The sequence below is a fragment of the Schistocerca nitens genome, chromosome 5 (assembly GCF_023898315.1).
Source record: "Schistocerca nitens isolate TAMUIC-IGC-003100 chromosome 5, iqSchNite1.1, whole genome shotgun sequence".
Classification (NCBI taxonomy): Eukaryota; Metazoa; Arthropoda; class Insecta; order Orthoptera; family Acrididae; genus Schistocerca; species Schistocerca nitens.
Window position 1 is genome coordinate 316,882,191 of NC_064618.1, and position 1,153,433 is coordinate 318,035,623.

At 43.0% G+C, this 1,153,433-nt stretch overlaps 2 protein-coding genes across 2 annotated transcripts; one reads left to right on the forward strand and one right to left on the reverse strand.

Annotated features, from left to right (window-relative positions):
• The first annotated feature begins 52,907 nt into the window (after nt 1-52,907).
• On the forward strand, nt 52,908-716,384 carry LOC126260234 (uncharacterized). Its single transcript, XM_049957542.1, has 3 exons — nt 52,908-53,846; nt 398,385-398,492; nt 714,091-716,384. Exons 1-3 carry the CDS (start codon nt 53,808-53,810, stop codon nt 714,274-714,276), a joined length of 333 nt encoding a protein of 110 aa, XP_049813499.1. The 5' UTR covers nt 52,908-53,807; the 3' UTR covers nt 714,277-716,384.
• A 179,294-nt stretch (nt 716,385-895,678) lies between these two features.
• On the reverse strand, nt 895,679-1,047,707 carry LOC126259756 (5-formyltetrahydrofolate cyclo-ligase-like). The gene is made up of 5 exons (XM_049956748.1): nt 1,047,658-1,047,707; nt 1,014,694-1,014,807; nt 957,790-957,917; nt 938,166-938,305; nt 895,679-896,124 (listed from the first exon to the last, which is right to left on the reverse strand). Exons 2-5 carry the CDS (start codon nt 1,014,805-1,014,807, stop codon nt 895,877-895,879), a joined length of 630 nt encoding a protein of 209 aa, XP_049812705.1. The 5' UTR covers nt 1,047,658-1,047,707; the 3' UTR covers nt 895,679-895,876.
• Nucleotides 1,047,708-1,153,433: the final 105,726 nt, after the last annotated feature.

The following is a 1,153,433-nucleotide window of genomic DNA, read 5'->3' on the forward strand; positions in this document are numbered from 1 at the left end:
TATTAGGTAACAGAATATTTGTTGTAAAGTTCAGTGGATAATAGTTACTTTTGTTCTTCATTTATTTATCAGAAAGCATATTGGTGCAAGGCTGCTGGCCATGACATTCAAAGCTAAGAAGGGAAATGTATTGGTTTTATGTAAAAGTATTTAACGTTTGTTATGTAATTAATATTATTGTTACTTTATTTAGAACTTGAAGGTGGTCAAGCTTTGATAATTTGAATATGTTAAAATGTAAAATATTGTAGAATAAGCTGTAGCCAATCAGATGGACGGCTTCAGGAAAGGGAACTGCACTAGTCAATTGAGCGAGGATGTTCGGTACGCGGGAAACGCGGCCGGGGACCGGCAGAGGGACAGTTCTGGTGGAGACGTGAAAGCGCACGGTCGGTCTTTAGGTAGCTAGAAAGTGAAACGACTTAGAAAATGTTGCGTTGTGTGGTATGCGGGACTTAATCTCTGTGCGGTGAGCAGCCGCGCGCCTCCTTTCTCGTAGTTTACGAGATTGTGAATCATCGAACAGTGTCAAATGGATATGCGTTCGAGTGTAATAGTAATTCTAATTACTACCACTTTCGCTATTAGTTTGCTTTCTGAATAAACATTATTCTAACCAAATTGCAACTGTTTGGCCTACATCATTTATGGGTCGTTAATTTAGCTCCTGATATTATTATTAATGTTGCTATATGTTATATTAACGTTGTATGTTTCGTACAATTTCGCAAACTTACCATCCGCCATTCAACTTAACCAAAGGGTCACAAGTGTCTAATTTGGAGCGTGTAATGCGACACGTGCGGTTCATCTCCTAGACGAGTTTGAATCAAGACATTTCGACGGAGAAGAACCGCATGTGAGCCCGAACATCTTTAGGACGTTAATTCGCACGCTCTTCTCGGGAAACAATAGGCTTACTCGCTTTCTCTATAAAACAATCTCTAACGCGATGTTTTTATGCAGTAGGAAAGCGAAAATAATGTGCCGTGATTAAACATTCGCACATACTTAAATACTACCTCGCTATGGTCTTCTACATCCCAAAGAGTTTGAAGAAGAAAGGAATAGCAGAACAAGAATGTGGCCACCACTAATATTGAAGCATGCTATCCCCAAATTTGTCAGTTTACACAGGATATTAATCAAACCGTGAAAATATCACTGCTTTTGTCACAGTCCATAACAGGGCAGCGCGGGGTAGCCGAGCAGTCTAGGCGCCTTGTCACGGTCCGCGCGGCTCTCGCCGTCGGAGATTCGAGTCCTCCCTCGGACATGGATGTGTGTGTTGCCCTTAAGTTAGATTAAGTAGTGCGTAAGCTTAGGGACCGATGACCTCAGTAGTTTGGTCCCATAAGACCTTACGATAATTTTTTTTCCCTAACAGGACAATTTCTTTCACATTCGCATACCCTTTTCTAATCCAAACAAAACTGAATAAGCAGTTCAGCAACACACTTAGCCCCCATAATAAAAATTCATGAGGAAGTTAATCAAGCCACACGCTGAGTTATATAAGTTAGGACTGTAGTCCCCAACCTCGATTGTTTTAGGATGAAGCACGCTCTCTCCATAATTATTCTCTACGGACCCAGCGGCAGTAGGATCCACCACAAACAATAAGAATTCAATGTACTCACCCTGTATACGTGCTTGGTCTACAAATGATTTCATACATCAGTAAACACAGTTTCATTCTACATTCCACACGCAAATAATCTCAACTTATAATCTACACACGCAAGCCTTATCTGAATTCGGATCTAGCAAGCTCTGTCGACATTGTTGCGCAACTAGCGACCACGAGGTCCACTGGAGGCAGTGCATTTCCAAAGTACTCGCCATTTATTCGTGCTTACCCATTCAAAATAAATCACACGCGAATAATCCCAACTTACTTTTGCACTTCATTCGCATGTAAACTCAAGACTAGCACACGCATAGCAAGCCTGGCTGCGAAGCATGCTTTTTGTATAAGACAAGAGCGCCTGCTTGATTAACTGGTTCCTACTCAATTTTCCTACGCAAGTAAATAACGGAAACCACCCACTCATTCATTCATAGTATTTCCTAAAGATGAATGGATTAGTGTGTAATTCAACCTAAATATTCCTCATACGTTATCCTCGTTGTCAGCTAAACTAGCAGAGCACGTAACTGAAGTCAACTGCCCGTCTTCAGCGCCAACGCCCGAATGCCCAACACGGTAGTACCAGCGACCAGTCCCACCTCCGCTAAGTTGTGGGTGGGATGGACTTTCTTCCAACCATAGCCTACCACACCTGCAGAACCGTGCACATTTTTGACCCCTCATTCCTATTTTGCTATGCTTGGAAGAAAACACAAGTTGGCAACCGAATGGGACTGCACAGGCAGCATCTATGAAAGCCTCCTCTAACATCTGAGCAGATGAAACATTCCATGCCATTCAACAGTCAACCCAATAAAAGAAAAATGAAGCACATAAATATAATCACGGAGACAATAAGGACATTTGAGGATTAGTGGGGGGTGTTCATTGAAAAATAAAGTACCACAGCTTGTCCATCTCTTCTTCATAACAAAACTGTTCCGAAATTCAATGAAACTATGCACCTAAGTCACGACTTGCTGGTTTAGCTAAAGTGGACGAAACTGAAAGGGGAAAAGGGGTACGCTTTCAAATTATCTCCTTTAAAACAACTTTTTAAATGGGTCCTAATAGTTTCATATTAGTCTTCCCCAACGTACATTCTCTACACCCATACAGAATACTGCTCCAAACGGAGCTAACCGAGACTTATTATACAGAACTTTACGAAAGCATTCAATTAGAAATTTACAACAGAGTTGTAATAAACGCGGTTCGCTCCATGGCATCTGTACAACGAATCTTCTACCTAAAAGAGAAGAGTGCGAAGGTACATTTATTTAAAAAGGATGTCGTTACTATTGTGGACCAGAATGAGTTTGTTTTATGATACAATCGCCAACGAAATGCATCGTTAGCATGCTGAGTATTATAATCACCGGAACAGCAAAGCAGTAGTTGGAACAATGATAAAGATTAGAAATTCCAAAACTGCTTCCCTATTAAGATTTAAATTTACGGTCGTCTACATCACGGTGGTGCTGACAGATTTTAGTGACACGTGAGCTCTTCACTTGAAAACTAGTAACCAGACAATGATAAAACAGCACCCTGGCATACTCTCCTCCAGTTCACTGCTTTTACACCCAATAATTTGGCCGATCGTTAAAAAAGTAATACAGTTAATACAAACTACGAACAGGAACATCTCAACAAGGTACATTTCAACACACAAACCTGATGATTTATTTTTTAGCCAATACGGAGAAATTTTAAGGAAGGTACAGTTACACTAATTCACTCTTAGAGACAATTGGAAATTGTTTATACCTCACCAGACATCACATGACAACATTTCCGTCATATGGCACGTCATTTCCTCCATGTCATAAAAAAAGGAAAGAAAAAGAAAGAAAGAAGAGGCGGCAAGAAGGTATTGATTATGACAGAAATTGATAACTATGATCTACATGTACAGAAATTGGATGATTTATTCAAGAGAAAGAGCTTCACAAATTGAGCAAGTCAATAACGCGTTGATCCACCTCTGGTCCTTAAGTAAACAGTTGTTCGGTTTGGCATTGATTAATAAGAGTTGTTGGATGTCAACCTGAGAAATGTGCGGAATTCTGTCAAATTGATGAGGTAAATCGTCAAACACCCGAACTGATTGGAGGTTCCTGCCCATAATGCTCCTAGCGTTTTCAATTGGGGCCATTTCTGACAAACATAGGGTTTGGCACGCACGAAGACAAGCAGTAGAAACCGTATGTGAACCGGCATTATCTTTCTGGATTGTAAGCCTAAGATGGCTGCCCATGGAGGGCAAGAAAATGGAACATAGAATGTCGTCGACGTATCACTGTGCTGAAAGGGTGCCGCGGAGAACCACCAAAGGGGTCCCGCTGTGAATTGAAATGGCTTCCCAGACCATCACTCATGACTGAAGGGTTGAACGCGGATAACAACTTTGCTTTTTATCGTAAAAATAATATCTCTACTCTGCACTGATAGCTTTTACCATATGATTAAGCAAATTAGCTACCTTAACTCTATGCGACATTCAGAATACAAGTGGTGTAAGCTCAGAGAAATTGTTTCTGAGATATCGGAGGGTAAAAATATAGGGGAATAAAAAAATCAGCATAAACTTTACAAACATAAATTTACTTTACTTTGAGACAGCCAGTGTTACGTCATTCGTACCCTGCAAAATGGGATACATAGGAAAAACAATGGAGACTGCAACAACTTTTGAAACGGAAAACATGGAGATACTTCAGTAGTCTTCTGAAAATAATTGCAGACAAAGGAGTACACAATACAACAGTTCCATGTTCAATATTTCCAATGCCATTCATGTAAGGACTACGTTTACCTACGTATTCACACATAGAACAATACATCATTGACTTCGCACTAGGCGTCATTTTCAGCAAGCAGTTTTTGGCGTGCGCTTGCAATGCAAGAAACATGTTTAAAGAAAAGGTGCTGAATCGGAGGAATAAAAGGCAGCAAATTCTTCTTTGCATCCTTAACGCCACGTCGCTGCTTATAAAGACTGTCTTGCCCTGGCGGCTGCAGTGCTGGTCTTCCTTTATCTTTCTTTGCCAAATTAATTTCGTGGTACTGTACGTCAGGATACAGGCTGTTTTTGATATTCAAGTGAATATGCACATGCCTTTTCCGTACATCAACTAATGAGTGTCTAGCCAGTTCACATTGTGACCATCAACTGTTTTATTCCGATCTACAATGGTTGCTTCTGGTTTCTTTGTGGGTAAAAAGGTCAGTATGCATCATATGAGCTATTTTAAATGGATTTTGTTTCTTTGATTCTTTCGCAGTGGTTATCCAGTCATCTGATTTGCTACACTTTGCTTCTATGAAGCCATAATCAGCATAATTTGGTAGGTACGAATGTCCTGACACAAGTCTACAGTTTCTGTATACGCAGCAAATTCTTGTATAGTTCCTACAAAACAAGTGCCATTTTTGTGTTCTGATTTTGTCCTAAACAGCTGTCGAAATATAAAACCACATGCTTGCAATGTTTTGCATATTCGTTGAGATGCTTCACTAGACAATTTGAAACGTCTTCTGATCCACTCCCCCCTTTCGTTTCATCCCACATGTACATTAAAATGTTATTTTCATTAAATGAATATATTACAAAGTAGTACACATACAGAATCCTCCTGTAGTCTATTTTGGAAGCTGGAGTGCGTTCTATAGATCAAAAGTCAGTACTTAAAAGTTATCTGAAATATTTGCTGCATCTAATTTCAAATTCTCGGTAATATGAGCAGCTTTTCTTAAGTGTACGTCCGTTTACTGCATCATTGACAGCAATATAACTTCATTCTGTTTCACTGAAATCTTGATGTTAATTTCATCATAGAAACTGCACGATTCTTTTGATAGTAGTTTGAAATGGAGATTAAATTTTGTTAAAGAAACATAATAGAATTTCTCTTTTACTGGTGTTTTATGTTCATCACATTTCTGGACGTACATACAGCACATTTTGGCAAAGTATTTCTTTCAGAATTTTTGTTTCCTGTGTTATGACTGTGATAGGCAGGAAATAATTTGATATGTTGCACACATCCGTGTCGTCAGTTTTATTGCCTGGGGTCTTCTTGCTATGACAGTCAAGTGCAACACAAAAGTCCGGCTGTGATATACAACGGTACAGTCGTCCATCGGATATCTGAAATGTGTTCAGAGTGAATGCTTTACAAAGCAGGATGCTTTGGTTTTGGTCCTCTAGGAAATACGTAAATGATGTTGATTTTAGATTTACAGAACCATTTCGCGGCCGTCTCCTTTGCACACTGAATGCTGGTACTGTTCACCAAAGATAAATATTTTGTTGAGAATAGTCACCTAGGTTCCAGAAAGATTCAAACAATTTCCTAGATTGCTCTTCGTTATTCTTGCAGAGTATTTTGATCGACATGAACCATGGACCTTGCCGTTGGTGGGGAGACTTGCGTGCCTCAGCGATACAGATAGCCGTACCGTAGGTGCAACCACAACGGAGGGGTATCTGTTGAGAGGCCAGACAAACGTGTGGTTCCTGAAGAGGGGCAGCAGCCTTTTCAATAGTTGCAAGGGCAACAGTCTGGATGATTGACTGATGTGGCCTTGTAACAATAACCAAAACGGCCTTGCTGTGCTGGTACTGCGAACGGCTGAAAGCAAGGGGAAACTACAGCCGTAATTTTTCCCGAGGGCATGCAGCTTTACTGTATGATTAAATGATGATGGCGTCCTCTTGGGTAAAATATTCCGGAGGTAAAATAGTCCCCCATTCGGATCTCCGGGCGGGGACTACTCAAGAGGATGTCGTTATCAGGAGAAAGAAAACTCGCGTTCTACGGATCGGAGCTTGGAATGTCAGATCCCTTAATCGGGCAGGTAGGTTAGAAAATTTAAAAAGGGAAATGGATAGGTTGAAGTTAGATATAGTGGGAATTAGTGAAGTTCGGTGGCAGGAGGAACAAGACTTCTGGTCAGGTGGCTACAGGGTTATAAACACAAAATCAAATAGGGGTAACTCAGGAGTAGGTTTAATAATGAATAGGAAAATAGGAATGCGGGTAAGCTACTACAAACAGCATAGTGAACGCATTATTGTGGCCATGATAGATACGAAGCCCACACCTACTACAGTATTAAAAATTTATATGCCAACTAGCTCTGCACATGACGAAGAAATTGAAGAAATGTATGATGAAATAAAAGAAATTATTCAGATTGTGAAGGGAGACGAAAATTTAATAGTCATGGGTGACTGGAATTCGAGTGTAGGAAAAGGGAGAGAAGGAAACATAGTAGGTGAATATGGATTGGGGCTAAGAAATGAAAGAGGAAGCCGCCTGGTAGAATTTTGCACAGAGCACAACATAATCATAGCTAACACTTGGTTTAAGAATCATGAAAGAAGGTTGTATACATGGAAGAACCCTGGAGATACTAAAAGGTATCAGATAGATTATATAATGGTAAGACAGAGATTTAGGAACCAGGTTTTAAATTGTAAGACATTTCCAGGGGCAGATGTGGACTCTGACCACAATCTATTGGTTATGACCTGTAGATTAAACAGAAGAAACTGCAAAAAGGTGGGAATTTAAGGAGATGGGACCTGGATAAACTGAAAGAACCAGAGGTTGTACAGAATTTCAGGGAGAGCACAAAGGAACAATTGACAGGAGTGGGGGAAAGAACTACAGTAGAAAAAGAATGGGTAGCTTTGAGGGATGAAGTAGCGAAGGCAGCAGAGAGGATCAAGTAGGTAAAAAGACGAGGGCTAGTAGAAATCCTTGGGTAACAGAAGAAATATTGAATTTAATTGATGAAAGGAGAAAATATAAAAATGCAGTAAATGAAGCAGGCAAAAATAAATACAAACGTCTTAAAAATGAGATCGGCAGGAAGTGCAAAATGGCTAAGCAGGGATGGCTAGAGGACAAATGTAAGGATGTAGAGGCCTATCTCACTAGGGGTAAGATAGATACTGCCTACAGGAAAATTAAAGAGACCTTTGGAGATAAGAGAACGACTTGTATGAATATCAAGAGCTCAGATGGAAACCCAGTTCTAAGCAAAGAAGGGAAAGCAGAAAGGTGGAAGGAGTATATAGAGGGTCTATACAAGGGCGATGTACTTGAGGACAATATTATGGAAATGGAAGAGGATGTAGATGAAGATGAAATGGGAGATATGATACTTTATGAAGAGTTTGACAGAGCACTGAAAGACCTGAGTCGAAACAAGGCCCCCGGAGTAGACAACATTCCATTGGAACTACTGACGGCCTTGGGAGAGCCAGTCCTGACAAAACTCTACCATCTGGTGAGCAAGATGTATGAAACAGGCGAAATACCCTCAGACTTCAAGAAGAATATAATAATTCCAATCCCCAAGAAAGCAGGTGTTGACAGATGTGAGAATTACCGAACAATCAGTTTAATAAGCCACAGCTGCAAAATACTAACACGAATTCTTTACAGACGAATGGAAAAAGTAGTAGAAGCCGACCTCGGGGAAGATCAGTTTGGATTCCGTAGAAATACTGGAACACGTGAGGCAATACTGACCTTACGACTTATCTTAGAAGAAAGATTAAGGAAAGGCAAACCTACATTTCTAGCATTTGTGGACTTAGAGAAAGTTTTTGATAATGTTGACTGGAATACTCTCTTTCAAATTATAAAGGTGGCAGGGGTAAAATACAGGGAGCGAAAGGCTATTTACAATTTGTACAGAAACCAGATGGCAGTTATGAGTCGAGGGGCATGAAAGGGAAGCAGTGGTTGGGAAGGGAGTAAGACAGGGTTGTAGCCTCTCCCCGATGTTGTTCAATCTGTATATTGAGCAAGCAGTAGAGGAAACAAAAGAAAAATTCGGAGTAGGTATTCAAATCCATGGAGAAGAAATAAAAACTTTGAGGTTCGCCGATAACAGTGTAATTCTGTCAGAGGTAGCAAAGAACTTGGAAGAACAGTTGAACGGAATGGACGGTGTCTTGAAAGGGGGATATAAGATGAACATCAACAAAATGTAGTCTAATTAAGTCGGGTGATATTGAGGGAATTAGATTAGGAAATGAGACACTTAAAGTAGTAAAGGAGGTTTGCTATTTGGGGAGCAAAATAAGTGATGATGGTCGAAGTAGAGAGGATATAAAATGTAGACTGGCAATGGCAAGGAAAGCGTTTCTGAAGAAGAGAAATTTAACATCGAGTATAGATTTAAGTGTCAGGAAGTCATTTCTGAAAGTATTTGTATGGAGTGTAGCCATGTATGGAAGTGAAACATGGACGATAAATAGTTTGGACAAGAAGAGAATAGAAGCTTTCGAAATGTGGTGCTACAGAAGAATGCTGAAGATTAGATGGGTAGATCACATAACTAATGAGGAAGTATTGAATACGATTGGGGAGAAGAGAAGTTTGTGGCAGAACTTGACCAGAAGGAGGGATCGGTTAGTAGTGCATGTTCTGAGGCATCAGGGGATCACCAATTGAGTATTGGAGGGCAGCGTGGAGGGTAAAAATTGTAGAGGGAGACCAAGAGATTGATACACTAAGCAGATTCGGAAGGATGTAGGTTGCAGTAGGTACTGGGAGATGAAAAAGCTTGCACAGGTTAGAGTAGCATGGAGAGCTGCATCAAACCAGTGTCAGGACTGAAGACCACAACAACAACAACAACATGTGCAAATTCGGTTGGTAGAGACCTGTCCTTTAATGAATTGTCCTTTTCTGGTTGTATACTCTTGTCCAATATTTCGGAGAGTTTTCCTTTTATTGGCCCTCCATATCTCCACATTCTGTGTGCGTTTTCTTTCTGTTTGCTTTAATAGTGACTGTTTTTTACGATTCCCTCTCTGATCCCTATAACAAATAATGCATTAAAAATAGCTGTTACAAACACCAAAAGTAAAATTCTAGACAAATAAGAGCACTATACTGAATTTCAAAGCGGTTTATTTTGTCAACCACATACAGAAATGGTATAAGTGATAAAAACGTGACCTATGTTTCGCAGTACATTCTGAATTCCATTAGTTTAGCTTCATTTTCCTCTGAACAGTCGTCTCTGTCCATATTAATGATTATTTAGTGTGATGGAACAACAATACTTTGAACCATGGCATGAAATGTGGACTGGCTTCACTTGTCTGAAATGGTAAACAGCTGTTTCAGGTACCAAATAAAGTTCTGCCATCTGGAGCCACACTGCTCAACTAGGGACTTCATTCACTAGTCTGAGGACAATATCCCGTAATACAGAGCGTACTACGCCTCTGTTCTCAAAACACAATTTTTGTGGGCTTCTACTCTAATCGCCTGATAAGTTACATTTCTGTTTTCTGTTGTGTAGTACATTTAGCTACCACCTCATGTAAGTGACGCATTATGGGCCACGTTATCTGAACTGTTTTATGTCACTGAAAGAAAAGGAGTACAAGCCGTCTCTCAATGTTCATGTAGCCCAATGTGATTCTTCAGCCTGTTGAATAATCTCTTATACTGTAAACGTTATCACTTTTCGTGTCTTCAGTGACCTTGCCTGTCAATATCTCTGTAACGTAGGCTGTCTGATTTCAGTGCAACAAGCAGATCAATAAATATTATGTATTATAGGCACTACCCATAGCTCTTGTCTTTTGTTAAGGCTTTAACATTTCTCTGGTCACATGTATGTATGAAAACTGAAATCGCATGAGTTTAATGGTGTTAATGTACTATCTGTTTTAAAAGTAACTACAGTTTAGCATTGCTTTTGCAGAATTATGACAGAAGATTTGCTCACTGTATTCAGTGGCCTAAAGGTGGTATAACGTAACACTGAAACCGATTGAAAATAAAAATAAGACCCATAAATACATCTGAAAGAGTCGTCACAGCTACATAAAGATATAGTAACATCTGTAGTCCCATTAAAAATAAAATTAAAAAAAAAACGCTTCTTGGAGCTGTGGTTTCCTCATACTTATTTACGCCTCCGATTCTGTGGTCGTATCCACATGTCATGAGTTGACGTCAGTGGAGAGAGGATGTTAAGATCGTCCCTTTCTACAGCGGTACATATACCTTCCTATTCTTCTGTTTTCGCTGGCCGCTCCGCAGCACGGCACACTGACTGTGTGACATGGTGAACACTGTTGCGGCCATGTCGTTTCCCTTGGTTTCGTCGCCTCAAGCTATGCAGCAAAACAAGTCCTTTTAATGCCCTGTGCGGGTGACAGGTGACGACTTGTCCACTCTGGACATCCCCATCCTCAGCTACCGCACGAACTCTGCTGAGCATAAAGCATCTACTGCCTAACCAAAGCGACATTCCGGAATCTCTCTCCGGCCCTGCGCTCCCAATTAACAACACAATGAACTCTAACACGCAAGTAACGTTCCAAGACAGTCTTAATATACATGAACCAATTGATTAATTAGAGCAAGGAAAGCAAAATCAAGGTTGCTTGGAAGTGGTATTAAGGTGTGGTTACCCAGAATAAAATCTTTAAGATTTACAAAACATATTGCAAGATAATTTGGCGCTTTAACATTAGTAATTAGTAATTTTTAAAGACACAAGCGATATACACAGGGTGAATCAAAAAGAATCATCCGATTAAAAAAAATTATGTTGTTTGAAATACGTGCGTGAACAACGTACTGCTGGAAAGAGCAATCTCTCTAGCTTTACTTGGTTCCCGCTAGGTAGCAGTAAAGTGCGCCCACTTCAGTGCTAATAAAAATGGTGTCGGGATAACAGGAAGCGTTTTGTGTTCTACGTTTTGCGCAGTGTGGGTCAGTAATAAGGGTGTCGATCCTCCTACAGCATAGAGCATTAGACGATGGCATGACAAGTTCCGAAAGACAGGTTGTTTGTGTAAAGGGAAATCTCTGGGCCGTCCCAGAGTGTCTGACACAAACGTTGAACGCAACCGCTATAGCTTCACAATGAGTTTGGAAATTTGTGGTACGTTCCTGTGGGACCAAACTGCTGAGGTTATCGGTCTGTAGACTTAGTCACTACTTAATCTAACTTAAACTAACTTCCGCTAAGGACGACACACATACGCATGCCCTAGGGAGGACTCGAACCTCCGACGGGGGAAGCCGCGCGAACCGTTGTAAGGCGCCTAAGACCACGCGGATACACGGCGCGGCACAAGGAATCCGCAGAGATCCTTTTGCCGTGCAGCTCGACAGCTCAATATGCCTCCGATGTCCGTCTGGAGCGTGTTGCATCGACGTTTACACATGAAACCATACATAATTCAGTTACTGTAATACATCGCTGTGTCACGTTAATGCGAGTACGACCTGGAATTAACTAGCAATCACCGACGCACACCGTTAAGAGCTTTAAACAGGAATCCTCACCAGAAGTAATGACTGAGGTGCAGTTCCACCGGTGCTATTCCAAGCCCTTACACAAGCTAAAGAGTAGAGTCCTAGGCCCTCAGGAACGTCTTGATCAGAAAATTTTCTTTGCAGAACCCCGCAGTGAAAGTACTGTCCCACACTAGGTGATCATTGGCCTTCCACAAGGTGCCGTGTCGATCCACTCCCGTTCTGAGTCCCAAAGCACAATCCTCTTGCGCAGTCGCGGCAGGTGTTATAGTTTCTCCCCACCACCTTTCTGCCTTCCCGTGTAAAGCGAGGAGCAGCGCATCAACTAAGGAGAGACCTTCGGGGTCAGAAGATGGATTCCAGCCGACCATGGCTCAGTACAGTTGGCTGCATTAACACATACCGTGGAAAGTGTTAAGCTATTCCATGAGTGAACGGGCAATGAAGTTGTGGTTTGTATCTTTCCAACAACAGACTGTCCCAAAGTGACACAGGCGGACACCGTAACACAAGCTGTACAAAACACAGGTATTCTAAAGTCGGACATTCCAACATCAAGCACTCCAACTCGACTATTTTCAATTGAATTAACCTATGCGTCTTTGCGAAAAGTTGGAATTAGGTGTGAAGCATGAAAAAAGTGACCAAACAACCGAATGGATGAACTTCATGATCCAGTCTTAATCAGCATTTTTTATTATTCGAATATCCTTTCTGTACTGGCAGCATTTGAAAACATTGTTTCTATCAGCAAAATGCACTTATGTATGGTGAGAACTGTATAGCTGCCCCATAGAAGAGACGATAACGACTACCATTACCGAAAGGAAAAAAGCTTAACGAAGACGTCAACAGAATTAACGCCGACATTCCCCTCTGAAAATAATCTGCATCTCGCTGCTAAACTGGACATCTCTTTTGGTAGTGCTAACACACTGCTTCACCAGTTGGGGGTACTCAAACTTGTGTTCCCGCTGGGCTCCTCACAGTCCAACAGAAGACTCTATGAAGAGCAACAAAGGGCAGTGAAGAATGCTCTCCAAGGGAAAGAGTACGTGGATCATGGGCAGGTTATTGATCCAGCAAGACGTTGGCCCTGACGTCGACCGGTGGAGTGCTACCATGCAAACACACAGGCCCTCACAGTGAAGTGGCGTCAAGCCGTAGCATTGAATGGAGTTTACGTTAAGACAGGGTTTTGTAGCCAAAAGAGTAAGGAATAATCTGATCTATTGGAATCCTGACTGAAACCAACCTCCTTGCAGAAAAAAAAAATGCATTGCTTTATTTACTGAGCTCCCCTCGTACACGATTATAGTTACAATTCTCTGTGGTGTTACCAGTCCTGGTACGATATATAACGGGAAATAAGGCGCGTGAAAAGCGTCAAATGTTGAGTGATCGCTGTGATGGAAATGGAGATGCTACGTACTCATGTGAGGCAGCGTTATCAACACCTAACAGGCTTTGAAAAGGGCCTAATAATGGGTCTCCATTTTGGACCGCATTCGAACATGGGAGCAGGCATAATCGTCATCAAGGTTCCGGTCGACCACAAGGGGGGACAGACGTATTGTGCATCAAGCATTTCGTATTACTTGATATCACTGCTGTTAGTGACTGAGGGAACCCTGATCGCTCAGCGGTACTTCATGGACATCTAGGACCCTCATGTTACCTCTCATGCAGTAGTGCCATGGTGTCATTTTTCAGTAGGACATTGCTCGTCCACACATGGCGCGTATCTCTTTGAACTGTCTGCATGATGTTGAAGTACTCCCATGACCAGTAAGATATCCAGTCTGTTGCCGACGCAACACGTATGGGAGTAATTCGGACGTCAACTCCGTCCCATTGCCTGTATCCAGGATACCATGGATCAGTTGCAACAGTTGTGGACCAGCTTCACTTCATGATACTCTGAAACCGAATTAGTGAATGCATCCATGCCAATGGAGGTGCACCGTCATACTGATAAGTGGGCTCATGCTCCCAAGTTCTTTGAAATTTGACTCAATCGTCTAATCACTATAGTAACGTCACATTTGCTCCCAGCCTGTGAAGTTTCTTTTTGGTTCCTCCTCTCCTTATGCGTGCTTCATTTCTTTTGTCATGCAGTGTATTTATTACCTCGATGAAATTACAGATCGATGTACAAATCCTTACTTGATTACAGGAACTAAGTCAGAGCCCTTAGTTTTCGCTTTCCTCCTCAATCTAAGACAATCTGTGCTCTACACAGACTAACACTCGCTCCCGACGCTCGAGAATGTTCTCGCCTGTCTTTCCAGAAATGTCGTTCAAGTTGGTCAAGACGGAGGACTCGTTTCTCCCAAAAAAATTTGCGTATGGCATTGGTGGCCGGGAGACCCCTCGCGGGGCGGTTCGGCCGCCGCTACACAAGTTCTTTAACGACACTACGGCGACTTGCGAGTGAATGAGGATGTAATGATGATGAAAGACACACAACACCCAGTCATCTCGAGGGAAAGAAAGTCCCTGACCCCGCCGGGAATCGAACCCGGGACCCCGTGCGCGGGAAGCGAGAACGCTACCGCAAGACCACGAGCCGCGGACGTTTTTCTCAAGAAAAGTACCTTTACATCTTTACCTCCTAAATTATTTTGATTTTCACTGTTAAATTAAGGTTCTAGTACTTGTAGCCTTAGAGTCCAAGAAGTGAAAACCCTACGGTATCTTTCATCCCTCTTTTACCTACTTTCACAGTATTAGGTTTAGTCGTAGTTTCGTTCTCATATGAGGTGTGGCTTCCTCTCTGAAAAACCCAAAATTCCTTCTCAACAGTATAAAATCGCCAATTCCTTAAAAAAATCAGATAATTAAAAACATCATATGAGGTACATTGACTGGCTAGGACAGTGTTCTGTTCTTTCATGACCACCTGTGCGCTAAGAGTATTAGGTTTTTAGAGAAACATATCATACAACGTTACAGATATTACGACATTCGTGATTAAAATTCTGCGAACAGCTATTTTTCCCAGTAGACCTTCAGTCCATAACTAATATATCTGCATCTATATCTATACTCTGCAAGCCACTTTGCTGTGTGTGAGATGCAGGGTACTTGGTGTACCATTGTCGCTAGCTCTCTTTCCGTTCGCGGAAAGAACGACTGTTGGTAAGCTTTCATGTGAACTCAAATGTAATTTCACGTTCATGGTGTTTCCGCGAGATATACGTACGAGGAAGCAAATATATCGGTTGACCCTTCTAGGAACGTACGCTTTCGAAATTTTAACGGTAAAGCTCGGCACGAGGCAGAGCGCCTGTCTTGCAGAGTCTGTCATTGGATTTTCTGAGTATTCCTGTGATGCTTTCGCGTTTGCTGGATGAACCTGAAATGGAACGCGCTGCCCTAATTTGGATCATCTCTGTTTTCACTATTAATACTCTCTGGTACGGATCCTTTCTGGGTGTACAACACTTCCCGACGATTCTTCCAATAAATATCAGTCTGGAACCTGCCTTACCTGCGATAAGTTTCATGCGGTCGTTGCCTTTTAAATCGCTCCGCACCCATACTGCCGATATCTAATGGATGTGATGGCCCGATATTCCATACTTGAATATCACGGCCGGTGTTGTCTTCAGTTGAAACTTCCGGGCTGAGAGGCCGTGGTCGATGTATAAAATTTCTACCTGACGTTTCGTCTCCATCTGCGGGAGACATCTTCTGAGGTGGTCCGGCTACTGCCACTGAGGCACCAGGTACTCTAGCAATTATAGACCGCATAGAGGGCACCACCATTCGAATGGTGCCTTTACCTCTCCTAAAGTCAAACTGGTAGTCATCTAACACATCCACATTTTCTTCCAGTCTTCTGTATATTATTCTTGTGAGCAACTTGGATGCATGACCTGTTAAGCTGATTGTGCGATAATTCTCTCACTTGTCAGCTCTTGCAGTCTTCGGAACTGCGTGGATGATATTTTTCCGAAAGTTAGGTGGTATTACGCCAGATTCACACATTATACAACCACCGTGAATAGTCGTTTTGTTGCAACTTCTCCAAATGATTTTAGAAATTATGATGGGATGTTATCTGTCCCTTCTGCCTTATTTGATCTTAAGTCCTCCAAAGCTGTCTTAAATTCTGATTCTAATACTGCATCGCCTACCTCTTCTAATCGACCCCTGTTTTCTACCACTATCATACCGAAAAACTCTTCCCCCTCACAGATGCCTTCAATGTACTCTTTCCACCTATCCGCTCTCTCCTCTGCAGTTAACGTGGAATTAATATTACCGCCCTTGGTTTTCATTTCAACGAAGATTGTTTTGACTTTCCTGTATGCCGAGTCAGTCCTTCCAAAAGTCATTTCTTTTTCGATTTCTTCACATTTTTCATACAGCCATTTCATCTTAGCTTCCCTCCACTCCCTATTTATTTCGTTCCTCAGCGACTTGTGTTTCTGTATTCCTGAATTTTGCTGAACATTTTTGTACTTCCTTCTTTCATCGATCAACTGAGGTCTTACCCACGGTTTCTTCGCAGTTACCTTCTATGTAGGGAGTGTTTCGCTCTCCAGTTTCTGTGATTGCCCTTTTTTAGAGATGTCCTGCCTATTGAGCTATTCATTATTGCTGTCTCTATAGCCTTACAGAACTTCAAGCGTGTCTCGTCTTTCGTAGATCTATATCCCATTTCTTTGCGTAGCGATTTTTCCTGACTAATCTCTTAAATTCCAGGGTACTCGTCATCACTTCTAAATTGTGCTCAGAGTCTTATATCTGCCCCTGGCTACGCCTTACAATCCAGGATCTGATTTTGGAATCTCTGCGTGATTACGATGTAATCTAACTGAAATCTTCCAAGTACAGCTCCTCCTATTGTTATTCCTGAACAGAGTATTCGCTATTACTAGCTGAAGTTTATTACAGATCTGTATCTTTTCTTCTGTAACCTTTGCTTCTATTCCTTCCCCTTCAACTGCATCCCAGTCCTGCATGACTACTAGATTTTCATCTTACTTTATCTATTGTACAGCCCTTTCGGTATCCTCATATAAGTTTCTTTATCACTTCATCTTCAAATTGCGGCGTTGGCACGTATGCCTGAACTATCGTTCTCAGTGGTGCTTTGCAGTAGATTCAGATAAGAACAACCCTATCCCTGAGCTGTTCATAGTAACACACTCTCTCCCTTACTTTTATATCCTACTCCATTATACCATTTTTTACTGCTGTTGATGTCCTATACTCATCTGACGAGAAATCCTTGTCTTCTTTCCATTTCACTTCGCTCACCCTGCTGTATCTAGTTTGTTTCATTGCATTTCCCTGTTCAGATTTTCTAGCTTCCCTACCACATTCAAGCTTCTGGCATTCCACACCCCGACTTGTAGAACGTTATCCTTTCGTTGGTTGTTCAATCTTTTTCTCGTTGTCACCTCTCTCTTGGCAGTCCCCTCCCAGAGATCCGAATGGGGTATTCCCGACTCTTTTGCGAGTGGAAAGATCATCATGCCTCTTTTTAAATTACAGGCCATATATCCTCTGGATGCAAGTTATTTGCAGTGGTTTCCATTGCCTTCTGCATCCTCATGCCGTTAATAATTGTTGATTCTTCCGCCTTTGGGGGTAGTTTCCCACCCCAAGGACAAGAGGGTGCTCTGAACCTCTGTCCGCTCCTCCGCCCTCTTAACAAGGCCGTTGGTGGAGCGAGTGTGACCTCTTATGTAGGAAGTCTTCTGCCGCCAGTGCTGATTAATATTACCTTTAGGTGAAGACTATTAATACAGTACAAGACAGTGGGGAATCGATTAACCGGACTAATTATTGCCATAAGTCATTCGGAAGATCGAAAATCCGGATAAGTGAATGAGGCAAAGCTTTTTCTTATTATTAACTCTAGAAAGATCTAAATGGCTGTCTTATGTTAACTGTTAGGCACTTTGTCGCATGATTACCTTTCCAGAGTTAATACATAAAGCTAGAGGTTTTTTTAGAAATAATAAAAACAAATTAAACTTATTAAAGTCAACAAAAATCAACCTTTATGAAGAGATTATAGACACGTTGTATGCACTTACATATTTTCTTAAAATTAAAGAAAGGTTGAAATGGCTCTGAGCACTATGGGACTTAATTCTGAGGTCATCAGTCCCCTAGAACTTAGAACTACTTAAACGTAACTAACCTAAGGACATGACACACATCCATGCCCGAGGTAGGATTCGAACCCGCGACCGTAGCAGTCGCGCGGTTCCAGACTGTAGCACCTAGAACCGCTCGGCCACTCCGGCCGGCTCTTAAAATTACTAAAATACTGCAACCTTAACCATGAAATACCTAACAAAAGTCATACAATACAGTCACCGTAGTTTAATTTTGTTTAAAATATTTGGCAATTGTCATTTGACGCAAACAATTTTATGTCCTCTTAGTTTTATTTGCAATATACTCACATTGATTTTTGAATCATTTAAAAGGCGTTTCCAGAGCTTGAAACGCTTTCGCATGAGATGATCCTGCAACGTTTTCTGCATCTACGTTCTGTTTCATCTTCTTGCATTTTCTGCCGTTCGTTTGCCTGCGATGTGTTTACAGTTTCGTCATTCGCCATGATCTGAAAATCTTGATCATTAATGTCACAACTGGGCTATTCTTTCATATTTTATCTTTTACATGTAACACCACTCTCTTCCGCTTTTACATTTTTAAGCACAGACACAGCATGCGAAGCTGTAGGCAAATAACAATGAGACTTTAGGGACAGTGATCGTGCTTGGCGCGGACGGATAGTGCCAGAGTGACATATACGTGCACGCACGGAATGGACTACAAATGTATTTGTTCATGGCTGACAACTGGGATAACCGCGAATCCGTGTAACAGTTTCGGATAATCAAGTTTCCATTGTATGTGAGACGTGGTACTTACTGGAATTAAGAAAAATATGGAAGGGAGGACCCACCGATATAACTTTTTCACATAACCTGTTTATTTAACAATATATAACCATATTTTTTTTACAAATGAACAAATTTGCAAAGTTATTTTTGCCTTAAACCTTGAGATGAATAAGCTTTACAAAAGAAATCAAAACAGCAAACAATGTGACAATGATTACAAGGCGGCTGGACCTGCAGCCCGCCCGTTATCGGGTGAAACAGTGGTGTTTACTGCCGCGCTGGACACAGTCTGTCTTATTAAATGCACTTCTGCAACACATGAGAACTATATAAGCACCATTGAGTTCAAGGGTCATTCAATTACTCAAAACAAATGACGTAGCTTTTAATTTGAAAGCTGCCTGTCGAAAGGTGCGGGGTTAAGATGCGCAGCTGCGCTTAAAGGTTAAACAGATTAGGAAACAATATGACAATGATAAGGCTTACTTCAAACCAACCAACCTCTTAATTTCCATCGGCAAACGAAGTGCGAGTGGATCCCAACCCGTCCCTTTTATCTTATTTTGACTAAAGCCCTGGTGACAGTTGGCTGTTAATATTTTCAAAGCTAAACTGATTGTCAGTTATTACGACCGCTTTGAAGGAATGTCTTAAAACATTACTTGTGAACACTTATTACAAGAGAACTCACTCGGCGGAATCACAAGATCCAGCTAAAATACACCAATAATGAACCGGTCTTTCAAACGTAGCGACGCACAGTTTAGTACAACAGATTGTTCAGATTATAACTAATGACTGAGAAATGCAATTACAATCAAAGACTTGAACCAGTTAACAGCTGAATCTAACCACAATCAGAAATGTCACTAGTGAGAAACTTACCATAATAGGTCATCACGAGTTACGTAAAATTAAGGATTTCGGCTACTGGGGCAGTAAAATAACTCATAATGGACGGAGCACGGAGGACTTAAGAAATCTATTAGTATCAAACATATGTCTTATCTTGAGGAAGCAATTTCTGAGATGTACGTTTGGAACACAGCATTGTGAGTTAGTGAGACATGAACTGTGGGAAAACCGGAACAGAATAGAATAGAAGCATTTGACATGTGAATGTTAAAAATTAGGTTGATATGATAAAGTGAGAAATGAGGAGGTTCTCCGCAGAGACGGTGAGGAAAGGGATATAAACAAAACAGTGACAAGAAGGGTCATGGTGATTAGTTTTGATGTGGTTTCCCTGTTCACGTGTGTGACCATCACAGAGTCTGTAGACTTGCTGTACCATCATGGATTTATTTATACATACCCAGACGACATCGTGTTTTCCAAATGGTGGAGAATGTTTTAACCTGAAGGACGGCGTCGAGATTGGTAGCCTATTAGCTCCGGTTGTGGCCGAACTCTTTATAGAGCATTCTGAGGACATCAACTTGTACACGGCTCGTGCGAAGCCTAGTTGTTTTTACCGCTAGATCGACGAGGCCTCATTGACATGAAAAATACAAATAGTTCCTGGAACGTATCTACCACATCCACGACCACACAATGTTCACGACGGAAGCAGAGAAGGACGCCGTTCCTGGTCGACACTGTCCGCCGTAAATCCAGTGGGTGCCTCGGCCACAGCGTTTACGACAAGCCCACCCATACTGATCGGTATCCGCACGCCACAAGGCACCAGAGCACAGAAACGGTCTGTTCTGAAGACCTTCGTACATCGATCTGAAAATGTCTCACAGCCGAAAACCTCCCGAGGGAACTTAGTCACCCCCGTAAAGACAAATTTCGCAAGTAGTTTCTGCAAGGCAGGGAAATCAGAAGACCTCCGATGAAGACACGAAGAAGATTGCATTTTCACGGTCTTGTGGCTGAATAACAGGGAAGATTATCCGGTTCCTGAAGAAACGTAACATCGGTACAGTCTTCAGGCCCCCAGCAGAGATTCGGCAACTAATGAAACCTGTGAACGTCGATGTAGGCCTCAGAACACCGGGAATATACAAAATACCGTATGGGTGTGGGCAGTTTTTTGTCGGTTACACTGTCCGTACCATCGAACAGCGTCGCGTAGAATATGAAAAGTGTTTTCGTCTACAATATCCGAAAAACTAGTCGTAGCGGAGCATGCACACTGGAAAACGGACAGCGAATTGCATTCGACAATAGTTCTGTTATTAAACGGACCAAATGTTCAAATTTGTGTGAGTTCTTAAGGGACCAAACTGCAGAGGTCATCGGTCCCTAGACTTACACACTACTTAAACTAACCTTTGATAAGAACAACACACAGGACCCATACCCGAGGGAGGACTCGAACCTCCGGCGGGAATGGCCGCGCAGTCAGTGACATGGCGCCTCTAACCGCGCGGCCAATCCGCGTGGCTTAAACGGACCAACCGCTTCCGGGATAGCATAATACACTGCTGGCCACCGTAAATGCAACACCAAGAAAGACAAGAGGTAGCACAACAAAATTTATTTTGTAGATAACATGTTGACCAAGTATCAAATGATTACGTTTACAGACGTCTGTGACATGTGGTTCCTGCCAGAATCAGTAGCCAGAGTAGCCGCCATTGTTGGAGATCACCGCTGCCACACGTCTCGGCATTGAGTCAAAGAGACGTTGGATGTGTTCCTGGGGTACAGCAGCCCAAGCAGCTTCCACACGTTGCCAAAGATCATCTGGTGTGGCAGCTGGGGATGTAATCTGGGTCACTCGTTGAGTAACCATGGACCACATGTTTTCTATCGACGAAAGATCCGGAGAGCGAGCCGGCCAGGGAAGCGATTCAATCTGTTTATTGACGAAGAACCTTTGGACAATGCGTGCCACGTGTGGTCGCGCATTATCCTGTTGAAATATGGCTGTGGCCGAGACCTGAAGGTAAGGAAGGACAACTGGCTCCAGCACCTCGGATATGTAGCGCCGGCTATTTAAAGTACCGGCAATGCGTACTAGAGGCGTGCGAGAGTAATATCCAATACCGCCCCATACCATAATACCCGGTGCAAGACCAGTGTGGCGGTGCATAATGCAGCTGTCCAGCATCCTCTCTCCACGGTGTCTCCACACTCGAATCCGACCATCGTGGTGTTGCAGACAGAAGCGTGCCTCGTCAGTAAAGACAACGTCATTCCATTCTGCCGTCCACATCTGTCTGTCATCACACCATTGGCGACGGAGACGTCTGTGGTTCTGCGTCAATGGTAGACGAAGCAATGGACGTCTTGCGGACAGACCACTCTGCTGTAAACGGCGTCGAATGGTACGCGCAGACACTGGATGATGCGCTACAGACGCAATGTGCTGTGCTATGGTTCGGGATGTCACTGAGCGATCCGTCACTGCCATGCGCACAATTTGCCTATCAGCACGTGCAGTGGTGCACCGAGGTGAATGCGATCGACCACGTCGGTCCGTCGTACCCTCCTGCATCCAACGGTCACATATCCGCATTACAGTTGCTTGGTTTCGTCCAACACGACTAGCGATTTCTGTGTATGATAATCTACATTCTCGTAAGCCACTATCCTTCCTCTGTCGAACTCGGATACTTGATCAAAAGATGTTCGCTGTTGCCTACGAGGCATAACTGATAGTCTTGTGAAACAACCACAAGGTAAACACACGTGCCGAACGTACACTCGTCGAAATCGCCAAGCCTTAAATGGCGCTATGAGGTGACGCCACAGGCGCGCGTGATGTGCGTCTGCGCTGAAATTCTAATCAGTTGCATATCTCATCGCTGCAAACTCACGGTGTAAATTTCACTCGATTCGGATGCTTCCTTCAGGGTGTTGCATTTACGGTGGCCAGCAGTGTACATGAAGGAGATCAAAATATCGGACGACACCCTCAATAAAGGCAATGGATTGCAGCTGAGTACGGTCTGGCATCCCGTGATCGGGGAGTTGAAGCGGGTGCGGCGGTCGCGTCACTAAAACGTTGCCATACGAGGGTTGGAACTTAAATAGTGGCAACTATTTATTCACAATCTATACAAAAGAGTTAAATGTTTGCACCTGCTACTGTCCTTCAAAGTAGCCATAGCGTTTTGTACAACCCGTTGCCAACGATGTGGAAGCCGTAGTATACCGATAGCAGAGCCTGTTCTGTTGATGGTGCGAATGGAGTGGTCTACTGCCTGTCGAATCTGTGGGACAGTTCTGAAGCGAATGTGACGAAGCCAAAACTGAAACACCAATCCAACGAATGGCGTCATTATGGGTCGCCGCGAAAGTCAAAAGTGCATCGGATACCCAGTATGGTGAAAGGTTTGGTGATTCTCGTGTACGACTGTAATGGTGTTATCCTAACGGATTACTTTCCTCCATGACAGACCGTCATTGCACAGTACTGCTGTTCGTTTTTGGAGCATCACCTGCAACCAGCTTTGCGAAAGAAGTGCCGACGGTTTCTGCGCAGCCCACCCGTCATTTTGCACGACAGTGCAAGCTGTGGCTGCTCTGTTCGGTCGATGGGACTGGGAAATACTGTACCATCCACCATACTCTCCGGAGTTAAGTCCTTGTGACTTTGAGTTTATTCCGAAGATGAAGGAACCACTTCGAGGCATTCGCTTCAGAACTGTTCTAGAGATTCGACAGGCAGTACACAGCTCCATTCGCACCATCAACAGAACAGGCTCTGCTCACGGTATACTACGCCTTCCACATCGCTGGCAACGGGTTCTACAGAAAGCTGGTGACTACTTTGAAGGACACTAACAGGAGCAAACATGTAACCCTTTTGTATCGGTCGTGAATAAATAGTTGCTACTATTTAAATTCCAGCCCTCGTATTTGCCACGGGACTAGGCACCAGTGACGTCACTGACGCCGGCGTGGTTATATCAGCACTGCAGCGGCATTCAGATGACAGTAAACCACTTGACGACAGAGGAGATATCTACCGAAAGCTTGCGGGCGGTCAACCACTTGTCGCAGCTTGAAATGCGAGAATATTTTATTAAACAAATAGATGACTTTTACTATGAATTCATGCTCACTTTCGTACAAACGACATAAACTGTTTCATTGAGTTGTATTTATTCTGAATCACAACTCTGTAGGAGTCGAAACTTTTCAAATATCTCACGTAAAAGTCCAAATCGCAATAAATCATGAAATACCACGAGACCTGAACCTTTATGCGTAATCTATTACTGGTATATGCACTAGCAGTGCATACATCTTCGTATACATTCAAGAGTGATTATATGTATTTTTAAAAGTTAGTGGGTTTCAATAACGTTTGGTTATTCACTGTCGCATAGTCAATAAATAGGGTTTAACGCAGGCCTCTGTCTTTAACATTTATTGGATTTAGTTTGTCGTTAGCGATAAATGTTGTTGGTTTGCCACCTACGTCGTACCCACTTCCACAGTGGCACTGTCAATATTCGGTCTCACGCTTTCCGCTATACGATGCCCCACTGTCAACTTGGGCTTGTCACGTGTCACGTAACTGAGCCAATACTCTCATTATAAAAAATAAAGATTTATGTACTGCGTTTAAGTAGTCTGCTTACAAAAAAAGTTAAAGTGGACCTCATAAACGGGACCGCTACGGTCGCAGGTTCGAATCCTGCCTCGGGCATGGATGTGTGTGATGTCCTTAGGTTAGTTAGGTTCAAGTAGTTCTAAGTTCTAGGGGACTGATGACCACAGATGTTAAGTCCCATAGTGCTCAGTGCCATTTGAACCTCATAAAATAATGAAAAGGCGATACTTCTGTAAAGCATATGACACAACATGGCCAAATTTCCGCCCGCAGTCCCGTTCAATGTGAGCGCATACTCTGTCTCCACTGCTCCAATTTCTATTTTCATCAAGGCTAAAATCTTCATTTCTTCTTAGGGGCAGTAATAGTAATTGTGTGATGTGAAACTTTTCAGGATTGTAGATTGTCCCATGGTATCTCTGGCGAACTCCCGAATGTTTGTACCTTGCTGCCACGACATTTCGCTGCAAAGTCTTCTTTCCACCTTCCGGTATATAAACATGCATGCACTGTTCCACACGCGTACGAACATCAGCGTGGTGTTACGTACAGGGAATGTGCTTTGTTTCTCTGTTATTGTCTTTTATCAGTTTTGGCACTACCTTTGGTTTTAATTGCAGCTTTGTAACGACCTTCGCGTATGATGGCCCAACAATTTGCGCTGCGACCTTAATACCTTCGGAGTAAAGCGAAAAACTGAACACAATACTTGTCATTTGTTTTTGAGAGGAGCCAGATATGAACAATTAATTTAATGTGATGCTCAATCATGCGTAAAATTGCGTCCGCGCGCGCTAGTCAACAAACAGCAATTTCACGCCGGGTATTTTAACAGAGTTGACACAGTTACGAAAGCGAAGCTAAAATTGCTTCGGAGAGCACACAGTTACCTAGAGTGTGGAAGGCAATTGCTTGTAAATACAGCTGGTTATTGACTGCACAAAGAAAGCAGTCAGAACTACTGTTCTGAAGTGTGGACGGGTCAACACGTCACTTTGTTTTCTCTAGTTTAAACATTAACTTTTGAATTAATAAAATGCAGTTACCCCGGGTTTCAATGCCCTGAAACTTTATCCCCTTTACATGAAATAAGTTTCGTAAGTGAACAAATATATTTCGACTATATTTTAGATTTAGTAGTGAACTCTCTTCTTAGCGCAAAGGAATAAGTAAAGAGGGCGTATAACATAAGCTAAATCAAGACAAAACTGAAACTGTAAATCTTACAACAGATCAAATGAAGTTGCTCACTATATGTGGAACTACACCTTACAGGTGCAGTTCGTATAATGCAAACGTGTCTGCACTCTGTATCTTGCAACATCCAATAAATTGAAAAGATTTCAGGTAGGGTGATAACAAAATGTTAAAGTCTACATCACTGCAGCCTAGTGCCCCGTAACTGTAGCACGAACCGGTTGAAATTTTCATTTAAAAGTGAGAAGTCACCATTACTGCTGGAGGCAGTTTCTTCTCACTTTGCTTGAAATTTAGTAAAATCGAAATGTAGTTCGTCCAAGAACGTAATTCTTAACTGAACACATGTGAAAATTGGTGTAAAGATAATCAAGCCTAAGAAAAGGCTATAAGCTTGCTCTGTCTGCCTTTAGTTTTAATTATACACTTATAAACTAAGAGGAAATTTTTAACACCAAATGAAAGGAAATGAAAGCGCTATATTTTAACTGATTGTGAATATACGTTGTACCTTACAAGACAGTAGATTTTACGGATTATATGTTAACAGTGAGAGGTAGTTCCACGAACTATTGCTCTTATAAAAAAAATAGGGTTGGCAGATGTATTCTAGATTCTCTCTTGGTGGGAATCTACGTTTTATATCCAGTTCAGTTGCTCTGCTGGAGTATTGGTTATTCTTCACAAGCAAATTTTATTTCAGAGGCAGGCGGACGCAATTTGGGGTGTATATACTGTAGAAAGCTGTGCTGGTTGTGTATACAACACATAATATGTTACTCCATCACGTACCAGTTAGCAATAAATATCCTACTCCGTCACGTAACAATTAGCAATACAGGAAAAAGGTTATAAATTATGTTCTGTCTATCTACAGTTTTAATTACATATCATTAAACCAGGAACAGATTATGAAGATGACACAAGTGCTGTATAGAAGTTGTGCTATCTATTTTTCATATTACCTAGCAACATTTATAATATGCCCCCTCCCATATGCTACTAGTATCTTGTAAATTGAAAAGTGTCCTGTTGTACGCTGAAGTGCTACAAACTGTAGATCTACGAGTAGGAATATAGGGAGAAAAGTTGCTGACTTGCGTTAATTCCTCTTCCTTCGAGTCGTTTTATCACTGACGTTGGATTAGTGGAGTATGATTTGACTGATACTCTTTACCTGCAACCTGTATTTGGAATTGTAAAATATTTGGGAGCACCCATTCAAAGCAATCTATAGTATAATGATTCCACAAAACGAAAGCGATGAACATGGATCCTATATTGACTACTACTGATAAAATCACAAGACGTTAGCTGATTTGGTGGTGTAGTGGGTTGAGGGGGGAGGGGAGGGGGGGGGGCAGGTTATGAAAGTGCTCTGTACACAACACGAATAGGATGTTCTCGGTGATTCAACACAAGCATATTAATAGGACATTAGAGGTGGGTCTCTTCGCCTATCTGTATGCAGTACAATACATTTACCCATGTCAAGATCCCTGTGAATCACACTTCCACGCCGCGCGGGGTAGCCGCTCTGTCTAGGGCGCTTTCCTACGATTCGCGCTTCTCTCCCCGTCGGAGGTTCGAGTCCTTCCTCGGGCATATGTGTGTGTGTGTGTGTGTGTGTGTGTGTGTGTGTGTGTGTGTGTGTGTTGTCCTTAGCATAAGTTAGTTTAAGTTACATCAGGTAGTGTGTATGCATAGGGACCGATGATCTCAGCATTTCGGTCCCGGGGAATCTGCCAGAAATTTCCAATTTTCATCCTTCCAGTGCAGTTCACTATTAACCTCTGGACAACTTATTACAACGTTGTTGTTGTTGTCTTCCGCCCTGAGACTGGTTTGATGCAGCTCTCCATGCTACTCTATCCTGTGCAAGCTTCTTCATCTCCCAGTACCTACTGCAGCCTACATCCTTCTGAATCTGCTTAGTGTATTCATCTCTTGGTCTCCCTCTACGATTTTTACCCTCCACGCTGCCCTCCAATACTAAATTGGTGATCCCTTGATGCCTTAGAACATGTCCTACCAACCGATCCCTTCTTCTAGTCAAGTTGTGCCACAAACTCCTCCCCAATTCTATTCAATACCTCCTCATTAGTTATGTGATATACCCATCTAATCTTCAGCATTCGTCTGTAGCACCACATTTCTAATGCTTCTATTCTCTTCTTGTCCAAATTAATTGTCATCCATGTTTCACTTCCGTACATGGCTACACTCCATACAAATACTTTCAGAAACGACTTCCTGACGCTTAAATCTATACTCGATATTAACAAATTTCTCTTCTTCAGAAACGCTTTCCTTGCCATTGCCAGTATATATTTTATATCCTCTCTACTTCGACCATCATCACTTATTTTGCTCCCCAAATAGCAAACCTCCTTTACTACTTTAAGTGTCTCATTTCCTAATCTAATTCCCTCAGCATCACCCAACTTAATTCGACTACATTCCATTATCCTCGTTTTGCTTTTGCTAATGTTCATGTTATATCCCCCTTTCAAGACACTGTCCATTCCGTTCAACTGTTCTTCCAAGTTCTTTGCTACCTCTGACAGAATTACACTGTTATCGGCGAACCTCAAAGTTTTTATTTCTTCTCCATGGATTTTAATTCCTACTCCGAATTTTTTTTTCGTTCCCTTTACTGCTTGCTGAATATACAGATCGAATAACATCAGGGAGAAGCTACAACCCTGTCTCACTCCCTTCCCAACCACTGCTTCCCTTTCATGCCCTTCGACTCTTATAACTGCCATGTGGTTTCTGTACAAATTGTAAATAGCCTTTCTCTCCCTGTATTTTATCCCTGCCACCTTCAGAATTTGAAAGAGAGTATTCCAGTCAACATTGTCAAAAGCTTTCTCTAAGTCTACAAATGCTAGAGACATAGGATTGCCTTTCCTTAATCTTTCTTCTAAGATAAGTCGTAGGGTCAGTATTGTCTCAAATGTTCCAGTATTTCTACGGAATCCAAACTGATCTTCCCCGAGGTCGACTTCTACCAGTTTTTCCATTCGTCTGTAAAGAATTCGCGTTAGTATTTTGCAGCTGTGACTTATTAAACTGATAGCTCGGTGATTTTCACATCTGTCAACACCTGCTTTCTTTGGGATTGGAATTATTATATTCTTCTTGAAGTCTGAGGGTATTTCGCCTGTCTCATACATCTTGCTCAGTAGATGGTAGAGTTTTGTAAGGACTGGCTCTCACAAGGCTGTCAGTAGTTCTAATGGAATGTTGTCTACTCCCGGGGCCTTGTTTCAAAAATGGTTCAAATGGCTCTGAGCACTATGGGACTTAACATCTGTGGTCATCAGTCCCCTAGAACTTAGAACTACTTAAACCTAACCAACCTAAGGACGTCACACACATCCATGCCCGAGGCAGGATTCGAACCTGCGACCGTAGCGGTCGCGCGGTTTCGAACTGAGCGCCTAGAACCGCTAGACCACCGCGGCCGGCGGCCTTGTTTCGACTCAGGTCTTTCAGTGCTCTGTCAAACTCTTCACGCAGTATCATATCTCCCATTTCATATTCATCTACATGCTGTTCCATTTCCATAATATTGTCCTCCAGTACATCGCCCTTGTATAGACCCTCTGTATACTCCCTCCACCTCTCCACAAAGTAAAATTAAAAAATCATGTTGCATTCACTCTTGGCGTTAGAGTCCATCAAATGGAGATGCGCCTGAACTACAGCAGTTCCTAGTTGAGATAGGTTACCCGACTTCTACACTGTATCGCATTTAACGCCTAAAGAATCAAATAATGTAAACGACACTCAGGTTTAACACTCTTAAATGTATGCACTGATAACCATACCCTCGAACCACATACAAATAATCTCCTACTTTATTGGTCGGACGGAACTGCTATCCTCCTTCATACTGCAACCAGTTGTTTATTGTATTTTATGTGAGGAGTCGCTTAAGAATGTGATCGCTGTCCGAACAATGGATCACCTTAAGCGTATAATTTGCTCCTGTGATCATGACGTTACAACCGGTTAATACACCAAATTTCAGAACATATATTGACACTGCTGATAAAATCTTGTTATATGATTGACTGGTTAGAGCTGTTTTCGATGTGTGATAGGAGCTGTTGACTTCACTGATCCCTTGGAGTATTTACTGCTCTAACGATACAGACAACAAGAGTACACACACCGAAGCTACAAAAGTCATAGACCAGTTATATGCACGTATAGATATGGCGATAATATGGAGTACACAATGTATAAAAGGGCAGTGCGTTAGTGAAACTGTCATACGTACTCAGAGGACTCTTGAGAAAAGGCTTCTGACGTGAATATTGCCGCACGATGGTAATTAACAGACTTTGAACGTGAAACTGTAGCTGGAGCGAGACGCATGAAATATTCCATTTCGGAAATCGTTAGGGTATTCAATATCCCGAGGACCACAATGACAAGAGTGTGCGGAGAATACCACATTTCTTCTCACGAAGGACAACGCAGTGGTCTACGGTCTTCACTTAACGAACTAGAGCAGCAGCGTTTGCGTAGAATTGTTAGTGTTAACAGCCAAGCAGCACTGGATGAAATAACGGCAGAAATGAGTGTGGGACGTACAACGGACGTATCCATTAGGGCAGTACGGCGAAATTTGTCATTAATGGGCTGTAGCAGCTGACAATCGAAGCGAGTGCCTTTGCTAAAGCACGACATCGCCTGCAGCGCCTCTCCTGGGCTCGAGACCATATCTGTAGAACCCTTGACGACTGGAAAACCGCAGCCTGGTCAGACGACTATCGATTTCAGTTGGTAAGAGATGGCGGTAGGGTTCGAATGTTAAGCAGACTCCACGAAGCTGTGGGCCCCAGGCTCTTGAAAGCTGGGGTTGGCTCCATAATGGTGTGGGCCGTATTTGCATGGAATACAGTGGGTCTTCTGGTCCGTCTGAACAGATCATTGAATGGAAATGCTAGTGTTAGGCTATTTGGACACGCTTTTCAGCCAGTCATGGACTTCATACTCCCAAACAAAAATGGAATTTTTGTAGATGACAAAGCCCAGAATTGTTCGCGATTGGTTTGAAGAACATTCTGGACAATTAGAGTGTATAATATGGCCACCGCGATCGCTCGGTATGAATCCCATCGAACATTATGGGATGTAATTTAGAGGTCAATTCGTTCACAAAATATTGCACCGGCAACACATGCGCAATTATGGACAGCTATAGAGTCAACTTGGCTCAGTATTTCTGCAGTAGGCTTTCAGCGACTTCTTGAGTCCACGCCTGGTCGAATTAATTCACTATGCCGGTGAGAAGGAGTTCCAATACTATATTATGAGGTTTTCTATGAGTTTTATCACCTCAGTGTATGTGGAAATGGGTTGTAGTCCCACTTCCGATTTTCAAGTGCTGCTTTTCGTGGTGTTTTCTCGGCCTGTTATGTACTTCATACACCGTATATCGGAGACCTTACTGATATAGCGGTGGACAAATAACAGTGTACGTGGAATGTGCTGCAGTGCCGCTACGCTGTTGGTAATAAGCTGGCAGGGCCTGTAGCAGTCGTGAAGTATCTGTCGTGTCAGATCTAAAACTAGAATTATTTATCACATGCGTGACGCTTTCCGGGAAATGATTCCGATTTTCAAGTGCGGCTATCGTCTGTTATTCGTGGTGTATGGCGCAAAAATGCAGCTGGCTACGAGAAAATAAGTACACTGAAAGTGATTGATAAATAATACATTGCCAGTGGAGCTGTAAGCTTGTCACAACTTACAGAGATACATATCGATCAGGTCTTTCTCTTTTCGCTCCCAGCTTGCTGAAGACTGTCTATGATGAAACAGTTCCACAACTGTCCGCCCGCTCCACATGTGTGGGAAATGAGAGATGGGAAAAGCGGCACAGTATTATCACTGAAGGACTATACAAATTTTATTATTCATTTCAGTTTTCGTTTGTTTTTCTCTTCATGGGTAACAAAATTTGGCAATACCTTGTAGGAACAAACGTTAGGTAATGTCTTGCACTATCCCATGTGAAACAGAAATCATAGCTTACCATTCTGTATGTAAACAAAACTCGTTTAATGCTAAATAAAAGAAAACATGGTCTGCATTAGGCTGTAATGTAGAAGATCTGTTTTGTATCGTGTGATTAGCTAATTTCGACGACTTGTCATTTTTCAAGCAGATGTGTACTATTATGTATTACGTTTTGTAACTGTCAAGTTATTTTTCACTACACGTAAAACGTAAATTGACTGTTACGGCATGTAATACAGTAATGAAGTCAATATAACGGCAATCACGACGGAATTAAATAGTTTCTTTCATCAGACGAGTAACAAAATAATGTTTTTGCATTTTCTGGACGGAAATGGATATAAAGGCACTCTGTCCTGTTGTGTTATTGCTTTATTTGTACTTTTTCCAGTCTGCGTTCTTCCCATTTGCCTTAGTAATTCAAATGGTTCAAATGGCTCTGAGCCCTATGGGACTCAACATCTGTGGTCATCAGTCCCCTAGAACTTAGAACTACTTAAACCTAACTAACCTAAGGACATCACACACATCCATGTCCGAGGCAGGATTCGAACCTGCGACCGTAGTAGTCGCGCGGTTCAGGACTGCGCGCCTAGAACCGCTAGACCACCGCGGCCGGCCCTTAGTAATTACCTTCGGCGTTAATTTCGTCCGGGTTTGTAATAGTTCTGGTGAAAGTGTCGTCCAATCTTTTTTCAGCTCACATACGGCATCGAAATGCCTTGAGTCGGGATATACACGCCTTGCAAGTACACAAAAAAAGGGTTCAAATGGCTCTGAGCACTATGGGACTTAACATCTGAGGTCATCAGTCCCCTAGAACTTAGAACTACTTAAACCTAACTAACCTAAGGGCGTCACACACATCCATGCCCGAGGCAGGATTCGAACCTGCGACCGTAGCGGTCGCGCGGTTCCAGACGGAAGCGCCTAGAGCCGCTCGGTCACTCTGGCCGGCTGCAAGTACTGCTCAAAGGTTTTCTACGGGACTCAAATCTGAATTTTGTACAGGCCAGGGCAAGACTTCGATATCCTTATTATCAAGCTACTTGTTGGCTGTAGCGGAAATAAGCGCAGATACATTACCCTTTCGTTCCCCAGGTTCTCATACAATGCAGTCAGTTCTGTCTAGCATCTCAGTGTACATGTTAGAGTTCATTCCAGTACATGATTTACCTTTAGCACAAAAGGCTGCCAATATCGTAACATCTCCATCACCACAATTTCTGCACATTCTTAACGGCTATTCGGTTCTCAGATCATGCCAATAGTACCAAAATCAATCGGGCCCGTCTAAACTGAACTTCTTCCCATCACTATCACTTTATCCCATTCTTAAGTACATCACGTATGTTTTTCGAAAAACTCCAATGTTGCGTTTTTATATTTGGGTGTTAGAGCAGGTTTCTGCAGTTGTTTCTTGTATGCGAGATCTTGTAACTTGATAAAATCTGTCGTGCACCTCTGGCATTTACTGGCAATTGTAAATCAGCAACAAGTTGAGAAAAACAAAGGTTTTTGGTCCTTACTTTGCGCAGAAGTAACCGCTTCGATGCCTCAGATAATTTTCTACATTGCCTATTTTTTCCGTTCTGTCCATATCGTGCATCCATTCTAAAGAAATTGTCAATAGTTGCACTTAAAAGGTCCAACTTCATTGCGATTTGACCATTAGAGTACCCCATTTGTTTGGGCGCACCGATTTTTGTTGTTTCATCACATAACTGTTTTCCACGTGGATTGTCACAATCGTGGTTTATGTACGGACTGTCACTAATGGCGTCTGTATCCTATCTGCAGTAATAGCCCGCATGCACATACTAATACAGCACAGAGGTGACTGCCTTTATACTGCCCCACTATCCACCAACTGAATCATGGATATCTTGTGAAATGTTGCATTGCTGACATCAAAAGCGATAACGTTTGATTGTACTTGTCTGTATATTGGCTCTCATACTACAGCACATCCACTGTGCACAACAATTCCAACGGACAATTTGAATTTTCCTACAAATATTCATGATTTTATACTGATTTCCACTTCTGTGTTAGGAACCGTTTCGCGATCGATAGCTCGCGCCACTCCTGCTGTAACACAATCTTTGGCGGGAAGGGGCGTGGCATGTTTGCCGCGAGTGCCGTGATTCCGGTTGAAGCACTGTGCGAAGGAGCACGGACAGCGCAGGTCTGCGGGGCGACGGGCCGGCTATTTGTTCTACCGCCCTGGTGACTTCCAAGTTGTTCCGGCTGAGCATCTTCCGGACACGAGGGACCTGCACGGGAAATGGGAGTGGACGCATCGTTCCTTTGGCTGACCAGGTCTGGAGGTGAGCGGTGGGTCGTCGTTATCCACACATCCTCTGGCGGCTCCAAGTTTTTCACCGTTTGTCGCTGCAGCGGCTCCCGATGCTCGGTGGGCTACTTTCAGTTCGTTGCTTCGGTGACGAGACCACGCGGTGTTCGTGAAGACTGATCTCGCTGTTCGCTGTGAGGATGATAATTGTGACTGGTTGGCTTCCTGCACCTGTTTGTGCCCTGCTGCTTATATATCGGATTCGGTTCAGCCTTCTGTTGGCGTTGTTCTCCGTTCTTGTGTCTGGACAAACGATTTGAGGAGCGGTTCGCTCGTATCAAAACATAATAGCTTCCATTTGGTGTGTGTGTGTTGTGTGTGTGTGTGTGTGTGTGTGTGTGTGTGTGTGTGTGTGTGTGTGTGTGTGTGAAATCCTAAAGGACCAAACTGCTGAGGTCATCGGTCCCTATGCTTACACACTACTTAAACCAACTTCTGCTAGGAACAACACAAACACCCATGCCCGAGGGACGACTCGAACCTCCGGCGGGAGGTTCAAATGGCTCTAAGTGCTATGGGACTTAACATCTGAGGTCATCAGTCCCTTAGACTTAGAACTAATTAAATCTAACTAACCTAAGGACATCACACACATCCGTGCCCGAGGCATGATTCGAACCTGAGACCGGAGCAGCAGCGCGGTTCCGGACTGAAGCGCCTAGAACCGCTCTTTTCCACAGCGGCCGGCTCGAGGGCAGGGGCCGCGCGCAATCCGTGACGTGGCGCCTCAAACCGCGCGGCCACAAGGAGCGTCTTTCCATTTGATATTTGTCGTAGACTTGTGATTTGATTGTGTGTTTTAAGTTAATGGAGTTTAGTAAATTGCTTTAATTTTTAATGCGTCACCATTTAGGACGTTCAAAACATTTTTTGTCTGGTACGTGGTGCATTAAATCGCCAAGTTGCTTCCTTCAATTATTTGAAGGCCGCAAGCTTATGCGCCTTCCCGAGGCAAATCTGCCATCCCGCACGACGATTGAGTATTCACCGTTTCCGTCTTGTAGGTTTGAAGATGAATGTCGGTTGGCTGCTAAACTTCTTTACTATCTGGTGTAAGTGGGGGTTGTTTCCTTGGCTCTTTTAGTTATTTCTCATATGTGTTTTGTGTGCGCTATCAGCATGTAATCTGAAGACTAAAGTTTTTGCTTGTTTTACTTAATAAATAGTTCTCTGTTCATCAGGCTGTCATTGTATGTTTGTGCCTCGGGACGTGTTCCCACTAGTTAGGAAAGAAATGTGGTCAGCAATGTGTTGGGCCTGCCCTAAATAATTTCGGGTCCGTTCGTTCGGACCACATGGTGGGACGTGTTGTGGTTTCATATCACGGAGCTTTAATATTTTTTGTTTCCTTTCAATGAAGTCCTTTTTCGTTAAAACTGAACCATGTGTGTATTTTAGTCGAACAGATTCTATAGATATTTGTGACATGCCTGTTTTAAAGACTATTTTTCTTAGAACCTTTGAAACGGTTGTCATGTAACTTCAATTGCTGAAATATTATCTTGCTTCTGTTATTGAACGTAGCTGCAAATGTTTCAACAGAAGTAACTAGTGGCACACAAAATTTTTATATCTTTAAAAGCGAATTACAGTTGTAAATTTAAATTTTCATACTTCACGTTCTCATGAATGACTTTTGGAGAGTTGAGAGCAAGTATGTGAATTAACACTATGACATTTGTTATTTGATCACACTGAAAAAAATTGATAACTTTGTTAATAGGTTATCAGTAATTGTTCTTAAATTGTTTTAAAGTTGCTTTTCCCTTGGGGCATTAGTAAAAATCTTGATACGAGTGATGTTCAGTCCTTATTGGTCCGGTCCTTCCACTCCCAGGCAACCTTATGTCAGTAGTAGGTACTATATTACAAACTAGAAATGTGCTTGAAAATAACAAGAGGTCGAAACTAGCTCATCGCATAGTTTAAACAAAGATTGTTTACATTGCAGTCTACAGTTTCTACTAGGCGTTTGGACGCTGTGGATCCACACACAAACAGATATTTCAAACTTAATGATTCCATTAGACTTACCAGTCGTTATCAGGCTGCCAACATGAAACAACTCATTTTATGACTCTCATTTACAGTCTCCAAGAACGTTTTTAGTACAGACGAAGAAAAGTGCTTTACTGTACAGGAGGGCATTGCACATATGTGAAAAGTTAATAACGTCATTGCTAGCAGTATCCGAAGCTGCTAATAGCGGAGTTGTAAAAAAATTCCTGGAATCGCTCTCTTTGAAGTACTTAGTACTTAGATAAATAGCACAGTCAATCGATGATCAATATGCCTACCCACACACGTCGTCTTCTTCCCCTGACATGTGGCCGCAACTGGAGTTCCGACGGTGCCGGCCGTAGTGGCCGTGGAGTTCTAGGCGCTACAGTTTGGAACTGCGTGACCGCTACGGTCGTAGGTTCGAATCCTGCCTCGGGCATGGATGTGTGTGATGTGCTTAGGTTAGTTAGGTTTAAGTAGTTCTAAGTTCTAGGGGACTGATGACCACAGCAGTTAAGTCCCATAGTGCTCAGAGCCATTTGAATCTTTTTGAGTTCCGACGGTGACACTGGAGCACGGTGTGACCCAGCTGAAAGAGCGAGCTGAGATCAGGAAGAGACACGCGCGATTTCCGCGGTCTGCAAAACGCAGACAGCAAGTCTTAACGCATGTGCACCGAGCGAGGTGGCGCAGTGGTTAGCACACTGGACTCGCATTCGGGAGGACGACGGTTCAATCCCGTCTCCGGCCATCCTGATTTAGGTTTTCCGTGATTTCCCTAAATCGTTTCAGGCAAATGCCGGGATGGTTCCTTTGAAAGGGCACGGCCGATTTCCTTCCCAATCCTTCCCTAACCCGAGCTTGCGCTCCGTCTCTAATGACCTCGTTGTCGACGGGACGTTAAACACTAACCACCACCACCATCTTAACGCATGCGTACAAGCACACCCATCTACCGACACACGCACCCGTAAAATACATTGTACCGGCTTAAAAATGTTAATACTATAGAAGGCTAGTATTATGTATGCGTCTAAAAGAAGTACATGTTTTAAATAACAGATATTTCTCCTTACTGGTAACACGTTCCATTCGTGGATATGAATCAGAAACATTTGTTCCTCTCATGCATTGTGAGGCTATCGTCAGTGTACTTTTCTTCAGCTCCTCCACCCAATGGATACATAGGAGGCTGAAGAATATTCGCACATTCTGCCCTGATGGCGGTTATTGATATTTTTAAGCAGTTTTCCGCTAGACACAAACGTCTTTCTTCGATTGCATGTAATTTAACACTTTTTTTCGAAAATCTGTTCCATCCAGCCACCTAATAAACCTGTGATCTTTCTCGCCACAATTCTCAATGTATACTTAATGTTCCCAGTTACCCCGGCCTTCCAAGGCTTCAGAAATATTTCATTATGGGTCACAAAGTATACTGTAGGCAAATTTTCTACAGACAAACTGCAGATTATTAGCTTATCATTTACGTTAGCTGTAACGTAGGCACACCGGACAAACTAGTAATCATCCAAAGAAGATAACTTTGAAACACTGTCTCTAAAAGAGATTCCACGAGTTTCTTCTGGTATGCCACACCCATCTGAATCTACTCATTGATTATTAGACGCCGCAGAACTTGAAAACCTGCTACTCCATTTGAAAATAAAGTACTGCGTTCCTGCACTACTATAAAACGCGTTTCCGCCCAAAGATTTATATGTTTATTAATTTAAAGTTCTTGAAATGACAAAGCTTTCACAAAGCGCAACCAGAAAATAAAGGGGGTGGTGGTTACTCGGAAATAACGCAGCCGACATTTACATTAGAACAGTGTCTGCAAACACAATACGACAATGCGTCAAAATGTAATAAATTTACTTTATAGGTTCAGTTTGTACGAGATAAGTGAATTTGTCGTTGGTGGCTTATATTTTTTAATACTCTGTAAAACAAGGAGCTCGTGCATTTGAAGGAATAAGTTTCGATAACGCCGTCTCTGGCGCCGTGTGTCACAAAGCACTACATTTACACCGCCTTACCTTACTGCTGTGAAGTTGTTACGAAAGGTAACTAAAGCTCCTGTTTAATTATGTAACAGAGCCTCATAAATGAATGGAGCACGTTTTGTGAAGCAAATCTTAAGTATTCAGTTGTGGAGATACGTGACAAGTAGTGGAATTCGTGAAACCAAGCAAGAGGTGGAAAAGATAGTAAATTCGCGATACCAGACGTTTGATACATGCGCTATATGTATAAAAAGGCAATATATCTAAAACTACTTATACATACATACTCCGGAAGTCATCGTACGGTGCCTGGCGAAGGTACCCTGTAACACAACTAGTCGTTTCCCTTCTTATTCCACTAGCAGATAGAGTGCGGAAGAAACGACTCTCTATATGCCTCCGTATGACCCCTAATTCCTTGTATTAAATCTTCATGATACGCGATATGTATTTTGGTGGCAGCAGGATCGTTCTACAGACAGCTTTAGATGCTGGTTCTCCAAATTTTCTCACTAGTGTTCCTCGAAAAGAAGGTTTCCTTCCCTCCAGAAAGTCCCATTTGAGTAACCGAAGCATCTCCATAACACTTGGGTGTTGTTAGAACCTACCGGTAACAAATCTAGGAGCCTGCCTCTGAACTGCTTCGATGTCTTTCTTTAATTCGACCTGGCGTGGAATCCAATCGCTCAAGCAGCACTCAATAACAGGTTGAACAAGCGTCCTATATGCGGTATCTAAAGGAGACGAACTAAACTTCCCTAAGACTTTCCCATAAAGTGAAGTCGACCATTCGTCTTTCCTACCACAGTCCCCATATGCTCGTTTCATTTCATATCGCATCGCAACTTTACGCCCACATATTTGAATGATGAGACTGGATGCAGCAGGACAGTACTAATACTGCGTCCGAACATTATGGGTTCGGTGTTTTCCTACTCATCAGCAGTAACTTACATTTTTCTACCTTTAAAGCTAGCTGCTGTTCATCGCACTTACTAGAAACTTGGTCTAAGTCATCTCGTGACATCCTACAGACACACATCTTCGACATTTTCCCGTACACCACAACATCATCAGCAAACAACCGCAGACTGCTGCCTACCTTGTCCATCAGCTCGTTTATGTATATAGAAAATAATAGCGGTCTTGTCACATTTCCCTGGGACACTCCTGATGATACCCCTGTCTCTGACGAACACTCAGCGTCGAGGACAACACAGTGGGTTCTATTAAGAACTCTTTGAGTTACTCGATTATCTGGGAACCTATTCCGTACACTCGTTCCTTCACTAACAGCTTGCATTGTGGCACTGTGTGAAATGCTTTTCGGAGTTAGCAGTATATCATTGAGCAAAGACAAGATGAGTTTCACACGACCGATTCTTTCTTAGACTGTGCTGACTTGTGGACATAAGCTTTTAGATCTCTAGGACATTTATAAAACTAAAACTACGAATATGTTCTAAATTTCTGCCTCAAACTTACATTAACGATATTGGTCTGCAATTTTGCGGGTCCGTTCTGTTACCCTCCTTATATACAAGAGTCAACTGCGCTTTTTTCCCGTCGCTGGGCAATAGATTCGCGATACATACAAGCTAATTAAGGAGCCATTGCCTTAGAGTACTCTTTGTAAAACTGAACTGGTATTCCATCCGTACCTGGCGACATATTTGTTTTCAACTCTTTCAGTTTGATCCTCAACGCTAGGGATGCTTACTACTAAGTCGTCCATATGTGACTGTTCGATCGTCAAATGACGATATGCTTGTACGATTCTCCTGCGTGAACGATTTCTTAAACGTGGAATTTAAAACTTTGCCTTTCGTTATGCTGTCTTTAACTGCCACACCAAACAGGTCAGCGAGTGACTGGATGGAAGCCTTAGGCCCGATTAGGGATTTTACACGGGAACAGAATTTCCTACGGTTCTCGGCAAGATCTCATGCTCTACTTCGCACATAGATATTTTCACAGACGCACGAATTTCTACTAACCATGCTGTAGTTATTTGCTCGTTCTCTTTTGAACCGAGAGTGCAACAGCCTTTGCTTCCTCAGCATTTTCCGAATTTTGTTCCGTCCTTAATCCACTTACTAGGCACGTATTTGTCCTAAGGTTTGGTCTGTTTGTAGCTACAAGGTATAAGCTATTTCCATTATGTGTCGGCTTCTGAACTAGCTGCTTAAGGCAGTTTTGAGAAAGCTTGTTCAAAACTACTTTGCAAGACTGTCCGTCTGTACCCTCAGCTATGAATCCACAGAGGTCCCCGTCTATATCCGGTTGGGTAAAGTCCCCTCAAACTACTATTGCATCATCTGGCTATTTATACGCTACTGACCGTAAGGTAAAAACGTCCAACAGTTAACTTGGTTTCACCTAGACATGTTACACGCGACCAGGTAATTATACTGTCACTCACTGTCAGCTTCAATAGAGACAACACTTTTGTCAAATGCAGTGGACATTCCCCGTCCTATGGCATCCAATCTGGCATTCCGATAAACGTTCCATGACCCGCTAAATATCTCAGAACTTTAACGTCGGGTTTCAGACAACTCTCGATCCCAAGAACAATTTGAAAGTGAGAACTTTCCGGAGAGCTATGAATTCGGGACCTTTGTTTCGAATAGTTGGACAATTTAGCAATAAAATTTTGGCAGGCGAAGTGTCTTTACCCTGAACGAGGTTTGATTTCCGTAACTGCGTATCGACTATCGAGTGTTCGTTAGACTTACTCAAACTACCGCCTAACCTAAGAAATCTCCCATGTGCATTCCTCAAGTACTCTGCTACCCGTGTAGCTGCTTCCTCTTTGTAGTGCATCCCTGATCTATCAAGGGGAGTCTTACAATAACCCGATAACGCAGGTAAAGAAATCTGCAGCCAAGACCGTCACAGAGTCGATCAAGCATCTGTCTGATACTCTACACCCGCCTCCAAACCAAAGGACCCCGATCAGCTCTAGGAACAATGCTGCAAACTGCAAACTCTGCTTGCACCCCACACGCTGGGCCAGCACTTCCTCCACCACCTGCCTGTATGAACTCTCAGAACCAATGGGACAGGTGTCGTTAGTGCCAACGAGAGCCACAACTTGCACACGACTAGACCCTGCACCGTCGATAGCCGCATCAAAAATGGTTCAAATGGCTCTGAGCACTATGGGACTTAACTTCTGAGGTCATCAGTCTCTAGAACTTAGAACTACTTAAACCTAACCTAAGGACATCACGCACATCCATGCCCGAGGCAGGATTCGAACCTGCGACCGTAGCGGTCGCGCGGTTCCAGACTGTAACGCCTAGAACCGCTCGGCCACTACGCATCCATGGCCGCCTCCACGTATCAGATGAGACCGTCCAGCAGATATACCAAGTTTACATTGACTTTCTTTCCAGCCCTGAATGCTATCTTCTTAAGGGACTCCATAACGCGCCGAACACTGGAGCTCCCGATAACTAGTAAACCCCTCCCCTCCGTGTGGCTGCTCGGACCCTGCTGGAGGAACGGCCACTTGCTCCATCACAGGGCAAGTAGGCGATGCCAGACGCCCAGCCTCCACATTGCCCACCAGGTCGAGCGACAAGAAAGCGTTACCACCCGCCACTCACCCTGCAGTGATAGCGGATCCACCACGTCAGATACACAAGGAGGGGCGTCGTCAGCAGACCCCGTGGGCGAAACGAGCGACGACAGATCCCACGCCACCGCTACACTCGATGCAGCAGCCTCAAGGCTACTGATCATAGCCAAAACCACTTAAACTCTTCGCGAACTGCGACCAGCTCCTCATGCGTCCGCGCGCAACAGGCACACATCCTACCCGTCCTAGCAAAGATTAAACGAAGAAATGAATTACAAAGGAATTCGAAGCCATTTTGACTATTTTTCGAGTGTGATGGTCTCAAGAAATACACTACTGGCCGTTATAATTGCTGCACCAAGAAGAAATGGAGGTGATAAACGGGTATTCATTGGACAAATATATTATATTAGAACTGACATGTGATTACATTTTCACGCAATTTGGGTGCGTAGATCCTGAGAAATCAGTACCCAGAACAACCACATCTGGCCGTAATAACGGCCTTGATACGCCTGGGTATTCAGTCAAACAGAGATAGGATGGCGTGTACAGGTACAGCTGCCCATGCAGCTTCAACACGATACCGCAGTTCATCAAGATTAGTGACTGGCGTATTGTGACGAGCCAGTTGCTCGGCCACCATTGACCAGACGTTTTCAATTGGTGAGAGATCTGGAGAATGTGCTGCCCAGGGCAGAAGTCGAACATTTTCTGTATCCAGAAAGGCCCGTACAGGACCTGCAACATGCGGTCGTGCATTATCCTTCTGAAATGTAGGGTTTCGAAGGGATCGAATGAAGGGTAGAGCCACGGGTCGTAATACATCTTAAATATAACGTCCACTGTTCAAAGTGTCGTCAATGTGAACAAGAGGTGACCGAGACGTGTAACCAACGGCACGCCATACCATCACGCTGCGTGATACACCAGATGGCGATGACGAATACACGCTTCCAATGTGCGTTCAGCGCGATGTCGCCAAACACGGATGCGACCATGCTGTAAACAGAACCTGGATTCATCCGAAAAAAATGATGTTTTGCCATTCGTGCACCCAGTTTCGTCGTTGAGTACACCATCGAAGGCGCTCCTGTTTGTGATGCAGCGTCAAGGATAACCGCAGCCATGGTCTCCGAGCTGATAGTCCATGCTGCTGCAAACATTGTCGAACTGTTAGTGCAGATAGTTGTCTTGCAAACGTCCCCATCTGTTAACTCAGGGATCGAGACGTGGCTGCACGATTCGTTACAGCCATGCGGATAAGATGTCTGCCATCTCGACTACTAGTGATACTAGGCTGTTGGGATCCAGCACGGCGTTTCGTATTACCCTCCTGAACCCACCGATTCCATATTCTGCTAAAAGTCATTAGATCTCGACCAATGCGAGCAGCAATGTCGCGATACGATAAACCGCAATCACGATAGGCTACAATCCGACCTATATCAATGTCGGAAACGTGATGGTACTCATTTCTCCTCCTTACACGAGGCATCACAACAACGTTTCACCAGGCAACGCCGGTCAACTGTTGTTTGTGTATGAGAAATCGATTGGAAACTTTCCTCATGCCGGCACGTTGTAGGCGTCGCCAACGGCGCCAACCTTGTGTGAATGCTCTGATAAGCTAATCATTTGCATATCACAGCATCTTCTTCCTGTCGATTAAATTTCGATTCTGTAGCACGTCATCTTCATGGTGTAGCAATTTTAATGGCCAGTAGTGTATGTAAAGGTTTTTTTTAATTACCGCTACCATTCAGAAACTTTGTCAACTATTGTATTACTTATTTATTTAGCAGCATGTTTCTAGGTAACACATCTACAGGCTAAATGGCATTACAAAGACAACTTTACAATAAGGCCATACTAATTTTACATAGTCTTTTCGTAAATGCTGTGGTCATCCTGTGGAAGAAGAGAAAACTTAGTAAGAGGCAATGTCACTTTGGAAGCTGGACTGATGTTTGCACGAAAATGTTTTGTAACGGTCACTCACTTTCATCTTTTTTCTTTCTTTTTTTTTTTCTTCTGGCGTGGAAAAGTCATTGCAGATTAAAACTGTATGCCGGACCATGACTCGAATCTCGAACATTTGCCGGTCTGGTTCACACTTCTTACTTTCAAGGCCTTTCAAATCAGCACACACTCTGCTGCAGAGTAAAAATGCATTCTGGTTTCCGTCTGATCTTGGTGAGTCAGAGTGAGAAGGCTCACGTTACAGTACAAAAACACTCCAAAATATCACACAACGACCTCCAAACTGAAATACACCCTCCACACAACGGAAGTTAAACGCCTCATTGGATAGCCAGTGTATTCTACGGCTTTCGTCACTTGAAGGAGAAAATCGCGACTTGTAGGACTACACTACACATCCCCAGTCAGCTACTGTCCAATTCCTGTGTTGTTTGGCCCATTCAGGACATGAAGCTTTATGAGTCACTTTGCCTTTTGCGACTCTCTCGTCCTTGTTCTTACACTGTCTTGCAGGGCTGCTACTTGCGCTTGGTACATCATTCTTTCTAGACACATTGGACGGTTTGCGGTTATACTTTAGCACATCAGGCAAGTGGTTATACACTGTAATGAAAATAATTTAAAAGAGTAAAGTCCGTTACATTTCGAGTACGTGATTAGTGGTGACTCGCGTGAACAAGTCGGAGGCGATTTAAGGTGAAAAAATTATACAAATCAAGCAGTGGGGAAAGTAATTGTCAGACTGTGGTTTATTGGAACAGTGCTACAGTGAATAACGTTTACAAAATCATTCTTCGGTTGATACGTGGTTCATGTTCGTCGGTCCTGAATCAAGTACGCATTCAGAGAGGGGTTGTGGGAGGAAATTTCACCGTCCCCTGTTCGCAAACCAAAACTGTATGCTGCCCGACAGACGTCCGAGGGGCCTTCGCTAAGTAATGCAACATTTTCTTCTGCAAGCAAGTCAGTTTTATTCAGGATTCCAAAAGACCATATTATTCCCCACTGTTTTGGCTGCGTAACCATATTTTTAACACAATTTTCGTTCTGTATGACAACTTTACGCCAACTTATTGGGAGAGCCTGTATGCCTGCATAGTAAGGAACTGTGCACGTAGCCAAGCGATTGTTTACACGGCACGAGAGCGTTACCGAAACAGGAGTATTTACAAGGAAGACAATTGGCACCGGAAAGACTATCAGAAATTTGAGAGCCTACGTACCAACATGCGTGATTCCTCCAACTAAATATGAGATTTAACGCGCACTCATGTAAAAACAGAGAGCTTCGGACGTACTCAGGACGTTACCGAAATACTTCATCCTCGGGCGCTGAACGTAAATGGAACAGGAAGACGGCATAATTATTCTGGAACACCATGCAGTGTCCGCTAAAAAAAGTACGGGGGCCGGAGGTGTGTACACGTAAATGTGTACGGGATATTGTCCTGCTATGCGTTTCAGTACTTTTGTCTGTGACATTCCTCTCCTCACACTGGTGATGATGTATTATATTAAACATTATATGCAGAAGAGACAAATGTGACGTTTCACAAATAAATAAAGCTTATATGATATTTAACAATGACTGTGCGTCTCATGAAATGTTCATTTTAAGTTGGTTATTCAACAAAGTTGTGTACAAAGAGTGATGAACCAGATGCTAGAAAATGTAGATACACTTTCACACGATAGAGAATGCGACTAATGTCAACTCATAGCGTTTAGTCTGTGTGTTTATCGACGATTTTGCAACATATATTTCGCTATTCTCATAACTTTCAAGACCTGTTTTTCACTTTCTTTACTTTTATTCGATTTGCCTACAGAGGAAGATGAATCGGTAGGGAGCTGCTCGGGGAGTGATAAAGTGCTGGATAAATTAAATAGCGCTGGATAAATTAAGTAGTATTTCCATAAATAACAATTTACTATCTCTTAAATCTTTTGCTAAAGCTCTTTGTGAATTTATGATAGCTACATCGAGAGGTGGCTGAAGGAGTGAACTGTAGTGGAAGATGGTCTTCTGGGTGGTCAGGCAGCATCATATTTGTTTTATATGCTCGTCGTTTCGATGCCTCTGTTGGGATGATGTCCAGGATCTTGTAGTGTCCACGGTCGACTGAACACTGAATATATACCAACAGCCACCCCTCGATGTCGCTATCCAAGATTTTCACAAAGAGCCTTAGCAAAAGGATTTGCCCTCAACAGCCGTGAAAAATTACGCTTAGTACCAGTCCTTTAGATTATTAATAAAGTTACGAGATTAGCTGTGACAACTACAAGAAATTGTAGCAGAAGATAACCTACCAACAGGACAGTGGAATTAAAAGAGACGCCTTGGGACAACTAGATTTAAACGTTCAATTAGGGAACTAACAGGTAATGGCTATCTACAGTCAGCAGTACAGTAAACTACTTACAGTAAAGTGCTTACGTAAAATTAGTTGTCCAACGGTTTTACAAAGACATAAGGTACCTCCGTCCAATGTCTGATGAACCTCCTGCTCCTTTTCCTCCTCTTTTATTGAGTAAGCTCTGAACCTAGTTCCACTCGGAGCCACCAGACAGGACAATACATCAAGGCCTGCTTCCGAACTCTCTCTTGAATTCAGCACAGTAATCATCATGAAATGACCGTTAGCTCCCCTGCAATAGACAAACTGCATTAATTCAAGTACCACTAAAACATGAAAAGATATGTACCAATGAGTGGGCAAAGTTTGGTGAGGGTAATAGATATAAGCGCTAAGAATGTTTTACAGCAGTTCCTGGAGCATGCAGCTGCCTAGACAATATAAAAAAAAGCCGAGCTTGTACAGGCGCTGACAAGACACGCCACTCAGCAGTATGACAATAGAATGCCAAAATTACCAATGGTACATGTAATGACTAGCCAACGTTCGCCACAAGTAGCGAAACGTGCTCAAAACGACTGGAGATAGTCCAGTACAGAAACAAACGAACGCATAATGAGCCAGGGCAGCCACAGGAAAATCACTCACAAACTGGGAAGATAAGCAGGATGTCTAGGGCCACAACACTTGTTTATTATATTCACAATTACTGTCCGTTGCTGGAAATGGGCATTCACCATAAAAAAGACAGTCCTGAGGTGAGACCATTGCAAAGCCAAGGTTGCGTCTCCAAATGGCTGAATGTCTAAGAGTTCGAATTCCATTCGGCACCTCAGCACTACCAAAACACATCGCAAGCCAGGCTGCCGACATCTCGCGACGTTCAGCCAACAGGGATGTCAACGCACCCACAACAACAGCATAACCTGAACCGCGCACAGGTCCGCCGCAAGACAAGATCCCCTAGTATGCTGCGCACGTCCATATACTGCCGAGCGGCGTCGCCTATGTGCCTTTGGCGGGAATGCACCTTCGGTTACCCAGCAACCGGTCAGAGACATTTCCTGTAATCGGCTTCTATCGATATGGAAGGAATGAGCTGGGCTCAGTAGACTAACGTATATCACCACAGTTTGTCAGAGCTAAGAGTCCGTCTAGGAGTGAGGACAACGCTGTGCCTCATTGCGTTTTAGTGACAAAACAATATACCTTGTTGGACATTCAGAGCAAATGAAAATTGAAGCAATCAGTATACGACGCGTTTGTAGAGATAAGTTCAATGAAAGAAACTAGGGAAATGTCAAGGTAATAATGAGAATCATTCGTTGATAAAAATGACTGTACTCTTTTATTTCGTGAACGGGGTAAAGTATTACAACGATGTTTTCGGCAAATTACAGGGCACTTATGGGCAAGTGGAACTGTTTTTTTGTTAATGCTTTTAATTCTTATGTAAAATGAGATCTTGAAACAGGTATTGCACTTTTTTTGTATACAGGGTGGTCCATTGATAGTGACCGGGCCAAATATCTCACGAAATAAGCATCAAACGAAAAAAACTAAAAGGAACGAAACTCGTCTAGCTTGAAGGGGGAAACCAGACGACACTATGGTTGGCCCGCTAGATGCCGCTGCCATAGGTCAAACGGATATCAACTGCGTTTTTTAAATAGGAACCCCGATTTTTATTACATATTCGTCTAGTACATAAAGAAGTATGAATGTTTTAGTTGGAGCACTTTTTTCGCTTTGTGATAGATGGGGCTGTAATAGTCACAAACGTATAAATAAGTGGTATCACGTAAGATCCCGCCAGTGCGGACGGTATTTGCTTCGTGATACACTACCCGTGTTAAAATGGACCGTTTACCAACTGTGGAAAAAGTTGATACCGTGTTGATGTATGGCTATTGTGATCAAAATGCCCGACGGGCGTTTGCTATGTATGCTGCCCGGTATCCTGGACGACATTATCCAAGTGTCCGGAACGTTCGCCGGATAGTTACGTTATTTAACGAAACAGGAAGTGTTCATCCACATGTGAAACGTCAACCACGACCTGCAACAAATGATGATGCCGAAGTAGGTGTTTCAGCTGCTGTCGCGCCTAATCCGCACATCAGTAGTAGACAAATTGCGCGAGAATCGGAAATCTGAAAACCGTCGGTGTTGAGAATGCTACATCAACATCGTTTGAACCCGTATCATATTTCTATGCACCAGGAATTGCATGGCGACGACTTTGAACGTCGTCTACAGTTCTGCCACTGGACACAAGAGAAATTACGGGACGATGACAGATTTTTTGCACGCGTTCTATTTAGCGACGAAGCGTCATTCACCAACAGCGGTAACGTAAACCGGCATAATATGCACTATTGGGCAACGGAAAATCCACGATGGTTGCAACAGGTGAAACATCAGCAACCTTGGCGGGTTAATGTATGGTGTGGCATTATGGGAGGAAGGGTAATTGGCCCCCATTTTATCGATGGCAATCTAAATGGTGCAATGTATGCTGATTTCCTACGTAATGTTCTACCGATGTTACTACAAGATGTTTCAGTGCATGACAGAATGGCGATGTACTTCCAACATGATGGATGATCGGCACATAGGACGCGTGCGGTATTGAATAGCATATTTCATGACAGGTGGATTGGTCGTCGAATCACCATACCATGGCCCGTATTTTCACCGGATCTGACGTCCTCGGATTTCTTTCTGTGGGGAGAGTTGAAGGATATTTGCTATCGTGATCCACCGACAACGCCTGACAACATGCGTCAGCGCACTGTCAATGCAAGTGCGAACATTACGGAAGGCGAACTACTCGTTGTCGAGAGGAATGTCGTTACACGTATTGCCAAATGCATTGAGGTTGACGGACATAATTTTGAGCATTTATTGCATTAATGTATTTACAGGTAATCACGTTGTAACAGAATGCGTTCTCAGAAATGATAATTTCACAAAGGTACATGTATGACATTGGAACAACGGAAATAAAATGTTCAAACGTACATACGTTCTGTATTTTAATTTAAAAAAACCTACCTGTTACCAACTGTTCTTCTAAAATGTGAGCCATATGTTTGTGACTATTACAGCGCCATCTATCACAAAGCGATAAGTGGTGCAACTAAAACATTCATATTTGTTTGCGTACTACACGAATATGTAATAAAAATGGGAGTTTCCATTTAAACAAAAGCCGTTGATATCCGTTTGACCTATGGCAGCACCATCTAGCGGGACAACCATAGCTCCATCTGGTTCCCCCTTCAAGCTAGACGAGTTTCGTTCTCTGTAGTTTTTTCGTTTGATGCTTATTTCGTGAGATACTTGGCCCTGGTCACGATCAATGCAGCACCCTGTATAATCATACCGTAATTTCTTTCTAGTTGCACAACATACCGATAACTTTTTGATAAATTTGAAGCTAGACCCCTCAGAAGTTTCAGTATGAATAAACAGCAGCTTTACGAAAATACCGACTTTCCCACAAAATGACGTAAACAAGGCTGCAGCTCCGAATTTATACTCTTACGGCGCAGGTGCGGACCAAAGGCCAATTCAGACTGGTTGCCACGGCACCATCACGTCAAGGTGTACTCAACTCGGATGGCTGTCCTCAGCTGCTTTTCGCGGGAATTGCGATCTTCCCAAATTTATTTTCATCTGTTTTTAAGTGCGAAATGCACACACGCAATGCGGTAGGTGAAGTGGATGCTGCAGTCCATATTTCTATGGAACTGACATTGTTCTGGACTCAGAGGTGGGAGAGTAGGAAGATTGAAGTGCAAAACAGTGGGTGGTTCCGAAAAAAGGCATTACATGTTACAGAATTTGAATGTCACACACTGCGCAAGGAACTAGAATAAGAGGGTTCTGGATTTTATAAATCTTTCAGAAGGCCGAAACACCAGGTTTGCATTTCTTACGTCAAATTGCACCCAGAATTACTAAAAGGAATGCATTGTTACGAGCTGTCGACACGTAAAGCTAAAAACTGTTTTATTTAAGGTTTAGTTTAGTTGTCAGTATATGCAAATTTTTGTGCAATACTCATATCTCCCTCAATATCTTTCTCTTCACGAGTTATAGGTTTTCTTTACATCTTGTATTTGGTTTTTAATAGTTCAAAGTGCCGTATTTGTACTGGGGTTACCTAGTGAAACCACACAAATATTGACGACTGATGCTTGCTAAACTGTTTCACACAAAATCAAGGAATAACTTAACAATAAATAAGCCTGCCACAAACACATATTTGAACAAACAACTTTAATCGGCCTAAATTACTTGACATATACTTCACAAAAAAGCTTTTTCCATTGTTGCAGTGTCTGAATGTTTCAGTCCATTTCCTTATGAGAAATTACAAATTCCTGACGAAATAAAATAAATCCACTTACTAATGAATCTGATTCTACCCACAGCTCTTTTTCACTTCAAGTTGGAAAGATATGCAATCCATTACAATGCAAAATGTTAAATAGGTACCGGTATGCATAAAAATCCACTTCATAAATGTTGTATGCCGGCCGGGTGGCCGAGCCGTTCTAGGCGCTACAGTCTGGAACCGCGCAACCGCTACGGTCGCAGGTTCCACTCCTGCCTCGGGCATGGATGTGTGTGATGTCCTTAGGTTAGTTAGGTTTAAGTAGTTCTAAGTTCTAGGGGACAGATGACCTCAGAAGTTAAGTCCCATAGTGCTCAGAGGCATTTGAACCATTTTGATTGTTGTAGAGGAAAATTAATTTTGCTCTCCCAGCGCAGTGGCCACGCGGTTTGAGGCGTCCTTTCACGGACTGCGCTACCCCTCCCGCCGAAGGTTCGAGTCCTTCCTCGGGCATGGTTGTGTGTGTGCTAATCTTAACATAAGTTAATTTAAGTAGTGTGTAAGTCTAGGGACCGGTGACCTAATCTGTTTGGTCCCTTAGAAATTCACACGCATTTGAACATTTTTGCTCGCTCATTTCGTTATTTCTACTGCTGCCTCACTGCTTCAGTTAATATTCCGTTATTTATCATAAAATTATATATTTTAACAAAATAAATAACGAAACAAAACAGTTTATAACAAATAACAAAAATAACGAACAACAAACTACTAATATCAGTCACAAAAACCACGACGCAATGAAACATGCCGATCCGCGCAAGGCAATGTATCGGGAGGAAATGAGTTTGGGGGACAAATGATCAACAGACGGATGACGTCAGGCGTCAAATATTTCTTCCCGAGAAACTTTAACGGTGACCTGACGTGACTTCAAGGGACAGCCAATGTGGATTCAGATATCTGGAATGTATTACAGAATGTTTTGACGGATTCCGGTAACAGCGATCGTGTGAGACACAACTCGCTTTATTTGTTCATGAGACCCAGAAAATATTAGATACAGGCTCCCAGGTAGATACCATTTTCCTTGACTTCCGGAAGGCGTTCGATACAGTTCCGCACTGTCGCCTGATAAAGTAAGAGCCTACGGAATACGAGACCAGCCGTGTGGCTGGATTGAAGAGTTTTTAGCAAACAGAAAACAGCATGTTGTTCTCAATGGAGAGACGCCTACAGACGTTAAGGTAACCTCTGGCGTGCCACAGGGGAGTGTTTTGGGACCGTTGCTTTTCACAAAATATATATATATATATATATATATATATATATATATATATATATATATATATATATATATATGACCTAGTAGATAGTGTTGGAAGTTCCATGCGGCTTTTCACTGATGATGGTGTAGTATACAGAGAGGTTGCAGCTTTAAAAGTTGCAGCGAAATGCAGGAAGATCTGCAGCGGATAGGCACTTGGTGCAGGAAGTGGCAACTGACAACATAGGCAAATGTAATGTATTGCGAATACATAGAGAGAAGGATCCTTTACTGTATGATTAGATGATAGTGGAACAAACACTGGTAGCAGTTACTTCTGTAAAATATCTGGGAGTATGCGTGCGGAACGATTTGAAGTGGAATGATCATATAAAATTAATTGTTGGTAAGGCGGGTACCAGGTTGAGATTCATTGGGAGAGTGCTTAGAAAATGTAGTCCATCAACAAAGGAGGTGACTTACAAAACACTCGTTCGACCTATACTTGAGTATTGCTCAGCAGTGTGGGATCCGTACCAGATCGGGTTGACGGAGGAGATAGAGAAGATCCAAAGAAGAGCGGCGCGTTTCGTCACAGGGTTATTTGGTAACCGTGATAGCGTTACGGAGATGTTTAGCAAACCCAAGTGGCAGACTCTGCAAGAGAGGCGCTCTACATCGCGGTGTAGCTTGCTGTCCAGGTTTCGAGAGCGTGCGTTTCTGGATGAGGTATCGAATATATTGCTTCCCCCTACTTATACCTCCCGAGGAGATCACGAATGTAAAATTAGAGAGATTAGAGCGCGCACGGAGGCTTTCCGGCAGTCGTTCTTCCCGAGAACCATACGCTACTGGAACAGGAAAGGGAGGTAATGACAGTGGCACGTAAAGTGCCCTCCGCCACACACCGTTGGGTGGCTTCCGGAGTATAAATGTAGATGTGGATGTAGAACGTGAGGTGACGTGGCAGCCAGTGTGAATTGGCCATAACGTGTTAGGTGTGTCGTGTAATGGGGCTAACGAAAAGTTGGCAGCTTCAGACTTGTACGCTGGGGGATAACTGTATACTATAGAACTGTATACTATAGACGTGTCGTGTGTTAGAGGCTTTACTGACTCCCTTGCGACGTGGTTGGGACTGGTTTATGTTCAGGCACATGACGGACAGGCGCCACGAGTAGTCTATTTTTACGAGAAAGTAGTACGCGTGAAGCGAGGTCGAGGTACGTGCCGCCGCCGCCGCCGCCGCGTCGTGCATAGCCACGCGGAGGCCGGCCACGCTAGCGCACGCCGTGCGCGCCGCGTGCACTCATCGAGAAGGCGGCGCAACAAATGCCGGTCGGGGCAACAGCTGCCTGTCGCACGCGGCCGCCAGTGCGCTGCCGGCAGCCGCGCGGAGAGGTCGACAGTGCTGTGTTGTCCGGCCGTCCCACGCTGGCGCTGCGCTCCGCGTCTTCGTCGTGGGGCACGTGCGTCCGCTCACGTGCCGCCGTCGCTTCGCGTACGAACCTGGGACGTCACCTGCCGGTCCCTCTACGGAATAAAACGCCACCTGCCCCCACAAACAACCTCACTTCCTTCTGCAGCCGTTCCCTCTCTTGCTACGTGACACCAGTTATTTCCGTCGATGACTCCCCTTTCCTTTCTAACACCGCCGTAGTTTCTCTCGAAACTCGCTGCCGTCACATTTGCAATGTAAGTGTTTTTCGCTTGCAAGTTCCGCGCGACTTGACAGCCGCGCGGCGGTACATTGCGTAATCTCGATATCGGCGGAAGTCGGCGACAACTGCGCAGTGGAGTGCTAGGAGGCACGCGCTATAGCCGCAGTAGGGAACGTAAAACGCCTGTGGGACGCTTCCGGCGTAGGTGGCGCAGCCTCGAGTGGCGGGCGCGCCGAACAGAAACTTGGCAGCAAGGACGACCCCGCGTAGTGACCGAGCGAGGAACCTATTCCCACCAGGTTGCCGACTCGTTGGCACGCGCCGTAGCCTGCGTGGCTAGCGGTACCGCTTCGTCACGTTGCCGCCAGCAGAGACTATCCCAACCGCAGCTGTGTGTTCTTATCTTGCCGCCTGGTGACTCGGAAAACGGCGCCGCGTGCACCGCTAGTCTTCCGGGCCTGCTGCTAGTTATGGAGTGCGAGTGCGGTGTTAGTGTTGTGGTGATTGTTAATCGTGCGACGAGTAGCGAGTGTGGATTGCGAGAAGAGCCCCGCTGCATTGCAGCTCCGGGAGCGCCGAGACAAAGGAAGTGTGCTCTGCCCGGCCTTCACCTGGAATAACAGCTCCCCACCGTTCCAATCAGCTGACCGGACGGCCGCCACCAGCCATGGTGAAGTCCAAGAATACGGGAACCAAGGCCAAGGCGGTACGTACCAAAACCGATATGCCACAACTCTGTTGTTGCAACAAGTACTTAGCAGGCACAGCACATGAAATTGCTCGAGCGTCTCTCTCTTTCAAGTACGCCTAGAATAAACACTCTACAATCGCTTCTATATCAGCGTAACAACAGATATTTTAAAAATTTGTTTACGTTCTCCACAATCTCAACGTTTTTTTGCGAATGAAGACAAGGTTCGAGTAGGCCATATTCTTTATATTATCTCTGGAATTGGCTAATTTCGACGGTGGGTCGTGTTCAAGCAGTATCTTAAGCTGCCAGCTTAGGCTTAAGATATGCTGAAAGCTCCGATTATGTGCTTGAAAGACTCTCGGTTGAAATTGGCAAATTGTGCGGATAATAAAAAGAATACAGCGCACTTGGACCATGTTTTCATTCTCATAACTACAGATAGTTGTGACAAATTCTTATGTATTGTTACTTCGTTTACACGAACTAGTTGTCGAGCGGAACATGATTTGTACACTGGAGATCCATCACTGTGAAAAGAAGATTGAAAACAAATACATTGCCTTATGCAATAGTTGTAGGCCAAATTGCGTTTACTTTCTCAATGTGGCAAAGTGGACACCATTGGTGTTAAAATCATACAGGTAGCTTTGAAACCATTTCCTGACCGCCACAGAGTTAAACACTGTTCACTGTTTGCTTCATTATTTTGAAGTCGTTTTCGTGTTCTATGTATGAATATTTCATCTACAGACAAGCTTGAGGTCACTTCAAAACTACCTCATGAAAGGAAACACGTATGACAGTGACTGTTTGCAGTTGTCAGTTATTATTTCGTTCCATATACAATCAGAGTTTTCTACAAAATTCATAATGTATAAGCTTCATTTGTTAAAATAATCCCATATTTTCCAGGCGCATTTCTTGTCCAGTTACGACTGGCTTACGATTTGCATTGTGAATTACGATACAGCTCGTATGTGTCTTATATCGTATGTTTAGATCCGGCGGAATCGGGTCTATGGAACATAGAAAGAAGTCGATGATGCACTTTCTATTTATGTGAAATGCAATAGAATGACTAGATTATTTTGAAAGCGTATAATTTCATTTTGCTAATATTAAGTGTATTAAAACCTAATATAGTAATTCTGAGAGTTTCTGTGGAGATATTATCCACTTGCGTAGAAGCTATGCATCTGGAGTTTCTTTAATTTAGTATCTCTCTATTACCAATACAACATTTTGTTTGTATTGTAATCTTGTTTTGAAAACCAATTTATTTGCCAAAATCGCTATGTTAACATACTGGATTACTAGTTTCGGCAATATGTATTGCCATCATCAGATCCATAATTACATCATTCAGTGCTCACTCCACTCTGTCACAAGAGTCGAGGCATTACAGTGAAATGCCGGATGTGCTATCAGAATGTATGTATGTATAACTTAGAGTACGAATGACGGCTCCATATGCATATTGTATAGCCCTCATGTGACAGAATGGTGTAAGCGTTTGTATCGTATAACTACGACTGCCCGGTTTTATGGATTTGGGAATGGCAACACGAATTTCCGAAACTAGTGGCACAGTAATTGTCTTAACATAGCGATCTCTGAAAATAAATAAGTTTTCAAAAAAAGACTACAGTTCAGAATTATAGACCCTCCTGCACTGAATGATCATGTCAGGCAATCATAGCTTTTGGTGTGCTCCAAAAAATGTGCTCCGACGAGTTATTAAGATATGTATGTATGTGTATCTGGCTCCATCTGAAGTCTTCGCATTGTTCGTGAGGAAGGGTAAAGGTTGCCACCAGCAAAGAAGTCCATGGACATATGCATTGTAAAAATATTATCAAAGTATAAGGTTTTTTGAAAAGATTTGCTGTAAATAATCGATACGTAATGTTAGTCTATTGTATTAAGAATTTATAAAATAACATTAACACCGTTCGCTTGAAAATTAATGAATTTATTTTCGGTTCTCAAAGAGATATTCATGAAATAATAATTACAACTTGTTGTTCGCACTTACACTTATAGTCATACTTGAGACAAATTAGACCGTGACAAACGTGAGTCAAATTTTCATCACGAAGCTTGCCGCATTGCGTTACATATAATTAAAATGACTGAAGCTCCCAAAATAAAGGTGATGCCGACAGAAACATCGTTTCCAACAGGTGTAAATTAAAAGATTGTTAGGCGCAGGTGTGACGTAGTTACTCGAAACTGGTCTGGAAGAAATAAAAAAAGTGACAAATAGCTTCTTTATTCTTAAAAACAAAACTACAAAAAAATGTGCGTTATAGATCAGCACTTGAGGTTTCCTTCAGGTTTACTTCAGGAAAGGAAAACAAATAGAAGTTCTTTGACTGATGCAATTTTTTTTTCTCTCTAAAAAATACTTTTGTCGGCAACGGCGAGCTACTGGCATTTTGAGGTCACCGGCGTGATATACGGAAGACAAGCATACGAGGTCACGCAGTGCTCTAAAATTCAGCTATCACTGCAGTGTAAATAAATAATATTTGATAAATTCTTCTTGTGATTGCAAATCTCATTTAAATATGTACCCAGAAGTCTTCGAAGGGCCCAAGTGATAGCTATACGCCTAGTGATTGAAAGGTTTTTGCAGAAATCGAAGTAACCAATCGTGAACCTGAAGTAATTCTTCTTTCCCATTGGTCAAAGAGCACTTATGTCAGACAGAATTGTTTGGTGCTCTAAACATGTTTCATCGTAGTTGTCTGATATTTAGTTCGCGTGTGTTAGGTTCCGAGCCGCTCCGTAGAAATTGTCACGGATTTTCTCAGACAGCAGCGTCTATGAGCAAAATTCATTTGACAAAGCACAGTTTTGCTGCAAGATCAACTCTGTTAATTGTAACCTTGAGACACTTTAATGACATACAGCAGCAAAAACCACTGCGCTTTTCTGTTTTATGTGTTATTCCTGGCCTAGTTTTCGTCGACTGGGCATCTTCTAGCAAACAAACATGCAGAAACAGTAACCGTTCATTTACAGTCTTTTCATTTTTAGGAGATTTGTTTAAATTATCTACGCCACAGAAAATTTTATGTGTAAATAGTTGCCGATACTATAAGGACGACACCGCTAGCATTTATTTCAACCAGCAAGCACGGAAATGTGACTAAGAGATAACTTACTTTCTTGCAGCTACTTTCGCCCAATACCATATCTTCCAGTACTAAGCCCTATGTCAAGTTACACCAGCTATTGCTGGAAACGATGTTTGAAAGTAGTTGCTTCTCTATCAACTGATTACAGTCACTTATGCAATCCTTCATTTTTAGTATGATACCTGTTTTGTGTACTTTCATAAATTTCTGTACATGTTTTCATTAAATTCGTTCGTTCACACAGGTCTGTCGCACTGAGTACAGAATGTTGTTACTCAGTGTGTTTCAGTATTGAACCTTTCTCATTCAGTCGATAGCTCAATTAGTTGTGCCTACCTCAGCCTAGATTGCTACATACATGGTCACCTGCACTGTATTTAGTGGGCGAAAATTTACGTACACTCTGCCACTCTGCATATAACCCTGAGTGTTCAGAGTCTAACTTTTTTGACTGGACAAGCAACTGTAACTAGGTTTTCTTGATTTTAGAAATACAGAGCACTATCGATACGTTAAAAATAATACTAATAATAATGTAAACTACGCTAAAAATAGGCATAAAGGAATTTAGTCACTGGGTGGTGCCAAAATAGATTCTCAGATACAATCAAATGATGTTTCTAACGTCGTTCACTGTGAACTAACTCGTGGTTGCTTTATACATTACAGGTAGTAATGTGTAAGAATGTATCGACGGGTGACAGACAAGTCGTAAAGAATGTAATGCGGGGTATAACGTTTCTCTAACACCAACGAAATATTTAATGTTGCTAAATGTGGAAATTACCCTTGTAATCATATAGTATTTTAATAATTATCCCACAGTCTTCTGATACGAATACTGGAGCTCCCCAAACGAAACTCGTAAGCTTCGGGGAAGCATACCTAGGCCAAAAGAACGTGTTGTAAATTCGTACGCAAATGTTTGTTCCGCAGTGTATTATAATTTATTGAATCTACATAAATTCTAACTCTAAATATGACGTGAAAATGTTTTTCTTTCATATTTTCAATCAAGAAAGATACTTAATTTCGCTCCCTGTTCCCAGCAACCTGATTTGGAAAAAGACTCTGCAATGCCGAATAGGTAGTGAATCTCATCGTAAATGGTAAAGGCTCCTAATATGTGGCAATGTATTTCGCACCAGCACTTTCCCGCGAGGCATGGCGTTTCCCATAAATCATGTCTGCTACGGTAGCATGATCTAGTTTCGAAATGCTGTGGCAAATTTGGTTCTGCGTAATATTCTACCTGCAGGACTGTATGCGGCGTTCATGAAGGACACGACACAATAGGGTCAGACACGAGATTTCTAATACTCTTTCGTTGCTTATATATTCTTCTATGTGAATGCAATTGAAGTTTGGATCCTACACTTCCCTTACACTACTTTTTACGATCTGATAAACATTTGTCTTACACACACCAACAAAGTGACGAAGCTCGCATCTTGCAAAAGTATTTCTGCGAAAGCAGAATGTCTATTGTTGGGGTGTTAGATCCTTTGCTGTAATTGTGTTAGCAATACTTTAACTGTAATAGATGTCAATCGGGGGCGCAGCTATACAAATTTTCCTGGAATGCGACTTTAGTCATACAACTGCCTTCGGATAAACCTGTCAACGGAAATTTATGATGTACTTAAAAAAAATCCTTTATGATATACATACAACGATAATAAGTGCACCTGTTTCTCAGTACCAAAACTTGGCACTTGGGGTTTTCCGCCAAACGCTGCAGCAGCTTTTTCACTTCTTGTCGGCCAAGTATTGCGGCACAGTGGTGTAATAGTTTCGCAATATCCTCAGCTCCGCGAGCTGGGAGCAGACCTACCTTACGACTGAGGTTTGTAACTTAAAAGTGGCCTAGACAGGTGTTCAGACGGCGCCAAAGATCGCAGCCTCCTGATCGTTTAGCGACCGACTGCTAATGATGCACGCCGTTGCGAAATGTGGTGGCGCTAGACAGTGGCACGGATTTCGCGCTACTTAGCGCAGCGGTTTGCTTCCATGCCTCATGCTCATTCCAATCTGTGAATAACAAGAACCTCTTAGTGTTGCGACTGAACAACGTGCTTGATTGTTTGCTATCTTGTTATCGTTCCAGATGGACAAAACCAGATTAAATAAAGCAACAACAGATAAAAACCCTGAAATCTTGTCAGTCGTCTGCACAAATTAACTTGTACTATGAAATATATGTGTAGGTTAACATGTTATTAATTTTGATGTTTTGTGTACGCTTTGCAAACAAGTTCACAGCTAACCAAAAGAATTCTTTCATACACACTCACAGTCTCTTTTTAGCTGGCATCAGGACCTTGACGGTACTTCCGCCGTTCTGTAGAATCCTTCGTGTTGTATCCTTGGCCCATCTGAAACAGGTGAGTCAGCACTTGGGCACAGTGAATCAGATGTTGCGCACAAGACAATGTAACGAGGTTAGAATTATCCATCACAGATGTCGGACATAGGATTTTAGAGTCATTTTCATTAAACTATGACAGGGTACTGTAGATGACAGCTGATTATTTTTAAATGACAGCTTGGGCTTCTGCCACCTTGGCACCTACTTCAGTGTAAATTCTAATGAATGTGAAAACGATGCAGCTTATGTCCCGAAAGCACTTTATTATGGTGTCCACGAAGATACGTTAACTGTCGGCAACTCCGTTTCTAAACGATGTTATGTTCCACTTGTGGTTGTCTATATTTTTTTGTGTACTATTGCACTTTCGGAATTCATGTCGTTTTCACTATCAGTTCGGGGTATTAGACAGTAAAAAATCAGAGTATAATGATGGAAACTATGGTCGTATATTTTCCATCCTTTATATCTTGAATTGGTATCGTGCAATGGCGAAATGGTTTCTTCTTGAAAATTTCATTAATGCTGAAACTGCAATAACACGTGACGTAATGTAGACAGCCACAAGGGAACATGACCGTATAAAAATGCCTTGGATCCGTTCCTCAAAATGTGGAGAAGTGTTTCAGGAGTAAAAAGCTGAAGTAGTTAAGAAACAGACACAGAAATATTGCGAGTTCATGTAACTGTAATAAATTATTGGGACCACAGTATGTATATAAACACGTATGTACAATAGTAGGTGACATTAATTACATCATCGTCGTCGTTACAGATTCAAATCCACTTTTCTCTTCTGTAGCTGGTTATCAAGGAATTTATCTTTTGTAAATTTCTGCAGAAAGGTCAATTGCTGTATAATTTATTAGAAAGAAATCGCTCTACATGTTGTGGTAAACATTCGATATAATGCTCCAGAGACAGGGTTGGTTTCTATATGCTCGACCAAACTCGCACAAGTACGCAGAAAATCGGTATACGTGCTCAAGCATGTGTTCGTTGGGACTTTCGAGTAATCTGATCCATCTTGAAACAGTTCCGACGATTCTGCAAAATTGCCTTACAGGTGTGCAGGCATGCTAGCACCCAGTGCTTGATCGTGCGTGCATACGTGCATGCATGCATGCATGCATGTATGCATGCATTCCAAGCTTGCAGGTACGTGTGTAGCCGCCAAATCCGGCTCCAGCGATTTTCCCGACCGGTACGAAACTTTCAACCCCACCCCCCTCCCCCATCCGGCCTGAACCCTCCTTAAATTTTCGGATACTAACATTTTTTTCACAACGTCATTCATCCATTACGTCTTATTTTTTTACGTATCACATTTCCTCATACGTCTTTTTGACTTGAGTACACCTTTAAGACCTGAGGCAGGTATGGGGCACCAGCCAGTGAAACAGAAGAAACGTTTACAGAGTTTTACAGTTATTAAATTTTGAATTATAACTTCAAAATTAATTATACAACCAAAACTTTTATGTCACTTCCATGATATATAACTATGTTCACTTCTTCTCGTTCCCTGAACAGAAGGGAGCATGCAGTGCGAGACGTGCAGCAACCACCACAGCTTAGCATCGCATTGTCGACATCATCGTCGTCGCTTCTGCTGTACAAAAGTGGAAGGTTGTAAGACAGCGAATGACTTACACATAAATTCTTTATTTGTTGGAATAAAAAGGTATAAACCTACAGTGGCTATTTAGTGTGTCCGTAGTACATGAACGAAAGACAGTTGTCGGGCGCTAATGACCGTAGCAGTTTTGCGCCCTAAAACTATAACAAAAAAAAAAAAAGGCAGTTGTGATCGAATATCGAGAAGGAATGCTCTCCGACATGCCACGACGATGATTTATGGCTCAAAACAAGAAACTTTGACAGCACTTTATTAATTGTAGCGAGAAGTTATCATTATATGCTAAACAAAGTGTGAAATGTGGCAACAGTTCGTGCAATGAATTTTATTTTCTACATCCCCAAAAACAAGCGTTGACTGGTTTTTTCGTAATATCTTAAACTGATTAGGATTTCAGCACCGCGATAAAAAAGAGAATGGAGGAAAATTAAAAGAAGCTACAGACAAAACTGGAAAAAAATAATCTACAGGTCCGTGACAAGAAGAGCAATATAAATGGTGTAACAGACAGATATGAAGAAAGAGTAGTGGTAGTGGAATGATGTCATAGAGATTTACACGTTTAAATGTCCCTTAATCACAACGTCAGGGTTGAAGAGATGATGGCACATGAGGGGGAAGTGCATATATTATTTATTACAATGTATTTTTCTCAGAGATTCTCCTGTAGGTATTTTAGGAATTGTCAGGCCTTCATAAGGTGACGTTTAATTTCATCTCTTTATTAAAACATTTGTTTGCTTCTGTAAGAGCTTTCAAGCTAAGGTAGGTACACTTCATTTCAAGCGTTCTACAGCCTGCATGGTAGGAATGTAGTTGTCAACACTGCCAGTAGCAATCTTTGCTATTTTGAAAGATGAAACCAATGTGACAACTCCAACGCTTTCTTTGTCATCTGTTTCACAACAACGTAGACAATTTCCAGTAATACGCTAGATTTTATGAATGATTTATATTTGCAACTTATTCTCACACTTCTTCATTTATACAAAATTTTAGTTGTCATTTTTAATTCGCTCTTTTCGAAAATATTAAAATTTAAGATTTTGCATCCCCCAAAAACCTGCGTGGCTGGGCGGTGACATGACTCGTCCTGACCCCCACCCCCAGCACACACAGAGGCGACCCAGCTACATTATCTTATGGATACAGTAGTTTCTCTTATTGGTCAACATGTCAGTTAGCTCTGTTACTGAACTGATAAAAATATAAGGAAATGGCCAAGTTAACCATTAACGTCAAGCATTGCTATTCACAATATACATAAATGACCTTGTGGATAACATGGGAAGTTCGCTGAGGCTTTTTGCGGATGATGCTGTGGTATATCGAGAGGTTGTAACAATGGAATCTGCAGCGAATTGACGCATGGTGCAGGGAATGGCAATTTAATCTCAATGTAGACAAGTGTAATGTGCTGCGAATACACAGAAAGAAAGATCCCTTATCATTTAGCTACAATATAGCAGGTCAGCAACTGGAAGCAGTTAATTCCATAAATTACCTGGGAGTACGCATTAGGAGTGATTTAAAATGGAATGATCATATAAAGTTGGTCGTCGGTAAAGCAGATGCCAGACTGAGATTCATTGGAAGAATCCTAAGTAAATGCAATCCGAAAGCAAAGGAAGTAGGTTACAGTACGCTTGTTCGCCCACTGCTTGAATACTGCTCAGGAATGTGGGATCCGTACCAGATAGGGTTGATAGAAGAGATAGAGAAGATCCAACAGAGAGAAGCACGCTTCGTTACAGGATCAGTTAGTAATCGCGAAAACGTTATGGAGATGATAGATAAACTCCAGTGGAAGACTCTTCAAGAGAGACGCTCAGTAGATCGGTACGGGCTTTTGTTGAAGTTTCGAGAACATATTTTCACCGAGGAATCAAGCAGTATATTGCTCCCTCTTACGTATATCTCGCGAAGATACCATGAGGATAAAATCAGAGACATTAAGCCCACACAGAGGCATACCGACAATCCTTCTTTCCACAGACAATACGAGACTGGAATAGAAGGGACAACCGATAGAGGTACTCAAGGTACCCTCCGCCACACACCGTCAGGTGGCTTGCGGAGTATGGATGTAGATGTAGAATTTCTGGTCTGTCACTACGGAAACTCTGGAACACGTTTTGTGACATCTTACCTCTGTTGAAGTTTCCCGTTTATCAGTGCGTGTTACTTTATTTCCGTCTTGGTAACGTATATTAAGTGACTTAATGTATTCAATGCTACAAAAAGACAGCGAGAACGTGAAACTTACGACCAGCAAGGAACATTCGTCTCTAAAGTAGAACCAGATGTTCGGAATGTAGCGCATCCAGGTCTGATCAGCATTAGCATCGCCCTATGCCGTGACTACCAGGGACATCGCCGACGGGCCTGATACTTGTTCTAGAACATTCGCGCGCAAATAAGAGTGCCAGCAAAGTCCCCCGCCTGGCGGTGAGACGAACCATTTAACACAAACAATACACGGCGCGAGGAGGTACAGCTGCGGCTGGGAATACGCAGACGGTAAACAGACGCTAGAATAACACTTGTGAAGGCGTGAAGTGCGTACAATAGGAGTCCGTGACTGTACGCCATTACCAAGTACGGTTCCATAGCTTAAGTGGAACCATAAACTTTGAGGAACGTGAGCGCCAAAAAATTGTTCTTGACGTAACATTAGGTGACTAACGCCAAATGCTGCACTAAGGGAACACACACACAGAACTCTCTCTCTCTCTCTCTCTCTCTCTGCCGACATTAACTAGTGTTATATATCTGTGATCATGCTTGCAAGTGCTTTCGAATTCTGTTAAAAAAGAAAAAAGTACACGCTGAGGTACCTCCTGAATTCCTGTCGTACCTCCTTTTTCCCCGCAGCAACGACAAGTCGTTGGAACTCCCTTGCACGCAGAAATATTGTACCACGCCGCCTCTATAGCTACCCATAACTGTGGAAGTGTTATCGGTGCAGAATTTCGTGCAAGGACTGACCTCTCGATTAGGCCCCATAAATGTTCGATGGGACTCATGTCGGGCAGTCTGGGTGGTCAAATCATTCACTCGAATTGTCCAGAATGTTCTTCAAACCAATCGCGAACAATTGTGGCCTGGTGACGTGGTACATTGTCGTGCATATGATCCCCATTGTTTTTTTGGGAATATGACGTCAGTGAGTGGCTGAAAATGGTTTCCAAGAAGCCGAACATCCAGAGCTCCCAGTCCTTTCCATATAAACACAACTCATACCATAATAGAGCGACCACCAGCTTGCACAATGTCTTGTGGACAACCCGAGTCGATGGCTTCTGGGGACCGCACCACACGTGAACCACAGCGCTTACTAATTGAAATAGGGAGTCATCTGACCAGGTCACGGTTTCCCAGTGTAGCGGTTCAAATGGTTCAAATGGCTCTGAGCACTATGGGACTTAACATCTATGGTCATCAGCCCCTAGAACTTAGAACTACTTAAACCTAATTAACCTAAGGACAGCACACAACACCCAGTCATCACGAGGCAGAGAAAATCCCTGACCCCGCCGGGAATCGAACCCGGGAACCCGGGCGTGGGAAGCGAGAACGCTACCGCACGACCACGAGCTGCGGACCCCAGTGTAGCGTCCAGCCGATATGGTCACGAGCCCACGAGAGACGCTGCAGGCGACGTAGTGCTTTATCAAATGCACTAGCTTCGGTCGCCTGCTGCCATGGCCCATTAACGACACATTTCGCCGCACTGTCCTAATGGATACGTTCGTCGTACGTTCTACATTGATTCCTGAGGTTATTTCATGCAGTGCTGCTGCTTGTCAGTTAACACTGATAATTCTACGTAAACGCCGCTGCTGTCGGTCGTTAAGTGAAGGCCGTCGGCCACTGCGTCTTCCATGGTGAGAGGTAACGTCTGAAATCTGCTACGCGCGGCACCCTGTTGACACTGCGGATCTTGAATATTGAATTCCCTAACGATTTCCGAAATAGAATGTGTCATGCGTCTAGCTCCAACTACCATTCCGCTTTCTAAGTCTGTTAATTCCGTCTTGCGGCCATAATCGCGTCGGAAACCTTTCCACATGAATCACAGGAGTTCAAATGACATCTCCGCCAATGCACTACCCTTACATAGGAGGCGTGTTTTTTTTAAGTAAGTACCGTTTTGGAATTAAAAAAGACCTGCTAAGATATCTCAATAATTTTATTTTTACATGAAAGCCTGTACCTTAATCTACACACTGACGCCATTACAGTCTGATTCTTCCTTGTTTACGTTATGTACTGAGTGTTCAAGATGCCTCCGATAATCATGAGTCCCGCCGACTGTGAAGTATGGGCTGTTGTAAGATTTCTTAGTGCTAAAGGCCTAAAAGCGATCGATATTCATCGTGATATCTGTGCAGATAACGGAGAAAACATTACGAGTGATGGAATGGTAAGAAAGTGGGTGAGAGCATTTAAAGATGGCCGCACAAATGTGCATGATGAACAACGGAGTGGGCGTCCTTCTGTTTTAATGAATGTTTGGTGCAGGAAGTGGACAATAAGGAGAGAGAAAACAGACGCTTTACGATGTCCTCCTTGCGGGATGACTTTCCTAATGTTTTTCGTAGTGTTTTGTATGGCATTGTGACCGAGCACTTGAATTACCGAAAATTGTGCGCACGTTGGGTACCGAAAATGTTGACGGATGTGCACAAAACGGAACGTTTAGACAGTGCATTGACTTTCCTTGAGCGGTACCACAACGACGATGATGATTTCTTAAGCCAAACTGTTACGGGCGATGAAACATGGGTGGCCTACGTCACGCCAGAATCAAAGCAACAGTTCATGGAAGTTGAGTAAAGGCATCGTTTTGCTGCAAGACAATGCCCGTCCGCATGTGGCGAATCAGACCAAAGATCTCATCACATCTTTTCGATGGGAATCTCTAGATCATCCTCCGTACAGCCCCGATCTTGGGCCCAGTGCCTTCCATCTGTTCCTGAACTTGAAGAAACACCTGGGCGGTCAGCGTCTTCAAGACGATGACGAAGTCAAAACAGTGGTGATGCAGTGGTTAACAAGTCAGGCGACAGACTTCTACGAGGAGGGTATTCAAAAACTGGTACAACATTGTGACAAGTGCCCCAGTATTGACGGAAATTGTGTAGAAAAGTAGATTAAGGTACAGGCTTTCATGTAAAAATAAAATTATTGAGATATCTTAGCACGTCTTTTTTTTAAATTTCAAATCGGTACTTACTTAAAAAACACGCCTCGTACCTCGTATACACGATACTACCATCATCTGTATATGAGCAATTCGCTATTGCAGGACTCCAGTCACCTCAGTGAAAAGGCGTTTCATTTGGTCGGCTAGACAGTTCGAAAATAGAGATGGTAGATAAAGGCAATGACAACCAAGTTAGCGAACGAACGGCGGAAGATACATAAAATGATGTTTTTAAATGTATTTCTGATGCAGCCTGGTTACTGACGCTGGCCTTAAAAGCCTTAGCACGTACAGTTTCTCTTAGATTAACACTGCAACACCTTGCACGATCCGCACGCGAAGAATAACCGGCTCTCTGAGACGAGTGCTTGCTTGCGGCGGGCTGGGAACCGCCTGGTAGCAGGTAGCGCGCTGAGTAACGAGGTGTCGAATAGTTGTGTCCCATTAGAGGAGGCGCTCCACGTTTCCATTGCCCGAGTGCTGATGATGGCTACCGCCCGTCCTTTGTTATTTTTCCCATACATGCCTTACGAATGTTTTGGAGTAAAAAAAAAAGTTCTGTTATCTTCGTATCGATTACATGAATCTATTAAATTTGTAATGCAGCAGAAATTTTCCAGCGTTGACGCTGGGAGATATCATTTTGGACAATTGTTGTAAATGTGAAACGGGCAGTTAAATGAAATTCACTGCTACTGTTGAGTAGAGTCAGGATTTTAGGTCTCTCCGACGAAGTCACTTGCACCGTTATTAGTCCATCAACAGGAGAAATTATCTGAGGACATTCGATAGTATTCAGAGTTCCGAAGTTGAGGCCCTTAGTCTGAGTGCTGCGCGAGGTTAAGGCGTCACGTAAGCAGATTTCCACTTGCACCTTTCGATTCGGTCGATTCCGTACTAGGGTCCACTGCCTCAATTTGATACTTTCACGCTACACAATCATCCCTGAAACTAACACCATCAAGGAATCAATCTGGATACCGCAAATAGCAACTTTCTTAGAACATAGATGTATTCGCGGTTGTGAATGTGGGCAATCATCAGCTGGAGAATAGAATGACAACAATGGAAATTTGTGGCGGATCAGTACTCGAAGCCGGATTTCCTGATTATCGAGGGGTCGCCTCACTATCTGGCTATCCGTGCACGACTCACTGCCAGACCCAAACTTCGATATGTCGTCAGCTCTGCGTCTACAACCTGTACTCGCACGTCCATTATGTGCATTCCCCTAAAAGTGCGGCATTGTACTTGAAAGTCGCTTGCCCGGTGCCCGCGGATGAATACAATATTGCATTGCCTGTGTTATTCTGAATTACGATACAAAGTGCCGTTGGACATCCACGCGTGTCCAAAGGAACTTTACATCGCAATTCAGAATAACACAGCCCTTGCAATATCGTTCTTAGAACTCTCCATTGGGGATTTTGAGGCCTTCTCAAAGTTACATTTACATCTGGCAATAACGTCCCATTCAACATGACGTGAGAGTTTTTTTATCTTTGAATTCCCGGCGTCCAATCACAAAGCAGGACCGACAGTCCGTACGCTCTTTATTTGTTCCCGAGAGGACAGTACGAAACTCTTCCGATATCTTCTTGAAGCTGCACAACACAGCGTCAGTCGGATTCGGCTGAGGTGAGATGATCACAGGAGTGCAGAGACATCTCACCTGTTCGGTAATCACAGATTTTCAATCAGTCTTTTCATGCTATGTGCTCCCGTTGTCATGTTACTTTGTACACCAGTGGTGTCGCAATCGCATACACGTAAAAGTGTTGTTGAAGCTTACAACGGCTGTGCAAGCCTGCGCTCACTCGAGTTCTGAGGTGTCACAGTGACTTGTGGAGTTCTTAAGTGGACGTTTGAGAAGAAACATGAAGTTAGTTTTTCAGAATGCTATTACGAAGTCTAAGGGACAAACGCTTGAGGAATCTTTAACATGCGTTTACTGCATCCGTCTTATTGTGATATACAAAGCCGGCCGCTGTGCTCGCGCGGTTCTAGGCGCTTCAGTCCGGAACCGCGCTGCTGCTGCGGTCGCAGGTTCGAATCCAGCCTCGGACATGGATGTGTGTGATGTCCTTAGGTTAGTTGGGTTTAAGTAGTTCCAACTCTAGGGAACTGATGACCTCAGATGTTAAGTCCCATACCGCTTAGAGCCATTTGAACCAATTTTTTGTGATATACAGCGAGTTCACTATAAAGCTCGCCCGGAAAATATTCATTATACTGATGAGGAACTGCCTCTTGCTAATGAACAGGAGAACTGCCCATCACAGAAAATGGTGGAAACCGTTAGTTAGACGCACCGATCGATTGCTATCAGATGTGTCCCCACACACATCTCCCGCATGCTCTGCCTCGAGTATTTTGTTGTGTCATTACGTTAGAGTGAGTTCAGGAGCAGACGTGTTTGTTTAGTAACCAGGTGAATGCAACACAAAATGACGCTTATAGTCGAGTGTTCTGCGGTGCACAATTCGGGGAGAACGTGTACGGGATTGTTTACGTAATAGTTTTAAACTGGGAGTGTTTCGGCAAAACCTCGAGCAAAGTCCGTAATGCTAAACTTGCGGCGAAATGGCATGAAACGAGTTCCGTAACAAATAAAAACTGGAACTCCGTGAACACCAGAAAACATTGCTTGAGTGGAGAAAGGCCGGAACAGGGTCCGATGAAATCTCAACACCGTTTATCTGTGCAGGTTGGAATTAAGATAGGGTCTTATCCAAACATTATTAAAAAAAGACCTGTATCCTTATCCTTAAAAGTGTACCATTGCGCTCGAGTTAAAGCGTCCAGACCAACTCTCACGTGTTGAATTTTGCCAATGGTTTCTGATGGCTCTGAGCACTATGCGACTTAACTTCTGAGGTCATCAGTCTCCTAGAACTTAGAACTAATTAAACCTAACTAACCTAAGGGCATCACGCACATCCATGCCCGAGGCAGGATTCGAACCCGCGACCGTAGCATGGTTTCTGAGTGAAATGGAATCTGGACTTTTTAATACTCAATTTTTAATTTCTTAAGATAAGGCCTGGTTCAGACCGTCAGGTATGTGAACTCATACGAAACGCTCCACTTTGCATCAGAAAATCCCCATCAGTACTTGGAACAGCCTTTGCATAACTTCAAGTGGTGTTTGGTGCCCAACGTCTGGTGTCCGCATCTTAACACGATTCCGTCACCAAACCGTAATGGAACACAGGAAATCTTTGTACATGCCTGCGACTATAATGCACTTACACAAAAGTTGGCTATCTTCATCGCACTGTATTTCTTCACGTGGATAGCCCGTTGCGGCAGACTTCCTTCATCGGACCAAAAACATCTCATTCAGTCAGGTAGCACCGAGTATAAGCGCTTACTGAAATTAGTATGACCGTGTATTCGGTACGATCACTATTATTGGCCGTGCGGGGTAGCCGCGCGGTCCGGGGCGCATTGCTACAGTTTGCGCGGCTCCCCTCGTCGGAGGTTCCGAGTCCTTCCTTGGGCATCTGTGTGTGTGTTGTTTTTAGCGTAAGTTAGTTTAAAGTAACATTAAGTAGGGACCGATGACCTTCCCAGTTTGGTCACATAGGAACTGACCACCACCACGTACTATTGGAGTAATAAGATACTGAAATGGTGACAATTACGACCTCTTAATTCAGCCAGGTAGGAAAACAAGGAAGGTGTTGAGCAGAAGGATCTTACACGCTACACTCACTGGTAGAATACAAATTTATTTTAGGCAGTTTAAATCACATAGCAACAAATTAAGCATATTTTTTAATTAACTAAAGGCCAAGCGATGAGACTCACTAAAACTTCAGTGCCAATTTAATTAATTTACAGTAAATTTAAAGTTAATTTTAACCCAAGATGATTTAATATTCTTTAAGGCCTATGTAAGACACAGAATGAAATAAGGGCAAAGTTGTAAAAAAAAAGGCAGACGTAAATCTAAACAGTACTGGAACAAATCAGAAGGGGTTAATTACGAAGTGGTGAGAATAAAATATGATTTAAACTTGACTGATTAAAAAAAAACTTAAAACCATACTTACTAACAATGAGAAATAATTTAGCACCAATAACTAGGCACTATAATTTTAAGCCCAGAAACATACATCAGTTGAACATTTAACAGATTTTCCAATAACAAAAGAGTAATTAAGTTACAACAGATTAAGGTATGTGTTGGGATCCCAACGCACATCAAAATTTGGTTCACGGGAAGGTTACAAATTAACGGATACAAATTCAGAATTGTTCAAAGTCAAAACTAAACTTGAACAGGCACATTAAGTGGCGCGGCTCGGTTGGAGGAAACAGCACGAAAGACAGACAGCGGCGAGAGCTGCGGAGTGTAAGCGTTCCAAATGGCGTAAACAGCCGGTTAAGTAAGCCGACGGGGCGTGACTGAGTGGTACCCGATTCTGAGTAACACGTACCAGAATTGGAGTACAAGAGATTATTAACGACAGTTTTCTGCAGCACAAATAATTTTAATTAGACAGAATTCCAACACACAGCTATGCATCAAATAGATAAATTTTTGGCTAAAATTAATTAATCTGTGCTCTTACCAAAATCATGGTAACTCAACTGGTTTTTAATAAGTAAAACAAAGATTAAAGAAACGAGCTAAGAATATTAAAATTTTCGGCAATAAAGTGGTAATATTAGAAGATTTTTTCCTATTTAGCATTCCATTACTGCAGCCGTAAGTACACTCGTATGGAATTCGGAGCTTGGTCCATAGCGGTTTGGAGAGAACAAATGCGTCCTGGAACAGACTAAAATTTATCTGAGCCACTTAAATCGAACATCGGCACTATGTAATGTCTTAGACACCATAGATCTTTAGTATCAAATTCAAGGAAACCAGATAGCAAAAGAGTATTATAAATATATCAGTAAAATAGCAAAACCGACCACTTTCTGACATGAACAATTAAACATCCGTGGTAAATGGTAATATTAAACATTTCACTGCGACTCCAGTTGGCACTTACATGACCAAGCATTTACTTTAAAAATCAGAATAATTAATGGGAGGCAGACAAGAACAGGTAACGCGTACACCAAAGCACACCGCCAACCTTCCAAATAAGCTTTCTTCTGGAACACGGTGCTTTATACTGGATTAAGATTCTCAAGCACCACCGATGCGTAAGGTTACCACCTTAAAGACATTGTAATAAGATATCAGCCAATGAGTCAGCCTAAAATGCCTACCAGAATCACATTGCCCTTCGAATACCATGGAGACACGGACGTCTATACCCAACAAACAGAAGGTAGACGAAAATGACAGTGAATGCTGCCGTGACAGCTCGGCGCTCTTCTGATAAGTGACAGCACAAGTCTTGTCGGTACTCAATAACTTACATAGGATAACAATTTTGGCCGCCCGCCAACAGCTACCATCTTGGCGAAGAGGCCCCACGGAAAGCTCGTTACAGCTTCGTTCCTCAGCTCGTACTCCCCACCATGCCGGACACCACGCCCGGAGCCGCCACACTAGAGGGCGCTTCGCTCCAATGGCAACAAGTTAGTGAAAGATCACAAGAATAGTGATATCGAAACATTGCGAGAAAGCTGATACGACTCATATACATTGACTCTATCCGAAACGCGTAATCCGTTAGAAGAAATGCACTGCAACCAAAGCAAGCAATTTTTACACAAACCGTTAGTGCTGGCCAATATTTCCAGACACTGTTTAATCCATACGTTGATCAACTCACAGCAGGATGGATATTTTCAGCAAGACTGAGCAACAGCACACACTGCCTTCACAACCTTGTAACGAGTGTTCTTTGAGAAGAGGATAACAGGCTGTGACAGTGACGTCTGTTGGCCACCTGGTCTCCCTCCCTATGATTCTTTTTTTTTTACTGTAGAACAAATTAAAAGTTCAGGATGCTGAAGTAATCGTCCCACATTGGAAGAGCTACAGCAGAACACTGGAAACTATGTTTCCCCTGTCCCTCAGTCAGAGTTAATATACGTGCCTTGCAGTCTGACGAATCAAGCACAGCGCTACTTCAACACCACCGGTGTGTCATTTTGCAGCATCTTGTCTTCATGAGGGTCAGTCCGGCATCAGTATAGTTTTAAATATTATCCAGGACACTTTACTTTTCCCATCCTGTAATTTTATTGAGCTCGCCTCTCTTTTCATAAATCCTTTGTAAAATACAACCTAAAAATCTTACATAATAAAGGTTGTTTGTGATGTCTCTTAACAGGCGCCGGCCGTTGTGCCCGAGCGGTTCTAGGCGCTTCAGTCTAGAACCGCTAGACCGCTACGGTCGGAGGTTCGAATCCTGCCTCGGGCATGGATGTGTGTGATGTCCTTAGCTTAGTTAGGTTTAAGTAGTTCTAAGTTCTAGGGGACTGATGACCTCAGATGTTAAGTCCCATAGAGGTCAGAGCCATTTGAACCCTAACAGGCACTTTCAGCCACAACATGAATTCCTTGAAATTATCCGTCGCTTTTAGTATCGATCTTTAGATTTGTATTTACTGGGTGGTTATAATTAAACTTCCGCTACTAAATCCAGTGTAGGCCGAAAACTATTTACAGTATGGGTAGCCAACTTAATAGGATCAGTTCGATGTTCCGACTGAGCGCTGTAGGACTTGCGTTGTTAGTAGTGTTAGAATTTCGAACATATTGCACTATTTTACACTGAGGAAAATAGCGGTAAGCTATAGGAAGAGACGGGTAATACACAATATGTGCAAGAGCGAAGAGGGAATTATAAGAGTGGACGACCAAGAACGAATTGCTCGGATTACAAATGGTGTAAGACAATGTTGTAGTCTTCCGTCCCAACTGTTCAATACGTACATCGAAGAAGCAACGCTGGAAATAAAAGTAGATTCAGGAGTGGAATTAAAATTCAAGTTTTAAAGATCTCAATGATACAATTCGCTGATGACATTGCTGTCCTGAATGAAAGTGAAGAAGAATTACGTGATATGCTGAATGGAATGAACAATATGACAGAATAAGGATTGAGAGTAAATCGAATAAAGCCGAGATTAATGAGAAGTAGCAGAAATGGGAATGCCGAGAAACTTAACATCAGGATTGATGGTCACGAAGTAGATGAACTTAAGGAATTCAGCTACCTAGGCAGTAAAATAACTAATGACGGACGGAAAAAGGAGGACATTAAAATTAGACTAGCAATGATAAAAAGAGCAGTCCTGGCCAAGAGAAGTCTACTAATATCATATATCGGCCTTAATTTTAGGAAGAAATTTTTGAGAATGTACGTCTGGAGTACAGCGTTGCATGGTAGTGAAACAAGGACTGTGGAAAAACCGGAACGGAAGAGAATCGATGGATTTGAGATGTGGTGCTACAGACGAATGTTGAAAATTAGGTGGACTGGTAAGGTAAGGAATGAGGAAGTTCTACGCAGAATCGGAGAGGAAGGGGATATGGGAAAACACTGATAAGGAGAAGGGACAGAATGATAGGACATCTGTTAAGACATGAAGGAATGACTTCCATGGTACTAGAGGGAGCTGTTGAGGGAAAAAACTATAGAGGAAGACAGAGATGGAATACATCCAGCAAATAATTGATGACGTAGGTTGCAGGTGCTACTCTGAGATGAAGAGCTTAGCACAGGAGAGGAATTCGTGGCGGGCAGCGTCAAACCAGTCAGAAGACTGATGACAAAAGATAAAGTAGTAGTAGTGTTAGCCTCATTGCTTTCCGTTAGACCCCGGTACTGGTACGGCGACGTAGGGTTGAAACACCATCAACAGTGTCCATTACAGTAGCAGTCAGCCAATATGGGTGTGGACAAGAGGAGCAGGGCTTTACTCGTGAAGCTATTTTACCTAAACAACAACAATGGTTCTGCTGCTCTTCCCTAGTATCGACGTGTTAAAGGAATATGGAGAGGTCCTCTTTTCGCACCGGAGTTAACGAACACGATTCGGAAGTTCGAATTAACTGACGATCAAGGAGTTTCTCCTGGGACAGGTCGACGGCTAATTGCGCCGCAAATTGTTGAAGAAGCTACTGTTGCCATGGTTGAGACTGCTGGTCGCAAGGTGCCGTCTCCAACCAGTGAACGAATTGTCATGACAGCTGAGAATTCCGTGTTCCAACTTTATTTCGTCCAGCAGTAGAGCGATCTCTAGTGGTTCCAGGTTGCCGGTACAGGTGATCGTCACATTGAACAAACGTTTGTAGCCTCGAACGTAAACATCGTACGCAATTAACAGAAGGTATCCTCTCATGTGGAAAATTGAAAAGTTCGTCTTTCAATGGTTTATTCGTTGCTTCACTTCCGCATGCCCCTAAAAATGTTTCCACAAAGTGTCATTGTCCTACGATCACTCTTTTTTTTTTTATGAGAGCCCTCTCAGGTAGCGAAAGTTTAATTTTAGCCACCCTGCACTTTATCAGCTTTCTTCATGGAATTCGAGTTTACACGTTTTTTTATTTCCTTGCATTATTCCATTTACTTACCACTTCTTATTCGCAGTGACAAAATGAGTTTTGCGGGAGATACTTCCGTCAACTATATTTGCGAATGAGAAAGCCGCTCATGTTAATTTTTACACTTATTTGAAAAAGAGTTTTGAAGGAATTGAGGTATTTTAATAGAAGGAGGAGGACAAAATTCTACGTTCCGAAAGCTACTTTTAGTTGAAAGACAATATTTTAATTACAGTTTGTTATCACCAGCTGCGACGTGGCCGCGAGTCGAACAATGACCCGAGTATAGAATAAATGTCCTTTACTTCGCGTCTATGGTCACAATTGTTTTGTCATCAGACTACCGGTTTCGGTCTAAAAATAAAATGGCTCTGAGCACTATGGGAGTTAACTTCTGAGGTCATCAGTCCCCTAAAACTTAGAACTACTTTAACCTAGCTAACCTAATGACATCACACACAGCCATGCTCGAGGCAGGATTCGAACCTGCGACCGTAGCGATCGCGCGGTTCCAGACTGGAGCGCCTAGAACCACTCGGCCACCCCGGACGGCGTTTCGGTCTGTAATGACCACATTCAGAACTGTTTTATAAAATCAATAATTAAAACAGCCCTAAAGTTTCAAGATATAGCGTTCACTCTCTTAATAAAGTGCGTAGATGAAACCCCAGTTTCAGTATCGTAATCCTCTGGCCAGACGAAATAGTTCGAAATACATCACAATACTACTGTTTAATTTTTGGTTTGGCATTTTTTAAAATTTTTGTTTTTGTATGTCTTAGCCTTTCCAGCATCTTTTCAAACCGGTTCTGTCAATATACCATAAACACGATATGCACGGGGATAGAAATAGCAATCTGTGAGGGACTCCGAATAACATTTAGATGCATTTAATTATCTACATAATCGGCCATCGACATAACTGAGATATGTATGGAACTTAATTTGATTCATAAGACACGTCGTAATTCTGACGTAGGGCATGTGTTGACACCGTGGCAAAGACAAGCCACCAGGATAAAAGAAGAGGCCTGAACTGATAGCAGGCAGTTGTGGACAGTTCTTGGCGTGATACGCACGAGAAGAGCAAGCAGACGCTTTGACAGCTGCAGATGCACATATTCCAAGATGGCGCTCTACTGTTATGCCTTGTGTGTAGGTGGCGACACTGATGCAGCGAGATGGCTCAGTGCATGTCACTTGTTGTTTCTAAATCAACAAACATTCCGCACAGTTCTTGTTTGTTATACCGAACCTCAAATGTAATTTCATACTTAAAATTTTTGCATTGACCCGGACAACCAACTATCCCAAGATAAGTTTATCCATAGGAGCTTTGGGTTTGGAATTCTATATTATTAGTTTGGGGCCTCGTACTAATGCAACTTCAAATAAACGTTGATATATCTCGTGAAAGACATACAAGAACAAGATGAGATTACAGAGCTTACGGAGGTGTACGGTATAATTTTACCAGTGCTTCTTCCTCGAGCGGGGTAGCAAAGGAAGCTATAGTATATGTCACGAAGTACATTAGGTCTTGTAACATTAGGAAGCTTACGAGATACTTAAAAGATAAACATAAAGATCAGTCACGGTAAAGGCCTTAGGCTTGTTCCGACTGCTCGACTGCAGCGCGGGCAGCGATATGTGATCGTGGGACGTGTGATCATCATGTCGCCAGTCCTTCCAGCCATTTCTGCCAACAGATATAAGTCCTGATGCTGCTGCAGCTTCTCTATTGAAGCAGCTCCTCATCTGGCCTCACGAGGATGTGTGCGTGCCTCTCCAGACCTTCCCACCAAAGAAAAAAAAAAAAAATTGAAGAGGTAAGGTGAATCGAGTTTGGGTCCTTCTCCACCGGAGGCAGCGACCTTGACCATTTCTTTTTCATTAAATGCAATCGTTACCTTCTTCAAGAAAATAAATTCGTTTCTGTTAGTAGTATGAGACAGAGAGTATACAACAAACATAAATACGTGGTTCATAATAAAACTGTAACTGCTTGTGCAATAAATACAAAATTTATTTAACAGTAAAATTGATGGAATAATTAAAATAAAATCTTCTTTTTAAATGGCGGGATCTTCATGAAAACGTACTGCTTTCCTCTTCTGTTACTTCAAAAGAGAAGTAATGTAAGTAGTGAAATGTGTCTGCTGCACATCAGTGACTATTCGGCTAAGAAGGCGGCAGTGTTCAGCAGCTTTCTCCCCTCTCCGCAGGCCTTCAAACGAAATCCCGGACGCGGATCCTGCCACAGTTTTTATCGGCAATACTCCTTTTTAGATAAACGCGTCATCTTCGAACCTGTCGCAATCGGTCACTGTCAGCTGATCGCCTGTCAGATCTTTAAATTATTGCTGTAGATAATTCTGGACGCTGTATGCATAATGAGATGCCCGCTTCTTGTGGGCTGCATGGCAGTGGCTTAACTGTGTTGTCTTTTCATTGCCCTCACCAATATTGACCACTCTTGTAATGTAGACAGTGCGACTCTGTGTGTGTGTGTGTGTGTGTGTGTGTGTGTGTGTGTGTGTGTGTGTGTGTTTAGGTGATGGTCATATGGTCGCGTACTGGAGGGCTGGAATGGGAAAGGACCTCTGATGTTCCACAACATTTTTTCAATCAGGAGAACGGTGCTCAGCGAAGCGCATAAAAGCCGCATCGGGGATTTCGTGTGAAGGCATGTGGAAGAGAAGAGAAAGCTACCAGAGTGCCGGAGCGGGATGAGCCATAAGGCTGCAACCGCTCTGGGGCTTTTCAGTGGCCGCACTGAAGACATGCCTCAGTGTGAGATAGGCGGTTTAACGTGATGTTTCAGCGCCTCTCGCTGCTGGCTACCTCTTTAGTAGACGAAGCCTTACTCAGAAATTTTTAATCATTAATAAACTTTACCTTACATTCAGGTAGTGTGGCAAACTTACTGACAGTTACAGAGCATAAAAATAAAATTTACATGGTGCAATGATTGCTACAAATACGCAACAGGAAAATATAGAACTCAATATTAAACCAATAGCAAAAGCCCACGATAGAGCAGGAAGAAAAAAAAATCACACAATATTTACAGGAAAACAAACTTTCTGCTTTTCTATGGCGCAATGAGTAAGGAATATATCAGCGTGGCATAGTCCCTGATTGCATAGATAAATTGTGGAACAAAATTAAAGCATCAGTTTTTTGAAATGCCCTAATTGTCTCCCATTGTGATACATACGTTTCAAACTTGACTCAACGGTGCCTACAAGCTTCTTCTATGTTGACAGACAGCCTGCGACGTCACCCTCCTGCTCAGCGGCGCTTCGAACAGCAAGGTGTCGACAAATGCGAGGAAAAGGTCAGAGATCACTTCATGCAAGGTGTTTGGTGGGTTAATGATGTCACATTGGCAACAAATTGCACCACAGTTATACCCAATGTCACCGCGGACGTGTGACGCGATGCGACGGTCCTCACACCCCCGCTTACCCTCATTTCCTTTTTTTGACGCCTCTGAAATGGAGGTCAGAACCGCGGCACCCCGCTCTGAAATCACGCGGTTTTCTTATGGGTGCCCCAAGAAAGCATTTCAGACACTCCGCCACTCAAGATTCGACTCTAAATGGCCTTAGGGGGTGGCATAAAAGGCGTCAATAAATCTACTAAAGAGGTAGCCAGCAGCGAGAGGTGCTGAAACATCGCGTTAAACCGCCTATCTCACACTGAGGCATGTCTTCAGTGCGGCCACTGAAAAGCCCCAGAGCGTCAAAAAATCCTGCATTGAGTGCAGTGCGAGAGCAATTTGTAGTATGGCGTACAGTGTGGTACCACTAGCGACTGTTAAAAACCATTCGACGAAATTTGAATGCGATCTGAGGCAGCAAAGGGTGCTCATGCTTTTTCTCCTCTAATTCCGCTCCCTCTATGGCATGATCAGAGATGGGTGCCCCATTGACACAGCGTGAATAAAATAGCAAGAGTTCTTCTAAGACCCTCGGTCCGGCAACTCATTTGGTGACACCCATCTGCCTTTCTTGCACCCTTCAAAAATATATCTGAACAGAGGCAGCCTATAACAAAGTCCTAGGCGCTTGCAGACAGGCAACCCATTCGACACCATTCCGGTTCCAGATGACGTAATACCAGGCACAAGGGCAGCAGCGTAGCGTGCCTGCAGGCACCTAGGACTCTCGCCATGGATTCTGACTGAGCGAGGTGGCGCAGCGGTTACCCCATTGGACTCGCATTCGGGAGGATGACGGTTCAAACCCGCGTCCGGCCATCCTGATTTAGGTTTTCTTTGATTTCCCTAAATCGCTTCACGCAATTGCTGGGATGGTTACTTTGATAGGGCACGACACACTTCCTTCCCTCTCCGTCCCTAATCCAATGGGACCGATGACCCCGCTGTTGGGCCTCTTCCCCCTAAATAAAAAAATCGATCGACCAACCAGGGATTCTTCCTGTACAGTTAAAAGGTGAGTGATTTCATCGAGGATGTTGCCGAACTGGGTGGTCTTAGAGGGCCCCTTTGGCGCTTTATTCACGCGTGTGCCAAATTGTATCCGTCTGTGATCAAGCCATAGAAGGGCGCGAAGCAGGAGAGATGAAAAAGAATAAGCGCCCTTTACTGCTTAAGATCACGTCCAAATTTCGTCGAATGGTTTTGAATGCCCAGACTGTGTCGACACCTTGCTGTTTTAAGCCGGCCGAGGTGGCCGAGCAGTTCTAGGCGTTACAGTCTGGAACCGCGCGACCGCTACGGTCGCAGGTTCGAATCCTGCTTCGGGCATGGATGTGTGTGATGTCCTTAGTTAGGTTTAAGTAGTTCTGAGTTATAGGGGACTGATGACCTCAGAAGTTAAGTCCCGTAGTGCTAAGAGCCATTTTTATTCGCGTGCTGCTGTCGTATCTTTGGAAAACAACTGAAGGACGGTGAATCAACGAGTAGGCGACAAGGTGTTGAACGTCCACGCCTCATAGCAGAACGTGGATATCTGAGGTTTGACCACCCCGTAAAGCAGGATAGGCAAATCTGACGACAGGGTACAATGCTTGCACATGGACAAGTGTTCTGGAGCGCACCGTTTGGCGCACGCTGTTGAATAAGAGGCTACACAGCAGACGACTCGTTAAGTGCTGACGTGTTGACCCAACACGATGTAGTTAATTGCGACTGCAGCGGGCACTGGATATCCTAGACTGGACTGTGGGTCAATGGAAACGTGTTGCCTGGTCGGATTACCAAGTTTCTTGTTACGCCAGGTCGATGGTCGTGTCCGGTTACGCTGTCACACAGGCTAACGGCTGCTCGAAACGTTCACCGCGCCACGGACGCAGGGCGGTAGGATGCAGTATTATGCTATGGGGGAAATCTGCCTGGTCTTCTATGGGACCTATGGTAGTAATAGGAGGCACCATGACAGCTGCGGAGTACTTTACTGCGGACCACCTGCATCCCTTCATGCTTGTTACAGTATCTTCCCCGACGACGACAACATATTGTAGCAGGATAGCTGTCCGTACCACAAAGCCAGAACCGTACCACAGTGTTCTGAGGCTGGTAATGAACTGACGTTTATGTCTTGGCCACCAAATTCGTGTTATCTGAACCTGATGGAATAAATCTGAGACGGTAAGGGGCGGCCTCTGCAAATTACGTGATGTGCGACACACACATCCGACCAAATGACTTCTCCCCAACTATTAGGCAGAAGAGTGTGAAACCCGTCCAGAGTGCCATATACTTACGGATGTTCCTTGAATCCACACTGTCATGGAAACATCGCGCAAACGAGATAATAAACAAGTCCAGTCGAAGGATGAAGCTGGTAAAATTAATCAGTTCTAAACTCGGGGGCGCTGGCCCAGAAGTGCTACATTCTTAAAGAACTTTCCTAAGACCAATCCTTGAGTATGGGGCCTGTTTATGTACATCTTCCGAAGCACAATACTATAGAATTACTGCATTCGACCGCCGAACCTTAAGACTAGCAGGGAAGCTACGCTACAGCGCGGCAAACGAACTAATCTATGAGGCCACCAATACCCGACTTATTCTGGGAAAGATAACACCAGAGTGTGCCAAATACAGACTGAACAGGGTAGGTAGGAAGGTGATTCTGAAAGACCTCATCTGTGGGCCAGCATATGACTTTAGAATAATCCAACACAAATACCCTTACCCTCCAGGCTTCATCATCCACTCAAAGAATAAGGTAAAAAGAAAGAGGATAATTCAATGAAGTAAAGTGCTACACACAACTCTCCCCCATCCCCACAAATCAGTGAAGTGCAGTGATCCATCATAGCTGCCCTGACCAATCTCGCCACATACCAGACCTTAGGAATAGAATTAATCAAGAAACAAAATCGTAATCCGAAAACATGCTCAGCCAGTATAGCAAAGCCCAATCGTAGGAACACTCTAGAACTCAGAATGAAATAGAATAAGCAGCAGAATACAATCCAGATACCATCAGAACAACCAACAGAATAGAACTCCAACATGAGAAGTACGCAATAGATCTATCCATCTAAAACACAGAAACAACTAAAAGACACAAAGAGGAATTTGCCATGAATAGAAAATCCAGCGCCATCCCTACCGGGGTTTTGGTGGCTTCCCATAGCTATAAGGTGAATACTGGGATGAGGAATTCCGCTACATAGCCAATTAGGGAAAGACTGATAAAAAATGGCTTGAGCCGTGGTAACACTACCAACCCAAGTAGGCAGGATTCCGCCATAAAAATAAATAAATGGTGGCCCAACTGTATTAACTAACCCCATGTTGATAAGGACTTGAGTCCTCAACAGGTGCCACAGCCCGCGAGGTTGTGGCACCATAAAAAAAAATAAATAAATAAATAGTCCAATCCAAAAATCTACCAAGGAATTGTCATATCCATGACACGTCCAGTCGCTATTGCATTCCATTCCTAACTTGGACGAATACGCTATTAGACAGACAGCCGTAATGTTTTGGTTCATCACGGTACGTCTAACATTTGAGTCAATTAATCCAGAGTACGCCAGTGCAAGACTAAGATGCTATAGAAAACTGTATGGAAAAAAGTATAATTTTTACGTTGTTAATTAGCTCCTTAAAGATACTTCGTCGGGCACGTACTGTCAGCTTTCTCCGGTTGATACGTAGAGTGCTGACCAAGTCGATCGGAGTATGTCCTTGCCATTTCCCAGCGCCGCACGCTTGAATCAGAGTAAAATGCGACAGCTCCAAATACGCGCCAGTGTAAGGCCAGCATTGACTGAGAGCGATGGTTGCTCATACGAGATTGTTGTCGTCCGCCTCTGTAGCTGAGCGGTCAGCGTGGCGGATTCCTAATCGAAGGGGTCTGGGCTCCATTCCGTGCAGGGTCCGAGATTTCCTCTGCTTGGAGACTGGGTGTTGTGCTGTCCACACGTTCGTACCGTCATAATTGACTTTCCACTGTTAAGATGGATGTAGTGGCGCGTCCCGGAAGCCAACAACAACAACAAAATTATTGATTGGCGACTCCATGGAGTGTTCTGTGCACCACGACCAAATAGTGGATGTAATTGGAAGGAGAATCAGCATTGGTCGTATTTTTTTGTTTTGTTTTTTTGTTATTATTATCAGCAAAATCGATTTTCGGTCACTTAGTGACCATTCTCAGTGCTGTAATATACAATTAAAATTGGTAGGCACTGGTATCAACAAGCTTAGAGCGATCACATAAAATCGATTTTGCGGATAATATAACGAAAAAAAATACGACGAATGCTGATTCTCCTTCCAATTATAACAAAATTATTGATAGACAATTATTTGAATACGTGTAGCTGTTGGTTGCACGTAAATTCCAGTTATGGATGTAAGTACACACAATGTAGTGGATCTTTCCCGTGTAAATAAAAGACACAGTGTTAACAGAGGATAAACTGTTGATAATCTGAAAATGAATGTAGCCTTAACCAGAAATATTTAAGTACTTAGCAAATAATGACTGCAGCAGCTATTTTTACGACTCGAAAGATAGTTGACGTTAAAGTCCAAGCCCATAGAAGGTATTGTGGTGTGTGTGTGTGTGTGTGTGTGTGTGTGTGTGTGTGTGTGTGTGTGTGTGTTTGTGAATAAGTGTATGGTTGTGATGAGTTAATCACCGTTTTACGTCTTTGTCTCTGATAGTCCACTTGAAAATGTTCCTTATATTGCAAAAAAGCACATTTGCTAGAACTCAGAATGTTTTTTATGCGTCACCAGCTCACTCTTAATTTATTCTTCTTTTAGCAGGTTTCTTCCTTGGTCTAGTTTGATCTAGTTTGACTCTCCAAACCCTTCTTTCACCATCCTCTTCCTCTGTCAATGAATATCAGAGCGCTGATCATGTATTTTGCAGGCCACGTGGCACTTGACAACATTCCTTTGTTGTATTTGGCAACAATATAACATACTTCAAAACATGGAGTATAACATACTCCGTTTACAGATCTAAAATGTTTACAAGGTATATCCATAGCAGCCAGACACTGTGTGCAAATACAATACATAGCACCGAACGGAATAGATACAAAAAGCTGTTACGAAATTTGTAGAGCTTGTTTTCGGAGCTCTGTTCGACACAAAGTAGTTGAAGTAATATCTTCATGGTCGTACACAGAATGGCAATTGGAGTGTGAAGATTGTGACAGGGACTAGAATTGTGGCACTCTGATGAATGTTGTTTATTTGCACCGCATGTCACTGCACACAAGTCATTTCTTAAAAGCGTATCCACTTTATCACAAGGAACTGTTATTCTAGTTATGTAATTTCCTGCAGATTTCTCCTTTTCAAAATCTCGATTACTGAATCACTTCATATTCGCAGTAAACTAAAAATATAAAAATACGGTTCACGAAGCAGTTACGAATTATTCTTGATACATGCCATCTGAAACGAAAGCAATTGCCTGTAGTACTACGTTAGCCTATTATGAGAACATGTTAAACATATTTACTCTATCTGGAATTTGTATGGCACAGTTTTTCAAAGAATACTTTGCGATTAATATTTGTTAGAAAGTAAATTAAAAGTATTTAGAATAAAGCTGAGTACAATTTACGTTCATTTCTTACAGAGGAAAGTAAACTTTTTTCTTACATAAAAACCCTAAAACATAATTTTCATCAGCTTCTTAATTTACAGAACGAACCATGCACAGAGTTGATAGATTCAGTTATTATGTAAAGGACCTTAATGATAACCTGTGGACGTAGAATCAAACTATCGACCCATGCGATACGAATTTATGGGCGATGGCCGTTTTCTGCTATGGTCTCTCCCGATTAGTCTTGCTCCGTAGTCGGATGTAAGGGTTAATTTTCTACCGGAGTAAGTTCTAAACCAATAAACAGGATGTAAGCGTGTTGCTGCATGTGCTACGTTTTGGATAATACTTTACGTCAGCAGTAATGTTACGTATCCGGCCATCTACCCGTAACAAAGGACACGGATGTTCATCTGGCAGACGGCAGGCCGCCTGATAACGTGTAACACCGCCACACATGTCTGGTATTCATCAGCGCGCCGCTAAACGCTTACTCACACACGCGAAAACTGGATGAGACAACTGTAACCGAAGGACGAATGGCGCTTACATCTCTAGCTTCCTTGGATCGCTGTTCTCTCTTCTTCAGTCAACTACCTCCTTTGCGTTTCCGCTAACGTATAGAAAATTATTAAATGTTAGACCTCGAGTTCGCCCAACGACGACGACGAAACTATGTGGCGTGGACATCTTGAGACACTAAACGCTTTTAGGGTACGTCTTGATACAAGACAGCTCAATTGCAGCGCGAAGCGCGCTGAAATTGGTCTGGGTCCAAGACGGCTTCATCTCGCTGGGTGACGTCATGAATTTGCTCAGTAGGGTTGTCATCACGTGACCTGGCAGTGTGCACGAGCAGCCTTACGCCGTTGGAATGTTCCTTAAACCAACTTGACACAATCTGGAAGCGACACAAAAAGTTCCACAAGAAAATCCTCGACCAGATGCCGAATGGTAACAAGGTGGCAAGTGTGGTATTTGACCTCACAAGCCTTTAGACTCACTCCTATTACACTGCTGTCTGTCTGTACCAACGTGTACCACGACTCACCAGTTCAGACATTTTACCACGGTTCGATTGGCCATCGGTTGTGGTTATCCCTGTGTAAGCCGACCATTATATGAACAGTAGAAAAATCTGATTTATAAAACCATTTTAAACTGTGCCAACCGTTCGACGAAACAAATAATAGTTATTTAATTTTTCTTGTCTGTAACGGCTACCGTATACCCAAAAAGTAGCATAATTTACTCTGTGAAACTAAATGCATAGTTGATTCTGTTTCATGCTTAATAGAATTTCGAAAAATATTGTTAATCAAATTCAGTTTTATCTGAAACTTGTTCCTTATAGCTAACCGCGTCCTTAACCTCATTCCAGAGCTTAAATTTTGTGATTTAAATAATGAAAACTGCAGCAATTACTTACTTTTTGAGGCTCGGCCCAATGCGTTTCGAGAAATTATTCTCATATCCAAGTGCATTTGCTTACATAAATATTTTTTGTGATATCTGAATGTGTGATTTTCTGCCTCCCTTGCATTATAGTTACCTTGTTGGGGTTATACTGCAATCGTAAAATCGGGCAAATGAATCGTAGAATGATTTTTATATGATGATGATAGAGATACCACTTTTACTTAAAAGTACAATTCCTCTTCAATTACACAGAATATCAGACACATGCAAATCACCACTTACACTGTTCGTTTTGTAATTAAAGCATGCTACAGAGATATGACGGCAGAATGATTTAACGAAGAGTTTGTACACAGAGGTCTCACACTTTTTGAGTATTACGTTATATTCAAAAAGGTGTCAGTTGTAAAATTAATTTTACCATTATTGACTATTGAATTATCGATTACGTTGCTTTTATGCTGTAGGCGTTGAGTTCAGCCTACTGAGTACTAAACATACTTATGGAAATTATAACAGTTATCACAACCAGGAGAAGCATTTGAAAAAGTTGACTGATTCGCCATCTAATCAGTCACTGAGAACTACAAACTAGATAGTGAATTAAAGACGGAATAGATTTCGAGATACAATATGGTAAGCCTGAAGCTGTTTTCCGCAGGGAGAATTTCACACTTTTCAAAAAGCGAACATAGCTCTAACCCTAATTAAGCGTAGATTTTTGACATGCTTTGAGACACACAGAGATCTATAATGTACATGTATTTCGGATCTTTTATGTGATATTTTTGTAGCAGATTTCCAGTCGCCATGAAGAGTTGCGTGGATTGCTTGCAGACGGTACTTTGGACCTTAAACGTCAGATGGCAAATAATATAATGACGTTTTATACCACAGAAGTATCGATGTATGTCTTTTACCTACTGTACCTCTGAAAGTCCCTTTGCACCGGAATGTTACATCTGGTGTGAATAAACCAAGCCTTCTATGACACTTGTCGCTAAGCTATTATCTGAAACACGCAGCAAGAAACTTGAGTCTTTTGAATCACATAAGCGAGAAACCGTCGGTACATTATTCTTACTTTGGATGCTACCTTTTGAGGAATAGTTCAATTTCACGTATATAATACGATGCTATCGTTGCCACTTTGATTCATCACATGGATGACAATAGCTGCTACTATTGCATCAAAGGCAGTGTGAGGAGATCGAAAATTCAATAGCCACTGGAATAAAAACCGAAAGTATTCGGAGAGAATGTGATCCATTTACTCCATACCCCGTGGAGGATGAGTGACAGCAATTAAAAGAGGTGGGCTTTTATTTCTTGGCAAAAATACAGCACAGTAGAGGGAAAGTTAACTGAATGTTGACAGTGATCCCTATGTTGAGCGTGTCAGAGAAACAGAGATCACTCAGGACTGTTACTACATGTAAACAACTTAGGAAACTTGTTTAAATAGTGCCAAGAACACATGTGCGCAGTCTATTGGCGCTAGAACAGCATGGCAGTCCTCCAGATATCCCGTAACTGAGATTGGCGTTTATTATCGCTGTCATCTATGTCCATTGCTGCGTCGCTATCGCTTCTCTTTCGAGGGATGTATTTAAGAATTCATCGAGATTAGGTGTAGACTTGGGATGAAGCTTCTGGAATATTTGTATTTTGATAAGAGTACCTTTTAGAGAAAGTAGAACAGCTTACCAGAAATAGAAATTTAAAATTTCGAAAACCTCTTTGCACCGCCAGTATCCAATTCCAAATGAAGTTTTTTTACTGAATTTTTAAAATTTATATAATATAGTTGTGGGTGACGATATCCGTTCCACTACAGCCGCGTTTCAACTACCTGACAGTTTTGTGCATGGAGATTTGTATTACTAAACTGCTAATCTGGGGTAAGGTCCCAGTTGCAAATTTTCTTATGTAACGGCTTCCAGGGGCAACAAAAATGTGATTTTCAGTATTTCATACAGTTATTCATCTAATTTAGAATGCTGTCATAACGTAATCATTAACACTGTAATCTTACTATATTAGACGTTTAACATACAACGTCAAGTATTACAGTTAGACACTGAAACAGTGTAATTCATGGCACGCAAATTACTGTGACTATATTCATCCCGTATTTGAGAATGAGCACTTAGTGACTGTCAATCAACTTCACACAACCTTCAAATCTATACTAAACTTTTTCTCGCGGACATTCGCACCAAATGGTGAAACCAAAAAAGTTTATCGCTTGCTAAATTTTCGCTGTTCATGCAGTAAAACTGCGGCATCAGGCATGACGTTTTAATTTATTACTTCTTTACTACTAACTCTGCAGGCAGTATCCACATCGTATATACCAGTGAACGTACCTGTAAAATTATATCATTATTCAAGTAGTTCCGGAGATACGACGTTTTACACAAAGGAGTTCCGTTCTTTAAATAACCGGGGATAGGGCTTCATTGGTTGTTTCAGAAAAGAGTGACCATGAAAATTATCTGTATGTGCAGTTTAACCTAAACAGAATCATAAGTAAGATTGTTTTTACTTTGCCAATTAAATTCACTTACGGCTCTCCAGAGTTTTTGTACGTATACTTATGGCCTGCAGCAGTAGATTTTCATGTTTGCTGAAAATGGTTTTATTTCATTTTATTGTCGTTTCGTGTACATTCCAACCAACACCATATTACATAAGCAGGACATCTCCCAATGAAAACATATTTATGATATTTGTGTAAGTTGATACAGAGCCAAGAGTAGCTGATAACAAATGGATAATGATATATCATTGTAACTGGCTACAGATACAGCTATTATTGGGAGAAAGGGGGGAGAAGTAAAGAATAGTATTAATACTTTAATTTGTTCTGGAATAAACTGTGATTTTATTCTGGTAGTACGATAGCTTCCAAAATGCAAAACTTTAGCAATACATAGCTCGAATTTCTCTGTGTCGGTTGACAATTATATATGCAACTTTGTTTAAAAAGTTAATTATTATTTTGTAATTTTTTGCATTTTTTTTTCCTAGGAAAGTGATAATATTGGCAGGAAGGTAGTGTTCCATTCGGTTTAATCTCTTGAAAAATGTTATTTGCTGATGATATTACCACTCACAAGGAAACAGCACATGATTAAAATAGCCTTCCGATGTTCAGTCGCACGAACAAATTGGGGGATCTGCAATGTCTATCATGTGGAGGTGGCTGGGGTTTTCAGTAATGGAATCACATCTTGATTATTGACTTCAAGCATCGTCCGCTTGATTTCCGATCCGGAAACCGCGATCTTCTTTCCACGCGTTATATCTTCTTGCTATAAATTCATGCGTGTGGTCGAATGGAGTCCAAACGAGGATTAGTGCAATTTGTGCGTTGCGTCCTTTTTGAAGACGCCATGTAGGCCGCATTGATATGACGGAATCGAGATTAGTTAGTTAGTTCCATCGATAGTTTGAACGACTTTTGTTTTTTCGAAATGGCGTGGAACGAGCCAGTTTACAGGATATGCAAAAAGGACTAGTTCCAGAGCATAGCTACAAGCTGCCCATTTACAAGTTCCTAAATGGCCCTGGGGCATAAATTTAACTTAAACTGAGCATATTACATTTTCATTCTGCTGATGCAACTCCACTTAAAATTTTTTATTTATTTTTTATATAAGATTGTAGGTTTAAAGAGGGCATATTTTAACGTGTCTGTTGTAGTGGTACATTACGTTTATCAATAAGGACATTACTTATTAACTTAGAAAAAAAGTCTTCAGACCAATGTTTGAAATTCTATCAACACCATATCACATTTGGTTTTTTAGAACTTTTCTAATTCTATTAGTTCAGTATTGATGATTCTCTCAGTTGCTTAAAGTTTTGTAGATAGACTCCTGCTTCCAGAATGAGATTTTCACTCTGCAGCGGAGTGTGCGCTGATATGAAACTTCCTGGCAGATTAAAACTGTGTGCCGGGCCGAGACTCGAACTTGGGACCTTTTCCTTTTGCGGGCAAGTGCTCTACCACCTGAGCTACCCCAAGCGCGACTCACGCCCCGTCCTAGATCACTTGCCCGCGAAAGTCAAAGGTCCCGAGTTCGAGTCTCCGTCCGGCACACAGTTTTAATCTGCCAAGAAGCTTGACTCCTGCTTCTTCAACTGAAACAGCTAATCCTTCTTTTGCTGATATTTTTAGAAACCGATTGTTGAAAATACTCGCAACTTGTGAATGATCAGTCACAGCATTGTCATTTGGTTGTACTGTATCTCATTTCACAACATTACATCTGGTTTCAATCTTATTATCTGCGTTATTGAAGTGCATATTTCTGAACATTTTAATAAGTTTCGTTAAAACATTACAGTATTCCTTTTTTTAGAATGGAAATAACACCGGATCTTGACTTGTTCTGATCTTTATACAAATTTCCCTTTCCTCTTTTATCACATTTTAATTTCTTTAGCTATCAGTGGCTTAATTTCTGTAAATGGACTTTCTGGGTAACGTTTTAGGTCATCTACACTTAAATAGTGACACAGATTGACTATGAAACATATTTAAGTTGACATTACCATCTCATTCCATGTATACGTGATCCCTTTCCACATCGTTTAACTTATTTTTAATACTTGCTATCCTGGTGTCATTAGTAAGCCTCGCTGCTTTGTACGAATAAGCCTCGAATTATGAGTTACTACATTGTTTATTTTCATTAATTATGCATTACAACCAGATAATCCATTAATTGTGGGGCACATATAATTATTTCATCCTGAGCACTGTCTACAAAAATGTTATTAATCAGGATCCCTTTATCTTATTACACACGAGATGGAAAATACACTAATGAAATCAATATGAAACAAAACTAATGATTCCAGTTGATTTTTCCCTCCAGAATCTTTTAAGAGATCTGCACTGAAATTCATATAAACTATTAAGTGCTTCTTCTTGTTAGAAGGGCAGCTAAATAATGATTCTAGGTTTCTCATAATTAGCTAAATGTAGCCTAGTGTGGATAGTTACACTGTTACAATTACAAAGAGAAGTATTCTACGTAACAACTCATAAGCATATGCTTCTACGCTCTGGCCTGCACAAACACTGATTGTGTCAGTATCTTTGATTTTGTGTCCAAGTTTTACGTTTGTTGCAACTTCTCCTTTTTCCGTACATGAAAATGATGTGAGGCTATAATCTAAGACATTTAACTTCTCTGTTGGTGTGGTTACATGTTGTTCAGTTACAGAATATGTACTTCAAATCCTAGGTATAGTAAGGCTACAATAAGCTTATGTACTTTGTCAGCCTCCTAATGTTCTGCTGCAACAAACAAATTTTACTTTTCTAGCGATAGTTACATACATTATTGTTCTGTTTTAATTTCTTTCGAAATTGTCTGTCTTTAATCTGACTCCAGTTAAAAAAAAATTGCCCTCTGAATCCAGTAATCGCGGAAATTTTGGTTACCTATTTTTGGTCGACCAGAGAAATTTCATCAAAGCTCCATACCTCTGCAGCTCAGTGGCTTTGAGATATGTGCATGGGACAGACGTTCTACTGTCCATCCATACTGCTGGGATTTTGATAGCTGACAGTGCACGTAACAAGACATATATGATAAATATCTTGTGCATGGGGGCTTAATTATTATGCAATAATTTTAGTAGCTGTGTGTCCGTTTACGAAGTCTCGTAACCGGTTGGCCCTGAGTAGTATTAGTACGCAATCTGACTTCATAAAATAACAATAAAGAATGAAGGGAAATTTCCGTTAACACAATTGATTAATTAAGTCCCCTGCAACTATAAAAGCTACGAAACAAAGCACAAGTGTAACTGTTCTGTGTGTGGTAGTGTGATTCAACGTACATGTGTATGGCACGGTTCTTCCCCAATACGACAAGAAATTTTAAACACCATTTACAATGAACAAATTGAAAAACCAGAAATACTATAATTGTACATAGAAACCAGAATTACAAGTCTAATACATGAACACGAGACAGATGCTTTGTTGACTGAACCTGTGACCAAGAGGCATTGTCATTAAGAAAATGTGACTTTTGACTTTTTTTTTTTTTTTTTTTTTTACCTCCATGTATATTGACGAAAAATACACTGCGATTGCAGCATCTTCCATCTATACATTACACCTACCGAACAGCATCTACTCTCACGCCCAACAGAACAACTGCACACGACATCCTCTGAACTAGTACCGCTCTCGACGTCCTCTCAACAAGCACTGCCCACGGCAAACTCTGAACTACTACTGCACCAGTGGAGGCGGGGGAATAATAATCTATGGCGCAATCTCTGGCGCTGTGACTCAGTGTAGCCATCTTTCACCTGTTCAGTCCAAGCGATGTGATGAACTGGAGAGCTCCTGCGAAATTACTAAATAGTAACGTTTACAGATGGAAGGAATATGACCTTTCTGCTGGGAGATCGGGACAAAAGAAGCCGTTAGCTACAGACCAATGATCAGTTACTTTTGCTCCATGGGTGGATTGATCGTCTGTGATGAGCAGCGAGGGAAAAGATGCATATTGTGTCTCGTTGTCAAAGGCCTCTGTGAATATGTCGTTAAAAAGTTTAGCGTATGAATTTCCACAGCATTTAGCTACGTAGCCGTTGATGTGTATTTAAATAGGCGAAAATACAATGTATGGAATGAGTACAGTGGGATTCCGTAATAAATTAATGACGAAATGTCACATGTCGCCATGTTTGTAAGCATTGTTAATACACTTCATGCTGTTTTCATAGTATTAGTGATAATTAAATCGGGCATGGGTGTGTCTGATGTCCTTAGGTTAGTTAGGTTAAAGTAGTTCTACGTTCTAGGTGACTGATGACCTCAGAAGTTAAGTCCCATAGTGCTCAGAGTCATTTGAACCATTTGATAATCAAACCAAAACATGTTGCACCATATTGGTGCAAATGTATACATTCGAGTTGACTATGTAATAACTGCCTATCCGATACAAAAAATGTAAACAACTTTATATTCATTTATGTTACCTGTAAAGTCTTCGCAATAAAGAAGAGACAAAAGCTAGGGCGTGTGTGTTTATGGCGGTTGAGGTGTTGGGGGGGGGGGGGGGGGGGCAATATTTTGTGTTTGTGAGGTTTCATACTCGTTGGTCTCTCTGCACTTTTCTTTTATTTCCCTACAACTCGGTTAATGAATTTTCTATGCGAAACAAGATAAGTTAAAACATTATCAAAATTTCACGTCAAATTAAACTTCCTCCCCGTGTAGTTGCTTCTCCGAGTGGGTGTACGTGTCTGAGAGACACAGTAGCGTACCGCTTTGAACGTTATTAAAAGCTCCAGTATTGCACTGCACAATTAAAACAAACCTTTATACTGATGACAGTGTTATTGTAATATGTGTCGACAGTGAATAATTCTAGTAAAAAGGTAACTTGCTATAAGTAAATTGTTCCTGGCTACTTCGTTTACTCGTTGAGACAAAAGAAACACTGTATTCTGTAGTTCATAATCATAATAGCACAAGATCAAATAATTTATTTCCAAAATGCCTTCAGAGCATTAAGCTTTCGTCAGGAAAATGGGGGAAAGGGGAGAGAAAGGAGACGTCGTTTAATATTTGGAGAGATTGATTTTCGATCGTCCTCTGTATGGGATTTATTACAAAGCCGTTCCGATGCTTTTATACACGGCGGGCTAAACTAATATGCGTACGTATTACGCCCATGGGCGCCGCTAGCACTTCCATTTTACAGTAAATGAGAAAATAAATGCCCCTAAGCAACATCTAGTTGCAACATTTTATAGGTGTAACACAGGCTTCGATTTAGAAACGGCAGTCATTATTTTCATTAATACCCTCAAACGCCCTGGTGACCACTCTGTAATTACTGCGAGTATTCCAACTGCGATTTGCGCCTTCAGGCAAACATTCACAAAAACATCAGTTACACACAGAAATAGGAAACTCGTACTTCGCTTGTCTGTTTACTGATTTTTTCATTTTAACTTTTGTATAGATTTAATTTTGAGTAGCAATTACCCGATTCCAATTTCTTTTAGTGCGCACAAATTTGCGTTTTTAAGTAATTCTATTTATCTGCTGCATATTAGGTTTTCATGTATTATTCCACACTTGTTTCTTAACACGAATGAGCAGTTTATTTTTTAAAGCGATGACGATGCTTTTCTCGCTATCTCTGGAATTTCAGACGCACAGGTTTAAAATGCCAGCTGACAGTCGTAAAATTTGTATTAAATTTTCCTGCGCGTATTAACTGATTTCCGCACACTTGAAAGTGGCAGTGCTAATTATCGAAGGATGTTTTTACTCGTTTCTGTAATAATATTTTTTCTCGATTTCTGCCCGCGTAATGTAGTTAAAAGAACGTGACAAGCTAGAAATTAGTCGTCTCATCAGAGGCTTAGCACTTCTACGAGCGGTACTAAATGGAATTAAATATCAACACTTTTCAGCCACATAATTTTGATAACGTTGGTCTCGTAGCTATGTCGATAATTTTTTTGGGTTGGGCTACCATAATGCCGCTCTGGAAATAATACGCAGTGTCATCTCCCCGAATTTTACAGTAAATTCCTTGCCATTTAACATCTTTGTGTACCTCACAAATTACGTGTAAGATGTTGGTGGCTGGATAGAAGGATTCGTGCGCACATATGTCACGCTTGTTGACTCCTGTAATGTTCAGTGGATGGCCACGCTACAGAAGAACAGATATAAAAAAACACACGGGAGTATCACTTCACAAATTGTGACGTAGGTGCGGCTGTGAGCACCCATTGCCTCACAGATAATAATACCTGACTACTCTCATATATTTAGTGGTACCAACACTAACACAGAAGGTAAAACAAGAGAAGTCTAAAGCCGGTTTCTGTGCGTGTTATGAACTAGAGCTAATAGCGATACTACTTCATTGTACCATCTCCCGTTTTCGAACAGGAGAACCGTATCGTTCAACAAAATCTGGCAGAACTTTATAACCCTGCAGCTCTCTTCAACGAGACGAGGCAATTAAGTGAATGAATACAGAGATACAGAGACATAGGCTCTGCGTTGTTCCCTAGCCAATTATAGGCCAATGTTTTCTCTCACCAACCTAATCAGAATCATTACACAGACACTCAGAGCTGTTTTGAATTTTCCCATTGATCTTTGGATTTAATGAATGTCATGCTAATTGAAACTTCGTGACAGACATTAGATGCGAACCTGGATTCCTTGCTCTTCGCGAGAGCCTTTCTATTTGATTAGGTCCACAGGTCTTACTTTAACTCTGATTGTCACTGATGTCGATACAATAAGGAAAAATTCCTGGCAGACCGGGAACTAAAGCCGGTTCCTTCGCATGGCGGTCAGTCATGCTGGCACCCATGCGAAAACCGCAAGTGGTATATATGAAGTGAATGACATAAACTGAAATAAAGAGAACGGCTTGGTGAGGATAGGGCCAGTGAACATGAAGCGACATGAAATGATATCGAGGCAAACCGTTTAGATCTGTTGAATCTGAACGTCGTGACAAGTTCGTGAGTAATAGGAGTAAATCTCAGAGACAGCGAAAGATTATGTCAAGCTTGCAGGCGTTCTCAAGTAACGCAATGGTTACTATGACTACTTATCGCTACGTAGCAGGAAATGTTGGTTCCAGTAGAAATCTGTCACAAATTCTCAACTATCACATTTTCATTAAGCTGCAGGTTCAACGTATCTGACCAGTTTGCACCGATATCACTTCAAGTCATTTGCAATCTCACTGTTTCATCTCCATCGATTCTAGACCTCTTAGATTGTTTGTAGCTCATGCTGCTGCTTACCGTCTTTTAAAGTGATCAGAAGATCAAAATGAATTCCAAAATGATTTAGACAAAATAGCTGCATGGTGCAAAAAATATGACAACAACAGTATGAGTTCCTCCGCTTGGGTGGAGGAGAATCCCTTAAGTTGCGGTTACAAGATGAATCACATAAATTTAAAGGTTGTCGTTTCAACTCAATACGTACGGATCACAGTTACGAACAATTTAAGTTGAAACCATCACGTAGAAAATGTTCTGGGGAAGGTGAACAAATTTAGCACACTGGACTCTCTTTCGGGAGGACAGCGGTTCAAACCCACGTCCGGCCATCCTGATTTAGGTATTCCGTGATTTCCCTAAATCGCTTCAGGCAAATGCCGGGATGGTTCCTGTGAACGGGCACGGCCGACTTCCTTCCCTAACCCGACTGGGACGGATGACCTCGCTGTTTGGTCTCCCCGCCCCCCCCCCCCCTTCCCTCAAATCAATCAATCAATTAACCAACCAACTAAGGTATACCGAAGATTGTGGTTTAATAGCGGAACACTTGGATCATCCAACAAATCTACTAAAGAGACTGCCCACACTACGCTTTACCGTCGTCGTCTGGAATAGGACTGCGGCAGCTAGTTTCGTATTACCACGAAACAGGGGGTAGAGTGTCATTTATATGAGGTATATGATACTAGAGCTGGGTGATAATAATAATAGTCGGTGTTTTCTGTTGCAGCGAGATATTTCACGAAATTTCAGTCACAAATTTTCTCCTCCAAAATGCAAGAATACTTTGTTGGTTCTTATTTCAATATGCAGAAATGACTGTCGCAATCAAATAAGACAAAGAGCTCGCGCGGATAGATAGGTATTTATTTTTACCACGTTCTATTCAGGAGTGGAAAATTCTACCCGTGGTCTAGGGGTAGCGTCTTTGATTCATAATCAAAACGTCTTCGGTCCCGGGTTCGATCCCCGCCACTGCCTAAATTTTGATAAATAATTAGCATTGGCGGCCGAAGACTTCCGGCATAAGAAGTCAGCCTCATTCTGCCAACGGCCTTGTCAAAGAGGGCGGAGGAGCGGATAGAGGTTCAGGGCACTCTCTTGTCCTAGGGGTGGGAAATTGCCCTTAAAGGCGGAAGAATCAGCGATGATCAACGACATGAGGATGCAGAAGGCAATGGAAACCACTGCATTAAAGACACGTAACGTGTATCCACAGGACATGTGGCCTGTAATTCAAGAAGTGCCATGATGATCTCTCCATTGGCAAAAGATTCCGGAATATTACGGTATATTAATAATTTTTACTTATGGACCGTCTGACAGCAACTGAATAAAACACAATTTTAGTGCCATACGCGTTTCGCCTTTATTTTCTGCAAGGCATCATCAGTGGCCTGGAATATGTACATATGTTAGCTATTTTATTTACATTTTTGTCATTGTGCCTATAGGTTATAAACAGTTCTGGTGGTTGGTATTTCCTATTAAGTAGTAATGTTTTGAACAGTACTTACAGGTTGCGTGGACAATTTCCTACATATTACGCTCCTGTTGCATTTTTGGTGTTGTTCTTCTTCTTATGAACGCCAATTTGCGGTTTTTTTTCCCCATTCCACAACACTATGCACTGAACGCTTGTTTTAAAGCAATGTTTTGGTTTCTGTTACCGACTGTCAAATGTTTTTGCCAAAGATCGAATGTTATTGCCAAACTTATGAGTGTAACTATTGAAGTATCTGTGGTCTGTTCGTGTATGCATTTGTGTGTGCGTTTGTGTATGTATGTATGTGTGTGAGTGTTTTTTGGTGTGATATATATATATATATATATATATATATATATATATATATATATATATATATATATATTGTGTGTGTGTGTGTGTGTGTGTGTGTGTCTCCAGATGATGTGGGGAAGAGTTTTTTATTTGTGTGTTATCATTTCCTTTTCTAGGTGTAGTAGGGAGCCTGTGCTGATGTGTTTGTTCATTTATCACATGTTTGTTTTCTGCTATGGCTTTCTGGATGTGGAAGTTTTCTTGCATTTGTATAAGATGTTTGTCATGGTTGCTTATTCTCATTATTTTCATTTCTTGTTCCATGTTTGTAGGATGATTGTTATAGTGTTTTAAATGCTCTGCAAATGTGGAATGGTTTGTTTCATACTTCCAACATCTGATACGTTCTTTGTATCTTGTTTGAAAATTCCTGCATGTCATGCCTATGTATACTGCATCACAACTTTGACATTCAAGTTTATATATTCCTGATTGTTGGAATTTGTCTTTCTTGGCAGCTGGCTGGCTTAGGTGTGATTGAAGGGTTTGCCCAGGCTTATATGCTATTTTGAAGCCCTGTCTCTTTAGGATGTTTGCAACTCTGTGTGTTAGTTTATGTGTGTAGGTCATGGTGTACCATCTGGTTCTTTTCTGTGTGGTGTTGTCATTGTGTGTGTTTGTTGAGTGTGTTTGTAAGTTTTTAGCTTGTGAGTTCTTTTGTATTGTGGAACTGTTGTTTGTTTTTTATTTGTGTTTTTATTTTTTGATTGAGCTTGTGTACCACATGTGTGTCATACCCGTTGTTCCTAGCTATTTGTATGATTGTACTCATTTCTTGTTCATAGATTCCCTTGCTGAGTGAGATTCTGTTTAATCTATGTAACATGTGTCTTAGTGCCGCAAGTTTCTGGCTGTGGGGGTGGTTGGATGTGGAATGTATTATTGTGTCTGTGGCTGTTGGTTTTCTAAAGATGTTAAATGTATGTTTACCATTTACTTTTTTAATTGTAATGTCAAGAAAATTTATTTGATTTTCTTTTTCTAGTGTGAATTTCATGTTCTGATGAGCTTTGTTTATTTCTCAATGGAGTTCGTCTATTTTTTCACTTGGCTCATCTACCAGACAAATAATGTCATCCACGTATCTGTACCAATATATGATTTTGAAACTTTCATTTGTGGTTATCTTATCAAATATCTGATTTTCTAGGTGACTGACGAAAATGTTTGCTAGTGTTCCTGATATTGGGGATCCCATGGGCAGTCCATCAGTTTGTAGATAATATTCTTTCTGAAACTGCAAGTAGTTTTGTTCAGTTGTCAGTCTGAGCATATTTGTTATTTCTTTTATTGCGTCTGTGGTGAGGTTGCTGTGGGATGAGAGATTTTGTTCTATGATTTCTATTGTTTCTGTGATAGGGATGGAGGTAAACATATTTTCTATATCGAATGAATCAGTGATTCTGTATGTGGTACCTGTATGTTCTGTATGTTTTCTATTAGGCTTCCTGTGTTTATCACTGTTCTGTTGTTTTCTACTTTATAGTGTTTTATAACTAACTTTTGGAGGTGTTTGGCTATGCGGTATGTTGGGGCTTTCTTGAAGTTGATAACAGCTCTCATTGGCATTCCGTCTTCATGTACTTTCGGTTGACTTCGGAGTGTTGGTGCTTGTGGGTTTTTCTGTGTTAAGTAGTATTTCTGTTTGTCTGTGAGTGTGTGTTCAATTTTTTTCAGTGTTCGTTTCACATTTGCCTGGAACCGTGTAGTTGGATCTGACTTCAGTTTTTGTATGGTGTTGGTGTTTATGTATTCCTTGGTTTTTGTGATGTATTGCTCTTTATCCATGAGTACTGTTACATTTCCCTTGTCTGCTCTTGTTATTAATACGTTATTGTCTGTTAACTTTTGTTTTAACCTTTTCATAGTAGCTGCTTCTGTTTGGTTGTCCTTATTGTGTGTCTGCTGTGTTTGTTTTATTATGCCTTTTATTTCTTCTTTTACTAGTTCTCTTGTCAGTCCTATGTTTATTTCACAATTATTTTGTTGTTCTTCACGTGTAAGGATGTGTTCGGTTTCTATTATGAGATTTTCTTTGTATAGATTGTTCACTTTGCTATTGGTGCAGTGTTTCAAACCTTTTTCCAAGAGCATTTTTTCGTTTTCGTGTAGTTCTGTCTCTGTTAGGTTAACTAAGCGTGGATGGAATGTGTGTTGGTGTTCATGTGGTTTCACATTTAAAATGTAAATGTGTTTTTGCGTCTTTCTTACTGTTAGTTTCATTATCTTCTGTTTATGTTTGGTTTGTAAATGTTTCGTTGCTGTATATGTGTTGTGTTCAGTTTTTTCTACTAGTGCCATGAAAACTGCGGCGTTTCCTACGTTTCTTGCCAATTCTAGATGAGTCTCATAGAGCATCATGTTTAGGTGCTGTTTTTTCGAATAGAGCATCTTAATTTCATGTAGTAACCAATATCGTTCTGCAAATGATTTCGACTTCTGTGCCACTGTAGAACTGTTTTTAACCTTTACATTAATGTAACTTGGAATTAAATCGTTCTTTTTGCATGTTTAGTTGAATTTTATATGCTGTATCGTCTCATGGAGTCTCAGATGTATTTTCTTGAACCTGTTGTACACGTTGACAGGGAATGCTTGACATAGCTGTATTGACATCTTCAACTTTTGTAGTCCTGTCTTCCTCAGTTGCGTGTAATATTACGGTATATTAATAATTTTTACTTATGGACCGTCTGACAGCAACTGAATAAAACACAATTTTAGTGCCATACGCGTTTCGCCTTTATTTTCTGCAAGGCATCATCAGTGGCCTGGAATATGTACATATGTTAGCTATTTTATTTACATTTTTGTCATTGTGCCTATAGATTAAGTTCTGGTGGTTGGTATTTCCTATTAAGTAGTAATGTTTTGAACTGTACTTACAGGTTGCGTGGACAATTTCCTACATATTACGTTCCTGTTGCATTTTTGGTGTTGTTCTTCTTCTTATGAACGCCAATTTGCGGTTTTTTCCCCATTCCACAACACTATGCACTGAACGCTTGTTTTAAAGCAATGTTTTGGTTTCTGTTACCGACTGTCAAATGTTTCTGCCAAAGATCGAATGTTATTGCCAAACTTATGAGTGTAACTATTGAAGTATCTGTGGTCTGTTCGTGTATGCATTTGTGTGTGCGTTTGTTTATGTGTGTATGTGTGTGAGTGTTTTTTGGTGTGATATATATATATATATATATATATATATATATATATATATATATATACTCCTGGAAATTGAAATAAGAACACCGTTAATTCATTGTCCCAGGAAGGAGAAACTTTATTGACACATTCCTGGGGTCAGATACATCACATGATCACACTGACAGAACCACAGGCACATAGACACAGACAACAGAGCATGCACAATGTCGGCACTAGTACAGTGTATATCCACCTTTCGCAGCAATGCAGGCTGCTATTCTCCCATGGAGACGATCGTACAGATGCTGGATGTAGTCCTGTGGAACGGCTTGCCATGCCATTTCCACCTGGTGCCTCAGTTGGACCAGCGTTCGTGCTGGACGTGCAGACCGCGTGAGACGACGCTTCATCCAGTCCCAAACATGCTCAATGGGGGACAGATCCGGAGATCTTGCTGGCCAGGGTAGTTGACTTACACCTTCTAGAGCACGTTGAGTGGCACGGGATACATGCGGACGTGCATTGTCCTGTAGGAACAGCAAGTTCCCTTGCCGGTCTAGGAATGGTAGAACGATGGGTTCGATGACGGTTTGGATGTACCGTCCACTATTCAGTGTCCCCTCGACGATCACCAGTGGTGTACGGCCAGTGTAGGAGATCGCTCCCCACACCATGATGCCGGGTGTTGGCCCTGTGTGCCTCGGTCGTATGCAGTCCTGATTGTGGCGCTCACCTGCACGGCGCCAAACACGCATACGACCATCATTGGCACCAAGGCAGAAGCGACTCTCATCGCTGAAGACGACACGTCTCCATTCGTCCCTCCATTCACGCCTGTCGCGACACCACTGGAGGCGGGCTGCACGATGTTGGGGCGTGAGCGGAAGACGGCCTAACGGTGTGCGGGACCGTAGCCCAGCTTCATGGAGACGGTTGCGAATGGTCCTCTCCGATACCCCAGGAGCAACAGTGTCCCTAATTTGCTGGGAAGTGGCGGTGCGGTCCCCTACGGCACTGCGTAGGATCCTACGGTCTTGGCGTGCATCCGTGCGTCGCTGCGGTCCGGTCCCAGGTCGACGGGCACGTGCACCTTCCGCCGACCACTGGCGACAACATCGATGTACTGTGGAGACCTCACGCCCCACGTTTTGAGCAATTCGGCGGTACGTCCACCCGGCCTCCCGCATGCCCACTATACCCCCTCGCTTAAAGTCCGTCAACTGCACATACGGTTCACGTCCACGCTGTCGCGGCATGCTACCAGTTTTAAAGACTGCGATGGAGCTCCGTATGCCACGGCAAAATGGCTGACACTGACGGCGGCGGTGCACAAATGCTGCGCAGCTAGCGCCATTCGACGGCCAACACCGCTGTTCCTGGTGTGTCCGCTGTGCCGTGCGTGTGATCATTGCTTGTACAGCCCTCTCGCAGTGTCCGGAGCAAGTATGGTGGGTCTGACACACCGGTGTCAATGTGTTCTTTTTTCCATTTCCAGGAATATATATATATATATATATATATATATATATATATATATTTTTTTTTTTTTTGCTGTGTGTGTGTGTGTGTGTGTGTGTGTGTGTCCAGATGATGTGGGGAAGAGTTTTGTTTTTTTTGTTTTATGTTATCATTTCCTTTACTAAGTGTAGTAGGGAGCCTGTGCTGATGTGTGTTTGTTCATTTATCACATGTTTGTTTTCTGCTATGGCTTTCTGGATGTGGAAGTTTTCTTGCATTTGTATAAGATGTTTGTCATGGTTGCTTATTCTCATTATTTTCATTTCTTGTTCCATGTTTGTAGGATGATGGTTGTAGTGTTTTAAATGCTCTGCAAATGTGGAATGGTTTGTTTCATACTTCCAACATCTGATATGTTCTTTGTATCTTGTTTGAAAATTGCTGCATGTCATGCCTATGTATACACACACACTCACACAGCAAAATATATATATATCACACCAAAAAACACTCACACACATACACACATACACAAACGCAGACACAAATGCATACACGAACAGACCACAGATACTTCAATAGTTACACTCATAAGTTTGGCAATAACATTTGATCTTTGGCAAAAACATTTGACAGTCGGTAACAGAAACCAAAACATTGCTTTAAAACAAGCGTTCAGTGCATAGTGTTGTGGAATGGGAAAAAAACCGCAAATTGGCGTTCATAAGAAGAAGAACAACACCAAAAATGCAACAGGAACGTAATATGTAGGAAATTGTCCACGCAACCTGTAAGTACAGTTCAAAACATTACTACTTAATAGGAAATACCAACCACCAGAACTGTTTATAATCTATAGGCACAATGACAAAAATGTAAATAAAATAGCTAACATATGTACATATTCCAGGCCACTGATGATGCCTTGCAGAAAATAAAGGCGTAACGCGTATGGCACTAAAATTGTGTTTTATTCAGTTGCTGTCAGACGGTCCATAAGTAAAAATTATTAATATACCGTAATATTACACGCAACTGAGGAAGACAGGACTATAAAAGTTGAAGATTCCAGAATAGTCCCCCATTCGCATATCCGGGAGGGGACTGCCAAGGGGGAGGTTACCATGAGAAAAAGATTGAATAATCAACGAAAGGATAACGTTCTACGTGTCGGGGCGTGGAATGTCAGAAGCTTGAACGCGGTAGGAAAACTAGAAAATCTGAAAAGGGAAATGCAAAGGCTCAATCTAGATATAGTAGGGGTCAGTGAAGTGAAGTGGAAGGAAGACAATGATTTCTGGTCAGATATGTATCGGGTAATATCAACAGCAGCAGAAAATGGTATAACAGGTGTAGTATTCTTTATGAATAGGAAGGTAGGGCAGAGGGTGTGTTACTGTGAACAGTTCAGTGACCGGGTTGTTCTAATCAGAATCGACAGCAGACCAACACCGACAACGATAGTTCAGGTATACATGACGACGTCGCAAGCTGAAGATGAACAGATAGAGAAAGTGTATGAGGATATTGAAAGGGTAATGCAGTATGTAAAGGGGGACGAAAATCTAATAGTCATGGGCGACTGAAATGCAGTTGTAGGGGAAGGAGTAGAAGAAAAGGTTACAGGAGAATATGGGCTTGGGACGAGGAATGAAAGGGGAGAAAGACTAATTGAGTTCTGTAACAAGTTTCAGCTAGTAATAGCGAATACCCTGTTCAAGAATCACAAGAGGAGGAGGTATACTTGGAAAAGGCCGCGAGATACGGGAAGATTTCAATTGGATTACATCATGGTGAGACAGAGATTCCGAAATCAGATACTGGACTGTAAGGCGTACCCAGGTGCAAATACAGACTCAGATCACAATATAGTAGTGATGAAGAGTAGGCTGAAGTTCAAGACATTAGTCAGGAAGAATCAATACGCAAAGAAGTGGTATAGGGAAGTACTAAGGAATGACGAGATACGTTTGAAGTTCTCTAACGCTATAGATAAGGCAATAAGGAATAGCGCAGTAGGCAGTACAGTTGAAGAGGAATGGACATCACTATAAAGGGCCATCACAGAAGTTGGGAAGGAAAACATAGGTACAAAGAAGGTAGCTGCGAAGAAACCAATGGGTAACAGAAGAAATACTTTAGCTGATTGATGAAAGGAGGAAGTACAAACATGTTCCGGGAAAATCAGGAATACAGAAGTAAAAGTCGCTGAGGAATGAAATAAATAGGAAGTGCAGGGAAGCTAAGAAGAAATAGCTGCAGGAAAAATGTGAAGACATCGAAAAAGATATGATTGTCGGAAGGACAGACTCAGCATACAGGAAAGTCAAAACAACCTTTGGTGACATTAAAAGCAACGGTGGTAACATTAAGAGTGCAACGGGAATTCCACTGTTAAATGCAGAGGAAAGAGCAGATAGGTGGAAAGAATACATTGAAAGCCTCTATGAGGGTGAAGATTTGTCTGATGTGATAGAAGAAGAAAAAGGAGTCGTATTTTGACTAAAGTTCGGTCTTGATCACACCATATATGTTTTAATGATATAGGTAACCGGTTTCGGTTCTTTCTAGCACAACAAATCCACAATATAGACATTCCAACTAGCGCAAGTTTCGCCTCGTTAGATATTAAAAATTTATATACAAATATACCCATTAATGAGACGATTAATATAATTAGGGATAACTTAATACAATACAAAAATATGACTAAAGACGAAATAATCGAATTTATAGAACTGCTTGAATGCACTTTAGATTACAATTATTTCTCTTCTAATACTAAAATCTATTGTCAGAAAGATGGCTTAGCAATGGGAAATTCTTTGGCTGGGACAGTTGCAGACATTTTCGTGAACCACATTGAGACGCAATTCCTGAAAAACAACCCTGATATCGCAAATAAAATCATATATTACAAGCGATATGTAGACGATACATTATTGCTTTATAATGGTTCAAAAGATGAAATTGAGAAACTTGCTATAAAATTAAACTATATGCATACGAAGTTACAATTTACAGTTGAGCATGAAAATCGAAAATCTATTAACTAACTAGATCTCACTATAACTAATAACAATGGGAAACATTTATTCACCATATACAGGAAACCTACAACCACTGATGTTATTATTAATGCCACATCATGTCATCCTGACAAGTATAAAAAGCATTTTTTAAGTCTGTGATACACCGAATACTAAAATTACCGCTAGAAGCTAATGAGATCAAAAAGGAAATGACCATCTTAAAACAAATTGCAAAAACCAACTCTTTCGACACACGACAGGTAGATATCATTTTTAATAAAGTACAACAATCACAAAGTACTCCACTAATAGGTAATCCAAAATATATGAAGATGACATATATGGGAAACATATAAGATAGAATTACTAATTTATTCAAAAATTCTGGAATAACAATAGCATTTACAACTGACAATACTTTACAACAAAAGTGAAGACATACCGTAAGTAAAGATAATGGAAAATTTACCAGATCAGGAGTGTACAAGATCCAATGTAGAGACTGTGAGAAAATATACATCGGCCAAACAGGTCGAAATTTTGCAGTAAGGTACAAAGAACATACGTCAGGTACCTCACGAACAAAGTCTGTATTCGGCCACCATATAGCATTCAATAATCATGCTGAGGGGACAGCAGAACAGAATTTACAAGTTCTTCATTATGCAAATAAAGGCTTAGTTATGAATATCCTAGAAGAAATCGATATATATGCTCATTTGAAAACCAAATCATCAATGCTGCCCAATGAACAATTAGATTTTCGCGAAAAATATTATTACGACCTTTTTGACGAAATTTTATAATAAAAGCATCTACTCTTTTGTTTTTTAAAAATATAAGACTAGTTATACCCATGGCAAAAGCAATGTATTAAAATATGCTGCACAACATAAAATTAAAAAAAATTATTAAATTGACATTGATGATTATAAAAACTATTAGATCGATGATTTAAAAAAAAATTTAATCAGCAGTCTCATCAGTTATTCAGATATACATAATGTGGAACGTACTCTTGGCTGCTACCCTACTGCTATAAAGAATATTGCTATAAAAACTACAGTTAAAATAAGACGATTCTGCAGCATCCAACAAAGATGCAATTGTGATGAGGGCGACTCGGTATAATCGATATATACCACAACGCCAAGGACTTTCACATCTTTGATGTAACTGGCACTGTAATAGTATTAAGGTTGCCCATATAGGGCACAACTATTACACATCGTAGTTCATTGTTTTTACCCAAAATATAAATAAGCTGTAGACATACTATCTGTTAATCAGATATTTAAATGAATCAATTTTATGTTATTAGTGTATTTCCTACTTTTATACTTTGACGATGGCGTCATATTATGAACGCTGATTGGCAGTTGTGAAGTAGTGTGACAGGAAGTAGGCGGAGCCTCTGCATATTTAAGCTCGTGCTCAGCACTCATAACCATCAGTTGACTGCGTAGCAGCGAGGAGAGCTCCGCCTACCATCCTAAGGGAGCCATGGGTATAATTAATTTTATTTTATCTTGTAAAATTTGACATCATTAGACACTTTCATTTTATTTAAAGATTGGTATCTAGTATTCCTTAAAATTTATCCACAGGTCCGATGATGGTTTTGTAGAAAGAACCGAAACCGGTTACCTATATCATTAAAACATATATATGATGTGATCAAGACTGAACTTTAGTCAAAATATAACAACTAATTGATCACTGCTTTCCAAAAATGTTTACCAAAAAACAGGAGTCGATTTAGAAGAGATAGGGGATCCAGTATTAGAATCGGAATTTAAAAGAGCTTTGGAGGACTTACGGTCAAGTAAGGCAGAAGGGATAGATAACATTCCATCAGAATTTCTAAAATCATTGGAGGAAGTGGCAACAAAACGACTATTCACGTTCGTGTGTAGAATATATGAGTCTGGCGACATACCATCTAACTTTCGGAAAAGCATCATCCACACAATTCCGAAGACGGCAAGAGCTGACAAGTGCGAGAATTATCGCACAATCAGCTTAACAGCTCATGCATCGAAGCTGCTTACAAGAATGATATACAGAAGAATGGAAAAGAAAATTGAGAATGCGCTAGGTGACGATCAGTTTGGCTTTCGGAAAAGTAAAGGGACGAGAGATTCACTCTGACGTTACGGCTAATAATGGAAGCAAGGCTAAAGAAAAATCAAGACAGTTTCATAGGATTTGTCGACCTGGAAAAAGCGTTCGACAATATAAAATGGTGCAAGCTGTTCGAGATTCTGAAAAAAGTAGGGGTAAGCTATAGGGAGAGACGGGTCATATACAATATGTACAACAACCAAGCCGGCCGCGGTGGCCGTGCGGTTCTGGCGCTGCAGTCCGGAACCGCGGGACTGCTACGGTCGCAGGTTCGAATCCTGCCTCGGGCATGGGTGTGTCTTATGTCCTTAGGTTAGTTAGTTTTAAGTAGTTCTAAGTTCTAGGGGACTGATGACCACAGATGTTAAGTCCCATAGTGCTCAGAGCCATTTTACAACAACCAAGAGGGAATAATAAGAGTGGACGATCAAGAACGAAGTGCTCGTATTAAGAAGGGTGTATGACAAGGCTTTAGCCTTTCGCCCCTACTCTTCAATCTGTACATCGAGGAAGCAATGATGGAAATATAAGAAAGGTACAGGAGTGGAATTAAAATACAAGGTGAAAGGATATCAATGATACGATTCGCTGATGACATTGCTATCCTGAGTGAAAGTGAAAAAGAATTAAATGATCTGCTGAACGGAATGAACAGTCTAATGAGTACACAATATGGTTTGAGTGTATATCGGAGAAAGACGAATGTAATGAGAAGTAGTAGAAATGAGATGAGCGAGAAACTTAACATCAGGATTAATGGCCACGAAGTCAATGATGTTAAGGAATCTGATACCTAGGCAGTAAAATAACCAATGACGGACGGAGCAAGGAGGACATCAAAAGCACACTTGCTATGGCAAAAAAGGCATTTCTGGCCAAGAGAAGTTTACTAATATCAAATACCGGCCTTAATTTGAGGAAGAAATTTCTGAGGATGTACGTCTGGAGTACAGCATTGTATGGTAGTGAAACATGGACTGTGGGAAAACCGGAACAGAAGAGAATCGAAGCATTTGAGATGTGGTGCTATAGACGAATGTTGAAAATTAGGTGGACTGATAAGGTAAGGAATGAGTAGGTTCTATGCAGAATCGGAGAGGAAAGGAATATGTGGAAAACACTGATAAGGAGAAGGGACAGGATGATAGGACATCTGCTGAGACATGAGGGAATGACTTCGATGGTACTAGAGGGAGCTGTAGAGGGCAAAAACTGTAGAGGAAGACAGAGTTTGGAATACGTCAAGCAAATAATTGAGGTCGTAGGTTGCAAGTGCTACTCTGAGATGAAGGGGTTAGCACAGGAAAGGAATTCGTGGTGGGCCGCATCAAATCAGTCAGTAGACTGATGACAAAAAAAAAAATCAGGAGTGGAATGGACGACAAATAGTCTAAAAGTGTGGACTGCAGAGTAATTATGTAAAGAAAAATTAGCAGCTCCTGTTGAATTCTCTCTTCTGATTCTTAGCCGACTTGGCACTAAGATTTGGCGGGTTCTGGGAGAATGTGTCTTCTTTGTGGTTTCGAAACATGCTCCACTCTACGTCCGAAAGTATCTGTCACCCGTGCTGAGTTCTCCCATACTACACAAAGGAACTCGTATGCACCACTGCGTGCGTCCAGCAGCTAGCGGATGATGCATTGTTCTCAGCGGCGCACACTCCCATCTCCTACAAATGTAGTAATGTTCATACCCAACTCTTTCAAATTACATTACACAACTAAATCTATCACCTTTTACCTTGTCATCTTACACCCAAATTACTAAACCCTCGTAAAATTTACGACTGCATTAGGGTGTAAAACAGGATTTTAATTTTCTATGTTACGTATAACTGGATATTTAATAAACGTATTTAACTACTGCATAAACCATAAATTATGACTTCATTTGAATAAAACGTAGAATGGTAAACTTTACGATGGTTTAGTAACAACGTAACATCACCCTTCCCTCCCATCCCCTTTAGTGTTCTAGTGTTAAACACTTTTTAGACACATGTTAGCTTCCTTTTTATCCAGTACGGCCAACATTTTGCTCACTATAACCGCGTGGACGAGTAATATTTACTTACTTAGAAGTCACGGTCGAAAAGTTACGTGCTGTTTTGAATGGTGCAGACAAACGGTTGTTCACTCGTATTTATCTATGTCAAGATCTTATTCTCTTAAAGAGCTGCCGGCCGGAGTGGCCGAGCGGTTCTAGGCGCTACAGTTTGGAACTGCGCGACCGCTACGGTCGCAGGTTCGAATGCTGCCTCGGGCATGGATGTGTGTGATGTCCTTAGGTTAGTTAGGTTTAAGTAGTTCTAAGTTCTAGGGGACTGATGACCTCAGCAGTTAAGTCCCATAGTGCTCAGAGCCATTTGAACCATCTTAAAGAGCTGCCTTCGAATGGTTGTATATTCAGCCTTGACGAAAGAAACTACCGTTTTGTTGAAAAGGGTTTTGACTTTGTTATATGTTTGCTGGGGCCCAGTGAAGTTAATGCCGGAAAAAGAGTTGGTACATCGGGAAAGACGAAGTGATTTTGATCCGCGACGCCATGTGCCATCTGGTGAATAGTAAATGTACTGATCATGGATTCAGATTCGTCGCCCAACAGATAACGTAGTGGCATAGCTACCAGAGCGCCGTACATGTCTACCATTTAACAGGGAATGTTCACAACCAGAAGGCTCAGTGGGGTAAAAACGTGTGAAGGAAGCGGAGACACTCGTGCTTCCTACAGCCAAATAAGCGAGTGGCGGAATGGTTCTTTCAGAGAATTGCCACACACGCTAGACGTGCTGCGTCAGTTGTGCAACGATGGTGGTATCAGTGATTACGTGAACATTCCCACGCCCGCCAAGTTGTCATATTGCAAGGGCAGCAGTGGTAGATCGTACAGCTACCACAGCACAGATAAACAGAGCTTGTGAGCCCTGGTGTGTCAACACTAACTTTTGCGAACCGATTATTAGCAGTGGGGCTACAGGCACGTACACGTATAGCCTATTTGCCACTCACGTCTCAGCATAAACGTGCACGGTTCGACTGGTGACGTCAGAGGGTCGCTTGGATTGGCGCGCCGTGGTGTTCAGCGATGAAATCAGATTCTGCCTGCACACACGAGATGGTAGTTTCCGCGCACGACGTAGACCTGGAGCTTCTTTCAAGTCACACTGGCCGCACTCCAGGCCTTATGGTCTGGGGTCCATTAAGTTACAACTCCCGTTCACCTTTGGTGTTTCTGGATAGGATGTACACCAGCGCTCGGTACGTGCAGGATGTTGTTGACCCGTTCTTGCATCATCAAGGTGATGTCGTTCCAGCAGGATAATACTCGCCCACACATTGCCCGTGGAATTCAGAGCGCTCTGCAATACGTGCAGAAACTTCCCACGCCAGCATGACCTCCGGACTTGTCTCCAATTGAGTAAGTGTGGGGCATGATGGGACGGGAAGTTACTTATGCAACCTGTCAACAAACTCCTCACACAGAACTACGTGAACCGTTTGAGCAGGTGAGGCATAACGTATGCTAGGATAGTATTCGCTGTCTGTACGATCGACTGGATGCCAGAGTCAGCTCCTGCATTGCCGTCCTTGGAGGCTTCATCACGCACTAATATGGATGTTTCAGCGTGTCTTTGATACCTGATACCTCAGGACCGCTTGTGCTATTGAACTGTAACGGTTATCACGTAATGCACAACATATTCACTGTTGCAAGAATACATCGTGAATGCATTGTAAGCTTCTAAAAGGGTGTACTAATTTTATTATGGCGATGTATATGAGCATACATAGCCAAACAGGTTCAAATTATTGGGGTGAGCCATTTTAATGAATTAACTTGCCTGAGCCGTGCCTCACACTTCTTAAGCCTTCCTACAGGAAGAGGCAGCTGGTGATGTGGACCTGGAAGGAAATCCAACTGCGCGAGAGACAGATCCTTCGTCACATGAGACGCGCTGGGTAACGTGATTTGTTACGGCAGCACTCTCCAATTGCAGCTGTCGGCTTTATTTGGCTCGCAAACCACACAGAGCGTTTACGTATACGGATACGCGTAAAGTTCCTAAGGTAGCTCTATTAAAAAGGACATTTCCTCCCTTGTGCATATGCTGGCCATGTTGTTCTGTCTGTAGCATGCATACATACATATATAAGAACTTCAGTATGCATGAACTTCTTATAAGAGAAAAGTGGAAGATTCATGTCCAGTCACTTCAGTCATCAGCTTCTTCTTCTTCTTCTTCTTCTTTTTTTTTTTTTAAAAAAACAAAGTCGAACAAAGTCACACTTGAGAGATAGCGCATTTCTATTTATACAACGACGAGTATTACAAAAAACGTTTCTGCAAAATTAATAGAAAGTCCTATAGCCTTTTAAAAAGTGCGAAGGTGAATGAATCAAAACTGGATACTGCAAGATGTGAACCTACTGCATACTGATTCATAAATTTGCACCTCTTAACTACTACGCTACACTAAAATTGAGTAACATATATTTCAAAGTACAATCGCCAGAAGAATTTGATTCTCAGTGTTATTAACTGACACTTAATCATAACAAATCCTACTTTTTGTGTCCTCGTCGACACTGTGAAGTCTTGTACCACAGGAATCAAGGGAGAGGATGTTGTTTAGTGGCAGATATCCACTTTCTGCAATACAACTGCACACATGTATTAATAGGGTTCTTTGTTTACATAAACAGGAAGCTATTTATCTTAAAGAGAGTCCGTTTGTTGTGGTGCAAGTTCTTCTGTAATAGTCTATATTAGCTTCACTGCTGGTGAAGTGCAAGTCTCGCTACAAACACTAAACTGATCGCAATGTACTGCGCAATGGAGTGCGCCAGTGACTGAGCGGCTGAGCTAGCGCCTGAAACTGACTGAACCTCTGGTCCACAGCGGCGTTCTAAATACTTGTGATCGAGAGGGCGTTGGCAGCATATTGTTTGCAAGTCTGTCTTTGGCCTCTCTCCTGATAGGCACGCTTGATCCAGCACCTACCATCGATCTTCTTGCTACATCTTTGCCGACTGTTGTGCTGACGACAGCTTGCGCCAATACACTACCAACAACAACGCATCTTCGATGAATCTTCAGTGTGCTGTTGCCTTGCACTGAAATGACGGAAGTCATTGGATATACGCTCATGTACAGCAGCGATAGTATCGCATACACAAGGTATAATAACAATTCATTAGCAGAGCAGTCACTTGCTCTCAGGTGACTCATGTGAAAAGGTGTCCTACAAGATACTGGCTGCACGACGGGAATTAAGACTTTGAAGGCCGAATAGTAGTTGGAACCTAACGCTTGGGATAATCCATTTCGGAGATCGTTAGGGAATTCAATATTCCACTATCCACAGTGTGAAAAGTTGCCTAGAATACCAAACTTCAGGTATTAATTATAACCATGGACGTTGCTGTGTGTGACGGCCTTCTGTTAACGACCAAAAACTGCGGAGTTTGCTTAGAATTGTCAGTGCTAACAGACATGCAACACCGTGTGGAATAAAGCAGAAATCAATGTGGGATATTTTTTTCCAGTCATCTTTCTAACTGGTCTGATGCGGCCCACCCCGAATTCTACTGCTGAGCCAACCTCTTCGTCTCAGAGTAGCAATTGCAACCTATGTACCCAATTATTTGCTGAATGTATTCCAGTATCTGTCTCCCTCTACAGTTTTTACCCTCGACAGCTCCCTCTAGAGTCATGGAAGTTATGCCCTCGTGTCTTAAAGTATCTCCTGCCATCCTGTCCTTCTTATTCCTTGTCAATTCTCCCATTCTCAGGAGAACCTCTTCACTCCTTAACAGTCTACCTAATTTTCAATATTCTTCTGTAGCTCCAGAGCTCAAAGGCTTAGATTCTCTTCTGTTTCGATTTTCCTACAGTCCATGTCTCACTACCATACAGTAGTTTGCTCCAAACATACATTCTCAGAAATTTCTTCCTCGAATTAAGACCTATATTTGATACTAGCAGACTTCACTTGGCCATAAATGCCCTTTTTGTCAGTGTTAGTCTGCATTTTACGCTATTTAAATGTTTCTTCTAAATGCATCATTCTTACATTTGTTTACAGTAATGTTTCTTACTGCTACAAATTTCTTGATATTTATAAGAAGCCGCATTTGAGAACATTGTTAATTAGTTCCTTGCTTCGATGCATATTGTAACTTACCAGGTCGTCCAAGCAGTGATATCTCCTGTGAATGGCAAGAATTTCATCCTCACACATTTGAAATAAAGAAGTCGGACACGAGAACGTGGTATTGACTACCTTCTGTAAAAACTGCTACAGTGCTACAGACAGTTTTGTGAAATTGATTTTGCAGGCCGTTGTGGCCGAGCGGTTCTAGGCGATTCAGGTCAGAACCGCGGTGCTGCTACGTTTACAGGTTCGAATCCTGCCTCAGGCATGGATGTGTGTGATGTGCTTAGGTTGGTTAGGTTGGGTTAGGTAGTAGTTCTAAGTCTACTGGACTGATGACCTCAGATGTTAAGTCCCATAGTGCTTAGAGCCATTTGACCAATTTTTAATTTGATTTTATCCATTAGAAATGAATGGTGGAAGTCTGTGCGTGTGAAAACAGTGGGTTTGTTTGTAAATGACTTTTCCGCTAGCAGTTACAATTTTCTTTTATTTACATTTTACACGACGCGTTTCGGGAAATAATTCATATTTTCAAGTGCGTTTTTCTCTGTGTACTGTGTCATTATTTCGTAATTTTTTTAGTGTATGAGTTTCTGCATTGTTCTGTTACCTTTACTGCAATGTATTGCTGTTTATGTATAGACTTAACATCGTAAATTACAGGTTATTGACTACATTACTACGAACGATTTAAATCTTTCAAGTTGATCTCCGCTTCTTTTACCTCAGACTCCTTCATTTCAGCGCCTTACTCCCGCGCGTGTTCCTTCATCCATCCAGCTGTAGTAAGCACATTTCATTTACGTTGAAATCAGTAGATTGCCTTTTGTAGTTTTGTTTCAGTATTAACAATGTATCGAACATTTCCGCTAGAGCTTGTCAAGTGAACATAGACTGGAAATTAGAACCTGCAGGTGAGAGACGGCAAACGGATAATATGTTGCATAATAAAGTTTTGAGTTACTACGTTTTGTTATATTTATTTGCTCATGCTTGCATGATTATGGGTCATAAGCTGCTCTTTCACTTGTAATTTAGCATTCTTCATTTTTTGTCGTTATGTTCATTGCGATATACGAGCTACAAGAAATGTATCATTTAATTTGAAATCGAACACATAAGAACCAGCATTCTAGTAATAGTAAAAACCAGCCGCTTTAGCTAAAGCAGAAGAAAAAATACCGTCCTTATTTATTTTTGATGGGTCGAAGAAGTAGATAATTTACATGCTGGTATGTATAAACTGTGAATCATAGCATCAGTGGACATAACGGAAGATATATGATAGGAAGAGAACGAGGAACATGGTAAGTAGTAGAACACAGATAATAAAGTGAGAAAAATAAATAATATGACGTTACTTACTAAAAAACTGAAAGAGAAAAATTGTAACTGGGAGAAAAAACGAGGATTTGCTTCCCCATTTAACGGACCTAAGTTAATATGTTGTGTTCATCTGCGAGAAGAATCTGTCAAGCCTTATGTAAAGAGTCCGATATGGCTCCTGACTGCCATCTGCAGGCGCAAAAATGAACCTGTTGGCCATTCTGTCTGGTCAACAGCGTCGTCTGTCAAGGTGTCCCTAACACGCAAATGTTCCTAACATTTTGTTGTCCACTTGATCGTGTTCCACAACAAAGTTTAACTCGTAACTTAGTTTTATTGCGCCCCATTTTTATGTCCCTATCATGTATCTTATCTTTCACGTACAGTTCTCTAGTTAAGAATTACGTAGCCAAGCAACACGTCCCTGTATCACCGCAAGAGACGTGTAAAATGGTAACCCTTCGTACGTATTACATTCTCTTATGCCCCTATGTTCGTCTCCTCCTAAATTCATGAAAGCAGTTCCAAAAATTAACAGCATTTACCGATTTTATACATCATTCGTCTTCTTGAAGCACGCAATGAGGGTCAGACAACCACACTCCGTTCATGTAATTTTTGACATATATTAACAGATTCCTACTCTACATGAAAATTGTCTAGGAAATAAATGCTATTATTAATTTTTTACTGCTAAATTGGAATGTCAGTAACAATTTTTGATTAACACCAGTATGGTCTTTCCATTGTTACTTCGCTTCTTGACATTTCTTAACCTATTTTTGTGACATTTCGATTGCAAACGGTCTCCTTTCTATTAACTGATCCTTCAAAGTCTTCTGCATTTCCCCTCTCACAGTGTCTTGGGTCACCGACATGAAAATCCAACTAAAGCGATGCACTTTCTAAGGTACCTTATTCTACACATCTAACAATATTCTAACCTTAACTACATCAAGGATACTTTTATCTCGCCGTTTCTCTGCGATATATCTGTGAATTGCACATATTACGAAGATACGCCCCGGTGGCCCAAGTTGTCTAGAGTGACATGCACGACAATTCACTTCTTAATTCTTTCCAGATATAATGCACATGGTCCGTGGCCAGTCTTAAGGCATACCATCCACTACGACGGATTGCAATATTTTCTCAAAGCTAGGAAATACACAACTAACGCTCTCCCGGCTAGACGCGCCGTGTAGCCTTCTGGCCGAGCGGTTCTAGGCGCTTCAGTCCGGAACCCCGCTGCTGCTACAGTCGCAGGTTCGAATCCTGCCTCGGGCATGGATGTGTGTGATGTCCTTAGGTTAGTTAGGTTTAAGTAGTTCTAAGTCTAGGGGACTGATGACCTCAGAGCCATTTGAGCCATTTATAACGCGCTGCTTCCCGATTAGGAAGGTGTGCTGGTCCCCGGCACGAATCCGCCCGACGTATTGGTGTCCAGGTCCGTTGTGCCGGCCAGCCTGTGGATGGTTTTTAAGGCGGTCTGCCTCGGCGAATGCGGGCTGGTTCCTCTTATTCCGCCTTAGTCACACACGTCGGCGATTGCTGGGCAAACACTGTCTCCACGTACGCGTACACCATAATTAATCTACCATGCAAACATTTGGGATTACACTCGTCTGCTGGTATGAGATGTTCCCCGGGGGGGGGGGGGGGGGCGGCTTCTGGGGGCCGAACCGCACAATAACCTTGGGCTCGGTGTGGGGCGGGGGTGGGGCGGGGGTGGGGCGGATGCTGTGGCCTGTTGTAGGGTTGTGAACCACTGAGGGCTACGGCGGGACGAAGCCTCTCCGTCGTTTCTAGGTCCCCGGTTCAATACACAACTTGCCGAAAGAAAAGTTAAGCATCTAGAAGGAAAGCAGGATATGAAATCCAGCATTACTGGTCGAGAGGGTATTATTTCAGGGCTTAAAACCTCGAGTTAAATTTACAAAGAACTTGGCAGTATGAACCCACTTACCACTGTTACATTGCGCCCGCTGTAGGCTGTGGAGACACGCACAGATTCGGTTGGGAAGGCAGTAATATAGTTGTTGTATCCTCTCCGGAGGCAATGGGGGTTAATAATTGCAACTAGGCATGATGTCCCTAACACTGACACAGACCTGGTCCCATACACGTTCTATCGGAGACAGGTGAGGATCTTTCTCGCGACAGGAGAACCTCAACATCAGGCAGATACTTTATAGAGACATATTCTACATGTGGACGAGATTTATCCTGCTGAAAAAATGTACCACTTTATTCGTACTATCGCATGAGAAGTAATTCATGAGGACGCAGGATGTCAGTGAGGTAGCCTTCTGCCGTCAGAGTTGCATCGATCACTATCAGCCGTCGGCTGAAGTCATACTCGATTCCACCGTGACGCCCAAAGTAACCCCACATGGGACGTCACCACCACACTCACCAACGATGGTCATCCGTGGTAGTAGAGCACAGAGACATCGCTGAAAACGGTGCAACGACATTCACCAGTAGTAGATGCTTCCCGGCCATGGGACCACTCCAAAGCCGGCCGGTGTGGCCGTGCGGTTCTAGGCACTTCAGTCTGGAACCACGTGATCGCTACGGTCGCAGGTTCGAATCCTTCCTCGGGCATGGATGTGTGTGATGTCCTTAGGTTAGTTAATTTTAAGTAGTTGTAGGTTCTAGGGGACTGATGACCTCAGATGTTAAGTCCCATAGTGCTCGTAGCCATTTGAACCATTTTGAACCGTGAAACTGTACAAAACACATCAAATTTCTAGAGTCCCTTTCACGTTGTTCAACTTCATGTGTTATTTCCTACCTCATATTCTCACTTTATGATGGATCATCTTTCCATTTAAATGGAATGTTGCCTGGTCACTAAACACAAAGCGTGGAAGAAAACTGTCATCCTCCATCCTGCGAAGAACGAAATTACAGAAATTCAGAGTTTGCAACAGCTGAATTTACATGGTTTCATGTGTAAACGTCGACGCAACACACAGCAGACGGATATCGGTGGCATGTTAAGCTGTCGACCTGCATGGCGAACATTTTCGCGGACTCCTTGTAAAACTATGGCGGATGCCTTCTACGTCTGTGTTAGACACTTGGGAACGGCCATGCGATTTGCCTTTACACAAACAACCTGTTTCTCGGACTTCTTCACGCCGTCGTCTAATGCTCTGCGCTGTAGGAGGATCTACACCATACTAAGTACGAAAGTCACCCTGAACAGTTATTACTGACACACACTGCGCGAAACGTACAGCACAAAACGCTTTCTATTGTCCCGCCACAATTTTTACTAGAAGTGCATTGGGATGACACTGCTCCTACCTAGCAGGAACCCGAGAGTTTGCTTTTTCCAACAGTACGTTGTTCACGCACATACCAAAATAGAAAAATAGTTACGATTTTTTAAAAATCGAATTCTTTTTGATACACCATATATTTGTAACTATGTGTCAGCGTCGTTGTTATCCCATAGTTAATTTTTAATGTGCAAGAAATTTCAGGAACATCGCAAAGTCCTCTGCAGAGTGAAAGAATATTTCTGGAAACAACCCATAAGCTTTGGGGACATTTATTATTTCCAAAACAGTCTTAAGTGTTTCGATATTACGTTATCTTCAAAGGTAATGTTATATCGATCATAGAAAGGTGTTCAATAGATACATTGTATCTCGTCAACTTTCTTAAACGCGAAACGAGTACATTTGTCTCGATATTAAGGATGTTGACGAGATAGAATTAATCTATTGAACAATTTTCTTTGGCTGCCATATCACTGCCTTTGAAAGTGGCGGATTGTGGAAAAGAATAAGGTGATTTTGGAAATGACATATGGAATTTATTAAAGTGGTCGCTTCGTCTCATAGCATTTTCATGCAAATTACAATACCCTTGGCTGTTGCGAACCATCTCTCCACAGTAACACCTCTTGGATGGCGGCTAGTCCTACTACCTATATAGAAGAGTCTGTGAAGTTGGGAAAGTAGAAGGGGGATACTAGTATAAGCGAAGCTTCGGGGGCGGGCGGTGAATCGTGCCTAAACCGATCAGTAAGTAAAGGACTTGCCCGCATAAGGTGAAGTTCCGTGTTCGACTTCCAGTCCAGCATACACTACAAAACTAGCAGAAAGTTTCAGAAAGAGTGTACAACCATCTGCAGACTGAAATATTCATTTTGGAATCTTACTTCTTATTTCAAATTTGCTGTCAGCATATGCTCCCCACAGTAAGCGACTTTCTCTCTGTCGTGTCTGCGAAGCCAGTACACGGTTCCTCTAGGCCTGTAATCACCATGAGGGCCCGTTCTGGTGTTGTGCGGCAAGCCCTTATAATCCGCAGCAAGACCCCTTCCTGTCCCGTGCAGCACCTCCAACTAAGTTAGCCAACATCAGTCCGCTAACCAGTGCACTGGCTATCTACAGGATTGAGCCCGAGGAATGAATTCATCATATACACTGTAGAGCTTCAAATGGATTCTGTCTTTGACTGCATTCACAGTTCTTGACATTACGACTACGTCTTTTGTGCCGACATTTGTAACAGGAGATTATAAGGTCTCTTTTTCATCTAATATCCACACGTCCCTTCTAACGGTCTCTCGTGCAGTCCTGATTGGATTTCTTATCACCGGTAATCAGCCTGTTAATTGGACGCGGACTGTTCTACGATCAAAGGTTCCCAGTGTATTTTTCGAACACCAGTTCTGTAGCCTTTCCACTATACACTTTGCCTTGTCAGTAGTCTGTGCCCCGAATCTTCTATTCAGAATTATAAGAGGTAGTCCACAGTTTGGTACTCCTGGCACTGCTGTCAAATATTGTAACAAGATACTTAACGCCTAGATAAAATATTACGGGTCTCGGAAATAGGGCCCTGGAGGTATCATTTTGTTACTGCTCTTAGTTTAATTTTACTTGGGCCAGTAACTCTGATTTGCATTTTACTGGACAGTTTATACGTCTTTTATGCCGTCACGCAGTTCCGTTCCTTCAACGTAAGTAACTCCGTCCTGAGGCGCTAGCGGGTCCGTCAGTACCGACTGGCCACCGTGTTATCCACCGCCAGTGACATCATTGGAAGCGGTAAGGAGAGGCGTGAGGTGTACACATCGCTCTCTTGGCTTTTGTCAATTTTTTTGACTATTCTGTCAAATAGTTTCTTAGTAGGTTCAAATGGTTCAGAGCACTATGGGACTTATTTATTTTATTTATTTATTTATTGTTCCGTGGGACTACATTAAGGGGAAGTCTCCATGGTCATGGAACGAGTCAATACATGAAATTGTAACACTATTGTAGAAACAGATAAAATGAAATATAAGAAACATATTCAGTTGTAGATTGTAGAAACAGATAAAATGAAATATAAGAAACATATTCAGGCGACAAGTCGTTAGTTTAAATAAAGAAAATCAAGAATGTAACACTGGAATTTGCTTAATGTTTTAGCTCTTCCAGGAGCTCCTCGACAGAATAGGAGTGAGTCATGAGGAAGCTCTTCAGTTTAGACTTAAAAGTGTTTGAGCTACTGCTAAGATTTTTGAGTTCTTGTGGTAGCTTATTGAAAATGGATGCAGCAGAATACTGCACTCCTTTCTGCACAAGAGTCAAGGAAGTGCATTCCACATGCATATTTGATTTCTGCCTAGTATTAACTGAGTGAAAGCTGCTAACTCTTGGGAATAAACTAATACTGCTAACAACAAACGACATTAAAGAAAATATATACTGCGAGGGCAATGTCAGAATTCCCAGATTTTTGAATAGGGGTCGACAAGAGGTTCTCGAACTTACACCACATATAGCTCGAACAGCCGGTTTTTGAGCCAAAAATGCCCTTTATGAATCAGAAGAATTACCCCAAAAAATAAAACCATATGACATCAGCGTATGAAAATATGCGAAGTAGACTACTTTTCGTGTTGAAATGTCACTTATTTCAGATACTGTTCTAATCGTAAATAAAGCGGCATTTAGTTTCTGAACAAGATCCTGAACATGGGCTTCCGACAACAGCTTACTATCTATCCGAACGCCTAGGAACTTGAACTGTTCCGTCTCGCTTATAATATGCCCATTCTGTCTGATTAAAATATCAGTTCTTGTTGAATTGTGAGTTAGAAACTGTAAAAACTGAGTCTTACTGTGATTTAGCATCAAATTATTTTCCACAAGCCACGAACTTATTTCATGAACTACATTATTTGATAATGTTTCAATATTACACACAAGATCCTTCACTACCAAGCTGGTGTCATCAGCAAACAGAAATATTTTTGAATCACCTGTAATACTAGAAGCCATATCATTTATATAAATAAGAAACAGCAGTGGCCCCAGCACCGACCCTTGGGGAACGCCCCATTTAACAGTGCCCACTTGGGACTGAACATCGCTATCACTCTCAATATTGCGGAGAATTACCTTCTGCTTTCTGTTCTTAAAGTAAGAGGCGAACCAATTGTAAGCTACTCCCCTTACTCCATAATGGTCCAACTTCTGCAGTAATATTTTGTGGTCAACACAGTCAAAAGCCTTCGTTAAATCAAAGAAAACACCTAACGTTCGCAACCTTTTATTTAATCCGTCCAAAACCTCGCAGAGAAAAGAGACTATAGCATTTTCAGTTGTTAAGCCATTTCTAAAACCACACTGTACATTTGACAGCAAATTATGTGAATTTAAATGCTCCAGTAACCTTGTATATACAACCCTCTCGATAACTTTAGCAAACACCGGTGGCATAGAAATAGGTCTATAATTGTCAACATTATCCCTGTCTCCATTTTTATAAAGTGGCTTCACTACCGAGTCCTTTAATCGGTCAGGAAACCGACCACTTTTAAAGGAAAAGTTACAGATATGGCTAAGTACTGGGCTAACATACATGGAACAATACTTCAGTATTCTGCTAGATACCCCGTCATATCCATGAGGGTTCTTGGTCTTTAGTGATTTAATTATTAACTCAATCTCCCTCTTGTCAGTATCATGGAGGAGCATTTCAGGTAACAGTCTCGGAACGCTTTTTTCTACGAGCGCTATATGATTTTCTGTTGGGACTAGGTTTCTATTTAGTTCACCTGCTATATTCAGAAAGTGATTATTAAATACTGTACATATATGCGACTTATCAGTAACACGGACATTCCCACTACGCACTGATTCTATATCCTCGACCTGTCTCTGCAGACCAGCCACTTCCTTTACGACTGACCATATGGTTTTAATTTTATCCTGAGACTTAGCTATTCTATCTGCATACCACATACTTTTTGCCTTCCTAATAACTTTTTTAAGCACCTTACAATACTGTTTGTAATCGGCTGCTGCATTTAGATTGTGACTGTTTCTAACTTTTTGATATAATTGCCACTTTGGTCTATAAGATATTCTTATCCCTTTAGTCAGCCACCCAGGCTGCCTGTTTGTGCTAGTACCCTGTTTTGAACGTTCTAACGGAAAGCAACTTTCAAAGAGCACGAGAAAAGACTTGAGGAAAGCATTATATTTATCGTCTACTGTATCAGCACTATAAACATCTTGCCACTCTTGTTCCTTGATAAGGTTTACAAAAGTCTCTACAGCAACTGGATCAGCTTTCCTAAAAAGGTGGTAACTATATTTAACATGTGTTGCAGCACAAAAATCTTTTAGACTTAAAATTTGTGCATCATGATCTGAAAGGCCATTCACCTTTTTGCTGACAGAATGCCCTTCTAGCAATGAGGAATGAACAAAAATATTGTCTATGGTTGTTCTACTGTTCCCTTGCACTCTCGTTGGAAAGAATACGGTTTGCATAAGATTATATGAATTAAGGAGGTCTACCAGCATCCTTTTCCTTGCACAATCACTTATACAATTAATATTGAAGTCACCACATATAACTAACTTTTTGTATTTCCTATAAAGTGAACCAAGAACCTCCTCTAGCTTTAGCAAAAATGTTGTGAAATGGGAGTCTGGGGATCTATAAACAACAACAGTGAGAAGTTTAGCTCAACTAAATTTAACCACACCTGCACAACATTCAAACACCTTTTCAGTGCAGTACTTTGAAACATCAGTTGAGTCAAATGGGATACCGTTTTTCACATACATGGCTACTCCCCCACACCGCAAAGAGCTCCTAGAAAAGCTGCCAGCCAACCTGTATCCTGGTAAAGGAAGCCTCTGAATTATCTCCTTATTTAAGAAGTGTTCAGATATACATCTATAAGCAGTCCACTAACTTTATCTCTAATACCTTGTATATTTTGATGAAATATACTAATTCCCTCATTAATCGGATACCTAAGCTTTGTCGAAAGTGGTTTCTTTGTTAGAGAGACTTCCCTTAAGCAGGAATACCTATCAGCTGACTTCAATCTAAAAAAGGTACATCTGAGGTCATCAGTCCCCTAGAACTTAGAACTACTTAAACCTAACTAACCTAAGGACATCACACACATCCATGCCCGAGGCAGGATTCGAACCTGCGACCGTAGCGGTCGCGCGGTTCCAGACTGAAGCGCCTAGAACCGCTCGGTCACTAAGGCCGGTGACAAAATTAAAGTCTGCTAAGTTTTACGGTATCTGTATCACCATTTCAGCCCTTCTATTACCAATTTGTAGAAGACAATGGGGAAAATATAAGGCATGTTATACAAATTTTTACACGAATTTATCTTGCTTTCAGCTGTTAGAATTTTATTTTGCGATTGCAATTCCGACATTAAACAATTTTCAAGCATCCAAAAAATATGATACACAGTAATGAGTACAGTGGGGTTAACAGTTGGCACAACTAGTTTTGTAGTTGTAAGATAAATACAATCTACTCAAAATCACAGCACTCAAAATGGAATATTGACTAATATCGTTGACTAATTGTTCTCTGATGTGCAGTTGTCCATATTACGTTGTTCTCTCTGCCTACATGTCAAAATCTTCTGAGGGCCATACATGAACATCAGAAAACTACAAAATTGGTTGTACCTCCTGCTAACCAACTATTATAAATTATTCTCATTACGTTGTATTATGGTCTGTAGACACTTGAAAATGACTTCATGCCGAAACTGCAATCGCAAAATAATATTATAACAGCTCAAAGCAAGATGAAACCCTTTAAAAAATTATAGAACCTGTGGACCCATTCCACAAGAAAATAATTGACACTCTACAAAGACTGATTGCCACTTTCGTGTATCTACCTAAAGTCGTAGGCTATTGTTACGCTAGGTTCACTGAAAAGTTGTATTCTGAAAGTTTCTTGATCTTAAACAGCTTTCGAGTAAAATCTAATGTCATTATAGTCTTATACTGAAGTAGCTACTATTCGCAGCGTACCCCTAGATTCAATTAATATTCAACACACTAGTGAGTACAGAGGACATACACTTTGTAAATAATTTATTACAGAGTATTTAATGCAGGAAAATTTACGAGTAATATCACGTTAATTACGCAATAGAAAACTTTGTTTCTTTCGTATCTGAGCTAGCTTAGAAGTTACCAGCTTCTACCTTCTGCAAACATGTCCTACGCAGCAAAATTTAAGAGGTCCCAGGGCTGGAAGCAGGGAAGGAAGACATGATGTAGGCGGCCCTCTGAGGTGCTATAGTAGGCCTTATACAGGGTATTTCAAGGAGATTCTTCCGATTTGAAAAGATTGTCATCTGTATGAATTAAGACAGAAACTTCAAAAACATTTTAACTTAGGCAAAGGACTACAAAGTTTTTAGTTTCAAAAGAACCATTTGTTACAGTGGTATACCTTTCATAAGCGTGCACACACAACGTTAGTGTACTTCTTAGAATTCGTGTCTACACAGTCTTCACAAACAACCTCTAGGAAAGATTAACTAGCATTCCAGTTAAACAAAGTTATTCAAAAACTTTTATTCCCGATGGAAACATGTACAGAAAGGCAAGAGAAACGAAGTTTGCCCTTTGTAAAGAATGTCTGGTCACTCAATATGGAACTAGGATAGGGCGCGTATTCAGTAAGAGACAGAGCGTTCATAATGCCCACGAGAACGCAATCAGATTGATTGTCCCTGTAGTTATATCGCGCAGTAAGACGAGATGGAGCTGTTATAGGGGGAGAGAGAGAGAGAGAGAGAGTGAGGGAGAGGGAAAGAGACAGACAGAGGCAGAGATTCACAGAAGGAGTTGTGAGAAGATTCGTCTTTCTGCAAGAAATAGCATGCAAAATTCTCTTTGTCGTGCTGTTTACTAAGAAGCACATACAAAGACTGGAGGATTTAATATCACTTGCCAAAACGAGTTTGAAAGAAACCTCTGCTCTTGCTTTGGAGCAGTTTACGAAGACATGATGATGGGAAGGCCAAGAAATGAAAAACTTTCAGGGATATTTTGTTTCTTTCTTGACAAAGTCGGATCTTACATGGTAGTCGATGCTCACAGTTTAACAACTGATGGGTTTTGAAATAAGGAAATGATTCTTTGCAACTAAATATTCAGCAATTCTATATAGTGAGACATGGTGCGACGTGAAATTTACAATCCTCAAACCAGTCACAAAGGGCAATCACAAGAAAGGGAAAATACAGGTTTGCAGTTCACAAAGATTTATTACACATATCAAAAAACAGTATTACAAAGTCTTTTACAAAACCGGCCTTCCAATAGCCACCAATAACAAATATAATTTAAAGGCTTTTACAGTCTTACAAGAGTATATGGAATGAAACAAGTTAAGTAAAGATCCTTCCTTTTAACTAGATAACAAATAGCTCCAGATAAATATAGATGACGAGCATAATTGCATACAAATTTAACAGGAATTTACCGGGACTAAATCCCCATTGGTAAAATAAGCAACAGTACTGAATATTAAATAACAAATTTTAAGTGAAAGAGCAAATGCCCCAACGGGAACCTCAGACCAATAAGCAGATGGTAGAACAACGGAATTCCGCCAATTATATAGTGACTTATTCCACTGAACTCACCCGTGAAATCCCTTTCAAGTATAACAACAATTCATAGGCAGAAGAGATAGTTATCTTAATAGTTCAAGTTCCACGCAACAGCGGGCACACTCCAACGGATGACCCATCCTAATACAAGAGTGACCGAACTACTAGGAACAGGGGACGCACCTTTCCGCAGCCTCAACACATTAACGAGAGGAACCCCCAAGTAATTACAAGAGAGACTACTCGTCAACTACTGGGGCGAACAGCGACTCTGACAGGATACAGCCAAGTAGCGCCGAGCGTCACCAAAACGTAGCTGGCCGAGATAGCGGCGTCCGTCCGAACATGTTTCAATCAAGGCGCCGCCCCCTGCGTTGGTTAATCCGGGACTGATTGTGCCCGTCGCTCGTAGTACACCGTAACATTTAACAAGAAACAAAGGACAGACAACCAGCCAAAGCACGCAACACAAACCCTCTTATTTGAGTTATGCATCCCACCCCCCCCCCCCCCCTTTAAATTTAATACCCTTAACACATGCAAGACCTCAATCAAATAGCATGGAAAAATAGTCGTCGTTGTTGTTGTTGTTGTTGTTGTGGTCTTCAGTCCAGAGACTAGTTTGTTGGAGCTCTCCTGCTACTCTATCCTGAGCAAGCTTCTTCATCTCCCAGTATCTACTGCGATCTACATCCTTCTGAATCTGCTTAGTGTATTCATCTCTTGGTCTTCCTCTGCGATTTTTACCCTCCACGCTGCCCTCCGGTACTAAACTGATTATCCCTTGATGCATCGGAACATGCCTCCTGCTAGTCATGTTGTGCCACAAATTTCTCTTCTCCCCAGTTCTATCCAGTACCTCCTCATTAGGTATGTAATCTACCCATCTAATCTTCAGCATTCTTCTGTAGCACCACATTTCGAAAGCATCTATTCTCTTCTTGTCTAAACTATTTGTCGTCCATGTTTCACTTCCATACATGGCTCCACTCCAAACAAATACTTTCAGAAACGACTTCCTGACATTTAAATCTATACTCGATATTAACAAATATCTCTTCTTCAGAAACGCTTTCCTTGCCATTGACAGTCTACATTTTATATATTCTCTACTTCGACCATCATCAGTTATTTTGCGTCTCATTTCCTAATCACCCGATTTAATTCGACTACATTCCATTATCCTCGTTTTGATTTTGTTGATGTTCGTCTTACATCCTCCTTTCAAGACACTGTCCATTCCGTTCAACTGCTCTTCCAGGTCTATTGCTGTCTCTAACAGAATTACAATGTCGTCGGAAAACCTCGAAGTTTTTATTTCTTCTCCATGGATTTTAATTCCTACTCCTAATTTTTCTTTTGTTTCCTCCACTTCTTACAGCTCATAACTCTTTACTCTTACAGGCACACTCCAATAACAAGCATAAATTCTTGGAGAAATTGACGCCCTACCGAACGAAGAGCATAAAAACCCATAATGCAAGACACCAAAGTTGCGGAACCTTCAAAAGGAGACTACAGAATAAATCATGAGATAGTCAAGTAACATTAAAAGCACACAGCCTTAACACCAAACATTGCCTGTGCACTATCCTAGAATGACTCGTACATCCTTCACACTACTCACGCTTAGTGCTCCCGTCACTGAGCAGTGTTTTACACTGTTAACACCACTACTCAACCTATACCGGAACCCTTATTCCTCCGATGTCGGGGATAATCACACACAAATCACTGTTTCCAGCTGTGAACACACATTACGATCACATGGATCGTAAAACACAAGAAATAGCAGATGTTCACCGTTAGTAGCAGCAAACGACGAGAATCCAAAGAGCATACATAGACATCCATCATCAGGTAGTACAATATACACACTTGTTACTGCACTGGAGGCCCTCACCAGCAGCCCGTCGCCGACACACTCGTCAAATCATAAGACAGCGCCGCGAGCAACCGACGCTCCTCCGTATCGATCACTCAAAGACTCTCCAACACAACATATGCCCAAGCAAAGGGCAGGCACGACCACTAGGGCCCTGGAGCGGGAAACCAAGAGCGCCATAGCGGAAGTGCCGTGCTTAAATAGCGGCCAGAAGAGGAAAACCAAAGAGAAAAGGCGCATAGCAGAACGAATGGGATTACTGTCCCTACTAGATAAGAGAATCACTGGCACCAGCGACTCCCCCACGGATCACATGGACTGTGGGAAGACCGGAACAGAAGAAAATCGAAGCATTTGAGATGTGGTGCTACAGGCTAATGCTGAAAATTTGGTGGATTGATAAGGCAAGGAATGAGGAGGTTCTGCACAGAATCGGAGTGGAAAGAAGGACTATGTGGAAAACACTGGCAAGGAGAAGGGACATGATGATAGGACATCTGTTAAGGCGCGAGGGAATGTTTTCCATGGTACTAGAGGGAGCTGTAGAGGGCAAAAGCTGTATAGGAAGACAGAGATTGCAATACACCCAGATAATAACTGAGGACGTAGGTTGCAACTGCTACTCTGAGATGAACAGGTTGGCATGGGTGAGGAATTCGTGGCGGGCCGCATCAAACCAGTCAGAACACTAGTGACCCCAAAAAAAACCAGCAATTTACAAAAGTTTCTGCTTTTCTTAACTTTTAGTATCATATCTTAATATTATTTTAGTACTATTTTCAAAACGTTTCTGAGAAACATTAAGTTCTTGTGCAATTACTTTTTCAAATCAAGTTGATCCCATGTCCGAAACATCTACTTCCGATCAGATTTATTATAGTGTTTCAAATTACCAAGCTATATTGAAGAGATAGGTGAACACTATGTAATTAAATTGCACTGAAGTGCCTGAGTGTTCTGGCGTAGCCACAAGCACCAAAACGAAGAAGAAGAACGCAAGACCTGGGAAGGAGGTGAAACGAAGTCGGCCAGTGGTACGCTGATTGGGACCGCACCACGACAGGAGCGCCCTCAAGCCGAAGTGAATACAAGCGGCGCTCCTGCCAGCCTCGGCCGCAGACGTCGGCTCAGTTTATGAACATTAGCGGACATTAGTGGAAAGTATCCGCGCGGTTTACCGTAGAATGTTACGAGAACTGTTAGTAGTGATTCACAAACTGTGTGACAGACTTGCCTGAACATTGCGTATATCACAGGACTCCCATTTATATTGCCTGTCGGCAATCGCTTGCGACACCTTTGTACATTAAAATTAAGTATTGTCAGTCTGCTTTGTAGAATTATAAAATTGTTGTATAGCATCCCGAGAGCGCAGCATCCCTTGGGGGCCCCTAAAAGAGACGAGTGGGAAAGACCCAACACAAAGAAACGGGTATACCAGACTAATATCGTGTAGGGCCTCCGCGACCACGCAGAAGTGCCGAACACGTTGTGGCAGGGACTAGATTAATGTCTGAAGTAGTGCTGGAGGGAACTAACACTATGAATGCAACAAGGCTGTCCATAAATCCGTAAAAGTACGAGGGAGTGGATATCTCCTCTGAACAGCACGTTGTAGGGCATTCAGATATGCTCAATAGTGTTCATGTCTGGGGAGCTTGTTGGCCAGTGGAAGTGTTTAAACTCAGAAGAGCCACTCTGAAGCAGTTCTGGACGTGTGGGGTGTCGCGTTGTCCTGCTGGAATAGCCCAAGTCCGTCGGAATGCACAATGGACATGAAAGGATGCAGTGATCAGACGGGATACTTACGTACGTGTCAGCTGTCAGAGTCTATCTAGACGTATCAGGGGTCCCTTGTCACTCCAACTGCACACGCACCACACCATTACAGAGCCTTCAGCAGTTTTGACAGTCCCCTACTGACATGCAGGATCTATGGATGGATGAGGTTGTCTCCATACCCTTACACGTCCATCGGTTCGATACAATTTGAAATCTGCAGCGTATATGAAGGTAGTATCTGTTCCCGAAAGAACAGATTCCATTGATGACCGTGCAGCTTCTATAGAATGAAATGATAGTTAAATCGACACCTTATATGCAAACAGGCGTTGATATACATCATTGGGGACATGTTGAAAACGGCGGCCTCGGCCGGGGCTTGAACCCGGGATCTCCTGCTTACATGGTAGACGCTCTATCCATCTGAGCCATCGAGGGCACAGAGGATAGAGCGCCTGCAGGGACTTAGCCCTTGCACGCTCCCTGTGAGACCCACATTCCCAACTTGTCCGCACCACTACATTCGTAGTGCGCCTAATAGATGTTTACCCATCACGCTCATTACTCGTGGCAGATTAATCCCGTACGAGTTGGGGCATAGCGTGTGCGTTCACACAAGAAGGTCAATGGCCGGGTAGCCATAAATGAAGGTAGTATCTGCTCCCGAAAGAACAGATACCATTGACGGTCGTGCAGCTTCTCTAGAATGAAATGATAATTAAATCGACACCCTAGCTGCAAAAAGGCGTTGATATGCCATGTAAACAGGAGAACGCGGGTTCAAGTCGCGTTCGGGGCACACATTTTGAAAATGTCCCCAATGATGTATATCAAAGCCTTTTTGCAGCTAGGGTGTCGATTTAATTATCATTTCATTTAAATCTGCAGCAATTTGCGGAAGGTTTGCACTTCTGTCAGGTTCAACGATGCTCTGAAGTCGTCGTTGGTTCCGATCTTATAGGATCTTTTTTCGGCTGTAGCGATGTCTGAGATTTGATGTTTTACAGGATTCCCGATATTCACGGTACACTCGTGAAATGGTCGTACGGGAAAATCTCATCTTCGTCGCTATCTCGGAGCCGCTGTGTTCCATTGCTCATGCGCCGACTATAGCACCACGTTCAGACTCACTTAAAGCTTGATAACCTGCCACTGCAGCAGCAGTAACGTATCTAACAACTGCGGCTGACAGTTATTGTCTAATATAGGCCGACCGCAGCACCGTATTCTGCCTGTTTACATATTATGTATTCGAATACGGATGCCTATACCAGTTTCTTGGCCCTTCAGTGTAGAAGTTAATAGCAATAATAAAAAAACTGCATTTTAAATTTTAATTTACGTGAATGAAGTATTAACTGGCTCTATTACTTTGATATACTAATTGCATCTTTTATTTTGTTTGTAGCTGTTTATGGCGAAGGCTGTTGCACATTGTGTTTGTATACTGAAAATTAATCAAATAGACATTGTACGTACTTCACTTTTAGGAGGAGTTCCTTCTTGATTAAAACAAGTGTAGGACGATGTAAACCTTGTAATTATTCTCCTGTAACATCGACCCTATTCAAGAAGAACTTTAACAGATCTCGAAATTGGACGCTGGCCTAATCTGTCAGTTAATGCAACCAAATACTTGGGTGGTGTCTTTTTCTTCACTACGTTTCCTCAGCTGAGTTATAACACCGATTCGGTGCAGATGTTTGGTAAAGCAGTCGTCCCTGAACGTCAGATGTACGAGTACATCGGTGACTCTAGAGCTCTTCGAACATTGGCAGATATCATGCAGTGTGCGGTTAGCTGTTCGTACGAAATGGTTGGCTGCTACTTCAACGCGAGTGTATACCGTTAAGAGCCCTGAAACTGCCCTCCCCCCCTTCTCCACCCCTCTCCTTACCACCACCACCACCACCACCACCACCACCTCCACCAGCAACAATAACAACAACAACACTATCGAATCGACTCCTCAGCCAAAATGTCTATCACATCTTTTTCCTTGACGCTGCTGCTTGTCTTTATCCATCACAGGCTGATTCCAGGTGGAGTAGTGGAATAACTAAATATCATTTGGCTGTTACCAGCATTGTGCAAGCTTTTCCACAACACAGTATTGTGGCTTGCATTCAAATAGCTTCTCATTTGACCTTACAAGACTGGGCCCCGTTTCAGGCCATTCGACCAGATGAACATCGGGGTCGATATCGAGACTGGAACCAAGGGTCTCTGCGCCACGACACAATAACACCAACCATCAGACCAGACGCGACTTGTTTGTACAACAGTTTTAGCAGTTAGTCTGAAATCCGTCGAAAATAAAAGCAGTCGTTGAGGTCATTGGTGCCTTACTTAGCCTTTATCGCGAACCTATCATCCACCGCAGACGCAAACGACTGTAATGATAGCTAGGTGACTCAATTATACAAAAATAGTAAAAGAAGGAACCCTTAATGTTACAGACAGATATCCTTAACGTCTATTTGTTACAGATATCCTGAGGATATGGTGAGCTCGAATATAATTAATTTCATAAAAAAAGAGAATCGTCTGTCGGCAAACAAGCACGAATTTAAAAAACATCGCTCGTGCGAAAATTCATCTTGTCACTTTTTCGCTCGATACCCTGCAAACCAAGTACGAGGGCAGTTCAATAAGTAATGCAACACATTTTTTTTCTCGGCCAATTTTGGTTGAAAAAACCGGAAATTTCTTGTGGAATATTTTCAAACATTCCCGCTTCGTCTCGTATAGTTTCATTGACTTCCGACAGGTGGCAGCGCTGTACGGAGCTGTTAAATGGCGTCTGTAACGGATGTGCGTTGCAAACAACGGGCAGTGATCGAGTTTCTTTTGGCGGAAAACCAGGGCATCTCAGATATTCATAGGCGCTTGCAGAATGTCTACGGTGATCTGGCAGTGGACAAAAGCACGGTGAGTCGTTGGGCAAAGCGTGTGTCATCATCGCCGCAAGGTCAAGCAAGACTGTCTGATCTCCCGCGTGCGGGCCGGCCGTGCACAGCTGTGACTCCTGCAATGGCGGAGCGTGCGAACACACTCGTTCGAGATGATCGACGGATCACCATCAAACAACTCAGTGCTCAACTTGACATCTCTGTTGGTAGTGCTGTCACAATTGTTCACCAGTTGGGATATTCAAAGGTTTGTTCCCGCTGGGTACCTCGTTGTCTAACCGAACACCATAAAGAGCAAAGGAGAACCATCTGTGCGGAATTGCTTGCTCGTCATGTGGCTGAGGGTGACAATTTCTTGTCAAAGATTGTTACAGGCGATGAAACATGGGTTCATCACTTCGAACCTGAAACAAAACGGCAATCAATGGAGTGGCGCCACACCCACTCCCCTACCAAGAAAAAGTTTAAAGCCATACCCTCAGCCGGTAAAGTCATGGTTACAGTCTTCTGGGACGCTGAAGGGGTTATTCTGTTCGATGTCCTTCCCCATGGTCAAACGATCAACTCTGAAGTGTATTGTGCTACTCTTCAGAAATTGAAGAAACGATTTCAGCGTGTTCGTAGGCACAAAAATCTGAACGAACTTCTCCTTCTTCATGACAACGCAAGACCACACACAAGTCTTCGCACCCGAGAGGAGCTCACAAAACTTGAGTGGACTGTTCTTCCTCATGCACCCTACAGCCCCGATCTCGCACCGTCGGATTTCCATATGTTTGGCCCAATGAAGGACGCAATCCATGGGAGGCACTACGCAGATGATGAAGAAGTTATTGATACAGTACGACGTTGGCTCCGACATCGACCAGTGGAATGGTACCGTGCAGGCATACAGGCCCTCATTTCAAGGTGGCGTAAGGCCGTAGCATTGAATGGAGATTACGATGAAAAATAGTGTTGTGTAGCTAAAAGATTGGGGAATGACCTGGTGTATTTCAATGCTGAATAAAACAACCCATGTTTCAGAAAAAAAATGTGTTGCATTACTTATTGAACTGCCCTCGTATTAAGAGCAACAAGTGGAGTGCATATTCCTGGATTTTTGGAAAACTTTCGACACGGTGCCCTGCCGCATACTGTTAACGAAGGACCGAGTATACAGAATAAGTTGTCAGATACGCATGTGAGTGGCTCGAAGACTTCAAATACAAGCATGTTGCCCTGGACGGCGAATGTCTATCTGAGACAAGGGTATCGTCAGGAGAGCCGCAGTGAAGTGTGATAGGTCCGCTCTTGTTCTCTCTGATGGAAGTGCTGAGCAGCAGTCTGCAACTGTTCGCTGTAGTGACCGGAAAATGACCTCTTTGAGTGAATGTAGAAAAAAATGTGTATGGCACAGACAGAACTTCTGTTTAGTGAGATTAAGAACAGCTTCCTGTAAATGTGGAAAAATGTAATCTAATGCAGATGAGTGGGGTAAACAATCCTGTAATGTTCTAATACAGTACATACGAGTATAAGGGGTGTGCTGCATGAGAGAGTCACGTCGAATAAGAATATGTAGACGCAACGATGCAAAGCGACAAGAAATGGGACGAGCAAATAAAGCTGGTAATACGGAAGGAGAATGGTCATAATTAAGGATAATGCTGATACATGGTAAAACAAAGCTCTGGTGGGCAGTTTTCGGGTTTAAATCACCTAGGGGCATAACCAAGAGGTGCATTTGACATGCGGTCGTCGCAGGGTGGCGCTGGCAGCAGTCCACATATGCAGAGGTGTGTTGGTGCATGTCAGAGTACGGTGCAGCAAGTAAGTGTGCAGACGCTTTCAGAAGTGCTAATGGTGACTGTGCGTTGAAAATGGCTCAAATAACACATATTGATGACGTTATGAGGGGTAGAGTACTAGGGCGACTAGAGGCTGGTCAAACACAGCAGGTCGTAGCACGGGCCCTCCGTGTGCCACAAAGTGTGATCTCAAGATTATGGCCGGCCGCGGTGGTCTCGCGGTTCTAGGCGCGCAGTCCGGAACCGTGCGACTGCTACGGTCGCAGGTTCGAATCCTGCCTCGGGCATGGATGTGTGTGATGTCCTTAGGTTAGTTAGGTTTAAGTAGTTCTAAGTTCTAGGGGACTAATGACCACAGCAGTTGAGTCCCATAGTGCTCAGAGCCATTTTTTTCAAGATTATGGCACCGATTCCAGCAGACAGGAAACGTGTCCAGGCGCTACAGCACGGGACGTCCACAGTGTACAACACCACAAGAAGACCGATATCTCACCATCAGTGCCCGCAGACGGCCACGGAGTACTTCAGGTAGCTTTGCTAGGGACCTTACCGCAGCCACTGGAACAGTTGTCTCCAGACACACAGTCTACAACCGACTGAACAGACATGGGTTATTCGCCCGGAGACCTACAAGGTGCATTTCACTGACCCCTGGTAACAGGAGAGCCCGTAAAGCCTGGTTTCAAGAACATAGTACATGGTCTTTGGAACAGTGGTCACAGGTCAGGTACACGGACGAGTCCAGGTATAGTCTGAACACAGATCCTCGTCGGGTTTTCATCTAGCGTGAACCAACAACCACATATCAACCCCTTAATGTCCTTGAAAGGGACCTGTATGGATGTCGTGGTTTGGTGGTGTCGGGTGGGGTTATGGTTGGTGCCCGTACACCCCTGCTTGTCTTTCACAGAGGAACTGTAACAGGTCAGGTGTATCGGGACGTCATTTTGTACCAGTATGTCTGCCTTTTCAGGGGTGCAGTGGGTCCCACCTTCCCTGATGGATGATAACGCACGGCCCCACCGAGCTGCCATCGTGGAGGAATACCTTGAAACAGAAGATATCAGGCGAATGGAGTGGTCTGCCTGTTCTCCAGACCTAAACGCCATCGAGCATGTCTGGGATGCTCTCGGTCGACGTAAGGCTGCACGTCTTCAAACCCCTAGGACACTTCAGGAGCTCCGACAGGCACTGGTGCCAGAATGGGAGGCTATACCCCAGCAGCCGCTCGACCACCTGATCCAGATGATCCAGAGGTTGCCAACCCGTTGTGCGACCTGTGTACGTGTACGTGTACGTGTGCGTGGTGATCATATCCCATATTTATGTCGGGGTACATGCTCAGGAAACTGTGGCGTTTTTTAGCACATGTGTTTCGGAACGGTTTTCTCAACCTATCACCAATACCGTGGACTTACTGATCTGGGTCGTGTGTGTTCCCTATGTGCCTATGCTGTTAGCGCCAGTTGTGCGTAGTGCCACGTTGTGTGGCACCACATTCTGCAATTATCCTTACTTTATGAGCATAAGTGTAGTTCTGTTACTAGCGAGTGCTGCGGTAATGTTCCTTGAACTGAAAAGGGAATCTTTTCGCGAAACACAAGTAAGAAAATTTAGAGAACTAGCATTTGCGGCGGACTCGAGAACGACTCTACTGCCACCAGCTTACTCGTACATCTGCGTTTGGACGGCGAAGAGAAATCAGGACTCGTAGGGAAAGCATATAGACAGTAGGGAAGCATATAGACAGTTGTTTTATCCTCGCTAGGAAAAGGAACAGGAAAGTGATTGACTAATCTTATGGTAGCTTGCTAGTATTTATACATGATGAGTCAGCTGCCCCTACTGCTGTTGGAAATTTTTGTGCAGTGGTAGGTGGGAGTGCCATTAACAACACACTATAAGTGCTGATTAGTGGGGTCCGTTTCGAGGTAATCTTTGTATGTTTCTCTTAAACAACTGGAAAACGACGGCCTCTAGCGGAAACATATCCCTGTACAAAATTAAATTAAATTTTCTACCAAAAAATGTCTCTTTCATTTTTTCTGTAGGACTACTAGCTTCGCGTAGCGAGCGAGATAATATGACAGTCTCGTGGCTTTTTTTATGCCAGATATGACATTGCGTTTTTGCATAAAACGACAGCGGTATGGGCAACTGAATCATCCTGTCTAGAAGCAAACTGTGAACTGTTGACCTGTTTAATTAAGCAACTACGATGTTGCATGTATGTCCGAAGAACATGGCATCGTTCTTCTTAACAAAACCGGCACTACAATATCGTATTTATTCGCCGGTACCAGACACTGACTTCGAATTGAAATCTCCTCCTCCTGTACGGGAATTCGAAATTACATAATGTACGAACGATGACACATGGAAGTTTGGGTCTGGCTGTGGGTCCTGCACGGATAGCCAAAGTGATTAAGGCGACTGCTTGTGTAAAGCGGGAAATCTGGGTTCCAGTCCTGATCTGGTTCAAAATTTCATTGCCATCATTCCCATATGCAGCTGATAGCTATTCGTATTCGCGACTGCGAATACATTCCGTGTGTAACAAATTACTGCCGCGCAGTACAAAAAATAGAGCTGATTCAGCTGATAATGTCGTTTTACTTAGCTCTCTTAGTAGTGGCTCATGGAGTACTTTTGTTGCTTTAGTGTCTGGACTGGTATTTTCCTGGAAACGTGAGAGCAAATTACACGGTGCTCCGGTCGCGTGGATGCACCGCTGCACACCGCCGCGATGCGTTTCCGCCTCCTGGCTGCACACGGAAAGGCTGGGCGGGTGGTGGGCCTTGCGCGCCATACCCCAGCCAGTGTCCAGCTAGCTACCTGTTGCCTCAGGGTTCACTCTGTTACCGAGGACAGGAAAAACCTCTCAGATACAGAGGGAGCACGGCATTCCATTCTCGACGCTGTCATATGCTGCTCGTTTCACATTCTTTGCATAATGTCGAATGAACTGGGGATGTAGCATCACATTTTTTCCTCTGAAACAGCTAACTTCCCTGGCCAGATGTGACTCACGCGACTCGTCAACCAAAAACTCTGCAGAACTCCATGAGTAGGTCGAGCAGGCCTGGCATAACGTATCCCAGGACAGTATTCTACAGCTGTGTTATTGACGAGATGTCAGAGTCAGCGCCTTCATTGCCGCCAGTGGAGGCTACACGACGTACTAATATGAGTGTTTCAGAATTGGTCTTTACCTTGTACCTCACAACCGCTTGTGCTATTGATCTATAACTAATAATTTCATGTACCCCAAAGGTACTGTTGCGCCCCTGGTAGCTGAGTGGTCAGCGTGACGAAATGTCATACCTAACGGCCAGGGTTCGATTCCTAGATGGGTCGATCATGGAGAAGTAAGCGTATCAATCTGAAGTCTGGGACCCTGGGCTAGAAACGACCTAGCCGAGAGTTGTAAGTGAAAATTATTCTGACACCTCTGGCACGTACAAGTACTGTTCTTGCTAAGATTGTAGGGTAGGTAACTTCCAGAGATGGTAGCATGAACCACAACACAAGAGAAAATGCCCAGTAAATACGGGCACATTTCGCTGTAGAGTGAAAATCTCATTCTGGAAACATCCCCCAGGCTGTGGCTAAGCAATGTCTGCGCAATATCCTTTCTTCCAGGAGTGCTAGTTCTGCAAGGTTCGCAGGAGATGGCTCAAATGGTTCAAATGGCTCTGAGCACTATGGGACTTAACATCTGTGGTCATCAGTCCCCTAGAACTTAGAACTACTTAAACCTAACTAACCTAAGGACATCACACACATCCATGCCCTAGGCAGGATTCGAACCTGCGACCGTAGCAGTCGCGCGGTTCCGGACTGAGCGCCTAGAACCGCTAGACCACCGCGGCCGGCGGTTCGCAGGAGAGCTTCTGTGAAGTTTGGAAGTAGGAGACGAGATACTGGCGGAAGTAAAGCTGTGAGGACGGGGCGTGAGTCGTGCTTGGGTAGCTCAGATGGTAGAGCACTTGCCCGCGAAAGGCAAAGGTCCCGAATTCGAGTCTCGGCCCGGCACACAGTTTTAATCTGCCAGGAAGTTTCATATCAGCGCACACTCCGCTGCATAGTGAAAATCTCATTCAGGAATTTAAACACTGTCCAACTTCACACAGACCTTCCCTTTTGTTGGACCGTTTGAGTAGCTACAACTTCAATTATACCACAATGACTATAAACAATAATCACGCTTTTGGCCACAACAAAGATACGAATGTTACTCTCAATGTATGCATCGATAAATCTGACAAAATCCCTCCTGTGCGCAAGCAACAACTACGTGCAGAAAAAAGGCAAATTACCAAAGATCCTCGATTAATACCAAAGCCTCCTCCGGCGCTACCAGCACGATCACGGCAGGCTGCGACCTCTAATGACGCGCGGCTTCTCTCCACCGTAACCTGCGTCCGACGCCTTCCGACTCCTCTCACGACTGTTCGCACGCTACTACTCGCAATAATAATATCTATGTATGCACACCGCAGCAGAATCAGTGGGCAATTTTCCAGACATATATTAACATCAAACTTTCGACATAATTACAATAAACACCGACATGTTGCAAGCTACAATAACGTTTGTTTTATTTAAAAAAGCTGTGGCAGTTTCCTTGAAATAAATTAGAAGGTACCCCCTCGTACACTAAGCGTATCTTCATACATGTCCCTAGATTGTCGCACAGATGACAAAATGGTAGATATCGAAATAGATGACAGAGGGATAGAAAAGCAATTAAAATCCTCAAAGGGGAAAGGCAGCTGGACCTGATGAGATACCAGTTCGATTTTACACAGAGTACGCGAAGGAACTTGCCCCCCTTCTTGCAGCGGTGTACCGTAGGTCTCTGGAAGAGCGTAGCGTTCCAAAAGATTGGAAAAGGGCTCAGGTCATCCTCGTTTTCAAGAAGGGACGTCGAACAGATGTGCATAACTATAGACCTATATCTCTAACGTCGATCAGTTGTAGAATTTTGGAACACGTATTATGTTAAAGTATGACTTTTCTGGAGACTAGAAATCTACTCTGTAGACGATCATTTGAAACCCAGCTCGCTCTATTCGTTCACGAGACTCAGAGGGCCATAGACACGGGTTCCCAGGTAGATGCCGTGTTTCTTGACTTCCGCAAGACGTTCGATACAGTTCCCCACAGTCGTTTAATGAAAAAAGTAAGAGCATATGGACTATCAGACCGATTGTGTATTTGGATAGAAGAGTTCCTAGATAACAGAATGCAGCATGTCGTTCTGAATGGAGAGAAGTCTTCCGAAGTAAGAGTGATTCAGGTGTGCCGCAGGGGAGTGTCGTAGGACCATTGCTATTCACAATATACATAAATGACCTTGTGGACGACATCTAAAGTTCACTGAGGCTTTTTGCGGATGATGCTGTGGTATATCGAGAGGTTGTAACAATGGAAAATTGTACTGAAATGCAGGAAGATCTGCAGCGAATTGACGCGTGGTGCAGGGAATGGCAATTGAATCTCAATGTAGACAAGTGTAATGTGCTGCGAATACACAGAAAGAAAGATTATTTATCATTTAGCTACAGTGTAGCAGGTCAGCAACTGTAAGCAGTTAATTCCATAAATTATCTGGGAGTAGGCATTAACAGTGATTTAAAATGGAATGACCATATAAAATTAATCGTCGGTAAAGCAGATGCCAGACTGAGATTCATTGGAAGAATCCCAAGGAAATGCAGTCCGAAAACAAAGGACGTAGATTACAGTACACTTGTTCGCCCACGGCTTGAATACTGCTCACCAGTGTGGGATCCGTACCAGAGGGGGTTAATAGAAGAGCTAGAGAAGTTCCAATGGAGAGCAGCGCGCTTCGTTACAGGATTGTTCCCTCCTACGTATATCTCGCGAAGAGACCATGAGGATAAAATCAGAGAGATTATAGCCCACACAGAGGCATACCGACAATTTTTCTTTCCACGAACAATACGAGACTGGAATAGAGGGAGAACCGATAGAGGTACCAAGGTACCCTCCGCCACACACCGTCAGGGGGCGTCCGGAGTATGGATGTAGATGTAGATATCGTTTTTAAAATTGTAAACGCAGGTCTTGAGTCTTCCATGGATAGTTCATTCGGTAAGGGCATTGTTTACGAAACGAAAGCCTCGGGGTTTTTCCGGTACACAGCTTTAACCTTTCATGAAGTTTGAACACACTCGACAGTAGAGTCAACTTTGCATTCTGTAACATTATTTTTGTCAGCAAGGGAAGTACGAAGTCACATTAAATGATGTAAAACTCGGAGCATGTTACCGAGCATAATTTAAATATAGCTGTTTTGTAAAAGGACGGGTAATCTATATTTCAGACGAAATTCTGCTAGCTGGAACGGCACGTCGGCAGGCAGTAAACAGCTAATATCGGCGCAACATGACCACAGTTTGCTCACAACTTCTGTGAACAGAACAAATCCATTTATTTGTCACGGGATTTGTTTCATCGCTGCTCGATTCTAGAGCGTGTGGGTAGAAAAGCTACCGCAGAACGTTCATGCACATCTGTGGTGCAATATTCCATTACGGTTGACTTCATCAGCATTAAAACCTCATATTAATTAGTTTACTGTTTGTTTATGTGACCATGCAGTATTTACTGTCACTAAGCAATTCCAGAAACGTAAATGCTAAATTATTTTGATGTACCAATATTTAATAAGGATAATTTAGTTCTGTTTTCTCGAAGTGTTACACTGGTCTGACAATGAATTAGTTTATTTATTCTTTGTGGTAATTAGTTCTTCTGTACTCTCATATTACGCGGAATATCTTGACTAATCTGCATTACGTATTTTATTTCTTGTTGCTCTCTATAGTTTTGCACTGAAGAGCCAAAGAAACAGGTACACCTGCCTAATATTGTGTAGGGCCCCCGCGAGCACGCAAAAGTGCTGAAACATGACGTGGCATGGAATCTACTAATGTCTGAAGCACTGCTGGAGGGGACTAACACCATAAATTCTGCAGGGCTATCCATAAATCCGTACGAGTTCGAGGAGATGGAGGTCTCTTCTGAACAGCACGTTGCAAGGCATCACAGATACGCTCAATAATGTTCAAGTCTGGGGTGTTTCGTGGCTAATGGAAGTGTTTGCACTCAGAAGAGTGTTCCTGGAGCCACTCTGTAGCAATTCTGGACGTGTGGGGTGTCGCATTGTCCTGCTGGAAGTTTCCAAGACAGTCGGAATGCGAAATGGACATGAATGGATGCAGGTGATCAGACAGGATTCTTACGTATGTGTCACCTGTCAGAGTCGTATCTAGTCGTATCTAGTCGTATCAGGGGTCCCTTATCAGTCCAACTGCACACGCTCGAGCCGGCCGCGGTGGTCTCGCGGTTCTAGGCGCGCAGTCAGGAACCGTGCGACTGCTACGATCGCATGTTCGAATCCTGCCTCGGGCATGGATGTGTGTGATGTCCTTAGGTTAGTTAGGTTTAAGTAGTTCTAAGTCTAGGGGACTGATGATCTCAGATGTTAAGTCCCATAGTGCTTAGAGCCACTTCACATTTACTCATTTCTGGTTACCTATTGTCAAAGCTTCACTGCTGTGTACGACCGTACGTAAACAGTTCAGCAAACTGATAAATGAATTTAAAGAATTTTTCGGGAGGAACGATTCTTTCCAAATATGCACTTTCTGCCCTTCACGCATTTCTGTGTCATGCCGCCTGCGTCCTAGGTATCAGAAATGTACCTCTTTGTCGTCAACAACATACTGCACCGAACTTTCACAGAGGCACTCTTCCTCAGCTAAGCAGAAGTCGGAATATTTATTGATTTTGCTGTGTGAGATGGTGAAATCTGGAGAGACTAATTACAGTTTGCTCGTTACGACCGTATTTACGGCGCATGTCAGTCACACACACTTATTCGTGTTACAGATGAATTTCACCGAGAAAAGTACTTCATGTGGGATGTCTCTAAATCAGTCCCATTATATACCCATGCATATTTCTTATCAAACAGCACTAGATTGTTGACGTGCTGGCACTGTCAATATCACAAGCAGGAAAAAAGGAATTCATCGTCGTGGACATCGATTTGATTGTGTCCCCTATCGAAGTGTATTGTGGCGGTTACTCGCTTATCCGCATGTATGCATGGTTCATCATGGAGGATATGAAGAAGATGGATTGTCACTTGGTACACAAACTGCTGAGATGTTATCAACCAGAAAGTTTCCCGTCAGGATTATTAACGTTGAATCTGTATAAAAAGTGTGTATTCGTATCGTAATAATGACATTTTATCAAGATGACTTTTTCGAAGTGGATTTAACTATGAACGTCACTATGTGTTTAATAACGCTGCAGCACGCATAAAAAGATATTCAGACGAAAACTATCACTTCACCGGGATTGAAAAGCTTTTTAATCGAAATTAAAAATTACTAACACATTAAGACTGGCTAGTTTCAGTGAATTACATGTTCTCCTTTGTGTTTCATGGTGCAGTATGCATCCACAAGAGTTGAAACAAGTGTTTTTTCCAGTTTCGTGTGATTATAGTAACTGATTTATTTATCAGTTTCTTGGTATATCAACATTTTCGTCGGTGTACAATTTTGACAAATTTAATGATAGCGCAAATACTTTCGAAACGCATGCTCTTAAGTATACCCCTATCACGTAAAAGTGCCGTGGAAAGCAAAATTTGATCGGTTGTAATGTGTCAGCAAATATTAATTTTTGACTGAAATTTGCAGGCCCAGCGCAATCATGGTTTTATCAATTAATAAATTCATAGTGGCTGCGTACGCTAACTCAAAGCCATCAATGAGCCGATAATATCGGTAAAGAGCTAAAACATAAGCAGTTGTAATACCTTGTCAAACTTGATGTTACTTCAAGCACAGAAAAGCGATAATTTTCCTGTGTAATCTTGTACCGCAGATAACATTTCAGATAACTTGTAATCCCGAAACTACGAGCAGTAGCGCTACAAGAGACTCGCATTTGGAAAGTCGCTGTTCAAATTCCCGTGCTATCATCCAAATGTAGGTTTCCGCTTCTTCCCTGATACGTTTAAGGCAAATTTTGGGATGATCCCTTTGAGGAGGACACGGCCGATATCCTTCACCATACTTCCTTCATGCTAGTTTGTACTCCATCTCTAACGAACTCTTCATCGGCGGAACGATAAACGAAACCCTACCTGCCTCCCTCCTGTTTTTATTCTAGACACTGTTGTTCACTGCACTGATTGGCTGACAGGGAAAAGCCCTCTCTGTGATTATTGAAAATCAGTTATTTGAACACATTTTTCCATTTATATTCAGATTTATAATATAGTTCATTCACGGAAATTGCTTCATATACCACTTCCTACTGTAAATAATTTGACTTATTTTATGAAATTATGTTCTTTACCTTAAACATAGATGTTTGTAAGTCGTGTTTTCAATTTAGCGCCAGGAAACCTACCGTAAGAATGTCAACAACGTTACACAAACATCGAACGCAGTGTAATCTTTCTTACTCAAGTAGCGTCAAATAAAGCAGAAAGGGTAGGTAAAATTCTTTCCAAATTTCTAAAATCTTTTGGGGAGAGGCAACCCAACGACTACTCAAGTTAGTGTGTAGAATTTATGAGACTGGAGATATACCTTCACACTGCTCGAAAAATGCTGTCAACAGACTACCGATGACAGAACTGGCAGATAAGTGGGACAACTACACCAGAACCAGATTAACAGCTCATGCTTCCACCTTTGCTGATAAGAATGACATGCAGAAGAGTAGAAAAGAAATTGAGAATTTTTAAATAGCGATCAGTTTGGTTTTCGTAAGGGTAAAGGCGCCAGAGAGGCAGTGCTGCTGGGTTTGATAACGGAAGTAACTTAAAAATCAAGCCCGACCTACAAAAACGGTACGTCAGCGTAAAATGTTAAAAGAGGTCTGAAATCCTGACAAGAGCAGCAGTAAGATACAGGGAAAGACGGGCAATTTGTAGTACGTACAAAAAACCACGAGGGAAGAATGTGAGACAAAGAACGAAGAGCTTTGATTAAAAAGGGTGTAAGCAACGAATACAGTCTTTCCCCCCTGCTGTTCGGTCTGTACTTCGCAGAACCAATGACGAAAGTAAAAGAAAGGTTCAGGGGAGGGATAAAAATTCAGGGTGAAAGGATATCACTTATAAGACTGGCTGACGACATTCCTATCCTCAGTGAAAATGAAGAAGAACTACAGAACATGTTTAATAAAAGAAGAACTACAGAACATGTTTAATAAAATGAGCAGTCTGATGAGGAATAGCAGAAATGAGAACAACGAGAAACTTATCAGAATTTGTTTAAGAACTAATGAAGTTAAGGAATTCTGATATCTACGCAGTAAAACAACCCAAGACGAAAGGAGCAAGTAGACTAGACTGAAAAGTAGAATAGCACTGGCAAAGAGGGCATTCTTAGTACATAGACGTATAATAGTATCAACCATAGGCCTTAATTTGAGGAAGAAATGTCTGAGAATTTGCGTTAGGGGCACGCCATTCCATGGTTGTGAAACATGGACTGTAGGAAAACCAGAACAGAAGAAAATTGAAGATGAGATGTGGTGCTATAGAAGAATGTCGATAATTAGATGGATTCACAAGATAAGAAAAAGAACGTATGGAGGTGACAAGAAGAAGCGATGGGATGATAGCACATATGTTAAGACGTCAGGAAATAGTCGGCATAAAGAGCACCGTAACCTCAGCCCCATGTCTCTGAACCACCGATGGATGGTCCTTCCATTGCACGTCGGATCGATGCATCGATGCTGATGATGAATCCCGGACTCTGAGTGATTCTTTGACGATTGTTCAGTTCTTATGTTCTGACATCTCTTTAAGTCGACCGCTTCCTTCTTGATGGTGGGTTCCACTATGGTCCACCCATTACCACCAGCATTGTCGAAATAGCGGCATCGCTACTATTCAAATGTCGAGCTATTCGCCGATTACTCCAACAGGCTTCTTTGAGCCCGACTTCACGTCCTCTCTCCTATGCCGACATTTGCTTATATCGCTCATACGCCTGTTTTTGATGCTTAGTTACTGTCCGAAGAACGCAGAATGAAATTTGCGTAGACTTTATGCCCTGGTGTGGGCATGTTTCTCTGTTTTCCATCCTTGGCAGCTGCATCGTGAAATTGCGATGTAGTATCATCCGTTCACCCATCGGCAGCCAGAGTTTACAATTCTGCAGTTTCCGCATCTGATAATTGTATGAATACTAATTTGCGAACAATTTGCGTAACTTCTTCGTGGTGAGGTGTTGTATATATACTCATTTACACACATCAAAAAGTTTTGCATCACCTCCGTTCCGAGAGTTCTGGAACCGGTACATAAAATTGGAATAGAGATAAACATAAACATTTCCACCCATTTTGTTGCTCATGAAAACCACACATTGAATGTTGTAAATTTTTGTAATTTTGACTGGAAAGAACCGATACTCTAACAAAGGATATTACTATATCCCGCTACTGCAGAATAATACTTCAACAATAAAACATAAACGACAGAAACAAAGGAAAATATCTTAAATTGCAAACGAGGTGCGCCATATACAACATCGATACACAGTGCTCATGCAAGCTTCTGCCAATTGAAAATGTGTCAAAGGCTTTAGGAAGACTATGCAGTGCTTCATAACAACAAATTGCCTCCAATGAGCGTGAAGTCGCAACTATTTACATTCGATGTGATTTAATAGTTACGCGCGGGCACATGCGCATGCGCAGTTGAGTCACGTTTGAGTAGTAGATTCTCCCGCTTCTGGCTAGATGAATGTGGCTGTTGGCTGTGCAATCAGTCGCAGCAAGCAGCTAGATGCTACCGGGAAAAGGGGGGGCAAAATTCATATTCTTGAGGAAAAAAACTTTTTCACAAAGCGCCTAGCATCCAGCGAACGTTTGTCTAGCGATTATTCATATGATTTTGAAACGCTTCCCTGTTGGTTTTTGAACATTTTTGAACACATTTTGATTTCTGAATGAATGATAAGTTGACTTGTGAATGCATGCATAGTGTACGTGATGTCCCCGTCAGGGGAATCCTCGTCGCATCTAGAAATAAACGTTCCGCAGACAGAAGGGGACGGGGCTATACGAGCTGAGGGAATAAAGCCGAACGGATGAATGCCAATTGCTGTCTGATTATGTGGTTGATTGGGTTTGCGAATGATCAACGTTGTTATAATTACTGTTGTTGTTGTGGTCTTCAGTCGTGAGACTGGTTTGATGCAGATCTCGCGAAATCCATAGATCCAGGCTACCAGAATGGAAATAAACGACTGACAGGAATAACAGGTGAGAAAGATTACGTATTATCTTCTCGGTGTATCCAAGAAAATCAAATTTTGACAAAAAAATTTTGGCCAGATCGCTACTCTAGTAAGGACCAGTAGTACAGTCCACGGCTAGCAGCCGCGTAAGTTCTATTCTGGAAGTAACGCGGAAAACGTGTTGTTCAAAATGGTTCAAATGGCTCTGAGCACTATGGGACTCAACATCTGTGGTCATAAGTCTCCTAGAACTTAGAGCTACTTAAACCTAACTAACCTAAGGACATCACACACATCCATGCCCGAGGCAGGATTCGAACCTGCGACCGTAGCGGTCGCTCGGTTCCTGACTGCAGCGCCTAGAACCGCACGGCCACTCCGGCCGACAACGTGTTGTTCGAACACGTAATAACACCTAACCGGAAAATAATCGCGGGATAACTAAATCTGTGACTCTGGCAGGGCTAGTGAAGTTAATCGGCGAACAAATTTTGAAAGTGGCAGCAATAGCTACAGAATTTGTGATGACAAGATTGTTTGTTAGAACGAGGAAGGAGAAGAAACCGGGACATCACACAAATTATGGAAGAATAAGACGATTCCAAATTTATATAAAAATTTCGTAATACTACTTTTCGGTCCCATGCTTGAGAAACTGGTGCGTATGAATGAAATGTGAAACTGTTTCCTAACATAAAGCTTTTTGCTTGTCGTAGGCCTAATATCCATTTGATATTGGTAGTTCGTGGATTATATTCTGTCGTGTTATAAAAATGGCCATTTGTGCCAAAACAGTCTCGTTTATTTGGTGTGGGTTACAAAACCGTTGCAATATTAAGAAAGGCCTACTTTGTTTTATCTAGCAGACAGTGACAAAATAGACGTAATCAGATCGAGAAACTACACCATTCTTGGGTATTATTTATATTAAAAGCTCTTTCAGTATTAGATAACGACATTTCGGTTTTTCATGCAGCAAAACGTTTGACGAACTTTGATGAGGTAATAGATTCTTTCGCAGAAAGGAAAGCACGCTATGTAAAGCTGTAGCAAGATTAGAGAGAAAAATGCTAGGAGCTAAGGTTCGAAGAAATGTGTGATTTCTTGCTTATCTCTTCTCAGTATTGGTTTTATATATCCTATATTTAATTTTATGTCACAAAAAACAGCAAGTTATTATTTAATAGGCAATAAAGAGTTCAGATTTTCTGAAGAGTTCTTGTTCTAAGGGCTGGCTGTCAAACCGGCCGACTGGGAGCAGGAGAGGCACCACAGGACATTTCAGTTTCCACTCTCTTGAATATAATTTGGACGTGCGGTAGAAAAATGCTTTATTAAGAGACGTGACACTGCACTTTGGCATACTTAAGATCAAATAATATGTCTTACATTTCCTCGAATACATATGTTTTATGTTTCAGACCTTTCAGAAATATATGCGCTAAAAGATGAACATATTTTTAAAATTCGATTTCATTAGTATTGACGTGGTTCACAAATGTCGTAGATCCGGGGCCGATGCGCAGAGCAGTCTGAGTTATAGTGGGCAGTGTCCACGTGACCCGTGTTTACATTTAGTGATTTTGCTGATTCCCCTTCGTTTACTTTCACGTTAAATGAAAACAAAACGGATAGCTGTAGCCGGGAGCTATCAGGTGAATTAAAACACATTCACATAATTACGGAAGGCTGAAATGTTATTAGTTTCAGATTTTATTTTATTTCCACCTTTCTGACAGTCAAGCGTTAATCGCCTTGCGGAACAATGAAGTTATATTTTTCGGAACAATGAAGTTATTATAGTCTGTTTGCTAAAGAAATTTGACTTTTGTGAACCTTTTCCGCAGAGGCAGTCAATGTATTAGAAACGAAATGTTTAATTCCACAGTACTGGCTAGCTTCAACTGTTCGCTGCGTTTCAAGTGCACGTTTTCATTTTCTAGTACGTATGGCATTATGCCTTAATAAAGAACCAAACATGATATAATACAGTACTGGTCCTCCAAGAAAATTTACATCCCGAAAACCACACTGAAAAGCTTAATATCAGGTCGAGGTCTACTTCATTGGGAATATGCACATACGAATGTGCCCTTTAAGTATGCACTTTAAATGTGGACATTTTAATATGGTTCACGAAATTCCGATACTCTTGCAGTATGCTCTGATGTCTTGTTTCTTTTATGACATAATGTATGATCTTTCAATGTTTTACACGTACGTACATACGAGCTTCCTACGTCATGATAGCTACCCAAGCGCGGTGTCGCCCGTTATCTGCGCTCTCTGGCAACTGCTGAAACGAACCTATTTCTAACAGGTCGCGGGAAAATATTGCGAATAGTGGTTTTAAAAGCGTTACTTTCAAAGTAAATATCCTTTTACGTAAGTTGAACTATGTACAAGAATATACCATGAATTTATTAAATCACAGAGCGTTTGACTCTCATTTAAAAATCAACTCATTGATGACCAGCCATTTAGAAGAATTTCGAACCCTGAAGGTCAGACATTTATGTCATAATTAAAAAGTTTACTGGCACATCTGCGTGATATATCTTAAAGTGTAACACGCGCAAAAAACGTCAACAGTTATGTGAAAGCTTAGCCTCTTTTGCAGCTTGAGACCAATACTATATGTGAAAGCTTTGCTTTTCTCGTAGCCACACTATGTATATCAGTTTAAACTATTAACTTTCCCTGTTTGTGTGTTCGTCCTACTTAACAGTGATGTTGCTGTTGGCTAACTACATCACGTGTCCTATGCTCTGAATATCCACTGTCATCGGCTGGCGAGATCACGTGACATGAGCTATGAACGGCTTACACAAAAGCGCATCGAAATCTCGATTTCAATGATTCGGAAAGTAACATGCGGTGTTTGGTGGAATTCCAATGTATACTTTTGTAATACGAAAATACTCAGCGTACATGTTGCTGCACATCAAAGATATTTCCAAAACGTGTATTTTTCCCTGAGTTTCGTTTTCTAAAGTACCGGGAAGTTGTACGCCTTGAAATTGTACGCCCGTGTATAAAACCATAACCATTCAAAGGATTGATAAGGGAAAATATACTGTCACCCCGCAGAAAGTGTATTTTTAACCGGAAAATCCAGGAATTTTGTTTTACTTGTCCACGTATACACCCTGTGAGTCTAAGGCGATCAGCATGATCTGGTTGCCTCCGAACACTCTGCGACGATTGTCTGGTTGAAGGCATATCCGACACTCATCGGTGAAGAGAACGTGATGCCAATCCTGAGCGGTCCATTCGGCATGTTGTTGGTCCCACCGGTACCGCTCTGCATGGACCTCGCGATGGACGTCGGGAGTGAAGTTGCGCATCATGCAGCATATTGCGTACAGTATGAGACATAACACGACGTCCTGTGGCTGCACGAACATAGTGGCGTTGCTGCCAGGGTTCATCCGAGCCACAATCCGTAGGTAGCGGTCATCCACTGCAGCAGTAGCCCTTGGGCGGCCCCAGCGAGGAATGTCATCGACAGTTCCTGTCTCTCTGTACCTCCTCCAAGTCTGAACAACATCGCATTGGTTCACTCCAAGACGCCTGGACACTTCCATTTTTGCGAGCCCTTCCTCGCACAAAGTAACAATGCGGACGTGATCGAACCGCGGTATTGACCGTCTAGGCAAGGTTGACAACACGAGCCGTGTACCTCCTTCCTGGTGGACTGACTGGAACCTATCGGTTGTCGCCACGCTCCCCCCTCCCCCCCCCCCCCTACCCGCCCCGCCTGTCTAATAGGCGCTGCTCATGCATGGTTGTTTACAACTTTGGGGTGGTTTAGTGGCATCTCTGAACAGTCAAAGGGACTGTGTGGTACAATATCCACAGTCAACGTTTATCTTTATGAGTTCTAGGAACTGGAGTGATGCAAAACATTATATATCTGGTTTGATACAGTTCTCCATGCTACTGTACCCTGTGCAAAGTAAGTAGGTAGGTAGGTATGTAGATAGGTAGGCAGGTAGTTGGATGGATATATGGCTAGATAGATGAAAGACAGAGAGAGAGGGGGGAGGCTAATATTGCCTGTCTAAGCTGATTGTTGTGCCAAGGCTGCTGTGTGTTATTTCTTGCTGCTTCCACACTGCAGTGGGGGTAGGACCTGGCCTGGGCGGGTCTCGGCCCTTTGGCGGCTGCGGCTGCCGCGTGCTCAAGGACAATGAAAGGCCACCCAGCAGCCCCAGCAGCCCGCTGCCTGCCGCCCGCCGCCCTGGAGCCGCTTTGAGCGTCGAGGGTGCTCCTGTGTGCTCGGTGCGGGGCGGGGTCGCTGCTGGAATTTGATCCGGCCAGGCACATCTCCTCCTCCAGCCGTCACAAGCGCCAACCTGCTTGCTGCTGGGGCCCGCTGTTCACTAGGGCCGACGGGTCGCACTCTCCCTGGAAGACGACAAATTTAAACCTTGACGTGCTCTATGCATTCCGTGCTGAAGCGTCTTTTGTCATGGCTGTACAGGTCGCCAAATAATGGTGCCTGTGCTGAGGGACGGCGTTCCGACATATGAAATATATTAAACACGTGTCATCCGATTTTTCGAAAACTGCTTCTAAAGAAATTGATTTTTGTGCATGTTGCAGTCTACGTTTACTCGATAAAGCATTGAATCTCTTTTCGTTATCCGTCATACTCACAGCGCAGCATCAAATTAAGTACAAAATTGCGCGAAATTGTAAAGAGTTTTAAGAGGTAAAAACGCATTGAGTAAACTTCGCGTATCGTTGATTTGCGCGCATACAATGCAGTGAATGAAATGTAGATACGACAGAGAAATTTTATTTAAAATTAAGAGACGCATCCATTTTCGTCCATGCGCATCGCGGATTATGTGGTCATGAACGATTCGAAATATTGGAGCGAACTTTTGTGTAAACGATAGCAGGCATGAGGCACATGGATTATAAATACTCGAAACTGTTGTGTTCACCTTTATATCAAAGTAACCATGGGTAACAGAAGAAATACTTCAGTTGATCTATGAAAGAAAGAAGTACAAAAATGTTCAGGGACATTCAGGGATACGGAAATAAAAGTCGGTGAGGAATGAAACAAGTAGGAAGTGCAGGGAAGCTAAGACGAAATGGCTACACGAGAAATATGAAGAAATCGAAGAATAAATGATTACCAGAAGGATAACTCAGCGTGTAGGAAAGTGAAGACAACCTTCGGTAAAATTAAAAGCAAGGGTGGTAACACTAAGAGTGCAATTGGAATTCCACTGTCAAATGCTGAGGAGAGCGCGGATAGTTGGAAATAGTACATTGAAGGCATCTATGAGGGGGAAGATTCGTCTGATGTGATACAAGAAGAAACAGGAGTCAATTTAGAAGAGACACAAGGGATCCAGTTTTAGAATCAAAATTTAAGAAAGGTTTGGAGAACTTAAGATAAAATAAGGCAGAAGGGATAGGTAACATTCCAGCACAATTTCTAAAATCATTGGGGGAAGCGGCAACAAAACGACTATTCACGTTGGTGTGTAGAATGTATGAGTACGGGGACATACCATCTGACTTTCGGAAAAATGTCATCCACACAATTCCGAAGACTGCAAAACTGAAAATTCCGAGAATTATCGCACAATGAGCTTAACAGCTCATGCATCCAAGTTGCTGACAGGAATAATATACAGAAGAATGGAAAAGGAAACTGAGGATCTGTTAGATGACGATCGGTTTGACATTACATAAGGTAAAAGCACCAGAGAGGTCATTCAGACGTTGCGGTTGATAACGGAAGAAAAGCACTCCGTCATCAGGCCACATGTTGCTCACCGGGACCATCCAACCGCCGTGTCATCCTCAGCTGAGGATGCGGATAGCAGGGGCCTGTGGTCAGCATACCGCTCTCCCGGTGATAATGGAAGAAAGACTAAAGAAAAATCAAGGCACCTTCATAGGCTTTTTCGACCTGGAAAAATATTTCGACAATGTAAAATGGTGCAAGATGTTCGAATTGATGAGAAAAATAAGGGTTAGCTATAGGGAGGGATGGGTAATATACAATAGGTACAAGAAGACTGAATAATAAGAATGGACTACGAAGAACGAAGTGTTCTTATTAAAAAGGGCGGAAGAAAGGGATGTAGTCATTCACCCCTACTGCTCAGTCTGTACATTGAAGAAACAATGATAGAAATAAAATAAGGTTCAGGAGTGGGAAAGGTGAAAGGATATCAATGATGACATTGCTGTCCTGAGTGAAAATGAATGGACTGAACGGCCTAATGAGTACAGGATATGAATTGAGTGTAAATCGAAGAAATACGAAAGTGGTAGATCGTACAACTTTCACAGCTAGTGGGCCCATACGTGTCAACACGAACTGTTGCGAACCGGATATTAGCAGTGGGCTTATGGGCAGCCGCGCCTACAGCTCATCGTCCACGGCTCGACTGGTGTCGTCAGAGGGTCACCTGCAAGGTGGAAGGCCGCGCCGAACGACTTTCGTAAGGGCTGTATCGCCGCAGTACCTGTTCCTTTACACATGCTTGCGTGTCCAAAGGAATTTTTCATCGTAAATCGGAATAACAAAAGCACTGCGATAACGTATTTATCCTCCGACACCGGCCAGGCGACTTTCAAGTAAAGTGTCTCGCCTATACGGGAGTATACATAATGGATGTACGAGTACCGGTTGTAGACCCATGGTTGGCGACATATGGAAGTTTGGGTCTGGCCGTGAGTCGTGCACGGATAGCCAAATGCTCAGGCGACCGAACGCCATAAGCGTTCGAGTCCCGGTTTGGAACAAGTTTTCATTGTCGTCATTCCATTCTACAGCTGATGGTTGTCCACATTTGCGATTGCGAATAAATTTAATGCATTTATCAGCAGTCCGTTCAAATGGTTCTGAGCACTATGCGACTTAACTTCTGAGGTCATCAGTCCCCTAGAACTTAGAACTACTTAAACCTAACTAACCTAAGGACATCACACACATCCATGCCCGAGGGAGGATTCGAACCTGCGACCGCAGCGGTCGCATGCCCGAGGGAGGATTCGAACCTGCGACCGCAGCGGTTGCTCGGTGCCAGACTACAGCACTCCGTGCCCCTCTGTCATGGCACCCCTCCATATGCAGCCGTTCGTGTCGTGGTGTTAACGGCAGCCTACGCTTGTACTATTTTCCTACTGCTACTGCTAGTTTCCGACCAATGGTGCGGGATGACCCAGGATCCCAGTACTACTTTTCGGATGGCAGGTGCAGGTACGAAGTGAGTATGATCTGCTCGGTACACAATACAACAAACCTGCTTCGTTGTGGTCAGATGTGGTCGATAAGAACCTTGACGTCCCGTGCAGTCCATCATCAGGCCACAGTCAAATCCGAATGCCCCACGAGTCTTGATATTGCACCATTCGACCAGCCAGCCAAATGGGAACGCACGAACAAACAGGCCCCTTTAGAACTCTTTCAGGTTTTGATAACGTTGTCTCGCAGGAATACGTGGCATCTCCGTATCCATATCTGACGCTTTGCTCGTCTCATATACAGGGTGAACATTAATAACACCGACAAACTGCACTGCATTTCCAACTGGAAATGTAGGGAAAAAGTTCTACGAACATGTGTACAGAAATACATCGTTGCCACGGTAGATAGCGCTGACGAATGACAGTTGCTCTAACCACATGCTGCGTGTTCCTTTTCTGTCGCAGGCTATATGATTGACGCGGCGTACTGTAAGCAGCAGAATCGTTCGGTATTAATGGTCTGGTGTTCATGTCGTGAACATGCCGAGATGTTGTTTGTGTACGGCCAAGCAGGTGGAATGGAAACGGTCGAAAGGCAGCACAGCTATAGCGAAACAAGTACCCTCACAAACACTCGCCACATCACACAAAATTTCATGCCCCTTTTGGTCTTTCGTGTTATCATGGGTTCTTTCAATCAGACAAACATGCAGGGAGGCGGCGGACTGGGCGTACACCAGATTAGGGGACGAGGTTGTACGGGGTATTGAGACAAACCAAAGCGCAAGCTACACGCAAGTGGCCCGCCAGCATCGTGTGCATCCATTACGTGTATCCTGCATGACAACCGCTACTATCCGTATCACCTGAGATCCCATGGAGGTCACCTGGAACATCTGTTCTTACGTGGATACGATGCAGCTGTGTTCTGCGTTCCAGGAAGATTTGTTGCCGTTACAAGCACATCGTCTGTTTCCGGAAATGTGTTCATTGGACTTCTCTTCCCCCCTTTTCCAATAGAAATCTGTCCCTGCAGTTTGTTGGTTTTATTAATGTTCATTCTATATACCCTACCAGGCCTGTTAACAACAATAGTGTATGAATAACACTAATGAACTCTGTGACCATTTCATCTGTCAGAGAGAAATGCAGCTCTATAATCATTTACGTACCTGACGATGGTATGTACGTGTATGAAGTTACAGTGACAACTTACCATGTCTTCCGGGTGCTTAACCCTTTTTTATAACAATCAGGTAGTGTGTATTTCACAATTACTGCGAAAACAGACACGCTGAGAGTACAAGATACTACATATAAAACTTTCCAGGACTTGTGAGATAATTCGGAACGTGTTGCTGAAGTTTCACCCATGATATCTCTTAATAATGCTGTTTTAGCAAGTTAAAAGTTTAAATTCGCTATACGTTCACATTTTGATGCTATACTGCACTAGTCTCTGCAGTGAGTTGTAGATTCTTTCAGACTTCAGTTATGTCGTGAATCTTGACCTGGCTGTGCAATTCGCTGCTTCAGTTCTTCTACAGTATCAACGGGAGTGTTGTAAATTTCACATTCGAGATGATCCGAGAGAGAAACAGCTCAGGTGATCTTAATGGCTGTACATGTTTGTTCATATTGGCACGTTAGCTGTCTTACATCACCAACAAAGTGTGCTAGTACGCCATCTTGCATCTACCACTTTCCCCAGTGAGCGTTCCTAGGGTGAAATTTGGGCCAATTACGTAGATGAGGGCCTTAACCGAAAATTTTGCATACAAAATACATTTGCGCTGGCTAGGCCAATACTTCATATTAAAGTCAGTGGCAGCCACACATTCACAGGTTCTCAAATATCTCGCCAACAGTTCGTTCGCAGACCCCTGTTTACCGGAATTTTTTGCTTCTATTAATGCATAATTTCACCAGTGTAAATTTTCACGTTTAGTTGTCATGCACCTTGCATATGTTGTAGGTTCAGTTGCTCAATTTGATGAGCGTCACTACAACCCTTAGAAGACAATGTCGTGACGAAACGTCTGTCAGTTTCCACTACAGCCTCGATCACGACTATATGTGTGGATCCCAGACTGATGAACAGTAATGAAAAATTGGTAGAACGGATGTTTTGCAAGCTGCCTCGGTCTTGTGCGAGTTACGTGTCCTTGATATATAACAGTCTAGCGCCTTTCCTGCAACAAGCTAGACATGGTAGTTTTACTTTGTCATTACCGACAGGTACTGCTAGAAATTTTACGGTTGATACTGTTTCCACATATGAATTATATGCGCAAATTGCGAATCCTGTACCACCACATCTATACTATTACTGAAAACAAATGAAAATTTATACCAGACTGAGACCCGAACCCATATTTCCCACTTTTCGCGAGCGTTCGTCTTATTCGGTTCTCCCAGGTTTCACGGACAGATCGAGAATTCCATACAGGGTGTTCGGAATTCCCCGTTACACTCTTCGCCGGCCGGGGTGGTCTAGCGGTTATAGGCGCTACAGTCTGGAACCGCGCGACCGCTGCGGTCGCAGGTTCGAATCCTGCCTCGGGCATGGATGTGTGTGATGTCCTTAGGTTAGTTAGGTTTAAGTAGTTATAAGTTCTAGGGGACTGATGACCTCAGAATTTAAGTCCCATAGTGCTTAGAGCTATTTGAGTTACACGCTTCAAGATCCTTTAGAGGGGAGTGAGTGCATAATACTTTGAATCGGAACCCACGTCCTGAAACGTTCCGTTTCCGTTCTAAGACTGTTTCAATTCAGATATGTAACGCGTCCATGTCTGCTGAGGGAAAGAGAAAAGTCGGGAGTTGCTTATCCTGGAATGCAGAAGGGCAGTCTGGATGACGTGTACTACGTCAGACGGTGACCTGCTGCCACTTAATGTCTGCATTGCTGTGAGACTCATGTAGAGAAAGAGGAATAACTGCTGGCACTAGTTCTGGCCGCTTTACTAGAAACTGACGAAACGTCAGGTAGAATGGAGAATGGGTACCAGAATACGCTTCGCAGGTACAATGGCCGTAACAATGTTGCTGGTTGTCACATCGAGCCGCTGTTGTAATGCATCAAAACTGTTCTGTACTTAGAGCAAGCTGGATTTTATTTTATTTTGGAATAATGCAAACAAGTAATGTTTAAGTCCTAATACAAACAAACGTGCTTAAGAGATAAATGTGTGTTTCGGTATGTTTCCTTTCGAATTGTTACCTAATAATTGTACTGCGTCACACCTAATTCAATTCCGCAAACAGAAGTTGATGAGTTAAACGTCTGAAATGAATGCGTCGCAGAACAGATACGGTGCGTGGGTTCGTATTCAAGATACTACGTACTCACTGACCTCGACAAGCCTTAGAAGTCTGTAACGGGAATTTTCGAACACCTTCTATATCCCAGCGTTCCAATGTCTGCTTCCCACAATCCTCGTGGAATTATGTGATTCCCTAACAGATTTCCTTTCCTTTGACTTGAAATACAATATGTAGTGCCTGTATTTGACAACGTCTGTAGAGTTGTAACCTCCCAGCAGAAAATAATTAAATGAAAAATAATAAATGAAAATGGAGCCAAGTGTAACCTCCTCACACAAAAATTGATGAATGAAAATTGACCATAAACCCACACAATAATATTACTTAAATAATGAACCATGAACGAAATGTAACCTCCTAACAGAAATAATAATATCTGGTAAATTTTATAAGGACAGCAGCGCTGACCTTCGGCCCTGTATTCTGAATAAAACAAGCAAAAATTCTTACCTCAATAAAACTGCAATTATATATCTGCTCTTATGTATACATTCTTCGACACAGCTTCGTGCAATGCTGGCCTATATATATATATATATATATATATATATATATATATATATATATATATATATATATTGATTCTTGGAAGCAATGATAATGCATTGGAAAAATTCTTTAAATTGAAATGAATACTTTTCTTTAAAAGAGTTACTTTATAAAAAATTATTATTGGGGCATTTTTTTGAACAAATTGAATTACAATTAACGTACATTATTACTTATTCGCAAGGCTGCTTCTTTACCTTCTACAACAATACTCATCCTCCAGAGTCCTGATCAGAGTCGCGACAAGAGCACACAGCCGACGCATGCCGACTCCCGCAGACTACTCCTGTCCACTCGCTACCAAAGCCGACCGACTACTACTGTATCCGACTGACTACTACTGCAGACTCGCGCAGACTGACTTCTACTGTCGACTCGCGCAGACTAGCGCAGACTCGCGATAAGCAACAACTAACAATAAACTACTGTCTGGTCAGAGATTCTGTCATGCCTCGCCCATCGCCGGCGAAGTATACATCTTACAGAGTTAGACGTAATGCTCCTTGAGATAAAACGAAGGAAAATTGCATCGAACTTCACAGACACTTGTATACAATTTAAAATCAAGGGTGGTAAAATATTCTATATTAAAACTGAGTGGAAGTCCAAATACGCAATACCTGTTTATTGTCTTTTCACTATATGGCGACCGTTTTATTCTTCATTCACTTTTAATACAGACTATTTTATAGTCTCTGATTTTATATTGTTTCATTATCCTTCATATCATGTACAAGTTTTCTGGCTACGGTTGCCCAACCTATAAGGCTTTTGTTTCCAGACAACGTCAAATACAGACACTGTTCCAGTGTGTTTCTACTGATTAAGCATTGTTATGTGAACGAACAATAAATGAATTTACCTCATATATATATGCGGTAATTACATTTATTTGTGTTGGGGCTCGCAAGTTACCTCACAAAGTAACATCAGACGTGGTTTCATCAGGCAAAATGACAATCTGTTACTAACCATCAAAAGCTCATTAAAATAGATGATATCCGACCAGTCAGTGATTTTATTTCTGTGAATTGGACCACCGTTAAATCGAAGCTTGTAGCTCAAGCCTTTCTCCAGGGAAAATATGATTGCTGATTCTTGTCGATGTGACACGTTTGATACGTTATCTGGGTTTGTCTGACAGTGCACCGAAGTGACAACGCCCGAAATCAAACAATTTGTCTCCCGAACGTATCTTTCTACCAGCCAGCAATTCTGCCTATGGAGTGGTCAGTTCAATATCCTGTAGACCATTTTTGTGACGTTCTCCGTAGGTTTTTTCCTGCTCGTTGTGTTTTTCTCCGTCTTGCTACCTTCAGAAGAGCAAAGTGAGAATGGCATTTGTGTCATTTGTTGTTCGTAGACTTGCATCACTACCGGCGCCATCTACGGCACCTTGTACTGTGTTGATTCACACGTTTATTTTAAATTGAAAACAATTAAAAACACCAAACTCTAATACTTTGTGTACAGCTGTGAATTCAGTACTGCTTGTGACGTGCTCTTTGATCCACATTTAGGCTGAGTTTCATCATTTTCGGTTACAACATTGACTTATCGTTATTCTATTGCTGTTTTTCTGTGGTTTTTAAAAAATTATACTGCTGCGTTCATGTTTCTGTACATACAGGGAGTGGACAAAAATATAAAACAGTAAAAACGCCTTACCATGCCTAATACGCTGTAGAAAACCCAATGACATTTAAAACAGCTTCCAGTCGTCTCGGAATAGATAAGTACTGGTCCTGTATGGTTTCCAAGGGACTCTTATACCATTCTTCCTGCAAAAAACGTTAAGTTCAGACAACAATGATGGAAGTAGCTATCAAGCACACTTCTCTGCAAAGTACACCACAATGAATAACACTGAGTCCGGCGGCCGTGGTGACCAGGGAGGTGTTGCTATTCATACTCGTACTCACAAAAACCAGTCCTGTATGATGCAGATTGTGTAGACGAGGGCCTGCCGTCTTGGAACACTGCATCACTATTGAGGAACAAACATTGTACCATGGTATTAACCTGACCAGCCAAAATTGTCACATTATGCTTAGCAGCAATGCGAGATTCCAGAGTTACCATAGGGCCCATGGATTACAACGATATGGATGCCCAAATATTCAGCAACTCCCATCACTTTTCACTTTTGGGACGTAAAATCGGCCAGAAGTCGGAAACAATGTGACACAACTCATCCGACTAAATGCCTTTCTTCATTTGCTCCATAGTCAATGTTTTATGTCTCCAGCACAACGTTTTCTGGTTACGAGCATTTGCATCACCAAAGACTGGTTCTGGAATTCAAGCTCGCTCTGCAATTTTCTGCTTATTGAACTCCATTCATGTTGTTTTGGTGCTGACAGAGTTCGCTAGTGCGACATTCACTACAGTGACTTTCTCAGTTGTCGTCCTCTTACCTTTGTCACAATCATCTTCAACGACCGTCTGTCACGATCACTCAACATACACTTTCGTCAACGTTGTAACTTAGTGGATGATGCACCCAAACAAAAATTTGTGGAATTTTCACACCGTCTTCCTGGAACACCAAATCTCGATCTGCCTGCAGCCTGCCAGTTCTCGTCTTCTCCAGTGAATGATCGTTTAATCAATTACACTTAGCAGGACTAAGCATTTAGATAAAGAGAAATTTAACATAAAGAAATAGAAATGTTACAAAAAAAATATAAACGACGCGAAATTTTAGAAGAATTGGAGATATACAGGGTGACAATTATTGAACTATATGATACAAAATCGTCATAACATCTGAACGGTTTGCGTTACGACTTTCAAACTGCACGGTTAGCCGCGCGGCATGATGGAAATTAGTATCCTCATGTATGTTTTGGTTTAGAGAGGAAGCCCACTTTCATTTGGATGAGTTCGTAAATTAGCAATTTTGGCGCGTTTGGGGGACTAAGAATCTTGATTTCGCTATCTCGAAGTCTCTTCATCCTCAACGGGTGTCTGTGTGGTGCGCAATGTCCAATCGCGGAATAACCGGAGAGAGATTCCTTGACGGAATGGTGACTGCCGAACGGCACGTGAAGGTTTTGGAAGATGATTTCATCCCCATTGTCCACAGTGATCCTGATTTTGACAAGATGTGGTTCATGCAAGACGTAGCTCGACCCCTTAGAAGCAGGAGAGTGTTTGATGTCCTCGAGGAGCACTTTGGGCGCTGTGGCTGTGCGGTATACAGAGGTCATTGGCGTGGGCCTCGATTGGCCGCCATGTTCTCCGGATCTGAACACATGCGACTCCTTTCTATGGGGTTGTATTGAAGATAAGGCGTACAGCAATAATCTCAAAACCATTTCTGAGCTGAAAACAGCCATTCAGGAGGTCATCTACAGCATTGATGTTCCGACACTTCGGTGGGTCATGCAGAATTTCGGTATTCATCTGCGCCACATCATCGCCAATGATGGCAGGCATATCGGACATGTCATAACCTAAATACGAAAATCTGTAGTGATGTTTACATGTTGAATAAAGTGTGTGCACGCCGTAGTTTGTAACTAATTTACGTTTCTTTTCACATAGTTCAATAATTGTCACTCTGTAGGAGGGGCGTTCTCTTTTCGGTCTGTTTGGTTAAAATGATACGGAATTTCTTGTGAGACATCGCGGAATATTCCCGCTTCAGCCTCTATAGTTTCAGGAGGTTCTGGTAGACGGTGGCGCTATACGCAGTCTTCAAATTGACTTCTGTAACGGAGGTGCGTCCCAAGCAGAGGTGTCATTGAGACTGTTTTGGCGGAAAACCAGAGCATCGCAGATGTACATAAGCGCCTGCACAATGTCTGCAGAGACCTAGCAGTGGACAAAAGCACGGTGAGTCGGTGAGTGAGGCGTCTGTCGACATCGCAACAAGAGCGCGCAAACCTGTCCGCGATGCCCCTTGTGCCGCGACGGATCACAATAAAACACCTCGCTGCACAACTGGACGTCTCTGTTGGTAGTGCTGACATGCACGTCTACCATTTCGGGTACTCATTGGTGAGTGCCCGCTGGCTTCATCGCTGCTTACAGAATACCATAAAGGGCAACGAAGGACCATCTGTGCCGAACTGCTTGCGCGTTACGAGGCTGATCGTGACACTGGCGATGAAACATGTGTTCATCAGTTTGAACCGGAAACAAAACGGCAGTCCATAGAGTGGTGCTACACCACCTCTCTTCAGAAAAGAAAGCTTACCTCAGCCGATAAAGCCGTGGTGGTACTAGGACTGTGAAGGAGATATTGTATTTGATTTCCTCCCTCATGGTGCAACTATCAACTCTGAAGTGTACTGTGCCACTGTCAGCAGGTTAGAGAAGCGACTTCATCGCGCTCGACGCCACAAAAATGGAAATGAACTACTTCTCCACGACAAGGTAAGGCGTCTCACAAGTCTACACACCTAAGCGGAGCTCACAAAACTTCATTGTACTGTTCTTCTTCATCCACCCTTCAGCCCGGATTCCACACCTTCCGCCTTCCATCTGTTAGGTCCAATGAACGATGTACTCCGCGTTACGTGTATGATGGGAAGGTCCACTCGACAAGACATTGGCTCCGCATATCATGCGGGCATACAGGCTCTTCCAATAAGGTGGCGTAGGGCTGTCGCGTGGAACGGAGATTGTGTTGAGAAATATTGTTTAGTTGGGGAATAATTGGTGTATTGGAATCCTGAATAAAACCAACCTGCTTCCGAAAAAAAAAAAAATTGTTGCCTTACTTACAGAATGCCCATCGTACACTCCTGGAAATGGAAAAAAGAACACATTGACACCGGTGTGTCAGACCCACCATACTTGCTCCGGACACTGCGAGAGGGCTGTACAAGCAATGATCACACGCACGGCACAGCGGACACACCAGGACCCGCGGTGTTGGCCGTCGAATGGCGCTAGCTGCGCAGCATTTGTGCACCGCCGCCGTCAGTGTCAGCCAGTTTGCCGTGGCATACGGAGCTCCATCGCAGTCTTTAACACTGGTAGCATGCCGCGACAGCGTGGACGTGAACCGTATGTGCAGTTGACGGACTTTGAGCGAGGGCGTATAGTGGGCTTGCGGGAGGCCGGGTGGACGTACCGCCGAATTGCTCAACACGTGGGGCGTGAGGTCTCCACAGTACATCGATGTTGTCGCCAGTGGTCGGCGGAAAGTGCACGTGCCCGTCGACCTGGGACCGGACCGCAGCGACGCACGGATGCACGCCAAGACCGTAGGATCCTACGCAGTGCCGTAGGGGACCGCACCGCCACTTCCCAGCAAATTAGGGACACTGTTGCTCCTGGGGTATCGGCGAGGACCATTCGCAACCGTCTCCATGAAGCTGGGCTACGGTCCCGCACACCGTTAGGCCGTCTTCCGCTCGCGCCCCAACATCGTGCAGCCCGCCTCCAGTGGTGTCGCGACAGGCGTGAATGGAGGGACGAATGGAGACGTGTCGTCTTCAGCGATGAGAGTCGCTTCTGCCTTGGTGCCAATGATGGTCGTATGCGTATTTGGCGCCGTGCAGGTGAGCGCCACAATCAGGACTGCATACGACCGAGGCACACAGGGCCAACACCCGGCATCATGGTGTGGGGAGCGATCTCCTACACTGGCCGTACACCACTGGTGATCGTCGAGGGGACACTGAATAGTGCACGGTACATCCAAACCGTCATCGAACCCATCGTTCTACCATTCCTAGACCGGCAAGGGAACTTGCTGTTCCAACAGGACAATGCACGTCCGCATGTATCCCGTGCCACCCAACGTGCTCTAGAAGGTGTAAGTCAACTACCCTGGCCAGCAAGATCTCCGGATCTGTCCCCCATTGAGCATGTTTGGGACTGGATGAAGCGTCGTCTCACGCGGTCTGCACGTCCAGCACGAACGCTGGTCCAACTGAGGCGCCAGGTGGAAATGGCATGGCAAGTCGTTCCACAGGACTACATCCAGCATCTGTACGATCGTCTCCATGGGAGAATAGCAGCCTGCATTGCTGCGAAACGTGGATATACACTGTACTAGTGCCGACATTGTGTATGCTCTGTTGCCTGTGTCTATGTGCCTGTGGTTCTGTCAGTGTGATCATGTGATGTATCTGACCCCAGGAATGTGTCAATAAAGTTTCCCCTTCCTGGGACAATGAATTCACGGTGTTCTTATTTCAATTTCCAGGAGTGTATATTGCAGAAAGATAGGAGCCACATAGACTGGTTAGTGGGCCAAATTAATTGGCTGCTTTAACACTGACGATGATCTGCTCGGATGAGTCAGATGCTGGAGTTTGTTTCTGCTGGACTTGGCTGGTGCTCGCAGTGAGGTGCTGTCTGAGCCGCATCGATGTCACCGTGGACATGACCAGCAATTGGATCATACTGCCGCTGGAAGAATGCACCACCAGTGTCGACATAACGCTTTGTGGTCGAGTGCCCACGTTACACTAGTGCTAGCTGTTTTAATGTTTAAATCCTGCTTTTCTTTATTTTGTGATATAGACTCTGCCCTAATATTAACAAACATGTTACGCACTCTTACCTTGAAATAATTATTGTTTTTTGTTAAGGAAGCTGTAGCGCTTTCTGTTCTTTTAAAGTGCATATTCCTTGATGCAGTTTTATAATGCCCATGAATAGTTCTCTTGAAAACCCTGACAATGATATGCAGAATTATAAATACAACGAAAATTCTTTTCAGGTTTTGTAGTCACATATAGAGGATTGGTCTTTTAGTTAGTATGATAACACATCTTACATACGTTACGCGTACCATATGCTTGTCCGTGGGTACGAGGCACGTTTCATTTATGTCTGTTATAAAGTATGCCTCTCAAGTAGAAGCGACACGATTTTTAAATCCTGTGTCAATAATTTGGTTTTTATGTTTTCCAAACTATTTCCTGAAAATCTGATCGATAAAAAACAGTTTGTGTGATACAGAAAATAAAAAAAAAAAAAAAACTATGAACATTTCCGATTATAGAAATTTAAGCGTTACAGTTCTTGATCGAGTATCACCAGCCCTCTTCATCAGCACGCCATCCTTTGCTCTTCTACCTCATAGGTAAGTGACGTATTTCGGTCAGGGGGATAAATGGACATTTCTCCGACTTTTTCTGGGCGCAAATTTCACCTGGACTCTCGTAAATTAAACACGGCATAGGACCTCACACGATGCAGTCCATAGGAATCAACTCTGGCGATCGCGGCGGCCACATGGTCGGACTACAGGACATAAAGGCCAGTGAAGGATAGCTTGGACAATCCATGCCTTGTAAACTGCGCGCAGTGAAAATTTCGCCCAGAAGGTCCACAAATACCTCTGTCAGTATGCCGCATCTTGCCCGGCAGGTAGAGGAACAGAGGGCTCTTACGTGCTGTTTTACTTCACAATAATTTGTGATGAAGAAAACTGGAGATTCTTGTACAAGAACTGTGAAGCCAATTATTTTACAGTCGTAAGTCATCAAAATCTATATTTGACCTTTTTTTTCTGTCAGACACAAGCCCAAAATTTTTACTTATGATCAGATGTTTAGAAACTACACTAGAAAACATAAAACCCAAATTACAAACACAGAATGGGTTTGATTATAAATAACTTTTCTGCTACCAGTCACGATTTTCTTATAGTCTACGAAAATTCCTTTCATAAACTTCTAGGACTTATTGAGGGAAGTGAGTAAATAATATTTTGAGTATGAACCCATTTCCGTTTGTGACAGTTTCAATTCACGTGCGTAACTCAACCACTACTGCCTGAGGAACTGAATTAGGTGTGACACAGTACATTTATTAGGTAACAACTCCAAAGAAACGTACCGAAATACCCATTTATCACTTAATCACATATGTTTGTATTAAGAATTATACATTACGTGTTTGCATTGTTCCAAAATAAAAAAAGAACCCAGTATACCGTACGTACAGAACAGTATTGATACTTCACAGCAGCAGCAGCAGCTCGATGCGGCGACCTCCAACGTTGTTACAGACATTGTATCTGTGAAGTATGTTCCGGTACACACACACACCATCCCAACTAGTGTCTCTTCACATTCTAGTGCAGCGGCTGGAACTCGTGGCAGCAGATCTTCCTGTGTCTCTAAAGGACTCTCGTAAATTAAACACGGCATAGGACCTCACACGATGTAGTCGTTGAAACAGGGGTGTGTCGATGCAGTGGTACAGGTACAAGGTGCAGTTTGCAACGCGTTTTGGAAAATCGGCTGGACCCATAGTGGGTACCCTTATGAGTGGTACGGATGTAACTCTTGCTCACGCGTAACTTCCCAGATGATACTGTGGCTAACATCCATTACACGCCCAGTTGATAGGGTACTCGTTGACTGGACCTCTTCAACGGGATGCAGTACATATTCCAATTCGGCCTGCTACGTTCCCGTGGAGCACCACACTGCTGCCTCGTGAAGATGAAGGTACCTGTTTCTCGGTGCCGTTGGGTAACTTGGGCAATATCTTTGTGCGATGGCGTACTACATCCAGAAAACGTTCGTGATACAACTGACTTACCTTACCTCGAGCTTCGCCATACACAGGGAGCATCTGTGCGCATGCCGAAAGCGTGTACCGAACCACGTTTACTGTATCGGAGACGTAAAGGCATTGAGTATGTCTCGCAACAATGTACACGTTAAGTAACACCAGGTGACCGGCTGACATTGTACACGTCATCCCGTCTACCTTATTGGATACTAGGACAGCGGCTCGGAGACTTTCCTCTTTCTCTCAGCAAACGTGGACGAATTACACATCCGATCCGAAATCGTCGTAGAACGGAAACGGTACGTTTCCGGACGTGGGTTCCTATCCAGGTATTATATATCCACTCCCCTCTTAGTCCGAGAAGTGTAAAGGGAATTTCCGAGCACCTTCTATTTATATTTTACACCACGCGTTTATGGAAATGATTCCCTTTTTCCAGTGCGTTTTTATCTTTTTTTAACTTGAAAATGTAAACTATTTCCCGGAACGTGTCGTGCAAAATATTCATAAAAGAAAATCGTGACTGATAGCAGAAAGGTTATTTAAAAGCAAACCAATTATTTTCGCAGTCGAACGCTTTAATAAATCATTTGTAATGTATCAAATCCGATGCAAACACGGAATTTAAAAATCTTATCTCTTCTTACGGTATATTGATAATTTTTATTTATGGACCGTCTGACAGCAACTGAATAAAACACAATTTTAGTGCCATACGCGTTTCGCCTTTATTTTCTGCAAGGCATCATCAGTGGCCTGGAATATGTACATATGTTAGCTATTTTATTTACATTTTTGTAACTGTGCCTATAGGTTATAAACAGTTCTGGTGGTTGGTATTTCCTATTAAGTAGTAATGTTTTGAACTGTACTTACAGGTTGCGTAGACAGTTTCTTACATATTATGCTCCTGTTGCATTTTTGGTGTTGTTCTTCTTCCTATGAACGCCAATTTGCTGTTTTTTCCACATTCCACAGCACTATGCACTGAACGCTTGTTTTAATGCAATGTTTTGGTTTCTGTTGCCGACTGTCAAATGATTTTGCCAAAGATCGAATATTACTGCCAAACTTATGAGTGTAACTTTTGAAGTATCTGTGGTCTGTTCGTGTATGCATTTGTGTGTGCGTTTGTGTGTGTGTGTTTTCTAAAGATGTTAAATGTATGTCTTCCATTTTCTTTTTTAATTGTAATGTCAAGAAAATTTATTTTCTTTTCTTTTTCTTTTTCAAGTGTGAATTTTATGTTCTGATGAGCTTTGTTTATTTCTGAATTAAATTAATACCACACCAAAAAACACTCATACTCATACTCATACTCACACGCACACGCACACGCACACGCACACGCACACGCACACGCACACGCACACGCACACGCACACGCACACGCACACGCACACGCACACGCACACGCACACGCACACGCACACGCACACGCACACGCACACGCACACGCACACGCACACGCACACGCACACGCACACGCACACGCACACGCACACACACACGCACACACACACGCACACACAAATGCATACACTAATAAACCACAGATACTTCAAAAGTTACACTCATAAGTTTGGCAGTAATATTCGATCTTTGGCAAAAACATTTGACAGTCGGCAACAGAAACCAAAACATTGCATTAAAACAAGCGTTCAGTGCATAGTGCTGTGGAATGTGGAAAAAACAGCAAATTGGCGTTCATAGGAAGAAGAACAACACCAAAAATGCAACAGGAGCATTATATGTAAGAAACTGTCTACGCAACCTGTAAGTACAGTTCAAAACATTACTACTTAATAGGAAATACCAACCACCAGAACTGTTTATAACCTATAGGCACAGTTACAAAAATGTAAATAAAATAGCTAACATATGTACATATTCCAGGCCACTGATGATGCCTTGCAGAAAATAAAGGCGAAACGCGTATGGCACTAAAATTGTGTTTTATTCAGTTGCTGTCAGACGGTCCATAAATAAAAATTATCAATATACCGTAATATTACACGCAACTGAGGAAGACAGGACTACAAAAGTTGCTTATCTCTTCTACTTGAAAATGTGTACTTTAGAACAAAAATAAAGTAAAATGTGGTCCATAACGCTGTAAAAGGACATGGTTCATGTAACGTACGTAAGATGCTTTGTCATACTAACTAAAACACAAATTTCTGACGTACCACTACTAATATACCTGGTGTATTTCGAATCACATCATAGGCAGCTAAAATTGTGGCAACTAATTCCATCTCCATATCCACTGGGGTCTCATACACAAGTGACATCACATATCCCCACAGGAAATAATCAAGGAGATTCAGATCGGATGACCTCGCAGGCCACGGAATAGGACCTCTCCTTAGAATCCAGTACTGCTCCATCGTATTTCACTGTGCGTCTTTGAATATCACAGAATACTGAACGCGTCTGTCCTTGATTCACAGCACGTTCTGTCATCTGACAATGTAAATACGATACAATAGAGCCACGTAAATACAACAGAGCCACTTTCTAGACAAGTAAAGCAAGCAAAACCTGGTAATCAGGCTCATCCTCCTCGTTTCCTTGCAGAAACCTGTACGCATGTTAGTTGTAAATAAACTGGAAAGCAATAATGCTAGACAAAGCGATAGAAAAGTTTACCTCCATATCTCTTTCATCTGGCTTTTCCGACCGCAGGTTCCCTACCTCAAATTGTTCAGCTACAGTTTTGCACGCTCTTACGGAAACACCCTATATGAGCATTATGAAAATGTGTATTAAGGAAGATTTAGTTCAAAAGGACAAAGTACGCACGAAAAATAAGTCAAGCAATAACAAGGACAAGAAAGGTCACAATGTACGACGATTTTTCATATTAATATATGCACCATAAAGGGAGGAAAGCACTATTGAAACGTTAAACACCGTTACCAGTGTAAGAGAGCATGTGCCGTAGGACGCTTTGTCGACCATTCGTGGCGCGCTTCTTCCGGCAGCAGGAAGCTGTTCATTTGCATCGGGGCGTCGACGCGGCTTGGACAGGGCGACACAGCACCTCATTACCGGCATACAGAGCGTTTCCTGTAGACGACGGTTCTCGAGGTGCAGGTAGGTCTTCACTTAATGAGCAGGTAGTTTCTACAATTACTGAACGCTGTTTTCATATATCCGTAATCGTCATATTGAAGGTGCTGAATTATTACAGTGTTGGGGTGTCATACTGGTTGTCCCGGCAGGTAGCTTTCCTCCTCCTTTGGATTTCATGTACATACATTGGGTAAGGTAAATGCGATCTTAGAAAATAAACGGTCTGTTAGCTGATACCGACACGCTTCGTTCTCTTACGTTTCCTGACGGGGTAAATTTCGAGTACTCTACGGCCGTTATCACTGTCGTCCCGATGTCTTTACCAGAGGCATACCTACTAGTTACGCAGCTGGACTTAATTCTGATTTTTCTTAAGAAACCTCGGTAAATTGACCGTTTCTGCAGCCTTGTACAAATGTGATGAGGAGGACGCTACAGCAGCTCAAACGTGATGTTCGAATCTATTAATCTCATTCTGATATTAAAAATGCTGTCGTGGAGGAAGAAAGATTGTACGATGCTCGGTTTGCAGTGAAGGATTTGTTCGATGGGTGGAACTTGTAACGCAAACAATGCATCGCTGATCGGTGGCTGCATAAATACAAGAAAGGAGGATAAGGATGTAGTAGCACGTCAGTGACGTCATTCTAGATGAAGCACAAGTTCTGGGAGGATTTTTTTTCTTTTTTTTTTTTGTTCTAAAATTTCAGCCATTTAGATACGTCTCACGAATCGACTCAAAAAGCTTCAACATTGCATCTGTTTGCCAAAGTATGTTTCAAAGTGGTCTGTAATTGGAAGGTTTGAAGGCTCACTCCCGGAGCTTCCTGTTACACACGGGGGGCTATCGAGTTTCTATTTATTTATTTTGTCGTTTGGCTGAAGAAAAAGCCAGAGCGGTGAGGACAGCTGTGGAGTCGCCTGAATAAACAAACTGAGTCATAGACACCCGAGATGTCAGAGTGGCCTGAAACCTAAACCTGAAGCCACATCAAATCCTATTTTGCCCTGCAACACTTTCCTCCATTCTAGTATTCTTCTCAATTAGGATAGCCTTCTATCAACTAAGAGTTTAAATTTTTGCTGAGTAGTTTCGAACACAGTTTGTGGTGCATATACAATCAACAGACTCTCTTCACGTAGCAACACCGCTTTTATCATTATCTCAGATTTTTTTGTCCTCAACTACGAGAACTGTTCGTATTGCCTGAAAGAAGTATGACGCTACCAGAGTCATAACGTAGCATTTTGTGGTGCAAAACCCCATAAATTAAGTGCAACGGACAATTAATACGACGATAAATGTAAAATACCTGCGCGAGAGATACATACTCTGTGGAATTTAAGCATCTCCGTGCGAATCGATAACAAAGATATACAGACTGTATTAAGCTACGGAAAAGAGGTAATTATACCATGTTGGACATTGGAAGAGAGATGTTCTATGTCGGATTGAGTGGAGATTGTTGGAAGTCGCCATTAAGACAGTAATTTATGTTTTACGGTATTGAAGAAAATAAATACATATAAAAGCACAAAAGGAATATCAGGTGTGTAGAGTCCATAAACCTTAATCATTTCAAAATAAATATTCAGTGATTATAAAGACCCAAGCCGTTCGGAAGTGTGTGGTTTGATGGTGCGAACCTGCAGTTTTACACGGTTTTGGAAATTCGTCGAGAATATTTCTCCGAAGACCTCAATAATTTCTCGACCTAAAGATGGACGCCACATTCCATACATATGACACAGCATAGCACTTGGCTGTACCGATCGATTTCCGTAGAGCGATAAATTGTCTTCAGCGATTTCAGGTAGAGAAGATCCAGCAAGGAACTCAACGAGATCTGCTGCTGCGAAGCGCATATGGTATTATCGTATTCTTTAACTTACGGAGAACAGTGTGCAATATAGACTTCATACCCACCGCAAACATAATTAAAAGGACTCAGCTTAAATAAAAGGAGCACCGCGCGGGTTTAGCCGAGCGGTCTAAAGGCGCTGCAATCATAGACTGTGCGGCTGATCCCGGCGGAGGTTCGAGTCCTACCTCGGGCATGGGTGTGTGTGTTTGTCCTTAGGATAATTTAGGTTAGATTTCACGCACATTTGAATATTTTAAAAGGAGCGAACAGTGAAAATGAATCGCTAAACCAAACCGTAAGTAAAAATCAGTTAATAGTAATACGCAATCGCTTTAATAAAACGCTCATTAAATAAAAGAATAAAAATAAGAACTTTAAAATAAGTACAAGCTTGACTGTAAGAAAAATTAGGAAATAATCGACTAAGTTTTCTTTGTTCTATTGCTTCCAGGGAACTGAAATTCAGAACAGCTAATTTAGAATATACGCAGTGTCCCACTAACTCTGGCATCTGCAAGAATTACAGGGTGTATCAAAAAGAATCATTCAATTAACAAAAAAATCATAATTATTATGTTACTTGAAATGTGCGTGAACAACGTACAGTTGGAAAGAGCAAACTCTCGAGTTTTACATGTTTCGAGTTAAATTTGTGTCGGGACGACAGAAAGCGTTTTGTGTTCTACATTCTGCGCAGTGCGGGTCAGTAATAACTGTTCGTAGTGACTTTCGTACTAAGTATGGTGTGGATCCTCCCACAGCGCAGAGCATTAGACGACGGCATGAACAAGTCCGAGAAACAGGTTGTTTGTGTCAAGGCAAGTCGCCGGGCCGTCCCCGAGAGTCTGACACAGACGTAGAACGCAATCACCATAGTTTCACAAGGAGTCAGCAGAAATCCGTTCGCCCCGCAGCTAGAGAGCTCAACATGCACCCGATGTCCGTCTGGAGGGTGTTGCGTCGACGTTTACACTTGAAACCGCGCAAAATTCATTTACTGCAAGTTCCACGTGAAGCTGACAAACAACAACGTGTGGAGTTCTGTAGTTTCGTTCTTGGATATACAGAGAATGACAGTTTCCTTCCACGCTTAGTGTTTAGTGGCTAGGCAACATTCGATTTAAATGGAAAAGTGAACCGACATAATGTTAGAATATGGGATACGGAACAACCACATGAAGCTGTACAACATGATAGGAACTTTCCAAAATTTCATTTGTTTTATGCAGTTTCATTGGAAAAGGTGTATGGTCCATTTTTCTTTGCCGAGAAAACTGTTACAGGAAGCACACATCTCGAAATGCTTCAGAATTTTCTTTTCCCACAGTTGGAGACTAATTCGAACGACTTCATTTACCAACAGGATGTGGCACTGTCACACCGGCATCTGGAAGTGCGGGAATTTTTAAATTGAAGGATTACTGACCTCCAGGGTCACCTGACTGTACGTGATTATTTCTTGTGGGGGTTTACAAAAGGCTCTGTTTATGTGCCTCCGTTACCAACAACAGTGAATGAATTGAGACATCGCATAACAGCAGCTGCGGAAGCTTTAATTCAAGACATGCTCGCTACAGAATGGGAACAATTTGAATACCGCATTGACATGTGCCGTGCATCTCAAAAGGAGCATACTGAACACCTATGAAAAAGTATGAAAGAAAATTTGTTCAGTTTACCGTTCATCAAAAAACAAAATTCGTTGTATATGTTAATTATTTTCAGAAATATAGCCGTGCCAAATCGGATGACTCTTTCTGATAGACTCTGTATTTTAGTTTTAATGTGACAGTAAACTGTTTAAGACCACGGTTATTTGATTCCAATAGCGCTGTCTATTTACGCAACCCTGTCACTTTAATGACGTATTCTAAATAAAAATACAAGGTTCAGAAGCATTTTAAGAGGATTAAAGTACTTTTTCGTGCTAAAACAGCATATATGTAGAAGAAAAATCAGTGATGTAACTCTTTGCGGATCTGACAAGAAATTGCGTAGTGAAGACAGATTGGGTATAGAGACTTGTATGCTGTTGTTGCTGCCGTTTGAAGCGTCCAGAAGTTTACCCCACTCTCCACACAAATTAACCCCGTCGAGACAAGTGGTACGTGATGTTTGCTCTACTAACAACCGAGATTGGAGGGTGGAGTTGACTTCCTTTGGCGCCGCTCTCAAACACCGGCAGCAACAGCACAAAAGCCTCCGTGTTATATGTATTCCTATTCACTAACTTCTTCTCAGTTCAGCGAAACAGTTATATCATTGATTTGTTTCTTACGTAGAATATACTATTCTGGACCTGTTAATAAATTAAATTAATCCTCTCGAGCGTTGTATTTTTCAGATTATGCCATTCAAGTGAATTCAGTTGCGTACGTAGGTACCGCTCGTGGAATAAAACGACCTTTATATAAACCATTTTCTTGTCATATCACAGTATTGATGTGGTTCTTGCAGCTCGCAGAATGAAGGGCCCTAGACATGCACCAACCGACTGAACGACCAATTTCGTGTGAAACCTACACCGACGTCACTAAGCGATTACAGTGCACACAATGACAAAAGGCGAACTCATGTCGGGCGGCTTAGAGAGCCTATATCCTCTGTATGTAGCGACATTCTCTGCACGTAGGCTCTCTAAGGCGACTAACACGACAGCGCTACACACAGCACAATTTGATGGGTGAAGTGTAGATGGGGCCCTCGTGAAATGGTAGTGGGGGGTTAAGGTGAAGTGGTGGTCTGCTGTCGGGTGCCCATACCCAACGGACCGTTGGACAAGGAAAGCTGGTCGGTCAGCTGGCCAAAGCACTTACACACGTCCGATTTGTCGGTCCGTTGGTGTGTGTGTGTGTGTGTGTGTGTGTGTGTGTGTGTGTGTGTGTGTGTGTGTGTGTAGGGCTCTCTAGAAACCCAGCACATAGATTGGCCTTGCGTTTTACGCTCATAGGTTTATTTTTGACGGAAACAGTATATACTTATCTGACAGTTTTGGGTTGTCAGCCGTATAAAATAATAATATCCATCAGCTAACAATCAATAGCCGAATTCGAAAATGTCAGCTAGTGTTTAGAGTTTCTTAACAGTGTTGTTTTAATTGATGGTTTTGAATTCAGCGTTAAGTGGAGTTGGCCTATCAGGGACAGAGGAACCATTAGAACCATTAGAGGATGTGGGGGAGAGAATTTTTTCTTGTTTATCTTCCAATACTGAAAACTCAAAGACGAGCATGACAAGTACCGCTACTATGGCACAAATTTTGACACAGAAATAACACGGATTTGTGAACGGGCATTATAGCGACGATCAGTTTGTAACAACGAATACGGAATTAAATTAAAGCTATTGTAATACAACGTAATGAGTAGAAGAAAAATGACATTCAAAAAAATTAGTAAACATTTGTGATCGTGTCTCATATTGCATAATACATTTAAATGTAAGTACAGTTGCTGTTATTAACCAATTGATCATCAGCTCACACAGAAACAGAACACTTTCTCATGAAATGATACTGTCACAACTCTGGTGTCGCTGAGAGTGGCAGTAATCTGAAACAGAGAACTTGAAGTGATCCGAATTGTACCAACTTCTGATGATTTGTACCAGTGTACCACCGGCAGTCAACTAATCGTGTCCTTACTATAACCGGTCTATGGGGCTCTGAACATACTAATTCATGTTGGTTACCAATTAATTATTGGTACGTATGCGGGCCAATGTGGCGCCCCATAACCTCAGTATTGGCTCTTGAGCAGAAAGGTTCGACGATCACTGTTACGCGGAAATGCGTTTTCTTGCAATCTGTGTAATTATCATTGATTTAATTGCAGTGTTTTCCATTCTGTGGCTCGAGATCTTAAATTTCATGTTTGTTGTGAATAGCTTCATAGTACAATTTCCAATATTTTAAAAATCTCTGCAGTATATTTAAAGTTTTAAAACAGAAGTTTACTGATTTTTAACTCCACTACATAAAACTGGAGACAGAGGGGTGGCATTTACAACTTAAAAAAGTTAAAGTGCTGTTGGACTGATTATTCTTGTTTCACTAAGCTGGTAAATACAACTTAGTATTTCTCAGCGGTATTCACATGGTAGAAAACTCCATGTACGTATCGACATTTTTCTAGCTTCCCTGAAGTATGATACAGAAACCTTAATATAAAAAGCGAAATGAGAAAATGTTTTACCCGAAGGCAGTAAAACTATCTAGGAAGATTTGACAGTCTCCATAACTAATTTCACTGAATTCTACTGAAACTTTACTTAAAATGACAGTTTTCAGAATCATACTTAAAGGCAACCTGTTTCCTGAGTCCTTTCGTTCTACAATCTAATTTTCCATCTATTTATCCCAGGGTTCAAGCAGGGATACTAGGGCTGGCTCTATTCATTGAATTTATGACGTTTAAAGAGAGTAAACATTCGCAGAAATGTTAATGTATCACCAACATTTGACAGTAGGAGTTGAGAAAATGAATAGAAAATGTTAACAGAGAGTGAAGTCTTAGATTTTACTTTACCGTGAACCTGCAGCACTGTGTTTAATCCCGTTTGCTCTGCCCGTGGAGACGCAAATGCTACATTTTCCAGAGAGAGACCATTACCCAGATTGCTTGGGGACAGCTGTCTTGGTGAAACACAGATTCATTGTTCAAAAGTGTGGTGGTGGTGGTGGTGGTGGTGGTGGTGGTGGTGGTGGTGTAGGTTGGGCGCGTTTTATGAAACGCAATGTTGCAAAAGGCTATCGCAGGGCCCTAACCCAGTTACAGTTCCAAAGCAAAGTGGAGAGTTTATAAGGGAGGAAAATCGCTAGTTTTCTATTATGCCACAAGCAGCAACAAAGCAAGACTGAAGTAATAGCATGTAGTGGATCAGAATTTTTAAACAGCATTTCAAAACAGTTCGCCGCTCGTGGTCTCGCGATAGCTTTCTCGCTTACCGAGAACGGGGATCCGGGTTCGATTCCCGTCGGGGTCAGAGATTTTCACCTGCCCCGAGATGACTGAGTGTTGTTGTGTCATCTTCATAATCATCATCATCGTCATCATCATCATTCATCCCTATTACGGTCGGAGGAAGGCAATGGCAAACCACCTCCACTAGGAGCTTGCCTAGTACGGCTGTGCGGGTCTCCAGCATCGTTCCACTACGCTCTGTCAAGCAGCATGAGACTTCATTTCCATTCAATTTCAAAACAAAAAATAGAAATACAAGGGTATAATTATTCAACTCCTTGTGACTTTCCTGTTTTAAAAAAGGGTTGGACACTGGAATTAAAATATAAAGTAGAATACGATGAGATTTTACAAAATATTGGCTATCCTGCTCTGCTGAAAACAAGGTTATTCAGACAGATTCAGACAGCTAGGCAGCCAATGTGAGCAGCATGTGTTAGACGACAAATAATTTTTTTTATCCATGTTGGATTTTGTGAACTTCAATTACAGTTGGTAGGTGATGGTTGCAGATATAACGTCGCTAATACGGTATTCTACGAAAACCAGTTCGCAGATGTTAGCCACTGATGGGATCGTGTATACAATTGTATTTCATCCATTCAGCGACAGTTACGGCCTGAAGATGATGTACTGAGTCACCGAAACTGGTTACTATTTAAGAAAAAATATCGAAAGGATGGCCGCAAGTGTTTCATGTTATTACCACAGTCAACCCCTCCTCCACAGATAAAAATCGCTGAGGCATAGTCTGGCGATCTGGGGGCTACCTAAGATGAAACCGTTCGTCTGCTCCTCTACTCTCAACCAAAGTCTTGGAATGGTGTTACTCGGGTAACGTTGGACGTGGTTGTAGAAGCGAGATGGCGCGCCATTTTGCATAAAAATGAACTTGTGTCAGTTTATTTTGAATTTGGGGAAGTTGCCAGTTTTCTAGCACATCTAGAAACGATTCATTTGAAAATGTTATAAAAAATATGGACCATAAACTGCATTTATAGTTGTGGCACCATCGGCGAGTCAGTGTCGTATTGAATAACTACCACAGGATCCTCACTCGTCCAAGATCTAACATTATGATGATAAACTGTACAAGACAAATGAAAAAGGAGATACCAGGAAAACCTGTACTCTTTCACGTCCTCCAGAATTTCAATGCAACATTTGTATCTTTTGGTGGAGTCTTCAGGATGTAATACACGTAATAACTACAGTTTGTACGGCTCCTGATGCAGACAGTGTTCCTGAAGGTTCCATCCCATTAACTGAAGGATGTCATGTTCAATGCTCGCTCATGTTGTGGAATTAATAGGGTTCATTTCGTAAGTTGCACGGATATGCTCGACATTTTCACCCGATTTGTGTGGACGACCTGTGCTTTTCCGTATGCAGATGCTACCACCTTCTACGAATATTCAGTACCACTCATAAAGTTGGTTGTGATGAGGGCGCTCTGTGGAATTGTCTATGAAATACACGTTACACATCAACAGTAGACTCCAATTTTGTTGCATGTAGCACGGAAAGCAATCGTTCCTTTGGAGTCGGCATTTCATTGCGAACAAGCAACAGCGCCACTGCCGCTTGGGGCTTTGATTCGAATTTCTTCCCGGAATGTTCAGAACTTTCAATGTTTCTCTATTTATAAGCGCTGGAGCTGTATTTTTCTCTTTCGTGGCTTATGAAAAGTAAATTCCTGGAACCTCTTCCTTCTTCTTGAATAAAGATGTACATTTTGGTATGAGTCATTGTGGCGAATTATAACTATCGCTCAGACGGTTTCTCGACACCGAATCTCACTGTTCCCCTACACTCTTGTCGAGTGAACGTTTCACTCTGAAAGTATGCGACAGCGATCTGAATAGCAGAAGGAAGCAAGATTAAGATTTGTTTTATCGTCTTTCGAAGGAACCGTTTCAACTATTTCTTCATCTACATCTATATTTCACAAGCCGTCTTATGTTATATACTAGTGGCCATTTTGCGTAACTTTCGCGAACATTCCACGAGAAGAACGGTTGCTGGCAAGCCTCCGTCTGGGCTCGAATCTCTCTGAATGCACCTTCATGATGTTTTCACGGGATATACGTGAAAGGATGCAATAAATTGGTTGACTATTCTAGGAGCTTACGCTCTAGTAATTTTTGCAAGAAACGTACACCTATACCCATACTCTGCAGATCACTGTGAAGTGCATTTCAGGGAGTACTTCACACTGTAGCAGTTATTAGGACTCATTCCCGTTCCAATCACGTATGGAGATCGGGAAAAATAAATATCTTCGTGCGTGACGTAATTAGTCTAATCTTGTCCCCATCATTCCTTTGGGAGTTATACATATGGGGGAATGAAGGATGGTTGTAAAATATCCCTAGAATCATCAGTTAAAGCTGTTTCTCGAAACTTTATAAGGAGGCTTTCTGTATAATTGTAGTTTATGTGTATCTTCAAGTGTCGCTGAGTTCATTTTCTTCAGCATTTCCGTGACACTTTCACACGAGTCAAATAAATGTGTGACCATTCTCTGCACAGTTTCAGAATCCCGTGTTAGTCCTGTCTGGTACTGTCCCACACACTTGAGCAACAATCTAGGATTGGTCATACATGCGATTTGTAAACAGTCTCCTTTGTAGATTGACTGCATTTCGCAAGTATTCTACCAATAACAGTCAGCCACATGTTTTACAAACGACTGTGACCCTCTGTGATCGTTCCATTTCATATCCCTAAAAATTGTTAAGCCACGTATTTGTATGAGTTGACCGATTCCAGGTGTGACTCACTGGTGTTGTCACACGACTCTACGTATTTCGTATTGTCTTCTGCACACATTCCTGTACACTTAAATCAAGTTGCCACTCTTTCACCTGTTTCAAATCTTAACAATATGTGACTGAATATTCGCGCAACTTCTTTCAGACAGTACTTCATTATAGGTAAACGCGACAAGCCTCGGATTACTTTTAATGTTTCTGCAAAGTCGTTAATACATGGTATGAACAGCAAGGATTCCAACACACTTACCTGGGACACACCCAAACTTACTTCCGCATCTACGAGGAATGTCCGTAAAATAAGGTTTTCAATTTTTTTTCACAGTGTAAAACATGTTTATTTCATGAATGCGTACATTTTTGGAAAGTTCAGACTTTAACCTATTTTCCTACATAGTCCACTGAGGTCAATACGTTTTTGCATGCGGTATACGAGCTTTTGGATGCCCGAGTCAAGAAAATCTGCCGCAAATCCGCGCAGATACCTGAGAACCGCTTCTTCCAGCTCTTCTCTGTCGCCGAAATACGTTCCGCCCAGGTGTTTCTTCATGTCAGGGAAGAGAAAGTAGTCACTTGGGGCTAAGTCCGGGCTGTAGGGTGGGTGTTTGACAATACCTCATCTAAATTTTGCGATGAGCTCGTTGGTGGCTTTAGCGGTGTGCGGTCTAGCGTTATCCTGATGCAAACGCACCCTCTTGGACAGCATACCCCTCCTCTTGCTTTGAATTGCACGGCGCAATTTTTGCAGTGTCTTGCAGCACCCGGCAGCGTTGATTGTTGCACCGGTGGGCAAGAACTCGCACAACAATACCCCCTTCATGTCCCAAAACACTGTTGCCATCACTTTGCCGACTCTTTGCGTTTGTTTGAATTTTCGTGATCTCGGCGGTTCTGGGTGCATCCATTGCTTGGATTGTTTCGGGTGTGCGGTAGTGCACGCAAGTCTCGTCTCCGGTGACGATGGAGTCGGGGTATTCCCCGCCATGAGTTCCGTGACCTTGAAGTTCCTGGGCCACTTCAACGCGTTGACGTTTGAGGCCTTTGGTCAACATTCTTGGCACCCACCTCGCACAAACCTTAGCATAACCTAGATGCTCCGCCAAAATATTGTCAATAGAGGTTTTGCTGACATCAGGGGGCCGACCGCAGTTGCCTAGCGTTTCTAGGCGCTTCAATCTGGAACCGTGCGACCGCTACTGTCGCAGGTTCGAATCCTGCCTCGGGCATGGATGTTTGTGATGTCCTTAGGTTAGTTAGGTTTCAGTAGTTCTAAGCTCTAGGGGACTGATGACCTCAGATGTTAAGTCCCATAGTGCTTGGAGCCATTTAAACCATTTATTTTGACATCGGGGATCATTTCGGAGAGCTCACGAACCGTCACTCTTCGCTTTGAGAGCGCCGCTGCCTCCACTTTTGCGAATGTTTCGTCAGAAATAGGTGGCCGTCCAGAACGCTCCTCATCACGGACGTCAGTACGCCCGTTCTTGAATTCTCTGCACCACTTGCGCACGTGTTGTACGCTCATACACTTGTCTCCGTAGATTTCTCATAGCTGGGAATGGATTTCTGCAGGCGCAATGTTTTTTGCGGACAGGAGACGGATCACCGAGCGCAGCTCACACCTGGCGGGCGAAGCGAGGGGAGATCCATCACGTTCGACTGTCAAGCCAAGACTGAGCTCCAGAGTCAGCTCGCTAGGGAGGGGATTTGGAGTGGGGGAACCAGGGCACACTACAGAATCACGGGATCCACTGTAACAGCGCTTTTCAGGACTGTAGCGCCATGGGAAACTTATTTTACGGATAACCTTCGTATCAGCAACTCTCCATCCAAGGTAACCTGATGCTTCCTCGCTACCAAAAAGTTCTCAGCACAGTCAGAAATTTCACTTGATACACCACAGAGGGCGCTTTTGATAAGCGTAGGTGTAGTATAGAGTCAAATGCTCTTCGGAAATCAAGAAATACTGCATTTACCTGACTGCCTTGTTCCAAAGCCTTCATATCTCATATGAGAAAAGCACAAATTGGGTTGCACATGATGGATGGTTCTCGGAATCCATGCTGGTTGGCAAGGAGGAGCTGTTCCTGTTCGAGATACATCATTACATTTGAGCTCATAATATGTTCTAAGATTGTACAACATATAGATACGAAAAATATTGAACCTTAGTTTCGTGGATCATTTATGCTACCACTATTGTAGACTGTTGTGAGCTGCGCTTACTTCTACTGGGCACGATTTTTTGTTCGAGGGATCCACGATATTATGGTTAAAAGAGGGTCTAATCATCTCCAAATTCAATGTAGAATCAGATAGTAATTCCAGATGTTTCTCATTGCCACTGAAGCTAACATCTATTTCTCTGATCGTGGTAGTGATGTGAGAATTAAAATGGGGAAGTACCCCTACGTTATCATTCGTAAAGAATCATTTGTATGAACGCGAAATATGGGAGGGACTGTCAAAGAAATGACACAGGATTTGGGCTGGACATCATTAAAAGAAAGGCGTTTTTCGTTGCGATATAATCTTCCAATCACCAACTTCCTCCTCCGAATGCGAAAATATTTTGTTGACACCGACCTACATAGGGAGGACCGATCACCACGATAAAATAAAGTAAATCAGAGCTCGTGTTCATTCTTTCTGCACGTTATACGAGATTGGAATAATAGAGAATTGTAAAGGCCGTTCGATGAATCCTCTGCCAGGCATTTAAATGTGATTTGCAGAGTATCGATGTAGATGAGGATGTGGATGTGGAGTTCAGCATTTCTATTTTTGCGTTGCTATCCTAAATTTCAGTCCATGTCTCGCCCATAACTGTCTGGACACTAAATTTGGTACCACTAACAGCTTTTACATATGACCACAATTTCTTTATATTTTTTGGAAAATCGTTAGATAACACTCTGCTCCGATAGTCGTCGAAGGCTTCACGCACTGCCCTTTAGACAGCCAAATGCGTTTCATACAGCGTCTCCCTGTCTATAGACCCAAGCTTCGTTTTACACCTCCTCCACATACTCGCTTTTTCCTTTGAAGTTTCTTTACAGTGACTGCATGCCATGGAGGGTGCATATTTATCAAAAGCAACTAATCTTGTAAACCTGACCATAGTGCTATATGATCCGTTGCAGCGCTGTATTTCGAGTTCTTTATTGAGATACGACACTACTGTCCTTTCATCTACTTCGTGAAACATATAGATCCTTCAACTTGTTTTGATTGCACTTTGTATTTTGGTAATCACTGTAGCGAAACAGCCTCGTCATGATTGATAACAGTTTCTATGCGGACATTCTCAAAGAGTCAAAGAGGTCAAGTGTGTTTATTGCCGTTAGATTTAAAATATTTGAATAGTGGGGTTCCAAACCATCTGTTCTAGGCAGTTTTCGGAGAGGGCAGTCAGTAACGTTTCACAGGATGCCTTATCACGCCGACACTAATAAAACTGTAATTTTCCCAGATGATTGTTTGGTGATTAAAGACTCCAGCAGTGACTAAAGTGTGATTGTTTGGTGATTAAAGACTCCATCAGTGACTAAAGTGTGACCGGAGAACTTAAGTACAAGCGAAGTGAGATTTTCTCTAAAGTTTTCGGCTGAATCAGGAGGTGAACCTGATGCTCAATGGAAGGATCCAATTACAATTTTATGTCCACCTGTGAGACTGAGTCTTGCACAGACCGTCTGTCGTGAAGCTTCAGTTTCTAATTCGGTGGATTTGAGTGTCTTGTCTATTGCGACTGATACACCACATCCATTTTCCACGAACCAATCATTCTGATATAAGTTTAAAATCTTCACTTATACCTCACTGCCACCAATATCGGATTTTACCCACCTTTCTGTACCTAGTATAATGTGAAGTCGACAGATGTTTAGGTGCACATCAAACTGTGGCACTTTGTTGCGAATATTTTGGTACTTAATCACTAGAAACTCTGTACTCTCCCCTGTAGGGGACACACCCTCCGGGTCTCTTTCAGCTATCTTTATCTGGGCTGGATGGAGAGTCCCCTAATTCAAAAAACCCTTTTGTGCGTCTCATGCACCATCAGATATCTGAGTATGTGCGCACTTAAACCGCTATGCAGACCTTAAATTTGTCAACTCTATAGCATAAGTACAGGATGTCACCGTCTGGCTTGTCGCTAGTTCAGTCCTTCCTCTCGACTGAGAACTAGGGTGGGGGTGGGGGTGTGTGGATGGGGGGAGGGGGGAAGGGGACACGATCAGTTATCAGGAGAGTGCTGCAAGCTGTGAAGTTCTCTTAAACTCCGTGAGTAGGGCTGATTTGTCAACCCTCTGTGCCACTCTCTGGAGTGATGTAAGTACACTGACTGAAAAAAAAAAATCGCAACACCAAGAAGGAGTTACACGACATAAACGAAAGTTGTTAGCGGGTTTCTGCATCTGAAAGGTGCCTATTCAAATTTCACACTGTCGCATAAGAATGGCGCTACTTGCTTTAAATAAGCGCTATAATGGCCGTGAGCGTTAGTTGCCTTAGGACATGATGAGTGGTGTTAGTCAACAACGCCTTTTAGGAGATAAAGACCATTATCAGCACCTCACTGGGTGTCAACGAGGTCCTGTAACAGGGGTGCCAGACGATGGATGTTCCTTCTGCGATAGTGCACAAAGACTTGGCAGGAATATAACCATTATACATGACATCTGGCAGCGGTGCTCACGAACAAGAAGACAGGACTTCGGACTGCCATGTGGCGCTACAGACAGGTACCACCAGCGTGTTCGGCGCATGGCTCTGGGACGTCGAGCTGCATCTGCAGCAGCGGTATGAGCAGCAGTGGGCTCCACAGTGACACAACGAACTGTTACAAATCTGTTACTTCAAGGACAGCTCCGAGCAAGATACCTTGTAGCGGGCACTATGCTGACCCCAAAGAACCACCATTTGCGACTTGGTCATGTCAAGCGAAAACTCTTTGGAAGGCAGGGTGAAGGTCTGTCGTGTTTCAAGGTGAAAGCTGGTCTTGTCTCGGTGCCACTGATGGTCGTGTGCTTGTCAGGAGGAGGCTAGAAGAGGACCTGCAATCTGAGGTGCGATTTCTTGTGACAGCAGCAGCGCTCTCGTGATTATCCCATGCACCCTGACTGCTAGTTTATACGCCAGTCTGCTGATTCAACTTCTTGTGCTGCCGTTCATGAACAGCATTCCAGGGGGTGCCTTTCAATAGGATAACGCTCACCCACATACCGCCGTTGTAACCCAGCATTACTCGGACACAAAGGAAACACCAGAATTCGATTTATCTATGTCGAAACTAGTAAACGTGCAACTTACACGGATTTTGCACTTATCAGGTTTCGTTACACCTTTTACGCTGTCTTGCCGAAGTTGAACACTGCAGCGGCAATGCACCTCATAAACACTACGTAAAATGCGGAGCACCTCAAAGTACATCTTTCGCTTCGGGTGGCTGCTGCTCGTGCCGCACGGCGATGGACAACGCAACTCTCACATAGTCTGCCAGCTGTAGTTGGCTAAGCATCTCTGTGACGTTATCGAGCTTACTAAATGAACCTGTAATGATACATGCTACCCTTCTTTTAAATCTTTACTTTTTCCCCTAACAGTCCTGTGTGGTTCGGATCCAAAACTAACACTCAGTATGTAAGTATCAGTCAAACGTGGTTTTGTAATCTATCTCGTTTTTGAGTTGACTAAACTTTCTTGGGATTCTGCGAAAAGAATCTTCCTTATCTGCGAATAGTTTTATGTGGTCGTTTCACTATAAATCATTCCATGTGCGCTCTCCTAGGTATTTAATAGACATGATTGCTTCCAGTCTTGTTCGGCATTGTGCAACCATATAGTAGTGGGCATTTCCAGGTGTTCGTAATTTGGTTACTTTTAGGGACAAGTGACAGTCCCTGCACAATACCTAGATCCTCTATAATTTGCTTGCATTGTTACTTCCCTGTATACAACAGCATGATCCGCGAGGGCTCACTAGGGCATTTATACATATTCATAAAAGTAATGGTCCTGTAACACTACAATGTGTTACGACCAGAGTTCCTTTTACACACATCAAAACAATGTTTAGTATTACCCCGGTTCCTAGAACTTCTGAAGATAGGCGTTGACTGTGGATATTGTATCACAGACATAGTCCCTTCCACTCTTCAGAGAGGTCACTAAACCCGACCAAAGATGTAAACAACCATGCATGAACAGCTGCTATTAGGCGGATGGGGTCCGACATCCGTTCAGTTCCAGTCATTCCACCAGGAAGGAGGTACACGGATCGAGTTGTCTGTAACTCAACCATGCCTAGACGGTCAATAGTGCAGTTCGATCGCGTCCGCATTGTTACTTTGTGCCAGGAAGAGCTCTCAACAAGGGAAATGTACAGGGGTCTCGGAGTGAACCAATGTGATGTTGCTCCGACATGGAGGAGATAAAGAGAGACAGGAACTGTCGATGACATGTCTCGCTGAGGCCGCCCAAGGGCTACTACTGCGGTGGATGACCGCTACCTACGGATTATGGCTCGGAGGAACCCTGACAGCAACGCCACCATGTTGATTAATACTCTTCGTGTAGCTACAGGACGTCGTGTTAGGACTCAAACTGTGCGCAATAGGCTGCATGATGCGCAACTTCACTCCCGACGTCCATAGCGAGGTCATCTTTGCAACTACGACACAATGCAGCGTCGTACAGCGTACAGATGGGCCCAACAACATGCCGTATGGACCGCTCAGGATTGGCATCACATTCTCCTGTGCCGACTTCTTCTACTCATAGTAGCTCTTGCAACCTACGTCCTCAATTCTTTGCTGGATGTATTCCAGTCTCTGTCTTCCGCTGCAGTTTTGCTCTTTACAGCTAACTCTAGTACCATGGACGTCATTCCCTCTTGTCTTAACAGGTCCTATCATCCTGTCCCTTCTCCTTACCAGTGTTTTCCACATATTCTTTTCCTCTTCGATTCTGCGTAGAACTTTGTCATTCCTTACTTTATCAATCCACCTAATTTCCAACATTCATCTGCAGCACCACATCTCAAATGCTTCGATTCTCTTCTGTTCCGGTTTTCTCATAGTCCATGTTTCACTACCATACAATGCTGTACCCCAGACGTCCATTCTCAGAAATTTCTTCCACAAATTAAGGCCGATATTTGATATTCGTGACCTTCAGTACTGATGTCAAATTTCTCGCTCTTTTCATTTCTACTACTTCTTGTTAGAGTTACACACTACGTCATCTAACTTATACTAAGAACTACATACACATCTATGCCTCATGGAGGACTCGAACCTCCTGCGGGAGGGACCGCGCAATACGTGAGCTAGAGAAAACTACATCATTGATGAAATGTTTTAGGCAGAGCTGACGATCTATATGCACTAATGATTGCGAGTTCGTGGGAGACAGACGATGAGAACCAGCAGAAATGAGATCAGTGATAAACGTAATATTAAAACTGGGAACCGCGAAGTGAAGGAATTATTGTCCGTTGGAAGAACCAGAACCCAGGTAGCCCTGCGCCCTTGCAGAAGCCCCCAATTCCAATTCGTTCGGAACACTATCCGCATGTGGTGTAATTTTTCGGCGTGGCTCTCCTTGTCTAAACGTGTTACTGCTCTGTGAAACAGGTTTAGCACCGAGTATCTTTCTGATGAATGATGATGACAAAAACTTATTATAGCACAATAAAAAAATACCTTTACAGGACTGACTGTTCTGCTGTAATATGAGCCTCAGCACGTTTACTTTCTCAGTTGTAACAGTTTTCGAATCCGTATATCTTTTAAAACTGTGCTTTGTTACTTTATTATAAATGAGTGACTATAAGGAATTGCTGAATTCTGGCATGAGATTTCTATCGCATAGTTGGACCGTTTTGCCATTTTACAATGTATTTATTTATTTATTTGAAGATAAAGCCCATAGTCTGCGCTGACGCTAACTATTCACATACATACACGAACGAACGAGAACATAATGAGCAGATCCACATAGCGTCAGTTGCTGAAACTCTTAGGTGATGGTGGGGGAAGAGACTTCATGCAAGAAAGTTAATTCTTTTAACTTTCGTAACTTACCGTACAATGGGAAAAATAGAAACAGTTTTCAGCTTCAGCTTTGTAAGAAATATTAAATTCAAATTTATATATATGATTATAGATCTTGTGCCTAACTTTAAACTTATAATTAGTTTTTGGACCTAGCTATTGACTTTGTAACATAAAAAATAAAAATTTGATGATTGTATTGACCACGCAGAGAGAGGTGAAGAGAAACAGTTGTGTTGATATTATTATCTTTTCTCATTTTGTTGATCTTCGTGGCAAACAGGAACATGTACAAACCTTTTTCGGATCTAGAAGAATAAGAAACAAAATTTATTTGGCTCATAACAAGTTTTATTTAGTGCGAAAACTAAAAATCTTGATTGAGTTTTGGTTTTTCCTTCCGTTTCCTAAATAAAAATTGTTGCCTCGCTGATAAAGTTATTGTAACATTTGAAACGTCCCCTTTTTAAAAATTATACAAGACTGTGCTTTAACTGACACACAATATTTTGTTAGCGCAACGCAATCTGACTTTCAGAATTCCCTACAAAAGAATGGCCCTGACTAACATTAAACTATACCTTTCACAAATCACTAAACCACTTACCTCACAAAAATCTTCGTTACTCGAACTACTGCAATACAGCGAGCGCCACTACTGCCAGCTAAATAAAAGATTCAAACTAAGGAAGGCACTAACTACGGATAGGCATAGCTAGCAAATGAATGATTTTAATAGAGAACAAACACTGTATTTACCTTAATAGTCATAATATATATAGCAGTTCATGACAAATTTCAAAACTCCGCCATCTCTCTCCCCACATCCACCACTGCTGGCGGCTCACCTCCAACTGCGCAACGCTACGCGCTGTTCACAGCCAGCTGCCTAACACTACAATGGCGAGTATTACAACAATGCAAAGCAGCCACAGACTGCACACAGCACAGCCAGTGATTTTCATACAGAGGTGGCGTTAGCAATAAAAAAACCAAAACAGCCTACTTACATAGCCCCCATGCTCCCCACAAAAAATTTTACAAATTGTTTTGGGCACTGGGCAATACATATTTGTTAAAATTTTTCATAATCGTAATTACAATAACAAAGAAATCAAATGCACACACTTATTGATACAATGTTGGTCAAAAGCTAAAATTTTCTCACAGTCCATAAAGATAGTTCTGATCATTCATCATAATAGTAATTACAGTTTTTTTTTTACAAAGTCTCATTAGTAAAAGAAATTGCACACAGAAGTAGTGGATTTCCATGCAGTCTTGAAGAAGTAGTGTTGTCCTTCCAACTGACTCTTGACATGCTGACAGGTAATGGGCCACAACAGAGCAAACCCACAGCAGAGTCAGTCGAAGTTTTGAAGAGTATTGGTAGGTAGGTAGGTCATCACAGAGCAGACCCACTGTAGTCCTGGTAGAGATTACGGTACTGGTGGGCCACCAGAGGTGCAGACCCACTGCAGTCCTTGTAGAAATAATGGTATTGATGGATCATCAGTAGACCCACTGTAGTCCTTGTAGAGATGGCCAGCAGCCATCTGTTGCAACTGTGCAGGTGCACAATCACCATCGAAGAGTCTTGCGGACAATATAGCAAGTCCATAAACCACCACTTGTGCACTCACAAAGTTTTTGGAATTGTCCTCAGAACCAGCAATGCTGTTATCCAGTCCCTTGCTGAATTATTAACACATGTGCAAACACTAACAGTCCCTACTTCTCACATATTGTGCATATACTATGACCAACTGAAACGTGTGCAGTGAAATGGAACTTACAAGTTAATGATATGATGAACTGGTGTCAATTACAATTTTATAACATGAGAATACAATAACAAAAGTACAAAATACATCATTAAAGAACATAACAATACAGATAACATTTGTAGTAAAACAGGCTTTACTAAAGAATCGAAATAACATATACATCAGTGTTACAGGAATTATGAGATAAGTAGATACATAAAAGATCAGAATAAATTTTGAAACATCAACTTCACACATGTGCATTAAAACAAAACAGAATAAATAATGTCTAAGCATATTTACAAGGTAAATAACATATTATTAATGCCAATTATATTTGAGGATAACAGTATTCCTCATCATAGTGAATGTAGCTTAGTATTAGAAAAAATCTACAACATAAGTCTTATCAGATAAACACATAAAGACAGGAAAAAGACAAATACACAAGGGTACATAAACACATACCAGAATAACACAGGAGGAAAGGACAGGGTTTGTTTTCAGTGTAACATTTGGTACTACAGTCCAACCCAAAACTTCATTCCATAGATCTTTCGTCTTATTTCAACATTTGTTTCCACCAAAAAAATCCTATCCAAGCATGCTTTCTGTATTTATATGTTCACATATTTCTTACCTCATTATTTATTTTCAAGAAAATCCTACCTATACCTGCTTTCTTTACGTTTTTCGTATAACTTCTCAATGCATTTCTTCCAATTCATCGCAACTCATTCTCTTCTATAGTCTACCCCCTCTTAAGCTAACTTAAATCTACTGAGCTCAGATGCTAAACTAAGGGACGAGGCAATGCAGCAGTACAGAACAATTAACACAAACAGCAATAAAAAAAATGGAAATTTGCAAAGCAAGCTACAGTAAATCTAAATTACCAAGCAATTCAACATTACAACTAATATGAGGCAATGTGCAGCAAACAAGAAAAATAAATCAGTAGCATAACTAGATTAACAGAGTAATGCAAAGTGAAATTTAATAGCACTATGCCTGGCAAGCAGAAGCAGAAAATGAAATATCTTATACCTAAACATGACATAGCTCAAGCAGAAAAATAGTACACTAAAGACAACAATGCAGATAAAGGTAATGTATAATCGCATCTTAATGTCTATGTAATTAAAGTGGTGCACCACAAAAACTAATTCTACAAAAATTACCAAGTACTCGAAAAGAAAATTATATATGCAGTTACTGTTATTAGTCCCTTCTTATTGTTCTTTCCATTCCAAGAGCTCCCGTTTTTTAAGAATGTGGATTACAAAATTATTATTTAATAGATCTGTTGACAGAAAGTGTTCACATTAGCAAATGCATTTTATTTTATAAAATCAATGCTGCAACACAGCTGGAAACTAGATATCAAATGAAATAAGCAACAATATACAAAGTAAAGCATAAGAACATCATTCAGTAGTCATGAGGCATTTCATAAGTTAGTAGAAAAATCTCTCAACTAGAGAGACAGTAGTCATAATCAGGTGTATAGACATAAAAATATTTCTCGTCATTTCATTAGGAATTTCAGTAAATATCATAAATTAAGAGCTCCACAGTGTAATCATATGTTTTCAAGTTCGACCATGTCGTTTTTGCGATGCTTTCTACAAAGGAATGTCAATAGCGAGGTTAATGGCCTCTTTTTTTTCACCTAATGGCTGTTTCTCCAGGTGGCTGGCACAGGTGGCCGCTCAAGACGCATTAAGTCAAGGTCACTTACCTTTCTTACCGAAATATTTACGACAACAGTTTCCGCTACAGTGGCAGTCTCGTATAAAAATATTTCACAGGTCAAGAATTTACGTTACAAATCTGTAGAAACAAAACCTATTGATATAACAGTGTCCAAAAAATTTTCATAGGCATTGTGATACATTCACGCATTTACATACATTTCATAACTCTTAAAGTACGATTCTTGGTTTCCAACATACTTCTTCACAAGTCAGAGTCCCTAACCACTACTCATTACTCCTTACCTTATTATACATATACATATTCGTCGACACTTCTTCAGTATTTCATCATATGAAATACGTAGCATAATCAAATTCCTCATATACAGTAGCATCATCTTATTGATCATAAACATACCTCAATAGCATAATACACATCGTCGTCGTAAAAATATCATAACACCTCAGTCAAATCTCAAAAACGTCGTAGCTTTCTGCAATAATTTCAAATCCTAAAAAAATATTCTCTGCTCATTTCAATAGTGTCATCTACCTCAAACGTAACTTAAAAATCAGGATCTAATACCAAATACATCATTCAAAGCTCTCATAGTATCACAATGGTTCCGAAAAATATGAACAATTCACAAAGTACAGACAAAATACAATTTCGTAAGTGTGAAATTATCCAACTGTGTAATTACGTAAACATCTGTCACTGATGTAGTAAAAAAAGTTTCTTTCTCTGTTAAATGATCAGATAGCTGTGTAATTTGTGTGTTAGAGAAATATGGTACCGATGTGTAAAGTTGTATAAGCAAATACCATATTAGCTAGGGCTCCTTGTGCTTGCCAGACACATGGTACACAAAGTAGGCGTGTACCCCCCTGAGGATTAATGTAATTATACCCTCAGGTGTTATAGATTACAGCAATGGAATGAAATGTATCACGGAAAACCCTTGTATCATTGCACTTCAAATATCTTAAAAAAAAATGTTTTAAGTGTGAAATTAATCACTCAAATACATGTACTGTAGCGCTAAACTGTGCGTCATGTTGTAAGATAATCTCTGTGGAAGTCTCGTAGTTATCGTCCTCCGAAAGCTAAGTTCTGCAGAAGTCAATGTACTTACCTCATGATAAACAAAAGTGAAATGCTTTGCGTATAGATATCTTAGTTATTATGCTTATTGGCGTGATGGAGAAAGTACTGTACACTAACGTATTGTTGTGCCACGAAAAAGGCTGTCTCATTGTTGCTATACCACAAAAGTTGCTACTAAAACATGTTTTACTTTCCAGAATAATGCAGAAAAACTGTGCAGATATAAAACAGAAACACCGCAAAAGCAACATTGTAAATTGTTACTCATTAGTAGCGTCGTGATAAAATCGTGTAGCTGTCACATAAACTAACCACTATGTCATCTGGTATCTCACTGAAAGTACTTTAAATCCAGAATGTATTTTCAAGTAAACCAAAATGTTGCATTAAGTATATGTTCTAAGTATGTTCTAAGTATGGAAGGCTGATAGTCGTTACGTAATCGTGCAACTAACAAGCAAGAATGTACAAATAACAACATTGTGTCGTCTGTTCACTATAACAATGCATTCGTAATTTCATTTTAAATAAGTTCTCCTGGTTCTTGACTGGATATTTAACTTCAAACATTGTTGCATATTAACAGATTCTAATTCTGACAAAGCATACTAGAAACGTGAAGTGAAAAATTTTATGGCAAAGACTAAGTTAAAAAGCAGATTATCTTTCAATAAATGGTTTTACATGTGAAATATGGTGTAACCCTTTGCTCTTCCTAGTACTCAAGAGTTTCAACTTTAACGCAATTGTCAAGTGGTATACGTCGGTAAAGAATACTGGAATTTTTCTCAAGGTTAGCGTCTATGTTATTTTTCCCTGAGCCAGCTGGCGCACGTGGCTGCCTGCTGTGCAGGTCATTGTCTGTCTCTTTGTTGGCGCGCGTCGTTATTGGGATTAGGAGACCTAACTTCTACAAATTCGCCTTGTCGAGAGGGCCCTGCTCTATTTGAATCCCGCCAGTTCTGATGAAATTCAGGTCTGTCGTTATGATTATCTCGTCTGTCGTCATGTCGGTAGATTTCATAATTAATTTCTTCCTTGTCCGTCACGTGGTGGAGAATTTCTCCCTGAATCGTAACTGTGCGCCGAACTGTTGCGTCTGAAGTTATTCTGCCTCCCCCCCCCTTTTTTTTTTTTTTTAATGAACAGCTTATAGTCAAAATCATCGTGTTGGCGAGTAGCATATCGGTCATTGTTACGTCGTGTCGGCGGTTCCATCTCAAAATTCGGTGCACCTTGCCAATTTCTTTCATAATTTCCGAAATGCGCTGTGTTATTATTTTGTGGCTGTTCCGTATTTCTATGTCCCTCTTCCCGTATTGGGGCGCGAGTGTCCTCTGAAATACGTAATTCTTGTACTACTTGTGCCAACTGATCTTGCACTTCCCGGATTTCTCTTTTGTACTGTGTATTGATTTGATTTTGATTTTGTTTGAATTTTCTAATTTCTTCATACCCTTCAGTGTCCGTGAAGGCTACAGGTCTTGTGTCATTCAGATTATCATCTACCTTTGTAGATAAGTTAGTGAACTGATCTGAAAGTTCGGCTACTTTATCCGATAGTGATATTATTTCCTCTGTGTGTTTTTCTGAACCAAGTTTCAGAGTGTCCATTTGTGTTGAAATCGTATCTACTGTGTCTTTTAAGTTTTCCTGGGTTTTTGCAAGTTGCGTAACCGAATCGGTAGATGCAACTGAGTCAATTTTAGCTTGCAAGGTGTCGTGATTTTCATGAACAATAGTTTGCAGTTCTTTTATGGCTGCTTCGTGATTCTGTAATGCATTTTCATGACGCGAAAAAATAGGTTGGAAATGCTCACAAATCTGTGTTTTTACGTCATTACAGACTTTTTGACATTTCGATTCAATGTTATGTAACTCAGTAGTTAAATCTTCACGTGTTTGTTCAAGTGTGGTGTCTAACTTTTGAAGCTTTTGCTGTGTTTGTCTCTGATTTTGTTCCATTGTGTCTAGCTGTTGCTGTGTTTGTCTCTGATTTTGTTCCATTGTGTCCAACTTTTGAAGCTTTTGCTGTGTTTGTCTCTGATTTTGTTCCACTGTGTCTACCTTTCGAAGATTTTGTTCCATTGTGTCTAACTTTTGAAGCTTTTGCTGTGTTTGTCCCATTTGTTGTATTAATTGTAATAACAATGCACTGGTGTCTGGAACATGTTCCTGTGCTTTTCGGCAGTGAATTTGCACCGGAAACATTCACATTTTGACAAGCAGAAAATGTGTCTTGACTTATTTGAGATAACTGTGAGAACCCAAAACCTGAATCTACAGTATTTGCGAGATCGTGTCGTGTCATTTCGGATTCCTGAGGCGAGCTATTACCGACCGATCGATCGATAATGCTTCCCTGTTCACTACTTGATTCATTGTCTACGCCATTATTTGACGCCAGCTTCATTTCCCTATGCACAGTTACCAAATTACTACTTTGAATGTCTGTTAATTCATTACACAGTGGTGCTGATAAGCTACGCTCGTCGTCACTATTATTTCTCAGTTTACTTTGGAGCCTAGTGTTACGTTTTTCACACGCCATTATTGTCACAATATTTCACACGATAACACAGAAAAGCACAATTTGAAGAGCAAAAATAAGAGAACACATTAACGTAGCACTGAAAATAATATCTCGTTAATTGCAAGCGCAGCTGCGAAATACTTGGTGCAAATCTACATGCATGCCACAACTGTTTTACTGTACAACAATGAAAGACTGCAACTACAAAGGAGATTTTCTCTACAATTACGCGCTAGCAATAAACAATAGCTACACTAATTACACAAACTACAAGAAAAAAAATCAGAAGATTCCAGTGAGGTATCCTAGGCTATGGGTCGACATATGAAACGTCCCCTTTTTAAAAATTATACAAGACTGTGCTTTAACTGACACACAATATTTTGTTAGCGCAACGCAATCTGACTTTCAGAATTCCCTACAAAAGAATGGCCCTGACTAACATTAAACTATATCTTTCACAAATCACTAAACCACTTACCTCCCAAAAATCTTCGTTACTCGAACTACTGCAATACAGCGAGCGCCACTACTGCCAGCTAAATAAAAGATTCAAACTAAGGAAGGCACTAACTACGGATAGGCATAGTTAGCAAATGAAAGATTTTAATAGAGAACAAACACTGTATTTACCTTAATAGTCATAATATATATAGCAGTTCATGACAAATTTCAAAACTCCGCCATCTCTCTCCCCACATCCACCACTGCTGGCGGCTCACCTCCAACTGCCCAACGCTACGCGCTGTTCACAGCCAGCTGCCTAACACTACAATGGCGAGTATTACAACAATGCAAAGCAGCCACAGACTGCACACAGCACAGCCAGTGATTTTCATACAGAGGTGGCGTTACCAATAAAAACTCCTAAACAGCCTACTTACACATTAAACTGTTAAACTAATGAACTGGGTTTGTTTGTTAATACATTAAGTCACTAATACCACCTTTAAAACACGATCGTATCCTCGAATCTGCCAGTCGTACCGCCAGAAGCAACAGAGAGCTTTCGAACACATCTCCTGGAGTAAGATATTACTCATCTGTAAGGAAAAAAAAAAAAGGTTTGCTAACTGTTTCCATGTTTCGTTAGCACAAAATAACCCCATAGGTTGAGAAGAGTGCCAGCTGGTTTATCATTGCCGCCAAATTCTTGGTCTTCTGAACAAAACACTGACGATTGCTGTTTCTATCTACCCCATAAATTCTGTAAACATAACGCTACTTTTTTTTAACCAGCCGAAACCTGTATCAGATTAAAGCATATTTTAAAACACTTTCGGTTAAAGAAACGGAATTACAACTTTACTATATAGGTACTTCACACAACACAGGTGCTTCCTCGCTGTTTGCAAACACTGTGGGATTTTCCTTCAGAAATTATTTTCCTTGTTTGCACCATGTCCCCTCGTTTAACAATTATATTTTCCTCCGCTTTCGAAGTCGTTTACTATTACGGAAAAGGTACGAAGGGGTAGGAGACAAGAAAAAGCTTCAGTAAGAGACCGATCCCTTCTTTTGCCGTTTTAGCTTCAGTTGCTCCTTTGCTCACGTATACTATTAACTGTAGAAATTGTCCTCCCGTTATTGACCCATGGGTTACGTAATGGTGAATATCAAGAGCAGTCCTCCAGCGAGGTTATGAAGAAGAACGTCTTACTCTTAGGTTTTAAATCTACACCTGATGACGTCTGAGGTACCGGCCAGCGATGGTCACATCCATCGTTACGGTCTGAACCGAACCGCACCGCACCGCGCCGTTCCCTGAACTGGCAGCTGGCTGCAGCCGCGACGCGACTAATGGCGTGCGGAACGAGCAGTTTAGTCCGCGCTTTCATTCTCGCTGCAGCCGCCTACTACGGCCCAACAGACCGCTCACTTGACCCCTCAATTACACTGGATTGATGCCAAGTCTGGTCGTCACTCAACGTACGCACTGGAAACGTCAGTTCGTTTGTAGTACTAGCTTATTTTCAGCCGTGTTGTTGAATTCGACGATGTTCCTACGCTCGGACTCTGCAGTAATGAACGTAAGATGAGCTAACGTCAAGATTCTAGACAAGGAAACGTTAGCCTGTGTGAATTGCTATTTTTCCTGACCTTCATTTCTTTCCTTTGCCGTTTCCGCTCTAGGTTCTTCCTCCTCAGATCACTTAATGGTATTATTATCATCTTTCCTTTCTCAGACGTTATGTCTGGTTAAAAATGGAAAGTGACGCGGACCTTGATCAAGCGTGACTTCCTTTTAACTGTACGGTATATGTTACATTGCATTTAGGAACTTTCGGGCAATTGAACATGTATCAATAATTACAGATTTCTGTAGTTGTATATATACGTTTGGATGTAGCTGTATTGCGTTGATGTACTGGCGGATATTGTGTGGTATGACTCCTGTAGTTGATCGTACAATTGGTATAATGTCAACTTTATCCTGATGCCACATGTCCTTCACTTCCTCAGCCAGTTGGATGTATTTTTCAATTTTTTTCTCCTGTTTTCTTCTGTATATTTGTTGTATTGGGTATGGATATTTCGATTAGTTGTGTTAATTTCTTCTTTTTATTGGTGAGTATGATGTCAGGTTTGTTATGTGGTGTTGTTTTACCTGTTATAATGGTTCTGTTCCAGTATAATGTGTATTCATCATTCTTTAGAATATTATTATTATTATTATTATTATTATTATTTCTTTACTTTCTCAGACGTTAAGTCTGGTTGAGAATGGAAAGTGACGCGGACCTTGATCAAGCGTCACTTCCTATTAACTGTACGGTATGTGTTATATTGCATTTAGGAACTTTCGGGTAATTGAACATGTATCAATAATTACGGATTTCTGTAATTGTATATATATGTTTGGATGTAGCTGTATTGCATTGATGTATTGGTGGATATTGTGTGGTATGACTCCTGTAGTTGATAGTATAATTGGTATGATGTCAACTTTATCCTGATGCCACATGTCTTTGACTTCCTCAGCCAGTTGGATGTATTTTTCAATTTTTTCTCCTGTTTTCTTTTGTATATTTGTTGTATTGGGTATGGATATTTCGATTAGTTGTGTTAATTTCTTCTTTTTATTGGTGAGTATGATGTCAGGTTTGTTATGTGGCGTTGTTTTATCTGTTATAATGGTTCTGTTCCAGTATAAGTTGTATTCATCATTCTCCAGTACATTTTGTGGTGCATACCTGTATGTAGGAACGTGTTGTTTTATAAGTTTATGTTGTAAGGCAAGCAGTTGATGTATTATTTTTGCGACATTGTCATGTCTTCTGGGGTATTCTGTATTTGCTAGTATTGTACATCCGCTTGTGATGTGATCTACTGTTTCTATTTGTTGTTTACAAAGTCTGCATTTATCTGTTGTGGTATTGGGATCTTTAATAATATGCTTGCTGAAATACCTGGTGTTTATTGTTTGATCCTGTATTGCAATCATGAATCCTTCTGTCTCACTGTATATATTGCCTTTTCTTAGCCATGTGTTGGATGCGTCTTGATCGATGTGTGGCTGTGTTAGATGATACGGGTGCTTGCCATGAAGTGTTTTCTTTTTCCAATTTGCTTTCTTCGTATCTGTTGATGTTATGTGATCCAAAGGGTTGTAGAAGTGGTTATGAAATTGCAGTGGTGTAGCTGATGTATTTATATGAGTGATTGCCTTGTGTATTTTGCTAGTTTCTGCTCGTTCTAGAAAGAATTTTCTTAAATTGTCTACCTGTCCATAATGTAGGTTTTTTATGTCGATAAATCCCCTTCCTCCTTCCTTTCTGCTTAATGTGAATCTTTCTGTTGCTGAATGTATGTGATGTATTCTATATTTGTGGCATTGTGATCGTGTAAGTGTATTGAGTGCTTCTAGGTCTGTGTTACTCCATTTCACTACTCCAAATGAGTAGGTCAATATTGGTATGGCATAAGTATTTATAGCTTTTGTCTTGTTTCTTGCTGTCAGTTCTGTTTTCAGTATTTTTGTTAGTCTTTGTCTATATTTTTCTTTTAGTTCTTCTTTAATATTTGTATTATCTATTCCTATTTTTTGCCTGTATCCTAGATATTTATAGGCATCCGTTTCTTCCATCGCTTCTATGCAGTCGCTGTGGTTATCCAATATGTAATCTTCTTGTTTAGTGTGTTTTCCCTTGACTATGCTATTTTTCTTACATTTGTCTGTTCCAAAAGCCATACTTATATCATTGCTGAATACTTCTGTTATCTTTAGTAATTGGTTGAGTTGTTGATTGGTTGCTGCCAGTAGTTTTAGATCATCCATGTATAGCAAATGTGTGATTTTGTGTGGGTATGTTCCAGTAATATTGTATCCATAATTTGTATTGTTTAGCATGTTGGATAGTGGGTTCAGAGCAAGGCAGAACCAGAAAGGACTTAATGAGTCTCCTTGGTATATTCCACGCTTAATCTGTATTCGCTGTGATGTGATATTATTAGAGTTTGTTTGGATATTAAGTGTGGTTTTCCAGTTTTTCATAACTATGTTTAGGAACTGCATCAATTTAGGATCTACTTTGTATATTTCCAATATCTGTAGTAACCATGAGTGGGGTACACTATCAAAAGCTTTTTGGTAATCAATGTATGCGTAGTGTAGCGACCTTCGTTTAGTTTTAGCTTGATATGTCACCTCTGCATCTATTATCAGTTGCTCTTTACATCCTCGTGCTCCTTTGCAACAGCCTTTTTGTTCTTCATTTATAATTTTGTTCTGTGTTGTATGTGTCATTAATTTCTGTGTAATGACTGAAGTTAATATTTTGTAGATTGTTGGTAGGCATGTTATGGGGCGATATTTAGCTGGGTTTGCTGTGTCTGCTTGATCTTTAGGTTTCAGATAGGTTATTCCATGTGTAAGTGTATCAGGGAATGTGTATGGGTCTGCAATGTAACTGTTAAATAATTTAGTTAGATGTGAATGTGTTGAGGTGAACTTCTTTAGCCAGAAATTTGCTATTTTATCATTTCCAGGGGCTTTCCAATTGTGCGTAGAATTAATTGCTCGGGTGACTTCATGTTGCAAAATTATCACTTCAGGCATTTGTGGTATCATCTTGTATGAGTCTGTTTCTGCTTGTATCCACCGTGCATGCCTGTTATGTTGTACCGGGTTTGACCATATGTTGCTCCAGAAGTGTTCCATGTCTGTTATGTTTGGTGGATTGTCTATTTTAATGTGTGTGTTATCTATTGTCTGGTAAAATTTCTTTTGGTTTGTGTTGAATGTTTGGTTTTGTTTCCTTCTATTTTCACTTTTTTTGTATCTTCTAAGTCGTTTAGCCAATGCTTGTAACTTCTGCTTCTTTTCATCTAATTGCTCCATTGCTTCTTGTTGTGAGATTTTACCTAACCTTTTTCGTTTTTTGTCTGATATTTCATTTCTTATAAATTGTGTTAGCTGTCCGATGTCTTTTCTCAGTTTTTCTATTCTGATCTGTAGCCTGTGTTGCCATGCTGGTTTTGTGGGTTTCTTCTGTGTGTTGGTTGGTTCTGATCTCTGCCTAGTGTGTATATTTAGTGTAGTGAGTGCTCCTACATAAACCAGTAGTTGTAACTCTTCCATTGTTGTATTTTCATTTATTTTGTGGTGTATGATTGTGTTGATAGTTGTTATTGTTGTTTCGACTTGTGGGTTATTTGGTGGTCTATGCAAGAATGGTCTAATGTCTGTATTTGTGTCTTTGTATTCTATATATGTCAGCTGAAATTTCTCTTCTATATCTAACATGTGTGTCACTTCGTGTTCTATTTGTGCTTGTTCTGGTGGCTGTCTTAAGATGTCGTTTTCCTCTGATTGTTTAATTGATGTGTGTTGTTCTTTGTTTGTTTGCTCTGGGATGTTTGAGTCCATTACTGTATTTTCTTCTTCTTCTTCTGATTGCACATTATTTTGTTCTAGTATTTGTTGTACTTGTTGTTTGATGTTTTCTAATTCTGACTGGGGTATCCTGTTATTTTTGATTATTACACGGATCTGATCAGCTAGTCGTTGTTCTGTTAAAAATTTTAATTCTGGGTATCTGGTAATAAATGTTGTGTGTACTTGTGATCTGTATCCAGTTGTGTTGGTTCCTAGGTTTGTTGCTTGGTAATAACAGAACATGAGGTGTCGATTAACTTCATCTGACCATCTCATCCTCTGTCTTTGTTTTCCTTCTAGAGTGGTTGCAGGAAGCATATCCTGCAAAACACCTCTATTTGGATTTAAATCATTTTCCAGTTGGCTAGCAGTGTCGTTACCATTGTGGGCGGGCATAGGGTTCAAGCGTCGTCCCCGACCATGACGACGCTTGTCCGAGGCTTCTTTAGTTCTGTCCTGAACCAAGTAATCACACTAAAAGGGGGGTTAGCCCTATTAGTGGTTTGTTCTTTTCGTCGCCTTTTACGACTGGCAGAACATACCGGAGGCCTATTCTTATTATTATTATTATTATTATTATTATTATTATTATTATTATTGCCAGCCGCTCGGTCCAGGGCGCCTTGTCACGGATCGAGTAGCTGCCCCCGTCGGAGGTTCGAGTCCTCCCTCGGGCATGAGTGTGTGCGTTGTTCTTAGTGCAAGTTAATTTAGATTAAGTAGTGTGTAACCTTAGGGACCGATGACCTCAGCACTTTGGTCCCATACGACTTACCACAAATTTCCAATTTTTATTATTGCATAACTATAAATGCGTCAAATGCTATCATTATGCTGGATTTCGAATTTTATCAGTAGTCGGGCTCTCTACAAGTATCTAGAACTGCGTGATGTATCGGCGGGTAATTCGTGCGGATCCTAAGGAAGTGATTTTTTGTAGTTGTCAGATGGATATATTTTCTCATCGCCAATGGTTTTCATGTGCCCACTAGTAACTTTTGGCCTTTCTCCCATTGTGATGAAACCCACTGGAAACACTTTTATTGGTTTAAGGCCGAGTCACTTAATTCGATTTTCAAATTCACGTGTCTTGCGCGAGGATCTCCACATGGAAACTCGTACCAGTGACCATGAAGCAAGTTTTTCCAGTGGTTTCTCGTTGACTCAGTTGTCACCCAAGACGGCAATGTCACACTTTGTTTTTCTTCAGATTTGTGATGTCTAGTGTATTGTGTTCTGATGTCGGAAGCCCCACAGTAATTTAACATGTTCGTTTATGACATCTTTTTCCGGTGTGTAGTCCATCAATTTTTATCCACTGTTAGATAGTAATTTTGTGCCAAAGCAGCTTGATTCTGCTTGTAGTGAGTCTGAGTGATCATTTCGTAACAGCTCAAGATGTAGTCGACAGTTCCGCAGCTTCTTTGCAGAGTCTGTACTTTGGGTCTTCGGCTGATTTCTCGATTATACCTTTGATAAGATTACTTTTTGAGGGCTTATTCGAGTGAAGCAAAAATAAGTCCTTCAGTTTCCTTCTTTAGACTTGATCTTTTCATTCCCTACTTGCCCTCGATCTTCTCCTACAATAAGCAAATAAACTATCAATTAATTGTGTAAGTGTTTGGCAATTGTCAGCTACTGCTCCGAACGGAATAGTCCAAAATTATGTCATATAGCCGAACCTATTAAATAAATATTTATACATCTTTACTTACTCAAAAGAAAATGAAAGATACTTTCGTATCAAAAATGCTCCTTTCCACTTAAGGCGGTCAAACATTATTTTATTCTTTATTTATTGCAATTGTAGTTTCGAGCAATACTCATCTTCAAGCAGAAATCTCAAATGCAAATAAGCAAAAAAGTATGTTATCCAACTTTCAAATGGGATCATATGAACGTAAAATAAATTGCCGTCTTGATCTTTATCTGCTGTTGCGTCTGTTTGAACGACGCCTGTACTCGCTTATTTGTTTTATGTGAGATATCTGCCTGAAGATGAGAAATACTCGAAATGGCGATCGTAGTAAATAAAAAATAATATAATTTAGAATAAAAATAGATGCAAACACTAGGAAAGTTTCTGAACCGCAAGTCTGGAGCGCAGCGAGTACACTACGCGCCTTCCCTCAGAAGAGACTCTAGTCGATGTGCCTGATAGGAGTGACTGAACTGACAGGAATCAAAATACGTTGACCAGCAACGATTTGTTTCTGGTTACTGCCAGCATAAACAAACAGCCAACACTATTCTGTCTCCGTAAAAGGAAGCAGAAGCGACTTGCGAAGTTAGCGACCAGCTTTGCAAATGAAAAGTTAAAGGCAGTTGTTTGGATTTTGCAGTTCTAAGATAGTTTCAGAGGGCGGTGCGTCCAGGTCAAGCTTAAAGTTACGTCTTCTGACGTGAGCGGGGATCGTTAAAACATAGGGAACTGGAGCGGTCGGTAGCCTTTCATGGACACAGTGTGGAGTGCTTACAAGATAAGAGCATTTTGAAAGTATCATATAAGATTGTTCAAAATTAATTATTCAGCAAACCTGCATCTGACTGCGTGTGTGAACTTGTTTCTTGCACTCCTCCATTTTGCCAGAAATGCAGCATGTATTTGACTCAGCAATAAAATTTAAGAGGATAATGCCGTTTGTGTAATGGCATTGAGATGGTACTGGAAAACTAACTTTAGGCCCTGATGGTGGGTAACTTTACTACTCATTTTCGTATTCAATTTAAGCAAAGGATTTGGATTATAATTCAGGCTGTTAGAAACACAATGTTGATCTCAATATATATATCGTTAACAGTTTAAGTCATACACAAAACCTACCGTAGCACGAAACATTCTTACCAAAATTTTACCAAACGTCTACTGTGTCAAACCTTGGGCATACAAATCCTAACTCTGAATATTATCTAACGAAACCATTTTGAAATCATTATATATCTTCTCTGATTTACGTGCTAAGGTTTGGTGTGGGGCAGCGAGCGCGACCTACCTTGCAGCTGTCACCACACGTCTGCTTCCTCCGGGCACCTAGCTGCGACTCCTACCTTACAGCTGTCACCACACGTCTGCTTCCTCCGGGCACCTAGCTGCGACTCCTACCTTACAGCTGTCACCACACGTCTGCTTCCTCCGGGCACATAGCTGCGACTCCTACCTTACATCTGTCACCACACGTCTGCTTCCTCTGGGCACCTAGCTGCAACTCCTGCCTTACAGCTGTCACCACACGTCTGCTTCCTCCGGGCACCTAGCTGCGACTCCTACCTTACAGCTGTCACCACACTTCTGCTTCCTCCGGGCACGTAGCTGTGACTCCTACCTTACAGTTGTCACCACACGTCTGCTTCCTCCGGGCACATAGCTGCGACTCCTACCTTATAGCTGTCACCACACGTCTGCTTCCTCCGGGCACATAGCTGCGACTCCTACCTTACAGCTGTCACCACACGTCTGCTTCCTCCGGGCACATAGCTGTGACTCCTACCTTACAGCTGTCACCACACGTCTGCTTCCTCCGGGCACGTAGCTGCGACTCCTACCTTACATCTGTCACCACACATCTGCTTCCTACGGGCACCTAGCTGCGACTCCTACCTTACAGCTGTCACCACACGTCTGCTTCCTCCGGGCACCTAGCTGCGACTCCTGCCTTACAGCTGTCACCACACGTCTGCTTCCTCCGGGCACCTAGCTGCGACTCCTACCTTACAGCTGTCACCACATGTCTGCTTCCTCCGGGCACCTAGCTGCGACTCCTACCTTACAGCTGTCACCACACGTCTGCTTCCTCCGGGCACCTAGCTGCGACTCCTCGGTTTTTAACTGCCCGCGCCCGGCTCTCTTAATCATCAAACAAGCTCCTACTTGAAGATACTATACTCGTTCAACCTTGTGGTGGGCAACTACCGACTATTTTCTGGGGCTACCCTGGTCAGACCTTAGCACATACCTTTCAATGTTTACTGACATCTGCAGTACCTGCACTCGGATATTAACAAACAAGACCTTATCTTCTGAACAGTCCACAGAGTATCCATGACACGGTAGCGACCTCTATAGTTCCCTGTGGCCTACATTTTGCGTCTAAAAACCATCAATTATTGTTCACACATGCTTTTCTTAGGTATAGTAACACTAAGTCCGTCAGCCATTTTAAGCGAGAAGGAGGTTCAAAACAATAAATGATTAAAATTAGCAAACCATTCGGTTCTTTGTAGCTCTTCATAGAAAACGTGGCCCTTGGAAACGTGGCCTCTGAAAATAATACTTTTGTCGAGGCGGTATGGTTAACGTCTTTTACGTTTGACATTTGGACACTGTATGGTTAAATTCCTTCATCATTCCTTTAATTTCATTCGCCTGTTTGAGCATAATTTCACAAATCAGTCTCACTTTTCTTACAGTCCATTCATTTGAACACAGCTTCATATCAACTCCTCTATAATTACGTCTAGCGCCAACTGCATCTCAAGTACCACTACTTCATGAAAGCCACTTAAGAACTACCAGTGACTCGACCAGAAGGATAAACATACAAATGGTCGCATTTCAGTGACCTTACAAGACATTGATTTTTACGTCTAAAGAATTCGATGCAAAGTTAAGTATTTCTTTTACAAATATTGTCCCTGATAATTTCAAATATGATTTTAAATTGAAAGTCAGAAAAAGTAAAAAAAAAAAGGTATTCTCAAAGACAAATATTACGTTAATTTCCTGTTTTATTCTTGTTCATGAAAAATATTGAGACTAAGAAGTGTTGTCAAAAATAAAATAAATACGAAGTTAATGTTTTGAATCCGTTGGATCGTATCATACATTTAATGCTAGTTTCGTTTTATCCAATACGTGACAAAAATATGCGCACTAACCAGTTCCATTACAGCCTGGACGTATCGTGCACTTCAGTTACTTCAGAATTTCATTAAATTTAAATAGTTGCCTTTAGTTTTTCATTCATACAGCATACAATTTAAAATTTAGAGCCTGTCAACGTTTAATGCTTTTTAATGCTAAGGCATACCAAGAGTTCTAATGTATCAAAATTAACAGTTTTTGTAACCGTTAAACTTTCATTTTTCCTACAATGTTATTGCGTGCATCACCTGAAAATCGCATTCTTTTCACTTTGCTTCACGATGGTACCATTTAAGTTGTGTATTTCTATATTCGTGCTGTACATGTGTGTAAAATTAATGATTTTTCCTGTCAAAACTCAACATTTCCGTTATATAATGTATTCAAATATTCATTACGTCATTATGTACTAAATTTAGCTATACTTACAATGTCAGTTTCAGTTTCCTCTAGCAAAAAGTTTCAATATAAAAGTCAAACAGGATGTTGAGTACAATACTGAACTTCCTAGCAGCTGAAGCGGTTACTCTTCAAAAGAGGGATATCTGCTCAAGGTGTTCTATGCTTTACGCCGGTACGCGTGGAGAACATCTTACTACTTGCTAACCTGTGGGTGACAGCCGGAATATGTCAACAACTATATTAGACCTTCGTATCTCGGCGCCGGATTAACGTTTAGATAACGACGATTAGCACAGCTTCATATCTTGCTATGCTGTTCTCGCCGGTTGTGTTGCTAACGAATTTTCTCTAGTGCTAGTGCTTGGAACGCGGTTAAATAGCACAAAATACACCTATAAGTGTAGGGGTAATTGTAGTAAATTACGAACGTGCTTCGTCAAAGAATAGATGAAAATGAATGTTAATGAAGAGGATTACAAGAAATTGCTTCTGTACTGGTTTGGCTGTTTTTTAAGTCAGAAACAGTCTGAATAGCTCGTAAGGATGTTATAGAATAGGTTCTGATGGGAAATAAGAAAAAATGGATACGCTGTATCGTTTCCGAGTTAATTGACATTGAAGCTAGCCAATCACGCCGCAGAAATTGCTTCTGTACAGCGCGCACACATTGAAGTGGCCCTGGCCCGCCAGAAGGTGCCGCCAAAAATGTGTTCTTCGTTTGGTTTCCTAAAACCGAACAAGAGAGTGTCATAAAAATTGGATGTGGTCGGTACTATACTCCGCAGTTTCGAATTTGACGATAAACATGTTTAGTTTCCTCAGGCCATAACTAGGTTCATGAATCGGCAGGGAACAGTTAAGTTTTGCAAATCTCCAAACAGAGGATTTGAGCAACCAAGCCGATTTACATTGCGCTCCTATTCGCCACATACAACTGGTGCTTGTAATGTAATACCGACGTGATACTGTTTTTTTTTTTTATTTTTTTCCCTGAAGAAGGCATGGCTGACGCTCTGGGGTTCAGTGGTTGCCCCATAACGTTAGCATTCTTCATACCAGTGACACACTGGTAGAGAGGATTCCTCAACAGTATGATAATCTAATCGATGCAGGTTGTACATCAGTAGCATGGAATCATAAACACCAGGCTACGTTAGCTCCAAATCATCTTTAATAGAACCCAAAAGGGCTCCAGTCTTAGTTGACGGACGGTTTTAAAATTTCCTTAAGCATTTATTTTCGATTATACATTCCCAGCATTTGGTAGGAAGGACATCATGGAACATAGGGATGTGGAAATCAGATATGAAAAATTGAGTGCGGATGGGAGATTGTGTAGTAATGGTACAAAGTAGTACAACGATGAAGATTGCTTTAGTAGCGACATGGAGGCGTCTTTGGTTCGTATGCGGTCGTAATTTCGAGCTGCCGTAGTAATTTCGTTGCATCTAATTCTGCTGAATAGATTGCGAACCAGTAGCATACCCTGAACTTCTGAGATCTTAGACACTCGCGTAAACTATCGAAACATGCGTAAGGTGGTAAGTCCATGTGGCGTGATGGCAGAAGCCGTGTGTTGTCCTGCTGAAGCTCGAACCATCAGAATTAGGCTGAGTGCTATCTCCGTGTCCTATGTAAAACCAAGACACACGAAGAAAACTGCAGACTGCCCGCAAAGGTGATACTTCACTTTCATATCTTGGGAATACTTGTGAATCACGCTACGCTGCCAGGCAATGAAACTTTCAAATGGTTGTAACTGTCTCTCCAGTATATCTACGTGCGAGGCAGCCTTCAAATTCTCACAAGCGCTCGCTTTCAACGGACGACGCCATCTTAATTAAAACTATTAACTACTTAATGAAATGGACTAACTATGTAGTATCTCTCATACATCCACCTACCACACATACCACTGATAATAAACATTGAGCACTCATAATAAAATACAAATTCCTATGTTTTTACGGGCTTAAAGGCTTTCTGTGCTTTAATTAACCTAGTCATCCTTTTTTGGTTAAATACTGCAACCTATAGAGAGCGCGGCATCACACATTCATTAGGTCGTGTTAAATAATGCTGTTAACCGACTGATAACCCCTATTACTTACAATTGGTGAAAGGTATTGGTTCTGCAATGGCCATAGGTATTTTGTAAGGGTCATTGTGCAAGTAATACACCACAAATTTTTTCTCAGAACGTGTATATTCTTAAGAGTTACAATTTTGCGATAGCATCAGTCAACACACCTTTTACAAATACTGTTTTTCTACATAGTCTCCATCACGGCCGGCCGATCTGGCCGTGCGGTTCTAGGCGCGTCAGTCTGGAACCGCGTGACCGCTACGGTCGCAGGTTCGAATCCTGCCTCTTGCATGGATGTGTGTGATGTCCTTAGGTTAGTTAGGTTTAAGTAGTTCTAAGTTCTAGGGGACTGATGACCTCAGATGTTGAGTCTCATAGTGCTCAGAGCCATTTGAAACATTTTTTTTTTCTTCGTCACGATGTGTGGTCCTACGCCAGTGTTGTATAAAAGCATGTCCTCCCTCTGGTCCCGGCGGAGGTTCGAGTCCTCCCTCGGGCATGTGTGTGTGTGTGTGTGTGTGTGTGTGTGTGTGTGTTTGTCCATAGGGTAATTTAGGTTAAGTAGTGTGTAAGCTTAGGGACTGATGACCTTAGCAGTTAAGTCCCATAAGATTTCACACACATTTGAACATTTTGAACATGTCTTCCCTGTTGGTAAAAATCTCTCTCCTCGTAGCCAAGTTTCCGCTGCATGATTTACGTTCTGATCATCTTCAAAGTACATCTCTTAGAGAGAATCCTTAGGTGGCCCGCACAGATTTAAGTCCAAACGCGCCAGGTTAAACTGTAGAGTAGACGAGGCGTTGACATCCAACATAATTTAGTCGTGTTGTCAGGTTCGAAGACTGGGAAAGGGGGAAAGGGCATGCATTTTCGCGTTGGAGCAAGTATTCTTTAGGATTCTTGGTAAGACCAAACACTTAGAAAACGGTTCTTGACCTTGTTCTGAGTCTTTACAGATGTCTGTGAATTAATTGTTTACCCTTTTTGGCAACACATCCACAAGAATGACACTATCACCATACCAAAATGTCATCATGAGCTTCCGAGCATTGGAATCTGTCTTGCTTCTCTTCGCATTTCGTGTTTTTAGGTGGTGCCACTCCTGCGACTCCTTTTTTGTTTTCGGCTGAAAGTGATGCACAGAGATTCCGTCACCTGTAACGATCCGTCACAGAAAACCCTATCCATTGGCCTCAAACTGCTCCTATAGTTGAGATGAAATGGCTTTTCTTTGAATTTTGTGGTCTTTTATGAGCATTCGTGGAACTCATCGTGAGCACGCCTTTGAATATCCAAGAATCTCAACCGTAACACACGGACGCTGCTCTCCGATAGCCGTAGAGCCAACTGTCGAACTGTAATAACGCCGGTCTGCACGAATAATGGCGTCTTTGGGATTCACTTTCTCGAGCCAGTGTCTGTAACCGGACGACCCGAACTAAATCGCTTATGGGGCCAAGTTTCTGCACTTTCTGACGATCTTCACCTGTCGCCCAACAAAACCACTAACATCCTGCATCATTAACATACTTTGCCCACAAACGTTTACGGATCTTAACCATAGCTATTTTTCTGCAACCTAGAATTCAATTCCACCACGTTGCTTGTAACGAGTGTCTTGCGTAGACAGAATTTTGATGGTTCACTACAGCTCTGCCATCCGACGGAATCGTTCGTAACTTCACATGCTTGCAGAAGAAATATAAAATTTGAAGCACTCATTAGAATGGTTTCCTGTGTATATTAACGGCTACAAAATAAAATTTGGAGCATTACTTATTAAAGATCCTCTTATTGACTACACTGCATTTCGGTGACGGCATTATGTGGGGCCCACCACATAACACAGCAGGATCGCTGCGTCGTTATGAGATGTTGCGTGGCTTGACTACACGAAGCAGACAGGGAAGTGCTGCAAATACCATGCAGAGCTACGAGAAGCATGTTCTATAGGTACAGTCGTTTCACCCTTCAGTGAAGGCTATAAATGTAAATGTCGTGTGACTAGGGCCTCCCTCCGGGTAGACCGTTCGCCGAGTGCAAGTCTTTCGATTTGACGCCACTTCGGCGACTTGCGCGTCGATGTGGATGAAATAATGATGATTAGGACAATACAACACCCAGTCCCTGAGCGGAGAAAACTTCCGACCCAGCCGGGAATCGAACCCAGGCCCTCAGGATTGACATTCTGTCGCGCTGACAACTCAGCTACCTGGGGCTGACAGTGAAGGCTGTGAATAACGATGAGTGCGCGGCACTGCTGTGGCAGTTTCTGGAGTGGTAAACAAGGCACTGAAGTACCGCGAGGAAAAACGTGGAAATACTATAGAACCATTGAAATTTGCAGTTGTTCATCAATCCTGTTACCTACGACAAGGGAGACTAAGAAACCACATCAATCGTGGCTTATGCCAAGCAGTATTGATGGTGCCAGCAAAGAAACAGAAACTATCGCAGTTAAAAAAGTAGATAGATTCAAATGACGTATGTTATTAAATATGGAATTAGTTCTTGGTGAGAACAATTACATTTATAGGATTTTAGATTTTACTGGACCAGAAATTTTACAGTTGAAATTGTATTACTGCTAATTTGGTACCTCAATCCTCTCTCTGGACACCAGCTTGAGGCAGCTTTGCACTTGGGTAGTTCCCTCTTGCATTTAGCCGTCCACAGTACCACCATAGAAAGGCCTTGTTAGCTACTGTCACACGGCGAGACCACCCAGACATTTACTGCTACTACTGAAAAGGCTGCGCCCCTCTTCGGGAACCATGTACATGGTCTAACAAAGAAATAAGGCAATCTTCCAGAACACTTGGTCGTATATCACTTTAACTTCTTACTTTTACACACTATCTACTCATACGTAAATGACTTGAGTTGCAATTCTCTGTGACAGGTATGTCGGCCATTTCAGTACATTACTCTTGTTCGTGTTTCGTATTGTCACCATGCCCGGTAGGGTACATAAGGAGGTGAACAGCGTCAGATATCGATAGATCACTGTGAGGGACACGGACATGCCACGTGCACATGTGAGACAGCGTTATCAGCACCTGAAAGGAGCCAGATGGTGAGTCCACATTTGGCCAGCTGGTCGGATTGTACAGTGTCCAGATTTGTGGTCTATTCGGACGCAACAGTGGTCGATGTTTGGCTGCATGGGAATGTGATGACTAGCTTTCTGACGACCACGTCTGACCACGAGAGAGGATCGTGTATTGCGCACCAAGCAGATCGTAACCCATACCCATCTACGGATGGCATTAGAGAACAAATAATTGATTCCCTGCAACAATCTGAGTCATTCCCCGCCATTTGTCGGAAGCGAGCAGCAATCGGACAGGAGATTACTGCCCCATATGTAAGCTGCCGTTAACAACACAAATGTCTGCGTTTGGAATAGTGCCGTGACCGGGAAACACGGGCTACTGATGAGTGACGTCGCGTTGTGTTCAGCGACGAATCGCGTTTCTGCACTAACCTAGATGGCAGTTATCGGCGAGTGTAGCTGTGACCTGCGGAGATGTCCCACTGTTCCAGTGTTTTGCAGAGACACAGCGGTATTACTCCTGCCATAATGGCGTGGAGAGCCATCGGCTATGACTCTCAAGTCCCGGTTGGTAATAACTGGAGGAACCTTGACGGTATAACGGGACGTCGCGGATATCCTGTGCCCTCATTTGTCACCTTTCATGAGGCAGAAACGCGGTGACATTTTTCAACAGGACACTGCTCGTCCACACAGGGCACGTATGCCCCTGCGTGATGCTCAGGCACTCCGCTCGTCCACACAGGGCACGTATGCCCCTGCGTGATGCTCAGGCACTCCCGTGGCCAGCAACATTACCAGACCAATAGACGATGTATGAGACCAATTCAGATATCAACTCCTTCCTAATGGCAGTATGCAGGATATCAAAGTCCAGTTACAACAACAAAATGGTTCAAATGGCTCTGAGCACTATGGGACTCAACTGCTGTGGTCATAAGTCCCCTAGAACTTAGAACTACTTAAACCTAACTAACCTAAGGACAGCACACAACACCCAGCCATCACGAGGCAGAGAAAATCCCTGACCCCGCCGGGAGTTACAACAACAGTGGCTAGTTTGCATCGGGAGAGGATACAACGACTTTGACTCCCTTTCCAACCGAATCGATGCAGACATCGAGGTTAGACGGGGGTGTAAGACGTCTCATTGGTGAGTCGGCTCATACTGCTAAGTACTCTTTGTAATCACTGAAATAACCTCACATACTCTTTCAGTCCGTGAATTTACATTGATTGCATTGCATTTCATGTCTCAGGTTTTCTCTGCACGATTCATTAATGGTTTGCTTCCAGGTGTTCCACCGGGTTTTTGTATCAATTGTATGCACAAGCGGAAACAACAACTGGTCCGAACACCCGTAAATACACCATAACATTTAATTTTCTGTCCTCCTCTTCTTCCGGATGCTTCACTTGTTTTGTCAGGCAGTCTATTTACAGTCTGACATCTCCACCGTTACCCGTCCAATACGGCTGCATTTACGATACGATACAGCTGCCTGCATTGTTCAGAGGGGTAGGCGACACCACCACGCAAGGTTCATAATTCATACCATAACAAAATTATCCTTATGCGTTATAGCTATTTTCATGTTGATGCACCACCTGTCAGCCTGTCGCCTGCATTGCTGTAATGTGTTGTTTCTGATCGCCATGTAATATACCTTTGCTGGTCGCGCCATTCGGCTCATTCTCTGTTTGTTGTAGACTCCAGAGACAGTTTCCAGTAACTAATGGGAAGGATTACGTGCAGCCAGGAGATTGGTTTTCCCTTAATCTTTCTATAAGAGTTGTGGTAATGGCCCATTTTTCTGAGTTCAAGAGTGACTGATTTTCCTAATATTGCTGCGGTGTTCCCCAGCCCATGAAGGAAATAACCCTTGAAAACCTCCAACAGGAAGGAAGGAGGAGGAAATGGCCAATGGGAATTCTTGGGTTCTGTTCCAGAGACTGACTGGTTGAGAGAGCTAAATGTTAAAACAAATTTCACGGTCCTGCTTGGAGCTTGTAAACAGAGAGGTCAGCCGACGTTGCTCGTCACTTGTAGGAGATATCTGATTCTCCTTATGGCGCCGATCTTGTGCTCCGAAGTCCATTCTGAAGTCTATAGGAAGTGAACCAGTAACAAGCTGCAGAAATTTTGGATAAAAGAGATGGCATGGTTTAACAGACAATAATAAAGTCCATTTATGCGGAAGCTTCATCTACATTTACATATACGCACATCAAAAAAAGTTTTCCATCACCCTGGTTCCAAGATCTCTTGAAGACAGACGTTGACTGTGGATATTGTATCACAGACATAGTCTCTTTGAATGTTCAGAGATGTCACTAAACCCGCCAAAAAATGTAAACAACCATGCATGAGCAACCTCTATTAGACGGAGGGGGTCCGACACCAGATCAGTTCCGCTCATTCCACCGGCAAGGAGGTACACGGATCGAATTGTCTGTAGTTCAACCACGCCTTGACGGTCAATACCGCGGTTCGATCGCGTCCTCATTTTTACTTTGTGCCAGGAAGGGCTCTTACCAGGGAAGCGTCCAGGTGTCTCGGAGTGAACCAAAGCGATGTTGTTCGGACATAGAGGAGATAGAGAGAGACAGGTACTGTCGATGACATGCCTCGCTCAGGCCGCCCAAGGGCTACAGCTGTATTGGATGACCGCTACCTACGGATTATGACTGGGAGGAACCCTGACAGCAACGCCATCATATTGAATAATGCTTTTCGTGCAGCCACAGGACGCCATGTTAAGACTCAAACTGTGCGCAGTAGGCTACACGATGCGCTACATCACTCCCGACGTCCATGACGAAGTCCATCTTTGCAACCACGACACCATGCAGCGCGGTGCAGATGGGCCCAACAACATGCCGAATGGACCGCTCAGGATTGGCGTCACGTTCTTTTACCAATGAGTGTCGCATATACCTTCAACCAGACAATCGTCGGAGACGTGTTTGGAGGCAAGCTGGCCAGGCTGAACGCCTCAGACACACTGTCTAGCGAGTGCAGCAAGTTGAAGGTTCCCTGCTATTTTGGGGTGGCATTATGCGGGGCCGATGTGCACTGCTGGTAGTCATGGAATGTGCCGTAACTGCTGTACGATACGTGAATGCCGTCCTCCGACCGATGGTGCAACCATATCGGCAGCATATTGGCGATGCATTCGTCTTCATGGACGGCAGGTCGCGCCCCCATCGGGCACATCCTGTGAATGACTTCCTTAGAGATAACGACATCGCTCGAATAGAGTGGCCAGCATGTTCTCCAGACATGAACCCATGGAAAATGCTTGGGATACATTGAAAACGGCTGTTTATGGACGACGTGACCCAGCTCCGAGGGATCTACGCCGAATCGCCGTTGAGGAGTGCGACAATCTGGACCAACAATGCCTTGATGTACTTGTGGATAGTATGCCACGACGAATACAGGCATGCATCAATGCAAGAGGACGTGCTACTTGGTATTAGAGGTACCGGTGTGCACAGCAGCCTGGACCACCACCTCTGAAGGTCTCGCTGTATGGTGGTATTCATGAGCAATAAAAAGGACGGAAAAGATGTTTACGTTGATTTCTATTCCAATTTTCTGTACAGATTCCGGAACTCCCGGAACCGAGGTGATGCAAAACTCTTTTTGATGTGTGTATATTCTCCAAAACACCTTAGGGGTGTGGCGCAGGATAGTACATCATCAGTATCTGTAGCTTCCTTGTGTGCTCCATTCGCAAATAGCGTGTGAGAAGAACGATTTTCGGTAAATCGGCGTATTAGCTTTAAATTCTCGGACTTTATCAATGTGGGAGCAGATAGTATGTTTCCAGATTCTCCCAGAAATGTGTCTCTCGGAATTTCAACAGTAAACCACTTTGTGACGCACAGCGCACCTCTTGTAGCGACTGCCACTGCAATTTGCTCGCAATCTCCTTTACGGCTCACTTGCCGATCAAACGATCCCATGAAGAATCGTGTACTGTTCTGTTAATGCAACGTGGTAATACTCAAGAATCCGTCAAACAAGTGTTTTGTAACTGGATTTTAAAATTTAAGAAAAGTGTTTAGTAAGCCACCTGTTTCGTGGATGATTTAAATTTCCTTCTCCATTCGCCCTTATGACGTCTTGAACTCCGCTGGGGACAACCAGTGATGTGACTGAATCTCTGTGGAGGGATAGCAACTTCTTCTTCCTCATGAGCTGAGAGCCGTGGTGGCGAAGCTGGAATCTGAAGAGAGGTTCGAGCTCGTATCAAAGGTATTGCATTGGGTTCAGGTTGGGACTCCGAGCTGGCCAGTCTATAATGTTTTTTTCCACAAGCCACCACAAACCATTTATGACAGGATGTCTTGTCATGTTGATACAATCAATCATTTTGTTTTTACGCAATACAAAATTCTGTCAAATGTGTTCACTTCCTTCCGCATGAAGTGTTTTCTTACGCCCGAGAAACTCCCTCGTACCGCACTACCAACATCTCCACACTTTTGGTAAGACACATGACGGCAGGTTAACTTCTCTAGGCGTTGGCCAAATTCAGTCTCTTCTATCGGACTGTGACAAGGTAACCAAATCACTTGCTTCCAGTCATCCACAATCCAGTGGTGTAGCTCTTAACACTACATCAATCGTCGCTTAGCGTTGACTTTAGAAATTTGTGGCTTATGAGGAGCCAAGAGGGAATAATAATAGTGTACGACCAAGAACGAAGTACTCGTATTAAAAAGGGTGTAAGACAAGGATGTAGTATTTCGCATCTACTGTTCAATCTGTACTTCGAGGACGCAATGAAGGAAATAAAAGAGAGGTTCAGGAGTAAAATTAAAATTCAAGGTGAAAGGGTATCAGTGATACGATTCGCTGATGACACTGCTATCCTCAGTGAAAGTGAAGAAGAATTACATGATCTGCTGAACGGAATGAACAGTGTAATGAGTACAGAGTATGGACTGAGAGTAAATCGAAGAAAGATGAAGATAATGAGAAGCAGTAGGAATGAGAAGAGCGGGAAATCATCAGGATTGATGGTCACGAAGTAGGTGAAGTTAGGGAATTCAGCTACCCAGGCAGTAAAACAACCAGTGACGGACGGAGCAAGGAGGACATCAAAAGCAGACTAGCAATGGAAAAAATGGCATTCCTGGCGAACAGAAGTCTACTAATATCAAATATCGGCCTTAATTTGAGGAAGAACTTTCTGAGAATGTACGTCTGGAGTACAGCATTGCATGGTAGTGAAAGATGGACTGTGGGATAATCGGAACAGAAGAGATTCGAAGCATTTGAGATGTAGTGTTACAGACGAATGTTGAAAATGAGGTGGACTGATAAGGTAAGGAATGAGGAAGTTCTACGCAGAATCGGATAGGAAAGGAATAAAAACATTGGTAAGGAGAAGGGACAGGATGATAGGACATCTGTTAAGACATGAAGGAATGACTTCCATGGTAATAAAGGGAGCTGTAGAGGGCAAAAACTGTAGACAGAGATTGGAAAACACCCAGCAAATAATTGAGGAAGTAGGTTACAAGTGCTACTCTGAGATGAAGAGGTTAGCACAGGAGAGGAATTCGTGGCGGGCCGCATCAAACCAGTCAGAAGACTGATGACCAAAAAGAAAAGAGCAGCAGCTACACCATTTTGCTGCATTCTTTGAACCCTCTACCCACTGTTATTGTGCTATCTGGACTGCTGGTAGCAGGAGTCATTCATTCCTCTCATGTCATGCGATTTTCTGCAACAGCCCTCCGCAGTGCTCGACAGTCCCTGCAGCTCAGCACATGGTCTGCCTCTTCATGTTTCAGCTGTGGTTATCCCTTCGCGTTTCCACATCACAGCCACATCACTGACAGTCGACTGTGGCAGGTTTAGAACGGTTGAAGTGTCGCTGACGGATTTGTTACTCCGGTGACATCCAATGACGACTCCACGCCACAAGTCACAGGGCTCCCCCGAGCGACACGTTCTGCTGACACCACTTCTGAACTGACGGCATAACACGCTCCGCCTCTTGTTATATTCACGGACGTGTTCGTTCTGTTGGTCGATTTTGGAATAAAAGTGCTGGGAGACAGCACAACAGCTAACACAAAGAGTATGACTCGGTATAAAACTTACGTAATGAGATATAATTACTACTTGCAGTACTGGAATTAAAGCTCGAATTCTAGTTGCAACTCTATTTGGTACTATGCAACGTACCATCACTCAAGTCACACAAACCGTATATTGCAGCAAACTTGGTGCTTAACAAAAGGTAAAAATAGGTCAATTGTTCTGATTATTACACATATACAGGGTGTTTCAAAAATGACCGGTATATTTGAAACGGCAATAAAAACTAAACGAGCAGCGACAGAAATACACCGTTTGTTGCAATATGCTTGGGACAACAGTACATTTTCAGGCGGACAAACTTTCGAAATTACAGTAGTTACAATTTTCAACAACAGATGGCGCTGCGGTCTGGGAAACTTTATAGTACGATATTTTCCACATATCCACCATGCGTAGCAATAATATGGCGTAGTCTCTGAATGAAATTACCCGAAACCTTTGACAACGTGTCTAGCGGAATCGCTTCACATGCAGATGAGATGTACTGCTTCAGCTGTTCAACTGTTTCTGGATTCTGGCGGTACACCTGGTCTTTCAAGTGTCCCCACAGAAAGAAGTCACAGGGGTTCATGTCTGGCGAATAGGGAGGCCAATCCACGCCGCCTCCTGTATGTTTCGGATAGCCCAAAGCAATCACACGATCATCGAAATATTCATTCTGGAAATTAGAGACGTCGGCCGTGCGATGTGGCCGGGCACCATCTTGCATAAACCACGAGGTGTTCGCAGTGTCGTCTAAGGCAATTTGTACCGCCACAAATTCACGAAGAATGTCCAGATAGCGTGATGCAGTAATCGTTTCGGATCTGACAAATGGGCCAATGATTCCTTTGGAAGAAATGGCGGCCCAGACCAGTACTTTTTGAGGATGCAGGGACGATGGGACTGCAACATGGGGCTTTTCGGTTCCCCATATGCGCCAGTTCTGTTTATTGACGAAGCCGTCCAGGTGAAAATAAGCTTCGTAAGCTTCGTCAGTAAACCAAATGCTGCCCACATGCATATCGCCGTCATCAATCCTGTGCACTATATCGTTAGCGAATGTCTCTCGTGCAGCAATGGTAGCGGCGCTGAGGGGTTGCCGCGTTTGAATTTTGTATGGATAGAGGTGTAAACTCTGGCGCATGAGACGATACGTGGACGTTGGCGTCATTTGGACCGCAGCTGCAACACGGCGAACGGAAACCCGAGGCCGCTGTTGGATCACCTGCTGCACTAGCTGCGCATTGCCCTCTGTGGTTGCCGTACGCGGTCGCCCTACCTTTCCAGCACGTTCATCCGTCACGTTCCCAGTCCGTTGAAATTTTGCAAACAGATCCTTTATTGTATCGCTTTTCGGTCCTTTGGTTACATTAAACCTCCGTTGAAAACTTCGTCTTGTTGCAACAACACTGTGTTCTAGGCGGTGGAATTCCAACACCAGAAAAATCCTCTGTTCTAAGGAATAAACCATGTTGTCTACAGCACACTTGCACGTTGTGAACAGCACACGCTTACAGCAGAAAGACGACGTACAGAATGGCGGACCCACAGACTGCGTTGTCTTCTATATCTTTCACATCACTTGCAGCGCCATCTGTTGTTGAACATTGTAACTACTGTAATTTCGAAAGTTTGTCTGCCTGAAAATGTACTGTTGTCCCAAGCATATTGCAACAAACGGTGTATTTCTATCGCTGCTCGTTTAGTTTTTATTGCCGTTTCAAATATACCGGTCATTTTTGAAACACCCTGTACATATATTTAATAGAAGTCGCTATGAAGTTGCGCTGAAGTTACCTCTAATTTTCTGTGGTTGCCGATCACACAGTCCATCCACCAAATCTTAGCACATATATTTTTATATATCTTGCAGGATGGAAGAAATTACTGCCTCTTCTTACGACTACAGGTGAAAGTCAAGTTTGTGATCAGTGTTGGCGTAATAAATAAAACTATTCTCCTTCTACGATAACTCTTAATATATATTTTTTCCTTTTGCATTTTTATTGCACATAGCATTTACTACACTGACTGTTGACGCACAAGTAAATTTTTTTTTCCTTTATTGATTTTCAATTCCCTCTCGAAGGGGGCGGCTGGCAGCAGCTTAGTACGCTGCTCTACAACCTACAGACTTTTATTTTAAAGAACGGAAGAAGAAAAGAAACAAGAAAAACAGGCGATAAAACGGTGGCGTCAAGTGGAAAATGGCGGAAAAATGCGGAAAGTTAAAACAGAAGCAAAAGGGGTTGGCAACGTTAATAAAAGACACAGGAATCAGACAAGTAACATAGTACACACACAATTAAAAAACCCAGCGACAGTATGATGGCCGTTCGCAACACTTCCCAAAAAACACAACACGGAACACTCACTGTAAAACACGCACTGTAGAACACTTACTGTAGAATAGAGCAGTGGCGGCACTAAGATGACACTCCTGAGCCAACGGCAGACGGGGGGGGGGGGGGGGACCTGGAGGAGTGGGAAGAACAAGGAGGGAGGAAGGAAAAACGAAAAAGGGGAGGGGAACCAAGGAGGTAGAGGACTAATAAAGGGGGAGAAGGGCAGACGCGAGAGGGAATGAGAGGAGGCAGAGGAGGGAAATGTAAAAGGACTCGGGGGAGAGAAGGGGCAAAGAGAGGGGACACAAGTAAAAATTACACTTTCTTTTTGTATCAAATCTAAAACATAAGCACTCTCGAGCTAAAAAAAAAAATTGAATATTCTCCTGACATTGTTCTTTTGTTACAAAGATTATTTTAAAAGCCCATCTTTGCCGTATCCTGCGGCGATACACCAAATTCTTATTACTAATAGGGAAACGAAAACATTCATATGAATTGATATTGCCAGAAAAAAAATAAATAAATAAATAAAAAGTTATTACACACGGCGTCCGCCATCAGATAGCGTATATAACTTACTCGGAGCCAGATGGCGCACTCGTTACTACGTTGGAATTCCGTAAATCGCTTAAGGGAAGTGCCTCGATGATTCCTTTCAGAAAATCACGGCAGGTTTTTTTTCTCCTTTCTTCCCTAGTCCGACCGTTTGCTCCGCCTCTAATGATCTCGTTGTCCAAGGTACACATACCACAAATCTTCATTTTTGTGATGAAGTTTCTTTACTGTTGTTACTCCAAATATTTATCTCCATTTTTACTCTTTAGTGAATGGCATGGAGCACCTGGGACATCTTTCATGTTGCTCGCATTTTTATTAAAGCTTCGTCTCATGAATTATGTATGGGGATAAAAATATCCTGAACGCCAAGGGGATAGAAAATTTATGACCGATGGAGGAATATTTTCCAAGCTATCCCTATTTCAGAGTGAAGCGTAGCAATTACTGTGATAGTTTGGAAAGAGCTACCTGCGTTGGAAATTTGTGATAAAACAGCTTTTACATAGATAGAGAACTTTAGTTGTAGTTACCAGCGTAGGACATCGGTTAAAAAATAAAAATAATAACTGTACTTCCACCGTAAAGCTACTAATAAAAGAGACCGAGTAAAATATTAAATAACGGGCGCCAGAAACACGGTTTTGTGAAGCGAAGGAAATCAAGGGACCTTCCAAGCGTTGTCCTATCACTTCCCCTGTTTTAGTAGTACAATGATTCCCGTGAAGATTCTAACGGTCTATTAATTTGCTTCATTGCTACGTACTAGTAGTTTATAATTTGAGCAAAAATGACCTAAAAAGTCAATGATTGCTTAAGCCGTCTTCGTTCATATTCACTTCTATTTTTTTTTAATGTGTGAGGCAGAGCCGCGCGGGATTAGCCGAGCGGTCTCGGGTGCTGCAGTCATGGACTGTGCGGCCACTCCCGACGGAGGTTCGAGTCCTCCCTCGGGCATGGGTGTGTGTGTTTGTCCTTAGGATAATTTAGGTTTAGGTTAAGTAGTGTGTAAGCTTAGGGACTTATGACCTCAGCAGTTAAGTCCCATAAGATTTCACACACATTTGAACATTTTTGTGAGGAAGAAGACAGCAAAAAGAAAGATCACTCTCAGTTTTTGTGTGATATTTTATTTTCCTAGCTCGGAAACGACAGGCTAAGTATCATTATTCTAATGTTTGACGACTGCTGTTCACCGTTTCTGCTTTGCCGAATACAGGATAAAGCTCGTGAATTGAAGTTTAACCCACGTCAATCGAAGTTCGGTTAACTCTACACCCATTTTCAGTACATTGAAAACAACGTCCAAAATCTAAGCAGATAACCAACAAATAGATTACCAATCCTTAGAAGGGCTACAAAAAGTACCAGGAAGAGAATTGCGCTTCAATATAATTGTATGCGCAAAATAGGCACTTGTCTGAATTGAAACGTCATATTTCGTTTAGCGAACAAAATATTAAATTTTTTCTAACGATTGTCTATGTATTTCTCAGGAAGGGGGGGGGGGGGAGACGGATATCAGTTCATCTTCTCTAGGCGTGGAATCATTTCAGACGGTTTTAATTCTGATCTGACTTTGTAATTATCCAGTTTCAAGATGCCACCGGCTGTTAAATAGGTTAAAATGAAATTTTCTGAGGGGTAAAATCCAAAACTTTTAGACTGAGTGTGTCACGAAAGCGTTATTATTATTATTATTATTATTATTATTATTATTATTATTACTCTTACTATTACGGTTACTATCAATATCGCGATAATTTTGTAACACACTAATATTGATTGCATAAGCTGGCAATAATTACTATTTTTCGAATATGATAATTAAAGAAAGACACGATTTGGTGGAAGTTACGCTTGTGAAATGTGGGTATGAATATCAGAATTTGGTTCAAATAGCTCTGAGCACTATGCGACTTAACTTCTGAGGTCATCAGTCGCCTAGAACTTAGAACTAATTAAACCTAACTAACCTAAGGACATCACACACATCCATGCCCGAGGCAAGATTCGAACCGGCGACTTTAGCGGTCGCTCGGTTCCAGACTGTAGCGCCTAGAACCGCACGGCCACACCGGCCGGCGTATGAATATCATCTTCACGTAGTCCACCCCACTACGCCGTACATTGATTTTGCATCTGTGATAATGAAAGTGAAACATATATGCAGCAACCGCTAAATACCTCACAAAAATTTCTCATCCGAGTTGTGTGCACTTTGTACAATGCACCAGAAACTGCTTCATTACTTACTTTCAATAGAGAGACAAACTAATCTGCAGCATAACCCAACTACGTAGTAGCTACTATAGTGCTTCACACAAATTTATTGCTATTATTATCATTGGTGGTAGTGGACACACACGAAGCTTTGACAGTCCGAAGTATTCTAATTTCAGCTAGTTCAGAGGCAGAGGGCTATTATAAATGACTGAACCGATTTCACAGATTTGCCGCAGCTATATTATCTGACATATTGTCCCAAGGCTTTCCACACTCAGAAGAAAATTCAAAAGGTTTTTTCGACATATTACAAGTGGTCCATATGTGCCTTCTAGTGGTTCTGCAGATGTTGTTGTTGTTGTGGTCTTCAGTCCTAAGATTGGTTGATGCAGCTCTCCGTGCTACTTTATACTGTGCAAGCCTTTTCATCTTAGAGTAACTACTGCAACCTACGTCCTCCTGAATCAGCTTACTGTGTTCATCTCCTGGGCTCCCTCTTCGACTTTTACACCCCCTCCACTCTCCCCACCACGCTTCTCACCAGTACTAGACTGGTGATGCCTTGATTCCTCAGACTGTCTCCTACCAACCGATCCCTTCTTCTGGTCAGATTGTATCACAAATTTCTCTTCTCCCCAATTGTGTTCAGTACCTACTCATTAGTTACGTGATCTAATCATCTAATCATCAGCATTCTTCTGTAGCATCACATCACAAAAGCTTCTATTGTCTTGTTCTCTAAATTGTTTATCGTCCATGAATGGTTCAAATGGCTCTGAGCACTATGGGACTTAACATCTATGGTCATCAGTCCCCTAGAACTTAGAGCTACTTAAACCTAACTAACCTAAGGACAGCACACAACACCCAGTCATCACGAGGCATATCATCCATGTTTCACTTCCATACATGGCTAGACTCCATACAAACACTTTCAGAAATAACTTCCTATCACTTAAATCTATACTCGACGTTAACAAATTTCTCTTCTTCAGAAACGCTTTGCTTGCCGTAGCAACTCTACAGATTGTCATTCTTTCCACGTTCGGCGCAGCATGACCCTATCTGTTTGTTCAGAAGTACTGTAGCTGCGAACTTGCAGTTCTGATAGGTTTGCTGGTAGAGGACACCTAAACACTGACTTTCACACATAACCCTACACAAAAAGATCATATGGTGTTACGTCCTGAGAGCGTGGAGGCGATGACATAAACTGCTGATCATCAAACCTGATACAACGAATCCATCAGTTTCTCAACGTCCTGTCTAAGAATTCACGAACATTATGATGGAAATGGGTGGAGCACCATTCTGTTGGTAGACGAATCCCACACTGTCGGTCTCCAGCGGTGGCACGAGCTAAATTTCCAGCACGTCCAGATACACGTGTCTTGTAACAGTACTTTTGCCGAAGAAAAAGGGACTATAAGCTTTAAACCGTGAGACTGCACAAAATACACCAATTTTTCACGAGTGTCGAATGTTATGCGTGACAACGTGGGGATTCTCTGTCCCGCCCATTTGCTCATTGCGCTTGTTCACTGCGCCATTCACAAAAATATTGTTTCACCACTGTTGCAACTGTGCCGAAAATTCAAAGCGTCTGACATTGTCATCGGGAGTCAGGGCTCATAGGACTTGCAAGCGGTAAATATGTAGAAACAGCACTGAAAAGCAGTGGTAAAAAGGAAGACTGGAATGTACTGGAGCATGACTTATGGTGTGCACTGACTGAGAGCAAACCAAATATAAAACAAGTTGTTAGAAATGAGACGTATCAATCGTCTGACTCAGTAATTCTTGGTTTATTGAAATATGTACAGAACCTAAATATTATTTATCTTAAATAATTTTAAAAATGAAAGTATTTAAGGAAGTTTATTTTTCATTTTAAAGTTTAGTTCGTCATTAATGTTATTTATGGAGAGGAGACCGGGGTGGAAGATGGGGAGGAGGGAGTATTACCTAATATCTGTTTTCCCTCTGTAGTAATGGCATCAGAAAGGTTGGGAAGCATTGATTTTTACAGACGAGGACACTTCGAGCGTTGGGAAACAATTGGAGGCTAGAATAAGTCAGATACTCTTTCTATGTAGGAAAATAACCGTCGACGGACGGAGCAAGGAGGACATCAAAAGCAGACTAGCAATGACAAAAATGGTTCAAATAGCTCTGAGCACTATGGGACTAAACTTCTGAGGTCATCAGTCCCCTAGAACTTAGAACTACTTAAACCTAAGTAACCTAAGGGCATCACACACATCCATGCCCGAGCCAGGATTCGAACCCGCGGCTGTAGCGGTCGCGCGGTTCCAGACTGAAGCTCCTAGAACCGCTCGGCCACCATGCCGGCTAGAAATGACAGAAAGGTCATTCTTGGCCAAGAGAATTCTACTAGTATCAAACATAGGCCGTAATTTGAAGAAGAAATTTCTGAGAATGTACGTTTGAAGCATAGCATGTATGGCAGTGAAACATGGACTGTGGGAAAACCGGGACAGAAGAGAATCGAAGAATTTGAGGTATGGTGCTACAGACGAATGTTGAAAATTGGGTGGAATGGTAAGGTAAGGAATGAGGAGGTTCTGCGCAGAATCGGAGAGGAAAGGAATATGTGGAAAACACTAACAAGGAGAAGGGACAGGATAATAGGATATCTGTTGAGACATCAGGGAATGACTTTTATGGTACTAGAGGGAGCTGTAGAGGGAAAAACTGTAGAGGAACACAGAGATTGGAATACATTCAGCAAATAATTGAGGACGTAGGTTGCAAGTGCTACTCTGAGGAGGTTGTCATGGGAGAGAAATTCGTGGCAGACCGCATCAAACCAGTCAGAAGATTCATGACTCAAGAAGAAACTCTAAGGTGACCATATTTCTGGGAGTCGAAGCTGGGATCAGTTTTATAACTGCTTACTGGTTGTAACATAACAATGGTCTGTAATTGTTATACATCATTAAAGCGTACAACGAAGTGACTCGTAGGCACCAAATTATAATATGTATAACAAACATAAGCTAAAACCTAGGTACATTTGTAGGTACTTTATAGTTATAACTCACTGAAATTTTAGAAATTAATAAACGACAAAGCAATGGCTTAGGTAACTACACACAATTATTTGTGTCCCAATACTTCCGTGCCAAATGAGTTTCGTGCAGCAAATCTTTAGTTCCCTTCAAGTTTAAGAAGCCATGGAATTCCGTACGACAATATATCAAATTAAGTTTCACGATCAGTATTGTTTTCAAAGTATGTACTTTCCTTTGGGTTTTCTCCGATGTCCGCATCTTATTGATCAAAGAAATGACAAAGTCGACTGCTGAATTTGTACCAGGAATACATAATGCAGATTCAACTACTTTAGAGACATTTTCATAGGATATATATTTGGACGTGGAGTGCACCTGTATCCGACGCATATCAGTGATAGTTTCTTTTGTGTTCTATTTCTCTATTTCCTGAGGTGTGACAAATTGTTGCGTGTTAACATACTCTTGGAAAAACCGTTATAATTATTTCTGTAATTCGATAATACATTTGTAAGATGTAAAAAAAAAACTTCCAAAGTAAAAGTTTTATTGCCTGGATCTCATTTGAAACATTTCCCCATTGCTAGTGCCGGAAAAGTTATATTGTCATCTTCAGATCATCGGATACGTGAATTATAAATCCACTACATGCGGCACATCGCCATCTGGCCATCGGAAACATGGAGGTAAACTCCCAGAAAAGATATCGCCATCTTTCAGTGGCCAAATTGCAATGTGCGATATGAAGTCCCTTTACAATTCACGTATCCGACGAATTGGAGATGGTAATATAACTTTGCCAAAACTAGTAATCAGGATCCCACGTAAGTACACTGTTCAAAACTACGCGTTTGTAGTCTGAAAAGGCATTAGAATGTTCCGTCCACTGCTAATTGTATAATGTTATGGAAATAAATTATGCTTATTTTTTTCTTTGCTAGAAATATAAATAGTTATATGTTGAAACTTTACATGAGCTAGAATTTGATCCGATTTCTAGAAACCGGAACATTTACGTGCCCTGGAAGAACCCGCTAAGGACAATGGGACTGGGCTCCAAAAATTGGAACTGTTCTTGACAAATCGGGACGTCTGGTCACTTAAGTTAATCACAAACTAAAAGAAACGTTGATTCTCTTTAACACCCGCTTGTAGAAGTGAGCAAGTTTATTTAGGAGCATCCATTTTAATTTGCAATGAAAATTAGTGCCAAACATGACAGTATGGATCAGAGTTTGGATCCCAGTCGAGCCATCAGAATCACTCGACCTCACTCTTTGTCAGTCTTCTGGAGCAGCTAGCACGTAAAGTCTGTGGCATTCAGTTGTTGACCACCAAAACAGACCTCCTGCTGGTGAGAGTCTCGTGGTGGGAGCACACTGACTCAGAGTGGAAGAGCTTTTCAGACAAGGCGGGGCGGGTATGACAGACCCACCCAAAATTCGTACTGAACGCTTAGATAATCGGGATGCGGTTTTCGCTAAGTTATAGCAGACAAGCGCAGAGAGCAGATATGCTAGTCGTTGGGCGCTCCAACCTTAGGCGGGAGCTGCTATGGGAAACAGCAGCCATTTCAGGAACATATGCCAGTGTGCAGTCGGTGTGTTTACCAGGACGTCCCGACCGAGATGTGGAGGAGGCTCTGCCGGCGGACAACGAGTACGCTAGGTGTAATTGGCTTCAAATCGTGTCTCATGTCGACAAGAATGACGACTGTCGCTTGAGTTCTGCTTTCCATCCTCGGTTCCTTTCGGCGGATGATTGATTTGTTGAAGACAGCTAGCACCATACACAGGGCACAGGATGAGATCACTAGTTTTAGCATAGTAGCCAGATTAGATCGCGGTTCTTTTGCTTGGAACAAAGACAAAGTTCTAAACCAGAGGCTCACACAGCTCTGCGACAATAACGGATCCAAATTTCTCGACCTCTGCTAATGCGAGCAGAATTGAATAGTGTCGCTCGATAGATCAGTTGTGCAATATATGGAGGATGCAGCGACTAGGCTAATGGAGTACGTGTGGCCTGTACATAGGGGATTTTTCGGGTTACCCCATTGGGGTAAGTAATGAACTGCCTGGCAAATTAGAAGACACAACAGCCACATTATTCTCAAAGGACGTTCGTCTTTGCAGATCGAAAACAGAAAACGTTATATGACATTCGTTTGCATTACAAGTGTACTCTGCAATTAACACTTACGCGCTTGGCCGGCCGAAGTAGCCGAGCGGATCTAGGCGCTACAGTCTGGAACCGCGCGACCCCTGAGGTCCCAGGTTCGAATCCTGCCATGGGCATGGATGTGTGTGAAGTCCTTAGGTTAGTTAGGTTTCAATAGTTCTGAGTTCTAAGGGACTGATGACCTCAGAAGTTAAGTCCCATAGTGCTCAGAGCCATTTTTTTGAACTTACGCGCTTGGCAGATGATTCATAGAACAACTTCGACTGATTCTCTACCGTTCCATTCTCGAACAACGCGCGGAAAATCTAACCTTTAAATCTTTCCTAGCAAGCTCTGTTTTGCTTTATCACAATACTTATTTCACCCTATGGAGATGGGCGTCTGAAAAATACCTTAGCATTCGGAGGAAGAAGGATTCCATGCGACGGAGGGTGGATACATGTATCCTCGCTAACGGAGGACATTTTGAACATTTCCTGTAAGAAAGTGTTTGAAGTCACGCTGGTACGTTCTGTTGCTGTGTGTTTCGATTCCATGATTAATGTGATTTGAAGAGAAGTAATAACATGGAAAGTAAGCGTTTCCGGACACATGTCCACATAACATATTTTCTTTCTTTGTGTGTGAGGAATGTTTCCTGAAAGTTTAGCCGTGCCTTTTTGTAACACCCTGCATGTAATAAGTTTCCTTTAATTTACGTCTGTCACAAACTGTTTGATAACAGATTACCGGTTTCGGTCTTTAATGACCATCATGCATGTGATGTTATCTATATGTATTTTACGATGCTGGTGATGATTCCGCATTTAACATTTGACGATGCCACTATGGCTGCAGTACATTAGGACTTTGTTTTTATGAAACAGATCTGATGATGGTCATTAAAGACCGAAACCGGTAATCTGTTATCAAACAGTTTGTGACCATAGACGTAAATTAAAGGAAACTGGGAACATATTTGTATGTCACAAGTGCTGTCTATCCAGATGACGGGCGAATCCTTATACGACCATAGACCTAGTGCAATAAGAAACGTGATTCACACGACCTGGTCGCACTTTTCGTGGATCCACACTTCGATCTCGATGATCTCGTGGCCAATGCAATCGTAATTGACTGTTTTGTTGCGCCAACTTGCGAACACATAGAGGTCATGTGTTGTGGAGCCCCATGTTCATAGATGTGTGCAGAACGGTGTGTTGCGAGATACTTGTGTCTGCACTAACAATGTTCTCGTCGTAAGTGCTTGCACTGATCGTCGCCTCTCCAGCTTAACAGGAAGGGCAACACGTTGTTGCCTACTCTTGGTTTCATCGTCCTTTAATCATTTTCTGTAGATATTGTCGACAGCAGCGCTCGTCAACAGCCGATTAGTTAAGCCATATCCGAAATGCTCGTGTCCAGGCGTTGGTCAGTAACAATCTGCCCTTTGTTCAAGTTGCTTATGCAATTGGATTTCTTAATTTGTTGCTCGGGTGGTCGCAAGAATTATTCGCCATTTGTCTTTCCTCCTCTCATATATGGATGTCCGGGATGGAGGTATACACAAAGAAACCCTAATAACGAAATAACTCTACATTTATTGTTATTGGGTAAATATGCAATCGATAAAGGCCATCTCCAGAACGTTATTTTCATCATTTCGTGAACAGCGCTGAGTAGCGTGGTGCACGCGCGCCAGTGACAGGGCACACTTTTTTCGACATGTCGGCGAACTATGCAGTTCCACTGACGGCTCCCGACGTCACTGTGCAGCAGGATTCCGCCCCATCCCACTATCGTGGGAATGTTACAACGTTCCTCCATGAGACGTTCCCTGATCGTTGGATTGCAAGTGGTCGTCCCATTTCCTGGCCCCCTCGGTCTCCCTATCAGACTCGGCAGGTTTTCAGTGCATGGGAGTTTAACGAGGTCACTGGTTAACGAACAAGCGTTCGAGAGCCCATAGTAGTAGTATGGTATTCTGCCTTACGGCAAGTCTTTTCATGATTACACCTTTTCCACTTCTGCCTGCCCATAGCCAGTCTTTTCATTTCTGAATATTTGTCTCCTTTTATACTGTCCAGCACTTGATACCTTCTTTTTCCTCTTATCCTTTTTCTCTCCACCATTTCTTCTATTCTCTCCCTCCTCAAACAATGTCCAATCCAGTTCCATTTTCTCTTTCTGATAACTTTCAGCATGTTTCTTTCTTCTCCAATTCTTCTTAATACTTCTTCCTTCCTTACTCGGTTTCCCCATTTTACTTTTTCCATTCCTCTCTATATCCACATCTCTAGCGCCTCCAATCTTCTTTCATCTTCTTTCCTCAATGTCCAGGTCTCCGCACCATATAGTAAAATGCTCCAGATGTAACATTTGGTAAGTCTTTTCCTCAGACCTTTGTTTGGTAGTGCACAAAGTAATTTCTATTTCCTCTTGAATCCTGCTTTTGCCATTGCAGTTCTTTCCTAATATCTGTTGAGCAATACGTATCATCCATTATTACACTTCCCAAGTAATTGAAGTTATCCACTTGCCCTATTTCCTCTCTCCCTATTTTCATATGGCATTTTCTCCCCTTTCCTCCAGTTACCATGCTTTTCGTTTTCTTCTTGTTAATCTTCATTCCATATTATTCTAATTTTGTGTTTAGATCATCTAACATTTGTTCCATCTCTCGTGCACTCTCTGCCATCACAACCATCTTGTCTGCAAATCTTATACATTCCACTCTCCGACCCCCTATGCAAACTCCTCTCCTTCCATCAAAACCTTCACTAATAATTTCCTCCAGATGTATATTGAACAGTGTTGGTGATAATCAACAACCTTGTTTTACACCTCTTCCCAGTTCAATTTCTTCACTCATCACACCTCCTATTCTGAATCTTGCTCTCTGGTTCAAATATAAATTTCTAATTAGCCGTATATCCCTCCAGGATTTCCATCAGTTTGTCTCATCTGACACAGTCAAAAGCCTTCTCAAGATCAATGAACACAACATACACCTCTCTTTTCTTTTCCATGTGCCTCTCCCCTATCACTCTCAGTAGCCCAATGGCATCTCTAGTTCCCACCCCTCGTCTGCAACCAAATTGTTCATCTCCTATTACGCAATTCAGCTTTCCATATAGTCTTCTGTTGAGCGTCCTCAGCAGGACTTTGACTGCATGCGATATTAGGTTCACTGTTCTATGTTCATCACACTTTTTGCTGTTCTTTTTCTTTTCTATAGGTATTAAGAGATATATTTGAAAAAAAAAAAAAAGTTCAAATGTGTGTGAATACCTAAGTGACCAAACTGCTGAGGTCATCGGTTCCTAGACTTACACACTACTTAAACTAAAACGAACTTAAACTAACGACAACACACACACCCATGCTCGAACCGCCGGCGAGATGGGTTGCGCAATCGGTGTCATGGCGCCTTCAACCGCGCGGCCACTCCGCGCGGCAGGTAGATTTGAGACAACGGACATACGCTGCTGTAGAGGCCGTAACACCTGTCATGCTTAACATGTGGTGAAAAGTTGCGTACCGTTTCGATATGTCAAGCTACAAAGAGTGACCACATCGAACTGTGCCAACACAGATAAAAATGTTTGAGCTCCCGTGTACGATGTTGGAGGAATACATTTATAAAAGCTTAATAGGTACCTGTAGCATAGACAACCTGTACTTTCCTCAGCTCATCACGGGCCCGTAACGCCACTCTCTCGGTGATTTTTGGCTCATCAGTGCATTTGGAGTCTCCTGTCTTAGCTGCCCCACCCTTGTATACCGTTTTAGTTACTGACAAATAGTTATTATTACTTGATGCCTTTTAGTGGCAAATGGCCTTCCCTGAATGCACTGTTTATGTCAATTGGTTAAAGCTATTCGATTTCTCTAGAGAATATCAGTCATACCTAGTAGATAATATAGCGTTAATGGAGACTCTACTTTTACTTGTTAATGTGGCAGCATTGAGAAAAGAGAGAGGCTGACGCTAATGCCTCTATAGTACTACGGACCGACACTGCACAGACACTTTGTAGCGGGAGAAGAGGACATGCCGGGTGGTTACAGTTAAAGTGCCGCTGGTTAGAGAAGTCCAATGTAGGCTGTAATTAGCGTATGGCTGCGAGACATTGTAGATATTCCAATGCGTTAATACGGTGCCGATTACTGTAGGTTTCAAGAAAGACGAATAAAAATGTTCCCACACTTGACGGATTAGAAAGGGGACATGGCATAAAAGGTCAAATAAGTGAGAAATGAAACTTCCTGGCATATTAAAACTGTGTGCCAGACTAAGACTCGAACTCGGGACCTTTGCCTTTCGCGGGCAAGTGCTCTACCAACTGAGCTACCCATTCACGACCCACGACCCGTCCTCACAGTTTCGATTCTGCCAGTACCTCGTCTCCTACCTTTCAAACTTCACAGAAGCTCTTCTGCGAATCTTGCAGAACTAGCACACGTAGAAGAAACTATATTGCGGAGACATGCCTTAGCCACAGCCTGCGGGATGTTTCCAGAATGTGATTTTCACTCTGCAGAAGAATGTGCGCTGATATGAAATTTCCTGGCAGATTAAAACTGTGTGCCGGACCGAGACTCGAACTCGGGACCATTGCCCTTCGGGGGCAAGCGCTTTACCAACTGAGCTACCCAAGCACGACTCACGACCCGTCGTCACAGCTTCAATTCTACCAGTACCTCGTCTCCTACCTTCCAAACTTCACAGAAGCTCTTCTGCAAACCTTGCAGAAATAGCACTCTTGGAAGAAAGGATACTGCGGAGACATGGCTTCGCCATAGCAGAAGTGAAGCTTTGAGCACGGGGCGTAAGTCGTGCTTGGTTAGCTCAGTTGGTAGAGCACTTGACCGCGAAAGGTAAAGGTCCCGATTTCGAGTCTCGGTCCGGCACACAGTTTTAATCTGCCAGGAAGTTTCATATTAGCACACACTCCACTGCAGAGTGAAAATCTCATTATGGAAGTGAGAAATGCTTAATCTTGATTATATTATTAACCGCCGCTTAGACAGTATGTTCAGTATGACCATCGGAGACGTCGACAATATGCTGTACAGCGCCAAATTTGCACCTAGTGGCCAAAGTAGGAACTAATTTTTTTCCAGCGTAAATAGGTTCCACATTAACGCTTTCGAATATCTACCAATTTTCGCTACCATATGGTAGTTACATCCCACACTGGACCTCCGTGAGTAGTTGCACTTTCATTGTAACTACCCGATACTTCGCTGGCCAGTACTAGAACAATATCGCGAAACATGGGAACGTGGCAAAAGAAACAATCTGGAAGAAAGCTAGGGCGTGGCGTGAGCTGCGGACGAGTTGAGTGGGCAAGGACCGCAGCTGCCGCCGTGGCCACGCGTGTGTCGCTCGATCATGCGCACTGCCGCGTGTGGCGCGCGGCGCCCTGCCTGCACGCGGCGCTTGCGTCGAGACAGCGGCTATCAGCAACTCGTCGCTGACGTGGCGGCTGCAGGCTGCTGACAGGCGGAGGGACCCACGCTGACCTTGACGACCGTCTCGCACACTCAGCTGTCTTGTGTCCGGGCGAAAGCCGTTAGCCTCCACGCGCGCTGCAGGCGGTGGACGAAATTTAATATCGCGAAGGATGGAGCGTCTGTCGGTCCGTATCTAGATTAGATGCGCTGTACTCTCCAAAGAGAGGAGATCACCGAAGGTTTGGAACACGCCAGGATAACAAAAGTACGTAATACATATTTATAAAAGCACACCTGTACTAACGTTGCTACCCAAAATATTGGGATGGTCCTGAATGATGTGTACTTTCTTGGTGTGTTTTCTTTTTTGCTTGTAATTACATACACTGTTTTTAACACCTTTTACACTTCACTTTCACCTTGTGTCACACGTTTTCATACAGCAAAACGAAATTTGGAAAAAAAATATACGGTATATGACGCCATAGAATCGAAAAGTACTACATTTACAAACTTTGAAAAACATAAAACTTTGAACATAGCTGCTAAGGTTCAGTGACCGTGACAGAATTATATTAGAACAAATAAGCCCTCGGTCACATATATTAAGCAAAAACTGACCAGGTTTCGACGCTCATACTAGCGTCGAAACCTGGTCAATTTTGACTTAATATTGAATTGAACAAATAAGCCCTCGGTCATAAATATTTGTCACTTAATATTTGTGACCGAGGGCTTATTTGTTCTAATATAACTTTGAAAAACAGTTTATGTAATTACAACAAAACTCAAAAAGACACCAAATATATGCAACAGACCGGAAAACGTTACATGCTGTCAAATCATAAAAAGGCATACAAGCAAGCCAATCTGTACAAATCCACTTTCACACATTAATTTTAAAAATAAATAGGGACCAACTGAAGATGACACGCAGATGCCGAAACGTGTTTGAACAAAAAAAAATTGTCTTGTAGAAGCGGGATTAAAAAAAAATTAATTCGTAAACCTGCCGGAAAAAGTCAACAGCTTTCAGCTTCGCAAGATGATTGCTTACATATTAATTAAAACAGCTAAATGTGTACGTACGTAACTGGATAGGAGAGTGCGATGATAGTGATGGTTGCTCAAAAATGGTTCAAATGGCTCTGAGCACTATGGGACTCAACTGCTGAGGTCATTAGTCCCCTAGAACTTAGAACTAGTTAAACCTAACTAACCTAAGGACATCACAAACATCCATGCCCGAGGCAGGATTCGAACCTGCGACCGTAGCGGTCTTGCGGTTCCAGACTGCAGCGCCTTTAACCGCACGGCCACTTCGGCCGGCGTGATGGTTGCGTTCCTATACTATAAATTAAACTGCTTTAAGAAGTACAACACCCAGCCTTTTTAATTTTTTTTTCCATCAGTCTTCTGACTAGTATGTTGCAGCCCGCCACGAATTCCTCTCCTGTGCTGACATCATCTCAGAATAGCACTTGCAACCTACGTCCTCAATTACTTGCTGGATGTACTCCAATCTCTGTCTTCCCCTACAGTTTTTCCCTCTACAGCTCCCTCTAGTACCATGGAAGTCATTTCCTCATGTCTTACCTGAAGTCCTATCATCCTGTCCTTTCTCTTTATCAATGTTTTCCACATTTTCCTTTCCGATTCTGCGCAGAACCTCCTCATTCCTTACATTGTCCACTTAATTTTTAACATTCGTCTGTAGCACCAAATCTCAAATTCTTCGATTCCCTTCTGTTCCGGTTTTTCCAGAGTCCATGTTTCACTACCATACAATGCTGTACTCCAGACGTACATTGTCAGAAATTTCTACCTCAAATTAAGGCCGATATTTGATATTAGTAGACTTCTCTTGGCCAGGAATCCCCTTTTTGCCATTGCTAGTCAGCTTTTGATGTCCTCCTTGCTCCGTCTGTCATTGGTTATTTTACTGTTTGGGTAGCAGAATTCCTTAACTTATTCTACTTTGTGACCATCAATCCCGATGTTAAGTTTCTCGCTCTTCTCATTTCTACTACTTCTCATTACCATAATCTGTACTCATTACACTGTTCATTCCGTTCATGAGATCATGTAATTCTTCTTCACTTTCACTCAGGATAACAATGTCATCGGCGAATCGTATCATTGATATCCTTTCACCCTGAATTTTAATTCCACTCCTGAATCTTTCTTTTATTTCCATCATTGGTTCCTCGGTGTACAGATTGACCAGTAGGAGCGAAAGGATACATCCTTCTCGCCGGCCGCGGTGGTCTCGCGGTTCTAGGCGCGCAGTCCGGAACCGTGCGACCGCTACGGTCGCAGGTTCGAATCCTGCCTCGGGCATGGATGTGTGTGATGTCCTTAGGTTAGTTAGGTTTAAGTAGTTCTAAGTTGTAGGGGACTGATAACCACAGCAGTTGAGTCCCATAGTGCTCGGAGCCATTTGATTTGAACATCCTTCTCTTACACCCTTCTTTATACGAGCGCTTCGTTCTTGGTCATCTACTCTTATTATTCCTTCCTGGCTGTTGTACATATTGTATATAACTCGTCTCTCCCTATAGCTTCCCCCTACTTTTCTCAGAGTTTCGAACATGTTGCACCATTTTACACTGTCGAGCGCTTTTTCCAGGTCCAAAAATCCTTTAGTCTTACTTCCGTTATTAACCGTAACGTCGGAATTCTCTCTCTCGTACCTTTACCTTTCCGAAAGCCAAACTGATCGTCATCTAGCACATCCTCAATTTTCTTTTCCATTCTTCTGGATATTATTCGTGTAAGCAACTTGGATGCATGAGCTGTTCAGCTGATTGTGCTGTAATTATCGCACTTGTCAGCCGTCTTCGGAATTGTGTGGGTGATGCCTTTCCGAAAGTGAGATGGTATGTCTCCAAACTCATACATTCTACACACCAATGTGAATAGTCGTTTCATTGCCACTTCACTTAATGATTTTAGAAATTCTGATGGAATGTTATCCATCCCTTCTGCCTTATTTGATCCTAAGTCCTCCAAAGCTCTCTTAAATTCTAATTCATGTACTGGACCCCCTGTCTCTTCTGAATCAACTCCTGTTTCTTCTTCTATCACATCAGACAAATCTTCCCCTTCATAGAGGCTTTCAATGTATTCTGTCCACCTATTCGTTCTCTCTTCTGCATTTAACAGTGCAGTTTCCGTTGAGCTCTTAATGTTATCGCCCTTGCTTTTAATGTCACCGAAGGCTGTTTCGACTTTCCTGTGTGCTGAGTCTGTCCTTCCGACAATCATTTCTTTTTCGATGTCTTCACATTTTTCCTGTTGCCTTTTCGTCTTAGCTTCCCTGCTCTTCCTATTTATTTTATTCCTTAGTGGCTTGTATTTATGTGTACCTGAGCTTCCCGGAACATTTTTGCACTGCCTCCTTTCATCGATCAGTTGAAGTATTTCTTCTGTTACTCATGGTTTCTTCACAGATACCTTCTTTGTGCCTATGTTTTCCTTCCCAACTTCTGTGATGGCCCTTTTTATATATGTCCATTCCTCTTCAACTGTACTGCCTATTGAGCTAGTCCTTCTTGCCGTATCTATAGCCTTAGAAAACTTCATCCGAATCTCGTCATTCCTTAGTACTTATGTGTCCCACTTCTTTGCGTATTGGTTCTTCCTGACTAATGTCTTAAATTTCAGCCTTCTCTTCATCACTACTGTATTGTGATCTATGTCTTCTCCTGGGTAAGGCTTATAATCCAGTATCTGATTTCAGAATCTCTGTCTGACCATGATGTAATCTAACTGAAATATTCTTGTATCACCCGGCCTCTTCCAAGTAGACCTCCTCCTCTTGTGATTCTTGAACAGAATATTACTTGCTGAAACTTGTTACAGAACTCAATTAGTCTTTCTCCTCTATCATTCATTGTCAGAAGCCCATATTCCCTTGTAAACTTTTCTCGTACTCCTTCCCCTACAACTGCTTTCCAGTGTCCCATGACTATTAGATTTTCATATCCCTTTTCATACTGTATTACCCTTTCAATATTCTCATACACCTTCTCTCTCTCTCTTCATCTTGCTTGCGACGTCGTCATGTATACATGAATTATCGTTGTCGGTGTTGGTTTGATGTCGATTCTGATAAGAACAATCCTATCACTAAACTGTTCACAGTAACACACTCTCTGCCCTACCTTCCACTTTTACGTTGGTTTATTTATGCTAAGAAGCGTTTCGGATTTTCACCCAATTGGTGTAATGTATTTAAATGTTCTGCAATACTGCGTTTTTGTCGATTGTGTTTTGAACTATGTAACCGCCCTATGTAATATAAAAGAAAGGTTCTCATTTAATTCACAACTAGACACTGACGCATGGACGAGCGTTGCATAACACGTCGACAATGCACGTTAACGTACTAGTAGCCTGACAATACGATGAGTAATTCTGTCCTGTAAATACGCATAGTAGATGTCTTCTCGGGAACTATTTGATTTAACAAAATCGTTCGTGGTGCCAACCATGCAATAATTTTGCTCAAGTGGAAGCACGATAGGATCAGGAAAAAAGCTCAACAATGTATCGCTTCTTAACTGGAAAGTAGGTAGCAGAAGGTTGTCCTGCTACGTGAGCAAACGGTGAAGAGGTATGAATCTGCGGTCATATAAAGTGGAGGGTGCCACATAACAGAATTTTGGGTTAGATGCTTTTCTTGCCATGTCTCCACGATCTGCACTTAAGTGTGATCGATGATTTAAAAATTTCACTCTTTGTAGACGACACAAAAGTTATTGTGAAAGAAATGTAACGTAATATATGTATCCAATTAATAAAGCATACAGCCAATCAGTCGCCGATTTTTAATTGTTTTTGGACTTGATACAGGTTTCGATACCACTACGGATATCTTCAGAAGAACAAGACGTTACCTGGATTACATTACGTGAACCACGTTGCATTCATCACGAGATGAGGCGCTCAAGTCAGTTAAAACTGTAGGATTTAAGACAGGTATGGCTGTTGAACAGACAGTGAAACTAAGAAAGTTTGACGTTCGTCTCTTCAGCAGCCATATTTCGTGTAGGCCGTTGTTCAGATGTCTTAAAATACTGACTCAGCCGTCCCTGTAAATTAATTTTATCACGGAATTTGTTGTTGACAATGTGGACTGTTTCAGAAGAAACTGCAACATTCCTTCAGTGAACAATGGTTCGTAAAACAATACGTACTTGGATAACACCTCCTTAAACATTGTACAGAAAGGAGAGCACTATTCAGTAGGTTTCATTTTTAATAGGCTTCCAATAGAGCTGAAAAGATTCATTTATAAACCCCAACTGAAAAGATTCATTTATAAACCCCAAATATTTAAATCCGAGATGAAAAGTTTCCTTGTCACACATTTCATCTTCTCTGTACAAGAATTCCTCGCAGTAGTTCACAAATTTTCTCTCTAATGTGTTATTTATTCATATATTTTCTTACAATTTTTCCGTGGTTTATTAATTTTTTCGTTTGTAAACTTTCTACTGGTAAGTATCCTATAATCTATGTACTGACTCCTTCTGTGACCAAATATCTTGAGATTTACGAAATCTGTGAATGTCCCCTGTAAAAGTAGTTGAATGATCAATAACAGCAGCAGCTACAGAAATTATTTAACATCCTTTATAAAACGCACGATACAGAAATGCTGATTTTATTTGTATTTTATTGCGACCGGTTTCGGTCATAAATACTATTCACGGTCCTGTACGAGAAACAAGACAAAAATCATGTCAAAATGCAGAACGATAACAACATCCCTTGTGGTCATAAAGACTGAAGATTAAAATCTTGACAATGAAGTATAGCAAAGTTATTAGAAGAAGTTAAGTACCATACCTCAACTATCATTTTATACTAACATACACGGCTAGAAGGTATTAACTCAGTTAACAAATATTTTAGGAAAAAAAGTACCTTCCAGTTGGCATTTGTGTGTCATGAATTTTGTAAAGTATTTAGAGGCTAGTAACTGCCTTAACAAGATGCTTCACATCCATTCCTGGATACTGACTTCCACCAGACTTGGTCACCTCATCAACCTGTCTACCGCAAGATCGTCATCTCAGTCTTACTTCTTTGAATGAAATGAAATGAAATGTCGTGTGGCGAGGGCCTTCCGGCGGGTAGACCTGATCGCCAGGTGCAAGTCTTTTGAGGTGTCGCCACTTCGGCGATTTGCTCGTCGATGAGGATGAAATGATGATGAGGAAGACGACAGACACATCAGGTCCTGAGCAGTGAAAAATCTCCAACCCAACGGGGAAACGAACCCCCCCCCCCCCCCCCACGGCATGATGACCAAGCCGACGCACTGTCCACTCAGCTACGGTGACGGACACTTCTTCCAATGTATCATCTTCATCAGCAGCAGCACCCACTGGAGATTGTCTATCGCGTTAAGCCCCCCCCCCCCCCTCCCCCAAGACCTTTCCGCGCACTAAGAACGCGAACCAGTTGCACAGATCTTATTTAAAGCATGCTTTTTAGTCATACGAAAGTACCTGTTTTTGAAGCGATCTCACAAGATATGGTAGGAGCCGGGAAGAGATTGTGAGCGGAATAGAACAGTCGAAAACTGCATTTAATTGGAGAAAGGGTATACCAACAGGAGCATCAGTCTGGAAACAAGGAAATAAGTCGTCATTGCGTTTGAGGTGTGGCCTTGTACGGATGTGAGGCTTGAACAGTAGAAAAACAAATTTGGTATTGCAAAAGGATGTTGAGGTACAGTTTGGGAGATATAAGTTGAGACAAAGACGTTTTCTTTGCCCAAATGTCGGTGTTTATATACACGCATCAGGGTCGTTCTTGATTGCGAGTACGCTGAAGCAACGGCCTTAGACGGAAGCTTTCTGAGCGCCCTTTATAGTTATCATTGAACTGGTGCTGAGAAGCACAAGGTCTCTCTGGAAGCACATCCATACAAGAAGAGGAAAGCTCATAAGTATTGTATTATACACGTCAAAAAGATTTGGACAGTAGCAACAGTAGCTATTGAGGGAAGAAACCACTTGGGACGACCAACGGCGTCGTAGAAGCAGCAGTCTGTGAGTGATGCAGGGTGAGTTATGTACGAAGAAATGAAGAAAAATACAGGCGGGTGGATGTACTGCTGCAAAGCTACCCCAGGATTGCACAAACACCCAGATGCAGAGAGAGAGAGAGAGAGAGCTTGTGCGTCCCTGGTACTACAAGCTATATCCGCTGCAACCTGGTCTCGCGAGCTCTTAGAAGTAACTTTCTGGACAGTTACGTAACGACATGAAGAAATAAGAGAGAGTCTCAGGCGGTACTGGATCGATCGGTCAACTTTGAACAAGAAATCAGGCCGAGGTAACGCGTGTTAGCGACTTTGCTCACGACGTGAAATAATGCCCTGCGCTTCTTGCTGCATCGGCAGCTGCCCGTGTATAACACGGCTTGTCGATGTGTTGGTCTCCCAACAGACGGGTTGCTGCCCTCTTTTCGTTTACGGTGTGCGAGCAAAGTGTGCCACCTTGACCGCGGGGACCTGTCAAGTTTTGCCGAGAGGAGCACAGATCACTGGCCACAGGGTTTGCCCTCTGAGGCTCCGTTCAGCCGAGAGAAGAACGTCCGTATTTTGGCGCAGGGCAAATATTTGTGGAGCAGCGCGGCGGCCAGCTGAGGCCGGCAGCAGCACAGCTTACAGGTTTTGCTGCGGCCCCTTGCTGCGCTAGGGTCTGCCTCCCCTGTATTTCCACAGTGCATCTCGGCTGGTCACCGCAAACTGCCAATGTTTCTCTCGGCAGGAAGATGTTTATTTTTTCCTGAAATATTCCGTTCTACACGAAAATACGATTCTTGAATGTGCTGTGATACGAGGGCAGTTCAAGAAGTAATGCAACACATTTTTTTTCTCGGCCAATTTTGGTTGAAAAAACCGGAAATTTCTTGTGGAATATTTTCAAACATTCCCGCTTCGTCTCGTATAGTTTCATTGACTTCCGACAGGTGGCAGCGCTGTACGGAGCTGTTAAAATGGCGTCTGTAACGGATGTGCGTTGCAAACAACGGGCAGTGATCGAGTTTCTTTTGGCGGAAAACCAGGGCATCTCAGATATTCATACGCGCTTGCAGAATGTCTACGGTGATCTGGCAGTGGACAAAAGCACGGTGAGTCGTTGGGCAAAGCGTGTGTCATCATCGCCGCAAGGTCAAGCAAGACTGTCTGATCTCCCGCGTGCGGGCCGGCCGTGCACAGCTGTGACTCCTGCAATGGCGCAGCGTGCGAACACACTCGTTCGAGATGATCGACGGATCACCATCAAACAACTCAGTGCTCAATTTCGACATCTCTGTTGGTAGTGCTGTCACAATTGTTCACCAGTTGGGATATTCAAAGGTTTGTTCCCGCTGGGTCCCTCGTTGTCTAACCGAACACCATAAAGAGCAAAGGAGAACCATCTGTGCGGAATTGCTTGCTCGTCATGTGGCTGAGGGTGACAATTTCTTGTCAAAGATTGTTACAGGCGATGAAACATGGGTTCATCACTTCGAACCTGAAACAAAACGGCAATCAATGGAGTGGCGCCACACCCACTCCCCTACCAAGAAAAAGTTTAAAGCCATACCCTCAGCCGGTAAAGTCATGGTTACAGTCTTCTGGGACGCTGAAGGGGTTATTCTGTTCGATGTCCTTCCCCATGGTCAAACGATCAACTCTGAAGTGTATTGTGCTACTCTTCAGAAATTGAAGAAACGACTTCAGCGTGTTCGTAGCACAAAAATCAGAACGAACTTCTCCTTCTTCATGACAACGCAAGACCTCACACAAGTCTTCGCACCCGAGAGGAGCTCACAAAACTTCAGTGGACTGTTCTTCCTCATGCACCCTACAGCCCCGATCTCGCACCGTCGGATTTCCATATGTTTGGCCCAATGAAGGACGCAATCCGTGGGACGCACTACGCGGATGATGAAGAAGTTATTGATGCAGTACGACGTTGGCTCCGACATCGACCAGTGGAATGGTACCGTGCAGGCATACAGGCCCTCAGTTCAAGGTGGCGTAAGGCCGTAGCATTGAATGGAGATTACGTTGAAAAATAGTGTTGTGTAGCTAAAAGATTGGGGAATAACCTGGTGTATTTCAATGCTGAATAAAACAACCCCTGTTTCAGAAAAAAAAATGTGTTGCATTACTTATTGAACTGCCCTCGTAATTGAAAATTTTTGCCGTACCAATACTCAACCCCCGGATTTCCGGCTTGCCTGCTTTTTGTGAACAGTCACTTTGTCCTGTAGGCTGCATTAGCACGCTTCCAGAGACGACTCATTTTTTTCCCCTAAGAGCAGTCATAATAAGTTAATTATTACCTCGAAAGAGACAAGCAGTGACCATGAATCTTGCGGTGCTTGCGGTGTTATTCCTTCGATATATATTTTTTAATGCGGTGGATAATTTAGTGCAGACTTTACTTCTAGAAGTCTGCACTTTGACTGTTCAGGAAACATTTCAGTTCGAGAACCACCTGATCGTCGTTACTGGAATGCCTGTTACACAATGGTTTCTTCATACGAGGAAAGTGGAAGAAGTCACTGGGTGCCTTGACAGGAGGGTACCCGATCTGTACACTTATTAGTGGACACCAATGCAAGCTTAGGCTGCGTCCACCGTTCGCTTGTATGACGTGTGGGACTCCATTGGGGACACTTTCAGTGAGGAGTCTATCTGTGGATGTACATCCATTCTTTCTCAATAGCCAAAACTAGAGAAGGCAGAGATGTTGGTCGCTGGGGTCTGGAGCAGAGTCGACGTTCAAACTTATCCCAAAAGTGTTCCATTGGATTCAGATTGGAACTATGGGCAGGTCAGTCCATCTCAGGAATCTTGCTCTCCAGCAGCAACAGATGCTGCTCTATGACGGGGTACATTCTCATGCTGATATAAACAATCAGCGTCCCGGAGTTGTTGTTCTATTGTACGCAGTGCACAGTGCTGTAAAGCGTGTTCACGTCCATCCCCTTCAGCATTTTGTTCATTGCAATAAGGGGACGACATTCTAACCACAAGAAACATCCTCATACCATAAAGGCACTTCCAGCGTACTTCTGGCACTACACGGATGGTAACGTTTCTCAGGCATTCGCCAAACACAAAATTTGGCGTAGGATTGTCACACGGTGTCACGTGATTCATCACTCCAAATCGCAGGTTTCCAATCATCCACTGTCCAGTAGTGTCGGTGTTTACACCACGACAACCGTCGCTTAGCACGGACAGGAGAACTGTGTAGCTTATGAGGATCTCCTCAAAGATGGTACCCATTCTTTTTAACTCACAACGCACAGTCATCGTGCTAGGTTGCCCTTTGGAACTCGCCAGTTATTCCTTCTCTTGTTCCCATTGGATTTTTTACAACCAACCTGCGCAGTGCTCGACGGTCCCTATTCGTCGATATATAAGGCCTGCCGGTCTTGGTTTAGCTGTGATTGCTCCTTCGCGTTTCCACTCCACTGCCGCATCACCAATAATCGACTTGAGCAGCATTAGAAGGGCTGAAACGTCCCTTAATGGTGACATCCAAAAACAAGTCTGCCTTCGAAGACACTGACTCTCCCGACCGATCGCTTCTGCTGTTACTGCTTCTCTATTGACAACACAATACTTCCCGCGTTCTTTTATACTAGCGGGTGCCCCTCGTGATATTTATTGCTCAATACCGCATTGCACAGTTGTGCAGGGGATACTTTTGAGCAGGTAGTGTATATAGACAGTTGGAAATTTGTGCCAAAGAAGGACTCGTACGAGAATTTTTGGGTTATTATTAAGCCTTAGGCTGCCTAAGCACGCCTCCAGGGCTGACCAGAACTTACACTGTTTCCAACGACGTGTCCTCTGAACTACTTTCGGGGTCTGCCGCGTAATGAATATGTGGTGGCAACTGAAACTTGCAGGCATCATCGAACCTGTCACAGCACTGATGGAGAAAATTGAAATTCTGTGACAGTTCGGGATTCGAACCCGAATCTCCTGCTTTTTTAGGTTATCCGCTTATGCCTTCAGTCCAGACTTAAACCTTCAGTGGATGGTTTGCACTGACATAATTTCATGCGATCTCTTTATTGATTTCTCCCCTGTCAATTCATACATTCCAATGCATTGCATTTCATTCATTGCATACAATTCCTTTGGCAGGGCAAGGCACAGCCCGTTAGCAACTGTGTCTTCTTCTGGTACTGCTGTCACACATATCGTGAGAGAAACTCTTGTGGTGATAGAGACATAGCGACAATTCAAGTTTATAGAGTAAATTAAGTTTCATTCATGGCAGTGAACTAGGGACCTTCTATACTAAAGGCACGAAAACACAGAGGGATGTTCAACAAACGATGGAGATACGCTTGTTGGAGAGAATTTCGGGGCACAGCGATACACTTCAGAAGGCACGTGATTGACGATACAGCGAGCTGCAGACAGCTTCTCACTTTACGTCAGCGTCAGTCGGTAGTACTCACCCTGCAGCCGCTGGATAGCAGTCGTCATCAAACGGCCACGCGTACGCGGAGTCAGCAAAGAGCAGCGAAGTTTGGCGAAGAGTTCGCGAAGGGGTCAGCAATGAGTTCTCGGTGATAGAGTCCAGTGGACCCGTGTGTCGAGTCAACCAGACAGCTCCAGCCAGTCGCCTGCCACCCTCCTTGGCGTCCGAGGTTCGACGCCGATGAGCTGATGAGCTGGCAATGAAATCCAGTGAAGTCTTCAGCTAGCACCGCCAGTTGTGCTAAGCGCAGTCACTCCAGCTTGCAAGAATGCTACACTAGTCCCCACTAGCCGCCGTCGGGACTACTCAGCATTGTGTAAGCGCTCTGCCACCAAGCTGAGTGTGTGATTTTCAAGGACGACCTCCGCTGCTACACCAGCACGAGGATGCAACTGATCGACCCCAGGCTGCGCCCACCAGACGAGTGCGCGCACTTGTATCGGCTCTAGCTCGATGTATAACGATTTTTTCTGAACTCTGACCACCTCGCTGCGACCATCTTCACCTCATACGGGTTCCTGTAGTCCTCCACATCTATCGAACTAATCACTACCCATATGAGAGGGCAGCTACGCCATTCTCACAATCAGAATACCGGGTTCCCATCTTTTCGTAGCGGTCGTCTTACGACCCGACCGCTACGTTTCTAATTGCAATGAAAATGAAATGCACATGTAGCCAGATGAACAGGCCATAGCGGACAAAGAAAATTCTTTACTTGATTCCAATAAATACGAAAAGTAAGAGATAATGAGTTAGTGGAAGGGAAGTAAATGACATTAGAAATATTTGGGATCAATGCGGTAAAGCTGATCACTATAACGCACGTCGTTATCCAACAATGGATGCCAAAGAGGCCGATGATAGAAACGGTTGTGGTGATGACAGAGGGTGATGGCGCAGTGGTTAAAACACGGGTCTTGTAACTAGTTCGTAATCATTTAAATGTGGTTCCGGTGGTCCTGATATGGATTTACTAACTTTCTGGAATCAATATCAGTCAGGACAGTAGACAAGATAAGAGCATTATCAGTCGACAAGGACTATTTCGTATGGTATTCGTACGAAAAGTGAACTTGTTAACTGTTGGTTTCCTCTGATTTGTTAATTGGCAGCAGTGTATCTGTACCGAGAGGATGAATGTGATGACTAAGGAAGTGTACTATCGCCCTGGTATGTTATGGAAATGAAAGGAAGACAGAACACGAAATCATATAAATACCTCCTATCGAGAAGTACAAAATGGCAAGGAGACCTTAATGAATCACTTCCACAGTGTCGCAGACTCGAGCTTCATGAGACGCTGAGGAGAGTTAGCTCATATAAGCTTTGTCAGAAGCACGTAATTCACTTTGGGCATTCTCTTACGTGGTCTACTTTGTAAGAACTGACAGATTCAAAAATTGTCCTTGCTCCTCGGAGATCTAAACTCTTGTGTGTGTGTGTGTGTGTGTGTGTGTGTGTGTGTGTGTGTGTGTGTGTGTGTGTGTAAGAGTACTGCAAACTCTCGCAGCTACGTGATAAAGGTAACATCCAGTCATCTATTCACTTTGGACATTCATAAACTAGATAAAACCGACCATTCTCGTATCTTACACAGGATGATTGTGTGTTTATTTATATTGACCCTACACCCTCTTTCCTATTCGTAAATATAGTGTTCGTTCATCTATTATGAGTTGCTGATCGGGCATGTTGAGCTGCATGACCTGGGTCCAGCTTTGTCTTCCATAGCGTTTAACTTCAGATTCGCAAGTGAAACAATAAAATTAAGTTCGTTTTTATTTGTGTTGGGGATAGAAAATCAATGAAGTCATAATCGCACATCAAAAAGATTTAATGTGCGATATAGACTTCATGAGTTTTCAAACTTTAACACAATCAAAACGTTTACAACAGATTGCGTATGTTCTGGTTCACAGTGACAAAAAAATTAATAAAATTAAGACTTTGAGCACTGTTTTAAAGTACGCTGAACTCTCTAATATTAACCCCCTTTGTACCAGTCTGAATAATAATCAGGCTATCACACTTCTTCCAGAGAGTTTAGTGGACAAACTAGTAGGTCGTTCTAGCCTAAAAGAAAGTATACAAGTCACTTATTACCTGAATTTATCATTCTGATAATTAATGTTTCCATTAAAGCATAATGACCGCATTAATCATTGGGCCAACAACAAATATTAACTCACATAGAGATATCTCCTGCTGAAAATAATTAAATCTACTTAATAACGCATGTCGCCACGCCCTGAAGAAACGAATTTTGAAAGCAGTACTCACTCAACTCTGAACAGATAATTAAGTTATAGTTCCATAAATGTAATCATATGTTTCGTACTAGAATGAAACCAACCAGATCTTAAGTGAGTAGCTTTTGAAACATTAGATTACGAACTTTGCGAAGACAAATGAAGTTAGCAACTTTCATTACACAGAATTTTCTTTAATCTTGAGACTTTTAATAACTGAATTTAAACAAAATAAACTTATGCAGATACTGGAAGAAAGCGATCGCAATTTGTGTGCCGACAGTTTCTTATTTCAGTAGACCACACAAACATTGCATTTACTGTTGTTGCTATTCCAAAAAGTAAATATTAATTTTAAGATAGGATTTAATCAAAGGAACAACAGGTGCTTGAAATGAGATGTTAACGTTGGTTATAATTAACTGTCAATACATTTAACCAAGCGCTCTTTCTAGCACTATTTAAGCCTATTTTGGCTTTCCTATACACGAATAATGAAATAAATTGCCTGTATTTTGCTTTGTCAGAAGCATTGTGTTTGAGAATGTGGTACAAACTGTACTTCTGCAGATTCTTCGCGTCTCTTATTAACGGCATAGACCAAAGGCGCCATTACGTCTACCTTTGACACCCATTCTAGAAGGAAGACTGTGTAATTACTGCAACAACACTTTTTGTTCTGAAAAGTCCTGATCCAAGGCACAAATTTCAAGAGACGTTATACTGATGCAAAGTCCTAATTATTGCCTTCTTCCACAATTTGTGCCGATGTTAGCTCAAATATTTAATGTCTTGCAGAGCGCACAAATACACGATCTCACTCTAACACTGCTTGCTGACTACTCCCAGTTCAGTCTGTTTGCGGTGAATTTCGTTCCACATGAAAGGCGTTCACAAAACGGAAAACAACAAGAAACATATGTCTACGTTATCTGGACGCCGTCCACTAGGTATGCCTACTGATCATTTTCCTTCGTAGAAAAAGGCGTTAGTGAAACTGAACGACAAGGCGGAGAGCCCGGCCGTCCTCAGGTCTAATGGCTTCCCCATTTGTTTCGCAGAATTTTCGTAAGACCACCTCAGACTTTATAGATTCTTTTGTTTTATTTTCTTTATTATAGAACAATAGAATAGATGTACAGTTCCTAATCAAACTATACTTTTAGAATTCTTCGTTGACATCTCTCGTTATAAAGTCATCTCTGCATTAACATTAAACAGGCAAGTCAAATGTCGACAGCATACTTCATAAAGGTGAAGTAGCGCTGTTATGTTTCATATTCGATGTGACGCGAGAGACGTACGCAGACTAAGCTTTCATATTTTTCTCTGGTACTCATCGTCCCAGCAATAGAAGAAAGTTAATGCTAGCGTTTCGAAAACTGACATTTTGAGACCGTGGCTGCAAACTGATTCTTACAAAGCGGGAAGCAACAACGAACCACTGTTAATAGTTCCATTCATAGCGCCGTTACTGGATTCGAACTGTCAGGTTCATCTTCACTCGGCTCTTCACATTTACATTAGATATGTTGGCGTTTACATTAGTTTTCGACTGTTTTTGCCTCTTTCTGGGGACCATTTCTTGAGGTGGTAGTGCCCTACAGCAGAAAAAAACGATGTCAGAAACGGCATATTTAAATGTAGCTGTGCTTAGTAAAAAAAAGTAAACGAATCTCTAAGGTACAAATGGATTAGGTTTAGGTTGCTTACGACACAATTCTTGCGTCATTATGTTGCAATGTTGAGTGCTTGTGAAACAAGTATGCATCTAGTGTGGAGCACTTCTCTCTCTCTCTCTCTCTCTCTCTCTCTCTCTCTCTCTCTCACACATACACACAAACACACACACACACACACACACACACACACACACACACACACAAATATGGCGACATCACATATAAAACAGTGCAAAATAATTTCTCTCCCAGAGATGTTAAAGTATATGCACTGATGTGACAGGAGAAAATTTTCAATGCATAAATTGTTTCATTGCGTGCAAATTACGTAGAATGCATATTTAAAATGAAACAAAGAAAACAATTCGTTATAAATGATATAGATATTATGCAAAAATTTTGTATAAAAAAGAAAAAAGTAAGAAACATTGTACATCCATAAATATTACGATATCGGGCATTATATCAACATGTTATAGGTAGTTGAAAGTTTAAACTAATTTAACGTATTATGCTACGATTGGGCAGTTTGTCATATTTAGGTAGTTCATGTTGGGGTAGTGTCTACATGTTGTTATTGTGAAAGGGGATAATTTGTATTCATTTTTCGAACTGGTAAGTGGGTGAACAAAATTTAGTAAGAACACTGCATTGGCTAACTCAGTCTGTCCACTGAGGAGATGTGGTGACTTGCTTGCATATACCTATATTTCTATCTTTCTAGTAGTTTCATACATGAACCATGAACCATGGACCTTGCCGTTGGTGGGGAGGCTTGCGTGCGTCAGCGATACAGATGGCCGTACCGTAGGTGCAACCACAACGGAGGGGTATCTGTTGAGAGGCCAGACAAACATGTGGTTCCTGAAGAGGGGCAGCAGCCTTTTCAGTAGTTGCAGGGGCAACAGTCTGGATGATTGACTGATCTGGCCTTGTAACATTAACCAAAACGGCCTTGCTGTGCTGGTACTGCGAACGGCTGAAAGCAAGGGGAAACTACAGCCGTAAATTTTCCCGAGGACATGCAGCTTTACTGTATGATTAAATGATGATGGCATCCTCTTGGGTAAAATATTCCGGAGGTAAAATAGTCCCCCATTCGGATCTCCGGGCGGGGACTACTCAAGAGGAAGTCGTTATCAGGAGAAAGAAAACTGGCATTCTACGGATCGGAGCGTGGAATGTCAGATCCCTTAATCGGGCAGGCAGGTTAGAAAATTTAAAAATGGAAATGGATAGGTTAAAGTTAGATATAGTGGGAATTAGTGAAGTTCGGTGGCAGGAGGAACAAGACCTTTGGTCAGATGAATACAGGGTTATAAATACAAAATCAAATAGGGGTAATGCAAGAGTAGGTTGAATAACGAATAAAAAAATAGGAGTGAGGGTAAGCTACTACAAACAGCATAGTAAACGCATTATTGTGGCCAAGATAGACACAAATCCCATGCCTACTACAGTAGTACAAGTTTATATGCCAACTAGCTCTGCAGATGATGAAGAAATTGATGAAATGTATGACGAGATAAAAGAAATTATTCAGATAGTGAAGGGAGACGAAAATTTAATAGTCATGGGTGACTGGAATTCGTCAGTAGAAAAAGGCAGAGAAGGAAACATAGTAGGTGAATATGGATTGGGGGGGGGGGAAGAAATGAAAGAGGAAGCCGCCTGGTAGAATCTTGCACAGAGCATAACTTAATCATAGCTAACACTTGGTTCAAGAATCATAAAAGAAGGTTGTATACCTGGAAGAATCCCGGAGATACTAAAAGGTATCAGATAGATTATATAATGGTAAGACAGAGATTTAGGAACCAGGTTTTAAATTGTAAGACATTTACAGGGGCAGATGTGGATTTTGACCACAATCTATTGGTTATGAACTGCAGATTGAAACTGAAGAAACTGCAAAAAGGTGGGAATTTAAGGAGATGGGACCTGGATAAACTGAAAAAACCAGAGGTTGTAGAGAGTTTCAGGAAGAGCATAAGGGAACAATTGACAGGAATGGGGGAAAGAAATACAGTAGAAGAATGGGTAGCTCTGAGGGATGAAGTAGTGAAGGCAGCAGAGGATCAAGTAGGCAAAAAGACGAGGGCTAATAGAAATCCTTGGATAACAGAAGAAATATTGAATTTAATTGATGAAAGGAGAAAATATAAAAATGCAGTAAATGAAGCAGGCAAAAAGGAATACAAACGTCTCAAAAATGAGATCGACAGGAGGTGCAAAATGGCTAAGCAGGGATGGCTAGAGGACAAATGTAAGGATGTAGAGGCTTGTCTCACTAGGGGTAAGATAGATACTGCCTACAGGAAAACTAAAGAGACCTTTGGAGAGAGGAGAACCACTTGTATGAATATCAAGTGCTCAGATGGCAACCCAGTTCTAAGCAAAGAAGGGAAGGCAGAAAGGTGGAAGGAGTATATAGAGGGTTTATACAAGGGCGATGTACTTGAGGACAATATTATGGAAATGGAAGAGGATGTAGATGAAGATGAAATGGGAGATAAGATACTGCGTGAAGAGTTTGACAGAGCACTGAAAGACCTGAGTCGAAACAAGGCCCCGGGAGTAGACAACATTCCATTAGAACTACTGATGGCCCTGGGAGAACCAGTCATGACAAAACTCTACCATCTGGTGAGCAAGATGTATGAGACAGGCGAAATACCCACAGACTTCAAGAAGAATATAATAATTCCAATGCCAAAGAAAGCAGGTGTTGACAGATGTGAAAATTACCGAACAATCAGTTTAATAAGCCACAGCTGCAAAATACTAACTCGAATTCTTTACAGACGAATGGAAAAACTGGTAGAAGCAGACCTCGGGGAAGATCAGTTTGGATTCCGTAGAAATGTTGGAACACGTGAGGCAATACTAACCTTACGACTTATCTTAGAAGAAAGATTAAGAAAAGGCAAACCTACATTTCTAGCATTTGTAGACTTAGAGAAAGCTTTTGACAACGTTAACTGGAATACTCTCTTTCAAATTCTGAAGGTGACACGGGTAAAATACAGGGATCGAAAGGCTATTTACAATTTGTACAGAAACTACACTCCTGGAAATGGAAAAAAGAACACATTGACACCGGTGTGTCAGACCCACCATACTTGCTCCGGACACTGCGAGAGGGCTGTACAAGCAATGATCACACGCACGGCACAGCGGACACACCAGGAACCGCGGTGTTGGCCGTCGAATGGCGCTAGCTGCGCAGCATTTGTGCACCGCCGCCGTCAGTGTCAGCCAGTTTGCCGTGGCATACGGAGCTCCATCGCAGTCTTTAACACTGGTAGCATGCCGCGACAGCGTGGACGTGAACCGTATGTGCAGTTGACGGACTTTGAGCGAGGGCGTATAGTGGGCATGCGGGAGGCCGGGTGGACGTACCGCCGAATTGCTCAACACGTGGGGCGTGAGGTCTCCACAGTACATCGATGTTGTCGCCAGTGGTCGGCGGAAGGTGCACGTGCCCGTCGACCTGGGACCGGACCGCAGCGACGCACGGATGCACGCCAAGACCGTAGGATCCTACGCAGTGCCGTAGGGGACCGCACCGCCACTTCCCAGCAAATTAGGGACACTGTTGCTCCCGGGGTATCGGCGAGGACCATTCGCAACCGTCTCCATGAAGCTGGGCTACGGTCCCGCACACCGTTAGGCCGTCTTCCGCTCACGCCCCAACATCGTGCAGCCCGCCTCCAGTGGTGTCGCGACAGGCGTGAATGGAGGGACGAATGGAGACGTGTCGTCTTCAGCGATGAGAGTCGCTTCTGCCTTGGTGCCAATGATGGTCGTATGCGTGTTTGGCGCCGTGCAGGTGAGCGCCACAATCAGGACTGCATACGACCGAGGCACACAGGGCCAACACCCGGCATCATGGTGTGGGGAGCGATCTCCTACCCTGGCCGTACACCACTGGTGATCGTCGAGGGGACACTGAATAGTGCACGGTACATCCAAACCGTCATCGAACCCATCGTTCTACCATTCCTAGACCGGCAAGGGAACTTGCTGTTCCAACAGGACAATGCACGTCCGCATGTATCCCGTGCCACCCAACGTGCTCTAGAAGGTGTAAGTCAACTACCCTGGCCAGCAAGATCTCCGGATCTGTCCCCCATTGAGCATGTTTGGGACTGGATGAAGCGTCGTCTCACGCGGTCTGCACGTCCAGCACGAACGCTGGTCCAACTGAGGCGCCAGGTGGAAATGGCATGGCAAGCCGTTCCACAGGACTACATCCAGCATCTCTACGATCGTCTCCATGGGAGAATAGCAGCCTGCATTGCTGCGAAAGGTGGATATACACTGTACTAGTGCCGACATTGTGCATGCTCTGTTGCCTGTGTCTATGTGCCTGTGGTTCTGTCAGTGTGATCATGTGATGTATCTGACCCCAGGAATGTGTCAATAAAGTTTCCCCTTCCTGGGACAATGAATTCACGGTGTTCTTATTTCAATTTCCAGGAGTGTATATGGCAGTTATAAGAGTCGAGGGGCATGAAAGGGAAGCAGTGGTTGGGAAGGGAGTGAGACAGGGTTGTAGCCTCTCCCCGATGTTACTCAATCTGTATATTGAGCTAGCAGTAAAGGAAACAAAAGAAAAAATCGGAGTAGGTATGAAAATCCATGGAGAAGAAATAAAAACTTTGAGGTTCGCCGATGACATTGTAATTCTGTCAGAGACAGCAAAGGACTTGGAAGAGCAGTTGAACGGAATGGACAGTGTCTTGAAAGGAGGATATAAGATGAACATCAACAAAAGCAAAACGAGCATAATGGAATGTAGTCAAATTAAATCGGGTGATGCTGAGGGGATTAGATTAGGAAATGAGACACTTAAAGTAGTAAAGGAGTTTTGCTATTTAGGGAGTAAAATAACTGATGATTGTCGAAGTAGAGATGATATAAAATGTAGACTGGCAATGGCAAGGAAATCGTTTCTGAAGAAGAGAAATTTGTTAACATCGAGTATAGATTTAAGTGTCAGGAAGTCGTTTCTGAAAGTATTTGTATGGAGTGTAGCCATGTATGGAAGTGAAACATGGACGATAACTATGTTGGACAAGAAGAGAATAGAAGCTTTCGAAATGTGGTGCTACAGAAGAATGCTGAAGGTAAGGTGGGTAGATCACATAACTAATGAGGAGGTATTGAATAGGATTGGGGAGAAGAGAAGTTTGTGGCACAACTTGACTAGAAGAAGGGATCGGTTGGTAGGACATGTTTTGAGGCATCAAGGGATCACAAATTTAGCATTGGAGGGCAGCGTGGAGGGTAAAAATCGTAGAGGGAGACCAAGAGATGAATACACTAAGCAGATTCAGAAGGAGGTAGGTTGCAGTAGGTACTGGGAGATGAAGAAGCTTGCACAGGATAGAGTAGCATGGAGAGCTGCATCAAACCAGTCTCAGGACTGAAGACCACAACAACAACAGTAGTTTCATGAGGCTACCTATCTCGGTCTGTTGTGGATGTGGTGTTCGTTAGTTTTTACATAATTTCTCTTGAGAGTAACACTATGTGATCAAAAGTATCCGGACACTCCCAAAACAATACGTGTTTCATATTAGATGCAGTGTGCTGCCACCTACTGCCAGGTACTCCATATCAGCGACCACGGTACTCATTAAAAATCTTGAGAGAGCAGAATGGGGCACTCCGTGGAACTCACGGACTTCGAACGTCGTCAGGTGATTGGGTGTCACTTATGTCATATGTCTGTATGCAAGACTTCCACAATCCTAAACATCCCTGGGTTCACTGCTTCCGATGTGATAGTGAAGTGGAAACGTGAAGAGACACGTACAGCACAAAAACGTACAGGCCGACCTCGTCTGTTGACTGGCAGAGACCAGCGACCGTTGAAGAGAGTCGTAGTGCGTAATAGGCACACATCTATCCAGACAATCACACGGGCATTACAAAGTGCATCAGGATCCACTGCAAATCATATGATAGGCGGGAGGTGAGAAAACTTGGATTTCATGGCCGAGCGGCTGCTCATAACTCACACATCACGCCGGTAGATGACAAAGGACGCCTTGCTCGGTGTAAGGAGCGTAAACATTGGACGATTGAACAATGGGAAAACGTTGCGTGGAATGACGAATCACGGTACACAACGTGGCGATCCGATGGCAGGGTGTGCGTAAGGCGATATCCCGGTGAACGTCATCTGCCAGAGTGTGTAGTGCCCACAGTAAAATTCGGAGGCCTTGGTGTTATGGTGTGGTCGTGTTTTTCATGGAGGGGGCTTGCACCCTTTATTGATTTCCGTGACACTATCACAGCACTGGCCTACATTGATGTTTTAAGCACCTTCTTGCTTCCCACTGTTGAATAGCAAGCTGACCTGAATCCTATATAACGCCTTTGGGATGTTTTGGAAAGACGACTCCGTGTCAGGCCTCACCGACCGACATCGATACCTCTCCTCACTGCAGCACTTCGTGAAGAATGGGCTGTCATTCCCCAAGAAACCTTCCAGCACCTGATTGAACGTATGCCTGCGAGAGTGGAAACTGTCATCAAGGCTAAGGATGGGCCAACAGCATACAGAATTCTAGCATTACCGATACAGAATTCTAGCATTACCGATGGAGGGAGCCACGAACTTGTAAGTCATTTTCAGCCAGGTGTCCAGATACTTTTGATCACATAGTGCATGTGTATTCCAAACGTGAATATTGAAATGTTGTTTAAGCGTATGTAATCTATATGCGCTTTGATCCTAATCTTGCAGCTCTTCCCAGTTTGCTCTATGTAGCAGGAGGAGCCACTTCGGCAACTGAGTTTGAGTAGAAGAAATCGAACATGAGGTGGCTTAACATCTTACAAGTTTATATCTTCAGTGAATTTGAGTGCGGACTGTTATTCCCTTAGTTATGAAGAGCTAGTTGCTGAAGTTTGATATTTGTGTAGAAGCTTACACTGAGGTGATAAAAGTCATGGGATACGTCCCAATATCGTGATGGACCTCCTTTCCCCTGGCGTAATGCAGAAACTCGACGTGGCATAGACTCAACAAATCACTGTAAGTCCACTGCAGAAATATTGAGCCATTAGACCTCTGTAACTGTCCATAATTGCGAAGGTGTTGCCGCTGCAGGAATTCGTGCACGAACTGACCACTGGATTATGTTCGATGGGTTTAATGTCGGGCTATCTGAGTGGCCAAATCATACTCTTTGGAATGTCCAGAATGTTCTTCAAACCTATCGCAAACAATTTTGGTCCGGTGACATTGTGTATTGTCATCCAAAAGAGTACTATCGTTATTTGGGAACATGACGTCAATGAGCGGCTGCAAATGGTCTCCAAGGAGCCGAACATAACCAGGACGCAGTCCACTCCATGTAAACACAGCCCACTCCATTATAGAGCCACCGCCAGTTTGCACAGTGCCTTGTTGACAACTTGGGTCCATGGCTTCGTGGGGTCTGCATCATACTCGAATCCTACCATCAGTTTCTACCAATGACGTCGGGACTTGTCTGACCAGGCCAGTTTCCCAATCGTCTAGTGTCCATCAGTGGACCTTTATGTAGTTAGGCGATCCACTGTGGACTTAACATAATGGTATTGTGCTGGTATGGATGCAAGGTAAGCTGCTGATGCACGTATCGGTGGCTTTTAGTTTTCTGTTAAACTCCTGTTGAAGATTTTTAAGTCAAAGAAGTTAATGCTGTTATTGATCTCAGTTCAGTGGTGAAGTTAATATTTTCGTGCATGCTTCTCATATTTGACGCTAATATGTCAATTTCTTCATTGTTGCCATCAAAAACATTAATTGTGTCATTCACACAGCTTTTATAGTGGACTTGCTGTTGATGTGACTTACTTTATCGAAGACAGTCGTTTGTTTAAATATTAGCCTAGCCTAGCCCAGCAAGGTAGCGGTTCATTGCCAATCTATTTTTGTGTTTGTATTAATACTAAAGTTATTGTATGACAGTATTAATGCAAGGAACTCAATGGATTCACAGCTCTCTGAAATACTTTTTTGTATGTTTACATAGGTCATTTCTAATTTTATTTGTGGTACCCTCTACAGAGATGTTGGTATAGAGGTTTACGATGTCAAGCGGTGTAAATCTGGCTATCGCTGGACTGTGTACATCTTTAGTTTAGTCAGTGAGTTCATACATGTTCTTAATGGATAAGTTTTTTCAAAAGTATAGTGGGTGTGAAGGGCTGACTCTAGAATTTACAGAGGGCCTTACTAAGAGTAATGCTTTAATAATCAAGGTTCATAAAGTTTATTGTGTAGTAACCATGTACGAAAATGTTTTCAAAAGACTGTGGTATTTTTCAGTTGTAATAGCTAAACTTTGATCCAACTTCTAAATTCCAGGCTCAAATTAAAGGCTTCCTGAACGCAGAGCGGTAACTCCCCTTGAACCTTGAAGTGCTTCTCTAGTAATGATGAGTACGCTCAGTAGAAGCAGTTCTGGTCTTTCCACAAAGGAAATTTCCTTGACTGTTACGGCAATCGAACCCCGCTCTTCTGTAAGATAGATGTCTGTATTGCTTAGAAGCTGCAGTTTCGAGAGGAGCGTAGCTGTTTTCTGCCTCGCGGCTGCCGGAACTGGATTCCATTAAGCGGAGCAAGAGGCGCGCATGCGCATGGCGCTCAGCTCTGCGCGCGCTAATTAGGGCCAACAAAAGAGACGCGGTCTACCAATGCGACAGGTCTCCGGGGAGCGACTAAAGAAAAACTCCGATGAGGTTTTACCTAGAGCACGCTACAGCCTGGAAAGAGACGAGAGAGAGAGAGAGAGAGAGAGAGAGAGAGAGCACTTTCGCTCTGGAACCTCTACATCTCCATGAATCCACAAGCCAACGAACTCTAAATCAAATCTTCAGTTCCAAAAACTTAATTTCTCTCCGCGGCAATATTATTAGCATTATTATTTTAATATACTGGCACTTGACTTTCGTATTTCGCCTTCTCGCTTTCCGGAACATCATTGTTAAATCTATATTAAAATCGCTTGATTTTGTACAATCTTTCAAATGATCTCTGATTTTGATCGAACCAATCATGTCATTTAGATCAATTGCTAGAGAGTGCAACATGGAGATCTTTTGCAGGTGGATGGTTAAGCAGCCGAGTTCAGTAGACAAGCGGAATATGGCTACTGCTTCTCTTCTTGGTACGTCAGGTAAAAGAGAGTATTGTACCTAGTTACCCATGAACCATGGGAAAAATTATGTTTGCCGGTCGGTGATAAAATCTAATAACTGAAGGAATGCGCACTAAAAATCGTAGTAAGCATTTACCACTGATTTTGCTGTTGTAAAACAGGAAGTAGTTTTTGTGCACCGTTTGTGAATTTTACGACTTCTACATATCTACGTGCTATGTTGTACATTCAGGCTATCTGATAGATATTGTTAATTCTTCAGTTACAGAGTTTTGTGTTGAGTAAAATTCTGTATACCTTCAAAATTAGTTACATAACAAGTCGACGGTTAAGCAGTATTTCGCCGCACACAGCTCGTGGTCGTGCGGTAGCGTTCTCGCTTCCCGCGCCCGGGTTCCCAGGTTCGATTCCCGGCGGGGTCAGGCATTTTCTTTGCCTCGTGATGACTGGGTGTTGTGTGATGTCCTTAGGTTAGTTAGGTTTAAGTAGTTCTAAGTTCTAGGGGACTGATGACCATAGATGTTAAGTCCCACAGTGCTTAGAGCCATTTGAACCATTTTTTCGCCAGGCAAGCACCATCTTGAGCCTTGACGCGGAAGAAGGTGATATTTGAAAAGGACCTGAGTTTCTTTAATGTCGTTTACAACTCTTCCCGCCTTGAAAATGGAAATTTATGTTAGTTGCCCAATACCTTCTGTTTTGAAAATGTTTTAACTTAAACTGGTTTTTGACAATACTTCCTAATTTGATTTACTACTTATTGGGGTGTGGCAGAGTAACAAAGTGAACCATAACTATTAAATCCAGTACCGACAAGATTTTCTCGATTGCAACACATTTTTCAGAGTAATTTTTGTAATTACTGAAAAAGACTGCAACACACATTAATTGAATGCTACCATTTCAAAATGGAATGGGAAAATATATTAAACTTCCATGATAGGGCTGGCTAGAGGCGAAAGATAAAAAGTGTTCCATAGTAGAACACCCTCGCCTTGTTGTCCATGAGGGTTTTTCAGATCTTTCCCGCACCTAAAATCTTATTGGTTCGTTTTAATTCACCTGAAAACATGTTGTTAATAGGTAATTTTACTGCGCCGCACATAATCCATGAACTGCAAATACTATCTTTTGTATGTCAAATTTACCTGCCTCTAATTTCAGAAGGTATCAGAAACACTATTAAAAACTTTGAAAGGAGATTCTTCACTTAAAAGCAGGAAGAAAGCCTTATAAATATGTTTGAAAATCCCTGACTCTTTCTGTATTAACTGAAGTATACATTCAACGTTCACCACCACTCTTGAGCAGTCAGCGTGTGTGACTACTGTGTGAAGGACCCGGATTTAATTGCCGATATTGCCGTAGATTTTTTCTTGATATGAGGACTGGAATTGAGCATGCTCAATCCCGTGAAGCCAACTGAGGATGTTTGTCAGTGAGTAGTAGAGGCTACAAATCCAGTAAACCTGACAACAGTACCAAGAGTGGTGGGCTTACACCGCGAACATCCTAAGTGCATCTTAATGACATCTACACGGCGGCCGGTAAGCGTCTTCTGTGCATCCTCGCAGAATTACTTTTTATAAATTAAACGCATTACAATTTAATCCTCTTGAAATATGTAACCTACAGTTAACATGCAAGTGGTAGCTAAATAAATTAAAATTTCGGTACTAATCAGTCTCTTGATACTCTCAAAATACTCAGTGGTGATTTGTTAAATTGGGGACTTGTTTACATTTAACGTTTGCATGTAGGTGAGGTTCGAGTGTCTTGAACGTTTCACATGTGTGAGAAAGCAGACAAGATTTCTATATGCTATAAGGCGAATGGTAATGCACAAATTTCTGTTTGGCTGTATCAAAACGCGTGTCCAAAACAGGAGAGCGAGTCATCAAACCCAGGTTCCTGTTTTGTCATCACGTTACCCAGACGCGATTTGTAACAATACGAATCATGTTTCGAGGTACACAGAGATTGGCAGGTGCATTTGAACAGGGAGAACTCATTCTGCAACTTACAACAAAAGTTGCAGGTAGCACACGACACGACATTGTCACGTGTAACACGTGTCAAAGATTTGCGTCGAGGGTGGTTCACGGGCAGTTCACGTGTTCAAATCATCTTCATTGCGTACTATGTCCTTCTTACGAGGGTAAACATTTGGCGCTGGTTTGTAGCACAAACTGTCTTTCTGTTGTTTCTATCATCGAGCTTGTTTACATGTGAGGCAATATCTTGAAGAGATTAAAAAAGTAAACTTTCCCAACCACGAATTGTGGGCAGATGAAAGCTGGCTGGTATGATTGTCCTATCACAAGCAACAGTTTAAGACTGACATGTAAACTGCAATCTAATGAGACTACCTCACAGGTCCATATGTTCTCCCAATAAGTCCTAGTATGTAAGCTGAGGATGTTCTGGCCCAAAATGCATTGTTGACCGATTTCCACTGCCCCTGTAATATCATTGATGACGACATGCATTGTTGCCAGAATTCTCCTAATAGGGCGGTTGCCCTATGTATAAAACGGAAGTTGTAAAATGGTGGGAAATTCAAAAGAGCCCAATTGTACTACTGGGATTCCCCACCGACACCTGTGGCGTCACTATGGAAAAATGGTTCAAATGGCTCTGAGCACTATGGGACTCAACTGCTGTGGTCATAAGTCCCCTAGAACTTAGAACTACTTAAACCTAACTAACCTAAGGACAGCACACAACACCCAGCCATCACGAGGCAGAGAAAATCCCTGATCCCGCCGGGAATCGAACCCGGGAACCCGGGCGTGGGAAGCGAGAACGCTACCGCACGACCACGAGATGCGGGCGCGTCACTGTGGAAATAGGGCTGTTGTCCTAAATATAAATCGGCAGGAAATTTAAAAATTCGAGATGGTACATTGTCATGTTGGTATGAAATTAAAAAAATCGAGATAAAGATCCAAGATGGCGACCTTCGCATAGTGGCACAAGCTGTACGAAATTAGAGAACAAGATGGCGATCCAATCTGGCTGACCAGGGGTAATGGCACAGTCTCTATTGTTGCCAGATACAGCGAGAAACAAACAATTCACAAGACTACTCATCACTTTCAGTTTGCTGAGATGCTCTGTATAGACAACCTGTTTTAACTCTCGAGTCTTCGTTAAAGCTGTGTGTTTCAAACTGTTGTCAAAAATCATAGAAAAGAAAGGATTATGTCCGCTTCTGTTTTAATTCGCTATCGAAGAGGTATTATTTAACGATGAATGCTGCGCTGATTGAAAAGACTGTCCCCTTAACCGATCACATGCAGCATGCTTGCTGAAACAACAGTTTGCTAACGACATTCAGGAGTATCCATCTATTTGTTGCTTACGACATGCCGTAAAAAGCAACAGCTTTTATGAATTTTAGAAAGAATTTTCTCGGTTGTACCTGCGTCCGAGATTTGACATGTGAAGATTACATGATATCAGGGACGAGGGCACGATGCAAGACTGAAACATTGATTAAATCCTTGTAATCTTTCTCAGCAAACATTTTACTCAGATCGAAGTCCACGAGTTATTGCGCAGGAAAATGATTCTAATTTAGCACTTTGTACAAGCTCCCAGCAAACTTCATTATCACAAAAATATTGATTCAATTATTTTCCTCAAAGCATTTTCGTTGTACATTTATGGGCTCTTTTGAGATAATGTGGTAGCGGAATGTAATTACGCAACATTGTTTGACAACCACGAATCTTGAAAATTTCCCCTTTTGCAAATACTTCCTGTAGTCAAACAGCTTATCTCCCAATTACGTTATTCTGACTAAAACATGGAGATGTACACCATTTCCACTCAAGTGCCTACCCCGATGTTTCTGAAGTTTCCTCTGCGAAATAACCCAATTTGAGTCAGTAGCATTATTAATTGATACCTTTGGATGTCTGTTAGTGTTTGCACGTTTTAAGAAATATCGGAGAGGTCTGCGATTGGAGTACGCATCTGAAGCACGTCCTCTCCGGTTGTCTGGTCTGCTGCAATAGCAGATACCTTCATTTAGTTTATTCGTCCATGTTATGATTCACTTCTGTCTCGTCCAGCAAGCGCTCACGAAAGGTGGCTGCATTTAAAAACTTATACTCACTTTATTGGGGACGCAAATACTGGAAACTTATCTTTTCTAGGCTATTCTTATTGTGGTTTCGTCGCGCACATTGTTGTAGTTAAAGGCGTTGTTTCCCAGGTCCACGTTTTCCAGCATTTTTATGCAAATAATAATGATCAGCGTTATTCATATAAATTCACCAATCTTGATATCTACGGTTATTTCAAATTTATTCGATGTCGTTATAATAAACTTCAGCTACACGGAATAATTCTTTTCGACTATTTTACAAAGAGAGACTTTAAATAAATTTGTACATTTAAAACTGGGCGCAGACTGACTTTGACATGTCCACTGTCCGTAGTTAAAGACTATCGTAAGTAAATTTCACAAAATATCAACGTAAGATGTGTTACATGATAGATAATAATTAAATCAGAAATGATACACTATACTAAAACTTATTTGACAAGGAAATAATTCAATTTTTCTATTGATTATATTATTTTAAACTACCATTAATATGAGGCAATATTTTGTGTGCAATTACTAGCGACGTACTTTCCTCCTGTCAAGACCTTTTAGAATCTAAAGTTTTATACTCAAATTTTTTCATTACCTAACATGTTTTTCTAGTAATAGTAACACTATAATTTTGCAGAGATTAGTTTGTAAAGTATCATAGCTGGGATTCTTTCGACACCAGTAGTTTTATTTTGAGTCACCAGTCTTCTGGCTGGTTTGATGCGGCCCGCCAAGAATTCCTCGCATGTGTAAACCTCTTCATCCCATAGTAGCAATTGCAACCTACGTCCTTAAATGTTTGCTAGATGTATTCCAATCTCTGTCTTCCTCTACAGTTTATATCATATACAGCTTCCTATAGCACCATGGAAGCTGTTCCCTGATGTCTTGACAGGTGTCTAACCATCCTCACCCTTCTTGTTGTCAGTGTTTTCCATAAATTCTTTTCCTGGCTGAAACTGCGCAGAACCCTCTCATTCTGTACCTTAACAGTCCATCTAATTTTCAACAGTCTTCTATAGCACTACATCTCAGATGCTTCAATTCTCGCCTGTTCCAGTTTTCTACAGTCTATGATTCACTGTCAAGCAATGCTGTGCTCCAAACGTACATTTCCAGAAATTTATTCCTCAAATTAGGTCCTATGTTTGATACTACTGGACTTATTTTGGCCAGTTATGAAGAAAAATATTTCTTAAATTACATAATTCTGAAAAAAATGTTCTTTACAAAGAAGTATGTCTGGCTCAAAGCAAATAAGTTGTTAGTGAGATCGAATTTATTAAGTTCCTGTGGACATCTTAAATATAGAATTTTGAATAAAATTTTTCTCCGCCAAAAAATCATACCGTTATTATTTGGCTGAATACAAAATATGCTTTGAAAAGTATGCTTAAAATCCAGCTTTGGAACTTTACTGACATACCCACCAATTTTTCACGCAAGGAAGTGTTACTTATTCTACAACCGAAAGCGAAGATTTTACTGCTAATCAAATGACCCATTTTGTGTCATAAACATAAATTCCCATACCGCTACCTCCAAGTACTTTTCTGGGGTTGTTAGAATGACACCACTTGATACTAACACGGTTCAATTGAGTGCATCACAAAGGAGAGTATGTGAAGAAAAATGGTTCAAATGGCTCTGAGCACTATGGGACTCAACTGCTGTGGTCATTAGTCCCCTAGAACTTAGAACTACTTAAACCTAACTAACCTTAGGACATCACACACATCCATGCCCGAGGCAGGATTCGAACCTGCGACCGTAGCAGTCGCACGGTTTGTGAAGAAAAGTTTAGTGTGGTAATTTATTGGTCTGACCGCAGTTTAGGTATTCCGTTTGTTGCTTGAAAGGCTTTTGAGCACAATGTCGGTTGCTGTAATGAGAACTCCAAAACTTTAATGAGAACACAACTTTTCAACAGAGGAGTTGCTCTTCAGCTTTAGTTCTGACTGTTGTCGATCTTTTTACCACTGAGGACTAGTGCAAAATTTTGACCGATGTGCTACAATATTACAAAAATAAACGGACTGAATTTGACTATGTCGTAATGATAAGCGCGACTTAGTATTGTTACGATATTAGCTTTACCTGTTGCACTAACATCGGGTATAGTGTTTATCATTTCCGCTATGTCTTTTTATCAGTGCATTATTATGTCTTAGATTTTTCACTCCACCCGTACCACACGCGTCACTGTTCCTGACTAGCAAATATGAAATCAACATCTGCAGCTCCAACTCTTTTTTTACGCTTTCATACTACATTTCTTAATATATCCGGTTTTTTTACAACTTATAGCCTTCTAGTTAGTAATCAGAACCATCGAATATATTAATTTTGCATACATAAATTGAACTGTTTAAAGATATTGAGTTTTTATAGTTAATAGTTTAACATTACAACGAATAAAATAAGATGAAATAAAAAGAAGGCGGTAGCAGTGAGATTCGAATCCAAGCCAATGAATTGTCAGTCTATGCTCTTGACCAATGTGCCATGGAACCTGTATGTCAACAGCAGCTAAAAAATCCTCCATATTCCAGTCATAAGCCTTTAGGGGTCATTTACCTTTATTTATGGCCTACTCAGGTTATTATTATTATTATTATTATTATTATTATTATTATCGTATGCATCAATTGCAAAAATACACATTTAGCAAAACAAAGAAATATATATAAAAATGAACGTGTGAAATTATACATAGAACACAAGTCTTAAAACGGCTCAGACTACACTCGGATGTTGATGGACTCGATCCAGCGGAGTGCCTCGTGGGATGTTTGATGGAGCTTATCAATGCCACCAGGGAAGCGTCTGAGTGGACATTCATTCACAATGTGGCTCATTGTTCGGGTGTCACCACAGTCACACACACTGTCACTTGAAAAGCCCCACTTGTGCATGTTGTATTTGCACCTACCCTCTTCGGTCCGATATCTGTTTAACTGCAACCACACCAACCTTGGTTGGTGGAAGCCTGGAACTGGAAATGTTGGATTGTCTAAAAGTTCGTGGCTTCGGGTTCTTGTAGCTTGCCACTCACGTTTCCACTCTGCATCCTGGTCGAATCCTATGGATAGCATTTGGACTCCCATTTCATATGCTGGTCTTCTAGATTTGAGGCGTTTCCTGGGCAGTGATAGCGAGTCGTCATGAAGAGGGATCGATTTGTTTTCAGAAACTTGCTGACAGAGGTTGTAAAGAGCAGCCTTTCGACGGAGGTCTGGTGGGCAGATGTTTGAAAGCACTGGTAGCCAGCAAGTAGGTGTAGACCGGACTGTACCAGTAATTATTCTCACAACTGAGTTCAGTTGGACATCTACTTTCGCTACTGGCGCACAGTATTCTGCTGCAGAATACTACCTACTCAGGTGAAATGGTCTAGAAACTTGAAACTCTCACATATTGCTCCAAAAATCTACTTGAAAACAGCCTCTTCTGCAGGTAATCTACAGAATTCGTCATGTTGCTTGCTCAAAGCTTTACACACACTTTCAAAGAAAAATACTGACCTTGTGCTGTGAGCAACGTAGCACCCTCAATGCCGGCAGGGATTACGTCACATTACAGTTGTAACCTCTCCACAAAATAAAATAAATAATATGAATATGATTCTAATTTAGTGTAACCTCAAAACAAAATTCTTTCACAGAGAAATCTCCCCACAAAATTCGTTCCCATTTAATCTAAGCTCAAAATTCATTCACGTTTAGCGTAACCTCAAAACAGAAAAATTCCTAAACCTCTCAACAGTAAAAATTATAATTATGTCGTTCACATTCAGTGTAAAGTCCCAATAAAAAAAAAATTCAGTAACCTGGTAATAAAACAATGTAACTAACCTCTCAATTAAATTGTCGCTCACTTATGACTTCTCAATAATTCACTGTGAATTTAACCTGGTAAATTTTGGACGACAGCAGTGCTGCGTCATGGCCCTGAAAGATCATTCTGAATAAAAAAAGGAAAAATTCTTACCTCAATGAAGTCGCCGGATGTATCTGCTCTTACAATAAATTTTTGAAGCAACTGATTTTTCTATTGCAATAATCGGGATGATCATGGATGGGGGAAATTAGTAAATTCTTTAAATTGAAATGAATGGTTGTTAAAAGTTACTTTTTATAAGGAAGATTATTATTACGAGAGTTTTAAAACATTTACATGCGACTTGAGATAACATTACTACATATGCGCGAGGCTGCTTTTTACCTTATACAATAATACTCAGGCTCCGGCATCGCTGCACCGCGACCGGGCCAGCCAACACGATACACCAGACCAGACCAGAGCAGACTCCAGCCTAGCAACAACTTACTGCTACAGCTACACAGTTCCTAATGCAGTCAACACTGCTCTCTGGTCAGAGATTCTCTTATACCTTGCCTATTGCAGGCAGCGCATGAGCAATACATCGAAATTACATCTGCTCGGACCTCTTACACAGTGTGCACAACCAAAAACAGTTACGTGTCTCCGCTGAGTTGATAGTAGTACCTCTGACCACCATTTCGGCGCTCGATACTGGCTTCTAGTGTTTTCGTCCGTTTTACTTGCATACCAGCATGCATTCTAAGAGCAATGGTGTAATTTTTGTACAATTTCTGGCTTGCACTCGAAGACAAATGACGTATGTCGTAATTTGTGTGTGATTTACAATTTGTATTCAAAGAGAATCAGCATAGTTTTAGGGCGATATTTACAGAGTGCTGTAACACCTCAGTATATGGTCACTGGCCACCACTGGGTATTACCCCATGAAAGCTTCAAATTCTACACCTTATTTACTATTTTTGCTATTGTTGTTAAATCATTAATATTATTTACGTAAAAGTTTTTGTTGCAGACCTCGCTTCTCTGTTCTCAATAATTTATATCTTAGTTAGCTACTGTATATTTGAATATGTTTTGTTCACTGTGTTAAAGTCTTTTTAATTCCTTTCCTTGTGGTCTTCAGTCTGAAAACAGTTGAAGTAGCAGTCCACGTCAGTCTACTCTGTGCAAGCCTCATCGTCTCTCCTTAACGACTGAAACCTAAATGCATTTCAACCTGCATAATACCGTGAGCCTTGGCCTCCTCCTACAGTTTTCACCTCTACACTCTTCCCTCCAAACCAAATTAAATATTCCTCGGTGCCTCAGAATTTGTCCTCTCAAACAATGTCTTCTTTCAGTCAGACAGCCGCAATGTTTTCTCGTACAGTTCGGTGAAGTAACTCCTGATCTGCTGCCCTAATTACCCGTGTAATCCTGAGCATTCTTCTGTAGCACAACATTTAAAATAAAAAGTTTCGGTCTGAACTGAACAAAATAATCTTGTATAGTAATACATTTTTGACATCGACACTCCATAGGGGAATACGCAAAATGAGACACAGACGTCAGTTTAGTACATTTGAACACACAACAAGGTAGTTTTATTTGTTTATTCCAACTGCAGTTATTACGAATGTCAAATAAATACAGAGCTCTCTTTCGTGGACGTTCGATGTGTCGTTTATATTTCAAAATGTCACGTCCCCGGACGCCAGGGCCAGGTATGTTGATAAAATAAAATGAAATAAAAATTTAAAAAATTGGAAAAAGAGGAGTGACACGAGTGGTATTCGAATGGCAGCTGGATAATGATAGTCAGACAGGGGACGGAACGAGTAGCAAACGTTACGACCCCTCCATGTGCGGAGGCGGTATTTTTCGCTGATAATGTGCTCGTAAAAGTGATTGTACGTCAACTTCAGCGTTCGCTTGCGTATAACCGTAGGACGACGAAGACCTGAGTGAAAAAAAGTTGACGCGTCGAATGCGGTGTATCCTTAGAGCTCAAAAATGGTTCAAATGGCTCTGAGCACTATGGGACTTAACTTCTGAGGCCATCAGTCCCCTAGAACTCAGAACTACTTAAACGTAACTAACCTAAGGACATCACACACATCTATGCCCGAGGCAGGATTCGAACCTGCAACTGTAGCGGTCACGCGGTTCCAGACTGTAGCGCCTAGAACCGCTCGGCCACTCCGGCCGGCACTTAGAGCTCCTCATAAATGTTTGTTACTTAAGCATACGGTGATAAAATTACCATAGATGGACCCAAGACCGTTAGTCCCCAATCGATGATTATGGAAGTTAACTTTTCGAGTAACAGATTAACTTTTAAATTAACTTTAGATAACTTTAACGGATTCTTTAACTACAGTTAACTTTCTTTGAATCCGTGAATCTTTAACTGGACATTTATGACAAAAATGACGCCACGTCGCTCACGGAAATCATGCTCTGAGCAGTTCGGTCGTATAGGTGTGTGGCTATGCCGTGGTGCGCGCCCATTTATGTAAACAATCGAGTGCGAGCGGGAATAACTAGGTGTTAGCTGTTAATTGTTGTTTGTTTACTGAGTTCGCGTTAAATGCTACTTTTAGTTACGGGGCTAGCTGTGTGGAAAGCATTTAGTCTCCCAAACGAGCTTCGCTCTCGGATGAAAACTTTAACGTGTTGATATTAATGAAGGGAAATGTGCACCTGATGTCAGATATTATCTGATTCGCCTGTATTTTGATTCTGCCGTGATTATAGTTAAATAAGTAAAAAACTAAATGATTAAACCGTTTTTTATTTATCTTCGATATCCTGCCTAAACTTCCCCAACCAAAACATTTTTTTTAAGCAACCGTAATGCGTTTGATTCTCTTGCTCATTTCACTAGACTCACAACATGAAGTTTACTATTACAGGTTAACGATTAATCACCGATAAATCTTCTATAAGGTAACGGTTTAATCTTTAACGAAGTTAGTTGTTTTAGTAACGAATCAACGATTACCAGAGTAAATATTCTGATTAACATTGCCCAGCTGTGGAAATTTCTATCGAATACAAAATGTAATCTGTATTCTGCTTTGTATGTGGGTTTCAAGTTATTCATATGGAAGATGTTTAATGCAATTTCATGCAATAGGAAAAATATATTCTTGAATCTTGTTACTATCGCGCCACGCAGTATCATCAAATGTAGTTCTCATTCACTTTTTTTGTCCCTCTTTACACTAAATGTATAATTTCAATTTACTACAAGTGTACATATTGAGTGATTTATATTTTACAAATTTTACATAAAGGACCGAAAAGAAGCTGTTTTTAAGCCTTTTATGGCAGTCGAATCACAGGTCATCGAATTTCAACAGATACGTCACAGTGCTCTGGTGGTTCAAATGGCTCTAAGCACTATGGGACTTAACATCTGAGGTCATCAGTCCCCAAGACTTTGAACTACTTAAACCTAACTAACCTAAGAACATCACACACATATCCATGCCCGAGGCAGGATTCGAACCTGCGACCGTAGCAGCTGCTTGGCTCCGGACTGAAGCACCTAGAACCGCTCGACCACAGCGGTCGGCACAGTGGTCTGATCGTGATTCGTTTTCTTATATACTGGCAGTAATCTCCAACGTACGTAAATTGTAGTTTTCATAATTGGCGTAGGACTAGTGGAACAACGATGAATGCAACATTCGCATTAGAGGGAATTTTTGCGGTTACAACATTACTAAATATTATCTAGGGAGTCTTTTGAGAGCTACAATCGCTGTGAAATATGAAATCATTTTACAAACCATTGCGGAAGGCGTACGCGTCAGACGAATTACTAGTTTTAATTAAGCGTAACGGACATCAGACACGAGAAAGCACCATACAGACCACCAAATACCAAACCGAATAAACGGAAACAGTCTCAGCGATTTGCGTCATAATTATCAGCTTTCTACTTGCTGCGGACAAAGATTGAAGCGGAAACGGAAATATAATATTGAGGACGTACTGAAACCGAACCTATAATTATTCATTGTTGAAAGTATAAAAAATACTGGAGGCAAACATGAGTCACTTGTTAGTCACCATTACCCCAAGTGTGAGTTGACCCTCACTTTTTACGACAGTGAAATTGGTCCTAGGGTAGGAATAAAAAAACAGGAGAAAATTCACAATTTTAAGAGTGTTAATAATTTTTGTATAATCGGATTCACAGTCTGCATTAAGATATTAAATTACATCATTTCTCATTAATTAAGCCTGCTTTCCAATTCCTAACGATCAGCTGATAGGGCCTCTATTGTCAGTAAATGATAAATACGAGTGTACAAATAATTGATATAGTTCCGAATAACTTCAGTATCTGTACAAATAGGATTAGCTGCATGTAGAATAGAAAACAAAGTGATGTAAAGAATAAATGTGGGTAATCAACTGGTAGCATAAAAATTGTTGATGTGGTCTTAAGTCCTGAGACTGGTTTGATGCAGCTCTCCATGCTACTCCATACTGTGCAAGCTTCTTCATCTCCGAGTACCTACTGCAACTTACATCCTTCTGAATCTGCTTAGTGTATTAATCTCTTGGTCTCCTACGATTTTTACCCTCCACGCTGCTCTCCATTACTAAATTGGTAATCCCTTAACGCCTCAGAACATGTCCTACCAACCGATCCCTTCTTCTAGTCAAGTTTTGCCACAAATTCCTCTTCTCCCCAATTCTATTCAATACCTCCTCATTACTTATGTGATCTACCCATCTAATCTTCAGCATTCTTCTACAGCACCACATTTCGAAAGCTTCTATTCTCTTCTTGTCTAAACTATTTATCGTCCACGTTTCACTTCCATACATGGCTACACTCCATACAAATACTTTCAGAAACGACTTCCTGACACTTAAATCTATTCTCTTCTCCAGAAACGCTTTCCTTGGCATTGCCAGTGTACATTTTATATCCTCTCTACTTCGACCATCATCAGTTATTTTGCTTCCAAATAGCGAAACTCCTTTACTAATTTAAGTGTCTCATTTCCTAATCTAATTCCCTCAGCACCATTCGGCTTAATTCGACTACATTCCATTATCCTCGTTATGTTTTTGTTGATGTTAATCTTATATCCTCCCTTCAGGACACCGTCCATTCCGTTCAACTGCTCTTCCAAGTCCTTTGCTGTCTCTGACAGAATTACAATGTCATCAGCGAACCTGTAAGCTTATATTTCTTCTCCATGCATTTTAATACCTACTCAGAATTTTTCTTTTGTTTCATTTACTGCTTGCTCTATATACAGATTGAATAACTTCGGGGAGAGGCTACAACCCTGTCTCACTCCCTTTCGAACCAATGCTTCCCTTTCATGTGCCTCGACTCTAATAACTGCCATATGGTTTCTGTACAAATTGTAAATAGCCTTTCGATCCCTGTATTTTACCCGTGTCACCTTCAGAATTTGAAAGAGAGTATTCCAGCCAACATTATCAAAAGCTTTCTCTAAGTCTACAAATGCTAGAAACGTATGTTTGCCTTTCCTTAATCTAGCTTCCAAGATAAGTCGTAGGGTCAGTATTGCCTCACGTGTTCCAATATTTCTGCCGAATCCAAACTGATTTTCCCCGCGGTCGGCTTCTACCAGTTTTTCCAATCGTCTCTAAAGAATTTGCGTTAGTATTTTGCAGCTGTGACTTATTAAACTAATTTTTACATCTGTCAACACCTGCTTTCTTCGGGATTGGAATTATAATATTCTTCTTGAAGCCTGAGGGTATTTCGCCTGTCTCATACATCTTGCTCACCAGATGGTAGAGTTTTGTCAGGACTGGCTCTCCCAAGGCTGTCATTAGGTCTAATGGAATGTTGTCTACTCCCAGGGCCTTGTTTCGACTCAGGTCTTTCAGTGCTTTGTCAAACTCTTCACGCAGTATCATATCTCCCATTTCATCTTCATCTACATCCTCTTCCATTTCCATAATAATTTCCACCAGTACATCGCCCTTGTATAGACCATCTATATACTCCTTCCACCTTTCTGCTTTCCCTTCTTTGCCAGAACTGGATTTCCATTTGATCTCTTGATATTTATACAAGTGGTTCTCTTTTCTCCAAAGCTCTCTCTAATTTTCCTGTAGGCAGTATCTATCTTATCCCTAGTGATATACGCCTGTAAAAAATGGTTCAAATGGCTCTGAGCACTATGGGACTTAACTTCTATGGTCATCAGTCCCCTAGGACTTAGAACTATTTAAACCTAACTAACCTAAGGACTTCACACACATCCATGCCCGAGGCAGGATTCGAAAATGCGACTGTAGCGGTCGCGCGGTTCCAGACTGTAGCGCCTAGAACCGCTCGGCCACCACGGCCGGCATACGCCTCTACATCATTGCAGTTGTCCTCTAGCCATCCCTGCTTAGCCATTTTGCACCTCATGTCGATCTCATTTTTGAGACGTTTGTATTCCTTTTTGCTTGCTTCATTTACTGCATTTTTGTATTTTCTCCTTTCATAAATTAAATTCAATATTTCTTCTCTCACCCAAGGATTTCTATTAGACCTCGTCTTTTTACGTACTTAATCCTCTGCTGCCTTCACTATTTCATCCCTCAAAGCTACCCATTCTTCTTCTACTGTATTTCTTTCCCCCATTCCTGTCAATTGTTCCCTTATGCTCTCCCTGAAACTCTGCACACTCTCTGGTTTACTCAGTTTATCCAGGTATCATCTCCTTAAATTCAGACCTTTCTGCAGTTTCTTCAGTTTTAATCTACAGTTCTAGCCAACAGATTGTGGTCAGAGTCCACATCTGCCCCTGGAAATGTCTTACAATTTAAAACCTGGTTTCTAAATCTCTGTCTAACCGTTACATAATCTATCTGATCCCGAATGAGATTTTCTCTCTGCAGCGGAGTGTGCGCTGATATGAAACTTCCTGGCAGATTAAAACTGTGTGTAAAGTTCGGAAGGTAGGAGACGAGATACTGGCAGAAGTAAAGCTGTGAGGCCGGGCGTGAGTCGTGCTTCGGTAACTCAGATGGTAGAGCAATTGCCCGCGAAAGGCAAAGGTCTCGAGTTCGAGTCTCGGTCGGGCACACAGTTTTAATCTGCCAGGAAGTTTCAATCTATCTGATACCTTCTAGTATCTCCTGGATTCTTCCATGTATACAACTTTCTTTTATGATTCTTGAACCAAGTGTTAGCTATGATTAGGTTATGCTCTGTGCAAAATTCTACAAGGCGGCTTCCTCTTTCATTTCTTCCCCCCAATCCATATTCACCTACTATGTTTCCTTCTCTCCCTTTTCCTACTGACGAATTCCAGTCACCCATGACTATTAAATTTTCGTCTCCCTTCACTACCTGAATAATTTCTTTTATCTCGTCATACATTTCATCAGTTTCTTCCTCATCTGCAGAGCTAGTTGGCATATAAACTTGTACTACTGCAGTAGGCGTGTGCTTCTTATCTATCTTGGCCACAATAATGCGTTCACTATGCTGTTTGTAGTAGCTTACCCTCACTCCTATTTCTTTATTCGTTATTAAACCTACTCCTGCATTACCTCTATTTGATTTTGTATTCATAACCCTGTATTCACCTGACCAAAAGTCTTGTTCCTCCTGCCACCGAACTTCACTAATTCCCACTATATCTAACTTCAAGCTATCCATTTCCCTTTTCAAATTTCCTAACCTACCTGCCCGATTAAGAGATCTCCTGATAACGACGTCCTCTTGAGTAGTCCCCACCCGGAGATCCGTATGGGGGACTATTTGACCTCCGGAATATTTTACCCAACAGGTCGCCATCGTCATTTAACCATACAGTAAAGCTGCATGCCCTCGGGAAAAATTACGCCTGTAGTTTCCCCTTGCTTTCAGCCGTTCGCAGTACCAGCACAGCAAGGCCGTCTATCAATCATCCAGACTGTTGCCCCTGCAACTACTGAAAAGGCTGCTGCTCCTCTTCAGGAACCACACGTTTGTCTGGCCTCTCAACAGATACCCCTCCATTGTGGTTGCACCTACGGTACGACTAACTGTATCGCTGAGGCACGCAAGCCTCCCCACCAACGGCAAGGTCCATGGTTCATTGGGAGGGGGGCGGCTATGTAATCAATTTTCTGCAAATGCACGTACCATATGCAAGCGGAAAGACAGACTACCAAAGCAACAAGTCACTTGACGCGCTTGTGAATGAAGGTGAACTAACATAATCAACACTCGTAACTATAACCAAATACTGTTATAAAATAACTTCTGCTGTACTTCGAATTCGTCGTGTGCTTATTGCGATATTCATACTTTCTTCGGTCGTTCTTGGCTGACTGCTTTTTCCCTCAAGGTTTACGTTTCAAGTGGAAGTTATTGAGTACTCATTCTATCAAAGTGCTCAGTTTAACTTTGTTTTCGTGTATTACATTTCCTAATAGACACATGTTCAATTTGTTACTAATTTTGTCATTCAAAATTGTATCTGATGTACTACGTTCATGCAGCGTTATATCGTTTGTGCCATCTGTTTTGAATGCATCAATTTATAGTTGTACACGTGGTTGTGAAGACTGCTAGTTTCTTCTGTACATCTATATCTTATTCATAGGGGAGAAAATATTAGTTCTCACAACTTTTTACATAGTCTCGAAGAGAATGAGCTGACACACACCAAAAATGAATTTTTGCGTGATTGGTTCAGATTCAGTCGCTCAACATTCTTTACATTGCATTTGTAGTATGTTTCATTATCATTTCGTTTCATTATATTTCATTTATTTATTTCTAGTGATTCTGTTTATTTCATTTCAGTGAATTCAGTTGACTTAACGAACGACGAAGTAGATTGTATTTTGCTGTGAATTTCGTTGAATGACTGACACATTTGCTCGAGTGCAAGAACCGTTGACCTTGTCTGATACCACTCACTGAGGAGAGGTATAAGCGTGTGAAACTTGTTACATCTGTTGTGTTTCTTGTTCGTGTTTGCGTCACTTCTTTTATGGAGAGTCCCCTTGTTCAGGAAACCAGGCTGTACTTAGAGAGGCGAGAAATTCTCACAATCCTTGGTGCTGCCTGTGTAACCTACAAATTGCTCGTGTCACCTGTCCAAATTAATTGTGCTGTGGTGAGGTAATCATAGCTTAGTTTCCATAAAAAGTATCTGGAACTAACTGAAAAATTTTTCTGTATCGTGCATCCAACGTATTCTCTGCCATTTGGATATACTGAACACACATCACGTAATTTGGTATGACTAAATAATTGATAGGTCTGTCAAGGTGGGCCAATTGCCACATGTACATCTTCACCATGCGAACTGTCCTTTGACCAATAGGAGAGAGGTGTGAGGGTTGACAATAGTCAGCTACATAAACAGCCATTCTGCTGTTCGTATCATAGGTAGAGCTGTAAAATTACCATTGGTCAGTTCAGAGTGTAACTGTGTTACTTAAACATTAAGTGTGTTGCATCCAATCGGCCGTTACCTAATTTCGATCGCTTTGTTTGTGTTTGCGATCAATGTCTTAGTAGATTCACCTAAAAACCGGAAACGGAGTGAGGATATATAAAGGGACGCGTAATCTATGGATCATTTTTTTCTACATTGTTATCCTCCTGTCCGTTACTTAAAAATAAACAGTGTCCGTCTGTTTCAGGTAACAAATTAACAACTTTCGAATAAAACATGACTTAAATACGGATAATTTCAATTTTGCTACAAATACTGTGTATTTTTAAGTAACAGATAGCAAGATAACTATGGAGGAAAAAATGCCCCATAGGTTACGCGGCCATTTATACACTGAAAAGTCAAAGAATCTGCTACACTTGCCTAATATCGTGTAGGGCCCCCACTAGCACGCAGAAGTGCCGCAACACGACATGGCATGCAGTCGAATAATGTCTGAACTAGTTCTGGAGGAAATTGACACCTTGAATCCTGTCCTGCAGGGCTATCCATAAATCAGTAAGAGCACCGTGGCAGCGGGGCGGTGGGAGGGGGGGAGTAGGAGGAGGAGGGAGTGGAGATCCCTTCTGAACAGCAAGTTGCAAAGCAAATATGCTCAATAATGTTCACGTCTGGGGAGTTTGGTGGCCATCGGAAGTGCTTACTCTCAGAAGAGTGTTCCTGGAGCCACCTGTAGCAATTCTGGACGTGTGGAGTGTCACATTGTCCGTCGGAATGCACAATAGACATGGATATATGCAAGCGACCAGACAGGATTCTCACGTACGTGTCACTAGTCAGAGTCGTATCTAGATGTATCAAGGGTCCTATATCATTCCAACTGCAGACGCCCCACACTATTACTGAGCCTCCACCAGCGTGAATAGTCCCCTGCTGACAAGCAAGATCCATACACGACCATGCACTCGATCCAATGTGAAACGAGACTAGTCCGACTAGGTAACATGTTTCCAGACATCAACAGTCCAATGTCGGTGTTGGCCCAGGCGAAGCGTAAAGCTTTGTGCCGTGCAGTCATCGAGGGTACACGAGTGGGCGATCGGCTCTGAAAGCCCATCTCGATGATGTTTCGTTGAATATTTCTCACGCTGACACTTGTTGATGGCCTAGCACTGAAATTTGCAACAATCTGCGGAAGGGTTGCACTTCTGTCACGATGAATGATTCTCTTAAGTCAGGATCTCGCCACTGTGTCCCATCGCTTGTGCGCCGACCGTAACATCACGTTCGAACTCATTAAGTCTTTATAATTTGCCATTGTAGCAGCAGTAATCGATCTAACAACTGCACCAGACACTTTTTGTCTTATGTAGGCATTGCCGACTGCAGCGCCTTGTTCTGCCTCTTTAAATATCTCTGTATTTGAATACGCATGGCTATACCAGTTTCTTCGGCGCTTCAGTGTCTATCCTCTCCCAGTTTCTGGACGGTTCATCGTTTCCGGTTTTTAGGAGAATCTACTAAGACATTGATCTCATACACAAACAAAGCGATCGAAATGATGTAAAGACCGATAGGTACGCAACACACCTAATGCACAAGTAACGCTGTTATTTAAGAATTTTTAGCATATTTCAGCCCCGTCAGCAACTGTGTTAGACTAATATAGTGAAGAATCAGCCTCTGTTGCGCAAATTTTCTGATCCTTACCAGGTTTCGACTAAATTAATCTAGCCTTCTTCAGAAGCATAACATTACTATAACATGCCAGAGTAAGGTACAGTCAATATTAAAATTAAAACCTATAGTACCGTGCTACCATGTCGAATTAAAACTACTTAACTGAAGTCCAGCCCCGGCATCTCTTCACCACGCGGTCGGTCGGCACTCAACTTAGTTGCTGCTGCCAACCGACCGCATGGTGAAGAGATACCTATTTAATTTAATATCTGACTACTATGCACCTTGAAAATTCAGTTTTTCTTCGGTTTCTAAGTGGGTTACAGAAAAATAGGTTTTTCCAGTAACCGGTTATTTTGAGGAGTTCTAACAATCAGGATAACCGGAAACCACCATGCCTACCACGTTGCACTTTCGTGGTGAAATAACCTTGTTTTACAGCGTTGAATGTTCCATACGAGCAATGGAGACGCCACGAAGGAAATGACAGCTTTTGCCTGTGGCTACCCATCATGCAGTAACCTTTAGAGAGGAAAACCTTCTGCCCTTTCGCGTCAGCACTCTTCATGTGTCCAAGACAACATACACTTGTGGCTGCTAGGGCACTATCACTGACAGGCCAAGCCCTAGACTTTACAATCGCTCTTGCGCGGCGTCTCCAAATTGCCCATCCAGAAGCAGCACGCTCTCGTAGCACGCGAAAACACTGCCTCTGGCTTACTCTCGACACATGTAACGTATCACAGTTTGCCATGACATTTTAGTCAACGGCAAATACGTTTGTCAGGTATGTCACCAACTAAATGTGTGGGATTCAGTTACTTGACAAGGTACCCCCAACGTCATTCAGCAGTTTGTACCAGTTTGCTGTGAGCGGGGATTGAGCTTGGTAGTCGCCCTTTTCCTTTCGATTCGATTTCATGTCGCAAAGGTCACCTAGCTGTATGTAAGTGGTATTTATGGATCTTCCTTCATTGAGTTATGGGAGAAGTTTCTTATCACTATTACTAATACGTATATGTCTTTATTTTCTGCATTACCAGTAAGGCGACCAACAATTGATGGCGATTTTAAGGTAGATTACCAACATATGACTATGTTTCTAAAGCAGGTTTAAGGGAGATTTAGACACAACAATCTTCAACTGAACGATTTCGTAGCATTTTCTGGGAAAGGGTGACAATGGAGATACAAATATTAGAAAACTGGTGTACGTTGCCTACTTTTACCGAATTTTGTCATAAGATACCAGATTTCTGGATAACTCCATAAAACGAGAAAAAGCTTTTAGAGTGCAAAAGTAAGTAATAACCCATTTGTGGCGTAAAATGAAGAACAGCATGTAGAAACAGATTCAAAGGGTTGGATACACGAACTACTGCTTCTTAGTATATTTATTCCTTAATGAAGTTCGTTACAAATAATATGTCTCTTTCTGCAACCACCTACATCGACATACATCTACATACATACTCCGCAATCCACCATACGGTGCGTGGTGGAGGGTACCTCGTACCACATCTAACATCTTCTCTCCCTGTTCCACTCCCAAACAGAACGAGGGAAAAATGACTGCCTATATGCCTCTGTACGAGCCCTAATCTCTCTTACCTTATCTTTGTGGTCTTTCCGCGAAATGTAAGTTGACGGCAGTAAAATGGTACTGCAGTCAGCCTCAAATGCTGGTTCTCTAAATTTCCTTAGTAGCGATTCACGAAAAGAACGCCTCCTTTCCTCTAGAGACTCCCACCCGAGTTCCTGAAGCATTTCCGTAACACTCGCATGATGATCAAACCTACCAGTAACAAATCTAGCAGCCCGCCTTTGAATTGCTTCTATATCCTCCCTCAATCCGACCTGATAGGGATCCCAAACGCTCGAGCAGTACTCAAGAATGGGTCGTATTAGTGTTTTATAAGCGGCCTCTGTCCTGAGGCATCAATGGATCACCAATTTAGTATTGGAGGGCAGCGTGGAGGGTAAAAATCGTAGAGGGGGACCAAGAGATGAATACACTAAACAGATTCAGAAGGATGTAGGCTGCAGTAGGTACTGGGAGATGAAGAAGCTTGCACAGGATAGAGTAGCATGGAGAGCTGCATCAAACCAGTCTCAGGACTGAAGACCACAACAACAACAACAAGCGGTCTCCTTTACAGATGAACCACATCTTCCCAAAATTCTACCAATGAACCGAAGACGACAATCCGCCTTCCCCACAACTGTCATCACATGCTTGTCCCACTTCATATCGCTCTGCAACGTTACGCCCAAATACACTCCTGGAAATGGAAAAAAGAACACATTGACACCGGTGTGTCAGACCCACCATACTTGCTCCGGACACTGCGAGAGGGCTGTACAAGCAATGATCACACGCACGGCACAGCGGACACACCAGGAACCGCGGTGTTGGCCGTCGAATGGCGCTAGCTGCGCAGCATTTGTGCACCGCCGCCGTCAGTGTCAGCCAGTTTGCCGTGGCATACGGAGCTCCACCGCAGTCTTTAACACTGGTAGCATGCCGCGACAGCGTGGACGTGAACCGTATGTGCAGTTGACGGACTTTGAGCGAGGGCGTATAGTGGGCATGCGGGAGGCCGGGTGGACGTACCGCCGAATTGCTCAACACGTGGGGCGTGAGGTCTCCACAGTACATCGATGTTGTCGCCAGTGGTCGGCGGAAGGTGCACGTGCCCGTCGACCTGGGACCGGACCGCAGCGACGCACGGATGCACGCCAAGACCGTAGGATCCTACGCAGTGCCGTAGGGGACCGCACCGCCACTTCCCAGCAAATTAGGGACACTGTTGCTCCTGGGGTATCGGCGAGGACCATTCGCAACCGTCTCCATGAAGCTGGGCTACGGTCCCGCACACCGTTAGGCCGTCTTCCGCTCACGCCCCAACATCGTGCAGCCCGCCTCCAGTGGTGTCGCGACAGGCGTGAATGGAGGGACGAATGGAGACGTGTCGTCTTCAGCGATGAGAGTCGCTTCTGCCTTGGTGCCAATGATGGTCGTATGCGTGTTTGGCGCCGTGCAGGTGAGCGCCACAATCAGGACTGCATACGACCGAGGCACACAGGGCCAACACCCGGCATCATGGTGTGGGGAGCGATCTCCTACACTGGCCGTACACCACTGGTGATCGTCGAGGGGACACTGAATAGTGCACGGTACATCCAAACCGTCATCGAACATATCGTTCTACCATTCCTAGACCGGCAAGGGAACTTGCTGTTCCAACAGGACAATGCACGTCCGCATGTATCCCGTGCCACCCAACGTGCTCTAGAAGGTGTAAGTCAACTACCCTGGCCAGCAAGATCTCCGGATCTGTCCCCCATTGAGCATGTTTGGGACTGGATGAAGCGTCGTCTCACGCGGTCTGCACGTCCAGCACGAACGCTGGTCCAACTGAGGCGCCAGGTGGAAATGGCATGGCAAGCCGTTCCACAGGACTACATCCAGCATCTCTACGATCGTCTCCATGGGAGAATAGCAGCCTGCATTGCTGCGAAAGGTGGATATACACTGTACTAGTGCCGACATTGTGCATGCTCTGTTGCCTGTGTCTATGTGCCTGTGGTTCTGTCAGTGTGATCATGTGATGTATCTGACCCCAGGAATGTGTCAATAAAGTTTCCCCTTCCTGGGACAATGAATTCACGGTGTTCTTATTTCAATTTCCAGGAGTGTATTTAATCGACGCTACTGTATCAAGCGCTACACTACTAATGAAGTATTCAAACATTACAGGATTCTTTTTCCTATCCATCTTCATTAAATTAGATTTATCTATATTTAGTGTTAGCTGCCATTCTTTACACCAATCACAAATCCTGTCTAAGTCATCTTGTATCCTCCTACAGTCACTCAACGACGACACCTTCCCGTACACCACAGCATCATCAGCAAACAGCCGCACATTGCTATTCACCCTATCCAAAAGATCATTTATGTAGATAGAAAACAAAACAAAGGTCAAATATATGTGAAATCTTATGGGACTTAACTGCTAAGGTCATCAGTCCCTAAGCTTACACACTACGTAACCTAAATTATTCTAAGGACAAACACACACAGCCATGCCCGGAGGAGGACTCGAACCTCCGCCGGGACCAGCCACACTGTCCATGACTGCAGCGCCCTAGACCGCTCGGCTAATCCCACGCGGCAGAAAACAGCAGCGGACCTCCCACACTTCCCTGGGGAACTCTAGATAATACCCTCACCTCCGATGAACGCTCACTGTAGAGGACAACGTACTGGGTTCTATTACTTAAGAAGTCTTCGAGCCACTCACATACTTGGGAACCAATCCCATATGCTCGTACCTTAGTTAGGAGTCTGCAGTGGGGCACCAGTAGCTCGGTACACAATATCAGACTTGGAGTAAGAAAAACTGAACGCTTGAAATCACTTATCTTGGTCCAAAAGGCAGTCCAATATTCGACTGTTACATTCGATTGCTGGCAACTTATGCGATCTATCAGTACTGGCTTTTTCGAGGCGTTGCGAAATGTTGTACGTAACATGAAGATCTGCACAATCCACTTTCGAGCGTCCTTGTTACTTCTGTGTGTTATTCATACCATAGCTGCAGATCGGTATGAGACGAGCGAATCCGTGCAGTGCCAGTACTGACCGAGAAACAAATAAACATTGCCCCTCTCACGACTCCTCTTGGTGCGTAAACTATGTCATTCTTTCTTCGCTCCTCGCATTCCCTTCAGCCAAATCGTCGTCTTTCCGTCAAAACGCGATCAGAAAGAAGACTACATATCTAAAATAATATCGATTATTATACGAAAATGTTTCGAGAGCTGTGGATCAGGGAATTTTAACTACAGGTAGTACTTCGCGTGATTAATATTTATAATAGAGAGCACTGACGAAATATACTGGAGAAACAGGCAGTCAGTAAGGGATATCGGAGGATTAAAAAAGATTTCTGTAATACGGGAGATCCCTTGAAATACTGGAGAGTTGGTCACCACAATTCCCAGTGACTCCTTTACTTCTACCATTTTTGTTAGTCATGAGCTTGTCAACCAGCTCATCTCTCTTCTCCAAATCTTCCTTCCCTATGTACTAGTCCCACACACCCCTTCCTACATCGCTAATGAGTACTACACCCTCGAATATCTATTCGTGTATTCAGGTATTCAGATTCTCTCTCTCTCTCTCTCTCTCTCTCTCTCTCTCTCTCTCTCTCTCAACTCGGTACTGCTTCCTCAGTGGAAAAGGGCGCATGAATATTCTTCATACAATTTTCTTTCTTTTTTAAGGTTTTACTAGAAATCTTTTTGTAAAATCTTTGCTTTTCTCGTAGTTCGTGTTTTTTACGTACAATGCTGTGCTCGAATCGTATAATTACAGGAAGTTCTACCTCCGTCACTGACAGAGGTAGAACTTCCTGTAACTGCGCCATGGTTACATACCACACTCGTAGTGTGGAGGACAGCGGTTCCAGTCCCCGTTCGGCCACCTCTGTGATTTCCTGAGTGGCGTAATGCGAATACCTGGATTGTTCCTTTGAAAGGGCACTGCTAATTTCATTCGCCGTCCTTCCAGAGTTGGAGCTTCTGCTCTGCCGCAGATATTCTCGTTGTTGGTGGAAATTTAAAACGTTACCTTTCATTCTTCTTTCCTTCTATCTCAGTTTTTCATAACAATTTGTCTTTCGTGACACCTACACAATTACAACTGCCTGGCGAAATGAAGGAAGCACCCAGAAGACGTCAACTTAACTTCGTACACGTGCATACCACTGAAGCACATTTGGTTGTCAACTCGTCTGTTACATAGCCTGGTGTCTGGGTTAAAATGGAAGATCAGAATTTTGTTGTGAGTTTGCGAAACCAATTAATTTGAACACCAAATCCAAAGTGAATACGAAATTTTGATTGTGGTGACAGACTGATCCGTCGTATAGCATGAGGTCTACGTTATGTTGCTAGCTGACAGCTTCTGAATTGGTGAACCCAATCAAGGTTAATGAGAAAATCCGACTAATCTGTATCGTAGCCAGAGGTATACGTTAAATTGGGTCAACGTTTACGTTCGGTTATTTGCAGCTGCTGCTAAATTTAGTGGTGTAAACGAGCAAAACATACAAACTGCTCGTTCCGCGCAGGCTAAACATTGTTACGGATAGTCCACATTCCGTGTTAGCTTATGTCCCATGCGTTTACGTTCATTTGCCCCAGAAAACGACGCATTATACCTCAGAATATGATTTGCTTACATTCTGGCTACTTGTGTTTGGAGATCTTCGGTATGCTGTAACCAATATCTAGTATTCCTGCAATAGGAAGGAAATCACTTCATTAATAGTTCATTGGTTGCTCCAAATCAGCTACTGCTCTGACATATAGTCACCGTGACAGCTCGCAAAGGACATTCCCCAGCAGCAAATTTTGTATTGTGAGCATCCGCAGCTGCAAAACTGTATCATCATTAAAAAGACCGCTTCAGCTATATGATAAATATTTATTTATGATCAAACTAGTTTCATGGTGTTAGAGCCACATTTTCAGATATACATGTGTATATAAAAAAGAGCGAAACGTATGAAGATCCTATTTCGGTTAATATGTGGTTGATGCACGAAACTATCTAGGAAAACTATGTACTCAAATTTATTTCATGACTTACTTCCAGTGATAACTAGTAGATGACCTAACACACTCTGTCAATTGTGATAGAAATGTTCAACCGTTAATAGGTCGGTAGTCCAAGTTAAAATACGGCAGAATGCAGGGAACATCGTCCCGATACAGGGAACCTAGAATAAGAACAAAACCGTAAACTAGATCGTTGTAAAAGTATTAAACAGAGATATGTGCAGCTGATGAAACCTATGTTTACCTGGTCAGGTACAGGAAATCTCGTAAAGCAGAGCCTGTTGGATTGTACGACAGGCAACAAAGGTAAATTCTAGATAAAACGCTGCTTACAAAAACAGACTATCGTCTTACCGACGCAGACCACGGCTTAGCTCGGTTCCATTCTCGGCAATCATACCATGCCCGTGTGGGCACGAGGAAGTTACTCCATTGGTAGGTCTATATAATACCTTAATTTTTCCCTTTCCCCAGTCCTCATGTATCTAGATGAAAGTCTATTTTCGTTAGCAGCATTTTATCTAGGCTCGATCTTCGTTGCATATCGTACAATCAGACAGGCTCCGCTTTATGAGATTTATGTTACATATTGTAATAGGTGAGCGTAGCTTCAAATGGTTCAAATGGCTCTGAGCACTACGGGACTTAACATCTGAGGTGGTCAGTCCCCTAGAACTTAGGACTACTTAAACCTAACTTAAGGATTTAACACACATCCATGCCCGAGCCAGGATTCGAATTTGCGACCGTAGGGGTCGTGCGGTTCAGGACTGAAGCGCCTAGAACCGCTCGGCCACACCGGCCGGTGGTGAGCGTAGGTTCCATCAGTTAGACGTATCATCGTCTTATACTTCCACATTCAACTAGTTCACCGTCTTATCCTTATTCTAGATTTCCTTTATCGGGATGATGTTCCCTGCATTCTGCCGTATTGGAGCTTGGATTACTAACCTACATTAACGACTGAACATTTTTATAATAAATGACAGAGAGTGTTCGATCATCTGACTGTTATCACGTGAACTAAGTTATTAAATAAATACGAGTACATAGTTTTCCTACATAGTTCCGTATACAGTTCAACTACATTTTATCTGGGACGGGATCTTTATACGTTGGGCTCTCGTTTATGTACGTACGCACCCCTGAAAATCAGGCTCCAACACCATGAAACTACACTCATGCTCATAAATTAAGGATAATGCTGCTACATGGTAAAACAACGCTCTGGTGGGCGGTTTGTGGGTTTAAATCACCTCGGGGTATAACCATGCGGTCCAATTGACCTGCGGTCGTCCCACGGTAGCGCTGGCAGCAGTCCACATACGCAGAGATGTGTTGGTGCATCTCAGAGTACGGTACAGCGAGTAAGTGTGCAGATGTTTTCAGAAGTGTTAATGGCGACTGTGTGTTGAAAATGGCTCAAAGAACACATATTGATGACGTTACTAAGGGTAGAATACTAGAGCGACTGGAGGCTGGTCTAACACAGCAGGTCGTAGCATGGACCCTCCGTGTGCCACAAAGTGTGATCTCAAGATTATGGTAACGATTCCAGCAGACAGGAAACGTGTCCAGGCGCTACAGTACGGGACGTCCACAGTGTACAACACCACAAGAAGACCGATATCTCACGATCAGTGCCCGCAGGCGGCCACGGAGTACTTCAGGTAGCTTTGCTAGGGACCTTACCGCAGCCACTGGAACAGTTGTCTCCAGACACACAGTGTACTGACGTCTCAAAAGACATTTTATTCGCCCGGAGACCTGCAAGGTGCAATCCACTGACCGCTGGTCAGAGGAGAGCCCGTAAAGCCTGGTGTCAAGAACACAGTACATGGTCATTGGAACGGAGGTCTCAGGTTATGTTCATGGACGAGTCCAGGTATAGTCTGAACAGTGATTCTCGCCGGGTTTTCATCTGGCGTGAACCAGGAACCAGATACAAAACTCTGAATGTCCTTGAAAAGGACCTGTATGGAGGTCGTAGGTGATGGTGTGGGGTGGGATTATGATTGGTGCCGGTACACCCGTGCATGTCTTTGACGGAGGAACTGTAACAGGTCAGGTGTATTAGGCCGTCATTTTTGCACCAGTGGGTCCCACCTTACTCCTGCTGAATGATAACGCACGGCCTCACCGAGCTGCCATCGTGGAGGAGTACCTTGAAACAGAAGATATCAGGCGAATGGAGTGGCCTGCCTGTTCTCCACACCTAAACCCCATCGAGCACGTCTGGGATGCTCTTGGTCGACGTATCGCTGCACGTCTTCAAACCCCTAGGACACTTCAGGTGCTCCGACAGGCACTGGTGCAAGAATGGGCGGCTATACGCCAGCAGCTGCTTGACCACCTGCTCGACCACCACCGTGGACTTACAGATCTGTGTCGTGTGTTTTCCATACGTGCCTATGATATTAGCGCCAGTTTTGTCTAGTGCCACGTTGCGTGGCACCACATTCTGCAATTATCCTTAATTTATGAGCATGAGTGTAGTTCGATCAGAAATCAGTATTTATCATATAGCTGAAGTGGTCTTTATCATGGTACAGCCCCAAGATTTATGTGTTGACAACCCCCTCGTAAAATTTGAACCACTGTGAGGTCTCAGCTTGGTGCTGTTTCTAGAAATGTCACGGACTGGACGCTGTGTATCGAGACAGGAAACTAGAACATGGAGTTTGCCTTTTTGCCGCTTTGCGACAACTTGCTCAGTAGTCCCGAAGCTGGTGAACAACGTATACCAGGTTTTGTGAATCAGTATTCGCCTTCCCCATCAACAGTGGTTTGTATGAGCGGCCAGCAGAAGCTGCCTTGCTGCTTCGTACGTCTACTGCACGCCACGAGTGGCGTACCTGTGCTGTCCCTGAGGCAGGGTCGGCAGCGGCGCGTCCGCCGTTTGTCGCGCTACTTTACTGTTGCGTTCCCCAACCGGGATTTAGTGCCGCCCTCAGCACGTGCGGGTCCCGGCGAGGTCACCGACGGCGAGCCGGCGCCACTCTCTGTAAAGTAGCGCAACGGCGCCCGAGTGGCGCAGGACCAAAACCTAACAGGGCTAAACGCCTCTATTTGCTTTTACCTTTTACTCAGGTATATTGGTGGCTTTGGCTCAAACGCGAAGTAAGCAATCTCAAACTAATTACGAACTAGACAAATTATATTGCCTGACGAGAAAAAGTGAATCACCCAAAAGAGAATGAGCATAGGGAATAAAACTTCACGGGTTGAGAGCGTATGTGACGTTATCTCAGTGATAACACAATCCAATTAAAGTTACAGTGAACTGGGCAGTATGAGCCCACGTATCGGTCTGACCGCTTCTGGTGGCCTAGACGCGCGCAACGATCGTTTGAGAAGGGTATCATATAGACATTGTATGATCTCCTGAGGCAACCTGGCTCACAAATGTCGTAACGGGACGTCCATATCCTGGATACTGTCTCTGGAATGGAGATGAGGTCTGAGCTGGTACCACACATTGGGGACAGATCTGGAGACCTTTAAGGCCATGGGAGTACCTCAATATCATCCAGACAGTTTGTAGAGACGCATGTGTGCGTGGACGAGCATTCCCCTGTTGAAAAATGGCACCACGGCACTGTCGCATTAGCAGTTACACAGGAGGACACAATGTGTTCGTCGCGTAAAGGTGTGTCATCACAGTTATCTTTGTAAGGTGGCAGAATAAATGAAGGTCAGATTTGCACCTTACATGAGAACTTTATACACCACAATGGAAAGTTGAATATGGCACATAACGTAATTCGGTGGTAATGAGCAAATTTGCCTAGCAGTATGTAATGCAAAAAGAGATGACTTCAGTCTGTGGTAATTAACACACCGTTCCTATAATGCACGTTTGAGCAGAATGTGAAACAAGCAGCGAGAGGCGTTTTAGTTTGGAATTCAGGGGAACAACGCAGAGGTAAGGCCGTGCTCCAGGGTGTACCACAGAAACCACTTAAAGGGGTGCCCCAGGCGGAAAGTCAATGACCGACCAGATGACTCAGATGGGGAGAGCGAGTATAACGGCCCATCTGAGGGAGGACAGGAAAGAAAGCTTTCAGAAAACTGCATTTTGGAATTCCAGGTGGATACGAAACAAGACCAGTGGCGCATTTTGGATCATGTGTCCAGCGAGTGGTACACACATGACAGAATCAATGTACGCATTTAGCCATCTGGAACAGGCACAAAACGTCCGATTGGTGGAAACGCGCTAGGAAGGAGAAAAGAGCCAAAGTTTTGATACAGTTTAATGGTAGGGACCATGCGATTGGTAGAGAGAGTTTACACAAAATAAGAGGAATGCTTCTATTGGTCGAAAAAAGCCGTGACGTGAAGAATGAAAGAACCCGGGTGAGGAGACAGTTTGGCTATGAGTAAGACAAGACGGAAATTTTCGAGGACTCTGTTCTGAACTGGCGTCAAGTGCTGAACGGAGCACATAACGTTCTGTACGATGCAGAGGAGTAATTTGTGTGAACACTGCGTTCAAAGCAGCTGATATCCAGCTAGAAATAAGCTGTAGCATCGTTTAGCTCCAACTGTGGAGAAACGAACCAGCCAGTTAGTTAATTGTTCTTGTGAGAACTGAGAGGGCATTATAATATGCACACTGCCCCAACTATGCGCGTGTATATCGCCACATTCTAAGAACAGGGATGAGTACATGTTCTCTCGCTGCGTTCCAGCAGAAACTTCAGCAAATTAGTTATATAGGAATTTCAGCGGAAGAAAATGGCTCTGAGCACTATGGGACTTAACTGCTGCGGTCATCAGTCCCCTAGAACTGAGTACTAACCTAAGGACATCACAAACATCCATGCCCGAGGCAGGGTTCGAACCTGCGACTGTAGCGGTTGCGGGGTTCCAGACTGTAGCGCCTAGAACCTTCAGCAGAAAAGAGCGGCCCAGCAGACGTCAGCTTATCGCAGTTCAAGGTAAATACTGCGTGCAGAGGCGTAAACTTGGTGGTTCACTAGCTTGCGTCCACTGTAAACTCGAGTGACCTTGGGTAATCTTTTGCTCGATTTGTCACATAATTAACCATCCACCGTAAACTTGATTGTCATCCTAAAAATAGTTCCGAACTTTGAACCGGGGCAGACGATTTTCGTAGTACTGACCAACATCATAATGTAAGTGTAGGAAAATTTTGTAAGGAAACTTCTAGTTAAACTTAAATATTGTCGTGTTTAGGATAATTTAACCTTCTGATAGTATATAATATTGTTGTGTTTAGGATTATTTCACTTTTTGTTGTTGACGAGATGCGTTATCCTGACAACTGTTTTTTCTAGTCACATTGAAAACTATGTAAAAGCGTGTAATATTGCGACATTGAACATGTCATTTCAACTTACACAGTTTTCTTCAATCCTAGACTAAGGAAACCAAAAATATTGCACCTTTCATCTTAATTACAGCCATCCACGAAGTGAAGTCATACCCGATGTCTACCCACCACATGACATCAGTTATAACACTGCCGTGCCTCTTCAAAATTTCGGATGAAAGGGCCATCTCGCCAGGTTCCATTCATACTCACCAACTCAAGGGCAGTGCAGAATCGTGACTGATCGCTGAAAATAATGGGACGTCGTTCATCAGAAGCCCATTCTCACCTTTAGGAAATCCTTCATAAATGGCAGCGCTTTTGACAGCTTTCAGTTGCGAAGCCGCAAAGGCTGTAGACGAAGACAAAAGCCGTCTATGGGGCTACCATGTTGGGTTGCCCTAGAGACGTAGACGGAGCAGCTGCATCCAGTCACAGAAATTGTCAGCTACAGAAATTGTGCACGTTCATCTCACACCGAGTCTACAACATATTAGTTTTCGTTTTTAATAGAAAACTGGCAAAGAGAATGCTCGAGGAATTCCGGGTTTCCAGCTAGCAGTTTGATAAATATCGTACTGATGCTTCATGGCGGTATACTTTTAATTTCCGTCAATACGGGCACGAAACTGCCATATGTACGATGATAACGGAAATGTCAGCATGAGATAAATGCCGAAAGTGATTCGACCACAAAACCAAAATGACGAGCAATTCGTCCCCTCATATTTAAGCCATTCCGTTAAGACCTTATCATTGACTGTCCAATATCAACGTTTGATCGTCTACTTCCAACCTGGAATCTTGAATTTGCTAGTCGTGGACGGGATGGTAAACCAAATCTTCCTTCCTTTATCTGATTTCACACTACTGTGCAACACATTCCCATTTCCTTCAGTGTATTTCGTGTGGTCGGGGATTCAGAAACTTGGGGCAAATTATAACTTACGCAAAGGACTAAGGTGTTTAAATTTTTTATAATAACTGTTCTGCATTATCAGAGTGTGTATTTCACAAGCTCGGACATACAAATTTGGGGTACGTTTACGACGAAGTTCGCACGTATCTTTCGCAAATGTTCACTGTGTGCCGTGTACGGCACACATTACGGAGTGAAACAGTCCTGGCAGTGGCGTAAAAAGGAAGTGAGCGGCGGACGCAGCATAGTGGTGGAGTTGTTTCGTTGCCGAGCAAGAGGCGTACTGGAATGTTGGACATGAGTATAGCCCGCCGTCTTGACGAGAAGGTTGCTTCTGGTTGATGCAGTGTCACTGAGATAGACGGCATTCGGCCAACGTTACCACCCGGCCTGTCTTTGTTCATTCGTCTGCGGCGCGTCGCTTATGGGTGGTTGAATTGTTTCTTGTGGGACTTGAATTATATACCCCATGGCAGACTGGTTTTGAGTGTGCTTATTAACGAACAAGAATCAGGTTTTGTGTGTTTTGTTGTATGAGCAGGTGGCGTGTGGAAATTGATACTAACTAGCATTCACAAACTGGCTTACAGAAGCGCCTGTATTTATGCGTTTTTCGTCACTGGTGTATTAGAGGACTGGATAAAAGGGGAGCGCGGCCAGGGATCCAAACCTCAAAAATGAAAGGGAAGAAACTGTTACCAAGAGCCAAAGAAACAGGTATACCTGCCTAGTGTCGTGTAGGGCCCCAGCGAGCACGCAAAACTACTGCAACACGACGTGGCTAGGGCTTGACTAATGTCTGAAATAGTGTTGGAGAGAAGTGACACCATGAATCCTGCAGGGCTATTCATAAATCCATAAGAGTACGAGAGGTGGAGATCTCTTCTGCACAGCACGTTGCAAGACATCCCAGATATGCTAAATAATCTTCAAGTCTGGGAAGTTTGGTGGGCAGCGGAAGTGTTCAAACTCATAATAGTATTCCAGAAGCTACGCTGTAGCAATTCTGGGCGTGTGAGCCGGCCGCTGGTGGCCGAGCGGTTCTGGCGCTACAGTCTGGAACCGCGCGACCGCTACGGTCGCAGGTTCGAATCCTGCCTCGGGCATGGATGTGTGTGTTGTCCTTAGGTTAGTTAGGTTTAAGTAGTTCTAAGTTCTAGGGGACTTATGACCTCAGTAGTTGAGTCCCATAGTGCTCAGAGCCATTTGAACCATTTTGAACCATCTGGGCGTGTGGGATGTCTCATTGTCCTGCTGGAATTGCCCAAGTCCGTCGGAATGCACAATGGACACGATGCAGGTGATCAGACAGGATGCTTACGTACGTTTCACGTGTCACAGTCGTATCTAGACGTATCAGGTGTCCCATGTCACTAACTGCATACGTCCCACACTATTACAGAGCCTCCACCACCTTCAACAGTCCCCTGCTAACATACAGGGTCCAAGGATTCACGAGGTTGTCTCCACACCGATATACCTCCATCCGCTCGATACAATTTGAAACGAAATTCGTCTGACCGGGCAACATGAGTCCAGTCAACAACAGCCCAGTGCCGGTGCTGACGGGCCCTGGCGAGGCCTAAAGCTTTGTGTCGTGCACTCATTAAGGGTACACGAGTAGGCCTTCGGCTCCGAAAGCCCATATCGATGATGTTCCGTTGAGTAGTTCGCACGCAGACACTTGTTGATGGCCTAGCATTGAAATCTACAGCAATTTGCGGAAGGGGTGAATTTCTGTAAAGATGAAAGATTCTCTTCAGTCGTCGTTGGTCCAGTTCTTGCAGGATCTTTTTCCAGCCGCACCGATGTCGGATATGTTTTACCGAATTCCTGATATTCGCTGTACACTCGTGGAATGGTCGCACGGGAAAATCTCCAATTAATCGCTACCTGTGTCCCATCGCTTGTGCGCCGACCTTAACACCACGTCCAAACGCAGTTAAATCTTGAAAACGTGCCATTGTAGGAGCAGTAACCGTTCTAACAACTGCACCACACTCTTGTTGTCTTACATAGGCGTTGCCGACAGCAGCGCCGTATTCTGCCTGTTTATATGTTTCTGTATTTGAATACGTAGGCCGATACCAGCTTCCTTGGCGCTTCTGTGTGTATATGTATAGAGAGAAATAGATAGGAGTTGTTACGTCTCTTTGTCATCCTGTTCCTAATTGTTTGAAGTATGTTAATTTAATGTGCCTGTAAGGAATTTGTTTCGTACGTATTGCGTTGGTTCAGTTTAAATCCAAAATATGACGGTCTGTTATGATAACAGACAATACGTTACGTTACAGACAACATGTACGTTTGTTCTAAATTTGTGACTTGATATTTTTACTTTGGATATTTTTTGGTTGGTAATTATTGATGAAATGACGATGCAGCTCCAATCAATATTTTGCGGAAACTGAAGTAAATGTTACTAAGATTATGAGGAGAATACCTGTTCCTGCTTTCATATATGAGGAGAGTCATATGTTATCTTTGGGGGCTTGTGTAAATGCTAGCTCACTTGTGTAATAAAATTGATTTTGAAATTTGTTACTGAACTCCACCAAATGCTCTATTCGCATTTTTGCCCAATGTTTCCATTAACGCGCTTCAACTGTGACCCCCATCGGAGGCACAACAAACATCTAGACGATAGCAAAACTCGTACCACTTACTTGCGAGCAGCAAACCTGAAAAAAAAAAATACCATATCATACACCGCGAGATTAGGTGACCTTTGGGACCAATGCACGATCCATACGCACCCGTTAAGGGTGCTGCATCACTGCAGATTGGAGTAGCTTGCTCTCGGCGAAAATCAAGCGGGACAGGTGTAGCCGACTTCCACCTGTAGAAAGAGAGAACGCAAAACACCTTTCATTCTTGTGTATCTCGACTCAAAACACGTTTGGTAATGAATGAGCGAGCTAACGATATAATTCAACTAACGGGACATGAACCAACAAACTACAAGTGCTGCCAAGATAAACATTCGGTTTCGACGTGTAACTTTAAATCCACTCCCAACTTTGTATCTTCGTTCAAGTAGAAGATACGGTCTTCTCAAATCGAATTAATCTTTTTGAAAAAAAATACCGCTTTTCGAAGTTGTTTACGCAATTATTTCTTTGTTCTGTTTTGTTGCTAAGGTTTAACGTTGTGCACCTAATATTAGAGCCTCAGCTCGTTCTTCTCCTTTTAAGTCAAGATCTTGCGTAACAGTTGAATACTTGAGCTCCCCACGCGACTCAGCTTCTGACCGGTTTTACCTTCCGAGAGTTTTTTAGTCCTTCCTCATTCTCATTCGTCAGTGTCATTCACTTCTATGTGCAGAAATCTTGCGATCAAATTGCGTGGAACTCTTAGACAGCATTCCTTCCGAATTTGTAAAATAATTGGTGGGGGGGAGTGGCAACCAAACTGTTATTCAAGCAAGAGTATACAATCTATGAACCCGGAGACATACCATCAGACATTTTCATAAATATTACACGAACATTCACGAAGACAGCAACGGTAGACAAATGCGAGAACTAAAGCACAATCAGCTTAATAGCTCATTAACCCATGTTGCTGCCAAGAAAGATATTCACAAGAATGGAAAAGAAACGCATCTCGTGGTCGTGCGGTAGCGTTCTCGCTTCCCACGCCCGGGTTCCCGGGTTCGATTCCCGGCGGGGTCAGGGATTTTCTCTGCCTCGTGATGGCTGGGTGTTGTGTGCTGTCCTTAGGTTAGTTAGGTTTAAGTAGTTCTAAGTTCTAGGGGACTTATGACCACAGCAGTTGAGTTCCATAGTGCTCAGAGCCATTTGAACCATTTTGAAAAGAAAATCGGGATCTGTTAGATGACGATCACTTTGCCTTCAGCAAAGATACAATCGCCGGAAAGTCCGTTCTGACGTTGTGCTTCGTGGAAAAAGCAAGATTTCAGAAAAAGCAAGACACGTCCATAGGTTTTGTTGACCTTGGAAAAGCGTTCGAGAATGTGAAATGGGGCAAGATGTACAAGAACCAAGAGGGAACAATAAGACTGGAAACCAAAAACGATGTGCTCGGATTACAAACTGTTTTATTTGGGGGAACAGTCATTCGTCTTTGTTGTCTAATGTGTTGGGAAAGCAGGTTATTTTCAGTCAGAAAGACTCCCAACAATTAGTAATAAAATATTTTTTTAATATGAAGAAATACTTATTACAAGTATTCTAAAACATTAAAATGCTGTCACTGTGCCTCTGAGTGATGCATACATAGAGTCGAGAGCTGACCTACGATGTCTATGGAGCGCGAGTCTCGGAGACGGTGGACGAACACTGCGGCTTGTAGACTCGGCGGTAGACTGTACACGAGTCGGCGGGCTGAAACTAACTGCCCGCCGTAGCTCAATGCTGCGGTATTTAACGAGGCATTGACCGGTCGCTGTCCACACACTTGATGCCCTTGGGTTGGCAGCCGTGGCCGCTGGCGGACTCCTGTACAGTTCCTACTGCCAACCCATACAGCTGCTGCTCTACCTGTGTTTCGAGCGCGGCTTGTCGATTGTGGTGCTGTGCTCTGTGAAGTCGTAAGTACCATCATCACATAATTTCTGCGTCGAAGCAGGAATAACGGAAATAAAAAAGAGCAGTTGAAGACTTTTATTAAATTCTGGAACAAGATTCGATGATATAATTGCTATCTTCAGCGAAGTTGAAGAATTGGAGGACCTGTTGAATGGAATGGACAGTGTAATAAAAACAGGATATGGATTAGAAGTAAACTGGATAAAGAAATAAATAATTAGTATCAGAAATGAGATGAGCGATAAGCTTAGCTTCCAAATTGGTTCTACATCTACATCTGCACGGTTACTCTGCAATTCACGCTTAAGTGTCTGGCAGAGCGTCCATCGAACCATTTTCATACTACTTCTCAACCATTCCACTCTCGAATGGCGCGTGGGAAAAAGGAACACCTAAATCTTTCCGTTCGAGCTTTGGTTTCTCTTATGTTAATATAACGATCATTTCTCCCTACGTAGGTGCGTGTCAACAAAATATTTTCTTATTCGGAAGAGAACGTTGGTGATTGAAATTTCGTAAATAGACTCGCCGCAAAGAAAACCGCCTTTGTGTCAGTGACTGCCACCCCAACTCGCGTGTAATATCAGTGGCACTCTCACCCCTATTGCGCCATGACACGAAACGAGCTGCCCTTCTTTGCACTTTTTCGATGTCCTCCGTCAATCCTACCTGTTAAGTATCCCACATCGCGCATCAATGTTCCAGCAGAGGACGGTACAAGTGCAGTGTGGGCTGTCTCTATCATGACGGCATAATGAAACACAAGCAGTTGGTTATTGTAATATTATACCACGCTGGTAAAATTTCGCACGAGTGCAAGTGTTCATACACAATATTTGTATTATTTCGTTTCTCATACAAATATTGCGCCATGTTTCCCTAGCTGTCGTTAATAAATATTGATTCCGACCAAGATCAGATGAAGTAATCTAGCGTGGCGAGTATGTGCATTAGTGTAGACAATGCAAGCCTTCGTGTAAGACGTACTGCGATATTAAAATCGTATCTGTCTTTAGCGAGCGCAGTTCGGGGCACCTTGGCGGCCGTCTTTTCGTCGCTTCGTATTCGCGAAGTTACACTACTGGCCATTAAAATTGCTACACCACGAAGATGACGTGCTACAGACGCGAAATTTAACCGACAGGAAGAAGATGCTATGATATGCAAATGATTAGCTTTTCAGAGCATTCACACAAGGTTGGCGCCGGTGGCGACACCTACAACGTGCTGACATGAGGAAATTTCCAACAGATTTCTCATACACAAACAGCAGTTGACCGGCGTTGCCTGGTGAAACGTTGTTGTCATGCCTCGTGAAAGGAGGAGAAATGCGTACCATCGCGTTTCCGACTTTGATAGAGGTCGGATTGTAGCCTATCGCGATTGCGGTTCATCGTATCGCGACATTGCTGCTCGCGTTGGTCGAGATCCAATAACTGTTAGCGGAATATGGAATCGGTGGGTTCAGGAGGGTAGTCCGGAACGCCGTGTTGGATCCCAACGGCCTCGTATCACTAGCATTCGAGAAGCCAGGCATCTTATCCGCATGGCTGTAACGGATCGTGCAACCACGTCTCGATCCCTGAGTCAACAGATGGGGACGTTTGCAAGACAACAACCATCTGCACGAACAGTTCGACGACGTTTGCAGCATCATGGACTGTCAGCTCGGAGACCATGGCTGCGGTTACCCTTAACGCTGCATCACAGACAGGAGCGCCTGCGATGGTGTAGTCAACGACGAACCTGGGTGCACGAATGACAAAACGTTATTTTTTCGGATGAATCCAAGTTCTGTTTACAGCATCATAATGGCCGCATCCTTGTTTGCCGACATCGCGGTGAACGCACATTGGAAGCGTGTATTCGTCATCGCCATACTGGCGTATCACCCGGTGTGATGGTATGGGGTGCCATTGGTTAAACTTCTCGGTCACCCCTTGTTCGTATTGACGGCACTTTGAACAGTGGACGTTACATTTCAGATGTGTTACGACCCGTGGCTCTACCCTTCATTCGATCCCTGCCAAACCCTACATTTTAGCAGGATAATGTACGACCGCATGTTGCAGGTCCTGTACGGGCCTTTCTGGATACAGAAAATGTTCGACTGCTACCCTGGCCAGCACATTCTCCTGATCTCTCACCAATTGAAAACGTCTAGTCAATGGTGGCCGAGCAACTGGCTCGTCACAATAAGCCAGTCACTACTGTTTATGAACTGTGGTATCGTGTTGAAGCTACATGGGCAGCTGTACCTGTACACGGCATCCAAGCTCTGTTTGACCCAATGCCCAGGCGTATCAAGGGCGTTATTAAGGCCAGAGGTGGTTGTTCTGGGTACTGATTTCTCAGGATTTATGCACTCAAATTGCGTGAAAATATAATCACATGTCAGTTCTAGTATAATATATTTGTACAATGAATACCTGTTTATCATCTGCATTTTTTCTTTTTTTGTAGCAGTTTTAATTGTCAGTAGTGTAGCTGCCAACGCTGGTTATTGATAAGTGCAACGGTAGTAGTAATGGCAGCGTACCTCAAGCGAGTTCAAGTACCTTGAAACATTTTTCATACAAACTAATACCAAAGGAATTCCCCCATACTGGTAGCTCTTCCATCTCTATGCAGTACTTCACACCAAGGTCTTGGTAATTAGCCCCTGTACTCGATAAAAAAAATCAAATCTGACAAACGCTATAAGCGATCCGTCATAATATTACTGTAGAAAATGGTAAACGTCGATGATAAGAGATTAGTGCAGCCACAGGAGTCACAGTGAAGTTTAGCGGTAAATGTATGAAGGGTGCCGGCGAAAGAGCGATTATTTTATACAAACATGTCTGAAAATATTGTTTGCGTAATCTAGGTGGAATTTCCGCTGTGACGAGTGGCGCGACCAGCAGCACATGCGCAGTTGTGAAATGCGCCTGCCGGCGCTATCCGCAGTCGGAGGAGTGCTCGCCTTCCACCCCGGTCTTTTATTAGTGAGGCCAGCGGAAAAAAATTTGCGCCCGGCGCCTCCGCCCACGCCTTCGGCCAAGGCACTTGTTAGTGTCCGGCGATCTGCCGCCTGCCGGCCGGCTGTGACGCCGCATCGTAGGGATCCGCATTCCCGCCCACGCGCTGCCGCGTAAACCAGCCGCCACGGGCCGCGCCGGAGCCAGCTGAGACCTCTCCGCCAGCTGTCCAAACAATAACTGCGAGCGAAGGCGTTTCGCGGCCGCGTCTGTGTCGCACCTGGGACAGCGCCTCCTTTGTGGCTAGCTGCCTCATTAAGCTGTCTGCTTACTGAAACTGTGAAGTGCTTCAGCCTCCGCCGAAGACGAAGAAAAGTAACAGACAGCGTCTCAATGCCCCATACAAGAGCGATGGATCACAGCGATCCGTCGGATGCGATATCGCCTCGACACCGCCACACTAGAGATATTTGTCAAGCAATTTCAACAAGAATGAGATTTTCACTCTGCAGCGGAGTGTGCGCTGATATGAAACTTCCTGGCAGATTAAAACTGTGTGCCCGACCGAGACTCGAACTCGGGACCTATGCCTTTCGCGGGCAAGTGCTCTACCAACTGAGCTATCGAAGCACGACTCACGCCCGGTACTCACAGCTTTACTTCTGTCAGTACCTCGCCTCCTACCTTCCAAACTTTACAGAAGCTCTCCTGCGAACCTTGCAGAACTAGCACTCCTGAAAGAAAGGATATTGCGGAGACATGGCTTAGCCACAGCCTGGGGGATGTTTCCAGAATGAGATTTTCACTCTGCAGCGGAGTGTGCGCTGATATGAAACTTCCGGGCAGATTAAAACTGTGTGCCCGACCGAGACTCGAACTCGGGACCTTTGCCTTTCGCGGGCAAGTGCTCTACCAACTAAGCTACCGAAGCACGACTCACGCCCGGTACTCACAGCTTTACTTCTGCCAGTACCTCGCCTCCTACCTTCCAAACTTTACAGAAGCTCTCCTGCGAACCTTGCAGAACTAGCACTCCTGAAAGAAAGGATACTGCGGAGACATGGCTTAGCCACAGCCTGGGGGATGTTTCCAGAATGAGATTTTCACTCTGCAGCGGAGTGTGCGCTGATATGAAACTTCCTGGCAGATTAAAACTGTGTGCCCGACCGAGACTCGAACTCGGGACCTTTGCCTTTCGCGGGCAAGTGCTCTACCAACTGAGCTACCGAAGCACGACTCACGCCCGGTACTCACAGCTTTACTTCTGCCAGTACCTCGCCTCCTACCTTCCAAACGTTACAGAAGCTCTCCTGCGAACCTTGCAGAACTAGCACTCCTGAAAGAAAGGATATTGCGGAGACATGGCTTAGCCACAGCCTGGGGGATGTTTCCAGAATGAGATTTTCACTCTGCAGGAGAGCTTCTGTAAAGTTTGGAAGGTAGGAGGCGAGGTACTGGCAGAAGTAAAGCTGTGAGTACCGGGCGTGAGTCGTGCTTCGGTAGCTCAGTTGGTAGAGCACTTGCCCGCGAAAGGCAAAGGTCCCGAGTTCGTGTCTCGGTCGGGCACACAGTTTTAATCTGCCAGGAAGTTTCAATTTCAACAAGTATTACGGACGAGACTGTAACGCTCTGCTAAGGGAAAGGATCAGCTATATTTAGCAGCAGTCGCCAATGATCTCCGTAACCCCACGAATATTTCGACATCTACATCTACATACATACTCCGCAATCCACCATAAGGTGCGTGGCGGAGGGTACCTCGTACCACAACTAGCATCTTCTCTCCCTGTTCCACTCGCAAACAGAACGAGGGAAAAATGACTGCCTATATGCCTCTGTACGAGCCCTAAGCTCCCTTATCTTATCTTTATGGTCTTCCCGGGAAATCTAAGTTGGCGGCAGTAAAATTGTACTGCAGTCAGCCTTAAATGCTGGTTCTCTAAATTTCCTCAGAAGCGATTCACGAAAAGAACGCCTCCTTTCCTCCAGAGACTCCCACTCAAGTTCCTGAAGCATTTCCGTAACACTCGCGTGATAATCAAACCTACCAGTAACAAATCTAGCAGCCCGCCTCTGAATTGCTTCTATGTCCTCCCTCAATCTGACCTGATAGGGATCGGCGAGCTGAAAAAATTTGCATAGAATAAAAATAGGGCTTTTAAATTATTACCTTGTTCTGAAACGCTTTACTTGGCATCAGTACGTTATTTCACAGAATATTCACTGAAGAGCCAAACAAACTGATACGCCTGCCTAATATCGCGTAGGGCCGCCGCGAGCATGCAGAGCTGCTGTAACACGACGTGGTATGGACTCGAGTAATGTCTGAAGTAGTGCTGTAGGGAATTGACAGCATAAATCCTGGAGCGTTGTCCATAAATTCGTAAGAATACGAGGGGGTGGAGATCTCTTTTGAAAAGGTCGTTGCAAGGCATCCCAGATATGCTCAATAACGTCCAGGGCTGGGGAGTTTGGTAGCCAGCGGAAACGTTTAAACTCAGAAGAGTCATAGTCTAGCAAGTCTGGACTTGTGAGGTGTCGCATTGTCCTGCTGGAATTTCCCGTCCGTCGGAATGCACAATGAACATGAATGGATGCAACTGATCAGACAGGTTGCTTACGTACCTGTCGCCTATCAGAGTCGTATCCAGACGTATCAGGGGTCCCATAGCACTCCAACAGCACACGTCCCACACCATTACAGAACCTCCACCAGCTTGAAAAGTCCCCTGCTGACATGCAGGGGCCATGGATTCATGAGATGATGTCCATACCCCTGTACGTCCATCCGCTCCATACAATTTGAAATGAGACGCGCCCGACCAGGCAACATGTTTCCAGTCATCAAGTCCAACGTCGGTGTTGACGGATCCCAGCCCAGGCGTAAAGCGTTGTGTCGTGGAATCACTAAGAGTACACGAATGGGCCTTGGGCTCCAAAAGCCCATACAGAATGTTGAATGATTCGCATGCTAACACTTGTTGATGGCCTAGCACTGAAATCTGCAGCAATTTTCGGAATGGTTGCACTTCTGTTACGTCGAACTATTCTCTTCAATCGTGTTTGGCCCGTTCTTGCAGGATCTTCTACCGTCTGCATCGATGTCGGAGACTCGATGTTTCACCGGATTTCTGATATTCACGGAACACTCATGAAATGGTCTTACGGGAAAATCACCACTTCATAACTACATTATGTGAATAAAAGTTTCTGGACACCTGGCTGAAAATTACTTAAAAGTTCGTGGCGCCCTCCATCGGTAATTCTGGAATTCAGTACGGTGTTGGCCCACCCCCAGCCTCCATGACAGCTTCCACTCTCGCAGTCATACGTTCTATCAGGCGCTGGAAGGTTTCTTGGGGAATGGCAGCACATTCTTCATGGACTGCTGCTCTGAGGAGAGGTATCGATGTCAGTCGGTGAGGCCTGGCACGAAGTTGGCGTTCCAAAACATCCCAAAGGTGTTCGGTTGGATTCAGGTCAGGACTCTGTGCAGGCCAGTCCATTACAAGGATGTTATTTTTGTGTAAGCACTCCGCCACAAACCGTGCGTTATGAACAGGTCCTCGATCGTGTTGAAAGATGTAATCGCCATCCCCGAATTGCTTTACAACAGTGGAAAGCAAGAAGGTGCTTAAAGTATGAATGTAAGCCTTTCCTGTGATAATGCTACGCAAAAAAACAAGGGGTGCAAGCCCTCTCCATAAAAAACACGACCGCACTATAATGCCACTGCCTCCGAATTTTACTGTTGGCACTACGCACACTGGCAGATGACGATGTACGGAACCAGTGAAGTAAGATGGGTTGACTGGCGACGTGACATGAAGACAGGAAGGAGTTATCTTTCTTTGACGTGTACATGACCCCACTGTGAATGAAGTTCTTTTATTTATTGCTGCAGCTGTGGGAACAGTCCCACGAGTCTAGAAAGAATGGTGTACTGCGCAACAACAGTGGTTGTAAAATAGTCGTAACCCACGGAGAGTCCCAGGCGAGTGCTACAACTCGTCAGTGGAAATCTGTCAGAAACCCGACAGGAACTCCAGCGATCAATGAAGATAGGCCTATCTCAACCAGTTTCCGAACGAACAGTGTGAATAGAACTGCATGCAATAGGCAGTTGTAGTCGGTTACCTCGCAAACGGCTATTGTTCCGAGCGTCACGGATACACGTCTTCAGTGGGTCTTACAACTTTGAGCTTCACAGTAGCTGACTGTAGGCATTCAGCGTGGTCCGGCATTTTCCATGTGGACTCTCTTCAAATGATGCACCGATAGCCCACTGACGCGTTTCGCTCACAGGACGTGGATGATGTAGATCAGGCCGCAGGTGATTGTGATATTTGGGAGTGTTTTCGGTACCATGAGTTGGACTCAGGTATTCAAGTTACCGTGAAGTATGAACCAGGATTTTATGTCAGCATTCTCGGTGGGCCATTTTATTTCTATATTATCGGTGGCCATGTGTTGTCCTTTCCTCTAATATTAGGTGACCAAAGTCATGGGATACATACTAATATCGTGTCGGGTCTCCTTTTGCCCGGCGCAGTGCAGCAACTCGTCGTGGACTCAAGTCGCTGGAAGTATCCTGCAGAAATATTGAGCCATGCAGTTCTATAGACGTCCGTGATTGCGAAGGTGTTACCGGTGTAGGAGTTTGTACACCAACTGCCCTCACGATTATGTTCCATAAGTGCTCGATGGGTTTCCTGTCGGGCGATCTGGCTGGCCAAGTCATTCACTCGGAACTGTCCAGAATGTTCTTAAAGTCAATCGAAAACAGCTTTGGCCCGAAGGCATGGTGCATTGTCATCCACAAAAACTCCACTTTTGTGTGTGTGTGTGTGTGTGTGTGTGTGTGTGTGTGTGTGTGTGTGTGTGTGTGTGTAAAACATGAAGTGTATGAATGGCTACAAATAGTCTCCAAGCAGCCGAATACCCAGTCCATTCCATGTAAACGCAGCCGGCACCAGCATGGAGCCATCACCAGCTGGCACAGTGCTTTGATCGTAGTGTCTGCGCCACACTCGAACCCTTTCACCAGCTCCTGCCTACTGAAATCGAGACTCATCTGATCAGGCACCGGATTTCCAGTAGTCTAGAGTCCAACCGATACTTTTGGAAAATTGTGGTAAGCCCGTATGGGACCAAACTGCCGAAGTCGTCGGTCCCTAGGCTTACACACTACTTAAGGGGAGCCGGAGGTGGTCAAATCCAAAAAATTACGAGTTTTTTTTTTTGCTACCGAAAATTAATTGGAACATTCCTCTTTAATGTAAACTTTGAATTATTGTTCTACTCGCCCTAGAAGTGGAGTTATTACCATTTTCCCCCACGCCTGCAGAGGAAATGGGCGGCCGCTGGATGCATCTAACACCCTCTCGTGACTTCCTGGCGAACTGGTTGGGATTTTCTCGGCCTGTTACGCATACAGCGCGTTATGTTACGCATACAGCGAGTGTGCAAGGGTCGGCTACATTGTTTTCTGTGACAAATATTACCCGTATTTCCTTACAGCTTACTCCTATTTTCCTCAGAATTTCGAACATTTTGCTCCATTTAATATTGTCGTACACTTTTGTTCTGGTTACGATGCCACGTTTTAGTAACCGTGTATATAAGAAGAGGAAGAACGTAGGGAAAAGAAAATTAACGCTAATAACAAGTTGCGATACTACAATGAATAAGAGCGCGGAACATCGTCTCTTTGCTGTTTACCGTTTCGAATTAGTTCAGTGTTGCGCCTGTTGTTGGTAGTATTATACTTCTTGTGTAAAGCGGGTAATATGCAGTATGTACAAGAATCAGGAGGGAACAATGAAACCAATTTTTCATGACTTAGCACAGCCAGAATTGTTACACAAATGTCTAAACGGAAAGACGCAGAATCCTAATGAGAGCGTAAACAATTTGATTTGGAAAGTGATTCCTAAAAGGGTGTTTGTAAGCATAAAAACACTGCACTTTGGCATTTATGATGCAATAGCAACCTACAACCAAGGGAACAGTGTGAAGTGTGAAGTTCTGAAGGCATTAGGATTTACAGCTGGGGTGAACACTGTACGAGCACTAAGAAATATTGACAGAGAAAGGCTAAGAGGAGCAGAAAGAAGGGAAAGGCATATGAAGTATGATAGAACAACAGGCCAGAAAAGAAGACAGAAGAGGAAGCTTTTGGAGGATGAAGAAGAAGACCCTGATAATCCATCCTATAGTGCAGGAATGTATTGAGAAACTTTGATAGCCATTTCCCGTAAATTAGAATTTTTCGAATATAAGGAACATTGTCTCAAAATCCACTCAAGCTAGAGAGATGAAATTTTTATACAGCACTCCTAGTGGTCAAACTTACATTGTAACACAGCCATTTGGCAATATGTTCAGTAGTTTCATTTCAGTTTAATTATAAAGCAATTATTTGTAAAAAAATTTGGGTCATTAATAAAAAAAATAATTGGAAGGAAACTAGAAAAGATACTCCAAAATCCCTCTGTCATAACTGCAATACTAAACCACTCTATATGTAAAAAAAATTCAAATTTTTCTATTTGGTAGTTTATTCATAAATGTTCCTCAAAGTTAGTGATTTTAACATGGGCAGCATAGGCACCTCCGGCCCCCTTAAGCTACTTAAAGTAACTTACGCTAAGAACAACACACACACACACACACACACACACACACACACACACACACACACACACATGCCCGAGGGAGGACTCGAACCTCCGACGGGGGCAGCCGAGCTTACCGATATAGGAGACCAGCAGAGGCGCTGCAGGCCATGTCGTACTGTTAGCAAAGACACTCTCGTCGTTCGTCTGCTCACATAGCCCATTAACGCCAGATTTCGCCGCACTGTCCTAACGGATACTTTCGTCGTATGCCCCACATTGATTTCTGCGGTTATTTGACGCAGTGTTGCCACTGACAACTCTACGCAAATGCCGCTGCTCTCTGTCGTTAAGTGTAAGCCGTTGGCAACTTCGGTGTCCGTGATAAGAGGTAATGGCTGAAATATGGCAATCCTGGTACACTCTTAAGACTGTGGATCTCCGAATATTCAATTCCCTAACGATTTCCGAAGCGGAATGTCCCATGCGACTAGCTCCAACTATCGTCCCGCGTTCAAAGTCTGTTAATTCCCACGGTGCGGCCAAATCTTTTCGTACGAATCATCTGAGTACAAATGACAACTTCGCCATTGCACTGCCCTTTGATACCTTATGTACGCGATACTAGCGCCGTCTTTGTATGTACACATCGCTATCCTATGTCTTTTATTACCTCAGTGTACACTAGCATTATGCGAGTGGCCGGCCGCGGTGGCCGTGCGGTTCTGGCGCTGCAGTCCGGAACCGTGGGACTGCTACGGTTGCAGGTTCGAATCCTGCCTCGGGCATGGGTGTGTGTGATGTCCTTAGGTTAGTTAGGTTTAACTAGTTCTAAGTTCTAGGGGACTTATGACCTAAGATGTTGAGTCCCATAGTGCTCAGCGCCATTTGAACCATTTGAACCTATGCGAGTGGTGCAGACACTCGTTTTGGAAGGTGACAACAGCACTGGTCACTAAGCCGCAAGCATACGTTCCTAACTGATAAAGCCTCAGCTGTCTGCCGTTCCTCTAATGTACCGCGTAAACCAACCGATCTTAATCCAACACAGTAACGGTTCCCAAACTGTGGGTAATTACCCCGTTAGGGCTGAAATGTAATTTTCTGCCGGTGCTATGGCCGAGCGGTTGTAGGCGCTTACGTCCGGAACCGCGCTGCTGCTACGGTCACAGGTTCGAATCATGCGTCGTGCATGGATGTGTGTGATGTCCTTAGGTTACTTTGGTTTAAGTACTTCTAAGTCTACGGGACTGATGACCTCAGATGTTAAGTTCCATAGTGCTTAGAGCCATTTGAACCATTTTTTTTTTTTAATTTTCTGAGGGGTAAGAGAAATGGGTTCAACTGTGGCTCGGTCACGAAACTAAGATATTTTTAAAAGATCATTACTATTATCACTATTTCGTAAGAGTGTGCTACTGATTTTTTTTTGCAAATACTGGCATTAACGGGAGAGCCGGCCAGAGTGGCCGAGCGGTTCTAGGCGCTTCAGTCTGGAACCGCGCGACCGCTACGGTGGCAGGTTCGAATCCTGCCTCGGGCATGGATGTGTGTGATGTGCTTAGGTTACCTAGGTTTAAGTAGTTCTAAGTTCTAGGGGGCTGATGACCTCAGATGTTAAGTCCCATAGTGCTCAGAGCCATTAACGGGAGACGTGTGACGAACGTTACAGCATGTTAAACGAATGTATGAACAACTTCTTCCTTACATAGAACACCCATTAGGCACATGCTGTATACATTGTACCGCACATATGACAGTAAAATCGTGACATATACATCACATATGCTAAATGCATCATGAACACGCTCAAATTGTAGGTACTTTTGGCAGTAGACTAAAAATGTTTCATTACTCATATAGTAACAATAAACAAAGTAAGACAAAAAGAAATTACTGACATTGCCTGCGAGTGGGCATTGATTAAATCAATGAGGAAAGTCGAAAATCGTGCCGAAACTGGATTTGAACCCAGGTCTCCTGCTTGGTGGGCAGCTGCTCTAATCACTTAGTCATTCGGACACAGTGGACATCGTAGCCGCACGGACTATCCTAGCACACCTTCCGCCAGATCCAAATTCTCAACTTATCGACACACTACTAACGTAGTGCCCCTTGCCCATTACCCTCGTTACTCGCGGCATTTCGGCGATTCCCGTGAGAGTCCGGGCCTGAGTCCAATTGATAATATGGCATAAATTATACCTAATGTTCCAAATGATTCAATTTTTCCTCTTTCTTGACATACAATGTGAGAAATAATTCCAAATCCTGAAGAGATCACTGGCCGTCTCGTCTTCATTACATAAACAAACTACGTGAAGATAAAACACACGTACATATACACACTGTAAACAGTAGGCATCTTTGCCTTGTGATGGCGCTAGTGTTTACTGTGTGTGTGTGTGTGTGTGTGTGTGTGTGTGTGTGTGTGTGTGTGTTACCTTTACGGAGTGTGTGTTACCTTACGGAGTTTCTATGGAAAACAATGTTTAAAATTCGCTTACTGCAGTTTTCCCGTTAAGTTATTTAAACACTGTGTACGCCGGAAGAGACTAAAGTCTCATGCCACTCGAGTGTTTCGAGATCCCCATACGTCAAACTGAATGAAGACTTCGAACAACCCGCAGGTATTTCGGAAATTCTTCGGGAATTCAAATGGGAATCCCTGGAGGCAAGGCGACGTTCTTTACGAAGAAACCTACTGATAAAATTTAGATAACCAGCGTGTTGCAGAACGACTCTACTATCGCGAACGTCCATACCGCGTAAAGACCTCGATGATATGAGAAATTAGGGCTCGTACAGAGGCACGTAGACAGTCTCTTTTTATCGCTCTATTTGCGAGTGAACAGGAAAGGAAGAGACTTGCAGTGAGTGATACAGGGTACTCCTCACCATGCAGGTACGGTGGCTATCGGAATATGTATGTAGACGTAGAGGCGCCCAGTCAGATTTGTTAGAATAATTTTCGACTTGGTCGTTTCCGGATCAGCGTCCCTTAGCTCATGTTCGTACATTAACCCTTCTCCATGATCCCTGAAAGTTTGTAACACCATCACGGAATCTCCCTGTGGTGGCCATTACGACTGCTTGAGGCGGTGTTACCGAGCGAGGTGGCGCAGTGGTTAGCACACTGGACTCACATTCGGGAGGACGACGGTTCAATCCCGTCTCCAGCCATCCTGATTTAGGTTTTCCGTGATTTCCCTAAATCGCTTCAGGCAAATGCCGGGATGGTTCCTTTGAAAGGGCACGGCCGATTTCCTTCCCCATCCTTCCCTCACCCGAGCATGCGCTCCGTCTCTAATGACCTCGTTGTCGACGGGACGTTAAATACTCCTCCTCCTCCTCCTCCTCCTGAGGCGGTGTTACACGATGTTAAAGAGATGTTTCTTGGGGTTACTAATTTTTGTTCGGTGTCCTTACGCTGCTAATCTGTCCTGTAATTTGTCGAGAAAAATCATGTGATACCTGAGCAAGTGTCGTGTTATTCGTCGAAAATTTTTGGAACTCTTTTACAATTTATCAAACTATGCAGACTTTCACGGGCTTTGTCACGTAGAATGAAACTTCATTATAGTCACCTCATTACTCTCCACGAACTAAATCAACGTTTCAGCGCTATAGTTACCTTTTTTTTTAATCATCTCGTTCTTAGCGATAAACTGGATACATTTCATACGTATATCAATCCTACAGACTGGAAATTTTTATTGTTTTCTGAGATGTTTTATGCACCTTTAACGTGATCTTATATTGTAGTCTGAATCGTTACCCAGTGTTCATGTTGTTAATAATGTCTTCTTTCTGTTTCAGGTAAGTGCTTCACCTGTCGAAACAAAACATCAGCCACATTCCTTTGTAAGTACTCGTAAATAACTTCAGAGATTTAATCTCTATTGTTCAGTCTTATGCGATGGTATCGATATTTCGTTGTGGTCAGTAAGTATATTCTCGTGGAAACAGAAACACGATAAGTTGAAAATAAAAAAAACAGAGCGCCGTGAAATAATCTTAGTGAAAATCTTCCAATGAAGGACACTGAATTCTGCTGTGAGCTAATGTAAGATTATTTGTAATTGCTGTATGATTACGAGTTTTTAGTATTGCAAAACAATAATAATAATAAAATACAATAATGAAATAGTAATAAAATATTTAAGGCAAGCTAAACTCAGGCACTACAGTACAATTGTACTACCAGAAGTACTTTACGCCTCGCAAACGACCACAGTACGAGCATCAGGCATCACAGAGACAAAAAATACGACGTAAAATCCTCAGAAAATTTTTGTAGCAGTACACGGAAATGGTATATAGATGAAGAGACCAACGAGAGAATTATATGAACGCACAGACCTGATCAGAAAACGCCGACTACCATCCTACAGACACATACATAGACTGAACAAAACAGTGTCACAAACAAGATTTTTGATGAAGTAAACAGTTCAATAAAAAAAATTGGTTTCAAGAAGTGTAAGAAGACCTAAAACCCGCAGGGATCAGTACTGAAATGATAGACAAATTCAGAAACAAAATTATGAACACGAAACATGAAATAAAAGAAAGGAAGAAAATTGGTAAAATATGGAAGGAGCAAAGGAAGCAGGAACACAGCCAAAGAATGGAGAGAAAAAGGAGGAGGAAACAAGAAAAAAATGAATAATCATGTAATATTCAAGTTAGTTACTGTCTCTGAAATAAAAATGTGTAATAATAATAACAACAGAATTTGGAGATTCCATAAGCGTCTTTAGGATTTTACTTTAGGATGTCCATCAGATCTATTTTAGAAGCAAGGAAAGAACGAATTGCAGACAACTCACAATGAAAAGACAAACTCGAAAGCTAGCTAGCGTAAATATATGACCGTCTTTGCAAAGAGTTTACATCCATGTTAGGCACGCCGTAATAGAAAACATTTTTTGGGATCAGTAGAAGTGGTAGTTTCAATAACAAAGTCGGAAATTATAGTTGTGTATTTGAATGTGACCGCTTGGCAGAAGACACGGGAACACAAGTTTGAGATCTGTATCACTTTCGTGGGTTTGAGACGTCCATACAGAATGATAAGGACCATGTTAAGAGAGAGGTTTTCCACCGAATTTCATAAAGAGCTTTAACTGAATGTTATCTCCAAAAATTCGAAGTAATATCGCTAAATGAAGATTGTCATATGTCGCTAGTATTTTATACGGAATAGAATGAATTATATTACTCAATTTTTAATTGAAGTACAGACGGCAGTTATTATAAAAACCTAACATCTTACTGCATACACACTTTAGCTCTTGTATCAACGCTGGACTGGATTATGAATTTATTGAGCTGTAGTCGAATGTTAATTGCAAGCTGTCACTCCAACATACGTATTCTTGTCTGTAACTGTCTCATCTGCATCCTATTATACAACAGGCGTACATAGTTGTCTCTTGCAGCGTGCATAAGAGCCAACATATTATAGACCAGGAAGAGAGACAATGGAGTCCCAGTAGATAATGAATCTTTGAAGATAACTTAAGCTAAAACTGTTCGTGTGATAGAAACACCATTTAATAAATTTTTATATCTATGTTAATATTAGTGAGATTTTAATTGGAAAATGGAAAGAGATACACCATCAGCCAATGAAAAAAAATTAAAATATCGATGTTGTATGCACATGAAAATTTAATGACTTTTGAAACTATTCTGTTTTTAGAAATACTGTATTTCATTTCGATTAGATTTTTACAAAGTAAGAAAATTCAAATACATAAAAATGGCAAAGGGAATAAAAAATACGGGTAAAAGTAATAACTCACGGCACGCTTCTAACACAGGCACCGGAGTCTAATTTCTTACGTCCTCAAACTATAGATATCTCAAAAAAAAAGAAAAAAAATGAAATGCTGCATTGCAGGAACGACACGGAATACCGTAATAGGCTGTTCCGTGTCTACATCAGTTTCACCCAATCGCAGCGAAAGTTCAGTGCCCACATAAAAAACAATGAACCAATGTAAGCAATGAATTAAGATTACCATCAAAACGAAGACTGTCTGTAATGGCAGTAACATACACAGGGGTGTCTCCTAAGGGTCGTAGGTCGAATTTTCCTTCGTATTTCTGCACATATTTGCAATTTTCTTTTTGTAACGTGTAGCTGGATCAGCCCAAACAAAAGCTGCCCATAACGTCTTTCGTGCGACGCCCAGAGTCGATGGAAACTGTCAATTTTTTTCCCGTTACAAACACAAAATGATTTTCAAAGCAGAATTTTACGAGCCCATTCGGCATAGCGATCCCAAATTAGTCTATAGCGATATTCGTTTTACGGACATGTATGAACAGGGACAGTAAAGCACGAGGAATAACGACAGCACCGCCCCGTTGCCGCGCTGACTGCCACAATCGCCAAGCAGAAGCGCGCTGCTCATTCGCTGCTGGAATACTGATTATTCTTTGTGTTTTGCTGCTTCTGTTAATAGATAGCGGTAAAACGAATATAGCTATAGACTGAACTGGTAGAGATCTATCGACCAGACACGTAAAATTCTGATTTTTAAAAATTATTTTATTTGGAACGGGAAACAAATAGACACGTTCCTTCGACGCTGGGCGTCATATGAAAGACGTGATGAGCACATTTGTTTGCGCTGACACCTGACAATATCTGCACGTTGTAAAAACGAAACTGCCAATATCTGCCGATACAACATAGAAAAGCCGGCTGCTGTGGCCGAGCGGTTCTAGGCGCTTCAGTCTGGAAGCGCGCGACCGCTACGGTCGCAGGTTCGAATCCTGCCTCGGGCATGGATGTATGTGATGTCCTTAGGTTAGTGGTTTAAGTAGTTCTAAGTCCTAGGGGCTGATGACCTCAGATGTTAAGTCCCACAGTGCTCAGAGCCACTTGAACTATTTGAACCAGAGAAAATTCGTCTGGCGACCCACAGGAGAGACACCCGGAATAGGAATCAGTAGGGACATTGGCGGTGGTCTAAATTCATCTCCATCCTCATTTAGCTGCTGCCTGCTCTCTCTCTCTCTCTCTCTCTCTCTCTCTCTCTCTCTCTCTCTCTCTCTCTCCCCCCTCCCCCCTCCCTCCCTCCCTCCATCCCTCCATCCCTCCCTCCCTCCCTCCCTCCATGTCACCCCTCGCCGCACACACACAGCCAGAAGCAAATGAGCAACTATCAAAAGTAACTTACAAAACGACAGCACTTTGCGGGCAGTGTTGTTTCATAAGTAGTCCAGTTTTAATAAAAGGTAAAAAATAATATCCGATCATTGAGAACTCCCACTACATCTTTACTACGCTCGTGGTGTTCTTCACAAAATGCTGCTCTAAAAACAGCGAAAGTACGCGTCTCAAACAATATGTCACCTCAGTTTCATCATTGTGGAAATCTGAGGCCTGTGATTTACCCTCTGTTAAGACCTATTTCAAGATGAGCAGAGTTCACACATTTCAGCCTTCTTGTCATTTCCTTTCAACAAATTAGATCCAAAATTAATAACCTGCTTTAAGAATGAGTTGGAAACTATGTTGAAAGGTGGCTACACTGAGCCACAGCGACAGAGATCGCTAGAGAGCATTGTTCCGCCGCCTCCACGGGAGTGATTATTGAGATGTGCTAGAAGTCAGTGCTTGTCCAGGACTCGTAGTAGTCAGTTCGTGTTGAGATGTGCTAGTAGGGTGTGCTTTCTGAGATGTGATACTGAAAGGTTCTTGTTGAGATGTGGTAATAGCGAGTCGGTGTGGAGATATATTGTAATAATTTGAGTGCTTGTCATCAATATATGAAGGTAACGAAACTTGATTTATTTTTCATTATTTCCATGTTTTAAATAATGCGTCATTACAGGTTCAGTCAACAAAGCATCTGGCTTGTGTTCTTGGATTAGAGTGTAATTGTGGTTCTCTTGAGTAATTATGGTATTTTTATTTCCTTTAATTAATTCAGTATAAATGTTATTTAAAAATTCTTGTGTTGTTGAAGAAGAACCGTGCCAGATGCGTACGTTGAGTCACACTCCCACACACAGAACAGTTACTCCTGTGCTTGTTGTTGCGTTGGTTTTATAGTTGCTGGGGACTTAATTAATTGTGTTAATGAAAATTTCCATTTCATTCCTTGTTGTTGTTCTAAGCAGTCAGATAGCGTAATAATAATAGTCAGGGCCAACCGTTTACGAGACTTCGTAACCGGACAGACAGCTACTAAACCGAAAAACTAAAAATATTTGCATTTCATATAATTAAGCCCCCATGCAATGTGCATTATTTCTGAAACTGACGGCTTCCTGATTCCTATTTATTCATTAATTAGAACATTGAGGCATTTCGGAAAAAAGAAAACAGAATGCAGTAGTTATGAGACTACGCGAAAAAGATAGGCATAACAAAACTACTCTCACGGAGTAGGTTGAGATTCGATAATTACTTCGTAACATAAGACTGGGAAACAGAGTCACTGTTAACACTATCATAAAAGGTACCGTCTGAGTCGCTGTCGAGGCTTGTCCACGTTAGCGTATCAGCAGCTGTACCCAGCTAGAATAGCAAAGCAAATGTTCTGCTGCTTGCCTCTGACAGATTCTGCCTGCTCCGAGCCCTTATCGTGCAGGTCACCAGGCTAATGCCACATAGATCTACGTGGCCTTGACCTGGCTCGGCGAACGTAAATCATCTCTTGGCAGTCGAAAGTTTTTTGTTTCCAAACGCCTAGTACGGAGTGTTATATGCGTGAAGCAATGCCCTTCCGGCACTAAGAAAAGATACCGAGGCAAGAGACGATAGAAGCACGTTTGGGTTTTGATCTCTGTCGCTATCGCGTTAGAGATTGCATTGTATCTGTCCTTCGCCAACTTATTGTCTTAGTTGTCTGCTTGTCTCAGTTGCCTCCCCCTCCCCCGTTTTCTTTTTTTAACTATCAGACAAGCTCGGCGAGTCCGCTCGCTCTTATAAACAGTCTTCAGGGCAGATCGCATCAGTCAACAATTTATACAGTCCTGAATGTAAGAGCGCGTTATGTGCGACGAAACTACAATCTACCCTCCTGTTATTGAAGGAACCCTTCATCATTCGTAATGGCAGATTTTCTTTTCAATTGTTTTCTTTTTAACTCGGTCCACGGATGTCAAATAGTGTTTAAATGAAGGCACTTTTCCGCTCATACACGTGCAGAATTATAATCTGGTAATTTGGGACACGGTAGTGTGTCACAAGATTGCATTTAATCGGATGTGGCATATTGATGAGCGGGGTGACTCTGCAGGAGAGACGCTCAGTAGCTCGGTACGGCTTTTGTTAAAGATTCGAGAGCATACCTTCACCGAAGAGTCAAGCAGTATATTGCTCCCTCCTACGTATTTCTCGCGAAGAGACCATGAGGATAAAATCAGAGAGATTAGAGCCCACACAGAAGCATACCGACAATCCTTCTTTCCACGAACAATACGAGACTGGAATAGAATGGAGAACCGATAGAGGTACTCAGGGTACCCTTCGCCACACACCGTAAGGTGGCTTGCGGAGTATGGATGTAGATGTAGGTATATAATTATGCGTAATATGGAGATTTAGCTAATTTGTGTGCACGATTGTGTATGTACATATCGGTACAAGCTGTGTTTAACACACACGAATTGCATACTGTATGGCACTGTATGCATCAAGACATATTCGGTTTAATCATCCACACCTGATAAGCTACCTTTTAAGAGTGAATGCAGCCCTGCGACGATCGGTGGGTATGAAACACACGACCTTGCCTGTGCATCCCGATATGTCGATAGACGTAAGGTATCTTTACTAGACCATTCACGCATGGATAATGTTTTGGACAGACCTCGCACAGAAACTAACAGCGACCCACAGTTATTAGGCAATTTACACTAAGGTGCACGAACGATCAAAACAGCTGTCAGTAAGCTGTGGTATGTGATTTATATTGTAATGACAAGGTTTTATGGTAGTTTAACGTGCAAACAATTCTTACTCCTCATATCATTGGTCGTGACTGCGTCATAAAAGGTTCGACAATCGAGCAGAAGATTCCTCGACACACTTTCTAGTATTTTTTTTTTTATGTCTTGTACTGTCTACAAACAGTAGGCTCCTGATCACTTACATGTAAGTAACGGGTTTTTAATGTTATTGTCAATGTACTGTCTGCGACTTTGTAACTAGGATTGATAATTACATAAGGTACTGTTTCATTCATGTTTATCCGTTTTCTGTTAATACGCAAATGCTTGAATTTTGAGGCTGAAATTAGTAGTAAATAAAACTGCATACAAAAGTTAGAACCTAAGCGAAAACACGTCTTCATTTACAAAAGAGGTAATTTTGGCACACATGACGCGGTCACACACTGGGAAGAAAATATAAATGGGCTTAAGTCAAGCCTATGCTCTTACATTACACAATGTTGGAGGGTGCGGAGGACACTTTGCAGATAGTTTTACGAAGGAACATTTGTCCAGAAGAGGACCGTTTCCGGTTTGCAGAAAAACGTCAGATAGGTCCACAGAAAAGACGCTAATATTCATAATTTTTACGATCCAGGCAAGAAGCTCCTGGCGCACCCAGAACACTGTAGGCATTAGTCCACCATTAGTTAAGAAGACGGTTTTAATACTCATATGATTCTCCTGTCTTATTTTCCTAGCCTTATCCCATGTGGCCACTAGGTCGGCTTGTTAATCTGGGTTTCGCAGTGTTAGTCGTAGAGGATGGCCGGTTGAAATTCCAGTCGCCATCCGTTCCCTCTCGGTACGGAATTTGTGAATCCAAACAGTCTGCGTCTAGCTTTATGGCATGTTAAAGTGTGTGAACACTTTCGAAATGTTTGTGAATCGTCTAATTGAGGCGAGACATGCTTCATAGCCCGGTATTCACATAGCCGGAAGTGGGAAATTGCCTAAAAAGCAAATCCAGGTTGGCCGGTACACCGGCCCTAGTCGTTAATCCGCAGTGCGGATTCGTTCCGAGGCCGCCGCTCCTCCCTGGATCCCGGAAGCGGCGTGCTAACACGGGCGGCCATCCCGGCCGGCAAAATTTTTGTATGGCTGTCAAATACTGCAAAATCCTAAAAAACCTGTTTTCCAGTATATTAAGAAAATAGTCTAGAAATTCAAAACTAAAGTAAACAATATAATATCTGCGTCGATCAATGGCGAACGATGAATCAGGAGAAAGAGGAATGTGACCTGATGGCTCGAGCTGTAGACGTACAGATCAGTATGCGTGGGTTTTCTGTACACTCGCATTCTGTGGCGCAGTAAGCAACACGTAGCAGTTGACCCTCTTCTTCAAGTTCCGATGTAAATTCTATATTACGATGGTAGCAATGTAAAGATTTCACGAGTTGTTCAAGATATTAATTTTTTTCCTCTTTTCGTTCGGATTGGACATACCTCGGACGTATTGTCAACGATTTAACAGAAACGAGTTGGTTGTAAGTTGGTGGAGTCTATCGTGTTTGCTCCTTTGTTTTCCATGTATAGGCTTACTACAAGAGGCGTCACACCAACGATTTCTTCTGATGTTTTATACCGCTAGTCTTCTTCTTCCTCTTCTTCTTGTTCTTCTTCTTCTTCTTCTTCTTCCTCTTCTTCTTGTTCTTCTTCTTCTTCTTCTTCGCGTTAAGTATTATGCCTTTGCCTGATACGTTTTCCATCTCCTCCTTGCCCTTCCCAAACTTCTTTGGCTTCCAGGAGTGTAATTTATAATTTTATTAATAGGCCGCAGTTCATTTTGTCGAAATGTTCATCCAATTTCCTTACGTTCTATTCAGTTTTGTTTCTTGCGTTAAATATGTTCTTTTGTAATCCCGGAATTTCTTTGTCTAACCTGATATAGCCTATCCCAGCCCTAAGAAATCTCATTTCATCTCCATTTTGGAGCTCTCTTATCGTTTGTAAATGCCCCGTCATTCACATCCAAAGAGTAGTGTGGGAATGGCCATTACTTTATAGAAGGTTTTTTTTTTTTTTGTTTTGGTTTTAGCGCGCAAAACTGCTATGGTCATTAGCGCCCGGTCCGTGACTTAGGAAACAGTAAAAACCGAAAATGGAAACCAGCAGCAATGGGAACGAAACTCAAAAAATTGGAGAAACGAAAAGCAGAAGGAAGGCTTAAAAATCCACTACAGAAAGGGGTTGGCTGTCCCCAAAAAAAGCTTCAAATGACTGACGTCATTTGACTGGCACTAATAAACTCGAGAACGCTATCGGTCGAGCGCGTGTCATCTGTTAAAATTGACAATATATCAGGTGACAGCTGTAGACGGGCGCGTAAAGTAGGGACACTCAATTAAAAGGTGTCTTACCGTCCATAGCTGAGAGCTGTGGGGACAGAGTGGGGGAGGATCGCCGCTTAAAAGATGTCGATGGCTAAAAAGACAGTGCCCTATCCGGAGTCTAGTTAAAATTACCTCCTCCCGACGACGCGTTCCGGAGGAAGAGGTCCAAGCACAAGGAAGAGCTTTCACGTCCCGCAATTTATTATGGGGAAGTGTCGACCAATGTGCGTGCCATAAAAGAACAACACGACGACATAAAACGCTCCGTAGATCGGCGAAGGGAATCGATTGAATAGCTGGCCGAAGAAGAGGGACTGCAGCGTTGGCCGCTATATCGGCTGCCTCATTTCCACAGATACCAACGTGTCCCGGGAGCCAGAGGAACGCCACCGAGACGCCCCCCCCCCCCCCCCCCAGGTGGAGCAAGCGCAGACAGTCCTGAATCCGGTGGACCAGAAGGTGGACAGGGTAAAGAGCTTGGAGACTGAGGAGAGAGCTGAGAGAATCTGAACAGATAACATACTGTATCCGCTGATGGCGGCGGATGTAGTGGACAGCCTGGAGAACAGCGTAAAGCTCCGCAGTATAAACCGAACACTGGTCGGGAAGCCGAAATTGATTTGGGGTGTCGCCAACAATATAGGCACTCCCTACACCTAACGATGTTTTCGAGCCATCAGTGTAAATAAATGTGGCTTCCTTCATTTGTGCACATAGAGCAGCAAGTGCCCGACGATAAACAAGTGAAGGGGTACCATCCTTGGGAAATTGACAAAGGTCACGGAGCATGCAGATACGGGGACAGAGCCAAGGTGCTGCTGTACCCCAAGTTGTCAAGAAGGTTTTAGGAAAGCGGAAGGAAAGAGAATGGAGCAGTTGACGGAAGCGGACTCCCGGTGGTAGTAGGGAGGAGGGGCGGCCTGCATACCCTACATCAAAGGAGGCGTCGGAAAAAATGTCATGGGCTGGATTAGCAGGCACGGAAGACAGATGGCTAGCATAACAAGGACTGCTCGCCGATTGGACAGCGGAGGTTCAGCAGTCTCAGCATAAAGGCTTTCCACAGGGCTGGTGTAAAATGCTCCAGACACTAAACGTAATCCACGGTGGTGGATAAAGTCGAGACGACGAAGAATAGACGGCCGAGCAGAGGAGTAAACTATGCTTCCATAGTCCAATTTCGAGCGCAGTAAGGCGCGATAGAGGCGGAGAAGGACCACTCGGTCCGCTCCCCAGGAGGTACCATTCAGGACACGGAGGATGTTGAGGGATCGCAGACAGCGAGCCGAAAGATAGGAAACGTGGGAGGACCAGCACAGTTTTCTGTCAAACATAAGACCCAAGAATTTAGCGACGTCCGAAAACGGAAGGTTGACAGGTCCTAGATGTAAGGAGGGTGCAAGAAACTCCTTACGTCGCAAAAAATTAACACAAACGGTCTTACTGGGAGAAAAACGGAAGCCGGTTTCGATGCTCCAAGAGTGGAGGCGATCGAGATATCCTTGAAGACGTCGTTCAAGAAGGCTGGTCCGTTGAGAGCTGTAGTAGATCGCAAAATCGTCCACAAAGAGGGAGCCCGAGACATCAGGAAGGAGACAATCCATAATTGGATTTATGGCAATGGCAAACAGTACAACACTCAGCACGGAGCCCTGGGGTACCCCTTTTTCTTGGGAGAAAGTACGGGAGAGAGTAGTGTTCACCCGCACTCTAAATGTGCGCTCTGCCATAAATTCTCGAAGAAAAAGGGGCAACCGACCTCGGAAGCCCCAAGAGAACAGTGTGCGGAGGATGCCTGTCCTCCAACAGGTATCGTATGCTCTCTCCATATCAAAAAATATTGCTACTGTTTGGCGTTTCCGGAGAAAATTGTTCATGATATAAGTGGAGAGAGCAACAAGATGGTCAGCTGCAGAACGATGCTTTCGGAATCCGCATTGGGCAGGTGTTAAAAGACTGCGGGACTCCAGCCACCAAGCTAAACGGCAATTCACCATACGCTCCAAAACCTTACATACACTACTCGTGAGAGAAATGGGGCGATAGCTAGAGGGGAGATGTTTGTCCTTTCCAGGTTTCGGAACAGGGACGACGATAGCTTCCCGCCATCGTCTGGGAAAAGTACTGTCGGTCCAAATTCGATTATAAAGGCGAAGGAGGTAACGCAGACTATGGGTTGATAAATGCAGCAACATTTGGACGTGGATACCATCCTGTCCTGGGGGGAGGAGCGAGAAGAAGAGAGCGCATGTTGGAGTTCCCGCATGGAGAAAACAGTATTATAGCTTTCGCGATTTTGAGAGAAGAAAGCAAGAGGTTGCATTTCCGCTGCACGTTTCTTCGGGAGAAACGCTGGCGAGTAATTTGAAGAGCTCGAAATCCCAGCAAAGTGTTGACCCAATGAGTTAGAAATTGCGACGGGGTCCACTAATGTATCATGGGCGACAGTGAGCCCAGAGACTGGGGAGAAACTAGGCACGCCTGATAACCGTCGAATCCGACTCCAAACTTCCGAGGAGGGAGTGAAGGTGTTAAATGAGCTAATAAAGAATTTCCCGCTTGTCTTCTTGCTATCGCGGATGACGCGACGGCATCGCGCACGAACTGCTTATAGCGGATACAGTTGGCCAAAGTAGGATGGTGGCGGAAAATACGAAGAGCACGTCGCCGCTCACGTATTGCGTCACGGCATGCCTCGTTCCACCAAGGAACTGGGGGGCGCCGGGGCAATTCGGAGGTGCGTGGTATTGAACGTTCCGCAGCTGTAAGAATAACGTCTGTAATATGTGTGACCTCACCGTCGACACTAGGAAAGTGACGGTCATCCAATGTCGCTAGAGACGAAAAAAGTGTCCAATCGGCTTGGGCAAACTTCTGGCGTCGCGGGCGCGTATATGGCAGTTGAGGCTGCAGTCTAAGGACACATGGAAAGTGGTCACTCGAGTGCGTATCATCAAGGGCGAACCATTGGAAGTGCCGAGCTAGCGGAACAGTACCGACCGAAAGGTCCAAATGAGAGAAATTTGTCGTGGAGGCAGACAAAAATGTAGGGACCCCAGTGTTGAGGCAAACTAGATCCGCTTGGTGGAAGAAGTCTAGCAATAGTGAGCCACGTGGACAAGGATGTAGAGATCCCCAAAGCGGGTGGTGGGCATTGAAGTCCCAACCAGCAAATAGGGGGGTGGAAGCTGACCAAGAAGATGAAGGAGATCAGCTCGTGCCATTGGTGTGGACGATGGAATGTATACAGTACAAAGAGAAAAGGTATATCCAAAAAGGGAAAGACGGACAGCGACAGCTTGGAAGGAAGTGTTTAAGGGGATTGGGTGATAATGGAGAGTATCATGGAGAAGAATCATGAGTCCTCCATGGGCTGGAGTGCCTTCAACAGAGGGGAGATCAAATCGGATGGACTAAAAATGGGGGAGAACAAAGCGGTCATGGGGACGCAGCTTTGTCTCCTGAAGACAAAAGATGACCGACGAGTAGGATCGTAAGAGGATCGACAATTCATCCCGATTGGCTCGAATGCCGCGGATATTCCAGAGGATAATGGACATAGGGTGAACAGAAAATGGAGGAATGTGACCAAGGTTGCCGTCAACTCAACGACTGCTCAGAGTTTGCGACCGACAGCATGGAATGGCTTTCAGCCGAAGGCAGAAGATCCTGATCCATAGGTTGTTCAGGAGCAGCTCCTGCCACCAGCGATCGGCCGGTTGATCGGCCGCCAGCAGTGCGCCTCGGCGACACGGAAGACGGCCGAGGGCGATTTCCGCCAGGTGGTGCTGTAGATGAGACACGCCTTGGCGGAGAAGGAGATGAACTGGTCTTATTAGCCTTCTTGGAAACATGATGTTTAGATGAAGGAGGACCCGATGGTTGTGAAGTTGGGGTACGTAAAAAATCTTCACGAGTATGCTCTTTTTTCGAAGTCTTGGTGTCTGACTTTTGGGCTCGAGATTTAGCAGAACCCGATGAAGGGTGAGCCATAGAGTGGGCAGACGAAAGTGGTGAGGTTGAACGGGCGATCTTTGCGCTGGCCGATCTGACGACCGTGGCATTAAAGGTGAGGTCGCAAGTCTGCGTGGCCGCCTCCTTTGTTGGCCGAGGAGAAGCAAGGACAGTGCTGTATTTTGCTGTCTGAGACATGGTGGGCTGTCTACTGGCGAATAAATTTCGAGCAGCAAAGGTCGACACCTTTTCCTTCACTCTGATTTCCTGAATGAGCTTTTAGTCTTTAAAAATGGGGCAATCTCGAGAGGAAGCAGCGTGGTCACCCATACAGTTGATGCAACGAGGGGATGGAGGTGGACAAGCACCCTCATGGGCATCCTTGCCACACGTAACACATTTGGCCAGATTGGAAAAGGACTGGCTGGTGTGATTGAACCGCTGACACCGACAGCAACGCGTAGGTTTTGGGACGCAAGGGCGAACGGAAATTATCTCATAGCCTGCTTTGATTTTCGATGGGAGTTGAATTTTGTCAAATGTCAAGAAGACAGTGCGGGTTGGAATGATGTTCTTGTCAACCCTTTTCATAACTCTATGAACAGCCATTACGCCCTGGTCAGACAGGTAGTGCTGAATTTCCTCGTCAGACAATTCGTCGAGGGAGCGTGTATAGACTACTCCACGTGAGGAATTTAAAGTGCGGTGCACTTCAACCCGGACAGGGAAGGTGTGGAGCAGTGAAGTACACAGCAATTTTTGTGCCTGGAGGGCACTGACTGTTTCTAACAACAAGCTGCCATTCCATAATCTGGAACAAGACTTTACAGGACCTGCAATTGCGTCGACACCTTTCTGAATAATGAAAGGGTTGACCGTGGAGCAGTCGTGACCTTCGTCAGACCGAGAAACAACAAGGAACTGTGGAAACGATGGAAGAACTGTCTGTGGCTGAGACTCACTGAACTTACGCTTGTGAGCAGACACAGTGGAAGATGAGGAAACTATTGCGGAAGAATCCCCCATGATTACCGGCGTCTCGGATGGCGCGCTCCTCCCTTGTGGGGGCCCTCTCTGAGGGCACTCCCGCCTTAGGTGATTGTTCACACCTCAGGTCACACGTACCGACAAACGGATGGAGGGACCAATCGGCACTTTCGGAAGGTATCAGCTCGGGTAATCACCCCTCCCTGGGCCTGGCCGTTACCAGGGGGTACGTTCGTGTCCTACCTGTCTACCCGGGGCGGGGAATTACGCGTTACCCCGTCATCGGCTACGCACGAAAATGCTTGGGTCGGCCTTCAGACACGCACAGGGAGGAAGAAAGAGAAAGAGAAAAATAAAGAAAGGGAAAGGAAAGAAGACAGGTCTCAAACGCCGCAGCGGAGAAAAGGGTAAAGAGAAGAGGTAAGGAAAGGAGGACAAAGGAAGGATGAAGACATACAAGCAGTGAAGGCGAAGAATGCGTCACATTTACGAGCGTCCGTCTCCGGACGTAGGCACATAACATTACTCCCAGAGGGGGAGAAAGGGAAGGAAAGAGGCGGAGGTGAGGGGGGAGGCGAAGATGGGGGATGGGGAAGGATGCGGAAAGGGAAGGTATGCAGCCCGGAAAGGAAGGAAGGCCACATTAGCTCGGGGTCCGGTGCTCGCTACGCACGTATCCACAAAAGAGTTGTGGACCCCCTGGGGGGTTTATAGAACTTGATGCGTGTGTGTGTGTGTGTGTGTGTGTGTGTGTGTGTGTGTGTGTTTTGTCGTTTATTGTTTCACATGGGTTTCCAAATTTTATTAACTTTTTGTTTGCATCTTTGCTATACTTGTTTGTCATTTATCCCAGGTAATTAAAATGACTAAACTGTGCTACTACTGTTTCATAACATTCCTAATAATTTCAGGGTAATTACCACATTGACTGCCACGTGAGCCAATGTTGGCTCAAAGTTACATGGGTTGTGATGCCACGTGAACCATATTTGGTTCATGTATACACTGTACTGTGGGCCGCGTGAGCCATAAATGGCTCACGTGCTGAGTTGTGTTTAGAGGCCTCGTGAGCCTCATAGGGCTCACAGAAAATGCGTTTCAGCTATGGGTTTAAAAGTGCTGGCTCCACTGAACACTCTGTTTGTAGCACTCAATATTTTTGCAGTTGGTAGCCATGGTGATTGCGAACTGCAACCGTCGGACATACATACAAACATAGTGATGATATGGTGCCTGTAAAACGTAAAAATGGAGTGGAAGTTTTGAAACCCAAAGCAGTTATGGACTACAATGCTACCAAATCATTTATTGATGTATCCGATTAGATGAGCTCATACTCAGCGACACTTTGCCGTACGGTTAAATGGTACAGAAAGATCGGTTTTGAAATTCTGTTGGGGAACATCTGTTGTAAATACTCGAGTGCTGTACAACTTGGCAAACAAAGGATCCAAGTCTCGCATACAAATAATTCCTTTCAGAGAGCGCTTGACCCTACTGCTATTGAATGTCAGAGATCCACAACCACGAGCAACACTACAACCATTCCACGAAGATATCAGCCATCGCCGTGTGACAGGAGAGGGACCAAAGCACAGTAGTCGGAGATGATTTTTGGCTGTTATAAGCGCCTGCGAAGAACAGAAGAAAGAAAGGATGCTGCGAAGAAAGTGAGCAGGGTGTGCATGCACTAAATGCAATAACTGTGACAGTTTTATGTGCAACGAGTGTTTTAGTGACATTGGAAATGCTGTGTTGAAGAGATAGAATATTCTAACATCTTTATTCGTGAACATTATTCTCAGAATGAAACGTCCTCTTTGAAAAATTAATGAATTACTGTGCTTTGATACCCCTTACGTTATTTCATTTTCAAACAGCTGAGCAGAACTGAACGTACTCAGACATTTCGCTCTTTACTTATTCTGATCAATACTAAACTGACACACAATATTTTTAGCGCAACGCAGTCTGACTTTCAATAATCTCTACAAAAGAATGGTCCTGACTAAAAATAACGTATACCTTTCATGAATTACTTATCTCACAAAAATCTTCGTTACTCGTTACTAGAACTACTGCAATACAGCGAGCGCCAATACTTCCACCTAAATAAAAGATTCTAACTACTGAAGTCACTAACTACTGATAGGCATAGTTAGCAAATGAAAGGTCTTGATAGAGAACAAACAATGTATTTACCTTAATAGTGTTCAAAAGTCATATATATATTCATGACATCCAGTCTTACAAATTTACTCTCTCTGATGGACACACGTCCAGATCATCCGCTCTCAAAACTCTGCCATCTCACTCCCCACATCCACCACTGCTGGCTGCTCACCTCCAACTGCGCAACGCTACGCTACAGCCAACTGCCCAACACTGCAATAGCAAATTCCAACAATGCAAACCAGCCACAGACTGCACACAGCACAGCCAGTGATTTTCATACAGAGCGCTATGTGACGTTACCAACATAAAAACCTAAACAGCCTACTTACAAGAACAAGTAAACCAAAGCAAATAATACAGAATTATATGTAGCTAATATAATCAGATAAACTAAGTGTTTGAATCATTTGTTGAAAAACGATGTTTTGTTATACCTATTGTGGTTTTATATCATGTGAGCAACATGTGTCTCATGTGGCCACAGATTATAATTGTGTTAAAATGTAGTTGTGGAACCAAGTGAGCCATACAGGGCTCATGCTTGTTATCAGTCCAGATCAGTGATAAACTGACATTTTATCAAGTAACTTGATTCTACATGTTCAAAAGAAGACATCGGACGCAAAAAATCAATTTCGCTTCAGAAGCAATATTTGTGATTTCTATGTGGCATAGCAACGCACGGTCCAAATTTCATCATGGCAGTCAATGTGTTAAGGAGTCTCTCGAAACTAGGATATCGGAAAACCTAAGTGAGACGCAAGATTCAACATAAGCAAGGCTTGGGATCCGGCACTCAATTTAGAGCTGAAAAAAGCTGAATGCGCATAACAGTGCGGACTGTGATAAAGAACCGGCCGAAGTGGCCGTGCGGTTTTAGGCGCTGCAGTCTGGAACCGCGAGACAGCTCCGGTCGCAGGTTCGAATCCTGCCTCGGGCATGGATGTCTGTGATGTCCTTAGGTTAGTTAGGTTTAATTAGTTCTAAGTTCTAGGGGACTAATGACCTCAGAAGTTGAGTCCCATAGTGCTCAGAGCCATTTGAACCATTTTGTGATAAAGAAATTATCGTCACGAGGCGCAGTGTTCACCGCCTACAAATAGCGGCACACTACAGCAATACTTAACATAAACAACACTCTTGCTCGTTGAAATATCGAGAGTAAAAATGGAATGGGCAATTCGGCTGAAGACCGGAAAGCTCACCATGATGAAGACTTAGTCAACGTAAGAGAGCGGTTCTGGTGCGGTCGCAGGAGTGAAGGGTTTTGCCCACCTCTGGCGCGGGCGGCCAGTGAGCTAGCGAGTACGTGCTGGCAGATAAGAGCCGCGATGGCACCACGCCAGGGCCACGTCCCGCCTAAACATAACTGCCTGACCTCCACTGTCTCTCTGCTCCCGGCTCTGTGCTGGTTAAGTTACCAAACGACGCGGAAATCTCGTCAAGTGCTCTTTTATGATAACACGCAAAGTAAATGTGTTTCCTGTTAGTATTAGTGTGGTCGACTGCTCGGCGCCTGAGCTGCGTGGTTACAACGGCCCGTAGAGTTGGTACCTGTGTATCAACATGCACCGTTCTCTGTTATAAGCACCAATTTGCTTTCATAAAACGTCTGTGCAATTTTCGCTCAGTGTTCCTGGAAATTAATTGCTGACTAAGTCGTTCTTGACCTCGAGAGTCCTCGGCCACAGGAACCTCACCGTATGCCCGCAATGATGGCCTGTGTCGCCAACAGAGCATTGCTGTGCTATTTGGTGCCGCTCTGTGCGAGCCGCGTTGGTGACGTCATGCAAATGAGCAACAATGTAAACTGTGGTGTCACCGCTAGACACCACACTTGCTAGGTGGTAACTTAAATCGGCCGCGGTCCTGTAGTACATGTCGGACCCGCGTGTCGCCACTGTGTATTCGCAAACGTAGCGCCACCATATGGCAGGTCACAAGACACGGACTTGACCTCGTCCCAGTTGTACGGACGACATAGCTTGCGACTAGACCTACCTAGTATTCCTCTCAATTGCCGAGAGACAGATTGAATAGCCTTCAGCTTAGTCCATAGCTACTATCTAGCAAGGCGCCAATTGTATCACTGCTAATTGCTTACTACTACTCACGAGATGTATTTCAACAAGAAGAACATCATTAAAAGTTAAGTAATCTACCCAATACGTTCTTTTCTTTATAGTTTTCATCCAGTCTCCTGTTTCAGAATTTACGCCCGTCTGCGTTAGTTTCGCGTGCACCTAGCCACTCATTGTGTCGAGACCTTAGGGAATCGACACAACAATATTTTGGCGACGAGGATGGGATGCCGCGCCCACGTTGCAGTCTTTGTGTTCTATTTGCTCTAAATTGCTTGTGTCATGGCTTCGCCGCATTCTCCAGATGTACTGTCCGAATTTTTTCGCTTGCAGAATCAGCAGACGCAGGCGTTATTGGAAGCCCTTGGACAGCTCGTCCAGGGTCAACGTGCGCTGCAAACCGATGCGGCGGCAGCCGCTTCTTCGCTACCGCAGCCACACAACGCTGTCGCACCGCCATTTAGGCCCTTTGAGGCCACAACCGAGAGCTGGACTGAGTGGGCCGATCAGTTCCGGTTCCACCTCACAGCTTATGGAATTCAAGGTAAAGAGCGGCAGCCGTTTTTGCTTTCTTGTGTCGGTGTGTCTACCTACCGGGTGATAGTGAAATTGTTTCCCCGACGCGACGTAGCAACTCTGACCTACGAGGAAATTTTGTCGGCTTTAGATGCCTATTTCAAAGAAACAGTAAATGTAGTTGCCAAACGGTATACGTTTTTTCGTACAAAACGTACGGCCGGTCAGACTAACAGGGAGTGGGTAGCAACTTTGCAAGGCCTTACTAGAGACTGCGCGTTTGCCTGTGAATGTGGCCTCCCATATTCAGATACTATGGTGCGTGATGCAATTGCACAGAACGTTTCTGATGTTCGCATAAAGGAACAGATTTTGAAACTAGTTAATCCCTCCCTGCAACAAGTGATAGACATATTGGACAGGCAAGACACACTTGACTCTGCTCAGGAATCATTTGAAACTTCGCCAGCAGTGTGTCACATTAATCGGCCCGCCGGGCCCGCTGTACGGGACGCTAAGCGGCCCTCGCGCCCGACTTCGCTGCGGCCGCCTAGCTTGCAACCACGTGCGCCGCGTCAGCAAGCAAATGCAGTGAAATCTTGCCCGCGGTGTGCAACTAGACATTCGCGTGAAAATTGCCCGTCACGCCAAGCTATTTGCTTTTACTGTCAAAAGAAAGGACATGTACAAAGTGTTTGCCGGAAAAAGTTAAGATCAGACAATCACACAAATTCCAGGCCCTTTGCTTCGCGCCGGAATCGCACCCAGGACAATCAGGCTCGTGGACCTTCGCCCATGGACATTAATGTAGTTCATTCCCACCCGTCCAGTGACACTTTAGCTAACAGTGACTGTGTTCGTCCCACCCAAAAAGTGCGTCGACGTCGCCGGAATTCCCGTAAAGTCGCAAGTGCTTCTGTACCTGTCTCCGTTCAAATTGCACGAGACAGTCGCTCTTGTCGTCAACAAGACAATAAACTTTTTGTGGACTTAGACTTTGCAGGAAAAGTGATACCTTTCCAGCTCGATACCGGAGCTGCAGTTTCATTGCTTAATCACGACACGTACAAACAACTGGGCCAACCGCCATTGCGTGCCGCAAATGTTAAGTTAACTAGTTACTCAGGACAGCATATACCTGTGTTAGGACAGTGCAGCCTTATTGCCACATACAAGGGACAGACAAAACTTGTGTCATTTTATGTTCTTCGTTCCTCTAGTGCAGTGAACTTGTTTGGTTTAGATTTGTTTCAATTGTTTAATTTGTCTATAGTGAATCAGGTCCTATCAGTGAATCAGACTGTGCCTTCCGCCAGTGTTTCTAGTCTTTGTGAAGAATTTGCCGACATTTTTGCACCGGGCCTTGGTTGCGCTAAGAACTATGAAGCGCATTTGGAACTGAAAGACAACGCGCAACCGAAATTTTTCAGAGCGCGCAATGTTCCCCACGCATTGCGTGATGAGGTCGCAAAAACATTAGCCGAATTAGAATCTCAAGGTGTAATTGAACGTGTGCAGGCTTCTCTCTGGGCCTCACCCTTAGTCATTTTGCCAAAACCTTCCGGAAAACTGAGACTTTGCGTGGACTTCAAGGCCACTGTGAATCCACAACTTGTGACTGCTACTTTTCCTTTGCCCCGCCCGGAAGATCTTTTTGACAAACTGTGCCCGGGAAAATATTTTTCAAAATTGGACCTAGCAGATGCGTACTTGCAAATACCTGTGGACGAAGACTCCCAGCGCGTCTTGGTGGTTAACACGCATCTTGGCTTGTATCGCTTCAAAAGACTGCCATTCGGGTGTGCCTCCGCCCCTGCTTTATTTCAGCAATATTTACAAACTATTTGTGCGTCGGTCCCTACGGCTGCGAACTATCTGGACGATATTGTAATCTCAGGAAAGACAGAAGCAGAACATTTGCAAAATCTCCGAACATTATTTCAGGTATTGCGACAAAATGGTCTTCGCTTGAGGAAGGACAAATGTGTGTTCTTTGCTCGGGACTTACCGTACCTGGGCCATGTCCTTAACGCCCAAGGTATACATCCGAGTCCAGAGCACCTTCGTGCCATTCAGGACTTGCCGTCACCGCAGAACTTAAAACAGCTACAGAGTGTGCTGGGTAAGGTAAATTATTATCATCGGTTTGTGCGCAATGCTTCTTCTATTTCAGCTCCGCTTCATCGCTTACGCCGTAAAGGTGTTCCGTTCGTCTGGACAACGGAATGCGAACGCGCCTTTCGCCAGTTGAAATCGGCGTTACTTTCAAATACTTGCCTTACGCCCTTCGATCCCCGAAAACCCCTTTTGTTGATGGTAGATGCCTCGGATTTCGGGATCGGTGCTGTGCTTGCGCACAAAGATGGTTCGCATGATCGCCCTATTGCCTTTGCGTCCAAATTGCTCTCATCTGCGCAAAGCAATTATTCACAACTAGAGAAGGAAGCTTTGGCTCTTGTGTTTGGTGTTACCAAGTTCCATGACTTCTTGTATGGTCGTCACTTTACAATCATCACGGACCACAAGCCTTTGACATCGCTTTTTCATCCGAACAAGCCTGTACCTCCACGTACAGCGCAGAAATTCATTCGCTGGTCACTTTTTCTCTCGCAGTACCGCTACGATATCTTGTATCGGTCCACTGCTACGCACGGCAACGCTGATGCGTTGTCCCGTTTGCCTGTTGCTGAGGATAAAGCATTCGATTCTTCCGAACTTGCTTGCATGTTCATTGATTCGGAAGCCGCTGACGTGGTCACATCGTTTCCGATTGATTTTCGTCGTGTAGCTACAGCCACAGCTGCTGACCCTGTCCTTGCTTCTGTTTTGCGTTTTGTTGCTACGCAATGGCCCTTGTCAAAGTCACGGATCGAGGATCCTTTGGTTCGCCGTTTTTTTGCTCACAAGGAGAGACTTTTTGTCCGACGTGGTGTTTTGTTGTTGCGTTCCGATAATGATCAATCCCGAGTCGTAGTCCCACGTTCGTTACAGTCCTCTGTCTTACGGCTTCTTCACCAAGGACATTGGGGTATAGTGCGAACGACACAACTTGCTCGACAGCACTGTACTTGGTTCGGAATCGATGCTGCGATTGCGAATATGTGCTCCTCTTGCGTGGCGTGTGCCGAACAACAATCCGCACCGCCGCGGAAATTCTTTGCATGGCCGAAAGCCACTTCCCCTTGGCAACGCTTGCACATCGATTTTGCTGGTCCGTTCTGGAATGCTCGATGGTTGGTTGTGGTCGATGCTTTCAGTAATTTTCCTTTTGTTGTCCGGATGTCTTCCACGACGTCTTCTGCCACCATCCAAGCCTTGTCTGCTATCTTTTGCATTGAAGGTCTTCCGCAGACTATTGTTTCCGACAATGGCCCACAATTCATGTCCGCAGAATTTCAGTCGTTCTGCAAGGCCAATGGTATTCAACATCTGACATCCGCGCCGTTTTCGCCTCAGTCAAACGGTGCCGCGGAACGATTGGTCCGGACTTTCAAGTCGCAGATGTTGAAGTTGAAAGAGTCGCATTCTCGGGAGGACGCTTTGTTGCTCTTTTTGTCCTCATATCGCTCTCAGCCCCGCGATGGTCGCTCGCCGGCTGAGTTGCTCCATGGTCGTCCTCATCGAACTCTGATGTCTTTGCTGCATCCGCCACATCAGGTTCCTGTGCAGCGGCAGTCTCCTGCTTTTGCTCCTGGCGACGTTGTCTATTATCGCAACTATCGCGGTTCACAGCGTTGGCTCGCAGGGCGCATTCTTCGCTGCCTCGGCCGCGCGATGTATTTGGTTTTGGGGGGCCTCTGGTGAGGTGCGTCGGCATCTCAATCAGCTGCGCCTCTGTCGTCGCCTGGGTTCTGCCGCTCCCCGTCTGCTTTCAGCGACGGAGCCGTCGGGTCAGCGCCCTGGGGACCCATCTACTGGCTCGCCTCATCCCCAGGTGTTCCCGACGATGCCTTCCATTTTGCCTCATGGCGTCGCGCCGCCGCAGCCGCCGCCGGCGCCGCCAGCAGCGGATGCTTCGCTGCAGCCGCCTCGCGCCTCCCTGGGTCACGCGCCGCCGCTTGCTTCCCGTGACCAGCCGTCCTCCGCCATGGACCTCTTGCCCGCTCCGGACCAGATGTCGTCTTCGCCCGTCGGGTGCTCCGACCACATGGAGGTCGACCCTTCTGTCTCATTAAGTGCGCATACACCTCATGTTGATGTGCACCCTGGACTAGGTTTGCAGGCGTTTCCTAGCTCCCCTCGGACCGAATGGCCGGGTGCGGGTGGCACAGCCTCGCCTGTTGTTAGGCTCCCCACCTCATCGCATACGTCAACATGGGGTCCTCCCCACGGCGGGCGGAAGCCTTATCTCACGACCGTTCGCCGATTTGCGGGGGAGGAATGTGGTGTCACCGCTAGACACCACACTTGCTAGGTGGTAACTTAAATCGGCCGCGGTCCTGTAGTACATGTCGGACCCGCGTGTCGCCACTGTGTATTCGCAAACGTAGCGCCACCATATGGCAGGTCACAAGACACGGACTTGACCTCGTCCCAGTTGTACGGACGACATAGCTTGCGACTAGACCTACCTAGTATTCCTCTCAATTGCCGAGAGACAGATTGAATAGCCTTCAGCTTAGTCCATAGCTACTATCTAGCAAGGCGCCAATTGTATCACTGCTAATTGCTTACTACTACTCACGAGATGTATTTCAACAAGAAGAACATCATTAAAAGTTAAGTAATCTACCCAATACGTTCTTTTCTTTATAGTTTTCATCCAGTCTCCTGTTTCAGAATTTACGCCCGTCTGCGTTAGTTTCGCGTGCACCTAGCCACTCATTGTGTCGAGACCTTAGGGAATCGACACAACATAAACATCCTGTTGGCGGGAGAAAAATGGCACCTTCCACCCAAGCGGCTTTGATTCTAGCTGTTCTAAAGTCTACATTCTGCTTATGCTTCTTTCATGATGCATACTCTGTCCTTATGCGAAAAATCGTCTTATGCATTAAAAACTAAAAAAATAATTTTGTTGTTGTTACGTGAGCTATAATCGTACTCTGTCCATTTGAAGCATATGTTACTTAATATTCTGTTTTATATTACTCATTTATCTTTCACTTGGTAACAATGACGACGATGTTAATGGAATTACGAAGAAAATAACTTTCCTGTTCTGAAGTCACATATAGGTGGCGTGCGCATGTAGCTAGGAGTTACAAGAGAAGCTTCGTACAGCTTATGTCACTTACATGTATATACAATCCTGGACTTTCAGTTAGTATGACACGAATCTTACGTAAATTACCTGTACCATATGCTAATCCACCGATATAGATTATAATTCATATTTATTTTTAAGTGTGCTTTGTAAAGTAGAAGTGGGACGATTTTTAAATTCCATGTCTGTCATTCGGTTTTTGTTTCCCATTGTAGTTTCTGAAGAGCTGTCTTAAGAAAACTTTTGTGATAGCGTCCGACAGAAATTAAAATAAATTTCAATCAGTTCCGATTGTAAAACTTTGGCATCGCAGAATATCCAGTCCTCTTCACCAGTACACCACATAATATCCGTCGTCTCTTCTACCTGTCGGGCAAGTTGAGGAGCTCGGACAGGGGTATTAGTGGACCTTTCATCGAACTTTTCTGGGCTTAAATTCCAAAGGGCGTAGTTCACAGGATATCCCGTCATGCATGTGGTTCATGTGTCCTCCTGTAATATTTCTGCACAGCGCCGGCCGGAGTGTCCGAACGGTTCTAGTCGCTACAGTCCGGTCGCAGGTTCGAATCCTGCCTCGGGCATGGATGTTTGTGATGTCCTTAGGTTAGTTAGGTTTAAGTAGTTCTAAGTTCTAGGGGACTGATGACCTCAGAAATTAAGTCCCGTAGTGCTTAGAGCCTTTTGAACCATTTCTGTACAGCACTGGTTTGCAACTTCTTTTTCCAAAATGGCTTCACCACAAGCGATCCATAAATGTAAGCGTCAAAGTGTAAAATTCTCCTACGTTTTGGCCACTGTATAATCAGCAAACCACCCTGACGGAGGCCATTTCAACAATGGCTGAAACGTCGGAGAATTAAATATATTGTCAGTGCGGTCACTTGCCCTGAAGAACTATTTTCAAATGATCCTTACTTAAATATTGTAAGCTACGTTGTATTGATACAGCAGAGGAACGATCGGTTCACTCTATCTAAACGTCTCCTCCAACAAAAGGGACCGATTACCTACTTATTGGAGGTTGGAAGAATGTACTACCCTGGCTAACGCTTGCTCGTTATCTGCTGTAGGGTTCAGTCGTACATCAATAAACTTCAACAAGTGCTCCGTTTGTTGCTCGAAAAATATCTATTCCACATTCGGCTTCATGCCATATGTTTGAGGCAGTCCTTGTGTCACGCCAGCAACAGCATCTGCTACCCGTCTTCTTAATGTATCGAGATTGGGTACTTGCATGACTAAACCTTGTTCTTTACGTAACCTAAGAAAAAGAAATATAAAGGCGCTGTGACATGATCGTGCAGGCCAGACAGAGGGGCAACCACACTGAATTCACCTGTCAGGAAATGCTTCATTAAGAAAATTCCCAATCCCACCGCTAAGGACCTCTCCTTGTTCGTGATGCAGTTACGACCGTGCATATCAGATGTGACATGTTTGTGGGAAGACTGTTGGATGCAGAGAAATAAAAATAGCAAGACACTGATGTACGTACATAATAAGGTACCACATATAAAAGTATCCGAACTTACACGCGTTACACCATGTATAAGGGCACAATATGCGCTCAAGTTCTTAACACTTGCTACAAACGTATTTAACTATTACAAAGAGACATGGTGAATTCATAGGGAGCGTCTTTTCGTGCTCTTCCTAATGTTGGTTTCAGAAAATTTAAATTTTCCACACCAGTTATAACTGACCTGCATTTTTCTCATTGGATAAAGGAATATTCATAATTGTCTATAATTTAAAATACTGTAATTAATGCTGTGTATTAGCAACGTGCGACAGTCAGTGACTACAGCTGTCTACACCTTGACTATAGTCGTCACTCAGTGCATTTACTGGTTATCAGTGCTGAAAGGGCTATCTAGTAACATTCATGTAATAACTTCTGTAGTTTTTGTAGCACAGGTATAATTCAAATGGGAATAAACACACCTCAATGTCGTGATCAGTCAGCTGTATTTCAGTTTCAGGTAGGATGTTCTATGTTTTATTATTTAACTTACAAAGTATCGGTAGTAGCCACTGACACTAGTTGATCAAAAGTATCCGGACACCTGGCTGAAAATGACTTAAAACTTCGTGGCGCCCTCCATCGGTAACGCTGGATGACAGCTTCCAGTCTGACAGGCATACGTTCAGTCAGGTGCTGGAACGTTTCTTGGGGAATGGCAGCCCATTTTTCATGGACTGCTGCAATGAAGAGAGGTATCGATGTCGGTCTGTGAGACCCGGCACGAAGTCGACGTTCCAAAACATCCCAAATGTGTACTGTGGGATTCTGTGCAGGTCAGTCCATTACAGGGATGTTATTGTCGTGTAACCACTCCGCCACAGGCCTGCATTATGAAAAGGTGCTCAGTCGTATTGAAAGATCCAATCGCCATCAACGAATTGCTCTTCAACAGTGGGAAGCAAGAAGGTGCTCTTAGAAGATAGGCTAAGAGAAGGCAAACTTACGTTTGTAACATTTGAACACTCAGTGAAAGCTTTTGACAATGTCGATTGCAATAATCTCTTTGAAATTCTGAAAGTAGTTACAAGTGACGAGGGGCATGAAAGGGAACCAGTGGTTGAGAAAGGAGTGAGACAGGGTTGTAGCCTATACCCGATCTTATTCAGATCGTACATTGAGCAAGCAGTAAAGGAAACCAAATAAAAATTTGAAGAGAAAATAAATGCACGGAGAAAAAATTAAAACTCTGAGGTTTGCCGATTTTATTGTAATTATTACATCAGAGACAACAAAGGGCTTGGAACAGCAGTTGAACGAAATAGACAGTCTTGAAAGTAGAATAAAAGCGAAAGAAGGATAGTGGGATATAAAATGTAGACCGGCAATGGAAAGAAAAGCGTTTCTGAAGAAAAATCAATTGTTAACATCTGACATAGATTTAAGTGCTGGCAAGATTTTGCTGAAAGTAGGTATTTGTATGGATTGTAGCTATGTATGGAAGTGAAACGTGGACGATAAACAGTTTAGGCAAGGAAGGAATAGAAGCTTTTGAAATATGGTGCTACAGAAAATGCTGAAGAATATATGGGCAGATCTTTTAACTAATGAGAAGGTACTGAATAGAAATGGAGAGAAAAGAAAATTGAGGTGCAACCTGACTAGAAAGAGGGAGCGTCTGAAAGAACACATTCTGAGACATCAAGGGGTCACTAATTTAGTAGCGGAAGGAAGTGTGTGGGTGTGAAAATTATAGAGCAAGACCAAAGGATGAAGAAAGTAAGCAGGTTCGGAAGGAGAAAGATGTAAGTTGCAGTAGTTATCCGGGTATGAGGAAGCTTGCACAGTATGGAGAACTGCATGAAACCCTTCTTCGGACCGAAGACCACAACAACAACATTACCATAGTTTTACTTTCGTCAGTGTTCATATTATTTTTTCGTGACGTAATCTATTTCGTTCAAATGCTTTTTCAAGTCAGTTGTCGTCTGAGAGAGAATTACAATGTCATCGGCAATGCTCAAAGATTTTATTTCTTCTCCCTGCACTTTAATTCCAACTTCCAAATTACCATCAGTTTCCTTTATTGCTTGCTTAGTGCACAGATTGAACTACATACGAGATAGGCTACAACCCTATTCCACTCCCTTCTCAACTACTTTTAATGTCCTTCGACTCACGTTGCTACAGTTTGATTTCTGTACAAGTTGTCTATAACTTTTCACTCACCTATTTCATTCCCGTTGCCTTCAGAATATCAAAAAGAGTAACTGAGTCAACGCTACCAAAAGCTTGCTCTATATCTACAGATGCTATTAACGTTTGTTTACCTCAGTCTATCTTGTAAGGTTAAGTCGTAGAGTCAGTATAGTCTCGTGTGTTACTACAGCTGTCCATAACCCATACTGCTCATGCCCGAGGTCAGTTTTTACCAGTATTTTCGTTCTTCAGTAAATAATTCGTTTTACTATTTTCCAGTATAGTTGATTCAAATCTCAGTAGACGGAAAAGATACAAATATTTGTAGCTCAGAAAATTACTTATTCAGTTGTGTGCTATCATTTATACGGAAACTTCGTTCCAAGTTCTGGATATGTTTGCAAAATATTCGCGGTGTTCTAGTTTCGTGTTTTGCCCTGTACATCTGCAGGGCTCATCGTGAGCAGAAACGAAGGAAGATTAAGAGCTGAGGTCTTGTCACGGTTTAGGTCATTATAGACGGAGCGAAAGCGCAAAAAAATTGACGAAGATAAGAGAGGAAGTCTACTGTGTCCTGTTCGAATAAACCAACAGTCCAAGCACTTGAATTAAGCGATTTAAGAAAACTAAGGGAAACGTGAATCCAGTGGCGGCTCTTGAGTGTATATTCTGGGTGTTCACAAATTTTTCGATTCAGTTAAATGTGAGAGTGTGAAATAGCATCTGCTTATTATATTTATGAACAATTTTATATAACTGCAGCCACTGCCAGTAATAATAATAATAATAATAATAATAATAATAATAATATACATAACTTGTCTGACAAAAGAAAGAATTTTTTGTGGAATTTTGTTGTTTTGTGTATAATTAAATACAGCTTAGTGCGAGAATGAAATAATGTTTAAGCTTTCGCTACTCTCCGTTTCGTATTTTTGGTAAGTGGGGGTTTTCGTGCTTTTTGATTTTTTCAGACAAATGTACAAGACACCTAATAGGTACATTGGTACACGAATTAACTTCCGAGCTCAAAATAAAAACATTCTTGCGTTGCACCCACCCAACAACTTAGCTTGTTCTACACTTCTTTGTTAAATGTTCACTTGTAGTCACGATTATTTTAGGACGCTGGGTATTTCCTTACTCGTCCTCCTCCAATCCGATTTTAGGCTCTGTCTCTAATGAAACTTCCTGGCAGATTAAAACTGTGTGCCCGACCGAGACTAGAACTCGGGACCTTTGCCTTTCGCGGGCAAGTGCTCTACCATCTGAGCTACCGAAGCACGACTCACGCCTGGTATTCACAGCTTTACTTCTGCCAGTATCTCGGTCGGGCACACAGTTTTACTCTGCCAGGAAGTTTCATATCAGCGCACACTCCGCTGCAGAGTGAAAATCTCATTCTGTCTCTAATGTCCTCAGTATCGAGAGCCACAATATTACTAAAACTTCCTGGAAGATAGAAACTATGTTCTGGAGTGGAATTCGAACCTGGGACGTCGGCTTTCGCGGGCAAGTGCTCTATCGACTGATCTATCCAAGCACAACTCACAACCTGATGTCACTACTTTAAATCGGCCAGGAAGTTTCAGAGTGAACAATCATTCCGATATGATATTATTGCTAATATTTAGAGCCATTCTTCCTTAGCTGTGAAACCTAGGTACGAGAAGTTGTTACTTCATCTATGTTTATCAGGTAGGTTAAGGAAAATTCTCACTCTTACAACAGTGTTCTTGTTTCTTACGCAAATGACAAATGGTTCAAATGGCTCTGAGCACTATGGGACTTAACATCTGTGGTCATCAGTCCCCTAGAACTTAGAACTACTTAAACCTAACTAACCTAAGGACATCACACACATCCATGCCCGAGGCAGGATTCGAACCTGCGACCGTAGCAGTCGCGCGGTTCCGGACTGAGCGCCTAGAGCCGCTAGACCACCGCGGCCGGCACGCAAATGACAAACGAGATCATAATATCCTTTCTCGCCTTCAAACTGAAATTCAAAACTGAATAAGCAGTGCAGAAAAGTATTTTAAAATGATGAAATATATGGCCACTGTACAGGAACAGCGCTCAAGAGCCCATGGGCGAAGTTAAAACGCCTTCATTTTTTAATAGGGCGACAATTTGTTTGTTCAAGGACAAAATATGACTATTTTGTACATATACTGTCAGTGTAGTTAAAGTTATCATCGGGAATTACTATAAACTGAGTGTACCAATGACTTCCAGGTAATCAAGAGGACATGACTGAAGTCGAAAGAAATAAAGCAGTGATCGGAAAACTTATGTTCAGTTTTTACTCAGGCCACGCTCTTAAGTCGTTTGCTGATGGCATTCTTAACAGACTGCGACGCACTTAACAACTTGCACTTTACATTGTGACCTTGACGGAAAACCCTTGTCTTCAGCGGATGTATGCGCAACGTTCCGTTGCAATGCTCACGCCGTTGAGGCCTTGGTGTCACCTCGTGTCTGACAGAGATGGCTTTGCGTTCTTTCGGAGCGTGGGATTACCCAGTTAAGGTTTTAACAGGTGTTAATAGAAAACTCCACCTTCCTCTGTCTCATCTGTACCTCAGATACTCTTACTATTTAAGTGGAATACAGTCATGTTTTCTTTTTACTAAAGCTCTCAAGATATGAATATAATGTAGAAGAGAACCCAATCAGTAGCATCGGGGCTTGGAGGGGAAATAATTAGATACGTTTTACGAAGAACATTGGCACTTCAGCACATGCGACATATTGAAATGACATTTTTTGAGAGTTGCAGTGTCTCGGGGAGCAATAGGAAGTTTCGGTTGTCTGTTATAGTCGTCCATGGTAAGGAAGAACACAAAGAAACATTTTTAAGGCCGTAGTTGTACCGATTACAACATATGTTGGAGAATATGAGATCAATACAAATAGAGGCGAGAGTGTGATAAAAGCACAGGAAATGGACATTCCGCGACGTGTAGCTCGAGCATCACGGCTACATTCTGTCTCAAACTTTGATGCCCAATAAACCCCATCTGACATAAGTAGCAAACGGCAGCTGCTGTGTTAGGGGAGTGGAGTACTGTTCAGGAAGAAGTATAAGAAGACGTCGCTCGAGAAAACATTGGCAGCAATGAGTCAGTGTCCAAACACCTGTTGCTTCCTAGATGCGGGAAGTGGAAACATTCATAGCCCCCATATGTGGTAAAATATTACTTTTCTCTGTAGACTACGTACTGCGATAGCAGCCACTGTTCACATTCATCCATAATTTTTTAACAAGAGGATGCAATGAAGCAAGATTAGGGTTTAACATCTCGTCGAGGTCGAGGCCATTGAAGACGGTGGACAAGAACGCATCGGGGAAGCATGGGAAAATAATTCAACCATGCCGTTTTCACTTAAGCTATTTAGTGAAATCACTAAAAGCCTATACAGGATTATTCAGCTGCTCTGCCAATGTCGTTTTATGCAACCCCAACTTTATATTTGGCCTTCAAAAAACCACACGCGAAATTTTCAAATTCTCAAACTCTCTCGCTCGCTACGGGCAAACTTCAGAAAAAATGAACAGGTCGTTTCGGCAGGAAATTTAATGAAGTTAAATATTGTAGTGGGATACGTTTTAGCTGGAGGCCACGGTTTTCGAGTTATTCAAGACAAACGTAGAAAAGTGACCTTCAAACGCACCTCCAGCCCCACACTTATCTCTCACCAGTCAGGATTTCTTGTATGTACAAAAATTTCCGATTGGAGGAACTATTCTCGATATTCGACCTCTTTTTGTCTCTGTTGATCGGCCCATTCGCCACCAGCATAGTCAGCTATTCCGTTAACATTATTAATTCAAAAATTCCTGTAGAGTCATGGAAGAAGCATTACTTTTGTGAACGTTACCCTAAAACTAACTACGTTCACAATGTGATCCAGACTTAGCCCTTACAAACACAGGGGTTTCACAGGCAGAAGGCCTGACGAATACAGCGACGTAATCGTTCAGTTTTTTTTGTTAAAATTCCCGAAATTGTTACCTAAAATTTACACAAACATCACTTTTACTATTTTTAAGTGCTGGACTAAGCCGGTGGCGTAATAACGCCAGTTAATGAAAACCAAAGAAGGTCGGATGTGGGATGTAATTAGTGCAGTCGCAAATTTTTGTACAATAGCGGGGGAGGTGAGCAACACACTAAATATCCTGAACGGTGGGAGCTGAATGTCGGGGTGATGTGAGGTGTGTGGAGGTATGTTTGAAAGTCACTTTGGTACCCTTTTCTTGAATAAAGCGCGAACTACGGCCTACTGCGAAAACAGGTCACAGTACAGAATTTAACTAAATTAAATGTCCTACAAAATAGTCCAATCAATGTTTTTCGTTTGGACTAACAGTTCACACCAAACGAGCGAAAGAATATGAAATTTTTACGGGGCGTTCTTGAAGGACAGATATAACAAAGCAGGTTGCAGAAAACGACATCGTTAAGGGCAGTTGGATCACTCAGTGTAACAGTTTGCCTCCAAAAATATGCAAGCGCAAAATATTTTCACAGTTCCTTAACATCTTCACACGAATTAAGAAGCTTCTTCGAGTTCGGAACAAAATGGTCCTTTTCCCAATCAGATACTCAAATCTGTTGTTCCAACAACGTACTTCAGATTGTTAAAAATTTTTGTTTATTTCTCGATACAATTCTTACGTAACCGATTCCACTTGGATCAAACATTTTCATATCAAGAGTTAGCCATTCATGGCATTCGAAGACTGTAAGGTCACTATGACTAATATTGACATAAAGATGAGAGGAGCTAATTTGACCTAAAATTTTATCCAGCACTTAACGATCAGTCTGTAGGACCCTGAGGTCTTTCCATTGTCCGGCGTCTTGTTTCTAATTACATGCTCTCCTATTCCTATGTTTATCCTAATCGCAGCAGTGCGAGTAACTCTGTTACCATGTTCTTTGATGAAGCAATTTTGATAAGTGTGTCATTAATCTTGGGACTGATTAGATGCAGCCCCTCTAGGATTCTTCTCCTGCACCAGTAGTACTTGCAGCCTATGTCCTAAGTTACTTGTTGGATGTATTCCAACCTCTGTCTTACCCTGCATTTGTTGCGTTTTACAGCTCTCTCAAGTAACATGGAAGTTATTCCCTAATGTATCGCCGGCCTGTGTGGCCGTGCGGTTCTAGGCGCTTCACTCTGGAACCACCTGACCGCTACGGTCGCAGGTTCGAATCCTTAAGTAGTTCTAAGCTCTAGGGGACTGATGACCACAGATGTTAAGTCCCATAGTGCTCAGAGCCATTTGAACCAACCCTAATGTATCAATACATGTCTTGTCTTCCTATCCTGTCAATGTTTACCACATGTTCCTTCCTCGCCAATTCTCATTTCTTATTTTACCAGTCCACCTAATTTTCAACGTTCTTTCATACTAACACATCGCCAATACTTTATTCTCTTCTTTTCGACTTTCCTCACACTCCTCAGTTCACTTCCACACAATGCTCTGATCCAAACGCACATATTTAAATATTTCTTCCTCAAGTTAAGGATGGTGTTTCATTGTATTAGATATTTTTCAGCTAGGATTGCTCTTTGCTTGTACTAGTGTGCTTTTAGTATCCTCCTTGCTCCATCCATCATATGCTATTTTTCACCTAAGGCGTCTATTTCGTCATCTCTAACTACGATATTAAATTTGTCACGTGTCTCATTGCTGCTAATCTTTCTTACTTTCGTCGTTCTTCGGTTTCATTCTTGGCCTATCATTCTTATTTTTACCTTTTGGTTCTGGTACACAATGTATTTTGGACATCTTGCTATATAACGTACGCCTTTTTTTCCAAAGCTAGCACTTAATATTTTAGTCTATATTTCATCATTTTCCATCTGTTGCCACCTATATTCACGTTATAATCAGCGTGCCAATGGGCAGAAACACGACCCATTGATATTTTCTGTTGGATGGAAACGTTTCAGGGTTCCTCAACAGCTCGAGAGTTAAGATCTTGTATTCGGTATCATTCTACGCATTTCACATTGCTGTCATTACCCTTCCGATAGCTTTGTTCAGCTTTCGATCGTCAACGAAGATTCAGTTTTGTTATAATTCACTACTCAGCTCGGTCATATTTCTTAGTTAGTTTCATATATTATTCTTAAACACTGACAGCAAAGATAATCTAAAAGTCCTCAGACACATCCTAATGTATCACGATCCGCGTCCAATCTCTAAAAGAATTACACAGAATCGTAATATGTTTTACTAAATCAAAGAACGATTATTAGTTGATTAGCGCGTAATCCCATCACAATGTAACAAATAAAATTAACCTTTCGTTTTTACTTTGGACAGTATCTTGAAAACGGACTCATAATGGTTTTCTTCTAAGTTTCATGTATTCTTTCTGTACTTTAAGTCCAGTAGCTAATAAATTAAATTTGATTTTTAGCTTAAGTTGCGTACAAAAAAGAAAATGGTTCAAATGGCTCTGAGCACTATGGGACTTAACTGCTGTGGTCATCAGTCCCCTAGAACTTAGAACTACTTAAACCTAACTAACCTAAGGACATCACACACATCCATGCACGAGGCAGGATTCGAACCTGCGACCGTAGCAGTCGCGCGGTTCTGGACTGTAGCGCCCAGAACCGCTCGGCCACTCCGGCCGGCCTAAGTTGCGTACAGCTAATGCTTCTTTAAACTTTATTCTTGTTTCAGTTTCATTTTAATTAGACTGAAAAGAGCTTGGGTCGTACATTTCATACTGAGACATTTATAGGTCATGCTTTCTTATAGTCTTGTGGCACAGAAAATGAACTGTAAGAGCTATTCGTGACTTCAGTTATTCGAACAGCTCCAGCTGGAAACTTGGTTAAGTTGCTGGACTCTTATTTTGGGGGGAGTTCCTAAGGTTCTGTTAGGTGATAACTGATTTACATGAATTCCAGAATGTTTCTTCCGACATATCGCTTTCCGACTTTTCCTCACTTTCCCGAATGAGTCCTAGTTCCGCGTCTACTGAACTGCATATCGACAGAAAATGAAGTTGTACTCTTCCTCACTTCGTTCGTTAATATTTTACAGCGAAACTGCTTGAGTGTCGCAGATGTAAACAGTATTTTGGAGCGTTATTTTCAGAAAATAGAAAGATAAATTTGATTTAAGTATTTTACGAGGTAACGCTGGGTTACCTAGACTGAATTTTTGAGAGCTTCTAGAATTTCTTCAGCATTAACAGTCGACGTCGATGAGTTACAGCCACATTTTTTCTTTTACTCTCCATATAATGGAGACGCGCTTGTATAGACATATTAAATTGTGCTTCTGTGCGTCACTTACTGGAAAAAAATTATTCCACTCTTTTGCAGTCATATAGTTCCGATATCTTTACTGCTACTGTTCAAACAATGACCAGCAAGACCCAGTAATTTTTAAATGCAGTTCCCTACAATGGCTTATTATAATGTATTTGATTCTAATGGTTCAAATGGTTCAAATGGCTCTGAGCACTATGGTACTCAACATCTGTGGTCATAAGTCCCCTAGAACTTAGAACTACTTAAACCTAACTAACCTAAGGACAACACACACATCCATGCCCGAGGCAGGATTCGAACCTGCGACCGTAGCATTCGCGCGGTTCCTGACTGAGCGCCTAGAACCGCTAGACCACCGCGGCCGGCCATTTGATTCTAATCTTCTCAGCTTTGTATATAACAAATTAGTTATTAGCAAGCAATTTGAAATAAATAATATTTTATATTTACATCACAAAAATTTGCCGGTCAACAGACATTGGATCGTGCAGTACTGAATTTAGAGGCGTTGATTACAGATGTCCCAAAAATAGGAGGAAAGGAGATAGTGTTGCAGAACGGGACTTGTGACCGAGCAACCTCATTAATTCTTATCAGTTAAAGCCAATGCCTCTTCCTGTAATAACGTTCCCTGGTTGAAGGCAAACCAATTAACAGCTGCCGCACAACAGCGCGAATTGTCTCCGAACTCACACAAAGCCGTTATTGTCCACTGTGTTTTCAGTTGCAATTGTCACGTGTCACCATTAACTTGATGAAAATGATAAAAATCGTTTCTGCCATAGTCGTACATCATCGATAAGTTAATTAAATGTAGTCGGTGGACAAAGTCGCTTGCAGACGGATACTACATCGAAAGAATTGAACATAAATCTACTTTGCCCTGTGCCGATATTGCGACACACCCCATGTGATGAAGCCATCCACTATCGAAATTAAAAGAGCCAGTGGAACATACAGTTAGGGTATTTTTAATGCTAGAAATTATCTATATTCTTGTGTGAAACGCGCACGATTCCCTGTCATCCAATAGATCACTTCTTGTGCCAAATTAGTAAGCACGTGTCTGTTTATACAACTGTCTCGAACACTCACAGAGTAACTACTGACGTGATTTCACTCTCTGTTAAGAACCATGTCCCGCCAGGAGACCACCATACATGCTGGTGACTTCAGTGTAATTATTACCTTTGAATAAAAGTGTTATTTCTGCCCGTCTCATCCCGTATTTCTTTCTGTTGCCCTAGCTACTATACTGCAGCAATGTTTTCTATGCATGGTCCATGTTTCATCGAGCTGTATTACTTGGCAGTGACACAACATGTGAAATTTACTTCCGCCCTTACGTTTCTGCATACCAGTGTATTTATGCTCATCAAAAAATGTTTTGAATCTCCCCAATTCCCAGAACTCTTGAAGACAGACGTTGACTGTGGATTTTGTATCACAGACACAGTGCCTTTGATTGTTCAGAGATGTCACTAAACCTGCCAAAAGATATAAACAACCATGCACGAGCAGCGCCTATTAGACGGAGGGGTCCGACAGCCGATCATTTCCACTAAGAGACTGAAAAAATCTCCTCCTACTGTCTTTGATGAACCCGCCCTGCACCACTGTCACCGATTTAATCTGCAGCTGACAAGAAGTAGACCACTACATTCCGCGTCTCATGAAGGAACGGAGTATGCGGAGGTAAATGGCTCGTGATGTCTATAGTTCAACCATGCCTAGACGGTCAACACCGCGACTCGATCGCATCTGCATTATTACTTTGTGCCTGGAAGAGCTCTCAACAAGGGAAGTGTCCAGCCGTCTTGGAATGAACAAAAGCGATGTTATTCGGACATGGAGGAGATACAGAGAGACAGGAACTGTCGATGACGTGCCTCGCTCAGGCCGCCAAACGGCTACTACTGCAGTGGATGACCGCTACCTACGGATTATGGCTCGGAGTTACCCTGACAGCCATGTTGAATAATGCTTTTCGCGCAGCCACAGGACGTCGTGTTGCGGTAAAATTGTGCGCAATAGCCTGTGTGATGTGCAACTTCACTCCCGACGTCCATGGCGAGGTCCATCTTTGCAACCACGACACCATGCAGCGAGGTACAGATAGGCCCAATAACATGCCGAATGAACCGCTCAGGATTGGCATCACGTTCTCTTCGCCTATGAGTGTCGCATGTGCCTTCAACCAAACAATCGTTGGAGACGTGTTTGACGCAATCCGGTCAGGCTGATCCCTTAGACACGCTGCCCAGCGAATTTAGCAAGGCGGAGGTTCCCTGCTGTTTTGGAGTGGCATTATGTGGGGCCGACGTACACCACTGGTGATCATGGAAGGCGCCGTAACGGCTGTACGATACGTGAATGCCATAGTGCAACCATATCGGCAGCATATTGGCGAGGTATTCGTCTTCATGGACGACAATTCCCGCCCCCATTGTGCACATATTGTGAATGATTTCCTTCAAGATTGCGCCATCGCTCGATTAGAGTGGCCAGCATGTTTTCCAGACATGAACCCAATCGAACTAGCCTCATGCCTGGGATGGAGTGAAAAGGGTTGTTTAAGGACGACGTGACCCAACAACCACTCTGAGGAATCTACGCCGAATGGCCATTGAGGAGTGGGACAATTTGGACCAACGGTGCCTTGTTGAGCTTGTGGATAGTATGCCACAAGGAATACAGGCATGCATCAATGCAAGAGGACGTGCTATTGGGTATTAGAGGTTCTGGTGTGTTCAGCAGTCAGGACCACCACCTCTGAAGGCCTCGCTGTATGGTGGTACAACATGCAATGTGTGGTTTTCATGAGCAATAAAAAGGGCGGAAATGATGTGTATGTCGATCTCTATTCCAGTTTTCTGTACAGGTTCTGGAACTCTTGGAACCGAGATGATGCAAAACTTTTTTTGATGTGTGTGTTATGTTGCACTTACAATAGTCTTTTATACTGTCGCACTGTATTTTTCCTTCTGCCGACGTTTATAGGAAGATGATCTGCTAGACACATCGAAACTGATCCTCATTAACACACTTGAGTAAATCTACCTACTCAACTGCTTGCCGGTTACCTCCGATTACTTCAGTGCCCTGTCTTGCATTTTAGCTATAATTTGAGTCTCTGGTGCACACCCAAGGGACAACGTCAAACTACATTTTTTTACTTTAAATTAAAGCTTATTGATTGCTCGTTAAATAAATGTGAATTGGATAGTTCATCTGTTGAACCTCTCATCATCCCAGAGCGTGAAAAATTTTTTTATGCTTGCATAATATTAATAATTATTTCGTTTACAACTTACAAGAAAAACAGTGAGAAATTCATCCTCTGTATAAACTGAAAAGGAAAAAGTATTGTGAAACTGATATAATATTTCAAACAGTTCATTTTTTGTCTGGTAGAACTGGAAACACGGTTCCCACAAAAAATCTCACTTTGCATACACCACGCTGATACGAAGTCTCTGCATTTGTGCTTCAGTGATATGCGACTGATGGTCGCTCGCTAACATCCCTATAAAAAATGATTTCAATAAATTTTCAGATAATGTTCGGGGTAACTGTTTTCTTATGTGCATCAGATAAATCGTAAATATAATCTTCATCTACCTCATCAGGATCAAAACGATCGCTACGATCGTCTTACGATTCTTCGAGGATGGGAAGAATCTCCGCGACACACACTACTCGTATTGCCAGATGTGTTACTTCCAGTACACAATGCTCCAATAGTGACATCTCACTCTCAGCTGACTACTTCGATTGTTTCGATTATTACCTTTCACTGTCTTGATCAAAACCGGCAGACATATACTAGGAGTATTTACAAAGAGGTGACAGAAGCCATGAGATACCTCTTAATATCGCGTCGGAACTCCTTTCGCCCCGGCCTAGTGGAGCAACCCGACATGGCACACGGACTCAACAAGTCGTCGTAAGTCCCCTGCAGAAATATCGAGCCACACTGCTTTTTTTTTTTTTTTTTTTTTTTTTTTTGAGCCCTTAATTTTCTGACTGGTTTGATGCGGCCGTGAATTCCTCTCCTGTGCCAATCTCTTCATCTTATGATCTTACGTCCTCAATTACTTGCTGGACGTATTCCGATCTCAGTCTTCCCTTCCTCTACAATTTCTGCCCTCTACAGCTCCCCCTAGTACCATGGAAGTCATTCCCTGATTTCTTTCTTTTCCATGTATTCCTTTCATGTCCGATCCTGCTCAGAGCCTCCTCTCATTCCTTACCTTATCTGTCCACCTAATTTTCAACATTCGTCTGTAGGACCACATCTCCAATGTTTCGATTCTCTTCTGTTCCGTTGTTCCGTTTTCTCCACAGTCCATGTTTTACTACCATACAATGCTGTACTTCAGACCTACATTCTCAGACATTTCTTCCACAAATTAAGGGCTGTTTAGTAGTGGACTTCGCTTGGCCAGGAATGCCAGTTTTTCCATTGCTGCTCTGCATTTGATGTCCCCCTTGCTCCGTCCGTCATTTGTTATTTTACTGCCTAGGTAGGTGAATTCCTTAACTTCATCTACTTCGTGAACATCAGTCCTGAAGTTAAGTTTCTCGCTGTTCTCTTTTGTGCTATTTCTCACTGTTTTCGTCTTTCCTCGATTTACTCTCAGTCCATATTCTGTACTCTAGATTGTTGATTTCATTCAGCAGATCATGTGATTCTTCTTCTCTTTCACACAACCGAGCGAGGTGGCGCAGTGGTTAGCACACTGGACTCGCATTCGGGAGGACGACGGTTCAAGCCCGCCTCCGGCAATCCTGATTTGGATTTTCCGTGATTTCCCTAAATCGCTCTAGGCAAATTTCGGGATGGTTCCTTTGAAAGGGAACGGCCGACTTCCTTTCCCGTCCTTCCCTAATGAGACCGATAACCTCGTAGTTTGGTCTCTTCCCCCAAAACAATCAACCAAGCAATCTTTCACACAGTATAACATTGTTATCAGCGAATCGTATCATTGATATCCTTTCACTACCTCTATACCCGTTCATAATAGCGAAAGTGTTTCCTGTGCAGAATTTTGTGCACGAACTGACCTCTCGACTATGTCCCATAAACATTCGATACGCCCATATCGGGCGATCTGGTTGGCCAAATCACTCGTTCGAATTGTCCAGAATGTTCTGTGGCCCGGTGACATGCCGCATCGCCATCCATAAAAATTCAACCATTGTTGGGAAACATGAATTCCATGAATGGCTGCCGAACAATAATAGTTTCCAGTCAATGATGGGTTCAGTTTGACCAGAGGATCCAGCCCATTCCGTGAAAACACAGCCCACACCATTATGGAGCCACCACCAACTTCTACAGTGCACTGTTAACAGCTTGAATCCACAGCCTCGTGGGGTGTGCGCCACACTCAGAGCCTACCATCAGTTCTTTTCAACTGGAATCAGGACTCATCTGACAAAGTCAGAGTTTGCCAGTCGTCCAGGGTCCACCCGATATGGTTACGAGTCCAGAAGAAGCCTGCAGGCGATGTCGTGCTGTTAACAAAGACACACCCATCAGTCGTCCGCTGCCGTTGCCCATTAACGCCAAATTTCGCCGCATTGTCCTAGCGGATGCGTTCGTCTTACGTCCCACATTGAACTCTGCGGCTATTTCACACGGCGCTGCTTGTGTGTTAGCATTGACAACTCTACGAAAACGTCTCTGCTCTCGGTCGTTAAGTGGAGGCCGTCGCCACTGCGTTGTGTGTGGAGAGATGTAATGCATGAAGTTTAGTATTCTCGGCACTCTCTTCACACTAGAACTCGGAATATTGATTCCTTAACTATTTACGAAATGGAATGTCCAATGCGACTAGCTCCAGCTACCATTCCGCGTTCAGGGTCTGTCGATTCCCGTCGTGTGAACAGAATCTTGTCGGAAACATTTTCACGTGAATCACCTGATTAGAGACGAATTATCCGGCAACGCGCTGGCCTTTTTATACTTTATGTAAGCGATACTGCCGCAGTCTGTGCATATTCAAATGGCTAGCCCATGAGTTTCTTAACCTCAGTGTATGTGCCTTTCCGTTATCTGCTGTACGACTGACACTACTCGCGAGAGCTAACAGCTGAATGAGGAACGCTGCCCCTAAAATTTCGTGGCGTTAATACACTACAGGCCATTAAAATTGCTACACCAAGAAGAAATGCAGATGATAAACGGGTATTCATTGGATATATATATTGTACTAGAACTGGCATGTGATTACATTTTCAAGCAAATCGGGTGCATAGATCTTGAGAAATCAGTACCCAGAACAACCACCTCTGGCAGTAATAACGGCCCTGATAAGCCTGCGCATTGAGTCAAACAGAGCTTGGATGGCGTGTACAAGTACAGCTGCCCACGCAGCTTCAACAACATACCACAGTTCATCAAGAGTAGTGACGTTTTCAATTGGTGAGAGATCCGGAGAATGTGCTGGCCAGGGCAGCAGCCGAACATTTTCTGTATCCAGGAAGGCCCGTACAGGACCTGCAACATGCGGTCGTGAATTATCCTGCTGAAATGTAGGGTTTCGCAGGGATCGAATGACGGGTAGAGCCACGGGTCGTAACACATCTGAAATGTAACGTCCACTGTTCAAAGTGCCGTCAATGCGAACAAGAGGTGACCGACACGAGTAACCAATGGCTCCCCATACCATCACGCCGGGTGAAACGCCAGTATAGCGATGACTAATACTCGCTTCCAATGTGCGTTCACCGCGATGTCGCCAAACACGGATGCGACCATCATGAAGCTGTAAACAGAACCTGGATTCATCCGAGAAAATGACGTTTTGCCATTCGTGCACCCAGGTTCGTCGTTGAGTACACCGTCGCAGGCGCTCCTGTCTGTGATGCAGCGTCAAGAGTAACCGCAGTCATGGTCTCCGAGCTGATAGTCCATGCTGCGGCAAACGTCGTCTAACTGTTAGTGCAGATGGTTATTGTCTTGTAAACGTCCCCATCTGTTGATTCAGGGATCGAGACGTGGCTGTACGATCCGTTACAGCCACGCGGATGAGATGCCTGTCATCTCGACTGCTAGAGATACGAGGCCTTTGGGATCCAGCACGGCGTTCTGTATTACCCTCCTGGACCCACAGATTTCATATTCTGCTGACAGTCATTGGATCTCGGCCAACGTGAGCAACAATGTCGCGATAAGATAAACCGCAATCGCGATAGACTACAATCCGACCTTTATCAAAGTCGGAAACGTGATGGTACGCATTTCTCCTGCTTACACGAGGCATCCCAACAACGCCGGTCAACTGCAGTTTGTGTATAGAAACCGGTTGGAAACTTTCCTCGTGTCAGCACGTTGCAGGTGTTGCCACCGGCGCCAACCTTGTGTGAATGCTCTGAAAAGCTAATCATTTGCATATCACAGCATGTTCTTCCTGTCGGTTAAATGTCTTGTCTGTAGCACGTCATCTTCGTGGTTTAGCAATTTTAATGGCCAGTAGTGTATTATGGGCATGGCGTTCTATTCTTTTCCAACACTGAAATCAGGTGCGTGACACTGTAAATGTACAGGGAAAGAAAGATAAAGATGAAAGGAAGTTGTGTGACTGGAGTGTCTGGAACTGACCTCCGGTGCTGTCTGGCCGCAAAGCGGACGGCGTTAAGGTCGCGCTGCCGCCGGACCTCCGACGACGTATATTCCAACGGCTCCCGCGTCCGTGACGTGACAGCCGTCTCCTGGATAAGAGAAGCACAGAGTGCGACGGAGACGGGACGGGACGGCAGAATAGAGACTGCTGCCCGCTGAATGGCACCGCCAGAGTCCGCGACGCATGAATAGCGCCGCCGGCACCAGCGAGCGCTGCAAAGAGTGCGCGCTGCGGCTCAATACGCGAGCGCACAGTGTCTGTGTCTGGCTGGCTGCCTGTTGCCGTGCCGCGCTCCGCCACCTGACAGCCGGAGGCGATGCTCTGCTCAAACCGCAGTGCGACCCGTTACAAGGCGCTCGTAAACGACCAGAACTACCCGCGTGTTTTTAAAATTAATTGGCCGTGTATGCTGCTCGGTTTGACGCGGCTGTCAAACAAGGACCACGTTTGGCTTGTTCGAGTTAGATTTGGATTGACGACCGATTTAGCAAACAGGCTTACATGTTAACGATTTCATTTGCCGAACAAAATCTAGTCCGTGCCAAACTTCCGAAATGGAGGACTGTATGCGTGTTGGTTTTGCCACGCTTCTTGAGCAGAAGATAATTTTTTGATGTTTCTGAGCAATAGTCATACAACATATTTTTTAAAGAACCTCGCCGGCCGGGGTGGCCGATCGGTTCTAGGCGCTACAGTCTGGAATTGCGCGACCGCTACGGTCGCAGGTTCGAATCCTGCCTCAGGCATGGATGTGTGTGACGTCCTTCGGTTATTTAGGTTTAAGTAGTTCTAAGTTCTAGGGGACTGATGCCTCAGAGCCATTTGAACCATTTTTTTGCGTTGATATATCACTTTGGGGTAGTTCTTTCTTCTATTTCTTGCATAACCATGTTATTCTTTTTTCTATCAGTCCGGCTAATTCTCGTAATTATCCCCCCGGACCACATTGCACAGCATCGAGGTGAGCTTTTACCTGCTCTGCTTAAGTCCAGGTTTCATATTCATATATTAGAACACTCCATGCTGAGGCATTTGTAAATCTTTTCTTACTTGTTCAGCAGAACGTTCTTCTCAGCTTAGAAGACACTCTCGGCCCGTACTGTTCTGCACTTGATTTCCTTAAGACCTCGTCTTTTTCCCCCCACATTGCTTCAGAAATAGCGAATTTCGGTTCGTTCCCCCGAGTTACTTACTGCCTATTCTTATGTCATACTTGCTTCCACCTCCTTATTTTTTCTATAAACGTGACTTCTGTTTTCGTTGTATTTAGTTTCTTGTGTTACTTTTCTAATGTCTTGATTTAAGACCGTAAGCATTTTATTTCATTCATTCTCTGAGTCTGACGATACTGCAGTGTCATCGGCAAATTTAATGCAATGGTCATGCCTACCACAAATTTTGATTCTAGTCATCTTTTGTTTCAGTGTTATTGGTTCTTCGATTAAATAAGTAATTTGATAGAGGGCTCCCTTGGCTCATTTCTAATATTTTGCTATCTTCTTTTTACCGCTAAACTCTAGTTTATTATTTAGACTTTTGTATATACTCAAATTTAGTCGCCTATTTTTTCAGTCAAGACCTACTTTGCACGTTGGTGTAAATAATACTGTCCAGTTAAATATCTCAAATGGTTCTGAGCACTATGGGACTTACTCTGAGATCATCAGCCCTCTAGAATTTAGAACTACTTAAACCTAACTAACCTAAGGACATCACACACATCCATTCCCGAGACAGGATTCGAACCTGCGACCGTAGCGGTCGCGCGGTTCCAGACTGAAGCGCATAGAACCGCTCGGCCACAAAGGCTGGCTAAATATCTCAAATGAAATTGTTAGCTCAATAAATCCCAGATACGTGCTTTTGTTCATTTCTAACCATCTTCCCCAAAATCTGACTTAGCGCCAATGTTGTTCCTCCTTTCCCTGATCTGAAAACAAATTGATGATTTTCTGAGTTCGAATTTGTTTCGTTTTAATCAACTCTTTAGCTACTGACAGTCATATTTTTCATGCACGTGGTAGAATATCCTGTAATTTGTACTGTCCTTTTGTGAAGTCAGGTGGTACGATATTACTTTCATAACACTTAGATACCACAGCAAAAGATCTACTTTTGATGTCTCTACAGTCTTATAAGAGCTCTTTGGGATGTAACTTTCATCCGGGGCTTTATTTAATTTCAATCTATTGAGCACAAGGAAGACCTCTTCTTCTGTCACTGGTGCTATCTTATTGTTGTCATTACTTAGTGTTCCATTTTCAGTGCACTCATCTGAACTTCGCGTTTCAGGACTACTGAACCCGTCTTCAGTATACTCTTTTCGTACGCCACTTACGTATTTTATGCCAAACAGCAGATTTCCATTTTTATCTCTCTGTATGTTACTCTTGGTTCTCTGTTTGTGCTGCAACTGTTTAATCTTGGAGAAAGCTTCATCTTGTTTTCTTGGTATAGAATCATCTATTTCTCGGCTATTTTTCCCGAGCGGTTTAGTTTCTCTAAACGGTACGTTGTTACTATCTTGTCTACGATTGCTTTACGTTGATCAGAGCTCTTTCCGTTTAGTTTGTTCCCTTTGTCAATGACTTCCAACATTTCTTGAGTTATACAAGGCTTTTTAGGTTCTAACTTCTCTGTTTGGTACGATTGTGGCTGTATTTATTGATTTGATATAATCCAAACTGCTTTCATCGCTATTTGATTCCATTGCTAGGTGCTTGATTTCCTACTCAACCCATGCATCTATGAATTTATATATTTCCTATTTCTTTGTATACTTCAGCTGGTGCTTGTTAAATCTGCCGCAGCAAGAGTGTTGCCATTAGGAAGTCGTAGAGAGGATACGCTATAGGGGCTTACTCAACAAGTCTGACATTTGTCCACTAGGCTGTGCTGCCTATATACCGGATACATAAACAATGAAAAATATTCTGAGGACAGGTTGCTGCTATGAGCATTCAAGAACATTTATTTTCTTCTTTTTCCTCTCCTATGTGTTTCCTCCCACCTAATGAAATTCTGAGGGAACTACAAGGCTTGAACATGTTACCCTCTCACAGATACACTACCTGGCATATCAAATACTTCATTGTATCAGCCAGCGCTGGGTAGACGCGGGAAATAAACTCATAGCACTATGGAGAACGAGCAGTCGCAGTAAGAACGACGTTGCCGACGTTGGGAGAATGTACATCCTCGAAAATTTGGAGTTGTAAACGGAAAGAGTGTTTGATGGCTCAAAGTAGAATGCTGTTTACAGCAGTAAACAAAGTGGGGAAGTTGAGACGGCTTACCTCTCTTTCTTCCTGGTCTATGAAGGCGGACAGGAGCACTCAACAGTTCACTTTCAGTACGCACGCGCCGGCCGCGGTGGTCTTGCGGTTCTGGGCGCGCAGTCCGGAACCGTGCGACTGCTACGGTCGCAGGTTCGAATCCTGCCTCGGGCATGGATGTGTGTTATGTCCTTAGGTTAGTTAGGTTTAAGTAGTTCTAAGTTCTAGGGGACTGATGACCACAGCGGTTGAGTCCCATAGTGCTCAGAGCCATTTGAACCATTTTCAGTACGCACGCTGACGGGGAAGTGTTTGGATGAGCTCCGAGGTCGCTCTCCCAAGTGACGCGTGGTCCTTTTTTTACAGCGTAAGAATAATGGTTTCAAGTCTGGTACGGTTACCCGTAAAAACCGTATCGTTTGAATTTTCTCTTGGTGAAGACAAACTACACCATGTATAGTCGGTTATATGGCGATAGGTTTGGCGATTTCAACATCTTTGTTGATCAACATTGACACCAAACGGCTGCCCAGAGGCTCCATCAAGATACAGTACCTTTCCAAGCTTCTCCAGAAATTACGTTCAACAAATTGGTGCATGCTACCAGTCACTCGTTAGTGGCGTCCATGGTTTTCAGGTTATTCAAGGAAAAAGGAGTTTGGGAGCCACTTTTGTACATTTTTCTTGAATAATTCAAAATTGTCGATAAGGTATTCAGGTACAAAATTTAACTACGTTAACTTTCCTACAAAAAGGCCCTGTTCATGTTTTCTGTAAGACTAACAATTTGCGCGTAGTATTTGAAGATATTGCGGGTTGCATACAACCCATAGGTGGGGCAGCTGAATTGCCCTGTAAAAGCTTACATTCCTTCTTTCATTGTCCAAAAACAGCTCATAATAAGAAAAGTTGATACAGGACTTGCAGAAGCGGAGATATTAGTAGTCGTGCAATCTATATTCCCTGTTACAGGTGTCATAACATTTACTACGCAGTATATATGGGATGATAAGTAAGAAACCACCAGACTGCAGACCTGCATGTTAACCTTTGATTCTGTAACTTTACCAAAAGCTGTGTTTATTCACCGAACTAGATGTGTTTTAGATCTTTTTGCGCCAACTGCCAGGCAGTGCTCTAATTCCCTTCGACATGGGCAAATCAGCAAGCAATAATGATCCCACATGGAAGGTGTCGAATGTAATGGGCATCATTCCGCCGAATCCTGCTTCTCAGCTTTTGTTATTCACGCTCACTGTGGGTGACAACACGCATCCACGGATCAATTTAATAACATTGACTTCAAGAATGCACTGAACATTAGTCGTCTGACGAACTACCCGCCTGTCACAGGGGGCAACAATATTTCTTGCCTGTGCAGATGACAGCTGCTCGAACCAACTACTCCAGCACTCCAGATTTCCCAAACACATTACTTTTCCCATCGCTACCCGACAGAGGCATACAGGGTAAACAGCGCGGAATTGGGGACGAAACTCAATATGTGGATGTAGCTCTGCAGTCAAACATCGCTCATCGACCTTACCGGCGGCCGGCGGAACTAAGTAAACAGCGCGACGTACGTGAGTGATCTCAGTACCGAAATCTGCTACACCCCACGCAACATGCAGCCACTACTAAACGAGAATCCCTATCTGCCGGGTTACTACAAGTTAGCAACTTCACAAGTATCAAATCAACGACAGCCTCTAGTTCACGCTGACCTGATCGATAAGATAATGTATTTTATTAACTTTGTAATTCAGAATACGTGACGTTATGAACGTAACGCTATCAGGCACTTCACAGCAGGCATATTACTATGGAGCCTATAAAAACATTGTGGTGGAACGCAAGATCAATTAACTCCTGCAGAGGAAGATTCTAAAGAAATATATTCATATTTCAGTCGTGTTATGCGAAATATGGCTCAAATATCAGTAGACTTTTCGCTTTAAAAATTGTTTCCTAAAATGGAAGATCGCCTCAATGAGAAATATGGCGTTGCTATATCTGTAAAAAAAAATAAAAAAAGTGCTGCCGCCTTAAAGATATCCGCTCAGCGGAAGAAATAACGAAATCTAATAACTCATCGAGCAAATACAAGGAGTAGTCAGATGAAAATGAGACAGAGGGAAGAAAAAGAAGTAAACTGTTAATCATTTCAGAAGCAATCGCCATAACTGTTAATACATTTATCCCACTGTGAAAAGACGGCTTTCAATGGAAAAATGTTTTTGCTTACCTGCGGATTCGTGATTGATCCGAGGCGTGCACCTCTTCGTCCGAAACAAATCGACGGTCACGAATGCGCTTCAGGGCTCCAAAAATATGGAAATCGCATACGGAGAGATCAGGACTGTAAATGGGCGGATCCACATGTTGCCAAGGTTGTTTCGCTGGGAGGCCTTTACACATCCTCAATGCAGTCCCGATCTCACCCCTAAAATTTCCATATTTTGGAGCCCAGACGAAAGACATTCATGGCCGCTGATTTGCTTCGGACGAAGACAAGCACGCTTTGGTACAACCATGGTTCCGTATGTAACCAGAAACACTTTTCCGTAAAGACATTGTTTTGACTCTCCGTGAGATAAACGTATTACCAGTTAAGACGACTACTTTTCAGTCAATGAACAGTTTACTCATACTTTTCCATCAATCTCGATTTCATTTAATTGGCCCTCAAACAAACCTGCTTTCAAAACCTTTACTGTCGTCTCAGTGTATAAGGCTGCCCACTATAACAGGGTGGAAGATGATTGGAGACACCTAAGGGCCAGCGTCGGCCTCTACTTATAATACACTCCTGGAAAAGGAAAAAAGAACACATTGACACCGGTGTCAGACCCACCATACTTGCTCCGGACACTGCGAGAGGGCTGTACAAGCAATGATCACACGCATGGCACAGCGGACACACCAGGAACCACGGTGTTGGCCGTCGAATGGCGCTAGCTGCGCAGCATTTGTGCACCGCCGCCGTCAGTGTCAACCAGTTTGCCGTGGCATACGGTGCTCCATCGCAGTCTTTAACACTGGTAGCATGCCGCGACAGCGTGGACGTGAACCGTATGTGCAGTTGACGCACTTTGAGCGAGGGCGTATAGTGGGCATGCGGGAGGCCGGGTGGACGTACCGCCGAATTGCTCAACACGTGGGGCGTGAGGTCTCCACAGTACATCGATGTTGTCGCCAGTGGTCGGCGGAAGGTGCACGTGCCCGTCGACCTGGGACCGGACCGCAGCGACGCACGGATGCACGCCAAGACCGTAGGATCCTACGCAGTGCCGTAGGGGACCGCACCGCCACTTCCCAGCAAATTAGGGACACTGTTACTCCTGGGGTATCGGCGAGGACCATTCGCAACCGTCTCCATGAAGCTGGGCTACGGTCCCGCACACCGTTAGGCCGTCTTCCGCTCACGCCCCAACATCGTGCAGCCCGCCTCCAGTGGTGTCGCGACAGGCGTGAATGGAGGGACGAATGGAGACGTGTCGTCTTCAGCGATGAGAGTCGCTTCTGCCTTGGTTCCAATGATGGTCGTATGCGTGTTTGGCGCCGTGCAGGTGAGCGCCACAATCAGGACTGCATACGACCGAGGCACACAGGGCCAACACCCGGCATCATGGTGTGGGGAGCGATCTCCTACACTGGCCGTACACCACTGGTGATCGTCGAGGGGACACTGAATAGTGCACGGTACATCCAAACCGTCATCGAACCCATCGTTCTACCATTCCTAGACCGGCAAGGGAACTTGCTGTTCCAACAGGACAATGCACGTCCGCATGTATCCCGTGCCACCCAACGTGCTCTAGAAGGTGTAAGTCAACTACCCTGGCCAGCAAGATCTCCGGATCTGTCCCCCATTGAGCATGTTTGGGACTGGATGAAGCGTCGTCTCACGCGGTCTGCACGTCCAGCACGAACGCTGGTCCAACTGAGGCGCCAGGTGGAAATGGCATGGCAAGCCGTTCCACAGGACTACATCCAGCATCTCTACGATCGTCTCCATGGGAGAATAGCAGCCTACATTGCTGCGAAAGGTGGATATACACTGTACTAGTGCCGACATTGTGCATGCTCTGTTGCCTGTGTCTATGTGCCTGTGGTTCTGTCAGTGTGATCATGTGATGTATCTGACCCCAGGAATGTGTCAATAAAGTTTCCCCTTCCTGGGACAATGAATTCACGGTGTTCTTATTTCAATTTCCAGGAGTGTACATGGATACCTGCATTGTTATCGTATAGTATAGGGAGGACACCTGACGAACAGGAACGACAGGACTTTGATGAATGTTATCGAAGACAATAACCTATTGTTAGACAACGTCGGAGGTCCTACTATCGAATCTTCACCGTTCAGTAGAGGTTCTGTAATAGATGTAGCGGTCATCATCTCTTGTTATACAAAACTTCCTAATTGACACGTTCAGAAAGATTCTATGGGATTAAATTATCCTCCAGTGGAGTTCTACATGAACATAAACGTTGATACTAAACAAATACATACTGACGGAAAAGGCGCAACACCAAAAAGTTATTAATTTACAGCGATGAAAGCCGGCCGCTGTGGCCGAGCGGTTGTAGGCGCTTCAGTCCGAAACCACGCGGCTGCTACGGTCGCAGGTTCGAATCCTGCCTCGCGCATGGATGTGTGTGATGTCCTTAGGTTAGTTAGGCTTAAGTAGTTCTACGTCTAGGGGACTGATGGCCTCAGGTGTTACGTCCCATAGTGGTTTGAGCCATTTTTTGAGGGATGAAATTTCGACACTGCATTAGTCTAGACAGTGTAACTAAGTCATTAATATTGCAAGATCACATATTAATGTTAGCCCAAGGTAAGCCATTGCAAAAGTGAAGTGCTGGTACATCAAAAACCGGTGTAACCGCCAGAATGCTGAATGCAAGCATGGAAACGTGCGTGCATTATGTTGTACAGGTGATGGGTGTCAGTTTTTGGGATGGAGTTCCATGGCTGTCGGTCAATACAGGGACGATTAATGCTGTTTGTGAATGACGCCGGAGTTGTCGTCTGATGACGTCTCATATGTGCTCGTTTGGAGACAGATCTGATAATTGAGCAGACAAGGGAAACATATCGACACGTTTTAGAACATGTTAGGTAACAACAGCGGTATGCGAGCGAGCGTTGTCCTGTCGGCAAACACCCCCTGTGATGCTATTCATGAATGGCAGCAGCCGGCCGCTGTGGTCGAGCGGTTCTAGGCGTTGCAGTCCGGAACCACGCGGCTGCTACGGTCGCAGGTTCGAATCTGGCTTTCGGGCATGGATGTGTGTGATATCCTTAGGTTAAGTTAGGTTTAAGTAGTTCTTTGTCTCGGGGACTGATGACCTCAGATGTTGAGTCCCATAGTGCTCAGAGCCATTTGAACCATTTGAATGGCAGCAAAACAGGTCGAATCATCAGAATGACGAACAAATTTTCAGTTAGAGTGAGTGGGATAACCACGAGAGTGTTCCTACTCTCATAGAAAATCCCACCCCTAACTCCAGGCGTAGGCCTAGTGTGTCTAGCACGCAGGCCTCGACTGATCTACTTCTAACTCGAGGCCATCACTGCCACCGACGCAGAACCAGGTGCCATCAGAAAACACAACAGATCTCTACCCGGCTCTCCAATGAGCTCTGGCTTAACACCACTGAAGTCGCAAATAACGGTGGGTTGGAGTCAGTGGAATGCACTCTACAGTGCGTCTGACTGGCAACTGTCCTTGAAGTAACCGATTTGTAACATCTCGTTGGGTCACTGTCGTGCCAACTGCTGCAGATGCTGAACGCGACGGTTTTCCCTCTCGGTAATTCCGCGTGGCCATCCGGAGTCCATACTTCTAGCGAGTGTACATTCTCATGATCACCACTGCCAACAATCTTGTACAGTGGCTGCTTTTCCGCCGAGTGTTTCTCAAATATCGTGGAAGGAACGTCTAGCTTCTCGTAGCCCTTTTACACGACCATGTTCCAAGTCAGTGAGGTGTTGGTAATGACGCCTTTCTAGCCTTAAAGGCACTCTTGACTAACATCAGCTCACTATTTCAGTCTCAAATATAACTGACGCTGACGACCGTTACAGAGTTTATTCAGAGCAAACCTGATTTTCATCCTCATTTTAGCGCTACTAGGGTGACTACTTTGCGCCCGGCACGAAATCTGAGTAGACATAGTGTTTCACATGTAGAAACACGCCGACCAACTTTCGTTCATGTCACGCAACTCCTTCTTGGTGTTGCGTTTTTTTTTTCTTCCGTCAGCTTACAGCAAGTGGAAAATTGCAGCAGCCAATTTTGGAAATTCGAAGAAAGTTCGAAACAATGGGACATGATGTACAGGAAATGACGCATACCATTCTTTAATAAGCACTATGGAACTCGCAGCCGATGTGAGTATTCCAAAGGAAAAAGTGGTAACTGTTATGAAGAAACATTCCACTTGTAGCTGGAATTCGGAGTGGTCTAGGTGAATTGTAAAACGCAGATTTGCTTTGAAAACCTATCGTCAGAATTCTAACTAGAATAAATTATTAGAAGTCTGGAAAAGTAAATACGAGTGTTAATAAATGCCTGAAAAAGGAAAAACAGCGGATTAAATTCTGTTCTTCACTCCATGAAGCAGCGAGTATGAGGAGCATTTGGCATAAAACAAAGGCTTTTAGAAGTAGCCGAAATGCCGTCCTCTCTTCCTACTGCAACTTCCGGGCTACAGGAATTTATCGATACGCTCGCTCCTCCCACGGCCCTATCCCAGAATCGCCCACCTCCTGTATCATTTGCTGCATCGTCCCTTCTCTGAAGAAGAACTACAGTAGTAACATTTCGCTGAAAGACCACAAAGATAAGATAAGAGAGATTAGGGCTCGTACAGAGGCATATAAGCAGTCATTTTTCCATCGTTCTGTTTGGGAGTGGAACAGGGAGAGAAGATGCTAGTTGTGGTACTAGGTACGCTCCGCCACGCACCGTATGGTGGATTGCGGAGTATGGATGTAGATGTAGATGTAGATGAAGTTTGGAAGGTTGGGCATGTACTGGCGGAAGGAAGTGAAGCTGTGTGGGCAGGTCGTGAGTCGCCGTTCCGGAGCTCAGTCGGCAGATCGCTTTCCCGCAAAAGCCAAAGGTCTCAGTTTCGAGTTCCTATACGGCACACAGATTTAATCTGCCAGTAAGTTTCAGCTAAATGGTATATTCAATCAATGAGTGATAGTTGCCCTGATATTGACTTGACTGATTATTTTCTGAGTGAGAATATACCTACGGAAGGGAAAGATTTCCTCTCGTTCATTTTTAATCATTATTGGATGGAACGAAACTTAATGGAGACATGGAAGACGCAAGTTATAATTATAGTTCCCAAGAGTGGAAACATCCAAATATTGCCTCTAATCTAGACCGACTGCGTTGTCGTTTTGTGTAGAAAGAAACCTGCAGCGGATGGTAAAAATGAACATGCAATGCACTGTGGCCGAGCGGTTCTAGGCGCTTCAGTCCGAAACCGCGCTGCTCCTACGTTCGGAGGTTCGAATCCTGCCTCGGGCGTGGATATGTGTGACGTCCTTATGTTAGTTAGGTTTAAGTAGTTCTAAGTTCTAGGGGACTGATGACCTCAGTTGTTAAGTCCGATAGTCCTTACACCCATTTGAACCATTTGAACATGCAATGTTGACTTCACAACAGTAATTTGAAACTAACCAATACGGATTCAGGAAAGTCGAAGGGACTATAGACAATCTGAATTTGTTTGCTATGGATAGCATCTAAGCCTTCCAAACGAAAAATAGGAAAATAAAGCGCTCTTCACCACTTATCTTGACGTTAAAGGGTTCTTGCGATCACGTTGGTATACCGATTCTCTCGGGCAGTCAGATGGAATTTGGAATTCCTTAGAGGATGATGTACGATATCTGTACCCTAGCCGCCCAAAGAAAAATCTTTTTCAGAATCAAAGAAACTCAGATCTTTACTTCTCTCCCCGTGCTTGCCCCAGAGTACAGCTTTAATTGCCCTCTCGTATGATCTATGTGCTCATGATTTAGAACGAACAGTCACTCTCTCCATAACAATTGTAAAGTATATAAAATATATATGTTTTTATTCAACGGCAGATTCGTATTTTCAGGCTAAAACGGGATCACTAAGTATCATGAAACACGTCACTTGATGGCTGTTTATCAATGGACTGGAGGTTTCGGTGAGAAATCGTGGTAATACCTTTTTGCAAATTTAACGCTGCTCACACATACAGAAGTCTACACTCCATATCAAATCTGACGCCCCATTCCTCAGAATTGTATTTGACACACGGTTAAGCTGGGCGCCTCACATAGAATTCTCTGTTAATAAGTATAAAGAAGTACGTGGTGTGAAGTCCATCAAAGTATTCCACTCACCATGTACCGAGAGATTATTTCAGCTAGACTGGACTGTGGCTGTACACTGCTTCACACTGAGCATAAGATTTATGTCACCGAATTAAATAGTCTTCAGTACAAAGCCATTCTTATCTGTCTTGGAGTCATGCGTTCCACGCCTACAAACATCCTTTTAGAGGAGACAGGAGAGATTCTGTACATTATTATTAAACATTAAAGGCAGTCAGATAAATTTGTCATTGAAGACATGGCATTCATGGGCAGTCCTGTCCATAAAAGTAGACTGTATATTACAATTACGGACTGCGTCCAACTAACGAAATTAAATTCCGGCCGTTTGTATTAGCTTTGAAATCCGGCCTCCTATCTGACATGCTATAACGTATTCTTCACTTTTAACTTTATTTGAATATGATCTTGACACGCGCAGCTGCCAGAATGCAGTCCATGATTTTAATGTTACAAACTTGGAAAGCATAAATATAAATCGCACATTTAATCATGTGGTTGAATGCCAGCGGCCTAGTTATATTTACAGGTGGATCCAAAATCACCGAACAGGGTATGCTGGACGTGCTTTTCTTTACCGTCAGGTCAATTTTTAGAAAGGAAATAATGGCAATTTTGGAAGCACTTTCAACTTTATAATTAAAGATGATAATCGTGTCCGACTCCCAGAACGTCCATAACGATACTGTTCGCCGGAGACGGAGTAAAAGAACCAAACCGTCATACAATGAAGAGTCAAAGAAATTAGTACGCCTGTCTAACATCGTGTAGGGCTCCCGCGAGCACGCTGAACTGCCGCAACACGATGTGGCATGGATTCGACTAACGTCTGAAGTAGTGGTAGAGGGAAATGACACCATGAACCCTGCAGGGGTGTTCATAAATCCGTAAGAGGGGCGGAAATCTCTTCTGAAAAGCAGGTCGCAAGGCATCCAAGATATGCTCAGTAATTTTCATGTCTGAGGAGTTCGGTGGGCAGCGGAAATGTTTAAGCTCACAGGAGTGTTCCTGGAGCCACTCTGTAGCAATTCCGGGCGTGTGGGTTGTCGCATAGACCTGCTGGAATCGTCAAAGTCCGCCGGAATGCACAATGAACATAAATGGATGCTTACGTATGTGTCACCTGTTGCACCTAGACGTATCAGGGGTTCCATATCACTCCATCTGCTCACGTCCCACGCCATTACAGAGTGTACACCAGCTTTAACAGTCCCCTGCTGACATGCGCGGTCCATGGAGTCCATCCGCTCGATTCAATTTGAAACGAGACTCGTCCGACCAGGCAATGAGTTTCCAAAGTCCAATGTCATTGTTGATCGTCCCAGGCGGGCTGTAAAGCTTCGTGTCGTGCAGTCATCAAAGGTACACGAGTCGGCCTTCGGCTCCGAAAGCGCGTATCGATGACGTTTCATTGAGTGTTTTGCACGCTGACACTTGTTGATGGCCCCGCACCTGCAACAATTTGCTGAACTGTTGCACTTCTGTCACGTTGAACGATTCAGTCGTCGTTGATCCCGTACTTGCACGATCTACTTCCGGCAGCAGCGATGTCGGAGATTTGATGTTTTACCGTATTCCTGATATTCACGGTACACTCGCGAAATGGTCGTTCGGGAAAATCCCCAATCCATCGCTACCCCGGATATGCTGTGTCCCATCGCTCCTTCGCCGACTGTAACACCACTTTCAAACTCACCTTTTTTTTTTGTCATCAGTCTACTGACTGGTTTGATGCGGTCCGCCACGAATTCCTTTCCTGTGCTAACCTCTTCATCTCAGAGTAGCACTTGCAACCTACGTCCTCAATTATTTGCTTGACGTATTCCAATCTCTGTCTTCCTCTACAGTTTTTGCCCTCTATAGCTCCCTCTAGTACCATGGAAGTCATTCCCTCATGTCTTAGCAGATGTCCTATCATCCTGTCCCTTCTCCTTATCAGTGTTTTCCACATATTATTTTCCTCTCCGATTCTGCATAGAACCTCCTCATTCCTTACCTTATCAGTCCACCTAATTTTCAACATTCGTCTATAGCACCACATCTCAAATGCTTCGATTCTCTTCTGTTCCGGTTTTCCCACAGTCCATGTTTCACTACCATACAATGCTGTACTCCAGACGCACATCCTCAGAAATTTCTTCCTCAAATTAAGGCCGGTATTTGATATTAGTAGACTTCTCTTGGCCAGAAATGCCTTTTTTGCCATAGCGAGTCTGCTTTTGATGTCCTCCTTGCTCCGTCCGTCATTGGTTATTTTACTGCCTAGGTAGCAGAATTCCTTAACTCCATTGACTTCGTGACCATCAATCCTGATGTTAAGTTTCTCGCTGTTCTCATTTCTACTACTTCTCATTACCTTCGTCTTTCTCCGATTTAGTCTCAAACCATACTGTGTACTCATTAGACTGTTCATTCCGTTCAGCAGATCATTTAATTCTTCTTCACTTCACTCAGGATAGCAATGTCATCAGCGAATCGTATCATTGATATCCTTTCACCTTGTATTTTAATTCCATTCCTGAACCTTTCTTTTATTTCCATCATTGCTTCCCTGATGTACAGATTGAAGAGTAGGGGCGAAAGGCTACAGCCTTGTCATACACCCTTCTTAATATGAGCACTTCGTTCTTGATCGTCCACTCTTATTATTCCCTCTTGGTTGTTGTACATATTGTATATGACCCGTATCTCCCTATAGCTTACCCCTACTATTTTCAGAATCTCGAACAGCTTGCACCATTTTATATTGTCGAAAGCTTTTTCCAGGTCGACAAGTCCTATGAAAGTGTCTTGATTTTTCTTTAGCCTTGCTTCCATTATTAGCCGTAACGTCAGAATTGCCTCTCTCGTCCCTTTACTTTTCCTAAAGCCAAACTGATCGTCACCTAGCGCATTCTCAATTTTCTTTTCCATTCTTCTGTATATTATTCTTGTAAGCAGCTTCGATGCATGAGCTGTTAAGCTGATTGTGCCATAATTCTCGCGCTTGTCAGCTCTTGCCGTCTTCGGAATTGTGTGGATGATGCTTTTCCGAAAGTCAGATGGTATGTCGCCAGACTCATATATTCTACACACCAACGTGAATAGTCGTTTTGTTGCCACTCACCTAAATCTTGGTAACTTGCCACCTAAACGCTGTAACAACTGCCACAGGCACTTGTTGTCCTACATAGGCGTTGCAGACCACAGAGCCGTATTTTTCCTATTTACAAATCTCTGTATTTAAATACTCACAGCTATACCAGTTTCTTTGGTGCTTTAGTCTACAACGCGTGATAAAAATGGTGCGCTCAGAAACAGGAAATGAAACTTCACGTTTAAGAGCGTATGTAATGTTATGCACTGTACTGATGGGAGGGTGTCATAAGGCTGTTGTATCCTCTCCTGAGGCAATCTGGCCCGCAACTGTTGGAACTGGTTCCTGATGTCCTGGATACTGGCTCTGGGATGGAGATAATGTCCGTGACGGCCCATACATGTTCTGTTCATCTGTTGGGAACAAATTTGGGGATCTTGCTGAGCTCGGGAATACCTAGGCGTAAAACAGACTGTGTATGGGGACATGTGCCAAGTTTGAATGAGCATTTCCTGTTAAAAAATGGCATCGCGATACATATGAGGACGATGGATGACCATGACGTCAGTCAATCACTACAAGCCCTCATCTAAATTCATGTCGCCAGGTGTAATACGGCTGTGCCTCTCCAAAACATTGGAAAAATGGGACCTCTTCCCAGGTCACCGAACTCGTCGACGACGGTCATGCGTGGTAATGCAGAACCCGCGATTCATTACTGAACACAGTGCGACGCCATTCATCAGCAGTCCAAGCTTCCCGCTCATGGCACCATCCAACACCCAGTGTGGTGCTAACGGCAGCCAACGTATGGCACGGTAATTCCGTAGTCCAACTGCTGGTAGTCTCTGACCAGTGCTGCAGGATGACATAATGTTACAGAAAGTCCATTACTCGTTCTAGGACAGCAGGCGCAGTTGTGAAGGGGGTACGATGAGCTTGGTGCACAATACGGCGAGCCTCCCTTGTGGTGGTCAGGCGTGGTCGACTGGAAGTGTTGATTGCGAGTACGCTTTCCTCACGTTTCCCTGCAGTCCAACGGCGAGCTATTGACACAACTCAGAGCCCCACAAATCTAGATGTTGTACTATTTGACTAGCCAGTCAAATGGAGAGTAACATCCAGCGCTGTTCATCCCTCCATACTTCCTATACGAGGCCTGGTAACAACATTAAACACACTAAACACAATGAACACTAGTAGTCTCTAGTGGCCGTTCTACCTGTCTTAGAGAACTGCAAATTCAATTATTTACATACAGGCCGATGTTGTGTATGTGGTCTACGAAGTTACATTGACATCTCACCATGTCTTCTGGGTGCTTTCCATTTTCACAGTTTCGCACCTCAGTCGGTAAAAATGGAATCCTTATACACCAAACCGCCAAAGAAACCAGTATAGGCATTCAAATTCAAATACGGAGATGTGTAAACAGGCAGAATACGGCGCTGCAGTCAGCAACGCCTATATAAGACAACAAGTGTCTGGCGCATTTTTTAGATCGGTTACTGCTGCTACAATGGCAGGTTATCAAGATTCAAGTGAGTTTATCCGTGGTGTTATAGTCAGTGCACGAGCGATGGGACACAGCATATCCGAGGTAGCAATGAATTGGGGATTTTCCCATACGATCTTTTCACGTGTGAACCGTGAATATCAGAAATCCGGTAAAACGTCAAATCTCCGACATCGCTGCGACCGGAAAAAGATCCTGCAAGAACGGGACCAACTACGACTGGAGATAATTGTTCAACTTGACAAAACTGCAACCCTTCCGCAAATTGCTGCAGGTTTCAATGTTGGGCTATCAACAAGTCTCAGCGTGCGAATCATTGAATGAAACATCATCTATATGGGTTTTCGGAGTAGAAGGCCCACTCCTGTACCCTTGATGATTGCACGACACAAAGCTTTACGCCTCGTCTGGGCCTGTTAACATTGATATTGGAGTGTTGATTTTTGAAAAATTTGTGGGAAGTTCCTATGGGATCAAACTGCTGAGGTTAGGCTTAAAAACTACTTCATCTAAAACTAACTTACGCTAAGGACAACACACCCCTACCCGAGGGAGGACTCGAACCTCCGACAGGGGCAGCCGCGCGAAGAGTTACAAGGCGCCTTAGACCCGCGGCTACCCCGCGCGGCGGAGTCTTGATGACTGGAAATATGTTGCCTGGTGGTCTCGTTTCGAATTGTATGGAGCGGATGGACCTGTACCGGTATGGACACAGCCTCATGAATCCATGGATCCTGCATGACAGCAGGCGTCTGTTCAAGCTGGTGGAGGCTCCGTAATGGTGTGGGGCGTGTGCAGCTGGAATGATATGGGCCCCCCGATACGACTAGATACGACTCTGACACGTACTTAAGCATCCTGTCTGATCACCTGCATCCATTCATGTCCATTGTGCATTTCGACGGACTTTGGTAATTCCAGCAGGACAATGCGACACCCCATACGTCCAGAATTTCGTTTGAGTGGTTCCAGGAACACTCTTCTGTGTTTAGAGACTTCCGCTGACCACCAAATTCCCTAGTGACGAAATTTATTATGTATATGTGGGATGCCCTGCAACGTGCTGTTCAGAAGAGATCTCCACCCCCTCGTACTCCCGGATTTATGGACAGCCCTGCAGAATTTGGCTCTTCAGTTTAGAATCACTTTGCCGGCCGCAATGGCTGAGCGGTTGTAGGCGCTACAGTCTTGAACTGCGCGGCCGCTACGGTCGGAGGTTCGAATCCTGCCTCGGGCATGGATGTGTGTGATGTCCTTAGGTTAGTTAGGTTTAAGTAGTTCTAGTTTCTAGGGAACTGATGACCTCAGCCGTTCAGTCCCATAGTGCTCAGAGCCATTTGAACCATTTTTTTTTAAATCACTTTGTTCTCAGTCTGTCTGTCTGTCAATCTTTCTGTTCGACTGCTCATAACCGTTTTTCTCAGGAACGGGTAGACATATCAAGTTGAAATTTATGTCAGATGCTAAAGTATGCTCCCTTGGCGGAATAATAAGGCAATTATTATTAAGGCAATGCACCCAAAAGATGCGGCCATTCGTGTCACACGTTTTGATACTCGGAAACACAAGTATTAGAACCTGTAGGGTACTTCCCGTTGCTCTGTTATCGTGTAACTTGCCTAGCAGCAAGGTCTCACTGTACAAGTAAAGTAAAAATCAGAAATTTGTTACTGATAATTATATCACAAGGAAAAATATATCTTTCGTCATATATTATCCTACTTCAGATCTGAAATTAAAATATTATTGGAAGTGGAATCGCTGGGGCCGATCTCTGCGAGTATTAATGTCGGTCGCAGACCAAAATCGCACAGATCTTCGATTCTCGAACTGGATGATCTGTCTACATACACAATTAAGTTTGTACGGAACCCTGGTTGTACGAGTGCTGCTCGCACCTGGCCATTTCTCCCCAGGCAATGTGTTAGTCATAACCGTCTCAAAATCGCTACACCAGTTCCTGAGATCAGCCTTCTCATAGAGACAGGAAAACGCGATGGGGGACTCTTAATTTATAATATGTAGCGATTACACATTTTTCAGAAATGATACAGCGCTCGAAATGACTAAATGATGAAATTACGATTTACTTTCACTGGTGTAATATTTAGTGTTCTCGCACTACTTCGCAAATACAGAAAAATTGATCCTCGCGTTCAACACAGATTAGTAACACTATACACAATTCACCCAAACTAATCATTACAGTAGCAAGAACACCCAACACAATTTTTTTTTTTCTTTTCGTAACGCTCTCATGTAGTGTCTTTTCATCGGACCCTGTATTTTCGCATACCAATGACCGTGAAGTAAGGAAACACGCGCAGTGGCTTCTCCTGCGTCTGTCTTGGAGCGTTCTGTGTTTATCACTGCGATTCAGGTTTAATCTCACCGAGGCGTTGCTGCGAAACTGTATCCATTGTAGCTCGTAATTACGGGGTGCTCCCTTTCATGGCACGGGCGTGGAGAGCGCGATAGTGGTTCCCCAGAATGGGATGCCTGGGCGAGCACCGATCCTCTGTCCTATCCCGTTGAAGGCATAGCTGTTTCCAGGAAGATTACAGACATACAGAAAAACTGGCACTACGTGTTGGATACGACAGTATTTAGAAAAACTGTGAGACAAAAAAAAATACAGCGGTCGCTCATAATCAAGCTGGAAACTTTATATCCACAACAAAAGGTTTTCTGAATTTCTGACGTGAAAATCAAGTAACTGTTATTGCTATCAGTTGTACTACCCATGGGTTTAACGTCTTTTTATAACTTTGGATGACATAATACTAACCCAAGGGAATGTGCTTATACCAGGGAAATTAATAACACCGACACACTGTAGGGACATATTCCTTACTGAAGTGGAGTAGAAGTGTCCTATGAACATGTGTCTGGAAATGGACGGTGTGCGTACGGCGACAACAAATCGTCCCGGAACACAGTACAGAGCTGCATCGCATACACGTCCCAACAGATGTTCTAAGTGGACTCAAAGGGATGCACTCGTTCACACGTCTGAAAGGACACATGATCACACAAATGCCCAAAAAGGGCTTGAAGTGTTATGTGATTTGGTTGGTGTCTGTCAGGGTACTTGGTTTGGTATAGCTGTGCTGCCTCTCGACCGTTTCCGTCTCCTTGCGTACGGAGACACCATCTCGGCTGGTTTCCGACATGGATACCGCACCATTCTGCTGCTTCAATCACACAGCCTGCAACACATGAGAAACACACGGCACGTGGTCAAAGGAAATGTCATTCGTCAGCGCCATCTACCGTGGCAACGATGCATTTTCGGACACATGTTCATAGGACCTTTTCCCCCCATTTCCAGTTATGAACCCGTCGCTGAAGTTTGTCCGCTTTATTAACGTTCACCATGTATAATTTATCTTGTCATATTATCAACTGAATTAATGGAATTCGTTGTACGGTATAAACACACTATGTATTTACTTTAGGAATGGGTATTGATGCAGGGGTAAATTTTACACCAGCAACAACAATTATTGCTGTACCAACAGAAATTAAGGTATTCAGATCATTAGCAACGATTGGTAATTCATTTCGAGTGTGTACATACTGTCCCACCATTACTGAATTTTGGTTTACTGCTATAGGAAACTGTTTGTTTAATAAGTGACGGACAGTTCGATAATCATTTGTTACTATCATCAACATTAGTGCGATATTACAGTTTCGGTATAAGAAAATACGGGATGAATTAAACACATACTTTCACTGCCAAATATAGGATCTCTCGATTGCTTAACGGAATATATGGGTTGCTAATTCTCTCTTTATTTTAGAGCCTTTCCTTGTGACTAAATGACAGGCTCTGAAGTATTAGTAGTAGACATTGCGCTTCTTTTTATTATTTCTAAAATATATTCAATTATAATTTTCCTCGCAGTTTCGATGTAGATAGTGCCCTGGGTCTGTGTGTGGTTAGTTAGTACAGTCCAGTAGTGTTTGACGAGCAGTAATGCACACGCTTCCTTGTTCTGCACTTCACGTCTCAATGGTACTTCTGTGGTCACGTGTCTTCTGTAAACACGCTAAATGTACAGTAAACACATGCTCATATATGTAGTGGTAACATGTAAAAGTAACAAGAAGCGAAACTCGCAAAGCTAATACTTAGCCTTGTTTTTAGTCGCGGAATAGTCACATATAAAAGGGAAAAATAAACCAAAAATCGATATCAGCGATCAAGAACCCTTTAGCATACCTGCAAGAACTATACAGGAAATATGTATTTAGGGGAGGCGGCTACGATGCAACCCAGTCGCGAAATCTCGCATCATTGTGCGGTCAGTACGGGAGGCTGGTAGGGGAGATATTTCTTGTCAGCTGTAACGAAATCGTCCATGTAATATGAACGCCTCAATGCCTTACAAGAACGCCGTACATGATGGGTAGCAGTCCAACTATTACATACAGCAGACGTCAGTGTCAGATGTGTAATTGGAAGGATTATGTCAAACAGGAATTTCATCTTAAGCTTTGTTGTGTGGGCTCCTGTCGGAGTCAGCACAGACACAAACAAGGAAGGAGAGAAGTTACGATGGCCAGTGGCAAGAATCTCAAATGATGCGTGCATACACTTTCAAATTAGTAAGACACTTTATTTCTAAAAAGAAAACAAACATAATTTAACTTCTCGTTGTGAATGGCTTGATGTGATTGGTGTGCTTTCTGTGCCTCCTACATGCAATTACTTTTGTATACTATTGCTAATCGCAGAACGCAGGCTAAGTATCTTCTTCCTATTACTCACAAGGGAACCTCCCCATCGCACCCCCCTCAGATTTAGTTATAAATTGACACAGTGGATAGGCCTTGAAAAACTGAACACAGATCAATCGAGAAAACAGGAAGAAGTTGTGTGGAACTATGAAAAAATAAGCAAAATATACAAACTGACTAGTAAAAGTGTAAGATATGCAACATGAAGGGCTATTTAAGCTGAAGAGCACCGTGGTCCCGTGGTTAGAGTGATAAACTGCGGAACGAGAGGTCCTTGGTTCGAGTCCTCCTTCGAATAAAAATTTTACTTACTTTATTTTCGCAAAGTTACGATCTGACCGTTCATTCATTGACGTCTCTGTTCACTGTAATAAGTTTAGTGTCTGTGTTTTGCGACCGCACCGCAAAACCGTGCGATTAGTAGACGAAAGGACGTGCCTCTCCAATAGGAACCGAAAACATTTGATCGCAAATTCATAGGTCAACCGATTCCTCCACAGGAAAACACGTCTGAAATATTCTATACGACACTGGTGACGGCATGTGCGTCACATTACAGGAATATGTTGTCGACCCACCTAACTTGCACACTTGGCGAATGAGTAAAAAGATTCTTCTACCTTGCCCGATTTAGGTTTTCTTGTGAATGTGATAATCACTCCCAAAAAAGTGATGAAAACATAAGAGGTTGTCACATAAACGGCAACAAATGAATGCAACAGTTTCACAGTCGCACAGTTTTCCCTGTGCTCTGTCAAAACATACGTTTTTAACGTTTTCTTTTCCGTGTGTCCAAGCAAATCTGAACATGTCCTGGAATTTTGGAGAGCGAAGTTGATCATGTCTGAGTGCATGAACTTTGATAATTGTCTGAAAATAAAAAATTAAAACTTTTCACTCGAGGGAGGACTGAACCAGGGACCTTCCGCTCCGTAGTTGCTCACTGTAACCACGGGACCACGGTGCTCCTCGGTGTACACGTACCTTGATGTGGCTTATCTTGCACACGGACTACTCAGTTTGTATATTTTGCTTATTTTTTTCATAGTTCCATACAACTTCTTCCTGTTTTCTCGATTGATCTGTGTTCAGTTTTTCATGGCCTATCCCTGTGCCAACTTATAACTGAATCTGAGGAGGGTGCGATGGGGAGGTTCCCTTGTCAGAACCGACCTGTGCCCGACCAGTGATGGGCGGCTCATAAGTCAGCATTGACAGGAGGCGCTGAGCTCTGTTATCCTGTACGTGTGGCGCTGTCCGCTCTTTCCATTGGCGCGAAGGTGGGCGCCTTTTTGATGTCGTTTCGTGGCGCTGCGCTGGCCGGTATACAGCAGATACTTTTCATCATACTTCATTTTCAATCCGATATCGCCCAGTGCTTGAAGGAATTGACTCAGATTTGCCCTTCTACTAGTCTTTCAGCTCCCGAACAATAGAAATCCGCACACGGAACATTCGAGAGCGCTGTGCGAATGTCCTCATCGTTCGAAAATCAGCTTAGACACAGTCATCTGTGAACTGCCATCATTCAGATCTTGCGGCCTTCGTCAAAGTGTTAGGAGCTTTTCACTACGGCTGGACGCGACATTGCGTTTGGTTCACACATTCCCAGAATGTCACGGCAAATGTGCACAATTCAGACGTTATGCCCACAAGAACCGCACTGCGCCGCGTACTTCAACCTCGCAGTACGTTCTCAGTTGCTGAGCCATCTCGCCCCCACACTGAGATGCACCCGTTATCCGTACCGCAGCAGAACTGCGTCTGCAGGAAACCGAGAACTTGTACTCTCTTCTGACAAAGAGCCACTTTTATGGCACGATGTCTCAGCGTTGGGTGACATGTGTAGCTCATTTTCTGAAGCCCTCCCGTATTGGTAAAGAGCCAAAAGTAATTGTAAACTCAAAGAACAGCATGAATCGGGCGAAAATGCAATGGAAACGACGGGTAGTGAATAGGCTAGTTGATAGTAGACTGATAATCAGTAAACACGATAAATTTCTTAACAAGTTTTAATGAATATTGGAGAATTTTTTTCTCTTCGGGCTCGCGGTTTGGTACGTCAAATCAAATATTGACGTTCTCATTAGACTATGAGCTCCATATATTGGAGGATGACGAGATGGGGAGCAGAACATTTATCGACACGCAGCCACACCAGAAAGGCAGAACGTTCGCATTACATCGTGCTAACAAAATTCTTTTGTTTATGGGCTTGTAGAAGGACACATAGATCGCAGCCCCTATCTTAAATACGTGCCATTTTATCACTTCGTGGATGTTCACTGTAACAGCACAAGTAAAAATATGATTGTCATAGACCAAGGGCGAAATTACTTGAAAGAATCTCCAGGCTCTATCAGAGAACTCTTGGATTTTTCCTGTGACTTATGGTTGGTTTTGAACGCCATCGTCTGATTACCACTGATATCTGAACACCAACTGATATAACGAAGGGAACTGATTTCTCATAAAATTCAGTGGTATACTAAACTTAAGAACGAAAGTAGATTTCTCATGGCGTGTCTCTGCCAAGTAATAGAGCTTGATGAAACTCGGTCCGTACAGAGAAAGACCTGCTACAGTATTGTGCAGAAGGTAACTGACAGAAACACACAATGAGACGAACATAAATGACACTTTATCCAAGGAGAATGATTATGTTGAGGTCACTGTGATTTAAGACGGTCCCCTACACATTAGAAATGGCGTTGCTTGGTTATTAGTAGGGTGCGTAATGACCACGGACGGCAATGCTGCCGCGCGGTTTGAGGCGTCATGTCACGGACTTTGTGGCACCTCCCGCCGGAGGGTCGAGTCCTCCCTCGGGCATGGTTGGTGTGTGTGTGTGTGTGTGTGTGTGTGTGTGTGTGTGTGTGTGTGTGTGTGTGTGTAAGTCTAGGGACCGATGACTTCAGCAGTTTGTTCCCTTTGTTTGAACATTTTGAATGGCAATGCGTGTTCTGCAACGTGCTCGCATGATGTCTCCAAGTTTCGTAGTGAGTTCTTGTGTAAGGCTGGTTGGCTGATTTGGGGGAGGGGACCAAACAATGAGGTCGTTGATCCCATCGGATTAGGGAAGGATGGGGACGGAACTCGGCCGTGTATTTTCACAGGAACCATCCCGACATTTGCTTGAAGCGATTTTGGGGAAATCGCGAAAAACCTAAATCAGCTTGGCCGGACACGGGTTTGAACCGTCGTCCTCCGGAAAGCGAGTCCCGTGTGCTAGCCACTGCGCCACGTCGCTCGGCCTTGTGGTAGGGAATTTCGTTCCTGCACCACCGTGGTTCACAATGTTGGACCTACTCTCAAGTGGCAATTGGTGGGACGAACTAAAACACCCCGGAACATTGTTGAACATGGTTGTCTAGGCGTTACAGGGTGGGGAGATATAAAGTTTCACGGGCATACTTCCCTCTAAATATTTAAACATGCACTCGCACCGGTGAACGCTTCTGTTACACTGTACTCCTTCGCAACGTAAGTTTTTTTGGGGGATGCATTCGGTCCTGAATACGTTTTATGGATGGCAGTGCGTAACCACATCGAACAGCGTAGGTGGAGGATGTATGAGTACAACACGATATTAGGCGAATGGACTTAACTGCCCATTTCACCAACTGAAATCCCAAAGAGCACGGCTGGAATGCGGTTGGGATGGGTATTGCACCAAGTCAACATGCACCAACGGGCATCTAGCATATGCCAACCGTGTGAAAGAATGGAACCCTCTTCCAACCTAGTGTCCAGCATGGGAGCACGTTGCAGGCAGAACATTATTGCCTTCTGTGGTGATGAGAAACACTATTAAGAACCAAGTCCCGCTTTTTGTAACGTCAAGGGGCCGATCATGAACTGCGATGACTTCAGTGTAATTATTGTCTTTGAATAAAAGTGTCATTTCTGAAACTTCCTGGCAGATTAAAACTGTGTGCCGGACCGAGACTCGAACTCTGGACCTTTGTCCTTCGCGGGGAAGTGCTCCACCATCTGAGCTACCCAAGCACGACTCACGCCCGTCCTCACAGCTTTACTTCTGCCAGTACTTCGTCTCCTACCTTCCAAACTTTACAGAAGCTCTCCTGCGAACCTTGCAGAACTAGCACTCCTGAAAGAAAGGTCCGGCACACGGTTTTAATCTGCCAGGAAGTTTCATATCAGCGCACGCTCCGCTGCAGGGTGAAAATCTCATTCTGGAAACATCCCCGAGGCTGTGGCTAAGCCATGTCTCCACAATACTGTTCCTTTCAGGAGTGCAAGTTCTGCAAGGTTCGCAGGAGAGCTTCTGTAAAGCTTGGAAAGCAGGAGACGAGGTACTGGCAGAAGTAAGGCGGTCAGGACGGCCCCGAGTTCGAGTCTCGGTCCGGCACACAGTTTTAAACTGCCACGAAGTTTCATATCAGCGCACACTCCGCTGTAGAGTGAAAATCTCATTCTAGTGTCATTTCTGTTCGTCTCATTGCGTACTTCTTTCAGTTACTTTCTCTACTGTGTTTTAGCATATTAAGAAATACATGACAACTTAGCTATATTGAATATCACACATTCATTCTACCGCTTTTAGATGTAAACCATAGTCCAGGTACTATACCAACAGATAGTATAAAAATGCATGTTACTATCAAAATATACAAAATCCACATGGTCAGACATTGAGAAAGCGTGTTAAGTGATACTGGGCTGAGGACCTACCATAGAAAAACGTTACGAAATTTTCATGTCATACAGCATGCCAGAGGTGAATCCCATACTACACTTTAAATTAGAACACACATCAAAAACTCACTGTAAGTCGATGTGGCTCACTCAACTGTGACAAACAGACTGAACGTCAAAATTGTTTATAAGAGCAAAACAAACATATGATGCCAGACCAAAGAATGTAAATGTCAAAGGTATCCAAAGTTACAATCAAACAATCGGAATAGTACAACCAAATATTCGTGATTTACAACTGATCATTGAGGCACACACAGTCACCATATGAAACTACTTTTTTTTTATTATAACATGACCATTTGGTTGTATTGTCTCGATTGTATTTTTGAATATCTTTGAAATTTACGTTCTTTGGTCTGGCACCACATACTTGTCTTTTTCTTACAAGCAATTTTGACGCTCAGTCTCTCTCTCAGTTGAGCTACAGTGAGCGTTTGGTATGTGTTCTAACTTAAACTGTAGTATGGGATTCGCATGTGACATATATGAATGTGGTAGTTCTATTGCGTTTCTATTGTAAGTACTTAGTCGACTGAACTCTAATAAGAATTCTCAGTGTCCGACGACTTTGGATTTTGTTTATTTCGATAGTACCATGTATGTTTCTACTTTCTGTTGGTACAGTCCCTGGAAGACGAATTAGAACTAAAACCGTAGGAATAAATGTATGAAATTCGGTACAACTAACCTGTTACATAGTTCCTGAAATTCATACATGCTGTTGATTGTCGCTTAGAAAAAATGTTGATATTGTAACAGTTCTTTCTATGTAAGGTCTACGATTCGTAAAGCTAAATCACTTGGCAGTGACACATCATGCGAAAGTTCCTTTTGTCGTTATGTGTGATTACCTTACATCGAACCATGACTTCTGTGTGCAAGAAGACTACCAAGCAAACACCAAGCAGTGGGATTGTGGAGAACGATCAGGTAGTGGAAATAGGTGAATGCGGATGAGCATCAGTTTTAGAATAGAGATACATAAAAAATGTTTAAGTACAAGCCCAAGAACGAACAATGATATCGGTAACCATCTTACCGTTTTTATATGGTTCCGTGATGTGTGTGTAAGAGAAACTTTGGCCTTCCTTGGCTTAGGAACATGCTATTACCACACTAGACACTGCGGTTTGTAACTACAAAATAGATGCTGTGTGCGACACTGTGCAAGACCAAGTGTGTAAATGCCAACTTCCACTGTGCAAGAGCATAAGTTAGCATTATTAGCAGAGATGACAGATATTTTGGACTCCAAGATAAAGTTACTACCCTAGCATGTGGTCACTATAATGTCTGGCTGACTCTGAAAATTAGTTCAATGTGGTAGTTGAACGTGTAGCAACCATCATTTCCTACCAGTATGAATATATATTAAATAGAGTTGATAAATCGACTGTTCATTGTATAATCAGATCCAAGCTGCATACAACTTACACTGTAAGACAATGTGAGTCCTCGACAAGCGTACCTTAAACTTTACGTTAAATCATTAGTGCTGTAAGTGAGCCACATGTATTTTATAGCGCCGTAGCAAAATACTGAATACAAGAACTCAGCTAGAGAGTTCTCTTAGTCTCTCACCTCAACTCTCCATAATCCTACCTACACGTTGTGCCCCTGTTAAGCTGAGCAACCCAGCGGAAGGTTGGGTAACCAACCCCAGCGAGAAACGGGGTCAGCAACCCGACAGGATGTGGAGGACAGTGGAAGGCAATGAGAAACCACCACTTGAATTACTTCCCTAGACGTTCATGGGATGGAGCTCTTTGTACAATATTCTGGAGGTAAAGCTCCCCCTCAATCGCATGCCCAGGAGGGGAATACAACGAGCGAGGTGGCGCAGTGGTTAGCACACTGGACTCGCATTCGGAAGGACGACGGTTCAATTCCGTCTCCAGACATCCCGATTTAGGTTTTCCGTGATTTCCCTAAATCGTTTCAGGCAAATGCCGGGATGGTTCCTTTGAAAGGGCACGGCCGATTTCCTTCCCCATCCTTCCCTAACCCGAGCTTGCGCTCCGTCTCTAATGACCTCGTTGTCGACGGGACGTTAAACACTAACCTCCTTCCTTCCTTCCAGAGATTAGGGCACAGAGATTAGGGCAAATGGAGAAGGAAGGAAGGAGAAAAAGAAGAAGGAAGACTTATTGAGGATTAGGACTTGGAATGCTTTAACAGTTCTCTAGGAAGAGAAACTAGAAAACGCCGAACACGAAGTGATAAGGAACAAATTGGATGTACTCGGAATGTGTTAGGTGAGATGGGGTGGTTGTGGAGAACTAGAAAGTGCCGACTTCCAATTGTAGTATTCAGGTGAAGATAAAACTGGAATGTATAGGGTTGGAATTTTGATAGATAACAGACTTAAGGACAAGGTTATCAAGGTTGAATATGTTAGTGGAAGAATAATGATGATGAGACTGAAAAGAAAAAGAAAGACTTAGTTATGATCCAGGTCTATATGCCAACAGGTAATCGTTCAGATGAAGAGGTGGAAGAATGTTATGAGAAGACAGAAAACTTAGAGAGAGAGAGAGAAAAGAAATGCATTTATTGTTATAATGGGTTATTGGAATGCAGTAGTTGACGAAGGACCAGAAGGAAAAGCTCTGGGAAAATCTGGACTGGGAGAAAGAAATGAGAGAGGGCAAAGATTGTTGGAATACTGCAACGAAAATTTCACGGTAGTTGGAAATACTCTATTTGATAATCAAAAAAGACAGCGGTATACTTGGATATCTCGATTTGACAACAAAATATATCAAATTGATTACATAATGACACAACAAAGATACCGAAATTTGCTATAGAGTGTCAAAAGTTATTTAAGGATAGATATCTATTCAGATCATATATTAGTAGTAGTTGAGGTTCTAGTTAAATTGAAAAGAAACTGGAAAAGACAGAAGAGAGAGCACATTAACTTTGAGAAACTGAAAGACAAAAGCAGTTGTGAAAAATTAGAGAATGCATATTGTGAAATCATGATGCAACGACAGGAAACGGAATGCACAGAAGGAAGATGGGATCGTTTTAAAAATGGGATCAAAAAGGCAGCTAAGGAACCGCTTGGAGTCAAGGAGAGGAAGAAAGTAAAGAAAGAATGGGTAACACCAGATATGATAACCAAGATGAATGATCGCAGGAAATGGAAAAACTGTAAACACAGAAGAAGGGAAGCCCAACTACAGGTGGTTAAATAACGAATTGAGAAGGGAGACAGAAAAAGCAAAGGAGAAATGACTGACAGGAAAGTGTGACAAGATAGAGAAATTAGAGAAAGAAGAAAATATGATTTGATGTACAGAAAAGTAATTGTTTCGACATTCAGGGAAAAGAGAAACAACAATTGACTAAAGGAAGTAGAGACAGCAGACGGTAAAATGGTGAGTAAATCCCAATAAATAATGAGAAGAATGGAAGAATATATGGAATGGCTACACGCTGCAGGCAGCCGACCAAGTGAAGAAGACCTTGAGATAGAAGAAGAAGATAAAGTTGCAGATGATGACAAAGGAAATGTAATAGTAACTAGTGAGATTGAAGAATCTATGAAGGAGTTGAAAAAATGGAAAGGCAGTGGGAATTGATGAGATTCCTGTAAAACTGTTAAAGTCATTGGAGAAAGAAGGGAAAAGGGAGTTAACAGAATCGTGTAATCAAATATACATCACAGGAAAATGGCCTAAGGACTTTACAGAAAGTATCTTAATACTTATAGAAGAGAAAAGAACAGCAAAACGTGTGAAGAACATAGAACATTGAGCCTGATATCGCATGCAGTCAGAGTCTTGCTGAGGACACTCAACAGAAGGCTATATGGAAAGCTGAACTGCATCATAGGAGATGAACAATTTGGTCTCAGGTGAGGAGTGGGAACTAGAGATGCCATTGAGCTACTGAGAGCGATAAGGGAGAGGTACATGGAGAAGAAAAGGAAGGTGTATGTTGTACTCATTGATCTTGAGAAGGCTTTTGACTGTGTCAGATTGGACAAAGTGATGGAAATCCTAAGGAAACATGGATTTGACTGGAGGGATAGACAGCTAATTAGAAATTTATATTTGAACCAGAGAGCAAGAGTAAGAATAGGAGGTGTGATGAGTGAAGAAACTGAACTGGGAAGAGGTTCAAGACAAGGTTGTGGTTTATCACCTACACTGTTCAATATACACTCCTGGAAATGGAAAAAAGAACACATTGACACCGGTGTGTCAGACCCACCATACTTGCTCCGGACACTGCGAGAGGGCTGTACAAGCAATGATCACACGCACGGCACAACGGACACACCAGGAACCGCGGTGTTGGCCGTCGAATGGCGCTAGCTGCGCAGCATTTGTGCACCGCCGCCGTCAGTGTCAGCCAGTTTGCCGTGGCATACGGAGCTCCATCGCAGTCTTTAACACTGGTAGCATGCCGCGACAGCGTGGACGTGAACCGTATGTGCAGTTGACGGACTTTGAGCGAGGGCGTATAGTGGGCATGCGGGAGGCCGGGTGGACGTACCGCCGAATTGCTCAACACGTGGGGCGTGAGGTCTCCACAGTACATCGATGTTGTCGCCAGTGGTCGGCGGAAGGTGCACGTGCCCGTCGACCTGGGACCGGACCACAGCGACGCACGGATGCACGCCAAGACCGTAGGATCCTACGCAGTGCCGTAGGGGACCGCACCGCCACTTCCCAGCAAATGAGGGACACTGTTGCTCCTGGGGTATCGGCGAGGACCATTCGCAACCGTCTCCATGAAGCTGGGCTACGGTCCCGCACACCGTTAGGCCGTCTTCCGCTCACGCCCCAACATCGTGCAGCCCGCCTCCAGTGGTGTCGCGACAGGCGTGAATGGAGGGACGAATGGAGACGTCTCGTCTTCAGCGATGAGAGTCGCTTCTGCCTTGGTGCCAATGATGGTCGTATGCGTGTTTGGCGCCGTGCAGGTGAGCGCCACAATCAGGACTGCATACGACCGAGGCACACAGGGCCAACACCCGGCATCATGGTGTGGGGAGCGATCTCCTACACTGGCCGTACACCACTGGTGATCGTCGAGGGGACACTGAATAGTGCACGGTACGTCCAAACCGTCATCGAACCCATCGTTCTACCATTCCTAGACCGGAAAGGGAACTTGCTGTTCCAACAGGACAATGCACGTCCGCATGTATCCCGTGCCACCCAACGTGCTCTAGAAGGTGTAAGTCAAATACCCTGGCCAGCAAGATCTCCGGATCTGTCCCCCATTGAGCATGTTTGGGACTGGATGAAGCGTCGTCTCACGCGGTCTGCACGTCCAGCACGAACGCTGGTCCAACTGAGGCGCCAGGTGGAAATGGCATGGCAAGCCGTTCCACAGGACTACATCCAGCATCTCTACGATCGTCTCCATGGGAGAATAGCAGCCTGCATTGCTGCGAAAGGTGGATATACACTGTACTAGTGCCGACATTGTGCATGCTCTGTTGCCTGTGTCTATGTGCCTGTGGTTCTGTCAGTGTGATCATGTGATGTATCTGACCCCAGGAATGTGTCAATAAAGTTTCCCCTTCCTGGGACAATGAATTCACGGTGTTCTTACTTCAATTTCCAGGAGTGTATATCTGGAGGAAATTATTAGTGAAAGTTTTGATGGAAGGAGAGGAGTTTGTATAGGGGGTCAGAGAGTGGAGACTATAAGATTTGCAGACGACATGGTTGTGATGGCAGAGAGTGCAAGAGAGATGGAACACATGTTAGATGATCTAAGCGCAATATTAGAAGAATATGGTATGAAGACCAACAAGAAGAAAACGAAAAGCTTGGTAATTGAGGAAAGGGCAGAAATGCCATATCAAAATAGGGGGAGAGGAAATAGTGCAAGTGAATACCTTCAGTTACTTGGGAAGTGTAATAATAGATGATATGTATTGCTCAACAGATATTAGGAAAAGAATTGCATTGGCAAAAAAAGGATTCAAGTGGAAACAGGTATTACTTTGTGCACCACTAAACAAAATTCTGAGGAAAAGACTTGCCATATGTTACGTCTGCAGCTTTGCACTGTATGGTGCGGAGACCTGGACATTGAGGAAGGAAAATGAAAGAAGATTGGAGGCAGTAGAGATATGGATATGGAGAACAATGGAAAAAGTGAAATGAGAAGACCGAGTAAGGAATGAAGCAGTATTAAGAAGAGTTGGAGAAGAAAGAAACGTATTGAAAGTCATCAGAAAGAGGAAACGTAACTGGATTGGCTATTGTTTGAGGAGGGACTGTTTATTGAAGCAAGGAATAGAAGGAATGGTGGAGGGAAAAAGGGGAAGAGAAAAAGAGAAGATATCAAATTCTGGACAAATCAAAGGTGGCAAATATTGAGAAATGAAAAGACTGGTTATGAACAGACAAAAGTGGAAGACGCTTCACCCATGACAGGACCTACCATACGGCAGAATACCATACTACTAATACTAGCAAAATAGTACAGGCCATTTTCGTTTCCTTGAAGTGCTATTCTAATGTAAATAGAACTTTTATCCATGATTGGACATAGAATTTCATTGTCTGTGGACTCTCGTCCAAAGAGATGGTTACTCATGAGATCCTTTGTAGTACAGCAAGCCAACTGAGCATCGAAGTGTTTTCAAAGCTAACGTGTCGTATTTCGTGTTTTCCGTAGTTGTACGTGAATATTTTGCAAACAAGCAATTTAAGTAATAAACTGCATTAAAGATCTCTCCAAAACATGTTTTTAGTACAGTTCGTTGTGACAAAGTCTTGGAAAATATAATCACAGGCTGAACATGCTATAGATTTTCTTTTGGTATTTTTAGTACTTGATTATAAAAAGGAAAGTAGATAAAGCCTGTTAATTTTTTAGAGAACATTAGCACCAAGGTCCGGTTTGGTAAATGTCACAGCCTTCCTCGAAAGTTTGACTTTATACCACCAGTGGAGCAATAACCTCAACTAGATCTAAGATCAAAGACAATAGAGAACTATTTCAGCCAGTCAACAACGTCAAATACATTTTTCTAGCGTATAACATGGTTTATTATCTTCTTACTCCATATTTTAAAAACATTAGATAACGGAAGTTATAGTAATATAAGCTCAAGTAGGTTTACAATGGAAATCCCAATATCTTTACGTTTTTCTGATACGTATTACAGACAGTTTAGATGTGGGACTAACATTGTGATAATTTGAGGTCCGTAGTCGCTATTTAAATGTCAAGTTACACTAGTAGTGCCAATACGTAAACCATATGTGATTTGTACTGTTATAGAACGATAATACAAATCATTCAGATCTGGATTTAACATTGTGACATTCAATTTGAGGACCATTGCGCTTTGCAGCAAGTTGAGTGCAATGATCGAACTATAGTAGTATTTGGGGGCCAGAGAACAAAATGGTTGATAGGGCAGGGGAGAGGGGACGGTGAAAGGGTTCATGGTGACTGTTTTGTTTTAATGCGGGTAAAATACTGCGCTGTGATTGAGAGAGCAATTTTAATGGTCAGTATAATCGTGGCCTGTGATTGGGAGAGCTATATATATATATATATATATATATATATATATATATATATATATATATATATATATATATATATATATATGCAAGCTTTGCGTCACCTCGGTTCCGAGAGTTCCAGAACCTGTACAGAAAATTGGAATAGAGACCAACAGAAACAACATTTCCGCCCTTTTTATTACTCATCACACCATACAGCGAGACCTTCAGACTTGCTAGTCCAAATTGCTGTACACACTAGTACCTCTAAGGCCCAGTAGCACGTCCTCTTGCATTGATGCATGCCTGTATTCATCGTGGCATACTATCCACAAGTTCATCAAGGCACTATTGATCCAGATTGTCCCACTCCTCAATACCGATTCGCCGTAGATCCCTCAGAGTGGTTTGTGTGTCACATCGTCCATAAATAGCCCTTTTCAATCTATCCCAGGCACGTTCGATAGGGTTCATGTCTGGAGATGATGCTGGCCACTTTAGTCGAGCGATGTCGTTATTCTGAAGGAAGTCATTCACAAGATGTGCACGATGGGGGCGCGAATTGTCATCCATGAAGACGAATGAATCGCCAATACGCTGCCGATATGGTTGCAATATCGGTCGGAGGATGGCCCTCACGTATCGTGCAGCCGTTATGGCGCCTTCCATTACCACCAGCGCCGTACGTCGGCCGCAAATAATGCCACCCCAAAACAGCAGCGAACCTCCACCTTGCTGCACTCGCTGGTCAGTGTCTAAGGCGTTCAGCCTGACCAGCTTGCCTCCAAACACATCTCCGACGATTGTTTGGTTGAAGGCATTGCGACACTTATCGGTAAAGAGAACGTGATGTAAAATCTGAGCGATCCATTCGGCGTGTTTTGGCCCCATCTGTACCGCGCTGTATGATGTCGTGGTTGCAAAGATGGACCTCGGCATGGACGACGGAAGTGAAGTTGGGCATCATGCAGCCTATTTCGCACAGTTTGAGTCGTAACCTGACGTCCTGTGACTGCACGAAAAGCATTATTCAACATGGTGGCGTTGCTGTCAGGGTTCCTCCGAGCCATAATCCGTAGGTAAAAGTCATCCATTGCAGTAGCCCTTGGGCGGCCTGAGCGAGGCTTGTCATCGACAGTTTCTGTCTCTCTGTATCTCCTCCATCTCCGAACAACATCCAAGACACCTGGACGTTTCCCTTGTTAAGAGTCCTTCCTGGCACAAAGTAACAATGCGGACGCGATCGAACCGCGGTATTGACCGTCTAGGCATGTTTGAACTGCAGACAACACGAGCCATATACCTCCTTCCTGGTGGAATGACTGGAACTGATCAGCTGTCGGACCCCCTTCGTCTAATAGGTGCTGCTCATGCATGGTCGTGTACATCTTTGGTTGGGTTTAGTGACATCGCTAAACAGTCAAAGGGACTGTCTCTGCAATACAATATCCACAGTCAACGTTTATCTTCATAAGTTCTGGGAACTGGGGCGAAGCAATATATATATATATATATATATATATATATATATATATATATATATATATATATGTGTGTGTGTGTGTGTGTGTGTGTGTGTGTGTGTGTGTGTGTGTGTTTGTTTGTTGCTGATGAAGCTGTGTGGCTTCTGTGAATGCTGTCAAGAAGGCAGTTCTGGAGTACCTGCTGACTGGCAGTTGTGTTTTTAACATCCAGTAAAATACTGGATTGACTGGGAGATCTGAATGTATGTTGTTCTAATTTAGAAGCTCACTGCTTGGCGTAATTCCAAGAAAATGCCTTGGCTTAGGAAGGGAATGATATCATCCCGCCACCACTCTCCCTGCCACAGCCGTACTGTCGCTTTCACCTGCCAGTCTGAGGAATGGCTGGTGTGCATAATGTGAGACTCGTCGCTATTGCATACCTACCGTTGTTATACATTTCTGTTGGATAAAAAAGTTCTTGTTCAATGGTGAGTCGAGACGAAATAATATACTACAAGATATTACGCAAATGAAAAATTCAAGTTAGTTACTGTTATCCTAAACATCCCATATTGTCATGTATGTAGAAGTCACTGAACTCATACATGTGAGTTTATACATCATATCTCACTTTAAGTTGAATCTCTTATTTGTGTTCATGGCCTAAGAATTTCAAACTTCGGTTTTATGTATTTTTTTGTCATCATCGTTTGATTACACGGAAAAATCCGAATATTAATTTGAACATGATAATGAAAAGAAAGCACCCACTTCATGTAATAACCATACGTAGGAGCTATACGAAAACACGACAGTCATGTTAGATAAGAGTATAAATGGAGAGCTAAAGTATACACTCGTACGTGATTTACTGCTTGGATAGAAAGCTATGTTCCTTATGTGTATTAGACTAATTAAAAAGACATCTATGATATTTTTGTGGAGACTATATCACAATACCAACACGGAAATAAACTAACATAGAACGAGTAATTTACATTCCAAGCGAAGTAGCTGAAATGGTAAATAACAAAACAGTAGAACATGTCAGTTATTTCAATTATCCTTGATATGATGTCAAATACAATCTGACTATGATACAGACAGAAAGCAGAAAAATTTGAAAACATATGTGGAATTATAAACAGGTACTTATGAATCAAGGAAAAAAAACAGGAATGAAGGTTTATAAAGCAATGGCCACCCTCACACTAGGAAAGTGAGAAGCGGGTCATTTACAAACGACAAGAAAGTGACATCCAGGCAGCTAAAATGTGAGTTCTTGTGACTGGGGCAGGCTATACCATAGTAGACAGAGTGAGAAACAGAGACATTAGAAAGGAACTGAACATCAACAAAGTGAGAATTCAAATTCAAGTCAACAGAAGAAAATGGCGTGCTCATCCCGACAGAATGAAGTGCGGCATGCTACAATATGAAGTGAGAAATTACAATGCGGTAAGTCTTAAAAGTGTGGGAGGTCCAAGGGAGAGACGGGCACTATAACAGACAGTCTTAGTGCCTGAAGTACAGAAGAAGAAGAAGAAGAAGAAGAAGAAGAAGAGGAAGAGATAGAGCATGAGGAAGAGAAAGAAGCAGAAGATTATGAATATAAAACACTATGAACAAACCGTCGGCGTGGCGATGACCAGCCTGTTACCGCCAATAGTGGCGAACCTGTACATGGAACACTCTAAAGCAAACCTAGTAGGCTCCACCAACTGTGATATAAATCGTTTCTGTTAGTTCTTTTGTGATTAGGCCACCCGGATCGAAAAACAGACTTGAAGAGTTCCGGAAACATTAGCTCTATTCGTCATAACATAAAATTGACGATGGAATTTAGTAAAGAGAGCCAGCTACTTTCCTCGGCGTGTTGGTTACGAGTACGCAAAAAACCTATTCACACTGACTCATGGCCCCTATCTCACTGCTCGATATATCACCGGCCGTCACTAACAAATTTTGTGCTAAGGACCCAGGTCAAAAGCGCACGAACTCTGTTTCAGACAAGGAAAGCCTCGCTGAAAAGGTACACCTACGAGCAAACCTGAGAGATCACAAGCTCTTTTTCGTGATTCAACGTTCGTCTTTCATCGACACATATCTTATATCATTTACATCAATGTCAAACTTTCGACGGAATTTTCTTAATAACCGTCGCGAAAAAAGGTTTTTTGCGGGTTTTGCGATATTTGACACCATACAAAATTTTAAACCGCAGTTGGAAAACCAGTGCGTATATCGCAGCGCCATTACGGATTATGAGGGGACGACAGAGATGAATCATCATATGCAGGGCTTTTACTTATTGAACTGTATAAAAGCATCACAACTAGCGCGACACGTGTGAAAGTAAGCTGAATTTTTTTTGCGACCATGGAGACGGACCAATAACGGGTAAGTGTCCCTTCTTAAAACAATCAGCAAAATGTCACTCACAGTCTCTAACATTGTTTAATATAAGAGCTAATAAGTTTCGTGGCTGGAGTCTGTTTATGTAAAATCCTTCTGTGTACCTACGTGTTGTAAAATCACCAACATTGTCAATGAAGATGCGTTTTCCGTTTAGGCTGTCACTTTATGAACTTCTTTTATTTCCGCATAGGCGAATTTCAGCTTCATGGTATGTATCAAGCATTTCCTATTAACCCAAAAAGGCCGAACAAGAATCGAATATGTGATTAAAATAAAGATAAATCCTAGTTACACTCCTGGAAATGGAAAAAAGAACACACTGACACCTGTGTGTCAGACCCACCATACTTGCTCCGGACACTGCGAGAGGGCTGTACAAGCAATGATCACACGCACGGCACAGCGGACACACCAGGAACCGCGGTGTTGGCCGTCGAATGGCGCTAGATGCGCAGCATTTGTGCACCGCCGCCGTCAGTGTCAGCCAGTTTGCCGTGGCATACGGAGCTCCATCGCAGTCTTTAACAATGGTAGCATGCCGCGACAGCGTGGACGTGAACCGTATGTGCAGTTGACGCACTTTGAGCGAGGGCGTATAGTGGGCATGCGGGAGGCCGGGTGGACGTACCGCCGAATTGCTCAACACGTGGGGCGTGAGGTCTCCACAGTACATCGATGTTGTCGCCAGTGGTCGGCGGAAGGTGCACGTGCCCGTCGACCTGGGACCGGACCGCAGCGACGCACGGATGCACGCCAAGACCGTAGGATCCTACACAGTGCCGTAGGGGACCGCACCGCCACTTCCCAGCAAATTAGGGACACTGTTGCTCCTGGGGTATCGGCGAGGACCATTCGCAACCGTCTCCATGAAGCTGGGCTACGGTCCCGCACACCGTTAGGCCGTCTTCCGCTCACGCCCCAACATCGTGCAGCCCGCCTCCAGTGGTGTCGCGACAGGCGGGCGTGAATGGAGAGACGAATGAAGACGTGTCGTCTTCAGCGATGAGAGTCGCTTCTGCCTTGGTGCCAATGATGGTCGTATGCGTGTTTGGCGCCGTGCAGGTGAGTGCCACAATCAGGACTGCATACGACCGAGGCACACAGGGCCAACACCCGGCATCATGGTGTGGGGAGCGATCTCCTACACTGGCCGTACACCACTGGTGATCGTCGAGGGGACACTGAATAGTGCACGGTACATCCAAACCGTCATCGAACCCATCGTTCTACCATTCCTAGACCGGCAAGGGAACTTGCTGTTCCAACAGGACAATGCACGTCCGCATGTATCCCGTGCCACCCAACGTGCTCTAGAAGGTGTAAGTCAAATACCCTGGCCAGCAAGATCTCCGGATCTGTCCCCCATTGAGCATGTTTGGGACTGGATGAAGCGTCGTCTCACGCGGTCTGCACGTCCAGCACGAACGTTGGTCCATCTGAGGCGCCAGGTGGAAATGGCATGGCAAGCCGTTCCACAGGACTACATCCAGCATCTCTACGATCGTCTCCATGGGAGAATAGCAGCCTGCATTGCTGCGAAAGGTGGATATACACTGTACTAGTGCCGACATTGTGCATGCTCTGTTGCCTGTGTCTATGTGCCTGTGGTTCTGTCAGTGTGATCATGTGATGTATCTGACCCCAGGAATGTGTCAATAAAGTTTCCCCCTCCTGGGACAATGAATTCACGGTGTTCTTATTTCAATTTCCAGGAGTGTACAAAGCCTCCGGTAATACGCTGATAATGTTATAAATGTGTTACTTACTTGCAAGTGAAATGCTGAATAAACAGCAAAAATATTTATTAAACAGTAAAAATATTTATTACGTATTAAAAGAAAAGCAACAAGAAAAATTCTAATTTTACTACTGAGACTTGACACTAGGTTGCGTGCAACTACGCTACCGGCCACTGCGCATGCGCGCCGTGCGTTTGCGCAACACGTTGGTGAAACTAAACACTTTCGGCATGTTACAACTTTGGCCACACTAGTTGCATGAGTTTTGAGGTTGTGTGTGTTCGTAGAATGTAGACAAACTGAAATATGACGTGGAGAAGGGAGAAAAATGTTCGCTTTTTGGATATCTATGCTTTGCATAGGTGTTTGTGGGAGTTAAGTGATGCTGATTACAAAAATAAGCAATATATTGCTGCTCCTGAGACCGTCACGTGCTATCATGAACATAGATAGTTTGACAATATCTGATCTGCAGGGCAAAATTTATTGAATTAGGAGCACTCGTACAACTGGATTAAGAAAAATACTAGCAAATGTAATTCTAGCTGTGGAAATGCTCTCATGTACAAGACTGAAATCCCATCGTTCGAGTTGGCCGACTCTTTTTTTAAAGGAATATTGTTGACAGGAGGGAAAGCTACGCAAATCAAGAATCTGTATTCTTTATTCAATATTCATCTGTTTAAAATGTCGCAGCACTGCTCCCCATTCACATATTTTTGAATTTCGAAATATTGCCACTGTACAGATCTATCTTCAAGAGAGTAGTTTGCAAACCATTCTCTTCTTAATGCGGCCTGCTTCGAATAATTGTTGCTGTTAATATTAATTATTATTACTGTTAATGTCAATAATTATTGGTATTAATGAAAAAGCGTCATCACCAATTAAAACCGCATCTTATAGCATACCGAGTGTTCTCGACTGTAATGCACGCAATGTGATGTGTAATTTCAGTTCTGGCGACAGTGCTTCATGCGTTACGTATCTTTATTCCTTATGGCATAGTTAACTCCATTTAGAAGAAACGTGAACAGTTCTGGTGACATTCTAAAATAATTAAAAGAACTTCTTGGGTCTTCCATTATAAATTATTTCAGCAAGGATGCCGAGCAACCGAGCTGACGTCTTTTCTTCATCGAGTCACGAATCGAAATTTTTTTTTTTTCCTTATGCAGCGATTCCACGCAACGAGCTATAATCCATTACAACTCGTGCGTCGTGCAGCTGCCAAAACTGTCATTTCAGACACGACTCAAGAACCCACGAAACGATGAAACTGAAGTGTATACTGGTTTCGCCGTGTCTACAGTCAAACATGAAACCTTGTGCGTACAACTCATTCCACGCAACGAGTGGCGCAACGCAATGTCGTCGTGTAGACTAAGCTTAAGAATTCACAATACGGCAAAAAAAAATACTGTTCTCGACAGTGTCTCTTTTGTCGATCCTGACACAAGGCTTATGATCATATGGTGCACATAGAGAATGCCGAATCATATCTGCTACCAAGTTCACAGTCCAGGAGAAACAATAAAATTTGTAGATGCATCCGGTTTCGTGATGCTGGGGCGTCCTCGAGAGGTTTTCCCCGAAGTTTTTGGCACTGTCTTTGGTTTTCCTCACATTGAAGTTCAAAATTTCTCTCGTAATAAACTTCGGGTTACTTTGATCCCGTGTGATCTTATCTTTTTCTCCACTGAGTGCAACCTCTCTTCCTTTCAGAGGTTTTTAAGATATGGGAGAAGGACATCCCACCAGATGATGAAAGGGGTGCCAAGTGTCCCGTTTCGGGAGACGTTTCACATTGATGTTAGAGAGATGGGTTCGTTGCTTTTCACTCCACCAGCTAGATCGGCTTCACCTGACCGAGATACCAACAATACTCATAGGAAACTAATTAAACAGTTAAAATTCAGTTAATAAATCGTGGGATGGAAAAATAGGCGTGAGAGCTCAATTAAGCCAGTATGATTTTATACGTCTGCACACAACTTTTCGTCGTTCCCGCACATGTTTCTACCATTTCTAACAAGCAGATCTAAAAATAACTGAAAGGTTTCAAAATAACTGTAAATATGCTTCAAAAGAATGAGCAGTCCATAAAGCAACCATAAAAATTTACTCCAGAGCTCACGATAAACTTATCCTAATAGTTTGGACAGTAAATTTCCAAAAATAAAGGGGGTGTATTTATTGGGGACTATGGCCTAATTTTGTGCAACTATCCATTTCCGAGGTACCGATTATTATTTTCTTCAAGAATTCAGTATGAATTTTAATACTTAACGAGATATTAATGTAGCGCACTGAATCGTCTTCCAAGAGATTTCACTTTGCTGAATGGATGAAGAAAAATGTGTTACGTACGGTGTTAACGACAAATAATCGGATACCAATTGAATTAAAAAAATGATTTCTAAAAATGCTGGTAGATAAATGGTACAGCGCTTTAAAGCAAGGCATCTGCAACTGCGCACTTTTTAACAGCATTTTAGAGTAGTTGAGAACACCGATATTTTACGGATTCCACCAAATGAGCAAAAATAGCTATCGAATATTCTAAATTTGATGACGAAGTTCGTCAGTACAGTTTTCACTTCTTTCTTTTGCTTGACATAGAATAAAGAAGTAAAAAAATCGTTAGTACCGTACTGTTCTTCACAAGGAATCTTACGCGTCGTTAAAATGTGGTTATATTTCCAACAGCAGCCATAATATTTCGGTAGACAGCGAAGCTAGGACCCAAGATTTTGCAGGAAAATAATCTTCGCTTTGCATCACAATACATGTCGTAGACCTCAAGATATCCGAATGTTGAACAAAGGTCCGAAGCTAAGGGGCGTTAATCCCCTGTTATGGTAAAGAAAAAAAACCTTTTGCAGATTTTTGGTAAAGTAGTGGTTATAGCAGTCAATAAAACCTGTTTAATTTTTGTATTACAATGTGATGAATTTTGATGCTTGAGTAGGCGCAGCGCAGAGATATTCTCAACATAGTCCTCTGAAATCAGTGTGAATAACGTTCAGTTCCGAGATTAAGCGGCATATATTTGAATGTCCACATCTTGCTCGATATTTACAGTTTGAATCGCACATTACAGTCATCCACAAAGTAAATAACTTACTTTATGGATGACCGTAATTTCAGATTGCGCCTAGTATATATCTATAGATGTGACTCGCTCCTGTGTCAAAATCATAAGTGTTAGTAATGTATCCACAGTATAAAGCTTACGATTTAAATACTTGAAAATGGCCTAAGGACGAAGTTGTACAATCGTACATGAAATAAAGAGAATGGTAGCTGAAGGCATAATGAAATCATTCAGAAAGTTCATCGCAGCTGCAGACCCTATCGTAGTGAAAATTAGAGAAAGGTCATTGTTTGCTGTAAGACGCGTATACCAATTTTAGTCTTTTGGGCCCGTAGCGTTGTAAGTGTCGTTTGAAGTCGTGATGTAATCACGATTCCAAAAACGCTGCTAAGTCAGACCTTTTATTCCTTACAGGTCTATTTCGGCAAAGAGTTGTTTTCAGGGTTATCTGTGAGTAAATGGCACTTAATTTGGCTGCAATATTTCTAACATTATATGTAAATATTTATTAGACACCTTATTACAAAATTTGTTACATACGTCGGGTTTGACATTGATACCTTTCCGTGATTCCGTCGGTGTCTTTGTTTTAATTACGCTCCATTAGGTTCGTGGAGCAATAACTGTTCATTTTATAAGACTTCTTATCTGATATAACTGTCAGGTTGTCTTCCTTTTCCATAGAGTAATAATTATGTGAAAGCTTATCTGACGGATGTACCACAATGTAAAAAATATCTCTGGAGTGAGCATTCAGAATGCAGAATTGATTTTATGTTGCCAACATACATTGCGACCATGATCAAGTGATCTCAGGGCGGCTTAGGTTTGTCCTTAATGCGTCCTATAAATTTTGAATGTCATTATACTTCTAGTACAGACAGATTTCCTTCGTAAGTGCTTCGAATTTGGCACGTGCATTTTGTAGACACCATATCAATTTGCATTTTGTACCTGGAATAAAGTGGGCTCTTATCTTTGAAGAGCAAAATGAACGGGCATTGCGTAACGTCACCGTCACGCCAGCGTGCATTTACACTGTCCGTCAAGTCACACCAGCGTGCATTTACGCCGTCCGTCAAGTCACGCCACTTCACGTCACCTCACACCACGTCAGTTCACTTAGCCGACAACCGGACGGCGAAATTGAAGTTACGAATCACCATCTGCGACAAAAAATGTCAGAAAATAACACTGGAATTGAAGAACTAACAATGACATCGTTTATTAATGGCAAGAGCAAACTTACTAACGTTTGCTATTGATCAGTTTTGTTTGTTAAAGTGTTGAGACGTGAAACAACGTTCCAAACCGTCGACATTTCTTTGCTAGGGAATGTGTAAACACCTCAAACAATAACTATAAAGGAATAAATGGAGCCTTTTTATCCTACCCATTCCGATTTTTTCTTAAGTAACACATAACGTCATAAACAACTGTGTTTTTGTCCTTCATTAAAGCTGACCTTGTCACTTAAAACGTCGTTTGTTGGAAATTGCTTCTTTAATTTATGTTCTTATTAATGTACATTGTGGGCCTCAGCTTCGATCTGTTATTTATCTCCATTAACTTACGCCTCGTTAACTTACGGTGTTATCAACGTACGCTGTGGACGTCAGCTCTGTTCTGTTATTGATCTCGATTGTGTCAGAACACTGAATGGAAAAAATATCCAGGTCGTCACGGAATATTTGCAATTTGGCACGAATACAAAGCATACTAATAAAATAAATATTAAGAAAATACAAAAGACGAACTGTATTCCTATTGCATGAGTGATCGCGGTCAAAATAGGTTATCTTACGATGTTAGCACAGGCGATACTACCAAAACTTTATTCCCCAGGATCCTCGACGCACTGTGATGTGATGTGACAGTCCTTTGACGGCTTGTATGTATGCCGCCATTTGAAATGCATTGTGAAATATTTCGACGTGACGTGCATTGACATGACGAGATGTAACGGCCAGTGTGAATTGGCCTTAAACAAACCATGTAGTCCCGAGATCATGTGATAATTCCAGATTAATGTTGACAACATGCGCAAAACATGATGTATCAGCGATATTGTATAGTTCCAATCAATTTTGTTTATCTTGCGGTAATTTCGGTAATCTTTGCTAGTGGTATCGTTGGTGGTCTTGTGTAATCTTTGGTTGTCCCGTAACATTTTGTATTTCAATCCATTTCCGCGACTGATGATTTCAATAAATTTGTCTATGTATTTTTTGTGTTTTAAGTTGATTTCCTCAATAGGTATTTTTAGTGAGTATTTGTGTGTACCGGTATATAAAGAGACTTACATCTCTCCAAAAAACGTTTATTAGAGGTACTTCGGATGCTACGTCTAGAATTTGGATAGATTGTTCTAAATTATCTGCTATGTGTTGTTAAGTATTGGAAAAAAGTAGATGGATTTTTGTAGCTGTATCTAACGTGTTCGCGGTATCTGCTAATACAGAAGTTTGTACCCGTCTGACGTATGTAGGATTAATTGAATTTTGTTTATGCGTGGGTTCTAGTAAATTAATAATTTCGTTTTATCCAAATCAGTTTGGGCACTAATGTTGTGTCTTGTTTGGTAAGCGAATCTTATACCTGTATTTTCCAGTAGCAAGTTAATTTTATGAGATATCTTCCCGAAGTATGTAGGTGGTAAGTTTGTGAACTTCTGTTTGAGAGGTGTTTCTCTTGCAAGTGTTATTTCATTTCATATAGTAGCTTTTACTGATCTAGTATGTTTGTAATGTAGTTGCGTGACTATTTGTGCATTATAGCCTTTTTACTGTGCCACGTATTGCAGGATTTTAATTTCTTTTTGTACAGTCACGTTGTAATAGTAGGTTTAATATTATATTTATAATGGTGTGAAAGTAAGCGTATTTGTGCGTTTCTTGGTGACATGAATGTGCGTTGTCTGTTGTAGCAGCCTTTTGGTAGCTTCCAAATTTGTGTGTGGTATTGATATTTTTTATGGTAAGACCGAGGAAACGTGTTGCGTTATTATTTTCTTTTTTTACTGTAAATTTAATTTTTGTATGCATTGCATGTGGTGTCTTGCGTATTTTTTGGATGTCTGAATTGTCTCCGTCTACTAACATTTTGCATCATCAACATATACGTAATAATATACGATTTTTATTGCCAAGTGATTTGTCGTCGAAAAATTTTTCTTCGAGCATATTTAGAAATATACCTGCTATTTTGCCAGCTATATGTATGGTTTGCAGGAAATACAGCACTTAACAAAAATATGTAAATGTAATAGAAAATACACAGTAAGAAACTCAAGATCAGTGGCACAAAAAATAAGAGGCATTAATAGATCAAAAAATGGAAAAATTGTATTGTTTGACATCACAAATCTTTATATTAATATTCCGATCCAAGGAGTCATTATCACAACTGAAGCCAATTTAACTGTTATACAGCAAAACATTCATCACAAGCACTAACGACATTATACCTCTATTAAAATTAGTATTACAGCAGAACGACTTTCAGCTTGTAACAAAAATTATACTCAAATAACTGGAGTGGCGAAGGGCAACAGTATAGCTGGTACAATAGCGGACATATTCCTAAATAGGATAGAAGAAAAGTTTTCTAAAACAAAAACAACTTTGACTAAAAAAATTGTTCCTGCAGATATGTTGATGATACAATAATGCCAGTAGATGAAGATAATTCAGATATCCACCAAATGGACAAGTCACTAAGTGCATGGCATCCCAAAATGAAAATTTTGATGGAACCAGACAATAAAGAGGCACTACATTTCCTCGACCTTACCGTAAAAATCATCAACAACAGACACAAATTTGACACCTATCTTAATTGTTCCGTGCTTACCGTAAAAATCATCAACAACAGACACAAATTTGACATCTACCTTAAATGGTCCTTGGCAGCAAAGGCATGGACATGGAAATGGCAAGGGCTATTAGCCAGAAAAGAAATATAATTGTGAAACTGTGACACATTTACTTCTCAGAGTTTTTTAGTTTCTCCTCTCCTTAAAAAACGGAAATTTGATACAATAGTAACACTTTATAGAATGAACTTCTAAATCGCCAGACAATTGTATTGCGCTCAGTTATTAACGCTTTCATATTAATTTGTAATGGAGGGTTTCAGTTAAAATAGGTTTCAGCTAAGATAGAATTAAGAACATCTGGCATGTTTTAACGCAAATGAGCTTTAGTGAATCTCTTAATACTCAATATGAATTTACATGAAACCTAATGAACCAGGTAAAACTTCAGCCTCCGAAACCATTACTTCCAGCTGATTGTAAGAAATTTTTACGCAAGCTTCTGATATACTGAACTTAACAGTGATACATCTGTTACACAGTAAGAAAATATAATAGTAAGAAACACATGAACCACACTGGTTAATGAACTGGCTTCTGTACAAAGAAGCGAAATGGCACCATGCTGCCTGAAGCTTACAGGTCGTCCAACGGTTAATGAGACTCCGCTTAATACAGACAAAGCAATACGCCACAGTCCGCTTACTACAACATAAATAAAGTCAAGTTACCAGAACGACAATCACGACTCACAACAGATACTGGGGAACTGCGGAAACAAAACAGGTAACAAAAATTTTTCCATTGTTCTGTACAATTGACATTAAAAGGTAGCTGAAGCAAGACACGATTTCAGAAACTGACTGCTGGAGGTACTGCCATAAACAGTCAAATAAAGACAACAATTAATAGCTTGCCAACCAACAAATATATACACTATTTCTCTGGGTAAGCAGATTGGTAGGGAGGAAATGAATGTTAGAGCACGGCCAGGAATATTACAAAAACATGCGGGTCTGAACACCGTCACAAGATTTCCCCAGAGACAGATGCCTACCCGTTTGAATTACGACGGCACAAATACAACATTTAATAGTCCAAAGCATCCGTTTTTCAGCAACCGTGGATGAGTAGTCACGTAACGCACAGCACACTCTAGAGCGATTTGGGCTGAGAACTTCCATTTAAACGTACAAGCAATATTTCGTCCCACATCTAGGAAGTGGCGACGCTGCTAACCCTTCGTGACTGTCCAGTCGTGTTTCCATCCTCAAGCTACTGCCCTGGTTGTGGGATGTCGGGTGGTTAGCCTTGTTGTGAATAACTGTTCTGGTTTATGTAGATTTTCTGTACATTGAGAACCGGCGTTTGTGGCTTTTGTGTTCTATTGTGATGTCTAGGAAACTCATTTTTTTTGTCTCTTTCAGTTTCAAGTGTGTGCTTTTGGGGCAGCAGTATTGATCCATTTGTGTATCTGTTGTTTCCAGTTATGTGTTTCATTTATCAAGCTAACTATGTCATCAACATAGTGGTGCCACTATGTTACTTTTTACTTTCCTTCTTGGAAGATGATGATGTGATGGTGATTAAGGAAGATGCTAGCCATCAGGCCACTTACAGGTGACCTCATGGGAAGTCCTTCCTGTTGGATGCAGTAGAATTCACCCATAAATCTGAAATAATTTTGTCCCGTGGTTTACTCTCAGTTTGCTTGAGACTTCTTGTGCCTGCGATTGCGGCACAATATTTGTAGATTTGATGTTTGTAGTAGGTTTTATGTGTACCTTTGGAATCTTTAAGTAGGATCATGTTTTGTTATTTGGTTTTCTGTAATGGAATGAAGTTTTTTTTTCAGTATAGTTTCTTTCAGAAATGACGACCAAAGTTCTTTCCTCCACCCTCGCAACCATTGCACTGTGTGACTTCAGCTTATTGTGTATGTCTTTGAGTGTTCCCTCCTCTGTGATTATTTTGTTATCATTGATGGTATTTCTGTTCTTTCTGATCATCCGTCTGATTACTTCTCCTATTAGTTCTCTCGTTACGCTTGCACTGAAATACTAATTCGACATCGCATCAGTGTACACCCAAATACCAAATGAAGACACAATAAAATAATTAAAAGACAAATAAATCAGACGAACATTATCCCGAAGCACAGGAACAAGAAGTCTCAGCTATTTTGAAAGTAATCACAATACAAAATTATTTCAGATTTAAGATGAATTCTACATCCAACAGGGAGGTCTCCTCATGTGGTTACTCATAAGTGGCCTGTTGGCCAACATCTCTCTTAATCACTTTGGAAACAAAATCTTTGAAGAAATAGTAAAACCAAAACAGTACAAAGTAAGATATTGGTTCTGGTATGTTGATGACATAATTTGCTTAACAGATGAAACATAGGATCAGACAGTACAGGTACACAGAGGCATCAGTACTACTCACCCAGAAATACACTTCACCCTTGAAACGGAAACACACACAAAAAAAAGATTCCTAGCCATCGCAATAGAGAACAAAAACCACAAGCAGCAGTTCTCAATGTACAGAAAATTTTCATCAACCAGAACAGTTATTCACCACAGGGAAAACCACCTGACACCCCACAAGCAGGCGAGCCTGAGACACTTCCTACACAGCCTGAATATAATTCCAATGGACGAAGGTAGCTACACACGAGAACGAGACAAAATCAGTTAGGCAGACACAGAAAATAGTTACAAAATAAACGCTGTTGACAAACTGTACCATAAAGTAACAATACAACTGACACCGAACACAAATAACAGTGTCACAACCACGACACATAGCAACAACCACACAAAAGAGACCACAATGGCACACAAGATGAAGAAACCACAAACATCAAGAAAACGTCGCAAACCGTGGCATTTGACAACAAACTAAGACACAAAATAAGAAACGTCATAGGAAAACAACAAATAAATGTTGCACATAAGACACAACTCACTGCAGAAAAGATTAAAAATACCAAAATACCCAACACAACCATAGATAAATTCAACACAGCAGCTATATACCAGCTAACATCCTAAGACAGTGATTCAGTATACATCAGACAGACATGTAGAAATTTCAGAATAAGATACTCAGAACGCTTAAGAGCTGTGAAAAGTGACAGAAGACATTCTACATTTGCAGTCCACCTCATTATAAACAACCACCACCTAAGTGGCATGGAAACAGACATCCAAATCCTAAGACACAGTAATCGTGTGCACCATTTTTTAATGGAAGAAAATTACCACTTCCAAAAAGCTATCATACAAGGCAAAAAAAATTGTGAATGTTCGAACAGTACTATGTAACAAAACACTATTCAGTATTCTAAACGAACTCTCGCACAACACAAAACACACACACACACACACACACACACACACACACACACACACAGAGAGAGAGAGAGAGAGAGAGAGAGAGAGAGAGAGAGAGAGAGAGAGAGAGAGAGAGAGCAAGGGGGGGGGGGGGGACAAATTGAACCTATTCATAGTTCGCGGACGTCAAACCAAAACCAATCAATAGGCAAACGACAGTCGAAAGCGCATCAGAAATGTAAATTTGTGCATTGAAACGTGTGTCCAAGCCACGGCAACATAACAAGATACAGTATCAAAGGCACAATATCAGTAAATGAGCAGGAGAAAACTTGAGTACAGGTAAAATTGTTAAAACACTATACATCATCCATGAATGACAAACTACTCCAAATTCTTCTAAATCCCTAAGCATCACAAAATTTTTGCCGACGTCCACACATCCAACTACACAGAAATAAGCGTGTCACACCTCAAGACTAGCCATATACTACTAACGTTAAGGCCAAAAAAGGGCATATGCTATGATTTTTACATTAACATTCATTTTAAATATTTTATTTTCCGTTGGGCCCACAGCATAGAATACGTCAGTACAAGACATAATGAAAATGAATGCTACAAAACTAGCTGCAACATTATACAAAAACGTGCCTGTTTCGGCTTAATGCCGTTATCAAGTAACGTCTAGTTGGAAGTGACGACCATATTGCATCTGTAATGAATTTTTTTCTCTAGGTCTTACTTTTTGTAGTTAGGAAATATAAAATTACGTTTTGTCAGATATTTTGACAGTTCAGTTTTGACAGATAGTGAAGAACTAAATTAAACTGTCAAAATGTCTGGCAAAAATGTACTTTCACGTTTCGTAACTACCAAAAGCATCACACGTACCAAGGCACGATAGAAAAAGTTTACTACATATGCCATACGGTCTTCACTTCCAATTAGACGTCACGTGATAACGGCAGTAAGCCGAAACAGGTCTCTCGTGTAAAATACTAAAACAACATATTCACTTATTGGAACTAGTTTTGGAGCATTCATTTGCAATTATTTTAAAGACTGAATTATAGACAAAAATTCAACGCAGACGATATAACATCCTTCCTGTTTGCAGATGACACGGTTTACTAGTTTACACCTGTTGCTGATTTCGGTTGGCAGCCACAGGACAGGCGCAGTTTAAAAATAAAATAAAAGGAAAGTGCACATATAACTTAAATATTAAAAATATCATATGTAACATGTTCCTAACCTAAGCATGTGTGTGTATTTCAGAGAAATAAAAGAGAAAACCCACTTAGATGAAACATGCTTCGATGCTATAGCAAAATAATTTGTGTACTTGCAAAACAGCGGAACCATCATTAACTGCCTGTTATCGAGCCCGGGAACTGAGTTAAAATCTCCAATATGACATTATGATGCCTCTTGAAGTGGAAGTAACAGTCGGCCTGTGTAGTCAAACTCTCGACGTAAGATGTGAGTTTCTCTTTTCCCTCTGGCGGCTGCTGGTTGGTAGGGTGTGGTCCAGCTTGCAGCAGTTTCCGGGAGTGCGTTTCCGCCCACAGGTGCTGGTGGCGAAGCCCGGCGCCCACGGCCGGCCGATTCGGAAGGCGGGCGTCGCAGCCGCAGCGGCGTCCGCAGTGCCCAAACGCTCCACCACCGGCTCCGTCTTCGTACGTACTCTCCTCTCCTCACCTCAGCTAACCTCGCAGTAGCGCGTGCATGCCACACAGCCTGCCTGTAGACACACGCTCGCACTTCTGCACGTGCACAAGTACACCTTTCTTTCCAAACAGGAGAGTGTGGCGACCACCTTGCAACTACCCCGAGAATCCACGTTTGCATCGTATCCACCAGTCCCAGTTACAGAGAATCAGGTTGAATTTTGAAAAGATTAATAATGTTTATACACAGAGCACTGAAATACCTGAGTCGAAACAAGGCCCCGAGAGTACACAACATTCCATTAGAACTACTGACGGCCTTGGGAGAGGCAGTCCTGACAAAACTCTACCATCTGGTGAGCAAGATGTATGAGACAGGCGAAATACCCTCAGACTTCAAGAAGAATATAATAATCCCAATCCCAAAGAAAGCAGGTGTTGACAGATGTGAAAATTACCAAACTATCAGTTTAATAAGTCACAGCTGCAAAATACTAACGCGAATTCTTTACAGACGAATGGAAAAACTGGTAGAAGCCGACCTCGGGGAAGATCAGTTTGAATTCCGTAGAAATGTTGGAACACGTGAGGCAATACTGACCTTACGACTTATATTAGAAGAAAGATTAAGGAAAGGTAAACCTACGATTCTAGCATTTGTAGACTTAGAGAAAGCTTTTGACAATGTTGAATGGAATACACGCTTTCAAATTCTAAAGGAGACAGGGGTAAAATACAGGGAGCGAAAGGCTATTTACAATTTGTATAGAAACCAGGTGGCAGTTACAAGAGTTGAGGGGCATGAAAGGGAAGCAGTGGTTGGGAAGGGAGTGAGACAGGGTTGTAGTACCTCCCCGATGTTATTCAATCTGTATATTGAGCAAGCAGTAAAGGAAACAAAAGAAAAATGCAGTGTAGGTATTAAAATCAATGGAGAGGAAATAAAAACTTTGAGGTTCGCCGATGTCAATATAATTCTGTCAGGGACAGCAAAGAACTTGGAAGAGCAGTTGAACGGAATGGACAGTGTCTTGAAAGGAGGATATAAGATGAACATCGACAAAAGTAAAACGAGGATAATGGAATGTAGTCAAATTAAATCGGGTGATGCTGAGGGAATTACATTAGGAAATGAGACACTTAAAGTAGTAAAGGAGTTTTGCTATTTGGGGAGAAAAATAACTGATGATGGTCGAAGTAGAGAGGATATAAAATGTAGACCGGCAATGGCAAGGAAAGCGTTTCTGAAGAAGAGAAATTTGTCAACATCGAGTATAGATTTAAGTGTTAGGAAGTCGTTTCTGAAAGTACTTGTATGAAGTATAGCCATGTATGGAAGTGAAATATGGACGATAAATAGTTTGGACAAGAAGAGAATAGAAGCTTTCGAAATGTGGTGCTACAGAAGAATGCTGAAGATTAGATGGGTAGATAACTAATGAGGAGGTATTGAATAGAATTGGGAAGGAATTTGTGGCACAACTTGACAAGAAGTAGGGACCGGTTGGTAGGACATGTTCTGAGGCATCAGGGGATCACCAATTTAGCATTGGAGGGCAGCGTGGAGGGTAAAAATCGTAGAAGGAGTCCAAGAGATGAATACACTAAGCAGATTCAGAAGGTTGTAGCTTGCAGTAAGTACTGGGAGATGAAGAAGCTTGCACAGGATAGAGTAGCATGGAGATCTGCATCAAACCGGTCTCAGGACTGAAGACCACAACAACAACACTGAGGTGACATAATTCGTGGGATACTTCCCAAAGTCGTGTCGGACCTCCTTTTGCCTCGCGTGGTGCAGAAACTCGACGTGGCATGGACTCTACCAAGTCGTTGGAAGTCCCCTGCAGAAATACTGACTCAACTCATGCTGCCTCTGTAGCCGTGCATAATTGCCTAAGTGTTGCCGGTCCTGGATTTTGTGCACGAACTGATCTCTCGATTATGTCCATATCGGACGCTCTGAGTGGCCAGATCACTCACTCTAACTGTCCAGAATGTTCTTCAAAACATTCGCGAACACTGTGGTCCGGTGACATGGCGCATTTTAATCCTTGTTCCCAGAGCTCTCGGGTGTCCAGCCGGATGCGATCGTTGGAAGTCCCACCATTTTTCGGCGAATAAACTTTCCGCCATCATGAGGTGGTTGTGATGTAATGGACATAAATAACACCGACAATGAGCAGACAGACAATTCCATCAGAACCACCTGATGATGGAGGAAAGGTTATTCGCCGAAATATCGTGGGACTTAACTATCGCATCCGTCTGGATATCCGAGAGCCTCGGACACAACACATACGCCGGGAAAGCCTCCGATCACATAATTCCATCCTTGTTTGGCAGCATGAAGTCCATGAATGGCTGGAAATAGTCTCCTAGTAACTGAACATAACCATTTAAAGTCAATGACCGACTGATTTGGACTAGAGCACCCAGAACATTCCATGCAAAAGCAGCATTCACCAATGTTATGGAGCCACCGTCGGCTTACACAGTGCCTTGTTGACAACATGGGCCCATGGCTTCGCGGGGTCCCTGCCACACTCGAACCCTACCATCAGACCTTCCCAACTGAAATCGGGACTCATCTAACGAGGCCACGGTTTTCCAATTGTCTAGGGTTCACTTGATATGGTGATGGGCCCAGGAGAGGTGATGCTGCCGATGTCGTACTGTTAGAAAAGGTCGCCTACTGCCACAGCCCATTAACTATGTTTCGCCCTACAGTCCTAACGGATACGTTCGTCTTATGTCCTGCAATGGTTTCTGCGTTTATGCCACGCAGTGTTGCTTATCTGTCAGCATTGACGACTCTACGCAAACACAGCTGCTCTCGGACATCAAGTGAAGGTCATCGGCTTCTGTGTTGTCTAGATGAGAGGTAATGGCATTTTCGGCACACTCTTGACAACTTGGATCTCAGAATATTGAATTATCTAACGTTTTCCGAAATGGAATGTCGCGTGCGTCTAGCTCCAAATACCATTCCGCCTTAAGAGTCTTTTAATTTCCGTGGCGAGGTCATAATCACATCGTAAACCTTTGCATGTGAATCACCCGAATACAAACTATAGTTCCGCCAATGAAATGTCGTTTTATACCTAGTGTACGCGATACTGCCGCATGTGCATGTCGCTCTCCCATGACTTCTGTCGCCTCAGTGCATTAGAAATTCCTCTGGTTACAGTCATATATCGTTCATGTGACCTACATTGCCGGTAGTCTTCCGTTGTCTTTCCAGCGAATGCTAGCAGCGTGAAACGACGCTACAGAAAAGATCTCAATTTTTCGTCGTATTGTTATTTATTTTTTGGATTTTTCTAATTATAGCCATATGGCGTTCAGGTAACATCCGCCTCTGCAGTAATGGAAATAATTGAACAGCGTACAGTATCACCTTGTTCCGCAGTAGATACCGTTTAATACATAGGAGTATCGTACTGCGATTCGTCTTTTAAAGAGTCGCATGAACGAAATTATGACAGATAACTAAATAGGTGACCACGAGGTAGGAAATCAACTGACATCTCTCAACAGAAGGGAGGTCTATGGACCTGATGGAATACGTATGAGATTACACATGTACTGTATGGTCACAAGTCTCCAGACACTCATGTACAACGCAGAATTCACAGGTAGATGTCACGAGATGTGGACTGGTCAGTACAGAAGAGAGTGCGGAATATTGTATCGTTAGTAAAGAAGGAGGGAGAGCAGAGTGGGTCGGTCAGGAGAGATCAGTGACTTCGAACATGTACTGATCACTGAGTGTCACCAGATTAACAAACTCATCGGGGATATATCAACCTTTCTAAAGCTTCACAGTCTCGTTTGAGACTGTGAAGTGGAAACGCGAAGGTGCAACCACAGCTGAACCTAGACCAGACAGTAATCATGCACTGACGGATAGGGTCAGTCGAGTATGACATCAGCGGAAGGAATTACAGCAGTCCAGCTAGCGTAATGGTTTTGCGTCGGATGTTGAAAAGACTGGCATACCATGGTCGAGCAGCTCCTCGTAAGGCACTCATTTTTGTAGACAGTGCTAAGGGGGGGGGGGGGGCTTGTGGAGGCGTAAAGAGCGACGGCCTGGGACAGTGGATTACTGGAAACAAGTGATTTGTAGTGACGAACCACGTTGTACCCTGCGGCAAACCGATAAAAGGGTTTGGGTTTGGTTAATGGCTACAGAGCGTTACCTGCCATTAAGTGTCGCGCCAACACAGTTTCGATATGGGAGGTTTTTTTTTGTTTTGTCGTTAGGATATTGGTTCCCTTGTTGCGCTGAAGAATCGCCTAACTGCGGAAGGATATGAACACATTGAAAACCCTCGTGTACTGCGTACGGTATAGGGATCATTCGGAGATGATCTTTGTCTGCATCAGCAGGACAACATACCCAGTCATAAAGCAGCATCTGTCAGGCACTGGTTCGTGGACAGTAACTCTCCTGAAATGGACTTCTCTGCCCAGAGTCCAGACTTGAATGCAGTGGACCACCTTTCGGATGAGTTAGAACGTCGACTTGATATTTGACCAACATCACAGAATTACCGCAGTTTGTGACACTCTGGACTCGCACTCGGGAGGACGACAGTTCAAATCGCGTCCGACTATTCAGATTTAGCTTTCCGCAATATCCCTAAATGGCTCCAGGCAAATGCCGCGATGGTTCCTTTGCTAGGGCACGGCCGATTGGCTTCCTTATCCTTGAAACACTTTGAGCTTTTGCTCCGTCCCTAATGACCTCAGTGTCGAGGGACGTTAAATCCTAATCTTCCACATTCTGAAAGAAATACGCAATGAGACGAACAAAAATGACACTTTTTTTTCAAAGAAAATAATTACACTGAAGTCACAGAGATTGACACTGGTCCTCTGAACGCTACAAAAGGCGGGACGTGGTTCTTAATAGGCTGTGGGGTCAACACCGGCTGTAATGCATGGTCTGCAACGTGCTCCAATACTGATCACAAGGTTGGTTAGAAGTTCTTGTGGTAGAGCGTTCTATTCCTCCATGAGCACGATTGACAACTGCTGGATGGTCGCTGGTGCTCGTGGACGTGCTGAAGCACGTCTCCCCAATGCATCCCACACGTATTGGATGGATTTTTAGGCGGGAGAACTGGCAGACTATTCCATTCCCAAGAGCTCCTCCAACTGCGCTGTTCGACGCAGGCACGCACTGTCATCCATGAAAATGAAATTAGGACCGAACGCACCCTTCAAAAGACACATTGGAGAGTAACACCGTATCAGAATACCGTTGACTGGTGAGTGTCCCCTATTCATTCAAAGATTTGATGGTCAGAATGCCCATGCAGCACTATGCCCTCCCCCCTCCTCCTTCTCCCCCCCCCCCCACCCCACCCCACCAACACACACACCACAATACCTCGACCACCAAAACAATCATATTCGGCAATGTTCCTGGCTGCATTAAGTGTTCCCATCTCTCGCCATTAAGAGTACTTCCAGAATCTCTGAAGCGGTTTACACCGACGGCTCGATGGCTGATGGTCGCGTTGGATTTGCCTACGTTCACGGCAGACATATTGAACAGCATTCCTTACCCGATGGCTGCAGACTGTAGAGCTGGTGGCCATTTCTCGTGCACTTCAGTATCTCCGTTCATGCACTGGGGAGTCTTTTCTTTTATGTACTGACTCCTCGAGCAGCCTGAAAACTATCGACAAGTGCTACCCTCGTCTTCCTTTGGTAGCGTCCATCCAGGAGTCCATCTGTGCCCTGGAACGGTGCAGTCGTTCAGTGGTGTTCGACTGAATCCCAGGCAGTGAACTTGCTGACAGGCTGGCGAAAGAGGCTACACGTATACCACTTCTGCGTTCGTTATTACACCGCAAGGTTTTTCAGCTTTGGGAAACGGAAAGGCAAAATCTCAGTACGCACAAAAAACTGCGAGCCATTAAGGGGACCAGGAATGTGTGGAAGTCCTCGATGAGGGCCTCTCGCAGGGACTCCGTGGTTCTCTGCCGGCTCCGCATTGGCCACGCCTGGGCGACCCACGGCTACCTCAGTGAAGACCCACCTCAGTGACGGTGCGGCGCCCGGTTGACAGTGGCCCAGATTATTCTGCTCTGCCCTCCTTTGGCTGCCCTGCGACATCGTATTCGGTTGCCGGGCTCGTTATCATTGATTTTAGCAGACAATGCCTCATCGACTGATACGGTTTTAAGTTTCATTCGTGAGGGTGCGTTTTATCATTCGATCTGAGTTTTAGCGCCTGTCCTTTGTCCTTCTGTCCCCTCCACCCTAGTGCTTTTAGGGTGGATGTTTTAATGTGTTGCAGGGTGGCTGGCCTTTCCTTTTCATTTTCGTGGTCAGTCAGCCACTCTAATCTGCTTCCTTGTTTTACTCTCTTCTGTTTCTTGCATCTCTCTGTTTTCTTGTCCTCTTGTGTTCCTTTAGTGTTCTTTGCCTTTCCTTTGTTCTTTCGGTGTTTCCTTTCTTTCTGTTTTGTGTTATATGTCTCATCAATTTTATTCTCACACTTGTAGCATTGTTTTATTAGGAACAAGGGACCGATGATCTCGTAGCTTGGTCCTTTTCCCCCACTTTCAAACCAAACAACCAAATTCACGAGCTGCACTCGTCACACGTCTGTCCTCCTTCCACTTGCCCTACGATTCTTCTGCATCTGAAGTCATCGAAATTTGTCTCCGGGCCATTTTGCTGTGAAGAACATCACCACAGTGCGCCGTAACTACTCCCTGATTGATATACACTGTCTTTTCCCGTTGTTTCAGCTGCCTCATGTTACGGAGACGTCTAGTTTTCTGTGCACGGCGGGGAGATCTCTGCCAACATGCTCCCACACTTTTATTCATTTCCACCATGTTGTTAATATGTCACGTTCCTGTATCTTCGTCGTCATTACGTTTTGCAGAGCAGTGTATTAGTGTTTATGCTTACGGACTGCAAACGCAACTCCTCCCAATGGACCTGACAGTGTTCAGGATTTAAGACTGAGCTGTTATCAATGTACTCTAAGTTTAAGAATTGTGCATTTATCAAGTTACTGTACACATATTCTTTGCTCACTTCAGTAAATCACAAGCACAACAAAATTACCTAATGTATGAAACGTCTCCTTAGAAAAATTATGAATTACTGTGCTGGCAAACCGCTTAAGTTATTTGATTTACAAACAGCTGAGCAAAACTCAACGTACTCAGAAAGTTTCGTCTTTATTTATTCTGATCATCACTAAACTGACACACAATATTTTAGCGCAACGCAGTCTGACTTTCAATAATCGCTACAAAAGAACGGCCCTGACTAACAATAACCTATACCTTTTATGAATCACTTACCTCACAAAAATCTTCGTTACTCGAACTACTGCAATACAGCGAGTGCCAATACTGCCAGCTAAATAAAAGATTCTTACTACTGAAGGCGCTAACTGCTGATAGGCATAGTTATCAAATGAAAGATTTTGATAGAGAACAAACAATGTATTTACCTTAATAGTGTTCAAAAGTCATTATATATATATATATATATATATATATATATATATATATATATATATATATATATAGTTCCTTCAGTAGTTAGAATCTTTTATTTAGCTGGCAGTATTGGCACTCGCTGTATTGCAGTAGTTCGAGTAACGAAGATTTTTCTGAGGTAAGTGATTCATGAAAGGTAAAGCTTATTGTTAGTCAGGGCCGTTCTTTTGTAGGGATTATTGAAAGTTAGACTGCGTGGCGCTAAAATATTGTGTGTCAGTTTAGTGATGATCAGAATAAATAAAGACGAAACTTTCTGAGTACGTTGAGTTTTGCTCAGCTGTTTGTAAATCAAATAACTTAAGCGGTTTGCCAGCACAGTATATATATATATATATATATATATATATATATATATATATATATATGACACACGTCCAGATCGTCCGCTCTCAAAACTCTGGCATCTCTCTCCCCAATTCACCACTGCTGGCGGCTCACCTCCAACTGCACAACGCTACGTGCTGTTCACATCCAACTGCGCAACAGTACACAAGCGCGAATATTCCAACAATGAGTCCAACCAGCAGCAGTCAGTGGCGTTAACAACATAAAAATCTAAAATCTAAACAGCTTACTTACAAGTGGAAAGAGCAAACCTATAAAAAGAAACGCAGAATTGATCCGAAAAGGATAAAGAATTAAAAGTCAGGCTCGATATTCTATGATGCTTAAACAGATCTCCCAGAGGAAGCGAACTTTAATTGAAATTTTTATTACGCAAAAGTCTACAAAATTAATTGAAAGTGGAAAATCGCGGCATCGGGCATGGATGTGTATTTTGTCCGTAGGTTAGTTAGGTTTAAGTAGTTCTAAGTTCTAGGGGACTGATGACCTCAGATGTTAAGTCCCATAGTGCTCAGAGCCATTTGAACCATTTTTTTGGAAAATCGCAAAAATAAATCATTACAGCACTGCATCCAACAAATGATTCTAGTTGCGGAAGCAACCAGCCAGAGGCTCTCACCGAACGCCAACAGTGGGCACCTGAGATCTGCTTCACACAACAGTTTACAACAGCATGAACAGTAATTTCAGAAACACACATAAAATAAAACAGTTACCACACTTGAATACTGAGTTACATAAAACCCCTTTTAGAAGAAAAACCAGCCGAGCTCGACAATATGCATCTTTCAACCAACAAATGGATAGATAATTAACATCATTTAAACTTGATAAAACACACAGATTGCCCAAATATGCAGAGATTAGTGCGAACTTTAGAGAAGTTATTTATAAAAGAAACGACATTTTAAACCAAGCCTGAGAGTGCTTCAATTAAAATTAACAGTTCGGATATAAAATTTTAAATATACGCGCAGTTGTGAATTAAATGAGCCAGTGCATGCTTTAAATTAACAACAGGAAAATAATGCACTCTGCTTAGCACTGCTGCTTCATAATTACAAAAGGAAAAACATAATGTTTTCAAAATCAGTAACGCTGCACAAGCATCACAAAAGGGTGCCAAAACATTACAAGGAAGCAAGTTCATAACAGCTCATTACAATTAAAGCGTAGCAATGATAACACTTTCAACGTATCATCTCACGGGGAAGGCAGGTAATCATTCAGATGTAAACTGACCGATGCACACCGTTTTCAAAATGCAGCGCTGTAGCCTCCACAAATAGTCTCCAAGAGCCAGTTATCTATCGACTGTGAGTGCTCGACTGCCGTTAATAAGCAGACGCCTCCACTGACTTCATCAACTCATACGAAAGCATTCTACATCCACATTTACACCCCGCAAGCCACCCAACGGTGTGTGGCGGAGGGCACTTTACGTGCCACTGTCATTACCTCCCTTTCCTGTTCCAGTCGCGTATGGTTCGCGGGAAGAACGACTGTCTGAAAGCCTCCGTGCGCGCTCTAATCTCTCTAATTTTACATTCGTGATCTCCTCGGGAGGTATAAGTAGGGGGAAGCAATATATTCGATACCTCCCTCATCCAGAAACGCACCCTCTCGAAACCTGGCGAGCAAGCTACACCGCGATGCAGAGCGCCTCTCTTGCAGAGTCTGCCACTTGAGTTTATTAAACATCTCCGTAACGCTATCACGGTTACCAAATAACCGTGTGATGAAACGCGCCGCTCTTCTTTGGATCTTCTCTATCTCCTCTGTCAACCCGATCTGGTACGGATCCCACACTGATGAGCAATACTCAAGTATAGGTCGAACGAGTGTTTTGTAAGCCACCTCCCTTGCTGATGGACCACACCTTCTAAGCACTCTCCCAATGAATCTCAACCTGGTACCCGCCTTACCAACAATTAATTTTATATGATCATTCCACTTCAAATCGTTCCGCACGCATACTCCCAGATATTTTACAGAAGTAACTGCTACCAGTGTTTGTTCCGCTATCATATAATCATACAATAAAGGATCCTTCTTTCTATGTATTCGCAATACATTACATTTGTCTATGTTAAGGGACAGTTGCCACTCCCTGCACCAAGTGCCTATCCGCTGCAGATCTTCCTGCATTTCGCTACAATTTTCTAATGCTGCAACTTCTCTGTATACCACAGCATCATCCGCGAAAAGCCGCATGGAACTTCCGACACTATCTACTAGGTCATTTATATATATTGTGAAAAGCAATGGTCCCATAACACTCCCCTGTGGCACGCCAGAGGTTACTTTAACGTCTGTAGACGTCTCTCCATTGATAACAACATGCTGTGTTCTGTTTGCTAAAAACTGGCTAACTCTTCAGCCTAGGCACAAGGCATAGCGCGTCGACGGACTGCCTCCGAGGCAGCACGTACCGGCTTCAGCTATCAATGGCACGATTCACGCCCCTCCTAGCGGCCAGCTATGCCATGCATCCAAGAAGTAGAAATAAATCTTTGAGATCGACTGTAGATAGGCTCAAAGATGGCGTCGAATGTGTCCAGACCTGTCACTAAAGCAATGCACTCGTCCAGCTACAAACTGACGTTACGTGCAGGAGTGGCCTAGCTGCAGACATTAGCTCCCGGTAACCCCTACGGTCTATGGGAACGTTGGATAACGCTGGAGGACGTGGGTTTCTATTCCCAAGTTTCTTCTCAGGCAATCCTCTACCACCCACTCAAGTTTTTTGACACAGTTTTCTTAAACCAAACACATCCATAATAATAATTTGTGGTAAGGTCTTCTGGGACCAAACTGCTGAGGTCATCGGTCCCTAAGCTTACACACTACTTAATCTAACTTTAACTTACGCGAAGGACGAGAGACACACCTATGCCCGAAGGAGGACTTGAACCTTCGACGAGAGGAGCCGTACGGACCGTGACGTCTTGGACCACGCGGCTACTCCGCGCGGCCATCCATAATAGAGCGCTTAATATTCCAAATCAAATAGCGTGTTTTCATTTACACGCAACAGATCGATGAATAATTGTTTCAGAACGCCTGCCGTATCGTATAAGGTATCGAACGAGGTAGCACAGTGATAAGCACACTGGACTCATATTCTGAAGGACGGCGGTTCAAACCCACGTCCGGCTCTCCAGATTGAGATTTTTCACTTTCCATAAGTCGCTTAAGGGGGGGGGGGGGGCTTACTATCTTTGGCCTGAAAAAAGCGTGTTCTTTGAGAATTTTTTTCTCTGGATGTGTTATAGATATGTCAAATTTGGTCAAAATGTTTACTGACATTTCCTCTACAAACTGGAATTTTTTTGACCGGAAATGTAGAAGAGCAAATGCGGAAGTGCCGTCGGAACGAAACAAAATTTCGATGTAGACTTCCACGCGCGGTATGTCACAGGTCAGCCGGCTCGTCTGAAATCAAAACTGAGTTGACGTTAGCGAATTACATAAGATTCTTTAGGAGTTGTTCCTCGCTTAAGTTATTTGGACCACAAGAAACAAAATGGCGACCATTTGAAAAAAAATAGGGTATTTTCATCGATTTTTCGACTTCGTCGGCCAAGCAATAATATTTTTAGTTGATGGATCGGAATAAAAGTGGTACAACTCCTACACAATTTAGTTATCTTTTTCGGAAACAAAGAATCATGCTGATTGGTTCAGTAGATTTGAAGTTACCATACCACCCGATACAAAAAAAAGTCATTCCGAGGAAAACGCATTTGAAGTTTTGACTACATATAAATGCAATATTATGCTACGTACGTTCAATCTGCTATTCCGGGTCCATAAACTAGCCCTTCCTCTTCCTCAAAGAGGCCGTTTAGCTCGATCTGGGCCATCCTGTGCTGCTCCAGAGCCGCTCGTATGGACGGTGACAAGCGATTTTCGGCGGCTTTAATCTGGTGGTCGTCCGAATGCTTGGCGAACTGCGTCGAATAGAGTCCCAGGGTGCGTCCATTGTTGTCATGGCCTACAGAATTGCTTAATACCCTTCGTTGAAGCTGCTCACTGCCAGAAAAGTCGCAATCTCCGTAGTCTTCGTACCAGAATGCAAATGCTTGGGGGCTAACTTCCAAACAAATGCGTTCAAACTTTCATTTGAATTTTGTGTGTTTCCTCCCAAGCACCGGTACAATAACTCGTCCTCCGAAAGAAAAAAAACTGGTGCGTGAAAAAGGCCGATTTCTGGCAGGTGCATTATTTTGTTCAACCGCGAATAACAAACATTTCCGTTCCGTATCCAGAAAAACCGTTTCAGGGGTGGATTCTAAACACTTTCATGGACCAAAAATGCAGTTTAAAAAAATCATTTTTTGAACCAAAAGATAGTAAACCTCCCCTAAGACAAAAGCCGCATGGTAGCTTTGATAATGACACGACCGATTTCCTACCCCATCCTTTCCTAATTCGGGCTTGTGCTCCGTCTCCCGTCGACGGGACTTGAAACTCTAATCTACCTTGTTTTTTAAATTATATGGTGCGTTGCATGTTTTTCGTGGTTCATTTAATCAATATATTGTGCCATATTTTGCTAAAGCTTGAATCCTTGTCAGCTGTCGTTTTCCTTTGCACATGTTTAGTGGATATGAGTTACTACGAATTAACTCATCGCTTTCTACGTTTGGCTGCATGTACGACTGCGTGCGCGTGGTAAAAGAATTTATTTTTTAGTTTAAGTGTGAATATAGTGTACACTGAAACAACTGAATGAGACGCCTTCAGGGACGCTGAGTATGTTGTTCGTTTGTGCAGAGTGGCAAGAATAGGACTACAAAACGTTTTCGATGTTGTGTGACAAGTTAAACAACAAAGGGAGTCTTACAGCAGTATTCGGAACCACCAAACGTTCTCACCTGTAGACAGCCTGTGCAATTGGAAAATTAAAGATCCTCCCATAGGAATATTACCGAAAAGGACCTGCATCTTTATTTTCACAGTTTCATTTGTCAGTGAGTGAAGTTGTACTGGTACGGCTGCATCCATGCTTTCTCATTTTCTCAACGAGTCCAGGTACGTGACGCACCGTTATGCACCACGAATGGCTGTTACGTGAGGTTAAGATTGATGTCTGGTGCATAGTTTCCGGGCCAGGTTTATTTTGGCCATTCTGTCCTATATCTCTGTCTAATGTATCAGTCATGACTCCAGGAAATCCGGCATATGAAACGCTAGTACTTCTCTTGCCAGACAAGATTTACGAAAACCCATAAGGAATGAAATCAACTGGAATCTGTGATCTCAGATTTTTTTTAACAGTTTCGGATATGCTATGTATTTGAACCTGCTAAAAATAATATTAAATAGGGAATACGTCCTAAAATTTTACTGAAACTTTTTTTCCAGAAATCTCTTTAAACAAGCATTTAAATTGTGTACGCATCTCATTCCGCTGCTTAAAAGGACACCTGCTATCCAGTTCCGCACCAGTGGCTCACTAGTTAACACATTACCTTCATTTCTTTCACAAAGTATACAATAAAGTAGCAACAGCGAAGAGGTATTGAATAAAACTGTCCTCGCATCCGGTCTTATTGAAACGAGACTATAAATAGATGTCACAATTTTTACCGTTACCCTTGCGCTCTTCATTGAGTTAATATGTTACCGTACGTAAGCATGATCTGTTTTGACTGTCACACAGACGAAAGAAAAAAAGAAAAAGAAAAGTTTTTAAATAACTTTCAGTATTTAAAGATAAATACGCTGGTACGGCACGATGCCTGACTTAGTGCTTTATGTTACATATTGTGTAATAGTGAGAGGCACAGATTGTGCGATACGCATAAAATGCTCAACAAACTCAGTACCTAGAACTGTTTGCACTCGACTGTTAGTAGAATTGCCGTTTACACTTTTGCTGTTCTTTAGTTATAGAGATTATTTGCAGGTTTCATAATGAAAGTAGAAGATAGTTAATGTTCCGTAGATAATTTGTACGATTCTTTTATCGAAATGTGGAACGAGTCATTCTACAGGAGATGTATACATGATTAGTGTTAACATTAATGAACGCATTATCATCTTATTCCTACTTAAAACAACTTTCTCTGGCTACGAGTTTTTAAGCAGAAATTTGTCAATGGAATAGAAGGAGTTGTCCGGGAGAAATGATTTCAAATTAGGTTTAAAACTTGTTTCGCTTCCTGTCAAGTATTTTATGTTACTGGGCAAATGATCAAAAAATTTTATTTCTGTATATTGAACTCCTCTCTTAGCCACTGACACCTTTAACAATCGGACAAGAACCCGAAGATCGGAAGTACTAAGAGACAGTTTGAGAGAAGAGGTGACTATAAGTGCTGGGTGGGAGGGTTTGCGAGCCGTGGTGAAGTCGAGGGCTGTGCTGGCGATAGTGTAGCTACAACCAGGGCCACCGACACACACAGATGGTGTGATGGAGGAAGTGAGGGGGGGGGGGGGGGTGGAGTCTCTGGAGGCCTAACAAAGTCGGCATTCCCAAGAGAGTAAAGCCCACAGACAGGTTGGAAGGGCGTAAAGTGACAGCCCTCTAATTATATCTGCACGTCCTTCGTAAGGCCACCGGGCAAAATCTGAAATTACTGGCAAGCAACAAAAGAGAAACAGTCGGATGCAAACCCATATGATGTGGAAAACGGACAAGGACTTTGGTATAGCGGAATATGTGAATTTAATAACATCGAAAGTCCGAAGGATATCCATAAAATAAGGGGAATTCCCAATAATTCTAAAAGAGAGGAGTGTCATGTAGCATTGATTACAGGAACCAAAAAGGAAACGAAAGCAACCAGCGAGCTGGAAAAAAGGCAAGTGAGATGTTTTATCAAGGTCTACCGAACAAACTAAATACATAAGAACGAGTATACAGAACTGGTGGAGACTAAAATGCAAGAATAGTTTCAAATGGCACTGAGCACTATGGGACTTAACCTCTGAGGTCATCAGTCCCCTGAACTTAGAACTACTTAAATCTAACTAACCTAAGGACATCACACACCTCCATGCCCGAGGCAGGATTCGAACCTGCAACCGTAGCAGTCGCGCGGTTCCGGACTGAAGCGCCTAGAACCGCTCCGCCACAGCGGCCGGCCCATATTACACAAGCATGGCTTTACAAGAATGGGAGAGGATAGATAATACAATAGGTTATACTAGAAAGATTACAGTCAGTACAAATTGAACCATATTCAGAGGTTTTGCAATTCTTTCTATAAACACAAAGATATTCACAAGTCCACATGGTCTGCCAGAGGATCAACAACTATAATTGCTTGCTTCCTAGCAAACGAAAAAACAACTATTCTATTTCAGGATGTGCTTGTATATAGAGGGTAAGACATAAAAGGGACTATTTCCTATTTCAAGTAAAAGTTACGTTAAAACCGAGAGCGTGTAAAATACACAAAAATCGCCTCAGAGCAATATACAGAGAAAGATAAAGTATACTGACTTGAAAGTGAGTTTGTCAGGAACCTGCAGCAAAGACATTTAGAGCAAATAATGAGTAGATTCCTTGAAGCAGACTGCGCAGAACATGAATGAGAAGAAGTCAAGAACATAAAAAGAACTCAGGGGCGATGCATTAGGTAAAGAAAAATAAAAGGAAAAGGATGAAAGGACACATCTTTTGGAAAAAAAGTAATGGAGTAAGCATTTCGAAAAGGAAATAAGTGTATATATATATATATATATATATATATATATATATATATATATATATATATATATATATATATATATCAAATAGCTGTGCAACCCAACAAGAGAGGACAAGGAAACGTACAAGAAGAAAACAGCAGAGGTGAAAAGCTAAGCAGTAGGCTGCATCAAGAAGAGTGACATAACGTCTTGGCCAGTAATGAAAACGATGTCCAGGGGAACAAATACTTGGGTATAAAACGTAACAGATATTAATGTGATAAAGAACACAGATTGATTTCATTAATAGAAAAAATGTGGACCAATGAAATTAATATACACTGATGGGAAAAAAATCGCAGCAACAAGAAGGAGATGTCCCACACGAAAGAAAGTTAGTAGGTGCATTTCTACATCTGAAAGATGATATCTATTCAAATTACAATGGAATGAATACCCCTAGCTGCATACAGGCGTTGATATAAGTCAACGGGGTCAGCTGAAAATGTGTGCCCTGACCGGGACTCGAACCCGGGATCTCCTGCTTACATGGCAGACGCTCTATATATATATATATATATTTCATTTTGTACGATATAGTTCGTTGAGTTTGGTCTGGGCGGATGTCACAAGACATCCGTTCAAGTTGATCGTTGATTCCTAGACTCAGCTTTTTTATTACAGAGAGCACGCAGCCCTCTGACCGAACAGGCATCTAAACCACCGAGGACACAGAGGATAGTGCGACTGCTGTGACCTATCTCTGGCACGCCTCCCGTGAGGCCCACATCCACAACTTACTGTCCCGCACTATACTGATAGTGCCCCTGCCTATTATACTAATTACTCGCGGATTTTTGCCGATTCCCGTAATAGTTCGGGCACTGTTTGTGCATCCGCACGGAAGAGGATGGTCAAATGGCTGGTGAGCCTTAACTATATGTTTATATATGAAGATGGCGTCTGTTCTTTCGGTCATGTCCGAAAGAACAGATCCCATCTTCATACATAAATCTGTTCAAATTTCGCACCAGTCGCATAAGAGTGCCCCAGTATGAGGAAGCAAATTACGTTTTCTTTAAATACTCGCTGTAACGGTCGTGAGGTTTAGTTACCTTTGAGATTGGATGTGATAAGTTTATGTTAGCGACGAAGTCCTTTTAGACGGCAAAGATGCCATTAACAGCACCTCACTAAGTTCGAACGAGGTCGTATAACGGGGTTATTAAAAGCTCGATGTATCTTCTGCCATATCGGAGTAAGACTTGGCAGGAAAGTACTCACTGTACATGACGCCTGGCGGCTGTAGTCATGAAAATGAAGACCCGCCTTCGGACGACGATCTGGCACTGCCGAGAGAGGAAGATAAACGTGTAGGGCGTATGGTTGTTGCGCATCGTACTGCATGTGTAGCAGCAATAGGACGAGCAGTTGGCACCACAATGACACAAAGAACTGTTACAGATCGTTTACTTCATGGATATCTGGGAGCCAGACGTCCTGTAGTGTGCATTCTACTGATCGCAAATCACCGCCATTTGCGACTTCAGCAGTATCAAGTGAAAGCTCGTTCGAGGGCAGGATGTAGGGGCTTTGTGTTTTCTGATGGAAGCTATTTCTGGCTCTGTGCCAGTGATGACCGTGTCTTGGTTATGAGGAGGCCAGTTGCGGACGTCAACATACTTGTGTGCGTACTAGACGCACTGACCCTACACCTGGGGCTATGGTCTAGGGTGCGATTTCATAGGACTCTCTTGGTTTTCCCAGGAACCCCGACTGCAGATTTGTGAGTGAGTCTGGTGATTCGACTAGTGCTGCCATTCATCAACAAAATCCCAGGGGTGTTTTCCAACAGGATAACGCTCTCCCACGCACAAATGTTATAACCGATCATGCTCGACAGGGTGTCGTCATGCTGCCTTGGCCTGCTCGATCACAAGATCTGTCTCCAATCGAGCACATATGGGACATCATCGGACGGCAAATCCAGCGTCATCCACAAACAGCATTAACCGTCCCCGTATTGACCCACCAAGTGCAACAGGCATGGAACTCTATACCACAAACTGACATCCGGCATCTGTACAACACGACTGCTCTTACATTAACCTGTATCTTGTAATATTAATCTCTTAAATATGTTACCTAGAGAAATTTTCCCCGAAATTCTATTACTGTACACTAATTGCTTTGGTGTTGCGATTTTTTCCACCAGTGCATAAAATGTTGAAACTTTCAAATCTAACCGGGATCACTTTGAATACCAAGAATTAGAAAGTGTACCAACCCGGTATTTACCTAGCTGGGAAACGGCCCGAAACCACATCCTGGGTGGTATGGTCGCCAATCTTTGTTAATCCGCGAGGCAGATTTGATCCGGGGGTGCGGGGGGGGGGGGGGGGGGGGTCACCTCCCGTAATCCTGTAAGCGGCGTGGTAAAGCGCTCTGCTATGTGGGCGGATTAACGACGATCGATTCTTTGAACGAGATTATCACAGGGGAGAAAAAGACGGGAGGCGGGGGTGGGTCGTTATAAAACTAGGCTAAAACTCTTTACTTAAAAATAACAACTTAAGTACTGTCACGGAGTGTTACAGAGGGCTCGAGGTGCCAACAGCTCCCTGCGGTTGCCGGCGTGCCGCAGCGTAGCGCGAGATATCGACCTGGGACCTGCGGCTTCGATGCCGGCCACACTCTGCTAGCGGAACTGACCTCCGCAACGGCCGCCTTCCGTAGCTCTCGTGTGGAAACACCGCAGTCGCCACGAAACCTGTTGTAGTATGGCCTGAGGGGAATCGCTTTTAACTCTAGAAGGCTAAGGTACAACTAAAACGACTGGCAAAGTGATTTTTGACATGTCTATCATCCCGTAGCGTAATAAAATCGGTTGGTGGATAAAATCGTAGCGTGCCCGAGGGAGGACTCGAACCTCCGGCGGGAGGACCCACGAAATCCCTGGCAAGGCACATCAAACCTCGCGGTCACTCCTCGCGGCTCTTTTTATCTGTAGTTTCCTGTTGCTATTTGATGTTACATGTTGTCATTTGAAGGTAGTTCGTTGAGCTGTGGCTGCTAGAAAATGGAGTGGTAAGTGGAGAAATTGGAACATTTCCAACATATTCATCTCTTTGGGCTCAGTAGGGGGGTGGCAGCAGCGGAGGCAGCTAGAAACATTTGCGCCGTGTGTGTGGATAAGGCCACTGCAGAGAGCACGGCAAGAAAATGGTTTCCTCATTTTAAGGAGGATCGTTTGATGTTAGTGACTCTCCACGTTCAGAAACACCTGCATGCATTAGAGAAGGTTCCACAATCTGGTGTAACGGTACGGCATGGTCTAAGCAAAAATCACCAAACTCAACTCTTTCACAATAGCATATAGCAAGGAATGGACACAGCAGTTAACAGTCTGTTAAGTGAATATAGCAGAATGAGGAGGACACATGAGGCCATTGTGATCCGAGCCTCGCATCATAGCCTCGCGCCAACTCCGCTTAAATAATCCAGCGTTCCGGCTTTCATCGTGAGTTGATCATTGGGACTGATGGCATTCACAATAATACACAACTGGCTATTAAAATTGCTACATCAAGAAGAAATTCAGATGATGAACGGGTATCCATTGGACAAATATATTATACTAGAACTGACATGTGATTACATTTTCACGCAATTTTGGTGCATACATCTTGAGAAATCAGTACCTAGAACAACCACCTCTGGCCGTAATAACGGCCTTGATACGCCTGGGCATCGAGTCCAACAGAGATTGGATGGCGTGTACAGGTACAGTTGCCCATGCAGCTTCAACACGACACCACAGTTCATCAAAAGTAGTGAATGGCGTATTGTGACGAGCCAGTTGCTCGGCCACCACTGACCAGACGTTTTCAGTTGGTGAGAGATCTGGAGAATGTGCTGGCCAGGGAAGCAGACGAACATTTTCTGTATCCAGAAAGGCCGGTACGGGACCTGCAACATGCGGTCGTGCATTATTCTGCTGAAATGTAGGGGTTCGCAGGGATCGAACGAGGGGTAGAGCCACGGGTCGTAACACATCTGAAATGTAACGTCCACTGTTCAAAGTGCCGTCAATGCGAACAAGAGGTGACCGAGACGAGTAAGCCGGCCGAAGTGGCCGTGCGGTTAAAGGCGCTGCAGTCTGGAACCGCAAGACCGCTACGGTCGCAGGTTCGAATCCTGCCCCGGGCATGGATGTTTGTGATGTCCTTAGGTTAGTTAGGTTTAACTAGTTCTAAGTTCTAGGGGACTAATGACCTCAGCAGTTGAGTCCCATAGTGCTCAGAGCCATTTTTTTCGAGACGAGTAACCAATGGCACCCCATAACATCACGCCGGGTGATACGCCAGTATGGAGATGACGAATACACGCTTCCAATGTGCGTTCACCGCGATGTCGCTAAACACTGGTGCGACCATCATGATGCTGTAAACAGAACCTGGATTCATCCGAAAAAATGACGTTTTGCCATTCGTGCACCCAGGCGCTCCTGTTTCTAATGCAGCGTCAAGAGTAACCGCAGCCATGGTCTCCGAGCTGATAGTCCATGCTGCTGAAAACGTCGTCGAACTGTTCGTGCAGATGGTTGTTGTCTTGACTCAGGGATCGAGACGTGGCTGCACGATCCGTTACAGCTATCCGGATAAGATCCCTGTCATCTCGACTGCCAGTGATACGAGGCCGTTGGGATCTAGCACGGCGTTCCATATTACCCTCCTGAGCCCACCGATTCCATATTCTGCTAATAGACATTGGATCTCGACCAACGCGAGCAGTAACGTCGCGATACGATAGACCGCAATCGCGGTAGGCTGCAATTCGACCTTTATCAAAGTCGGAAACGTGATGGTACGCATTTCTCCTCCTTACACGAGGCATCACAATAACGTTTCACGAAGCAACGCCTGTCAACTGCTGTTTGTGTATGAGAAATCGGTTGTAAACTTTCCTCATGTCAGCACGTTGTAGGTGTCGCCACGGGCGCCAATCTTGTGTGAATGCTCTGAAAAGCTAATCATTTGCATATCACAGCGTCTTCTTCCTGTCGGTTAAATTTTGCGCCTGTAGCACGTCATCTTCGTGGTGTAGCAATTTTAATGGCCAGTAGCGTAGTTCTCGATTCCACGATTACGATACTGCAGTCAGGTTCTCAGTTCAATCTATGAACTAGTCGGAAATTTACTCCAGATGACGGCCTTCGCCTGATGAAATTCCTGCTGCTCACCCCCTGCCACTGTACTGATCGAGAAACTGTCTTCTGACAACACCGCAACGCAGTGGGCTGCAGCACTGAACTTCAACAAGGAAACCGGCAAAAGGGCGCCCTGGGGTCCACGTTCCTGGCGGTAGGCACGAGATCAACAGACCACACGACTGCTGACACCAGGTACATCGTGGATGGGTCATCAAGGGTATTTGTAGAATTCAGAGTGAGCCTGCGGACACACCAGTAGCCAGGACGAGTATCCTTCGTGAATGAATGATTGAACTGTAATAATTCTTTACTAAGCGTCAAAGACATTTCATAGATTCCCAACAGCTATCCTGTCTTCACCCAGAAGTGTCTCCACTCAGCCCCTCTGTATTGTGTGCCTTAGCCTGAATTGGAGCTTTTAAAGTTATCAATATGGGCATCACGTCGTTGAAAGGGCAGTGTTACAAGCGATCAGTTGTGTCTTTTTGAAAGGATCTATTACTAATGCTGGGAAAGCACGGAAAACCTAGAGCTTGATACAATACAATATTGCAGTGCCTGTGTTGTTCCGAATTATGATGCAAAGTTCTTTCATACGTGAATACATGTTCGTAGAAACTTTACATCGCACTTCGGAATAACATTGGCACTGCAATATTTTCTTTATCCGCCGAAACCAGACAAGCGACATTCAAGTAAATTATCTCACCTGTACGGGTATATACATAATGGATGTACGCGTACAGGTTGTATACCCATGCTTGACGAGTATATGGAAGTTTGGCTCTGGCCATGAGTCGTGCTCGGGTAGCCAAATGCTAAGGCAACCGCTCGCGATGAGCGGGAAATCCGAGTTCGAGCCCCGATCAGACACAAATTTTCATTGTCGTCATTCCATTATACAGCTGATGATAGTCCATATTCGCAATTGCGAATACATTTCATGCACCTAAATCTTGATGGCCAGATAAGGATCTGAACCACACTCCCCATGAGTGCACGTCTGGTGCTGTCACCACAGACCATATTGTAGGTCATCGTGCTTCCGCAGCAAGAACCATTATAAAATTCTAAACGAAATATCATCGCAACAAATAAAATAAATTTGTGTTATCAGTCCCGCAAGCGATTCTGTATCATCTCAACATCAGACACTGTAGCAAAGACACATTGTTGTATGTCTACCTCCGATAAGCAACGTGGGAAAATGCGTAAACAAAACAAATGTACCCGCGTAGGCCTTGCTCGATGGCGCCGCATTCAACAGCTGAACAATGCCTACTGCCCGCAACTGGGTTACGATCCATCATCGAACATTAAAGCGGCTTAGTCTGGGGAGCATTTAATCGTGTTGCTTCTGCCGCAGCCCAGTATCGACTCTGTTGCCATTTAATCTTTCTGTGCAACTAGCATTACTACCCTGCATTCGGTGTGGCTCATTTCATTTGATTTCAGTGATAAACTCCCTTCCAAAAACGTTGAATTGTAGCCCTGCCTTCCATGTAAACAATCAGTAACTAGTCATTAAGTGAAACACACAGAAAACTGTACTGTACACGCATAGCAAGGCGCAATTACCGTTACCAGAAGAATAATCTAGAATAAGGAACCTCGTACTTATTATTCTTATTCAGGATGTCCCTCGCCGCTTGAATACACGTCTTTCTCTTTTAGGATGGATTTGGGAGGCCTGGGTGGTTTTTATCGTGGTAGTTATGATTATTTTGAGGCACTTAAGTGTGATTTCCTCATTTGGACACACTTTAAGTTACAGTATCTGGAACTAAAGGGAAACTGTGAGCACTTTTTTTGAGGAGGATAGTGAAGCGGTAGATAAGGCGTGGGAATTTCATTTGGGAGCACAATGGTCCAAATCGCATCGAGATTCAGTTTTTCCAACGTTTCTCTTATTCGCAAATGCCAATGGTTCCAATGAGGAAGACACGGTCGATTTCTGCCCCAGTCCTAGCTTCTGCCCCGTCTCTAATGACCTTTACGTCGAAATGGCGTTAAACCGTACTCTTCCTTGTCTTCTCGAGTACGCTTGCTTTTTCCGACACATCACCTGTAGGTTTCTCTTTTAAATATATTTTGCGGGTTGTTCACAGCTCTTTAGGCCGTTTCTCGCAACCTCCTCTCGATCCCTTCGAATTTCATTTTATATTTTCCACCACTTGGTTTTTAAAATCTGCCCATCGTCTTCCTTTTTTTCTCTTGTGTGGCAGTTGCCAACAAAGTACTTTTTTTCCGGACATTACTCATCCGCTAATCTCATCACATCTCATTGTAAATTCAATTTTTCCACCTCTCCGGTGAAGTATGGGAGATTTCTCATTCGATTCCTGATTTCTTTATTTCATACTTCCCTCGCCTTGAAACTCTACAACTTCTTCTCAAAATATCGATTTGCTCGGCTTCAAGTCTTCTTCGACCTTGTTTTGCCATTTCCCAGGATTCTCTTCCACAGAAACAAATTTTTCGTGTTATTGATGCGTATAATGATTTTTTTGTCTGTTTCCGAATTCTTTGTGACCAGAGGATGGAATTAAGCTTATTGATTGTGTAGTCTTTTGTTTTACTTTTTGCTTCTTGGAACTCGGATCTGAGATTATAACTCCCACGTGTTTATACTTATGACATACCTTGGTAGTATTTCCTTCTACGATAATGTTATGTTGTTTACTTTCTGTAGGGAGATATTTTGTTTTGGGAAAGTTTCTCTTCTATTACTCATCTTATTACCGAATCCAATAGGGATTAAAGGGTACCTCTTCATTCCTTGTGTATACGAACAATTTATACATGAAAAAATAGCGAAAAAGGCAGCAGATTCGCATTCCGTGAGTTTGGATCCGGAGATTCTGCGCAACATTGTGTCCGTCAACACTTCGACAGTGTCACTGTTGAAATTTCCCGTTATGATACATATTATGAAGCCTTATCCGTCATCGGCAATCGTATAACAGCAAAAAGGCTTTGATAATAATTTTTTTTTTTTTAAGTTTCCCGACAAAGTCACCAAGTAGCCTGACAGTGTTAATAGTTTCGATAGACCAACGATAATCCTCCGAACGTAATTTGTACCAGCATTTACAACACAGGCGCTGACAAAATGCAACTTCACAGCAACAACGCACATACTTCTATAACATTTTATGTTCTGTTCTGAAGATGAATGTTGCACGGCCGTGTGGAATTACGTAATAATTGTGTCTATGAATAAATATCACTGAAACCTTCATTGACAGTATGTTGAACTTTTCGAAATTTTGTCGGCCTATGTGTTAATTTCAAGATACTCTCGTAAACTACAAACCTGCCTTAACCACGGAGGTTCTATGGGAATCAAATATACAATAAGAGAGCGTAATGCCAGCACGGCAGCCTCTCTATCGCTGCTGATTCTATACAGTCGTAACATGGATGCGGGATTGCACAGGACGCTATAGCAAAAGCGAGTGAATGAATAAGTCGGAAACTCTGGGTTTTTTCACCGTATTTGTCGCCCCATTCATACGTACGCACGTGTTATCGAACCACGTTTCACTTTGGCAACAAATCTGCGTTTTGTATTTTTTGTCATTCGAATTCAAAGCAGTGGCAACGAAAGAAATTTGCAAACCACATTACTATTTCCTTGTGTGTTTGTAAATATTATCCAGTTTTAAGCAACAAAGTATTATCTTCAGGAAGACACAGACGCTGACCACAATTCTACATTCTGATATCGCATCCACGGTTTTGTGTCGTCTACGGTACGTCTCATTTCGCTGCATTAACTTCCTCGATGCTCGGCAGCTCTATGTTACAATAATGAGTCACAGTTGTGTTCATATATGCCATTTTCAGTAGTGTTTTTTTTCTTTTCTCACCGCTGTTGCATTTGCAATCCGCCCAATCTCAATGTTCCAACAAAGAATACGTTCTTAGCTTAAGCCGTGCACCGATGTGGAACTGGCACCAATCTATGCTACTCAAACTTATCAGTTCAAACAGCCAGGGTATACGTAGCAGATGAAAGTCTGATAGTCCGTCCTATCTTATTCAAATTTTATCCCAGAGTATTTATTTACTCACTACAATCATTGCAATAAAGGAAAAATGGTTCAAACTGCTCTGAACACTACGGGACTTGACTTCTGAGGTCATCAGTCCCCTAGAACTTAGAACTACTTAAACCTAACTTGAACCAAGGACCTCTCGTTTCGCAACTGCTCACGCTAACCACGGGACTATGGCGCTCCTGAACTCACAGTATCCTTGATGATGATGCCTATCTTGCGCATGGACTACTCAGTTTGTATATATATATTTTTTTTTTCATTGTTCCACACAACTTCTTCCTGTTTTCTCGATTGATCTGTGTTCAGTTTTTCAAGGCCTATCCACTATGCCAACTTATAACTAAATCTGAGGGGGGTGCGATGGGGAGGTTCCCTTGTAAGAAAAAGATCTGTCAAGTGCTTTGCGTGGATAATGTTTGTATGTAGAGGCAGACATTACAGCTGTAAAAACGAAGAGAGATTACACACCTTTGAAATGTGAGCATGGAGGAAGTTAGAAAGAATAATCTGGAGAGAAAAAACGACGCACCTGAATCAGGACGTTGCATAACAAGGAGATGTTTGTTAAGAAAAGGTTTGCAAGGAATTGTAAAGTTAAACAGGAGAACATGAAAGAAAAGTTTCAAGATGATAGGCAAAGCGAAACCGCGTAAATGTGCAGTACAACAAAGGAATTTGAGAAGATAGAGCAACATAAATATATTGGATGTTTGTGAAAAGATCTGCCTATTGGGCTTAACGCTAATAAAATAGAAGACCATCGTTAACAACATAAAAAAGACATAAGTAACTTAAAGAAGCTGTCACCATTGAAAAGGGATTTTTAAAGTAAAACGAACTTATTCCCATAATAATGCTTGTATAGCGAATTCTTTTCTCCCATAAGATAAAATTACGTCTCGTTATTGAGAGTTTTGATATTCGCCTGAGCGCTGTTGACTGAAGCAGAATTTCCTCTGAACGCAATAAATTAAAAGATAATTCCGAACGTCCATACTAGTATATATCTATAAAGAAGGGTCGCACCTCCTTACCTCAGAACATTATACTAATCCTATGCTATTGTTCAGTTTACTTCGTATGTAGATATTAACAAGTGTCGGTGTATACTTATTTAATGATAAAGATAACCGTTTATAATTGTATGGTAGGTAATTGCGGCGAAGGGGAGACTGAATGCTAGGAGTAACTGCAACTCACTCCCACACACAATTCCAGAACTGTATTTCACAGTTAGACAGGAAAATTGGAGAAGTCCGTTCCCAAGGAGCTAAAGAGATGCAATGATTTATTTACTATTCAGATACAAGAGAGACGAACCCTGGTTGTGGAAAGGAATTTGACGACTTGTAGCTGTCGAGTCATTGGAGACGAAACACCATTGCAGTGGAAGAATGAACGTCTACAAAGAAAACCATCTCAGTATTTGGCCCAAGAGGCGCAATATTGAACTGAAGTCTGGGCTGAGATCATATCGTTTAGCATATCACTCGGATGCCGAGATGAGCAAGCATATATGTCTCAAGACCCATAGTGCTTAGAGCCATTTGCACCCCAGGATGCCCTCCTCCACCTACAGCGATTGGGGAAGGTGGTGGCTTTCTGCTGGGTTCCGGGGCATGTCGGCATTGCTGGGAATGAAAGGACAGATCTCGCACCCAAGGAGGCGTGTCTCGATCCACAAGTATCTCAGTGTGCTATACCCCTGCACGCACTCACCTCGCTGTTGAGCTCACGAGTCATGCGTCGGTGGGAGGATGAGTGGCTGGAAGTGACTGACAATAAGCTCCGTATAGTCAAGCCCACAACGCGTGTGTGGTGTACTTCCTTTCAGCCCCGTCGACGGGACGAGGTTCTCCTCACTCGGCTTCGGATACGCCACAGCCCTATGACGCATGGCTTCCTGCTCCGGCGGGAGGACCCTCCAATGTGTGGTGCTTGTGGCGTCCAGGTCACTGTGCGCCACGTTTTGTTGGATTGCGTTTTATTTTCTGACCAGCGGGCCGCGGCTGACTTGCCAGCGGACCTGTCATCTCTTTTAGGCAACACTCGGACGAATGTGGTTAAAGTTTCTTATGTCGCATTTTCCTTCTTTTCCTGCTTTCTCTGCGTGTGTGTTTCAGTTTTATTAGGTCTGTCCGCATTCGTTCCCGTTAATGTAAGTCAGGGCGCTGATGACCTCGACGTTGAGCGCCCATAAGCCCCAACACACACACACACACACACCAAGCATGAATGTCGACTACTTCTGAATTATCTACAAATTTATGTTTCACTGTTATTTCCTACATCGATCGTAATGTGTGCATTTTTGAAAATTCCTGGTAGATTAAAACTGGGACTCGAACCTGGAACTTTTTCTTTTCGTGAGCAAGTTACTCTGCCGACTAAGCCACCCAAGCACAACTCATGAACCGCCCTCACAGCTCTACTTCTGTCGGTATCTCATCTCCTACGTTTCAAACTTCACAGAAGATCTCCTACTCATCTTGCAAGACTGACGCTCGTGGAAGAAAGGATACTGCGAAGACACGGCTTAGCGACAGCCTGAGGGATTGTTCCAGAACGAATTTTCTATACGCGGCGGAGTGAACGCTGACTTGAAACTTCCTGGCACATAAAACTGTGAGCTGGACTAGGACTCGACCATGAGAACTTTGCCTTTCGCGGGCATTTGCCTTGTCGATTTAATTATCCGAACAAGACCCTCGACCCGTCCTCGTAGCTTTACTTCCACCAGCACTTCCGCTCCTCCCTTCCAAACTTCACGAAGTTATGAAACTTCATGGCTGATTATATCTGTGTGCCGGATCGAGACTCGAACTCGGGGCCTTTGCCTTTCGCGGGCCAGTGCTCTACCATCTGAGCTATCCAAGCACGACTCACGACCCGTCCTCACAGCTTTACTTCCTCCAGTACCTCGTCTCCTACCTTCCAAACTTCACAGAATTCATATCAGCGCACACTCCGCTGCAGAGTGAAAATCTCATTCTGGAAACATCCTCCAGGCTGTTGCAAAGTCATGTCTCCGCAATATCGTTTCTTTCAGGAGCACTACAGTAGTTCTACAAGTTTCGCAAGGGAGCTTCTGTGAAGTCTGGAAGGTAGGAGACGAGGTCCTGGCGGAAGTAAAGCTGTGAGGACGGGTCATGAGTCATGCTTGGATAGCTCAGATTGTAGAGCACTTTCCCGCGAAAGGCAAAGGTCCCGAGTTCGAGTCTCGGTCCGACACATAGGTTTAGTCTGCCAGAAAGTTTCATGTCAGCGCACACTCCGCTGCAGAGTGAAAATCTCATTCTTCGCGGAAGTTGTACTGCATATCTTCCAAAGGTGTCTCTCCGCAATATCGATTCTTCCTGAAGTTCAAATTCAAATGGCTCTGAGCACTATGGGACTTAACATCGGAGGTCATCAGTCCCCTACAGCTTAGAACTACTTAAACCTAACTAACCTAAGGACATCACACACATCCATGCCCGAGGCAGGATTCGAACCTGAGACCGTAGCAGTCGCGCGGTTCCGGCCTGAAGCGCCTAGAACGGCTTGGCCACCGTGGCCGGCCTTCCTGAAGTTCTAGCCCCGCGACGTATGCAGGAGAGCACTGTCTCTCATGAGTAAACAGCGTCGCCAGGTCCTTTATAGTTATCACGTAACAACTGACGCTGTCCACGACTTCTGCATCCGCTAACAGGCTTGGTAATAACACTAAACACGAGCAACACTGTAGCACTTTGTGGCCATTTTACCTGTAATGGAGATTGCAATTGCAGTAATTTATATACATCACCACTATGTGTACGTGTACGAAGTTACGTTGACATCCGGCCATGTCTTCTGCATGCTTCACGTTTTTTGTCAGGCAGAGCATATGAGACTCGCGAAATACCACATGATTTCAAGAAGAATGTAATAATTCTAAAGGCAAAGAATGGAGATGCTGACTGTGACTATTGCCGATCTACCAGTTTAATAACTTGCGGATAGAAAATACTGGCACAAATTAGTTACATAACAGCAGAACAACTGGCAGAAGTTGACGACGAGGAGACCATTTTGGGTTCCGGAGAAATAGAGGAACACGCGAGACAATACTAACTCTAAGACTTACCTAACAAATCGAACGAGATGGCGCAGTGGTTATCGCGCAGGACTCGCATCTGGGGAGTGACGGTTACAGTCCTCGTCTGGCCATCCAGTTCTAGGTTCTGCGACATTTCCCTAAATCGTTTAAAGCGAATACCATGATGGTTCATCTGAAAGGCTAGGGCCGATTTCCTTCCCCATCCTTCACGAGTTTGTGCCCCATCTCTAGTCACCTGGTGGTCCTTTATCTTCGAAGATAAATTGAAGGAAGAGAAACTACATTCATAGAATTTTGTAGATTCAGACAAAGCTTTTGACAATGTTGAGCTGAATTATATGAATCCTTGGTGTCTGTTCTTTCGCTCAGAGAGCTAATATGGAGGAAGTGGACAGGGACTGGGGAGAGGTCGGGCTCGAAGGGAGTGTGAATCGGCCGTGAGGCGTGCTGAGATGGCGCAGTGGTTACCGCACCTGCCTAGTAAGTAGAACACGGGTTCGAATCCCGGTCCTGTAAAAATGTTCACTCGTCCCCGCTGATTCCATACCATGTCCTGGTGCACTTGACATCAGTAATCCCTTCCCTTCCCTTCCCCACCGTTCCTCCCGCTTCCCCCTTTAATTTACGTATGATTTTGAGTTGAATGCAACTAAAATTCTGGAGATAGCAGGGGTAAAAGACAGTGAGCGTAGGGCTATTTACAACTTATGCAGATACCATACTGCAGCTTTATGATCCTAAGGAAGGTACGTGAAATGAGTTAGGTTTAGTTAGTTCTAAGTTCTAGGGGACTGATGACGTCAGCTATTAAGTCCCATAGCGCTCAGGGCCATTTAAACCATTTGAACTTGAAATGGGAGTGAGGGTTGTAGAAAGAAGAAGCAGAAGAAAAAGAAGACGAAGTAGAAGGCACAGGGTGATATGATATTTATTAAGACGTGAAGGAGTAGCTTCCGTGGTACTGGAGGGAGCTGTAGAGCGGAAATACACTGCAGCAAAAAAAGATACACTTTTTAGAGGTTTTCAATTCACTCAAGATTTCATATGGTTCAAATGGCTCTGAGCACTATGGGACTTAACATCTCAGGTCATCAGTCCCCTAGAACTTAGAACTACTTAAACCTAACTAACCTAAGGACATCACACAAGACCCAGTCGTCACGAGGCAGAGAAAATCCCTCACCCCGCTCAAGATTTATTGTTGCAATAGTACATATAGAATACATGAAATAATTATATTTACATATTAATAGCACAGGCGGGTCTGAGGTAGCAGATATAGACCTATGCTGAAATGCAGGCCCTGGCAGGAGCATCCTGTCGATCGTACAGACTACTGTCCTGGGATACGTTATGGATACGTTGTGCCGTGCCTGCTCGACCTGTTCACGTAGCTCTGTGAGTTGTTGGTTGGTGAGTCGCAAGAGCCATTTTCCGTTCCATGACATCCCACACGTGCAGATAGATTGGAGATAACACTGGAGATCGTGCTGGCCAGGGACATTGCTACACGCCTTAGAGTGCACGTTTTCACGGGCAGTGTGCGGGCGAGCATTATCCTGTTGGAACAACACATTACCATCCCGTTGCAAGAACGGTAATAGAATGCGTCCAACAACATTCTGCACGTACCGAACGCTGGTTAGCGTCCCCTTCAGAAACAGCAACGGTGAACGAGAGTTGTAGCTTATGTGCACGCAGGAGACAGCGCTAATTAAGTCTGCGTCTTACGTGCGGACGACCAACAGTTATGTGCGGACAGAATCAGCTTTCATTGCTGAAGACCGCGGCACCCTATTCCAAGTGATCCTCTGATGGCATGACTCGAGTTGTGCAGGTCGATGCTGTGGCGTGATTGGACTAGAGACGCGTGTGTCCCTAGTGCCACTGCTAAATAACAGGTTGACAGCAGTTCGTGTTGACACGTCTGCTCGCACAAGCCCTCTTGTCTATGCTGTGGTAGCTGTTCGATCTGGCACTGCTACCCTTACAGTACGAAGATCTTGGCGGACGACAGCGTGAAGATCCAGAACCTCGTGTACAGTTGTGAGAACCTTCACGTGGCCACTGATACCAGCGTCCCTGCACAACTATCGCAGCACGTCCAGCTTGTAATTCTCCGAAAGGACCATCCCGCCACTCAGAAGGCCATAATCTGACTTCTTTCAAAGCCGCTCAGTTGCCTCTAGGAAGAGCGAGTGCCTCTCCGAGGCATGGATTTTCGCTTGCTTCACACATTTGCACCACACTGAGACTTCTCGGTATGAGCATTCCCCATCAAAGAGGAGACACAGATAGTAGTCTGGTAGCTATGCCACTACGCTGTCTGTTTGTGGACGACGTTGAAACCATTATCAGTATACCTACTAACCCACTGGTGACATAAGCTGTCATCGGATCAAAATCGACGTCGTCTTTTCCGGCAGTGTATTTCAGGGCAAAAACATTGAAATACATCCAGAAAATACTCCAGCATGCACGTCATACTTTCCGCAGCTCGTGGTCTCGCGGTAGCATTCTCGCTTCCGGAGCACGAGATCCCGGGTTCGATTCCCGGCGGGGTCAGGGATTTTCACCTGCCTCGAGATGACTGGGCGTTGATGTGTCGTCTTCATCATCATCATTCATCCCCATTATGGCCGGAGGAAGGCAATGGCAAACCACCTCCACTAGGACCTTGCCTAGTACATCTGTGTGGGTCTCCCGCATCGTTCCCCTACGCTCTGTCAAAGAGTATGGGACTTCATCATCATCACTTTCCGATGAAGAGGTTTTCACAGCACAGAAATGTGTCCTTTCGTTGTGAGATTGCCTGCATGTTGTCGGAGCAGTGTACTCCCTCCCCGGTGCTCCGTCCGTTGCGAATTTTTGGAAAGGTCCAACAGCAACAGTGGCTCTGGGTGTCGGGCCGCGGTTGCCGTTTATCCCAATAGTCGATCCCTCGGCGCTGCCTCTTACCTCTCCGGCGTGGAGCAGATTGCGGCGTCGTGCGGTCCGCTCCCTGTTATCTCACTTCACGCTTTCTTTACCATTCATTCTCATTTTAGTGGCGAGCCACATGTTGGAGCCACAGTCCCCGTCCCACGATGGGAGATAGCGTGTGCCTTCTAGCTGTGGACCGTTTGCAAAGGAAACTTTTCGGTTCAAACCAACACCAGTAAACCCTCTCTCTACGCCCGATTCCTTAAAGGATCGACCACCCACATACGAGTATAAAATAGCTCCAAACGTATGATTACTTCACAAATCAGTTAACGTATTTGACGTAAAGCGTGTAAAACCGTTACAGTTGAAGACGCGAAACCCTAATTATGTTAGTTTTACAGGTTCCGGATTATTCACCTACAGATCAGTAAAGAAATTCGGAAAAGGTCTCAAATTTTGTTTAAAGTTTTTCAGAAGCCGATAAGTGCTCTAATAATCAAACATTGAATGACTATACTCTGCGTAACTGGCTTCTGTTTTAAGGAAAGCTAGTTTTTCACACTTTATCACCTCATATTAACTGAACTATGTGTAGTAAAACGATAAAATTTTGTTGTTTGATTCAATAGTATATGTGCATACAGTCTACAGAATGCATAGCGAATAAAGTCATTAGTTAACAGGCAATAATTTATAACGTCACGTATGATGTTGAATATGTACTGCATGAAAAGAGAAAAAAAAGCGATAAACTTTCCCCCTTACAGTATTTTGTGTGTGTGTGTGGGGAGGGGGAGCGTTCGTGTGTGTGGATATTTGGGGGGAGGGGTTGCAGGGAGAAATGTTTGAAAACTTGTGTAAAACTTGCTAGAAGTCGCTAAGTGAGCCTAGTCTTAAACCTTTATGAATATATGAGTCGTATGTGCGAGTTGCGTTGGCGTGCGCCTGCGCGCATATATATATATATATATATATATATATATATATATATATAGAGTCTGTGTGCGCGCGTGCGTGCCGGTCGTCTGTTGTTGACGAGGGCCTTAATGGCCGAAAGCTTTAATTGTGAGACTCTTTATGTTGTGCGTATCTGCGACAGCATCTCCGCTATATGGCGAGTAGCAACATTCCTTCTCATAATATTGAATATATTTTTGAGTCATCAGTCTTTTGACGGTCTCATGCAGCCTGCAACGACGTCCAGTCCTGTGCCGACCTCTTCATCTCAGAGTAGCACTTTCAACCTACGTCCTCAATTATTTGCTGAATGTATTCCGATCTCCATTTTCCTCGACAGTTTTTACTCTCTACAGTTCCCTGTAGTACCATGGAAGCCATTCCCTGAAGTCTCAACAGTTCTCCTACCATCCTGTCCCTTCTTAGTGTTTTCCACATATTCCTTTCCTAGCCGATTCTCCGGAGAACCTCTTCATTCCTTACCTTTACAGTCCACATAATTTTCACCATCTTTCTGTAGCACCATATCTCAAATGCTTCTACTCTCTTCTGGTTTTCTCATAGTTCATGTCTGACTACCATAAAGTGCTGTATTCCAAAGGTACATTCTCAGAAATTTCTTCCTCACATTAAGGCCTGATACTAATACTCTCCTCTCCGTTAGGAGTGTCCTTTTCTCCACTGCTACTCTGTTGTGCTTTCTCCGCCCGTCATGGGTTATTTTGCTGCCTACGTAATAGAATTCCTTGACTTCATCTACTCAGTGAGTACCAGTCACTAAATCAAGCTTCCCGTTGTTCTCATTTCTACTATTTCTCATAACTTTCGTCTCTCTTCGATTTACTCTCAATCCATATTCTGTACTCATAGTGTTCATTCCATTCAACAGAGCCTGTCATTCTTCTTCACATTCACCAAGGTTAGCAATCTCATCAGAGAATCTTATATTGATATCCTTTCACGTTGAATTTTAATTCCGCTTCTGAACCATTCTTTTATTTCCGTCATTTGCTTCTTCGATTATAGATTTAACAGTAGGGGCGAAAGACTACATCCCTGTCTTACACCCTTTTTAATCCGAGCACTTTGTTCTTGGCATTCTACTCTTATTGTCCCTTCTTGGTTCTTGTACACATTGTATATTACTCGTCTTTCCCTATAGCTTACCTCTAAATTCTCAGAATTTCGAACATCTTCCACCATACGACACCGTCGATCGCTTTTTGCAGGTCGACAAATCCTATGAACATGTCTTGATTCTTCTTTAGTACTGCTTCCATTATCAACCATAACGTCAGAACTGCCTCTGTGGTGCTTTTACCTTTGCTAAATTCAAACTAATAGTCATCTAACACATGCTTGATTTTCTTTTAAATCCTTCTGTGTATTATTCTTGTCAGCAATTTGGATGCAGATGCTCTTAGGCTAATCGTACGATAGTTCTCGCACTTGTAGGCTCTTGCAATCTTCGGTATCATGTGGATGATGTTTTTCTTGAGGTTTGATCTTATATTACCAGACTCATACATTCTCCATACCAACTTGAATAGTATATTTTTCGTCGCTATCCCAAAGTCCTTTTAAATTGTGATTCTAATACTGGACCCCCTATCTCTTTTACATCGACTCCTGTTCCTTCCTCTATCACGTCATCCTCATAGCCCTCATAGAAACCTCAATATACACTTTCCACCTATCCCCTCTCTCCTCTGCATTTAACAGTGGAATTCCCATTGCACTCTTAATGTTACCGTACTTGCTTTTAATGTCACCGAAGATTTTTTTGACTTTTCTATATGCTGAGTCAGTCGTTCCGACAGTCGTTTCTTTTTTCGATTTCTTCACATTTTTCATGCCATTTCTCCTTAGCTTCACAGCACTTCCTATTTATTTGATTCCTAAGGACCTGTATTTCCTTATTTCCCTGAACATTTTTGTGCTTCTTTCTTTCATCGATTAACTGAAGTATTTCTTCTGTTACCCTTGGTGTCTTCTTTGTACCTATGATTTTCTTTCCAACTTCTGGGACTGTCCTTTTCAGAGATATCCATTCCTCTTGAACTGCACTGACTACTGAGCTATTCCTTATTGCAGTATCTATATCCCCAGACAACTTTAAGCCTATCTCTCCAGTTGTTAGCAGCTCCGTATCTCACTTCTTTGTGCATTGATTCCTCCTCACTAGTCTGTTAACCTTCAACGTATGCCTTACGATACAACATCTGATTTCGGAATCTCTGCTTGACCATGATATAATCTAACTGAAATCATCCTGTTTCTCCCGGCCTTTTCCAAGTATACCAACTATTATTAGCTGAAATTTATTGCACAAGTCAATTAGTTCCCCCCCCCCCTCCCCCCCCCCCTCCTATTCCTAATACCAAGCCCATATTCTAGCGTAACTTTTTCTTTGACTCCCTCCTCTACAACAGCATTCCAGCCTCTATTTTCATCTCCTTTTCCCAACTGGTTTACCCGTTCAGTGTCCTCAGGTACTTTCTCTGTCTCTTCATCTTCGGCTTGCGACGCGGGCATATATGCCTGACCTATATAGTAGGCGGTGTTGGTTTGCTGCAGATTCTGACAAGAACAACCATATCACTGCTGAACTGTTCAGTTTTTCGACGAGCTCTGCTTCCGAGGCACCTCCTAATGCACCCGACGCGGTGCACCCGGCCGTATAGCAGAGTGAGTGGCGGGTGTTACCGCGTTCGCATCGTTCGAGATGGAGGGCCAATGTGGAGACTGGCCGCCTGGCCTCGCTCTTTCACCCTGTGAGTGGACAGGTAGCCGGTCCTTCGGCGGGGTCCAAGAGGTCACACGGGGGAAAGCGTTAACTAATCATCGGAAACTCCGACGTTATACGCGTTATGGGGCTCCTTAGGCAGGTAGCGTTCAGGGCTGGAAGGAAAGCCAATGTGCACTCGGTATGTTTGCCGAAGGGCCTCCTCCGAGATGTGGAGGTCGTCTTTCCTGAGTCTTACAGAGCGTGCAGGTGCAATCGTCTGCAAGTTGTGGCTCATTTCGATACCAGTGACGCGTACCGCATTGGTTCTGAAGCCATCCTCAGTTCATACAAGCGACTGGTGGAGGTGGTGAAGACTGCTGGCCTCGCATATGGGGTGCAAGCAAAGCTCGCAATTTGCAGCATTGTTCCCAGAGTTCTTTAGTTTGGAGCTGAGTGGAGGGTCTCAACCGAAGGCTTAGTCGACTCTGTGACGGTCTTGCCTGAAGATTTCTAGACCTGCGTCATCGGCGGGGGATTTGTAGGACTCTCCTGATAGGTCAGGGGTGCACTACATAAAGCAAGCAGCTACTAGGCTGTCACAGTACTTGTGGACGTAGTTTGAGGCTTTTACCAGTGGGGGGGGGGGGGGGGATGTCTTAGGGGGTTAGTATAATTATATATGTTACTAGCTTGGACCGTGGCGCTACCCATGGTTAAACAGTTATTTATAAATAGATGTTAATGCCGAAACTCACTATTCACCCGTATGAACTATCAGAAAAGCCATCCGTTCTTATATCTTTAAAAGTACATTATAGGTAAAGCTTATTTACAAAATCATCTACATACAGGTATACGAGGGGAATTCAAAAAGTAAAGGCACATTTGTGAAAAGCTGTACTTATTCTGATGATGTTGTTGTTGTTGTTGTTGTTGTGGTCTTCAGTCCTGAGACTGGTTTGATGCAGCTCTCCATGCTACTCTATCCTGTGCAAACTTCTTCATCTCCCAGTACCTACTGCAACCTACATCCTTCTGAATCTGCTTAGTGTATTGATCTCTTGGTCTCCCTCTACGATTTTTACCCTCCACGCTGCCCTCCAATGCTAAATTTGTGATCCCTTGATGCCTCAAAACATGTCCTACCAACCGATCCCTTCTTCTAGTCAAGTTGTGCCACAAACTTCTCTTCTCCCCAATCCTATTCAATACCTCCTCATTAGTTACGTGATCTACCCACCTTATCTTCAGCATTCTTCTGTAGCACCACATTTCGAAAGCTTCTATTCTCTTCTTGTCCAAACTGGTTATCGTCCATGTTTCACTTCCATACATGGCTACACTCCATACAAATACTTTCAGAAACGACTTCCTGACACTTAAATCTATACTCGATGTTAACAAATTTCTCTTCTTCAGAAACGATTTCCTTGCCATTGTCAGTCTACATTTTATATCCTCTCTACTTCGACCATCATCAGTTATTTTACTTCCTAAATAGCAAAACTCCTTTACTACTTCAAGTGTCTCATTTCCTAATCTAATCCCCTCAGCATCACCCGATTTAATTTGACTACATTCCATTATCCTCGTTTTGCTTTTGTTGATGTTCATCTTATATCCTCCTTTCAAGACACTGTCCATTCCGTTCAACTGCTCTTCCAAGTCTTTTGCTGTCTCTGACAGAATTACAATGTCATCGGCGAACCTCAAAGTTTTTACTTCTTCTCCATGAATTTTAATACCTACTCCGAATTTTTCTTTTGTTTCCTTTACTGCTTGCTCAATATAAAGATTGAATAACATCGGGGAGAGGCTACAACCCTGTCTCACTCCTTTCCCAACCACTGCTTCCCTTTCATGCCCCTCGACTCTTATAACTGCCATCTGGTTTCTGTACAAATTGTAAATAGCCTTTCGCTCCCTGTATTTTACCCCTGCCACCTTCGGAATTTGAAAGAGAGTATTCCAGTTAATGTTGTCAAAAGCTTTCTCTAAGTCTACAAATGCTAGAAACGTAGGTTTGCCTTTTCTTAATCTTTCTTCTAAGATAAGTCGTAATGTTAGTATTGCCCCACGTGTTCCAACATTTCTACGGAATCCAAACTGATCTTCCCCGAGGTCCGCTTCTACCAGTTTTTCCATTCGTCTGTAAAGAATTCGCGTTAGTATTTTGCAGCTGTGACTTATTAAACTGATAGTTCGGTAATTTTCACATCTGTCAACACCTGCTTTCTTTGGGATTGGAATTATTATATTCTTCTTGAAGTCTGTGGGTATTTCGCCTGTCTCATACATCTTGCTCACCAGATGGTAGAGTTTGTCAGGACTGGCTCTCCCAAGGCCATCAGTAGTTCTAATGGAATGTTGTCTACTCCCGGGGCCTTGTTTCGACTCAGGTCCTTCAGTGCTCTGTCAAACTCTTCACGCAGTATCTTATCTCCCATTTCATCTTCATCTACATCCTCTTCCATTTCCATAATATTGTCCTCAAGAACATCGCCCTTGTATAAACCCTCTATATACTCCTTCCACCTTTCTGCCTTCCCCTCTTTGCTTAGAACTGGGTTGCCATCTGAGCTCTTGATATTCATACAAGTGGTTCTCTTCTCTCCAAAGGTCTCTTTAATTTTCCTGTAGGCAGTATCTATCTTACCCCTAGTGAGACAAGCCTCTACATCCTTACATCTGTCCTCTAGCCATCCCTGCTCTTTAATTTTCCTGTAGGCAGTATCTATCTTACCCCTAGTGAGACAAGCCTCTACATCCTTACATCTGTCCTCTAGCCATCCCTGCTTAGCCATTTTGCACTTCCTGTCGATCTCATTTTTGAGACGTTTGTATTCCTTTTCGCCTGCTTCATTTACTGCATTTTTATATTTTCTCCTTTCATCATTCTGATGACAGAAAACTGAAACATGCGTTATTTTTCTACGTAATCTCCCTGCAGTTCAATGGAGTTTTCCCGACGTTTTAAGAGTTTTTTTTATTTCATCAGAAAATACGTTTATCGGTTGCATCTGTAACCAGTTTTGCACCACAGCAATGACGTCTTCATCACTTTCAAATCTTCTTACCTGTAATGCTTCTGTTAAGGGTCCAAACATGGGAAAATCGCTTGGAGCCAGGTCCGGACTGTATGGTGGATGTTCCAGAACCTTGAATCTCAACTCCTTTATTGCGTCGGCTGTCCGTTTGGCAGAATGTGGACGAGCGTTATCTTGTTGCAGGATGACACCTCTTCACAGTTTTCCACGACGTTTGGATCTGATTGCAGGTTTTAGTTTCGTACGCAACACATCACATCCACCATACAATACAGACCTGGCTCTAAAGCCTCGTTTACGCTGGGGCGACGTCTTGCAACATTGTGGCATGCTACGGAAATGTGGCGTGCGTCGTCTTGTCATTTAGTTCTAAATATTTTGAATTGCTTAACTACTACATAACACTTTTTCAAAATTAATAAGCAAACATATTAACAGTATTAATAGTAACTTTCAGTGTTCGGCTCCACAAATTTAAATTATATGTAAAGTTCAGTGCTTGGGAAATAAACATCCCAGATTGGGATGCATAATCTAAAACCAGAGAAGGGGATGGTCTGATGCAGAGGGGGGAAATCCCCCCCCTCCCCCCCCCCTGCAAATCGCACACTGGTTTGAGGTGCTCTGACGAAAATTCGACAGTCGATACGCAGCAAAGGAAGTCAGACGGCGTTCAGAATAAAGACACTTCGACTGTCAAAATTTTATCAGTAAACTGTCGAAATAAGCGTAATAAAGTTCTCTCCAGGAAAGTTATCGCGCTAAAATTATTCGTGGGCCCGAGTGCTGCATGAAACCCAAGGTGGAAAGCTTTGAAATATTTAGCCAGTCATGGAACGTATATCGGAAGTACAGATTAGAGGCCATAGGAGGAGGAGTGTTCTTTGCAGTTGACAAAAATATTATCTCTATAGAGGTCGCAGTTCAGTGTGACAGTAAAGTTATCTGGTCGCGTATAAGAGGTGTAGGTGAAACGAAATTAATTTCTGTATGTTTTTATCAGCCACCTGATTCTGGCGTGACAGTTTTAGAATCATTCCAACAAAGTCTAGGTCAGCAGCGCGTAAATACCCAGATAATGCAATGTCAGTTGGAGGCTACTTCAGCCCACTGACTACACACCGGGATGACTATGGATTCATTGCGAGGGGAGGTTACAGACAGAGAGACAGACAGACAGACATGCGAAATATTTTTTAAAACATTTTATGAAAACTTTCTTGACTAGCTAGCTGGGCAGCCGACATGTAATGGAAATATCTTAGACCTAATAGCTACAAACAGGCCGGACCTTAACGACAATGTCAGAATACAAATGGGATTAGCGATCATGATGTCATTATAGCAACAATGATTATTAAAGTTAACAAATCATTCAAGAAAGCTAGAAGAATGTTTCTGCTAGATCGCGCAGATAAGTTGTCATCATCTCACTTAGACAGGGATTTATGGGCAAAGTTTCCGAAGATTGTAAATCGTGGTCAGGAGAGATCTGTGCCTAGTAAGTGGATAAAGGACGGAAAAGATCCGCCATGGTTTCATAACGAAATGCTGCTGAAGCAAATGCTGTTGCGCTCTCGACTCAAAAGAGAACGCAGAACGCAGAACGCAGGCGATGGTTGTAGAGATCCGTGCGTCTGTGAAAATATCTATGTGCGAAGCAAACTACTACTACTACTACCGTCACACCTGAGCAAAAGATCTCGCAGAGAACACAAGAAAATTCTGGCAGCGGGTCTAAGGCTTCCAGTCAGTTCCTTTTTGGCCAGTCTGGTGCGCTGGTAAAAGTAGCAAAACGAAAGCCGAAGTTTTAAATTTCTCGTTCAAGAAATCGTTCAATAGGAGAATCGTGCAAACATACCTTCATTTGACCATCGGACAGACTCCCGTAAGGGCAATATAGATATAAGCATACCTAGCGTAGAGAAACTACTGAAAGATCTGAAAGCAAATAAATCACCAGGTCCGTATGGAATTCGGTTTTACAAAGACTGGCCCCTTTCCTATCATGCACTTATCGTGAATCTCTCGCCCAGCACAAAGTCCCAAGTGACTGGAAAGAATCGCAGGTGATTCCAGTACGTAAGAAAGGTAAAATTACAGACCAATATCCCTAAATTCTGTTTGCTACAAAATCCTTCAACATATTCTCAGTTCGAATGTAATAAACATTCTTGAGGCTAAGCAGCTTCAGTCCACGAATCAGCATGGTTTTAGAAAGCGCCGCTCATGCGAGACTCTTTTCTCACATGATACACTGCGAACTGTGGGTGACGGGCAACAGGCAGATTCCATACTTCTAGATTTCCGGAAAGCGTTTCACACGCAGCTCAATTTCAGGCTGTTAGCGAAAGTAGGAGTACATGGAATAAGTTAGCGATATGTAAGTGGCTCGGAGACTTCTTACATAATAGAACACATATGTTGTCCTCGACGGGGAGTGTCCATCAGAGACGAGGGTATCGACAGAAGTGCGATACGAGCGCTGTTGTTCTCAATAAACGTAAGTAATTTGGCGTACAGCATGGGCAGTTACCTGCAGTTGTTTGCTGATGATGCTGTGGTGTACGGTAATGTGCCGAAGTTGAAAGGCTGTAGGAAGATACAAGGCGACTTATACAAAATTTCTAGTTGTTGTGATGAATGGCAGCTAGATCTGAATGTGCGAAAATGTTAGTTAATGCGGATGAGTGGGAAAAACAAACCTGTAATGTTCGAATATTGCATTAGTAGTGTTCTGCTCGACACAGTTAAGTCGTTTAAATATCTTGACGCAACGTCGCAAAGCGATATTGAATGGAACGAGCACGTGAGATCTGTGGTAGGGAAGGTGAACGGTCAACTTCGGTTTATTGGGAGAATTTTAGGAAAGAGTGGTTCACCTGCAAAGGAGACCGCCTATAGGACGCCGTTGCGACCCGTTCTTGAATACTTCTCGAGTGTTTGGGATCCGTACTACGTCGGATTGAAGAAATACTTCGAAGCAATTTAGAGGCGGGATGCTAGACTTGTTACCGGTAGTTTCGAACAATATGTAAGTGTTACGGAGATGATTCGGAAACTCAAATGGAGATCCCTGGAGGAAAGCCGACGTTTTTTTCGATAACAACTATTGAGAAAATTTACAGATCCCGCATTTGAAACTGACTGCCAAACGATTCTACTGCTGCCATCATACATTATGCTTAAGGACCAAGGAGATAAGTTGCGAGAAAGTAGGGCTCATACGGAGGCATATAGACAGCCGTCTTCCCCTCGCTCTATTTGCGAGTGGAACAGGAAAGCAAATAACTAGTAGTGGTGCAGGGCACCTTCCGCCACGCTCCGTACGGTGGGTTGTGGAGTATCTACGCAGATGTACGAGTAGTAGTAAAACACACTCTCTGCCATAACTTCCTATTCATAATGAATCCTCCTCCCGTTATACCACTTTCTGCTCCTGTTGATATTACCCTATACTCATGTGATCAGAAATCCTTGTCTTCTTTCCTTTTTACGTCACTGACTCCACCGTATCGAGACTGAGTCTTAACATTTCCCTTTTCAGATTTTCAGACTTTCCCATCACGTTCAGACTTATGACATTCCGTTCCCCGACTCACAGAACGTTCCGTCCCCCTACTCACAGAACGTTACCATTCCGTTGGTTATTCAGTCTTTTTCTCATGATCACCCCCTCCTCGGCAGTCCCTTCCCGTAGACACGAGTAGGGGACTTTTGCCAATGGACAGATCATCATGACACTTTTTCATGTTCAGGTCACATTTCATGTGAATACACATAATGAGCCTTTAATGCAGTGGCTTTCATTGCCTTCTGTATCCTCAAGCCGTTGATTAATGCTGATTCTTTCGCCCTTAGGGGTCGATGCGCACCTCAAAGGCAAGAGAATGCCCTGAACTTCTGTCTGCTCCTCCTCTTCTTTGAAAAGGCCGTTGCTAAATGAAGTTATGTCAGAAGTTTTCAGCCACCACTGCTGATACTTTTTATTCAAAATTTAACTGATAGCGGGATTCGAACCCGGGACCAAGGACCTTTTGAATACTAATCAACGGCGGTAACCCTAGACCACGTGTTTATTGTGTACAAACATGCAGTTTCTAACTTTAATAGTTAACTCATTGTTTCATTGCGTAAAGACTTCAACGTAAGATCATACCTCTTAATAAGTAGGTTAGAACAACATTTTAATTTTTTAAAATCGCTCAGTAATTGTATGGAATACTGAAAATGAAACTTTTGTTGCCCTTAGAAACCGTAACTACAAACCGTAACTAGACCTGGTGACGGGTAACCAGTTAGTAATGTGGATGTACACTGATTAGTCAGTGCCGGAAATATTGTTGCAGAACGAAGGACGTACTGCGTTTGGCAGGATAAGTACGTATCTAAAGGGGTTATGATCTGGACGACAGTCTGTACTGAAAACGCCACCGGCTACCCTTATACACGAAATGACGTCCAGATTACTAAAACAGGTACGCAACGTGTTTCCTTGCTGCCAAGACTTCCGTAGCTTCGCCACTGCGGTCCCTGGAAGCTGTTAGATAACTTGTAGATGGTCTCGTGCACCGTGCGTTAGGCGTTTAGTGGCTCTGAGCACTATAGGACTTAACATCTGTGGTCATCAGTCCCCTAGAACTTAGAACTACTTAAACCTAACTAACCTAAGGACATCACACAACACCCAGTCATCACGAAGCAAGGAAAATCCCTGACCCCGCCGGGAATCGAACCCGGGAACCCGGGCGTGGGAAGCGAGAACGCTACCGCACGACCACGAGCTGCGGAGGCGTTTAGTGATATAGACTTTTCAGTTCTGTGGCTGCAGGTGGCTCGAGTCTCCGTCGCGGTAGGGATTAGAATCGCGCTTTACCTTTTTAACCGTTACACGAAATTGTACGTGGAATTTAAAACTGTTAACCTGCAAGTTTTTATGCACGAAAAAGTGTGTGTTAAGTTCAAAAAAAAAAGTTTTACCTTTGAATGTGAGCATTTTAAATTAGACCTTGCAGTGAGTGCTACAAATATCATTTGAAAACATCACAATACCGCTAGTAAAATACTTCACTCGCACAAACAGTTTCGGTCATTTGGCTGTCATCAGGTTCATAAAAGTATTCACAGCATCATGTTATGAGAAATATAAAATCTATATCGTCAGGTGATAAAACCATGAATTATAGCCTGTTGCCATACCGTAATACAAATTACGACATCAGTCTATAAAAACTGTGCTCGGTAGTGTACTTATTCGTCTTAGAACCATAAATATCTGTTTAAATACACAAATGTCTGTTATATATGTCTGGAGACATAGATGAAGTGGTTTGTTACAGATATCTGAACATTTCACTACACATTAAATGACGTAGTAAACGATTTTCGGAATTTCTGACGAAGAACACCACAGCATGTGTAGAAAATGGAGTAAACATAACGTCACATGTGCCACATCGTCCGTTATTAACAATAACTTAATTCTCAACCTTCAGGATGGAAGGTGATATAGACTGTTGTGCATTATACGCGATTTACGAGCTCTCCATATCAGTTTAGGAGCTCTCCACATCAAGCTTTCTGACGATAAGACCCAAATTAATCTGAAGGTTCGTAACTTATCCTTTGCCTTACATTTGTGGCTGTCAAGTTCTTAACTGGACGAGATTGCTTTTCTCGTTGCTGTGTAATCTTTTCACGAAATTTCAATTAAAAACTTCCTGATTCGAAATCGACATGTTTTTTGACGTCCATCCGCAGAGGGAGAAATGATCATCGCAATGCAATAAGAGAAACCCGAGCTCGGCCGAAAAGATTTAACTGTTCGTTTTTCCCGCCTGCTGATCGAGAGTGTACCAGTAGAGAAATAGTCTGAATGTGGTTCGATGAACCCTTTGCTAGTCCCTTAAGAGTGAACTGCAGAGCAGTCATGTAGATGTAGATATCAGGTACAGGAAAACTGCTTTAGTAAGTTTGATTGTTGTATGTAACGTTTGCACTCACTAGGTCTTTCTTTTAACACGTTTGAAGGCGAATCACTTCTTCAGCGTATGCTATCGAAATACGGTCATTTAGTGGTGCTCCAGCAAGCGTTTTCCAGGCAGCCGTTGCCAGTAGAGATTCGTTAGCAGATACGCTGTGTATTGTGTTGACATTTGGTTGTGGCAGACTGTTGGCAGGGAGTGCGTCCACAGAGCAGGATACTTCGCCGAAGACAAGGGCTCCAATTCGTGCCACTGTTGACGTCAAACAGCTGCGCTCCGTTACGCACACTGGGTTTCTGGTCGGCTGTATACTACGGCCGTCCTTAATGAAGCCGGATGATAGCGTTAATTGTAACCAGCCTCCGCCAGTAGCTGGCGGTATTGTTCTGCTCCTAATTAAAGTTACCACACTCCAGCCGAGTTGCGAACTTCAGTCTGGAGAGCATTAGGCTGTTGCGAAACGTGGAGAGCTCATTTCATTCTGCTGATATGACCCTACGAGGGGCGTTTAATAAATAATGCAATACATTTTTATCCCGGCCAATTTCGATTGAAGACATGCGTAATTTGTTGTGGGACATCGTGGAATATTCCCGCTCCAGCCCGCATAGTTTCATGAAGTTCATATAGGTGGCGGCGCTATACTTGAAGTGGCGTCTGTAAACGAGGTGCGTTCTAAGCAGAGAGCTGTTATTGAGTTTCTTTTGGCGGAAAACCAGAGCATCACGATTATTCCTAGCAAGATGTTTACGGAGCCCTGGCACTAAACAAAAGCACGGTGGTGAGTCGTTGGCAGAGGCGTCCGTAATCATAGCAATAAGGTCGTGCAAACCTATCCGACCTCCCGCATGCCGGCAGACCGTACATACACTACTGGCCATTAAAATTGCTACACCACGAAGATGACGTGCTGCAAACGCGAAATTTATCCGACAGGAAGAAGATGCTGTGATATGCAAATGATTAGCTTTTCAGAGGATTCACACAAGGTTGGCGCCGGTGGCGACACCTCCGACTGATTTCTCATACACAAACAGCAGTTGACCGGCGTTGCCTGGTGAAATGTTGTTGTGATGCTTCGTGTAAGGAGGAGAAATGCATACCATCACGTTTCCGACTTTGATAAAGGTCGGATTGTAGCCTATCGCGATTGAGGTTTATCGTATCGCGACATTGCTGCTCGCGTTGGTCGAGATCCAATGACTGTTAGCAGAATATGGAATGGGTGGGTTCAGGAGGATAATACGGAACGCCGTGCTCGATCCCAACGACATCGTATCACTAGCAGTCGAGATGACAGGCATCTCATCCGCATGGCTCTAACGGATCGTGCAGTTACGTCTGGACCTCTGAGTCAACAGATGAGGACGTTTGTAAGACAACAACCATCTGCACGAACAGTTCGACGACGTTTGCAGCAGCATGAACTGTCAGCTCGGAGACCATGGCTGCGGTTACCCTTGACGCTGCATCACAGACAGGAGCGCCTGCGATGGTGTACTCAAGGACGAACCTTGGTGCACGAATGGCAAAACGTCATTTTTTCGAATGAATCCAGGTTCAGTTTACAGCATCATGATGGTCGCATCCGTGTTTGGCGACATCGCGGTGAACGCACATTGGAAGCGTGTATTCGTCATCGCCATAATGGCGTATCACCTGGCGTTATGGTATGGAGTGCCATTGCTTACACGTCTCGGTCACCTCTTGTTCACATTGACGGCACTTTGAAGAGTGAACGTTACATTTCAGATGTGTTACGACCCGTGGCTCTACCCTTCATTCGATCTCTGCGAAACCCTACATTTCAGCAGGATAATGCACGACCGCATGTTGCAGGTCCTGTACGGGCCTTTCTGGATACAGAAAACGTTGGAATGCTGCCCTAGCCATCACATTCTCCAGATCTCTCACCAATTGAAAACGTCTGGTCAATGGTGGCCGAGCAACTGGCTCGTCACAATACTCCAGTCACTCCTCTTGATGAACTGTTGTATCGTGTTGAAGCTGCATGGGCAGCTGTACCAGTACATCCCATCCAAGCTCTGTTGCCCAGGCGTATCAAGGCCGTTATTACGGCCAGAGGTAGTTCTTCTGGGTACTGATTTCTCAGGATCTATGCACCCAAACTGCGTGAAAATGTAATCACATGTCTGTTCTAGTATAATATAATATAATTGTCCAATGAATACCCGTTTATCATCTGCATTTCTTCTTGGTGTAGCAGTTTTAATTGCCAGTAGTGTAGTTGTGCTCGTGCAATGTAGGAACGTGTGGTCACACTCATTACAAGTGGTCCGCGTATCACAATCGAACACCTGGTTCCTCGCCGCCTAACAGAAGCCTGTAAAGAGCAACGAAGGACCATCTGTGCGGAACTGCTTACACGTTACGAGGCTAATCGTGACAGTTTTTTGTCGAATATAATCACACACGTTAAAATATGGGTTCATCGCTTCGAAACGGAAAGAAAATGGAAATCCGTGGATTGGCACCACACTCCGTCTCCATTGAAGAAAAAGTTCAAAGCCCCACCCTCAGCGGATAGTCATTGCGACCGTCTTGGGTTCTAAACGGTTATTTTTTTATGTCCTCCCTCAAGGTGCAACGATCAATTCTAACGTGCACAGTGCTACCCTCAGGAAACTGAAGAAGTAACTGCAGCACGTTCGTCACCTCTCCTTCTCCCTGACAAGAAGGGGTCCACAAGTCTGCGCCCCCGAGACGAGCTCGCAAAACTTCATTGTACTGTTCTTCCTCATCCACTCTACAACCCGTATCTCGCATCTTCAGAGTTCCACCTGTTTGGCTAAATGAATGATGTATTCCACGGGAAGGAGTGCGTGGATGAAGGGGAGGTTATTGATGCAGCAAGACGTTGGCTTCGACGTCGACCATTCGAGTGGCATGATGCGGGCATACAGGCCCTCCGAGTAAGATGGCCGAAGGTCGTCACATGGAAAGGAGATTAAGTTGAAAAATAGCGTTTTGTAGATTAAAACGTGATGAATAATATGGGGTATTGGAATCGTAAATAAACCAACCTACTTTCTGAAAAATGTCATGCAACAATAACCACAAGACCCTGATAAGCTTGCAGACCACGTCACCATTTTGAACGGATGCAAGAGTGCTTGGAACATATGTGTACTGACAATATAATACATGGATTATCGCATTACGATAAATAAAGCAAAGACGAAGTCGTAGAACTCTAGGATTGAGGATAATCACTTGCTAAGCATTAAAATGGGGAGCGCGACAGTAGTTGAAATAGTAACAGAATTCTGATATCTAGGTACCAAGTTCACACCATTCGGTCGAAGCGAGGTCACTATCAGAAGTAGATGGTACACACAAATAAAGTGTACTTCAATGAAGGAGCTCTACTGAGATTCTGATGTACAGTTGTTTGCCGGCCGCGTTGGCAAAGCTGTTCTAGGCGCTTCATTCCAGAACCGCGCGACTGCTACGGTCGCAGGTTCGAATCCTGCCTCGGGCATGGATGTGTGTGAGGTCCTTAGGTTAGATAGGTTTAAGTAGTTCTAAGTTCTAGGGGACTGATGACCTCCGATGTTAAGTCCCATAGTGCTCAGAGCCATTTTTTTTAAATGTACATTTGAGGAAGAAGTTCCTGAATGTTTACGTGTTCTAATACTTCTATGTATTCCGCTTCTATCGTAACTAGCAGCGCGGAGTGGCCTTGCAGTTTGAGGCGCCATGGCACGGACTGCGCGGAGGTTCGAGTCCTCCCTCGGGCATGGATGTGTGTGCTGTTCGTAGCATAAGTTAGTCCAAGTAGTGTGTAAGTCTAGGCACCGATGACCCCAGCAGTTTGGTCCCTTAGAAATTCACTCACATTTGAACATTTATCGTAACTAGGAAAGAGATCAGTAACTATGCCATGAATGTTAAAGAGAACATATAATTTCGACCAAAGATCACGTAGACCACTTAGTAATCCATCCGTTCCTCCTTCGTCTCCCTCTTTCCGAAAAAAAGACGAACACAGATTTCAGTTCCAGTACGCCATTGAAGTGGATCAGAAGCATTCGCTTTCTTGTCCGCCCTTGATCGCAATCTGACGCATAGAAGCATAAAGCGCTATTACATGCAAGACTATAGCAGCATGTTATGCAATAACAATATAAGCTATTTGATCAAAAGTACTGGGACACGTATTAGAGGATATTAATATGCGGTGTTTCCACTCTTCGCATTTCTGAAGGCTTGAACTCTGCACGGAACACTTGCAGTAAGTTGTCTAAACGCCTGTGGAGGAACAGCAGAGAAGGTTGTGACGTTGGACGCTGGAGTTCGAAGCAAAGTCGACGTTGTAACTCATCCCAAAGGGGTTCTATTGGGTAGTTGTCGGTTCTCTGGGCAGGCCATTCCAGTTCGGCAATGTTATTGTGCACAACCCATTGCCTCACATATCGTCCTTTATGACAGGGTGCATTATAATGCTGATACAAACAATTATCGTATCCAAACTGTCCCTCTACTGAATGCAGTACATAATGCTGTAAAATATGTTCATAGCCTTCCGCAATTAACGTTTTCTTAATCAAACCCTAACTACGAAAAACATCACCATACAGAAACATAACCTCCTCTGTACTTCACTGTTGGCCCTACACGTGGTGGAAGGAAACGTTTTCCATGCATTAGTCAAATTCAAACCCATCCATTGGATAGCCACAGAGTGCAGCGTCATTCATTACTCCAAATCACTCATTTCCAGTCTTCCACTGCCCTGTGGCAGTCATTGACGATTGACTGCAGAAACGTGTGGCTTCTGAGGAGCTGCTTAACCAGCGTACCCATTCATTTTAACTATCTACGCACAGTTATTATGCTAGTTGGACTGTTGGTAGCACTCTGTAACTCACAAGTGACTCCTTGCACTGATTTCATGCGTTTTTTTACAACCACCTTCCTCAGTGTTCGACGGTCCTTGTCCGTCAGAACATCAGGCGCGCTTGGTCTCGGTTTACCTGTGGCTGATGCTTCGCGTTTGTGGTTTACAGATACGTCACTGGCAGTCATTTAGGCAGCTTTAAAATGCCCCTGATGGATCTCATACTCAGGTGACATGACTATTGCACCTTCGAAGTCAATGAGCTCTCCTGAGAGACCCGTTCTTCTGCTACCGCTTCTGTTGTGACAACACAACGTATCCGCCTCCTTTTATGCTGGAGGGTCCGCCTTTCGTGGCATCTCGTGAGCGGTTCAGCATTACATAGCAGTATCCACATGCTTTTGATCTAATTGCGTAAATATGGTGGGGAAATTATTGTTCACTGTCTGATGCCAGTGAAATGTTGAGCGAAAAGCTGTTGAAATAAATCATATTTTGTCAAATTGTTCTCAATGTATTCTGAATTTTACTAACCAAATGGTCAAAGAAATTACACACTGGGATTGAATTAAACTAAATTCATTAAGACATTTGGGTAACAATTTTGTATAATACAGAAAAGAACAAACTGGAAGAATCTTAAATGTGATGCTATCGAAGAATGCTAAAAATTAGGAGAACAGATAAAACATGGTATGTAGAAGTACTCAAGGAATAGGATTATGGAAAACGCGTAACAGAAGAAGGGACAGGCCAGAGCTGAGGTTCCCAACCTTTCTAGGACCATTACCCCTGAGTGCAATTATACGAGGGTCGTTCAGTAAGTAATGCTCCACAGATTTCTAAAAAGCCATTAATGTACATAGACAAACGTCCCTGTTGGTGATTCACATTTGATCTTTGTTATGTGCGCCTCTGAATTTTCGAACCGTTCTGGCAAATTGCGTCTACATACGACTCACTTTACAACAAGCGTGCTGTTATTGATTTCTTGTGTGCAGAAAAAGAAACCGTGGTGAACATCAATAACGCTTGTGTGCAGTGCACGGCGATGCTGCAGTTGATACTACAGTTGGGCGATTAGTAAACAAAGTTACAGCCTCAGGAAATACAGAAACAGAGCTCCATGACCAGCGTCGCTCGGGACGTCATGTCACAGCTTTTGCTACAAACACGCTGAATCGTGCGGATGCCATTATTCGTGTCGACCGGCGCATCACAACTCGACAATTGGCTCTACAGTTGTCGGTCAGCATTGGAAGTGCGTCTGCAATGACTGAGACTCTCGGATATTCAAAGAGGTGCTCACGATGGGTTCCACGAATGATCACAGCGGACCACAAGATTCAAAGAAAGGAGCGTTTTGAGACGACGGAGAGGCCTTTATGTCACCGATCGTTACGAGGGACGAAAGCTCGGCACACCACTTGCGCCGGAAACAAAAAGGAAGTCCATGGAGGAGCATCATCCTCATTCATCACAAAATAAGAAATACAAGACAACCCCCTCTGGCGGAAAAGTCATAGTGACAGTCTTCTGGGATTGTGATGGCGTCATTCTCGTGGATGTGATGCCCTGAGGGTCAACCAAAAAAAATGGCTCTGAGCACTATGCGACTTAACTTCTGAGGTCATCAGTCGCCTAGAACTTAGAACTAATTAAACCTAACTAACCTAAGGACATCACATACATCCATGCCCGAGGCAGGATTCGAACCTGCGACCTTAGCGGTCGCTCGGTACCAGACAGTAGCGCCTAGAACCGCACGGCCACTCATTGTTTTTTTAATAAATGTTTTTATAAAAAAAAAAGTTACACTCCAAATACATACTAAGTTATGCATACATGAAGTTATTTAAACATTTCAGTTACGCTGACGTTAAGGAAAGACAACAGAGGATTGTGTTACTGACTATTTACCAGAAAGAATTAATTTAAACATCAAGAACAAAATTTTTAAAGACATTCAAACTTCAACCTGAAGAAGTAAAATCTGCACTTTGAATTACATGAGGTGCAATCTTTACAGAAGCATAATTTTTTTATGATGGATATCAGCAAGTTGATGGGATAATTTTAATTAAAACAATTTAATAATCATATTAGACAATTTCTGAAATACTTGAGAAAGGCGGAAAGGAGATATATAATAAATTTGACTAGCCTTCCAACTACACTTTCTGGACATTAATTGAATCTGAAGTGATCAGATCTATGTAATCAGTCTTTCACTGGATCAGATCTATAATCAGTCTTTCACTGAGAAACTGACTTACACATCACAGTGCAAAAATGAACAGGGCAATGTGCCAGCCATTGAATATTACATTTATCAGATAGAATCTTATGGTTTTAAACAATCGATAAGGACATTTCTATAAAAACTGTCTATTTCCAAATTTCTAGTATAAGCCAATAATGCACCTTTAATGTTTTGTGTTTTGACACTATTTCGACACACAATCTCAATGTCACATAAGTTCTGTACATTAGCTTATACGTTGCAAAAACTACTCTCTGAAGTAGAAAAAGTACACATCATTAATATACTGTAAAATCTTAAATAGTATCCTTAAGGTAACTACAATACATCACTGTCAACACAGTCTTCTTTTTTATCTTAACCAATGCCTATTCTTTCAAATACAATTTTTAACATATTACCGAACTTTTTCTTGTGATTCGAATAGCTTCTAATTTTGTGAAACTCACACAGCATGTGTACCTTGAACTCTATGATGCTATCGGATCCTAATTTGTTAAGGACGTAGTTAACAAAATTTCCCAGCAACCAGTGCACAGCGTTATTTTTTGCTTCTGGGAAATAGCGTGCGTCAGGCCTGTGTATCAATGACAGCGATATATACTCAGGGGATGTTCTTGTAATCAGAGCTATTTGCTCTCGGACCCACTTCCAACTATTCATGTGACCACTGCAAGTATATCTGTGAATTACTGTGTCAACTAGATGGCATTGTTGACATAAATTTGTTTCACAGAGTCCGATTGCGTGCAGTCTTTCATTGGTGCATCCGGCCGGCGAGAGTCAACCATCAATTCAGAGGCATAAGTGAAGACTCTGAATAAACTCAAGAACCGTTTTCGACGTGTTCGATCGGACAAGAATCCAGCAGAAATCTTGCTCCAACATGATAATGCAAACCCACACACAAGCCTGTGAACCCGAGAAAATATCGTCAAATTGGGTTGGAATCATCGCCCCATCCACCCAACAGTCCAGACCTGGCACCCTCAGACTTCCATCTCTTACAAATTCTCCACGGAGACGATGACGAGAGTGCCAGTCCTGCACTGAAAGCATGACTACTCCTACAGGACCAGCATGGAAGACATGCTCTTCCACAACGTTGGCCTATGGTCATAGGACGTGATGGAGACTAAGTAGAAAAATAGAACATAGACAAGACATGTTGATGTATATTGTCACCAAATTCTGGCTCTTAACAATAAATATGTTCTGAGAAAAAAATGTGGGGCATTACTTATTGAACGACTCTTGTACATTAGCTAGTACCTCCGCTCTCCCCCTCCCCCTCTCCTCCCGCCGTCTGCTCTCCCTCCCCCCTCCCCCCCCCCCCCCCCCGCACACACACATTATCACCAACTTCAGCACCTACCTAAACTGTAGAATGAAATACTTTTCTTGGAACATTTTTATTTTCAAAGTGATGAAAGATGAATGACATTTAGTTTGTGTGTGTGTGTGTGTGTGTGTGTGTGTGTGTGTGTGTGTGTTAGAATGAATAATGAAGGAATTCGTGGTTCATCGCAAGTACTACCCACAACTTCTTCTCACATAAGAAAGTAAACTATCCACAGTGAGGGCAGACACTTGTTACAAAACATACTTCCCCTGCATTATTCCTCTCCATTGCAGCACTTTCTTGATCTGCACACATCAGACAGGTTCATATGCGTGCACTAAGCTTACCGTCTGTAAATTACTTGATTTCTGCACTCCTTACTCTTGAACTGTCAGAAGTTGGACGGCTTCAGGCTGTTAATGCGTTGTGTCTAACCACTCTAATAATAATAATAATAATAATAATAATAATAATAATAATACACCCCGTGGAGGCCCGGGAAAAGAATAGACCTCCGGTATGTTCTGCCAGTCGTAAAAGGCGACGAAAAGAACAAACCACTAATAGGGCTAACCCCCCTTTTAGTGTGATTAGTTGGTTCAGGACAGAACTAAAGAAGCCTCGGACAAGCGCCGTCATGGTCGGGGACGACGCTTGAACCCTATGCCCGCCCACAATGGTAACGACACTGCTAGCCAACTGGAAAATGATTTAAATCCAAATAGAGGTGTTTTGCGGGATATGCTTCCTGCAACCACCGTAGAAGGAAAACAAAGACAGAGGATGAGATGGTCAGATGAAGTGAATCGACACCTCATGTTCTGTTATTACCGAGCAACAAACCTAGGAACCAACACAACTGGATACAGATCACAAGTATACACAGCATTTACATTATACCAATTATACTATCAACTACAGGAGTCATACCACACAATATCCACCAGTACATCAATGCAATACAGCTACACCCAAACTTATATATACAACTACAGAAATCAGTAATTATTGATACATGTTCAATTACCCGAAAGTTCCTAAATGCAATATAACATATACCGTACTGTTAAAAGGAAGTGACGCTTGATCAATGTCCGTGTCACTCCGTTTTTAACCAGACTTAACGTCTGAGAAAGTGAAGAAATAATAATACTATCTGCAACACTACAGTATCCCTTATGTAGTTACTGCTGTATCGTGCTCTCAATTAATTCATTTATCAAAAATGTTCAAATGTGTGTGAAATCTTATGGGACTTAACTGCTAAGGTCATCAGTCCCTAAGCTTACACACTACTTAACCTAAACTATCCTAAGGACAAACACACCCACCCAAGCCCGAAAGAGGACTCGAACCTCCGCCAGGACCAGCCGCACAGTCCATGACTGCAGCGCCTCAGACCGCTCGGCTAATCCTGCGCGGGAATTCGTTTATCTATCTCGAAGCGAGTAATGAAGCAATTTATGGAAAACTGCAGTCACTATCCACAATTTGCAGAAGACATTTTCTTGAGATATTAAGTATTTGTTACGTACGTGCCTCATTTTCATGATTAGCAATGTGCATGACACAGCAGAACATATTTGTGTTGTGGGTGGTGTGACGTTTTATTTGTGTCGTCTCGATGGTGATGGTTGTCCCAGTCGGGTTGACATGGAACAGTGTCCGTCGATCGCTACAACTCCGATGTGTAACTGTTAAAAACAAACTCCTCGCTTGATTGATTAGTTTGCCGGCCGTTGTGGCCGAGTGGTTATAGGCGCTTCAGTCCGGAACCGCGCGACAGCTACGGTCGGAGGTTCGAATCCTGCCTCGGGCATGGATGTGTGTGATGTCCTTAGGTTAGTTAGGTTTAAGTAGTTCTAAGTTCTAGGGGACTGATGACCTCCGATGTTAAGTCCCATAATGCTGAGAGCCATTTTTTGATTCGTTTCAGACACTATCTCCCTTAGACTGAGATCAGCGTATAGCTGGAGCAGCACGCTGGAATGTGTAAGAAGTCCTTGTTTAAAATTGAAGCACTGGTGTTCGAAGTCTGTCGGTCTTCTTTACTTCGAACCCACAGCGACTGCACCACTCGGTACCACAACAACTCCTTTGATCTGAAACAATTAACCAAATATGCTTCGCGTGTACGCGACAGGCTGATAACCTTAAGCGAACTTGATAACTGTAGTTCTTATGGTCGGTTTGCGAATGAGTGTTCAAACGCTGATAATAAGATACCTTGAATTAAGAAGTCCATCACTCAAGCCGATGCCACATCATAGTTTTGCGAGGATGTTGAGTTATTTATTAACATAGCTTCGCCAAGACGTCGGTACGGTGTTGATTCAACAACTAATACGACGTAATTCCAGAGATAAAATACTCTTCTGACAACGTACACAAAGCTTCGTATTTCGGTGTAAACTTGCTGTTCACTGTTAATAAAATCACTAAATCACCTTTAACTTCTGCATTCTCTCAAGAAATAGTTAATTTCACAATTACACACTAAATTTCCATTAAATGGCGTAGCCGACACGAAGCATTAAAATTATATTGGAGTTTATTGAACTTCGTAATTACTTAAACCTGCACTGAAAACACACCGATCGGTCATTCAGGGTCTTGAATCTATTTGCATCAGCGATTCTGACATTGACTACAGCTCCTGACAACACGGCGTAACTGTAAGTTCTTCGTGATCGCCTGTAGCTGTTTCCTACTCAAGGCTAATAATAGGGTTTATGTCGGCGGTTGGTATATTGCTGTGTCCTTCGATGTTCGTGACAATCACAGATCACCAAGGCTAAGTCCCAGCATTAACCAGGTATCATACGATTTACCTTTCTTTCACTCATAATAACCGCTCCGTTGTTTGGCTAAACCGAAAATGTTATTTTACTTCCGTTCGAAATTCTGACTAGTACGTCGAGTCGACACTGGAAAACTTTTAAATAATCTAGTAGCATTCAATAGGCTTACTAGTATTGCGACGTCTACAAGAGAGACTGAATTAACATCTCCACTGCAATGTTACATTGTAGTCGCAGCGAACCTACAACTCAATGCGGCTACAACTCTCTTCTTGTATAAGTGCTGTCTCTGATCTACACTCCTGGAAATTGAAATAAGAACACCGTGAATTCATTGTCCCAGGAAGGGGAAACTTTATTGACACATTCCTGGGGTCAGATACATCACATGATCACACTGACAGAACCACAGGCACATAGACACAGGCAACAGAGCATGCACAATGTCGGCACTAGTACAGTGTATATCCACCTTTCGCAGCAATGCAGGCTGCTATTCTCCCATGGAGACGATCGTAGAGATGCTGGATGTAGTCCTGTGGAACGGCTTGCCATGCCATTTCCACCTGGCGCCTCAGTTGGACCAGCGTTCGTGCTGGACGTGCAGACCGCGTGAGACGACGCTTCATCCAGTCCCAAACATGCTCAATGGGGGACAGATCCGGAGATCTTGCTGGCCAGGGTAGTTGACTTACACCTTCTAGAGCACGTTGTGTGGCACGGGATACATGCGGACGTGCATTGTCCTGTTGGAACAGCAAGTTCCCTTGCCGGTCTAGGAATGGTAGAACGATGGGTTCGATGACGGTTTGGATGTACCGTGCACTATTCAGTGTCCCCTCGACGATCACCAGTGGTGTACGGCCAGTGTAGGAGATCGCTCCCCACACCATGATGCCGGGTGTTGGCCCTGTGTGCCTCGGTCGTATGCAGTCCTGATTGTGGCGCTCACCTGCACGGCGCCAAACACGCATACGACCATCATTGGCACCAAGGCAGAAGCGACTCTCATCGCTGAAGACGACACGTCTCCATTCGTCCCTCCATTCACGCCTGTCGCGACACCACTGGAGGCGGGCTGCACGATGTTGGGGCGTGAGCGGAAGACGGCCTAACGGTGTGCGGGACCGTAGCCCAGCTTCATGGAGACGGTTGCGAATGGTCCTCGCCGATACCCCAGGAGCAACAGTGTCCCTAATTTGCTGGGAAGTGGCGGTGCGGTCCCCTACGGCAGTGCGTAGGATCCTACGGTCTTGGCGTGCATCCGTGCGTCGCTGCGGTCCGGTCCCAGGTCGACGGGCACGTGCACCTTCCGCCGACCACTGGCGACAACATCGATGTACTGTGGAGACCTCACGCCCCACGTGTTGAGCAATTCGGCGGTACGTCCACCCGGCCTCCCGCATGCCCACTATGCGCCCTCGCTCAAAGTCCGTCAACTGCACATACGGTTCACGTCCACGCTGTCGCGGCATGCTACCAGTGTTAAAGACTGCGATGGAGCGGTGCACAAATGCTGCGCAGCTAGCGCCATTCGACGGCCAACACCGCGGTTCCTGGTGTGTCCGCTGTGCCGTGCGTGTGATCATTGCTTGTACAGCCCTCTCGCAGTGTCCGGAGCAAGTATGGTGGGTCTGACACATCGGTGTCAATGTGTTCTTTTTTCCATTTCGAGGAGTGTATTTATGGTCTGGGCTTTAAGCTTCGTAAAGAATATATTTTGAATTATTTATTCAAAGTTTGATGCTTCGTATCATCTGATAGTCTTCATTTAGTCCTTTCTTTATAATAAACGTTGTTAGTTACATAATATTCCTGTTAGTCAAACTTGCAATAGTGTTAATTTTGCTGTCAGTAGCTCCCGTCAGGATAACTAATTTTGCTATTATTTTTTTGCTACCAAAGGGCTTTCATTAGGGCTTTCATGTTTAGGGTCTTACAGTGGACTGTGTGAAGAACCTGTAACCTCCACCGTATTAGTGCTACTAACTGAGAAAAAGTGTTGGAGTCTTAGAAAATTGTGATAATAGTAATGATCTTTTGAAAATAATTTAGGTTCGTAACCGAAACAGAATCGAATCGTTTAGTTTTTACCCCTCAGAAATTTTCATTTTACCACTCAGGCGGTAATTACCCCCAGGTTGGGAACCACTGGGTTTGGAGGGACCAGAATTAGCTAACTTAGGACTGAAAGAAACAGAAGAAGGGAAAGGAGGGGGGGGGGGGGGGGAGGGCAGTTGCTCCGGACCTACACTATAACGTAAAGAAAAGCGTTACAAAAGTTGTTGGGCGTAGTAATTTTGCGTCGAGATGAAAGATGGAACCAGTCGAAACTCTGATGTAAAAATTATAGAATCCTTCGCAGTGCACTGTACAGTGCATTACACACGCTACTTCGTTCCAGTATTAACTATTTTTGGTCCTATTCTATTCTTCAGGTGCTATCACTTCATTAAAATCGCGTTGCAACATGTTATAATATTTATTAAATGTTTGAAATGTCTCGGTTTCGTCGAGAAGTAAAGCTTTTTGCAAGCAGTGGTGGGAATCGCGCTACTCTGGTACATGCGTATTGCTAGTGAAATATCTAAACAGTAGTTTTTTGAAACCAGTTAAAATGGTTGTGATAGAATACGAGTGGATTTGTTAATAAAATATTTGCTGCTGCCAGTCAAAATTTTCTTTTAGTTATTTCTTGCAAGGCGTAATCAGTGACAGGATTTATTTTTTCAACTACAGTTGACCATGTGAACTATTTTCCAAAACGCACCATGCAAGGAATGAGTTAAAGAAAACTGTAGGTGGTAGCATCCAAAGGTATTTTATGAACAATCCCAATGAGCAGTAGTTACTCGGTTCCTAGAGTAAATAAAATAAAAGAGCCAATAATGTGACACTTGCAGAAGCATCCTGCTAACAGTCATCGTTGTAAAAGTTAGAAGTAATTGAAAACGCTGGCGTGGAAGTTTTTACACTGCGATACAGCGATGCCGCACGCGTAATTTATTGCCGTATTCAATTACAGTTATTCATTGTTCGGTGTGCGCAATTGGCGTATCCCAGGAGATAGAAGCGGCCGCAGGCACCTGAAATATTAAATGGAAGCAATCAGCTGCAAGAATAAAAGTGGAGCGACCGGTGTTGGAACTGTGCGGAAGAGACCTCACTGTGGCGCAGAGGGAGAGAAAGAGAGAGGCTGGAGCAAAAGCGTACAGCGGACCAGCGAAACACTGCGCACACGCCAGGACGTGTTACGCTGAACGAAGTTACTGGAATTTGTTGTTCTCTCGTGTCTACAGTGCTTGTTTGATGAACAAACATGCTGGGCTACTTAGTAACCCGGGTTCGATTCCCGGCGGGGTCAGGGATTTTCTCTGCCTCGTGATGGCTGGGTGTTGTGTGCTGTCCTTAGGTTAGTTAGGTTTAAGTAGTTCTAAGTTTTAGGGGACTGATGACCATAGATGTTAAGTCCCATAGTGCTCAGAGCCTACTTAGTAAGCCCGACGTATCGAAGTCGGGGCATGCTAGCGAATATCTGCTTTGGGTCCTCGACATCGAGGTCCTTATCGATGAGACTAATATAGCTTTTCACAACTGTGCTTAAAAAAATAAAAAGGTACACATTATTATTAAAATAAATGTAATACACAGGATGGAGAAAAACTGCTGCTGGATTCAAAAGTTTATCTAGCAATATCGGATCTGGCGCACTTTGAAAAAGCATGTATGAAAACAAGCAGTTAACACTGTCTCAACATGAAGCGCATCGGAGTGTACGACGAAGTGTACCACCTCGCACTACCGCATCAGCCTCAGATTACTGAGTAGATTGCTGGTTTCAGCTAATAATTTTGTGGAGTTTTGTTGGTATTGGTATTAGCTGTGGTGTAGTAGTACTAATACAAGTAATTGCTTTCTTAGTAGACAGAGAATTTCGAGACCACTATTGTTAGTTCTATAAATAGTTCTGCTGGTGTAACAGAACTTAGGTAACGTAGACTTATACTTTTTTTGCCATGAGTGAGAAGTGTGGGCTCTGTCGTAGGTTTGTGAGTAGTGGGTTACGGTGTGGGGATTTGTCCAAAGTATTTTCATGGGGGGGGGGGGGAGAATGCAGTGGAGAAGTCAGTGGCATTCTAACGAAATCCTCTCTTGGCAATGCACCCTTCAGGTGCAGTTACAACGAGCAAAGGAGGAACTAGATAGGTTGAGGAGGTTGAAGGGTGGTGGAGAATGGGAACTGGCAGTTGGCAAGAAGGCAGCTAGGAGGAGGAGGTGGTATCCAGACAGTTATACTTTGTATATATGCAATAGATATGAGCAACTTTCAAAGTTGAGTGGAGACCAGCCTCTTGAAGTTGTAGATGTCGGGAAGGTGCAGCAGCCCTCAGCAGTTACAAGGCCTAGGTCAGTTGCAAAGTCTAACAGAAAGAAGAAGGTTCTGCTGCTACGTTGTCCGCATGTTAGAGATGTGGGCCAGCAGTTGCAGGAAGTGTTGGGGAATGGGTACCAAGTCACCAGCATTGTGAAGCCTAGTGCAGGTTTGGCTCAAGTGACTGACAGCATAGGGGAATTTTACGAAGGAGGATCAGGTAGTGATAGTGGGTGGAGCGGGAATAGTCTGCTAGGGACGAGGAATATGATGTAGGTGGTGACCTGGTAAAGATAGCTACACAAACTGGTAGCACTAATGTGCATTTCGTGCGACTGTTTCAGCGTCATGATCGGCCTCATCTTAATGCGGCTGTTAGGTGGGTTAACATGGGGCTGGAGATGGCGCTGATGGCAGAGGGTATGTGTCACATTTCAGTGATGCCTGTTGAGTCTGTCACTAGATCGGGTTTAACGAGGCATGGCCTGCACCTCAGTAGGTATGGGAAGGGGAGGCTAGCAAAGCTTATAGGTCACAGTGTAGTGGGTGGTGGTTGGATCACTCATAGAAAGATTCCTGTAGTAGCTGATGTTAGAGCTGCACCTTTTATAGATTGAAGTCAGCTGACAGGTATACCTGCTTAATGGAAGTCCCTGTAACTAATGGCTCACCTTCAGAAGACGTCATGTTTCCAAGAAAGAGAAAGTTTGTGAACTGCTTATAGATGCTGACTCTGACCACTTAAAAATTTGACGATTCAGAGGCTTCCTTACCAGAACACAGATTAGCTGGCTGGTTTTCAAGGAGTTCCTTGCGGTGTGGGGCAGTGGCTATGTACGTAAGAAACAGTATTCCATTTGAGTCCATAGACCTATCACGACACTGCACTGAACAGATATTTGAATGTTGTGCAGGGGCAGTTGAATTTAGTGAAACTAAACTTCTAATTGTTGTTGTTTATAGGTCCCCTAACTCCGACTTCAGAGCATTTCTATTAGGACAGGGGTGAATGGCCTTTCAGACCATGATGCACAAATATGAACACTAAAAGGTTCTTTTACTAAACAAATGTCACATATAATTAGAAACTAGAAACTATGTAGAAAGTGAATCCCACAGCAATAGAGAGTTTTTTAAAGCTTGTCAAGGGACAAGAGTGGCAGGATGTCTATAGTGCCGATAACATAGATGATAAATATGCTTTCCATAACACATTTCTCATGCTCATTGAGAGTTGCTTTCCATTAGAACATTCCAAACGGGGTACTAGCAGTAATGTACAGCCCGGTTGGCTGACTAGTGGGATAAGGATATCATATAGAACAAAGCGGGAATTATATTAAAATGTTAGAAGTAGTCACAGTCAAGCTACAGTAGCCCATCACAAACTGTATTGTAAGGTGCTTAAAATGTTATTAGGAAGGCAAAGAGAATGTAGTATGCAAATAGAATAGCTAATTCACAGGATAAAATTAAAACCATATAGTCAGTTGTGAAGAAAATGTGTGGTCAGTAGCACAAGGTCGACGATATAAAGTCAGTTCGTAGTAAAAATATTTCTGTTACTGAAAATTCATATATGTACAGTATTTAAGAATCATTTTCTGGGCACTGCTGGTGAATTAAATAAAAATTAAATAAAAATTTCTACAGGGAATCATGTAACATTGTTGGCAAATCCCTTTCCGAGATTGAGGTCTGAAATATTCCTCTGTGATACAGACAAGGGGGAGATTGAGTCAATAATTAAATCACTGAAAACTAAAGAGTCTCATGGACATGATGGAGTGTCTAGCAGATTATTAAAGTACTGTGCTGCACGTGTTAGCCCTGTATCCAGCCATATTTGTAATTTTTTTTAAAACCATATTTTGCCTAGTGCATGAGGAAGCGTTACACTTGGTGCTCGGCGACAGTTATGGTTTCAGCATGATGCTGCACTAGCACATTTTGAAATGAATGTGCGAAACTATTTAAATGAAGCCTTTCGAGTCAAATGTATTCGTCGTGGAGGTCCAGTGTTCTGGCTTCCATGTAGTAACCCACCAATGGATGTACACGACCTCACGGATCGTGTGCATGCCGCTTCGGCAACGGTGAACGCAGGTGCGTTGCATGGGGTCCAGCAATATATGATCCAGCGAGTGATGAAGTATTTGCAAATGCAAGGTGGTCACTTTGCTCATCCTTTCTAAAGTGAACGTTGTTCGTGCGTGTACATACCGGCTCTGTGAAGATAAGCCTGGGCGTCAAACGTGCAGAATAACATTATCGTTCGTAGCATAATGTGCAATCTAGTGTAGCGTACCTATTGTGTTTTCCGTACTACATTAGGTACAGACGATGTTACTATATCCACTGTTATTTTCTATTGGCTTTATTTGTGTAAAAAAAAGTGTGTAAGAAGTTCTTGTTACATCTTAATGTTTAAATAATGGTAACAGTATGGTAACAGTAACATTGGTTGGTTGGTTGTTGGGGGGAAGACACCAAACAGCGAGGTTATCGGTCTCATAGGGTTATGGAAGGATGGGGAAGGAAGTCGGCTGTGCCCTTTCAAAGGAACCATCCCGGCATTTGCCTGGAGCGATTTAGGGAAATCACGGAAAACCTAAATCAGGATGGCCGGCCGCGGGATTGAACCGTCGTCCTTCCGAATGCGAGTCCAGTGTGCTAACCACTGCGCCACCTCGCTCGGTGTAACAGTAACAGTAAGAAATACACGAGATACTGCAATATGGTGTAATTTGGATACAGTTTGATGCTTTAACTGAAAAAAAAAAGCTTGACGCGAACAGGATGTGAATATCGGCGAGTCTGCATATCCGTTCTCTACAGCTTCACCTCGTCTCAGTGAGCTAACGGCAAAGTTCCGACACAGCGCTGAATTCATGCAACCTGTTCTCCGCCACGCTGCACGCAGTTTCAGCGTTCCCAGGGCCTCCTTTTATAATTTGCTTTTCTATTAAACCTATTCGCGGGACTAGCTTTTGATAGATGCATTTCTGGGATTACGAACGCATGCTGACCGCATAGTGCATCCTGTATATCTTTTAAATGCGCACGCTTAACACCCATAAATGAGAAGGCGATGAGCCAGTCATTTTGCAACCCAATAATTTATAATATATGATGGAGCGCACACAGTTCACAGTTACATGAAACGCGTGCTCCACTCGTCTCGTCATCACCTAAAATACAGGGCGAGTCCCCACTTGAATTTTTTCTTTACATTACTTTCATTTCAGAAGGTACCATACTCGTACAAAATTTTTGGGATTTCCGGCACGGGATCTACGAGTAGTTATTGTTTATTTCCCATTATCGGCCAATATCGGCTGCTGTGCTACTTTCAGGGGGCTGTTGATGTGTGTGAGCACAAGCTACTAAGCCATCAAAAAAAAAAAAAAAAAAAAAAAAATGGTTCAAATGGCTCTGAGCACTATGGGACTTAACATCTATGGTCATCAGTCCCCTAGAACTTAGAACTACTTAAACCTAACTAACCTAAGGACAGCACACAACACCCAGCCATCACGAGGCAGAGAAAATCCCTGACCCCGCCGGGAATCGAACCCGGGAACCCGGGCGTGGGAAGCGAGAACGCTACCGCACGACCACGAGATGCGGGCTACTAAGCCATCCAGCCAACAACATACGGAGGGGAAGCATAATGCACTGATCACCCACAAGATTATGATCGCCTTGCTAATAACCGGTATGTCCACTTTTGGCATGTATAACAGCGGCGACGCGTCCTGGTATGGAAGCAGTGATGCATTGGCAGGTCGCTGGAGGGATTTGGCACTACGTCTGCATGCACAAGTCACCCAATTCCCTTAAATTCCGGGGAGGTGGTTGACGAGCTCTAACACCACGTTCAGTCACGTCACAGATGTGTTCAATGGGTTACAGATCTGGCGAGTTGGAACTCGCTATTGTGTTCCTCGAACCACTCCATTACAGTTCTGCTCTTGCAACATGGCGCATTATCTTGCAGAAAAAATGCCACTGCCGTTAGGAAACGTGATCGTTCCCCAGAGCATAACTGGGCTGCCGCCAGCTTGTTTCCGTCCCGCAGTACAGCTGTTCTCCTGGAAGAGGGTGGATTCAGTCCTTCCCAACAGCTTAATGAAGGAGGCATCGGAATTCATCAGACCATGGAACGCTCTGCCGCTGCGGCAACGTCCATTGCCGGTGATCAGGTGCCATTCAGTCGTAGTTGCCAATGTCACGGTGTCAACATTGGCACGTGCACGGGTCGTCGGCTGCGGAGGCCGATCGTTAGGAGTGTTCGGTGCACTGTGTGTTCAGACACACTTATACCGTGCCCGGCATTAAAGTCCATGTCAGTTCCGCCACAGTTCGCCGCCTGTCCTGTTTTACCAGTCTGCTCTACCTACGACGTCCCACATCTGTAATGAGGGGTGGCCGACCAAACCCACAACGACTGGACGTAGTTTCACCTTGGTTTCGTCATATGTTTTAAGACACTCACCACAGCATTCCTCGAACATCCGACAAGTCGTGCAGTTACCGAAATGCTCGTGCTGAGCCTCCGGCCCATAACAATCTACCCTCAGTCAGTCTTAGATCACGCACCTTCTCCATACTACACGCGGACAGCTCACTCACTGATACAACAAGCACCGTGTGTATGAGTGACTAGCAGTCATTCCTCGTCAGGTGACGTTACTATCGCTTTGATTGGTTTATATCGACACTGGGTCGGTGGTCATAATGTTCTGGCTGGCCTCTGTGGCCGAGTGGTTCTAGGCGCTTCAGTCTGGAACCGCGCGACCGCTACGGTCGCAGGTTCGAATTCTGCCTCGGGCATGGATGTGTGTGATGTCCTTAGGTTAGTTAGGTTTAAGTAGTTCTAAGTTCTAGGGGACTGATGACCTCAGATGTTAAGTGCCATAGTGCTTAGAGCCATTTGAACCATAATGTTCTGGTTGATCACTGTATGTACAACTAATGATGCACACACTTAGTATAAAACGATTTTAAAGTGGGAGCAGAAAAGAGAACACTGTCCATTGCGAATAAACTGTAAGATATCTTTATAGCACCAGCAATAGTCTAAAAAGTGGTAGCAAGTGGGAACACACTGACACACATCACTGCTAACTCGTCTCGCGTCGGTAATAGGAAGGAGGAAAGCCACGACTGGGCAGTTGGTTGCACCACCTGGAGCTTCTTGTTCGTCTCTTCCATCCTACACACTTTTTCATGGGCGCGTGGCCTTCTTACTCAGCAGCGAGATAACATCACCATGTGCAACGATTCAACATTAACTGATATAACACAAATTATGCTGGAATTATGGTAACATTTTGACAAAATAGAAATTAATGTGCGTTTAGCGAGTTTGCTGTATGCTTGTGGTCTGAGGGAACAGAAGTAGCACCAGCCCCTCAAAGTGAGAGTGGGGTAGAAGCTCGGTTCGCGTCTATAAGCTCGTATGACTGCTCAACCAATGAGAAACCCGAATTGTTAATATTTTGTGTTTAGTTATTAGGTTCTATGAAATCTCCATTCCAGAACAAAATCCGTGACAACATAAGCTATCCAGTACATGGAAATGCAGGATGACTTTTCATATAAGTAAACAATTTAATAAGAAACCCTTTGGGGATAACCATGCCCGTCGATTGTTCCTTTGTAATTCGGCCCAAGGACGGCACTGACAACTTCTTACTTTTTAAGACGCACTTCTAGCTCCTGTTTTGATAAGACGTGTTTCTCTGCTGCTCTCAAAGTGGTATTGTTCAAAGCGTGGTTGTGTTCAGTCATCTGCCGAGAAACTTAGGTTTTTAGTAACTCATACGTAAGTGCAGATATATTAATTTTAATACATTTTTGCGTCGGTCTCTGACGTTTTTGAACCTTTGGTAATCTTGCGAATGCATTCATTTTTCACATTGCAGTATTTTTGAGTTAGGTTTCTAAGTTCAGTTTCTCCTGTCTTTGTGAAATGCTTTGATTTCAAGAGTAATGATGAGATCATGGTAATTTGGTTATGAGGAAGTGGCAGCGAATCTCGATTCTACAATGATAGCTTTTCTGTCAACACACATGTGGGGGTCGGGGGAAGGGAGGCCAGGACTCAGTGGTGCTTTAGTCCAGCCCTTGGAAAAAGAAGTTATAAAATACACTCCTGGAAATTGAAATAAGAACACCGTGAATTCATTGTCCCAGGAAGGGGAAACTTTATTGACACATTCCTGGGGTCAGATACATCACATGATCACACTGACAGAACCACAGGCACATAGACACAGGCAACAGAGCATGCACAATGTCGGCACTAGTACAGTGTATATCCACCTTTCGCAGCAATGCAGGCTGCTTTTCTCCCATGGAGACGATCGTAGAGATGCTGGATGTAGTCCTGTGGAACGGCTTGCCATGCCATTTCCACCTGGCGCCTCAGTTGGACCAGCGTTCGTGCTGGACGTGCAGACCGCGTGAGACGACGCTTCATCCAGACCCAAACAAGCTCAATGGGGGACAGATCCGGAGATCTTGCTGGCCAGGGTAGTTGACTTACACCTTCTAGAGCACTTTGGGTGGCACGGGATACATAAGGACGTGCATTGTCCTGTTGGAACAGCAAGTTCCCTTGCCGGTCTAGGAATGGTAGAACGATGGGTTCGATGACGGTTTGGATGTACCGTGCACTATTCAGTGTCCCCTCGACGATCACCAGTGGTGTACGGCCAGTGTAGGAGATCGCTCCCCACACCATGATGCCGGGTGTTGGCCCTGTGTGCCTCGGTCGTATGCAGTCCTGATTGTGGCGCTCACCTGCACGGCGCCAAACACGCATACGACTCATCGCTGAAGACGACACGTCTCCATTCGTCCCTCCATTCACGCCTGTCGCGACACCACTGGAGGCGGGCTGCACGATGTTGGGGCGTGAGCGGAAGACGGCCTAACGGTGTGCAGGACCGTAGCCCAGCTTCATGGAGACGGTTGCGAATGGTCCTCGCCGATACCCCAGGAGCAACAGTGTCCCTAATTTGCTGGGAAGTGGCGGTGCGGTCCCCTACGGCACTGCGTAGGATCCTACGGTCTTGGCGTGCATCCGTGCGTCGCTGCGGTCCGGTCCCAGGTCGACGGGCACGTGCACCTTCCGCCGACCACTGGCGACAACATCGATGTACTGTGGAGACCTCACGCCCCACGTGTTGAGCAATTCGGCGGTACGTCCACCCGGCCTCCCGCATGCCCACTATACGCCCTCGCTCAAAGTCCGTCAACTGCACATACGGTTCACGTCCACGCTGTCGCGGCATGCTACCAGTATTAAAGACTGCGATGGAGCTCCGTATGCCACGGCAAACTGGCTGACACTGACGGCGGCGGTGCACAAGTGCTGCGCAGCTAGCGCCATTCGACGGCCAACACCGCGGTTCCTGGTGTGTCCGCTGTGCCGTGCGTGTGATCATTGCTTGTACAGCCCTCTCGCAGTGTCCGGAGCAAGTATGGTGGGTCTGACACACCGGTGTCAATGTGTTCTTTTTTCCATTTCCAGGAGTGTATTTAACTGATATAAAATCTAATCAGATTCGAACTCTAGGAGAGTTTATGAACCAGATGACCGCAACAATGGGTATATTGCGTGCATAATCAATTTTCTGGTAAATCTGACAGATGAGAAATGGTTCAAATGGCTCTGAGCACTATGGGACTTAACTGCTGAGGTCATCAGTCCCCTAGAACTTAGAACTACATAAACCTAATTAACCTAAGGACATGACACACATCCATGCCCGCGGCAGGATTCGAGCCTGCGACCGCAGCGGTAGTGCGGTTCCAGACTGTAGCGCCTAGAACCGCTCGGCCACTCCGGTCGGCTCTGACAGATAAATTTCCGCCATAAAAGTAACTTAGACCACGATTCCAAACCGACCGAAGCGTTGCCAATGGTGATCACGAGATGAGAAGATTCGGATAATTTTGAAATTGCTTTAAACCACTGTATTACAATAGTCAGAAGATGACGTGCCCGTAGAAAATGAAGAAAGGAGCTGTTGCAGTCAAACTTGCTTTCCGCCCACGCCGTCGAGGAAGAACACTTTTTTTCCGAATATAATGATTGGTACCACTCTGGCTTAGCCAACGTAATAGACTGAAGTCTCCCCCCCCCCCCCCCCCCACCGTTCTCCGTCCTACCACCTACTCCTAACCATACCCTATGCATTTCAGCAATAAAACAGTAAGGGACATTAGCCCTGCCTTCCCTGTAAGGCTGGCAGAGCTGACTACGTTTTGCAGGAGAGGCACATCGTAAACGGAAACAAAACCGGTGGGTACACGCTCTTCAGCCCACTCTGAAGAAGTATCTAATGACGGATGGTTGGTTTCAGTTCATTGTGAAGATTAACGTGCGAGTCTACGGCCATCTTATAGCTGCAACATGTGCTAAATTTTGTTATCTGCGAGTCATAAGTGTACTGGAAACAAACCATAGTAATCCGGTCTGATCTGAAGAAGACGCACGGGACTCCAGCGATCGCTGTGATAACGTGCACTCGCATCGGGTGCTCCAAGGAGTCTACCACCAGTACGCCGATGCTTCCGTGGTAAGATACGCCCCCATGTGCACACACCCCTATCCTCGTATCTATTACTCTTACAGTTCATTAACATTTTGCTTATTCCTTTCACATTAGTTCTCTTTCGATACATACAGAAAGGTCTGTTTCCTCCTAAGGTTGACTACATTGCACATAAGTCGTTTTTGTTTTCACGCGTTAAATGACTTGGGTATGTGTTTTCGAATTATGTATCTGTACTGCTTATGCCTTGATACTACTCGACACAGTGTTTCCGGTTTATATCTTGACGCCCACATTTTCATTTAATCACCTGATCATGAAGGTACTAACTGATTTATTGCACATTTCGTAGAACACGACATTGTTGTTTATTTTAGATTTAGTTAATTCGACATATTTGGGAAGCTTATGATCCACTGGTTGTACTCGTCACAGCCTTGGCTCTTCCCCCGCATTTGGTTCATTGCATTACATTGGACGTTTCTACATGATTCTTGACTTTATTTGAAGTAAGCATATGACCTTCATATATTTCCTGTATGTATTTGTACATCTATTACATGCATTCTTTTGTCAATCTTCACTGACATTGCCTTTGGACGTGTTATTACATATGTTGGGTACATTATGACACAGATAATTACATATATCTCGTTCATTAGCACATCTATGTATACTCACGTCATAAATTTTTCCCTCATAAGAGCCTTTATATTCTCCACACCATAATCCGATATTTACTACGCAACAGGTGGATTTGTTCTTTATTTCTGGCCCACTTGACTGGATTGTTTTTCTTGTCATAGGTCACACCACCCTCTGTCTCACCCTGCATAAGGGCTACGTGTCATATAGAGATAGATGTCTTTGGTTTGGTTTTCCGATTGAACTGAATGTTGTTCTGATGTACTGTGTATATGTTCCAGTAGGGCCTACTTTTCTTTAGACTTACTTTATGGTTAACAGTTCGATACGTCACCTAGCCACACGCCTGTCTACAAGCTCAGTTCTTACTTCTTGCTAATGTTCGTTACGACTTCTTCCATACAGTATTTCTACACTTCCCAAACAGTGGTAATTCGTTACGGAGTATTACCTTACCTGTACGTTTGTCTCAATAAAAATGTCTTTCTATAGGTGGCTCCTTATGAATCTGTGACTGATATACTATTTAGATGTATCATTAAATTCCTGTTTTTATTAGTATATGGCACATGGTGATTCAGGTAGTTTATGCGGGGTTGACCTCCGATAAACAGTTTTGTATTTTACATATAAATAACTTACCTGTTTTATTCATCAATATACTATTGTGACTGTTTTACTTCAATTGATTCACGGGCATTGACATCAGCATTACTGGCTAGTTGTTTGTCAATACGTGACATCATAGTTATGACATGACGTGTAATCTTGAACTTCGATTAGTAGGTTCTCTTTACTAATGTATGAGATATCTATGTTTTGTTCCCGAGTTTATATTCATGAAATTTGCAACAGTTCTCTCGTTTCATTCCTTAGTATATCGTTGATATCACGTCTTATACAGTTTAGTTTTCGTTAAATGTTTAGTGAATTTTACCACTGAATTGATCTTTTAGATTTTACACTGCCCATTTATTATGCAGATCACACTGTCCTTATTGATGTTGTTTTTATACAGGGGCCTGAGGATGGCGTAGTGAAACGCCGAAACTGGTCACATAGATAAGTTACGTTCAAAATATAGATGGTTGAAGGTGTTCTTAACTTTACATTTAATACAGAAATATTCCCTAACGGTTTGAACGAACTCCCACCGTTATTTTCTTTGTGTGATTTTATGTGTTTTTTTTTTCCGGTGGATAGCTCCACAACTGTAGATCCCAGCACTGTGTCAGTAATAGTCCAGAGTTGTGGATTCATGGCTTTTCCCACACTGTGAAGGCTGTCTCGCCTTTTCCCGTATGTTTGTGACCAATATACGAAGTCTGGATTCAAGTACAGCACTCTCGACACTCACCTGTAGCCTTCCCCCCGTTTCCAACAATTCCTCAGAAACGCCACAGTTGAAACACCTGCTGTAGGTTGCTAGCCCGATGCTGACAGGAAGAACTTTCAGATACGCTCTGTTTCATATGAAAACTTGTAGGAAGGAGTGACAGTTGCTGCTATGTTCGTCGATAAGAATCAATCGTCCTGTTTCCACATGAATTGAGAGCTGTCATGAAATCTCGTAGCCCATCGTCTTTGTTTATTAATTTCGTCACAAGTATGGACGAAGCAATGCCATAAATGTCTCCACAGCTTCACAGGCCTGGAACATGCCAAGAGCAGGTTACACTGTAATGCCCGTTAAATTTTGTAATTCTTTATGGTCTCATTCACTGAAGCTATGTGAAAAACGAACACTACATTCTCCACAAAATTGAAGACTTTCATAAACCACTGAATTAAGTAAATCCGAAAAGGGAGGGTAATTGTCCGATGGCAGTCGGTGGCGGTCCAAAGCTAAAAAAGAATGTTAAGGAATGGTTGTTAGGTTCTACGTATTTTGCGACCTATTGTCGTTTGCGTTTACAGAGTCCTACAAGTGCATCAGTTTGAAGTTGCGAGGAGCACCAGTGTACGTTTCCTTCCAGGCTGCTGAGAACCGTGTGATCCCCTTCTTTTTCCGTGGGTTCTTATGTGTGCTGGTGCACCGTTTCTGTAGTAAGAGAAAACTGTCATGCTGATTTGTACCGTTCTCTTTGCTGGATACAGCTTCGTGACCGCTTGGAAGAGAGGGGGGGGGGGGGGGGCAGGAACGGCATCATTGCAAGCGGTTATGGGCCGTTGTTTGTTCTTGTAACTTCACGACCATATATAGTTGTGGATTGTAGACTGTGAATTTACCTGGAAGACAGAGCATGAAACCTACGCATACAAGTACATGTACATCTAATCGCATCTTACGTTAATATGGTAAAAATGAAGTGACTTCCCTAGTCACGATAAAGTACACCATATAACACGAGTCTAATAGGGTCAAGAATCCTAAGAGTAAATTAAAAGTAATGGTCCTCATACGTAAAGCATGTGTATACGATCACACATGATGTGCCATATCAGACACCTGATTTGCTAATTTAAAGCACACCGTGCAAAATTATTAAAAGGCCACTTTTCTACACTGCCAGGCAAAAGTGTGAAATTTGGCTCCAAGGTGCCTACAACCTTCCTCTACAATGGAGGCAAAAAGTGATGTCATGCGACGTCACGCTCGGACTCGGCAAAGTTTCAGACAGCAAAGTTGTCGGCATTGGCGAAAATGAGGCTAGGGTATCTAAGTTCACATGAGTTGTTAGGTGATTTAATGATGTCACTTTGGCACCAAATTTCAAAACAATTCGAGCAAACACGGCCGTCGATATGTCACATGATGAGAAGGTCGTTGCCCCCCACCCTTACTCACACTCACTGTCATGTCTTCACGCCTCTCCAGTAGTGGTCAGAACAGCGACACCAAGCATTGACATCACACAGTTTTCTTATTGATCGCTGAGAAGAAAATCGCCGCTCGCAATCGACACAACAAGGCTTCAGAAGGTGGCACAAAGGGCGTTAGTCAAACCACCATTCCTCTTGTTCATTTACACACATTTCACGGTCAAAAATGAAAGTGTTCAGTGCAATGTGGCACAGAACGACGTTATTGATTATCTTCGATACTGTTGACACAAAACAGACGATTCTGCCTTTATCTAAGGACACTGAGAGTAGGGAGAGGGACCATTGAACGTGATCAGAGCCCTATGGAGTGTAGTGCGACTGCAAATTTTGTTCTCGTATATAGGGTGCAACCTCTAGAGACCCTTCACAATCATTCGAGAAATTTGAATGAGATGCTATGCAGCAAAGGGCGTTTATGCTTTTACAGTCATCCTCCTTTGCATCGCCCTGTGTCGTTTTCACAGGGGATTCAGCATTTTCAGGTGCATGAATAAAATGTCAAAGGGTCTCTCTAATACCCCCTACTTTGGCAACACCCTCGGTGACATCCGTGCACCTTTGTTGAGCACTTCAACAATGTACCTATACACAACGATTTCTGCAGGCAGGAAACCCTTTCGACACCCTTCAGCTAAATGGTGCTATCCTCCTGCTGGCAGGGATGCGAGAGATAATTCCAAAATACTGAAGCCCATGGATTTTTAACCACATATGAAATGCAGTATCTTGAAACTGAAGTACTGGGATAGTCACGGTAAACAACTACTTCAAAATAAGACTGTAAAAGAGTCACAAATCCTGCAAGTAAATTAAAGGTATGAGTCCACATACGTAAAGCATGTGCGCATGTGCTTATGAACACACATGATGAATAATGCCATGCGCATGATGCGCTAATGTAAATCTACCAAAGAAGCCAGGTACCGAATAGCAGCAAGTATAGTACTGTCAATAATAGTTGCCAAAAATGCTTGCCAAGACCAAGAGTGCACAAATTATAGCTCCATCAAACATCACCAACTTATAAGGTACTGCATAAACAGTCTAAGAATTTCCTATCTTTTACGTCAGGCTGTTAATTCAAGGAATGTTCTGAATGGTCTCCAAACGCATTATAAATTTCTATTCCTTCTAAGTAATCTAGTGGTTTTCCCTTCCTGCTCCTACGAAAGCTCCATTTGCTATGTGAGCGTGGGGTAAAATTGCTGTCGTTGGGACTAGATTACTGAACAGTGCGTCCCCAGCTGCTGGCGGGCACCGTTTCCCCTGTAATAGCGAGATAACGCGAGAGCGACTAACAGGTGTTCCAAGCCGCGGCGGCGTTTACAAGCGGGATAAACACGCAGAGAGGTGTTTACACTCGCGATACCGCCGCAGTGTCTGCATGGTCTACATCGTCGGGCGCTTCCACTCTGGCGCAGCGTTAGGCGGAAACAGTTTCCAGGGGGAAGAGTAATGTGTACGTGGCAGACAGGGCCCAGACCGATGGGTAAACATATTGTCATCAATTGGTTTAACTCAGGCTGCGACGAGAAATAGGACAAAAGCCTTTTATAAAATCTCCGGAGGCACACTGTCGATCGGGAAAGCATTCTGGAATGTTACTAGATCTAATAATACTTTGTAATATTTTATTTTAATGCTGCGCATACCCATTCAAATTTATAACGTAAATAAAATAGAGGTGAAGTTTCATTAGCGAACAATAATTTTGAATTTGCCCTATCGGTTTAGTGTTCTCAGTCCACAGGCGTTCCGAACTCAAAACAAAATTTATAATTCCGACACTAGTACTACAAAATATAAGAACAAAACAATTAGTTAATGAAACATAGCCGCGCGGAGTGGCCAGGCGATTTGAGGCGCAATGTCACGGATTGTGCAGTATTTCCCGCCGGAGGTTCGAGTCCTCCCACGGGCGTGGGTGTGTGTGTTGTTCATAGCATAAGTTAGTTTAAGTAATGTGTAAGTCTAGGGGTAGATTAAAACTGAAGAAACTGCAAAAAGGTGGAAATTTAAGGAGATGGGACCTGGATAAACTGACCAAACCAGAGGTTGTACAGAGTTTCAGGGAAAGCATAAGGGAACAATTGACAGGAATGGCGGAAAGAAATACAGTAGAAGAAGAATGGGTAGCTTTGAGGAATGAAATAGTGAAGGCAGCAGAGGATCAAGTAGGTAAAAAGACGAGGGCTAGTAGAAATCCTTGGGCAACAGAAGAGATACTGAATTTAATTGACGAAAGGAGAAAATACAAAAATGCAGTGAGTGAAGCAGTCAAAAAAGGAATACAAACGTCTCAAATATGAGATCGACAGGAAGTGCAAAATGGCTAAGCAGGGATTGCTAGAGGACAAATGTAAGGATGTAGAGGCTTATCTCACGAGGGGTAATATAGATACTACCTACAGGAAAATTAAAGAGACCTTTGGAGAAAAGAGAACCACTTGCATCAATATCAAGAGCTCAGATGGAAACCCAGTTCTAAGCAAAGAAGGGAAAGCAGAAAGGTGGAAGAAGTATATAGAGGGTCTATACAGGGGCGATGTTCTTGTGGACAATATTATGGAAATGGAAGAGGAGGTAGATGAAGATGAAATGGGAGATATGATACTGCGTGAAGAGTTTGACAGAGCACTGAAAGACCTTGGGAGAGCCAGTCCTGACGAAACTCTACCATCTGGTGAGCAAGATGTATGAGACAGGTGAATTTCACTCAGACTTCAAGAAGAATATAATAGTTCCAATCCCAAAGAAAGCAGGTGTTGACAGATGTGAAAATTACCGAACTATCAGTTTAATAAGTCACAGCTGCAAAATACTAACACGAATTCTTTACAGACGAATGGAAAAACTGGTAGAAGCCGACCTCGGGGAAGATCAGTTTGGATTCCGTAGAAATGTTGGAACACGTGAGGCAATACTGACCGTACGACTTATCTTAGAAGAAAGATTAAGGAAATGCAAACCTACGTTTCTAGCATTTATAGACTTAGAGAAAGCTTTTGACAATATTGACTGGAATACTCTCTTTCAAATTCTGAAGGTGGCAGGGGTAAAATACAGGGAGCGAAAGGCTATTTACAATTTGTACAGAAATCAGATGGCAGTTATATGAGTCGAGGGACATGAAAGGGAAGCAGTCGTTGGGAAGGGAGAGAGAGAGGGTTGTAGCCTCTCCCCGATGCTATTCAATCTGTATATTGAGCAAGTTCTGAAAGTATTTGTATGGAGCGTAGCCATGTATGGAAGTGAGACATGGACGATAACTAGTTTAGACAAGAAGAGAATAGAAGCTTTCGAAATGTGGTGCTACAGAAGAATGCTGAAGATTAGATGGGTAGATCACATAACTAATGAGGAGGTATTGAATAGAATTGGGGAGAAGAGGAGTTTGTGGCACAACTTAACCAGAAGAGGGGATTGGTTGGTAGGTCATGTTCTGAGGCATCAAGGGATCACCAATTAGTACTGGAGGGCAGCGTGGAGGGTAAAAATCGTAGAGGGAGACCAAGAGATGAATACACTAAGCAGATTCAGAAGGATGTAGGCTGCAGTAGCTACTGGGAGATGAAGAAGCTTGCACCGGATAGAGTAGCATGGAGAACTGCATCAAACCAGTCTCAGGACTGAAGACCACAACAACAACAAGTCTAGGGACCGATGAACTCAGCAGTTTGGTCCCTTAGGAATTCACACACATTTGAACATTTGTATGAAACGTATTCTCGGGAATTAATTTAAGAATATGAAAATTTGAAAGCGGTATTACTTACCAATATTATGAAAAACATAGAGCTGTCGCGGCAGGCCGCTAACTGATTTCCAAATCCTGGTATGTCTTCTGTATGGTGCAGTTGCAGATTACTGGGAAAGAATTCGAGCTTTTGTGTGCGGTCATAACTGTCTGTTGCTACAGAGTATAGACTAAGGTTGTCAACTGTCCCGTAATAATCCAGCAGTGTTTTTTAGTAATGGCCTCCTGAAGGGTGAACGACAGCAAGAGCGTCATTAGTGATTTGTAGTTTTGCAAGTGAGAGCTACGATCATAGTGCCAAGTGTTCCTGGCAAACTAACACTGAAAGCTTCATCCCCACTCACTGAGAAAATAAAACGTAATTGCTAATAGTTGTTATTTTCGGTTAAGAACACTTTCATTAAAAGACTTCTCTGAGGGAATTCACAAGGAATACTGGAAATATGCGTTACGAGATAAAGATAACGTCGAGAAAGAACAATTTTTGTTTATAACATAAATATATATCTCTAAGAGAGCACGAAATTTTTCAGTAATTAGAATCACAACTAACTTTTGCGTTCCACTAGAAGGTGTTGCAACAAATTCAGAAGGTTTTAATGAACACTACAAGCTCATTACACTTGACATACTCTAGAAATACAGACTCCACTCAAAATTCTGTCAGTTTGTGCATATTTACTAAATGATCTTAATAAGATTTTAATTTCTTAGATGCTCGTACTCTCGGCAAGAATCTGTATGCAACAAGTAACAAGAGCTGAGTGGAGCAGCATGATACGCTCATTTAGAAACTAATTATCAAAACAGCTATAGTTTCTTCCTGGCTCCGACTGGGACCTTCGATTCAGTCACGAAATACATTTCGTAAAAATTTCATTTATCATTCTTTACATGGTGGTATTTCTCTCTCTCTCTCTCTCTCTCTCTCTCTCTCTCTCTCTCTCTCTCTCTCTTACTGTCTTCTTTGAAAAATGAAGTATTAAATTTTAATTCGACATACACTATTAGAACTTAGTAAGCGCTTCCAAAGAATTCGTCTCTGTGTCGCAACTGGTATATTTCATTGTAATTTTCACACATGACACACTAATTACGATTTTAATTTAGCTTCACGACTCCATTAGCGTCTCTTATCATACAAGATGTGAGGAGCAGAGATACATATCTGTGCTTACAAGAAGAGTATAGACCCATCGATCGATTAATTTCGACGATCTTAGACTTACTACTCAGGGGCAACTCGGAACTAACATCCGTGAAAGAACTTGTCTAAAGTGGCTATGTTTCAGTTTTAGAAAAGAAAATCAAAATCAAATGTCAGGACTCAGGTTCCGTTCCGGACCAGATGGAATTCTCAGAACACTTGAAATTAAGAAAACTGTTGTTACACCTATCATGTCCTGAAGTGAATAGTTTCCCAGAAATCAAGGATTTCTTGATTTCGATCCTTTGTAGATGTACTTGTGGTGGCAGACATTGCTAAATGGAGAGATGGCAAGATGGTATAGTATATATGCTGCTATTGATTCAGTCAACTTACCGACCTTCACTTAATATTTTTTACTCTTTGGGAAGCGAATAGAAGTTGTCGTAATATATATATTAAATAAAGTCAATTTTAACATGAATAAAGAAATTGATCAGCGTATATGACCACTACAATGATGGCGTGTATTTGCGGTACATCTACATGTACTTTCATTTCTATATTCTCAAAAGAAAAGGATAATGTATTTTGTGAACGAAAAGGGTTACTAAATCATAGAGTTGGCACTGAGAACCAAACACTCGACAAAATTCATAGGAACATACGCTGATTATCTTCGTTAGCCTCGATGAATAAAACTAGCAAAATATAAATTTCGTGACAGTTTTCATCCTCTCACCAAAAAATAAAAACCTTTACATCTAACGTGCCGATTTGTAGTGATCTTTATGGTAGAGGGGTGTACTTGCACACTGTGAAGCGACTTGTAACATTGATGGATAATATATTATAAGAATTCAAAAGCATAATATCCGATGGTGTCAGCATAGCTCTGTCGAAATCGGTCATCCAATAAAATGTTTTTTTGAGATCTTGGCTTGTGAAGTTTCTTCAGTTACCTTACATTACAGTTCGTCCCCCGATTTACCATGTTAGGAATATATACATGGGTCGAAATTACGTGTTCTTTTATTTCTCAGAATGATATGTACAAAAAAATTTCATTTTCAATTCCTCCAGTTCCAAAACGGAACGTAGATCAAGACCTTTGAATTTTTTCGAAAATGTGTGCTTAGTAATTCGAGCCGTTTAACGTAGCTTTTTAGTATTCATCGACTAACATGTTAAAGTTGGTCGAAATCGGTGGCTCGCTGGATCTGACATTTCTTTGTGTGTTTTGTCTATCTAAAACATAAATAAAACATGAAGTACTGTTCAAGTTTAAGCTTGCTTTATATTTTACTAGGGACACCAAAGAACACAAAACGACACCAAAAACGCCAAATGCTGTAGAAGTGCCACGATACAGTACAAAATGACTGATTAGTTTCTCTTTTATCCTAGAATTGCAGAATAGCCAGTAGTGAAAGCCGTATCAGTGACATTGTCATATTTGAACAACGTACTTGTTCGACCAGTAGTCTCGCCGGCACCCTAATTACGGGCCTTTGAGCTAGCGTCGCTTGCTGGAAGCTAGCGAGCGTCAGTGACGTAAACAAGAACAATCGCGCTTCCTGGAAGCGAGCTTGTGTAGCGCCTGTGTTCGCTGCAAGCCCTCCAGCACCGGCAGTTCGTATTGCGTCGCTTAGAGAAACGTAGCGTCGCCGCAAATCCCGCATTCGCCGTATCTAAACGGATGACGTGTTGCTGTTGTTCATATTTGGGCCCTCCTCTCTTTCATGAAACAATCCTCCCTCACCATTGTTATGTACGGGCTCAGTGAGTGGCCTTCAGACTATCGCTCCAGTGTCTTTCGCGCCACTCGTGGTCTCTGCCATCCATGACATTCCCACAGATCTTGGTAATGCTACTTCTGTGGTTGATTTCCTTCGAGTTCCTAGCCACTTAGGTATCCCAGGCAATGAACTCACTCATCATCTGTCTGGGGGGGGCGGGGCGACCCCTTCCCCCCCGTCCCCTGTCCTCTTCGACACCCCCGGGGACGGATTTACGACGTCACATCAAATACCCTTCTGATCAATAGTGGGCTGACCTTTCTGAGGCTGTCCCCTTGTCTAATAAACTTGTACCATCAAGGTGATTCCCACCATGTGGCGTTCTTACCTCTGCCTCTAGTGGTGGGAATCTACCATCCTCAGCCGTCTTCATATTGGCCATACCAGGTTGACCCTTTGTTTCTACTTCGCAAAGAACCCCCCTGCTCCCTTTGTAGTTGCGGGGCTCCATAATTACGTCTGTTCTCGGTTTTCTTCGTGAAACTGATTTTTACTCTCAGGTATAAGTCCTTGAATGTTCCTCTGGAATTCGTCCCTCAGTTAGGGGAGGCGTCGGTTATGGAGGGACCTTGCTTCCACATCGGTCAGGTTCTCCCCGCCTTTTCTCTACATTTTTGTCTGGTCTGTTATGCTGTTTTGTTTATCCTTTCCTTGTGTCTTCTTCCACTGCTGTCGTCCCCGTTGTATCGTGATAATGGTGTGGTGCGGGTATCAAACATGTCGGTGGCGGTGCTGGTGCCGCACCGCGCGTAGCGTTTGTGGGGTATCCTTACTGTCCCGTTTCCACCCACCCTCCTCATGTTCTTTCCTCTTCCTGCTGCCCTCACGTGTCTTCCCTCTTCGTTTACATCTACATCTACATTTATACTCCGCAAGCCACCCAACGGTGTGTGGCGCAGGGCACTTTACGTGCCACTGTCATTACCTCCCTTTCCTGCTCCAGTCGCGTATGGTTCGCGGGAAGAACGACTGTCTGAAAGCCTCCGTGCGCGCTCGAATCTCTCTAATTTTACTTTCGTGATCTCCTCGGGAGGTATAAGTGGGGGGAAGCAATATATTCGATACCTCATCCAGAAACGCACCCTCTCGAAACCTGGACAGCAAGCTACACCGCGATGCAGAGCGCCTCTCTTGCAGAGTCTGCCACTTGAGTTTGCTAAACATCTCCGTAACGCTATCACGGTTACCAAATAACCCTGTGCCGAAACGCGCCGCTCTTCTTTGGATTTTCTCTATCTCCTCTGTCAACCCGATCTGGTACGGATCCCACACTGATGAGCAATACTCAAGTATAGGTCGAACGAGTGTTTTGTAAGCCACCTCTTTTGTTGATGGACTACATTTTCTAAGGACTCTCCCAATGAATCTCAATCTGGTACCCGCCTTACCAACAATTAATTTTATGTGATCATTCCACTTCAAATCGTTCCGCACGCATACTCCCAGATATTTTACAGAAGTAACTGCTACTAGTGTTTGTTCCGCTATCATATAATCATACAATAAAGGATCCTTGTTTCTATGTATTCGCATTACTCTACATTTATCTATGTTAAGGGTCAGTTGCCACTCCCTGCACCAAGTGCCTATGTGATGCAGATCTTCCTGCATTTCGCTACAATTTTCTAATGCTGCAACTTCTCTGTATACTACAGCATCATTCGCGAAAACCCGCATGGAACTTCCGACACTATCTACTAGGTCATTTATATATATCGTGAAAAGCAATGGTCCCATAACACTCCCCTGTGGCACGCCAGAGGTTACCTTAACGTCTGTAGACGTCTCTCCATTGATAACAACATGCTGTGTTCTGTTTGCTAAAAACTCTTCAATCCAGCCACACAGCTGGTCTGATATTCCGTAACCTCTTACTTTGTTTATCAGACGACAGTGCGGAACTGTATCGAACGCCTTCCGGAAGTCAAGGAAAATAGCATCTACCTGGGAGCCTGTATCTAATATTTTCTGGGTCTCATGAACAAATAAAGCGAGTTGGGTCTCACACGATCTCTGTTTCCGGAATCCATGTTGATTCCTACAGAGTAGATTCTGGGTTTCCAAAAACGACATGATACGCGAGCAAAAAACATGTTCTAAAATTCTACAACAGGTCGACGTCAGAGATATAGGTCTATAGTTTTGCGCATCTGCTCGACGACCCTTCTTGAAGACTGGGACTACCTGCGCTCTTTTCCAATCATTTGGAACCTTCCGTTCCTCTAGAGACTTGCGGTACACGGCCTGTTAGAAGGGGGCAAGTTCTTTCGCGTACTCAGTGTAGAATCGAATTGGTATCCCGTCAGGTCCAGTGGACTTTCCTCTGTTGAGTGATTCCAGTTGCTTTTCTATTCCTTGGACACTTATTTCGATGTCAGCCATTTTTTCGTTTGTGCGAGGATTTAGAGAAGGAACTGCAGTGCGGTCTTCCTCTGTGAAACAGCTTTGGAAAAAGGTGTTTAGTATTTCAGCTTTACGCGTCTCCTCCTCTGTTTCAATGCCATCATCATCCCGGAGTGTCTGGATATGCTGTTTCGAGCCACTTACTGATTTAACGTAAGACCAGAACTTCCTAGGATTTTCTGTCAAGTCGGTACATAGAATTTTACTTTCGAATTCACTGAACGCTTCACGCATAGCCCTCCTTACGCTAACTTTGACATCGTTTAGCTTCTGTTTGTCTGACAGGTTTTGGCTGCGTTTAAACTTGGAGTGAAGCTCTCTTTGCTTTCGCAGTAGTTTCCTAACTTTGTTGTTGAACCACGGTGGGGTTTTCCCGTCCCTTACAGTTTTACTCGGCACGTACGTGTCTAAAACGCATTTTACGATTGCCTAGAACTTTTTCCATAAACACTCAACTTTGTCAGTGTCGGAACAGAAATTTTCGTTTTGATCTGTTAGGTAGTCTGAAATCTGCCTTCTATTACTCTTGCTAAACAGATAAACCTTCCTCCCTTTTTTTATATTCCTATTAACTTCCATATTCAGGGATGCTGCAACGGCCTTATAATCACTGATTCCCTGTTCTGCACTTACAGAGTCGAAAAGTTCGGGTCTGTTTGTTATCAGTAGGTCCAAGATGTTATCTCCACGAGTCGGTTCTCTGTTTAATTGCTCGAGGTAATTTTCGGATAGTGCACTCAGTATAATGTCACTCGATGCTCTGTCCCTACCACCCGTCCTAAACACCTGAATGTCCCAGTCTATATCTGGTAAATTGAAATCTCCACCTAAGACTATAACATGCTGAAAAAATTGCATTTTTTCATTTATTAGCTCATGCTTTATTTAAGGCTTTATTGTTTATGTGTGCAGGTTCAATAATTCATAATTTAAAGGATTCTCAGGATATTCGTTTTATAGGTTCCAAATTTTCTCTCAGTTGTTCTGCCACTAATGCTGCTGAGCCGGGAGGTCGGTAAAAGGAGCCAACTGTTAACCTAGCTCGGTTGTTGAGTGTAACCTCCACCCATAATAATTCAAAGGAACTATCCACTTCTACTTCACTACAGGATTAACTACTACTAACAGCGACAAACACGCCACCACTGGTTGCATGTAATCTATCCTTTCTAAACACCGTCTGTGCCTTTGTAAAAATTTCGGCAGAATTTATCTCTGGCTTCAGCCAGCTCTCTGTACCTATAACGATTTCAGCTTCGGTGCTTTCTATCAGCGCTTGAAGTTCCGGTACTTTACCAATGCAGATTCGACAGTTGACAATTACAATACCGATTGCTGCTTGGTCCCCGCGTGTCCTGAATTTGCCCCGCACCCTTTGAGGCTGTTGCCCCTTCTGTACTTGCCCGAGGCTATCTAACCTAAAAAACCGCCCAGTCCACGCCACACAACCCCTGCTACCCGTGTAGCCGCTTGCTGCGTGTAGTGGACTCCTGACCTATCCAGCGGAACCCGAAACCCCACCACCCTATGGCGTAAGTGGAGGAATCTGCAGCCCACACGGTCGCAGGATCGTCTCAGCCTCTGATTCAGACCCTCCACTCGGCACTGTACCAAAGGTCCGCAGTCAGTCCTGTATACGATGCTGCAGATGGTGAGCTCTGCTTTTATCCCGCTAGCGAGACTGGCAGTCTTCACCAATCAGATAGCCGCCGGAAGCCAGAGAGGATTTCCTCTGATCCATAGCGACACACATCATTGGTGCCGACATGAGCGACCACCTGCAGATGGGTGCACCCTGTACCCTTCATGGCATCCGGAAGGACTCTTTCCACATCTGGAAAGACTCCCCCCGGTATGCACACGGGGTGCACATTGGTTTTCTTCCCCTCTCTTGCTGCCATATCCCTAAGGGGCCCCATTACGCGCCTGACGTTGGAGCTCCCAACTACCACTAAGCCCACCCTCTGCGACCGCCGGATCTTGCAGACTGAGGGGCAACATCTGGAACAGGACAAGCAGCCATGTCCGGCCGAAGATCAGTATCAGCCTGAGACAGAGTCTGAAACCGGTTCGTCAGACAAACTGAAGAGGCCTTCCGTTCAGCCCTCCGGAATGTCTTTCGCCCCCTGCCACACCTCGAGATGACCTCCCACTCTACCACAGGTGAGGGATCAGCCTCAATGTGGGCAGTATCCCGGGCAGCCACAGTCGTAGTCCGATCGGGGGATGCGTGGGACGAGCTGGCCGTCCCCGACAAACCCCCATCCGGACCCCCACAGTGATGCCCATTGGCAGCAGCCTCAAGCTGTGTGACAGAAGCCAACACTGCCTGAAGCTGGGAGCGAAGAGATGCCAACTCAGCCTGCAACCGAACACAGCAGTTGCAGCCCCTATCCATACTAAAAACTATTGGGCAAAGAACGTCTGAACTAATCTACAGAGAGCACAAACAATTCGACACAAAATTTAAACGGTTATTAAAATACAAGATTGCCTAATAGATGCAGTAATGCTGCTACTTGCGCACTGCTGACACACTGCTCGGCGGCGGAACGAGACTACGCGAGTTTACACTATTCAGGTACTAAAACGCGATGCTACACTCTCAAATACTATAATACGCCCGAAATTTATGAATTAAACAATGCAAGTACCAAAAACGCGCAAAGAAATTAAGAATTGAACTATGTAACAAATAAGTGAGCTAAGAGTATACGACTTGCTGCTGGCAGCTGCTTATCCAACGGCGGCAGGGAGCACACTGACTGGAGTGTGCTCTTTGTGTTGTTCCTCCCTTGCTTTCTGCCATCCTAGATCATGAGACCGATGACCTGGCTGTTTGGTCTCCGCCTCCCAAATCAACCAAGCAACAAATGTTTGGGTCGTACTGGACCACGCGGTGTACAGCAACCAGTATTTTCAGATCTTTTAGCTTTTCTTTGTGCGCACTTTACCTTCATTCTCTCTGAATGTCTCTTTGCCTCCTACCAGACCAAGTTGTTCCGTTTCTCTTGGCTATTATCCACAGGGACAACTGGAGATTTGTCAGTTTTGTGCCTAAAATTATTTTCAATCTGGTACACCTTTATAGTCTAGTACATTTTCCAAATTCCTATTTACTCCTCTCCTCGACTGTATGTTCCTTCTTCAGTGACCTTGGGACGTATAATATTCCTGATAACTTTTCTTTCTCTCTTGTATTTGTTCTGTGACTATCTATCTATTTAAAACTGTTGCAGCGCTCTAAAAACACTGTGTAATGATATATCACCTTTGTGTATTTCGAAATGCGCATTCTGTTACAGATAACTTCTGTAAGCCTGGAAACCTTTCCCATTTTGTGGTAACTTACTTTACTTTACTTTTTCGTGTCCGGAAACTACAATTTGTTTGCCCAATATTGGGCAATGTCCAATGCTTCTTCTTTAGCCAGCCATAGATCGTCGAGGGTGCATCTGTGCGGGCAGGCTGGGCATTGTAGGAGATGTTCCATGTCCTGTCGAGTGCCGCAGTCGCATTTGTCGTCATTTTCGTCCAACAAACCCCATTTGATCAGATTATATTTCACAGGAGCCACCCCAGTTCTGATGCGGTTAAGCATTCTCCAGGTTTTCCAATCACCAGAAACACCGCTTGGTGGGTCCTCTCTTAGTGGATAGTAGATGGGGGGCTCATCTAAGGCGCAACTTAGGAAACGGCGTCTGGATTTGAGTCTGCTGGGGCCACACTCTAGGCCAAATATTGAGTGACGAGCATCAAAAGTTCGTTTTAGCTTCTCGGTATGTTCATGGGCTTTCCTGCGTGAGTCAGAGTTTGTGAAACTTGCGGCCCTGTAAAGATTTTCTATCTGGGTAGGTTTCATGCAGCCTGTCACTATCCTGCATGTTTCATTCAAGCTAATATCTACCTTTTTTGCGTGGGCGGATCTGCACCATACCGGGCAGGCATATTCGGCAGTTGAGAAGCACAAAGCTTGGGCTGAAGTTCTGACCACGGTAGGTTTGGCACCCCATTTGCTGTTGGACAGCTTTCTTATTAGGGAATTTCGTGCTTCTACTTTTTTGCGTGTTTTTTCGCAATGATATTTGTATGTCAATGTTCTGTCCAGCACGACGCCAAGGTAGGTGGGAGTATCTGTGTGTTCTAGTAATGTCCCATCCCAGGTAACATTGAGCCTGTACTTTGCCTGCCTCGAGTTCAGATGGAATGCACTCACTTGAGTTTTGGAGGGGTTGGGTTTTAGAGAATTCTTTTTGTAGTAGGTTGACATTATAGAAAGGGCGGTTTCTAGTTTCTCCTCGATGGCTTCAAACATGTTGCCTTGAACTGTTATTGCCAGGTCGTCTGCATATACAAAAGTTTTGGTTTTATCTGGAGTTGGTTGGTCATTTGTATGTATGTTGAATAGAATTGGCGCCAACACGCTCCCTTGGGCGAGCCCATTTTTCTGATTCCGCCATCGACTCTTTTTTCCCCTCAAGCATTACGAAGAACTGTCTATTTTGGAGCAGGGATTCGATTGACTAGGTGGTAGTCTTTCAGGGTATCGTAGATTTTATGCAGTAGTGTCCGGTGATGTACTGTACCATAGGCGGAACTTAGGTCGACTAGTGCCAGCCCGGTGATTAGTTTATTCTCAAACCCATCCTCGATATGTTCCGTCAATGCTAGAATTTGACTGGTACAGGACTTTCCAGGTCTAAAACCTGCTTGGTGTGGAATTAGCTTCGAGTCAACGATCTTCTGTATTCTGTTGAGGATCAATCTTTCATAGAGCTTAAACAGATGGCAGAGAAGGGTTATGGGTCGATAGCTCTTCGGAGACTCTGGGTCCTTCCCGGGTTTAAGGAGAGCCACCACTTTTGACTTCCTCCACAGTTTCGGGATTTGAAAGGTTTCACGGCACACGTTAAAAAGTCCAAGTATCCAGTCCCTGGCGCCAAGGCCGAAGTTTTTAATCTGTTCCACGCAAGTATCATCAAACCCAGCGGCTTTCCCATTCTTCATGGTATTTATGCCATTGTTCAACTCTCTCATGTTAAATGGTTTCTGGAAGTTGGTGTTTTCCGTTGGCAGTAGGCGTGTGGTTTTAGTTTTCTGACGTTTGGAGTTGAACTTGCCATTTAGAAGGAGTTGGTTGGCCACCTGGTTTGGAGTTACGTTGGCCGGGGCCTTGCTTAGCCTTGGTTCACCATCCAGTTTCTTAATCAGGTTCCAGGCTATTTTGCTACTGTGGGACATATCCATTCTTTCTAGGGTTGCTATCCACTTCTTCTCGCGTGCCTCGCTGAGGGCTGACATTAAAGCTGTGCCACAGGTGATGGTTTCGTCGCTGAATGGGTCTTTCGCGAACAATACTTGATACTTCTCCAGGATGTCCTTTGAGGCATTTGAGAGCCCTGGGATATAGTGTTGTCTGCAACCCCTAGATACCTTTCGCAAAGTCTCAACAAAGGTAAGGTAATTATTTGGTGTTGGGGTCAGACTGGCTAGTTCCTCATCCAGCGCTTGGGAATATTCTGACCACCTAGCCGTTTTAAAGTTGAATCTCCTACGGAAAGGTATTTTGGTTGTTTTGATTGTTGAGTAGACTTCGATTCCAGTAGGTCGATGTTGTGTCTTTGGGATTGCATCATATACTCTTTTGCAGCAGGTGTCATAGATGTTCCGGCTGACGAAGCAAATATCGGGATTGTAACCTCGCTTCCAAATTTTGCTGTTGAAGGAGCAGGGGAGCTTGGGATCGTGGAGAAGTGAGAGGTTATTTGCCTCAGCCCATTGTTCTAGCAGCTGACCATTGGCGTCTGTCTCGTAGTAGCCCCAGGTGGTGCTGTGGCTGTTAAAGTCGCCCACAACGAAGTGTGTCCTTTGGTTGTTGAAGCTTTCTGGCGTTGAAGTGCGTAAGTTCTGGCCGGGGGGTTTATATACGGAGCATATTGTAAATGATCCACTCTCTATCGCTAACACTTCAATGTTGTTGGTGGTTGTCGTACTCGTAGAAGAGAGCAGCATCTCGGGTCTAGTAAATATTGCGCTCCCATACCTTCTGTGAGGTGCTTCTACTGCCAAGCGCATTCCTTTGATATTGGGTCTGTTTGCTGTTTCATCTCTATGCGTGTCCTGCAGGCACAGTACGTCCCACTTTTCTGATTGGCATAGTTGCGATATTACATCCTCTTTATTCTTGGTGATTCCCTCGACGTTCAGGCTGACGATCGTCAGGGTTGGCCCTGAAGAGGACCTGTTTTTGTTTTTGGCTTTTGATTGTGGCAACAAATTTCATAAGTAATGTTCTCGATAAACAATTTCGCCTAAATCGTCGAACTGAGATACTTCACAATTTACTTTCTACAATTTTCGGTTCTAGTTTGCTGTTAAGAGAACTACTCTTTCGCTGTGAATTTAAAAAAAAATGTATTTGTCTCATTGAATGTCCTGATACAGTACCGCCAGGTAGTCTGCAACATGTAAGCAGTCTATCCTAATACTGGCTCTTCCTAGTTTGACTGGTACGTCAATCTGAAGCTCGGAATTTAGTCTTCACAGCTCTCCGGTGACGAGTCCCTCCCACGTCACCGTACGTGTACTGGCGGCAAACGGCAAATCATGACATTAACAATACCGTCAACGCGAATCCTGCGGTACAGTCTGAACATCATTCATGTAACTTCGATACCAACAGAGTAAATAGTTCTCCGTCTACAGAGGCTCGAGTAACAAAAGTTTAATTAGAACCACCCTGCACTTCCGAACTTGTTAAGACATATGCATTATATTGCAATGTAACGAGTCTACCCTATACACGCTGACATTTCATATCATTGAATGTTTCCTAATTTCATAGCTGTCATCTGTTAATTTCATTTCACCAAGTCTAATTCTGAAGATATGAAGCAAGCACTATGTTTTAGTCTATAGTTGAAATTTTGGATTTTGCCAGTTGGCATCCTCACGTCATCCCCTGGTACGCAGCCGTCACGCTGGTTTCTACAGTATGTGTGTCAATAATAGCCTGATTGGGAAGCGAGCATGACTTCTGCGTGCCAGGGATTGGGCTCAGGATGGTACCGTGTACCAAAACCGGTAACCAATAGTTCAAATACAAAATAGCAACCACAAAACAAGTATTTTGAAAGATTGTGTTGATCGCTTTTCCAACAGGCAGTAAGTCGGCAATATGTCTATTGAAATATTTGCTTTGTCACAAGCTAAATCGTGGCTCTTCACAAAAGCCATTTTCTCACATGTACTGTGGTGTAACCTCTGATTGCAATATCCAGAAGTAGTAAATGAGAAACCTCAGAGAAAATGAATGTTTGAGTGGGGCTTGGAAATGTGCTTGGACCTGTCTAATGGTTAAGGCGACTGCTCGCCTAAAGGAGGAAATCCAGGTCCGAGACACATTTTTATCAGCCGAAAAACATCCTTGATATAGATTATTTTCTCAAGAGGTCTGTACTCAAAAACGGATACCTGGTTCGCAGCATTATATACCTATTCTTTCACTTCGTATAACGCGTTTGTGCTTTCTTCTAATCACTGGCACATACCCATTCTAAGTATCTCGTCTTCATGTACTCGGCAACTATGCATGGACGCAGTACAACTGGATGAGATAGTTTGTATTGATTCGTGTCCGTATACTGAAGGTGGTACACACCGACAGGCTTAATATGCTGAAATACACTGAGGAGCCAAACCCTCCGCCTTCTGCATGCTAACCCAAAACCTATCCACTGCACCAACTGTACAACATATCTACAACGTGTTGACAGAGCTAGTTACTATACATGTGGTTACAGTGTTGCCAGATTGCCACTATTTAACGTCTTTTTTTCTGCCAGATGTAGTCGCCGAACGAAATTTTGCGACAGACAGACATTTTTTTATAGCTGGCATGTGTGGAGTCGCAATGCGAAGCCCGAGTGCGCGACTTTCGCTTCACCCTGTATACAGTGTGTCTCTCCTAAGAGTCATGAGGCTTATTTTCTCTGGTGTTTCGGCAGATATCTGCAATTTTGTTTTTGCAGTTTGTACACAGAGTCGGCGCAACCAAATACTGAACTGCTCTAAACATGTTTTTTGCGACGCATAGTGCCAACCTAAAGCAGCGGTTTGTTTTCTATTACAAACAAAATTATTTTTAAACTTTTATTTTACGTGCCATTCTACAGAGCTGCGCCAAATTCGCCTAGTGCGATTTTCGGTTTGTCGATATGTGTTAGCAGGGACAGTAAAACACGAAGAATAAGCAGCAACCCTGTAGCACTGCACGCTTCGCGGTAGCAGTCAGCGCGCAGCAGGGCGGTGCTGTCGCCTCCCAAGCACTGGTTATTGTTCGTGTTTTTCTGTCCTTGGTAATACATATCGATTACACAAATATCGCACTAGACTGATTAGGGACCAGTCTGTCGAATGGACACTAAAATTTCGCATTAAAAATCATTTTGTTGGTGTGGGAAACAAACTGACACTTCACGTCGACGTTGGGCGTCGCATGGAAGGCGTGATGGGCATCATTTCTGTGGATTGACTCCAACTACACAGTGATAGAACGAAATGCATGTATTAGATGGAATACCAGAGAAAATGCGTCTGAAGACTCTTCGGAGAGACATATTGTATGTTTGAGGCCGGATCGGGTAGAAGCACCATTCCTTGAAAAAAAAAAGACGAATTAGGCGAAATATATACAGGATGGACCAGAAGTTTACCGACAGACTTTGAGGTGGCAGTATGGACCAAAACAAGAAAAAAATGTTGAGTAAACATGGCCTTTAAAGTGCATACCTTAATAGCTCTGATCACTTATTAATGTTTGATACCGTAAAACCTGTCACTTCTACTGAACAAGTGCTGATAGCCCTTAAAGTATGCAGCCCATATTTATCACATATGTCTTGCTTGTTTTGCTCCACACTAACACTTTTGAAAGTTTCCCTGTGGAGTTCTGGTTCAACATAGAGTATTTTCACGGTCTCGGCATATTGTTCAAATATGAAAAAAGATTTGTCGTGCACTCCCTAGAACACTTCCGCTGAGTGCCAGGGAAATTGCTTCATCGTGGATACGACTTCATTCTCTGCTATGCTTATCCAGCCGCGCTTCTGCTGCATACCTAGTCGGCTCAATGTTGACCAGACAGTAACTTTTATTTTGTTACTGAAACGCTTACTTTAACTTGAAATAGTTTAGTGCATGGTAAAATCTTTCTAAAGCCAAGATCGCATAAAAGTTTTTTTATTTACAAACAACCTGTTTCGACAGACATTACTATCATTTTTCAGGTCGGTAACACTGCGCATACTCATGGAATGTACCTCATATCATGAGTTACGATGTAATATTTGGGACAGAAGTATTAGTTTCACATTGCAAGAAACGTAAATAGAAATGTACATTTACAAACGATCCATTTTTTTAATGAAATGACGAATCATCACATAATGTGCTACATGTATCTACATGAAAACTTGGCGTGAGGTCCAGCTCAGAATGAACACGTTTTATAACAAAAATTTCTGAACTTACGTAAATGTACAGTTCCATTTATGATTCTTATATTGCACAATGAAAACTTGTATCTCAAGTATTACGTCATAACTCCTGACAAGAGATATATTCAATTATATGCACTATGTTACCGACCTGAAGATAGCAGCAAAGGTTGTTGAAACTGATTCTATATCTACATAGATACTCCGCAAGCCAACCTACGGTGCGTGGCGGAGGGTATCCTGTCCCACTACTAGTCACTCCCTCCCCTATTCCACTTGCAAACTAAGCGAAAGAAAAACGATTCGCGTTGTAGCCGTGCGGTCTTCGACGCCTTGTCACGGTCCGCGCAGCTCCAAGGCTCCTCTCGTCGGAGGTTCGAGTCCTCCCTTGGGCATGAGTGTGTGTGTGTGTCGTCCTTAGCTAAGTTAGTTTAAGTTAGATTAAGTAGTGTGTAAGCTTAGGGACAAATGACCTCAGCAGTTTGGTCCCATGAGACCTTACCACAAATTTCCAAATTTCCAAAAACGACTATCGATATGCCTACGAATGAGCCTTAATTTCCCGTATCTTATCTTCGTGGTCCTTACGCACAGTATATGTTGGCGTCAGTAGAATCGTTCGGCAGTCAGCCTGAAACACCGGTTCTCTAAATTTTCTGAATAGCGTTTCTCGAAAAGAACGTCGCCTTCCCTCCAGCGACTTCCATTTGAGCCCCCGAAGCATCTCCATAACTCTTAGATAGTGATCGAACCTACCGGTAACAAATCTACCAGCCCGCTTCTGAACTGCCTTCATGTCCTCCTTTAATCCCTCCTGGTACGAATCCCAAACACTCTGGCAGTACTCAAGAATAGGTCGCACCACCATCCTGTATGCGGTCTCCTTTGCATGTGAACCACACTTTCCTGAAATTCTCCCAACAAACTGAAGTCGACCATTCGCCTTCGTTATCACAGTTATCACATACTCGTTCCATTTTATGTCGCTTTGTAACTCCACGCCGAGAGATTTGAACGACTTGACTATGTCAAGCAGGACACTACTAATGCAGTATCTGAACATTACAGGTTTGTTCCTCCTAGACATCCACATTAAGTTTTTCTACATTTAGAGCAAGCTGCCACTCATCACATTAATTACAAACTTTGTGTAAGTCGTCTTTTATCTACCCACAGTCATTCAATTTCGACATGGTACCGTACACCACAGCACCATCGGCAAACAACCGCAATTGCTGCCCATCCTGTCCACCAAATCATTTACGTATATAGAGTAATATTGTTACTAAACGAAGAAATTTTTATGCGATCTTGTCTTTAGAGGATTTTTACCAACTAAAACAGATCGCACTTTCTGATTTCTCAGTATGAGAAAATTCATTCAAATTTAGTACACCCGTAGAAGAGAAATAATTCACTTCACGTGACACAACCTAGACAGTTGTAACATCTGTCTTGTGGAAGACAATTATGTTGATAGAGTGATCTGACTAGTCTTAGCACTGATTCGATTGTTTACGTCTGTTGCCCAGTTGCTTTTGACAATAGGGGAAGCAAATCAACGTTCGAATATTTTCTATCCGCTGAGTAGAGTAAGTCGAATTCGAGCATGGTTACATAGAGAGGACACCCCGATTTCCTTTTCTAACTCTGCCCCAACCGTACTTACGTCTCTAATGACCTAACCATTGGCTGCCGGCCGGTGTAGCCGTGCGGCTCTAGGCGCTTCAGTCTGGAACCGCGTGACCGCTACGGTCGCAGGTTCGAATCCTGCCTCGGGCATGGATGTAGGTGATGTCCTTAGGTTAGTTAGGTTTAAGTAGTTCTAAGTTCTAGGGGACTGATGACCACAGATGTTAAGTCCCATAGTGCTCAGAGCCATTTGAACTATTTGAACCATTGGCTGTATATTAAAACTGTATTTCCTTCCCTTTTCTTATGAACGTGCGCCGCTTCCATTTTCAGCGTTAACTGTACCACTTTCCCAACTAAACATTCGTATCCGCTTAATGTCACCTGCTATAAAGTTGTACTCGTTCGGGAATTAAATACGTCTTCGAATCTCATTTATGACGGCCATTTAATTTCCGTAAGTCTCGATGAGCACCTGTCACCACTCATAAATATCTCTCACATAAATGGATATGGCGTATGTCACTAACCAGACAAGAGTCTTACTGCGGTACAAACGCACAATTATAGCCGAATCGCTGAGTCGCTAGCTATCACAAATGAACTTACATTTTGCATCAGATCAGTTTAATTCTTAATCACACCTTTTCTGTCCCAAAAGACAGTCGCCATCACCTTCCTTGCCGACATTGTCTGCATGCATTTCTTGGGTTTTTGGGGGGAATTTGTGTGCCCCCACTGCATTGACTGAAATTTTGTCTCGCAGTTCACATGCTTAACCCATGTTCCGTCACCAGTAACAATGCGATCGAGTAATGAGTCGCCATCTTTCTCGTAAGCGTCCAAAAACGTTAACGCAGTAGCCATTCACTGATTTTTGTGAACCTCTGTCAAGATTTTTGGTATCCATCTTGCACAAAACTTGTGGTAACCAAGCTTTTCGGTAATGATTTCGTGCAACAAACTTCGTGAAATTTGTGGAAAACTCATAGAGAGTTCCGTTATTGTGAAATTACGGTTTTCAGGGAACGCGGCATCGACTTTTGCGACAAGTTCGGCGGTCACTATGCTGAGTCTTCCACTTCGCTCTTCGTCGTGAACGTTAGTTCGGCCATTTTTAAATTTTATGACCCATTGACGCACTCCACCTTCAGTGATTATGTTGTCCCCATACACTTCACAAATCTGCCGATAGATTTCTAACGGTGTACAGTTTTTTGCAGTCAGAAACCTTATTACAGCACGCACTTCACACTTCGCGGCATTTTCAATTAACGCTGACATTTCAAACTGTCACAGTAACTCAACGGAGTACAGCTCGAACCTCTCACTATCACGGCAGGATGCCGACCGAGCGGCGGAATGCCATGACACCAAGATGGCCGCGCTAGCCCCGCCCCTAACGGACACAAACGGAAACGTAGTGTACTTTTTGGATAGCCCTCGCATTTATCGCTGTTTATAGTGTCAAAATAATTTTCAATTTGTGGACTTTAATCGTTGTAATTACTTGTTTACTAACAACGTGGTCTTGGAGTATCTAACAAAACATCTTGAGGAAGCTAAATTTACTTTCAGGAACAATAAAACATTAAAATGCGTGCCCTTCCTAGCTCAACAATCTAACTTCACTGACACGTTTGTGGAAAGACGAAGGTACTGGTGCTGCCAACCTCCTTGGTCGGTGGAGTATTCCTACGGCATTTTAACGAAATAATACCAATTGGTCATAGTGTCCTGCATGATTTTCTTTCGAGGAGTGACAGTGATTTCTGTCGTAACTGTCTGTTCAATTGAAATGAAATGATCGTATGGCATTTATTGGCCGGGATATCCCCTTCGGGGTTCGGCCGCCGTATTGCAAGTCTTTTTAGTTGGCGCCACTTGGGCGACTTGAGTGTTCAGTTGATGACTCTTTTCTGATTTCTTTAGACAAGTGTTGCCAACCTAAGTTAAAGGTGCCAAATCTCTCTCTCTCTCTCTCTCTCTCTCTCTCTCTTTCTCTCTCTCTGTGTGTGTGTGTGTGTGTGTGTGTGTGTGTGTGTACATGCTTTTTTATGTTCAATAATGTTAACTTTTATTTTAAGAGTTCTTTGGGATGGAGGGGGAGGATTGTGGCTAATCTATGACTAGATCCGAGGAAACAGAGATTTCGGCAGGAAAAAACGGATAACTTTCAGTAGTGACTGACTGATGTCAAAATTATGATGTGGAATGTTCTAAGTACCGCATATAGAAATAAAACTTTATTATTCCAGATTAACTGGACTCGAGATGCCTTACCGAAGGATGAAAAACATGTCTACAACATAAACGAATATACAGATGGTGGAAAAACATGGAAACTTCACAAACAGAACACATTACGATGCCTAATACGATGCAGGAAACAGCTGGCATTGAAAACAGATGCCAGTCCTCTCGGCATGGATAAATACAGGTTTTCAAGGGAATCCTATACCGATCTTACTTCAAAACAGTGACAAGTTCAGTTAACGATGATGGTGGTGGATAGTGACCGCGCACCATTCCCTCCACGGTACACCACAAAGACTCAGTATTTTGAGGTATGATGACTCTAGTGGACAGGGAAGACGACACAGTGCATCCTTGTGCCCAAAAAAAAGGTACGCTACGATCCGAGCTGTGTGAAGAGGGGCCTTGTCCCCGAACGCAGCGTCACCACTGGGGAACAACCACTGTGCCATGGAATGGACCGGATTAGGTAAAGTGGTCACATACTCCTTGGCAGTAATGCGACCTTGCACAATAACCGTGGAAGACCACGCTATGGCTGCCCAAATCATCAACGAAACCCCGCCATATTTCATTCTTGCGATACAAACTCAGCCAGAAGTTAGAAACAGTGTGAAGCAAGACTCATCCGACCAAATGACATTCTTTCGTTGTTCCATAGTCCAGGTTTTACGGCTTAGGCACCACGTTTTCCTGTTACTGTCATCATTTGTGTTTGGTTTGATAATTCCAGCTCGACCTGCAATGCATTGTTTCTGGACGTCTCTTCGTGTTATTTTGATGCTGATTCACTTTCGCAGAGACTTTTGGAGTCGTCGTCCTCCTATTTTTCGTCATAATTCTGTTTAATGGCCGTCTGTCACGATCATTCAGCACTCACATTCGTCCGCATTTGACTTAGCTTCCCACGTATGTGGTATAAACGTTAGATAGGGCGCCTCTTGAAACACCAAACACCTCGGGTGCTCCATTTACGGAAGCATCCACCACACGAACACCAACAGTTTGTTCACGTGCAGATTCACTTAGTTCCGACATAATCCACTTACTACTACACAGAATACTGTTCTGAACACGACTGACATTTGCAGCGTATTGAGGTCATGGAACATTTCACGGGTGCCGTTCGTAGTCAAATGCAATAGCGCAACATGCTGGCTTGGCTACCATCTGCATTAACCATCAAGCATGCATATTTCGCGGTGTTTTCGTTGTTTTGTTCAGTCTCGGTAAACTGCAGCAAGAAAAAGCCGTTTAAATTTATAAAACGAATATTTATATACTATCTGAGGGTAATGACCACTCCAACAAGCTTGTCGATACAGTTGTGTCTGAAATCAAAGAAAATCCAGGGAATTGTTGACCGTAATGAATTGCCTGCTTACCGTAGACCAGGGATTAATAAAAGTACGAGTACAAAATAAATGATCAGTCTTTGGAAGCGGCAACATCCGCCAAGTATCAAATGATCTCCAATGGAATGAACAGATTACACAAGTAACGGGCAAGGCGAGCTCTAGACTGCAGTTTATTGGTAGAATCCTGAAGCGATGCAGGCCTTCAACAAAGGAAATAGCTTACAATACGTTAGTTCGACTAGTCTTGGAGTATTGTTCGTCTGTATGGGACCCTTAACAGTTGGGTCTGATTCAAGATATTGAGAAGATCCAAAGAAGAACGGCAAGATTCGTGACTGGTACATTTAGCCATCGCGAGAGCGTTACAAATCACATAGAAAGTTTGAAGTGGGACACACTTGCAGATAGACGGCGCGCTAAGCGGAAGGGGCTGCTCACTAAATTCCAAAATACGATCTTGGCCGAGGATGTAGAGCATATATCATTACCACCAACTTTCAAATCGCGCGGTGATCACCATTCACAGATAAGGGAAATTAGATCTCGTACTGAGGCGTTCAGACAGTCGTTTTTCCCTGGCGCGATCCGCGAGTGGAACAGAGAGGGGTGGTGTTCGGGGAGGGGGGGGGGGGGGGGAGGGAAGGGGAGGGAAACTATGACTTTGGCGCGAATTGTGCCCTCCGCCACACACCGCTTGGTGGCTAGCGGAGTAGATGTAGATGTGAATACAGATGTAAAGTTACAAGTAGGATAACTGAAAGAAATTTTGCTCTCTTGGAGTGCAAATAACACCAGATAACCAAAACAAAGGCGTCGTCAGAAGTAAATTAGCGTTCGGGAAGAAGATTTTCCCCAGAAAAAGAGCTCAGTGGTATTTAAGTGAAGTGGAATAGGAAGGAAATGTATGTCTGAGGTATAGCATTGTACAGTGATGAAATATAGATAGTGGGAAGACCCGAGAACAGCAGATTGGAGCTATTTCATACATAATACTGCAGGGGGCTTTTAAAAGCTAAACGGACAGAAATATAAAGTAGCAAATGTAGACGAGATAGAAACAACAGTTGCGGATAACGACAACTCCAACAAATTTGACGAGACAGTTGTGTTCGAAATCAAGAATAATTCAGGGAACTGTTGACCGTAATGAATAGCCCGTTTACCGTAGACCAGAAATTGAGTAAGTGAATACAATAATAAATGTAAAGCACCAGTTTGCTTTTGTTTTACAATATTACTTTTATTGCTAACCGATTTTTGGCTTACAAGGTCATCTTTCAGACATTTGAAGATGGCCTTGTAAGCCGAAAACCGGTTAGCAATAAAAGTAATATTGTAGAACAAAAGCAAACTGGTGCTTTTAATTTATTATTATAATGTTGTTCTACCAAGAACCGACGGAAGATTATGTTAATAAGTGAATACAATTGTAATGTTACAAGCAGGATTATTGTAAAAACCCTTGCGGGAAGAGGGGACAGGCTGGTGGGGAATTCTTTCTAATTCATCCAGGATAAACAGTAGTCACGTACTGAAAGGGACCACGAAAGGGTATCACTGTATGCACAGATAAAGATTAGCACGCATATACTCAGCAGTTTAGGAGCTGTGGCTATGAAATATAATATGAAATGGAAATTGTATGATAAGAGATTGAGGGCAGATCAAATCAGTCGAATGAAAATATGCTTTTCAATCAGACTAAGTGCGCCCTTTTCCTTTCGCTCATCCATCAACTTTTACTTTACCGTACAGAGCAGTTTGCTTTATCAGAAGCGTCGCTTTAGCAGAAGCTTCGAAAGTCTTGGAAAAATCTACAGATGTTCGATATGCCAATACCATTCGTCCGACTGACAGCGAGACAGGCAGTTGTCTGCCATTACTTTTCCAGAGCGCTTCCTCGCTGCAGTATTTCTCTTGTGCCGCGGATCAATTTGCGCGCTCTAAATCTCTTTAAGACGAGTGACGGGCAACTGGCCCGTTTTATAGCCGTGGCCGCTGGCTCGTGGGAGAGCCGGAGACGCTGCTCAAGAGAACATCCCGCAAATGTTGAAGACCGCGTAAATCTCACTGTATTATTCCGTTCTGAGCGGTTTTAGTAACTGCCAGCCTGTCAACGCCTACCGCATCTTTCTACCAATGTGCGTCTGTTACGTACAAAGCTCTGAAGCTCATCCACGTCTCAGTGTTCTGTTTTTGGTTCGTTGTTCATATTCCTCAGTAATTCTTAAACAGCAATTATTATTTCTTTTTCTTCCCAGTCACCTCCCCTACAGTCACTATTCCTCCCTCTCCCCTCAAGACGATCACCCACTCAAACCCTTAAAATATCTCGAACCGACTGCAGTTAACTCTGTGTCGGCCCATTGGGACGTTATTAAAGAAGTCTAAATGAATTCTCATTGGAAAATCCGAAAGGTCGGAGTACTAAAAATCAGTATGACTATCATAACAAATGAATATTAGGAAAATCTATGCCGGCCGGTGTGGCCGAGCGGTTCTAGGCGCGTCAGTCTGGAACCGCGCGACCATTACGGTCGCAGGTTCGAATCCTGCCTCGGGCATGGATGTGTGTAACGTCCTTAGGTTAGTTAGGTTTAAGTAGTTCTAAGTTCTAGGGGACTTATGACCTCAGATGTTAAGTCCCATAGTGCTCAGAGCCAGCCAGGAAAATCTATGCATAAGGCCTAATCATAGGCGTAGAGATGTTTTCCTTGTATTAATCGCATATTTTGATTTTAGTTAACAGCGTTATTCCACTTTTCTGGTGATTGTTGTATACAGCTACCTGAAGAATCTGGTACTGTGGTCTGTGACACTGCTGTGATTAATCTCAGGACCTGGAATCTATAAAGAAATCGTTAATCGATGTTCGTAGATCAACTGGAATACGCCCGTGTGCAAGTGCGGCTTTATGGTTGATAAATGTATGATAGTTTTCCAATGTGTAGATAAAAAATTCTGTAAGAAGATAGAATTTTACGAAGGAAATGTGACTGTGACAGCAGGATCTTACTGCACATCCGTTCTGCAACACTCTGGACGATCTATGAGAGGCCGTCGGGTATCGAAATGATGAATCTGTATTCCATAAAATAAAACCTCCCAAAAAATCGGAATGTGTTCTGGAATGAGCAATACACTTTGCAATGCAAACCGACTTAATTCTGATGCTAATTGAGTCGTAATATTTCATCTAATTTTACTTGATTTGGAAATCCAGTAATGGCGGCAGCCAAGGATGCATCTGTTGACAAAGAGGTTATGCGCGATACATCGACTTACTTGTAAGAGCTATCACACATAAACTGAATGTTAAAAAATGTCATCACACTGTCATTCGCCTATAAAGCGAAAGCGAAACCAACTTATTAACTAACAGAAAAAATAATGACGTTGTTATTCGTCTACGAAGCGAAACAAACTCATTAAATAAATAGCAGGAAATGTAATCGCATTGATTTATTTTGCCCTAAAGCGAAACCGACTAATTAAATAAATAATAAGAAATGTAATTACATTGTTGTTACACTGCACCTTTGTCGATGCCTCATACGCTACTCAAATGGCTACAAACATCCTCTGTTACACACAGATACACTAATACGAAAGTCTTCCTAAAAACACTGTATTCGTGAGGTTGGCAGTACTCATTACAACCATACGAAAAACAAGTTGCAGCGCCAAAAGACAATGCTGAATGTTTAACAACTAAACATTTCTCTAAAGGGAAACGTTTGTGAAGTGGAGGCCTAAATACAAATGCAGGAAAGGAAAAGGCGGATTCCTAAACCCGAAAAATAGAGAAGGTTGAAAGTTCAACCATGTTTTTTCGATTGCAACGTTTGCTGACAATAAGGGAAAAACTGCTGAATGCAAAACGAATAAAAAAAGTATTAATCATGGTAAGTAAACAGAACAGCAATTTCATAAGAAAAGTTTTTAATCCATAAATGGTTCAAATGGCTCTGAGCACCATGGGACTTAACATATGAGGTCATCAGTCCCCTAGAACCTAGAACTACTTAAACCTAAATAACCTAAGGACATCAAACACACCAATGTCCGAGGCAGGATTCGAACCTGTGACTGTAACGGTCGCGCGGTTCCAGATTTAAGAGCCTAGAACCGATCGACCACTCCGACCGGCAATCGATAAACAGCATATTGTATGAACGAATTATGTCTACTATATAAGGTGCTGAAGAAAAGTGTACTGTATTCTTATAGGAGATAGTACTGAACTAGAAAAAAAACTCAGCCATATAAACAAATGTTCGGAAAAAAAAACTTGTTGAGATGCTATTTGTCAGACATAGCAGTTACAACTTCCACCTACGATGGGGCACAACCTTATGTTTGATACCTCGTATCGTACTATAGACTTATTACGAACGTTTAATGAGGAATGGATTGATTGGGGAGCTGAGTAGCACGATTTATTCGCCTGACCATAATCCCTTGGATTTACAGCTATCAGAACATTTAAAAGCAATGGTGTGCAAGTGTTACTGAATTGCGTGTCTCATACGTGCAGCCAAATCCGAGGGCATCTAGGTATATTCGCACTATTAGGGTTGAAAGATGTGTGTGAATAGTAAATACGTTGATAGCTCCTTTAGCGCCAAACGACAGGTAGCTTGGGACAGAATGGCCCATATCTCTGCAAGTATTTATTACCCGCATCTGTTTATAGGATTTTTTGTGGTTTTAGCTGTACTGTGTTCTGTACAAATATTGGACAACTTTTTTAAAAACTTTTTTTTAATATAGAAATGAACCATATTTGCAGATTAGTGCTTTGTAAATAAAAGTGAAAAACGGCTGGTGTTACACCCACTTAAATTATTGTGCGTTTAAGACAAAAACTTTGTAATATAATGAAAGATTTTGTACACGAGTAAAGTAATAGTCTACGCTATGTTAAATTGTGGTTGCGTATTTTTAATTCACTCATCGGCACGTGTTTCTGCTATTAAATAGCTCGTCAGCAGGCACGGTGCATCCGGTTTTGCTAGAGAGCGAGTATTAGCGATGTAGGTTCCGGTCAACACATAAGCCCAGGCCTGTTCCTCGAACCCCCCCTCCCCTTCTCCCCTCTCTGGTCTGTGGCGTATCGGTTTTAGACGAAGTTTGTTGGTGGTGGTGGTGGTGGTGGTGGCGGCGGCGGCGGCAGTGGCGATGGGGGAGTGGGCGGCGGGCAAAGAGAATTATCATGTCGGCCTGGCATTCCAGTAGTGTCTGTTCACACAGCTACGCAAGAACTCAAATTGAGACATTACAGAGAAATAGTAATGTTTCGACTGATGATTTGAGATACTAGTGCTCATTGTTATAGCTATTGGAGTCTGTACATGATGTAGATGTTATTCCTTAAAATGGTCTTTCTTGTGATGAAGTATGGCTGCATTTATCAGCGCACACGAACGCACAGCTCAGTCGATAATGGAATTCTGAAAATCCTCGTCAGTTACATAAAGACACTCTGCCTGATGCGAAAATAAGAATGTGGTGTGCAGTTAGTGCAAGTTGATTTACAATGGTATCCAAAATTAAGGCAACAAAAGGAAATTTTGCAAGGTTGCTTTCATTTTGCCATTAAACTGTATAAACATGTGATAGTAAAGCAGAAGCAATGTAATGAATACAGAATGCAAACAACGGCAACTTGCATAGCGATTGACAAAAATTTTCTTCGTTTTTTCCAACTTAACGGATTTGCACACACATGCCGACAACTGGTTATTCTGCTTAGTATGGGGTGTGACCACCACTGGAAATAATACGGGCCTGACAAGACGTGGTATGCTATGAATGATATCATCAGTTTCATGTTGACGCAGCAACGCCCATACTTCATGCATAGCTACTCGCAGTCTTGAAGAGTGGTTGGTGGATTCTGACGTGATGCAAGCCGTCTCCCTAGTGCATCCCAGACGTGCTCTATTGGATTCAAAACGGGAGGGCGAGCAGGCCACGACATGCGTGCAATATCTTCTGTTTCCAAGAAAACATCAACCACTCCTGCTCTATGAGATTGAGCAGTATCGTCCATCAGAACGACGTTTGGACCTACAGCACTTCGCAACAACCGCGAATGAGGTCCCAAGATTTCGTCAGTTAAACCTTGCCGATTCACTGGTACAGTTTCATGAAGAGAGGGTCGTGTGGTAAACATAATCCCTGCCCACACCACTGGGGATCATCCTCGATCTCGATCTCTTTGCACGATGTTTGTGTCTCTAAATCGTGTTACATGTTCCCTCCAGATGCGAATTCATCGAGAATAGCTCTCCAGTCGAAATCTGGACTCATGTGTGAAAACATCATTGGCCCACTGTTCGACCGTTCAGGTGGCATGATGTGGAGTCCACTCCAGACGTTTCCTCCTGTGAAGATGCGTCAGAGGTAGACATACAGCATATCTTCGAAAATAAAGACTGCCGAAGCCATCTGCGCGCTGTTTGCCTCGATACCGATACAAGACGCCCAGTGGATGCTGCGAGCTCACATACCAGTTGCCATGCAATACTAAGGCAGTAATGTCGTGCCCTTACAGCCAAATATGGGTCCTCCTTTCTGGTCACACGCGGTCGGCCCCGCTCTGGTCTTCGGGATTCAGTTTCGGTCTCTATAAGCTGTCGGCACATCAGAGAAACAACAAAACAAATCAGTTTGCGACTGTCCTGCTTCCTTTCTTTCTATAGCCTTCCACCGCAGACAGTCTGGTAGGCATCTTCTCTGTGCCATTCTGCACCGTCTGTGACTGTGTACACAGCGATTGTCGATGTAGGGCTGATCCGCAAACACTGCCTCGTATCATAGGTGCCCTTACGTCATTATTGGCATGGTTATCCGTTGACCGGAATGCCATATTTCATACAGAACGCGACCGTAAGGACATCTGGCTGACGGTTAGTTTGATTATATCGTGGATTAGACACAGGACGGAAAAATAGCGTTTTTTTTTAATTTAATTTTGGACACCAGTGAATTTAGCCTATGTTTCTCCACTAAACTTTATCTTCCGACAGGTCTATTCAAATCCTGGCTGTGAGCCAGCAACCGTCCTAAAATATGATTTCTATAATACAGCCAAATGGTAGTATCATGATTGAACATGATCTGGTTTCGACATCAACTGTGAGTGTCTTTATTAGATAATCTAAAAGTATTACATAAAAAGATCACAAAACCATCAACAATGAAGAAATCCAAAAATAGATGGCTATTATACCGAACAGATTGAGAAACGATTATGCTCACAGGTAATGACAAAGGAACAGATTAAAGAGCAAAATGCACTCGTCATATAAAATAACTTCTTCAGATCATATTTAAAGATACACAAAAATTACAGATATTGGAACTGACATACAATGATATCTGTCTGTAGAAATTATAGGCTCGCGGCGTAGCACACTGTACGTTGCTAAGGGCTGTAAGAAGGAAACAGACTCTGGAGGTAGCATCAGACTGAGAGACTCACAGGCCGAAGTTGCACAACGTGAACACGAAACAAGTGGCACCATCTATTAACAATCGAATAAATCTGCTCTTACATTAACATTTTGCCTTTGACTGAGCATGTGCAAGAATGGGAAAGCTCTTACATCAGAGTATGGAGCCAGTAGCTGGCTGGACAGCGGTATTTCACTGAGCGTATCGGAATCCTCAAGTCTTAACTAAGGCAAATAAATTCCATTTGTTTCTTTGGAAACTTAAATATTGAGCTTTTGTGAGGCTTTTTCCTTAATTGACAGTGAACTGTATTTCTGTTTTGTAATGTGATTATCAGTGATGATGTTTGGTTTGTAGGGCGCTCAACTACACGGTCATCAGCGCCCGTACAAAGTCCCAATTTTATACACAGTCCAATCTAGCCACTGTCACCAATAATGATGATGATGATGATGATGATGAAGACAACACAAACACCCAGTCTCCGGGCAAAGAAAGTCCCCAACCCAACCGGGAATCGAACCCGGGACCCTGTGATCCAGAGGCAGTAACGCTAGCCACTTTTTTTTTTTCGTTGTTGATCGTTGTGTTTTGTCGTGGCGGACGTCATATGTCATCCGTTACAGTTTTTTTTTATCCTTCCACTCACTTTTTTTATTACAGAGGCTAAACATCTCTCTGGCCGAACACGCTGAGCTACCGTGCCGGCATCACTAGACCACGAGCTGCGGGCTTCATTATCTGTGGAATTGGGCAGGAGCCAGTTGGTGGCGATACTGAAACTGTTAGCGGTGTAAGTGTCACACTTCAGTGACCGGATCTTGTAATTTTTCCGAAAGTAGCTGGATTCTTATCAGGATTTAACCGTTTCCCTTAGGTCAAATTGAGGTTTGCGTTCGTTTTTTATATTTCATAGTACAGCACAGTAGTGAATTAATCCGTTTTCGCCTATAAACGTTTCTGAAACCCAAAAACTTTTTGAAACGTTGCTGTCTCAACAAAGATGTGTAGCACAATCAACAAACTATCTTCCGTTTGCTCCTCAGAAATTCTGTGAATCTCGGAACAAACTGCAGAAGACGGAACGCATTACCAAGCGGGTGACACCGCATAGCGTGCCGCGCAGCAGTGCAGGGGTTTGCTGGCACGCTGCTAGTGCTCGAAAGCATTACAGTCCTTGAAAGGATAAGAATGTTCCGTCTTTTCGTATGACAGCTTCGCTTCTGCGTCTGCACTTATTCTCTGGTTTGACGTGGGAAAGCACCTCATCTGTCAGTGGCGCGACCTGTTTACGGGGGCGCAACAACAAAAAATTCCACTTGCACGCCAGGGTACTTCCGGCTTAAAAACGCCTTTTCTTTACTAAAAGCGGCTGCTATTTTTAGATGTGGGGGGATGGGATGGGATGTGAAGAGAAGCTCCCGCCGTTCGCCAACACGCTGCGTCACGAAGTTTGTGCCCTCACCCCGTCCCGTCCTTTCTCCCGAATCGCACACCGGGAAGAGTACTTCCTGTCAAACAAAACTTTCCTCTTTTGTCTCATTTCTCCGGCAGAAAATAATTAAAATGAATACCAAAAGAGAGAGCATACAGCTCCGACTACACACGGCCTCAAATTCAGAAGCAGCACCGGAAATGAAGTTTGTGCGATTAAATTACCGTTCATTGTTTCTTTACTTTCTTTCTTTCCTTCCTTGTGGAGTTTCTTTATCTCTTTTTCTTGAATAAAAGATTCGAATGTCTAGCACTGTTCCTGAATCTGTAATAAGCAAACAGCCGGACTTTCTTGCGCGTTATTAGACCTCTGGCTACTTTGATGTAGCGCGCCATGAATTCCTGTTCTGTGCCAATCTCTTCATCTCCCAGTAGCACTTACGTCCATCGTTCTCAATTACGTGTTGAATATATTCCAGTCTCTTCCTTCTCCTGCAGCTTTTACCCTCTACAGCTCCCTGTAGTACTATGAAGATTATTGACTTATGTAACACGTGTGCTACCGTCCTCTGGGAGGTAAATCATAACGAGGAAAAAAGTGTTTCCTGCACAAAAACGTGTATCAGCGACAATATGTGGTCCCTTCTAGAATCTCTTGTTAGTTAGGGACACTGATAATAGGGTATGTACTCCGTGTTGTGTCGACAAGAGGTGCCGACACAGTGTGTTTGAGGGGGCCGAAATGCACGCTATAAGCGCACGAAGGATGGCGTGAAGTCTGAAACAGGATACGTAATGAATGCTATAAAGAAAAGTACGTAGCCTCTATAATACTTAACTTTAATCCATCCTTGTGGTACATCGCTCTTGACTATACAAGTGAGACTCTTTAGATACAAGCTATGTAAGGCTAATGGCGCCTTGCTAGGTCGCAGCCATGGACTTAGCTGAAGGCTATTATAACTGTCTCTCGGCAAATGAGAGAAAGGCTTCGTCAGTGTAGTCGCTAGCAAAGTCGTCGTACAACTGGGCCGAGTGCTCGTAAGTCTCTCGAGACCTGCCGTGTGGTGGCGCTCGGTCTGCGATCACTGACAGTGGCGACACGCGGGTCCGACATGTACTAATGGACCGCGGCCGATTTAAGCTACCACCTAGCAAGTGTGGTGTCTGGCGGTGACACCACACTCCGTTACGAAGTTAGTTGTTAACAATCAATCACAGATTGAAACGAAACTAATGTTCATAAGTATGACAGCACAAAGACCAATGATTACACTGTCAATCGGCCTTGTATGGCACAAAAAAGAGTAAGGTATTCAGCCACAAAAAGTCTTTGATTACCTGACCAGTGATATACAGAGTGTAATCGGTAATAAAGTTATCTTAAATTGAAATCGTACCTGCTTGACATCTCCTTGTATTGCATAGAAGAATTTCTAAATATGTTGTGGTATGATTTGTGTGTGTGTGTGTGTGTGTGTGTGTGAGAGAGAGAGAGAGAGAGAGAGAGAGAGAGAGAGAGAGTGAATGGGAGGGAGAGATGTTGAACATACTTAAGTGAAAACCGCCATGCATATAAGCGACATGCAATTTCAGTCCACAGGGGATGGAAATAACTGACGTGACAAAGTCGGTACTCGCAGCAAGGTCAGCGGTTCACTTTGTCTAGTAGTAGCTGTCTGCGTCAAGGCGCTTCGCAGAGAACATGTTGCTGCGCCGTAATTCACGCGCGGCAAGAAGACTAATGGAGTGTAGCCAGGAGAGCGCAGGGTTGTCAGCTGCAGGGCAGGCCAACTGGGCGGGCTAATAGCCTGGCTGGAAAGTTTCGGAGCAGCCGAGTTCTGCTCGCGGCGGCTGCTTAGCGGCCACTGACGGCAGCCCTGCAGAGAAACCGACGCCCAGTTTCGTTACTCCGTGCCGAACTCACAACATGTCCTCACCGGGCAGATTTCCAGTGGCTAAGACAAACGTCTCTCATGACAAATTGGGGACATTCTGATCTACACCTGTGGCCACGATCGGAAAACGAGGGAAACAAAAAAATCCATGAATACGATCGTTAAGATTTATTTAGAAATCGAAACTGTGTGTTACTTGAGGACTAGGTTTGGGATAGCTTAAGGGAAGAACATGGAAGGTGGACGCACACATTTGTCATTTGTTGTTTCGTGTAGTACATTCTATTACTTAAAGACAATATTAACATTACAGTTTACAAACTTACTAAAGTTGAACAGTTTCAGATCACTTTTTTTCCCAAAGAACATTGTAACAACTACACCGTTAAAAACAGGACTTTCCGGAAAAAAAAAACCAAAAAAAAACTGTTACATCAGTTGAACGTGGCTGCTAGTAGGTTCAACAAACAATCTTATCAGTCAGATGAATTACAGTAATAGCCGAAGAATTGCACAATTAACTTAAAAAAAAACAACTTTAACAATTGTATCGTTAAGAACAGGCCTTTGAAATCGGAAGTACAGAGTTCCCAATCACAGAGGTTACATCAACTGATCGTGGCTACAGTCAGGTTCCACAAATAACTCTGTCAACCAAATGAACTACAGTAAAAGCTGTTAGACGTACAAACAAATTTGAAGTCTAGTTGACCATTACACATTTGAAAAACATTCACCCATATCCTTGGTTGCTTATTATACACGTTACTGATTGAAGCTGTTGGGAGGCCGCTTAGAAATACATAACCCTTAAAACGTATCCCTCAAAGAATAAACTACAGACTCCCTCAAACAGACCAGCCGGAAAGTTATAAAATTTAAACATAAACGGCCACCCATATATCGCAACCAAACATTAACAACAAGGTTTAATAAATATACAGCTGCTCAAATTTGTAAAAAAGTTGAAGTACATGCAATTGAAATGTACTTGAACTTGGTACAGACTGGCAGAAACTTTGACACATTCCTTAATAAGTAAACAATTGCCCAAAATTCAAAGTAAGCTGAGAGGTACAGCAGACGGCTATGACAGCCGACAGGGTACGAGTAGCCAAATTTCGCAGCTAGTGTAGTAGCTAATGACTGTGGATCAAGGTAAGGTTCACCAGGTCTCGAACTGCGCGCGCTAAGAAGTAGTGATAAGGGTGCCAAATTTAAAGAAGAGTTACAGGGGTATAATGAGGAAAAACCTCAGGCTTGGCGAACACGCCTTAAGCTCCTCAACTCTAAATTCACCAAACAGATTTAACTTCTGGTCCGCGCACGAACGGCAACACTCCGCCGTGGCAAGCATGAAAGAATCAACTTGACTTAACTTTAGCCACACTTACGCGACTAATAGGGGCGGCCGACTCCCGACCAACCGAGACGCCGTGCGACGACCGGAGTGCCGCCGCTCCAACAAACAAACTCGCCTCTGCTCCGGGCCCGGAGAAGAGCAACGCGCCGTTTGCCGCTAAAGCTGCCCTGCCAACGCAGATGAAAATAAAGCTTCACACAAGAATGGCTGGGGAGTAAAAGGAAATGTACAGATTAATGGAAAGCCGGTACCAATAGGTCAAATTTAACACTCCTTAAAACTTCTGATATTCACTACCAATCATGTTAGCAGCCGCTGATTCCATAACCCAAACATACGCTTTTACCACCTCGCCTCCCACACAGACTGAGCCAAAAATTATCCCCTTCACGAAACGTATCACAGGGAATACTATTACACTCGCTCGAAATATGGCCTAGAACACGAAATTAGTAACACTGACCGATGGTCATGGACTCAAACACTGGTAGGTGCGTTTAATATAACACTCCCTATTCCAAAAATTCGGAGTAGGTATTAAAATCCATGGAGAAGAAATAAAAACTTTGAGGTTCGCCGATGACGTAATTCTGTCAGAGACAGCAAAGGACTTGGAAGAGCAGTTGAAAGGAATGGATGGTGTCTTGAAGGGAGGATATAAGATGAACATCAACAAAAGCAAAACGAGGATAATGGAATGTAGTCAAATTCAGTCGGGTGATGCTGAGGGAATTAGATTAGGAAATGAGACACTTAAACTAGTAAAGGAGTTTTGCTATTTGGGGAGTAAAATAACTGATGATGGTCGAAGTAGAGAGGATATAAAACGTAGACTGGCAATGGCAAGGAAAGCGTTTCTGAAGAAGAGAAATTTGTTAACATCGAGTATAGATTTAAGTGTCAGGAAGTCATTTCTGAAAGTATTTGTATGGAGTGTAGCCATGTATGGAAGTGAAACATGGACGGTAAATAGTTTGGACAAGAAGAGAATAGAAGCTTTCGAAATGTGGTGCTACAGAAGAATGCTGAAGATTAGATGGGTAGATCACATAACTAATGAGGAAGTATTGAATAGGATTGGGGAGAAGAGGAGTTTGTGGCACAACTTGACCAGAAGAAGGGATCGGTTGGTAGGACATGTTCTGAGGCATCAAGGGATCACCAATTTAGTATTGGAGGGCAGCGTGGAGGGTAAAAATCGTAGAGGGAGACCAAGAGATGAATACACTAAGCAGATTCAGGATGATGTAGGTTGCAGTAGGTACTGGGAGATGAAGAAGCTTGCACAGGTTAGAGTAGCATGGAGAGCTGCATCAAACCAGTCTCAAGACTGAAGACCCCAACAACAACAACTACTATTCCATATAACACAAGTATGGCTTTTGAATATCAAGTTGTCAGATAAGAAAACAACACTTAACTCCACTTAGGTGAGAAGGAGCTCCGATTTGCAGGATTCGAGCCAGGGCGTTATTGCTTCCAACCCGCACAGACGATTTTCGAGGTGGCGTAAACCTTAAGTTTGCAGAAGGGAGCCTGCCAGTCTTGCCCCCTACTGATTTAACCCTACGCCGTCCCTTAAGACCCGCGCCGGGCAGCTGGAGTCCCCGAAAAGCCACAACTTGACTGCCACGAGCCCCTGAGTCAGCTCCTCCACAGCCCCCACCCCAAACCAACAACACCCACACCTCGACCAAAGACACACGATCGGTTCGACATTGGCAACCTAAATACCGCCAATATAACAGCCGCCATGGCTCACTTTGCTTCCGGTGTATATTTCTATAGTGTTCTTACTGATATGGAAGACAGACAGTAGGAACACAGTACTCCTCCTATAGGGACCTACACCGTTGGAAGCGACGTTTTGACTGTTTGTGCAGCGGTTTTCTTCATGGCGCATAAATTGATGCTTCCTAGGGATGGTCTTCTCTATAAACTGTCCCATATCTGGTGTTGCTTGATTATCTACGTCACCTTTCGGAACGTCGTTGGACATTTCCAAGTCAAGGTGTTTGTGGAGGTATGGTTACGTTTGACGCGACGCCCAGCGTTGGCCGCGCGGGATTAGCCGAGCGGTCTGGGGCGCTGCTGTCATGGACTGTGCGGCTGCTCCCGGCGGAGGTTCGAGTCCTCCTTCGGGCTTGGTGTGCGTGTGTGTGTGTGTTTGTCCTTAGGATAATTTAGGTTAAGTAGTGTGTAAGCTTAGGGACTGATGACCTTAGCAGTAAAGTCCCATAAGATTTCACACACATTTGAACATTTCTGAACGCCCAGCGCTGACGGAATATGTCGGTTTGTTTCCACTTTCGAAAAAAATGATTTTTTGAATTGGCATTAATTTTGCATGCTCATTCGATAGAGCGCTACCAGACTAGTCCAGTGCGGTATTCGTTTTACCGATTTTATCAATAGAAACAGCAGAATCTGAAGAATAATCAGTACTCTGGCAGTGACTGAGCAGCGCGCCTCTGCGTGGCGGTAGCAGTCAGCGGCGGCTAGGGCGGCGCCGACCCTACTGAAGGATTCGTTATTCTCGTGTTTTCACTCTCCCTGATCATACGTATCGCTCAAAAGAATATCGCACAAGACTAATCTGGGACAGCTCTGTCGATGGACCCGTAAAATTATACTCCAGAAATTATGTTGTTTGTGATGGGAAACACACCGACGCCTTTCATCGACGCTCGGAGTCGCATGAAAGACTTTGAGTCTCATTCGTTTGGGTTGTCTCCAACTGAAAGTTGCAAAATAAAATTGCAAATTTTTACCGAAATACCAGAGAAAATGCGTCTGGCGGTATAGAGACATGCGGTATAGTTGCGCCAGTCATGCTATTCTTATGCCGGTGTCCTGTGTTTTCCTTCGTTTTTATTATTTAATGAAGAATTTTTGGCTTATTTTGACGTAATATTGCCTTAGGAAGAAGACGCACTAAAGGGACTGAGCACTTAGTTGTTACTGTAATCTTTTTAAAGGAGATTTCTGGTTGATCTCGTAAAAGGCTAACTGTAATTGATTATTAATAACGAATGAAATTACCCAAATGACTACATTTCTATTTAAACTAGGTAGACCGGCTTTTAGGGGCACGTGCTGCTAAACATAATGCCGAGCTCTGATTTTGTATTTTTGGAGCTGGCAACTCTATTTACGGAAGACTATTGTTTGCGCTACTCTAGCGAGTGCTCAGCAGGCGACAGCGAATTTTCAGCTTGTACCTGGAGACAGCTTTGTCTTCCAGCCAGATATCGATGCCACACAGCATTTCTCAGTTTCCAAGACACACGTACCCGGCACCCACGCATGCACAAGCAGGAAATACCAGATTCTATTGGAATAATTAGACACACCAACAGCATGAACAGACAGGATCACTACAAGTTGCCGACGCCCTGGCTGCCACCGATCCTATATCCATTATCTACAATTAATATGTTCACTAGCTATCCGCTTCTCAAACCCGACAAACTGACATAAAAAAGCTGCCAAAAAAGAACTGCCGTACATCATGATGCAGCAAAAAGCTGTCCTAGAGGAAAGGCCACCAATTATCAGTTGCCTGCCAATCACGTGCTAGAGCAGCACAGTCAACCGCCTTCGGTACAGCCACCACTTCATACATATTGACTTTGAAATGCCTATAATGTTCAGAATAGGAAGTCATACAAAAAACTAATTATGATGACCCCTCCCATTCTCGACTGTTTTCCAGAAGTTTGGTAGGAAGATGAGACCTGGAACAATATGATCTATCACATGCCGCTTGATTTTTCACAGTATCAGTACGACCGATTAAAAAACTAATGCGGCTGCCCGAGTACGCAAGACTCTCATCAGTATAAGACACCTTTTTCACAGTAATTAGTAGCAAATTCTCCACCGGTAGCTGTCCTTAAACACAATTTTACGCGACTAATCTGCGTCTTGATTTTAAGCATGTAGAGGTTTACATTTCTTTCTTTGTTAAATAATGTTCTGTTTGCTATTAAACATAAAACACTTTCTGATGTTCTGGAAAATTTCGCAGAACATCGGAAAGTTTTCCTACTTAATACCATAAACGTGTTCTAACGAACACAAACGGAAAATTCAGTTGATATCATTCTTTTTATTAAATTCATTGAGGCGTTTGTCTCTGACGCCACGTAATGTATAGTCTTCTAATTCTGTGTACGTAATTTCTTTTCCTTGTGGATGGTTTCTGTATTATTTGAACAAATTAGAAATCATAGCCACCACACTTGCAGTTTGTTTACAATTCAGTACCTGTTAGAGGTCTAATATTTAATTGTGGCCTGTTTACCTGGAAAAAGCGTTCCACGATGTCAAGTGGTGCAAGAAAATAGGGGTGAGCTAAAGGGAAAGACGGGTAATACAGCATGTACAACAACCAAGAGGAAACAATAAGAGTAGACTACCATGAACTAAATACACGTATTAGAAAGTGTGTAAGACAGGGATGCAGTCTCTCGCCCTGGAGTTGAAGCTATACGTCGGAGAAGCAATGACGGATATAAAGAAAAGTTTCAAGTGTGCGATTGAAATTCAAGGTGATGGGATATCAGTGCCAAGATTCGCTGATGGCATCGCTATCCTCAGTGAAAGTGAGGAAGTATTAGAGCACCTCTTGAATGCAGTTATATAATGAGTACACAAAATGGACAATGTAAATCAAAGAAATACGAAAATAGTGAGAGGTACCAGAAATGAGAACAGTGAGAAACTTAACATCAGGCCTGCTGATCATGAAATGGATGAAGTTAAGGAATTCTGCTAATCTGGTAGCATAATAACCCATGATGGACGGAGCAAGAACGGCATAAAACCCAGACTAGCATTGGCAAAAAGGGCATTCCTGGCCAAGGGAAGTCTTGAGACGTGGTCCTACAGAAAAAATGTTGAATATTAGGTGGGCCGATAAGGTAAGGTTGGTTGGTTTGGTGGAAGAGACCAATTATCGAGGTAATCGGTTTCATCGGATTAGGGACGGATGGGGAAGGAAGTCGGCCGCGCTCTTTCTAAGGAACCGTCCCGGAATTTGCCTGAACCGATTTAGGAAAATCACGGAAGACCTAAATCAGGATGGCCGGTCGCGGAATTGGACCGTCGGCCTTCCGAATGCGAGTCCAGTGTGCTAACCACTGTGCCACCTCGGTGATAAGGTAAGAAATGAAGGGTTTCTGGGCAGAATCGGAGAGGAGAGGAGTATATGGAAAACACCGACAAGAAGAATGGAAGGAATGGCAGGGCATCTGTTCAAACATCGGGGAACAACTTCCATGGTACTAGAGGGAGCTGTAGAGGTCAAAAACTGAAGAGAAAGACGGAGATAGGAATACACCCACAAAATAATTGAAGTTATAAGTTGCAAGTACTACTCCGAAACGAAAAGGTTGGCACAGGATAGAAATTCGTGGCGGTCCACATCCAAGCATTCAGAAGACTGATGACTCAAGAAAAAAAAGGCATAATGTTCGATAATATTATCGTTTTAATTTTGATAGTGGAGAAACAAAGTTCGTTAACATCTTCTCTTTGAAATGCATAAACACAGTTAAGTCAGTTTCGTGATTTCCCGTACAATTTGAATGCCATAGTGGATGGTTGGTGGTGTCTCTACCTTGAAAGTATATGACTGTCGTTTCCTAATGATTAGGTGTTGAATCATCAGTGTTCAGGTATAAGCGACGTGGCGTGGGACAAACTGTTAAGACTTGTCTGCCTTTTAAGTTTTCATAATTTTGTTGCGAAAACCAGACATGACGGCGTTGACAATTCTATAGGCGGGCACTCTGTAAACAGTTTTTTATGCAGGTAGTCCAGTAATCACAGAGGAAGAATGCGAACTACGCCAAAGATATAGCTCGTTAGATCGAGCATGATGCTCTCTAACAAATGTTTGCCATCCTTACAGCCGGCCGGGGTGGCCAAGCGGTTCTAGGAGCTACAGTTTGGAACGGTACGACCGCAATGGTCGCTGGTTCGAATGCTGCCTCGGGCATGGATGTGTGTGATGTCCTTAGATTAGTTAGGTTTAAGTAGTTCTAAGTTCTAGGGGACTGTTGACCTCCGAAGTTAAGTCACATAGTGCTCAGAGCCATTTGAACCATCCTTATACAATTGTAGTGGAATAACAGTACTATCAGGTATGAAATGCAAGAGGTTAGTGACAGTTCCTTTTATGGACCGGTTCCTCTTTTACTAGAAGGCTGATGTTATTATCGAAACAAAATAATGTTTTCATTTATTTCAGCAATCTGACAAGCGTCATCCATTCACGTTTTCGACTGAATTTTTCATCGTTACATTAGCTTGGTACGCTGTAGAACTGTATATGTTCACGGCATTTTTTTGGTTTGGCAAGGATAAACATCAAAAGGAACGCATATGTGGAAATGGATGCGTATTTCGTCAAGTTTTCACACGGTACTGGGTTATAATGTTTTTCGCGTGAGTTGTTTCTCGTAATCCTATTTAGAGTTTCCTTTTGTGATACAATTTTTTGCTGCATTGTGTGCTACCTACACATATCAACGCAGTAACAGTTTTCATTTAGCAGATGAAAGTTAGAACCTCACCGATCCACACAGACTACATATTTTGCTGTTTATTCTCCCTGTGCGTAATCAAGAGCCTGGGGGATAATTAAATTACAGAACACGCAGCACCAAACGTGAGACACGAATGTCACACACGGTTTGTGATTCAACGATGTGGGATTGTGATGTTAATACTGGTATTTTATGTCGATGTGTTGGATTTAATTTCCTGCAGCTTTCGATTATAACTGTGATGTGTGAAATCAGTCCATTATTTATCAGAAGATTAAACAAATTTTATGAATTTTATACTGAAAGGCGCTTTCATTTCGCCAGGGTTTTGAAAAACATTTAGTCTCGTACGACCCACGTTTGCCGCTATGAACCCATATACGATTCCAACAACATTAGATATGGAATGTTAGTACGACGCCCAAGTAACAGCGCAGCATTGTGTTTGTAGTTTACAGTTCAGAAAGTTTCCTAAAATAAATAGTACCAGATTATGCTGTTTTATAACGTGTGATCTAATGTGGGCGTACCTACCATGTGACTGAACTACAAACTGCTACTATTGCGTATCAGTGATGAAAAGCTCTTTTTTGAAGGTGACGTTAAGATCTCTCGATGGGTACAAACTTTTAGAAAAGGGTAATTCCATATTTTAAACCTTTGGTGAAGTTCCCTTTTTTTCCTTTTTTGTATTGACGTGAAAGGATCTATTCTCCCATCTATAATGTCCTTTGACAGAAACTATTAATGGTAGCACATGTTGATTCGTAATTGTTCAACAACTGACTTCTGTGACATTCGTTTAAATCATACGGTATTGATATAATGAGTTAAAACACCTTTCAAATCAAATGGTTCAAATGGCTCTGAGCACTATGGGACTTAACATCTGAGGTCATCAGTCCCCTAGAACTTAGAACTACTTAAACCTAACTAACCTAAGGACATCACACACACCCATGCCCGAGGCAGGATTCGAACCTGCGACCGTAGCAGTCACCCTGTTCCGGACTGAAGCGGCTAGAACCTCTCGCCCACCGCGGCTGGCTAAAACACCTTTCTCACTGTTATTATTAGACCTCGTTGATTTATTATTTATTATAAATTTTAATTTTATTTTTCTAGGGGGTCCACAGCCTCAACTTGTTTTGAGAATGAAAACATGGTCCAAGAAGGCGGTATTCAGTTGATTATCCATGTAATTGGTCAGTTTCAACCGTAGATCATTTTCAAGCCCGTTTTTTAAGCTTCACGCTTTATTTCACATTTTAATACATCGCTGTTACATGTGGACAACTATACATCGTATTTCTGCGCGTATGTTGCACAAGAACTATGTGACAGTGTGCATGATTATATCCATTAGACGACATTGTGTCCGCTAATGGACGTAATCATGCACACTATTCTATTGTTTTCATTTTGTACTGTGAAACTTTTTTCACTACAGACTGGTGCTTTCGAGTAATTCAACCAAAACATAAAAAAATGACCTTCAAGGCCCCCCCCCTCCTATCCTCCTTCCACAGCAATGCGCACGCTCACATCCCAGAGGTCAGGATTTTTAGTATAAAAATTTGCAACTACATGAATTTTTTCTTTTATTTTTCCTTCATTTACTGGGATAGAATAGAATGAACAGTAAAGGAGAAAGACCCCCTTTTCCCTGTCTTATATCCTTCCTAATCTGGGAATTTCGTTCTTGGTCTTCCATTCCCAGTGTTCCTTCTCTGTACATATGTATAGCCATTTTCATAACAGCCTCGAACATCTTGTATACTTTACTTTGTCGAACGCATTTTCTAGGTCGACAAATTCTAAAAACGTGTCCTGAGTGTTGTTAAGTCATACTTTCTTTATGAAGTGCCTAGTCAGAAATGACTCACTGGTGCCTATGCGCGTACCTCCCCTAAAACCAAACTAATCGTTTTGTAACAAGAATACGTATCCTGTTGGCTGCTGGGGTATACGTTGTCTGCTGCCAACCTGGACCGCTGTCCAGAGGTATCATCATTCATTCTCCTTCAACACATTTCGAAACTGATATGGGATAACGTCAGGGATATGCCTAGGAAGAGCACAACGCATTTTCTGAACACACACTTTATGTTGAAAACCTGAGAGAAGTCTCTTTTTACAAACTTTTCGATGAGCTAAAATTTCTGTAGCAAAGGGAGTGTCTGTTTAGCCGCCTAATGCTGCAGACGTCTCAACGGCCTCGTGCAGCTTCAGCTTCATTCTTGATTAGAAATACATCTATACGGTGACCAAAAATATTTGTTCGACTCCTTAAACGCTTTGAGTAAGCGAGCACATGATTCAGCTACAGTTGTTGAGCTTTTCAGACAGGATGCTCTAAAGTTCCCTTTACAAACTTCTAGAGAGGTCTGAGTAGATAATACAGGGTGATTCAAAAAGAATACCACAACTTTAAAAATGTGTGTTTAATGAAAGAAACATAATATAACCTTCTGTTATACATCATTACAAAGAGTATTTAAAAAGGTTTTTTTTTCACTCAAAAACAAGTTCAGAGATGTTCAATATGGCCCCCTCCAGACACTCGAGCAATATCAACCCGATACTCCAACTCGTTCCACGCTCTCTGTAGCATATCAGGCGTAACAGTTTGGATAGCTGCTGTTATTTCTCGTTTCAAATCATCAATGGTGGCTGGGAGAGGTGGCCGAAACACCATATCCTTAACATACCCCCATAAGAAAAAATCGCAGGGGGTAAGATCAGGGCTTCTTGGAGGCCAGTGATGAAGTGCTCTGTCACGGGCTGCCTGGCGGCCGATCCATCGCCTCGGGTAGTTGACGTTCAGGTAGTTACGGACAGATGAGTGCCAATGTGGTGGCGCTCCATCCTGCTGAAATATGAATTGTTGTGCTTCTTGTTCGAGCTGAGGGAACAGCCAATTCTCTAACATCTCCAGATACTGTAGTCCAGTTACAGTAGCACCTTCGAAGAAAAAGGGACCAATAACTTTATTGGCTGAAATGGCGAACAAATGTACAACTAAATGAAACTTTATAGCTCCCTTAATTCGCCGACAGATAGTGCTTAGCTCTGCCTTTTGTCGTTGCAGAGTTTTAAATTCCTAAAGTTGTGGTATTCTTTTTGAATCACCCTGTATTTTGAACTGGAACGTACCGTCTCCATGATACTACCATTTGAAAACATTGATTGTAGCGAGACCACTTTTACTAGTGAATTATAAGATGTGATCCATCACTCGTTTTACAGTTCCACTCATTAATAAATAAAGAAACAAAGACGAAACTCAATCAGTTTTCGCAAACACTATTTTTTACAGTTAAACCGTTTTTGTCCTTCTCAAACATGGTTTAGCATTCAGATGTACTAGCAGTAAGGTTCGATGCGGCGCCCACCAAGTTCGGTGCACACATTGTACCTACGAATGATGTTGCAGTACACATGCTCTGTCGCACCTGTTGTCTATGCGATCTGTCCTGCTATGACCACAGCTCGTGCCATCAGGTCTTCTGGAAACGTACACTCAACCATGTTGCTCTAACACTTAAAGATACGTGAATGAGGCTCGACCCAAGTCAGAGAGTTCGAATGACATAAGCCGATCCGAGGTAAGCAGCCCCCGCACCCCAACATAACTTGTCTGTTGCGTAACTACCTAGCCGTTTCCGGATATGGCTACCAATTGAAAATATCGTCCACTCAGTAGCCCCAACGAGACCTAGAAGTTCTTAAAGGGAATTTTAGAGCACGCTCTACAGTAGGATAACTAAGAATCACTTTCTCCTCTACGTGTAGAACAGTAAACAGAGATTTACATTGGTTCAGTCCATATCCGTTTCTTGCATTAGTGTTATTAATAAGTCCATTTAGCGTTGATGCACGTTGCCGCGCGGGGTAGCCTTGCCACAGTTGGCGCGGCTGCCCCCGTCGGAGGTTCGAGTCCCCCCTCGGGCGTGGGTGTGTGTGTTGTCCTTAGCGTAAGATAAATTAAGTTAGATTTAGCAGTGTGTAAGCCCAGGGACCGATGACCTCAGCAGTTAGGTTCTTTAGGAACTTACCCCCAGTTTTATGCACATTGTGGAAAATAAAAATCACCTGGGGATATGTGGGCTGCAGAAGCGTAAATATAGCTTTGTCAAAAACCCTGTGTATCCTTCTTTGGAAGTTGTGGGATAGAGAGAGAGAGAGGGAGAGGGAATCGTTTGCTCGCTATTCAGTTCGCAGGCCTATGAAAGGAGGAGGACAATCCGGCGGCCTGTCTTCCCTAATGGGTTTACCCTCCCCCTCCTCTTCCACCATCATCATCCTGTTACACACCACGAACCTAGTTTATCCCTTCCATTCCATCGTTGCGGATGACACGGCAACCAGTGTAAGATTTGAGATAAAAATACAGTCACGGCTGCGCAGGTTTTTGTTTTCAAATTTCAACGACCCATTTCGCCTGAGGTAAGCACCCTCAAATTATCGGCAATGCAAAAAATTATCTTGTGCAAGAGCTTACTCTACGAGAAAAGTTTCTGTTTAAACTTACTGGTCACGGCGTACGCCGATCAAAAACCTGATTACACGATGCGAATACATCAGCAAAAGCCGATTTGGATATAAAAAAGTTGAAAATCTCCGATGCCTGTCAAGTGGGTTCTTGAAAAGAGCCGGAACGATGAAAGACCGCAGGGAAAAATATTTAGCATTTCATAAAATGGAAATCATTAAATTTGAAAAGGGAGGCTAAATAGACCGTGAAAATAAATACTGAAAGATCCTACAGTTGACTTACTCGTTGCCAAGCGTAAAGGATGCCGCACACGTTAGGAACAGATACACAGCAGAGCTCCATGCAGCGGAAGCAAAATATGTATGAATGGCCCCTCTGACATACATAGAATGGGGAAAAGTATCGTAGTCGGGCTTCGAGCGCAAGTAATGCAGAAGAATATGACAGATGGCTGTGGTTAGTCTATACATGATCTATTGCGCAGGACCGTGTTCATACACAAAACATGAAATAACCTTATAAGTAAAAATGAACGTAATTTCTAAAGTGACAACCCCAGAAATAGGAGTAAAGTCAATTGGCGTCTGTACGTTAAGATAATTATACCGTATAGAAAGATCGACACAAATATAAAAACAAGAAATACAAGTGTGTCTTAGAGATAAGGGAGTCAAACAAATCATAAAAGAGGTACCAGTATACTTCGTAACAGGGAGTCTAAACTTCCTTAAAAAGGGACATCATTATATAAAAATGAATTATTTTCGCTGTTTAGTTTATGGTAAAATGATGTCCCTTTTTAAAGAAGTTTAGCCTCATTGCCTTTAAGTTTTTTTTTTCCTTTATTGAGTTTCGATTCCCCCTAAAGGGGGCGGACTGGCAGCAGCGTATTACGCCGCTCTTCAGCCTACAGAATTTGTTTTAAAAAAGATGAAGATAATAAAAAATAAGAACAGTTGGCGATAAAATCGGTGACTTAAAGGTAAAATGGCAGAAAATTCTGGAGCTTAAAACATAAAACACAGGATTGATGAGGTTAATAAAACACACAGGAAGCAGAAAAATAATAGACAGACAATTAAAAAAAACACGGCGACAGTCTGGGTTCTGTTCGCAAGAGATATAAAATGCACACCCAGCGACAGCATGATTTCTGTTCGCAATACAGTGGAAAGACGCACAACACTGAACACTCACTTAAACACTGCACTAAAAAGTTGGCACAAATATGACATATCACACCCGAGAGCAGGTGGGGGGAAACTGGTCAGATGACAGGAAGAAAAGGGGGGAAGGAGAGGAAAAGTGAAGGGGGAGGGGGGGAAAGGAGCCAATGGAAGATGAGGATACATAAGAGGAGTGGGGGGGGTGCTGAGCAGACGTGCCAGGGAGTGGGGAAGGCAGAGGAGGGGAGTACAAAAGGACTCGGGGGGGGGGGGGGGAGAAAGGAGATAGGGAGAGGGTAGGTAGGGAGAACACACAGGATGGAAGGGGAGAGGAAGAGGGAGCCCAGGGAAAGGATGGAGGAAGGGAGGGGAGTGAGGATCAGAGTTGATAGGAGGGATAAATGGAGGGAGAGAGGGCACCTTCCGGGAGGACGAGTTGATGGAAGCCACCTTGGGAAATGCCTTTAAGGTTTTTTTTTTTTCTTTATTGATTTTCAATTCCCCCCGAAGGGGGCGGGCTGGCAGCAGCTTACTACGCTGCTCTACAGCCTACAGACTTTCGTTTAAAAAAGAAAGAAACAAGGAAAAACAGGCGATAAAATGGTGATTTAAAGTGAAAAATGGTGTAAAAATGCGGAAAGGTAAAACAGAAAGCAAAAGGGGTTGGCAATGTTGATAAAATACACAGGAATCAGACAAGTAACATAGTAGACACACAATTACAAAAACATGGCGACAGTCTGGTTTCTGTTCGCAAGAGATAAAAAAATGCACACCCAGCGACAGTTTGAGGGCTGTTCGCAATACTTCCCAAAAGACACAACACGGAGCTCTCACTGGAAAAACACACTGTAAAACACTGCACGAAAAAGGCGGCGCAATGATGGCACTCCCGATCCAAGGCAGATGGGGGGGGGACCTGGAGTAGGGGGGAAAAAAGGAGGGAGGAGAGGAAAAAACGAAAAGGGGGGGGAACCAAGGAGGGAGAGGACTAAGAAAGGGGGAGAAGGGCAGACGCGAGATGGAATGAGAGGAGGCAGAGGAGCGAAATGTAAAAGGACTCGGGGGAGAGAAGGGGGCAAAGAGAGGGGAGGTGTGGAAGAAAGAGGATGGAAGGGGGGGAGGGAGCCCTGGAAAAGGACAGAGGAAAGGACGGGGAGTGAGGATCAGAGTTGATAGGAGGGATAAATGGAGGGAGAGAGGGCATCATCTGGGAGTTGATGGGAGCCACCTTGGGAAAGGAGATGTAGGGTGTAGAGATGGAGGGCAGGGGGGACACAATGGTGAAGACGTGGCAGGGGGCGGGGATCGGAGAGGAGAGGAGCAACCAGGGGGTGATGGGGTTCAAGACGGCGGGAGGTGTAGAGGATGCAGATATGTTCGAGGAAGAGTAGCAGATGGGGGAAAGGAATGAGATCATAGAGGATACGCGTGGGGGATGGGAGGCGTATACGGAAGGCAAGGCGGAGTGCAAGACGCACAAGGATCTGGAGGGACTTATAGAATTTGGGGGGGGGGGGCAGATATCCAGGCAGGACTGGCATAACAGAGGATGGGACGGACTAAGGATTTGTAGGTGTGGAGGATGATAGAGGGGTGCAACCCCCATGTCCGGCCGGAGAGGAGTTTGAGGAGTCGGAGGCAGTTGTGGGCTTTGGATTGGATGGAGCGGAGATGAGGGATCCAGGTGAGGTGACGGTCAATGGTGAGGCCAAGGTAGGTGAGGGTGGGGGTGAGGCCGACAGGACGCGCACAGACAGTAAGGGAGAAATCCAGGAGCCAGAAGGAGCGACTGGTACGACCTACAATGATCGCCTGGATCTTGGAAGGGTTGAGTTTCAGGAGCCACTGGTTACACCATGCAGCAAAAGGTCAAGGTGATTCTGGAGAAGGCGTTGGGACCGTTGGAGGGTAGGAGCGAGGGCGAGGAATGCGGTGTCATCAGCATATTGCAAGAGGTGGACTGGAGGGTGGGGTTGGGGCATATCTGCCGTGTACAGGAGGTAGAGGAGAGGGATGAGGACAGAGCCCTGGGGCACACCTGCAGAGGGGTAGAAGGTGTGGGAATTGGCATTATGGATGGTACATAGGAGGGGCGGTGGGAGAGGAAGGAGGCCACTAGACGGATGTAGTTGATAGGAAGGGCGTAGGTGTGGAGTTTAAACAGGAGACCGGGATGCCAGACACAGTCATAGGCCTTTTCGAGGTCAAGGGAGACAAAAATGGCGGAGCGACGGGAGTTTAGCTGGAGGGAGAGGAGATGAGTGAGGCGGAGGAGTTGGTCATCAGCAGAGAAGGAAGGTCGAAAGCCACATTGGGTGTTTGGGAGGAGGTGGTTTTGGCGGAGGTGGTGATGGATGCGCCGGGAAAGGATGGATTCCAAGAGCTTGCTGAACACTGATGTGAGACAGATAGGACGATAGGAAGAGGCATCAGATGCAGGCTTGTTGGGTTTGGAGAACATCAGGATACGGGAGGTTTTCCACAGGTCGGGATAGAAGCCAGTGGCAAGGATGACATTGTAGAGGGTGGCAAGGATGGAAAGGAACGAGGGAGGGCAGTGTTTGAGGTGGCGGTAGGTAACGCAGTCGTGGCCGGGAGCAGTGTTGCGTTTAGTGTAGAGTGTGAGGCTGATGTCCTGGGTAGTGATGGGAGTGTTAAGTTCAGATGGTGAGGTGTGGCCCAAGTACTGGAAGCTAGGAGCAAGGGGAGGAACAGAGGTTTTCGTATGGTCCATGACATCAGGGAAGAGGGAATAATCAAAGTGGGGATCATCTGGGATGGAAAAAACATCAGAGAGGTGGGAGGCAAAGTGGTTGGCCTTACTGAGGTTGTCAGGAAACGGACGGTCAGTAAGGAGGAGAGGGTACTGGAGGGTGGGGCGGTTCCCAGTAAGGCGGTGGAAAGCAGACCAATACTTGGAAGAGTTTATGGGGAGCGTGGTGTTGAGTTGTGTACATGTCTGGCGCCAGGCACGGCGTTTCTTCGCAGTAAGCAGGTTGCGGATGTGTCGTTGTAATTGCCGGTGGCGGGTAAGTGTATCCCGGTCACGAGTGCGGAGAAAAGAGCGGTAGAGGCGGCGGGACTCTCGAAGAAGAAGGACGGCCTGTGGAGGCAGGGCGGGGCGGTGAGGGTGGATGGCTTTGGTGGGGATATGGGTGGCGATAGCGTCAGACAAGGTCTGGTGCAGGAAGGCAGCAGCGCGAGAGATTGGAGGGTAAGGTCGTGGCCGTCAACCTGGGTGTGAATGGAGGCCCGGTAGGCATCCCAGTTGGCATGGGAGTAATCATGGACAAGTTTAGGAGGGACGTCAGGACGAGGAGCGTTGCGGGGATGGCGACCATGAGAGATAGTGGGGAGAACAGGAGCATGGTCACTGCCAATGAGGTCAAGGACATCTGCGGTGATGCGCCCAAGGAGGTTGGGAGAGGCAAGGACCACATCAGGAGTGGTGTTGGATTCGGGTCGGGTGTACTGAGGCAGGGGAACCAGGTCGCCCTGGAGAGTGGTGAAAAACTGATGCCACCACTGGAGGTCAGCAGGATCACGGCTGTGGATATTGAGGTCGGCGGCAATCACTTAGATGGAGAAGGTGCGGTCAATGTGGGCCAGGAAATCGTACGGGAGGGGGGTGCGAGGGCGGACATAAATGGTGGCACAGGTGATGGTAAGGGTGGGGAAGAAGAGGCTGAGGGTGAGATGCTCGGCAGGATTGTTAAGGAGAGGTTGGGGCCGGACAGGGAGGTGCTTGAGGTGACCTATAGCAACTACGCCACGTGCCAGAGGGTACGGGTTATCGATGCGGTGTAGGGTGTAAGGAGCCGTGGAGACGGAGATACGGGGTTGAAGGAAGGTTTCATTTAGGACGAAGGCATCCACGCGGTGCTGACGGCAGGTGAGGAGGAAGAGGAGGATGTTGGTGGGCAGGGAGCGAATGTCGTGGTACAGGAGACGGTAGTGTTCATGTACCATGGGAGGGGAGAGTTAGACGAGGGTGGTGAGGGGGGTGAAGGTGAGGAGGGGAGAGTTAGACGAGGGTGGTGAGGGGGGTGAAGGTGAAGTGGGCCTGGTTGTGGGAGTATGTGGCATAGGTGGTAAGATGGAAGATGGAACGGGCAGCGAGGGCGATTTGGGAAAGAGTGTGCAAGCGCTGGAAGGGGTGGATGTTTTGGAGCACAATGGTGATGAAACGGATGATGTCCTCAGCAGAAGGGGGAGGGTGGAGCGAGTTGTTGGGGTGGATGGGGTTATCAACAGGACGGACAGGGACGGTGAGCTCAGGGGTGACTGGTGGAGGTTTCACTTTACACTTTTAGGAGTAGGTAGGATGCGGTTCGTTGCAAGTGTTGCAGGAGGAGGGAGAGGTGAGGTTGGGGCAATTCTTGAGGAAGTGTGAAGCTTTGCAGTGGGGACAAGTAGGGGGGTTCTCACAGGCAGAGGTAATGTGGTCGTTGTAGGTGAGACAGTGTTGGCAGCAGTAGGATTGGACTGGGGAATGGGAGGGGTCCACTTTATGACTGCGATTGTAGATGAGGGCTCCCTCGGTGAGGAGGCGGTCAATGGAGGAGGAGGATTCAGTGAATATCTGCATGAGAAAAGTCGGCCCGGCATCATTGAAGATGCGACGGGCTGAGCGGATTTCAATGTCGGGCCGGGAGTTGAGTTCCGCCAACACCTCAGCCTCCGTGATCACGGGGCTAAGCTTCGTGATCACAGCGGTGAAGGTCGGCGGACGTCGGGGAGGTTGAGGTTGACGGGGAGAGGACGGGGTGTGGTAGGGGGTGAGGGTTGCACGTTGGCCAAATTGGATACGGGGGATGCGGGAGAGGAGATCGGTGTGGAAGGAAGCATTGGGGGATTTAATGAGGACCGAGTCCTTGCGAGGAATCAGAAGGGAGATGGGGGCATTGGGATGGCGAGGGTGAGGGAGTGGGCATCAAGGATTTGAGGGTCAGGAGTGGAGAGGACAAAGGTGTGGGTGGCAAGCGTGGTGGGGGCGGGGGTCGGAGCCGCGTCCATGGGGGTGGGTGGGTCACGAGGAGGGGGGTTTTTTTTTGTAGGAGACTTCAGGGGAAGGGTCAACATTCGGGCACTTTGGGGGTTTCGTGGTCACGACGGGGTGTAGAGGGGGTAGGGGGACGGGTTGCAGGGGGAGATGGCGGAGGGGCAGGACCACCCTGAGCAGCGGATGACGCAGACGGAGGGGGCGTGGGTGTCACAGAGACTGTGGAACGTCGAGCCGGAATCCGTGCTGGCTTGGAGCCCGTCAGAGGGTCCAGGGAGGTGGCGGCGGCGAGGAGGACCGGACGGCGAGCAGTAGTGACGGCGAGCAGACGACACGGCAAGGAAATGGCGGGGATCTTCCACGTCGAAGATGCACCCTGAGAGTAGCCCAGGCAGTGAAAGTCTTCGATGAAGAAGAGAGGGAATCCAACCCTCGAACGTGCCTTTAAGTATGCTGGTATCTCTTTTATTCGTTTGAATCCCTTATCTTCAAGGCGTTATATATTCTTCTTGTTCTTTTATATTTATATCGACTTGCATAAGGGTTAATTGTCTTAGCGGTCAATGCCAGTTAACTCTTATTTTTATGGCTGTCAATTTACAAATTACGTACATTTTGATTTATAAGGCTATTTCATGTTGTGTTTGTGAATACGGTCTTGCCCAATGGATTCTACTGTACTACTTACACTCGAGGTCCATACTTGTCCGCATTCTACGTTTGCCAGCGGGGCCGCTCATACATTTTGTGCTTCCGCTCCATGAAGCTCCGCTGTGTATATGTTCCAACTTACTCGGAGTCCTTTATGCACGGCAAAGAGTAAGGCATGTGTCCTCGTAGCCTTTCGTGGCGGCATGTGTGAATAAAATCATATCGGCTTTCAAGCCGCGTCAGTTAGAATAAAATTCGAATTTATTCCTGACGACGATGGCGGAGATAGCGATCTGAAGCTCGAGGATTTTATTCGAATTGACACGGCTTAGAAACCGAGAATATTTTAACGAGTAGGGTAATTAAAGGATTTTTTGGTATTTATTTTCACGCCTATTTACCCACCCTTTTCAGTGTAGCGAACCTTGAAATTTTTCGCTACAATCTTCCATCGTTCCGGTTCTTTTCAGGAACCTACTTGGCAGGCATTTATGATTTTCAAATTTTTGACATCCCAGTCGCATTTTGCCGATTTATTCGCAGCATGTGTCATATTTATGGACGGCGTGTGCCGTGACCGGTACCTGTGGGTTTGCATAAAAACTTTGACCCGTAGAATGCGTTCTTGCACAAGATGGGATCAGGGCATTTCCCTAGACGTATTTTTGTAATTTTTTACCTTGTGTATAATCTCAAGATGCCGACCACAGGCGAATATCGTCATTGAAATTTGAAAAATAAAACCCTCCGCAACCAAGACTATATTTTTATCCCTAGTTTATTCCTTACTACAGTTTTACTGCACTTAGATGCGGTAAACTGGTTTAATATCTGTTCTTAACTCACATCATTTAACAAGAACTAACATTAATTTCATACCATTAAAACACTATTTTTAATAGTCTCCAATTATTCCACACCTGTAACGCGGAAACTGTGAGTTCAAATGGCTCTAACAACTATGGGACTTAACATCTGAGGTCAGCAGTCCCCTAGACTTGACCTCCTTACACCTAACTAACCTAAGGACATCACACACATCTATGCCCGAGGAAGGATTGGAACCTGAGACCGTAGCAGCCGAGCGGATCCGGACTGAAGCGCCTAGAACCGCTCGACCACAGCTGCCGGCAAACTATTAGTCCTGGAGAAAAATATGAGTAGGGCCTCTTTTATAGGAAATTTAATGTAGTTTAAATTTGTTCTGAGAAACATTTTCACTAGAAGCCGATGTTTTTGAGTTACTAAAAAAATTATGACAGTAAAACGCCTCCTCTCTACTCAGTCACACCCCACATCTACACTCCAAGGGTTAGGATTTTTGATATGTTAACCACGCACACCCACTACAATCGTACAAAAATTTGCGATTGCGCGTATTTGTTTCATACTTCGAACTATTTCGGTCTTTGTTGACTGGGCTCTTCATCGAAGAAGCAATGACGGAAATAAAAGGTAGATTCAGGAGTGCGATTAAAGGTCAGGATGAAAGTGTATCACTTCGCTGATGACTCCCTGTCGTCAGGAACAGCGAAGACGTGAGGGCTAATTAAGGGCATGGTTCAAATGGCTCTGAGCACTATTGGACTTAATATCTATGGTCATCAGTCCCCTAGAACTTAGAACTACTTAAACCTAACTAACCTAAGGACATCACACACATCCATGCCCGAGGCAGGATTCGAACCTGCGACCGTAGCAGTCGCGCGGTTCCGGACTGAGCGGCTAGAACCGCTAGACCACCGCGGCCGGCTAATTAAGGGCATGCTGAATGAAATGAACACCCTACTGGGAACAGAATACGGAAATAGAATAGTAGAAAAGAGATTAGAGATAAACTTAAAATCAAAATGGGGGGCCGCGAATTAAATGAAGTGAAAAATTCTGTTACTTTGGAAGCAAAATAAAATAGAAACGAAGCAACAGGGATATAAACAGCAGATCAGCATAAGCAAAGAAGGCTTTCCTGGTTGGGAGGGAAAGAAATTTTTGAGAATGTACATTTGTAGCACAACCTTGTATTTAAGAATTTTGGATTGTAGAAAACAGGTAAAGAAGAGAATCGAAGTGTTTGAGACATGGTGCTAGGGAAGGATATTGAAAATTAGATGGCGTGTTAACGAAGTTTCCGGCAATCCGTGGAAAAAGGTAAATGTGCAAAAAAAAAAAAAATTGGAAAGAAGAAGGGACAAGATGCACTATGGGACTCAACTGCTGTGGTCATCAGTCCCCTAGAACTTAGAACTACTTAAACCTAACTAACCTAAGGACACCACACACATCCATGCCCGAGGCAGGATTCGAACCTGCGACCGTAGCAGTCGCACGGTTCTGGACTGCGCGCCTAGAACCGCGAGACCACCGCGGCCGGCTAACTTCCATGGTAAAGGATAAAAACTGTGTGGACGTTGGGTGCAAGTGCTACTCCGAGATCAATAGTTTGGCATACGAGAGATGCATAAGACCAGTAGGAAGACTAAGGAGGAAACGAAGAAACAAAGAAACAGTTCGTAAGTCGTCCACATGGTTGCATGCCCTTGGTTGCCATCCTGTCTCCAGCTTTGGCCTCAGTGGAAATTTGCCGAATCATGGAAGATTAGGGTATTACACCATGTACGATGGTTGTTTTCTATATTCGTACTCAACTATATTAGACCTGGTCTTCTTCTTTTTTTCCCCTTGTTTATGTCTCCAGTCTTCTGACTGGTTTGATGTGGCCGGCCACAAATTCCTTTTCTGCGCCAAAATATTCATCTCAGAGTAGCACTTGCAACCTACGTCCTCAGTTATTTGCTGGATGTATTCCAATCTCTGTTTTCCTCTATAGTTTTTACCCTCTACAGCTCCCTGTAGTACCATGGAAGTCATTCCGTTATGTCATAAACAAATGTGGTACCATCCTGTAGGTTCTTCTTGTCAGTGTTTTCCATATATTCCTTTCCTCGCCGATTCTTGGGACAACTCCCTCATTCCTTGCCTTATTAGTCCCCGTAATTTTCAACATTCTTTGTAGCACCACATCTCAAGTCCTTCGAGTCATATTCTTTCCAATTTTCCCATTGTCCGTGTTTCACTACCACACAACCTTTTAAGAATTTCAAACAATCGTTTGAAAACAGTTACACAGCCGAAACTGCGCATTAGAGGGATTGTTTGATCCATCCAACGGCAACTAATGTGGTAGGATGTCATTATTCATATAATCTGTTGTGACTGTGGATCCCGTTGCAACTAAAATACTGAAGATTCCAGTCTCTTGTACATTTAATTACAACGTGAAATATATTGTTCGGTAAATGTTGCCATTGGTGTTGTTTGAGAAAGACAGGACTGATGACAATAAATTTTGATGCCGTTCGAAGCAGTGTAAGATGGCTCTTTACTGAAACACGGAGAAGATGGCAATTCGCTTTAACGCAACGCAGAATTTCGTGTAACAAGAGTTTTAATGAGAGAACTTTATTTGATTAGACCTGTCAGCTACAAGGAGCTCCACGAGAGCTGCTATTTTAATCCCTTTAATACCTAAGGAATATTTTTGTCTCGCCCCTTCAGACCCTTGGAGCTTAAGGACCACACCAGCGGCAGTAGTGGGTGAAACTCGAGTTTGCTTAACCGGATTACGCTTCGTAATTTATTTAATACTTCTCATGATTTGGGTGCAGATTACACTTTTCTTATTCAGCAGACATACGAATTTGTGTATACTTCAATGAAATTTAAATGAAAGTGAAAACTGTAAAACAACGCTCATCCTAAGAAACGCTGTATTTTTTCGTCACGGGCGTGCAGCATGTTTTCATGATGATGATGATACAAAAGGGATGAAGTAGAAGGGCAGATGTATCTGAAGTTAGAAACGACCGAAAGTTACGAAGCCAAAATTTGTTGAGTAATTCTCAGAGAGAAGTAAGAGAAACTAAGACCCTTTGATGTGAGATCTATTAATCTTACCGTGTATGTAGATGCGAAGGTTTAAGACAGGCACACCTATCAATATATTGGCGTATATCGTGAAGGAATGAAATAAGAAAATCCAGTGGCATCGTCTGTAAGACGGCAGTCTGTGTTAGAATGTATAGTCGATCGATCCTAGTAAAAGAGCTTTGTAACTGGTTACGGACTTAGCAGAAGTGATATTCCGGCACGGACTAGTAAATGCAAAGTGTAAGGAAGTTGACACATATGATGCGCAAATTGCCACGAATATTAAAACGGTTAAGAGAAACGGTGATAAGTGACACAAGAATGCAACGACCAACGAGGATGTACTTACACTATGTGATCAAAAGTATCCGGGCACCCCCAAAAACATACGTTTTTCATATTAGGTGCATTGTGCTGCCACCTACTGCCAAGTACTCCATATCAACGACCTCAGTTGTCACTAAACACCGTGAGAGAGCAGAATGGGGCGCTCCGTGGAACTCACGGACTTCGAACGTGGTCAAGTGATAGGGTGTCACTTCTGTCATACGTCTACACGCGAGACTTCTACACTCCTAAACATCCCTAGGACCACTGTTTCCGATGTGATAGTGAAGTGGAAACGTGAACGGAAACGTACAACACAAAAGTGTACAGGCCGATCTCGTCTGTTGACGGTTAAAGATGGTTGTAATGCGTAATAGGCAATACATCTATCCAGACCATCACACAGGAATTCGAAACTGCATCAGAATCCGCTGCAAGTACTATGACAGCTAGGCGGGAGGTGAGAAAACTTGGATTTCATGGTCGATCGGCTGCTCATAAGCCACACATCACGCCGGTAAATGCCAACAACACCTCTCTTGGAGTAAGGAGTGTGAACATTTGACGACTGAACAGTGAAAAAAATGATGCGTGGAGTGACGAATCATGGTATACAATGTGGCGATCTGATGGCAGGGTGTGGGTATGGCGAATGCCCGGTGAACGTCATCTGCCAGCGTGTGTAGTGCCAATAGTAAAATTCGGAGGCGCTGGTATTATGATGTGGTCGTGTTTTTCGTGGAGAGGGCTTGCACCCCTAGTTGTTTTGCTTGGCACTATCACAGCACAGTCCTACTTCGATGTTTTAAGCACCTTCTTGCTTCTCACCGTTGAATTCGGGGATAGCGGTTGCATCTTTCAACACGATCGAGCACCTGTTCGTAATGCACGACCTATGGCGGAGTGGTTACACGACAATAACATCCCTGTAATGGCCTGGCCTGCGCAGAGTCCTGACTTGATTTCTATAGAATACTTTTGAGATGTTTTGGAACGCCGAATTCGTGCCAGGCCTCACCGGCCGACATCGATACCTCTCCTCAGTGCAGCACTCCTTGAGGAATGGGCTGCCATTCCCCAAGAAACCTTCCAGCACCCGATTGGACGTACGCCTACGAGAGTGGAAGCTGTCATCAAGGTCAAGGGTGGACCAACACCATATTGAATTCCAGCATTACCGATGGACGGCGTCACGAACTTATGTCATTTTCAGCCATGTGTCCGGATACCTTTGGTCACATAGTGTATTTGTGATGAGGTACATTCTGGTGAAAGCTGCATCAGTATTCAGGCGAGTCTTGATAAGATATTAAATTAGTTCGAAGGTTGAGAACTCGCTTTAAATTTAATTAAAATCTAAAATAGTGCACTTCACAAAACGATTCAAAATGTACTGTGAGTACAATGTCAGTGAATCATTTTGGGTCCAGTCAACTTACAAAAACATCTATTTTTAGCAAGTTTGGGGGATATGTAAAGGAATGATCATATAGATACACTCAAATAAAGTGGATAGCAGAATTTGATTCGGTGATAGATTTCTGTTAAAATATAAACGGTCTGTAAAAGAGATTGAACACCAAAACTCGTTCGACCCATCCTCCAATATTGCTCAACTGTGAAGTACCCATAACTCATAGGATAATCGGGGTATCTTGCTTTCATTCAAATACATCGAATGCTTCAATAAATTCTTCTAAAACGTGTCAGAATTTAAATAGTAGTGTTGCCATCACGGGCTTTGCAGAATCAACTGATGGAAGCTATCCACCACAAAACCTATTACGTCACTACAAATGAGAGGTGGTTCTGTCTTCCAATGCTACGGTCGCAGGTTCGAATCCTGCCTCGGGCATGGATGTGTGTGATGTCCTTAGGTTAGTTAGGTTTAAGTAGTTCTAAGTTCTAGGGGACTGATGACCACAGATGTTAAGTCCCATAGTGCTCAGAACCATTTTTTTTGTCTTCCAATGCATGTCAGTAAAGCAGAAGATAATTTCTAAGAGACAGGCATAATAAAAGGCGCACAAAGACCACCGATGCAGTAAATGTAAGTAAAAAGATAGTCATCGAAAAGGAAGGATAATATAATTTCATGCAGTTCTATATAGCGGCCAAAAGTTTTTGTGGAGTAGCATCAGAAACAAATTTTTTTAGTCTACGCAAAATTTTTGTTTATACTTTATGTGGGAGTTTGCATCTGAAGCAGTCGATTTGAAACATATCGAGCGATCGCAATTAATCTCACAAGGGGATCGTCAGACCTGTTAATCACGGTTTTCGATGAGTAATGGGTACGTTGTAGAGACGCACGTCCGGAATACCTGGCTAGCGTCTTTTCATGTTTTATGCATACCTCATATACCTGTAACATGCCATATGTTTCAACGAAGCGAGCATAGGGCATGAGCAAAAATTCACTGCCACCACACTGCCGGTGCGGATTCAAATCATACCTGTGTACTTTTTTCCAGTTTCATCTTACGGAAAATAATTAAATATTCTATGTCATCAAGAATTGTTATTATATTCCATGAAAAATTGCATAAATCAAACACAAATTTGCATCACTCGGTTGCGAGAGTTCCGGAACCTGTACAGAAAATTGAGGTAGAGGTCAACATAAACATCATTTCCATCCTTTTTATTGCTCATCATAACCACACGTTGCATCTTGTACCACCATACAGCGTGACCTTCAGAAGTGGTGGTCCAGATTGCAGTACACACCGGTACCTCTAATACCCAGTAGCACGTCCTCTTGCACTGATGCATGCTTGTATTCGTCGTGGCATACTATCCACAAGTTCATCAAGGCACTGTTGGTCCGGATTGTCCCAGTCCACAACGGCGATTCGCCGTAGTTCCCTCAGAGTGGTTGGTGGGTCACGTCGTCCATAAACAGCCGTTTACAGTGTATACCGGCATGTCCGAAAGGTTTCATGTCTGGAGAACATGCCGGCCACTCTAGTCGAGCGATGTTATTATCATGAAGCAAGTTATTCATAATATATGCAAGATGGGGGCGCGAATTGTCCATGAAGACGAATGCCTCGCCAATATGCTGCCGATGTGGTGTCGTAACACGACGTACTGTGGCTGCACGATAAACATTATTCAACATGATGGCGTTGCTGTCAGGGTTCCTCCGAGCCATAATCCGTAGGTATCGGTCATCCATTGCAGTAGTAGCCCTTGGGCGGCCTGAGCGAGGAATGTCATCGATATTTCCTCTCTCTCTGTATCTCCTCCATGTCCGAAAAACACCACTTTGGTTCACTCCGAGACGCCTGGACACTTCCCTTGTTGAGAGCCCTTCCTGGCACAAAGTAACAATGCGGACGCGATCGAACCGCGATATTCACGTCTAGGCATGGTTGAACTACAGGCAACAAGAGCCTGCTTCCTGGTGAAATCAATGGAACTGATCGGCTGTCGGACCCCTTCCGTCTTATAGGCGGTGCTTTATGTGAAGTTGTTTACAATTTTGGGTGGGTTTAGTGACATCTCTGAACAGTCAAAGGGACTGGTTCTGTGATACAGCCGCGCGGGATTAGCCGAGCGGCCTCAGGCGCTGCAGTCATGGACTGTGCGGCTGGTCCCGGTGGGGGATTGAGTTCTCCCTCGGGCATGGATGTGTGTGTTTGTCCTTACGATAATTTAGGGTAAGTATTGTGTAAGCCTAGGGACTGATGACCTTAGCAGTTAAGTCCCGTAAGTTTTCACACACATTTGAACATTCTGCGATACAATATCCACAGTCAACGTCTATCTTCAGGAGTTCCGGAAACAAGGGTGATGCAAAACGTTTTATTGAAGTGTGTATTAAAAATCTGCGTTTGCAGAACACTGCATGCTTACAGGGGACTCCATGAAGTATGACGAAACGTAAGTGCTGAGACTGATCTCGTCGTTTTGGGACTGTGTTCTGAAGGAGGCTATTAAAATAAGAGTGGCTGGTGGACTGATCAACAGACACCGCGTTTACTCTTAGCAAAGCTTGGGACCCAGTACTCAGCCAATTAAAATCGCATCACCGGCCAAGAGCGACTACCGGGCGCGACGCAGGCCACAAGAGTACTGAGTGAACAGAGTTCGCACACAGCTTCCGGCGGCGCCGTACCCCCCCCCCCCTCTCCCCACTCCGCCCATCACCACCTCTACTCCAAGTATCGTGGCGTCCGACAGTGGGGAAGAAATGGGGGACGATAAGAGTATACCAGATGTGGGGTGTAGCAAAGGCGTTCATTATAAAGGTATCACCCGAAGATGATGGCAAGGTGTGCTGTCGAAATTTCGTGTTACGAAAACGACTGCACCCGGCTGGCCACCCGACGGCAGTACAAACAAAAGTAGTCATTTTCGCCCTAGTAAATTCATTAAGAAATCAATCATTACAGCAGACTTTCTAAAAGCTAGTAGTCTATGTGTAACAATATATATTACACAATTGTGTGACTTGTTATTTCTAGTTGTGCTAGAAAGGAATTCAAGATGGGATTTGTCGCATAAGCAACCGAACAAAAATTCGTAGAGCACCGCGCACATTTACTGGAAGCTGGTGCCTTGCAAGAACACGGATTTTTCTGAAACGATACTGGAAAATACAGTTCGTTTCAAAAAAAAAAAAAAAAAAACCACCTGTCTTTGCTCAGCTTCAGTGCGCACCACGCGTACTTGATCATCCCTGTGAAATCAACAGCACTACACTGATACAATCTAAGTATTTTCATGGAATCTTCCCTCGAAGCGATTTCTGTATTAGTCTTCAGGAACTCGCCAGCACTTCGAATTTTTAGTGAAAATTTTAAAGTGGCTGCAAAAATAAACAGCACGAGTTTGGCAAAGTGCAGTACATTTGGGGGCGACCATTTGTACGATGCAGGTACATGCTTCGTCTTTCACGTACAAAAATTTTACTATAAAATGTCTTATGAAACGTCCCCTTAGAAAAATTATACATGACTGTGCTTAAACTGACACACAATATTTTTTAGCGCAACGCAGTCTGACTTTCAAAAATCTCTACAAAAGAATGGCCCTGACTAACATTAACCTATACGTTTCACAAATCACTTACCTCACAAAAATCTTGGTTACTCGAACTACTGCAATACAGCGAGCGCCACTACTGCCAGCTAAATAAAAGATTCAAACTACGGAAGGCACTAACTACTGATAGGCATAGTTAGCAAATGAAAGATTTTGATAGAGAACAAACAATGTATTTACCTTAATAGTCATAATATATATAGCAGTTCATGACATCCAGTCTTACAAATTTCAAAACTCCGCCATCTCTCTCCCCACATCCACCACTGCTGGCGGCTCACCTCCAACTGCGCAACGCTACGCGCTGTTAACAGCCAACTGCCCAACACTACAATGGCCAACAACAATGCAAACCAGCCACAGACTGCACACAGCACAGACAGTGATTTTCATACAGAGCGCTACGTAACGTTGCTAATAAGAAAACATAAACAGCCTACTTACATAGCCCCCATGCTCCCCACAAAAAATTTTACAAATGGTTTTGGGCACTGGCCAATACAGGTGTGAAAAAATTTTTCATAATTACAGTAAGAAAGATATCAAATGCACACACTTATTGATACAATGTTGGTCAAAAGCTAAAATTTTCTCACAGTCCATAAAGACAGTCCTGATCATTCATCACAGTAAAATTGCAGTTTTTTTTTTTTTCAAATTCTGAGCAGTAAAAGAAAATGCACACGGAAGTAGTGGATTTCCATGCTGTTTTGAAGAAGTAGTGTTGTCCTTCCAACGGAAAGACAGTGATGACTCTTGAAGAATATTGGTAGGTAGGTCATCACAGAGCAGACCCACTGTAGTCCTGGTAGAGATTATGCTATTGGTGGGCCACCAGAGGTGCAGACCCACTGCAGTCCTTGTAGAAATAATGGTATTGGTGGGTCATCAAAGGTGCAGACCCACTGCAGTCCTCGTAGAAATTGGTGGGCCATCAAAGATCCAGACCCACTGTAGTCCTGGTAGAGATTATGGTATTGGTGGGCCACCATAGGTGCAGAACCACTGCAGTCCTTGTAGAAATAATGGTATTGGTGAGTCATCAAAGGTGTAGACCCACTGTAGTCCTTGTAGAGATGGCTAGCAGCCATCCGTTGCAACTGTGCAGGTGCACAATCACCATCGAAGAGTTTTGCGGTGAATATAGCAAGTCCATAAACCAACACTTGTGCACTCACCAAGTTTTTGGTATTGTCCTTAGAACCAGAAATGCTGTTATCCAGTCCCTTGCTGAATTATCAACACACATGCAAGCTCTAACAGTCCCAACTTCTCACATACTGTGCATATATTATGACCAACAGAAACGTGTGCAGTGAAATGATACTTAATTAGAAGAACTGGTAACAATTACAATTTGATAACATAAAAATACAATAACAAAGGTATAAAATACATCATTAAAGAACATAACAATACAGATAACATTTCTAGTAACACAGGCTTTAGAAAAGAACAGAAATAAACATATACATCAGTGTTACAAAAATGACATACGTACATACATAAAGATCAGAATAACTTTTGAAACATCATCTTCACATATGAGCAACAAAACAGAATAAATAATGTCTAAACATCTTTACAAAGTAAATAACATAGTATTAGAAAAATTCTACAACATAGCTCTCATCAGCTAAACACATAAATACAGGAAAAACACAAATACACAAGGCTACACAAACACACAGAGGGATGACACTTCAAAAATAGTTTTTCTCCACTGTACACTACTTTCTTTTTGGCCAAACCATTTTCTTACAGCTTCTCAATGCAATTCTTCCAATTCATCATAGTTAGTTTCTTATATAGTCTACCCCCTCTTAAGCTAACTTAAATCTACTGAGCTCAGATATATATCTATGTCATTAAAGTGGTGCACCACAACTTATTCTACAAAATAAATTACAAAGTACTTGAAAAGGAAATTATGAATGCAGTTCCTGTGAAGGTAAATGTCTTTTTATGCTCCCTCATTTTTTTTTAAATTATTATTTACTCGATCTGTAGACAGAAAATATTTATATTAGTACATCTATAAAATTTTATTTGACCAATGCTGCAGTGCAGCTAGAAACTAGATATTAAACAAAATGAGCAATCTCTCAACTAGAAAGACAATAGATGAAACATGTTTCTCATCATTTCATTAGGCATTCTAGTAAATATCATAAATTAAGAGCTCCACAGTGTAATCATATGTTTTCAAGTTTGAGCGTGTCGTATTTGCGATGCTTTCTACAAAGGAATGTCAATAGCGAGGATAATGCCCTCCTTTTTTTTTCTTCTCCACCTGTGCCTCTGAAAGGCACACACTAATGGCTTTTTTCCAGGCGCCTGTCGCGCAGCTGGGTGCCCTAGACGCATTACGTGAAGGTGGTCACTTAACATTCTTACCGAAATATTTACGACACCAGTTTGCACTACAGTGACAGTCTCATATAAAAAGTTTCACAGGTCAAGAATTTGCGTTACAGATGTGTAGAAACAAAATCCTATTAATACAAAAGTGTCCAAAAAATTTTCGTCAGCATTGTAATACATTCACACATTTACATACATTTCATAACTCTTAAAGTACGATTCTTGGTTTCCAACATCCTTTTTGACAAGTCAGAGTCCCTAACCACTACTCGTTATTCCTTATTTTATTACACATATAAATATTCGTCGACACTTCTTCAATATTTCATCATAATAAATATGTAGCATAATCGAATTCCTCATATAGCATCAACTTATTGATCATAAACATACCTCAACAGCATAATACACATTGTCATCGTAATAATAACATCATAAAAACTCAGCCAAATCTCAAAAACGTCGTAGCTTCCTGCAATGATTTCAAAACCTAAAAAAATTCTCTGCTCATTTCAATAGTGTCATCTACCTCAATCGTACTTTAAAAATCGTGATCCCATACCAAATATATCATTCAAAGCTCTCATAGTATCACAATGATTCTGAAAAAATATGAACATTTCACAAAGTACATACAAAATACAATTTCATAAATGTGAAGTTACCCAACTGTGTAATTGCGTAAACATGTGTCACTGATGTAGTAAAAAAAATGTTTATCTCTCAGTTAAATGATCAGATAGCTGTGTAATTTGTGTGTTAGAGAAATATGGTACCGATGTGTAAAGATGTATAAGCAAATACCTTATTAGCTAGGGCTCCTTGTGCTTGCCAAACACATGGTACACAAAGTAAGCGTGTACCCCCCTGAGAATTAATGTAATTATACCCTCAGGTGTTACAGATTACAGAAATGGAATGAAATGTATCACGGAAAACTTTCATTGTAATTCAAAAATCTTGAAAAATAAATGGTTTAAGTACAAAATTAATCACTCAAATGCGTCTCCTGTAGCACTGAATGTACGTCTTGCTGTAAGATAATTCTGTGGAACTGTCGTAGCTATCGTCCTCTGTAAGCAAAGTTCTGCTGAAGTTAATGTACTTACCTCATGATAAACAAAAGTGAAATGCTTTGCATATAGATACCTTACTTATTACGTTTATTGCCGTGATGAAGAAAGTACTGTACTGTAACGTATTGTTTTGCTACAGAAAAGGCTGTCTCATAGTAGCTATACCACAAAAGTTACTACTAAAACATGTTTTACTTTCCAGAATAATTCAGAAAAACTGTGCAGATATAAAACAGATACACCGCAAAAGCAACAATGTAAATTGTCACTCATTAGTAGCGTCGTGAGAAAATCGTGTAGCTGTCACATTAACCACTGTGTCATCTGGTATCTCACAGAAAGTACTTTAAATCCTGAATGTATTTTCAAGTAAACCAATGTGTTGCATTAAAATCTCATTAGCAGTACTGGTAAATGTTCTAAGTATGTGAGCCTTATAGTCGTTACGTAATCGTGCAACTAACAAGCAAGAATGTACACACACAATAACACTGTGTCGTCTGTTCGCAATAACAATGCAGTCGTAATTTCTGTTTAAATAAGTTCTCTTGGTTCTTGACTGGATATTTAACTTCAAACATTGTTGCATGTTAACAGTTTCTAAGTCTAACAAAAAGTACTAGAAATGTGAAGTGAAAAGTAATATGGCAAAGACAAAGTTAAAAAGCAGATTCTCTCAATAAGCGGTTTTACATGTGAAGTGTGGTGCTATCCTCTACTCTTCATAGTACTCACAGTTTGAACTTGAATGCAATTATCATGCGGTATACGTCGGTAGAGAATACTGGAATTTTTCTCAAGGTTAGCTATGTTATTTTTCTCCCAGCCAGCCGGCGCACGCGGCTGCCTGCAGTGCGAGTCATTGTCTGCTATCTTTGTTGGCGTGCGTCGTTATTGGGATTAGGAGATCTAACTTCTACAAATTCACCTTGTCGAGAGCGCCCTGCTCTGTTTGAATCCCGCCAGTTCTGATGGAATTCAGGTCTGTCGTTTTGTCGGTAGTTTACATAGTTTCTTGTTTGTCGGTCATGTAGTGGAGAATTTCTCCCGGAATCGTAACTGCACGCTGAACTGTTGCGTCTGAAGTTATTCTGTCTCCCTTGATAATAATTGTTTTTGTAAAATATGGCGTTTCAGTCTTCGATCGCTATTCTTTATTTTCAATAACCGGTTTCGGGCTAGCTGCCCATCTTCAGATCTGTTAGACAATGTTAAAAATGTAATTAATAAGAGAGATACAGCTAACTGTATCTCTCTTATTAATTACATTTTTAACATTGTCTAACAGATCTGAAGATGGGCAGCTAGCCCGAAACCGGTTATTGAAAATAAAGAATAGCGATCGAAGACTGAAACGCCATATTTTACTTAATGAACGATCGCGGACCTCCCAGTGAGACAACCATGTCTTGTTTTGATAAAATTGTTTTTGTTCCCATATTGTCTGTTTCTATGGTAATCTCTGTCATATTCATTACTACGGAAATGCGATCTTTCTCTGTAACTATTATTACTCTGCCAGTGGTTGTCATATGGGTGGTGTCTGTTTTGGTCACGATTTGCGTTGTAAGAATAGCATTGTCGTGTCCAGTTATTATTTCTGTCATCGCGGAATTGTGACGGATGTGACCTGTAATTGTTGTGTTCCTGTTTTCGAGTCTCGTGATTGTCAGTGTCAATTCCCACGTCTTGTAACAGTCCCTGAAAAGCTTCGATGTCGCCTTTGCAGCGTCCTGCCAAAATAGTATGTCGTAAATGTTCAGGCAATTTGATTAAGCAAATGCGAATAATTTCTGAGGGACTGTATGGGTTTGACAGATATTGATTCTTATGCAACATGTCTTCAAAATATTTGACAAAACTGGAAAATTCAGATTGTTCGAAATGTTTCATTATGATGCTATGTTTTACACGATCTTGAGTAGCTTGAGACCAATATGCTGAGAGGAAGGCATGATAAAATTCTCCTTCACTGTGACAATCATGAATGACCGATCGCATTCTTACAGCTGGTTCATTCTCTAAGTAGCCACACACAAATTCTAATCTGTGCTCCCAAAGACCAATTGGGAGGAAAACAATGAGAGAATTGACGAAGCAATGCTTGTGGATGAATGTCGTTGCCGGAATTCTTAAATGTTTTGAATTTACGTGTAGCAATAAACAGCTTATAGTCAAAATCATCATGTCGGCGAGTCGCATATCGGTCAATGTTAGGTCGTGTCGGCGGTTCCATCTCAAAATTCGGTGTACCTTGCCAATTTCTTTCATAATTTCCGAAGTGCTCTGAGTTATTGTTTTGTGGCTGTTTCGTATATCTATGTCCCTCTTCCCGTATTGGAGCGCGAGTGACCTCTAAAATATGTAATTCCTGCATTACCTGTGTCAACTGATCTTGTACTTCCCAGATTTCTCTTTGGTGTTGCGTATTAATTTGATTCTGATTTTGTTTGAATTTCCTAATTTGTTCACACTCTTTTGTGTCATTAAAGACTACCGGTTTTGTGTCGTTCAGATTATCATCTGCCTTCGTAGATAAATTATTTAGCTGATCCGAAAGTTCAACTACTTTCTGTGATAATGAACTAATTTCCTCCATGTGTCTTTCTGAAACAATTTTCAGAGTATCTACTGTGTCCTTTAAGTTTTCCTGAGTTTTTTCAAGTTGCGTAACCGAATCGGTAGATGCAACTGAGTCAATTTTAGCTTCCAAGGTCTCAAGATTTTCATGAACAATAGTTTGCAGTTCTTTTATGGCTGCTTCGTGATTCTGTAATGCATTTTCATGACGCGAAAAAATAGGTTGAAAATGCTCACAAATTTGTGTTTTTACGTCATTACAGACTTTTTGACATTTCGATTCAATGTTATGTAACTCAGTAGTTAAATCTTCACGTGTTTGTTCAAGTGTGGTGTCTAACTTTTGAAGCTTTTGTTGCTGTGTTTGTCTCTGATTTTGTTCCATTGTGTATAACTTTTGAAGCTTTTGCTGTGTTTGTCTCTGATTTTGTTCCATTGTGTATAACTTTTGAAGCTTTTGCTGCGTTTGTCTCTGATTTTGTTCCGTTGTGTCTAACTTTTGAAGATTTTGTTCCATTTGTTGCATTAATTGTAATAACAATGCACTGGTGTCTGAAACATGTTCCTCAGTGCCATTCGGCAATGCATTTGAACCGGCAATATTCGCAGTTTGAAAAGCAGAAAATGTGTCTTGACTTATTTGAGAAAACGGTGAGGACGCAAAACCTGAATCTAAAATATTTGCAAGATTGTGTCCTGTCATTTCGGATTCCTGAGGCAAGCTGTTGCCGACCAATCGATCGATAATTCTTCCCTGTTCACTAATTGTTACACTGTCTACACCATTGTTTGCAGCCCGCTGCATTTCCCTATGCACAATTACCAAATTACTACTTTGAACATTAGTTAATTCATTACTCGGTGGCGCTAACACACTGCTTTTGTCTTCACTGTCATTTCTCAGTTTACTTTGGAGCCTAGTATTACGTTTTTCACACGCCATTATTGTCACAATATTTCACACGACAACACAGAAAACCACAATTTGAAGAGCAAAATAAGAAAACACATTCACATAGCATTGAAAATAATATCTCGTTAATTGCAAGCGCAGCTGCGAAATACTTGGTGCAAATCTACATGCATGCCACAACTGTTTTACTGTACAACAATGAAAAACTATGACTACATGGTTAATTCTCTCTATAATTACACGCTAGCAATAAACAAAAGCTACACTAATTACACAAACTACAAGAAAAAATCAGAAGATTCCAGTGAGGTAACCTTGCAGGGTCGCCATATGAAACGTCCCCTTAGAAAAATTATACATGACTGTGCGTAAACTGACACACAATATTTTTTAGCGCAACGCAATCTGACTTTCAAAAATCCCTACAAAAGAATGGCCCTGACTAACATTAACCTATACGTTTCACAAATCACTTACCTCACAAAAATCTTGGTTACTCGAACTACTGCAATACAGCGAGCGCCACTACTGCCAGCTAAATAAAAGATTCAAACTACGGAAGGCACTAACTACTGATAGGCATAGTTAGCAAATGAAAGATTTTGATAGAGAACAAACAGTGTATTTACCTTAATAGTCATAATATATATAGCAGTTCATGACATCCAGTCTTACAAATTTCAAAACTCCGCCATCTCTCTCCCCACATCTACCACTGCTGGTGGCTCACCTCCAACTGCGCAACGCTACGCGCTGTTAACAGCCAACTGCCCAACACTACAATGGCCAACAACAATGCAAACCAGCCACAGACTGCACACAGCACAGACAGTGATTTTCATACAGAGCGCTACGTAACGTTGCCAATAAGAAAACATAAACAGCCTACTTACAGTCTGATCAGTCTGTCTTATCCTCGAATCAATTTCATAATGAAATTTTTCTGTGCGACTTGGAGAAGAATTACAGATTTTAAAAACTCCTTGTGGAGTCCTTTGTGAACTTCCTTGATTTAGTGCATGTCATACATACATTTTTCTACTGTGTATGTCAAATCGTCAACTCTCTTTCGAAAATTCCAACCAAATTACACGGGTAATTCTTGCATACATAAGAAAACGCTAGACAATATCTTTACTAACGCATTTACTATTCTGTGCTGTGAAGGAATGGCTAATGTTGTTCAAATCGGTTTTCGTTCCTTGCTCCGCATGGAATCTATTGTACGTCGATTGGTACTGGCACCTAGTTTGGTGGGTACGGATTACATAATCGAGGACAAAATTGGCGATGAATATTTCGCCTGTGTATGGAATCCTTCCAGAACTGCTAATACTTCGTCCTCAATAAAGAAAACCTTGAAGCTGTCCGGATACTGGAATTTAGACTACGAACAACAAATGGGATAAACGTTTGATAAAAGTTCTCTGTTATTAAGGGTTTATTAGTGAAATTACTACGGCGAACTGAATATTTTTGCTTAATTTTTAATGACTTATACTATTCAATAACATACTGTACGATTAAAAAAAAACTGGTATTGTTCGAAACCGCAGCGGCAGTGCGGTGATCGTGAAGTCTAGCCCCTGCGCTATGCTCCCTTGGTCGAAACATAGTGAACGTTACAGGTATAGCGTGTACACATAAAGCTACAACGTAGATTTTCTCGGAAACTGGGGGTCGTCGGATGAGAAGTCGCTAACCACGTACTCTGGACAGGTCCCTATGCAGCATACCTGAGACTCATCAAAATCGGTGAGTAACAGATCTTATGGTCCCATTGTCAGATCTATAAGAAGATCGGCGAGTTCGATAGAATTATACCACACTGTAATAGTAGGAATAAATACACTTGTCATGAATACAGGTGACTCACCTTGTACATATCAGAATAGAGCAAATACTGACCTAACACTTGAGAACACACCGGCTCTGAAGATAAAACTATAAACGTTTTGTAAATCGCTCCAGTCACTATCAGTGGCCACAGTAACATCACATTTCACCTAGAAATTCAACATGCTGACACAACTGTACATGCTTTCATGGCTTCAAGAATCGTGCTGTTTGGGATCGCATAGCTCGTGCAATAGGGTCATTTCCATTTCATCTGATGAAAACTGTCCCTATTACAGAGCAAATAGCACTTTCATCTACGACATATATCAAATACAGTGTATTTATATACGTAACGCGCCGAGTTTAACAACTACCACACGGAAGACGAGAACATCATCTACGATATATTGACGAGGACTTGTCATGTGATAGTCTGCTTCAAATCTTGCGAGGAATATGAATTCGTTCTCACCGTCGCTACAGTTACTGTTCGTTTGTTTATGGCGATGAGTGTTTCACTTCATCACTATTACTTTTATTGACAGATTTTTCAATTTTGTTCATTTTTTTGTGTCATCAATCTTTTGACTGGTTTGATGGGCCCGCGACGAATTCCTCTGCTGTTCTAACCTCTTCACCTCAGAGTAGCACTTGCAACGTACGTCCTCAGTTACTTGCTGGATGTATTCCAATCTCTGTCTTCCTCTCCAACTTTTACCCTCTTCAGCTCCCTCTAGTACAGTGGAAGCTCTTCCCTGATGTCTTAGCAGATGTCCTGCCATTCTGTCCCTTCTTCTTGTCAGTGTTTTCCATGTATTCCTTTCCTTGCCGATTCTGCGCAAAACTTCATCATTCCTTACATTATCAGTCCACCTGATTTTCAACATTCAGTGGCAGCATCGCGTCTCAGATGCTTCCATTCTCTTCTGTTCTGGTTTTCTCACAGTCCATGTCTCACTAACATGTAATGCTGTGCTCCAAACGTACATTCTCAGAAATTTCTTCCGCAAATTAAGGCCTACGTTTGATTCTAGTAACTTCTCTTGACCGGGAATGCTCTTTTTGCAATTGCTAGCCTGCTTGTGATGTCCTTGCTCCGTCCGTCATGTGTTATTTTTCTGCCTACACAGCAGAATTCCTTAACATCATGTACTTCGTGACCATCAGTCCTAATGTTAAGTTTCTCGCAGTGTTCATTTCCGCTACTTTTCATTTCTTTCGTCTTTCCTAAGATTTACTCTCATTCCATATTCAGTACTCATTAGACTGTTTATTCCATTCAGCATATCATGCAATTCTTCTTTTCTTTCACTCAGGATACCAATATCATCAGCGAATCCTATCATTGATATCCCTTTACCTTGAATTTTAATTCCACTCCTGAACATTTCTTTTCTTTCCATCACTGTTTCTTCGGTGTACAGATTGAGCGGTAGGGGGGAAAGACTACATCAACATTTCGTTCGTGGTTGCCCACTTTGTTATTCCCCCTTCGCTCTTGTACGTATTGTACATTCCCTGTCTCTCACTGTAGCTTACTCCTTTTTTATCAGAACGTCGAACATCTTGCATCATTTGACATTGTCGAACGCTTTTCCCAGTTTGACAAACCCTATGAACGGTCTTGATTCTTCTTTAGTCTTGCTTCCATTACCAGCCGCAACGTTAGAATTCGCTCCTTGGCGCCTTTCTCTTTCTTAAAGCCAAACTGATCGTCATCTAACAGATCCTCAACTTTCTTGTCCATCCTTCTGCATATTATTCTTTTCAGAAACTTGGATGCTTCAGTTGTTAAGCTGATTGTTCGATAACTCCCGCACTTGTCAGCTCTTGCAGTCTTCTAAATTGTGTAGATGAGATTTTTTCCGAAAGTCGGATGGTATATCGCCAGACTCACACATTCTGCACATCAAAAAAATGGTTCAAATGGCTCTGAGCACTATGGGACTTAACAGCTATGGTCGTCAGTCCCCTAGAACTTAGAACTACTTAAACCTAACTAACCTAAGGACATCACACAACACCCAGTCATCACGAGGCAGAGAAAATCCCTGACCCCGCCGGGAATCGAGCCCGGGAACCCGGGCGTGGGAAGCGAGAACGCTACCGCACGACCACGGGCTGCGGACTCTGCACATCAGCATGAACAGTCGGTATGTTATCACTTCCCCAGTGATTTTAGAAATTCCAATTGAATGTTATCTGTCTCTTCTGCCTTATTGGATCTTGAGTCTTCCAACGTTCTTTTAAATTCTGATTCTAATACCGGATCCATTATGTCTAACCTGTCGGCTTCTATTTTTTCTTCAATCACATTAGACAAGTCTTCCCCACCATAGAGGTCTTCAGTGTACTTTTTTCACCCATCCGTTCTCTCCTCTGTAATTACCAGAGGAATTGTCGGCCCCCGGTTGCTGAGTGCTCAGCACGACAGAATGTCAATCCTAAGAGCCCGGGTTCGATTTCTGGCTGGGTCGGAGATTTTCTCCGCTTAGGGACGGGTGTTGTGTTGTCCTGATAATCATCATTTCATCCCCATCGACGCGCAAGTCGCCGAAGTGGCGTCAAATCGAAAGACTTGCACCCGGCGAACGGTCTACCCGGCGGGAGGCCCTAGCCACACGACATTTACATTTTACCAGAGGAATTCATACTACACTCTTAATGTTACCATCCTTGGTTATAATGTCACGAAAGGTTGTTTTGACTTTTCAATATGCTGAGTCAGTCCTTCCGATAGTCATATCTTTTACGATTTCTTCACATTTTTCATACAGTCATTTCGCCTTAGCTTCCCTTAATTTCATATTTATTTCGTTCCTAAATGACTTGTATTTCCGTATTCCTGAATTACCCCGAACATTTTTGTGTTGTCTTCTTTCATGTATTAACCGAAATAGTTCTTCTCTTACCCATGGTTTCCCCATAGCTACTTTCTTTGTACCTATGTTTTTCTTTCCAACTTCTGTGATTGCCTTTTTACACCTGTCCATTCCTCATCAACTGAACTGCTTCTGAGATATTCATTATAGCAGTATCTACGCCTGAGAGGATCTGAAGCGTACGTCTTCATTCCTTAGTACTTCCGTAACCCACGTCTTTGCGAACTGATTCTTCCTGACTAGAGTCTTAAACTTCAGCTGAATCTTCGTCACTACTAAATTTTGATCTGAGTCTATATCTGCTCCTGGGTACGCCTCGCAGTCCGGTGTCTGATTTCTTGTCGCTTGCCGATAAGAAAATATACACCCGGACAGAAAAATAGTGAGAAAGGTAGACTGAAACATGTAAAAAAAATCTCCTACAAATTCATCAAAAACTAAAATTATTTTCTTCCTGTACCTAATCTTAATAATCGCTACGTCTGGCCCTGACTCATTACACTTCCCGGTGCAACTGATGATATGCCTACTATTCATGTCTATTGGGGAAAAGTTTGCTAATTACGTTTAGTAGGATGAAGGTGCACTTGGCAATACATTTCCAAAAGAGTCGGAGTGTGCCATCCCATACCAGCACCAACAATATCACATGTTGAATTTAAAATCTTGTTGATTGTTAGGCGGCGTCATATTTCCTCTAAAATAATAGTTTACTGCTAGCAGTAGTGGACACTTGCAGATCCTGAGGAAGATCACAGCAGAGGTATCGAAACGTCGATTATTTTAGAGGAAATATGACGCTGCTTAATAATCCAGAAGATTTTAATTTCAGTGACAACAGCCACGAAAGCCTGTAGACTTACATACTATCACATGTTTCTGGAATCAATTAAATTCGTTTTGATATTGTAAATCCGAATTTTTGCTGTGATTCTCAGTTTAAAACGTTCCACTTTTACATCTTTTTTTTCAAAAGTACATGAAAACCTACGTCATAAATCATAATTAACAACAGGGTCGCATTTTTTTAGCCTAAAGTTATCAAATAGAATACTAATCTAATTTGGAATGTATGATTTGTTTCGTATGCCTGAAATGAAAACTGGAGTATCACTAGATAAGGGTGAATTACATTTTGTAGACTTGAACTTTACAGACTGAAATGATGGGGATTTCATCTATGTGTTGCTAAACGGACGTTTCTATTCAGCTGAATTGACGAATAAATACAGGGCGTTTCAAAAAGAAAGAGCAGATTTCAAACATTTATTTCTCAAAAACTACAAATGATAGAAACACAATTCCAACGGTCCTTCACTCAATATGAGTACCAAATGTTACACAACAAATATCAAAACTGTACCTCAATATGAGCACCATTTGTTACACGACAAATATCAAACCGGTATCTCATTTCTTGCCACACACGACGCAACTGGTCTTTAGTTACCGAATTCACGGCCGCAACAATTCGATGTCGTACCTCTTGAAGAGTAGCGGGCATAGGTGGGACATAAACACAGTCCTTTATGTACCCCCACAAATAAAAATCGCAGGGAGTAAGGTCTGGTGACCTGGGAGGCCACAGACGATGACATTGATCTTGTGCTCCTGCTCTTCCAATCCACCGTCCTGGAATGGTGTTATTTAGGTACCGTCGTACAGGTTCAGAGAAGTGTGGTGGGGCGCCATCTTGCATGAAGATGAAGTGATTTGAATCTTCCTGAAGTTGAGGAAATAGCCAGTTTTCTAACATGTCCAGGTAAATGGTTCCTGTGATAGTTTTCTCCATGAAAAAGAAAGGTCCATAAACTTTGTTTACCGAAATTGCACAAAAGACGTTAACCTTTGGTGAGTCTCTTTCATGTTGAATAACGTCCCTCGGAGTTTCACTCGCCCAAATTCGTACGTTATGCCGATTAACTTTACCAGAAATGTGAAACGTTGATTCATCTGAAAAAATTAATCGTTCGGCAAAATTTTCCTCTTCCATGTCCTGTAGAATTGCAGTTGAAAATTCGAACCTTTTGTTGTGGTCGTCAGGACGCAATGCTTGCAATAACTGCAGTTTGTACGGCTTCATGTGCAGACGGTTACTCAGAACGCGCCATACCGTTGTTTTAGACATGTTTAGTTCGTGACTTGCCCGTGCCGTGGATTTTCTAGGGCTCCTTTCGTAAGCTGCACGGACACGCTCGACATTTTCATCCGATGTGCGTGGACGACCCGTGCTTTTTCGCTTGCAGATGCAACCATCTTCTACGAATCTGTGATGCCACTCATAAATTTGCTTATGACGAGGCGGCTGTTTGTTGAATTGACGGCGGAATGCACGTTGCACACCAACAATGGACTCTAACTTTGCAAATTGCAGCACACAAAATGATCGTTCCTGTGGTGTCGTCGCCATTTTCCTACAAACAAACGCCAGCGCCACTGCGGATTTGCATGGAACTTCTGCGCGGACCATTGAAAAACTTTGAACCTTTCTCTGACAAGAAACGTTTGAATTGTGTTTCTATCATTTGTAGTTTTTGAGAAATAAATGTTTGAAATCTGCTCTTTCTTTTTGAAACGCCCTGTATTTACAAATAAATTTGCTTTGACAGCCGATGTGCGCCAGGGAACATCTACACGAACATGGGAAAGGACGCACTAACTTATAAAGCAGCTGTGATCATAAAAATGAACCCACTGTCGAAAATTTTTACTTTTTAGTCTACTTAATTAAAAGAAGAAGAAATGCGGTACGCCTCGTCTACTACCTAATGCCACAGCACTTTAGATATGGATTGAACTTACCTGTATATAATGCTACTTTTGGTAAAATACGATGACAATTGATGGGGTGATAGATGGTAAGATCTGAGTCAAATGGTTGTAGTAATAGCAGTACTAATGGTAGTAGTGTAAGAGGCAATAGTTCTAGTTAGTTGGAGCCTTGCCATCTCGTTCTAACACCAATAAATACTCACTTGTGTTCCTGTAATGAGTTAAAACGAAGTTGTAACCTGACGACATGTGGTAACAGCCTCTCATTTATCTCATTCTGAGGCCGCTATGATTGACAACGCCACATGCAGAGAGCTATCTGGTAACGTACTTCTTCACTGCTGTGTGTCTTCTCCACTAGATGAGTTATAACTTTCTTAGATATCATGTACCCCATTTATCTGACCACTCATTTAGTCGTCGGTGTACAGAGTAACTAGGCCACATTCTATGGAGAGGAAACAAGACACAGTAAAAACAGTGGAGACACTTTTTTTTTACGATCATGTGTTGACATTTCTTAGCATACACTCAGGGGAGGTAAGCAGAAGAAATAAATTTAAGAAATTACTTTTGAATGAAGGCTACAGCTACGAAGAAGCATATCTGTCATCATAATCACGAAACTAACGGCCTAAAAAAATATTTGCACCTTGTGTATATCTTCGAACGTGTAAGAACTCATATTCAAGGGGTGCTGGAAATGAAAGGAAATTAGGAAATTTGTGGTAAGGTCTTATGAGACCAAACTGCTGAGGTCATCGGTCCCTAATCCTACACACTACTTAATCTAACTTAAAACTAACCCACACTATGAACAACACACACACACCCATGTCCGAGGGAGGACTCGAAACTCGAACCTTCAACGGGGGTGGGGGCAGCACGGACCGTGATAAGGCGCCCCTAGACCGCGCGTCTGAGTATGTCATAAGTAACTGAAAAGATAAAATTACCGTCTACTGAAAACAATAGCCAAAACAAAGGAGATCGAAGTGCAGATCATTCCGCATCTGTCAATCCAGTTCTGCTGGCGGCAAACATACTACGAAATTGGGAAAAACACTTTACTACGAATTAAGAACAAAGCAATAATCAAAATAAATGCAATTTAATGTTGTCGAGGCTCTCGCTGTGTCAAATGTTCAAAACGTCACACGCTTTCCACCAGGTACTCTTCCGCCATTGTTAAATGGAATGACAGCTGCTGAGTTGTTGATATGTCCTTATAAACACTATCGGCTGTAGCGTCACCGGTGACCACGGTATCGCCCTATATAGGCATACGTTGCCTTTGCATTGGATGCGGGTCTTTCAATCTGGAATCTACACCACACTAAGCTGTTGGACGCCATTTCTGTTAAGGATACTGCTCATGATTTTTACTTCAGTGGCTTCTTTCAATTAAAATCAGTGTTGGTTGCAATTCATTCTTTTATTAACAAAGCGTTTCGCGATTGTACTACTATTTTAGCTACAACTATTTGCAGTAATTGAACGTTTCCCTTTATGTGCGGCTATGTTTTGATTCATTTCTTAATTTTATTACAGTGATTCGACCATATTTATATGTTTTTGTAAGCATTAAGTATGCTATACTCTCCTGTGTGCGCGCTTGACATTCCTGCCTTGAAGTTGCGGTGGATGCTTTGTATTCTGTTTAAATACGTATATTTCTTAGTGTGGTCCTACCATTGCACCATTCTGGCATGCTGGTATGACTTTATTAATGCATGTTAATGGGACCCACGACAGGGGTGTTGTCAAAAACGATCCGGTGAACGTTTCCCAGAACCTGAACAGCTGTGACAATAATGTAGGCTGAAGAAATAAATTAAAATTTGTAACAGCGGCAGGATTCGAACCCGGGACTCCATACAGATGCGCTATCGGTTGCACCACACTGCCACTTTGGCTACTAGAGATGCACGGACTATCCTAGTATGGCTACCTCCCCGTGCGGCGCATTTACCTAGTTAGCAAGAGACCTGGATTCGAATCCGGGCGCTGGTACAAATTTTAATTCATTGCTTCAGCCTATATCATTATAGTAGAGTGACGTGAGACTCAATATATCTCGGAAACTTCAACTGCATATGATCAGTTATAGCAGGCTTTTCAGCACAGCGTAGTCAATAGTATTTCTCGTACTCTTTGTTGTGTTCTCCCACAGTGTACATTGTTCGGGCGACCTAAGATTGACCACGTTCGTAGTTCATTTTGTAAATCCCAGGCATTGTGAGAACTTAATGCGGATGGAACCCCGAGAACGCTTCAAGAGTGACGCTTGGGGACTGCATTCTTAAAAACTAGAACCATGTTTTCTAATACGCCCATATTAGTACAGTTGCGAAATCACTGTATGCTTATGGGTAATATTGAATATCGTCTTGACTCTCGGCAAGCTGTTCACAATATGGTCGAGACGTTACTGTTCTGCAGTCCTTCTGAAGTCATCCATCGTGTGAGGAGAGTTTCTGCGAATGGTCCCAGTCACGCCGAAACGGATTCGGTTGTGATTTCTGCGTTTAGGAGGACGTGTTCACGTGGTGGGCGCTGTGTGTTCACGTATTCTTATCTTGAAAGAGTGACCTATCGTGTAAATGCTAACTTTATTGCTGGGCAGTAGGGTGCAGTACAACGCTCTAACTAGCCTGTGCACCGGTGAGAGGCGTCCAAGCTCTGTAAGTTATATCGACCCAAAACAAAACTGTCCAACTTCACGAAGCGTCCGTGGGACTGCGTGCCGTCAGCGTGCATTGTGTCCTGGTCGCTTCCATTCTCTTCTGCTCCATGTACATGTACACCTTCAAGCAAGGGATTTTATGCACTATTGTCGTATTCAACATTTCCTGTTAGTCGCGAATGGAGCACAGGAAACACGATTGTTCGATTGTTGGTAAGCCCCGAGTGAGCTCGAATCTCATTGGACCTTCACGTCCGCCCCCGGTAGCTGAGTGGTCAGCGAGACAGACTGTCAATCCTAAGGGCCCGGGTTCGATTCCCGGCTGGGTCAGAGATTTTCTCCGCTCAGGGACTGGGTGTTGTGTTGTCCTAATCATCATCATCTCATCCTCATCGACGCGCAAGTCGCCGAAGTGGCGTCAAATCGAAAGACTTGCACCAGACGAGCGGTCTACCCGACGGGAGGCTCTCGTCACACGACATTTCATTTCATTTCATTGGACCTTCACGACCTTTTCGCGAGATAGACAGGGGTTCGCTGAAAAAATGGAAACACTGTGACAAATGCACGCTTGAAGGTAACTACAGATGCTAGCTATGTCTGCAGATTGTGGTGTTGTGTTTGACCACGAACAGCAACTGTGCCATGTACTCAATATCTTGCAAGTGTCAGTCGCGTGAGATACAGAGTTCTTTGTAGTAGTGAGTGCATGATGTCGGTGCTAAGTGACTTCGAACTTGAGTAAATGGTGCGCGTGTGGTTGGTGCTTCCGTAACCAGAGTAGCCGAAGTGTATGCTGTTTCAAGAGGCACGTATCGAAGATTGACACCGAATACAGGGAACGCAGTAAAATATCATCCACTAAATCATAACTCGAATGAAAGTATGTGTTGAGCGATCGTAGCAGGTGGTTTACGAAGAGGATTGTGACGAAAAATAAGGTGAAGACGGTCGCAAGAGTCACTGCAGAAGTGAACTCTTTCAACACCAAACCAACACGCAGGAAGCCCTTTGTTGTTGTTGTGGCCTTCAGAGAATGGTTTGATGCAGCTCTCCATGCTACTCTATCCTGTGCAAGGTTCTTCATCTCCCAGTACCTACTGCAACCTACATCCTTCTGAATCTGTTTAGTGTATCCATCTCTTGGTCTCCCTCTGTGAGTTTTACCCTCCACGCTGCCCTCCAATACTAAATTGGTGATCCGTTAATGCCTCAGAATATGCCCTACCAACCGATCCCTTCTTCTTGTCAAGTTGTGCCATAAATGTCTCTTCTCTCCAATTCTATTCGTTACCTCCTCACTAGTTATGTCATCTACCCATCTAATCTTCAGCATTCTTCTGTAGCACCACATTTTGAAAGCTTCTATTCTCTTCTTGTCTAAGCTATTTATCGTCCACGTTTCACTTCCATACATGGCTACACTCCATACAAATACTTTCAAAAACGACTTCCTGACACTTAAATCTATACTCGATGTTAACAAATTTCTCTGCTTCAGAAATGCTTTCGTTGCCATTGCCAGTCTACGTTTTATATCCTCTCTACTTCGACCATCATCAGTTACTTTGCTTCCGAAATAGCACTACTCGTTTACTACTTTAAGCGTCTCATTTCATAATCTAATTCCCGCAGCATCGCCCGATTTAATTCGACTATAGTCCATTATTCTCGTTTTGCTTTTGTTGATGTTCATCTTTCAAGAAACTGTCCATTCCATTCAACTGCTCTTCCAAGTCCTTTGCTGTCTCTGACAGAATTACAATGTCATCGGCGAACCTCAAAGTTTTTATTTCTTCTCCATGGATTTTAATACCTACTCCGAACTTTTCTTTTGTTTCCTTTACTGCTTTCTCAATATACAGACTGAATAGCATCGGGGAGAGGCTACAACCCTGTCTCACTCCCTTCCCAACCACTGCTTCCCTTTCATGTTCCTCGACTCTTATAACTGCCATCTGCTTTCTGTACAAATTGTAAATAGCCTTTCGCTCCCTGTATTTTACCCCTGCCACTTTCAGGTGGCAAGGAAGCCCCATAAGCAGGGAATGCAGGTCGAGCGGGAATTCCAAAAGCACTCATAAGCGATGCAAGTGCCCGTAACAGGAAAATTTGGTGCCGAAATTGTGAAACCTGGGCTATGAAGGACGGAAGAATGTCATTTGGTTGGAGGAGTTTTGTTCAGCACTGTTTCCAGTTTCTATCCGAATTTCCGTCACAAGAGTGAAATATGGCGGGCGTTCGGTAATGATTTGGGCAGCCACGTCGTGGTATTCCATGGGCCTCGTCGTTAGTCTGAAAGGCCGCATTACTCTCAAGGATCACGTGACAGTGTTGTCTGATTAGGCCCATCGCATGGTGCAATGTTTGCTCCCCAATGACGGCGCTGTGTTCCAAGACGACACATCACGCAGCCCCCACTGCCTGGAGCACGAGGATGATTTGTCGCATATCCCGTACCACTAAAATTACCAGATGTCAACATTATTGACCCTTCGTCGACTACTTTGGAGAGAAGGGCGCGGGATCGCTGTCACCTCCATCATCGTTACCAGAACCCCCACAAGTTTGTAGGTAGAATTCTCTAAGATCCCTTGGAAACCACACAGAATCTGTATTTATTTATTCCGAGACAACTGGAAGCTTTTTTCGGTGCCAACGGTTATCGAACACTGCATTGGGCATAGTAATGTGTTGTATTTCTCCTGTTTCCATATTTTTGTTCATCCCTGACCCGTAGGCTGGGCGCTTCAGTCTGGAACCGCGCGAACGCTAAAGTCGCAGGTTCGAATCCTGTCTCGGGCATGGATGTGTGTGATGTCCTTAGGTTAGTTAGGTATAAGTAGTTCTAAGTCTAGGGGACTGATGACCTCAGATGTTCAAATGTTCAGATGTGTGTGAAATCTTATGGATGACCTCAGATGTTAAGTCCCATAGTGCTCAGAGCCATTTGAACCACGTAGGCCGTGTCTTTTCCAAACGTCGCACTGTAGTTGGATCAGTGTCTCCGTGACATTTTCGCTCTTACAGAACGAACCTATAACGGAACGTACTGCACTTCTTTGGATCTTTTCGACTTCCTCTATCACCCGTCTTCGGTGACGGTACTAGACTAGCGGTAAGATGAAGGGGATAAAAATCTGTTCGATCTTTCTTCGACGGTGGTCCATTGATTGTCAAAGTTCCCCGCATTCTGAAGGATTACAATGTTTCTTTTCTAACTCCTTATACCTTAGGTTTTTACTCTGTTACCAGTTGTGTCACCTTTACAAGGTTCCTAACTCACTGGATCACTAGAAGCTGCTGAAGTTAATAGAGATTCCCTCAAAGTTCCAAGCAGCAGTGAACTCTCATTTCGATAGGACTTGGAGGAACGCTTGGCACCATCCGTCAGCCGACCCTCTAACCTCACTACGCATTTGGCGTACACGGTTCTCCTCATTTTTCTCGCCATTGCAGCAGTCGCAGGAATCAATTTCCTTTCGAAAATCCGCAGTCGTATTCCTAACTCCGTTTCCCAGTTCACGCGCAGCGGTTGAGGGGGAGTCGCGCACATACGCTGAGGAGAGCGGCAATCTATACCGACGCACCCTCTTCGTTTCTCCGCGCAGAGATTTATGCTTTTAATCTCTGGATTGGAGTGCGGCCTTGCGCCTTGGAAACGAAGAGGGGCGGGGTGGGGGGAGGGCGTAGAGAGAGAGAGAGAGAGAGAGAGAGAGACGCGGGAGGGGATGAGGGAGAGGAAGAGAAAGGGGGGAGGGGGAGACGGAGACGGAGAGAGATACGGCGAGAGGCAGAACTCGTGATCTCGTGCCGCAGGGGGTCGCTGCACAGATGCAAGTCAAGGAGCCAGCAGCCACTGGGGACAAAGTGCCGCCCGCGGGAGCATACGTACGCGGTGTGCACCGCAGAGGAGGTGGATGGGGGTAGATATGGTGGAGGGTGAGAGGGGAATTGGATGGGTGGTTTACTCTGTTTGCGTCCCTGGCATCTCGTTACCGCGACGAGCGGCGCGCGCTTCAGGAAGCAGGCATACTGCAGCCTCCCATCCATCCTGGCTCTCCTCTCTCACTCCTTACAGAACAAATGACTTCCCACCCCCGCAGACAAGCGACGTCATCACCTGTAGAGAGGTAAGGCGCTGCCTCTGCAGCACCTCGTTGGGTTATCATGGGGCGATCGATCATTTTATCAGTTTCCGGAAGGATATTTTTGTCACACAGCTTATAAGGCGCTGTCACTGATGCTTATCTATACTTGGGATTTTACTTTAACAGTTTTTGGCCAAGTGTTTGAGCCGGGCAGGAAGAAGAGTCCCTGGAAATTATACAATGGATTTTTGACCGAATTTTAGATGCTTTAAACAAATAGTGTATCAAATTAACTACCGTGAGGACTAATTTTACAAAAAAAAATGTATTTGCTTGAAAATAATCCGAGCAGTTAATAAGAAAGTGATTTGAGGGAAAATTGTTGCATAAGTTCATAGCATTTATCCACACATTTAATAAACACAACAGATACGCGTAAGATAGACTTTAATCATCAGTAATATATTCCTCATCACTATTTATAACAGTCTGCCAACGCTGGGGAAACTTTTCGATTTTACGGCTGTAGAAGTCACGTGATTTTGAGGCGAAAAACTCTACGAGCTATGTTCGGAGCGTATTTTCTTCCGGAAACGATGTTCCTTGAAGATTGTCCGATAGAGATCTGAGGGCGCAAGATCAGGTGAATAAAGTGGGTGCGGAGTGACTCAACCAACCTACCTTCTGTATGCTGTTTTTTGTCGATGTAGCAGAATGCGTGTGTGCGTTACTTAACACTGTCTTCGTGGCCGTTGTTCTTGGACTGCATCTGAAAGACGTCTCAGTTGTTGACAGTAAATGTCAGCAGCGATGGCTTCACCTTAGGGAAGCATTTCGCAGCTGCTACACCAGATACATAACATTATCTTTCGTGGATGCGTGCAGGTCTTTACAGGCAGTTGCTGGTTTGTGTGGACTTAGCCATTCCTTTCTTTCCCTTGTGTTAACCCGTAACGATATAGGATAGGAGAGGGCGGTGTTCACGAGCCATCTGATGACGAGCGGGCAGAGATGTACACATATCTACCCGTTGATTTTTGTGACGTTGGCTTAGAGCATGCCTTATCCCTACACTCGATTACGCATTGCATTCAAATGTCGCAGGATGGTAGACCACAATTAATCACATTTTCTAATTCTCGTGTACAATGACGTGGATCATTGTAGATTAATGCATTTAAACAATTTTTATCAAACTCTGAAGGTCTTCCTGAAGATGGGGAATCACTAATGTCAAAACGGTCCTCCTTAACAAGAGAAAAGCATTTTCTTGCCATTTTCTGTCGAATGGCATTATCCGGACACATGGCGCAAATGTTTCTGACTGCCTCAACTGCTGTCACCCTTTTATTGAACTTACACAGGAGAATACGTCGGAAATGTTCCGATTTCTCCGCTTGACACTCCATTTTCTAACATCCACTCATTATCTCCAAATGACAAAATGGCAGTATGCAAACTCAAATAGCAACAGTGAACCACAAATAAAAAATTACAGTCGATAAAAAACCCATAGCAACCGGAACACCAACATGCGAAACAAAAACGCTACGACCTTATCCACCGACCTAATATTCTGCTAACTGCTGGTGCTACTTATGTAAATAAAGTGTCAAAAAAATCAGCTCACAGCATAAACTGCAACATCTTTGCCTTCCCCTGATCTGTATACTCCTAGTAATAATTGAATACCGATCGATACATTATGTTATATTTCATATTTTCTGAACGATATTCTTAAAAAATAAAAAAGCGGTCAAATCTTCTGTGAAATGATTTATTTAAAAGGCAGAAATAAAATAGATAAACGCATTGGAGAAACATTTGAAGCGCATTTGAGTAACGTTCTAAATCAAGAAAAACGTTCTAAATCAAGCACAGCAAGTGAGTTGTTGAGTGAGAATATGAAGTTCAATGATCAACTTAGAATAACGTTCTGAATCAAGAACAGCAAATGAGTTGTTGAGTGGAAATCTGAAGTCTAATGTCCATCTTGTCTTATAATTTTAAAGAGTACAACGGGATATTTGGTGTAATTTTACTCAGTGGCCTCCTCACGTCACTACCGTATCACCATTTGAGTTCCTATACGTGATTTGGAACATCATTCAGTGGAGCATGTTGCTTCTCTAATTTGTTCTATTTCTGACTTTTACACAAATAATTTCACAAACGTTGTGACCGTTTTACTTTTTTTTCATATTTTAATTTAGAGAAACTCGAGCTGTGCATCCGTTCTCCGTGCATGAACTTAATGACAGGTGTGTTTTTTACACACGCACACACACACACACACACACACACACACACACACACACACACACACACACACACACACACACACAGTTCACTAGTATAAGGTAATACTTTACCAATATTGCGAACGCCGAAACATACCCATCGAAACTGCTGTCTGAGGATGGTCGTTTAATCGAAACAGATCGCGAAGTGTAAATAAAACGCGACGTGGAAGATCAGTTTTCGAAATCTGTCCTTTTAGTTCAGTAGACGGTACACCATGGGGTGTACTCTTGACCACAGCACCACTGATACACAATAAGCGCCATTTATAATTCGTGAATCACTGAAATATCTATTTCTGTGACAACTACAGTTACATGCAGATATGTGAAAGACGTGAAAATAATAAAAAAATAGGACTAGATTTTATTTTCATAGTGTTTATGTGGATATGGGGACGTAAATAAACGTTCATATTGATATTTGCAGGAACATATCATTTAATGATACTGGCAGAAAAATGAAATTTTGTTGAAATGTTTTAATATTACACCAAATTTTCTGCATCATATTTTATCACGGTCACTTTGCTACTTGCCTTTACTTACACGCCCTCTCTGAACGTGGCAGGCTAATATTCTGTCGTCATATGGTCAGCAGAGGTGCAAAAAAATGGTTCAAATGGCTCTGAGCACTATAGGACTCAACTGCTGAGGTCATTAGTCCCCTAGAACTTAGAACTAGTTAAACCTAGCTAACCTAACGACATCACAAACATCCATGCCCTAGGCAGGATTCGAACCTGCGACCGTAGCGGTCTTGCGGTTCCAGACTGCAGCGCCTTTAACCGCACGGCCACTTCGGCCGGCAGCAGAGGTGCAGGCATCGATAGCAAAAGCGATCTCATTGATCCAGTGACGTTCAGATAGCCAGATCCTTTACTGTTTCTATAACGAATCGAACTCCCATGAACAAAACAGTTTCAACCGTCTGATTACAAATGAGTTAATGTATTAAATATATGACGTTAAGGTTGTAAGCGAGAAAAAGTTTGAAGCGGTTTTGAAACTATGCCTTAACTTAGTTGGAAGCCGCTAAGTGTTCCCATTATGAAACACTGGATGAATATGGTCTGAGTAATTTGCGCTCCATTTTAAGCAAAAGCTAATTTTTCACGCACCGCGACGTTTATGACGCCATTTTTCCTTAACTACGTGTCGCACAATGTTCCAGTTTTGCAGGTGCATTCAGTGATACATGTAGATACTGCATACAAAGTGTGTTGTGAAGTGAGTTATTAGTAAAGAATCAATGCAACCATAGATATTACAAAAATAGATGTAATTACGTATTTTCGTATGTGCATACTTATATATATGTTTCACACCTACTTCTAAACCTTTGGACCGATTTCAAACTAACTTGGTATACATATCATTTAATGTCTGGAAACCATCGCTGTTGGCATAAGAAACACCATTAGAAGCAAGTAGCCCACGACGCACAAATAACCATACATTAGTCATCCAGTATTTGAGAGTGAGAGCACTTAGAGACTTGTATCAAACTTTGCATGCAATTTCAAACCTTTACGAAAGTTTTTCTCGCTGACGACCACCACAAAACGATGAAAGGAAAAAAATCGCTTACTACATTTTCGCTGTTCATGAAGTAAAACTGGCGCATGAAACGTGACATTTTAATTTATTATTTCTTTATTACTAAGTGTACTCACGACACATTTTCCAGCCAGTATTCTCATATACTACAGAATGTACCAGAAAAGTTACATATTTGTGCAACACATAGCAGGGAATATGACGTCATAAACACTGAGATGCGCGAAAAACTTACGCAGCATGCATGGCGCTTGAATTTATTAAGTCCTAGCTACTAATTCTATTCGCAGTACATTTCACGGACAGTATCCACATATTCCGCTGAGTGTACTTACAAAATTATATCATTGTACAATGCATAGTTCAGGAGGTGCCGCTCGGGGTAGTCGCGTTGTCTTAGGCTCCTTGCCACGATTCGTACGGCTTCCCCCGTCAGAGGGTTGAGTCCTCCCTCAGGCATGTGTGTATGTGCTCTCCTTAGCGTAAGTTAGTTCAAGTTAGATTAAGTAGTGTGTAAGCCTAGGGACCGATGACCTCAGCAGTTTGGTCCGATAGGAACTTACCACAAATTTCCAATTTCCAGGAGGTGATGTTATAAACACCGAGCTGCGTAAAACCGAAACCACAAAGCAGGAATTCGCTAAACTTAAAGGTGAAATATGTGCAAAAATACGTGTTAAGTGTGTCAACTATATGTGGCACATATATACGAGAACAAAGCTATGGGTTAAAAGTTCATCCTAAGACTCTCCATCGATTTCAACCCAATTTAGTACACATATTAATTAAAATCTGGAAAGAAAACTGTGGGGGCAAAAACGATGACCCTTTTGCTGGTGAGAGCTTGACAACATGGAGAGAGAAGGGAGAGCAGGAGATGGATAATGAGTGAGCAGGTGGAAATGGGGAGAGAGAGAGAGAGAGAGAGAGAGAGAAAATGGGCAGAGAAATGAAAGAGGAGGCAGAGGGAGGAAGACAGAGGCATAGAAATGGGTGTATGAGAGCAACAGATATAGTGGGTGGTGGAAATGAACAGACAAAGGGAAGAGGAAGAGATAGCCAGATAGGGGGTAGAGGAGGAGAAGGAGGAGATGGACACAGAGGAAAGAGGAGGAGATGAATAGGGAGAATGGAGAGGAGACGGACACAGATAGAGGCAGGTGTAGACAGACTGAAAGAAAGGGAGGCAGGAGGAGATTGACACAGAGCGTGGGGAGACGCAGACGGAATTAGGCAGGCGAGGAGATGGACAGAGAGAGGGAGGAGGTGGAGGGGGAGGAGGAGGAGGAGGAGTAGATGGATAGAGAGGAGGGAAGGTAGAGGTGGAAGAGAGTGGGGGTGGAGATGGAGGACAGAGACTGGGGGTGTAGGTAGTGTAGAGAGATAGGTGAAGAGATGGAAATAGAGAGGGGGAAGGTGGAGATGGAATGACGGAAGATAGGAAAAAATACACTGGTGTCCAAAATTAAAGCAACAAATGGAAATTTTGCAAGGTTGCGTTTATTTTCCCACTAAACAGACAAACAGGCGATAGTAAAGTAGAAACAATGTCAAGAATGCAGAACGTAATCAAGTGCAACATACATAACGGTAGACAAAATGTTCTTCATTTTTTTCCAACTTAACACTTTCTGACAACTGGTTAATGTGCTCAGTATGGTGAGGACCTCTGGCACCAACACAGGCCTGACAACGAGAGACATACTATGAATGATGTCATCAATCTAGTGCTGAGGCAGTTGAAAGGTGGCTACACTGAGTCACAGCGCCAGAGATTGCGCCAAAGATTATTATTCCGCCGCCTACACTGGGCAGTAGCAGTTCAGACGATGTCGAGGGCAGTTTTTGTTCTGTTGGGCGATAGAGTAAACGCTGTTCGGTTGATGTAATGTATAGATGGAAGAAGTTGCAAGTGTCAGAATATATTTGAGAAAAGAGATGGGCTTTTGATTTATGATGCTGGTGTAATGGAATATGTTCGTCAATATATAATGAGTTAAAAAGGCATTACAGTTTTCTTTAATGACAATCCCTCTTGCCCACAGGTACAGTCAACAAAGCATCTGGCTCGTGTTCATTTATTAGACTTGTAATTCTGGTTTCTATGTGCAATTATAGTATTTCTGGTTTTTCAATTAGTTCATGGTAAATGGTGTTTAAAATATTTTGTCGTATTGAGAAAGAACCGAGCCAGATACATGTACGTTGAGTCAAACTACCACACACAGCACAGTTACACTTGTGCTTTGTTGTTTCGTAGCTTTTACAGTTGCGGGGAACTTAATTAATCAATTGTGTTAATGGAAATTCCTTGTCATTCTTTATTTTTATTTTAAGCAGTTAGATTGCGTGCTAATGCTAGTCAGGGCCAACCGGTTACGAGACTTCGTAACCGGTCACACAGCTACTAAAATTATTGCATTTATTCATTAATATTGGTCCTTTCCTTTTTAATTAAGCCCCCATGCACAGTAACGCCCATTCTTATCGCAGAGCTGCTGGCAAATCTTGGAGAGTGGTTGGTGGATGCTGACATGACGCAACCTGTCTGCCTAATGCATTCCAGACATGCTCTATGGGAACCAAATTGGAAGAGTGAACAAGGCGCGCCAAGCGTGCAATATCTTCCGTTTCCAAAAAGCTTCAATTACCCGTGCTCTATGAGGTCGAGCATTATCGTCCATCAGTAAGTCTGGGCCCACAGCGCCTCGCAACAACCTCTTCTGAGATCCCATGATCTTCTCAGTTAAATCTTGCTGATTCACCCGTACAATTTCATGAAGAGGTATTCGAGTGGGGAACGTAATCCCTGCCCACACCATCAGGGATTCTCCTCGATATCGGTCACTTTCCACAATGTTAGGGTCCCGAAATCGTGTTCCACCTGCCCCCCACCCCAGATGCAAATCCATCAAGAATCATTCTCCAGATCGGGGCTCATCTATGAAAAGCACATCGGCCCACCATTCGACCTTCCAGTTGGCATGTCAACGGTTCCACCATAAACCATCCCTTCTGTTAAGACACCCCAGAGGGAAACAGACAGCAGGTCTCCAACAATAGAGTATTTTGCAGGAGTATACCTTTTAATAAGCAGATTAAGACATTTTAAATGTTTTGATTCGGTCAATAACTACGCGAAATATTGAAAATCAAATTTTTGTTACTCCTGTAAGTCGTTAGACAGGCAACCTGCAATGGTACTAGTATCCGGGTTCCGAGTCAGTCACTTAGTAATATAAATTGTCCTATTTGGAATGCAGCCTCTGGGGGACCGCGGGGAAAGGACTGGAAAACCAACGAAAGTGTATCGTTCAGGGAGTCGGAGAGTGTAATGTCGTGAATCTAAGTGTTGTAGGAGAACTAGCCAATTTCAAAAACAACACTTCATAGACAAAACCTAGGAAAAATAGTTCAAATGGTTCTAAGCACTATGGGACTTAACATCTGAGGTCACCAGTCCCCTAGATTTAGAACTACTTAAACCTAACTAACCTAAGGACATCACACACATCCATGCCCGAGGCAGGATTGGAACTTGCGACCGTGGCAGCAGCGCGGTCCCGGACTGAAGCGCCTAGAACTGCTCGGCCACAGCGGCCGGCACTAAACCTAGATGTACAGGTATTGGGAGTTAGTCAAGCGAAATGGAAAGAAGATATATCAAGTCAGGCGAATATAGGATAATACCAACAGCATTAGAAAATTGTATTGTGCGAGTGGCATTCATTACTCATAGCACGTTAGGCAAAGTATTAGTTATTGTGAACTGTTCAGAGCTCAGATTGTTCTCATGAGAACAAATATCTTACCATCATGAGCAGATGATGATTTCGTCGAGTGAGTATATGAGGAAACTGAACGGGTATCTCAGTATGTATAAGGAGAGAAACTAATAATCACAGAGCTGTGCAACGCTACACTTGACGAAGAAACACAGTTATGGGAGAGTACTGCATCGATTGTAGGAATAAGAGAGGAGAAATACTCACTGTGTTGTGCAACAAATTTAAAGTAGTTATATTACATAGCTTAGGCGTCATAAGACGAGGAAATGTACAAGGGAACTTCCTCGAGAAACGGTAAGATATCAGTTGGGTGAATTCTTGGTGAGACAGAAATTCCAAATATTCAAAATCGGATTGTCAGGTATACTAGAAGATAACATACAATGTTATCACAATTTCCTAATGACAAAGAGTAGGTTGAAGTTTAAGAGAACCGTCAGGTGCAGGGATATTGAGGTACTGAGAGACGATAATGTCCGTTCGAACTTCACTGGGCTGTAGTTTTTGCGATTACTAACTACCATACTAAAATTTTTCTTTTTTGCAGTTAAGACTTCCTTGGACGATGTACCTCGGTTCCGAGATTTCCGGGACCTGTACGAAAAATTGGAACAGAGATCAATATAAACATCATTTCCGCCCTTTTTATTGCTCATCAAAACCGCACATTGCATGTTGTACCACTATACAGCTAGACATTCAGAGTTGTTGCTCCAGATTGCTGTACAAACCGGTACTTCTAATACCCAGTAGCACGTCCTCTTGCACTGATGCATGCCTATATTCGTCGTGGCATACTATCCTCAAGTTCATCAAGGCACCGTTGGTCCGGTTTGTCCCACACCTCAACGTCGATTCGGCGCAGATCCCTCATACTGGTTGTTGGGTCACGTAGTCCATAAACAGTCCTTTTCAATTTATCCCAGACATGTTCGATAGTGTTTATGCCTGGAAAACATGCTGCCCACTCTAGTCGAGCGATGTCATTATCCTGAAGGAAGTCATTCACAACATGTGCATGATGGGGACGTGAATTGTCGTCCATGAAGACGAATGCTTCGCCAATTTGCTGCTGATATGATTGCACTATCGGTCGGAGGATGACAATCACGTATCGTACAGCCGTTACGGCGCCTTCTGTGACCACCAGCGGCGTACGTCAACGCCACACAATGCCACACCAAAACAACAGGTAACTTCCAACTTGCTGCACTCGCTGGACAGTGTGTCTAAGGCGCTCAGCCTGACCGGGTTGTCTCCTAACACGTCTCCGACGATTGTCTGGTTGAAGACATACGCGACACTCGTCGATGAAGAGAACATGAGGCCAATCCTGAGCGGTTCATTCGGCATGTTGTTGGGCGCATCCGTACAGCGTTATATGCTGTCGTGGTTGCAAAGATGGACGTCACCATGGACGTCGGGAGGGAAGTTGCGCATCATGCAGCCTACTGCGCACAGTTTTGAGCCGTAACACGACGTCCGGTAGCTGCACAAAAAGCATTATTCAAAGTGGTGGCGTTGCTGTCAGGGTTCCTCCGAGCCATAATCCGTAGGCAGCGGTCATCGATTGCAGCAGTAGCCCGTGGGCTGCCTGAGCGAGGCTTGTCATCTACAGTTCTTGACTCTCTGTGTCTCCTCCATATCCGAACAATATCGGCTTGGTTCACTTCGAGACGCCTGGACACTTTCCTTGTTGAGAGCCCTTCCTGGCACAAAGTAACAATGCGGACGCACTCAAACCGCGGTATTGACCGTCTAGGCATGGTTGATCTACAGACAACACGCGCCGTGTATCTCCATCCTGGTGGAATGACCTGAATTGAGCAGCTGTCGGACTCCCTCCGTCTAGTAGCCTTGGTAGTTTACATCTTTGAGCGAGTTTAGTGACATCTTTGAACAGTCAAAGGAACTGTGCTTGTGATACAATATCCACAGTCAACGTCTATCTTCAGGAGTTTTGCGAACCGGAGTGATGCAAAACTTTCTTTGATGTGTGTATGAAATTGCTTCCTGACGTTTCGCCTGCAACTGCGGGTGACATCTTCCGAGGTAAAACGGCTCCTGCCACTAAGGCTTGAGGGTCTCTTACGTTTATAGAGCACCGCAATACGTCACGTGATGTCGACTGTGTGACTATCTCTGGATGGCGTTATCTTTCTCGCTTAAAAATAAAAATTACATCATACGCAGTAATAATTTTAGTAGAAAATAAGAGGTTTGTAGTTAGATAAAATATGGATGTAGACTTTGCAGCAACGGAGTGGCAATCGATTATTTAACATCGAGAATAATGACGCCATCCAGAGACAGTGACACAGCTGGCATCACGTTGTTGGTGACCTATATGCGTTCTACAAATGAGAGAGCCCCTGAAGCCCTAATGGTAATAGCCGTTTTACATCGGAAGATGTCTCACGCAGTTGGAGACGAAGCGTCAGGAAGCAGTTTCATACATCGACCATGACGTATCAATAAGGAAGTTTTAACTGAAGAAGATGCCAGCCGTGAAAGCCTACATTATGCGAATACCGTATTAGATAGTTCACATGTTACAACTTAGTTCCGTTTCTGTGGTTTCAGACGAAAACATTTGTATGTAAATTGTGACAAATAACGTTTATGGAATCACACTCACGTGAATTACGTAACAGGGATACATGGACTTGTGGCCAATACTTTCCACGACTTACATGTTAGAAGCTTTCACTGAGTCATTAATAAAAGCTACATTTCCGGAATCAAGACGTGTAGATTACTTCACGATTCTATTTTTCTGCACAGTGTGCTATAGACAGTCAGACATCTTAGTCAATTGGCGCGGGTGTGCGCGCTTCCACGGCGACGACTCTAAAACCAGGGGTAGGTCGGGATATGATTTTACGTCTCCTAAAGGTCTGGGGCATCATTCGTTGCCAGGAACGTGTAGTGTTTTTATAGCGGAGCTGATAGCAATTAACAGAGCCCCACATGTTATTAAACAAGCTCCTCCTTGACCGCGTTTTTATTTGCAGCGACTCATTGAGCAGTCTTCAGGCCTCTGAACACTGTCACTCTAGTCACCCTGTTATGTTTGCTATTCACGACCTCTCTGACCTTTGTCGTACTCACTGCTCCGTCTTCCTTTTTCTAGGCCTAAGATCATGTATATATCCCAGAAAATGAACTGGCTGACCGTTTGTCTAGAGAAGCGATTATTTGCCCAACATTCGCTTTGACGAACGTACGTGCGGATTTGTGGGTGCAAATAAGGTCTCTGCTCTCTCGCAGATGGAACAACGTATGATAGGCTACTAGTTCTTCTAATAATCTTTGCGTCATCTAAGAGATACAACTGCATGGCATTCCATCTTCTGATATTCCCAGAAACAAAACGTCTCACTTCGTCTACTACATCGAATATACCAGAATAACCCAATGTATTATCTTATGTAAAAGGTGACGCGAATTCTTTGCCCACAGTGTTGGCTGACGATTCCCGGACACTAGAATAGGTCCTCGGTTTTCGTGAAAAAGGTTTTTATTCTCAGATATATTGTATTAATCTACCTTCTGGACGGGGGTTGTACTAGTAACGCTAGCAGCTTCACTCGCGTAGCCTGTGAGGCCTGCACAGATGTTTCTTGTTTTTCTTTAATTGAATTTATATGTTGTCTCAAAATGCAACACCTTCCAAACTTTTCACGAGAAATACACCAAAAGAAGCATGGTCTTTCCCGAATGTACTTCTGACCAAAAACCGACTCTGGTAGCTGGAGTCCAAGGTTTTCGTTAATTATACCTTTTCATCATTTAATACATATTTCTTTATCTTCCAAACTTTTCACGAGAAATACACCAAAAGAAGCATGGTCTTTCCCGAATGTACTTCTGACCAAAAACCGACTCTGGTAGCTGGAGTCCAAGGTTTTCGTTAATTATACCTTTTCATCATTTAATACGTATTTCTTTATATCTCAACGTGAACAGAAACAGCAATTTTCGTAGATTAATCTTTAAATATTTTTGATATATCCGTAATGAAATATTTTCTTAAAATTTTTTATCCCCTATTTCACACCAATAGGACTGAAGTTCCCAAAACAGTGAAACACGATATTATTTATTTCTAACACAGAAACCAAATACAAATTTCCATACATTCAGGTTTAAAAATGCTTTCATAAAACTTTTCATCCCCCATTTTATTACCTCAAGAGGTTGAATTTTCAAAAACACCGAAACACGTATTTCTTTATTTCCAACCGAGAAGGTATTTTTATGGATGTAGCTTTAAAAATGATCTAATAGTTCTTCACTAACGATTTATTGTAAAAAAATATTTCACCCCATTCTGGTTGAATGTCGAAAAAAGCTGAAAATTCTTAATTTGAGATTGAAACCAAATACCAGTTTTCGAAGTTCTAGCTTCAGAACTGCCTTAATAGTGACATATTTTCAAGAAGCCTTTCATCCCCTGTTTCGCTTCTTACAAGGGGGAACCTCCCCATCGCACCCCCCTCAGATTTAGTTATAAGTTGGCACAGTGGATAGGCCTTGAAAACCTGAACACAGATCAATCGAGAAAACAGGAAGAAGTTGTGTGGAACTACGAAAAAATAAGCAAAATTTACAAACTGAGTAGTCCATGTGTAACATAGGCAACATCTAGGCTAACGTAAGCCCAGGACCGCCGTGGTCCCATGGTTAGCGTGAGCAGCTGCGGAGCGACAAGTCCTTGGTTCAAGTCTTCCCTCCAGTGAAAAGTTTAATTTTTTATTTTCAGTTTATGTGACAAACTCTTATGTTTTCATCACTTTTTGGGACTGATTATCACATCCGCAAGAAAACCGAAATCGGGTAAGGTAAAAGAATCTTTTTACCCATTCGCCAAGTGTACAACTTAGGTGGGTCGACAACATATTCCTGTCATGTGACGCACATGCCGTCACCTGTGTCGTATAGAATATATCAGACGCGTTTTCCTGTGGAGGAATCGGTTGACCTATGACCTTGCGATCAAATGTTTTCGGTTCCCATTGGAGAGGCACGTCCTTCCGTCTACTAATCGCACGGTTTACCGGTGCGGTCGCAAAACACAGACACTAAACTTATTACAGTGAACAAAGACGTCAATGAACGAACGGACAGATCATAACTTTGCGAAAATAAAGAAATTAAAATTTTTACTGGAGGGAAGACTTGAACCAAAGACCTCTCGCTCCGCAGCTGCTCACGCTAACCACGGGACCACGGCACTCCTGAACTCACGTTAGCCTAGATGTTGCCTATCTTACACATGGACTACTAAGTTTGTATATTTTGCTTATTTTTTCGTAGCTCCACACAACTTCTTCCTGTTTTCTCGATTGATCTTTCAGTTTTTCAAGGCCTATCCAGTGTGCCAACTTATATCTAAATCTGAGGGGGGTGCGATGGGGAGGTTCCCTTGTTAGGAGGAGAATTTCGAGCAATCCCTTCTTGAACGATGCCTGGAGTATAAGATTCACACCCTCTCCAAATTTCAAGTTTCCATCCTTAGCGGTTTGGGCTGGGTGATGAAGGGTCAGGGAATCAGTTTGGTCCTATTCCTTTTTTTCATTTCCAATTCAGAAGCCAAATACCAGTTTTCAAATATTTAGCTTCAAAATGCTTTCACAATATATTTTCATGAAACATTTCACCTCCTATTTCAACCTTTTACGCGTTGAATTTCCAACAGCACTGAAATGTATTTATCTATTTGTAACACAGAAGCCAAAGACAAATTTTCATAGATTTAACTAAAAAATGCTTGCATAATGAAATATTTCCATAAAAACTTCCATTCCCTATCTCACCACCATACAGACTGAATTTCCAAATGAAGTACACTGTATTTTTTATTTTTAACAGCGAAGCTAAATACAATTTTTCATAGATGTAACTTCGAAACTGCTTGCATAATGAAATATTTCAATAAAATTCATGGCTGTCCATCTCGTTCAATGGACGATGGACTTCAGCTTTCATCCCACAGTAAATGCGGCAAGTACATCAAATACTACTTTGGCAGTGGCGGAAACTGAGGATATACTGCCGAAACTAGTCGTCTTACAGAATAAAGATGTTCTCAGGATACAGCTAGCTGGCCGTTGTGGCCGAGCGTTTCTAGGCGCTTCAGTCCGGAACCGCGCTACTGCTACCGTCCCAGGTTGGAATTCTGACTCGGGCATGGATGTGTGTGATGTCCTTAGTTGTTAGGTTTAAGTAGTCTAGGGGACTGATGACCTCAAATGTTAAGTCGCATAGTGCGCAGAGTCATGTGAAACATTTGAAGATACAGCTGTGGTGGTGCTTTCAATAAAAACTTTCATTCCTTGTTACACCCTCATCGCCAAAAAACAGGTATTTTTTAATTTGTAATCGAGAAGTCCAACACCAATTTTCATTCATATAGCTTTAAAAATCGGTAATTCTTTAATGATCTTTTCTTTTTTTAACGAAGTTTTCAGCCGCTATTTCAAAACCATAGGCGTTAAATTTCTAAAAATGCTGAAACACGTATTTCTTTACTTGTCATCGAGCCATCAGATACCAATTAGTGTTGATGTACTTTCAAAATTGCCTTAATTTCCTATTTTACCAATTTAGGGTTAGAATTCTAAAAATCCCTTCTCAAACAACGCCTGCAGTTCAAGATCAACATCCTCTCGAAATTTCAAGTTCCTGCCTTGTCTGTGTGAGATGGGGAATGATGAGTCAGTCTGGACGTTGTCTATTGTTTCTAAATTTTACTGTTCTGAATCTCCAGGCTAAAAGGAATTCTTTGGTCTGTAACTGTCTTCGCGCTGAACTGGGCTGGCGGGGTTTGGGTGCGGGCGATGAGCCCTGACAGAGCCCTCTTCCGCTCTGGCCTACGTACCGGCGCGATCCATACTCATCCAGTAAATTTTTCTCTGTTCTGGCATCACTATTTCCTCCAATGCTTAGAGTTTACCACTCCTACGCACTTTTATCATCAGAACACGTTTCTGACAGAAGTCACTAACTCCAGATTAACTATCTCTGGATTGAGGGACTTAGGACCTTTCTGTTTAGGCTCTTAGCCCCCAGCCAACCAGTCGACAGCATCTCGGGACCCAGCCGTAACGCGCGCGATTATAGTTGCAAGAACTTTTCTGTCTGGTACTGCAGATAGAAATAATCTGTACTATCTCTCGACAAAGACAGCGTTGGAGGAAAAGAAGGTAGTTTTGAGCGGTTCACAATAAAACGCATATTTTGCCCTGCCTTGTTGTAAACAGTGACTCCCACTCGCGTCGTACAATTTTCTGGTTGATAGTACGAGGACCAGATACTTCTTTTTTGCATTTCGCTTGACTGACCCCTTCTACATCTAGGTTCAGCCTCTGAAGTGTTTTTTTTTTTCAAACATTCTATTTCTCTTACAAATTCCACTCTCTGACTCCAAGAATGTTATACTTCCGTTCGTTTTCTCCAGAAGCTGCACCCCACGTAGGATAATCTATATTACTAAGCGATTGTCTCGGAATGCGAACCCACAACTATTCCCATGTGACAGAAAACACCAGAGCACAGCGAATGTCGTCGACAAGTCAGCTCTGTTCCTCCTAAGAGTGATCCAGAATCAAAACAAAACAAACAAAAAATCGGTAAAGATAAGTCAGTGTAGCACTTAACGTATGCTTTACACGAGGAAACAAAATGTTGAGCTCGCGTCACACTTCCATATTTGTATAATTATATGCATCACGCATGACCATACCACACTGTGTGTGCGCTCCAGGTGGTGCTGGATAGCTGTAATGCCTAACATTCAGGATCTGTATACATACCAGTGCTAGACGATGATGCCGCGTTCCTTGTTCTCTGCGTGCGGTTGGGTGCGTGTGTTTTGTACACTCCCTCCCCATATAAATATTCATAATTATGCCTATATCACTGATTGAAATTAATTTCGTTGAGTTTAATTTGTGCAGTGAAGCCTCTAACTATTACATCTAGATCGCATGATTACCCTGCAATCCACACGTCAGTATATGACAGAGGGTTCGTAGAACCACTTTCTACATCTACATCCATACTCCGCAAGCCACCTGACGATGTGTGGCGAAGGGTACCTTGAGTGCCTCTATCGGTTCTCCCTTCTATTCCAGTCTCGTATTGTTCGTGGAAAGAAAGATTGTCGGTATGCCTCTGTGTGGGCTCTAATCTCTCTGATTTTATCTTCATGGTCTCTTCGCGAGATATACGTAGGAGGGAGCAATATACTGCTTGACTCCTCGGTGAAGGTATGTTCTCGAAACTTCAACAAAAGCCCTTACCGAGCTACTGAGCGTCTCTCCTGCAGAGTCTTCCACTGGAGTTTATTTATCATCTCCGTAACGCTTTCGCGATTACTAAATGATCCTGTAACGAAGCGCGCTGCTCTTCGTTGGATCTTCTCTATCTCTTCTATCAACCCTATCTGGTACGGATCCCACACTGGTGAGCAATATTCAAGCAGTGGGCGAACAAGTAGACTGTAATCTACTTCCTTTGTTTTCGGATTGCGTTTCCTTAGGGTTCTTCCAGTGAATCTCATTCTGGCATCTGCTTTACCGACGATCAACTTTATATGATCATTCCATTTTAAATCACTCCTAATGCCTACTCCCAGATAATTTATGGAATTAACTGCTTCTAGTTGCTGGCCTGCTATATTTTAGCTAAATGATAAGGGATCTTTCTTTCTGTGTATTCGCAGCATATTACACTTGTCTAGATTGAGATTCAATTGCCATTCCCTGCACCATGCTTCAATTCGCTACAGATCCTCCTGCATTACAGTACAATTTTCCATTGTTACAACCTCTCGATATACCACGGCATAATCCGCAAAAAGCCTCAGTGAACTTCCGATGGTATCCACAAAGTCATTTATATATATTGTGAATAGCAACGGTCCTACGACACTCCCCTGCGGCACACCTGAAATCACTTTTACTTCGAAAGACTTCTCTCCATTGAGAATGACATGCTGCGTTCTGTTATCTAGGAACTCTTCAATCGAATCACACAATTGGCCTAATAGTCCATATGTTCTTACTTTGTTCATTAAACGACTGTGGGGAACTGTATCAAACACCTTGCGGAAGTCAAGAAACACGGCATCTACCTGGGAACCAGTGTCTATGGCCCTCTGAGTCTTGTCGACGAATAGCTCGAGCTGAGTTTCACACGATCGTCTTTTACGAAACCCATGCTGATTCCTACAGAGTAGATTTCTAGTCTCCAGAAAAGTCGTTATACTCGAACATAATACGTGTTCCAAAATTCTACAACTGATCGTCCGTCCCACTCTCGAATAGCACGTGGGAAAAATCAATACCTAAATATTTCTGTACGAGCTCTAATTATCTTCTATAACGATGGTAATTTCTCCTTATGAAAGTGGGAGTCAACAAAAAATTCTGGCAATCGAAAGAGAAAGCTAGTGATTGAAATTTCTTGAAGACATCTGGCCACCACGAGAAACGCCTATGTTTTGATGATTGGCACCGTAACTCCCTTATCATATCTCGGAGACTGTCTCCCTATCTCGTGATAATAAAGGAGCTGCCCTTCTTTGAAATGTTTCGATGTCCTCCTCCAATCCTACATATTAAGGCTGCCACACTGCACAGCAATATTCCATTTTAGCATTGACCCCAGAATACTCTGGACGTATGTAGTGTAGACAATCTCTTTGGTAGATTTGTTGCACCTTCTAAGTGTTCTTCCGATAAAACGCAGACCTTGCAGGTAAAATTTTCTGTGATAGTTTGTTGCTTAAAATTGTAATACCTAGGCATTTAATTGTTTCTACAACCTTCAATGTTTTATTATTGATAATAATATCGAAATTTAACGTTACTTTTCTTTAGACTTTTGTTTCAAATCTTTAATGGTATAATACGTCTTTTACACAAATGGGCTTAAATTCATTGACGTTTTATGACGAAGTCTCCAACTATAGCACATATGAAGAGCGCGTTGCAAGTTCGGTGGCTCCCTGTTAGTAACGGAAACATCTCACAGGCTGGCAACAGACGAAAAAACAAGTAAGCGGACTTCAGTAATTTCACAAGAGCATTAATTTCACAAGAGCACAAATGAGTTTCTCACGCGTTGCTATGGCCCAGGCTGATTAAATGGAAAGGGAAAAAAAAGAAAGCACACGTTTTTAATATGTATGGGAATTGGATATATATTCTAATCATCGTATCTACCCTGCCCCTATCAATTTCCTCCTCTCTCTCTCTCTCTCTCTCTTTGCGCATCTCTTTCTCATCCTCCTCCTCCTCCTCCTCCTCTCTGTTTGCGCATCTCTTCATTCTCCCCCCCCCTTCTCTGTGTCAGCCACGTCCATCCCAACCTCTCCGCTATCTCTCTCCCTCCCTCCCTCCCTCCCTCCTTCCCTCCCTCCTTCCCTCCCTCCCCTTTCTGCCCCCACCCCCCCACCCCCACCTGCCCTGTCCAACTTCTCCTCCCTCCTGTCTTTCCATCCCCTCCTACCTCCTCCCCCTCTCTCCGTCCATCACCTCTTCCCCTTCTCTCCATCTTCTCCCACCCCACCTTCTCTATCCATACTCTCCTTTCCACTTTCTATTCCCATTTCCTCTCACCCCTCTGGCCATCTCCCCTTTGACCTCTCTCTGACCTCGAGCCTTCTGTATAGTTATTCCATATTCAGGTTCTGTGGCAGTAATCATAAATTGATAAGCGGTAAATACAACTTTTCTATTTGCTAACATTGTTTCACCATCATATCTTTTATATATTTACATTCACATATGTTATAAATATATAGCCTCTGGTCGTCCGAATGTTCATTTAAGTACTACGTAAAAATTTAAAGTAAATCGACCAAGAACTTGGGGGTGTCTGGTAATAACGTTTCCCTGTATATATTACATATTTGTTTATTTTATAGATATTTATAGGTATGTAAAAACACGAGAGTACTTGAAGGCAACGTTGTTTCGAAATTTCAAAACAGTCGGTGAAGAACAATTCAGAACAAATGAACATTTGCATTTTTATTAACATACATTAAAGAAGCCAGATACCTAGGTACTTGAATGTGAGTAGTATTTTATAGTCTGAGTAATCAGCATCTGAATAGCTGTATAGTTCTTCCGTGTGTGTCATTTTGAATGTTTGCATTTGCACTGCCTCTCTTCTTTCATGTCTCTAACTAGTAGGTGTCTTAATCCGTTCTCAGGTTTTCAGACTTGTTAGGCTCTGCGTCATAGTTGCTTCTTTGGTTAGGTGATCAAAAGTTAACTACCGGCAATACCACAGAGCACCCAACTGAAGATAAAAAAACTTTCTTTCCGCGTCGATATCAGATCTGTAATGATCCTGACTGCTACAAGGTTTTTTCGTCTCACTGCCTTTAGTGAATTAATGTGTTGGACTAGTACTGACGTGCAATTTCATCTGCTTCCCGGTTGTAGCCGCAATATCAAGTGCTGTCGTATGCCGTTAAGAAAGTTGTACGTCGATTCTTCGAAAGGAATCCCGTTGATTTCGGAAAATGTCGAGAATTAAAGAAAGTTGCGATTGTTAAACCGACAGTGAAATCCTCATCAGTTTTAGTACTGTTACTCTTCTAAATGTTAACATTTTTTTTAAAAGCCGCACCCGGCCATGCACCTTTAGTTTTTCCCTGATTTCCCTAAACCGCTTCAGACAAATTACGGGATGGTCACTCTGAAAGGGCACAGTCGATTTCCTTCCCCATCCCAGACAGAGTCCGCGCTTGTGCTCCGTCTCTAATGACCTCGATGTTGACGGGACGTTAAACTCAATCTTCCTTATTTCCTTACCTTTTTTAACAGTCTTGATGGCAATAAATAACAAATTGTAATTTTATGCTTTATTTCCATCAAGGGTGTTAAAAAAATAATAAATTACTGATGACGGCAGCAACCAGTAACAAAGTGTTTTTACGTTATTTTATTTAAAAAGTTCTGCTAACGGTTTCGAGGTTGTAAATCTCATCATAAGACTGCTTTCAGGATTCCGTCAAAACATATGACGCGGTAGTTTACTGGTGAGTTGCGCCTCGATACTCAATAATTCACAGTTACAGACGTATAGCAAAGATGGCTGCGCTACAGACTTGTCAGACTGCAACTTACGTGAAATGTCCATCTAGACCAAATGTTTTCACAGTTTTTCTCCAACGAATCGTATTCGTGCTGTTGGTTATATTTTCACGACCACACACGTCGGTTTGCGGTATAAAACTCTTTCGTTTGATCACAAAACAAATTTCTAGTGCGCACCACATGTCATGACTCACAACGTACGAAAAAAATATACATGAATGTCAAAGATGCTGTAATACAATGATGCGGTATAAGGGTATAAAATTTCGGGAAAGGAAGTGTGCATTACTCTTACATTAAAATTGTAAGGTATTTTACATTAAACGAAGGGCGTTGAATACAGAGAGATAAATGGGATTTTGTGGATTACAGCGTTATAAACTTATTTACAAAATGATAGGGAAATAAACGTAGGTAAGAAAGTACTTGGAATCTTTGTATACTACTTGAACAGTAATGATGACAAAATATTAATATTTATTCATATTTAGCTTCATGAAAATTATTAAACTATTGTGGGTCCGTAGTGTATGATATTATGTGTTACTTAATCTCCAGAGATAGCTTTGGTAGCATTATTTATGTTGTAGAGTGTAAATTACCTTCTGGAAGTTTACAAGGAAAGGAGTATTAGCCAGTTGAGTCCGTTCATGAAGGGCATAACCAGGGGTGTGTGTGTGTGTGTGTGTGTGTGTGTGTGTGTGTGTGTGTGTGTGTGTGTGTGTGTACCTTCTAACAGGTCGATGGTTGCCCTCTTTTTGCTAAGACTAATGTTTTCCTTTTGTTCTCAGCGTTTCTCACTGAATGGTTTTCTTCAGCAGTGTGAGCTGCAAATGTAGATTTCACGAAGTTGCCAAGCCTTAAAAGCACCTAAGTGTTTTTTGTATCTGATCTCAGAACTGCTACTTGCCTGACCTGTGTAGAATTTTGGGTATTAATCACATTGGAGCCGTTGTATCTCTGACTTACGTTGTAGATTACGTTTTTTGTCATTTACTATAACAAGAGAAGTTGATTTTAATATTGTTCTTTTTAAATATGTTTGTTATTTGGTATAAAATGTGAATAAATTTCAATGTATTGTCGTCGTAACTGCTCAAAGAGAACGTGAGGATTTCACATACTTTGTTATCTACATTTATTTCTCAACCATTTTTTTTAAAAAAAAAACTTTCAACGCTGCAAATCACAAACTCCCATTTGTCTCCCAGCATTTAATGGCCTACATTTTAATGTAAAGTAGTTCTTCAATTTAACAGAACGGAAAGATACACTTGCTTCTTTCTTTCCCGAAATCCCATACCTTTGTATCGTAGAATCTTTGACAGTTTTCATACGTTATAAGTGAAAAAAAACATGAGGAACGCATTGGAAATTTGTTTTGTGACCAAACGAATGTATTAAAAATGCAGACCAATGTTTGTGATTGTGAAAATACAAAAAAAATAATGAATAAGATCCGTTGGAGGAAAAGTGAAAACAAATGCTGCCGATGGACATCCCGACCCATGTCTGCACCACAACCGCCTTTGTCATATGTTTGTGAATTATTGATTATCCAAGCGCAACTCACCAGTAAGCCAACGCATTATATGTTTTGACAAAAGCATGAAAGCCGTGTGATGATTAACTGTTTAAATTCGAAACCGGTAATGGTTCTTTTTGAATAAAGTAACCTGAGACCAATTTGTTGCTGGTTGCTGTACACCATCTACAATTTATACTTACGAGACAAAACGTTATGACCACCTTCTTAATAGCTTGTTTCTCCGTCTTTGGAACGAAATACGTCACTGATTCTTCGTATCAGGGATCCGACAGTTTGTTAGTAGGTTTGTGGAGGTATGTGGCATTAGTTGTCTACGCACGGGTCATGTAATTAGTGTAAATAACGGGCCACTGATTTTCGTTCGCGATGACGGCGTCCAATAGCGTCCCAGATGGGTTCCATAGGGTTTACATCAGGTGAATTCTGTCGCCGGGACATCAACGTGAGTTCACGACAATGCTCCTCAAACCACGGTAGCACAGTTATGGCTCTGAGACACGGACAATTATTCTGCTGGAAGATGACGTCACCGACGGGGAACACATCAAGTATGAAGAGATGCAGGTGGTTCGCAGCTGTCAGCGTGTCTTCTGCTACTAGCACAGATCCCATGAAAGGGCAAGAGAATGTCTCCCATGGCATAATAATGCTCCCATTGCCCTGCCTCTGTGGCGCGCTGCACGTTTCGAACCGCCGTTCACCTCGATGACGGAGTTTGTGTAGACGACCATCGACCTACTGTAGCAAAAATGTGATTCACCCGAAGGGACAACTTTCCATTGATCGACGATCGAATCGCAATGGTCCGATGCCCACTGTAATCTTAATTGACGATGTCATGGGTCATCATGTGAACACAGAGGGGAGGTATGCTGCGGAGCGTCATGTTCAACAATGTTCGATAAACGGTGTGCTCCAAAACACTTGTGCGTGCACCAGCATTGCCCTCCTTTGGCAGAGGTGCCACAAAGCAGCATCTCTACTACCTTACAGAGCAGAGAAGCCTCTAAACCCCACGTTCTGTGAAGCGTCGTGGACGTCTAACTATTCAGCGCCTATTAGTAGTTTCAGTGACCTACGTCTTTCTGTAAATGCACACGACAGTCGCACGTGAACACTCGACCAGCTTTGCCGTTTACGAGACACTCGTTCACAGGCTCTGCGTAAAAATAATCTGCCCTTTTTCAAAGTCGCTTGCCTCAGTGGATTTCCCCATTTGCAGCCCATATTTCCGTTAGGGTGATTCCTAGTGCATGTCGGCTCCACTTACATACTTTTGTTACCGCGTCACGTACCCGCAACGTCACCAGACGGCATACAAAGTCGCAGTGAGGTGATCATCATATTTTGACTTATCAGTGTATTTCAGGTAAGAGCCACTGTTGTAACGGCGACCGGAACGGTCGCGGAGTTGAAATGATGGAAAGTGCGGCGGGACCCGCGGAGCGGCCCGCGAATAACAACACAACGGGAGAGGGCGGACATGACCAACGAAGAACAGAATGAACAACAAGAAGTTCGAAACAACGGAGTTAGAAAACCTAACAACCTCGTCCACTCGTACACAGGACAAGAAAGTAAATAAGCTGTCTAAGGCGAGGCGATGTGTCCATAGACGCACGCAAGGTTAAACTGACTGGCTGACCGTTTTTTTTTTCCTTTTTTGTGATTTCATTCAACTGCCCCATATGGGCAGGGGAGGGCTGTCAGTGACACAATCCGCCGCTCTTCAGCCGAGTGACATGACAACTAAGACAAGAATAAAATGTTACATATATAAGGCGATAAAAAGGGGAACATAAAACAGATTAAGGGGAGATAATGGAGATGAAGAGGGAAGACAAGGCAGGAGGGAGTGCAGAGACACTGAAGGGGAGCACAAGAGAGGGAGGGGGAGCAGGAGGGGAAAGCCGCTCAGGAGAAGGGAGGGGGAGGAGAGGGAGCCATTAGGATGAGGCAGGAAGATGGGGTTGGAATTGGTAGGAAGGGTAGATGTCAGGGCGAAGCTCATCATCCGGGAGGGGCAGATGGTGAAAGTTGGGTTGGGAAAGGAGGCGGGCGGTGTGAAATGGAGAGAGGGTGGACACAACGGTAAAGGCGCGGCAACGGCCTGCGGGTGGAGAGGAAGGGAGACACCAGCGGGTGAGGGGGATCAACGCAGCAGACAATATATAGTGTGCAGACATGTTCGAGGAAAAGGAGAAGGTGGTGGAAGGGGATGAGGTAGTAGAGGATGCGAATGGGGGACGGAAGGCGGATACAGAAGGCGAGGCGAAGTGCATGGCGTTCGAGGATTTGGAGGGATTTATAGAACCTGGCATAACAGAGGATGGGACGGATCAAAGATTTGTAGGTGTGAAGGATGGTGGAAGGATGCAGACCCCACATCCGGCCGGACAGGAGTTTCAGGAGGCGGAGTCTGTTGTGAGCTTTGTTTTGTATGGTAAGGAGATGGGGAGTCCAGGTGAGGTGGCGGTCGAGGGTGAGCCCAAGGTATTTGAGGGTAGGTGTGAGGTGAATAGGACGGCCATAAATGGTGGGGAAGAAATCATGGAAGCACCAGGTGGTGCAGCTCATGATGATCGCCTGGGTCTTGGACGGGTTGATACGGAGGAACCACTGGTTGCACCAAGCGGTGAATTAGTCAAGGTGGGTTTGGAGGGTACGTTGGGACCGTTGAAGGGTACTGGCTGAGCGAGAGCCAGGCGCTTAAATACTCTATCGGGGACGCCGCTATTGGGCGCTGGAACCACGTGTTCCACTGTGGCGCCCTCACACAAAATGCGGGCCAGGAGGCGCGCGCAGCCACAGCTTACGGCGCGATGGTGCGGAGACCTCTAGGGGTGTTCGACGTCCTTGACGTCTGGCGGGGATTCAAATTCCGCGGCGCGCGGTACCAGAGCCACAGTCTCCGTCTATGTCTTAACACGAAAAAAATTACATATTACAACATTTTAACAAATAAATCAGGTCGCTGTATCCCCGTCACCCGACGAACCGTCTATGAAATACAGGGCGTTTCAAAACGTATGACCTGATTAAGAAACTCCATATTTATAGATAAAAACATACTATAAATATGGTATGGATTGCAAAATATTCACAAAATCTTAAAGTTTTAACTATGCTGTTACAGATGCTCTGTGTCGCCAGCAACAGCACGAACAACATCTAGACGACAGCTAAATTCGCTACCAACTTTACACACTGTATCTGCTTTTGCAGAAGTTATTGCAGCTCTTATTCTGTTCTTCATTTCTTCTGTGTCAGGAGGTAATGAGAAGATAAACTAGCTTTCCTCCGTATATCAATAGAAGAAAAAATCGCATGGGGGTCATGTCTGGTGATCTTGGAGGCTAAGAATGCACAGCAGTGTCTCGGGTCCCGTGAGCAGTATCCATCGCTGAGGCAGAGTGTCGTTGAGAAGCTGACGTACGTTGTTGCTCCAGCGTGTTAGAGGTGCATCCTGTTGGCAAATGAAGTCAACGGAGTCCTGCTGAAGTTGTGGAAAAAACCAAATATGTAGCGGGTGTAGAAAAAATATCCGCTACCAGTCACAATTATTTATTTGTCGCAAGACCGGTTTCGAGCTTGCGCCCATCCTCAGGTGTTTATACATTTATTTACATGTTTATACGGTTGGAGATCAATGTTTTCACAAATTCTGCCTTACCACTTACAATTGTCCCTCTCGTATCTGTGTAGTCACCAGCAAATGATTTTTTGTATTTATACAGTGATCTCCAACAGTATAAACATGTAAATGTATGTATAAACGCCTGAGGATGGGCGCAAGTCCGAATCCGGTCGTGTGACAAATAAATAACCTTTTATTGTGATTGGTAGCGGATATTTTTTCTACACCCGATAAAGGAACAGTCACGGAGTTCGACAGCATCCACTATGGATAAACTTCCAGTATGTAGCGTTTGAAGATAAGTCATTACAGTCACTGTGTTTTTCTCAAAAAATAAGGGACGGTACAAATTTTCACGAGAAATAGTACATAAAACGTTCACTTTAGGTGAGTCTCTTTCATGCTCAGTAAAGTCATGAGCTTTCTGAGCCCCCATATGCGTGCGTAATGTCGCTTTACTTTACCGCTAACTTGAAATGTTGCTTCATCACTGAAAATTAACTGTGATAAAATTGTATCGTCCTCCACATCCTTTAGCTGAAGTCAACCCGTTTCCTTTTATCACCAAATCGCAGAGCTTGTACTAATTGTAGTGTGTATGTTCGAACGACGCCTTAACATTCGTCAGACAGTCGTATAAGGCATTACCAGTCACCTGTTTGCGCTGCGAGTAGACTTTCACGTGGTCGACCTGGACTCTTACCATTGCACAAGCATCATGTCTCTTCAAATTGGCAATATCAAAGACTAATGGTTTTGGGAGTAGGCTGATCAATGCCAAAACACTGACGAAAAGCACGCTTTACCGAAATTATTGACTCACGCTCTGCAAACTGCAACACACAAATGTCTTTTCTTAAGCGGACGCCATCTTACCTCTGGCTGACTACAAATTGAGAAGACGTATTGACTGACAGCTAACGACGATTTTCTGAAACTGTAGGCCACGCCCATTCAAACAACACACGTTTTCTCGCCGACATGGCCCATGTTTCGTAATTATTACCATCCAAAATCAGGTCATTCTTTTTGTAGTATCCTGTGTACAAAGTGTCAATGGTGAATGGAAAATGTAGTATTTGTGAACATCAAAGCTGTACCCAAATGCAATCCCCGCTACAACGTATTAACAACGAGAAGATCCTCAAATGGTCACAGACATCAATCATAATGGAATAATGTATCAGCAAACAGAATTTCGAGCGCATAAAGTTCGACAAGTTTCTGCCTGTAGTGTTGTGCACGTGCTGTTCCCGCGGTCAGACCCACAGACTTCGCACGGACACCGCAAGGACGGAACTTGAGCGCAACAGGTCACCCGGCGGCGAGGGGCAACTTCGAGAGTGGCCAGTTTCCGTGCCGCCCCAACTTGATGCGTCCCAGACCAGCGAGTTTAATGCACTCACACACCACAGCGCCGCTTTGTTACGTCTCTGGGGACAGTGTTACTGTAAAACCGTCACACTATTTTCCAATCGCTTATTCCACGGAGTATGACACACACTGCGTACAGGTTTGATTAGGACTATTGCTGTTTTATTTGCAAAGAGAGAGAGAGAGAGAGAGAGAGAGAGAGAGAGGGGGAGAGAGAGAGAGGGCGCGCGTGCTCGCGCGATGGATAGTGGGTTGGTTGGTGGGTATCTAAGTAATTATCATTTCAAAACACAAACAGCACTGTATGAAATTATCAGTTTATTTTGAGCCGTGCACATATTAGTATCTACACCTGCCGCTCTTTAAAATTCTCTGTACTTCACATCAATGCGACGGGTTCGGCGGCATTGTGCGAACTGTCACCAAGCAGCTGCAACCAAACGCACACTCTCATGAGCTCTCGATGTTTGCCTGCTGTTCCGCGTGGGAACTATGGTTGCTCACCGAGGACCGAAGTCCTGTTCGTCGTGTTATGGATGCCCGTGGAAAGTGTTCCTACTACATTTGGAGAATTTCTGCTTTCCTCTCCCATCATGGTCTTAAGAGTTGGCACGGTTCTTATTTCTACTTCTTCGGTTTGTCGATGCTCAGTTGCTAGTATTTGCTACACATCCAAAGACCGGAGTAGAAAGAAACGCCGGCCGCGGTGGTCTAGCTGTTCTAGGCGCTCAGTCCGGAGCCGCGTGACTGCTACGGTCGCAGGTTCGAATCCTGCCTCGGGCTTGGATGTGTGTGATGTCCTTAGGTTAGTTAGGTTTAAGTAGTTCTAAGTTCTAGGAGACTCATGACCATAGATGTTAAGTCCCATAGTGCTCAGAGCCATTTGAACCATTTTTTTTTAGAAAGAAACCGGTGGGCATCTTTTGTAACGTATGCTGAAGTACTGGTTGTAATTCATGAAAATCCCTGTTCTCTGGACCGAGGATTTGTTATAAAGATGTTAATTTGGAAATTTGGAAATTCGTGGTAAGATCTTATGGGACCAAACTGTTCAATGTGAATGAGCGTTCCGAGTTACCAGGACGTTCACGAATTATTCTTAGGCCTGTCTGTAAAAAGAACTTGCCAAGTTGAAATTCTTTTTTAATTGGTGCTGTCATGGCTCGGTATCAAAAGCCTAATCATTTTAATTTTTGTGTCTCCTTTTAAAGGACATGCGTTATCACAGTTATGAACAGTTAACCATTTAACATTGTTGTACTCTTCAAGCACTTAAATTACCACAGTTATTTTCAGGAATATTGAGTCGAGGTGTTACAACTTGTATTGCTCGTAGACAGTTAAGGCCTGAAAGGGTCTTCGCGATCTTTCGGTTTGTAAACTGTAATCTGTTTCTGTTGTTGCCAGCTTATATCTGTGTGGTTTTAAATTTCAGCTAGTGTTTGTTTTACAACACCTAGTCTGAACTGAGTCAAGGGACCAAGTGATGCCTGGGCTTAGCTCAAACTGGTCGTATTATTACGACGCCTGATTATTAATCACACGAATCTGTTTCCAACTCCTCGAATTTTGACTTAATACTATTAAAGTTTTCATTGTTTAAATTATGTTAATATTTCAGTCTCTCTGTGTTTGGGCACAACATTCCAATATTTTCTTTAAATATTTAAAGGAATAACTTCAAATGTAATTTTCATTGTATTAATCATTTTATGGTGGCTCTTACAAAGCCTGTTTTGAATTGTTCATTTTTGTCAGCATTGTTTAGATGCCTCCAAGATGAATAAATCTGATGAAAAATCCAGTGGGAAGTCAGTTGTCCTGCCTGCAGCTGATCGGTTGGACTTTTCGTAATCTTTATAAAGGATTTCGTTGTCAGGGCCAACTGACTTTTCCGCAGCGAGAAGGGTTTTCCAGCACTTGTTGAAAATAATCTTTCGAAAAATTCTGGTAGGAAGCAACACATTGCCGGCCGCTGTGGACGAGCGTTTCTAGGCGCTTCAGTCCGGAACCGCGCTGCTGCTACGGTTGCAGGTTCGAATCGTGCCTCGGGCATGGATGTGTGTGATATCCTTAGGTTAGTTAGGTTTAAGTAGTACTAAGTCCAGGGGACTGATGACCTCAGATGTTAAGTCCCATAGTGCTTAGAGCCACTTTTGAAGCAACATTTTAGATTCATAACGTTAGAAAATACTTGCGTACGTCATAAAATTCGCCTCGTTGTCCGCTATAACCTAATGAATACCTTCTTTCAATATATTAACGTTTTCATGGAATATTTTAGATACCTATCTTTTCCCTATCCTGTACGGATAGGGAATTTGCGTAACGACTTCCTTTGTGTATCTGGATTCCTAGGTTAACAATTCATGACTGCAACTGTATGTTGACCACACGACGGCAAGAACGATTTCTAATATACAGCATGAACCAGAAGTCCACCGACAAACCGAGCGAGGTGGCTCAGTGGCTAGCACACTGGACTCGCATTGGGGACGACGACGGTTCAATGCCGCGTCCGGCCATCCTGATTTAGGTTTTCCATCATTTCCATAAATCGCTTCAGGAAAATGCCGGGATGGTGCCCTTGAAAGGGTATGGCTGACTTCCTTACCTATCCTTCCCTAATCCGATGATACCGATGACCTCGCTGTTTGGTCACCCCCCAAAACAACCCAATCCACCGACAAACTTTCAGAGATGATCATATGGACCCCGTCAAGAAAAAAAGTACAGTAAATTCGTGTTCTAAAACGGATATCTAAAGATCTATGAGCAATTGTTCAGTAGAACAGGTGTGTTTCACAGTAACGACGATCAACAAGTGCTCTTAGTTCATAAGGTATGCATTATAGAGCACATGTTTAGTATACATGTTTTCCTTGTTTTGATCTGTACTATCACCTGTGTAAGTTTGTCGATGGAGTTCTATTTCACCCTGCATATTAGACTATATTAAGTAATTACACTGGAAGTATGAATAAAAACATATTTAGTTACAATTTTTTCCTGTTTTATTGAATGACACGAGGCATCTTGCACCCAGCGGGTCCGTCATCAGATGCAAATCGTGTTAATCCATTATTTACTTATGCTCTTGTGTGGGCTGATGCAAAATGAATGCTCCTGTTAAGTTTAGAATAATATGATGATAAACACTTATCTTCTCACACCAGGAACACACGTAAATTTCGCATCATCTCACTCAAGAGCAGAAACAAAAATATATTAAAACGATCTGCACCTGAAATGCATCGTGTGATCCAATGATACATGAAAACATTGTGAGAGGATGCGTTCTTTTTTGTATACTGAACAGTCATGGCCACAACTGGAAAATATCGATAAAACAGAGTAATTACGTTCCTTGCAAACCGATAAACAAGCGTCTCGCTTTCGGGACGGTTACAAAAACACAGAGTAAAACATACTGGTATGGTTAAGTATGAAATCGTATTCGATCCATGAGTTCCTGCATAGTGGCATCACGGAAAGCGCTCTCGTAAGTAATCAGTTATCGGAAATCCAGTTTTAGCGCTAAACACGTAGCAGCATTTAAACGTTGAGTGGTACTTTAGATCAGTAATATTACAACACATTTCGTACATTATTGCTTCTCTAGTACTGAGTTATGCCTTGAGAGTTCAAAAAGTCTGTGAACTAATTTAATTCTAGTAATAAGTGCAGAAAGGTTAGGATGATGGTTTTAATGCTTCAGATATACTACATAGTCTCCCACCTCTTGAGTACAACGCACAGAACATTCGCACAACCATGTCCAACTGTCAGAAAAGTCCTCCTTTTGGATGTTGTTCACCCGCGTCTCACCTTCGCACCTTACTTTGTCATCGAGAACCATCATACTCATTGTTAGTATTGAAAACACCAAGTCTCGTCACTCGTTGTAACTTTTTTCGAAAAAGAAGTAACCACGTTTTCAATTCAGTCGAGTCGTGAACGCACCTGCATGTCGTTCTTTTTGTTCGGAAGCCAAGGTGTGCGCGACAAACTTCGCACACACTTGTCTCTTCTTCAAAACATTCTGATGAATATCTTGAACGCCTTGTTTACAGATGTCCAATTCGTTCCTCCACTGCGATCTGTAACACAACAACGTTGACGCAGTGTGACCGCGCGTCGGCTACTCACCAATACCTGCTCACAATGACTTCTCTAATGCATATCTAATGTTTACAGTTGTTAGTTCAAGCTGTCAAGCTGCCACAGTAGTTTCTAGGCTGACGTCCCTTCCATGTCAGAAAAAAACTTATAACCGTTTCTGATACGTGACTGGATTTATACGAGGGTAAGTCAATTATTACCCGCAATTTAGCCATATTTTTGTTTATTTTGATAGTACTGTCGTTTTACGTTGATGACACACGCTTTGTTTATTTGTTTTTATATCTTTGCGATTTTCAAGCTGCTAGGTTAGTTTCGTTATCGCTGCTGTGCTGTTAATCATGGCTGCTCCACTGTCTATTTGCACCAAAGAAGAGCAACGTTCAGTGATTCGCTTTTTGTGGTCGGAAGGCGTACCAGGGGCTGAAATTCATGGAAGACTTTCGATTCAGTACAAGAGCAGTGTTTTGCCACAACAGAGTGTCTACGAATGGTTTGAAAAATTCTGAAACGGTCGCACAAGTGTTACGCACGATGCAGGAGCCGGACGATTGTTTACCGCCACAAATGAAGAAATCATTGAGCGTTCACGTGAAATGATTCTCTTAGACAGACGATTAACTATTGACGAAGTGGAAAATCGTCTGCAAATTAGTCATGGTTCTGCCTACGAAATCATCCAAAACACACTTGTGTTTCATGAATTTTGTACAAAATGGGTTCCAAAACAACTCACACACTTGCGTAAACAAACGCGCTTGGGCATCTGCAAAAAAACGTGTAGATCGCTACGGTAACGAAGAGGACAACTTGTTAGACAGGATCATTACTGGTGACGAAGCATGGTTCCATCATTACGAGCCGGAGAGTAAATGGCAGAATGTGGAAAGGAAACATCCAAATTCGCCGCGCAAGAAAAAGTTCAAGACCGAACCGTCCCCAGGAAAACTGATAGTTACGTTTTTGGGACGCACAAGGTCCAGTACTGGAACATTGTGGGGAAAGGAGTACAACAATAAACAGTGTATGTTACAGTTAGATGCTTACTGCCAGGCTAAAGCCTGCAATTCGAAGCAAACGCCGAGGATTGCTGTCAAAAGTGTTGTGTTGTTGCACGACAATGCCCGTCCTCATAATGCTGCCCACACTGCTGAAATGCTCCAGAAACTCAAATGTGAAGTACTGGATCTTGCCCCTACTGACTATCACTTGTTTGGTCCACTAAAACAGGCATTAAGGGGCCGTCAATTTGCCACGGACAAAGCAGTGAAAGAAGCGGTGCATTCCTGGCTCGCAGCTCAACCGAGAACCTTCCTTTTACAGGGCATCAGGAAGCTTGTACAACGATGGACCAAGTGCGTTGAAACGCAGGGAGACAATGTCGAAAAATGATATTCTTGTAAGTTTCATATTTGATTACAATAAAGTAACATACATGATTCCTGGATCGGTGGATAACTTACTGCGACTATGTTGCCACTCGTAAGAATAGAAGCAGTCTCCGAACTTTTTGGGCGGACGCTGTGATGCTATTTGCGCTTCTTCACATCTCGTCTAAATAAAGTAAATGCGTTATAAACTCCGATGTATCACTGTTTGATAAAATTTTTACTATTGCAGCCTGCCTTGTCTACTGCGTCCTGTCATCGGCATGCGATCACTCGTTTATTCTTGTACCTTTTAAATCTGAATGCCTACGACAGAACAATTTTTCTGAGAGCATCATGGCTGGAACAGCCCGTCCGACGAAAGGAGCGAAGTTTTCCGTGAATGGCAATTCCTCGCGTTGTTTTTTTACAGCGCGCTGCCACACAGCATATTTATCGCACACTGCTTTTTTCCTTTTTCAATACCCCTCGACAGTGTGCGCACCCTTCCGTAATTTCCACAAAATTGACTCTCGCAACTTTTAACTTTATGCAGACACCTTATTTTTCCTCTCCTTTTCTGTCGCCACTGTCTCGCTTATCTGGTCCTCGCTGTCGATAAATAAATTGGGTTAACCGGTAGCTGTCGTGCCTATTGGCAAATATATTTTCCTGCTGGCGCTTCGAATTAATAAGACGCACTACTTTCAGCTGAATGTCGCATTATCTGTTCATGTGATCAAAGTAAGTCTTGCGTTAATTTATGACCCTCTGGCGTATATATGCAAAAACTAAGTACTATAAGATGAGGAAGCAACTGCCGGAAATGAATATTTACTCCTTTGTTGGTCCTTAAGGGCCAGTTCCGAGGGTGTTGTTTTTAAGCAGTAACAATAAACATATAATAGTTACACGTGAAGCTAGTACGAACTGTTCAGAGAGATGATTCCAGTCTCACTGTTTACGTTAGAACGACGCCTAATATTTTGCCTCATTCTCTCAAATGTCCTGTTCCACAGCAATACAGGCAGCTGCGGTCCTACCAATCAGTTTCTCTCCAGTTTCTACTGCTTTACGCAGCAAGTAAACCGATATAAAAAAAAGCCATAAGAGTGAAATCCGCGATCGTGCTGGGCGTAGGGGAGAACCTTGCCTTTCAGTCCAAGGATGAGGGTGCTATTTAAGTGATCGTGTACATTAATATTGAAGGAGAATGGTGTACCGTGATGAATGAAGCACCTCGTCCAGTGAGCGACAAGAAAACAGCGTGGAATAACTGCAGCAGCACATCCCAAATGACCATGTGGTAGCATGCACCACTCAAACGAGGTTTTAGTAAGTGAGCTCATATTACGATATTGCAGTTATTCTGATTACGATGCACAGTTCCTTTGGACACGCATGCATGTCCAAAGAACATGCACTGAGGTGACTACAGCCATTGTGATATACATTAAATGCATTCCAATTGGGAATAAAGAAAACCATCGGCTGTAGAATGGAATGACGACAACGAAAATCTGTGCCGGACCGGGATTTGAACCCGAATTTCCCGCTTATTGCGAGCGGTCCCCTTACCATTTGGTTATCTGAGCACGCTTCACAGCCAGACACAAACTTCTCTATGTCCTCAACTATGTGTCTACGACCTGTACTCGTGCATCTGTAAGTAGGCTGTTTAGGTTTTTATGTTGGTGACGCCACGTAGCGCTCTGTATGAAAATAACTGACTGTGCTGTGTGGTCTGCATTGTTGAAATATTTGCTATTGTAGTGTTGGGCAGTTTGTTGCAATATTTGCTATTGTAGTGTTGGGCAGTTGGATGTGAACAGCACGTAGCGTTGCGCAGTTGGAGGTGAGCCGCCAGCAGTGGTGGATGTGGGGAGAGAGATGGCAGAATTTTGAGAGCGGACGATCTGGACGTCTGTCCGGCAGAAAAACGGAATTTGTAAGACTGCATGTCAGGAACTGATGTATATGATGACTTTTGAACACTATGAAGGTAAATACATTGTTTGTTCTCTATCAAAATCTTTCATTTGCTAACTATGCCTATCAGTAGTTCGTGCCTTCAGTAGTTTGAATCTTTTATTTAGCTGGCAGTAGTGGCGCTCGCTGTATTGCAGTAGTTCGAGTAACGAAGATTTTTGTGAGGTAACTAATTCATGAAAGGTATAGGTTATTGTTACTCAGGGCCATTCTTTTGTAGCGATTATTGAAAGTCAGACTGCGTTGCGCTAAAATATTGTGTGTCAGTTTAGTGATGATCAGAATAAGTAAAGAAAAAACTGTTTGAGGACTTTCAGTTTTGCTCAGCTGTTTGGAAATCAAATAACGTAAGAGGTTTATCAGCACAGTCATTTATAATTTTCAAAAGGAGACGTTTCATACGTCGACCCTGCCAGGATACGAACCTGGAATCTCCTGATACATATGAAACGTCCCCTTTTGAAAATTATAAATGACTGTGCTGATAAACCTCTTACGTTATTTGATTTCCAAACAGCTGAGCAAAACTGAACGACCTCAGACAGTTTTCTCTTTACTTATTCTGATCATTACTAAACTGACACACAATATTTTTAGTGCAACGCAGTCTGACTTCCAGTAATCGCTACAAAAGAATGGCCCTGACTAACAATAACCTATCTTTCATGAATTAGTTACCTCACAAAAATCTTCGTTACTCGAATTACTGAAATACAGCGAGCGCCAATACTGCCAGCTAAATAAAAGATTCTAACTATTGAAGGCACTAACTACTGATAGGCATATAGTCAGCAAATGAAAGATTTTGGTAGAGAACAAACAATGTATTTACCTTAATGGTGTTCAAAAGTCATCATATATATATATATATATATATATATATATATATATATATATATATATATGCATCAGTTCCTGACATGCCGTCCTACAAATTTCGTTTTTCTGACGGACAGACGTCCAGATCGTCCGCTCTCAAAACTCTGGCATCTCTCTCCCCACATCCACCACTTCTGGCGGCTCTCCTCAAACTGCGTAATGCTAATCACTGTTCACATCCAACTGCCCAACACTACAATAGCAAATACTCCAACAATGCAGGCCAGCCAGAGACTGCACACAGCACAGTATGTGATTTTCATACAGAGCGCTACGTGGCGTCACCAACATAAAAACCTAAACAGCCTACTTACAGATGCACGAGAACAGGTCGTAGACACATAATTGAGGACATAGGAAAGTTTGGGTCTAGCCGTGAGGCGTGCTCACATAACCAAAAGGTGAGGCGACCCTTCGCGATAAGCGGGATATCCGGGTTCGAGTCCCGGTTCGGCACAGATTTTCATTGTATTCATTCTATTCTACAGCTAATGGTCGTCCTTATTTGCAATTGCGAATACATTTCATGAGCTCATATTAGTTGATCCTGTACAATTCCAGGTCATGTTAACAGAGAATCGTTGCTAGTGGTTTGAAACGATGTGGCGTATGAACTTTGATCAATCCACGCATGATTACTGCGGCAGTTGAAAACATCACTTGCGGTTGAAAGCTTGTGTAACTGTGAACAATACGATCAACAGTACGTTCGGTCCTGCGCTACTGCGCTGATTAACCCACAAACAGAACTGATCCCTGGGTTGATAATCATTTGTGTACGTTGATAGGACAATAATATCCCTAGTACACTGTATTCGCGTTACGATGACAGTAGACCTTTCCAATGCTATAATTTAGAGCGAAGCTCTCACGACTTCGAAAAAAATACTACGGATAATAAGCTGGATATACCGTATAGAAGTTGATGAGCAATAAAGTGCGGCGGCGTATGTTTGTAGCTGCTACAAAGCGCCTGTTCCACTGAAAATCAAACTATAAGGCATTAATTTGCTTCAGAAATGGGATTGGTAAAACTGGCTTAGAGAACATTAACTGTGAAATAGCCGTACTTGGACAATATAACGATCAGCTTCTAAACTGCCCACAACCAAAAGAGCAAGTTGAAATTTCCAGAAATTCATCAAAATTTGGAATAAGATACACTACCCACTGTCGATGAAGTTAGGGAGGTAATGGAGAATCTAAAAAAACTATAGAGCTAGCGGAGAAGATACTACAACTGCTGAAATTTTAATGTAGTCCCAAACAAAAATTATAAAACATATACAAGTAACTTCAGTGCGTATCTGGAAAAAAAAGCGAAGATAATGAGAATGACATTAATTCACCCATTGCATAAGAACTGAAACAGAGAAATTTCAGCAACTACGGAGTTGTATCTCTCTTACCATTGCTTATAACTTTTATTCTTAACTTTTTTTGAATTGAGTTGAGCCAACATTTCATAGTCATTTGTGTGAATAAAAAAAATGGTTCAAATGCCTATGAGCACTATGGGATGTAACTTCTGAGGTCATCAGTCCCCTAGAACTTAGAACTACTTAACCGTAACTAACCTAAGAACGTCACACACATCCATGCCCGAGGCAGGATTCGAAACTGCAACCGTATCGGTCAAGCGGTTCCAGACTGAAGCGCCTAGAACCGCTGGGCCACATCGGCAGGCTGTGTGAATATCAAAGTGGTTAAAAATAAACTTTATGGACATTATTGATTACATGTATAAGATTGCAGACGACAACAAAGAGGAGAGTAGCAGTTTTCGTCATTTCTGTAGAATGGATGATAACAGATTAACTAGATCCCTAAATACCTTACGCAAAATAAGTCAATTTCATGATCAGGAGGTTCAGAACAATTTACAGAGAAACAACACATGTAAATATGTAAGAAAAAAATAGAGGAAAGTACGTAAGAAACAACTGATAGAGACAGCTTAAGAATTAAAGTGGTAGAGATGAAAAGGTTCTAAGACAGATAGGTAGATAAAACAGGTTCAAAATGAACTGAGGAGAAGAAAAAAGCATGGAGAAATACTGGGGGAAAGGAAAAATTAGTTTTATCTGTAGTTCTTTTTTTTAATTAGTCTGAACACTGGTATACTGCGACAGCTGCGACTTCCTGTCCTGTGCCAACCTCTTCATCTAAGAGTAGGAGCTATGTACATTGGATGTATTCCAATAAGATTCTTCCACTACAATTCTGCCGTCTACGGCTCCACTCGAAGATATTCCTAGATCTCTTAACAAATGTCCTATCATTCTGTCCCTTCTCTTAATGAGGCTGTTTCACACATATCTTTCATCGCTGATTCTGTGTGGAACCACTTCAATTCTTATCAGTCCACCTAATGTTCAACGATCTTATGTAACACCATATCTCAAACGCTTCTGTCCTATTCTTTCCCATTAGGTGTTCTACACAGTTTTCCCACACTTTATTACAGTGCACGGAACGTTCATTCAATCATTCGAAACTCCTTCTTTGGAATGTTTCCATCTCGCGTGTCAGATTAGCTTGAATGTCGTTTATGTAGTCAAAGCGTTGACATATCATACGAATTACTGCAGTTTGTAGTTTTTTGGTAGGTTGTCATCGGTAACACCAAGCCTCGTCACCTGTGATGGTTTTTTCCCAAAAAGTTTTGTCAGCATCGTTAATTTAAATGAACGCATCAGTGTTTTTTTGTTCGGGAGTCAAGGTATGCACGACGAACTTTGCACGCACTTCGCTCATTGCAAAACATTCTGGAGCATCACTTGATACAGAATGAATTATACCCATAGTTGATGCTGCTGAACTCCGTGACTGTTCCTTTACAGGGTGTAGAAAAATTTCCACTACCAGTCACAATAAAAGGTTATTTATTTGTCACACGACCGGTTTCGGGCTTGCTCCCATCCTCAGCTGTTTATACATTCATGTACATGTTTATATTGCTGGAGATCACTGTACAGATACAAAAAAATTATTTGCTGGTGACCAAACAGATACAAGTGGGACAATTGTAAGTGGCAAGGCAGCATTTGTCGAAAATACATCTGTACTTAGATAAAGATGAAGCATCATTGTTACAGTTACGCTGTGGTGACAGTTTTTACACTTACTTACTTACTTATCATCATTGTCATGTCCATATTTCAGTTTTATAAAGTTTAGCTGCAAAATAGTCCCCCATTCGGATCTCCGGGCGGGGACTACTCAAGAGGACGTCGTTATCAGGAGAAAGAAAACTGGCATTCTACGGATCGGAGCGTGGAATGTCAGATCCCTTAATCGGGCAGGTAGGTTAGAAAATTTAAAAAGGGAAATGGATAGGTTAAAGTTAGATATAGTGGGAATTAGTGAAGTTCGGTGGCAGGAGGAACAAGACTTTTGGTCAGGTGATTACAGGGTTATAAATACAAAATCAAATAGGGGTAATGCAGGAGTAGGTTTAATAATGAATAAAAAAATAGGAGTGCGGGTTAGCTACTACAAACAGCATAGTGAACGCATTATTGTGGCCAAGATAGACACAAAGCCCATGCCTACTACAGTAGTACAAGTTTATATGCCAACTAGCTCTGCAGATGATGAAGAAATTGATGAAATGTATGACGAGATAAAAGAAATTATTCAGGTAGTGAAGGGAGACGAAAATTTAATAGTCATGGGTGACTGGAATTCGTCAGTAGGAAAAGGGAGAGAAGGAAACATAGTAGGTGAATATGGATTGGGGGGAAAAATGAAAGAGGAAGCCGCCTTGTAGAATTTTGCACAGAGCATAACTTAATCATAGCTAACACTTGGTTCAAAGTTCATAAAAGAAGGCTGTATACCTGGAAGAATCCTGGAGATACTAATAGGTATCAGATAGATTATATAATGGTAAGACAGAGATTTAGGAACCAGGTTTTAAATTGTAAGACATTTCCAGGGGCAGATGTGGATTCTGACCACAATCTATTGGTTATGAACTGCAGATTGAAACTGAAGAAACTGCAAAAAGGTGGGAATTTAAGGAGATGGGACCTGGATAAACTGAAAGAACCAGAGGTTGTAGAGAGTTTCAGGGAGAGCATAAGGGAACAATTGACAGGAATGGGGGAAAGAAATACAGTAGAAGAAGAATGGGTAGCTCTGAGGGATGAAGTAGTGAAGGCAGCAGAGGATCAAGTAGGTAAAAAGACGAAGGCTAGTAGAAATCCTTGGGTAACAGAAGAAATAATGAATTTAATTGATGAAAGGAGAAAATATAAAAATGCAGTAAATGAAGCAGGCAAAAGGGAATACAAACGTCTCAAAAATGAGATCGACAGAAAGTGCAAAATGGCTAAGTAGGGATGGCTAGAGGACAAATGTAAGGATGTAGAGGCTTGTCTCACTAGGGGTAAGATAGATACTGCCTACAGGAAAATTAAAGAGACCTTTGGAGAGAAGAGAACCACTTGTATGAATATCAAGAGCTCAGATTGCAACCCAGTTCTAAGCAAAGAAGGGAAGGCAAAAAGGTGGAAGGAGTATATAGAGGGTTTATACAAGGGCGATGTACTTGAGGACAATATTATGGAAATGGAAGAGGATGTAGACGAAGATGAAATGGGAGATATGATACTGCGTGAAGAGTTTGACAGAGCACTGAAAGACCTGAGTCGAAACAAGGCCCCGGGAGTAGACAACATTCCATTAGAACTACTGATGGCCTTGGGAGAGCCAGTCCTGACAAAACTCTACCATCTGGTGAGCAAGATGTATGAGAGAGGCGAAATACCCACAGACTTCAAGAAGAATATAATAATTCCAATCCCAAAGAAAGCAGGTGTTGACAGATGTGAAAATTACCGAACTATCAGTTTAATAAGTCACAGCTGCAAAATACTAACGCGAATTCTTTACAGACGAATGGAAAAACTGGTAGAAGCGGACCTCGGGGAAGATCAGTTTGGATTCCGTAGAAATGTTGGAACACGTGAGGCAATACTAACCTTACGACTTATCTTAGAAGAAAGATTAAGAAAAGGCAAACCTACGTTTCTAGCATTTGTAGACTTAGAGAAAGCTTTTGACAACGTTAACTGGAATACTCTCTTTCAAATTCTGAAGGTGGCAGGGGTAAAATACAGGGAGCGAAAGGCTATTTACAATTTGTACAGAAACCAGATGGCAGTTATAAGAGTCGAGGGGCATGAAAGGGAAGCAGTGGTTGGGAAAGGAGTGAGACAGGGTTGTAGCCTCTCCCCGATGTTATTCAATCTGTATATTGAGCAAGCAGTAAAGGAAACAAAAGAAAAATTCGGAGTAGGTATTAAAATTCATGGAGAAGAAATAAAAACTTTGAGGTTCGCCGATGACATTGTAATTCTGTCAGAGACAGCAAAGGACTTGGAAGAGCAGTTGAACGGAATGGACAGTGTCTTGAAAGGAGGATATAAGATGAACATCAACAAAAACAAAACGAGGATAATGGTATGTAGTCGAGTTAACTCGAGTGATGCTGAGGGAATTAGATTAGGAAATGAGACACTCAAAGTAGTAAAGGAGTTTTCCTATTTAGGGAGTAAAATAACTGATGATGGTCGAAGTAGAGAGGATATAAAATGTAGACTGGCAATGGCAAGGAAAGCGTTTCTGAAGAAGAGAATTTTGTTAACATCAAGTATAGATTTAAGTGTCAGGAAGTCGTTTCTGAAAGTATTTGTATGGAGAGTAGCCATGTGTGGAAGTGAAACATGGACGATAACCAGTTTGGACAAGAAGAGAATAGAAGCTTTCGAAATGTGGTGCTACAGAAGAATGCTGAAGATAAGGTGGGTAGATCACGTAACTAATGAGGAGGTATTGAATAGGATTGGGGAGAAGAGAAGTTTGTGGCACAACTTGACTAGAAGAAGGGATCGGTTGGTAGGACATGTTTTGAGGCATCAAAGGATCACAAATTTAGCATTGGAGGGCAGCGTGGAGGGTAAAAATCGTAGAGGGAGACCAAGAGATGAATACACTAAGCAGATTCAGAAGGATGTAGGTTGCAGTAGGTACTGGGAGATGAAGAAGCTTGCACAGGATAGAGTAGCATGGAGAGCTGCATCAAACCAGTCTCAGGACTGAAGACCACAACAACAACAGCTGCCTATTTCACTATTACGATGTGCACTCGTGAAATACACTGTGTTTACATACAAACATGTGGGCTGTGGTCAAAGAATTTAGATGTAGCAGGTGTAAAGATGTTGCTCATACAGAAACATGTAGGTTATGGTCAAAGAACTTAGCCACAGGAAGGGCAAGGGCATTGCACTTATAAAACCTTAAAAAGCTATTATAGACTGCGAAGTTTTTTGATACACATTATGAAATTTTGTGATGCTCATATACAGTGATCTCCAGCAATATAAACATGTACATGAATGTATAAACACCTGAGGATGGGCGCTAGCAGGAAACCGGTCGTGTGACAAATAAATAACCTTTTATTGTGAGTGGTAGAACAAACTTTTCTACACCCTATACTTGATATAGATGTGTTCAGTTCATCGCTCCATTGCGATTTGTGATAGACAACGTTGACGCGCTGTACCCACACGTCCACTATTTGACACTCGCTGCTCGCGACTGAGTGATTCAATGCACATCTGTTATTTTCAGTTGTTAGTTCAAGCTGCCATCGTAGTTATGGCGCCGATGTCGCTTATGAGCCACGAATAAAATCAATCTGGCAACTCTTTCGACCGACGATGTAGTGTAATTTATGCTATTCCAGATCTCGTTTAAGTAAATCAAATGGTTTATAAATACCGATGCATCATTTTATGGCAAATGTTTAAACTAGTAGACTGCCATGTCCGCTGCGTTACGTTCTTCGTACCTGATCACTCGTTTGTTTTGGTTCTTTCCAAATCTGAATTCCAGCAATAGAACAATTTTCTTAGAGCAGCCTGGCTAGAACAGACGGCCCGGAAAAACTGCAAAGTCTTCCTGGTACTGATATATTCATTTGATGTTCTCCCAGCGCAGAAATTGCTGCCAAACAGTCAGTGATTCATTTGTGGCGTACTTATTATAAATTTCAAACTTAGATTAAGGTCAGTGTTCGATAATACACTGAAGCACCAAAGGAACTGGTATAGGCATGCGTATTCAAATACGAAGATATGTAAACAGGCAGATTACGGCGCTGCGGTCAGCAACGCCTGTATAAAACAACAATTGATACAGATGCAGTTGTTAGATCGGTTACTGCTGCTACAATGTCAGGTTATCAAGATTTAAGTGAGTCTGAACGTGGTGTTACAGTCGGTGCACGAGAAAATGGGACAAAGCATCTTCGAGGTAGATGGCGATTTTCCCGTACGACCATTTCAAGAGTGTACCGTGAATATCAGGTATCCGGTAAAACATCAAATCTCCGCCATCGCTACGGCCGGAAAAAGATCCTGCAATAACGGGACCGATTACGACTGAAGAGAATTGTTCAGTGTGGTAGAAGTGCAACCCTTCTGCACATTGCTGCAGATTTCAGTGCTGGGCCATCAGTAAGTGTCAGCGTGCGAACCATTCAACGAAACATCATCGATATGGGCTTTCGGAGCCGGAGGTCCAGTTGTGTACCCTTGATGACTGCGCGACACAAAGCTTTACGCCTCGCCTGGGAGACTCAACACCGACATTGGACTGTTGATAACTAGAAATATGGTGCCTCGTCGGGCAAGTCTCGTTTCAAATTGTATCGAGCGGATGGACGTGTACGGATATGGAGACAACCTCATGAACTCATGGATCCTGCATGTCAGCAGAGGACTGTTCAAGCTGGTAGAGGGTCTTTAATGGTGTGGGGCGTGTGCGGTTGGAGTGTTATGGGACCCCTGATACTTTAGATACGACTTTGACGGGTGACGCATAAGCATCCTGTCTGATCACCTGCTTCCGTTCATGTCCTCCTTGCTTCGTCTGTCATGTGTAATTTAGCTTCCGAAGTAGCAGAATTCATTCACTGCCTCTACTTTGTGATCTCCCGACTTCCCTCTTTCTTCAGTACCCCACCAATCTATATTCTGCACTCATTCCATTCTGTGCGTTCTGTAATCCATTAATTTCGCTGAGGATAAAATTGTCATCACCGAATTTTAGTGAACTTTCACCTGAGTTTAATCCCAATCCGGTACCTTTCTTTCGTCATTCCGTCTTGGACCTACTTCTTTCATAACCTCTTTTAATCTGAGCACTTGTCTCTGGGTCTTCAATCCTGACAGTTCCCTTATGATCCATGATTACGCTTTTCCCGTCTTTCCCTACAGATCAAGCATGTTTTTCTCAGCATTTCAAATATCTTGCAAAATTTTATGTTGTCGGTCGATTATTTTCGGTTCACAGATTCTGTGAAAGTATCTCGATGTTATTTAAGTCTTGCCTCCGTTGTCGAGCGCAAAGTCAGAACTTGCATGTCTCAGCAGCTCAGGTGTTAAATAAAAGTGAACTTCTCTAACTATTTACAATCTGCGAAGCATCCTGGCACACAATACATCAGATACCGCCAAGTTGTGTAGCTCTTGACTGTGGAGGTGGTCAAGGTGCCGAGGGGGAGGAGCAGTCCACTGTTCCTGCGACAGGTAGGGAGCCTCAAGCGACCGCTTAATTGCTGCCCCGGGAACTCCATTCACGTCCAGCAGGCCGGAACGGGGCGCCGTATCTCTGAAGGCTGCTCCAGCCGAGAGGGCTGTGTCCAATAACTTGGCTCGGTTTGAGAGTTTACTGCTGAGTTTACTGTCTGTGCACAACAGGTCTCTCAGTTTCCCTGTTGCCCCGCCTAATTGTCGCCACAAGCCCAGCGATTGCCGACGGACGTTCTCCACCCTTGTCAGACCGCAGCCTCAGTAAAGCCGCCCTCATTGTAGACGTGAATGTGAACGTTCTTGTAGCGTGATTTCCGATGTGGCGTGGGAGAAAGATCTGGCGGAGCGCGCGCGCCAGTGTGATTGCTACCGCAGCGCTCTCCACCGGCAGTTAACGGCTATATGTGATGCACCAAGCCAGCAGGCTATGTTACCATTGTCTCATTCAGTTCCGTATCTAGGCGCAGGCTGTCTACACTGTACGCTACAGGACAACACCACTAAGCGATTCGCTCGACGCAAAAATTAAGAGAAAAATATACTTTTGTTTTAATACTGCAACACAGTCCTTCTCATAATCATAAAAGGCGTAGAAGTTGTAAGTAGGCTGTTTAGGTTCTTATATTGGTAACGCCACCGCCACGTAGCGCTCTGTATGAAAATCACTGCCTGTGCTGTGTGCAGTCTGTGGCTGGGTGGCATTGTTGGAATTTGCTGTTGTAGTGTTGGGCAGTTGGCTGTTAACAGCGCGTAGCGTTGCGCCGTTGGAGGTGAGCCGCCAGCAGTGGTGGATGTGGGGAGAGAAATGGCGGAGTTTTGAGAGCGCATGATCTGGACGTGTGTCCATCAGAAACAGTACATTTGTAAGAATGGATGTCATTAACTGCTATATATATTATGACTTTTGATCACTATTAAGGTAAATACATTGTTTGTTGTCTATCAAAATCTTTCATTTGCTAACTGCCTATCAGTAGTTAGTGCCTTCAGTAGTTTGAATCTTTTATTTAGCTGGCAGTAGTGGCGCTCGCTGTATTGCAGTAGTTCGAGTAACGAAGATTTTTGTGAGGTAAGTGATTTGTGAAAGGTATAGGTTGATGTTAGTCAGGACCATTCTTTTGTAGGGATTATTGAAAGTCAGATTGCGTTGCTCTAGAAAAAATATTGTTTGTCAGTTTAGTGTTTATCAGAATAAGTAAAGAGAGAAATGTCTGAGTACGTTCAGTTCTGCTCAGCTGTTTGAAGATCAAATAATGTAAGAGGTTTATCAGCACAGTAACTCATAAATTTTTCTAAGGGGGCGTTTCAAAGTAATTATTTTATGTGGGCTTAACCGGCTGTTTCAATGGACAGCTGACAAAGGAAGTCAACATTCATGTCTGAAACCTGACATTCGCTCGGTACAAATTCCCAGTGGCGCCCGGTAGAACATGCAGCATTTCAGTTGGAGAAAGCTTGAAGATTTTTGAACTAGTGCTACCGTGTGTTTGATTGGTCAGAAAGCAGACTTTTCCGTACATAATTCTATCCAATCGACGACCCATAACTTTGTTTAAAAAAAAAGTTTCTGTCACCAGACGGGGGGTTTTGAGCTCTTGAAATTTGGTACGGTTAGTTTCATATAACTTTATTCGTTAACGAGATATTGTCATAAATTTACAAGATGTCTTAATATCCATAGCATCAGGCAAGTAACGTACTGACTCGTGATGTCATAGCTACCAGTTCAAAAGTCAAATAAAAAATGTTTTCTGTTAGAAAAAAAATACAACTACATTTCTGTGAGAATCTTTTTTTATTGTTTGTAGTTATATTACTATCAACTGGAAACAACTATAGAAATTTTAGTATTGCTATTACATACATCACTATGATGGCGTTATCTGTCACTGTAGTGGTGTGTTCAGAACTAGCGTGGCAGCTGTATCAATCAATGTAGGCGAATGACGACAGTTGCTGGCTAAGTGGAGATATCACTGCAGTATAATTTACAATCATGGGCATCTATAAACCACAAACTGTCATAAAAAGAAACTAGAACTTCAAAGCGAAGGATCCAAACGAAAATTCTTTTAAATCGCTTTCTGGATACGTTCCGCGTAGAGACAAACACAATTTTCTTCTTCTTTTCTGTCTGGAAATGTTTCGCTGAAGTTATGGCATCATCAATGGGTTAATTTATTTGCTTTCTTGTTAATACACGATGTGTTTATGTGGCTTCCTGTACTTCGCGTTACAGCTGTTTCTCGTGTACGTGGCTCGTTTTCTTTTATTTTTTAAAAAACTTTTGGAATACATATATTATATCGTTATTAACGCCTTGGTGCGCCTTGGGAATTATCACGCTAAGTCACATCAAAAATTGTGTTATGCTTACAGCAGTGTGGGGAAAAGGCAACATTTGATGGTGTCCATATTAAAATATCAGCACAATCAAAGTAGGTACGGGCACTATCAACACAGATCTGAGGTTCTGATGTAAAAAGAAGAAAGTGCAACCTATTCCTAGTACTGTCACCGTGCAAACATTAACAGTTCTGTGCTACTACTGAACTGCAAACAGACATGACTTGGTCAGCGCTATAAATGACGTTACAAAACCCGTCGCGCGACATTTACATGTTAGTTTTCACGTACAGTGTGAGACTGGGTTAAAGGCTCAGTTCCCGCCCTTGGATCGCTATGACAGGTAACTATCAACAACAAAAGCCTCTCGGCTTGAGAAATGCAAAGCGACAGCAGCAAGAGCTTGAGTAAATCAGTGCAGTGATTTGGAACCGAGTGCAGCACGTAATCGAAACCAGCATGTTACGACTGTCGAAAGTCGCAAATGAGCAGTCGTCTTTGCTGTGGTTAAAACTCGTCCTGCTGCATTTCTTTCTGTTCGAATTTAATAAAGTATTAAAAATCTGAGTGTTTTTTAAAATGCAATGTGTTTTTTCTTTTTACTTATTGCTAGATTACCCTCCAATGACCGCCCACCCCGCCACCCCAACCCACTCCGCGGCTTCGCATTGGTAGTTCTAAGCGCCGCGCGGGATTAGCCGAGCGGTCTTGGGCGCTGCAGTCATGGACTGTGCGGCTGGTCCCGGCAGAGGTTCAAGTCCTCCCTCGAGCATGGGTGTTCTGTTTGTCCTTAGGATAATTTAGGTTAAGTAGTGTGTAAGCTTAGGGACTGATGACATCTACATCTACACGATTACTCTGCAATTCACATTTAAGTGCTTGGCAGAGGGCTCGTCGAACCACAATCATACTATCTCTCTACCATTCCACTCTCGAACAGCGCGCGGGAAAAACGAACACCTTAACCTTTCTGTTCGAGCTCTGATTTCTCTTATTTTATTTTGAGGATCATTCCTACCTATGTAGGTTGGGCTCAACAAAATATTTTCGCATTCGGAAGAGAAAGTTGGTGACTGAAATTTCGTAAATAGATCTCGCCGCGACGAAAAACGTCTTTGCTTTAATGACTTCCATCCCAACTCGCGTATCATATCTGCCACACTCTGTCCCCTATTACGTGATAATACAAAACGAGCTGCCCTTTTTGCACCCTTTCGATGTCCTCCGTCAATCCCACCTGGTAAGGATCCCACACCGCGCAGCAATATTCTAACAGAGGACGAACGAGTGTAGTGTAAGCTGTCTCTTTAGTGGATTTGTTGCATCTTCTAAGTGTCCTGCCAATGAAACGCAACCTTTGGCTCGCCTTCCCCACAATATTATCTATTTGGTCTTTCCAACTGAAGTTGTTCGTAATTTTAACACCCAGGTACTGAGTTTAATTGACAGCCTTGAGAATTGTACTATTTATCGAGTAATCGAATTCCAACGGATTTCTTTTGGATCTCATGTGGATCACCTCACACTTTTCGTTATTTAGCGTCAACTGCCACCTGCCACACCATACAGCAATCTTTTCTAAATCGCTTTGCAACTGATACTGGTTTTGAATGACCTTACTAGACGGTAAATTACAGCATCATCTGCGAACAACCTAAGAGAACTGCTCAGATTGCCACCCAGGTCATTAATATAGATCAGGAACAGCAGAGGTCCCAGGACGCTTCCCTGGGGAACACCTGACATCACTTCAGTTTTACTCGATGATTTGCCGTCTATTACTACGCACTGCGACCTTCCTGACAGGAAATCACGAATCCGCCCGCAGCTTGATTAGAAGTCGCTTGTGAGGAACGGTGTCAAAAGCTTTTCGGATATCTAGAAATACGGAATCAACTTGAGATCCCCTGTCGATAGCGGCCATTACTTCGTGCATAAAGTGCTGCGTTGCACAAGAACGATGTTTTCTGAAACCATGCTGATTACGTATCAATAGATCGTTCCCTTCGAGGTGATTCATAATGTTTGAATACAGTATATGGTCCAAAACCCTACTTCAAACCGACGTCAATGATATAGGTCTGTAGTTCGATGGATTACTCCTACTACCCTTCTTAAACACTGGTGCGACCTGCGCAATTTTCCAATCTGTAGGTACAGATCTGTCGGTGAGCGAGCGGTTGTATATGATTGTTAAGTAGGGAGCTATTGTATCAGCGTAATCTGAAAGGAACCTAATCGGTATACAATCTGGACCTGAAGACTTGCCCATATCAAGCGATTTGAGTTGATTCGCAACCCCTAAGGTATCTACTTCTATGAAACTCATGCTAGCAGCTGTTTGTGTTTCAAATTCTGGAATATTCCATTCGTCTTCCCTGGTGAAGGAATGTCGGAAAACTGTGTTCAATAACTCCGCTTTAGCGGCACAGTCGTCGGTAACAGTACCATCGGCACAGCGCAGCGAAGGTATTGACTGCGTCTTGCAGCTTGTGTACTTTACATACAACCAGAATTTCTTCGGATTTTCTACCAAATTTCGAGACAAAGTTTCGTTGTGGAACCTATTAAAGGCATCTCGCATTGAAGTCTGTGCCAAATTTCGCGCGTCTGTAAATTTTAGCCAATCTTCGAGATTTCTTGTTCTTATGAACTTCGCATGTTTTTTCCGTTGCCTCTGCAACAGCGTTCGGACCTGTTTTGTGTACCATGGGGGATCAGTTCCATGTCTTAGCAATTTATGAGGTATGAATCTCTCAATTGCTGTTGCTACTATATCTTTGAATTTGAGCCACATCTCGTCTACATTTGCATAGTCAGTTCGGAAGGAATGGAGATTATCTCTTAGGAAGGCTTCTAGTGACACTTTATCCGCTTTTTTAAAATAAAATTATTTTGCGTTTGTTTCTGGTGGATTTGGAAGAAACGGTATGGAGCCTAGCTACAACGACCTTGTGATCACTAAACCCCGTATCAGTCATGATGCTCTCTATTAGCTCTGGATTGTTTGTGGCTAAGAGGTCAAGTGTGTTTTCGCAACCATTTACAATTGGCGTGGTTTCGTGGACTAACTGCTGGAAATAATTTTCGGAGAAAGCATTTAGGACAATCTCGGAAGATGTTTTCTGCCTACCACCGGTTTTGAACAAGTATTTTTGCCAACATATCGAGGGAAGGTTGAAGTCCCCACCAACTATAACCGTATTAGTGGGGTATTTATTAGTTACGAACTCAAATTTTCTCTGAACTGTTCAGCAAGTATATCGGAGTCTGGGGGTCGGTAGAAGGAGCCACTTATTAACTTAGTTCTGCTGTTAAGTATAACCTCCCCCCATACCAATTCGCACCTTATCAGTTAAGTCCCATAAGATTTCACAGACATTTTTTGGTAGTTCTAGGTACTTATGGTAGTTCGACTTATCCGTGTGGAAACTGTATCGAAATCCCTACGTCACTGCAGGGAACATTGATTCATCATAGTTCAGCCAAATTACACGAAATTTTTGCGAATTATATACACAGACTTTCCTCATCAGTTAGTCTATTAGTCAAAACAGTATCAAAAACGTTACAGTAGTTCGTGAGATTAGCCTTCACATAAAGAGATAGAAACGCATAGGGGGTCTTTAGTTTATAACATGTATTGATAGAATACGTGTGTGGATGTATAGATTCTACTGGAGCTTCGCTAGTTTCTGTTTTTCTTTTTTTGTGTAGTGTGCGCTGAAGAGATCATCCTTGATGACTTATTCTTGTAGGATGGGATGTAAGGATAAAAGGAAAACACTTTATTTAGCTAGTTTATGGAGTTGCGGCGGCTGTTTAGTTAACTGCTTTTCCCGCCAGATACCGCCTCCTTTGTACCTGGCTAGCTCGTAGCTCCCACCATTTCCACAAGATTTCACTGCGAGCGCCAGATAGTTACGGAACAGATGCATACTACACACAGCTCATTACTATAGGTGCAAATTATATATACAAACCTTCCTCGTGAATATATAGTGAATATAGTCTGTTAGTGAAAACCGTATAGAAATTCCTACAGTACGTAGTTCCTGAGATTAGCTTTTATACACTCCTGGAAATGGAAAAAAGAACACATTGACACCGGTGTGTCAGACCCGCCATACTTGCTCCGGACACTGCGAGAGGGCTGTACAAGCAATGATCACACGCACGGCACAGCGGACACACCAGGAACCGCGGTGTTGGCCGTCGAATGGCGCTAGCTGCGCAGCATTTGTGCACCGCCGCCGTCAGTGTCAGCCAGTTTGCCGTGGCATACGGAGCTCCATCGCAGTCTTTAACACTGGTAGCATGCCGCGACAGCGTGGACGTGAACCGTATGTGCAGTTGACGGACTTTGAGCGAGGGCGTATAGTGGGCATGCGGGAGGCCGGGTGGACGTACCGCCGAATTGCTCAACACGTGGGGCGTGAGGTCTCCACAGTACATCGTTGTTGTCGCCAGTGGTCGGCGGAAGGTGCACGTGCCCGTCGACCTGGGACCGGACCGCAGCGACGCACGGATGCACGCCAAGACCGTAGGATCCTACGCAGTGCCGTAGGGGACCGCACCGCCACTTCCCAGCAAATTAGGGACACTGTTGCTCCTGGGGTATCGGCGAGGACCATTCGCAACCGTCTCCATGAAGCTGGGCTACGGTCCCGCACACCGTTAGGCCGTCTTCCGCTCACGCCCCAACATCGTGCAGCCCGCCTCCAGTGGTGTCGCGACAGGCGTGAATGGAGGGACGAATGGAGACGTGTCGTCTTCAGCGATGAGAGTCGCTTCTGCCTTGGTGCCAATGATGGTCGTATGCGTGTTTGGCGCCGTGCAGGTGAGCGCCACAATCAGGACTGCATACGACCGAGGCACACAGGGCCAACACCCGGCATCATGGTGTGGGGAGCGATCTCCTACACTGGCCGTACACCACTGGTGATCGTCGAGGGGACACTGAATAGTGCACGGTACATCCAAACCGTCATCGAACCCATCGTTCTACCATTCCTAGACCGGCAAGGGAACTTGCTGTTCCAACAGGACAATGCACGTCCGCATGTATGCCGTGCCACCCAACGTGCTCTAGAAGGTGTAAGTCAACTACCCTGGCCAGCAAGATCTCCGGATCTGTCCCCCATTGAGCATGTTTGGGACTGGATGAAGCGTCGTCTCACGCGGTCTGCACGTCCAGTACGAACGCTGGTCCAACTGAGGCGCCAGGTGGAAATGGCATGGCAAGCCGTTCCACAGGACTACATCCAGCATCTCTACGATCGTCTCCATGGGAGAATAGCAGCCTGCATTGCTGCGAAAGGTGGATATACACTGTACTAGTGCCGACATTGTGCATGCTCTGTTGCCTGTGTCTATGTGCCTGTGGTTCTGTCAGTGTGATCATGTGATGTATCTGACCCCAGGAATGTGTCAATAAAGTTTCCCCTTCCTGGGACAATGAATTCACGGTGTTCTTATTTCAATTTCCAGGAGTGTACATAGAAAAAAGAAATGCGGCATGGGGCTAATGATAGTGATCTATACATACATTTTTCGACACCAATATCTCGTCTTCCGTGGGTGCTCTCTTATTTCTAAAAGTAAATTAGAGGTTGCTTCGAGGGAGGTGGCTTGCTTTTATGCGTGGCTTGGTTTTGCTGTATATTTTGTGTATTCTGTAGCATTTTGCATCCTTGATGTGTGAGTGGGGTTGTAATTACCCGCACAGTTCTTCTCACTTTTTGGCAAACACTGTCTTATCACGAGTTCTCATTCGTCAAACGATTTTATTAAGAAACGTACACTCCGCTGCAGAGTGAAAATCTCATTCTGGATTTTATTAAGATTTATAGTGCCACTCTACTGAGAGATATCTCGATGACTGTGCGCCATAAATCTCAAGAATTTCGTTTTATGAATGAAAACACAGTACGTATGCTTTACTACTTCTTTTCTATAGTGGTCGTCACGTAAATTGGCGCATCAATGTCATCTCATCGTTTTACAGCATTGCTAGATAGTGATGATATCAAATGTGAATAACTATTCAAAAAATTTTACAGACAGTTCTTTTTGTAGCCTACACAAAATACACTTTTTCCAATTGAAAATTCTCTCCAGTCTTTACGGAAAAGTTTAAAACAATCTTTACATGTAATTTAGAGAAAAGATTTTTTTTACTTCATCCTGTGGAAAAACCAGAGACACTAACTTATTCGAAGAGTAAAAATGTACGACTGTTCTAGAAGTTCATAAATGCGTGTGATACAAATTTTGTCATTAAAACATTAAAGCAGTCAGAAATAAAACTTTAATATCATATGAAGTGTGAAACTGTTTCACCTGTACAACATAAAATGTCGTCGCTGATGAATTCGTTTTCGGTTTGGCCTCAAAGAAACTTCCAGTAAGAAAGTTGCTCAAAGAAACTACACAGTTAATTTTGGTAACATACGAGACATCATCTTTGTGTCAAGTTACTTATGAAAGAGATTTATCTACGGGACACTACCTGCGTGACAACTTGCGAGGACTTCCAAGCCACTGCCAAGCTTGAACAGCCGATACCTTATATGTCAACACAGCAGGGGGTTGGCCAGGGACGAAGAGGGGTAAGACGCGAGGGGCTGTCACGTGCCACCTTGAGTCACCAGATCTCGTGGCGTGTGTTTCTTCTGACTTATTACTGCGCAGTATATTTTGTTTTAAACAACAATTCCGTTGTTACTTAAGGTAAAGCTGTCATCGAACAGACGCCACAGTGTTTCTCTAGACATCATCCTAATTAGAGGTGGAATACCTTGGATTCCTCCCACCTTTGGCTTGTTTACGCCGCCACTTACAGGAGGACCTACAGTTTAAGGTGGACGACGAACCACGGAGCAAATGGTTCAAATGGCTATGAGCACTATGGGACTTAACTTCTGAGGTCATCAGTCGCCTAGAACTTGAGAACTACTTAAACCTAACCTAAGGACTTCACACGTATCCATGCCAGAGGCAGGATTCGAACCTGCGACCGTAGTAGTCGAGCGGTACCGGACTAAACCACGGAGCAGCTCAGAATTTAACTCATTAACAAACATTGCCATAGGTGGAAAAAATAGCTCGGTAGAGCCCTTGTCCTGGGCCAAAACACTGTTTTAATCAGCCGAGAAGTTTCAGGCCAGTACACTCACAGTTGCAGAGTGAAAATTCATTCTCGAAACATTGCCCTCAGCACTGTAGCTATGTCTGTTCATCTTAGTATCCTTCCTTGCAGGAGCGATAGTCCTGCAAGGACGGTAGGAGAAGAGATGCTGGTGATAATGGGGCTGTGAGGGCGGATCTGTGATTCGTACTTGGGTAGCTCAGGCGGTAGAGCATTTACCTGCAATAGGCGAAGGTCCAAGGTTCGTATTCCGGTTCGGCACACAGTTTTAATCTGCGAGGAAACACTGTCTATCACCCATCCCGACAACCTTCGTCCAACAAACACACACACACACACACACACACACACACACACACACAACCCTACATGTGTCGCTTCATAGGACGTAAATGACTGTTTCCTCGGTCCTCAACCGATAACTTTTTTTTTTTTTCCCCTGGCTATCAATTACTCTGCTACCAAAAGCATGAGCGTGTCGATTCAGGGGGAGACAGTTATTTTTTAGTAATTATGGTATGACAAAGAACGCCGCGTCCATTCATTAAAGCGGGCGTTGTTATTCCTAGTGCTAGCTTTGTGGCCGAGCGCCGGCACAAAGGGAGTGAGTCCTCGGTGATGAAATGAGCGCCGGATTACCTGCAGCCGCCTCTGTGTCCGGGCGTCCTGCCTCCAAGCAGACAACTCCGCTTTTACTTTAGGCGTTAACACGCTGCCATAATTACCAGATTCACCGAAGAGGTTTCCAGCAGAAAATTCAAGAGACTTCACCGCCCCAGGGTAATATTAGCAATTTAATCAAATTCTAGACAGACGACGTAGGCTGGAGCATAATTAACTCCAGAACAGAATGTCATTGCTTTCTCTGAAAATGGAACATTTCTGATTACCATGAAAGCCTTCAGATGTCCAACAGAAACATCTCCAAGGAAATTGCTACAGGAAGTGAATGCAAACATATTTACAGAAAATTCGGTTTCTTCTCTATTACGAGGGCTTGCTGATAAGTAATGCCTCCGAATTTTTTATGCGGAATCTCTTAAAGCTTTTTACATAAAACAAACGTTAATAACATTTTACATTCCTATTCTTGATGTCTACATATTTATTTTTCACCACGGTTGCCCAGGCGACGAAAACGTTTCTCCCAAACAGAGACCACTTTCTTGATAACGTCACTGCAGATTGTTTGACTTTACTGGCAGAGGCATAAACTCACCTCTGCTTGCACCGCGTCATCAGTGTTAAAGTGAAATCCTCGAAGGTATTCTTTAAGTTTTGCTAACAAATGGAAATCGGATGGTGCCAACTCGGGACTGTGTGGAGGATAATCGATGACAGTGAACCCAAGGCGTCAGATTGTTAAAAATGTCGCAGCTCTCATGTATGATGTGGCGTTGTCAAGCTGAAGGAGAGGGTGCAGATGGATTCCCTGAATTCCAAAGATTCCCAAAATTCCAAACTCGATTTCAGCACGCTGTTTCTCACGCACAAACAATACACCGGGTGATCAAAAAGTCAGTAAATTTGAAAACTGAACAAATCACGGAATAATGTAGATAGAGAGGTACAAATTGACACACACGCTCGGAATGACATGGGGTTTTATTAGAAACAAAAAAATGCAAAAGTTCAAAAAATGTCCGACAGATGGCGCTTCACCTGATCAGAATACAATAATTAGCATAACAAAGTAAGACAAAGCAAAGATGATGTTCTTTATAGGAAATGCTCAATATGTCCCCACCATCATTTCTCAACAATAGCTGCAGTCGAGGAATAATGTTGTGAACAACACTGTAAAGCTTGTCCGGAGTTATGGTGAGGCATTGGCGTCGGAGGTTGTCTTTCAGCATCCCTAGAGATGTCGGTCGATCACGATACACTTGCGACTTCATGTAACTCCAAAGCCAATAATCGCACGGACTGAGGTCTGGGGACCTGGGAGGCCAAGCATGGCGAAAGTAGCGGCTGAGCACACGACCATCACCAAACGACGCGCGCAAGAGATCTTTCACGCTTCTAGCAATATGGGGTGGTTCTATTAAAACCCCATGTCATTCCAAGCATTTGTGTCAATTTTTACTTCTCTATCTACATTATTTCGTGGTTTATTAAGTTTTCAAATTTATACTGACTTTTTGATCACCCGGTACATCGTCATATTACACGCTATAATTCGGAGCTCTCCAGCAGCATAGGACTGCAAATATGAATACATGAATTAAATATGTTGAACATTAATAACGTTTCTTTATTTAGAAAGTTTAAGAGTTTTCAGATAAAAAATCCGGAGGCATTACTATTAAGCGTGCCGTCTGGTATTACATTAGAATTAGTATTTACCACAAAACGTAGGAGACCATGACTAAAGCGAAAAGAAGTCATTGATTGGGTTCAAAATGGTTCAAATAGCTCTGAGCACTATGGGATTTAACATCTGAGGTCATCAGTCCCCTAGGACATAGAACTACTTAACCCTAACTAACCTAAGGACATCACACACATCCATGCCCGAGTACAACTCACTACTGCAGACAGAGTACAACTGAACACTCGCGCGGTCAAGCGCAGTCTAGCAACAGCTAACGATAAACTACTCTCTGGTCAGAGATTCTGTCATGCTTCGCCCATCGCCAGCGAAGCATACGCCTTACAATGTAACAAAGCCTACTATCACATTGAGTTGCACTATGCGCGTACAAATAATGTGAATGAAAACAGGAAGTAGTGGTTCCGAAGTAACCTTCGCCACACAATGCGAATTGCAGAATATAGGAGTAGAATAAATATAAAATAAATAGTACGGAGAAATTAAATGATTTGTATGATTTTGATGCACAGTTTTGATAAGAATAAACGTACACTGATGCCCTGTGCCATCTTTCAGATGATACCTTTGGTAAACCCGCTCTGTTATACTAATCTGGAAAAATATGATTAAACCGCAAGTATTTTTGTAGATAGAGGGACAGTTTTGTGAACTAAACTCACGATTCATATGAAATGTCAGAAAACATTTAATTTTATGAAATGAAGAGTCCATTTTTAGCGAATATCCCCAATGTTGTGGTCAAAATTCATATATAAGGGACTGTCTATCACTAACTATTTCAGAAATTTAACATCGCTTCACACATAACAATACACTCAGAAATGACATAGAGAAACATTTTTAAAAAATTAGCACTGTTTCCAAAAAAAAAAAAAAACTCTCAAAATTTATGGTGATGGCCGGAGTCGTATTTTTGCTTTACAGCTCAGTTTTCAGCTGAAGCAATCGAAGAGGAATAGATCGAGTGGTCATACTCGATCTCAGATGTATGAAAAGAGTTACGAGTTCAGAAGGATTATATCACACTGTAATAAATAAAACCTTATGACCGTCCCTTGTATGTCACAAATTAATGAAGCAATAACAGCACGACGATATGCCACGTGGTACTGAAGGGAGGTTGTGGCCGCGTTTATTGCGTTTGCGTTTCCAGCTATGTTTCCACTATTTTTGTGGGAATAATTGATGAATCTAGAAAATTGTTGTCCTAGAACCACACCTTTTTCCCATAGGCCCAAATGCGAGATTCATTGTTAGTCAGTCAGTTAGTTTTATGTTCCATGGATTATGTTTGCACGAAAAAACCGTAATGACGTGAAAGAAGTCATTTTACATTCACATCGCAATTTAATTTGTAAATATGTTTACACGCTGAACACACATCTTTTATTTTTTTATTAATTTTTTCAAGACATACTAATGTGAGTTAGTAATCCCTCTCTACCAACTTTTAAACATTGCAGTAGTATAAATTCTTCTATAGCATAGAAGGAGTTCTCAAGGAGAAACTTTCTTCAGTTCGTTTTCAAATTTTACTTTGCTGTGTCAGACATTTTCAAAAAATGGTTCAAATGGCTCTAAGCTCTATGGGACTTAACATCTATGGTCATCAGTCCCCTAGCACTTAGAACTACTTAAACCTAACTAACCTAAGGACAGCACACAACACCCAGTCATCACGAGGCAGAGAAAATCCCTGACCCCGCAGGGAATCGAACCCGGGAACCCGGCAGACATTTTCCATCCGCGGGCAAGTAGTCAAAAATTTTAGTCGAGGCATTGTGTAACGCCTTTTGTGTCAAGGACAACCTTAATGTGGCGTAATGAATGTCATTTTCCTTTCAGGTGTCTTAATTATGTACGTCATTGTTCCTCTCGAATTACATTGGCTGTTCGCAACAAAATTCATGATGGAATAAATGTACTGCGAAGCAGCAGTCAGAATGGCCAACTCCTTAAACAGTTGTCTGCAAAATGAACGTGAGTGGGCATCGCATATTATTCTTAGAGCACGTTTTTGACCGGTGAAGACTTTCTTTCTTAAGGATGAGTTTCACCATAACATTATTCCATAGGACATTATTGAATGAAAAAATGCAAAGTATTTCGACTTAATGATTTGTCCCTCCCCAGGATTTGCAGCGAGTCTAAATCTGAATGTGGCTGAAAGAAGTTGTTCCAGTAGTCACAAAATGTTTGCATTTTCCAGTTTAAATTCTCATCAACATGAACATCAAAGTTTGGAGTTTCCATCCTGTTTATTATTTCCTCCTATTATTTCCTTCCCATTTGTGAACGCGATTCCTTACTAAGTCTTTTGATAGTAGGTAGATTGTAATTAATATCTGAAAGCTGTCGAGCGCTCCAGCTTCTGCCACAGCACAAACCTCACGGCCTGCTTTCGTGTGTCGTGTGGTCACTATCAGTGTGTTTACTCGTTGGCGCAAACTGTCAGTGGTTGCCTAAAGGCGGCTGCCGTGAGTGCCGGCGACTCCTTTGATCTCCGTTGTTGACCGTCTGCCGGAAAACAATGCGCGGTCGCAGTTAGCAAAAGGGGCCTTAATTATCGTTAGTGCCTCCATTGCCGTTTCAAAGTAATAAATTACACAGACGTGGTACCCCAGCAAAGACTCACAGAATGACACTTTACAAAAATAATTCGCATAACAGATGGAATAGCTTCCGCTCTAAATATGTAACTGAAGCTTTGAAAATAAAATGTGGAAAATATTAAACATGTCAGTAGAAACTAACCTAGTATTTATTTTGTAATAATGGTGTGAATCTTAGACTCTGGGGAAATCGATAACAGAAACGAAGCGCTTGGGATTTGGTGTTACACAGTATGGTGGACACCAAGCGGAGAGGTGCAACAGCAAATTAGGAGGACCTTGTAGAACTTTAATCGTCAAATATCAGCCTAGAAGAAGAGTTATACCAAATAAATTAACAAACGATGGAGTTGATCCCTCTTGCTACACAAAACGTGTCAGAACACTTGCAAAAACAACGAAAAAACATGCCAAATTTTAACGAGCTTAAAATCTTCAAGATCCACATCTACATGGTTACTCTGCAATTCACACTTGCGTGCCTGGTTCATCAAACCATTGTCATACTACTTCTCTACTATTCCACTCTCGAATGGCGCGTGGGAAAAAGGAACACCTAAATCTTTCCGTTCGAGCTTTGATTTCTCTTATTTTATTATGATGATCATTTCTCTCTACGTAGGGGGGTGTCAACAAAATATTTTCGCATTCGGAAGAGAAAGTTGGTGATTGAAATTTCGTAAGTAGATCTCGCCCCAATGAAAACCACCTTTGTTTCAGTTACTTCCACCCCAACTCGCGTATCATATCAGTCACACTCTCACCCCTATTGAGCGATAACAGCCGGCCGAAGTGGCCGTGCGGTTAAAGGCGCTGCAGTCTGGAACCGCAAGACCGCTACGGTCGCAGGTTCGAATCCTGCCTCGGGCATGGATGTTTGTGATGTCCTTAGGTTAGTTAGGTTTAACTAGTTCTAAGTTCTAGGGGACTAATGACCTCAGCAGTTGAGTCCCATAGTGCTCAGAGCCATTTGAACCATTTTTTGAGCGATAACAAGAAACGAGTTGCCCTTCTTTGCACTTTTTCGATGTCCTCCGTCAATCCTACCTGGTAAGGTCCCCATATCACGCAGCAATATTACAGCAGAGGACGGACAAGCGTAGGTCGCATCTTCTAAGTGTTCTGCCAACAAAGCGCAGCCTTTGTTTCGCCTTCCCAACAATATTATCTGTGTGGTCTAAGTGCCCGAAATAGCTGAAGAAATTAAATTTCTTTTATACAGGTGATTTTTACAATTTCGTTAAGAATATTAAGAGAGATTTTAGCAGTGCGACAAGTTTCTTTGTGGAAATAAAATAATTATCAGTATCTTATGATAACATGTTTAACAGCGTATTGGTCCACCTGTGGAACGTAATACAGCAGCGATTCTAGCTGGCATGGATTCAGCAAGGTAGGTACCGTACGGGTTACGAGATGTCCGTAAATTGTGGGCCGTTGGTTTGTGGGGGCATAAGTGGTGTCCGATAGTGTCCCACGTGTGTTCCATCGGGTTCATAGGAGGCGAATTTGTTGGACAAGACATAAACGTTATTTGCCTATAATGCTCTTCAAACCACTATAGCACGTTCCTAGCTGACACAGAGTGTTATCCTGCTGGAATATGCCATTGCCTACGAGGAAGACGACAAACAATTAAGGGATGATGGTGGTAGGCAATAATGTTCTTGTAGTCCGCAGCTATCACTGTGCCTATCAAAGGTGCCACGGAAGCCCAGGTGACTGCCCCACAGCATGATGTTACCCCCCACCAGCCTGCATCTTTGGCGTCGTGCAAGTTTCGAGCTGCTGTTCCCCTTGGGTGACGGCATTTCCATACGCTACCGTCGACCTCGTGTTTTTCATTGGACCAGGCGACACGTTTCCATTGCTCCACAGTCCAATCTCAATGGTCACTTGTCCGATACAGTCGTAATTCGCGGTGCCGTTGAGTCAACCTGCGAGCATGTAGGAGTCGTCTACTGCGAGGCTCCATGTTGAACAACACACGCAGAACCGTTTGTGCTCTATCGTCAGATCTTCCACAGATCATCACTATCCTACTTTACAGAAGAGGTAAGCCTCTGATCCTCACGTTCTGTAGTGAGGCGCGGAAGATCAATACGTTATCTCCTATTCGTGCTTTCACAGTCCTTCAACCAATTCCCGCTGATGATCAGGACAGTACAAAGCGAACAGCGGCTAGCTTCACCGTTTCCGCGATGTCATCCGATAGCTGAATGGTCAACGAGACGGTTTGTCAATCCTCTGGTCCCGGGTTCGATTCCCGGCTGGGTCAGGGAATTTTCTCCGCCCAGGGACTGAGTGTCGTGCTGTCCTCATCATCCTATCATCCTCATCGACTGCAGGTCGCTGAAGTGGCGTCAAATTGAAATACCGGCACCCGGCGAAACGGTCTGGCCGACGGGGGGCACTAGCCATACGATTAAATTTTCAAAAAAGTTCTCAGGCGCAGGGCTACAATCTGCCCTTTGTCAAAGTCGGTAATATCAGTGGATTTAACCAACTGCAACTTGCGTCGCCTCTAGAAAGGTTCCTCAATCGCCTCTGCCCTTTTTATGCAGTTTTTTGACTTCATCACATCCCTACAACGCCACCCGGCAGCATTCCGTCTGGTTCTCAGTCGCTGGCCGCATTGTTTTGTCTCATAATTTCAGTTGGTCATCTCAATGTTTTAAGCCTTACGTTAGTCATCTGCGGGATCAACTTTTTTGATTGAAAGAGGAAACGTTCCGTTTCAGACAGCCGGAAGAAGGAAAACAGTGCCTGTAACGACACGCTTGGTGGTCATGAATTCCACTGCTAATCTAAGTGAATTGCGCTTACTCTTCAGGGACGCCAGGAAGCATATATTGACGATGTTTTTCCTTAAGTGCGTTACCATACTACACCGCTGTAATAGCAACGAAGGCTGTGGATTTTATTTACGTTTGGAGGCGCCTTCGTTCTTTATATTCTCGGACGTGGTATTAACTGTGCTGCCGTCTGAAGGCAGTGAATATATATTTTGTGTATCTGCAGATTGAAGAGATGAATGAAAATCGGTACCAAGGTCAGGATTCGAACCCACGTCTACTGCTCACTATGCAGATGCGCTAACCACTACGCCACCTGGGCACACTGGCTTTGCACAACTCCATGGACTAGCTTAGCACGATTCCCTCCTCAGTTCAAAATCCCGCTCGCACCTCAGCCCTCTTGGTATTCCCCTTAAACTCGAAAAACAATGTAAAGTCTCTCCAACTGTACTGGAATAGCACGAACGAAACGGGGCTCCTGCCTGAAAGCCAGGCATAAGTGCTTCAACCAAATAAAACTATATGGTTTCAGGGACCTTTTCAGATATCAAACATTTGTAAGTATGTATGCTGACTGAAGCGACGAATGAAAATTTGTACCAGGGCCAGGATTTGAACCTGGGCCTCCTGCTCACTAGGCAATGCAATGTTGTTTGAGTTTAGGCGGAATACCAACTGGCCTGAGGCTTGAATGGGAATTTGAATTGAGGAGGGACGCTTGCTAGGGTAGTTCGTGCAGTTGTGAAAGCCACTGTGTCAGGGTGGTACAGTGCACAGCGCACCTGCATAGTGAGCAGCACAGTCAGGTTCGAATCCTGGCGTTGGAACAAATTTTCCTTCGTGATTTCAGTCTGCACATATACATCTTAGATATTTTAAGACTTGAAAAGGTCTCTGGGACCATATAGCTCAATTTTAGTAAGTATTTCGTTGAATTGTCGGAAATGGAACCAACGGTATAGACATAGTGTTGACACTGAGGAGCTACCAGAAACCCGTTTATAATGCCTGTAAGAGAACCAGTCTATAGAAAATGCATAGGTCGGGGAAACAGTTTCACAAAATCACAGGCTTTTTAATGCAAAAGCTGAAAATTCTCTTAGGTATCACACTGGAGCCGACCTACTAGTGTGTGAGATAGGACGACATTGTAGTTTCTTATGTTCACAAAAGTAATTTCTTCTGTTGTGAATTGAGCAAAACTGATACATTAGAATCATAAACTGGAAGAGGTGCTAACTGTGTAAAACTCAAGTGCTACAAAGGCTTGGCGTTAATTATAACAACAATACTAGCAAATACCTTCAAACACTAGACAGATTTCATATAGACTGAATTTCACATAGTCAAGCGAAAACAAGGAAAGCCACGCTCACCGTTTGGGAATAGGGCATTACTGAATAATGGTTCCCGAAGTACTCTTCGCCACACACTGTAAGGAGTCTTGTGGTGTAAATGATGCAGAAGATGAGAGAGAGAGAGAGAGAGAGAGAGAGAGAGAGAGAGAGAGAGAGAGAGAGAGGGGGGGGAGGGAGATACGGTAAGAGAGTTAAATGAAGGTACTGACTTTAAAATCAAACAAAGTTTCTTGCTGCGTGATTTACATATGTATAGTGTTTCTTGTGTATAAACTTCACTTAAATCAATAAACGAACACCAGTGAACCTGTGCATATGATAAAAATAAAGCATCTACACATTTTAAACGTGCAATAAATACACAAGACACAGCAACAGAATATTGAAAATAGTCACCCGAATTGTTGCTGGAAAAGTCACACAAAGATAATTTGTTCAGCATCAGCATGACACGGCTTGACTCCACTTGCAAACCTGCAAAAGCACTAGGAGTGTCTAGTGTTCACGAGAGTATGGTTATGTACTGGTATTCACCCACTAGAGAATCAACAGTTATGCTCGAGGTTTTCACTGTTATCCTTTTTGTAACAGTTTATTCGTACCCGCAATGATTCCTAAATTTTAAAAGTCCAATGATAAAAAATTGGAACTTGTAGCCTAACTGAAAAATACACATGAAGTTTAACAATTGTTATCAACACCGAGAAACATAGTAATTAATTTTCAAGTAGTTGTTTTTTCAGTTCTAACAAATAAACATCTGCGTTTCTGTTTAAAATTTTTAGCTGCATCTAAAACAGAGAATAGTGAATATAGTAACGCTCCCAGTCACCAAAATAACTTATTTACGAGTCACCATATAGTGTAGTTGAATACTGCATTTGAAGAAGGAAGGAATTCCTGTTTTAGAACCGTGAGATATTCACATTTTTCTAGCGCCACCGTTCCGGTGTTAACATACCACACGTCACAAAATGATTCTCTCTCTCTCTCTCTCTCGAAACGCCAACTGCTGAGGGATTACGGCAGACGGAGCAAAAGGAAGGAAAATGATGTGCCCAGAGATGGAGCCTTGAAGATCAAAGCGCATTAAAAGTGATTAAGGTTCCTTTCTGCAACAGAACTTCAAAACCTCTGAAGAGATTGAATCTGTTTGCTCTAGTTTCTGCTGGGCTCTTACTTGGTTTTCTGTAAACTCGTCAAAAGACCGACTGTTCCAGTGTAGAATTGGTTTGTACAGGGCATAGCCTGGCGGCAATTTGAAACCTTAGAAGCATCCTGTGACAGAAATACGGGGGTGGACAGAAACACCAAAACAACACGATATTACCATGCCAGGAAACCGCATATGGTTCAAAACAATTTCCCGTCGCATTGGAATGGATAAATAGAGGTCCCGTATTATCTTCAGTGGAGGCTTACACCAATCCTTTGCAAAATAGAGGCATGTTCAGATAATACTGATGGAGGTGGATAGCGTTCACGTACCTTTCTTTCCAAAGTAGACCACAAAGGCTCAATAATATTGAGATCTCGTGACTTCCGTGGCCACGTTGCTACTTTCCTATATAAAAGCTGATCGTCTGCCAACAGCCTTAAGGAGCTTTCGACTGGATGTACAGCTATGATGATAAACGTAGACCACAAAGACTCAATAATATTGAGATCTCGTGACTCTTGTGGCCAGTACTGAACGACTCGAGCCGTGTTAACAGGGGCCCCGTTGCCTTGGAAAACAACATCACTATTGGTGACCAATGGCGTGAACCTGATCAGCCAAAATGGTCACATCAAAGTTGGCAGTAGCGTAACGTTAGAGAGCAACAATGGAGCTGAGGGAATAACACGTAATGGCTGCCGAAATCGTACTGAACCCCCCCCCCCCCCCCCCATGTTTCACTCTTGGGACGTAAACTGGCCCAGAAGTTGGAAACAGTATGAAACGAGACTCACCAGACCAAATGACATTCTTCCATTGCTCAGCAGTCTTGGTTATACGGTTGCAGCACCGCGTTTTTCTGTTACGGACATTTGAATTACTAATGAGTGGTTTTGGAAGTCCAGCTAGCCCTGCAGTTCCCTGCCGTTAGAGATCCCTTCGTGGCGTTTCGCTGCTAACAGGATTGGATTGTTTTGGGAGAAGAGACCAAACAGCGTGGTCATCGGTCTCATCGGATTAGGGAATGACGGGAAGGAAGTCGGCCGTGCCTTTTCAAAGGAACCATCCCGGCGTTAGCCTGGAGCGATTTAGGGAAATCACGGGAAACCTAAATGGCCAGACGCGGGATTGAACCGTTGTCCTCCCGAATGCGAGTCCAGTGTGCTAACCACTGCGCCACCTCCCTCGGTCGCTGCTAACAGGAATCACGGGTGGGACCACTCAGTTCTATAGTGACTCCTGCAGCTGTCATATTTTTCGTCGCAATCCTCTTCAATGACCGTCTGTCTCAGTCACTAAACACACATTGTCGTTTGCGTTGTCTCTAAAGTGATGATGTTTTTCTTTTTCTTTTCGCTGTATCTGGTGTAAATTTTCGGTACGGTGCCTCTTCAAACATTGCCTTGGTTACGGAAATACCCGCCATTTGCCCACGTTCGAATTCACTTAGCTCCAACATGATGCACTCACAACTACACCGAACAATGTTTTGACCACGACTGATGCTTACAACGTATTGAGGACACTGCAGCCGGCCGCGGTGGCCGAGCGGTTCAGGCGCTTCAGTCCGGAGCGGCGCGACTGCTGCGGTAGCAGGTTCGAATCCTGCCTCGGGCATGGATGTGTGTGATGTCCTTTGGTTAGTTAGGTTTAAGTAGTTCTAAGTTCTAGGGGACTGATGACCTCAGATGTTAAGTCCCATAGTGCTCAGAGCCATTTGAACCATTTTGAGGATATTGCGTAGGTGCCGTTCGTGGTCAAATACAACAGTGCAACCTGCAGGCGTGGCTAAGATATGCTCTTGTGTTCAAGCACGCATTTCTTGCTGCGTTTCCATATTTTTGTACAACCCCTGTACAGTATTATCGCTGCGTGCCTACGTGTTCCTAGCTTATCTGGGTATCTGAATCTTTAGATTCTTTGCTAGAGTGGGCATTTCTCCTTTAGCCATATACTGCTGAAAGTAGGAAGAAATTCGATGTACTACCGGAGTTGCTATTATTTCGTTGAACGGATTTCATTACTAATTGATTCATTTGTCTTCAATCGGCCGATACAATTTATCTTTTCAATTTTCAGTAAAGTAGTAAAGCATTAAGGTGTGAATATAATTTGAGCAGCAGTTGCACTTTTATTTTAAACGCGACTGGTTTCAGCCCTTAAGTGTGGCTGTCAGAAACACAGCGAATCTGACGCCTGAATGGATTCACGAAGCTTGAGACAGTCAGCCTTGATAATCGCCTTGGGGGTCGAAAGCGGCTCTGTTTAAAACTGCAACTGAACGTTAAAGTATATTTAAATCATTCTCTACAGCTATGAATGCCCTGTGTCGAACATGCCACCCACGAAACTTCTTAGCAAGAGCACTAAAAAAAATATTTTACAAGATCGGTGCGTTCTATTCTATTCTCGACCAGTTTCGATGAAACATGCAGAATTTGATGTGGAACATCTGGAATACTCCCTCTTCAGTCCCTTCAGTTTCATGAAGTTACGGTAGGTGGGGCCGCTACATGTATCCTTCAAAATCGCGTGTGTAACGGTGGTCAGTTCCAAGCAGAGAGCTGAGACTGAGTTTCTTTCGGTGGAAAACCAGAGACTCCCAGATATTCAAATTTGCTTTCAGACATCGAAATAAGTGTCCAAGGAATAGAAAAGCAACTGGAATCACTCAACAGAGGAAAGTCCACTGGACCTGACGGGATACCAATTCGATTCTACACAGAGTACGCGAAAGAACTTGCCCCTCTTCCAACAGCCGTGCACCGCAAGTCTCTAGAGGAACGGAAGGTTCCAAATGATTGGAAAAGAGCACAGGTAGTCCCAGTCTTCAAGAAGGGTCGTCGAGCAGATGCACAAAACTATAGACCTATATCTCTGACGTCGATCTCTTGTAGAATTTTATAACATGTTTTTTGCTCGCGTATCATGTCGTTTTTGGAAACCCAGAATCTACTCTGTAGGAATCAACATGGATTCCGGAAACAGCGATCGTGTGAGACCCAACTCGCTTTATTTGTTCATGAGACCCAGAAAATATTAGATACAGGCTCCCAGGTAGATGCTATTTTCCTTGACTTCCGGAAGGCGTTCGATACAGTTCCGCACTGTCGCCTGATAAACAAAGTAAGAGCCTACGGAATATCAGACCAGATGTGTGGCTGGATTGAAGAGTTTTTAGCAAACAGAACACAGCATGTTGTTATCAATGGGGAGACGTCTACAGACGTTAAGGTAACCTCTGGCGTGCCACAGGGGAGCGTTATGGGACCATTGCTTTTCACAATATATATAAATGACCTAGTAGATAGTGTCGGAAGTTCCATGCGGCTTTTCGCAGATGATACTGTAGTATACAGAGAAGTTGCAGCATTAGAAAATTGTAGCGAAATGCAGGAAGATCTGCAGAGGATAGACACTTGGTGCAGGGAGTGGCAACTGTCCCTTAACATAGACAATTGTAATGTATTGCGAATACATAGAAAGAAGGATCATTTATTGTATGATTATATGATAGCGGAACAAACACTGGTAGCAGTTACTTCTGTAAAATATCTGGGAGTATGCGTGCGGAACGATTTGAAGTGGAATGATCATATAAAATTAATTGTTGGTAAGGTGGGTACCAGGTTGAGATTCATTGGGAGAGTCCTTAGAAAATGTAGTCCATCAACAAAGGAGGTGGCTTACAAAACACTCGTTCGACCTATACTTGAGTATTGCTCATCAGTGTGGGACCCGTACCAGGTCGGGTTGACGAAGATCCAGAGAAGAGCGGGCCGTTTCGTCACAGGGTTATTTGGTAAGCGTGATAGCGTTACGGAGATGTTTAGCAAACTCAAGTGGCAGACTCTGCAAGAGAGGCGCTCTGCATCGCGGACTAGCTTGCTGGCCAGGTTTCGAGAGCGTGCGTTTCTGGATGAGGTATCAAATATATTGCTTCCTCCTACTTATACCTCCCGAGGAGGAATGTAAAATTAGAGAGATTCGAGCGAGCACGGAGGCTTTCCGGCAGTCGTTCTTCCCGCGAACCATACGCGACTGGAACAGGAAAGGGAGGTACTGACAGTGGCATGTAAAGTGCCCTCCGAAACACACCGTTGGGTGGCTTGCGGAGTATAAATGTATATGTAGATGTAGAATTAGTGTGTCCATACTCTGTAACAACTGAGTTTGTGAAGGTCTCGTATTAACTGCAGGGTGTGTTCAACATTACTGGAGGACTTGTCCATCCATCAGAAAACCCCAGCCTTAAGCTTGTACAAGTAAAGTGCAGATCAAGAAAGAGATGTGGTTGCAGAATTTTACCAAAGGTCAGTCAATATATCCATGATATTCTCAAAATTCTACCCAAGTCCAGTGTGCTTAGGATCTCAGTTACTAGATTTTTCCAGTTCTTCTTCTGATTTCTTCACTACTTGACACGTTCCCGTAGATGTGCCTCTATTACATGTCTTGTTCCGTTCCCTGCTCTTTCCGTGTCTTCTTACCTCGAGCGTGAAAACCTCAGACCGAGACCAACAAATTCGGCCGTGGCTCGGGTTCTCTGCACTCGGCCTGTGACTGATCAGAGAAAATACCCCGCCGACCACAGGGAGCGGCGGCGCTTGTCCGGGTAGCTCGCGGTTACCACCGCCGCACCCGTGACGTCACCAGCCAGCGGAAACCACGGCAGAAGCCCGCGCTCCTGGCACGCACTGCCGTTCTTCAGCGCCGTTTGAGGCGTACTTCCGGTACCTCACAGTCGCAAACACAACAAAAATCGGCGAAAGCGTTCCGTCATGTTAGGACCGGATGGAGGGAGGGCGGGCGGTAGGGGGAGGGGTTGAGCGCGTGGAGGGGGGAGGAAAAAAGGCGCACCGCCTGGCCGTCCCGCGGTTCATACCGGACGGACTTTCTCCGAGTTCCGCTCCCAGGAAACTGCGCGCGAAGCCGGACGTTACCGCACAGTGCGCGGAATTACGAAGAAAATTAGGGAAGCCTGTAAGCTTTGTTGCGGAGACTCGCGGTCGTTAGACAGTCGTTATTTACTTGAAATACACTCTATTCACGGAAATCGCCAACTTCCCACACGTCTTCGTCCTGGCAAGGGTCTTTTACAAATTATGCGGTAATACTTCCTCCTAACAACGCAAATAATTGGAAATGTTTGTTGATAATTTATATCTGGGGGTGTCATATCTACAGAGCACTCTCCTCCCGAACAGGCCATGAAGGCCCAAAGGTACCGACCGGCCGCCGTGTCATCCTCAGCCCACAGGCATGTGGTCAGCACACCTCTCTCCCGGCCGTATGTCAGTTTCCGAGACCGGAGCCGCTACTTCTCAATTAAGTATCTCCTCAGTTTGCCTCACAAGGACTGAGTGCACCCCGCTTGCCAACAGCACTCGGCAGACCGGATAGTCACCCATTCAAGTGCGCAGCCCAGCCCGACAGCGCTTAACTTCGGTGATCTGACGGGTACCGGCGTTACCACAGCGGCAAGGCCGCTGGCGCACAGAGCACTAGAAAACGTGGAATTTCGTTAAAGCCGATGAGAGCAAACAGAACCTATAAAGTCAGTACAATGTGTACTAACCATAACAACTGTTAAACGTACGAGGAATGATCATTAAGTTATGTCACCACAAGAAGTGCACGTCTGCACCCCTGGCCCAAATTGAAATATACCGTCGCACCCCGCTATACAGCATGGCACAGCCCACCTCCACTTTATGTGCGGATTGTGTTGTTTCCTATAGCGGCGTACTACGGTACTGCGACCAGGAAATTCGGTGTACGCCACGACTGCAAATATTTACACACAAACAATAAAAACAATAACTTAAGTTTATTTTTTCGAGGTGATAATGAAAATAATACGATTACTCCGTCTAATAATTATAAGTAGTTGGTTAAATCGAGTCTGAATGTATTTTTCTTTTAAGTTTGGCTAACACAGGCTGATTTTAAACTAGTTTTTTATCTGTGAAAGCATACAACAATAAGTACGAGAGGCGTTCAATAAGTAATGCAATGCATTTTTTCTCGGCCACTTTCACTTGAAAAAATGCGAAATTTTTTGTGGGGCATCGTGGAATATTCCCGCTTCAGTCCATATAGTTTCATGAAATTCCAATTGGTGAGGCTGCTTTACGTAGCCTTGAAATTGGCCCCTGCAAAGGAGGTGCGTTCCAAGCAGTGAGCTGTTACTGCGCTTCGTCTGGTGAAAATCAGAGCACCGCAGACATTCATAGGCGCCTGCTGAATGTCTACGGAGACCAGTAAAAAAAAGCATGGTGAATCGATGAGCGAGGCTTTCTTTATTTTTTACTCCTGACGACGATGGCGGAGGCGGCCAACGAAAGCTCGAGAATTTTATTCGAATTGACGCTGGTTAGAAACCGAGAAGATTTTATTCATAATAAAATTTATTTGCAACTGATGGCTGAAAGTTATCCTTACAAAATGATGAAATTTGCCCTCAAAAACGCTTCCTTTGTGTGTCTATCCTCCATCTGTAAACGGAACGGGCGTAAACGTTCATATGTGGCACAGTAAATTGTAGGGGAAAGTGTTGTACGAAGAGTATAGTGTAGGCCTACGTGGAATCACTTAATGTGTTGGTCGGTGTTTCAATTTAGTGTCTGATTTTTGAAAATCAGACGAAGGAACGCTCACTAGAGATCGCCATAAGCATTTTCCACCACTTGTTTTTGTTGTTGTGAGATGTGCTTTGTGCAGCGTTTGCAAGTATTACGAGTTATACATTTTTAAGTGCTGCATAATATATTAAAGCTATTTAGAGATTACTGTTCATTCTTCAGTTACAGAGTTTAACGAGAGTTCTTTAGCGGAGAACTTTCACTGGTGAATCTCCATGTATTCTGCATTCTTTAACCAATTTATAGTTGCTTCAATATTGTATACACAAGTACAATTACGCTTGCATATATATCGGTAGTTACATATTGAACACACGTCTACCAGTCTGTGCGTTTCAGCTAATATGCGAAGAGATCCACCCCCGCAGTGATTTCTGCTACAGCCCTGCGAGACGAATAGAATGTGCTGCATGGTGAAAGATCACTATCCGCTGGCTGCTACTGGAACGCAAGGATACAGACGTATTCCGAGATACATGCTCTAGCGTGCAGCTGCAGAACGCGATCTGCCGTGCCTGACCGCCATTACCAACGTCTATGTAAACAGAGGTATAGCAGCGTGTACAAACAGTTTAGAGCTGAGAAAGGTGCTGCAATGAACATTACATTACGGCTAATAGTATTTGAAATTACGCGGCTAACAGTACTCAAAATTACGCTGACCTACTGAACATTGAATATTGCGTAATTAGCTTCCCTGGCCATACCAGCTGAACGTTTGCATACTAATGATTATACACACCTCTTGGTCGCTAGGACAAAACTTCTTGTCTAAGGTGATGGAAATATTATACTAGGCTGTAATCAGTAGAGCTTAGGCGAATGTCTAATGGTTCTTTCGTCATATCCACATCAGTTGATAGTGTCTTAGTATGAAGTCGTTAACCCTGACACGGCTGTTGCAGACCTTATTTTCTACGCATGGGTCAGCAAAAGCCTCGATACATTCGTGTTTTATGTTTATGCAAAGACCAGAGACCATGGAAATCCAAGACAAAACGCTCAAGATGGAGAAAGTATACGGGAACTTATCATCACAGCATATTGCTTGGCTTGATACATTGGTTTCATAAGATCTGCACAGTGGTTGCCAAGTTAAAACTAATCACGACTACTGTAAATTAGTAGAGCAGGCAGCAGAACCGTAAACATTGTTTGTTCATCTAGCAAACAAAAACACAAAGTAATAAACTTTCCCTCGCAGTACCTCTCGCTAGAAAAAAAAAAAAAAAAAAAAACTTGGAATGGGTTAAAAGTTCCATTCTTGGTGAAACAAACATAATTCATTTCCACTGGATTTGAAATGCGTACAGTCTTCGTATTATCTTCCAGTGTCCACCTCTCGGTAAGTTCTACATCTAAATGGTACGCTTTATGTGAAGAAAGCAGTCCGTTGTAACAATAAGTGTATGTAACCAATGTTCTGTCAGAACAGCAATCAACTCATAACAAGCGTATACCCTGTTGCCGTCTGCCGCTTGAACTAACATAAAAAAACTGACCATTTCTTTTGGTAGACTATGATAATGTATCTGTCTATCCTCTGGTCCTACTGTTCTCGTACACTACATTTGCCTAACGACTGTAATGAGATCAAGGAGAAAACACGAATGTTTTAATGTACACCTTCGTCCCTATACTTGATTTAGGTGAAACTTTGAATATAAACGCTAATGTAATCCCTAGCATTTTTATCCAACATTTTGAATGACTGCATAGTCTCATTTTAACATGTGAAGCGCAAATCAAGCAATGGAATCTCTTTAACAGGAATTGACTATTATTTCAGTCATTCTTACAACGCCACATACTAGTTACCGTATTAAATAGGCTCTTGTTCAAACCTTTTCACCTCTGCATAACACTGCAACCTGTAACCGTTTGATCGTGCTTACAGTTCTCAAGCATTGGTCTCTTTCTGTGATTGTTACCCTCCACACTTCCTTCCATAGGTCAGTTGATGATTCCTTGATGTCTCAGGATGTGTCCTATCACTCGATCCCTTCTTTGAATTGAGTTGTACTATAAATTTCTTTTCGCCCAATAGTGTTCACTCCTCACGCAGTAGTTACTTGATTCCATCTGGCCTTCAGAACTCTTCAAAGGCTATTTTTTTCTTCTCTGAACTGTTTACCGTCCACCTGTCACTTTCGCACTCCAGACAAATACATCCAGAAAAAACCTCCTAATGTTTATATTATATTCAACGTTTACAAATTCCTCTTTTTCAGAAATTCCTTGCTTGCTATTACTAGTCTCCATTTTACATGCTCTCTGCTTCGTGTATAGTAAGTTATTTTGCTGCTCGAGTAGCAAATCTCATGTACTACGTTTAGTGTTTTATTTCCAAATCTAATTCCCTCAGCATGCCCTGGTTTATTTTGGCTACATTCTACTGCACTTCTTTTGGTTTTGTTGATCTTCATCTTATAATCGCTTTTCTAGCTGCGACATGGTCGCTAATGGAACAGTGATCCAGAAACTGTAGAATAAATTTCTTTATTTCACGTCTCTGATCACAAACTTGTTAGGTCCTCAGATAGTCTGAGTTTCGGTCAGCAATGACCACCTTCAAGACTGTTTAAAAACAAGTCCTAATAGTTCCATAGCAACACGGCTCCATTATATCAGGATATGTTTTTAAATAGATCTAAAGATGGTCATAGCTAACCCAAATCAGTAGTCTGAGGATCTAACAAGTTTGTGGTCGGAGACGTGAAATAAATTTATTTTATACTTCCTTTTCAACACAATATCTTTTCCGTTCAACTGCTCTTCCAAGTCCGTTGCTGACTCTGACTGAATTACAATGTCATGGGGAAAACTGAACGTTTTTATTCTTCTCTCTGAACTTTAATTCCGTTACTGAATTTTTTCTTGGTTTTTGTAACGGTTTGCTTAATTTACAGATTAAATAACATCGGGGAGGGGCTTGAGGTGCTAGACCTGTAATCTTCTCAGATTTTCATTGCTTGCACATTCAGTCCGGTGCACGTTACGGAGGCTATGTGTACAGTAGCATTACGAGGATACTGTTTTTAGGGTTCTGTACCTTAATCTGTAAGAATGGAACTCTTACAGGCTCCCTTTATTGTTCATCTCTCTGTCGGTCGGTGTGTCTGTCTGCCCGTCTATTGAAAACCATTTTTCTCGCGGATGCGTTGATGTAGCAAGTCTAAATTTATGTCACACATTAACATCTAATATTCCTCGAGGGTGTAAAAAAGCTGAAGCTTCTAAGTAAATGCAATCAAAAGATACGGTCATTTATGTCACACATTTTGATGCTCGAAAACTCACTCGTCAAAACCTATAGGGTACTTTCCAGTGACTGAGAATCAAGAAATTCGGCAAAATCAAAATTACATAATAAAAGTAAAGGAAAAAATCCGAAACTTGTGAATTTGTCATTACACCAAACGAAAAAAAAATTGTACTTTGTTATCCGACTGTCTGTTTCTCCAACCGTTTGCCAAAGACCCCTTTCTTTAAGATACGTCAGTTTTCGAAATAAGACTCGAGCATAATAGCATCGATCACAGACGAGAATCCCTTCCGTTGATATAGTGTATTACTTTCCGAAAAGGATTCTGAAAATTTTTGTGGTGTTGCTTGATATGTTCTGAATGGAGCCTGTAATAATGGCACAGTGGTTGGCACACTGCACTCGCTTTCTGGGGAACAACGATTCAAATTCCCATCCGGTAATCCAGATCTAGTTTTTCCATGATATCACTAAACCGCTTTAAGGCAAATGGCGGGATGATTCCTTTGAAGGGGCACGGCCGATTTCCTTAGCAGTTTATACTACGAGGCGTGTTTTTTAAATAAGTACCGTCTTGAAATTAAAAAAAGACATGCTAAAATATCTCAATAATTTTATTTTTACATGAAAGCCTGTACCTTAATCTACTTTTCTACATAATTTCCGTTAATATTGAGGCACTTGTCATAACGTTGTACCAGATACCCTCCTCGTAGAAGTCAGCCGCCTGACTTGTTAACCACTGCATCACCACTGTTTTGACTTCGTCATCGTCTTGAAGGCGCAAGATCGGGGCTGTACGGAGGATGATCTAGAGTTTCCCATCGAAAAGATGTGATGAGATATTTGGTCTTTACAGAGCGAGGTGGCGCAGTGGTTAGACACTGGACTCGCATTCGGGAGGACGACGGTTCAATCCCGCGTCCGGCCATCCCGATTTAGGTTTTCCGTGATTTCCCTAAATCGCTCCAGGCAAATGCCGGGATGGTTCCTTTCAAAGGGCACGGCCGACTTCCTTCCCCGTCCTTCCCTAATCCGATGAGACCGATGACCTCGCTGTCTGGTCTCCTTCCCCAAACAAACCAACCAACCAACCAATCTTTGGTCTTAATCGCCACATGCGGACGGGCATTGTCTTGCAGCAAAACGATGCCCTTGTTCAACTTCCATGGACTGTTGCTTTGATTCTGGTGTGACGTAGGCCACCCATGTTTCATCACCCTTAACAATTTGGCTTAAGAAATCATCACTGTCGTTGTGGTACCGCTCAAGGAAAGTCAATGCACTGTCTAAACGTTTGGTTTTATGCACATCCGTCAACATTTTCGGTACCCAACGTGCGCACAATTTTCGGTAATTCAAGTGCTCGGCCACAATGCCATACAAAACACTGCGAGACACATTAGGAAAGTCATACCGCAAGGAGGAAATCGTAAAGCGTCCGTTTTCTCTCACGTTATTGTCCACTTCCTGCACCAAACTTTGATTAACGACCGAAGGACGCCCACTCTGTTGTTCATCATGCACGTTTGTGCGGCCATCTTTAAATGCTCTCACCCACGTTCTTACCATTCCATCACTCATAATGTTTTCTCCGTAAACTGCACTGGTCTCACGATGAATATCGATCGCTTTTAGGCATTTAGCACTAAGAAATCTTATAACACCCCGTACTTCACAGTCGGCGGGACTCACGATTATCGGAGTCATCTTAAACACTCAGTACACAACGAAAACAAGGAAGAATCAGACTGTGATGGCGTCAGTGAGTATTTAAGGTACAGGCTTTCATGTAAAAATGAAATTATTGAGATATCTTAGGAGCCGGCCGAAGTGGTCGTGCGGTTAAAGGCGCTGCAGTCTGGAACCGCAAGACCGCTACGGTCGCAGGTTCGAATCCTGCCTCGGGCATGGATGTTTGTGATGTCCTTAGGTTAGTTAGGTTTAACTAGTTCTAAGTTCTAGGGGACTAATGACCTCAGCAGTTGAGTCCCATAGTGCTCAGAGCCATTTGAACCATTTTTGAGATATCTTAGGACGTCTTTTTTTAATTTCAAAACGGTACTTACTTAAAAACACGTCTCGTATGTTACACAGCAACTGGTCCAGTACTTGTTTCAGATCAATCTGAACATCTTTCAGCAGCGGATGTAACGAAGTACAGTTGGCGACAAACGGTGTTGTTGTGGGGGTGGGTTGTTCCTTGGGCGTTTTCGTTCCTGTTTAGTCATTATCAAGGCAGACAGTGCGAAAAGCATGTATAGCTAGCACTTTCATAGCGAAGATTCTCGAATCCGGCCATAACTGGTGCCCCTGGCTCCAGTAAAGTGGTGTGCCAGTCGAAGCGGGTAAGCGGCGTTGCGCAACAGACGGAGCAGGTAGCGGGTAGTGGGTAGCTGCCAGATGTGGGGCGGCCTCTTGCTGAACGTACCGAGCCGGGAGACTCCCTTACGTAAGCAACCGGCGGTCCAGGCATACGGCCTGCTGATCGGGGTTTCCCGTAAGGACGGTGGAATTCTGCCGGAAAGATGGGCGTTGCGAAAACGCCAAACTTGAATGCCAAAGTACCGGTGCCCAAGGGTTGTCGGCGCATTAAATCTACAGAGCAATTTTTTAATTAATGATGTTACTAAGAGCATCATTCTAAAGGTAAGCAACGTTTTGATGTGACGAGTCACGAAATGCCCCCCCCCCCCCCCCACCAACCTCTACCTACACATACACTCTTACTCTGCACCCCCATCAACACACACAACCCCCACACCCCATCTCCGTCGCTGCGTCATATACTTTCCCAATCGTTGGTGCGAGTATGACGCTAACAGCGAACAGGGAAGGTCGTTCACTTTTTATTTGTGCTATTTTAAAATGTGTCACACAATTAACGATTCTACGAAGTGAGATTTGTAGTGTAATACAGTTTCTGAATGCGTAATACAGTCTGTCCTATCGAAATTTACAGACACATAAGCGAAGTTTACGGAATTGTGATGAATGAAGATTCAGTTCGAAAATGCTGCGGTATGCAGACGAACGAATATTCACGATGAAGAACGATCAGGTCGCCTTCAGGACTGAGGAAAACATTCGGACAGGATAGACGTTTCACTGTTGATGGACTGAGCTTGTAGTTTCCTGAAATTTCATTATCAGTTCATGATATTAGAGATGACTTGAGCTATATAAAAGAGTGACAGATGAAGAGAAAAAAAATTATGGAAGCTGTATTGACGTTTCTGTCTCGGTACGCGAAGGACGGCGAGGAGTTTTGAACTACACTGTTACTGGTGAGGAGACCTGGGTTTCGCATAAAAGTCCAGAAACAAAGTTCCAGCGAATGGCATGGGATCATTCACAATTCACAAAACCAAAAAAAGCAAATATATTCTGAGCACCGAAAAGGTTATGGGTACAGTGTTTTTATATAGAAAGGGCGTCCTACTTTTCGCCTTTGTGTCTAGAGAAGAGACCAAATATGCAGAAGTACATTCCTAGAGTCGCCCATTGTGGCCGAGAGGTTCTAGGCGCTTCAGTCTGGAACCGTGCGACCGCAACGGTCGCAGTTTCGAATCCTGCCTCGGGCACGGATGTGTGTGGCGTCCTTAGGTTAGTTGGGTTTAAGTAGTTCTAAGTTCTAGGGGACTGATGACCTCAGCGGTTAAGTCCCATTGTGCTCAGAGCCATTTTTTTTTATTCCGTCCAGCGTGGTGAATACAAGACTCATGACCTTTGATCCTCGTATTTAGTCTTCTTATATTCTTCTTCTTCATTTTCTTCGTCTTTCTCCGTGTATTACATTGTCGGTGTTGTTATATACACTCCTGGAAATGGAAAAAAGAACACATTGACACCGGTGTGTCAGACCCACCATACTTGCTCCGGACACTGCGAGAGGGCTGTACAAGCAATGATCACACGCACGGCACAGCGGACACACCAGGAACCGCGGTGTTGGCCGTCGAATGGCGCTAGCTGCGCAGCATTTGTGCACCGCCGCCGTCTGTGTCAGCCAGTTTGCCGTGGCATACGGAGCTCCATCGCAGTCTTTAACACTGGTAGCATGCCGCGACAACGTGGACGTGAACCGTATGTGCAGTTGACGGACTTTGAGCGAGGGCGTATAGTGGGCATGCGGGAGGCCGGGTGGACGTACCGCCGAATTGCTCAACACGTGGCGCGTGAGGTCTCCACAGTACATCGATGTTGTCGCCAGTGGTCGGCGGAAGGTGCACGTGCCCGTCGACCTGGGACCGGACCGCAGCGACGCACGGATGCACGCCAAGACCGTAGGATCCTACGCAGTGCCGTAGGGGACCGCACCGCCACTTCCCAGCAAATTAGGGACACTGTTGCTCCTGGGGTATCGGCGAGGACCATTCGCAACCGTCTCCATGAAGCTGGGCTACGGTCCCGCACACCGTTAGGCCGTCTTCCGCTCACGCCCCAACATCGTGCAGCCCGCCTCCAGTGGTGTCGCGACAGGCGTGAATGGAGGGACGAATGGAGACGTGTCGTCTTCAGCGATGAGAGTCGCTTCTGCCTTGGTGCCAATGATGGTCGTATGCGTGTTTGGCGCCGTGCAGGTGAGCGCCACAATCAGGACTGCATACGACCGAGGCACACAGGGCCAACACCCGGCATCATGGTGTGGGGAGCGATCTCCTACACTGGCCGTACACCACTGGTGATCGTCGAGGGGACACTGAATAGTGCACGGTACATCCAAACCGTCATCGAACCCATCGTTCTACCATTCCTAGACCGGCAAGGGAACTTGCTGTTCCAACAGGACAATGCACGTCCGCATGTATCCCGTGCCACCCAATGTGCTCTAGAAGGTGTAAGTCAACTACCATGGCCAGCAAGATCTCCGGATCTGTCCCCCATTGTGCATGTTTGGGACTGGATGAAGCGTCGTCTCACGCGGTCTGCACGTCCAGCACGAACGCTGGTCCAACTGAGGCGCCAGGTGGAAATGGCATGGCAAGCCGTTCCACAGGACTACATCCAGCATCTCTACGATCGTCTCCATGGGAGAATAGCAGCCTGCATTGCTGCGAAAGGTGGATATACACTGTACTAGTGCCGATATTGTGCATGCTCTGTTGCCTGTGTCTATGTGCCTGTGGTTCTGTCAGTGTGATCATGTGATGTATGTGACCCCAGGAATGTGTCAATAAAGTTTCCCCTTCCTGGGACAATGAATTCACGGTGTTCTTATTTCAATTTCCAGGAGTGTAGTACAAAAAATATTTTGGCAACGTTACTGACACGAAATGGTTCGATCGGCCTTTTGACGCCACCATTCCCCCCAGACGGAATTAGTGTACCCCATCTGTCTGCTTCCAGAGTAAGTGTCATGTTCAGGGTGAGAAAGTTATGTTAATGTTTGCATAGCGAGTATCTGAAGTGGGACTTGGGTCGAAGCCCCGTATTTATTTTTGCTGGATGTGGGAAGCGGCTTAAAAACCCCATCCAGGCTGGCAGGATCACCAGCTCCCTTTGTTAATCCGTGAAGCGGATTCACTCTGCAGCAGGTTCGCACAGCTGACTCCCGGAAGTGGCCCGTTAACGCGCTCGGCAGTCAGGTCTAAACTTGTATATTACTGTCTGTGACAATGTAGTGATGCCGAAGAGTAGAGAGGGCAACTGTGTTAGGCCGCGAGGCTGTTTCCGCTGCGGTTAGCCACGCTCTGCCGGGTGACGAGTCCCCGTTTGCTGGCCGGCCATCAGCCACAGCCTCGCCTCCTTCCCCGCCTGCGCGCTCAAGGCCCTCGTGCCGTTGACCCCTCCAGTCGGCGGAATCTTCTTCTCCGAACCACAGGAATCCGTAGCCGGTGCCCTGACACTATGTTTGCTGAGCATTTTCTGTATAGCCAACTGTGGACCAGTCCTTTTGATAACAGGTTGGGGAATAACATCGGTTGCAAACGAAACGAAATTAGTGACTGTTCTGAAGATTTTCTTTTTTCAGTGTTGACAGTTAACAACGTCTGATTAGCGCCAAAATGGGAGAACGCGTAGACAAATCAAAATACGTCCTAGAACGATTTTTTTACACTGCAGCGGAGTGCGAGCTGATTTAAACTTACTAACAGATTAAAACTGTGTGCGTGGTCGGGATTTGAACCTGGGACGTTTGCCTTTCGTGGGCAAGTGTTCTTCCGACTGAGCTATCCAAGCACGATTCATGGACCGCCGTCACAGATGAACTTCCCTCAGTACCTCATTTCCTATACTCCTCCCCCCCCCCCCCCCCCCCCAACACTTCACATAAGTTCTCCTGCGTACCCTCCTGGAAGAAAGGGTGTTGCACAGAAATGCTTCAGCTTCAGCCTACGGGATTGTTTCCAGAATTGGTTGGTTCAAATGGCTCTGAGCACTATGGGACTCAACATCTTAGGTCATAAGTCCCCTAGAACTTAGAACTACTTAAACCTAACTAACCTAAGGACACCACACACACCCATGCCCGAGGCAGGATTCGAACCGGCGACCGTAGCTTTCCAGAATTAATCATCACTTTGTACCGGAGGGTGCACTGATTAATCTAGTAGATTAGAGCTGTAGATTAAAACGGTGTACCAGAGTGGGACTCGCACGTGGCACCTTTGCCATTTCTCCGCAGTATCTTTTCTTCGAGGAGTGCTAGTTCCGCGAGGTATGCAAGAGAGTTTCTTTGTAATTTAGAAGGTAGGAGAATGGACACTGGCGGAAGTGGAGGTGTTTCGACCGGTTTGTCTGTCTTGCTTGGCTTGCTTAGTCGGTATAGCAATTGCGCACAAAAGGCAGAGGTTCGAATTCTGGATCGACACACAGTTATAATCTACCAGACAGTGTCGACATTATTTCTTTTCGTAAAGACATAAGTCCGACTGGCGGTGCCATCACCTCAGTGCAGCTGGACAATAACAAGAAAAGCATAATCTGCCGTAAACTTGTTCAGTGAAGTACCTTAGTGTCAGATTAAAATGATGAGGGCGTCATCTTCAGTAACTGTAAGTATACACACATTTCGTCCCTGTTTCCATTCAAAAATAAAACAATTTTTGTTTTGTTTTGTTGGGTTGACCTTGCACCTGACGTACAAGGTCACCGTAGCGCCTATTATACATGTGACAGAGAGAACAACCAAAATATAGGTGGAACGTACACTGGACCAAAATAATAATCCCAGACCTGGATTTTAACCCGTTCCTTCCAACATACGTACAGTAGCCGAAGAAGTCACTTCGTTAGAAAAAGTAGATATCACTATTTTTAATTGTAAAACGTCTTCTAAATTGATTTCGATAGAAGCTTGCATGCACAAAACGATTTTTATATTATATAACAGTGCGCTTTTACCGAAATTTTTCTTTAGGCAATTCGGTTTCCTTGTCGTCGCTTTGCAATGTAGCAGAAGGCAGTTCTGAAAATGTATACGAAATCTGACACAAATTGACGAAACTGGTGCTCCAAACTTGTATTCTTACCAATGTTCAATCAGAAGCAGTTGTCTGTTTTCTTCCACATATCGAAACATCTCTGCATGCCGTCCCACTAGTGCGATCTGCACGAAGTTCAGCATTCTTTCTATAGTAAAGAGACTGTATGCCTAAGCAGCCACGTTTCATATGATAAGTGCAACAACTTCCTCCGTTGTGAAGTAGGTACTTACAGTCCATACCCAGGAGCAACTCGTGTCGAATGTGTATAAGATTTGTATGGGAAATTTGGGACATGGGGATTAGAAAAGATCTGCATCAACTAGAAGAAAGGTAGTTACTATACCACAACGAATATCATAAGCACATACACAAGAAAATAAGGTAGAAAAACTGGAAATAAATGCGGTAGACAAACAGGTATTTGTACCATAACAATGAAAAGTAACGCTAATGACGCTGTTTGTCCGCCCACTACCGTTCTGAAGTGAGTTGCGGGTCTCTTACAGACGACAAGAAACACAGATCCAGGTAGCTGAGATGTTTCCTAGAACTATGAAAGCTTTTGCTAGAGCAGAAATATTAAGAAACAACAATCCTGGAGGCGGGGCGTCCGCATTTAACACAAGAAACAAGCTCAAAAACAACATGAAAAAAACTGACTGCATATCTCAACACAATGAACTGCACCAGATTATATCACAAAGTAAGAGTAAACCAGTAGCGAGAAGAATTCTGGTTGGCCGAGGAAGAGAAGGATGTCGTAACAGGCAAAGGCTGACACATAGTATGCTGAATGTACGAAGAAGTTGGGAAAAATATTTGTGACCATAATTTAATGATTCTGTAATTCCATCTTGTATAAATGGAAGATTTGGACAACGGCTAGCCGACGACTTGCAGAAAACATATCCAACAGCCGTAAATTTGTGGAATAATTATATTACGCTACCAGCTTCGCTGTCTCATCGGCGCCATTTTTAGGCCCCTAGACGAGAACGAGATAAGCCATCTAGTAGTTTGAGGTGAACTAAAGGAACCACGTTATAACAGGTTTTCGTAGGTATTTTCACAACAGACATGGACACTTCTCTCCTGATGTCGTTAGATGTCTGAAGCGTCCACGTCGACTGTGGAGATACCCACTGAAACCAGTTGATATAGTGGTTCCTACAGTAAGCACAAACGACTGGATGGCTTATCTCGTTCATGTGTAGGGACCTGAGGAAACTGCTAACATATTGAAATTATTCCACAAACTTACGGCTGCTGGACATCAGTTTTCTGCAAACAATTTAATGACGATGATTTCTGGACCAAGATACGAGGGTTGGAACTTAAATAGTGGCAACTATTTATTCACAACAGATACAAAAGAGTTACATCTTTGTACCTGTTCTGTCCTTCAAAGTAGGCACCAGCGTTGTGTAGAACCCGTTGCCAGCGATTTGGAAGGCGTAGTATACCATTAGCAGAGCCTGTTCTGTTGATGGCTCGAATGGAGCGGTCTACTGCCTGCCGAATCTCTGGAACAGTTCTGAAGCGAATGCCACGAAGTGGTTCCTTCATCTTCGGAATCAAATCAAAGTCACAAGTACCAAAGTCCGGGGAGTATGGTGGATGATATAGTACTTTCCAGTCCCATCGACCGAACAGAGCAGCCGCAGCCTGCGCTGTATGCGCCAGCGCATTGTCGTGCAAAATGATGGGTGAGTTGCGCAGAAAGTGTCGCCGCTTCTTTCGCAAAGCCGGTCGCAGTTAATGCTCCGAAAACGAACAGTAATACTGTGCATTGACGGTCTGCCGTGGAGGAACGCAATGCTTTAGGATAACACCATCACAGTCGTACACGAGAATCACCATATGTTTAGACCGCTTCATTCGCACCATCAACTAAACAGGCTCTGCCAACGGTGTACTACGCCTTCCACATCGCTGGCAACGGGTTCTACACAACTCTGGTGACTACTTTGAAGGACAGTAACAGGTGCAAATATGAAACTCTTTTGTATTGGTTGTGAATAAATAGCTGCCACTATTTAAGTTCCAACCCTCGTACTATAGTTAATGATTTATTATTTTTTGATATGATGGTTGAAAGATTTTTTAAGTGACAAAATCTAACCGAGAGTTACTGTCACAGACAAATTCATCAATTATTTAACAATGAAATTCACCATATAGCCGTGCAATTGAGAAATAATTCAAAGGCCAAGATCGCTTAAATGCTGTTTACTTGAGGTCTGAGGTTTAGTTGGTCAGTCTCACCAGTAAATCTTTGCTTGATGATTACCATTGCCCGCCGTTTCTACATTCTACAGATATATTTGTGTGTAGCCGGTCAGAATGGGGTTTTCTTGGTATCGTATCAATGTTTTCCATTACTCCCCATTCCATTCGCTGAGTTGAATGGACGAACGAGTTCCATGCCGATGGGAGAGCACGTGGAGTGCCTGTGCATCTTGGTGCGTATGTTTGTTCCCCCCCCCCCCCCCCCACCCTTGTTCCCGTGTCCCCTCGGTTTGTTTCTGACCTGGACTTCCTTAATTTCATGTGCCTATGCAGGTTTTCATGGTCGGTCCGTACTACGTTCATAAAGAGTGTATAGATGGTGAGAGCCTTTTATAGCACATTAGTACTTTTTTAGCGTTTACAATACCTAAGACCGTAGTGCCCAGACAGGTAAAGCCCAGCATGTAGGTTTTAATCACTAATCACATTGTATCTAAGTCGTGTTATGAATAGCTTATTATGTGTAAATTCCTGACTTCCATAAATGAAAAAGGGTAAATTATAATATGTAGTTTTGTATGGCGCTAATATGGATAATGCCTTTGCTTCAGATGTGTTTACTCTGTAATTGACGTTCTTTATACTATATATATAGTATGCATAGCATGTATAGTATGTACAGTAACTGTATGCGAAAGTGTTCTTTGCATGGGTATTTGATTAGCAGTAATAGCAAAGTTGTATTGTGGTAGTAATGAGTGGCTATACGTGGGACTGTGTGTGCACTGCTTGGACAGCGGAATCTAGTGGCCGGCTGTGAACACTAGAGTCGCAGCAGGTAAACCGGCGCGGAATAGGGAAGTGTGACGCCGACCGTTGTTAGTCGAGCAGCAGTCATGTACCAAATAGTTTTATCTTGTGACTTTGGTTTTACATATCTGATGGAAAAGAATCACCATGAGAGCAGCTGTTTTTCAATTTTTTGTGAAAATGATTTTATATCAGCTGGTCTGCCTCATGTGCCGTTATAGGCAAACTGTGGGGCGGCATGTTGGAATTTTAAATGTTGGTATATATGTTTGAATGTTGAAACACTTCCCGGCCGATTATCCATATGTGGGGCGGCAGGTGGAATAATGTTGTTTAAAATGTTCCTATTATTTAGAATGTTATTTATGCTGTCTTTCGCCGTTCTCAACACTGGCTCTCTAACTACAATATTGGCTACCAGAAAGTGATTAGCAAAACGTGAAGCCTGTAATTAGAATTCCTAGTGCCCACTTCATCTGAGAATACACTTATAGTTACAGATTATAGCTCTGAGGAATTAGGAGATTGTCCGGGATTTATAATCAAAAACGGTCTTGAAAAAAACATTCTGTATTCTGAAAGTCACAGATGAAAACAAAAGAATCCACACAATCTGACTAACAGAGCAGTTCAGAGTCTAATGCGCTGATGCAACTATAAATGCCCAAATTAAATGTTTAAATGAATGCTCGCCATAATTTGATGATTATGTTCATCAAACGCCACGCTAAAATAATGGTAGAATGTCTGTCCCGCGGCGGCACGTGAAAATACGACAATACGCAAACTGAAGATCAATAATTAAACTCATCCCAGAATTAACACTTCACTCGAAAATGATTTCATGGTTACGCATCCCGAGTAACTTAATACGGCATCCGAGGCTGTTTGTAGCAATGATACCGACGCGACGCGACTCCCGACACAGATGACGTGCTATTCAGCGTCTGGAGAGAACTGGGGCCTTTTTTCCTCGCGCAGCGTTCTTATATATAAAGCCGCGGTGCGGACGGCTAAGGGAACGCCTGATCAAATCGGCTCTCCCGACTAGCCGCTGGGCTAGTAATGCACCACTTTAAGTTATTGAATAAATCATAGCTTCTCTTGCTGATGGCCGATGAAGCTCTTAATTTAAATGTGCATTCAGCATACAGTTAAGTAATCATAATAAAATTTTGATGTGGCTAAGTTAAATATTTTGGGCGAGAGAATTAATTTAATTACACTGCACGCAGTAGACGAGCTCTGAACTGGCCCTTTGGAGATACGCTATCGCTATAGTTTTATAGGTATTCAAATGAAACTTCTCACATCTTCATAGTTATAGCGGATCTCCAACCTACTTAAATATAAACATCCTAGCCTTATTTATTAGCCTACTTAATCTATCTTGCTTCCTTAAGTTTTAAGACAAAAACCAGAAAATCATGAATTTCCACTAAAATTTTAATTTGTGAAATCCAAAGTACTGTTTTTATTAAATAATTATGAAAAATGAACCTAATTATAAATTTTTAACTTTCTAGCTCTTTTCTGTTGCGCCAATGATTTTTACAGAAAAACGTCCAAATTTCGAAAATGGTTAAAGTTATCGAACTGATATTCAACACATATTAATTTAGTATTACTCCTGACATGCTAGAAACATTTTAGATTATTTACTTGATTTTTAAAGTATTGCGCAACATTTATGACGTCAGAGCTAGTTACAGCGGACTGGCTGGCACACAATGGAAAGACTGCTGTGAATTTACTACGGCGTGAGTAGGCTGCTTCCCTACAAAACGGTCTATAAATGTTAAGCTACATTCACGTATGTGGTACTGTACTAATAGTAATGTATATAGTGTAACTCATACAAGCCCTCCCTCAAACCTGTCATGTTATATCCTCACAGATCCGATGATGGCACCTTTAGTGTATTGAAACCGGTTATCCAGTAAACAGTATTTAAGCGATCTTGGCCTTTGAATTATTTCTACAACAGAGTGATCGCCCCGCTACGCACTATGCGTCCACTTTTTTATTTTCGCTACCAGTTACGGCAATTCATTATGGTATCATCAAGGCCCCATATGCACCTCTAAAAAATAATCGATATTGGCATATTGGGGCCATATGTTTCTGGATGTCGTGAATTCTCAAGTGCTTCCCTCGAAGACATGACTCCGACTGCAAGTATTCGAGGAAAGCACTTGAGAATTCACAACATCCAGAAACATACGGCCCCAGTATGCATACATCGATTATTTTTGAGAGGTGTGTATGGAGCCTGAAGATGGGATAATGAATTGCCGCAACTGGTAGCGAAAATAAAATAAAAAAAACTTCTCAATTGCACGGCTGTTCGTCCAATTTCATTGTTAAATAATTGACCAGCCGCTGTGCCATGTCCACAGTGTATCAACAGAGACTAATCTGTTGTGAGGAGAAAACAAAGCTGCCTGCACGATACTATCGTGCAGTCCCATATGGGTTACTGGAAGGTCGCAGCGCGTGGTATTGCCACTGGCAACTGAATTGCAGCGGCTTCACCGGCTGGAGAGCCGTTCCAGTGGCGGGTCGTATGTAGCGCGGCTTGTCCGGCGGCCGGTAACCTACTTGGACGGTAGCCGGCCTGCCCATGATATAACTCTCGCTTATGCAAGTGACCGAGTGGAATGGCGGTGCCCTGGTTCTTGCCATCGTAGGCACGCCGCAAGCCAGCGCGCCATTCTAGTTAAGTGGCTGCGCCTGTACTGCCGTCGAACCTGTCAACCACGGCAGTAAGTGACGCCAGTTTTCGAGAATGGAAGACCACCCCCACCTCCCTCTCCCCCATTACTTGTCGATAGATTCTGATGTTATCGAACGTAGCGCCAATTTTACGAAGGGCTAGCGAAAATTCAATCGTCGACACTTCTACACAGGCGTGGGTATCGAGTTCGACGCCAAGGGAGGCACAGTTTGTTCGCGATTTAGTGAAATTTTCAAAATACATTCATCATCAACGTTTCCTTTATTTTTTTTTTTCGTCAGTTCGTAGACTCCTTCCATTGTAAATTCTCCCTCTTCTCCTCGCAAATTTAGCTTTACGCCACTCTGTTTCAGAGCGCTACATTATGTCTAGGATTTCTAATAACAACAACTATCACAATGAAATATTCAAAACATTCCCAGAATTTTTAATAACAACAACAATAACAACAAACTAAATCAATGTTTTAAATATGCAGGGTGACTCAGGAGGAAATGTGCATGCTTTGAGGGTGACAGTATTGGTGATTCTGAACATATAACTTCTTGTGGTTCAGAGAAAGACAGAGACTGGAGTACATCCAGCAAATAACTAAAGACGTAGGTTGTAAATGCTACTCTGAGATGAAGAGGTTGTTACAGGAGAGGAATTCGTGGCGGGCTGCATCAAGCATCAAACCAGTCAGAAAAAAACGTAACCGTGATTGAGTCCTTCCTCATGTTGCCAACGTCGTTTCGAGTACGCTGCAGAAGTTGCATTGGGAAGCCCTTGCACATCCTGCATACCGTCTCTATCTCACCCTATGCGATTTACATATTTTTGGAACTCCGAAGAAAGACATTCGTCACCGGCGATTTGCTTCGGACTAACAGGCGCACGCCCGTATATAACCATGGTTCTGTAGGCAATCGCATACATTTTTTCGCGAAGGCTTGTCTCTCAGCGGAGTAAAAGTATTAATGGATGTAAGGATCACTTTTCAAATAAGAAAAATAGTTGACTTTCGTCTTCTATCCGTCTCGTTTCCAGTTGCCTGCTCCTTGTACTATGCAGGCCAATAACTTGTGTTGAAGACTGCGCTACAATTCGAAGCGACACTATATCTCAATATGATCACCTGGATTCTGTAAACGACGGTCGGAACGTTCTAGTAATCACTGAATTCTTCAGCGACAGAAATTCTCCTTTGGTCATTGGACACCATGCAATATGAGAACCGATGCGTGAACTTCCTCATCATTGGAATGGCTCTGAGCACTATGGGACGTAACAACTGACGTCGTCAGTCCCCTAGAACCTAGAACTACTTAAACCTAACTAACCTAAGGACATCACACACAGCCACGCCCGAGGCAGGATTCGAACCTGCGACCGTAGCGGTCGCGCGGTTCCAGACTGAAGCGCCTATAACCACTCGGCCACACCGGTCGGCCATCATTGGAATAATCTCTGCCCTCCTCCACAACCCGCCCCGAGAAGAGGACGGTTCAGTTCAACGTCCTACTATCCAGATTAATGTTTTGCGTGATTTTCCAAGTTGCACAGGACAAATGCCGCGTTGGTTCCTGTGAAAGGACACGGCCGGTTTACTTCCTCATCCCTCCCTAATCCGAGCTTGTGTTCTCGCTCTAATGACCTCTTTGCCTAATCTCTCTTCCTTTTTTTCCAACTTTGAAATGGCGCCAAAACTGGGAACGTACCTCAGTCACGCACTGTTTGAGCAGAAAACCCGCCACATTTCTCTCTTCTGACAGTCCACCACTACTGTTGTGCAGTGGTCTTAGTATGGGACGTCATGTTTAATTTACTTCCTGAAGTTCCTACGCAATCTCAGTGTCCTGGTAGGTACGCAAGGCAGGGGCAATGAGTCGTTTTCCCACCACGGTTGCTCTAAGCGAAGTCTTGTGAAACCGACGGCTTGAAGATGTACTTGCTTCTGTAGCTACACTAAGTGGTAGCGTGCATAAAATTCTTAGAACCATGTTTGTACGACGATATAGTGCGGAGTCGATAATGTCAAGTATTTTAATACCAGTCGCTACGTGGTTCTTCCACGTAGCCATCCCAAATTTGGATTCCTGAATTGTAAAGGAAACAAAAGCATAAAAGATGTGATTTTATACCTCCAATAATTCTCTTGGCTACCGTGCAGTATCGTGTTCTTGTTGCTTATATGCAATGACCTCCATTTCTACTCATCTCCAAATGTTTCCTGGAATGTGTTGTTTGCGTCGAGACTAAACTGCACATTGGATAACTGAAAGCAAATTAGAGAATACCGCGGAATTTGTCTCACATTACGAATACCGTGGCTAAGTGCTATAGACTTTCATATTTATTTGGCTGATCGTTCCATTTATAAAAAAATCAACAAGAACAGAGTTACGGTATTCAGGAAAGCTGGATATTATTGGTAGGAGTACGATCGAGCTGGCGCGCTCATGGGCCGAAGTGGCCGTGCGGTTAAAGGCGCTGCAGTCTGGAACCGCAAGACCGCTACGGTCGCAGGTTCGAATCCTGCCTCGGGCATGGATGTTTGTGATGTCCTTAGGTTAGTTAGGTTTAACTAGTTCTAAGTTCTAGGGGACTAATGACCTCAGCAGTTGAGTCCCATAGTGCTCAGAGCCATTTGAACCATTTGGCGCGCTCATGGGTCTAGTACTGAGAAGGATAAATGCTTGCATCGGAACAAATTGATACACATATCTCGTCGTTTCCATTTAATACGAGGTGCATTCAAGTTCTAAGGCCTCCGATTTTTTTTCTCCGGACTGGAAAGAGATAGAAACATGCACATTGTTTTAAAATGAGGCCGCGTTCATTGTCAATACGTCCCAGAGATGGCAGCACCGTACGGCAGATGGAATTTTACCGCCAGCGGCGAGAATGAGAACTGTTTTAAATACTTAAAATGGCGACGTTTTCCTTACTTGAACAGCGTGCAATCATTCGTTTTCTGAATTTGCGTGGTATGAAACCAATTGAAATTCATCGACAGTTGAAGGAGACATGTAGTGATGGAGTTATGGATGTGTTGAAAGTGCGTTCGTGGGTGCGACAGTTTAATCAAGGCAGAACATTGTGTGACAACAAACCAAAACAACCTCGGGCTTGCACAAGCCGGTCTGACGACATGATCGAGAAAGTGGAGAGAATTGTTTTAGGGGATCGCCGAATGACTGTTGAACAGATCGCCTCCAGAGTTGGCATTTCTGTGGGTTCTGTGCACACAATCCTGCATGACGACCTGAAAATGCGAAAAGTGTCATCCAGGTGGGTGCCACGAATGCTGACGGACGACCACATGGCTGCCCATGTGGCATGTTGCCAAGCAATGTTGACGCGCAACGACAGCATGAATGGGACTTTCTTTTCGTCGGTTGTGACAATGGATGAGATGTGGATGCCATTTTTCAATCCAGAAACAAAGCGCCAGTCAGCTCAATGGAAGCACACAGATTCACCGCCACCAAAAAAATTTCGGGTAACCGCCAGTGCTGAAAAAATGATGGTGTCCATGTTCTGGGACAGCGAGGGCATAATCCTTACCCATTGCGTTCCAAAGGGCACTACGGTAACAGGTGCATCCTACGAAAATGTTTTGAAGAACAAATTACTTCCTGCACTGCAACAAAAACGTCCGGGAAGGGCTGCGCATGTGCTGTTTCACCAAGACAACGCACCCGCACATCGAGCTAACGTTACGCAACAGTTTCTTCGTGATAACAACTTTGAAGTGATTCCTCATGCTCCCTACTCACCTGAGCTGGCTCCTAGTGACTTTTGGCTTTTTCCAACAATGGAAGACACTCTCCGTGGCCGCACATTCACCAGCTGTACTGCTATTGCCTCAGCGATTTTCCAGTGGTCAAAACAGACTCCTAAAGAAGCCTCCGCCGCTGCCATGGAATCATGGCGTCAGCGTTGTGAAAAATGTGTACGTCTGCAGGGCGATTACGTCGAGAAGTAACGCCAGTTTCATCGATTTCGGGTGAGTAGTTAATTAGAAAAAAAAAAGTCGGAGGCCTTAGAACTTGAATGCACCTCGTAGTCTAGGCAAATACCTTCAATTCTTTCCCAACTTGTAGATGAGTTTCTGGTTCGTCCATGATGAGGCTCCTGCTGATACAGCACTTAGAGTTGATAACAAAAGACTGAAAGAAGCTTATATGTCCTGTGTTCTCTATACTGTCGCTCCCAGACCATTCCAATGACGCTGGGCCTGTTCATAAAAATATAATAAATGTGGTTTGGCAGTAAAACCGAGAGCTCGCGAGATCGAATGCCGGTCGGAGCAAGGGTTTTTGGATCTGCGTTTTAACCTAGCCTTCATCTCTCAACGATGCGAGGGGTCTCTAGAAACGATACGTGGTTCGGATTCCCCGTTAAGCTGAAGTCGCCTTTTCCAGCTTGCTTTAATGGGGTAGGTTAGGGACACGCAAGTCTCCTAAGTGGCCTCCAGCATGTCACTAAGCCACACGAAATTGTTATTATTACTCCACTGAAGGAGATATATGGTACCTTCAGTGTGATGCTTCGTCTGACTCAACGACAAAGTTAAATAGAGATATGATGCGCAATGAAATGGTCACCTTGGAGCTTACAACGGTCCAAAGTTTCACACGTGTAAAAACCAAGAAAGTGTATGATCCCAGGTACCTGTTTTGCTTCACTCGTGCCATGATCACCTGATCTGTCTCCTTAAAGTCAACAAGAGAGGCACATAAAATTCATGTCCGTCACTGGTATCGTCACATGGTATCAGAAAGATGATAAAATTAAAATAACCACTCATGGCCCATAATGTAGCGCCACTGTTAGCAACTGAAGTGTGTCAGAATGTGGCAATATTATTACTTCAGCCTACCAGTTTATACAGGGTGTTTCAAAAATGAGCGGTATATTTGAAACGGCAATAAAAACTAAACGAGCAGCGATAGAAATACACCGTTTGTTGCAATATGCTTGGGACAACAGTACATTTTCAGGCGGACAAACTTTCGAAATTACAGTAGTTACAATTTTCAACAACAGATGGCGCTGCAATTGATGTGAAAGATATAGAAGACAACGCAGTCTGTGGGTGCGCCATTCTGTACGTCGTCTTTCTGCTGTAAGCGTGTGCTGTTCACAACGTGCAAGTGTGCTGTAGACAACATGGTTTATTCCTTAGAACAGAGGATTTTTCTGGTGTTGGAATTCCACCGCCTAGAACACAGTGTTGTTGCAACAAAACGAAGTTTTCAACGGAGGTTTAATGTAACCAAAGGACCGAAAAGCGATACAATAAAGGATCTGTTTGAAAAATTTCAACGGACTGGGAACGTGACGGATGAACGTGCTGGAAAGGTAGGGCGACCGCGTACGGCAACCACAGAGGGCAACGCGCAGCTAGTGCAGCAGGTGATCCAACAGCGGCCTCGGGTTTCCGTTCGCCGTGTTGCAGCTGCGGTCCAAATGACGCCAACGTCCACGTATCGTCTCATGCGCCAGAGTTTACACCTCTATCCATACAAAATTCAAACGCGGCAACCCCTCAGCGCCGCTACCATTGCTGCACGAGAGACATTCGCTAACGATATAGTGCACAGGATTGATGACGGCGATATGCATGTGGGCAGCATTTGGTTTACTGACGAAGCTTATTTTTACCTGGACGGCTTCGTCAATAAACAGAACTGGCGCATATGAGGAACCGAAAAGCCCCATGTTGCAGTCCCATCGTCCCTGCATCCTCAAAAAGTACTGGTCTGGGCCGCCATTTCTTCCAAAGGAATCATTGGCCCATTTTTCAGATCCGAAACGATTACTGCATCACGCTATCTGGACATTCTTCGCGAATTTGTGGCGGTACAAACTGCCTTAGACGACACTGCGAACACCTCGAGGTTTATGCAAGATGGTGCCCGGCCACATCGCACGGCCGACGTCTTTAATTTCCTGAATGAATATTTCGATGATCGTGTGATTGCTTTGGGCTATCCGAAACATACAGGAGGCGGCGTGGATTGGCCTCCCTATTCGCCAGACATGAACCCCTGTGACTTCTTTCTGTGGGGACACTTGAAAGACCAGGTGTACCGCCAGAATCCAAAAACAATTGAACAGCTGAAGCAGTACATCTCATCTGCATGTGAAGCCATTCCGCCAGACACGTTGTCAAAGGTTTCGGGTAATTTCATTCAGAGACTACGCCATATTATTGCTACGCATGGTGGATATGTGGAAAATATCGTACTATAGAGTTTCCCAGACCGCAGCGCCATCTGTTGTTGAAAATTGTAACTACTGTAATTTCGAAAGTTTGTCTGCCTGAAAATGTACTGTTGTCCCAAGCATTTTGCAACAAACGGTGTATTTCTATCGCTGCTCGTTTAGTTTTTATTGCCGTTTCAAATATACCGGTCATTTTTGAAACACCCTGTAGCTGTGATACAGTATCTATATAGGTTTCCTCTGTCCATGCCTGCCCGCCTTCACCACTTTTGTGGAGCTGGGATTGCGTATAGTATTGAGAAATCGATGGCATCGCGCCCTGTGAAACGAGAGCGACGAGGAAAATTCTCCGCTTAAGAAATTTATAACATTCTCGATTTTCACTTCCTGGTCCTCCAGGATGGTGCTGGTAAAAGGTGTCAGACCAGACCGTTGTGCCCTCACCGCCGTCGTAAGGAAGCATCAGAGATAGCGCGGACTTTCCATCCTTCACGCTTGGACGACGGAGCTGCCACGTCCGGCAGCCTGTGTTCGCGCTGCCGACCAGACCTGATGCTATCGCAGGACCACGGCGCCGTTACCCACTGCAAATTTGGCCCGGTGGCTGTGAGGCGAAAAATCTCCGCCAGGTCGTGACTCGACGGCGTGCGACACGTAGGTCCGCCTAACCAGGAGAGGAAATTGATGTAGGTGTCTTCGTAAGGAAACTGTTTACTAGAATTTAGAGAGCACGATTCCAACTGCCTGACAGGTATCATAATTCATTTCTGTGTTCGGCTTTTGAGGTATGCAGAGCAATGAATAAACTCTGCTCTTATTGCTTTCTTCATTAAGAAGACTGGTTTGATGCATCTCTCCATGCTATTCTGTGCAACCCCCTTCATCTCTTCGTAACTACTGCGACGTACATCCATTTCAACAAGCTTAATGAACTGAAGCCTTGATCTCCCTGTAGAATTTTTGCCATCCACTGCCGCTTTCTTTCATTACCAAATTAACGCCTCTTTGAAATCTCTGAATGATTCAACTGACCCCTTGTTTTAGTCCAGTTGTGCCAAAACTTCTTTTCTACCAGTTAGATTTAGCACAGTACCTACTTCTTCGCCGGCCGGTGTGGCCGTGCGGTTCTAGACACTTCAGTCTGAAACCGCGTGGCCGCTACGGTCGCAGGTTCGAATCCTGCCTCGGGCATGGATGTGTGTGATGTCCTTAGGTTAGTTAGGTTTAAGTAGTTCTAAGTTCTAGGCGACTGATGACCTCAGAAGTTAAGTCACATAGTGCTCAGAGCCATTTTCTATTTCTTAGTTACTCTATCTAGCTATCTAATATTACGCATTCTCCTGTAGCATCACATCTCAAAAGCTTCTATTCTCTCCTTGTCTGAAATGCTTATCGTCCACGCTTCACTTCCGTACAAGAGTACACGCCAGAATGGTTTAAGTTTACATTCGATGTTAACAAATTCCTCTTTTTCAGAAACGCTTTTCTTGCTGTTGGCAGTCTACATTTCATACCCTCTCTCCTTCGGCCATCATCATTCATTTTTCTGCCCAATTAGCAAAACTCATCTACTATTTTTAGTGTATCATGTCCTAATATAATTCTATCAACATTATCTGTGGTAATTCGACTACAAGACCTTTGTTTTACTCGTACGTTTGTTGATGTTCACCTGATAATCTCTTTTAGAGATGCTGTCCATTCCGTTCTACTGTTCTTCCAAGTCCTTTTCACTCTCTCACAGACTGTCACTGGCAAACCGCAAAGTTTTTATTTCCTCTCCCTAAATTTTAATTCCGTTTCCAAAATTTCTCTTGCTTTTTCTTTTTCTTACTGAGTCCTCAATGTTGCGATTGAATAACCTTAGGGAGAGACTGCAAGCCTGTCTCACTCCTTTCTGAAATTCTGGTTCCCTTTCATGTCCTTTGATTCTTATAACCGCAGTTCGGTTTTTGTATAAATTGTGGGTAATTTTTTCTCTCCCTGTATTCTATCCCAGGTACCTTCAGAATTTCAAATAGTGTGTTCCCGTCAGCATTGTCAAAAGCATTCTCTGAACATAAAAATCAGTATTTGTAAAACGTAGGCTTGCTTTTCTCTATCTACCCTACCTCGCTTGTTTCTACATTTCTCCGTAACTCAAACTGGTCTTCTCGGAGGTCATCCTCTACCAGATTTTACATTCTCCTGTAAATAAGTCATGTCGGCACTTTGCAACTATGACTTATTAAACTGGTGGTTCGGTAAGATTCACATTTGTCAGTACCTTCTTTAGAACAGAAATTATGCATTGATCTTGAAGCCTGAGAGTATTCTGGCTATTTCTTATATGTTGCATACAAAGTGGAATAGTTTAGTCACGGCCGGCCCTTCCAAGAACTCAATAATTCTTAGGGAATGTTGTCGACTCTAAGTAGTTTGTTCGACTTAGGTCTCTCTTGCAGTGTGGTATCTTCTATCTCTGCTCCATATAACACTGGTTTCAAGTTCTTAATGTTTTATAGACGCTTCAGGTATTCCTTCCATCTTTCAGCATTTTCTTCTTAAGTTAGAACAGGTTTACCGTCTGAGCTCTTTAATATTCATACGTTTGCTTCTCTTTTCTTCAAAGGTCTCTTTAATTTTCCTGTACACTTCATCTAGCTTCACCTACACATCCGTGCTTCAACATCCTTGCATTTCCCATCCCGCCAGCCATTACATTTTGCACTTCTTTTCACTCTCTTTTTTTAGACGTCTGTATTTCCTCTTGCTTGCCTAATTTGCAACCTAGTTATATATTTTCTACATTCATCGGAGAGATTCAATACCTCCTGCATTATCCAAGCATTTCTACTGCTCCCCGTCTGTAGCACTACGCAGCACTATACACTCCTTTGGTGGATGACACTTTTGACATCGTCCTATGGTACACTTTCTTTAGCTAGCTTTCGGAAATTTTTGAACATCGTTCACAATGCTGAAAGACAGAATATTTTGGCTCAAATAAGTAATGCAGCCACGTTACGGTGTAATATGCCGCATTATCAGCCTCGAGTAGCACAAATTCTGGTATTTAAGTGCTATAGTACGTCAAACTACCGTGTTTCGTCAATATGTGTTTATCCATGTACTGTTACCTTTAATAATCACAATCTCGTTCTGGTATATACATGCTCTAGGATAGAGCAGTTCACTACTTTACGTGATTCATTTTCTGATACGCTCTATTTTCTAAGTTTGATTGAAGTTAATCGCTCTGCTTGGACTGTAAGTTTCGGTTAGCGATGCGGTATTAAATTTTACAAGGTACTTTTCAGTTTATTGCCTGTTATAGAAAGAGGATACATGAAAATGATTATGAGGACTGAACCTGATTGGTTGCGTTTCTAGAAAGAAGAAGAATTTTAGCAGACGAGGTGATTTCTTTTACTAGGATTTCCATGTTCAGTGGGAAAGGGTATCATACGGGGTGTTCAAAAAGTCTCTCCACAGTGCCGTATGATTGTTAGCCGCGCGTGCCGTATGCCGCAGTGAATATACCGAAATGAAACTCACTGCAGTATCGTTGTTCGTTTATTATTTAGTTAAAAAATATGGGACCCAAAATCCGACGTCTAGAAATTGGAATCCAAACTTCTGTTTTCACAGAATGAAGTGGTTCCTCATGAATACACAACTGATTTGCAGTACTCCACATACGAGAATTTTGCGAGTTCATGCACCCGGATAAATGAAACCACGCCTCATCAGTGAAAAACGTTTCATTAATAATATCACTTCCATTTTGCTGAAAGAACTTTTTGAACCATTGACAATAATGCAGTTTCTTGCCATGATCAGTATATTTCAGTTCTTGCACGACTGTCACTTTATATTGGAAAAGTTCTAATTTTTTTCTTACAGCTGTGTGGGCCGTTCAGACACTAACATCGATTTCCTGGGCGAGTTTTCTTACTGACTCGTTCGGACTCATGGACATTTTATCAGAAATATCGAGTAGTTTATCCTCAGACAAAACGCTAGGACGACCACTTCTCGTTGCATCTGTCACTGAACCCGTACTTCGAAATTTGTTAATAAAATCTCGCACAGTATCGCGATGTGGGAGTGTTGTCTCCGGGAAAACTGAATTAAATCTTTGACGAACTGAAACTGTGTATTTACCGCAAGCTTTGAACACTTAATCTACTAAAAACACACGTTCTTCAATGGTTAGCATTTTAGCACTGACAAAAACGAAACAAACGAACAAAGGAACTAAACTTAAACGTTCACGTCAACACGTAACGACACACACAAACGATACTACTGACGCTGGCTTAGATAAACGAAATAGTGGAATGTTGGGAGAGTCCACTTGAAGGGAAGTAACCCAGGCAGGTGAACAATTGTACGGCATGCGCTGCTAACAATCATACGGCACTACGGAGACACTTTTTGACCATCCCGTATTATTGCTTTTATGGAATTTTTGCGTGTTTCGCTTACAAATTTATATATAAAGCACAAGGGGAATAACAGATTGTCAAAGTTATGGAAGTAATGTGTTACCCATCCTTTTCAAGGTGTGCTACTGTAGACAACTGCAGCTGCCATTTCTTAGAATAGCCTTGCTGTGGTTCATTAGGCCGGTATTTCTCGTGGTGATTCTAGCGTTCCCACAAAGCGTATCGGAACTACCAAGTTTCGCTTTTAGCCTACCGAGGTCGCTTTCCGTGAACAATGGCTCGGGGCTGCGCGCCTTTCGACCTCGTCAAGGCAAGGGTCCGGTTTCCACATTGCCTCCAGCGCCATCGTTGCCAGCCATGTGGGACCGTAAACACAGTGCATCAGCCTTTAACATTCATGTTCAAGACGTCACGTCAACTTGAGTAGTCAGTTCCCCGATTCTTTTGTACACTGAACGTAACCGGGCGAAAATGCCTCATCATCAGCTAGTTCTGATTCCTTATCTGTCGGATATCCTTTGTGCTAATTGAAGCAAGGTGACAAGTAGCTCCATTGTGCAACGTGTTTATTTTACGATAAATAATTTCTTTATTCATTACAAGGATGGAAACCCAACTTTGCTGGTGTCTCACAGGTTAGAAACCCTTCATTTCAGCTTGGCAAGGATGAACACGAAAATTGGCCACGACCAAGTTAAAGCAACCATTGCATATTAGGTGTGTTGGGGAAACCATGAAAACTTCACCCTAGACAGTCACACGTTGCTCTCAACACCGCTCAGCTCGAAGTTGATGGTTCAAATGGCTCTAAGCACTATGGGACTTAACATCTAAGGTCATCAGTCCCCTAGACTTAGAACTACTTAAACCTAACCAACCTAAGGACATCACACACATCCACGCCCGAGGCAGGATTCGAACCTGCGACCGTAGCAGCAGTGCGGTTCCGGACTGAAGCGTCTAGAACCGCTCGGCCACAGCGTCGAAATTGAATCATATGTCTTAACGCCTGTGTTACTTCTGTCAGTGCATTGTTTCAAACTGTTACAGTGACTACAGCGGCTATAGAGGTATTCATATGAATGCTGCTTGCGTTACGATACCTTTCTTTGCTTTGCATACCGGGAGGGATGTAGAGCCATGCCGACTCGGTCGAGCATCAAATGCTGCAGACTTACATTTGGCGTGGCCCTGCGAAGTCCTAATCACTCCTCAGTTGATAAAAACCGCCGTCATGATGAATGTGCAGTCTGTGTTAAAATCACGTACTGTCGTCACTTTACCGATTAAAATATGTTCCTGTTGGCCTATCTCAAGCAACAGACAATGCCAATCGTAAATGTTATCCAGGAAAGTATTGGGTCCGAAAGTCGGCACGCTGATGTATGTTTGTCACCAACATAATAGTAATCGTAGCAACTGACAACACAAGCTACGAGGCGACCTGCGTGTTGCTGCAGCGTGTGCCGTGGCTGAGATATCACCAACCATTTCTCACGAATGTGGCAGGTCTCTCTCATAAAGTTATTGCGTTCGTAAAAAATAATTATTATAAATTCCTAAAATGCAAATGGTTGTGTGGCCTGCAGTCCAAAATACAGTGGATGCGAGGATTGAGCACCTGCTATTTGCATTTGTACAGTTACAATTATTTACTTAGACAACAAGCCACACAAGAGTCATATAATCAGAAAACATCACGAATCTGTAGATGCGTTTCTTCTCTAGAGAACAAATTTCTGTAAGAAAAGAAGAAAGAGGGGGATTATCGTCAACAGTGTAGTCGCCATAAACTGATTTACTTTTTCAGGACGATCGCTAGTAATCGGCTTAGGCCAACATATCCTGTGGCCCACAATCCGCAAACTACAGTCAGGAAGATGGAACTGGAATTGCCTTGCCGAGCGATGAATAAGGCTTCCAACGCACGGCGCCAGATTCCTACTGGAAATGCCATCCATATTGCGGCGAATGGCGCGGCAGTAACACGGTCGGCGTTGGGTGCCCTCTCTGCAGGTGGCGCTACGTTAATCCCTAACTCGCCCTATTGGAAACCGATAGGCCACGCTCTTGCACGCGAAATGGAGTGCGCCTCCACCGCAGTAACTCGTATTTCTTGCTGCTGTTGTGTGTGTCTGTAGAGCTACATTTTCCCGTTGCATCTCTAGTGGGTAATTTGGGCCAAAGACGGTATGCAGCAGTAGCAGCAACTATACTGCGTCTTAGCGCCAACTCAGTAAACATCTGGAAAACAGCCCATCGATTCTAGAGGCGTAGTTCTTCCCGCCCATTCCTGCCAACAAGTCGTACGCTGTGGCTAAGAAAACCCTTCTGCGTCTCCAGAATCCCACTTAGTCATTCTTCACAACAACTAAGTTATTAGCATATTCTGTGGGTAATATTAGGTTGGTGCATAAGTTCGTAGCGTTTTTCCGTAAGGTTAATAACCACAACAAGTAAACCTAACACTTTAGTCACTACTAATATACTCCCCTTCACTATTTACAACAGTGTACCAACAAGAAAGGTGGGGGGGGGGGGGGGGTAACTTTTCGATTCGCGACTGCAGAAATCATTGTCGAGCCATATTCGGAGCGCATTTTCATCCGGAAAGTAAGTTCCCTGAACGTTGTCCGATAGAGAGCGGGAAAGGTGAAAATCTGACGGCGCAGGATCAAGTGAATAAGGTGGATGTAGAATGAATTTCCGAGCAACTCCTGTATATTGTTTCTTGACAGCCTAGCAGAATCGTGGAGTAGCATCACTTCACGCAGTCTTCGTGGTTGTAGTTCTTGGATTGTGTGTGCAAGATGTCTCAGATGTTAAGTGATGCTTACACTTCGGTGATACAATGGCGTAGTATAACCTCACCGTCGCTGTGGGACCATATGCATATAATTATCTTTTGTGGATGCACGCAAGTCTTTGTACGGAGAGCTTCTGCTTTGTTTGGACTCAACCATTCCTTTCTTGAGATGCACAAATGGCAACCGTGCGATTTTTGTGATTTGAGCTCAGAGTAAGCGGTACCCACACACTCGATTTCTGAACCGTTCCCATTGCATGCAAACGGTGGAATGATCACAGTTCATCACATTTCCCAATTCTCGAGTACACTGACGTGCATCAGTGTGAATTAATGGGTTTAAACGATGTTCATCAAACCCCGAAAGTCTTCCTGAACGTGGAGAGTAACTAATATCAAAACGATCCTCCTTAAAACGAAAAAACCATTTCCTTGGCGTGGTTTGTCCAATGGAATTATCGCAACGCACGGCGCAAGTGTTTCTGGCTGCCTCCTTTGCTGTAACCCCTCTACTGAATTCAAATTTTCCGATTTCTCCGCTTGGCACTCCATTTCCTAGCGTCCACAGCTCCACTCACAACCTTGAAAAGACAAAATGACAATATGTAAACTCAATAGCAACAGTCAACTACAAATAAACATTGACAATCGGTAAATAAACTCATCGGAACAGGAGTACCAACATTCAAACAAAAATGCTACGAACTTATGCACTAACCTAATATTTACGACCTGTCGCTATGATATGGAACGGATGAGTTTTACATTCATAAAACATCGCATCTGCAGAATATATGGCAACATACTGACCACTTACGTGATTTCTTAACTTTTTTAAGAAGACGTTTTATCAAGCTTACAGTGATTTATACTTAACTACGTTCAGTATCTCCCTCTCTCTCTCCCCCTCTCTCTCCCCCGTCTCCAAAGATAACGTTGTCAACAGGACGTTGAACGCTAATCCTTCCTTCTCCCTCACACTTAATCGCACATTCATGAATTTTTCTGTGGAATAAAAGAAGTTCTCAAGCATTTCAGTTTGTGTTTTAAGCTGGCCGGAGTGGCCGTGCGGTTCTAGGCGCTACAGTCTGGAGACGATTGGCCGCTACGGTCGCAGGTTCGAATCCTGCTTCGGGCATGGGTGTGTGTGATGTCCTTAGATTAGTTAGGTTTAATTAGTTCTAAGTTCTAGGCGACTGATGACTTCAGACGTTAAGTCGCATAGTGCTCAGAGCCATTTGAACCATTTGTGTTTTAAGTTAATTTTACTATCCATTAAGCTTGGTGTGCATCTGCACTGAAGGGATTATTGAGCGTCATCGCCATAATTATATATGCGGTGTCTGTCCTTTCGTACACTTACGGGAATCGGCGAGACGCCGCGAATAATGAGGCTATAATTAGCAGGGGCACTACATCAGTAGTCTGTGGTATAAGCTGAAAATTTGGGTCTGATGGGAGGCATGCGGTGTTAGTCCATACAATTGGGGTGACCTGTCTCGGGATGGCATAGTGGCCGCCCGTAGTGACCGAGCGGTTCTAGGCGCTTCAGTCTGGAACCGCGCGACAGCTACGGTCGCAGGTTAGAATCCTGCCTCGGGCATGGATGTGTGTGATGTCCTTAGGTTTGTTAGGTTTAAGTAGTTCTAAGTTCTAGGGCATGTATACCTGAACTATCGATGTCGGTGTTGGTCTGCTGTCGATTCTGATTAGAACAACCCGGTCACTGAACTGTTCACAGTAACACACCCTCTGCCCTACCTTCCTATTCATAACGAATCCTACACCTGTTATACCATTTTCTGCTGCTGTTGATATTACCCGATACTCACCTGACCAGAAATCCTTGTCTTCTTTCCACTTCACTTCACTGACCCCTACTATATCTAGATTGAGCCTTTGCATTTCCCTTTTCAGATTTTCTAGTTTCCCTACCACGTTCAAGCTTCTGACATTCCACGTCCCGACTCGTAGAACGTTATCCTTTCGTTGATTATTCAATCTTTTTCTCATGGTATCCTCCCCCTTGGCAGTCCCCTCCCGGAGATCCGAATGGGGGACTATTCCGGAATCTTTTGCCAATGGAGAGATCATCATGACACTTCTTCAATTACAGGCCACATGTCCTGTGGATACACGTTACGTGTCTTTAATGCAGTGGTTTCCATTGCCTTCTGCATCCTCATGTCGTTGTTCATTGCTGATTCTTCCGCCTTTAGGGGCATTTTCCCACCCCTAGGACTAGAGAGTGCCCTGAACCTCTATCCGCTCCTCCGCCCTCTTTGACAAGGCCGTTGGCAGAATGAGGCTGACTTCTTATGCCGGAAGTCTTCGGCCGCCAAGAAGGGTGTAAGACAAGGCTGTAGCCTTTCGCCCCTACTCTTCAATCTGTACATCGAGGAACCAATGATGGAAATAAAAGAAAGGTTCAGGAGTGGAATTAAAATACAAGGTGAAAGGATATCAATGATACGATTCGCTGATGACATTGCTATCCTGAGTGAAAGTGAAGAAGAATTAAATGATCTGCTGAACGGAATGAAGAGTCTAATGAGTACACAGTATGGTTTGAGAGTAAATCGGAGAAAGACGAAGGTAATGAGAAGTAGTAGAAATGAGAACAGCGAGAAACTTAACATCAGGATTGGTGGTCACGAAGTCAATGAAGTTAAGGAATTCTGCTACCTAGGCAGTAAAACAACCAATGACGGACGGAGCAAGGAGGACATCAAAAGCAGACTCGCTATGGCAAAAAATGCATTTCTGGCCAAGAGAAGTCTATTAATATCAAATACCGGCCTTAATTTGAGGAAGAAATTTCTGAGGATGTACGTCTGGAGCACAGCATTGTATGGTAGTGAAACATGGACTGTGGGAAACCGGAACAGAAGAGAATCGAAGCATTTGAGATGTGGTGCTATAGACGGATGTTGAAAATTAGGTGGACTGATAAGGTAAGGAATGAGGAGGTTCTGCGCAGAATCGGAGAGGAAAGGAATATGTGGAAAACACTGTTAAGGAGAAGGGACAGGATGATAGGACATCTGCTAAGACATGAGGGAATGACTTCCATGGTACTAGAGGGAGCTGTAGAGGGCAAAAACTGTAGAGGAAGACAGAGATTGGAATACGTCAAGCAAATAATTGAGGACGTAGGTTGCAAGTGCTACTCTGAGATGAAGAGGTGAGCACAGGAAAGGAATTCGTGGCGGGTCGCATCAAACCAGTCAGTAGACTGATGACCAAAAAAAAAAAAAAAAAAAAAAAAGGTTCTAGGGGACTGAAGACCTTAGATGTTAAGTCCCATAGTGCTCAGAACCATTTGATGGCATAGTGGTCGGCATATCTGCCGTGTAAGCTGGCGACGAGGGTTCAAATCCTGATGGCAAAAATTTTCAAATCGCTACACTGATATAAATCAATGTCACTGGCAGCTAGTGCCTTTAATTCCTTTACGTCTAGATCTATCAAATTGTTTATACCATTGGGTAAATGGTCAAAGATCATTGTGGCTGAATACTTCAGTGGTTCCAGTGCCACACTAAGACTGAGTGATAGCGTAAATCACTTTTCTTCTGCACATTAACAGGAAAACGTGTTTCGGAACCTATAAAACCTGGAATATGGAGCAATGGAAGGAAGTAATGTCATCGGATAAATCTTGTTTCACACTGTTTTTTAACTTCTGGCCTAGTTTACAGCCCAAGAGTAACCATGGAGAGGGCTAGCTGATGATTTCGGGAGCCATATCTTCGTATTCCATGGACCTCACGGCTACTCTGCAAGGCCGCGTTACTACCAAGGATCACGTGACCATTTTGGCTGATCAGATATGTCCCATAATAGAATATTTATTTCCCGAAGATAATGCTATGTTCCGAAACTACAGGGCCGCTGTTCAGACAGCTCACATCGCCCAGTACTCGTTTTTTGACCACGGGGATAAACTGCCGCATCTCCCATGGTCACATTACTCAGCAGATCTCAATATTATAGAGACTTTGTGATCTACTTTGGAGAGAAAGGTGCGTGATCACTCTCCACCTCCATCATCGTTGCTTGTACTTGCCACTATTTTGCTGGAAGAATGGTATAAGAATCCCATGAACACTATACGGGATCTGTATTTATCCATTCCGAGACGACTGAAGCTGTTTTGAACGCCAGTGGTTTTCCTAGGCCGTGTTAGGTATGGCAACGTGCTTTTGCTGTTTCCATATTTTTGTCCAATCCCTGCATTTTTAAAGGTGCAGCATTGAACTGCATGTATTGTGTTGCACCTAAATTTAGTGATAGTCCAGGTGCAGAGAACCAATTATTAATTTTCAAGAAAATATTATTTACATTTTTAAATGTCGAAGTTACTCTATTGGCCTGCGTTGTAATAGGCCTAGTACCATCGTCAGCAGAGGGAACTATTTGTGCTTCTTGGATATATGGTGGAAGATCATTTATATGTAAGTGTCGATATTTCTAAATTTTTGCTCTCTGCGACTAAATTTCGCATTCTTATCTGTTCTCAGAAATATGTCACTATTAAATGTCTATCACAACGTTGTGTTAATGTCATATCGGTAATATGTTAAAAGTTTGGCGATTTAATTTTCGTAGCAGGATCGCCATTTAGAAAGTTATGTACACTTCTCGAAATAATTTATGCTATTTATACTATTTACGTGCTCAGCGATTCAAGTTTGAGGAAGAAGACTGGAACGAAACGATCAAGCGAATTCTAGCTCGACAATGTTTGGTTTGTGGGGCTCTCAACTGCGTGGTCATCAGCGCCCATACAAAATCCCAATTTTTACACAGTGCAATTTTTTTTATGTAGTCCAATCTAGCCACCGTCACGAATGATGATGGTGATGAAATGTTGAGGACAACACAAACACCCAGTCCTCGGGCAGAGAAAATCCCCAACCCGGCCGGGAATCGAACCCGGGACTTTGACCGTGTACTGTAGGATGGCTACAGTAGCACTCCTCTTGTTGTGAATACAAATGGCCCCTAGCCAAAGGGATATCCAAAACATTTGACCCTACCCGTCTATCGCAAACGGAACCCGAGGCATGAGCCCGGAAATATTCCGTTTTTACGCGCGGAGTTTTGGAACGAATTAGGTAACGCATGCTGTCGTATGGATCCCGATAATGTGAATGGTAATGGTCTTATAACACGTCCTTGGAGTATACCCAAAAATATTTCATGTCTGAAGATTTCTCTCCGTTAACAGTGGCATGTCGTCTTATATTTACAAGCATCGTCGCTGATGATATCGGCGTCGACGGGACGTTACAGCGTGATCTTCCTTCCTTCGTTCATTTAGAATGAACTCTTCAATCCAACTTGTATAATATCCGGGAAGCACGTATTTTGTTCATTAACCAACAATGCAGTACCGTTTAGAACGCCTTCCGGGAGTCAAGGTACAATGCATCAGGCTGAGTGCCAGTTTCTTCTGTTTCCTCTGTCTCGTGAATAAAATAGAGCGAACTGGGTTCAACAGGATCGTTGTAATCCATGCTGATCGCTACAGACGTTGATAACGAATGGTAGCCAGTACATGAAAAATGATAGTATGTAGTTGGTATCTTGTTCTAACTGTGTAATTGTGCTTTCTGTATCTGTTGTGATTTATATGAAAATAAATGGGAGGGCATTAGTTTCGGAGTGACCCTCTTAGATGAATTCGCGGTTAATGATGCTCTGCTTGAATTCGGTGTACGGACGTGGTCTTTTGTCGTTCAGCAGCTGGTGCGAGGCATTCAGTCCGCCGCAGTCGGCGAGGGTAAAGGCGCTCGCTCGGAAATAGCATCGACCGGCCGGCCGTTGTCCCGTGTCGTCACACGCGGCACCGTGGCCCGGCGCCAAGCCGACGCGTGACAAATGACGATCGCAGGTGCCGCCATTGTTTCGCTCCCTTCCCGTTGTAGCGCACGTCCGCGCTAGACCGCCGCATCACAAAGCAAGCGCAAGACGAGCCTGGGAAGTACAACACTTTCCCGAGCAATGTTCTCGTAACACTGATACTGTAAATTCGAGAATATACCGAACTGCGCAGAAGAGAAGGTTTTCCGTATCATTCGTCTTACAAGAGATGTGAATATCAATACCTCTACTTCATGGGTCGACGAGTATGTGTTTCTGATAAAGGAAGTGCAAGTGAATCTAGACACGGACGACCGCATTATATTCACGACAAGACCCTAACGGGCAAATTTCTTCATCCATGCCGGCCCCTGTGGCCGAGCGTTTCTAGGCGCTTCAGTCTGGAACCGCGCGACCGCTACGGTCGCAGGTTCGAATCCTGCCTCGGGCATGGATGTGTGTGATGTCCTTAGCTTAGTTAGGTTTAAGTAGTTCTAAGTTCAAGGGGACTGATGACCTCAGATGTTAAGTGCTATAGTGCTCACAGCCATTTGAACCATTTCTTCATCCATCCACTGTATGTACTGACTAAAATTTATTCCATCACATTTGCGCGTAATATGATAAGCCAGAGTTAATAGTACCGGTAAGTCTATAATTCGCTTCTCTTTGTTGCCTACATACTGGTGACGAAACTTTCTGCACCACCAGGACCCGAACTGGTTCCTGCTTGCTGAGCGCTACCACATTATAAGAATTTACCGTCTCATTGTGCTAGACAGTGTTTTGCTGCTATGGCAGGCCAAGTACACTACACTTGTGTATAGCCTGGACATTACCTACTACCTTAACTGCAACATTTTATGGCCGACTAGCCCCACATAAAGATCACCCTTCCTTGAAAAACGAGTAAGACCAAAATTAACATAGTCGTATATCTGTATTCTCAGTTATGGTACTACAGACAACCACATTTGTATAGCACATCATCATTTTTATAGAATTACTATTGTAGATTGCCTGCTGCTTACCTCCCTGCTTGCTGGATCCAGTTTGAATTCTCCTATCAATAGTTAGTATTTGCCTAATACGCAACACAAAAACCCGAAATTATGGTTCCATATATGAAATTATTGTACTCTCTAAGACAAAAATAGATTACTCCACACCACAAAGAAATTACCCAATGGCATGGAAATCGGTGGATGTGATATACATGTACAGACAAAAAAAGATTACAGTCTCAGAAAAATTTGATGGTTTATTCGGGAGAAAGAGCTTCAGAAATTGAGCATGTCAATAACGCGAATGCCCACCTCTGGCCCTTATGCAAGCAGTTAATCGGCTTTGACTGACAAAGTTGTTGGTTGATCTTCTGAGGGATGTCGTGCCAAATACTGTCCAAGTGCCGCGTTAGACCGTCAAACTTCCAAGCTGGTTGGAGTTCCCGGCCAAAAATGATGAAAACGTTCTCAATTGGGGAAAGATCCGGCGACCTTGTTAGCTTTGGTAAGTACAGAGACAAGCAGTATAAACTCTCAGCCGTGTGCGGGCGGGCATTTTCTTGCAGAAATGTAATCCCAGGATGGCTGGCCATAAAGGGCAACTAAACGGGCCGCAGAATATCGTCGACGTAATGCTGTGCTGTAAGGGTGCTGCGGATGACAACCAAAAGGGCCCTGCTGTGAAATTAAATGACGCCCAAGATCGTCACTCCTGGCTGTCGACAGATACGGCAAGTGGCTATCAGGATAGTATCCCACTACCGTCCAGCGCATATCCAGAAACGTCTTCGATGGCAATCCGGAGCTCATTTCGAAGCGGGACTCATTACTCTAGTCAATTATATTCCAGGCCGAATGTGCCCTATCCCACTGCAAAGGAGCTTGTTGGTGTACAAAAGTCATTGGTAATCTGCGCAATGGACTCTGTGAGCTGAGCACTCTTTCCGTGAGCCGCCTATTAATGGTTCTTGTGGTCACTGAAGAGTCAGTTATACGTCGCAGCGATGGTAACAATGGTCTCGGGCTATAAGTGCCTCTATGACGATTGCCCGGTCCTCACGTTGTGTCGTCTCTCTAGGTCGACCTCTTCCTACTTGAAACTGTATTTGGGTATGGTTCACCCATTCCTGCCAACTCCTATTCAAATTTCGAGTGATTCGCCAATTACTTGAGCCGGCTTTTTTGAGCCAAGCCACACGTCCTCTCCTACATGCTGATATCTGCGTATATTGTTCAAGCGCCTGTCAGCGAGGCACAGTTGTGTCCACCTGAGTACATGGAGTGAAATTCGCGACGATTTTACGCCTTGGCATCGATGTGTCCTCTCTTTACTATCCTTGCCGGCTGCGCAGTAAAGCTGCTCTGTGGAGCCACACGTTCATCCATCGGCCACCAAAGCTTACAATTTTGTAAATTCCGCCGATTTTAAGTGAGAGTTAATAGTAAGTCCTAATTCGATTTCCTTTGATGCATTTGTGCTGGTGACGAAACTTCTGCCATCATTAGGATTCAAGCTAGTTACCTCGAGACAAAATTATCTCGAGAGCTTCGAGACGGCAGCTATTCGACATTTTATTTATTGGGTCTGTGATTCCGTGTTGCTGCAAGGTCATTTCAACGAAAAACACTCTAACAAAAAAAAGCAGTTACGCAAACTGGTGAGCAGTTGTTCGTGGATTCACGCCACCGCCTGCCATGATGGTATAATGTGATCTGAAGAATGTCGCATTTTCACCGGAATCGGTTTCCATTGCCAATAAATATTTTATTGCCGTCAAGACCGTTTTTAATTCAATTTTAATACTTATTCGGTGATTAAGATATCCGCTTCCTAAACACGAAGACGAATCAGAAACACGTAAACAAAGTAGGATTGGCCCCACACTGATCGTAACCACGAGTGCTACCCAGCTATTCATTCGATAATACTGCCTAAGCAACCAAACTGTTCCAATATATCTCGTAAAGAAACATCTTACGATGTGTTGCAGAATAGGCGCGTAGAGACGATCTGTATGTGTCAGTTATAATCACTTTGCAAATGTAAACTCACAGCTGCTTTCATTCATCGCTCATTCTCTTTAGCCGGCCACTGTGGCAGAGCGGTTATAGACGCTTTAGTCCGGAGCCGCGCTGCTACTACGGTCGCAGGCTCGAATCCTGCCTCGGGCATGGATGTGTGTGATGTCCTTAGGTTAGTCAGGTTTAAGTAGTTCTAAGTCTAGGGGTCTGATGACCTCAGATGTTAAGTCCCATAGTGCTTGGAGCCATTTGAACCATCATTCTCCTTCTCTCAGTATGTGTTAATGCAGCCACAGTCGTAACCACACACCACTCACGAGAAAAACACACTTTCCCTCAAGAGCAGCCCATACGGAAGAGACCGAAAGAGAATGCCTTGTTTTCCTTCAAAGCAAACAAGCCGTGTGGGGCGATCACGCCCTCGCTATGCATTGGCCAAAGCCACATACGACTCAAAGAACTCGACTAGATACACTGTGTAGCCGAAGCAGCCGTGAACCTACGGTAAACGATAAATGTGCCACAGACACACTGAAGCGCCAAAGAAACTGGTATAGGCATGCGTATTGAAATACAGAGGTATGTAAACTGGCAGAATACGGCGCTGCAGTCGGTAACGCCTACATAAGACAACAAGTGTCTGTCGCAGTTGGTAAATCGATTACTGCTGCTACAAAGGCAGATTATCAAGATTTGAGTTTGAACGTGATGTTATAGTGGAAACACGAGCGATGAGACACAGCATCTCTAAGGTAATGATGAAGAGGGAATTTCCCTTTACGACCATTTCACGAGTGTACCTTGAATATCAGGAATCCGGTAAAACATCTAATCTCCGACATCACTGCGGGCAGAAAAAAGGTCGTGCATGATCGGTATCAGCGACGACTGAAAAGAATCGTTCAACTTGACAGAAGTGCAATCCTTCTGCAAATTGCTGCAGATTTTAGTGCTGGGCCGTCAACAAGCGTGAGTGTGCGAACAATTCAACGAACCATCATCGATACGTGTTTTCAGAGCCGTAGGCCTACTCTTTTACCCTTGATGACTGCACGACACAATGCATTATTCCTCGCCTGGGCCCGTCAACACCGACATTGGACAGTTGATGACTGGAAACATGTTACCTGGTCGGAAGAGTCTCGTTTCAAATTGTATCGAGCGGATAGACGTGTACGGTTATGGAGAAAACCTAGTGAATCTATGGACCCTGCATGTCAGCAGGGGACTGTTCAAGCTGGTGGAGGCTCTGCAATGGTGTGTGGTCTATGCAGTTGGAGTGATATGGGACCCCTGATCGCCTGAATCCGTTCACGTCCATTGTGCATTCAGACGGACTTGGGCAATTCAGCAGGACAATGCGACACCCACGCGTCCAGAACTGCTACAGAGTGGCTCCAGGAACACTCTTCTGAGTTTAAACACTTCTGCTGGCCACCAAACTCCCCAGATAGCATCACTGAGCATACCTGGGATATCCTGCAACATGGTATTCAGAAGAGATTTCCACCCCATCGTAATCTTACGGATTTATGGACAGCCCTGCAGGATTCATGGTGTCAATTCCCTCCAGCACTACTTCAGACATCAGTCGAGTCCATGGCATGTGTTGCGGCACTTGTGCGTGCTCTCGGGGACTCCACCCGATATTAGGCAGGTGTAGCAATTTCTTTGGCTCTGCAGTGTACTTGTCACTACACATGATGGAAGATTAAATTCATGTGTTCATTGCGCACGTCGAAGAGCCCAAGACGGCAAGAATCGGTAAAATGACGCTGCTGGTATCTGTGTCAAGTGTTACACTCATGTTTGTACTGTACATCCCCCCACCGCCTGCCTTCGTAGTTGTATACAATTCTAATAACGGTCTGCAAGCAAGAACTGCTTGAATATGTAAGCAGCTCATATGTCAGCATGCAGTGTGCCGGTATGAGTCCTGATCAGTTTGGAGCGCTGCGTTCCTCTCAGGGCAGTTGCATTCTCGTTTCCTTTTGCTACTGCTGGGAGAGCTACGTGCTGCCCCGCTAAGAGCGCGATACATCAGCCGACGCATGCGCGCCGGGTTACCGTAGTCAGAGCTAATCTGCCGCTTCCTGTAGCGCCGGCTTTTTTACGACGAGCCGCACTACAAAACAGGCAAGGGCACTGCTGACACTTGCAGCTTTCACTATGACTCCACCTTAAGACGATACGCGGCAGAGCAGTTGCTCCATCATTCATCCGTTCGCTCGCACGGAGCTTTATGTATACTATGGGGTTCGTATTCGAGAAATGTGGGGTTCATATGCTCGTCTAGTTATTCTAATTTAGATTTTCTGCGGCTTCCCAGAAATTAGCCGTCAATTTCTTTCTATATGCTCCTCCGATTCGAAGTTGAGAACTGTCTTAACTGATTTATTGTTGAATGGACATCAAACCCGAAACTGCCTTTCTAAGTTTCCTTCTGTCCATCCAGGATTTTTTCCTTACCGTAACTATGAGTTGCTTTCAGCTACGGTAATTCCCATCTCTAATGTCCTCGTTGTGGACGGGACGTTAAACACTAATCTCCTCCTCCTCCTACGGTGACTAACTGAGGTACACTATGTGATCAAAAGTATCCCCACACCTGGCTGAAAATTTCATACAACTTCGTGGCGCCCTCCGTTGGTAAAGCAGAAATTCAATATGGTGTTGGCCCACACTTAGACTTTAGGACAGCTTCCACTCTCGCAGGCATACGCTCAATCAGATGTTGAATGGTTTCTTGGGGAATGACAGCCCATTCTTCACCGAGTACTGCACTGAGGAGAAGTATGGATGTCGACCGGTGAGGTCTGGCACGACGTCGGCGATCCAAAACATTCCAAAGATGTTCTATAGGATGGCTCTGAGCACTATGGGACTTAACATCTATGGTCATCAGTCCCCTAGAACTTAGAACTACTTAAACCTAACTAACCTAAGGACATCACACAACACCCAGTCATCACGAGGCAGAGAAAATCCCTGACCCCGCCGGGAATCGAACCCGGGAACCCGGGCGTGGGAAGCGAGAACGCTACCGCACGACCACGAGCTGCGGACTGTTCTATAGGATTCAGGTGCCGTGTAACCATTCCGCCTCAGGCCATGCATTACGAACAGGCGCTCGATCGTGTTGAAAGATGCAATTGCCATACCCGAATCGCTCTTCAACAGTGGGAAGCAAGAATGTGCTTAAAACATCAATGTATGCCTGTTCTGTGGTAGTGCCACGGAAAACAACAATGGGTGCAAGCCCCCTCCATGAAAAACACGACCACACCATAACACCACCGCCTCCGAATTGTACTGTTGGCACTAAACACGCTGGTAGATGACATTCACCGGGCATTATGCATACCCACACCCTGCCATCGGATCGCCACATTGTGTACCGTGGTTCGTCACTCCACACAACATTTTCCACTGTTCAATCGTCCAAGGTTTATGCTCCTTACACCAAGCGAGGCGTCGTTTGACATTTACCGGCGTGATGTGTGGCTTATGAGCAGCCGCTCGACCATGAAGTCCAGGTTTTCTCACCTCCCGCATAACTGTTATTGTACTTGCAGTGGATCCTAATGCACTTTTGAATTCCTGTGTGATGGTCTGGATAGGTGTCAGCCAACAGACGAGGTCGGCATGTACGCTTTTGTGCTGTACGTGTTCCCTCACGTTTCCACTTCTCTGTCACATCGGAAACAGTGGACCTAGGGATGTTTAGGAGTGTGAAAATCTCGCGTACAGACGTATGACACAAGTGACACCCAATCACCTGACCACGTTCGAAGTCCGTGAGTTCCGCGGAGCGCCCCATTCTGCTCTCTCATGATGTCTAATGACTACTGAGGTCGCTGGTATGGAGTACCTGGCAGTAGGTGGCAGCACAATGCACCTAATATGAAAAACGTATGTTTTTGTGGATGTCCGAATACTTATGATCACATAGTGTATTTTCAATATACCAACGATATTCCCTGCGTTTTAATCCTATTGAACGTGAAGCTGTACTCATTGCAATGTTGCTTTGAACACAACGTTGCTTTGTTAGTCAAGACCCTACTCTGCTGAGCCTAGGTGGTGATCCAGAGCCCGTAAGTATTTCAGAAATTCATATTTCAACAACCAAGAGCTGCTGATGAATAAAAACTAAAATAGTTGCAGCCACACTGAGGTCTGCAACATGTTTCAAACAATGTTTCCCGCATCTACAGCAAACATCGGATAGCATTAGTTATCGGAAACATTGTTTGAAACATTTTGCAGTGCCGGTGCGAATAATATTCATTAGCAGGCCTTGGTTATTGAGATATGACTTTTTTAAATACTTATGCGCTGTGGACCACCATCTACTCTAAACCTAATAGAGAGCCTGACTAATAGAGAAATCAGGTTACCTTCCTTTAGGAAAGTGGATGCACCCAGCGACTATTATGTAACTTATTAATAATAGTGCAGCAAGCAGTCGTCTCTCTCTCTTTTTTTTATTTTTTTATTTTTGCAGGTTTTGTCATGCAAAGCCAGATTCCGGCTAGTGCCTAGACATTGTCAGTGCACTATTTTTTTTTTATCTCGATGCGTGTTAATTCCCTGCTGTTTGGGCGTCAGTGACAGTTCTGTGAAAGAACTGTGACTGACGCCCGAACAACAGGGAACTAACATGCATCGATATTAAAAAAGGTTTTGAAATGTATCTCCAGTTCCTAAAAAGCTAGGACTAGCAGTAAGTTTGTAGCACATTGGATTCGCTTTCTTGAAATTTCTGTCTTTATTTGAATCACATGGTGCTACCAAACTCTGACTCGGAGGATTGGACGCTAAACTTTTGGACTAGTACTTTGTTGACGCTTAGCTACACTAACATATGAAAAGCATACACGTCAGTCAGTAAGATGGTTTATTATTCGCGTTACAACGTTACGTTCAGTAAAGCGGTCGTCAACCCGAATGTTTCTTGGAACACTTATCCTGCGAGCTGTAAGGGAACCTACATCGTCCGTCTCAAATGTTTCGAGACTGATTTTATCCCTGGCGTATAAATGACGCAGCTTGAACTAACAATTGTATACAAAAGATCTGCATCCGACCAATGAGTTGTTAGCAGGCAGTGTTAAGAAGTGAAAGTGCGGCTGTAGTGTCACAAATCACATTGGAGCAACGTTTTTAAATCAAATATTGAAGAGTTTCTCCAGAATGGACGCCTTCCACGACCTGACTGAAATTCAAAATGCGGGCAGTTCTTTTCTGAAAAATATCATATCGTGTGACGAGGCTTGGTATTTCAATACAAACCTATCAGAAAACGACAAAGTAAAGAAACTCACATGAGGGATAAACGCTTTTAAGCCATAACCGACGTTCAAGCCAGTGTGACGCTGTAGTTGAACAGCATCGTGAAGAAGGATTTTTGTGGCAGTTTCACGTGCTTTTATGAACGTCGTGAGGGTTGCACTCAAGTGGGGGAGGGCAGGGTGAGGGGAAAATATGTAGAACATTTCAAGCATTAAGACAACCATCTTAACTTTTCTTTATTTTTTATAAATCCAGCATAGAAACTTTTTGGGCTGATAAGGTACAGTTTGTCGTGGACCCTGAAACACGGAGTGACATTGTTCACGTTTATTAGTCACTACCAGAGGAGAAAGACATGATAAGTTGAAACGCCCCTTAGAAAAATTAATGAATTACTGTGCTGGTAAACCCCTTATGTTATTTGATTTTCACAGCTGAGCAGAACTCAGAAATTTCGGTCTTTACCTATTCTGATCAACACTAAACTGACACACAATATTTTTATCGCAACGCAATCTGACTTTGCAAAATCCCTACAAAAGAATGGCCCTGACTAATATTAACCTATACCTTTCACAAATCACTTACCTCACAAAACTACTGCAATAGAACGAGCGCCACTACTGCCAGCTAAATAAGAGATTCAAACTACTGAAGGCATAAACTACTGATAGGCATAGTTAGCAAATGAATGATTTTGATAGAGAACAATGTATTTACCTTAATAGTGTTCAAAAGTCATTATATATATCAGTCCATGATATCCAATATTACAAATTTACTCCTTCTTGTGGACACACGTCCAGATCGTCCGCTCTCAAAATACCACCATCTCTCTCCCCACATCCACCACTGCTGGCGGCTCACCTCCAACTGCGCAACGCTACGCGCTGTTAACAGCCAACTGCCCAACACTACAATAGCATATACTCCAACAATGCAAACCAACCACAGCCTGCACACAGCACAGCCAGTGATTTTCATACAGAGCGCTACGTGGCGTTACCAACATAAAAACCTAAACAGCCTACTTACAAAGTGACTGAAATCGAACCCCAGATCTTTGGATTAGTAGTCTAGCACTTACCCATGGAGACAACGAGACGTTATATATCATAAATAAATATGTATTTTTGTCTGTGTTTTATTAGCTGGAGCCGAGAACAGAAACACGTACTTCACGGAAAGAAGGTACTAAATGGTTCAAATGGCTCTGAGCACTATGGGACTTAACATCTTAGGTCATCAGTCTCCTAGAACTTGGAACTACTTAATCCGAAGTAACCTAAGGACATCACACACATCCATGCCCGAGGCAGGATTCGAACCTGCGACCGTAGCAGTCCCGCGGTTCCGGACTGCAGCGCCTAGAACCGCACGGCCACCGCGGCCGGCTAAGAAGGTACTGCACCGACATTAGACAACCGCTAAGATAAAGATTTGGGTACACACTGTGTGCTCCTGGCACCATATATAACGTTCTTTGTGTCAAAACATGTTTCGACAGTGTAGTCAGTGAAGCGGCAGCTGTCTTTCCAGAGGTAGAAAATAATTTGTTCTGGTCTTTCTCACATCATAAAAGTGTGTTAGTTTACAGAGGCGACAGAAGGGATAGTAAAGTTTTTTGGGAAGTCGAGTAAGAGGAACGCTTAAAACAGTGTTGCCACTAATTTATGTTCAGAAAGGTCAGACTGGTGCCCATCTGCCGTAAGAAGCCCTACCCAAACCAAGAAATGCAAAGTAGTTGCAGTAACGCTAGGAGCGCTCCGTCGAAACGTAAACAATGTCTACACAAGCAGTTGGCTCAGAGGAACGTCTGTAATTTTTAATAAAAATCTTGACACTAGCAGCAGAGTTTAGTGTCTGGGTGGTTTTCCTTTCCGAAGAGCAGTGTCTGAAGGAGTTTCTCTTCTGCAATCGGGGACGTAAGGAATAGGAAGTAGTTGAAACTCGCCAGTCGATTCTATATAAAATCGTTTAGTAGCAGAAACATATCAGTAATACGTTGTCATAAAACGCGGACGAAAAAGTAAAGGGAAATATGCGTTTCACTGTTATTCATATCTGCTAGCTGAATTAAATAACTGTTTGGACCTTAGACGGCAACAGATAGCTAGTGAAATGCTGACAGTTCACTTACTTCAAAGGCAGATTAGACAGAATTATAAAATTTATCGAGTGGTAATTGTGGTACCAACCAACTCTTTATTTTTCTTCATAGCCGAATTCCCAGGGGACAGCAGAGACTAAGTTACTTCTTAGGAAAAACTGTGTAATTTGAGTCCAGTCAGAGGCCGGCTTGATTGAGAAGTTTTCGTTTCAATTACATTGACGGTAACTACGACAAAATTTCACGTTTTTTTATTTTTTCTATAGATTACTTTCACCCGTGTCGGTTTTCGCTGTTAATGAGGATATACTCTTTAAACACAGTCACACAGCCGCATTGTAGGTAGGAAGAGTTCTAATGGAATCCAACAGAGGTGTTCGATGGGAAACTTTACACTGAGGTAAAAAAGGTCATGGGGTAAATCCTAATACTGTGTCGGACCTTCTTTTTCCCGGCGTAGTGCAGCAATTTTACGTGGCACGGGCTCAACAAGCTGTTGGAAATTCTCTGCCAAAATACGGAGCCATGCTGCCTCTATAGCCTTTCATAGTTGCCGGTGCAGGAGTGTATGCACAACTGATCTCTCGGTTATTTCCTATAAATGTTCGATGGGATTCACGGCAGGCGATTCTAGGCGCTTGAGACGGAACCGCGCTGCTGCTACGGTCGCAGGTTCGAATCCTGCCTCGGGCATGGATGTGAGTGATGTCCTTAGGTTAGTTAGGTTTAAGTAGTTCTAAGTCTAGGGGACTGATGACCTCAGATGTTAAGTCCCATAGTGCTCAGAGCCATTTGAACCATCACGTAAGGCGATGTGGGTGGTTGAATCATTCGATCGAACTGTCCACAATGTTTTTCGAACCAATCGCAAAAAACTGTGGTCCGGTGACAATTCCATCGCTGTTTGGGAACGTGAAGACCATGAATATCTGCAAATGGTCTCCAAGCAGCCGAGCATCCAGAGGACTCAATAAACACCGTGATGGAGCCACCACCAATATGCACAGTGCCTTGTTGACAACCTGGGTCCATGGCTTCGTCGGGTCTGCGCCACACTCGAACCCTACTGTCAGCTCTTTCCACCTGAAATAGGGACTCAAGTGACCAGACCACTGTTTTCCAATAGCCTAGGTCCAACTAATATGGTCACGAGTCCAGGGGAGGCGCTGCAGGTGATGCCGTGCTGTTAGCAAAGCAGTTACTGTCGGTAGTCTGCTGCCATAGCCAATTATCGCCAAATTTCGCCGCAATGCCCTAAGGGATACGCTCATCGTTCGTCACACATAAATTTCCGCGGTTACGCCACGCAATGTTGCTTGTGTGTTAGCACTGACAACTATACGGAAACCCCGCTGCTCTCGGTCGTTAAGTGAAGACCGTCGGCCACTGCATTATGCGTGGTAAGAGACAATGCCTGAAATTTGGTATTCCCGGCTCACTCTTGATGCTGTGGATGTTGAATTCACTGACGATTTCTGAAATGTAATGTCCCTTGTGTCTAGCTCCAGCCACTATTCCGCGTTCAAAATCTAATTCCCGCTGTGCGGCCAAAATCGCGTCGGAAACCTTTTCCCATGGATCACCTGAGTACAAATGACAACTCCGCCAATGTACGGCCCTTTTGTACGTTTTGTACGCGATTCTGCCGCCATCTGTATATGTGCAATTCGATATCCCAAGACTTTCTGAGTCGCTGATAGCTTGAATAATGGAGGTAATGGTTATTTTTCTTCTATAACGGACCGTCACGAGACAGATGCGAAAGGGTAATAAATTGTCTATTGTTTCAGGATGAATCGCCATTACTCTTGACACGTTTATCCCGTCTGAGACAAGACAACCAATGCCTTCATGGAAAATGTTTGCTATTACTTTCGGAGCCATGATTGTAGTCAGGCGTATATCTCTTCGTCTGAAGCAAATCGGCGGCCGTGAATGTCTTTCTTCAGGGCTCCATAAATATGGAAATCACTTGGGGAGAGATGGAGACTTTATGGAGGAAGTGTAAGGGCTTCCCAGCGAAACTTCTGCAGCGCACTCGAAACAACTTTTGCAACATATGGGCAGACCTGGATACAATCATGCTTCCGATGGGAACGGAAAACATGTTTTCATGAAGCGATTTACCGTCTTGTCTGACAGTGGGATGAATATAGTAACAGTCATGGCGATTACTTTTGAAATAATAAACAGTTCAATTAATTTGTTTCCATTTGTCTCGCTTTCATTTGAGTGCCTCTAATATTTTGTAGGCTTTGGGCGTGGATATTATTCTCAAATTGTAAATTTCGGTAATGAAACTTACATGTTATACTTACTGTGTGCTTTTGAGCAATCACTAATTCCTTTGAAAGCGGTGAGCTGCGCCAGAAGAGTATTCCTTAAGGCGTTATTGGACGGAAATATGCAAGATATGTTAGGAAGTGGATTCGTTTGTTTGAAGGAACAGCAGTCAGACGACGAGAGAAATTAGCTGAACATATTTGTTTGAGCATCTCTTCCAGTTCAAGTTTTCATCAATACGTATACACAAAAATTTGGAACATTCTACCCTGATTACCGACTAATGGTCAAGTGCCACATCAGTTGTTGACATGGCTCTATTTTCTGTACAGAACTGAATACGAGAATAAACGGCAGAGCTGCATAACTTTCTCGCGTTGTCGTCGCATACGCCGGCCGCTCCTTCCTGGTTATGAGACTCTATTCTCTATCGCTGTCGGCAAGTTTACAATGGCTCTAAGCACTATAGGACTTAACACCTGAGGTCAGCAGTCCCCTAGACTTAGAACTACGTAAACCTAACTAACCTAGGGACATCACACACATCCACGCCCGAGGTAGGAATCGAGCCTACGACCTTATAAGCCGCGTGGTTCCGGACTGAAGCGCCTAGAACCGCTCGAACACAGCGGCCGGCACGAAGCAGGTCTTTGGTGCATAAAATAATGCATGTGGGGGAGAATATGGTTTGGAACTTGATGTTCGTGTTTTGTCAAGTTTCGGTTTTTTTTTCTCTACTTTCTAACCAATGGGGCTCGAGAAAATAAAATAACAACGATTCTTTGCTTGCTTTGCATAGCAGCAAGCAGTATGCTTGAATATTTTTCCTCATTTATGACTCACCTTGTTGCATAAAACGGCTTGTAAACAAGTTTTCAGTTCTACAATGTTGTTAGTAGAATATATCGTTTTCTGATAGGAAGTCCTCTCAATCGAAATTGTTACGTTCTTTGGAACGTCGTTTCATTCTTCGGCAACATTTCGGCGTCTTTTTGTCGCCTTCTTCGACACACGCACGGACACAGTGCTGCCGGAAGCTGCCTGCTGAATAACGGCCCGCAGATCGTATCGCCGTAAGCTCCGGCCCGGGCTGTCTGCGCTTTACGCAACCCGCGGCGACGCCTTGCGGTTCCCGCGTCCTGTTCGCAGCCTCAGTTGCGTGCAGAAAGTTCTGCAAGTACCGTTCGCTCTGACCGCCGGTAAAAGGAGTAAAAGACGCTACCCGTTACCTGCAGCACTGGGTTCTCGTAGCCCCGTATCTAACACCTAGGTAATAATATGGGAACATTGGAATTAGCTTCTACTGTAAAATTTTTAATCGCTTAAATTTATACACGACAGCTATCGTTATACTGTATATGTTTCCCTCTATACATTATTAATACACACATCAAAAAAGTTTTTGCATCACCCCGACTCCCAGAACTCCTGAAGATACACATTGACTGTTGATATTGTATCACAGACACATTCCCTTTGACTGTTCAGAGATGTCACTAAACCGGCCCAAAGAAGTAAACAACAATGCATGATCAGCGCCTATTAGACGGAGGGGATCCGACAGCCGATCAGTTCCAGTCATTCCACCAGGAAGGAGGTCCACGGCTCGTGTCGTCTGTAGTTCAACCATGCCTAGACGGTCAATACCATGGTTTGATCGCGTCCGCATTGTTATTTTGTGCCAGGAAGGGCTTTCAACAACGGAGGTATCCAGGCGTCTCGGAATGAACCAAAGCGATGTTGTTCGTACCTGGAGGAGATCCAGAGAGACAGGAACTGTCGATGACATGCCTCGCTCAGGCCGCCCAAGGGCTACTACTGCAGTGGATGACCGCTACCTACGGATTATTGCTCGGAGGAACCCTGACAGCAACGACACCATGTTGAATAATGCTTTTCGTGCAGGCACAGGACGTCGTGTTACGACTCAAAGTGTGCGCAATAAGCTGCATGATGCGCAACTTCACTCCCGACGTCCATGGCGAGGTCCATCTTTGCAACCACGACACCATGCAGCGCGGTACAGATGGGCCCAACAATATGCCGAATGGACCGCTTAGGATTGGCATCACGTTCTCTTCAACGATGAGTGTCGCATATGCCTTCAACCAAACAGTCGTCAGAGACGTGTTTGGAGGTAACCCGGTCAGGCTGAACGCCTTCGACACACTGTCCAGCGAGTGCAGCAAGGTGGAGGTTCTCTCCTATTTTGAGATGACATTATGTGGGGCCGACGTACGCCGCTGGTGGTCATGGAAGGCGTCGTAACGGCTGTACGATACGTGAATGCCATCCTCCGACCGCTAGTGCAACCATATCGGCAGCATATTGGCGAGGTATTCGTCTTCATGGACGACAATTCGTGCCACCATCGTACACATCTTGTGAATGACTTCCTTCAGGATAACGAATAGCTTGTTCTCCAGACAAGAACCTTGTCGAAAATGCCTGGGATAAATTGAAAAGGCTGTTTATAGACGACCTGACCCACCAACCACTCTGAGGTTCAAATGGCTCTGAGCACTATGGGACTCAACTGCTGAGGTCATTAGTCCCCTAGAACTTAGAACTAGTTAAACCTAACTAACCTAAGGACATCACAAACATCCATGCCCGAGGCAGGATTCGAACCTGCGACGGTAGCGGTCCTGCGGTTCCAGACTGCAGCGCCTTTAACCGCACGGCCACGTCGGCCGGCCCACTCTGAGGGATCTACGCTGAATCGCCGTTGAGGAGTGAGACAATCTGAACCAACAGTGCCTTGATGAACTTGTGGATAGTATACCACGACGAATACAGGCATGCATCAATGCAAAAGACGTGCTACTCGGTGTTAGATGAACCGGTGTGTACAGCAATCTGGACTACCACCTCTGAAGGTCTCGCTGTATGGTCGTGCAACATGCAATGTAAGGTTTTCATGAGCAATAAAAAGGGCGGAAATGATGTTTATGTTGATCTGTATTCCAATTTTCTGTAGAGGTTCCGCAACTCTGGGAACCGAGGTGATGCAAAACTTTTTTTTTATGTGTGTAATAATAATAAACATGTGCCGTTACTCATGTAAATTTAAATATGTGTAAAGCACACAAAATTTTATGAATATTTACTGTCTGAACTGGCATGCACCTGTCGAATGGAATGAAACTTTGCTATGCCCGGTTTACAACAAGGGCGATGAATCACAATGCGCTAATTACCGAGTAATAAGCTACTAAATGCCTGCTACTAACTGTATGCTAGAATTATAAACAAGAGATTAGTACTAATAATGGCAGCTCGTATGTCAGGTGCAATATGGTTTTAGAAAGAGTAGGTCATGTTGAAAAGTAGATCACGCTCTGATTGTCTTTGCTGTTTGGCACTAGTAACCGAGAAATGACGGGAATATAGATTCCCAACATACTATGTTTTTATCGACTACGAAAAAACTTTTGACATGTTAAAGCAGAAAATGCTGAGGGAATCACTTAAGGAATCGGGAGTTCCAGCACAGATGATTACAGAAATTCAGTCATTACTCAAAAATAGTAAAATTAGGATCCGTACTGTGAGAAATAGGACAGAATCTGCCAATATCAATCAAGGAATTAGACAAATGGTTCAAATGGCTCTGAGCGTTATGGGGCTTAACATCTGAGGTCATCAGTCCCCTAGAACTTATAACTACTTAAACCGAATTAACCCAAGGACATCACACACATCCATGCCCGAGGTAGGATTTAAACCTGCGACGGTAGCAATCGCGCCTTTCCGGACTGGAACGCCTAGAACCGCTCGGCCACCGTTGCCGGTAAGGAATCAGACAAGACTGCCCACTGTCTCCAAACCTTTTTAATATTTATATTGACTTTATCAGATGGCACACTGAGAAGTGATAATTTTAATTTTATGACGATGCTATTTGCTGATGATCAGATTATATTATAGGAGAATCTGAAGAAAAGGCTCAAATTTCAGTACACAAATGGAGTCAAACTACCGATAAATACGGAATGAGAATATCAACAGATAAAACAAAAGTGCTGGTATTTCAAGGCTTGGAACACATTACGCCAAAATTTTTATAGAGGGACAAATAATTGAACGAGTAAGAGAGTTTAAATATTATGGGTACAATTTTAAATTCCTAACTCAGATAGTGTGGAGCTAATATTGGCCAGATTCAGACATATATACAACGTACTGTTACAAATATAACTGAAGTATACTGACTCAACTGGAAAGACCGTGTCCAACGTAGGTCTAATGATACAATAGATAAAGCGGCAAGAGTAACGTAGGACGTGAACAATTCTGTGGCGGAACGGGTCCAAAGGCCTAATCCCTGAAGACGACGACGATGATTATGATGTCGCCCCCTCTACATTAATAGTGGTATCAATAATAACAATAAATTGTCGTCCTTTACGTGCTTCTTGTCAAGGGCTATGACTGGTTATAAAATATACAAAACGTTATTGGTACACTAATGATGATGACATATCGAAACGCGCGTCCGCAGCTCGTGGTCGTGCGGTAGCGTTCTCGCTTCCCGCTCCCGGGTTCCCGGGTTCGATTCCCGGCGGGGTCCGGGATTTTCTCTGCCTCGTGATGACTGGGTGTTGTGTGATGTCCTTAGGTTAGTTAGGTTTAAGTAGTCCTAAGTTCTAGGGGACTGTTGACCACAGATGTTAAGTCCCATAGTGCTCAGAGCCATTTGAACCATATCGAAACGCGTAGTGGTGTTAAAAACAAAAATGACGGAACCAGTGTACCAATAATAATAATAATAACTGGACTTCAAAGTTGGCGAATATCAAGCTGATTCCAAACCAAACTCAGTTAGCCTACAACAAATTTTAGTTATGAAACAAATGCTCAGGCATAAACAGAGACTTACGACTTAGTGGTTCATAAGTATCTATTCGAAATTCTAAAGGAACAAAGTCTGTACCTGTAGTCAGTTTTATTATGACAATCGACCAATGTTGTTTCACTCTTAACGGGGATTGCTTCCAGATTGCTTGGACTCTTTAATTTTCCACCTAAATTATGAAAATATAGCCATTTGATTTGTATTCTTGACAGCTAAACCTAACGATGCAGCTATACTGACGTGAAACCGGTGGTTGCGAATAAAGCACCTTCATACAGCTACGCGGTTTTTGGAAAAACATCATTCGTGATTTTTTAATTACCATATTTTTATGATAATTTGAATGGTTATTACGTGTTGAGTGTTTCTTATTGTTATTCACAATGTCTCTGAGCTGTGGTTTCCCTCCCCATAAGGCTCTTTGTGTTAGTAAGTTATGTGGTAGCTCTGGGTGTTGGACTTGGTGCACAGCAAAGTATTACTTTGTAGCATGCCACTTTCAGCAAAAGATCAAACTACTATTGACAAATCTAACTACAGATGTGTCTCAGACTGCGTAATTTAAAAAGTAACATTCCAAAGTCAAATAGCTATTGTATCTGGTTGTTAGCTGGTCTCGGATGTTGTCTTCGTTGTCTTCGAAATATGATTGTTGCTCTGGAATTTAATGCTCGAAATAACGTGTAACTTTCCAGGACTGTAAAAGTTCTGTGCTTCAGTTTCCATATTATCAAACACAGAAACAAATGGTCGAGAAGAATAACTTCCGTCTGCTTCCATGAGCTACGAACTTCAATAAAATATAAAACACGTCTACCCTTTATAAACAACTTTAAATGACGCTGTCTCTTACAACAACTCTTCCATCCAAACGGGAAAGAAGAGATATCACATTCGTAGGCAAAGACCCTAACTAATACGGCGCTGGCAAAGACAGCATTTACATTAAAATGTGTGTAATCTTTACGTAATGATTAACAAAATTTATTGTAGGTATTTTAAATAACTTTACATATAATTTATAGTTGTGTTTCGATTTCCATAGAATGTAAGTAGTAAAATACAAAATACGACATTTAAGCACAAACAGTTTTGTATGATTTTTTTTTAATTTCATGTTAGAGACTGAAAACCGATGAAGTCAATATCACACATGAAGTCTTATTTATTTGAATAGGTTACTAGTTTCGGCTAACAGTCTAGTCGGCTTCAGATTATAAAACATTCTTGATTAGTGATGGTCCTATTACGGCTTCACACATCGTTAAAACCTTTATTAAAATGACAACATCGTTATATGACTTAATTAAAAACAGATTCTCATCGTTAGTGGTCAGTGTATTTGAACTATGGCGATAAAGGTTTAATTTGTTACAACTCAGTAACTCATTAAACTCTGTTACGAAATGATGTAAATAATGATTATTTCAGTTACCAAGTTGTAACGACACAACGCCTTATGACCATTGTTCAATTACACTATCTACGAACTATTATAAGGTTTTTAACTATCTCAAGCGTGGGTGTTGTCACTTTAAAGAAGTCTTAATGGCAACGACACTAATCGGTAATGTTTTATGATCTGGAGATGGCTAACCTGTTGGCTGAAACCAGTAATCAGTCCAAATAAAGAAGATTTCATGTGCGATCTTAACTTTAAGGGTTTTCTATGTATGTCCATCTTTTCAGAGATGGTTTTTGGACTCGGCTGTTCGATACAGGATGTCAAATTAAACACCTTTCAGCCGTGTAGTTTCCAAACTTATTTTACTTGGCTACCAGTTTCGGCGATTTACTACCTCATCTTCACGCTCCTGACTGACGTGTAGGGAGATTACACCTCGGTTCTGGTCAAACCAGGGGCCGGCAGTATCGGTATTAGTTGATTTCTGCTTGCTATAGCGATCATGTGCCGACTAAAGATGGCGTAGTAAATCGCCGAGACTGGTAGCCATATAAAATAAGTTTGGAAACTAGGCGAGTGAAAGGCGTTTCATTTGACATCCTTATGGGTTTTCAGACCCCAACATAGATGAAAAAATGTACAACAAATTGCGAATTTCCTGGTTGACAATGTCAACAAACTTGAGTGTTGTATGAGGTCACTGTCATACAAACGAAATTATCTACCGGTATCACTTCACAATGTGCGTTAAGCCTGATTACATCAGAATGTAAGAACGTGTCGTTTCGAACACTTCTCAACTGAAGAACAAGTGCGTCCAGAAGTGAATGTTTGTGCCGAACCACTGGACCATAATTCACGCTCCGTTGAACATGACAAGCAAACCGATCCCGGACTTGACGGAGAGGCTGAGTCGCAGACGAGCGTCGCCGCCGGTCGGATGCTGCAACCTTTGCGACAGAGAGAGCGCGGCCCCGCGGGTTGTGTATGGGCGTGTGCCCCCTAGGAAAACACTTTCGCCCCGGGCGTCAGTTTCGACAGACAGGCCAAACACTTTCGTGGCCGCTTTCTCCGCGGTGCGTCCCCCCAGCAGTCGGCAGTCTGCAGTCTGCGTGCGGCGCCCGCCCCTGCCGACACCTTGCCGGGGCATTGTGTTCCTCCTGCTGGGCCGCGCCTTCTTCGCGAGGCGTGGGTCGCTCGAGAGCACCTGTCGTACTCTAAATGGTCCGATTACGATCGGCGGTTCATGTCGCAGCGCGCGTAACAGCTTCTCGCGAAAGCGACGGCTCGGAGCGATGTAGCTTCCGGCGTACCAACCCTTGTCTACAGTTCGATAGTAGGCTGCGAGCACATTGCCCCAGTCGTCAGGGAATTCCGCCGACTGTCGACATCGGCCGAAGACGGACGATTTTTACAACAGTACGGTCGCGGTTTCAGTGCAGCCGATCTCATCGCCCGAATACACTGACTTCGGACGACAATCCATCCAATGCAAATCATTTGGTTTCTTCTGTCGAATCGAACAACGTTCCCATACGCAAAACATGACTTGTGAGAACCTTTTAAGTTTGGTAATGGAAGGGAGTTGTGGCATCCGGAGGACGAGACATATAATAACAGGGATATGATTCGGAATATACACTGAGATGACCAGTCATGGGATACCTCCAAATATCGTATCGGACGTCCTCTTACCTGGAATAGTGCAGAAGCTCCACGTGGTATGGACTCAACAAGTCGTTGGAAGTCCCCTGCAGAAATATTGAGCCACGCTGTCTCTGTAGCCGTCCATAACTGCGAAAGTGTTGCCGGTGCAGAATTTTGTGCACGGACTGATCTCTAGATTATGATGGGAGAAACTGATCTGGGTCTCCATGGTATTTATGATAGTAATCGAAGCCACCATGGCCTCTACAGACTACTTGACGTAACTGCGGACCACCTGCAATTTTTCAGTCTTGGTATCTTCCCCGCCGGCGATAGCATCTTCCAATAGTTGTGTCCGTGAGACAAGGTCATAGTCATGCTACATTAGCCAGCCCCGTTGGCCGTGCGGTTTAACGCACGGCTCTCTGGGCGGGAAGGAGCGCCTGGTCCCCGGCACGAATCCGCCCGGCGGATTTGTGTCGAGGTCCGGTGAACCGGCCAGTCTGTGGATGGTTTTTAGGCAGTTTTTCATCTGCCTCGGCGAATGCAGGCTGGTTCCCCTTACTCCGCCTCAGTTACACTATGTCGGCGATTGCTGCGCAAACAAGTTCTCAACGTACGCGTACACCACCATTACTCTACCGCGCAAACATACGGTTTACACTCGTCTGGTGTGAGACGTTCCCTGGGGGGTCCACCGGGGGCCGAACCGCACAGTAACCCTGGGTTCGGTGTGGGGCGGCGGAGGGATGAAGTGGACTGTGGTAATCGTCGTGGGGTTGTGGACCAATGCGGCTGCGGCGGGGACGGAGCCTCTCCGTCGTTTCTAGGTCCCCGGTTAACATACAGTACAATACAATAGATGCTACATTGGTCTGACACTCAAGCTCATGGCTTTGCCACCAAATTCGCCTGATATGAACGCTATCTGAAACGGTGTCCGGAACTAGCACTGCGCCCACACACCGCCGTCCCTATTTACAGGAACCGTGTGGCCTACACGTAGAAGTCTGGTGCCACATACCTCACGAAAACTTGCCGACTCCATACAACACAGAATTGCTGCTGTATCGGGTTCCAGTTGGAGACTACGACACTATCATGCTGGTGCTCATGTTTCGGCATTTCAGTGTACCGTTTTGATGTCGTCCGGAATTTTATATACTATTTCGATAGAGTGGTCCGATATCAGTCTAGTGGTTATTTAACAGCAAACACGAAGCGATAGCCAGTACGCCAGCAGGGGTAACACCCCTCTGGCCCATTGTGGCTTCTACCGTCATCTAGCAGCGCTGCTTAGTCGCTACTGGAGTACTGGTTATTCTTCGCGCTGTACTGTCCCTGCTAAAAAAAATATCGATGAAATGAATATCATTTTAGACTAATTGAGGATCGCTCTGTTGAATGGGCATGTAAAATTTCGGTTCAAAAATCATTTTATTTTTAACGGAAAACAAACCGGCGCTTTCTTCCGACGCTGGGCGTCGCATGAAACACAATAAGTAGTATTTGTTTTGGGTATATATATATCGTTCTCTGTGTCATCATCGATTTAAGGGTACGGCCAAACTTTCAGGAAACATTCCTCACACACAAAGAAAGAAAATATGTTATGTGGACATATATGTATATGGAGGGCTGGGTGTGTGTGTATGTTGTATGTTACACGTGAGCTCAAAATAAATCTATTATGACACAGAGAACGAAAGAAATAGTCTCGACTTCTCAGGAAACGAAGTATGACTTCTGGCTGAAGGTATTCATCTACCAGAATATGGAATAATAAAATAATAGTTCTTATGGCACTCTCATAGGTATGTAGACAAGAAACTTTCCCATGCTGGCGAGTAAATTAATGGACAGTCCATTACTCAAGTATACCCGACAAATTTTCCCATGCAATTTACTGAGATGCACACGATGTAACACAAGATGGTGCTGCGCCTTGCCCTTACTGTATCTCCGTAATAAAGATGTCATCTCGTTGTGGATCGTAAATTGGAAGCAAGCTCCAGCGGAAGGTGCGAAGACGGTGGCGCCCTGGAGAGTGCGATCCCTGTGGTGCTAATCAGAGCCACAAACTCACGTCAGAGCCCTGCTGTGCTGTCACGTTATCCGCACGTTACCCGGAAGACGAACATGGGACGACAAATATGGGAAGTAGTACAGCTTAGTCGTTTTTGTAGAAAAATGGAGGAATAAATTCAAACTGAGTTGTTCAAGACTGCTGCACGACAATTTTTCACGTTCTTATGCTTCCAAAATGCAACATGAAATATCTTATTCTCATTTCTCTACATTATTTTTACCCGCTTCGTCTTTTCACACGAATATTTGCCAATAATCGACTGTGAGCATTTCACACTGAAACGAACGCGGTAATATAACATAGGCTGAATGCTTAAAAATCAAGAAATGAAACAAGAAACATGTCTGTGAAGTCTTAAAAGTAAGATTTACCCATTATAACATGACATTCTCATTAATCACTCTAAGTTTTTGTACTTAGGCAAAAAGGTATCGTAGTTTCTCCGTTACCTACGTATACCAATAACATTCGCAGTAAATGGACCCATGTGTCAATTTGTCTGTGAAATTTCTGGTACTACAATCAGGATTTAACGCAATTAAAATTATTGTACGGATGATAAATGATTTTAATGTTTCATTAGCGGACGATTACAATGCAAGTAAGTAAAAGAATTTATGCATGTGTAAAACCGTTTAACTTCGGCAGTATCAAGCCAACCTGTTATTATTATTCGTATGTCGGCAAAGAATTTCTGTGTATGTAAAATAATAAGCACTAGAATTTGTCTAGTAGGAAATACAGTTATCACTGGAAATAATTTTTCCTGTTTTTTAACAACTAGCAGCGATCACTGTTACACACATTTGGATGTTATTTTACAAAAGCATTACAAATGTTCTTGTACTCAAAAAGAACAATAATTTCGAGAGTTACTTCTTAAAACCCCTACGGTTTTTGTGTATATTTGCGGGAACTGAGACACTTTCTTTATGATAAACGTTGAGTTTTGCTAACTGCGTAGTGAATTACTGTAAGTACTTTACTGTGCTTTGTGAAAGAGCACAGATGACAAGCATTTGCAAGAAAAACGTTGAAAACTAATTCACAAAGTTGTTATACTCATGGATTTCCGCCTAGCATGTATTCTGGGTTCAAACATAACGTCGTAAATGGAACAAAATGACATCCATGGAAACTAGCATTGAGTTCAAAACCACTACACTAGTGTTGTTTGGATACTTTGTCTTAAGTGCCGCACGCAAAGTTAACCAAATGGGTCGGGTGTCCTCTGGGCATGTATAATAGGACCATATGTATTCATGTTATACGATGTGGACAAAAACTAACTGGCTCAGTAAATATCTCACGCACCCCGAGATAGGCAACCCTACTTATATCATAAGTTTGGTTGCCTGACGTATGGTGCGTGAAATATCTTACGGCCAGCATTATTTTGCCCACCCTGTACATCACGATTTAGAAATTAATATTAGTTACAAGCTCAGACTTTCCGCTGAAGCTGTTGCTCTTTACCAGGAGGTTTGAAATATATTAATCTTTAACTGTATGATTACTGAATCAGTCATGTCATACAACATCCTGGAAGTAATCATTTGTGGGGGTAGGAGGTGGAAAGATCGTTAGGCCGTGAGGCAAATAGCAGGCTTCGATTCATTGGCAGCATGTGGGAAAACTGGCTTTCAACACAGAAACTAAGAGTATTCTTCAGATGCCTGGGTGCGGATCCCGTGGCCATCGAGAAAAAAAATTAGACCAAGAGGAACTTCCTCAGAAGCATAGAAGCACTCTGCTCATACTCCACCAGCGAATGGAACATGAAGAAATCGTAATATGTTCTACAATGAAAACATATACTCTCTACCATACATTTTAGTACGATGCGCACTTCATACACAGAGAGAGGAAGCCGTATATGTCAGCACAGAGGGGATTAAATATCTAAATTGTAAAATCCACAAAGCGTCCCATGCGGTTGCATATCTGACCCAGATTCAAAACAGTCACTTTTGTGTGTTATTTAACATCGCAAATTTCCTTAATAGAATGTTGTAAAAATAGAGGCCGTGTCTTAAAGCAACACCACAACTGCTGCTGTATGAGGCAGTTCATTATTTTATACTTCACGCTAAGCTCTTTCTTCGCCAATGTAAAACTCGTTTAGAAGGTCTGAAACGCCCTGGAAAATGTCGGAGCAGCGCCACACCTGCGCCACGTCCTTAGCCACGGACTCGATTGGTGATTACCTCTAATCTAACCCCAGTGCAGTTCAGCAACTCGTCGTGCTGCATCGGTTCGCAGGGCTACCGCTTTATCGGTTGCCGGAGAATTGGCTGCTCAGCAATTTAACTCTGCAAGTTTCTCTCCGCTTGGCCTTATTCCTCGCCTTCAGTCGATGTTGCGCTGTTGGCAATCCGCTGCAACCTGTTCACGTATACGGATAGCTTCTCTCACTTGCATATTCGTGCCCCTGTTCTACGGAGCAGAAACCAAGCCTGTGCGATAAATGTTGCCGTTCGAATCAGACAAATTTATTATTATTTATTCATTTATTTTTTTCGTAATTTTATAATCTATTTACATTTTCAGATGACCCAAGATTACGCTGTACATCATCCTTATTTTTGAAACTTCCTGGCAGATTAAAACTGTGTGCAGACCGAGACTCGAACTAGGGACCTTTGCCTTTCGCGTGCTCTACCAACCGAGCTACCCAAGCACGACTCACACCCCATCCTCACAGCTTTACTTCCGCCAGAACCTCGTCTCGTACCTTCCAAACTTTACAGAAGCTCTCCTGCGAACCTTGCAGAACCAGCACTCCTGAAAGAAAGGATATTGCGGAGACATGGCTTAGCCACAGCCTGGGGGATGTTTCCAGAATGAGGTTATCTCTCTGCAGCGGAGTGTGCGCTGATATGAAGTTCTGCAAGGTTCGCAGGAGAGCTTCTGTACAGTTTGGAAGGTAGGAGACAAGGTACTGGCACAAGTAAAGCTGTGAAGACGAGGCGTGAGTCGTGCTTGGGTAGTTCAGATGGTAGAGCACTTGCCCGCGAAAGGCAAAGGTCCCGAGTTCGAGTCTCGGTCTGCACACAGTTTTAATCTGCGAGGAAGTTTCATATCAGCGCACACTCCGCTGCAGAGTGAAAAATCTCATTCTGGAAAAATCCTTAATTATAATTCTTCATTTGTGCCTATCTGTCCATAAATTTTCTTCAGTATTTCATCTTCTAATTAACGGCTGAATTGCTTGTAGCCATGTGGTCAGTGGTGTCTCTCCTCTTTTTCCTTCCTGGTGCTTCCCATTCCGTCGGCAATCTCTTCGCTGACGTCCTTTTCGTATGTATATGCTATATGAGTCATTTTTCTTCCACGAAATAAATAATCGAGATTGTGACATTCTTCCGGATGACTTCATTTCTACCTTTTCCCGCCTGGTTATCCCTGCATACCCTCTCCAAATGCCCATCTCAGTTGCCATCAATCCGTTCATTAATTTGGTTTTAACTATCCATAATTCTGATCCAAATGCCATAATTCTTCGAACAACAATTTGAAGATTTTTTTCTTTTGTTGCCTTTCTACTCTCTTGATCCCATAAAATACCATTTAATGTTCCCACATCCTTTAGTCCTGAATTAATTTCCTTATTTTGTTTACCATCTTGTATGATATTTACTCCTACATGTTTGTACTCTTCATTATGTGTGATTGTTCCCACCCTTTCTTACAGCATCAAATCTTCATTTGTTACTGTAATTACCATTATTATTATCAGTATTATTAGTTTAGTATGGCATTACAGAACATACACAATAAATTCACATACACAATGACTTCACAGGTTATTGTTTCAATCTGATAGCCAGATTACAGCATTCATTGTCATGTCATGCAAGTTTTTCAGAAGTTTAAGAGAGTACGGTGAGGATTCCTCCGCAATATTTTTTCTTCACTGTTCCTCCACACCAGTCTCACACATAGTACTTTCTAAATGAACCTTCAATATGTGGCCAAACGTGCCTCGTGCACTTCGCATGTTGTTGAGTCTCATTATTTGCGACGGTGAACATCGAACATTGCAACTTTCGCAGTTGTTTTTCAAAATAGATGGATATTGCGGGATGGGTGTTATTCCCAGTGTTCTTTCCACTTTTCGGTAGCATCGTATACATCTATAACCCGAAGATCGATCCGAAGTGGTTTGCGCAATTTCAGGCGTATAATTGGTGAGGTCTGCAAAGCGATAATTAGAAATGAATTCTTACGGACGCTATCTTGCATCTTGGCAGCTTTTAGTTTGAGAAGCGGAGGATCAATATTGGATTGGAAAAGGGCCATTACGTGGGAACCCGTCTGAGGTGTCAGTATTGGTGCTGCAAAGCACCCACTCAAACGTACATTTATCTTGGCTGTGTGTGCGCTGTTTTCTCATGCAGTGGCACAATATTGAGCAGTTGAGTACACAAGTGAAATTTCTGCACTGCGTAGCGTATCTGCATTTGCTATTTTGTGGAGAAAATTTACTGTCCAGCCAAGCTTCTTTGACAGGTTCACGCAGTGCTGCCTGAATGACAGTGTCCTATCCAGATATCAAATCTGGCGCCCAGGGGGAAGAAAAATAGCTCCCACATATTGAAACGAAGCTTTTTCTCCTTAGCTTATAGAATGAACTGTTTTATATTTCCAGCTTCCCAAAAATCACTGAGAATGCTTTTACGTCATTAAAAAGAAATTCTAATTATGGCAAAAGGTGCTCGTCGACAGCGTTATCGATCGTCGCTCTCTTTCTAATGAAGGATTTTGCTGTGCTAATAACGACACCGTGTCAATGATGTCAGAGTAACTTTGATTGGTCCTACTCTCTAATATATTCGTTACACGAATCTATTGCGCTTTTGACTGAGGAATCTTACTTTTTCCTTCTTCTTACCATACCCCGCACCCTACCCCCCTCTCCACATCCCTGTTAGCAGCTTCCGACGCGTCAACAGACACTACCTTTCTTGGGAGACATTTGACATTTCTGTCACGGGGCAGCGTAAATGTATGCTGGTTTTGCGTCAATTTCAGTATGACAAAAAGGCATCTGCCAGTCCAGTGGTGTCTTTCAGATACAAATATCACACAGCCACCGCTTACACGATTTTCGTTTTGAATGTTTTTATATGTTTATTTGATAAAAAAAGTATGAGTTTCCTCCTTGACGTAAGAAAGGAAAATCGATCATAGAAATCTCGAACCTAGGATGAGCGATTTACGTGTTGTAAGTCGTCGTGGTCTCCTGATCTTCATTGCTTACATATTCCGACCTCACAATCATGTTCTGCACATCAAGACGCTTCATTCGAACCCAAACTCGATAAGATAAAGTCAGTGTTGTATGAATTCAGGTAAACGATATGCAATTGACAAGTGAGCGCACAATGGTTGAAATACTCGAGGCTGGCGTGCACACATACATTCCAGACACGACGGTCACAGAGGCTTTTAGTTCGGGAGAGAGGCCGCACAACGGGACGCCAGGCCCTTCAGAGGACGACCCAGCCCATGTCGGCCGGTGACCGCCAGTAGCGGACAGCGTGGGCCCGAGTGGAAAGGGGGGAACAACCCCGTGTTCGGCTTAAAAGCAAATACCGCTACATTGTGTGGGAGCGGCCAGCCTACGCATTCTTTACACATAGCACGCAGTTTCAGAGATTTTCACAGGGAGACAGCAAACGCCAAACGCCAAGGTACAAGCTTCCGGATTGGTCGCCTTAAACGAAACGTCATTCTCCCGTTTTAGAAGAGCAATGCTGATTGGCAGACGATATTTCTGACGCCTTGAGCTGAAGGAATAATGGTAGAGACCAAAAGATATACCCCTTCACGTCTGGCGTGGAGAGGCGCGGTTCCATTGTCGCTCTTGGAGCGAGAACACGTAACGAGAGCGTGCGCGATCGTACGTGGACTCGAAAGGGCGAGGAACAAGTCTCTCCTCAGTACTTCACTGGGAGAGCACCTGTGTCGAGAGCGAATCAAAGGGCGACTCTATATTAAGTCCTTGCGATTAAGCGTTGTTCACTGTGTTGGCCGACACACTTATTGTGTGGTGTGAACGGACTGAGTTGTAGTTAAACGCCTGCGAGCGAATTTTGAGTGGCATCGCGGTGGACTAGTTATCTGACCAGTGTACCACGCCAATAGTTAGACCAGGGGCGAATAGAAATCCTTGACTTCATTAAGGCATAGGGAGAGTTTGATTGACGAAGGTCAATGCAGATAGAACGAGAGTTATCTTATTTGTTAGCAGCGAGCGGCGCAGACAGCAGTCATCGCAGCTTATGATATTCTGTGCTACAGCTATTGCGAGCCCCATATTTCCTCCACAACAGTGCACGTAACTGCATTTCACACGCGACAGCCTCGACTGTACCTAACAACATTCTAAAGGATAATTATTCAAGTTGAGTAGGCGCGCCTCTCAGTCATTATGCCAAGGCAACCACCATCTTAAACTTTGTGTAGAAATTTCATTAGCGAATCCTATCCCTGAAAGGCAACTTCACATTCCGAAAAGAACCAGGATATAACTTGTTCAATTCATAACGAAAGGTGTCATTGTGATTTCTCAGAATTTTTGCAAAATAAATAATAACTTTCGTTGGTTCCATGTTTTTCTTACACTAACTAGCACTACTCCAGTACCCAAGTATCCCACTAGTTACGTAAGCAATTTTGTGAATTTTTGTGTCATTTCCTTACAGCGGACGACTCCAGAAGATATTTATTGCTGAACGTTTTTCAGGCATTTCTCTTTAGAACGTTAGAAGCGTCTGTCTCATTTCTGTAATAGTGTGGGCGGTGGAAATTGCATCTTGCAGGAGCCACAGGGTGAAGGGTACATCTCAGATTAATCCGTTGCGCAGAATAACAGAATAACAGATCAACCCCACACCTCAGAGTGTGGACGTATAAAAATGAGAACAACACGGTGAGCAGAAGGGAAGAGGTGGAGGCTGAGATGAGAGCCGTTGTCAGTGAAGACTGTGAGCTGACAGGTGGTGGTATTACCGGCTGAGATGCCGTTCTAGATTGACGGCGACAGACGAGCGCACCTGAACCGCAGTACGGGCGTCTGGAGGCACGACCGCGTAGCGCCCTTGATGGCCTTTCACGCACGGTGTGCAGTTCAGTTCTTTGTCGTACAGCTTTCACTTTCCCTCCGGTCTTGTAGTCGCTCAGAGCTCTGCCACACTGTCATAAGAGACGTGTCTCTGATCTTAATAGGCCATCAGAGACGAGACGTAGTCGAATCTGCTTCGTCGAGATAGTATGTAACAATCTTGCTGAAATCACTAACTTGTACACTTTTATTGCACAAACTGAATATGGAGATTCTATAGTTTCTCGTACTCAGATAGTTGCGCCACACCGCATTCAGTTTCCAAACACTGTAACGGCGGTGAAAAAGATCAGCAGGATATTTACTACCCCAAATGTTACTTCAGAATGAGATTTTCACTCTGCAGCGGAGTGTGCGCTGATATGAAACTTGCTGGCAGATTAAAACTGTGTGCCGGACCGAGACTGGAACTCGGGACCTTTGCCTTTCGCGGGCAAGTGCTCTACCTACTGAGCTACCCAAGCACGACTCACGCCCCGTCCTCACAGCTTTACTTCTGCCAGTACCTGGTCTCCTACCTTCCAAACCTTACAGAAGCTCTCCTGCGAACCTTGCAGAACTAGCACTCCTGAAAGAAAGGATATTGCGGAGATATGGCTTAGCCACAGCCTGGGGGATGTTGCCAGAATGAGATTTTCACTGTGCAGCGGAGTGTGCGCTGATATGAAACTTCCTGGCAGATTAAAACGGTGTGCCGGACCGGGAATCGAACTCGGGACCTTACTTGGTTTGTAAATGTTATCTGCAGTGCGTTTCGGAAAAATCCACCCGTTTTCACATGGTTGTACCTTCAACGTGAATGAAGATATAAACTGGTTAGGACTGCAAGTTTTATTTTCGAAAGAACAATTCGATTTTACGAGGATATATATTTTACAAACACCCACATACAATCGTTGTATTCTGAGATAGAAGTTTTCATTTATATTTCACAAATGTTCCGTGGTCTTCTACCGGACTCACGGCAAACATCCAGATGATCTTCAAACTTATCCCATATTTTTGCGAGCATGTCCAGACTTACTGAATTCACTGATGTTCCTGTGCAGCATCGACGTTCACTTTAAAGTTATTGGAAGGGCAAAGTGTTTCACAAACCCCCATAAAAAAGAAACCTACTGACTCGCTTGCTAAAGCACGCAATCTTCATCCCACAGGAATGTCTGAGACCATTTGATGCATCGGGTGAAACATAGCAAAAAACATCCTAGCAATTTAGTAATTCTACGGGATATAATTATCAATGAATGACTTCAGTTATTTATGACAGAATCTAATTAACTTGTGGATTCTCTTCTTCAGCAAAATGGCGGCGTTACGAAGGCCAGATGTGCTGTTTGACAATATAAGAGTGATGTCTCCTGGCGTTAAAAAACTTTTATCCGGTGTGCCTAGAAACTACAGGAGGCGGACACAGTCTCAAGTGGAGAGAGATGAAGGAGATTAAAGGGAACACGATTCAGACTCGTTAGACTCTGACCAGAACTGCACCTCTCCAGATTACAAGAACCGCTGCGCCAACGCACTTAGCCAACGGGGAACAAAAGAGATACGATTTTTTTTGAGTCATCAGTCTTCAGACTTATTTGATGAGGCCCACCACGTATTCTTCTCCTGTGCCAACCTCGTCATCTGAGCAACCCACGTCCTCAATTATTTGCTGGATGTATTCCAGTCTCTGTCTTCCTCTACAGTTTTTGTCTTCTACAGCTCTCCCTAGTATCAAGGAAATCATTCCCTGATGTCTTAACAAATGTGCTATCATACTCTCCCTTCTCCTTGTCAGTATTTTCCACATATTCCTTTCGTCTCCGATTCTGCACAGAACCTCCTCAGTCCCCTTATCAGTCCACTTAATTTTCAGTATTCGTCTGAAGCACCACGTACAATATAATTCCTCAATTTTTGTCCATAGCGTGCAATACTTTTAAAATAGTTTACAGACTGTTTGGCTGAGTGGTCATGGCGCCTACCTACGAATCGGAGGACCTGGTCGTGTTATCTGTTCCCGATACTTCCAGGAATTGATGGGATGAGTGGAACGGGATCCCCCCCCCCCCCCCCAGGCTCTTGATGTCAACTGAGGAGCTACAATAAGTGAATGAAAGCGGCAACTACAGGGGCTGTAAAGCCAGCAGCGGTTGGGAGAAGAGTGTGCTGTTCCCATGCCCCTCCATATTTCTTTCTGGATCATTTTTTGGCGTTTGATGCTGCCAACCACGAATTCCCCTCCTGCACCAAGCTCTTCTTCAATTATTTCAATTATTTATTAGACATATTCTAATATCTGTCTCTTTGACATCTCAACATATGTCCTAACATCTTGTTCCTTCTTCTTGTCAGTGTTCTCGTTATATATCTTCAATTTTTATCTCATCAGTCCAGCTAATTTTCAACATCTATTGTCATCAAAGAGATCCCTAAATTATTTACATTCTTCTGTATATTATTCTCCTGAGCAACTTCTATGCACAGGCTTAAAAGCTAATTGTTTGATAGTTTTCGCTCTTATCTGCCCTTTATATCTTCAGGTTTGTGGGAATAATTCTTTAGCGAACTTTATTCTCTAGGCATTTTTCACCGTTTGGCTGGCGTTTCTCCTGATTACTTTAGAAACTATGCAGGATTGTTATCTATATCCTCTGTCTTATTCGAATGACGCCATGTAGTAGATGATGACGCTGCAGCTGTTCGGCACTGCGCGATCCTCTGGGTCAGATCACGGATTTTTTATACTGTTTCGTGGTGCTAACAAGGGAAACTCTCCCTTCCCTTCCCCTCCCCCGCCGCTTCAGATGTTTCAGTGGCCCGTCAAAAATGGAACGCAGGTCAAGCATGAAAACAGGAAGAAGGTGCACTGAACAGTGTAAAAAAAGCAAAATAGAAACAGTGAGCGGTCCAAGCACAAGAAGTGCAACATAGATCACGCTGGAACAGCCGCGATATCGTGGTCAGGTGGTTTGCCGGCACGGTAACTCAGCGTGTTCGGTCAGCGGGTAAGCTACCCTCTGTAATAAAATAAAAACTGATACAACGAACGAAAACGAAAAAGAAAAAAAAAAACAAAAAAAGTGGTTAGGGTGTTGGACAGAAAATCGGGCAAGCCGTGTTCAAAACTCCCTCGCACCTTTTTTTCCGCTGTTCGCTGCCTTCAAATTTGTGTCTGTGTCGTGGTCTAACGTCCGTTTGCAATTGCGAGGTGTAAGGAAGGGTCCTATAATGAAAGCTGATTCTGCGCCAACCACTCTGTTAACAGCCGAAAGGAAGTGACTTTCGAATGGCAACCACAAATGTTTGATGACGAACCGACAAGTCAACCGAATCCTCCACCGGAAAAGAAGTCTAGCGTCTCATACACGGCGGTAGTGACAGTACGTGTGTCATATGATAGGTATCTCTTATCGACGCCCCTAATTTATACGCCTGGTCAGTGAGATGTGCCTCCTTGCTCGGTTTACGTGTTCGTATGAATGTAATGATGAAAGCATAATGGTTCGTCACATATGCTGCAACGAATGAATTCAACAGTTTCACAATCACACAGTTTCTGTGCATTCTGCCCAAACAAATTTTTTAACGTTTTTGAAGTTTCGTTCCATTTTGGAAGTTTTGAATCTTGAATTCCTTTGTTGTAATATAGTGAAACGTCCCCTTTGGAAAATTATATATTACTGTGCTGGTAAACTTCTACGTTATTTGATTTACAAACAGCTCAGCAAAACTGAACGTACTCAGACATTTATCTCTTTACTTATTCTGATCAACACTAAACTGACACACAATATTTTTTAGCGCAACGCAATCTGACTTTCAATAATCCCAAGAAAAGAATGGCCGTGCCTAACAATAACCTGTACCTATCATGAATCACTTACCTCACAAAAATCTTCGTTACTCGAACTGCTACAATACAGCGAGCGCCAATATTGCCAGCTAAATAAAAGATCCTAACTAATATAGGCACTAACTAATGATAGGCGTAGTTAACAAATGAAAGATTTTGGTAGAGAACAAACAATGTATTTACCTTAATAGTGTTCAAAAGTCATTTTATATATATATATATATATATATATATATATATATATATATATATATATATATATATATATATATCAGTCCATGACATCCAGTCTTAGAAATTTCCTTTTTCTGACGGACACACGTCCAGATCGCCCGCTCTCAAAATTCTGCCATCTCTCTCCCCACATCCACCACTGCTGGCGGCTCACCTTCAACAGCACAACGCTACGCGCTGTTCACATCCAACTGCCCAACATTACAATAGCGAATATTCCAACAATGCAAACCAGCCACAGACAGTACACAGCACAGTCAGTGATTTCCATACAGAGCGCTACGTGGCGTTACCAAAATAAAAACCTAAACAGCCTACGTACATAGTTTTCATACAGAGCGCTACGTGGCGTTAACAACATAAAAACCTAAACAGCCGCCGGCCGGAGTGGTCGAGCGGTTCTAGGCGCTACAGTCTGGAACCGCGCGACCGCTGCGGTCGCAGGTTCGAATCCTACCTCGGGCATGGATGTGTGTGATGTCCTTAGGTTAGTTACGTTTAAGTAGTTCCGAGTTGTAGGGGACTGACAACCTCAGAAGTTAAGTCCTATAGTGCTCAGAGCCATTTGAACCTAAACAGCCTACTTACAATAGTTCACACCCGTTTAATTGTTCTTTTCATTTCTGTGAGACGTTTGTGTGGTATCTCGTCTGCTCTCACTCTTCATCACATTTACTTGTGACGGTAAAGTATTCTTACCATGTGACTCATATGCTACAACCAATGTATAGAATGACAACTGCCAAGACTACGGAAGGAGAACAATCTTTTCAATGACTGGACGGACAGTTCATAATGTTGTGAAAATAAATAAATAAAAATTATTGTCACGAGGGAGCACTGAGGTCGTCTCATCCGCTTAGCAATTTTTACAACATGACGACTTAACCACGACGCTGTGGCTCTTCCACTTCTCTCGATGTTGCACTTGTTATGCTTCGACCGTTCACTGTTGCTATTTTTCTTTTTTTTCACAGTTCAGTACACCTTCTCCCTGTTTTCGTGCTTGATCTGAAATGTTCAGGTTTGGACGGGCTACCCACTGGCCCATCTTACCGCTATATCTGAATATGGTGATGCAAGGATGTTTTTAGTCATATTCATTCCAAGTACGAGCACTAGCCTAAGATTAGGAAATAAATCATCAACCATTTTTGGAAATCGGTGAAATAACTTCATACGCCTCTTCAGGCATATGCACATAGTTTGCATAACATTTTGGTAACATCTGATAGCACTAATCACTTCGACCTCTGTCGGTCAATAGATAATAAGGGCGATGAAAGCGATGTATGTCCTTTCACGCATGTATATTAAGCCCGTTACATTATTTGGCCTTTCACGTCAACAGCTATTAGAACATAAAGGTAGTTTGTCTGTTCAACACTACATGCGTTCACAGAACTCACTTGATTAAGCTTCATGGTTCAGTACCTCAAGTACCTGATTTTAAGCCTGTCATACTAATTTGACCCTTTTATGGCCAATAGCGCTTAGAATTTAATATAGTAACTTTACACGCTTCTCCAAGCGTAGTCATCAAATACTATCACCGACCCCAAGTAATTGAAAAATGGCTTATTCATCCCCCATATTTTAGCCTGTTTCTAGCTGATGGTATTTTGTCTGTCCTGCGTGCATGCGTTTTCACCATCCGTGGAATTTGCTATCCCACATATATAGTTTCAGCCTATCCACGTTATATAATTCTATAAAATCGTCCTCGAGCTATGACATTATACATACACACGCGTTAATTACCTGCGCCTTTGACCCGTTCATCGGATCACTTTCGTAACACATTTTATGCCAATCACATGGAAGAAGACGATTTCTCAATTTGCACATGCTCGTTCCTTTCTGACATTCTCACAGCCTAGCTGCCGGCGCCACCTCAGTTTAACTGAGAGCCCGCGGCCACCGAACGTTGGCTGGGGTGAGGAAGCACGCTTCTGACATTTGAGCTAAGTACAGCTATTGACATGGTACACAAGTACCGTTTATTTTACATTTTATGCAAGTATTAATCCCTCTTGGGCGTTCTGTATTAATGTTGGACCATGCCTCTTTAGGCAGTTTGTAGTTGTAGTGTGTTCCGAAGAAGGCGTAATTGTCCGCGCCGAAACGTAGGTCAACATCCGGTTTCTACTTGCAGTCGAGGCGTATTCTTTATAATCATTAAATTATTCACGATTGGTGACGCGCTGCAATGTTAAAAGTTCTCGAGTCTGAGGGAAGTTGCGGTGGGGAATTTCCCTTGTAGGAGTGTCAGGAAGGCCAGTGAACTAGACTCCCCAAGAGTGGAGGTCGACGCCCGCGGCCGGCTGCTGCAGTAGTGATCAGCTGAGCTGGGCGGGTGCCTCTTATAGCGCAAGGTCGCGCCTGTGGCCGCCCGTCAAGGTCGACTCCACTCGCGGAAAGGCCAACTGGCGCGCGGTTCCGGACCACTGGGAGCATCGCGGAAGTACTGGACTATTTCTGTCCGTCCCCACCCATGTTGCTAGCGGACCACATTCTGAGCTCATTCGGGAGAACAGAAGCTATAAGAACGAGGGCCAGTCTAAAAATAAAGAACTTTTGATACTTGGTGGCAGGTTAAGTTGCTGGATTGGAACTCTAACCTCGGACCTTTGCCTTTTGCGGACAAGTCCTCTACTGAGTGAGCTATCCAAGCACGACTAACAACCCACCTTCACTGCCCTATTTCTGACAGTACCTCCTACCTTCCAAACATCACTGCAGTATCCTTTCTCCTACGAGTGATAGACCCGCAAGGTGTAGAGGAAAACTTCTGTGAAATTTGCAAGGTTGAGGATGAAGTACTGGCAGAAGTAAAACTGCGATGGAGAGTCGTTCGATAGCTCAGTCGCGGGGTCCATGTCTCCATTCGCAGCCGGATCGAAGATTTTCTTCTCTCTGGGAGTAGGTGTTTCTTGTCCGTTCGAAAGCTCAACTTGTTCGGTCAGGTGGCTGGCCACCCTCTGTTATAAAAAAAACTGACGAAGTTCTCGTCGATGGAATTTGAAAGATATCAAGTGGCATCCGCACAGACCCACTGACGAAACCTGACGATGAAACAGGTGGAAAGAAAGAAGATCAAAAAAAGTAGGAAGAGCACTTGCACATGAAAGAGAAAAGTACCAGGTTCGTGGCACGGTCCTGCACACAGCTTTAAACTGCTAGGAAATTAGAAATCTACGAACTCTTCTGGGAAGAACTTCAGTTTCTCCATACATTTTTATTCAAGATAAAGCAAGACGACTTATTTCACAACATATTTTGATATCTTAGCTACGTTTTGGCGTTGTCACCGTTCAATTTTAAACATTTTTCATAGCGCTCCACAAGTTTTCCTTAAGATGGTGATCACTCGGGGCCAAGTCCATTCTATAAGATGGATGTTGAAGAACTTCCCACTGAAACAGCCGAAGCAAGTGTATCATAAACGGAGCAGCTCGGGCCTACATGTTGCCAAGGTTGTTTCGACAATGTTGAAGAAGTTTCGCTGGAAAGCCCTTACGTATTCTCCATACAGTTCCGATCTCTTCCCACGCGATTTCCCTATTTTTATAGCCCCGAAGCCGTCGAATTGTTTCGTATGAAGAGATCCTAGCCTGAATACAATTACGGCCCCTCAAAAACATTTTTCCATGACGGCATTGTCAGTCTTGTATCACAGCGATATAAATGTATTGACAGTTATGGCGATTACTTTTTTGGAAGTTATCTTTTTCCATTTGTCTCGTTTCCATTTGACTGCCCCTTATATTTTTCTTTTTATGGTTTTGTCCGGGATCATGAATAATACTGTTCCGTTGAGTGGCGCTTTGTTTCTGGGCTTTTATGTGAAACCCAGGTCCTATAACCAGCAGCAATATGGTACAAAAAATTTTCGCGTTCCTTGTCGTACCGACTAAGCAAAGTCAGTGCAGCAGACATTCGTTGCGTTTTGTCTTCGTCTGTCGAAAGTCGACGTAACCATCTGGCACACACTTTTCTACACTTCACATCATCACTAACAATTTGGTAAAGACCTGATAGTGAAATATGAAGAAAGCACAAGCTCAATTCATCAGTAATGAAAGACCGACGGTCCAACAAATCGTTCTTCATCATGAATATTCATTCAACTGCCATTAATAATAATTCACCATTTTACACCTTATGCTCCTTTCACCACATTTCCATGAACTTCTATTACGTGTCTGTTAATTTCTCTAGGGGAGACCTGATTTCAGAAACCGCATTAAACTACAAACAAAGAAACTATTAATTTTGTCACTTTTTTTTAAATCGCGCAAATAAACAGTAAAATACCGGTGCTGCTCGCTGTTAGCGTCATATTGGCGCCAGTGGTAGTAACGTCTACGGCACGGCGTAAGAAGTGGGGGGAGAATTGCACTACTCATCAGATTAAAATCTTCTTTGCTTTTAGAATGACTCTCGTATTTTTGATGCATGCTACCAGTTTTATATTTTAATTGCATGCAGTGTGACGCGCCTAGAGCATATTTTGCTCGTAATCAGGCATATTACACACAGAGTACATAGTTTCTGCCCGGACCACGAATGAAGTTTTGGTAATGTACAATAGTTGGAGTTCATCGGCCTATTAACGAAGACTAACATAATTCCTTTGAAATAGGAGTCCATTCAGGTATTAGTTACAAATTAAGGGCTGCAGAACTTACGAAAATTTCATGGTGTAAAACCTTTTCCTACCAGATTTAAACAGCTGTTAAAATTCGAGACTGGGTGTGACGAAACTGTTAAATGAAGTAGTCATCTGCGGTGATGAAAAACACTGAACAGAAGCGCCGTATTTAATTCATACCTCGCTGATGAACGTCGAGTAAATTATACGCCACTAAATGTTGCCACAAAATTAAACAGTGGAGGTGTGGAAGGGAATCGACTGACATACTTTCAGAAAGAAAAGAAGATGAGACTGTGGCAATGACAGTAGATTTGTATTCGAAAGTATTCCGTTTCAATTCCTTGTCGTATAATTCCGTAGTAGCTTTTAGAGTTTTCTACATATCTTGGAGCGAACTTTGGAGTGGTTCGCTTATCATCGTTACATTTCGAATACAGCCCTCTCAGGAAGTGAATAATGGCCGCTCTGTCACTTAACACAGTATTCGTGAAAGTGGAGTGACATGGGGAATGTTGTTAAACCATTTGTAATCTACCAATAGCGCGATATGTAAAATTAAGGACATCAACGGAAGTCAAGAAATTTGCCGGGATTTCGAGGTGAATATCGTTGCAAGCTCTTGTGAGCCTGACTATGCGGGAGGTTTCGCTAAAGGACATAGTTTGGGTGTGAATATCATTTCAAAAGCGTCGTGTACATACGTCTTGGCGTAAAAGAGACAAGTCCTTATTCTATTCATGGCTAGTAGAAGCAGTACGAATACTTAAAAATAGACTCAGTTGTTGATTCGCAAACGGAAATAGTTCTGCTGTGACAAGAAAAACTTGCACAGACGACAAGGAAACGTCACTGATATACATTTTTAGATAACATTCGTTGTTTTGTCGAAAAAAGTGGTTTTGGACTTCCTACAACGTCGAGGTTGCCACAGATAAAACTTTGATGGAAGTGTACAATATTTTATGTTGTTTGGGTGGCTATATTCCGCAGTAGCTCCTATATATCAAATGAAAATCTTTTTTTTTGTTAAGTGTGCTGCAGTTTAAGTGTGTGCCACACAAGGGGAGTTTCGCTTTCACTGACAAAACATTATTGGTGATAGATTTGTAAATATAACACACATATTCATTTCTACATCATAACAATTATCGTTTCTGCTTATGATTGTGGCGTAAGATTTAGTTACAACGTTTATTACTCCTTGATATCTGTTGTGAAATTGACAAGGTTTTCTCTCGTTGCTAGCAATGGATGCAGTCAAAAAAACGCAGTTCTCTTCCAGCCTTCACAATCTTTTTCGGATCCTGCTTATTCTTTTGCTGCACACCAAAGGAAAGTAATGAGTGCAGTACAAACCACAGTAAAATTTCCATGAAGACAACTTCTGTGAAATTTTACGAAAGTGAAATAAAGTGAAAAGAACTAAAATTCAACAAAAGAAAAATCGGGTCCCTAAAAACAGAAAAATTTCGAAGGGTGGCGCAAAAACAGACAACAGCCTCTGTTAGCAAAGGGAGAAAAATTTGTCGACCTCAGAGAATGTAATATACATACGTAAGTAAAAAAAGAACCTTTTTATAATCTGTAAATTTCAAAATTTAGAGACCTGATATGTACACGGTGTCCAATCAGAAGTATCTGGACATCTGTTAGTGCTCATTAACAAGGGGTGTTTCGGCAATCCGTCTTTACAACGACTTGAACTCCGCTGGGAACGCTTTCAATGAGGTTCCTGCATCTCTGTCGAGGAATGGCAGCCCATTATTCCTCAAGAGCTGGAACTAGAAGAGATAGCGATGTTGGACGCTGGGGTCTGTAGCTAAGTCGATGTTCTAACTCATCCCGAAGGTGTTCCATTGGGTTCAGGTCGGGACTCTCGGCATGCCGAACCATTTCGTTAGCGTTATTATCCACAAACAATTCCCTTACATGAGATGCTTTATGACTGGGTGCATTGTCATGTTGATACAAGCTGTCATCGTCTCAGAACTGTTCCTCTACTGTACGCACGACACAGTGTTATAAAATGTGTTCACAGTCTTCCGTTCAATGTTCAAATGTGTGTGAATTCCTAAGGGACCTAACTGCTAAGGTCATCGGTCCCTCGACTTACACAGAACTTGAACTAACTTAAACTGAGTAATGCTAAGAACAACACACACACCCATGCCCGAGGGAGGACTCGAACCAGCAGCGTTTTCTTAAGCGCAGTAATGGGACCACATCTTAACAACGAAAAATACCCGCGAAGGGTACCTCGTCTGTACTTCACTGTTGGCACTACGTAGTGTCCTCCAACTATTCGCCAAACCCAAACCCTTCCTTGGGATTGCCAATGAGTATAGTATGATTCATCACTCCAGATGACTCGTTTCTGCTCATCTACTGTCCAGTGTCGTCGTTTTGTACACTGCAAGCGTCGTTTAGTATTGACTAGAGAAACTTATGGTTTACGAAGAGCAGATTGATCATTCTACCTCACCTATTTAACTCTCTGCTCGTAGTCATTGTGCTAGATGGTCTTCTGGTGGCACTTTGGAGCTCACGAATGACTTTTTCCACCAATTTCATGTCATTTTTGAGAACCATTCCTGCAATGCTCGATGGTCTCTACTCATCAGTACATGACTACCTGCTATTGGTTTAGCTGCAGTTATTCCTTCACGTTTCCACTCCACAGTCACGTCAATAACAGTCGACTTAGGTACGTTTAGAATGACTGAAATGTCTCTCAGGCATATTTCATTCCAATGATATCCTGTTGTATTGGTGTGTCCACCCCTTGTAACATCTGTTGGTCAATTCCACTTTACATGGGGGTGTCCGGACTCTTTTGGTCAGATAGTGTGTTTATAGAACCACCATTGATGATGATTTGTCACTAAAAGCGAAACGTGTCTGGTGTAACGTTCTCTTAAATTGCATTACGCTTACGACAGAAAAAAATAATATTTGATAGCAAATTTAGTTTTACAGCAATACTGTGCATTCGCAAACAACATGCTGCAATCATTTACATAGCGAAGGCATTGCTGATTACACCTTGCTATTATGTGTCATTGCTTGTCACAAACTAGGCAAGTTACTGCCGCGAACCACATTCCACGTGGAAACAACCATGTTAAGTGGATTGCCGAAATGTAATAGCTAGCGAACATCACGACTGCAAATAACGTTAAAATATGCACCATTCCAGAGTTGCGGTTGGTGACTACCGTAACTGTCCCCGTGTTTCTATCTTAGTAACAGTAGAAACAGCCCGCGATCCAGCAGCCAGCGGTCCCCCATTTCGTCACAGTGGGCCCGCAATTGTTTGCGAACTATTGTGTCGGTGGTGCGCATAGCCTGCTTCCGAGATAGCAAGACGAGATTGTCACGCAAGGTCCTCGCTCCGTGGCCACACGAAACTTCCGCGAGCCCGGCACGCAGCCGCACTCTCCACGGTGTACGCACAAACGGGCACGCACTCCAGCAGAGCTGCCGCGCCTTGACGTAACACTCGCTACCCAGACAGCGAGCCCGCGTGGGCACACACAGCTGGGGACGAAATAGCACGCCGTGACGTAACGGCCGATCCCGGATCTCCACGTGGCTGACTCACTGGAACCGCGTCAAGTGCGCCATTTCTTTCATTGTTCGATTAATGTAAGCGGTCAAGAGGGTCGCAGTGTATCAATTGCACTACTGGCCATTAAAATTGCTACACCAAGAAGAAATGAAGATGACAAACGGGTATTCATTGGACAAATATATAATACTAGAACTGACATGTGATTACATTTTCACGTAATTTGGGTGCATAGAACCTCAGAAATCACTACCCAGAATAACCACCTCTGGCCGTAATAACGGTCTTGATACGCCTGGGCATTGAGTCAAAAAGAGCTTGGATGGCGTGTACAGGTACAGCTGCCCATGCAGCTTCAACACGATACCACAGTTCATCAAGAGTAGTGACTGGCGTATTTTGACGAGCCAGTTGCTCGGCCACCATTGACCAGACGTTTTAGATTGGTGAGAAATTTGGAGAATGTGCTGGCCAGGGCAGCAGTCGAACATTTTCCGTATCCATAAAGGCCCGTACAGGACCTACAACATGCGGTCGTGCATTATCCTGCTGAAATGGAGGGTTTCGCAGGGATCGAATGAAAGGTAGAGCCACGGGACGTAACACATCTGAAATGTAACGTCCACTGTTCGAAGTGCCCTCAGTGTGAACAAGAGGTGACCGAGACGTGTAACCAATGGCACCCCATACCGTCACGCTGGGTAATACGCCAGCATGGCGATGACGAATACACCCTTCCAGTGTGCGTTCACCGCGATGTCGCCAAACACGGATGTGACCATCATGATGCTGTAAACAGAACCTGGATTCATCCGAAAAAATGACGTTTTGCCATTCGTGCACCCAGGTTCGTCGTTGAGTACACCATCGGAGCCGCTCCTGTCTGTGATGCAGCGTCAAGAGTCACCGCAGCCATGGTCTCCGAGCTGATAGTCCATGCTGCTGCAAACGTCGTCGAACTGTTCGTGCAGATGGTTGTTGTCTTGCAAACGTCCCCATCTGTTGACTCAGGGATCGAGACGTGGCTGCACGATCCGTTACAGCCATGCCGATAAGATTCCTGTCATCTCGACTGCTAGTGATACGAGGCCGTTGGGATCCAGCACGGCGTTCCGTATTACCCTCCTGAACCCACCGATTCCACATTCTGCTAACAGTCATTGGATCTCGACCAACGCGAGCAGCAATGTCACGATACGATAAACCGCAATAGCGATAGGCTCCTTCTTACGCGAGGCATCACAACAACGTTTCACCAGGCAACGCCGGTCAACTGCTGTTTGTGTATGAGAAATCGGTTGGAAATTTTCCTCATGCCAGCACGTTGTAGGTGTCGCCACCGGCGCCAACCTTGTGTGAATGCTCTGAAAAGTTAATCATTTGCATATCACAGCATCTTCTTCCTGTCTATTAAATTTTGCGTCTGTAGCTCGTCATCTTCGTGGTGTAGCAATTTAGTGGCCAGTAGTGTAAATTCTTAACGACTTGTCACAACCGAACGAATGTCGAGAACTATGCATTAACTTCCTCTTAACACCTGAGTGTTCACTGATTATGTTCATCCTTACGGGTAAACTGAGACTCGCACAGTGACAGGAAACTGGACGTTTACTTTTAGAAAGCAGCGCTATGTAAATCAGAATATCTTAGCTCCATTCGAACCGTAGCTTATTTTACTACTCTGTTGATCTGAATACTACAAAACAGTTTTTCTAGAAATAGCAGCTCTACACATATACTTTACTGTTTTTATAGCCCCTGCCCCAGTCTATAAAAACGGAACCCTCATGCGATCGCTTTGTAGTCCGTCTGTCTGTCCGATTGTTAAGAACCATTTTTCTCAGGAAAGGATAGACGTGTCACGTTCAAATTTATATTACGTATTACGGGCTATGGTAAGCATTATCAGCTTCTAAGTCATTTCAGTAAATAGATACGGCCATTTATGTGACGTATTCTCATACATGAGAACTCACTCATCAAAACCTTTTGGATGCTTACCGTTGACATAGAATCACTAAATTTGGCAAGAAGCAGTTTTTCACAGTACAAGTGAAGGTTCAAAGCACTATGGGATTTAACATCTGAGGTCATCAGTCCCCTAGACTTAGAAATACTTAAACCTAACTAACCTAAGGATATCACACACATCCATGCCCGAGGCTGGATTCGAACCTGCAACCGTAGCAGCAGCGCGATTCCGGACTGAAGAGCCTGGAACCGCTCGGCCACAGCGACAAGTAAAGGAAAAAGTCCGAAAATTGTTACTCTGTAACTATATAACACGATTTTTTTTTATTTTTCATTCGTCTGTATGTTCGTCTGTCCTTCGATTAAGACCCTTTTCCTCTGGAACAATGTGGCCTATCAAGTTCAAATTTTAATCACATGCTAAGGTCATGTTCCCTTGAAAGCTTTAAAGTCAATGCAGTCAAAATATACGGCCATTCATGTTCCGTATTTTGATACTCTCAAATTCACCCATCAAAATCTATGGGGTACTTCCCGTCGATGTAGAATCATGAAATCGGCAATAAGCAAGGTTTCACATAACAAGTGAAGCAAAAAAACTGAAACTCGTCAACCTGTTTGAACTTACATTGGATCTATGACCCGTCAAAAACATAATACATGAACATTACTGCATGCAAATATAAAGTGTAAGTTGTAGTCATGTATTAGTAAGTAATAAAAAAAGTCTTAAATCCTCTCTGTTTACATATATAAACTTTTTTTATACGTCCCGGCTAGTATGAGGAACTACTGCAGAGATTTTGGTACGGTCTCGGAATTCCCAGGCAGAATTCCCTTGGCAGTATCGATATCAATAACAGGCAAAAATCGTTATGTTCTCGATTCCCAGGATAGATGAAAACACATAATTAAGTAAATACGGAATCCTCAGTCCGTGGGTCCTACTTGCCCCTGGCCAATTTTTACTTTATTTAGTATAATTATGTCATTCTTTTTTCGGAGTCATAGTCCCATACTCAAGATCTTACGTACAAAACTAGTACGCAAAGAGTGAGTCTTATCATAAAGATACAAATTTTGGTAAATTACACTATAACAGCATTATACTGCTACTAATGTATGCCGCGGAAAGAGGCCATTTGGACCTGCGGATGGGTTTGTGACCTTTGCATCGGGTTAGATTATAAAAGTCAGTGTCTTGGTCACATGTTACTTTATTGAAATATATTAGCATTGACTAAGCAGCCATCACCATATGTGATTACAGCAGCTACATATAACCCCGTAGACAACACATAATATTAACTACGAGCCTATCTGCCACTGTTGTGTCTTCCACGTTGTACCCGCTGCTGTTGCTGTTGTGTTTGTTGTTGCACACTTCCTTCAGAGAGCTGGTTTGATGTAACACTCCATGCTAGTCTGTTCTGTGCAAGCCTCTTCATCTCTGGATAACTAGTCCAACGTACATAAATTTGAAATGCATACTATATTGACCCTTTAGTCTCCCTCTACAATTTTTACCGCCCCTTCCCCACACAAAATTACAGTTCTTTGATGCCTCAGGATATGTCCTGTCAACAGATCCCTTCTTTTATTCAAGCTGTGTCATAATTCTATTTTTTCACCAATTCGATTGTGTACTTCCTCATTAATTACTCGACCTACTCATCTAACTTCCAATGTTCATCCCTAGCACCTCATTTGGACAGTCTTTATTCTCTTCTTGCCTGAACTGGTTTTTGTCCATGTTTCACTATCGTACAAAGCTACACTCCACACAAATACATTCAGAAAACGCTTCCTAAGAAGATTTATATTCGATATTAACAAATTCCTCTTTGGTAGAAACGCATTCTTGCTGAAGCCGTTCTACATTTTATATACTCTCTAAATCGGCCATCATCAGTTATTTTGTTGCCCCTATAGCACACCTGAACTGCATTTAATGTCTCATTTCCTAATCTTAGTCCCTCAGTATCGCTAGATTTTAATTCGACTACATTCCGTTACCCTTGTTTCACTTTTGCTGATGTTCATCCTAGAACAACATTTGAAGATACTATCTATTCTATCCAACTGCTTTTCCAAGGCCTTTTGCTGTCTCTGAGAGAATTACAATGCCATCGGCTAACCTAATTTTTTATATTTTTTCTCCCTGAACTTTAAATCCCTTTCAAAATGTCTCCTTGGATTACATTTCTGCTTGCTCAACGTACAGATTGGATAACGTGGCTAAAACCCTGTCTCACTCCCTTCTCAGCTATTGCTATCTCTTTATCTCCTTATATTCTTATAACTGCCGTCTGATTTCCGTACAAGTTGAGGATAAGTTTTCATTTCCTGTGTTTTATCCCTGTTATTTTCAAAATGTCAAAGAGTGTATTAAATTCGTGGTTTTAAGATATCACTGAAGGAAAATGACGATTTCTTCGAAAAGAACTGGTCGAATTGCTTCCCTGTTTTGTTCTCTTGCTCTAACCACCTCGTTGTCGTTGTAACGTTGAACCCTTTTCTACTTCCTTCCTTCTGGCTGTGGTTTTCACCACTTCCTGGAAATTAGCAAAATACACAATTTCAATTACAGATTTTATTTATTTGAAATAAGATTCTTTTTAATTACAAACGTTAATCCTTTTCAAATTTTGTTGGGTTTGAGCTTTGCATTGCATAATTTAGTCCTGAAAAATCGGAAATTAACCTGGTTAAGGAAAACGGTTAACCGTTTCTGGATTAAGTGTAAAAATTTTGGAATTTTTCTTTGCAGTTCCTTCACTTTTTTTGACATATGAAACCATGTGCGGTTGATTTCTTCAAACATTTTTTCATTCACTCTTTCCCAGCGAAATTATTGAGCTATTTGTAGTATATATGGTTAATTATTTCCATTATGACTGTTCTAGTTGCCGGCCGCGGTGGTCTCGCGGTTCTAGGCGCGCAGTCCGGAACCGTGCGACTGCTACGGTCGCAGGTTCGAATCCTGCCTCGGGCATGGATGTGTGTGATGTCATTAGGTTAGTTAGGTTTAAGTAGTTCTAAGTTCTAGGGGACTGATGACCACAGCTGTTAAGTCCCATAGTGCTCAGAGCCACTGTTTAGTTTATGACACCACACACCTCTATTACAAGCAGAATAGCTCCATATTAATTCTTGCCCTGTCACTGCTAACGAACGTGTCTCAATTTACCACTCATTATTTTAACTTTTCTTATTTAGAATCGCACATGAGCGTGGTTAATTTATTTATGTTAAAGGCCCTTTACAATTGATGAAAAGGAGCGTTTATTCACAGTAAAGATTGTAGCTAATTAGAACGTAATATTAAGGTCACTTGACGTAAGAGTAATCATTGTCACTCCATCACATTACTTCCGCGAACAGCGCACTCCTTTATTGTCAGTCAAAGATCTGTCTGAATTAGCGCGCGCGCGCCAGAGATGCAAATAACTTAAAAAATGATATAAAAACTCTCACACACTCATCGCGTTAGCATACACGATCCTCACAACTTGCTAATCTAGTAAGAAATTTATTGCTTATAACAAGTATGGCCGCAGTAATGACTTCAAGAGACATTCGCAACTGACAGGTGACGTCAATTGAGACCATAACTTTCTACGGACAAAAAGGCATCTACAAATAAACTTTTGTGTCTCAGTATCTGTTTTATTCACTACCATCGCTAAAATGAAAGAGATTATTGACTCTTGTTCATCAAACCGAACGGAGCTAGAGCACTAGAATTACGAGTTACCATAAACTTCAAAAGTTCTGGTTATTATTCCACACATGCATACAGTCTCATGTTTCAAAATTAATTACGTCTCATTGCAATGGTCGGATTTAAGCTTATTCATAGTAATTCGAAGTCCTCTTCATAAACGAATTTCCACTGCGTTTTCAAATTTTCGAAGTGAGTAGTTCGAAAATTTCACATAAACAAGCTAAGAGTTGAAACTGCCTGGCAGATTAAAACTGTTTGTCGGACCAAGACTCGAATCGGGACTTTTGCGTTTAGCCGTCCTCACAGCTCCGCCAGTACCTCATCTCCTACGTTTGAAACTTCACAGAAGCTGTGTTACGAGACTTGTAAGACTAGCACTTCTGGAATTATAGACACTGTTACGACTTGGCATAGCCAGAGCTTTGAGGATGTTTCCAGAACGAAATTTTCACTTTGGTATGAAAATTTCATTTTGGGAGGGAAAATTTTCTGACAGAAGTTCATATCTAACTTCAGAGTTTCGATAAGATAAATTTTGTGGAAAAACACACAAATTCACTGTAGGGAAACGCCCAGAATTAGAACAGAATATTCGACCTGTCGGTAATCATCCCGGAGATCATTGTTTTTAATTTCCCAGAATTCTTACGTCAGAATAACGCAACTCTAACAACAGTGTTGGTGAAAATTGTTATGTGGGCTGGGAGCGAAGCGTGCTTACGTGGGATACTAACAGCGATGCTCCCACCCAGTTACTACGTAACTTTTATACAGCCAACAAATTAATTGCTGACCATTTATGAGTTAATTAACATGTAACGTAATGACAGACCTTTTTTGTTTTCCTTTAATCGAATTTTTATGTTGTTCAAAAATTGCAACGTCTTCTAAACTTAGCACGCTAATAAAGGCCAGTGAAGCTTGGTCTTTTCTGGATTTACTTCTGACCAAGAAGTGATTCTGGCAGCTAGAGTCGGAGATCTTTGTTAATCCTGCCTTTTACGTTCTTATGGCGATCTTTCAGTAGGAACTTTTACACACTAACTCAACTTTTTAAAAGTCAAGTATAAATTTCATAGATCTAACTTAAAGATGTTTTAATAAAATCAAATATTTCCAAAAAATTTCGGTCCCCTATTTCATCCCCTTAATAGTTGAATTTCCAAGAAACACCGAACACGTATCTTTTTTTATTTCTAATACAAAAGTCAAATATCAGTTTTCATAGATGTAGCTTTAAAAGTGCTTTTTAGTACTGTAGTAGTGATTTATTTTAGAAAACTGTCACTCACTATTGTTCCTCTTAGTGGTTGAATTTCCAAAAATGGTGATGTGTGTGTATTTTAATTTCCGACAGAGAATTCAAATACCAATTTTTGTATCTCTAACTTCAAATTAACCTTAAAAGCGACATATTTTCCAAAACCTTTTCATCCCCTACTTCACCTCCTTTGGGGTGGAATTTCGAACAGCTCAGTAAACGATGACCACAGTATAAGGTCAACACCCTCTCCATATTTCAAGTTTCTATCCTTAGTGCTTTTGGCTGGCCAATGATGAGTCAGTGAATGAGTTAGTCTGTCAGTCTGGACTTAACCTTTTATATACGCAGATTATTACAACAAGAGCTCTCAGTTCTTATTGATTTCATTTTTCAGTATGATCACCTCACTTTTCAATGCCCTTAGTTCACTGTTATACAAATTCCTTCAGAAAAACAAGGTTCGCGTGGCGAGCACTGGTTCCTTCACCTGTTGATCGAAGCTCAATCGACGACCTCTTAGCTTTAAGTGAATCAAATCTGCAAATGGTTTGGCACATCAACAGCCACTCGTCTGTTATTCGAAATCAAGGCACGGACTCGTTCGTTGATGGCATCAGCTGTGGCTGTGGCATGAAGCCCTGCTCTTCCCTCGTCCTATACACTCGTTCGTCCACTTTGAAACTGTTCAGTCCATTGGTAAACAATTCGCTGTGACAAAACGTTGCTGACAGTTTTCTGCGAATTGTCGCTTCTAGTACACCATCAGCCTACAAAAAAGGGGATTACGGTACGGTACTCCTCTACGGCCGGCCGGGGTGGCCGAGCGGTTGTAGGCGCTACAGTCTGGAACCGCGCGACCGCTACGGTCACAGGTTCGAATCCTGCCTCGGGCATGGATGTGTGTAATGTCCTTAGGTTAGTTAGGTTTAAGTAGTTCTAAGTTCTAGGGACTGATGACCTCAGCAGTTAAGTCCCATAGTGCTCAGAGCCATTTAAACCAACTCCTCTACGGCGGGGAAGTCTTTAGGCCGCAAAAGCGAAAAACGGTCTGATGAGGCAATGCTGCAACCTACCACAGGCGAAGCCAACGGTGTCATCTAGTAGCTGGAGAGGGCACAAAGCCTTAGAGCCAACCATTTCTACAATGTCTCTCGCACCAACCTAAAGACAATAAGAGCGAAATTGGAGACATTTATTGACTAACCGTCGAAGTTTTCTTGCCTCCGCAACGCAGCCAGATGGCAGGACATTAAGAAAACCGACAAACTGCGGGGATGGGTTCTCCACTGGAAATGGAAGAAAAAAGGTCCTATGAACGTGTGTCTGGAAATGCATCGTTGCCAAGATAGTTGGTGCTGACGAATGAAAGTTTCTCTGACCACGTGTCGTCTGTTCCTTGCGTGTGGCAGGCTGTGTGATTTAAGCAGCGCACTGTGAGCAGAAAAATGGTCCGATGATGTTGTATGTGTATGGCCAAGCAGATCGAAACCTTCGAGAGGCGCCGGCCGCTGTGGCCGAGCGGTTGTAAGCGCTTCACTCCGGAATCGCGCTGCTGCTACGGTTGAGGGTTCGAATCCTGCCTCGGGCATGGATGTGTGTGATGTCCTTAGGTTAGATGGGTTTAAGTAGTTCTAAGTCTAGGGGACTGATGACCTTAGATGTTAAGTCCCATAATTCTCACAGCCATTCGAAGATTTTTTTGGTCGAGTGGCGGCACTGTCATACCAAAACAAGTACTCTCATAGTCACCAACCACGTCACACAACATTTCCACCTTTGGGTGTTTGTATGTTCAAGGATCCTTTCAAACAGACGAACGTGCAGAGAGGCGGTTGACTGTTCGTACACGAGATTTGGAGGACTGCGTTCTGCCTCTCGACCGTTTCCATATGTTTGGCTGTACACAAACACTGTCTCGTGAATACCGGACCATTCTGCGTCAATCACACAGCCTGCATCACACGAGGAGCACTTTTTCACTCATATTTTATGTGATTTATTGTAATTCCGAGGTGCATACCTTCAAAGTGGGTGAAGTCGCAACAGGGAGCCGAAATTTGCATCCTGACACAGTTCACACGGCTACCCCAGAATAGGAGATATATCGGGTTCCCCAAATTTAGCAACTGTGAAGCACTGTTACTGTATGATGATTCCGTGATCTTACAAACTTTGAAGTATGATGGAGAAGGGCAAATTTATCAATTTGAGCTAAGGGACACTGGTCCAGAAAGGACCGACTCGAAAGTAATAAGCGGAAATCATTGTGCCACGAGTATATCTGACGGTGGAATACATTAAGCCGTACGTTCTTGCTAAGAGTGTAGGATAGGCAACATTCAGAGGTGGTAGTATGGATCAAAACAAAAAAAAAATGCCTAGTGCATACAGACTCTAAAACGTATACCTTAAGAGCTATCAGCATTAGTTCAGTAGAAGTGTTTCTCAGCAGCGAAAATAAACAAGTGGTGATAGTTCTTAACGTATGGATTTTATATTCCATATTAACTGGACTTTTTGTGCTTGTTTTGGTACATAGAGCCAGCTCTGAAAGTTGCCTGCGATAGTCTTAGCAATAACAGGATTGGTGCATGTATTCCACTATCAAATATATCAGAATGATTTCCACTTGTAACTTACGATTCGGACGTTTCTGGATCAATATCCCTTACCTCAAATTGATACATTTACCCTTCTCTGTAATACCTGAAAGCTTGTAACATCATCAGTGAATCACGTGAAACCTCCCCTTGGAAAAAATTATGAATGACAATGCTGGTAAACCTCTTACGTTATTTGATTTTCAAACAGATGAGCAAAACTGAACGTACTCAGACATTTCTCTCTTTACTTGTTCTGGTCATCACTAAACTGACACACAATATTTTTAGCGCAACGCAATCTGACTTTCAAAAATCCCTACAAAAGAATGGCCCTGACTAACAATAACCTATACCTTTCATGAATCACTCACCTCACAAAAATCTTCGTTACTCGAACTACTGCAATACAGCGAGCGCCAAAACTGCCAGCTAAATAAAAGATTCTAACTACTGAAGGCACTAACTACTGATAGGCATACTTAGTAAATGAAAGATTTTGATAGAGAAAAAACAATGTATTTAATGTATTTACCTTAATAGTGTTCAAAAATTATAATATATATATATATATATATATATATATATATATATATATATATATCAGTTCATGACATCTAGTCTTACAAAATTTACTCTTTCTGATGGACACACGTCCAGATCATCCGCTCTCGAAACTCCGCCATCTCTCTCCCCACATCCACCACTGCTGGCGGCTCACCTCCAACTGCGCAACGCTACGCGCTGTTCACATCAAACTGCCCAACACTACAATAGCAAATATTCCAACAATGCAAACCAGCCACAGACTGCACACAGCACAGTCAGTGATTTTCATACAGAGCGCTACGTGGCGTTACCAATATAAAAACCTAAACTTAGCAACAAAACAGCCTGCTTATACACGCTATCTCTGTCTCTCTCTCTCTCTCTCTCTCTCTCTCTCTATATATATATATATATATATATATATATATATATATATATATATATATATTGTTGTGGTCTTCAGTCCTGAGACTGGTTTGATGCAGCTCTCCATGCTACTCTATCCTGTGCAAGCTTCTTCATCTCTCAGTACCTACCGCAACCTACATCCTTCTGAATCTGCTTAGTGTATTCATCTCTTGGTCTCCCTCTACGATTTTTTGATGCCTCAGAACATGTCCTACCAACTGATCCCTTCTTGTAGTCAAGTTGCGCCACAAACTTCTCTTCTCCCCAATCCTATTCAATACATCCTCATTAGTTATGTGATCTACCCATCTAATTTTCAGCATTCTTCTGTAGCACCACATTTCAAAAGCTTCTATTCTCTTCTTGTCCAAACTATTTATCGTCCATGTTTCACTCCCATACATGGCTACACTCCATACAAATACTTTCAGAAACGACTTCCTGACACTTAAATCTATACTCGATGTTAAAAAATTTCTCTTCTTCAGAAACTCTTTCCTTGCCATTGCCAGTCTACATTTTATATCCTCTCTACTTCGACCATCATCAGTTATTTTGCTCCCCAAATAGCAAAATTCCTTTACTACTTTAAGTGTCTCATTTCCTAATCTAATTCCCTCAGCATCACCCGACTTAATTCGACTACATTCCATTATCCTCGTTTTGCTTTTGTTGATGTTCATATCCTCCTTTCAAGACACATACACACACGTGTGTGTGTGTGTGTGTGTGTGTGTGTGTGTGTGTGCGTGTGGGTATGTGCGTGTGTTTGTGTGGCTTTCTTAGGCTGCCTGATAGCTACTTGTATTTGTTGTTGATTCGTTTGTTCCCGCCAGTAATGCAGCCCCTCTGTCTGTTTTGCAGAAGCCGGACTTCACGCTGGACAAGGCGGCGGCCGAGCGGCTGATGCGCAACATCCAGAAGGCGAAGCGGCGCCGCTGCGTGTGCCACGCGGCCACCTCCTTCCTGGGGCTGGCCGTCTTCCTGCTTTCCGTGATGTTGGTCAGCCTCGCCATGACGGGCGGGCGGCGCTACTTCGGCTCCCTCTGATCTGGCCCGACCTGATCCGATACAGGCCGCAATCCCGCCTACGCTTCAGCCTCTGCGAGAAGGGACCGCCGACGAAACCTGTGTGTGTGTGTGTGTGTGTCCGTGTGCATTCCCGCTGCAGTGTAGCATTCGTCGTACCTGACTGCAAGACAATTTGACGCACTGGTGCTAGATGATTTCGTACCCGAGAGAAACAGAAGGCAGGAACCCTTCCACATTTAGAAATCCGTGGGACTATAAAGTGCTACAGTATTTCGCCCAAATACAAAATGCTCTGTCCATTTATAATCAGGAAAGAAAAATTTCCCCATCCTCGACATAAAACACATTTGATACAGAATCTCTGCTTCACTTCGCTATTCGCTAAAATTTCATTTATTTCACTCAAGTCCGTGTCACGTAATAGTTAAATGGTACCACGTCATCTACCTAGACATCAGAGGCACATGATCACTACTTTTTCCCTCCAATCTGGATGTGACATAATAGCGTGAACGTTGAACATTTACTGTCTACAATTCTTTGACACCTACATACAATCGATGGTAGTAATAAGGTTCGAGTTTAACGTCCCGTCGACATCGAGGTCATCAGAGACGGAGCACAAGCTCGGATTGTTTCAAGGATGGGGAAGGACATCAGCCGTGCCGTTTCGAAGGATTCAGGCCCGTATTTGCCTGGAGCGCTTTAGGGAAATCACGGTAAATCTAAATCTGGATGGCCGGACGCGGATTTGAACCCTTGTCCACCCGAATGCAAGCCTAATGTTCTAACCGCTGCACCACCCCACTCGCTCCAAAAGTAGTCAGATGGGAACAGACTGTAAGTATCTTCAGCAACAATAGCTAACCTTTGCTCTGAAATAATCCTTCAGCAAAGGAGCAGACACAGTGTCATTGTTGAATCTTTTCGTTTTAAACCATTTTTTTAAGGAAAACTGACGTTTATGCTGTAAAAATACACAAACTTTTCCACGGTCATGAAAGAATTCAACTTCGCTTCTTCGAAACGTTTAAGCTTCGATTAACTTTTTGCTCGTATTAATACAGCGTTTCCCAATCTATGCGTTACGTGAAACTCATTTTAATGTCCATTTTAATGGTGGAAATCCTGGTCTGTTTCTGCAGTATGGTTTTTATGTTGTATATATGTTACAAAACTTAAGGTGCCTCACGTTTCTGATGATAGACAACAAAGTGCAGTAGTTGTGGGTGCGTTCTGTGATAAGGACGACGGTGGCGCTTCGAATCGCCTACTACTATCACACCTTGTACACTCGTTCCCTCACTACTGAGTTTAGCGACTACATGGTTGTCTCCTAGTCCACGATATAAATGTAAATGTCGTGCGACTAGGGCCTCCCAGCGGGCAGACCGTTCGCCGGGTTAATACAGCGCTACTCGCTGTCAGCGTCGCATTCGTAACGACTATCCAAAATAGTAAGTGGAAGCAAGGTTTAGATGTCATTCTATTTCTGTAATGTCATAGAAAAATTAATTTTCATTTCTTGGATGTTATGGAAAAAGTAACGTAGAGTTTGCAGAACTCTTTCAGGGATCTCCACGAAAACACAGGGTTACGCGGAACATAGTTTAAGAAAGCTGCGTTAATGGATTTCAAAACACAGTTCTCATTTCTGACACTGGCAGCACTGCATCACCAGTATGGAGACTTAATCCCGTCATTGTACCCTACTGAGTGAGATGCAGCACTGGTTAACACGTTTGGTCTCATGGTCACGAGGTGTGGGCGTACAAGTGAATCCACGTTCACATGTTCAGTCACCAAGATTTCGACTTTATCTGGCTTTCCTAAACCGAATAAGGTGAGCACAGGGATGGTGTATTTGAAAAGGATGCGGTCAGATTCTTTACCCATCCTTTCTCCAATGACCTCACCCGTTAGTAACACAGTAAACAATAATCTTCCTTCCTTATAACCATGTTTCATCCAAGACGTTTGCCTCTCCACTGCCCACATAAAAACTTGCCAGTAGTGAAGAAAAATTACGCACAGATTCTACGGCTGTACTACTTGTTTGCACGAATTTCATACATTTCCGTAAAGCCTTGTCCTAAAACATAGTCAGTGCCTCTTTGCCCTCAATGCATGAAGCATGAACGCCTACCTGCCCCCCCCCCCCCCCCCCTGCCTCACCCGACGACCGTGTGCCTTCTGTATCTCGGGGACTGCTCAACAACTTTCGCTACGCGTGCTGTGTGGAAACTGATAGCTCGACATCAGAGAGTTCTCCTCCTCTTTGCCGCGCTGGTGCTGCACCAAGCGGGTGCTTAGAGGTGGTTTTAGCCCCAGCAGAGGCACCAGTATCTGACCGCTCGACGTTTCCCCGTGAGATTCGGCTGTTACACGAACGACCGTTTGCGCGGAAGAATGGACAGAACGCTGCCATGTTGGACGAACCACGTCTTTTTCTTTCTGCGCACTGAACGACAGCGGCCTTCTCAGTTCCCACCAGCCCGGAGACGCGGTGAGGTAAAGGAGAGGCCGAGGGTCTGCGAAGAATTTCTGGTCTCCTTGTGATAAAAGAAAGACTTTTCATTCTTCGACACTGTCCGGCCCTCTGGTCAGGGCTATAAAGTATTTATTCTGTAGATATGTAGATACGTTAAGTCCGTAACCATTAAGTCATCAGGCTTGTATTATATATTTATTTAAGTAATTTAAAGGTATTTAAACATCAAGTACTTCTGAAACTGCATGTCGTTCGACAAATTGTGGTGTGAATGTGGCTAAAGTTTGGGTGTTGCAAATGAGCTGGTAATAATACAACTGATTTCATACGCTTTTTATTCGCCTGTATGGCGAGATACGCTTCACTACAAACGACGTTTCACCAGCCATCTGCGCCATGAAAAAAAAAACCATATCATTCTTACTGTATGTGTGTCCGAGAAAGCAAAGATTTTTATGCTCATCTAGCCACGATTATGTATACCCCAATGGAAACTTTCGTTGTAATTTGTGAATGATTCTAGTATTACACTTTTCTGTTTCATTGTAACTACTTGATTACAGGGTGCAAATCCAATGTGTATACAATATTTTATGATAGCTTTAACGAGGCCCGGACAGAAACCAGAACTAAGTACGCTGAAGCACGACGAAACGCCTGATGTACAAGCCAAGTGAAATGTGTAAGGGACTTTTGGAGTGCGTGAAGTATTGGATGGCGGTTAACGCCATTGTGATTTTTGTTTATGTATTTTGTGATGTCACAGATGCTTGGAATGTCTGATACGTTTCAAGCTGCTCTTATTTTCTATGTCATTAGAGTGTTAGATTATGAGTTTAGTATATAGGAGCCAGACTTATTCTGGCAAATGTGCCTATTCGGAATACTCCTTTTATGAGCGAACATAGCGGTTGCATGTGATCTTGAGTTTGGACGCTCCACCAAGTGCCAAGCTACGAATTGCCATTGTTCTCCATCCTATGGACAGAATGTCATAAGCAGCCTAGTTTCAGTACTACTTGACCATCATTAACTTCAAAAATAGAAAAACTTCTTTGGTAAAAAAAAATCATATTAGTATCTCCTTCTAAGTCTTCTCCACTTATAACGAGAGTATAGTAGAAATTTCTTGTACATGTAGAGACATCTGGAATACGATAAATCTTACAGTAAGCACTCTATTTGCCAGTCTGGATGATTTGTGGTTCAAGGTTCCTGAATACTGCAGTCACTGTACGTTATAGCGACACAATGTCCTAGGGGAGACGCTGGTGAATCGTATTGTAGACTGTACGAATGAGTTCGAATATACCACCTATAGCAGTAGATGTAATATTTAACAATGTCAATAAAAATATCTGTATAACTAATGTTTCCTTCTCTCTTTTCTTCCTTACTCCTGGTATAAATAATGGATAATACACGATTCAGGAACTGTTGAATTACTTTCTCAAGTCTTGAAGCCGGTACCGGAATTACTCGTACCACCTTCAGCAATAGTTACCAAGGCGTCGCTTGTTGACAAACAGCCTCGCATCCAGTTGTAACTGACATTGCGTCACGTTACTTAGTGTCTCATGTTTACCTTGATAACTGTTTGTCCTAGTAGTAGGCAGTCACACAATGAATTAATGTCTTGCTTTTACTGAAAGGATTATTTGAAACTTCATCTTCATCCAATCATTAGTGTTTACCTGTATTTTAATTTTGTACTTTAGTATTGTTTCTTTGGGGTAAGTAACAAGGAAGCATCAACTTACAAAATATGCCAAGAAAATACCCCTGAGAACTTGTAGAACAACTGCATTACGTTTGACCAAATCCTGCAAAAATACTGATACATTCTACATGAATAACTGATAAAATCATTACAAGTTCACGGTAGAAAGCAATATATCAAGGAGTTGCCGATGGAAAGCGCGCAGATTTAAGAAGCTCCCCATCATAATCATTCCTCTGACATCCACTACTGCTCGTCCAGATCATCAGCGATACACATATGTATTTCTTCTGTACGTTTTCTGTCATCCATCCACCATCCAATCGGCTGTCATTTCTATCTTTCCCTATTTCTCGGAATCGAGTGAAGGACTTCCGTTTTTCATTTTCCATTTGTTCGCCTGGTCACATGACTCACTCGCCAAGGATTCGTTTCCAGTAAGAGTCATAATTACGTTTTCCACTGTATGTAGTTCCTTGACACATTTGTCTGTATCCCAGCGATGCATCCTTTATTGGTCCTTGAGCACCTCTCAGTTTTTGAATTTTTTTTTCCCAACGAAAATCATAGTGCCACTGCCTCAACTGTAAACTCCGCAATTCAGATGCATTGGAGATTTGAAATTTGTATATCTACTAAAAGCACACTAAGTCGTTTTTAATATTCTGTTTCTGTTCATTCAGCTGTTACTTCAATTGCTCTAAACGCAAAAAAAAAAAAAAAAAAAAAAAAAAAACTAATGAAATTGTTAATTTATAGTATTTTCTTTTTGATACTCTCATGCTCATAAATTAAGGATAATTGCAGAACGTGGTGCCGCACAACGTGGCACTGCACAGAACTGGCGCTAATAGCACAGGCACATAGGGAACACGCACGACACAAATCTGTAAGTCCGCGATATTGGTGATAAGTTGAGAAAACCGCCCCGAAACACATGTGATACAAAACGCCACTGTTTACTACGCGTGTACCCCGACATCAGTATGAGATATCATCACCATGCACACGTACACAGGCCGCACAACGCGTTGGCATACTCTGGATCAGGTGGTCGAGCAGCTGCTGGGGTATAGCCTCCCATTCTTGCACCAGTGCCTGTCGGAGCTCCTGAAGTATCCTAGGGGTTTGAAGACGTGCAGTGGTACGTCGACCGAGAGCATCCCAGACGTGCTCGATGGGGTTTAGGTCTTGAGAAGAACAGGCAGGCTACTCCATTCGCCTGATATCTTCTGTTTCAAGGTACTCCTCCACGATGGCAGCTCGGTAGGGCAGTGCGTTATCATCCATCAGGACGAAGGTGGGACGCACTGCACCCCTGAAAAGGCGGACATATTGGTGCAAAATGACGTCCCGATACACCTGAACTGTTACAGTTCCTCTGTCAAAGACATGCAGGGGTGTACGTGCACCAATCATAAACCCACCGCACACCATCAAACCACGACCTCCATACAGGTCCCTTTCAAGGAGATTAAGGGTTTGGTATCTGGTTCCTGATTCACGCCAGATAAAAACCCGGAGAGAATCACTGTTCAGACTATACTTGGACTCGTCCGTGAACATAACCAGGGAACACTGTTCCAATGACCATGTACTGTGTTCTTGACACCAAGCTTTAAGGGCTCTCCTGTGACCAGAGGTCAGTGGAATGTACCTTGCAGGTCTCCGGGCGAATAAAACGTGTCTGTTCAGTCGTCTGCAGACTGTGTGTCTGGAGACAACTGTTCCAGTGGCTGCGGTAAGGCCCCGAGCAAGGCTACCTGCAGTACTCCGTGGCCGTCTGCGGGCAATGATGGTGAGATATCGCTTTTCTTGTGGTGTTGTATCCTGTGGACGTCCCGTACTGTAGCGCCTGGACAGGTTTCCTGTCTGCTGGAATCGTTGCCATAATCCTGAGATCACACTTTGTGGCACACGGAGGGCCAGTGCTACGGCCTGCCGTGTTTCACCAGCCTCCAGTCGCCCTAGTATTCTCATAACGTCATGAATATGTGTTCTTTGAGCCATTTTCAACACACAGTCACCATTAGCACGTCTGAAAACGTCTGCACACTTACTCGCTACACCGTACTCTGACATGCACCATCACACCTCTGTGTATATGGACTGCTGCCAGCGCCACCGTGCGACGACGGCAGGTCAAATGCACCGCATGGTAATACCCCGAGGTGATTTAAACCCGCATACCGCCCACCAGAGCGTTGTTTCACCATGTATCAGCATTATTCTTAATTTATGAGCATGAGTGTATACTGATGATACATTACTTTAGTTTTGTCTTCTGTATCAACAGTTTGTTGACTATTTTATTCTTTACGCAATGTGTCTTGCAAACTGGAAGACCGCACCCACAACACTCAAACTAGGCGATTGTCACTCGTAACTATTCACACATCCACAGAGGTATCTTGCCAGTAAATGACAGGAATTACTTTCCGTAATGTGAGTTTTATCCCAGTCCTTAAGGATGTGGCCCACGGTGAGACCTGCCAGAAACCACAAGGTCACAGGAAATGAGTCGCCCAGTTTCCTTACTACAATAAAGACTATCAAAAAGGGTAATAGCATGAAACGTGGCTGTGCCTATCCACTATAAAGTCAAATCCTACATGGCAAAGCTTAAAGACTAGAAACAGATTCCTGCTGAAATATCTAGAGGTACCTACATCAACAGAAACTGCGAGACTACAACTCTGGATACCAGTGAGATCAGTGTTCGGCGTTTGCGGACAGACAGCTTTCGGTGAGTACTCTAAACCTAAGGTGGTACGTAAAGCTCAGAACAGACTGAAACGAGTAGGTGGATCCAAAAGGCTGAGGTACGAGTGAGAACTGTGCTTAGCAGCTTGCAGAAGTCATAAGCTCTTTCAAGTACTGAACAACGCCGTTAATCTAGCAGTACATATTTACAAATATCTAGTCGAATTACCGAGATTTTGACGACCCAAGATGACGATAATGACGATGATGATGGTGATAGGAATAATAATACAGTGCTGTCTGGTTGGTTGAATTGAAGTATTAGTCTGTTTATGATCTACGTTAGGGTTTCCTACACAGGGAAATGAGCTTATCCTTACGGCCTCAAGTTGTAAAGCTCAAAACTTTTCTTAGCTTCCTATTTTGCAGATAAATAAAAACGACATTTTCCGTAAATCAGAGAAACTTAAGAGTTGCAAAATTCCCCTTTCAAAACAGGACATTAAAAATCTGGCAATGGAAAAACCTCCGAAAGTGGATATAAAAATGTCAAATTGAATTTGAACTCTCACACCATCTTCTCGTACACAAATCATATGATTCCATACGCTGCGGCAATAGTTACAAAGGATTTCGTTCTGTCACGTAGGAAGAAGCTCATGCACAGATCTTTTCAAAATGAACTGAGCCTTCCATTTCTCTGTCTTATGTACACTACTGGCCATTAAAATTGCTACACCACGCAGATGACGTGCTACAGATGCGAAATTTAACCGACAGGAAGAAGGTGCTGTGATATGCAAATGATTGGCTTTCAGAGCATTCACACAAGGTTGGCGCCGGTGGCGACACCTACAACGTGCTGACATGAGGAAAGTTTCCAACCGATTTCTCATACACAAACAGCAGTTGACTGGCGTTGCCTGGTGAAACGTTGCTGTGATGCCTCGTGTAAGGAGGAGAAATGCGTACCATCACATTTCCGACTTCGATAAAGGTCGGATTGTAACCTAACGCGATTGCGGTTTATTATATCGCGACATTGCTGCTCGCGTTCGCCGAGATCCAATGACTGTTAGCAGAATGTGGAATCGGTAGGTTCAGGAGGGTAACACGAAACGCCGTGCTGGATCCCAACGGCCTCGTATCACTAGCAGTCGAGATGACAGGCATCTTATCCGCATGGCTGTAACGAATCGTGCAGCCACGTCTCGATCCCTGAGTCAACAGATGGGACGTTTGCAAGACCACAACCATCTGCATGAACAGTTCGACGACGTTTGCAGCAGCATGGACTATCAGCTCGGAGACCATGGCTGCGGTTACTCTTGGCGCTACAACACAGACAGGAGCGCCTGCGATGGTGTACCCAACGACGAACCTGCGTGCACGAATGGCAAAACGTCATTTTTTCGGATGAATCCAGGTTCTGTTTACAGCTTCATGATGGTCGCATCCGTGTTTGGCGACATCGCGGTGAACGCACATTGGAAGCGTGTATTCGTCAGTGCCATACTGGCGTATCACTAGGCGTGATGGTATAGGGTGCCATTGGTTACAAGTCTCGGTCACCTCTTGTTCGCATTGACGGCACTTAGAACAGTGGACGTTACATTTCAGATGTGTTACGACCCGTGGCTCTACCATTCATTCGATCCCTGCGAAAACCTACATTCCAGCAGGATAATGCACGACCACATGTTGTAGGTCCTGTACGGGCCTTTCTGGATACAGAAAATGTTCGACTGCTGCCCTAGCCAGCACATTCTCCAGATGTCTCACCAACTGAAAACGTCTGGTCAATGTTGGCCGAGCAACTGTCTCGTCACAATACGCCAGTCACTACTCTTGATAAACTGTGGTATCGTGTTGAAGCTGCATGGGCAGCTGTACCTGTACACGCCATCCAAGCTCTGTTTGACTCAATGCCCAGGCGTATCAAGGCCGTTATTACGGACAGGGGTGGTTGTTGTGGGTACTGATTTCTGAGGATCTATGCACCAAAATTGCGTGAAAATGTAATCACATGTCAGCTCTAGTATAATATGTTTGTCCAATGAATACCCGTTTATCATCTTCATTTCTTCTTGGTGTAGCAGTTTTAATGGTCAGTAGTGTAACTGAACAATAAAGACGGATGACAGGAGCGCACATAGGATATCTATAGTACTAAACCGCTACCTCGGAAGCCAGTATCAGTTGCAGGTTACCTATCAAGCTGCTTTCCAGTTTTTAATATTTCGCGTAATATAAACAGAACCAAAAAAAAAAAGAAGAACATGCTGTCTTAATCTACTCGCTAGGACACACGATCTCTGTTTAATGCAGTAAGAGAAATATTAAAATTAGAAACTGTGTGTCTCTTGATGCAGCGTAACTGGCGGCGCGCAGATGCCCGGAATTTATTCATACAGTTTCTGAGAATGAGTACATTTAGCCTCTGGCAACAAACGTCACACATAATTTCAAACCTTTATGAAACTTCATCTCGCTGACCCCGCTCTCTCCCCTCCCTCGCCAGGCAAGAAATTTTAATTTATTACTTCCTCTCTACTAACTCTATTCGCAACACACATTGAAGTCAATATCTACTTGTATTACTGAATGTATGTACAAAATTAGTTCGTTGTACGTCATGTACTTTAGAAGATATAACGTTATAAACGTTGAAAAACATGAAAAAGGAGCCTTTGCTTGCAATGAAGTTCAAATTACCCAGTTTATATTCATCCAGTATATCATAATGAGACACTTAACAACGTCCAACGAACTTTAAGCATGATTTCAAGATTTTCCTACAGTTTTTCTCGCTTACATACTTAAAGCCAATTGTTTAACGTATAAAATTACTTGTAAGGGAATGAGCCGTTTCAAGTTATTTTATACAAGGAAGTTCGATTCTTTAAAGAAATAAAGAGCTAAGGAAAAAACAAAGAAAGTAGTCATTGTCTGTAGTAAACAGACCTCAAAATATTATTTACTACTAATATTTATTAATAGAGTTTAAAAAAGAAAACGGCATCAGGAAACAGCCACTCACTGTTCTGAAAATATCCAAGAAAAAATACACGCTTTGCAGTTCTTGCAGGCCGTTGTTTTGTCCAATTACAACACTACTATTGGATATTAAATAATTTTTTAGTGAACGTATTTATTACATTTCCAGACATAATTACGAGTATGATCCTGTCCGCTACTATTTCAATAATTTTAAACAGTCAGTACTTTGTGTACTCATTCAGGATTGAACCAGAATTAGTGTTTACCGATCTGACAAACTGACACTTTTTTTTGTACGCTGCCAAAGGAGAGAATGCTGCTCTCACGAAAATATTAGTTCTTTTAAAATATGAAATAAGGTCCATCTAGTCTAGGCAGTTGCTTTTTGTGGTGAACAGTATGAAAAAGTTTGGAATACAAAGTTGTGCTTATGTGTCGGAAATAAAGTGCTAGTGCAACCTCAAGACCAGATGAGTGGAAACGCAGGTGACAACAAACGGTAAGTAATTACTTATTTACGTAAAAATCACGACCTTAACTGCTTGATAATCTAAAAATAATAAACCTGTATCGTTATAGATCCCATGGAAGATGCCTTGGAGCAAGAAAAAGGTGAAACGCGTCTGGGAAAAATAAATTAAGATGTAGCAAGAAAAGGGGGTTTTATTTACAGAACAAGTATATGGTATTATGTTCTGCCAAAAGTGAAGGCACTGCTAGACGAGAAACAGTTCTCTTTTGAGAAAAAATATGGTGAGAAATCGGCCACAATGTATTAAAAATACTATATCGTACTCCTGTAGTGCGATGGAATAATCGCAGACCTTGAAGGTTTACAAAACTCATTTTGGGTTTCAGTTGTTTATGCAAGAGCATGAGTTATTTTAATGATCAAAATAAATGGAGATGGAATGACTTCAGTGTTTGCCACTCACATACGGCGTTAAATACTGTCCCTAAAACGTTACAGTTTCTGTTAAAATTACCCTCATTTAGCAGGGCGCATACAGTAGTACATTTAGCAGTCAATAATAACAAGGAACTTTAAATCGAATGCTGCTAATGAAATAAATGAATCAAGGCGCGACTGAAAATAGTCTATATTGGGCCGAAGTCTACTTGTCTGTAACAAGCTGTGATTTTTGTTTCGCCTTAGTTAACATAATTGAGGATTTGTACACCTGACAAACGTAATTTAACAGTAAGCCATAATCCAAATACATAACTTTGTCAATTCTTAACTGGGTATTTGTAGAACACAAAATATTTTTGTTTCTGTCCGTTGGTTTTAATTTCGCGTAGTTTTTGTATTTGCGCTGAAAAACCATCGCCTCATTTTTGTTTTAATTTCTGCCTGAATGAAATTAACAAATACACGATCGTATGCTATGCGACACATTCGGATTTATTACTTGTGTCAAATTGTGGGCAGCCTTACTTTAGTCGTGAACCACATTTAATAACTCTTCGTATAATGAAAGCTGTTAATCCCTCGCAAATGCTAACATATTTGGGAGTAATTTTTCCGTGAAGAACAAATTTTAGCTCACAACAACATGAATGCTAACTTTTGTCAGAAATTAATCTTTTGGCTTTTAGACAGCAATCTGTTGTCAGAGACGCTTTCACGTGAGGAGGAAGATTAATAGCTTCAATTTTCTTACTATTTTATACTAGTTTGGAATATTCAGTGTTAACACTGTTGTATAAATAGCATTGTAAATGGGGAAAATGTTTGACAAACTTGAGCATAATAACACAAATGGAACTAAAAAAGTCTAACTAGTTGTTTGAGCTGAATAACATTATTTATTAATAATTTTAGCAAAAAAGTGGAACATCTGTTAGCTACAGAGTAATTATACATTTCACAAAAAGAGGGCAAGGCAGAAAGATTGAGACCAATGTGAATCATCAAAGAAATGATAAAGTGATCGGATAGGGAACAAGAAGAAACGGACGTCTCATTGGTAATTGAATTATACTTAGTACGCTTGAAACATAATGTAAGAATACATATAAATAAAACATACCAAGATAACTTCGAAAAACTTTAATAATTGCCTAAACGATGGAAACGAAATAAAAGCAAGATACTTGGAGATTCAGTTGTATATCTGTGGAAGAAGTTAAGAAAAAACGTATTGACGGTGTTTGTTTTCTCCAAACTTTACTGTATAAGTCGAGGCAGATTCTGACAGAATTATTTCCATAAATATAACAGGCGATAGAAACTGCAATTTCCCTCTCACCGGCACGCTAGAATGAAGATCACTTAGTAGCCTCTATCCAGAAGTCAGCCCGAAACTCCTAACTGCTATGCTGAAGCCTCAAGAAATAGGGAACTCTTTAGTTCACACAACAGTACATCTTTCAAGGTCAAAGAGAAATGAACATGCTCAACCATCTAAAAAAAAAAAAATATTAGGAGCAAATACCATCAAGTTTGTAAAAACTTTTCATTTGATGTACTAAGTGATTGCCGATTAAATTATTTCGACGTGCTGAATCAATTGTCAAAACAGAGCTGCGCACATCAAAGAAAGCTACGTTAAGTTCATAGCTCAAGCTGCACACACACACACACACACACACACACATACAGTTGTTACTAACGTAAAAATTTACAATTACAATACAGGGTGACTATTACAGGTAATGAACGTAAGGGGTGAGGAGACGACAACAAAACAAGCAAATAATCCTAAGAAACAGAGACACAGAAATCAATGGTTTCACCAATACGACGTATGCACAAGCGCAGCCAAGCCACATTACGACATCGTTGTCTAAGGCTACGATTATTTCGAGCTACCGGAAGGGAACGTAGATTACAAAGTGATAAACTCCATCGTTCGATTTATGATTATTTCGGATACCTAACTGCTGGTGAACAGCGTTTCAACAACAAATGTATCGGTCGTGGCTCGCCAGTATCATGGCTTCCCAGATCTCCTGCGTCGAACCCGTTGGAATTTTTTTGTGGAGGGACATTTAAAAGCTTTAGTGTATTCCAGTCTTGTTGATAGTGTCGATAATCTCTGGGAACGCAATATGAACTATTGTCAATAAATCTGGAAGGCGCCTGGGATTTTCGGACGCTTAAGGACTGAAGTGTGCACTGCCCATGTAGAATACTTTTTGTAAAATGTTTGTCCTCAAGTATATATATATATATATATATATATATATATATATACTTTGGATCCGCAGGGTGCCTGTCATCAAGTATTCATCTACACAGTCTCAATAGATCGTAACATGGCTAGCTACGGTGAAGAAATTCATGTGATACCGCCTAATATCGCGTCGCGCCTCCGTTTGGCTAGCGTAGTGCAACAGCTCGACTTGGCATGGACTCAACAAGTCGGTGGAAGTGTCTTGCAGAAATATTGAGCCCTGTTGCCGCTACAGTCATCCATAATAATTGCGGAAGTGTTGCCGGCGCGGGATTTTGTGTACGAACTGATTTTTAGATTATGTCCCATATGTGTTCGATGCAGTTCATGTTGTGTGATCGGGGTGGCCAAATAATTTCCTCCAACTGTCCACAATTGTGGTCCGGTGACATGGCACCGATCATCCATAAAAATTCCATCGTTGCTTGGGAACATTAAGCCGGACATAGCCATTTCCAGTCAATGATCTGTTCATTTGGACAAGAGGACACAGTCCATTCGACATAAACACAGCTCACGCCATTATGGAGCCACATATTGCCTTGTTGACAACTTGGGTCCATGGCTTCCTGAGATCTGCGCCACGCTGAAGCCCCATGTCGGGAACCATTCCATATGAATCACTTGAGTAAAAATGACAGCCCCTGATCATAGAATGAAAGCTTTCACAACCGGATGACACAGTTACTGGTAAACCTTTCAGGATGTGAGGTCGTGGTCCAAGAAACTCTTCTGTTCCTGACGTTTCGTCCAGAACTGCGCCGGACATCTTCAGAGCCGCTCCTCCGCTGAGTCTTGCCGACTGACTGGTCGGACTTCCGAGAGCGACGTATATACTGTAAGAAAGGGGTCTTGGTCGAAGTAACACGTGATAAACAGAGATAATCCTTCTCAAAGATAAAACTTAACTGTCGATTGTCGTCTTGTCAAAGATAAAATTGTCTAGCGATTCTGCAGAGCTGCTGTCCATATGTCGCTTATTTTCATTGTCTCCTCTTTTCTATTAAAACTACCCTGATGCTTATAAATTTCAATGGCTTCTGTGCATAGTCGTGGACAATAATTTGGCGTTGTAGATGAAATTTCTGTTTCAGAGAACATCACTTCGTGGTTTCCTGACTGAAGAACATGCTCTGCTACAACTGATTTCTCTATTTCTCCTAGTCGGCAAACACTTCTGTGCCCTTTTAGCCGCGTATTTACTCTCCTCTTGGTAGTTCCAATATAAACTTTACCACACGTACACGGAACTTTGTATACACCACATGTCGGCAGAGGAGGGCGTTTATCCTTCACAGATCGTAGTACTCGGCTCATTTTCTTTGTAGGTCTACTTTTTGAAGTATGTACGACGCATCGCTGTGGAGCATCTGATCATAATGCCGTTGTCCACTTTCCTAGAGTGCTTTGCTGCTGAAATCTTCCAGAATATGCAGGTTGACATCTTTAAAGAAATCTTGTTTTAAAAGTTTCGTTGCCGACGCTGCAACTGCACGTATGGAGCACAGTATTGTAAAAGAATGAAAGGAGGATCCATCGGATGTCTGGAGAGGTAGAACCTGGAAGCACCTAAAAAGTGGTGTTATTGCAGTAAGTAAAAAATTAGTAACTGCGAAACTGAAGAGACTATATGAGGGTAAAAGTAAACAGAATACCATTACTAGAAGAAGGACAATTTACTGGATCTTCATGTATCAGGTCCAGCAGACTTAGGGCTGGAAGGAGCAGCGGATAAAGAAAAAGAAAAAACATAGGAGAGGTAGGCAAAGAATAGAAAACTCAAATTCATTCTGTAGGATATGCAAACAGGAGTACAGCAGAGATGAAAAAGTAACGCAAGATAAGGAAACTGGACGACAGCATCAAACAAATCGAATGAATTATGATTTAAAACTAGACCACTACCGACTCGATATTTCTTTTTACTACTTGACACCATGATAAATTACACCACACACACAAGTTTTCACACCTTAGAACTGGGCAACTTTGTGACAGCAGCGCGCTCCAGCTCCAGCTCCAGCTCCAGCTCCAGCTTCTTATTCTTCAATACTGCAATTCGGATCAGTGTAAAGAGTGTCTCACCTAAACTTTTCATCGCCAGTATCTCTGGAACCACAACAGAATGTGACAAAGGGCTTTAACGGGTATGAATGTACGGCAAGGGCTTACGAAAGTAAATACTATGAGACATTCTACATCGTTTGCATATATTGGTTTCAACACAAACGCATGTTTTTTTTTAATGGAGACCCCATATTATTCCGTACGTGGGCAAAAACATGAGAAATCACAAAATAATGGCGTTGGTTGCATCGCAATACGTCATTTACACCTCGAGAAATTGGAACGCGAAGTTGATGCATGAAAGGAACGAAACGCGCCGTTATTTCACTTTCCGCGACTCTTACGTTCCTCGTTACCTCGATGTGATTGACGTATTACGATGCGACAAACGCTGTACTTACTTACTATTATGTACACTGTTAATACGTGGTCTACGAAACAAACAAGATCACGGTTTACTTGTGCGTGCTTTACTGAACTTTTCTACGGTACTAAAATGGACATAACGGTAACGAAATATCGATAACCACCGGGAACAGTAAACAAAATTAATGACTCTCAAAGGATTGCACAGAGGAATACATACTATATGCATGTAGTTGTACATCAGTTACACAATGGTACATACCACGTACAGGACATGCCACTGAACATCTTTAAAGGCAGCGACATAATTGAACCGTTGCAGATGGTGCAACGCATACATAAACGTACAACAGTACCTATAAAATAAACATACATCTTCTCCGCATTACACAAAATGTATGTCGACGCGCAATCACTTGTTTCACAGCCGAAACGCTACAATGTATGTTCGAAGAGATCGCCATTTGCTTGGCATCACCGCTGGGCGCGCTCCATCACGGATCCACTCATGGCTGTCAGTGTTTTTCTCAAGTTTAAACTTGTTGCTAACTTAGATAATGACGATGAGTAAGTTAAATAATAGGTATTTAATGGAAGAAACAAGAGATGGCAAATTGACTCAGATATGATATGACAGTTCTTCCCATTCTACCTTCTACGTGTACTGTTACATCTGTTTCACAAGTTGTCTTGACAGTGGTAATACTTAATTTAATGTATTGATTAGTTCGATTATAATGTTTTCCCGAACTTGAGGTAACAGTGGAGATTGGGAGTTGATTAAAAATGTCATGGCCAACTGCATCAGGTTAGAAGGATCAGTAAAACTTCGAGCCAGTCACACCAGATGCTGCGAAAGATGGTACTACATACAATTACTATCTTCAGATAGTATTACACGCAATGAAATGGTACAGCAAAGAGGTACATAGGAAGTTACATCTCGAGATTGATTAGATTTAGTATAGTAGAACCTTCACTTATTTTTACCGCGTTTATATGTTTATCTCGTCTTCACTTCCTGTATGCGATATAGCATTCGATTCAGTGTCTGTGCTTGTGTCTGTGTCGTTTACTATCTACCGCTGATCTGTCAAATGTGGAGCCTGTCTTGTTCTAGCGTATGGTCTCTCCTGGTGTATGCTGCATGTAGTGCTCGCGATAGTTCGTCTGGGTTGTTGTTTAGAGAGTTCTAGTCATCTTGTCTGCGTATTAACTGTCTCATGTCCTGAGAAATAAATATGTCCTTGAAATAAATAAATACATAATGCCAGTGTTTGTGGTGTTACTGCATCGCAAGGAACGGTAATATGGGTTTCCATGTTGACCATTGTTGTTGGGACCTGCTGGTACACCACCTCTTTTACACGTCCCCAGAGAAAAAATCCATGAGAGTGAAGTGCGGCGATCGTGCTGGAAATCCCTGAATGGGACTGCCTCTTCCAACCATTGATGCGGGAATTGTTGGTTTAGCGCCTGTTATGCCAAAATGGCATTATGCCCAGTGGTGGTGGTGGTTAGTGTTTAACGTCCCGTCAACAACGAGGTCATTAGAGACGGAGCTCATGCTCGGGTTAGGGAAGGATTGGGAAGGAAATCGGCCGTGCCCTTTCAAAGGAACCATCCCGGCATTTGCCTGAAGCGCATTAGGGAAATCACGGAAAACCTAAATCAGGATGGCTGGAGACGGGATTGAACCGTCGTCCTCCCGAATGCGAGTCCAGTGTGCTAACCACTGCGCCACCTCGCTCGGTATTATGCCCAGAGTATCCATCATGTTGACACCACATTATTTCACGCAAATGAAGGGGTAGGTCTCCCATCAGTCCAGGTAAGGTACATCTCAGGAACAGCTCGCGCTGTCGCCCAACGAAATACGGGCCAATGATGTGGTGTCCTACAATACCACACCGTACACTGACACTCCACTGACGTTGATATTCAACCTGATGAATCCACGGTAGGTTTTCTGGTGACTAGTAGTGCATGTTGTTTAAGTTGACGTTCCCATGGTTTGTAAACAAGGCCTCATCGGTAAACAGTACCCTCTGCATAAGGTCAAGGCCTTGCCATAGAACCAACCGACAGTATTCCAGCCGATTGTGATCCTTGTCGTCATGGAGGCCTTGACGTAGCGCCACATGATATGGGTGGTATCTGTGCCTGCGTAGAATACAAATCACGCTTGTTTGAAGGATTCCCATATCTGCATTTCAAGAATAACTGTGTGAGGGCTTATTGCAGCGGCCGCTGGAACAGCTGCTTCATGTGTTACGCCTCTGCTCCGGATCCGCGTTCGTGGAGACAACCGCCCTGTCATGCGAAGCCTTCTAACAACATTCATGAAGGTAGGGCGGGTCTGATGGCGTCTGTTAGGTTACCTCTGGGCATACATCTGTGCCGCACGAGTGCCATTTTGGTGACATTTTCCATATAGTAATATCACGTCGACCATTTCCTCATTTGTGAATACCATATCGAATGCCTAGAACAGGTACAGGTAAATTAATATCGCGATTACAGCAGTGACACCAGTTACAGTGTACAGTACACCGGTGTCACGTACCTATATATACTTCGTCACAAAACTACCTGCTTGATAGTGATCTTTTTCCACACAGTGCCGACTACGGCCTATTCCTATGCATAACTGCAGAGGCTAAGGGTTGACCTGGGCGTTGTAACAGGGCGGCGTACACCGGCGAGTACTGTTCCGTAGTCTGTACAAAGATAACTTCAACACGCACGAGGGACACCGTTAGGTGCGTACATCATCAACGTCTATGGCAGGAATCCCTGTTATCACTTTCGGTCCTCGTGATAACACTGAAAGTAAGAATACCTACGTCAATCATACCGCGATTACGATCAAAGAGTGGGTCACGCTTGCACCGTGGGAAGTGCAATAGCGGCGCGTTTCGTTCATTTCACGCGGAAACATCGCATTCCAATTTCAGAGGGTGTGATTTTTCACGTTTTGGCTGCTTATGGAATAATATGGGGCGTCCATTAAAAAAAAAAAAAAGAAACATAACTCTGTGTTGAAACCAATGTTTACACACGGTTTAGAATGTCTCATAGTAATTACTTTCGTGAGCCTCTGCCGTACATTCATACCGTGAAAACCGTTTATCAGTATATGTTGTGGTTTCAGAGATATTGGCGGTGAAAAGTTCCCTGAGCTGGTCACAAAGCCATTTCGTTTACTGGGTGACAAAAAGTGTTTACAATCTTGGAAACTATCTGTTACTGCCGATGACACTGAAAGCTGATTAACTGAAGGTAAAATGATAGTAAACCAGTTACATGTGCCGATCATTCTGTGTAAGAAGTAAATGTTGTAAAAAGTTTCTTCAGCCATAAGAAAGTGAAAAAACTTTTCCCATAGATTTAACTTTGTGTGAGCACACCCACTGACATAAACAAGTGTGACAGTTGAAAGTTTGGAAAAAAATCTCATTAATGTAATTAGAAACATTAGTTAGTGGTTTAGTACAAAACACGAAGTTCTGTTTCTCATTATAGTTTCGTTTCTAAATACAACATACTCTTGTTCAGAGTATGTGTTAAGTGTGTCATCACTTTGCTTTTTCTCGTGTCACTGAACTTGTAAGTGTCTAATAGTTTCAACTAATTACCTTGATTATGGAGGACTGAGTTAAATATAATTGGTGTGGCCTGGTTTTTTCCCCCTTACCGTGCCACTGAATACGTACTTAAATAACTTAAATAAACGTGTAAAATTTTTGTTAACTCACCTGGTTTAATGTAGTTAATATTTTCGCTTTTATTTTGTTCCTGTTAGGATAGGCCTGTAATTATTTGGATTTTGAGAAAATCAGAACAATAAATGTGACTAAATTGGCAAACAGTACGACACATGTTTTCTGTGCACTGATAACTCAAAAAACTGGGCATTTTTCTTTAACATAATTATGACTATATATCATAAAGAAATGCTAAGCCAGCCCTTCTTTGTGACAGATGGATTTAACTCTACTTCCCGTGTCTTATACTTCATGTCACAACGTTGTACTGAGTTGGAAGGTGGTTGGGGTATTAACTTTGTAGCAATTAATATTCTATATGCACAACAAACTTTCTTTTATCTCAAAATTATAATAAAGGTTATAAAATTCCATATAGTATATGGAAATTAAACTTCGTAGTACATGTTTGTATAAGGTTGTGCTACAAAAAGTGCTAGAAGTGTTACGAAGTTACCCAGTTTTACACTCATGAAACGTCTTTTACATGAGAAGGATATTAATTTTCGGATGGTCCTGTTCACGCCATTATGCCAATGCCCAGTTACCTGGATCCCTATATTATAACTGAAAAACAAATCAAATAAACCATCAAGTAAACACACTTCAGAGGACATGTACAGTTCATTACGAATCAAACAAGCCATTGGCTCTACACTCTTACTCATATCATAGATACACAATGACACACAAGGTCTCGATGTAATTTTTCTGATACCTACTGGCACACAAATAAACTAAAAATATCTCAGATCTTCCGATTGAGACGGAGTGAATGCCAGAGTTGAAAATTCCCTCCCAGATATTCCCAATGGGAGCCCGTAGCTCTTCTCTCAGCTGACTGGGAGTTGTTATAAAAATGCATTGCTTCATAACGGCCCAGATTTCGAACATTAGATTTTCGCATTAGCACAAGGAATAAAATGTGCAGTAGAAACCAGCCTCTACAATTTTATGTTTGTGACACAGTGGGCAGACCCATTTACTGAAGGATACTTGGTAGAAAAGAGGAAATACAAGAAGTAATAGGTTAGTAGTATATAGGTTAAGGCAACTATCGGCAGCTAACACGTTACTAGACGGATTAGTACAGGGAGAGATAAATATTGCAATATGTGAAATAGAGGGTCGCGGACGTAGAACGCAGTCGACGTATAGGAACAGGAGACGACATCAAGCTGACGAAAAGCCTGGTATTTTTAAAAGGATCTTTAATAATTTCGCAGAGCAAAGCACTGTTCTAACAAGTAGATATCATACAACATACGGATACAGGACATCGAGAAAAATGTGGTATACTATAATAATTTGTCGTATAGATTACCTACAATCTCAAGAGCTTACCACTATCAATACAGGTACAGGTATCAAATCTGCAATTAAAGTTCCGTTTCAAAACGCTGCAGAAAGAGAGTCACTGCTCATAAGGGGGTGAAATTTGAACAACATGTAATTTGATGCAAAGGGAAAAGTCATGGGGAAAAAAAACGAAAATTTGAACAATAGATGGCGCTGAAGGCGTCAGAATATCTGTGCCAGGAGATGCGCGGTACACTGCTGTTTCTCAGTTTGCGTCCGAGACGCACTCCATGAAGGATCGCGCGCTGCTGGCAAATTTTTTTTTACAAATAAGATGATTGTGCGCCAGTAACTCTCCAGAAGTTCCGGAGACTCATGGGTATGAAAAAAGGTATTGGTCCGATGTCTGATAATGGCTAGACAACATATTGCAAAATTCTAAAAGCCAGGTTCTTTTGGTGTACAATGTGCCAGAGGGAGGAAAGCAGTTGATCCGACGTCTGTAGAACATGTGGCCACAGCATTAGAGGGAGTGGTCGAGCGATGGTATGCAAACATATCGCGCACGGGGAACTGGCCGAACGTTGCACTTGCCTGCGAGCACAGTGCATAGAATGCTACGAAACATCCTCAATTGCCATCCATACAAATTCACCCATGTTCACGAGTTGCTTCCTGCTGACCTGCAAGCAAGAAAAACGTTCGTTCTGGAATTTCCTGCTCGCATGGAAATGTACAACGAGTGGTCATGTAACATTCTGTGGACAGACAAAGTCCATTTCCACCTCCAATGACATGTCAACACGCAGACTTGCAGAATGAGGGCAGCGGTGCCACTTCATTCTGCAAAGGTGATTGTTTGGTGCGGGTTGACGACATTGCTTATCGTAGGACCGTATTTTTTCGAGGAGGTGGGTCCTGCGGGTCCTGTTATATGTACCATCAGTGGTAAACACTATGAGAGTCATTTGTGCGCAGATGTCATTCCAACCCTTCAGTAGCGTGGAGTGTGGGTAGGATGATTTTTATGTAAGATGACGCTCCTCCGCACGTTGCGGCAGTGTAGTAGCTGCCGCAGAGGCATCTCGGTAATGCTAGAATTATCAGCCATCACTTCCGTACACGCTCGTCATCCAGATCACCTGATCTTAATTCGTGTGACTTCTGGCTGTGCGGTTATCTGAAACATGCAGTGGTCAGTGCAAACGCATCCTGAATTCTGCACGTGTGGTAAGTGACAGAGTTTGGTGTCAGTCACGCTGTTGACCAGTTTGGGAAATTAATTAGCACCACACAGAGATGCAAACAGAGAGGATGTTGGTTTTTGGAAAATAATTTTATGAAGGTCGATTTTAGAAGTGTGGAGATATTCAGGTAGTCTTCCTGTTGTAATGTTTCTTACAAACCGACCTTGATTGCAAAAATGTTTATTCACATGACCGGTTTCTGTTCCTCTAGAACCATCTTCAGATCTGAAACGATAATGATACTAATTTACTATTTCTGAAATGCAAACATTTTTCATCCTATCCAATCAACATCAAATATACCAGAATGTACCTGCAATTTCGGTTACAGGAGTAACCCGTCCACACACAGCAACCTTCACACGCCGCGTTACATAAAATTGGTTGTTAGAAAGCACATCATTTATATTAATTATAAAACTGCTACCGATAGGTGGCGTCTGGTACATTTGTTACATTATATATGCACATACGGTATTACGTAGATTTTTGTAATTTACTTTTATCTCTAAAAATACTTAATTAAAATCTGTAGATGGCAAGGTTAAAATCTGTACTTTTCAAAATTAACCTACACAGTAAAATTTTTATTTTTGTACAGTCTAAAAACAAAGGGCGATTTCAATATCCATGGCGCTGGTGCACACTTGTTTTCCTCCATGGTCTGCTTCCGTTGTTCCGGCCATTTCGGTGCTGTGCCGCGAGCCGTTCAGTCGTCTGATGTCAAATGGTTCAAATGGCTCTGAGCACTATGGGACTTAACATCTGAGGTCATCAGTCCCCTAGAACTTAAAACTACTTAAACCTAACTAATCTAAGGACATCACACACACCAATGCCCGAGGCAGGATTCGAACTTGCGACCGTAGCAGTTACGCGGTTCCGGACTGAAGCGCCTAGAACCGCACGGCCAACGCGGCCGGTCGTCTGATGTCCATCGCCGTGGGTGGGGCAAGGACACAACTGGAATAGAACCTCCCATCAGTGGAGTTAGCTTCCCTTCACTGTCGAGTACATGACTTTTCTGAAGTCGGATCTTCGTGAACCGGTGTGAAGGTGACTGCGTAGCAATGCATTACAATAATCTCAGGTATGTAGTTCCACGACAGAAAGACGTACGCGGACTGATTTAGAGTGTTCCATGAGGAAAGTGAATTTGTAGTGCTTAATAATAAACAAATTTAGTGATGAAATTCAGTAATTTACATACACTCCTGGAAACTGAAATAAGAACACCGTGAATTCATTGTCCCAGGAAGGGGAAACTTTATTGACACATTCCTGGGGTCAGATACATCACATGATCACACTGACAGAACCACAGGCACATAGACACAGGCAACAGAGCATGCACAATGTCGGCACTAGTACAGTGTATATCCACCTTTCGCAGCAATGCAGGCTGCTATTCTCCCATGGAGACGATCGTAGAGATGCTGGATGTAGTCCTGTGGAACGGCTTGCCATGCCATTTCCACCTGGCGCCTCAGTTGGACCAGCGTTCGTGCCGGACGTGCAGACCGCGTGAGACGACGCTTCATCCAGTCCCAAACATGCTCAATGGGGGACAGATCCGGAGATCTTGCTGGCCAGGGTAGTTAACTTACACCTTCTAGAGCACGTTGGGTGGCACGGGATACATGCGGACGTGCATTGTCCTGTTGGAACAGCAAGTTCCCTTGCCGGTCTAGGAATGGTAGAACGATGGGTTCGATGACGGTTTGGATGTACCGTGCACTATTCAGTGTCCCCTCGACGATCACCAGTGGTGTACGGCCAGTGTAGGAGATCGCTCCCCACACCATGATGCCGGGTGTTGGCCCTGTGTGCCTCGGTCGTATGCAGTCCTGATTGTGGCGCTCACCTGCACGGCGCCAAACACGCATACGACCATCATTGGCACCAAGGCAGAAGCGACTCTCATCGCTGAAGACGACACGTATCCATTCGTCCCTCCATTCACGCCTGTCGCGACACCACTGGAGGCGGGCTGCACGATGTTGGGGCGTGAGCGGAAGACGGCCTAACGGTGTGCGGGACCGTAGCCCAGCTTCATGGAGACGGTTACGAATGGTCCTCGCTGATACCCCAGGAGCAACAGTGTCCCTAATTTGCTGGGAAGTGGCGGTGCGGTCCCCTACGGCACTGCGTAGGATCCTACGGTCTTGGCGTGCATCCGTGCGTCGCTGCGGTCCGGACCCAGGTCGACGGGCACGTGCACCTTCCGCCGACCACTGGCGACAACATCGATGTACTGTGGAGACCTCACGCCCCACGTGTTGAGCAATTCGGCGGTACGTCCACCCGTCTCCCGCATGCCCACTATACGCCCTCGCTCAAAGTCCGTCAACTGCACATACGGTTCACGTCCACGCTGTCGCGGCATGCTACCAGTGTTAAAGACTGCGATGGAGCTCCGTATGCCACGGCAAACTGGCTGACACTGACGGCGGCGGTGCACAAATGCTGCGCAGCTAGCGCCATTCGACGGCCAACACCGCGGTTCCTGGTGTGTCCGCTGTGCCGTGCGTGTGATCATTGCTTGTACAGCCCTCTCGCAGTGTCCGGAGCAAGTATGGTGGGTCTGACACACCGGTGTCAATGTGTTCTTTTTTCCATTTCCAGGAGTGTATTTATTAATTTCTGTAGTATTCAAAGAACTGTGACTGACGCTCGAACAACAGGGAACCGACATTATCGAGACTAGAAAATAGTGTAGTGATAATGGCTAGGCATTAACCAAAATCTGGAGTTGCCAAATAAAACTTACAAGAAAAGGACGACTGATTGCTGCGCTCTATGATTTATAAATAATATCACAGCCGCTGAGAGCACCAACTTTCCTAATGGAAGGTAACCTGATAAAGTTTCATATTATTGTGTGTATGCTACCTGTGATTGTGAATAAAACGTGGCGTTACTTAAATGTCCTCCACGACTCTGCAAACACACTCTCGATCTTTCGACTAAATTTTCCTTAACTTCCCGGCCTACTTGCACCTCTAGTTCCAAAATTACGCCCTGAACCTCGGCCTTGAGCTCTGGAAGTTACCGTGATTGGCGCACCCACGAAATGTCAGATATCTCCAAAGAAAGAAATCACATGGTGTCAGGTCATAACATCTGAGTGGACAATTCACATAATCTTTGCGAGAAATCGTATGGCCAGGGAACTGCTCTTCCAAGTAGGGCCTCGCGGGTCGAGGCGCAATGTCATGGATTGCGCGGTCCCTTCCGCCGGAGGTTCGAGTCCTCCGTCTGGCATATGTGTGTGTGTGTTGTTCTTGGCATAAGTTAGTTGAAGTAGTGTGTAAGTCTAGGGACCGATGACCTCAGCAGTTGGTCTCTTATGAACTCACTCACATTTTCTAAGAAGGCCATTCTTGCAATCGATGCGTGGCAAGCCGGCCGTTGTGGCCGAGCAGTTCTTGTCGCTTCAGTCTGGAACCGCGCGACCGCTACGGTCGCAGGTTCGAATCCTGCCTCGGGCAAGGATGTGTGTGATGTCCTTAGGTTAGTTAGGTTTAAGTAATTCTAAGTTCTAGGTGACTGATGATCACAGCAGTTAAGTCCCATAGTGCTCAGAGCCATTTTTGATGCGTAGCACACATACGATCCAGTTCAGACCAGAAGAAATCTTTTAACAAACTGTAGTAGCATCCGCCGTCTACTGTCAATGCGTTTCCAGCACGATCTTCGAACAAATACGGCCCAATAGTTAACATCCTAGTCTTTAGGGTTTGCAGAGCAATGTACGAGGTGCGGCTAGAAAAAAACCGGACTGATGCTGGAAAAAACATTTATTTACAATTATTTACAATTTCATGTTATCTCCTTCAATGTACTCTCCTCCTCGGTCTCTACACCACTCCATACGAATTTTCCACTTTTCATAGCAATGCTGCAGATCATTTTCGGTAAGTCCATACATTACTTCCGTCGCTTTTTCTTTTACTGCTTCAACAGTCTCAAATCTAGTTCCTTTCAAAGCTGACTAGACTTTAGGGAAAAGAAAAAAGTCACAGGGGGCCAAATCAGGTGAGTAGGGTGGATGATCTAAGATGGGAATGTTGTGTTTTGCCAAAAACGTCTTCACTGACAACGCACTGTGAGCTGGGCATTGTCTTGGTGAAGGATCCATGACTTTTTTCTCCACAAATCGTTCCTTTTTCTCCGTACTCGCTCACGTAGGGTAGCCAGGACGCTAATGTAGTAATGCTGATTCACTGTTTGTCCCTCTGGTACCCAATCAATGTGCACAATCCTTTTGATGTCAAAAAAAAAAAAAAAAAAAAACAATCATCATTGCCTTGAATTTCGATATTGACATTCGTGCTTTTTTTTGTCGTGGAGAACCAGGAGTTTTCCAATGCATCGATTGGCGTTTAGTTTCGGGATCGTAAGTAAAAAACCACGATTCATCGCAAGTAATAACATTTTGTAAGAAAGTGGGATCACTTTCAATGTTTTCCAGGATGTCAGAACAAATCATTCTTCGGCGTTCCTTCTGTTCAATTGTGAGACACTTTGTAACCATTTTTGAACACACTTTGTTCATGTTGAAACTTTCATGAAGAATCTGCCTAACACTTTCCTTGTCAACTCCTGTTAACTCAGACACTGCTCTGATTGTTAAACGGCGATCTTGTCGAACAAGTTTACCGATTTTTTCAATGTTTGCATCAGTTTTTGCTGACAATGGTCTGCCAGTGCGAGTCTCATCACTGCTGTCTTCGCGGCCATCTTTAAATCGTTTAAACCACTCAAACAATTGTGTTCGCGATAAACAATCATCGCCGTACACTTGTTGTAACATTATACAAACGTTTCACTTGCAGATTTTCCTAGTTTGAAACAAAATTTGATGTTAACACGCTGTTCTTTCTGTACACTCAACATTTTCCGACGCACAGACAAAAGTCAACTACTTAAAACAGACGCCACGGGCAGACTGAGTGCAGGAGGCAGATGAAACTCGAGCAGTAGGCGGAGCGAGAGTCACGTGACAGGCCACGCGACTTTCAGCCTTATTGCATTCGTTTTATTGTTTCACCAGTACTAGTCCGGTTTTTTTTCTAGCCACACCTCGTAGTTGGTGCACCTTTCAACCAATCATTATCGTTATGATAGCTGGCGATAAGGTGATAGTATACACATTAATTACCTTCCTTTGACCTTCCTCTAGTCCTCATCATAGGGCACTTGCGCAGTGGCCGTTGTATCGATCACGAGTAGCGGTGCTTTGTGCCCTATCGGCTGTTGGCAGCCGTAGCGCCAAACGCTGTTGCACGCAGACCCGGCCGCAAGTGATTTCGCGTGTCCCGCTTCTCCGGAGTACGCCACCGTTTGTCGGCCCTGCTGCGGCCCTAATGAGATATCGCTGTCTGGCAAGGTCGATGCTGCGGCAACCTCGTGCTCCGCCACCTGCCTTGTTCATCAGTCGGCAGACGTGGTAGTTGCGTCGTGTTGCACTTCGGATGTTCCCGTGTGTTTCTGAAACATGCGCGGTGAAAATTTATTCGTCGTTTTAATCCATGCATTGGTGCCAGCTCCCGTCACTTTGGAATGTTGTTATTACACGCTCCAGTCACATTATGTGACCGCCGTCTAAGTTCGACGTCACCGTGTAATTACCTCTCACAAACGGACGGAGGCAGCACTAGCAGTGGAGTTTATGGAAATAACGTCAGGGGACGCAGAAAATAATGCAGTCGTTGTAATGCGGAAACGGAGCGATTCATCTGACGTCCAAAAGAGCACGATCATTGGCTTCCGGGCCAAAGGTGGAAGCATTTCCGAAACGTCAAGGTCTGTGAACCTTTCACGTGCCGCTGAATTTAAGGTACAGTGCCCGTGGCAAAATGGCGCTATCCAAGACCGGTGCCGAGGCAACAGTTGTTCACCACGAGCCACAAATTACAGAGGTGAACGATGTTGTGGAGGTTTGTACGGAAGAACAGACGCAACTGTTGAGCATCTGACCACCAAGGTGTTATCAATAGCGTCTCCTCAACGTCCTTCCGGCGAACGTTACTGCATATGGGCCACGATAGCAGGCGCCTGCTTCATTCAGCTGTGCTGACAGATGTTCATCGCCAACAAAGGCTAGAATTTGCACGCCACTGGACATCCACCAAGTGGCGACAGGTGGCCCCTTCACGTTTCACGGTCCATCAGACAGATGTCCGTTGGTGTGTACGGCGTGGAACATGTGAAAGAAAGCACCTTGCAACAAACGTCGAAAGGGTCCAGGCCACACGAGGGAGTGTCATGGTCTGAGGAATGTTTTCGTGGCGATCTCGTTACTCTGAAAGGCACAATTGTTCAGCACAAGTATGAATGTCCATCCCTACATGCAGTTTGTTTCTCCTCGACACGATGGTCACTACCAGCAGGACAATGCAACGTGTCACACAGCTCGCAGTGTATGTGCGTGGTTCAAAGATTACTCACGTGGACACGAAACTCCCTGATATAAACCGAATCGAGAACCTGTAGGACCGCCTGCCTCTATCGGGCTGTATGCGCCATGGATCCTCAACCGAGAGACCTAGCGCTACTGGCCACTGCAATGGAGTCTCCATGGTTCAGCATCTCTGTCAGTACCTTCCCGACTCTCGCTCTCTTCCTGCACGTCTCACAGCTATCCGCGATTGGAAAGATGGTTTATTCAGGCTTCTGACGGGTCGTCACATTAATGTGATTAGATAGTCTATTAGATGTTAAGCAACCCACTCAATGCCCCACTTGTGTTCTGAACTGGAACACTTAACCATCAAGATGCAAACATCGGGTACTAAAGCACGTAGGTAGCGCTCCTCACGAAATCCAGAAGCCTCTTCCGCCACCTCCACTGGAAACACCATCCCCTGGCCCGGGAGGAGACATCACCGATTACACACAGCGTTCACATCAAATACAGACCGTCAGCAGGCGCTGCAGTCTGGAGCCGAGCGACCGCTACGGTCGCAAGTTCGAATCCTGCCTCGGGCATGGATGTGTGTGATGTCCTTAGGTTAGTTAGGTCTAATTAGTTCTAAGTTCTAGGCGACTGATAACCTCAGAAGTTAAGTCGCATAGTGCTCAGAGCCATTTGAACCATTTGAACAGACCGTCAGCGATATCCCGTAGAAAGCTACTTGGTTTACCAATCGGAGAAAGCTTCTCGTTCTTTGCCATGCAGCAAATGACTTCCCCTTCAACATTTTCAGGCCTGGCCCGCCATAATGGATACCTTCGCTGCCGAGCCACAGCGATGCCAAGCAACGCGCTTCAGGCTCGTTCGTCTCTTCCACCTTGTGATTGACGCTGGCCTCCAGATAATGTTGGTTTCACTTTATGCAGCTGACTGACTTCCCGTCGTCCATCCTGGTCCGCCTCAGCCACAGCAATGCTCACGTAATCAATTGCGCGTGCGGCGAGCCTTCTCACGGCGGCAGTGTGACATACCACCAAGCGTAACTCTCTGGTCATTGGCAAGGCACACGTGCGCTCGCTATGGCACAAATATACTGACGATGTTCGAAATTCTGCGAAAAGTAGGGGTAAGCTATAGGGAAAGACGGGTCATACACAATATGTACAACAGCCAAGAGGGAATAATAAGAGTGGACGACCAAGAACGAAGTGTTCGTATTGAAAAGGGTGTAAGACAAGGATGTAGCCTTTCGCCCCTACTGATCAGTCCATACATGGGGGAAGCAATGATGGAAATAAAAGAAAGGTTCAGGAGTGGAATTAAAATTCAAGGTAAAAAGATACCAATCATACGATTCGCTGATGACATTGCTATCCTGAGTGAAAATGAAGAAGCATTACATGATCTGCTCACATGATCTGCTGAACGGAATGAACAGTATAATGAGTACAAAGTATGGATTGAGAGTAAATCGAAGAAAGACGAAAGTAATGAGAAGCAGTATAAACGAGAACACTGAAAAACTTAATATCAGCATTGATTGTCACGAAGTATATGAAGTTAAAGAATTCTGCTGCCTAAGCAGAAAAATAACCAAGTAGAGACGGAACAAAGAGGACATCAAAAGCAGACCAATAACGGAAAAAAGGGCATTCCTTGCCAAGAAAAGGCTACTAATATCAAATATCGGCCTTAATTTGAGGAAGAAGTTTCTGAGAATGTACGTCTGGAGAACAGCATTGTATGGTAGTGTAACATGGACTGTGGGAAAACAGGAACAGAAGAGAACCGAAGCATTTGAGATGTGGTGCAACAGACGAATGTTGAAAATTAGATGGATTGATAAGGTAAGGAATGAGGAGATTCTGCGCAGAATCAGAGACGAAAGAAATATGTGGAAAACACTGATAAGAAGGACAGGATGACAGGACATCTGTTAAGACATCAGGGAATAACTTCCATGGTACTAGAGGGAGGTGTCGAGGGCAAAAACTGTAGAGAAGACAAAGACTGGAATACTGAGGACGTAGGTTGCAAATGATACTCTGAGATGAAGAGGTTAGAGGAATTCGTGGCGGACGCATCAAACCAGTCAGAAGCCTGAAGACAAAACAAAAAAAAAAAAAAAAAAAAAAACTGAGCATATATAAGACTGCGGCACAGCTTCCAATAGACTTAATCAAGATAATGAGAAATCAAAAACTGAAAGTGAGTAATACAACTTTCATCAGATTTAATCAAGATAATGAGTAGAGTCAGGGGTGGGGATTCTTTATCACCAAACAAACTGTCAGTATTTCAAAGGGAAATTTTTCAGATCCGCAAATTAGGATAACCAAAATTCAAAACTTGTTGCTGGAACATATACTGCATTTTCGTTTGGCTGCACACACTTTACTGGTTTCCTCTAGGGTAGATAAGAAGTGAGGTCATGCAGTTTTAATTAAAACTACGAAAAAATGAGTCATATAATTATTTTTTGTTTTCAGGTAAATTTTTGCAGTATTGGTACATAACGAATTCCCTACGATATCATATCACTGCTTGCCCCTATAGGAGCCAGAACAAAATGCCACAGAAAAATGATGTACTGAAGTATCTCCCACTTATTCGTTTTGTCCATTAAAAGGGGAACAATGCTGCGGCAGTACATGTTGACTGGGTGGAAGTGTATGCTAAGGGAGGATCACATTACCCCACAGCGATCAGGTGGCGCCGTCGCTTCCAGTGTGGTCAGACGAGTCTAATGATGCAGAACCATGCGGTAGACTATCTCTCTTTGAAGAACACCGAATCACAGGAGAAGTCCTGGTTCTCAAAGATCAAAGTATCACAATCGAGGCGACAGTGGAAAACGTTTTGGATCAGTTTTCAGCGTGACTTCAGGCTTCAGTAAAACAGTTTGAGGCAAATGCCCATCAGAATCACTACTGGAGACCGGAAATGTGGCTCCAAGGGGTATCCAGAACATTGCCCACACTGAGTATGAACCGTCATCCGTGGTCAAGTGGGAGGTCGTTTGAAGGTGTGGCAGGCAGAGAAAGACTTTCCGGGGAGCCGATTGGAGGGCCTTCCCAGTTCATCTGATGAACAGGTTTCGAATGCTGTTTATAGATAACAAAGTCCGTGAGCCAGATACAGTCACTCGCCCTGTTCCTGAGGAAGCCTAGCAGCCCAAAAGGTTTGGAGATTCACAGAGGACGGGATTATTGGTATCTGTGAGCCCCAACATTAGGCACGTAAAGGGATCCCTTAGTGGTTATGGCTGCTGAGGAGGGGAAATAATCCAGGTTTGGAAAAGCTGCTTTCTGACACCATGAAGAACACTGGGTGCAGTCGTCTGCTGGTGGTGACTCATGCTAGTACTAATGATGTGCGCCGCTTTGGAATGGAAGAGATTCTCTCTCTTGTTTTGGGCAGTTAGCTGAAGTGCTAAAGGCTGCCAATCTTGCTCACCATCTGTGCATCATCGACAGAACCGATTATCGTCCTTTGGAACAGAACCGAGTGGAGGATCTTGCTGTACCCGGAAATCGGTTTATCACAAATTTTTAGGAAGGACCTAACATTTGTGTACTACTTCGTACACAACAGCAAGGAGAGGTGGGCTACAGAATGATGCAGCAGTTGTCACCATAGGGAAGCAGAACAGGAGCAGTAATGATTAGTGTAAATGTAAGTATAGTAAACGGAAGCGCTAATTAACTTACAGATTTCTCCACTCTTTGACAGGAAACATTACAAAAGAACAGCAATTAAGTCCAGCTATTTCAAGAAGCAAACTGAATGGCTTCGGGCAATGTGAGGCTCCTGCTATTAATGCAGGAGTGAACTGTCGAAGACTTTGAGGCTCTCGCTACTAATGCATGCGCAAACTGTCGAAAGTTGACTAAGACTGAAGACTGTCGAAGATTGTAACTGAGACTGGGCCATGTAGGTGCCACCGGCCATCCTATATCGTAGCGGCAGAGGGCGCTCATAATGAGATCCGCTGAAAGCATGGCTCTGCGGGTGCAAATCACTGGATCCGCCAGGTCCATGCGTGACCACTATTGGCGTCTGTCGGAAATGTGCTTTTCCGTTGACAACTGTGAGACGGCATAAGAGTGGTATCGACCTACGATACCACACCAGCCGTGTTCAGAAAGGATAGATTAAATGCAGTTGGTCGTGGTGGAGAGTATATTGCTGTCAGAAGTAGTTTAAAATTTCAGTGAATTACAAACATCAGCTGTGTACTAGACTTTCAAAGAAATCAACGGGGAGAATTGAAAATGTGTGCCCGACCGGGATTCGAACCCGATGTCTCATACTTACTAGGCAGGCGTTCTGATACCTAAGCCACCGAGTACACAGGAATTGGTACGGCTTTGCAGACTTATCCAAAGCACGCCCCCCCCCCCCCCCCCCGCGCGGGCAGACGCATATTTTCAGCTACCACACACTATGAAATTAGTGTTCCCTGCCCAATAATCTGTAGCCGGCTGGGGTGGCCGATCGGTTCTAGACGCTACAGTCTGAAACCGCGCGACCGCTACGGTCGCAGGTTCGAATCCTGCCTCGGTCATGGATGTGTGTGGTGTCCTTAGGTTAGTTAGGTTTAAGTAGTTCTAAGTTCTAGGGAACTGATGACCTCAGAAGTTAAGTCCCGTAGTGCTCAGAACCATTTGAACCATTAATCTCAATGCACGTGGCAAGGCCTATTCTCGCATTAGTTCGAGACTCTATTCTAGGGGACTGATGATCTCAGATGTTAAGTCCCATAGTGCACAGAGCCACATGTCAAGAGTCGTATCTAGACGTATCAGGGGCCCCATATCACTCCAACCTCACACGCCCCACACCTTTACAGAGCCTCCAACAGCTTGAACAGTCCTCTACTGACATGCAGGGTCCATGGATTCATGAAGTTGTCTCTATACCCGTACACGCCTATCCGCTTGATACAATTTGGCTTAGGCTCCGAAATGTTTCGTTGAATGTTTCGCACACTGACACTTACTGATGGTCCGTCACATAAATCTGCAGCAGTGTACGGAAGGGTTGCACTTATGTCACATTGAACGATTCTCTTCAGTCTTTTTCTGCCCGTAGAGATGTTGGAGATTTGATGTTTTGCCGGATTCCTGATATTCACGGCACACTCGTGAAATGGTGGAACGGGAAAATCCCCATTTCATCGCTACCTCGGAGATGCTGAGTCCCATCGCTCGTGCGCCGACTGTAACACCACGTTTGACCTTACTTAAATCTTGATAACCTTCCACTATAGCAACAGTAATCGATCTAACAACTGCGCTAGATTTACTCAGTAGATAACGTATTGGTTCCAGTCAATTTACTGAAAACGTATTTCCCCAAATAATAGTCAAGTTTCAGGACTATAGAATTAGGGTTTTAGGCAGATTTTCCTTATTCCTTGTATTGTTTTGGTTTGACGGACATGGATATCTTCTGCAACAAATGTAACTAAGGAATAAATATAATTTGAAGCATGAGCTAAAATATCCACGTCTTTGAGCAGGCTTCTGCAGAATGTTCTTCAGTTACACGACAGATAATTAGCACAACAAGCCTTTGGACTAGCTTCACAAGTAACCCTAAAACATGACACCGTACGGCATTATAGGATGAGAATGAGCAAGGTGAGTCGGCTTTTTAAGTTTTACGTCATCTATGTCTGATAAAATTCACAATGCAGATAACAGTTTTTTCAGTCGTTCACGAAGGTCTCTGGTATATTCTTTCTAACTCAATTTATTGCTAAGTCGGAAACAATTTTAACACTCCAGTTTTCTATCTGCGAGTCCTTACATTTGATGCATATGATTGGTGGAAACCTCTTGTATGTTCTTGACTGCATATAGTTTTTATTTTTTTGTTTTTTGTTTTTATTTTTTAAGTTTGGTGACAGTGAATAGTCTATAAACCACTTATTAATGCCCAGAAAAAGTTATTAACAGTTTTTTTTATAAAACTGTATTTGATTTCCTATTTGTGTTCATATCGTCTGCAAACTAAGCGTCTGATAATAATGTTACTGACGAAATTTTATTGATACACAAAAGAAAAAATAACAGCCGTATGTTGGAATATTTTGGAACACCACATGTAACCAGTTTCAAATCGGATTACGACTGATAGCTTAGTATAAAATTCTACTGACACCCTTAGATTCCTGTGAGATAGGTAGGAGTTGAATTGTTTAGCAGATACTGTCGTGAGACAATAACATTTTAAATTGCATAAAGGCCGTTATGAGTTACGCAATCAGGTGCCTTTTCTAGAAGACAGAATACAAGCACCGATACTATGCAATTTACTGTCGAATGTTGGAAGTACATGCTCCCAGAATGTATAAATATTGAACCATTAAAAATCAAAACTGTAATGTTGACAATGCGTTAGTTGTGATTGTTTTCTAAAAATGTTGACAATGCGTTCAAAAGTGAAACTGAATACAAGTTTGATGATATTTCATTATCCATGTCAGGTTTAGAATCTTAACTTGGTCATACTTCAACCATTCCGATGACGTTGCTGTGATAATTGAGCTATTATAGAATTCGATTCCCTCGGCATGAATGTTTGGCATAGAGGAATAATGATTTGAATTCAGAAATTAGGTCAGGCGACTGTTCCCGAAAAGCATGAAATCAGATTTTGGTGACTTTTCCTGTAATACATTTCCAGCTGTCACCTCATATATGAAGCAACCCAGTGATGGCTAAAGCAACGATTCTCATGCACTTTGTCTTGTATTTCATACTAATGCTGTGTTTTCTGCTTACTTAGAAGCGCATTTAGCATGCTATCAAAGTATAATATCACTGCACACCACACAAATCGGCATCTGCAAGGTGTGATATAACTGTATGGAGCAACATCATTCATTTAGGAAGAACAAGTCGAGACTGCCTTATATGAGTTCTGAAGGAGGCGATCTTAAACTGCGCACAACTTGGAGTGACCACTTACCAACCAGTGGCTCATCTTTCTTTCCTCGTAGTTGTGGCAGGCCTCCAGTATGCTCGCGTCTTCCAGCGTAGGAAACTTGCCAGAGAAATAAACGACAATATTTATTGCTGCCAGCTGGAGTATGGGAACAAATAAACACATCTCCAGTACTGTACATATCGACTAACAGCAGTGGAAAATCACAAGTAACATCGAACAATAATTTCGCGTCACCAAATTTGTGCTACAAAAGTTGATTCCAATCTGAAGAACAAGACAAAAACATGACAACATTTAACATAATAACATATTGCAGCTAATACATAGTACATGAAACATGTGTTACAGGCCACTGAAGATGCTTCAGAAGCAAAAGAAGCAATAAACAACTGCATTGCATTTTGTTGCATAGGCGGAACATACTTCCATGAACGTTTAAGCAAGTAAGGAACGACAGAAAACAGAAAAAATGACGATACTATCTGGTGCGTTAATAAAACGGCGAGAGTGAACAGCGTCTTCCACTAGAGTTTATTTGTTTATTCATTAGGATGTATCTGCGAGAGACAGAATTCAGTTTCATCCAGTGTGTATTTTAAAGAGAAGTTATTTCTATATGCAGAGGTTAGCAATTGTAGCAACAGCAGTAGCTGCTGCTGATGTTGATGTGGTGTTGTAATTTTTTTTTATTCATCTGCGGATCTCTTTTAACAGAATATAGACATGTCATGGCTCTGCAGATTAAGAACAATAGAAAGTTCGTATATACAGGTATTTACATTCCTGAATGTCTAGTTTGGCAGTTATAGTAGTCGGCAGTGGCCTTATAACAGAACAATTCCGGTTACAGCAAACTTTCCTCTACGCGTAATCTACAGATTCCATCATGCATTCCTTCGTTATACGGTGGCCGCTCAACAAAAGTACTCAAATAAAAAAATATTACTTTACACGAGGTCTTGTTTTAAGGTCGAGTTGAGAATAAAATGCATTTCTGTCTTGTTTCTGAGTGGGTTGTTGTTACTGTAGCTGCAGTAATACTTGTCATCACACTTGATACACCTCCGTGTGCTAGTCAACTTTATGTATCTCTTTTCATACGAGGGCGGTTCAGAAAGTAACCTCCGATTGGTCACAGTGCGGGTTGTGGGGGGAGTAGCGACGCCATCTGTGCGTTCAGGCAATCAACAGGTCAGTCGGCATCAAGCCGTGGCCGAGTGAACGTCGTACCTGCGCTAGTTTAGCTTTTGTGGCAGTTTGAAATGTGTGCTGCAATAGAAAACCCCGCCAAATGTGAAGTGCGTGCTGTCATAAGGTTTTTTACAGCCAAAGGATATTCTGCAGCAGCTATTCATCGCGAGCTTTGTGCCGTGTACGGACCAAGAGTTATGAGTGAAGGAGTTGTCCGTGAATGGGTACGTTTATTTAAAAGTGGACGAGAAAACGTTCATGATGAAGAGAGGAGTGGTAGACCATCATTGGTGACTGACGAACTCGTTCAGACAGTTGATGCAAAAGTTCGTGAAAATCGACGTTTCTCAATGAAGGAGTTGTCTACTGGTTTTCCACAGATTTCTAAGACTCTCTTGTACGAGATAGTGACAGCAAGATTGGGTTACCGTAAGTTCTGTGCACGATGGGTGCCCAAAATTCTTACCGACCACCACAAAACTCAAAGAATGGCCTCTGCATTAGACTTTCTGTCACGTTATGAGGACGAAGGAGAACCATTGTTAAACAGAATCGTGACCGGTGACGAAACCTGGATTAAGTACGTGAACCCTGAGACAAAAGAACAATCAAAGATGTGGGCACATTCAAATTCACAGGCTGGCTCCAGGCACAAGCGGGTGATTTTTATGCAGAAGGAATTTCAAAGCTTGTGAAGAGATTCGATAAGTACCTCAATCGCTATGGAGACTATGTAGAAAAATAGTGCAAAGATGTAGTTGTAAGATGTATATATTAAAATATTTTTATTTAACTTGGTGTATTTTTTTAAATCAACTGGAGGTTACTTTCTGAACGGCCCTCGTATATCCGTAGTTACTGCATCCTACATTCACTTCAGTCTGCATGCTGTATTGAAACCTGTTTTTCCTCAATAATCCCCCCCTCCCCCGACTCCTTCACTCACACACTTCCTGCCAGGATGATTCTGGATGTGTCGAATCAACCCATATCTTCTTTCAGTTATAAAATTTTGTCCATTATGAAAGGATCACTCATATATTGAAATGTTGAAATGCTGGTAAAATTGATTGAGAGTCCAATTTGCTGCCGTAGCTGTTTTATTGTAGTCGCCAAGAGAATGGTACTAACGGTTTCATACCATGTACGTACATCCTTAGGTGTATGTAAGGTCTAATGTCCCATATTATCTAAATGGCTTAGTGTGTGTTCCATGGTGCAATGAGGAGCATTGTCTGATGCAACCACCAACGGCTGTCAAACTTAAAGCCCGTTCGTAGAGCGCCAGATGTCCCTGTGGTATCGTGAAACCGTCTAGACTGCTAAACATCTGAATTTTGAGAAGACAGCGGTATTTACACCGGTGTCTACTGCTGTTGTTGTGGTCTTCAGTCCTGAGACTGGTTTGATGCAGCTCTCCATGCTACTCTATCCTGTGCAAGCTTCTTCATCTCCCAGTACCTACTGCAACCTACATCCTTCTGAATCTGCTTAGTGTATTCATCTCTTGGTCTCCCCCTACGATTTTTACCCTCCACGCTGCCCTCCAATACTAAATTGGTGATCCCTTGATGCCTCAGAACATGTCCTACCAACCGATCCCTTCTTCTGGTCAAATTGTGCCACAAACTCCTCTTCTCCCCAATCCTATTCAGTACCTCCTCATTAGTTATGTGATCTACCCATCTAATCTTCAGCATTCTTCTGTAGCACCACATTTCGAAAGCTTCTATTCTCTTCTTGTCCAAACTATTTACCGTCCATGTTTCACTTCCATACATGGCTACACTCCATACAAATACTTTCAGAAATGACTTCCTGACACTTAAATCTATACTCGATGTTAACAAATTTCTCTTCTTCAGAAACGCTTTCCTTGCCATTGCCAGTCTACATTTTATATCCTCTCTACTTCGACCATCATCAGTTATTTTGCTCCCCAAATAGCAAAACTCCTTTACTACTTTAAGTGTCTCATTTCCTAATCTAATACCCTCAACATCACCCGACTTAATTCGACTACATTCCATTATCCTCGTTTTGCTTTTGTTGATGTTCATCTTATATCCTCCCTTCAAGACACCATCCATTCCGTTCAACTGCTCTTCCAAGTCCTTTGCTGTCTCTGACACAATTACAATGTCATCGGCGAACCTCAAAGTTTTTATTTCTTCTCCATGGATTTTGATACCTACTCCGAATTTTTCTTTTGTTTCCTTTACTGCTTGCTCAATATATAGATTGAATAACATCGGGGAGAGGCTACAACCCTGTCTTACTCCCTTCCCAACCACTGCTTCCCTTTCATGTCCCTCGACTCTTATAACTGCCATCTGGTTTCTGTACAAATTGTAAATAGCCTTTCGCTCCCTGTATTTTACCCCTGCTACCTTTAGAATTTGAAAGAGACTATTCCAGTCAACATTGTCAAAAGCTTTCTCTAAGTCTACAAATGCTAGAAACGTAGGTTTGCCTTTCCTTAATCTTTCTTCTAAGATAAGTCGTAAGGTCAGTACTGCCTCACGTGTTCCAGTGTTTCTGCCGAATCCAAACTGATCTTCCCCGAGGTCGGCTTCTACTAGTTTTTCCATTCGTCTGTAAAGAATTCGTGTTAGTATTTTGCAGCTGTGACTTATTAAACTGATAGTTCGGTAATTCTCACATCTGTCAACACCTGCTTTCTTTGGGATTGGAATTATTATATTCTTCTTGAAGTCTGTGGGTATTTCGCCTGTTTCATACATCTTGCTCACCAGATGGTAGAGTTTTGTCAGGACTGGCTCTCCCAAGGCCGTCAGTAGTTCCAATGGAATGTTGTCTACTCCCGGGGCCTTGTTTCGACTCAGGTCTTTCAGTGCTCTGTCAAACTCTTCACACAGTATCGTATCTCCCATTTCATCTTCATCTACATCCTCTTCCATTTCCATAATATTGTCCTCAAGTACATCGCCCTTGTATAGACCCTCTATATACTCCTTCCACCTTTCTGCCTTCCCTTCTTTGCTTAGAATTGGGTTTCCATCTGAGCTCTTGATGTTCATACAAGTGGTTCTCTTATCTCCAAAGATATATCTTCAGAAATGGAAGGCGTGTTCCGGAAAGTGATGCTACACGCGCGGTGCGAAATGAATATTGACTCCGCACAGCAGTGAGACCGTCCCAATAGGCTTCCTGGGTTAAAGGATGATTTAGCATCCGTGGAGAACATATGGAAAAAAATTGGAAATTTGTGGTAAGGTCTTATGGTACCAAACTGCCGAGGTCCCTAAGCCTATTCACTACTTAATCTAACTTAAACTAACTTACGATATGGACAACACACACACCCACGCCCGAGGGAGGACTCGAACCTCCGACGTGGGGAGCCGGACGGACCGTGACAAGGCGCTAGACCGCGCGTCTACATGCGGAACCAGGTGGCAGTAAAACAGCTCACGCGGCAAATTGGACTCTCAATTAGTTTTACCAGAATTCCAATATCTCAATATATTTGTTCGAGTGATCGTTTCAGTAGTTATAATTATTTTGGCTGTGGATGCCCTACTTACAGGATTGTTTGCCATAATTTTTTTTTTCCTAATTCGATTTAGTAGCTCTTCATTAGTTTCCCAATCCACCCCTTTTCAGAATCTTATATTCTCTTCTTGTCTGTCCAATTTATTGTCCACGTTGCACCTCCAAAGTTATGTTCTTGTAAATGTCTCTAAATTTGTTATCTTGGGCCACGTTCTAGTTCAAGGAAATACACGTTATTATTACGTCGCAGGGTGAGCGGAATTGTGATCGCGGATAACGTCTTCGCTTACAAGCACGATGTCTTCCAGTTAACGTCATTACTTTTTCAGGCAGTGAGGAGGAGGCTAGGGAGGCAGTGCAGTGACGAAAACGACAGTTGTGGCAGTTTAGAGAAATAGCGATCAGTACAGAGGCAACAATCGGTGGAAGTGAAAAATTTGATGTTTATAACTTTTGAAGGTTCTAAGAGTACTCTTGCACACGCTGTTTATATTTTTATGAAACAACCTAACCTGCTGTGAGAGCCGAAAAGAGAGCGACGCACCGATGTGGAAAATAGCAATTTCCCTAACCTAAGTGAAAGGCCATCCATTGTGCACGTTGAAAGAGCAGGTATTATGTGTAAACATCGAACTTTCCCACGCTCCTATGATTGTTTTACTTTTAAGCTGGATACGCTGTTTGTTCGTTTTAAATTAAATATAACAGTAATCACTCCAGCCAAAAGCTTTTCTTCCTTTACACAACTGAATCTAGGCAGGAGGAAAGTTTCGCTAAAGGCGGAAATGTCAGCCAGCCTACGAGCTGCTGCAAACCTCTCAAGTCGTCAGATATCGGTTTGAATTATTAGCTCTTTCGATGAATCATAAGACATGACTTCATCTTTTCTATTTTTCTTTCCTCCTTCCTCCGAGATATTGTACTCTATTAGCAGCAAGAAATCTGAACGGTCAATTTTTGGCCTCACTGGACTCAGATTTCGATAATACGTCAAAAATACCGCAACGGCTACTGTGCCAGTGCCAGTGAACTTAATAAATACGAGGGTAATCCCAAAAGTAAGGTCTCCTATTTTTTTTTTATAAGTACATAGACCTGTCTATTTCTACAATGGTTTACATCAGTTTACAGCTTGAACATTTAGCTATTTTTCGACATAACCACCATTTCTGTCGATGCATTTTTGTAGACACTGTGGCAGGTTTTGTTTCTCCCATGTTATACCAGCTCGCCGCCATGCTGTTCAGAAAGTTATGAACCTCTTCTTTCACCTCGTCGTCGGAACTGAATCGCTTTCCGGCCAAATGTTCTTTTAACCTAGGGAACAGGTGATAGTCACTGGGCGCCAAGTCAGGAGTATAGGGTGGGTGGGTGATTATGTTCCACTGAAACTGTTGCAAGAGAGCAACAGTTTGCCGAGTGATGTGTGGGCGAGCGTTGTCATAGAGAATGTGTACGCCCTTGCTCAACATTACTCTTCTCCGGTTCTGAATTGCCCGTTTGAGTTTTTTCAGAGTCTCGCAGTACCTGTCAGCGTTAATTGTGGTCCCAGTGGGCGTAAAGTCGAGCAACAATGCCCCTTTCCGATCCCAAAAAACGGTTGTCATGACTTTACCAGCAGACTTTATTTGTTTGAATTTCCGCGGCTTTGGCGAAGAAGGATGCAACCACTGGCGTGATTGTTTCTTGATCTCAGGTGTAAAGTCGTATGCCCAGGTTTCGTCACCCGTGACAATTGAGTCCTGAAAGTTGTCCTATTCGGCTGCAAGGCGGTGAAGAAATGCGCGGGAAGCATCAACTCGTTGCCGCATGTGGTCCTCAGTCAGCACACCGTCCGGTAGTCCAATGTTTCCATTAAAATTCTGAGAGCGGTGCTTCGGGAAACCTCAGGAACCAACGTGCAGAGATCATGCAGGGTGATCCGCCGATCTTTACGCATGCTTTGCTCAACCTTCAACACTGTCTCCTCAGAAACTGACGGCCTCCCGCTCCTTTGTTCGTCGTGAATTTCGGTCCGACCAGCTGCAAACTCTCTGCACCACTTACGAACATTTTTGACATCCATGCACGACTCACCATACACTTCCGTCAGTTGGCGATGAATTTCAGTCAGCGAAGTGCCCTTTGCGTTCAAAAACAGAATAATTGCGCGCAATTCGTTCAAATGGGTCAAATGGCTCTGAGCACTATGGGACTTAACATCTTAGGTCATCAGTCCCCTAGAACTTAGAACTACTTAAACCTAACTAACATAAGGACATCACACACATCCATGCCCGAGGCAGGATTCGAACCTGCGACCGTAGCAGTCCCGCGGTTCCGGACTGCAGCGCTAGAACCGCACGACCACCGCGGCCGGCTACGCAATTCGTACTTGGTGGTAACATCCAACGGGAGCTCCAGTCTCAACGGCTGCCAAGCCAAGACTGAGCGCCTCAGCGCGGCGTGCGCATGTTTACACACAGCGCGTGAAGCACTCTTCATAACAGTGTGACCAACTGCCATACAAACAGAGTTCTGTACTAATAAAAAAATAGGAGACCTTTCTTTTGGTATTGCCCTCGTATTATTGAAATATTTAAGAAATCAAATAACTACTTGCTTAAATACTAAACTGAAACGCAACTAAATATCCTAACTGCTTCAAAAATGGTTCAAATGGCTCTGAGTACTATGGGACTTAACATCTGTGGTCATCAGTCCCTTAGAACTTAGAACTACTTAAACCTAACTAACCTAAGGACATCACACACATCCATGCCCGAAGCAGGATTCGAACCTGCGACCGTAGCAGACCCGCGGTTCCTGACTGAGCGCCTAGAACCGCGAGACCACCGCGGCCGGCTAAGGCCTAACTGCTTGCTTAAATACTAAACTAAAGCGCAATTAAATATCCTCAATGGTGTAAAGGATGCCAATAAGCAGAGAACGCCTAGCTAACCTCTCATTTATCGAGTTAATGTTGACTGTGGTTAGTGGTTGTGGTATGTATTACCCGAAGAAATACAGCAACTGGCCACTTTTTTGTATAGCCTAATTCATGGACAGGCGCATTTCGGGCATTCACACATCTCCAATTGGCACAACACATCAGATCTTCATCAATACAAAATTTCTGTCGATTGCATTTTGAACGCTGCAGATGCTTCTTGTTTTGTGATTCATTTTCTACAATAAGCGCCTTTATGTTTTGGAATAACAAAAATACAAGAATATTATTTACATATTCAGAAATATACTGTGAACTCTTAGCAATAATAAACTGTGAGCGGGGAAACTTTTGATATGAGCTAAGATTACCAAAATACTATGTGTAACCAGTGCTGCACAGTGTATTTAAGGAACCGCATTAAACCTCGGTCAAACGACTATCTTCGTGTCACGAATGTAACTGTAATACGTATCTTGAAGACGCTAGTTTGATCAAAACTAATTGTTCCGGAATAAGTATACACTGAGCTGACAAAAGTCATGAGATACCTCCTAACATGGAGTCTGACCTTTTTTCCCGGTGTAGTGCAGCAACTCGCTGTGGTGTGGACTCAGCAAGTCGTTGGAAGTCCCCTGCAGAAATATTGAGCAATGCTGCCTCTGTAGCAGGATTCTGTTGACGCACTCACCTCCCGATAATTCGCATAAATGCCTGAAGGGATTCATGTCGGGCGATCTGGGTGGCCAGCACTCTTCAAACCAATCGCGAGCAATAGTGGCCCGGTTAGATTTGGGAACATGACGTCCACGAATGGCTGAAAAGGTCTTCAAGTAGCCAAAGATCCAGAGGACCTACTCGATACAAGTATACACAGCCAGCCGGCCGCTGTGGCCGAACGGTTTTACGCGCTTCAGTCCTGAACCACGCTGATGCTACTGTCGCAGGTTCGAATCCTGCCCCGGGCATGGATATGTGTGATGTCCTTAGCTTAGTTAGGTTTAAGGGGCTCCGGAACGCCCTATACTTGCAATGTTAAAATAACGCTTATAAATTACATCTTTCCTCACAAAGTATTTGAGGTAGGAAGTTGAACTTTTTACAGATTATTTATTGGAATATGGGCTACAACTTAACACAGTGATTTTACAAAATTTTAGTTCAGTTATTAAAGATGATTTTTTTTCAATTGTAATGAAAATTCACAACATTTTTTTGCAATTTTTTATTTATATATTCAAAAATATACAGTTTTTTGGAAAAAGGCTGTGTTAAATTATGCAGAAGGTACTGTGTAACATTTACTGAAAGTTTGAAACAAATATGTTTGGAAGATCCTTAGAAAACATGTAATTAGTATGAGAAAATAAAAGTTTGGGGAATCGAGCGACAAAGATTGGATTAACTTTTTAGTGCATTCCAGGTCCATAGGATGGATTATCTTCATCCTCTGCAAACTCCTCCTCCAGCTTCCTCTTGTTCCTCCTCCTGTTTACTCTTGCTTGTATTTCTAGACTCTTTGCAGCCCTGTCTGCAGCCCGAAGGTGTTCCTTGTCTAAAGCAAGCATCGCTCGTACCATGTTAGAACCTATCTTCATTCCCATATTTCCAAATACCTTTGGCTTTCCATCATTTCTCCTTTTCTTAAAAGGCTTCAGAGGATTTCTAATAACTTTACTTTTACTCATTATTATACTTCAACAAAACAGAGACTCAAGAAACAGAATTAATTACGAATATTTTCGAGATAACGACAGAGTAAATAAACATGAAACAATCGACAATCACACCAGCGATATATATTGAACCATCACAGGTTAGCCATAACACATACTTTATCTCACATCACTAAAATGTACCTGATGAACACGGACGTTAATAATAACACCATTTGACAGCAGTTTAACAGCGCCACAGTGGGTCATGCCCATGTAGAACACATTTCAAAAAAAATTAAAAATAGTTGTAGTATTCGGAATTGAATAAATTATATATCTATTAAAAGGTAATAGTCTGCAGATTCAGAAAACGCAAAAAAGTAAAAATTGAACTTTTCATGATTTTGAGCCTTTCCGGAGCCCCTTAAGTAGTTCTACGTCTGGGGGACTGATGGCCTCAGATGATAAGTCCCATAGTGCTTGGAGCAATTTGAACCATTTTATACACAACCCCGGTCATTATGGAGCCGCCATCAGGGAACACAGTGCCTTGTTGACAAATTGGGTCCATGGCTTCGGGAGGTCTCTGCCACACTCAAAACTTACCATCAGCTCTTACCAACTAAAATCGGGACTCATATAACCAAGCCACGGTTTTCTAGTCGTCTGGGGCTCAACCGATATGACCACGAGCCCAGGAGAAGTGCTGCAGACGATGTCACGCTGTTAGCAAAGGCACTAGCGTCGGTCGTCTGCTGCCATAGCCCATCAACGCCAAATTACGCCGCACTGTCCTAATGGATAAGTTCGCATACGTCTCGCATTGATTTCCGCGGTCAGCTCACGCAGTATAGCTTGTTTATTAGCACTGACAACTCTACGCAAACGCCGCTGCTCTCAGTCGTTAAGTGAAAGCCGTCGGCCACTGCGTTGTCCGGGGTGAGAGGGAATGCCTGAAATTTGGTATTCTCGCTACATTCCTGACACTGTAGATCTCGAAGTATTGAATTTCCTAACGATTTCAGAAATAGAATGTTCCATGTATCTAGCTCCACCTACCATTCCTTGTTCAAAGCCTGTTAATTTCGATCATGCGGCCATTGTCACATGGGAAACCTTTTCCCATGAATCACCTGCGTACAAGTGATAGCTCGGCCAATTTCCTGCCCTTCTATATTTCGAGCACGCCGTACTACCGCGAACTGCATGTACGAGGTGTGGCTAGAAAAAAACCGGACTAGTACTGGTGAAACAATAAAACGAATGCAATAAGGCTGAAAGTCGCGTGGCCTGTCACGTGACTCTCGCTCCGCCTACTGCTCGAGTTTCATCTGCCTCCTGCACTCAGTCTGCCCGTGGCGTCTGTTTTAAGTAGTTGACGTTTTGTCTGTGCGTCGGAAAATGTTGAGTGTACAGAAAGAACAGCGTGTTAACATCAAATTTTGTTTCAAACTAGGAAAATCTGCAAGTGAAACGTTTGTAATTTTACAACAAGTGTACGGCGATGATTGTTTATCGCGAACACAATTGTTTGAGTGGTTTAAACGATTTAAAGATGGCCGCGAAGACAGCAGTGATGACACTCGCACTGGCAGACCATTGTCAGCAAAAACTGATGCAAACATTGAAAAAATCGGTAAACTTGTTCGACAAGATCGCCGTTTAACAATCAGAGCAGTGTCTGAGTTAACAGGAGTTGACAAGGAAAGTGTTAGGCAGATTCTTCATGAAAGTTTCAACATGAACAAAGTGTGTTCAAAAATGGTTCCAAAGTGTCTCACAATTGAACAGAAGGAACGCCGAAGAATGATTTGTTCTGACATCCTGGAAAACATTGAAAGTGATCCCACCTTCTTACAAAATGTTATTACTTGCGATGAATCGTGGTTTTTTACTTACGATCCCGAAACTAAACGCCAATCGATGCATTGGAAAACTCCTGGTTCTCCACGACAAAAAAAAGCACGAATGTCAAAATCGAAATTCAAGGCAATGATGATTGTTTTTTTTTTTTGACATCAAAGGGATTGTGCACATTGATTGGGTACCAGAGGGACAAACAGTGAATCAGCATTACTACATTAGCGTCCTGGCTACCCTACGTGAGCGAGTACGGAGAAAACGGAACGATTTGTGGAGAAAAAAAAAGTCATGGATCCTTCACCAAGACAATGCCCCAGCTCACAGTGCGTTGTCAGTAAAGACGTTTTTGGCAAAACACAACATTCCCATTTTAGATCATCCACCTTACTCACCTGATTTGGCCCCCTGTGACTTTTTTCTTTTCCCTAAAGTCAAGTCAGCTTTGAAAGGAACTAGATTTGAGACTGTTGAAGCAGTAAAAGGAAAAGCGACGGAAGTAATGTATGGACTTACCGAAAATGATCTGCAGCATTGCTATGAACAGTGGAAAATTAGTATGGAGCGGTGTAGAGACCGAGGAGGAGAGTACATTGAAGGAGATAACATGAAATTGTAAATAATTGTAAATAAATGTTTTTTCCAGCATCAGTCCGGTTTTTTTCTAGCCGCACCTCGTATATCGCTATCCCACGACTTTGGTTACCTCAATGGACATTACAACTGATTTTGGTAGTTCTGCGATGCCGGTCTTAAATAAACGTTATGCAGGAGGGGCAAGATTTCTATACTGTAAATTTTTATGTCATTCGAAAAAACTGCTCAATAATTTTGGTGTTTGTCCTGCAGGTTTGATTTGTCGTTGTATAAACGATATTATCCGATAGAATATTTGTTATCTACTGTGCTGCTGAGGATTCGACATAATTAGTTCATAGTTCCTTACTTCAAGAGTAGGTATTTATGCTCACTGCAATAACGGGCAACGCAGTTTATATCGCTGCCGCTGTTACTAAATGACTTCTTTTTTTGAGTCACGTCTTGTGAGGGGTTCAATGCGGAATGCTGTGTTGGCAGAAGAGCCAACACCGTGTTGCTAGAGGAGGCCGAAATGCACGCGTTTAATTACACGCAGACTGGCGTGAGTTCTGGAACAGTTAAATATAATTAATATAGCCAATAAGGTACGTTGTTGCTGGAATACTTAACTTTAATCCATAATCGGTGTACATCGCTCTTGACGGTACATTAATAATAAGCTCAATATAACTGGTAATGGCGCCTTGCTAGGTCGTAGCAAATGACGTAGCTGAAGGCTATGCTAACTATCGTCTCGGCAAATGAGAGCGTGATTGTTAGTGAACCATTCCTAGCAACGTCGGCTGTACAACTGGGGCGAGTGCTAGTAAGTCTCTCTAGACCTGCCGTGTGGCGGCGCTCGGTCTGCGATCACTGACAGTGGCGACACGCGGGTCCGACGTATACTAATGGACCGCGGCCGATTTAAAGGCTACCACCTAGCAAGTGTGGTGTCTGGCGGTGACACCACACGGAATGCTACGAATTTCTCTCTTGCGCCAAATTGTTCATCTCAGAGTAATACTTGCACCCTACATCGTCATTTGCTGGATGTATACCAATCTTTCTCTTCCTATACAGTTTTTATCGTCTACAACGCACTCTACCCCCATGGGACGTTTTCCCTGAAGTCCTAACACATCCTACCAACATGTGCCTTCTTCTCATCGGTGTTTTCTATTTTTATTTTCTTCGTCAATTCTGCGGACACCCTCTACATTCCTTAAATAATTAATCAGTCCCTATAACATTCAACATCGTGTTACAACGCCACATCCCAAAAGCTTCGATTCTCTTCTTCTCCCGTTTCGCACAGCCCATGATTCACTGCCATACAATCCTTTTCACCAGACTTACAATCAGAATTTTCTTCCTCAAATTATGGTCTATGTCTGATACTAGCAGACTTCTCTTGTAGTGGTATGCTCTCATGGCCTCTGCTAATCTGCTTTTTATTCATACTTGCTTCGTCTGTCATGTGTTAATTTGTTTCCTAGGTAGAACAATTCAGATTAACTAGTTCTTCCGTCAGATCTTGGTAGAACAATATAATAATAATAGAGGATTTGTTTATTTAGCCAACCGCTTTTCGGCTTGCAAGTCCATGATCAGGATTTAACTGACTATCGTCGTCAAACAAGTTTCAATACTTGTATACAAAACTGGAAAAGATGATATTCATCTAGACTGAGGCACAAACACATAGTAAATTATTTTGTCTTTGAGAGAGTCGTGGTTATACAATTAAAAAGGTAAAAAGTTGAACAATATATAAATGTAAAGGGGACAAACCAGGAAAAACATTAGCTCTAAAATCGAAAACAGTGTGTATATAACAGTTTAAATTAAATTAACAATACAAGTAAAATAAAATTAGTACAAGAGTACTAAATAAAAGCATGAAGAGGTATTACATATGGAAATTGATACAGAGACATACTAAAAGATAGAATGCACAATTGTAACATAAAATAATTGATTACAAAGGCAATCGCAATAAAAAAATATAAATACAGGAAAATGCAGGAAGAGAAAGGAACAGATAGGAAAGGAAAACTGACAGGACTGAGCTACTGCAACATATCTGGTTCGGTATTAAACTCTTGATCATCTTCTACAAAGAGTGACGATTCCTTGGTGTAGCAGGATGCGTCCTCATGAACAGATCCCTTCTTTTAGTCAAGTTGTGCCACAAATTTCTATTTTTTTCTCCGTTAGATACAATACGTCTTCTTTAATTACTAGAACTATGCGTCTAATTTTCAACATTTTTCTGTAGCACCTCATTTTAAAAGATTTTATTCTCTTTTTGCCTGAACGGCTTATCATCCATGTTTAATTTCCGTACAAGGCTACTCAACACAAATACCTAACGGAAAGACTTGCTAGCGCTTAAATTTATATTCTAAATTAGCAAATTTCTCGTTTTCAACACCACTTTTCTTCCTATCGCCAATTTGCGTTTTATATGCTTTCTACTTCGACCATCGTCATTTACTGTCCAAGTAGTGAAACTCATCAACGACTTTATGTGTCTCATCTCCTTACCTAATTCTTTCGGTATCACTTGATTCAATTCCACTATATTCCATTACCCTAGTTTTTCTTTTATGATGTTCGTCTTACAACGTCCTTTCAAGACACTACGCATTTCTTTCAACTGCTCTTCAAGATCCTGCGCCGCATAACAGAATGGGAGTGTCATCTGCAAACTTCAAAGTTTTTTATTTCTTCTCCCTGAGCTTTAATTCCCTTTCCGCTGCTTGCCCAATGTACAAACTGAATAATATCAGGGATAAGCTATAATCCTGTCTCATTGCCTTCTCGATCACTACTTCCCTTTCGTGTCCCTTGACTCTTATAAATGCACTCTGGTTTCTATACGAGTTGTGGACAACATTCCACTACCTCAATTTCTGAGGTAGCTTTATCCACATCTAGAAACATCATAAACGTAGGTTTGTTTCCTTCAATCTGTCTTCTAAGGTTCGTCGTCGAGCCAGTATTACCTCACATTTCCTTACATTTCGATGGAACTTAAATTGATCATCCCCGAGTCTCAACAGCTGCCCCGGCGAAATGTTCTGGAAGTATCTTGCTGTATGAGCAGACGGTCGATATGTATTATCTCAGTGACTGACTCGATGTAAAGGTTGCTTCAGGCTGTTTATTCTTTCAAGCAATAATTCAATACATTAAACTTCCAAGCGTTGCATCATTGTCGGATATGTCTCATTTCAGCGTTACGTCCCTATCCTCCCTTTCTCAAAATTACAGCCACACTTAGCGTGTTTTAATCGTCTTTAGTAACCTGTTTTGAGCTCTATGAATTGAATAAATTGAATCCTCAAAAGTTAAATAATCCAATAGCAATTAGTTATCCTTCAAATTGAAATACTAATGCGCATTATGTTAAATCGCAATATTTGCCTGCATGGAAGACGTAACAGAGTACTTGTTCTCGTGTACTTACGCAATGGAACTGTGTGATCATATAATTAATGGTTGATTTATGACTCTTCACCGAAAGGAGATTTTCAGATTAGAAATGATAAAGGTCATGATCATCATCACCATCATATCGCTATTGTTTCTATTGGCTACCTTCACTTTTCTGGCATGATCATCGTCTACTTCAGTGGTTACCAACCTGGGAGTAATTACCCCCTGAGGGGTAAAATGAAATTTTCTGAGGAGTGAATACTAAACTATTAGATTCTGTTTCAGTCACGAAACTAAATTATTTTCAAAAGATCATTAGTATTATCACAATTTTGTAAGACTAATACTGATTATGAAAGTTACCAATAATTACTTTTTGTCAAATAGTAGCATTAATGCGGCGATGGTTACAGGTTTCTCACGTAGTTCAGTCACTGCACACACAGTTGTGCTGATGATAAAAATGAGACATACGCGTAACAAATGCTAAATATCTCAAGAAAACGTCTTCTCCAAGTTGTAGATAGCACCTCTAGAGGTACAGAAATTGTACTACTCCCTTCAAAACAGATAAATGAATTAATTGACGGCACGACACAGTAGTAACCACATAAGGGCTACTGTAGTGCTGTACATATTATTATTATTATTATTATTATTAGTAGTAGTAGTAGTAGTAGGAGTAGTATTAGTGGCTGTGGTCAGACAGAAAGCATTAATAGCCTGTAAGTCTTACAATTTCTGCCATTCCAGAAGTAAGGAATGCAGAGATCAAGTGATTTACGAACAATAAGTACAGTGCACGAATTTAAACTTGGTTGATTTTAAATGGGGTTGCAGTGTGAAGGTCAACCAAGTGCCACAGTGAGGAGGAGTAATGCAGGGGAAGTAAGTTTTGTAACAAGTGCCTACCCTCATTGTACATATCTATCTTTCTTATCTGAAGTTTTGGGCAGCACTTGCGTTGCACCACGAATTCCTTTGTCATTCATTCTAACACTCCTCCGCCCCCTCCCCCTCCCCACAGACACACATTGGTACACACAAACTAAATGTCATTCATCTTTTACCATTTAAAAAATAAAAGTGTTCCTAGAAAAGTCTTTCATTCCGCAGTTTGGTTAGGAGCTAAACCTAGTGATGATGTAGGGGAGGGGAGAGGGGAGGGAGGGGGGGCAACAGTCGGCAGAGGGGTGGGAGGGCGGGGGTACTAACTAATGCTAGCTACTGTCTGAATGTACTCAGGGGTAATGGTCCAAGAAACCTTAGGAACCACTGGTCTACTTCGTTACAATCTTTCCTGGAGGCCTCTGGATACTATCGACTCACAGTCACCTTCTTTCTATGTTCTAGGTGAGTATTTATTTCTTACATCTCTCTTGAGGAGTCCATATATTTTACGTTCTATGCCTTTTTTTGAAACGGAAGCGTGACATGATGCACATCCCAATGGACCACTCACATTCGTAGAGGCACCTTTTTTTATATTTATAACTTCTCTCAGTTCTCAGAAAAGCATTCTGACGTTAAACAGAAGTATACTAACGGAAGTGAAGGCCTGTATTTCTTTAGCGAGTGGGCGTCCATGAATAGAATGTATATTACGTTAGAGCTTAATTACTCTACGTCGTATCTGCAGGCTGTAATCAAGTTTGTGGGCCTTGAAATTTACGGCGGAAGCGTCCAGCTTCCGAAATGAGACAAAACTGCCGCCGCCGCCGCCAGTTGGCTAATGAACAGACCAATTACGCCGAAATACGGCGGTGAGAGGCGGTACGTTTTAAACGCAACTCGTAAAGCTGGACGTGCACGGAAATCCGTTAAGACGGACTGCTGCAAGGCGCAGAATGCATCGCTAGGCCCCAGTGGGGAGTCTTCGCACTTCTGCAACCATTCCCATTGAAGAGCACGTATATTGCTGGATTGTCTACTACATTTGCACTCATTATTAATTGAATTAGAGATAGCTGCCATGTTGGACAGACAGATCTGCTGTCACCGAGACTAATGGAACTATTGCTGCTGAATCTTTTAGTTTCCCATGAAATTTTCAGCTATATGTACTACGTCTCCAGAGGTGCTCCGGCTTATGTTTGTTCGCACGTCAGATGGCACCATAAATACTATGAGATGGGGCATCGTACAAGATTACATGTGACCAGGGGGGATAATCCCTGTAAAAGACAAAACTGAACTAGCGTCCGTGAAAGATAAAACTTACATATCGATTCTGTACGGTTACTGTCCATATATCACTATGTCTAATGGCCTCTCCTTTTCTTTTAAATTGTTTCCACGTTTATATAGTCGTATTTCGACAACTCCTTTATAGACCAGTGGATAATATATTGTCATTGAAGATAAAATTTTGGTTTACTTCATTATGCTCTGCTACATGTGATTTTTCTGCTTTCCCTAGCCGACAACGACTAGGAAATTTATCTGCCTCGCATGGCGCCGGCCGTGGTGGCCGAGCGGTTCTAGGCGCTACAGTCTGGAACTGCGCGACCGCTACGGTCGCAGGCTCGAATCCTGCCTCGGGTATGGATGTGTGTGACGTCCTTAGGTTAGTTAGGTTTAAGTAGTTCTAAGTTCTAGGGGACTGATGACCTCAGTCCCATAGTGCTCAGAGCCATTTGAACCTCGCATGGCGACAGAGAAGGTCCTTTACCCTTTAAAGATCTGAAGGCTGGACATATAATGAAACACGTTTTTAGACCAAGAAAGAAAATATGTCAAGACAGGCTTTTAGACCGATAGAGAGAATATGCCAAGCTTTCAGATTTGGAAAGGATAGCTAACCTGCATCCACTGGCAGCATGCACGGTGCATTAAATTCCATTAATTAGAAAGACAAGCGTTGAATTCACTTATGAAAGAATACAAAAGTTGTCATTTTTTCTGTTTTCCGTCGTTTATTAATTGCTTCAAAATTCATGCAGATATGTTCCGTCTATGCAACTGAATGAAAATCAGTTTTGTTTATTGCCGTACGCGTTTCGCTTCTTTTATTTGTGAAGCATCTTGAGTAGCGATTTTCAGTGCTGCCAGCCCATATGCGTGATCCTGGAAATATGTCCATTAGTCCTCATGCTCCATTCAATTCATTCGCAGTTTTCATTTTCTGATATATGTATTTTCAGTGTGTTACACTGAATCAACGGAAGCTAACAGAGGTTTTCGCTTGTTACACTAACCTGACAGAGAAACAAACCTCGAACCAAAAGGGATAAACCTCTCCGCCCAGGTGCAAGGATCCTAAGCTGGCCATCCTGTGCTCCCCTCCTAACGAGAAGCACACACCTCCTGCTTCCCAGCAGACGACAACCAACTCCGTACACACCGAAAAATAAACACAGAAAGATACGAAAAGACATTCATTCAGCCATATTCACGCACACACGAGGTAAAGTGAGGAAGGAACTTGATACAAGTGGATCAGGAAATGTAAAATAGAACATAATATATGAAAAATATTAATGTAGTGCAAAAAATCCATACATTTTACGTTTCATAGGCCTCATCTAGCACCCGTCGTCTAGGGGTAGCGTGTTTGATTAGTAATCAAATTGTCATGAGTCCCGGATTCGAAACACGCCACTGCTAAAATTCAAATTATTAGTCAGCATTGGGAGCCGAAGACTTCTGGCATAAGAAGTCACCTCTCATTCTGCCAACGGCCTTGTCAAAGAGGGCGGAAGAGTGGACAGAGATTCAGGGCACTCTCTTGTCCTTGGTGTGGGAAACTGCCCACAGAGGCGAAAGAATTAGCAATGATAAACGGTATGACGCTGCAGAAGGCAATGAAACCATTGCTTTAAAGACACATAACGTATATCCACAGAACATGTGTCCTGTAATTGAAAAAGTGTCATGATGATCTCTTCGGAATAGTCCCCCAAACGGAACTCTGAGAGGGGACTGCCAAGGGGGAGATGGCCTTGAGAAAAAGATTGAATAACCAACGAAAGGATAACGTTCTACGAGACGGGGCGTGGAATGTCAGAGTCTTAAACGTGGTAGGGAAGCTAGAAAATCTGAAAAGGAAAATGCGAATGCCCAAGCTAGATATAATAGGGGCCAGTGAAGTGAAATGAAAAGACGACAAGCATTTCTGGTCAGATGCGTATAGCGTGATATCAGCAGCAGCAGAAAATGGTATACCGGGAGTAGGATTCATTATGAATACGAAGGTAGAGCAGAGAGTGTGTTACTGTTAACAGTTCAGTGATAGGTTTCTTCTTATCAGAATCGACAGCAAACCAACATCGACTATGACAGTTCAGGTATACATTCGGACGTCGAAAGCTGAAGATGAGGAGATATAGAAAATATATGAGAATATTGAAACGATAATACAGTAAGTAAAGGGAGATGAAAATCTAATAGTCATGGGGGACTGGAATGCAGTTGTAGGGGAAGGAGTAGAAGACAAGGTTACAAGAGAATTTGGGCTTGGGACAAGGAATGAGAGAGGAGAAAGACTAATTGAACTCTGTAACAAATTTCACCTAGTAATAGCGAATACTCTGTTGAAGAATCACAAGAGCAGGAGGTATTCTTGGAAGAGACCGGGTGATACGGGAAGATTTCAGTTAGATTACATCATGGTCAGACAGCGATTCCGAAATCAGATACTGGATTTTACGGCTTACTTAGGAGCAGATATAGACTCAGAGCAGAATGTAGTAGTGATAAAGAGTAGGCTGAGGTTCAATAGATTAGTCAGGAAGAATCTATACGCAAAGAAGTGGGATACGGAAGTACTAAGGAATGACGAGAAACGCTTGGAGTTCTCTCAAGCTATAGATACATCACTAAGGAATAGCTCAGTAGGTAGTACAGTTGAAGAGGAATGGACTTCTCTAAAAAGCGCAGTCACAGACGTTGGGAAGAAAAACATAGGTAAAAAGAAGGCGACTGCGAAGAAACCATGGATAACGGAATAAATATTTCAACTGATCGACGAAAGAGGGAAGTACAAATACGTTCGGGGATGTTGATAAATACAGAAATACAGGTCGCTGAGGAATGAAATAAATGGGAAGTGCAGGGAACCAAAGACGAAATGGGGACATGAAAAATGTGAAGAAATAGAAAAAGAAATGATAGTCGGAAAGACTGACTCAGCATATAGGAAAGTCAAAACAACCTTCGGTGAAATTAAAAGCAAGGGAGGTAACATTAATTGTGCAACGGGAATTCCACTGTTAAATGCAGAGGAGAGAGCGGATAGGTGGAAAGAGTAAATTGAACGAGTCTAGGATGTGATAGAAGAAGAAAGAGGAGTCGATTTCGAAGAGATGGAGGGTCCAGTTTTAGAATCAGAATTTAGAGAGCTTTGGAGGACTTCAGATCAAATAAGGCTAAAGGTATAGATAACATTCAATCAGAATTTCTAACATCTTTGGGAAAGTTGCAACAAACCGACTATTCAGTTTGGTGTGTAGAATGTATGAGTACGGCGTCATACCATCTGACTTTCGAAAAAATATCATCCACACAGTTCCGAAGACTGCAAGAGCTGACAAGTGAATTATCGTATAATCAGCTTAACAGCCATTGCATCCAGGTTGCTGACGAGAATAACATACAGGGGAATGGAAACGAAAATTGAGGATGCGCTAGATGACGATACGTTTTGCTCTAGGAAAGGTAAAGGAACTTGAGAGGGAAGTCTCACGTTGCTGTCGATAATGGAAGCAAGACTAAAGAAAAATCTATACATATTCATAAGAGTTGTAGACCTGGAAAAGGCGTTAGACAATGTAAAATGGTGTACTATGCTGGCAATTCTGATAAAAATCGGGGTAAACTATAGGGAGTGAAGGATAATATACTCGTACAATATGAACAAGCACCAAGAGAGAGTAATAAAGTGACGACCAAGAACGACGTGCTCGGAATAAAAAGAGTGTAAGACAGGGATGTAGTCTTTCGCCCCTACTGTTCAATCTGAATATCTAAGAAGCAATCATGAAAGTAAAAGAAAGGTTCAGCAGTGGAATTTAATTTTAAGATGAAAGAATATCAATGATACGATTCGCGAGTGACATTGCTATCCAGAGTGGAAGTGAATGATCTGCTGAATGGAACGAACAGTCTAATGAGTACAAAGTATGGACTGTGAGTAAATCGAAGAAAGACGAAAGTAATGAGAAGCAGCAGAAATGAGAACAGCGAGAAACTTAATATCAGGATTGATAGTCAGAAGTAGATGAGGTTAAGGAATTCTACTACCTAGGCAGCAAAACAGCCAATGACGGATGGAGCAATGAGGACATCAAAAGCAGATTAACACTAGCAAAAAGGGAATTCCTGGCCAAGAGAAGGCTACTAGTATCAAACATACGCCTTAATTTGAGGAAGAAATTTCTGAGATTGTATATGGCAGTGAAACATGGACTGTGGAAAAACCGGAACAGAAGAGAATCGAAGCATTTAAGATGTGGTGCAACAGGCGAATGTTGAAAATTAGGTGGACTGATAAGATAAGGAATGAGGAGGTTCTACACAGTATCGGAAAGAAAGGAATATGTAGAAAAAAGTTATAAGGAGAAGGGACAGGATGATAGGACATCTGTTAAGACGTCAGGAGATGGCTTCCATATTTCTAGAGGGAGCTGTAGAGGGCAGAAACTGTAGAGGAAGAGAGAGATTGGAATATATCCAGCAAATAATTGAAGATCTGAGCTACATGAGCAGTAATTGAATAAGAACTTAGAACTACTTAAACCTAACTAACCCAATGACATCACACACATCCATGCCCGACGCAGGATTCGAACCTGCGACCGTAGCAGTCGCGCGGTTCCGGACTGAGCGCCTAGAACCGCTAGACCACCGCGGCCGGCCACTTAGGGTGTTCAATGACATCAAACACATACACAAAAATAAAATAAAGCCAAAGGGTGAATTCAGGATCAACTACTGAAAGCAAAGGCTCTACTGAACCACAATAATTTTATTATAACGTTCAGATCAATGCTGAATAACACACAATGAACAATTTACAAATTATACTCGTAACTGGCATTGGCAATAACTGTGTTAAAATCGGTCCAAAACGCGATCACTTATAACATATATACGAAGAACCACTACACTCCAAAGTACCGTGAAACCTCTGTGGATACAGCAATTGCAACTGATCCAACTATTTAACGTTACTCCTAACACAGGCCGAAGCGGGAGCGATCTCACCGTAATATTCCTGTTGTAGCGGCGGTCTCCGACGGCGACGGCGCGGCCGTGCGATCGGCGTGTGGCGTCTCGTAAAGTACAATCCTACAGTATTCGGACAACAGACTTCTGTCCGTAAACTTCTCTAACTGCGACAATGTTTCCGTCAGCAATGAGCTGGCGCGGCTAACGTCCTCTCAGAACGAAAGACCAAGAGGGGAGACGACTTGGCTAACGTCCTCTCAGTACGAGAGCCCAGAATGGAAGACCTCTACCGAGTGTCCAGAAAGATCGCTCTTCGCCTTTGTTTTCTCACCTCAACTTTTACCGAGCGAATCACATCACTAGAAGATCTCAAAATACCCAGTTTGCCAGTGCCGACAAATGTACGGCCTGGGAATTGAACTCTTTTCCACTATTGTTTTATTTCTACAAAATTTCACAAGTAAACTCCGCCCTCGCCAGCTGGGAAGAACTACAGCTGTGGGCAATAACACGTTTACTGGAAGTTTTCTCCCAATAGACCACTCGAGATTTTCCCTGTCGTAGTGAACACAGATTCTTGCATTGAAAGTTTGTTATTCGGAACTCCTGGCCTGCCCCACTTGAGTTACTCGAAGGCGTAAAATTAGTGTGACATAGGCGAGAGCACGCACAGGAAAGCCCGTCCAGCTATCCACTGCTCTGTTTTGGTAAACACTTGAACACCTGCAGCCGCGCGTACCTCAGAGATTGGCGGCCACTGTGGCCTCTCTAAACGGATTACAGACATCCCCCAGTTCACCATTCATACCGTCAGGCTGTGGCCTTCGGCGGCTAGGCGGGGACATAGCCGAGCTCTGTCTCGCGTACTGTCTTTCCGCAAAATCTTATAATTACAAAATCGCGGAATTCTCGCGTGCCAATGCGTTTCCACATAGATTTCCTGCACCGTAATTTAGAGTATTACTCCAACAAAACCTAAAGTGTCACGTTAAATGGACTCATGTAAGGCAAGGCCGTTGCCGCCTTACAGCGTCATGAGATATTGATGATATTCACCAATTCTTACTCTCAAACTTGGATGTGTATTCCTCTGTGATTAGACTGTTCATTCCATTGAACAGTCTCTGAAATTCTTCCTTATTTTCACTGTACGTAGCAATGTCATCAGCCAATACTATCACTGTATCCTTACAATCTCAAGTTTAATGCCACTAGAGAACTCTTTGTTTGTTCTCGACTTTTCTTCCTCTCTGTGCAGATCCAACAGTAGGGGCGAAAGACCACGCACCTGCCTTACACGTTTTCTACAGCGAGGAACAAAAGCCATGGGATATCTCATAATATCTGTCGGACATCCTTTTGCTTGGTGTAGTGCACAATTCTACGTTGCATGGACCCAACAAGTCGTTGGAAGTTCCCTGTAGAAATACTGAGCCATGCCGCCTCTATAGCCGTTGATAATAACGAAAATGTCGCCGGTGCAGGATTTTGTGCACGAGCTGACTTCTCGGTTATGTCTCATAAATGTTCGATGAGATTCATGTCGGTCGATACGGGTGGCCAAATCATTCGCTCCAATGTTCTTCAAACCAATACGAACAACTGTGGCGCGGTGACATGGAGCATTGTCATCCATAGACATTCCATCGTTGTTTGGGAAAATGAAGTTCATGAATGGCTGCAAATGGTGTTCAAGCAGTTGAACATCCAGAGGATCAGTCAATGATCGGTTCTGTTGGAACAACAGTTCGTTCCATGTTAACGCAGCCCAGGCCCTAGTCAGCCAATACCAGCTTGCACAGTGTCTTATTGACAACTGGAGTCCATCTCGTCGTGGGGTCTGCGCGACACTCGAACCCTACCATCAGCTCTTACCGAAAGAAACTGAGACTCATTTGATCAGGTCATGGTTTCCCAGTCGTCTAAGTTCCAACCGTAATGGCCACGAGCCTAGGAGAGACGCTGCAGGCGACGTGTTGTTAGCAAAGGAACTAGTGTCGGTCGTCCGGTGCATAAAAATTAACGCCATATTTCGTGGCAGTGTCCTAAGGGATACGTTTGTCTTATTTCACGCAATGTAGCTTGTCTGTTAGCACTGACAACTATATGCAAACGATGCTGCTCTTGGTCGTTAAGTGAGAGCTGTCGGCCACTGCGTTGTCCATGGTGAATGGTAACGCCTGAAATTTGGTATTCTGAGCACACTCGTGACACGGTGGATCTCGGAATATTGAATTGCCTATCAGTTTTCGAAATAGAATGTCTCATACGTCTAGCCCCAACTACCATTCTGCGTCCAGAGTCTGTTAATTCCCGTCACGCTGCCATAATCACGTCGGGAACCTTGACACGTAAACCACCTAGGTATAGATTACAGCTCCGGCAGTTCTCAACTCTTTTATACCTGTACGCGATACTATCGGCGTTTTCATATGCGCATCTAGCTATTTCGTGACTTTTGTCACCTGATTATAATACGTATGAGCATTTATTTCTGAGATTACAGCCTTATTCTTCCAAGATTTTAAACATGGCTGAAACAGCAACTGTTTAAGTTCTTCACGGTAAATGATAACAGCCAAACAGTTGCAGGATAAAGATCTATTAAAATTCTTGACCACGGTTTCGGTATATCTAAATATACTTTCATCAGAAGTGAAATACACCTGAACAGGAAGACACCTTCATTAGCAAAAACTTAGCATCGGACTGAGAAAAAACACTATTGCTTAAGTAACTGTAAAATTACCAGAGTATTAAAAGCACAAGAACTTTTAGTCACTTGCTAAAATCACATCCTGCAGTGGAGATACATAAAATAATTGTGCCACAGGCGTCGTCGTCGTCAAAACATAATCTCCATTTATACAACATTATTATGGACAGAGGGTTGATGCGAACACAGCATAGCATCATTACCTCGCCTTATTCTTTCCTCTTGATTTTTGTACATATTCTGTATTACCCATACTTCCATTGACCGTACGCCTGTTTTCATGAGAATTTCGAATATCTTGCTTCATTTGACAACGTCTTGCTTTCGTTATTGAGCGCAGCATCAGAGCTGCCTTCTTCGTGCTTTACCTTTCTTAAAGCTAAACTTGCATCATTTAAGTGATATTCAGTTTTGTTTTCCATTGTTATGTCAATTACTCTTGTCAGCAACGTAGATGCGCCAGCTGGTAAGCTGATGAATTGGTAGTTCTAACATCTATCTCTCCTTGTTATCTTCGGAATTGTGTAGATGATATTTTCCAGAAACTGTGATGATATGTTTCCAAAACAGATATTCTACAAACCAACATGAATAGTCCTTCCTTTGCCACTTCCCCAAATTGCTTTGGGGATTCCGAAGGAATGCGGTCCATCCCTTTTGCAATATTTGATCGCCAGTCTTCCAAAGCTTTGTTAAACTCTGAGTATAATAATGGGTCTTCTATGTCTCCTATATTGACAACCATACCTTCCTCAGTCACATCTTCAGGAAAGTCTTTACCTTCGTGGAGGTTCTCGATGTGCTATATCCACCTATTACTCTCTAACTTAGCAGTGCAAGTCCCAATGCACTGTTAAAATTGACGCCCTTGCTTTTTAATTCACCGAAGGTTGTTGTGACCTTTCTGTATGCTGAATCAGTCCGTCCGACGACAGTTTATTTTTCGATTTTTTCACACTTTTTCTGTAGCTATTTCGACCTAGTTCCTTGCACTTCCTTTGCTACCATTCCTATGTGAAGTGCATTCCAGTCACCAGAAGACATGAACAAAAAAAGAAGAACCAAGAAAACTACTCGTCAAAGAGATGCTCTGGAGGCAATGCAGGGAAAGCCTGCAAATACTCCGACCAACCAGGGTGAAGACCGCACACCCTGAAGAAGATGCTCTAGTGACACTAACTGAACACTTCTGTGCTTCCTTCATTCGCCAATCAATTAAAATATTTCTTCTGTGCCCAACATGTCTTCACCGTTACCTTCCATGTACCTGTATTTGTCAGTCCAAAATCTGTGATTTCCCTCTTTACTGATGTCCATTCCTCGTAAATTGAAGTGTCTATGGTAGTATTCACCATCGCAGTACGAAAATTCTTAGAGCTTTTCAGGTGCAACTCATCCTTCCTCACCATACAGTATTCTATTTCTTGTCGCAGTGGTTATCCTGGACGATGCACTTAACCTTCAGTCTACTCTTCATCATCACTAAATTGCGATTCGTGTCAATATCTGCTCCTGGCTATGCATTTCAATCTCACGTCTGATTTCTGAATCTCGGTCTGACCACAATGTAATCTATCTGGAACCTTCTTACTCTCTCGTTTCTCATACCGAGCCATCCACTGCTAAGGTGACATTAGACAACATTAAAGGAGAGGAATGCGATTAGCACACCACTCTTCTCACCGTTGGTTTCGGTTTTCGGATTCGAAGCCATACGAGGCTACATCGATAGTTGTCTGTTATATTTCTATATTGACCAGTGTCCATTGGTTCCATTTGGTCCGTGTCGAGTATTTGCGAGCGATTTTGTTCTTATCTTTGAACCTACTGATCGACTTTCATTATGGCGTTTTCTACGGTTATGTATGTGCTGAGGCTTTTTGGCACTATAGGGACATAGACAGTAGGGGCTTAGACTCGCAGTCGCTGGCCATGCTTTTGTAAATTTCGATGGCAATTTCCTATTCTGTTCGTGACAGTAGTATGGATAAGATGTTCTTTGTTATGAATTGGCCTGCTACTCAAAGTGACTACTTCTAGCTGAGTGACGAATATGTGCGAGTGTGTGTGTCCAGGCGTCTCCGAGTGAACCAAAGCGATTTTGTACGGACATGGAGGAGATACAGAGAGACAGGAACTGTCGATGACATAATTCACTCAGGCCGCCTAAGGGCTATACTACTGCTGTGGATGACCGCTACCTACGGATTATGGCTCGGAGGAACACTGACAGCAACGCCATCATATTGAATAATGCTTTTCATGCAGCCACAGGACGTCGTGTTACGACTCAAACTTTGCACAATAGGCTGCACGATGCGCAACTTCACTCCCGACATCCATGGCGAGGTCCATCTTTGCCACCAAGACACCATGCATCGTGGTACAGGTGAGCCCAACAATACGCCGAATGGACCGCTCAGGATTGGAATCACGTTCTCTTCGCGGTGAGTGTCGCTTATGCCTTCAACCAGACAATCGTCGGAGACGTGTTTGGATGCAACCCGCTCAGGCTGAACGCCTTAGACACACTGTTCAGCGAGTGCAGCAAGGTGGAGGTTCCCTGCTGTTCTGTCGTGGAATTATGTGGGGCCGACGTACGTCGCTGGTGGTCATGGAAGGTGCCGTAACGTCTGTACGATACTTGAGTACCTTCCTCCGACCGATAGAGCAACCATATCGGCAGCATTTTGGCGAGGCATTCGTCTTCGTGGAGGACAATTTGCGTCCCCAAGGTGCACATCTTGTGAATGAATTCCTTCAGGATAACGACATCGCTCGAATAGAGTGGCCAGCATGTTCTCCAGACATGAACCCTATCGAACATGCCTGGGATAGATTGGAAAGGGCTGTTTATGGACGACGTGACCCACCATCTACTCTGAGGGATCTAGGCCGAATCGCCGTTGAAGGATGGGACAATCTGGCCCAACAGTGCCTTGATGAACTTGTGGATAGTATGCCACGACGAATACAGGCATGCATCAGCACAAGAGGACGTGCTACTGGGTATTAGAGGTACCGGTGTGTACAGCAATCTGGACCACCACCTCTGAAGGTCTCGCTGTATGGTGGTACAACATGCAATGTGTGGTTTTCATGAGCAATAAAATGGGCGGAAATGATGTTTATGTTGACCTCTATTCCAATTTTCTGTACAGGTTCCGGAACTCTCGGAACCGAGGTGACGCAAAACTTTTTTTGTGTGTGTAAATCCCGTCAAATGCGAGACACTTGCTGCGATCCGCTTTCTACTCGAGGAGGGAATAACACCTATCGAATTTTTAACGCGAATCAAAACGTATTACGATGAAGGTGTTATGAACAGTAAGTGTGTGTCGGAAGACTGAACAAATGTTCGTGGCGAACTGAGGAGTGGAAGACCTTCAAATCTGACTGATGAGTTGGTGCAAAACATTGAGGAAAATGTTTGTGAATACCGACGAGGGGCAGTGGACGAAATTTCCGCAGTACTTGGACAACTCTCCAGAACAGTCTTATACGAGACAGAAAACCTGGGATACTCGAAACTGTGCGCAAGATGGGTCCCCAAATAGCTGACAGAGCAGCACAAGGAAAATGGGGTGAATAGCAGGCGGTATTTCTTGAGTGACCAGTATTGGAAGGTGAGAATTTTCTGAGCTCTATTATGACTGAAGATGAAACGTGAGACCAAAAAACAGTCGTCACAGTGTCATCACACCAGATTCACATCTGCAAAAACTCTCAAAAGTACAACTTCGGGCAAAAAAATCAGGGTCTCAGAATTTTGGGACAGAAGGCATCATTTTGATCGAATTTATGCCTCAGGGCAGACCATCAATGCTCAACGATACTGTGAGACTCTAGAGAAACTCAAGAAGAACATTGAAAACAAAAGGAAGGCAATGCTGTCAGGACGAGTGTGCTTGCTGTCTTCACACAGCCTTAGCAAAAAAAAAAAAAAAAAAAAAAAAAAAAAAAAAAAAAAAAGTTCAAATGGCTCTGAGCACTATGGGACTTAACTGCTGAGGTCAATTGTCCCCTAGAACTTAGAACTACTTAAACCTAACTAACCTAAGGCATCACACACATCCATGCCCGAGGCAGGATTCGAACCTGCGACCGTAGCGGTCTCGCGGTGCCAGACTGTAGCGCCTAGAACCGCTCGGCCACCCGGGCCGGCAGCCTTAGCCACATAGGCGCTCTCGGACTCATTTGTTTGGGATTTTTTCAAACCATCATCGTATTTACCTGACGTGGTGCCTTCAGATTATCGTCCTTTGACCTCCCTTAAAGGACGCATGAGTGGAATTAAATCTTCAACCGACGAGCGGGCGCAGAAGTAGCTTAAGTGGGGCAAGGAGCTGGCAGGAGAGTTCTTCGAGGTGGCCATAAAGAAGTTTGTGACACGACTCCCCACATGCAATGAACGGAATGAGAAGTATGTGGATAATATTCAACAAGTGCATCAACAATACCTTTTAATGTTTTCAAATACACTGTTTCTAGAAAAGTACACAAAAAAACTAGTGCGCTTCCTTTCGGAGCATGCCTCCTAGATTTAAGAAGGGCAACCTTATATGCTAGTTTGAGCAGTCGTCTGCTACTAGGTAGCGGACTCGAAATATCCATTTGCTTGGAGTTCCTTTCGCTATGTCAGTTCGAAAACTGGTTGGGGTGGATCTGCATTCATTGACAGAAGCCATTCATGCCGGGTTTGAAACCAGTTATCATTTGCAGGACGTGATATTCGCGTCCGGTCCCTGTCGGTCAGGATTTTTTAACGATCAACGTTCTTTACGCAGCCTTACACAGCTACGAGTGGTACGGCCTACCTTGCAGACACGTTGGACGGTCTGTGTTGTCACAAAAACAAATCACGCACTTTTATTCACGATTTCGTTTATGGGTAAATTCAAACACGATAGCTGCATCTTACTCCACTTATTCAATTCAACCGTCTAGTCAATACCCGCAACTTCAGTGCCGTAACGTACGTTAGCGGTGGAGTGTTATATGAGCGCCTGGTACCAGTTTTGCACCATTGCTAGCGCTCGAAAGCATTTAAGGGGGTGACTTTTTTCCAATTAGTATATGCGATAAAAGCTGTAAGGGTTTTTATGCAGGCATTGTAACAGGACAGTGCACTTTGTTGCAGCTTCTTGCTGTTTATACTTCCATCACATACCTGCTGCACTTTCGCCTTCTGTTTAGTACTGGAGATCTCTGGATAAGGCTGCAGTCATTGTTCATTGAGCTGCATAGATTTCCAACCTTTCACCGGCCTCTGAGGTGAAATGTTCGACGCTGTAACCCCCCGCTGGCCGCTAGCGCCTGATGCGTTTGTGTGTGTGTGTGTGTGTGTGTGTGTGTAGCCGCGGGCGATTTCGCAAGGGCTGCCCAGGTATTGGAGCAGCTGCCGGCGGCACGTCATGCTGCGGCGAAAGGCTAACCCGCTATCCGCCGAGAGTTTCGACATCTGCCCGCGCGATCTCTTCCTTACAGCCCCTGGAATTCAGTGACGTCATGCAACCGCCAGAGTCCCCACACGATAATACCCACGCTGACATCTCATGGCTGTTTCCTTCAATTGACTGAAGTAACTGATCGTTATAGGAACCTGCGAACACTCCGGATCATTTGCTACGAATTTGCCGGCCGGTGTGGCCGAGGGGTTCTAGGCGCTTCAGTCTGGAACCGCGCGACCGCTACGGTCGCAGGTTCGAATCCTGCATCGGGCATGGATGTGTGTGATGTCCTTAGGTTAGTTAGGTTTAAGTAGTTCTAAGTTCTAGGGGACCGATGACCTCATAAGTTAAGTCCCATAGTGCTCAGAACCAGTTGAACTATTTTTTTGCTAAGAATTTATCATTCTTTAGTAAGAAAACACAGGCGCATATCACTAGGGGTAAGCTAGATACTGCCTACAGGAAAATTAAAGAGACCTTTGGTAAAAAGAGAACCACTTGCATGAATATCAAGAGCTCAGTTGGAAACACAGTTCTAAGCAAAGAAGGGAAAGCATAAGGCGGAAGGAGTATATAGAGGGCGATGTTCTTGAGGACAATATTATAGAAATGGAAGAAAATGTAGATGAAGATGAAATAGGAGATGATATACTGCTTGAAGAGTTTGACAGAGTACTGAAAGACCGAAGTCGAAACAAGGCCCCGGGAGTAGACAACATTCCATTAGAGCTACTGACAGCCTTGGGAGACCCAGGTCTAACAAAACTCTACCATCTAGCAAGCAAGATGTATGAGACAGGCGAAATACCCACAGACTTCAAGAAGAATATAATAATTCCAATCCCAAAGAAAGCAGGTGTTGACAGATGTGAAAATTACCGAACTATCAGTTTAATAAGTCACAGATGCAAAATACTAACGCGAATTCTTTACAGACGAATGGAAAAAACTGGTAGAAGCCGACCTCGGGGAAGATCAGTTTGGATTCCGTAGAAATGTTGGAACACGTGAGGCAATACTAACCCTAAGACGTAACTTAGAAAATAGATTAAGGAAAGGCAAACCTACGTTTCTAGCATTTCTAGACTTAGAGAAAGCTTTTGACAATGTTGACTGGAATACTCTCTTTCAAATTCTGAAGGTGGCAGGGGTAAAATACAGGGAGCGAAAGGCTATTTACAATTTGTACAGAAGCCAAATGGCAGTTATAAGAGTAGGGGGCCATGAAAGGGAAGCATTGGTTGGGAAGGGAGTGAGACAGGGTAGTAGCCTATCCCCGATGTTATTCAATCTGTATATTGAGCAAGCAGTAAAGGAAACAAAAGGAAAATTCGGAGTAGGTATTAAAATCCATGGAGACGAAATAAAAACTTTGAGGTTCGCCGATGACATTGTAACTCTATCACAGACAGCAAAGGACCTGCAAGAGCAGCTGAACGGAATGGACAGTGTCTTGAAGGGAGGATATAAGATGAACATCAACAAAAGCAAAATGACGATAATGGAATGTAGTCGAATTAAATTGGGTGATGCTGAGGGAATTAGATTAGGAAATGAGACACTTAAAGTAGTAAATGAGTTTTGCTATTTGGGGAGCAAAATAACCGATGATGGTCGAAGTAGAGAGGATATAAAATATAGACTGGCTATGGCAAGGAAAGCGTTTCTGAAGAAGAGAAATTTGTAAACGTCGAGTATAGATTTAAGTTTCAGGAAGTCGTTTCTGAAAGTATTTGTATGGAGTGTAGCCATGTATGGACGATAAATAGTTTAGAAAAGAAGTTTTCGAAATGTGGTGCTACAGAAGAATGCTGAAGAATAGATGGGTATATCACATAACTAATGAGGAGGTATGGAATAGAATTGGAGAGAAGAGAAATTTGTGGCACAACTTGACTAGAAGAAGGGATTGGTTGGTAGGGCATATTTTTGAGGATCACCAATTTAGTATTGGAAGGCAGCATGGAGGGTAAAAATCGGAGAGGGAGACCAAGAGATGAATACACTTATCAGATTTAGAAGGATGTAGGTTGCGGCAGGTACTGGGAGATGAAGAACCTTGCACAGGATAGAGTAGCATGGAGAGCTGCATCAAACCAGTCTCTGGACTGAAGACCGCAACAACAACAATAAGGAAGCGGATTAAGCTGTCTTTGGAGACTGATTTCTTTTTTGTGATTCTTCAGCTTCGTGTCAAAATAGTTCACGGTCACAACATTTCGGCAAAAGACCAGTTTACCATTTTCAGGTGCGCCGATGAACTTACTGATGGGGGGCTGGCTCCGCGCCTTTTATCTCTTCCCCTGCAACTTGTCTGCCGTGACGTAAGTCAGTGGTGGAGTGTCAAAGGAGCCCCTGGTATCCATCGGCGGTCCGATTACAGCATCCCTTGCCCCACTTCTCCCGCCGACCCAGTGTTCCGTCATATCTTCGCCGCTGGCGGCACCTCTACTTTTCCTCCGCCTGTCATCGAAGTCAGAGAGATATCTAGTACCTTATTCCTCTCTTTGACCATTCAAATAGCGGAGTCCTGTGCCTTTCCGCTGGCAAGGCGCAGGACGTACGTACCCGCTATCACGATTTATCAGCGGTTCCCTTACTCGAATCTCAATAGATCTCTTAATGACACTGTCCCATAATTTGGACATCAGCGTCAGAATGTTTGTGTGGTTATAGTCCAGTCCATGCATTTCCGTCAGGCAATTTCTGCAGCTGCCGACTTGTTAGGCTGCTGCAATCTGGCACAGCATTGGTGATCTCGGCAACGATCTTCGACAGTACGCACCGTCTGACCTATGTAAGTCACCACATTTTCAAGGTATCTGATGGATCCCGCATTTCCGTAGTCCAAGGTCATCTTTCACACTGGCAAGTAGTGCCTGTGTTTTTTCTGTTGGGCGGAAACCCGTCTTCACTTGGTGTTTCCGAAGAATTCATGCAGTGACCGCGTCCTCCTGAGAATCCTCTTCTGGTTCAGCCGGTTGTATAGAACGTGTTGTACGTAGGACTCTCCGAATCTTCTCCTTGTAGCCATTATTCCGAAAACCGCCCTCAGATGTGCAACTTCTTCGTTGATAGTTTCGTTCTACGTCTACATAGATACCCCGCAACCGGTGCGTGGTGGAGCGTACCCTGTACCACTACTTGTCATTTCCTTTCCTGCTCCACTCGCAAACAATTAAATGGAAAAACGACTATCTATATGCCCCCTTATGAGCCCTAATTTCTCATGTCTTATCTTCGTGGTCCTCACGCTCAGTGTATGTCAGGGGTTTTAGAATCGTTCGGCAGTTAGCTTCAAATACCGGTTCTCTGCTCTCGTCTTGGTGTACTCTGCAGCCGAGTACTGTGCAGAAGCGTGGTTAACCAGCAAGCATGTAAACAAGGTGGACACCCAGCTCAAAGCTGCTATGAGAACCATAACTGGATGCACAAAGACTACCCCACTATATTGGCTTCCAACACTTAGTCATATAGCTCCACCCTCCTGGCGAAGACAGGAAGCTCTGATAACGAAATACACAAAAATAATGAATAACCCCCTACTTCCTACCCATGAAGATGTCCCAACTTTGGAAAGAACACGACTCCGCTCCAGAAATCCCCCTTTAAGACTGGCCCAACAACTGTCAGCTGCCGACTTCAGCATGGATACTAAATGGCACGAGAGCTGGAGTGATAATGCCTCCCGTGACAACCGTGAACTTATCGGTCCATCAGAGAAACCTAAGGGCTTTAAACTTCCACGACAGCTATGGGAAAGCCTAAACAGAATCCGAACAGGACATGGACTATGTGCACACAATCTACACAAGTGGGGAAAGCTTCCCAGCCCTAGCTGTGACTGTGGGGCACCTAATCAAACAATACAGCACATCGCCCAGGACTGTGAGTTAAGAGCCTACCAGGGTAGTCGGGCTGACTTCTTCAACGCCACACCCCCCTGCCTCGAATGGATCGCCAATTTGGACGTCAGAATTTGAAGACTTGTGTAACGCAAAAAAATCTGCTGTGATGTTACTTTTTATTGTGTTTATGTATTATACTTTATCTGAATATATATCCTTAACTTACGTATTTTATAGTGTATTTTATTACATAGTTTCATAATGTAATAAGTGTAAACCATGCGTGTAGCGCCATACGCTAAATAATAAATAAATAAATCTATTCTCTAAATTTTCTCAGTAGTGTTTCTCGAAAAGAACATCGCCTTCTCTCCCGGGATTCCCATTTGAGTCTCTGAAGCATCTTCGTAACACCTGATGTTCAAACCTACCGGTAACAAATCTAGCAACCCGCCTTTGAATTGCTTCCATATCTTCCTTCAAGTCGACCTGGTCGGATACCAAACACTGAGAGTATTCAAGAACAGGTCGCGCCAGCGTCCTATATGCGGTCCCCTTTACCCGCTCCCTCCCAAATTCTCCTAATAAACTGAAGTCAACCATTGACCTTCCCTACCGCAGTTCCCAAATGCTCGTTCCACCTCATATCGCTTTGCAACGTTATGCCGAGATATTTAAACGACTTGACTGTGTCAAGCAGGACACTAGTAATACTGAATCCGAACATTACAGGTTTGACTTTCCTACTCATCCGCATTAACTTACATTTTTCCACATTTAGGGCTAGCTGCCATTCATTAACCAACTGGAAATTTTGTCTAATTCGTCTTGTATCTTCCTACAGTCACTCAACTTCGTTACCTTACCGTACACAAGGGCATCATCAGCAAACAACCACAGATTTATGCCCACCCTATCAGCCAAATCATTTATGTATATAGAGAATATTAGCAGTCCTATCACACTTACCTGGGGTACTCCTGGCGATTCCATTGACGCTGATGAACACTCGCCGTCGAGGGCAACATACTGGATTCTATTATTTAAGAAGTCTTCGAGCCAATCATACATCCATGAACTTATTCCATACGCTCGTAGCTTCGTTAACAGCCTGCAATGGGGCTTTCCGGAAATATAGAAATATGGAATCTGCCTGTGGCCCTTCATCCATAGTTCCCAGTATATTATGTGAGAATAGGGCAAATTGAGTTTCTCACGACCGATGCTTTCTAAAACCATGCTGATTTGTGCACATAAGCTTCTCAGTCTCAAGAAAGTTTATTATACTCGAATTGAGAATATATTCAAGGATTCTACAGCAAACACAAGTTAGGTATATGGTTTGTAATTTTGCGGGTCTGTTCTTTTACCTTTCTTATGTATTGGAGTCATCTGCGCTTTTTTCCAGTCGCTTTGGACTTTGGGCTGGCGGAGAGATTCACGATAAGTGCAAGCTAGGTAAGGGGACAATACCGTAGAGTACTCTCTGTAAAATCGAATTGGGATTCCATCAGGACCTGGTGATTCAGTTGCCTGCATAACCTTCAGTTGTTTCTCTACGCCAGGTACGCTTATTACAATGTCGTCCATACAGAAATGGCCAGAAATGTCACACGACCATTTTTTTCCACTTATTAGTCACATGATTCCCCAGACAACGATTTACAGTCTGCTTAAACTTTGACCATAATTCCTCTACGCCCATCTTACTGGACCTAAGTGATGTCAGTTTACTGTCTAAGTGAGATGTTAATAACTGCTTATCTGCTCCGAGTAGCAGAAACACTCTCCTAGCCTTCTTAACTGATTTATTAACTTTCGTAATCATAGTTGCTGTAATGACAATATGATCACTAATACCCGTTTCTATACTGACATTGACGATAAGGTCTGACCTATTTGCAGCCACAAGGTCTAAGATATTTCTATTAGTTGTTGGCTGCTGAGCTAGCTGCTCTAGACAGTTTTCAGGAAACGTGTTCAAAAGTACTACACATGAATGTCTGTCTGTACCCCCGCAAAGAATCCGTAGACATCCCAGTATATATACAGCAGGTTAAAGTCGGCTCCAACGAGTATTGCGTGATCTGGATATTTAAGCACTATTAACCGTAGAATTTCTTGGAATGGCTCTAGAACTATCACAGCAGAATCGTGTGGCCGATAAAAACATCCAACAATTTACTTGGTTTCACCTACAACTGTTATACGTGTCCAGATGACTTCACTGTCACACTCAACTTCGACATCAATGGAGACTATATTTCTGGCAGCTGCAATAAACACTCCTCCTCCCATGGCCTCTAATCTGTCTTTCCAATATACGTTCCACGACTCGATAGTTATGTCAGAGCCTTCCACTTTGGGTTTCAGCCAGCTCTCGGTCCCAAGAATAATTTGAGCTCGAGAACTTTCCTGGAGGACACTTTATTACGAATACTTCGACAGTTTACTGATAAAATGTTGACAGTTCAAGTGTCATTATTCTGAACGCCGTTTGATTTCTTGCGGGTATCGACTGGCGAGTGTTTATCAGAGCACATCAAGTTACCGTATAGCTAAAAAAAACCCTCATGTGCATTCCACAAGTACTCTGCTACCCGAGTAGCTGCGTCCTTTGTGTGTGCCCTGGCCAATCAGCGTGAGTCCTACAAACCATACGACAACGCTGGTCTAGAAATCTGCAGCCGTCGACCACAGGACCCGATCAACACTGGGAACGATGCTGCAAATTGCGAGCTCTACTTCCACCCTGCGCGCGAGGCTAGCAGTCTTCACCATCTCTACCAGCCGCCTCTAAGAGCTGAGGATCGCTTCAGAAACCATGCGACACTCATCGTTGGTGCCGATGATTCACGAGATGCAGGCGACTACACCCTGTACGCTCGGTAGCCACCGACAAGGCCGCCTCCACATCATGGATGAGGCCCCTCGGCAGACATATTGTGTGCAACAGATATTGAGAGCCCTGTGTACCAATGTACGAGGTGCATTCAAGTTCTAAGGCCTCCGACTTTTTTTCTAATTACCTACTCACCCGAAATCGATGAAACTGGCGTTACTTCTCGACGTAATCGCCCTGCAGACGTACACATTTTTCACAACGCTGACGCCATGATTCCATGGCAGCGGGGAAGGCTTCCTTAGGAGTCTGTTTTGACCACTGGAAAATCGCTGAGGCAAGAGCAGCACGGCTGGTGAATGTGCGGCCACAGAGAGTGTCTTTCATTGTTGGAAAAAGCCAAAAGTCACTAGGAGCCAGGTCAGGTGAGTAGGGAGCATGAGGAATCACATCAAAGTTGTTATCACGAAGAAACTGTTGCATAACGTTAGCTCGATGTGCGGGTGCGTTGTCTTGGTGAAACAGCACACACACAGCCCTTCCCGGACGTTTTTGTTGCAGTGCAGGAAGGAATTTGTTCTTCAAAACATTTTCGTAGGATGCACCTGTTAGCGTAGTGCCCTTTGGAACGCAATGGGTAAGGATTACGCCCTCGCTGTCCCAGAACATGGACAACATCATTTTTTCAGCACTGGCGGTTACCCGAAATTTTTTTGGTGGCGGTGAATCTGCGTGCTTCCATTGAGCTGACTGGCGCTTTGTTTCTGGATTGAAAAATGGCATCCACGTCTCATCCATTGTCACAACAGACGAAAAGAAAGTCCCATTCATGCTGTCGCGCGTCAACATTGCTTGGCAACATGCCACACGGGCAGCCATGTGGTCGTCCGTCAGCATTCGTGGCACACACCTGGGTGACACTTTTCGCATTTTCAGGTCGTCATGCAGGGTTGTGTGCACAGAACCCACAGAAATGCCAACTCTGGAGGCGATCTTTTCTACAGTCCTTCGGCGATCCCCCAAAACAATTCTCTCCACTTTCTCGATCATGTCGTCAGACCGGCTTGTGCGAGCCCGAGATTGTTTTGGTTTGTTGTCACACGATGTTCTGCCTTCATTAAACTGTCGCACCCACGAACGCACTTTCGACACATCCATAACTCCATCACCACATGTCTCCTTCAACTGTCGATGAATTTCAATTGGTTTCACACCACACAAATTCAGAAAACGAATGATTGCACGCTATTCAAGTAAGGAAAACGTCGCCATTTTAAGTATTTAAAACAGTTCTCATTCTCGCCGCTGGCAGTAAAATTTCATCTGCCGTACGGTGGTGCCATCTGTGGGACGTATTGACAATGAACGCGGCCTCATTTTAAAACAATGCGCATGTTTCTATCTCTTTCCAGTCCGGAGAAAAAAAATCGGAGGCCTTAGAACTTGAATGCACCTCGTATTGAACACGCCATTCCTCTGAGCCAGGTGGTGGCAGCTACCAGCATGTAGGTATAGCTTGGTGTGCTTCTTCTGGTACACGCTGTAGCCCAAAGTTGTGTCCACTCTTCTTCTAACCAGGACGTCCAGGAAGAGGAACACCGTGAACTATTTCGTGTTCTTTTTTACTGCTTGTGATATAAGGTTTTTTGTGTTTGTCCCAAAGTATTTTTGTTAGCACAAGGTCACTTTCATTGCTTTACGCCAATGTACCATCATCGGATATAAAATGTTTGGCTACGAACAGCACTTCAGTATCATATACTGGATGTCTCTCCTATAGACATTCAGGAGCATTTACTCTGGCGTTTCGGCAGATATTTGCAGTTTCGATTTTGCAACGTGGAGCTAGTGTCAGCCTAACCAAATCCTGCTGATCACGTCTCTCATGCGACGTCCAGCGTCGAAGGAAAGCGTCTGTCTGTATCCCGTTACAAACGAAATGATTTTTAAATTGGGAGTTTACTTGTCCATTCGACAGAGTGGTTTCAGATTAGTTTTACCGATATGTATTAACAGGGACATTAAAACATCAGGAAGAATGAGTACTCCAGCAAAGTGTGAGCAACGCGCTTTTGCATGACGACAGCAGTCAGTGGGGGCCATGGCGGTGTTGTCGCTGCTGGAGTACTCGTTTTTCCTCGTGTTTTACAACCTCTGTTAAAACATATCGGGAAAACGAATACCTCACTAGACTAATCTGAAACGTAAAATTTAACTTTAAAAATTGTTTTCTTTTCAACAGGAAACAAACCGACGCTTTTTGGCGACGCTGAGCATTGCATGAAAGACGCGATGAGCAGGATTTGTTTGGGCTGACACCAGCTACACATTGCAAAAACGAAATTGCAAATATCTGCCGAAATGCCAGAGAAAATACGCCTGATAGTTCTTAGGAAAGACACCGAATATAGCTGCTCGAATTTTTCAATCCTTCTTTTTTCTTTTCTTTTGAGTCATCAGTCTTCTGGTTGGTTTCTTCCAACCTCTTCACTTCAGAGTACCATTTCTAGCCAACGTTCTCAAACATTTGTTGGATGTATTTCAATCTCGTCATCCCCTCTAGAACGCTGCAAGTTAATGTCTGGTGTCTTAACACATGTCTCATCATTCTCCCCCTTCTTCTTGGGATTGCGTTCCTTTTTTCGCTGATTCCGCGGAGAAACTCCTCATTCTTTATCAATCCAACCAATTTTCAACATTCTTCTGTAGCACCATATCTTAAAGGCTTCGATTCTCTTCTTTTTCGCTTTTCTCACAGACCGTGAATCAACCCCAACGTGCATTCTAAGAAATTTTGTTCCTCAATTTGATGCCTATGTTTGACGCTAGTATACTTCTCTCGGCCAGTAATGCTACCTCTGAATGTGCTAGCCTGTTACGGCGAAACAGTATGTCAGGAAACGCTATCAGAAAATAAACTTTTGCAACTGAATGTGACGTCAGTCTGTGTTCAGCGCAAACTGTGCCCTGTGTATTCCGTCCTCTGTGTCACCACAGATTACAAGTGCTTACTTCTACTCTACTGCATCAACGCACCGCACACAGATTCTAAGATATCCACCAAGCTGGTGTCTTTCATAGGGGTCCTTGTCGCTGCGCGAAAGTAGCACTCACGTGGTAGGTACATATTACCTGAGGCGAGGCTGTAAGAAACTTACTAGCGAATAGGCTATGTCTCGCTACGCTGCTAAGTGAATGATCGAATATCATATGGGATGCCAAAGGCTTTTAATAGACGTATCATGTAGCGTACAAAGCCATAAACTGCTAACAAATAATATGATCAATGTAACACAGTTGCAGTACGTAACAATTCGAATGCTTGTGCATAAGATTCTTTGCGTATATTACAGTCAAATATCAAAATAAACTTCCTAATTACATTGTTCCTCTCTGCATTGTTCACAGAGATGCTGCCCACTAAGATAATTACATATACTGCTCGCAACTAATCTCGACTGTGTAAACTCGACCGCTCAGCCCGAAAGACTGTTCGGTGTGGATTGTTGGCGCAAGCCGAAGACGCACGAAGTGCTTTGCCTGAATTTTTAATAATAAAGTTGTTAAAGGAAAATGGTTATGAAAAGAATCTATCACTCATGACAGGATCTCTACTATGATTGCCAATAAAATGTTAGTTATTTATCAAGAGATATAAATAAATGAAAATGTTCCGCGCCTCACCCCACCTCTTCCGACAGCTAAAATTTTCTTTATCAATAATGAAGTGAGACTTGGGAGCGAGTATTATGGCTCCCAGAGCAAGAAATTTTACACCACTTTTGTTTTCCTTCTTTCTTCGTTTGTCATGTGTTTTCTTTTCTGCTTCCAAGGGAGCTTAATTTCATCTATTTCATGGTCTCCAATTCTATCGCTACTCTCACTTCTTCTATTCCTCATTACTTCTCTCTTACTCGGTTTATTCTCAGTCCATAGTGTGTGCTAGGCTGTTCATTCCATTCAGCACCTTTTGCAGTTCTTCTTCACTTTCACTAACGATAAGCAATGTCATCAGTGAATCTTATCAATGATATCCTTTCACACTGAATTTTAATCCTTTCTTGAAACTTTATGTTTCTTCTGTCACTGGATCTTCAATGTACAGATCGAACAGTAGAGGCGGAAGACTGCGTTTCTGTCTTAACGCCATTTCCAGTTCGAGCAGTTCTGTTCTCAATTTTCTTATTCTGTCTTTTTTGATTCTTGTGCATGCTGTATATTAGCTGCATCCCCGATCAGCTTACTACTATTTTTTGCAGAATATCAACTTGAACCATTTTGACTTGCCGAACGCTTTTTCTGGGTCGACAAATATTATGAAAGAGACTTGATTTTTTCAAAAATCTTTTTATCAATACCAATCGAAATTTCAGAACTGCGTCTCTAGTGCCTCCACCTTTCCGAAAGTTAAACGATCGTCATTTAATCGACCCTCAGTCTTCATTTTCATTATTTTGCATATTATTCTTGCCAGAAACTTGACTGCATGAGGTGTTTGCTGATTTTCAGATTTATTTGCCCTTGGCATGATATTTTCCCGAAAGTCTGCTGGCATTTATTCAGACTACACACACGCATGAATAATAGTTTGGTTGCCACTTACCTCAATTATTTTAAATACTTCGAGGGAATATTGTCCATCCCCTCTGCCTTGTTTGATCACAAGTCGTCCAAAATTCTGCTACACTCTTACTGTTGGATCTCCTATGTTTCCTATATTGACTCACATTTAGTCTTCTATCACATCAGACAAGTTCTCCCCCAAACAGAGGCCTCAAATATGCGTTTTTCAGCTATCTGCTCTCTACTCATCATTTAACAATGAAATCGAATGAAGCACAAATATTCGGCGCCTTCTTGGTCATATAACAGCCCCTCACCAGTCTGATATTTTGCACAAATTTACAGTAAATTTGTGTTTAGCTAGTAATTTTAGTTTATTTTATTTATTTCATTTCTTAACAAAAATGAAAATGTTAGAAAATGCATGAATTTGCTGTAGTGGGCAAAAACTGTAGAGGAAGACAGAGATTGGAATACGCCAAGCAAATAATTGAGGACGTAGGTTGCAAGTGTTACTCTGAGATGAAGAGGTTAGTACAGGAAAGGAATTCGCGGCGGGGCGCATCAAACCAGTCAGTAGACTGATGACCAGAAAAAAAAATGAATTTGCAATATTATTTTATTAATGCAATTATTCGTAACTTCTGTGTCATCTGAAGCTTTAGTCGAGCACGGAACGCACATTCTATGGAAAAAGAAATTGCAATTATAAAAGAAACAACTGATAGAGTCTTTTTTGGGACACGTATATGAATGGACGGACCGGCGGAAGTGCGAAGTTAATTAGTGGGAAGTTGATTATTTTATGGTAGGCTGAACAATTTGCGTTCCCGTTGAAAGCAAATAAAGACGGATTATGGAGACTGAGCACGCAGTAATAACGTGAGGGGATGAGAAAAACTAAGAACTTCCTAGAACATGAGTGCTTCGCCTTTGTTGCAACAGTTTATCAAAATTTTGAGAAGAAAACTAATTCTGAAATTCGACACACAGGATATCTCAAGATTTGAAAACCGAAGAAAAGGTGAAAAACAAGAACCAAGAAATGACAAGAGAGAAGATTCATGAAGGTACAAGGCAGAAGACGACGGGAGCTGAAGCCAATAATAAAATGAGCGGCATAGAGCCGGAAGCAATCTCATGATGAGAACGAAAACATATTGTGACTTCTCCTGGTAACATTCCGATCGTTTTTCTGTTATTTTGGACACAGCAGAGACTGATTTTTGCCTGTCTTATGGACTATGTTGCACGTGAAGGCTGACAGCTATTGTTTGTACTGAACTTTGAATCATTTTCAAAACTTAGCTTCCTACATTTTAAAAGTGATCACTAATACAAAAGACAACTCGACACTCAAATACATAGTTACGCAGTGGCACTGTTGAGTGTGCAAAACTATGTTTGCAACGTTTCAGCGTGGCGTAACCCAGTCTCGTTGCCTACTCTTAAGCAGTTACAAAATTTTACAGCGCGTAGGTTGCAAGTAAGAGCAGCAGCAGAAATTTATTTTGCACTTTGTTAATTAATTTTCCTATTCATAAGATAGTAACCATCACCGGGTGGTCCAGCCATCGTAAAAGACAGAAGCATTGCACCAGCATCAAAGAGCATCCAGCTCGACGAGTTCAACGCCGAGTGAGCAGTTGAATAATCCAGCGATATCTACATTGCGACCGTCTTTGTTTTGCAGTGTACGGTTTATAAGATAATAATGATAATAATAACAATAACAATCATAATAATGCGTGCCATGTATTTAATGATACTCTTTTCCGGACACACACGCACACACACACACACACACAAGTAGTGTTGAAGTACATACGGTTTTCATTTTACGTGCCAATCGCTTGCCTCAATGGCTTAGCTCTGATCTCGTTCAGCGGATGCAAGAGCCAGAGCCATTTTCGGACTATAGAACATAAAAATTTACCAGAAATGAGTAAGGTTAGTCCTAATAATCACTACAACAAGGAGACGTAAAGCGACTAATTACCTTCACTTTAATAAAAGGTAGCTCTACCAATCACTACAATAAGGAGACGGAAAACGACCAATTATTTTCATTTTTATAAAAGTTACTCTTTCACTTGTTCTGTACACAGTTACAATAATAGCTGCTGAACATGGCTAATATGCAACATTACCTAACAAAACTGAACATTCAAATGATTCTTACAACGGACGGTCTAGTAGCCACGGTTTGTTACTTGAGCTGTAGAAAGAGGAGGCGGAGTGAACTCACGATGCGCTGCCGAGACACAGATGAACGGCGTAAAAAAGTTGAAGATGAGCAGCGATAAAATAAGAAAACTAAGTCCATGTACCTTGGTACTGACTGCGTATGAACCACAGTCGATGGCCGCTATTACACGTAGAATTCTCAGATCGTAATGTTCATGGTAGAGCGGATGTTACAATGCGAAAACAGCATTTTAACATAGTATTACGTAGAGGATTATAAAGTCATGAGAGCTGTATTTTGCATTCCTTTACAAAGACATTAGAACGGTATTTTGCATTGCTTAAGAAAAGAAAGGAACATATTTGTCATTGCATATCGTTTCATAATCAGCTTTAAACTCTCTCACAGTGAGACTTTGCAAGCGTATCTGATAATAACAATATTGCAAGTGTCAGCGACGGTATGAGGTAAGTAAAAAAGGTAGAAACTATGATTGCAATTAAGTTCTTGCATGTCGAAGCAAATATGTTTAAGAATAGAGATGGGTAAACTGAAACGTATAACTGTTTCGAAACAAATGAAACACTACAACAAACAGTGAAACAGTTTGTGTTTTGTAAATTTATAGGCCTTCAAATTATATCACCTTTAGTGTCTACTGTATAAATATTGTCATAAAAACAGAAATGAGGTGCCAGAGCGCCAATCATATCGCAGAAACTATGAAACTTTCACTTAGGCGTCTTGGCAGTTTCGTATATCCTGGAACAAATGCACTGCTTTCGTCTCATGTAACTTTCATATTTTCCAATTGGCTCAGGACAGACCTTGTATGTTCAACATAACAGATTTTGCCAAATTCGTTTCCCTGTATTCTAGTGCCTAATTTCGATTGGTTTTATGAGTGATAATCTGTATGTGCTCTTGAAAAGGCATATCATGAGATACAATTTATTGAGATAGCGTTCTGGGAACCGAGGCACTGAATTAACATTTATGAGTGTGCCATTCACACTTTTCTTACAGTTAAATTTTCCATCGTTTGTCACAAAGAGCAGGATGCAAAATGACTGACGAACACAGATGAAAAATTACCATAACAAACTGGAGCATATAGCGCAGTGGTCAAGAACGGCAGTTTTTCATCAAACATTCACAAGTTATCTGGATACGACTCTCAATATGTACACTTGATAGAAATGGATAACATGTTAAAACATTTCAAAGTAACTGAAGTGCAGAGGTAGATATGTTTCCTTGAAATATAAAATACAGACTAAAATTTAAAACAATTCATACAGTGTGATGACTTTGTGACACCTATATCATGGCAGATCGGGCTTTACGCCACTTATAGTTCTTGCTAAAAAAGTTTGTATGAGGTACAGGTATATGAAGTTCCCTCAAGTACTCACAGCAGTCAGATATATTATCATTTTATTATAAACTTCCTCAGGGAATCAGAGATGAACGCCAAAAATAAAAGTATCAAAGTACCATTGTTGATTTGCCTGAGAATTATTTATGATACACAAGTATTAAGATGCCTATAGCATAACAACCAAACATAGAACATTTACAGAAATAAACACGCAAACATATACACACAAAAATCAGATAATTATTCTCAAACACATAAATAAATAACATATTCAAAAAAATTAAACTCACTAAATGGTGAGAAAAAACGTAAGTGTCTGCTGTGTACAACAAATCTGAGAAAAATGTTCTTGTAACGTAGCTACATGTAAGATTTAGCGGACTAAACAAAATACAGTCAAATACTAATTCAATGTCCACTGTCCAGAGAAAAACAAAATCAACTGAAATTTTACTGTTTCCTTTCTGGGTAGATTTAGTGTACCTGTTCTAAGTTGTAGTTTAGAAATATAATTTTTGATACTTTTTCGCTTGAAAGAATGGATCGTCTGTCCGTTATTGTTTGCCCCTGCTTTGAATATATGCGCTCACGTGGAACAGAGGTGGCCATAATACCAAGACGCCGTTTCATAATTTCAAACAGCGTAGGAAACAACACAAGATTTTCTTTCCACCACGGCAATGGATCTTGTGATCTGTGTATCAGTGGTATCTACATATGTTTATCAAGCTCGAATATACTTGCAGCACGTGGATTGTCTACAATCTGGATCAAGCCTCCTACAGCTTGATCAAAATCTTGCCAAATGTTGCCACTGCTAGAGTTGAATGTGCTCACTGGTTTGGCTGGTGGTGGATTGTCCGTAGTGGGTTTCTATTGTATTGAACAGCACTTGTTAATTATGGCATCTTTTGTTTCTTTTAATCGATGCCCTGTTTTTGGAAATCCATGCTCCCTGTAGCGAAGATCCAATAATGTTGCTTCACAAGCAATTGCTTTATCTGCCAACTTTTGAACGAGGCGGGTACAGATTGCATCCTCAAATTTAGCAATTACTGTATTAATGGCTTCATTACTGTAATCTGAGTTTTTCAGTCTCAGACAATGACTTTGTAAACCTTTGCTTAATAAGATAACTTTTGACAAGGTTACATTTCTGTCGCTGCTATTTTCTGTTGTGACTTCCTCAAAAGGAAATAGTATTTTACAAGATTTTTCAATAACTTACCAGTCTTCATTGGAGAGTTTTGTTTGTGAATCCACACTGAGGATGGCGAGGGTGCTTTGCAAAGGCTCTTTGATTTTCAAAATCCTGCCAAACATTTCATACGTGGAATTCCATCTCGTAGGGCAATCTTGTTTCGGTGTTAAAATAGGGAAGCCCATTTTCTTCTGAATATTGTGAATTTCTCAAGTGCTTCAGGACTTCTTTTGAAAAATTTCACCATTGCCTTTACTTTTGCCGTTGTCCTGTAACTGGTTCAAGGCTTGCTTACACAATTAAATTCAGTGTATGTGCGAAACAACGTACATGCCACCATTTGCACATCATCATTGCCTTCACCATATTAAGTGCATTATCTGTAGTACAAGCTACAATTTTATTAGTAATAGCCCAAGTTGATGTCACATTTTGTAAGTCACTGGAAATGATGTCAGCTATATGCTTGTCATGGAGTTTAGGTAACAAATATGACTTCAGATTGCAGATTTCATCAATGAAGCGAGCAGTCACTGCAATATAATTATCATTTTTCACAGATGTCTATCCATCAGTCGTAATGCAGATGTAGGATGCAGCTTGCACTGTGTGATGTCGAACACTTGAGACAGTAAACTGTTGGAGAGTGTTTTTCGACTGGGAGGTACGTAGTTTTCATTTAATAAATAAGTCATTTTCCTAAACCCTACACTCCCTGCTACATTAAATGGAATATATTCTTTAACAACAAGTCTTAAAATCCGTTCGTCTATTTTACCTCTTTTGGACGAAGGCACTGGTCCTGATACAAATCCAGTAATCTTTGTTTGTCTACCACACCTACCCAGAACTGAACCGGTGGAAGTGCTGGGCATTTCTTGCACAGATTGTTCATCTTGACGCACAGGCACTGAAATGGCAGATTCCGTAACAGTTGCTGTGGAAATTGAACTGGCTTCGTCACTGCCCAGATTTATAAAAACTGTTTCGAACGAGTTTCACTTAAATTAACTGGTGGATGCTCTGTTTAAGCAAGAAGTTGGACTACTTCTAAACGACAACTCTGCCGAGCACGAGTTACATTTAATTTCATCTTCATAAAACAATCCCACACCGGGCTTCGTAACGCCATAGCTGAAGACAGAAGAACCAAAACGAACGGAACTGGAGGCAGGAGCAAACTGCAGAAACAACGGATACGCTACTGGGATTGCCACATTCCGTTAGTATGGATAATATATTGTCCTGCTAATTTCAATGCACACAAAAGGGATTATTGTGGAAAATAGGCACATTGTTTATAGACTCACAAATAACGCCACGTAATTCGAATAAATAACAAAATACAACAGAAAAAATTTTTGTCCCCCAAGGTATTTCGAACCATTACCATAAATCCACACCGAGCGAGGTGGCGCAGTGGTAAGACACTGGACTCGCATTCGGGAGGACGACGGTTCAATCCCGCGTCCGGCCATCCTGATTTAGGTTTTCCGTGATTTCCCTAAATCACTCCAGGCAAATGCCGGGATGGTTCCTCTGAAAGGGCACGGCCGACTTCCTTCCCCATCCTTCCCTAATCCGATGAGACCGATGACCACGTTGTCTGGTCTCCTTCCCCAAAACCAACCAACCATAAATCCACCATGCTTACCACCCCTTCCCGTTCACTATTACACCATCAATGATCCGTCAATCACATTGCTTGCAAGTATACGGACACACAATATATGTATATGTTTAAAAACTGCCACTCTACGCCTTTTTTATTCAAAATGTTGTAGGTTTCCTTACGGTTTTTATTATGATTACTGTACATGAATAGAGAAGCGTATGTTATGAGAGATGTGTAATTTAACTGAATTTTATTGTTTGTTAGTGTTTATAAAGCAGATATTACGCCTTTTCGGGACAGGGCAGTCAATTAGAAACGAAGCTTTATTTTCGGAAATCTCATCTTCATGCTGTTGTGTGTCAAAAAGATTTCGACACTCTTGAAAGCGTTTTATGAAGTAACATGTTAAACGTGTTTCAGCATCTGTCCCGTCCCCGAATCTCGTCCTAGACGAAGCGGAATGAAACATCACTGTTTCGATACAATAAGTCCGTTCCAAGCGCAAGTGGACTGAAACAGCGTTATTTTGAAACATCGATACAGTTTCTGTGTGTGGCTCGAGACTGAATCTGGTCCCGTTATGCGAGACAGAGCGCAATGAGACACCACTGTTTCGAAACAGTGAAACATAGCCGTTTCGAAACAATGAAACAGTTCCACGTATCGATACACTGTATCGAAACATAGAAACAGTGGCTACGTCTATTTAAGACAGTAAAAAATAAATTTAAAGTTATACAAGATATTTGATGTAACTATTGTTGTTACCAATGTCTTCTATAGCAAAAACGTGAGTTTTCTAGGTAGTTATAGGTACTCCAGACATTCTGATATGTATGTTACGAGGGTTGTTCGGAAAGAAAGGAACGATCGGTCCCGAAATGGAAACCACAGTGAAAATTCAAACTGTTTTCTTTGCACATTTAGCTTCATCTTCCAGGGAGTTCTCTACATAGTCGCCGCTCCGGCTTAGACATTTGTTGGAGAGTTATACCAAATTACCAACACCATCGTCATAGAAGGCAGCTTCCTGTGCTTTCCGATAATTTTCTACACTGGTCTACAGCGCGTAGCCTGCGCCAAAGTGTTGTCTTCATATCCAGCGTATCATGTGAACAGAGATGATACTCTGGAAGAATCAATTAGAGCTGTGTTGTGTGTGATCGAACACTTCCCATCGAAAAGGCTGCAGGAGCATCTTCACTGCCCCTGCAGAGTGCGGCTGAGAATTGACATGAAGAAGGAAGTGCGTGGCAGTTGTGTTAGGTGGGCTGCATTCACAGAGGCTAAGCCTCCCAGCGGGACCTCCTACTTGGCGGGAGACAATGTTGTTCTAGGCACATTTACTCGTTCACAGTGCGCTCACAACTGAATCGAGCGTCTTGATGCGATCGACGGGTATACTAGAGACACTGCCCAAAACGTCTGTGAAAAGCCTCGTCGGATTTTCACAGTGGTTTCCATTTCGCGACCGTTCGTTCCTCACTTTCTGAATAGCCCTTGTATTTTGTATGAGTGTGTTACTTTGCCCATCAAAAGTTTAAATAGCAGCTAGCCACAAACCAATCCTATATATATTCACTCAGAATTGAAGAATATGTGGTAAACAAAATCTGACTAAAAGAGGTGCAGCACTTTGAGAATTGGAGTTAGCCACAAGCTGATCATGTGATCGGAAGTATCTGTACACCTGGCTGAAAATGACTTAAAAGTTCGTGGCGCCCTCCATCGGTAATGCTGGAATCCAATATGGTGTTGGCCCACCCTTAGCCTTGATAACAGCTTCCACTTCCGCAGGCATAGGTGAAATTTCTTGGGGAATGGCAGCCCATTCTTCACGGAGAGCTGCACTGAGGAGGGGGATCGATGTCGGTCGCTGAAGTCTGGCACGAAGTCAGCGTTTCAAAACATCCCAAAGATATTTATTGTATAGGATTCAGGTCAGGACTCTGTGCAGGCCAATCCATTATGGGGATGTAATTGTTGTGTAACCATTCCGCCACAGGCCGTGCATTATGAACAGGTGCTCGATCGTGTTGAAAGATGCAATCGCCATCCCTGAATTGCTCTTCAACAGTGGGAAGCAAGAAGGTGCTTCAAACATCATTGTAGGCGTGTGCTGTGATAGTGCCATGCTAAACAACAAGGGGGGCACTATAACACCACCGCCTCCGAATTTTACTGTTGGCACTACACACGCTGGCAGATACGTCCACCGGGCATTCGCCATACCCACACCCTGCCATCGGATCGCCATATTGTGTGTCGTGATTCGTCACTCCACACAACGTTTTTTCACTGTTCAGTCTTCCAATGTTTACGCTCCTTACATCAGGCGAGGCGTTGTTTGGCATTTACCGGCGTGATGTGTGGCTTATGAGCAGCCGCTCGAGCATGAACTCCATGTTTTCTCACATCCCGCCTAACTGTCATAGTACTTGCAGTGGATCCTGATGCAGTTTGGAATTCCTGTATTATGGTCTGGATAGCTGTCTGCCTATTACACATTACGACCCTCTACAACTGCTGGCGGTCTCTGTCAGTCAACAGACGAGGTCGGCCTGTACGGTTTTATGCTGTACGTGTCCCTTCACGTTTCCTCTTCACTATCACATAGCAAACAGTGGACCTAGAGATGTTTAGGAGTGTGAAAATCTCGCCTATCATCCAATCACCTGACCACGTTCGAAGTCCGTGAGTACCGTAGAGCGCCCCATTCTGCTCTCTCACGATGTCTAATGACTACTGAGGTCGCTGAAATGGCATATGTGGCAGTAGGTGGCAGCACAATGCACCTAATATGAAAAACGTATGTTTTTGGGGGTGTCCGGATACTTTTGATCACCTAGTGTATATTCACTCAGCATTGAAGCATCTGTGTCAAGCAGAAGCTGACCAAAAGATGTGCGGTAGCGTTCTCGCTTCCCACGTCCGGGTTCCCGGGTTCGATTCCCGGCGGGGTCAGGGATTTTCTCTGCCTCGTGATGGCTGGGTGTTGTGTGCTGTCCTTAGGTTAGTTAGGTTTAAGTAGTTCTAAGTTCTAGGGGACTTATGACCACAGCAGTTGAGTCCCATAGTGCTCAGAGCCATTTGAACCATTTGACTAAAGGATGCGCTGCACTTTGAGATTATTTTAGTTAGGAGGTGCATTATAGTCAGTGAGCTGGGAGTGATTTGGTTATCTTTGTAATTTATGAAATGGCCTGTTATGGCTCAGTCAATGACTTTCAGACTTACTAACTTTCATGGGAACCATTTTACCTAATCAAGTTCAGCATAGTAGAAGCTGTGAAACGTAGTTTAAAAGCGAATTGAGATCGGGACCTGTTAGATTCCTTTTGCGCTCTTAATTCTGATGTCATTGCTTTTAATTTCCAGAAAGTTTGTTTTGATATTCTATATTCTGAATCATTCCTTCCGAACACCATTTCTTTTTCGATTCGGTGTTGAGCGCCCGTAAGCTCCTCCTCCTTTTCCGATTTATTTGCAGTTTTCCTGTAGCCATTTCGTCACTGCTTCTCTAAATATCCTATTTATTTCGTTCCTAAGTAACTCACATTGATGTATTCCTGCCTTTTCCGGAAAATTTTTGCATTTTCTCCTTTCTTCGATTAGTTGAAATATTTCTTCTGTTACTCGAGGTTTCTTACCCTTTACCTTCCTTGTGTTTATGTTTGTCTTTGCAACTTCTGTGATTGCCGTTTTTAGGGACGTCACCTTCTCTACAACTTAACTGCCTACTGTGGTATTCATTATTTCAGTATCTACACTTAGAAAATTTCAAACGTGTCGCATCATTCCTCAGTATTTCAGTATCCCACTTCTTTGCACAGTAATTCTTCTGGACTATTCTCTTAAACATCGGTCTACTCTTCATCATCAACAACCTGAGACTGTATCTGCCCCTGGGTACTCCTTGCTATCCAGTATCTGATTAGGGAATCTCTGTCTGATCATGATGAAATCCTGATGGGATCTTCCTGTGTCTTTGGGCCTTTTTCAAGTACACTTTACCCTCGTATGATTTTTGAGCACAATGTTTTTTTTTCTAGGTAATATTTATGTTAGGACTCAACTAATAATTTACTCTCTCTTTCATACTACCATGCCCATATTCTACAGTAAATCTTTCTTCTATTTCCTCCCCTACTACTGAGTTTTGAAATCCCCATTATCACATTATATTTAAGTACTGAATTACACATTTGATATCCTTTCTCTATCTCTTCATCTTCTGCCTGCGACGTCAGAATGTATATCTCGTATGGTGACTGTTCTGTTTAAAATTGGACTCCTAGCACCAATAAATTCCAACATGCCCGGATTTGTAAAAACTATGCCCCAAGATAAACACAGTTATGATCCAAATTATTAATTAACGAACGTAGTCTGAATTTGTCGTGGGAAATGAAAGTATTCTGAGCAGTTCACCACTACGTTAATATTGCGACGGTAAACAGCAGGCGTGGCCCACAAAACTGAACTCATACATATTCCAGCGAATATGTTTTAGCACCTGACTTATAGTCTATCAAACTGCAGTGAGGGTGTAAACACCGATTTGTGACTATAACAGTCAAATGAGAAACACTGAACTTATTTACTTCTGTAGAATCACGTACAGTATTATACACTCCTGGAAATGGAAAAAAGAACACATTGACACCGGTGTGTCAGACCCACCATACTTGCTCCGGACACTGCGAGAGGGCTGTACAAGCAATGATCACACGCACGGCACAGCGGACACACCAGGAACCGCGGTGTTGGCCGTCGAATGGCGCTAGCTGCGCAGCATTTGTGCACCGCCGCCGTCAGTGTCAGCCAGTTTGCCGTGGCATACGGAGCTCCATCGCAGTCTTTAACACTGGTAGCATGCCGCGACAGCGTGGACGTGAACCGTATGTGCAGTTGACGGACTTTGAGCGAGGGCGTATAGTGGGCATGCGGGAGGCCGGGTGGACGTACCGCCGAATTGCTCAACACGTGGGGCGTGAGGTCTCCACAGTACATCGATGTTGTCACCAGTGGTCGGCGGAAGGTGCACGTGCCCGTCGACCTGGGACCGGACCGCAGCGACGCACGGATGCACGCCAAGACCGTAGGATACTACGCAGTGCCGTAGGGGACCGCACCGCCACTTCCCAGCAAATTAGGGACACTGTTGCTCCTGGGGTATCGGCGAGGACCATTCGCAACCGCCTCCATGAAGCTGGGCTACGGTCCCGCACACCGTTAGGCCGTCTTCCGCTCACGCCCCAACATCGTGCAGCCCGCCTCCAGTGGTGTCGCGACAGGCGTGAATGGAGGGACGAATGGAGACGTGTCGTCTTCAGCGATGAGAGTCGCTTCTGCCTTGGTGCCAATGATGGTCGTATGCGTGTTTGGCGCCGTGCAGGTGAGCGCCACAATCAGGACTGCATACGACCGAGGCACACAGGGCCAACACCCGGCATCATGGTGTGGGGAGCGATCTCCTACACTGGCCGTACACCACTGGTGATCGTCGAGGGGACACTGAATAGCGCATGGTACATCCAAACCGTCATCGATCCCATCGTTCTACCATTCCTAGACCGGCAAGGGAACTTGCTGTTCCAACAGGACAATGCACGTCCGCATGTATCCCGTGCCACCCAACGTGCTCTAGAAGGTGTAAGTCAACTACCCTGGCCAGCAAGATCTCCGGATCTGTCCCCCATTGAGCATGTTTGGGACTGGATGAAGCGTCGTCTCACGCGGTCTGCACGTCCGGCACGAACGCTGGTCCAACTGAGGCGCCAGGTGGAAATGGCATGGCAAGCCGTTCCACAGGACTACATCCAGCATCTCTACGATCGTCTCCATGGGAGAATAGCAGCCTGCATTGCTGCGAAAGGTGGATATACACTGTACTAGTGCCGACATTGTGCATGCTCTGTTGCCTGTGTCTATGTGCCTGTGGTTCTGTCAGTGTGATCATGTGATGTATCTGACCCCAGGAATGTGTCAATAAAGTTTCCCCTTCCTGGGACAATGAATTCACGGTGTTCTTATTTCAATTTCCAGGAGTGTAGTTCTCGAGTTAATACCAGCTTCATACGCATCTTGTTTACAGTAAAACGCGCGTATAGATCGGGATACGTAATGTTTAGAATAGAAGATGCTATAATTGAGGTGAAAGTATTATGTGATGATAGTGGAATGAATCAGTCAATACAGCCGAATGTTATGTATCGTATTGCGCGATTGTAAATTGTCTGCTGAGTAATGGAGTTAAGTAACAAATAAACGACCAGAGAAAGCAAACTAAAGAGAGAATATTTGTGCACCGCTGTACTGATAATTGAATTATGAGAGTATGTGAACCAACTACAAGCCCTGTTTATGCACAAAACGGCACGTGTTGGGCAAATGGAAATACGTTTTCATCATCTGAAGAACGTTTCCGTACGTGACAAAAAGCATTTAATAAGCTATACTGGGGAGAAGAGTGATTAAATTGGAGGTAATACTCTTCGGATTAAGTGGATAAAGTCGGATTCTGTACTTAGCCTCGTAGTTTCTGACCTCACAAAGACCCAACACGTGTGTGACAAAGGGTAGACTTAAGTACGCTTGCGCTGCTCATAGCAATCCCACAACGTGAAACAGTGAAAATTTGGGGGTTTCCAGAATGAGATTTTTACTCTGCAGCGGAGTGTGCGCTGATATGAAACTTGCAGAAGTAAAGCTGTGAGTACCGGGCGTGAGTCGTGCTTCGGTAGCTCAGATGGTAGAGCACTTGCCCGCGAAAGGCAAAGATCCCGAGTTCGAGTCTCGGTCGGGCACACAGTTTTAATCTGCCAGGAAGTTTCAGTGAAAATTTGACCAACAAAGGCAAGTAGATCACGAATGATAAACGAAATAGCTTTGCAGATACGAAATCCCTGCAGATAACCCCAACAACGAAAAACCATCTCACCAACCCGGAATCCAGCGGCAAGCTGCATTCAACATCCGGCACATCCTCGCCTATCTGCAGTGCACACCACAGTACAAAGATTCCACGGCTAAGTTCAGATGGACTCGGTAGTGAGCTGCACTCTCATTGGCTCTAGTCCGGAAGTGCTCCAAAGCATGATTCTTTCAAACCCCCAAAAGATACCAATGTTTGTAGTCGATACTGAGTACACAATCATCTTCACATCAGTTCTGCCAAAACCAGCTGGCGTAGTACTACAAATGTAGAAGAAAGCCGGCCGCGGTGGCCGAGCGGTTCTAGGCGCTTCCGTCCGGAACCGCGCGACTGCTATGGTCGCAGGTTCGAATCCTGCCCCGAGCATGGATGTGTGTGATGTCCTTAGGTTAGTTAGGTTTAAGTAGTTCTAAGTTCTAGGGGACTGATGACCTCAGATGTTAAGTCCGATAGTACTCAGAGCCATTTGAACCAATTTTTGTAGAAGAAATAAAAATGAGTATTGAAAGTGGCAATTAAACAGCCAATATTAAACTGAAGTATTGGTAATGGTGTTGGCCTGCTGTCGATTCTAATGAGAACGACCATATCTCTGAACTGTTCACAGTAACTCAGTCTCCACCGTACCTCCCTATTCATAACTAAATCTACTGTCGATATACCATCTTTTGCTGCTATTCATGTAAAACTGTTTTCGTCTCACCAGAAATCCATATCTTCTTTCTAGTTCACTTGACTGATCACTATTCTACACAGATTGTACCTTTGTGTTTCTCTTTTCCGACTTCCTAGCTTCGCTATTACATTCAAACTTCTGACTTCCCACGTTCAGTCTGGTAGGATTTTGCACTTTCATCTGTCATTCGATCTTTTTCTCATGGTTACCTCCCTCTTGGCAGCCCCCCCGCCCCCGGACATCCGGATGTGGGACTAGTCTGGAATCTCTTCTCGATGGAGAGATCATCATTACAGTTTTTCAGTTGCAGGCCGTATGTCCTGTGAATACACCATATGTATACAGTAGTGTCCACTGCCTTCCACACCTCAAGCCGATGAACACTGCTGAATCTTCAATTTCTTAGGGGCAGTTACCCACCCCAAACGCAAGAGTTTGCTCTGAAACTCTGTCCCCCACCCCCTTTTTTTCTCAATGACTTTGGTAGAATAGGGTGGTTCTTAGATACGGCAACGCGTTTAAATAAGCAATTTTGTTTATTTTGCTTGTCAGAGGCCAACCATGCATCTCAATCGGACTCAGGCCACTTAAGTAACTTACAAAGAGTACCTACATTTTGTAATATGTTATTGTACGATAAGAAAAGTTTACAATCTATGTCAGTTAGCATTTATGACTTAGGGCTTTGAGATACGGTTTTTAAAATCCTAAAATGCTGCTTCAGTAAAGAAAGGCGGCTAAAACACGTCTGTGATGTCGCTCAACTCGGTGGGTAGCCTGTCCGATTCCTGATAGTGAACGAAAGTTCCATTTCCCACATGTCCGGGAGCGGCAGCTGAGTGGTCAGCGTGACGGAATGTCAATCCTAAGGTCCCGGGTTCGATTCCCGGCTGGGTCGGAAATTTTCTCCGCTCAGGGACTGGGTGTTGTGCTGTCCTAATCATCATCATTTCATCCCCATCGACGAGCAGGTCGTCGAAGTGGCGTCAAATCGAAAGACCTGCACGAGGCGAAAGGTCTACCCGACGGGAGGCCTCAGCCACACGACATTTCATTTCCCACATGAGGAGATGGCGCAAAACTCGTGATCCCTTATTAATAAAAATGAATGCAGACGGTTTCTTCTTCTCGCGTCAGTTCCGGTGTGCACCTGTAAACCATCGTCAGTGCAATAACATAATAGTCCTCTGTACTGTCTCTTTTGTGGGACTGCCGAAAATATCAGCTCTATTTGTAGGCAGGACCTCTTACAGATTTCTCTTTAGTGTTGATTGCCAAACTAAATATTCTAGTCAATTGTCCGATAATGAGTTCAGCATTACTTCACAAGGCTGTTTTTTCCATGGCCGCGCTAAGTCATGTACAATAATCCCAGACGATACTGGACGAATTAAACTGCGCCTCTACTACTATTACCACAGCCGTATGGCTAGGGTGCTTCCGTGCTACCGAATTTAGGATGTCATTTTGTCCGAAGTGAATGAATCTGGGGACCTGTTAAAAAAATTCAACAACTCATACAACGCAACAAAACAAATGCATAAACTACCTTACATGCAAGAGGAATATTTACACTTGAAAACACCTAGCAGTACAGGAAAACTGTTGTAAGCATATTGTCATATCGCTGGCTTAGTTGTGGAGTATCTTTGCGGGCAGCCGCGTCTGTCGAGTCGAGCGCGGGACACGGAACTGTTACATTGTGTTGTGGGTAGCTCTGCATGTGAGAGGCATTGTTAGTACGGAAGTTGAAGTGTTGCTACAAGTGCTATTACAGTAAAGTGATGAAATATGGAAATGGTTCAGAGGAAAATGCGTCAAGAAGTAATTAAAAATGAGCAGTGCCGCCGATAACATATTGTGTATCCTCTCGTTGCGTGTCGTACCGTACAGTGTCAGTCATCCACGCCGTGTTCGGTCTCCCAGAATGAACTGAAGTGAATCAGTAGAAATTAGTTACCACAAAACAGTGCAGTCAAGTACCAGTGTCTTGCAGCGAGCGTGAGAACGTGCGTTCGATCATCGCGTTCCGCATTATCAACAATCAACCGCGCCGCGACGGTTACGCGCACGCTCGTACAACTGAGAACTGTGGACTGTAAAACTTAACTTTCGGACAGTGTTAGAATCTATTACTAGTGTCAAGGAGGACTTTTATCAAATATATTAGTATGCGTGACGAGCGTAAGAACTTTCGTGCCATCATTCGGTTTCCGCATCATCAACAATCACCCGCGTCGTGTCGTTACGCGTACGCTCCTTCAAGTGATGTTGTGGACAGATAATCATCAAGATTGTTAATTGGGATAAACATTTGCAATTTAGTGTGTAAATGGTGCAATCTGTGGTTTCCATATCGTCTCAGAATATACACTCCTGGAAATTGAAATAAGAACACCGTGAATTCATTGTCCCAGGAAGGGGAAACTTTATTGACACATTCCTGGGGTCAGATACATCACATGATCACACTGACAGAACCACAGGCACATAGACACAGGCAACAGAGCATGCACAATGTCGGCACTAGTACAGTGTATATCCACCTTTCGCCACAATGCAGGCTGCTATTCTCCCATGGAGACGATCGTAGAGATGCTGGATGTAGTCCTGTGGAACGGCTTGCCATGCCATTTCCACCTGGCGCCTCAGTTGGACCAGCGTTCGTGCTGGACGTGCAGACCGCGTGAGACGACGCTTCATCCAGTCCCAAACATGCTCAATGGGGGACAGATCCGGAGATCTTGCTGGCCAGGGTAGTTGACTTACACCTTCTAGAGCATGTTGGGTGGCACGGGATACATGCGGACGTGCATTTTCCTGTTGGAACAGCAAGTTCCCTTGCCGGTCTAGGAATGGTAGAACGATGGGGTCGATGACGGTTTGGATGTACCGTGCACTATTCAGTGTCCCCTCGACGATCACCAGTGGTGTACGGCCAGTGTAGGAGATCGCTCCCCACACCGTGATGCCGGGTGTTGGCCCTGTGTGCCTCGGTCGTATGCAGTCCTGATTGTGGCGCTCACCTGCACGGCGCCAAACACGCAAACGACCATCATTGGCACTAAGGCAGAAGCGACTCTCATCGCTGAAGACGACACGTCTCCATTCGTCCCTCCATTCACGCCTGTCGCGACTCCACTGGAGGCGGGCTGCACGATGTTGGGGCGTGAGCGGAAGACGGCCTAACGGTGTGCGGGACCGTAGCCCAGCTTCATGGAGACGGTAGCGAATGGTCCTCGCCGATACCCCAGGAGCAACAGTGTCCCTAATTTGCTGGGAAGTGGCGGTGCGGTCCCCTACGGCACTGCGTAGGATCCTACGGTCTTGGCGTGCATCCGTGCGTCGCTGCGGTCCGGTCCCAGGTCGACGGGCACGTGCACCTTCCGCCGACCACTGGTGACAACATCGATGTACTGTGGAGACCTCACGCCCCACGTGTTGAGCAATTCGGCGGTACGTCCACCCGGCCTCCCGCATGCCCACTATACGCCCTCGCTCAAAGTCCGTCAACTGCACATACGGTTCACGTCCACGCTGTCGCGGCATGCTACCAGTGTTAAAGACTGCGATGGAGCTCCGTATGCCACGGCAAAGTGGCTGACACTGACGGCGGCGGTGCACAAATGCTGCGCAGCTAGCGCCATTCGACGGCCAACACCGCGGTTCCTGGTGTGTCCGCTGTGCCGTGCGTGTGATCATTGCTTGTACAGCCCTCTCGCAGTGTCCGGAGTAAGTATGGTGGGTCTGACAAACCGGTGTCAATGTGTTCTTTTTTCCATTTCCAGGAGTGTAGATGTTCATACCAGACATAGGACAGTGTTGTGTTTTAACGTTGAGTGGCTCCCCTAAACCCGCTTGCATATTTCGATAGATAATTTCAGGAAAACCAACAACAGTGTGGAGCAGAACAGTACGACAGCCGCAGGATTATCAGGAACGTGGTGTGGACAGGGCGCACGGTCACGAAACGGCAACCACTTTAAGGAACCCGCACCCCTATTTGTACTCCCAGCCGTGTTACACTGTCCCATACAGTATCCAGTCCTATAAGCGTGACCACTTGTCAAAAGCCTGAATAATCATCTTTTGCAGCGCGGGCCCCTCTGAGATGTACAGGAAGAGTCATTGAGGTTCTGGAATGTACCGAAAGAGATGTGGAGCCATGCCGAACCAGTTCCGTAGCTAGCTGCGCTATGTGTCTCGGTTGAGGCACGAACAGCCCGATGAAGGTGGCCCACAGTTTCTCGACTGGCTTTAAATCCGTGGAGTTTGGTGTCCAGAGGCGTACTGTGTACTCCTCCAGGTGCTCTCCGAACCATGCACGTACGCTGTGAGCTGTGTGCATTGTCAGTGCCGAGAAAAATAAAACTGCACGTAGGGGTTGACGTGGCCCCCAAGAATAGATGCATACGTGTGTTGATCCAGAACGATGATGTCACCCACGGAATTCCAAGAAAACATTTCCCGGACCATAATGCTCCCTCCTCCAGCCTGGATCCTTCTGACGATTGTTGAGGGGTGTTTGCCTTGAGACGCTTCATGATGGACACGCCAACAGCCTTCTATCTGATGGTGTAGAAAAAGAGATTTATCTGAAAAGGTCACCTGCTGCCACTCATTGGAGTCCAGTTGCGGCATTGGTGCAAATTCCAGCCTCCGTCGCCGCTGAACAGCAGTCAGCATAAGGGTACGAACTAGGTGCCTGCTGCAGTGGCACATACGCAGCAACGTCCACTGAGCGACGGGTGAGGAGAAACTGTTGGTAGGCTCTTGGTTCATCTGGGTTAGTTGCTCAACAGTTGCACTTGTTTTCGCCCGTACATATCTCCTCAGCCGTCGTTCGCCCTCCTCATCTGTGGCCCTCGGTGGACCACCGTTGCCTCGGATCTGGTTTTGAATAGCTCTATTTTGTAGTTCACGATATACATTAACCAGGGCGGCAAGCGAAAAGTTTACAAATTTAGCCGTTTCGGTTATGCTTCCACTCTTGTACGGAAAGCCAAAATATTTCCCCGTTTGGACATCAGATAAATTGCTCGGTTTCCGCTTTAAGACAACGAATGTAGTGTTTCGCGCATTCCAACTAAAAGCTTTTTATACTCTTCACTGCTAGTGCCGCCACCTCCATCTGTGACTGACTGTTGCTCTTTGACATCTAACGTGACAAAATCAATAGAAGTAACAACTCAGTGAACATGCTAGTAACTAAAATAATAAAAAACTACATTTGTTACTCTCTTCACTGAAAATCCCCGTCTTCACCGAGCAGGAGCCGCACACAATAAAATACACATAAACTTAAGAAACGAATATCAAACTACATGTAGACACCACAACACATACAAAAGACGAGCAAAAACACGGCGACGGTTGGCAGCAATGTGAACAATAAATATACACAAGTAACAGACAGTTAAAAGTGAAAGTGAAGCGTTCAGTTGAAATGGATTCGAGAACTACCGAAAATCGAAGTCTTGGAGTATGCATGCCAATTACGTACAGTTCTGGGATTACTTTTACGGAATAATAAGAACAAAAATCATGAGTAGTCCCAAATAGTAATTTATCCTCTCGAAAATGGCTCTGAGCACTATGGGACTTAACATCGGAGTTCATCAGTCCCCTAGAACTTAGAACTACTTAAACCTAACTAACCCAAGGACATCAAACACATCCATGCCCGAGGCAGGATTCAAACCTGAGACCGTAGCAGTCGCGCGGTTCCAGACTGAAGCGCCTAGAACCGCTCGGCCACCGCGACCGGCTCCTCTCGAAACATGCACCCCAAAATGTTTTTTCTTATATAACTATTTGAGAATACGAAGCATCTATAATGTAGTAATTTATCTGTGATCATTATACATTGGTGTGTAAGACTTAAGGACGAAAGCAACTTTTGCACTATATGCCACTGCCATGTAACATAGCTCTATGAAATTTGGACCATAAATAGAAAGATCAGCTACAGCATTGTACGGAAGACGAAGAAATACACACTGACACGAACAGAAATGATCCGCATGTTCAAAGACAATAATTACACAGAAATATGTTATTTTAAATTGCGGGCAACCGCAGCCAGACTTCAACAATTTGAAATAAATGAACTGCAATGGCTGTAGAATACTTCTATTGAAAGCCACAAACGGTTTCGCGCCACTAGAAGACGCATCTTCAAGTGATAAAAATTATTTCTAACTGATAATTTTGAAACTGGGATAACCACAGCTAAGACAGTTACAGATGGCTGCTTGACACTTCATACAGTGAACATATTTTTAAAATAAAGGTGTTAAAACTATTGAAATGAAACTAAACGAAATGTCCACTTGTCCGTTGTAGCTGTATTTGCTCAGGTCACTTACAAACCCACAGCTAAGACACTTATACATGGGCTACTTGACACTTCATACAGTGAACATTTTTTTTTTAAATAAAGGTGTTAAAACTATTAAGATGAAGCTAAACGAAATGTTCAATTGACCGTTGTAGCTGTATTTGTTCAGGTCACTTACTAACCCATACAACCTGTTTCGCAACTTCTGAGTGGCATCTTCTGGTGTAAATATAAATACTATGTCATGTGTTACAGAACGCCGCAGTGTAAAAAATGGTGTGGCTGCTTAAAGATTTCAGCACTCCTCGAATGGTAAAAAGCCATCGTCAAATGATAAAAAGAACCCGGTCAATGGTGGAAGTCACGCCTGTGTTGCGAACTGTACACCTTCCGTATTAAAGAATACTATTTTCGGCCTATGTCAAGCAACAAAATGCCCCTCATAGATGTTATTCAGGGAAGTACTGGGCTGAAATCCTTACCTAGCCAAGCAAATTGTTACAGTGTGGCATTCTGAAACCTATGACAGCATTTATATTGGCACCAGAAGATACAACTCAAAAGTTGCGAAACCGACTGTATTGGTTATAAATGACTGAAAAAATACAGCTACAACGGATCATTGGTCACTTCATTCAGTTTAATTTTAATGGTTTTAACACATGCACATAAAAAAAACCAAAAAAAACTGTTCACTATATGGAGTGTCAACCAATCACCTATATTTTTAACAGGTCACCGCCGAAGGTAACTGCCTTAGAACCATTCCCCATCATTCACTTTTTTGTAACCAAATAGTGCGCTAAAAGCGGCAGTCCTTATTTAAAACGAAGGGGTAGTGCAATAACGCCACAAGCAGGAAGGTAGCTGAGTGGCAACGGGGAAGATGTTTTCACTGAAGTCACAGCGATTCGTAATGGACGATGGACGTTAGAAGCGCTGGACATGTTTATTAGTAGGGTGAGAGACTCCCACAGACGGCAGTGGATGCCCTCCAAGGAGCACCCGCGCTGACCATAAAGGTCCTAACAAGTGGTTGCGGTAGGGCATCCTGTTCCTCCACCAGCACGGGTAACGTGTGCTGGGTGGTCGTTGGTGCCTGCGAACGTGCTGAAGAACGTCTCCCCAAAGCACGACGGTTGGAACTCAAATAGGGCAACTATTTATTCACAACCGATACAAAAGAGTTACATGTTTGCACCTGTTACTGTCCTTCAAAGTAGTCACCAGCGTTGTGTAGAACTCGTTGCCAGCGATGTGGAAGGCGTAGTATACCGTTAGCCGACCCTGTTTTGTTGATTGCGCGAATGGAGTAGTCTACTGCCTAACGAATCTTTGGAACAGTTCTGAAGCGGATGCCACGAAGTAGTTCCTCCATCTTCGCAATCAAATCAAAGTCACAAGGGCTTAAGTCCGGGGATGGTACAGTACTTCCCAGTCCCATCGACCGAACAGAGCAGCCACAGCTTGCACTGTATGCACCGCGCATTGTCGTGCAAAATGATGGGTGGGTTGAACAGAAAGTGTCGCCGCTTCTTTCGCAAAGCTGGTCTCTGGTGATGCTCCAAAAGCGAACAGTAATACTGCGCAATGACGGTCTGCGGTGGCGGACGTAATGAGTTAGGATAACACTATCACAGTAGTACACGAGAATCACCATAACCTTAGTCTGCTCCATTTGCAACATCAACAGAACAGGCTCTGCTAAAGCTATACTACGACATCCACATCGCTGGCAACGAGTTCTACACAACGCTGGTGACAACTTTGAAGGACAGTAACAGGTGCAAACATGTAACACTTCTGTATTGGTTGTGAATAAATAGTTGCCCCTATTTAAGTTACTACCCTCGTATCACACATACGCACGATGGAACTGAAGTCAGAGAACGGGCAGGCCATTCCTTTCGCCGAATACCTTATCATTCCAAGGTCTATTCCAGCTGCGCGGCTCGATGTGGTCACTTATTCTCATCCACAGAAATGGTGTCAGGGGGGAATGCCTCCCTGAAAGGACGCACATGGAGAAGCAGATTACGCCTCCTACCAGAAAAACACCTGGACCACCAAAATGATCTCGTTCGACAGTGCTAAACTGTCATGTGTGGAGAGGCTGGAACACGTAACGCAGCCGAAAGCACTATCGAACGCGATCGTTTTAGTGGTATAGGTTTTATGGTATTGGGAGGCATAACGTTGCATGCGCGTATTGACCTCCAAATCTTTGAACACGGTACACTCACCGGTGAAAGTTATTGTGATACTGCACTCCTTCTCCATGTGCACCTTTTCAGGAGAGCATTCAGCCTTGACTTATTTTTTATGAATGACGCTGAGCGACCGCATCGAACATCGCAGGTGGAGGATCTCTTGGAAAGAGAGAATATTCGTCAAATGGACTGACCTGCCTCTTGTCCCGACTTAAAGCTCGTCGAACAGGTGTGGGATGTGTTGAGCAGACGTATTATACCACGTCTACATGCACCAACGACCATCCAGCACTTGCCACCAGCGCTGGTTGAGGAATGGACTCTCGCAAAAAAACACCTTGGGAGCCTCATGGCCAGCATGAGCAGCCATTTCCCTTTGCGGATCTCACACACCCTGTTAAGAATCTTGTCCCGCCTTTCGTAATGTCCATGGGACCATCATAAATGACGGTGTACTGATTGTCTTTGGACAAAGAAATCCTGTAACAGTTTCACACGAGAAACAAGTTTCGATGTAGTGAACAGTGGGTTGTTAGTTCTAAACAGTCTCACATGAACAGTATCAGTAGACACCAATTTCTGTTCGTCTTAATGCGTATTTCTTTCAGTTGTCTTCAGTACTATATGAAGCAGTTCTTTCTGCGTTAAGTCCAAGTTTCAAAGAGCTATGTTATTTAGCAGTGACATATCGTAAGAAAGTTATTTTTGTCTGTAAGCCTTGCGCCATAATGTAGGCCTACAATAACGGCATTATTCCTACAAATCGAATTGTTTTAAATATCATCAGTTTCTATCAGACAACGAAACATTAACCTGTGACATCTTGGTTTGATTGTGTCGTTCATGTTTAACGTGTTAATAAATATTTCTTCAATGACTGTTAGTCATGTGACGAACCGTCAGTTCCGTGAAACACATTGTTAGGCGACGAGAACTGCATGGGAAAAGAGCGAATCGCCGTGAGACGGCGGTTCTGTCATCAGTACCTCGATTAATTCAAAAGGAGAGGGACGAAAGATTGTAGTGTTTAACGTCCCATCGGCGATGAAGTCGTTTCAGACGGATCACAATCTCGGATAATACAACAAATCGGCTGTGTTCTTTTGAGGCGAATAATTTACATTTACTTAATCGGTGTACGGAAACTACGGAAAATCTGACTGTTTGGATCAAAGGGCATCACAATATTTTGTATTACAGATTTACTCTTCCCGTGAATTTCCATTTCTCAGCCATTTTCTTCGCATTTAAATTTTTAAAAAACATGAACTAAACCATTAATGTGTTTCTCATATTTGATCGCAGTGATTTCAAAGAATAAAGATAAGTATTCGCATTTTAGAAATATAGAAACGAGCTTCCTGAAAAAAGAATTAGGTTTGTGTTAGAAATCTCTAGTCGTTCGGCAAAGCCACGACGAGTATTTGAGTTTCCTGAATTTCCGCCAGATGTCAGCATCTCTCGCACATCTTGCGCCATGTTTCAGAATTCAAGCATAATGAATGCCTGCTGTCACTTGTAACAGGTTGTCTGTAGTGGAAGTTTAATTTCCACATGCATAGCAGCTACGTTACTTAGGCGACGTAGCACACTAATTGCAAGTGGTTACTATAAAAACTGATCATGTGAGACTGTTTAGAACTAACAACCCATTGTTCACTAAGTCGGAACTTGTTTATCGCATGAGATTGTTACAGGTTTTTAGCGAATTTCCTTGGAATATGCAACGTCTCTAGAATAAATCAGGCTTTAATAAATGATATAAATATTCAACTAAGTAGTGTTTAACGAAGTAGTGACTCTTATGTGGTAACTGACGTTTCTCTACGACCGTAAAACTGCCTATATGTGAACAAGTACATTTTTGCGGCTACATTTTCATGATATTTTTCCAGTTTTTACCGCCGCTGCATGTACGTGTAAATTTAGAATCAACGTATTCAGTCTGCACCGTGTTCCTTCTCTTGTCAAATGTGGATTGTTTCGATGCTTAGTGGAAATAGAAATGTTGCACGAGATCACGGACACTACACGGCTGCATTCTGAAGTACTGTTTTCTTCATGTACGTATTGCTCTCCTTTCGACTGCCATTCTGGAGAGATCATGCGTGTCGAAACACTTTACATGCTCGGGTAGCTACTTCTTAAAGCACACACATGTACATGCAAAAATTAGAGGCAGATCATTTTCATAAGCAGTCTAACGAAATATGATGATATTCAATTACTATCTTCATTCATCAACTGAATATTAATTTTAACTGTGAGAAAGTAAAGGGGTTTAAATTAGGTTTTCACCCGAAACTGCTGCCGCCTATCTTTTAACACGATATTCGGCAGAGTTTATCCTCATCCTTGTACAAAGACACCTGGGATAACTAAAGTTCGGATGCAACTTCGTGTGAAGTTTTAGGATGCTTCTATCTTACCAGACATTTGGGTATTCATAACTTAGAAAGCTGCACGGTGTAATCACGCGTGAGAAACTGGCCAGGTGAAGTTGATTCTTGTGTGTGTTCAGGAATATCTGTAGCCGCGGAGTGTACCTCCAAGCAATCACGCCTTCTTGCTTTCTCCGCGTGTTTATCGATCGCAATTTGTGATGAGACAACACTTCATTCTCTAAACACGCCGCCGCAACATGGCTGCCTGGTTTCTGTGCGGGCGAAAGCTTGTATTCAGTCTGCGAAATTTCCAGCAAAATTTCTCTCAAGCCTAAGACGTATACGGCTTTTTTCCCTATTTTCAGCGTCAAATTTGCCAGCTTAATTCAAAGCATTCCCCTTTTCTTACTATCCTGCGTAAAATTTCAAGTTTTACTTACCTACCACATCCAATGTCTTTACAATCTGGGCTGCGGCTTGCTGTCTTTCGTATCTCTTAGAATTGTTCTCATCTAAAGCTGCTTCGAATATTAAATGACTTATATCATATGCCGTTTGAAACTTCGAAGGAATCTTCATTCCTTTTGGTAAAAATTTTATACGTGCTTCATATATGATTTATTTTCAATTTTTGCTGTTAACCTCGTGTTTTATCAGGCAATCTAATTTCTTACACTCTATTGTAAAACTAAATTCAACTTGTTCCACGACAGTGGAATCAGTTGATGTCCGTGGTGGCTGCTCATACGAACCTCACTAAATTGATACAATATTTTCCTTAACAGTTGCTTTCTATTTAACAAATTAGTTTCAGTTTATTATATCTGTACATGTAGGTGTAATTTTCATTTTAATATACTTTACAGCTACCAGAAGCGAAAATTATCTGAACTTTCGCAGTTACGAGGTATTTATGGCTCTGTGAATCCACCTTGAGGTAATGCACGCAGCTGTGGTTTTAATAATGAATCTACTTTCAATAATAATTGTCTGAATGGCTTGGTACTGTCATTCTAAATAATGTAGTCCAATGAAGTGGTGAGGAGTTGTCATCTGTGTATAAAAAGTAGTAGATATTTTAGACTGTTCATAGTGATTTTGCTTGTTTTGTGACAATCACGTACGAATATGATATGGTCATTATAACTGACTATTGGTTTTGGAGCTGATGGTTAACTGCCTACTTGTGCAATTTAGTTTATTTACGAGGAAAATAACCCTTACCATACAACAGCCTGACCTGTCAGGTATGTAGTTTAGGAATAAGGAAATACGTTTGTAATTTCTCACTGATAAATAATACAGCGAACATGCAAGTTTCCATTTATCGATACTGGCAACAGAACATTGTAAGTTATTTACATAACGTCTTGTTAGCTGGCGCACATTGCCACATGTTTTGTAGGTAGTTTAACAGTATTTAACAAGAAGACAAGAAGGGACTTCAAGCAACGGTAACTGGTCCCCAGAAAGACCAGAGGACCAATCGGGGCACAAAGAAACAGTATATAACAAAATATCGTGTACAATCATTATCACAACAAGAAAAAACGAATTAACTGTTAACATGTAAAAATATTGAATGGTTGTGTTCCTTTTTTTTGCATAGGTGGAAACATTTCACTAGGTAACTGAACAGTCAATGAAAATACCTGACCAGCCATTGATAGCTTTTATTAACAGTGTTCGATTCACCTAAGTTCAGAATATATGAAGTTCTTCAGTCTCTAAATTTATACATTGACTGAAAGTCGCCCATAAGAGATCGAAATACATCGGATTAAATCGGTTAATGCTACCGACATGCGTGTCTTTGCCTAACAGATCGAAAACTTAGGGCTATCATTTCAGAAATGTCAAATTCAATCAGAGGCGGAAACTGCACGAAGAGTTATAGTTAACTGTAGCTGTCCCACACTGGTGCTAAACATATAAATTTTAGAGAAAAGTGCATTTACATTTAACTGAAGCCGGCCGCCGTGGCCAAGCGGTTCTAGGCGCTTCAGTCCGGAATCGCGCTGCTGCTATGGTCGCAGGCTCGAATCCTGCCTCGGGCATGGATGTGTGTGATGTTCTTAGGATAGTTAGGTTTAAGTAGTTCTAAGTCTAGGGGACTGATGACCTCAGATGTTAAGTCCGATAGTGCTTAGAGCCATTTGAACCATTTGAACATTTTCACAATCATAATTGTACAATGATTGAAAGTAAGACTGGTGGTTCTCATAAATCTTCAAAACTAATCCAAAGCAATTTGATTAAGCAATGAGTAAGTACTGATGCATATGCTTTCACCTTTACAATAAAAGTGCCTCCCCTCCTGTACATTTTACAGATTGAAATTATGCAGACCATCTTTCCTATATATATACATAAAAAAAACCAGTTCGATTAAAAATAAAACTGGTACAACGCATAATTAAGATCACCCAAGCAGACTAGCACAGATTCAAAGATACACTGAAACATGAAGTAAGTTAATCAAGGCAAAGATTGTTTTCCAAAACCTAATGCATACAGAAGATCATTCTACATGAGAAAACTAAGGAATATCCACGTATCCTGAAACACTGATGGGGACAACAAAGACTATGTTTTCCAAGATACATTTAGCCTCAACTCTGATCCTGAAGTAGAATATACAGTAAATTTTCGTTATTTAAGTATATGCAGCCCAAATGATAAGCATGATCCTAAAATTTATAGGAAGCCCGTAACCCATAACATTCTACATGCCACAAGAACGTGCAAAGATTACCAACTACTCCTTAGACTCTCAGTAAAAGAGAATCACTTTGTAGAAATGGATTAATAAAACAGATTGCTACTGTTTATCTTTATGCACTCACATTAATAGATGATCAAAAAGAAAAAGAGTAATGGATAGAGAAATAAATTAAGAAAACATACTGCATATATCCCACTTTTAGGTAACATATTACAAAAAAGATGTCAACCTCTTTAGCCTGCGTAAAAAAGCAATAGCTTTCTCATGCAACAACAAGCTGTGTCACAGATTCACGTCTGTGGCAGAACTAATCTTACCATTATCCACGCTGCATGAAATTGGCTGAGGTCTGCGAATGTATAACGAAATTTATAAAACGACACATTTTCAGTTGCAGTCACGATTATTTTCCAGCTGTTATTTACATGCTGTTGAAACACGTAGTTTATAAATTTGAAACCAATGATGAAAGTTCACAAAATCCGTTGTTTACAAAATTACCTGTAATTAAGATTCTGTTCAATACATAGGACAAACTCGCTGTAACTATTAAGTTCGAGAAACGTACATTGCTGAGCAAAACGTTACGCCCATATGGTTAATAGCATGTTGGTCCACCTTTGGAGCGCAGTAAAGCAATGATTCTGCGTGGCACGACGCATTCGACAAATCCTTGGTAGGTTTCAGGAAGTATGTGACACCAGACGTCCACGCACAGGTCATGCAGTGGCCGTGAAGTAAGGGGCGGTGGATTGTGGGTGTGGGGCAGACACCCGAAAGCGTCCCAGATGTATTCCGATCACGAGGATTTGGTGAGCAGGACATCTACGTAGGTTCCCTGATATGCTCCTGAAACCGTGTTTCACGCAACCGTTTGCCTCGTTGAAGGCGTATGTGGACACGGCCATCGTTATGGTGTAACAAGAAATGTGACTTATCCGACCAGGCTACACTTTTCCATTGATCTAGGGTCCAGTCTCGACGATCACGTAACCACTGTAATCATAACTGACGATGTCCTTTGGTCAAAAGAAACGCGTAGGGGTCGTCATGCTTCTAACAACGAACTCTGATATTGCCAAGTATTAAGAAGAACTACAAATCATAAAAGGTTCATTGACAGTAGAAAATGTTTTACAACATAAAAAGTACGAAAGAACCGTGCACCTATATGTAGAATCATTTAAATTTTCATAATTAATGGAAAAAATTACACAGAACATATGCAAAACTATGGGAGGTTGTCGCTGTTAAGGGGTTTAAAATTTTTTGTAACTTTCAGAGCTTCTAAATATCAAGTAATACCGACTCGATGTATGTTGAACTAAGTTTTCCATCTTAAATTACCTACAAGATTCTATTATAATACAATAAATGTTGACAGAGCATACTTTTTTGTTGTGGTTTGTTTTGTACGTATGAAACTTACAAGGAACCTCTTGAGTGCGAATTTGCAGAAAGCAAATGATGTTTACGTCCCAGATATTGTCCACCATGCTGCTAATGGCAACAATGGGCAGGACTGGAGGTATCCAATGGTGAGCACAGAATGAGGCTGCGGAGCGCAGTTGAACTGCTTAGTCCGCGGGTTACTAGCAAAAGTGCTACAATTCTAGTGGTGTTGATGCAAAGCAGAGCAATGGCAACAATAAACAAAGCAAATATTGCAATATGTCTACAACAACAGTTGACATTTCGCCAGTAAAGAACTCAAGGAATTTCTCAGAGTGAGAAAGAATTGGCTCATGGAATATCAGCTTTTCTTCAAGATTAGTAAGTGGAATGTGTGGTGTCGTATACGCTCGGCCGTACGGACAATGTACATGAGCAGTACAACGATGACTATACTTGCCTGATAGGTGAAAGTGGTATTAAAACAGGTGTCGAGTGATCAACCACAGCAAAATCTGAAAAAAACACCAATTATTATCTGGTTTCGAGTGAAGACCGCAGCAATATGAGAGTGTAATGCGTAAAAAAAGCTGCAGGTGTTCAAGGGAGGACAAGGTGCATTTGTTACAGGAATTGGTGTTCGAGCTTATCAAGGATGCTCTCTACAATTTACAGAATGTAACAATATTACTCGTATGATAAGGGAAGTTGCTACTCATGTGTGAGTTGCGTTTGCTTGAGTGCGCGTGTGTGTGTCTGTCGTCTATTTTTGACTAATGCCGTACTGGTCAAAAGCTAATTTTTGACAGTCCTTTTGTTGTGCCTAGCATTTCCGCTGTATGGTGAGTAGCAACATTCCTTCTCATAATATTGTTACATTCCATACAGGATCTTCCATTGTTTTGATTTACAGAATGTGCGTGGTAGAGACCTACTACGTCATGCACATCAAATTGCCCGCTATACACTTTACAATTATTTCAAGGGAAGCAGCGGTTGGTTACATAACTTCAATCAGGGCTAAGTAATGGGAACATATAAGATAACGGAATTTAAAACATAGCGTCACCTTGATGATGCACAGCAAACTGCAGAAGAATATATATGAGATGAACATACCCTGTCGTTCAGTAAGGAATTAGGTCAGGGATTTTCTCTGCCTCGTGATGACTGAGTGTTGTGTGATGTCCTTAGGTTAGTTAGGTTTAAGTAGTTCTAGGTTCTAGGGGACTGATGACCATAGATGTTAAGTCCCATAGTGCTCAGAGCCATTTGAACCATTTTTCAGTAAGGAATTTGTTTTCACCTCCGACCAATCGGTATTTGAAGAGGAAATGCATATGAAAGCAATCCTGGAAATTAGAGGTACAAGAGAGTTTTATTAAGATCAACCAAGATTAACGCGTTTGTATACAAGTACGGTGACTGTTAGTCTGGGTGGAAAATTCACTGGAAAGTTATTTTATTGTGCGGTGAGAAGTTGAAGCTGCTCTGTCCCCTATGATTCCCTCTCCCGTGTGTGATCCTACAAGGGCAATAGAGACAGCAAGCAAGAGTGGGAAAATCCAAGTAAGAGAACTACAACTACGGTATGAGCACTGCTTTTGGCCAACAGCTGATCTACACTCACGCTCATAAATTAAGGATAATGCTGATACATGATGAAACAAAGCTGTGGTGGGTGGTTTGCGGGTTTACGAGTAAATGACTTCAGGGTATGACCGTGCGGTGCATTTGAGCTGTGGTCATCGCATGGTGGCGCTGGCACCAGTCCACATACGCAGAAGTGTGTTGGTGGATGTCAGAGTACGGTGCAGCGAGTAAGTGAGCAGACATTTTCAGACGTGCTAATGGTGACTGTGTGTTGAAAATGGCTCAAAGAACAAATATTGATGACTTTACGAGGGGAAAATACTAGGGCGACTGGAGGCTGGTCAAACACAGCAGGTCGTAGCACAGGCCCTCCGTGTGCCACAAAGTATGATCTCAAGATTATGGCAACGATTGCAGCAGACAGGAAACGTGTCCCGGCGCTACAGTACGAGACGTCCACAGTGTACAACACCACAAGAAGACCGATACCTCACGATCAGTGCCCGCAGACGGCCACGGAGTACTACAGGTAGCTTTGGTTCAAAATGGTTCAAATGGCTCTTAGCACTATGGGACTTAACTTCTGAGGTCATCAGTTCCCTAGAACTTAGAACTACTTAAACCTAACTAACCTAAGGACATCACACAGATTCATGCCTGAGGCAGGATTCGAACCTGCGACCGTAGCGGTCCAGGTACCTTTGCTCTGGATCTTACCGCAGCCACTGCAACAGTTGTCTCCAAAGACACAGTCTACAGACGAGTGAACAGACATGGTTTATTCGCCCGGAGACCTGCAAGGTGCATTCCACTGACCCCTGGACACAGGAGAGCCCATAAAGCCTGGTGTCAAGAACACAGTACATGGTCATTGGATCAGTGGACCCAGGTTATGTTCACGGACGAGTCCAGGTATAGTCTGAACAGTGATTCTCGCCCGGTTTTCATCTGGCATGAACCAGCAACCAGATACCAACCCTTAATGTCTTTGAAAGGGACCTGTATGGAGGTCGCGGTTTGATGGTGTGGGGTGGGATTATGATTGGTGCACGCACTCCGCTGCGTGTCTTCGACAGAGGAACTGTAAGAGGTCAGGTGTATCGGGACGTCATTTTGCACCAGTACGTCCACCTTTTCAGGGGTGCAGTGGGTCCCACCTTCCTCCTGATGGATGATAACGCACGGCCTCACCGAGCTGCCATCGTATAGGAGTACCTTGAAACAGAAGATAATCAGGCGAATGGAGTGGCCTGCCTGTTCTTCAGACCTAAACCCCATCGAGCACGTCTGAGATGCTCTCAGTCGACGTATCGCTGCACGTCTTCCCATCCCTAGGACACTTCAGGAGCTCCGACAGGCACTGGTGCAAGAATGGGAGGCTATACTCCAGCAGCTGCTCGACCACCTGATCCAGAGTATGCCAACCCGTTGTGCGGCCTGTGCGACATGTGCATGGTGATCATATCCCATATTGATATCGGGGTACATGCGCAGGAAACAGTGGCGTTTTGTAGCACATGTGTTTCGGAACGGTTTTCTCAACTTATCGCCAATACCGTGAACTGACAGATCTGTGTCGTGTGCTATGTGCTTATGCTATTAGCCCCAGTTTTGTGTAGTGCCACGTTGTGTGGCACCACATTCTGCAATTATCCTTAATTTATGAGCATGAGTTTAAGTAGCTTGTTTTGCTTTTTTCTTGTTCTACTATAAAAATCAAACTCCTTTAGAGCAAAATATCCCTTCTGAAGAGGGTGTGCCATTGCATTTCATATAACCTGGAAGCACTGGAATATTTCCACCTCTCGATGTTTGTTTTTCAGTGCGTATAAAACATTTTACTGCACTATCTATACCTACGCCTTAAAGGATAGCCAGTTTCACAATAATCTCCATGACAGACTGTTTCGCATTCGGTTTCATCAGGACTCATCACCCCGTTATACTGATATGATTCTATATGCATTCCTTAAGAGTGGATTCCTAGCTTATCGTCCTGCACGGTTTGTAACTCGCAAGGAATTGGCCTTCGATCTTGATGGTGAGAACCTTTATGATCCCTGTGGCTCGCTATTTTCCATTCGCTGTTCGTGGTACAATTTAATGGCTCTTTCTGAACATTTCTTAAACGTCGACGACATCCATTTTGTGAAATTTTTTAGAAATTAGTGGTAAAGTCTTATGGGACCAAACTGCTGAGGTCATCGGTCCTTAAGCTTACACACTACTTAATCTAACTTAAACTAACTTACCCTAAGGAAGTATGATAAGCCTTATATGGTGACGTTCTGTCTTCATCTCCTTAATAATACGCGATAGGAATGGACATTTTGGTCGGTATCTTGGTTGCAAGAAATCAGTGCAATCACATATCATTGAGCCATCAACTTCAACAACCTGAAAAAGAGTGCGTTTCGCAAGCGCATCTTTTATTACGTCTGTCCAGTCCTTTGGGATCTCATCTTTTGTTTTATGTCTGATGAGGCCCATGTCTTTGTCACTTTCCAGGTATGAATGTCCTCTTACCGGGAATGTCACACGAATTGATTCAGATCGCTTTGCGTGATGGACAAGATAATGGATGAACGTGTAGGGTGAGTTCTTGTTTTAGCCACTACATGAGTCACAGAAGATTTCCAAATTTTTAACCTCAGGATCCAGAAACGAAGTAACATAATGATGCAGGAAATAAACTACTTCACTTGAATCTTTCTTCCTTATAGCTTCAGGATAAACACAAAACCCTGCATTACTGTTTGAGAGTCGATGTATGTTAAATAGATATAGAGAAAGAGAAAGCTGTCGCTTATAATAGACAATGTTGGTGCTGATATTTGGACATGGAAAAATCGTTCGAAATCCATACATATAGATTCTTTGTTTGTAAACTTTCTGCTTCTCTGTCGAGATTGCCTTTTACGCTGATAGAATGCATCAGCTTTACGGCGGTGCAGTTCATATTCAATCTTCTCTCTCTTTATATTACTTCGAACGTCCGCTCTTTCCTTTCCATCTGTTGCATGTATGAGTTATGCCTCTAGAACTATGAAAGTTACAGAAAACTTATCACAAGTACTGCATGTATCACTTCGAAGGAAACCGAATGAGATATTAAATTTTGCATTAAATATTTTACGATAAGTTTCATATGATGCAGAACAAGCAGAATGTGTCTCTTGAAACATCTCGAACATCTTCAAGATTGTGAGTTCTTCAGGCAAATACAGTTTCCGTGTTTTATTTATGCTGTAATGGCTGGACCGTCCTCTAAATGACTTGATGTGAGCCGGCCGGATTGTCTGAGCGGTTATAGGCGCTACAGTCTGGAACCGCGCGACCGCTACGGCCGCAGGTTCGAATCCTGCCTCGGGCATGGATATGTGTGATGTCCATAGGTTAGTTAGGTTTAAATAGTTTTAAGTCCTAGGGGACTGATGACCTCAGAAGTTAAGTCCCATACCGCTCAGAGCCATTTTTGAAGTTCATGTGAGCGCAGATGTTTTGCTCTGTTCTGTTGAAAGTTTATGAACTTGGTTTCTGTGTTTCCCTCGTTTATCAACTGGCGCCATGCCTTCATTTTTTAAGGAATTTCTGACGGTTTCTAATCTTTTGGCTCTGAGCACTATGGGACTTAACATCTGTGGTCATCAGTCCCCTAGAACTTAGAACTACTTAAACCTAACTAACCTAAGGACATCACACAACACCCAGTCATCACGAGGTAGAGAAAATCCCTGACCCCGCCGGGAATCGAACCCGAGAACCCGGGCGCGGGAAGCGAGAACGCTACCGCACGACCACGAGCTGCGGACTTCTAATCTTTTCTTTGAAACACCAAGCAAGGATATAAAATCCTTTTGACTAACAAACAGTTCTGTCACAGTATTGTCTCTAATTACTCTGACCTTATAATGAAGTGCATAAACACGCAAGGTAGCTACTGCCTCATCTCTGCGAGGCCTTCGGCGTTGTGCATTGTCAAAAGTAATCAGTCCTGTCAGGTAACAACTTTGCTCACTGCAGTGCTTCAGAAAATTGAAATTAGATATTAATGTAGAATTCTCTGCATCAGTTAGCAAATCAGTACAATTCTTCTTGCAGCCACAATGCTCCCCTATTTCATGTGGCATTGTTCTTAGCTTTTTAGATACTTCACATTGTCTACCGTAGCTCTGTCTTGTTCTACACTTACCACTGCAGCTTGACTCTGGATATTCCATCACCAGTTGAAACACCGACCTCAGTTGGGTTTTACACGAAATTAAATTCTGTCTACCACACCACAAAGCGCTGAAGCGATTGCCAAAGCTGCTCTGTGTTAGCACAAATCACGAAATTTAGTTCCACCATAGCACAAAGCAAAGAAGCTAATGTCAAATCTGCTCCGTGTTAGCTTCGATAGTACATAAGAAGGATCAAAAAAGATGTTGCACTTAACAATGTCAACAATGAGACTTCCATAAAAGCAGACAAAAAATCAATACAGCTCAGAAATCCGCACCTGCTGGACTTCAGCCTTTCTGTCTGTGTATTGGACGGACTTGATCCGTTTCCTCCGTGTATACCATATTTTAATCTGGCTACAACTCCATGACCACATGACCATGCCCATCACATTCATTTAAGTTCACCCAACTGAAAGTACATCTGATGAACTTCATAATGAGACTACTAACTGATTTTCGTGAGATTTGGACTTAGCCCCTTCTTCCCGTGTAGTATATATATATATATATATGATCTTATAAATTAAAAAGACAATGTGGCTGACGTTGTGCACAACAACAGCAGAGGACTGCATGACGTCTTAAACAGCAACCAATGTCAACATTTATTAAAACCATTTCAGAGATGGTTGCGATATGCTATTTGGAGTGCCAGAGGCACTACCAGGAAATGGAAACGGGATTACTTACTTGACTTATTGCTTAAGATATTCTTACAACACACGATAATATCAAGCTTCTTATAAAGATACATTGGCTTAGTGCTTAATATAACCTTATAATACGAAGATACAATCCAAGACACCCTTCTCAAAGTGTAAATACAACCATTTTAGGGCACATAGCAAAACCTGATTCGAAAAATAATCACACAAATGCAATAATACAATATAAAATCGTAATACACTCGCAACTGATGACTTACATTATACAGGGTAAACAAGAATCCCACCGACTAACTTTCAGAGGCTCTCAGGGATACCTTCTGAGTATTTCGGTTTGAAGGACTCACGGTCTCCGGCGGATCCTAAGAGAAATCTGGCAAAAATTATTAAAAATTAATAAGTTAAAAATTTAAGACGAGTTTTTACTTTAGGGGTAACACATTTGTACTGACTCTGGCTTAACCTATGTGGATACGTTATATTCGATAGTAAAGTCATTATGCTTGTGAATTAACGTGAGCGTAGAAGGGCTCAAAAGATAAAAAAAAGCAGTAATCTCTACATTAATAATTGAAAATAGAGCAGAACACTGTTATTGTGAATACCAAAATACTTAATTTTGTTTACAAATCTGGGATCGGATACTGTCCATCAAATGGAATCAACAACAGGCAAAACACACAATACAGTGCAGTGCTAAAGCCCTTATGGGACGCGAAAGTATTGTGATGCGGGTGCCGTAGGTACGAGAAGAGCTCATCACAGCGTATTTGTGTCCGTCTTCCATTGCATTCAGTGAATCCATACACGAGGTGCATATCAACTCTTCATCAAACAAATCTCTCCATAGCACTGCTGCGTATCACTGTTAACTCACAACTAAACCTGCAGGTAAACAAAAACTAGGCAGAACCCAGCAGTACTAAATGCAAACCCGAGAGAAACGGGTTAAAGAGAGCATTACTACTGTCAACAGCAGATACCGTGAGCCAATGAAAACAATAGACACAGAGCATACCGTCGACATTTGGACGGTAGTACTGTGTGTTTAGTGCAATACATACAGCAAGTTAACTGCGGCAAAAAACTAAACTAAAGCCATTAACTTGGTAACGAACTACCGGAGACCGTCGGTCCATTAAACCAAAATACTGAGAAGGTATCCCTGAACAATATCTGAAAGTTTGCCAGTGGAATTGTGGTTCACTCTGTGCCCGTGCGAACATACAAAATTAATGGGAATTACCTGGCAACTCTGCGACACCCAAAAACCAACACACCAACATTAAATAGAGTCCAGAACACTCTCGACAATATACCATACCCATTCGTAAAACAAAACAGTTCTTATGATATATTATTTACAATGGATTGTTCAGTAAAGTGTATGGCGGGAGGGGGGGGGGGAGAGAATAAAGCTGGGTGGGAAAGGGGTGGACATACGGGGCTGAAGGAGGAAGGAAGGGAGGGAGGTGGAAGTGGAAGCAAAATGGTAAATTGGTATGCTACACTATGTACATAAGCGTATATTGCAATACTATATACTTATCCGTAAAGGTTGATATTACTGTGGTCTTAATAATTACTTCTTGTGAAGACCTCAGGTTATGTACACATTCTTAAATTGATATGCCAATACATTTATTTTACAATAATAGATGAGAGAAATCTATCAAAAATTATTTAAATTTAACAAGTTGTAAAATTTAAGACAATTTTTTACTATGGGAGATACCACATTAGTACTGACTCTGGCTTTATGTATACGGCTGTGCTAAATTCTGTAATACCATCGTTATGATTGTGAATTAACATGAGCGTAGAAGGGCTCAAAACATACAAAAAACAATAATGTTTACATAAATGAGAAGTTCAAAATAGAACAGAACATTGTTCTTGTTAATACCAAAATACTGAACTTCGTTTACAACTCTGGAATCGGAATTGTCAAGACGAAATATTTTGAAGGTTATCGATGTGTTTTTGTAGATTCTTAATTCATTGGTGTTAATTAAAACATCGTCTTTCAGATGAAACGTTATTTAAATCAATGTATTTTGACCTCCTGCTTCGACCGACATACAGTTGCTTCAAATGACCTTCTTAGACGCTTTTCGAAAAATATGTTGAGTTGTCAGACTTGAGGTGTCAGACTTGGCTGGATTAGTTCATGGGAGGTATTCACCACGAAACCCATTCTACTTCTGCGAATAAGAGGTGGTCCTGACCTCCAGTACATGTTAGTAATGTTAGATACAATTTCTAAGACATAATCAAAAATTAAGTTCTTGAAACGCACTATGAGAGCAGACACATTAAACATGAGTAAAATCACTGGTACGAAAAGAGACGAATAACTTCAGACAATGTTATATTGTAGTCAAAACTGCCTGTAACGTAATGTCACTACCAAGTCTTTATGCGTGAAAGTTTTGGTACGATCAACGAAGAGCTTTCCGTATGCAGTAATCGATTAGATATAGTTAGAGTCCATGCAAAGGGTCATAGATTGATAAGGGCGAAGAATTCAACAGAATGTTCTAATATTTCTGCAGTTACCTCTCTTTATTTCCCCTAAAACACTTGTATATTCTCACTAACGGGCTTCTGACTACAACCAAAGTGCAGCCTTTCGTTCGCCACATTACTAGGAGGGGGAGGGAAATGAACCCACCGCTCCCGCCTTTTACCCCTGGGGAAGATCCCTGGTACACGATCTGACAGCAGGTTAAGGCCCTCCTAGAGAGAGTGGAGCGAGGAAAAATCCCCGTTCCTACTCGGTATAGAACACAGGACCTTCAAAGCCGCTCTACTCGTTACACCACCACGGGCATCTTTACTTCGCTAAAGCTTTTGTGTACATGTGGAGGTTTTTCCAGAGTTGTTTGTTGCCTTCCCTTTCACGTTACAGTCTTCATGCAAACTCATTACCGAATCTCAAAAGTTCTTTCAGAAATACGACGTTATAACTCAACGGGAAAAATGTTTCACGTTCACATCACTGGCAAAATTTTATATTATCAATGAAATTGAAAAGCATACCGGGGAGTATCACTATATTGATGCTAATTCCTATGTAACTACACAAAGCCACGCCCTAACTTACTGTGAAGTGGACAACACCACAGTGTTAGAGAAACAGATTTTCAAAATTTATGCCTGTTTCACGTTGGAATCGTTTCAGAAAATGTTCTACGCAGTTCTCAGAAGCCGGTTGTATGTAACATTTTCCCCTTTGTCGAGTACAGTGTTAATAACGACGTGGCCCCTACAAGAAATTAGCTGCATGTCATCGTGAAGTTGCCAAACATTACGAACACCGTAAAGGAGGTCACTATAATTACGGCGCGTGGCAATCTTTGTAATTAACCAGTCACACTTCAGTGAAAGTATGTTAGAAATGAATTACAGTCATAGGTTGCCACTTTTATGACAGGCCAATATTCCATAATTTATACCTGCTTTTAACCTTATTTTATGAGGAGATGAATCTGGAAAATATCTCTAAATGTTGCGTAGCAACGCAGTGGTGTGCTTACTGGGAATTACTGTACTGTATCCATGCCGTAAACTCTCTCGCATTTACAAGTGTCTCTTTTGTATTATTATTATTATTATTACTATTATTATTATTACTACTGTCATTATTATTCTTATATAAAATGGTGCAAGCTGTTCGAGATTCTGAAAAAAGTAGGGGTAAGCTATAGGGAGAGACGGGTCATATACAATATGTACAACAACCAAGAGGGAATAATAAGAGTGGACGATCAAGAACGAAGTGCTCGTATTAAGAAGGGTGTAAGACAAGGCTGTAGCCTTTCGTCCCTACTCTTCAATCTGTACATCGAGGAAGCAATGATGGAAATAAAAGAAAGGTTCAGGAGTGGAATTAAAATACAAGGTGAAAGGATATCAATGATACGATTCGCTGATGACATTGCTATCCTGAGTGAAAGTGAAGAAGAATTAAATGATCTGCTGAACGGAATGAACAGTCTAATGAGTACACAGTATGGTTTGAGAGTAAATCGGAGAAAGACGAAGGTAATGAGTAGTAGTAGAAATGAGAACAGCGAAAAACTTAACATCTGGATTGATGGTCACGAAGTCAATGAAGTTAAGGAATTCTGCTACCTAGGCAGTAAAATAACCAATGACGGACGGAGCAAGGAGGACATCAAAAGCAGACTCGCTATGGCAAAAAATGCATTTCTGGCCAAGAGAAGTCTACTAATATCAAATACCGGCCTTAATTTGAGTAAGAAATTTCTGAGGATGTACGTCTGGAGTACAGCATTGTATGGTAGTGAAACATGGACTGTGGGAAAACCGGAACAGAAGAGAATCGAAGCATTTGAGATGTGGTGCTATATACGAATGTTGAAAATTAGGTGAACTGATAAGGTAAGGAATGAGGAGGTTCTACGCAGAATCGGAGGAGAAGGGACAGGATGATAGGACACCTGCTAATACATGAGGGAATGACTTCCATGGTACTAGAGGGAGCTGTAGAGGGCAAAAACTGGAGAGGAAAACAGAGATTGGAATACGTCAAGCAAATAATTGAGGACGTAGGTTGCAAGTGCTACTCTGAGATGAAGAGGTTAGCACAGGAAAGGAATTCGTGGCGGGCCGCATCAAACCAGTCAGTAGACTGATGACCAAAAAAAAAAAAAAAAAAAAAAAACATATTAGAAAACACAGTTCCGTTCTTCATCGCCGAACGCGCTGCCACCCCCTGGAGACCCCATGGGCTGTGTAGATGCTGCTGTACACCTTGCACCAACTCCGGTCTCTTTAGAAATAAAATTCCATGCCCGCACAAATTAAGTACGTGTTACCGGAGCATAGTCTTCAACAAAACTAGCTCTTCACAGTGAGAGTACGTTTATTCAGCAGAAAGCAAGTGCATGCAGAGCAGACCTGCCTGCCTCAGTATGGAGTGCACCTTTTCATACATACATGGAATGTGTTAGTAAATTTCCGTGTTCCAGCAATAAGTATGTTCCAGAACCTCGTAGAAATAACAAATATTAAAAGGCATGTGGTTGCAAGACGTGAGAATACAACCAGTGACACGCCTGTGACCAGCCAGCGACTGTAACTGCTACACTACAGCAGATCACGTACTGAACGGCAAGTGGAGTGCATAGTCGTATGCCGTGTGGCACCAAATACGTTGTGGGAGCCTTCTGGGTAACGAAGAAGACACAGAACCGAACACACGGAGTCCACCCCTTAAGCTGTCTATAGACCGTACTGCTCCGAGCATGTACTGAAACATTAATGAACCAAAACACTATGACGACTGCCACCGCGAGGCTGAACAGCACCTAGCGGCGTTACAGGTAGGCGACAAGGAAAATGTCTAAGTGAAGCAATCCATTGTAAATGAAAACATCGAGTGAACAGCACCTGTGTGACGCTCAAACTGGCATTAAAATATTATAAAGTGTGCAGCTGTTATTTAATTACTACTAGTCTTTTCCTCGCAGCTTCGACCACTTATCTGTTTGACACATGTACTGAACACACCTGCTCCTTCCCCTGTCTGTGCCCACCTATCCTCCATCTCTTTGTCCACCTCATCCTCCCACCTGTATCTGTTTGTTTCCTCCTCACCATTCTGTCCTCACCTCCTCCTCCCATTGTCCATTTCCTCCTCCCTCCTTTATCTTTCTTCCTCTCTCTCTTTCCTCCTCACCCCCCTCTCTCTCAATCCTCACCTCTCTCTCATCCTTCACCATCTTTTAAGTACCTTTCTACATGTTCCACCTGCCTCATGCATCTCCCCCTCCTCCCCTCTCTTTGATCATTTCCTCTTCCCCCTGTCCATCCCCGCCTCTATCCATATCAGTCTATCACCACTCATGCTCAGCAGCATGTATAGCACCTGCAGGTCAGTACTATTCCCACGACAAGCCTGTCATGCTGAGTGAGCTACACATCTGGGGCTTGAAAATCATTTCGTTGCCCCTGAGATACAGGCTGCCGTGCAAAGTAGGTCGACAAAGCAGGCCACAACACGCGTATCGTGTGGGGGAGAATACATATTGGGTCCAAGAAAACCATTCTAGTCTCTGGCATGTAGGCTGCCCTGCAAAGATGGTTGATTTAGCAGGGCGACACTGACCCCCCACATCATGCCTGGCATATAGGGCAGGCCATATACCAGAGGATGAAAAAAAAAACACACACTGTTTCATATATCTCCGAACCTACACTGGAACTGGGAGGCTGTAAACCCCACAGTGCTGATGTTTGTAGGGCCTGCTGTTTCTGTGCCAAACTTTGTTTAAATTGATCCAGCTTATAAATCGACCTGGAAAGCCATAAGTATCATATCAAAACAAATCGCCGTATAGTGGAATATATTGCAGCAGCGGACAACATGCAGCTGACCAAAACAACAATGTAATTGGAAATATAAGCCAATTGAAGATGGGTATGGTAGCCCAAAACCATTAAGGCACTGAAATAAATTATTTGCATTATTCACTCACAATCTTGAATGGCTGCAGAGTCCACAGGATCTGAAATGGATAAAGCAACAAAGAAAGTCAATGATCAAAGAAGGGGTGTAATTAGAACAGTAGCAAGGTGTGAAAGATAGTAACTCAAATGATGTACTAAGGAGAATTGAAATAGCAGCTGTCTGTGTGGCACTGTTCCTGTAAGGGCAGATAGGCCCATGAGACAATCTGCATCTTCCCCTGACGACGATCATCAGTTGCAAGACGCAGCGTCTCTGAGCTGCAGTTGACATCTACAGTGGGCAAGGAAGCTAAAGTGTTAAAAAATGGTGATATAATCGCGCATGCTTGACTGTAGTCTCAGCCTCCGAATACAATATGCTTGGACTTTTTATTATTTAAAACAGTACAGTTTGACAGAGACAACAAGATGTGCTGTGCACATTTGGAGGTTTCCTCTTAGGTTTCTTAACTAAGGACATAAAGTCCACAGTGTAGCCGAACCACTTCCATTGAACAGAAAGTCAAAGAAGTAGGTTTCGTAATATTGGACAACTATGCGTCATTATTAGCAATTTTAAATTTACATAACATTCACGTTTTTGTGTGCAGTGAGGTATAGACAGTTAATTGTCACACAGTTCTCCCTCTCATCCCCTTCCGCAGCTCAGGACAAGACTGTGACGTGACGTCTAAAACAGGGAAAGTAGAGTTAAATTCATCTGTCAGGAAGGTGGACTGACCTAGTGTCTCTTTATGACACACAGTTATAGCTTTATTACAAATTTGTCCAGTTTTATGAGTTTGGTTTTATTCACATACAGAGAAACATTTACCACAAAATTTGCGAACTTGCCGATTTTATTAAAATCCAAGTAATTAGAGGCCTATCCTAACTGAAATAACATAAGAATGAAAAAAAGTTAACTGCTTTAAGCAAGGTATTTAAATGAAAAAGTTATACCCTTATTTAGACGTCTGTTCAGTGGAATCGAAACACGTAGTAATGCTCACATTTAACACAATATCCTGAAAGCGAGACAATTAGTTCAAACTGTTAGGCATTTAAAAGTTCGATGTTGTCCGTCCGTCTCTCTGTCTCTCTGTCCGACAGTTAAAAGCCTTTTTTTTCAGAAACGGATGCATCAATTTGAAATGTATATCAAATCCTGAGGCCTACGGTCCCTTGTCAGCGTAAAACGTCGAACTTTGTAAGTCAATGGAGGCAAAAGACACGGCCATTTACGCTATGTGATCAAAAGTATCCGGACACCCTCAAAAAGATACGTTTTTCATATTAGGTGCATTCTGCTGTCACCTACTACCAGTTACTCCATATTAGCGACCTCAGTAGTCATTAGAAATCGAGAGAGAGCAGAATGGGACGCTCTGCGGAACTCACGGACTTAGAACGTGGTCAGGGATTGGGTGTCACTTAGAAATTCCAAACCGTATCAGGATCTATTGCAAGTACTATAACCGTTAGGTGGGAGGTGGGAAAACTTGGATTTCATGGTCGAGCGGCTGCTCATTAGCCACACATCACGCCGGTAAATTCCAAACGACAGGAGCGTAAACATTGGACGATTGAACGGTGGAAAAGCGTTTGTGGACTGACGAATCACGGTACACAATGTGGCGATCTGATGGCAGGGTGTGAGTATGGCGAATTCCCGGTGAATGTTATCTGAAAGCGTGTGTATTGCCAACAGTAAAATTCCGAGGCGGTGGTTTTATGATGTGGTCGTGTTTTTCATGGAGGCGGCTTGCACCATTCGTTGTTTTGCGTGGCACTATCACAGCACCGGCCTACATTGATGTTTTAAGCACCTTCTTGCTTCCCACAGTTAAAGAGCAATTCGGGGATAGAGATTTCATTTTTCAACACGATCGAGCACCTGTTCATAATGTACGGCCTGTGACGGAGTGGTTACATGACAATAACATGTCTGTAGTGGACTGGCCTGCACATAGTCCTGACCTGAATCCTATAGAACACCTTTGGGATGTTTTGTAACGCCGAGTGCGTGCCAGGCCTCACCTACCGACATCGATAGCACTCCTCAGTGCAGCACTCCGTGAAGAATGGGCTGCCATTCCCCAAGAAACCTTGCAGCACTTGATTGAACATATTCCTGCGAAAGTGGAAGCTTACATCGAGGCTAAGGGTGGGCCAACACCTTATTGAATTCCAGCATTACCGATGGTGGGGGCCACGAACCTGTAAGTAATTTTCAGTCAGGTGTCCGGTTACTTTGGATCACATAGTGTATGCAACATATTTTAATGTTCGCAAACTCACTCATCAGAACCTATAGAGTACTTTCCGTTGGCTTAGAATCATGAAATTTCAGAAAAAGGAAGGTTTCTTGGTACAACGAAAGTAAAAAATCCTAAAACTGTAAATTTGTTACTATATCACACGGAATTTTTTTCTTTTTCGTTTCTTACCTGACTCTCTGTTTGTTCGTTCGTCTGTTGAGACTCCTTTTTCTCAGGAACGGGTAGACCTGTCAAGTTGAAATGTATAGTGCTTTTCGGTGTAATAAATATAAGCTTCCAAGTCAGTGCAGCCAAACGATACGGCCATTTAGATTATACAGGGTGTTACAAAAGGGTACGGCCAAACTTTCAGGAAACATTCCTCACATACAAAGAAAGAAAATATGTTATGTGGACATGTGTCCGGAAACCCTTACTTTCCATGTTAGAGCTCATTTTATTACTTCTCTTCAAATCACATTAATCATGGAATGGAAACACACAGCAACAGAACGTACCAGCGTGACTTCAAACACTTTGTTACAGGAAATGATCAAAATGTCCTCCGTTAGCGAGGATACATGTATCCACCCTCCGTCGCATGGAATCCCTGATGCGCTGATGCAGCCCTGACGAATGGCGTATTGTATCACAGCCGTCCACAATACGAGCACGAAGAGTCTCTACATTTGGTACCGGGGATGCGTAGACAAGAGCATTCAGATGCCCCCATAAATTAAAGAGGGTTGAGGTCAGGAGAGCGTGGAAGCCATGGAATTGGTCCGCATCTACCAGTCCATCGGTCACCGAATCTTTTGTTGAGAAGCGTACGAACACTTCGACTTAAATGTGCAGGAGCTCCATCGTGCATGAACCACATGTTGTGTCGTACTTGTAAAGGCACATGTTCTAGCAGGACAGGTAGAGTATCCCGCATGAAATCATGGCGGTGAATCGAGGAAGTACAATACATACTGACGAAACTAAAATGAGCTCTAACATGGAAATTAAGCGTTTCCGGACACATGTCCACATAACATCTTTTCTTTATTTGTGTGTGAGGAATGTTTCCTGAAAGTTTGGCCGTACCTTTTTGTAACTCCCTGTATATTTTGATGCTCGCAAACTTACTCAACATAACCTTTGGGGTACCTCCCGTTATCTTAGAAGCCTGAAATTTGGCAGGAGTCAAGGTTTCACAGCACAGTCAAAGGAAAAAAGTCCGAAAGTTGTTATTTGTAATTATATTACACGAAAAAATACTTCTTTTGTCATTTGCTATCCGACGTCAAACTTGAAATTAAAACGATCAGTAGCTCTGCTTCAGGCTGACTGGGCCTAAGTAGTAACAGTCAAACATCAGGAAAGGAAAGACTCATTTCTCATATAACACGTTTCGGAATTTACCCTTCACCAGATATCCATGAGCGATTACTGCTCGTAGATATGGCGTTTCAAGTTGTATGCGAAACTAACATCCGCAGAATACTTGCAGTAATCGTTTTTGGATACCTGTTGATGGATGAATCCCGAAGCGCTGCATATGAGCAATATAGTCATTCCTTGCATGATGTTTCACTTTTACCATTAGGACTCAATCAGCCTGAATGGAGAACTTCTGATTATTACAACATGGTCGCCAGCCTCCTGCATTACTTTATAAATCACATTTACATTACTGAAATCAAGACATTGTCGAAAATCTTGGAATCTCTAGGACCGATAGCTCTTACTTTCAGTTGGTCTCCGCATGAAAATTATCGGCAGTAGCAGAGTTGTCGAGAAATCTATAAACAGTTTTTCCACCTACAAACAAAATGGTTTTGTGGCCAGCTCAAGTGTAATGCACGTGCTTGTAGCTTCCATCACTAATCAGAGCACGATGGAAGAACACACTGCAGCACAGCAATATCCTGAATGTTGATCCGAGTTACAGTATTTAAGAACAAAAATCTGGAGCCTGATATTGTCACAAACTTCCTCAGTTTGTACAGTACTTTTTAACTTTATTGTATAACTGGTTTCGACTCTTTCTTTGGGCCTTCCTCAGATACATTTATTACGCATTATCTCGAAGCGCATATCACCGTCTGGCAAAGACACAATTAATTCCACTAAAACTATTACTTTTACCTGAACCTTTGTCGAATGATCGACTTGGGCTTCGGAGTAGTTCGTAATTAATTAGTGTGAGGATGACCCAAAAAAGGATCGAAATCGGTTATCAATTAGAATAAAAGAAGGACCAGATTACTATTAGAGAGCTTTAGATTTTGTACTAAAATTAGACCTACATAGGAGATAACAACGGCTGCAGTTAATGATTGGTCATAAGCACTATCGCAAAATCGAATCATGTATTACTCGCCGTCTACTGGAAAATTTAACTCGTCATTTTAGGGAGAAAAAAAGGCGCGTGATCGGGAAGGTCACAAGTTTCATCTTCAGAAAAACTTGACGTATTACTTGCTGACACGTAAAATTTCGACTGCAGATCCGTCTCCAACATTGAAAGAAGTCTGATAAATCATAAATCAGAATTCTGTACTTACCATCGTATTTCGCACGAAGAATTGTACATGAGCATGTTGTTGTTGTTGTGGTCTTCAGTCCTGAGACTGGTTTGATGCAGCTCTCCATGCTATTCTATCCTGTGCAAGCTTCTTCATCTCCCAGTACCTACTGCAGCCTACATCTTTCTGAATCTCTTGGTCTCCCTCTACGATTTTTACCCTCCACGCTGCCCTCCAATACTAAATTGGTGATCCCTCGATGTCTCAGAGCATGTCCTACCAACCGATCCCTTCTTCTAGTCAAGTTGTGCCACAAGCTCCTCTTCTCCCCAATTCTATTCAATATCTCCTCATTAGTTATGTGATCTACCCATCTAATCTTCAGCATTCTTCTGTAGCACCACATTTCGAAAGCTTCTATTCTCTTCTTGTCTAAACTATTCATCGTCCACGTTTCACTTCCATACATGGCTACACTCCATACAAATACTTTCAGAAACGACTTCCTGACATTTAAATCTATACTCGATGTTAACAAATTTTTCTTCTTGAGAAACGCTTTTCTTCCCATTGCCAGTCTACATTTTATATCCTCTCTACTTCGACCATCATCAGTTATTTTGCTTCCCAAATAGCAAAACTCCTTTACTACTTTAAGTGTCTCATTTCCTAATCTAATTCCCTCAGCATCACCCGACTTAATTCGACTACATTCCATTATCCTCGTTTTGCTTTTGTTGATGTTCATCTTATACCATCTTTTCAAGACACTGTCCATTCCGTTCAACTGCTCTTCCAAGTCCTTTGCTGTCTCTGACAGACTTACAATGTCATCGGCGAACCTCAAAGGTTTTATTTCTTCTCCCTGGATTTTAATACCTACTCCGAATTTTTCTTTTGTTTCCTTTATTGCTTGTTCAATATATAGATTGAATAACATCGGGGATAGGCTACAACCCTGTCTCACTCCCTTCCCAACGACTGCTTCCCTTTCATACCCCTCGACTCTTATAACTGCCATCTGCTTTCTGTACAAATTGTAAATAGCCTTTCGCTCCCTGTATTTTACCCCTGCCACATTCAGAATTTGAAAGAGAGTATTCCATTCAACATTGTCAAAAACTTTCTCTAAGTCTACAAATGCTAGAAACGTAGGTTGGCCTTTCCTTAATCTTTCTTCTAAGATAAGTCGTAGGGTCAGTATTCCCTACTAGTATTCCCTACTAGTTGATGGCAAGTCAATCTTCGCATTATGCACTAACTGTCAGTGGAATGAAAACTCACACCATCTCAAATAAGTGGATAAAAGCCAAGCTCATGGTCTCTCAACGTTTGGTTATCCCAACATAAATACATTTTTATAGTTTCATGGAATAATTGTATCATGAAAGCTCGTTGACTTCCAAATGTGTGTGAATGTTTTGTGAACACCGAAGAGATTAATACATTTCGAAAGCAGAAATAGAAATCGTCGAATGATTTGTTAAATCTGATAACTGAGAACAGGAATCTTTCGAAAGCGGGCCACTACTTCAATACTGGAATAATGATACATGTAGAACACACGATTTGTATGGTAATTGCATTTTCGTAGATACGAACACGTTTTCGCACGAGTGAACGGAATGCAATCACTGTAGAGCGCTTAACTCTTAGAAGATCACCTGACTTGTTCCTCCTTTCCCTTCCATATGTGGACAAGTGATTTTTCTCTCATAACCTACATATTGGCATTCGCCGTACTCACACATATACACCCACCTACCCACATTCACATACAAACACACACACACAACACACACACACACACACACACACACACACACTTTACATATACATTAAAATACAAGATGCTTGAAGAGAAATTGTAAATATTTGAGTACATGCTGTAAAAACAATTTAGTAAACGTTGTTTTCATTTGGTGCAGATTTACTCGTTAATTGTTACTTGGTATCTTTAGATTCACTTTATTTTCCCATCCTCCTACAACTGAGTATGATAACCGACACAAAATACACTTCATTTTATTTCATGGCCCTTTTCTGGAAAAAAGGGCCACAGTCTGTTTCTCTTCCGCTACAGGATGATTGCTCTACATGTGAGAAAATGTTCTAAATATTATTGTTAATATGAGTTCATATGAGTAGTATAACGAGTCGCTGAAAAATAGAATTCCTGTCTCCATTCGACTCAGACCACAGTTTAATTTTGCAGTCGAAGTGAATACTTTGTAGGACAGTAGGTAGGTTGAACTGACTGAGGCCAGAGACCCACGATCTGTCGGCAAACATTATAAAAAAGTAGTACGCCAAGGAGAAGGCAAGAGCAACTGATGAAATAAATGAAACTAAAAATTTAGCAGCCTTTACACGCAATGCAGATGTCACTAGGAGGCATCTGAGAAGTACGAGAGGAATGAACGAAACGAATGTTTTGCGAACACTACATTCCATCGGACTTTATACCCTTCAAATTTTGCTGCGTCTCCAGCTTCATGCCAGTAACTTCAAAAATTTGTTATAGTTCTCTGAATGTTGTCTACGAAAAGCGAAAACAGATGCGATACGCGTATGAAAAATTTTGTTTAAAGAAGTCGTACCGTTTACTAGTTGATGGCAAGTGAATCTTCGCATTATGCACTAACTGTCAGTGGAATGAAAACCCACACCATCTCAAATAAGTGGATAAAAACCAAGCTCATGGTCTCTCAACGTTTGGTGTGTTTTTTTGAAGAACCACATCATGGGTACCTGTTTTATTGCTTGGTATCTAAATACACTCAAATATCTAGAATTCTTAAGAAACACAGCCGCCCCAGTTATTGGAAGACATCTCACTGGTCGTAAGGCAATCAGTGTGATACCAACATGGCGGACGTACCTCTCATTCCGCACAGGTAATGACAGACCCTCCTAATAGAGCATTTGGAGAGCATTGAAACGGTCGTTCAGGAAACGCAAAATGGTCTTCATACTTAGCAAACTTAACACTTCCGTATTTTTATCTGTGGTGAAAATGAAAAAAAGGGGTCTGTTAAGAAACACCGACGACTGTCGAAGGCATGAACGGCTTTATAACATGGGCTTGTGCTGCCGTTAACTCCAGACGAAATTCAACTTGCAGTATTGTTATTCTAGAATACATAGCTTGTAGCAATGCTCCAGATCAACGGTTTGAGCACTTGTGATGACAATTGTGATAACAGACACACGAATCGTGCCTGAGTTACGTTCTTGCTTATATTTAGTGTATTTGGGGCAACATTTGTAGAGCCTTTCTTCCTGGTGGCAGGATAGTGATTTGCGGCGCTGCATCTTGATACTATTTCATCAAGTCCCTAAAAACATAAGTTGTTGAAGTTCTGTTAGCAGCTTCTATCAAATTCCATAGAAAAAGTACGTAGTTCTATTAGAGAAAAACAAAGTCGGTGAATAAAAACGACAAAAACTGATTCAGCAAATTCACCATATTGTTCGCTGTATTTCGATGAAAACAGAACCTCGATGTAGCTATTCTTTGTGGAGATATATTTGGGTTGGCCTGTGTTCAATGTTTCGCCCTATATAGCTCGATCACGACGTTTGAATGTAGGACAAAAAACATCGCGAGTGATTAACATGTATTTGGGACTCCGTGTCACTACCGGCTTGGCCCGCTGAGACTAAGAAATTGGAGGAATTCTAAAACTAGCGAGTGGGCACGAACTGTGCGCGGGGGAGAAGACATGTGAGTCACGAAACGTTTCCGTCGCTCGCTGTCCGCTAAGGGTGACGAATTGGAGGAACACGAAAAGTACAGTTTTAGTCTGAATCCGTCACGAACTGCGTTCGCAGAAGAAACGAAAAGGAACATCAAGTGTCCTACTATATTCATTACTCAGCTCTAGTTGCAGCTGTAAAATACAGATAGTTGAATACAGATACATAACGATTAGTTCTAATGTGATTTTAAAAAATTCCAGTCCAATGTCAAAGAATAATTTAGCACTCTTCGAAACATTACCTACGACTCTTCATCTGATGGTATATTGGTGTACATTACGTATGACTTTTCTTCCGGTGTATCAGGGGTATCTGTAAAGGAAATTTTCATCTAGGAAATTTTTAGTTCTTAATTCGACAGTAGTTTCTGTTTTGTTAATTGTCTTTGTTTTCAATGTGCAGTTATTGCGTATTTTTTATTTACCAGTCTTCTTAATACAAATGTAAAATGTGAATGCACCAGGGGAGCGGGCGAAAATTCCGCACTTTTATAGTTTTAAATAATGACAGTACTTGGAGTAAGTGTAGTCTTTGGGATGAGAGTAGTTGTGGGAACGAGGACAAAACATCTTTAAAAATGACCAGAAAAATGCGAAATAATAATCATGAATTTATGATACATCCTTGTATATATATTTTCGTGCACATAATTTTGAACAAAATTCTTTACAAAACTTTATGACCCCTCGGTGTAAACAATATTGGAGGGAAGAATGCAGTCCTTGTGAGTTTATTGTTTTTCATTTTCTTTAGGTAGTATAAATGTTAGTTGATGTAGTTAACCTAGAAAAGCCCACGTACAACTGCCAGTGAGTAAAGACGGGATTAGGTAAATGCAATCCAACTCTTTGCAGCGTACGGGTTAGAAAGTAGTCTTCGCTTCGTACTCGGTACACCACTAACGCCACAGTAAACTCTAACTGTATTTTGAGCTTTAAAGCACTTCGTAATTTATGCTACAGAAGCAATAAGTGAATAATGTGAAAAAACAGAAAGATAAACGACTGTCGTGAGGAGTGATTCTACATGTAGAAAAGTCAAAACAGTCTTCAGTGAAATGAAAACCTAGGATAAATCTTAAGAGTACAATGGGAATTCCACTGATAATGCAGAGCAGATAACGAACAGGTGGAAGGAGTAAGTTGAAGGCCTCCATGATGGTGAGGATTTGTCTAATCACGTGACAGAAAAAGAAATAGGAGTTACAGGAGAGATAAGAGATGCAGTATTAGAATGAGAATTTAAAAGAGCTTAGGAAAAGATCAAATAAGGCAGAAGGGGTAGATAACAATCCGCCGGAATTTCTAAAATCATTGGGGTAATTGGCAATAAAACGATTACTCAAGTTGGTGTACAGAATGTATGAGACTGGCTATATACCATCAGACTTTCGGAAAGACATCATCCACACAGTTCCGAAGACTGTGAAAGACGACAAGTGTGCGAAGTTGGTGACAAGAATAATATACAGAAGAATGGAAAAGAAAATTGACGAACTGTTAGATGACGATCAGTTGGCTTTAGGAAAGGGAAAGGCACGAGAGAGGCAGTTCTGACGTTGCGATTGATAACGGAAGCAATACTAAAGAAAAACCAAGGGACTTTCAAAGGATTCGCCGTCCTGGGAAAAGCTATCGACATTGTAAAATGGTGCAAGATGTTCGAGATTCGGAGAAAAATAGGGGTAAGCTACAGGAAAAAACAGGCGATACACGGTATGGACAAGAACAAGAGGGAACAACGAGAGTGGAAGACCAAGAACGAAGTGCTTGGGGCGTAAAACAGGGATGTAGTCTTTCGCCCCTACCGTTCAGTCTATACAATGAAAAAGCATTGACGGAAATAAAAGGAAGTTTCAAAAGTGGAATTAAAATTCGGGATGAAAGAATATCTGTGATATGATTTGCTGATGACATTGGTATCTACAGTCAAAGTGAAGAAGAGTTACAGGATCTGTTGAATGGAAGCAACAGTCTAATGAGCATAGAATATGGATTCAGAGTAAATCGAAAAAAAGACGAAAATAATGATAAGTAGCAGAAATGAGAACCGCGAGAAGTTTAACGTTAAAATTGGTGATCACGAAGTAAATTGGGGTTAGGATTTCTGCTGCCTAGGCAGCATAATAATCCATTATGGACGCAGCAAGAAAGATATAAAAAGCAGACTAGTCCAGGGAAAATCGGCATTCCTAGACAAGAGAAGTCTACTAGTATCAAATATAGGCCTTAATTTAAGGAAGAAATTTATGAGAATGTACGTTTGGAGTACAGAATTGTGTCTTAGTGAAATAGGGATTGTGGGAAAGCCGAAACGGAAGAGAATCAAAGCAATTCAGACGAGGTGTTACAGAAGAACGTTGCAAATTAGGTAGACTGTAAAGGTAAGGACTGACGAGGTTCTCCATATAATCGGCGAGGAAAGGAATGTGTGGAGAACACTCACAAGAAGGGACAGAACGATGGAACACACGTTAAGACATCAGTGAATAACTTACATGCTACAAGAGGGAGCTGTAGAGGACAAAAACTGTATCCAGCAATGTTACTCTGAAGTATGAAGGTTAACTGAAGGGAAGAATTCGTGGCGGGCCGCATCAAACATTCAGGAGACTGATGGCTCAAAAAACAATCAATACCTAAGGGCACTACAGAAGAAGTAGTTACAAATATACTATTGTGTCAAAAGATGCGTCCAAAATATGTTTTGCATTCAGAATGTTTGTCGTGGCCTGTACGACAGGCAAAGAGTTCAGGGACTGAGGTTATGGCCGCATAACTTACAGCTTTAACTCGATAAACGGTTTAAGTGAGCACGTTACATCGTAGTAGCAGTAGGTAAATTACAATTCAAGGCGACAATGACAAATATTTTGTCGTTTCGAAAATATTATTCGTTTAGAATTTGTACTGCGGCAGAGATAACGAACTATTGCGTGGTCACGTTAATTGTCTATGACAATTTTGTAAACAATTTAAACAGTTAATAAGTACATTAAAACAAATGATATTGTATTTGTAACAAGATAATATGAAAAGGGATTCTCTTATTCGTGATTAATAAGTTAGTTTCGTAAAATATAGGTATGAAACTGAGTATCCATGATGTCCTTTTTCCTATGACAGTTAAGTAACTTTTATGTTAAAATTTTCAATAAATAGTAAGTTTTAGCGTTAAATCGGTATGCAACGTCAGAAGCCGGCTAAAGCACCTTTCTAACTATGTGACTTGAGATTAATATATATGACGTGTCCGAATACATGAAACTTGCTTTGCAAATGCACTCATGTTGCTGTATTTGTGTGTAATGTTAAGCTATTGGATTTATACATGAAACTTGACTTGCAAATGAATTCTTGTTACTGCATTTGTGTGTAAAGCAAATCTGTTGGGTGTATGTAGTCAAATACTATGCCTGTCAGGTCAAAGTTAAAATCTGTATTTTGTAATCGAATATGTAACCAAGAAGACAATCGAGTGTGGAAAGATGGTGTGAGAGATAGAAATATGTTACTGGGAAAATGGTTTATGTAATGGGGAACAAGGAATATTTTGAAGCAATGGTAAGAATGTAAAATCTTGAGAAGAGTGCTGAAGGAATATTTCAATTGGAAGGTGACGAAGTGATATCGTTTTAGATAATTTGTCAGAGTAAGGAGTATAGATCGCGTTGGTGAACTTCATCGACAAAACATTACCATATAAATTTTTCAAAGGCTGTGGAAGAATATCAAGAAATAAGAGAAGCCACTTGGAGTGCGGAGGAAGAAGGGGAATTAATTACCTGATGAAGAGCAGCAAGAGAGAAGAGAAGAACAGAAGGAATCAAAAACCGTTTGAGGGTGGACGGGAACTATGTCAGATAGAAAATATTTTGTGTAACTATTTGAACTATGATTAAAAACTTGTTAAAAATGTAGCGGCGAGTGCAGTCACGAGAAAAAATTTGTCGGCGAAGTGGAAGGCGCACGGGAACCGTGTCGTGCAAACAAACTGTGCAGAATGCAAGAACTGTTTATGAATAAGTGACTGTTACGTGGACATTCTTATTAGGCAAACAAATTAGAATCGGCTTTATTATTTGTGAAGGCGTAAGATATAATTTGTGTGTGCACTTCACCTGAGCAAATGTGATAACAGTATGGCTCCCCGTTGTTAGAAGGCAGCATTAGTGTTTCTCACAAAGTGCTTCATCTGAATCAGTAACTAAATTTTCCAAGGCATTTTAAAAACGTTTAATATACAGTGAACTATTGTTTGGAACGGAATCTTCCGTGTATTAACTTAATTTTCATAGATGTTAGCACATTTGAACTGGAAACTTCCCAGTTTTCCCAGCCACCTCAGCTCAGCGGTAGCAGAACCGTCCAGCGGTACACTGCAGCAACCGACAGTTTACAGCCGGAGGTAGGAGAATCTCAGAAATACATTTCTTGCAGCAGATAGGAAACCGCAACGAAAGCATATTTACGACGACACCAAACGTCGCGGTCTTCATTAAATGAGTTTAGACAAGGGAATTAACTGAATCTCAAAACATTTATATGCAGTTGGAAATGAAATAATAAAATTAAGTTATACTCACAGAGCAAGCCTTTAAAAAACAGATTCAAGTAAACGGTAGCCAGTCCAGCTTTATTAAAGTAAGCAGCCACTTTCATTTCTTAGCACAATAAAACTTCTGTGTAGTAACGAGACTGTCTCTGATTTAACTTTGATGTCACATTAGCTTACACTGGCTACAGAGCGTATGAAATAATAAGACATCTGTAAATAGTAGAAATTCTCATTAAGTTCAGACCCTAATTGGTAAATAACACATACTCACATAAAATTCTTATGATAGATGTTATTATTATTCTTGATTAATGAATTGTTGTCTGGCTCGCATTCGGGAGGACGACGGTTCAATCCCGCGTCCGGCCATCCTGATTTAGGTTTTCCGTGATTTCCCTAAATCGCTATAGGCAAATGCCGGGATGGTTCCTTTGAAAGGGCACGGCCGACTTCCTTCTCCGTCCTTCCCTAATCCGATGAGACCGATGACCTCGCTGTTTGGTCTCTTCCCCCAAACAACCCAACCCAGTTGTTGTCTGGGTTAAGTGTGTGAATGTGTGTTCTTACTTGTGTTGCTTATGTAGGAAATGTGAGACTGTGCAGTAAGAGAGAAGTTTGTTTATCAGTGTATGTTGTTATCGATTAGATGGACGTGATTGAAGTTTCAACAATGTTTTATGAGCATGCAAAGGAGTTCTCCCACTTAAGAGATTGTAGTGGCAGTTGGGTACTGCAGAGAGCAACGTACCTATCAGGCATGGTGAAGCGTTCACTCATTCAGTGAAAATGGTATAAAGATAATACACAGGTATAACAACGCCTGTTCTGTCTTACTTGATAAAACGGAAATCATATGTAATTTTATCATTATATGAGTAGCGTTTTTTCCCATATAAAACACATCTCAGTACCTCTCGTCTCATATCAAATATCTCTCGTCATTGGGTGACCGTAACACAAAATCTGATGCATTCGGTGCCTTGGATGTACGTATGCATGACCGTAAATCTTAGTTTTCTTCTCCATTTCAGCCACACCTTTGTGTAATAAACTACGCATAAAAATCCTCTTTTCCAAAATCATTCAACGACAGGATTCAACAGTTCCTCTTATCATAGGCGTATCCCACCTTTCTTCCTCCTGTTCACCTGACAACGAGTACCTACTTTGTCAACACTCATGTAGCTTTCCTCAGTGCTATTTCTATCACTGCTTCTCCCTCGATTGCTTTACTTTCATTATCACATTTTTTCTGCTATTTCTCATACTTGCTCAGGCTATGTAAGTTCTTGGCCAGGATTCAATCCTTTTATACTTTCTATTAATTTAGAATTACTCCCTGGTGACAGAACTATTTTAATAAGAGAAATGCTGTACCTATCACAATATTCATCATTGCAATAATTATAGTCATTATTACAATTAATTTCTTTCATATGAAATTAGTTATGATAGTAATTATAAAAAACTGTAATTCACTTTTCACGCACAACGCAATGTTAACTGGAAGAGCATTATTTCAAATGATGAATATTGAGATATAAGAGTCGCCCTGAAAAAATTGCTTTTACCAGGCACAATTTATATTGTCATAATATAATAACGATAAAGAGTGGGCTGAAGTTTAAGAGAAACGCCAGAAAAGACTATTCCACGAGGAAGTAGGATGCGGAAATATTGATGAATGTTTGATGTTCTCTGAGGATTTAGATACGGCGGTAACGGATACCAAGTAGGCAGTTCAATTGATGAGTAATGAACATCAGTGAAATGGATAATCACAGATGATGAATAGACAAATACAAGTAAAAGAATGGTCACGGCAAAGAAATTATGACAATCAAAAGAAGTATTTCAATTGATTGACAAGATAAGGAAACATAAAAGTTACCAGGAAAAGAAAGAACTACAACAGAACGCACTCAGATGAAATCAATAGCAAGGGGTAAAAAAATGGAGAGGAATGGCTGCAATAAAAATGTGAAAAAATCGAAACAGATAAGTCGTTGGAATTACAGATTCAGCATATGGATAAACCAAAGAGACTTTCGGAGGATTTAAAAGTAAAGGCGTCAACAAGAATGCGAAAGGGGTTTCACTATTAACACAAAGAGGAAAGTGATACAAGGAAATATATTAAGGTTCTTTACAAGTTGTATGAACTGCTTGATAACCGGAGAGGAAATGAGTTCGCTTTCTAGGTTGTACGGGATAGGATGAACAATGAAATTACGACAGGGGTAATGGAATGTAGTTAATTCAGGAGAGGGTGAGGGAATTACTTCAGGAAACGAGACACTAAAGACAGATCAGTTTTATATTTGTGTAGCAAAATAGATGACGATGGTTGAAGTAAAGAGAATATAAAATAGGTATGTACTGGCAACAGCAAGAGAAGTTTTCTACAAAAGAGAAACTTGGTAACGTAGATATAAATTTAAATGTTAGTAAGCTTATTCTAGAGACTTTTGTATGTATTGTACTAAATTGAACTGAAATATGGACAGTAGATAATATTGGCAGCAAATTTTTGAAACGTCGTGCTACAGAATAATGTAGAAGGTGGAGACCTTGGATAGCTAATGAAGAGATGATACATAGAAATGAGGACAAAAGAGCCTTCAGTTTATCAGACAGTTGTACAAGGAATTACATATCGGAAAAAATACTGTGAGCTATGTCTGGGAGACTTTGTTTTATTTTTTATTTTTGTGATCTGACATCGGAGTTATCAAAAAGCTTCCTGTATGGATTATAACTATAAAAAATAGTGTGCGGTCAAGAGGAAAAATTTAATAATTGCTAGAATTAATATGAGTTACCCTCTCCACATCTCATATTCTCGGTATTCTATTAATTCTCCAGTACTTGCATATTTTACTTCAGAGGAATAAATGACTTCCCTTAATGTTCGCCACGTCAATTCATACCATCGTCTTCACAGGACTTAATCAATACTAGTTTCCTAAAGGGCTCGCAAGTAGATACATTTTAGTTCATGTCGAGCAAGACACCAATTATTCACTTTGACACACACACACGCACACAAACACACACACACACCATGCAATGTTTTCTGGAGGTTTTTCTTGGTTTAAGGAAAATGCCAGACTGTAAATCCTTTACCAAAATTATCCCGGTTCGGAACCCCAAACTTCATTTCCAGCTCCTGGGGCCTGGCTGCACTCCACAATGGGCTGTAATTTAAAACTGATTTTCCCACCAAAAAGGCAGAACGAATTCTCACTCTGCAGTGGAGTATGTGCTGATTTAAAACTTCCTCGCAGATTAAAACAATGTGCCAGACTGGGACTTACTTCCGCCAGCATATCTATTATCAAATACTTTGCGGGACTAGCACTTCTGGAAGAAAGGATACACCGGAAAAATGCCTTACCAACAGTTTGGAAGGCAGGAAAGATATATAAAGCTGCGAGAGCGGGGCCTTAAATCGTGCTTGGGTAGCTCAGTCGGAAATGCACTAAACGTAAACTCAGTCTTTTCACAGATGATACGGTTGTCGGTAATGATGTGTTGACTGAAAAAGGAGCCGCGTGGGATTAGTAGAGCGGTCTTAGGCGTTGCAGTCATGGACTGTGCGGCTGGTCCCGGCGGAGGTTCGAGTCCTCCCTCGGGCATGGGTGTGTGTGTTTGTCCTTAGGATAATTTAGGTTAAGTAGTGTGTAAGCTTAGGGACTGATGACCTTAGCAGTTCAGTCCCATAAAATTTCACACACATTTGAACATTTTTTTGAACTGAAAAAGTTTGCGCAAATAATCAATCAGCTCTTAATAAGAGTTGAAAGTGGATCAATTATTTTTTTAAATCTTCAGAAATATAACATTATGCGCTTTACAAAAAGAAAAAAATGTAGGATAATTTGACTGCGATACGAATGAGTTACAGCTCGAATCAACCAGTTCATACAAATACCTAGGTGTAACAGTTTTCAGGGCTAGGAAATGAAACGACCGCATCCGCTTAGTCGTAGATACAGCTGATAGTAGATTTCGGTTAGCTAGTAGAACACTAGGGAAATGCATTCAAAGATGATTGCTTGAAAAACACTCGTTTGACCCTAATAATATACCGCTCACGTGTGGTTGACCCGCACCATTTGAACTAAAAGGGGACGTTGAACACAGTGGAAGAGGGTCATCAGGAATGGTCATTTTCTTTGACCCATTGGATAATGTCACAGACACGCTAAAAAAACAGAATTGACCTACACTTGAATATAGACGAACCCTATTACGTGAAAGTCTACTTAAAAAATTTCAAGAAACAACTTAGTGATGAATCAAGTAATATGATATAATCCCCTAAGCATTGCTCCGATATTGATCGCGAAGGCAGCAAAAATATATTGATGCAATCATTCTTCTCGCGCTCCCTATGTGAATGAAAGGAAAGAAATCCTAATAACTGGTACTATGAGTACCCTCTGCTATGACTTAATAGTGGTCTATAGAGTATGGATGTAGATATAAATATATGTGAGTGTAGGCTTCCAAAGCCACTGGCATCTTCAATAAAATTTCTCCATGTATCTGTAGCCGTCGTCATGTTGTTTTGTGCGCTAACGTTTCGGACAATGTTGCAAGCTGACTTCCTCGGCGTGCCGTATTTTACTCCCTCGAAGGCCACTTGCAAAAAAGTCTGAAACTTTATCGTTCAGATAACATGAATATGCCATCGAATACCAGGAAATACAATGCCTAAAAACAATGTGAAGCACCCAGGAGAGAAGGAAACTAAATGAAACTTCACTGGTTCAGAAGGAATGTGGTGTCATTACAGTGATCACAAAATAGTCTCAAATTCACAAAGAACATGGCAGTAAGAGCACATTTACCAGTATGACGTCAGACACCTGGCCTGGATGCTTGCACTAATTTGGTTGGAATGGGTGTTGTACAGCCGTTGTATCCTGTCCAGGGGCAGGCTGGACCACAACTGTTGTAAATGGTCATTGATATTCTGTGTCCTGACACTGGAACAAGATTAACTCTGGCACAGCAGGCCGCTGTGGCCGAGCGGCTCTAGGCGCTTCAGTCCGGAACCGCGCTGCTGGTACGGTCGCAGGTTCGAATCCTGCCTCGGGTTTGGATGTGTGTGATGACTTTAGGTTAGTTATGTTTGAGTAGTTCTAAGTCTAGTGGACTGATGACCTCAGAGGTTAAGTCCCATAGTGCTCAGAGCCATCTGAACCATTTTTGAACTCTGGAACTGATCCCACACATATTCAGCCGGGAACAGATCTGGGGACCACGCTGGTCACGGGGTAGCTCAATATCATGCACATAGTTCCTAGAGACAAGCGCCATGTGTCGCCGATCATTGTTCTGTTGAAAATTCATAAGAGGTAACACATGAGGATGCAGGCTGCCCATGACGAACCATTGTACCGTCAGAGTTTCCTCTATTACCACCAGACGCGACGTGAAATAATATCAAATGGCTCCACGCACCATTTCGCTAGACATAACACCACTGTGCCACTCCAAAACATTGGATGACTGAGACCTCTCCCCATGCCACCGCGATACTCCTCATCACTGAACACAATGTGGAGCCATTCATCGGATGTTCATGATTGCAGGTCCTGGTACTTCTCGAAACGCAGCCCCTTGTGTTGTGTTGTTAACGGCAGCCTACATATGAGACCGTAATTCCCTAGTCCGTTGCTGCCACTCTCCGACTAGTGGTATGGGATGACGCAGAAGGCTGCAGGGAATCCACTGCTTCTCTCAGGTGGCAGCGCAGATGTGAAGCGGTTACGATATGCTTGGTGCACAATAACTCGATCCTACCTTGTGTTGATCAGACATGATTGACCGGAACTTTGATGACGATTATGCCAGACCTCACGTTACCATCCACTCCTTCATCTGGTACTGTGATATACAAATGCGTCGTACATATGTATACTGCACGATTCGAACAGTCGGCCAAATAGAGGCCCACAGTAAAGCCTCTTTCAAAGAGTATTAGGTGCTGATAATGCTATCTCACACGATTGCGTGGTGTTTTCGTGTTCTTAAAAGTGATCAAGCAACATTTCAAGTGTTCACGCTCCTCATAGATCCACCCAGCCTGGTAACAATGAGAAATTGCAGGTCACTCTCACTTCTGATTCGGTGTTATGCCACTTCATGTTCTTAGGGAAAATGATCTTTACTGCAAATTTGACTTCATACATCATGATAGTGGTGGTCAGTAGTTAATGCTCTTGTCTTCGTGGTCTAGGGAAGGAATAACGGTAAGCTTTACCTGCGTTCAAAGGAATAGGGTGCCGATTTAAACGACTGCAGTAAGAGCCCACAGCGATGGTGCGCCGAGGGAAGCGCGTTTTTTCTGCGAAACCTGGGGGAGACATTTCCGGACTTCCGAGTTCTGTGGTCTCATTGTGCATGCACTTTGGTTGGTGCTGGCGCTGAGAAATCACCGCTCCAATGGCCCGCGCATTGTAGACCGGCAACAAAGCGGAGGATGGGCCTTTATTAGGCAAGAAGACGACAAAACAACTGTGAGCGTTCTGTGAATTTCTGTGGGACAGGGGCACTGGCGCCCAGACGTCCAGACTCTGTTACAAAACATACATGTGAAAGCACGAGGTTTTTAGCGAGTTTATGGCCATTCTTTGAAAACTTTGAAATGGATGCACCAGGGGAGATAACAAGCTTTAATGGTGGGATGTAGTTCCATCCGGGTCATGTTGTTGGCAAAAGAAATGGCAAACGTGTGGGAAAGAGGCCTCGAAGCTGAATTTCTTTCCTTTTCTCCCAATTAACTTTAAAGTCTCTGATTGGTCAAATCGGGGTATGCAGAGCAAAGCCCGCTCTCCCAGCTTCGAATGCTGGGCTTCAACTCGTGATTGGCTTGTGATAAAGTGGGTGAATTCTAAGACGTAAATGTGCTTTGCTACCGAGCTGAGGAGGAAGCGGACGGAAAGTGCAGAGGACATTCTTGTACTGGCGGTTCACTAGTCATTGCAGGTCTCTACCTAAACGGTGAGACTTGTGTCCTTTGCTAGTATGCCACTTAGAGCCTGTGCCAGTCACCTTCTGAACTGTCAGAGGTACTGCTTCTAGCATCACATACACAATGAGTCACGCATAGTCGTGGCATGAAGTCAAGTTGGTTTGGCAGACCAGCAAACAGGTCCACCTGCACACTGGAATCCACTGGGCTTTCAGAGGCTCATAGGGATGTACCTACATTCTGAATTAATCGAACGTGAGACTGCGTACTTGCATTTTTCGGGCGAGCGCCACTAATAACAGATTGCGGCCGTCCATGAATTCAGTCGCCTAGCGCATCGTGGTGTGCAGCCCTGATCAGCAGGAGGGTAAGGTATTCACTGCTGCGGTATAGGGCTCCAATATACAGGGTGATTCAAAAAGAATACCACAACTTTAAAAATGTGTATTTAATGAAAGAAACATAATATAACCTTCTGTTATACATCATTACAAAGAGTATTTAAAAAGGTTTTTTTTCACTCAAAAAAACAAGTTCAGAGATGTTCAGTATGGCCCCCTCCAGACACTCGAGCAATATCAACCCGATACTCAAACTCGTTCCACACTCTCTGTAGCATATCACGCGTAACAGTTTGGATAGCTGCTGTTATTACTCGTTTCAAATCATCAATGGTGGCTGGGAGAGGTGGCCGAAACACCATATCCTTAACATACCCCCATAAGAAAAAATCGCAGGGGGTAAGATCAGGGCTTCTTGGAGGCCAGTGATGAAGTGCTATGTCACGGGCTGCCTGGCGGCCGATCCATCGCCTCGGGTAGTTGACGTTCAGGTAGTTACGGACAGATAAGTGCCAATGTGGTGGCGCTCCATCCTGCTGAAATATGAATTGTTGTGCTTCTTGTTCGAGCTGAGGGAACAAATGCTTGCTGGATGCGTGCTACATTTTCATCACTCGTTCTCGGCCGTCCAGAACTTTTCCCTTTGCACAAACACCCATTCTCTGTAAACTGTTTATACCAACGTTTAATACACCACCTATCAGGAGGTTTAACACCATACTTCGTTCGAAATGCACGCTGAACAACTGTCGTCGATTCACTTCTGCCGTACTCAATAACACAAAAAGCTTTCTGTTGAGCGGTCGCCATCTTAGCATCAACTGACGCTGACGCCTAGTCAACAGCGCCTCAAGCGAACAAATGTACAACTAAATGAAACTTTATAGCTCCCTTAATTCGCCGACAGATAGTGCTTAGCTCTGCCTTTTGTCGTTGCAGAGTTTTAAATTCCTAAAGTTGTGGTATTCTTTTTGAATCACCCTGTATGTTTCTCAGCACCCTGTTCTTTCGAAGCATACTTTTATTTTTGGAATGGTAGAATATAGATGCTTGATGGTGGCGTAGTTTTCGTGCCATATCCCTGATTCACGTTTATGAAGTCAGATAAAGCGATTAGTGTTCTGGTTAGTGTTGTGTGTCGATCCCCAGCTGATCACTTTGTCCACCATAGAGCCCGCGTTAGTAAAAGCGTTTGTCAAATGAAGATGTTTGTGTGGAGTTTCTTTAGTCATTTTTTTGTCTTGTTATGTTAAGATTGAATAAATCTATTGTCACATACACCACAACTTATCCCTGAGTTCTGATTAACAGTACCTTCCCATTTTTTAAAATTAAAGTCTAGATCTGAAACGTAAGTAGAAGGTTTTCATTTGGCGTCCCCTGCCAGGATCTCTTACTTTATTAACGTTATCTTTCAGCAATACTTAATACGAACAACATTAATGCACAGCGGTGGCCATAGTACCTATCTCAGAGAATTATATACCCGTCCATGGTATGCAAGTGTACGACGTCACACTGACTTCTGACCATGTCTTCTGAATGCTTCACATTATTCTTAGGCAGTGTATTTCAGAGAAGAATCCATCTGATTTTCGTCTCCCTTAACAGTACTGTCACATACGCAGTGCATTTGAATATGTTGCGTAGAGAATACAAGATATCTGCACAGAAAAATAATGCAGGGCAACAATATACACATCAACATTTATGACCAAGCTCGATGTAGTGACCTTTTGACTTACGGGTTTTCGTCTTATGGAGCCGGCTATCTAGGCGCAAAAATTGGAATACTTACAATAAATAATTGAAAGTAGCATTGTGAAATGTAATCTTGTGTTTTTAGGCATCCGATTTCCTTGTCATACAACAGCATGCTATATATAGACACTCAGCAGATATATTTGAGACACAACTTTCACACACGTCTAAGACAGGTCCATTGTTTGCTGGGTAAGAAAACTCTTTACGATTAGCAACCCTAACCTATCCTTCGGAGTCTCGTAGCCAAGAATGTCATAGTGCTTTTTCTTTTCCCTTTACTTCTTGCTGCCCCATGCGGTAGTTACCTACAAAATGAATCAAAACTGCAATATATATATATATATATATATATATATATATATATATATATATATATATATATAAATGGTGACAATTATTGAACTATATGAAACAAATGTAAATTAGTTACAAACTACGGCGTGCACACACTTTTTTTCAACACGTAAATGTCACTACAGATATTCGGATTTAGGTTATGAGTAGTTCTATTGCCTGCCATCATTGGCGATGATATGATGCAGACGAATAGAGAAATTCTGCATGGCCCTCTGAAGTGTCGAAACATCGATGCTATCGATGGCCTCCTGAAAGACTGTTTTCAGCTCAGCAATGGTTTTGGAGTTATTGCTGAACACCTTTCCTTTAATACAGCCCCACAAAAAGGAATCGCATGTGTTCAGATTCGGGAGAATATGGCGGCCAATCGAGGCCCGTGCAGTGGCCTCTGGGTACCCCAGAGCCAGAATGCGTTCCCCAGAGCGCTCGTCCCGGACATCAAACACACTCCTGCCTCGATGGGATCGAGCTCCGTGTTGCGTGAACCACATACTGTCGAAATCAGGGTAACTTTGGATAGTGGGGATGAAATAATCTTCCAAAACCTTCATGTACCGTTCGGTAGTCACCGTGCTATCAAGGAATATCGCACCGATTATTCCGTCACTGGACATTGCACTCACACCCGTTGAGGGTGAAGAGACTTCTCGATCGCAAAATGTAGATTGTCTGTCACGCAAATTTGCCAGTTTTGCTTATTGACAGATCCATCCAAATGAAAGTGGGCTTCGTCGGTAAACAATGTATGCATGCGCGCACTAATTCTCATCATGCCCCGCGACCAACCCTGCAGTATGAACGTACTAAAGAAAACCGTCTAGAAGTTATGACGATTTTATTTCATATAGTTCAGTAATTGCCACCATGTATCATGTCATCATTCTGATTCCACACAATAGTCTCATTGCTCAGAGGTACACTCAGTTTTCTCAACTTCCATTACGAACAAGTGCGATTCAGGATTTTCTGTTTTTAATAAGTGATCTTAATCAGAATAATATGCTTTCGCAAGAGATGTATTCCTTATCTGCTTTTTAACTGTGACGTAGTGAGAGCGAAAAATTGTTGAAAGCAGCGCGAGGGTTCATTTTCATAGATATATTAAAAAAATGTTTGGAAAAAAGAATGAAATGTTTTGTAAAATGATTTGGCTATAAGTAATAAATAAAATAGACTACAGAAACATTTAACGTGCCTTTGAATGGTGCTCTAAGTCATGTACAGTAAATCAGGCCCCTCAAATATTTTGCTAATCTATTTTATTTAAGACGAAACGTTCCACAACACAACATATGGATAATTTGGGGTGTAAGAAATGGGAAGGAAAGGCGATGGGAAAAAGATAGGAAGCAAGTAATGACATCCAGCCCATTTTCATGTATTTGTCTCAGCAGCTTCATTGCATGTTCGACAGAACAGACACCACTCATGTCGATAATTTCACAAAACATTTGACCTTTCCTTCTAATTTCTACTTTTGTTCAGAAGGCATCAAGTATGATATATTTAAATACTAGTCGGTATTTTTACATTATTAACAGTATTTTAATTAAAGGAAAGAAGTTTCATTTCATTCTGTAATTTGATATCTATTTTGTTCTTTCTGCATGAAAGAAGAAATTCCACAGTTTTTACTGTAATGTATACAAAATATTAGATCTTGAGGAGAGCGACTTTCTGGCACTTTATTTACGTAGCTAGCAACAGCTGTTTCTGGAACATTTCAGTATCCAATCAATGTTTCAGTTTTCCCTGTTATCTCTGATTACTTTCAAGCAATGAAATATCTTCTTGCAAAATTAGACTTCACGCCGGTTAATTCGATAGGACATTTATCCATTTATCACTCTTACTTTGTTCTACTTGTCTCTCGTGTTTTTATCTTCTTTTTTTCTTTTTTTTAAAATTGTGATTTCATTCCCTTGCTCCATATGAGCAGGGGAGGACTGCCAGCGGCATAATCCATTGTTCTTCAGCCGAGTGACATTACAGTTACAAAAAGAGACAACTATACATTTAAAAGGCGAAAAAACGGGGGCATAAGAACATAATAGGTGGAGACACGGATACGTTCATTGTGGGACAGTTAAAGAAGTGAATACAAAGTTAAAATACACAGTTGGCGATTCGTGAAGCACATAAAATCCCCTGAAGATTCTTGTCTCTGCTTAGCTACGTACTGTTATTCCTGCTTTTCTGTATAGCAGGAGTGGGAATATCCTTTGTGTCTTTGTAGTATTCTAGCTGCTTCAGTAGCACAAGATCGAGCTCATGGTCAGGATATTTTAAATTAATGGATTTAATGAGCCTTGAGCCTTTGAACTTGCGAAACTGTATGTTATTTGGGAGCCAAAACTATCCGGGCAGACGAAATTCAGCATCACTGCGCCATCTATCGCCTGCGGAGTGTAGCGCAACCACACGAGTAGGAAACGGGTGGCTACTCCTCGTGATGAAGGAGCGGAGCCTCGCGCCATCTGTAGCTCGGCCCAAAAGACACATCGTTAAGCAACAGGCTTGGCCTCATTTTCTCTGCTGTTAGCGCAACTGGTGGTCTCGCGGCCTTCTTTACTTCTGTTCGAAGATCATCTTGCTCGCTTTTCTTTTTTTTTTTTTCCAAATGTTCAAATGTGTGTGAATTCCTACGTGACCAAACTGCTGAGGTCATCGGTCCCTAGACTTAAAAACTACTTAAACTAACGTAAACCAACTTATGCTAAAAACAACACGCACACCCATGCCCGAGGGAGGACTCGAACCTCCGGTGGGAGGGGCCGCGCAATCCGTGACATGGCATTTGTTTTCCTAATCGATAATTAGGCATTTAGCTACAATAAAAATACACAAATTATTGAATGCACGAAAGAATGTAATTATGCTGAAGTTCCGCAGGTGATTTTGTTAATCTTCACTTACTCTCTAAATACTCATTGCTCCCTGTCATTGTTTTTTTAACTGCATCTATCATTTTCCCTAAAGTTCTTCATTCAGATCGGTGCAAAAAACTGAAACTCAACAGACTGGAATTTACATCTGTGTCTTGTATGACAGTTCACGCGAAATCAGAATGGTTAAGCTCCTCTGTGGTATTCGTCCTTCGGACAGGTACTATAGTTCTACAAACTTTCGGAAATGACATTACGTCCCCTAGTGACTGCAATCACAAGTGGAGTGCGGTAAAAATGACTCCACATGCTTTCGTAACAGCCCTGATTTCCTTGCCCTGATTATGCAGCCCTTATAACCGTATCTACGTCGGTGGCAGTGGAATCGTTCTGCTTTCAGTTGCAAATGCGGTCTCTAAACTTTCACAATAACGTTTCGGGAACAGAATGTCTTCTTCCCTCCAGGAATTCCCATTTGAGTTCCAGGAGCATTTCAGAATTACACTTATGCTCATCGAACCTACCGGTTACAAATCTAGCAGGACAACTCCGAATTGCTTTGATCTCTTCCTTTAATCCGATCTGGTAGATATCCAAAACCCTCAAGCGGTATTCAAAAATGGGTCTCACAGATGTTCAGTACACGATCTCTTCTATAGATAAACTACACTTTCATAGAAATGTCCCAGTAAATCGAAGTCGACCTTCCCTGCAACTGTTCTTACTGCTCGTTCCTCTACATATCGCTTAGCAACGTTATGCCTAGATATGGTATTTAATACAGGTGACTGTATGAAGTAGCTGACCACAGATATTGTCCAAGTTATCAGGTACACTCCTACAACCAATCAACAACGACACTCTTCTGTACATTGCAACATTATCAGTAAACAGTCGCAGACTGCTGCTCACACCATTCGCCAGATCGTTTATGTACGATGTCTGTTGAAAAAATTCCAGAATATTCCTCATTTCGCGCCAATGGTGTGTTGGGACGAAGATCGGTTGTCATCCTCGCACACGCCTGCGTTTAATATATAGCTGCCGGACTTTCATTGTTGCATGTCTGTTGGTTATTGTTCAGTGCGTTATAGCGTAGAACGTGGTATCACACACTTGGCGAATTCCGAGATGGTAGGGTTGGAGGAGCAACACGTCTGCATTAAATCTTGCGTGAAAATCAAGAAAACCTTTACAGAGACATACCAAATGGTGCGGAAGCCTACTGTGATGAGCTCTTAAGCCCTACTTGGTGTTACGATTCGTTCAAACGGTTCAGCATAGAAGCTTTTCTGTCTCAAGGATATGTATTATATTCGAATGCTCGGTAAGCATTAAGGATATAGGTCCTTAATATTGCGGATCAGTTCTTTTATCCGTCTTATATATGAGTCACCTGCGTTTTTTTTCCAGTCGCTGGACTAGACCTACAGTTTCGCGACAAATGCAGGTTGGGCAACGAACTAGTGTCAAAGTAAGGCCGCACTGGGATTCCATCCGGATCTTGCGACTGTTTTGTTTCAGCTCTCAGTAGCTACTCAATACCAGGGATCATATTTTTATGTCCTTCGTATGGCAGTTTCTGGCATGGTCAAACCATTATACTCATATACATGTGCGATTCCGGAAAAGAAGAGAATCGAAGTGTTTGGGAATTGGTGTGGGGATGCTGAAAATTTGTCTGACTGATGAGTAGGTTCTTTGCAGAATGGGTGAAGAACATTTGGGAAACAACAAGAAAGGGGGATAGGATGGTAGGACATGTTTTAAGGCATGAGGGAATAACTTCCATGACACTACAGGGAGCTGTAGAAGATAAAAGGAGTAAGGAAAAAAAGAAATTGGAGTACATCCAACAAATAATTTGAGGAGATAGAGTGCAAGTGCTATTCTATGATAAAGGTGTTGTGACAAGAGAGTAATTCGAGGTAGGACGTACCAAGCTAGTCATAAAGCTGATGACTTCAAAAAATAATAAAAAATTCGGTTCTCCCCCGCGAGTGAATTTTTAAACGTGAAATTTAAAACGTCAGCTTTTCTTTTGATGTCGTTTATTGCCACACCAAACTGGTCGACGAGTGACTGAACAAAAGCCTTCGGCCCGCTTAGTGATTCTTTAGTAGAGCCATGATTTTCTCAAGGTCTCGGCAACATTTTTCTGCAACGTATGGCAATGGAATTTGTTCTATACTTTGCGCGTCGATCCTTTTTTTATAGAAGCATGAATTTCTAATTACTTTTGCCATGCGGTGTTCTTGCATTCGTTTTTGAACCGAGAATGCAACAATATCTGCTTTCTCAGTATTTTCTGAATTTTGTTGTTAAAACAGGATGGATATTTTCCGTCCTTAATTAACTTACTCGGCACTTGCTTCTCCAGAGCGCAGTTTAAAATCAGTTTAAACATTGCCCGTAATTTCTCTATGTCCATCGTATCTACATTACTAAGCAGCTAAAACGATCACCCGGTCACTTGGACCCAGTTGAAGGTCGTCCATCTGACGGCTTCCTGGGGCAACAAAAATTTCATTTTCAGTATTTCATTTAGTTTGTAGGCATCTGACTTACTCGTCATACATCCCACGCCATACACACATACATTAAAATCACAGACACTCAGCAGATACACTTGAAACGTGACACTCACTCACTGCGGTGAGAGTGGTCATTGCTTGCTGGGTGAGAAAAGCCTTTGGGATTAGGAAGCTGAAGCTATCCTTTGGGGTCTCGCAGCCAACAGGGCCGTAGTTTTCCTATACAATACATTATTTTTCAGAGATGTTCTCAATTTTCCGAATTTGCTTTACGAAAACGTGTCACTCAGATTTCGCTCGGTTTAAAAATTCAACATGCTGTCATAATCTACTCGCTAAGATGTATAATCTTACGTTAAATTCTTAACGCAGTAGGTCCAGCAGTAAAGTTAAAACTGTTTGTACGGCTTGACGCAGAGTAACTCACTCATCCAGTAGTTCAGAATGAGAACAATAACCTACATCTAAGTAACATTACACGTTATTTGAAACCTTTTTGAAAAAAATTTTCGCTGACATCAACAAAATAATAAACGGATAAAAGTTTATCTTTGACTAAATTTCGGTGTACGAGCAGTAAAATTTCAGCATCAGGCATTACTTTTTAATTTATTACTTCTTTACTACTAACTCTAATTGCAACACAGATTACAGACAGTACCCACATGTTCTACTGAAGGAACCTGAAAGAATACACTACTGGCCATTAAAATTGCTACACCAAGAAGAAATGCAGATGATAAACGGGTATTCATTGGACAAATATATTATACTAGAACTGACATGTGATTACATTTTCACGCAATTTGGGTGGATAGAGCCTGAGAAATCAGTACCCAGAACAACCACCTCTGGCCATAATAACGGCCTTGATACGCCTGGGCATTGAGTCAAACAGAGCTTGGATGGCGTGTACAGGTATGCAGCTTCAACACGATACCACAGTTCATCAAGAGTAGTGACTGGCGTATTGTCACGAGCCAGTTGCTCGGCCACCATTGTCCAGACGTTTTCAATTGGTGAGAGATCTGGAATGTGCTGGCCGGGGCAGCAGTTGAACATTTTCTGTATCCAGAAAGGCCCGTACAGGACCTCCAACATGCGGTCGTGCATTATCCTGCTGAAATGTAGGGTTTCGCATGGATCGAATGATGGGTAGATCCACGGGTCGTAACACGTCTGAAATGTAACGTCCACTGTTCAAAGTGCCGTCAGTGCGAACAAGAGGTGACGGAGACGTGTAAACAATGGCACCCCATATTAGTCCATGCTGCTGCAAACGTCGTCCAACTGTTCGTGCAGACGGTTGTTGTCTTGCAAACGTCTCCATCTGTTGACTCAGGGATCGAGACGTGGCTGCACGATCCGTTACAGCCATGCGGATAAGATGCCTGGCTTTTCGACTGCTAGTGATACGAGGCCGTTGGGATCTATCACGGTCTTCCGTATTACTCTCATGAAGCCACCGATTCCATATTCCGCTAACAGTCATTGGATCTCGACCAAAGCGAGCAGCAGTGTCGCGATACGATAAACCGCAATCGCGGTAGGCTACAATCCGACCTTTATCAAAGTCGGAAACGTGATGGGACACATTTCTCCTCCTTACACGAGACACCACATCAACGTTTCACCAGACAACGCGGGTCAACTGCTGTTTGTGTATGAGAAATCGGTTGGAAATTTTCCTCACGTCAGCACGGTTTAGGTGTCGCCACCGGTGCCAACCTTGTGTGAATGTTCTGGAAAGCTAATAATTTGCGTATCACAGCATCTTCTTCCTGTCGGTTAAATTTCGTGTCTGTAGCACGTCATCTTCGTGTGTAGCAATTTTAATGGCCAGTAGTGTATATCGTTATACGAGACATAGATTGTGGCTGTGGTGGACTGGCTGGTAGAGCACTAGGCCGTCCTCGAGGAACCGGTTGAATCCCAGGTAGGAGCGGGGATTTTCCATAGTTCCAAGTCCACTGAGTCTACCAGATGAGTGCCGAGGATGTTTCCCGGGGCTAAGAGGAGACAGTGGCGATGGCTCCGCCACATTCCGCTCCTAGTGCCACGGTGAAGAAAGGGCGCTCTTTACCGGCACTCAGGCCGGTAGCTCTGTTGCAGGTTTCCACCACAGACTTTACCTTCACGATACAAAGTTCAGGAGACATGATGTCATAGGAACTGAGAGACGTTGAAAAGTAGCTTTTCTTCAAACGGATTGCAAATTACTCGTCCATGAGAGCACCATTCTTTAAAGAATCGGGCGTGGCTGGTTACAGGTTGGAAATAAATGATTTCCATGAATTTTCTGAGTAGGATGTTAACGACAGCTTATCTGCTGTTTCAACATAAAAACTCATCCTTCTTGATACATTTACTAAAGTTAGTAACCATCGTGGCTATGATGACATTGCGATCGCTAATCCTTGTCTAGGTTCTGGTCAAGTCAGACCTATCTCTGCCTATGAGATGTAAAATATTTCCATTACTTGTTGGTTGTTAAACTAGCTGCTCATGACAGTGTTTGGAGAAGCGTTCAGAACTACATCGCAAGACTATATGTCCGTACCACCTCCAATGAATCCATAGGGCTCTCGGTCTATTCTCCGTAGGATAAAGTCGCCTCCATCTGACATTGCATGATCGGGGAACCTCCGCGCTACTGAGCGTAGATTTTCTTAGAGTGACTCTGCAAGTGCTACAGTGGAATAGACATGCCAATAAAAACATCCGCTGATTAATTTTATTTCACTTAGACTGGTTATCGCGTCCAGATAACTTCACTGTCACCTCAGTAGAAATAACTGCGTATTGACTGGCGACCGTTCATCACAAATGGACTCCACTCTGTTAATCAAGTTGCTGCTGCCTCTGTTTATTGCATTCCTGCCCTATCAGGGGGAATCCTACCACAACGCTGATCTAGAAATTTGCAGCAGAAACGGTCAAGAAATAGACGGAGACTCTGGTGGAGACTCTTCACTCGGCTCCAAACCGCGGAATCACAATCAGTTCTTGACATGATACTGCAAATCGTAAGCTCTGCTAACAACCCCCGAGCAAGAACATCGTCCTTCACCACTTCTGCCCGTTGCCTGTGTAAACTTAGAACGGTCTCAGAGCCCAAGCGACACACGTCATGGGTGCCAACATGAGCCACAGTTGGCAGATGACTGCACCCTGCACCTTGCACATTTCGGATGAGTCTGCCCAGGAGACACACCGAGGGGACATTGGACTTCTTTCTGGCGCTGTACACGATTTGCCTAAGAGGTTCCATAACGGCCCTAAAATTGCAGCTCTCGATAACCGGCAAATCTCTCTGTCGTTGCGCTTTTTCGCACCATTCCGAAGAAGCGGCCACTTGTCCAATCGCATAGTGAATGGCCGAGACCAGACAGCCAGTCCCTCATTCAATTTCAGCTTCGAGCGACGCCAAAGCGTTACAGCCTGCCTCTTATTCTGTTGAGTGTGATCCTACACGTGTCGGGTATGCTGAAAGGCGCCTCGGCAGCTGAGCTCCTGGGTGAAACAAGCAACGATTGAGGTGCCCCCTGCGAAACGCCAGTTTCTCCACCGCTACTTGACCCCAAAGCAGCAGCGTGCAGCCATGTCTATCTGTTGCTGCTGGCCCGGGCGGTAGCTTAGCGCTTCGTAAACACTTAGCTAGTATGCTTGCGGATTCTCTCTTCTATAGATTAATTTCAAGGTCAATCCCCATCACTTTAGCCCGTTCTGGTTAATAATTGGTCTTTTATCATGAAATGACGATCATCACATCGTTGGATGCATTGGTTATTCGACTGCATGGCCTATATGAAAGAACTACGTGCTACAGTCAGCTAGAGCGTAGGTGAAAGTTTCATCGGCGATGTTTCATTTCCTGAGATTTCGTCACAAAAAATCGCAAAAAAAGCTCGTTCTTGAAAGACCTTAAATGTGTCATTACACCAAAATATTGTATGCTCGGAACATGCAGATTTATAAACGGAAGCCACCAAATGCGACACGTGAACATTACACAGATTTAAGCTAATGCGGAATTTGCTAGATATGTTTTTGTCTACTAATCGCAGCACGAAGTGTGTTTTATTTTCTAACGACTCTACATCACAGCACATGATTGATGGGACAATTCAATACGCGAACATCAAAGGTCCCAGTCCCAGTTCGTCACACGAGTATAACCTGCCAGGAAGTTTCAAATCAATGCACACTCCTCTTTAGAGTCAAAATTGATTTGGAGTTTAATTCACACTCCGCGAATCGTATCTATTCTAAAGTTATGTGCAGTACACTACATAGTGGTTCATGATGTAGTGCCAAAATAATTGTATCTGAGCTTTTGTTAATGAAGTCATTTTGTTGGCTTCGGCAAACAACAACAAAACTACCACCTTTTATCCTTGAGTTTCACTACAATTTGGTCCTTCACCATAAAAGTCACTACAAAAAAATAGTGGACATGATACCGAAGGAAACAAACACTTTCGGTGTACTACATACTAACGTGACATCACTTTTCCTGCTCTGTGATTAGCTGATACATGTAAATCGAGCAAACGTCTTACCACATTAAACATATCTGAACTTTAACTTCTATGTCTGGTAGTCTTCCTATTTAAACTTGGGACTTACGAAAATATGCTGCTTTAACGCGACGTCCTTCAAACCCAGGAACGTCGCTGGCCAAAAGAGTAATAAGAATGTTTATGCAGACATACAAAGTAGCACTTAATGGGAGGAAAATGAGATTCGCCACTTCATTAAAACTGTGACATGACTCTGACTTACTCTGAGTATAGTTGTCTCTCGTTCAAAGGTTCCATTCCTATCCACCTACTACTGCGACATTATTATCTCTCCTTCTCAGAGCCGCCCCTGACGAACAACACATAAATTTCGTCCAGCAATAACCACCTAGAAAGACAACTTCTCATCTTCTTATTCATTGGAAGTGGATTTAACTCCACCCCCCCCCCTTTCACAGTATCCCTTTATGCACTACAATAAGTGCCTTGTTTTCATTTTCTACAGTATCCCGGACACAACATAACAGTTATGGAAACCGTTGGACGGCTATTCGTAGTACACATTACGTTCAAGCTGACACAGCAGTCACAGGATGGCGTCTGCAGCACGTGTTAGACTCAATTCAAGCCACCAAATCAACTCGGTTCTGGGTTAAGTTGTGATACAGTGAAAGTGTGGGACGAAAATGTAACACGGATATCTGGGAAGTACCCTCTGTTTCCACGTGCATGGGTGTAGTGGGTGGACAGGGACAGTCACTGCACTGGAACATGTTGTAGGTCAGTGTCCGACAGCGAGTAAGCCGAACTCCTTCTGAAATGAGAAAAAATTAATGCATCGACGAACCCTGCTGTGCCGGGACCACGAGAACACAATAGCCACCGTCTACCTTCTCACACAGGTTGCCGCTTAACCAAAAACAGAATCTTGACACGCACTGCCTGCTAATGGACATCACTATAGTACACCATTCCACATTCTTACATTCTCGGGAAGCGTTTGACACGGTACCCCACAGCAGACTGTATCAATATGAAGATGGTCGAACGATATATGGAGTAGGTTCTCAGATATGTAAGTGGATTGAAAATTCTTAGTAGAACCCAGTACGTTGAACTCGACGGCAAGGGTTCGTCAAGGACAAGGCTGTCGTCAGGAGTGGCCCTGGGAATTAGGATAGGACCACTCTTATTCTCTATTAACACAAATGATTTGACGGACAGGGTGTGCAGCAACCTGCGGCTGTTTGCAAATGATGCCGTAGTGAATGGTAAGGTGTCGTCGTTGACTGGCTGTAGGATGATACAAGACTACTTAGACGTTATTTCTAGTTGGTGTGATGAATGGTAGCTTGCCATAAATCTAGAAAAATATAAATTAACGAAGGTGAGTTGGAGAAACAATCCCGTAATGTTCTAACACAGCGTTAGCAGTGGGCGGTTGACACCGTCACGTTGATTAAACGTCTATGAGTAACGTTGCAAGGCGATGTGAAATGGAACGAGTACTTAAGTATGGTAATAGGGTAAGCGAATGGTCGACTTCGGTTTATTGGGAGAATTTTAGGAAAGTGTGGTTCATCTCTAAAGGGGACCGCGTATGGAACACTAGTGCGACCCATTCTTGATTTTTGCTAGAGTGTTTGGGACCCGTATCATTAAAGGAAGACGTTGAAGTAATTTAGAGGCGGTCTGACTGATTTACTACCGTCAGGTTCCGTCAACACTTGAGTATTAGGGAAGTGTACATCTTCATGTTTTCACCACGCAGTAATTGCTCGATTAAATTTCGGGTGTGCAGCCACATAACTTCCACTATTTCTAATATGCTTTTCGGCCATCATCAGAGTGAGCCGAAAGTGAATGGGTATCTCGACTTAATATGAAGCTGGCCGAACGGTATATGGCCGAAATGTTAGAAGTAGTGGAATTTATACAGCCACAGGCCCGAAGCTTAACTGAGGATTACAAAGATGCTTCGTGAACTCAAATGGAAATTCATGGACGGAAAACGATATTCTTTCCGCTGAATATTTTTGAGAAAATTTACAGATGGCGGCTCATCCCTATGTCCAGCGTCCTGTCTCTCCCCTCCCCCCATTGTCGTTCGCATCCTCCTACAGGACAACGGTGCGGCATTTCAGGGGCGGGGGGGGGGGGGAGGGGAGGAATGTGCTGGCGTAAGCTGTCACGAGCAAAGATGAAGTGCGAAGTTCGTTTAGTAGGCGCTGGATCAAGCGCGCCTCCATGAGAGAGACACATCGACAAGGAACAGGCCGGCAACGCCCTCTCGGAGCATGTGCTTAGGCCGCCACCACTCACTGGAGGCATCACTCATTCATCCAGTTTGGCGTCTGTCAGTTTACCCGCAGAGCGGGTTTAGTTCGTCACAGGCTATGATAATAAAAAGCGACCAGTTTAGTTACTATAGCAGGACTAGTTTACCACAACCAGAATTGTAGTTTACTAGCAATGAGAAACTAAAGTTGGTAATGGCAAAATTACCGATAATGACATCACATCAGTCTGCAAGGGGACTGCTACTGCTGAGCTTGCATCACAAAACATGGACTCTATTCAAGTTAAGTAAATGTTTCCAGTTCATGTAAATAAAGAACCATAATAATACACGTGTACATTTGTGTTGTAGAAGAGGATACCAGTTACCCATACCAACATTCTTCCCTTGCTTCCTTAGGTACAAGACTCAACAGTTACGTTGCAACCAACTTCAAGATGAAGATTTATTGAATAGGATTGATTTATAAGCACAAGTACAGTAGCTGTACACTGGTTCTATGTATTATTACAAAGTTTAGGGAGGGGGGGTTGTTCACTTTGGCGCTTACACCGTTTAATGTGCCTTTTTCAGGACAATTACAATGTCCTTATCATATGATACCTATCTATACCTTAGTTAACTTCAGCAAGCAATTAGGCAGTGGGGATGAGGCTAGGCAGTCTTTATTATACACAAACACTGGCATACAGGCAGCACACCCACCAGACAGCAGAGCACATGTACTTGTTGCATACACACTCTGCACATGCAACCATCAGCGACTGAATGAACAGCAGCGGTTTCGCCGTTCTCCGCTTCCACCCAGCCCAGTGTCCATGTGAGAAAAACCCTGTGTAGCTCCCTCACACAGGCGGGAATTCTTGTCATCGCCCCCCACCCCCTCCCCCTACGGTAGGTGCTGTAATCCCTCCCTGATGTCTGCTGACCCCCCATAAAATGTACAGCAGACTGACTGTGCACCATGGCACTATAACTTGTCACCCTATTATGAAAAGACGAGTTCTCAAGTTATAGTATATCACTCTGACAGTTGCATGTTTCCACTTTAACGGTTTTCGTTGAAGTTTGCTATATACATGATGAACATAATATACCACTCCTCCGCTAAGCTTCAACTTGTCTGCCACCCCGTCATCCTGGTATTGACTGTCACCATGATTTATTATGGATTCTGTTATTATCCACATTAATAATGTTTTGAAGAACTCTGTTATGTACATTATCAACATTGTGGCGTCATCCAGAAATCGTGGTGCCACAGCCAAGTTGGCAACTCGAATCGATTCTACATACATTAGTGAGGTCTTGTTGCAGTCCGTAATGTCTGTCATATGGGAGGCGCTCCTGAAGACCACGCCTCCCCTCTGAGCATAGCAGTGCCCTCATACTGAGGACAATATAGTGTCAAGCTGGCAAGAGATGTGTCATAATGTGACCTCATCTGAAGGAGTAAACATCACCGTACATGGACAAGGTGATAATTAAAGTTTCTGATGGACTTCTTCATTTAAATGTGAAACGTAGTACTGCAAGAGAATAGTTAATCCGTGCATGAAGTGATTCTTTGATAGTAAATAACAGCTGTCACTTATCAAGCAGTCCTGTGCCAAAGATCTGTGGCTAAGTTAAGTAAGTATTTCGTTCATTTGCGTAATTAAGTTAACTACTATTTCATGTGTTTTTCTTTAATGTGCCACCTCAGTCACCAATCAGAGAACCCACAGTTGTGGCCGGATGGAAGTATTTTGGCCTGGTTACAACAAACAAAATTTAATACTGGGACATAGCTTCCAAGATCTGCTTAATACCATGTAAATCCTGTTTCTGTACACAGTAGGGTAATCACAGTGCATGACGCAAACCGTTTGCAAGTTTCAGGGGATATATCGAACCAAATGTATACGAAATTCCTGTAAAGTGTGAATGCAAAGCAGATGTCGAGCAGCGTCACAGATGTGTTAAAATAACAATAAAGAAACAGGACGTGTAGTGCCTCAACTGATAAGTTTCATTGTCACCCGTCTACCAAATTTCGACAACTTTTCAAAATCACCATCTAAATACCCATTTAGATTATTACAGTAAAAAAATATTCTTTAAGCTGTAAGTTAGATCAGCGGTGGCGCTTTGCAACATGCATGTGTTTTGTAGTAACTTAAATGTGATTCCATGGCAGAAAATCGAAGAAGTTAATTCATAAGCACATCAGTTACCACAGAACCATAAGCCTAAACTTTCTACTTATTATTAACACATCTGCCGATATGCAACCATCAATAAAATGGTACTCTGCGCACTTAAAGTGCTCTGTAGTGAGCAAATGGCGAATAATATTTTATATCTATCGCTGTCACATTATTGTTCCTGTACAGGAGAAGTATTAGTTTGGTCTTGCGAGTTATTTGTGAAAGGATGTAATTTATTGTCTGGAACGTAATGGCCTGGATTCCTTCAACGGTAAATCTATCCATGATGCACAACGCCTACCTTGTAGCGATGTTCTCCGTGTACTTTTTTTATATAGTTTTTCCACTTTAGTTCGCTCCAGATTGTTACTTCCAGGTATTTTGAAGATTATTGCAGTCTCCAGAGACGGTGAAATTATATGGTAGTGGATGTCTTATGCTATGAATACGCAGTATGTAACATTTACTTGCATCAGGTTCTCCCTACACGTACTATCAATCCTCTAATCCTCTGCAGTTTGCTAGGCTTCTGACGTCACTACCGTCTTATAGATAACCTCTACTTCTACGAACAACCTTTGTGTATTACGATAAGCACTCTGCATGTATTTTCTACACACATATTTACTTTCCACCCTAAAACACCTACTTGTGGACGAATTTCAGAGGAGCATTAGAGTAACACTTATATTGTAGCTTGACAGCGACAGTGAAGAGCCAAGGAAACTGGTAAACCTGCCTAATATCGTGTAGGGCCCTTGCAAGGGCACAGAAGTGCCGCAACACGACGTGGCATGGACTCGACTAAAGTCTGAAGTAGTGCTGGAGAGAATTGACACCATGAATCCTACAGGGCTATCCATAAATCCGTAAGAGTACGAGGGGGTGAAGGTCTCTTCTGAACAGTACATTGCAAGGCATCCCAGATATGGTCAGTAATGTTCACGTCTGGGGAGTCTGGTAACCAGAGGATATGTTAAACTCACAAGAGTGTTCCTGGAGACACTCTGTATCAATTCTGGACGTTTGGAGTGTCGCATTGTCCTGCTGGAATTGCCCAAGTCCGTCGTTATGCACAATGGACACGAATGGATGCAGGTGACCAGACATTATGCTTACGTACGTGTTACCTGTCAGAGTCGTATCTAGACGTATCAGGGATCCCACATCACTCCAACTGCATATGCCCACACCATTACAGAGCCTCCACCATCATGAACATTCCCCTGCTGACATCCAGGGTCCATTAATTCATGAGGTTGGATCCATCTGCTCGATACAATTTGAAACGAGAATCGTCTGACCAGGCAACATGTTTCCAGTCATCAACAGTCCAATGTCGGTGTCGACAGGCCCAGGCGAGACATAAAGCTTTGTGTTGGGCAGTCATCAAGGGTACACGAGTGGGCCTTTGCCTCCGAAATCCCATGTTTCATTGAATGTTTCGCACGCTGAGACTTGTTGATGGCCCGAATTGAAATCTGCAGCACTTTGTGGAAGGGTTTCACTTCTGTTACGTTTAACGATTCTCTTCAGGCTTCATAGGTCCCGTTCTGGCAGGATCTTTTTCCGGCCGCGGTGATATCGGAAATTTGATATTTAAGCGGATTCCTGATATTCACGGTACCACTCGTGAAATGGTCGTGAGGGAAAATCCCCACTTCGTCGCTACCTCGGAGATGCTGTGTCCCATCGCTCGTGCGCCGACTATAACACCACGTTCAAATACACGTAAATAGTGATAAGCTGCCATTGTAGTAGCAGTAACTGATCTAAAAACTGCAGCAGACGCTTGTTGCCTTACATGGGCGTTGCCGACGGCAGCGCCGTATTCTGCCTGTCTACATATCTCTGTATTTGAATATGCATGCCTATACCAGTTTCTTTGGGGCTTCATTGTATATTGCATCCTTGTGTGGTAAAGTGATACGAACTGCAAAACCCAATCTATATGCACCGCCTTTGATGACTGTGACCCCGTATATGGGTTATCAATTGACTGATAAAATACTCCCATTACAAAATGAGTGGTGTGTGGAGTTCTAGACTATTGATCCAAGTTCAGACTAAGTAGAAAATTTAAAAAAAGCTTACTGTAGGATACCATTTCCTTACAAAAATCAAAGTAAGGCACCTGATTTACTGTTGTTATTTGTAGAGCATTGCCAAGTGACAATGTTTATTTGTTTATAGAAGTAGTTCTACTTTCACTTCTGTATTTAGACTATGACTTTTTTCATGCGACTGGAATTACGAGTACACCCAGGAAATTAAAAATATTTGCCCTCCCAACCTCTGCATCCAACATACCCACCATGGCCTCACTGATTTCAACTTGTGCACCCCCACCACCCTAGAAAGACAGGCTTGAGCAAGTTCCATTTTAGGCACTGGTTTCAAATTGGTATCTCTCTCCACCACTCCAGACTTACACGGGCTATGAATGGTGGACAGCAGTTGGAGTTGGGAGGGGTTGCATGTGTGTGTGAACCTATGAGTTCACCTAGTCCTCACTGCAGTGTTGCTGTTCATAAGTTCGTTTTTTTTTTTTTTTTTTTTTTTTTTTTGACCAGTTGTAGATCGAAACACATCAATGATGGAATAGCGCTAGACCTCAAGTTTGCCGTCTTAATTGGACTAGAGAGTGTCCAAAACTATAGAAATTTTCAGGTCAATCAAATAGAATGGAGTCACCTGTCTGAAAATCTGTCGTAAATCGAAACTCAACTCACCGCAGAATACAGCCGACATGAGAAGTAGACACTAACGTGTTATCCAGAAGAGATATCAAGACCAACAGCAGCAGTAGTCATGTTACCATCTTCATAGCAACAGTGTTTGGTGGTACAGCACTAAAACTACTTTACCATGAGACAACACATAGTGTGGTATCATGTGTAAATACCACCCCATAGGTGTTGTTACATTGGTAATGGAATTGAAAGTTTCCGTTTGATGCTGACCGCAGTCGTGCAGGATCTGTCGTACCCATTGCTGCATGTCTGCTGAGCCCACACCTCCAGCAGCTCTGTCCTTTGATCCAGCGGCAGCCATCCAGCCTACTTGTGCACGGAGCCACTACGCTACGATGCCTTTGTTCGTACATAAGACAGCTAGTCACATCCTAGTTGCTACTAATGAGCTGGACTCTATTTCTTGATGAATTATTTGCATTGCTTCATCTTATGCTTGTAGGAAAACAAGTAAGTAAATATTCTGTTTGTTGTGTTAACGTGGTCGCTAGTCATTTCCGCTCCTGTCCAACTTTCCTACAACGCCTCTCTGTCGCCCCCTTTCCTTACCATCATGTATGGAGTCATACAGAACAAATAGTGTATTTTTCCAAAATTTAAGTGTTTCAAACACGAAAGTGTACATGATGCAGTGTCTTTCACCATTGGGAGAATATACCATTTAATCTATATTGTAAAAAAAAAAATTACAATAAAGTGGTGGAATGTATAACGTGACAAAGTTTGTGTGCATGTTGAATGGCATGATTGCCTTGCTAAATGTGAACATGATTATGTGCACACAGAATTTAATGAGTACAAATCAATTATTCGCAAAATATTGCTATATAGTGAATGGTTGTGACCAAAGACGATTAATCATGTATTAATAATCCTTAGGTTACAAAACCTAAAATATTTTTAACATTTCGACAGATATTTAATTTCTAATAATGCATATTACGTTTCCATGCATTACTTTTATACATGAGCTGCTGATCCACTTTGAATTTATTATTATTATTAGTATTATTATTCCTATTTGGTATGCACTGCTGGTGTAAGGTTGCCTGGGAGTGAAAGGACTGGATCAAATAAGAACTGAACATCATTCGTATCAAGATTTTATAAACACTTCTCAGTAAAATATCTTTATCCATTAGGCCAACAGAAACTTGACATATTAAGTCAAAACTGTTGTATCAGATAAAATTATTTAAGAACAATTACTGATAACTGATCAACAGTGTTATCAATTATTTCATTGAGATCAAATAACAAAATGTCATTTATGGGAATATGAAGAACGAACGTTTAAGTTTACAACAAATGGCCAAGGCAACCACCCCTGCTTACACCTGATAGTAAGCCGGCCGCTGGTGGCCGAGCGGTTCTGGCGCTAAAGTCTGGAACCGCGTGACCGCTACGGTCGCAGGTTCGAATCCTGCCTCGGGCATGGATGTGTGTGTTGTCCTTAGCTTAGTTAGGTTTAAGTAGTTCTAAGTTGTAGGGGACTGATGACCACAGCAGTTGAGTCCCATAGTGCTCAGAGCCATTTGAACCATTTGAACACCTGATAGTAAGGAAGATCAGCAGCCAACTGAGATTCAGCTTCAAATAATGCCAAAAGGCAGAAACAGTAAATACTAAATCATCACACGAGATGGAAAACATAGGCAGAAGGAAGACGAAAAGGTTAGGCTGGTGAATCTCTTCCATGTAAACACAAGCTTGATTTACAGGTATAAGTATAAAAGTACTAGAACCATATGCGCAACAAGATTTGCCCTGGTGAGGTGCATAAGCTTGCAGGCAAGTTGTACCAGTAGTGTCAATATGTGAGCCCTGCGTATTTGTTTTCACCAGTATAAAACACATCAGTTATAACAGTAGTGTTACATGCATGTTTTATATTCGGTATCTTCCATATTTTGATAAATAACAGTCAAATTTTACTTTTGGACGCAGAATTGAAATTTTTCGTTTGCAATCAGTGATCTGTAGTCCTACTTGTCTCTTACAACGAGCAAAATGTTTGTTAACGCAAAGTGCTATTTACATGCCAAAATATCTACCTGGGGAGGAACCTGCAGCATACAACCACTTGACAATATTATTTATAGTCTATGCTGATATTTTGTATTCCCCTGCAACATCTAAATTTCTCCATACACCGCGTTTAAAGTAATTTGTAGGCGTTGCTTTCACATCTGCAATGGCTTGTTATTTTTCCAGTACCTGTTTATATTCCTCCACTGCAGCAATTATTTTTGTCGTATACTTCAGTTTTCATTTCTTCAATATTGTTCTATTCTATTTCCAGTTTTTTTTTTTTTGCTCAAAGATAACATAATCCTATCTGGTTTTACTTCTAATGTGATTTAAAAGTTTATAAACATGTGCTGACACTGAAGGTCAGACGATAAGGTAATTGCAAAGGCTTCTCAGCCGCATTACTGTCACACCAACAACGGGTTAAGCCATAATGACGTTGCTGTTGAAATATATTCTGTTCAGCTGTGGCTCTCCTGAGATCACTCAATGTGTGAGGAGGTTTCCTGTGACGACACACTGCAAGTTGCAAAATTCATTCCAAGTGTGCTTAATTGGTTTCTTACTAGATAAAGATGTTCTTGAGATTGATATGGTGTGTTCTTTGTATCATCATACTAACAGACAAACCTACCAGTGGAATGAAGGCTGTATGCTGAAGACACTGCATAGAGCTCAAAGTACCCATGACAGTGAATCCAGGCATACATCCATACACGATACCAGACCAGAGCATCACGCACCCACTTCCCTGCTATATTCATTAGAGTGTACTCCAGTACAATGCTTAACGATGATCATCCGTATCAGACAAATAATCCTGCACTCCTCAGTGAAGAGAACCTGACACCAGTGAACCATCCAGGTGTTCCTTTGCTCAACATCTTTGTGCACTATTGTGCTTTGCGGGCAAAGAGTTAAATACTGTTGTTTGTATTGGGAATATAGAGGCCAAACTGATTGTGTAGAGACAGTTGAATACTGTCTGAGTCAACACAGTCCCCCCAGTTTTTCTTTTCGAGGTACCCAAAAGCCCTAAATTATAGGTAGGCGTCATCAGCAGATGTTCAATGCAGGCAACAACAGTGAGGCACATGTTCGATATTTTGTGTTTCATGACAGCAGGTGAATGTTTGAAAGATGTCTCTGTGATACATGGCATTTAGGTGGGCAACATCCCATCCCTCTTGCCATAAAGTAAATGGAACAGCCGCTACCACAGCTGCACCAAATATGCTAGAATGTCTCCCTCCCTGATAAAAAGTCCTACTCACACTTCGGCTCATTGCTATTTCCATTGTGGCATAATGGCTAGTGCATCTGTCTAGTAAGCAGGATATGTGTGTTCGAATCCCAGTGCTGATACAAATCTTAATTTATTGTTTCAGCCTAGCTCATCACTATAGATAAAGGTGAGACTCAATTTGTATCAGGAACATCAAATGTATGTGATTAATATACACATCAAAAAAGTTTTGCATCATCCCAGTTCCCAGAACTCCTGAAGACAGACGTTGACTGTGGGTATTGTATCACAGACACAGTCCCTTTGAGCGTTCGGAGATGTCACTAAACCTGTCTAAAGATGTAAACAACAATGCATTAGCAGCGGTTATTAGGTGGAGGGGGTCCGATAGTCGATCAGTTCCAGTCATTCCACCAGGAAGAAGGTAAACAGTTCGTTTTGTCTGCAATTCAACCACGCCTAGACGGTCTACACCACGGTTCGCTCGCGTCCGCATTGTTACTTTGCGCCAGGAAGGGCTCTCAACAAGGGAAGTGACCAGGCGTCTCGGAGTGAACCAAAGCAATGTTGTTCACACATGGAGGAGCTACAGAGAAACAGGAACTGTCGACGAAATGCTCAGACTACCCAAGGGCTATTACTGCAGTGGATGACCGCTACCTACGGATTATGGTTCGGAAAAACCCTGACAGCAACGCCACCATGTTGAATAATGTTTTTCGTGCAGCCACAGGACGTCGTGTTACGACAAAAACTGTGCGAAATAGGATACATGATGCGCAACTTCACCCCCGACGTCCATGGCGAGCTCCGTCTTTGCAGCCTCGACACCATGCAGCGCGGTAAAGATTGGCCCAGCAACATGCCGAATGGACCGCTCAGGATTGGCAACATGTTCCCTTCACTGATGAGTGTCGCATACGCCTTTAACCAGACAATCGTCGGAGACGTGTTTGGAAGCAAGCCGGTCAGGCTCTACGCCTTAGACACACTGTCGAGCGCATGCAGCAAGGTGGAGGTTCCCTGCTGTTTTGGAGTGGCATTATGTGGGGCTGACGTACGCCGCTAGTGGTCATGGAAGCCGCTATGACGGCTGTATGCTACGTGAATGGCGTCCTCCGACTGATAGTGCAACCATATCAGCAGCATATTGGCGAGGCATTCATCTTCATGGACGACAATTCGCGCCCCCGTCGTGCAAAACTTGTGAATGATTTCCTTCTGGATAACGACATCGCTCGACTAGAGTGGCCAGCATGTTCTCCAAATATGAACCCTATCCAACATCCCTGGGATAGACTGAAAACGGCTGTTTATGGATGACGTGACCCATCAACCACTCTGAGGGCCCTACGCCGAATCGCCTTTGAGGAATGGGACAATGTGGACCAACAGTGCCTTGATGAACTTGTGGATAGCATGCCACGACGAATACAGGTATGAATCAATGCAAGAGGACGTGCTACTGGGTATTAGAGGTACTGGTGTGTACAGCAATCTGGACCACCACCTCTGAAGGTCTCGCTGTATGGTGGTACAACATGCAATATGTTGTTTTCATGAGCAATACAAAGGGCGGAAATAATGTTTATGCTGATTTCTATTCCAATTTCCTGTACAGGTTCCGTAACTCTCGGAACTGAGGTGATACAAAACTTTTTTTGATGTGTGTATAACAACTAAGTCGAAGGTACAGGCAGGAGTAAACCCATTTCATTTATTGCTAGGATGCTATTCCAATACTGCAAAGACTTGGAAATACTGCTGCAAATTTAGAAGGGGAACAGCAATCGGCTATGGTGTGAGTTGGAATTTAGTTTGGGGCTAGAGATGTACTAAGTTATTCTGTGTAACTATAGTAGTCCCAGTGACAGTGTGGCATCAGGGCTAGCGTATTTGCCTATTATGCTACAGTCCGGCTTTCACAGCTGTGCAGTGCAAGATGTGCTGCTTTTTTTTCTGCCTGTGGAGTGCACGTGCTCGCCGTTGTTTTCAACAGTTTTCTAAAACCCACACCATGATTCACTTTTTGTTATGATTACACCAGACCAAAGCCTTTGGCAATGGAATGCTTCCTATGTGATGAAGGTAAGATCCCTGCTTCTGACTTTATCGGCATCCATTTGTCCATTTTGAAAGCAGCACGCTGTACTTCAAAGTATCCAGTGGCACAGCATGTGAACGAATTCTTCCTGACACCAAACATGGATTAGCTTTTGCCATGCTGACAGTAATGTCAGCATAGTCATTGTCGAACAGCTTAGCTTGTGCATGTCCAACATATGAGTCCCCGAACTACCATTCGAGTTCCCAGAAGAAGACATTATCGCGGTACATGATCATACCGTCAAATGCAGGGCACAGTTCCAAACATACTCCATTCTTAACGTGCCATGTTACATACCAATCAGCAGGTGACGCACAGTCAGTATATACAGTGGCAACCCAAGACCTGTTCCAGATGAAGCAAAGAAGACCACCTGAGGTCTGAGGATCTTCAGCGGCACATCACCCTATAGCAGACCACTGTTGTGGCGTCTCCCACACTGATAACGGTTTTACTGAACAGTTATGTATCAGCACTCTCTTCCCCACCTGAGTATACAGAACCTTTGATGCATTGTGATCATTTTCACATCTATCGTGCATCGAGATGCTGCCATCGATTTTTGGTGTACCCACATGGCAGTGCGACCAAGACACATTCACCAAAATGGTTCAAATAGCTCTGAGCACTATGCGACTTAACTTCTGAGGTCATCAGTCGCCTAGAACTTTGAACTAATTAGACCTAACTAAGCTAAGGACATCACACACATCCATGCCCGAGGCAGGATTCGAACCTGCGACCGTAGCGGTCGCTCGGCTCCAGACTGTAGCGCCTAGAACCGCACGCCCACTCTGGCCGGCACCTTCACCAACTCGATTTGTTATATGTTGAATACCTCAATCAACATGTGGCATCAGATGGTCCACATCACCCAAGTGCTCCAACTCCCATCAACTATTGGACACAGCCTACAGGCCATGTTCAGATACTTCCTTACAGCCAGTACGCTCTTTAAGGTCCGTTACGTAGTGCCCACGCTACCCCCATGAATGTGAGGGTTTTGGCTTTTCTATTCGACTCTGAGCAGCGTCTTTGCACATGGATATCATGCTCAAACAATGGAACTCAGACACCTCCCTTACACACAGCTCATAGACATTTTTATACCCATGTCTATATTTTCCACTGGAGCCTGTAGGCCACATCACACCCCATCTGGCACACATTTCTGAACTTATCGTAAACTTCAATTACAAAGTACATACTCAGCATGCATCTACCTTGAAACAACGATAAAAGAGAAAGTATCTGAACATGGCCTGCAGGCAGCATCCAATAGTTCATGGCAACTTGTAGCATGTGGAAATTCAGATCAAAGCCTTCATGCAATCAGATTGTCAGACGCTCTGGTTTTATAATTTTCCATCTCATGGACAATGATGTTCACCACTTGGATCCGTTAGACTTTTATCCATCCTAAGGACACTCATTTCCCCACCACTTACTCATATAGTCACACCTTAACTTCTGGCAGTAGGTACAAATTATGCAAGCTAGTAAAAAAAATGGCTCTGAGCACTATGGGACTCAACATCTTAGGTCATAAGTCCCCTAGAACTTAGAACTACTTAAACCTAACCAACCTAAGGACATCACACACACCCATGCCCGAGGCAGGATTCGAACCTGCGACCGTAGCAGTCCCGCGGTTCCGGACTGCAGCGCCAGAACCGCTAGACCACCGCGGCCGGCTGCAAGCTAATAGCTCGCTAAATACCTCAGCTGGATGGTGCCACATGTGGTCAGCAATACCACCCCCTTGCTACCATTTCAGACAACCTGTGCTACATTTCTCTATTGTACCACACAGCAGGGTAGATGCATGGACACGCATGTTGTATATCAGCCCAAGCCAGGCATTCCCCCAAGTCTACTGTACCCCTCCTTGGTTTCCCTCCTCTTATGCACTTCTGCCCAATAGTGGTGCCAGGGACACTGTGGTCCAGCCTGACATGTTGACCCTTGCCCACTGCCCCCACACCCTATCCACCAAGCAGGGGGATGCTTGCAAGTCTTACCACATCTCTGCCCCTTCTTCCCTCTTTGTCTGCAATCTCACACCTTTTAGCTTAATTTTACATTTCAGATGTTTATTGCCCACACACATCATTAATAAAGAGTAGTATGTGCCTTGTTCCTAAAGGTTAGAGAACTTCCTTTTGAAGGGCAAAGGTCCCACGTAATACATACACTCCTGGGAATTGAAATAAGAACACACTGACAGAACCACAGGCACATAGACACAGGCAACAGAGCATGCACAATGTCGGCACTAGTACAGTGTATATCCACCTTTCGCAGCAATGCAGGCTGCTATTCTCCCATGGAGACGATCGTAGAGATGCTGGATGTAGTCCTGTGGAACGGCTTGCCATGCCATTTCCACCTGGCGCCTCAGTTGGACCAGCGTTCGTGCTGGACGTGCAGACCGCGTGAGACGACGCTTCATCCAGTCCCAAACATGCTCAATGGGGGACAGATCCGGAGATCTTGCTGGCCAGGGTAGTTGACTTACACCTTCTAGAGCACGTTGGGTGGCACGGGATACATGCGGACGTGCATTGTCCTGTTGGAACAGCAAGTTCCCTTGCCGGTCTAGGAATGGTAGAACGATGGGTTCGATGACGGTTTGGATGTACCGTGAACTATTCAGTGTCCCCTCGACGATCACCAGTGGTGTACGGCCAGTGTAGGAGATCGCTCCCCACACCATGATGCCGGGTGTTGGCCCTGTGTGCCTCGGTCGTATGCAGTCCTGATTGTGGCGCTCACCTGCACGGCGCCAAACACGCATACGACCATCATTGGCACCAAGGCAGAAGCGACTCTCATCGCTGAAGACGACACGTCTCCATTCGTCCCTCCATTCACGCCTGTCGCGACACCACTGGAGGCGGGCTGCACGATGTTGGGGCGTGAGCGGAAGACGGCCTAACGGTGTGCGGGACCGTAGCCCAGCTTCATGGAGACGGTTGCGAATGGTCCTCGCCGATACCCCAGGAGCAACAGTGTCCCTAATTTGCTGGGAAGTGGCGGTGCGGTCCCCCACGGCACTGCGTAGGATCCTACGGTCTTGGCGTGCATCCGTGCGTCGCTGCGGTCCGGTCCCAGGTCGACGGGCACGTGCACCTTCCGCCGACCACTGGCGATAACATCGATGTACTGTGGAGACCTCACGCCCCACGTGTTGAGCAATTCGGCGGTACGTCCACCCGGCCTCCCGCATGCCCACTATACGCCCTCGCTCAAAGTCCGTCAACTGCACATACGGTTCACGTCCACGCTGTCGCGGCATGCTACCAGTGTTAAAGACTGCGATGGAGCTCCGTATGCCACGGCAAACTGGCTGACACTGACGGCGGCGGTGCACAAATGCTGCGCAGCTAGCGCCATTCGACGGCCAACACCGCGGTTCCTGGTGTGTCCGCTGTGCCGTGCGTGTGATCATTGCTTGTACAGCCCTCTCGCAGTGTCCGGAGCAAGTATGGTGGGTCTGACACACCGGTGTCAATGTGTTCTTTTATCCATTTCCAGGAGTGTATATTAAAAATGGCTAGGAAACACAAAAATGTAAGCAGGAGACCCAGGTTCGAATGTTGGTACTGGCACAAATTTTAATTTGTTGCTACAGCTTATACCATTATTGTAGATACTTTGGCAGCTTACACTATATGATCAAAAGTATCTGATCACCTATTAGTGGACATCAATATGGACTATCTCGAGCCTTTACCTTAACGACTACTGGAACTCTGCTGGGGATCTTTTCAACGAAGTGTCTGAATGTCCATGGAAGAATGGCAGTCCGTTCCTCTTCATGAGATACTGATATTTGACACTGGGATCTGGAGCGAAGTCGACGTTCTAACTCATCTGAAACGTGTTTCATTGTATTCGGGTCGGGATTCTTGGCATTCCAGTTACATTCAGATATGTCACTGTCCACATACCACTGCCTCGCTGGTTATCCTTCGTGACAGTGTGAGCTGTCACACTGTTACAGTCATCGTCTCGTAACACTTTCTCGACATCACACAGTAAGCAGTGTCGCAAAGTTTGTTCATATCTTTTTGTATTTAGCGTTTTTTTAAGCGCAGTAAGGCTGCCATATGCTAACCATGAAAAACACCCGCACACTGTAACATCATCTCCTCTGCACTTCAGTGTTGGCATTACTCATGATAGCAGATAACGTTCTGCAGGGATTCATGAAATCTAAACCCTTCCATCGCATTTGTTTCCATTCATCCTCGGTCCGGTAGCGTCACACTGGACACTACCTCAGAAGACACTTAGTCGCTTAACATTGTATACAGGAGTATGTGTATTACAAGGAGCTCATCGAACATTGTAACTCATACCTTTTAACATGCTACACACAGCCATTGTGCTAGCTGGACTTTAGAACTCAAGAGTTACTCCTTCTGCCTATTTGATGGGATTTTTTACAATTGCTCTTCACAATGCCAAATGGTCCCATCTATCAGTACATAAGGTCTGTCTGGTCTTGATTCAGCTGTCGTTATTCCTTCACGTTTTCATTCCACAGTCACATCACCGAGACTTGACTTGGGCAGATTTAGAAAGTTTGAAACGTCTCTGACCAATTTGTTACTCAGATCACGTTCAATGACTAGACCACATTCAAAATCACTGAGTTTTTCTGACTGACCCATTCTGTTGTTATTGCTTCTCTACTGATAATATTTTTTTAGCGTGTTTAAATCCTCTCCCCTTATGGAAGAGGAGCAGGCTATTCCAGAGCAAGCTATTTGCTATTTACGAGCAAATGAGTTATACATAACAGTATAGCAAAGCCGGTATGAACACAGTTTTAATTTATCGAATGCCCCTAGTTGTTAATGTGGCATCGTCACACTTTCGATATCAAATTAACTGATTAAATTGATCAATTAGTTACTCCTGCTTCTCATACATGGAAAAAAGGCGGAAAATTCAAAATCGGTGGGAAATTCAAATTTTCCTGGGAAATTCGAATTATCGTGAGAAACACAAATGGTAATTACATTTCATTGCAAAGGGTAAAATGGTGCAGTCTATGACAATCAAGGATGACTACTAGAACAGTCTAACTTCTTACTCCTATTGGCAGGAAATCCTAAAATTGGTGGGGAATTCAAAAATCGACAGGAAAATTCAAATTTTTCCCTGTGGTTGTGAAGCATTGTAGTTGGGGAGGGATAGTTACCAATGATCGAATGCTAAGGAGTAACTCTAGCCAATCTCATCAATAACTGTCGGAAGTAGAGAGGATATTTTCGCTATTAGTCTAGCACAAGAGAATTGCTCCAGCTAGGGAAGGATGGGTAATAATACGACAGCAAACTATCACTGAAGCGCAGGGGAGTAGCCATACGCAATCTACAGGTGAATAGCTGCAGAAAGGAACATAAGAATGGGTAACAATATTACACTGTCCTAGTGATGCTATAAACCCATCCTCCTACACACGGCTAGCAGCAACATTGGGAAATGAAACACATTTATATCTACTTACGAGCCGCAAGTCATGTCATAGCCAACAGAAACGTGGGAAATAAATTGTACGATATTTTTATGAATGTAGTGCTCAATACCTTACCTGAACAAGGTATCTCAAGAAACAAAACTCGCCATTCACCTGCCATCTAGTCCAGTGCCACCTGCGGAGTGTATTGTGCACCTGAAGCCAACCGAGTAGAGCCTTTCTTTGCACCTGCCCAGACGTGATAAGCTAAGCCATAGCTTCAATTTGGCCGAGTCCTCATGGGCATGCCTGCCGCTGACTACTGACCGGCGTCGCTAGCTCCTAGCACATTGCAAGACAAACAGGTGCAGTTTGGATGTAGAGCTATAACTGCAATTTCACCCATGACATAGACTCTCCAGTTTAAAAAATACAGTTTACCTAATCCGAGACAGGGATGTTGTTGACCATACACCTCGAATTTCTCACGCGAAATTTAGATTCCTTTTTATGAGTGTTATTTTCGAAGGCAGTAGAAATCAGAGCGTACTCACGTTTTCACATAGCTAAAGTATCTTTACGTGTTGATTCTTAGTGTGAAAGTCCTGTATGGCATAGGCTACTTTTCCTCTGAAGCATTTTCTCACGTGCTAAGAAAATCCGGTCTTATCAGCTTTATATCTGTTATGTCTTGCATCGGAAGGCTATGATATCAAACTCATTTTTAACTTCAAATGGTTCAAATGGCTCTGAGCACTATGGGACTCAACTGCTGAGGTCATTAGTCCCCTAGAACTTAGAACTAGTTAAACCTAACTAACCTAAGGACATCACAAACATCCATGCCCGAGGCAGGATTCGATCCTGCGACCGTAGCCATTTTTAACTCATGACGAGGACCTAATAGCATGCTCTACCTCTGTCACAGGATACCTCCTCACTTTCGAACTCTCTCAACGTGGTCAAACGTCTCATCACCTACGAAGTCACTTAAAGCAGCCAAATTACAGCACAAAGGAGTTATAAATCTCAGCTTAACATTACATTTCACTTCATACACTCGGTAACACATATGACTTCATTACGATGGCTATCTCTCCTTATGTAGGTGTAAGATTGAAATTTCATTATATAGCGCCCTCTCAACGAGAAAACGCCTGATTACCACTTCAACTCTTGAATCATGTATACGGCACTCTCGCCCTCGCTTCCAACCGCCCTGTAGCACAAAACTGACTGTTTAATTAATTAAATTTATCATGAGAGTCCCTTTGCATGCTGAGTAATTTTTTCCTGCAGTCAGATTATACTCCCGAGATAACCGTTACAGACACTTCAAAAAGGGTTCAAATGGCTCTGAGCACTATGGAACTTAACATCTCAGGTCATCAGTCCCCGACAACTTAGAACTACTTAAACCTAACTAACCTAAGGGTATCACACACATCCATGCCCGAGGCAGGATTCGAACCTGTGACCGTAGCGGTCGCGCGGTTCCAGACTGAAGTGCCTAGAACCACTCGGCTCAGAGTGCTCAGAGCCATTTGGACCATTTTGTCTCGTCAGTTGGTGTGGTTGGGATATACGCGATGTAGAACGTACTCAATACCAGAGATATACCTTCTTGTGGAACTCCTGTCTGGGATGCGAATGTCGCTGATGTTTCTTCTGTACTCGGTAGGTCCTTATGGTTTGGTAGAGTTAGGTAGGCTGGTACTACTTTCACCAGTTTTGTGAGGATTTCCTGTTAGCTTAGTTTGAGGATTAGTTTCCTGGTGCCACATTTTGTCGAATGCACTTTCTATGTCGCAAAACACTGCGAGTGTGCATTGGCTATTGTCGGAGCTCTACGTAACGATGTGACGAATTTGGAAAGGGGGTCATTTGTTCGGCTCGCCCGAACTCGGTAATTTCTATCTGCTGGTGGAAAACGAAATACTCGAATCGGCAGTTCTTCCATAAGCGCCTCCTGAAAGGCGTGCACTAACTCGTGGAAGACTAACTGCACAAACTCTTCCAAATCTGAACGGAGCAAGTGCACGACCTCCGCCACTATTTACAACGCCCTAAAAGAATTTTGCAAATACTGGACCAATGAAGAATATAAAAAAGAAAACAAATTATACATAAACACGAAGTTTTAGTACAAGCTTCACATGCAAAAATATTTCCTTAAAACAACAGCATTTCTTTTATCATATGTTCTGCTCATTACTGCTTTTCACAGGGTGAAAAGTATTTAAACCGACAAACTCTGCGAGGTTGTAGGGGACATCAAAACACATATTTTTCCGTAATGTCATTTTTTCCTACTGTGAGTATTTAAACCAATAGTGGACGATTTTTCTGGCGGCAACTTAATTAAACCAACAAGCACTTTTCCATTTTTTATGACCAAAAGACAACACATTAACGCAACCCAATTTCAGTTTCAGTAGATTTTCAAAAATGCCTCTATTAACACGTAAACGAAGGTTACACCAAATGGTTCAAATGGCTTTGAGCACTATGGGACTTAACATCTGAGGTCATCAGTCCCCTAGAACTTAGAACTACTTAAACCTAACTAGCCTAAGGACATCACTCACGTCCATGCCCGAGGCAGACTGAAGCGCCGAGAGCCGCTCGGCCGCACCGGCCGGCCAAAGGTTACACCATCAAATCATGTTCTGTCTGACACGGGCAAAAACCCCAGGATTATCCTGAATTGTTCCTGCTGCTGCTACTATCCAGGCAACCAGATCCACCTCTGATGCAACAAGAGTTGCCTAAGCAAGGTTGCGTATCTCTCCCCACACAAAAAGTCCAGAGGGGACATATCTGGGGACCGAGCAGGCCATGGTACAGGACCACATCTGCCAGTCCACGTTTCTGGGAACCGTCGGTCTAAGAATCGACGCACACGTCGACTGAAATGCGCCGGCGCTCCGTCATGTTGTGACCACATACGTTGTCTTGTAAGGAGCGGGACGCCTTCCAGCAATTCTGGCAATGCTCTGGCGAGAAAATTGTAATAGTGCCTGCCATTTAATGGCCTAGGTAGCAGATACGGCCCAATTAAACAGTCCCCAACAATCCCGACCCACACATTAACGAAGAGCAACACTTGATGAGCGCTAGTAACTGTGGCATGTGGGTTATCCTCACTCCAAACATGCGAATTGTGTATGTTGAAGACTCCATCACGCCCGAACGTTGCTTCATCGGTAAACAACACAGTGGATGGAAATGTAGGATGCATTTCACACTTTTCCAGGTACTACTGCGAAAATTGTGTTCTGGGTGGATAATCAACTGATTCCATGTTGTGGACTCACTGTAAGTGAAATGGACGTAACAATTGCTCTCGAAGGACTGTTCTTACATTCGTCTGATTCTTCCTCATGTTAAGTGCAGTTGCACGAGCTCTGACTGAAGGATCCCGCTCCACATGCTGCAAGAGAGCTTCCTCAAATTGCAGCGTACTTACCGTGCGACGGCGTCGCTGTCCAGGTAATCCGCTAAATGACCCGGTCTGACGCAGACGTTGGTACGCAGCAGCAAAGGTCGTATGATACGGGATATGGCGATTAGGATAATGTTGATAAACCCGCTGTGCAGCTCGTCCGTTGTGGTGCGCTACGTAGTACGCATCAACCATATCAGTGTACTCACTCCAGGTGTATCACTCCATTAATAAACAGAGAAAATACACTACTACACTGGTGGACAGCAGTTGCCTACAACTGAAGAGCGTAATACGCCCTCTAACAACTGAAGATCGTAATACGGCCTCTAACAGCTGAAGAGCGTAATACGGCCTCCACCGGTTTAAATAATCCTCATAGGAAAAAATGACATTAGGAAAAACTCCAAGAGTTTGTCGTTTTAAATACTTTTCACCTTGTATGAAATGCACTTTACAAATTCTAAGTTGCCAGTTCTACCATTTCTGACTACATCTAATTTTTGTTGTAGTTAAGCTAGCGTCTTACAGGTTTTTGAGTCCGTTTTCACCATATGGCCATTTTTTTGCAGAGTTAATTCTTATACATCTACACCTACACATCTACACTACTGGCCATTAAAATTGCTACACCACGAAGATGACGTGCTACAGACGCGAAATTTAACCGACAGGAAGAACATGCTGTGATATGCAAATGATTAGCTTTTCAGAGCATTCACGCAAGGTTGGCGCCGGTGGCGACACCTACAACGTGCAAACAAGAGGAAAGTTTCCAACCGATTTCTCATACACAAACAGCAGTTGACCAGCGCTGCCTGGTGAAACGTTGTTGTGATGCCTCGTGTAAGGAGGAGAAATGCGTACCATCACGTTTCCGACTTTAATAAAGGTAAGATTGTAGCCTATCGAAATTGCGGTTTTTCGTATCGCGACATTGCTTCTCGCGTTGGTCGAGACCCAATGACTGTTAGCAGAATATGGAATCGGTGGGTTCAGGAGGGTAAGACGGAACGCCGTGCTGGATCCCAGCGGCCTTGTATCACCAGCAGTCGAGATGGCAGGCATCTCATCCGCATGGCTGCAACGGATCGTACAGCCACGTCTCGATCCCTGAGTCAATCGATGAGGACGTTTGCAAGACAACTACCATCTGTAGGAACAGTTCGACGTCGTTTGTAGCACCATGGACTATCAGCTCGGAGACCATGGCTGCGGTTACCATTGACGCTGCATCACACACAGGAGCGCCTGCGATGGTGTACTCAACGACGAACCTGGGTGCACGAATGGCAAAACGTCATTTTTTCGGATGAATCCAGGTTCTGTACACAGCATCATGATGGTCGCATCCGTGTTTGGCGACCGCGCGGTGGACGCACGTTGGAAGCATGTATTCGTCATCGCCATACTGGCGTATCACCCGGCGTGATGGTATGGGGTGCCATTGGTTACACGTCTCGGTCACGTCTTGTTCGCATTGACGGAACTTTGAACAGTGGACGTTACATTTCAGATGTGTTACGACCCGTGGCTCTACCCTTCATTCGATCCCTGCGAAACCCTACATTTCAGCAGGATAATGCACGACCGCATGTTGCAGGTCTTGTACGGACCTTTCTGGATACAGAAAATGTTCGACTGCTGCCCTGGCCAGCATATTCTCCAGATCTCTCACCAACTGAAAACGTCTGGTCAATCGTGGCCGAGGAACTGGCTCGTCACAATACGCCAATCACTACTTTTGATGAACCGTGGTATCGTGCTGAAGCTGCATGGGCGGCTGTACCTGTACACGCCATCCAAGCTCTGTTTGACTCAATGCCCAGGCGTATCAAGGCCGTTATTACGGCCAGAGGTGGTTGTTATGGGTACTGATTTCTCAGGATCTATGCACCCAAATTGCGTGAAAATGTAATCACGTGTCAGTTCTAGTATAATATAGTTGTCCAATGAATACCCGTTTATCATCTGCATTTCTTCTTGGTGCAGCAATTTTAATGGCCAGTAGTGTATATGTAAACTCTGCAAATCACACTTAAGTGCCTGGCGTAGGGTTCGTCGAAAGACCTTCACAATAATTCTCTATTATTCAATCTCGAACAAGGCCCGGAAAAACGAACACCTATATCTTTCCGTGCGAGCTCTGATGTCCCTTATTTTATTATGATGATCTTTCCTCCATAAGTAGATCGGCGTCAACAAAATATTTTCGCATTCGGAGGAGTAAGTTGCTGACTGACTTTCTGCTGCAACGAAAAACGCCTTTGTTTTAATGACGTCCACAATAAATCCTGTATCATGTCAGTGACACTCTCACCTGTTTCTCGGTAATGCAAAACGTGCTACTCTTCTTTGTACTTTCTCGATGTGGTCCGTTAATGCTATCTGATTAGGATCCCACATCGCGCAGCAGCACTCCAAAAGAGGACGTACAAGCGTAGTATGTAGGTATCAGTTTATTCATGGTTCAGACTTTTCAGGAGCCTGAAGATCTTTGAGTGAGGAGATTCACACGAAGCTTTGAAAGAGGAATGAAAGTTTTCACAAGCGTTAGTTATTCTGCACAAGCAAGTGCAAACTGTTGTGCAAACGTGAGGAGGAAATGGCGCAACTTCTTCAATAATGTAATTTTGAGTTATGTAATCGGTAAATTTGGTGAGTTTCTGGACTCTTGGCTACATGCTGACCAGATCAGAAAAACGTTAGGAACACCTTGAGAATCTAAGTAACTAAGCCCAAAGATGTAATTCAGCTACTGGCCTTTTAAACTGTCTTGGTCTTGTATTTTTGTTTGTATTTTTCGCCACCTAAAATACGTAGAAAAATAATGTTTGTGGAAGTTTGAAAGGCAAAAGTTTTTTAAGGTCCACAACTAAAGCGTGAATGATGTATCGCTAATTTTAGGAATACCTGTATACTAATGTGTTTTTAAAAAGCCAGTGGTATTCTGGCCGTTTATCGTTCAACAGTAATACGGCGTTCTTAAAATAACAGTTGCAATTGCACTTACGAAGCTTGATCCAGGTGAAACCGACAGTAAGTGATCTTGACTTATTGGAAAGGAACCTTGATACTCTCATGGATGGGCTGTTCGAAGTCGGTTACCACTGTTTTTGGGTTAAAAGATCTTTGCCTCCTCCTGCATTCATCTTGAACACGCTTTATAACTTTCATACCTGTTTCTTTCTTTCTGTCCCTTATAAGGCTGAACACTAATAACATGTAAGAACCTCAAGAGTAATTGTGGCTCGTGAATAACGGGAGAAAGTTTTTCGCTGAATACTGAAAAGTAACAGCCATCAATATAGTTCACTGCTGACGTGGGTATCGTAGATTGGAGTATGTTGAATAATATAACATGACAATTTTCCTTATTATTATTGAGGTCAAAGGCTTCGCCTTTTGTAGTAGTCACTTCCATCAGCGACAAGCCAACACGAATTACCATCGGGGATTTCGGCAGTTTCGGCATACTCTCCAAACGAGCATGAGTAATACTGTTGCAAATGTACGGAACCTTACATTCTCCGTCGCTAACTGCTTCTCGGTTTTCGATTTATCGTCTGCTCCTTTGCATATAAGCACTGAGATCTTTCATTCGAAGGTTCACTATTTGTTTTAACAGAATTCGGCAACATTCTCCTGTTTAATACTTGTTCTGCAGCTGATGTGTAGTCATGAGTGCCTTACAAACGCGAAACTAAGTTTTCGCCGCCTACTGTAAATAATTTTACAGAACACAGCGAATTTTTACCACAGCATCGCCATCCATTTTATTCAGTTTCTAGGTTTGAATTTATAACCATCGCAGGTTAAATATTACCTCAGTCACTAAAAATAGGATGCATGACGAGCTTTTCTCTTCGATGACGAACTTAACTACACAATGCAACACTATATGTTTCTGCACAAATGTTAGAGAGTTGCTCTCGTTCACAGGACTGACAAACTCGGCGAGGGCCTGGGAGACCATTCCTGTTGATTCATGCCTAGGGTCGCGTAGTCCTGCTACCTGCGTATAAACTTACCGAGTTTGAGTGTGGTGTTAACTCACCCTTTCACTGTACCCTTCTTCTGGTCATTAAACGTTCCCGATCTCGAGTCTGCCCCAACTGGTGAGCGAATGCACCTGGACCCTGCTTGAATCAAGGGGAGGATTCTGTTGTTCTCTGCAAAGTGTTTGAGCCAATCAGTTATGATTCTTTCGAAGATGGTTCCTACTATGTCTAACAGACAAATGGTCTGTATGGTTGGGGGTATGTCCTTGGTTTGTCAGGCTTATTGTCATCACCGTCTTACTTACCTTCCAGTTCGTTGGTATGGTTTCATGGACGATGCAGAAGCTCAAGAGTATATTCAGTATGGGGATGACGTGTGTTGGGGCTCCACGGAAGTGTAGTCTTCTACTGTCATTTCGTTTTAGAATGGTATGTCGTCGTGAGTGGAAAGCGTCGCTGATTTTGGTATGTGGTTTCATTAATCAGAATGTGCTCGCCTTAAATCTCTACTGTTGCCATTGTCGGGATTATTGTTAACATTTTGAGTATCAGTAGCTTCTTTGAAACCACTATTTCATTTTTTTGAAGTCCCAGTGCCTCAAACAACAATCGATGCTATTGCAAGATAGAGACATTTAGTAATACACTAAGGTACTTCTACGAATGTAGTGCGTTGTAGCAATCACTTAAAGCGCTCAAAGTAACAGTCAGCAAGGAGACTGTGCTACGTGATTGTAGTAGACTACGACGTGTTTTTATAATGGTAATCGTATTGAGGAGATAATTGACAGTGAAAGGAAGTATATCTAAGGCCATTGTAACGTAAATTTGAGGCAAGACTGCCGCTGTTATGAGCGGTTTCGAAATGAAACCACTATAGCAGTATATATTTTTGATATATATTTTAAATTTTAGGCCCATATTTGTTTGTAATTTAACTATTGTTCGTTTTACGCATTATGAGTTCATGGAAGTTCGAGGTTTGGGATTGTGTCTAGGAAAAACGCGAAACTGCTTTAAAATATATTTCATGAAATGACATTTGGTTCAAAACTGTAAGTCCCAGTGGTTCCAAAGAGAAAACACGACTTTAAAATAACTGTTTACTTTATGTAATTTCTTCCTGTATTCGTTGCTTACAATGATAATAAAGATTAATTTTGTACTCAAAAAAATTAAAATTATGTTCCAAAGTGAAATCACCTCTTCAAAATAATTATTTGGTTTTTGCCAGTCACTTCTTATATTCGTTAATATGATGAAGGCAATTATATGTATTGTTGGGACTCAATGGGTTAACTGATGATCTACATTGTGTCTGCGGATTTGGCTGGAAATATGGTGTTGCAGGTATGAGAATATTTCCTGCACAATACTCCTTGCCTCTTTTCATACTGGCGAGCCCATCTCAAATGAAAGTATTTGTCAACTACGCCTCACACATAAAAGTGTCCTTATACTTCTAGTCAGAGATTGTATATTAATGGCCTCTGACGTGGAAATGAGATACCCGACGAAGTATGTACTTGCCGACAATTTCTGGAGAGTATTCATGGTCTGAGATAAAACCCAGTAAACATTATGGAGCTTTCGTGACTGTGGACTCGTAGGAGATGTTGATAATGTCACACTCCTAGGAATCACAATTGATTCAAAAAATGGCTCCAAGCACTATGGGACTTAACATCTGAGGTCATCAGTCCCCTAGACTTAGAGCTAATTAAACTTAACTAACCTAAGGACATCACACACAACCATGCCCGAGGCAGGATTAGAACCTGCAACCGTAGCAGCAGCGCGGCCTAGAGCGTAGAGTCTAGAACCACTTGGCCACAGTGGCCGGCGAATCACAATTGACAACAAGCTGATGTGGACCACACACACACTGTACATGCGTATTCTAAGCTCGCAAGAGTATTTGAGCTCCACAGGAAACTCAGATGTGTGATAACTCAAATGTGTGACAACAAATCAGTACTTAATCACAATATATTATACACTGTTGCACAGCCACATCACATGGATTTCTGCTGTGGAGACTCTACTCCAAGTAAAAACCTATTGCTCCTACAAAAGTAAGCTATGAGAATATCTTCCATCACTACAGACCCATTTTCAAGCAGTTGAAAATAACGACAGTATTTACCCAGTATGATTTCAACTCTCGGTTGTCTACATAAAAGGAAAGCAAGGATCCTTCTGTAAGAGGCAAGAGATTCACAACACACGAAATAAGGACGAAATTGGTATTTCAAGCTGTCGTCTAAGTAAACGATGGACAGTTTTCCCACATCAGCCCTGAAACCAAATACCACCAGATGTTCGAACGTTGTCTGTGATGACTTCAACAGGTAGACTGACACGTGCACCGAGCGAGGTGGCGCAGTGGTTAGCACACTGGACTCGCATTCGGGAGGACGACGGTTCAAACCCGCGTCCGGCCACCCTGATTTAAGTTTTTCGTGATTTCCCTAAATCACTTAAGGTAAATGCCGGGATGGTTCCTTTGAAAGGGCACAGCCTATTTCCCCCCCCCTCCCCCCTCTCCTTCCCTAATCCGAGCTTGTGCTTCGCCTCTAATGACCTCGTTGTCGACCGGAAGTTAAACACTAATCTCCTCCTCCTCTGACAAGTGTGCTCAAGCACTGCATTCTGTAAATGCATTCTTCTCTACAAGTGGAGCAAGATACCATCACATGTGAAGTCACAAATTGGAAACATTTAAGAGTTGCAAATTGTTGTTTATAACCATTGTTTATAACATCAGTGTTGTATAATGCTTCTTGTCAGTTACCTTAGTTTTAGTGGTTATTCTAATACATAATCGAAAGATGCGACGCAACCTGACCAGAAATCAGACAGTGAATGATGTTGACTTAGTAATAGTAATATGTTCTACTATGTCTGTAATTCCCTTTTTTCTTAATTCGTAATGAATGGTAAATTAAAAAGACACCACATGTGTACAATTAAGGCGAAGACAGCCAACGCTCTCTTCAGTACAGATGCACACCAGGCTCGGACTCTTACGGGAATCGGCGAAATGCCGCGATTGACGAGGATAATGGGCAAGGGGTTCTACACTCTTAGTGTGTGGATAAGCTGAGAATTTGTGTCTGACAGGAGGCATGCTACTCAAAAAAGTAGGAATAGACTATAAAGATAGAAAAATGATATGGAACCTGTACAAAAACGAGACAGCAGTTATCCGTGGACGGACAAAACAAGATGTGCAGATACGGAAAGGTGCCCGACAAGGTTGCGCACTATCCCCTGTTATCTTTAACCTATACATTGAAGAGGCGCTGAAAAACGTAAGGGAAAATTCACAGACAGGTGTAGTAATTCATGGCCAACGAATAGATATGATAAGATATGCCGATGATATAGCTGTCCTAGCTGAAAGTGAAGAAGATCTTGTAGTCCTGCTGAGTAGAATGGATATGTTATTGGGGAAGAATATAATATGAGAATTAATAAAGCAAAAACAAAAGTAATGGCATGCGATAAAAAAATCAAGTGGAAGTCCAAGTTCATGTAGGCTACGAAATGCTTGAACAAGTTGATAAATTTACTTATCTGGGTAGTAATGTTACCAGGGATGGAAGGAACAAGGCAGAAGCGAGAAGTAGAATTGCTCAAGCAAAGGCTGCTTTTAACAAGAAGAAAAACATCTTAACATCAAAGAGCGTCAGCCTTGAAATCAGGAAAAGATTTTTGAAATCATATGTGTGGAGTGTGGCATGCTATGGGTGTGAAACATGGACTCTCGGGACAGAGGAAGACCAGAAGCTAAATTCTTTTGAAATGTAGTGCTATAGACGTATGCTCAAAATAAAATGTATCGACAAGGTCACGAACGAAGTGGTTCTGGAAAGAGCAGGTGGGAAGTGACGCTTCTGGAGTTTCATTGTTAAAAGAAGAGTGCAATTTACAGGCCATCTATTAAGACATAAAGGACTCCTGAACACAATCATAGAGGGATATGTCGAGGGAAAAAGACCAAGAGGAAAACCACGGCTGAGGTACATGTATCAAATCGTGAAAGCTGTGGGATGTAACACCTATAAATAAATGAAGAGAAAAGCTGGAAGACGCACAGAATGGAGACAAGCTGCCACTGTAGCTGTTGCAAACCAATCCTTGGAAGAGGAGGCATGCTAGGGTAATCTGTGCAAATGCGATGACCACTGTGTTCGGGTGGCTTAGTGGTCAGAGCATCTGCCTAGTAAACAGGAGACCCGGTTTCGAATCTCGGTCCAGCACAAATTTTGAACTTTTCTCAGTGATTTAAATCAATGCCCACTCGCAGCCAATGTCTAATTCCTTTGTTCTTGATGCTGTCTGTCCAGTCACGACTAGTGAATGACAAAGAATAGGTAATAAAGGTATTATTTTCTGTAGAAAAGATGGTTTCCCAAGTATAAAAATTCAGAATTTATTCCCATGTCAAGTTAAGTAATGTAGCAGGTTTACTCCACCGTTCAGAACGAGCCGCAAATTTACCAAGTTTTCAAGGTGAACCTTCTCTCTCTATCCATATTGAGAAAGCGCGATGGTCTTCAGCAGTTTGTCGACAGCCAGCCAGACGTGCAGCAGCAGTGGGGTTGCTCAGGTGTTTCCGGCCTCTGGAGGGGGGTAGAGCACCAGGTGGAGCGGCACGTCCGCCTTGTCCAGCGGCAGGTCGGGCAGGACCTGCTGGCGGAAGGCCAGCCCCACGGTGAAAGGCTGGGGCCCCGCGTAGCCCGCCTCAGGCCGCAGCCTGCCCAGGTACACGTCGTAGTAGCCGCCGCCGCGGCCCAGCCGCCCTCCGTCGGCCGTGAAGGCGCGCCCGGGCACCACGATCAGGTCCAGGCCTCCTGCACAGCCACACACACGGCAACCCAGCTCAGTTAGTGTCACTCGGACACATTAGGACACTCAGTCCTTCAGGTCTATGTTGTTTTCTTAACTTATGGCCATTGCGACTTGCAAAAAGCGTTCGACGGTGTAATGTGGCGCAAGATGTTCGACAGTCTGAGAAAAACTGGGGTAAGTTATAGGGGAAAACTAGTAATATACGATATGTACGAGAACCACGAGGAAACAGTAAGATTGAGGGACCAATAACAAAGTGCTCGCATCAAAAAGCATGTAAGACAGGAATGTAGTATTCCGCCCCGACTTTTCACTCTGTACATCGAAGAATCAAGGTTCAAGAGTGGCACTGAACTTCAAGGTATAAGGATAGCAGTGATAAGATGATGTATAGTTAATTTTACGAAGAAGAGCTACAGGATCTGTTGAAAGGAATGATCAGTCTGATGAGTAGAGAATATGGATTAAGAGCAAGTCGCAGAAAGACGAAAGAACTGAGAGTTAGCAAAAATGAACATTGTGAGAAAATTATCGTAATTGGAGATCACGAAGCATATAAAGTCAAGCAATTTTCCTACCTATGCAGTAAAAGAACTCATGATGGACGGAGCAAGGAGGACATAAAAAGTATATCAGCACTGGCAGAAGCGGGACTCCTAAAGGTACGCGTACCAAATAAGGCCCACCTAACGTTTAGCATTTTCGTATTCAGTATGTGTTAAGTGGTAAGATTCCGAGATCGTAAGTGCAACATCCTACAACTATATTGAGTTCAAAAATAAATGAACATTGAAAGTTTATTTAAATAATATCATCATTTTAAAGAAAATGTTTAACCCTTGCAAGTGGTCCTTGTTAGGAGACCTTGTTCCTAATATGGCCAGTAGGCACAACCTATTCATATTAACATTCTGGGGCGTGTAAATGGCAGGAAAACTGTTTGAATACACTGCAAGAGTTGTAATATAAGTTTATTTTAGAAATAAGTGGAATGAGATGATACATAGAGCTTTATAATTACTTGTTTTTACAAACGCTTCATACAGAACTGTAGGTACTTACTGCTTATTAGCTTTTCAGATTTTTACATTCAATCAGCAATCAAAATTGTTCTGACAGCAGTAAGTTTCCTTATCGTAATCATTACATTTTCAATGAACACATGAATAAGGATTTTTGAAACTGGTTTAGCTCATTTAAATCATTTTTTACAGGTGGGGCACAGGAAATTTAGCACTTCGTCTTTTCGTGTCAACCCTACACAATCTTCATGCACATATTTCATACATTTTCTGCAAAATCTCATGTCGAATATCCTGTCTTCACAGCATACGTGACAAAACCAGCCAACCTCTTGCAACACATTCTTAGAGGCAGAACTGCTGTTTGCTTCAGTGGAGTCAGTATTTTTGTATTTTTTCTTCTGAATATTCATTACTGAGGGTGAAATCTTTTGGCGACGTGAATCTGCCTTAGACGCAGTGCTTTCGTTGGTACGATTTTTCTTTTGAGTCTGCGTGAATAGTGCCTTAGATACGACTTGCGCCTTGTAATTTAGTGCCTTCTTCCGTGGTGTTTGGGTTTTGTTCTTCAGCTTTGGGGTTTGCAAAATTTCCTCGAAAGAACACTCGAGATCTTCAGGTGCGTCACTATCTTCAAGACTGAAGTCACTTGAACTATCCTTTACTGAATATGCCTCGCTTTCTGATGAACTGGTATCAATGGACTGGCGCCCCTTTTTGCGGGAAGCCTTTGGGACTGATTAAGTCTCTGGCAGTTTCCCTGTTTCAGCGAAATTGTCATGTCCTCTTCTAGGTCAGGACACTCTGATGGACGACAGGGAGCAAATGCAGTGTCTGGAATAGCTTCTGGGTCAAAAGGATAAATCCCTGTTGCACGAAACCCAGACATGACATTTACTGGGGATGCTGCTTTTGGCCACACCTTGCTGAAGATTTTTCCAAACACACGTCTATTACTTGCTCTGTTTTCTTCCTTTTCATGTGTAGACCAGTACAGCTGAACTTCGTCATCCCAGTAAGACTCACACGGCTTGAATACTGATTTATCCATGGGTTGCAGCTCATGTGTTGTGTTGCTGGGCAAGCAGAAAAGTCTGATATTGTGCTCTTCAGCAACGTCGCAAATTTACGGGTCCACATGTGACGATGCTCCATCAAATATCAAAATAACATCTTTTGCAGGCTTGTATTTGGCAAAATGATGTATCCATTTGATGAATGTCGCAGTATTCATTGAGCCCTTATCTGTCATTTCTACTGCAGTCCCAGGTGGCAAATAGTCTCCCCATTCTGGTTTGCGTCGCTTTCCTTTGAAAAGTATCATAGGAGGAATAACCTGTGCAATTGCATTGCCACATGAGACAATGGTAACGTTTTCCCCATGATCTGGGGCAACAAAGTGCAAGCGTTTCGCACCTTTCTTGGCTAAAACATCAGGAGACTTGTGGAGTGCGAGGCGACATCCCTTTTCGTCCATATTACAGATAAGATGGGGTTTGTCAAATAACTCCAATTCGGACAAGACCGTTTTCAGTTTCTGAAAACGATCATTTACAATAAACTTGTTCAGCTTTGCAGCTCTTCCTGGATTCAAGTGTTGTGCCCTCCTTCTTACAATGTCTGGGTGTCTTTGTAGGAAGAGCTTGAGCCACTTGCGTCCAGCCAATCTCTTCGTCTCATTAAAAGGATTATGCACACTATTCTTTTCACAATATACATATACACATTTTCTGAGCACTTTTGCTGTAATTGGATACCCAACTTCAGCGAGTCGAAAAATTCTTTGGCAAAGTTCTCTTTCCTGAGCTTCGTCCAAACAAGTTTTTCGTCCCAAACGTTTGGTTGTTAGTCCAGAACGTATGTGGTTGCGTAACGTACGTCGAGGAATCCCGTATGTTTCCGAAGCGGCTCTGACAGGCATCCCTTCAGAAACAGCTTCTACAGCTCGTTTTAAATTATCTGCATCCCATGTTGCTCGTTTTTTCTGTGGCTTCATCTAAAAACAAACATTACCAGTAAACCTGATGTTCCTGAATTAGGCTTGTAAAACTGTGATTATATATATTTTTAAAGTAGCGTACTTCAATTATAGCTACTAAAAGTTATTGATCTAAATGCAGATCGCCCTGTCACAAAGATTACCAAGAACGAATTTAAAATGTTTTCTTTTGACATTTCTTGCAACGACCAACTAATAGCTCGGTAAAAATGTATAAAATAATTTAGATTTAATTTGCAGATAGTAAATACGTGTTACATGAGGTTTCCCAGGATACACTGAACTTAAGTATGCATTGCAGTTATGCACAGCTCTATACAACAGGGTGCCTAATAAGGCCCGCCCGGGCCTTGTTTGGAGCGCCACGGATGGGCCTTATTGGGAACAAGTTTAAAACGCGTGTGCGTTAATTGTTTAAAAAGAAACTTATTGTTAGGAAGATAATGCAACTATCTTAATACAGCACAATTTTCTGTTCATAAATGCATATTTACTAGTACAAATGCTTCATAACCGAAACGATTGCATTAGATGAAACGTACCGTGCAAATAAGAAGCAGCTCTCCTTTGCTGAACGCCGGAGCACAACTGAAAGTAAAATAGCCGGCACGAGAGCGGGTGCGGAAATAGTTGTTGCCTTGGCTACTAAATGTCACAAGCTGTCACTACCGAAGACATTTCGCGCTGTTTTCAAACTTTCTATGCTAGGAAATGAGAGTGGGCTTTATTAGGAACCGGGACTTATTTGGCACATGTACCTTGATCAAAAGAAGTCTACTAGTATCAAACATTTCCGAGAATGTACGTTCGAAGCACGGCATTATGTGGTAAATAAATATGGACTATGGGAAAAGAAAATGGAAGCATTTGAGATGTGGTGCTACAGAACAATGCTGAAAAGTAGCTGCAGTTATAAAGTAAGGAGGAGGTTCTGTTCAGAATCGGCGAGGAAAGGAAAATATGAAACGAAATGATCGTATTTCATGGCTCAAGCAATAATGAGCATATTCAGCCCAGTTGTGATTCGTGTGATTATTGCCAAATGTTTCGGGGCAACCTTATCCCATTTTCAAGTGCTTTGTTTTTAAGCTCTGAAAAGGTGTAATGGCATGAAAAATTTTCAAGCACTTGAAAAGGGAATAAGATTGTCACGAAACATGTTGTGGCAATAATCACACGACTGACAACTGGGCTGAATATTCTCAGTATTGCTTGAATAACAGTTGTATGATGGCTTCACATCACTTAGTATAGCACTGACGGCTGGTAGCCCCCACCCATTGAAGTTCGGCCGCCTATCTGCAAGTCTTGTTAGCTGTCGCCACATTGGGTGACTCCGTGTTGATGATGATGAAACACAACGCCCAGTCTCCGAGGCTGGAAATCTTGGCCGGCAGCATCAAAACAGTCAGGAGAATTACGACAGAAAAAAAAAAAAGAAAACAGTTGAACAATTCTCGGCCTAGCATAAAGATGACGTTGAAATCAAAACGTTTTTATTTCTGTAATTACTTGACACTGTATCAGTGTAAAAAGGCTTACAAAATAAAAGTATCATTGCTCTATTCACAGTTGATACATATTCTGATTACTAGTTTCAGCAAAGTTATATTGTCATATAGAGATCGTTTGACACGTGAATTTTAAAGGCTCTACCTGTGGCATATTTCCATATAGCCATTGAGAACATGGAGGTAGCCTCACAGAAAAAGACACTCCCATGCCAAACTAAGTACCACTAAAATAAAATCTATATCTGTATTAGCGAGACACAGAGCTGTCATATTCATTACTGCTGACAGGTGTGTGTGTGTGTGTGTGTGTGTGTGTGTGTGTGTGTGTGTGTGGCTAACTGGCTCCGTACTGGCAGTACGGAGCCCCCCGCTGATACACTTATGGCTTTTATTTCAGTGTACTTAGTGATGCCTGGAAGTGTTTTTTCTGTGATGTTTTCACTGGCTAGGTGGAAATGGCCCGTACCTGGCGGCTTTATAATTCACGTATCCGATGATCTGAAGATGGCAATATAACTTTGCTGAAACTAGTGATCAGCACGCATCATCTGCGACCTGGGCAATAAAATTTATATTTTTGAAGCTTTGTACGTTTTTATTTCTTTTGTGTTGATAAATCTTCTGCAATAATGTGCCAGCTTGATCTACGGGATAGTTATTTTGTGTGCTACACTTTTGGCTAATATGGGTGCAACGTGAAAATCAGGCAGAGCCATAGCGTTGATACTAATGACGTTTTTTACATTGGTACATGGTGCTTGCCGTTTTGATCAGTTCGGGTGCAAGACGGTAGAACTGGCACAGATATAACCGTATTAACGATTTTTATGCTGGTACATGATGCACAATAATGAGGTGCTAACCTGACCAATAGGTGTTGAAGACGAAAAACTGTCATAGACAGAGCACTGTACCGACGATTTTTTTTGTTTTGGTGTGTGAGGCACAGTAATGCAAGTACTAGCTCGATCTGAGTTATATTTATGGTTATATGGCTCTTTTAAGTTATAGTATTGTGCATGTCCCCTTCAAGTGGATAAACTGGAATGCTGTGGTCTCCTAAGTTTGTTTGTTACGAATTGTTTATCATCTACAGAAATTCACCCTAAGTTTGTGTGGGTTTGTAATGGAAATGAGACTTATTTTGAAAATTATTAGTCCACAAATGTAACAAAGTTCTCAGGGACTAATAAAGGTACACACACACTCACACACACACACACACACGCACACACACACACACACACACACACACACACATTACAGTAATTTGAGGCTTATAAACTATTATATGGAGCAGAAGGAGTTGTGAAGCACATAAGAGTTCAGTTTATGACCTATTAGATTCTGGGCATCACTCCACAGTACATTTCATATAAGGAGATAACTATGGCACAGTTTTGTCTAACACGTGCTTCTGCATTTGTTAAATGATAACCAAGACTAAATGCGAAAATGAAGCTCTCAAAATATATATGGACAGTTTTAAAAAAGAATGAAATATAATGAAGAGGTCCATGACACTACAAGCACATAAAATATCGTTCAACAACTGTGCGAGTGGGAACACCAGGGTTGTATTCCCAGAAGGGAGCGATCCTTCCTATGAGGACGATACTTCAGGAACGGAGTTGGCACTTGGCCTCAGACCGATACACGCACGAAGATGGTGTCTCACAGGGGAGCGTTTACAATGTTACCCATAAAATGCTCATTGGCCTTAGTCAGCACCCCTGTCTGATGCTGTCCGTTTGTGGACGATTCTACAGTCTTTTGTTCGTCTATGGGTCTCGAGAGGACTGGTCGAAAACTGCAACTGACGTTAAGAAACTCTAATTATCGGCTAAAACTACAGGCTTCAGTTCGTCCCCAGATTAATGCGTGTGTCTCAGATTTAGTCGTGTATGTAGTCGTTAATCAACCCGATCTGCGACTGGGGGACATCACTTTCACTTTTAAAGATTCAGTAAGGTTTTGAGCTTCATCTTCGATGAAGAACTCACCAGCTTGGCACACATGGAGCATCTGAAAGGAAGAGACTTAAATGATCTGAATATCTTAAAATGTCTATGGCAGGGCACGTACTGAGTGGCATTCCTGTATTCAAGATGTACTCTTAGAGGAGCTTCTTTCTCAGATTGTAAATCTGAGACTTTTCCACGATGTATCACAAACATGTGGAAAGGCCTCGGCGAATGTGTCGTCCAGACCTTACCAAGAAAGAGCACGTGATTACTTGTTTAGTAACATTTACAATCACGCATTAATTCAGGAGCCAAAATTACAAATCAAATAATCGAGGTCAAGGGCCGATTGGACGAACATTTCAAAAGGTAGAAAACTGTTACGCAAATTTCTATTAAAATATTTTTTCTCTGTGTCTGAATCTGCTAATGTGTTAGCTGTGTATGTGACATCAGATGATAGGGGAAAAGCAATCGAGGTCGCAATCTACTTTATCGATATGAGCTCTCGAGAACAATTACGCTGTGATCCCTAAGGTAACATATAGTTTAACAACGTCTAAAGATGGCGTAAATCGTTAAAAAATGGAGCCCTTGCGCTCAGACTGGAGAATCAGACACGTTATAGTGGAGGTGTATCTTTTTTTTACATGGAGACGCTTCCTGGTAAAAAAACGAAAAAGCTGCGGAAACGCCCCCCCCCCCCCCCCCCCCCCCCCGACGATAAAGTTGCCTAACAGAAACCAATATTTCTCCTGAATAGGCACTTCACAATGTCTCCTTCGGGACAATCAAACCATGGAGACCTGCTCTTGCAGCTCCTAATCAGCAGACTGTTGATGGAGCCCATTCAGCTGCAACTATGGGACTGCGCAGTAATTGCCACTACCTTTAATTAAAATGTACTAGCATCCATTGCCTTGGAGCCAGTCATGTGTAGAATTACGTCGGTAGGATTCCGGTCACGCTGCGAAGACATGCATGCATCTACTGCACTCGCTCGTGTTTTACACGTACATGAAGCTTTCTCTGTAAACTGACCGATGCTAATGGGTAGGTTTTGCCACACTGTCCGCCTTTGTACTCAAATCACCCACTGTCAGCAAAAATTGAGCCACTTTTTGTTCAGATGGTTTCCAACTTTTTCTAATTAGGTCTCTTTAGGAGCTGGAAGAATATTACTTCTTGTTTCATTGTTTCTCTCTTAAAATTTGTAATTCACATGGAGCACTGACTACCTCACTTTGTGTTTTGATTGAAACGGTCAATATATAATTATTTCACTGATCTACTGCTTTTCTGTAATGTGTTTCCAGGCTTCCGCCCGGCCCTTGTTCTGTATCTTCATATGGCTGAAACAGCTGCTGTAGTTTTGACTTGCGATGCTGCCACGGTTCAGGAGGCAGGAGAGTTTCAAGTAAAACCGTTTTATCTGTTGATAGGGAACTGGTAACAGAGCTATAGAAGCAAGATTACGCAAGGAGACTGTGGTGTGTGAAGAACAGTTTGGGTTCATGCCCGGAAGAGGAACGGCTGATGCAATACATGCTTTAAGGCGGATAGTGGAGAGACACGGGGAGCTACAAGCCGCTCTACATACGGCTTTCATTGATTTGGAGAAAGCATATGACAGAGTCCCAAGGGACGAAATATGGAGAAGCATGAGAGAGTAGTGCGTGCCAGAGAAGTATGTCAGGTTAGTGAAGGAAATGTACAAAGGAGCAATGACACAGGTGAGAAGTAGTGTGGGCATGACAGAGGAGTTTCCAGCAAAAGTAATGTTACATCAAGGGTCTGCGCTTAGTCGTTACCTCTATGACCTGATTATGGATGTGCTGGTGAAAGATGTGAAGAAGGAAGCGCCGTGGAATATGATGTTTGCGGATGATGTGGTTCTTTGTGAGCAGAGCATTGACAGACTTGAGGAAAAGCTGGAGGATTGGAGGAAGGCACTAGAAGAAAGAGGGATGAAAATTAGCAGGACACTGAAGGATGTGCAGATGAGGTCTTGCAAGATCCAGGATGATGAGCTGAAATCGGTCTGCAAATTTAAACACCTGGGCTCATACATACAGAGGGACGTAGGACTGGAAACCGAGATACAGCACCGAATAAATTGAGGTTGGAACAACTGGAGGAAAATGAGTGGAGTGTTGTGTGACAAGAAGGTGAGCATTGGGTTGAAAGTGAAAGTGTACAAGTCGGTGGTAAGGCCTGCTATGATATACGGGGCAGACACATGGCCAATCACAGTAGCCCAGGAAAGGAAGGTGTAAGTGACGGAAATGAGGATGCTGAGGTGGATGTGTGGGGTAACAAGGAAGGACAGGATTAGAAATGAATTTGTTTGAGGAGCTGTGAAAGTGGGACCCATGGGGAAAAAGATACAAGAGAGCAGACTAAGGTGGTACGGACACTTACAGGGAAAAGGGGAACAGTATATCGGAAACAGAGTTGAATATATAAAGATTGAAGGAGCGAGAAGGAGAGGAAGACCGAAGATGTGGAAGGATAAGATATCCGGGGACCTGAGGGAGAAAGGATGGAAGAAGGAAGAGGCAATGGATAGAGTACTATGGAGGAGAAGGATCCAGAACAGCAACGCCGACCCTACGTGACGTGGGACAAGGCGACGATAAAGAAGATGAAGAAGAAGAAGAAGAAGAAGAAGAGGGAAGTGGTAACAGATAGGACAACAATTTTAATCCATTCTTCTTATTTACTTCGAATGAGACTCCATCGCGCAAACGTTTGATCGTTTTCTATAACAATCCCACGATAGCCACAAGCTCCATATCAATATCTGATGCCAGTATAACTCTTTTAGTGCCGAGGTCCTTCTTTGCCAGTGCTAAATTAATTCTGATATCTTCTGTACTTGGGCTATCCTGTGTAATCTTGCTCCCTCTGCTTGCTTCTTCCACTACTACATCGTTTCCAATTTTTATTTTAAGCAAGTCATTATTCTCCTTTCTACTACTTAACACCTTCGTCATTGCTTTTTTATCCTTAAGCAGTAACGTGTGCCAACTATGCTGTCCAATCCTTTAAACAGTTCCTCTTGGCCGTCCTTACGCCCACACAGACAAGCAACTTTGCGTTACACCCTGTATCATTAGGATAACTGGATAAGAACTTGTAGGTGGCTATCTGGTTTCAGGATATTAACGGCCCCTCAGAAACCCCTATAGTGTGCGCGCTTCACACTGGAAACGGGAGAACGCCTTGCGGTCCAGGTGCGACCTGGCTGCCTCGGTGTTTCCGAGTGGCGTGTTTCGCCAGCCATCATTCAGCTGCCACGCCACGCGTTATCTCCCGGCTTGAGCGCTGCCGGCAGGTAGCAGGTGGTGGACCCCTCTGATGGATGGCCCGTGCGTCGCAGCAGACCGCTACAGCCGCGCGCTGGCTGCCTCTGTTCCGCTCTCTTATCTGCACGCGGCTCCAGTCGCTAAGCGCCCTCGTTACGCAAGCCTTAAGCGCTCGAGTTTGCCCGGCTATTCGCATAACAGCTCCGTCTACTTTCGCGCAAAACGGCGCAACGAGGTTTTCTTTTCCCTTAGAAAATTACGGCCACTTCTTCGAAAGAGGTCGCAATACCGCGGTACTGCACGGCTGCGCTGCAATGGAATATCTCGCAAGATTTCTGATGATACGAAAACATTCAAGCCCTGTGACGTCTGACTTAAAACTCGATCTTTCCTTTAACAGTCGAGTGCTAAGATCGATGTGTCTCATATAGTTGCTAGCCGTCCTGTATAGGAATTTGTGACAGTTAAGCTGAGTGAAACTTGTGCGTAGATGGAATGTGTTGATATTTCTGCGGGGCCAAGACATTTCAGATAGCTCTTATTTTCTTACTTTCCATTGGCGGTGCTCCTACAACCAACCTACTGTATGTCTGTCGATCCATTGTGGATGCGGGACAGTGACTGGTCAAATACACACATAAAAAGAAAAGTTTTGCATTATCCCGGTTCCCAGAACTCCTGAAGACAGACGTTGACTGTGGATATTGTATCACAGACACAGTCCCTTTGACTGTTCAGAGATGTCACTAAACCCGCCCAAAGATATAAACAACTATGCGTGAGCAGCGCCCATTACGCGGAGGGGGTCCTACAGCCGATCAGTTCCAGTCATTTCACCAGCAAGGAGGTACACAGTTCGTGTTGTCTGCAGTTCAACCATGCCTAGACGGTCTATACCGTGGTTCGATTGCATCAGCATTGTCACTTAGTGCCAGGAAGGGCTCTCAACAAGGGAAGTGTCCAGGTGTCTCGGAGTGAAACAAAGCGATGTTGTTCGGACATGCAGGAGATACAGAGAGACAGGAAATGTTTATGACATGCCTCGTTCAGGTCGCCCAAGGGTTACTGTTGCATTGGATGAACGCTACCTACAGATTATGGCTCGGAGGGACGCTGACAGCAACGCCGCCATGTTGAATAATGCTTTTTGTGCAGCCACAGGACGTCGTGTTACGACTCAAAAGTGTGCGCAGTGGGGTCCATGATGCGCAACTTCACCCCCGTCGTCCATGGCGCGATCATCTTTGCAACCGCGACACCATGCAGCGCAATGCAGATGTGCCTAACAACATGCCAAATTGGTATCACGTTCTCTTCACTGATGAGTGTCGCATATGCCTTCAACCAGACAATCGTCGGAGACGTGTTTGGAGGCAACCCAGTCAGGCTGAACGCCTTAGACACACTGCCCAACGAATGCACTAAGGTGGAGGTTTCCTGCTGTTTTGGGGTGGCATTATGTGGGGCGCACGTACGCCGCTGGTGGTGATGGAAGGCGCCGTAACGGCTGTACGATACGTGAATGCCATCCTCCGACCGATAGTGCAACGATATCGGCAGCATATTGGTGAGGCATTCGTCTTGATGGACGACAATTCGCGCCCTCATCATGTACATCTTGTGAATTACTTCCTTCAGGATAACGACATCGCTCGACTAGAGTGGCAGGCACGTTCTCCAGACATGATACCCATGATACCCTATGCAACATGCCCACAGTTGCCGACTCCATGGGGCCTCAGGGGGCCCAGCCCACTCAAAAATTCATTTGGGAGGGGGGGGGGGCAGAGCCACCCCCAGTAATTTAAGAAAATTATTAGTTATATTATGCTTTATAAAATCACAAAATTATGTTGGAATTTTATATTTTCCTTGTTTAATGATAGTTGCCTTTTAAAATACATTCAGTAATGAGTTAAAACAAATGATTGTAACGGTAGTAAGCAAGGTAACTGAAAACGAGTGATGTGAATCATGATAGTGTTACAGGGTGCGGCCGCACTTAGAATTTCTCCCGGTGCACGAATCTTTGGGTAAACTCTGGCGCCGGCTGGCCACCGCTGCGGCCGCGGCGACATCAAAAGGCCTGGAGCAGAAGCGCCTGGTACCCTCCGCCTCACGTCGCCTTGACTTCCAGACATTACGATGCCAAGGCTATATAAAGACCACTCTACTGTCGCAGTCATTCAGTGTGGATGGTTTCGTTCAGCGCATGCTGCAGACGTGTTTCGTGTTTCGAGTTTGATGTTTAGTCGACTATTTTATATGACTATAGTTTAATCGTTTACTTTAGTCTCTTAGTGAATTGTGAATTAAGTTTCCAATGGATAAATTTATTACCAAAGGGCCCGCTTGGAAGTTGATGATACTGCATATCAACCTCCAACAATTATTGTGTCGTTAATTGCTTAGTTATTTTCAGGCGAGTACCGTTCACAGCCGAAACCTGGACAGTACAGTAAGGAAAGATCGTTTCAGAAATCTTGATTGATCAAATATACATGGCTAGAATATGAAGCATCTAACGAAAAAGTTTTTGCAAAACCTGCAAAGAGTCAGATTCTAAACATTTATTACAATTTTCTTCAAAAAAAGAAGATGCATTTACTTCTGTAGGGTTTTATAACTGTAAAAAGGCTTTGGAAAAATTCCGTCTTCATGAAAATACGTTTACGCATAAAGAAGGTATTCTGAAACTAAATTCTATCACTAACCGAAGAGTGGCCTCCCAATTGAATGAACAGTTGGATTGTGGTAGGAAGAAAGGCCGTTTAGTTCTTGAGAAAATTTTTATTACCGTGCAATTTCTATGCCGACAAGGACTAGCAATTAGAGGGCACGAAGACATAAACTCAAATTTTTTTCACTTGTTGGAACTCCGAAAGAAAGAATACCCGAGTTTAACGAAGGGTTTGGGGTTCGGGGTATAAGTGGACGTCCCACGATATTCAAAACAAGATCATTGATCTACTAGGAAAGCCTGTGTTGAGAAAGGTATTGGCTTCAATCAAGAAGACTGAACATTTTTCTATTATGGTTGACGTAACAAGTGAATCTTCGATACATGAACAAGTGTCATTTTGTGATCGTACTGTCGATGATTCCTTAATCATTAACGAAGACTTTACTGGCTTATACGAGACCCCCTACACTGAATCACAAACTCTGTTTAGTATTTTAGATGACGTTTTTGCTCCTCTTGATTTGTCAATGGATAACTTAAGAGGGAAGTGCTATGATGGTGCCTTGAATATGAGAGGTAAGTTCAAAGGACTAAAAAAGTTAGTTTTGGATATACAACCAAAGGCACTTTACGTGCACTGCACCGCTCACAGTTTAGATTTGGCAGTTTTAGACAGTCTCCGCCATCTTACGTTTATGAGGGGTATTATGGCTTTAGCCAAGGACTTAATAAACTTCAAGAGTTTTTTGAAACATTTTCTGCAGAGGACAAAACAGAGATAGTTTACAAATGTGCAGGCTACCCTGAGTCAATGTTACAATTCAAGACATTTCTTTTTACGTCTGTACTGCCATGCAAAGAACCCAGTAAGGATGTCAATGAAAAAATTCAATGCCCTCATGTACGTGTTCCTGATCTGGAAAAAATATATGAGGGCTTGATTTGTATATTAAATGGAATGCGTGATAGTTTGGAACACTTTTGGGAATTGTGTTTAAAAGAAAAACCTTCACAAACTGATGATCCTTCGCTTTCTCGGAATCGAAGTATACCACAGAAGTATGAAAACTAGCTCACCGCACTCTTTCAAAACCCCGAAGGAATACTACAAAGCTACTTACATTGCAGTTTGTGAAACGGTGCAATCTTGCATTACTGAGCGGTTTTCTTCGACTGGACTCACACACGTCATTGTAGTAGAGCAAGAGTGCTTGCTTTTAGTAAACAGAGGTGAAACAAATTTGGAAAAATCAACTGAGTTTTTCAAAAATGCCCTAGACGTTGAGAGAATGCGCTTAGACTTGAATATGTTAGCCGATATCGCTAACAAAAAACAACTGGTCTTAAAAAACATGCGTGATGTAAGAAAGTACATTACACAAGAGCCTGCAGTTGTAGAAAAGTTATGCAAAGTACTGAAGTACATTAAGCTTCTCCAAGTAGTTCCAATCACGACAACAACATAAGAACGGTCATTTAGCGCTTTAAAACACCTGAAGTCATATCTCCGATCAACAGTGGGACAGAAAGGATTGAGCAACTTCGCTGTTCTTCATGCCCACCGAGATGGTTTGGATGAATTGGGTGTCCAACCAGTCACCAACGACTTCATATTCAGTAATGCAGTCAGATGGTTGACATTTGCACCTTTCTAAAGCTCTAATAATGGCATTCAGAGCAATATTAAAAATCTTTATAATATAGAGAATTAAATACATACACAATGTTACATTTTCAGATTCGAAATATTAGTACTAGCTTAGTACTGTATTATTATATTACAAGAGTACTGTATTAGTTGTTTTCAAATTCTTAAATATTTTTAGGGTGTAAGACCCAATTAAAACCTGCTATTTACATACTTTTTGACTGAAAGTATTAAATATACTGTATTAACTTTATCAACTGTATTAAAGCATTAACTTCGAGATATTGTTTTTATTTAATTAACCCTTAGCCTTATTCAAAGTAAGATTAAATTAGCTATTTCACTTACTAATCAAAGTGCTATTACTGTGCGACAGCAATATTTCACGTTTTATTCTTTTAATGATAATTTAGGATTTATATAAATATAATTTTAGTCTTTTCAGAAGTATATATTCACTGCTCTGTAATAGTCTATAATCATGATTATTACTGTAAATCAAATTACCCTTTTACGAAAATATCGTGCGTGTTTATGTTTTGTTTCTTTTTTCAAAGCCAAAAAATGTGTCAGACTTGTCGAGTTTCCCGGAGAGTCGAGTTATTGAGAGTCCAGTTTTCGGGGTTCTAATGTTGATCTTATGACTCTAAAACGCTTAAAAAACTTTAAAACTCACTATTTTTCATCTAAAATTTAGAAAATTTCTCCGGGTAAGGCCCCCCAGTATGGGCCCCTCCAATATTTTTGATAAGTCGGCGCTCCTGAACATGTCTGGGATAAATTGAAATGGGCTGTTTATGGACGACGTTACCCACCAACCACTCTGAGGGATCTACGCCGTTTCGCCTTTGAGAAGTGGGACAATCTGGACGAACAGTGCCTTTATGAACTTGTGGATAATACGTCACGACGAATACAGGCATGCATCAATGCAAGAGGACGTGCTACTGGATATTAGGGGTACCGGTGTGTACAGCAATCTGGACCACCACCTCTGAAGGTCTCGCTGTATGGTGGTACAAATACAATGTGTGGTTTTCATGAGCAATAAAAAGGGCGGAAATGATGTCTATTCCAATTTTTTGCACGGATTCCGGAACTCTCGGAACCGAGGTGATGCAAAACATTTCTAGATGTGTGTATTTAACAAAGAAATTCGCCAAACAATGGTGCAAATCAAGAAGTTATTTTATCTTCGCTACTACTTTCGTAAATTCAACATGTCATCTTCAGGCTACATATGCACCCCTCAAAAATTATCGGTATCGGCTTACTAGGGCCAACTGTTTCTGGATGTCGTGAATTCTCAAGTGCTTCCTTCGAAGACTTGATTGCAACTGCTAATTGCTAACTGCTAGTTGCAATAAGGTCTTCGAAGTTAGCACTTGAGAATTCACGACATCCAGAAACAGTTGGCCCTAGTATGCCGGTATCGATAATTTCTCAGAGTTGTATATGGGGCCTGAGGATGATACACTGAATTGCCGAAGCTTGTAGCGAAAATATTTATTTGCACGGCTGTTTGGCAAATTTCTTTGCTAAAAACCTAATCTATGTGTAGTACGACGTATGACCCTTCGGGAATCCATAGCGACAACATCATACGGCTGCTCACTCGTGGTGGTTGTTGTTTTTTTGTTTATCGACCGCCTCCGTGGTCAAACGGTTCGCTGGCACGATAGCTCAGCGTGTTTGGTCAGGGAACTGGTCACAATATTTAATAAAAGTAATTGAGTGAGTAGTATACTAAGGGGGGTTTTGGGACACATTTTGGGACGTATATACGCAGCTAAGGTTAGCTGCGGTACCGTACCCAAGCTGCCGTCGCTTGTCATCTGTTCATTACGTCACACTTGGCAGCCTTCCAGCTGGCGGGCTACACAGGCACGCACGCACAGACGTAAACACACACACACACACACACACACACACACATACACACACACACACACACACGTAAACACGCACACGCACACACACACACACACACACACACACACACACGTAAACACGCACACGCACACACACACACACACACACACACACACACACACACGTAAACACGCACACGCACACACACACACACACACACGTAAACACGCACACACACACACACACACACACACACACACACACACACACCTAAACCAGCATATGTAAGATGTAATTCAACATTTATTATACGTATTATTTTTGCAAATTAATCCAGCTGTTGTGTGCACTGCTGAATCCAAGCCACTTTACCAGTGCCTTATTTCCTTTCTTACGTATGATTCTCTCAACAATGTACGTTGATGGATATTTTGTTTTTTGTAGCTCTTCTGCATAGAAAGCTCCAGCTATGGGCTGAGATTTGTAATCTTCAAGGAGATATGTTCTCGGATTGGTTTCTTGCACTTTACGTATTTTGAAAATTTCCGTGGATAACGAACTGCGCGAATTATTGCAGTGCGTAGGCGCTTTCCGCACTGAACGACACTGGCAGCAAGAATTCCGCCCTGAATCCGCCTGGGACAGCGCTCTCCACGGCGAATCGCTCTGGCAGCACGATTTCCGTATAGGGCTGCACTGAAGGAGGGAATCTCTCAGTGTTGATGACAGTGGACTGGAAGCGCCTAAACGCTGCATCTTCGATATCCTGTTGGGCTGACCTGTTGTCTCCTGGCGATGTGAACCTGGAAATATCGTACTTCGTTAATGGTTGATTCCAATATAACAAGTAATTTTAAGACATTGTCACTGTGCATATTTATGTTACGCGTATCTGCCCACTTATCAAGAAACTGAAGGCATCTTAGGAACACCATTGTATTTTCCTTTGACCCAGACTATTTTATTACACTATCACATACTCGCGAAAATAAACGACAGTGCTTATGTCGATGTAAAGACGAAGTCCTAAGTTTTTGTATCACACTAAGCCATATTCCTGATCTGCACGCACGTTACTTTATTTTCGGTATTAATTAGCTGTCACAATTAAAGTACTAAGGAGCTGCTTAGTCTCCACCAATAATTTTTAATGCTGGCCCATACATGCAAATCCTGGATTCGATATTTTTAACTCCATGATCATTTTAAAATTTCCTCCGACACAGCCTCTTAGTAACTTCGCCTGCGGCATCAAAATTATCCTTGACTCGCAGTGGTGTTTATCAGGGCTCATAAATGTCAGTGAAAAGATTTCAGGAAACTATGTACCTAAATTATGTTGAACAATCTGAAAGCTTATGGGAAAATCTTAACGCTGTGTCTTTAAAAGCAGCTTTATTGAATTGTCAGGTTTAGCTAAAGGTAATAACATCTAAGTAGCTGCTAGGGTTCATCTTTTTTACTCTCTTACTGCAGCAACTAATTTTGTATTCACAGGGGCTGATTTAACGCCACTTGTAAACAAGGCGTATATTCGAATGCCCAAGAGGTTTTACGTAGCAGGTACGCGGCTAAGGCTGAGTCTCTTTAGTAATTGCTGCAGTCATTTTTGGTGGAAACTCGTTCGATACGATTATGACACTCGCGTCTGATTAGTAATACCTATTCGAAGTGACGCACAAGTGCTCTCAGTTTCAATGGAAGTGAGAACCGTCCCATAATATTTTTTACATTCCACGTTACGAAAATCAAACTAAGCATTTCAGTCGTTCGTATGTAATACTCAGTTCTCAGTAAACAGACCACGACAAGTACATGCAAATGGAACTGTATCTTTTGAATACTGCCACAAAAAATGTTAAGCATTACTATAACAATTCATTATTTAACGTTTCAGTGCAGTGGTCTCATTAGTTGTCTATGCAGTTAACAACAAATCTAATAGCAGGAGGACCGCTTTTTAAGTGAATCACCACAGTACATACACATTAAGTAGCACCACTATGTACGACCGAAGGACTAGTGCACTCCTTATGGCACCTTTGGACTGCCAAAATTTGTTCAGCATTAAGAACATACTTTGCATCAACCTCAAGTATGCTTTACTTTTGTTGCCACATTGATAGTGATCCAGCACCCCTTTGTTACACATCAACGAGACAAGTATAGGAAATTTAATTTGCAGACTTTCGAAAGGATTGGTTTCCAGATGCTGTACCATCGAAGTCGCTAGAATACCCCACGTCTCTCTTTGAAGCAGATATTTGCACAAGAAATTCCTGACCGTCTAGATGGCACCTTACATTAACAGCTGAGACACTCAATCATTAATTCAAAATAATGTAATAATTATGCTATTGCGAAATTTACAGATGATGTACCGACCAGTGTGTGCCCTGTTTTACTGAATTTTAGTGTTACTTTATTACACACAGTAATTTATTGCCGAGTAGCTTTAGCAATGATGAAGCATGCTGGAAAGATTACAATTACCCATGGAAGTGACGTAAGTAATTCTCTGAAGGATATATGCTGTCTTCAGGTGCATCAGCCTCTAGCTGAGTCGAGTGTCTTGTGTTGAAGGCATTATCAACATTTAGAAACTTTACCCAGAAGTGAAGATAAAATGAAGTTTTTCAAAAATTCTGAAGTGATTAGATTTTGTGGCTGTTTATGCATTCCACCAGTCCACATACTTACCGATTTCTGACCAGTGCTTGCATTTTTTTCCATGCCAAATCTCTACCTTTCTCGAAGCTTTGTAACACCATAATTGGGCAGCAGAATGACAAATTTCGTAATATCACCAAGTTGGAGCTATGTCGCTCAAGTATAAAACTTGTCTTATTGATTGATTTATTTGTTTGACGTCTTCTCGATTAGAAAGTGAAGTATTCTACGTGGCAGTATTAACGTTGAAAAGTAAGTAGTCTTGTGCAACTAGAGTATTTTCTTTCATGATCGAGAACAGATCAGTTTATGAAGATGTGCCTGTCCTAGTTCAAATTTCTCAAGATGTTCTTTTCTGTCATTAAAGTAATTATTAAACTGGTAGCGATTTCCATTTGAAGTGGTTGGGCTAGCAGACAACGATGATACTTTTCCCTTCCATACTTTCTCGATAGGCCTAATGTCTAGATTAACCATTCATCCTGTGCATTCTTTTGTACAAACTGTCACTTTCCTGGTTTGTCAATACCATGTACGTTTTAAGAGATATGCAATACGTGGTTCAAATACTGAGCTTTCCTGACTGTTTAGCTTTAAGAAACCCTTACTTCTGTCACAGCATTTAAGTAACTACGATAGGAAAGTGATAGCTGTTTCAGTATGTTAACATATTTAAGCCTCTGTATCCAAATGCCAATGAATTGCATTTTTTTTAATTATTGCTTCGCAGGAGATAGGTTTGAGGGAAAGAATTTGAAACTGGTAGAGTACCGCGACGTTTACAGAAGTCGATGGTGGAATGTTAATGTTTGTATATTGTTCTAAGGCCGAAGTCTGAAGAATGTTTTCGGGGAGTGTGAAGCTGAATTCTTAATATTCACAATGTTTGAAGCACTTTTTCGTGTTTGTGATCATGGCAGGATTTCACTGATGGAAGGAAGTTATCCACAGAAAAATTTTGCTTTCCGTCACACTGCTGCTGCTGCCGCCGCCTTCGTTTAACTTCGTAGGTACTGGCTGTTTCAGAGCAACACCCTTTTTGGAAAAAAAATACGTATACTTTTTTTTTGACGAGGTGCTTTGGACATACCATCAAGTAAATGAGTAAAGCTACATCTTCCATAGTAATTATTTGCAGCAGAGAGAAAATTAAGGCAGTGTGTCTTTAGCTGAAGCATACGCCACTTTGTGAGATTTGTCGTGTTTAGGCTCCTCGTTGTGGAATTTGAAACGTTAAAAATTCAGCCTTACCAGAACTTTTAGATTTAGTAGTAGCGTTTAAAGATGGAACAACTTGGCCGTTATTCCATTATATGGCAGGCTATCAACACTGTGCTTAGAAAGCCAGTTGGATATCATATTAAGATATTGTGAAGTATTAAGAAACCACGGCCAGATGATGTAATATTGATAACGGATAAGTTATGATGGACCCATCCAAGCAATGCTGTCATCTGTTTCGCATGTTTGGCTTCACAAAATCCTTGAAAGGGCATTTTTTGCTACGGCAAGCAGATCGAAGCCTTTTGCTTTTGACAGTGATACCTAATGAAGACCAGATACTTGGAGGACTTCACCATCTAAACAACCACACAATTCACTCCAGTGTTTCTATGCTGTGCCAATATTTTAATAAATTTACAAGGAGAAAAAATGATAAATAGCACAGAAAATATAACCTCTCACTGAAGAATCTGCACCGTCTCACAAAGTAGCTGGTAAATGGAACATTTTACGTTAACTTTTAGAAAGCATGAAAGAAAAATCTGTCCTGATATTTAGAATTAGTCAAACGTAAATACACTTACGATTAAAGTTACCAGTTTATCACCTCTGTGAAGCAGTATTTCCGTGCATCGCGACCGGAGATTGGAGACAAATCTTATACAAACTGCACTTCATCACCCAAAATACTGCTTTCACAATCACAGAATGTCAGATATGCGAAAGGACCGTCATAACCGACAAGGCCGTCATTGGTGAATTGTACAGAAGACAACAGCCGATTTAGCGTTGAGCCATGAAAGTCAATCGGCTACTAGACAGCTATGTACATCTCTGGAGTAGCTGTCAAGTTCTTTTAAATTCCTACGTTGGTTGAGTTAGTTACTGCGTATTTCGAGACCACGTAAAAGCTGCGACAATATGGAAATATTGTTACAGGCTAAGTTTTCACTATCTGCATTCATTTCGATATTACTTAATATTTAGCACAATCGCCAACTAAGTCTATAGAATGTTTCATGAACCTGAATAGCAACGTGCACTGAGGCTACATCTGATTCCATCAGGGACTACGGGAAATACTGGCCTTGTAACAGACTTCTCTCCTCATAAGTCTCCCTGCAGACATCACGAACGCTCGTCTCCATCTGGGGCCAGGCAGGAGATGTGTCAATGAATGACATCCGTAACTGATGTGTGATCTACAGCGCGTGTAAACGTGCAGCTATGAAGCACTGAATTATTCACGAATACTAACACTTCCTGCTCAAGACTGGCCGCAGCAGCTCCCAAGACCTGTGATGCCACGTGCTGTGACGTACGCACCGCAGTCTGCTTCGTGGGCCTCTCGTTCCAGGTGATAACTTCCCTTGCAATACGCGACACATTGAGACGCATGACATCACCGAGCAATAGAGACTTACAATGCACGTGAATCAGTGCCACAATAACAGTCTATTCGATGGTACTCATTACTGGAACATCACATTAACTCTTCACAAATTCTTAAGGGGATTGATAATATCTCAGACAAAATATCAGAATTTGATACAGTTTATGTACCCTGCTACGTTTGGGCTGTTTCACCTTCACGTTCTATCTTCACGAACATACCAACATATGGCATTCTCAGATGCCAGAGGAAGGTATTGTGACATCCGTAACTATCTACTCATTTCACAATGAAATTTCATAAATGTTTGTAGAAGGTAAAAATTTAGAATGACGTAACCTTAGCGCAAGCTGAAATTCGTAGTGGGTTCTGGCGGGTTTCTCTAGAACATGCCATTCACTGTTCTACCCGCTCTGTATTAAGACTTCGGAGTAATTGCTCACTTAGAGAATTTTATGATCGGTGATGCACTCTGCTTTTGAAATTGTAAAATTCGTTTAGAGGCACAAACTGTCTTTGGAGGCATCTACAATAAGACGTTTTCAAAGTGCGTCTTCAGAGTGGGGGCAAATTCCTACTGCCGTTTCACAGGGTTTAATAGACTACTTGTATCCTTTCTGTGTATGTACTATTTCTCTAACAGAAGTCTTTATCCCTCCTGATCCTCTAACTGTAATAGCAACAAATACAAGGCACAGAACTACACAAAGAATGAATTGTCTGTCACTGAGTTGTTCGCAATGTAGATATAACTTGCTCATTCACTTCTGTGCAGTGAAGACTATCATTACCAGCGTAGTATTGGGTAAAAGAAATTAGTGAAAGAATCTAAATGTGTGGATTCTTACCAGAACTAGATAGATTATTGCACTTAAACCTATATTGTCCTTGTTAGCTCAACGTGTAATATCTGATTTTAGTAATTTAATTATGTTGTTGGCTTACTCCCCCCCAATTATGGATTAAGTGCATCATAAATTTGGTATGTTACGCGCTACTCATCCTTTACCTAGCACATTTGTTAAGCATATAACGAAGCAGCGAGTTTGCCAGTAACAGCATCCATAAATGTTAGGGGCAAATAGCGACGACTATTACAGGATCAGTAAATTATGCAGGTACAACGCCGTTAGCCTCTTTAGGGAAGTTCTGGCAGACAAAAACGCGTCAACGCTTTAATCTTCCTTGGTTGGCATTACTTCCGTCATTTTGCATCTAGTATCGGTGTAGTGGTTTTCCATTTCTGTACATCAACATTATTGTGAAACATTTTAACTTCGAAACTTCCTGCCCGATTAAAACTGTGCCCGACCGAGACTCGAACTCGGGACCTTTGCCTTTCGCGGGCAAGTGCTCTACCAACTGAGCAACCGAAGCACGACTCACGCCCGGTACTCACAGCTTTACTTCTGCCAGTACCTCGTCGCAGGAGAGCTTCTGTAAAGTTTGGAAGGTAGGAGACGAGGTTCTGGCAGAAGTAAAGCTGTGAGTACCGGGCGTGAGTCGTGCTTCGGTTGCTCAGTTGGTAGAGCACTTGCCCGCGAAAGGCAAAGGTCCCGAGTTCGAGTCTCGGTCGGGCACAGTTTTAATCGGGCAGGAAGTTTCGAAGTTAAAATGTTTCACAATAATGTTGATGTACAGAAATGGAAAACCACTACACCGATACTACACTCCTGGAAATGGAAAAAAGAACACATTGACACCGGTGTGTCAGACCCACCATACTTGCTCCGGACACTGCGAGAGGGCTGTACAAGCAATGATCACACGCACGGCACAGCGGACACACCAGGACCCGCGGTGTTGGCCGTCGAATGGCGCTAGCTGCGCAGCATTTGTGCACCGCCGCCGTCAGTGTCAGCCAGTTTGCCGTGGCATACGGAGCTCCATCGCAGTCTTTAACACTGGTAGCATGCCGCGACAGCATGGACGTGACCCGTATGTGCAGCTGACGGACTTTGAGCGAGGGCGTATAGTGGGCATGCGGGAGGCCGGGTGGACGTACCGCCGAATTGCTCAACACGTGGGGCGTGAGGTCTCCACAGTACATCGATGTTGTCGCCAGTGGTCGGCGGAAGGTGCACGTGCCCGTCGACCTGGGACCGGACCGCAGCGACGCACGGATGCACGCCAAGACCGTAGGATCCTACGCAGTGCCGTAGGGGACCGCACCGCCACTTCCCAGCAAATTAGGGACACTGTTGCTCCTGGGGTATCGGCGAGGACCATTCGCAACCGTCTCCATGAAGCTGGGCTACGGTCCCGCACACCGTTAGGCCGTCTTCCGCTCACGCCCCAACATCGTGCAGCCCGCCTCCAGTGGTGTCGCGACAGGCGTGAATGGAGGGACGAATGGAGACGTGTCGTCTTCAGCGATGAGAGTCGCTTCTGCCTTGGTGCCAATGATGGTCGTATGCGTGTTTGGCGCCGTGCAGGTGAGCGCCACAATCAGGACTGCATACGACCGAGGCACACAGGGCCAACACCCGGCATCATGGTGTGGGGAGCGATCTCCTACACTGGCCGTACACCACTGGTGATCGTCGAGGGGACACTGAATAGTGCACGGTACATCCAAACCGTCATCGAACCCATCGTTCTACCATTCCTAGACCGGCAAGGGAACTTGCTGTTCCAACAGGACAATGCACGTCCGCATGTATCCCGTGCCACCCAACGTGCTCTAGAAGGTGTAAGTCAACTACCCTGGCCAGCAAGATCTCCGGATCTGTCCCCCATTGAGCATGTTTGGGACTGGATGAAGCGTCGTCTCACGCGGTTTGCACGTCCAGCACGAACGCTGGTCCAACTGAGGCGCCAGGTGGAAATGGCATGGCAAGCCGTTCCACAGGACTACATCCAGCATCTCTACGATCGTCTCCATGGGAGAATAGCAGCCTGCATTGCTGCGGAAGGTGGACATACACTGTACTAGTGCCGACATTGTGCATGCTCTGTTGCCTGTGTCTATGTGCCTGTGGTTCTGTCAGTGTGATCATGTGATGTATCTGACCCCAGGAATGTGTCAATAAAGTTTCCCCTTCCTGGGACAATGAATTCACGGTGTTCTTATTTCAATTTCCAGGAGTGTAGATGCGAAATGACGGAAGTAATGCCAACTAAGGAAGATTAAAGCGTTGACGCGTTTTTGTCTGCCAGAACTTCCCTAAAGAGGCTAACGGCGTTGTACCTGCATAATTTACTGATCCTGTAATAGTCGTCGCTATTTGCCCCTAACATTTATGGATGCTGTTACTGGCAAACTCGCTGCTTCGTTATATGCTTAACAAATGTGCTAGGTAAAGGATGAGTAGCGCGTAACATACCAAATTTATGATGCACTTAATCCATAATTGGGGGGGAGTAAGCCAACAACATAATTAAATTACTAAAATCAGATATTACACGTTGAGCTAACAAGGACAATATAGGTTTAAGTGCAATAATCTATCTAGTTCTGGTAAGAATCCACACATTTAGATTCTTTCACTAATTTCTTTTACCCAATACTACGCTGGTAATGATAGTCTTCACTGCACAGAAGTGAATGAGCAAGTTATATCTACATTGCGAACAACTCAGTGACAGACAATTCATTCTTTGTGTAGTTCTGTGCCTTGTATTTGTTGCTATTACAGTTAGAGGATCAGGAGGGATAAAGACTTCTGTTAGAGAAATAGTACATACACAGAAAGGATACAAGTAGTCTATTAAACCCTGTGAAACGGCAGTAGGAATTTGCCCCCACTCTGAAGACGCACTTTGAAAACGTCTTATTGTAGATGCCTCCAAAGACAGTTTGTGCCTCTAAACGAATTTTACAATTTCAAAAGCAGAGTGCATCACCGATCATAAAATTCTCTAAGTGAGCAATTACTCCGAAGTCTTAATACAGAGCGGGTAGAACAGTGAATGGCATGTTCTAGAGAAACCCGCCAGAACCCACTACGAATTTCAGCTTGCGCTAAGGTTACGTCATTCTAAATTTTTACCTTCTACAAACATTTATGAAATTTCATTGTGAAATGAGTAGATAGTTACGGATGTCACAATACCTTCCTCTGGCATCTGAGAATGCCATATGTTGGTATGTTCGTGAAGATAGAACGTGAAGGTGAAACAGCCCAAACGTAGCAGGGTACATAAACTGTATCAAATTCTGATATTTTGTCTGAGATATTATCAATCCCCTTAAGAATTTGTGAAGAGTTAATGTGATGTTCCAGTAATGAGTACCATCGAATAGACTGTTATTGTGGCACTGATTCACGTGCATTGTAAGTCTCTATTGCTCGGTGATGTCATGCGTCTCAATGTGTCGCGTATTGCAAGGGAAGTTATCACCTGGAACGAGAGGCCCACGAAGCAGACTGCGGTGCGTACGTCACAGCACGTGGCATCACAGGTCTTGGGAGCTGCTGCGGCCAGTCTTGAGCAGGAAGTGTTAGTATTCGTGAATAATTCAGTGCTTCATAGCTGCACGTTTACACGCGCTGTAGATCACACATCAGTTACGGATGTCATTCATTGACACATCTCCTGCCTGGCCCCAGATGGAGACGAGCGTTCGTGATGTCTGCAGGGAGACTTATGAGGAGAGAAGTCTGTTACAAGGCCAGTATTTCCCGTAGTCCCTGATGGAATCAGATGTAGCCTCAGTGCACGTTGCTATTCAGGTTCATGAAACATTCTATAGACTTAGTTGGCGATTGTGCTAAATATTAAGTAATATCGAAATGAATGCAGATAGTGAAAACTTAGCCTGTAACAATATTTCCATATTGTCGCAGCTTTTACGTGGTCTCGAAATACGCAGTAACTAACTCAACCAACGTAGGAATTTAAAAGAACTTGACAGCTACTCCAGAGATGTACATAGCTGTCTAGTAGCCGATTGACTTTCATGGCTCAACGCTAAATCGGCTGTTGTCTTCTGTACAATTCACCAATGACGGCCTTGTCGGTTATGACGGTCCTTTCGCATATCTGACATTCTGTGATTGTGAAAGCAGTATTTTGGGTGATGAAGTGCAGTTTGTATAAGATTTGTCTCCAATCTCCGGTCGCGATGCACGGAAATACTGCTTCACAGAGGTGATAAACTGGTAACTTTAATCGTAAGTGTATTTACGTTTGACTAATTCTAAATATCAGGACAGATTTTTCTTTCATGCTTTCTAAAAGTTAACGTAAAATGTTTCATTTACCAGCTACTTTGTGAGACGGTGCAGATTCTTCAGTGAGAGGTTATATTTTCTGTGCTATTTATCATTTTTTCTCCTTGTAAATTTATTAAAATATTGGCACAGCATAGAAACACTGGAGTGAATTGTGTGGTTGTTTAGATGGTGAAGTCCTCCAAGTATCTGGTCTTCATTAGGTATCACTGTCAAAAGCAAAAGGCTTCGATCTGCTTGCCGTAGCAAAAAATGCCCTTTCAAGGATTTTGTGAAGCCAAACATGCGAAACAGATGACAGCATTGCTTGGATGGGTCCATCATAACTTATCCGTTATCAATATTACATCATCTGGCCGTGGTTTCTTAATACTTCACAATATCTTAATATGATATCCAACTGGCTTTCTAAGCACAGTGTTGATAGCCTGCCATATAATGGAATAACGGCCAAGTTGTTCCATCTTTAAACGCTACTACTAAATCTAAAAGTTCTGGTAAGGCTGAATTTTTAACGTTTCAAATTCCACAACGAGGAGCCTAAACACGACAAATCTCACAAAGTGGCGTATGCTTCAGCTAAAGACACACTGCCTTAATTTTCTCTCTGCTGCAAATAATTACTATGGAAGATGTAGCTTTACTCATTTACTTGATGGTATGTCCAAAGCACCTCGTCAAAAAAAAGTATACGTATTTTTTTTCCAAAAAGGGTGTTGCTCTGAAACAGCCAGTACCTACGAAGTTAAACGAAGGCGGCGGCAGCAGCAGCAGTGTGACGGAAAGCAAAATTTTTCTGTGGATAACTTCCTTCCATCAGTGAAATCCTGCCATGATCACAAACACGAAAAAGTGCTTCAAACATTGTGAATATTAAGAATTCAGCTTCACACTCCCAGAAAACATTCTTCAGACTTCGGCCTTAGAACAATATACAAACATTAACATTCCACCATCGACTTCTGTAAACGTCGCGGTACTCTACCAGTTTCAAATTCTTTCCCTCAAACCTATCTCCTGCGAAGCAATAATTAAAAAAAATGCAATTCATTGGCATTTGGATACAGAGGCTTAAATATGTTAACATACTGAAACAGCTATCACTTTCCTATCGTAGTTACTTAAATGCTGTGACAGAAGTAAGGGTTTCTTAAAGCTAAACAGTCAGGAAAGCTCAGTATTTGAACCACGTATTGCATATCTCTTAAAACGTACATGGTATTGACAAACCAGGAAAGTGACAGTTTGTACAAAAGAATGCACAGGATGAATGGTTAATCTAGACATTAGGCCTATCGAGAAAGTATGGAAGGGAAAAGTATCATCGTTGTCTGCTAGCCCAACCACTTCAAATGGAAATCGCTACCAGTTTAATAATTACTTTAATGACAGAAAAGAACATCTTGAGAAATTTGAACTAGGACAGGCACATCTTCATAAACTGATCTGTTCTCGATCATGAAAGAAAATACTCTAGTTGCACAAGACTACTTACTTTTCAACGTTAATACTGCCACGTAGAATACTTCACTTTCTAATCGAGAAGACGTCAAACAAATAAATCAATCAATAAGACAAGTTTTATACTTGAGCGACATAGCTCCAACTTGGTGATATTACGAAATTTGTCATTCTGCTGCCCAATTATGGTGTTACAAAGCTTCGAGAAAGGTAGAGATTTGGCATGGAAAAAAATGCAAGCACTGGTCAGAAATCGGTAAGTATGTGGACTGGTGGAATGCATAAACAGCCACAAAATCTAATCACTTCAGAATTTTTGAAAAACTTCATTTTATCTTCACTTCTGGGTAAAGTTTCTAAATGTTGATAATGCCTTCAACACAAGACACTCGACTCAGCTAGAGGCTGATGCACCTGAAGACAGCATATATCCTTCAGAGAATTACTTACGTCACTTCCATGGGTAATTGTAATCTTTCCAGCATGCTTCATCATTGCTAAAGCTACTCGGCAATAAATTACTGTGTGTAATAAAGTAACACTAAAATTCAGTAAAACAGGGCACACACTGGTCGGTACATCATCTGTAAATTTCGCAATAGCATAATTATTACATTATTTTGAATTAATGATTGAGTGTCTCAGCTGTTAATGTAAGGTGCCATCTAGACGGTCAGGAATTTCTTGTGCAAATATCTGCTTCAAAGAGAGACGTGGGGTATTCTAGCGACTTCGATGGTACAGCATCTGGAAACCAATCCTTTCGAAAGTCTGCAAATTAAATTTCCTATACTTGTCTCGTTGATGTGTAACAAAGGGGTGCTGGATCACTATCAATGTGGCAACAAAAGTAAAGCATACTTGAGGTTGATGCAAAGTATGTTCTTAATGCTGAACAAATTTTGGCAGTCCAAAGGTGCCATAAGGAGTGCACTAGTCCTTCGGTCGTACATAGTGGTGCTACTTAATGTGTATGTACTGTGGTGATTCACTTAAAAAGCGGTCCTCCTGCTATTAGATTTGTTGTTAACTGCATAGACAACTAATGAGACCACTGCACTGAAACGTTAAATAATGAATTGTTATAGTAATGCTTAACATTTTTTGTGGCAGTATTCAAAAGATACAGTTCCATTTGCATGTACTTGTCGTGGTCTGTTTACTGAGAACTGAGTATTACATACGAACGACTGAAATGCTTAGTTTGATTTTCGTAACGTGGAATGTAAAAAATATTATGGGACGGTTCTCACTTCCATTGAAACTGAGAGCACTTGTGCGTCACTTCGAATAGGTATTACTAATCAGACGCGAGTGTCATAATCGTATCGAACGAGTTTCCACCAAAAATGACTGCAGCAATTACTAAAGAGACTCAGCCTTAGCCGCGTACCTGCTACGTAAAACCTCTTGGGCATTCGAATATACGCCTTGTTTACAAGTGGCGTTAAATCAGCCCCTGTGAATACAAAATTAGTTGCTGCAGTAAGAGAGTAAAAAAGATGAACCCTAGCAGCTACTTAGATGTTATTACCTTTAGCTAAACCTGACAATTCAATAAAGCTGCTTTTAAAGACACAGCGTTAAGATTTTCCCATAAGCTTTCAGATTGTTCAACATAATTTAGGTACATAGTTTCCTGAAATCTTTTCACTGACATTTATGAGCCCTGATAAACACCACTGCGAGTCAAGGATAATTTTGATGCCGCAGGCGAAGTTACTAAGAGGCTGTGTCGGAGGAAATTTTAAAATGATCATGGAGTTAAAAATATCGAATCCAGGATTTGCATGTATGGGCCAGCATTAAAAATTATTGGTGGAGACTAAGCAGCTCCTTAGTACTTTAATTGTGACAGCTAATTAATACCGAAAATAAAGTAACGTGCGTGCAGATCAGGAATATGGCTTAGTGTGATACAAAAACTTAGGACTTCGTCTTTACATCGACATAAGCACTGTCGTTTATTTTCGCGAGTATGTGATAGTGTAATAAAATAGTCTGGGTCAAAGGAAAATACAATGGTGTTCCTAAGATGCCTTCAGTTTCTTGATAAGTGGGCAGATACGCGTAACATAAATATGCACAGTGACAATGTCTTAAAATTACTTGTTATATTGGAATCAACCATTAACGAAGTACGATATTTCCAGGTTCACATCGCCAGGAGACAACAGGTCAGCCCAACAGGATATCGAAGATGCAGCGTTTAGGCGCTTCCAGTCCACTGTCATCAACACTGAGAGATTCCCTCCTTCAGTGCAGCCCTATACGGAAATCGTGCTGCCAGAGCGATTCGCCGTGGAGAGCGCTGTCCCAGGCGGATTCAGGGCGGAATTCTTGCTGCCAGTGTCGTTCAGTGCGGAAAGCGCCTACGCACTGCAATAATTCGCGCAGTTCGTTATCCACGGAAATTTTCAAAATACGTAAAGTGCAAGAAACCAATCCGAGAACATATCTCCTTGAAGATTACAAATCTCAGCCCATAGCTGGAGCTTTCTATGCAGAAGAGCTACAAAAAACAAAATATCCATCAACGTACATTGTTGAGAGAATCATACGTAAGAAAGGAAATAAGGCACTGGTAAAGTGGCTTGGATTCAGCAGTGCACACAACAGCTGGATTAATTTGCAAAAATAATACGTATAATAAATGTTGTATTACATCTTACATATGCTGGTTTAGGTGTGTGTGTGTGTGTGTGTGTGTGTGTGTGTGTGCGTGTGCGTGTTTACGTGTGTGTGTGTGTGTGTGTGTGTGTGTGTGTGTGTGTGTGTGTGTGTGTGTGTGTGTGCGTGTTTACGTGTGTGTGTGTGTGTGTGTGCGTGTGCGTGTTTACGTGTGTGTGTGTGTGTGTATGTGTGTGTGTGTGTGTGTGTGTGTGTGTGTGTGTGTGTGTTTACGTCTGTGCGTGCGTGCCTGTGTAGCCCGCCAGCTGGAAGGCTGCCAAGTGTGACGTAATGAACAGATGACAAGCGACGGCAGCTTGGGTACGGTACCGCAGCTAACCTTAGCTGCGTATATACGTCCCAAAATGTGTCCCAAAACCCCCCTTAGTATACTACTTGAGTGAATTTTTCATCGAGAGCATTGATGTCATGCAACATCCGGAAAGTACCACTGGCGACATAACGACGAAGATACAGGTCAAAATCAAGAAGACAAAAAATTGTCGCTGCCTTCGTTGCGGAAAGACCCGGGTTCGATTCTTGGTAACTCTTTAGATTTTTTCTCTGTACTAGTCAGTCTGAAACTCTGTTCACTCTGCTCCGTGAACCCAAATGAGAATCTGCTCTAATAAAGAAGCACCGGCTCCATCAGAATTCATCTATTGACAGAAACGGAAGGAGGGGTTGCTGATACGCCGATTACATGTCCCACGATACACAGATCGCTCTTCGTACTGTCTTTAGGCATTCGGCGAGTCAGAACAGCCCTCTGGCCTGATTCCAGAGTAGCGGTGGTGATTTTTGTTGTTTAATTTTGAACTGATAAGTGATATGTTGAACTGTGGCTTGTATGTTCGCGTTTCAGTTTGTAGTAGTAGACTACGACACCTGTGACCAATATGTTGTCGCCAACGCTGGTTGACTTGTCGGCCGCTGTGTTTTCCCCAAATGGTGTTACTTTATCGTACTCCCGCCCAGCCCTAGAACTGGAAAATACCATTGCTTTTGGAGGCTGTTTATCCTACGCGTCGACCACCTGTGACCTGGCTGCGATCGGAAGCGATGATGTTGCACTTTTTCCAGTTCCTGGGCGCGATTGTCACGCTGACGGACATTACAAGGTGTAGCTACTCCAATCGCAGCGTCTACAGGAGCCGTTTTCTCTTCAACATAGCAGCTCTTCCTAACTTAACAGCTCACGGTTCTAAGCTCTGCCTTAAGTTCGTGGAAACAATGACGGCTTATTATACAGGGTGGACCATTGATCGTGACCGGGCCAAATATCTCACGAAATAAGCGTCAAACGAAAAAACTACAAAGAACTAGATGGCGCTATGTTGGCCCGCTAGATAGCACTGCTATACGTCAAACGGATATCAACTGCGTTTTTTATAAATAGGAACCCCCACTTTTTATTACATATTCGTGTAGTACGTAAAGAAATATGAATGTTTTAGTTGGACCACTTTTTTCGCTTCGTGATAGATGGCGCTGTAATAGTCACAAACATATGGCTCACAATTTTAGACGAACAGTTGGTAACAGGTAGGTTTTTTTAAAATTAAAATACAGAACGTAGGTACGTTTGAACATTTTATTTCGGGTGTTTCAATATGATATATGTACCTTTGTGAACTTATCATTTCTGAGAACGCATGCTGTTACAGCGTGATTACCTGTAAATACCACATTAATGCAATAATTGCTCAAAATGATGTCCGTCAACCTCAATGCATTTGGCAATACGTGTAACGACATTCCTCTCAACAGCGAGTAGTTCGCCTTCCGTAATGTTCGCATATGTATTGACAATGCCTTCGTTGTCAGTGGATCACGATGGCAAATATCCTTCAACTTTCCCCACAGAAAGAAATCATGTGACGTCAGATCCGGTGAACGTGCGGGTCAATCCAGCTGTCATGAAATATGCTATTCAATACCGCTTCAACCGCACGCGAGCTATGTGCTGGACATCCATCATGTTGGAAGTACAATTACATTCTGTCATGCAGTGTAGTAATATCGGTAGAACATTACATACGATATCAGCATACATTGCACCATTTAGATTGCCATCGATAAAGTGGGGGCCAATTATCCTTCCTCCCATAATGCCACATCATACATTAACCCGCCAAGGTCGCTGATGTTCCACTTGTCGCACCCATCGTGGATTTTCCGTTGCCCAACAGTGCTTATTAAGCTGGTTTACGTTACCGCTGTTGGTGAATAACGCTTCGTCGCTAAATAGAACGCGTGCAAAAAATCTGTCATCGTCCCATAATTTCTCTTGTGCCCAGTGGCAGAACTGTACACGACGTTCAAAGTCGTCGCCATGCAATTCCTGGTCCATAGAAATATGGTACGGGTGCAATCGATGTTGATGTAGCATTCTCAACACCGACGTTTTTGAGATTCCCGATTCTCGCGCAATTTGTCTGCTACTGATGCGCGGATTAGCCGCGACAGCAGCTAAAACACCTACTTGGGTATTATCATTTGTTGCATGTAGTGGTTGACGTTTCACACGTGGCTGAACACTCCCTGTTTCCTTAAATAACGTAACTATCCGGCGAACGGTCCGGACACTTGGATGATGTCGTCCAGGATACCGAGTGGCATACATAGCACACACCCGTTGTGCATTTTGATCATAATAGGCATACATCAACAAGATATAGACCTTTTCCGCAATTGGTAAACGGTCCATTTTAACACGGGTAATGTATCACGAAGCAAATACCGGCCGCACTGGCCGGAATGTTACGTGGTACCACGTACTTATACGTTGTGACTATTACAGTGCCATCTATCACAAAGCGAAAAAAGTGGTTCAACTAAAACATTCATATTTCTTTACGTACTACACGAATATGTAATAAAAAATGAAGGTTCCTATTTTTAAAAAACGCAGTTGATATCCGTTTGACCTATGGCAGCGCCATCTAGCGGGCCAACCATAGCGCCATCTGGTTTCCCCCTTCAAGCTAAACGAGTTTCGTTCTTTGTAATTTTTACGTTTGACGCTTATTTCGTGAAATATTTGGCCCGGTCACTATCAATGGACCACCCTGTATATGTTGTAGCTTTAACATTTGGAAACCTGGACAGTCGAGAACAACTAATACACCGAGGTTAAAAAAATCGCAACAGCAAAGAGGAGTTGTGCAACATAAACGAAGATTAATAGGTGTGTTTCTACATCTGAAAGATGATGTGTATTCAACATTTCGCAACAGTCGCGTAAGAGCGGCGCTTGTAGTGCCACAATGGGGATGCGAATCACGTTTGCTTTAAATACACGCTTTAACGGCCGTGAGTGTTAGTTACCCTTGATTCTGGACTCGATGACTTAATATTAATCAACGATGCCTTTCAGACGACAAAGACGCCATTAAAGATGGCCCTATCAACACCTTACTTAGTTTGAACGACGTCGTCTAATAGGGCTAGAAGAAGCTGAACGTTGCTTCTGCGATGTTGCAGAAAGACTCTGCAGGGTGTAGCCACTGTACATGGTTGCCGGCGGTCACATGAAAGCACGGTCGTTAGAAGACCAGGCTCCGGACGACCATAAGATGAACGGGCTCTGAACGGCCACCGACAGGGAAGAGCATCGTGTTCAGGACATGGCTCTGGAGAATCCTACTTCTCTGCAGCAGCAGTCTGAGCAGCTGGCACCACAGTGACACATCGAAGTCTTACAAATCGGCTACTCAAGGACAGTTCCGAGCGAGACGCCCTGCAGTTTGCATTCCTCAGAACACCGCCGTTTGGTACTTCAGCGGTGTCAAGCGAGAGCTCATTGGACGGAGTGTTGGCGGTCGGTCGTGTTGTTGCCTGGAGAAAGTTAGTTCTGCTTCGGTGGCAGTGACAGCCGTGAGTTGATTAGGAGAACAGTTGAGGGCCTGCAACCAATCTGACTGTGTGCTACACACACGGACCTGTATCTGGATTTAAGGCCTGGGGTGGGATTTCGTATGACAGCAGGAGCACTCTCGTGGTTATTCCACGCACCCTGGCTGCAAAATTGTACGTCACTCTGGTGATTTGACCTGTAGTGCTGCCATTCATCAACGACATTCCAGGTGGTGTTTTCCAGCAGGATAGCGCTAGCCCACATCCTGCACCTGTTGTAACCCAACATGCTCTACAGAGTGTCGACATGTTGCCTCGGCCTGCTCGATCACCAGATCTGTCCCCAGTCAAGGACATATAGTACATCATCGAAAAACTCTAGCGTCATCCACAAACAGCATTATCCGCCCCTGTGTTGACCGACCAAGTACAACAGGCATGGAATTCTATCCCACAAACTGACATCCAGTACGTGTATAACACAATGCAGGCATATTTGCATACTAACATTCAACAGTACACCCGTTATTAATGTACCAGCATTTCACATTTGCAATGGCTTATCTCATATCTCATGCTTACATTACCTTGTAATCTTGCAATGTTAAACGCTTAAATATGTTACCTAAATAATTAATTCCTAAAATTTAATTTCACTACATTATTAAATATATTAATTTTTTTTGTTGCGGAGATTTTTTTCAGTCAGTGTGCATGTGTGAGAAAGGTCAGTTACATATGCTTCTTCACAAAGAAAAGACAAGAGCGAAATATGTATGACGGTAGTATCTGTTCCCGAAAGAACACATACCGTGGATGACCATGCAGCTTTGCTAGAAATGAAATGATAATTAAATAGACACCCTAGCTGCAAACAGGCGTTGATACACTTCACTGGGGACATGTTGAAAATGTGTGCCCCGACCGGCAGTCGAACCCGGGATCTCCTGCTTACATGGCAGACGCTCTATCCATCTGAGCCACCGAGGGCACAGAGGATAGTGCGTCTGCAGGGACTTATCCCTTGCACGCTCCCCGTGAGATCCACATTCCCAACATGTCCACACCACTACATTCGTAGTGCGCCTAATAGATGTTTGCCCATCATACTCATTATTCGTGGCAGATTAATCTACCAAGTCCCGTTCGAGTCCCGGTCGGGGCACACATTTTCAACATGTCCCCAGTGAAGTATATCAGCGCCTGTTTGCAGCTAGGGTGTCTATTTAATTATCATTTCACAAGAGTGAAATGTCGATTAAGCTATCTGTTACAGACCCAGAAACATCTTTCTGTTCATCTTGCACTACCCACTGTCCTGGACCGGCTTTCTAGGTAGATATCGACTCATAAGTAGAAATGAAACGTGTACCATCTTTCATGAAATAAAGGCATACAACCTCAGGAAAATCTTCTACAGACACGAAATTACTGTAGTATTTAGGCAGTAAAAGGGAATGGCATCAATACAAAACCATGTTCAACGGCTCTTCTTTTAATTGACTGGAAATGTAATGATTTTATTTCCTTACATTGTGACACAGTGGTGTGTGATCTAATAGTGAGATGAAAACCAGAGACATAAAAAAAAGAGCCATTACCCATACGCTCCATTATTGCAGTATTACACTCGGGCTTCTCGTTGTGGTTGTAATATGGAAAGAAAGGACTGATAGTGCGATTACCTTTTTAGAACCAACAGGTTCATCATTTGACTGCTGATCACATCTAAAATTACATTGTACTTATGCTGTACATTTTGGCAGTTTTAGCTGTGTGAAAATTGTTTGGGGTGCTTGTGCTTGCACCACTGATGCTATTCTCCACCCTCTTGACACATGGTCCTGTCATCCTTTTCCTTCACCTTTTGGTATTTTCTGCATATTTCTTCCCTAAACGATTCTGCAGAGAGCTGTCTCATTGCTTATCATATTAGTCCACATAACATACAGCATCATTCTGCAACATCACGTTTCCTTCTTTTAGGTTTTCCGCACAATCCGTGATTCACTCTTACACAATGCTGTACTCCATACGTGTATTCTCAGAAATTTATTTCTCAAATTGAGGCCTATGATTTGATACTAGCTTTCTTTTGATGAAGAGTTCTGCATTTTTCTGTGTTAGTCTGCTTCTTACGTCATCCTTGATTCGCTTGGTATGCACTGTTTTGCTTCCAAGCGAGCTGAATTGCTTCGTTTGGTATTATACCGTAGCATCTGTATTCGGTCAAAAAGTACACCAGACTGGAAGTGAGGTGCAACAGAGCCAGCCACAGGCAGGCAAGTGTGTTATGCATTGCAAAACAAAACACGGAAGATAGGCGTTACCAAGCGGACCGAGCTGGATGCAGTATGACAACAGCCAATATAGCAACAGCCAACACTGCGATACGCTGGTGGAAGGAGTGAAGCCTTTCCTCATTTGCCACCTCAGAAGTGTTTATTGCCTTAACCCCTGAACGAACATTGTCTGGAGTGTATAAGTACTCAGCCTTTTGCGAACTAAAATATTCTCATCCCAGTATCACGGCCTACACCTTAAGCCAGTGACAACCAGAGCGACCTGCTGGAATGCAGTACGGGGTTTGCTGTTTTACCAAGGACAGGACAGCCTGCCGTGAGACACGAACGCAGTCGCCGCCAGAGCGGAGAGCCGCCTGCTTGCCGGAAGGAGGTCACCCCACCCCCTGTGGACGCCTCAGCTGTGCTGCTGCGCTGTCAGCGTGGTCACATCTGGAGATGTCACTGGTAGCAGCATTCTCCGCTCTTTGCACTGTCAGCAGTGCTGAACGTCTATTGATTCGCGTGAGAGGCAACTGGGTGCCTCCACCTTGCTGTTCCTGATGTACTATAGCAGAGGACCGGAATAAAGAAGCTAACTAAACAAAACTATTGTCGTCCTGGCGTCTCATTTCACTCTACATGGATCGTCTAACAGTCCACTGGCAAGCCTGTAAATCTGATGTTACGTTTTACCAAATCTCATTTTAGTTGCTCCACCGTACTTCAGTTTTCTTTGATTTATTCCAAATCTATATTCTGTTCTCAGCAGTTTGTTTATACCCTTTAACGTTGATGCAGTTGTTCCCCACTTTTACAGAGAACAGCAACATCAATGATAACCTTTCAACCTGAATTTTAATTTCATGTCTCAATCATTTTTTATTCCTTCGTTACTTCTTTGAGGTATAGGTGTATAGTTTCAACTGTAGAGGAGAAAGAATGTATCGCTTTTTAATCACATTACCAGTGACAAAATAACTGTGAAAATATCTCCTCGATGGTATTAAAACGGTGTTGTACACTGTAGTAGCATATTATGTTACGTGGTATCTGTAATCCAGTCTTCTCCCCATGTTTAAATTGGAACATAGAAAAGACCCAGATACATAACTGTTAGTGGTGCTGACAGCTCCATTTGTTTCTTTATCAGTCACCAAAACTGGTTATTGAAGACTAATGGTGCCAAGGACTCCTCGTCATAACTGACATCCATAGGGGCAATGAACTCGTGCACGTATGGTGACACCAAGTGCATTGAGAAGCAAATGACTCATTCATTCATATATTGTGTCCTGTAAATCCCAGGACAACCTCCAGGGATATGGTACAAGTCAAATTACACACTGACATGTAGAAGCAGCCACTGCAGGATACTTCTGTGAAGTACACTATCTGATCAAAGGTATCCAGACCCTTATTAGTGTCATTAATATGTGATGTGACCACCTTTTGGTTTTACGATGGCTTGAACTCTGCTGAGGACCCTTCCACTGAGAAGTTTGGAAGTCTGTGGAGGAATGGCAGCCCAGTCTTCGTCAAGAGCTGAAACTAGAGAAGGTAGAGATGCTGGACGCGAAGTCAGCGTTCTAACTAATCCTACGGTATTCCACTGGCTTCAAATTAGGACTCTGTGTAGGTCAGTCCATTTCAGGGATGTTACTGCCCACAAATCATTCTTACGGACGCTGTTTTATGACAGGCCGCATTATCATGCTAATATAAAGAAGCACTGTCTCGGAACTATTACCCCACTATACGCAGTACACAATGATTTAAATGAGTTCGTATCCATCCACATTTAGTGTTTTCTTAAGTGCAATAAGGGGCACCACACCCAAACCACGAAAAACACCCTATACTGTATCACAACTACTCCATCGATAATTGTTGGCACAGGACCAGATGGCGAGTGACGTTCTTCAGGCATTCGCCAAACCCAAACCCTTTCATCAGACTGCCACAGGATATAGCGTGATTCATCACTCCAGATTACTTATCCATTGTTAAGTGGCGTCGCTGTTAACACTGTCTCAAGCGTCGCTTAGCACTGACTGCAGAAATGTGTGGCTTATGAGGGGCTGCTCGCCCACTGTACCATATTGTTTGTAACTTGCTACGCACAGCGACTGTGCCACCTGGACTGCTGGTAGTACTTCATCAGTGGTTCCTTCCGAAAATTTCAGGCGATTTTATAAAAACAACTCCCTGCAATGCTAGATGGTCCTTGTCCGTCAGTATACAAGGTCTGCTTAGCCTTGGTTCAGCTTTGGCCGTCCCTTCGCGTTTCCACTTGAGTGTCACATCACCGAGAGTCGAGTTGGCCAGCTTTAGAAGGTTTGAAATGTCCCTGATGAGTTTGTTACTCAGGTGATATCCAATGTCTAGTCCACTTTCGAAGTCACTGATCTTTCCATATCAACAGATTGCGCTGTTATTGCTTCTCTATTGGCAACACAAGGTTCCTCGCCTCTTTTTACGCTGGTGAGTCTACAACGCCTCTTCTTCTTGGTGATTTGGTTTGATTTGTACTCGGCCTCGGCTAAAACTCGGCGACAGTCGGTAGAGTGTTGAGATCGTTATCAAGTTACGAAGACGACGTTGCACAAAATAACAGTGCTGAACCGAAATGTCGACGTGCGTGAGATATTTACTTCACCAAGAATCGTAATTAATAGTTCGTAATCGATCTTTAACTGATTAATGATGAAATATTAATGATAAAACCAATACAATCACATCCACAACATTTCCCTACAAGCTGGTCGTAATTCCAAGTATCTAATAAATCGTAACAGTGGGCTTGTTATTTGAGTCAAAGTTTCTAAACAAGTGCCGAGCGCTGCAGTCAAATATTATCTCTGAGCGTAATTATTACTCGGGAGTTTCATGTCAATAATTTGATAGAATTGTAAATCACAAATGCACGACTTGGCACGAGAGGGTGTTTTATTGCACAATATCACTCACTTCCTAACCGAGCCTGGAAAAGAAAACTTTCCCAGGTGTTGGGGGGATTGAAATTATATGCTTCGGACCTCTCACTGAAGTTCAATAAACCACTGGCTGTTATGAATGAAAATTGTCTGTCAGTGTTCGTTGCCTAAATCATTGTCTAAGTAACGTTTAGTTCAATTATCTAGTTAAAAGTTCACTTTATTCTAGTAGGTAAAAGTCCTCCGTTCTAATTCTAATGCCATGATATTTAAAAGTCATAAGATCGTATTACTGCGTCACAATAGATCACAATTATTCAATATCAAAAACAATCTACGCGCGCCTACATGTACGAGCATTCAAATACACTCCTGGAAATGGAAAAAAGAACACATTGACACCGGTGTGTCAGACCCACCATACTTGCTCCAGACACTGCGAGAGGGCTGTACAAGCAATGATCACACGCACGGCACAGCGGACACACCAGGAACCGCGGTGTTGGCCGTCGAATGGCGCTAGCTGCGCAGCATTTGTGCACCGCCGCCGTCAGTGTCAGCCAGTTTGTCGTGGCATACGGAGCTCCATCGCAGTCTTTAACACTGGTAGCATGCCGCGACAGCGCGGACGTGAACCGTATGTGCAGTTGACGGACTTCGAGCGAGGGCGTATAGTGGGCATGCGGGAGGCCGGGTGGACGTACCGCCGAATTGCTCAACACGTGGGGCGTGAGGTCTCCACAGTACATCGATGTTGTCGCCAGTGGTCGGCGGAAGGTGCAGGTGCACGTGCCCGTCGACCTGGGACCGGACCGCAGCGACGCACGGATGCACGCCAAGACCGTAGGATCCTACGCAGTGCCGTAGGGGACCGCACCGCTACTTCCCAGCAAATTAGGGACACTGTTGCTCCTGGGGTATCAGCGAGGACCATTCGCAACCGTCTCCATGAAGCTGGGCTACGGTCCCGCACACCGTTAGGCCGTCTTCCGCTCACGCCCCAACATCGTGCAGCCCGCCTCCAGAGGTGTCGCGACAGGCGTGAATGGAGGGACGAATGGAGACGTGTCGTCTTCAGCGATGAGAGTCGCTTCTGCCTTGGTGCCAATGATGGTCGTATGCGTGTTTGGCGCCGTGCAGGTGAGCGCCACAATCAGGACTGCATACGACCGAGGCACACAGGGCCAACACCCGGCGTCATGGTGTGGGGAGCGATCTCCTACACTGGCCGTACACCACTGGTGATAGTCGAGGGGACACTGAATAGTGCACGGTACATCCAAACCGTCATCGAACCCATCGTTCTACCATTCCTAGACCGGCAAGGGAACTTGCTGTTCCAACAGGACAATGCACGTCCGCATGTATCCCGTGCCACCCAACGTGCTCTAGAAGGTGTAAGTCAACTACCCTGGCCAGCAAGATCTCCGGATCTGTCCCCCATTGAGCATGTTTGGGACTGGATGAAGCGTCGTCTCACGCGGTCTGCACGTCCAGCACGAACGCTGGTCCAACTGAGGCGCCAGGTGGAAATGGCATGGCAAGCCGTTCCACAGGACTACATCCAGCATCTCTACGATCGTCTCCATGGGAGAATAGCAGCCTGCATTGCTGCGAAAGGTGGATATACACTGTACTAGTGCCGACATTGTGCATGCTCTGTTGCCTGTGTCTATGTGCCTGTGGTTCTGTCAGTGTGATCATGTGATGTATCTGACCCCAGGAATGTGTCAATAAAGTTTCCCCTTCCTGGGGCAATGAATTCACGGTGTTCTTATTTCAATTTCCAGGAGTGTATATGACCTGCTTCGGCTAGCTCTCGTAGCGTAGTGACAATGCATTGAATTATACTTAGTCATTACTCACGATTCCCAAAGAGTATTCACAAGGAGTATTCTTTGAGATCGTTGGTTCTACTTTGCGAATGTGAATTTATGCTAATTTCGCGATTTATTATGATTCTGATTTTAATTTTACTGAAATTTAATCTTTCTTTCGTAGATTGCTAAATTGTCAGGTCTTAGATTCCTGATTTAATTACTTGTTATTGACCTAATAATAGTGATAAATGGAACTTGGTTCGCTTATTCACTTTTCTGGGAATTTGGGACTTGGGGGGAAATCTTTGGGGTATTGGGAGCTAATTTTTGATTTTTATTTCTCGTCCGAGGAAGTGGCATTACAAGTCCTCCTCTCGTAGCATCTAGTGATCAGTTCGCATTCCATAGGGGTGACCGGATACTTTTGATCAGGTAGTGTATACTGGTAATAAAGAGCCTGCTGTGGTGGATAACATTAGTAGGCAGGTACCTCGGAGGGAAATAGTTTGCTGCCTGCTGGTTACCGGGAGAGGCTCCCGTACCTGTGAGTAGCGCGTTCTCCCTGGAGTCAGCGTCGTCGCCGCTGGGCTGGGAGATGCCCCAGGCCGTGCTGGGCAGCGCGGACAGCTCCTCCACCGAACGCAGCCGCAGCATCTCCATCCGTGACTCGCACTCCCAGTACCTGCCGGACGAAACATTGTACCACTGCCCCTGCAAGCATTCACGTAAGCCTAAGTCAGCTTATACGTGGAAACACCGTTCTTGAATACTGTCACGCCAATTTACGTGTAAGGTATGAAAGTTAAACGGCGTTTCGCTTTCTTGCAAGAAGTCACTTCTCCCATCATCGCCTACAAGCTAGGTGTATCTGCTCTCTTTCTGATCTCGTTTGTTCGACAGTATGGGTCTTGAATAGTTTCTTTTGTGAATAGTAAGTGTCATGGGAAAAAAAATTGACCTAGTTTTAAACCAAGTGGTTGGGAAGGGAGTGAGACAGGGCTGTAGCCTCCCCGCGATGTTATGCAATCTGTATATTACGCAAGCAGTAAAGGAAACAAAAGAAAAGTTCGGAGTAGGTATTAAAATCCATGGAGAAGAAATAAAAACTTTGAGGTTCACCGAAGACATTGTAATTCTGTCAGAGACAGCAAAGGACTTGGAAGAGCAGTTGAACGGAATGGACAGTGTCTTGAAAGGAGGATATAAGATGAACATCAACAAAAGTAAAACGAGGATAATGGAATGTAGTCGAATTAAGTCGGGTGATACTGAGGGAATTAGATTAGGAAATAAGACGCTTAAAGTAGTAAAGGAGTTCTGCTAAAGAAAATTTTGTTAACATCGAGTGTAGATTTAAGTGTCAGGAAGTCGTTTCTGAAAGTATTTGTATGGAAGTATTAGTATGGAAGTGAAACATGGACGATAAATAGTTTGGACAAGAAGAGAATAGAAGCTCTCGAAATGTGGTGCTACAGAAGAATGCTGAATGGGTAGGTCACATAACTAACGAGGAGGTATTAATAGAATTGGGGAGAAGAGGAGTTTGTGGCACAACTTGACAAGAAGAAGGGACCGGTTGGTAGGACAAGTTCTGAGGCATCAAGGGATCACAAATTTAGCATTGGAGGGCAGCGTGGAGGGTAAAAATCGCAGAGGGAGACCAAGAGATGAATACACTAAGCAGATTCAGAAGGATGTAGGTTGCAGTAAGTACTGGGAGATGAAGAAGCTTGCACAGGATAGAGCAGCATGTAGAGTTGCATCAAATCAGTCTCAGGACTGAAGACCACAACAAGAACAACAAATAAATAACTTATGAACTGGCAAAATGTTCTTGAACAGTGCGAATGGAATCTCATTCCACAATAATAAAGTAATGCAGCATCGTTTAAAGTGGTGAAATGGACTCGAAAGTTATTGTAACAGAGAAAATGGTCTAGCTGAGGTTCATATTATTGCAGGACTGTCGATAGTATAAAGTTACTATTTATTTCAGTATAATGATAATAGTTTTATGCTTTAGTCATTGCCTGTATCATACCTCTTTCGCTTGAAAGAAAAGATCAAAGAGAAAGTGCAGTTATCTTAACGACGTTAGCTACGATAGAAATCGGCTTAATCAGTGGTTGCTGATTCGTTTGCTAATAGGTTGATGCGTGATCGTGAATGGGTATTTCAGTGCCTGTATGACCTTTCTAATGCTATCATTCCTTGTAAGAAACCGGAATTCGTGTAATAAATTTAGAATACATGGAGGGTCTATTAATGACCATGCGATTTGCATTGAAGGCTGCTGTAACAGTGGTTAGTTAGGTTTAAGTAGTTCTAAGTCTAGGGGACTGACGACCTCAAGTCCCATAGTGCTTAGAGCCATTTTTTTGGAATCACCGTATTATGACTGTCCAGCTTAAATCGCTCCTTACCGTCACAGAAGGTGAAAAACATTTAAAAATAAATTTCAGAACAAGGAATTCTGATAACATTAAGTAAAAAACATCACCTCTCACAAGAATTTATTATTAGTCTAGGAAATACGAAACTAGAATGTCATAATCTTATACTGAGATTTGTGACAGGAAGCGCGAAAAGACGAGCGATACAGGAAGCTGAACCTGATCCCTCAGTCAACTGTTTTTAAACCAAATCCAAACGATTAGCCAGAGTTTACATACGTTACAAGTGTGTATAATATTATCTATGCGTTTATATGGTTCCGACATCCGTACCTATATTGTTCGACTGTAAGTGTAAACATTACAATAAAGTAGAAATACAAAATTTATTTTTACGTTTAGAGATTTAATGCTACTTTTGACCGTAATTAAAATCCTACGTAAATACAAATGTGTTCATATTACTGCAGTCACTAATTAGTCACTGTTTTGCACAGTACTACAGGGTTTTGTTATATACTGACGAGTCAAAGAAAGTGGTATACCTGCCTAATATCGTGTCGGGCCCCCGCGAGCACGCAGAAGTGCCGCACCACGACGTGGCATCGATTCGACTAATGTCTGAAGTAGTGCTGGAGGGAACTGACACGAAGAATCCCGCAGGGCTGTCCATAAATCCGTAAGAGTACAATGTGGTGGAGATCTCTCCTGAAGAGCACGTTGCAAGGCATCCCAGATATGCTTAATAATTTTCATGTCTGCGGAGTTTGGTGGCTCAGAAGAGCGTTCCTGGAGCCACTTTGTAGCAATTCTGGACGTGTGGCTGGAATTTCCCAAGTCCGTCGGAATGCACAATGGAAATGAATGGGCGCAGGTGATCAGACAAGATGCTTACATACGTGTCACCTGTCATAGTCGTATCTAGATGTATCAGGGACCCCATATCACTCCAACTGCACACGTCACTAACGTTACTGAGCCTCCATCAGCTTTAACAGTTCCTTGCTGACATGCAGAGTCCATGGATTCATGAGGTTGACTCCATACCCGTACGCGTTCATCCCCTCGATAGTAATTGAAACGAGACTCTTCCGACCAGGCGACATGTTTCCAGTTATCAACAGTTCAATATCGGTGTTGACGGGCCCAGGCGAGGCGTAAAGCTTTCTGTCGTCCAGTCACCAACACTGCACGAGTGGGCCTTCGGCTCTGAAAGCCCATATCGATGATGTTTCGTTGAAAGGTTCGCACGCCAACACTTGTTGATGGCCCAGCATTGAAATCTGCAGCAATTTGCGAAATGGTTGCACATCTGTCACGTTGAACGACTCTCTTCCGCCGTAGTTGGTCCCGTTGTTGTAGGATCTTTTCCGGCCGCAGAGATGTCGGAGATTTGATATTTTACCGGATTCCTGATATTCAGGGTACAGTCGTGAAATGGTCGTACGGGAAAATCCCCACTTCATCGCTACTTCGGAGATGCTGTGTTCGATCGATCGTGCACTGTCTATAACACCACGTTCAAACTTACTTAAATGTTGATAACCTGCCACTGTAGCAGCAGTAACCGACCTAACAACTGCGCCAGGCACTGGTTGTCTGATAGAGGCGCCGATCACATCGCCGTATTCTGCCTGTTTACCTGTCTCTATATCTGAATATGCAGCCTATACCAGTTTCTTTGGCGCTTCAGTGTAAAATTAAATACTGGACTAGTAAAGCAAATGTCATATTTACAGCACCTGTGACCTTTCCGAACCTTGACTAACTCCAAAAGTACAAACAAATCAGACATGTTGAGTCAAAAACCCTGCTTTCCGATGCACCAGCAGTATATTGTAGGTAGGATCTAGTACTTCACATCATTTCCTTTCTCAATACTCTCTCGGAATCTAGGAGAGACGGCTTTACATTAATTAAAGCAGCAATTGTTCTCACATCTGAATCCGGTTGTTCTGACAATACGGGGACACTCGTCTTCACGCTCTCTCTATTAGTATTTTTCTTACAACCATTGTTCTTACATGGCAGCAAGTGGTACAACATTTCTTCTAGACATATTGGACAGACCACGTTGATACATCAGTTAATTGAGCAACTTCACTCATGGTGTGTCCGTGGAGACGTACAAGCACGATAGCTCATTTTAAAATTCTGAAGCGTGTGCCATGTCGACCTATCTTACTGCGCTGATTCTGTAAAATCGGCCTCCCCCCCCCCCCCCTCACCCACACACCACACCGCTGCATTGACTTATCGCCTGTTAGCAGTTCTAAACAATGTACAGCGCTCCAAAGCTATGAGTGTGCTCTTCTAAGTGGGGGACTAACATTCTGTCTGGTGAGCATATTTTGAATGTTGAAGAATGGGGAGAGACCGCAATATTTCCACAGGTTATTATATTCACAATACAATTGGATAATAAATTCAAGTGAAGACATGTAATCCTTTCATAATAAAAAAAGCGTCACCTGTTGACAGTAGCAAATTTTTGTCACAAATGCGGAGGCGACTTAACTGGTTCACACTGCGACGGCAGCGATACGACCCCGATAGGCCTACGTAGTTGTGTCGTATCGCCTGCCGCAACACGGAGTGCTGGTCGCTTCAAGCAACTCTTGTACTGCATTGTTTTATCTAGACGAAGGAAAGAGGAAACTACTGGGTAAAAAAATGACTTTTTTCATATTTTCTACTCTCATATCAGAGCTTTATGATGAACTAGTTTTCTTTTCGATGTTGCCCCAAGTAGCTACGATACTTCTAAGGGAAAAAAGAGCTCCGTGCATGTTTTGAAAAGTTTGTCGTGGAGAATATAGTCGCTGGCCAGTTTACATTTGGCAGTTCGTAAGTTCGTGCACACGAAATATAGCTGACTTGTGAAAATTGTTTTTAACGGTAGAAGGAGCGCGATACCTCTTCTATTCTCCAGAAAGTGCTTCAGATACACTCCTGGAAATGGAAAAAAGAACACATTGACACCGGTGTGTCAGACCCAATACTTGCTCCGGACACTGCGAGAGGGCTGTACAAGCAATGATCACACGCACGGTACAGCGGACACACCAGGAACCGCGGTGTTGGCCGTCGAAAGGCGCTAGCTGCGCAGCATTTGTGCACCGCCGCCGTCAGTGTCAGCCAGTTTGCCGTGGCATACGGAGCTCCATCGCAGTCTTTAACACTGGTAGCATGCCGCGACAGCGTGGACGTGAACCGTATGTGCAGTTGACGGACTTTGAGCGAGGGCGTATAGTGGGCATGCGGGAGGCCGGGTGGACGTACCGCCGAATTGCTCAACACGTGGGGCGTGAGGTCTCCACAGTACATCGATGTTGTCGCCAGTGGTCGGCGGAAGGTGCACGTGCCCGTCGACCTGGGACCGGACCGCAGCGACGCACGGATGCTCGCCAAGACCGTAGGATCCTACGCAGTGCCGTAGGGGACCGCACCGCCACTTCCCAGCAAATTAGGGACACTGTTGCTCCTGGGGTATCGGCGAGGACCATTCGCAACCGTCTCCATGAAGCTGGGCTACGGTCCCGCACACCGTTAGGCCGTCTTCCGCTCACGCCCCAACATCGTGCAGCCCGCCTCCAGTGGTGTCGCGACAGGCGTGAATGGAGGGACGAATGGAGACGTGTCGTCTTCAGCGATGAGAGTCGCTTCTGCCTTGGTGCCAATGATGGTCGTATGCGTGTTTGGCGCCGTGCAGGTGACCGCCACAATCAGGACTGCATACGACCGAGGCACACAGGGCCAACACCCGGCATCATGGTGTGGGGAGCGATCTCCTACACTGGCCGTACACCACTGGTGATCGTCGAGGGGACACTGAATAGTGCACGGTACATCCAAACCGTCATCGAACCCATCGTTCTACCATTCCTAGACCGGCAAGGGAACTTGCTGTTCCAACAGGACAATGCACGTCCGCATGTATCCCGTGCCACCCAACGTGCTCTAGAAGGTGTACGTCAACTACCCTGGCCAGCAAGATCTCCGGATCTGTCCCCCATTGAGCATGTTTGGGACTGGATGAAGCGTCGTCTCACGCGGTCTGCACGTCCAGCACGAACGCTGGTCCAACTGAGGCGCCAGGTGGAAATGGCATGGCAAGCCGTTCCACAGGACTACATCCAGCATCTCTACGATCGTCTCCATGGGAGAATAGCAGCCTGCATTGCTGCGAAAGGTGGATATACACTGTACTAGTGCCGACATTGTGCACGCTCTGTTGCCTGTGTCTATGTGCCTGTGGTTCTGTCAGTGTGATCATGTGATGTATCTGACCCCAGGAATGTGTCAATAAAGTTTCCCCTTCCTGGGACAATGAATTCACGGTGTTCTTATTTCAATTTCCAGGAGTGTATATTGGAGATTGTGCGCGAGGAGATACGCCTCCGCGCCAGCGCCACGCTATTGCCGCCTGCCTTGGCGTGCTATGCGGAGTGCGGAGATGTCCCGTATTTCTCTTTTCCGTAAACTGCCGGTACGAGCCGAAGCAGGAAATGAAAAACTTACTGAAATGAAAAGATACCGACAGTCCAGCTGGTGATGCTGATTGGACGTTTCTCCAATCTATGTTCCCTGGTTTTAAGAAACTTTGTGACAGGCGTAAAAGAGAAGTGAAAACAAAATTCCCGTTACTTCTGAATGAGCAGCTGGACGAATCCAAGGAGGACACATCGGAATGTTCCTTATCGTGGGCTTCTTCCATTTCTTCGAAATATAGTCTACTCCTTCACAGAATTCACCACCCGCTGCTTCGCCACTGATGGTAACTGATCACACTTAAAATCCAAGAAGGTTTCTTCTGAATATTCCACAAACTGAATCACATACTGCTCCGTAGACTATAACAGTTGTAGCAATGATGTCCTAACTTCATCAGTCTGCAACTAATATTTGTGTATCTACCACACGGAACGAACGTTGTGTCTTGCTTTGTCCGTGTAGCTGATACTAGTAGCTCGAAAAAGTGGAAACTGTCTCGCTTCATTCAGTAAAATTCGTGGAATTTGTGTTTGTGTTGGGAAAGATCACCACAAATTACGGCTGAAAAGTGTTCGATATTTATGGCATCGTATGGGTGCACCCTGTACTGCCGGGTATTTTTCATTTTCTTGAGCTTTAGATAATAATAAGCCACAACAACGTCACATCAGAAGAGCAAATGATCGCAACTAAGTATGATACAGAAACGTGAATCATGTTGCCTTGTTGTCTTTTGTATGGTGAGTCACATCGCATAGTGTATCATATTGTCCTCCCAGTGGAAACACGAGTATCATATGGACAAGCGTCGCGTCGCGCGAACTTCATTGCAACTTGTCGTATGACACATGGTATCACGTCAGTGTGAGCCGCGCCTTAGATCCTCAGCAGCACCAGGGCTTAGGCCTATAGGCTTGTTTTAGATCCTTGTTAGCATCATATTTTACATTTAGGCATGTGCTGCAAGCGCTGCAATCAGTTCTTCCTATACTAATGTATCATTACTGTATCAATAATGCTCTGAAGCATCAGCTCCTTATCGCGTGTCCTCGTTCATTTTGTTGTCAAATAGTGAATATTCCCCAGCGTTTCAGCATAGGAATCACACAGCCAGCGGGTTGCAAATAACAAAAATGGTTCAAATGGCTCTGAGCACTATGGGACTTAACTTCTGAGGTCATTAGTCCCCTAGAACTTAGAACTACTTAAACCTAACTAACCTAAGGACATCACACACATCCATGCCCAAGGCAGGATTCGAACGTGCGACCGTAGCGGTCGCGTGGTTTCTTACTGTAGCGCCTAGAACCGCACGGCCACTCCAGCCGGCTGCAAATAACAGTTTGGTACATTGACCTGGGTTTAGACACTTCTAAGGATATTTTCGTCATTTGAAAATTTAAGAAACCGTAAAGTTACATTGCGAGAAGGCAATGGTCAGAGTTTAGAGCAGAAATACTCAACTCAAAAATTAAAATTAAACACGTTCGAGCACTTGGCACATATGCCTTGCCAGGAACAACATCTCCTATAATGTTCCTAGCAAGGCATATGTGTCAAAGGCTGGAACGTGTTTAATTTTAGTTTTTGACTTGAGCATTTCTGCTCTAAACTTTGTCCATTGCCTTTACGGTTGATTAAAATTTCATTCTGATGAAAACATCCTTACAGGTGTCGAAACCTAGGTCAGTGTACCAAACAGTTATTTGCAACCCGTTGGCTGTGTGTTTCCCATGTTGAAACTTATATACGCTTGCTTGGAAACGGCCTTGTTTAAAATTGTCAGTCCTCAACTTGTCATTTCCACTAATCGTTACACTTTTCCCGAAGTCCAGCTTTCACTCCCACGCAGCAAAAATTGTACTGCATTTACCTGACATAATTTCCTGCCTGTGGTTCCTTAATTCACTCATTCATGCACATACCGTGGTAAACAAATCGCAACGTGTACGACAACCTCGATGGATGTGGATCGAGTTAATTTGTACAGTGTGTTAGTGGTACACGTGCAGGTACTTTTATTGGTGATTGAGTAAAGTGCAATGAACAACATTACATCAGTATGTACTTCAATTGCAGAATAATAATCATAACTATCACTAGTGCTATGTTTTGAGGATTGTTAATGCCTCGATGTACATGTCGCAAGAGCAAGCGGTCAATGTTTATTTTCTCCTGGGCACCAAGTCAGCTGCTGAAGTGTAGGTACGTGATGCAGAACTGTTAGTCTATACTAACAGGTGTAATGCACTTAGTAGCGCAGTTACGACCGTGCAGAAAACACCAGGTAGTGAATTATGGGACATGTTTGCAGTAAGACTGTTTGACGCAGAGGAAGAAACAACTAACGCACTGAAGTGTGTTCATGTTAAGGTACCACTGATCACACTACCTGCACTTGCGCCCATAACACCATGTACGAGGCTGCAGCAGTCATTGTACGCTACTTCCATAGAGAATACTAGTAACGAATTATGGTTAGCGCTAATGTACTTATACGGATAACGACGGGAATTACTTATAAATTACTTCAAAAACGTCTGTGTAAAGTTAAAAAGAAAAGTTCCGCGTTCTAGCCTTGACAGGCCAATAGCGCCCGACCGACCACTATGCCATTCTTTGTCAACGACGTCACTGGATCAGTTGACCACTCAGCTACATAGGTGGACAAATGTTTATGTATCTTAGAAAAACAACGAACTCATTCAAAAAAATACAGCCACTGTACCTCTTCCTATACCACTCACTTGCTTTTTTTAGCCAATACTTCAAAAAAGCATTTACATAACTTCGCAAAGACTACTACAGGAAAAGTAAAAAACGGTTTAACACAAATATTACAGTTGTGCAACATATACATACCAGAGTCCATCTAATCTGATAAATTGTAGATGTAATGCCTAATGCTGTATTCTTTTCCACTCAGGTTCAGAAAAAGAAGCGAACGCCTTGAACGACTATAGATACCCTTAGTATATTCTGCAGAAATGATTAGCATTTGAACCATGTCGGCCCATGAGTTCAAGGTCAACATCGATATCGTCACGCAACACCACCCACCGCTAAATGAGTCTGCGGCTATCGTTGTTTCTATAAACCGAAGTAATGGATCAGTGTGACTTGAGCAGAAGTGCAGGATGCCATGCAGACGTAAGTGCGAAACGTACCGTCAAATCAGTGAGTTTGAAAGATGGCGCATTATTGGTATGAGAGAATGTGATGCATCCATTCGGGAAATTTCCACTCATTTGAGATGAAGTATTCCGGCAGTGCTACGGCTGTGTGCAGAATGGTTCGCGGAAGGCAGTAGAAGACACTGCACCCCATTCGGATCTCCGGGCGGGGACTACTCAAGGGGACGTCATTATCAGGAGAAAGAAAACTGGCGTTCTACGGATCGGAGCGTGGAATGTCAGATCCCTTAATCGGGCAGGTAGGTTAGAAAATTTAAAAAGGGAAATGGATAGGTTAAAGTTAGATATAGTGGGAATTAGTGAAGTTCGGTGGCAGGAGGAACAAGAATTTTGGTCAGGTGAATACAGGGTTATAAATACAAAATCAAATAGGGGTAATGCAGGAGTAGGTTTCATAATGAATAAAAAAAATAGGAGTGCGGGTTAGCTACTACAAGCAGCATAGTGAACGCATTATTGTGGCCAAGATAGACACAAAGCCCATGCCTACTACAGTAGTACAAGTTTATATGCCAACTAGCTCTGCAGATGATGAAGAAATTGAAGAGATGTATGACGAGATAAAAGAAATTATTCAGGTAGTGAAGGGAGACGAAAATTTAATAGTCATGGGTGACTGGAATTCGTCAGTAGGAAAAGGGAGAGAAGGAAACATAGTAGGTGAATATGGATTGGGGGGAAGAAATGGAAGAGGAAGCCGCCTTGTAGAATTTTGCACAGAGCATAACTTAATCATAGCTAACACTTGGTTCAAGAATCATAAAAGAAGGCTGTATACCTGGAAGAATCCTGGAGATACTAAAAGGTATCAGATAGATTATATAATGGTAAGACAGAGATTTAGGAACCAGGTTTTAAATTGTAAGACATTTCCAGGGGCAGATGTGGATTTTGACCACAATCTACTGGTTATGAACTGCAGATTGAAACTGAAGAAACTGCAAAAAGGTGGGAATTTAAGGAGATGGAACCTGGATAAACTGAAAGAACCAGAGATTGTAGAGAGTTTCAGGGAGAGCATAAGGGAACAATTGACAGGAATGGGGGGAAGAAATACAGTAGAAGAAGAATGGGTAGCTCTGAGGGATGAAGTAGTGAAGGCAGCAGACGATCAAGTAGGTAAAAAGACGAGGGCTAATAGAAATCCTTGGGTAACAGAAGAAATATTGAATTTAATTGATGAAAGGAGAAAATATAAAAATGCAGTGACTGAAGCTGGCAAAAAGGAATACTAACGTCTCAAAAATGAGATCGACAGGAAGTGCAAAATGGCTAAGCAGGGATGGCTAGAGGACAAATGTAAGGATATAGAGGCTTGTCTCACTAGGGGTAAGATAGATACTGCCTACAGGAAAATTAAAGAGACCTTTGGAGAGAAGAGAACCACTTGTATGAATATCAAGAGCTCAGATGGCAACCCAGTTCTAAGCAAAGAAGGGAAGGCAGAAAGGTGGAAGGAGTATATAGAGGGTTTATACAAGGGCGATGTACTTGAGGACAATATTATGGAAATGGAAGAGGATGTAGACGAAGACGAAATGGGAGATAAGATACTGCGTGAAGAGTTTGACAGAGCACTGAAAGACCTGAGTCGAAACAAGGCCCCGGGAGTAGACAACATTCCATTAGAACTACTGATGGCCTTGGGAGAGCCAGTCATGACACAACTCTACCATCTGGTGAGCAAGATGTATGAGACAGGCGAAATACCCTCAGACTTCAAGAAGAATATAATAATTCCAATCCCAAAGAAAGCAGGTGCTGACAGATGTGAAAAATACCGAACTATCAGTTTAATAAGTCACAGCTGCAAAATACTAACGCGAATTCTTTACAGACGAATGGAAAAACTGGTAGAAGCGGACCTTGGGGAAGATCAGTTTGGATTCCGTAGAAATGTTGGAACACGTGAGGCAATACTAACCTTACGACTTATCTTAGAAGAAAGATTAAGAAAAGGCAAACCTACGTTTCTAGCATTTGTAGACTTAGAGAAAGCTTTTGACAATGTTAACTGGAATACTCTCTTTCAAATTCTGAAGGTGGCAGGGGTAAAATACAGGGAGCGAAAGGCTATTTACAATTTGTACAGAAACCAAATGGCAGTTATAAGAGTCGAGGGGCATGAAAGGGAAGCAGTGGTTGGGAAAGGAGTGAGACAGGGTTGTAGCCTCTCCCCGATGTTATTCAATCTGTATATTGAGCAAGCAGTAAAGGAAACAAAAGAAAAATTCGGAGTAGGTATTAAAATTCATGGAGAAGAAGTAAAAACTTTGAGGTTTGCCGATGACATTGTAATTCTGTCAGAGACAGTAAAGGACTTGGAAGAGCAGTTGAACGGAATGGACAGTGTCTTGAAAGGAGGATATAAGATGAACATCAACAAAAGCAAAACAAGGATAATGGAATGTAGTCAAATTAAATCGGGTGATGCTGAGGGAATTAGATTAGGAAATGAGACACTTAAAGTAGTAAAGGAGTTTTGCTATTTAGGGAGTAAAATAACTGATGATGGTCGAAGTAGAGAGGATATAAAATGTAGACTGGCAATGGCAAGGAAATCGTTTCTGAAGAAGAGAAATTTGTTAACATCGGGTATAGATTTAAGTGTCAGGAAGTCGTTTCTGAAAGTATTTGTATGGAGTGTAGCCATGTATGGAAGTGAAACATGGACGATAACTAGTTTGGACAAGAAGAGAATAGAAGCTTTCGAAATGTGGTGCTACAGAAGAATGCTGAAGAAATGTGGGTAGATCATGTAACTAATGAGGAGGTATTGAATAGGATTGGGGAGAAGAGAAGTTTGTGGCACAACTTGACTAGAAGAAGGGATCGGTTGGTAGGACATGTTTTGAGGCATCAAGGGATCACAAATTTAGCATTGGAGGGCAGTGTGGAGAGTGAAAATCGTAGAGGGAGGCCAAGAAATGAATACACTAAGCAGATAGAGAGGGATGTAGGCTGCAGTAGGTACTGGGAGATGAAGAAGACTGCACAGGATAGAGTAGCATGGAGAGCTGCATCAAACCAGTCTCAGGACTGAAGACCACAACAACAACAGTTATGACTACATCCTTGAAGAGGTTTCTGCAAAATGTTCATTTTACACCACATTCTTACTGCACACTTGTGTAGACTAAATACTTTATTTCCTTTGACTGCGTTACCCGGAAGATGATGTCATAGCAATTCATTGGAAGTTTGCAAGGTATACTAACAATTTCTCCTGCAGGTCAACACAATGAGAAAGATTTTTAAGTGGAAACTTAGTTTAGGACTCTACATTTTTGGGGCACCCTGTATACGTGGTGGTCACAATGTTGTGACTGGAATAAGTGTACGTTGCCGTACAGGGGTTCGACAGAAATATGGAAGCACAACGAAAAATGCATTTTTGAACACAAATGCAGATGCTAACTAAGCTTACAGTTTGCACTGTTGTAATTGACAACGAACGGCAGCTGTGTAATGTCCTCAATACGTTATGTGTTAGTCGTGGGTAGAATAGAGTTCTGTGTAGCTGTGAGCGCATTATGTCGGAGATAAGTGAATTCGAGCGTGGGCCAACTGTTTGTGCTCGTATGTGGGTGCTTCTATAAACAAGGGGTACCATATCGCAGATTTATACCGCATAAGGGGAAAGTGGGGAAACATCACCCGTCAAGTCATAACGCGGACGAAAGTCTATGTTGAGTGATCGCGACGGACGGACATTGTAGAGGACTCTGACGAAGAATAAGACGACGGCAGCTGTTAAAGTCACTGCAGAACTGAGTGTCAACACTCGCGAATCCCGTCAACACCAAAACAAAACGGAGGGAGGTCTAGAAGCTGGCAACTGCAGAGCGATACGGAATTCCAAAACCACTCATCAGAGAAGCAATAGCTCGTAACAGAAATAAGTCGTATCGAAGCCCTGAAACCTGGACTTTGGAGCAATGGAACAAAGTCATTTGATCGGATGAGTCTTACTTCACGCAGTTTCCAACTTCTGTTCGAGATAACGTTCCAAGAGTGGAACATTGTGGGGATTCGGTGGTGTTTTGGGCAGTCATTACGTGGAATTACATGGGCCCCATTGTTACTGTGCAGAGTAGGATTAAGTACGATGGTTATGTGGCCGTTTTGACTGATCAGGTCCATCCCATAGCACAGCGTTTGTTGCCCAATGATGACATCACTGTGTTCCAGGAGGACAGGGGCCCTGTTGACACATCTCGTATCTTTCAGGATTGGTTTTGTGAGCACGAGGATGAAGTGTTATATCTCTCCTGGCCACCACAGTCACCAGATCTCAATCTACTTTGGAGAGAAGAGTGTGCGATCGCTATCCACCCCCATCATTGCTGTCTAAACTTCCCAATATTTTGCAGGAAGAATGGAACGAGATTCCCTTAAAAACCGTACAGACCTGTGTCTATCAGTTTCTCGATGACAGAAAGCTAGGCCGGCCGTTGTGGCCGAGCGGTTCTAGGCGCTTCAGTCCGGAACCGCGCGACCGCTACGATCGCAGATTCGAATCCTACCTCGGGCATGGATGTGTGTGTGATGTCCTTAGGTTAGTTACGTTTAAATAGTTCTAAGTTCTAGGGCACTGATGACCTCAACTGTTAAGTCCCATAGTGCTCAGAGCCATTTGAACCATCCTGAAAGCTGTTTTGAATGCCAAAATGTCCCCTACACAGTATTACACATTGTAAAGTATTTTTTGTGTTTTCATATTTTTGTCCAACGCCGGTATATTGCATAAACATGAAGTACAGGAATATAATGCAATAAAATTTCTGCATCCGTATCATTGTGGTTCAGCAAAAGACGCCCATGACGAACGGCATCTCGAACAGAGTGTCTGCAACGGGCAGGGACGGAGGGCTTTTTGTTCAGTTTTAGAAATTCAGTGTACACCATAAACACCACAGCAGACGTTTCGACGCCGTGTTACTGGATTTTACGATCTTTCCTAAGTGCGACGTGACGGTAGTAACATTACCCGATGTACGTAATGTACCGTGTTCGTAAAATAACTTACCATTAATTTCTGCACACGGCAACACCGCACTTAGACTCATCTGAAAAACTGGTATAATCAGAATTCCTGAACTTGACTGATGCCTCACGTACGGCGCTATTCTGGTAACGCTGTGAGTGTGCCTCGCGTCTGTAGTTTCGGGTGTCAACTGTGTTATCAAAACTTCCGGGAAGATTAAAATTGGTTGCCAGTCTACGACACCAAATAGGAACTTTGCCACTTGCAGGCAACAGTCTTACCAACTAAGTTATCCAGGCACGACAAACAGCCCGTCCTAACAGCTTCACTTCTTCTATTAAATCTCTCCATTATTCAAATTGCACAAAAGCTCTGCTGCATACATGATGGAGTAACGCCTCAAAGAAACGATACAGCAGAGAAGTGACTTAGCCGTAGCCTAGGAAATTGTTCCCAGCACGAACCTTTCAGTCTGTTTTGTACTGTGCGCTGTTTTGGAATTTTCTAGAAGATTAAAACTTGTCCTGATCTGATATACAGTTTTAACCTGCAGGAACATTCAAAACAGGTAACTACACTCCAGAGAGAAAGCTTCATTCTGGGAACTATATTATCACTAACCAGTGCATACCTGTAGAAAAACAGAATGAGCTTCTTATTATTGCCCGCATCTCGTGGTCGTGCGGTAGCGTTCTAGCTTCCCACGCCCGGGTTCCCGGGTTCGATTCCCGGCGGGGTCAGGGATTTTCTCTGCCTCGTGATGGCTGGGTGTTGTGTGCTGTCCTTAGGTTAGTTAGGTTTAAGTAGGGGACTTATGACCACAGCAGTTGAGTCCCATAGTGCTCAGAGCCATTTGAACCATTTTTTTCTTATTATTAATGTGGCTAACTATATCCACGGTATAATCCTGGACCGGCATTCAGTATAGTTTCTCGTCAACATTCAGCTAACTGAATATTTCACTAAACAAATAAATGTCATATGGCTACAAGCTTCGGCAGCTCTTTTTCATCAAGCGACATTCATTAGGCCTCACAATGAAGAGTAGAGCCCCTTCCATATTTTCCGACAGCAGAAAAATTTGAACTGATCATCGGGCTTCGAACACGGGGTCTACTCATGGGTAGCCAGCGCCACTGAACACTTTCTCTTCCTTCTTCTGAAAATACTGAATTTATTCAACAATACATAATACGAAATTCCTTACAGTTGCCTGAAAAACAGCATAATATATACTCTGATTTCGATCAGAAACTGCATAACGCACGTGGTGTATACACACGTATGTCAGATACTTTAGCGATTTGTTTCCGACATCAAAACTTTACACAAAGTTCATCTGAACATGGGTCAGAAAACCTTCGTTATGGATGTGTGAAAGAAATTACCGTAATGACTCCTGGTAATGCAATTAACTTCAAATGTGTATTTTTACTCACTTTCTTGTTTACAGTTGGCCATAGTATTTATTTAGCTTTGTCTCTCGTTTGTTTTGTTCTAGAGGAACTCCTATCGCGACATGTCGCAACGATTTATTCAGTGTCTGAAACGACGGGTATATGAGCACACTATACGTGCGATTTAGCAGGTAGGAATGCGGACGCAGAAATTCACAGTCTTGCTGATCGTTACCCTGGGAGGCAATTAACCTTGTGCAAGAACATTTGCACGACTCCACCAACTATTGCAAGAGAGAGGCTCATTTGAGAAGAGAGTTGTTGATGCTGGGAGATAACGTAACGAACGAACGACTAAGCTCGAAGAACGGGTTCTTCGTACTGTGCCCGAAACTCACGGCAATGGAAGCATTAATCAGATGACGATCTGAAATATTCTGCATGAAAATCTTCGACAGGTGCAAGGATTGAGTGAGGCGGACTTTAAGCCGAGAATAATTATCTGTCAACTCACATTGGACACTGTCTTGTGTTTCTGCAGGTTTTAACATGTACGCTCTTCACTGAAGAGGGTTATTTGTAAAGTGATGGGATCTTCAGTTGTCTTAACAAACACGAATGGGCTTACGAAAACTTCCATGAAGTGCGACAAGACTGATGTCAGCAGAGCTTCAGCCTCAACTTGTGGGGTGGTATCATTCGTGTCCATATCATCGACTCCTATGTCTTTCTACAACGTCTGACTGGACAATCGTAGTTGCAGTTTGTCAGACATGAGTTGCTTCATTTACTTCATACAATACCAGTAGACGTCAAACTACGAGTGAGGTTTATGCACGATGGTTCTCCATCTGACTTTACACGGATGGTTTGATAGTATTTGGACAAACACTGAATGAACAGGCGGATTGGTCACAAAGATCTATTGCAAGGCCTGCCCAATCTCCCAATGTGAATCCAATAATTTTTGCCTTTGGGGACATTTTAAATCTTTTCAGTTACCATACTGAATGTCTGTTTACTGAGGGAGCGTATCCAAAATTGATTTGACCAAATAGGGACACAGCCAGAAGTTTGCTATAACGTATAGCGAAGTAAAGAACACAGGTTCGGGGGATTCGTGGAAGCAGGAGGTGATTACTTCGAGCAGTTTCTGTAAACGTAAATGTGTTTGGTGTCACTTCTGTGCCATGAATAATACTTTCACACATTACCAACGAAGAATTTTCGGTTCCATGTTCATATGAACATGTTCGATGTCAAGAATAAATCCCTAAAGTTTCTGACACGTCTTCATACACCCTGTACATTCAAGTCAACTTCATATAACTGGTAGTCTGTTCTTTTGGAAGTTCGCCTATCTTTCCTTGCAGTTTTTAGTTTGTTTTGGCTTATGGTGCCGCGATTTAATGTTGCGCCAGATATCTTCTTTACTCTTAATTTCTTCTGTTAAGATATAACAGGCTATATTAACACAGAAAAACTGTAACACAAATAATCTGGCTGATTAAGACACATATAATAACGAGACAAAAATAGCACTGGACTCATGCAGCATACGACACTAAAACAAAAACATAAGTAAAGTACAATAGAAACGCATCAAGAGATGAAGTTGCATGAATCACGGCTAGTTATTATACCACGTGCCATATTAATTTGTAATTAGACTACATTAACGTAGAAAAACTTTCACACAAGTAATCTAGCTAATCAACACGTATAAAAACACAAACAAAACCTAGATATTAGAACACTTCTGCGAGAGATGAATCAAATCCTGACAACCGAGACGTGAATTATCTCGTGTAATAAAGTAACAATGGGACTCGCTGCCCAGAGACGTTGTTTTTGTGACACCTTCCGAGGCCAGCTCCCTGAACAGCCCCGGCGAAGGGACAACTGTCTCCAGAATTAGTCTTCCCTATCTTCTTCTTTCTCTTCTTTTAAAGTAATATTTTATAATTTTCCATTTTATAATTTAATGTATCATAATTTCACTAAGTAATCACAGCTGTAGCTTAAACAAAAAGAAGAGAAGAACACCACCTTCGCGTGGTCTTGCACGGTCAACGGTGCCCACGGCCTCAGCAGTGGGGCCTTGGGTACCGGCTAAGTGAACCGAGTGGAGCATTACGACCCGAGTGAAATTTATCACATGGCGGGCCCTGGTTGTTTAAGTGCAGCCTTATATACCAGAGCAAAAACTGTGGTCGCACTGCGCTCCAGCGGGATGCTACCACGTCAACTGTGGTTGCTGGCCAACGATGACCTTAGAGATGGGTTGAATCGTCCGGGGGGGGGGGGGGGGTATCAGCAGTGACAAAAAGTTGCCAAGAATAGTTTTAAACATGGTTGTCTCTCAGCAACCGTACACATGTTTCAATGGGGAAATACCGGTTGCAAATAATTTTTATTATATTGACCTAGGTTTCGACACCTCTGATGTCTTCATCAGAATGAAATTTTAACAACCATAAAGTTACACTGTAAGCGGGCAATGGTCAAAATTGCGAGCAGACATGCTCAAGTCAAGGATTAAAAATTAAAAATACTGTCAAGAACATCACGCTGCAAACTGCCGTCTTTCACCGCGAAATATGTGAGAATCAGTACCACAAGAAAAGATGCAATTTCGATGACATCCTTTATGCCATCCCGCAAGGCCTTTTCGTGGCGATTCTGAGCGGCGGTGAGTCTCAACTATTTTCACGGTCCCCCACAATGAAACCGAGTGATTTCGACGCTGAGAGGGGCGAACCTGCCCTCCGTCGTAGAGGCGTCAAAAGAAGGGGTGACTTGTGAGTAAGGGAGGCTGTGACTATTTTCTCCAGTGTGACACGTCACTGTGGCATTCGGTAGAATTGTGGTAAACTTTGATACCAATGTTACATCAATAACCCACCTTGTACCTCACATGAACTTCTGAGCTCTGGTCGTTTATTCGCAAGTTTAACACCTTGCCGTTTCAAGCGTCACCGAAGCCGAGGGAGACTAGGACGCCACGCTTTTGCGCCATTATAGAGGAATGTTGGACGCACCTTCGAGTCAAGTTTCAAACTTCTACGTCGCAATGGTGGTCAATTACGGTATTTCGAAAAAAGCGATCCTTTAATTGTGTTGCGCGTTGTACCACCCAGACTGAAAGTAAAAAATAAAAAAAAAATGCACCTGTACTCGGAATGGTATTTCCAAACTCGGGTATTTTAACTGAAAACTCTGTCGGCTGTACTAACTAGACAGCACAACCAGGCAATATTGAATAAAGACACTTCACCATATATGTGATTACAGTGCTGCAAGCTTTCCTTTCTTTGACGACAATTTTGTAGCGAACATACGCAAGGTACGAAATTTTGTTAGAGACATTTCTGTAGTGCAGGTGTGCAAGGAGTCGTACTGTGGCGTCCGAGTGCACGATTTTTGGTCCACCCTCTATAATGCTGCATCTTTATTATGACAGCCGCGACGTTTAGCCCTCCTCTATTGGTTGGACGTGATCACATGTCATATTTCTCTTTGAATGTACTGTATCTCTTTGATTAATGGAGTAGCCTGAGGCTGCTCTTGTCCTATTCGCTTTTTCTTGCGGCACTGGTGAAAATCTGGGCTGAGATAGAAAGCATATATTTGTTTGACGTCTGAGAACCATATAATTTACATCTAGGAGCACACGCGCCGTGTCTACCACGCATACGTACCTGGGTATGAAGCACGCCCTTCCAGACTCGATGATGCACCGTATGAGCCGCTCGGTGCCGACCTCATCCGACTTGCTGACGTACGCCGCGACGCGTCGGCTGCGTTCATATTCGGGCCGCTGCAGAAGCTGCTGGCCGCAAAATGAGCTCCAGAGTCACAGTACAATGAAATTCGCATTGCTAAAAACATGTCTCTAACGTTTCTAATAAGTGCCATCTATCATAATCAGTACAAAGTAACTGTGTGTGACAGCCATGCGTGTGTGCAACAAAACTAAAGCTTCTTACTTAGTATCTTTCGTTTAAACTTGAGACACATTCTGCGTAATACTCGTTAACAAGCGAGCTCTGAAGTATTTTTTCACGAAGCTATTTTCTTTGATTATAAACAGACCAAGAAGAAATATTTTTATTACCTTTTATAGGTAGTAGCTAAACCACGCACTTCTTTTAGCACCGAATTCATATTCGACCACCGTTATTTTTGTGTCACATACCGTTTTGACGCCGAGGCCCACGAGACAGGTCCCACAATGCTCAGAGCCTGCACCTGCACCAACAAGAAAGGCAGGTTGGGGCATGTACGAGGGGCGTTCAGAAAGTAAGCTCCGATCGGTCGCGAAATGGTAACGACTATGAAAATCCGATAAAGCTTTGCACAGATGTGTTGGGTAGTGACTCTAGTATAACCCCAGTTAGCATCACGTCGCTCTTCTCATTTCTGAGCTCGCAGTGAGTGCGTAAAGATGTCTATAAAATAGTGTCTGCCGCCAAGTACGAGGGCCTGGTGAGAAATTTCGCCTGAAGGTATGCAGCTAACATTACATAACTGTCGTGCTGTTTCTTCTTCAAGACAATTCTCAGCCGCATTCTGCAGGGGCAATGAAGATGCTCCTGCATCGTTTTCAAATGGTAATGTGAGATTACCCACAATACAGTCCGCAGTTGTCTCCCCCTGAGTTTCATCTCTGGTCACATGAACCGCTGTCTTTGAAGACAACATTTTGACACAGACAACGAGGTGTAGGCCAGCGTGGAGAATTGGCGGAAAGCACTGGCGGCTGCCTTCTATGATGAGGCTATTGAAAAGTTGGTACAACGCTATGACAAAAGTCTAAGTCAGAACGGCGACTACGTAGAGAAGTAGCTGAAAGGTGTAGCTAATTGTTACAAGTAAAACATTTCTGATGTTCACTGTGGTTTCAATTTGGCAATCAATCGGAGCTTACTTTTCTGAACAGGCCTCGTACATTCATACTCAAAAGTATCCGAACGACCTAAATTGCATTTCGCCTGATTCCCATGCAACCTACATAACGCAGCTGTCTAGCAGGTCCTCTAATCGCTCCTTGGTACAGTCGTTTGACTATTGAAAATGGTTCCAACAAGTCACAACTAGAAAACACTGCTCTGTATCGCAATAATTCAAGATGTTAAGTAATACCACGATACTACATATATCAGGGAACACCTCATCACAGATAAGACTGTCCTTAAGGCTTGTAAGCTCACATTTTTTGCAATAAATGACATACCTGAAATGTTAGCACTCTCATTATTACGTCAGATAGGTAATGCACGTAGTAAGTTCGTCGTACTCATGATTTCCTCTTCAAAGTAACATACCATACTTGTTATTTAACACACAATGTCATTAAAGATTTACCTTATTCACGAGCAGCTAGTTGAGAATATGTATGAACTTCAAATGACACGACGAACCGCCTCGTTCTGCATATGCAGGTCATGCAGGCTAAGATTTCGTGGCTCTCGGAAATTAACAGTCATTCCTGACTGGGCATAAAGAGAGTGATATACCTCATTTTTGGACAGTATCAGTTAGCAAATATCAACTTTAAATTACATAACGTAACATATTTAACGGACGCGAATTCGTACCCAGCACCTATTCTCCCTGTTAACGAACTACGATATATGTTAAATACTGCTTCTTCACTAGTAACTTACTTGAAATGCAGTGAGGTAAAGCTTTGTGTTGGACAGGGATTCGAACCCAGAACCTAATCGGATTGTTATCGAAGCACAACCAACTTTCACATATCGGATTTTCTCGGCAGAAGCTAGGTGTTTTAACTGAAATGACGAGACGAAACATTAATTTTACCTTCCCAGGACTCCAACCCGGCACGTATCGCTGTTATATTCTAGAGAAAAGGAACGTTAAGTATGGGTTTGTTACACCAGCAGCGACATGTGAGCATGTTTGAACTAGAAATAATATGACGAAGAGTTCAGTGCTCACTGGGAATAGAGCCCCACACATAAGGTTGTTGACTACACACAAAGAGACGACAGTTACCGAATTTTTCTCCACCAGCTGCACGGAATAACATCCTTGAACTTACAGTGATCTCACAAATAGTTCTGTGTCTCTCTGGGAGTCCTCCCTCGGGCATGGGTGTGTGTGTTTGTCCTTAGGATAATTTAGGTTAAGTAGCGTGTAAGCTTAGGGACTGATGACCTTAGCAGTTAAGTCCCGTAAGATTTCACAGACATTTGAACTTTTTTTTTCTCTCTGGGAGTCAAAAACGTCAGATATCGTTAGTGTTGGCAACTAATGAAAATGCATTAAAAATAAAAATTATTATCCACCAGCAGATAGGTGTTCTTATGCTAGAGCTTGATAATACATAGGGAAAACTATTGTGCTGGGCCAGGATACCATCCTATTCATGCGCAATATGTGGAGATGTTGAGGAATCTGCAGTTTTGAACAAGCAACAAGTTGTAGTCGAGCTGTATTGTCACGAAGGGATCCAAATCCGCGTTAAGGGCGGTCTGAGTTGCATTCCCAGTTCAGAACCAATTTTTTCGACATACAAAAGCTCAACTAAAGATGGAATAAGTGTTCAGTGACCATACACAGGGTTTGTTTCGTCACTAGAAATAAATAACTAGTATAAGAAAGGTTACTGGTGATAGAATTTCTACATGTCGCCATTCCTTACTTTATTGTGGTTCCACCTAACGTCTACTTGGTAGAGAAGGATTATCATGTTAAATGTGATTTTCAGACCACAATGCCATTATACCTTCTTCACTTGGCGTAGCCAGAAGAGAATAGAATCAGTCCAACAGACCATCAAACCCTCTTCACTACGACTCATTTCCCTATCATAACACCGTTGCGACACACAAGATGAGAATTCTGACACACAGGCTCCCTGTAGTGGTTTGCAGGATGTTCAGTATCTTCTGTTTCTTGGTTGACCGAATTGCCATGAACTAGCTGCCTTGGCTACCCAGCGCATACATTCGACTCTATTTTGTAATCACCGAAATAAAACAACGTAACTGCCACCTACACAGAACTGCCAACAGTGTAGGATGCAGAAATTTAAATAGGAAGTGTTCCTTTCCATTTGAGCTACTCTATTGCGCTATCTGTTTGTTGAAACCGTCGTGCAGTGCAAAAGAAATGCTGAAATTGTCTGTCTCTCAGAAGTCTAGATCCGGCCATATGCATTATCTCACAGCACTGTGGAATGTGTAAGTTCTGGAGGAACTGTTGTTCACTTCCAGAGCTGCTATAGCTACGTCACAGCCAGTAGTGTAACGTTAGGCGTCGCGCACTGTTGATAAGCCGTCGCGTGTTCTATTACATTCGCTGCTACATTTTTTTTTAAAGCAATTCTGCTGTCTGCTGAAGTCATAATTTCAATGGAACTTTGAACATAATTCTCTTCACTTGTCAAGCCAAAATAGTCGCATGTGGAAAAAAGGCTAACTTCTGCGTCATTTTGTTCTTTTCAGATTTAATAGACGGTCTGGCAGCAGATGCGTTTCGAAGCTTTTGTATTATGTATGGGGAGAGCGCATCGTGCCAAAATAGTCAGAAAAGTATTTTCTACATTACCTGTCGTCTGGTAGTGGCATTTTATTCTTCTTCAAACCTTGTTTGACAGCTTTAACTCAGAGAATTCACATATATCGTTGATGATTAATTTCTCTCTTATGTTTAGTATTGTTTTAACAACACTAAAAGAAACCTTACGAAAACTGTGCACTGTATTGTAAGAAATGAAATAAAACTACCCACGATAACCTTACGACGAAAGTAAGTCTGTTTTAACAAAACTGAGTATCTGTACACAAGCGTGCCTCTATCTGCACGAAATAGTAAAATACTACTCACTTAGATTCCGATTGGGTCTGTGTTTAAATGGTATGCTGTGTCATACTCAACAGGTATGCAAATGTGGCATTTCATAAATAAAGTTACGTATTCCTAGAAACCCAAAATTTGCTTGTCAGCAGCGGAAAGAGGCGTTACCTGTTGTGCAGCATTGTAAGTTTTTCACCATTGCTCTATGAGCTGAAAGTATTTTCTTACGATTTGCTTATCGATGTTTGATATGACTGCTTGAAGCTCTTACACAGAAGGGATAAAAACGTTATATTCAGCTAGTCTGGAACCGCGAACCATAATAGTCACATTTCGACAGGTCAGCACGTCAACACAGAGCCAGCGGATAGATATGGTTTGCGCCTTCCTCTTACGAGGCCAATAGTTGGTAGAACTCGTAAACCGCTATTTACAGGACGAGATTAGTTGCGATTGCCACATTCAATAACTTTGCTGGGTTGAAAACCGTAAATTTACAAACATCTGTTACACCTCAAGCAATAACAACTCAGATTATTCAATGGAAACGACAGGAGAAATCAAGAGAACTTTGAGGCTTAATTCTGTACACACCAGGAAGTAACTCGTCGATCACAGAGTTGCCATAGCTGGCGCCTCAAAGACGCGGCTGCTACGGCCTGGAATACGTAATGCGTGTGATTCGCATTTCTGTAACTAGGGTTAGGGACTGGAGCTTAGTTACTATTAATACTCAGAAGTGACTGCTACTAAGCATCATAAATCAGCCACTCTCAGCCGGCATGAGTGGCCGAGTGGTTCTAGGCGCTACAGTCTGGAACTCCGCGACCGCTACGGTCGCAGATTCGAATCCTGCCTCGGGCATGGATGTGTGTGATGTCCTTAGGTTAGTTAGGTTTAAGTAGTTATAAGTTGTAGGGGACTGATGACCTCTGCAGTTAAGTCCCATAGTGCTCAGAGCCATTTGAAGTAACTCTCATAGTTGTTTTTATATTTCTTTCGTAACTGTACTCAAAACTAAGAAACTCATTCACGGACGTTTTCGTGCCTCACCGATAGTCGAGCACAACAAACAAATAAAAATAAAAAGAGAATGTGTGTGTGTGTGTGTGTGTGTGTGTGTGTGAGAGAGAGAGAGAGAGAGAGAGAGAGAGAGAGAGAGAGAGAAAGTAAAGAAATTGAATACTGGTATGTAAAGAAATCTTTCATTAAAATGACTCGCTCCACATCATTACGAGACGTCGTATTCATGATCTATGGAATAAGTATTAATCTAATCTAATCATATCATATTGCTGACTATCCATGGAGAGTCATGAAGTACCGAAATTTTCGCCTATATCAGTAACCAAATCTAAACTTGAAAATAAACGACGACAGTTTTTGTAATAAACCGGGACTCCTATCAAGACCCTTTCATCCCTGTTAACTAACCATGAAAGATGTCTGATATACCTCAATTCAGAAGTAACGAAGTGTGTATGCATTTAAAGGTGAAGCGCATGATCTGAAGTTCTGCGACGGAGATACGAACCCAAGACGTAATCGGATTGTTAACTAAGTAAAATCAAATGTTACGTATCGGTTTTTCTTGCCAGCTGCTAGGTGTTTGATCTAAAATAAGGACACAAATTTGTGTTCCTGAGCGACAATAGAACCGCACTCCTATCGTTCTTCTTTATTGTCCACGAATATTGCTTAAGTATCAATTGCTCACTCACCAACAGTAAGATTTGTGCGTGTTTGTCCAGAAATTGTTGGCAATATGAACAGGCATTAAAAATACACGTTAATTTTCACTAGCAGGCCGGTGTGCACGTGATTGGGCTTGAAATGAAATTATGAATATTTTTGTGCTGGATCAGGATTCGGACCCACATATTTACCTTTGGAGGAGACCTAGAGAAGACTGCAGTCTTGGGAAAAGGAACGAAATGATTGAATTATACTGTTCCGAGAGGAGGTACGAATTCGATTCACAGTCCAGCACCAAATTTTTCAACGTCTCTAGTTCAATCAAGTACAAGTAAAATAAGAGCCCTGTTCCTTTAGACGGCTAATAGTTCATCAAATAAATTAAAATTTTCTAACGTAAGTAATTTTACTGGCGACAGTATTTCTGTTTACCCTGACCTCCACTTATGTAATTTTCCAACTTAAACCGGCTCTGCCCAGTTTGGAATGAAGGAACGTGGTGTTTAATGCGGATTCTGGATTATAACAGCTTTCTCTTGAGGTTACCAGAGGTAAAGTAAATCTTTTGTGCCTCTTAAAAGTAAATGCCTGAACCCACGCATTGCACTTGATATAGTTCGTTCCACCAGACCATTGTGGCCACATTTCCCAGCCCCAGGAGTGTGCTGTAATGGATGATGTGCTTAGCTTACAAAACTAGTCACGGTGGAAAAAAACGCGAGTCTATTAAATGGTTAAGTAGAAGCAAGCTTATGACGTGGAGATTATGCTATTACTATGTCAGCAGGATGTAAAGACTCTTCTAGGCCTCATAGCCTCTATTTGAAGCCATTTTGAAATTTTCACTAATTCAGGAAATTTCTTAGTTCGAGAAAATCCACTGTGAAGTGTGAAGTTACCGGATAATTCGATTATCACCGTCATTATTACTATCATTTTCTTCATACCGCTGCTGGAACACATGTGCTTGAAGATCATTTAAGGCCTTTTTGTCATTATAGAAGTAGTTGCCCAAGAACGCGTTCTTTGCCTGTCTACGGAATCGTTTTCATGTTAATATCAAACATCACCAATTACTCGTAGATCACATTAAAACTAAAGTAATTGATGAAGACGTTACTTGATAACGAAAACGCGCTGCCTTTCTTAATTTACTTGCGCCTAGAAATGGCTGTCGAATACTGCCAAACCAAAAGCCAAGGAATCTTACTGCCTTCCGATATTATGTCGCTGTCGGTTCTTCACCTGTTTCAAGTTGTGTATGACAAAGAATGTTTTAGAAAACCAATTGTTTTCCTTTGCAATAAACAAAAAGATTTTTACTCTAAGCTATCCAAGTCCAAAATTTTCGCAATATTAGTTCAATTTTAATATTCGCTTCTATAACGTAGGAAAGTATTTCACAGTTGCAAAACCCGCGTTGGACTCATTGTCCTTACACTTAGTCGCTGACCATAAATTCTAGCTCACAAGGGGAGGCCGCCAATTGTGAAATTCAGATTCGATTCATACTGCGCATAGTAAAAGCTCATGGCCAGAGGTGTAATGTGGCAAAGCACCAAGATGCACTTCTCAGCCGTTGTCGAGAAAATCGGCAGTTAAAAGAAACCGTTGCGGTGAAATACTCTCTACGATTAAGAATTTTCTACAGCGTCGTGGCGCAGTGGTAAGCGCTCGGGTTCGCCGGATCGAATCTCACGCCATGCAATTTTTTTTATTATTAGTTTTTTGTAATATATATATATATATATATATATATATATATATATATATAAACTATTAATGAATTGCTTATGCATATTGGTGAAGGCGGATCGCTCTCCAATTGTATCGCCTCCATTTTTCCGTTTTTTTAGCAGGGTGTACCAAAGCTCTCCCGTCCGCACAGATTTTCGACGATGTTATAAGTTGCGCTAGGGGCCGCATCTACCTTCTTTCGAAGTTAGCAGGCAACTACGCTGTTATAAGGCGGCCCGTTTTGGCCCATTCAACATCTGTCCTTCAAGTGTAACGAGCGAGTAACGAAGTTTATATTTCATACCTGCCACAGCAAATTTGTGTTGGTGGGGTCTCTATTCTAATTGGAACGTTTGACTTACGCTATACGTATTCGTTTCGGAATATCGTTTCTACGTCTTCCGTTAACTATACGTGGTTAACATTATGAAAACAATTAATAACATTTGTGAAATACAAGTTTGTTTGCGGAAAACATAATGATGTTCGAAGTCGCCAGTTTTTCCACGACAAACGACTTTCAACAACTTATTATATGCATAACTGTTGCAACTGATTGTCGGGAATTATATATATGAATTACAAAAAACAAATACTAAAAAAAAAGTTGCATGGCGCGAGATTCGATCCGGCGACCTTCGGATTACGAACCCGAGCGCTTACCGCTGCACCACGACGCTGTAGAAAATTATTAATCGTAGAGAGTATTTCACCGCAACGGTTTCTTTTAACTGTCGATTTTCTCAACAACGGCTGAGAAGTGCATCTTGGTGCTTTGCCACATTACACCTCTGGCCATGAGCTTTTATTCTGCGCAGTATGAATCGAATCTGAATTTCACAATTGGCGGCCTCTCCTTGTCAGAGTGAGCCAGTTTGAGTAACCTAATGTAGCGAAGATTATTTACCAGTGCTCTTTCTCACCGGAAAATATGCAATTCACTCATTGGGCTCCATAAGTACAATGTAACAGTAATTTCTGTGTGTATGCAATGCATACGGATTGTAGAATTTAGTGGTGCTCTCTCTTCCACCTCTGTGTACACTCCTGGAAATGGAAAAAAGAACACATTGACACCGGTGTGTCAGACCCACCATACTTGCTCCGGACACTGCGAGAGGGCTGTACAAGCAATGATCACACGCACGGCACAGCGGACACACCAGGAACCGCGGTGTTGGCCGTCGAATGGCGCTAGCTGCGCAGCATTTGTGCACCGCCGCCGTCAGTGTCAGCCAGTTTGCCGTGGCATACGGAGCTCCATCGCAGTCTTTAACACTGGTAGCATGCCGCGACAGCGTGGACGTGAACCGTATGTGCAGTTGACGGACTTTGAGCGAGGGCGTATAGTGGGCATGCGGGAGGCCGGGTGGACGTACCGCCGAATTGCTCAACACGTGGGGCGTGAGGTCTCCACGGTACATCGATGTTGTCGCCAGTGGTCGGCGGAAGGTGCACGTGCCCGTCGACCTGGGACCGGACCGCAGCGACGCACGGATGCACGCCAAGACCGTAGGATCCTACGCAGTGCCGTAGGGGACCGCACCGCCACTTCCCAGCAAATTAGGGACACTGTTGCTCCTGGGGTATCGGCGAGGACCATTCGCAACCGTCTCCATGAAGCTGGGCTACGGTCCCGCACACCGTTAGGCCGTCTTCCCCTCACGCCCCAACATCGTGCAGCCCGCCTCCAGTGGTGTCGCGATAGGCGTGAATGGAGGGACGAATGGAGACGTGTCGTCTTCAGCGATGAGAGTCGCTTCTGCCTTGGTGCCAATGATGGTCGTATGCGTGTTTGGCGCCGTGCAGGTGAGCGCCACAATCAGGACTGCATACGACCGAGGCACACAGGGCCAACACCCGGCATCATGGTGTGGGGAGCGATCTCCTACACTGGCCGTACACCACTGGTGATCGTCGAGGGGACACTGAATAGTGCACGGTACATCCAAACCGTCATCGAACCCATCGTTCTACCATTCCTAGACCGGCAAGGGAACTTGCTGTTCCAACAGGACAATGCACGTCCGCATGTATCCCGTGCCACCCAACGTGCTCTAGAAGGTGTAAGTCAACTACCCTGGCCAGCAAGATCTCCGGATCTGTCCCCCATTGAGCATGTTTGGGACTGGATGAAGCGTCGTCTCACGCGGTCTGCACGTCCAGCACGAACGCTGGTCCAACTGAGGCGCCAGGTGGAAATGGCATGGCAAGCCGTTCCACAGGACTACATCCAGCATCTCTACGATCGTCTCCATGGGAGAATAGCAGCCTGCATTGCTGCGAATGGTGGATATACACTGTACTAGTGCCGACATTGTGCATGCTCTGTTGCCTGTGTCTATGTGCCTGTGGTTCTGTCAGTGTGATCATGTGATGTATCTGACCCCAGGAATGTGTCAATAAAGTTTCCCCTTTCTGGGACAATGAATTCACGGTGTTCTTATTTCAATTTCCAGGAGTGTACAATGTGCCTGACCTAAACGGGCCCTTTATCAGTACAGGCCCTGGGCGGTGCAACATCATATTGACAACAGTAATGTGCTTATACTGACAACCTCATTGTTCGTTTTACCCGATTTTGTTATCATTTAAGTAAAACAACATGACCTTCGAGTGGGGGACATTTCATCCCCCTTTTCTTTCTGCGAAATTTGTCAGTAAGCTTTTTGCCTTCGAACCAGCGAAATGCGGCAGAGTACGGATGGTAAACGATTTACAAACCACGATTTAGTGCCGTTAGCGCGATTTCTTTAAACATTGGCGTAGCTGAAGGAATTTAGTTTCTTCTTAAACCGTCTTATACAGCAACGTTCACAGATATCTCAAATAGGAAAAGCTCTTTATGCAGGTACAAAGGCTGTAAAACAAACTTCCCACAGCTTGTGTCAGGTTGATCTTTTCGTCTGATAGCACTGCGTAAGTATTTTGTCTAAGAGGTATTAAAGTAGTGTTCCTGTAGCTGTGGGAATCATTCGTTGAAAACGAGTTTCACACCAGTGGGTACAGTACTGATAAATATTAAAAATGATTATCAACCTAAGTCTGCGTTCATCCACAAACTGAGGCGTATTTGTAATATTGAAGCTAGACTATGTATCCTTGTCTTCCTTGAGTGGGCATTGGAAAGCGTTTACACACACGTACACGAGGGTAATCCCAAAGGTAAGGTCTCCTAAGGGACACGCAAGTGCCAACGCAGGCACAAACGAGAGATCCTTAATTTTACTGGCAAGCAAAAACCACAGTGTTGGCTGCATGGTGGCAAGGCGATAAAGAGCAAGAGTATGGATACGAAGATCTCAGGTTCGATCCCTCACCAGTCCCACGATTTTTATGTGCCGTTTTACACATATTTCCCCTCGGGCAGTGTTTGTTGATGTGAAAAATGCCGATTTGCACTGTGGTCCGAAAGCCACGTAAAACTGTAGGTTCCCCTATTAACTGGCTAGGTAAGTCACCTCAAAGGTCGGATGAAAGCAACAGCATACCACCTCCAACAAGACCGTGTCTATTAAAGTACTGTGGTGTTCAAACCACTCTTCCGACTGATGACTGCTTTACTTTCTATGAGTTCCAAAACTAATGACCTTCGGGTTATTAACATTTTTGTGTTTTCATGCTGTAGCTTTGATACCAGTAAACGTAAGTAACCGGCCGAGCACTGTCACCGTTCGAGTTATCAAGGTGGTAGACGACGATGCTGTCGACCCCAGTTACAAATTTGGTCATGGCTATGTTTCAGTCGAATACCTCTATGGGTCTTTCTGCCTATTTCAAGATATACTTTTATACACTTGGTACGCTTCCAAATTGATATCTGATAGAGCCGTATTTAGCAACATGAATCAGACATGATTTCCGTGCAATATATCGGACAACACGTCAGTGCAGCGAGATTTCGTTTATGTGTTGCGCATGGTGCAAGAAATATTTGTGTTTTGCTTGCTTCTGTGATAGGTTTCACCCCACTGAATGCGAGCAAGCTCACGAATAGACTGTCAATAACTGGAATTAAGCAATAACACACTTAAAAGTTGTATTTTTGCATTATGTACCCCGATGAAAATAACTGTAAACAGGTTATATGCCTACTTGCTTATTATCGCGATTCTCGATGCTTTCCTGAAAAAATTAAAATAAAAATAAAAAGAGAGACAGAGACAGAGAGAGAGAACAGAAATGTATTTCAAATATCAGCTCAGTGACGCCAAGTTCGTCTCGTGATGGAAAGCAAGGATAGTTGATAGGTAACATCTCGTTGTACTAGCGATATGTATGGCTACAGGGTTCTTTGTTTTCTCTCTGCAAACAACTAGAACAGAATTCAGTAACAAAGTGGTAAGAACACCTACTCAGTGCGCCAATTAAACACTCAGCCATTCTTGGTTATTTTGTTAATCGTCTGTAATGCAGTAAACACCCTTGATTATTTATTTGTAATTACTACCATTGTTGTTGTTATTCGTCACCCCACAACAGCTTTCCTATCACTCATTGCCGCCGATGCACGTAACTAATGGATCAGGATGAATGGAATGCGGGATGTTTCGTCACGGAGAATATACACGTTTATCTCGGCGTCTTGTGTCAGGGTTATATGAAAATGTTAATAAGAGAAGACGACAAAGGGATGCCGGTGATGCAGGCAATAACACCCAACTATTTCTGTCGACTTAACACCATGACGACAGACAAATTGGCGTCGCACTGTATTTTGATTATAATTCGTTAGCCTTTTTGCGACCTCATTTTAATACCTCGTGGGAGCAGACATAATATTTTCCTTTTTGAACACCGAACTATAACACTCAAAGATAGTAGATGGAAGGATACAAAGAAAAATTCAGACTCATGGGTGTGCATCCAGTTCATCAGAAGAAGACTAAACAAGAGGAACACATTACGAAACCAATGAACACGCTGGTTAGTATACATTATTTGTATAGATCTGAAGATGAAAAAGCACAGATCTGCACAGTGCCGCATCTGCCCTTTAGTTTCTGTCTTCATGGGCATAATTTTTAGTTTCTTCTCTTTTGAATTATCAAATGAATTGATTATTACGTGGTACAGAATAATTAGGTAACTGTGTTTCTTACAGCTTCCATTCGCACCAACATTTTTCTACATTCTCGTGCAATTCATGAAATTCTACTTGTATGATCACAAGACTGCACATAGATGCAATCGATTTCGAGGTGCAAAGTGTTTGTTATCTTACTTTTCGTGACAGGTGGGCAAAGTTAATTTCCAAAGACTTTTTTTTGTACTGAAATAATCTTTTGTCACAAAGTAACAAGGTAAGTGTTTTATTCGTATATATTTTGTGGGAAACTGTAATCGTGATGCAAGATTACACACCTGAATGTTTGACACAGCTGTTAGGAGAAAACGCTGCATATTAACCAAACCCCGCGCCGCCTCTCCGTATCCTCCTATGACGCGAGCACAGGATTCTCCTCCTATAACGCTACAGAGCTGTTCCTAGTACAGCTAAGAACTGGAGAACTGGCAACATCGTCACAAACATTTGGCAACACTGTGACAGTGCAATCACTTCCGCGTATGGTACTGAATTGACTCGCTAAATTCACTTGATATTCCCTTTCCATTTGAATGACTCGTGGTATATAATCTTCACGTAAACTAAGACACTGAGAGAGAAATTTCAATTTTTTGGCTAAAGAAATGCTATTCTTCACATAAGTGACAAATTTTAATATCTTTCACGATGCGTTATGAGGCTGAGCGATCAATACCACGATGAGAGTGGCGTGCTGGCGGCAGTGTATCCGTAGCCCCGTGGTACCGCGCGTGTCTCGTGTTCCAACGGTTAAGCAAATCGTCAGTTCTAACCGTGGGAGCGGCAGCGGGTGCGAGCTTTTTTGTGTATTATTTCATGGAGCTGCGAATTCACAGAAAAAAATCAGAAGAAAACCTTTACACATCAAATCCTCTTGGCAGCTCGACTGAGTAAGTTGTGGTAATAGTCGTAGATCTCGGCTTTCTGACTGCCAAGCTGCTATACAATACAAGCGTCTCTGAAGAAATTCGAATCGCCCGTCAACGATACTACATTCAATATTGTTCTTCACTTAAGACTCACATGCCAGGGTGATAAATTGATTAGCAAATCGCAAGAAAATACTTTCAGCTCATAGTGCAATGGCGAAAAACTTACAATGCTGCACAACAGGTAACGCCTCTTTCCGCTGCTGACAAGCAAATTTTGGGTTTCTAGGAGTACGTAGCTTTATTTATGAAATGCCACAAATGGTTCAAATGGTTCTGAGCACTATGGGACTTAACATCTGTGGTCATCAGTCCCCTAGAACTTAGAACTACCTAAACCTAACTAACCTAAGGACATCACACACATCCATGCCCGAGGCAGGGTTCGAACCTGCAACCGTAGCGGTCGCGCGGTTCCGGACTGCTGAAATGCCACATTAGCATACCTGTTGAGTATGACACAGCATACCATTTAAACACAGACCCAATCGGAATCTAAGTGAGTAGTATTTTACTATTTCGTGCAGATAGAGGCACGCTTGTGTACAGATACTCAGTTTTGTTAAAACAGACTTACTTTCGTCGTAAGGTTATCGTGGGTAGTTTTATTTCATTTCTTACAATACAGTGCACAGTTTTCGTAAGGTTTCTTTTAGTGTTGTTAAAACAATACTAAACATAAGAGAAAAATTAATCATCATCAATATATGCGAATTCTCTGAGTTAAAACCGTCAAACAAGGTTTGAAGAAGAATAAAATGCCACTACCAGACGACAGGTAATGTAGAAAATACTTTTCTGACTATTTTGGCACGATGCGCTCTCCCCATACATAATACAAAAGCTTCGAGACGCATCTGCTGCCAGACCGTCTATTAAATCTGAAAAGAACAAAATGACGCAGAAGTTAGCATTTTTTCCACATGCGACTATTTTGGCTTGAGAAGTGAAGAGAATTATGTTCAAAGTTCCATTGAAATTATGACTTCAGCAGACAGCAGAATTGCTTTAAAAAAAAATGTAGCAGCGAATGTAATAGAACACGCGACGGCTTATCAACAGTGCGCGACGCCTACCGTTACGCTACTGGCCGTGACATAGCTATAGCAGCTCTGGAAGTGAACAACAGTTCCTCCAGAACTTACACATTCCACAGTGCTGTGAGATAATGCATATGGCCGGATCTAGACTTCTGAGAGACAGACAATTTCAGCATTTCTTTTGCACTGCACGACGGTTTCAACAAACAGATAGCGCAATAGAGTAGCTCAAATGGAAAGGAACACTTCCTATTTAAATTTCTGCATCCTACACTGTTGACAGTTCTGTGTAGGTGGCAGTTACGTTATTTTATTTCGGTGATTACAAAATAGAGTCGAATGTATGCGCTGGGTAGCCAAGGCAGCTAGTTCATAGCGATTCCGTCAACCAAGAAACAGAAGATACTGAACATCCTTCAAACCACTACAGGGAGCCTGTGTGTCAGAATTCTCATCTTGTGTGTCGCAACGGTGTTATGACAGGGAAATGAGTCGCAGAGAAGAGGTTTTGATGCTCTGTTGGACTGATGATAGTTTCATATGATGATGGTGTGGGTTCTATTCCAACTTCTGCCGATGTTTTTTTATAGGGAGAGGCAGATTCTATTCTCTTCTGGCTACGCCAAGTGAAGAAGGTTTAATGGCATTGTGGTCTGAAAATCACATTTAACATGATAATCCTTCTCTACCAAGTAGACTCTAGATTGAACCACAATAAAGTAAGGAGTGGCGACATGTAGAAACTCTGTCACCAGTAACCTTTCTTATACTAGTTATTTATTTCTAGTGACGAAACAAACCCTGTGTATGGTCACTGAACACTTATTCCATCTTTTAAATGAGCTTTTGTATGTCGAAAAAATTGGTTCTGAACTGGGAATGCAACTCAGACCGCCCTTAACGCGGAATTTGATCCCTTCGTGACAATACAGCTCGACTACAACTTGTTGCTTGTTCAAAACTGCAGATTCCTCAACATCTCCACACATTGCGCATGAATAAGTTGGAATCCTGGCCCAGCACTAAAGTTTTCACTATGTATTATCAAGCTCTAGCATAAGAACACCTATCTGCTGGTGGATAATAATTTTTATTTTTAATGCATTTTCATTCGTTGTCAACACTAACGATATCTGACGTTTTTGACTCCCAGAGAGACACGGAACTATTTGCGAGATCACTGTTAAGTTCAAGGATGTTATTCCGTGCTGCTGGTGGAGAAAAATTCGGTAACTGTCGTCTCTTTGTGTGTAGTCAACAACGAAATTTTTGGGGTTCGATTCTCAGTCAGCACTGAGCTCTTCGTCATATTATTTCTAGTTCAAACATGCTCACATGTCGCCGCTGGTGTAACAAACCCATACTTAACGTTCCTTTTCTCTAGAATATAACAGCGATACGTGCCGGGTTGGAGTCCTGGGAAGGTAAAATTAATGTTTCGTCTCGTCATTTCAGTTAATGCATGTAGCTACTGCCGAGAAAATCCGATATGTGAAAGTTGGTTGTGCTTCGATAACAATCCGATTAGATTCTGGGTACGAATCCCTGTCCAACACAAAGCTTTACCTCACTGTATTTCAAGTAAGTTACTTGTGAAGAAGCAGTATTTAACATATCTCGTAGTTCGTTAACAGGGACAATAGATGCTGGGTAGGAATTCGCGTCCGTTAAAAATGTTACATTATGTAATTTAAAGTTGATATTTGCTAACTGATATGTCCAAAAATGAGGTATGTCACTCTCTTTATGCCCAGTCAGGAATGACTGTTAATTTCCGAGAGCCACGAAATCTTAGCCTGCATGACCTTGGTTTGTATCCATATGCAGAACGAGGCGGTTCGTCGTGTCATTTGAAGTTCATACATATTCTCAACAAGCTGCTCCTGAATAAGGTAAATTTTTAATGACATTTTGTGTTAAATAACAAGTATGGTATGTTAATTTGAAGAGAATATCATGAGTACGACGAACTTACTACGTGCATTACCTATCTGACGTAATAATGAGAGTGCTAACATTTCAGGTATGTCATTTATTGCAATAAATGTGAGCTTACAAGCCTTAAGGACAGTCTTATCTGTGATGAGGTGTTCCCTGATATATGTAGTATCGTGGTATTACTTAACATCTTGAATTATTGCGATACAGAGCAGTGTTTTCTAGTTGTGACTTGTTGGAACCATTTTCAATAGTCAAACGACTGTACCAAGGAGCGATTAGAGGACCTGCTAGACAGCTGCGTTATGTAGGTTGCATGGGAATCAGGCGAAATGCAATTCAGGTCGTTCGGATACTTGTGAGCACGACTGTACGTCACGAGACTTGTCTCGTTCTCGCTCGCTAAGCTCATCAGACGAACTGCGTTTATACACCTGTTAAATAGTAATTCGGTATTTGGGATTGCATATTTAGGTACAAACAGCAATTGCATCTTCTACTGGAATCCGCTGTTATGAAGCCATACTGTTTATTAGTCCTACAAAGGTTGGAATTCTGTAGGCCTACTAATAATTTTTTAGGACTGTACTGGGTGGAAAACAGTTGTAATCATGTCAAAATAAATATCTATTGCATGAGACACTACATCTTGCATGAAATGAGGACTGTTAAGTAGAAGAGACGAATTGCTATAAACATACCGTTATACTATTTATATCGAGTATGGATCTAAAACTACAGAATACCTCAAAGTTATGTATTTCGTTGTAGTACTAGTAATCGATTAGACTCCGTAATAGCAGATTCCAGTAGAAGATGTAATTGTCCTTTGTGCATAAATACCAAATCACGAGTTACCACGTGCAGGAACGCAGTTCATCTGCCGAGCTGAGCGACCGAGCTCGGGCCTACCCTCAAGACGTATGCACTGCGGCTTGTCTTTCTCGTGGACCTCGTTTGCAGCGCTGTGACGTTATCGTAAGCTAGAATATTAGCAAAACGCATGTAATCAGAGGGAAATAAAATTTAATTTTTCAATATTAAGGGTCGTCTTATTTGATAGCAACCACTGACAAACCTCTTTATTACGTAGGAAACACATGGCAGTTAGATTATACACTGCCTGGAGAAAAGAAGTTCACTACCGAGAAGACATGGTAGACATCAGTGTAACTTCGTATACGCTATCGGCGGGAGTGTAAATGATTTAGAGTTGTAACTCTCCAAGATAGACGTAACGGGCACCACAGTGCATTAATGATGTTACCAGGACTTGTAGGATATACGGGGTGTTCAAAAAGTCTCTCCGCAGTGCCGTATGAGTGTTAGCCGTGGGTGCCGTATGATTGTTCACCTGCCTGGGTTACTTCCCTTCAAGTGGTCTCTCCCAACATTCCACTGTTTCGTTTATCTCAGCCAGCGTCAGTAATGTCGTTGGTGTGTGTCGTTACGTGTTGACGTGAACGTTTAAGTTTAGTTCCTTTGTTCGTTTATTACATTTTTGTCACTGTTAGAATGCTAACCATTGAAGAACGTGTGTTTTTAGTCGAACAAGTGTTCAAAGCTGGCGGTAAATACACAGTTTCAGTTCGTCAAACATTTAAAAGTACGGGTTCAGTGACATGCACCGAGACGTGGTCGTCCTAGCGTTTTGTCTGAGGATAAACAACTCTATGTTTCCGATAAAATGTCCATGAGTCCAAACGAATCAGTAAGAAACCTCGCCCAGGAAATCGATGTTAGTGTCGGAACGAAAAAATTACGGAAGGAAAAAATTACAACTTTTCCCATACAAAGTGACAGTCGTGCAAGAACTGAAAAATACTGATCATGGCAAGAGACTGCATTATTGTCAATGGTTCAAAAATTTCGTTCAACAAAATGGAAGAAATATTCTTCATGAAACGTTTTTCACTGATGAGGCGTGGTTTCATTTATCCGGGAAAATGAACTCGCAAAATGTTCGTATGTGGAGTATTGCAAATCCATTGTGTATTCATGAGGAACCACTTCATTCTTTGAAAACAGGAGTTTGGATTGCAATTTCTAGACGTCGGATTCTGGGTCCCATATTTTTCAACGAAACGATAAACGCGCAACGATACTGCAGTGATATTCGGTACCCATTCATAGGAGAACTTGTGTTAAGTGAAATACTGAACGATTATTTTCAACAAGATGGTGCAACAGCGCATACAGCTCGCTTTTTAATGTCACTGTTTGCTGTTTTTGGTGGTCGCATAATTTTCACAGGGACTTTGGCCTCAACGATCGCCTTACCAAACACCACCTGACTTTTTCTTCTGGGGTGCAGCGAAAGCAACTGTCTATAAAAACCGTCCAAAATCCATCGATGAATTGAAAACTGCAATATCCACTGTCACTGCTTCTGTTCCAGATGAAATGTTACAGCTCGTGTTTGGAAACATGATTAGACGGATTGAATTGTGTATTCAACAACAGGGATGACACTTTCAACATTTAATGTGAAAATTTGTAAGTAAAAATGAATATTCAATAAATTAATAACTTGTATTTCACTGAGTTTCATTTCGGTATATTCACTGCGACATACGGCACGCGCGGTTAATAATCATACGGCCCTGCGGAGAGACTTTTTGAACACCCCGTACAAGGGTGAACAGCGTCAGATGTTGAGTGAACACTCTGAAAGACACGGAGATACCGCACATTCTTATGAGAAGATGTTATCAGCACCTGACAGTGAGGGACTCCATTTACGCGTTCGGTCGAATCGTGCAATATCTCGATTTTTGGTGCATTTGGAAGAGCCAGTGGCTCGAGGTTAGACGGAATGTGAACGTCAGGGCAGACCTACTCTTCGTTTAGTTTCCGCTTGACCACGTCTGACCATCACAAGGGAGGATCCTCGCACGGTGCACCAAGAACATCGTAACCCCTTCACATCTGCGCCTGCCATACAAGAACAAGTAATGGACTCCTTGATCCAGTCTGTGAAATCCAGCACCATTAGTGGGAGACTAGCAGACGGCAACGTTTGCAGAGGGAAGCATGGACTGCTGACAAGCGGCGTCTCATTGTGCTGAGCGATGAATCGTGGTTCTCCCCTACCCCGGATGACCATTGTCGGGCGATTATCGCGGCGAACTGGGGACAAGGTGTGGGGAGCTATCAGCTAAGACTTCCCGTCTCTGTGAACGTCTCTGTGCAGTGCAGCTTGAAAAGACATTACTAAAATTACGATATAGTATTTGTAACCCTGTGCGGGAATCACGAATTGTGCGAGCATAAGAGTTGTGATGAAGTGATATACGGAGGTTTGGATCGGCCGTGAGGCGTGCTCGGATAGCTGATTTAGTAAGGCAACCGCTCACGATAAAAGGAAAATCCGTGTACGAATCTCTGTGCGGCACAAATTTTCATGAGACGCAAACATCTGACGTCATTGCACAGTCACAGAACGCAAATCTATTTCGTAGTGTTTACCACGGCTGTAATCGTCAAAGACACTCTCTGTTACTTTAGACATGCAAGCATGTGTCAAGGACATTGTACCGGGCAGATACAGAAGCTGCACAAACACAGGCAATGTAACCACCAATAAAAAAATGCATTTGTGATTTTTGTTTGAAAATCCGGAATACTCGAAACGATGACGGCAAACAATAAAAAATATTAAGAGCGCTTCGAGAAAACTAATATGTTTTTCAATTACACTGATCAGTTAGAACATTATGACCACCTACCTAATAGCCGGTGTGTCCACTTTGGGCACGGATAACAGCGGCGACGCGTCGTGGCATGGAAGCAGTGAGGCCTTGGTATGTCTCTGGAGGGAGTTGGCACCATGTCTACACACGCAAGTCATCCAAGTCCCATAAATTCAGGGCATTGAAGGGCCTGCACATCAATTGGAACTCAAAACTGTTCCTCAAATCATTCCATCACACTCTTGGCCTTGTGACATGGTGCATTATCTCGTTGAAAAATGCCACTGCTTTCGGAAAACATGATCGTCATGAAGGGGTGTACGTGGTCTGCAACCAGCGTACGATACTCCTCATGGTGCCTTGTGCGAGGATCGCTGGACCCATGGACGCCCACATGAATATTTCCCGGAGCATAATGGAGACGTCACCAGCTTGTCTCTGCCCCACAGTACATGTGTCAATGTCTTGTTCCCTAGAAAAGACAGATTCACGCCCTCCCATCGGCATGAAGAAAATGATGTCGAGATTCATCACACCACACAACGCGCTGCAAGGCGCCAGCGTCCAATGCCGATGGTGACGTGCCGATTTCAGGCATAGTTGCCGATGTAGTATAAACATTGGCACATGCATGGGTCGTCGGTAGCGGAGGCCCATCATTAGGGATGTTCGGTGCACTGTGTGTTGAGACACACTTGCCGGCCGCGGTGGTCTAGCGGTTCTGGCGCTGCAGTCCGGAACAGCAGGACTGCTACGGTCGCAGGTTCGAATCCTGCCTCGGGCATGGGTGTGTGTGATGTCCTTAGGTTAGTTAGATTTAAGTAGTTCTAAGTTCTAGGGGACTTATGACCTAAGATGTTGAGTCCCATAGTGCTCAGAGTCATTTGAGACACACTTGTACTCTGACCAGCATTTAATTTGATATTAGTTGCGCCACAATTCGCCGCCTCTCCTGTTGTACCAGTCTCCCGAGACTACGACGTCCAACATCTGTAATGAGGGGTAGTCGACAAGCCTCCGCGACGTCTGGACATGGGTTCCCCTTGGTTTCGCCACGTGTTGAAGACACTCATCACAGCACTTCTCGAACAGTCAACAAGATGATAATGATAATGATGATGATGATGATGATGATGATGATGTTTGGTTTTTCGGGCGCTCAACTATGCTGTCTTCAGCGCCTGTACAAAGTCCCAATATTTACTTTGTCCATTTGTTTTCACGGTCCAATCTAGTCACTGGCACAAATGATGATGATCATGATGATGATCATGATGAAATGATGAGGACAAGACAAACACCTAGTCCCCGGGCAGAGAAAATCCCCAGGACCCCGTGATCCAGAGGCACCAACGCTAGCCACTAGACCACGAACTGCGGACAACAGTCAACAAGTCATCCAGTTTTGCGAAATATTTGTATCGAGCTTCCGGGCCATAGCAGTCTGCTCTGAATTAAACTCAGATGATCATGCGCCTTCCCCGTTCTACACATGGACAGCATGCTCACTGATACTACATGACCAGTGTGTGCGTGTGTGTATGTGTGTGTGTGTGTGTGTGTGTGACCAGTAGTCTTTCCTCGCCAGGTGACGCTACTATCGCCTGAACTGGTTTATATCGATGGTAGATCTGTGGTCATAATGTTCTGGCTGATCAGTGTATAGGACAGTTGTGAACCCATCTCACATCAGATTACAGTCCATTTTTAATTTCACATTGTTGTGCGTTCTGGAAACGATTGAGTTCTCATTGTTATCGTAAGATTTTGTATATTGCATGAACTTAATCCGTACAGTCTCGTCAGGTGTTTCCTCATTTATATGTAGCATTCACAAATGTGTCTGTCTTAGTTCCTGATCCCTATGTACATTTCAGAAGAGTGCGTTAACGTATATCACAACTGCAACATTTGTGACGACATGATTCGAAGCTGTTTCCCAACAGCGACCCCTGAACTATCAGGCTTCAAGTTAATACATCAGCTCATTGGAAAACAAGAGCAGTTAGCGAAACATGCTATTGTACATCTCGATCAGAGTAGAAGTCACGAACAAGTTAGGGCATTCAAGACAACATGAGGTGGCACATAAACTATTACGACTGAACGCACTGTATTAAAGAAACTGTGCACTGCTGTAACGAGTCACAGGTCGCCCGCTGGCAATTCACTTCGGCTGCTGCTAAGAGTTGGTTCATTGTTCTCTGTCAAATATGTTAATACCAGTGACGTTTAATCAATGGCGTCATCCACAAGAAAATAATGCGTGATACTTGACAGATTCCACTTTTTAGGAGAAAGAATCATGCCTCTACACGGTCATGACGAGTTCTTTGCATTATATTTACAGAACTCTCGTACACCCAACATCCAGTCGCACACAGTGCCATTCGCGTTACTAGCCCTACCGCTCATTGATGGCTGGCCTTATACTGACAGACGTAACGTTATTCATGAAATGTTGCGCTCTCGCGGTAACGTTACAAGGAATAGCCACACCTACAGCACCTGATCAAAAGCATCCGTACACCGTCTTGTAATGTAGAATTGATCAGTATACGAGAGGAGGACCCATCAGTATAAAACAATGTGGTGAGTGTTATACTGTCAGCAGTGAAGAAGTAACATCAGAATGGGGCGGGCAGGAGACAGCTCAGCGACTTTGAACATGGAGCAGTCGTTGGATGTCAGCTGAGACACAGATCCAACAGGGACATTTCGAACTTCCTACAGCTGCTTAAGTCGACTGTTGGGGATGAGACTGTGAAGTGAAAACGCGAAGATGGACCTACAGCTAAACCAAGACGACTTGGAGTTTATGTACTGACGGACAGGGATCGTCGACCGTTGAGGAGTGTGGTTGTAAAAATCCGCATAAAATCAGCGGAACGAATCACGAGTGAGTTCCAAAGTGCTACCAGCAATGTAGATAGGACAATGACTGTGCGCAGGGAGCTAAAAAGGAAGGAGTACAATAGCCACACATTTCTGTGGTCACTGCTAATCGATTCTTCAGGTGGGGTGAAGAACGACGCTACCGGACACTGGATGACTGGAAACGAGCGATTAGGAGGGATGAATGACGCTATACCCTGTGGCAATCCTACGGAAGGGTTTAGGTTTGGTGAATACCTGGAGAACACTATCTGCCATCATGTGCAGAGCAGACAGCGAAGAATGGAGGAGGTGGCGTTACAGTATGAGAGTGTTTTTCGCGGCTAGTGTGTCATCACTTTCACTGTGCTTAAGAAAACATTAAATACGGAAAGATATGAACACCTATTACAGAACCGTGTACTGCGTGTAAGAGAGGACCAGTTTGGAGACGGTGACTGTGTCAGCTTGATAATACACACTGTGCTAAAGCAGCGTATTTGAGGCAATGCTCTGTGAACAACTTCATTTCTGAAATGGATTGGTCTGCCGAGAGTCCCGAACTGAACCCGCTGAAACACCTTTGGGATGCTTTAGAACATCGACTTCGCTCTAGACTGCAATGTCAAACATCACTACTTAATCTGGTTTCGACTTCTGATCAATAGTGGGCTGCAGTTTCTCTAGTCACATTCAGATACCTCACTGAAAGTGCTTCTAACACGGTTCAAGTCGACAAAGGCAAAAGGTCTTCGCACCACATACTAATGTTCACTGATAGGTGTCCGGATACCTTTGATCATTATTGTATACATGTTTTAGACAACTTGGGAATCCATCATACATAGTGAAACGCATACAATGTTATCTGAAATCGGTAACGCGTTGTACACTTTATTTCGTTTCACTGTGTCGTTAGTTACGAATGTAATGGTGTTGGTTGTAAGATGTGGCTCAAATGATTCTAAGCACTATGGGACTTAACATTTGAGGTCATCAGTCCCCTAGACTTAAAATTAATTAAACCTAACCAACCTAAGGACATCACACACATCCATGCCCGAGGCAGGATTCGAGCCTGCGACCGTAGCAGCAGCGCGGTTCCGGACTAAAGCGCCTAGAACCGCTTGGCCACAGCGGGCGGCAGGTTGTAAGTTATAACACAAGAATTTCTTGAATCGACCGTCTTCTGCAGATGGGTTTCCGTGAACAGTAGCAACGCCTTGGAACAATTAGAAATATGTCAGGAAATAAGAACAACTTGAGAAGCCACGGCAAAACCACGGACAGACGCTTCGCCGGTGGTAACCACAATAACGTGAACAAGAGCGCTAGAAGACGAGACAGAAAATGAAACAGCTGTGACCGACGAAGGAATAAAAGACTAAGACGAAGATGGTGCTGGCTTAGAAATCACGGCATGGCGTAGCTGACTGGCTGCAGCGACGGCCTCCCGCGGAATATCGAAGACCTGTGGTTCCAGGGATCCAGAGTGGTCACGGAAGGTGCGGTAGCAAGACATTTCCAGGAGCGCTACGGGCAGGACTTTGCATACGTGGTAAGCTAAAGAATATTAGTCCGTCTTCGGATTGCTCTCTGTCTTCTGGTTCCACTTTAATGCGCTGCAGATGATCATTAACTGTATGGTTTCGTAAAACTGCTGAAAAAATTGACTGACAAACGTGTATAACAAAAAATGCGACAAAGTAGTCGTTTAATGTAACAGTAGTATCGATAAATTATTTTCACTTAATTTTCTTCTTTAACTGCTTAATCATTAAATATTTTCCTTACATGCACTAATATTACACTGTTAAGCCGAAAAATTCTGACCGCTGCCCTCCGCGGCATTCAGTGCCGTCTGACGACGTTGACGTTGCGACCACATCAATCGGTAAGGAAAGTGCGAGGGCGGTCGATAAGTAATGCAACACTTTTTTTTCTCTTGAAGCATGTTGATTTCATTCATGATTCCACTACACGATATTATTCCTCCATTTTTGGCTAAAAATTCCTATTTTTCAACATAATCTCCGTTCAATGCGACGGCGTTACGCCACCTTACTGGGAAGGTCTGTATGCCTTCACGGTACCACTCTACTGGTCGACGTCGGAGCCAGCGTCTTGCTGCATCAGTAACCTCCCCTTAAAACACTTCCTGCTTCCTGCGAACTGCATCCTTCATTAGGCCAGATGGACGTCGGAAAGCGTGAGATGCGGGCTATATGGTAGATGAGGAAGAACAGTTCAATGACGATTTGTGAGCTCGTCCCTGGTGTGCAGACTTCTGTAAGGGCTTGCATTGCCATGGAGAAGAACAAGTTCGTTTGCATTTTTGTGGCGACGAAAACGCTGAAGTCGATTCTTCAGTGTCATGACGATAGCAAAATACACTTCCCGTTGATCGTTGCACCATGAAGAAGGGCATCAATCAGAATATCCCTTCACAGTCCCAGAAGATCGTCGTCATAACTCTACCGGCTGAGGGTGCGGCATTGAACGTTTTCTTCGGAGGAGAGGTGGTGTGGAGCTACTTCTAGTTCGAAGTGAGAAACCCATGTTTCATCGGCTGTAACAATGATCGACAAAACACTGTCACGATCAGCCTCGTAACGCGCAAGCAATTCCGCACAGTTGGTCTTCGTTGCTCTTTGTGGTCTTCTGATAGACGGCGAGGAACCCATATGACACATATCTTTGAGCGCCACAACTGGTGGCGAGTGTGTCAGAACTACCAACAGAGACGTCCAGTTGCACAACAAGGTGTTTGTTTGTGATCCGTCGGTCAGGTCGAAAGACAGTGTCTGCACGTTCCAACACTGTAGGAGTCACAGCTATGCGCGACTGGCTGGCAAGCGGGATATCGGACAGGTGCGTGTCACCTTGTTGCGATGATGACAGACGCCTCCCCCGACGACCCACCGTGCTTTTGTTCAATGCCAGCTCTCCGTACGCGTTGTGCAATGACTATGAATATCTGTCACGCTCTGGTTTTCTGCCAAAAGAAACTCAGTGGCAGCTCTCTGCACATGCGTTACAGACGCTGTTTGAAGGCTATGTATAGCACCACCACCTATCGGGACTTCATGACTATAGGCGCTTAAGCGGGAATATTCCAAGATGTCCCACAACAAATTGCACATTTTTCAACCGAAACTGGCCGAGAGAAAAAATTGTTGTATCACGTATTGAACGCTCGTGGTATATAAGGGAAGCAGAGACGACTGTAGAATCATTCCAGGGACAATACGGACTGCAATTGGGTAAATCCACTGACCTGAGCGACTTTGACAAACAGCATATTGTCATGGCCTGGCGGCTGCTAACGAGCATCTCGGAGACGGCGAACCTGGTCGGCTGTTCGCGTGCTGCCGTTATTACTACCTGCGGAAAGTGACTGAAGGACTGTGAAACCACGATTAAGCGATTAGGCGTTGGATGTCCGGGTCTCATCACAGAATATGCAGGTTGGAAGCCTTCCTGCAGGATAGAAGGCGATCTGTGGCAGATGTGGTGACAAAGTACAATGCTGGTACAAGCACAAGTGTTTGGGAGCCCATCATACGTTGTCGAACATGGAACCCCACAGCAGATGACCCCTACGGTTTCCCATGTTGATCCTGTGAGATAGTCAATTACGACTGTATTGCGTACGGAATCACCGATACTGAACCGTAAATAGATGGAAAAGTGTTTCCTGGGCGTATAAATATTTTTTTTACGATAGTCTATAGTATTGTTAGAAGTCACCGCCACCCAGGCGATCAGCTTCTCGAAACTTTCATTGTGGCACGGTCGCAGGCCGGTGGGACCAGTATTGCGATATGGGGGGACATATACTTGGGCTTCCATCGGTCCTGTAGTGGTAATCTAAGGCGCCATGATAACTGTAGAATATTTGAAGATTATTACAGGTCACCCGCATCCTTTCATGCTTGATGTTTATCCCGACAGAGAAGGCAACTTCCAGGATGGTAACTGTTCGTTTACAAGGCCAGAATCGTGTTATAGTGGATTGCTGAGCATGATAGTGAATTCACGTTGACGTCTTGGCCAACGCATTTGCTTGAATACGGCCCCGTAATTTATCGTGACCAGTGCGGTGACATAAGGTGCCACATACTCCCGAAAACGTATCAAGAACTTATCGAATCGCAACAGTATTGCATTCCAAAGGAGAAAAAACATGCTATTAAGCAAGTTCACAGAGTTTTGGGCTTATTAGTGTATGTAAATTGCATATTAACTAGTAGAAATTCAGAAGGGCTGAGTTTGAGCTAGACTAAATCTGGAGGCTTGTATCCTGAGAATCCAATGGAAAGTATTCTGGATAGTCAGAGATCACCTTTTTTTAAAACTTAAATTACTTGTTTAAAAATGTACGATCTGCAACAACATCAAGATTGCGGACTACCATTAAATTACGTAAAATACGAAAAACTATAAACAGTAAACAAAATCTTTTTTTCTTGTCTTTCACCCACATATGTCTCAGCTGATTTTTATCAAACATTCTAGACAAGTGACTTAGTTGCCAAGTGCCACAGTCTATCTGCATTAAATAATTGTTCATTCCCAATAAAACAGTCTGATAATCTGTGAGTCTCCAACCGATGTAAAATGTCATCAAGTCAATGAAATGCCTCTAATTAAGCCAGTCACCAGCTTGTTGATATTTTTTTCTGTTTCTGAATTAGCAATCCCACTTTTACGCAAGATGTCTCGACAGTGGACCTAACTAACTTCTTCAGGTGCTTTGAACCGTGGTACTACGAGCGCTTATTGCTTGAATGCCAGCATGACTGCAAGACAGTTTTGTCCTTACTTTCATATAATTTTGACTATCAAATAAAAAGTTCAGTTTGTGATCTTGTGCATTTGATCGTAGCTCACCTACCAATAGGAATTTTAGTTCATACTTACATTTAAGCTTTTGCTATGCAACAGCTTGTCATGTACCTTTCTTTTTTTTTTTTTTTGAGTCATCAGTCTTCTGGCTGGTTTGATAAGGCCCACCAAGAATTCCTCTCCTGTGCCAACCTCATCATCTCAGAGTAGAACTTACAACCTACGTCCTCAATAATTTGCTAGATGTATTCATCTCTGTCTTCGTCTACAGTTTTTGCCCTCTACAGCTCCCTCTACTACCATGGAAGTCATTCCCTGATGTCTTATCATCCTGTCCCATTTCCTTGTCAGTGTTTTTCACATATTCCTTTCTTCTCCGATTCTGTGCAGAACCTCCTCATTCATCATCAGTCCACCTCATTTTCAACATTCGTCTGTAGCACCACATCTCAAGTGCTTCGACTTTCTTCTGTTCCGGTTTTCCCACAGTCCATGTTTCACTACCATACAATGCTTTGATACAAACGTATATTCAGAAATTTTTTCTTCAAATTAAGGCATATGTTTGATACTAGTAGACTTCTCTCGGCCATAAATGCCATTTTTTGCAGTGCTAGAGTGCTTTTGATGTCCTTCATGGTCCGCCCGTCTTTGGTTATTTTGCAGACTAGATAACAGAATTCCTTAAATTCATCTACTTCGTGACCATTACTCATATTAAATTTTTCTCTGTTCTCATTTCTGCTACTTCCCACTACTTTCGTCATTCTTCGATTTACTCCAATCCATATTCTGTATTCATTAGATTGTTCATACCATTCAGAAGATCATGTAGTTCTTCAACACTTTCACTTAGGATACCAATGTCATTGGCGAATTGTATCATTGATATCCGTTCTCTTTTAATTTTAATTTCACTCGTAAAATTTTCTTTTATTTCCATCATTGGTTCTTCGATGTACAGATTGAACAGTAGCGGTGAAAGACTACATCCCTGCCTTACACCCGTTTTTATCAGAGCACTTCGCTCTTGACCGTCCACTTTCATTATTCCCTCTTCGTTCTCGTACATATTGTATATTACCCGTCTCTCCCTAGAGCTTCCCTTATTTTCCTCAGAATTTCGAACACCTTGCACTATTTTACATTGTTGAACGTTTACTAGGTCGACAAGTCCTATGAACGTGTCTGGATTTTTCTATAGTTTTGCTTCCATTATCAACCGTAACGTCAGACTTGCCTCTGTGACTTTAACTTTCCTTAACTGATTGTCATCTAACACATCCTCAGTTTTCTTTGTCATTCTTGTGTATATTATTCTTGCAAGCAACTTGGATGCATGAGTTCTAAACTTGTTTATGCGATAATTATCGCACTTGTCAGTTCTTGCAGTCTTCGGAATTGTGTGGATGTTATTTTTCCGAAAAACAGATGGTATGTCGCCAGACCCATACATACTACACACCAACGTGAAGAGTCGTTTTGTTGCCACTTCCCACAATGATTTAAGAAATTCTGATGGAATGTTATCAATCCCTTCTTCTTTATTTGATAAGTCCTTCAAAGTTGTCTTAAATTCTGATTATAATACTGTATCCCTTATCTCTTCTAAATAGACTCTCGTCTCTTCTTCTATCACATCAGACAAATCTTCCCCCTCATAGAGGCCTTCAATATACTCTTTCCACCTATCCGCTCTCTCCTTTGCATTTAACAGTGGGATTCCCGATACTCTCTCAATGTTACTACCCTTACTTTTAATTTCACTGAAGGTCGTTTTGACTTTCCTAAATGTTGAGTCAGCCCTTCAGACACTTATTGATTTTTCGATTTCTTCACATTTTTCATGGAGCAATTCCCTCTTAGGTTTCCTGCACTTCATATTTATTTCATTCCATATGTACTGCTCGCTGGAAGTGGAGACTTTGCGAAGCTGGCGCCCCGGAGTAGGTCAGACCGCGGTGTAGATCTTGGCAGGCGACCAGCTCCGCCCTGGAGTAGTTCTCGCGAGATTCAGACACAGCAAAAACGTGGCGACCTCGGCACACCATTCGGCGCAATTGTGCTCCAGTGCAGCTGATATACGATCTTCCATCCACCGCTGCAGGGAGCGCCAGCCCAACCCAAACCAACCCGCAGAACACCGCGAAGATGCGCTCAGCGAGCGAGCACAGTTGTGTCGGGACAACCAGTGCATTTCCATTACAGCACAGATGACGGCAATTCCTTACTGGATGCATCTGTTTCAGGCAACGTTCTTTGCCATTAAATGGAACATTCAGGCGGAGTACGTAGAGGGCATCATACTTCCGTTACTACAGCGTGTCCCACGAAAAATGGTCAATATTTAAGTCTATGACAGAAATTATGGTGTGAATCAAAATGCTTCATATGGACATAAGCCCTATTTCGAATATTTACTATTAAAAACAGTCTTGATCAAAAATTTATTTAGTACGGTGACCGGTTTCGACCACTACTGTGGTCATCTTCAGACCAATGAGTAAGAACCTCCTTCTGCTAGAGAATCACTACAATTACAGCCGTTGCACAGTCCACAATAAATGTTCAAAATTCGCTACTGTGATTATCTAGCAGGAGGGGGTTCCTACTCATTGGTCTGAAGATGACAACAGTAGTGGTCGAAACCGGTCACCGTACTAAATAAATTTGTGATCAAGACTGTTTTTAATAGTACATATTTGTAACATATTGATCACTGTCACTCCCATAATGTATTCAAAAGTAACCTATTTCGAATGTCTTCCGATAAAGAGCACATTTAATGTACACTGTTGTTTATGTTCTGTATTATTCAATATACTGTCAGGTTTCCACATGTAAAATTGACAGTAAGAATTACAATAGTGATTTTACTAAATATTAATAGAAAAAATATGTATTTTTAACAAATTCACCTCTAAGCATCATCGTACAGGTCAAATTACAGCCTTTGCACAGTCCACAACAAATGTTCAAATATCCCATTGGCAACTTGATTGCATTTGTGCACTCTTGAGAGAACATGCTGTGTTGCTTGACAGAGTACCTCAACACGTTCTCTAATGAGGGAGCAGCGTCAATGGTGCAACTAAGCAGCTCATCTCCCGTATTCACCTGTCGTTTGTATACCTCAGACTTCATCCAACACCATAAACAAAAATCTAATGGCGTAAGGTTTGGCGGTGTTAGTGGCTAATTAATTGTACTACCGCAACCAATCCGGCCATTAGTGTAAGTCCGGCTGAGGTGTTCCCTCAAACGACTGATAAAATGTTGAGGGGCACCGTGATACTGGAGATACATTGCAGTTCCCGTCGCCAAAGGAATATCATCAACGTTTTCAAGAAATGAATTTTTCAAAAACATGCTAGTAATTCTGTCCCATCATTGCTCTTCTAAAATGACTGGAGCTGCCAACATGTTGCCTACAATGTCGCACCAAACATTAATCGAAAGGAACTTGGAAATAGGTTTCAACTGTAGGCTCTGAATTCTCCAGCGACCATTGATGATTATTACGTGTGTTGTTGATTCCATTCCGTGTAAACATTGTTTCATCAGTGAACAGTATTAACGCAAGCAAACGACGATTGTTATTTAACCAGTGACAAAATTCAAGCCCTGTAGAGTGTGAAGATTTCGTTTTTCAAAACAATGAGGAGGTTCATAAAGCTGTTTTGGTTAGTAATTCACAATTATATTTACAAGAAACGGCTGTTACATTGTTTTGCTTGATAAATAGCTACATAAATTTCAAGATATTTTGACGTTTCACGTAAAATTCGCTCAAACTATCTTCTTTCAAGAAGTGCCTTCTTATCATTATTTTTGTCTGTACTTCTGCTCTAAGGATTAGAATATACAATAAAATCTGTAATCATTTTAAGCCAATTGTAAAAGTTTTTAAACTAGCAATACTCATTTGCAGATGAGCTTCTTTTTCTTAATATCGCACAAACTGAGATATCTATTTTTCTTTTTCCAACCATAAATAGATTTCTGCACTTTCAAAATCTAAAAATTAAGAACCATGGCTAGTAAAAGGAATACAGGCTGGCAACTACCACTCCCATGAGTAACTTCATTGGAAATGATCGGGAAATGCTGCCTTCTGAGCTCCCAACTCTGCGTGATGTTGTAAGATCTGGGTTTCTGCTAAGAGAACAGAGTGGAGAGAGTGTCAGAAATTACCAGCAGCCACTCTTGCAAAAGATATTTATCCAAAGGTGCTTCAAAAGTGGCGGCTAGCAAAAAATTGTTTTGTGGTGAAGATTGTAAATTCTAGAGTCGTAGTCCTGAATGAGGTAGAAGGATACTGGGAAAAGACCAAAACATATAACCTGGTAGAGGGCAAATGGAAGTGAAAGATGCTTTCATAGCATTAGATATGCTACTTGACATTTTCAATTGCAAGTTTGAGATTAAGCTATGTTCAGAATTTTAGGGTCCATGTCCAGATGATGCTAAAGGACGTGAAGATCCCTGTCAAAGAACTGGTGTTTATTACAGGTCAAAGAGAAAAATTTGGATGTGTGGGACGGTATCACATTGTGTTACCAGATCTACCTGAGTACGGAAGGCAAATTAAAAAGCAAAAGAGGCAAGAAAATTAATTAAGAAGAATTTCTGAATATAAGCTGAAAATGAAGAATTAACATTACAGTCAAATGAAATTCTTTTCTCCGAAAAAGATGAGGAGGCAATGATGTTAAAGTTGAAGTTTCTGAAGATTCTTTGCAGATATCATGTGATGATATGATGTACCCTCTACCTGAAGGTCAAATTAGTATAATACATTACAACTGCGCAATGTTGCATTGCAAAGTATTACGTGTCGTGTCGCTCTTTGTGCTACAGGTGCCATTACAACAACTAAATATTGGATGCTGGATTAATTACCGAAGGAGACAGGACACTCGCTGTATATCTCAATAAAATAAAAAGGGCCCAAGAGAAAGTCATGAATCACTTGATTATGAATTTCATGGTCGATGCAGGATAGGCAAGATTGCATCTATCTTCTTTAATGGACACCAAGATTCCACTGAAGTTATGTTACAGCCAGATAACTCAAGATTTCTGTTTCCAAGTATTGTGAAAGAAGAGCGTTACATTGTTTGCAGTCAGCCAGGTGGAAGGTACGAGGGTAAGTCAGTTATTATCCAAAAATTAGTTAAAAAATTGTATTGTAATCAAACAGGAAACTTACAAAAATATCATTTTTCGACATACTCTCCTTGCGTTTCAAGCTTCATGATGCCCTCATAAAAGAAGGTTCTCGGTTGAGCTGCCATCCAGGAATGCACAACTTCTTTCACTGCTTCGCCCGAGGCAAATTGACGGCTCTTAATGCCCGTTTGAGTGGACCAAACATGTGATATTCAGACGGGGCAAGATCGGAACTATATGGAGGATGATCCAGTACCTCAAATTTGAGTTTCTGTAGCGATTCAGCAATATGCGGACGGACATTGTCGTGCAACAACACAACACCTTTTGACAGCAATCCTCGGTGTTTGCTTCCAATTGCAGGCTTTAGCCTGGCAGTATGCATCTCACTGTAACGTACAGTGTTTATTGTTGTGCCCCTTTCCCCATAATGTTCCAGTATGGACCTTGTGCGTCCCAAAAAACCGTAAGCATCAGTTTTCCTGCAGACGGTTGGGTCTTGAACATTTTCTTGCCCGGCGAATTTGGATGTTTCCACTCCATACTCTGCCGTTTACTCTCCGGCTCATAATGATGGATCCATGTTTCGACACCAGTAATGATCCTGTCTAGGAAGTTGTCCCCTTCGTTACCGTAACGCTTAAAATGTTTTTTGCAGATGTCCAAGCGCGTTTATTTATGCAACTGTGTGAGTTGTTTTCGGACCCATCTTCCACAAACTTTATGAAACCCAAGTCTGTTGTGGATGATTTCGTAGGCAGAAGCGTGACAAATTTTCAGACCATGTGCCACTTCGTCAATAGTTAATCGTCTGTCTAAGAGAATCATTTCACGTGAACGCTCAATGGTTACTTCATTTGTGGCGGTAAACGGTCGTCCGGCTCCTTCATTGTGCGTAACACTTGTGCGACCATTTCGGAGTTTTTCAATCCATTCGTAGACACTTCGTTTTGGCAAAACACTGTTCCCGTACTGTAGCGAAAGTTTCCGATGAATTTCGGTCCCTGATACGCCTTCCGACCACAAAAAACGGATCACTGAACGTTGCTCTTCTTTGGCGCAAGTAGGCAGCGGAGCAGCCATGATTAACAGCACGGCAGCGATAACGAAACTAACCTAGCAGCTTGAAAATTGCAAAGATATAACAACAAATAAACAAAGTATGTGTCATCATCGTAAACCGACAGTACTACCAATATAAACAAAAATATAACTCAATTGCCGCTAATAATTGACTTACCCTCGTACTAGTACAGACTTCGAGTAGTACAGTCTATAAACAGGTTAGGAGTGTGAACACCGTGTGTTCGGTCCTAGGTCGTCTTTGTTATCCAAAATGCTCCCACAATTTGGTAAACACTTTACGATCAGGAATTCGACGTGATGGAAAGAACCATTGTTATACTTCGATAGCAGCAATAGCACTACCATCGCAGAAGTCTTAAACGTATGCTATGTGTTCTTCGTTAGAGTTGATGTGTGTCATTTTAGGCAGCGTGTGCATAAAGACCATTAACCGATGGTTCTCTCTGACACACTCTCAGCCCCTTGCACTACTTCACTCACAACGCGCCATGGACAACTGCACGTGGTATGTTGGCAAGGAAGTCGGGAAGTCGGTGAAAGAGGGGGGGGGGGGCGGTGGGTTGTAAGACACACACGTTTTTGCCTGTACATTAATTGGTTCTACCTCGGAAACATCAAACAATGATGATGGCGTCCTCTTGGGTAAAATATTCCGGAGGTAAAATAGTCCCCCATTCGGATCTCCGGGCGGGGACTACTCAAGAGGACGTCGTTATCAGGAGAAAGAAAACTGGCGTTCTACGGATCGGAGCGTGGAATGTCAGATCCCTTAATCGGGCAGGTAGGTTAGAAAATTTGAAAAGGGAAATGGATAGGTTAAAGTTAGATATAGTGGGAATTAGTGAAGTTTGGTGGCAGGAGGAACAAGACTTTTGGTCAGGTGATTACAGGGTTATAAATACAAAATCAAATAGGGGTAATGCAGGAGTAGGTTTAATAATGAATAAAAAAATAGGAGTGCGGGTTAGCTACTACAAACAGCATAGTGAACGCATTATTGTGGCCAAGATAGACACAAAGCCCATGCCTACTACAGTAGTACAAGTTTATATGCCAACTAGCTCTGCAGATGATGAAGAAATAGATGAAATGTATGACGAGATAAAAGAAATTATTCAGGTAGTGAAGGGAGAAGAAAATTTAATAGTCATGGGTGACTGGAATTCGTCAGTAGGAAAAGGGAGAGAAGGAAACATAGTAGGTGAATATGGATTGGGGGGGAAGAAATCAAAGAGGAAGCCGCCTTGTAGAATTTTGCACAGAGCATAACTTAATCATAGCTAACACTTGGTTCAAGAATCATGAAAGGAGGCTGTATACATGGAAGAAGCCTGGAGATACTGACAGGTTTCAGATAGATTATATAATGGTAAGACAGAGATTTAGGAACCAGGTTTTAAATTGTAAGACATTTCCTGGGGCAGATGTGGATTCTGACCACAATCTATTGGTTATGAACTGCAGATTGAAACTGAAGAAACTGCAAAAAGGTGGGAATTTAAGGGGTGGGACCTGGATAAACTGAAAGAACCAGAGGTTGTAGAGAGTTTCAGGGAGAGCATAAGGCAACAATTGACAGGAATGGGGGAAAGAAATACAGTAGAAGAAGAATGGGTAGCTCTGAGGGATGAAGTGGTGAAGGCAGCAGACGATCAAGTAGGTAAAAAGACGAGGGCTAATAGAAATCCTTGGGTAACAGAAGAAATATTGAATTTAATTGATGAAAGGAGAAAATATAAAAATGCAGTAAATGAAGCAGGCAAAAAGGAATACAAACGTCTCAAAAATGAAATCGACAGGAAGTGCAAAATGGTTAAGCAGGGATGGCTAGAGGACAAATGTAAGGATGTAGAGGCTTGTCTCACTAGGGGTAAGATAGATACTGCCTACAGGAAAATTAAAGAGACCTTTGGAGAGAAGAGAACCACTTGTATGAATATCAAGAGCTCAGATGGCAACCCAGTTCTAAGCAAAGAAGGGAAGGCAGAAAGGTGGAAGGAGTATATAGAGGGTTTATACAAGGGAGATGTACTTGAGGACAATATTATGGAAATGGAAGAGGATGTAGATGAAGACGAAATGGGAGATGAGATACTGCGTGAAGAGTTTGACAGAGCACTGAAAGACCTGAGTCGAAACAAGGCCCCGGGAGTAGACAACATTCCATTAGAACTACTGATGGCCTCGGGAGAGCCAGTCATGACAAAACTCTACCATCTGGTGAGCACGATGTATGAGACAGGCGAAATACCCTCAGACTTCAAGAAGAATATAATAATTCCAATCCCAAAGAAAGCAGGTGTTGACAGATGTGAAAACTACCGAACTATCAGTTTAATAAGTCACAGCTGCAAAATACTAACGCGAATTCTTTACAGACGAATGGAAAAACTGGTAGAAGCGGACCTCGGGGAAGATCAGTTTGGATTCCGTAGAAATGTTGGAACACGTGAGGCAATACTGACCTTACGACTTATCTTGGAAGAAAGATTAAGAAAAGGCAAACCTACGTTTCTAGCATTTGTAGACTTAGAGAAAGCTTTTGACAATGTTAACTGGAATACTCTCTTTCAAATTCTGAAGGTGGCAGGGGTAAAATACAGGGAGCGAAAGGCTATTTACAATTTGTACAGAAACCAGATGGCAGTTATAAGAGGGGCATGAAAGGGAAGCAGTAGTTGGGAAAGGAGTGAGACAGGGTTGTAGCCTCTCCCCGATGTTATTCAATCTGTATATTGAGCAAGCAGTAAAGGAAACAAAAGAAAAATTCGGAGTAGGTATTAAAATTCATGGAGAAGAAGTAAAAACTTTGAGGTTCGCCGATGACATTGTTATTCTGTCAGAGACAGCAAAGGACTTGGAAGAGCAGTTGAACGGAATGGACAGTGTCTTGAAAGGAGGATATAAGATGAACATCAACAAAAGCAAAACAAGGATAATGGAATGTAGTCAAATTAAGTCGGGTGATGCTGAGGGAATTAGATTAGGAAATGAGACACTTAAAGTAGTAAAGGAGTTTTGCTATTTAGGGAGTAAAATAACCGATGATGGTCGAAGTAGAGAGGATATAAAATGTAGACTGGCAATGGCAAGGAAAGCGTTTCTCAAGAAGAGAAATTTGTTAACATCGAGTATAGATTTAGGTGTCAGGAAGTCGTTTCTGAAAGTATTTGTATGGAGTGTAGCCATGTATGGAAGTGAAACATGGACGATAACTAGTTTGGACAAGAAGAGAATAGAAGCTTTCGAAATGTGGTGCTACAGAAGAATGCTGAAGATAAGGTGGGTAGATCACGTAACTAATGAGGAGGTATTGAATAGGATTGGGGAGAAGAGAAGTTTTTGGCACAACTTGACTAGAAGAAGGGATCGGTTGGTAGGACATGTTTTGAGGCATCAAGGGATCACAAATTTAGCATTGGAGGGCAGCGTGGAGGGTAAAAATCGTAGAGGGAGACCAAGAGATCAATACACTAAGCAGATTCAGAAGGATGTAGGTTGCAGTGGGTACTGGGAGATGAAGAAGCTTGCACAGGATAGAGTAGCATGGAGAGCTGCATCAAACCAGTCTCAGGACTGAAGACCACAACAACAACAACCTCGGAAACAATTCAGAAGAGGTCACGCGGCAGCATGAAGTTTTTTGTTACATATGTGAGCTTTCATGTCGTACCCCTGAACGTTTGACGCCACGCATTAAACATTTCGGGAGAGGTACCGATGTCAGGCGCAAGTGGGCGTTGAAATAATTCAGTGGCTAAAGTTGAAAACTTGTACCGGACCGGGACTCGTCCCCGATTTCCCGGTTTAAGCGAGCGGTCGCCTTGACCGCTTCGGCTATCCGAACACGCTTTGCGTCCGACCCAAATCCTCAACTTACTGCACGCTACGAAGTAGCGTCCACTATCCACTACCTCATTTGATCGCAGCGTTTCTTGTATTCTCACAAGAGGTACGGACGCTATCGTGTATCCGCATTGAGGATATCATAGCAGTCAAGCGAAAATTTGTTGACTTCTCTGATATCCGTAGTTCGGATGCATAACGGGATCCGTGCTAGACGTGGATATACAGGACACACAGCGAGCAATGAGGTAAACGGGCAGTGGACGCTACTTCGTAGCGTGCAGTAAGTTGAGAATTGGGGTCGGACGTAAAGCGTGCTCGGATATCCGAAACGATTAACGGGACCGCTCTCGAAAAGCGGGAATTCCGGTTTCGATTCCCGTTCTGGCACAAATTTTCAACTTTCGCCATTGAATTATTTCATCGCCCATTTGCGGCTAACATCTGAACCTCCCTCGAAAAGTTGATATTAACGCCCGATGTATAAAAAAAGTGGTGCCCGTTGGGTTGGACATGTCCGACAGGACAGAAACCACAGATATATATGTAGTACTCTGAATCTAGTTTACGGGTTGTCTATCGGTGCCGAAAGACCTCCCCCCCCCCCCCCCCTTAACCACGACGGTAGTTTCAATTGTGTAACACAAACAATAGCCCATCTACGATAAAACATGAATTTGTATTCCGAAAGCCATCACATCATTTGCACAAAGGACACAAAGTGTAACAAAATCTTTACCGCAGACACCCTTTCTCGTTGCACTCTGGCTTGGTACCCGGCAATATTATTGTACACGTATGTACACGGCCGAAATACCCTAAGAGACAATCTCCATTCCTTCCCAACTAACTATGCAAATGTAGACGAGATGTGGCTCAAATTCAAAGATATAGTAGCAACAGCAATTGAGAGATTCATACCTCATCAATTGGTAAGAGATGGAACTGATCCCCCATGGTACACAAAACAGGTCCGAACGCTGTTGCAGAGGCAACGGAAAAAGCATGCGAAGTTCAGAAGAACGCGAAATCCCGAAGATTGGCTAAAATTTACAGACGCGCGAAATTTGGCACGGACTTCAATGCGAGATGCCTTTAATAGGTTCCACAACGAAACATTGTCTCGAAATTTGGTAGAAAATCCGAAGAAATTCTGGACGTATGTAAAGTACACAGGCGGCAAGACGCAGTCAATACCTTCGCTGCGCAGTGCCGATGGTACTGTTACCGACGACTGTGCCCTTAAAGTGGAGTTATTGAACGCAGTTTTCCGAAATTCCTTCACCAGGGAAGACGAATGGAATATTCCAGAATTTGAAACACGAACAGCTGCTAGCATGAGTTTCTTAGAAGTAGATACCTTAGGGGTTGCGAAGCAACTCAAATCGCTTGATACGTGCAAGTCTTCAGGTCCAGATTGTATACCGATTAGGTTCCCTTCAGATTACGCTGATACAACAGCTCCCTACTTAGCAATCATATACAATCGCTCGCTCACCGATAGATCTGTACCTACAGATTGGAAAATTGCGCAGGTCGCACCAGTGTTTAAGAAGGGTAGTAGGAGTAATCCATCGAACTACAGACCTATATCATTGACGTCGGTTTGCAGTACGGCTTTGGAGCATATACTGTATTCAAACATTATGAATCACCTCGAAGGGAACGATCTATTGATACGTAATCAGCATGGTTTCAGAAAACATCGTTCTTGTGCAACGCAGCTAGCTCTTTATTCGCACGAAGTAATGGCCGCTATCGACAGGGGATCTCAAGTTGATTCCGTATCTGGATTTCCGGAAAGCTTTTGACACCGTTCCTCACAAGCGACTTATAATCAAGCTGCGGGCCTATGGGGTACCGTCTCAGTTGTGCAACTGGATTCGTGATTTCCTGCCAGGAAGGTCGCAGTTCGTAGTAATAGACGGCAAATCATCGAGTAAAACTGAAGTGATATCAGGTGTTCCCCAGGGAAGCGTCCTGAGACCTCTGCTGTTCCTGATCTATATAAATGACCTGGGTGACAATCTGCGCAGTTCTCTTAGGTTGTTCGCAGATGATGCTGTAATTTACCGTCTAGTAAGGTCATCCGAAGACGGCAGTTGCAAAGCGATTTAGAAAAGATTGCTATATGGTGTGGCAGGTGGCAGTTGACGCTAAATAACGAAAAGTGTGAGGTGATCTACATGAGTTCCAAAAGAAATCCGTTGGAATTCGATTACTTGATAAATAGTACAATTCTCAAGGCTATCAATTCAACTAAGTACCTAGGTGTTAAAATCACGAACAACTTCAGTTGGAAAGACCACGTAGATAATATTGTGAGGAAGGCGAGCCAAAGGTTGCATTTCATTGGCAGGACGCTTAGAAGTTGCAACAAGTCCACTAAAGAGACACCTTACACTACACTCGTTCGTCCTCTGTTAGAATATTGCTGCGCGGTGTGGGATCCTTAGCAGGTGGGATTGACGGAGGACATCGAAAGGGTGCAAAAAAGGGCAGCTCGTTTTGTATTATCACGTAATAGGGGAGAGAGTGTGGCAGATATGATACGCGAGTTGGGATGGAAGTCATTAAAGCAAAGACGTTTTTCGTCGCGGCGAGATCTATTTACGAAATTTCAGTCACCGACTTTCTCTTCCGAATGCGAAAATATTTTGTTGAGCCCAACCTACATAGGTAGAAATGATCTTCAAAATAAAATAGGAGAAATCAGAGCTCGAACAGAAATGTATAGGTGTTCGTTTGTCCCGCGCGCTGTTCGGGAGTGGAATGGTAGAGAGATAGTATGATTGTGTTTCGATGAACCCTCTGCCAAGCACTTAAATGTGAATTGCAGAGTAGTCATGTAGATGTAGATCTAACTTTATCCTAGAGGACATTACGTTTCGGAGGACGTAATTACTTTCTGAATTCGACTGGAACGTACAATAACACGAATCCGTGGGTCGTGGGGTCTAGTTCCGAAGCGGGAACTGGCTTCTGTTTTCAGTTTTTTCGTTCCTTACACTGTGAATAAACCAAAAGAATGCTGAGTCTATTGTATTTATTAATGTTCGCATAAAAGGTATGGAAAGACAAAGGAAAATTTTGGATTGCAAATAAACTTGAAGGGGAGGATCATAAGGCGCACATAAGAACTTCGTATCTAAAATTATTTATCATGTTTACAGTTGATTTTTATATGCTTTGTGTGATATTCACCGTGAAGACAGGAGAAGCAGTAATTTTCTCGGAATCTTGCACACGTTATAAAGGCAGCATTTTTAAAATCGCATGGTTCAAATGGCTCTGAGCACTATGGGACTTAACATCTGAGGTCATCAGTCCCCTAGAACTTAGAACTACTTAAACCTAACTAACCTAAGGACATCACACACATCCATGCCCGAGGCAGGATTCGAACCTGCGACCGTAGCGGTCGCGCGGTTCTAGACTGAAGCGCCTAGAACCGCTCGGCCACACAGGCCGGCAAAATTGCATGGTCATCTAAAAGTTTCTATAGAAGAACAGACTTGGTTTACACTTATAAAAGACTCTCTCATACCATTGCTTACTAGGAAAGGGTAACGTACTACTGGAAATTGGAGATTTGTGGTAAGGTCTTCTGAGACCAAACTGTAGAGGTCATCGGTCGTTAAGCGTGCACACTACTTAATCTAACTTAAACTAACTTACGCTATGGACAACACACACACCCATGTCCGAGGGAGGACTCGAACCTACGATGAGGGGAGCCACACGGACTGTGACAAGGTGCCTTAGACCGCGCGGCTACCCTGCGCGGCCAACCTGTCATTTCGAGCAATATTGGCAAGATAAGCTGGTGATGTACAGTGGAATGTATTTTGTTGCAGTTTTCTCGGAATGTGATTTATTTTTATCTCTCGAAAAGATCCATTTTGAAGCTTATTGGTTAAATTCTTTTCCTAACGGTAAAAACAGATATCGGAGGTTTCCATTAGCAGCCGTGGACTGCTCAAAGGTCAAAAGAAACTAGAAGGATACGAAATCCTGTATGCCTTAATTACAATCCATTCTTCGAAAGTTATTAACAGTGCCCTGGTGGACATTGTCAGTCTTTTCTCAGAAATTTAATTGCATTCCCAAATTTTCCTTTGCCTTTTATTTTCATGCCTTTTGTAAAAAAATATTAATAAATACAATGTATTAAGCATTATTTTGTTTTCTTTTTCAGTACAATTAACGAAAAAATTTAAAGTAAAATAGTGTTTCCGCATAGGGACTCGAGCCAACGACCCCCGTATTACCGTTCTGTACTCCTTCCGCTGCAGCAACCCCTGCCTGGAAACAACGTTAACATAAATGATTGATACCTCGCCCGACCCGCGCCACAAAAATGCTATTTTTTTCTAAACCCTTCGCATCTGGAGCTCTCACTTCTGTCACATTCGTTTCTGGTCAAACCCTGCATGTAGGTTAAAACTGGACTAAATTGGCGTTGGAGAGCAGGAGCCGTCCCCTTCTTAGTAAGATCTCCAGACCGACGAACAATTGTCAAAAACTGGACAAGGTATTTGTAAGTGACATGCTTAGGATTCCTTCGATATCTCTGACTGGCGTGTCTTCCCCACCGCTATATTTTCTTGTTAGTTCACAACAAATCAGACCAGACCAATACTTAACGGATGTGACTGATAATAGTGACTGGCCACCGCTTGTATACTCAAATGAGATCGAATCTGTGAATTTAGACGCATTATATTTCTTTGGTTTACGTTTTGGGTCAACCGCCACTATTTCCATTAGAGCTGCAGTCCGCAACTACATCCAAACGACTTTATCTCAAGATATACTACTGCGTCATATGAGAACAGCTCAGACAGGAACAGACGCCTGCTTAGCCACGTGTAGGCTTACCCGCTCTATAATAGAGGACTACAAGTAGCTTACCCCGTCGTACAATGAAGGCTAGGTGATAATGAACTCACCTTGAGGTTTTAGCTGTTAATTCGGATGATTTGTATTCGATGAAAAACATATGGGTTGCTACCGCGCTCCATTCCCGTAATCACAATCGGCCATTTACTTAACGGGAATTGCCTTGACCTCATGTGCCACGTACTCCGGAAACCCAGCAAAGGCTTGTCGAATCCTGACAAGCAGAATCTCCACTTTATTGGGTTCCAAAGGTGAAGTCTACCAATGCACCTGCAAACTCCCACTGGCATATCTTAGGGAGATGAAATGTCTGCTGGCGTGATCTGATCATACCTTGTCAGCAGACAGTTCCTTTGCTTTGTGCAAGATCTCACTGTCAGCGAATAGTTCCTCTGATTCGTTCAAGATCTCACTGCATTATTTCTGTTCCTTCCTTTGTCTTTAACAAATGAATTCATCTTGGACTCTCAATAATAACGACTTATTTTGCATTTTATTTAGGCTGCCGACGCCTTTCTTTTCAGATTTCCTCACGTTTTTACTACAGACATTTCACTATAGCTTCCTTGCATTTCCTACTGATTTTATTTCTGACAAGGGAACCTCCCCATCGCATCCCCCTCACATTTAGTTATAAGTTGGCACAGTGGATAGGCCTTGAAAAACTGAACACAGATCAGTCGAGAAAACAGGAAGAAGTTGTGTCGAACTATGAAAAAAATAAGCAAAATATACAAACTGAGTAGTCCATGCTCAAGATAGGCAACATTAAGGAGAGTATTAGCTCAGTGGCGCCGTGGTCCTGTGGTAAGCATGAGCAGCTGTGGTACGAAAGGTGCTTGGTTCAAGTCTTCCCTCGAATGAAAATTTTAATTTTTTATTTTCAGACAATTATCAAAGTTCAGGCACACACACACAATCAACGTCGCTCTCCAAAATTCCAGGACATGTTCAGATTTGCTTGGACATATGCAGGATTTGACGGTCTACACACGGAAAAATTTGAAAACGTTAAAAACATATGTTTTGACAGAGCACAGGGAAAACTGCGCGACTGTGAAACTGTTGCATTCATTTGTTGCAGTTTATGTGACAAACTCTTATGTTTTCGTCACTTTTTTGGGAGTGATTATCACATCCACAAGAAAACCTAAATCGGGCAAGGTAGAAGAATCTTTTTACCCATTCGCAAGTGTACAAGTTAGGTGGGTCGACAACATATTCCTGTCATGTGACGCACATGCCGTCACCAGTGCCGTATAGAATATATCAGGCGTGTTTTCCTGTGGAGGAATCGGTTGACCTATGACCTTGCGATCAAATGTTTTCGGTTCCCATTGGAGAGGCACGTCCTTTCGTCTACTAATCGCACGGTTTTGCGGTGCGGTCGCAAAACACAGACACTAAACTTATTACAGTGAACAGAGACGTCAATCGAACGGTCAGATCATAACTGCGAAAATAAAGAAATTAAAATTTTCACTCGAGGGAGGAGTTCAACCAAGAACCTCTCATTCCACAGCTGCTCACGCTAACCACGGGCCCACGGCGCTCCTGATCTCACACTGTCCTTGATGTTGCCTATCTTGCACATAGACTACTCAGTTTGTATATTTTGCTTATTTTTTCATGGTTCCACACAACTTCTTCCTGTTTTCTTGATTGATCTGTGTTCAGTTTTTCAAGGCCTATCCACTGTGCCAACTTATAACTAAATCTGAGGGGGGGTGCGATGGGGAGGTTCCCTTGTGAGTGACTTCTATTGCTGGATTCTTTTATTTCTGTTCCTTATTCTTTCTATATTTCCGTCTTTCGTCGATCAGTCGGAATATTTCTTGTGTTGCTCCGTTTGCTCTAATTACTTTCTCATTTTCATCTCTCCAACTACGGAGATGCGCTTTCCTTGTGGTATTATTATCTCCGTATCTACAGCCCAGGAACTTCAAACATACGTAACCATTCCTTAGTGCTTTAGTATCTCACTTATTTGGACACTGATGCTTCTTGATACTTCTCTTAAACTTCAACCAAATCTGCATTACTAAATTTTAATCTGAGTCTGTATCTCTTCCTGGGTCTTAAAATCTAATATCCTATTTCGATATCTGTCTATCCATGACCAATGTAGTTGGTGTCTTTCTGTATGTCTGGACTGTCCTCACAGTGGGCGTAAATAGCGACTGGCGTAAAAAAGTTGCTGTTATAAGTGAGAGATGATGCTCCAGAGTCGTAACATGTTCAATGAAACACAAGTTTGTGTGCATCATCAGTTCCTGTAAAAGCTTTACTGAGTTGTGCTAGTGATTTCCATCCATATGGGCCATGTTCTGTCACCGGACAACAAGTCGTTATTATGGGATTTTGATTTTTTGTCTGTCAAACATAGTTTCCTTAAAAATGACATAAACAGCCAAACATGAGTATTTGTGTTGCGCAGCACTTAAACTCTTTTGATAACTGATACATCTGTACTCTCAATGAAAACGTGGCATATACTCTTCTTAAAAAATGGTTCAAATGGCTCTGAGCACTATGGGACTTAAGATCTGAGGTTATCGGTTCCCTAGAACTTAGAACTAGTTAAACCTAACTAACCTAAGGACATCACACCCATCCATGCCCGAGGCACGATTCGAACCTGCGACCGTAGCGGTCGCGCGGTTCCAGACTGAAGCGCCTAGACCCACTTGGCCACACTGGCCGGCTCTTCTTAAAAGATCTGTCCAAGTTACTCATATTATATTAAAGCGCAATCATGAGAAAATTTCGTTCAAAAAACGATAGCCTACAGACAAAAGGATTATTATTGATTGGCGACTCCATGGAGTGTTCTGTGCACTTTTATGTGATTGCTCTAAGCTTGTTGATATCAGTGCCTGCCAATTTTAATTGTATATTACAGCACTGAGGATGGTCACTAAGTGACCGAAAATCGATTTTGCGGATAATAAAACAAAAAAATACGACCAATGCTGTTTCTTCTTCCAATTATATCCAAAAGGAATATGTTTTTCATCACCGCAGTTACAAAATCTCTGTAATGGTTAAAACATGAGGGTACCGAGAGCGACTTTGGCAGATCTTCCAAGAAGTGTATATGCCGCCTTTTCAGCTAGAGTACAAATGTGACGAGTTAACAGAAGTGTGTTAATGACGCGTAACATAAATACAAAGCTTCAGTTATGACGTTGTGATTGCCTTGATCGCATGTAGGTGTACTAGATTACTAGCAGTATGTACCCGGTTTTCATCTCAGACGCATGCGACACTTCTTGATGTTGTTGCCATGAGAAGAAAGTTATGCTTTTTAACGTTTTACCCTTTTTTCGTTATGAGGTAACGTTGTCTTAGGCGTATATTGGAATTTGTACATTTATTGTAATAACTACTGCAAAGGTAATCTTATTTTTTATTTCAAATTCATAGTCCGATACGATGGCACCAAAACAAACGTGCGGTTTATCACACATCATAATTTCACAACCTTTACACTGCGGGTATGTCAAAAAGAAATGTAAAATCGTTAGTTTACGCTTATAGCTACAACAGTGTAATATTTTTGTAATGCTTGAGGATCTGAAGATGGAAGCTTAACCATGCCGAAATTAGTAATCCAGTGCGATCAAGACAAAAAACTTCATATCTGAAGCTTACTATGTATTATATAGATGGTTGCCCTCCGGGTGACAATGTCAGGTATCTATAAACACTCAAAGTTCGCCCATTTAAGCCATTATTAAGGAAAGTATTTTCCTACATCAGAAACCAAAATGCTGTAACGAATGATTGGCCAGTGCTGGAAAGTAGCCCACATAAGCGGAAACTACTAGTATCACATTTTAATAAGGTTTGTGCAGCTGCTGATGTTGTACATAAATAAAGTTTCCACAAAAAAAAGAAAAGCCTTGAAAGGTCTCTGTTGGATTCCTTTCATGTTTAATTTCTCAAATTTGTTGTCTTTTAAGGAATAAATTCCTCTTCTAAATTTACTGTGGCGTTTCTGACTATCTGGGAGGAGACTGAGTAGTGGAACGTGTTACTTTTACACGTAAACAAGAACGATCTCTCACACTACTACACTTTAAAGCACAGTTTATATGTAATTCTTATATGTAATTCATGTCACACAGTCTCATACGGAACCTACATCCGCTCTCTTTTATATACTGTGTATGATAAGATACTGTCATCCCCCTTCCCTTCTGTGTGAGAGGATGAATGATCAAATGTGTTTGTAGCTGCATGCTTGAGGGTAGCAGACAAGGCTGTCTGCTAGAGAACAGTAGGACCAACGTTGAAACAGGTAGCTACGGTTCCTAAAAGCAGAGAGGTTTCCATTCTTAGTATGGTCCGGTCCGTCCCCTGTCATGTTGGTATAGGAAGCTGCCCCTCTGGCGCCTTCCGTTTGTCTTTGTGAGCGACTCTCAGGAGCACGCTGGGTAGTTCAGTGGGAGTCTGGCAGCTGGAGAGTAAGCAGTTGGAGAGTTGCAGCCGAGCGTCTGAAGTGGTAAGATCTCCGGCCAAGCGCGTGTCTGTTAAGTCCATAGGACAATGGATTTGTTAAGTTCAGGTTAACTGAGAATTTAATCATTTTATTTCGGGTTAGCTTTAAAATAGCTAAGGTTATCTTTAATTGCAGCGGAGTGTAATTCTCGTGTCCAGTTCAGATTAATTCGCGGTAGTTGCTTTGTTACTACTTTGTGAGTAAAGTGGAACCACGTGTTGGTCAGTAACTCTAAGTAAGATCAATCTTAAATGCAAATGCTTGTGTGATTATAACGTATCGTCTTGAAAAGATTTTGAATATACCAACTTTTCTTTATGTTCAACCCACGTGGCGTGTACTTTGTGAGACCAGTACCACGTGCTTATATAACTGTTTGACCCATCAGGTTAATAGTAGGACGTTAGTAACCAGTTCGAGGTTTTTGTTTTGTAATTTGCTTTTTGATCTAATTTATTTTTATTATCTAAATTATTGTGGAGTTATACGCTTTCTGTAAACCAAGTTGACCACGTGGAGCATGTGGTGTAATCACCAAAGTAGCCATCAGCTATTCTTCTTGGGAAGATTTCACAAAGATTTAATGTGAATTTAGTATACCAGTGTGTGGTAATTACATGACGGACAGGATTGTGCTTCGAACGGAAATTCTTTGGGTAAAAAATTTGAATCTGTTTGTAGTGATTAACTTTCTCTTGCATGCGTTTCAATGTTCTTTGTGTGTTGTTTTATGAATGCAGTGTTGTATCCAGTCTCCCAATCTTGACTCCATATTTTATGTGTTCCGTAATATTCCAATCTCACAGTCTCACAATCGTAAATAAGGCACCAGCTCGCTTATAACTCACGTATAATATGCTGAAATTTCAATGAACAATCTTTAAAAATAAATTTGCAAATATAAACTGAATTCTTTCTTTTTATTTAAATTCTCCTTTTTATATATAGATATATTACCGGTTGTTGTATGACTGTAAAAGATTATAATCAATGTTAGTCTGATTGGTAATGTGGTATACCTAGACTAGTTACCTGCTGAAACAGTGGCCCAGTAAACGCTCGGTTAACCTCCCAAGACAGCTCACAGTTTTAAACCGCTTTCATGGTCTAATTAGCACCCGATTTCAGCATACCAAATTCAAGTCACAATCTTACGCAATTCAGCAAAGCAAATTAGAGTTACAATCTTTCACATGGCGACCCTGTTCTGTGATTCCGCTAGACTCTGGAATCTCTGAGACGTTAGATTGCAAGCGTTGTATAATCTTAATTTCTTTTCCCTACAGCGCTCAAACAACTTTTGCGTTGTTTCTGAGCAGACGTTCAAAAGATTCACGGCGTTGTTGAGCGGCGTTGTGTTGTTTGTCTTGTTTTGTTTTCTATATTTGTTTGTTCTATATATGTGTGTTTTTTTTTTTTTCGCTTGTAAATTCCACTGTTTCGAACAAAGATAAAAATTTGTTTTGCGTATGAAAAAGTGCGTACTAGGTTGGGTATCTTTCGTGTGACTGTCGTAATTTTTTGGGGGATACATTTACTGTGATTAGTGTGTTGCGTACTGGGTGTAAATTGCACTAATGCTGACACGTAACCAAGCTAAAAGTAAGCGGTCCGACAACTTAAGCAACATGGACCAAGGGGATAATTTGATTTCCAATATTAACGCGTCGGGCGGTTCCGAAAATGCAATGGGGAATACTTCAGACGAAATGCAAAACAGCACGAATGGGCTCACATCAGAGCCAGAAATTAATTCGCCTCCAACTAACCAAATTGATTTGGCGGAACTCATGAAAGCCTTATTGCAACAAAATAAAGAATCATTTGAAAAATCGTTCCGAGAACAAAAAGAATCATCAGAAAAATCGTTCCGAGAACAAAAAGAATCATCAGAAAAATTGTTCCGAGAACAAAAAGAATCATCCGAAAAATCGATCCGCGAGCTAAACGAACAAATAGACAAAAAACTAATCCAGCAGACAAATAAAGTTGACAAGTCGATGCAGAGAGTGTCCGATGATATCTCACAAAGAATAAACAATCTGGCAAGTGAAATAAAATGTGACATTATGAAAGAATTAGGCCGTACATTTGAACAAATCGACGACCGTCTGCAAGCCCTAGAACAGAGCAAGCGGTGTGGCGCGGCCGAATCTAAAGAAAGCGAAGAACGGCTACTTAGGAATTTCCAAGAGCTGAGAGAACAATGCCAAAGAGATCATCAGCAGGTACTCTCGAGGGTCCAAGTGGCTGAAACGCATTGTCCCACGGCCGTTAGCAACACAATAGCGGACAACAGTTTAGCGATCCACGCGTTGGAACTGCAGGTCGAACAATTGAAGCAGACTGGGGCGGAGGACAAGAGACAAATAGATGAGAAGATCGCGGCATTAGCGGACATTGTAGGCACGATGAAGCTGACGGAAAGCGAGAACAATATCACACAGGTAGCGGCCGCAGAGACCGAAGAAGTGCGTTCGCTTCTTAAATTCCAGAAGGGACAGTTTGAAGTAAACAGACAGCACAAAGCTGTAACAGGCGATTTACAAGAACGCGTGGCGCATCTGGAAAACCGCATGGCGTGTGATTCCGAACTCGCCAATAGCAATAAAAATAGCCGTACGAACAGTGCAGAGAGGGACTCCGGCCACGAGGGAGATTGTGACGACAGGGAAGAATGTAATTTAAGGGGCAGACATGAGACAAATAGAAACATTCAAGGGCCTCGCCAGGAGGAAATGCGGGGATTTGATTTCAAACATTTCCTTACGGTAAGAAAATTTGAGATATTCCGAAATTCTCAAAAAGGCATACATCCACGAGCATGGCTCGAGCAATTTGAGTTCTGTCTTCCTCCCGACTGGGCAAGTTCACATAAGATAGAGTATATGTGTGGCTATTTGGAAGGCGAACCGGCGAGTCGCATGAGGTCGGCAGCGCGTCACTGCAACTCCACTCGGGAGTTTCGACAAGCCTTTCTCTCCGCCTATTGATCGGAAGCGGCACAAGATAGGGTCAAACATGGCATAATTATGCTGCCAAATTTGAACCAGTCTGGTTTCGGCAGCCCTGCACGCCTATTCGACCACATGCTGCAGGCAAATCAATTTTTGTACGACCCATACGGACCTGCGGAACTAATTAGGATATGCATCACCAAATTGCCGATGCACTTGCGGCACGTCATTCTTGCGGGACGATGCAAAGAGGACGTGGAAACGTTTAAAACGCTTCTCCAAGAGATGGAATACAATACAGCAGAATGTCCGCCTAATCAGGCACAAAGTTATTACGGGGCTCAGCAGCGCGATCGCAGTCGTGGCCGTATTACTAATCAACGGCGTGACTGGTCGTCGCGACGCGAACGAAACAATAATCGAGACAGGCCGTATAGAAACTGGGGTAACAGTCGCGAACACAGATGGAGCAACAGAAATGATAGAGGATGGGGACAAGATCGTGAACGCAACAGGTACGGCAACCAGCATCGTTACTACGATGAACACGGTGGGAGTAGAATTGTAGGCGGAGCCCCACATGATGTCGAAATTCGGCCGGCCAACCCCAGACATAATCCAACAAATGGGAATGAGCGAAACCGGCAATGACAAATGATCAGCCCAGAAGGCGCCAATCGGAACAAATGAGCGACATGGCAAATGAGTACATAGGATTTATAGAGAGGAGAATGAATTGATTAGTTTAAATTTGTGGCGTATGAATTTTGAATAATATGTTAGCAAAAATAATGATAAAGATATTTTTATGTGATTGATTGAAGTGATGTTGTTAATTTGTTTTCTTTCCTTGTGCAATTAGGATTTAGTTTGATTCAAACGTAAAGATAAAAGGTTTCCTTGTGAACAAGTGAAATGCTTTTTTTTTGTGTCAATTGAAAAGAGTCGCTCCTGAGAGAAGCAAGATCGTTGCTGAAATTGCAAAAACTCAGGGGAATATCCGATCTGTGGGTATTATGGGTCTGGCAAACCCAGGTCCCCAGCTGTTAGTAGCCTTGTTTCCGATTTTCTGCTTTCCGTGCTACTATCTATCTATTACTATTCTATATCTGTCAGTATAAATGAGGATCTCTTACTATAGTATGCGTGCTGTATGAATATTTTAAGATAGGAGAACTCTGAGAAAGGAATGAGTAAATCTGGAATCGTGAAAACAGGATGCGATAATACGATTGTTTAACCATTGGCTTCCCAATATGCGATGATATGTTAATATTGATAATATATGTTTTTTTTGTTCTTTATAGCTGAGTACGTAAAGTGATGTCTGTGGATCTCGTAAGTATATTGATTCCCTTCAAGGTGAAAGAAGAATTGTGGTTTGTGTAATTTACGTGGCCCTGAAATATTATTGTGGTAGTCATACGAGCGGTTTTTTCAGCAAATGGAGAATGGAACGGAAATATGGATCCTTTTTGTAGTCTTGATTGATGTTGAGCCAAAGCCCGAAAAATTATTCTGCGTGAATACTTGTCCCAGAAAAGCGACGTTTATGTGTTTTGTGTTTTGCTGATGCTGTGAGCATTACAGCCTACTGTTTTCGCTGGTGCGGGATGCACTGCAGCTTATATGGTTTGTACTGAGGAAGTTTCCCTCTTGAAGGTAGAGGATGATTAAATAATTTTGATTATGGGAACGAAGGAAAGCTTGGTTTAAGGTAATAAGGATGAAGCAAAACATTTGTCATTTAAACCACAGGAGGATTCGGGTCATTTGTGTCTGTTGTAAGTTCAATATGTTAAGATGATACTGTTTTACAGAATAAAGGTGACCACAATTTTGCCATTCATGAGAAATGAATCCAGAATAACCACCACAGGAGAAATAACTGATTTGAAGGCGAAAGGTAACGTAAAGAAGGAACGAAATCGAAGCAAAATGGGTAAGAAAATGTAATATAACCTGTATAATTAAAATATTTTACCTTCTCAGAGCCATCTGTGTGATTAAGTCTTGTAATAACGTAATTTTAGATGAAATTTTCTTGCTGTTTTATGTGTGAATCTATGAGTATGACAAATGTATAATTGCGAGTCTCTTTTCAGGTGTGAGAACTGGTATAAATGTTTTTGCGTGTAAATAACCATTGTTTTTTTTTTTTTTTTACTGTGTATGTTTAAGGAAAGTTTCTCCATATTTATCATGTGACAAGACGTAGGCAGCGAGCGTCAAGAAGAGTACGAAGTAAAAAAATGTTGTAGTGGTATATACACGGTGTTGAAATAGCATTGAAGTAGCTTGTTGGATAATTAGTAGTGGATAGAAGTAGAATATTGAGTAATGCATGTTTAGGGGTAGTTAGTTTGTAGAATAGACAACAGGTGTGCATGTGTGTGTGTGTGTGTGTGTAAATAACATGCGAACCCTATGCTGTCCTGACCTATACTTGCGCAAGGCATAACCCTATTCATTGTAGTGAATTAATAAGTGGCATCTGATTTATTAAAACACAAGTGAACCACATTAGTGATGTGGATTTAAATATTATATTGTCAGTTCATTTAATTTTTATTTTTACATTGTAAAGTCATTTCACTTTTATTTTTTATATTGTCAAGTCATTTAACTTTTAATTTTATATTGTCGATTCATCTAACTTTGTTCTTAAAAATTGTGTTAAAAATTGTGAAAGACAATACTAAGTGGTATTATGTATGACATTGTGTAATCACATAAGAATGATGAAAAATTTCTGTGAATGCAGTTGAGAACGTGAAAGCGAACCGGCAAAACTCTTAAGAGACAGCGGGAGCAGCCGGACTAGTTGTAAACTGGCGGGTTTCCCAGCGGGACACGCTGTCAGCCAGGCCACTTTGGGAGCGCGGCCGACAACAAAAGAAGGATGGGACGCCGCAAACACTTTCCTTATACCTGCAGCTAATGGGCGGCCGCCCCGCGCGACCCTAGCTGAAGGGAATGACCTGAGATGGGCGAGCGGTCCACCGCGCGGAAATCCATCTCCTGGCAACGCACGCGACCGTGACGAGACGGCCGCGGAGAAACAACACAAGGGGCGTGGAGCCTTTTGACAGGTACTGTCCAAAGAAACTTGCAGACGTCAACGACGCCTATCGACATTTCCTGACGGATGCCCACTGTCAAGCGACAGTAATTCATGGTTCGATGTTCTCTGGTCGCTAAGGGTGACACAAAAGAAGAGCCATTGAAGTGTCATCCTTGCCCAAGAATATCAACCTGGCATGTCAATAGAGGATACCACACGAATTTGACAATACAAACATGGAACAAAATCGAGATGTACGTGACACAAGAGAAACTTCATGAGAGGGCAGAGACGGCGGGATCGCACGCAACAGATGGACAAAAATCCCTACTGACAGCTGCGGCGACGAACCCCCTCCCCCTCCACTTATATTGTGCCGCGGAACAGTGGAACTAGTGAGTGTATTAGTGAACAGTGATTATACGGTTCTTAGTTCAATGCATATACGTGTGTTTCTGTCACAGAAACTTTGACTCGTGTGTTTTGCAGGGACTCGATTTATTGGTCTTTATTAAACTTTGACTCATGTATTTTGCAGGTGTTCTATATTTTTTTTAAAAAACTTTGACTATTGTATTTTGCAGGTGTTTTATTTATCGGTGTTTTGTTTTAGATGTTGACTATTGTACTGTTTTATTGATCAATGTTTGTTCTTGTGTTAGGTATTGGATCTGTGATATTTTGTTTCGAAAATTCATTGCTGTGGCACTGCTTCCTTTATGAGTCAGATAGCTATTCATTCTCATTGGACTGTGATCGATTAGCCCTTGCATGGGGCATATTTATTGTGAGGAACCCCTTAAGGGTAACAATCACACAATTATTGTACTTTCAGTATAATGACACAGTGCTCATTGTTTGCTAACTAACTGAAATATTGTAGAGTGATTAAATTAGTGCCACATAGTTAGGTTAATCCTACAGATTATTAGTTTTATAAGGTATAGAAATTTTTTTTGCGATAACCACTTAGTAAAACAGGTTTTTTTTGTCGATTTTTTTGCTTTTGCGAATTGTGCATTGTAATGTTCTACTTTATGATACTGATGTTATTTGATGTTCTTTTTTTAATTGCTGTGGCACCTTTGCTATTTTCATAAATTTTGCCTGTTAATAAACAGTCATAAATTTGCCTGTGATCAGTTGGCTCTTGCAATGAGCAAATACTGGTGAACTCCATAAGGGTAACAACCAGAAATTGTTTTCATATTAATGACACAGGAACCATTGTTTTTACTTGCTGACCGATTTAGGTCTACATGATCTTTTAAATAGGTGTCACAGATTGTGTGTTTTTATTTTTCTCTCTTTGAAATTGGTAGATTGTAAAGATGTTTGAAATTATTGTTTTTTAGCAAGTAGCTGGTGACCTTTTGCCTTTTTCTTTACACTTTTGGTTTAAGTAGGGTGTGAGAAGCCTGCTTGGGAATGTCCTAGCATGGCCAGAAAATTCCCTGCACAGTCTTTTCCCGGAGCGTTGGGGTTATGAAAGGTCTCTGTTGGATTCCTTTCATGTTTAATTTCTCAAATTTGTTGTCTTTTAAGGAATAAATTCCTCTTCTAAATTTACTGTGGCGTTTCTGACTATCTGGGAGGAGACTGAGTAGTGGAACGTGTTACTTTTACACGTAAACAAGAACGATCTCTCACACTACTACACTTTAAAGCACAGTTTATATGTAATTCTTATATGTAATTCATGTCACACAGTCTCATACGGAACCTACATCCGCTCTCTTTTATATACTGTGTATGATAAGATACTGTCATCCCCCTTCCCTTCTGTGTGAGAGGATGAATGATCAAATGTGTTTGTAGCTGCATGCTTGAGGGTAGCAGACAAGGCTGTCTGCTAGAGAACAGTAGGACCAACGTTGAAACAGGTAGCTACGGTTCCTAAAAGCAGAGAGGTTTCCATTCTTAGTATGGTCCGGTCCGTCCCCTGTCATGTTGGTATAGGAAGCTGCCCCTCTGGCGCCTTCCGTTTGTCTTTGTGAGCGACTCTCAGGAGCACGCTGGGTAGTTCAGTGGGAGTCTGGCAGCTGGAGAGTAAGCAGTTGGAGAGTTGCAGCCGAGCGTCTGAAGTGGTAAGATCTCCGGCCAAGCGCGTGTCTGTTAAGTCCATAGGACAATGGATTTGTTAAGTTCAGGTTAACTGAGAATTTAATCATTTTATTTCGGGTTAGCTTTAAAATAGCTAAGGTTATCTTTAATTGCAGCGGAGTGTAATTCTCGTGTCCAGTTCAGATTAATTCGCGGTAGTTGCTTTGTTACTACTTTGTGAGTAAAGTGGAACCACGTGTTGGTCAGTAACTCTAAGTAAGATCAATCTTAAATGCAAATGCTTGTGTGATTATAACGTATCGTCTTGAAAAGATTTTGAATATACCAACTTTTCTTTATGTTCAACCCACGTGGCGTGTACTTTGTGAGACCAGTACCACGTGCTTATATAACTGTTTGACCCATCAGGTTAATAGTAGGACGTTAGTAACCAGTTCGAGGTTTTTGTTTTGTAATTTGCTTTTTGATCTAATTTATTTTTATTATCTAAATTATTGTGGAGTTATACGCTTTCTGTAAACCAAGTTGACCACGTGGAGCATGTGGTGTAATCACCAAAGTAGCCATCAGCTATTCTTCTTGGGAAGATTTCACAAAGATTTAATGTGAATTTAGTATACCAGTGTGTGGTAATTACATGACGGACAGGATTGTGCTTCGAACGGAAATTCTTTGGGTAAAAAATTTGAATCTGTTTGTAGTGATTAACTTTCTCTTGCATGCGTTTCAATGTTCTTTGTGTGTTGTTTTATGAATGCAGTGTTGTATCCAGTCTCCCAATCTTGACTCCATATTTTATGTGTTCCGTAATATTCCAATCTCACAGTCTCACAATCGTAAATAAGGCACCAGCTCGCTTATAACTCACGTATAATATGCTGAAATTTCAATGAACAATCTTTAAAAATAAATTTGCAAATATAAACTGAATTCTTTCTTTTTATTTAAATTCTCCTTTTTATATATAGATATATTACCGGTTGTTGTATGACTGTAAAAGATTATAATCAATGTTAGTCTGATTGGTAATGTGGTATACCTAGACTAGTTACCTGCTGAAACAGTGGCCCAGTAAACGCTCGGTTAACCTCCCAAGACAGCTCACAGTTTTAAACCGCTTTCATGGTCTAATTAGCACCCGATTTCAGCATACCAAATTCAAGTCACAATCTTACGCTATTCAGCAAAGCAAATTAGAGTTACAATCTTTCAGCCTCTCTCTCTCTCTCTCTCTCTCTCTCTCTCTCTCTCTCTCTCTCTCTGTGTGTGTGTGTGTGTGTGTGTGTGTGTGTGTGTGTGCGTATCTATCTATAGCTCAGTCACATACGTTTAATCTAAACCCACCATGTTGGTGACGATCTGTGATTGGCGCAGCTTCTCTTCTGTAGTGAGCGCGCCAATGACGCTCTTCATTTGCCTCCGGACGGCGTTCTTCGCCGCCTTGAGGGTGGCTTTCATCTGCAAAGCAAAGAATTCGTACTTTACAGTCTACAACATACTATCGTAATTTACGGTAAAAACTGAATATGAAATTTAAATTTAAGACAGTTTAAATTATTTAGGCCTACGCTAATGATCCACACACACACTTACGCGAATGCATTGAAGAGGGCCTGGAGCACATAGTCTGTTCAGAATGAACTTTAACACAGAGAATTTTGCATTTCCATAAATAGTTAGGGCCGCATGTTGACGGGGGCAGCACCCCGGCAACTGCCTGTAATTGAGCGACCGCCTACATTGTTGGATCTTCGCTAATATTAGGGGAATTTTATAGTTACTATTTGCACTTATGATTTTTGATGATGATTAGTTTGGTTGAGGGGGCGCTCGATATCACGGTCATCAGCGCCCTGACGAATTATGATTTTTACTGACAACGTTAACCAAATACTTTGTATCAATCTATTTTTAAGTTTTTATGGAGGTGGCCAGTGGCCCCAACTCATCAGGACATTAACAGAATATTTGTGGTCAAGACAAACATAAAATTAAGTTATACAGGATATCTCAGGAGGAATAGTAAATATTTTGGGAGGTGGAAGTATATATTAACTCCAATAAAAGATTCCATATAACATATGGTCAACTTTAATTGTTTACAGAGACGCAGCCTATTACGTAGATAAATATTTATCGATTTTCATTTTCTTTTGAAATTCACGTCATGAATTTGAGTATGAATTTGCATTTATTCAGTTTTTTAAATGTGACTGTGGTTTTTTGGACTACTAGACTATATTGTATTTAAACATCTTCTTAGAGGGCTGCGTTGTCTAGACTATTTAAAACGAACTTTCCGGATTGACTACAAGAATGAGTATGTTCTTCCAGCAAGACGGGGCCTCGCATATTCTACTCGTCAAGTGTCACATCATCTAAACCTAACGTTTCCGGGGCCTTACCCCTTCAATATTGCCTGTGGGCATGACTAAAAGGAAATATTGGAATGAAATAATCGTATGGCATTGTTGGCCGGGAGGCCCCATTCGGGGGAGTTCGGCCGCCGTATTGCAAGTCCCTTTTAGTTAACGCCACTTCGGCGACTTGCGTGTCACTGATGATGAAAATGATGATCAACGACACACAACACTCGGTCCCTTGCCGGGAATCAAACCCGGGCCCCCTGCGTGATGGGCGGTAAGCCTACCGCTACGCTACGAAGGCGGACAAAGGATATATTTACAAACAAAAAGTAAACACAAGAGACGAATTGATCGGTCTGATTATTAAAACTTGTGCCCTCATAAAAGAAAGACTAAAACGACTTTGGAGGAGCTATAAACTATGTTATTATGAGGATTCCACGGAGGACTGAATTCGGAGATGAAATTTATGAAATCAGCTGTGAGATTAATTATTTGCGTCTGCTTAGCATTTTCCGTGAGTATTTGTTTGCGATTCAGTCAAATTGTTGTATCTCTGTAACCACTAATAATTGGTGGCCGAGCGGTTCTAGGCGCTTCAGTCCGGAACCGTGCTGATGCTACGGTCGCAGGTTCGAATCCTGCCTCGGGCATGGATGTGTGTGATGTCCTTAGGTTAGTTAGGTTTAAGTAGTTCTAAGTCTATGGGACTGATGACCTCAGATGTTAAGTCCGACAGTGCTTAGAGCCATTTGCACCATTTTTGAACTAATAATTGAACGTGTATTATATGGGTTGTTTTATTCGAATTAGTCTTCTCAAGTGTTTACTGTGCGTCCTGGGACACTCTGTACAAATGCAGCTATGACCACTGCATCTTTCTTTGCTTTCACACAGTACCTATTTTCAATTTTCCATTCTATCATCAGTAGCAAAAATACTATTACATTTTGTACTATGATGTACATTTCCCCTGTCGATAGGATGAGCTGTTAGAGAAAATAGACCGACGGAAAAAGAAATCGCAACTGGGCGTTAAACCCTCATGTATATGCAGTCTGTAGAACAGTCTGTTAGTGATTACTATTTCCTTCACAAAACACTCCAGATGTAAACTAATTCCCCGTTCTGATTTCTGAGTGGGGAAATCTGGGTGGGGATTTATCAAGAGGACGATGAATAAGGCTAACGCTATCTGAGTTGGATAGTGAAATATTACAATCTGAATGATGTAAGTGAACTGGTAGGTCTGAGAAGAGAAATTATCGTATTAAAATTATTCTTGCAAAGTACCAGTGAATTGAAGATGTTGTGAACCGCACTCCAGCTGAGGTGACAGAAGTCATGGTTCAAATGGCTCTGAGCACTATGGGACTTAATTTCTGAGGTCATCAGTCCCCTAGAACTTAGAACTACTTAAACCTAACCAACCTAAGGACATCACACACATCCGTGCCTGAGGCAGGATTCGAACCTGCGACCGTAGCGGTCTCGCGGTTCCAGACTGCAGCGCCTAGAAGCGCTCGGTCACAGCGGCCGGCCAGAAGTCATGGAATAGCGATATGCACATATACAGATGGCGGTAGTATTGCGTACACGAGGTATAAAAGCGAAGTGCATTGCCGGAGCTGACATTTGTATTCAGGTGATTCACGTGAAATGGTTTTTCACGTGATTACCGCAGTATGACGGGAATAAACAGGCTTTGAACGCAGAATGATTTGTAGCTAGACACATGGGACATTCCATTTCTAAAGTCGTTAACGAATTCAATATTCTGAGATCCACCGTGTCAAGATTGTATAGAGAATACCAAATTTCAGGTACTTCCACTCAGCATGGACAACGCGATTGCTTTCTTTCAAGGACCGACAGCAGCGGCGTTTGCGTAGAGCTGTAGTGCTAAGAGACAAGCGACTCTGCAAGAAATAACGGCAGAAATCAATGTGGGACATAGGCACCCGTTAGGACAGTGCGGCGAAATTTGGCGTTAGTTGTCTGTGGCAGCAGACATCTCCTGGGCTTCTAACCATTTTAATAGGACCTCTTACTTTAATCTTACGTGTTTTCAGAACTGGCAATTCCTCATTGGCATTACACTGCATGAATAAATTTTCTGAGATCGCAGTCAGTTCACTTCCGCTATCAATTACAATATTGACTGGGATATGCTTTACCATGGCCTTCACAATTGGTTGAATTTGAAAGGGTTGGTCCTGTTCTTCTTCTTCTTGCATCAACGAATCCTCCACTGAATCATACATGAGTCTTTTTAGAAATTTCCCTTGTGAATTCGAACTTTCTGTAGGATAAGCTTCGACTGCTACTTCTCTCTCTTTTATTTCCTCTTCTCTATTTCTTCCTTCATTTACGCTTTCTTCAACATCCTCTACTTTTTCCTCATCCTCGTCTATCTTCGCCTTCTTCGTCGCTACTTCCACATAATCGCATCTAAATGCTCTAATTATCGCTTCATAACTTCATTATATACGTTGGGTTGTGTGCCCACTAGTAACTTATTTTCAACTTCTGTCGACTGCGCATTATCCTCATTGAATTCGCTTTCCCTGGTTTCCATCTCAAATAGTTCTGCAATACTCATTACTTCGTCCTTTCCTCCTACATTCGTTGGGCGTGCCTCTGGTAATTCATCTTCCTCGTCAGCATTCTCCCAATTAATTTCGTCCCAACACGATATTGTTATTTTCCTGTCTTCGTTTTCAACTGGTCCCTGCGGATTTGTTTCTTCCTTCTTCTCGTGATAAGGTATTTACTTCTCTGTTCAAGGTGCTGCGATTGTCCGGGGTCGGTGCGTCATTCTCTTTGGCATGGGCGCTTAGCTGCCAATTCGAACGTTTTTCGGGGTTTGGTGGTCTTACATCCACCTCTTCTATCTGTATTATCTTTCCTTGCTCCGCCTGTTGATATTGGTTTCTTTGTTGATAATTTGTCGGTCTATTGGCGCTCCAATACCCGTTCCGGTTGTCGTTATTCCCTCTGTAATAGTTGTTGCCGTTCCTGGGTGAATTATAGTTATTGCCATATTATCTTCTAAATCCATAACCGGTTCTTTGTTGAAATCTATTGTCGTTTCTTGGTGCGAAGTTATCACGTGGTTCGTAATTATTCTTTCTTCGTACTGTGTCTTGTGGATTCCACTGCTTTTTGGTTTAGTTTTCACGTGCGCTTCGACTTTTTCTTACGTCATCTTCCGAAAATATGAACTCTAGTTCCCTTTGAATACCTTTAAATGCTTCGACGTCATTGCCTCCGCGACCTACAAATGATTGCTGGTATTTCAATGGTAACTTCATCGCGCATAATTTAATCAACTCTCCGTCACTGTATGGTACATCTAAGCATTGATTTTTCGTTGCCATTAATTCGAAAAATTTCACGGGACTCTTCTCTCCTGAATTTTCAAAATAGGGGTTCTGTAATAATTCGTACTTCACTCTGTTCTGTGCTTCGCTGGACCAATATCGTGAGAGAAACTTCTCTCTGAAATCTTCGTACGATCGGCATGTCGTTGCAACATTCTGCATGGTTTCTGCGACTGTTCCTGACATGTGCGCACATATAAAGTCTAATTTGTGTGCTAGCGTCCAGTGTTCTGGTAATCCTACTCGGAATTGATCAATAAAAGTTCGTGGATGTAATGAGTTTCCTTCTCGAAAGTGTTGAAATTTTCTGACTGTGAGGAAATGATCGTTGTCGTACTTCGTCATAGTTCCATATGACATTCGCGATTCTTCGCCACTTTTGTTTCTGATCATTTCTCCCGTCGTTCTTTCCGGTTGTGGTAGATCCATTGGATATTGTCCACTGTAACTTTCGCGTACCCGCGGTGCAGGCTGTCTGATTTCACGTATGTTACTTTCCGCCTGTGATTGGAATCGCAAATGCATGATATCTTCGTTAATTGTTTGTTTTTCCGGTGCTGTTACAGATACGGATGTGGTTGCAGACTCAGTGCTTGTTCGATCCTGTTCACTACGCCCTTCAATGGTTTGCAACAACTCTGTTCACAATTTCTGAAATTGTTGCTTCGTTTGCGCTTCTATTTTGACTATGCGGTTATCATATCTTTTCAGCGCTGCTTTTGTGATACATTTGCGTAACACACTGTTTTCAACAATTTCACGCGCTGTACCTGCTGCTTTTCTAGTAATTACGTTTATCTGTTTCTCTAGTTTCTTGACTTCTCCCTGGGTGTTGTTACGTAATGTTTTGATCTCGTCCTGAGTGTCATTACGCAATCTTTGTACGTCCGCTTGTACCTTGTCAATGTCTGTTCTCAATTGATTGTGACCTGTTACTAAGTTTCCTATCACTTCTCGAGATTCTTTTGCCTCGTCTTCAATATTACTTAGGTGTAACCGAATTTTTTTGGTTTGTTCTTTAATCTCACGCGTTTTTCTCGTGTTTTCTGCATTCTGAATTTGAATTTGGTTCGCTATGTCTTTATTTTGCCTTGTCATGGTTTCCGTAATTTGTTGTAATAATTCTGCCAGATTGGTGGGTCCGATTGCGTTTTCTTCCGACTTCCTACGCTCTGTGTTTTCGCCCAAGTGTTGGTTCGCAACCGATTGCATTGAACTGTGCTGTGACACGTTTCTGCTAGCATTCCTTGTACTCTGTGGTGAGGGAGCTCTGATTACTTGTACTATGGGTTCTACGTATTCAAGGCGCAAGTTAGAATCTTCATCAACTGTCTGTCTACTTTCCTGCTCCTCTGTCGTATGCTGACTTATGTTTTCTATGCCTTGACGTACATTATCCTCGTTATGGTGCATTATCTGTCCTATTTCTCGCGATACTGCATCGTCTGTTGTACTGTCTTCTATTCTCTGTCCGTCTTCATGTTGGGTCTCTACTTCAATTCGGTCAAGTTCTCGATCTGCCATTGCTAATCTTTCCGAATCCCTTATTTTCTGTTTTAAAAGCAATTCACGCGCCCTACTTCGAGTCAACATTCGCTCATACGATCTCACGCGTTTCATAAACTTTTTGTTCACACGACACTTATTATACCCAAGACTGACAATCCATTCACTTACTTGTTGGGTCAGAACCAACTTGTCAACGATGTATCCGCCGCCTGTGCGCTTGCATTGAGGAGAAAAATTAATTCTAACAATATTAAAATTCATAACTAAATTATGCTATTGTCTCTGCTAGAATGTCTCACTTTCTATTGAATACTTTATTACCATCTATCGCTGCAGCTACTGTTTTCAACTATTTATGCCTTTAAAAAAAATTTTTTTTTATTACGAAAATTTTTTTACAGGATATTTTTCTGACCTAGTTAGGCATGTGGGCGACCTTCAATCATGGTATTTTACCATCCTGGCAGGGTCGCCATTCTCTAACATTCTGCGTGGTGTCTGTTGTTCTATGTCATGTCTCCCTACCACTTTCGCGCAACGATGCTCTGAGCGTGTTTTTTAGGGAACTGACTAGTTTGAACCTGGGACCTGTTACTGGTAAGGAGACGCCAGACCACACATGACATGTAGACTTCAGAAGAGTTCAGTGAGACTAGCGATGATATAACCAAATACTTAAGGATTTCAGCGTCAGCTCCACTGCACTCACTGTAAAAGTATCTTAATACTAACTACATTTAGTGGAAGGGGTTCAAATGGTTCAAATGGCTCTGAGCACTATGGGACTCAACTGCTGTGGTTATCAGTCCCCTAGTGGAAGGGGTTCAAGGCTTTCCTATTTTTAGTTATCTGGTAAAATAACGTCGAAAAAGCAGTTAAGTTTACCATTGGAAATTTTATTCTACTTACAAAACATTGTTTATAAATTGCGCTATTGATAAAAGGAAATGTTTTAATACAGGATGATAAAAACCAACTGCGTTCAACAAAAATGTTAACAAATATTCCCTGAATGGGTTTCCAAGTTCTATAATGGATCGAAGGATGACCTATGCCATATCACATCTATAATCTAAGTTTAAATTAAGTTTCACAAAACAGAAAACTATCAAAATGGTCTACAGTGACCCTCAATTACCTTTAATTACTTATCTAACTTGTCGTAAATTACAGTGGCTGATGTGGCTTCTCAATAATTATATAACAGAAAAATCATCGTGTTTCACATTTTAACTTACGTAGCAAATGTGAATACCATGAGCTTCAATTGACGATCGACACTAGTATTACTTAAAAATGGGATGTAACAGATGAGACTTCTGCAGTTCTGAGTGAAGCCTTATGCGCTCAAAAATGCGACATCGCGTGCGCTCATTAACTTGTCTGTGTTCGTCAGGGGGCGGCGGCCGGCACAGCTCCATACATCTCGCCGTCTCTGAAGCAACTCCTTCCTTAACTTCTCCTTACTACAATTTACCGAAGTTGGTTTAAAAAAAACTATCTGGCTGTGTTTTCATCTGACCAATCAGGGTCTCAATGTTAACCTTAAGCTCTGCCTACAAAAATTCTGTCTATCCAATGAGAAACGTTATACTTTTCGTGGTGAGGCAATGTTTTTAAAGTTTGCAACGTAACAGAGACGCGAAAAAGTCTCACGCTAAAACTTGCGGCTGGTGTGGCCCTTTTTGTGCTATTGTAAGATCTATACTGTTCTTCTGGAGGGCTCTAGCTTTTAACATGGGCTGGGGGGTGGTCCTGGTGGTTAGCTGGCGACGTGGGTGTCCGTCCCTTATCGTAGGGCCTTCTATCTTAACATGGTTCTGCTCTCGGCTTCTGTTCTCGTTTCTCCCCTCGGAACTGCGTCTGTCTCACGCTGGGAAAGTATGACATGCATTTAGGCATTCTTGTGTTAGCCTGTAGTATTCCATTTGCTCACTCGTTACTCGTATTACTTTGGTTAATTTAATGTCATGATTTATTCGGAGTTATGTGACATACTACTGGATTTGCTTATCATGTCAGGGTTTTCATGGAAGGTGTTGGATTTGCCTGACACCATACACCATATCTGTTGGACCCTAGAAGTCTGGAAGAACTTGGCCCGGTCGGATGATTCCCGATTCCTGTCGGTAAGATCTGATAGTAGGGTTCGAGTGTGGCGCAGACCCCACGAAGCCTTGGACCCAGGTTGTCAACAAGGCACAGTGCAAGCTAGTATTGGGTCCATACCGGTGTGGGCTGTGTTTATATGGATTGAACTGGATCATCGGTCATGCTTGGCTACTTGGGGACCATTCGCAACCATTCACGAACTTCTTGATTTCAAACAACGATGGAGTTTGACACTGCACCATGTCACTTGGCCACAATTGTTAGCAATTGGTTTGAAGAACGTTCTAGACAGTTCGAATGAATATTTGACCATCCAGATCGCCTGACGCGAATCCAGTCGAACATTTATGAGACATAATCGAGAAGTAAATCCGTGCCAAAATACTGCACCAGTAACAATTCCGCGCTTATGGATGGTTATAAAGGCAGCATGGTTCTATATCTCTGCAGGGGACTTCGAGCGACTTGTTGAGTCTATGCCACGTCGAGTTGCTGCACTACCCGCGGCAAAAGGACTTCCCACACGGTACTACAAGGTACCACATGAACTTTGTCAACACAATGTAATAGCCCTTGTCCGTTCGAATGTTCATTAGAGTAAATGTAAAGCTTTGACGTAAATCGGTCAATGATTTCTCGAGAGTTTTGGTAATAACGGTTCAACTTTACATGATACATATTTATTTGCATATTTTTTTTCTTAAAAGCATAGGTATATAAGAACTCGCGTGTATTCGAATGCAACATTGTGTAAACATTTCAAAGCAACTGGCGATCAACTTTTGGAGATTTAAGATTTTGAACAAACGAATATTTGCATGTAAATATTCGTTTGTCCGAACCCTTAAATCTGCGGAAGTTCATTACCGATTGCTCCGAAATTTTACACAGATGTGTTCTTACTGGAGCGCCGTACGGTATATACAGATATAAAAGGGGATACGTACTAAGCTAAAATATTAGTCCTTATCTTCAACTCTTCTGTTCTCATTCTGAAAGACAGCCACCAATCATCCGCAAGAATCCGTCGCACTCGTGTCATTGCAAAGTGGAATGAAGTTTTGCTTAAAATTATGGGAAAACCGCGACAAGAACTCATGAAACGTCAGTGCAAGTGTACGTTGTTGAAGCAGTGAGTAAAAAGTGAGTGTTCGGATGGATTAAACGCTTTTACAGACGGATAAGACGCTTTCGAGGATGAACTGCGTTCGGGTCGACGCCCACAATTCTAGACAACATTGAACGAGTGCGACGGACTCTTGCGAATGATCAGCGAGTGCCTGTGGTAATGAGAGCGAAAGAGATGAAAATACGTACGAGCAGTGTAAGGAGATTCGCAGTCGTTGCGTGACTACGGTGCTTAGAACGATTCTACAAGAATCGTTTGCTGACAGTTTCCAACAGCTTAAGATCCGGTCAAAGGTTCGTTGTAGCTAGTGATAAAGGCCAGTAAAGGTATCTGGTTTGTAACTCTTGTATTGTTTGTTTTGTGAGAGCATTCACCGCACTTTTCAGACGAACCTTGTCTTATAAACTGGCAACGCAAAACATTATGACAATGCCCACCGCGACGTTGAATGCCGCCTGGTGGCGGTGCAGGCACGTGACGTGGTAACGAAAGTTGATTGGTTGATTCCGGGGAGGGGACCAAACAGCGAGGTCATCAGTCTCATCGGATTAGGGAAGGACGGGGAAGGAAGTCGGCCGTGCCCTTTAAGAGGAGCCATCCCGGCATTTGCCTGGAGCGATTTAGGGAAATCACGGAAAACCTAAATCAGGATGGCCGGACGCGGGATTGAACCGTCGTCCTCCCGAATGCGAGTCCAGTGTGCTAACCACTGCGCCACCACGCTCGGTGGTGAAGAAAGTACAGGGTGTTTCAAAAATGACCGGTATATTTGAAACGGCAATAAAAACTAAACGAGCAGCGATAGAAATACACCGTTTGTTGCAATATGCTTGGGACAACAGTACATTTTCAGGCGGACAAATTTCGAAATTACAGTAGTTACAATTTTCAACAACAGATGGCGCTGCAAGTGATGTGAAAGATATAGAAGACAACGCAGTCTGTGGGTGCGCCATTCTGTACGTCGTCTTTCTGCTGTAAGCGTGTGCTGTTCACAATGTGCAAGTGTGCTGTAGACAACATGGTTTATTCCTTAGAACAGAGGATTTTTCTGGTGTTGGAATTCCACCGCCTAGAACACAGTGTTGTTGCAACAAGACGAAATTTTCAACGGAGGTTTAATGTAACCAAAGGATCGAAAAGCGATACAATAAAGGATCTGTTTGAAAAATGTCAACGGACTGGGAACGTGACGGATGAACGTGCTGGAAAGGTAGGGCGACCGCGTACGGCAACCACAGAGGGCAACGCGCAGCTAGTGCAGCAGGTGATCCAACAGCGGCCTCGGGTTTCCGTTCGCCGTGTTGCAGCTGCGGTCCAAATGACGCCAACGTCCACGTATCGTCTCATGCTCCAGAGTTTACACCTCTATCCACACAAAATTCAAACGCGGCAACCCCTCAGCGCCGCTACCATTGCTGCACGAGAGACATTCGCTAACGATATAGTGCACAGGATTGATGACGGCGATATGCATGTGGGTAGCATTTGGTTTACTGACGAAGCTTATTTTTACCTGGACGGCTTCGTCAATAAACAGAACTGGCGCATATGGGGAACCGAAAAGCCCCATGTTGCAGTCCCATCGTCCCTGCATCCTCAAAAAGTACTGGTCTGGGCCGCCATTTCTTCCAAAGGAATCATTGGCCCATTTTTCAGATCCGAAACGATTACTGCATCACGCTATCTGGACATTCTTCGTGAATTTGTGGCGGTACAAACTGCCTTAGACGACACTGCGAACACCTCGTGGTTTATGCAAGATGGTGCCCGGCCACATCGCACGGCCGACGTCTTTAATTTCCTGAATGAATATTTCGAAGATCGTGTGATTGCTTTGGGCTATCCGAAACATACAGGAGGCGGCGTGGATTGGCCTCCCTATTCGCCAGACATGAACCCCTGTGACTTCTTTCTGTGGGGACACTTGAAAGACCAGGTGTACCGCCAGAATCCAGAAACAATTGAACAGCTGAAGCAGTACATCACATCTGCATGTGAAGCCATTCCGCCAGACACGTTGTCAAAGGTTTCGGGTAATTTCATTCAGAGACTACGCCATATTATTGCTACGCATGGTGGATATGTGGAAAATATCGTACTATAGAGTTTCCCAGACCGCAGCGCCATCTGTTGTTGAAAATTGTAACTACTGTAATTTCGAAAGTTTGTCTGCCTGAAAATGTACTGTTGTCCCAAGCATATTGCAACAAACGGTGTATTTCTATCGCTGCTCGTTTAGTTTTTATTGCCGTTTCAAATATACCGGTCATTTTTGAAACACCCTGTATATAAGCGGAGCAGACACGGTCGGGGGATCATTCCTCCCAAACGCAGAAGCTGGTCGAAATTTCATATCCTACTGTCGTCAGCGTCTAAGGAAAGAGGTAGAAGCACAGTGAAACTACCACTAGGCGCTAAGTGGTTGGACGTCCACGACTCTTCGCCGAACGTGGAGTTCGGAAGCTTTTCTGCTCTGTAAAGTAGGATAGAAGGTGATCCGTGGCATTTCTGCCGACAGAGAACAATGCTGGTGGACCCACAAGTGTTTGGAGCACACCTTTCACCGTACACTGTTGAACGTGGAACTTCGCAGCAGAAGTGTTCACATGTTGACCCAACGACATCGTCAATTACGACTACAGTGGCCACGGGGCCATAGGGAGTCGACCGTCGATAAATGAGAACGTGTCCGTTTTTCGGGTGAATTACATGTTTGCTACACTATGTCGATGGTCGTCTCCACAAACGGCGTCATCGAGGTGAACGGCGGCTCGAAACGTGCAGCGCACCACGGTCGCAGGCTGATAGGAGCAGTATTATACTATGGAAGACGTTTTCCTGCGCTTTCATGAGACTTGTGGTAGTAATCGAAGACACGCTGACAGCTTCGAACCACCTGCATTCCTTCATGCTCCATGTCTTCCCCGACGTCGATGTCATCATTCAGGAGTACAATTATCCGTGTCTGGGAGCCAGAAACGTGCTAAAGTGGTTTGAGGAGCAGATAGTGAAGTCATATTGATGTCTCAGTGACCAAATTTGGCTGTTTATAAATCTTACGGAACCCATCTGGTTCTCTATTGGAGGTCATCAAGGCGTACGCAAATCAGCGGCCCATTATTTACACGAAATACATGGCTTGTGAGTAGAAATCTAATTCCACATGCATCCACAAACCTACCAATGAGCTGTCGGATCCCTGATAAGCATACTCAGTGATGTATTCTGTTCCAAAGACGGACAAATTCGCTATTACGCAGTCTGTCGTATTGTTTTGGCTGATCAGTGTATTCAGTTTACGTATCACAATGTTGACAACTTAAAGTCATTGCCAATAGTCATTCAATAAAGACGTCGAAGAGAATTTTACTAAACGTCTATTAGGAATTTGTTTCTTCTTCAACACTAGTGCAACCGCAAATATACACTTCACACCCGCTAATGTGGACTGTGTTGATGTGGTTTGTATGCCTAGCGGTATCACAAAGTTCTACTAATACTTCCATCAGCTGTGATAGGCAGGTGCGCTAGGTAACAGCAAGAACTGTTATGATTTTATTATGTGTCAGTAGAGTCGCGGTAGTGGGTTCTTAGATTTTGAAAGAAATCAGATTGTTACAGTTGATTAGTAATGACACAGCGGTGAATTTTTAACCCTGACTACCGGGTCAATGCAAAACTGGTGATCCTTCTACTGAAACTACTTTATTTATGTGGCAGAATAGTGGGTTTATCTGGGTCGCTGATTAACCATGGCTTCGCAGGAAAAAACGCAGTTTCGGTGGATAGCAGGATCGCTAACGCCCGGCGCAGGTGCAGTGCATCTTCACACAACTCTAAAGATAGGATGGCCCTCAAACATGGGAACTTAATTAAAACTTTGTGATGTTACGTCGGTTGTGGGGACTGTGGGAGGCAGTGGAGTATCACAACAACCGAACTTCGTCAGCACTGTCTGCGGACGCTTATCACCTGGAGAGAAGGGCTGGAGATGTGTCGCTCGTGTGTCCTTCCGAACAATTAGCAATCGACTATTTGTGTTTGTTCATATTACAGCAGCTGCATGAACATGGTCATCTAACGAGCTATTGAAAGGTGTACATATCATGAGAAATATCAATTTGTTTGGTACGTTTCTCGTTATAAATGTCTTTGCATGGCTGAACACATGACTGGCGTGTATTGTTTGGCTACCAGAGGCTATGGTATTTCTCTCCAACGGGGATGTGGCTGATAAGCTATAACAAGACACAGGTAAAAACATGTATTTATTACGACCACAATAGAGAGATTTAAGAACAAAGGAAAATTATCGATAAAAATAATACTTCTCAGACACTGACAGCCATACGCTTGGAACACACGGTAAACTAATGTTGTGGGAGGTGAAGCGTTCGCCACAGTTCGCCGACAAGTACGTATCGGGATATCGCTGGAAAGTCGTAGGTCCTGCTGTGTCGGCTTCCAACGGGGTTCTCACTGATGGGCTGCTAAGAGCTGGCTCATGAAATGGTCCAGAGCTTCGTTGGGGTGAACAGCCGACGTGTTAGCTTGCAACCCCTAAACAGGCGGGGTTCGGAGGGATTCGTGCTGATCCAGTCGCACACACGTGACTCGGCAGAGGAAATAGGTCCCCGGTAAGGAGGACCTCTGGAGGTGCTCGTCCCGACTTCTGTCGTCGTTTTGATCGAAGCAGTCCGGGGAGGCAGTGCGTTGTTTATATGCATGCTCCAGTGTCTGTGGCGTTGCCGATCCCTCAAGGCGAACGTCGGGTACATGGCAGTATTACTGACTAGAGCTCGTGTGAGCGAAGGAATCGAAGTAGTTCTCGGTCAGACAGAGAGAGGGGGGGGGGGTGGAGGGGAGAGAGAGAGAGAGAGAGAGAGAGGGGGGGGGGGGGGGAGCTTCGATGATCGAGGCGTCACACAGACAACTGACGTGCTCCCTGATGCGAGTGAGGATAAAACATAATTTTAAAAGGATTTTGTAGAAAGACGGTACATTTGGAAAAAGAAAGTAGTTTGCATTAATTTTGTTGAAAGCGCTATCCGAGTAATTATTGGAGCGTAAAGAGTGTATTGTGTCTAACAATATCTACGTGTTGGTATCCAGGGCGAATTATGAGTCACGTGTTCAGTACTCTAATTAGCTTTCTCCCTCCATTGTTGGTCAAAATATTTCATTATGAAAGGGAAAGAGTAAATCTCATATAATTTAAAGACTGCTTACAAAACTAATTCTTATGGTGTGTGTCTATGATAAAGGAAAGGTCACTGTTCATTGTTCCTTTTTGTTGCATTAATAGGACTCAATATAATTTCAAAATATTTTCCTATTCGTTTATAATTATTTCATGAAGCTTATCCCCACTATTAAGTGAAAGATAGTTTTAGCAAAACCTGCACTTTTATGCATTGCGCTACTGCGTGGTCAGTGACCTATATTTTCAGAAAAGGAACAAAAATGTTATTTGTTAATGGAGCCGTATTAATAGAATAAAAAAGGATAAGGCAGTCTCCCACGCAGTGATTTATTACAGGTACATGCAGTTCGGCACTTTACATTCTCGCAGTTTGCAGACAGAGTAGAGCCAACTTACCCGCTATTGTAATACCTAAATGAACCTATTGAGAGAAAATTAAGAATACAATTCATTAGGAAAATTTCATATAAATTTAGCTGACGTATTTTTTCAATGGGGCATTTCTTTTGTTACGCAACATTTAGCCAATGCGTGTGAATGTTTCACGGGAAAACCACTCTGATATTAGTGACAACCATTCTTTAACTCATTATACAAATAATCAGATAGAGTTTACAGTAATTAATATCATACACATCAAAAGTAATTTGCACAGTTAAGTTCTGTTTATGAGTGGGGTAGCGAAGGCGATTCTAGATGCGACACTGTAATCGGAATTTAAAAGTACTCGTACTTGCTTTCACAGTACTAGCGATGGGGTCTTAAGGGGCTCCGGAAAGGCTCAAAATCATGAAAAGTTCAATTTTTACTTTTTTGCGTTTTCTGAATCTGCAGACTATTACCTTTTAATAGATATATAATTTATTCAATTCCGAAGACTACAACTATTTTTAATTTTTTTTTTAAATGTGTTCTACATGGGCGTGACCCACTGTGGCGCTGTTAAACTGCTGTCAAATGGTGTTATTATTAACGTCCGTGTTCATCAGGTACATTTTAGTGATGTGAGATAAAGTATGTGTTGTGGCTAACCTGTGATGGTTCAATATATATCGCTGGTGTGATTGTCGATTGTTTCATGTTTATTTACTCTGTCGTTATCTCTAAAATATTCGTAATTAATTCTGTTTCTTGAGTCTCTGTTTTGTTGAAGTATAATAATGAGTAAAAGTAAAGTTATTAGAAATCCTCTGAAGGCTTTTAAGAAAAGGAGAATTGGAAAGCCAAAGGTATGTGTTATTACTGTAAACAATAAAGACGATGAAAATCCCCAACATAGCTTGTGTCCCAAAGAAGAAGACAGTTGGTGTAAATATAACAAAGGATTGCTAACTGGTGAAGTGTACACTCATAAGCATAGTCTGCCTCATGCAATAATGGAGGTGATAAAACCTATTTTCAGAGACTTGGCAGCACCTGAACTGTTGAAAAAGAGTATTCACGGAAAAACTCAAAACCCCAATGAAAGTGTAAATAGTGTTATATGGTCGAGAATCCACAAGACTGTATTTGTTGGAATAGAAACACTTCACTTTGGTGTGTATGATGCTGTTGCGACTTTCAATGATGGCAACATTGTAAGGGTTTTTTTTTTTTTTTTTTTTTTTTTTTTTTTTTTTTGGGTTTCGGGCGCACAACTTCAATGGTCATTAGCGCCCTGACTACTCTAAGAATGCACCGCGAGGCACAAGTTGACAACAACAACTAAAAGGGAAAACACAATAAAAGACAGACTGACAGGCATAGGATTAAAAAACATCATCAAATGTCCTTAGCGAGGTTTGTCAAATTGATAAAACAAAGAACACGAGCAGCTGCTCGTGGGTCATCCGCTAAAATGGCATCTAAAGTAGTAGGCAGGTTAAGATCGAGGCGCAGTGTTTTAAGATCGGGACAGGACATTAAAATGTGACTAACCGTCAGCAAGTGCCCACATGGGCAGAACGGCGCCGGCGCAGCCGTCAGCAGATGGCGATGGCTGAACCGGCAGTGTCCAATTCTTAACCTTGCTAAAACGACCTCCTCCCGCCGAGAAGGGCGTGAGGAGGACGTCCAAGCCACGGGAAGAGGTTTTAAGGCCCGAAGCTTATTGTCGGTAAGTGCAGCCCAATCGGCATGCCACAGCGACACAACGCGCCGACAAATGACCCTGCTAAAATCGGACGAAGGGACACAACAAGAAGCTGTCCGAGGCTGGAGGACCGCAGCCTTGGCCGCGGCATCTGCAGCTTCGTTCCCAGGGATACCGACATGGCCAGGAACCCACATAAAGCTAACCGGCGTACCGACGTCCACCAGCTGCTGAAGAGAGCGTTGGATGCGGTGTACGAAAGGGTGAACCGGGTACGGATCACTGAGGCTCTGGATGGCGCTCAGGGAATCTGAGCAGATGACATAAGCAGAATGTCGGTGGCGGCAGATGTACAGAACAGCCTGGTAGAGGGCAAAGAGCTCAGCTGTGAAGACCGAACAATGGCCATGGAGCCGGTATTGGAAACTTTGTGCCCCGACAATAAAGGAACACCCGACCCCGTCATTGGTCTTAGAGCCATCTGTATAAATGAAAGTCATGTTGTTGAATTTCGAACGAAGTTCCAAAAAACGGGAGTGGTAGACCGAACCGGGGGTGACCTCTTTTGGGAGCGAGCTGAGGTCGAGGTGAACGCGGACCTGAGCCTGGAGCCAAGGTGGCGTGCGGCTCTCGCCCACTCGAAAGGTTGCGGGGAGTGAAAAATGAAGGTGTTGAAGGAGGCGACGAAAGCGAACTCCAGGGGGTAGCAAGGCAGAGACATACAACCCGTATTGAAGGTCAAGAGAGTCGTCAAAAAAGGAACGATAGGAAGGATGGTCGGGCATTGACAGTAGCCGACAGGCATACCGACAAAGCAGTATATCGCGCCGGTAGGTGAGTGGCAATTCGCCAGCGTCAGCATGAAGACTCTCTACGGGACTGGTATAAAATGCTCCGATCGCAAGTCGTAAACCCCGATGTTGTATGGAGTTGAGGCGGCGTAAGATGGATGGCCGTGCAGAGGAGTATACGAAGCTCCCATAATCCAGCTTGGAGCGGACGATCGACCGATAGAGACGAAGTAGGACGGTTCGATCCGCTCCCCACGACATACCACTGAGAACACGGAGGACATTTTCTCTTGACCGTCTTTACTCCTGGAGTGTCGCCAATGGCTTCCGTTTTTCTGCCGAGAAGACGGTCTGTGTTAACTTCTGGCGCTACAAAGAGTTTCTCCCACCGTCCTTACGACTCGGTCCCGTTGCTCTCCCACTCGTGGAGACAATCAAATTTTTAGGCCTTACCTTTGACAGGAAACTTAGCTGGTCTCCACATGTGTCATATTTGGCCGCCCGTTGTACCCGTTCTTTAAAGAACGGGTACAACGGGCGGCCAAATATGACACATGTGGAGACCAGCTAAGTTTCCTGTCAAAGGTAAGGCCTAAAAATTTGATTGTCTCCACGAGTGGGAGAGCAACGGGACCGAGTCGTAAGGACGGTGGGAGAAACTCTTTGTAGCGCCAGAAGTTAACACAGACCGTCTTCTCGGCAGAAAAACGGAAGCCATTGGCGACACTCCAGGAGTAAAGACGGTCAAGAGAACGCTGAAGACAGCGCTCCAGGACACGTGGACACTGCGCGCTGCAATAGATGGTAAAATCGTCCACGAAAAGGGAGCCTGATACATCAGCTGGGAGGCAATCCATTATTGGATTGATCGCGATGGCGAAGAGAGCGACGCTCAAAACTGAGCCCTGTGGCACCCCATTCTCCTGGCGAAAGGTGTCGGACAGGACAGAACCCACACGTACCCGAAACTGTCGATCCATTAAAAAGGAACGAATAAAAAGAGGGAGGCGACCGCGAATGCCCCACGTATGCATGGTGCGGAGAATGCCCGCCCTCCAACAGGTGTCGTAAGCCTTCTCCAAATCAAAGAACACAGCCGCGGTCGGGCGCTTCCGCAAAAAGTTATTCATGATGAAGGTCGACAAGGTAACCAGATGGTCGACAGCAGAGCGGCGCCTTCGAAATCCACATTGTACATTGGTAAGTAGGCGTCGAGACTCGAGCAGCCAAACCAATCGAGAGTTAACCATTCGCTCCATCACTTTACAGACACAGCTGGTAAGCGAGATAGGTCGATAACTGGAAGGCAAGTGCTTGTCCTTCCCCGGCTTAGGAATCGGGACAACAATAGACTCGCGCCAGCATGCGGGAACATGTCCCTCAATCCAGATGCGATTGTATGTACGAAGAAGAAAACCTTTACCCGCAGGAGAAAGGTTCTTCAGCATCTGGATATGAATAGAATCAGGCCCTGGAGCGGAGGACCGTGATCGGCCAAGTGCGTGTTCCAGTTCCCGCATGGTGAATGGGGCATTATAACCTTCACGATTCGAGGAGCGGAAGTTACGTGGCCTAGCCTCCTCTGCCTGTTTGCGGGGGAGGAAGGCAGGGTGGTAATGAGCGGAGCTCGAAACCTCGGCGAAAAAGCGGCCGAAGGCATTGGAGACAGCCTCAGGGGCCACAAGGACTTCATTCGCGACCTTCAAGCCAGAAACTGGGGAGTGGACCTTAGTGCCAGATAGCCGGCGCAGGCTACCCCAGACAACAGAAGAAGGAGTAGAACTGTTGAAGGTGCTGGTGAAAGCAGCCCAGCTGGCTTTCTTGCTTTCTTTAATAATACGACGACACTGAGCACGTAATCGTTTATAATTAATACAATTCGCCACTGTAGGGTGGCGTTTAAAGGTGCGTAAAGCACGTCGACGAGCACGTAAAGCGTCCCTACATGCTGCGGTCCACCAGGGGACCGGTACGCGACGTGGAGAAGAAGTAGGGTGAGGGATGGAATATTCAGCAGCAGCGAGAATGACTTCCGTGAGGTGTGCGACCTGACGATCGCAGCTTGTGAAGGTTTGATCCTGAAAGGTCGCCCTGGAAGAGAAGAGCCCCCAGTCTGCCTTGGAGATGGTCCAACGAGAGGAGCACGGAGAGGGAGTATGCTGCAGGAGATGGATAACACACGGGAAGTGGTCGCTCGAATATGTATCAGCAAGTGCATACCACTCAAACCGGCGTGCAAGTTGGGGAGTACATATAGAGAGGTCTAAATGGGAATAGGTATGAGATGTGTCCGAAAGAAAAGTAGGGGCGCCAGTATTGAGGCAGACAAGATTGAGCTGGTTGAAAAGGTCTGCTAACAAGGAGCCCCTCGGGCAGGATGCTGGAGAGCCCCAAAGAGGATGGTGGGCATTGAAGTCTCCAGTTAACAAAAATGGTGCAGGTAGCTGAGCAATAAGTTGCGTCATGTCTGCCCTGGTAACGGCAGATGACGATGGAGCGTAAACGGTACAAAAGGAAAACGTAAAAGTGGGGAGAGTAATGCGGATGGCAACTGCCTGCAGGCCGGTGTGCAACGTGATGGGATCGTAGTAAATATCATCCCGGACCAGCAACATAACCCCTCCATGAGCTGGGATACCTACCACAGGGGGTAGGTCAAAACGCACAGAGGTGTAGTGTGCCAAGGCAATTTGATCGCATGGGCGTAGCTTCGTTTCCTGGAGGGCTACGACGAGCGGACGATGCGAGCGGAGCAGCAACTTCAAGTCCTCTCGGTTGGAGCGAATGCTGCGAATATTCCACGTAATAAGTGCCATCGTAAGAAAAGGAAGATGAGAGAAGGGGTCACCTCGAAGGCCGCTTAGGGCCTGGCTTCGAGCGAGCACTGCCGCCGCTAGCAGGAGGCGGACAGTCATCGTCCATGGGGTCTATAGGGTCATCGGCCATCTCAGGAGGATGGCCGGGAGGGGGAGCTTCCTCCGCCGGTGAACGGCCAGATGTTCGGCTACCAGCGGTGCGGCCAGGCGAAACGGATGACGGCCTGGGGCGGCAACCGCTGGGTGGCGCAGGAGAAGAAAGGCGCCGCGGCGGAGAAGGAGAACTGTGCTTCCTATGCGCCTTTTTAGAAGGACGTTTGGTGGAAGTACCGGTCGAAGGCTGGGAGGTCGAGGGACGGAGGAAGTCTGCACGGGATGGTTCCTTCTTGAAGGCCCGTGCATCTGACTTCGGGGTCTTCGACTGAGCAGAAGCTGAGGAAGTGGCTGGTGTCTGTGGGGTGATGGGAGGAAGAGGAGACGTCGACCGCGCGATCTTAGCACTGGCCGAACGGACGACCGTGGTGCTGAAGGTCAGATCGCATGTCTGGGTTGCTACCTCCCGGGTAGTCCGAGGAGAGGCGAGGACAGTGCTGTATTTCCCCGCTGGGAGCAGCGTGGGCTTCCTACTAGCCAATAGCTTGCGAGCAGCCGAGGTGGACACTTTCTCTTTGACTCGAATTTCCTGGATACAGCGTTCTTCCTTATAGACAGGACAGTCGCGGGAGGATGCGGCATGGTCACCCTGACAGTTCACACAACGAGGAGACGGAGGTGGACAGTCACCCTCATGGGCATCCCTGCCACAAGTGACACATTTAGCCGCATTGGAACAAGACTGTCGAGTGTGATTGAAACGCTGACACTGGTAGCAGCGCGTAGGTGTCGGGACATAGGGGCGAACAGAAATAACCTCGTAGCCCGCCTTGATGCGCGATGGCAGCTTAACACTATCGAAGGTTAAGAAAAGTGTCCGGGTCGGTACAAGGTCATTGTTGACCTTTTTCATGACCCGATGGACAGCCGTCACGCCCTGCTCAGCGAGGAAATATTGAAGCTCCTCGTCAGTCAATCCGTCGAGAGAGCTACTATAGACTACACCACGAGACGAATTCAAAGTGCGGTGGGCCTCCACCCGGACAGGGAACGTGTACAAGAGTGTGGCCCGAAGCAGTTTTTGTGCCTGAAAGGCACTCTCAGTTTCTAGTAATAAGGTACCGTTACGCAACCTGGTACAAGATTTGACAGATCCGGCTATGGCATCTACGCCCTTCTGGATAACGAAAGGGTTGACAGAGGAAAAATCCTTTCCGTCCTCAGATCGAGAAACTACGAGGAACTGTGGGGCAGGCGGTAGTATTTTTGTCACTGTTGGCTGGTCACGTTTCCGTTTGTGGGTCGAAGTCGAAAGCGATGGAGTAGAATCCATTGCGGAGGAATCCCCCATGATTGCCAGCGTCTCCGATGGCGCGCTCCTTCCTTGTGGGGACCCTCTCAGAGGGCACTCCCGCCTTAGGTGAATGTTTACACCTCAGGTCACACCTCCCGAGAAACAGACGGAGGGACCAATCGGCATGGTCAGAAGGTATCAGCTCAGGCAATCACCCCTCCCCGGGCCTGGCCTTTACCAGGGGGTACGCGCGTGCCTTACATGTCTACCCAGGGCGGGGACTTACGCGTTACCCCGTCACCGGCTACGCGTGCGAACGCGTGGGTCGGCCTTCAGACACGCACAGGGAGGAAGGAAGAAGAGGAAAAAGAAGAGAGAGGGAGAAAGAGGACAGACTGTCTCAAACGCCGAGGCGAAGACCAGAGAAGGCAAGGAGAAGAAGGCAATGAGAAAGCAAGGAGAAGGAGGCAAGGAGAAGGCAAGGAGAAGAAGGCAATGAGAAGGCAAGGAGAAAAAGGCAATGAGAAGGCAAGGAGAAGTCAAGGGAAAGAGTAAGGAAAACAGTGAAGTGGAGAAGAGCAAAGAAAGGAACCAACAAAAGGAAGGAAGAAACGAGAAGTGAAAAACCAAAAAGACCACGATTATAGGTCGTGAAACCGTCCGTCTCCGGACGCAGGCGCTAACTACCCCCGTGAAGGGGATGGACTCCTTTTAGTCGCCTCTTACGACAGGCAGGACATTGTAAGGTGCAAGGTATTTAGAAATATGGGAATGAAGATAGGTTCTAACATGGTACGAGCGATGCTTGCTTTAGACAAGGAACGCCTTCGGGCTGCAGACAGGGCTGTAAAGAGTCTAGAAATACAAGCAAGAGTAAACAGGAGGAGGAACAAGAGGAAGATGGAGGAGGAGTTTGCAGAGGATGAAGATAATCCATCCTATGGACCTGGAATGCACTAAAACGTTAATCCTATCTTTGTCGCTCGATTCCCAAAACTTTTATTTTCTCATACTAATTACATGTTTTCTAAGGATCTTCCAAACATATTTGTTTCAAACTTTCAGTAAATGTTACACAGTACCTTCTGCATAATTTAACACAGCCTTTTTCCAAAAAACTGTATATTTTTAAATATATAAATAAAAAATTACAAAAAATGTTGTGAATTTTCATTACAATTGAAAACAAATCATCTTTAATAACTGAACTAAAATTTTGTAAAATCCCTGTGTTAAGTTGTAGCCCATATTCCAATAAATAATCTGTAAAAAGTTCAACTTCCTACCTCAAATACTTTGTTAGGAAAGATGTAATTTATAAGCGTTATTTTAACATTGCAAGTATAGGGCGTTCCGGAGCCCCTTAACACATACAGTTTTCACACGAGTTTCAACTTTTATAAGTTTCGCTCTTAACTTCTTTATGTCACTTCCTTTCTGTGTCCACATTTCGGAGCAAATGAGTTAAGGACAGAAAGAAAGAGATGTGGTGTGACAGAAAGATTCTGAAACTTGAGTGGACTGATAGAGGACTAAATGAGGTGGTTTTCTAAAGAACTGGCTAGGAGAAGTACATGTGGGTAACACTCACAAGAAAAAGGGACATGATGGGAGACGTGTGTTACATAAGGGAGTAATTTCCATGTTGACTAGCAGAGGCGTCCCAACCTTACCTGGGCACATTATAAGAAGAAGAGTATGATTTCCAAATTCAAATGGCAAATATTAAATTTATTATCACTTTCCAGAATAGAAATTTTATGGACTTTTTTACCGATTGTGTAACAGATGCTCACTTCTTCAGCCGCACTGCTACTTGCTTTGGGCCGAATGCAACCCGCGTGCCGTGAGTTGGACCCCATGGTCTAGAGAGAGACGTATATGGCAAAAAATGTGTTCTGATATACATCCAACAAATAATTGAGGACATTGGGTGGAAGTGCTACTAGGAATTGAACAGGTTGGCACAGGAAGTCATGGCGTGACTCATCAGACCAGTCAGCAGACAGAAGACTCGCAAAGAAGGTTATTTGCTTCTGGCTATCCTCACAGCTTTACCTCAGGGATATTTTTCAAGTGCTGTGATCTGGTGTACGAGCTCCGTCTTATTTCCCATTATTAATTTAGGAAATTCTCTCTTGCTCTGCAATCGTAAATGTAACCTCTAACCTCACTCAAAGAAACTTTTTTGTCGATGTAATCGTGCATCCTTTTTATCTAGTTCTTCACACAAGTCAACAGTAAAGGTAGATTGCAACTGAGAAAAAATAGTAAGGTTTTACGTCGGCGATAAAATAATTAGAGATAGGGCACAAATTCGGAGAGGACAAAGATGAGGACGAAAATTGATCACATCGATTAAAGAACGTGACCATGAGATAGTACGTGGCAAGTCCATGTAAATGACTATGGTTTATAATTGTTTCAATTCTGAAGTTAGTCAAGTATTTGAAGTGTGTATCCCATTCACAATTTTACCCTTGCTATCAAGGATGGAACTGAACGGCCAATTGTTTTAGAATAAAGAAGTTCATTCAAAGACGTATTACAGTTACGGGAAGCGGAACAAAGGAATCTGAATTCTTAAAACTTGCGCACACTTGTATGTATTGTACTGTATGTTAACCGTAGGCCTAGATATTACGGGGAGGCTCCGTTCCCGCCGCAGCCGCAGTGGTCCACAACCCCACGACCACTACCTCAGTACACTTCGCCCCTCCGCCGTCCCACACCGAACCACTCTTTCAGGGATATTGAGCGGTTCGACCCCCGGTGCCCCCCCCCCCCCCCCCCCCCCCCCAGGGAACGTCTCACATCAGACCAGACGAGTGTAGCCCCTATGTTTGCGTGGTAGAGTAATGGCGGTGTACGCGTACGTTGAGAACTTGTTTGCGCAGCAATCGCCGACATAATGTAGTTGAGGCATAATACGGAAACCAGCCCGCATTCGCCGAGGCAGATGGAAAACCGCCTAAAAACCATCCACAGACTGGCCGATTCACCGGACCTCGACACAAGTCCGCGGGGCGGATTCGTGCCGGGGACCAGGCGCTCGTTACCAAACCGGAAAGCCGTGTGTTAGACCGAGCGGCTAACCGGGCGGGCGTTGTGCATACTTACTTGGGGTGAACGTTGTGCTACTGAAACGCGGAACGTTTTCCACTTCAGAGGGATTTATGTAGTAAAAATCTGAGCAGCTGTCTCTCGTTTTATCCGAAGCTATTTTGTCCTTGTACTACTGTTAGTTTCAATTTTGCAACGTATTTTCCGTTCTGTTTCTTAGTTGATTACTCTCTGAACCCTCTCCTGTTGCTGTCGTATATTCAGCTGAACTGGTCCTCTCGCCGCTCTGCCTTCTTGTTGCTCTCACGTTTGCACTGGAATTATGACAATTTTTTTTTAATGTATGCGCTGCGTTAACCTGTCACAGGCGATTTTATTTGACAGATTGATAAGTTCATCATTATTCCATTCTACATCGTTTTAGGTACATATATAACCTGGAATAAAAAACTTTCATTTGTTCTGAATTTTTCGATAATAACCAGTCTTTTGTTTATTTGTTAGTTAAAGAGCATCAATTTCACAGACATTGGGAACAGATCACCGACTCCACTGAAATGTAGTCAGGGAAGGAATCAAATCAGAATTGTTTGAAATATCGTAGAGAAAGTAACGTGCTCCAACAGTGCAGCTACTTGGTGCTGTTAGAGACACAGTGAGAATAATTTACTATTAGTTATCTTTTCTCATGTTTGCTAATTGTGAAACTTGTTATACAGAACTGACAAGGACCTAATTAAAAACTGGCAGTTGGAGACTGACTCGAGTTATTTGAGCAAGCTCGTTAAGTTTTATCGGGCGTTTTTAGTTTCCTGGTTACATGAATATTAATTAGTTTCACAACTTCAGCTTTAAATGCAGGCGCCACTTGCAGGAAACGTGCCATGAATTTTTCAGAATACACAGACAGGTAGTACGCTTTATTCGCATGAGAAAAAGAGGAAGTCCACGTTTCTCAAACAGGACAGACACGTACATTGTACAGGGTTTTAGGACTGGCAGTGCAGTAGGAATTTATCTCCTAGTTTACAAGCTTACACAGCTTTACGGACAGAATCAAAACTTTTCCAGTCTCGTTTTATATGGTCGTCACTATTTTATGGACGTCCACAATGTAGATAAAAAATATAATGCAAGCAAAATATCATCTGATACTGACCAGTACAGTATTGTCCAATATAAATCCGTACTTAAATACTTCCGTGCACGGTGAGCTGTATGAAAACCGTGTAACGACGATGTCTGTACGGTGGGAAGGTGATCTTGGGCCGCAAGATTATTATGTAGCGGCGGTTTGGAATAGACATACGAACTCAACTAAGAGTACCACAACGGCAAGAACACTTATGGTACACTTTGGGGGCTAAGATCATTGAATGAGGGTGATTAATGGTCCCAGAAAACAGAGGTCATCAGTCTTCAGATTTTGGTAGTTATTTTAATATCAGTGGAATTTGTTGCTAATGATTGTCACATAGCACCGTCATTTGTCAGCAATCTCTGCTGAGAAGATTGCTCCGTTGTAGGTCCACAATGCGACAATCTTCCAAAGAAGAAGGACCACTAGCCTTCACCCATAAGTGAATACTACAATCGGAATTTATCTTACAACGTCTACGACAAGACAAAGACAAACTCCCGTGCGGAAAAAGGTAGGAACCCTCACTAGCAATAATAATCTCAGAAACAGGTATAGTACGGTAAGCTAAGATTTCCCGACTTTCAAAGGATTCCAAACCGGCTCTAACTGCATTGTTACAAGCAACGAAAGCTACAGTTAGCCATCCGTTACCCAAACTGGAGGAAGAAGAAACTTCCATTAAAGAAAAAATTAATCTCGCACCACAAAATAAAGTAGGTCCATGAATAAGAACAAATTGAGCAGTTTTAGAAACTCCTCTGGTTTCGTTCTTTTTACCCTTAGCAGAAGATGTCGAAGCACCAAGAGTGCCGTCCACATTGACAAGTGATTTGTAAACCAACATTCGCCGGCGACGACGAAAACAGCGTTTACGCATCGTTGTAAGAAGCAGTGCCTCAGTGGCTATTCACTCAAACCAAGTGAATGCGCTAGACAGAACAGTGTGCTATTTATAGCATCAGTCCTGGCGCACGCAGCGGATGTGGACTCTTATCAGTACGAGCATTTATACCACTTTCTTTTTCAGAACAAAAGGGACAGCTAGGTGCTCAGCACAATTTCAGTTTTCGTCAGTGTTTTCTCGTGGACTCCTTGCTGTGAATGAGAAATAGTTGTCACATTAGGGCTAAAAATTATAGGGATTCCCAATGTTTCGGTCTAATGAGCCTTGTACGGCCAACTATGACCTCTTGGGTTTTTGCTGAACTGACCTTTAACAGTCCACGGTATTTTCGTCGTCACCGGCGAATGTTGGTTTACAAATCACTTGTTAATGTGGACGGCACTCTTGGTGCTTCGACATCTTCTGCTAAGGGTAAAAAGAACGAAACCAGAGGAGTTTCTAAAACTGCTCAATTTGTTCTTATTCATGGACCTACTTTATTTTGTGGTGCGAGATTAACTTTTTCTTTAATGAAAGTTTCTTCTTCCTCCAGTTTGGGTAACGGATGGCTAACTGTTTTCTTTTTTTTTCTCGGTCTCTGAAGGCTACGTCGTTTGCGGTATTCTTTTACCTCTAGCAGTAAGCACCTCAAATGCTCTGAACTACTATATTGGTTGCTCTACAGCACATCAATGACCGAATGAATTGGCGCAATGGTTAAGACAGTGTAATTGGGATGAGCGATTTCAAACCCCCGTCGAGACATCCTAATTGAGGTTTTCCGTGTTTTCTTTAAATCACTCAAATACCGGGGTCACTTCTTCAAGAGCGACGGTTTAGTCCTTGCTCCATTCTACTCCAGTGCGAAGTGTCTCGATGTGCACCAATAATTCTAACTTTCCTCTCACAATATGACAAACTGTAACAGTAAATAATACTATCGTATTTACATGAGCTCGTCTTTCTTGACTTTTCACTCTTTTCTACGCAAGGATGATCCACAGAACACCTACAACGTTTTACCCTTTGAACTGTATTCAGTATGACATAAGTTTTCTGATCATCGTGCGACATCATAATGTAAAAAACTATGTTGCAGAAACCATATCTTCGACCATGGCTACAGTGGCTTTCTTCTGGATCCACCGATGATCATCATTAGACCCAGAATAACATCACTGTGACCGTTCCCGCAATGTTAGTTTCTCCAGTATAGTTTTTTACATTATGACAAGGTGGTCTCCTGGGTCTAATGATCATCATTACGATTATTTCTCAACCAGATTCTGGGTAGCATAGACTTCTTTTCTGTCCCTGCGCCTCATTCATGTTCTCCGAAATCCACTTCTTATGGGAGACTTTATTTCTCTTGTTTTGGTCTTCATGCGTAAGGTTGATTGATACAGTTCTCCAGTCCATTTCAGTACAGCCGCTGCATTCCTCATCATCGACGATCTAGGCATGCCCTGCTATTCTTTTCTCCGTTCAGCTATTGTCGTTAGCAATGACTTTTACGTAATATATAGCCATCCATTCTCTTCGTTTTATTACGTTCTTCATTAGGCCTTTTTTCTTCTTCTTGACTTCTTCCAGGACGTCTCCTTCCATATTCGATCTAGCAACCTGATTTTGTACAGTCACTGGTAGCTCACGTTGCAAAGGCTTGTGAATATGTCCACTGCCTAGAATAACCGAGGTCCTCAGCCTCGCCTTGACTAACGGTCTTTTCCCTGTGATCTGTAAACAGGAACTAAAGCACTACCCGAAAAGGACGTAGCCATAGGACCGTCCGATTACCGTCCTATTCTCATTCTTCCGACGCTCTCCAGGGCCTTACGACATACAGTCCACGACCAACTCACCAATTACTAACTGTAGACAACCTACTAGGCGATTACTATAACAGATGACCGGCAGCTTTCCATGTAGAGAACGGAGGCGGCTAACGTTTTTCTGAGACTTTAACACAGCTTTTGACTCTGTCGCCTTCCATGTTTTATTTTCCAAACTTTGCAGCCTAAATTTCTCTCAGAGTACTGGTTTCGCTTGTATCTGACATTACGCCAAAAACGCGCCATGTCCGGCACCATAAAGTCGCAATGGAGACAGATCGTCATCAGGCGTTTCCCAAGAGTTCTGTATTAGGTCCTACACTCTTGGCAGTCCTTGTCAGTGACATCATCTGCTAATACTGTAAATACCACATGTATGCTGACATATTCCAATTATACATGAGAACATAATCGATATACATGAAGACAGCTATTGAGAATGTGCACTATCAAAATAGACATGAAATACAGAGTTAAAGGTCAGTTCAGCAAAAACCCAAGAGGTCATAGTTGGCCGTACAAGGCTCATTAGACCGAAACATTGGGAATCCCTATAACTTTTAGCCCTAATGTGACAATTATTTCTCATTCACAGCAAGGAGTCCACGAGAAAACACTGACGAAAACTGAAATTGTGCTGAGCACCTAGCTGTCCCTTATGTTCTGAAAAAGAAAGTGGTATAAATGCTCGTACTGCCAGTTGTTGATTACAGTGATGTTATCTAGTAAGGTTTTTCACATGAAAGCTCACTGATCCTGAAAGGAGATGACAGCCTGCACCACATATATCTGTGATGATCGACTATTTTAATCAAATATCACCATCTCATTCAGAACTACACAGCCTTTGTGCAGACGAGCCCAGAGATTGTCATACACTCTGTCTCCTCTGCCGACTTATCAGCGTAAACAGCCCTTCGTATCTCTCCTCGACTTTACAGCTCTTGTCTGAACAATAGAGCACAAACACTCGTTCCCATCACAGAAAAATACTTTCTGCTCTACCCCATCATTCAGCCGCTTTCTAAAAGTCCCTTTCAGCATCAGAGGTCCACTGTGTAATGAACTCCTTGATTATATAGGTTTTGACAAATCTACTTAAGCAACAGTAACGTCTGACTTTGTTCATGTACGCACTCGTTAACTAATTACAGCTAAGGATCCCTATTTTGAACCGGAAGTTACTTATTTTCAAAAGATCTTAGCTAGTGCAGTACACTCAAGTTTCTCTCCCTCAGAGCTTGCTGTCTTAGAAATAATTTTATATATAAATCTTTTTTAATAATACCATTTTATTACCATCATTCACATTAAAATTGTCATTACTTCAATAACTAAGATTGTCAAAAAATACTGTGTGAGTAGAACTTGGTCCATATGAGTGGGCTTGAAAGCACTAATCTAATCAAGTTAAATAAATAAATAAATAAATTATCCACATTTCGTGCTCACCCAGAATCACGCTCAAAACTTAGATTATTGGTTCAAATGGCTCTGAGCACTATGGGACTCAACTGCTGTGGTCATCAGTCCCCTAGAACTTAGAACTACTTAAACCTAACTAACCTAAGGACATCACACACATCCATGCCCGAGGCATGATTCGAACCTGCGACCGTAGCGGTCGCGCGGTTCCAGACTGTAGCGCCTAGAACCACTCGGCCACTCCGGCCGGCTTAGATTATTCTTCCCATCGTCTTAAGGTTTATATTTTTGGATTTCAGCAGCTTTTTCTTTTTATAGGCAATGTTCTTACTATTTTGTATTTCTTATATCTTCCTACTTTATCTATTCTACCTGCAGGATAACAAAATTTATCTAACTCGTCAAGGAACCACTCTTGAAGAAATGTTTTCTTGTATCCATACATTCCATCACGAAGCGCAAGACATGTCAGCTTTTCAGTGTTGCAACCTCACTCGGTAAAAACGAAACCCTTTTAGGACCGCTTTGCTTTAAGTCTGTCTGTCTGTCTATTACGCCTTTTTTTTCTGAGGATCTGTCAGAGGTATCACGTTGAAATTTATGTCCAATACTAAGGTCTACGGTTCCTTGGCGAAATAAAAAAATTTAGCTTCTGAGCCAGTGCAATCAAAAGGCAGCCATTTATGTCACATATTTTGATACTCGAAAACTCAGTCATCAAAACTGTACGTGAACTATGTACGCAATTAAATTCGTCCGGAACTCAGAGCGCGAGTGCTATTCTTACTTGTCCATTTTTCGTTTTTGTCTAATCTGAAATGTCGAGGCTAGTTATAAAAGAAGGGCAACCATCGAATTTTGTAAGTAACCATAGATTGTATAAATGTAAGAGCCATTTCCCGACACAAGAGAAGTTTCATTAAAGAAAAAGAGCCATACACTAAAGAAAGTGGATAACAGATAATCTTTTGTGATTGGAAGAGGTGCGGATGCAAGGGGTGGTCTTGTGGATCACTTTCAATCACCACCTCAACCAAAACTACGGCCGCTTCTCTTACCAATCTTAATTCTTTCTCAGCTACAGCTCAGGGTCGATATGATCTAGCTTTCCTCTGTAATTAGTGACGTTTTGATAAAGGGAAATGCAAAATTCGTCCTCCCCTCTTCATCGTCGAATCGATATGATGAGCTGGACTTCACAAAAGAAACAATATGGCATTTCTGTTGACCGGTTTCGGGAAATATTTAAAAGAAAAAACCTAGATCCGATTAGTCGGCAGGGGAAAGAACTATACTCCTCCGGAACGGGAAGCCTGTGGCATATGATGAAACAAGCAGTTAAAAACTGACTGGAACACTTCTGCAATTACCTAGCAGCTGTCACAATATTCTTTCTATACCTACAAAAATTTACTAAAATTAACTTAATCAGTCGTCATCTGGCAGCGCAGAGGTATAAGGTGGGGAAAAAATCTTAAGGACCGGAGTAAGCGGCTGTTAAGGTAATCTTTATAAATATTTTAGCTTAGAACTACTAGTATTAAGGAAACAACTACAGCAATCCGTTTCGGGACTCAAACTCCAATTATCTGTATGTCCTAAGTTAATATCATATAAAATGAACTTCAAAAGCACTCATGGTCAAAGTAGATTATGTGAAACGCTTGACACAACTAACCACAGTTATGGTGTCTTTACTTGTCCTTTTTAACATCTATGGAATATTAAGGAACGGTTGATGGCTCAGTACAAGCTACACATGTTTACGAACTATAGGTTCACGTAGAGGCAGCTAATGTGAGCGGTGTTTACCGCCTTAGGAAGCAACGCGTTTGTGGGTGCGCGGTAACATGGATAAGCGGGAGAGATAATCTGGTGTTGCTGTTTTCAAAGTAAGGCAAGGACTTCATATCTGAATAATTCTGTGCTTTAATTTCACAAGCGAAAGGCATTTAATGTAGGATTAAATTAAAACAGCTAGTGATAATGAGAGCCTAAAATATTTATAACGAGAAATAATATCCTTAAACCTAGTTTTACCGAAAAACAAGGCAATTCGTCCGTTGGTGAAGGCACTAGACTCCCTTTCAGTAGGAGTATGGTCCACATCTCCATCCGTCCAACTGCATTTAGGCTTTTTATATATGCCTAAACCTACACAAAACAAATATGTAGTATTCTAAGACTGTAATATCAGACAGTCACAGAAGGAATTGGTAAGCTCATAGCAATTCCAGGGTGTAACATCTGTAGGGACATGAACTGGAACGATCACATAGGCTCATTCATCCGAAAGGCAGGTAGCAGACTTCGATATAGTGGTAAAATAGTAGGGAAATGTAATCAGCCTAGAACACTGCTCACATGTTTAGGACCCGTACCAGACAGGACTAACAGGAGATACTGAAAAGTTTGTTTCACCTACGGGGGAGTGTCAGAAAGATGATGAAAGAACTAAACCAGCAGAGTCTTGAAGAAGATCGAAACCATCCCCAGAAAGACTACTTACAAAGTTTGAAGAACCGTCTTAAAATACTGATTTTAGAAATATACTACAATCCCCTACACGTCACTCCCATAGGAACCGTGAAGACAAGATTAGATTAATTACATCGTGCATAGATGCACTTACAGATTCTTCCCGTGTTCTGTACGTGAATGTAGCGGTGAAAAGCTCTAGTTAACTGGCGAAATGGGACGTATCCTCTGCCAAACACCTGACAGTGGTTTGTGCAGCATGTACATAGAGATGTTGAAGTGGTAAATCTTTCAAGGAAAATGCCAAGATGTTTTCTCTGGAAAGGCCGATTTCCCTTCCCATCCATGATCTACACCAGCTTGTGCGTCGTCTATACTGACATCGATGTTGACGTGACGTTATTCCTCGAGCTTCCGTAATTCCTAAAGAATAAAAAGGGTTCAGCTGGTCTGGCGCCCGCAAATTATCTCCGTCGCCCCAAGAACTATACAGCCCGCGCTATCTAGCGGAGGAAGGTCGCACTGACTGCTCGCTTGACAAGGCTCAGCTGGGCAGCTGCAGACATAACCTTCAAATCACATTCATGTTTGCTTAGAATATAAGTTACAGAAACGTGGATAGTACACAGTAGCCGGTGCACATAGCAGGAATTTACATTTTATAACAGGCTCTTTGTGCTGTTAGTAGGAAGAAAAGTCTATCATTTGTTACTTACATTAAAGTGCACACTCTTCCGACCGCCAACGCTGCTTAGCACAGTAACCGGCAAGCTTCTATCGAAGCTTCGATACTTATCGCTTTGAACGTAAGAATATCGATACTTTAGCAGCGAGTTGTTGGAAGAAGTTCGCGGCTAGAGAAATGAGAAGTGCTATCTGAAGCTTTTTCAATCTGATTTATACAACAACGGAAGAATAATAATTTTGAAATTGAGAAAGGTATTTTATCAATTGGTGAAGGTATGGTGAGATATTGTCAAACTGTTTAGCAGGTATTTAACTGAAATAAGCAATAAAAGCGACGTTAGGCCTATATGTTAAATGTGCATGATGGAGTATAATCGTCAGTACTATGTATTTTCTTTTAGCAGAATTTTATTGAACATAAGCACATTTTATATGACATTTAACATAAGCACATCACACACCAGAATGTGACTGTAAACAAAACTCGTTTCATAAACAGGTGGAACAGTAGTTAAGAACCTACCTTGCAGTCAATATTCGTCTATTTCTATTTCATCGACATAAAAGCAGCACATTTAACAGGCACAGGTTGGTATAACATAAATCAGGAATAGCTGCGGTGAGTATAGAAGCCCCTCATTATCCATTTAATAATTCGCTAATCGCTGTGATGACTCGATTCAATGATCATGCGCAGTTTATTTCACGCTGTCCACGCGTGATATCCTACACGTTGGGAGAGAAATAACTAGGGGATTCAGAATTTTAACTGTGGGAACGCACACCAGCACCTACAACAGAAGGTACAGTCATACGATATTCTAGCGTGACGTGCAATGCTGCACGTTAACCTCGAAGGTATATGAACAAATGAATCCGTAGTAATGTGAGAAATCAATTATGAACTCGTAATAGTTTGTAACGTTGGTAAAAGAAGCGAAATATGACCGTTATACATAAATTACTTGGCGAACGGTATTAGTCGCCGTGTGATACATTGGTGCGATTATCTGCTAGAGACTGTGCACTTAACGTAGCGTAAATAGCATTTAATTGCTGAATTATGTTATCTAATATACTCAGGAATAAGAACACGTCAGAATATGGTATTAGAATGGTCATGTAGCTTCATTGGGGGGGGGGGGGGGGGGGGAGCAAGTAGTAACAGGTTTGTGTTCCTATTTGGCATACTGGGACACTGTTTTCGAAATCGGTTGATTAGAAAACGCTTGTTGGCCTGTAACTGTTGCTGGCTCTGGCTGGGATCCATTTCAGGTTGAAATAAGGAGTAACAGCGAAAGTAAACACACGAGTGCAGTGTGTCCTCGACAGCTTTATCTGACTCGATGGAGAGAGTCACAGAAAAGCGGAAAGATTTAAATTTGGTATATTTTCAAGGCGAAACGAGCAGTATTTCGTGAAATAAAAGTTTAACAAAATTTTAAGGAAAGTTCAACAAATAGTTTTAGATAACATGGTTGGAGATATATTTTAAATTATCACTTAATGAAACATTCAAGATCGCAAATAATCATTTACTTAAAATGATGACCGTTACACTGGCCTTCTTCAGATCTACGGCACAATACGCCTAAAGTCGATGGTGCTCAGAACAGTGCGTGAAGCCACGTCCGTTTACTGCAGTCAACGACCATGAAGTCACGAAGTCAGGCCACTTCTGTGCACCAGACATCAGCCGTATTGTGCCGTAGATCTGAAGAAGGCCAGTATAACCACCGAGACCAGTCATCATTTTTAAATAAACGTGTATTTGCGATCTTGATTGTTTAATCAAGTAGCAGTTCAACAAACGTGACTCTCACATCGCACTAAAGTTTGTCATACCTGTATCTTCAGTTGAAAACGTGTCCGCCCCCGGTAGCTGAGTGGTCAGCGTGACAGAATGTCAATCCTAAGTGCCCGGGTTCGATTCCCGGCTGGGTCGGAGAGTTTCTCCGCTCAGGGACTGGGTGTTGTGTTGTCCTAACCATCATCATTTCATCCCCATCGACGCGCAAGTCGCCGAAGTGGCGTCAAGTCGAAAGACTTGCACCAGACGAACGGTCTACCCGACCGGAGGTCAAAGTCACATGACACAGTTGAAAACGTAATGTAATGTTTCTTACGATATGCCTAACTAGTTGCGTCGGTAACGCAATGCCCTTCTAATCGCCGATCGTCCAATATCATACTGTGATTATTTCATATGTTTTATATGTAATCGCAGTTTCGTGATGTCCTATATGAGGTTCATCTTTAAGAATAGACAAACTACGTTCTATTCAGCAACTCACTTGTTATATGTGACTCCATTAGACCTTGTATAAATTTCTGTTGGTGATAAATTATTCGAAACAGATCTGAATGAATAAAACGCATGACACTGGTGTAATATTCTACAATATTTATTATTTTACAAACGGTTTTCGGCTGGTAAGAAGCTAAATGTGTGTGGCTGTGAACTTCTTGTGGATCGGAGATTTTAAACTAGGTGCATCTAAAGAATATCTCAGTATCCAAACATGACAATCTATAATCTTTGATGTAGTAGCACAATGGGGGAAATTATTTCAGTAAAATGTGATGTAAAACTATTTACTTTAGATAAATAGTTTTGTGCTTACAGAGTCTTGCAATTCATCCATTTGAATACACGCAGGTCACTGCTACTTTAAAGAGCTGCATATAAAACATAAGCTAAGAATAATGATTATGTTACTGCACAACGTGTACGAACGTATCAAAACATTTCATCTATAGCAACGCCATGTCTGTGCCAGGTGGAGGACTTAAATCCTTGCTCTCGTATATAGACCAACGCAGCAGTCGATATGTTCAGCAAGTTATGTATTTGGTCGAATGTGGGTTCCCAGGATGGGCTAGTGGGGTGGAGGAGGAGAGATAAGCCAGTAAAATGTACAGCACAAACTGTTCGCTGTTTCTAATAACCATGAAATGTGCAGCAGATACGCCGTTCGAAGCCAAAACCTCGACGGGACGATGTCATAGCATGGACACACGTAGCGTTCAGGAGAGAAGCACGTTGCGGCAACAATTTTCTTCGTTTTTGTTAGAAACTGATTTTTCACTGCTGACTCAAAATATAAATCGCAATAAATTACGCAAAATTAGCGAAGGTTTTGCAGAACCTGCATACTTGCATGAGGTATGTTGCCTTACGTTCAAGGGGAGCACTTAATGAAAGAATAAGTCTTGTGAAACATAACAAAAAATAGTTTAACTGTGAAATGGAAACAAAAATCTAGAAAATAAAGGCAGTCTGTTCGAAGAAATACATCTTTGCACAGATGTTAAAGGAAAATCTGCTGCTGAGTGACATTCGGTATTGTTTATTTCCAGCACGTGCGCTGTCACATGGATCGATCCTCAATGATAGCTTCTCCACAAGGTAGGCGACACATTGCTGCTAAGTCTTCTCCCGTTCTTCTGCGGTGGCCCTCATGTGGAGGGAGGTGTTCATAAAGTGTGTGCCGAGTGCTCGTGAATTATTGACCTGGAAGATGAAACCACCGTTGAAATTAAAACTTTGTTTCTGTATGGATCCATAGCCAAGAAGACTCATCCACAGACTTCATGTATTCAGTTGATAAATTTCTGCCTAGTCAGGCTGGTAATGAGAAAAAAATTTTTCATTGAAATGAAAATGCGCACAACGAAACATGTTACTAAAATCAGGTTTTACAAATTCTGTTTAGTAGAGGGGATTATTCTTAAATATGTTAATGTAAGGATTAATAATCGTTCTGCGGCAACGGTACGTTTGAAATGCAGAAGTGTCTCATCGATAAGCAATGAGATCAGGGAAGAATACAGGGGTAAGGAAAAGTGTAAACTGGAAGCATTCAAACTTGTTACTTTTAGATACATTGCTATCGCCATTACAATTTTCATGTCTTTTTAAAGGTGGTGATAACGTGGTAGCATATGAACAGAAAAAGGTCGCACTGAGAAATGGGACGAAAACCTTCAATTTACAGACGAAGTATAACGGAATAGTAGACAGAAAGCAGGAAAGCAAACACCAATTTGTGAAGAGCGTAGTCAATCTCAGGAACATAAAAATGACAAATTATGAAATGGACCATCTAAATAAGGATCTACATTAAGCCCAAGTATAATCAAACATACTATTGCAGAACTAAAAGTTCCTTATGACGTAGCCAAACTTAATAAATTCGAACAAATCGACGTAGCAGTACAAACTAACAAATGTATATCAATGTATATCGCTACGAACGAAGTAATGCAATCCATATAGAAGCATTCAAAAGCCTACATCATAAATCAGAAATGGAAAGCGCTACGCTTACGAGTGGTGACAAAGAGAACTCAGCTGCTGCAGTTTACGACAATGAGTACATACAAAAAAGTGAAAAGTTCTTGCCGATAATAACATAGTTAAGATTAAGAGGAACCTGAAGAAAAAAATTGAAAATGGTAACTTATTGTTCCCACATGAGGAAGAGAAACGCAGATTAAAGATGATGAATCCGTCTATTCCAGGTCCCAGTTATAAACGAGAATGCCACCAAAGTCTGAGAGTAGCGTATACTTGCAAAAATGTCTTACGTAGTTATGAATTACAGATATATCAATCCCATTTGGAGCTAAATTGCCTTTTTTCGACATTGTTAACCGATATACTAACGTCCGAGCAGACGATACAGTGAAAATTATAAGTGAATCGCGACTCACTCTGAGGATGGCCGGACGATACGAGGCCGAAATATCACTGGAAGAAATTTTATTTGCGCGGCTGCATGCCCGAAATTTAATGGACTATTCATTACGCCGTGAGAAGCTGAAAATTCACATTTAAAATGTGTTGTCATAAACGTCAGTTACAGACGTTATTAGACTACAACATACCACTACGAAAAGGCGACGAAACTGAAATACTTGAGGTAGCTGGCTGTGGGATGCACAAAAAAATGAAGTTCACAGTGGAAGTGGAAGAAGAAGAAAGTGTAAGTTTTTTGGATCTATGTCAACTAAACGAGAGATAAGACATAAGGTTAGCTTGTTAAAGAAAGCGACAGCAACTGATGCGATTACTAATGCGAAATCCTTTGAGTCAAAGAGGCATAAATGGGCATACTTCAGAGCCATGAACAACAGGGTGCTAAACCTATCACTCACCCATAACGATGAAGTTGAGGAATTAAGTATGATTAAAAACGTAGCCATTGGAAACGCATACAGGGACCGTGATGTAATGGTCCTTTATAAGAAACCAAAGTTAAAAAAAGCGTGACAAGAAGAGGACAATAGATTGAGATGCAAGAAGTTTTTTGCTGCTATGTCATAAAAAGGTAGAATTTCCGACAGAATTGCACAATCCTTCAGAAAAACAGACGTAAAAACTAGATTTAAAACGAAAGGCTCAGTCGAATATAGGTTGCACCACAAAGATGGCAACAACAGCAACAAATATTTAGAATCTAGCGTCTACAAGATGAATTTACAAGATTGTGAAAAGTTTTGCATTGATCAGACTGGGAGAAACTTCACGACTCGTTTTAAACGGCGTGAACTTAACCAAAGTAAGAGCGCACTTGGTACACATTTGGAAAAAGAAAAATATGTGGCAGGAAATATAGAGGATGGATAACACGGAAAGATTGCATAGGATACCGAAGGTACAGTTATTGAATCTACTGAAAGAAATGGAATTTTTTTTTTGGAACTTTGTGGTAAGCTCCTAAGGGACCAAACGGCTGAGGTCAACGGTCCCTAGGCTTACACACTACTACTTAATGTAACTTAAACTAACTTGAATGAAGATGTTAAATTAAATGTAGATGGCATCTCTATAGACTGTGTAACAAATGCAAAATTTCTAGGAATGAATATGTCAACACACAAAGGTACTTGCAAACAGAATGTCATCAGCATGTTATGCCCTTAGAATCCTATCATCAGTGTGTAACATGCAGTGTCTTTTAGTTACACATTATTCATATGTACACTCAGTTCTTAGCTATGGCATTCTTTTTTGGGGAACAAACGCACAAAATATGAACACAAATTTTCAAACTCCAGAAAAGAGCCATAAGAATAATAATGAAAAATACTAGTCGAGCTCATTGTAAAGATCTGTTCAAAGCACTGGGGATTTTTACTGCTCCATGTGAATACATTTACCAGGCAGTTGTACACATAAAAAATTACAATGGTAATTACTGCACAAACAGTTCTGTCCATGACCATGCAACAAGAGATAGACTCAACTTACATTTACAAAGACAAACTGAACATAAATCTCGAAACAGCATTTTCTACCAAGGAATAAAACTACAATAGATTACCGAAAGAGATAACGGAAATTGCAAAAAGACACTTATTTAAAAAGGCAGCTAAAAAGTACCTGTTATGCAATACATTTTATACACTGAAGGATTACTTAGATAAAACAGAGTAGGCGTTTGATAAAAAAATGTTATACAAATAAATAATAATAATAATAATAATGTGATTCTTGAGTTTCTCCCGGCGTATTTGATAATCAAAATATCCACGGGTGTACTGCCGATCTACAGTGTCCAACGGGCACAATATTTCGGCGATCATACATGTCGCCATCATCAGGTGAACTGACGGACTGAGCTCCTGTGAACGTGCCGGCACGGAGATCCGTACGCTATGTCTGCTCAGAGGGAACTGGGTTCGGTCGCGGCGCACCAATGACGACCTCATAAACCGTGACTGTGGCTATAATCTTAGCAAGGCTTGGTAATCAGCGATAAGGTTAATCAAGAGTAAATCGAGCAAAGGTATAGTTGTGACGACCACGGCGGACAGAGCCATCACACCGACGTCATCTCAGACGCCGTCGGAATCTGTTCCACCGAGCGACCGTGGCGCGGGGCGCGGACTGCGGAGGGAGCGCGCCGCGGGCGGAGGGTATTTAAATCGGACGCCGCCTCTGTGGTGACGGACTGATCTGCTGCTTAGCCCAAGGCCTATGTAACGTTGAAAGGAGTGTGAGTTGGTAAAGCCAACAAATGTGAAGCCAAATAATCTGACCGTTCTGATAGACTGACATGAAAGCTCGAAGTCAGATTGGAATGTGACAGTTTGGTTGTGAGTTGACGAAACCAACAAATGTGAAAGCAAAAAACTATCAAAAGTGTTCTAGGTTTCGTGGAAACATCAACACTCTCCATCTCCGCACAACTATCATTCCACACAACTGTCAAAAACTCGTTAGTAGGTAGCGATCATCAGGTGGTGGTGTTGGCGCCGGCAGCCACTACGAAACATATTAGCTTCTTGAGATAGCTATTGAAGGAGAAAGTAATGGTGACCTGAGCCACACACCGTAAGACCGCTTGCAGAGAATTGGTGCAGATGTAGCTGTACAGACCAATAAAGCGAATAAAGATCGTTATGGTGTAAGTGAAGAAGAATGGGTAGCTTTGAGAGATGAAATAGTGAAGGCAGCAGAGGATATAGTAGGTAAAAAGACGAGGGCTAGTAGAAATCCTTGGGTAACAGATGAAATAATGAATTTAATTGATGAATGGAGAAAATACAAAAATGCAGTAAATGAAGCAGGCAAAAAGGAATACATACGTCACAAAAATGAGATCGACAGGAAATGCAAAATGGCTAAGCAGGGATGGCTAGAGGACAAATGTAAGGATGTAGAGGCTTATCTCACTAGGGGTAAGATAGATACTGCCTACAGGAAAATTAAAGAGACCTTTGGAGAGAAGAGAACCACTTGTATGAATATCAAGAGCTCAGATGGAAACCCAGTTCTAAGCAAAGAAGGGAAAGCAGAAAGGTGGAAGGAGTATATAGAGGGTCCCTACAAGGACAATGTACTTGAGGACAATATTATGGAAATGGAAGAGGATGCAGATGAAGGTGAAATGGGAGATACGATACTGCGTGAAGAGTTTGACAGAGCACTGAAAGACCTGAGTCGAAACAAGGCCCCGGGAGTAGACAACATTCCATTAGAACTACTGACAGCCGTGGGAGAGCCAGTCCTGACAAAACTCTACCATCTGGTGAGCAAGATGTATGAGACAGGCGAAATACCGTCAGACTTCAAGAAGAATATAATAATTCCGATCCCAAAGAAAGCAGGTGTTGACAGATGTGAAAATTACCGAACTATCAGTTTAATAAGTCACGGATGCAAAATACTAACGCGAATTCTTTACAGACGAATGGAAAAACTGGTAGAAGCCGACCTCGGGTGAAGATCAGTTTGGATTCCGTAGAAATATCGGAACACGTGAGGCAATACTGACCTTACGACTTATCTTAGAAGCTAGATTAAGGAAAGGCAAACCTACGTTTCTAGCATTTGTAGACTTAGAGAAAGCTTTTGACAATGTTGACTGGAATACTCTCTTTCAAATTCTGAAGGTGGCAGGGGTAAAATACAGGGAGCGAAAGGCTATTTACAATTTGTACAGAAACCAGATGGCAGTTGTAAGAGTTGAGGGGCATGAAAGGGAAGCAGTGGTTGGGAATGGAGTGAGACAGGGTTGTAGCCTCTCCCCGATGTTATTCAATCTGTATATTGAGCAAGCAGTGAACGAAACAAAGGAAAAATTCGGAGTAGGTATTAAACTCCATGGAGAAGAAATGAAAACTTTGAGGTTCCTCGATGACATTGTAATTGTGTCAGAGACAGCAAAGGACTTGGAAGAGCAGTTGAACGGAATGGACAGTGTCATGAAAGGAGGGTATAAGATGAACATAAACAAAAGCAAAACAAGGATAATGGAATGTAGTCGAATTAAGTCGGGTGATGCTGAGGGAATTAGATTAGGAAATGAGACACTTAAAGTGGTAAAGGAGTTTTACTATTTGGGGAACAAAATAACTGATGATGGTCCAAGTAGAGAGGACGCCGTTAGTATAATGAAAGGAATCGATGTGGCAAATCCACGACGAAAGAAAGCGACTAAGACCTAGAACGAAGCAAGTCAGACATCAGCGTGACTGTTCTGTGCAGGAATACATTTTAATAACGTAGAAGCACTGATTTACAACATGCTAGTTCAAATTTTAAAGGTTACCGCTGTTTAAACGGCTGAAATACATCACGATATAGTGCAACGGGACACACGTACTATAAGAAAGAATAGACTACCTCGTTTCTATTTATGAATTAGCCGTCTGCCGAAATTAGTGAGCCATGATTAGTTTAACTGTCTGAATTTTCTGTTTTTCAATGTTAGTGTAGTGTGTTGAGACAGACAATATGATCATGGAGGAACTCGGCTTGTAATTACACATGAAACTACAATGAAATTTTGTATTTAATGCTGACCGACGGAGAATGTAATTATGCCCATTCTCTCAGATACTGGAACGTAGGTGTAATCTGTAAATGCAGAATAACAGGCCAGTTGCATACTCTTATTATTATTGCCATAAACTAATTAATAACAGAGGACTTTAATGAGAGAATTGAGCTGGGAGGTTCATATGAAGGCACTGTAGACAAAAGTAATCAAGTAGCTAATATACGAGGTTGTAATGCCCCACATTGTTTTTTTAAAGCCGTTAATATACATAGACAAACGTCGTTGTTGGTGTGTCACATTTGATGTTTGTTCTGTGCGCCGGTGAAGTTCTGTGCCGTTCTGACAGGTGGCAGAGCCATAATGCAGCGTCAAAATGGCGACTACATACGACTCACGTTACAGTCAGCGTGCTGCTATTGAATTTTTGTGTGCAGAAAAAGAAACCGTGGTGAACATCCTTAAACGTTTGTGTGCAGTGTATTGCGATGTTGCTGTTGATAGGACTACAACTGGGCAATGGGCAAAGAAACTTACAGCTTCAGGAAAGGCAGAAACGGAGCTCCGTGATCACTCACGCTCAGGACGCCATTGTTCGAGACAAGCTGAATCGTGTGGATGCTGTTATTCGTTACGACCGGCGCATCAGAAGTCGACAATTGGTTCAAATGGCTCTAAGCACTATGGGACTTAACACCAGTCCCCTAGACGTAGAACTACTTAAAGTTAACTAACCTAAGGACATCACATACATCTATGCGCGAGGCAGGATTCGAATCTGCGACCGCAGCAGCAGCGCGGTTCCAGACTGAAGCGCCTAGAACCGCTCGGCCACAACGGCCGGCTCTCGACAATTGGCTCTACAGTTGTCGGTCAGCATTGGAAGTGCGTCTGCAGTGATCGAGACGCTCGGATATTCAAAGAGGTGCTCACGATGGGAATCCGGGAACACATCGCCAAATCGGGTTGGACATCATTGCGTTATCCACCTACAGTCCAGACCTGGCACCCTCGGACTTCCATCTCTTTGGGCCGCTTAAAGATTCTCTAAGGGGAACACACTTTCAAGATGACGAGAGTGTCAGTCATGCAGTGAAAACATAGCTACGCCTACAGGACAAGAGCTTTTACAGGCAGGGAAAACTTGCTCTTCCACAACGCTGGCGTACGGCCATAGAACGTGATGGAAACTAAATAGAAAAATAGGACATGGATAAGACATGTTGATGTATATTGTCACCTAATTATGAATCTTAACAATAAATATGTTCTGAGAAAAAAATGGGGGGCATTACTTATTGAACGACTCTCGTATAAGCTGTATTCGTTTCAGTTTATCAGAACTCTCAGATACCTTACAGTAGTGTCTGACCGACAGTACATTTTTTTCTGTTAGCATAATGAATTTGTTTGGAAGCATTCTTATTATTTTATTTATATAACTACTTTCATAATTCTTGCATTCGGCAAATGAAATCCATGCTGTCACGTGACGGGGGAAAAAGGCATTTCTATAACATGTAGCTGAGCACAGTGTACCCTAAAAACAAGTGCAAACTTGCCTAAGGATTTAAAAATGTCGTGTAGTTAACGGGAGCTCAGCTATTATATTGCCAACGCCTCTCTGGGTCTCTTCAGTCGACGAATTACTGTGTAATGTTTTCTCATCGTCTGATGACGGCTTGATAATAAGTCTAAACCGATAACGATACCACGTACCTGATATGAGGTTGAAATATGTAATAAAAAAGCTGCAAGACAATTGTCTCCCTAATTACAGTTTTTTTAATGTTCAGTTTGTACTGGCAATCCCTTGATTATTGTACACTGATGTGCAGAACTTAAGTACGAAAGCAAGCTTCGCACAATGTGTCAACGCCAAGTAAAACAGCTCGATGAAACTTGGATCATACGGACAAAGGACTGCTACAGAATAGTGTAATACAGTATAGTATAGTGTACTATAGAAGGTAAATGAAAGAAATACACAGTGAGACGAACAGAAATGACACTTTCATTCAAAGACAATAATTACAGTGAAGTCACCGTGATTCATGACAGTTCTCTAGAGGTTATAAACGGAGGGACTTATTTCTTAATAGGGTGTGTGAACACCACGGGTGACAGTGCTTGCTCTACAACATGCTCCTCTGCTGGCACAAGGCTGGTAAGGAGTTGTTGTAGTAGGGGGTTTCATTTGTCCACTAGCGCCGTTGACAACTGCTGGACGGTCACTGGTGCATGTGAACGTGCTACAGTAAATCTTCCCAAAGCTTTCCACACGTGTTCGGTGGGATTTTAGTTGGGGGAACGACCATAGCAGTCGATTAGCCAAATATTCTCGCGTTCCGATAGCTCCTCTACCTCCGCTGTTCGATGCGGTTGCGCACTACCATCCATCAGGAGTGGAGTAGGGTCAAACGCACTCCAGATAAAACGCGTATGGGCAAGGAGTGATGATGAGGTCCCATACTCCGAGGAGCGTAGGGAACGATGCGGGATGCAAGCACCACCGACTAGGCAAGAGGTGGTTTGCCATTGCCTTCCTCCGACCGTAATGGGAATGAATGATGATGAAGCCAATACAACAACACCCAGTTATCTCGAAGCAGGAAAAATCCCTGAACCCCCGGGGAATCAAACCCGGGACCCGGTGCGCGGGAAGCGAGAACGCTACCGCAAGACCACGAGCTGCGGACATCGGCAAGGAGTACAGTGTCACAGTAACGTTGACCAGTGAGTGTTTCGTGTTGAAACATTTGGAGATGAGTACACTCATGTAACATTATGCCACCACAGATTAAAATTCCTGGACAACCAAATCGATTGTGCTCCACAGTGCTGAGCGGACCCTCATATGGCAAGAGGAGCATGTAATGCAACCAGTAATGTTGAAGAACATGGTCGTTTTGGTGGTCCAGATGTTACGCTGGCGGGGAGGCATAATGTTGCATGGCCGTACTGACCTCCAAGTCTTCGAACGTTATTGTGACACTGTACTTCTTTCCCACGTGCATTTGTACAGAAGTGCATTTATTTTTATGGATGAAAGTGCACGACCGCATCGAGCAGCGCAAGTGGGGGAGCTCTTGGAACGAGAGGATATTCAGCGAATGGACTGGCCTGACCGTCCCCCACCTTAAATCCCATGGAGTACGTACGGGATGCGTCGGGAAGCCGTACGTCCGCCAATGACCGTCCAGCAGCAAACTCGCTGGTGGAGGAAATGAGCGCCCACAAAAACGCCTTAGCAACCTCGTAGCCAGGAAGGGAGCATGTTGCAGGGCAGGCATTGCCGTCCGTGGTGTTCACAAATACTACTAAAACGGGGCTGGTACAGCCACCAGTATGCATGATACGAAGAAACAGTGGTTGCAGTATTAAAATTTTTTGTTATTTCCCGAAGACCCGTTTCACATTTACTTAGGTATCTTCAGATTGGCTGATACTTGGTAGCAGTGGGTACAGGGGATACCGAGCATGAAATATCCCAGCAGATAAATGCCCCTTGGCAAAACTTTAAACGCAGTGTGCAGTATCCTTATTACGGCAAGTGGCGCAGTCCAATACAAACCAAACGGGATCAAGCCTACAGTAAAGCTTTATATCATAAACATGCTGGAGGTGTAGTGCATATTCTTGTTGCACACATAGTGACGTGATATTTTGTGCCCGCTATCCCATGTATCCATCACTACCAAATATCAACCAACCCGAAGACGTGTAAATAATTGAGAAACTAGTCACCGGGAAATAATAAAAAAAATTTAACATTGCATGCAAGATTGCTTGTTTCTTCATAAGAGAGTGTAGAGTATACGGGCACTTCTGAAACCAACTGTAAAGTTTATACCACATTTGACACCAATTGTAAATGTATTTGATCCCACTTCTGGTCACCAATTGTAAATGTGTACAGGGTTTGGGATAGGGGGAAGGCGGTTGTTACATGTGCCTCGTGGCGGCGGTGTGCAGGAGGTTGAGCGGTGAGGATTTGAGAGTAGGCATCCAGGGCTGCCGTTAAATGACAAAACAGGAAATTAGGTACAACAAAGAGGATGTATTTCAATGTACGGTACAAGGAGCGTCCCTAGGGTCGGAAGTTACCGGGTTTAGGCCAGTCTAGGAGGTCGAACAAATCACTGAAATGGGCAACGGATAGGAAAGCGGTTCATGTTAACTTAGGTTGGTGGCTGGTGGTGAAAAGCAGAGTCAGAGGCTCTGCCTTCCAAAAAGACGTCCGTTCTGCTCGAGGTCTGGATTACAAGAGAGAGAAGCAAGTGCGTTCTGCACTTCAGGATGTTCCGGCATCCACACACGTGATCGGTATCCCGCGCACGCTATTGGCTAAAATCAATGGCGTGAAGTCGCTAGCAGTTTCAGCAGAGAGCTCAGGGCGTCTCCTATCAGCAGGTATAACTGGAAAGAACTGTCTCGGTTTTGAAAGGCAAGCGACTTGTGTCACGCAGACACGGCGTGAATTACTCTGGGACAAAACTTGTAAATATTCCACTGGGCCTTTGAAATAAATTTCTTAAACCAATTCCCTAAAATGTTCTTTGACTGGCTGCCATCTTGTACAACGGCTAGAACTCAAACTGTTGGTCATCTTCTGTATGTTACCCTCATTTGCACGGCACACCCTCTTACAACTGCATATTTATGCACCAAGAATAGATTTTCAGTTGCAGAACGGAGTCCACTGGCTACCAGGTTGCTCCTATATTGTGTTTAGTGGAACACTGTGGACTACCTACACCGCAGATAAAACGAAAGAATGCTCAAAGGTCAAGAGACAGTGAGGAGCTGCGCTTAGATTACTGTCGGTTTGGCGCGTGCAGTGGAACAGTGTACTGTATAGAGCGGGCTCAGAGCCCTCGTACGCGGGTGCTCAGAGAGTGATTGAGGGGGAGTGGGTCGCGTCGCAGCACTCCAATTACTGGCGAGCCAGGCGGCGGCGACGTTTGATGCCGGGCCGCGGCCATAAGCGGGTGCAGTAAACACGGCGCCGACGGCGGCGGTCGCCGATACGTGCTGCACTGGCCGCAACTTCACCACCAACACGCCACAACGCGCCACGCCGCGCCAACGCCCAATAGTCCATAGCGTCATTCACTGGACAATTAGAGCAGTCTCCAGCACCGTTACGGATCAGTCAGTTTCCATATAAAAGAACCCTATTTCGACGACTGCATATTCGGCAGCAATTTACATTGTCGTAAAAAGTTGGTACACCCTTTTAGAGATTTCCGATCAAAAAAATGGCTCTGAGCACTATGGGACTTAACATCTATGGTCATCAGTCCCCTAGAACTTAGAACTACTTAAACCTAACTAACCGAAGGACAGCACACAACACCCAGCCATCACGAGGCAGAGAAAATCCCTGACCCCGCCGGGAATCGAACCCGGGAACCCGGGCGTGGGAAGCGAGAACGCTACCGCACGACCACGAGATGCGGGCAGATTTCCGATCTATTCAAGATTTATTGTTTGCAACGCTGCATATGGAGTACATGAAATTATTACATTTATGGATCAATAGCACAAGGAGTACTTGAAATGATTACATTTATGGATCTGTTATGTATCAGGCGGAACTATCGGTCTCATGGAAAAGGGTGACCCGGCTGAGTCACGCAGTTTGACTCTTACTATGATCACGAGGTGTGGCCATTAACTGCACGCGTTGATCACGTAGGCTGACGTGAGGATCAATGTACTACACTTGACAGGATGTATCTGGAACATCTTAGGTGATTAGAAAGTTAGTAGACAGGAATACAATTAAATACTAAGCTTTAATTCAGCATCAGCCGTGAACGTCGTTCTTGACTTTGTACAATAATATTTACAAGTGCAGTTATAGACTGATCTGTGAATACTTCTTTACAATTCTCATTGCTTCACACATATAGATCAATCGTCAATGCATAAACTGTATGTGGCGCCTGGCTAGGTCGTAGTTACTGACTTAGCTGACGGCTATGCTAACTAGCGTCTCTGCAGATGAGATCTCTGAAGGCATAACAAGTGAACCATTCCTATTAAAGTCGGCTGTAGGACTGGCCAGTGCACTAGCTTGTCTCGTAAGACCAGGCGAGTGGCGGCGCTCAGTCTGCTAAAGTGCGCGTCATTTACGATGGCCGCCGAGTTTAGGTTCGTTCTGCGCATCTGACGTCACAAAACACAGTCAGCCAATGAACAGAGAACGACGTTGCCAGAGCTCGACTGCAGTGCAGAGCACAGACGTCTTCAGTTTTAGAAACGTTGAGTCATAAATAAAGTAATTGAACAAAAGCAATGTCTTGATAGCAGACTTTCTTTTATAGAATGTTTGGAAAAAGCATTCTTTATACCAGTTGCTTCATGTTCTATTAATTAATTAAGCCAAACAAGCAATAAGCCTCCTAATTCAGGCGATAGCACGGAAAGGTGTTTGTATCATTCTCACTAACCGCTTTTTCGCAATAAAGAACAGCGGTAATTGTTTATTTCCTATTGTACTTTGACGAAACGTGAGTAATTCATAGTCATACCAACAGGGTTTGTCGGTATTTTGAGTGACATTTTTAATTCCCCCGGGAGGGCTATTGTATGACGAGCTGCATTAGCGTAATGGCTAAAGTGTTGGGATACTAAGCGAAACGTTCCGAGTTCAAACCTTGTTCAGTGGATCATATTATCTTTATTTAAAAACAATATCGAAATGTCTTACTTCACGAATTTTATTCGTTTGAATAATTTTTTTGAAATTTCTAATTGCAACTAAAATTGACCATACGGAAAGTATACGCTATGGACTTTTACCTCTGCAAACTCTTCAAAATTTCGTGCAATGGTTTACTACATCTAATGCTGCACAATAACTGCGTTGAACATCGAAACAAAACTGTCATTTATGAGGGGAAGGTATTAGTCAAGAAGATGTGTAAAAATCAAATTTTTGGGCCAAATAATTTTTGTGAAATCGAATGATAAAGTGTGTCAAAGCAGTCGTAACACCATGTGTCTGCACAGGCGAGCAGTGCAGTGATGACAAAATCGCGCACAGCGCGGAGTGCGGGGAGCACGTCTCTGTAGCAATGAAAGGGTTAATGCGGCCGTGGTGGCTTTACTTCATAAACTGCGCGCTCCCCCCTAAACGTAAGTTTGCGAACTATACTATGGCGCTGCTTCTGTTGGCGCTTGCAACTGGCAACGCAGCAATCTTCCGCGTCTGGGAGGGCATGCGCGAACCGCCAAGATAAAAGAATTGAACTATAGCGTCGACAGTGGCGACTCGCGGGTCTGATGTGTACTGACGGACCGCGGCCGATTTGAAGCTTACAACCTAGCAAGTGTGGTGCCTTGCGGTGACACCACAGCATCAATAGCACAAGGAGTACCTGAAATGATGAAATGAAATGTCGTGTGACGAGGGCCTCCCGTCGGGTAGACCGCTCGCCTGGTGCAAGTCTTTCGATTTGACGCCACTTCGGCGACTTGCGCGTCGATGGGGATGAAATGATGATGATTAGGACAACACAACACCCAGTCCCTGAGCGGAGAAAATCTCCGACCCAGTCGGGAATCGAACCCAGGCCCTTTGGACTGACAGTCTTTCGCGCTGACCACTGAGCTATCGGGGGCGGACACCTGAAATGATTACATTTATGGATCAATAGCACAAGTGATTCTGAGGTTCAAAAGTGTTCAAATGTGTGTGAAATCTTATGGGACTTAACTACTCAGGTCATCAGTCCCTAAGCTTACACACTAATTAACCTAAATTATGCTAAGAACAAACACACAGACCCCCATGCCCGAGGGAGGACTCGAACCTCCGCCGGGACCAGCCGCACAGTCTATGACTGCAGCGCCTTTAGACGGCTCGGCTAATCCCGCGCGGCGATTCTGAGGAACCAGCTACCGACCCATGCTGAACACCCATGTTAGTACGTGGTGTAACTTCAGCGGAGGGCAGTGCAGACGCTGACTGTGACAGATAGTCGATCGCACAAACGGCGAATACTCTCATGGGATACGTTATTTCACGCCTGCACGATCCGTCCGCGTAGTTCTGTACGAGTTATTGGTTGACGAGTCGCATGAGTCACTACTCGCCCCATCATATCCCACACGTAATCGATTGGAGAGAAGTCTGGAGATTGTGTTGGCTAGGAAAGTTGCTGCACATCTTGCAGAGCACGAATAGTTTCACGGGTACTGTGTCGGTGAGCATTATCTTGCTGGAACAACACTTCACCTTCCTGTTGCAAGAACGGCGAAAGAACGGCTCTAGTAACATTTTGCACGTACAGAGCGCTGCTTAGCGTTCCCTCCAAAAACAACAAAGGTGAACGAGAGTTTTAGCTTATCGCGCCCCAGGTGATAAGGCCTGGGGTGGGTCCAGTATTTCTTGGATGAATGAACTCTACGAGACAGCTATCTCCAGGTCTACGTCGTACGCACAAACGACCATCACTTGCGTGCAGGTAGGATCTACTTTCGTCGCTGAAGACTACAGTGCGCCGTTTCATGTTCCAGTTGTCATCTGAAGGCACCACTCGAGGCGTGCACGTCGACGCTGTGGTGTGAGTCCCACTGCTAACAACTGCAACGCAACTCCTCTAGGCACACAAGCCCTCTTATCTGTGCTGTGGTAGCTGTACGATCTGCCACCGCTGCCCTTACAATACAATGGTCTCTTGGGGGGGGGGGGGGGGGGGGAGGAAGAATCTGTGCTGCGTGGACACCCGGAAGGGTGTGAAAATATTCGTATAACCACTGACACCAGCATCTGCCGCAGCACCTCCAAATTGTGTGACAAGTCTCCCACCACTCAGAAGACCGCAAATTGACCCCTTTCAGACTCGCTCACTTGGCAGGAGTGCGTCTCTGTGGCATGGTTGCCTGCTTGCTGCTCGTGTCTGCATCACACTGAGCCATCTGGATGTAAGCATTTCCTATTAAAGGATAGTCACAGATGGCGCTGTACTGGCTATACCACTACTCTGTTGGCGGACGACGTTGAAACCATTATCAGTACATCTACTATACCTCAAGTGGCGTACACCGTCATCGGATCAAAATTGACAACATATTTCTAGGTGTACTTTTTTTTCAGCAGAGTATACACTAATATGTGTGGTGTTCGTTTGGAGGAACACATTGAAATGCCAGCACCACAGTACTGTAGAACGCCACTAAGAGAGCTAAAATGAAATGGGGCAGTCCTTTGATAAAGCTGAAAAGGTACTGTGGCGCTAGCATTTCAGTGTATACCAGGACTGAAGACATGTGCTTGCAAACAAGCAAATAATTCACAAGCTGCGACAAGGTCTCGAATAAAATAGTGATCCGGAAAGTGTAGAACGTGTTTCTTTTATTTCTGGCCATAATCACAGATTGTTAGGTCATTAAACTACCGGTTTCGGTCAGCGATAACTATCTTCAAATGTTTTGTTTTTGTGTCCATCTTCCGCAGCAGCTCTTATCATCTGTTATTATAGGTTAACTGCCTTGAGCTGACTGCAAAGTAATTAAAAATAACTACACCAGACGCGTTTCGCTTTTATTTATAAAGCATGTTCTGTGGCATTCTGTAAATTGGATACATACGTTTGTACTTTCACTGTTTGATTGTTTTAGGTTAAAATCACATCTGCAGATTTTGGAATTTTGCGTTATTTCCTGCGCTGCACTATTTATAATTGACTTCCTTAACTGTTTCTCATTCATCACAGCTACAGTGTTTATGCCTATTCGTTTGTTTTCGTTCATGTTGTGATTGTTACCAACCTATGAAACACACACAAAATCGTTTCTGGTCGTCTCACTGTTTATTTCAGTTACATTTGTGCTATGTTCTGGCAGTTCTTCCTATGTGTGGATCGTTTCATCGACCTCTGTTACTTGGCCGTTATACACAATCTGGAAGAAACGTCCGTCCTTATGTTTTGCACACCGGTGTACAGCTCGAATCACTAGCTGTCTACGTCCGCCTGGAGCTTAGGCTAACCCGTGCAGCCCGCGTTGCTAGTGGGAAGGCTAACCTGCAGTGGAGTTGCGATCAGGCGACTCACAAGCACAACATGGTGTTTTATGAACGAGGCAGACCTCGTGAGGTCTAGTTGATGGCAATGAATTTCATTTGTTCTCGCGTGAACTTTCTGACGCTGTACTTTCATCGTGTTTTGTTTGTGGAGGTGATTATCGGCGAGATTTGCTATAAACGAGCAGGAGGTGGAGTAGTAACTGTTTGAGGAGCACATTTTCCAATATTGGTGTCGCACGTGAGGGTCTTTCTAAGGACATTTGGACTGACACGGAACATTCATTTGAAGTATAGGACTAGCGAAGGTTTAACCCTGCCTCGCGGTTCAAAGAAGTGGTGTCTACTTGACACACAGAATGGAAGAACTTTTCTTTGGTTTTTACTGTCCAGAAGAAATTAGCACGAAATTACCCGTCTGTACGCTCTTGCAATCAGCATTAGTCATGAGCGACTCCTATATAATCTCCACAGTCTCGTCTACAACAACTACCTCTCGCTGGCCGAGCCTTTTCACGAATCCTGATACAGTATACCCCTGATCGGGTAGCACATGACAGTGCATGAACTGTAGCAGCAGGAGCTCTCTCTCCCTTCAGAACAACACGCACTTATAAGAGCGTTGCTCCTGAATTTATCTCTCGAATGGTGAGGAGTAAACATGGGTAATTTCTCCATGTCTGATCCAGAATTTTACACTAAGACCACTAGTCCCCTTGAGGCACAAAACAGTGGCTACGCTGGACAGTTCTTTCGTTCTCCGGTAATATTAGAAACAACAGCTTGAGTTAGTGACCTTGGACATGAGAAAAGTTTTGAGGGGGGGGGGGGTGGAAGTACGAGGGCTGTCCAGAAAGTATTGATCGCGAAATGGAAACCACAGTGAAAATCAGAAATGTTATTTTGTAACAGTTAGCTACACCTTCGAGCTACTTCTCTACGTAGTCGCCGTTCTGACTTAGACATTTGTCGTAGCGTTGTACCAACTTTCCATTACCCTCATCATAGAAGACAGCCGCCAGTGCTTTCCGCCAGTTCTCTACGCTGGCCTACAGCTCGTTTTCTGTGCCAAAATGTTGTCTTCGTAGCCAGTGGTTCATGTGAGCAGAGATGAAACTCGGAGGGAGACAATAAATGGCGGTATTGTGGGTAATCAAACATTTCCAATTGATAACGAAGCAGGAGCATCTTCATTGCCCCTGCAGAATGCGGCTGAGAATTGTCTTGAAGAAGAAACCGCATGATAGCTATGTAATGTTGGCTGCATAGCTTCAGGCGAAATTTCTCATCAGGCCCTCGTACTTGGCGGGAGACACTATTTTCTAGACATCTTTACGCGCTCACTGTGAGCTAATAAATGAGAATAGCGCCGTGATGCTATCTAGGGTCATATTAGAGACACTGCCCAAACACATGTGTGCAAAGCTTTATCGGATTTTCAAAGTCGTTCCATTTCGCGACCGATCGGAACTTACTTTCTGGACACCCCTCGTACAAGATTATGCCCAACAAAACACAAAATGTGGCGACATTCTCCGTTTACATGGAAGTGGGCGTCTCATGCAGTTCGCAGGGGTGCACATTCACCAGCTCATATTTTCATTTAGAAAATTATGTGACAAATGATAATCCATCGCCGGCCGCGGTGGCCTTGCGGTTCTAGGCGCGTCAGTCCGGAACCCCGCGTCAGCTACGGTCGCAGGTGCGAATCTTGCCTCGGCCATGGATTGGTGTGATGTCCTTAGGTTAGTTAGGTTTAAGTAGTTCTAAGTTCTAGGGGACTGATGACCTTAGATGTTAAGTCCCATAATACTCAGAGCCATTTGAACCATTTTTGATAATCTATCGTTGGCTCACTGGATTGGGTTCGAGCTATTGTGATCGTCAGCTAATGTATAATTTCTCATATCATATTCGCAACGACTTACAACATATATCAGCCAGATTCCAGTCGAATATTGATCACCAAAGAAGAATCTATATACAAAATGTCACAAACTTGAGGGTCTTTTGGGAACCCAGTGGAGGATAAACGATCAACATAAAAATGATCCAAAAGCCTACTTCTATATGAGACTTCTGAGTTAGTATAAAATATCGAGACGCATGAGGGACAACTTTCACAACAGCGTTCGCACTGTTATCAAGGCAGTAAGATTAATATGCATTGTGTATGCAGGCTGAACAAAATATGGACGTACAAGAAATGCATCAACGTGCCTGATACGGTGTAGGAAAACCGTTGTCATTCAAAACAGCTTCCAGTCGTGTCGGAGTGAATAAATACAACACTTGTATTTCACGATGTACAGACCTTCGCATTCGTTTGATGTTAATGTACCGTTTGGTTATAATTAAACTTCTCCCATTTAACACGTTGTAGCACGGAAACTAATTACCGTACGAGTACCAAACTTGGTAGTATTAATGCCCAGAGCATGGGGTGCATGAGTCGCAGCGCCACCGTCCATTTCCAACTATGGCCACCAGATGCCGTGATCAGTCATCGTGATTCACAGTCCCACATACCTAACTATTCGCAGTGCACTTCTTGACGTATCAACATGAGTTCGGACAAAAGGAGCAGGGCGTTATCAAAACAACAGTGAAGCTGTAGCTCCTTCGAGAATATTGCCGGCTGAAAGGATTACGGAAGGGTCCTCTCTCTCCACCTGCTGTGCGAAGCATGATGAAGGAGCTCGAATCAATTTAAGAAGTGGTTCTCGTTCTCTTCAGAAGTAAGTTCGGTTACATATTACGCCATTAACAGTTTTAATGCTTATATTAATCCAATTCCTAACGTAAAGGTAGCTACTGTTAAGCACTACACTACTGGCCATTAAAATTGCTACACCAAGAAGAAATGCAGATGAAAACCGCGTATTCATTGGACAAATATATTATACTAAAACTGACGTGTGATTACATTTTCACGCAATTTGGGTGCATAGATCCTGAGAAATCAGTACCCAGAACAACCACCTCTGGCCGTAATAACGGCCTTGATACGCCTGGCCATTGAGTCAAACAGAGCTAGGATGGCGAGTACAGGTACAGCTGCCCATACAGCTTCAACACGATACCATAGTTCACCAAGAGTAGTGAGTGGCGTATTGTGACTAGCCAGTTGCTCGGCCACCATTGACCATACGTTTTCAGTTGGTGAGAGATCTGGGGAATGTGCTGGCCAGGGCAGCAGTCAAACATTTTCTGTATCCAGAAAGGCCCGTACGGGACCTGCAACATGCGGTCGTGCATTATCCTGCTGAAATGTAGGGATTCGCAGTGGTCGAATGAAGGGTAGAGTCACAGGTCGTAACACATCCGAAATGTAACGTCCACTCGCAGGTTCGAATCCTGCCTCGGGCATGGATGTGTGTGATTAGTTAGGTTTAATTGGTTCTAAGTTCTAGGCGACTGATGACCTCAGAAGTTAAGTCCCATAGTGCTCAGAGCCATTTTTGTAGCTTCCACTGTTCAAAGTGCCATCAGTTCGAACAAGAGGTGACCGAGACGCGTAACTAATCGCACCCCATACCATCACACCGGTTGATACGCCAGTATGGCGATGACGAATACACGCTTCTAATGTGCGTTCACCGCGATGTCGCCAAACACGGATGCGACCATCAGGATGCTGTAAACAGAACCTGGATTCATCCGAGAAAATGACGTTTTGCCATTCGTGCACCCAGATTCGTCGTTGAGTACACCATCGCAGGCGCTCCTGTCTGTGATGCAGCATCAAGGGTAACCGCAGCCATCGTCTCCGAGATGATAGTCCACGCTGCTGCAAACGTCGTCGAACGGTTCGTGTAGATGGTTGTTGTCTTGCAAACGTCCCCTTCTGTTGACTCAGGGATCGAGACGTGGCTGCACGATTCGTTACAGCCATGCAGATTAGATGCCTCTCATCTCGACTGCTAGTGATACGAGGCCGTTGGGATCCAGCACAGCGTTCCGTATTACCCTCCTGAGCCCACCGATTTCCTATTCTGCTAACAGTCATTGGATCTCGACCAACGCGATAGGCTACAATCCGACCTTTATCAAAGTCGGAAACGTAATGGTACGCATTTCTCCTCCTTACACGAGCCATCACAAAAACGTTTCACCGGGAAAAGCTGGTCAACTGCTGTTTATGTATGAGAAATCGGTTGGAAACTTTCCTCATGTGAGCGCTTTGTAGTTGTCGCCACCGGCGCCAACCTTGTGTGAATGGTCTGAAAAGCTACTCATTTGCATATCGCAGCATCTTCTTCCTGTCGGTTAAATTTCGCGTCTCTAGCACGTCATCTTCATGGTGTAGCAATTTTAGTGGCCAGTAGTGTATATTTCCATGCGCGCGTGCGCGTGACTTTCAGCGGTGCTCGGTACCCAGCTGCTCTCTGCGATTAGTTCCGGAGCATCTCTCGCGGCCTACCGACCTCGTCCGCTCAGTGGGGCCTGCCTTTTCTCTTCAGCTAAGTAATGTAGATTAATGACTGGGTACTACGGTGCTACAGTTTTATACTTGACATGGCCAAACTTTGGCATGCAATAGTTTAGTGTCAATAACTTCTGAAGAAGGCCGCCGGCCGCGATGGCCGAGCGGTTCTAGTCGCTTCAGTTCGGAACCGAGCGACTGCTACATCGCAGGTTGGAATCCTGCCTTGGGCATGGATGTGTGTGATGTCCTTAGGTTAGTTATGTTTAAGTAGTTCTAAGTTCTAGGGGACTGATGACCTCAGATGTTAAGTCCCATAGTGCTCAGAGCCATTTGAACCATTTTTGAAGAAGGACAAATTATTTTGGCTGAAACCTAGGTAAAGATTGGTTTCTATTTGCAACTGAGGCTGACGTGTTATTTGTTTAATTATCACAGTTGCTGACGGGGCTGCACGATGTTACAAATTCTTGAAGTCATATCCATATTTATTTTTATATTTGATGGCACGGAGAGTACGAAGAGTCTATACGCGCTGCAACGAAGTTTATGATAGTTTAAATTTTGGGTGAACTACTGAACTTAGAATTAAATGTAAGATTAAGTTTTGATTAGGATTTCAGCGTTCAGCTAACGGCGCAATCATATTTTTAGTATCATTTATGTATTAGAATCTGTTAAGTTACGCTGATGAAACTACAAAGTCATTAAGTGGCATATAAGCCGGATTTTCCGTTGAAGGATGAATGAGGACGACCATCTTACGATAGGACATCGTTCTGTACGCCTTAATTGAGGCAACATCTGTGCTTGCCTGAGAGGCGTTCCAGTCGCGCACGTTTTCCTCATTCATGACAGAATTATTTCGCGTAGATTCATTGTGCACTTAGCACTCTGATCTATTTCTGCCAGCAGTTCAGCGGAACTTGAAATTTTTTGCGTGTCTCACTTTTGAGGAACTAATTCTGTTTTTCGACAATGAGTACGTTAACACAGCGTTTCCCGTCGATGAACTTAACGTCTGAGAGAACGTTCGGACTGTTATTTAGAGAATTGGTGACTATGGTGAAAAACAGTGTCATTTATTTGTGTCACTTTGAAGTGTAATGCACCACTTAGTACAAGCTACCTGGCCTGCCGTAATAATGTGTAACTTATTTTTTGAAGACACCTCGTATAACTTTCAGATAGATACTGAATGTATCTGTCTACTGTGCAAATCCCGCATCTTCTACTATAAAATTACAAACGACGATATTTTTTAAATAGGATATGGATCAAACTGATCTGATCTGCTCTGATTATGTGAAAAATTCATACGTCTGCCGTTTTTAGCCACAATCTTTAAATTCATTACATATTCCTGAATTAAGCCTATGTATGTATTGTTCTTTTTCAAACTATGGTGACTTCCTTGAGAACGATACTTAATTTTACAGTTTTATTGATCTTTTTAATCTCCCTAACCATACATTTGTTTATAAAAGTAGCTTTAGTGTTAGAATCTTCCACACCGTTTGGAGTTACATGTTTCAATCATTTTTCAATTTTATATCTCAAAATTGTGCTTCAATTTAACGTTGCGATTTACAGTTGACTACGGAAACCCAGTGAATGGATTGATCTGAGATTTGGAAAATATAAGTTTCTATGCATTGTTAACGTGAAAACAAAATTAAATTGATATGTTACGGAAGACGCCTATTCACGCCGTGGTAAGCATGGATCCGTTTTTTCCGTAGTCCTGCTCTGGGAACTTAAACTCTGCTTGCTCAAAATTACCAACAAAATGTTTTTTTCAAGTGTATGAGCATCTATTTCGATAAGTTACACATGTGTTCCAGAGAGGGACTCCAACACGGCACGCCCCACTAATTATCTCCGTGGTGCACATCTCCACTGCAGTGGACAGGTTTTAATTTCGCTTCTTTTGAGTTTTCAGCCACTTCTGACCCTGTAAATGCGTGCAGTTCCCTCTAGTGGACACTCCCTAATGGTGCTATGCCGTAAAGTCCAAGACAATCGAATCTGGGAAAAAGCAACAGGAGCTTCAAAAAACTTGTTTATACTCAACGGAGCATGCAGTGCATGAATATGTTACTCCAGCAGAATAGTGGAGCTTGGAACATAAGGAAAGAGTCATGAGAGCTTCATATTTGGGCTGTTTCCCGAAGTGTGCGGATACCGTAATTGTTAGAACACCATCAAAGAAAGGCAAAAATTCGAACTCAAACTTAACGCTCCCAAAAAATATTCGCCGCAGTTTTCGTTAGCCGACTAAAGATTAGGAAAGAGCCATTTGAACAGTGTGGTTGACCGGCTGCATCTGATGATCCCATGTGTGACAAGATTATATATATATACAGTGTGTTTCACTAAATGTGTTTGCCTCTCTAAGTTACAAAGTAATAGGCGACAGAAATATTTATTGCGGTAGGTCGCCATAAAAACGCTACATTGTCTACGGAGCTATGAAAATAGTTTATTGTGTTAATATCCAAAGAGTTACAGCAAAAAGAGAATTTTTTTAAAATGGAACAAGAGTTATTTCTATCATGCACTGGAAACAGTAACACCTACTGTGTATACATCAATTTAAATTACATTCCTATGACTTTTAGTTTGGGGGCAGATACCACACGCTGTACGTAATACATGGCTGTGTGGTGGGTGATGGATGTTCTGGCGGTGGGAAGTTGATTTAAATGAGATGCTCCAATGTGTGTCCATGTTCCTGAATGCAAAATAAAATGCGCCTTCTAACGGATCTACGGACTAGGTGTAACATCGCCGGTGTCACGAAGCAACATGCGTCCTAAAAGCGCCTTTTTTCATCTGGGGATGTGGGCTCAGTGACATAAACACGATCCTTTAGATATCCCCATAAAAAAAAATCTAATGGTGTTAAATAGGGCGACCTTGCGGGCCATAATGAGAACCATGGCCGCCCAACTACCTACCTGCAAACCTGTTGTTTAGTTCTTCCACAATGGAATGCACAGAATGGGCTGGGTGACCATCGTGCTGCATCCACATATGGACTCTTGTGTGTAGGAGATCATGTTCAAGGAGATCACCTAAACTGTCGACTATAAACGCGTGATATAACTCACCTGTCAGTGTACCTGGGAAGTAGCGTGGACCGATAATTTCATCCCCAAGGATTCCACGCCATATATTAATAGACCATCTGCGTTGACGGTCGACAGGTCGCACCCACCGAGGATTGTCTGCGGCCCAGTAGTGCACGTTATGGCGATTCACTGCATCATAATTTGTTAACGTGGACTCATCAGAGAACGTAATACCTTGTAAAGAATCCAGAGTGAAATTACGCATGGCCCATTTACAGAATGTAACTTTCGCACGGAAATCGTTCCCATGCAGCTCCTGGGTCAGTGACAGGCGGTACGGGTGAAACCTGTGGCCGTGTACTAGACGACACAAAGATTTGAGACTGACACCAGCGACTATAGCAACGGCTCGTAAGCTGACATGACGATCGTGGTGCACTGCAGCTAAAACAGAGACCTCCGTCTCCTCACTTCTTTCAGTTCTTCGTCTGTCACTGCGGCGCATTACCAAGCTGCCTGTTTCCCGAAGTCGTTGTTGAGCACGCAAGAACGTAATGGCTGCTGGAGCTCTTCGCCTAAGGATATCTCACGGCGTACGCCATGGCTGCTTCAGTGGCATCGTGTCGGCACTCGCCGAGCATCAGCACCATGTCAACGTACTCGTTGTTCGTGTATGCCATCTTCATCTGATGTCAGTAACTGTGGTATATTGAGCCTCGTTTGTTCGTGTGGGTCAAACTGTCGGGTATACGGCGATGTGCGGCGACAGTCGGCAGTCTAACAGCGCATCGAGGAAGCTTCTCACTCCGTGACACCGGCGACGTTGCAACTCGGCCGCACCATATTTAGAAGCCGCATTGCGTTATGCGTAGCATGTGTGGTATCTGTCTCTGAAACTTTGAAGGGTTGTAGCTCCCAAACTAAAAGTCACAGGAATGTAATTTAGATTGATGTGAACACAGCTGGTGTTACTGAATCCAGTGCATGATAGAAACAACTATTGTTCCATTTAAAAAATTGTATCTTTTTGGTGTAACGGTTTGGAGAATAACACAATAAACTATGTTCATAGCTCCGCAGACAGTGTAACGTTTCTTATGGTGACCTACCGCAATGAATATCTCCGTTGCCTATTACATCGTAACTTACAGAGGCAAACACATTTAGTGAAACACCCTGTATACATACGTTTGACGTCAACGACCATTAACCACACACAGACGACACGTGACAGCACTGCTAAGTGCAGGGTATACAAAGCGTGCCATGGGTACATAGGAAACAGTGCAGTCGTTGTCGTAATGCTCAAAGGGAGCGATTTATCTGACGTCCAAAAGGGCACTATCCAAAACCGTCGTCGAGGGAACTGTGGTGCACCATGGGTTACAGACGACAGGGGTGGACGACAGTTGCGGAGATTTGTAACGGCAACTGTTGAGCAACTAATCGACCATATGAACCAAAGACTGCCAAAACTGTCTCCTCGACGACTGTTCTGCGAACGTTGCTACGTATGGGTCTCTGCAGCAGGCGCCTGATTCATGGACCCATGCTGACTGCTGCTCATAGGCAACAAAGGCTGGAATTTGCACGCCAGTACCCAAATGGACATCCATGGAATGGGAACAGTTGGTTTTTCAGATGAACCACGTTTTATGCTCCATTAGACAGATGGCCGTTCGTATATACGGCGTGAAACGTCTGAAAGCAAATGTCCGACAATGATTGTCGGAAGTGTCCAGGCCGGGGGGCAATATCTGGGTGAAAATGTCATCGTGCAAAGCACAGAGGACCAACACATGTATGCATATATCCCTGTGGACCATGTCCACTCCTACATAATATTTGTTTTTCTTTGGCACAATGGAATCTACCATCAGGAAACTCAACGTGTCACCCAGCACACAGGGTACCTAGGTTGTTTGAGGAGCACCAAATTGAGTTTACCGTAATCCACTGGCCACCAAACTTCTCAGATCTAAACCGAGTCGATAATCTGTGGGGCTACCTCGATCGGGATGTTCGGACCATGGATCCTCAACCGAGAAACCAAGTGCAGCTGCCCATGGCTCTTAAAGCGGCATGGCTTCCAGAACGTCACTGCTACTCTTCCCGCACGTCTCGCACTGGTTCGAACTGCGAAAGGTGTTCTGGCCTTCAACCGTAAAGTTTCTGAATTCTTTTAAGGACATGTGTAATTAAGTGTTTTAGCAAAATAAAGTGTATATGTTTGGGACAGTGTAGTACTAAATTACTGAAAATGGTTTTGTATAAGACCTGCTATGATTACTGTGTAACGAAGAAGAAGCCAAACACAATATACAGGAGCGTAAAATTAGACAATAAAAATGGGCTTCTAGACTAGAGTCTAACCTGGTTCAAATGATTGAAATGGCTCTAAGCGCTATGGGACTTAACAGCGGAGGTCATCAATCCCCTAGAACTTAGAATTACTTAAACCTAACTAACCTAAGGACATCAGACACATCCATGCCCGAGGCAGGATTCGAACCTGCGACCGTAGCAGCAGCGCGATTCCGGACTGAAGGGCCTAGAACCGCTCGGTGGAGTCGAACTCTCTAACTCACCTGTCTATAGCAAAACTGTGTCATCTGCACTAACAGGGCAGAACAGCTACGCAATACTGAATGAAGACGCTTGTCAGACATCAGTTTACAAAGTTGCCAAACTGTTTTCCCTTTACATCCACTCGCTACCGAAAATATTCAAGGGGCTATTTGTAGTGTTATTACACAAGGAATCGCGCTGTGGAATCTGAGTTCGTGAATTTTGGCTCATCACAAGGCAGTATGGCTTACCATATATATATACACACACCATTTGATCAAAAGCATTCGGACAGCCCTATGCTATGTGGGACGGACCAGTATTTGTTACGGCAGCCGGACCCGTCAGCATAAAAGGAAGTGGGGAGTATTGAGTTGTCAGTGGGGAGGCAGTAACAGCAGGATCAGTCAGTTAGTAGCGCTCAGTAACTTAGAACACGGATTAGTTACTGGATGTCACCTGAGTAACCAATCCACAAGGGACACTTCAAATCTTATAAAGCTGCCCAAATTGATTGTTGCTGAATGCGAAGGAGACACACGACAGAGCAACCGAACTTCATACAGAACAACGTAGATCTCATTTACCCACGGATACGGAGCGACGAGCAGTGCAGTCAGCGGAAGAAGCTGAGTCCAAAGTGGTACAAGCGATCCAGCTAGCACAGTGACAACTGTTAAGGAGTTACAGGACGAGGTCGAATAGTGTAAGTGAGCCGCGCGCGGCTCGCGGTTATGCCGTTCATAACTCGTCATCTTGTTTTGGTGGTTCCGTCGCCTCGTTTTTATTTTAATTCGATTTACTGGCGTCAGTACTTGCCGACCGCTGGCCACACACGTCAACTGTCCGACGGAAGTAGATTGGAGCGGAAAGACTGCCGGTTGGTCGTACGGTTGGTTGTTTCATTGAGCGACGTGTATTTCGTCTTTTTACCGTTTCTGGGCCTCGTCAGTTGGTCATCTTGCCGGTCGTGACTCGGTTCGTTCCTCGTGTAGAGATGTCGTCACCGATGGGCAAGAATTATCTCTGCATGGGTTGGTCCGAGCCAGTGTGCCCGAGTCGCCGTATCTCCGAGTTTCGAACGGACATCGAGTTGAGTCGGGTTGGAGCTGCAGTGAGCTCTGGACAGCCAAGGCTCGCCCGACCGTTACCGACACTCATAACATGACTGGGGACGACCTTGGTTGGTCGTTCGGTCGGTCGTTTCATTGGACGATGTGTATTTTGTCGCCGACCGCTTATGGAAACTCTCTTTGTGTGTGTGACTTGTCATTTCTCCTTGTTGTTCCACGGTGATTGGTTTTAGGATTGTCGGAGTTCTTGGTGCAAGTGTTTACTTGTAACTGTGTGTAGCTACTGTGTAAGAAAAAAGCGGAAGCGTGCTGGGCCCATAAACCAGAGGTCCGTGGATCGCAACCACGCTCTGCTACCTGTTGCAATCTGGGTTTGTGGGACAGAGCGGATCTGGTTGTGGAAAGGGGCCCAAATCAGTTGCTGCTAGTTGCACAAACATATAAACTTTATTTAGCTAAAACATTTAATCACGCATGACTTTAAAAGAATTCAGAAACAATACGGCTGTTGGCCAGAACACAAGTTATAAAAATTGCTTTAAGGAATAAACACGGCTGAAGGCCTTAGTCACAAAATAGAAGAACCAATGGCTTAAGGCCTGGATAACAAGAACTCTAGTAAGAAAATTTTATAAAGGTTTTAAAATAAAGACCTTTCAAGTTTTAATTTAAGTAGGCTGAAGGCTCAGCCGTCAGAAGGAAAAAAAATCATTTTAAAGTTTGAGAATTTTCCCCTCTATCTTAATTTGGTTACCCAGGTCTTAAGACTTGAGTTGTTCTATGTTCAGTATATGGCCTTCAGCCAAATTTATGTGAAATATTTTAGGGTAAGGCCTTCAGTCTACTTAATTTAAAACTTGAAAGGCCTTTATTTTAAAACCGTTTTAAAATTTTCTTACTGTAGCTCTTGTTATCCAGGCCTTAAGCCCTTACTTCTATTTTGTAACTAAGGCCTTCAGCCGTGTGTATTCCTTAACGCAATTTTTATAACTTGTGTTCTGGCCTTCAGCCGTATTGTTTCTGAATTCTTTTAAGGACATGTGTGATTAAGTGTTTTAGCAAAATAAAGTTTATATGTTTGTGCAACTAGCAGCAACCCCTTTCCACAACCTGATACGCTCTGACCCACGAACCCAGATTTCACTAAGATCTCCTCATAAGCCACACATTGCTATTGTGAGTGAATGTAAGGCAGGCTTTAGGTGGTGTAAAGAGCTACGCCACTAGGCGGTGAATGACTGTAGTCTAGTGATTTTCAGTGTGATACAGGGTGTACTCTGTTGAATTCATATAGAAGGGTTTGGGTTTGGCGAAACTCTCACCTGCCCTCATGGGTATGGACGTTTTTCCGTGGCTAGGATGTGGTCCCTTTATTGCGTTTAAGAAAAGCGGAAGGATATGAACACACTTTACAGTATTGTGTAATGTGTGAGCAGAGGAACAGCTTGAAGACAATAAATGTTTATCTCAGGACGAGACTGCACCCTGTCGTAAAGCAGCATGTGTAAGGCAACGGTTTGTGGGCAGTATGATATTCCTGAGGTGGGCTAGCGTACTCAGAGGCCCGCCCTGACCCCAGTGGAACGCCTATGGGGTGAGTGAAAACGTTTACTTCGCTCCATATTCAAGCGTCCAGCCTCAGTAGCTTCTTTGGTTTCGGCTCTTGAGGAAGACTGGGCTTCCATTCCTCCACTGACATTCAGACAGATCATTGAAAGCATCTCCAGCAGTGTCCAAGACGCAATAAAAGTGGAGGGTGGAAACACCTCACATAAATGCCCACCAGTACGTGTCTGGATACATTTGATAATATTCTGTAGGTCAGATCACACACGCTCTTGAATATCACTTATTTTTGCACCCACAACGTCTGCGATTACTGAACATTGAACGAGGGTTGAAACTCAAATAGTGGCAACTATTTATTCACAACCGATACAAAAGAGTTACATGTTTGCACCTGTTACTGTCCTTCAAAGTAGTCACCAGCGTTGTGTAGAACCCATTGCCAGCGATGTGGAAGACGTAGTATACCGTTAGCAGAGCCTGTTCTGTTGATGGTGTGAATGGAGTGGTCTCCTGCCTGTTGAATCTGTGGAACAGTTGTGAAGCGAATGCCACAAACAGTCCTTCATTTTCGGAATCAAATGAAAGTCACAAGGACTTAAGTCCGGAGAGTATGGTGGGTGGTACAGTACTTTCCAGTCCCACCAACCGAACAGAGCAGCCACAGTTTGCACTGTATGCGCCCTCGCATTGTCGTGCAAAATGATGGGTTGGTTGCGTAAAAAGTGTCGACACTTCTTTCGCAAAGCTGGTCACAGGTGATGGTCTAAAAACGAACAGTAAGATTGTGCATTGATGGTCTGCTGTGGAGGAACGTAATGCATAAGGGTAACACCATCATATTCGAAAACATAGTGACTCCGTTACATTAGCCCGCTCGCCCATAAGTGATTGTGTTTCCATCGATGGTGTGCACGTCGGTGACGTGGGACGGGCGAGTCCATTTGCTCGGAAGTAAGGTAGGTATGTCAACAACGTGCGCCATCAGCGGCAATAGTAGATTCTATTGCATAGTGAATCCACAGTAGTGTTGCCACTATGTAAGTTCCAACCTACATATGTCCAGCGGGCATACAACCGAATATAATAAAACAACAATGATGATGGTAGACATTTTAGAGTTTTAACCTCACGAGCTAATTTTTAGAAACTGTTGATGTGAGCATTGTCTCTAGAAACACGTTGTTGAGCTGTATATAGGACAAAAATAGGTTTGAATACTGCCAATTGTCATAAAATTTCTTCCACTTCACTAGACCGTCTGGTACAGCAACCATATGTAGACTATTGGAGTTAAAAACAATGTTCGCTGCAACGTCTTCTTTTACTAACAAAGCGTTTTGCCATCGTTAGGAACCTTCGGATTATTTATAGAGGTAACAAAATAAGGAAAACTTAGGGTATGTTCCTATCTTGCATAATTCTAAATGTGAATCAGAAGTTGTTACTGACGTTTGAATTTTCCTTTCACGACATATTGAAAACCATAAAACGGCTCTATGTTAGACTGAAGCACGTGTCGAATCAGAACCCACAGAAACCATTTTTGGGGAGGGGCGGGAGGAGGGGGGGGGGGGAATTAACAAAACTGAAGCGGAACCCATCATAAGATCATAGCCAAATTAACATAAAAATTTTAAAGAGTGACATCATTGAAGCATACTAGTCTTGTTTCTTACTAATGAACTAACCTTAGGACAAAAATGTGGTGGAATGCTACCAGTTATTACTGTAATTCCGAGTAATTGTGAAGTTTAGAACATTGTGACCCATCAGAAATATTTTCTGCGCAAATTGTAACTTTCTTTCAAAGAACAAAATATCCCACGTGGAATGCAATGGTCTCATAAACGACCACTATGCAAGTATCGTGTGAAGATTGCAAATAATACGTGCGAGCATTCAAACCTCGAATCACTGTGTGTATTTTTTCGGGGCCAGATTAGGATGGAAACCATAAATAGGTTACCAGAGAGTGGTTGTACTGTATGTGCTGTATAGGGGAATGGATTAGTGTAGATTGTGTTCCGGCGTAAGGTCAAGCACTGGCACGCCGGTCGGGAACGTTAGAATAGAGAAGGCTGTGAAGAAGATGTCAGCCAATTGCACGCCCCCCCCCCCCCCCCCCCCCCGACTATCCGCAGCCCAGCTCTCCGAGTTCTGTGATCTGGATAGAATCATTCACTGTATTACTTCTCTTGAATTACGAATTGTATATACTGAAGAGATATTTTGTTTGTCTGTTCCCTTTGCCTGCGACACATCTGTATTTCACAAAGTTAAGTACTGTAATTTATTTTCTGTAAATAAAATTCACTTATACAATTTGCTTGAATTCTTGTCTAGCGATCCCAAAAAGCAAGTATCCTAGGCACCCCATATTTGATGAGTAGGTAGGATACAATAGGTTGTTTTAGGTTTCGTGATTTATGTTGATAAGTAGAAACCAGTATAGACTAGGTGACATGTATTTGTACATAAAAGTGATAACAGGGGGTTGGAATTTACAATGAATGACTTTCGTTCATTTGGTAGTTTAGTCTGGCCTGCTAAACTTGAAGTACACTTCTGGAAATGGAAAAAAGAACACATTGACACCGGTGTGTCAGACCCACCATACTTGCTCCGGACACTGCGAGAGGGCTGTACAAGCAATGATCACACGCACGGCACAGCGGACACACCAGGAACCGCGGTGTTGGCCGTCGAATGGCGCTAGCTGCGCAGCATTTGTGCACCGCCGCCGTCAGTGTCAGCCAGTTTGCCGTGGCATACGGAGCTCCATCGCAGTCTTTAACACTGGTAGCATGCCGCGACAGCGTGGACGTGAACCGTATGTGCAGTTGACGGACTTTGAGCGAGGGCGTATAGTGGGCATGCGGGAGGCCGGGTGGACGTACCGCCGAATTGCTCAACACGTGGGGCGTGAGGTCTCCACAGTACATCGATGTTGTCGCCAGTGGTCGGCGGAAGGTGCACGTGCCCGTCGACCTGGGACCGGACCGCAGCGACGCACGGATGCACGCCAAGACCGTAGGATCCTACGCAGTGCCGTAGGGGACCGCACCGCCACTTCCCAGCAAATTAGGGACACTGTTGCTCCTGGGGTATCGGCGAGGACCATTCGCAACCGTCTCCATGAAGCTGGGCTACGGTCCCGCACACCGTTAGGCCGTCTTCCGCTCACGCCCCAACATCGTGCAGCCCGCCTCCAGTTGTGTCGCGACAGGCGTGAATGGAGGGACGAATGGAGACGTGTCGTCTTCAGCGATGAGAGTCGCTTCTGCCTTGGTGCCAATGATGGTCGTATGCGTGTTTGGCGCCGTGCAGGTGAGCGTCACAATCAGGACTGCATACGACCGAGGCACACAGGGCCAACACCCGGCATCATGGTGTGGGGAGCAATCTCCTACACTGGCCGTACACCACTGGTGATCGTCGAGGGGACACTGAATAGTGCACGGTACATCCAAACCGTCATCGAACCCATCGTTCTACCATTCCTAGACCGGCAAGGGAACTTGCTGTTCCAACAGGACAATGCACGTCCGCATGTATCCCGTGCCACCCAACGTGCTCTAGAAGGTGTAAGTCAACTACCCTGGCCAGCAAGATCTCCGGATCTGTCCCCCATTGAGCATGTTTGGGACTGGATGAAGCGTCGTCTCACGCGGTCTGCACGTCCAGCACGAACGCTGGTCCAACTGAGGCGCCAGGTGGAAATGGCATGGCAAGCCGTTCCACAGGACTACATCCAGCATCTCTACGATCGTCTCCATGGGAGAATAGCAGTCTGCATTGCTGCGAAAGGTGGATATACACTGTACTAGTGCCGACATTGTGCATGCTCTGTTGCCTGTGTCTATGTGCCTGTGGTTCTGTCAGTGTGATCATGTGATGTATCTGACCCCAGGAATGTGTCAATAAAGTTTCCCCTTCCTGGGACAATGAATTCACGGTGTTCTTATTTCAATTTCCAGGAGTGTATTTTGCACCTTTATGAGACATATACTGCAGGTAGTACATGTATTACGTCGGGCCAAGTGGGTGTCCGAAGGATTCACCGAAGGTGAATGAGTCAACTTTCTAATGTTGGACAAGAAACCACAATGCTGCCCACTTCTAAGACATCAGTGAATATCTGCATCGATTGTGCACTTGAGAATTAGCACATGCTGGAAACTAGCGCCGGCCGTTGTGGCCGAGCGGTTCTAGGCGTTTCAGTCTGGAACCGCGCGACCGCTACGGTCGCAGGTTCGAATCCTGCCTCGGGCATGGATGTGTGTGATATCCTTAGGTTAGTTATGTTTTAGTTCTAAGTTCTAGGGGGCTGATGACCTCAGCTGTTAAGTCCCATAGTGCTCAGAGCCATTTGAACCATTTGAAAACTAGCTAGCAATACAGTCGACGACCAAATGCTGAATGATCATTTCATTAATAGGAACCAAGGACATTTTGATTCAGTGAAGCTAGTTTTTAAACTTTTTACACAAATTTGGTTATGCTCTTCTGATGGGTTCCATTTAGATTTTTATTAATCTCTCTCACGCAAAAGATTCATTCCCAGAAACTATGTTTTTAAAGTCGCGTGCCAGTCCATATATATGAAAAGCAGAGTGTATGTGTCTATGCCTGGCATCTTCTCCCAAACCTCTGAATACTTTTCAACCAAATTGGGCACAAAGCAGCAGGCCTCGTGAGCATCAGGACTGTGGGGTTTATAAGCCCCTGACTCCAGAAGGAGCGGAGATATGGGCCATGCACGACAGACATATTGTGTGGGAAGAGTAGGTGCTGCCTGACCCATCTGTGTGTTGGGCAGCCTACATGTTAGAGGCAAGAAACAGATTTCCAGGTCCAATATACAGGGTGGGCCATTGATCGTGACCGGGCCAAATATCTCACGAAATAAGTGTCTAACGAAAAAACTACAAAGAACGAAACTTGTCTAGCTTGAAGGGGAAAACCAGGTGGCGCTATGGTTGGCCCGCTAGATGACGCTGCCATAGGTCAAGCGGATACCAACTGCGTTTTTTTTAATAGGAACCCCCATTTTTATTACATATTCGTGTAGTACGTAAAGAAATATGAATGTTTTAGTTTGACCACTTTTTTCGCTTTGTGATGGATGGTGCTGTAATAGTCACAAACGTATAAGTACGTGGTATCACGTAACATTCCGCCAATGCGGACGGTATTTGCTTCGTGATACATTACCCGTGTTAAAATGGACCGTTTACCAATTGCAGAAAAGGTCGATATCGTGTTGACGTATGGCTATTGTGATCAAAATGCCCAACGGACGTGTGCTATGTATGCTGCTCCGTATCTTCGACGACATCATCCAAGTGTCCGGACCGTTCGCCGGATAATTACGTTATTTAAGGAAACAGGAAATGTTCAGCCACATGTGCAACATCAACCACGACCTGCAACATATGATAATGCCCAATTAGGTGTTTTAGATGCTGTCGCGACTAATCCGCCCATCAGTAGCAGACAAACTGCGCGAGAATCGGGAATCTCAAAATCGTCGGTGTTGAGAATGCTACATCAACATCGATTGCACCTGTACCATATTTCTATGCATCAGGAATTGTATGGCGACGACTTTGAATTGGCCCCCATTCTATCGATGGAAATCTTAATGGTGCAATATATACTGATTTCCTATGTAATGTGCTACCGATGTTACTACAAGTAGCTTCACTGCATGACAGAATGGCGATGTACTTCCAACATGATGGACGTCCTGCACATAGCTCGCGTGCGGTTGAAGCGGTATTGAGTAGCATATTTCATGACAGGTGGATTGGTCGTCGAAGCACCATACCATGGCCCGCACGTTCACCGGATCTGACGTCCCGTGATTTCTTTCTGTGGGGAAAGTTGAATATTTGCTATCGAGATCCACCAACAACGCCTGACAACATGCGTCAGTGCATTGTCAATGCATGTGTGAACGTTACGGAAGGCAAACTACTCGCTGTTGAGAGGAATGTCGTTACACGTATTGCCAAATGAATTGAGGTCGACGGACATCATTTTGAGCACTTATTGCGTTAATGTGGTATTTATAGGTAATCACGCTGTAACAGCACGAGGTCTCAGAAATGATAAATTCACAAAGGTACATGTATCACATTGGAACAACCGAAATGAAACGTTAAAACGTACCTACGTTCTGTATTTTAATTTAAAAAACCTAGCTGTTACCGACTGTTCGTCTAAAATTGTGAGCCATATGTTTGTGACTATTACAGCGCCATCTATCACAAAGCGAAAAAAGTGGCCCATCTAAGACATTCATATTTCTTTACGTACTACACAAATATTCAATAAAAATGGGGGTTCCTATTTTTAAAAAACGCAGTTGATATCCGTTTGACCTATGGCAGCGCAATCTTGCGGGCCAACCATAGCGCCATCTGGTTTCCTCCTTCAAGCTAGACAAGTTTCGTTCTTTGTAGTTTTTTCGTTTGACGCTTATTTCGTGTGATATTTGGCCCGGTCACGATTAATGGATCACCCTGTATAGGCTACCCATGTAGGCCGTGTTACAGTAATATCGGCCTACCTTATCTTCCTGCTTTGTGTGGCAGCCCACACCTCAGGAGCAAGAAATGGTTTTCCAACCGCTAATATGTATAGTCTGCCGTGCATGACAGGTGTGTTGTTGGACTAGTATCAGCCTGCAGAGAAAGGTAGGCACTGGGTATGGATAAAGAGAAAGAGGAAGAAGGGTGGGAAGAGATACAGAAAGAAAAGGACAGAGAGTGGGGGAGGAGGAAAGAGACAGAGAGTGTGGAGGAGGAGAAGTTGGACACCACAGAGAGGGGGAAGAAGAAGTGGACAGTGAGAGGATGAGAGAAAGATGGGGAGCAAACGATTAACAGAGGGAGGACGAGGAGGAGAGGAAGGACGGAAAGTGTGATTAGGAAGCGTTGGACAGGGAGAGGTGTAAGAGGATGCTCAGAAATAAGGTTGAGGAGTAGATGGTCAGAGAAATGGGTAACAAGGAGATGGTCGGGGAGATGTGGAGGAGGAGATGAAGACAGTGCATGTGGGAAGGATGAGATCGATGGAGGATGATGGAAAAAAAGGTGGAAACAGGGTGGGGAAAGCGGTGCAGGCGATATTGTGTTGAAAGTATATGCAAGCGAAACTGTGTCGTAAAGGCTAATTTAAAATAATAGCCTGGTAGAAACGATATCGTTCTCTAAATTATCCGAGGCTGTGACTTCTAACTAGAAGAAGTCAATCGTTTTAAATCACTGTGACCACTTATTTTACCACATAAAACTGGCTATAATCCTGAAATTGCAACAGTGGATTTTAATAAAGTACATGTCAAAATGCTGCTATTAGAAGCGTTAATTGCAATGTGCATTAATGACAAACGAGACTATACAGTCGCAGTGACGTACATTCCATTGAGACAACGTATCAGGCAAGGCGTCAGAGTGTGGTAGGTCGGGTGGAGAAATGAGTAAATATGCGGAAGGGAGCGTCAGCCCAGAGGGATAGCCGAGGGTTTGCAGAGCAACGCGGCTGGTGGCTGCAGCCAGGGTCCACAGCGGGGCCGTTCTGTTCCTCCGGGGCTGCAGGCAGCGCGCCCAGCCGTATGATGTGCGGTCCCTCAGAGACTCGGCAAATTACGGGGAAACTTGAGTGGGCTCCTGCGGTGCGGCGCCACACAAAACTCGCGGCCAGCTCGTAACATGCTCTCTGCAGCGTGAAGCAGGCTGGCTGAGGGAAAAAATATTTCCACATCCCTGGCTCTATACTTACAGTATTAATAGCTAAAATGTACACCCCTTCTATGTCGTGAGGGGTTCAAGACGTCGCAACGTGGTCTTCGATAAGTGTTCATAGCCAGAATACAATCTACTTTCATACAGCTTTAAACATGGCTATTTCTCAGAAATTGTATATAATCTTCAAACATATGAATTATACAGCCAATAGGTTGAAAACAGCTGTTTGGTACACTGATCTAGGTGTCGACTCCTACTAAGTCTGTCTTCATCATAATGAAATTTTTGAGAAACCGTACAATTACATTGCGAAAAAGTAGGGTCAGAATTTAGACCTGCTATGCTCAAGTCAAAAACAAAAACAAAACAACATCAGACTCTGATGTTACTAGCTAGGCATACGTGCCAAAGGCTGGAAAGTGTTTCATTTTATTTATGACTTGAGCATAGCTGACCAATGCTTTCTCGCAATGTAATTTTACGGTTCCTCAAAAATTTCATCCTGGTGAAGACATCTTTAGTAGGTGTCGAAACCCAGGTCAATGTACCAAATAGTTACTTGTCAACAGGTGGCTGTGTAATTCCTGTGTTTGAAAACCTAATTTCATTGCATGGGTAATACCGATAACTGTTATATCAACCGAGATGTTGAAACAAGTATGATTTCATTGAATTAAACGATGGACTCGACGTACAGGGTACAAAGATCTTGAAAGTATGAGTGTAGTGATATATACTTTATTGATTATATTAAAACCTTTGAATGTGGTGAGCACAATGAATTATGGAAAGTACTCAAAATATTGGAGTACCAGATCATCTCACTTGCCTCATATACAATTTGTACTCTGAGCAAGAAGGCACGGCGAGAATCCTACATGGAGCAACTAAATCGATCAAGATTTAGATAGGATTACTTTAAGGTTGTAAGTTGTCAGTTCATTTAAGCGATCTGTCTGCAGAGCACATTATGAAAAATACCGGTTTAGATGAAGAAGAAAGTTGAATTACAATATCTGGGACAACTGTAAATAACATTACGTGTGCATATGATGACAGAAAATTAGGGGGCGGTGAAGATCATCTCAGAGACGTTGAAAGGAGGAAAGTTGAATTACAATATCTGGGACAACTGTAAATAACATTACGTATGCATATGACAGAAAATTAGGAGGCGGTGAAGATCATCTTAGAGACGTTGAAAGGAGGAGGGCTATTCAGGAAGTAGGGAAAGTTTTGGCATTAAAAAAAAAAACAAAGTACAAGAAATACATTTTATTATATACATCTGAAAGAGCGACTGACGTACTACTTTTCCACATAGTCACCAATACCGATAACTGTTATATCAACCGAGATGTTGAAACAAGTATGATTTCAATGAATTAAACGGTGCACAAGCTTTGAAAGACGTTCGTCGTAAAATTCTGCCGCCTGAGACTTCAGCCACTGAGTCACACCCGCCTGGAGTTCCGCGTCGTCATTAAAGCGCTCCGTTGCAAGCCAGTTCTTCATCTTGGGAAATAGGTGGAAGTCGCTTGGTGCAAGATCTGGGCTGCAGGGCGGATGGGGAAAAAATTCCCATTCGAATGAATTAAGTTCTTAAGTACAGTTTGCCGTGTGAGATGGTGCATTGTCGTGCAAAAACAAAATTTTGGACGTCAGCTTTCCTCGGAGTTGTTTTGAACTGCTGTTCTAAGGTTGTGCAAAGTTTGACAGTACTGGGAAGAATTTATGGTTGCTCCACGTTCGAGAAAATCAATAAGAAGCACACTTTGCCTATCCCAAAACACTGTCGTCATCAACTTCCTTGCTGACACGGCTGCAGACATTTCTTGGTTTTTGGGGGGACCTTGTGTGGCCCCACTTCATGGACTGTAATTTTGTCTCGCAGTTGACTTGTTTTACCCAAATCTCGTCACCGGTTACGATTCGATCCAGTAATGTCAATGTTGCATCCATTCGCTGTTCTTTATGGTACTCTATAAGCATTTTGGGCATCCATCGTGCTCAAAATTTGAGTGACAATTTGAAGTAACGAAGTCTGTGAAACTTGTGGAAGAGAAAGCGAAAGCTCCGTTATTGTGAAGTGACGGTTTTAGCGACAAAATCGTCAGTCACAATGCTCGGGCGTCCACTCTTCTCTTCGTCATGAGCGTTGGTTCGGCCATTTTTGAAACGAATGCACCATTTCCGGACGGAACATTCACTCATTACCTAGTTTCCGTACACTTCACAGCACAGTTCACGATAAATTTCTGTAGGTTTTAGGTTTTTTGTCAACAAAAACCGTATCACAGGCCACACCTCACAACTGGCCGGATTTTCGATTGCAGCGCACTCAAATTGGAAAATAGAAGAAAACCAAAATACCAGACGCGCAGAGACGTTCCTGCTGACACGGATGGATGCCGAATGAGCGGCCGAGAACGCACATATATATATGAGAGAGGGACTACACCTATCACGTCATGGTATGAAAGAGAGGAACTATGGAAGTACTTCCTATTATCAACTGTCTTGGCCCCTACTTTTCTGAAAACGATGACTGCACCCACGAAATCAGGAGACGCTTGTCATCTGGTAGAAAGGCAACGTCCAATTCTGAAAATGTTTCAAGAAGTGGAGACGTAGCCTGAACAACAAAGACCCTTATCGTAAGAGGTATAGTCGTTCCAGTTATGACGTACGGATGTGGGACCAGGAAAGTCTGAACGTCGTAGAATAGACTCCTTTTAATTGTGGGATTGAAGTCAGAGTTCCATGGACTACAAAGGGAATTAAGAAGTCAGTATTACAGCAAATGAAACGAGATTATACCTTGGAAGGTCTGACGCTAACATTGAAGCTGACCTACTTTAGGCACATCATGAGAAGGCATGAATCGCTGAAAACGTTAATGATGGGAAAGATCATAGGCACAAGCAGAAGACGGCGAAAAAAGATGACATGGACTGATGGCACCACAAAAGTAATGGAGTCCAACCTGGGAAATCTTTGGGAAATACTGCAGGACAGAACGGTGCGTTTCAGTTCATGTGGTCACGGAGAGTCGCAAGCTGACAAAACGACTGAGAGAGATATAGAAAGAGATGTATTTGCATTCAAGGTTTCCGCGACAGGGCAGTTCAATAAGTAATGCAACACATTTTTTTTCTCGGCCAATTTTGGTTGAAAAAACCGGAAATTTCTTGTGGAATATTTTCAAACATTCCCGCTTCGTCTCGTATAGTTTCATTGATTTCCGACGGGTGGCAGCGCTGTACGGAGCTGTTAAAATGGCGTCTGTAACGGATGTGCGTTGCAAACAACGGGCAGTGATCGAGTTTCTTTTGGCGGAAAACCAGGGCATCTCAGATATTCATAGGCGCTTGCAGAATGTCTACGGTGATCTGGCAGTGGACAAAAGCACGGTGAGTCGTTGGGCAAAGCGTGTGTCATCATCGCCGCAAGGTCAAGCAAGACTGTCTGATCTCCCGCGTGCGGGCCGGCCGTGCACAGCTGTGACTCCTGCAATGGCGGAGCGTGCGAACACACTCGTTCGAGATGATCGACGGATCACCATCAAACAACTCAGTGCTCAACTTGACATCTCTGTTGGTAGTGCTGTCACAATTGTTCACCAGTTGGGATATTCAAAGGTTTGTTCCCGCTGGGTACCTCGTTGTCTAACCGAACACCATAAAGAGCAAAGGAGAACCATCTGTGCGGAATTGCTTGCTCGTCATGTGGCTGAGGGTGACAATTCCTTGTCAAAGATTGTTACAGGCGATGAAACATGGGTTCATCACTTCGGACCTGAAACAAAACGGCAATCAATGGAGTGGCGCCACACCCACTCCCCTACCAAGAAAAAGTTTAAAGCCATACCCTCAGCCGGTAAAGTCATGGTTACAGTCTTCTGGGACGCTGAAGGGGTTATTCTGTTCGATGTCCTTCCCCACGGTCAAACGATCAACTCTGAAGTGTATTGTGCTACTCTTCAGAAATTGAAGAAACGACTTCAGCGTGTTCGTAGGCACAAAAATCTGAACGAACTTCTCCTTCTTCATGACAACGCAAGACCTCACACAAGTCTTCGCACCCGAGAGGAGCTCACAAAACTTCAGTGGACTGTTCTTCCTCATGCAACCTACAGCCCCGATCTCGCACCGTCGGATTTCCATATGTTTGGCCCAATGAAGGACGCAATCCGTGGGAGGCACTACGGAAGAAGTTATTGATGCAGTACGACGTTGGCTCCGACATCGACCAGTGGAATGGTACCGTGCAGGCATACAGGCCCTCATTTCAAGGTGGCGTAAGGCCGTAGCATTGAATGGAGATTACATTGAAAAATAGTGTTGTGTAGCTAAACGATTGGGGAATAACGTGGTGTATTTCAATGCTGAATAAAACAACCCCTGTTTCAGAAAAAAAATGTGTTCCATTACTTATTGAACTGCCTTCGTATGCTGAAGCTGAAAGGCAAGGCGTCTGGAATCGCCTATTCCGCTGTGAAGTACATAAAGCCAGTGTCCGTTGCTGTCTGCAGCAGGAGGACTGGCCTATACTACTAAGGTGAAATGTGTTTCTTATTGCTTCTGCCTTATAACACACACCTAATGCTGCTGTAAATCGAAGTATAAGGGTTGGACGAAAGTATTGAAACCCCGGAAGAATTTGTACTTGAACAGAAATGCACAGGTTACCCAAGACTGCAGGTGACACTGTTGTATCTGAGAGCTACGACATCTGTGCAATGATTTGTTGCAAGTGTCAGTAGCCATCAGAACAGTGTTATGCGTAGTTGTGAGTGCATTACGTCGGAGTTAAGTGAATTCGAACGTCGTCAAGTCGTTGGTGCTCATATGGTGGTTGCTTACGTAACAAAGGGAGCCCAAGTGTTTGTAGAGTCAACGTATTGCAGATTTATACCGCAAACTGGGAAAGGAGAGAATCGTCATCCACTCACTATGTGGATGAAAGTGTGTGCTGAGTGCTCGTGATGGACGACCATTAAAGCGGTGATGAAAAATAAGAGCGCGACAGCTGCAAAAGACACTACAGAACTGAATGTCCCACTCGCGAAATCTGTCAGCACGAAAAGAACATGTACGGAGCTCTAAAGCAAGCAACCGAGCTTTAATTCAAAAACCAATTTTCACTCATGCAAATACTGGTAAGAGGAAAACATGGTGCAGAAGCCCTAAAATCTGGACTATGGAGCAATTGTAGAATTATATTTCGTCGGAGGAGCCTTATTGCGCACTGTTTACAACTTATGTTCGAATTCACGTCCCAAGAGTGAAACATCGACAAGTTCAGTTATTATTTGGGCAGTCATTTCGTGGTGTTCCACAGTAACAGCGAGGTCGCATTACTGCCAGGGAACATGTCCTATTGTACAATGTTCCTCAATGGTGATGCTGTGTTCCAAGATTTCAGGGCATCAGTTCACACAGTTCACATCGTACAGGATTGGTTTTGTTAGAACAAGGATGAATGGTTCACCTCCCCTGGCCGCTACCTTCACTACTTTGGAGAGGAGGGTACGTGATCGCTATACACCTTCATTACCTTTACCTGAACTTAACTATTTTTCAGGAATAATGGCATGAAAACTCCCTTGAAAACCACACAGGATATTTATTTATCGATTCCGAGGCGACTGAAAGCTCCTTTGAATGCCAAAGGTTTTGCTACGACGTACTAGGCATGGTAATGTATTGTGTTTTCGGTGTTCCACATATTTTCCCACCTAGTGTGTAGGTCAATTTCTAGCATATCAGAGTGATCTTTGGAAGAAAATTTCAAGATTGTGAACTCACTCATGTTTCTGTTCAAGCAAACAAGCGTCGAAATGCTTGATACAAGGGCAGAGCTTACATGAGAGCCTCTCTAGCGGTATTTACTCGGCCGTCCTGCCTTTCAGTTTAAGCACATTTCTCGGACGTTTTTGTGAAAAGTTTCAGCACCAATACTAACAAGCATTGGATCATTGAGCGCGTTTTCTAGAGCCTCGGAAAACCTTTTAAAAACTACGTCATTCCTGAGATGTCACGACCTTACGCCTGCGAGGGCAACAACGTATCACACACTACAGCGTTGAGGGTTGCCTACTCGCCAGGCAGTCACTTCTCGCCGAGAATAAGATTTCTTGGCATTCCACCAGGAGGAACCTACTGGCTTCCGCGATCCACGTGATCGAAAATAGATCCTAAGTTATCCTGCCGCTGGACTGAACTTAGGCCGGCGCACGGCCGTTCATGTACATTCCAAAGACGAGGAAACCAGTTCGAACGAAAACGCTGTCGCTACCGACAGCGGCCTGGGTAGCTGTGATGCCGCCGGCGGAACTGTCTTCGTGGTTGTGGATATTGTATAACATAAGTTGTTATTGTCGTACATTGGTTGCAAACTGTTCCAGGCGAAGTTTAACCCCGTGCTAGATGGAAGAACTTAAAACTTTAACTTTGCTTCAAGATGGTATCGTCAAGACCTAGCATTTTCATTGGTGTCGCGAACTTGTTATCTATACTACCTTAGCTAGTGACTTTTCAACTTGTAAATCTTGTATTGTTATTCGTCGGAGTAGACGATCAGTGTTTTATATTTTTCTAAATAATCTTTTTGTCGAATCAGCGACATTTTTTGTGGAACCCACGGCGGATACTTGAGTTTTTCTACTTTTGTCAATATGAAATTGTTGAGGCTTTCGTGGTCACGTGTTGACATATTGGCTCGTGTTTTTTGTCGCAGGGTTTTCGTCCTAAGATTTGTTGTTGATATTTCTGGCCCTTCACCAGCACAAGTGATTGGCACTTTCAGATATTCATCCTCCTGCAGGGGACTGCAGGCTGTACGTATCAGGAACAGGAATTGAGAAGGAACGCTAATAGGGTTATATTCATTCGCAGGATTATAATGGTAAATGAGCAGACGTCAGAGTGATATGGGAATGATGAGTCGGAAACGCGCCAGTGGCCTATTAGATAATTTTTTCATTGATCTTCTGAATGCTTTGATGGGGCCCGCTACGTTGCAGAGCTGAGATTCTTTTTGGCTGCGAACTCTTTTCTCTCGACGACGTGTGGAAGAGATGCAAAGTTTTCGCACGTCACAGGCTGGTCGCCGGGTTTGTCGCACAAACCAACCCCTTCCACACTTCGTCCAGACAAAGGAGCTGTGGCGACCTGGGAACAGCTCGGGAAAGGGACATCAGTGACACATGCTCCTATACAAAAATCTGTGAAATTTGCTCCTAGTATTCCTGGAAACTAGCTGCTCACAAGTCACGCCCTACCTGCATCTCGAGAGTCATCGTCCACCGTAAACGTTCAGAATTCCTGTAGAAATGTCTATGCCGAGTTGGGTCGACGCCGCCGTGAGGATGTTCAGCAACGTAAACGTCTTATTGCCAGATGAAGAGCAAGAGCGACAAACTTCCTACTATACGGCTTCTTACCTACTAATATTCCACTTGTTCTAGCTTTGCCTGAAGAAAGTAATGTTGACTGGCTTGTAGATGCTAGAAGTTAGTGTGGAAGAACACATTTTGAATAACTAAGAATTGTATTGAATTGTCATGTTTTCTCATTCGGTAAATTAGACAGGGAGTGTTACCTGTGCGTGTTGCAGAATCGTTATCCACGCATGTTCTTCATACATGGAGTATATGACTCTGTACTGCGCAGTTGAAACTTTTCTGTTGTAAAAGGGTGCTTTCTCAAAGTCGTTTTTGTGTGCTAGCTTGCGAACCTAAGTCATAAATTTATATAAGCGTTTCTTTTGTTTGGAAGTAAATGTCTGAAATTCTACTTATAATTCTGTGAGAAATTATTTGTAATTAGGCATTCTGAAATTCGCCCTTAGTATTGATATTATTTTGTGAGGAATTCTCTAAGGTATTTTCAAACTCATTATTACTATTATTATTATTATTATTATTATTATTATATTATCGCGAGAGGGATCATTACAATAAACTTACTGGGAATGTTGGGATTTTAAGATCCTAACACAGAAATTATTAGTAGGGATTTTTAAAACTGTCTTAACGAAATGCTTCCTCGCTTGTAATATTGTAATAAATGCATGTTGTCTTAAATAAATGTCACACCCATTTCGTCCTAGCCTTCCACTCAAACAGCAATACATTGTTTCTTTATAATGTAAATAATTTTATGAAGACTACCCCGTCCTTTTATAGTGCAAATCAGAATACAATTTTTTGATGTTCATACATCTTCTGCTGTGCAGTAATGATACTGATACGCAGAATTACAACTATAAAGAAAATTGGTTTAACGGTTTTAAGAAAACGTTTAGAGGACGCCCGTACGTAGCGCTAGGAATGAAAGAAGCTTATGTCATCTGTATGTGTGGATAGTCTTGTGGTGTTAATTTGTATGACAAAACATCTTGTGTACCTCACATATGCCATACACTAATCCATGTGTGAGCCGTGGCGGCTCTAATACGGGCGGTATGGCTTTCCACTGGCGCCATTAGCTGCTTAGGTTGCCTATGTCGAGTCGATCGTGTGTCACCAACTACGGTCTTTGGTAGAGGTGTGTGTGTGTGTGTGTGTGTGTGTGTGTGTGTGTGTGTGTGTGTGTGTGTTGTTGGTTTGGGAGGACCTCTAGAGGAGTTGGCTGAGGGGCACGTGGCTGGCATGTTGTCACTTTTCGGGGACTCCAGCTGTCCGGCGCGGGTCTCGAGGAACGGCGTAAGTCGTGGGCAAGACTGGTCGGCTCGCATAAGAACTGGTAGCGGTGGACGGCACGAGGAGAGACGGACGTCCATGCAACCTCGTCGACAATCTCCCGTGGAAACTTAAGGTTTACGCCACCTCGAAGGTCGTCTGTGTGGGTTGTAAGCAGTAATGCCCTGCATGGAATCCAGCAAGTCGCGGCTCCTCCTCACCTGAGTGGAGTCAAGTGTGTTCTTATTTTGATCACCTGATATTGTAAGGCAATACCTGTGTTGTATGGAAGAGGCCTGTTGTATTAACGCACCTACCAGTGTTTGAGCGCTGACTACCGGTCAGTGCTACTAATTCCAGCTTATGTTCCATGCCATATTTCGTGAAAGAGTATTCCCTGTGATAGGTTTCGTGAAGGGAATAATTTGTGGCAAGGTGGTATTTTCGTATGTTTGTGTTATTGAGTCAGCGGGTGCAGACATGATTGGTAACGCATATTAGTAGTTTTAAGGAGTGTTAAATGTAACCTATTGGTAACCGCATGCCATTAATCTATACAGGGTGTTCGATTGATAGTGACCGGGCCAAATAACTCAAGAAATAAGCGTCAAACGAAAAAACTACAAAGAAGGCAACTTGCCTACCTTGAAGGGGGAAACCAGATGGAGCTATGGTTGGCCCGCTAGATAGCGCTGTCATAGGTCAAACGGATATTAACTGCGTTTTTTAAATAGGAATCCCCCCTTTTATTACATATTCGTGTAGTACGTAAAGAAATATGGATGTTTTAGTTGGACCACTTTTTCGCTTTGTGGTAGATGGCACTGTAATAGTCACACACGTATAAGTACGTGGTATCACGTAACATTCCGTCAGTGCGGACGGTATTTGCTTCGTGATACATTACACGTGTTAAAATGGACCGTTTACTAATTGCGGAAAAGGTCGATATCGTGTTGATATATGGCTATTGTGATCAAAATGCCCAACGGGCGTGTGCTGTGTATGCTGATCGGTATCCTGGACGACAACATCCAAGTATCCGGACCGTTCTCCGGATAGTTACGTTATTTAAGGAAACAGGAAGTGTTCAGCCACATGTGAAACGTCAGCCACGACCTGCAACAAATGATGATGCCCAAGGAGGTTCAAATGGTTCAAATGGCTCTGAGCACTATGAGACTCAACTTCTGAGGTCATCAGTCCCCTAGAACTTAGAACTACCTAAACCTAACTAACCTAGGGACAACACACACATCCATGCCCGAGGCAGGATTCGAACCTGCGACCGTAGCGGTCTCGCGGCTCCTGACTGTAGCGCCTAGAACCGCACGGCCACTTCGGCCGGCCCCAAGGAGGTGTTTTAGCTGCACGCGTTCTATTTAGCGACGAAGCGTCATTCACGAACAGCGGTAACGTAAACGGATTCTAATACGCACTATTTGGCAACGGAAAATCCGCGATGGCTGCGAAAAGTGGAACATCAGCGACCTTGCCGGGTTAATGTATGGTGCGGCATTATGGGAGGAAGGATAATTGGCCCCCATTATATCTATGGAAATCTAAATGCTGCAATGTATGCTGATTTCCTACGTAATGTTCTACCGATGTTACTGCAACATGTTTCACTGCATGACACAATGATGATGTACTTCCAACATGATGGATGTCCGTCACATAGCTCGCATGCGGTTGAAGCGGTATTGAATAGCATATTTCATGACACGTGGATTGGTCGTCGAAGCACCATACCATGGCCCACACGTTCACCGGAACTGACGTCCCCGGATTTCTTTCTGTGAGGAACGTTGAAAGATATTTGCTATCGTGATCCACCGACAACGCCTGACAACATCCGTCAGCGCATTGGTTTTGGTTGTTTTGGGGAAGGAGACCAGGCAGCGAGGTCATCGGTCTCATCGGATTGGGGAAGGATGGGGAAGGATGTCGGCCGTGCCCTTTCAGAGGAACCATCCCGGCATTTGCCTGGAGTGACTTAGGGAAATCACGGAAAACCTAAATCAGGATGGCCGGACGCGGGATTGAAGCGTCCTCCTCCTGAATGCGGGTCCAGTGTCTAACCACTGCGCCACCTCGCTCGGTGTCAGCGCATTGTCAATGCATGTGCGAACATTACGGAAAGCGAACTACTCGCTGTTGAGAGGAATATCGTTACACGTATTGCCAAATGCAAAATGCATTGAGGTTGATGAACATCATTTTCAGCATTTATGGCAGTAATGTGGTATTTACAGGTAATCACGCTGTAACAGCATGCGTTTTCAGAAATGATAAGTTCACAAAGATATATGTATCACATTGGAACAACCGAAATAAAATGTTCAAACGTACCTACGTTCTGTATTTTAATTTAGAAAACCTACCTGTTAGCAACAGTTCGACTAAAATTGTGAGCCATATGTTTATGACTATTACAGCGCCATCTATCACAAAGCGAAAAAAGTGGTCCAACTAAAACATTCATATTTCTTTACGTACTACACAAATATGTAACAAAAAATGGGGGTTCCTATTTTTAAAAAACGCAGTTGATATCCGTTTGACCTATGGCAGCGCCATCTAGCGGGCCAACCATAGCGCCACCTGGTTTTCCCCTTCAAGCTAGACAAGATTCATTCTTTGTAGTATTTTCGTTTGACGATTATTTCGTGAGATATTTGGCCCGGTCACGATCAATGGGAGCTTTTACTCCCAGGCCATTATTCTGTGAAGCTATATTTCCGCAGATTACTGATCTCTTTTCATGTGCGTTGGTAGGGAAGTTTTTGCGCCAGACGGCGCGTTGCTGTTCCCCGGGCCCGGTGCAGAAGCGTGTTTGTTCGTTGGCGCGGTGGCACTCCGAGCGTGGCACGGCGTCTTGGTACGTCGGCAGTGTGGGACGTGTTAAGTAACGTTGATCTTTTCATGTATGCCGCGGATGAGTGCCGCCGTTCGTGCGCGGATCAGAAGTTAGATCTGTCTGGTAAATTTAAAAATCTCACGAGCTTAAGGCGCGTTCGCCAAGCCTGAGGTTTTTTGTCGTTATTCCTCTATAACTGTTCTTTAAAGATGGCACACTTATCACTACTTATCAACGTGTGCAGTTTAAAATCTGTTAGTTATCAACATAAACCGGTGAACCTCACCTTGATCCACAGTCACTAGCTTCTACAATTTCTGCGAAATTTGGCTGCTCGTTTCTCGTTGTCTGTCTTGACCGTCTGCTGTAACTCTAAGCTCACTTTGAAAATTGGATAACTGTTTGGTTAGTAAGGATTTCGTCAAAGTTTCAACTACATTTCTATTGCATGTACTTCAGCTTATCTTCAAATATGGGCAATTGTATATTTATTAAGTTTTGTTGTTAATGTTTGGCTGCGATGCATGGGTGCAATTTTTGTTTAATTTTTGTACCTTTCTAGGTAGTGTGTTTGAGGGACTGTGAGTTTATTGTTTAGGGAATTTTTATTGAGGGTTATGCATTGCTAAGCGGCCTCTCAACAGATTCACTCAGTGGCGTGTCCTGTGAGCAACCCGAGATTTGGATGAATGTTGTTCAACAGTGTAACGGTCAGCTAGGCATGAAATTCGTTAATACATTTAACAGCTGTTACTTTAATTCATTTGGTTGAAAAAATTGTTTGTTGAACCTGCTTGCACGCACGCTCAATTGGTGAAACTTTTGCTTTTGGGACTCTGAACTTCCAATTTTCACGTCCTTTTGGTATAACTGTTAGTTTTTCGTAAAAAAAGATTTTAGCCATTTTAACTTTATTCATTTCATAAGTTTTTAAATTGCAATATTAATACTGTCATTAAGTAATAAAGTGTATTACATGAAACAAATCTATGGGTCCACCTCCCATGATTTTCCCTTAAGCTGTCTCAAACTTAGTCCTGAGGTATAAATGTGAGTGGACCATATTTTATTTCATGTTTATTTTAAAGTGTGCTTTGTCAAGTAGAACAGAAATGATTCAGTGTTTGTGATAGTGTGTTTGTGTTTTCCAATGTAGTCTCTGAACATCTAGTCTCCAATAAAAAAAAAATTTGATGGTAACAGACAGAAAATGTAATAAGGTGTGATCACGTCCCACTGCAAAAATCATGGCATTACAATTGTCGTTCAAACGTCTCCAGTTCTTTCTCAGTACAGTCCGTAACAACCTTCGGCTCTTGTCGGGCAAGTTGCATTGTTCTAGGTATCGCACACATAAAAATAAGAACCATTGTAAGTATATATAAGCAAATAACGACCCAGATTGCCAACTACAAAAACAAATATTTTTTAAAATTTATCACAAATGTAACCTTTATTATTGAAGTAGCCAACGAATACACGAAGAAATTGGAAAAAACTAAACCCTCATTTTTTTAAGGTGTTTTCACTCTGGAATGTAATTTTAGAAAACTTTCCCAAAATTGTTTTTATCTTCATAGCAAGCAAAACATACGAGAAACCATTGGCGAAAAGTAACCTCTCAATTGTTTTAGGGAGGTGGTTCTAATCTGGAACATAATTTAAAAATTTTCACTAAATTAACATTCATTATTATAGTGAGCAACGAATGTGATAAGGAATTGCCAAAAGTGAACAATCAATTATTTTGTTGAGGTGGTTTCAGTTTGGAACCAATAGCACATAAAGTGTTCAACCATCTTGCATTTCATATGCCATATCTGAGAGCAAATTCATATTTGTTCTAGACATAATCCCACATCTCGAATCTTCCATGAACTCATAATGTTTAAGCAAATTGTAGTCCGAAATAACAACCAAAAGTGTGCCTAAAATGTCATAAATTTTGTGTGAAAACTATGCTGTCCTGTTATTTAATTTCGAAACTACTCAGGAAAGCAGACGCACGGACACAGATTTACATTGCCATGCCATTGATATACTTGCGTTCACTCTCAATGATCTCAATCTTCTTCTTCATGTGCCGTCTCCTCTAAGAAGGTTGGCTGTCATCATGGCAATTTCTGATCTTGATTTGGCCGATCTAAGGAGTTCTGACGTTGAACAGTTGTACCAATTTTTTAAATTGTCAATCCAGGATGTCCGTCTTCTACCCCTCGTTCTCTTCCCACAAATTTTCCCTTCTAGTATTATTCGCAATATTTTGTAATTTACTCCCCTAATAACATGGCCTAAATATTGTAGCTTCCTTACTTTAATAGTTTTAATTAATTCTTTTTCCTTTCCCATTCTTCTTAGGACATCTTGATTAGTAATCCTCGACACCCAACTAATTCTAAGTATTCTTCTATATGCCCACAGTTCAAAAGCTTCTAAACTGTTCATGTCCTTCTTTTTCAATGTCCACGCTTCCATTCCGTATAATAATTTTGAGAATACATAGCATCTTAGCAACCTCATTTTTGTGTTTAAACAAATGTCTCTCGAACAGAATGCATTTTTCATCTTATTAAAGATACTTCTGGCCTGTCCTATTCTCGATTTAATTTCTTCTGAGCTTTCAATCTCCTCATTTACAATTGTTCCGAGATATTTAAATTTACGTACTTGATCGACTCTTTCCCTATTGCTTGTAAGATTTTCTTGTTGGTGTGTTTTAGATATCACCATGAACTTAGTCTTGCTTACGTTAAGAGTCAAGCCAAATTCTTCACTTTTTTCTGCGACTTTGTCAAGAAGTAATTGTAGATCTTTGAGGTTTCCAGCTAGTAGTACAGTGTCATCAGCAAACCTAACATTGTTAATGTTTAGCCCATTCACTTTAATGCCAGCTATTTCATTTGATAGAGCTGCCTGGATTATGTCTTCTGAATACATATTAAACAATAAGGGTGAGAGAACGCAACCTTGTCTCACACCCCTCTTTATTTCTATATCATTCGATAATTCATTTTCTACCTTCACGGTTGCGGTTTGATTGTAGTAGAGGTTGTATATAATGCGGATGTCTTTCTTATCAAGTGTTTTCTTTTCTAACAATTCTATGAGATCTCAATATGGCCACTTAAATAAAAAGCATGTCACAATATCCTACAAAAACGTAGCGCAGTCTTCGTGCTGGCTGTAGCTTTGAAGGCTATAAATGACTGCTACAATGCAGTACATTTGTAGAAGTACCTCAGTGTACCACTAGATATCTGTCTTACAATATCAACGATGGTTTCATGCTAAAGGCACTGATAGTTCAAAAGAAAATTAATAACATTGTGGTTTCAGATAGAAACCCCCGGTAATCAAAGTGTTAAGATAAATACCATACGTAGAAAGAATATCACACTCTGTGGGTACACACTGCACTCGCATTCGGGAGGAGAGGACGACGGTTCAAACCCGCGTCCGGCCATTCTGATTCAGATTTTTCGTGATTTTCCTAAATCGTTTCAGCCAAATGCCTGGATGGTTCCTTCGAAGGAGCACGGCCAACTTCCTTCTCCATCCTTCCCTAATCCGATGGAACCGATGACCCTGGTGTTTGGTCCCTCACCCCAAATCAACGAACCAACCGACTCTGTGGGCGACCTATAGCGTTATCTCTGTTGACTACGTGTAAAAACATCTTCGTAGCTCTGCTTAGCTATTTACGCTATTTTAAATCTGTACTATGCACAAAATAGTAGAAAATTCCATGTAATGTTTAATATGAGTGAGATTTAGCATAACTGAACCAAAAGAATGCTGTAACTGAAAGTTCTAAAATTGGCAACTAACTCCGAACTTCCTCCCCATTCTTATCACCGGATTAGAAAAAAATGGTTCAAATGGCTCTGAGCACTATGGGACTTAACATCTGTGGCCATCAGTCCCCTAGAACTTAGAACTACTTAAACCTAACTAACCTAAGGACATCACACACATCCATGCCAAAGGCAGGATTCGAACCTGTGACCGTAGCAGTCGCGCGGTTCCGGACTGAGCGCCAAGAACCGCGAGACCACCGCGGCCGTCCCGGATTAGAACATTAAAATATAAAACATACTTGAGACTAAGCTATCTCTATATATTTATCATTGAACTTCAACTAAAACACAGCCCAAGAAAAAACAAACACAAGAAGAAGGAAAAAATGACGCTCAAATTCGGGAGTGCAAGGAACATAAACCAGAGGCAACAAAATTGAAAATCCAGAACACTTCATTACCAAACTTCATGTTAATTACAAACTTGCAACGGAAAAAATTTAATTACGAAGCCGTTCAGTCATCTGTTACAGAACAGGCACAACCCGCCCCATAGATCCCATATTGTGCAAATATCACCCGTCCGCAGTATCGTCAACAGTCTAGTTGCAGGACAGTAAAGGTTACTTCTAAAACGAGAAATGAACATACATATAACAACAAAATAAAATTGCTTTTAAACCCCCAACCCGGCCGGAGCTCGGAATTGTAATAAACTTTAGCAATTATTATGAAGAATATTTTCGTAGATAAGAAGAAATTTTGTATTTCATTAAAACCAGCTTTAAATAAAGACACACTGCGTCAGGTAATGGCTCTATAATAACGGTTCACAATTTAATTTGTTTTTAAGAAATGAAACTCTAACAGCAGCCGTCCAGCAGCAAAACTATTTGCGAACGGTTACTGCCGTAAGCTAAAGGGTCAATGGTTGCAAATTGGAGTAAGGAACAAAGATTCCCTTTCAATAGGCTCAGCACCACTTAAGAGAGCTTAGTAAAATCTAAATCGCTAAAAGACAAATTCAAAACAACTTTAACAGAGCACTTAATAATGCAATCTCTATCTTTTAAGTGCAGTCAGCACATCAGCTAATAAAGATAACACAAAATTCACATTAAACTACACTGCTGTTAAGCTCAGGCTGTATCCTATTACAGCAATTAAAGCTCGGGCAATGAACGAAGATTTTTGGACCCGCAGTTGCTCACCCTTATCATGGCGAAGTGGAATTCACCTTTATTCAACCTCACTAAACAACTTTCCAACTGTCTAGACGCCTTCTAACGTGGCACTAACAAAAGGCTCTTAGGATCAACCGTATATCGCTTTAGCGAGCTGCACAATGTGCCCCCCCCCCCCCCACCCGCCGCCAGTGCGATTACAACGGCCGACTCAACTAATATTAATATATACGGCAGAGGCGCCATTTAAGAACATGCGGATCGATAACACCTTCGAAGTCACCAGTTCACTTTTGTTGGTCACTTTCAAATTATACCTGTATACCTGCACAGAGATTTCGATACTACTGCAGCCGGCTGGCGCCATGTTGCTTGACTAGCGCCTGCTTGCGTGCATTCGGAATCGAAGGAGTGTCGAAGGGGTTGCCTACCCGAGGGCAGGGCGCCCTGCTATCGCATCATTACAGAGGAAGGTTGTAGCCACCACTGAGTTTAAATTTTAAACTTCTGCGTCACAGTGAGAGGCAGCTACAGGGTTTCAAAAAAGTCCCTTTTAATTGCGTTGCGCAGTCTATATTTGGTTGAAAACAAGTTAATATTCAGTTGCAAAAGACGGATGATATTTGTTCATTTCTACATGATAAACATAGCCTAAGTAAGGCTAAAGTGTTGTGGAATAGAATCATCCTCAACAGCACAAATAATTGAAGCATCTCTGTTTGTCCCACTTTACCATCTATCCTCATAATAAATCCGGAAAATCGTCGTATCTGTCTGTTTGTCTTTGAACACGCTAATCTCCAAAGCTACTAGATGAATTTTCATGCGGGTATCGCAGATAACCTTTGCTTAGTTTGCGGCACCATATAGGCTTTAGTTTAACTAAATATGACCACGAAAAAAGGAATGGTGCTCACAAAGACTTTCTTGTCTGAGTCTGTCTGTCTGAACACACTAATCTCCAAAACTACCAGACAGAATTCCATTACGGTTTCACTGGTAGCTTCACTGCAGCATGGGGCACCGCAAAAGCTATATTTTACGGAAATTAAATCACGAAAACAAGATATTCATACATATCCTTACGGAAAAAAGTTGCAACTACAAAAAATAGTTAATGTCGAGTAATGAGATTTCGGGAATACATTTGTCTAAGTAACGTATTTAAGTGACTGACATTGCAAGATGAGAGATTAATGCAAGTGCGAGGAAGCCATTGAAATAGTGAAATGCTAGTACATTAATAACAGGTGTAACAGACAGAATGTTGAATGCAAGCATGCAAACATACATGCATTGTGCTGAATAGTTGCCAGATGACAGTTTTTAGGATGGAGTCCCATGCCTGTTTGTCGATCAATACAGGGTCGGTTAATGCTGTTTGTGGATGACGCTACAGTTGCCGTCGGACTATGTCCCGTATGTCATCGACTGGAGATAGATCTGATAATGGAGCAGGCCAAGGCAACATGTGGACACTCCGTAGAGCATGTTGAGTTACAACAGTGGTATGTGAGCGAGCGTTATCCTGTTGGAAAATACCCCCTGGACTGCTGTCATGAATGGCAGCACAACAAGTTGAACTATCAGACTGACGTATAAATTTGATTTTAGGTCGCGTCTGACAGCCGCGAGACAGCTCCTACTGCCATTAACAGTCGCTCCAGATGCAAGTCCAATGTGTCTGGTACGAAGACGGGTTGGTTGCAGACCCTGAACTGGCATCCTTCTAACCAATACCGGCCATCACTGCCTCCAAGGCAAAACCGGTTTTCATCAGAAAACACTCCAGACATCCACACTCACTTCCTACGAGCTCTCGCTTGACACCACTGAAGTCGAGAATGGTGGTGGTTTGGGGTCAGTGAAGCGCAGCTAAGGGGCATCTGTCTCGGAGCTGTTCGTGTAGTAACCGAGTTGTAACAGTTTGTTGTGTCAAGATCTTGCCAACTGCTGCTCAGAATGCTACTGAAAATACAGTACGATGCGCCAGAGCCATACGCCGAAGACGACCGTCTTCCCTCTCGGTAGTGCCACATAGCCCTCCAGAGACCGGTCTTCTTGCGACCGTACATTCTCGCGACCGCCGCTGCCAGAAATCGTGTTTAGACCTCCTACACGATCTTGTTAAAACTCATTGAGGTGTTGATAATGGCGTCTTCGTCGCAGTAAAAGCACTCTTGACTAACATCAACTCACAACGTCCAATCTCCAGCTAAGGATCACGATCGCTAGGGCGTGTATTTATAGTAAACCTGATTTTCATCCTGATAGTGGCGCTACTAGATACACTATTATTTGACTGGCGAGAATGTTTAATAGGCATTATCTTTCTGATCTAGAAACACGTCAACTAACTTTCGTTGATGTCGCACAATTCCTTCTTGGTTTGCAATTTTGTTTTCGGTCAGTATGCAATAAAAATGTATGTGTGTTCCACATCTCCTCCGAAACCACATTGGTACTCATATCACATACTTCCTGGAAAGAATTGCTGTGGGGGTTAGAACCACGCATCTGTCAAAGGGATGGGAGTGGGGTGGGAGAGAGAATGTGATGTATGCCACAATGTATGAATATCCGGATTTCATTCATCCAGTATTCGAGAACGAGAGCACTTAGTGATTTGACACATTGCATAATACACACATCAAAAGAAAAAAAAATTGCATCACACCGGTTCCCAGATCTCCTAAAGATAGACGTTGACTATGGATATTGTATAACAGACACAGACCCTTTGATTGTACAGTGATGTCATAAACCCGCCCAAGGATGTAAACAACGACTGATGAGCGGCGCCCATTAGATAGAGGGGGCCGACAGATTATGACTCGGAGGACCCTTGACAGCAACGCCACCATGTTGAATAACTGTTTTTGTGCAGCCACAGGACGTCGTGTTACGACTCACTGTGCGCAATAGGCTGCATGATGCGGAACTTCACTTCCGACTTTCATGGCGAAGTCCATCTTTGCAACCACGACACCACGCAGCACCATAAAGATGGGTCCAACAACATACCGAATAGACCGCTAAGGATTAGCATCACGTTCTCTTCAACGATGAGTGTCGCATATGCCTTAAACCAGACAATTATCGGAGACGTGATTGGAGGCTACCCAGTCAGGCTGAACGCTTTAGACACACTGTACAGCGAGTGCAGCAAGATGGAGGTTCCCTGCTGATTTGGGGTGGCATTATTTGGGGCCGACATACGCCGCTGGAGGTCATGGAAGGCGCCGTAACGGCTGTACGATACGTGAGTGTCATCCTCCGACCGATAGTGCAACCATATTGGTGAAACGACATCGCTCAACTTGAGTGGCCAGAATGTTCTCCAGACATGAACGCTATCGAACATGCCAGGGATACATTGCAAAGGGCTGTCTATGTACGACGAGACCCACCAACCACTCTGAGGGATCTACGCCGAATCGCCGTTGAGGAGTGGGGGAATCTGAACCAACAGTGCCTTGAGGAACTCGTGGATAGTATGCCACGATGAATACATGCATGCATCAATGCAAGAGGACGTGCTACTGCGTATTAGAGGTACCGGTGTGTACAGCGATTTGAACTACCACCTCTGAAGGTCTCGCTGTATAGTGGTACAACACGCAATGTGTGGGTTTCATGAGCAATAAAAAGGTTGGAAATGACGTTTATGTTCATCTCCATTCCAATTTTCTGTACAGGTCCGGAACTCTCGGAACCAAAGTGATGGAACACTTTTTTTTAATGTGTGTATATAGCTAAAATGCGCAGTATAGAGTGTTTCAGAACGAGACATTTAGTTTCTTTCAACTAACTAACTTTACGCATAGTTTTAAATATTTACCAGACGTTTTCAGGTTGCCAACCCCCACAAAATGATGGAGACCCGGTAGTCAGGGAGAGGCAGGAAAAGGCAACGATTGTGAATAGGGCCGTAATCAGCTACCGTTGGCTACAGTAAACACATACACTTTATTTGAGGAAATAATTTTCAACAATCATTTTAAAGGAATTTACTACACAGACGGCTGAAGCCCTTACTAAGAAAGAATTCAAAGTTATTTGTCGTCTGAAGGCCACAAGCAACTTCAGAATACTCAACAAAAAAAATGGCTCTGAGCACTATGGGACTCAACTGCTGTGGTCATCAGTCCCCTAGAACTTAAAACTACTTAAACCTAACTAACCCTAAGGACATCACACACACCCATGCCCGAGGCAGGATTCGAACCTGCGACCGTAGCAGCAGCGCGGCTCCGGACTGGAGTGCCTAGAACCGCACGGCCACCACGGCCGGCAGAATACTCAACAGCTGAAGGCCTGAATTACAATTGAGGAAAACAGTTAGACGTTAGCAAGTACTAAGATATTTTTTTCTTAAACAATCAAAAAACTGTAACAAGCTATAGTAACGGCTGAAGGCCTCATTAAGAAAGAATTCAAGATTATTTGTCGGCTGAAGGCCACAAGCAATTTAGGAAAATACTCAACGGCTATTACACGTTAAAAAATACTAAAACCTTTTTAACAATCTTAACAAACTGTAACAAACTATAGAGGCGGCTGAAGCCCTTATCAAGACAGAATTGAAAATTATTTGTCGGCTGAAAGCCACAAGCAATGTTACAAACAACTAACAACTAACGGCTGAAGGCCTGATTAAGAAAGAATTCAAAATTATTTGTCGGCTGAAGGCCACAAGGAATTTCGGAAATACTCAACGGCTGAAGGCCTGAATTACAAATAAGGTAGGCAATTACACATTAAAACATTAAGGTAAATTTTAAACAATTATGACAACTTGACCAAGTAAGACGGTGTGATCCACAGACAGTTCTCCACAGACTGACCTGAGGAAGGTCATCACAGCTGTGCAAGTGGTGAGACTGGCAGCCAAGAGTAATCTTCACCTAAGCAGGGCAACTCAAACTAGAGATTGTTTAAACGGCGATCAACCCTCTTACCATATCCACCTAATACCAGTTAACCAATACAACGATGGAATAATTCAGGCGAGGGCGAAGTGACAGATAGCACTGCATCCTCAGAATCTGGTGTTTAAAACACCAAAAGGCAGAAGGAACCACTATAACCAAGGTAGACAACGGAAACAATTATCCATACCCCAATCAAGGAAGCTGTCAAATTACACCCCATGCTGGACAGCATCGGCAAGATGAGGAAAAGTACACTGCCGCAAATTATGCTAACCTCGGAAGACAGGTAACTGGGGTGTTAGCGGCCACTAGGCAGTAAGATACCACTGGTTGCACTTCATCAATAACAACACCAAATTCAAACTAATATCAAGCTGTAGAAGGCGGCTACTAGCTTCCGCCAACCTGACAGACTCCACTTGTTGTGGTTGGTCTCACGAACCCTGAGAGCAGCAACACGCATACAACAGCGAGATCTCAAACAGTGGAGGTTTCACTACTGGATAAGGTTCACGCTACTTCAAACATCCTGGGTTCGGTTGTCGGCTACAGCCCTTCGATCCAACAGTGGCTGCACGCCGCCAGCGGTCCCAGCCTACACTCGAGCTGTGGACCTGATTGCTGCTCCGTCCGAAGCCGAACCGCCTGACACACACGACGACCCGGAAATACAAGCGGTCGCACCAAAGATAGTACCAAAGCACTGGCTGTCGATAACCGCAGCTGCTTCCCCTCGTGGACAAACAATAGTAGCAAACTCAGTGGCGCCATTAACACAAGAAGGAAACGAAACGCCGCTAGCACTATTACAAGATGCCAAGTTAAGAACGGCAACAACGTGAGCTGCACATGGCTCAATGATAAAAAGGAAAAGGTTTATCTTTAACTACATTTTTGGTGTTCCTGGAGTAAAACTGTCGCATCAAGAATGACGTCCTAGCCGTTTACATTTATTGCATCTTTGCTACTAACTTTATTCGCAACATATTTAGCAGACTGTGTCCACAGATGTTGTCGAATATACCCACAAAATTACATCATTGTACGACACGCAGTTCAGGAGATGGAAGGAGGAGATGGACAGAGAAAGGGAAGAACAGGAGATCGACATCGAAAGGAAGGGGAAGGAGATGGTCAGTGGGGGGGGGGGGGGGGTCGATGAGGAGATGAGCGGGAAGGAGGGGGGGGGCGTATGGGTGAGTAGGAGATGGATAGAGAGAGAGGCAGGACATGATGGACAGAGAATGATGTTGGACGAGGTGGACGGAGAGAAGGGGGAGAAGGTGGCGGACAGAGCAGGGGGGAGGGTGGCGGAGAAGACGGACAAAGACAGGGGGAGAGAGGAGATGGACCAATAGAAGTAAATATATGCCAGAGTAACACAGGGTACAGTGTTAGCACTCCATAAATAACCCGGGTTATTTATAATTTAACAACGTATATTGAAGGAAATCCTTTTTGTATGCTCTTGGTACCGCTCTCTGTCATGCGATCTGGGATTTATGAATGTTAATAACTTTTCATAGAGTTTACATATATAAAATTTCCTGGCAATTCACACTTAAGTATACGGAATAGGGCTCGTAGAAGTACTTTCAAATTATTTCTCTTACTGCTCCACTCTCAAAGAGCACATGAAGAGGAAAATGAAAATCCACATCCCTCCGTGCGAGATTTGGTTTCTCTTAGTTTGTTACTATAGTCAGGACGTGCAGGAGGAAGTCAGCAAAACTTTTTTTTTCATTTGGAATAGGAAGGTGGTGATTTTAAATTCTCGCCACAGCAAAAAATGTTTTTGTTTTAGTGATTGTCTCCTCAAAACTCTTATCATATTCATGCCACTCTCTCCCCTATTTCCTGACAATAGAAAACGAAGTGTCGTTCTTTGAACTTTCTCCAAGTCCCACGTCAATCTTATCCAGTGCGGATGCCAAACCGCGCAGCAATAACCCAGAAGAGAACGGCAGTTATAATGTAGGCAGTTTCTCTAGTGGATTTGTTGTACCGTCCGTTCTTTTTTGGTTCGTCTCCCCCCACAGCATCTTGAATGTGATGGTTTCAATTCAAGTTATTAGCAATTTTAACCCCTATATAACTACTACATCTATACTCTGAAATCAGTTGTACATCTTGTGGTACAATGCGTTTCTGGAACCACGATCTTTCCCCGCTTTGCTGTTCCATTCACGAACTGCCCTTGGGGAAAATGATTGTCGGTAAACCTCTGTATTAGCTCCAATTTCTTTCTCGTCCTGATCATTTCGCGTGACATACGTGGGAGGAAGTTATACGTAGCCCGTCCCTTCTTGCAATGTAAGCTCTAGAAAATGCAACAGTAATACTCTTCATCATGAACAACGCCTTAATTATTCAGTGCTCACTTCTTATGGGGTTCTTAATGAGAGACTGGTATGTATTGGCGAAATTTATGGGGTAATATGATTATTTTCGAAAAATCAATGTCTTACTAAGGTTATACTTTTTCTGCACCTGAACTTCTTTTTTCTGTTGTCTGCCTGTAAGTTTATGGCCCCATTTTCCCTGCTTTTCATTATTAATAGCCAAACTACCTGGAAATTTCTTCTCTTATTCCGTCACATAAGATTAACAACTAGGTTAATGATTTTGTGTTTTCTGTCTTTTTACTACAATATGAGATCTTACTGTCACTTTTGTATAGCCAGTCGCGGATGTCATGTAACTTAGGGTTACTGATCACAGCCAACGCTGAAACCGACCTCTGTTAGGTCATTCACCCACGTATAGGCTACCTTCGGTTTTGGATTTTTTTAGTTGAACTGAGCACACTAAAACTCTTATTGTGTCGAAGTCTAACACACTGACATTCTTTGTTTACAAATTATTCTGTCTCACTTGACATTGTGTTGGAAACTGCTTCTGACAACTTTTTCCCATCCTAATCTATAATCTTGCGTGTGATTTAAGATAGTTTTCCTTAAAAAAGTAAAGTGATGTTAGTAACACATATTTGCCAGTCGTATGTGACACTCATTTCAGTGATCCGATACAAAAGTGAAGTGCACTGGCTACATTTTAACATACAAGAGCGTGAATTAATTTCACATAAAAATTGATATCTTAAAAGTAGTCGCGGTAGTGTAAAATAAGCAGGAATGTACAAAGGTGAAGAACTATCTATGCAGAAGACAGTAGGAGGTGTCTTGAAAGTCTCTTCGGGTCTGCTGCCGGATCCTAAAATCAACTTCAGTATCCGGCAGAAAACCCGAAGAGATTTTCAAGATTTATTACGCCGGGAAAGCCTACGAAGTCACAGTAGGGGGTGTCTGTCAAACGTGACGTCATCAGGTGCCCCTCTGCGTGGGCAGTACCTTAGCATGCAGCCGCCGTGAACGGGCAGTGCTATAGGCACTCCATCAGTTCATTACGGTGTACTGGGGCGTTGGAGCCACCACCTCATGTTAACATCGGTAGGCTGTGCGCAGGTCGTCGACGCTGGCAAACACTTCATAGAATACGGACGGTGACATACAACTGAACTACACAGAGACTAGATATCACCACGATGAACTCTGTTACAGCAAGTCTTTAAACATGTCCAGTAGGCACTGTGATGAAACCCTCATTGCTAATAAAGGGGGGACGTTCATGAAACTGACCTAAAATGTGGATCTTCAATTTATTTTTTAGTCAGTATATCTTGTGAATAATAAGTTCCCAAAGCTTCAATGATGAAATCGCATCCGAAGTGCCTGAAAAATAATTAAATGTAGTGACACGATCTTCCAGCCACACCCACTTTTTGAACCAACACTCTATTATTAGCTCGGTGGACACCGATTCCGTGGATTACTTTCGAGCGAACTTGCACCTGATATATGCAGAAGGCTACATTAGACACATCGAGAAGAGAATGGTCTGTAGATTGAGGAAACAGTAGGTGATACGAAGGGAGAACGTCGTAAGATGGAAAGGGCATTGGTGGATACAACAGACTGACAAAGATGATGACATACAATCTTCAAGTATATTATAACGAGGTTATCAGATAGAACCTATCCGGTATAAGTAACATGAAAAGTGCAGTGTGGGCTACATGTCTCCGTATGGTGTCATCACATGAACATCACTTTTCTCATCTGTGTCACATTATCTGGTGTATATACAGGGTGGTCCATTGATCGTGACTGGGCCAAATATCTCAAGAAATAAGCGTCAAACGAAACAACTACAAAGAACGAAACTTGTTTAGCTTGAAGGGGGAAACCAGATGGCGCTATGGTTGGCCCGCTAGATGGCGCTGCCATAGGTCAAACGGATATCAACTGCGTTTTTTTAAAAAAAAAGGAACCCCCATTTTTAATATATATTCGTGTAGTATGTAAGGAAATATGACTGTTTTAGTTGGACCACTTTTTTCGCTTTGTGGTAGATGGTACTGTAATAGTCACCAACGTATAAATACGTGGTATCACGTAACATTCCGCCAATGCAGACGGTATTTGCTTCGTGATACATTACCCGTGTTAAAATGGACCGTTTACCAATTGCGGAAAAGGTCGATATCGTGTTGATGTACGTCTATTGTGATCAAAATGCCCAACGGGCGTGCGCCATGTATGCTGCTCGGTATCCTGGACTACATCATCCAAGTATCTGGACCGTTCGCCGGATAGTTGTGTTATTTAAGGAAACAGGAAGTCTTCAGCCACATGTGAAACGTCAACCACGACCTGCAACAAATAATGAGGTGTTTTAACTGCTGTCGCAGCTAATCCGCACATCAGTAGCAGACAAATTGAGCGAGAATCGGGAATCTCAAAATCGTCGGTGTTGAGAATGCTACATCAACATTGATTGCACCCGTACCATATTTCTATGCACCAGGAATTGCATGGCGACAACTTTGAACGTCGTGTACAGTTCTGCCACTGGGCACAAGAGAAATTACGGGATGATGACAGATTTTTTGCACGCGTTCTATTTAGCGACGAAGCGTCATTCACGAACAGCGGTAACGTAAACCGGCATAATATGCACTATTGGGCAACAGGAAATCCATGATGGCTGCGACAGGTGGAACATCAGCGACCTTGGCGGGTTAATGTATGTTGCGGCATTATGGGAGGAAGGATAATTGGCCCCCATTGAAAATCGATGGCAATCTAAGTGGTGCAATGTATGCTGATTTCCTACGTAATGTTCTACAGATGTTACAACAAGATGTTTCACAGCATGACAGAATGGCGATGTACTTCCAACATAATGGATGTCCGGCACATAACTAACGTGTGATTGAAGCGGTATTGAATAGTATATTTCATGACAGGTGGATTGGTCGTCGAAGCACCATAGCATGGCCCGCACGTTCACCGTATCTGACGTCCCCGGATTTCTTTCTGTGGGGATATTTGCTATCGTGATCCACCGACAATGCCTGACAACATGCGTCAGTGCATTGTCAATGCATCTGCGAACATTACGGAAGGTGAACTACTCGCTGTTGAGAGGAATGTTGTTACACGTATTGTCAAAAGCATTGAGTTTGTCGGACATCATGTTGAGCATTTATTGCATTAATGTGGTATTTACAGGTAATCACTCTGTAATAGCATGCATTCTCAGAAATGATAAATTCACAAAGGTACACGTATCACATTGGAACAACCGAAATAAAATGTTCAAACGTACCTACGTTCTGTATTTTAATTTAAAAAACCTACCTGTTATCAACTGTGCGTATAAAATTGTGAGCCATATGTTTGTGACTATTACAGAGCCATCTATCACAAATCGAAGAAAGTGGTCAAACGAAAACATTCATATTTCTTTACGTACTGCACGAATATGTAATAAAAATGGGGTTTCCTATTGAAAAAAAACGCAGTTGATATCCGTTTGACCTATGGCAGCACCATCTAGCGGGCCAACCATAGCGCCATCTGGTTTCCCCCTTCTAACTAGACAAGTTTTGTTCTTTGTAGTTTTTTTCTTTTGACGCTTATTTCGTGAGATATTTGATCCGGTTACGATCAATGGACCACCCCGTATATACAGGCACAGAGGGATAACAACCCTTACACTCACAAGTAGAGACTTCCAAATTGTATCCTTGATGTTGCCAAACCCATTTGCAGGTTCCTGGCCGATCCTGAACTAAAAATGTGTCTTCACAGCAAAACCTAGAATCTGAGTCTCTAAAACCACATTTTCAGTTGGTACAGTTGTCAGAATTGCAAATTATGATGTTCTTGTATTTAATGATGGAAGCTTAAGGAGACTGAAGCTGTTAGAGAGAATGGGATTTAGATAGGAAATTTCACTAAAGATATCTTGATAGCAATAAATGCACAGCGCCTCTCTGCATCTAAAAACTCAGTTGAGGGCGTGGTAAAGGAAAGAAGGAATCCAAAAACCAGAAGAGAAGTCTCGAAGGGAAGGAGGACCCTCGGTACGAATCTGGGACCTTCTGAAGAGGTGACATAAGAAAGAACGTTAGGTTGAACTTTAAATTGCATTTCCCGAAAATTATGTTATTTTAAGTCTATGTACCACTCTCTCATATTCTATGAAGGCTAGAATTATGAAACTTCGTACATTTGTTGCTATAAACCCATTAAGTATTGTCTCAAGAGAAAATTTGAAATTCTGAGTCAAAGGTTACATATGAGGAAAGTGCTTGGCATTTTATACGAATTTTCTACTACATTTAGAGAATAACAATTTCAAAAAAATATAAATCTCCTGTATGATATATTCCAGAAACGTCTGGTGAGAAGCTTACTATATGGAAACAGATTAAACAGAGAAAATTTTGTAGAAATCTCTTGAATATATTCTGAGAACAAAGTACAAATACTATTTTTACAAACAAATTTCTTTAAATTGCATTCAAAAGTTGAAAATATAATCCAAGTAACTTAAGAGTAAATGTGTTAATTTCACGTAAACTATAGTAAAATTCATTTCATTGCTTTATCTTCAAAACTATGTATTTTTCATGAACATCTCCTCTTAAGGGTGATCTAGCGGTCATTTTTCATATTAGTTAATTATAATTTCTTCCAGTAGTTTAAGTAGGATGCCATTTTTTTCGTTATGTAAAATCTTTAAATCAGATTGAATATTGGTCGTGGTATGAGCAGCAGCAAAAAGTGTATCACGACAATGTATAGAAATTGGGTTGCTGATGTTGCAAACTATGGTTGAATCGATTTTTCCACTTCGTATGAAACAGCTAGCTCCCAACGGTTACGACAGTTTGCTGCATTTTGTTTCTGGAGTCCAATGATTAGCGAATGGGTTCATCATGGTTATCCACGAGATGGCCACATTGGTATACGAATACTGCGTGTTTTTCATGGAAAAAGTATTAAGTGGAAACGTTGCTACAATGGATAGGTTCCACGTATGTAAATCATTTGTGGGATGGTTTGCCATATCCTTAAATTTATTATGTCTGTATGTATAGCTTCGAGGCTTATACTCTGTGGTGTTAAGTACGTACATGTTTACATTATGAAAGTAGTCAACACGTGGACGATTTACTGTTGCGGTAATTTTTTCATATCACTGTTGGAGGCTTGTCCACTGTAATAGGTGTCGCAAAATAACGAGCACAGGTCGAAACTAGTCCTACGTAACAAATTATCTTCAGCTTTGGCCACGGTTCAGCTACGAAATGTTGTTAAACGACGGAACTGCTAATGCTCACCAACTACAGAAACTTAAAGTAAGCCTACCGTAACATGTAATTAGTGCTCACAAGGAAAAGGAGCAATAAATAGATATAATACGCTGAAGAGCTATGAGCTGATAGGTGTTTTATGAATAGCCATGACTTAATAGTAGTTCGTCATTTTACGTATGTCTTACGGTACTTGTATACTTTGATAAGGTCGCAAGTCTCACGACGCGTTCGGAGAGAAGGATCTCAATTTCAGATAAAATATGCAGAACTCTTTTAAAAATGTCAGCACTTTAAGAACGTTAAGAATGTGAAATAAGATGTAGACCCTTAAGTCCGAGAATTTTATTGTTTTTTTGTTGGTAACGTGTTACATCTTTTTAAAGATTCTTTTACATTTTACCCGCTGATAAGAGCTTGCTCTCGGGAAGTGTCGCCTGATTAATGATCTTATCACAAGCATTATGTAGTTGAGTCAAGTTTTAATATTTTATTAATACTTTCCAACTACGATCTTACCTCCGCCTAAAATGGACAATTCCAAACAGGCATGTATTTTATTCCCCTGAAATTATTTCCGTTTATGCGGCATTTACAGCACCTGTTTATGTACATCGATCAAAAAGGGGGAAAAATATGATTTTTCGAGAGCGAATGTTCGCATCTTATTCTGATTACCTGCCGCCAGTCCTTGTTTGTTTCCAGGATGAATTTTTGCGTCACAGTGGCTTATCACTTTAGCACATGGTGTAAAAAAGGTGGGTTTTACCGCATTTTATCTGTACATTTCCCTGGTTGTATGGTAGTATATTGTGATACGTATTGGTATATGATGTTGAATGACACACTGCTCACTAGGTGTATATTTTTTTATATTGTAGATCTGAGGGTAGTCATTACGGACTGAAACCGGTCATCGTCTAAAGAATTGATATTGTGATCAACGACTGGAATAAAAAAACATTTGACAGTGGCATCGCTCGCTGATTTGAAATTTTCTGGTATATTAAAAATATGTGGCAAACCGGGCCTCGAACCTGGACCCATTTACTTCTACCGACTGAGCTATCTAGGCACGATCGACGACCCGTTCTCACAGCTTTACTTTCGCAAGTGATTTACTTTATTACAGAATTTCTTCTACTCTAGATGGTTTTGTTAACTATGTAAGGACTGCTGAACTCCACGTAGAGAAGCTTTTATTAAGCCTGCCGTAGAGTGTAATTAATTCCTAATCAACAGTAAATAAAAATTATTCACGTAGAAAGAATAAAACTATAGTTATTTAATTATTATCTGTGACTGAAATAGAAATAGTTCGTCATCTTATGCCGTTAATTTGGTAGTTGTGTGCCTGATATAATTTCATTAGTACTTCTCTCAAGTGTTCCTATTTACATAAAGGTAGTTAGAGGCAGTCGTCCCTCACTGTGTAGAATACAGCTTGTAGGCCCTACTGCAACTGTTTACGAGTATGTTTATCGATCAGAAGTACGGACAACGAAACATTTTTCGAGTGTCTTAGTTTGGTGAATGAGCGTATCTGATTCTTACTAGTTAGCGCCAGTCCAATGTGAGTTCCTATTAAACTCTTCCCTTGGTTTGGAGGGAATGGTTATGTCCACCGTTACTTAACTGCGCAATTTTAGGCTTTTTATGTTGAGCTTTCATACCAGAAGATTACCTTAGCAACCGCAGTTTCCATATAATCTTATTTTGTCGATGACAAAATTTTAGTTTAGTCGTAAACAATCTCTGGAGAATTTCAAAACTTAGTCTCACTTTTTTTCTTACTTTAGTAGTTGGAGTTGTATTACATCTCATAGAGGGAACTGCGATTATGAGAATCAGTTCATAGTTCTGTTCGCTGCCATCGTGCAAGGAGTCTTCAGACCTGACGAACACCCTTTGACAAACTTATACTGATTGCACTAGGTGAAAAGTAAGGGTATTTGTTTCAAATTTGCGGATTTGGTCTTAATGAGTTGTTTCTAGGATACCTGCACAAAATATCGCATGGTAGTATTTAGTAGTAATGAAACTCAGAGCAAGTTCGTCAGAATTTTATAGTATTCGTACATCTGTTCTCAATAACTGTGCGTGTGTGCTCACCAGACCTCGCACAAAGGGAAAATACCCACAGTAATGCATTCCATTTAAAACAACAGTGAAGCAAGGACTGCATATGTCTGCCGTTTAAAGATGGGACAAACCGAACAAAAATGGTTTCTTTATTCTTCTTCTGTAATCTGGAAATTTTTTCTCATGCCCTGTCTTTAGAAATGGCGACGCCAATGTTGCGTTTTGAAATGTAGCAGCTTATGTTTTCTTCAGCTGATACAATGTTCTTCGAGCAGGACTAATACTGTGATGCATTTATTCTCAAACCTCACTGGGTAGTAAATTCGTCATAATTGTGTATTTAGTGACGGTGTTTCCAAAGAATAACTACAACATTCGGCATGATACTAAATTGATACTCTACGTAGTGAGGATGGCACAACATATATCGGATTTTATACTATTACCAATGCGCTACTACACACATCAAAAAAAAGTTTTGCATCACACCAGTTCCCAGAACTCCTGAAGATGGACGTTGACTGGATATTGTATCACGGACACAGTCCCTTTCACTGTTCAGAGATGTCACTAAACCCGCCCAAAGATGTAAACAACCATGCATGAGCAGCGCCTATTAGACGGTGGCGGTCGGACAGCCGATCAGTTCCAGTCATTCCACCAGGAAGGACGTACACGGCTCGTGTTGTCTGCAGTTCAACGATGCCTAGGCGGTCGATACCGCTGTTCGATCGCGTCCGCATTGTTACTTTATGCTAGGAAGCGCTCTCAACAAAGGAAGTGTCCAGGCATCTCGGACTGAACCAAAGCGATGTTGGTCGGACATGGAGGAGATACAGAGAGACGGGAACTGTCGATGACATGCCTCGCACGGGCCACCCAAGGGCCACTATTGCAATGGATGACCGCTACCTACGGATTATGGCTCGGAGGAACCCTGACAGCAACGGCACCATGTTGAATAATGCTTATCGTGCAGGCACAGGACGTAGTGTTACGACTCAAACTGTGCGCAATAGGCTGCATGATGCGCATCCTCACACCCGACGTCCATGGCGACGTCCATCTTTGCAACTACGACACCATGCAGCGCGGTACAGATGGGCCCAACAACATGCCGAATGGACTGCTCAGAATTGACATCACGTTCTCTTCGCCGATGAGTGTTGCGTATGCCTTCAACCAGACAATCATTGGAGACGTGTTTGGAGGCAACCGGGTCAGCGTGAACGCCTTAGACACACTGTCCAGCGAGTGCAGCAAGGTGGAGATTCCCTGCTGTTTTGAGGTGGCATAAAACGTTTTTTCATATGTGTATATGGAAATTACTAGTAGTATGACGTCCTAGAATAGTTCGCTACATCTTTTGGGGCGATATCATGTTAACATTTTCCTGTACCGTCTCATGCAAGTCATTTAAATCAAGAAATTCACTGATAAATTAAAAAAAAAAAAAAAGAGATTTGTACTCCGAGATAAAAGTGAAGATATTGTCACTGATTAATATATGTTATCTAAACTATTCGTAAAACACATTTCGCTCTTCACACTTTCAGTTTACCTTTTTTGTAGGGGAGGGTGATTTGGGGTTCATGAGTCATCTGATAAGTTTCATGCCGCCCCCCACGAATTATTCTCCTGTGTCAACCTCTTCATCTCAGAATAGCACTGAGTTATGTCTCCTCATCTATTCTGCGAGGAACCTCATTTCTTGTCTTACCAGTCCACCTAACTTTAAACATCCTTCCATAGCACCACTCTCAAATGCTTCATCTTTCTTCTTATCCGGTGTTCGCATAAGCCACGGTTTACTATCATACAATCGTACGTTCTCAGAAATGTTTTCCTCAAATTGAGGCTGGTGTTTGACACTCGAGGTGGGGAATAACCTCTTCGCCTATACTGACTTGTTTCTTGTATCCTTCTTACTGCGTCCATCACGCACTGCTTTACTTTAGGGTGTTAGAACTCCTTGACTTTGTCTACTTCGTGGACCTCAATTTCTATGTTAAATTTCTCAATAGTTTTGTTTCTGCTACTCCTAAACTTACAAGAAAATTATCACTTGTACAAAAATGACTAACAGAAAATAGCAAACTGCTCACTGTTTACACTGTTTGATTTTGTAGTTGAGGGTAATCCGAATGGCTGATTACAAAATCAAGAATAGAAATGTATGGAAAAAATAAAGAAAACATAAAAATAGGAAATAAAAATAAATAATGAAAAAATAAAAAAAATATGCACACACACACACATACACACACACACACACACACACACACACACACACACGCAACTTACATTACCACACATATAGTCACAAAAAAAAGTTGAAAACCAAACGTGAGAATGTTGACCACACTTGCAGAAATAAATAACACTGTATACACAAATATGGCAGTTAAATTGCTGTAATTTGAGAAGAGTGACAAAAAGAAGAAGAGCAAACTTTCAACCAGTACACCACTAGAGAGAAAGTTGTTTAGCTTAGAAATAATAAATTAGACGCTGATCTGTAACTACTTTTCCATTTCAGGACACCCACTGAAGATGCTTTGTAATTAAGGCGAAACGCATCTGGGTGTACAAGATAAATACGAGAACCTAATGTGCAGCATGAAAAAGACGTTTTTCGTTTGAACCGTTGTAATTTGTATACATCTGCCGGCACAAGAAACATTGCTTTAATGTCGATCAATCTTCTGTGCTTGTTAAGCTGTTCATTCTTTTCGACAGATCCTGTAATTCCTCACCACTTTCACTGTGGATAGCTGTGTCATCAGTGATCTTATCACTGATACATGTACAACCTGAATTGTAATCACTATTTGTTTTTTGGTCGTAAATATAGCGACGGATTACGAGAGTGCACGTCTCCAGCCAGCCTCTCGATAACTTCATGATGCATTTTTCGTAAAACACAAGTCCCCAGGCACTCTGACAATCCGAGGACAGCAACAGGCATGGACGATTTGCGAGATGCGTGATGTATTTTTCGTAAAGCACGAGCCCCCGGGCACTCTGAGAATCCGAGGACAACAACAGGCATCGACGATATTGTCGTAGAATAAGTTGAGTAGCACAGTCAGCGTGATGTAGTGGTTGTGATACTAGACTGTTGCATGGAGGGTCGTGACTTCAAAACTCACCTAAACTTCAAAACTTTAATTTCTATATTCGGTTCGAGTACATTCTAGAAGCATCCACAAATGTCAAGAATCAAAAAATCGAGACGCTTCAAGAGGTCATGAGGGAGGAAGTGGAACAGACATTGAACCCAATCTCTCGTCCTTCATTTCCCTTTAAAATGGTGAAAAAGTCGAGACCCAGGCGAAGTTAGTTTCCTACAATACCTCATGAGGGACTTGTTTGAGCACCATATGTTTCCACTGCGGACGACCGGGATATGTGGTGCGCTATTGTAGAGAAAGGCGGCGGATATTTGATGACGCCCGCGCCAGAGCACAGTAGACCGATCTTAGCCGACGCCAACTCCGGAACGACGAAGATGAACACATCTTCCTTGGAGGTGAGGCCGCCGAAGAGAAAAATTCTCCGCCGTCGATCACTACAAAAATAATAGGAAACTACGTCGATATCCTCATGGATGACCGACCAGCCCAAGCTCTTGTGGTCTCTGGAGCATAATATTCAGTCATTCCGGAGAAGTACCGTCGCCAGTTGCAGAAAACCGTATTCGTCGACAACAAAACATCTCTGCTAAGGAGAAGGACGATGTGTCATTCGTGTGGGTATAAGTGGCCACACACAGCCCTTAGAATTCATCGTCTTACGAGAGTGTAGTCATCACGTCGTTCTCGGATGGGCTTTTTGAAAGCTTTTCAGGCAATTATAGATTGTAGTCGCTCGAAGATTATACTAGACGAGATGTGACACTGTAGACAGGAAGATGCGCATCTGAGTGTGTGGAGACTATGTGTGCTAGATGATGTGATCATTCCTGCAGTCAACGCTAGAAAGGTAACTGTCAAGTGTCATGCCATGCATCAATCCATGGATTGTGTACTGGAATGTAGGAGAAGCATACCACTGAAGAATAACTTGATCATCCCAACCATTCTTCAAGAGTTCTCTGAATGCTTCAATCCACAGGTGAAGAGCAAATTAGAGAAATCGACGGTGAAGCAATGGATTAGCACCGGAGACCATCAACCAGTAAACCAGAGAGCATACCCTATATCAGCAACGGAATGTCGAATAATTCCCAACGAGTTAGAGAAAATGATGAAGAATGACATTATTCAGCCTTCGCAGAGCCAATGGTCGTCACCAGCGGTTCTCGTCAGGAAGAAGGATGGCAGTTGGCGCTTTTGCATGGATTACAGAAAGCTTAATAAGATAACTAAAAAGGACATTTATCCCCTTCCACGAATTGACGATACACTAGATTGTCTGAAGGGGCTAACTCTTTCTCAACCATGGACATGTACCACGGATACTGGCAAATCGAAGTAGATGAGGCTGATAGAAAACTGCATTCATCACCCCTGAGGGCTTGTATGAGTTTAAGGTAATGCCGTTTGGTTAGTGTACTGCACCAGGAACTTTTGAACGGATGATGGATAATCTTCTAAGTCACCTGAAGTGGACAATGTGTCTTTGTTATTTAGATGACATTATAGTGATCTCAGAGACATTTGATGAACACGTAAAAAGACTAAGGACCATTCTTAAGCGTCTCCAACAAGGCGGACTGAAACTTAACCCAAGAAAGATCTCTTTGGAGTAAAAGAAATAAGAATACTTGGGCATCTTACGTCAAATGAATTATTGCGGCCAGATCCAGAAGAGGTGAGATCTATAACGGGGTTTCCTATTCCTAAAAGTATCAGAGATGTGAGAAGCTTCCTCTGATTATGTTCTTATTACCGTCGTTTTATCAAAGTGTTTTGTATCAAAGCCAGGCCACTCCAAGAGTTGTTAAAAGCTGGTGCTAAATTTATCTAGGGTGGTGCTCATCAAGATTCTTTCGATGTGCTGCGAAAAGCTCTGACGCCTGATCCGTACTTGGTCTGTATGATGAGAGAGCTGCTACAGTACTACACAGAGATGCCAGTGGGTATGGGATCGGTGCTTTTCTGGTGCAAATTTCGGATTGAAAACAGAAGGTTATAGCCTACGCTTCTAGGACACTTACAAAAGCCGAGAGAAACTATTCAACTACAGAAAGAGAATGTCTTGCTGTGATATGGGCCATGTGGAAATTTCGACAGTATCTCTATGGAAGGCTATTCACAGTTGTTACAGACCACCATTCACTTTGTTGGTGGACAGGTCTTAAGGATCCAACAGGACGACTCGCCAGGTGGGCACTACCTAAATAGTGACTATCTCGCTGCACTCCAGGATCTCTCTGTTGAGCAGAAGAAGGACGCCAAGATATTTCAAATTATGCTTGCCTTAAATCGGTCAGAGGATGTGAAACGACGATTTAAGGTAGTTAATGGATTACTTTGCAAGAAAAACTTTGGTCCGTTTGGAAAAAGGTGGCTACCAGTGATTCCTAAACACATGCGCTTAGATGTTCTACAGAAATTCCATGACACACCTGAGGCTGGACATTTAGGATTTATTGAGACGTACGATATGATCCGCAAGGGATTTTTCTGTTCAGGTTTATTTATGAGTGTCCGTCGCTATGTGTCACACTTTCGAGAGTGCCAGAGGAGAAAGGCAGTTCCTCAGAAACCACCTGGCCGACTCATGCCAATTCCACCAGCCGAAACGCCTTTCCAGCGTGTTGGGATTGACCTCCTCGGACGATTTCCAACGTCTGCTAGTGGCAATACATGGATTATTGTTTGCACTGATTATCTGACAAACTGTGCCATTACAAAAGCCGTGAAAACTGCCGAAGCATTCGCGGTAGCCAAATTCATCGTGGAAGACATTGTATTAAAGCAAGGTGCCAGAAGGTCGTTAATTACGGATCGAGGGAAAATTTTTCAGTCGAATCTTGTGACTGAGATAAACAGTCGGTGCAACATATCACATGACGACTGCCTACCATCCGCAAATTAACGGGCTTCCTGAACGCCTTAATAAGACCTTGGGCGACATGCTATCCATGTTGATCAGAGCAACTGGGATGAGGTGCTACCTTTCGCGACATTTGCCTACAACACCGCCATACTAGACACCACAGCATTTACGCCATTTTTCCTGGTGCATGGGCGTGAGGCGACTACAACGATGGAGCCGGCCAGTGTGGCCACGCGGTTAAAGGCGCTTCAGTCTGGAATCGCGCGACCGCAACGGTCGCAGGTTCGAATCCTGCCTCGGGCATGGATGTGTGTGATGTCCTTAGGTTAGTTGGGTTTAAGTCGTTCTAAGTTCTAGGGGACTGATGACCTCAGATGTTAAGTCCCATAGTGCTCAGAGTCATTTGAATTTTTTGACTACAACGATGGACACTGCGTTTCCGTTACATCCTGATAACGTGGACGAAGACTACATCGACCAGGTTTTAGAGCTGAATCTTCACTCCTGTTCGGAAGGTTGATCGCTCTGAGAATCTCCTAAGACGCTACATTGGACCTTATAAGGTTTTAAAACAGTTGTCTGATGTTACTTATGAAGTTGAAGATTTCGACCCCGACACAAGACGTCTTCGAATGAAGTCCTATATGGATCCTGCCACCCAGGGTAAATTCGAAACTCTAGCTACAGGCATCAAGCGGAAATGTGACGAAGAGCGTAGCGACAAAGGAAGTTCTAAGAAGATCACTGCCAGGGCGAACATCAGTCATCGGGAGTCGGAGTATGCAGGACCGATTACTCGTTTCCGGACTTGGAGGACGTAACACCGAGACGCTGTTGTCTTAAGGAGGGAGCAATGTCGCAGAAGAAACTGTGTGGCGCAGTCACCGTGGTGTAGTGGTTCTGATGCTAGACTGTTACATGGAGGGTCGTGCGTTCAAAACTCACCTAATTTATATATTCGGTTCGAGTACATTCTAGAAGCATCCACAAATGATAAGAATCATTGTACTGCAATATTCTATAACTGTATATATACCGTAAGTGTTGTGGCAGAAGGCAGTTCGCTCCACGCTCTTGTATGTGAAAGGTCTGAATAAACTTTCGTTGAGGGAAGTTAGTGTTCGTCATTCATCTAATTACACCTTCTTCTACGTAACAATATTTACGAGATGCACCACTGAGCTAAATCATAAACAGATATGCGACCTGTTCACAGAGCATAGTGTACATTCAATCTGGAAGGCTTGCAAAGCTAAACTACATGCAAAGCAAATTCATTCATTTCATTTGAACTTCGTCAGTAATATGGCTCGGGAAGCTGTATTAAGCACAGAGCAATGCGTATTGGTATCAACAAATATGATGGCATGGGCGTGGGAACATTGCACGAATATCCCAGTAAACAAAGTGCAAAGACCTATTTTATCGAGGTGTCCATGTCATGTAGTTATGACTAGGAAAGAAAATATGCAACTGATCTCTAAGATATTCTCGGCGTGAGTGATTAATAATGTGGTTTCGGATGAACAGGCGAGTTTCCGTTGTCATTTCCTGTACAATATTTCGAGAAATGGCCCAGTTATCTTCTTCAGATGGCCGGCCGAAGTGGCCGAGCGGTTCTAGGCGCCTCAGTCTGGAGCCGCGCGACCGCTACGGTCGCAGGTTCGGATCCTGCCTCGGGCATGGATGTGTGTGATGTCCTTAGGTTAGTTAGGTTTAAGTAGTTCTAAGTCCTAGGGGACTGATGACCTCAGAAGTTAAGTCCCATAGTGCTCAGAACCATTCTTCAGATGCTGCCAGCTATGTTGTGTTATGTACTCGCTGACTGTGAGCTCGTGTCGGTACTGGTTGGTCTATAGGCAGCGAGGACACAAGAAAAGACAGTTCGCTGCACCTGAGGAAGATACTGGGTGGTTTATCGAAATATTGCGCATAAAATCTAATCAACAGCTCAGCTGTACACACGATAGCACTCAAATATAATGGCGGTGAGAGATATTATTTTGTTTGCGTTTCAGTAAAACCGTTTCTTTGTGTAGTATTGATCTCTGTATTCGGTTGATTTTCTTTGTAGTAACCATATGAAATTACTTTTCCCACCCTATATTCACGTACACTATGAGTAAAATGTATTCGGACACCTACGGTTTTGCAACTTCTTTAGGATTTAAGAACGTGAATCGCAGGTTGTACATTTTCTAATATTTCTTTTACATATGAAGTTAGTATAATTACTAAAAATGAAACTTAGAGTTAAATAAAACAAAGCATTAAGCAGTCCAGATTTTAGAAGCGCAACGGATATTCAGGCACATATGGAATTCTCTTTTACACAATTACTAGTCATCTATTATATTCTCGTGCTAACATTATTTGGCTGTACACCATCTGTCCAAAAAGTACTAAGGTTGATATCATTCCTGGCGTGTAAGCGACGTCATCGCAGTAACTAACTGTAGTAAACAAAGGACGTGCGTTCGACCAGTCAATTATGAGCATCCCGTCTCAGGTAGTGAGCGTGTGACCTTAGTGTACAAACGCTGTTGCGTCACAAATCGCAATGGAGCAACATCTCTAAATCAAGCGTTCAAAACTTTCTCCAAAATGTAATTCTTAAAGCTTTCCCGCTACAGTCGCAGGTTCGAATCCTGCCTCGTTGATGTGTGTGATGTCCTTAGGTTAGTTAGGTTTAAGTTGTTCCAAGTTCTAAGGAACTGATGACCTTCGATGTTAAGTCCCATAGTGCTCAGAGCCATTTAAAAGATTTCCAGGCGAGGCGTTATCATGTTGATAAATCGGGTTTCTGTCGGTTATTTGCGGCTTTCCTGCACGATATTTCAACTGCGTGACTCGCAGTCTTCTTTGGGTGCTGTCTGATATCAGACTGCCCCTGAAGAAGACCATGAGTCACGCAGTTGAAATATCGTGCAGGAAAGCTGCGAATAACCGGCAGAAACCCCATTTATCAACATGACGTTCTCCAAAATGTTTTGAAGAAGAGAAAAGTGTGTGGAATTTTTTTTTCCCGCACACTTTGACTCCAGCGCAAAAACAACGACGCGTTTACGCCTGCCGCGAATTGTTTGAAATGAGAAACGCGGACTGGTTTTTGTGGAAGAAAATCAAGACCGGCGACGATATGTAGCATTATCGATATGAAACTACCACAAAACTACAAAGTGCCGAAATTCACAAGAAAGGTCAACCTGAGGTTGACGACATAACCGACATGTACTACGCGAGTTTAACAAGAACTAAAAAAAAGTACATTTCTAACAGTTTTACATAGTTATATCAGCGTTCTATGGGTTGTACTGGTATGGGGAGGGAGTATGTAGAACACCTGAAGCATGAAAACCACCGACTTAGCTTTTCTCTGTTTTTTATTAATCCAGCCTCGAAGCAATTTGCAATTTGCAAATAAAGGCAATTTAACGTTGAACGTCATGTTGGTATGATTACTACGATTGTATCATCAGAGATGGCCGAAAATTTGTAACTGAGAAAAAATACACATAAAACCGTTTTTAAAAAAGACTTAATTGTTTCATTGTTATCTGGTGCTGGATTTCTGTGTAAGTAGGAGACATTTATCACATGTTTCTGTCGACACCTTCATTGCCGATATCTTGCTCCAGGCTTAAGAATGTGTCTTAATTATATCAGTTTTATTTGAGATATGACTGCAAGAAGAGATTGATATGTGGGCAGTACAGAGTGATTGTAAAAATTAGGTGGATGGATAAGATCAGAAATGACGATGCTATGCGGAATCGACGAGGAAACGGATATGTGGTAGACACGGATTGAACGAAGGGACAGAGTAACAGTACGTGGACTAAGGCATCAGAGAGTAACTTACGTAATACTAGAGGGAGCTATTTAGGCTAGAAAGTAATGGGGAAGATAGTCTGGAATATATCCAATAAATAAGTGAGGACATTGGGGTAAGTGCTGTTCTTAGAAATAGATTTTATCGCAGGAGAGTAAGCCATGATGAGCCAAATGAAACCAATCGAAAAACTGACGACTTGAACAGACAACAAATAGACACAGAGTCTTTGGTCCACGACGACAATCTTTCTAAACGGAACCACTTACTGTTTAATTGCTGAAGATGAATAGGTTGGGCCACTACCATTGTAAAAGCGTGTCCGTAGTAAACAGTGTCAAAAATGTAACAATCTGCGCCGGCCTTTGTGGCCGAGCGGTTCTAGGCGCTTCAGTCCGGAACCGCGCTGCTGCTATGGTCGCAGGTTCGAATCCTGCCTCGGGCATGGATGTTTGTGATGTCCTTAGGATAGTTAGGCTTAAGTAGTTCTACGTCTAGGGGACTGATGACCTCAGATGTGAAGTCCCATAGTGCTCAGAGCCATTTGAACCATTTGTAACAATCTGCGTCATGTTTTCAAATTCTTCTGCCACTTTTATATTTAGTTTTTTTTTTCGAGGTAAACGAACGGTTTGAAATAACTAATATGGTACCGGAAGTATTTCAAAGTTCTCCATATTCCATGGATGGTTACGAAAATGGTTTCTCTGCACTCTATATATCCTGGATATTTGGACTGAATTACCTCAAAATTAATATTCCACAGCCTCTTACGCAGGCACATCGGACAACATCGTTTGTTGGAATAAAATCATTTGGGCATTAGGCCTCATTATAAAACACTAAAACAGCTATACAAACGATGTTTCGACCGTCTTTGCAGGGATCGTCATCAGGGCGCTTTGTTGACCAGAAGAGAGCCGCTGCAAAGATGGTCGAAACTCGATGGTGTAGTTGTTTTGGTCCTTCTTAATATTGGGATCTAACACCAAAAACAATTTTATTTAAAGTGGCATGCGTCATGGAAGACTACAAGCTTATAACATTGTTTGGTATTAGTCAAAGAGTCAATTGATTTGGTCTTTGGTACGAAGATAACTTACTGAGTAAAAGGAAAACTTCTATCAACTATTATTTTTCACTAACAGTGGCACGTGGAGCACGTCAAGCCGTGTTACAGATAATCGTAACACTCAGGATTAATCGTCCGTGGAGTGTGCGCTGATTTTCATCTAACACTGCTGACGAAATGAATATTGCGTAATCTGCCACTAAAGAAAATGAATAATATTTGCTACTTGATTTGAGAACAAGGAGCATACAAATTCTGTGAATTCTCGTACCGCATCAAATCGTAGGGGTACGTTGGTGTGACTGGTGTTCGCACTCTCATCCTATGGATTCAACCTGCTTAACAGAAGTGTTTGCTGGGTTCCCTGCTATCAGGCGCGTACTGCGCTTAAGCATATCCACAGATCCGAGGAGCTCGAGTAGTAAACTGAACTAAAGCCTCATTTTTAGTCTAAAAGCCTTTACTTTTTTTTTATTCTTAAATATCGTAAACAGAGAGCGGATTTTGGCGCAGGTGGAAGAAACTCGTGAATCTATTCGCAAATTGGAAAACAAATACAACGAAGTTGATGTTAGCATACAGTGTAGCCAAGCACTTAAATAATAATAATTTATGTCGGCAATACACTTGCTGGGTGTGCACTTGACAATATTTTTTTTTTGTTTTAGGTTTCAATGCATCGTCACTACGACATGGGTACGTCAAGACACGGCGAGAATCAAAATAATAAGAAAAGTACATGTCATTTAAAAGCTCTGTGAGACTGATCAGTGATAGTCGATAGTGTGTGTGTGTGTGTGTGTGTGTGTGTGTGTGTGTGTGTGTAGGAAACGTTTGTTGACCAGCAGCTGATCAACGAGCAACTTGAAGTGCTAGACATGTAATAGTACCGCTGCTATGACAGTTGGGCTACAATACACATTTCTCAACTCAACATCGCTTTTTCTTAACAAATACAAATCGTACAGGGATGAACGTCGTATCGTTAGAAAGGTTTTTTATCCAGCTTCTGACATTGCGCTGAAACTTGCAATTTGTGGAAAATTTTAACATAAAAGAGATTTAACTATCACAGGCAAAAGGGCATGTTGCATATCCAGTTTCAAACCTATATTTTACAAAGCTAACTTATTAATCACATGTAAGAGACTCTCTTTTCATTGTCCGTAAATTGTGGTCTAGTAGCTAGCGTTGCTGTCTCTGGCTCACGGGGACCTGGGTTCGATTCCCGGCAGAGTTGGAGATTTTTCTCTGCCCGGGGACTGGGTGTTTGTGTTGTCCTCATCATTTCATCTTCATCATTCGTGACGGTGGCTACACTGGGCTGTGAAAAAACTTGGACTTTGTAGAAGTTGGGACTTGTACGGGCGCTGATGACCGCGCAGTTGAGTGCCCCACAATCGAAACATCATCATAATCCTTTTCATATTATCTTACAGCAGATATGATGTTGTTTGTTTTAAAGTACTTATTAAATGAATATTTTGTACACTGGATCCTCATATCCCACCAGTTCTGATGCAATTTAGGTCTGTCGTCATGTCGGTAGATTCCATAGTTTATTTCTTGTCGGTCACGTGGTGGAGAATTTCTCCCTGAATCGTAACTGTGCGCTGGACCGTTGCGTCTGAAGTTATTCTGTCTCCCTTGATAATAATTATTTTGGGTCCCATATTGTCTGTTTCTAAGGATATCTCTGTCATATTCATTACTACGGAAATGCGATCTTTCTCTGTAATTATTACTACTCTGTCAACGGTTGTCATACGTGTGGTGACTGTTTTGGTCACGATTTACGTTGTAAGAATAGCCTTGTCGTGTCCATTTATTATTTCTGTCATCGCGAAATTGTGACGGATGTGACCTGTAATTGTTGTGTTCCTGTTTTCGCGTCCCGCGATTGTCAGTGTCAATTTCCAATTCTTGTAACAGTTCCTGAAAAGCTTCAATATTGTCTTTGCAACGTCGTGCCAAAATAATATGTCGTAAATGTTCAGGCAATTTGATTAAGCAAATGCGGATGAGTTATGAGGGGCTGTATGGGTTTGACAGGTACTGATTCTTGTCTAACATGTCTTCAAAATATTTCACACGACTGGAAAATTCAGATTGTTCGAAATGTTTCATCATTATGATGCTATGTGTGGCTTGAGACCAATATGCTGAGAGGAAGGCATGATAAAATTCTCCTTCACTGTGGCAATCGTGAATGACCGATCGCATTCTTACAGCTGGTCCATTCTCTAAGTAGCCACACATAAATTCTAATCTGTGCTCTAATGACCAGTTGGGAGGAAAACAATGAGAAAATTGATTAAGCCACGCTTGTGGATGAATGTCGTTGCCAGAATTCTTAAATGTTTTGAATTTACGTGTAGTAATGAACAGAGTATAGTCAAAATCATCGTGTCGGCGAGTCGCATATCGGTCATTGTTACGTCGTGTCGGCGGTTCCATCTCAAAATTCGGTGCACCTTGCCAATTTCTTTCATAATTTCCGAAATGCCCTGTGTTATTATTTTGTGGCTTTTGCGTATTTATAAGTCCCTCTTCCCGTGTTGGAGCGCGAGTGTCCTCTGAAATATGTAATTCTTGTATTACTTGTGCCAACTGATCTTGTACTTCCCGGATTTCTTTTTTGTGTTGCGCATTAATTTGATTCAGATTTTGTTTGAATTTCTTAATTTGTTCATACTCTTCTGTGTCAGTGAAGGCTACAGGTCTTGTGTCATTCAGATCATCATCCACCTTTGTAGATAAGTTAGTGAACTGATCCGAAAGTTCGGCTACTTTCTCCGATAGTGAACTTATTTCCTCAGTGTGTTTTTCTGAACCACGTTTCAGAGTGTCCATTTGTGTTGAAATCATATCTACTGTGTCCTTTAAGTTTTCCTGAGTTTTTGCAAGTTGCGTAACCGAATTGGTAGATACAACTGAGTCAATTTTAGCTTGCAAGGTCTCATGATTTTCATGAACAATAGTTTGCAGTTCTTTTATGACCGCTTCGTGATTCTGTAATGTATTTTCATGCCGCGAAAAAATAGGTTGGAAATGCTCACAAATTTGTGTTTTTATGTCATTACAGACTTTTTGACATTTCGATTCGATTTTATGTAACTCAGTACTTAATACAGCGAGCGCCACTACTGTCAACTAAATAAAAGAGTCTAACTACTGAAGGCACTAACTACTGATAGGCATATTTAGCAAATGAAAGATTTTGATAGAGAACAAACAATGTATTTACCTTAATAGTGTTCAAAAGTCATAATATCTATAGTAGTTCATGATATCCAGTCTTACAAATGTACGTCTCTGATGGACACACGTCCAGATCATCCGCTCTCAAAACTCCGCCATCTCTCTCCCCACATCCACCACTGCTGGCGGCTCACCTCCAACTGCGCAACGCTACGCGCTGTTAACAGCCAACTGCCCAACGCTACAATGGCGAGTATTACAACAATGCCAAGCAGCCACAGACTGCACACAGCACAGCCAGTGATTTTCATACAGAGCGCTATGTGGCGTTACCAATATAAAAACCTAAACAGCCTACTTACAGAACTTAATATGAAGACGTTCTGCTCACTAAATTCAAGATTAGCAATGTCATACGAGAATGAGATAGATGCAAAAAATAAATGTGCAATGGAAAATCAGAAAATGGTTCCAGTAACATGCATGTCATAAGTATGTACTTTCGCCGGATGTTTGCTAGATGGTAGCGTTGTCCAGCAGCACGAAGATCGGCGCAGGAACAGTCTACAAATTTCCATTTCACTAGGAAGTTCACCGGAAAAAAACAGCATTCTGTTTAGCGGTTTCTGTGTAGCCAATGTATGAAAGCAAACGAAATTTGTTGCACGCATGTATTTCATAGCAGGAAATCGGAAGTTCACAAATGATAAGGCAGAATCAGAAATGATAAGGCAAAATCAAATAGGGGTAATGCAGGAGTAGGTTTAATAATGAATAAAAAAATAGGAGTGCGGGTTAGCTACTACAAACAGCATAGTGAACGAATTATTGTGGCCAAGATAGACACAAAGCCCATGCCTACTACAGTAGTACAAGTTTATATGCCAACTAGCTCTGCAGATGATGAAGAAATTGATGAAATGTATGACGAGATAAAAGAAATTATTCAGGTAGTGAAGGGAGACGAAAATTTAATAGTCATGGGCGACTGGAATTCGTCAGTAGGAAAAGGGAGAGAAGGAAACATAGTAGGTGAATATGGATTGGGGGGGAAAAAATGAAAGAGGAAGCCGCCTTGTAGAATTTTGCACAGAGCATAACTTAATCATAGCTAACACTTGGTTCAAGAATCATAAAAGAAGGTTGTATACTTGGAAGAATCCTGGAGATACTAAAAGGTATGAGATAGATTATATAATGGTAAGACAGAGATTTAGGAACCTGGTTTTAAATTGTAAGACATTTCCAGGGGCAGATGTGGATTCTGACCACAATCTATTGGTTATGACCTGCAGATTGAAACTGAAGAAACTGCAAAAAGGTGGGAATTTAAGGAGATGTGACCTGGATAAACTGAAAGAACCAGAGGTTGTAGAGAGTTTCAGGGAGAGCATAAGGGGACAATTGACAGGAATGGGGGAAAGAAATACAGTAGAAGAAGAATGGGTAGCTCTGAGGGATGAAGTAGTGAAGGCAGCAGAGGATGAAGTAGGTAAAAAGACGAGGGCTAATAGAAATCCTTGGGTAACAGAAGAAATATTGAATTTAATTGATGAAAGGAGAAAATATAAAAATGCAGTAAATGAAGCAGGCAAAAAGGAATACAAACGTCTCAAAAATGAGATCGACAGGAAGTGCAAAATGGCTAAGCAGGGATGGCTAGAGGACAAATGTAAGGATGTAGAGGCTTGTGTCACTAGGGGTAAGATAGATACTGCCTACAGGAAAATTAAAGAGACCTTTGGAGAGAAGAGAACCACTTGTATGAATATCAAGAGCTCAGATGGCAACCCAGTTCTAAGCAAAGAAGGGAAGGCAGAAAGCTGGAAGGAGTATATAGAGGGTTTATACAAGGGCGATGTACTTGAGGACAATATTATGGAAATGGAAGAGGATGTAGATGAAGATGCAATGGGAGATACGATACTGCGTGAAGAGTTTGACAGAGCACTGAAAGACCTGAGTCGAAACAAGGCCCCGGGAGTAGACAACATTCCATTAGAACTACTGATGGCCTTGGGAGAGCCAGTCATGACAAAACTCTACCATCTGGCCAGCAAGATGTATGAGACAGGCGAAATACCCACAGACTTCAAGAAGAATATAATAATTCCAATCCCAAAGAAAGCACGTGTCGAAAGATGTGAAAATTACCGAACTATCAGTTTAATAAGTCACAGCTGCAAAATACTAACGCGAATTCTTTACAGACGAATGGAAAAACTGGTAGAAGCGGACCTCGGGGAATATCAGTTTGGATTCCGAAGAAATGTTGGAACACGTGAGGCAATACTAACCTTACGTCTTATCTTAGAAGAAAGATTAAGGAAAGGCAAACCTACGTTTCTAGCATTTGTAGACTTAGAGAAAGCTTTTGACAACGTTAACTGGAATACTCTCTTTCAAATTCTGAAGGTGGCAGGGGTAAAATACAGGGAGCGAAAGGCTATTTACAATTTGTACAGAAACCAGATGGCAATTATAAGAGTCGAGGGGCATGAAGGAGAAGTAGTGGTTGGGAAAGGAGTGAGACAGGGTTGTAGCCTCTCCCCGATGTTATTCAATCTGTATATTGAGCAAGCAGTAAAGGAAACAAAAGAAAAATCGGAGTAGGTATTAAAATTCATGGAGAAGAAGTAAAAACTTTGAGGTTCGCCGATGACATTGTAATTCTGTCAGAGACATCAAAGGACTTGGAAGAGCAGTTGAACGGAATGGACAGTGACTTGAAAGGAGGATATAAGATGAACATCAACAAAAGCAAAACGAGGATAATGGAATGTAGTCAAATTAAATCGGGTGATGCTGAGGGGATTAGATTAGGAAATGAGACACTTAAAGTAGTAAAGGAGTTTTGCTATTTAGGGAGTAAAATAACTGATGATGGTCGAAGTAGAGAGGATATAAAATGTAGACTGGCAATGGCAAGGAAAGCGTTTCTGAAGAAGAGAAATTTGTTAACATCGAGTATAGATTTGAGTGTCAGGAAGTCGTTTCTGAAAGTATTTGTATGGAGTGTATCCATGTATGGAAGTGAAACATGGACGATAACCAGTTTGGACAAGAAGAGAATAGAAGCTTTCGAAACGTGGTGCTACAGAAGAATGCTGAAGATATGGTGGGTAGATCACGTAACTAATGAGGAGGTATTGAATAGGATTGGGGAGAAGAGAAGTTTGTGGCACAACTTGACTAGAAGAAGGGATCGGTTGGTAGGACATGTTTTGAGGCATCAAGGGATCACAAATTTAGCATTGGAGGGCAGCGTGGAGGGTAAAAATCGTAGAGGGAGGCCAAGAGATGAATACACTAAGCAGATTCAGAAGGATGTAGGTTGCAGTAGGTACTGGGAGATGAAGAAGCTTGCACAGGATAGAGTAGCATGGAGAGCTGCATCAAACCAGTCTCAGGACTGAAGACCACAACAACAACAACAACAAGGCAGATGTCGCACACATCGCGCCACAATTGCAGAAAACATAGCAACCGTTGAAGACATCACGATGGAAAACCACTAATCTGGGACACCTTCAACGCTCGGAACCACACGAAACCATGCTTAGAATAAAACTCGAACATGAAGAACAGTGGTCCGTCTCATTTCCATGCAAAACGTTGCATTATACCACAAGTAACATTTTATTAGAGAGAAACAAAATAATAAGATATCAGGAGGGAAACTGGACGTAATTCACTGATGTCAGTGTATGATTATGTTGTTAGTCAACATTGTCAAAAATCTTCTGTTCAGAATAATTGTAATAGCGCAAAACACACATGTCCTACACGCCTGATTGTGCTTGTATTAGTCCCCTTAGTGCAGGTGCGAGATTTCGATGAAGTGGTTACATCAAAGTGAAAGAGAACAATATGCACGCACCACTAAAGCCACAGTTTTAGATTCAAAATCACTTCAGTATTCAAGCAGTCCAATATCAAAAGCCACACTAATTACATTTTCTGATGATGACGTGGGTATGTCAATGTTATAACCTGTCATTCGCCAAGCATACCATAACACAGGCGTATACTTTGGTGCAGAAAATTGATTGTAAAACAGTGAATGAAGTGTGATGATGAAATGAAGATTATCTATCTTCACATGTCGTTTGGCGCATTGCAGTCTTGCAAAATCAGAAATCCTTCTGATATAGAACTTATATTGCCGAGAGAACTAAACATCAAGGGGTTAGCAATACTTTAGGTAGCAATTTTGTCAGCATAACACCTTTGCTCGGAAAGCTTGGCTGTAGAATGGTACGATCTGCATGAGCTGACCAAAAATCATACAGCAAGAGCCTTTTTTCACTTGTTACATGTTCACCGAGCACTGAAGTTAGAAAACGCTTTAGTCTTTTTCAACCTTTGCTCGGCTCCAAATAAATGTTTCATTGGCAGGTTATCTAAAGTTTCTTGGAAATATTTGGGCCGAAGGGGCATTTGTGCCATTTGAAAACAGATGTATAACTTGTTTGCTAGGCTTCCTGTCATTGATAAAGCCACGTCAGCTGTGTAGCTGTAGGTAGAGCTATGTACAGTTTCAGCACACTAGCTGTAGTTTTCTCTCCTCTGTGAGGCAGTGTTGATGGTGAAGATGTTTCATACCGGAATTGACTCTAATTAATGTTCCAAACCTTTCCTTTCTCCATACCCTGCTCTGTCATAAACGTGTTCACTTTCTTCACAAACTTTTGTGTCTTCTGCACAATTATCGTATTCTACGCGTATGTCCTTATGTGTGACAAACGTAGTAATACGCCTGGAATTCAGCCTCAGGATTGTCGATAGAAGAAATCGAAGCTTTGTTATATCAAATTATAATATTAAATGTTCCTTTATAGTTCGTATTTGCGACAGTATGTTAACACGTGGTCGAGGGGACAGTCCAGCTTTCTTAGCCGTGCAGTGCGTACATACCACGTGTTTCCACCTGCGGAGCGCTCGCGCTCGCTGTTGTTTACATACATCGGCCGTCAATTACGTGTCGCTAAAGGTGTACTAAAACCACGGCCAGCCATTTTAAAATATTCACACTTCATTCATTTTCTGCAATGATTAAACCCGACCGAAACCTTTGGAAGTGGAACACTTGGCTATGCGCACCATACGAGTTTTCGTTCGATATATGAGCCCCCGGAGAAAATCGTTATCGCGGCTTCCCGCCGCTATGACACTGTACGTGGTCACCCTGCCGAGCACTGGGCGCAATTCCAAACGTACGCCGTTCTTAACTGTGTGTGGCACATCACCATCGCTCTCCGTTGCCATATGCTGTCTTTTCTACAAACAGCGGGTGCCACGTGGTTGTTATATACGACGTCCAACCCAAGACCTGTTCCGGATGCTGCAAAGAAGACACCTCAGGTCTAACAAGGGAACCTCCCCATCGCACCCCCCCTCAGATTTAGTTATAAGCTGGCACAGGGATAGGCCTTGAAACTGAACACAGATCAATCGAGAAAACAGGAAGAAGTTGTGTGGAACTATGAAAAAAATTAGCAAAATATACAAACTGGGTAGTCCATGCGCAAGGTAGGCAACATCTAGGAAACGCTCAGCTTACGAGCGCCGTGGTCCCGTGGTTAGCGTGAGCAGCTGCGGAATGAGAGGTCTTTGGTTCAAATCTCCTCTCGAGTGAAAAGTTTAATTTTTTATTTTCAGACAATTATTAAAGTTCAGGCACTCACACATAATCAACTTCGCTCTCCAAAATTCCAGGACATGTTTAGATTTGTTTGGACATACGCAGGATTTGACGGTCTACACACGGAAACATTTGAAAACGTAAAAAAAAAAAAAACATATGTTTTGATAGAGCACAGGGATAACTGTGCGACTGTGAAACTGTTGCATTCATTTGTTGCAGTTTATGTGACAAACTCTTATGTTTTCATCACTTTCTTGAGAGTGATTATCGGGAAAGGTAGAAGAATCTTTTTCCCCATTCGCCAAGTGTGCAAGTTAGGTGGGTCGACACCATATTCCTGTCATGTGGCGCACATGCCGTCACCAGTGTCGTATAGAATATATCAGACGTGTTTTCCTGTGGAGGAATCGGTTGACCTATGACCTTGCGATCAAATGTTTTCGGTTCCTATTGGAGAGGCACGTCCTTTCGTCTACTAATCGCACGGTTTTGCGGTGCGGTCGCAAAACACAGACACTAAACTTATTACAGTGAACAGAGACGTCAATGAATGAACGGACAGATCGTAATTTTGCAAAAATAAAGAAAGTAAGATTTTCACTCGAGGGAGGACTCGTACCAAGAACCTCCCGTTCCGCATTTGCTCACTCTAACCACGGGACCACGGCGCTACTCAACTCACATCGTCCTTGATGTTGCATATGTTGCTCATGGACTGCTCAGTTTGTATATTTTGTTCATTTTTTCATAGTTCCACACAACTTCTTCCTGTTTTCTCGATTGATCTGTGTTCAGTTTTCCAAGGCCTATCCACTGCGTCAATTTATAACTAAATCTGAGGGGGGTACGATGGGGAGGTTCCCTTGTAAGTGTCTGCAGCGGCGCATCACCCAGTTGCCGGCCGCTACCGTGGCACCTCCGACTCCGACGACGGTTTTACCCGTCACCTAGGTTTTGGCTCTTTATTCTCCTTCCGCCGACCGTCGTCAGTAGTATTGTCCCTTCTAGCTGCCGCGGATAATGCCGGGGTTGACGCGTTACGCTCATAACCTGACGCCGATCGCCTCACGGACTATGATATGGACGTCAAATCGCTTATCGTCGCCGCATCCGCAGTGACTCCCTCCCGTCATCCGACACAGAGGGATGGACACGGAAACAACTTTCACCTAAACGGCACAAAAGAAGGCGTCGTACGGTCTTGGAACGAGACAACTTACCTCCGCAGAAGCTCCAGAGGCTGTCTATCCCGATGAGACCTCGGAGAAGTTGCATGACGACACGAATGGAGACAACGCGACGCCGAATCTGGCTGCGCTGGTGCCTACTCCACCAGCTCGCTCAGTTGCTCCTGAACCCATGGTCTGCAGCGTTACGACTGCCGCCGAGATGTCCTCCGCTCCTACGGTCGACGTGGAACATATTAAAACTACGACAGTGCCTTTGACGGCGTCAGCCATGACCTGAACCATGCAATGGGGACGGAGTTATCCCGGACGGAGGCCTAGTTACGCCGACTAGATCACAACTAGGTGGCGTACGACAAGGATCACCTGTGCCTCAACCTTTTCCAAACCCGCTGATGGAGTTCCCCTCCACGGCGGGGCTCTACACCAAACGTACCGAGTGGCAAAGATCAACACTAACATCAGCTCCCGAGTGAAAATTCAACAGCTACGAGAGATGATATGGGCTTCGAACGTCGACATCTCACAAATGCAGGAAGTACATGTGGCCACGCCGGCCGTTGTAGCCGAGCGGTTCTAGGCGCTTCAGTCCGGAACCGCGCTGCTACTACGGTCGCAGGTTCTGCCTCGGGCATGGATGTGTGTGATGTCCTTAGGTTAGTTATGTTTAAGTAGTTCTAAGTCTAGGGGACTGATGACCACAGATGTTAAGTCCCACAGTGCTTAGAGCCATTTGAACTATTTTGAATATTTGGCCACACTTGTCCCGCCCTATAACAGTCATCCTTCCCCTAGTGACCACCTGGAACGTGGCGTGGCCGTCTGTAACCGTGATGACCGTGGTTGAGTCCCGATAGCTGATGTCACATACCTTCCGTCCACCAGAGGCTTGGCGATCACCGTTATGGGTAGTGGTATTGTTAACAGATACCTCCCGCAGTCACGACAGAAACCTGTCTACTCAGAAGCAATCACCCCTTTATTTCTTGGACGCGTTGGGGTACTCCCTGCAATATCTGCGAAGAACTGCACCTTGTCATCCAAGATCTGATGCTCTGCGACACTCGGGACGTGCTCTGCGAGCCGCCTTGACGGGATTTACGTCTCTGGGGAACTGACCTGCACTTCAAGGTGCAGAACATTAGCCTTCGCCTTTCCGGACCACTGAGCCTACATCTGCAATATTCTCCTCCCATAATAAGTGGTTTGGCGCAGTCGTGTATTGTGAGATTCCTCCCATCTCAACAGTCCCGAATGTCTTCAACGCGTTACCGAGTCATAGACCACCTGCGAACGTCGCTTACGTAAGTACTGCACTATCTTGACTTGGTGACTTAATTGTGCCAAACCTGTACCTTTATTCAATAAGGTAAGGAAGTAGATCCGTGGCACAGGCACACTGCCGACCATTTCTACGCTATTCTCCGCGAGATGGGCGCCCTGGCGCTCACCACAGAAACCCAAAGGAAACGCAGCAGGGTTAAGACACAAATCGTGACGCTGGCACATCGTAGACTGCATGGAATGCTTGTGAGGACCAGAAGAGATTCGATGGAAGAGAAACAACCCACGATGCATAAAATTGCCTCCGATGGGAAACAAAGACGACAACGTCTCATCACCAAGACCTACACTCGTCGCGCCCAGCACGTCACGTGTCACTCTGAAATCATCAGTGCCTTTGTAGCCCATCACCGCACAATGCACTAGGAGGAGCCTACCAACAGCCGGCGACGAGGCGGATGAGCTGGCGGAGCATAATAAGTGACCAGACATCGGCGGATTGCCGATAGAATTTCATCACGCTTCGTGGCGCTAATGGCTTCGTGTTGGACCACAACGCTTACGACACACAGCGCCATACCGCCAGCCTCTGTCACGGTAATTGTTATAAGCATCGACAAACCGACATCGGAAGCGGCGACAGCACATTACCATCCCCTAACTCTGCTTAACACAGACTACAAAATTTTTACACGACCCTGGCGATGGGGTGGTCGCAAGATATTCGCTTGCATTCTATTTCCAGAACACACACATCCGGATGGCTCAGTTAATGTACAAACGGCAACAAGGAAATATCGGTATTTAATCGAACTAGCAGCGGCGTGCAGACTACTCGCCGCGGTAGTTACCATTGATTTTGACGGCGCGTTCGACAAGGTGCGGCATCGTTTATCTATTCTCTGTAATGGACCAAATGGTTTTCCACTCCCCTTTATTGCTATCACCCGGCGCTAGTAGGTCAGCGCCAGGTCTATGATTCAGGTCAATAGCCGTGTGGCGGGACCACTGACTATATGCCGCTTCTTAAGGCAATGTTACTTACTTTTGACGCTGCTCTACGTCACAACCCTGGAGCCACTCATCGGAAGACAGACGAGCCACCTTCTGATCTCTGTGACAATACATTTTTCGTTATCGTATGTATGCAGATGACCTTCTCCTCTTAGTCTCTCGCGGACAGAAACACTGATGATACTCGAGTTAATATCAACGTACGGAACTGCGGCAGGCTGTACCAAAATCTTCGACGAGGCTCATTGGACGCAGTCTCTCACACGACGACTTAACATCCACTTTGGTATCATTTTCGCTTCCACCATGTGCCGCTCCGCTCCCGTCAATTTTCGGCGTACTTTCCAAATTATCAGCATGGTAATGCGACAAAATCTTCTTTGCCGACTCGATTCTTTACAATGTGTCGTATACGAGGTTTGTCCGGAAAATACGTATAAAAGCTGATTAATGTTACAAGTTGTAGTCACCGCCAGGTGGGACTACTGCTGTAATCAATCCCATCAACGCTCAGTTCGAGTCAGAGCACTCTGCGTGAAGGTGGGAGTGTGCGGCAGCTTGTTGACAGTTACCCTTTTTCACCTGCCGTCGGCATGGAGCTCTCTCTGATTGAGAAACAGCGCGTCAACAAGTTTCTTGCAAAGCTAGGCAAGAATGGCCGCGAGATTTTTGAGTGTTTGAAACAGGTTTACGGAGACAATTCTCTGAAGGAACCAACCGTGAACAAGTGGTTAAAAAGGTTCCGGGATGGCCGTGAAGAAGTGAACGATGACCCTCGCCCAGGACGCCCGTCGACATCGAGTTCCGATGCAAATGTTGAACGAATTCGGGCTTGTGTACTTAAAGACCGTGGATTGATAGTCAGAATGATTGCTGACGAGCTGTGAATCCCCAAAACAATCGTTCACGAAATCCTGACACAAAAACTTGAAGTGAAGAAATTGTGTGCGAAAATCGTACCGAAGCTCTTGATGCCAGAACAGAAAACAAAGAGTGTTGAGTACTGTGAGTATTGGTGGGAAGCAGAGGAACGAGGGGACTTTCTCAACCGGGTCATCACAGGAAACTAGTCCTGGTTTTACGAATTCGATGTGGAGCTCAAATCTCAAAGCAAAGAATGGAAACTAGCAGGAGAACCGAGAACAAAAAAGTCGCGAAAATCAAGGTCCAATGTGAAGACAATGTTGATTGTTTTCTTTGATTCTAGGGGCATTGTTCACAAGGAATTTGTCCCTCCCGGCCAGAGAGTGAACGGAAATTTTTTCGTTGAAGTTCTGACACGTCTCAGAGCTCGTGTGGCCCGAGTTCGACCGGAGTTGGCAAAAGGGGGCAGGTGGATTCTACATCACGACAATGCGCCCGCTCACACGTCGCTCGTTGTGCGCGAGTTTTTGGCCCGAAGCTCAATCACCGTGACAGACCACCCGCCTTATTCACCCAATTTAGCCCCGTGTGATTTCTTCATGTTCCCGAAATGCAAAATGGTGCTTCGGGGGCGGCACTTGGGAGATGTGGAAGCCATGAAAGCGGAAACGGCACGGCAACTGAACAACATCACAACTGAAGACTTTCAGCAATGTTATCAACAGTGGAAACGGCGTGGGCAGAAGTGTATCGCGTCTCAGGGCGAGTACTTTGAAGGAGACCATATTGTAATACCTGAATAATTGTAAAATAAAGTTGTTATTCAACTTTTATACGTATTTTCCGGACAAACCTCGTACCTCAATAACATGTGGCACCCAACATGGTCCACATGTCACAGTTACTCCCACTGCTATCAACTACTAGATGTGGTCTCCAGGCCGCGTTCGCATACTTTCTTAAAGGCCGGCACGCTTTACAAGGTCCATTATGAAACGCTCACCGTCCCTCCCCGAGCGAGAGGCCGTGGCCTCGTCAATGTGCGATTCCAAGCGGCGTCTTTGTACATGTCCACCATGCATAAGCAGTGGAACGGGAGCACCTCCTGAGCCGTGTGTGGCTCGTGTTCCCGCCGTCATGTATTTTACACCCTGTTTTTAACATACTTCAACCTTATTACGTTAATTTAAGTTATTACTGCCACTGAGTTACTGCTTTGCCTGACCGTGAGCCCTCTCGTAGCATGGGTCGGCTGTGTGTGTGTGCGTGTGTGTGTGTGTGTGTGTGTGTGTGTGCTTAGTTACTTTTGGGTATCGTTCAGGTCTTAGTGCAAGGTTGTGTGTGTACTTGGAGATATTTTCACTGACTATGATTTTAGATGTTGTCGGCGTTCGGAGGCAGTCGGTCGGTTGCTGCGGACCAGGAAAGTTATCTCCGGACGACGCAGTCTGCTGGGTCCGCTGGCGGTCCCTGCACAGTGTCGGAGCGTGCGTGGAGCTGTCTGATCGCTACGAGCTTCGTGGTTCACCGATCCAGGACGTCAAAGTTGAGTAGTGGTTTCAACTACCCAAGCCACGTCCATTCATGTTGTGTGGTTCGTTTCGGTGGTTCGCTGTTGGGGAGGTTTTCCTGTGAGCAAAACCGAGTGTTTCTATTACTAAAATTTAGCCGCCATGCAGTGCAATTAACTATATTGGTTGACTACAATTCAAGTGCAGCAGCGGAATTTTCTGCCTTGTGGCTGTTAGTGTTCTGGTTACCTGACCTGGCCACTAACGTAATTTCAGGTAGCTTTCTTTCGTCACCTGTTGTCGCTGACCTACATGGTTTGTAGTTTTGACAACTAGTACATATTTCATTGTGGATAATCACATTGGTAACTTTTTGTGTTTGAGTTCTCATGTATCGATTGGTGGTAAGCAAGTCGTTTTGTCGGTTGATCCGTGGATGCCCCTGGTTGGGTTCCGACGGATCAAGTGTCGTTGCGCTCACCACGCGTCTCACCTAAGTGAACCAGGGCAGACCGACCTCCCTGGAGGCTTCTGAGTGCCGTTTCCTTAATTGTCCTTCTCACTGGTGTTTAATTGTCTGTTTATAATCTGTCATAACCAATTATTTAAAAAATTCTTTCTTTTACTGGATTTTATGTATTTTTGAATTTTGGAAAATCAATTGTGGGCTTTCAGCCACTTAAATCATTAAAAAAAAATCATTGCGGCCTTCTGCCTTTGACAGGTTATGGTAATTTATTTTAAAATCTTGATAATTTTGTTGTGGGCCTTCAGCCGCTTATATTGCATCTTGTTTGTTTCTCTATTCTCCCTTGCCTTGATGCTTCTAGCCTCGTTCGATATATATATACAGGGTGTTTCAAAAATGACCGGGATATTTGAAACGGCAATAAAAACTAAACGAGCAGCGATAGAAATACACCGTTTGTTGCAATATGCTTGGGACAACAGTACATTTTCAGGCAGACAAACTTTCGAAATTACAGTGGTTACAATTTTCAACAACAGATGGCGCTGCGGTCTGGGAAACTCTATAGTACGATATTTTCCACATATCCACCATGCGTAGCAATAATATGGCGCAGTCTCTGAATGAAATTACCCGAAACCTTTGACAACGTGTCTGGCGGAATGGCTTCACATGCAGATGAGATGTACTGCTTCAGCTGTTCAATTGTTTCTGGATTCTGGCGGTACACCTGGTCTTTCAAGTGTCCCCACAGAAAGACGTCACAGGGGTTCATGTCTGGCGAATAGGGAGGCCAATACACGCCGCCTCCTGTATGTTTCGGATAGCCCAAAGCAATCACACGATCATCGAAATATTCATTCAGGAAATTAAAGACGTCGGCCGTGCGATGTGGCCGGGCACCATCTTGCATAAACCACGAGGTGTTCGCAGTGTCGTCTAAGGCAGTTTGTACCGCCACAAATTCACGAAGAATGTCCAGATAGCGTGATGCAGTAATTGTTTCGGATCTGAAAAATGGGCCAATGATTCCTTTGGAAGACATGGCGGCCCAGACCAGTACTTTTTGAGGATGCAGGGACGATGGGACCGCAACATGGGGCTTTTCGGTTCCCCATATGCGCCAGTTCTGTTTATTGACGAAGCCGTCCAGGTAAAAATAAGCTTCGTCAGTAAACCAAATGCTGCCCACATGCATATCGCCGTCATCAATCCTGTGCACTATATCGTTAGCGAATGTCTCTCGTGCAGCAATGGTAGCGGCGCTGAGGGGTTGCCGCGTTTGAATTTTGTATGGATACAGGTGTAAACTCTGGCGCATGAGACGATACGTGGACGTTGGCGTCATTTGGACCGCAGCTGCAACACGGCGAACGGAAACCCGAGGCCGCTGTTGGATCACCTGCTGCACTAGCTGCGCGTTGCCCTCTGTGGTTGCCGTACGCGGTCGCCCTACCTTTCCAGCACGTTCATCCGTCACGTTCCCAGTCCGTTGAAATTTTTCAAACAGATCCTTTATTGTATCGCTTTTCGGTCCTTTGGTTACATTAAACCTCCGTTGAAAACTTCGTCTTGTTGCAACAACACTGTGTTCTAGGCAGTGGAAATCCAACACCAGAAAAATCCTCTGTTCTAAGGAATAAACCATGTTGTCTACAGCACACTTGCACGTTGTGAACAGCACACGCTTACAGCAGAAAGACGACGTACAGAATGGAGCACCCACAGACTGCGTTGTCTTCTATATCTTTCACATCACTTGCAGCGCCATCTGTTGTTGAAAATTGTAACTACTGTAAATTCGAAAGTTTGTCCGCCTGAAAATGTACTGTTGTCCCAAGCATATTGCAACAAACGGTGTATTTCTATCGCTGCTCGTTTAGTTTTTATTGCCGTTTCAAATATACCGGTCATTTTTGAAACACCCTGTATATATATATATATATATATATATATATATATATATATATATATATATATATATATATATAGCTCGTGGGATTTTAACTACCTGACGTGGCTGGAAACCCGAGAAAATTTTATTGTGTGGATGATATTTTTCCGAAAGTCAGGTGGTATGTTGCCAGTTCATACATTCTACATACTAACGTGGATAATCCTTTTGTAGCCACTTCCCCTAGTGATTTTAGAAATTCTGATGGAATTTTATCTATGGCTTCTGCATATTTGATCTTTACTTCTCCAAAAATCTCTTAAATTCTGATACTATTGCTGGATCCCCCAAAAAAATGGTTCGAATGGCTCTGAGCTCTATGGGACTTAACTTCTGAGGTCATCAGTCCCCTAGAACTTCGAACTACTTAAACCTGACTAACCTAAGGACAACACACAACCATGCCAGAGGCAGGATTCGAACCTGCGACCGTAGCGGTCGCGCAGTTCCCGACTGTAGCGCCTAGAACCGCTCGGCCGCTCCGGCCGGCTACTGGATAGCCAATGTCTTCTGTATCGACTCCTGTCTCTTTTTCTATCACATCAGACAAATCTTCTCTCTCAAAGAGGGCTTCATTATGTCCTTTCCACCGACCTGCTCTCTATTCTGCATTTAACAGTGGAAGTCCCATTGCGTTATTAATGTTATCACCCATGCTTTTAATTTCACCGAAGGTTGTTTTGTCTTTCTTACATGCTGAGTCAGTGCTTCATATAATAATTTCTTTTTCGACTTCTCCACGTTTTTCATGCAGCCATCTCGTCTTAGTTTCACTGCACTTCCTATTTATTTCATTCCTCAGCGACTTGCATTTCTGTATTCCTGAATTTCCGTGTTCATTTCTGTACTTCCTCCTTTAATCGATCAACTGAAGTATTCCTACTGTTACCCATGGTTTCTTCGCAGTTACCTTCTTTATACCCATGGTTTTCTTTCCAGCTTCTGCGATCGCCCTTTTTAGAGATATCGTCTCCTCTTCAACTGTACTGCCTACTGAGCTACTCCTTATTGCTGTGTGTACAACCTTAGAGAGCATCCATCGTATCTCGTTAATTCTTAGTACTTCCGAATCCCAGTTCATTGGGAATTGATTCTTTCTGGCCTACTCTGCCTACTCTTCATCACTACTACATTTTGACCTAAGTCTACGTCTGCTCCTGGGAAAACCTTACAATCCAGTACCCGATTTCGGAATCTCTGTCTGACCCTGATGTAAAGTAACTGAAATCTTAGCGTATCACCCGGATTTTTCCAAGTAAACCTCCTTCTCTTGTGATTCTTGAACAGAGTATTCACTATTAATAGCTGAAATTTAATAAAGAGCTCAATTAGTCTTTCTACTCTATCATTACTTGCAGGTCGGGGTGGCCGAGTGGTTCTAAGCGCTACAGTCTGGTTCAAAAATGGTTCAAATGGGTCTGAGCACTATGGGACTTAACATCTGAGGTCATCAGTCCCCTAGAACTTAGAACTACTTAAACCTAACTAACCTAAGGACATCACACACATCCATGCCCGAGGAAGGATTCGAACCTGCAATCGTAGCAGCAGCGCGGTTCGGGACTGAAACGCCTAGAGCCATTTGAACCATAGTCATTATATTCATTATATCGTTTTCTGCTGTTGTTGATTCACCCTATAGTCAACTGACCAGAAATCCTTGTATTTTTTTCCATTTCACTTCACTGGCTCCTAGTACACCTAGATTGAGCCTTTGAATTTTCCTTTTCAGATTTTCTAGTTTTCCTACCACATTCGAGAGTCTGCTATTCCACACTCCGACTCGTATAACTTTACCCTTTCGTTGTGTATTGAACATTTTTCTCATAATCACCATCCCCTTGGTAGTCCCCACTCGGCGATCTGAATGGGGCATTATTCTGGAATCTTTTGTCAATGGAGAGATCAATATGGCGCTTTTCCAATTACAGGCCACGTGTCCTATTGATACATATTATGTGTCTTTAATGCAGTGGTTTCCATTGCCTTTTGCATTCTCATGTCGTTGATCATCGGTGATTCTTCCGCCTTTAGTGGCTGTTTCCCAAATCAAGGACAAGACAGTGCTCTGAACCTCTGTCCGCTCCTCCACCCTGTTTGACAAGGCCGCTGGCAGAATGAGGGTGACTTCGTACGCCGGAAGTCTTCGGCCGCCAATGCTGATGAATAATCAAAATTTAGAGCGTGGCGGATTTTAAATCCGGGACCGAGGAGGCTTCTATTAGTAATCAAAGACGCTATCTTTTTTTAAACGGAAACGGGTTAAGTAAACAAATTAGCTTGATTTGTACAAGCAGAAATTCTAAGAACGGTCATTCCTACAAAATCAACATGAAACATTACACTCGAACAAGGCGAGCAACAGCGTTTATTAACAAGGTGCGGGAAAAAAATAATAACAATAATATTGAAGTAAGCTAAGAGACGTGAGGCCATAGACAAAGAGGGAAGATGGTGCGGGGTTATGGTAAGACTTGCATGCATCCCTCTGCTCTACAGGTGGAGCGTGGAGGCAGAGTGGACAGAGGTCAAAATGCGAGACCTGGCCACGGTGTCCCCGACACCACTGCCGGGAAGAGACGCCCGAAAGGACGGCAGAAGCCAAGGAGGAGGGGGCAGTAGAGTAGGGTGCTCTGGTATAGTGAATAAAAGAAAAGGGGACGTGTCAATGCACCTACTCCGCTGTGGGTTACGAAATTGAAATGTAGCTCGGAGAGTTTCTGATATCAGCAGGGGGGACGGGGGATGGGGGAGTGTCGTGCGCATGTGCACCATCCATCTGAGCGGGGGTGACGTAAAAATCGAGCACAGGTAATTGGCGAAGAAGGCGCGATAGCGCGGGCGGTGCTCGACTTCATTGTGGGCAGTTTTTAAGTACTACCAGAAGTCAAGGCCTGATTCATAGCCATCATTATACCGGTAAGCGATCGTCCATCTCTCACACCACACAATCGAATGATTTTTGGTGGCGGGGAAATAAGTATTCTGAGGATGGACAAAACTCCATGGTCCAATCGTATCCGGCAGAACTTGGCGGTAGCGGGCAGCGAACGGTCGACACAGTTTCCAGACGTCACTTGTAGCAACACAAGTCGGGCGGTGGACATCGACATCCACGAGATGGTAAATTGAACAAAGCGGAGTGTCCGTTAGACCGATGGCTTCAAGACTTTGATTTGTGGCGAGTTTTCCTTTAGCGACGTCGTACCATGTTACCTGTACGTAGGAAGGAAGGAAACGCTGGTTTTTATGGCGTCAAACCGTGGGCCACCGCGTCGATGGACGTTTGAGTTCGACATTGTTGCTGGCTATGTAATGAAGCACTGGGGTGTAGAAATCTTTGGTTCAAGAAGGTGCGTACTCGGTAAGTAAGTGTGAGCATAACTGGACGATGAAATCAGAAATGGCCACCAGATGGTAAGTGATGTGGCCGACGGGTACTGGCGCCGATATGGTCACGTAAGGGAGGTGAAACGCCCGCTAAACTCGATGGGCAGATCAGGTGATTAGGATTGTGCAAAGGGCCAAATAAGGTGTCGGTCAGGTTCACTCAAAATTGTAATTTATTGCAATTTAATAACACCTTTAAACCTAAACGGCACACAACCGAACCTTTAGAACTACGAGTTTCAAAAAGGCAATTATTTCACGGCTGAAGGTCTCCAAACAATAAATCTTAACAAGGTAAATCTCAAGTGGTAAAAACATGCAGTTAAAATTGCAAATACAATAATTATATATATATATATATATATATATATATATATATATATATATATATATATATACTCCTGGAAATGGAAAAAAGAACACATTGACACCGGTGTGTCAGACCCACCATACTTGCTCCGGACACTGCGAGAGGGCTGTACAAGCAATGATCACACGCACGGTACAGCGGACACACCAGGAACCGCGGTGTTGGCCGTCGAATGGCGCTAGCTGCGCAGCATTTGTGCACCGCCGCCGTCAGTGTCAGCCAGTTTGCCGTGGCATACGGAGCTCCATCGCAGTCTTTAACACTGGTAGCATGCCGCGACAGCGTGGACGTGAACCGTATGTGCAGTTGACGGACTTTGATCGAGGGCGTATAGTGGGCATGCGGGAGGCCGGGTGGACGTACCGCCGAATTGCTCAACACGTGGGGCGTGAGGTCTCCACAGTACATCGATGTTGTCGCCAGTGGTCGGCGGAAGGTGCACGTGCCCGTCGACCTGGGACCGGACCGCAGCGACGCACGGATTTTTCAACTTAAGTAACCAAATAATTTGTTACATAATTTAAAATCGTTGTGACGCACAATTGCAGTTAAAAAGACATTGTATTACAATCTGTTTTGGTTATAGGGCACCACTGTCCCAAGGAAATTGCATCGTTTTGGAGAACAAGAAGTGCGAGCTAATGTAAAATGTATTTTAACGTGAACTAGTCATCTGAAGAGAAACCTGTTGGTTCGAAATCGGTAACGGTGCTATTTCAATAAATAAATAGCATTGCAAAAAAGTGGCTGGTTGCTAATCTTCTCTGTAAGAGTAAACTTTCAAGAAGTCAATTTCTGATCAGGTGCGTATAGGGTAATATCAACAGCAGCAGATTATGGTATAACGGGAATAGGATTCGTTATGAATAGGAAGGGATGGCAGAGAGTGAGCTACTGTGAACAGTTCAGTGATGGGGTTGTGCTTATTAGAGTCGACAGCATATCAACACAGACAACAATAATTCGGATATACATGCCGACGTCACAAGCAGAAGATGAAAAGATAGTTTATGAGGATATTGAACGGGTAATTCAGTAGGTAAAGGAAGAAGAAAATCTAATAGTCAAGGGGGATTGGTATGCGGTTGTAGAGAAAGGAGTAGAAGAAATGATTAAGGGAGAATATTGGCTTGGTAATAGGAATGAGAGTGGCGGAAGATTAACTGAATTCTGCAACGATGGTAATAGCGAAAGTTCTGCTCAAGAATCAAAAGAGGAGGTGGTGTATGTGGAACAAGCCGGGAGATACTGGAAGATTTTAGTTAGATTACATCATGATTAGGCAGAGATTTCTAAATCAGGGACAGATACAGACTCATACCACAATTTAGTATTGATGGAAAGTAGGCTAAAGTTTAAGAGACTAGTCAGGAAGAACCAATGGCCAAAGATGTGGGACACGGAATCACTAAGAAATGAAGAGATACACTTGTACTCTGAAGCTACAGATATTGCGATAATGAACACTCAGTAAGCAGTTCAATTGAAGAGGAATAGAAATTTCTAAAAAGGGCATTCACAGAAGTAGTAGAGAAAAACGTAGGTAAGAGGAAGGCAACTGCGTAGAAACCATGGGTAACAGAAGAAATACTTCAGGTTGTTGACGAAAGAAGAAAATACAAAAACATTCCCGGAAACTCAGAAATACAAGTCACTTCTGAATGAAATAAACAGGAAGTTCAGGGAAGCGAAGGAAGAATGGCTGTATGAAAAATGTGAAGGAATCTAAAAAGAAATGATTGTCGGAAGGACTGCCTCAGCACATAGGAAAGTCAAAAGAACCTTCGGTGAAATTAAACGCAATGGTGGTAACATGAAGAGTGCGATGGTAATTCGACTGTTAAATTGAGAGGTGTGAGGCGATTGGTGGAGAAAGTACATCAAGTGCCTCCGTGAGGGAAAAAGTTTGTCTCCTGGCGTAACAGAAGAAGAAACAGGAGTCCACAGGAAGGAGATAGGAGATCCAGTATTAGAATCGGAATTCAGAAGAGGTCTGGAAGACTCAAAATTAAATAAGGCGGAAGGGATAGATAACATTCCACACAAATTTCTAAAATCATTTGGAGCGGTGATAACAAAAAGATTATTCTCTTTGGTGTGACGATATATCATCAGACTTTCCGAAAAACATGATCCACACAATTCTCAAGAATGCAAGAGCCGACAAATACGAGAATTATTGTGTAGTCAGCTTGACAGATCGTGCATCAAAGTTGCTGACAAAACTAGTATACAGAAGAATAGAAAAGAAAATTGAGAATCTGTTAGATGATGATCAGTTTGGCTTTAGGAAAGATAAAGGCACCAGAGAGGCAGTTGATAATGGAAGCATGAATGAAGAAAAGTCAAGACACGTTCATAGGTTTCATCGACCTGGAAAAAGCGTCTGACAGTGCAAAATAGTGCAATACGTTCAATATCCACAGAAGAATTAGGGTCAGCATAGGGAAAGACGGGTAATATGTAGTACAATGTATAACAACCAAGAGGAATCATTGAGAGTGGAAGACGAAGAACGAAGTGCACGGGTTAAAAAGTCAGGTATGTAGTCTTTCTCCCCTACTGTTAATCTCTACCTGGAAGAATCAATGACGGAAATACAGGAAAGGTTCAAGAGTGGGATTAAAACTCACGGTGAAAGGATATCCGTGTTAAGATTCGCTGATGAAATTGCTGTCATGAGTGAAAACGAAACAGAATTACAGGGTTTGTTGAGTTAAATGAACAGTATGATGAATACACAATACGAATTGGGAGTAAATCTAAGAAAGACGAAATTAATGACAAGTAGCTGAAATGAGAACAAGAGAGAAAATTAAGATCGTAACTGGTAATCACGTAGTAGGTAAAGTTAAGGAATTCTGCTACCTGGGTAGAAAAATAACTCACTACGGGTGGAGCAAGGAGGACATAAAAAGGATACTAGCAGTGGCGAAAAAGGCATTCCTGGTCAAGAGAAGTCTACTAGTATGACACGCAGATCTTGATTTTAGGAAGAAATTTCT

Coding starts and splice junctions, on each gene's coding strand:
- LOC126260234 (XM_049957542.1), top strand. CDS start 53,808: ATGGTGAAGTCCAAGAATACGGGAACCAAGGCCAAGGCG. Junction 53,847..398,384: donor CGGGAACCAAGGCCAAGGCG/GTACGTACCAAA, acceptor TTCCGCCCACAG/GTGCTGGTGGCGAAGCCCGG. Junction 398,493..714,090: donor CCACCACCGGCTCCGTCTTC/GTACGTACTCTC, acceptor TCTGTTTTGCAG/AAGCCGGACTTCACGCTGGA.
- LOC126259756 (XM_049956748.1), bottom strand. CDS start 1,014,807: ATGAAAGCCACCCTCAAGGCGGCGAAGAACGCCGTCCGGAGGCAAATG. Junction 957,918..1,014,693: donor CACAGATCGTCACCAACATG/GTGGGTTTAGAT, acceptor TGCGGCCAGCAG/CTTCTGCAGCGGCCCGAATA. Junction 896,125..938,165: donor GGAGAACGCGCTACTCACAG/GTACGGGAGCCT, acceptor GTGGCTGTGCAG/GAGGCCTGGACCTGATCGTG.